Here is an 811,457-nt window from a genome sequence, read left to right as displayed (position 1 = left end):
CGGGCGCAGTGGCTCACACCTGTAATCCCAGCACTTTGGGAGGCCGAGGCGGGCGGATCACGAGGTCAGAAGATCGAGACCATCCTGGCTAACACGGTGAAATCCTGTCTCTACTAAAAACACAAAAAAGTTAGCCGGGCTTGGTGGTGGGCACCCATAGTCCCAGCTACTCGGGAGGCTGGGGCAGGAGAATGGCGTGAACCCAGGAGGTGGAGTTTGCAGTGAGCCGAGATTGCTCCACTGCACTGCAGCCTGGGTGACAGAACAAGACTCCATCTCAAAATAAATAAATAAATAGTCACTTATGTCTTTAGATGAATGCACACTTACACGTAGACATATAGCTTAGAAGGTATATAAGATGTGGGAAACCGTAATTTTGAGTTGATCTGGCAATAACTTCGAGGCCTTCTCCCTGTAACTGGTTACAGAAATGAAAACTCCCTTCTCTCCCAGTTCATCTGCATCTCGTTACTGGGCCGCAAAAATAAGCAGCCTGACCCCCAGTTTGGTCCAGGAACACCCAGAGCCCTGAAAGGATACAGGCCAGTGGATTGTGGGACCAGTTCAGGATTGCCCAAGCCAGACTCCAGGTGAGGTGGAACAAGGCCAGAAAAAACACTGAGTTTCTATTCTTCAGTGGGATCACTTTGTCCTTTGGTGTAACTGGAGAGCCTGGAGATAAATTATCCTATTCCCCTTCCCCATCACATCACCCAGCGTGGGATTCATTCCTGAGAATTCCATTAGTGGTCCTCAGTGACGCCATCCTGTCTGACTCTGGGTTGTCCAGAGGCGATGGGCCACTGACATTTGGATGGGGCCTTTGGCAGCTCCATGCCTGCAGAGTGTTGTCTTTCAACCTAAGCCACAGAGAATCTTGATTTCTTTCCTGCCCGGAGTGAATTGGTGTGGGGAGCTCTCCATTGCCTGGGGTTGTAAGTGTGTACCTTCTGCTCCAGGAACTCTTTGCCTCCTCTCCAAGGCCTAGCAAATTATGCTTCCTTTTAAGTGAGTTCGCACTCTCTTCTACAAGGGAAAGAACTTCATTAGTGCCATAGGAGCCAAGAACTGCAGTTGGCAGATCACAAGTTGTTGTTAAGAGCAGCTCAAGGCAATTACAGCTGAAACTTAAAAATTGGATTTCACACTGGGTTGGGGGGGTAGGAGGGAATTTGTTGCCAAGATCCAGTTCTCTCAAATTTGCAAACCTCTAAAAGGAAATAGGCTTTTTGGACACAAACTGACTTCCTTGAGATCCCAGATAAACCTCTGTACAGGTATGTGCGTGCACACACACACACACACACACACACACCAACTAATGGCTCCCTTGCCCTCTGGGAGGTGCATGGAAGCAACCAGAAAGCTGAGTGATAATGCTGTGAGGGCTTCTGAGGAATCTGCAATTATAAGGACCAGGGTCCTCTAGGGAAGTAACTCTCATGCAGGAAGTGGGGGGTATAGGGACTTGGGTTTTCCCCACCAGGACCACCCATTGCTCACCAGCCCACACTTGAGCTGGAGTCAAAGATAGAGCAAAAAACTCCAAGCCTATGGTTCATCTTTGCCCAGGGTTGGGGGATGGGAGGCAAATTGTACCTCAGGTAAGGTGAATGTGGAGGGATAAAGTCACCAGGCCCCCCAGGGAGGGGCAAAGTTGAATGCCTTGAAGAGCTGAGATGCTCCTCTTCCAGGGTGAAGGAGTCTGTCTCTAGAAAGCCAGCCCTGGGGGTGCTTTCCCATGAACTAGCTTAACAGCTTAATTTTATCTTCACAATCTGGTGAGGTGGTTTCTAGAATTATCCCCATTTTACCCTTGTGAAAACAAGCCAGAGAGGGTTTGTTTGCCCCAGATCCTTAGTAAGGGAACTACGATTTGTCATCCAGCAGCCGTACTCCACCTCCCAGCTTCCTGGAGTGAGGGACAGTCCTCCCTCACTCTCCAGCTGTCACCCCAGTATCATCAGTGGCTTCTTGGTGTCCAAAGAAGAAAAATCCAATTGCTGAGTCTGTGTCCTCCACCTCTCATGCTTATTGCTGACCAGATGTTGCAGCAGCCCCACTCTCCAGGCTGGCCTGGGAAACATGCATTGAAATTCTCTGCGCCCGCATCATTCCTGTTCTTTTTCTCCCTGTTCTTCAGGTCCCCATTCAGCCAAGAAGCTTTTGGGATGATAGCCATCTGAAATCGCCAACTCACTCCCCAGCTTCAGCTCCTGGCCTGGTGTGTGTGTGTGTCTGTGTGTGTGCACCTCCCTTCTCGTGAGCTCCTCCAGGGAGGCCATGGCTTTAGCTGCTCTGCCTGCTGTCCTTGGTGTCTGACTCAACTAACAGGAAGAGAGGAGGAAGAGAACCACCCCTGGCTGCTCCACTGGGGCAGGCCCTGGTCCAGGCTTTCCCACACATTAACCTCATTTGATCTCCACTACAGCCATTTTACAGATGAGGAAACTCAGAGTGGGTAAGAAACTTGCCTAAAGCTGCATAGCTGGTAAGTGGTAGAGCTGAGATTCAAATCTAGGCTTGAAGCCAGTTCTCCCCACCACCATACGAGTCTTTGTCTATTGGCTTGTTTTTGTGCCAGCGGATAGGCCCAGGCCTATGGGTGTTTGCTCCAACTGTGATAGACTGGGATAGCCAAGGAGTGCTTCCTGATGTGGGCAGAGATTGTGAGTGAGAAGAAAGGGCTGGCTAGGCTGAGCAGTCAGATCTGTAGCTTCCCTGTAGGGCCAGCACCTTTCCCTGTCAGACCTTCACTGAGCTCCTATGGGATCGCCAGGCCAACACAAGGCATTAGCACTGGCCGTCTTTGAGACGTTTCCTCTCAAGACCCCTGAGCAGACTTGCCTGTTTGCTCTCCATCTTCCCTACAGAGGGGCCTCCCAGGACTGCTTCTGGAACCACAAAGGCAACTAAGTGGCCAACAGCTGCCACAGAGCAACTGACGACCTTCTTTTCCTTTTTGTCTTTTTCTTTCTTTTTGGTTAATAATCTGCTTTCTATTCACCTACCCCCTCCACTCCCACCCTGTCATGGTAATCAGGGTTGTAAAGTCCTCAACCTCTAAGAGCTCCATGCTTGAGCAAATATATACAAGACATATGCATATAGCTGTAGGGTTCCACTCTCTTAGAAAAATTAGATCTTATTGTGTACAATACTCTGCAAATTGCTTTTCTTACTTAACAATAGATATCATTGGCCAGGTGTGGTGGCTCATGCATATAATCCCAGCACTTTGGGAGGATCACTTGAGCTCAGAAGTTAGACCAGCCTAGGCAACATGTTGAAACTCCATCTCTACAAAAAAATACAAAAATTAGCCAGGTGTGGTAGCATACACCTGTGGTCCCAGCTATTCAGGAAGCTGAGGAGGGAGGATCACTTGAGCCCAGGAGGTCGCGGCCGCAGCGAGCCGTGAACTGCACTCCAGCCTGGGGAACAAAGTGAGATCCTGTCTCAAAACAAAAACAAAAACAAAAACAAAAAAATCATGGACAAAGTATTTCTTAAAAGGTAGCTTCTCGCACTAAAAATAATAGCATTACATAACATACATATATACAAATTTTATTATTATTATTTCCACTTCTTCAGGCATTCAGTCACATAGGGATGACTAAACAACAAAATATGAGAAACTACTGAGAAGTATAAAAGGAGATGCACAGATACAGAGATGAACTATCAGGTTGTCTCAAATTTTAGTGAAATTTGAATTTTATATCTCAATGGGTTTTTTTTTTTCTGGAGTGAAAAACTTTACAAAATGGTTTTCAGAGCCAGTTGGAGGAACGAATACATGAAAGAAACCCAGAAATTTTTGAAATTGAGGGCACAATTGAGCATATGAAAAAGCTATGATCAATAAAACAGTGTGATACAGGTACAAGAAAAAACAGATCAATGTAATAGAATAGGTAACCTAAAAATAGTATCAGTATGAAACTAGTATATGTAATATAGGATAAGTAAGACATCACTATATGAGAAGGGAAGGAAGTTTATCCAATAAACTGTGCTGGTACAATTGGTTAGCTAGTTGGAAAATATTAATCCGCATACTATAAGCTAATACAAATCCAAACAGATCAAACAGAATTACATGCCACAAAGGAAAGAAAAATCTCAAGAACTAGAAAGAATGCCAAGTCAATGCATGTTTTATCTCTTGTTGAGAAAGGACTTTGTAAGCTAAGAGACAGTGGAAGGTGTCTGAAAGGGAAAGATCAATAGGTTTGACTAAAGGTGATAAACCTTTGTCCATGGAAAACCGCAGAAACAAAATCGAAAAGTAAATAACCCAGAAAAAAGATTTCAACACATATAACAGACATAGGGTTAAAATTCTGAATTATAAAGAGCTGATACAAATCATTAGGAACATAAAACACTAATAGATGAGAACAGAGAAGTCACAGAAGAACCCAAATGTTTAAGCTTTCTAGAAACAAGAGAAATAACCTAAGGTGGCATATCTAAAAAAATTTTTAACAGCTTTTTCTGATTGATTATAAAAATAATGCCTGTTTACAGTAGAAAATGTGGAAGGTAAAATTGACCCACTAGGTCACCATCTAGAACTGACCACCATTAACATTTACTGTATATCCTGCAACTGTTGTTTACTCTGCCTTTTTCTTTTTAAATTAAGATCATATTGTTGGCATCTCATTTTCCACCTATCAAATTAACAAAGCTTTTTTTTAAAGCTTATACTCCATGCTGGTGACAGGTTATACAGTTCAGTCAATGTTGGTGCAATTGAATTGGATGGAAAGGGGCTTGATTCATCCTGTCCTGGGGTGTCGGGCAAGGGCTGACCCCAGTAGTCAGCATGGTGGTGGGTAATAGAGATTTCAGATCTCCAAGGTCAAAGTGACAGAGTCACCAGGGAGCTTTTCAAAAGGAAAGACCACCCAAGTCCAGTGACTTCAAGACCCCCTCCTCCCCAGGGTCCTTCAGCTATTCTGAGCTTGTAAGGGGCCTCTCTGCCTGAATCTGGATTTAGCTCCAGGTTCCACCTCTGACAAACTGTGTCCTCAGCCATTCTCTGAGCCTTGGTTTTGATGGGGATTCCTACCTCACAGGGTCATTGTCAGGATGAAAGGACACAGTCTAGCAAGTGTGTTTAGTCCACTGCCAGGCAATAGTAAGTGCTCAAATATTGTTGATCAAAAAGGCAAACTCTGAGTGGGTATTTACTTTCTGTTTTTATAACCAAGGACTCATCAGGGGATTTTTGCTGAACAAAGATACTGTGAATTCAAATCTCGGCCTCGTAAGAATCAGAAAACTGCTTGCAGCTTTTGAGTGGCAATTTCTCCAGCTTTCCAAATATCTCCTGGCTGAATTTCAGAAAGCCTGGTTAACAGTCGTTTCTCTGAACACCTCCTACCTGCCCATGGTGACATAGCACATCAGAGGCAGAAATGGGTCCATGCCTCTGAATCCAAGCCTGCCTTCCTCCCTACACAACCTGGACCCTTTATTGGGGGAGAGTCAGGCACAGTGGTAAACTGACAAGGGACAGGGCTGCGATGGGAAGTGGGGGTTGAGGATGAAAGCAGCTGTTGAGGGCCCCTCTAGCTCTGGGCCGGTGTGCTCTTTAGAGGGTGTCTGTGTCCCGAAGCACCCCCTCCCTCCCTCAGCAAGGGGCTGGCCCAGGCCCTCACCCTTCCTCGGAGCCTGCTGCCCACATCAGAGCCCTCATTTCAGCTCCCCTCATGACACTGCCTTGCATAATAAATGCTTCAGTTGAATGTACTTTATTTTGGGGAAAGTCATTAAACTCCTTTTGTGGAAACATTTTAATTGAATTAGATTGTTTTCTGATTGTAATAGATGTTAATTAATTGAGTGGGCTGAGTGTCCTTGGATGTAGCTGGCTTCTCTCAGTTTAATTAGGAGGTGAATGCGGACTTATTTCTTTTTGCTATGAGTCTGTGGTTTAAATTTATCTTTTCAGCTAATAAAGTGATGAGGCGAATGCAGGGAGCAGATTATTTCTTTTATCTGAAATTTAATAGTCTGCTTCGCTCGCAGAGCCAAGTGGCAGCCTCTGCTTGGCATCATTGGGGCGTGACCCAGTTCTCCATCTTGGCTTGATGAAGTTTCTCCATTTCTCTTGGGAAAAGAAAGAAGTTTTAAGTTCTACAAACATGCCTTTATCTCAAGGATACTAGTCACCTTGGGGAGTGATGCTGTTGGTTCCCACAGGTGTGACTGACCTGAGAGGCAGGTGGTCTGCAAGGCAGCCAAAACTCCCGAGCTTTTCGTCCATCCCTGGAGCAGGCAGGCAGGACTTGGGTAGGTACTGAAACTCAGAACAGCCAACAGACCCTGGCAGCTTCCTCATTGTAGAGATGCTGCAGCTGCAGCCCAGAGAGGGAGAGGGCATGCCCAAGGCCGCACAGTGTGGCCCTGGGACAGTAACACCTACATCCCCCAGCATCTCTGACTAGTATCAAATTCAGTTTGGGTCAACCAGCACTGACATGAGCCAGACCCTTGGCTATGTGAGAGGGCAGAGGTAGGTCCAAGGTCCTCAAGGAGGTTGCAAAATAGTGACAGCCATGATGTGTAAACTGAAACAACCAGAGGGATCCATACAACATAGAAGACAGTGTGAGGGGCCAGGCATGTTACCTTGACTTGTGGATAGGAAGGGCAGTCTGGGAAGCCTTCTGAGAGGGGATGAGTCTGCACTGGGTTTTGAAGGATGAATAGGAGTTCCCCAGGAGGACAAAGTGTGGAGAACGTTATTCCAGACAGAGGCAACAGTATATGCAAAGCCAAGTTCATTCTGGCACATGCTGGCAAATATGTAAGAGCCACAGGAAGCCCTCAGCAGAGGCAGGACATGCTCAGATTTGCACTGTAGGAACAATGTCTCAGGCTGTAGAAGTGGAGGAGAGACCACAGTGAGAAGTGAGGGGTAGAAAGAACCAGGGGAGACAGGCTGGGCGCCCCCAGCCCAGCTCACTGCCATGGAGACGGAAGAGCAGGGGCCGATTCTAGAAATATTTAGGAGGTAGAGTCAACAGTTCCCAGCTTCCCAGAGGGTCAGGCCTCCCAAGGAGGCCCCAAGAGGGAGCAGGTGAGGATAAAGGAAGGGTGATGCCCTCTCAGACAAGTTCTTTGGCAACTAAATGGCTTGTGTTCCCCTGAATGGTGCTGCAAGGTGACAAGACTTGCAGTAGCAGTGACAACTCACACTGAGCCGCTTCCTTAGGCCAGATACCATTACATGTGATGCGTGATGAACTTTATCTTCAGGACAATCCTGCAAGGGGGCTTCTTTTCCTACTCCATGTCACCAGGGAGGAAACCTGGGCATGGAGATGGACAATGACCCGCCCAAGGTCACCACGCCGAGGAAGTAGCAGTGTGGTCGCTCTCCCAGGCTAGCTAGGGCCTCTCTGATCTACCCCAAATTGATGTGTGCTCCACATTCAAATAGGGCTTGCTTGACTCTTTACCCCAAATTATCCACTGTAACAGGCAACAAGAGTCTAGGTTTTCCTTTGAAAAATCGAAAGGCCTTCCAGCACCAAACATCATTCCCCAGAAGCACAGGGGCCTTGGACCTTGGCAGCTTGTCCCTTTCTCATCCATGCCCAGGGCCCCTGCTCTCCAGTGGGAGGAGGCGAGGAGTCCAGGCTGGGCTGCTTTTTTGCAGACCCCACAGTATAGCAAGAAGGGCCTGGTTCAAACTCACTGCCTCCCTGTGTGATCCTGGGCAAGTCCTTTCCCTCTCCAGGCCTCAGGAACTGACCAGGTCTGCATCATCCCTGCCAGGGCTGCCATGGAGTCTCCGGAAAGCCACATGTGTAGGACTTCGGGCACATGGTAGTTGATGGCTGCTGTGATTAAGGCTGCCTGGGCCTTACTCCTGGTTCTCTCGAGGACACAGGACACAGAAAAGTGTCTTCACAGGGGCAGCCACTAACCCTAGAAATTGGCTCCCAGGCTCTGCCACCCAAGAATCAAGCTCACTGCTTATAGAGCTTCTTTCTTCAATAGGAACCCTTTCTCTGCAAATCCCTAGTTTGCTAGGAACCCCAGAGGCACATTCTTTCCCGTCCACATGCCCCCACTATCTCTGGCAGGACTATATTCACCCTTTAAGGCCTCAGTCTAGCCCACCTCCTCCCCGACCCCATCAGACTTCTCCCTACCCCCTGCCCTTTGGGTGCTTCCTATGGGTATCTGGCCCCACTCTGCCCTTCTGTGCCACTGGGCACTTTTCTGATGCTGGAGAGCTCCCAGGGCAGGCTTATGCCTCTGACTCGCCCAGAGCCTGCCAGAGCCCACCAGAGCCCACCCCTGGGTAGCTCCAGCTGAAGACTGTGGATGGCTAGAGAAGGGAAGAAATTCACCCTCCCCACCGCATGTGCGTGTGTGTGTGCGCGTGCACGCACCCCCCCCACCCCCCACCCCCCCCGGCACATATGGTCCCTCTCCCATTTTGTGGCCACAGCTGGCCTTCTCTCTAGCTCTGCCTTGTGTGGCTCTGGGACCTCTGCCCACTCTGCCCTATCCTTCATCAGGCTGTTCCAGATGCTTATCCAGCCCCTGGGACATTCTCACCCCACCCTTCCCACTGGAACATGCCCTGACTTTGGGGAAGGGGCTGGCACTAGGCAAGCTGTCACTACACACCACAGTGGCCCTGTCTCTGGGAAAATAAATGGAACATGGCTTGGGAGCTTGTCATCTACCGGCTCCAGGAGACTCCCACAAAAAAAAAAACATGGAGGAAGCAAACCGAGATCCTTCTCAAGGAGGCCAGGAAAGTAGGCCCTGAAAAGCAGAATTAAGATTTTCCCTCTTCTCCCTGCCTGCTAGAGGGCAAAGCAGCAGTGGGGTTAACTGGTTCCCAATTGACAGGTTTCCTGTCACCCTTCCCCCTCCCTCTCCTGCAGGATAGACCAGCTGTTGGGGCCAGATTAATGGCCACAATTAAAAGCAAAATGCCCTTGCTGTGGCCCACTCTCCTCCCACACCTGTGAGCCTGGAGGCTGAGCTCTAAGCCCCAGGAATGGGAGATTTGTAATGAAATCAGACAGGCCTCTTAACCGCTGATGGTATCAGGGCCCAGGGGAGATGCAGACTTATTTCCTAATCTCCCGTGGAGCATCTGTCAGCCCCACTACACAGCAATGTCATTCCTGCGTGCAGCAAGGACCTTTCATGGGGCAGACTGTCAACCGCCTGCCTGGCTGCCCACCCGCCCCTCCGAAGCTCCCCAAAGCCGCTTCCCCTTTCCTGGACTCAGGCTGCACAGGCATTCACAAATGCTTACACCCCGCACACTCACATCCTCTCATCCATACACAATCATTCTGATTCATTCATAAATTGCCTGCTGTGCCCCAATTGCATTGACAGACAAAAGAGAAAAATAAGAACATCTATTTAGCAGTGTTGGAAAACAGAAAAGGGTATCATTGCTAAAGCAGTCATTTTGAGGGATTCCTAGAAGCAGAGAAGCAGATGAGAACAAGCAAAACGAGAGGCCCATAGATGCTGCACAGCTAGACAAGTCGGGGGGCTGCTTTCCCTACTAGAGCCCAGGGAGCTCCCCAGCTCTGGGCAGCAGAGCTGAGCAAAGGGGTTGCAGGAGGCCTCAGGAGCTATCTCCATCCCGGCCTTTGTCCCAGGCTTTACTGGGTTAGAACTGCGTGCTGAGTCCGAAAGGGGTTTGGGCAGCCTGCGTGGAACAAAGGTATAGGACTCCACAATCCCCATAGAGGGAAAGCAGGAGAGGGTCTTGGCCCAGCAGTGGCAGCTTTTACCATAGCCTGCTGCTACTGCTGTCACAGCCTGGTCCCTACGAAGACACCCTGAGGTCCCAATAGCAGTGGTGGGTGGAGGGAAGCAGATGGCATGGCCTGGACTCAGCTGAAGAAATGCATGGAGACCTGCCACTCCCTCAACCCACCCTTCAGCCCCAGCCTCAGTGCCAGCCGCACTCCCTGACACCTCAGACTTGAGGCAAAAGGAATCCTAGGGCTCCTGTCCTCACCCCGGCCATTCGCCCCCAGTTCATGCACTTGGAAAACGAACACTTCCTGCCCACACCCCTTCAAGAAGGGTCCAATTACATCAGGAAAACCTGCATGCTGCAGCCCCCTTCTTGACATTCATAATCTGTCTTAGCTTGTTAAGGGCTCTGAGAAGTCTTGCAGCATCTTTTATTGTATAATTTACATTCCATGCAGTTACAGATCTTAAGCATTCAGTAGAATGAATTTTGACAAAAGATTACACCCATATAACCCACACCCACATCAATATGTAGAACATTTCATCACTCCAGAAATTCCCCAGGTCCACCCCACAGGCAACCACGTTATGACTTCTATAATGATAGATTCATGTTGCCTCTTCTGAAGCTTCACAGAAATGGATTCTCACAAAACATGCACCCCTTCCGGTCTGGCTTCTGTCACTCACCATAATATCTGTGCAATGCATCCATGTTGCTATGTGTCAGTAATTCATCACTTTTCATCGTTGAGCATATTTTCTTGTAAGAATATACTTATTGCAATTTGTGTATCTATTTTCCTGCTGGTAAATATTTAGTTTTTTTCCACTTTTTACTGTGAGCAAAGCTGCCATGAACACTGTGTGCTAGTCTTGTTGTAAACAGATGTTTCATATTTTTCCTAGGCAGGTGTACCTAGAAATGGAATTTGCAAGTGTGTGCACACTGCCAAACTATTTTCCAAAACAATGTATGGGAGTTACTGTTGCTCCACATCCTCATCATTATTTCATATTGCTTCTTTAGGAACTTTTATAAAAAATTGGTTTAACTTAACATTTCCCACACTAATTGAGCCATTGAACTTCTAAAATTTTTTATTTAGTATTTCCTTATTTATTTAGAGATGGAGCCTCACTATGTTGCCCAGGCTGGCCTCAAACTCTTGGGCTCATGACACTGTGCCTCCAGAGTTGCTGGGACTACAGGTGCACACCACCACGCCCAGCTGTACTTTAATAAAATAATCCCTTTTAACATATAATGGAACAAGTGTTCTGTAAAATTTATTTTGGAGAGTGAAATCTAGATCCTTACTTATAAGTAGGAGAAACAAAAACATTAGCTATAACAATAAATCACCAGATCAATGAAAAGGAGAGGCTCAAAAGAGAGGACAAGGCTGAAAAAGCTGAAGAAATGGCCTCCCATGAAAAGGAATGAGTACAATCAATCAGACTAACTGTGAGGTTCAAGAGGATGTCGCATAGATAAAACTAGATGGAGCAGGCTGCAATGAAAGAGAAAGAGAATTTGGAAACGACCAACATGGCTGCCAAAATGAAAAACTTGAGAATTAATGAACTACACAATAAGCTCTGCCCCAAACTAGTGATACTTGCGGTTAAAGACAGTGGAGTAAAGGCATCTCCACCCCTTTCTCCTCTCTGAAACCAAGTAAAACCTTAAGAAGAATGAGAAATAGGAGAGAAATGCTCTTTTGCACAAAACTTGGACACTCATAACACCAAAACATAATGTATGAATACTATAACAATTGGTTACTATCCTGGTCTCTCCAGATAGTATAGTATCTGGAGAGGATTCTGAGAGACCATATACCCCTAGAGACCAGGAAGGATAAAACCGAAGACCCCTCTGTTGGAACAGCAAAGGTCAGAGTGTTTGGATGGGCTTCTGAACTTTCCTGAATGCTGCTTGGCCGTGTGGCATGGCTGTGGAGGGAGCGCTGAAAACGGGAAGGCAGAAGTTGCCATCCTTGCAGGAAGTTGGATGACCATCTGGTGGGTGACTGGCAGCCCTGCCACTGCTGGTCTTGCTGGCTAAAGAGAAACAAAGGCCGAACCACCACACACAAACCTGGGACACCGTGGGGGCTTGACCGTGGGTTCTCTGCTAGTCTGGGGTGAAGTCACACCCTGGGGAAATTGTGGATTAGAAAGTATATTAGTTCCTATGACTGCTGAAACAAATTACCACAAACACCAGTGATTTATTCTCTCACAGTTCTAGAGAGCAGAAGTCCCAAATCTGTGTTACTGGGTCAAAATCAAGGTGTTGGCAGTGGGGCGCCCTCCGGAGGCTTAGGGGAGAATCCGTTCCTTCCCTCTTGCAGTTTCCGGGGGCTGCCAGCACTCCTTAGCCTGTGTCCGCACCACTCCAATCTCTGCCTCAGTGGTCATATTGCCCTCCTCTCTCCTGTGTGTATGTCAAATCTGCTCCTGCCTCTTTCTCATTAAAACACTCATGATTGCATTTAGGGCTCAGCCAGATAATCCAGAATAATTTCTCCATCTCAAGATCCTTAATTTAACCACATATGCAAAAATCTTTGCCATTTAAGGTAACATTCACAGGTTCCAGGGATTAGGGCTTGATATCTTTGGGGCCATTATTCAGTCTACCACAGAAACTATCACAAGACAAAGCTCAAATGTAAGCTGCACGCTAGCTCAACTCACTGCTTTGGTCTCTGGCTCCTCCTCCATACAATCTTTCATTTTCTTTTCTTTTTTTTTTTTTTTTTTTTTTTTTTTGAGATGGAGCCTCACTCTGTGCCCCAGGCTGGAGTGCAGTGGCACAATCTTGGCTTACTGCAGCCTCCACCTCCAGAGTTCAAGAAATTCTTTTGCCTCAGCCTCCCAAGTAGCTGGGATTACAGGCGCACGCGCCCAGCTAATTTTTGTGTTTTTGGTAGAGATGGGGTTTCCCCATGTTGGCCAGGCTGGTCTCAAACTCTTGGGCTCCAGTGATCCTCCCACCTCGGCCTCCCAAAGTGCTGGAATTATAGGTGTGAGCCATCACACCTGGCCCTCCATACAATCTTCCTATAGAAAACTAGTCCAAAAAGACTAGAAAAAGCCAGTCAAAAATGAACGATAGCTCTCCCTCTCCCTCTCCCTCTCCCTCTCCCTCTCCCTCTCCCTCTCCCTCTCCCTCTCCCTCTCCCTCTCCCTCTCCCTCTCCCTCTCCCTCTCCCTCTCCCTCTCCCTCTCCCTCTCCCTCTCCCTCTCCCTCTCCCTCTCCCTCTCCCTCTCCCTCTCCCTCTCCCTCTCCCTCTCCCTCTCCCTCTCCCTCTCCCTCTCCCTCTCCCTCTCCCTCTCCCTCTCCCTCTCCCTCTCCCTCTCCCTCTCCCTCTCCCTCTCCCTCTCCCTCTCCCTCTCCCTCTCCCTCTCCCTCTCCCTCTCCCTCTCCCTCTCCCTCTCCCTCTCCCTCTCCCTCTCCCTCTCCCTCTCCCTCTCCCTCTCCCTCTCCCTCTCCCTCTCCCTCTCCCTCTCCCTCTCCCTCTCCCTCTCCCTCTCCCTCTCCCTCTCCCTCTCCCTCTCCCTCTCCCTCTCCCTCTCCCTCTCCCTCTCCCTCTCCCCACGGTCTCCCTCTCCCTCTCTTTCCACGGTCTCCCTCTGATGCCGAGCCAAAGCTGGACGGTACTGCTGCCATCTCAGCTCACTGCAACCTCCCTGCCTGATTCTCCTGCCTCAGCCTGCCGAGTGCCTGCGATTGCAGGCGCACGCCGCCACGCCTGACTGGTTTTCGTATTTTTTTGGTGGAGACGGGGTTTCGCTGTGTCGGCCGGGCTGGTCTCCAGCTCCTAACCGCGAGTGATCGGCCAGCCTCGGCCTCCCGAGGTGCCGGGATTGCAGACGGAGTCTCTTTCACTCAGTGCTCAATGGTGCCCAGGCTGGAGTGCAGTGGCGTGATCTCGGCTCGCTACAACCACCTCCCAGCCGCCTGCCTTGGCCTCCCAAAATGCCGAGATCGCAGTCTCTGCCCGGCCGCCACCCCGTCTGGGAAGTGAGGAGCGTCTCTGCCTGGCCACCCATCGTCTGGGATGTGAGGAGCCCCTCTGCCTGGCTGCCCAGTCTGGAAAGTGAGGAGCGTCTCTGCCCGGCCGCCATCCCACCTGGGAAGTGAGGAGCGCCTCTTCCTGGCCGCCATCACATCCTGGAAGTGAGGAGCGTCTCTGCCCGGCCGCCCATCGTCTGAGATGTGGGGAGCACCTCTGCCCTGCCGCCCCGTCCGGGATGTGAGGAGCGTCTCTGCCCGGCCGCCCCGTCTGAGAAGTGAGGAGACCCTCTGCCCGGCAACCGCCCCGTCTGAGAAGTGAGGAGCCCCTCCGCCCAGCAGCCGCCCCATCTGGGAAGTGAGGAGTGTCTCCGCCCGGCAGCCGCCCCGTCCGGGAGGGAGGTGGGGGGGTCAGCCCCCCGCCCGGCCAGCCGCCCCGTCCGGGAGGGAGATGGGGGGGTCAGCCCCCCGCCCGGCCAGCCGCCCCGTCCGGGAGGGAGGTGGGGGGATCAGCCCCCCGCCAGGCCAGCCGCCCTGTCCGGGAGGTGAGGGGTGCCTCTGCCCGGCCGCCCCTACAGGGAAGTGAGGAGCCCTTCTGCCCGGCCAGCCGCTCTGTCCAGGAGGGAGGTGGGGGGGTCAGCCCCCCGCCTGGCCAGCCGCCCCATCCGGGAGGGAGGTGGGGGGGTTAGCCCCCCGCCTGGCCAGCCGCCCCGTCCGGGAGGTGAGGGGCGCCTCTGCCCGGCCACCCCTACTGGGAAGTGAGGAGCCCCTCTGCCCGGCCAGCCGCTCCGTCCCGGAGGGAGGTGGGGGGGTCAGCCCCCCGCCTGGCCAGCCGCCCCATCCGGGAGGGAGGTGGGGGGGGTTAGCCCCCCGCCTGGCCAGCCGCCCCGTCCGGGAGGTGAGGGGCGCCTCTGCCCGGCCGCCCCTACTGGGAAGTGAGGAGCCCCTCTGCCCGGCCAGCCGCCCCGTCCGGGAGGGAGGTGGGGGGATCAGCCCCCCGCCTGGCCAGCCGCCCCATCCGGGAGGGAGGTGGGGGGATCAGCCCCCCGCCTGGCCAGCCGCCCCGTCCGGGAGGTGAGGGGCGCCTCTGCCCGGCCGCCCCTACTGGGAAGTGAGGAGCCCCTCTGCCCGGCCAGCCGCCCGGTCCCAGAGGGAGGTGGGGGGATCAGCCCCCCGCCCGGCCAGCTGCCCTGTCCGGGAGGTGAGGGGCGCCTCTGCCAGGCCGCCCCTACTGGGAAGTGAGGAGCCCCTCTGCCCGGCCAGCCGCTCCGTCCGGGAGGGAGGTGGGGGGGTCAGCCCCCCGCCTGGCCAGCCGCCCCATCCGGGAGGGAGGTGGGGGGGTTAGCACCCCGCCTGGCCAGCCGCCCCGTCCGGGAGGTGAGGGGCGCATCTGCCCGGCCGCCCCTACTGGGAAGTGAGGAGCCCCTCTGCCCAGCCAGCCGCCCCGTCCGGGAGGGAGGTGAGGGGGTCGGCCAGCCGCCCCGTCCGGGAGGGAGGTGGGGGGATCAGCCCCCCGTCCGGCCAGCCGCCCTGTCCGGGAGGTGAGGGGCGCCTCTGCCCGGCCGCCCCTACTGGGAAGTGAGGAGCCCCCCCGCCCGGCCAGCCGCCCCGTCCGGGAGGGAGATGAGGGGTCAGCCCCCCACCCGGCCAGCCGCCCCGTCCGGGAGGGAGGTGGGGGGTCAGCCCCCCGCCTGGCCAGCCGCCCCATCCGGGAGGTGAGGGGCGCCTCTGCCCGGCCGCCCCTACTGGGAAGTGAGGAGCCCCTCTGCCCGGCCAGCAGCCGCGTCCAGGAGGGAGGTGGGAGGGTCAGCCCCCTGCCCGGCCAGCCGCCCCACCCGGGAGGTGAGGGGCGCCTCTGCCCGGCCGCCCCTACTGGGAAGTGAGGAGCCCCTCTGCCCGGCCAGCCGCCCGGTCCCAGAGGGAGGTGGGGGGATCAGCCCCCCGCCCGGCCAGCTGCCCTGTCCGGGGGGTGAGGGGCGCCTCTGCCAGGCCGCCCCTACTGGGAAGTGAGGAGCCCCTCTGCCCGGCCAGCCGCTCCGTCCGGGAGGGAGGTGGGGGGGTTAGCACCCCGCCTGGCCAGCCGCCCCGTCCGGGAGGTGAGGGGCGCATCTGCCCGGCCGCCCCTACTGGGAAGTGAGGAGCCCCTCTGCCCAGCCAGCCGCCCCGTCCGGGAGGGAGGTGAGGGGGTCGGCCAGCCGCCCCGTCCGGGAGGGAGGTGGGGGGATCAGCCCCCCGTCCGGCCAGCCGCCCTGTCCGGGAGGTGAGGGGCGCCTCTGCCCGGCGGCCCCTACTGGGAAGTGAGGAGCCCCCCCGCCCGGCCAGCCGCCCCGTCCGGGAGGGAGATGAGGGGTCAGCCCCCCACCCGGCCAGCCGCCCCGTCCGGGAGGGAGGTGGGGGGTCAGCCCCCCGCCTGGCCAGCCGCCCCATCCGGGAGGTGAGGGGCGCCTCTGCCCGGCCGCCCCTACTGGGAAGTGAGGAGCCCCTCTGCCCGGCCAGCAGCCGCGTCCAGGAGGGAGGTGGGGGGGTCAGCCCCCTGCCCGGCCAGCCGCCCCGTCCGGGAGGTGAGGGGCGCCTCTGCCCGGCCGCCCCTACTGGGAAGTGAGGAGCCCCTCTGCCCGGCCACCACCCCGTCTGGGAGGTGTACCCAACAGCTCATTGAGAACGGGCCATGATGACAATGGCGGTTTTGTGGAATGGAAAGGGGGGAAAGGTGGGGAAAAGATTGAGAAATCGGATGGTTGCCGTGTCTGTGTAGAAAGAGGTAGACATGGGAGACTTTTCATTTTGTTCTGTACTAAGAAAAATTCTTCTGCCTTGGGATCCTGTTGATCTGTGACCTTACCCCCAACCCTGTGCTCTCTGAAACATGTGCTGTATCCACTCAGGGTTGAATGGATTAAGGGCGGTGCAAGATGTGCTTTGTTAAACAGATGCTTGAAGGCAGCATGCTCGTTAAGAGTCATCACCACTCCCTAATCTCAAGTACCCAGGGACACAAACACTGCGGAAGGCCGCAGGGCCCTCTGCCTAGGAAAACCAGAGACCTTTGTTCACTTGTTTATCTGCTGACCTTCCCTCCACTATTGTCCTATGACCCTGCCAAATCCCCCTCTGTGAGAAACACCCAAGAATGATCAATAAATAAAAAAAAAAAAAAAGAAGGATGGACCTTCTCTGCCCTCAAAACGATCTGAGTGTTGGAAAGAAGAGCAGGCCAAGAGTCTAGTTCTTTTTCCTTTTTCTATTGCCTGGCAAATTCCTGCTTATCCTTCAAGGCAGCTCAAATGTCACCTCATCTCTGAGCCTCTGTAAAAAGTGAAGTAGAGGTTCCTCTTCAAAGAGACTTTCCTCCCCATCTAATTAAGAACAAATGTAACTTCTCTTAGAAGCAAAATTTATTCAAAGACCTGTGCTAACATTCTAAAATATCTGCTAGCCGTAATAAAGAAATCAATATAAAAAAAAAAAAAAAAAAAAAAAAAAATGAACGATAACAATGTATAAAATGGCAGGAAGGTCAAACATGTCCTTGTTGCAGGATAGCTGTGACTTAGCTAAGTACCTCTATTTAATGAGAAAGATCCTAATACTGGGCAGACACCCACATATTCTTGTATGCACTCATACAAAGACTTACACAACTCCAGCTACACACCAGTTATAAAATACTCACTCAAAACAACCAGAGTCACATGGAAGGCCTGGCTAAGATATCTCAGGCAAATGCTGACATAAAGAAAGCAAGATAGGATATGTTTATATCAGACAAAGTAGAATTCAAGGCAAGATGCATTAAACAAGATAAAGAACTTTTTTTTTTCAAATAAAAGTACAGTGTGCCAAGAAGATGTGAAATGAAGAGGTCTTTTACCCAGCAGTCGTCTCAGTGGGAGGATTTATCATAACTTTCTCAGACTCAAATTGAGTAGAGAAAAGAGAAGGTTTGAATATCAAATTAAATAAGCTTTGTGTGTACTCTCAAAACAGACTACCTGTTTTCTTTTCAAATTCTCATGGAACAATGACAAAAACTGACCACATACCAGTCCACAAAAAACTCAGTAACCAAAAAGTAGAAATCACATGAACCACATTTCCTGATCACAATGTAATCCATCTAGAAATTAACAACAAACAGATAATACCTTCACCCCAGGTTTAACCACTTATAAATTTTCAAACATTTCTCCACAGCTCAAGTTAAATTAAAAGATAAAAATTGAGGCCAGGCATGGTGGCTCACACTTGTAATCCCAGCACTTCAGGAGGCCAAGGCTGGAGGATCACTTGAGGCTAGGAGTTTGAGACCAGCCTGGGCAACATGGTGACACCCCATTTCTAAAAAAAAAAAAAAAAAAAAAAAAAATCACAAATTGTCGGAAATTATTATTAACAATGAGAATATCATTGTTAGTAACTGAAATATTAAAACCTAGATAATAAGACTAAAGATTTTCTCAGAGCAGTGGTCATAGTCTTAAACTCTTATGTGTAAAGTCAATAACTCATTCATTCCACAAATATTTTCTGAGTGCCTATTATAGGCCAGCGCTGCTCTAGGCACTGGGGATTGAACAGAAAGAGAGATTCTTTTTGTAGAGCTTACATTCAAATTGATAATGGTAAGAATTTGGGGGCGGGGGAGGGTGGAATGCCCTGAACATTCAATTCAAGAAGCTGGAAAGGTACAATAAAATACCCTCAGAAAAGCAAAGGAAATTACAAAAGAAAATATATAAATTAGGCCTGGCGCGGTGGCTCATGCCTGTAATCCCAGCACTTTGGGAGGCTGAGGCAGGTGGATCACGAGATCAGGAGTTCAAGACCAGCCTGGCCAAGATGGTGAAACCCCATCTCTACTAAAAATACAAAAATTAGCTGGGCGTGGCGGCATGCGCCTGTAGTCCCAGCTACTTGGGAGGCTGAGACAGGAGAATTGCTTGAACCCGGGAGGTGGAGGTTGCAGTGAGCCCAGGTCGCGCCACTGCACTCCAGCCTGGGTGACAGAGCGAGACTCTGTCTCAAAAAACAACAACAATAACAACAACAACAAAACCTGAGTGGCCCTGTTACTAGAGAAGAAATTGAAAAGATCGTTCAGGGTCTACCAACCAAAACACATAAATACCTAGATGACTGAAGGCAAAATCTGACAAACTTTCAACACACTGATAATATTATTAAACTGTATAGAACATAAAGATGGAAATACACTCTTTTGCAAGTCTGCATACCAAAATCTGATACACAAAACACACAAAGGAATTACAGTTCCAAGCAGGAAGGCTGGAGCACACACTGCCGTTGTTGCAGCTGGAAGCGCCAAGCAGTGTTCACTTGGACACATGGGTGGCCTGTCACCCAAACACAGCTGTGGGGATAATTCACCTCCTGTGGTCCTGTCCGCCTGTCACTCAAACTGTGTTCCACATCCATGGCTTCAGGGGTGTTCCTTGTGGCCAGTTGACAGAGGAAGATAATAATTGAGTAGAGTTTACCCCAACTGGTTCAGTAAAAGTGCACAGCTGCAGTGTTACTCTCCCACTCAGGAGTGGCCCCAAAAGACAGTGTGGAGAACAAATCCTCTCAGGAGTGGAATTTAGAGCGTTACATCTTGAACACTTTCCCCAAAGGCCAGATGGCCTGAGATATAGATCTACATTGGCTCATGGGCAGTAGGTCATGGTTTTGCTGGACAAACAAGGACTCCAGAACAAGATGCGAGATTGGAGACAGGGTGGTTTGGGGAAGAGAATGTGCATGGATCACTCAGAACTGACCCAGAGGCAATGAGTATTTTTGTGCCATGTGGATTCCCTCCAAAATGTCCTCACTGTGGAGCAAGTTCTCAATAATCAGGTGGACAAGAAGACCCACCCAGCGGATGAGTAAATGTCTATAAGTCTCTTTCCTCAGTCACCCTTGTACCCACTCAGGAATAAAGTAGTTTTGGGTGCAGCAGCCACCTATCCAAGTGAGGACCTAATGGCCTCTCCAAAGCTGAAGCAGCCACTGGAGGGTCTAACTTTCAGCAGTAGAGACCAGTTCTGCAAATCTGATACTATACCACAGTGAAGAGGACTAGTTAGCTACTTGATGGAAAGTTAGTTTTACTGGGGCTCCTTCCATCGTGGAGGGGCAGGAACTTGACATCACTGGAATAACTACTTATGTTGGAGTTGAATGTGCATCCTGTCTTTACTGTGTTTCCATCAACACCACCATCAGTGGCCTGAATAATGTCCTCCACTCCATCATAGCAACCCATACAACACTGTTTCTGCCCAAGGATCAGGTATACAGTCAAAGAAGTGGAGCAGTGGGTTGATAGTCATGGGATTCACTGGTCTTTTCATACATGTAGGAGCAGCTGGCCCTATAGAAGAGTAGAATGGGCTGTTAAAGGATCAGTCCCAGCCAGGTGCGGTGGCTCACACCTGTAATGATAACACTTTGGGAGGCTGAGGTGGGCAGATTGCCTGAGCTCAGGAGTTTGAGACCAACCTGGGCAACATGGCGAAACCCCATCTCTACTAAAAATACAAACAATTAGCCAGGCATGGTGGTGCATGCCTGTACACCCAGCCACTCGGGAGGCTGAGGCAGGAGAATCACTTGAACCCAGGAGGCAGAGGTTGCAGTGAGCTGAGATCACACCACTGCACTCCAGCCTGGGTGACGGAGCAAGACTCTGTCTCAAAAAAAAAAAAAAAAGGATCAGTCCCAGCACCCTGGTAGACGACATTTTGTGAATTTGGGACACTGTCCGCCAGCGTTTGGTATGTGAGCACAACCAGCAACCAATTTATACTGATCACAGCAATCTTGGCACCAAAGCATGGATGTGGGAATGGTGCCCTTCACTAATAACACCTTTTCAATAAATGCGCTTCTTGTTCCCACAGCTCTGCGCTTGTTGGTTTACAGGTTTTGATATCCAAAGGAGTAAAGCTTCAATGTGAGTAGAACACAATGGCTGCCTAAACAGGAAGTTAATACTGACAGCCCACCACTACGGGCTCTCCAGGGTACTGGACAAACAGGCCCAAAGAGAGGTCAAGGCTTTGGCTTCAATGACTGATTTAGACCTGTGCTGCCCAATACTGTGGCCACTAGCCACACGTGGCTATTATATTTAAATTAGCCTGAATTAAACAAAATTAGAAGTTCAGTTCCTTAGACACACTAGACACCTTTCAAGTGATCTGTATCCGAATGTGGCTCCTGGCTACCATATTAGCCAGAGCAGCTATGGAACATTTCCATCCCTGCAGAAAGTTCTATTGGACAGCATTGATTTAGACTATCAAAGGTAATGGGGAGGTCACTGCGATGGGGGCATGAAGAAGTGAGGTTGACCTCCAGGATCCCTCTGTCCTGTCTGCTCATCCTCCTACAGTGCTCATCCTCATACAGTGGTCAACATGGAAGAAGGTACAACAAACCTATTTACAAGGGCACCAGGGCTTAGCCCCCTCGGGAATAATGGTCTAGGTCACCCTACCAGTAAAGAATGCCTGCCGCCCAAGGTGTGGGTGGAGGACAAAGGAAACATGGAATAAATGAGGAGGGAGGTCACACATCCTAACCACAACCATACAGAGCCTGGATGTTCTTCCTTGCTGTGCCATGGGTATATTTATATATTTTAATAAATGTATTTTGTCTTTCCCTTTAATCCACTATTGTATACATTGTTTGCAGAATATTGAGACAGGAGTGGGACAGAATTAGAGAAGGAATGGATCTCACCCAGAAATACTGGACTTGGAGTTGTGCAGAGTAACCATTATTAGGCTGTTCTTGCACTGCTACAAAGAAATACCTGAGAGTGGGAAATTTATAAATAAAAGAGGTTTAATTGGCTCGTGGTTCTGCAGGCTGTACAAGAAGCATAACACTGACGTCTGCTTCTGGGGAGGCCTCAGGGAGCTTTTACTCATGGTGGAAGCAAAGGGGGAACAAGTATCTCACATGGCAAGAACCAACAACCAGATCTCCCAATAACTCACTGTCTCGAGGACAGCACCAAGCCATGGGGGATCTGCCCCCTGATCCAAACACCTCCCACCAGGCCCCACCTCCAGCACTGGGAATTACATTCGACATGAGATTTGGAGGGAACATGCAATGCAAGCTATATCAGTAACTGAGAAAAGAAGTGAAGATATTTTCAGATGTTAGGCTGCACCTTCTGAGGGAGGAGTGCTAAGTCACAGAAAGAAGGCAGAACTGTAATAAAACCTTGGTTACTTTGCCTGCCCAGAGTTTGATTCTCCAAGTAGCCTTCCTATGTTAGTTTAAGTAGAGTTGATTTCTGCTGTTTGCGAACCAAACCTCTGACTGATCCAGAAGTCTAAATGTTGGTAAAGAATAGACCACATGGCTATTTGCAGATAACATGTTTGTCTTCCCAATCAACAGGAAAAAAAATAGAAATCATTAAGGAATTTACTGTGGTGCAAAAAAATAATAATAAATGTTGGAGGTGATGGATATGCTAACTACCCTGATTTGGTCATCACACGATGTGTGCATGTATGGAGACATCACACTGTACCCCACACATATGTACAATTACTATGTGTCAATATTTTTAAAAGTCAAGAATTCACTGTGGTGGCCAGATAAAATATTGCTTTCTTGTTTATCAGATTTATTCTGAAAGAAAATCTAATTTTTAAAACCTATTTTGGGCCAGGCACGGTAGCTCACACCTGTAATCCCAGCACTTTGGGAGGCTGAGGCGGGTGGATCACCTGAGGTCAGGAGTTTGAGACCAGCCTGGCCAACATGAAGAAACCCCATCTCTACTAAAAATACAAAAATTAGCCGGGCGTGGTGGCATGCGCCTGTAATCCCAGCTACTCGAAAGGCTGAGGCAGGAGAATCGCTGGAACTCGGGAGGCAGAGGTTGCAGTGAGCTGAGATCACACCATTGCACTCCAGCCTAGGCAACAAGAGCAAAACTGTGTCTCAAAAAAACAAAACAAAACAAAACAAAAAAACCTATTTTCAATGTAAAATAAAACCAGACCCAGAAGGGCCTTAAATGCCCAACTGTTTTGTCTTGGAGGAGCTGAGCAGCCAGAGAAGGTGTGAGAGCAGCGAGGCCAGTGTTAGGAAGCCTGGTTGCAGAAGTGTGTGGGAGGGTGGGACCTCCCAAGGCCAGGCTCATTCCTCTGGGGAGGTGCCTGCTGCTGTCCCCTGTGCAGGGGCCTGAGGCTGGGCATGGCTCAGATCCATGGCAGTGCCAGCTGCAGTGCACTCTGGTGAGAGATGGGGGTGTCTCTCCCACTGGAGCCAAAGGAGAGAGCAGGAGGGCCTGGGGTATTGGAAGGGTCTCTTGTGGAGTGTGAATCACTGCAGCGCCTCAGGCCACAGCAGATGCAAGTTTTGTGGTCCCTAACTTTGTACAATTTGGAGGCCTTCCTTAAGGAAAATAATAAAAATCATAAAGACAAAATTAACAGCTGGGCACGGTGGCTCAAACGCCTCTAATCCCAGCACTTTGGGAGGTCGAGGCAGGTGGATCACTTGAGGCCAGGAGTTTGAGACCAACCTGGTCAACATGGTGAAACCCTGTCTCTACTAAAAATACAAAAATTAGCTGGGCGTGGTGGTGCATGCCGGTAATCCCAGCTACTTGGGAGCCTGAGGCACAAGAATCGCGCTTGAACCCTGGGAGACCGAGGTTGCAGTGAGCTGAGATCACATCACTGCACTCCAGCCTGGGCGACAGAGTGAGATCCTGTCTAAAAAAAATAAAAAAAATAAAAAAAGACACTATTAGGTACAGACATGAATAGTTACTTGGAATGAGAAAATAAAACAACCTACAAATCAGAAAAGTTGACACTACAAATATTATAAAATCCCCCCCAATAGCAGTATATTTTTAATTCAGTGCTTAATAAACATTTATAATATCTTTTTTCCCTTCATTTTTGCTACATATCTTTTGGCTGCTTTTTCATATGACAGTACTTTCATGCTGCCATTTTCTATAAAGAGAATGGAAAGATAATTCACTGCTTGCCATGGTATGGTTGACTAATTTGTTATTTTATTAGTGACAGTTTACAAAAATCTATTTTGGCTTCATGACTTACTGGTAAAGTTGTGTACATTTTTAGGATTGTTGTCAAGTTGAGGGAAACCTTTACCAAATTTCTTTTATAAATGAGCTGTAAGATTTCAGGGTTTTCAAGTTTTCTTGTGTAGAGGACCAATCTTAAATACTCTGAATTGATGGTGCTCGTTAAGGAGAGCAATTCAGATGCATTCTTAAATTGCTACTACATTGCTTTGAGCTACATAATTGTGTAATAAAATTACTCATGTCACATACACTGTACTTATTGATGAGCACATGTAGGAGTTTTGTTGCACTAACACTTGTTTCTTCAGGCTGTCTTGCTGTGTTGGTGGCAATTTCATGTGCCATTTCATCCGGAACTACCAGAACTTATCAGGACAAGATCCATCAGTTGCACCAAGATGTGATTCCATATATTGGAGTGCATAAAACATCTAACTTCACACACAAAAGTAACTGTTGCTTATAGAACTGCTGTAACACTCAAGCACTCACTATAAGCAGTGATTTTTTTTTTCTTTTTTTCTTTTTTTTTTTTTTTTTTGAGACAGGCACTCTCTCTGTTGTCCAGACTGGAGTGCAGTGGTGCTATCATGGCTCACCACAGCCTTGACTTTCAGGCTCAAGCGATCCTCCTACCTCAGCTTCCCACATAGCTGGGACCACAGGCATGCACCACCACACCTGGCTAACTTTTGTATTTTTTGTAGACAGAGGGTTTCACCATGTTGCCCAAGCTGGTCTCAAACTCCTGGGCTCAAGTGATCCTCCCACCTTGGCCTCCCAAAGTGCTGGGATTACAGGCATGAGCCACTGTGCCTGGCCTAACAATGGAATTCTGATCAATTTTATTTTGCATGAATCTCATTAAAGAGAAACTAATGTGTGGCACATGTGTCATGGTGTATGCTACATTATTGCATATATTCTTGACAAGAGAGAACTTTCATTTTGACTGGGCATGAGAAATGAGTCCCATGTTCTGATAGTGTAAGACTTTTCTACAGACTAACTTGTGGATTTGTACATTTCAAACTTTGTTTCTCTTCCACAAACTGCCAGTGGTGGGAGCTGACATTCATATTTCAATGTGGCATCTGGCCCCGCACCATCATGTCACAATGACGGGTGAGTCAGCATGGTGAGTATTGGTGGATAGGAGGAGTATTCCTGGAAACCATTCCTAAACCAGAATGGCTAGTAATAACTTTACACTGTAAGCCACATAAATAGATCCCACTAAGCCAAACAAATATGTCTTTAACTCAACTTCCCTTTAGCCAGATCCCCAAAATGCCATGGCCATTCCAAACCATCCAACGTGTGGAAATATGACACAGAAGTTGGAGTGGAAGAGACCGTGATCTTCACTGATTGTAGTCAAAACGTTTTACTCCTATAGGTTTTACAGAAACGTTAGGACCGTGTAAATACATTGCTAGTACCCCTCCCAGGGCTTTGGAGGGGGATGACATTGAGCTTAATTAACATCACACTTTATCCTCCTTTGGCTTGGGCTGCCAGAGTGGGAACTGGGGAACCAGGGAACAGTCGCATTCATCATTCCTGTCACCACAAAGCTCTCCACAGTTCACACAACAACCCTCACACTCACCTTCTCATTTTCTTGCTACAACCCTGTCAGGCAGGCCTTGTCATTCCCACTTCACGGAGAAAAAGTGCAGGCCCAGAGAGGAAGAACCCTAAGCCAGGGTCACACAGTTGGCAAATGACAGAGCCCAGCTCTCTGGTGTCCCAGTCCGGGGCTCAATCCCTCCACCAGGGTCCTACTGCCTCATCTGAGCCCATAGTCATCCTGACAGGGGGCAGGGAAGGAGTCACATCCCCATTTCAAAGAGGTGATGGCCTTTGTGTTCACCCATCTGCACCCACAGGACAGTCGACAGGACGTTTGGTGCACAGGAGTTTATTTAACTCTCATGGCAGTGTGCAGGGAGTGTTATCCCCATGCTCTGGTGGAGGAAACAGAGGCTCATGGAGGTCACGTGGTCTGATTAGGAGTCGAGGAAGAGGCACCTGAAGTCAGGTCTCCGGACTCCTAATTCAATGCTTTTTTGCTGAACTTTGCTTCTCCCGCTTTAGAGATGGACGGGACCTCGGAGTATCATCCAGCCCAATCCCCTTTCCACAAATGAGAAACCGAGGACAAGAGGAGAAGCCAGGTCATACAGCAAGTTGGGACGGATGCCTTGCTCAGCCGTCTGGTTTGCCTCTCTCCTTCAGGCACCCGAGAACCTTCCATTTGCTCCCTCGTGTCTAGGGGTCCCCATTGCAGGCTGGACTTTTACCCCGACCTTTGAGTGACCCATCCAGCAACAGCCTGGACCAAGCAATCCTATGATTGTCTTCCTGAGTAGACTCCTCTACTCTGAAACTGTCTCCACCCACAGCCCAGGAAGAGGGAGACGGGTGCCAAGCAGCCCTGAGAGCCCAGAGTAACCACGTCCCCATGGCCACAGCTGATTGGGTCACACCCGATCCGGGAGAGCCAATCCAGTCTGAGCAAAGCCGACTGGGTAGGTGGCAAGCCTGAGTGATCGGAGAGAAGCCGGGACGGATGCAAATGCGGAGCCCGCTGGCAGAGGCGCAGAGGCACCGACCGACCGACCAACCGGAGCGAGGAGGCCCCCAGAGAGAGCCGCCGCCCTGTAAGTTTCCCAGTCCCATGAGCCTTAGCAGTCCCTGTGTCTGTGCGTTAACACACTCCCCCACGGAGTCCCATGAGAGGGTTTTTGTGCCCTTCAATTTAGACATTATAGAATTAATTTATTTTTATTTTAAAATGATGGCTAATATTTATATGGTTCACAAATCAGAGCCAAATGAAAAGGAATACCTTAGGAAGTCTCATTCCCACTCCAGTTCCCAGACATCCTATTCTTTAGTCCCCCATGGGTAACCACTTTTATTCATTTCTGGTCAGTCTTTTCCAGCATTTCTTGATGCAGATATAAGCAAATACCAATATATTTTCTCTCTCTCTCTCTCTTTTTTTTTTTTTTTTTTTTGAGACAGAGTCTTGTTCTGTCACCCAGGCTGGAGTGCAGTGGCACGATCTCAGCTCAGTGCAACCTCCACCTCCCGGGTTCAAGTGATTCTCCTGCTTCAGCCTCCCAAGTAGCTGGGATTACAGGGAGAAGCAACCACGCCCAGCTAAAACCACGCTTGGCTAATTTTTGTATTTTTAGTAGAGACGGGGTTTCACCATGTTGGCCAGACTGGTCTTGAATTCCTAACCTCAAGTGATCCTCCTGCCTCAGCCTCCCAAAGTGGTGGAATTATAGGTGTGAGCCACCATGCCGGGCCCCAATATATTTTCTTACTCTACCCTCCTTGCCCAAAGGGAGCATTTATTTGTGTTCCTTGAAAAAGAAGCATCCATTGTGCCTTGCCTTTTTTCACTTAGCAATTCTAGAGACCTTTCCATATCATGAAATGATGTATTTTTGTTTTGTAGAGCTAGGGTACGGTCTTGAACTTCTGCCCTCAAGCAATCCTTTCACCTGGGCCTCCCAAAGTGCTGGGAATTAGAGGTGTGAGCCACCATGCCTGGCTCTGAAATGATGCATTTTAAATTCCACTGAAATTATTATGTCCTGGGCTCCTGGCAATAGAGATACCATAGGCTGAAGAGAAATTTTGTTGGGAATTTCAGTATTTCCAAAATTCCAAAAGTCTTCTTTTCCTCTCCATGGCAATGCTTGGAGGTGTGCAGTCTAGTCTACTGTAAGTCACATGTGGCAAGGAGGGAGTGGATGCTCTCCAGGAGCTGGGAGATGAAAGAGAGACATACAGGAGTGAGAGGAGTGTGGGCCTGTGCTCAGACAAGGGTGAAGAGCAGCTGCGAGGGGGCTTACCCCGCCTTGGGGTTGAAACTCTGGAGAAAGAGAAGATCCTACATTGTACAAACCCTACATAAGCAAAGTAGGAACCCAAAGCAGGACACTGTCTCTCTGGGAACCCTTGAGCCAAAAGGTCAATTCACTGGAAGCCAGCTGACCCCCCAAAGGGTGAGATGAGCCCCAGAGACTTCATGTAAGATAAAAGTGCAGCAGTATCCAGAGCTGCTTCTGGTCTGTCTCCTGGTGGAGAGAACTGAGTAGAGGAAGCTTCAACTGGTGTCTGCAGGAGTCAGGAGGCGCCTGGCCTAGGGCTTGGTCATGGCAGGGATAAAAGCCCATCACTGTTATCTTCTACAAGGCCTGCTGGCCTAGGCAACTCCTCAGCTTCCCCCAACTCTTCCTGTGAAGTTCAGAAATGAGTTTCTCAACCAGCTCAAGTTGCTCAGCTTATTTTTCTCTCACCCAGCAATTGCTCCCCCACCCTGAGTTGGCAGCTGTGAAAACAGAAACATTGTCAAAACCTCCCTTGCACCTCCCCCATCTCTCCCTGTCCCCAGTACTGCTGGGCCTACCTCTGTTCCCTGCTCCCAAGGGTCTTCCCTCACCCATGGCCTCCATCCGGGCAGTACCCAGGAATGTGGGCCCAGGACAGGCAGCTTCCCTTTCCCTCGGCCCATCCGGGGCCATGGGGGAGGCACAGTTCAGCTCTTTCCCTGGGCTCTGGTGGACACACAGCATCTCAAGTAGCCCTATCTGGATTCCTAGACCCTGGTACAATCACTGGCAATTGGTGATGTGGGGAAGGGATCTCTACCCCCTGCCTCTGTCTCCAACCCAAACTTCAGGCTTCCCTGGCCCTTGGGCAGTGCCCTCACTCCCCTGCCTCTACTTGATCCCCAGCGCTCGGTGGATTTGTGCCCCACCTTGGCCATTAGGGCTCCCTGCGCCTCCCTCTTGGAATAACACTTCCCATCTACTCTTTTCTCCTTCTTCCACATTTCTTTTTCTTTTTCGAGATGGAGTCTTGCTCTGTTGCCCAGGCTGGAGTGCAATGGCACAATCTTAGCTCACTGCAACCTCCTCCTCCTGGATTCAAGAGATTCTCCTACCGCAGCCTCCTGAGTAGTTGGGATTACAGGCGCCCATCACCACACCCAGCTAATTTTTGTATTTTCAGTAGAGACAGGGTTTCGCCATGTTGGTCAGGCTCATCTTGAACTCCTGACCTCAGGTGATCCACCCACCTCGGCCTCCCAAAATGCTGGGATTGCAGGTGTGAGCCACCGCGCCCAGCCAGAAACAGTAGTATTTCTACTAATAGCTACAAACAATTAGAAAGTGAAATTCTAAAAATGAGACCATTTACAATAACATCAAAGCAAGACATATCTAGAAATAAATCTAATAAAAGATGTATAAAACTACATACTACATCACTGACAGAAATTAAAGAAGACCTAAATAAAGGGTGAGAGGGATATATCACATTCATGGATTGGAGGACTCAAGAATATTCATAGCAGCGCTACTCTAAATAGCCTGAAAACTGCAAACAATTGGCTGGGCATGGTGGCTCACGCCTGTAATCCCAGCACTTTGGGAGACCGAGGGGGAGTGGATCACCTGAGGTCAGGAGTTCGAGACCAGCCTGGCCAACATGGTGAAACCCCCGTCTCTACTAAAAATACAAAATTAGCTGGGTGTGGTGGCACATGCCTATAATCCCAGCTACTCAGGAGGCTGAGGCAGGAGGATCACTTGAACCCAGGAGATGGAGGTTGCAGTGAACTGAGATCGCACCATTGCACTCCAGCCTGGGCAACAAGAGCGAAACTCTGTCTCAAAAAACAAACAAAAAACAAACAAACAAACATTGCAAATAATCCAAATGTCCCTCAACTATAGAATAAACAAATTCATTGTGCTATAATTATACAATTGAATATGAATATTCACAAGAAATGAATACACTTCTGCTTCACGCAACAACATACATGAATCCCGTAAATATGATGTGGAGTGAAAGATGCTAAACACAGAAGATCATGACTCTTTGTGATTCATTTATATGTAAGATTTTATTCATAAAAAGTTCAAAAGCAGATAAAACTGATCTGGTGTTAGGAATCAGGATAGTGGTGGTTCTTGCTGGGGAGTAACAACCGCAAGGGCCCAGGAGAGAAGGTTTCTGGGGTGCTGGCCACCCTCTATTTCTTCATCTGGGTGGTGGTTTCACAACTTCTCTCGCTTTGTAACAGTGAAGCCATGCATTTATGGTTTGTGTACATTTCTGAGTGTATGTTTTAATTCAGTAAGAATTTTAATTTAAAAAAGCAGGGGCCGGGCGAGGTGGCTCATGCCTGTAATCCCAGCACTTTGGGAGGCCGAGGTCAGGAGATCGAGACCATCCTGGCTAACACGGTGAAACCCCGTCTCTATTAAAAATACAAAAAATTAGCAGGGCATGGTGGCCCACGCCTGTAGTCCCAGCTACTTGGGAGGCTGAGGCAGGAGAATCGCTTGAACCCGTGAGGCGGAGGTCGCAGTGAGCCGAGATGGTGCCACTGCACTCCAGCCTGGGTGACAGAGCAAGACTCCATCTCAAAAAAAAAAAAAAAAAAAAAAAGGAGGAAGTGGCAAATTGTGGCGCAAAGGACTTCCAAGGCTTCTCAAACTCAGTGACCTGGCTGCCGTCCGTGTCATGTGCTGCTGGGCAGTAGAGCTGAGTACTTTGTGTTTGTTTTCTCATGTAATTCTCTCGGATTAAATGCACTCTGTGAAATCAGTATTATTCTTTTTTTTTTTTTTTTTTTTTTTTGAGACGGAGTCTAGCTCTGTCACCCAGGCTGGAGTGCAGTGGCCTGATCTCGGCTCACTGCAAGCTCCGCCTCCCGGGTTCACGGCATTCTCCTGCCTCGGCCTCCCCAGTAGCTGGGACTACAGGCGCCCGTCACCATTAGCCCAGCTAATTTTTTTTTTTTTTTTTTAGTAGAGACAGGGTTTCACCGTATTAGCCAGGATGGTGTCGATTTCCTGACTTCCTGATCCGCCCGCTGCGGCCTCCCAAAATGCTGGGATTACAGGCGTGAGCCACCGCGCCCTGCCGAAATCGGTATTATTCTTATCACCACCCCCATTTTGAAGAAAACACAGCAGTCCTCTCTTATCTGCAGTCGCACTTCCCATGGTTTCAGAAACCCACAATAAACTATGGGCTGAAAATGTTAAATGGAAAATTCCAGAAGTAAACAATACATTTTAAATTTTGCACCATTCAGAGTAGCATGATTAAATCTCTCGCCGTCCTGCCCATGATATGAATCCTCCCTTTGTCCAGGGTACCCTCGCTGTATACACCACTCACCCATTGGTCACTCAGTAGCCCTCTTGGTAATTAGATGAAAAACACAGTAGACATAGGGCTCCGTACTGTCCTTGGCTTCAGGCACCCACTGGGGAGCTTGCAACTTACCTCTGAGGATAAGGGGGACTGCTATACTAGCATATATATATGTGTGTGTGTGTGTGTACATATGTGTATATATGTATATATGTGTATATACACACATATATACACATATGTGTATATACACACGTATATACACATATGTGTATATACACACGTATATACACATATGTGTATATACACACGTATATACACATATGTGTATATACACACGTATATACACATATGTGTATATACACACGTATATACATATACACCTCTATGTATATGTGTATATACACACGTATATACATATACACCTCTATGTATATGTGTATATACACACGTATATACATATACACCTCTATGTATATGTGTATATACACACGTATATACATATACACCTCTATGTATATGTGTATATACACACGTATATACATATACACCTCTATGTATATGTGTATATACACACGTATATACATATACACCTCTATGTATATGTGTATATACACACGTATATACATATACACCTCTATGTATATGTGTATATACACACGTATATACATATACACCTCTATGTATATGTGTATATACACACGTATATACATATACACCTCTATGTATATGTGTATATACACACGTATATACATATACACCTCTATGTATATGTGTATATACACACGTATATACATATACACCTCTATGTATATGTGTATATACACACGTATATACATATACACCTCTATGTATATGTGTATATACACACGTATATACATATACACCTCTATGTATATGTGTATATACACACGTATATACATATACACCTCTATGTATATGTGTATATACACACGTATATACATATACACCTCTATGTATATGTGTATATACACACGTATATACATATACACCTCTATGTATATGTGTATATACACACGTATATACATATACACCTCTATGTATATGTGTATATACACACGTATATACATATACACCTCTATGTATATGTGTATATACACACGTATATACATATACACCTCTATGTATATGTGTATATACACACGTATATACATATACACCTCTATGTATATGTGTATATACACACGTATATACATATACACCTCTATGTATATGTGTATATACACACGTATATACATATACACCTCTATGTATATGTGTATATACACACGTATATACATATACACCTCTATGTATATGTGTATATACACACGTATATACATATACACCTCTATGTATATGTGTATATACACACGTATATACATATACACCTCTATGTATATATGTATATACACACGTATATACATATACACCTCTATGTATATATGTATATACACACGTATATACATATACACCTATATGTACATATATACACATATATGTATATATACACACGTATATACACATATATGTATATATGTATATATACACACGTATATACATATACACACATATATACATATGTATATATGTATATATACACACGTATATACATATACACATATATACATATATACATTTACACATATATACACACACATATATATACACACATATTTTTCTCTAGCAAATGAATATTATATATATTTGCTAGAGAAAAATTTATATGTGTGTATATATATGTGTGTGTATATATATACACACACACACACACACATATATAAAAATATATATATATATTTTTTGAGACAGAGTTTCACTCATGTCACCCAGGCTGGAGTGCAGTGGCACCATCTCCACTCACTGCAACCTCCGCCTCCCAGGTTCAAGTGATTCTCCTGCCTCAGCCTCCCGAGTAGCTGGGATTATAGGCATGCACCACCATGCCTGGCTAATTTTTGTATTTTTAGTAGAGACGGGCTTTCACCATATTAGTCAGGCTGGTCTTGAACTCCTGACTTCAGGTGATCCACCCACCTTGGCCTCCCAAAGTGCTAGGATTACAGGGGTGAGCCACTGTGCCCATTCTATACTAGCAAATATTATTCCTCATTTTACAGATGAGGAAACTGAGGCCCAGAGAGTTTAAAGTAACTTGGCTAAGGTCACCTGAGGAGTAAGAACCAAGAGTGAAATCTCAGCAGTTGGTCCCAGGACCCATGCTCTTTGCCACCGCACTGACTCAGCTGTCAGCTGTGTCTGTTCCACTCCTTTCCCAGTTCCTGGAAAAGTGTTTCCCAAGCTACATAATTCATCCTGTAATTCATGTGACATCTTTGCCATGTTTGATGACACAAAAAACAGTAATGACTCCTATTGTATTCCAGCACTTGCCAATAAGAGACAGACTTTTAAAGAGCTTGGGACACGGTGCCAGGAAAATAGCTGAACCAAAGGTCTTCTGTATTTTGTCAGTAGAAGTGGAGTTGTGTGGGGCAGCACAATATGCATTTTCACTGCCAAGAAACTTGCATAATGATTTTCTGCCTCTTTAAAGGCCTGAATCTATTAAGGCTTTTTAATTGGTAAAGAGTAATACACGATGCAAATGGAAGTTATTATCCATCCCCAGCATCTCTTTGTGTCATCTTTTCTCTAGGAACTGTTAAAATGTCTCAGTTCACTATGCATAAAAATTCGGAGTAATCAGTGTATTCTATAAAAATGCAGAGAAAAGTTTTAAGGAAATACACCAGATTATTAATAATAGTTATCTCTGGGTTGTTCTTGTTGTAGACTCAAATTTTCTATAATGGATATATGTCAACTTTGAATGCAGAAAGCACTTTTCCAATCAGGTTAAAGTATATAAAGTTTTATAAAATCACATAACTACAATTATATTGAAACGTGTACATAGTAAAAGACAGGGAGAAATTGTTCATAGTTTTTTGTTTTTTGGTTTTTTTTCTGGATGTAGAGAAATGAATATTTTTCTTTCTTCTACTTTTTGGAATTTTCCGATTTTTCTATAACAATCATTGTATTCGTCAGGATTCTTGATGAGAAATTACAGAAATAGACTCCAGCTACCTTGAGCAGGAAAGGATTTATTGTAAGAACGTTAGGTAGTTCCAGCATCCTTCGGAATGCTGGAAGCTGTGGAAGGTTTAGTAGGAGGGATCTCAGCCAAGGTCAAACCACAGGGATGGTGTGGTTAGGTGGCTGCTGCCGGCACTGCCACCGCGGCACACACAGTCGGTGCTGCTGCCAGACTCAATGCCTGCACTGCCACCGTAAATACTCTCTTTTACTGTCCCTGTGTCTTTGCGTCACTCCCTGAAGGTCCAGATTTCTGGGCAGGATCATCTGACTTGCCGGTATCTATCACATGGCCATGTTCTAGCTGCCTGAGTGCAGGGAGAAAGACTGTCAGGCTCCAGTCTGGGTGCCCCCAAAATTCATACAATGGGGATCTTCCCAAACAGGCAGGGCGATGCAATGCAGGATAGCACAAAAAAAGACAAATGGCCACACGCAGGTATTGTTATTATTATTATTATTTGCAATGGCCCAAATCATACTACAGAGCAGATTTAAGAAAGGCACAAACCAGGCTGGGCACGGTGACTCACGCCTGTAATCCTAGCACTTTGGGAGGCCGAGGCGGGCGGATCACGAGGTCAGGAGATCAAGACCATCTTGGCTAACACAGTGAAACCCCGTCTCTACTAAAAATACAAAAAATTAGCCGGGCATGGTGCCAGGTGCCTGTAGTCCCAGCTAATCGGGAGGCTGAGGCAGGAGAATGGCGTGAACCTGGGAAGCGGAGCTTGCAGTGAGCCGAGATCGCGCCACTGCACTCCAGCCTGGGCGAGAGAGCGAGACTCCGTCTCAAAAAAAAAAAAAAAAAGAAAGGCACAAACCACCACAAGCAGGCATTGCTCTACAATGGAAAGAAAATAAATAAACCTTTTCTTTTTTGGTAAAAGATAGACTCTTTGTGTCATACAACATGGATCAGAGTGAATTTTACTTCACACAGTACGGGTTGAAGAACAGAGTTTATTAGGGCAAGTTATAGGCCAGGGGTCAGTAAGCGAAGTCACAATTGCTCCATCCTCCCATCATCCCCAGACAGGTGTGCCACTGTCAGATGCAGCAAGACAGAGTGGGTCTGTGCTTCCTTGGGAGGGACTTCATGCCCTCAGTTGCTCTCTTTCTTAGCAACTTTGTCAGTGGAGGTAAAATCAGACTTCCTGAGCACTGGGCTGTAGGAATTTGGAGTTCCAAGAGTTACCCAGGAAGGCTAATTTTCCAGTAAGAAGGATCCTCTCGGTGGGTAGAAGGGGTCAGTGAGGGAGACTGTGGGTCATAATATCCAAGTCTTGGCCCAGGGAAAAGGATGGGTGGACTATTCATGAAGCTAAGGAAAACAGGTAGAGGAGAGGCAGGTTGAGGGGAAATTATGAGTTCAGTTTGGGACCTGCCGGGTCTGGCACACATATAAGTTAACCCCATACAAGGTTATGGTATGGTCCCTGTTATAAACTCTCACAGCAGCCTGAGGGTCTCCTTTGTATTGCTTATCCCAGTTGCAATTAGATAAGTAATTTCATAATTAGCGGTGAATCTCTGCTCTGGATTGCAAGCTCCCTGGGGCCATCGCACACCCAGGTCTAACCACTATGTTGCTAGAACCACCCCCCACCACGTGGCATAGGGTCAGGCACAGAGTAGGTAACCAATAAATGTGTTGAATCAATAAATGAATCCACCTGGAGCAACACAGCAGGCAGTCGGATTCATGGAAAGGAAATTGAGAGAAAGACCTGGACTGAAGCTGTAGGTTCAGGAAAGTCCTGCACGTGGATAGCAACGGAATCCAGTGCTCTGGGTGAGCTGGCCCAGGTTGGTTGAGAAAATCAAAAGACCTAAGCCAGAACTCTGGGAGACACCAACATCCAATGGGTGCAAGGAACAGGTGCTGCTGCAAAGGCAGACAGTGAACTAAGAGATGATGGTGTTATGGAAGCTAAGGAAAGGCAGAGTTCTGAGTATGAAGAAGTCAACGCAGCCAAATATGGCTAGGTCTCGGAAACAGTCAACTCCAGTGATTACAAAGCATCTGTGTGCCAGGTACTTTTCTGACAGCTCTATGTCTATGAACGCACTTAATTCTCACAGCAATCACATGATAATTAGGGAAGTAATGTCATCATCATTTTCTCCCTATGATGGGGATACTGAGGCACAGAGAGAGGACCCAGCTAGGCTACCTGGTCCCTGAGCCTGTGCTCTTAACCATGCTATATGCCACCTCAGAGAAGGGGTAGCAGATAAGTCACTGGTAACATTGACAAGAGCGATATCGGTGGCACTGTGGGGGTGATGCCACATGGCAGTGAGTCAAAAAGTGAGGCCGGGCACGATGGCTCACGCCTGTAATCCCAACACTTTGAGAGGCCAAGGCAGGTGGATCATGAGGTCAGGAGTTCAAGACCAGCCTGACCAACATGGTGAAACCCCGTCTCTACTAAAAATACAAAAATTAGCCAGATGTGGTGGTGGACACCTGTAATTCCAGCTACTCAGGAGGCTGAAGCAGGAGAATCGCTTGAACCTGGGAGGCGGAGGTTGCAGTGAGCGGAGACTGCACCACTGCACTCCAGCCTGGGTGACAGAGCGAGACTCCATCTCAACAACAAAAAAAGTGAGTGGGAAGCAAAAGAGTCAAGGGCAGAAGTCCAGCCCCTTGCTACAAAGAGGGGCCCAGCTGCACCCCACCACCTGGACTCTGCATCCTCAGGTGATCTGTGCGCAAGGCGAAGTCTGAGAAGCACTGGATGAGATGACTCTTTTAGGAACTTTGGCTAAGAGAAGAAAGAAAAAGTAAAACATGTTGTTTAAGTAAGAGGCTTTTCTTTTTAGGATAGGAGAGGCATGACCATGCTTGTAAACTCAGAACTGTGGTTTGCAGCCCCAACAGCATATTCGAATCACCTGGTGTGTTTTTGAAAAACACCTGATTCCCTGAGGCTCGCCCCCAGAGAATCTGATGGAGTTTGTCTGTGTGGCCCAGATGATTGTAATGTGGGGGGGGTGGTCTGAGACCCACTCAAGGAGAAGGCACAAGAAGGACTTGATGAGACCTTCACAGGGAAATGAGAAGGGACACGATGAGGATGAAGAAATGCAAAGGAGATGTTTTGGAAAAGGAGGAAAAGCACTCACAGCAAAGCAGACAGAGAAATTTACAGAGGGCGGGGGCGTCAAGAAGATAGATGTTCAAAGGGAATCATGTTTGAGAGGCCATCATTTTTCTTTTTTTAACTAGGACCTCCATGGTATGGCAAGAATGGCACTTGAAACACTTAGATGGTGTTACTGGTCTGCTCAAAGGCTTGTGCCTGGCGTAGTAGGCTGTTGGTGATCCGGCCTCGCTCACCTCCAGCACACTAGGCTCTCTGTGTTCCCCTTCCTACAGCACAGTGATCATGTTCCGGTCTCAGGGCCTTTGTCCTTGCTGCTCTCATCTTTGGGCTGTTCCCCTCACCTCCCTTGGGTCCCCTCCAATGTTCTCTCCTCAGAGAGGACTCCTCTCATCACTCTATTCCTTTCCTCTGAATTGTTTCCTAACACTACCTCATGTCATATACCCACTTGCCCGTTTGTTTATGGTCTGCCTCCTCTGCCCGAACGAACGTAAGCCATGGAAGGAAGGATACGTCTTGCTCACAGTGGAATATCCACCACCGACAACAGTGAGGCCCAGAGGTGACACGCAGCAAGTTTGATGAGTGAATAAATGGCTGTTGCTGCTGCTTGGTGTAAATGCACAGGATGCTGAGATTAACAGGTACTTCTGAGGGTGCCTGGGAAAAGTGATGAGTGGGGGAGATTGCATGAGAGCGAGCTGAGAAAGACCAGTAAATGGAAATCCTTACGGGCGCGGTCAAGGAGGGAGTGCAGGATTATAATGGCAGGAAAGACAGCAAACAGCGGCAGTTTATTGTGTGACTGATGATGTGGTTTTTGCACTAGACCACTTACTATGTGTGGCTCTGGGCGAACTTCTTAACCTTTCTAAGCCTCAATTACCCGATCAGTAAAATGAGGCTGATAACCATAGTGCCTTCCATCCAGGGTTGTGGTGGGGGTTAAATGAACTAATGGAGCCTGGCACCGGGTGAGCACCCAATAATTAATTGCTATGACGGATTCAAGATTGGGGGAAGAATGTGAAATGTTGCCATGCAAAGAGATGTTTCTGTAATCGTTGCGAATCTTGGTCCAAAACTTGGACCTGGAATAGACCTTGTTCCCAACCACTCACCCACACAAACATATCTCTGCCTTGCTAACGCCATCACCAGCCTTTTCTCCTCTCTGACTCTTCTGAGGTCTAGCCCAGCGCCTGGTACAATAAGTTTCTCCATAAGTATTTGTTGTTTTTCTTTGCACTTCTCACCAACAGTGCTGCCAAGATTTTAACCTGGTCAGGAGAATCTGGTCAGGGAGACATTAGTGTCTCCAACCTTCCTAGGGGAGAATGGGCTAGGTAGAAAGATAGCACTCAGAGGGCTCTGAATCATCTATAAGGGTGGCATAGTAAACGTAAGTCATAGAAGGAGAGTGGGTTTGGTCCACCGGAACCTCCCTAGGGAGCCATCTTCGTCCAAGGGCGGCCAGAGGCCAAGGAAAGGCGCTGAGGCCTTGGCTCCTTTAAGAGGCGTGGACTCACTGCAGCCTCCGCAGAGGCGATTGGCTGAAGCGACCGGCCGCGGGGGGCGGGACTCGGTTGCCAGGGAGCGGCGCGGGAGCCCTGAGGGGACTGCGGCGGCTGCGCGGAGGAGCGAGGCGCTTGCTGGGGTCGGGGCTGCGCGACCGCGCAGGGGCTGCGGGGAGCGCGGCGCAGGCCGTGCAGTTCCTAGCGAGGAGGCGCCGCCGCCATTGCCGCTCTCTCGGTGAGCGCAGCCCCGCTCTCCGGGCCGGGCCTTCGCGGGCCACCGGCGCCATGGGCCAGTGCGGCATCACCTCCTCCAAGACCGTGCTGGTCTTTCTCAACCTCATCTTCTGGGTGAGCGGGGCCGGGCAGAGCGAGGGGCCGGCGGCGGGGCCGGGCGAGGCCGCGGCGGAGGCGCCCGTGGGGGCCGGGCTTGGGCCTGGGCGGGCGCGCGAGGGCCCTCAGGCGGCTGAGGCGAGGGGAGGGCCGGGTTTGAGGCCGCTTCGCGAGGTCCCTGCCGGACCAAGCCGGGAGCCTGGGCGCGGAGGACAGCGAGGGGAGGCCTTCAGGGACTCCACGGCCTCCAGCCGGCGCCTCCGCGCTCGGCCCACGCGGGCTGGCTCCGTGCCAGGCGCCCCAGTCTCCCCCCCCGGAGTCGCCGGCTGGACGGAGAGCGCTCATTGCAGACTGTAGCAGGACGTCGGGCTCGAAATAGGATCTTCCCCAGAGGCTCAGGTTCCGCGCTCTTTGTCGGGGCCCCGCAGACGAGTGGCCGTCCCGAGGCGGGCAGATCCGCGGGGACGCTGCGGAGCCGGGGCGGGGGTTCCACTTAACGCCCTTTGTGTGTGGAGAACCGGCTGACTGTCACCAGCCCAGAAAATGAAGGGTTTCAACTCGAGGAGCCAAATAATCCATTGACCAAGAACATCGGTCTATTTGTTTTGGTCATGGGGGTGACCAAACTGTGAGATTATAACCCTTGGTTAAATATATGATGGAGATGTCACAAGATTTTGAAAGTGATGAGTTCACTTTCAATAAAAGGTGGCTTATGAATTTTTAAGGGGTACACCCTCGTTGAAAGGAATGTTTATGTCATCTTAGTTTGGGTCCTTATCTCACCAGGGACTTTTATAGTAACCTAAGTTGTTCCTATCCGTCTCTCCACCCTCCAGCCCATCTGGACTTTGCACCCGGATAAATCTTTTAAAACGTTTCCTCTATCACATCACTTGATCTGAAAATAAGGAAAACAGAAGCTTCAGCGGTAGAATAAGGTTCAACTCCTTCCCCTGGTCTTGGAGCAGAAGTCCTCAGTCTGGTCCCAAATCACCTTGCCTCTCTGAACTTGTCATTTCCTTAAACACTTGAGTGCCCTGGACAGATTGCTCTGTCCACAGTCGCCAGAGCACTCCTTGAACATTCCGGTTAACCATACTGTGCCTCTTCCTCCTCCCCATTCAGTTCCTCCCTCCCACGCATACGCACACCTGTTCTGGAAAGAATCCTTTCCTCCTCCCCCGACCCCCCAACAAGGGATAAAACTTCATATCCTGACAGCTGTCTCATAAAAGGATGGTTATATATTAAAAAGCACTTGCTACACACTTGTATTGCCAGAGTCCTTCGGGGCGTTTGTGTGTGAAGAGTCCTAACTGGGAGGTAGTAGCTGTTGGCAAACACCCAGGCGACATTGGCGTTTCCGTGATTTCTTCTTTTCCAATTAGAGCAGTGTTTCTTATACTTTAATTTGAGTTACAGGCTTATTTATTTATTTTATTTTATTTTTTCAGTTTCTTGAGTTTATTGTGCAGAATGAAATGCACATATAGAACCAGTTCCATTAGCAAAAGTCGTATCAGTCTTCTCTTTGTAGATGTGGCATGATTTGTGAATCTGACCATTATAAGGGCATCTTTTGCTAATTTAATACGTATCTGTATACCTACTGCTACTTATGCATCCATAACATTTTTTATTCCATAAAGAGAAATGTATTCTACAATGATTAAGTCATTAACTCTCATAGCATCTCGTTATAAACCAGGAGTCAGCAATCTCTGGCCCAAGAGCACAAAACGGTTAGCTACCTGTTTTTCTACAACCTGAGAGCCCAGAATAATATTTACATTTCTAAATGACTGGAAAACAAATGAAAAGAAGAATACTATTTCTTGGCATGTAGAAATTATATGACGTTCTCCTACCATTCGACCCAGCAATCCCACTACTGGGTACATACCCAAAGGAATATAAATCATTCTGTTATAAAGACACTTGCACACATATATTCACTGCAGCACCATTCACAATAGCAAAAACATGGAACCAACCCAAATGGCCATCAATGGTAGACTGGACAAAGAAAATGCGGCACATATACACCATGGAACACCACGCAGCCACAAAAAAGAATGAGATCATGTCCTTTACAGGGACATGGATGGAGCAGGAAGCCATCATCCTCAGCAAACTGATGCAGGAACAGAAAACCGAGCACCGTGTGTTCTCACTTATTTTTTATTTATCTTTTTTAAGAGTTACAGGCTTTTTTAAAAGGAAAAATATTTTTCGGGGGTCCCCAAATGAGAAACACGTTGTCAGCTAGTAAGCTACCTAAGAGGTAAAGATGTGGCTTTGTACTCTTTACAGTTCTTTGTGAATTTATGGCCATAACTATTTGATTTTGAAGAATATTAGGTGAATTCTAGGTTATTCAAGCTCAGGGACTGGAATTGTTCGTGTAACAAAATATTGGAAATACAGTAACCATTTTCTTTAAATTAGATTTTTATTTACTCTAAAATATCAGTTCTAAGTGACTCCTCTGAATCTTTGGATATTGTGTAAATATATGTACTGTTATTCCAGTGAAGAAAGTTATTTTGAACTTCAGTGGTGCTTTTTATAGCGAGTTATTGCCAAGACTGAAGTGGTAATGTTTAGTAAAAATATGCTTTATCTTGGTTAGTAGGGTAGTAAAGTTTTTGTGAGCTGTGATAAGGAAGTTAAGCAGATACGCTGGGGGCAAATGTGGCACGATGCAATGTAGCTAATGAGGAAACAGCATTAGGTATGTCTCCCAAGAAAGTATTAGTTTGTGGACTAACTGTGGGAATCTGATGATGATGGGTAATGGCAACTAACATTTGAGTTACTATACCCCAGGCACTGTGCTAAACGCTTTACATGGCGTATCCTCACAGCTTTCCCATCTAGCAGGGAATATTATGTACATTTTAGAGGAGAACATTAAGGTTGACTGAGCCAAAGTAGCACACCCAAGGTGTGATACAGCCTGCGTTCAAACCCAGGTTGTCCCATACTCTAGAGACTGTGATGTTAGGACAAAGTGTGATTTCAGAAGATTTGTAAAGAGAAGAAAGTTGTTAGAATCACTTCTCTAAAGCATGCTGATTTTGACATTGCTAAAATTAGAAACTGGACCAGAATTTACATGACACTTTGTTTGGTTTTGAATTAAGTCATTATGAGGAAGTACATTAAAAAATGTTAAAAGATTCTTCCTGGGAGTTTGTAATGCATTCTTCAATTCTAATAAATGTATTCTTATATACTGGCCCCTCCCTCCTTTTAATGCCTTGAGATGATGAACAAGTGGAAGAATAAACATACTCTCCATAGAGCATATCAAATGTTTACCTAGGTTCCCTTGGGCAACTGTAGGCAATAAAAACTATGTTGCACTGGCTCTTCACTGTCAGATGGTGATGGCTGATTGTTAACAAGGGTCAAAGTTTAATTGCTTTGGCAAGACCTTTAAACTACACTTTCTTATGTCTTGATATCCTGATTCTGCTGGCATTTTGTTCATTGAACTGTGACATGGAGATAGATATATACCTGAAATACTCAGGCTGTAAATTATCTGACAGCTAAAATCGTTACTGTTGATTTGGTGTAGTTAGTTTGGAACAATGCTGTAATAATGTTACTGTGGAAAGGCACAAACCAAAAGCAGAAACAATCATTTCTAAAATCCTGAAATTTGTCTTAATGGAAATAGGGAACTCCTGCTATGATTAGAATGTTTGTCCTTTCTAAAACTCATGTTGAAACTGAATCCCCAATGTGGCCGTATTGAGAGGTGGGGCCTTTAAGAGGTGATTGGGTCATGAGGGCTCTACCCTCATGAATGGATTAATCCATTCATGGATTAATGGATTAATGGGTTTTCATGGGAATGGGACTGGTGGCTTTATAAGAAGAGGCAGAGAGACGTAAGCCAGCATACTCAGCCCCCTCACCATGTGTGATGTCCTGGGCCACCTCAGGACTCTGCAGAAGGCCCTGACCAGCTACGGCCCCTTGACCTTGAACTTCTCAGCCTCCATGTATGTAAAAAAATTTCTTAAATTACCCAGTTTCAGGTATTCTGTTCTAAGCAACAGAAAACAGACTAAGACAGTTTCTCACCAAATTCTAGAATATTAAGATTTGTAGCTTGAAAGATAATCTTGGACAAGTGAAAGGATGTACAGCTTGGATCATCTTGGATCTCTGTTTTTATGGAATGATGAGGCTTTAAATATAAGTGTATTCATGCTGGACCCATGAGGATTTATTGAAGAAGGTTAGAAGTGTTTTAGGTAAATGACTAAATTTTAAAGGCTTTTTTTTTTTTTTTTTTTGAGACGAAGTCTTACTCTGTCGCCCAGGCTGGAGTGCAGTGGTGCGATCTTGGCTGACTGCAGCCTCTGTCTCCCAGGTTCAAGCTATCTTCCTGCCTCAGCCTCCCGAGTAGCTGGGACTACAGGCGTGCGCCACCATGCCCAGCTAATTTTCGTATTTTTTTTAATAGAGACAGGGTTTCACCATATTGGCCAGGCTGGTCTCGAACTCCTGACCTCTTGATCCATCTGCCTCGGCCTCCCAAAGTGCTAGGATTACAGGTGTGAGCCACCGCGCCCAGCAAAGGCTATTGTATTAAATAGTCATTAGCCTATTCTGTAAACTGCACCTTTGTACCAAGGTCAGACAGGATTTTTAGTTTGGTAAGTCATTTAATCTGACCAAAGAGGGCTCGTCTAAAACAAGTTTAAATCAGTACTTTCTACCATTAAGTTTTTATTCTGGTAAATTAATTGATTATTTAATCAAGTCCTATGTTATACAAATTACCTTTACTTTTTTTTAACCCTATTAGAAAAACTAATTGGCTAATACTTATTTTGCTCGTATTTATCTTAGGCATTACAGGGACTGGAACAGAAAGCTTTGTCCATGCTTATAGAATTTATAATCTTAAATATCTATTTAGGTTGTTGTTTTTCATCTGAGAGGTGATAGTATAAAACTGAGACACCTGTAGAGTGGGGGAAGTACCACAAAAAAGTCAAACGCCTTTTAAATAAATGCCTTTAGAAATAGCTTTGGAACGTGGCACCTTCACTAACCATCATTCATTCATATGAAATACTTTACACATATAAATTGTAGTTGAAAGCCATATGTAACCTTTAAAACTTATCCTGCCTTTAAAAATAAAACTTATCGGCCAGGTGCGGTGGCTCATGCCTGTAATCCCAGCACTTTGGGAGGCCAAGGGTGACAGATCACCCTCCTGACTAACACGGTGAAACCCTGTCTCTACTAAAAATACAAAAAAATAGCCAGATGTGGTGGTGGGCGCCTGTAGTCCCAGCTACTCGGGAGGCTGAGGCAGGAGCATGGCGTGAACCCGAGAGGTGGAGCTTGCAGTGAGCGGTGATCGAGCCACTGCACTCCAGCCTGGGCGACAGAGCGAGACTCCATCTCAAATAAATAAATAAAACTTATCACGCTTATGTCTGTGAATGTATATAATTAAGGAAAATTTGCTTTGTTAAATATAACACTAATATTTGAGCACCTACTTTGTGCTTATATTGTTGATAAATGATGAAAAGACAGTGAAAAATCCCTATTCTTACAGAACTTATTTCCGGTGAAGCAAGACACACAAAAATAAGAAAAATGATCAGAGTGATGTGTTATGCAGAGAATTAAAGGGTGATGTGATGAAGTGATTGGGTCGTGCTTTATGTTGGCAAAAAAAATCTGGAGTATAAGAAGTTGCTGACTTGGGTGATTTGGAAGAGATTGGGAGACTGAGGGGATTCAGAACTGAAGGAACAGGCTATAGGCTGTAAGGCAAAAATATACTTGCTATGTTCAAATTACTAAGAGGTTTATACCGTCATGCTTTTGTTTAAAAAATAAAACTTTATAATGAGGTATTTCAAGTGTGGTTCTCCCTTGTCACAAATCTTGTACATTGTGTTTTCCAGCACATCCTACACATTCGAGGTGGTAATATGATACTTTTAAACCGGAACCTGCATCTGATATCCTGGAATTTGTTTCTCTACTTCCTGTATTTCTCCTATCATGAATGACTGCTCTGACAAAGAATATGTCATGGGACACACCTTCAGCTAACTTTGCTTTTTCATGCTTGTTTTCAATTCACTAGAAGAAAATCTAACTTGTCAGGAAGCAAGTACATAATAGGAAGTGTCTGTCTTAGTTTGTCTTCAACAGTTAAGAAAATGAATGTTTCCACTCTTACTACATTCTTAGTCACCTGTCCACTGACCAAGAGCCTTGTGGCCCTGAGTAATCATTTAGAACTTGGAATCAGCAGGGGCGCTCTCTCTAATTGCAGTTTAAGGAATGAGTTATTAGCTTTCTAGGATATTTATCATGCTTTGAAATAATTTAATGAATCTTATTCCATAAGATCCAATTCAGGTTAGGCTTGTTTGATTTTTTTTCAGAAAATGTATTCCATAAAGTTTGTACTTAGACCGGACAGGTGTACTAAGAATCATTCATGAGTAAATGTGTGTTGAATATCTACCCTTGACCTTTTTTTGAGAAATAGAGTAAACACAGTCCCTGTGGTCTGACAGCTAATGGGGAGAGAGGGTAGACTTTTCATCGAATTAAATTTCTACATTCACCTTTCCCCCAGAAATCTTACTCATGGCTGGTCTCAAGTAAGTCTTTATTGAAAAATATTGACATATCTTCTTCCTCTTCCTTCTCCTCACTGTCTTCCTTTTAGTAGTTAGGCAGAGTTAATAGGTAAGAAAAATTATCTGCATTTATGTGTTGTTTTTAATCTACTAAAGGGGTTCTAGAATAAATGTTGACATTTTGTAACTTACATTGTTGTTGCTACTGATTAAACACATAACCCAAGTGTGGATGAACTCTAGCATTACAAAGCTTAAGCACCTCAGGCTCCTATGATGTTGTAATGGACTCTTTTTACAATTAGAGTAGGGTGGGGTAACAGAGGGTCTCAAAGAAAATGCATATTTAAATTTCAGGCTTCTCAGATAACCTCTGGAGCCCTACCGTCTGGAAACAGCCAATTTCCATGCTGTTACAATAATTTGGCAATGGCAATTGGTTAATCTCCAGTTTCTTTGCCACCTGAAATTTTGAGTTGTTCAGCCAGTAGATATTGAATTAAATAGAACAACTGTGTTAAGCTGGTTTAATAATGATTATGAAAAACCAAATAGAGAAAAGGTGAAAATAAGGCAGAATTGAGGAGCATGACCTTTGGCATATCATCAGAGTAATAGCAGTAAAAAGGATTAAAATATTTCTAATTTAAGAATAATGGCAATACTAATAGTGATGTTGATGGCAAAAGTGGCTTGTCAGAACTTTAAACTCTTAGCCAGGCGTGGTGGCACATGCCTGTAATCCTAGCTACAAGTAAGACTGAGATGAGAGGATCCCCTGAGCGAAGGAGTATGAGGCCAGCCTGGGCAACATAGCAAGACCCTGTCTTAAAAAAAAAATAGAATTTTCTCATTAGTATAGTGGTGAGTTAAAAAACACACACACAAAACTTTACACCTCAATTTAAGTAGGACTTTAAAAAAAACTTGTCTCCTTGAAAAGTAATATTTATGAGAAAAGGAACATAATGTACATTGAAAGAATTGTGTTAGATAATCAGAAAACATGTAAAGGATGAGTCAAAGCCACACAGACCTGAGAAAAGTGGTAAGTGGGAGAGATTGGCAGAGGTGCCTAAAATATTTAGGATGGAAGAGGTGTCTGTTTTTGGTTGGTTAAGGACACATCCAGGAATGAATTCATTGGTGAGAGAACATTAAAGCCTCAATTTCAGACATAATTTTAACTATTATTCTAATTATGCAAGTAATATATTTTAAAGACACTAAAAGTATTTTAAAAAGCAAACTGATATCACCCATAATTCTACCACTCAGAGACAACCAATATTAACATTTTGGTTTGTTTCCAATATGTGATATATGTGTTTTTTCCCCTATCACACCACAAGCATATTATTAAATGATGCTTTAAGAAAATATTTCAGGGCTGAATGCAGACACACCTCTGAATACCAGGGCTTTTTCATTTTCATTTTTGCAGCCACAATTTCGTTACAACATCTCGATGACTTACCTTTTACAGAAATCTGTGTTTCTGACTAACTTTCTTAAGGATAGATTCCTGGAAGTGGAATAAGTAGGTATAAAAGCATCAATGCTGAGGCAGATATGTATTGCCAGATTGTTTCCAAAAAGATGATTCTCTATTAGTTTGTGCTCCCGCCCATCTGAGGGCCCTTCTCTCTGCACCCTCACACATCTTTGAATACTCCTTAACTTTATTGCTGATCAGTTTGTTAGGTAGAAAATGATATTATTTAATAGCTTCAGAAATTCTTGGTAAGAGTAGCTTTAATTTCTGAAAGAGGATTTGGAGTCTTTGGAATGGCCTTTTTTCCTTGAGAGTTGGTAGGAGAGTAAATGATATATTCAGGTAGTGGACTTACATAAGAAGTAGTTGTGTTTAGTGACGTAAACTGTTCTATCAGATTAAGTCAGAGGTGAAAGCATGGTTGAATTAGAGAATATACATTATGGCAAGTAGAATGCTAAACGATTTAAGATGATTTTAAGACACTTGTAATGGCATAACGGTGGAGTTTGGGGAAGCTTTCAGAAATCCACTGTATGAAATTACCAGTGATTCTTCCCAGGAGAGAAAAGAGGTATATGAAAAATAATATGACAGTACAGGAAACTCTGGATTTAATGTTAAAAAGATATATGCATAAGATGGGTTCCTGCCAATTTTTTCCCTCTGCTTTTAAAACCTGCTTTCTTACAAAGTCTAGAGTACAGCATTTTTTGCTCAGTCTTTTACTTTCTGACTTTTTTCCTTTCTCTCAACACTCCAGTCACTTCTACTTTACTAATTGATTCTTTGGCAAAAATCACTCCGAAGGAGCAGTTCACACAGGCAAGCAAGAATTTGTCAGGCACTGTGCTTTTAGGTGAATAAAGTCCAGATGGTGCCTTGTCTTTACATTGTCTTGATTCTTGCCAGTTCTAGATGGGAATCATCATCAATGGCTACTACATACCACTGTAAGAAAATCACTTCTATTCTTTGCTTCAGCTTCGCCCAAAATGTCCTGTGGGATGCTTTCGCCTTCATATTTCTAAATCTCCATGTAGGTATACTTTTGGCAACAGAGCTACTTTATCTCCCCACTTGTAGCAAATCTGTTTCATTTTTCATATTGCCACATTCCAATGGCAGGTTACACCGTGGTTGATGAAAAGGAATTTAATAGTTTTACAGATTTTAACTTTTTTTTTTTTATTTTTTGAGACCGAGTTTTGCTCTTGTTCCCAGGCTGGAGTGCAGTGGCGCAATCTCGGCTCACTGCAACCTCTGCCTTCCAGGTTCAAGCGATTCTCCTGCTTCAGCCTTTCTGAGTAGCTGGGATTACAGGCATGTGCCACCACGCCTGGCTAATTTTGTGTTTTTAGTAGAGACGGGGTTTCTGCATGTTGGTCGGGCTGGTCTCGAACTCATGACCTCAGATGATCTGCCGGCCTTGGCCTCCCAAAGTGCTGGGATTACAGGTGTGAGCTACTGCGCCTGGCCCAGATTTTAACATTTTATCTACTTGTCTCTTTCATAGAATATTTGAAAATTACCCCCCCAAAAACTAGTTTCTAAGCTATGGAAAAAGCTATCTCATATAAGAATGAAATCTCTTTAAGATATTTCACATTTGTGCATATGTAGAGGAAGGGTAAAAGCATAAAATGAAGTATCATACTTTTGGAACTCATATACTTGCAAAATTTTATAACAAGATGGCTTTATTTTTTAGACAGCTTAGTGGAAAAGCACTGGCTCTCCTAAAGTTTTAAAATGTTGTGACTTAATTTAGAGTATAGGCTTATTAAAAGATAAAGAAGAATGGTTTTTAAAAAATTATTCTTTCTGTAATTTCAGACCTCAGCCTTTTGCCTAAATTTCCTTTCACTTCTTTGTCAAAAGGATGAATATTTTTAGTATACTGTCCTGGCACAAATCCTCCTTACAGGCTCAGATTTTCTCAGTGGTGACTAAAGCAGTTCAGCTGCTTCCAAGTTCTACATTTCATCTCCTTTTCTGTTGCACCTCCCTCCTCCCCAGTCCCCTCCTTTGCAGCTGCTTTTTGGCAAAGCTCAGATCCTTTGATAGATCTCAATCCCATCATGGCCCTTCAAAAGAAGAATTTAAGCTCACCTTTTATATAGCTTTTCTGATAGCCACAATTTCTGCGTTAAAAATCTGAGGGACGACAAAGTCCCTATGCATACTAGTTAGGAATTTCTTAGAACCTCTCTTCCATTTACTATACTGTTTCCCATGTTCTTTTGGGTGTTTTTCATATTGATGGCTGGATATCATTACAACAATTACTTTTGGCTGTTTTTAGGTCTTCAGCCGCTACTGGGTTACCTCTTCTATATTTTCAAAGTAACCAGTGTCATTTCATAATTGTTTATTATATAGCTTAAGATATAAGCACCATATACAGATTTCAGTAAAAGCAAAATTTGAAGCTGTTTTCAATTTAGGAAACACATCGTCTATTTATAAGCAATTTGATGTGTATAGTTTCATATCACCAATCCGTGCAGTTTTCTCTTTGGTGTGTGCAACTAGTAAGTTCCTTTCACTATATGTTGCCAAATAGAGCTTTGTTATGTTCTCATCTGGTTGTGTGACTTGGATGTTGACTGGTTGCAGCCTGGGAAAAAAAACTGTTGTAGAGTCTATCAGAAAAGAAGAGGCAGCTTTACAAATGGCATCTCCCCACAGCCCTCCATTGCATTTGTTGTGCATCTGGTTGTCTCTGTTGCTGGTTTTTCTGCTTTCTTGTAGTCTCAGTTTCAGATGAGTGCCTCTTTTAGGGGGGAGAGGCAGTGGCAGCAGAGGAAACATTTCCCTTGGCCCATCTCCAAGCAGCACTAAGTGTGAGTCTCATAGGAACCTCTTTAGATTGAAAACTCATCAATTTATATCTAAAATGCAAGTAGTTCTTCAGTGAACTATGCTTCAGGTTGATTGTTAAGTATATATGGCCTCCAGTTTTCTCTTATTTTCATTCGAATTTACATAGGCTAAAGCTAGTGAAGTTTCAGTAGGTGTACCGAAAGCTCAGAAATGGAATTCATTTTAACTCAAGCCTTTTAAGAAATAAATACTGCCTTTTAGAGTAAAAAAAAGCTACAACATTAAAGGATAGAGAAACGTCTAGTAAAAACAAATGACAAAATTTGATTAATTTACACTTCGGATTGCTTCTAATTTAGCGTGAGGACTGATACTATTTACTTTAGCAAAATGTGTGTGTGTACATGTGTGTGAATATATATCACACAAGTAGTCAATAAAAAGGGGTATTTGGGAAGAGTGTTAAGTAGTTGACATACTTCTGTAATAAATGCACCCAAATTAAAATTAAGCTATTTCTGGCCAGGCGCAATGGCTCACGCCTGTAATCCCAGCACTTTGGGAGGCCGAGGCGGGCGAATCACGAGGTCAGGACATCGAGACCATCCTGGCTAACACGGTGAAACCCCGTCTCCACTAAAAATACAAAAAATTAGCCGGGTGTAGTGGCGGACGCCTGTAATCCCAGCTACTTGGGAGGCTGAGGCAGGAGAATGGCGTGAACCTGGGAGACGGAGCCTGCAGTGAGCTGAGATTGCGCCACTGCACTCCAGCCTGGGCGACTGAGTGAGACTCTGTCTCAAAAAATAAATAAAATAAAATAAAATTAAGTTAAATTAAGCTATTTCTCTTCTCACCTCCCCCCTACTTTTGTGCTCACCTTCATTCTCTAGTACCATGCCCCAAAAGCAAATATGTCAGTGAACTCTGAGAACCTTTGAACAGGCAGTTTGCTGTAAGTACAATGTTTATATTTATGACATATTTACGGTATATTAACATATTCCAGATGTAATGGCCATCAGAATTCAGCAAGCTGGATTAAGTTGCCAAATAATTGAATAGTGAACTAAAAGCTATAAGCATTGAACTGAAGAGAAACCAGATACAAACCAAATACAAATACAAACCAACGCAAATACAAACCAAAGCTTATGATAGAGTTGGGAGGGTGATTTCAAGGGAAAGGGGTGAGATGAGGTGTACTCAATAAATTTTAACTGATACCCGCTGTCTGCCAAGCACTGTTCTAGATGATACAAGGGTGAAGGACAGATGGCTACAATTCGTGCTCTCAAGGTGTGTTGAGACAGGTATAGCTATAATTGCAACCGTTTCGATAAATATTCTGTTAGAACCATGCACTGGGAGATGTTTGTGTCCACCAAGGGCAGCTAATCCAGCCTGAAATGGTCAAGAATGGCTTCCAAAAGGAAGAGGTAGCATTTAAGCTTCATCTTAATGAGCGACAAGGAGTTCCCAGGCATTTGAAGAGAGCATTCTAGAGAGAACAGCGGAGGCAAAGAAGTGAGAGAATATGTGGTCCATTTGGGTATAACATTGTTCATAGTTCACAAGGGGTAATGAGATCTGGGGCTGAAAAGGAGGAATAGCTTGGTTCATCGGGGACTCACTTGCCTCATCCTGATTTTAAGTAAGGCTATGGCTTGATCTGGTTTGTATTTTTAATAAATATAACCCTGGTAGTATAAAGAATGTATTAAGATGCAGGGAGAGTCAATAAGTAAGATTTAGGGGGATAAGATAAGGCCCAAATTAAGACAGAAGCACTGCAGTGGGGTTGAAGAGGAGTTGAGGTATGCGAATAATGTTTTGGAAGTAAACTTGAAGTTTTGTGATTTATGGGTTATAGAGGTGGGGCAAGGAAAGTTAATCCTCAGATGTTTGACCAGAAAAATTAGATGTCTGGTACCTTTTGCTATGATAGGAATGTAAGGGAAGATTAGATGGGCTGGGCAGGAAGGGCAGAAAGGGTTTGAGACAGGTTGAGGATGACATGTCTCTGGAACTCGCAGATGGAAATGTGTAGTTCTGAGATGATAGCTCAGGTAGTAAGCTACAATGACTAATGAAGCCATAGCTGCTGTAGCCCACGGAGAGCCCAGAGAATGACTAAAGAGTAAGGCCGAAGACAGAATCCTGGAGATCACTAACATCTCAGAGTCCGTGAAGAGAATGAAAAAGTGAGCACCTGGGGAAGTAGGAAGAAAACCAGCAGTGGGGCCTCTTGGAAGCCAGAGGAAGAGAGTTTTAAAACAATGTTTTTAAAAATTGCCTTCATTATTCTAGTTGTCTTCTCACTTTAAAAAGTTCATGTTACATTTTAAAAAATCAAATTACTTTCCCAAATTTACATAAATGGAGTCTTTTTCTTCCTCATCTGACAGTGATCCTAATGGCCTAGCGTAAAAAAATATACTGATGATCCCCAAGCTTACTGAATTTCATAAACTTAAATGATCTGGGTTTTCAGGTTCAGAGAAGTTAATGATATTTCCAGTATCACTGTGGCAGCTGTTTCTAGTTTGAAGATGATTTATATGTTAAATTTTAAAGGATGATGAAATACTTCTTGTGAAAGTTTCAAAGTACTCTACAAATGATAACTCATTGTTATCCAAATGATAACCAAATGTTTTAACACTTACTCTGACACTGCATTTGCTTGTTTGTATATGAGCCAGTGGCATTGGGCTGTCAGCACAGAGCTGGTACCCAAAGATAGCAAAATTGACAGTAGCGGAGAAAGTAAGACTCTGCAGCTGGAGAATGATGCCTGGAGCAGCAGCTGAAATAAGACACACCTATCACTTGTCTTTGTGTGTTCACTTTCCCTTTAGGTCTTTAATACCTTGTTACTCAGAGCGCACTCCAAGAAGAAGCTGCACCAGCATCACCTGGAAACTTGTTAGAAATGCAGACTCTCAGGCTCCTCCTCAGACCTCCTGAATCAATCTGCATGTTATTCAGATCCTCAGGCAATTCCTATTCATTTCAAAGTTTGAGAACCACCATTCTAAAGAATTGATAGAGGACTTGCAGTGTTCTTTAATGACTGAGCCCCCTCTAGCTTTGCCATTTCACTGTCTCTAGGACAGCAAGGTTTTTGGAAGTGGGGTGGGTATCATGCTTACTAGTTGGTGTATTTTCTTTTCCTTGAGGTGGGGTAGATAGAGATTAGAAGTGTAGATTCTGGAGTCAGATTGCCTGAGTTCAAATCCAAGCTCTGTCATTTCTACCAAATTTCCCCACTTATTGAGGGCAACTGCAGTGAGCAAAGATCCCCCTACCACCATACTGATCCGTATTGGATGTGGAATTGAGCTACAGTAAGCCTTTAGGGATGTGTAGGTGTGTGTCATCATCATTGTTATTATTTGGTTATGGTTTCTTGGTCCTAGCTGAACCATCAATTCTTGAAAAGTAGGTGAAGTGTGGATAACTTTTTAATTTTATCTAGTATAGAAATGCTCTTAATAAGGAATCATAGAAGACTTTTCAGCTTTACTGAAAAAAGTCTATAACAGTTACGGTAACTCTCATTAAATTATACCATACTAAGCAATAATAGGAAATTTTTACCAGCAGTGCTTAGAGACCAGTACTGACTTTGTTTTCTACAGGGGGCAGCTGGCATTTTATGCTATGTGGGAGCCTATGTCTTCATCACTTACGATGACTATGACCACTTCTTCGAAGATGTGTACACGCTCATCCCTGCTGTAGTGATCATAGCTGTAGGAGCCCTGCTTTTCATCATTGGGCTAATTGGCTGCTGTGCCACAATCCGGGAAAGTCGCTGTGGACTTGCCACGGTAAGATGTGTTGTGAGAACACGCAGGAGTATTTAGTCTACGCTACTCTCTTCTTGAACATGAGACTCCTTGGCTCTTATAGTTGGAACAGAGTTAGCATTTAAACTTCTAGCAATTATCTCTGATACCTTTTTTTAAATCAAGAGTGTATTTAAAGTTATTTTTTCATTTGTATATAATTTTAAACAATGTTTTCTTACAGTTTGTCATCATCCTGCTCTTGGTTTTTGTCACAGAAGTTGTTGTAGTGGTTTTGGGATATGTTTACAGAGCAAAGGTATGTTGTCTACTGTAATTCACATAATGCCTTAAAAAGTGGTTTAAGTGTTTCAAGTAAAATAGAACACATTCATTTTATCAGAGTAAACATTTTCTTTTGCCTTACTTGTTTAATCTGTATTTCAGATATCTAAAGTTGATTGGCAAATATTTACATGTCAAGACTCCTCACCTCATTTAATATAGCAGAGTGTTATATATGTATTGTTCTTGATTATAGGTATTTATAGCTGCAAATGAATAATTAGCTGAGAAGTTCAGATTTCCTCAGCACACAGATTGCCTATATGAGGGGAGGCATAATTTTCTGATTTCTGCTTTAGAAGAACCAAACTCAGGATTGCGTTTTTCATTGTCTCTTTAAAAAATGCTTTGGTCCTAAACATAGAAAAAGGTGTTGTGAGTTGTGATCCCACCTTCCACCCCTGTCCTGAGGAACAAGGGGTCCTGCCAACTTAGAACACCAAGGCAGCTGGTGCCAGCACTCCTTTCTTGCCCTTCATTCTTTTTAATCATTTCACCGTTCCTTCCTATTTTGCCTGATTTTGCTGTCTACCTCTAGTACTACTTAAGGCTAAACAGGCTGCTTTAAATTAATTAATATGGGTATAATTTTAGAGGCATGGTAAAGACATAATAGACTCATTCTCATTATAACTTAATGGTTTTGAGTCAAGGGCATACTATGCCAAGTTAATTTTCAGATCATTGATACGTAAGGTACTGTAAAGCTGTGCTAAAAAAAAAAATGCAATGGATTATGTCCCTACCTATGATCTGGTTATCAATTTTATGGACTTATTATATTACTGTTGTAATTACCAGATAAGTCCAGTCCTCCGAGGGGTAAGGAGGATCTGGTACAAGCAAACTTTACTAAGTGATACTTGCTTGCCATTTTAGTAATTGGCAACAATAAGCTATGAAGCTTGTTTCCTGTCTCCTTTTTGCAATACATTGAACAGTAGCTTTTTCATAAAGTGCCATTTCTAAGGACTGATTTTTTTAAACCTGCCAATTACTTTTGCACATTTAGCCAACTCTAAACGTTGAATAAATAAAATGGAAATAATGTTGGCATTTGTCCTAAAAGTATCTTACAGGAGCTTCAGAGTTGCTTTGTTTTACCTCCTTTAGGAAAGGAAAATGAGTAGTCTTCTGAGAAACTTATTTGTAAAAGGAAGGCGTCCATTTATAATTTAGGACATCTATCCCAAGCCTCAACTTTTCTCCCTTTTGAATACATTGTTAGCCTGCTATTTTGCACACAATCTTCTCTTTGAATGCTTGAATCTATGTGGTATATGTCTGAATTTTTACCTGTCACTTTTCTCCCTCCTGCCTTCATCTATATCTATATGAAGATGAAGGCAGGAAGGGAGAAAACTTTACAGGAAATTCATAGATATCTGGCAACTTGCAAACATTTCATTTAAGTATTTTAGTAGGAGCCTTGACTAATGTTACTTTTACTAGTATTTTTGAGGGACTGAATTCTTTGTTCTGATTCAGGTGGAAAATGAGGTTGATCGCAGCATTCAGAAAGTGTATAAGACCTACAATGGAACCAACCCTGATGCTGCTAGCCGGGCTATTGATTATGTACAGAGACAGGTGAGCTTTCTTGAGGCAGATTTGTTTTTGAGGACCCATCACTATTGGGTCAACATTAAACTAACTGCTATTTCTGTGTAAATTGGCTAATTTACACATGGATGTTCCTTCACATCCATGGCTATCCTGATGTGACCAATATTTTTCCCCAACCTTCACCCTTGAAAAGTTTATTTCATCACCTAGCCAGATGAGAAACATCTTGAACTTTTTTTTATCATCTGAATTCCCCTTCCCTGACCCCAGTCTGTACTCTCCCAAAGTACTTAGCCAAAGGGTGATGATGCAAGAGAGAGGTATGTGTCACAGGAAAGGTGGGAGTCCAGATTGACTCCAGGGGAGGTGGGAGGTCTATATATACCTTTAGAAAACAAGATCAGAAAAGGCAACAGACAAACTGTCAGAAAAAAGTTGTTATGGACAGTTTGATACACACAAAGGTAGAAAGAATAGCGTAACAGATGTTTGCACCCTGACCTTGCCTCAGTAATATCAACTTTTCGTCAGTCTTATTGCTCCTACTTACTTTTTGCTTCATTATCTTAAAGCAAATCTCAAAATTTTTAAGACAAAATATTTTAAATACTTTGTCATTGGAAATAATATTTAACTTGGAACCAGATATTTAACATGTAAGACATGAAGATTTTCCTTAGTTAGAAACTACCGCTTATAGGCAATGTACTTTTCTTTTCTTTTTTTTTTTGAGATGGCGAAATTTCACTCTTGTTGCCCAGGCTGGAGTGCAGTGGCATGATCTTGGCTCACTGCAACCTCCACCTCCCGGATTCAAGTGATTCTCCTGCCTCAGCCTTTGTATTTTTAGTAGAGACGGGGTTTCACCATGTTGGTCAGGCTGGTCTTGAACTCCTGACCTCAGGTGACCCGCCCATCTCGGCCTCCCAAAGTGCTGAGATTACAGGCGTGAGACACTGCACCCGGCCTGGCAATGTACTTTTCATATGGAGGTTCTGGAGCCACTAGCCACGTCTGGCTGTTTACATTAAAATTTAAAATGCAGTTTTCTAGTCACACTAGCCACAATTTAAGTGCTCAGTAGAGCTTCATGTGGCTAGTGGCTGCTATATTGGATCATGCAGACTTTCCATTATTATAGAAAGTTGTATCGGACATCACTGGTCTAGAGTAGCTTATTTTAAAGCTCTGTAGTACATGGAACTTCAGGTATTTGGTTTTTGTGCGAAATAATACTTATTCTCTTCTCCTTTAGCTGCATTGTTGTGGAATTCACAACTACTCAGACTGGGAAAATACAGATTGGTTCAAAGAAACCAAAAACCAGAGTGTCCCTCTTAGCTGCTGCAGAGAGACTGCCAGCAATTGTAATGGCAGCCTGGCCCACCCTTCCGACCTCTATGCTGAGGTGAGTCTCTTGGCCACGACTTGAGTCTAGCTTGATTAACCTGTTTTTCACCATGTCTTATCACCATCTGGGACTTCTTTTCTGCCACCTTGCTTGTCTTTAATGTCATATATTGTTTTACTGTAAATTATTATAAAATGCATGTCTTTGTTTTAATTACATGTCTGTAAATTATACCAATCATGGAATCTTTTTTCCCCTCTTTCAGTTTCTGTCATTTTCCTTTCTGTCAGTGGGTAGTGGCCTGTGAATCTGCAGCTTTAACTTTTAAAGAACACTTCTAACGAGGATGACTGTGTTTGTTACAGGGGTGTGAGGCTCTAGTTGTGAAGAAGCTACAAGAAATCATGATGCATGTGATCTGGGCCGCACTGGCATTTGCAGCTATTCAGGTAAGCACAGCTTGCCAAGGAGTTCTGTCGGAGTGAGTTGGTTCTCTGTTGTCAGCCCTAATGGTTTTAATCCCCATCACAGTGAATCTTTGTGTATGTAGGTAATGTGGAAGTGACTGAGGTACTGGCCTTCAGTTTCCCATGTCTTCCATTTCTTGTCTATACACCTAGACCCGGAATGGTCTAAAGAAACCAGAAATCTGGATGGGGAGGGACCACGTGTTGAGGGAACTCCTCGTCTTACTGTCTTTCTTGATTAGTGAGTGACCTGTTCAAAACATAAACGAACTGTTGTCTTAGTGTATTCTTGGAAGATATTTTAATAGAATGTCACAAAATTTTTAAAAATTGTACTTCTTTCTTTCAGTTTGGGAATACAAAGCTTTATTCAGTTTTTTTGTATGCTAGTTCTCCCTCTAGTTCTTGTTTTTCTGTCCTCACAGGTTTTATATATTCATATACCTAAATCAAGAACTGGTACTACAGCACTGGTCTCTTGCACTAAACACAACAACTTTTAAAAATAGAGACAAGGTCTCACTCTGTCACCCAGGCTTGAGTGCAGTGACATGATAATAGCTCACTGTAACTTTGAACTCCTGGGCTCAAGCGATCCTCCTGCTTCAGCCTCTCCAGTAGCTGGGACTACAAGCACGGGCCACCACACCGGACTAATTTTTAATTTTTTTTTTTTTTTCAGAAATGGGGTCTCATTATGTTGCCCAGGCTGGTCTCAAACTCCTGGCCTCAAGCAATCCTCCTTCTTGGCCTCCTAAAGTGTTGGGATTTACAGGCGTGAGCCACTGCACCCAGCTTATGCTTTCTTTTCTTTTCTTTTTTTTTTTTGCGACAGAGTTTTGCTTTTGTTGCCCAGGCTAGAGTGCAGTGGTGTGATCTCAGCTCACTGCAACCTCTGCCTCCCGGGTTCCAGTGATTCTTCTGCCTCAGCTTCCCAAGTAGCTGGGATTACAGGTTCCCGCTACCATGCCCAGCTAATTTTTGTATTTTTAGTAGAGACAGGTTTTTACCGTGTTGACCGGGTTGGTCTTGAACTCCTGACCTCAGGTGATCCACCTGCCTCGGCCTCCCAAAGTGCTGGGATTATAGGCGTGAGCCATCGCGCCCAGCCTCAGCTTATGCTTTCTTAAGCCTGAAACCTATTTCAAGAGCTAAAAGAGTCAGGTGTGATGGGTTACACCTGTAATCCCAGCACTTTGGGAGACGGAGGAGTAGGATCCCATGATGTTAGGAGTTTGAGACCAGCCTGGGCAATAAGACTCCATTTCTACCAAAAAAAAAAAAATTTTTTTTTAAAAAAGAAAAATGTAGATAACTTTTATTTGTTAAATAAAACCAATGTAATTGCTAGTTTAAATGTAAGTTGCTTGGATTGCTTGCTCTTTGTATATTTGAACAGAAGCTAGTGTATTTAATGGGAAAGGCCTTTTAAAATGGCAAAAGGATGATTGTTTACTTTGCTGATATTCAGACAGCCCTGAAATGACTCATTAAAAAGCCTGCCTCTTTATTTGCCATGGTCTTTGCCCTTCTAAGCATTTACTTTGTAGCTCTGCATAGCAGTAATCTGATGATCAGCAGGGATTTATTTCATATTTTGATTATTTATGCAAACACATTCATTTAGCTAAAAATAATGAAATATGAGGAAGGTCTCTTTTCCCAAATAGAATTCTGAACTGTGCATTCTTAATGATTTTATGTTCAGTAATAAAGCCACATGTACTAGCATGCAGCAAAAAAGCTTTGGAACTGTATGGTACTTGTGGTCATGAAATATGCAACATGTATATAGAAGACTGATAAAAATAATCACTTTAGCTATGTCCCTCATCTAGTTAAGCGGCTTAGCCTGCCAGACATTTCTTTATTAAATATTTTTCAATAGGGGCTAATAAATATTTTAACTAGTCTCTTAATTTAAATATGACTGCCATATGTGTTTTATACTTAAGTCACCCTGACTTAAGTAAAAGCTGATAAAGCTTGATTTTTTCACTTCAGCAAGGCTGCTTAAGTTTAGGGATTCAGAGCTTTCACAGACTCAAAACCTAGTGGTTTTGAAAATTTTAAAAACTTGGGTTTTAAGGGGAGAAAATTTATCTGAATTAATAATTTTCCCTAATTGTTTTTAAGAGTACCTGTAAACATTCTAAGCTTCTGGTATTCAAAATCTGATAGATTGGCGCCCTGGGTGTGGAAAACCTGAACAAAGGCAGAAATAACTGAAAGATCAGTGAGCTTTTGTGCTTATACACTGATCCTAATATAGAAATTTAGAGCTGGAGAGGATGGTTGGAGAGTCTCCAGTCTTGGCCCTCTTTGTTTAGCCACAAAATTTAGGGTCAGCAAGGATAGTATGGCATGACCATCACACAGAGAGTGTCAACTCTAGAGACCCCTGCCTCTGTTTGTACTCTGCCTCCAATTACAAGTATAAGATTTGCAGAAGATTAAATTCCTAAATTTTGTCAGGAAACCTGACAGTTAATTGACACTTTAGCTGGATAAAATACAGAGGTAAGATGGCAGAGTTGAGTAGTTACAATATTGATTGATTTTTGTCTTGGTTTGGAAAGCCTAAAATATTTATGATATGGCCCTTTAAGAAAATGTTTGGTGACTCTTGCTCTAGTCCATTAAATAATCTAGATTTGGGTAGGACCAAAGTGACCAAGAAAGAAAAACCTGAAAAATACCAGTTAATTATAATAACAGGACTTTTGAATATAAAAGAATGAGGTTTTAAAAATTTTGATGTACCCCTTATTAATTAGCAGGATATTTCACTTCTTTGAGAGTAGCCACTCTCTTAACTCATGATCAATTATGAATTTTATATTTAAAGAATCTGGTCATAATAATTGACAAAAATCTAGGTTTTGATTTGTCAAGCTCCTGAGTATCTGCTGTGAGTAAGGCTGTCTCTCTACAAAGGCAATACGGGGAAAATGTTCTAAGTCTTTACTTTGGGGTCCCATGAAGTTGGCATATCCTCAAGATAGAACGATCAAGAGCAGATTTCATAAAGAACTGTTTCCCAAGGCCATGTTGCTTTTTTTCTGGTCTCTATGCCGCACGTGAAGCCGGTGGAGACTGCCCTTTCCTCCTCCTCCTCAATTACCAGTTATTCATTAAAATGAGAAACTTCCTCCTCCTTCCCCTCACACCCTGGCCAACATTGCAAAATGTTATATAAATGAACTCATATAGTTTGCAACCTTTTGTACCTTCTTAAAAACAAGTAAGTGTATTTTGGATATAGATCTGCCTTTTTAATTTCATGTCTGCATAGTATTGCATTTTATAGGCATACTTTAATCAATATTGATGGGCTGTTTATAGCAAAAATTTATAACTATGAAATTACAGTATCAGAATGTATGAATGAATTTTGATAGGTATTTCCAAGTTTTTCTCAGAAAAGAGTGTTTCTAATGTGCAAAAGTTCTTATTTTTGTATAAGAATGCCTATTTCCCCATACCACCAGCAACATGGTATATCATAGAACATTTTACTTTGCCAGTCAGTTTTTTTAATCACCACTAGTCATTTTTTGCAATTTTTGCAGTTGCTGGGTGTTATATTTGGGCTAAGTGAAGTTTAATTCTCATGCCTTGAATATTGCAAGAGAGTATTTCATTGCAAGAAATAATGTTGGAGATAAAATATTTGTGTAATGTTTCCAAGTATGTTGTTGGAATATTTCAAAAATCAATGGAATTTCAGTATAGCAGGCCTTTGGAAATGAGCCTGTAATAGTTAATGGTGAGGATAAGAAATTATTATGTAGAGCTTAATATTCTTAAGCAGACTGATTCCCAAGCATGAGTAGAATTTTATCAAGTTTATTTAATTGTTTTAAAATCAATGCAAGTTGATTTCATTGAAATAAACAAATTGGGAAAGAAATACTTATTTCAGACCTCATTTTGAGAATGCTGACTTCTCTAATAGAAGTTAACCAGTTGAAAGGAGTGTGGGGAGGTGGGGGTGGGAAGAGAGATTTTTTTTCCCTTAGCAAATCAGTCATTTCTGAGCTTAGCATTTTTATTGCTCAATTTAACATTGCCTGAGAACTTAATTGCATTTGAGTTTATAGCTGTTCTAACAATGTTTTGATGTACAGAGAACAGAAATGTATTTCTCTAGGAATTAGGTACTTCATCGGTCTAGAATTGACTTAAATTGTTTAGTAAACTTTAAGTAATATTCACCTCTTAAGTGTGTTTAAGGTGCTTTGCAAATGGTGAAATGGTGCAAATGGTGAAATAGTGAAACTGATGGATTTGAGCAGGAAATATATATCCCGAATGGGCAGAATATAGGTTAATGTGAGGGTAGAAATTGGAGTGGCTGACTTTATACCATGGAGAATTCAGATTGAGGACATCCTTATGTGTATGTGTGTCTTAGTAGTGGTTAATCTTCCACTTCAAACTTTGAGAGTCTGTTTATGGATTGGGTACATTTTACGGAAATTAGATTGACCCCCAAATGTACAGAGGACCCTGTCTTTTAAAATCAAATAACTGAGGCTTTTCCTCATCAATCAGAAGTTAGAACAGCAAATTATCTCACAAAAAAATTATATTTTGGGAGAAGGCAGGTCAAAAATTCTAGAATCATTTTTCTCTTTAATCCAGCTTAATCCTTTTGCTTATCCAAAATAACATGGCATGACTTTATTACTATTCCAGTATGCTACCACAGAAGGTTTAGGACTTATTAAAATAAAATGATGAAGGAAGAGTGACCTTTCAAAAGTAATATGTATGTAATACCACAGAACCGTGGATTTCAAAAATAGTGAATGTGAAGGAAACAAAAACCTTCCATCTACATTTTTTTTGGCATCAGAATTTGTTTTCTACCATAGGGCTATTCACATACTGAATTTCGTTTTCCAAAAACCAAAAGACCTGAAAAGACCACCATTAAACACACACATTCTTGCTCATTCTACTCCCCAGGCCTTTGCTGTCCAGAATGGTAGCCACTAGCCACATGTGTCTACATTTAAATTAATTTAAATAAAATTAAAAGTGCAACTCAGTTGCAGTAACTATATTTCAGGTGCTCAGTAGCCACATGAGGCCACATGACAGTGCATATGTGGTATGTCTCCATCGCTGCAGAAAGTTCTTTTGGACAGCACTCGCTAGACTAGTAGTGGGGATGCCAAATAAGAGAGACTTGATTCCCTGCTGGCTTTATGAAGAGTTCCTGGGAGGGAAGCTGAAGCTTAGGACTTAGTTCCTTAAAAAATAATGTACTCATAAGAAATTCCTTCTATCACTGTTGTTACTGCCTTTTTGATGATTTGTAGTCATTGAACTTTGAAACAGCTCTTTTACCAACAAAGAAATACACACCTGCCATGAGAGGGTTTTCAGCCTTTTTTCCCCATTGTTGTTTTCTTTCAACAGCTGCTGGGCATGCTGTGTGCCTGCATCGTGTTGTGCAGAAGGAGTAGAGATCCTGCTTACGAGCTCCTCATCACTGGTGGAACCTATGCATAGTTGACAACTCAAGCCTGAGCTTTTTGGTCTTGTTCTGATTTGGAAGGTGAATTGAGCAGGTCTGCTGCTGTTGGCCTCCGGAGTTCATTTAGTTAAAGCACATGTACATTGGTGTTGGACAGAGCAGCTTGGCTTTTCATGTGCCCACCTACTTACCTACTACCCGCGACTTTCTTTTTCCTTGTTCTAGCTGACTCTTCATGCCCCTAAGATTTTAAGTATGATGGTGAACGTTCTAATTTCAGAACCAATTGCGAGTCATGTAGTGTGGTAGAATTAAAGGAGGACACGAGCCTGCTTCTGTTACCTCCAAGTGGTAACAGGACTGATGCCGAAATGTCACCAGGTCCTTTCAGCCTTCACAGTGGAGAACTCTTGGCCAAAGGTTTTTGGGGGGAGGAGGAGGAAACCAGCTTTCTGGTTAAGGTTAACACCAGATGGTGCCGCTCATCAGTGTCCTTTTAAAAAATATTTACTGTAGTCCAATAAGATAGCAGCTGTACAAAATGACTAAAATAGATTGTAGGATCATACGGCGTATATCTTGGTTCATCTTCAAAATCAGAGACTGAGCTTTGAAACTAGTGGTTTTTAATCAAAGTTGGCTTTATAGGAGGAGTATAATGTATGCACTACTGTTTTAAAAGAATTAGCGTGAGTGTGTTTTTGTATGAATGAGCCCATTCATGGTAAGTCTTAAGCTTGTTGGAAATAATGTACCCATGTAGACTAGCAAAATAGTATGTAGATGTGATCTCAGTTGTAAATAGAAAAATCTAATTCAATAAACTCTGTATCAGCCCCCAACATATTATTTTTCATTATTTGGGGGATATTTCGGTTCCAGAGCAGCAGTATCATGTTTTCTTTGTTGGTGCTGTCTATAGTTCATCATGGTTTACGTGTGTTTTCGTTACAGCTGTTGCCAGATTCTAAAGGGCTTGATATTCAAAAAACCACAGATGCTTTCAGTCCAGTATATCTTAGAAATATAGAGCTCTACTTTGTGCAAGGCACTGGGGATACAGTGGCGATACTGTCCTTGTCTTCAAGGAGTTCGGAGTCCTAGTATAAGAGACATACATAGGAGAAGATAATTTTCACACTGCAGTGGTTGTAGTAATAGAATGGGAGTTCCGGGGAGTTCCGGAGAGGTCAGGGGTGACTTCCTGGAGGAGATGCCCAAGCTTGGAGGCTGGATAGGCTTTGTTGAAAGATGGTACACAAGAGTGTGAAACAAAATTGTGTGTGCAGGGAGCTTAAAATACAAGGCTGGGGAAAGAAGTTGGAGAAGCAGGAAAGCCCAGGCCCTCTAGTGTCTTACGGAACATCCTGTGGAGGTGAGAGCTGACTTGTAGGTGGAAGCAGCTCTTCGGAGGTTTGATTTGGAAGGTGAACTGAGAAGAAGGTGGTGATGCAAGCCGGCCGTGCTGAAGCCAAGATGAATTGGTGTGACTGGGCTTCAGTTAGGCTGGCATAGCAGTTGAGAGAGCTTAGCAGTGGGCAGCAGGGCACCGTTGGGGGCGGTGGTGAGCGGTGGATTCTGGCTGTTTGGAGGCAGGACAGTGGCGGAATTCGATCATTGATTGGACGTGGGACAGAGAAGGGAGAAGAGAAGACTCATCTAGGATGAGTCCCAGGTTTCTGGCTCAGTCAACTGGGGAAACAAAGTCACAGAGCTAGGGAGTAGTTAGAGAACACATCTGGGGGTGTGAGCTCACGGTCAGTTTTGGGCTCGTCAGTTTTGAGATGCCCAAATATCATGCAGATCTGTCCCACCTGAAAATGGAGAAGACACGGGAAAGGAGAGGAGTAAAAACTAACTCCTTTTCACAAAGTGGAAGTTACCAGAATGTGATTTCAGAGGCCCCGGGGGATTTATCATGTGACTACTGACCCATCCCACCTCTTGCCCCTGCCTGTTGCACAGTGGGCAAGAATGTTTGTGACCTTTCACTACCACCACCTCCCCCGAGCATGGTCCCCCTAGTTTTCAATATGAACCATCCTGTGGGTACCCTGTCACAGGCTGGCCCTGAGGTGAGCAATATTTGGACTGTGATGTTGGTTGTTCTCCACTCTTTCTACAGGACAGAACAGGGCCTCTAGAGTGGGAAATGGCTTTGGGAAATATGCCAAGCAGTAGCCTTGTTCTTGAACTTGCCCAAGAGGATAATTCTCCACACCCTTCCTGTACTCAGTCCTCAGTTTGCCTGGTGAGAGAGCAGCCTCCTCCCGTGTGCTCTGCCAGCTGGACCCAGACTGGCCATATTACCAGTGAGACCAAAAAGATGGAGATGGGGAGGTAGCTCTGAGGTCTGGGAAACCATTCCAGCTCCTGCCAGTTTTAAATTGTGTTTAATTGCTGGCACAGTTGTCCTGGAAATGCCTTTTTCTCTTGCCTGGGAACCACTAGAAGGGGATGTTGTCTGTGTTGGCCAGGGCCATGCAAATTCAACATCTTGTTTCTGCCCTTCCCCCGTGTAGCTGAGGCTAGGTGTTGGCATTACCCAGTGCTTGTTCTTCAGAGAGCAAAAGCACTGCCCGTCATGTCTGAAATTTAGTGAGTGAGCTCACCCACTAGGCTGGTGTTTCCTGCCCGTGGCTGCACATTGGAAGCGCCGGGGCACTTTTGAGAACTACAGATGCCTGGGTCCCAGAGCATCTAAGGTGCTCTAGGGTGTGTCCAGGACACAGCCCTGGTTGAGGACCACTGCTATATTGTATGGCCTCTTTTTTAAAAGTTAATTTTACTTGGAAATGATTTCAAACCTACAGAAAAGTTGCAAGAATAAGAACTGTACAAATGAGGCTCAAATATCCTTTGCCCAGATAACACCTATTAACATTTCGTCCCATTCTATCTGTCATGTGTGTTCTCAAATGTGTGTGCGTTCTCTCTCCCTTGCCCCAACCCCCTGTCTCTCCCTCTCCCTCCCTCCTGCTGCCTCCACACCTGTCATGGCCTTTTACCCCTAATACCTCAGTGGGTACTTACCAAGAAGATACTCTCTGACTACTGCAGTACAGTTGTCAAATTCCGTCCATCTAACACTGATAGAATACCTCACCACTCATATTCCCATTGGCCGCATCGTGTCCTCTATAGCACCTTTCCCTCTGCGGTGCTGGATCCGGTCTGGATCAGGTAATCAGTTGAGTTGTCATGTCTCCTTGGTCTTCTTTAATCTGGATCATTTCCATAGCTTTGTCTGTGATGATAGGAACAGTTTGTAAGGATACAGTTTGTTTTAGGTGGTGCTGCTTATCTGCGTTTGTCTGCGATTTCCTCGTGATTAGATTTGGTTTTGCATTCCAGGTGGCTGAACCACTACCTGCGTCACGCAGCCTCTCAGGGCATCGCATCTCGAGGCACACAATGCCCATCTGCCCCACAGTGGGGATGTTCATTTTGATCATCTAGTCCAAGGAGGAGGAAATGTGAACAGGAAGGTTTTAATATAAATAATTGTTAACTGTATAGAAGGTAGTTAACTACTAAAAGGGATAAAAAAGAGCTCTAAAGCAGCTTAGCAGAGAACAGCCGTCACCCCTAGGGCTAAGGGAAGAGAAAACAGAGAAGGAACTTGGAAACTCAGAGAAGGTTCCCCAAGGTGGAGAGACCTCTGAGGGGTGGCTGTGGTTGCCTGGGATATGCTGCCTGTCCCATCCTGGAGAATCAACTTACTGGAGGTGCCCCCCCGCCAAGCCACGGGAGCAGAGAGCTGTCACGGTGGGGAATGCTGCTGGGACCCGTGCAGGACCAAAGGAGACAGAAGAAAAAGGCCATCTTCCTCCTCTAGCCTTGTGGGCCCCTTCACAGCCCACTGTGGGTCAGGCTGGCAAAGGATAAAGGAGTTTTCAGAGTCCCCTCTTCAGTGTGACAAGGAAGGGCAAGGTCAGGGAAATTTGGAGTTAAGAGGCAATAAAATGAGTACCTGGCACACCTGATCGAGGTGTGTCCACTTTCTCCATAGCATAGTTACTGTTTTTTTCTTTTCAACTAATAAGAAATCTCTGGAGAGACACTGTCTCCATGTACATACCCTGTTCCTCATGAGACTCTTCCCCACTCCCCGACCAGGTTCAGCAAATGTTGCTGATTCTGGCCTGATTCAATCTTTATGATGACTGCCAAGCGACGTTTCTGCAGCCCAGCACTCCTTCCTCATTTGCCAGTCATCCCTCCCTTCTCCTTCATTTATTTTCATATATCTACTATGGATTCCCATTTTTTCAAAAGTCGACTTCATCATTGACCTTTGGGGATGGGGGAAGAGTTCCTCAGATAGTTCCCGACTTGGCCAGCAAGAGCCCTTTCGAGTTCCTCCTATATCCCAGCATTTTTGGAAGCACTCCTCTAATTTCTGATCTAACAAGATGTTCCGGGCCCCTGGGCACCAGCCATGGATCAGTGTTTGTCCCAGGAGCCCTGGTCCCTGGCACTAGGTGTGCTTATTGCAGCTGGGGTGTCTTTGCTTCTTGTCCTATAGATTGTCAGAGCTTGTCTTACTGCCTTTTTTAAATGTATTTTTTTAAACAAAAGTAATTGGTGCTTTAAAAAATGTAAACAATACAGACATCTGTAAAGAAGTACCCACAGGGAAGCAAGTTCAGCAGTTCAGCAATGGCATGTGTCTTTGCAGACTACATACACAGAAACAGACTTGGTATTGGGTTTTGGTTTTTGCTTTTTGCTAATAGGAATTTTATCCTACAAGATCCTCTTTCTGTCTTCACAACATAGTCTGATGCTATTTCCATGTCGAACTGTAGGATTTGTCATTCCATTGTGTTAGCTGTGTGGGTACATTAGTACCATGATTAACCAAAGTGTATAAAGGGCAGGCCTGCAGGCTGCCTCCTGTGCCTCCACTACTCGCCACAGTGATCATCTCTATACACACACTGCAGTCATTTACAATTTTTAAAATGAAAACAATTTTTATTGAGATGCAATTCACATGGCATAAAATTAACGATTTTAAAGTAAAGAAGTTGCCTTGAGTACATTCACCATGCTGTGGAACCACTGCCTGTATCTAGTTTCAAAGCACTTTCATCACCCTGTGTCATGTATTTTTACATGAACTCCAAGGGTGGATTCTTGTTAGTTGGATTTACTGTGGATGGAAAAGTCATGTTTGGCTGGGTGCAGTGGCTCATGCCTGTAATCATAGCACTTTGGGAGGTCGAGGCAGGTGGATCACTTGAGATCAGGAGTTCAAAACCAGCCTGGCCAACATGGTGAAACCCATCTCTATTAAAAATACAAAAAATTAGCAGGGTGTGGTGGCATGCACCTGTAATCCCAGCTACTTGGGAGGCTGAGGCAGGAGAATCGCTTGAACCGGGAGGCAGAGGTTACAGTGAGCCGAGATTATGCCACTGCACTGCAGCCTGGGTGACAGAGCAAGACTCTGTCTCAAAAAAAAAAAAAAAAAAAAGTCACGTTTAAACATTTTCATGGATACATCTGGTTGCTCTCCAGAAAGCTTATATCAATTTCTATTCCCACCAGCAGTGAATGAAATGTGCATTTCTTTACACCCTTGTTGACACTTTTGGTGTGATCAGCCTTCATCTTTTCTTCCATTCTGAGAGATGAAAATATGTGTTTATTTGACTGTTAGCTAGGGCCAGGATGCTTTTAAAGGTGTTTCAGCCATTTGTATCTTCTGAATTTTGCTTCTGTCCTGTGCCCGGTTTGATTGGTTATTGGGTTTTTTTCTTTCGGATCTTAACAGAGTTTACTTAGGAAACTTTTCTGTGAAGCTTAATGTCTGTAGCTATTGTGAATGCAATGGTTTTCCTAACTTATTTCCCAGTTGGTTGTTGTTGGTGTGTAACAGCACCTGCTTTTTGGGTGCATCCTTGCAGTTCTTGAAAATAACTTGTGTGTTGCACGTGGCTTTCTATTGCAGTGCCTGTGAGATCTGTGAGGTCTCCTGAGGGTGTAACACAGTGACCTGGCAGAAACCTCCTATCTACTGAATGGTGCTGCTGCATTGCTATTTGTGGGGAAGTTGAGTCATACATAAATCCTGCTCCCCTGAGTTTATCCAATGAAGAAAGTAAGACAGATGTAGAAATTACAGGGTAGAAAAGAGACTTGCTGATCTTTTTTTTTTTTTTTCCCTGAGACAGAGTCTTGCCCTGTCATCCAGGCTGGAGTGCAGTGGCACGATCTTAGCTTACTGCAACCTGCGCCTCCTGGGTTCAAGCAGTTCTCCTGCCTCAGCCTCCCACATAGCTGGGATTACAGGCACACACCACCACGCCTGGCTAATTTTTGTATTTTTAGTAGAGACGGGGTTTTACCCTGTTGGTCAGGCTAGTCTCGAACTCCTGACCTCGTGATCCGCCCGCCTCCGCCTCCCAAAGTGCTGGGACTACAGGCGTGAGCCACCATGCCCGGCCTACTTGCTGATCTTTGTTATCCCACCATCTGGCAGGTAGTGGGCACTATCACCTGAGATAAGTCACTATGGTGCCATAACTGTTTTTCAAACTTTTAAAAATGTTTAGCTGAAGATCATGTTAGCCAGGGGTTTCTCAGCTCCGGCTGCATATCAGAATCACCAGGAGAATGTTTCAAATATTTATGCGCAAGCTCAGTTTGCAGGGATTTGGTTTCAGTTTGTCTGAGGTGGGACCCAACCATCAGCATTTGAAAATCTGCTCAGGTGACTCCGTTGAGCAGCTGGGTTGAGAACCGCTGCACGTGCAATATGTAAACTCTCCAAGTAGATCTCGAAGTGGAGTGGGTGCCCCCTTTCTCCTCCCACTGGCCCCTAAGAGGGCTCTACTGAGCACAGTTTGATAATCCCATGAGGGTGCTGAGGGCAGCGAGCCCACTTGCTGGTGCAACCTTGTCCTGGGCTTGTGCTGGCTCAAAAGCCGGGATGGAGAAATAGGCAGACACCCAGGTACAGTCAGAGCAAGGCAAGCAGGTGACCCTTATGCTGAGGTTTATTGGCCTAGGAAAGGCTGTGAGAGTGGTTGGAATTAGGTGTTGGACACCAGTGGCGCGTGCTTCCAGTTTAGCCAAATGTGAGTTGCTGCTTTTCGTCATCATTGTGAAGGATTCACTGACATAACCACAGCTGTCCCAGAGGGCGTGCTGAGCGAGGGGGATTATGCCAAGCGCAAAGCTGCTGTTGAGTGTAGCCAAGATTCAAAGGTTGTGGGTCTTTTCCTTAAAAGTGGTATCCCTTGCTGGTAAGTAATACCTTATCATTGTTTAATTTGAACCTTAGGAGATTTTGCATGGGGGCATATTGCACCCATCTTACTGATGCTGGAACAGGCCCAGAGAAATTGTGACTTGCCTAAGACCACCCAAGAAAGCGTGAGCCTGGATTCAGGCCCTGATGTTCTGATTCAGAGACCGTGCTTGTCCTCCTGCTCCTTGCTGTCTTTGAGTGGCCCTCTTGTCAGGAAGAGGCTGCAGTTATTTATACACCCAATTACACGCTAACTCCCTCTTTATCTGGCACCGTCTCTGCTGGGAAGGCCATCCATCCATGCAGTTGGTTCCCAGCAGCTGAGGTGGTGCCCGGTGATGGGAGAACGGAGAAAGCTGCAGAAGCAGTGAATCTGACTTGGATTCATTTGTGGGCACTCTCCCACTGGCATAAATTGTGACCCAAGAGTTGCTTACAGTTCTATTCTCTGGCCACCCGAATGACTGGAGAACAGACTCTGTTATCTAGCACTTGTTACCCATCACCCTCTGGGGCCCACAGACACTGCGGCACCTGTCAGAGATGATGATAAATATCTAGGCCAAAGGTTTTTAAAAAAATCTCTGCAGTGGAATGGAATGTTCAATCAAGATGACAAGGCATCTTCAAGGAATAAGTAAAGTATTGATACCTTTTTACTCTTTCTTTTCCCTTCCCTGCCCACACATGGCCCGACCCAGTGGTAAGCCTATGCGGCTGTCCTGCCTCTCCCAGCCCTCGCCCAGGCTTTGTTCCCGCACCACTCCCCTCCAGCTCCTCCACCTGGGGAGGAGCCCATCTTCAAGTCTGGGCTCCGAAGGCACTCCTCACCTCCTCACTTTCCCTCTCTTCCCACCCGTCTCCCATCCCGTAAGTTACCAAGTCCTGTCCATCTGCTCCCTGTGTTCTTCCAGAATTGCTCTCCAGCCCAGTCACCACTTCCCAGACAAGCCACCCTCCCCTCTGCTGCATGGCCTGCACCAGCCCATGGAGCCCACTCACCCCACTTACTGCCTCACATCTCAGGGCCTAGAGGGTGGCTGTCTGTCCTCCTGGGCTGAGTGAGCTCTTTGAGGGCCCCCTTTTAGCACCACACCCCCATCATCAGGTACAGTGTGGGTCGCACACAAGTCATTAGAATGTCCATGTCTCATGCTTGCTTAACTGAACCCAATTTTTTGCTCAAGTAAAGATCAGGGTATAAAGATGGGCATTTTCTCTCTCTCTCTCTCTCTCTCTCTCTCTCTCTCTCTCTCTCTCTCCCCCTCCCTCTCTCCCTCCCTCCTCTCCTTCCCTCCCTCCCTCCCTCCCTCCTCTCCTTCCCTCCCTCCCTCCCTCCCTCCTCTCCTTCCCTCCCTCCCTCCTCTACTTCCCTCTCTCCCTCCCTCCCTCTCTCCTCTCCTTCCCTCCCTCCCTCCTTCCTCTCCTTCCCTCCTTCCTCTCCTTCCCTCCCTCCCTCCTTCCTCTCCTTCCCTCCCTCCCTCCTTCCTCTCCTTCCCTCCCTCCCTCCTTCCTCTCCTTCCCTCCCTCCCTCCCTCTCCCTCCCTCCTCCCTCCCTCCCTCCTCCCTCCCTCTCCCTCCCTCCTCCCTCCCTCCTCCCTCCCTCCTCCCTCCCTCTCCCTCCCTCCTCCCTCCCTCCCTCCCTCCCTCCTCCCTCCCTCCCCTCCCTCCCCTCCCTCCCTCTCCTCTCCTCTCCTCTCCCTCCCCTCCCTCCTCTCCTCTCCCTCCTCTCCTCTCCTCTCCTCTCCTCTCCCTCCTCTCCTCTCCCTCCTCTCCTCTCCCTCCTCTCCTCTCCCTCCTCTCCTCTCCTCTCCCTCCTCTCCTCTCCTCTCCCTCCTCTCCTCTCCTCTCCCTCCTCTCCCTCCTCTCCTCTCCCTCCTCTCCTCTCCTCTCCTCTCCCTCCTCTCCTCTCCTCTCCCTCCTCTCCTCTCCCCTCCTCTCCTCTCCTCTCCCTCCTCTCCTCTCCTCTCCTCTCCTCTCCCTCCTCTCCTCTCCTCTCCTCTCCTCTCCCTCCTCTCCTCTCCCTCCTCTCCTCTCCCTCCTCTCCTCTCCCTCCTCTCCTCTCCCTCCTCTCCTCTCCCTCCTCTCCTCTCCCTCCTCTCCTCTCCCTCCTCTCCTCTCCCTCCTCTCCTCTCCCTCCTCTCCTCTCCCTCCTCTCCTCTCCTTCCTCTCCTCTCCTCTCCTCTCCCTCCCTCCTCTCCTCTCCTCTCCTCTCCCTCCCTCCTCTCCTCTCCTCTCCCTCCTCCTCTCCTCTCCTCTCCCTCCCTCCTCTACTCTCCTCTCCCTCCCTCCTCTCCCTCCCTCCTCTCCTCCCTCCTCTCCCTCCCTCCTCTCCCTCCCTCCCTCCTCTCCTCTCCCTCCCTCCCTCCTCTCCCTCCTCTCCTCTCCCTCCTCTCCTCTCCTCTCCTCTCCTCTCCCTCCTCTCCTCTCCTCTCCTCTCCTCTCCCTCCTCTCCTCTCCCTCCTCTCCTCTCCCTCCTCTCCTCTCCCTCCTCTCCTCTCCCTCCTCTCCTCTCCCTCCTCTCCTCTCCCTCCTCTCCTCTCCCTCCTCTCCTCTCCCTCCTCTCCTCTCCCTCCTCTCCTCTCCCTCCTCTCCTCTCCTTCCTCTCCTCTCCTCTCCTCTCCCTCCCTCCTCTCCTCTCCTCTCCTCTCCCTCCTCTCCTCTCCTCTCCTCTCCCTCCCTCCCTCCTCTCCTCTCCCTCCCTCCTCTCTACTCTCCTCTCCCTCCCTCCTCTCCCTCCCTCCTCTCCCTCCCTCCTCTCCCTCCCTCCTCTCCCTCCCTCCCTCCTCTCCTCTCCCTCCCTCCCTCCTCTCCCTCCTCTCCTCTCCCTCCTCTCCTCTCCTCTCCCTCCTCTCCTCTCCCTCCTCTCCCCCCTCTCCTCTCCCTCCTCTCCCCCCTCTCCCCTCCTCTCCCTCCTCTCCTCTCCTCTCCTCTCCTCTCCCTCCTCTCCTCTCCTCTCCTCTCCCTCCTCTCCTCTCCTCTCCTCTCCCTCCTCTCCTCTCCTCTCCCTCCTCTCCTCTCCTCTCCCCTCCCTCCTCTCCTCTCCTCTCCCCTCCCTCCTCTCCTCTCCTCTCCCCTCCCTCCTCTCCTCTCCTCTCCCCTCCTCTCCCCTCCCTCCTCTCCTCTCCTCTCCTCTCCCTCCTCTCCCTCCCCTCCCTCCTCTCCCTCCCCTCCCTCCTCTCCCTCCCCTCCCTCCTCTCCTCTCCCTCCTCTCCCTCCCCTCCCTCCTCTCCCTCCCCTCCCTCCTCTCCCTCCCCTCCCTCCCCTCCCTCCTCTCCCTCCCCTCCCTCCTCTCCCTCCCCTCCCTCCTCTCCCTCCCCTCCCTCCTCTCCCTCCCCTCCCTCCTCTCCTCTCCCTCCCCTCCCTCCTCTCTTCTCCTCTCCCTCCCCTCCTCTCCTCTCCTCTCCTCTCCCTCCTCTCCTCTCCCTCCCCTCCCTCCTCTCCCTCCCCTCCCTCCTCTCCTCTCCTCTCCCTCCCTCCTCTCCTCTCCTCTCCCTCCCTCCTCTCCTCTCCCTCCCCTCCCTCCTCTCCTCTCCCTCCCTCCCTCCTCTCCTCTCCCTCCCTCCCCTCCCTCCTCTCCTCTCCCTCCCTCCCCTCCCTCCTCTCCTCTCCCCTCCCTCCCTCCTCTCCTCTCCCTCCCCTCCCTCCTCTCCTCTCCCTCCCCTCCCTCCTCTCCTCTCCCTCCCCTCCCTCCTCTCCTCTCCCTCCCCTCCCTCCTCTCCTCTCCCTCCCCTCCCTCCTCTCCTCTCCCTCCCCTCCCTCCTCTCCTCTCCCTCCCCTCCTCTCCTCTCCCTCCCTCCCTCCTCTCCTCTCCTCTCCCTCCCCTCCCCTCCTCTCCTCTCCCTCCCCTCCCTCCTCTCCCTCCTCTCCTCTCCTCTCCTCTCCTCTCCCTCCTCTCCTCTCCTCTCCTCTCCTCTCCCTCCTCTCCTCTCCCTCCTCTCCTCTCCTCTCCCTCCTCTCCTCTCCTCTCCCTCCTCTCCCTCCTCTCCTCTCCTCTCCCTCCTCCTCTCCTCTCCCTCCCTCTCCTCTCCTCTCCCTCCCTCTCCTCTCCTCTCCCTCCCTCTCCTCTCCTCTCCCTCCCTCTCCTCTCCCTCCCTCTCCTCTCCTCTCCCTCCCTCCCTCCCCTCCCTCCTCTCCTCTCCCTCCCTCCCTCCCCTCCCTCCCCTCCCTCCTCTCCTCTCCCTCCCTCCCTCCCCTCCCTCCTCTCCTCTCCTCTCCCTCCTCTCCTCTCCCTCCTCTCCTCTCCCTCCTCTCCTCTCCCTCCTCTCCTCTCCCTCCTCTCCTCTCCCTCCTCTCCTCTCCCTCCTCTCCTCTCCCTCCTCTCCTCTCCTTCCTCTCCTCTCCTCTCCCTCCCTCCTCTCCTCTCCCTCCCTCCTCTCCTCTCCCTCCCTCCTCTCCTCTCCTCTCCCTCCCTCCTCTCCCTCCCTCCTCTCCCTCCCTCCTTCCCCTCCCTCCCTCCTCTCCTCTCCCTCCCTCCCTCCCCTCCCTCCTCTCCTCTCCCTCCCTCCCCTCCCTCCTCTCCTCTCCCTCCCTTCTCTCCTCTCCCTCCCTCCCTCCCCTCCCTCCTCTCCCTCCTCTCCCTCCTTCCCTCCCCTCCCTCCTCTCCCTCCTTCCCTCCCCTCCCTCCTCTCCCTCCTTCCCTCCCCTCCCTCCTCTCCCTCCTTCCCTCCCCTCCCTCCTCTCCTTCCTTCCTCTCCCTCCTTCCCTCCCCTCCCTCCTCTCCTCTCCCTCCTCTCCCCTCCCCTCCCTCCTCTCCCCTCCCCTCCCTCCTCTCCCCTCCCCTCCCTCCTCTCCCCTCCCCTCCCTCCTCTCCCCTCCCCTCCCTCCTCTCCCCTCCCCTCCCTCCTCTCCCCTCCCCTCCCTCCTCTCCCCTCCCCTCCCTCCTCTCCTCTCCCCTCCCCTCCCCTCCCTCCTCTCCTCTCCCCTCCCCTCCCTCCTCTCCTCTCCCCTCCCCTCCCTCCTCTCCTCTCCCCTCCCCTCCCTCCTCTCCTCTCCCCTCCCCTCCCTCCTCTCCTCTCCCCTCCCTCCTCTCCTCTCCCCTCCCTCCTCTCCCCTCCCTCCTCTCCCTCCTCTCCTTCCTCTCCTCTCCCCTCCCTCCTCTCCCCTCCCTCCTCTCCCCTCCCTCCTCTCCCTCCTCTCCTCTCCCTCCTCTCCTCTCCCTCCTCTCCTCTCCCTCCTCTCCCTCCTCTCCCTCCTCTCCCTCCTCTCCCTCCTCTCCCTCCTCTCCCTCCTCTCCCTCCTCTCCCTCCTCTCCTCTCCCTCCTCTCCTCTCCCTCCTCTCCTCTCCCTCCTCTCCTCTCCCTCCTCTCCCTCCTCTCCTCTCCCTCCTCTCCTCTCCCTCCTCTCCTCTCCCTCCCCTCCCTCCTCTCCTCTCCCTCCCCTCCCTCCTCTCCTCTCCCTCCCCTCCCTCCCCTCCCTCCTCTCCCCTCCCTCCCCTCCCTCCCCTCCCTTCCCTCCTCTCCTCTCCCTCCCCTCCCTCCTCTCCTCTCCCTCCCCTCCCTCCTCTCCTCTCCCTCCCCTCCCTCCTCTCCTCTCCCTCCCCTCCCTCCTCTCCTCTCCCTCCCCTCCCTCCTCTCCTCTCCCTCCCCTCCCTCCTCTCCTCTCCCTCCCCTCCCTCCTCTCCCTCCCCTCCCTCCTCTCCTCTCCCTCCCCTCCCTCCTCTCCTCTCCCTCCCCTCCCCTCCGCCTCCCCTCCCCCTCCCCTCCCCCTCCCCTCCCCCTCCCCTCCCTCCCCCTCCCCCCCCCTCCCCTCCCTCCCCCTCCCCCTCCCCTCCGTCTCCCCTCTCCCGCTCTCCCCTCCCCCGTCTCCCCCTCTCCCCTCCCCCGTCTCCCCCTCTCCCCTCCGTCTCCCCCTCTCCCCTCCGTCTCCCCCTCTCCCCTCCGTCTCCCCCTCTCCCCTCCGTCTCCCCCTCTCCCCTCCGTCTCCCCCTCTCCCCTCCGTCTCCCCCTCTCCCCTCCGTCTCCCCCTCTCCCCTCCGTCTCCCCCTCTCCCCTCCGTCTCCCCCTCTCCCCTCCGTCTCCCCCTCTCCCCTCCGTCTCCCCCTCTCCCCTCCGTCTCCCCCTCTCCCCTCCGTCTCCCCCTCTCCCCTCCGTCTCCCCCTCTCCCCTCCGTCTCCCCTCTCCCCTCCGTCTCCCCTCCCCCCTCCGTCTCCCCTCCCCCCTCCGTCTCCCCTCCCCCCTCCGTCTCCCCTCCCCCGTCTCCCCTCCCCCCTCCGTCTCCCCTCCCCCCTCTCCCCTCCCCCGTCTCCCCCTCTCCCCTCCCCCGTCTCCCCCTCTCCCCTCCCCCTCTCCCCTCCCCCGTCTCCCCCTCTCCCCTCCGTCTCCCCTCCCCCGTCTCCCCCTCTCCCCTCCGTCTCCCCTCCCCCCTCCGTCTCCCCTCCCCCGTCTCCCCTCCCCCCTCTCCCCTCCGTCTCCCCTCCCCCCTCCGTCTCCCCTCCCCCGTCTCCCCCTCTCCCGTCTCCCCCTCTCCCGTCTCCCCCTCTCCCGTCTCCCCCTCTCCCGTCTCCCCCTCTCCCGTCTCCCCCTCTCCCGTCTCCCCCTCTCCCCTCCGTCTCCCCTCCCCCCTCCGTCTCCCCTCCCCCCTCCGTCTCCCCTCCCCCCTCCGTCTCCCCCTCCCCCGTCTCCCCCTCCCCCGTCTTCCCCTCCCCCGTCTTCCCCTCCCCCGTCTCCCCCGTCTCCCCCGTCTTCCCCTCCCCCGTCTCCCCCGTCTTCCCCTCCCCCGTCTCCCCCGTCTTTCCCTCCCCCGTCTCCCCCGTCTTCCCCTCCCCCGTCTCCCCCGTCTTCCCCTCCCCCGTCTCCCCCGTCTTCCCCTCCCCCGTCTCCCCCGTCTTCCCCTCCCCCGTCTCCCCCGTCTTCCCCTCCCCCGTCTCCCCCGTCTTCCCCTCCCCCGTCTCCCCCGTCTCCCCCGTCTTCCCCTCCCCCGTCTCCCCCGTCTCCCCCGTCTTCCCCTCCCCCGTCTCCCCCGTCTTCCCCTCCCCCGTCTCCCCCGTCTTCCCCTCCCCCGTCTCCCCCGTCTTCCCCTCCCCCATCTCCCCCGTCTCCCCCGTCTTCCCCTCCCCCGTCTCCCCCGTCTTCCCCTCCCCCGTCTCCCCCGTCTTCCCCTCCCCCGTCTCCCCCGTCTTCCCCTCCCCCGTCTCCCCCGTCTTCCCCTCCCCCGTCTCCCCCGTCTTCCCCTCCCCCGTCTCCCCCGTCTTCCCCTCCCCCGTCTCCCCCTCTCCCCTCCCCCGTCTCCCCCTCTCCCCTCCCCCGTCTCCCCCTCTCCCCTCCCCCCTCTCCCCTCCCCCCTCTCCCCTCCCCCCTCTCCCCTCCCCCCTCTCCCCTCCCCCCTCTCCCCTCCCCCGTCTCCCCCTCTCCCCTCCCCCGTCTCCCCCTCTCCCCTCCCCCGTCTCCCCCTCTCCCCTCCCCCGTCTCCCCCTCTCCCCTCCCCCCTCTCCCCTCCCCCCTCTCCCCTCCCCCGTCTCCCCCTCTCCCCTCCCCCGTCTCCCCCTCTCCCCTCCCCCGTCTCCCCCTCTCCCCTCCCCCGTCTCCCCCTCTCCCCTCCCCCGTCTCCCCCTCTCCCCTCCCCCCTCTCCCCTCCCCCCTCTCCCCTCCCCCGTCTCCCCCTCTCCCCTCCCCCGTCTCCCCCTCTCCCCTCCCCCGTCTCCCCCTCTCCCCTCCCCCGTCTCCCCCTCTCCCCTCCCCCGTCTCCCCCTCTCCCCTCCCCCGTCTCCCCCTCTCCCCTCCCCCGTCTCCCCCTCTCCCCTCCCCCGTCTCCCCCTCTCCCCTCCCCCGTCTCCCCCTCTCCCCTCCGTCTCCCCCTCTCCCCCTCTCCCCTCCCCCGTCTCCCCCTCTCCCCTCCGTCTCCCCCTCTCCCCCTCTCCCCTCCCCCGTCTCCCCCTCTCCCCTCCCCCGTCTCCCCCTCTCCCCTCCCCCGTCTCCCCCTCTCCCCCTCTCCCCTCCCCCGTCTCCCCCTCTCCCCTCCCCCGTCTCCCCCTCTCCCCTCCCCCGTCTCCCCCTCTCCCCTCCCCCGTCTCCCCCTCTCCCCTCCCCCGTCTCCCCCTCTCCCCTCCCCCGTCTCCCCCTCTCCCCTCCCCCGTCTCCCCCTCTCCCCTCCCCCGTCTCCCCCTCTCCCCTCCCCCGTCTCCCCCTCTCCCCTCCCCCGTCTCCCCCTCTCCCCTCCCCCGTCTCCCCTCCCCCGTCTCCCCCCCGTCTCCCCCCCGTCTCCCCCCCGTCTCCCCCCCGTCTCCCCCTCTTCCCTCCCCCGTCTCCCCCCCCATCTCCCCCCCGTCTCCCCCTCCCCCCGTGCCCCCTCCCCCCTGGGAACAGCAGTGCCCTGCAGCAGCTCATCAGTGTGGTCCCAGCAGAGGAGGACCACTGTGTCCCCCATCCCACCCCTTACAGTCCTGGGCCTTCTTGGCTCTGAAGCAGGGTGGGGATCCCAGGAGGGTGTGAGGTGGGCTGGCTTGGCCACTCCCAGGACTGAGGAGTGGTCAGTGGCCAGGGGCCCTCTCCTCCACACCCACTCCCCATGCGTTTGCCATGGATGAAGCCTATCATCAATCTTGGTTGGAGCAGGGCTTGGCCAGCAGTGAAAGTTATGTTCCTGGGACTAAAAAGAGAAGGGGCTGAAGGCCTTCAAGAACAGCTCCCTCTGTGCCCGGGGCCAACCTGCCTGGGCTCTGGACCCCTGCTCTGCCGGGGTTGGTTGCCATGTTGAGGGGAGTGTCATGGGCAGCAGTGGCTTCCCCAGGCCCCACTTGCACCCACAAGCCTGTCTTCCTGGGCTCCCACCATGGTCTCTCCAACAGATCCATCATCAGCTTCGTGTTTCCAAACTGAGTCCTCAGAATATTCCTGGGTGTACCCCCAACCTCACCTTTGCCCACGCACTTGCCCTGGCCTGGCCACTGCTGCCCAGCCGTGGACCTGCTCAACCCTCTGCCCCCAAGAAGCCTGCTCTCCCTATTGCAGCCCTGCTGAGCCCTTCTTGCCCCTGCCACATCCTCCTGCACCCCTGTGTCCTCTGTCCAGGTGTGAATGTGTCTCCCTGGCAGTCTGGGAGCTCCTAGCAACTGGGGCCAGGCCTCTTCTCCAACTATAGCTGAAGCCTCGGCTGAGTTGGGGAACTCCACCATCCAGGCTCCTTCCCTTGTTCCTTTGCCTCCTCTGAACTGAGCACTCGGACACTGGAGCAGGAGGAAAAGAACGGGACCCCAGCACACCAAGGAGAACAACGCACTCCTTTATTCCCTGGGAGACAGGCTCCCTCTCGGGGCTGGGGGACGCTTGGTTCTGGGCCCTAGCAAGGCAGGGACAGTGCTGGGGGCACTGCTGGCTCCACTGGCAGGGCAGATCCAAAGGGGCTCCTGGCCCTTCCTCAAAGCTTCTCCAGGTAGGAACCAGGGACGAAGCCACGCTGCCCGTTCCTCTCCACTGTCCACCAGCCATCCTCCCCTTCCAGGATCACCTCCAGGATGTCTCCCGCGGACAGGTCCAGCTCATCTGGGTTCTGGCCAAGAGATTGAAAGTGCATGACGCTGGAAGGGCCTGCAGGGAGGGGCCTGGCGTTCCCCCACCCAGCAGTAAATGCAGCATGTCTCCCAGGGTGGGCAGGGGCAGCCGAGCTGTGTCTGTGCCTGCTGGGGCAGCCCCTTGGAGACACAAGATGGGGGTAACCCAAGGGACCGGGGGTAACCCAAGGGACCGGGGGTAACCCAAGGGACCGGGCCTCCCATCCCCCTCAGTTTGTCATCATAGGCCTCCCCCAACCTGGGTTTCTTCCCAGCCTCACCTCCCCTCTCCCACTCTGGAGACGCAATGACTGGAGCATGTCAGGGGTCACAGGTGCTCATCATACCCCAAGCCCAGGGCACACTCATGCCTAAGCTTACCACAAGCCTCCCCTTTGTGGTCCCCAGCCCCAGCTAGCCACTGCCATCCAAGTACCCCATCACTCTCCTGGCCTGGCTTCCCTGCCTCCCCAAGCCCTGGCCTCATCAGTGGAGTCCACACCCAGCCTGCCTGGTTATGTGGGGGTGCTTGGCCTCAGTCCAGGTGGATGTGAGGTCTGGCTATGCACTCTTCCCCTCAAGCAGGGAGCAGAAAGGACTCTCATAGCTGCCCTGTGGCTGCCTTGGTTCATCCTTACCCTATGGACATCAGAAAATCAATCCTGGCACGATAGCAAGACTCATTCTGGCCACAGTTTTCCACATCCATGGCCACGAAGGACAGGGCCCTGACCCAAAGGCACAGAGCCTGGCCCTCAAGCTATGACCTGCAGGCAGCTCCAGGCTCTGCCAGCTCCCTGCACGTGTGCACCACTCAGCACCCAGCCTGTGTAGACGGCATAGGTACATGTGTTCCACGTGTGTGCTGTGTACAGGCCTGCTGCACACCAGCTTCCAGTCAGTACATGCACACTGAGGCCCCACAAGCCCTGGGTGCTGTTCTCAGAGCTCACATCCAAGCACACTCCCAGGTACCCTTGCTAGTGTGGACACACTCGGGCACACGTGCCCTCCTGAGGAGGAGAGGATGCTCGAAGATGAGTGAAACCGTTAGGAGAGATGACGCAAGGCACTGGATAGGAGAGAGAGCTCTCAGGTGCAGGGGAGGTGGCACAGGTGGGTTTGGGGTGTAGAGGCCTCACCTGCGCTGTATAATCGTAGAGCGCCCGGTACTCCTGGGCTGGCGAGGCCGGGTTTCCCTGTATCTCCTGCACTGCGATGGCTGTGTAGACACCCTCATTCCGCTCGGGGGTGGGGGTGGGGGTCAGGGTCTCTGTGGAGGCTAAGAGCAGGGTGAGACATGGACTCCTCCCCTTTCTGGGGACACTGGCCCCTGGAGGTCCTACTAGAATGGGGTTTCTCCATGCTGGGCCCTGCCTCTTCCTTCTGCTGTCCACACTTGCTGTTGGGGGACCCACACTTGCTGTTGGGGGACACACACTTCCTCTTGAGGGCCTCAGTGGCCCCATCTGTACCATGTGGGAGACCTCTCCTCTCCCCCAGGATCAGTGTGTTTGGGGGTCCCCTCCTGACCCCCTTTACCAGCAGAAGCTGCCAACGAAGTGGTCTTGGGACTTCCGTGCAGCAGTCCAGAGAACCTGGGAACGGGGAGGAAAGAGGGTGAGTGCCCCCGCCCCACACTCAGGGACCCACCGGGAGGGAGGGTTTAGACAGGGAGAGGTCTCAGAGCTGCACGCGCTCTGCCAGGGCTGGGGCTACCCCTAGCCTCCAGGCATGGATGTCATTTATGAGGTGCCCCTCAGGCTGGAGGGCTCCCCAGAAAGTAGTCCCGGTGGCTCCTCCTTCCCCAGCTACGCCCTCCACTGGCGCCCTCTGCAGGCCATCTCAGCACCTGCTCCCTGCAGGGCCCTTGGGGGGGATCCTAGAACCCCCGAAGCTGCAGCTTCATTGGAAGACTCCCATGGCCCTTTGGGGGTTCTAGGACCTCTGCACTGAGGCCTCGTGGGAAGATGCCTAGTCCTCACCCTCCAGGCCCCTGCTCTAGCTTGCCCTAGCAGCTTCCGCCGTGGGTAGGGGTGGGGGGTGCACTGCCACACAAAGCCTGGCTCACTTGCCCTGCTGAGGCCTCCACTGCCTGGGCCGAGCCAGCCCTCCTCCCTGTGGGCCCACGGTGATCAGGCCAGCTCAGCCACCCTGTTCACAGGAGTTCCGGGACAGCGCTGGGCTACTTTACCCCTGCCCCTGCACCAGGCTTAGGCCTGGACTGAGCTGGGGTCATGAAGGTTTACTGAATAAAGGAAAATAAAACAGAAGAGGCAGATGCGGCAGATGCTGGGGGCACCCCCTGAAGTGGGCAGTAGTGAGGGCTCAACAAGTAGAGGCTGACACTGCCTCCAAGGCAAGAGGGCTTCTTGGTGGGGTGGGGCTGAGTCTTCAAAGATGAGTGAAGCTTTACTAGGAGAGAAGGGGGAGCGAGGCACTGCGGGTGACCAGGAGAGGGAGGGCTCAGGTGCAGGGGAGGAGGCATGGCACAGGTGGGGTTTGTGGAGTGGAGTGGACCAATTTGGGTGTGTGGCGGACAGGACTGAAGTAGAGACTGGACCAGACCCTGAGGGATCTTGAATGCAGGTGAGGGGCTGAGCCATGACTCAGGGGCCTGTGGGGGGCAGCCCTGCAATTCAAGGTGGCATGTGGGGGGCCTTTCCCACATGAGGGGCTGAGGGCCAAGGCCCCAGGAGTGCACACACATGCGCAGGGTGGACATGCGTGGACCCAGCACATGGGAGGGCCTGACACCAACACAGGTGGGCAGACACACGTGCCAGCACCCCAGGCAGCAAAGGACAGGGTGCAAGACAGCAGGGGCTGGGGACAGGAGGAGGAAGTGGCCAGGGCAGGGGGAAAGGTGTGCAGGGCTTGCCAAGCCATTGTGCTGCGTGCCCCACGCCTCTTTTCCCCAGACTGTCTACACTTCTGACTCCCAGTCACTGACCCCCGCCTCTTCCCAGCCCTGCCTGGCTTCTAGATGCCCCATCCAGAGGCCTGACCAGCCCCCTCCAGCAGCCAGGCCTCCCTCCGCCCTGCAGGACATCTCTCTCTCTCTCTCTCATCCTCTCTGGGGCCACTCCTTTCTGCCCCTTCCTGGTACTGCTTCAGGTGAGCTCTTTTGTCCAGTTGCTTAAATGACCACCTTTGCTGGGATCCAGGTCCTCACCAGACACAGGGAAGCCTGTCTCACAAGCTTTTGTAGCATGTGAGGCTGCGGGTGTGCTGCCTCCTGGGGTCACTGCTTGCACAAGATTCTCAAAGAGGGTGTGTGTGTGCTCCTCTCTAAGCACAGGTGGTTCCCACGAGCCTCTGCCTCCCAGGAGTAGGAAGTTCCAGGGGCTCCTGAGGGGGCTGAGGGGACCAGCTCCTGGAATGAGCTGGTCCTTGGCAAGGGCCGGGAACTGCATCCGCCTCTCCCCACAGTCCACTACCTCCCAGAGGCAGGGCCTTCTTGGTTGAAGGGTGGCTGAAGAGTGGTGGCATGGCGGTGGGGGCACAGGCACCATGTGAAACCCACCGACCCTTGTGGATGCTCACAGGGCACATGGCCTCCCTCAAAGGCCTGGCTACGAGGGCTCCCTAAGCTGGCTATAGTGCTCCCAATGGGCTGTCACCTTCGTCATTCAAGGCCTGAACCAGGAGAGTCCTTAGATTCTGAATCTGACCCCAACACTCAGGGCCCTGGCCTTAGAGAGTGTGAATGACTTGCCCAGGTCACACATTGAGGCCCAGCACTAGGACCTTGGCACTTGACTGCAGCCAGGCCGGGGAAGGGGCCCTGGAAAAGCCTGGAGAATTCTCCAGATGCCCCAGTCCTGCTCCAGCCAGACAGCGTTGCCACTGCAGCCTGCCAGGGCACCAGGCTCACATGAGGCCCCAGGGACAAGGAAGCCAGCATAGGGGCCTCCCCAGAGCTGGGAGCACCTCCCCTAGTGAATAATTGGGGTGTGATTATTCACTTAGTGTCTGGGTCCCTTGGGCTGAGGGTTCCATAGGCTGAACTGAGCCTATCTTGTCTCCACAGAGTGCCCAGCACCTAAACTGGGCACCAGATACAGATACATAGTAGGTGCTCAGTGAACGAGGAAGGGCCAGGTGCAGAGGAGGGGCTCGACCCACTTCCTGGCCCAGCCTCAGGCCCTCCCTCCATCTGTCGGGGCCTCACCTCTTTATCATGCCGCAGGACGGCTGTATGCCAGGGCTGCTGGTCAGCGGGGTGACCTCCCGATCGTAGTAGTTCTGGTAGGGCACCGGAGCTGCAGACAGCAAGCCGTGAGCCCCAGGGCGGCCCCCAACACCCCATTCTGGCCCTGCCAGAGACTCAGCTGGGGCCCTACATTCCCAATCTGGCCCTGGCCCATCCTGGTGCCTGGGGAGGTGCCTGTCTTGCTCCCATGAGAGACCCCACCGTAGGTACCATCGAGACCTAATATTCTGGACCCGTGATCCAGTGGAACCAAACAGGTGGGGAGTGGGGGCCGTGGGAGCTCCTCACCTCAATCCGCATCCCCACCTCTTCCTCTGAGTGCCATCATGCCCTTAGCTTTGCCTGAGAGGAGGCAGCAGGCCTGGGACCCAACCCCCCACAACCCCTGCTAGGGCTTCTCTGCCCTGAAGGGAGCTGTGAGCTACCCCAGCCCTGTCCTGGCACTTGAGGCTCAGGGCCGGGCCTTCCCAGGGGCTCAGTGCACCTAGAGGCTGCGCTGTCCGCAGGCTGGGCCTCACCGGGGGGCTCTGTGCCCGTGCTCTTGGCCTGGATGAAACCGTCGATGTCGGCGTCTATGCTGCAGCCTTCCAGCGTCAGCCGCACTTCCTCGTAGAGCTGGGGCAGGAAAGAGCAGAGGCCGCAGCCCGATGCCCACTCTGCCCCTCTGTGGGCCTGAACTCTGGCCAGCGGCCCCCACCCACCAGCCTCCTCACAGGCCATTGTGCGCGGCTCGGGGTCTTTGATCCTGAGGGGTCACGGCCCTGGCTGACAGCTTCCTGTTTCCTGAACACCTTCTGTGTGCAAGGCCCTGTGCAAGGGACTTAACTCACACCTGTCCTCTAAGGTAGACCCCACTTTTCCCATTGGATAGATGAGGAAACTCAGAGGAGAGTGACTTGCCCAAGGTCACAGAGTGAGAATGCAGCACAGCCAGGCCTTGGGGCTAGGAGAGTGGGTCCAGAGCTCGCCCTTCTACCTCAAGGAGGCGAGGAGGCAGCAGGGGGCTCGAGTCACTTGGGCAAAAATAACAACAAGAAAATCAACCCCCACAGCCCCGGACAGGAGCGTCAGGCAGGAAACACAGCAGGCAAGGGGGCCAGGGCTGCCCGGGAGAGCCGTGTGCTGGGCTGCATCCACAGAGCTCAGGGACCCTGGCTGGGGGCCCTCTCTGCTGGGGAGGACCCACCCAGCAGGTTGGGCTCAGTAAGGGGAACCAGGACACCCTGGAGATGTGGGGAGCAGAGGAAGGACTGCGCCTCGGCTCCTGCAAGCACCAGGCCTAGAGCAGAGCAGCCACGGTCCTCCAGCTTCTGCCAACCTCTGACAGCTGTGTCCACCTCCCCTCCCATCCCCGGCAGAGGGAGCAGGTGCTCTGTGGCTCTGAGGCATAAGGAGGAAGTCAGATAGGGGAACCACAGAGTCATCATCTTCCAGGCAGAGAAGCCATGGCCCTGTGCGGTACTGAGCTCCTGTCCTGGGGTTCTGGGGGCAAAGGCTGAGCTGCTGAGGCCTGAGACCCCTGGGGCCAGGCTTGGATCACAGAGGACCAGGTGCTTGTTGACCGGCTCAGATGGACCTGGGCGCTTTGCCGCCTAGAGGCTGCCCTCCCTTACCCCACACCAAGGCCCTCAGCCCCCACCTCATCATCCTTGACACACTGCATGGAGAGCTGGTTGCTGTGCACCCACAGGGCGTTGCGGAGAATGGTCAGCCGGTCAAACTCCTGCAGCTGAAAGGCCTGGGGGCAGTGGGAGGGAGGTGAGCAGTGAGGAGGCGGCTGCAGGGCCCGGCCAGGCTGGGCCCCATTCACAGCTCAGCCGGAGCTGACCAGGCCAGCCCTCTCTGCTGGAAGGCCAGTCCAAAGGAGAGAGTGCCCTAGGGTCCCCATCCCGACTCCGGGCCAGCCCTGAGGCTGCAGGGAGGGAGGTGGAGCTGCCCAGGGGGTCCCTGCCCCAGCCTCCCTTCAGGCTGCACCACACCGAGGCAGAAGGGTAGTGAGAGGGACCTCGGACGGGAGTCCTGAGCCCTGTTCCCCAGGCCCTGTCCGTCGGCAGCACCCAGAGAGGCTGTGGGTTTAGTCCAAGTCCCAGTTGTGGCTTCAACAAAAAGGGTGGAAGAATGCCTGCCTGCAACGAAGGGGCCCAGGACTCAAGGCCAGGCGACAAGCAACAGGGCCAGGGCCCAGCACAGGCCTGTGAGCAGGAGGCTGAATAAACGAGTGAGTTAACAGGTACTTTCCCCAACTGCCTCGCTTGGGCCCCTTTAAGCAGCTGGAGTAGGGACGGGTGTCTCACACTTCCCAGCTGGGGAAAACGAGGCTCCACGTGGGCCACTCACCTCACAGGTGGTCCGGTGCTCCTGCTCCCACTCGGCCCGGACCTTCTCCAGCTGCGCAATGCTCTGCCTGTATACCCGCTCTGAAAGCGCAGGCAGCCTCAGGGAGGGCCCTGACACGAGCTCCTCCACCCCTGTGCTCCAGCAGGTCCCATCCTGGATGCCTCTTCCCACTGGGAGCCCCGCCTCCCCCATGGGACCTGCTCTAGCAGTTGGCAGGGCCTCATCTGAATGCCCGTCAGGGCCACCCACGCTGGTACTGCTGCTGCTCCCCAACTGTGCTCTGAGCTGCCTGAGGGCTGGAGTGGAGCCTCATATATGCAAGTCCAGAGTATTGGCCTCTGGGCATCTCTGGGCGCCCCACCTCACTTTCCAGAGGGGAAACTGAGGTTCAGAGAAGGCAGCTGAGAGGGCGCTGGAGGAGGGGTGGAGTCCCACAGGCTTGGGTCACAACTTCTGTGCCCAGATCTCTGGAGGTCACCTGTCCCCTAGCCGAGGGAGTAGCTGAGTCCCAGTAAAGGCAGAGCAGAAGGGAGAGGCCTTCCCAGGGGAAGGGAGGAGGGTGGGTGCTGTGTCTGGTTGGTGGGGCACCAGCAGGGACAAGGGTGTTGGTAGGATTCGGGCATCAAGTGAAGGACAGAGGCCCAGAGAAGGCTATGTGCACACATGCGTGTGCCTGAGCTTGAGAGTGTGTGTGCACACATGCATGTGAGAGATGAGCGGCTCTGTCTCCTGGGGCTGTGCCATGCAAGTCCTGGGCTCTGAAGCCCGATGGCCTGGGTTCAAATGCAGCCCCCACCACTTATTGGCTGTAACCTGGGGCAAGTACTGGACCTTTTAGTGCCTCTGTTTCCTCATCTGTTAAGAAAGGGAACAATAACAGCAGCCACCTCAGAGGGCAGCTGTGAGGACTGAACACATGAAGCACCGAGAAGGGCTGGTGAATGGGGGAACACAGCGTTTACGTTGACGGCACATATCTGGAATGAGAGCGCCGCGCCCATGACTGTGCAGCCAGGGGGAGTGTGTGTGTCCCCAGGGTGAGGAGGTGTGTGTGGGGAGTACCGCCCAGGCCTCCGCCCCGGTCGGATGGGGCAGCCAGGCCCACATACCTGCCTCGGTGGCCGAGTCCTTGCACTGCCTGGCTTTGTTCTGACTCTGAGGAAACAGAGGGGAAGCAGCGCTAAGCCCCTGCCCCAGGAGCCAGGGCCCACCCCAGCAGACCTGAAGTGACTGTCACAGCTTCCCCGGCCACCCTGGGGGGCACATTCAGGAGCCAACTATGGGCAGATGCCATCATCCACAAGCAACCTCCGCCCACAGAGGACCACAGGCTAGCTCCATGGAAAGGGAACGAAGACAGGAGCCGAGCCCAGGAGGATGCCTGTGAAGAGTGAGACTACAACCCACAGGAGAGGTGCAACTACTGCTGAGCCCTCTGGCTGGAACTTGGGCTCTGGCCCCTGACTGACTGCCCCCAGCTCACCCTCAGGCCACTTCCCTCTCTGGGCCTCAGCCTTCCTGTCTGTGCAATGAGTGATGTGTTTCCTGGGCTCTGGGAGCTCTGATACCCCCACTCTGGCCTAGGGGCCACAGCATCAGGAGCATGGGCTCTAGACCACCTGAGTTGGGGGTCCCTTCTCTGCTGCTTCCTGGCTCTGAGACCTTAGACAAGTCACTTACTGTGAGCCTCAGTTTCCTCTCTGTGACATGGGCCTACTGAGCCCTTCTCCAAGGTTGTGTGAGGGTTGGCGTCTGCTCTCATCGCCCTGTGGGCCTCAGTGGGCCTGCACCGAGGAATGGATCCCTGAGTGCCGCCTGATGGTGGCAAAGGGGATCCAGCTGACCTGCCTGTCCATGGCCTGAGGTTCTCTCTAGGAAACCCATTTCACAGATGGGGAGACTGGGGGTCAGAGAGGGCTAAGCAGCATCCCCAGATGCAGATCTTGCCTGGGGGTGTCTACGGCACCCCTTCCCTGCCTCCCCCACTGCCCCCAGCCCTGGGTGACCCACACGGCCCAGCAGCCCAGCGCACCTTCTCCACCTGCTTCTGGTGGCCGTTGGCGCTAATGCGCTCGAAGGCCTGCTCGGCGTCGTCCGCATCCCGGCACTTCTGCTCGTATGTCTTCTTAGACTGGGGGTGTGGAGGGGCGTGACTTGGGGGCTGCACAGCCCTGTTCTGTGGTCCCCGGGAGTGAGGCTCCCTTAGCCCAGCCTCCCTTTTTCCCTGGCGAGGGTTGCGGGTGGAGTGGGGGCATCCTCACCAGGGACAGGGATCTGGGGGTCCGGAAGGAGATGGAGAAGGCGTGGGGGCTGCTGGCAGTCCTGCTCTCAGGCCCTCCCCACTGAGGACAGCGCGGCCTGCCCCGGGCCCCGCCTCCTGGGCTGTGCTCTTCGGCGAGGGCACGCCCTTCGCCACGCCCCTCGCCACGCCGCGCCCTCTTAGGAGCCCCTCTCCCTTCCTGTCCAGCGTCTCGCAGGATCCAGTTCAGGGGTCCCTCCTCCCTCCACCCCTAGAGTCCCCAGCTGACTTCATCTGCCCTTCATTCACGAGCCCCCCAAGGGAAGGGCCCGGGACCATCCCCACGGGGCCATAGCGCCCAGCACGGGCCCAAGCGCCCCGCAGGCTGGTGCGCCCAAGGCCGAGGTCCGAGGACCAATGCTGAGGTCAGCCTGTTCCAAATGCCCTGCCCGGGGCCACAACCCAGGATCGCACCCTGAGACCTGCGCTGCTCCTCGAGGGAAGGCTGCGGCCCCAGGCCCTGGCGCTCACCTCCATGGCCTTCTTGTAGAGCGACAGCTTGCTCTTCTGGACCCGGTCCATGACGGCCTCATACTGCAGGGGACACGAGGTTCTGAGCCGAGGGCCGCGGCCTCGGGAGGCTCCCCTAGGCCAAGAGGACGGAGTGTCCCTGGGATGAGGCGCAGCACCTCTCCTGGCTCTGGAGAGAGGGTGACAGGCTGCCCTCCCTCCCCCGGAGCCTGCTGCTTCACAGTGACCCTCACAACGGAAGGCCACAGAGAATCACAGGGCATGGGTGTGCCGTGAGGTCCTTGCTGCAGACCTTGGCCAGAGCTTCGTCTCCAGCTGGGGAGTTCCCACCCCAACACACGTGTGCACACAGTCGTTCATCCTGCATCCCTGAGCCTCTGCAGGCATCACAGTCGCTCACACGTGTGTGTACACTCTGGCACACACATACATGCAGAGTTCCACATTAACTCGGAGGCACACAGGCCCCATCCCTAGCTGCCCACACGCATGATCACAGGCATTCCTGTGCACACCCACAGATGCCACTCACAAGTACACACTCCCACAGTCACCCACACACAACCACAGGCCACATGCAGGCACAGTGGCCACCCCTGTGCCGAGGTCTGGGGCCAAAGCCTCCCCTCACCTCCCAGGCTTCCTGTTCTGACAGAGAAGGCAAAACAGCCAGGACAGCGACTGGGTTATGAGGTAGGAGGAGAACTGAGCCAGTTTGTGCCTGGGGTCTCAGGGGAGGGGTTCTGTGCCAGGTGGGAGACCAGCGAGGCACAGGCACTCACACACACACACCCCAAAACACCCAAGTGCACAGGGCTGGACAAGGACACATGCTCACAGGCATATGCAGGGGAGCGTAGGCACGTGTGTACCATCCTGTAAGCATGTGTCCTTGCTCTGTGGCACACGCACACACACACACAGGCTCAGACACACATGGCACACACTACAACACAGCGCTCTGCCTGCGGGGCCCTGGCCACTTGGGGAAAGAGTGCTCTGTCCAAAACAGCCTTTGCAGCCAGTGCAGCTCCTCTGGCCACAGGAGGGCCCAAAATAGCAGGGCCGGGGTCCCTCCTTCCTGGCAGGTTCTCTGCAGGCTCTGTGGGCAGGTCCCAGCTCAGACAGGGTGCCTGCTCCGGCACCTCAAGCCTGGGCTGGCTTCTGGGGACCCCCTGTCTGCTCAGAACCCCACATTTAGAATCCTGAAAGCCCAGCTGGCAGATGGGCAGGTGGCACGGGCAGCCACGCTACATTTCTGCCAGCAGAGCTGCTAACCAGAGCTGGAGCCCTGTCTGTGGAGACTGAGGGGCGCACGGCTTGGGCTGAGCTCCCAGCACTTGGGAGGTAGACATATGTGTCCCATCCTGTGAGAGGGAAACTGAGGCACAGAGATGGGAAGTGGTATGGCCAGGACACCCAGGCCTAGCCTGGCCCCAGCCTCAGGTACAGCTTCTTCCCCTTCGAGGCTCAGTTGTGACTTTTCATTTTCAGTTCTTCGGCCACTTTACAACGATCCTTCCTCCCCAAGCAAGAAGCGGGTCTGTGTGCTGCCCTCCCACCCTATGCAGGGCACCACCCTCATCACTAAGGCCCTGAGAGACTCAGCCCCCATCCTCACAGGCCCAAGCCCAGCCTCCAGGCCAGTCTGCGTCCTGCCTGCCCTCCAGGGAACCTATATCCAACTTCAGCCCTGCAGCCTCCCTGATAAGCATCTGCCAGCCTCTGCTTACACACCTCCCATGATGGGGACCTCACTTCCATGCAGTCACTCTGTCTCGGGACAGCCATGCCCTACATATGGGTGAGAAGTACCTTTGGATGCTAAGCAATGCCATACAACTCTCCCACCCCAGTCTGTGTCTGACCCCTCAGCCTTGGGCAGTCCTGTGAGGTGACTAGCTGCAAGTCTGCCTTTTTCCAGGACAATCAGCCCTGATCCTTGGACTCAAGACCAGTTTCCAGTGACCCCCACAACTCAGACTGCCTCCTCTGGACACTGCCAAGTTGCCACAGACCCTCTAGAGTCTGCTGTAGTAGGATCCTCCTAGGCATGAGGCAGCTCGACGGGAAGGACCTTCCATGGGGCTCTGGGACTAAGAGTTGGCCTTAGTGCCAGTGGCCAGGCCTCTGCCCTCCCTACCCACTTCAGATCACCCTCAAGCCCCAAAGCCTGGGGTGCTGTCCCACCACCACCCCTGCCACCCTCCACTGGCTCTACCAGGAGGGTCAGCCTCCTACCCCCACAGCAACTGAGAGGCTGGAAATGGGGGAGCAGCTCCCCCGCCCCCTGCACCTGCCTCACCTTCTTCCTCTGCTCCTTCTGCCTCTCACGAAACTCCTCGAGACTCCGCAGCTCCTCGCGCAGGGTCAGGGCCAGCTGGATGTGTGAGCTGCCCACATTCTCCATTTCTGGGGGCAGAGCATGGATACTGGTCCCCAGTGTCAGATCTGATGGGCCTCAGCCACCCACAACTCACCCCTGTGTGGGCCAGCCCAGCCCCAGCCCCAACACCTCATCTTCTGTCCCCCCAAACCCTCCACCAGCCTTGCAGTCCCAAAAGATCCCATTGCCCCAGGGTAGGGGACTTACGCTGCTTCAAGGAGTCAAAGGAGGCCCTCAGGGAGCTGCAAAACAGACGGGTCCAGGTCAGGAGGAGGAGAGCACAGCGGGAACCTGCAGTCCAGGCTGCCCCCTCCACGGGGCGGGTAGTGGGGAGGACTTTTATTTTGGTGGGAAGTCCCTGGGTCACTCTAGAACCAAGGGACCCTTTAGCCAGATGGTGACCATCCACTGGGGCCCCAAACTGATTTCTGGAAGACAAAGCTCTCTGCAAATTAAAGCAATCAACCCCCTGCAATGTGGCAGAAGAAGGAGGTACCGAAGGCCCCCACCATCTGTGCTCCTAGCTGCATTCTTAGAGAAGAGGGGATTGTCTTCAGGACCCTCCCTCCCTCCCCTGAACTCCTCTCACACACTCACAGCCCTCTCTCCTCGGCAGGTACCAAATGGCCCCAGGGTGAGGCTACAGGGGAGGGGACAGTGTTCAGATGGGCTCTCAGCAGGTGGCCCGGGGGATGTTTGGAGGAGGTTGGATGGCCGTGGGAGAGGCTAGCAGGGCAGGGCGCAGGAGGTGAGAGGTGGGCACTGTCTGCCAGGGAGGGAGGGAGGGAAGGGCCCAGCACTGCGCATAGGAGGCAGGGAATGATGGGCGGGGGCTGCCAGAATGAACACATAAAAACAGGACACCCAGTGCAATGTGAATCTCAGATGAACGAGCACTTTTTGAGTATAGTATGCCCCTTGTAGTATTTAAAACGGACTTTTATTTTTAAAGTATTTGTTGTTTATCTGAAATTCACGTTCACCTGGGCATCCAGTATTTTATCTGGCTCTCCCTGCAGCCCCTCTGTGGAGCAGCTCGGCTGCCCCCTGGCGGCCATATGGCCTCATGACGCCCACCGGACAGCCCTGGGTGGAGGGGGCAGCGCACCAGGCAGGCTTCTCAGGGGGCTTCTCCTCTCAGTAGACACCTGGGGAAGCAGAGGCCAAGGAGGAGCAGTAGCCTGGCAGGAACCTGGGGATCCAGGCCTGGGGGAGATCGGTGGGGGCCAGGCCCCTCGCCCTAAACTCGTGGATCCCAAAGTGAGGTCCACAGACCAGCAGCATCAGCATCCGCGGAGCCTGTTAGAAATACAGATTCTCAGGCTCCTCCCCGACCTCCTGAGGCTGAGGCTTCAGGGTGGGGCCCGGCCCCAAGCGCTGCTGATGCTCATCCAGACGTCAGAACTGCTCACGACTCTGCCAGCACAGGTGCCTTTATTATCCCATTTCATAGATGAGAAGCCAAGGGTCAGAGGAGTGAAGGCGCTGCGCCCGTGGCCACCCTGCGGTAAGAGGCGGAACCAGGGAGAGGAAGAAGGAGCGGGGTGGCTGTGTGGTGACCCCACCTTCCCTTGTGGGGCTCAGGACTCTTCTCTGACTCCTCACCAGCAGTGGCACCTCCAATCCCTCTGCTTCCTGTCAGTTCACCCCTCAGCTCAGTCCCACTCATTCAGTTAGAGGCCTCCAGGCACAGCGTGGTCCCCGCACCCCCAAGCCAGCCCTCACACACACCACCCTCCAGCCCCGCCTCCTTCATGACCACAGCATGCCCAGACCCCTCCCAGAGCTCAGGGCCTGCACATCCACTTCCCCGCCCTCACCTTTTGGGTCTCATATCTGACAGATACCTCAAATTCAGCGTGTCCAAAACCGGACTCAGCACCTGCCCTGCAAACCTCTCCTCTTCCAGGGCTCCCCTCTTGGCAAAGGCACCACTGTCCACCAGCTATACACACCAGAAACCCAGGAGTCACCCCAGGCTCTGTCCTCTCCCTTCCTTGCCGCCACCTTCTATTTTATCTCCTAAATCTCATGACTGTCCTACGCTAGCTGCCACCACCGCTGCAGCCCCTGCCCCACCACCTCCACCTCCCACCTGTCAGCCCTGCTCTCTGCCCCTCCCCCCGTTGCTTCCAGGTGCCAGGCTCCATCTTGCCTCAGGGCCTTTGCACATGCCCATCTCCATTGCTGCATCTTTGCCTGGCATCCTCTTTTGTCCTTTCTGAGCACTGATGTCACTTTGGGCTGGCCCAGTGGATGTCTGTCACGCAGCTGAACCATGAGCCCTTGAGGACAGGGGCAATGCCTGGCTCTCCTCCTCATTGTCCCCAGGCTCATAATCTAAATTTTCTCAACCCCAAACCCACCTGTGGGCCACCCTGGCTCATGGTCTCAGGCTGAGGGGTGCTGTAAGGAATCGCAGGTTCTGGGAGCTGCTGGCCCTTTTCCCAGCCCCCACCTGAAAGCTGGGAGCCTGCCTGAACGTACAGCACTGCCAGGTGGACATTCAGCCTCTGTCCCACCCCTGGGACAGTCTTGACAGTGATGGTCTGTGCTCACCTTGAACTCCCATTTGTCCCCATGACCTGGCTAGGCCTTGGGTACTGCATAGATACTGGTGCTGCCTCTGTCTGGGGTACCTGGGCAGGCAGGCTTTGGCCCCTCCAGGCCCCTCTTGCTGTCCCCTGGGCTGCAGGCCTTCCTGCCCCAGGTCCCCTGTCCCCATTGCTGGAACCATCAGGCCACCCTAGTTCAGCTCACACAATAAGGCCCAGAACACTCCTCCCTTTCTTGGCCCCAGATGAAGTTTCAAGGAGGCAGCCTCAGCTCTGTGGATGAGAGGAGGAGCCCAGCTTTGCCCCAGAACCCCCAAAGTGAACAGCCTCGAGCTCTGATCTTGGGGAGGATCTGGGGGCCACATAAAGTCATTCTCTGCCCCATGAAATTCCTGCTTCCTCCCACCGTCTGTGCAGGGAAACTGTCAAGATCTCCCTGAGCGCCTCTACTGTGTCTCCATCGCATGTTGAAGACAGGGTCCTGCACAGGCCTCTGCCTACTGCCATCTGTCACCAGTGCCTTCATGTGTAACTCATCCCATTGCCCTTTTTGACTCGGCTCTCAGGAAGCTCAGTCTGAAATTCTGTGCTCAAATACAGTCCAGATTTCCAGTGTGTTTCCTGCTCTGACCCCACTGTGTCCCTGCTGCCTGCCCACCAGCTGACAGGAGTAGCCCTCTCGGCTCCCTGTGCTGAGGCTGTGCCCACGATGAGCCAGCGTCAGGGGACATCTGACAGGAACAGGGCCTGGCTCTCTCCCGCCAATATCCTCAGCAATATCGTCATTCTCTCTGAGTTCAGAGGAAGAAAGACCATGAAAAAAATTTTAAAAATCTCTCTGACAGGAAAACCACAGCATTTTTGGTTTGTGACAACTGGGGGTGAGGCAGGGACGTGAGGATTCAAACTTGCACCCCTTGGGGGCTGTACCTGCCCACTGGTAACCACAGAGGGGCTACAGGAAGCTGGCCTTGCCTTGATTTTCCTGTTTCCCAAACCCCTGCCCTGTGCAGCTTCTGGGGGCATGCAGCACCCCCAGCACCTTACCTGACGCAGGATGAGCAATAGGGGAGTGGAGGTGACAGCTTTCTGAGGGAGGTGACATTTCAGGCAGGCCTTGAGGGATGGGTGGGACTGGGCAGGGGAGCAACAGGGCAACAGCAGGAGCAAAGGCCCAGAGGCTGGAAAGGAGAGTCAGGCAAAGTCTCTGCAGGGCTGGACATATGATGTCAGCAATGTTGGTAAGCCCCCTGCAAATACTAACACTGTCTTTTTTTTTAAGATGGAGTCTCGCTCTGCAGCCCAGGCTGGAGTGCAGTGGTGCAATCTGGGCTCACTGCAACCTCCGTCTCCCAGGTTCAAGTGATTCTCCTGCTTCAGCCTCCTGAGTAGCTGGGACTGCAGGCTCGCGTCACCATGCCCAACTAATTTTTATATTTTTGATAGAGACGGGGTTTCACCATGTTGGCCAGGCTGGTCTCGAACTCCTGACCTCAGGTCAGCCTCCCAAAGTGATGGGATTATAGGCGTGAGGCACGGCGCCTGGCCCTAATGCTGTCTTTAAAATGCACTGAAAGCGCTGGTGGGGATCCCTGGAGTTTGGGGACTGGGTCCATCCTCCCCAATGGGTGGACCCATTGGGACCCAATGGGAGGTGGGGAGTGTCCATCCTCCATTGCCACTGCCCCACGGATGTTTGCTGAGTTAACATGTGAAGGAGGTACATGTCAAAAATCACTTAAGATGTAACCTCTTGTTAATTTCAGTGGCCTGAGCCTCCAGGCCTGAGGGTGGCTCCCGGCTGGTTTGAGGTCAGGGGACTGCAGAAATGCAGTACCTTCAGGCAGCAGTTCTGCCCTCAGGGCTCACTAGGCTATTTATAGGGTCACTTAACCACCTGGCTTTTGTCCTCGTTCTGCACCCTGTTCCTAGCCTTCCCATCCCCCAGTCCCCTGCCCGTTCTGCAAGGGGCAGGGAATGAGCATCCCATAGACCTGGGGGGCAGCTGTGGGCCTCAGGGAGGCCAGGGGCTTCCGCTACTCAGGGATGGGCCCTGGAGGGTGGGCCACCAGCCCCGATGTTGAAGAGCCAGGTCACCTTTCCTGAGGGCCAACACACACCCCCCTCCAACAGGAGTCTAAGATGAGGAAACAGGTCCACGGCCACTGCTCACACTTCCCCACCAAAAGCCCTTCAGGTTGGCATGGGGAGGGGTAATTGGGTCTAAGCCAAGACTCAGACAGTGAGGCAAGGCAAGGTGTCTGGGAGGGCTTCCTGGAGGAGGTGGTGCATAAATGGGCCCTAATGCAAAGGACTAGGAAGGAGAAGGAAGTCACCCTCACTGTGCTGGACTCTGGCTAAGGAATGGCAAAGCCCTTTATTTTATTTTAAATTAGTGAATCCTCCTGACCCATCCAGGGCATGGCACATAGTAGGTCCTCAATTAAATGGTGACTAAATGGATGGAGGATGGATGCTTGGCCTACACTGAAAGGAACAGCTGCATGGCCTCACCAACAGTACTTCATGCCACATGGGTCAATGGCAACACTATGGAGCCCCACTGTGTGCAGTGAACCCCTGTGGCTTGGCACTCTCTGCTTGTCCTTGTGACTGCCCAGAACACCTCTCCAAGTGACCGTCCCCTTCCATAGGTACAGACCCTGGACTCAGAGACAGGGAGGACCATCCAGGGCCACACAAAGGATAAGTCAGGGCAGACCCTGCCCCACCTGGCCTTGAATAACCATGGCGCAATCAGGGCCGCCCAGAGCCTCCACCTGGCCCCTTCCTAGTTCTACAAATGGAGCAAGATGTTGCGTACCTCCCGCTTCCCGAGGCCCACCCTGCTCCCCACCCCCATTGTATTTTCTGTGGGTAGCTTCTCCTTCCCTGCTGTAAATCCCCTGTGACTCACAATCCCCTGAGCCTGCATCACACAGACCCACTCCAGCCTGGCTCCCATTGTGCCCTGCTGGGGCCACCCTCTCCACCTCTCCTGAGTCTCTGAGTTCTCCCCATGAGGTACCCTCTCTTTCTGGGAAAGTTCTCTTCCAGCTGGCCTGGAGGCCGGGAGGCCAGGAGACCAGGAGGGGCTCCCCTGGTCATGCTGCCAGGCCCCCACAGCTGCTCCTCCCCTGGGTGAGAGCTCTGGGCACTGCTTCCTGCAGAAAACACCTCCCTGCATACGTCCGTTCACTCCTCACCATGTCCTGAGCCCTCCTCTGTGCCCAGCCTGCACCCGGCCCTCAGCCCTTCCATTGGGAGGCCCTCAGACCATGTTCTTGTTGATTTGCATGGCAGCTCGCTGGAGTGGGAGATGAGAAACAAACTCGGAGAGGCTAGGCGACTTGCCCACAGTCCCACAGCTCAGATTGGCCGAGCCGGGACCTGAGCTCCAAGGGCTCCTCAGAGCCCTCCGTCCTCCCAGGGCTGTGTGCAACTTTCTGGCCTCACACACGGCTCATGCCACATCTAAGCCTTCCTGTGATCTCTGGCTCCTGGTTGGAAGCAGGAGCCGCCAGGGTGCCTGGTGTCTTTGGGGGACCTTCAGAGTATGGCACATTCAGTTCCTCTCTCAGGGGAGAAGGCAGGAAGGGAAGGGGTTCCACAGCAGCTGCAGGGTCAGGCTCAGGGCCCCTCGGCAGGAGGACTCTGCAGAGCCCTTTCAAGAACTTGGAGGCTGGTGGTCTGTCTGCCCCTTGGCCTGGCTCTGTCCTCACCCAGGGGGACAGTCTGGGCCTTCCCAGAGCAGCCCCTCCACTCCACTGTTAGGGTGGCTATGTCCTGAACTCAGCTTCATCTCCTCACCTGGCCTCACACCCCAGCAGTCTGCGTGCAGAGACCTGTGGGGCTGGAGACTCCTGCTTCATCAGAGCGACTCCCCTGATGGCCTGCCCTCTAACCAGGCCTCAGCTAAGCCCATGGGCCCACTTCTTCCTTTGAGGAGGGCTGCGTTACTTTCCCATCACTGATGAAGAAACGGAGCCACGGAGTGTGTCAGCGGCCAGCCCATGGTCAGACAGCTGGGGGGTGAGGAGCTGGCACCGGAACCCAGGTGTGTCCCCTCCTGGACCCCCGTCTCTGGCTACATCTCCATCCTTGAAGCCCATGCTGAGCCAGTGCTGCAGGGGACTTGAGCCACCAGTGGAGACGCCTGTCACCTGCCCCTCAGGACTTCAGTGGAGGCCACCCAGGCTGGTGCAGGCTGCGCTGCAAATGACTGAGGATGGATGGCCTCCTGTCTCCCCTGCCCAGACCCTTTCCAGAACTCAGACCCTCGGGCTTCCTCCCTCACAGAACCTGGCCTCACCCTGAATGCCCGATAACCAGGCACCAAGGAGCAATCCAGACCTACCCTGGTTCTGCCCAGCCTCCCCCATGCCAGGAAGACCTAAACCTCATCTAAAGGCCCAGAAACTGCCAGCAGAGGAGAGGAGTGAGCCCCAGGGCCCGGGAGCTCTTACTTGATCTCCGTCTGGCCACCTGCCTTCCGTGCGATCTGCACCAGCTCCTTCCCGTACCGCTCCTCCGCCTGGGCCCTGCAAAAAAAAGGGCATTTGAAAGACCATCAGTGACTTGCCACCTCTGGGGGAGGCCCAGGTTTGAGGGAACACAGGAGAGTTTTTTAAAGCAGGGCGTGTTCTGACAGAGTTTGGCTGGGATGGGGGCCTTGTCCACTGTCCCAGGAGCCGAGCGGAAGGCACCTGCCTCCTGCCTGCGCTCCCCATGGCCTGCCCAGCAGCTCACCTCTGCCTCAGTAGCTCCTCCATGTCTTTGCACATCTTCCTGCCATCCAGAAGCCGCTGCAGCAGCACCTCGTAGCCCGTGTGGGCTGTGAAGTCCCTGCACTGTGACACAGGACAGAAGGACACATGACGGCCATGACCAGGCGACACTGAGCACAGCCCTGTGGGGACCCTCCCACCATCTCTGGGAACAGCCTCCCTCCTGCCTCCATCTCCCCTGCTCAGGGCAAGCTCTTGGGACTCCAGACCTGGCTTTACACAGGCACACAGGAGGTCCCCTCACATCTGCAGAGGTGACAGGTACATAAGTGAGCCCCACCCAGCTGACAGGGCCGGGGGTGCCGGGCCTGGCATCTGGAGAGCTCACAGGACAGGACACACATCAGCATGAGATAGCAGATGGGAAGGGCCACCCTTAAGTCCCCCTGATGACAGCCAGCCCTGAAATTCACTCACTCACGGTGCCACCCTTCCAATATCCCTATCTCAGCTAAGTGGGGAAACCGAGGTGTAGGAGGGTGACATGTGATCGCATCCAGAGTGGCCCAGCTGGAAAGTGGCTGGCCTGGCCTTGAACCCCAGGCTGTCTGGCTGGGGTCCCTGCCCTTCACCTCAGCACTGTGCAGTCTCCATGACCATCACAGCAATTGCAGTTTCCTGGGCACCAGCCATGTGCCAGATGCTGCGCTGGGCTCTCTGTGGGCTCAGGAAACCCCCCCTCACGCAGATCCAGGGAGGTGGGCATGGAGGGTGACTTCAGTCAAGGTCAGAGCATGCGCAAGCATACCCTACATTCACCTCTGGACTGGGGTGGGGTGGAGAGCCTCAGAGAACTCTCCAGGGACAGCTACCCTCTGCTGCCTGGCACTTGCCCTGCTTGCCCTGGCTGTTGTTCCTGGCCAACCCAATTCTCCTTTCTCACTGTGCAGTGGATTCCAGGTGTGTGTCTGAGCTGCTGGTGTGGGAAGCTGGGTGTGAGAAGTTGGGGGAGGGAGGTAGTCTTTAGGACTATGAAGGAACAGAGGTCTCCCAGGACATTCCCAGGCCTGGGGAGTGGGTCCCAGGGCCAGGCTCCCCCCGAAAACCCCCTGAGCTCTCCCAGGCACTGCATGCAGGCTTACTCCAGGGGAGCTTGAGAGGTGCTGGGGAGACAGGATTTTTGTCACCAACTGCACCAAGGCAGGCCTGACATTCCGCACCTAGTCTGTCTTCCTTTCTATCCCTGAGGACCCCTAAAGCCTCAGAGACTGGAGGAAGAAGTCCCAGCTCCCCTGACCACACACATTACAGTCTCCAAGGTCACGCACACTCCAGGGTCGCACACACTTGACTCAGGTAAAGCCTGGTACTCCTTCCCCTGACCCATGTCTCCCCTCAAATGCCACCTTAGGGGTGTGAGGGGAACAGGGATGGAGTCGAAATTCAGGAGAGCTCTCTGCAGGAAGAGGCATTTGAGTCAGGTGCTGGAAGGAGAAGGTATTCTCCAAGGTCTAAGAAGAATCTGAAGTAGGGGTAGCAATGGCATAAATTGCCCCAACAGTGCCCCCCCCCACCAACTCCAGCCCACCCTCAGCAGGTGGACTCTCCTGGCCTGTAGGACACTTAGGACCCCAAGCTCCTACCCCCTCCATAAGCATCCCTAGAAATTCCCGAGGAGGGCCTGGTCCAGGCTCAGCTGTCCACAGAGCAACAAGCAGCGTGTCTAGCCTGGAAGGCCAGAAGCTGTCCCCCCAGCCTCAGAGGCAGGCGCCCACCCCCATGTCCAGGTTGGCATCACTGGGTTAGCTTGGACCAGGCTTCCATTTCTGTGGTTTTGGTGGGCAGCTGCTTGCAGCCAGCAGCCCTCCCCTTCCCACCCCTCAGCCTCTGCCCTCACTCCAGACCCTCAGGTCAGAGCTTCTGGCGGCTGGGAAGAAAAACAAATCTGGGGCCTCAGCCTCCTGCCCCTGCCCGGAGGGACACCAGCATTCATGTCAGAATGCCACAGACCCCCCTGCCCTGAGAATTGGGAACTACCTTGTGCGGCTTCCCTCACTCCTCAGGAAACTGAGGCCAGAGAAGGAAATGGCTTGCTTGAGGCTGCAGAGTCAGGACAAGAATCCGGACTCTCAGGGGATCTGTCATTCCTTCCTGATACCTCTGGAGAGGCCACTTGGAGCCCAGCCCCACACCCAGCCCTGACGCCAAGGGAACCCTTCTTCTGTCCTTATGGAGGCCCCCAGAGTGGAAAGAGAAGCAAACCGAACCTACACTGGCCATTCGGGAGGAGTCAGAAAGCAGCGAGAGGCCCTGCAGGCTGTGACCGCCGTGCTCAAGTCCCCAGAGGCTGCAGGCTCCAGGATCCGGCCCAGTCCCCCACTCAGAGCTTTGGGCTGCTGGCAGGGGCTGTGGCCAAGTGAGCTACTGTCACAAGGACTGGGCTGTTCCGAGGAAGTGCCTGACTCTCCAGGGGCTGCTCACGATGCCTCCCAGCCCTGCACCCCTTCCCCCAGCCCGCGCCCTCCTCCTTCACCCCCACCCCTGCCACCTCCTCAAGGGCATGGGTCTGACTCAGTGCTCTGAGCTGGGACAGTCAGTCTCAGGATGTGTTTAGGAAATCAATGAACCAATCATCCTGTAACTTAATCAGTCGTGTGGGTCTGCCACCCAAGACCCAGCATCAGCATCACCCCCAGGGGACCTACCCTAGTTGTCCCCCACTCCTCTTACCTCCATCTCCCCTCATCCTGTCCAACCTCTGTCATCCGAATGCTGCCTGTGGCCCTGCCCTTTGTGAAATCTCTATTTATCAAGTCTACTTGGCACACACTGCACCAAGGGTATCATAGCGTTATCTTCCTGACCACAACACAGATCTCGGGAGGCAAAGATGGGGACAGGAGGCCCAAACAGGGAAAGAGACTGCCCAAAGCCACTCAATGGGTAAAGGGCAGAGTTTGGGATCTGAATGCAGGTCAACCTGTCCCCAAAGCCATATACCTACATCAGCCATTTAGTAGACAGCCCAGGAACCATTTTCTATTTTGGAACATCCAAACACGATTTCAAAAAATAACTCTTGAAAATGATTACTCAAATTATCTCCACCTCAAATCAAAGCTGTATTTTGGGCTATAATTCAGTTACTGTGGATTCACAGAGGCTAGCCTGGGGCCCAGGCTGGGTCAGAGGAGTGCGGCTCTGGGGAACCCATGAACAGCCAGTGATCACGGCCCAGCCATGTGGCACCCAGGATAACCCGTCCTGGATTAGGGGTGCCAGGTGGGGAGCGGGCACAGTCTCTTCCTCTGGGAGGCTCGCTTGAGCCAGATGTGGGACCCAGCCCTCGCTATCCGTGGTGTGTGGCCATCGGCTGCAGGCGGCATCCCAGAACTCCAGGAGGAGGCTCTTGGGAGGAAACATATTCCTGCCTCTGCCTCGAGGCAGTGTGGCCAAGGACTGGGTGCCCTGTTCTGTCAAGGACAGCCTACTGGCTTCATTCTCTGGTGGGTGTTGGTGTGAGCCACGGCCCAGGCCTGTGAGCTCGCCAGGGCCCTCCACACCCCCACGGGTTGAGTGGAGAAGCACCCTCTGTAACTACCGCCACTTCCCCCTTTTCATGCCCATAACACTCTTGGTGGCTGCAGGGGCGAGACCACAGACACCAGGGCCTGAAGCAAGCCACTTTACTTCTCAGGACCTGGTTTCCTCACTGGGAAAGTGGGGGCAGGAGGCTAACCCCTTTTCGGGCCCTGACAGCCCGCCCCTCTAGGGCACAGTCCTGTTAGTGTAGGCCACAGGTCAGAGAGGGTACTCGGGCCTGTTTGAGAGGCTGGGAAGGGTCTGACTGACTAGATGTGGGTTCACACCTCCCGTGCCCTGGCCCTTCTCAGCCTGTTTCCTTCCCTGTGAAAATGGGCCTAATAGTTCTCACCACCTAGAGGTGACCTGAGAAGCAAGTGAAATCGTGCGCATAGGTGAGAACAGTGGACTCAAGATCAGGGCTCACCACAAGGCAGATACTGGGCTAGGGGTGATGACTACCATTTTATGGATGAGGAAAAGGTAACCCAGAGAGGTTACCCAATCTGCCCAGGGACCTGCCGGGTGCAGCTGGGATATAACCCAGATATCCCAAGCCACGATCTTGGCTGTTAACTTCCCATTACTTTGCCTCTCTGCAAAGCCCCACACTCAGGGCCTGTCACCCAGGGGCAGTTCAGCAAGCAGCAGCTCCCCGAGCCCTCCCCGCCTGCCTGCCACCTCCCCCACCAGAAACACCTTCCCTCAGCTGGGGCCAGGCTGGAAGAAATGAGTCACCTCGTCACCTCCCCTCTCGCCCTACACACCTTCCTCCACCAGAGATTCCGTTTAAAGGGGAGCAGAGCCTTTTTCAAACGCTCCCTTGCCTGGCACTCCAGAATACAGCATCTATCAGAGGACAGCTAAGCCTCCAACCTTGGAGGGGGACGCCTGGGTTTTGGTCCGAGTTCCTATCTGCTATGTCCAAGAACTGGCACCAAAATCTTCCCTGGGAACCAAGTGAAGACGTGGAAGGTAGCCAGGAAGAGCTGCCTGGTAATTCTGTCCATGAGAACAGCCTGACAGGGAGAGAGGAGCCCCTAGGAGAAGCTGAGTGGAGCAGACTATTGGGTGCAACGGGAGAGGTTGGAAGTGGAAGGCTGTGGGGAACGGAGTGGTCAGGGACTCCAGGGGGGCAGGGTCGCCAAAAAACCTGCCCAGGTGCCAGGGAGAGAAAGGGCTGACCTGTGTGCATTCGCTGTCACCAGTTACAACAGTACCAGGGCAATGAGATGTTTCTCCCCTTTACAGTCACGGCCTGTGCCCCACCCCGCCCCCATGGAGACCCCAGAGGCAGCTGGCAGTGCATTGTGGGTACCCCATGGCAAGGGAGGAAACTGACCCTGTTCTCTTTTCCCCATCAGAGGCTTCCAGTGAAAGTCGGGGAACTGGGGAGCTTTAAATTGAATGAGAGTGAAATTGTGATACTAGGTTGGACTGGATTGGGTTACACCTGACGATGACTGGGAAAGCTCCAGCATGGGCCACAGGTGGGGAAGCAAGACGTAGCAGCAGCTTTGGAAGGTAGCTGCATGGAGCTGCATGGTGCTGGGGTGCTCTCCTCCCTCACACCAGCAGTGACATCTGCAGCCAGTGTGGCTGACACTGTGGGTTTGCTAGCACCTAGTTTCCTGTTGCATGTCTTCTGTGGACTGAAAACCTGAGGTAGGAAGGGCTGAGCTCCATGGAGGCAGAGGGGGGTCTTTCAGCTTCCCCACGGGATCCCGGCACCTGGTGCCTACACACAGCTCTGCTCACAGACACGCTGAGTGATGGGCTGGAGAAGCGCCTCACTGAGGCCCTCAAGAGGACAAGGCCTTATGACGGCTGCTTCCTGAGGTGCCCCATGGAGGGGACCAGATCATTTGTTGCAGATTCAATGACCCATTACCCAGCACCTTTAAAGAAGCCAGTCACACTGGTCCCCTCTACTTCTTACAACAGTCCTCTGAGACAGGAATTATCATCCCCATTGTATAGATACGGAAACAGAGGCACACGGATGCTAAGTCAATGGGTAGCAACCAGGCTCCTTCCACTGCCCTACAGTCAGTACCCCACAATGGGACTCCTCTCCACCATTACTGGTTGGCAAAATGAGGCAGGCAAAGGACCAAACACTCAGGTACAACTTGATGGATGGATGGATGGATGAATGGATGGATGGAAAGATGGATGGATGGGTGGGTGGATGGATGGGTGGATGGGTAGATGGGTGGGCGGATGGATGGGTGGATGGGTAGATGGGTGGGTGGGTGGATGGGTGGATGGGTGGATAGGTGGGTGGGTGGATGGGTGGACTGGTGGACAGGTGGACAGATGGAGGGATGGGTGAGTGGGTGGATGCATGGATGGGTAGATGGGTGGGTGGGTGGATGGATGGATGGATGGATGGATGGCCAGAGCCCTCAGTAAACAAGGCGGTTGCTTACCCAGAGTATTTGGGAGGAGGTGATAGGGAGGGAAGGGAGAGTTCCAAGCCAAAGCTGTGAGGGAATGGCCTAGGAAAAGTCTCACCTGGAGATCTCTGTGGGGCCATCAGGAGTAGAGGGAGCACTAGTGGCTGGCATTTCCCAGCCCAAGCCAGGACTCATGGGGGCAGAGACAGGGAGGCCAACTCCAGGACAATGCAAGGAAAGGCTTCCCAGGAACCTGAATGGCTGCAGGTATGGAAAGAGGGTGGGGGGCTTTGACAGGTGAGGAGCGCCCATCACTACAGTCTGTAAGCAGGTCTGGTTCCACAGAGAGGACTCAAGCCTCAGATGGCCTGTTAAACTAGGGACTTGGTGTCTAGGGGTCCCCTGACTCAAGTACTGCTGTGATCCATGTATAAGCAAATAAATACGAGATGAGGATGACTTACAGCTGTCTGAGATGACCCCGGGTAAGTGTTGAACAGAGAGGGCCAAGAAGGCAAAGACAGACTTTTAGTTTTTAGAGAACAAATGTGCATTAATGTTGTCAGATGAGCGACTCTTTGTTCACCTGGGCTGACAGGACCTTGAGGTTAGAAATGAGTTTCCAGAGTGCAACAGTTCTCCTCCGAGTCCCAGTCTGATGGCCTCTGCCGGGCCTTACAGGGCCCCTCACCTGAGCAGCCCAGCTGGCCGAGTCCCGGAGATGCCTGGGCTGGGCTCCACTGTGCTGGGAGGCCCACAGGCCCGTGGCTGACAGGGACCCCATCAGAGCCCTGTGAGCTTCCAGGGACTCCCAGGGGTCCCACTGAAGGGACAACACAGGCACTGGACAAGGACACACTGCGCATGAGTGTGGTACCTGCCCTCAGCAATACTGACCACGAGGCAGCTACTGTCTGTCATGAAGATGAGGAAGGTGAAGACAAGAGAGGCGACTCTCTCTAATGTTGTGGGGCGTCTGGCTTTTGACCAAGGTCTGTCTGGCTTGAAAGCTTTGTTCTTTTAAATAGGCCTTCTCAATGATGAGGCAGGAAAGCACCCCACTGCCTGAGTTCCCCTGCCTGCTTCCCCTCCTTCACTCTCATGGAGCCAGCCCAGTCCCCACTTCTTTCTCCTGTGTCATGAAACCAAAACATGCAGAAAAGAGAGAGAGGGCTGGACGTGGTGGCTCACACCTGAAATCCCAGCACTTTGGGAGGCTAAGGGGGGTGGATCACTTGAGCTCAGGAGTTTGAGGCCAGCCTGGCCAACATGGTGAAACCCTGTCTCTACTAAAAATACAAAATTAGCTGGGCGTAGTGGCGGGCACATGTAATCCCCGCTACTCGGAGGCTGAGGCAGGAGAATCGCTTGAACCTGGGAGGCAGAGGCTGCAGTGAGCCGAGACTGAGCCATTGCACTCCAGCCTGGGTGACAGAGTAAGACCCTGTCTCAAAAGAAAAAGAAAAGAGAAGAACAGTGAGAGAGGGGGCAAGGAGCAAACACAAGGCGGCCAGAGGTAGATGGAGACACGCCCCTCAGGCTCAGCTGCCTGGAAGTCCAGTGCTAGTGCTGTTCCCGTGCAACCTGCTTCAAGGCAGCAGAGACAGGTGCAGGGAGATGGAGCAGGTGTCTGTAAGGTGGCCTGAGGCCAGACTGAGGAGAGCCAAGTCACACACAGCAAAGGGCAGGACCTTCCCAGGAGGTCATAGGAACCAGGACCAGGTTCCGGGTTCAGGGGAAGGGATTGAGTGTGCGGTGCCTGGTGGGGCTCTCACGCGTGATCCCCTCCAGTCCTCAGGGAACCCCATCAAGTTAGTATTGTGCTGTTACTGTCCCATCTTACAGGCAGACAAGGAAGTGAGGATAACAGTGACTTGTCCAGGTCACACAGCTCTGTACCGCCCCTGCCAAGCTGATTTGGCAGTTGGAGGCTCACTAGGATCCAGCAGTGGGCGAGGAAGGAGGCCGACAGTGAGGGCAAATGAGGAAGGGAGGCTGTGGGCCCTTGGGGGTGACTGATGCAGGGGAGGATGGAGCTGAGCCTCCCCAGACCCCAAGCCCTGGAGGAGGCACTGACCCTGTAGCCAGCCAGGAGGGGTCCAGGCGTCTTCACAGGAAGAGCAGGGCTCCTTGCCGAATGGACTCCCACCTGTGAGTGACCAGCCAGGGGCACCAGTGGTCCAGGCACTGTCGTTGCACATCCCCGTCCCCAGGCTTCACCCTCCCACACCACCTACGCCTGCCAGGGATGTCCCAGGGGAGGACAGGCCTACAGCGAGTCCAGGCAGTGGGGTGTGACAGGGCTCAGGCACTGGGTTCTGGTTCTGGCCAGTTCCACACAGTCTGCATGAGTCACAAACCTCCTGAGCCCAGATTCCTCCTCTGTGAGATCAGGATGAGAGCATCACCCACTTCCAGGGGCTCTGAGGACTAAATGGACAACACCTGCAGGAGCCTCATGCAGGGCACTTGACGCTCACTGGGCTCCTGGAAGGGCAGCCGAGGGGATTCATGCATGTTAACTGAGAGGAGCCCAGGGAAGGGGCGTTTACAAGAACTGGGTTTGATCCTAGCTGGGACACTTCTCTAGACTAGTGGCTCCCACTCTCTGGCCTCAATTTTTTCATCTGTAAATTGGGGAGAATACGTGGACTCCTAAGCCCTTATAGGGCTGATATGAGGTGCCTGCTTTGCGGCTGTGATTTGCTGTAGGTGTGAGGGCTGGTAGGCTCCCCTGGGCTTGGGACTTGCTCAAGAGACAGAGATGGGCCCCTAGAGCTTCAGGGGAGCTCCACTCCTATGCCCGTGCCCTTCCCTGAAGGCAGGGACAGACCCCTGCAGCCTCTGGAGGCCCTTTGGCTCTCTCTGCCATCCTCAGCAGGTTCAGGGCCTCGGAGCTGAGCCTGAGGCCTTCCGCGCCTGGGGGGCTAGTTGGACTCCACACCTGCAGGGGATGGCACGTGGGGCTCCTTATCCTTGCTTGGCCATTAACCTGCACCTCTCCACTCTCAATCCTCTAACCACCAAAGTTAGTTTACTACTACAATATTTACAAACAAGGAACCAAGGCTCAGAGAGTTGAGGGGCTCCCCAGGGCCACCCATGAGTGTAGTAGGATCGAAGCGGGCCACTGGGCTCCAAGGTCAGAGTGAGAGACAAAGATGGCGCCTGCCAAGTAAAGGCTTCTATGTTGGAGTCTGGGAAATCGCTCTGCTCTGCCCAACACAGCCAGTGTACATGTTGCACACAGCCACATGGTGGAGAAACACGACTCTAAGTAGAGTCAGATGCTCCCCCTACCCCAGGCCTGGGGCCTGGTGCTCTCTGGGACCACTCACTATTTAACGTTTTACTCTCAGCCTACACCGAGGTAGGACTCAGATCAAGAATGCCGGGCGCAGTGGCTCACGCCTGTAATCCCAGCACTTTGGAAAGCCGAGGCGGGTGGATTACCTGAGGTCAGGAGTTCGAGACAAGCCTGGTCAACATGATGAAACCCCATCTCTACTAAAAATACAAAAATTAGCCGGGTGTGGTGGCGGGCACCTGTAATCCCAGCTACTCGGGAGGCTGAGGCAGGATAATTGCTTGAGCCCGGGAGACGGAGGTTGCAGTGAGCCGACACGCTGCCACTGCACTCCAGCATGGTCAACAGAGTGGGACTCTGTCTCAAAAAACAAACAAAACAAAAAGACTGCCAGACCCTGAGTGCAAGCTCCTTCCCTTGAGGACTGGGAGTTATCTAAGGATGGGGATGAAATTTCTGCAGCTTCATAGCGGCTCCTGCTCTGACCCTAGACCCAGGCTCAGCTGCTGGTCTTCCCTTGGTCCTGGCACCAGCCACACCTGTTTCTTTGGTTTCAGGGTCAGTGAGAATCCTCACAGATATCCCCAAACACCCCACCCACACCCTGTGCTTCCCTGTGCTGTGCAGACCTCACACCTGGCTGCGTTTAGTATTCGCTGCAGCTCCAGGGACACGGATCCAGACTTCTGTGCTGATCTCCCGCCCTCCACCCCCAGCTCTGCTTGCCTGAACCATCCTCAGCTGTTCTGGGTCTTCCTACCACCTGTAGTCTGGGGTCCTGATGCCTAGGAGAGTGGGCTCAGAGCTGGTCCAGGTCAATGGGCAATTGTTCAGGAGGTGACCAAGAAGGGAATCCCTTCTGCTTCAGTGACTGCAGTCCTCAAAGTGTTCTATTGCCAGCTGGGTGCGGTGGCTCACACTTGTAATCCCAGCACTTTGGGAGGCCTAGACGGGCAGATCACGAGGTCAGGAGATCGAGACCATCCTGGCTAACGCAGTGAAACCCCGTCTCTACTAAAAATACAAAAAAATTAGCTGGGCATGGTGGTAGGTGCCTGTAGTCCCAGCTACTCGGGAGGCTGAGGCAGGAGAATGGCGTGAACCCAGGAGGCGGAGCTTGCAGTGAGCTGAGATTGTGCCACTGCACTCCAGCTTGGGCGGCAGAGCGAGAGTCCATCTCAAAAAAAAAAAGTGTTCTATTGCCCAGGCTGGAGTGCAGTGGCGTGATTACAGCTCACTGCAGCCTCGACCTCCTGGGCTCAAGTGATCCTCCCACCTCAGCCCCCCAGGTAGCTGGGACCACAGGTGTGCACCACCACGCCCCAGCTAATTTTTGTATTTTTTGTAGAGATTGGGTTTTGCCATGCTTCCTAGGCTAGTCTTGAACTCCTGGGCTCGAGCAATCCACCTGCCTCAGCTTTCCAGAGTGCTGGAATTACAGGCATGAGCCACTGCACAGGGCCAGAAGTCTGATTTTTATCCAGGCAAGCTGAGGCCGGGACAGACATTAATTCCTTGCAGGGTCTTCTCTTGATCCACTGAGGAAGTTGGTGACCCAGCCTCCAGGCCTTCCCTCCAGACCCTCCTTGAAGAAGAGTGAGAGCAGGTGGGGCCTCAAGGAAGCCAAGATGTCATAGATGGACCTTCTTGGGGAGCTGGAAGGCAGAGCAATCGCAGGGAGGAGCCCACAACCCAGGGGCCCTCTAAAGCAAGTGTCTCCCTACATGTGCCCAGGGTGGGAGTATGATGAGGAGTTTGTCACGGACTCGTGGCCAGTCCAGGCTGGGCAAACTCAGGAGGGTCCAGGCCTCAGTCTCCTCACCTATAAAATGGGAAACAACAAAAACAGCTCTACTCGGGCCCCCAAAGAGCCAAAACAATCTTGAAAAAGAAGAATAAGTTTGGAGGACTCACACTTCTTGATTTCAAAGCTTACTACAAAGCTACAGTAATTGAAGTAGTGTGGTACTGTCATAAGGACAGACATATAACCAATAGAATGGTAATAGTGAGCTCAGAAATAAGCCCTAACATATATGGTCAATTGATTGTTGACAAGGGTGCCAAGACCATTCTATGAGAAAAGGACAGACTTCAACAAATGGCGCTGGGAAAACTGGATATCCACATGCAAAAGAATTAAGCTGGACCCTTACTTTATACCATATGCAAAAATTAACTCAAGATGAATTGAACACCTAGATGTAAGACCTAAAGCTACAAAATTTTAAAAGGAAAACGTAGGGAAAACTTCATGATATTTAATTTGGCAATTATTTCTCTGATATGATATTAAAATCATAGGCAACAAAACAAAGAGTAGACACATTGAATTCATCAAAATGAAAAACTTTTGTATATCAAAAGAGTGAAAAGACACTCCAGAGTGGGAGAAAATATTTACAAATCATATATCTGATAAAGGATGAGTATCTAGAATATATAAAGAACTCCTACAACTCAACAATAAAAAGACAACCAATTCAAAAGTGGGCAAAGGTCTTAAATAGACTTTCTCCAAAGAAGGTACACAAATGGCCAATAAACACATGAAACGATGCTCAACATCATTAATTATTAGAGAAATGCAAATCAAAACTACGATGAGATATTACTTCATGCCTCCTAAGGTGGCTATGATTTAAAAAAAAACAGAAATTAACAAGAGTTGGCAAAGATATGGAGCAATTGGATCCCTTTTGCATTGCTGATGGGAATGTAAAACTGTTTGGCAGTTACTCAAAAAGTTAAACATAGGATTACCATATGATCCAGCAATTCCACTCCTAGGTATAATCTAAAAGAATTGAAAGCAGGGTTTCAAACAGGTACTTGTACACCAATGTTCATGGCAGCATTATTCACAGTAGCTCAAAGAAACAGCCCAGTGGTCATCAATGGATCAATGGATATACAAAATAAAGCATATATGTAGAATGGAATAGTATTTTGTCATAAAGAGGAAGAAAATTTTTACATATGCTATGACATGGATGAGCCTTGAAGACATGGTGCTAACTGAAATAAGCCAGACACAAAAGGACAAATATTATCTGATTCTACTTACAGGAGATGCCTAGAATAGGCAAATCCATAGGGCTAGAAAGTAAAATCGAGGTAGAACAAGGTATGCGGTGAAGGGGTGGGGAGTTATTGTTTGATGGGTACAATTTCTGTTCAGGATGATGAAGCAGTTCAGGAAATAGTGAATGTTCTTAATGCCTCTGAATCATATACTTAAAAATGTTAAAATGGTCAATTTTATGTTACATATAATTACCACCTCCCCCAAAACTTCTAACTTCTGCTCACTCAGGTGAGTCAAATGAGGTCAGGAAAATGGTAAAAACCAGATGTATACCTATTGTCAGCAATGGTAATTTTTGTTTTGTTTTGTTTTGATATTGAGTGTTCACTCTTGTTGCCCAGGCTGGAGTGCAGTGGCACAATCTTGGCTCACTGCAACCTCTGCCTCCCAGGTTCAAGCAATTCTCCTGCCTCTGCCTCTCAAGTAACTGGGATTACAGGCATGTACCACCACACCTGGCTACTTTTTTTGTATTTTTAGTAGAGACAGGGTTTCACCATGTTGGCCAGGCTGGTCTTGAACTCTCGACCTCAGGTGATCCGCCCACCTTGGCCTCCCAAACTGCTGGGATTATAGGCATGAGCCACCATGCTTGGCCAGCAATGGTAATTAATTACCACAATTATCTATGTTGATGCCTCTCAACCTAAAGTTCCACATGGAGGCACTGGTGAACTTTGAAAAATACTGATGTCCAGGTCCTACCCTCAGAAATCGGGGTGTAATTGACCTGGGGTGTGGCCTGGGCATTGGGATTTTTTAGAATGACAGTCCTACAAGATCTGGCTCTCTGCTTTTCTTTTCTTTCTTTGTTTTTTTTGTTTGTTTGTTTGTTTGTTTTGAGACAGTCTTGCTCTGTTGCCCAGGCTGGAGTGCAGTGGTGCGATCATACAGTCACTACAGTTTCCAACTCCTGGGCTCAAGTGACCCTTCCACTCCAGCTTCCCAAGTAGCTGAGACTACAGGTGTGCACCACCAGGTACAGCTAATTTTTGTACTTTTAAGAAGTGGTTTCACCATGTTGCCCAGACTGGTCTTGAACTCCTAGGTTCAAGTGATCTTCCCACCTCAGCCTCCCAAAGTGCTGGGATTACAGGTGTGAGCCACCACGCCTGGCCGCTGTTCTATTTCTTACCTTATCTCCAACTACTCTCCATCTTGGTCACTCTCTCTAGCCACGCAGGCATGCTCTTGCCTCAGCCCATCACCCCCTCACTTCCTCCCCAGTGTGGCTGTTTCCCGTTCCTGTTTCCACAGCTGGGAAGCCCTGAGTTCCATCTGGCCACCGCATCCCCACACTGGCTGCTGGTCTCCAGGGCTCCAGCTGGCACTTCCTGTTGCCCAATGGTGGGTGGCCTGTCAACACCAGTGGAAGGAGCTGTCGCTCTCCTGCCTGTTCCATCACCCATTGCTCAGTGTGCCAGGCCTCAGCAAACCACCACACCCTCCCATTAACTGCAAAGGGCTCTCTGACCCAGACCTGGGAAGGTGGCATCCAGGCCCAGCCCAGTCGGATCCATCTGTGTGGCATCCCCCAGGCCCACATTCCTTCCAAGAGGCTCAGTTTCCTCTCTGTAAAACAGGAATAAGAATACTGACCTCACAGGACTATTGTTGGAATTAAGTGAGATAACATAGATCATCTTGTTACTTGAAACCAAAGGAATGATTCTCTAATGGTGGAGTATAACATGCAATGGTGAACATGATTGGAGGAGGCATTCTGAAACAGCAAGATCTATGTATAAGGCTCACCCTATGGGTGCATATCCAATTATAAATCTGGGTCCCCTGGGACCTGTTCCTGGTCTGCTACTCCACTATGGTGAGCAGGAGGAGGTGGTCCCTTAGCACTGCCCTGAGCCGCCCCAACCTCAAAGCCCTTAAGTGATGATGACCCTGACATCCTGCAGATGAGGAAACTGAGGTTCAGAAAGGGAAAATGATTCTTCAAGGCCACCTAGCAAGTGTGGGTGAGGGTTGGGTGAGGCTTCAAAGAAGCCCGCTTCCTTCTTCTTTTTTTTTTTTTTTTTTTTTGAGACGGAGTTTCGTTCTTGTTGCCCAGGCTGGAGTGCAATTGTGAAACCTCAGCTCACTGCAACCTCCACCTCCTGGGTTCAAGCAATTCTCCTGCCTCAGCCTCCTGAGTAGCTGGGATTACAGGCATGTGCCACCATGCCCCGCTAATTTTTTTGTATTTTTAGTAGAGACAGGGTTTCACCATGGTGGCCAGGCTGGTCTCGAACCCCTGACCTCAGGTGATCCACCCACCTCGGCCTCCCAAGAAGCCCATTTCCTTCTAAGCCTGGAGGATGGGGCATGACTGAGTCTGTGAGGGAGGACCCTTCCAGAGCCAACCCAGAGGAGAGTCCTGGTGTGGGCATCCCAGGGCCCAGGGCATCATGCTCTCTAGCTGGAAGCAGAGGCAGTCTTGGTTTCCACCCAAAGTTCCCTCCATCGTGTGGTTTGCAGCGTCAGCCAAGCTCTGGATGAGGAGGAAGGGCATCCCGCTCACAGCCCGCAGCCTCTGTCCTCTTTTGCATGAGAGGAAACAGCCACCACCAGAGAGGGTGCAGAGAGGCAGAAGAAAGTATCTCTGCCACCACTTAGGGCAGAGACCTTTCACAATCCAGCTCGTGCCTTCCCTTCCTACCAGTCACCTTGCACAATGCTCTGGGCCAGAAAACTGTCTTCCAAACCCCCTTCCACACCTTTGCCCATGCCGTACCTCCCACCTTGAGTGCCGTTTGTCCTCCTGACATGTCTCAAATCCTCACCCACCCTTCAAAGCCCAAAGCAAGGCCCTCCTTCTCCATCCCAGGGGCTGCCCTAGTTCTGTGTAGATGTCAGGAGCAGCCAGGAAAAGCACATGGGTTTCAGGGGACTGGAGCACAAAGTGGGTCATCAAGAAGCAGATCTTGTTTTTTATCAAGAATAAAATTGAATTCAGAACACCAAATCGACCCAGAACCCTGCAGCCAGCAAATCCTGGCAGTGACCATCTGCAGGCATTGCAAAAGCAAAGCAAGCATGACCACAAACCTCTGCAATCTTCTAACACCTGAGCAGCCGGCCATGTCCTGTGGAATGGGCACAGATGAACGAAGTTCTTGGTCCCCAGAGGCCCACGTACCACAAAATATGCACCGAGCATGTGGAAAAGGGCATGCTAGCAAACCACAAATTTGGCCTAGAAACACCAACTCAGTCTTGAAAGCAGGAATTGCTTAGTTTTCTTTTTAAATATTTTCTTTTTAATGACAAAGGTACTCTGTATTGACTTGCAGAAAATTAGATGGGGGATGGAGAGAATCCTACTTCCAAATCTTAGACACCAGTGTTAACATGTAGGGAAGCATCCTTTCATCCTACACAAATTAAAGTAGAAGCAAGAACAAACTCTCTAGAATTCAGGGGCAGAGGGCAATAGAGTTCGACAGACCTAGGTGGGAGTCCCTGCTCTACCCTGCACAGGTGACCCTCGTCTGGTCCTAGACCTGCCATGCCTTAGGTCCCATCACAGAGTCAGGAAGACACTGACGATGCGTTTGGGGGCATGTGGACTGAATGGCAGCATGCCTGGCATGGAACAGGCACTCAGCAAATGGCAGCATTGCTGCTCCTCAGGGGATGATGTAAGTAGCTGGGATTCAGGGAAAAATTCTTCATGGGACTTGAAATAAATGTCCTCTTTTTCATTTTTAATTGTTTGATTTAATTTTTGAATAATTAATACATTCATATGGTTCAAAAATCAAACAGTATAAAAACATCAATCCTGAAAACGTTCACAGCCGCTCAGCCTCATCCCTCATCCATCTCCTTTCTCTCATTCTCCCAACAGGCAACCACTTTAATTAGCTCCCTGTGCATCCGTCCACAGATTTTTGTTGTTAATACAACAAGCCTGTGCCAGTATAAATGCTTATTTCCCCACTTTTCACAATGGGTTGCTGACCAGGTGCACTGCTAGGCTCTCTGCTTTTTACAGGGAACACCAGGTCTTAAAGAGCTTTCCCAATCAGGAAACGGAGAGCCTCCGTCCTCACTGCATCTGACAGATGCAGCCAGGCAGGTGCTGGGAAGGTACTTGGTGGCAGCAAAGGCAGGATGGCCAGGGCCTCTCTCTCCCACCTCCTTCACTGTCTGCAAGCTCTGAGTGCACCAGGGCCACTCCTCAGCCACTGGCCTCCTTGGCCCTCAAAGCCACAGCAGTTTGCTGGGCTGCAAGGCCTTCCACAAAGTCAGTGCAGGCTCTGGTTTCCAGCAGGGCCCCGTCCACAGGCCCTGACCCTTCCAGGCCATTCTGGGGTCCCTCCTTCCTGTGTGAAAAAGCTCCTGCCCAACCAGAGGACTATGGGGGATCCCAAAGTGACTGCTAGTGCCCATGGCTAGAGAACTGGCCCCACTCTTTCACCCAGAAATGCCTCCTTGCCTGGAAAATAGCCATTAGCCTCCTCTGCCCAAAGAAATAATCCCCAAGTGAAAAACCTTTATAGTCAAAGATCTACCCATGGTGTCACTGTCCAGAATAATAAATAATTGGCAGTAACCTAAATGTTCAGCAATGGAGGACTGGGCAAAAAAAATCACAGCATGGTCACGAAATTCACAAGCTAGAGAACTGTGCAGCCATGAACAGTGGTGTTGCTGAAAATAAGGAACCCATGTCCACACCCACAAGTGTTCCTGACGGAGTGAGTTACGCTAAAAAAAGGGGAGGGTGGCAAAGTGTGAACAAACCTAGCGCTACTGAACCATACACCAAAAAAATGGTTAAGATGGTACATTTTATGTGTATTTCACTACAATTTAAAATAAAATTTAAAATACTAGAAAAAAAAGGAGGGAGGGCCGTGCATGGTGGCTCACGCCTGTAATCCCAGCACTCTGGAAGCCAAGGCAAGAGGATTGCTTGAGCCCAAGAGTTTGAGACCAGACTGGGCAACACAGGGAGACCTCATCTCTGCAAAAATAAAAAATTTGTAAAAGAAAGGGAAAATACAAAATTATGTACACAATATGCTTGCACCTATGTAAGGCAATCTTATGCAAACACAGCATAATATTAGCAGTTGTGTGATGAGACTAAAGGTGCTTTTTCTTTTCCTATTTTTCTCCATTTCCCCACTTTCCTTTTAGGATCTTATATTAGTTGATTTTGTTTCTTTAGAAAGTGTGTGTGTGTATGTGTGTGTGTGTGTGTATATATATATATATATCTCTTTAAATGCCCAGGATGGAACAGGTGCCCAGCAAATGTCAGGCTCTCCTGATGCCCCTGGGCCATGGTAGACAGGTCTGGGGGTAGGGACAGGCAGCTTTATGACAGATCAAAGTAGGGCCCCTCAGTCCCCTTCTCTGTAGCCTCATAAATGGGCACCTCAGTGTCTCAGAACTGGGAAGGGAAAAGGCACCAGTGGCTGAGTGCCACATAGGGAAGGGGCAGACCAGCCCAGCTGGTCCCACTGTGTGAAGCTGGTGAGTCACTGCCCCACTCAGCAGCGGTGCTGTCACCTGTTAAATGGGCTTGGGGAGGCTCAGTTCCTCCCAGTGTGGCACAGGGGTTTCTAGATAGAGCCAGAGCCCAGCCTCAAAGGAGAGATAGATACACCCACATGTCAAGGGGAAAGTTCAGGCCTATTGTCCCCATACCCCCTTGGTGGTTCCCACGCAAAGGGTGGGTGACGGTCACTGTAGTGCATGTGGCCCAGCCTCCCCAGTTCCTTACTTTTCCTTTTAACTACCCTAAAAGGAATAGGATGTGGATCTCAATAGAATCTTGTCCAGAACTAGATTTTCCCTCTTAAAACAATATCTAATGACATCTTTGCAAAGGCCATTGGATAGACATACAGGTTGCGGGGGATGGGGGACCTAGGAGAGGAAGGCACAGTTGAGATACTGCTCCTCTCAGAGCACTCCTTGCCTGACCCAGTTATTCCTCCAGCCCTGGCACTGGACTGTGGCTTCCTTCAGGTCAAGACAGTTTCATTCATCTGATTAGATGTTGCAGGGTGAAGAAGCTCAGAGGTCCAGCGTGGACCACCTAGTAGACAGCCCTACTCACCAAATATTTGCAGAATATAACAAAAGTGAAACGAAGTGCTGGGCGCAGCGGCTCACGCCTGTAATCCCAACACTTTGGAAAGCTGAGGCGGGTGGATCATCTGAGGTCAGGAGTTCGAGACCAGCCAGGCCAACATGGTGAAATCTCATCTGTACTAAAAATACAAAAATTAGACAGACGTGGCGGCGCACGTCTGTAATCCCAGCTACTCGGGAGGCTGAGACAGGAGAATCACCTGACCCCAGGAGGCGGAGGTTGCAGTGAGCCGAGATTGTGCCACTGCCCTCCAGCCTGGGCAACAGAGTAAGATTCTTTCTAAAAAAAAAAAAAAAAAAAAGTGAAATGAAGTAAAAAATGGGTTCAGGAAGGGAGATGGACCATGGAGACATTCACTGTCCGTTCATTTATTCTATGAACACGTCCTCAGCCAGTACCCCACTTGTCAGCCCTGTGCAGAGAATACAGACAGACGTTTCTTGCAATAATTTGGCCACCTGCTGGGAGTGGAGCCACGACAAACTGGGGGCAGGGGGAGGACCCTTCCTTCTCTGGGCTTCCCAGCGCCTTAGACTCAATGCTAGGCCAGTGCTCTCTCCGCTTGGACAGCTGGTATTCTCAGATTCAACCTTGTCTCACTGACAGGTCCCACTCTGAGGCTCATTTACAAACTTCCTGCCAAGGGGTGATGCTCTTTATCATCTGTGTGTATCAAAGAAATCACATTATCCCTTCCTTCCCTCTGTGGATGGTCCGCCCTGCCTCACTCCTACAGCAGCGTGCATCTGAACACTCGGCTGCAGCTAAAATCAGGCTATAAATAAATACTGTGTGGCCACACTGACAAAACTGCAAAAACAGGCCGACTGAGGGACAGGACTGTGTCTGCTCCCATGCTGAGTGTCCCCACTACTTCTGTGCCACTACAGCTGCTTTTCAGACTGTTTCTGTCTCCTTCCTTGCAATCAGGCTGCTAGCTGCCTGTGAAACGTCCTTTCGTAGTCCAGGTCCATCAGCATTTATCCATCGCCAACTGTATATCAGGTACTGTGCAGACTGCCACTAATTGCTACATCTATAGGCTAAAAGACCCCATGACCAAGCTCATTAAAATTGTGGGTGAAAGTAGAGTTCATAGGACCTGAGTAAAAGCTAGGGGACATCTCCTAGGAGTGTAGTATATGAGTTTTAAGGAAAGCTCTTAGGGAAATCATCTTTGGCTCCTGAGAAACCACTTTTGCTTCCTCCCTTACTGTGAGCTAAAGCCAGAAACAGCAGGGCTGGCTCCCCTCCTCCACCCCGTGTTCTGTATGGGTGAGGTTGCCCAATAACTGAAGGGCTGTGATATCAAACATGATCTTTCCATTTTAGCCAAAGTAGGGTCCCTCCACTCTGTCAGCTCTGTTACCCAGGCTAGAGTACAGTGGCACAATCTCAGCTCACTGTAACCTCCGCCTCTTGGGTTCAAGCTGTTCTCCTGCCTCAGCCTCCCAAGTAGCTGGGATTACAGGAGCATGCCATCACGCCTGGCTAATTTTTGTATTTTTAGTAGAGACAGGGTTTCATCATGTTGGCCAGGCTGGTCTTGAACTCCTGACCTCAAGTGATCCATCCACCTTGGCCTCCCAGAGTGCTGGGATTACAGGCATGAACCACTGCACCCCGCCTAAAAACCAGTCATTTCTAAACAGTGTGCTGGCAGGCTGAAGGGTTTAATGACAGTGCCTTGGGCTTTGGTGGGGGAAGGCCCATACATGGGCCAAGCTGGCTGGGCTGTTCCTAATATAACACCTGTGGCCAGAGTAGTGTGCCTTTTCTGTTTTACAGATTTGTCTACAAATGAAGCTTCAAAATATTGTTCTAGCCACCTTGTCTGATCTTCTTACCCCTCTGGGAGATAAGAGGGGTTACCTCTTATCTTACCCCGAAGCCAAAAGATCCAGTGATATGTCAGATAGACAGAGGGATCCTGCAACAACACAAGTGCTGAAGCCAGCCTGCCAGGGGTTTAATGCCAGCAGTGTGACCTTGCGCAAGTCTCTTAATATCTCCGTGCCTCAATTTCCTCATCTGAATAAGAGAGATAACAGTAGCATGTGTTTGAAGGATTGAATGAGTGAATATGCATACATCTTGAGAACAGCGCCTGGCACATCTTTCGTGCTCAGCAAATGTTAGTCGTTATGCACTGGGATGGGCTGAGCATCAGGAAGAGGTATTAGAATCCAGAGCCCTGGGGCAGGTGATGCCTACAGTGACCTTTCGGGGCATCGGCCCAGACTCAGTGTGAGAGGTTCCCACTGGCTACTTCTCTCCCCTTCCTGCTCTGGCCTTCCCTAGGGAAACTATATGCCCGCCCCAGGCTCAGAGAGCCAGACACAGAGGAGACAAGGCACTTCGAGGCCAGGAAGCCCAGAGGTGCGACGAGCACAGAGTGTGGGCAGGATGCCGCTCAGGAAGCTCCACAGGGGCTGGCTGCTTGCTTCTGCTGCTGCTGCCACACCCTGCTCCCTTACACGCCACCCCTACCTGTGCCCAGATCCTGCCATGGAGGCTGCTCCTTGCCCAGCTCTGCCCTAGGGAAGGCGGGCCCAGGGGCTCTAGGACTGGACAGAGGTCTCAGTGATAAACTAGTCAAGGGGTCCTGGCCTGCCCTGGGCTACAGAGTGGCCTGGGTTTCCAGGCCCTACCCCTTCCCCCAACTTTGCACACCAAGGCAGGGCAGCAAGGTGGTGACTCACATCCCCCATCCCCCAGGGCTCCAGCTGCCAGCCTGGGCCCTGAGCATCCTGGTACCTGGTCCTCCGGATGGGCTGAGGCAGCTCTGTCTCCATTGGCTTCTCTGGGCTGGGCCCACCCTGTCTTTGTAGAGATGGGGAAACTGAGGCCCAGAAAGTCACAAGGTGCCCTCCCCACGTGGGGTCCTTTGCCTACTGTACAGTCAGTGCAGAGGAAGCAGAACACTCACACGCTGGCCACAGGCCCCAAGTGGAGCTGGCCGGAAGGGAAGGAAGGCCTGGCTCCATAGCTCTCATCCTCCTGGCTGCAACCCCAGGAAAAGGCCCGGGGAGGGCAGGGCTGTTGGCTGGGGCTCAGCCGGCTGAGCCGAGGGCCAGAGCGTCCTCTTCGGGGTTGGAGGCAGCACCCCGGGACAGCCACATTCCCCAGCTCCAACCAGAGAGGTCTCAGTTTTTCCCCAGAGCCCTGGGCACAGCCAGAGCTGAGGGGCAGAGGGGTAGTTGAAGGACAGCTGGAAAAGTGCTGAGATGACCAGGGGTCCAAGCTGGGCTGCAGGCTACGTGGCCCGGGCCAAGCCACTTTACCTCTACCACTGGCTGGGCGCCCTTTTTTCATGAGGGAAATGACTTGATTTAAGCCCGTGTTGAATTTAAGAAAGTAAGCAAGCCATTGCCCACCTGGCTGCCTCCTTGAAGGACCCCTAAGGTCTGCAAGGGACAAGGGGCTGGGTGAGGGGAACAGAATTACCATTTGGAGTGAGGCAAGGTGCTGGGGGCTTTAGTGCCTTGGATCCCCTTGCTGATCCAATGCTTTAGTTGGTGTGTTGATTTCTATTTTATCCCCATTATATAGACGGAGAGACTGAGGCTCGGAGACAGAAATGACCTGCCCAGCCTGTAACAGAGCCAAGACCTGAACTCAAGTTTGTCTGGTCTCTAAATCTGTGACCCCTCCTTTGCTGCCCCACACATCCTCCTCAAGCCCCCACCCATGTGTTACCCTCTTCTGAGGAGCTCCTGCTGTGGGGAGAGGTCTCCCAGAGGAGAAAACAGATGGGGCAGCAGAGAGGAGGACCCTCATTCACGGAGTCCACTTGCGTTCCAATCCAGAAGGGGTGGGGGCCTGGGCCACCTCCATGACAATTAAGACCAAGAATCAACCACTATTTTATGAGAAAGCTCCCCTCTCGGAGCCGCATCCCATCACCTGCATGGAGATTTCAGCCTAGCTCTGCCCGCTCCACTTGTTCAGTGCCCCCAACCATCCTCACTCACCCAAAAGGCATCTTTGAACTGCAGCTGGGGCATCATCCTCAGGCGTCTGCCGCGGCAAAGCTCGTTCTCCTGCCACAGGCTGGCCTGATGGAGGGCCAGGTGCCAGCAGCAGCGTCCCAGTCCTGGCAGGGCTGGCCCAGGCCCCCCTTCCTGGCCGGCGCCGTCTGCAACACTCAGAAGGCAGCCACGAGCCAGAGAGGAGCTTCTGAGGGGAGGAAAAAGCTCAACCTGTTTTGTTTGGGGCTAGAATCAGCAGCAAAATGAGGAAGGAGTGGAGCTCAGTGATGGGAGGGCGGGCCCTGGTGTCCAGCCCAGCCCCTCACCGACCCTGTGGTGATGGAGGACACAGTCTGGGACCCAGGGCAGGGAGCAGGGATGCCAGCCCCGGGTGGGAGGCAGTGGCCAGTGGAAGAGGCAGGCTGGAGCTCAGGCCAGGCAGGCAGGCAGGCAGCCCGAGGCCTGCGCAGGAAGGTTTGTGCAACCTCCCCCGGGGCAGGCACAGGGCCCTCACCCACAGGAAGTGGAGTTGCTGTGCTCCCCTGTGCAGCCCCGCCTGCCACCTGCCATCCTGCTCCTGCCTCTGCTTGCCCCCTCCCGAGGTGCGGGCTTACTTTATTCCAGAGGCCATATGCTAAGGGAGCTTGAGGCCCACTGACAGTGTGGCCAGGAGGCGCCCAGGAACCCCAGGTGTGTCACCCGCCAGCCAGTCCAGCACCCTTCCAGGCTGGGCCCAGAGATGCCAGACTCTCCACCCCGCACTAGCAAGCCATTCTGGAGGGGCTTATCCAGGCCTAGGGCATCTGTCATTCATCAAACCCTGGCTGCTCTGGGACCCAAACCAGGTCCCGCCCTCAAGGAGCCCATAGTCTGGGAGCAGACACAGCTGTGCTCTGGGGGGCTGTGAGCACACAGAGGCAAGGTGAGCAGGCAGCAAGTTGAGGGAGAACAGCCTGAGGCCCCAGCACTGCCCCCACCACCACCACCACCACCGCCACCACCGCAAGTCTCCAGATTAGACGCTGTTTGGGGCAGAGAACCCCCTTCTGAAGATGGAGGCTTCCAGCTCAGTGAATGGGAATGGACAGAGAGAGAAACAGGATTATCAAGGCACAGAGTGGGGTGTTTGGAAACCCAGCCTGAGGCCCAGTTTTTGTTTAATTTTGACCCCACCCTTCTGGGGCTGAGGGACCTTAATAGACCCTCCAACTCGCTGAGCCTCAGCTTCCTCATCTGCCACACCCAGTCTTTGGAAAGGAGACGGTGTCGAGAATATTTCTGGAATTTCCAGTTTGGTGGGCAGGTGCTGGGGGCACTGTGTGGTACCACCTTAGGAAGAGCCCTGGACTAGAGCCCCAGCCCCAGCCCTGAGACGCCATGCCCTGCCCACTCAGCAGAAGATGCAGCAGGAAGTCCTGAGCCCAGGGCAGGCTGGCAAAATGGGGTGAGTCAGGGATTGTCCACAAATCACCACCCTCACTGATGTCTGCCTTACAGCTGACGGGGTGATAAGATGAGAGCTGCTGCAGATGAAATAGTTGAGCTCCCAAGTGCCCATTATGCATGCCCAGGGTTTAGAGAGAGGGGGCACACCCAGGCTCCGAAATAGCCACCCAGGAGGAAACACTTTGGGGAGAATTGCAGAGCAATGGGACTGCCCCCAGAAGGCCCTCACCTCCAGAAACCTTGGATTTGAGCTAATCTTTAATCTGTAAGGCGCCCCAGTCAGGTTTTTTGTTACTTGCAGCTGAAGACAATTAATAGTGTAAAAATCCCCTTGAACTTTGTAGGCCATAGAGTGAGCCAGGCTGCACCTCGCCTCCCAATGGCACCACCACCTCTGATAGCACTGGCTCAGCCTCCCTGAGCTCAGTTTCTCCATCCATCAGATGGGATGATGCCTCTAGGTCTGGAGCAGACTACAGACCCTCTGTTAACAGAAGGCTCCTGCCCACTTATTGGCAGAAATTTTCACAGCTGGGCTCCCTGCCCTGCCTCTCTAGGTGTCCTTCCCATCACCTCCCAGAGACTTCCGCTCCGGCCAGGCCTCTTCCCTCTCCCAGGAGGCACCTTTCCCACTCCCACCTGCTCTGTTCCCAGCCTCCCTTCTGGCAAGCCTTCCTTGATCTTCCTTACCTGGGCAAATCTTCCCACCCCTCAAAGCCAACCTCAAGGCTCCCACACATGAGGCCTTCCTTTCCCAACTGCCCTTGTCCAGCCAGGGCAGCCGGGGATGGAGGGCCATGCTGGTGACGGGCTGGAGCAACTGGGGAAGGAAGTAATGTGAGGAACCTCTGGAGAGACTCTGCAATTCTCCACTAGAGAGGCCTTCCTCCTCCCCTCCCTTCCACCCTTACCTGCTGCAGGTCCCCAGGCTGGGCGACCAGACAGCCAATTTGGCTTTGGAGTACTTACCCAGCACCGGGTACATCATTCTGCTTTTCACACGGACCGCCTCAGTTACACTGTCATTATCCCCACTTTACAGAGGGGCAAACTAGTGATTAAAGAGTGTAAGTAACGCACCCAAGTAACAGGCAATAAGCGGAGGGCTGGGCTTTGGTCCTAGATCTGTCCCAAGCCAAAGCACACGCTCTTAACTTCCACAGTTGTCTTTTACTAACAGCCCTCTATTCAAAAAGCATTTCGTTGTTCCTTTCTCTAGTTCTACCTCGAGACCCTCTCACCCAAGTCAATAAATGGAAAAACAATCTAGGGAAGCCACCGGGGCTGATGGTGCTACAGGAATGAGAGGCCAGCCTTTAGCACATACTATTCTGCATCACTGTGTTATTCGCATCAGTTGAGGATGCTTTTGGCTGCAAAGAACATAAACCAGAGGGTCTGACACAGAGGACGTGTGCTGTCGTCTACACAAGGGGGCTGGAGGCAGGGCAGCCTCCAGCTGTGGTACATGAGGGCTTCAGCTCAGTCTCTCTGAGTTTCTCTTGCATTTACGATCTTCCTCCTTGGGCTGGAGGCCAAGGAGCTGCAGCAGCTCATCTACAACTCCAGACACAGCCACAAGCAGAGACAGAAAAGGACACCTGCCCTTGTGTCTCATTTTCTCCAAAACCCCTGCACCCTCCCTTCCGCCCAGCTCCCCAGGAGATCTTCCCTTGTGTCTCCTTGGCCCTAAGTGGGTCACGTGCTCATACTTCCCCATGGTTGGCCTTGCGAATGGGCAGCCGGGGATGCTGAAAGCCAACCACGTGACCACCACAACCTTCTCCTCAGCCCAGGCACACAAGCACTGCTGAGCACCAACTCCTGCAGGGTCCTGCTGGGACCGGGGCCTCAAGGGGAGGCAGACTTGGTTTTTGCTCTGAGGGGCCTAGAGACTGACAGACAGGTTCTAGGGAGTTCTTTCTCCATAAGGAGTGGCTCAGAGCGGGTGAGACCAGAAGAAGATATTGTGATGACTTCGACAGGAATGAGGTCTGGTTGGGGCAGGTGCGGTGGGGCTTGAGTGGATTGGTGGGATGTCAGGGAGATGGAGGAGCAAGACTGAGATGTCTGAGCGCCCCTCAGAAAAGAGTACTGTCTTAGGGGGCCCCTATTCACACCAGCCCCACCCACACCCAGGCCCAGGACCTTGGGGAGAGGAATCCATCCCTGAAAATCATCGCTTTTTAGTGACTGTTCCAGCTGCTTCAAAACAATTTGCCTTGAGGTCTGTGCAGTTGTGCCTCAGGCCAGGCTGTGGGGGCATACCCCTCCCAGGCAGAGCCCCTGCCTGTTTTGCCTGGTACCTGAACACATCTGCTTGAAGAATTCAAGAAGCGGTAGCTCCAAGGATTGAGAATAAAATGCAAAATCAGTTTTTATAACATTTATTGTCACAGCCCCCACCACTGACTGGCAGGACTCAGCTCCTGAAGATACTTCACCCATCCCTCTGAGCCACAGAAACAACAAAACCAGTAACACCAGCTGCCACAGAAGGAGGATCAATATTTACAGGACCTCCATCAATTTCACAAGCTTGATCTCACTGATTGCTCACTGCCTGGACAGCTACATAATTTGCGAGGCCAGTGTAAAATAAAAATGTGAGATCTCTTACTCAAAAAGCAGGGACAAAATTGCCGTTAAAGGTACTAATCTATAAAACTTGTTTCTTTACTGCAATCTCTCTCTCAACCTGGAATGGTGTTTTTGATTTGTTATTTAACGTTACACTCCCTTGGGCGTGGGAATATCTGTGGGACAACTTGCCCCGCCCCACCCTCTGACTTGACTCAGTTCTGTGTGAAATTCACCAGTTGCTGGACTTCTCCTCCTGTCAGCCACTAAGCTGATCTGCATTCTGCGTTCCCCAGCGGAGGTTGGGGAAGTCAAGCCAGGCATTGCCATTTCCCATGGACCTGCCTCACCAACCCACAGCGGACAGGCAGTCCCCAGGGGTGTTGCAAAATCCAGGCCAGGATGCACTAGGAACCAGGGTCAGAAGTGAGTGAGAGGCTCAGCCCCCTGAGTCGCCTGTTGAATTTGCCATGGTGTTGCCAGCCTGGGGCAGGGGCCACATTGCCATGGCCAATCCTCAGATGCTACCAGGTGTGCCCTTGACCCGGACTGTCCCCATGCCTGCACTCAGGTCTCTGCTGGGGGCAGAGTGTGGCAGTGGTTGCTAGGCAGAAGTGGAGAAGGAGACTGAGAACAAGTCCAGGGGAGGCAGTTGGAGGCAGGACCACAGGAGCCAAGGCTCCAAGTCCTTGATGTATGCTTCATTGTCCCATCATATTGTACTTAAGAAAAGCGAATTCAAAAATAATGTGATTAAGAATTCCAAGACAGCAATCTCAGAGCATTAGACCCCAAGTACAATTTGCTTACACGAGTTGTACATCTGTGAAACCAACCCTGCTCACTCCTGTCTGCTCTCCACACAGCAGAGTGCCATTTTCAGATCCACATTTGGTCATATCAACGTCCCACTGTCACCTTGCCATGATTTTCCATTACTCTCAGGACAATGGCCATTGCCCTTACATGGCCTACAGACCCTGCATAATTTGGTCCCAGCCTACTCTTCAAAACTTCAACTCCCATTATGCCTCTCTCAATTTCTGGTACTGCTTCCTGGACCGTCTTTCAATTCCTCCATTCTGCCTCATTCTCTTCTTTCCCGGGTCCTTCACACATGATCTCCCCTCTGCCTGGAAGCTTCTTCCTGTTCCATCCTAGACCCTGCCTCGGCCCAGCTAACTACTCCTTATCCCTTGGCCCTCTTATCAAATGTCACCTCTTCAGGAAAGCCTTTCCTGGCCAATAAATGGATGGACAAATGGACAAAATGCAGGCAAGATGGAAAGCAAATAAACATCTTTTTTTTTTTTTTTTTTTTTGAGACAGTGTCTCGCTTTGTCGCCCAGGCTAGAGTGTAGTGACACAATCTTGGCTCACTGCAAACTCCGCCTCCCAGGTTCAAGCAGTTCTCCCAGCCTTAGCCTCCCGAGTAGCTGGGATTACAGGCCTGCACCATCACGCTTGGCTAATTTTTATATTTTTGGTAGAGACAGGGTTTCACCGTGTTGGCCAGGCTGGTCTCAAACTCCTGACCTCAGGTGATCTGCCCGCCTTGGCCTCCCAAACTGCTGGGATTATAGGTGTGAGCCACTGCACCTGGCCGAATAAACACCATTTTGAAGGAAGTTCAGCCAAGTTCTCAGGGGCTGGAAGAAAAGATGTTGTTGGGGGAGTAGCCCTCAGAGGTGAGGCTGACACCAAGCTGGAGGGCGGGACTGCACTCTGAGGGTCCTAAGATTCTAATTTGTTATCCAGGAAGAATCTAAAGCGAGAGCTTCCAGCCTTCTGGAGAGGGGCAGGGGCTGGAAAGAAGAGGGAGAGAAGGAGGGTCTGAAAGCTCTTTGGTGACATTCGAAGAGCCAGGAGGCCCTTGCCATGAATTTCATTTGGAGACAGCATTGCCACTGGTCCAAGGGGTAGGGCAAGTGACGCACACTTCTCCCTTCTGCAGGGGAGCATCTGTCCTGCAGGAGTAATTCTCAACCTGCCATCAGCTTATGGCCAGAAGGGCATTCATGAGTCGGCCATTTAGACCTCGGTGGGTGCACTGTCATGACGCTGCCCATGGCTGTAGGGTTGTCCACCCATCCCATGGCTGAAGTGGGATGTTCCAGCACCTGGCCATGATGGTTCACTATTGCTGGGGGAAATACCTGTAGGGTCCCTCCAGGTGGCCAGAGGCACGTGCCTACTGTACTGGGGCAACCACTGTCCACCCCACTTACCCTGTCCCAGAATGGAACAAGCTCCACTGAAGCACACCCACCAGCACTGACTGAGCCTTCCTGTCTGGGAACATGCAAATGAACAAGCTCAGCCCCTGCCAGTCTGGTGAGGGAGGCAGCCTAGGAAGGGAAAATGTGCTGAGCGCAGACAACAGAGAAAGGCTGTTGAGGAGCCTGGCCTGGGAAGTCCTCCCAAAGGAGGGGAGCCGGGTCTTGATTAATGGGAAAGAGCTCACCCGTGAGGCAGGAAGGCAGTTCCAGAATAACGCTAATAGCCTACTAGGGCCGTGCTGCATCAGGCTCTGCTGTAAGCACTTCCCATGCCTTATGTATCAATTAATCTTCCCAACAACAGTGTGAGGCATTAGGCCACGTTCAACAGATAAGGAACCTGAGGCTTAGACAGGTCAGTTAACTTTTCGGAGTCCCATCGCTAAAAAGGGTCTTTCCTCCCCAGAGTGTGGGGCTGGCAGTGAGGGGCCAGGGCCTGGGGCAGAAACAGGATGAGGAAGAAGGGAAAAGTAAGTCCCCACTGAGGAGGAAGTGCAGAGCCCATGCGGGGTGGGGGTGTGGCGCTCAGATGGAGGCTCCCCTCCTCTGACTCCAGGAAATATCCTTGCCCCAGAGTCCTCCACTGGGGCTGAGGGTGTGGCCTTTGGCCTTCAGGGTGTGATATAGTTTGTTTTTCAGTTTGCCCCCAGGGACAGCAGTTGCAAAAAATAAGGCCTCTTCCCACTCACACAGCTTGTCTGAGTTGACGAGGAGCTTTCAGGTTTACTAATTTGCAGCCACAAGAGTGTGACTCTGAGTTTCCAAGCATTATCAGTCGTCAGAAGCTGAGTGCTGGTCAGGATTCTTGAAAGACAGCAAAGAGGTGCAAAGTGGCCCTTCGGGAGGTGGCCCAGGAACTGGTGGGCATGGGGAAGGGGCCTCAGTGAGTCCCAGGAATCCACTGCCACCCGATCACTGGTCAGAGGGCGGAGGCCTGCAGTGATGGAAGAGCCTGCAGGGACCATCTGGAGGTGCTCAAACAGCACAAAGTATGCCTACCAGAAGTGGGACTTTGTTAAAAAAAAAAAAAAAAAAAAAAAAAAGCAAAAGGCCAAGTCCCAACCTTGGCCTACTGACTGGGTGGGGCCAGGGAGCATAGATTTTAGGTTTCGTAAGTGAGTCAGTCATACACCTTGGAGGAGAACTCCTGCTATTGCCTTACTTTGTCATTTTACAAATGGGAAACTGAGGCCCAATAAGTGGGGGTGGCAGGGCCCAGAGGGGGACCAGTAGAATGATCTCACTGACAGGGAAGGAAACGCATAACCATCTCCCACCCCCCAACCCCTTTTCTAGCCTGTTTTGTTTTGTTTCCATTATGGCAGCTGTCTCTCAAAACAGCTTCAAAAATATGTTTCTAGCATCCTCTCCCCCGTTGGGCTGGTTTTAATTCAGGTGGAAAATGACTTGTTCACAGTAAGGCAAAGCTTGATTTCAGCCCAGCTGGTGTTTAATTTTCCCTGAAAACCTAGGATTCAGAGGCAGGAGACCCCAACTTCAGTCTTGGCTGGGCCGGAAAATCAATAGGCAGAGACAATGTGGTGGGCCCGTGTGCAGGCAAAGGGAGCAGCATGTGCTGAGGCTCGGAGTAGGGAAGCCCCAGCCTGTCCAAGGAGTGGAACTTGGGGTGGGAGGCGCAGGGGTAGATGATCCCTGGAGTCAGAGTTGGAAGAGGTCCAGCCTCACCTCACTGAGACTCAGTTACCTCATCTGGAAAACAGAAATGATGAGCCTACATATTTAAGCAGGTTACTTGTTTAAAGCTTAAACAAGAATCTGGCCAGCCGCAGTGGCTCACGCTTGTAATCCCGGCACTTTGGGAGGCTGAGGTGGGCGGATCGGTTGAGCTCAGGAGTTCAAGACCAGCCTGGGCGACAAAGCAAGATCCTGTCTCTACAAAAAAAATTAGCTGGGCATGATGGCATGTGCCTGTAGTCCCAGCTACCTGTGAAGCAGAGGTGACAAGATCACTTGGGCCTAGGAGGTTGTGGTTGCAGTGACCTGTGTATAATTGCACCACTGTACTCTAGCCTGGGCGACAGAGTGAGACCTTATCTCAAAAAAAAAAAAAAAAAAAGAAGGAAGGAAGGAAAGAAAGAAAGATAGATAGATACATGCCTACACCAGTGTTTGATAACATGAAAAGGCACCTAGTCCAGGTTCACCCACAGTAGACTCACAACAGTAGACTCACAGTAGACCTGACAGTGTTGCTGCTGACAGCCCTGTCTGCTCAGCTGGAAAAGCCTCATTCCCAGGACTTCAAATCGTAGAACCAAGCTGAGGAGCGGCTGGAAGCCAGAGTAGCAAACAGACTTCCCAGCCCCATGAAAGCCCACATCCTCAGGGTGCAGGCACTCGCTCTCTAGCTGCCTCCCAAGCCCCGCCCTAGTAGTACCTCCTCAGGTCATCTAGAAGAGGCAGGCTTTCTCATGTTCCTTTTTCTTTTTTTGTAAATTTTTATTTTGGTATAATTTTAAATTCAGAGAAAAGAGTACAAAAAACTCCTGTCTGTTTTACCCAGATTCATCAGACTGTTTAAATTTTACTTCAACTGCTTTATTATTCTCTATTTTTATGTATGCATACTGATTTTTTTCTATTAGTTGGGTAAGTTGCAGACATGGTATCCCTTCACCCTTAAATTATTCAAGCGTATATTTCCTAAGAACAAGGAAATTCTCTTATATAACCACAGTACAGTTTTGTAAATTAAGAAATTTATCATTGGCCAGGCACGGTGGCTCACACCTGTAATCCCAACACTTTGGGAGGTGAGGCGGGCAGATTGCTTGAGCTCAGGAGTTCGAGACCAGCCTGGGCAACATGGCAAACTCCTATCTCTACAAGAAATTAGCCAGGCATGGTGGCATGTGTCTGAAGTCCCAGCTACTCGGGAGGCTGAGGTGGGAGGATTGCTTGAATTGGGGAGGTGGAAACTGCAATGAGCCTTGATCATGCCACTGCACTCCAGCCTGGGTGACAGAGTGAGACCCTCACTCAAAAAAAAAAAAAAAAAAAAAAAAGAAGAAGAAGAAATTTAACATCAATATAAGGCTATTGTCTAATTTGCACTCCATATTCAAATTTAATTTCATTAATTGTAATGTCCTTTAAAATTTTGTGTTTTTTTCTCTTGGTCTCCTTAATTCTGTGACAGTTCCCCAGTCTTTCCTTGACTTTCATGACCTTGACACTTTGGAAGATTGCAGGCCAGTTGTTTCATAGAAAGCGTCTCAATTTGGGTTTGTGTCAAGTGCTTTCCTCATGATTAGACTCAGATGATGTGTTTTTGGCAAAAGATACCACATATGTGATGCTGCGTCTATCTCAGTGCATCATAACAGGAGGCACGTGATGTCAATTTGTCCCACTATTGGTGTTGTTAACTCTGATCACTTGATTAAAGTAGTGTCCACCAGTTTTCTTCACCTTAAAGTTACTGTTTTTCCCTTAGTCATTTGTAAGTATCTTGTGGGGAAATCCTTTGAGACTATGTAAATATGTAGATCATGTTTCTCTTTGCATCTTCGCCCACTAGTTTTAGCATCCGTTGGTGATTCTCCAACTCCATCATTCCATCTACATTTATTATACCATAAGGAAGAATTTTCCCTTCTCCCAATTATTTATCCATTTAATTATATTAGTGTGGGCTTGGTAAGTTCTATTTCATCCAATGAGTTATAATCTGTTACTATTATTATTTATTATGATGCTCAAATTATCCCAGATTTGGCCATTGCGAGCCCCTTAGGGTGGCTTCTGTTCCCTTCTGTTATGGCTCCATCATTTATTGAGCACTTCTTTACTTTCTGGCCCAAGTTTTCAGGCTTATCTTGTAAGTTACCTGCCCCTCGCTCTCAAATCAGCCTTTCTCCAAGGATCCCTGGTTCATTTCAGTGGTGAGTCCAGAGCTCTGGCTCTTAACTCATTATTCTTTATCTCTTATCTCCTAGAAATTGTTTGGAGTAGACCTTGAGGAGACAGTTGAGGATTTTTTTTGGTTTGTTTGAGATGGAATCTTGCTCTGTCGCCCAGGCTGGAATGCAGTGGTGCAATCTCAGCTCACCACAACCTCCGCATCCCGGGATCAAGTGATTGTCCTGCCTCAGCCTCCTGAGTAGCTGGGACTACAGGCACCTGCCACCACGCCCAGCTAATTTTTGTATTTTTGGTAGAGACGGTGTTTAACCATGTTGGCCAGGCTGGCCTTGAACTCCTGACCTCAAGTGATCCACCTGCCTTGGCCTCCCAAAGTGCTGGGATTACAGGTGTGAGCCACCGCGCCTAGCCGACACTTGAGGTTTTGTATGAGCAGATGAACCAAGCAACTTTAGCTTATCGCTGGTACTGAGCCCCTGTGAGTACCTATGGTTTGGTGGAGCCTAGAGAAACATGCATCCTTGTATTATTATCACTATTAACAGAAATAAGCATTTTTCCTTTTTTTTTTTTTTTTGAGACAGTTTCATTCTTATTGCCCAGGCTGGAGTGCAATGGCACGATCTCGGCTCACCACAACCTCTGCCTCCTGGGTTCAAGAGATTCTCCTGCCTCAGCCTCCAGAGTAGTTGGGACTACAGGCATGCGACACCACCCCCGGCTAATTTTATATTTTTAGTAGAGACGGGGTTTCTCCATGTTGGTCAGGCTGGTCTAGAACTCCCGACCTCAGGTGACCCACCTACCTTGGCCTCCCAAAGTCCTGGGATTACAGCTGTGAGCAACTGTGCCTGGTATTTTTCCTCATTCTTACTCACTGAGCCCCCACTCTGTGCCAGGCTGGGAGGAAGCAGCCCAGCTCATCAGGCACTTCATGCCAGGCTGAGGGTTTGGACTTCAAGCTAAGGGCACTAGCAGGGCACTAAAGGCCTCGAAGCCAGATGCATCCTCCTCTTGAGGACTCAGGTCCCATGTCTTTCGGGCTACCTCCTTACTCCCGACTTCAAGGCCTCATGGCCAAATCCCACAGAAATAGGAAAAGAAGGGAAAAAATGCTCTTTGCTTTAAACAGAACGACGTGGCACCTTCATCCAGCAGAAGCATATTACCAGGCCCAGGAGCTAGCACAGCAGGAGGGGAGGGAAGTGGTGAGATATGACAAGCCAGATATTTCAAAACTGCCAGGCCAGAAAATCAGGAAGCAATGGACTCAGAGAATCTGACTCTCCTAATTGGGACTCCTTTAGTACAAACACAATGACTTATTTTCCCTATCCACATTTATCAAAGCATCTGTCCAAAGCATAGGTTTGTATTCTGTAAAGTTTGTCTCTCTGCCATGTACAGTTGAGAGGGTGGTTCACTGCTTAAAGTGTGATAGACATGGAGATGTGCAGCCCAGATTCCCCCTTCAAGGAAGGACCTGCTGCTCAGCTGCAGGGAGAGAGGTCATCAAACAGTCTCAGCTTTCAGTTCCTGCAGAGCCTGCCTCCACTGCTGAGGGCCACCTCATCTCAGGTTATGCCGTTGCTGGGGTAGCCTACATCTGGTGACTGATGGTGGCAGGAGTATAGAGGCCCATCCACTTAGATCTGATGCTGGACAACTCTGATGAACACTGCTGGTTTAGCTGAGACTTTGCTGAGCTGCAGCACAGGTCAGCTTCCCTCTGCCCAAGCCTGCTTCCCCGCTCCTTTCCTAGCTGTTGACCACTAATAAACATCATGTGCCTCAAATTCTGTCTCAGTGTTTCTACTTCTGCAGAACCCAACCTGAAACATAAGGGTATCCAGCTGAGGGAATGAGTGAGGTCTGAAAACGAGACCTTATTCTTCTAGCCAAGCGATATAAACATGAGACTTCATCAGCCAAAGCAGGCGACATTTTCTAATCTTCATTAAGGGATGGGATGAATGGCAGGGAGCCCAAGACAATCCTTGCCCTGCCTTGGGGCTCCCCACTGGGCAGCTCCCACCTCGGCACTCCTCTCACCCATGCTCCCTCTGTCCACCCCCTCTGCCTCCCTCCCCCCCACCCCTCCCCCCCCACTCTGCTCTGCTCTGGCTGTGGTCGCTCTCTTTAAGCAAGCCCCCTCCCTCTGGATTTTCTTCCAATAATCCTCCCCAAAAGGCTTCCCATTGCTCCAAGAGACTCGGTTACACCAGCACTTGTCTCCTGTCTCCTGCAGAGGAGCTATGTTGCTAGGTTTTTAAACTTATGCGGAGGTCCAGATGGAGGGTCGTCAATTTCTTCAGGACACTGCCAGGCCAGAGGTTGTCCAAGATCAAAGGACACCCAGGAACTTCTGCAAATGGGTAAACCAGAGCGCAGTAAGGGTGAGGTTCTTGTTCAGGGTCACACAGTGAGCTAGTCATAGAACTAGGCATTGGGTGTCAGAACTTCCTGGGACCCATTCCTGCCCATTCCTCTGGCCACCTAGTAGCTGGATTCACCTTATGTCCTGGTACTGAACCAACCCTTCCCTTTGGACCTCATCTTCTGGTCTCGACCTTTCCTGTCCACTCCTCCTCTCCCCGACCAAGCTCTCTCCCTCCTGCTCCTTCCCAGTCCCCTTTTTTTCCTCTCCCAGGCAGCCTGACGATTGCTTCCCCACTCTGTTTTGCCCTCAGAGCCCTTTGCTCACCTTCTCTGGTCTCGGACCTTGGTGTTGGTTTTTGCTTTCTGCCCATCTGTCTGAAGGGATCCTGGGGGCCCTGGCTGGGTCAATGTAGGGGCACACATGCCTGGGTTGGTGGGTCTCACTCTGCAGCTTCAGCTTCCAGAGGCCAAACGTTTACACCAGTCCCAACCAAGGAGATGCCATGCTATCGCGATAAACAATTGCTGTGCTCTTCTGTGTGCCAGACCCTGAGCTGTGTGCCACGCATTCACAGGCCTTGGTCCTCACAAAACTGCTTGAGGGTAGTATTATCACTTCCATCACATGGACGAGGAAATGAATCTCAGGAGGATGAGGCCATGTGGCCACAGCCCTGTGATTAGTAAGAACCCCAGAGCCGTGTGATTCAAAACACTCCATGCCCACCTTCTCTTCTTCTGTAACTCCCATATCTCCACACAGCTGCAAGGACGAGGCCATAACTGCGACTGGACACACCGGAAAGCCATCTCAGAAAGTCACTCAGGCCGTAAGTATCAAGGGATTATTGAGAGATTTTAAAATGTTCACACACTGTGTCCAGAATTTCCATGACTAAAAATCTACCCCAAGGAAATAAGAATCATGGGAAATAATTCTGTTCAAAGATATTTGTAACAGTATTATTTGTCAAAGAAAAAACCTGAAAACGAAACTAAATGTCCAAGCCTACTTCTTACACCTGTAATCCCAGCACTTTGAGAGGCTGATGTGGGCAGATCACTTGAGCCCAGGAGTTTGAGACCAGCCTGGCCAAGGTAGAAGGATCTTGTCTCAAAAAAAAAAAAAAAAAAAATCAAAAAATTAGCTGGATGTGATGTTGTATACCTGAGATTCCAGTTACTTGGGAGGTTGAGGTGGGAGGATCACTTGAGCCCAGAAGGTCAAGGCTGCAGTGAGCCATGATCACACTACTGCATTCCAGCCTGGGCGATAGAATGAGACCCACCCCCCTCCCCCCGCCAAAAAAAAAAAACAAAAACCAAAAACCTAAAAACTATGGCATTGCTTTACAGAAAATACATCACAGACATTGAAAATGTTTACCAAGAGTTTTATAATATTATAGGGCAAATGTTTATTACATAATACCAAATAAAAATAGCAGGTTAGGCTGGGTGTGATGGCTGACACCTGTAATCCCAGCAATTTAGGGGGCTGAGACAGGCTTATTGCTTGAGCCCAGGAGTTCAAGATCAGCCTGGGCAACATGGAAGACCCAGTCTCTACAAAAAATACAAAAATTAGCCAGGTGTGGTGACGTGTCTGTAGACCCACCTACTTGGGAAGTTGAGGTGGGCAGATCACTTAAGCCCAGGGCAGGGGGTTGGGGAGGCAGTGGGGGCGGGGGTGGAGGCTACAGAGACCCTATCTATAACAACTACAAAAAAAGCAGGTTAACAAAGAATAAATAGCCAAATAAATCTTTTTTGTTTTTTTTTGTTTTTTTTTTTTTTGAGACAGAGTCTTGCTCTGTCGCCCAGGCTGGAGTGCAGTGGCATAATCTCAGCTCTCTGCAAGCTCCATCTCCCATGTTCACGCCATTCTCCTGCCTCAGCCTCCCAAGTAGCTGGGACTACAGGCACCCACCACCACGCCCAGCTAAATTTTTGGATTTTTAGTAGAGACGGGGTTTCACCGTGATAGCCAGGATGGTCTTGATCTCCTGACCTCATGATCTGCCCACCTCGGCCTCCCAAAGTGCTGGGGTTACAGGTGTGAGCCACCGCGCGTGGCCAGCCAAATAAATCTTAAGCAAAAAGGATAAAGCTGGAGTTATCACACCTCTAGCTTTACCTGACTTCAAAATTTACCAAAAAAATCTATAGTAACCAAAACAGCATGGTACTGGCATAAAAACGGACACATAGATCAATGGAACAGAATAGACAACCCAGAAATAAATCCATGTATTTACAGTCTACTGATTTTCAACAAAGCTGCCAATAATGTCCTTTGGGGGAAAGGACAGTCTCTTTAATAAATGGGTATGGGGAAAACTGGATATCTATATGCAGAAAAATGAAACTAGATCCTTATCTCTCATCATTAAAAAAATTAAATCCAAATTAATGAAAAACTTAAATGTAAGACCCCAAACTAGAAAACTACTAGAAGGGACCTAGAAGCAGCTTCTCTGCTCCTTCTTGAATGTGCAGCTGGTTCAGCCCATCTGCCTCCACTCCTGCCTCCACCATGTCCATCAGGGTGACCTAGAAGTCCTATAAGGTGTCCACCTCTGGCCCCCAGGCCTTCAGCAGCCGCTCCTACATGAGTGGGCCTGGTGCCCACATCAGCTCCTTGAGCTTCTCCTGAGTGGGCAGCAGCAGCTTCCAGGGTGGCCTGGGTGGAGGCTATGGCAGGGCCAGCAGTATCGGAGGCATCACAGCTGTCATGATCAACCAGAGCCTGCTGAGCCCCGTTAACCTGGAGGTGGACCCCAACATCCAGGCCATGCACACCCAGGAGAAGGAGCACATCAAGAGCCTCAACAACAAGTTTGCCTCCTTCATCGACAAGGTACAGTTCCTGGAGCAGCAGAACAAGATGCTGGAGACCAAGTGGAGCCTCGTGCAGCAGCAGAAGAAGGCTCGGAGCAACGTGGACCACCAGTTCGAGAGCTACATCAACAACCTTTGGCAGCAGCTGGAGACTCTGGGCCAGGACAAGCTGAAGCTGGAGGCGGGGCTTGGCAACATGCAGGGGCTAGTGGAGGACTTCAAGAACAAGTAGGATGAGATCAATGAGCGTGCAGAGATGGAGAATGAATTTGTCCTCCTCAAGAAGGATGTGGATGAAGCTTACATAAACAAGGTAGAGCTGGAGTCTGGCCTGGAAGCGCTGACTGATGAGATCAACTTCCTCAGGCAACTGTATGAAGAGGAGATCCGGGAGCTGCCGTCCCAGATTTCCCACACGCCTGTGGTGCTGTCCATGGACAACAGCTGCTCCCTGGACACGGACAGCCATCATCGCTGAGGTCAAGGCACAGTATGAGGAGATCGCCAACCGCAGCCGGGCTGAGGCTGAGCGCATGCACCAGAGCAAGCATGAGGAGCTGCAGACGCTGGCTGGGAAGCACGGTGATGACTTGCAGTGCACAAAGACTGAGATCTCGGAGATGAACTGGAACATCAGTCGGCTCCAGGCTGAGATTGAGGGCCTCAAAGACCAGAGGGCTTCCCTGGAGGCCGCCATGGTAGATGCCGAGCAGCGCGGGGAGCTGGCTCTTAAGGACGCCAATGCCAAGTTGTCCGAGCTGGAGGCCGCCCTGCGGCAGGCCAAGCAGGACATGGTGCGGCAGCTGCCTGAGTACCAGGAGCTGATGAACGTCAGGCTGGTCCTGGACATGGAAATCCCACCTACAGGAAGCTGCTGGAGGGCGAGGAGAGCCGGCTGGCGTCTGGGATGCAGAACATGAGTATCCAAACGAAGACTACCAGTGGCTATGCTGATGTGCTGAGCTCGGGCTACGGGGGCGTCACAAGCCCCAGCCTCAGCTTACGGCCTGGGCTCCAGCTTTGGCTCTGGCTGGAGGCTCCAGCTCCTTCAGCCGCACCAGCTCCATGGTTGTGAAGAAGATGGAGACCCGTGATGGGAAGCTGGTGTCCGAGTCCTCAGACGTCCTGCCCAAGTGAACGGCCATGGCAGCCCCGCCCAGCCTATCCCTCCTGCGGCTGCCCCAGAGCCTGTGGGGGAGGTCGAAGCCCACCCGCAGGGGGAGTTTACTGCCTGGGGTGCCCCACTTGGCCATGCCTCCAGCTACAAACCAGTTCGTTTTTTTTCCAAAAGAAAACCTCAGCTAGCTATGCCAAAAAAAAAAAAAAAAAAAAGAAAAGAAAAGAAAAAGAAAAAGAAAGAAAAGAAAAAACTAAAACTACTAGAAGAAAACATAGAGGAAACACTTCAGGACATTGGATTGGTCTGGGCAAAGATTTAATGGAGACCTCAAATGCACAGGCGACAAAAGCAAAAAATAGACAAATGGAATTAGATCAAACTAAAAAGCTTCTGTACAGCAAAGGAAACAATCAACAGAGTGAAGAGACAGCCTGCAGAATGGGAGAAAATATTTGCAAACTATCCATCTGACAAAAGACTAATCAAGAATACACAAGGAACTCAAATAACTCAACAGCAAAAAAACAAATAATCTCATTTCAAAATGGGCAAATGAGCTGAATAGACATCTCTCAAAGACATACAAATGGCCAACAGGTGTATGAAAAAATGTGTGACATCAATAATCATCAGGAAAATGCAAATCAAAATGGTGATGGGATATCATTCCATCCCAATTAGAATGACTACCATAAAAATGACAAAAAATAACAAATGCTGAGGATGTGGAGAAAGAAGTCTTATATGCTATTCATGGAAATGTAAATTAGTACAGCCATTATGAAAACCAGTATAAAGTTTCCTCAAAAATCTAAAAATAGAACTAACATATGATCCCACAGTCCTACTAGAGGGTATACATCCAAAGGAAAGGAAATCAGTATATTGAAGAGCTATCTGCACTCCCATATTTATTGCAGCATTATTCACAATAGCAAAGATATGGAATCAATCTAAGTGTCTATCAGTGGATGAATGGATAAAGAAAATCTGGTATACATACACAGTGGAATACTATTCAGCCAGAAAAAAAATGAAATCTTGACATTCACAGCAATACAGATGAGCATGGAGGACATTATGTTAAGTGAAATAAGCCAAGGACAGGAAGAAAAATACCACATGTTCTCACTCATATGTGGGAGCTAAAAAAGTTGAGTGCGTAGAAGTAGAAAGTAGAATAGCAGTTACTAAAGCCTGGGACGGGTGGGGGATAGTGAGAGGTTAAAGGATACAAAATCACAACTAGATACGAGGAATAAGCCCTCGTGTTCTATAACACCCTAGGATGACTATAATTAACAATTGATTGTATATTTAAAAATTGCTAGAAGAGTGGATTTTAAATGTTCCCAACACAAATAAATGATAAATGGGCTGGATGCGGTGGCTCATGCCTGTAATCCCAGCACTTTGGGAGGCCAAGGCGGGCAGATCACTGAGCCAGCCTGGCCAACATGGTGAAACCCTGTCTCTACTAAAAAGACAAAAATTAGCTGAGGATGGTGGTGAGTGCCTGTAATTCCAGCCACTTGGGAGGCTGAGGCAGGAGAATCACTTAAGCCCTGGAGGTGGATGTTACAGTGAGCTGAGATCGTGCCACTGCACTCCAGCCTGGGTGACAGAATGAGACTCCGTCACAAAAAAAAAAAAAAAAAAAAAAGATAAATGTTTGAGGTGATGGGTATGCTAATTACCCTGATTTGATCATTACGGATCATATACATGTATTGAAGTAGCACACTGTATCCCATAAATATGTACAATTACTACATGTTAACTAAAAATAATAATAGCTGGATGCGGTGGCACGTGCCTGTAGTCCTAGCTACTCGGGAGGCTGAGGCAGGAGGATCACTTGAGTTCAGGAGTTCTGGGCTGTAGTGTGCTGTGCTGATTGGATGTCTGCAGTAAGTTTGACATCAATAAGGTGACCTCCCAGGAGCGGGGGACCACCAGGTTGCCCAAGGAGGGGTGAACCAGCCCAGATCCAAAACGGAACAGGTCAGAACTCCCATGCTGATCAGTGGGACTGCACCTGTGAATAGCCACTGCACTCCAGCCTGGGCAACATAGTGAGACCTCGTTTCTAAAAAAAATTTAAGAAGAAATAGCAGGTTATAAAATTATACAGAAAGGTAGGTCTCAACCATAACAAAGTGCTCTGCAGTTAAAAAAAAAAAAAAAAAAGGAAGCGTGACTCTTCAGCAGCTCCACCTCCTCAGGGTTCCCCGTGTGTCATGCACACACCTCTAACAGCAATTTCACTCTGACAGTATCTCTTTGCCTTGTCTCTCTCCCTCTCTCTCTCCACTGGACTGTGAGCATTTAGGGTGGGGAGCAGTTGGGTCTTAGTTCTCTTCGATAGAGCAGCATCCAGGACAGAATCTGTCCCTGAGTGGATGCTTAATCCACATCTGTGGTATGAATGAGCAGATGAATGAAAGGAAAGGACGGGAAGGCTGGGCCAGATCCCAAGCCACTCACTTCCTTGAAATCAGAGTTCCCCCAACCCAAACCCCACTAGGATTCTCTCCTAAAGCCTTTGGCAGTTTTGTTGCCTGAGAAACAGGAAGGCCCTTCTCAGCAGTTCCCCCATCATCCTATGCCTAGGGACATGGGGCTGGAGGCCTGAACAGCCACTCAGGGGCAGGCTCTTCATCTATCATTTCCTGTAATCTTCATAGCAATAAAATATCAGAATTGTGATTCCTCATTAACATTTGCAGAAACTAAGCCTCAGGGCTTGAAATTTGCTCAAGCTCTTATAGCTAGTAAATGGCAGAATTCAAATCTCCCTGTCTCCAAAATCCATATTCTTAGAGACAAGACTGCAAAAGTGACCTTGGACAAGCCCCTTCTCGTGTGTGAACCTTGGTTTCCCCTCTGGGTAATGAGGCTGTGGGTCCTCAGAGGGCTCAGCTATCCATTTCCACTCAGATAGTCCACAATAATAAAATGTCCCAACTCATCCTTCCCCAGCCTCCCTGCGTTACTGGAAGCAGCCTGTAACCTACCGGCATGTAGGACTGCAAGCTTGCCAAGCGAGGCCACGTTCACCTGGCTGGAGAAGAGCTCCTGTTCCTCCTCAATGCTGGCAGAAAGCCCTGGGAGCATAAGAGCACCTCATCCGCAACTCACCTAAACAGGTGTGTATGGGGTTGCTGGCCACTGCCTCACATCCCCCCCGCCTTAACCCCCTGGGTTGCCATCTGAGGGTTGTGGATGGGCTTCATGCTGGCTTTGCTCAGGTCTTATGGCCAAGAGGCACCAAGAAACACAATATCTCCCCCTGCCCCAGTACACACCCCACCCTCAGGGAAAACCCTTATAATAACAGCCTGCACCTGCAGTCTCCCACCTTAGCCTAGTAAGGTAACCAAGACACGGATGGCAGCCGCATGTTATAGCTGGGGAACCTGGGGCTCACAAAAAGACAGTAATGTTCCAGAGACCATCCAGCAGTTAAGTGGCAGAGCTGAGACTGAGTTCCAGCCCCCAGGCCAGTATTTAGTGCTTTCCTTCCAGAGCCCACGTTAGTCCAGGTCATGTAGCACATTTATTGACCCCTGCCACAGGCAGGAAACCATGAGGCCATGGAATGGGCACGATGCAGCCTCTGCCATTGAAGCGTTACAGTTCAGAGGAGCAGAAGGATAAGGTCTCATGCAGAAGTTAATAAATGAAGATTAATAAGATCACAAAACAAGTGGATGAGGTGTCAGAGCAGGGGGGGTCCTTGTGCTGCCCGGGAATGGCAGGCACAGAGTGGGAGCCTGCAGAGCCTGCTGAATGCAAGGCTGGCTGACTGAATAAGGGGCTGTTTCATTACCCAGAGGGATGCAGGAGGGTGGCAGGGAGGGGGGTTGAAGGAGAGAAAGATAACTGAGCAGAGGTGTGGCGGAGGGATGAGCACCCACAGTTTGACATACGTGCAGGATGCACCTCTGAAAGGATAAATAAAGCTGTAAAAATTCAGTAAGGCCACATTTTTGTACCACTTTAAATGCCAAGCCAAGTATTTTCAAAGATCCTCTGCAGATGAAGGCTGCTCTTATAAAATATGGTTTAGAAGCATTAATTTGGCAGCTACACAGTAACTAATCAGAGAAACAATGGCAGCCCCTGGTGGATATGTGGGCAGGGTGAGCCGGAGGCAGGGAGGCAGATGAGGATGCTGGAGAGGCTGGGCCAGGGCCAGCCAGGGACAGTGGGAAGTGAAGAGCTGGTGGGTGACAGGGGCTGGTGTCTGACATCGCCTTTCTCTGATCCAACAGCTTGGCCTCCCTGCTGGCCAGCCTCAGCCCCACGCCATCAGAGGGTCAGTCCTGACCCAAGAGGAGAATAAGAAGGCAGCCAGCAGCCAGTCTCACAAGCATTGCTGGTGGTCAGCTTCCTCTCTGGATGAAGCACATTAACATGGTGAAGCTCCTGGCATGGCCCCTGGCATACAGGACCACTCAGCCCCTAGACCCAGGCTTATATCTTTCAGACCCATAAGTGCCACTTCATCTGGATGTGGGACTCTTCCTCCAGCCTGCCAGAGCTGAAGTTAGGACCCTGAACCCCAAGCTGAGCTACATATGGCCCTGATGCCAGGAGCCACCCGGACCTCCATGTGGGCCTGTGTCTGTCCTCCTCGTTCTTACTGCAGTTAACAATGCTGTATTTGCTTACTTGATTTTTGTCTCTGATATCCTCCAATGTCAGCTCTTCGACACTAAGACCCACACATCACTTGTTCACAATTATATCCTGCAACTAGCATGGTACCTGACACCTATAGATATCAAAAATAGTTGTGGGATGAACGAGTGACTGTTACCCTCATAGTGGGTGCCCTTACCCAGCCAGGGGGTCATGCTTATTTCCTAAGGGTCTGCCACCCCCTCCACCTCCACTCTAGGTTGCCTCAGAGGCACTCACACCCCCATGGGGTCCTACTCACCTCCCCACTCTTCTACCCTAATCTCACTGGACTTGTCCCAGGCTGTCCTTAACCACCAGAGTCATGCCATGGGTTAAGGGCCTAAAGGACAAATAAAAGTCCTCCCCCACCCCATCCTCCCACTACTTACTGTGTGGTGGTGTCTATTATACAGAGAAGTCGTGGTTGTGTCTTTCTGAGATAGGGCCATCCTGGGGGCCACCAAGGAAGGCCCCTGCTCCCCTGCTAGAAGGAGGTAGGAAATGGAACTTCTGGGCCAGGCAGGGTAGGGGAGAGCTCAATCCCTCTTGGTCTGCATTTGGAAAATCTGGAAGAATAGAAGGAACTTCTGGAGCCAGGGGAGAAAGATGGCACTGAGATCAAGGCAGGAGACACCCAAGCTCTGCCCCAAAAGAGTTTTCCAGGTTTGGGTGCTGCCGGGAACAATTTCCATTGTTCTTCCCCAAGCCTTTATCTGAATGGTCTTTACCACCCGCACTGGGCTCTGAGCTGTCGCCTGGCAGCTGCCGTTGGTTCAGGCTGATTCTTGGATGCTGGAGGAACAGCGCCTCCTAGAGCCCAGGAAGGTGGAGCAGCAGAAGTCAGCAAGAGCCCCCTAGACCCGCTATGTCAGGGCTTGAAGAGCCTGGTGTCACAACCAGCCTGGACATTTCTGAATTTTATTTAGCCCAAGAAGCCTGAGCTTCCAATGGTGGCTTCAGTCCAGCAGTTAGTGATGCTGTTCCCCTCAGACCCACCCCAGGTGCAGGGGCAGGTGCAGCGACCAAGGAGGCACCACCTCATCCCAGGGTGTCCCTGCTCAAGTCTTCTGCCTGCCCCGCCCTGCCCCAGGCCTCCTCAGTCTTGAGACAAGAGGTGGCTGCTCCCTACCCCGAGCTATGCAGAAGGGGCAAGCTTGGTGTGCAGGACTTTCCAGCGAGTCCTTCGGAGTTGCTGGACCGCTTAACTGGACCTCGAGATAACTTCTCCCAGAGCAGATGGGTGGGGACTGGCGGCTCCTTAGCTGTAACCTTCCTACCCCAAATCCTGTTGTTTCGAGAGTTAATTCTGGAGCCACAGGGAGGATGGGAGGCATTATTGCTCTTCATACCTCCAGAAGTTCTCTTTCAGGCACAGGAAAGGGGTTTTGGCATCTGCCGTGCTTGCAGTTTTCCAGACTGAAACGTCTGTATCAGTCTTATGACTCAGAAATTCTGTTCCTGTGCCTAAGAGGAGGGAGCGAGGGGCGGCGGGAGAGTCCGCCGGCCCGGGAGTAGATAAGGAAAGTGGGGTTGCTGCACTGCGAGTACACGCATGATGGATATAATGGATATATCTTAAAATCAAAGTGTTTAATGAGAAAAGTAGGAAACCAGGTGAGATTTTTATAACATAATGCCATTCCTGTAGTTAAAAATACATGCATAGACACGTGCTTATTTTTAGCACTGTGTTATTGCCTCTGGTGTTAATAAAATGAACACAAGACTCTCTGGCACCTGTATGGAAAAGACTTAAAATACTTATTTTTAGGATATGAGGTGAACATGTTTTTGTCCAAAATCTGGACATTAACTTCATGGGCAAAGATGATTACATAACATCTCTCTTATGTTAAGGACTTTTTAATCTGGAACTTTTGCATAGTCACATAGCTGGAAGGAATTTCGGTGGTATTTTCAATAATTCAGTACTATTTTTAAAATGTGCTTGAAAATTCTATAAATTGACTTAGGAATACTATACTTAACTGGGAATGTAAGTATACATACTATATTTTTACATATGTATATCCACGATATATTTTGCTCCCCAAACTATTTTTCATCTTCACATTGCATTGGCCCTGAGTTTGAAATAACAAGCTTATTCTAAACAGAGAGGAAACTGGTGAAGGAAGATGATTTGAAGAGAGTTTTGAGAAGTATTTATGTTTCTCCTCCCTTTAAAACTCTTGAAAATAATCATAGCCACCATATCCCACTTAAAAACAATTAACAATAATTATAATATAATCAAATATCCAGCCAGTGTTCAAATTTCTAATTGTGTTTTATATGTCACCAAAAAATTATTTTATTCTGTTCAGATTGTTTGAATCTTGACCTAAATAAGTTTTGCAGGTTGTGATTCTTTTAACTATCAGTTTCCTTTACATGTCTGTTTGTTTTTCTTTACAGCCTATTTGTTTAAGAAACTAGATAATTAGGCCCGGTGCAGTGGCTCACACCTGTAATCCCAGAAATTGGTAGGCCGAGGAGGGTGGATCACTTGAGCCCAGGAGTTTGAGACCAGCATGGGCAACATAGCAAAACCCTGTCTCTGCCAAAAAACAAAACAAAAAATTAGCCAGGTATGGTGGTGTGCACCTGTAGTCCCAGCTCCTCAGGGGGGCTGAGGCAGGAGGATCACTTGAGTCTGGGAGATTGAGGCTGCAGTGAGCTGTGATCATGCCGCTGCACTCCAGCATGGGTGACAGATGAGACCCTGTCTCAAAAACAAAGAAAAGAAAAAAGAAAGAAAGAAACTAGATCATTTATCCTGTAGAGCTTCCCACAGTATAGAATGACTGATTGCATACCCATTGTGTCCTTTAATATTTTCTTCTATCTCCTGTATTTCCTGTAAATTGCCATTTGAATCTAGATTCAGGTCCAATTTTTTGGCAAGAATACTTCATAGGAGGCCTATGAGGTCTGGTTATCTCAATTTGTGATATTAGCAGACATTGCTGATCAGTGCCACTATCCATTAATTAGGGATTGCCACATGGCAATATTCTAATTCTACCATTTCTTCTTGATTTACGAGCTGAATTACTTCTATAAAGAGAAACGTCTCCTTATCTACTATTTGGTTACCCAGTAGTAGTTTGTACAGTATAGGCGGGATAAATGCTCAATTATTTCTGTTTATCAGTTTATGAACCACCGAATACTCCAAAGGTGACCAATTAGATATGTTTTAGTATCATTATGAACTCATGGAGTTAAACATATTTGATGTGCTTCAATCCATTGCAATTTTTGCCTTTATTGATGCAAAAATGGTCCCATCTTTGGCCAGAGGGGGCCTCTTCAAGTTGACTCCTGAGTCCTTTGGACACCACCCTAGCTGTCTTAGAGAACTTTCTTGCCATCTGATATGGCCAATGTTCCAGTCACCTGTTGTCCATTTCCTGTCTCAGACCTGGAATCAATCAACTTTTTCAGGGAACACTAGTTCTTTTACTGGGTATATTTCAAGAACATAATCTAGGTACTGGGGTGCTCATAGCTACTGAAATGCTTATTGTTCTTAAAGTCTTTTCTGAGGTCAGAACTAGGAAATACATTTTTTCTCAATATAAATATAAGGCACATCATAAGTTCATATTGATACTTTCAATTACATTTAGGTCTACAGGGTGTTTGCACAACCTCTTCCTTCTTCCATCTGTACCTCCTTTCTCCCATGTCCAGAATCTCATTTCTCAAAAACACCAGGAATTCCAGAATTAGAATTTCACATAATTTCTCATTTGCTTCATTCCACATTGCACACAACAGTCTCAGAACACCAATACCAAGTCTCCCATCAGCCAAGTGACTGCTGAAAACAATTTAAGATTTTCGTTTGTGCATTTGCAGTTCTTTTTGTCTTCAAGCTATATTCTTTTGGGGTTGTACAGTCAAATTACTGTGTTTAGAACAGTTCATCTGTGTGCTGACTCCACCGACCAGATGCATATCATGTTTATTTGCTTCTTTTTGGGGGGATTCATTTTTATGTAATTTTTTTACTTTTATGAAATATTTACTCAGTTCCAAAGTCACATGTACAAAACAAGCTATCTTCAAATAAGCCCAGCTTCCATCTCTATCTCTTCCATTCTGCTCCCTCTCTCCTCCTACAGGTAGGCACTTTTCATTGCTTTATCCTTCCATTGCTTGTGTGCTTTTAAATATAAGCAGATACATTTACATGTTTATATATTTGCATCCCTGCCTTCCTTAGAGAACTGTGAGACACACATGCCTTTTCTTAATGATATATTCTATATGGAAACAGTCTTCACTTCTTTCTCCAGCTGCCTAGTACTTCTTGGCATGGCTGTACCATAGTTCATTCAGCCAGCCTATTGACAGACATTTGGGCTGTTTCTCATTACAAATAGTCCTGCAACTAATTGCCTTTTTTGATTATGTTTTGTTTTGAGACAGAGTCTTGCTCTGTCGCCTAGGCTGGAGTGCAGTGGCTTGATCTGGGCTCACTGCAACCTCTGTCTCCTGGGTTCAAGTGATTCTCCTGCCTCAGCCTTGTGAATAGCTGGGACTACAGGTGTGCGCCACCACACCGGGCTAATTTTTGTATTTTTTTTAGTAGAGACAGGGTTTCACCATGTTGGCCAGGCTAGTCTCCAATTCCTGGCCTCAAGTCATCCACCCACCTCAGCCTCCCAAAGCGCTGGGATTACAGATGTGAGCCACCGTGACAGGCTTGCCTTTTGTATTTTGATCTGAGTTCATTTTAGATGCAAATCCTATACATCCTTATTTCACAGAGTTTTTCTATGTTACCAACGTGGTCAAGACTCTCCCCTGCTTAAAACCCATCAACAGTTTTTGATCATTCATAGGATAAAGTCCAAATTCAGCTCGACAGACAGCACCCACCAGACCTGCCTGGCCCCTCATATTGGTCTATCTTCTTGTCAGAGGCATTCGAACCAGAGCGACTCCATTTTGAGTAAGGGCTAGGAAAATGGGGCTGGGAATTGCTGGGCTGCATTCTCAGAAAGTCAGGCATTCCTGGCCTCTAGATATTTACAGTTAAGGGAAAAAATTAATAATGTTTAATAAACAGACCCAGACAAGAATGTCCAGATATCCTGATATCTGGAGAACAAAGGCATTCCCAATTTTGCTTTAAAGATAATAATATCAATTCTTGCAAAATATCATAATTAAGAAAATTAATCCTTTATCACAAACCCTTGTAGCAGAGCACATCTCTCCATATATACAAGCATTGTACCCAGGGTGGACGCCTTCCTCCTCTTACTTTCGGGAACGTCCTGCTCTGTCTATGGAGTGGCCGTCCTTTCACCACTTTACCTTCTTAATAAACTTGCTTTTACTTTGCACTGCGGACTTACCCTGAATTATTTCTTGTGCAAGATCCAAGAACCCTCTCTTGGGGTCTGGATCAGGACGCCTTTCCTATAACATTCTGGCCCTCTCTACCCAGCACCTCTCATGCCCCTCTCTACCAAGGAGGAAGCCCACACTTCCCTGACTCTGGGCTGCCCACACATGCTCTACTCTCTGCTTAGAAGGCTTGGTATCCTTCTTTTCTTCACCTGGCTAACTGTATAGCCTGTGTGAACTTATCAGTGTCAATTCACGGATTTCCAGGCTGTGATTTTCTTTATTTCTTTTTTCTTTCTTTCTTTTTTTTTTTTTTAAAGAAGATGAGGCCTTTAGAACCTGGGCTGTGATTTTCTTATGTCCATCTCCTCCTCACTGATGGCACCTTCAGAGCTGGGGCTGACTTAATATCCTCAATGGCTGGGCACAGTGACTCATGCCTGTAATCACAGTGCTTTGGAAGGCCCAGGCAGGAGAATTACTTGAGCTCAAGCATTTGAGATCAGCCTGGGTGACATAGCAAAACCCCATCTCTACAAAAAATTAAAAAATTAGCCAGGTGTGGTGGCTGCTTCTGTAGTTCCAGCTACTTGGGAGGCTGAGGTGGGAGGATCTCTTGAGCCCAGGAGTTCAAGGCTGCAGTGAGCTAAGATGGCACCACTGCACTGCAGCCTGGGAAACAGAGCAAGACCCAGTTTTATATATTTTATATACATATATATTTTATATATATATACACACACACACACATACACATATATATTTTATATATAGGTATATTATACACACATATATATAGGTATATTATATAGGTATATTAAATACACATATATAGGTATATAATACCTATATATAGGTATATTATATAATACCTATATATAGGTATTATAAATATACATATATATGTATCTCCCCAATGACCAGCAGAATCCCAGTGGCTCTGTGGGCTCAGTAAATGTTTGTGGAATTAATGAATACTTGTCTTGCCTTTCCTTTCAAATAAACAAAAACAGCTCCAGGTTACAGCTGTGTCTCTTGCCAACCAGAGAAGCAGCTGCACTATAACGAAATCTCCTTGGTGTTATTCTTTTTGTTATCCTTCTGAAGGGAAAACATTTTACTCTTGTTAGGTGTTTATGAGAAATACTGGAGCTATCATCATTGTGGGGGTGGGGAGGGGGTGAGGAGGAGACTTTCTAATCCAGAAACTCAAGTAGTCCAAGAATTTTATGACAAAGTTCTGGTTCTGTTGGAAAAAACAGACTCAGAGCCAGCAAGTCTGGGCAGACAAAGGCAGGCCCTGGCTGGCGGCCCTCCCCTCTGTGGCAAGTCCATGGGCCTTCTCACATTTGGCCCCTTTAGAGTCTGGGAAGTCCCCCAGGTTCACCTCTGAGATCCCACCACAAGGGCAGGCTCTGATAGTCTCCTAGGCTACCTTCAAGACAGGTTTCCCCCAGCATGGCAAAACCAATTCTACCCATGCCCTTCCCATTGGCGCAGGCTTTGGGGCTCCCTGCCTTTTCTCCTGTCTGCACCAAAGGTGGTGAAAGGCTTGGTTAAACTCGAATTGCAGCCTCTGCCATCTGCTGCCCCTGCAATCCTTGACCCCAGCATGGAAAGCCCTCACCGTGTGCCATCCCTGGAGAGGGGCATGTGAGGTATGTGGCTGCAGCAGTGCACACACTCATGTCTTTCCCCTTCCCCATAAACATCACCACCTTGGTGACACCACATCCAAGGAAGTGTGTGGGCAGCTCAGGAAAAGCCTGGGAGGGGAGCAGAAGTTCCGGTTTGGAAAATTCTCAAAGAACCACAGAATCAAAGGAGCTCCTGTCGGAAAGGACTTGATACGCACCCAGGATATTCCAAAGGGGTGTCCACATGGGAGGGCTCCAGATCCCTATCCCAGGGATCACCAAAGAGGCCCCGCTTTGATTGTTTTATAAATTGTGGTACCATGGGTATTATCTCATTCGAAGAAAGAGTTCTGCTTTAAAACATGTTTTTAAAGTCTGCAAAATATTGACCCTGGTGCAGTTTCTTGCCTGATACAAGAATTGCCTTTACTATGGCATCTCTGTCATGTGACCATACAGACTTACATACTCCCAGTGCCAGGAACTCCTCCTTTTTACTGCCATCCCATTGTTGGTTAGCTCTGTATCAGAAGGAGCCCCCAACTGTTTTTTCATGGCTCACTGCATATGCCTCTTGTTCCTGGTCCTCTTCTACATGACGGGGCTGTGGCTCCTTGAGACAGAGCCCACATCCCTTCCCTCTCCCCAGCTCATCCCTTCTCCATATTAGGTGTCCTTAGGTCTTTGGTCTGCTCCTTTGATATTTAACAGACCATTACCTGCCCTAAAGGGACTCTCGTCAGAAGTAAAAATGTTTTATGGTTATCGCCTCAATTTGCTCTGCCACTGTTTCCAAATAGCAATTGCTTTTCTCTTTAGAGTAAATGTTGTTGTTTTTCCGCTTGTGAGTTCTTGCCCCTTTTAAAGGCGTGAAGATTGAAGGCTGCCCACCTCCCAAGTCCCCCCTTGCCCCCCTACCCCTCAAAGTCCCCCCTTCCCACCCCCCACCCCCCACCACCCCCCACCCCCCGCCACAGGTTTCATATTTTTCTCCCTAGGCTTTCATAGCACTCCACCCTCCCCGCTTCCCTCCATTCACAGTTGTTGCTGACAGGGTAACAGCAGCCTTACAATGAGGATACTTCAGGTGCACAGAATTGTGAAGCAAAGAATAAAGACTAAACTACAAGTAAAGCCATTTGATGAACTATTCCAGTAGGATCATGTTGAAATCGATGGTTCCGACTGTGCATGAGAATCCCCCAGAGGACTTGTTAAAACACAGATTTCAGGCCGGGCACAGTGGCTCACGCCTGTAATCCCAGCACTTTGGGTGGCCAAGGCGGGTGGATCACATGAGGTCGGGAGTTTGAGACCAGCCTGACCAACATGGTGAAACCCCATCCCTACTAAAAATACAAAATTAGCCAGGTGTGGTGGCACATGCCTGTAATCCCAGCTACTCAGGAGGCTGAGGCAGGAGAACTGCTTGAACCCAGGAGGCAGAGGTTGCAGTGAGCCGAGATCGTGCCATTGCACTCTAGCCTGGGCAACAAGAGTGAGACTCCATCTCAAAACAAACAAACAAACAAACAAAAAAAAAACCCCACAGATTTCTGGGCTCGCTCGAGAGTTTCTGATTCGGAGGTCTGGGTGGGGCCTGGATATTTGCATTCTTACCCGTTCCCAGGTGATGCTGATGCTACGGGTCACGGAACTGCATTTTAAGAGCCACTGGAGTACACGGCTATATTAGTCCATTTTCATACTGCTATGAAGAAATACCAGAGACTGGGTAATTTATAAAGAAAAAGAGGTTTGTTTAATGGATTCAGAGTTCCACATGGCTGGGAAAGCCTCACAATCATGGTGGAAGGCGAAGGAGGAGCAAAGGCACGTCTTTCATGGCACCAGGCAAGAGAGTGTGTGCAGGGGAACTGCCCTTTATAAAACCACTGGATCTTGTGAGACTTATTCGCTATCACTAGATGAGCAGAGGAAAAAACCCACCCCCCATGATCAACCTTCCCACTGGGTTCCTTCCACGGCATGTGGGGATTATGGGAGCTACAATTCAAGATGAGATTTGGGTAGGGATGCAGCCAAATCTTCAATGGCCATGGAGAAATATCCCCAAAGAAAGCAAGGTTGCAAGGCACAGAAGTGTTTCTAAGTGCCCAGTAGGAAAGCGTGTGCCTGGGCCTGCACAATCCACAGCTGCCTGGGCTTACCTGGGCTTCTTCCTGAGGCGCTTCCTCCCTCACCAGCAGCACCTCCTCACAAATCAAGTCTCAGGGCTGGACACAGAGCAGGCAACACATCTAACCTTCTCCTGCTGACCATTCTATCTCAGAGAGCAAAGGAAACTTCTCCTTTGGACCCAATTTTGGCCACTAAAGAAAGAATTAACAAGAAAACGGCCATTCTTGTCTTGGAGGTGGCAATATCCAAGCATAGTCATGCCCTCATCATGCATTTAAAACAGCTGTGTGCGTTAAATGCCTGCAGACATTTCCTGAAGACCTTAAAAAGGCAAATGTCAAAATTCTGAGAACACAGGTTTTCAGGATATGTGACGTCCAATGGATGAGAACTACTTTAAAGTAACAATAACAATCACAGCTCTGGAGAAAGAGAAGCCAGATCTGGGCTGACATCTGGGCAGAGATGTTAGGATTTGGAGGTTTCTGTTGGTTTTAAAATATTTAACACCACCTGAGCATCAAAGACTGACAACAAACTGTGAAATTTCCCAGACCAAGAGGGAAGGCAATTATGTTCAAGGGGCAGAGCTGTCAATTGCTGGCCAATATATGCAGACAAGGAGGCTTCATCTTTGGCATCTTAACTCCAGCTGCTGAGTTCATCTCACCTTGCAGCTTTATCAAAGCTTTGCCCCTCCCTCCACCCTGGTTTTTGTTTGTTTGTTTTTTGTTTTTGTTTTTGCTTAGAAAGTCACTTTACCGAGATCCTGAAATGCCAACGTTTTCAAACCCTCATCAGCTCTTATCAGAACTTAGATGGGCTTTAATCAGAATGTGTGTATTTCCTGTTTTAACCTTTAAAAGCAGCTGTGCCAGTACCTGCTGAGGTTTCATGAGGACTGTTTTATGACAGCGGGTTCCAGAACTTTTCTTCGCTTTGTGTTTTGGCCATGCTTACCTCATCCTTCTCTTATTACCTAGCAAGGAAAGAATTTCCTTTTTTTTTTTTTTCCTAGTCTAAACATTCTCTCAGGAGAAAAACCGTCGGTTTCTGTATTGACTAATATGCCCAAAGAGCCGGTTAATAAAAATTAAAGTTCATTTAGAAATTCATGGTAGGTATGAATCAATATAATTCATATTAATCATATTTTTCTACCTGATAGAGCATAAAAAGTGGATCAACTTCCTAAGCTTGCACTGAAGGAGCGGATATAGGGTTTGCTTTTTAATGAAGCATGTCAGACTAGTCCTGTTGATGGTTCTGCCGCCAAAATGTCTCCACTCTCTGTTCCCACAACAGTTGTTCTACCCAAAGGCCCATTATTCCCTTCCAGAAACGTCTACACCCTCCTAACTGATCTCCCACCTACTAATAATCCGTTCTCCACACACTTTCCTCAAAACGCAGATCTGGGCACCAGTTCCTCTCTCATAGCCTGCAGGATCACCGGTTCCTCTCTCATAGCCTGCAGGATCACTGGTTCCTCTCTCATAGCCTGCAGGATCAAGTCCAAACTCCTCCTCGTGGGGCACCACAGAGCCTCCGTCCCCGCCTGACCTGCCTTCCCAGCTTTGCTTTGCCCAGGCTCCCAGCTCAGCACACCTGATGTGCTATTCCAGCCTCTGTCCAGCCATTGCTAGTCTCTCAAGCAGACAGGAGTTCATTCAGTCATTCGTTTCTTCCCTCACTACACATCAAGCCCCTATTCTGTCCCTGGTCAACAGCTTTAAGAACAACAGTAATAGAACCAGGAGCAGTGGTTCTGGTCTGAAGTCCCAGCTACTCTGGAGGCTGAGGTGGGTGGATCACTTGTGGCCAGAAGTTCAAGTCCAGCCTGGGTAACATAGTGGATAACCCCGCCTCTAAATCTTTTTTTTTTTTTTAAATTAGTTTGGTGCAAAAGAATAATGGTTTCTGCCATTACCTTTAAATGGCAAAATCTGCAATTACATTTGCACCAACCTAATAATTAAAAAAACAGTAATAACAGCTAACATTTATTGAGGACTTTGTGTGCCAGTCACCGTTCTTCAGGAAAGAACTCATTTAATCCACACAATGACCCTATTAGGTAAATACAGGAACTTATCAACCCCACTTAGCAGTAATAAAATAGAGACCCAGAGAAGCTAAGGAACTTGCCCAAGGTCAGACTTCACAGTTTATGGGTGAAGATCCATAAGTGTTGTTGTGGAAGTGTGAAATTGTAGTGGGAGACTAGGGGGCTTCAACCATTCATTCATTCATCCATCCACTCATTCAGGAAGCTTTTTTTTGGAGCAGTTATTATGTTCCAGGAACTGTTCTAGGTGCTTGGAAATATGAAAGAAGAAAACAACCTTGCCCCCTGGGATCTTCTTATGTTCCAGTGGAAGGAAACAGACATTATAAATATATTATGTTTGAAGGTGGTATACTGTGGGGAAAAAACAAGGGCAGGCTTAGGGGCTGGGGAGTCAGTATGTGGGTGGCAGGTTGCAGTATTAAATAGGGTGGTAAAGGGCAGCTGCATGGAGCAGATGACTTTCACCAAGAGCTAAGGAATGTAACGCAGTCACCCTATAGCTATCTGGGAGGAACATTCTTGGGAGAGGGAACAGCTCGTGTAAAAGTCCTGAAGCAGGAGCCTGGGGTGTGTTTGAGGAACTATCATGGTGTCTAGTATGGAGGGAGAGGAGTAAATGAGGGGAAAACAGTAGGAGAAGGTCCTGTAGGGCTTCTTAGTTATTGTAAGGACTTCGGCTCTTACGCTGAGTGAAATGGGGAACAGCAGCAGACGTTCTATGCTCTGGTGCCCTGTAGAGAGTGAATAATGGAGAAACCGGTAGAGGGTGGGGAAAAGGCAACCACGTTAATGCAGCCAAGAGATGACGCAGGCAATGGCAGTGGAGATAGCAAGAAGGGGCTGGATTGGACATGAAGTGAAAGATGGGAGTCAAAGACTCGAAGGTTTCTGGTTGGGAGAGTGAGGGAGGCTTCACTGGGACTGACTAGGAGGTCTTAGGGACTCTACCCTGTCTGCTTGACAGGTAGTTGTATACAGGTCTGTTCCTCTGATTTGATAGTTAGCTATTAAAGGGAAAGGCCCCTGTGGCAGCCATTTTTGTTTCAGGACCACCATTTGCACAACTCCAGGGTGCTCCATTCACAGTGTGATCTATGGGCAATGTGCTGCTACACCACCATGTTTCACCTGTGAACAGCTCAATAAACAACTTTGGAAGGAAGAAAGGCAGGCAGGCAGGCGTCTCTTTGGATTATCACAGATTCATTTGAAGTCACACACCCCAAACTGGAAATCGCTCATTTAAATTCACTTAATACTAGCATTACCCTTTTTTAAAATAACATCTACTTTTTAAAATTCCTACAGACTTTTTTTGTCTTTGAAAGTTAAATTGTTAAATTCATCGTCTCCACTTTTAAATTCCTCTCATAAAAAGGCAGTGTTTCTTCCTGTCTGTTTAAGTCATATTCCACATTGAAACTGGTTATGTAACTTAGGAATGAAAACAATGTCAGGCCTTACTTTTAGTTTGTCCCCTGGGAGGTTGGGCATGGGGGAGGGTGTACAAGAAACTTATTGAGGTAGAGGTGGAAAATCAATAAAGTCACAACCATTAAAGCAATTTAATTAACTCATTCTTAATTAACTGGGAAATATAAAATTCTTTTCAGTAAATGTATCTAATGTAAAATACACTCCAATTCCAACTGGTTGCTAGGGGAAAGCCGGCAGAGAGAAAATGTGAGAGCTGGAAGGAAATGGAAAGATCCACTAGTTTGACCTCTTCGTTAGCCCTCTCCTGGGGAAACAGACCCAGGGAATATGAGAGAGCTACCTGGCAACAGTTTTAATGTTGAACGTCCCACTACTGAATGGCAGTCAGAACTTCTGACATCAGCTCAGTGCTTTTCCCAGACACTGTCCTGCAGCTTCCTGTGAAGGCAGACACAGAAAACAAGACGATGGGCTTTCAAAACCAGGCTTTTTGTTTTGTTTTTTGAGATGGAGTTTCGCTCTTGTTGCCCAGGGGATCTCGGCTCACTGCAACCTCCGCCTCCCAGGTTAAAGCTATTCTCCTGACTCAGCCTTCCCAAGTAGCTGGGATTATAGGCATGCACCACCACACCCGGCTAATTTTGTATTTTTAGTATAGAAGTGGTTTCTCCATGTTGGTCAGGCTAGTCTCGAACTCCTGACCTCAGGCGATCCGCCCACCTCGGCCTCCCAAAGTGCTGGGATTACAGGTGTGAGCCACCGTGTCCGGCCTAAAACCAGGCTCTTAAAGCAACTCAGAGCAACTAGACCAATGGTTCTGAATAGAAAGTGATTTAGCACCCCCGGGACACTTGGGCAATGTCTGGAGACATTTTTGTCTGGCACACCTTGGCTGGGGGAGGGAAGTACTAGCATCTCATGAGTAGAGGCCAGGGATGCTAAGATCCTACTAAGCACAAGACAGCCCTCCCCGCCCCTCATGAAGAATTATTCTGCACAAAATGTCAACAGTGCCACCGCTGAGAAACCCTGAGCTAGAACGAGCTTTCGACCCTAGCCGCATATTAGAATCACCTGGGCCACCTTGGACCATCTGAATCAGAATCTCCAGGGAAGGGAGCCAGGCATCGATATTTTTGAAAAGCTCCCCAGATGGTCTTAATGTGCCCCAAGTTTGAGAATCACTGATTAAACCTCCACAAATTGGAAAATGAACAAACAATCAAGCAAATAAGACATTTAGCCTCTATTATATGTCTGGTGGAAACTGAAGGAAACATGAAGTCATCAGTAACACAGTCCCTGCCTCAGGGAGCTTACAGCACGGGTGAGAAACAAACCAAGAAGAACTGTCATTCATTGAGGCTAAGTTAGGCAACAAATGAAGAGCAAGGGTGGGAAGCGTGATGGGAAAGGGTCAGCGCATGGCAGCAGTGGGAAACCAGGACTCCCTGGGGTCATTGCCAAAGCCAAGCCTATTTGGTGGAGACTGCCTCATTCATTTTGCATCTTGTTATACCTTTACTTCTATGATCAGAAAAAGAATTATTTTCTCACTCGGCTATAACCAGATTCACCGTTTATCTTTCTCCTAAAATTATAATTGTACATAACTTAATAATATTAAATATAATATATTCTACGAGTAAATTCAGGCTGCATTATTATTTTTCTTTAACATTATACAAGTTATACAAGCAATTTTGTGTAACTGATACATTTAAAAAATAATGATCCTCCAACTGTGATTAGGTTAAGCCTATCTTTCCCAGTGGGGGGTTGGTTCCTTAAGGATATCTTGGTCAGATTCCTTCGCTTGCCTGTCATTTTTGTGGCTATAGCTCCCTCATTTCACTATTTAAAACACAGTATTTAAGACACAGTCTTCTTCATTTTTGACTGGTCTCTATTCAAAACTGGTTTCCCTTAGAGGCCCTGGTGGTTCCAGGCAGTGATTGTCAATCCTAAAGAGATTCAGTGCTCCCTTCCTATAATTATAGCATTTGCTTTACAATCTTGAAATGAAATTCATAGGCAGTATAACTTATCTACATATAAAAATTTAAAAAGATCAATATGTACTGCTTACTTCTCTTCCCCTATCTATTCTGTATCCTCCTATGACCTGGCCTGCCCTGTGATTATCTCCACAGATTGCATCGACCCGCCTCCTAGCTCTCTGGCTTCGTGGTACAGCAGGCCAGCGGGAGGCACAGACAGGAGATGCAACAGAGGAGGAAAGAGGTGAGGGCATTTATCCCCTGACCCAGCAAGATACCTACAGTACAGGCCTATCTCTCTGGTCACAGCTCATGGAGGTAGAGGGAGGAGGGGCTGGGCTTCACCGTCATACCTGTCCCAGGCCCCTTCAGACCAAGGGGCAGTAAAGACTTCTGCTGTTGCTTATCCCAGGGTGTCTCACCAAGCCCAGTTGGTTCCCTTAAACCTGCCCTCTACTTTGCAAATATTGAACCCCCCGTTTCCTGTTGTAGCAGGTGGTGGGGGTGGGGAGCTTACTGATACACAGTGTAATGCTCTAACTAGAATAGGAAGGAGGAAAAAAAGGAAAGTAATTTTTATTAAAGGAGTATTATTTCAATCTTGGATATGACTTTACCAGAGACATATTGAAGTACTGTGGTCAGATGTTTGCACTGCAAATGGCCTAAGGACAAATGCAGGCAGTGGCAATGCCATTTGTGACTTGGTTTTCTAAATGGCAAATAACTCTTGAGAATGTTCTGAAAAAAACAAAGCATCACATTCCTTTGATTTACATAGTAGCTGAATTTCTGGAAATGCTATGTACATGAAAACTATATAAAAATAGTTTAAAATAGAGTTTGATTCTAGGCTCAAATGATCATAAGCAGGCCTTTCATCTACATCAGGGGTCTGCAACCCCTGGGCCACAGACCAGTACCGGTTCATGGCCTGGTAGGAACCAGATGCACAGCAGGAGCTGAGTGGCGGGCGAGCGAGGGAGTGACGCTGCATCTGTATTTACAGCTGCTTCCCATCACTCTCGTTACTGCCTGAGCTCCGTGTCCTGTCAGATCAGTGATGGCATTAGATTCTCCAAGGATTTGAACCCTGCTGTGAACTGCGCATGCGAGGGATCTAGGTTGCATGCTCCTTATGAGAATTTAATGCCTGATGATCTGTCTCTATCTCCTATCACCCTCAGATGGGACCATCTAGTTGCAGGAAAACAAATTCAGGGCTCCCACTGAATCTACATTATGGTAAGTTGTATTAATATAATTATTTCATTATATATGATAATGTAATAATAATAATAGAAATAAAAAGCACAATAAATGTAATGCACTTGGATCATCCTGAAACCATCCCCACAACCCTGGGTCCATGGAAAAATTGTCTTCCACAAAACCCCTCCCTGGTGCCAAAAAGGTTGAGGACCACTGATCTACGTGAATGCCCATGGGATGTTCTAAAACCATGAAAGACAGAGGACAATTAGTTCTTATACAAGACTGTCTCATAAATTGTAGCATCCTAGGATTCCTGACCCTGCTTGTGTGTGTGTGTGTGTGTGTGTGTGTGTGTGTGTGTGTGTGTGTGATGGAGTCTCGCTCTGTCGCCCAGGCTGGAATGCAGTGGCATGATCTTAGCTCACTGCAACCTTCGTCTCCTAGGTTCAAGCGATTCTCCTGCCTCAGCCTCCTGACTAGCTGGGATTACAGGTGTTTGCCACCACGCCCAGTTAATTTTTGCATTTTTAGTAGAGACGGGGTTTCACCATATTGGCTAGGCTGGTCTCAAACTCCTGACCTCAGGCGATCCGCCTGCCTCGGCCTCCCAAAGTGCTGGGATTACAGGTGTGAGCCGCTGTACCTGGCCGACCCTGCTCTTTAAGTGCTTTCAAAATGTCCCAAGGGTGCTCTCATTGAGCACTAAATTTCAGGGGATTGCAGTGGGGTGGGGTAGTTGTGTAGTTTGCTGGGGGGCGGGTGGAGCCAGGTGGGGGTTGGTGACCATCTCTGGTAAGGATGTGCTTCTCTCTCAGGTGGTCGTCACTATTCTTGGCTCACACTGATTAGTGAAGCCCTCTGAGGAGTGGCTTTCTGGTGGGAAAGCCATGTGAGTTATGTTTTTTCTTTTTAAAATGGGCTTATGATGATATAATTCACATGCCTTAAAATTCACCCATTTACGGTGCACAATTTGAGTAAAAAAAAAAAAGAATGATTAAGACCTACTATTTGAGAGCACAACAGAGTAACTATGGTCAAAAATAACTTAATTGTACATTTTAAAATAACTTTAAACACCTAAGGAGTGTAAGTGGATTGTTTGTAACTTAAAGGACAAATGCTTGAGGGGATTGATACCCCATTCTCTATGATGTGCTTATTTCACATTGCATAAGTGTATCAAAACATCTCTTGTATCCCATAAATATATATACCTACTATGTCCCACAAAAATTAAAAATTAAAAAATTTTTAAAAAATAAAGTGCACAATCCAGTGGTTTTTAGTATACTCAGAGTATTGTGCAACTATCACCATAATCTAATTTTAGAATATTTTCATCACCCCAAAAAGAAATCAGGTACTTATTAACCAACACTCCATACCTCTATCCTCAGGCCGAGGCAAACATTAATATACTTTGTCTCTATACATTTCACGTAAATGGAATTATACAATATGTGGACTTTAATGATTGGCTACTTTCACTTAGGATAATGTTTTTAAGGTTCATCCATGTTGTAGCACATATCAGTACTTTATTGCTTTTTATGGCTGAATAATATTCCATTGAATAGATCTACACCATGTTTTATTTTATCCATTTATCACCTGATGAAAGTACAGATTGATTCCATTTTAGGGGCTAATATGAATAGTTCTGCTATGAACATTCTTGCACACGTTTTTGTGTGGATATGTTTTCATTTCCCTTGGGTATATACCTGCGAGTAGAATTGCTTGGTCATATGGTAACTCTGTATTTAACTTTTTGAGGAACTGCCAGACTGTGTTTTCCAAAGCAAATGGATCATTTTGCATTCCCACCAGCAAGGTATGAGGGTTCCAATTTCTCCACATCCTCTCCAACACTTGTTGTCTGCTTTTTCATTATAGACACACGTTTAAATGGATCTGAAGTGGTATTTCAGTGTGGTTTTTATTTGTATTTCCCTAATGAGCATCTTCTCATGTGTTGGTTGGCCATTTGTGTATCTTCTTTGGATACATATCTATTCAGATAATTTGCCCATATTGTAATTGGGTGATTTGTTGTTTTGTTTCTTAGTTATTGAGTTATAAGAATTATTTATATATTCTAGATATATAAATATAAATCACTTAGCAAGTATACGGTTTGCAAATATTTTCTGTCATTCTATACGTTATCTTCTCACCTTCTCGGTAGTGTCTTTGAAGCACAAAATTTTTAATTTTGATAAAGTCCAATTTATCTATATTTTTGTTTCATTCTTTTGCATGTAGCTATCCAGTTGTTCCAGCATCATTTGTTGAAGAAGTTATTCTTTCTCCATTGAATTTTCTTGATAATCTTGTCTATAAATGTGAGATTTTATTGCTGAACTCTCAATTTGAATCCACTGACCTATATGCCTATCCTTATGCCAGTACCACACCATGCTGTCTTAACTACTGTACCCACATATATTTTTAAATGGGCCTTACAAGGGCCTCCCCCACTTCATACTTGTCCTTATATGAGGAATCCAGCTCCTGCTCAACCTGTCCAGAACTGACAAAACCCACAGGGCTTAATAAAGAGGTAAATTGGAAATCATGCTGCTTAAGGACACTTCCACAGTCTTGGACACACCTGACTCCCATGAAAACAGCTCATTAAGATGCAGTCAGTCAAAGTGTGCAAACCACATGCGAGTTAGTGAACTAACAGATGGGACCACCACAAGAATTAACAGAACAATCCCAAAGTATTTTAAGATATATTTAAATATCCAAAGAGATAAAGAACATAAAGATCACAAGAACAGACTAAGAGACATTAAAAAACACAGTGACTGAAATAAACTGATATTGTGTCAGCTCTCTCTCATCTTGCATCATTCTATTAGTAAATTTATTCAGTGACTATCTAGTATGTCCTAATCACATGCTGGGCAGGGGAGATACAGTGATGAAGAAACAGTTGCAGCCCTCAAGGAGCTTACTTTTTCTTTTTTTTCTTTCTGAGACAGGGTCTTATGCTGTTGTCCAGGCTGGAGTGCAGTGGTGTTATCACAGCTCACTGCAGCCTCAACCTCCTGGGCTCAAGTAATCCTCCTGCCTCAGCCTCCTAAGTAGCTGGGACTACAGACACAAGCCACCACATCATGCTAATTTTTTTTTTTTTTTTTTGTAGAGATGAGGTCTCCCTGTGTTACCCAGGCTGGTCTTGAACTCCTATACTCAAGCAATTCTCCCGCCTCAGCCTCCCAAAGTGCTAGGATTGCAGGCATAAGCCACTGTGCCTGGCCTTTTTCACTTTAATGTAGGACAATTGATTTCCAGGTAAACTTTTTACCTTTTCTTTTTGCCAAATGAAATTTTATAAATTAGATTTTCTTACATCTTTAAATTTAGCAGAAGGAAGGTGGCATCAAAGTAAATCATTCTTGCCTCTTTCCTTCTCTAAGCTCCTAGTAATAGTTGTTTTGCTTTGGTGGGTTGTTTGGGAGTTTAGGAGAGTTTTGCCTACTCATTTGGGATTATAAAGTGGAAGGGCTAAAGACTAATTGCTATATGACAGCAAGGTAAAATAACTGTAAAGTAGCTTAGTCATAGCTCAGCCTCAGCCTAGCCTCCTTAACACCATGAAGGCAGTCCACAATTAACTTCAATCAAGTTTTTCATTACAGAGTACTCTTACAAAATAAATCACTTGCATGACATCATTTGTTGTAGACGGAACAAAAAAGCATTAATTCAGACAGGCCAGCAGCTGGCACAAAAAGACCTTAGTTTATGCTTTTAGTGTGTCATTGTAATGGAACAGTCTCTCTACTTAGGTTACCAATCACTGCTAATGGTACAATAACTGAGCAAAATGTTGATGCCCTCTGTTCATTGGAACCTGGTCTCAGAAGAAAAATATCTCTGTGGAACAGAAAGCAAAAGTAGGGTTTTTTTCTTTAAGGTATGAAAAATCATGATTAAAAGCTATGAGATTTTTAAAAATCCCCATAATCACTTTAAAATAGTTTTATAAGCTCAAATGGTTTCCTTTCTACAGCTCAGGAACTAACTGGTTAATTTGAGATAAAGATAGGGCAAACTCTAGGTATTCAGCAGTACCTGTTTTTTTTGTGCTTGGATTGAGGTGTTTCCCCCCCCCCCCAAATAAAATAGAGACGTTTTAGTAGCTGCACTGGAGGCCCTTAGGTAATTGGTTACTAGTTATAAAAAATTTTATAGCAGGCAGGAAATCTGGCCAAATATTTATTCGACAAAACTCAAATGTTGCAATGAAGCAAATTAGTTTTTACAGTTGTTTAAAAACTTTTACTCTAAGTGGCTTTCCTAAATCATCTTCCTAAGTGAAAAAGTGTAAGTTTGAGTTGAAATTTCTCACTCAAAAGGAGGTATTGTAACACAAAAACGTTTGAGAAACAATGGCATAAATTTATTCTCACATTTAAATTGCAAAGGAATGATATTCTGGAACAGGAAAAACTGTAGAGACAGACCATTAGGGAAATGCAAATCAAAGCCACAACGAGATACCACGTCTCACCCAACAGGATGGCTACTATTAAAAAAAAAACAGAAAAAAAAAAAACAGAAAATAACAAGTGTTGGTAAGGATGTAAAGAAACTGGAACTCTTGTGCACTATTGGTGGAAATGCAAAATGGCACAGCTGCTGTGGGAAACACTATGGCAGTTCCTCAAAATATTAAAAATAGAATTACTAGTCAGGCGCGGTGGCTCACGCCTGTAATCCCAGCACTTTGGGAGGTCGAAGCGGGCGGATCACGAGGTCAGCCGATCAAGACCACGGTGAAACCCCGTCTCTACTAAAAATACAAAAAATTAGCCGGGCGCGGTGGCGGGCGCCTATAGTCCCAGCTACTCGGGAGGCTGAGGCAGGAGAATGGCGTGAACCCGGGAGGCGGAGCCTGCAGTGAGCTGAGATCGCGCCACTGCACTCCAGCGTGGGCGACAGAGCGAGACTCCGTCTCAAAACAAAAAAAAAAAAAAAAAAAAAAATATATATATATATATATAGAATTACTATATGATCCAGCAATCCCACTTCTATGTATAATATATATCCAAAAGAACTAAAAGCAGGATCTCAAAGAAATATTTGTACACCCATATTCATGGCAGCATTATTCACAATAAAAGGTGGAAGCAACCTGTGTCCATCAAAGGGTGAATGGATAAGCAAAATGTGGTATATGCAAACAATAAAGTATTGTTCAGCCTGACGAAGGAAATTCTGGTAACAATATGGGTGAACTTTGGGGACGTTATGCTAAGTGAAGCCACTCACAAAAAGACAAATACTATATGAGTCTATTTTAATAGACAAAAACTAGAATGGGGCTGGGCGCGGTGGCTCATGCCCGTAATCTCAGCACTTTGGGAGGCCGAGGCAGGTGGATCACCTGAGGTCAGGAGTTCGGGACCAGCCTTGCCAACATGGCAAAACCCCGTCTCTACTAAAAGTACAAAAATTAGCCGGGCGTGGTAGCGGGCACCTATAATCCCAGCTACTCGGGAGGCTGAGGCAGGAGAATCGCTTGAACCTGGGAGGTGGAGGTTGCAGTGAGCCGAGATCGCACCAACTGCACTCCAGCCTAGATGACAAGAGTGAGACTCCGTCTCAAAAAAGAAAGAAAGAAAAAGAAAACTAGAATGGGAGGCTGGGCACGGTGGCTCACGCCTGTAATTCCAGCACTTTGGGAGGCTGAGGCAGGTGGATCACCTGAGATCAGGAGTTCGAGACCAGCTTGACCAACATGGTGAAACCCCATTTCTACTAAATACAAAAAATTAGCCGGGCATGGTGGTGCCCGCCTGTAATCCCACCTAGTCGGGAGGCTGAGGCAGGAGAATCGCTTGACCCCAAGAGACAGAGGTTGCAGTGAGCCGAAATCATGCCATTGCACTCCAGCCCAGGCAACAAGAGCAAGACTCCATCTCAAACAAAAAAACTAGAATGGTGTTTGCCAGGTGCTGAAGGGAAGAGGAAAGGGGGCTTTATTGTTTAATGGGTATAAATTTCCGTTTTACAAATGAAGTTCATGGAGATGGAAGGTGGTAATAGTTTCACATTTTGACTGTATTTAATACCATACCACTGAACTGTACAATTAAAGATTGTTAAGATGAATTTTGTTATGTGTATTTTACTACAATCTAAAAAATTATGAACAGTAAAAAGATCAGTATTGCTTGGGGTTACGGGGAAGGAAGGGATGAATAGGTGGAGCAGAAAAGACCTTAGAGCAAGGGAAATATTCTACCACACTACAATGGTGGGAATATGTAATTATACATTTGTCCAAACCCAGAGCATGTGCAGCACCAAGAGTGAACCCTAATGTAAACTACGCACTTTGGGTGATAATAATATGTTAACAGTTTCATCGATTTTAACAAATGTACCACTCTGGTAGGTACTATCTCATGACATATAGGATAGGATAGTGGGGGAGGCTGTACATATGTGGGGCAGGGGACATATTGAAACTCTCTATACTACTTTTTGCTCAATTTTGCTGTGAACATAAAACTACACTAAAAAAAAAAAAAAGCCTATTTTTAAAACTGCAAAGGAAAGAACTAAGTAAGGCAAACATGATATGCTAGCTTTTCCTCTGAATGTCCTGGCTTCCTTTAAATTTATATCATAATCTAGACAGTCATTTTCTGTCCTGCAAATTGGCCCAATCAGAACTACATATGAGCCAACATGTGCACATCCCATTCAATTTTCCCCTTTGAAGTTGTACCTGAACTCAAATAATAGAAGTGATTAAGTCCTTCAGGCAGAATCAGCCAATGATTCGGAAAGTCTCAAACTATTTTTACTCTCATGCTCAAGGATAAATTCAAATTATCCTAATTATATTAAAACCAAAATAAAAGCTTTAAAGTCTTATTTAAAATTCAAATCCAAAAAAAGCCTTAAAATTTTCTATTTTGACTCAGCAGTAGATATAGCATCTCTCTTCAAGCAGATGATTCTTTTTCTCTGCATGCTTATTAAAAGTCTATCGTTAAATGTGAAATCTTCACTCAGTCCCGGCAGGATGGGCTCTGCTGTGGTTAAAAACAAAAAAGCACGACCAAATCTCAGTGGCTTAACATAATAAAAGCTTATTTTTTGATCATACAAAGCCCACTGTGGATCCAGCTGACCTACACAGACTCAAGATCAAAGCCACTTTGATCTTGTGGCTGCACCATTTCAGCTGAGGCCTCCTGCACAGTGCTGTGGCAGAGGAAAAGGGTTTGTCATGAGATAGTCTGATAGTGACACACACTACTTCCACCCATGTTTAACTGGTCAGAACTAGCCATCGCCTACCTACAAGAGGGCTGGGAAGTGTAGTTTTCTTTATGCTAGGAAGGAAAGTAGTACAGACATTGCATTTCTGCAAAGGATTGAAATAGAATCCATATCTGATGATCTATTCTGGCATAGATTTTGGAGAAGCTAGAGAGAAAAACAAATAGTTAACAAACTAGTCAAACTGGTGATTTCAAATATGCCAGCTTCAGTGAGTCTGACAAATGACAGATGAGTGATAGTGGTAAATCTGTAATTCTAAAACTGCTATAGCCAGACATATATTGTAGGTTAAAATGAAAACCACGTAGATACCCAAGCAAGCAGTCATTAAGGTGTGGAAGCTTACAATTTGCAAGCACACCTCACATCAGCAAAGATGCGGCAGTAGAGAGGTATATAGGTGCAGTCGATTCTATCAGAGAAGAGTTTCATGTCTTCTCAAATAGTCATAGGTACTTGTTGAGCCCCCAGTGTGCTGTATATGAGACAACTTTAGGCTGGAAAGTGATTAAGAGAACGCATAGCTGACCTCTTCACCCACAAATAAAAGTGATTTAAAGAATGAAAAACTAGAGGCCGGGCGCGTTGGCTCACGCCTGTAATTCCAGCACTTTGGGAGGCCGAGGTGGGCTGATCATGAGGTCAGGAGATCGAAACCATCTTGGCTAACACGGTGAAACCCGGTCTCTACTAAAAACACAAAAAAATTAGCCGGGTGTGGTGGCAGGCGCCTGTAGTCCCAGCTACTCGGGAGGCTGAGGCAGGAGAATGGCGTGAACCCAGGAGGCAGAGCTTGCAGTGAGCCGAGATAGTGCCCCTGCACTCCAGCCTGGGCCACAGAGCAACACTCTGTCACACACAAAAAAAAAAGAATGAAAAACGATCTCTGTACATCAGAACTAGAAAAAAATTAATTCCTCCCTTCACTTTTCCCTATCCCACCTCCACCAAAGTTAAATAAGTTGACCTGCTGAATTAGGTTAAAATTGATTATCATGCTTATCAAGTATGATTTTAATTTCAGTAAAATTGATACTGAGCTCTACTGTTGATAACTGACCAGCTCTGTTGGTAATTCCAACCTGCGTTACTCAAGATTATTTATAGCCCCAAAGAGCAAAACCACATTTGCTACAAGACCAATTATTAAAATGTGTCAGGTGCACATTCAATTATATTATAACATGATTCTCTTATTTAAAAAAAAAAATAAGAAAATGCAGCAAGAATAATTTGACAGTTTTGGGAACTATCCACATAAAGGAATGGATAAAGCAAGATAATGTACAATACCACAAAACCTATGCTAAATTCAATATTTATCTGAAAGTTAAAGAAAAGCAAACAAACATATACAAAGGCCATTTCATTTTTAATCACTCAAAAATGAAAAAGGTTTGGACAATGTCAAATTCCACTCACCATAATGCTATAGTTATACATTAAATATAATTACTATCTATACATATGCAAAAATATAAAGTTCTATTTCATACAATAAAACCCTTTATAGAAACCATTTTAAAATTAAGCAGAACTTCTCAACATTAATATGTGAGGTCTAAGTCCTTCTAAAGGTTTCTTTAAAGGTTTTTAAACAAAATGCTAAACCTAAAAACATTGTCCTGTCAGTTCCCAAATTAAATCTACTTAGAACAAAAACAAAAATTTATAGCTCGGTCACATACTACTTAAATAATATTGTTCAGGCATCTCTAAAATCCTCCATGTTTTCAAGTATGGAAATAGAACTCAAATATTCCACAATACAGTACTAAACAGATGGAGTATTTAGGAAAGACTTTGTTGTCATATGGCACAATATTAATATTTTGTTGCTTCAATACGTTTTGAAATAAATATCAGATTTTTGTTTTTTTTTCCTAAAAGACCAAAATTATAATCTACATTAAGATAATTCTGACTGTGGTTAAGACTTAAGAGTGTAAAATACAACATCAATATTTTATCACAAAAGTAAAGCTGGTAACAAATTATAAAAGGAGCCAGTACTCTACTGAGACAGGCTCGGAGATTAAAGCTCATCATGATAGAAATAGTCATCATGGAGCTGTCTGCCATAATCTGTGGCTTCACTGGTGAGAAACAAGTCCGGGTTTTCCAGAATCTCTTCTTCAGAGAGCTTTTTGTCACCATTCAAATCCATTTCATCAATTAGATGAAGCGCCTTCAAAATAAAACAAAAAAGTGTCAAGTGTAATAAGTATTTTCAGCAAGATGTTCACAATTTAATGTGATTTGACTTGTCAAAATCATCCAGGTGTACAAGTACTCATTATTGTTTAAGTATCTAAAAATGTTACACGTTGTAACTAGGTCCGTCTACTGCTTTTCCCATTATCTCCTTTCTTCATTTCTGCTGGGTTCTGTCTCTCTCCACTCAAATCCAATCCAGGATATATCAAGGCAATGAAAAATTATTATAACCTGCTTTGAGTCCCTGTAGGTAAATACAAACTATTATTCTGTTCACTGTACTCTCAAATTAATACATGACACAATCTTAACTTCCTCGTCTCCCTGACAATCTAAACAGTTCGTAAATTCAAAACATAGTAATGCATCAATCCCAAATAACTCCATTACTTCTTTCTTTGGCTTAAGATTTTGAACTTCTTTTCCTATCAACAGCACCAAATTCGGGGGGAGGGGGTGGAGAGAAACAGTTGTTCTGTAACACTTACCTCCTCTTGTGCAATGCCCTGATTATTAGGTACTACCCAAGGTAACAGCTCTTGGGGATCAAGCCTGCCATCGTTATCTTTGTCATAATCATTCACGAATCTGTCTTTCTCAACAAGTATCCATTCTGGATCTTCATTTGCAGCTTAATATAAAAAAACACAAATATACATACACAAGAATATCACATGTATCCAATAAGAAGTTTGGTATATCCCCAGAATAAAGGAAGTGAATTTAAAGTTTACTAAAGAAAGCCCAATAAAACAGAACTACTTAACTGAAAAGTCCTGACATAAGAACAAATATATAGTCATTTTCAAAAGTGACACGAGTCTAAATAACCCAGTTTTAAAATCATTGGATGTTTTCACAAACTAGTAATTTTGTTAACTGCTACTTGTTCTGATATCTAGTTTTCCCAGATGTGAGGTGGGTAATGTTTTACTGTATATCATGTTTCTATACAAAGTTTCTTACATGTTTTCACAAAGTAATGCCATGTGTAATTTTAAAGTGACAATCAGAATAAGTAAAACTGGTGACCAATTTAAAAATGGCATTGTTTGGTGTCTTTAAGCAACAATTCTGAAAAAACAGCTGCTTATATAAAAGCAAACTCTTAATTTCAAACACTTATTCACCTTCTACTAAGCTTCTGATACTGTTTACACCAGTATTTGTAGTGTTTTATGTTTCTATCTCTTTTAAGATCCACCTGCAACAGCACAGGATTTTGTTTAAAAATATCTACCTTACTTCCTTCCCCATTTAAACTGATAATAAAATTAGATTTGTTTGAAAAGAAAGAAAAATGTTTGACTCTAGACACGGAAGTAAAAGTAAGCAAGACAGCGTTCTCAGATAAGCTATAAATCCATTTGTTGAACTTGTATTACAGTTAACGAAACAAGTAGGATCAGACACAGATCCTCATTACATTTCCTGTCGAAGAGAGCTTTCAATGAGCAAGGCTGTCTTTCAATGTCTTTCTTCAATTCCTTTTCTCTTTTCACATTCTCCCAGGTGACTTACTTGGATCCCACCTGTAATCACCAAGAAATTCTTCCAAACTAACAAATCCATCACCATTTTTGTCATGTTCTTCTAAAGCTTCTTGAATGACAAATTCCTATTCCACGTTCATTAAAAAAGAAAAAAAAAGTTACAAAATGTTCAGTCCCACTGCCATCTGATTCAATTCTACTACAGAACTTCTTCAGAAATAAATGATAATTTTTGGAGCTCTAGTGGTGCAATCAGCTAGTAAGGTACTTATACAGGAAAAATCACTTTGGTTGTCCATATCTTCAAGACAATCCTTCTAAACACTGGAATTTAGAAGCAAGAATAAAACCTGAAGTACTATGTAGCTTTAAATTCAACATCCTTAAGCTTCTGATATTGTGAAGAACTCCACTTTCACTCTCATAAACAACCTCAGCGTTACTCTCATGCTATTTTCCGCACATCTCTCCCTGTAAAGAAAAGCATCTTATACTACCCTTGTCTTTAACTTCATTTGCCCTCCAATCCATGAACAACCCTAAAAGAGCCCTTACCTTAGAACTGCTGTTCTGCCTCCAGATCTAAAATGTACCAGCCCGCCATTATACCTCAATCTCCTTGCTTCCCCTTCAGCAAACCTAGCCCTATCCATCCCAAACTGCCCCCAAATCTGTTCCTCCCTCTTATCAAAGCTTCTTATCAAACAACCAATCCTTTTCCCTAAAGATGACCTGTTCAATGGCCAGCTGTTTCAGTACTTTCCTCAATATCTTCCTATCTCCTTTTTTTTTCAGATGGGGTTTTGCTCTGTAGCCCAGGCTGGAGTACAATGGTGTGATCTCAGCACACTACAACCTCTGCTTCCCGGGTTCAAGCAAATCTCCTGCCTCAGCCTCCAAAGCAGCTGGGACTACAGGCGTATGCCACCACACCCAGCTAACTTTTATAATTTTAGTAGAGACAGTGTTTTGCCATGTTGGCAAGGCTGATCTCAAACTCCTAACCTCGGATGATCTGCCAGCCTCAGCCTCCCAAAGTGCTGGGATTACAGGCGTGAGCCATTCCGCCTAGCCCTCCCCCTTCTTTTTTTTTTTTAACATAGGATCTCATTCTGTCACCCAGGCTAGAGAGCAGTGGCACAATAATAGTGGCATCGTAGGCTCAAACTACTGGACTCAAGTGATCCTCTCACCTCAGTCTCCCAAGTAGCTAGGACCACAGGTGCATGCCACCACACCTGGCTAACTTTTTTGTAGAGACAAGGTCTGCTATGTTGTCCAGGCTGGTCTTGAACTCCTAGCCTCAAGCTGTCCTCCTGCCTTGGCCTCCCAAAGTGCTGGGATTACAGGTGTGAGCCACCATGCCTGGCCCATCTCTGACTCTTACCTTCCCTTAACACTTATTTAGTAAGTCAACATTCCTGCATATGCTTTCTTCAAAATGTTGCTCAAATCTATTTCATTCAATTGCCAGATAGAACTCTGGGCGGTATCACATTATGCCTAAATTATTTCATTGCTTTTACTGGTAATTCCCCTCTTTAGTCTTCAATTGTTCCTTATTCTCCAGAGAATCAAGATCTAGCATCCTTTGCCTGTCATTCTTGGGCTCAATTAGCTTGTCCCAACTTAATTTTGGTACTTAAATTACACCCAGCACTGTTCTTAAACTGGGTCATGTATTCTGTGCCAATGAGAAATTAGAAGCTTCACAATGGCAAGAGAAGTGGTATTAATGACAGTGTCTTACCACTGAGCTATGGAGAAAAATGTATCTGCAGCCTTGTTATGCAAGGCAGCAGGGTCTACCATGACACATTAAACAAAAAGCTATATCTTCCTTCTTTGAAATATCCAGGGAACCAAGCCACGTAGCTGGAGGCTGATGTCATGCAACAGACTTCAATATAAATGTTTAGTCTCTTTTTTAAAAAGCTATTTGTTACATTAGTCTTTATTTCCCAGTGTGATGGTTTATGCTTTCAAGCTTGGCCAAGTCATAATAGGGACTCAATTTATGTTTGTTGAGTTAAACTTACAATTCAACAAAAGTTTTGAAAAACTGGTACTTATTTTAAATATTAAAGGGATGAGAGGACTCATTATGCTTAAAATTGCAAAAACATTACTAGTTAACTAGCAGCTGCACCCCTACCAACCCTATGAAGAAGAATCCAAACATGTTTTTCCAGACCAAAAGCTTTCATAAGTGATGTTGTAAATTAAACAGAAATCCTAATATTACTAACATTGAAAAACCAAAAAAGTCTGAAAGCTACAAAAGGATAAGGAAGGCACTGAAGGTAACACAGTTATGAGAGAAAATAGCCTGAGGAAGCCTGCTGTTCATACATAGTACAGAGATTTAAAAATTCAGTCCTTCACCTTCTCCCTCCCAATAAGCAACTTCGTCACCACCAGAAAGCCTCCTTACCACTCCTAATTTTAAGTGGAGAGAATGAGCATCATTTTAAATCTGTGTATCTCTTAAAATTCTGGTTATACAATTCATTTTAACAACTTAATGAACAGGTTTTAAAGTTTTGGTTACTTGGAAATGTAAATTCGTACAACCACTATGGAGAACAGTTTGGAGGTTCCTCAAAAAACTAAAAATAGAGCTACCATATGATCCAGCAATCCCACTGCTGGGTATATACCCAAAAGAAAGGAAACCACTATGTCAAAGAAATATCTGCACTCCCATGTTTGTTGTAGCACTGTTCACAAAAGCCAAGATTTGGAAGCAACCCAAGCGTACATCAACAGATGAATGGATAAAGAAAATGTACATATACACAATGGAGTACTATTCAGTCATAAAAAAGAAAGAGATCCTGCAACAACATGTTGATCCACACAACAGCATGGATGAACTGGAGATCATATTAGGTGAAATAAGCCAGGCACAGAAAGACAAACATCGCATGTTCTCACTCATTTGTGGGATCTAAAAATCAAAACAAATGAACTCATGGACATAGACGGTAGAAGATGGTTACCAGAGACTGGGAAGTGTTGGGGGAGGGGGCGCTGAGAACAGTTAATGAGTACAAAAAAAATAGTAAGAATGAATAAGATCTATTATTTGACAGCATAACAGGGTTGACTATAGTCAGCAATAACTAATTATACATTTTAAAATAACTAAAAGAGTGTTCACGGGATTGTTAGTAACACAAAGGATAAAAGTTCGAGGGGATGGATACTTCATTGTCTATGATCTGATTATTTAACATTGCATGCCTGTATCAAAACATCTCGGCCGGGCGCGGTGGCTCACGCTTATAATCCCGGCACTTTGGGAAGCCGAGGCGGGCGGATCACGAGGTCAGGAGATTGAGACCACGCTGAAACCCCGTCTCTACTGAAAATACAAAAAATTAGCCAGGTGTAGTGGCGGACGCCTGTAGTTCCAGCTACTCGGAGAGGCTGAGGCAGGAGAATGGCGTGAACACGGGAGGCGGAGCTTGCAGTAAGCCGAGATCGCCCCACTGCACTCCAGCCTGGGCGACAGAGCGATACTCTTTCTCAAAAAAAAAAAAAAAAAAAAGTCTCATGTATCCCATAAACGTATACACCTACTATGTACCCACAAAAATTTTAAATTTTTTTTTAAAGTTTTGGTCACTCAATAATTCCCTTAAAAATGTTTATTTCTTACCGTCATATAATCAACTTCTTCAGGATGCTCAAAAGCAATAAATTCTTCAAGACTCAAACCGGGACCTGAATCCTGGTTAGCTTTTTCAAATCGCTTCTTGTCCTTTAAGTGAAGCTTTGAAAATTAAAATTTCTCATTAGTATACCACATCATTTTAAATACTTTGAAAAATACAAACTATGTAAATTTAAAGTACATTCCCATCCGTTATCTCATTTATCTTCACATCGTCCCTTTGAAGGTAAGCTACACAAATACATGTATTAGAGGCAGGATAGACTCACAAGCTCTAGAGTCATATAGACCCAGACCTGAATTCCAGCAATGCCACTTACTAGCTGTGGTGTCAGCGCAAACTGCTTAACCTCTCTGGTTTCCTCATCTATCAAACTGGGATAAAAATCTCTAATAAGCAATTGGGATGAGAATCCCTACCACACAATTAATAAACCTTAAGTATTTAGTGTTATATACTATTATTGATAGAAAAGCAGATTGAATGATTTGATAAAAGTCAGAAATACAGCTAAAAATTACTGAGCATGGCATAGTGGCGCACGCCTGTAGTTCCAGCAACTTGGGAAGACTGCATGAGCCCAGAAGTTCAAGGCCAGCCTTCACACCATAGCAAGACCCTGACTCAAAAAACAAACAAAACTACTGAACTTGGATCCTCCCTATTCTTTCTACAGTACTATACAGTCTACTTTAATAATTAATCTCAATACTTTTTTGAATGCCCAAAAGTCAATAAATTTATACCATGTATTAAATCTTGGTAGGGCTTTTAAAAAATGTTTCTGGTCCTCTAAGTTAAGTGACTTTTCAAAAATACATTATTGTTTCAGAAAAAAAGTCTTCTTATGTTGAGAATCTCATGATATTAGTATATGTACCTAATATTTGGAAATCTTTTCTTTTTTGGGGGGTGGGGAGATGAGGTCTCACTCTGTCATCCAGGTTGGAGTACAGTGGTGCAATCTCAGCTTACTGAAACCTCCACCTCCCAGGTTCAAGTGATCCTCCCACCCCAGCCTCCCAAGTAGTGGGGACCACAGGCATGTGCCACCACACCCAGCTAATTTTTTTGTATTTTTGATAGAGATGGGGTTTCACTATGTTGCCCAGGCTGGTCTCAAACTCCTGAGCTCAGGCTATACACCTGCCTCAGCCTCCCAAAATGCTGGGACTACAGGCATGAGTCACCGTGCTCAGCCTGGAAGTCTAGTCTTAGCAGGCTCTTTATAGTGTTAATTCTGTATATTCAGATATAAATAACATCAAAAGTTTAAATGGATCCCATGTTGAGGTTTAATAAACACACATCCTTTTCTACTTTCTCTCCCATCTTCCCATCCACCCCCCTTTTTTAAAATGATTCGGCAGCTATCAGGGACAAGGCTGCTTTTGATAAAATTTTCAATGGTAATTCTGTAACCAAGAGCCTTGGGAGCCAATAATGCTATATTGCTAATCCTGCATAATTTCTGTTTTGAGAATTTCTGGGAATAGCTTTCCTTCCTATAAACTGATATGTATTAAACTGTGCATTTTTTAAAAGCACAATTTCAAATATTTTAGAAGCTTTTAAGTGTTTCACTACTGAATAAAAATACCCTCTTCAGTTTTCTAGAATAATAGAGGTCAGGTAGCAGTCATTTACCTAAATACTAGTTCTTCTACAATTACTGATTTACAGCGGAGAGGCTCACCTCTTTCCCCAAAGAATTTGTTTTATTAACATCTAGACTCTACAAGCCAGTTATATTCACCCAATCATGACAGAAAAGAAAAAATAATAACTTGTTTCCAAATAGCTTTTAACTTAATGTTTCAAAATTTTAAATAACTAGACCAAATAATTTGCATTTTATGTTCAGGTTTAACATGGTGAAAGCAGACAAACAAGAATTTGAGGTACTTTGCTGAGTCAATCAAGTTCTTTTTGAATAAACCATTATTCAAAATACCAAGTGCTTTGATTTCCTTATGAAAGAACCCTTCACTTTGGAGCAAAAAGGTCCATGTTTCAGGAGAAGAGCTAAATTTGGCCAAATTTGCCTATGGAAAGAAAGGATCTCTTTCAACAAGCTGAGATTTCTTTTAAAAAAAAAAAAAAAGTGAAGGGGGTAGCTTTTTCTGGTTCACATTTCACGGCCATTTGAAGAACACAAAATAAGAATAGCTCACATTAAATCGAAGAAGCCAAAAACAGAAAGAGTGTTTTTTACAAATGGCAAATTCCTAAAAAAATAACAAAAAAGATGGTCAGTTTCATAAAACTTCAACGCTCTTTTTTTTTCTTGTATATAAAAACCTTGTATTCTAGTAGAGGGTAAAAAGTGTTAGGTACAGTAATAAAAAAGCTACCATAATCATTTATTTTTAGATTACAACGGAAACTTGTGAGGAACAAAACTGCCATCTTTTGGTAGACTAATGATTCTACATGAGGAAATATATAATGTGTGATATTAGAACAAATGACTAGGCATTAAAAGTTCTGATTAGCCACATGCAAGGTTATATCTTACATAAATAAATACTGCTTATACATGCACATTCAGCAGTCACGCCTGTAATCCCAGCACTTTGGGAGGCCGAGGTGGGTGGATCACCTGAGGTCAGGAGTTCGTGACCAGCCTGGCCAACATGGTGAAACCCCATCTCTACTAAAAAATTAGCTGGGCATAGTGGCACACGCCTGTAGTCCCAGCTACTTGGGAGGCTGAGGCAGGACGATTGCTTGAACCTGGGAGGAAGAGGTTGCAGTGAGCCAAGATTGCGCCACTGCACTCCAGCGTGGGTGACAGAGCAAGACTCCGTCTCAAAACAAAAACAAAAACAAAGAACACTTGAACTTTTGCCAGATAGATCCCCAAACTTTAATTATCCTGTGTTGACCATAACTGTTCTTTATATTATAAAGAAATGCTTCTTCAGGCATTTCACAGCCTGAAAGGGTTATCTTTATTCTCTATATGAAAACTTATTAAATATAAGATAAAATTCAGACTGGGCATGGTGGTTCACGCATGTAATCTCAGCACTTTGGGAGGCCAAGGCAGGTGGATCACTTGAGGTCAGGAGTTTGAGACCAGCCTGACCAACGTGGTGAAACTCAGTCTCTACTTTAAAAAAAAAAAAAAAAAAAAATCAGCCAGGTATGGTGGCACGTGCCTATAGTCCCAGCTACTCAGGAGGCTGAGGCAGGAGAATTGCTTGAATCTGGGAGGCTAAGACTGTAGTGAGCCGAGATTGCACCACTGCACTCCAGCCTGGGTGACAGCGACACTCCCTCTCAAAAAAAAAAAAAAGGTGAAGTTCAGATATCAAGCTGACTTTCGTCAGTTATAACAGACTTTCTTATAGAAAACTTTATTTTATTCACATATCCAATTACTTTTTATGATTATTTTATTTATGGTATAGTGTTTAGTCTATAACTTTGAGATTGATTCATTCCTCATCCGTTATTTTTTATTTAGAAAAATAATGCATATGGTTTCTGGGTTCATCTTTACACTCCACATCAATTTTTAGGACGTTATTTTTTTTTTTAAAGGGACAAGGTTTCACTATATTGTCCAGACTGGCCTCAAATTCCTGGGCTCAAGCAATCCTCCTACTTCAGCCTCCTGAGCAGCTGGGACTACACATACACACAGGAAGTTACTTATAGCAAATTCTAAAAACATATGATTAGAACTTCACGAAGACAGAGACATACTCCTAGGCTGTCAAAAAAAAAAAAAAAAATAACCAAAAGGACTCCCATTGAAGTGTTCATTTTAGGGATCAATCTATTCCTTTAGGCTGTTAAGATTCATCTAATTCATCCTTTAAAAGCAGAGTGTTATAATCAACACGTTCTAAGTAGCTGGTGGAGAACACAGAATTAGAACCAGACACCTTTTAAAAGAACTGTTCATAAACAATTTATGAGTCATGTATCTCTTCAAAGTGAAGATTTTCTTCTCAGCACCATCTATTACATCACCCCCTTCTAAGAATACAGGAACATGCACTTCTTATTTTTTAATGGGATAGTAATTAAGTCTTTTGAGTAACAAAAAATAAAAATAGAAAACATAATTAGAATCTAATTCCAGCAAGATTTTAAAATACTGTATTTAACTTCTCTGTTGTTCCTAGGAAGGGAAATCACACCACACCATGCTTTGGTTTTAGATAAGTTACGTTGGTTTAAGATAAGTTAATTCCTATAGTAAATGGGGATACTTAATAGACAGATGATCCCAAATCTCATTATCACTACCTGTTTTTCCTTTAGTATTTACAAGCAGTAAAAAGACTGATTTTTACTCACTTTAGTCCACTATAGAATGAAGACCCAAATAAAAAGAAAACAAAAGATATATTTTCCCCTTAAAAAACAAAATCCTAACTAATCTAAAGCTGATAGTTAACAAATGCATAAAGTTTTAAAAAGTTGATTAAATATAAATTTATGTGAACTGTAAATGCCTTCTTCAATATTCTTTTAAATCAAAACAGAACTGCTTGCCCCTCCAACTGCTACCATTTATTAATATTTATCCACACTATTATAATCCTAAATAAAGAGGAAATTTTTATTTATTTATTTATTTATTTATTTATTTATTTATTTATTTATTTTTAGAAATGAGGTCTCTCTGTTGCCCAGGCTGCAGTGTAGTGGCATAAATATGGCTCACTGCAGCCTTGACTGCCTGGGCTCAAGCAATCTTCCTGCCTCAGCCTCCCAAATAGCTGGGATCACAGGCACGGACCATCATGCCCATCTAATTTTTAAATTTTGTTTCGGCATTTGTTAACTAGACAGCTTTAGATTAGTTAGGATTTAATTTTTAAGAGGAAAATGTATCCATAGGGATGGGGTCTTGCCACATTGCCCAGTTTTTCTCGAACTCCTGGGCTCAAGTGATTCTCCCACCTTGGCTTCCCAAAGTGCTGAGATTACAGGTGTGAGCCACCACACCTGGCCTGAATGGGAATTATTATCCTCATTTTTGGAGATGAGGAAACTGAGGCACATGAAAGTTTAATAACTTACCCAAAGTTACACAACCGTGAAGTGCTGGAGCTAAATGTGAAGCTAAGCAGACTGGCTCTGAGGATGGAGCCCCAAACCTCCACATTGATGCTGTAGTTATTAGCAGAGAATTAACCAACTTAGAGTTAGTGGTGGCTTACAGAGTTCAAGCGGCCAATATGATTCTAAACAAATAGCACACTTAGAAAGCATTTACCAAGGAGGGAATGGGGTGTTGTTTAACAGGTACAGAGTTTCAGCTTTCCAAGATGAAAAGAGTTCCGGGGATTAGCTGCACAACACTGTGAATGTACTTAACACTACTGAATGGTACACTTTAAAATGGTTACAATAGTAAATTTGTTATACACTCCTCCCTCCATATTTGTGAGAAATTGGTTCCAGAACCTCCCACAGATACCAAAACCCAAGGATACTCAATTCCCTGATATAAAGTGGCATAGCATTTGCATATAACCTACACATATGTTCCCAAATATTTTAAATCATTTCTAGATTACTTATAATACAAATTACAATTTAAATGAGGAGTAAATCATTGTTACACTATATTGTTTAATACAATAAATTACGGCCACAACAAAAATTAAAAGGTATATACCAAAACAGGGTAAGTTAAGAAACAGAAGAGCCTTGAATATTTTCCAAGCACCCTTGACTAATATTTTGGGACAGTTTGCAACAGCATGTTTGATTTTATTTTTATGTTTTTCTACACATAAAAACTATCTTAAAAAAATTCTTGGTGATCCTCTAATTACCCTGATTTGATCATTATAATATATGTTTGTGTGATATCAAAATATCACATGTACTCTGTAAGTATGTATAATACAACTATCATGTACCTATAAAAAAGATTTTAATTCTTTAAAATTAGCTTTGAAATACAAAAGTATTTGATACAGCAATTTCTCAAGCTCACAGTCATTTCTGTTGATATACTTTTAGTTTAATAGACTTCCTAGAAGTGTTAAAAAGTTCCTAATTCCTAAATAAAATTAGTCTTTCTCAGCTCTGCTTAAGGAGCATATATTTCAACAAATTAAACCATGAGACACATTAGAACTCATAGAGATACTAAATTTTCAAAAAGTGAGTAATTTGGGGCCAGGTGTGGTGGCTTACACCTGTAATCCGAGCACTTTGGGAGGCTGAGGTGGGTAGATCACTTGACCTCAGGAGTTTGAGACTAGCCTGGGCAAGATGGTAAAACCCCATCTCTACAAAAAATACAAAAATTAGATGGGCGTGGTGGCTCGAGCCTGAAATCCCAGCTACTTCGGGGGCTGTGCTGGGAGGACTGCTTGAGCCCAGGAGGCAGTGAGCCGAGATTATACCACTGCACTTCAGCCTCGGCAACAGAGTGAGATACTGTCTCATAAAAAAAAAAAAAAAAAAAAAAAGGAGTAATTTTAAAGGGTGTACTCACTATGAAAAATGGTACTGTGGTTTCTCAAAAAATTAAAAATAGAATTACCGTATGATCTAGCAGTATCACTTCCAGGTATATACCCAAAACAATGGAAAGCAGGATCCCACAGAGATTTGCAAATCCCAAATCCAAGATGCTTCAATGAGCATTTCTTTTGAGTGTCGTGTCAGTGCTCCAAAAGTTTCATATTTAAGAGCATTTTGATTTTGGAATTAGGGATACTCAACCTGTACATACAACAGAATATTACTTTGCCTTAAAAAGGAATGAAATTCTGATGCATGCTACAAAATGGAAGAATCTTGAGGATTCTAAGTAAAAATAAGCCAGTTACAAAAAGACAAATACGGCGTATGATTCTACTTAGATGAGGTACCTAGAGTAGCCAAATTCAGAGACAGAAAGTAGAACAGTGGTTGCCAGGAGCTAGTGGGAGGAGGGAATGGGGAGTTATTGTTTAATGGGTAGAGAGTTTCCACTCTGTAAGATGAAAAGAGTCGGGGAGATTGGTTGCACAACACCATGAATGTACTTACCATTACTGAACTGTACACTTTAAAATGGTTACAATGGTCAATTTGTTACACAGTCCTCCCTCACACATTCCTGGGAAATTGGTTCCAAGACCTCCCTATCAAAATCTGAGAATGCTTAAGTCCCTGATATAAAATGGTGCAGTATTTGCACATAGCCTACACACATCTTCCTGAATACTTTAAATCACGGACCCTCAATCCCTAGGTCGCGGACTGGTACTGGTTCATGGCCTGTTAGGAACTGGGCCACACAGCAAGAGGTGAGTGGCAGGCATTACCGTCTGAGCTCTGCTCTGCCTCCTATCAGATCAGGGGTGGCACTAGATTTTCATAGGAGTGCAAACCCTACTGTGAACTGTACATGTGAGGGATCTTCGTTGCGCACTCCTTAGGAGAACCTAATGCCTGCTGATCTGAGGTGGAACAATTTCATCCTAAAACCATTCCCCACCCCCCACCCCCGCCACACACTGTCCCATGGAAAAATTGTCTTCCATGAAACTGGTCCCTGGTGCCAAAAAGGTTGGGGACCTCTGCTTTAAATCATCTCTAGATTACTTATAATATAAATTACAACTTAAATGAGAAATAAATCATTGTTATACTATATTAAGGAATAATCAAGAGAAAAAAGTTCTGTATACGTTGAATAGAGACACAGTTTTTTTTTTTTTAATACTTACTTTTTTGGATACTTACGATTCTCAGTTGTTTGAATCCACAGATGTGGAACCCGCAGATTTTTTTAAGTGAGTATATAAAACTATGTGTTTAAAAATGGGAATGGGCCATAATGGCCTTCTTAATAAAGATAAAACTGATTATTCAATGATATTAAAATATTGAGATACTCATTCAAAACACATTTAAAAAGCAACTCTGGAAATGAGGACAATTAAATGATGCAGCTGAGAAAAACAGATAGAAGGATCATGTAGGTAATCTAGAGTAACAGTCCTAAATCTGGCCAGAAAGGAAACCATCAAAATGACTGCTGAAGTGGAACAGGTGATTTCCTAGAGAACAAGACAATCCAGCTTATGACCTCAGGCCCTCAATGTGCTCATTCATGCAGGAAGGTAAAGTGAACTGACATGATCAAAAGAAACAGCTTGTGCACATGAACTCACCTTCCTAAAGGACTCCTCTTCTGCATCATCCAGAGCAGTGTTCTCATCAAAGTCAATCACACGATCATACATCTGAATGTTATATTCATCCCATGTCACAGTATCATCACTGTTTTTATCATATTCAACAAACTGTTGTTTTGCTTCTTGCATAGCATAATGCTTAAAAGACATCTGAATCCATGAACTGAGTTCACCTATGAGAATTTCCCAGAACACAACGCATGTGACGTTAATTCTGATACTTAAGAGTAAGGATTTCCAAACCTTCTCTGAAAACGCAAAATCTTTGATGTTTGCAAATACTGAGAATTGGCCTAGTTGCAATTAATAGAAATGGGGTAGGAAGTGGGAAAGGCTGTTTAGAAGAGCTCATGAAGCTTTTTATTATTTTTTTTGAGATGGAGTCTCGCTCTTTCACCCATGCTGGAGTGTGCAGTGGTGCGATCTCAGCTCACTGCAACCTCTGCCTCCCGGTTCAAACGATTCTCCTGCCTCAGCCTCCTGAGCAGTTGGAACTACAGGCATGTGCCACCACACCTGGCTAATTTTTTGTATTTTTAGTAGAGACAGGGTTTCACCATGTTGGCCAGGCTGGTCTCTAACTCCTGACCTCGTGATCCACCTGCCTCGGCCTCCCAAACTGCTGGGATTACAGGCGTGAGCCACCGTGCCTGGCCGGAGCTTCTATACTATAACATATGATCTAAATATAATGTAAGCTCCATAAAAGTTTGGGTATGTTCTGTTCACTGATGTACATCAAATGCCTGGAAAGTTCCTGGCTCTGTAAGTATTTGTTGAATGAATTACCAACTGGCCAAAATAGCACTTTACTTTTAAAAAAAATGTTATCCAAAATCTTGCAGAAAACCTTTGCTAACTACCACAGATCTCTCAGGAAGCATAAATATTTTGATAGCTATTTATTTTCGTATGTATGAGAAAAAACAGTGTTTTTTATTTATGAAGGTGATATAAAGTCTTCCTTTAAAATAAATTTTATGTGAGTTGAATTAAAACTATAGTAAGAAAATAATAGATGGTTAAGTAGATATGGCCTAAATTCTGAAAAGGTATTCAAGTGACTGAGAATACTGCTTCAGTATATTACCTTTAAATATGTTGTTAAAACATCTGGAGGAAATTTTAACCAAGTTACGGGTAGCAATTTATGCCCTTCCTGCAACAGCTATCTGTCTTAACTTGGTACCTGAAGGCATGGGAAAAAAGTTTCTAAAACTCAAATGTTCACTTTTCAATCAACTTTTAAAAAATCTATTTGGCTGGGCTCAGTGGCTCACGCCTGTAATCCCAGCACTTTGGGAGGCTGAGGCAGGCGGATCACCTAAGGTCAGGATTTCGAGACCAGCCTGGTCTTGGGTAAAACCCCGTCTCTACTAAAAATACAAAAATTAGCCGGGCATGGTGGCCAGTGCTTGTAATCCCAGCTACTTGGGAGGCTGAGACAGGAGAATCGCTTGAACCTGGGTGGCAGAGGCTGTAGTGAGCCAAGATCACACCACTGCACGCCAACATGGGTGACAAGAGCGAGACTCTGCCTCGAAAAAAAAAAAAAAACTATTCATAAAAATATTTACTAAACTACATTAAAGGAAACAAAGGGAGGGACGAACACGAATATTTGTGAGGACAGCATGAGTATACCATTTATCAGGTCCCTCTGTACATGTTGCCTCTAATCTTCAAAACAATGCAATTATAATCATCACTATTATACAGGTGAGGAAACTGAGGTTCAGAAAAGTCCAAGCCTTCACAACTAGTAAATAGCAGAGTCCAGATTCAAACCTGTTTCGCTTCAGAGCCAACTCCTACTGAGTTTTGCTACCTCTTAATATCTGATTCCAGACCTGGCCCTCAAAGAGCAAATTGCCAAAATTATCTTAAGGGTCCTCAAGTAGAATGAAGGCTTTCGTAAGCACCATGAGTCTTTCTTCTAGTTTATTTAAAGAGATCACCATGGCATAGAACAAAACAGAATGGAACAGGGATCAGAAATGTGGGTTCACACTTCAGCTTTGCCATCAGGGGGTAGTTTACCATCTCAAGCTTTTCTTCTCATCTGTATAATGAATATTTGGACTAAAATTTTTCTAACTTTAAACTTCTTAAAACCTTACTATTAAATATTTGAACATATCTAGGTCTTGACAGATAGGTACCACGCAGTCTTCCAAATCAACGTGTTGTGTTCTTTGATTACTCTAGTATAACCAAAGATTGACTTATTCTTAGATTGGATAATCAGAGACCAAAGGTCTTGTTATTATTGTCTAACTAAGTAGAAGAAAAAAGCCCTTAATCTTCCAGAGGGTTCCAACGTGAATATGTCATTGACAGCACATCTTAAATTTACCAGTTTTTAATTGTCTCCAGCAACTTAATTCCTTGATTGTGAACAGCATTTAAATGGGAGTTACAGAAAAACAGCTAACTTAAGAGTCACAATAACAACCTGAATTTTTCTGAGGACCCACTTGGAACGCTGACAGGGAACATCATTTGAATTGAACAATGGGGAGAGACAACTGCACAGCAATTTATTTAGAACATTCTTTTAATAGTCTGTGCATTTCATTTCTGACTAGAGAATTTACCTGAGAGCACTCAGATTTTTTTTTTTTAACTGAAGGATATTAAAACCTGAATTAAGAGCAGGATACCTGGATTCTAGTCCAGCTTTGCCACTTATTTGTAGAAGGCACTTATCCCTGTGCTTCATTTCTTCATCTCTACAAAGTGATGTGGACAAGATGATCCTAAGGCCCCTACCAGCTCTAACATTTTGGTATAATGTTATAATAAACGTAATTCACAGGCAACAGGTCTTTTTCTACTTGCTTACAAAAAGAAGCAAATTCCTAAAATTTAAATGAAGCATATATCAAAAGAGCGATAAATCATTTACTGCCTTAAAGTTTTGGGGCATATTTCTCTAAAATAAATCATATTGTTGACACTAACAAAAGTCACGTGAGAAAGAGGGTGTCTCAAGGTGTGACTTCCACATAGAGTACAGGGTCAATGATGTTTATATATAACTGGAGAAAGCACCGAGTTTTACTTGGTTCTCAGTGTCTAAAGATTTGTAGGTATAAAACCTATTCTCCATGTCCTTTTCTCCTTCTCACAGGACTTCCAACTTGGGACACTAGCAATCTATACATTCAGCAGACACCGCTGCTTAACATATTTGTTTGTCTCCATTGTTAGTCGTGTAGGGCAGTCCTTACTTTCAGTGAGAAAGCCATCTGAGTCCAAGTCGATTTTCTTTATGATCGCCTGCAGTCTTTTTTGCTGCTCTTCGTGGCCGAGTTTAACATATTCATCCACATCTTCCTTTAGGGGGAAGCGACACACAGGAGGGCCAAGCATTACTATCAGTGGGGCAAAATGGTGGAGAAAAACAGGGCTACTAGAAGACCCCCTTGCCAAAGGGTTTCGGGGTGACCCGCACCTGCACTTCAAGGCCCCTACCCCCTACACACCCTTCATGATCTGAGGGGTAGAAGGGATCCAGCCAGCTCTTGGGCCGTGCTATCTCCTCAGGCTTTCCAGGCCCCAGGACCCCCAGAGAGCGAGTGCCGCGCCGCCCGGCCCCCATTGTCAGGCCGCCCCTGCCAGGCCTCGCCCGGCCGCCCCCCTTTGTCCCGGGACAAAGCCCGCGGCAGCCGCGGTGCGAGGCCTGGCCCTCCCAGCACCGGCCTGGCCGCCTCACCTGGACGCCCAGCAGCGCCTCGCGGTCGTAGTCGCTGCGGCGCTCGCCCAGCGGGTAGTGCAGCTCCTCGGCCTTGCCGGCGCCGGCCGCGGCGGCGCACAGCAGCAGCAGCCCCAACGCCGCGGTCCTCGGGCCCAGCCGCATCGCGCCGGCCCGCGGAGGACACCGAGGGACGCGAGGAGAGAGGCTGGCGGGGGCCCGGGCCGGCTGCGATGCTCCGCGGGCGGCTACAGAGAGGCGGTGCGACGTACGTTGAGGGCGGAGGGAACGGGAGGCGGAACCTGCGGTGGCGGCCACAACCCCCATGGACGGGCTGGGGGCCGGTCCACCAATGCAGTGCGGAGGCGCGCCAGGAGGAGGCCTATATGGCCGGCGCGGAGTGGCGGGGGCACCAGGCCGCGCCGCTGATTGGGCAGCGCGGCGCTGGGGGCGGGCGCCGCGATGTCGGGGTCAGCAGCCGCCCAGAGAGCTCCAGGAGCCATGCTGGGACTGCAGAGAGGGTAGACCTGTACGACCCGCGCCTTGTCGTTCCCCCGACACGCTTCTAAAAGCACGCCCCCACCCCACTCCTGCCCTGTCTTCCCGTCAGCCTCGTTACTGCCATAAACTCCTGGTCCACTCCATGTGCCCCTCCTACCGTCCATCAATGAGAGAGGCTGGAGGTTTCTGTGACAACAATACAATATCGAAAAAATTATTGCCTGAGGAATCGGCCAACAGTATTCTTTCTCAGTCTTCAATGTATCTCTTTATTTTATGAGAGTAGGACGTACAAACTCAGGAAGTGCAGCCAGATGCTTGTATCTGATGCTCAATTTCGTGATTTACAAGTTAATGTGAACTTGCTCAAATTTCTTGACCCCTGAAAACTTGTTTGCTCATCTATAAAATGGGCATAGTAATAAGACTACTTTAAAGAATTGTCGTGAAGATTAAATAATGTAATGGGTTTAGAACAATAGCTGGCACATAAGGTGAAGTGTTCAGTGAAGGTAGGCTTTCATCCATACAAGTAGAAAAACGAAAGATGATTGCACAGAAGGAATAGCTTAGCAAGTACCTAGCAAAACCTTTAGGGACAGAATGCATATACACATGGCTTCTATTCCATGTCTATTCACAGGTTTATGTAATTTCTCCACCTCATCCTGAACACATTAAACTCTAAGAAATTTGTAGGCTGCAGCTTGAACCCTTTTCTTTATTGATTGCTCCACTTAGGATCAGGCCTTTCACAGAGAAGAAAAGGCTTTCTGGGTCCTCTTTCATTTCTCTCAGTCTCTATTTGGATTGGGAGCAAGAATTCTGTTCCAAACTGCAAAACTGGGTGGGCACAAGTCGCAGAAATTTCCTGGGTCGGGTTGAAATTTATTGTTTGGTCACAAACCATTGAAAGATTCACAGAGCAAAGTGTAAGTTCAATCTTTCCAATGTTATAAAGATCAACGAAGAACAAAGTTTTAAATTTCAGAGTATAAATAAAAGCAAATTTTAGAGTTGATTTCATTAAACTAAAAAGAAAACCCTTTATTGCTGGATTTTAATTTTCACTTCCATTCTCGGTTTTGAGGAAAAAAAGAGAAAAATGTCCCAATTTAATATAATGAACTCTGCTTTGTACCTGTTGTTCTCCAATAAGTAAAAGGTAAACTTGGACCAGCTTCCGGTGTGACTCCAGTTATAAAAGGTAGGCTACAAGGTACTGTGGAAGTTCTTCTAAACTCAGGGGATCCACAGATGGGAGTTTTGGGGGCCAAGGGAACTTAATGATATCTAAAGAGACAGTGGAGTAAAGAGTATCAGAAGGCTGGGTTCTGTCTTCAGCCCCTAAACAGGCTGTTTTCGCTCCCTGGGTCTGTTGCTTTCATCTGGAGGAAAAGGATTGTGTTATCTCAGTGGATCTTAATTTGAGATCTTTGGGTTCCTAAGTGGGTCCCTGCATGGTTTTCAGTGGTGTGTTTATCCCAAAATCTTGGTGCATGTGTATATTTCCAGGGAGGAAGTCTATAGCTTTGCTTTCATCAGAGTTTCAAAGGATCCATGTGGCAGAAAAAGTTAAGAGTCCCTGAAGAAGGCTCTGAGCAACTTTTTGACTCTTAAAATCAACGATTTTATTGGGATTGTTTGGAAGCAGATTACAGTAAAGGCCTATGCTTAAAAGAGGCAAGACTGATGCAATGTCATTACTTGTAATTAATCCATTCTACTCGGGGAAAAATAAATATCTAAAATAAGTAGACTGTTTAAAAAAATGTGTTATGAGAATCCAAAGATCAATTTTCTTGACCTATAAAAGCCCATAGCATATAGCAAAATTGGTTTTATTTATATTTTTATTGAGGTATAATTTACCTAAAGTACACAAATGTTAAGTATACAGTTCAATCATTTTTTTAGATTTGTTTGCTGTGAGAGCCTTGAGGTAGGGAACTGTGTGATTTCTCCTAGTGCACCTACAAAGAAGAGGAACTCAATAAATTTTTGTGAAATGTATGAATTCAGCTATTCTGGCATTATTTTAGAAGTATGTATTATGGGTAATAAAGTTAACTTTGAAACTATTGAAAGAAAGATTTGTAGATTTCTTGCTTTTTGAATTTGGTAAGATGTGTGTTACAATAAGCAGTGGCTTAAAAAAGAAAGCAATACTTAACATATATGGCGTGGACCCTTGTGTTACAGGCTGATTTCCACCAGCATGAATGAGATTTGGCACAATAAACAACTTAAGTGGGAAAGCCAACAAACTCAATGAGACTGCAGCTTTGCACAGATGGAAAACACGAGACAAAAGAACAGACTATAAGGCAGTGAATGGGAGAACAACTTAGACTGAATGATCATGCAATTAGGGGGATTTTGTTGGCTGTTTAATCTTTTGTCAGTCTTTTGAGGGGAGAAGGAAATGTGAGAATTCCAGGGTTATGGTGGAGTCTTAGAAGGTGACAAGAAAATGTGTAGGTGGGTGGGTGTATTATAATGCCTTAAAAATCTTTTCATTTCCAAGGAGTATCTGAATGTGTAAGTAGTCACAAAATCTTTTAACCTATTAGAAGTACTTTCAAGAAATTCAATGTAACTTTTTCACTGAATAAGATTTCCCTAAATTAAAGATGGATCTGTCCCAATGATCAAATGTAATGATAGCTCCATCCTCAAATAGAAGCCATCCTCTACTTCCGGCAATTCACATTTATGGCCCTTGGTCAGTTATACTGGTGCATCTCTTGCCCTAAAGGTAGCCCAAGTGAACAGATATTAGAGTGCCTTCCTGACTTTCTCCCTATTCACATAGGGTGATCATACATCCTGGTTGACCTGACATGATTATTAATCATGACTCTTTCACACTCAAAAGTATACCAGAATGGGGTGATAAATGATATGGTCACCTTACTTTTGGGCCTCACATTCAAACTGTCCAGCCCCCTCCCTGTACTCCTCCCCAAGCCCCAGGCTTTATTATGCCTCAGAACCTCTTCCCACACTCTTTTCCCCAGGTTTTCAACAATAGGACCTTGAAGTCTTAGTCAAACACATTAGCAATAAAAATAAAGAACACTAAGAAAGAGGGCATGAAAAGAGGAATAAGACTGTGACTTAAGCAAGCGTTTCTTTTGAATTATAATGAAATTTATTTTCTTTGGCGTTACTAAACCAGCTCTGAAGACAATTTCATGGAGGAAATTCAAAGCTGAAACAAGCAGAGTGACTTTGAAAGACAGCACTTCTTGAATTTATAAGTTCTCGAGTGTTTAAGAAAACTCAGGCGTGGCTTTATAGTCACACCATGCATTCAAGTCTTAGGTATTCACAGATCTCACTGAGGAAGAGAAAATGCAGTTGCTCTGATTGCAGCTCCATCACAAGGTGGTGTTCAGGGGACTGTGATTGATTTGGGCTTTGGTTTTTTGATTCGGGATGAAACTCAAGTCTATGGGATTTTGAGGTTAATTTCTGTTTAAAAAATAAAACTAAAAATTGGCCAGGCACAGTGGCTCATGCCTGTAATCCCAGCACTTTGGGAGGCTGAGGCAGGCAGATAGCTTGAGCCTAGGAGTTCAAGATCAGCCTTGGAAACATGGCAAAACCCCAGATCTATAAAAACAAAATACGGAAAAGCATATTAGTTGGGTGTAGTGGCATGTGCATGTAGTCCTAGCTACTCAGGAGGCTGGGGTGGGAGGATGGCTTGAGCCTGGGAGGCAGAGGAGGCAGTGAGCCGAGATCGTGCCACTGCACTCCAGCCTGGGCGACAGTGTAGAAACAAAGGAGTTACACAAGTTATGCATGCTTACTTGTTTATTTTTGCTTACTTGTTTATTTTAGGAAAATCAGTGTATGCAAATAAGAAAAAAGAAAAAAAGATCCCAAATCCCATTCTCATAAATAACTGCTATTAACATTGGGGCATAACTTTCCAGAGGTTTTCTGTGCACAGTATATACACTTCTAAAGGCAGTATCCTAGTCCATTTGTGCTTCTAGAACAAAATACCTGAGACAGGATAATTTATAAATCTGTATTTATAATTTATAAAGATTTATAAATCTGTATTTATAAATTTATTTATAATTTATATTTTATAAATTTATTTATAATTTATATTTTATAAATTTATTATATATTATTTATATATTATTTATCTTTAAATATTATATTTAAATTATTTAAATTATATATTTATTTAAATTAAATATTTAATATTAATATTTAAATTATTAAATATTGTATATATTTATATATTATAAATATATTATAAATTTATAAATTTATAACTCTATATTTATAATTTATAAAGATTTATAAATCTGTATTTATAATTTATAAAGAACAAAAATTTATTTCTCACCGCTCTGGAAGCTAGAAAGTCCAAAATCAAGGCGTGGGCAGGATTCGTGTCTGGCGAAGGCTGCTTTCTGCTTCCAAGATGGCACCTTGTTGCTGCACCCTCCGGAGGGGAAGAACACTGTCCTCACGTGGCAGAAGGGATGGAAGGGCAAAACGGCTAACTCTCTCTGTCAAGTTATTTTATAAGGGCATCTGGTCCTTTTCATGAAGGTTCTGAATCAATCACTTCCTAAAGGCCACACCTCTTAATACTGTTACATTAGGAATTCTGTTTCAATGTGAATTTTGGAGGGGCCAAAAACATTCAAACCGTAGCAGGCAGATACACCTTTTGCAAAAATAGGATACAAATGTAGCTACTACTGTCATTGAAACAGCTCAGAAAAGCAGAGAAACAGTCCAGAATGACCTAAAAGGCCTGGGAATCCCTTAAAAATCCTCAGCAAATACACACATTTCATCTCAGGAGTTTCTCTGTATCAATTAATTGTTGTCTGGTATGCTTTTCCTTATCTTTTACCTCTTTGGTGGAGTTTCTGTAGCTCTTACCACAAATACTTCTTCCCCTGGATCCATCTGAACTCTGGTAACGTGCAATCTATTTTGGAATTGCATATGGCAAGCTAGACCTTTGAGTCCCCTCCAAAATATAACTCCTGGTCTCTACTCTGAGTCTACCCATTATACCCAAAGTGAGAGGTATCCCACATCCTCCAGCTAAACAAACTCCCACCTGGCCCTCACTTAATAGTGGAATTAGAATGCAAATGTACAGGGGGCATGGAAACACGCATTTATTGTATCTGTTATTTATTCTACTAGAGAGGTCAGGCCTCAGACTTCTGCTACCTGCGCCTTCTTTGAAAGAGTTCCCACCCATGTGCAATGGGGAAAAAAAGGTCTATATTCTGAAGTTGTTGTTTATAGTTTTCTGTTTGTGTCAATTGGTAACATTTGTTAACTGTGCAGTATAGATCTTCACTGTACTGATATTTTGTCTGCTTGTCATTATCAGTTACTGAGAGATGTTTTATAATCTGCTCTGATTGTATATTTCTCTACTTCTTTAAGTCTTGTCAATTTTTGTCATGTATTTTGAGACTATGTTATTCAGGACTTACACATTTATGATTGTTTTATCTTCCTCATGGACTGCGGTTTAATCATTACAAAGTGTTTTCTTATCTTTAGTAGAGTTTTTGTTGTAAACTCTACCTTGTTTGATGTTATTATTGCCTAGAAGATTTTATTATTATTATTTCATACAATTAAAACTTAGAGTTTCCCACATATTTACCCTATTCTTTTCTTTTCTTTTCTTTTTTTTTTTTTTTTTTTTTTGAGGTAGAGTCTTGCTCTGTCACCCAGGCTGAAGTGCAGTGGTGCAATCTTGGCTGACTGCAACCTCCACTTCCTGGGCTCAAGCAATTCTCCTGCCTCGGCCTCCCAAATAGCTGGGATTACAGGTGCATGACACCACGCCTGGCTAATTTTTGTATTTTTAGTAGAGACAGGGTTTCACCATGTTGGCCAGGCTGGTCTCAAACTCCTGACCTCAGGTGATCTGCCCACCTCAGCCTCCCAAAGTCCTGGGATTATAGGCGTGAGCCACCACACCTGGCCACTTTCTTAATCTGAGAAAAAATATCTACAAATCCATTTTCTCTAAATGTAAAATATTGAATGCTTCCCCACTAGAACAAGTATAGAGACTAAGATGCTCACTATTTCCTCTTCTAGTCAATATTGTACTAAAGATACAATTCTTGCTAGTGCAAGAAGATAATAAAGGGAAATAAAAGGTATAAATATTGGAAAGGAAAAAATAAAACTGGTAGTATCTGCAAATGACATTGTTTTGTATGCCAGAAAATGCAAAGGAATCTATAAATAATCTATCATAATTAAATAAGTTTGCCAGTATTACGAGATATAAGGTCAATCAATTTAATTTCTATATTCCAGCAATCTAAGTTAGAAAGTAAAAGTTTAAAACAATGCTCTTCATAGTAGTCTTTAAAAAATCAAATATTTTCCATTAAGTATAATGAAAGTTGTACAAGTTATGTACATAGAAAGTTTTAAATGATTTTGAGAGTTGATGTTTTATATTAAGGCATTTTGCCTGCCAGGCTGTGAAGATATTCTCCTAAGTTATCTTTTGAAAGAGAAATGAAAGAAGACATTTTAAACCCCAAAGCATATACTATGTTCAAGGATTAGAAGATTCAATGTTGTGAAGATGTGAATTCTCCCCGAATTGATGTATATATTAAATGTAATCCCTTTCAAAGTTCCAGCAGTTTTGTTTTGTGGAATTGATGACTGATTCTAAAACGCTTCTGGAAATGAAAAGGACCAAAAATAGCCAGCTCAATCTTGAAGAAGAAAAAGAATGTGGGAGGATTTATGCAACTGTATATTAGACTCATTACACAGTTAGAGTAATTAAAACAGTGTGGGATCAGCACCGAATAGTGTCAAGAAACAAACCCACACATATAGGCCCACTTGATTTATGACAAAGTCAGAACTCCAGAAGAGTGTGCTAAAGACAGTATTTCCAGTAAGTGTTACTGGGTCAACTAGATGACCATATGGGAAAAACTAAAACAAAGACAAAACTTTGATCCCTACTTTACACACACAAATTCCAGGTGATTTGTAGATCTAAATGTTGTCATTAGAATAATAAAACTTCTAGAAGTCAACATAGAAAAATATCTGGCCAGGCGCGGTGGCTCATGCCTGTAATCCCAACACTTTGGGAGGCTGAGGCGGGCAGATTATGAGGTCAGGAGATCGAGACCATCTTAGCTAACACGGTGAAACTCCATCTCTACTAAAAATACAAAAAATTAGCCGGGCGTGGTGGCACGCGCCTGTAGTTCCAGCTACTCGGGAGGGTGAGGCAGGAGGATCACTTGAACCCGGGAGAGGAGGCGGAGGTTGCAGTGAGCAGAGATTGCGCCACTGCACTCTAGCCTGGCGCCACTGCACTCAAGCCTGGCACCACTGAACTCCAGCCTGACTCCGTCTCAAAAAGAAAAAAGAAAAAAAAAGAAAAATATCTTTATGGCTTTGGGGGAGGCAAAGATTTTTTGTTGTTGTTGTTGTTTTTGATTCTGTTTTTTCAGAAATGGAGTTTCGGTCTTGTTGCCCAAGCTGAAGTGCAATGGCGTGATCTCGGGTCACTGCGACCCCCGCCTCCCGGGTTCAAGTGATTCTCCTGCCTCAGCCTCCCGAGTAGCTGGGATTACAGGTGTGCACCACCACTCTCCGCTAATTTTTTGTATTTTTAGTAGAAATGAGGTTTCACCATGTTAGCCAGGCTGGTCTCGAACTCCTAACCTCAGGTGATCTGCCCGCCTTGGCCTCTCAAAGTGCTGGGATTACAGGTGTGAGCCACCACGCCCAGCCTATATACACTCTTAATTTACTATTCTAGCTTTTACTAAAGTCTAGTGGATCGACAGTAGTCAGGACAATGTGGTACTGGCATAAGAATAGATTTATAAGTCAATAGACTAGAATTGAGAGTCTAGAAATAAATCCATATCTTTATGCTTAATTGATTTTTTGACAAAGTTGCCAAGACCACTTAATGGGTAAAAGATAGTATTTTCAGCAAATAATGCTGAGACAAGTAGATACCCACATGAATGAATCCACCCAAAAGAATGAATTTGGATCTCTAACTCACACCATACACGAAAATTAACTCAAAATGGATCAAAGACATAAATGTAAGAGCTAAACTTTCAAAACTCTGAAAAAATAGGTGAAATTGTTGTGACCTTGGATTAGGCAACAGTTTCTTAGATATAACACCAAAACACAGGCAATCAAAGGAAAAAAAGATAAATTTGATTTCATCAAAATTTAAAATTGTTGTAACTCAAAGAACACTGTCTAGAAATCAAAAAGACAACTCACAGAATAGGAGAAAATACTTGCAAATCATATATCTGATAAGGGATTAATATTCAGTATGTATGAAGAATTCCTACAACTCAACAACAAAGAAACCAAAATAACCCAATTCAAACATGAGCAAAGAATCCAAGTAGACATTTCTACAAAGAAGATATACTTCTTTAAAGAAGAAATGACCAAGAAGCACATGAAAAGATGATGCTCAATATCGCTACTTATCATTAGGAAAATGCAAATCAAAACCACAATGAGATATCGTTTCACACTCAGTAGAATGGTTATTTTATATATATATATATATAAATAATATAAATACAAAGTTATTATATGTATATAAAGAATAAGTGTGGGTAAGGTTGTGGAGAAATTGGAACTCTTTTGCTTTGCTGGTGGGAATGGAAAATGGTACAACCACTATGGAAATAGTTTGACAGTTTCTTAAAAAGTTAAATGTAGAATTACCATATGATTCAGTGACTCTTCTTCTAAATATACACTCCGAAGAATTAAAAGCAGAGATCTAAACAGATACTTGTACACAAATATTTACAGCAGTATTATTCATAATAGCCAAATGGTGGAAACAACCCAAATGTCCATCAACAGATGAATAGATAAACAAAATGTGGTATATATATATATACAATGGAATATTATTCAGCCTTAAAAACAAGTAATATTCTGATACATGCCACACCATGGATGAGCCTTGAGGATATTATACTAAGTGAAATAAGCCAGACACAAATCGACAAACATTGTATGGTTCTACTTATATGAAGTACCTAGAATATTCAAATTCATAAAGACAGAAAGCAGAATAGAAGTAGGCTAGGGCTGGGAGAGGGATGATGGGTAGTTATTGTTTAATGGGGACAGAGTTTCTGTTTGGATGATGAAAAGTTTTGGAAATGGATAGCGGTAATGTGACATAACAGTGGGAATGTGCTTAATGCCACCGAATTATTCACTTAAAAATGGCTAAAATAGTAAAAGTTATGTTACATATATTTTTCCAATATAAGAAAAATAAACTTAAACATTTCTTTAAATTTAAAAATGGTGACTTTTACGGTATATGAGCTACATCTCACACAAAAAATTTTTAACTCAGTGGATCATGGTGGAGGACAGTAGACCACTGCAAACTTAATCAAGTAGTAGTCCCAATTGCAGATGGTGTGCTAGATGTGCTATCTTTACTAGAATAAATTAATATGGTTGCTGGTGTATGATATAAAGCTATTGATTTGGTGAATGCATTATTTTAACTACCCATTAGGAATTGGGACCAGAAGCAGTTCTTTCATATGGGATGGAGGACAGTATACAACATACACTCACAGTGTTGCTCTAATCTAAAGGGACCCAAATCATATGGACATACCATGGAACATCACATTGGACCACTATACTGGTGATATCATGTTAATCATACTGGACAGATAATAAATGGTGTCTACTTTGGATACCTTGGTAGGACAATCCAGTCTAGAGTGTGGAAGATAAATCTACAAAAATATAAGAGCCTGACACATCTATAAAGTTTTTAGGATTCCAGTGGCCTGAGGCAATCTATCCAAGATAAAAGACAAGTTTTTGTATCTTGCACCATCTACCACTAGGAAAGAAACACCCACTAAGAAAAAATAAACATAATACTTAGAAGGCCTTTTCAGGTTTTGGAGGCAGCATATTCCACACTTGGGAATGCTGCTCCAACACATTTATCAGGAGATACAGAAAGTTGCTAGCTTTGATTGGGGTCTAGAATCAGAGTTCTATAGCAGATCCACCTGTAGTACAAGCAGTCCTGACGTTAGGACCATATAACCCGGAAGATCCTACTATATTAGAGTTTCTGTGATGGAAAAAAGACGCCACCTGGAATACCTGGCAAGTCCCATAGGAGAGTCATAGCATGGACCATTTGGGTTCTAGAGCAAGGCCACGACATCTGTAGCAGAGAACTCTATACCATTTAAAAAGTATCTCCTGGCTTGCTATTTTGCCCTGGTAAAGAATGAACATCTAGCTATAATGACATGTTGTGAGGATAGGTCACTATCCTTCTTTATCCTTAAACCAACAGTCAGTGTATGGTGCTGCCTTTCCAGTCAGTGCAACACATGGGTCTGAGAGTCAAAGAGTGGAGTGGGAGTGGCCCCACTCCTCATCACTGTTGGAGACCCAGAATTTGTTCTGCCTGTCCTCACAATTTTAAGTCTTGCAGTTGTGGAGATTCTGATTTCTGGAAAGGATATACTTCTACCAGTCAACAGAGGATCCCACTAAACTTAATACTACAACTGCTTCCTTGACACTTTGGGTTCCTTGTGCTAGTGGCAAGGAGTTACCATCTGCAGAGAAATTGACTCTGGTTATCAGGAGGAGGTAGGGCTGCTGCTGTTTAAGGGGTGCAGGCAGAAGAAATGTATTGGGCATTTGGATAATCCGCCATCTTGGTACTCCCATGCTTAGTTTTAACTGTACATGGAAAAATTCAGCAACCAGAGCCTGATAGTGGCATGGTAATCAGGAGCTCAGGCTCCTCAGAGATAAGAGTCTGAGGCAACCCACCCAACAAACCATGTGGATGGGCAGAAGTACTACCTGAGGGTGTGGTGGAGAGAAGGGATAAATATCAGTGATGGCCTTGGGTCCAACTGCAGCAGTGGGGTTTGTAGTTTGTCTCACCAACTTTCCTGTCTTAAGTGTTCCAGAAATTATAACCAACCAGAATCCCAGAGAAGCTGTAACAGGGTGGAGTATACCTAACGTGAAAAGCAAATGGACCTGAATGGTGCAAGAGGTGGACCTTTGTGGACATTGTTGATGCCTTGCCCAGATCTCCTGGATCCTCTTCCTCAGTCTGGTTCTTGTTTTTAATGCCCACCTGCCACAGATACCTTGGGTAACGGGTCATCTCCACAACTTTCTCTAGATGATTTTCCATGTATGTCTGAAGTCTCTGTGGCTAGAGATTCCTGGGAGTAATGCTAACCTCTCATTTAATGGACCATGACCAACAACTGTCTGGGGCAGGAATACAAAAATTCCACTCCTTTGTCTGATGCAAGATGGGCTCTGCCATTCACTTTATACTCCAGAGCTTCCTGTAAGATGTGGCTGAAGCTAGATTTCACCTGAACCTCATTCTTGCATACGTTGTTTCCTTTCCTGCTTCACTCTCTCTTACCTGTCTTTCCCGAGTACACCCTTGATAAATCACAAGCACACAAATCCCCATCTCGTGCTGTTTCTGAAACCTACTTAAGACACCTCCCAAATAAACTACTCATACCCAAGGCCTTCTCCAAAGCAAGAAAGAAGTTACTCATCCAATGGATTTTTAATAGGTGAGAGACCACAAGACCCTAAGTTATTATATGAAACAATTCCTGGACTTGAACTTTTATAAAAATCATGAACATCAGACCACAGCTTATCTTGGTATACATAACTATAATTATACTTTTAAGGCATTTTAATAGACTGTGAGTCACTTTCTATATAGAAGATTGTGTCTGTAGGAACTTCATTAACAACGAAATATAAAAGACTTCAAGATTTGAAATTAGTTTCAAGAGTTAAGTTACAGTGATAAAAAATTCCATTGAACACAAAGAACTTTTAGCCATTAGAGTGGCCTCAGGTTAGGTTGAATTTCCTGTCATCTTAGATTTCTGAACACAAGCTGAATGACCATTTGGTGAAGACTAAACAGAGGGCTCTTCAGGCATCAGGAGGATTGGACTGGTAGCTAGAAACTTAAGTACGGGGCTGGGCACAGTGGCTCCCACCTGTAATCCCAGCACTTTGGGAGGCTGAGGCGTGCAGATCACTTGAGGTCAGGAGTTCCAGACCAGCCTGGTCAACATGGTGAAACCTTGTCTCTACCAAAAATACAAAGATTAACTGGGCATGGTGGCTCACGACTGTAATCCTAGCTACTCGGCAGGCTGAAGCAGGAGAATCCCTTGAACCCAGGAGATGGAGATTGCAGGGAAGCGAGATCGCACCACTGCACTCCAGCCAGGGTGACAAAGCGAGACTCCGTCTCAAACGAAAAAATAAAACAAAACAAAAAATGAAACTTAAATATGGTATTTTAAACACTTTTAGTTGGAGGAATTACCAAGAAATTATTTCCAGTAATTTACTTTATATGTGTATTTTTTTCTTTCTCGCACCCAGTACTAAATTAATCTTTTATTTTTCACACATTTTTCTTTAAGCAAACAACTGTTTCTCATTAACACAACCCATACACCAGCGTGTGGGATCCTTCAGTGAACTGTGTTGGGCAATGTCTCTTACTGATGGTATGAACTGAAAACTATGAACTTCCTACACCTGTAGGTGGCTAAAAACCCAATTTAAAATTTGATCCTGTGGGTTGCTGAATGTAGGCATTTAATGAATTCACAGCCATTCTCTTATATGAAAATAAAGGCATTGGAATGTAGGATGCCTAGAATTAAAGTGGGATGTATTGGAGTGTTTGGATGGTTGCTGTCTGATGGCACCATTCAATATCCCTGCTCACCATGCCCCTGAGCATAACACCATCCATCGCCCTTAACCATCATGGTATTCCATGTAACATTGCTTCTAACAAAGAACACACACTTTATGGTGAAAGAATTAAGGCAATGAATGATGCTTATGGAATTGACTGGCCTTATCATTTACCCCATCACTCAGAAACAAGTGGCCATATAGAGAGGTAGGATGGTTTACTGAAGCCCGGGAATAATGTTGGCAGGGAGATTTTCCAAGGTTGGATGCCATTCTAAGATATGTTATATGCTCTAAGTCAGCAACAAATATGTGGTCTTTTTTTCATTGCAAAAATGTAGAATCCAAGATGGAAGTAGAATGTATGCTTTTTGCACATAGCATAAACTGGCAAATTTTTTGTTTTCCATCCACACAACTCTTTAATGTGCTCATTTAGAGGTCTTAGTATGCACAGGAGGAATGCTTCTGCCAGGGGACACAACTATAGTCCCACCAGATTGGAAACTAAGAGTGCCACTTGGATAAAGTTCCTCAAGTCACCAGGAAAACATGCCGAAAATGGTACTTGCTGAGATGATTAATCCTCACTATCAAGAGGAGATAAGGGGCCAGGTGTGGTGGCTCATGCCTGTAATCCCAGCACTTTGGGAGGCTGAGGCTGGCAGATCACCTGAGGTCAGGAGTTGAAGACCAGCCTGGCCAACATGGCGAAACCCTGTCTCTACTAAAAATACAAAAATTAGCCAGGAGTGGTGGCATGCATGTGTAATCTCAGCTACTCGGGAGGCTGAGACAGGAGAATCACTTGAACCCAGGAGGAGGAGGTTGCAGTGAGCTGAGAGCACAACACTGCACTATGGTCTGGGTGACAGAACAAGACTCTGTCTCAAAAAAAAAAAAAAAAGAAAAGAAAAGAAAAAAGAGGAGATAAAGTTGCTGATAAATAGCAGAGGCTAAAAGGACTATGGCTGGGACTCAAAGATCTCCTTGGGGTGACTTCTGGTACTTCCAAGGTCCAGTGGCAAAGTTCTCTAGTAACAACAATCTCACGTGGACAAGACCATCAAGGGCTCTGATCCTTTAGGAATGAAGATTTGGGTCATTGTATCAGGTAATAAAACCTGGCCAGCTGCTCTGGGTAAAGAGAACATGAAATGGGTAGTGGAGGAAGGAAATTAGAAATACCAATTACAGTCTCGTGACTACTTACAGAAATAAAGATTGAAGGTTCTCTAATTTTCTGCATTGTTCAATCATGTATATATATTTAACTAATTTTTTTTCCTTTTCCTGTCCCTTTTCTTCATGGCATGCAGCTGGTGGTTAATTTTACAATTTCATTTATGTGTTACAGAATACTGAGCTAGGATCATAATGGAACCAGAAAAGGACTGAGTGTCACCCAGAGATTCTGTACAAACTGGATGTAGCTGCCAATGAGGTTATCACCCTTTTAGGGAAGGGATGAGCACATTGTGCTTTTATAAGGAATAGTAGCATTACGATAATTGGCAATAATTTTTCTTTCTTACGAGAACAGGGGTTTATGTTAGTGTTGGGTTTGCATAGCAAAGAAGTAAACTCTGGTGAACATTGCCAAATTCTGTTCCATCTAGCATCTGTTTTCTTTTTGATATTGGAAGAACTCCCCACCTTAAAGTATGCCTCCCACTCTAGAAGCTGAAAATGGCATATACTCTCTCTCCTAGCCTTTCTTATAGTTAGAGTACATGATCTAGGACCACCCCCCCCAACAAATACAATCTTTCAATTCTCTGAATCAGAGTTAGACACAAGAGGACTGATAGGAGCTCTCAGACGGCACCAACATCACGGGAAGATCAAATTCCCGTAGCAGTACTGCCTTCACTGGACCAATTCTGGTGTGGGAATTTTGGGTATCGTTTCTGGTTGAATTGTCCTGAGCTCACTGAGACTGATTCTCCAGCCCTCCTAGAAATTCTGGTGTCACAGGATCCTTGGGGTGTCGCTTAACCAGCTGGAAACCTCTGCGGCTGGCGGCGCGTTTCTGCCTATTGCTCGTTCCTGCTGGGCTTGTTCCACCCACTTGGCCTGGCAGGCTACACTTGGTTTACACTACCAGCCCGGATCCCACACCTGCCAAGTGTGAGCCAGGGGCGGAGCAGCAAGGGTTGTGTGTGGGCGAGCAAGCACGGGTCCAGCCACTGAACACAGCCAGGCACAATGGCTGCAACAGTGCAGGCAGCTCCAGGTGCCAGCACAGGTGCCGGCTCCACGCCATGCTGCAGCTGGACCAGAAGTACTGCATGCAGCTTCCGCTGCAGGCACCCATGTCGGGGTGAGAGGAACGCGGTGGCGCCCAGAAGCTTGGAGACACCAGGAACGGCAGAACCCCAAAGAGGGAGTCACAGCCCTGGCCCAGGGAACCCTTAGGTCCAGGTTACCCGAAGGGCCAAAGCTCCTAGGTCTAGGCTCCCCAAAGGGCCAAAGCTCTTCTCGCTTTCACAACATGACGAGTAGGGGGGATGTTTCAGCCCTGTTTGTGTTATAGCTCTTTTAGTCCTACCATTTGGTGGGTCCCGAGTTCTTGTTCCACATCTATGGACCTCATGGACTACCTCATAGATGGAGAGGCGCTTCACTGAAGGCAGAGAGGCAACAGAACAGTTCTCAGAAGAAAGCGGGCAGCTCCTTTCCTTTCCACAGGCAGGTCTGGGTCATCCTGACAAGTGTCCAGCCCTCAGCTGTGAGAAGACCCGCAGTGGGTAGCTTCCAGCAGAGAAAAGATGAGTGTCCAGCTCGCGGGTAGCTCCCAGCAGAGAGAAAACGAGTGTCTGGCTCTCAGTAGAGAGAAGACACACAGTGGGTAACTCATTAGTGACTCCAATTCGCAGGCAGGTCTTCCCATCATCTCTGCAGTCCTCAGCAGAGAGGAGACCTGGAGCGGGTAGCTACTATCTGCAGGCAGGTGGTCCTGTCCTTTGAGTCTGGCTGACTCGGGGGCTTTTATGGGCTTCAGATGGGAGGAAGTGTGTGCTGATTGGTCCATGGGTGTCCATGGGCGGCCGGAAAAAGCACAGTAAGTTCTCACTCTGGTCTGCGAAACTGACAGCCCGGCCCCCAGCCTTCAGGTCATCCCTGGCTTGAAGGTGGGGCTTCATCGGGACTGCCCCTTTCCGCCCGGGAGCCTGTCTGCCTCCTGCCACCGTCAGCCTGCTGTCCATGGCGTCCATGGCGCCCACGGTGCCCAGGCGGTTCGTGCCAAGGGAGGCCTGCAGGCCTGCAGGCCTGCGCTGCCCTCGGCTTCCCTCCTGTGCTTCTCTGTGCCGAGGCGGCAGGAGGCTGGTGTGTTAGTGCTGCCCCAAGCGTGTGCACACCCAGCCAGGTCGCGACAGCGCCTGGGCTTAACCTTAACTTTGCTCTGAGAGCTGGCGCTGCCAGCGGGAGAGGCCAGCCAGGAAGAGCAGGCCCTTCCGAGCCTGTCGGGGGAAGGCGGCTTCCCGGTCCCTGAGAATGCAGAGATGCCCCGGTCGGCAGCCGCAGCTGGTCGGCTGCAGCTGCGCGTGGGAGGGTAGGGCTCCCGCCCCTCCAACTTGGAAGGGAGCGGGGCTCCCACCTGTTGCGGGCTGCACAGGCTCCTAGGAATGCACAGCCTGCCTCATGGCAGTGGCCGCTCTAGATGGACTGCTGCTGCCGTCACTGGGAATTACATTTTTGTTTGTTTCTTTACAACTTTTAATTTTGATATAATTTCATACTCGAGAGCAAAATTACAAGAATAGTCAAGGAATCATATATACAAAGAACCATATAAGGAGAATATGGTAAAGCAAATTTTGGCAAAGTGTAAACAACTAGTACATCTAAATAAAGGGAATATGCGAATCCTTAATTATTCTTGCAATACCCACACAAAGACACATTTTTTTTTTCTGATTCATTTGAGAGTAAGTTGCAAACATTGTAGTTCTATACCTCTAAATGCTTTGGTGTGTATATCATAAAAACAAGGATATTTTCTTACATAACCACCATACAATTATCCAAATTAGGAAATGTAACTTTGGTATAATACTATTATCTATTGAATCCACTCCATATTCAAACTCCTATATCATTTAAACAAATTTACTTCTTAAATGAATCAGAATTAGCTTCTATGAACTCTGACTAATTCAAAGTCTCAAATATCACTCTCTCCAGACATGCTTTTGGACCCTAACTCTGGGTTAGACAGCTCTGTTATATGCCATTATAACATGGAGTACTCTGTCTACTGGTGTATTTGTAACTCTCTATTCCTGATTACTTATGTGTGTCTGCCTCTGCTATTTGAATTAAGCCAACTAAGGGCATATATGTCTCTTTTTCACTGGCCTTTCCTCACTGACTATCACAGTGACTAACACATAGTAGATACTCACTAAATATTTGTTGAACAACTGGATCTGCACACTTCAGTGGCAATTTAAATAAAATACATTGAAGTTGAACTTGTCATACACCTTTTTTCAATTGAAGGCAATGTCAGTCAAGGTTCAATGCAGAAAGTAGAAACCACTCCAGGATTTTTTTTTTTTTTACAGGAATAGATTTATTGCAGGAAATTGATGCTTAGAAAGGCTAGCACAGCAAGATCAAGGCTGGACCACTAGAAATGATTCTCAGAAAAATACAGAACTGGACTACTCAGAAACATTCCTACTTCCAAGGTCGTTATTTGAACCACTCAAGACACACCACCATAGCTTTGATCCAAAGGTCAGGAAACTAACAAAGAAGCAGCTGCTCCTGCTACTATGGATGCTGGCACTGCCTTTCAACACTCAGAAAGCAGGAAAATGGCCACTGAAGTCCCACTGCAGAAAAAAAACTCACATCTTCGGCCAGGAGTGGTGGCTCATGCCTGTAATCCCAGCACTTTGGGAGGCTGAGGCGGGCGGATGATGAGGTCAGGAGTTCGAGACCAGCCTGGCCAACATAGTGAAACTCCATCTTTACTAAAAATAAAAAAATTAGCCTGGCATGGTGGCGCATGCCTGTAGTCCCAGCTGCTCGGCAGACTGAGGCAGAAGAATTGCTTGAACCTGGGAGGCAGAGGTTGTGGTGAGCCGAGATTGCACCACTGTACTCCAGCCTGGGCAACAGAGTGAGACTGTCTTAAAAAAAAAAAAAGAAAAAAAACCTCACATTTTCACAAATTTTCTAGACAGTATTTAAAATTGGGTTTTTCCTTCACCTCACTTCTGCCTGTCATATTTCATGAGTTCATCATATTATCAGAGACTAATTCACATTCAGAAACGTAGTTGCAAAGAAGTCCAGAAAGTATACTTTTCAACTCTCCAGTCTTTGCAGTGCAGGAAGACACCTTGTGGATTGGAGGTTGAGTTAATCCACATTATATAACATAATGGCATCGCTATTCATGAAGCTGCTAAAGCTAGACACTGATGTGCAATCCTCAACTCCTCTCTGACACCAAGATGCTCCCCTTGGATGGAGGTGGTTGCGCCTCTTCTCCTTGAGATTAAACCTGGAAGATACTTAGTTTGTTAGCACTTCCAGGGAATGGGATGAAGTGCACCTGTTTCCACTGTTCCAGAATCACTGATCTTTGAGAAGTTTTCTGCCTGAGAAAATGGCAGTCACATAGCCAGTTTATACATTTCCACCTCTGGAAGTGGCAGTAACATACTGACTCATTTGCCAGGTACCTCAGTGACTTCTAGGGTCAGAGCAATGGGAAAAAAGTGTGGTAACCAAGGTCCAGAGAGATGAGGGACATGTGCAACTTAATGGAAAGAGCATGGGCTTTGTAGTCACATGGTCCTCGATTTGAATCCAGGTTCTGCCCTTTACTAAATATAACACCTGGAGCAAGTTCCTTAGTGTCTTTATATCTTGGTTTCCTTGTCTCCAAAATACCTACTTCACAGTGTTGTTAGGAGGATGAAATTAGGTAACACTTGTATAGTGCAGGTACATAAAGTACAAAAAGAAATGTTGGTACTTTTATTAGTTTCCTATGGCTACTGTAACAAATTATGACAAACTTAGTCGCTTAAAACAACACACATTTATGTTCTTACAGTTCTGGATGTCAGAAGTCTGAAACCAGTTTCACTGGGCTGAAATCAAAGTGCTGGCCAGGCTGCACTCCCTCTGGAAGCTCCAGGGAAGAGTCAGTTTCCTTGCCTTTTCCACTACCAGGGTCGTATTCCCTGTGTGCCTTGATTAAGGCCCCTTCCTTCATATCTGAAGCCTGCACCAGTCCTCACATTGTCTTCTTTGTCAAATTTCCCTCTGCCTCCTGCTTGCGATTGACAATTAAGGCCCACCTGGCTAATCCAGAATTACCCACTATCTCCAGATTCTTAACTTAATCACACCCACAAATTTCTTGTTACAATATAAGATAGCATTCACAAGTTTCAGAGATATGGATATCTTTTAGGGCCAATTCAGCCAACCATAATTCTTTTCATCACCAATCTTTACTACTTTTTTAGGCCATTTGGCATCTAAAGCGGTACAGTCCAGTAGAAATACAATGTGAGCCACATATGTAATTTTAATTATTCTAGTAGGCACATTAAAAAAGTAGAAAAAAAAGGTGAAATTCATTTTAATGATATGGTTTATTTAACCTAATATGCCCAAAATATCATCAACATGTAATCAATATGAAAATTACTAATGTAGTATTTTCCCTTTTTTCATACTCAGTCTTTTTTTTTGGAGACAGAGTCTCATTCTGTCACCAAGGCTGGAATGTAGTGGCATGATCTTGGCTCACTGCAACCTCCAACTCCCAGGTTCAAGCGATTATTCTGCCTCAGCCTTCCAAGTAGCTGAGACTACAGGCATGCACCACCATGCCCAGCTAATTTTTGTATTTTTTTGTAGAAATGGGGTTTCACCATGTTGGCCAGGCTGGTCTCGAACTCCTGGTCTCAAGCGATCCACCTGCCTTGGCCTCCCAAAGTGCTGGGATTACAGACATGAGCCACCGCACCCAGCTCATACTCAGTCTTTGAAATCTGATGTGTAATTTACACCTAGAGCAAATCTCAATTCAGCTGAACCATGTTTCAGTTGCTTGGTAGCCACATGTGGTTAGTGCTTAGTGTAGGATAGTGCAGGTCTAAAGGGTTGTGAAATTAAAAGGGCTAAAGGTAGCTTGGACCATGTGCTCCTCACATCCAACCCATAGCTGTAGCTTTCACCTCTGGTACTTTATTCTGCCTACATTCACCGCTGAGATGATGACTACAGCTCAGACCCTTGTCACTATGCCAAGTCGGCCACCAGCAGATTATAAACACCCATAGGGAACCAGACTGGGCATGGGATTAACTAACATTAGGTTATGTATCAGTTAGGTTTATCAAGAAAACATAACCCACCCCAGGTCTGAAAAGCAGACGGATTTTAGTTCAGGGTTTTACTTATACAAGTTGATAGAGGGTTGAGAAGTCAAATAGTAGACAATTAGACAAACCACGTATTAGCAACATTACACAGCTGCTGCCACTTCTAGCGATAGAGGGACAACAGGAGGAGGTAGTGTTACCAGAGGCTGCAACTGGTACTGCTTATGAGCTAGGATCATGGCAAGGTGCTTGGATCATGAAGGAAGGAACTGTTTAGTGAGAGCTGGAGACACGGAGGAAACATAGCCACTATTGCAGATGCTGCCTGAGGAAGGAGTGAGAGAAATGCCTTGATGATTCCTTACTTCCATACGCTGGTGTTCTATCAGGGTCTTCCATTGGCCAAACATACCTGGAAGCGATTTGTCAAGGGATCCTGGGAAATGTAGTTCCTTGAAAATCAGACCAGCATAGGGGAAGATCAGGGAATGGATCCAAGAACTAACAGGCAAATAAGTGTCACAGTTCACATCTTTTTTTTTTTATTTTTTATTTTTAATTTTGAGATAGGGTCTCACTCTGCTGCTCAGGCTGGAACGCAGTGGCATGATCTTGGCTCACTGCAATCTCACCACCCGGGCTCAAGCAATTCTCCCACCTCAGCCTCCTAAGTAGCTGGGATTATAGGCATGCGCCACCATGCCCCATTAATTTTTGTACTTTTAGTAGAGATGGGGTTTAACCATGCTGCCTAGGCTGGAATGCAGTGGCATGATCTTGGCTCACTGCAATCTCACCACCTGGGCTCAAGCAATTCTCCCACTTCAGCCTCCTGAGTAGCTGGGATTATAGGCATGCACCACCATGCCCCATTAATTTTTGTACTTTTAGTAGAGATGGGGTTTAACCATGCTGCCCAGGCTGGTCCTAAACTCCTGGGCTCAAGCGATCCACCTGCCTCGGCTCCCAGAGTGCTGGGACAACAGATGTGAACCACTGAGCCCAGCCAGTCCACATCTTTACTATTTTTCTATATTTACCTCCTATCGCACAACAACTTCATGTTTCTGTCTAACACAATATAATTATACTTTATACAAATGAAGATGTCCTCATTGTCTCCTCAACATAGGGAGATTAGTCATCATTGCCATCTTAGAGTCCAAGATGTTCAGTGAATTTACAGTTTTCTCCATCAAACTATGGCTTTTCATGGTCTGGTAATATCTGAACTCACTGGCAAAATTAAATACCATTGACCTTTTTGTACAAAATAGTAAGAAGGAGGAAAAACAATTGGTTAATATTAATATATACATTAACAAATATATGCATAGTCATTTCCATAACTGGTCCTAAGGGTACAGTTGATACTTATCAGTTCCTTCTTTCACTCTCATTCCCTGCTCCCATTGTCCTTAGTTAACACTTTGGCTGGTTGTGGTCCTTCTTCTGAGTAGTGACCCAAACTCTTGTTCTTAAAGGATCTGAGTCCTTAGTGGTCTTGCCTTTATTGGGTCTTGTCTTTATTGGGTTCTTCTTTTAACATTTTCTACTGGAAGTAGAAGAATAAAATAGTGCCCCAGTGGTTCCCACTGGGTTCTAGATAGGGTCTTTCCTGCCCTTATTGTGTAGCAGCAACCCAAATTTCCCCTGTTAATTGGAACTTATCACTCCATCCATTATAACTCCTTATTTCCCTGTTGGTTCAGTAGGATGAGGACCCCAAAATAGTCAGGTGGTAGTTTCAACTTCTCACTCAATGGGACCATTATTATGTACCCCAAAGATGAGAGCATACCTCCCTTGGGAAATTTATCAGCTGAGGCAGATGTCTCTCTCTATGTCCCCTTGGCCCACCCAACTTCACTGGCAGCTGTGATAGAGAGTTTCCTAGACAATGACAGCTTTTCCTCATTTGTCCTCTCTTCATGTGGGTTTTCTCTGGTACTCTGCCAAAGGAAAATGCATAATACCCTGTGAATTGGAGTTGGTGGGTATATGCTTTGCCTTCCCAACCTCTTAAAGGACAATTCTAAAGCTTGTTCCATACTATTTTTTCAGAGAGTTCTTGGTGAGATTGAGCTTCAGTTGCCCTCAGCAGTCACCTGCTCATCATTACATACCTTATTGGCTTTTCTCCCTTCTCTGACTCATTTTCCTCTTTTCCTGCTTGTGCTTAGTGGGATCACATCCCAGATAAGCAATCTGCACCCAACACCTTGTCTTAGGACAAGAATCCAAACTAAGACAGGAACCAAGACCTATAAACCACAAGAGTGTCTAGGCATGGAGAAAGGAAAATACACTTTGTCAGTGGGTCATAAGGTGTAATCGGTTCCAGAACCTGGGTATTTGGGCTGTAAGAGAAATAGCATCATCTGTTGGTCACTGGTCCAAAGCATATACTCCGTCCCGTAGGACAGCACTTGATCTCACAGGGTGTTGTCTCACAGGTGGTGCTCTAATTATGGCTTCAGTAGTCCAATCCACCAGTCTGCCGGGTTACTTGTTCTCAGGTGTTAGGGTATGTGATAATATTAGTGAATTCCAAGAACACGAGCCAGTTTCTCTTGCTTTCAAGTGATATCTTTGGAGAGAAGCAACAGTGTATAGGATATCATGAAAATGAATCACAGCATCATGACATTTCATAAGTCCACAGATAGTGATGCTGGCAGAACCATATTGAATAGGGAAAGTTTAAAAAAAAAGTGTCTATTCCAGTGAGGACAAATCTCTGCCCCTCCATGACGGAAGAGGTCCAACATAATCAATATGTCCCCTGAATCCCAAGGAATAGTGCATTCAGGAGCTCACTGTTGGCTTCTCTTGTTGGCAGGCTGCGTTTTCTGCCTTGGAGAGGGAAGTCCATGTTTTTGATCCCATGGATAGCCCCATCCCTGTTGCCGTGGTTAGTTACATATGGGCCCACTGAACAACAACTGGTGTAGCTGAACAAAGAAGCTGACCAATATCCACAGAATGGATCTTCTTGCCCATCTGATGATGACGATGATGATCATTACTATTATTATTTGAGACACAGTCTGCCTCTGTTGCCCAGGCTGGAGTGCAGTGGCGCAATGTTGGCTCACTGCAACCTCTGCCTCCCGGGTTCAAGCAATTCTCCTGCCTCAGCCACCCAAGTAGTTGGCACTACAGGTATGTGCCACCACCTCCGGCTAATTTTTTGTGTTTTTAGTAGAGACAGGGTTTCACCGTGTTAGCCAGGATAGTCTCTATCTCCTGACCTTGTGATCTGCCTGCATCGGCCTCCCAAAGTGCTAGAATTACAGGCGTGAGGCACCGTGCCTGGCCTGCCCATCTGATTATAGAAAGCCTATTCAGTGGATGCCATTGTGTAAGCATTCGTATGGGTCACAAAAATCCTCATACAAAAATCCTGTCTCCTTCCAGGTAAAGAGGACATCCTAATATACGCTCAAAGTTTTCCACACCGAGAGGATTGCCTTTCATCATTTTTTCAGAGACACTTATCAGCAGAATGGTAATACTGTAGTAGTCCACTTCCAGCTGATGCCAACATATTGTACAGACCCATCTTTAAATCAGCCTTAAGTTTTTTTTCCTCCTCTGATAACTGGTTATAGGAAATTCCTTTTGAGGCCTTAGAGTCTGAGCCACCTGCCTATGCAACTTACTTGTGTCCTCCTGATCTTCTAAAGCCTGACCTTTTATACAGCACTTTTAATTGATGATGGATTTTTGCTATGTATGCATACCCAATCTTATGGCAGTTCATGACGGGCAGCTCAGAGCCCATTGATCTCGATGTCATCAAAATCTAGCCTTTAATAGAATCCAGTGCTCTTTCAGCAGAAAAGAGCACACAGCATTGTGTCGAAACCCTGGGATTCTGTGCTTTGGACCCCTATTTTGCCAGAGGATCCATACAGCATCCTTACTTGCCATAGACGCTTTGGGTTTTCTGAATTATTAGGCTTGAGTAGCAAGATAGCTTGCCTAGCACCCTGGACCTGCTACAGAGCCCTTTAATTTTCTGGGAGAAAAGGGTTCTCAGTAAGTTGTTTAGAGAAATACACCCAAATGTGGTATATGTGCCTCTTTCTTAGTGTTAGGATGTGCAAGATGCAGAAAGTTGTCTCTTACTATAAGTTACAGTAGGGATTCTTGATCTCAATCTTGTTATTTTGGGCTTGGTAATTCTTAGTTGTGGGGAGCTATCCTGTGCATTGCAGGATGTTTATCAGCATCCTTGGCCCCTACCTGAAAGATGCCAGTAGCCACTAATTTGCCCACCCTCAGTTGTGACAACTAAAAATGTTTCTATACATTTCCTGCAAAATGTTCCCTAGTGGACACAATCACCTGGTTGAAAAACACTGCTATGCAGGGATATGCCAACATTCCTTTCACTGAATTTTTACGTCTCTGGCATGCATGTGCCTTACTAAGGCATCTAGAATATTTGCTACTTTTTGTTCACCAAGCCAATCAGCATGATGTTATCAATGTGGTGGATCACATGATGATGTTCTATGGCATGTCTAGATGACGAAGGTCTCTGTGAACTAGACTGTTACAGAGTTTGAGAGCTGGCATAGCCCTGAAGTAAGACTGTGAAGGTGAATTGCTGTTTCTGACAGGTAAAAATTTGCTGCTTTCTGATTTTTCCTGCTAATTGATATGAGGGGAAATGATTTTCCAGATCAATAGCTACATAATAGATGGCAGGACTATGTTGATTTGTTCCAGCAACAATACCGTATCTAAATTGGAAGCTGCAAGTGAAGCCACCATCTAGTTTTGCCTCTAGTCAAACACAGGAATTATGCAGAAGTGTGATGAGAATCCTTACTCTTGTATCTATCAAGTCTTTAAGGGTGGCACTAGTTAATGTCGGCAATTCCCACAGGGATGTGGTATTGTTTTTGGCTTACGATTTTGTTAGAGAAGAGCAGTTCCAGTGGTTTCTACTTGGCTCTACCTAACCATAAGAGTCCTCTCTTTATGGGTCAGGGAGCCATTGCAGGGATTTTGCCAGTTGACAAGTATGGCTAGTCCAAATAACTTCAGAGTGGGTCTACAGAACCTATTGAGCCCTATGAGTGATGGACTTGATTATAAATTTCATTTTCTACTCGACCACCCAAAGCTCTCAATCTATCCAGGGTTTCTTAAGGATTAGCATAAACTCAGAGTAGTGTGTAACAATCCTTCAAAGCCTAGATATGTCCCTTTCCTCAGGGCACACTCATCCTGATAATAGCCACAGGTCCTTTTGGGACAGGCTTGGAGAAATATTTATAGTATACAGTTGTGACAGTGTTGTAGTTTCTTTCCTCAGGGGGACTCAGTTTCTGCTTCAATCCCTGGACCCTGCATATGTGAAGCAGTTTAGGTCTGGGAACTAAATGAGAGGCTACAATTTCCTTTTGTGGCAACTCAAGACAGGTTTCTGCTCACTTGACCTACAGTTTTGCCAGTTGCATATATCAAGTAATAATTCAGCAGGCTGCCCATCTATTTTATTCCTAGGGACCCTGTCATGAGTTAGCACCCCCACAGATCTCTCAATGTCAAAACTTTCTGACTGCCTGCTGCCCATTATGGTAATTGTGCCTCCCTGTCTCTGCTGGTTAAGTATTACTACATGGCCCTTGCCATAATGCCAACATTCCCATAGAAATCAGATAACTGTTTCAATCATCCTTAGTCCAGAAAGGACAGCCATTGCAGAACTTTTGAGGATGGCTACGCTTCTCTGACTAATGTTTTCTCAATGCTTTAGTGCCCTCTGGGTCCTTCCAGGAAACATAGTCAGGAAGTGGGTGAACAGGTTACACATAATAAATCCACTCCAACCCGCTCATAACCTTGATCCTTTTGTATATGACCCCGTATGTAGTTTGACCTTTTTTTTTTTTTTAATAAAACCCTTTGTGCTGGGCGCAGTGGCTCATTCCTGTAATCCCAGCACTTTGGGAGGCTGAGGCAGGTGGATCAAGAGGTCAGGAGTTTGAGACCAGCCTGGCCAACATAGTGAAACCCCGTCTGTACTAAAAATACAACAAATTAGCTGGGCGTGGTGGCGGGTGGGTGCCTGTAATCCCAGCTATTCGGGAGGCTGAGGCAGGAGAATCACTTGAACTCAGGAGGCGGAGGTTGCAGTGAGCCGAGATCGTGCCACTGCATTCCAGCCCAGGTGACAGTGGGAGACTCCGCCTCAAAAAACAAAACAAAACAAAACAAAAAACCAAACCTTTGCTTTTTCCACATTATATGAGATGTTCTGGCATCTCAGCTCAGCTTCATTGAATGTAGGCCACCACTGAATCCTAGTTTCAGTCATTCAACCAAGCAAACCATTAGAGATGCTTCCACTTGCTTTACTTATTTATTTATTTATTTATTTATTTATTTATTTATTTATTTATTTATTTTTGAGATGGAGTCTTGCTCTGTCACCCAGACTGGAGTGCAATGGCGCAATCTTGGCTCACTGCAACCTCCACTGCCTCCTGGGTTCAAGTGATTCTCCTGACTCAGCCTCTGGAGTAGCTGGGATTACAGGCATGTGCCACCACACCTGGCTAATTTTTGTATTTTTAGTAGAGATGAGGTTTCACCATGTTGGCCAGGCTAGTCTCAACCTCCTGACCTCAGATGATCCACGCCCCCCTCGGCCTCCCAAAGTGCTGAGATTACAGGGGTGAGCCACTGTGCTCAGCCCCGTCACTCAGTTTAGCACATTAAAAGGAGAACCTCAGGTAAGGACATCCATATTGTAAGTTTAGGCTGGTGTGTTATCGTATTCTATCTTTTCTTTTTTTTTTTTTTTTTTTTTTTTTTTTTGAGACGGAGTCTGGCTCTGTCGCCCAGGCTGGAGTGCAGTGGCGCAATCTCAGCTCACTGCAAGCTCCGCCTTCCCGGGTTCACGCCATTCTCCTGCCTCAGCCTCCCGAGTAGCTGGGACTACAGGCGCCCGCCACCACGCCCGGCTAATTTTTTGTATTTTTAGTAGAGACGGGGTTTCACCATGTTAGCCAGGATGGTCTCGATCTCCTGACCTCGTGATCCGCCTGCCTCGGCCTCCCAAAGTGCTGAGATTACAGGCGTGAGCCACCGCGCCCGGCCTATCTTTTCTTATAAAACACCCTTAGAATCTACTCCCATAAATGTTTTTCAGGTTACTGCTGATGAAAATACACGTTTTTGCAGTGGTTTTGGGGTATAAGTTTCTTTTTCTTGGAATAGACCTTACATTTCTCTCCTGAGTCACTAGATTTGACTTTAGAAGTGGGTCTGGGGCCGGGCATGGTATAGTAAACAGTTGAGTGGATTCTTTTTTTTTTTTTTTTTATTTGAGATGGAGTCTCGCTCTGTCACCTAGGCTGCAGTGCAGTGGCGCCATCTTGGCTCACTGTAAGCTCCGCCTCCCAGGTTCACGCCATTATCCTGCCTCAGCCTCCCGAGTAGCTGGGACTACAGGTGCCTGCTACCACGCCCAGCTAATTTTTTGTATTTTTTAGTAGAGACGGGGTTTCACTGTGTTAGCCAGGATTGTCTTGATCTCCTGACCTCATGATCCACCCACCTTGGCCTCCAAAGTGCTGGGATTACAGGCATGAGCCACCGCGCCCAGCCGAGTGGATTCTTGTTCCTTGCTTTCAAAGAAGACTAACTATTGAAGTTCGTACAAAATGCTATGGAAGCCCAGAGGAAGAAGCAACCAAGCCTGTTGCCTAAGTGCAGGAAAGGATGTCTAGGGCAAGTCCTAAAGGTGGGTGGGAGCTGATCAGGTAGCAAAAAGGAGCAGGCACATTCTGGAGGGACTCGTGTGGAAGTCAGGAGGTGGGAAAAGACAGGGCAGCTGAAGCAAAGGGGGTAGTTATACAGTAGCACCCACCTCATATGTTTGTTGTGAGATTAGATGACAAAAGAAACATTATAGTTGGTACAATTTGACCTCTTTCTCTATGCTAAGGCTTTCTAAGTGCTTTCTAAAAATTGATTCATATTAATACTCACAAAAACCTTTGAGGTGTATTTTATTGCTCCATTTTACAGATGATGAATGTAGAGTTTAGAGAGTTTTAGTAATTTGCTCAAGGTTGCATATTATGTTATCTGTCTCCAAATTCAGGGTCTTAAACTGCTGTAGGATACCACTATTCTATACTTCGAGTGCATGGATTTCTCTATGTGCGTTAAATATAATCCATGAAAAGTCCATGCTAATATCCATTTAGCATAATGCCTGCCACATAGTAAATGCTTACTAAAATTCAATTACCTTTATCTCTTAGTACAGCATAATGACTCAAAGAAGGGCTTTGGAATGAAATAAACCTAGGTTCAAATTCTGGTCCTACCCCTTCCTAGCGCCAGGAAAAGTAAATCTAGGGTCTTTGTTGATTTGTAAAATGGGATATGGTATCTAATTCTTAGGGTTGTTGTCAGACCAAATATATATATATATATGTGTGTGTGTGTGTGTGTGTGTGTGTGTATCTGACAACAAAGTACAAGACGTGTGTGTGTACACATGCACACACGCATATATGTTGTGGGCATAGAAAATATTTAGGCAAAGATAGCTATTAATATTATATTAATCCAGTAATAATGAATACTTAGGCTAAGTCAGGTTAGGGGGAGGGAGAAAGAGAGAGGAAGAAGTAAATTCCAGGGCCTGAATGCATTTTATTCTGTCTGGAGGATAGGGTGGTTGAGGGAATGGCCTAAAAATGAGGCTGTACAGGTCAACAAGCCTGATCTTCAGGGCCTTGTAGGCCATGTCAAGGAGCCTGGAGGGACAGTGGAGCCAGTCACATAGGATGAGTGTGTCCTCTAGGCCAGGCTATGTTATGATGCAGTAACAAATGTCCCAAAGCATCTGAGTGGCTTACAAAAACAAATGCTGTATTAGTCCATTTTCACACTGCTATAAACAAACACCCAAGGCTGGGTAATTTATAAAGGAAGGAGGTTTAAGTGACTCACAGTTCTGCATGGCTGGGGAGGCCTCAGGAAACTTATAATTATGGTGAAAGGGGAAGAGTCACATCTTATGTTAGGGCAGGTGAGAGAGAGAAGAATGAGGAGCAAAGGTGGAAGAGGCTCTTATAAAACCATCAGCTCTTGTGAGAACTCACTATCATGAGAACAGCATGGGGGAAACTGCTCCCATGATCCATTTACCTCCCACCAGGTCTCTCCCTAGACATGTGGGGATTATGGGGATTATAATTTAAGATGATATTTGGGTGGGGACACAGTCAAACCATATCAAATGCTACATATCCACTGGGGATCAGCTTCAGTTCTGCTCCATGTCATCTCTAGTATGGAACTTATGCTGATGGAATAGCTTCTTTCTAAAACAAATTGCTTGTGGCAGACAGAAAAGAGACATGGTGAACCCACAAGCTAGCTCTTAAAAATTCTGCTTGGAACTGACCTTCCTGCTTACATTTTATTGGCTGAAGCAAGTTACCTGTCTGCCATCAGTGGGGCCAAGGCAGCAGCACATCATGGAGGGGAACCAGACTGTTTGGCATATCATTAATAGGAATAGATTTTGTGGCAAAAGAAAATGAGTGGTAACCTGATTAAAAAATTGGCAAAGGATTTCAATAGACATTTATCTAATACCATACATAAATGGCCAATAAGCACATGAAACTATGCTATCAGGGAAGTGCAGATCAAAACTACAATGAGATACCACTTCACATCCACTCAGATGGTTGTAATAAAAAAGACAGACAATGGTAAGTGTTGGAAAAGATGTGGAGAAACTGGAACCCTTATATGCTGCTGGTGGGAGTATAAAATGGTGTAGCTGGTTTGGTAAATCATCTAGCAGATCCAGAAAAATTTAAAAATACAGTTACTATGTAGCCCAGCAATTCTACTCCTAGGAATATACCCAAAATAAATGAAAATATATATCCCCACAAAAACTTGTAAATGAATGCACATAGAAGCATTGTTCATAATAGTCAAAAAGTGGAAATAGTCTGTATGTCCTTCCACTGACGGATAAATAAAAGATGATTATATATTCTATACAATGGACTATTATTCAGCCTTAAAAAGGAATGAAGCGTTGATGCATGCTACAACATGGACATACCTTTTTTTTTTTTTGAGACGGAGTTTCACTCTGTCACCCAGGCTGGAGTGCAGTGGGGCGATCTTGGCTCACTGCAAGCTCCACCTTCTGGGTTCACACCATTCTCCTGCCTCAGCCTCCCCAGTAGCTGGGACTACAGGCGCCCACGACCACGCCCAGCTAATTTGTTCTATTTTTTAGTCTAGACGGGGTTTCACCTTGTTAGCCAGGATGGTCTCGATCTCCTGACCTTGTGATCCGCCTGCCTTGGCCTCCCAAAGTGCTGGGATTACAGGCGTGAGCCACCGCGCCCAGAAACATACCTCGAATATATGCAAAGTGAAAGAAGCCAGTTACAAAATACCACATCTCATGACTCCCTTTATACAAGGTGTCTGGAGTAGGCAAATCTATGCATAGAGAAAGTAGATTAGTGGTTGCCTACGGCTGAGAGATTTGAGGGAAAATGGAGAAGTGAGTACTGGGTTTCTTTCCAGGGTAAAGAAAATGCAGTGATGATTGTACAATTGTGTGAATATCCTAAAAACCACTGATTTGTATGTAGGTTACATCTCAATAAAGCTGTTTTATATGTATATAAGAAAGATGAATGGTTTTTATTTTTGTCATATTTATTTTTATTAATTCAAGTGGAGATGACCAGTAGGTAGTTAACAATGTGGCCTGGATCCCAGGAGTAGGAATCAGGGCTGGGGATATATATTGGGAAATCCAGAGCATAAAGATGCTAACCAAAGTTATGTAAAAGGCAGTGGTCACGTAGAGAGTGTGTCCAGTGGGAAAAGAGTGAAGGCTTATACCTATTCCTGTGGGATAACAATATTTAAAGGCTGGGAGAAATAAGAGAGACTTTAAAAGTGATGGAGAGGGAGTGGTTAGAGATGGATAAGTGCTACCAAGAGAGTAAAAATGAAAGGCAAGGAAAAGTATTTCCAGAAGGAAGGAGGGTCATGAAGAGAAATTAAGTTAGGTAATGATGATAATGTCCATAAGATATATAGTAGGGAAATCCCTAGTGACTTTTTTTTTTTTTTTGAGACAGAGTCTTGCTCTGTCGCCAGGCTTGAGTGCAGTGGCATGATCTGTGCTCACTGCAACCTCTGTCTCCCTGGTTCAGCGATTCTCCTGCCTCAGACTCCTGAGTAGCTGGGATTACAGGCACATGCCACCATGCCCAGCTAATTTTTGTTATTTTTAGTAGAGACGGGGTTTCACCATGTTGGTCAGGATGGTCTCGATCTCGATCTCCTGACCTCGTGATCTGCCTGCCTCGGCCTCCCAAAGTGCTGGGATTACAGGCGGGAGCCACCAGCCCAGCCCAACTTTTTTTTTTTTTTTTTTTTTTTAAATTGAGACGGAGTCTCGCACTGTCACCCAGGCTGGAGTGGGACAGTGGCATGATCTCAGCTCACTGCAAACCTCTGCTATCCAGGTTCAAGGGATTCTCATGCCTCAGCCTCCCGAGTAGCTGGGGACTATAGGTGTGCGCCACCACACCCGGCTATTTTTTTTTTTTTTTGTATTTTTGGTAAAGACAGGGTTTCGCCATTTTGGCCAGGGTGGTCTTGAACTCCTGACCTCAGGTGATCCACCTGCCTCAGCCTCTCAAAGTGCTGGGATTACAAGCGTGAGCCACGGCGGCTGGCCCCTAGTGACTTTGGAAAGAATGGTTTCAGTGGGGTCGTGGGGCAGAAACCAGAGTGCAGTTAAGTCCAGACTTGAGTAGTGGTTGAGGAATTGGAGGCACTCTTGTTTAGATAATTGGAGAAATGTATTATAGGAAAGAAAGCAGAGGTGGAAGTGGAGTCTGGTAGGTTCGGCGGGAGATTTCAAGAAGGGAGAGACTTCAGGTTGTTTACATGCTTATGAGTATGAAAGGAAGTGGGGATAATTAAGAAATGAGGCCCTGACCACCTTTTATAGAATTGTAGTATGCTCCCTACTCTATCCCCCTTATCCTACTCATTTTGTTTACTGTAGTGCTTATCATGTTATATAATTTACTTATTTATTGTGTTTACTATTTCTTGTGTTAAAAGCAAAATATTAGCCAAATTAAACAGAGTTTGAGCAAAGAATTATTCCCGAATCAGGCAGCCTCCTGAGCCAGAGTAGGTTCATACAGACTCCCGCAGAGCCACATGGTGGAAAAAGGTTTATAGACAGAGAAAGAAAAGTGAGGTAGGGAAACAGCCAGAATGGTTGTAGCTAGACGTTTACCTTATTTGAACACGGTTTGAACAGTTGGCCGTCTTTGGCCAAAACTTGGTGACTGGCGCAAGAGTAGGTTGCAGTGTATTTACACCTCCATTTAGGTTATAGTTTACTATTTACGGAGAAACCTTCAGGCTGAACTTAAAATATGTAAGGACACAGCTTTTGGCTAAACTTGATGTAACACTTGCCTGGTTTCACCCTGCTCCAAGAAGCCGGAGGTTTTTTAGAGATTTCTGTTTATTTTGCTCACGTATTAACTCCAAGCATCTAGAATACCATCTGATATATAGTATGTGGTCAATAAACATTTGCTGAATAAATGAAAAAGCGAGTTTTCTAAGAAGGCAAGAGAGAAGGGGAGCCAGAACATAGCCATATGGTTCCTGCCCCCACAACGCTTGTGAGTCCAGGACTTCCCGCCTACTGTGGGTGGGGAGGGAGAGGGAAGGGTAAAGAGCTGTTTCCCAGCTGGATGAAAAGGGACGGTGAATATTCGTTTGATAATTACAGTCTGCATTGAATCTTTTTTCTATTTTGTTCAGACTGATTTAAACGTTAAAGTATTTAATTCATCATGTGTTTGTCTTTGAAGTAGATGAAACGTATTTGTTAGGTCTTTGTACTTCGACCTTCCAAGCCTGGCACACAGAAGGGCCCTGATAAAGCTTCTCAGAGGCCTAGTTGTGTTCAGCGCAGCCCAGCGTGCTCCTGTCAAGTGCTTTCGCCAGCACAGATTTCTGTGAGGCGCGTCTCTTAAGTCCTTAATCTGTGGATTGACTGTGGTGATAAGGCAGGAGGAGGGAAGAGATTGAGTACGAGAAAGACCTGTGTGGCCAAAAGCGGCGGTGTAAGCTTAACCTAGGAAAAGAAACAGCTTCGGAAACGCCGCGCCGGGACATCGAACCAAATCAACCCTCACACCTCCCGCCTGGGCGCCCCAACGGCGCGAACCGGCGTGCGCCTGCGCGCGGACAACACAGATCTTGCAGCGGGGAGCGGCGCGGCAGCGGCTGAGATCACGTGGTGCGCCGGGAAGCCACCCCGCCTCTCCGAGGCCTCCCTGCCCCGCCCCGCCACGCCCCTTTCCCGGCGGGACGCTCTGAGCCGCCCCGAACTGAGCAGGGCGGCCGGGGGTGAGTGTCCGCGAGCGGCGTGCGTAGCGCAGACCCGGGCGGGTCCGGGTTGGGGCGCGGGCCGTCTGAATGCCTTGCGGGGACCAGGGGACAAAATGGCGGCGGGGTACGCCCTTTCACCCCCTCCCCTCACCTGGGAGTGCGAGTTGAGGGGGGCAGGGATCTTTGCTGGGGGAGGGGAGCCGCGGTCGCCTGGGGAGGGCTCGGAGGTCGGCCTCGGAGGCCTCGGGACGGGGGCTGGGGTGAGCCGCGTCCGGGCCTGCCCTGCGGGCTCATCTGGGGTGTGAGGGACGTGAGACCCCGCACACTACGCGGTCTGAGGGGTGAGTGGGGGGCTGCCGCTTCACCTCACTTGGGGGCAGCCCCGGCCGCGGGTGACGAGGCTTCTGGAATGTCTAAATGCGAGGGGCCCCTGGAGGAGCCTCCCTTCGTTTGACAGGTGATCGTCTTCGTCATCTGTCATTCCCAGCGGGGTTTACCATGCTTTCCCTGTATTCAGATCTTAGTTCTGCCCAGGAAACGGGGCAGGAATGGCCTCTCCGTCTTCCAGATGCGTGCGCTGAGGCCTGGAGGGGCGAAGAGCCTCTCGCACCTGGGAGTAGTGGGACCCAGCCTCCTGCCTCTGTTGCTGCTCTTTTCCAAAACAGCACTTCCTTCGCGCCTTCCCTCTACACCGTTTTCCAGGCGCGTTCGTGGGAACGGCACCAGGGAGGAACGGGATTGTTAGAAAGCAGGCGCAGAACTGGTCCTGTAAGCAACACCTGCTGCTGTTAAGGGGGCCCCAGCTGAGATGAGGCCGCCTGTTTGTGAGCAGCTTCCTGTTGCTGGTGGACTGCATCTCTTATTCTAGTTGTGACAAGTTATTTTCCATGAAAATAGCTATTCATTAATAGTCATTTTACCGAACATATACTAATTCCTTATATGAATTGTAGTTTGTCTTAGTTTATGGATTAATTTCATCATTAACTTTTCATCTTCATAAATAATCTGGTAGAAGGATGGATGGGCTAGGAGTAATACTTATTTTATGAATGGAGAAACGGGGGCTCAAAAGGTTATTACTTGCCTTAGATCACCAGCTGGTGAGTGGTAAATCTGGGGTTAAGTTTTCTGACCTAAGGTTGGTAGTCTGACCACTGCCCCACTCTGGCCTATACTGGTGCTCTGTCCCTTCTGTTATTTCTGTTAACTATGACTTTTCCTCAAAGTTTGTTGGTTGCAGATGATTTATGCCACTTGAAGAATGATATCCACTAAAGAATTAATATTTTTAATCAATCAAAGAGTCAAGTTTTAATGTGATTTGGAAGGTTGTCTTTGTGGGAGAAGTAATCTGATGGCTTTGAAGGCAGACTGTTTTGAGTTTGAATCTCAGCCCCACCCCTTGTTTTTGGCAAATTAATTTTTCTGAGCCTTTCTTATCTGTAAAGTAGGAATAATATCCACCTCATAAATTTGTTGATAGTAATAAATTAGGTGTCTGTAAAGTATTGAGAACTGTTCCTGGCCCATGGTAAGCCCTCAACAAATGCTCTTTTCCTTCTTTCTCCACACTCCCTTGAGCTGCATTAAAAATATTCTTTATGTGTCTTTGGTCCATTTGGGTCTGGTATAGCAAAATACCTCAGACTGAGTGGCTTATAAAGAACAGAAATTCATTTCCTGCAGTTTTGGAGGCTGGGAAGTCCTAGATGAAGATGTCTGATGATTCATTGTTTGGTGATAGCCTGCTTTCTGGTTAACAGATGGCACCCTCTAGCTGTCTCCTTACATGGTGCAAGGGTGAAGGGGTCTCTCTCTGGCCTCTTATAAGGGAATTTATCCCATTCATTAAGGCTCTGCTCTCATAATACAGTCATCTCCCAAAGGCCCCACCTCCTAATATGACCTTGGAAACTAGGATTTCAACAAGAATTTTGAAGAACACAAACATGCAGACCATAGCATTATGGTTAATCACTTGGTTGTTCAGGTCAAATAACCATGGAAGTGTAATCAGCAGTACTGTACAAATGTGTTTATAAATAAATTTTGGTGACTGGTCCAAAGGATATAGTATTCTAAACAGACTTTAAAAATGTTTGCCATTGGTGCTTCATGGGTATTTTAAGAACTCCTAAAAGATTGATATTAAGGTCATTAATGTCTTCATTTAGCTGCAGGAATGTTTTAAAGATAAGTAAGATGAAGGGACTTGAGATTCTGTCATTTCTTTCACTTTCTTTTTTTTTTTTTTTTTGAAACCGAGTCTCACTCTGTCACCCAGGCTGGAGTGCAGTGGCGCAATCTTGGCTCACTGCAAACTCCACCTCCCAAGTTCAAGCGATTTTCCTGCCTCAGCTTCCTGAGTAGCTGGAACTACAGGCACTTACCACCATGCCTGGCTAATTTTTTTTTGTATTTTTAGCAGAGACCGGGTTTCACCATGTTGGCCATGCTGGTCTCAAACTCCTGACCTCAGATGATCCACCCACCTCGGCCTCCCAAAGTGCTGGGATTACAGGCGTGTGCCACTGCACCTGGCCTCTTTCACTTTCATACCTGACCACAGCCCAGACTAGTTTTAAAGGATAAACAACTTCTTTGGGAATCACATGTGAATGTTATTTAAACACTTAGAAAGTGGTGGTATTATTTAGGGGGAAGTTTAATAGAATTCTCTGTAAGGGTACAATCTGATATCCATTGTGGAATTGGCATTTCTGAAATTGTAGAAGAGAAAACTGTAAATGGCTGGCATAGCAAAAATTAAATCATTAATAAAATTCTGTTTGCAGCTTCTGCTGGATGGTAACCTTTTTTTAAAAAAAAAATTCAACTTTTATTATATAGTAGAGGGTACATGTGTAGATTTGTTACATGGGTAAATTGATGCTGATGCTTGGGGTCCCAATTATCCCATCACACAGGCCATAAGCATAGTACACAACAGGTGGTCTTTCAGCCCATGCTCCCCTCAGCCTAGTGATCCTTAGTGCCTGTTGTTTGTGACTTTTACGATCACATATTCTGTGTTTAATTCCCACTTATAAGAGAGAACACACAGTATTTGGTTTTCTTTTCTCATGTTAAGTCACTTAGGACAGTGGTCTCCAGCTCTATCCATGTTGCTGCAGAGGGCATGATTTTGTTCTTTTTTATGGCTGCATAGTATTCCATGGTGCATTTGTAGCTAACCTTTTTCACAAACATGTTTGGCTTTCACTGATTGGCTATGGGTCTTGTGAAATATAAAGAGTGAAAAGATCTGGAGTCCAATGATGGAGCTAGCCTTAAAAATTATTAGAGGCTGGGTACGGTGGCTCACGCCTGTAATCCTAGCACTTTGGGAGGCTGAGGTGGGCAGATCACAAGGTCAGGAGATCGAGACCATCCTGGCTAACACGGTGAAACCCCGTGTCTACTAAAAATACAAAAAATTAGCTGGAGGTGGTGGCTCATGCTTGTAGTCCCAGCTACTCAGGAGGCTGAGGCAGGAGAATCGCTTGAATCTGGGAGGTGGAGGTTGCAGTGAGCTGAGATCGTGCCACTGCACTGCAGCCTGAACAACAGAGCGAGACTCTGTCTCAAAAAAAAAAAAATTATTAGAAATTATTTATGGAAAGACTTTTTCTTCTGTGACATGAAACACTAAACATTTCATAAAGTTTTGCTAAAATGATAACTTCTTAAAATAATACGTTCATTTTATGTTTTGAAACATACGCAAAAGAGAATAGTATGAACTGCTATGTATCAATATATTTCAAAAATTAGCTATATATTATACATGAGCAATATTATTCCATAAAAGTTACCTCCCCACTAAATTGTTTTGAAGCAGGTTTCAGACATCATATTTAATTTGTCAAGATTTTAGTATGCATTAGGCCTGCTTTTAATACAGTATTGGAAAAGAGAGATAGTTTCAGTATTTTCAATTGAGCATGCCACATTCATGAGAGAAAATAAATAACTTGGTTGACATATTCATGGCAGTATATATAGAAGTAATCAGAATTGAAAATCTTATTAAATAATTTGGAATTATAAAATGTCTATATTGCTCTTCAAATTACTCTCTTTTTCTTTTGAGATGGCGTCTTGCTCTGTCCCCCAGGCTGGAGTGCAGTGGTGCGATCTCAGCTTACTGCAACCTCTGCCTCCTGGGTTCCAGCGATTCTCCTGCCTCAGCCTCCCGAGTAGCTGGGACTACAGGCGGGTGCCACCACACCTGGCTACAAACTACTCATTTTTACCATAATACACATATTTTCCAATTAGCAAAAATGTGAACGGTAGTTTTTGAGTATGCCTGTAACAACATTAAAGTATCAGACTCAGAAAGGCAAATACTCAGATTTTCTTAAACGTTGGAAAAGGCAAAAACATGGGTGACAGACTTTGTGAACCCTGGAGAGGAACTGTGATTGCAAACCTCAATTTTTCTACAATTTATTGACCAATATGTGGATAATTCATAGATGTACTATTCTGGCTTCAGTTAGATGGGCCCCTATATTTTGGAGTAGTGCTACCAGCAGGCTTCTCACTGCTTTGGGTCTGCCATTTACTCCTTGCTCTTTTACAACCTGTGTACCCAAACTTGGATAAAGAAAAGATATGCCTTTTCTGGCACTTGAGCCCATCTTTACATTTCCATCTCTAGGATTCTTAGGCATCTCCACAGATATTCCGGGATTGCAGGGCAGAATAAGACAAGTGAGACTTCAGTTCTGAACAAGGCAGGAACTTGTTCAGACACTTTGTGCTCAACCAGACCTAGTGTTCATTCCCTGTTTACCACCTTTATTCTTTGTTTTTTTGGGTGCTCAACTTTCTGCTTGGCCACTGTTTTTTTGCAGCCCTGAGTTTCTCAAATTTCATTTGAGTACCACTGTCAATATTTTGCCATATCCATATTTTTTTTGTATGTATGTATGTATGTATGTATTTATTTATTTTTGTCTTTTTTTTTTTTTTTTTAGTATTTATTGATCATTCTTGGGTGTTTCTCAGAGAGGGGGATGTGGCAGGGTCATAGGATAATAGTGGAGAGAAGGTCAGCAGATAAACACGAGAACAAAGGTCTCTGGTTTTCCTAGGCAGAGGTCCCTGCGGCCTTCGGCCCTGTTTGTGTCCCTGGGTACTTGAGATTAGGGAGTGGTGATGACTCTTAGAGCATCCTGCCTTCAACCATCTGTTTAACAAAGCACATCTTGCACCACCCTTAATCCATTTAACCCTGAGTTGACATAGCACATGTTTCAGAGAGCAGGGGGTTGGGGGTAAGGTTATGGATTAACAGCATCCCAAGGCAGAAGAATTTTTCTTAGTACAGAACAAAATGGAGTCTCCTATGTCTACTTCTTTCTACACAGACACAGTAACAATCTGATCTTTCTTTTCCCCACATTTCCCCCTTTTCTTTTCGACAAAACCACCATCGTCATCATGGCCCGTTCTCGATAGTCGCTGTCTCTTCGGAGCTGTTGGGTACACTGCCCAGACGGGGCGGCCTGGCAGAGGCGCTTCCTCACTTCCCAGATGGGGCGGCCGGGCAGAGGCGCTCCTCACTTCCCAGACGGGGCGGCCAGGCAGAGGTGCTCCTCACATCCCAGACAATGGGTGGCCAGGCAGAGACGCTTCTCACTTCCTAGACGGGGTGGCGGCCGGGCAGAGGCGCTCCTCACTTTCCAGACGGGGCGGCCGGGCAGAGGGGCTCCTCACATCCCAGATGATGGGCTGCCAGGCAGAGACACTGCTCACTTCCTAGACGGGGTGGCGGGCAGGCAGAGGCTGTAATCTTAGCACTTTGGGAGGCCAAGGCAGGCGGCTGGGAGGTGGAGGTTGTAGTGAGCAGAGATCAGGCCACTGCATTCCAGCCTGGGCAACACTGAGCATTGAGTGAGCGAGACTCCGTCTGCAATCCCAGCACCTCGGGAGGCCGATGCGGGCAGTTCACCCGAGGCCAGGAGCTGCAGACCAGCACGGTCAACACGGCGAAACCCGGTCTCCACCAAAAATACAAAAACCAGTCAGGAGTGGCGGCGCGTGCCTGGAACCCCAGGCACTCGGCCGGCCGAGGCAGGAGAATCACCGGAGCCTGAGGCAGGGAGGTTGCAGCTAGCCGAGATCATGGCAGTACAGTCCAGGCTCCGCAAGAGAGGGAGACCGTAGAAAGAGGGAGACGGAGAGCGAGAGGGAGAGGGAGAGCATATCCATATTTCTTGTATATTGACTGATTTTATGTTTAAGATAGTGTTACAGATTTTTATTTGAGTAAATGTCATTTTATTGAAAGAAAATTATGTAAATTATTTTATAGGTGGTACTTAGTTATGGCAAATATCATGAAGGTAGTAACTGAATGATTGCAATTTTGGACATTTTGGATTAGGACATAGCTTGCTTTCTTTTTTAATTTGAAGCTTTATTGAGCTATACTTCACATACCATAAAATCTACCCATTTAAAATGTACATACACTTCAATGACTTTAATGTATTCACAGAGTTGTGGATCCATTACCACAATCAAGTTTAGAACATTTTCAGTATCCCAATATGAAACCCCATAAGCATTAGCAGCCATTTTCCATTCTGGCCTCCCTCCCTACTTCCCCATCTTATCTCCAGCTACAGCCACCCACTCATCTACTTTCTGTCTTTATGGATTTGCCTATTCAGGACATTTCACATAAATGGAATTATACAGTACGAAGCCTTTTGTGTCTGGCTTCTTCCATTTAACATAATGTTTTCAAGATTCATCCATTTTGTAGCACATATCAGCCCTTCATTCCTTTTTATGGATGAATAATATTCCATCATATGGATATACCACATTTTATTTATTCATTTATCAGTTCATGAACATCTTGCACTGTTTCTACTTTTTGGCTATTGCTGCTGTGAATATTCCTCTAGAAGTTTTTGTGTGGACTTGTGTTTTCATTTCTCTTGAGTATAAACCTAGGAATAGAATTGCTGGGTTATATAGTGACTTATCTTTTACTTTTTGAGGAACTGCCAGATTGTTACCAAACCAGCTGTACCGGTTTACATTTCCACTGCAGTGTGTCAGGATTCCAGTTTCTCCACATCTTTTCCAACAGTTGTTTTGTCTTTTTGACGGTAGACATCTTGGTGGGTACGAAGTTATGTCTCATTGTGGCTTTGATATGTATTTCCCTAATGACTAGTGATTTCAACATGTTTTCATATGCTTGTTAGCCATTCCTGTACATTTTTTGGAGAAATGAGAACATAACCCCTTTAACCTGACATAGTGGTGCTATTTAACCTGACATGGGTTCTTATTCTTCCTCTTGGTTGCTCTCTGTTGGCTTTTTATTCATATAATCAAGTGAATTGCTCCCCAGAAATCCTTTGTGGTAATCTGTGAAATATACATCTCCTACTTACGTTTATTATTACATTGTAGTACCTGTTTACCTAAGTGCACCTGGAAATATCTGGAATTTATCTAAAAAAAAAAGGTCATGCATCTTAAGTACCACTGACTTTCAGTTCAGACGCAGAAACAATAATCTGTCAGGTGCCTAATTGAACAGTAGTGCACAAGATGCAGTGATGTAAGGATTTCAAGTTAATCAGTATCTGGTGGGACTTAAGAAATAATAATTCAGTCTTTTTCTTTTTTTTTGAGATAGTCTCTGTCACCCAGGCTGGAGTGCAGTGGCGTGATCTCGGCTCACTGCAACCTCTGCCTCCCGGGTTCAAGCAATTCTCATGCCTCAGTCTTCTGAGTACCTGGGACTTCAGGTGCATACCACCACACCCAGCTAAGTTTTTGTATTTTTGGTAGCGATGGGGTTTTGCCATGTTGTCCAGGCTGGTCTTGAACCCCTGAGCTCAGGCAATCTGTCCGCCTCAGCCTCCCAAAGTGCTAGGATTACAGGTGTGAGCCACTGTGCCTGGTCAATCTTGAAGTAAAATTTTTTTTTTTCCTTTTTGGAGGAAAAGACCTGTAATTAAGAATTTATGAACTCTGGACTGAAAAATGTTAAGTCAGAGCCTAGTTTAATCTGTAATTTGGAAATACTTTAAATCATTACAGGTTTTTAAAGTTGTAATTGCAGTGCAGTGCAATCATGTATCAGAAAATCTGAAAATAACAAAAAAATTCCCCATTATCCTGTGGTGCACAGCTACCAAGTATTGAGTGCTGGTTGTTTGCCATCAAACATTTTTTCACATTTACTTTCTTTGATTTTGAAAACAACCCTACAAAGTAGATATTTTTACTCTTGTTTTATAGCTGTGTACCCTGAGATTCAAAAATGTTAAAGAATTTATCTAAAGGCTAGTGTAGTTTGTAATTGGCAGACTTGGGATATGGATTTGTGTCTGACTTCAGAACTTACTCTTTTTTTAAAAAAAATTAATATTTTTAGAGATGAGGTCTCACTCTGTCATCCAGGCTGGAGTGCAGTAGAATGATCATAGCTTACTGTAGCCTCTATCTCCTGGGCTCAAGTGAGCCTCCCTCCTTAGCCTCCCAAGGAGGTGGGACTACAGGTGCATGCCACCACTCCTGGCTATTTTTTGTATTTTTGTTGGATTGCTGGTATTATTTTGTATTTTGGCATATTCTCCACATTGCCCAGGCTGGTCTCAAACTCTTGTTTGAGACTCAAGGCAGTCTGCCTGCCTTGGCCTCCCAAAGTGCTAGGATTATAGGGTTACAGGCATGAACCACTGTGCCAGGTCTAGGATTGTTTTTTCTCTTTCTGTGAGAAACATCATGGAGATTTTGATAGGGATTATGTTGAATTTGTAGATTGCTTTGGGTAGTATGGGTATTTTAACAATGTTAATTTTTCCAGTTCATGAACATGGGATGTCTTTCTCTTTATTTGTGTTATTTTCAGTTTGTCATCAGTTTTATGGTTTTCAGTGTATAGGTCTTTCTCTTTCTTGGTTAGATTTATATTCCTAAGTATTTTATTACTATTATTTTTGTTGTTGTTTTTAAGACAGGATGTCATTCTGTCACCCAGTCTGGAGTGCAGTGGTGTGATCACAACTCACTGCAGCGTTGACCTCCCCAGGCTCCGGTGATCCTCCCACCTTAGCCTCCTGAGTATCTGGGACTACAGGTACACACCACCATGCCTGGCCAATTTTCATATTTTTGGTAGAGACAGGGTTTTGCCATGTTGCCCAGGCTGGTCTTGAACTCCTGGGCTCAAGTGATCGGCCTGCCTTGGCCTCCCAAAGTGCTGGGATTACAGGTGTGAGCCACTGTGGCCAGCCTTTTATTGTCTTTTATGCTATTGTAAATGGGATTTTTTTTTTTTTTGAGACGGAGTCTTGCTCTGTTGCCCAGGCTGGAGTGCAGTGGCGCAGTCTCGGCTCACTGCAAGCTCTGCCTCCCGGGTTCACGCCATTCTCCTGCCTCAGCTTCCCAAGTAGCTGGGACTACAGTCACCTGCCACCATGCCTGGCAAATTTTTTGTATTTTTAGTAGAGATGGGGTTTCACTGTGTTAGCCAGTATGGTCTCGATCTCCTGACCTCGTGATCCGCCCGTCTCGGACTCCCAAAGTGCTGAGATTATAGGCGTGAGCTACTGCACCTGGCCGGGATTGTTTTCTTGATTTCTTTTTCGGATGGTTCATTGTTAGTGTATAGAAAAGCTACTGATTTTTCTATTTTGTATTTTGATTTTGTATACTACAACTTTATTGAATTTATTAGTTCTAATAGTTTTTGGTGGAGCTTTTAGGATTTTCTGTATATAAGATCATGTAATCTGCAAACAGACAATTTCACTTCTTTTTTTCCTAACTTGAGTACTTTTATTTTTTTTCTTGACTTTTATTATTTTTTTTTCTTAGTCAAGAAAAAAAAAAGAACTGGATGAGATGGCATTCTTGTCTTGTTGATCTTAGAGGAAAAGCTTTTAAATTTTCCCTGTTGTGTATAATGTTAGCTGTGGGCTTGTCATCTATGATCTGTATTACGACATTACTTATGTACCTAATTTGTTGAAAGTTTTTATCTTGAAAGGATGCTGAATTTTGTCAGATGCTTTTTCTGCATTTATTGAGATGATCATATGATTTTCATTCTTTGTTCTGTTAATGTGGTGTATCTCATGTGTTAATTTGCATATGTTGAACCATTCTTGCAACCCACAAATAATTCCTACCTAATCATAGTGTATGATGCTTTCAATAAGCTGTTGGATTTGGTTTGCTGGTATTTTATGGAGGATTTTTGAATCTATATTCATCAGGGATATGGGCCTGTAATTTTCTTTTCTTCTAGTGTTTATGTCTGGCTTTAGTATTAGGGTAATGTTGGCCTTGTGAAATGAGTTTGGAAATATTTTCTTCAGTTTTTGGGAGGAGTTTGAGAAGGATTGGTATTAATTCTTCGTTAAATGTTTGGTAGAATTCGCCAGTGAAGCCATGAGGTCCTAGGTTCTTCTCTTTTGTGAGTTTTTTATTAAAAAATCAGTCTTCTTACTTGTTATTGATCTGGTCAGATTTTTTATTTCTTCATGATTCAGTCTTGGTAGGTTGTATATTTCTAGGAATTTACTTATTTTCTGTAAGTTATTCAATTTGTTGGCATGTAATTGTTCAAAGTAGTCTTTTATGATCCCTTTATTTCTATAATATCAGTTGTAATGTTTCCTCTTACATTTGTAATTTTGTTTGAGTCTTCTTTTTCTTAGTCTAGCTAAAGGTTTTTCAGTTTCATTTATCTTTTTCGAAAACCAACTCTTAGTTTCATTGATCTTTTCTGTTTTTCTATTCTCTGTTTCCTTGATTTTTGCTCTGTTATTATTTCCTTCCTTATGTTGACTTTAGATTTAGTTTGTTCTTTTTTTAGTTCTTTGAGGTGTAAACTTAGGTTGTTTATCTGAGTTGTTTTGCCTTTCTCTTTTTTTCTTTTCATAGATGGGATCTTGCTATGTTGCCCAGGCTGGAATGTAGAGACTAGTCTCAGGCATGATCAGAGCACACTACAGCCTCAAACTCTTGGGCTCAAGCAATCCTCCCACCTCAGTCTCCTGACTAGCTGAGATTACGGGTGTTCACATCATGTGAGGCTGAGATCTGTCTGTGTCTTTTTTTTTTTTTTGAGTTGAAATTTCACTCTGTTGCCCATGCTGGCGTGCAGTGGCACCATCTCAGCTCACTGCAACCTCCACCTCCTGGGGTCAAGCGATTCTCCTGCCTCAGCCTCCCAAGTAGCTGGGACTGCAGGCATGCGCCACTGCACCCAGCTAATTTTTTGTATTTTTAGTAGAGATGGGGTTTCACCATGTTGGCCAGGCTGGTCTTGAACTCCTGACCGCAGGTGATCCGCCCGCCTCGGCCTCCCAAAGGGCTGGGATTACAGGTGTGAGCCACTGCGCCTGGCCCTGTCTGTCTTTATGTAGGCTTTTGTCACTATAAACTTGCCTCTTAGAACTGCTTTTATTGTATTCCATAAGTTTTGCTATGTTGTGTTACCATTTTCACTTGTTTCAGGATACTTTTTGATTTCCCTTTTGATTTTTTTCTTTGACCCATTGATTGTTTAGTTGTGTGTTGTTTAATTTCCACATATTTGTGAATTTTCCAGTTTTCTTCCTGTTATTTCTAGCTTTATACCATTGTGGTCAGAAAAGACACTTGATATCATTTACATCTTCTTGAATTTGTTAAGACTTATTTTGTGGCCTAACATATGATCTATCCTAGAGAATATTGTGTGTGCTTGAAAATGTTGTATATTCTGCTGCTGTTGGATGGAATGTTCTGCATATGTCTGTTAGGTCCATTTGGCCTATAGACTGTTCAAGTTCACTGTTTCCTTGTTGATTTTTTTTTTGTCTGGATGATCTATCCCTTGTTGAAAGTGGGATATTGAAGTCCCCTGCTATTAATGTATTGCTGTTTATTTTTCCTTTCAGTGGTGTTAAAATTTTGGTGCTCCAATGTTGGGTGCGTACATATCTACAACGGTTATATCCTTTTGATGAATTGCCCCTTTATCATTATGTAATGACTTTTTTTTATTATTATACTTTAAGTTCTAGGGTACATGTGCACAAAGTGCAGATTTGTTACACAGGTATACATGTGCCATGTTGGTTTGCTGCACCCATCAACTTGTCATTTACATTAGGTATTTCTCCTAATGCTATCCCTCCCTCAGCCCCCCACCCAGTGACAGGCTCCGGTGTGTGATGTTCCCTGCTCTGTGTCCAAGTGTTCTCATTGTTCGATTACCATCCCAAGGATGAGTGAGAACATGCGATGTTTGGTTTTCTGTCCTTGTGATAGTTTGCTGAGAATAATGGTTTCCAGCTTTATCCATGTACCTGCAAAGGACATGAACTCATCCTTTTTTATGGCTGCATAGTATTCCATGGTGTATATGTGCCACATTTTCTTAACCCAGTCTATCGTTGATGGACATTTGGGTTGGTTCCAAGTCTTTGCTATTGTGAACAGTGCTGCGGTAAACATACGTGTGCATGTGTCTTTATAGTAGCATGATTTATAATCCTTTGGGTATATACCCTGTAATGGGATTGCTGGGTCAAATGGTATTTCTAGTTCTAGATCCTTGAGGAATCGCCATACTGTTTTCCACAATGATTGAACTAATTGACACTCCCACCAACAGTGTAAAAGCATTCCTATTTCTCCACGTCCTCTCCAGCATCTGTTGTTTCCTGACTTTTTAATGATGGCCATTCTAACTGGCGTGAGATGGTATCTCATCGTGGTTTTGATTTGCGTTTCTCTGATGGCCAGTGATGGTGAGCATTTCTTCATGTGTCTGTTGGCTGTATAAATGTCTTCTTTTGAGAAATGTCTGTTCATATCCTTTGCCCGCTTTTTGCTGGGGTTGTTTTTTTTCTTGTAAATTTGTTTAAGTTTTTTGTAGATTCTGGATATTAGCCCTTAGTCAGATGGATAGATTGCAAAAATTTTCTCCCATTCTGTAGGTTGCCTGTTCACTCTGATGGTAGTTTCTTTTGCCATGCAGGAGCTCTTTAGTTTAATTAGATCCCATTTGTCTGTTTTGGCTTTTGTTGCCATTGCTTTTGGTGTTTTAGTCATGAAGTCTTTGCCCATGCCTGTGTCCTGAAGGTATTGCCTAGGTTTTCTTCTAGAGTTTTTATGGTTTTAGGTCTTACATTTAAGGCTTTAATCCATCTTGAATTAATTTTTGTATAAAGTGTAAGGAAGGGATACAGTTTCAGCTTTCTGCATATGGCTAGCCAGTTTTCCCTGCACTATTAAATAGGGAATCCTTTCCCCATTTCTTGTTTTTGTCAGGTTTGTCAAAGATCAGATGGTTGTAGATGTGTGGTGGTATTTCTGAGGCCTCTGTTCTGTTCCATTGGTCTATATCTCTGTTTTGGTACCAGTACCATGCTGTTTTGGTTACTGTAGCCTTGTAGTATAGTTTGAAGTCAGGTAGTATGAAGTCTCCAGCTTCGTTATTTTTGCTTAGGATTGTCTTGGCAATTCAGGCTCTTTTTTGGTTCCATATGAACCAAATTGGAAAAAATTCTGTGAAGAATTTCCAATTCTGTGAAGAAAGTCATTGGTAGCTTGATGGGGATGGCATTCAGTCTATAAATTACCTTGGGCAGTATGGCCATTTTCATGGTATTGATTCTTCCTATCCATGAGCATGGAATATTCTTCCATTTGTTTGCGTCCTCTTTTATTTTGTTGCGTAGTGGTTTGTAGTTCTCCTTGAAGAGGTTCTTCAAAATCCCTTGTAAGTTGGATTCCTAGATATTTTATTCTGTTTGTAGCAATTGTGAATGGGAGTTCACTCATGATTTGGCTCTCTGTCTGTTATTGGTGTATTGCTTGTGATTTTTGCACATTGATTTTATATCCTGAGACGTTACTGAAGTTGCTTATCAGCTTGAGGAGATTTTGGGCTTGGACGATGGGGTTTTCTAAATATATAATCATGTTATCTGCCAGCAGGGACAATTTGACTTCCTCTCTTCCTAATTGAATACCCTTTATTTCTTTCTCTTGCCTAATTGCCCTGGCCAGAATTTCCAACACTGTGTTGAGTAGGAGTGGTGAGAGAGGGCATCCTTGTCTTGTGCCAGTTTTCAAAGGGAGTGCTTCCAGTTTTTGCCCATTCGGTATGATCTTGGCTATGGGTTTGTCATAAATAGCTGTTATTATTTTGAGATATGTTCCATCAATACCTAGTTTATTGAGAGTTTTTAGCATGAAGAGATGTTGAATTTTGTCAAAGGCCTTTTCTGCATCTATTGAGATAATCATGTGGTTTTTGTCATTGGTTCTGTTTATTTGATGGATTACATTTATTGATTTGCATATGTTGAACCAGCCTTGCATCCCAGGGATGAAGCTGACTTGACTGTGGGTGGATAAGCTTTTTGATGTGCTGCTGGATTCAGTTTGCCAGTATTCTATTGAGGATTTTTGCATCGATGTTCATCAGGGATATTGGTCTAAAATTCTCTTTTTTTGTTGTGTCTCTGCCAGGCTTTGGTATTAGGATGATGCTGGCCTCAAAATGAGTTAGGGAGATTCCCTCTTCTTCTATTGATTGGAATAGTTTCAGAAGGAATGGTACCAACTCCTCTTTGTACCTCTGGTAGAATTTGGCTGTGAATCTGTCTGGTCCTGGACTTTTTTTGGTTGGTAGGCTCTTAATTATTGCCTCAATTTCAGAGCCCATTATTGGTCTATTCAGAGATTCAGCTTCTTCCTGGTTTAGTCTTGGGAGGGTGTATGTGTCCAGGAATTTATCCATTTCTTCTAGTTTTTCTAATTTATTTGTGTAGAGGTGTTTATAGTATTCTCTGATGGTAGTGTGTATTTCTGTGGGATCTGTGGTGATATCCCCTTTATCATTTTTTATTGCATCTATTTCATTCTTCTGTCTTTTCTTCTTTATTAGTCTTCCCAGCAGTCTATCTGAAAAGTTGATCTTTTCAGAAAAACAGCTCCTGGATTCATTTATTTTTTGAAGGGTTTTTTGTGTCTCTATTTCCTTCAGTTCTGCTCTGATCTTAGTTATTTCTTGCCTTCTGCTAGCTTTTGAATTTATTTGCTCTTGCTTCTCTAGTTCTTTTAATTGTGTTTTTAGGGTGCAGATTTTAGATCTTTCCTGCTTTCTCTTGTGGGCATTTAGTGCTATAAATTTCCTTCTACCCACTGTGTTAAATGTGTCCTAGGGATTCTGGTACATTGTGTCTTTGTTCTCATTGATTTCAAAGAACATCTTTATTTCTGCCTTCATTTCATTATTTGCCCAGTAGTCATTCAGGAGCAGGTTGTTCAGTTTCCATGTAGTTGTGCAGTTTTGAGTGAGTTTCTTAATCCTGAGTTCTAATATGATTGCCCTGTGGTCTGAGAGACTGTTGTGATTTCTTTTCTTTTACATTTGCTGAGGAGTGCTTTACTTCCAATTATGTGGTCAATTTTAGAATAAGTGCAACATGGTGCTGAGAAGAATGAATATTCTGTTGAATTGGAGTGGAGAGTTCTGTAGATGTCTATTAGGTCCGTTTGGTGCAAAGGTGAGTACAAGTCCTGGATATCCTTGTTAACCTTCTGTCTCGTTAATCTGTCTAATATTGACAGTAGGGTGTTAAAGTCTCCCATTATTATTGTGTGGGAGTCTAAGTCTCTTTGTAGGTCTCTAAGGACTTGCTTTATGAATCTGGGTGTCCATGTATTGGGTGCATATATATTTAGGATAGTTGTTCTTTTTGTTGAATTGATCCCTTTACCATTATGTAATGGCCTTCTTTGTCTTTTTTGATCTTTGTTGGTTTGAAGTCTGTTTTATCAGAGATTAGAATTGCGACCCCTGCTTTTTTTTGCTCTCCATTTGTTTGGTAGATCTTCCTCCATACTTAAGTTTGAGGCTATGTGTGTCTCTGCACATGAGATGGGTCTCCTGAATACAGCACACTGATGGGTCTTGACTCTTTGTCCAATTTGCCAGTCTGTGTCTTTTAATTGGGGGCATTTAGCCCATTTACATTTAAGGTTAATATTGTTATGTGTGAATTTGATCCTGTCATTATGTTAGCTGGTTATTTTGCCCATTAATTGATGCAGTTCCTTCATAGCATCAATGGTCTTTACCATTTGGCATGTTTTTGCAGTGTCTGGTACTGGTTGTTCTTTTCCATGTTTAGTGCTTCCTTCAGGAGCTCTTATAAGGCAGGCCTGGTGGTAACAAAATCTCTCAGCATTTGCTTGTCTGTAAAGGATTTTATTTCTCCTTCACTTATGAAGCTTAGTTTGGCTGGATATGAAATTCTGGGTTGAAAATTCTTTTCTTTAAGAATGTTGAATATTGGCCCCTACTCTCTTCTGCCTTGTAGGGTTACTGCTAGGAGATCTGCTGTTGGTCTGATGGGCTTCCCTTTGTGAGTAACCTGACCTTTCTCTCTGACTGCCCTTAACATTTTTTCCTTTATTTCAACCTTGGTGAATCTGACGATTATGTATCTTGGGGTTTCTCTTCTCGAGGAGTATGTTTGTGGTGTTCTCTGTATTTCCAGAATTTGAATGTTGGCCTGCCTTGCTAGGTTGGGGAAGTACTCCTGGATAATACCCTGAAGAGTGTTTTCCAACTTGGTTCCATTCACTCCATCAGTTTCAGGTACACCAGTCAGGCGTAGATTTGGTCTTTTCACATAATGCATATTTCTTGAAGGCTTTGTTCATTTCTTTTTACTCTTTTTTTTTGTCTAATCTTGTCTTCTCACTTCATTTCATTAATTTGATCTTCAATCACTGATATCCTTTCTTCCACTTGATTGAATCAGCTACTGAGGCTTATGCATGCGTCACGAAGTTCTCTTGCCATGGTTTTCAGTTCCATCAGGTCATTTAAGGTCTTCTCTCCACTGTTCATTCTAGTTAGCCATTCGTCTAACCTTTTTTCAAGGTTTTTGAGCTTCCTTGCAATGGGTTAGAACATGCTCCTTTAGTTTGGAGAAGTTTGTTATTACCGACCTTCTGAAGCTGTCAACTCATCATTCTCCATCCAGCTTTGTTCTGTTGCTGGTGAGGAGCTGCGATCCTTTGGAGGAGAAGAAGCACTCTGGTTTTTAGAATTTTCAGCTTTTCTCCTCTGGTTTCTCCCTGTCTTTGTGGTTTTATCTACCTTTGGTCTTTGATGTTGGTGACCTACAGATGAGGTTTTGGTGTGGATGTCCTTTTGGTTGATGTTGATGCTATTCCTTTCTGTTTGTTAGTTTTCCTTCTGACAGTCAGGTCCCTCAGCTGCAGGTCTGTTGGAGTTTGCTGGAGGTCCACTCCAGACACTGTTTGCCTGGGTATCACCAGCAGAGGCTGCAGAACAGCAAATATTGCAGAACAGCAAATATTGCTGCCTGACCCTCCTCTGGAAGCTTTGTTCCAGAGGGGCCCTTGCCTGTATGAGGTGTCTGTCGGCCCCTCCTGGGAGGTGTCTCCCAGTTAGGCTACACGGGGGTCAGGGACCCACGTGAGGAGGCAGTCTGTCTGTTCTCAGAGGTCAAACGCCATGCTGGGAGAAGCACTGCTCTCTTCAGAGCCATCAGACAGGGACGTTTAAGTCTGCACAAGTTGTCTGCTGCTGCTTTTTGTTCAGCTATGCCCTGCCCACAGAGGTGGAGTCTATAGAGGCAGTAGGCCTTGCTGAGCTGTGGGGGGCTCTGCCTAGTTCGAGCTTCCTGGCTGCTTTGTTTACCTACTCATGCCTCAGCAATTGTGGACGCTCCTCCCTGACTAGGCTGCAGCCTTGCAGGTTGATCTTAGACTGCTGCACTAGCAGTGAGCAAGGCTCCGTGGGTGTGGGACCCACTGAGCCAGGCATGGGAGAGAATCTCCTAGTCTGTGGGTTGCTAAGACTGTGGGAAAAGCGCGGTATTTGGGCGAGAGTGTACCGATTTTCCAGGTACAGTCTGCCATGGCTTCCCTTGGCTAGGAATGGGAAATCCCCAACCCCTTGTGCTTCCCTGGTGAGGCGATGCCCCGGCCTGCTTTGGCTCACCCTCTGTGGGCTGTACCCACTGTCCAACCAGTCCCAATGAGATTAAGCAGGTACCTCAGTTGGAAACGCAGAAATCACCCGTCTTCTGTGTCACTTATGCTGGAAGCTTTAGACTGGAGGTGTTCCTGTTTGGCCATCTTGGAACGGACTCTGACTTTCTTTTTTTGAAACTTTTATTTTAAGTTCAGGGGTACAAGTGCAGGTTTGTTATGTTGGTAAACTTGTGTCATGGGACTTTGTTGTACAGATTATTTCATTACCCAAGTATTCAACCTAGTACCCATCAATTATTTTTCCTCACCCCTCCCTCCTCCCATCCTCCATTCTCCAAAAGGCCCCAGTGTGTGTTGTTCCCCTTTATGTGTCCATGTGTTCTCATCATTTAGCTCTCACATATAAGTGAGAACATGCAGTGTTTGGTTTTCTGTTCCTGCATTAGTTTGCTAAGGATAATGGCCTCTAGCTATATTCATGTCCCTGCAAAGGACATGATCTCATTCTTTTTAATGACTGCATAGTATTCCCTGGTGTATGTGTACCACACTTTCTTTATCCAGTCAATCATTGAGGGCATTTAGGTTGATTCCATGTCTTTGGTATTGTGAATTGTGCTGCAATGAGCATACAGGTGTATGTGTCTTTATAATAGAATGATTTATGTTCCCTTGGGTATATACCCAGTAATGGGATTGAATTATGTTTGTGTCTTTAGGTCTTTGAGGAATCACCACACTATCTTCCACAATGGCTGAACTTCATTTACACTCCCACCAACAGTGTATATAAGTGTTCCTTTTTCTCCAGAACCTTGCTAGCATATGTTTTTTTTAATTTTTATTTATTTTTGAGAGAGAGTCTCACTCTGTTGCCCAGGCTGGAGTGCAGTGGCACAACCTTGGCTCACTGCAACCTCTGCCTCCTGGTTTCAAGCGATTCTCCTGCCTCAGCCTCCCAAGTAGCTGGGATTACAGGCGCGCACCACCATACCCAGCTAATTTTTGTATTTTTAGTAGAAACGGGGTTTTGCCATGTTGCCCAGGCTGGTCTTGAACTTTTGACCTCAGGTGATCTGCCCACCTCGGCCTCCCAGTGTGGTGGGATTACAGGCGTGAGCCACTGTGCCCGGCTGTGAGTTTTATTTTTATACATTTTCACATTGTTAGCATCCTTTTAAAAAATTTATATAAATTTATGGGGTTCATATACAATTTTGTGGGAATGTGAATTACTACACCCTTTATGGAAAACAGTATGGGAATGTCTTAAAAAGCTAAAGAGTAGAATTACCATTTGATCCAACAATCTCACTACTGGGTATCTACCCAATGGAAATCAGTATACCAAAATGATACCTGCACTTATATGTTTATTGCAGCATATTCACAGTAGTAAAGATATGAAATCAGCCTGTGTCTATCAACAGATGAATGTTTAGTCTTCTTTTGTTTAAACTTGAAGAACTTCTTTTAGCCTTTTTGTAAGGTGGGATGAACTCCCATAGCTTTTCTTTGTTTGGTAGGGTTATGATTTTAAATAGGGCCAGGTGTGCATGGTGGCACATGCCTTTAATCCCAGCGCTTCAGGAGGCTGAGGTGGGTGGATTGCTTGAGCCCAATAGTTCGAGACCAGCCTGGGCAACGTGGTGAAACTCCGTCTCTGCCAAAAAATACAAAAATTACCCAGACATGATGGTGTGCACCTGTAGTCCCAGCTACTCAGGAGGCTGAGGTGGGAAGATGGCTTGAGTCAGGGAGGCAGAGGTTGCAGTGAACCAAGATTGCTCCATTGCACTCCAGTCTGGGCGACAGAGCCAGACCCTGTCTCAAAATGAGTGAATGAATGAGTGAATGTTATATGGGAAGGCCTCATTGAGAGTGACATTTGTGCAAAGTGAATTGGGAGTGTTCCACATGGGAGGTCCAACAGGTATAAAGCCCTAATGCTAGAATATGTCTGGCATGCTGGGAAGCATGAGGAGGCCAGTGTGATTGGAGTACAGTGAATGCTGGGGAGAAGGGGTGTATGGAATTGGAAAATTTTGGACATGATAGCCTACTGTGAGGACTTTGGCTTTTCCTCCGAGTGAGATGGAGAGAGGTTGGAGGTTTGTGAGCAGAGGTAGTACATTTAAAAAAATATAATAGCTTTACTGATAAATGATTCATATACAATATAATTTCCCCATTTAAAAATGGTTTTTAGTATATTCACAGAGTTTTGCAGCCATCACCATAATTAATTTTAGAACATTTTCATCACCCCCTAAAGAAACTGTGTGCTTATTAGCAGTTACTCTCATTTTCTCCTAACCCCGCAGCCTTCAGCAACCTCTGTTTTCTGACTATGGATTTGACTGTTCTGGACATTTCACATATGTGGAATCATACAATATGTGTTCTTTTATAACTGGCTTCTTTCACTTAGCATGATGTTTTTAAATTTCATCCATATTGTAGCATATATTAGCACTTTCTTCCTTTTTTTTGGTCTATCCATTTTTATGTCCTTTTATTCATTGTGTGAATATACATTTTATTTATCCATTCATCAGTTGATGGGTATTTGGGTTGTTTCTACTTTTTAGCTGTTATGAATAATGCTGCTGTGAATATTTGCATATAAATTTTTATCTGGACATATGTTTACTGGTACTGCATTTTAAAGGAGCATATTTATTGACAAAGGATAAATGATCTAGGTTTTCTTCCAGAAGGAGATTTGGTTCCATTTGCTGCTTTCTTTTCTTTGTTCACTGACTCTTCATACAGGGTTAGGTCATTTTTGTTGTTGTTGTTGTTGTTTGTTAAGCAATTTCCCAATCCCTGTGTTCTGTCTAGTTTCCCTGACTTGGATTTCTTTGAGTAAAATTGTGGCCACATTAAATAGGTTACCTGAAAGGTATGGGCTGTTGTACTTAGAGCCTTATGTAATTGTTAATTAAGATATTCTGATAAAATCTTAGTTTATGAACATTCTTAAGGAAAGTTACACAGGATTTTCTATACTGAGTTCTGACTCATTAGTGAGTCAGTTCAGTGAAAGCAGCATTTAAAAACTGAAATAGAATACAGAAGGAAATATTAGAGTACATCTGTTACTTTACAAAATTTTTAATTCAGTTAAACATGTATGAACTGGGTAAGATATAAAACATGTATGTGTTTATGGGTTGTAGTAAAAAAGTTTGGAACCCCTCTGGGTTAGGATGTCCATGTAATTAATACTGTTTCTTTTCCATTTTATTTTTATTTTTTGGAGAGCACTGAGGTCTTGTTCAGCATGGAATATTTAAAGCATGCTATATTATACCCCAACAGGTAATATAAAGGAGCAGTTTTTTTTGTTGTTGTTTAATGTAAGTGTGGGGATGAGATTTGTATCTTTTTATGAATAATTATGGTTTTCTGGTAATGTTATAACTAAGCGTATATATATTTTTTATTGTAGGAGTCATACTCCATGGGTTTATGTGATAAATGATCTTGGCATAGAAGAGAATTTAAAGAATGATGGTAAGTGATATCTTAAAGACTAGCCTTAGTTTTTTTGCCTTTCTCTTTTCTTCCTTTCTTTTATCTTTTTTAATGTAATAGTTGTTTCATTCAAGATACCCTATGGAACACATTGTCATAAAGCACAGTGATAAAGTGAGCAGCTATGAATGTACTATTCAACCTTAGAGCCCAGGAACCCTGCTGCTCCTCAGGCTTGCCTCTAACACTTATGGTACCTAGGTTAGGAATACAAGTGGAAACCAGGTTTTAAAATTTCTTAATATTAAATAGTTACAAATCAATGGACGCTAACAGCCTGACCTGGCCTCCTACCCAGGGTCTAGCCAAGTCTTAAAGGAACCTACTCTCCCTGGGCTAGGTAGGGTAGAAGTTGGGCTAGAGTAGGTCTTGAATCTGGTGTGGGGACTGATGTGAAATTCCCCAGAGAGCCAGGGAAAACAGGTTTCTGTCCCCCACACTTTACTTTTCTAACTCAAGATTTTTCAGGCAATTCCAAACATCTTCTTAAACTACTCAAATTGAGGAGGAGAAAGGAATGCAGGTATACATGGAGTCCAGTCTGCCTCGATACTTCCTTTGGGATAGTTGGGGTGACCAACCTTAATCAAAAGCACATGTTCTTGCTCTGTTTTTTCCAGCACTGATGCTGATTTGCCTTCTTCCTTCTCTCTGATTGTCTGGCCTGGGGGGACCCTAAAGTTTAGTTTGTGAGTCCCTCTCTCTTAATTTGTGTTTACTCAATTAGTTACTGCTTCCTTTTGGATTTTGGTATTTTTGATAGGTACAACCTTCTGAAGTGTGGCACTCAGGGCAGAGCCCCTTCTTCTGGTTGAAAGAGCAGGAGAGGGCCGGGCACGGTGTCTCACGCCTGTAATCCCAGCACTTTGGGAGGCCTAGACGGGCGGATCACAAGGTCAGGAGACCGAGATCATCCTGGCTAACACGGTGAAACCCCGTCTCTGCTAAAAATACAAAAAATTAGCCTGGCGTGGTGGTGGGCGCCTGTAGTCGCAGCTACTCAGGAGGCTGAGGCAGGAGAATGGCATGAACCCGGGAGGCGGAGCTTGCAGTGAGCCAAGATCGTGCCACTGCACTCCAACCTGGGCTACAGAGCGAGACTCCGTCTCAAATAAAAGAAAAAAAGAAAGAGCAGGAGAGCATCTATTTGTTGTATGCTCTTATTTCATCCCTCCCACTTCATACTCTTCCTCAGTTCTAAGGTTTTGATTTTTCATATCTGTTATTTGGGGTTATTTTCTGTTGGTCTGCTTTTGGGTCTTTTGGTCATAAACTATGCTTTTGTTTGCCAGAAGATTTCTTTTTTTTTAATCTGCCCTAATTTTGAAAAATGGTCTTAGAGGGGATAGAAGTCTAGGTTGACAGATTTTTTTTTCTCTTAATATCTTTTTTTTTTCTTCTGGAGACAGAGTCTCTCTGTCACCGAGTTTGGAGTGCAGCGGCACAATCATAGCTCACTGCAGTTTTTACCACCTGGGCTCAAGCAGTCCTCCCACCTCAGCCTCCTAAGTAGCTTGGAACTATAGGTGCATGCCAGTTTTTTATTTTTTATTTTTTTGTAGCAATAGGCCAGTTTTTTATTTTTTATTTTTTTATAGCGATAGGGTCTTGCTTTGTTGCCCAGGCTGATCTTGAACTCCTGACCTCAAGTGATCCTCCTGCGTTGGCCTTCTTCCACAGGGCTGGGATTACAGGCATGAGCCACTATGCCTGGTCTTTCTTAGTATCTTGACAAAAGAGATTCCACTGTCCTCAGCTTCTTTTTGATTTTTAGGGAATTCTTTTTCCTTTGATTTAATTTTAATTTAATAGCATATGCAGCATTTACATGGTTCAAAATTCAAACTATAAAACAGTGTTCATTTAGAGAAATTCAACTTTCTTCTCTCTTCTTCCTCTTCTTCCCTTGTGGGTAACATTAATTTTTTTAAATTGTGCTAATACAAATAACATGACATTTACCATCTGAACCATTTTTAAGTATACAGTTCAGTGGTATTAAGTACATTCATATTGTTGTGCAGCTATCACTATTATTCATCTTCAGAACTCCTTGTCTTGAAATATTGAAACTCTATACATTAAACAATAATTTCCCATTTCCCTTCACCCCCTGCTCCTGTACCACTTGCTGTCTCTGTGATTTTGACTACTTTATGTACCACATGTAAGTGAAATCATCCAGTATTTGTCTTTTTGTGTTTGGCTTATTTCATTTAGCATAATGTCTTCAAGGTTCATCCATGTTGTAGCATATGTCAGATTTCCCTCCTCTTTAAGACTGAATAATATTCTATTATAAATAAATAATAATAATATATTACATTTTGCTTATCCATTCATCAGACACTTGGGCTGTTTCCCCTTTTTAGCTATTGTGAATGTTGATGCTATGAACATGGGTGTACAGATATCTCTTCAAGACTGTTTTCAGGCCAGATGCAATGGCTTACGCCTGTAATCCTAGCACTTTGGAAGGCCGAGCCAGTTGGCTCACTTGAGGTCAGGAGTTTGAGACCAGCTTGGCCAACATGGCGAAACCCTGGCTCTACTAAAAATACAAAAAATTAGCTGGCATGGTGATATGCACCTTTAGTCCCAGCTACATGAGAGGCTGAGGCATGAGAATCGCTTGAACCCAGGAGGCGGAGGTTGCAGTGAGCCACGATCATATCACTACACTCTAGCCTTTGTGTCAGAGCAAGACTCTGTCTCCAAAAAGTAAATAAATAAATAAAATAGTAAAGAACTGTTTTCAGTTATTTCGGGTACGTAACCAGAAGTGGAACTTGTAGATAATATGGTAAATCTATTTTTAATGTTTGGAGGAACTGTCATAGTGTTTTCCGCAGTGGCTGCAACATTTAAAATTCTCACCAACAGTGCACAAGCATTCCAGTTTTTCCACATCCTCACCAACATTTTTTATTTTCTGTTTTTTTGATAGTAGCCATTTTAATGGGTGCATGGGTAATCATTTTTCTTAATGTTTGATTTATCTTTTATATTTTCAAAATGAATGTATGCATTTATATGTATATACATGTGTTTTTCTTTTTTGAACCTAAAGGTAATATATTTTAGTATCTTGGGAGTTTTTTTTTTTTTTCTTTTCACTTAGCAATATATCCTAGAGTGTTAGAGATCTTCGTTTCTTTTTATAGCTGCATACTATTTCCTATTGATCTCTGTTTTAAAACTCTAGCAGGTAAGATATAGTAAAGTTTTTCTTATCTGCCAATTGTGACTCTAAGGAATATGTCCAAAAACCTGAAAGTAAGTGAAAAATGCCTATGATCATACACAACAGATAGTCCACACACTGTAAGTATATTCACTCTACTTGCAGAATTCTTGAGTTCCTTACTCAGAACTGTAATAGTACATTTCCCATAAGCCTACCAAATAAGAATTGACAGCTAATAGCTTGTTAGGGAAGAGGAGAAAATAATTAAGAATTAAGCTTTTGTGTTCTTCTTAATCATCAGGAAGTAAAGAACTAAAAAATCTTTAACAACACTTTTGTCTGTGCCCATTTATTTTAGGACAACTGTCTTTTGTATTTCTATAACTCCTGAGGCATAATTAAATTATAGTATCATATAGAAGTTGATGTTCATAGTGATAACCTGAAGTTATCAAGAAAAGAGTAAGTTTCTTTAGTAGCCTCTGTTGCAGAGGTCAAGGAAATGTGTTCAGAGATTTTCATACAAAATAATAAAACCAAAAAGAATTTGTGCTTAGCGGGGCAAACTTAAGTTATCAACTTATGTAGAACACCTCATTTCCCAATAATGTTCATTTATTGATGCTTTTTAAAAATCATTCTGCCAGTTATTCATTTATTCATACATATTTATGTGCCAGACACCATCCTAGACAGTGAGAATAGTGAACAAAACCTAGTCCTTCAGAAACTTACTGTCTAATGGAAGACAGAGTAAACACATTAAGTGTATGATTTAAAATATAATTGTGGTTAAGTGTTACAAAGGAGTACAAGTTGGTTTGAGTATATAAAAGGAATCCTGGCCAAGTCTCGGGGTTGAAGAAAACTTAGCCTTAGGACGTTACATTTAAGTTGGGATTCAAAAGATCATTAGGCTTTGGCTGGGCTAAGAGGAATACTCTCTTAGAATGCTTTCAGTAGCAAGTAGAGTTGGCTTCAGATAAGAATTGATCCAGTGGCTCAACAGTGTCATCAAAAATTTGATTGCTTTTCCTCCACTTACTCTGGCTTCTGTTCTGTTGCCATTATTTTAAGGCTTGCTGTCTTTATGATCCCTAGATGGTTAGCAGTAGTTTCCAAAGCTGTATATTCCCTAACATGTGGCCAGTAGGAGAGTCTTTTCTCTAACATTCCAGTAAAAGATCTGAGATCCTAAGTTTTGATCACCTTAGGTCACATGCTCACCTCTGGATCAGTTGTTGTGGCTAGGCGAGCAGATTGACTTAGGCAAGGTCATGTGCTGCACCCTGGAGTTAGGGACAAAAGATGCTTACCTAGAACCACAAGGAACCCCAACAAAAATTGAACTATTAGGAAAGGAGGATGTAGAGAATGAACGCTAGGGAAGAAGCCAATAAATGTGCATTATAGAGGGGCAGGCTATTCCACATAGAAGGAAGAATTCTGTGTAAATGTCCTGAATTAGGATGGAGCTTGGTGCTTATGGGGAACCGCATGAAAGTCTGATTTTGGAGCATGGCAAAGAAGGAAAAGAATAGTACAAGTTGAGACTGGAGGCCAAGTCATGTATTTGTAGATAATACCAGATTTCCAAAGTGGGGCTACCAGTTTCATTTCCTGTCAGTAGTGTATAGGAGGAGTTGCCCCAGATCCTCACCAGTACACAGTGTAATCATTTATTTATTAAAAAAAAATTTTTGGTAAATTTTGATGACTGATTCTTAGTACTTCTTTGTTTGATTATTGGCCATTTAGATATCATTTGTGAAGTGCCTACTCAAGTTTCCTGCTCATTTTTTTATTGACCCAGTAGACTTCTTTTTTGACTCAGTCTCTGTCTTCTTCTTCCTCTTCCTCTTCTTTTTTTCTTTTTTAAATAGAGACAGAATCTCACTATGTTGCCCAGGCTGGTCTCAAACTCCTGAGCTCAAATAATCCTCCTGCCTTGGCCTCCCAAAGTCCTAGGATTACAGGCATGAGCTACCATGCCTGGCTTTGACTCAGTGTCTTTCTCTTTTTGCAATTGATTTAAGGAGTTCTTTATCTTGAATCTAAGACCTTTGGCACCTTTGGCACTTCTCCTACTCTGTAGCTTGCTTTTTCATTTTTTAATACCATCTTTTGAATAGGATCTGTTCTTAATTTTAATGAAGTTTGGTTATTAAATTTTTCCTTTATGATTAGTGCTTTTTGTGTCCTGATTATTTCTTTCTACCTGAAAATCATGAAAATACTCCCCTGTATCATTTTTGGTAATTTTTAATTTCATTATAATTTTAAATTTAAGAAAGGTTGTGAGAAGACTATGAGGAATTCTCATATATCCTTTTGCCAGATTTACCAATTGCCCCATTGGTTTTATTCTTTCCTTTCTCTCTTTGTGTGTATGAAACACACGTGTCTGTAAATATACATACATCCATATATGATGTATATCCATATATGAATTCTCATATATCCTTTTGCCAGACTTACCAATTGCTAATTTTGCCCCATTAGTTTTATTCTTTCCTTTCTCTCTTTGTGTGTATGAAACACGTGTCTGTAAATATACATACATCCATATACACATATCTACCTGCACACATATATAAATATATGCATATTACTTTTCTTCCTGAACCATTTAAGAGTATTTGAAGCCAACATACTCCTTCATCCTTAAATACTTCAATATGTATTTCCTAAGAATTAAGGACATTCTTTTATATGACCACAATTCAGTGTTCAAAATGTGGAAATTTAACATTCATACAGTATTATTATATAATACACAGTAGATATTCAAAATTTGTCATTATCTGAATGATGTCTTTTATAGTTATTTTCTTCTTGATCCATTTAGTTGCCAGGTCTGTTTGGTCTCCTTTAATCTGGAACAGTTCTTCAGCCTTTCTCTTTCTTGACTTTGCCATTTTTGAAGACTACAGAACAGATATTTTGAAGGATGTCTTCTCAATTTAGGTGATGTTTCATCATGATTAGATTCAGGTTTTGCATTTTAGGCAGAATATCACACGAATGACGATGTGTCCTTCTCAGTACATCACTTTAGGAGGTATATGATGTGAATTCATCCTGCTTGTTAACTTTGATTACTTTGTTAATGTAATGTAGTGTCAAGCTTTTCTACTTTAAAGTTTCTGTTTTCTCTTTTGATATTAGTAAGCAATTTGTGGAGAAGCACTTCGAGGCTGTGTAAATATACAGTACCTTATCAAACTGTCACTTACTAGTTTTAGAATCCATTAATGATTTCCTTATTAGTTAAAGATCTGTGAGGAAAATGCTTACATTCTCTTGTTATCTGGACTCTCATTTTTAATTTTATTTAATGTAATCTAACATAATCATTATTTATTTTGATACTCAGATTGTCCCATATTAGCCAGTGGGAGACTTTAAGCTGGCTCTTGGATTTTTTTTTTTTTTTTAAGACAGGGTCTCCGTCACCTAGGCAAGAGTGCAGTGGCGTAATTACAGCTCACTGCTGCCTCGACTTCCTGGGCTCAAGCCAGCCTCCTGCCTCAGTCTCCTGAGTAGCTGGGCCAATTTTTTAAATTTTTTGTAGAGATGGGGGTCTCCCTATGTTTCCCAGGCTGGTCTTGAACTCCTGGACAAAGGAGCTCAGGCAGGCTCAGGCATGGCGGGCTGCAGGTCCCGAGCCCCGCTAAGTTTTGTATTTTTAGCAGAGATGGGGTTTTGCCATATTGACCAGGGTGGTCTTGAGCTCCTGACCTCAAGTGATCCGCCTACTTTGGCCTGCCAAAGTTTTTCTGGGATTACAGGCATGAGCCACTACGCCTGGCCTACGTTTGTGTGCTTATACACATACATATATATGATTTTCACATCTTTTCTCTTAAAAGACATTAAATTATAATTTATGTTTCTTGTATGGTCCTATTAGGTTCTGATATCAGAGTTTTTCAGGCCTCATAAAATGTGTTTTTTCTTCTTTATTCTCTAGAAAATTTAATGTAATTTGTTGCTTAAATGATTAGGATAATTTACCAGTGAAACCCATCTGGTCATAGATTTTCTTTTGTGGGATTCAATTTCTTCAGTAACTATTCAGATTTTCTGTTTTCTTTTATGCCAAGGTTTGGTAAGTTATGTTTTTCAACGGACTTGTCTGTTTCAAAGAGATTTACAAATTCATTGCTACAATGTTACTTAATTATTATTTTTATTTTTTTGAGAGTCAGAGTCTCACTCTGTCACACCCAGGCTGGAGTGTAATGGCATGATGATCATAGCTCACTGAAACCTTGAACTCCTGGGCTCCAGTGATCCTCCTGCCTTAGCCTCCTGAGTAGCTGGGACTAGAGGTGGTGCCACCATGCCTGGCTATTTGTTTTTTATTTTTATTTTTAGTAGAGAGAGGTCTTGCTATGTTGTCCAGTCTGGTCTTGAACTCTTGGTCTCAAGCAGTCCTCCTGCCTTGGCCTCCCCAAGTGCTGGGATTACAGGTGTGAGCCACGGTGACTGACTGGATACAATTTTATTTATAATATCCTTTTGTTATCTTTTTGATGTGTGGAGGTTTCTAGGATCTGTAGTGATCTTTCTTTTTAATTCCTAATACTATTTTTGCCTGCTCTTTGTTTTTACTTGATCCCTCTTGCCAAGGAATATATACATTTCATTAGTGTTTTTAAATAACTCACTTTTGTTTTTTTTTTAATTTTTTTGTATCACATGTTGGTCTTGTATTATATTGATTTTTTGCTGTTTATTACTTCCTTGGGATTTAATATGGTGCTCTTTTACTAACTTCTTGAAATAGAGACTTAGATAATTTATTTTTAGCCTGTTTTCTTTCTTACATATCCTTTAAAGCTATGCAGTTTCTTTTAAGCTGCATCTTGTAAATGTTAACCTGCCATCATTTTATTATCATTTAACTAAAAATACAATTTCCATTGTGATTTTTTCCTTGATCCCCGGTTATTTAGAGATGTATTGGTTGGCAGGGTGCGGTAGCTCATGCCTGTAATCCCAGCAATTTGGGAGGACGAGGCAGATGGATCACTTGAGGCTAGGAGTTCAAGACCAGCCTGCCCAACGTGGTGAAACGGTGTCTCTACTAAAAATACAGTAAATTAGCCAGGCGTGGTGCTGGGCGCCTGTAATCCCAGCTATTGGGAGGCTGAAGCAGGAGAATCGCTGGAACCCGGAAGCAGAGGCTGCAGTGAGTCAAGATGGCACCACTGCAGTCCAGCCTGGGCAACAGAACGAGATTCCATCTCAAAAAAAAAAAAAAAGAAGAAAAGAAATGTATTGCTTAACTTCCAAACACATGGGGATTATTCAGGTTATATCTCTTTTTACTTTCTATACTTTGAAATTTAGTGAGACCTGAGTTATGACTAAGGATATTGACAGTTTGGAAAACATGCACCTGGAAAAAATGTGTTTTTGCCATTGTTGACTGCTGGGTTCTGAATATGTCAAATATATCAACTTGTTAATTACGTTGTTCAAATCTTCTATATTGTTACTTAATTTTTTTGTCTGCTTGTTCTGCCAGCTTCTAAAAGAGTGTGTTGTGTTAAAATCTCCAAAAATAATTGTATTTTTCTCTTATTTCAATTTTACTTGTACATTATTAGATGTGTTAGATATGTGCACATTTGACATTGATATGTTTTCCTGGTTGATAAACTTTTTACTAAAAGTATCACTATGTATACTCTAGCAGTATATCTTTCCATTTCTTCCTATAAGCCCGTTATTTATGTATTATTATTTTTTAGTGGGCACCCTAGAGATGCCTGCCTGCCTGCCTGCCTTCCTTCCTTCCTTCCTTCCTTTTCCTTTCTTTTTTTCTTTTTCGCGAGATGGAGTCTGGCTCTGTTGGCCAGGCTGGAGTGTAGTGGTGCCATCATAGCTCACTACAGCTTTGAACTCCTGGTTTCAGGTAATCCTCCCACCTCAGCCTCTTGAGTAGCCGGGACTACAGGTGCCATTATGCCTGGCTTAAATTTTTTTTTTTTTTTTGTAGAGACAAGGTTCTACTCTATTGCCCAGGCTGGTCTTGAACTCTAGACCTTAAGTGATACTCCCACCTTAGTCTCCCAGAGTGTTGGGATTACAGGTGTGAACTACCGTGCCCGGCCCAACATTTCTTAATGACTTATTACAGTCTATTATAAATTGTTGCTTTTATCACTTCCTGGAGAATGTAAAGGCCTTATCACACTTTAATTTTTTACTCCCCTTCCACCTTTTGTGAAATTGTGATACACTTTGTTTTTCATATCTTTAAAATTTCATAAGATTATAGTACTTTCATATAGTTTGTATTCATACTCTTTTATTTATATTTTTACTGTTTTTTGGTGTTCTTCATTTGCATGCAAACCTAGATTATTATACTGTATTAATATAGTATAATATAGTATGTATAGTACATAATGTAGTATAATAGTAGAAGGTAGGTTTGCATGCAAACCTAGATTATTATACTATATTATTATACTAGATTAGAATATTTTTTATACTAGAAAACAGTAATTTTCTTTCAGTACTTTAAAGGTGCTCCACTGTTTACTGACATTTATCATGTCCGTTTGTTGGAAAATCAGCTGAGTTTTTTTTGTCACCCCTTTGAAGGTAATGAGCTCTTATCCTCTCTGTACACTGTTAAGATTTTCTTTGTTTCAGGTTTTCATCAGTTTTTCTGTGATATACTTATGTTTGGTTTTCTTTGTATTTATCCTGCTTGGGGGTTTGTAGAGCTTCTGGGAGAATTTGGCTGATATCTTTTGTCAGTTTTAAAGCCATTCCCTTTCAAATTTTTTTTCTGCTCCAGTTTCTCTGTTCTTTCCTTCAAGTTCTCCATTTGTACCATGTAAGACTTTTTCACTATGTCTTATATGTTTATTTTCTCTTCTGTATTCTTTTTTTCCTCTGTGCTTTCATGTAGGTATTTCCTACTGTCATATTTTCCAGTTTGCTGACCTTTCTTCTGCTGTATCTAGTTTGTGGTTAAAGCGATTTGTTGAGCTCATAACCTCAGTAATATTTTATTTCTCTTCTAGAATATCCATGTGAATTTCATTTTTTGTTTTTCCTCTTTTATTTTTAATATTCAAAATATTTATTTTTAATGAAAAGGTATATCTTATAGCTTTTAAGTAATCAAGAAATCTGTGCAATATTTTGCTCATAAAAATGCAAATTGTGCCAGGCGTGGTGGCTCACACCTGTAATCCTAGCACTTTGGGAGGCTGAGGCGGGTGGATCACTTGAGGTCAGGAGTTTGAGACCAGCCTGGCCAACATGGTGAAACCCTGTCTCTACTAAAAGTACAAAAATTAGCCGAGCATGGTGGCGTGTGCCTATAGTCCCAGCTACTTGGGAGGCTGAAGCAGGAGAATTGCTTGAACCTGGAGAATTGCTTGAACCCAGGAGGCAGAGGCTTCAGTGAACTGAGGTCACACCACTGCACTCCATCTTGGGTGACAGAGTGAGAATCCATCTAAAAAAAAAAAAAAAAAAAAAAAAAAAAGCAAATTGTAACAGATAAGGCCAGCCGCAGCTCCTTGGATTTGGTAATTAGTCACCAGTCCCCATCCCTATCCCATCTTGCCCTTATTCCCCAGGTGACTGTGTTATTTATTTATTTATTTTCTGGTTATCTTCATTTTTTATTAGGTTTTTTTTTTTTTTTTTTTTGAGATGGAGTCTCGTTCTGTCGCCCAAGCTGGAGTGCAGTGGTGCGATCTCAGCTCACTGCAACCTCTGCCTCCTGGGTTCAACCAATTTTCCTGCCTCAGTCCCCCAAGTAGCTGGGACTACAGGCTCCCACCACCACGCCCAGTTAATTTTTTGTATTTTCAGTAGAGGCAGGGTTTCACCATGTTAGCCAGGATGCTCTCAACCTCCTGACCTCATGATCCGCCCGCCTTGGACTCCCAAAGTGCTGGGATTACAGGCATGAGGCACCGCACCTGTCCCTTTTATTAGTTTTTAAATAGATATTTTCACATATTTCTGCATGGCAGTTACTTACTTTTTTCACTTTGAAGGTATTTTCTTGACTTGCATTGATTATTTCTTATAGAATGTCACTTGTAAGTTTTATTCTTATTAATTTGAGGTTACTTGTAACTACTTCTGAGGTTTTTTTGTTGTTGTTGTTGTCGGTACTTTTTAACCCTAATATGTCTGTCGTTTTGTCTTTTTATTTTACCTTTTTATTAAAAAAATTCACAATTTTATTCATAGTGCCTATTGATTCGTGGTATGATCTTTTGTTAGTTTTGGAAAGTTCTCAGCCTTTATGTGCTCTAATCCCATTTTTGTTTCTCTTTTCCTCAGATTTCAGTTTTTGCTTCTATGTTTGACCTTTTTAAAAATTTCTTATGTCTCTTTTGCTCTTTTCTATTTTTTTTATGTTTTCATTCTGGATATTTTAGTCTAACTAATTCACTAATTTCTTGTTAAACCCATTCATTGAGTTCTTAATTTCAGTTTTTTGATTCTTCAGTTTTATAATTTCTACTTGATTCTTTTAAGGTATCTAGTTTTCTGCAGAAAATTTCAATCCTTTTATTTTCAGTTCATATTAATTAGAGTTACTTTAAAATCTATTTCTGATAACTTTTATTACTTGGCTAATGTGTGGGTATATTCCCTTTTTTTATATTTTTTCTTGGTTTTTAGTCTTTGGACTTGTTTTCTAGTATGCCCAGTAATTTATTTTATTTTATTGCTGCATAAGAGATGTACATAATTTTGGGGTACATGTGATAATTGATTACATTCATATAATTTGTTAATATCAAATTAGTATACTTGGCTGTGTCTATCAACCTAAATATGTCTTTTTGTACTAGAAACATTCAAATTATTCTTTTCTAGCTATTTTGAAATGCATAATAAAGTATTATAACTATAGTCACCCCTCTGATCTATCTAACACTAGGTCTTATTTTTTCTATCCAACCATATATTTGTACCCATTAATCAACTTTTTATCCCCACCCACCCCACTCCACTACTTTTCCTGGCCTTGGGTAACTACCAGTCTACTCTATATCTTTATGAGATCCACTTTTTTAGCTCCAACATATGAGGGAGAACATATGATAGTCCTCTTTCTGTGTTTGGCTTATTTCACTTAACATAATGACCTCCAGTTCCATCTATGTTGTTGCAAGTGACAGGATTTTATTCTTTTTCATGGCTGAATGATATTCAACTTTGTATATGTAATACTTTTTCTTTATTCATCTGTTGATGGCACTTAGGCTGATTCCATATATGTGAATAGTGATGCAATAAACATGGGAGTGCAGATAACTTTTTGATATATTAGTTTCCTTTATTTTGGATATATACCCAGTAGTGGAATTGCTGGATCATATGATGATTCTCTTTTTAGATTTTTTGGGGAACTTTCATACTGTTCTCTATAATGGCATACTAATTTTCATTTCCACCAACAGTGTACTTAGGGTGCCTCTTTTTCCACATCCTTGGTAGCATGTTATTGCCTGTCTTTTTGATAAAAACCATTTTAACTGGGTGAGATGATATTTCATTGTAGTTTTGATTTGCATTTCTGTGGTGATTAGTGATGAGTCTTTTTTCATATATCTGTTGGCCATTTTGTATATCTTTTGAGAAATGTCTATTTAGATCTTTTGCCCATTTTTAATTTGGATTATTTGTGTTTTGCTAGTGAGTTGTTGGAGCTCCTCATATGTTCTGGTTATTAATCTCTTACTAGATGGGTAATTTCCAAATATTTTCTTCCATTCTGTGGATTGTCTCTTTGTTGATTATTTCCTTTGTTGTGCAGAAGCCTTTTAGTTACTAATATAGTCTCATTTGTCTATTTTTGTTTTTGTTGCCTGTGCTTTTGAGATCTTACACAAAAAATCTTTACTCAGACAAATATCCTGGAGCATTTCTTTTAAGTTTTATTTTAGTAGTTTCATAGTTTCAGGTCTTACTTTGAAGTTTTTAATCCATTTTGATTTGATTTTTTTGGTATGGTGAGAGATAGGAACCTAGTTTTATTCTTTTGCATAAAGTTATCCAGTTTTCCCAGCACCATTTATTGAATAGGGTGTTCTTTCCCTGGTGTATGTTCCTGTCAACTTTGTCAAAGATTAGTTGGCTGTAAATGCATGGGTTTATCTCTGGGTTCTCTATTCTGTTCCATTGGTCTGTGTGTTTGTTTTTATGCCAGTACCATGCTGATTTTGTTACTGTAGTCAGGTACTGTGATGTCTCCAGCTTTATTCTTTTTGCTCAGGTTTGTTTTGGCTGTTTGGGGTATTTTGTGTTCCATATAAGTTTTAGTATTTTTTTTTCTATTTCTGTAAAGAATGTCACTGGTATTTTGATAAGGGATTGCATTGAATCTGTAAATTGCTTTGGGTATTGTTGTTTTAATAGTATTCTTCCATTTCATATGCATGAAATATCTTTCCATTTTTTATATCCTCCTCATTCTCATTCATCAGTGTATTACAATTTTCCTTGTCTGGATCTTTCCCTTTTTTGGTTAAATTGATTCCAAGATATTTTATATTCTTTGTAACTATCGTAAATGGGATTGCTTTCTTGATTTTCTTTTTTGGATTGTTCACTGTTGGTTTTTGTATGTTGATTTTGTATCCTGTAACTTTACTGAATTTGTTAATCAGTTCTAACAGATTTTGGTGGAGTCTTTAGGTTTTTTGGTTTTTTTTTGAGACAAGGTCTCACTCTGTCACCCAGGCTGGAGTGCAATGATGCGATCATAGCTCACTGCAGCCTTGCGCTCCCAGGCTGAAGCAATTCTCCTGCCTCTGCCTCTCGAAGTGCTAGGATTACAGGTGTAAGCCACCACACCTGGCTGTCTTTATCTTTTTCTAAGTAAAAGATGTCATCTGCAAACGAGGCTAATTAGACTTCTTCCTTTCCAATGTGGATGCCTTTTGTTTTCATAACTGGAAGGGGAACCAACAGATTAGTAGTTTATTTCTTGTTCACTTAATAGTTCAGTGTAGGTATTCAGCATGTGACCTTTCACATTTTGATGGGACTAATTTTTTTTTTTATCTTATGACTCTATCATTCTTTAGAGAGGTCTGCTAGATCCTATGCATCTGGCCAGTAAGTGGGGAATTGAGGGAGAGAACATAGCTGATGATGCAGGAGACTTAAAAAAAAAAAAAACAAACCCAGACCTGGACATAGCTTACCTCATTTTCCCCTATATTCTAGCATGCAGAACTTAGTCACATGGCCATCTGTCTGCAAGAAAGACTGGAAGGTGTTGTCTAGCTTTGTGACAGGAAAGAAAGCAAGTGGTTTTGATGCATATTGTAGTCTCTGTCATGGAGGCTGATACAGTATTAGTAATTTAGATTTGAGATGATGATGGCTTGGACTAGGGTGATGGTAGTGGATTTACATTCTCCAGTTGTGTTTAGGAGATAGACTCGGTAAGACTTGATATATTATTTAGTGTATAGGCTAGTGAGCTATAACAGAGACTCCAGAACAGAGTAGCTCATACAAGAGAGAAGTTGTTTCCCCCTTATAATAGTTTAGCCATCCTTAGTTCATCTATGGTTTTACCTTTAGATGGTGTGAAATATTGGTAAAAACTGATAAAGTTATCGTAAATTACTGAACAGGATTCCAGCTTATCATTCTGTAATATTAGGAAAATTGTACTAGTTACATGGTTTCTCAGGTAAGCTGCATGACTAGTAATCTTGTCTTCATACTACCCAAAGTATTAAGGGCGTTAGTAGTGGGAATTTAAGAGAAAGGTTCTTTTCTGAATTATTCAGAAAGCTGAAAAACATTGGAAAAAAGATACAAGAATTTCATTTTATGGGCAGATAGTGGTATGAATGGATTTTGAAGAACTTGTATAAAGTAGAAAGTTTTATGGAGACAGATACATAGACATTTAGTAAACAGTACTTGTAACCTTTTTAAGATTATGGGGAAAGTTGTTGAAATTATTTAGATATTTTAAACCTAAGAGAAAGAAGTTTCTTTGGGAGCAAGTCTCAGAAGTACCTAGCCTCTTTGGTAACTATTGTAAACACTTTCTTAGATTATGTACTGTAAGATTTGAACATAAAAACTTTCACTGAAGGCTGATCTTTATACTTTTAGTTGAAACGTTAAGTATTTGAACAGGCCTCTGTAAAATCTCCATACAGCACTAGGTGGCACACTGTGACTTTGGATGAAAATACACATATTTTGTTGAAGACTCCTGTGAGAAAAGAACCTAGGTTAAAAAAAAATACTGTTTGAAATAGACATCTATTTTATGAAGTATCTCAGAACCATGTATTGCATTTCAAACCCTGATACTGACATTAAAATGCTTAAAACTATTTTATTTACATTACTACTGACATTTTTATAAGAACTGGACTACTAAAAATCATTAGAATTTATGGGTTTTTACTAAAAGGAATCCATTCAGCATGTATTACAAAAAGCATCTGTGCTTTAAAATGAAAAATGATTTTCAATCAGATCTTGTAGTAAGATGAGTAGTTATAATGTTTTTGCTTATCAAGTATTGGAATTAAGAATAAAATCAAAGTCTTGAGCTAGTGGTTTTTCTTTGAATGTGTGTCTGTGTATATATACTAAATACAAAAGAGCTAACTTGGTAAAATTTATAGTGGAGCTGAAATGTTTATGGAAGTAAAGAATGTTAGATTTGAAGTTTTCTGGTCTAGTGTTACAACATTGCTATTTTGTGATTATCCATTTTAGTTCTTGGAAACTCATTATTTTGTGAAGACTCTTGACTTAGAATGTAATGTATGGCATAGTGAATTTTCTGACCTGATACACACACACACACGCACACACGCACACAAACACACACACTCAGTGTCTCTCTCTCTCTCTCTCACAGGATGTTCTGTGATTGTGTAAGGGAATTATCTGAAGTAGAGCTGAAAAGTAGGCCATCTATTTATACTTGTTCATTTGGCCTGGAAGCAATAGTGATACCCTTGGTTAGAACAATGCTAAATGATAGATGCCAGTGTAAGTTAGATAGAACTGACCAATACTTAATGGGAGATGTGCTTAAGCTAAAGGAGGAAGTTTTCTGGTGTTACATTGATTGGAAAGTATGAGAATGAGTAGAGAAGTGACTTTTGCAAATCTACAGTACACTGAATGGGGTTTGGACAGTGATCATAGACAAATGAGTTTCAGTGAAAGACCTTAATGAGTCAGGTAAGTAGATGACACATGGATATTCAGGGTAAGGTCAGAGGAATGAAGGAATATGGGTAGAGATGTTTATGTTAAAGACGTAAAAAGTGACAAGTTCTGGAGAGGAAAATTTGGGTTAGACTCTCATCACAGAGAATTAGAGTAGAAGAATATAGTCTTTGTTTTTCTGGTAGTTGGATATTAGTTGGCGAGTTCATTCATTTTTGTACCGAAACCTGTTTCCTGTCACTCACAGATTTAGCACCTATTGTCATTCCCTCTTTCTTACCATAACACAGTTTCTCTCTGTACTGGATCATCCCCATCAGTATGAAAGTATGATATACTATCACTCATCTTAAAAATCCATTCTGTTTATTTATTTCTTTGTTCTCCTTTATGACGAAACTCAAAGTATCTTAATACTCAGTATCCCCATTTTTCTCATCATTCTGTTTTGAACCGTTTTCAGTCAGGATTTTGACCCTACTATACCACTAAATAGGCAATAAGTTACCAATTTATTAGAGTTTATTATAAATTATTACTTTTATCACTTCCTGGACAATGCAAGGCTGTCAGTCTTATGGCTGTTGCTTTAAAGTTAATGAGTTGATTTTTCCCTCTCCTCTGTACTCAAGATTTTTCTCCTTGTTTCAGTTTATCATCAGTTTTTCTGTGATATGCCTAAGTGTGGTTTTCTTCGTATTTATCCTCTTTGGGGTTTGCAGAGCTTCTGGGAGAATTGGGCTTATATCTTTTTCTCAACTTTATTTTATACTGTCAAAGAGATTAATGGGATAGTTGGTGAAATGTACATGCTGTGATTTAAATAATAATTCCGTATCAGTGATAATTTCCTGATTTTGTTATAGTGTAGTGATATAGGATAGTATCCTTACATATATAAAATACATAGTGAAGTATTTACTGCCAAGGAGTATAACTGCAGATTGTTCTCAGATGCTTCAGGAAAAAAATGTGTGAGGGTATGTTTGATATTCTTTGTGTGAATTTATAACTTTTTAGTAATTTGAATTTATTTCAAAATGGCAAGTAATATGTGTCTGTTTATCTCACAGTTGGCTTCTTACCATACAGCCACATCGTTTGTTTACATATTGACTATGGCTGCTTCACATAAAATGGCAAAATTGAGTAGTTGTTACAGAGGTCTTATGGCCTGCAAAGCCTAAAATAAAAAAAAAATTATTATCTGGCCCTTTGTAGAAAATCTTTGCTGACCCTTGCTCTAGAGTGTACTATAGTGACTTTTTTTCTTTCCCTGAAGTGATGCTACTCATTAATTTCCTTCATTTGAAAGTAATGTATTGCTTTTTCTTCACATATTCCCCCAAAAGAATAAAAATTAACCAGTGGGTGGGGAGAATCCAAACTGGAAGGCAAATAGTAACATACTCCCAGGTGAAGATGAGAACTAATTACATGATTTTGGCAAACAGTACTTTGGATATTGTAAGGTTAAAGATAAGAACCATATGTAAATGCTGTAATGTAGTTAGTAAATATGTTTCTCATAGGAGTATGGGTTAGCAATTTTGAAACTACTTTATGTGTATATTAGAATTGAACAGATAAGTAAATAAGATTGTAGATAATGAAAACTGGGGATCTTATGTTGGAGAAAGAAGTTTCAGACAAGCAAAGCGAAAGGCTAAAATGAGTCCCGTGGCATAGGATTGAAATCAATCAGTATAAACTCACGGTTTTTAATATCTGTATAGAAATAGATCCAGGTGTGTATATTGTGTGTTAGGGTGCATTCATCTAGTTCCTATTATCTCATTCTGTGAGTTGACTGGGTGATTTTTGTGATGTGATGTTGACTTGGATACTGGCATGGCGGCAGTTTTCTAGGGGCTCAGCTGGGCTGGAATGTCCAAAATCGCTCACTCACACAGTGAGCAGAGGATGCTGTCCTCTGGGAGTTCAGCTAGGGCCTGTCAACTAGAGTGCTGCCCATGTGTGGTCTCTCTATTTGTGGCTTGGGCTTCTCATGGCATGACAGCTGGATTTTAAGAGTGACTACCCTAAGAGGGAGCATTCTAAGAGACTCAGGTGGAGGCTGCAAAGCTTCTGATGACCTAGTCTCAGAAGTTATGCAGTGTCTCTTCTGCCGCATTTTATTGGTCAGAAAGCAAGTTACAGAGGCATATTCACGGGGAGTGGATTACATGCGGGCATGAACACCAGCAGGTGTGGTTTACTGGGGCCAAGGGAGGCATCTTTGAAGACTACCTACCATACTTGTTAATTCATATATTATTTTTTACTCTTACATGTTTGCTTCATTTACTTGGATTGTTAGCTCTTTGAGGACAAGCACAATACTTTATATATTTATATTTTTCTTTATATTCTCCTCAGTCTCTTACTTGATGCTTTTGCACATAGTAATTGCCTCGTTAAATGTATTGTGCTTTAGGATTCCAGGAATGCTAAAAGTCCAGGCTGGCAAGAACTATAGGAGGGCAGGGAGGCACCTACTAATTGGACTGGGATTTTGGGCTGGCCCAGTGGTGAACTTGTTTCACAAAGAGGCAGGTTTCCCACATAGATTTAAGGATTAGATAAGGAGGCTGTATCCTCGTGTTCATATGGGTGTTTTATGATCTCTTTCTTCTCATAGATACTTGGCTTATAAAAACAGACTATTTTGATATGACATTCATTAGTGGGGAGGCAATTTCCTTTATTTTACTGGACCTGGCTCCCAGCTGGCACAGGGTGTTGGTGGGGCTGAACCTGTAGGCCCGTGTTCTTAGGCCAGGCAGGGCTAGAGCAAGCGAGAAATTACGTATGTTCTGTGCAATAGTTTGAGTTTTAAAAATTCCAATTTAAATTTACCTGTTAACAGCAATTATTATTTGAATCCTGATAACTTGGAGATAAAATTATGTAGCTAAAAATGGAATGTTGACTTACTTTAGCTTAATCTCTAGAGAATTAAAAAAAGGGTTTTCCAAAATATTTTATGCTGAAGAGGTCTTTTAGGGGAAATATATAGGATGTTTGTGAAAACTGGTCTCTTTCACACTTGGACTTGTTGATATGTAAGGGATGGTGCAGATATTAGTCCACAGCAGTGTTGGTGCTCTTTAGGCCACTTTTTCAAACCTTAGATTATATTTATTATTTAAATAATTTTTTTTAGAGTTACAAAACTCAGTGTTTTTAGATCTAAAAAAGATTTGTGACTTTCTTTTCTCTGTTTAACCACCTACCGCATCCCAAATTAGTTTTAAGTGTTTTCTTTCTGAGAAAAATGTGAGAAATAATGACTTTGTTAAATATATATTTTGACTTATCTAATAATCTAATAAGTACCATCTTTTCCATACATAGGCTTCATTCCAGCGCTCCAATAGTCATGACAAAGTAAGGAGAATAGTTGCAGAGGAGGGTCGTACAGCAAGAAACCTAATAGCTTGGAGTGTTCCACTAGAAAGCAAAGATGATGATGGTATGTATTTAAAAAATTAGTTTTATTTTTGTTGTAAATAAGAAGGGTGTATTTAGTCCTAAAGAGATAGACTGAAAACTGTTTGCAATTAGACTTCTAGGGCTGATTAGTATGTTAAATAAGAAATACTTTTTTGTTGCTTTTATACACACATGGTTTTATAAAAGCCTTATTGTTAGTTTTGCTTTTTCAGATAATAGTGAAATTTGAAATTGGGTTTATTGTGTTATTATGACCAGCAGATTAGGGGTTGTTAAAGTGATAAGAGATTTAGTGATATGTTTAGGCTTTGTCTCCCCACCCAAATCTCACCTTGAATTATAATCCCCATAATCCCCACGTGTCAAGGGAGAGACCAAGTGGAGGTAATTGGATCATGGGGGTGGTTTCCCCCATGCTGTTCTCGTGACAGTGAGTGAGTTCTCATGAAATGTGATGGTTTTATAAGGGGCTCTTTCCCCTACGCTCGGTACTTCTCCTTCCTGCTGCCTTGTAAAGAAGGCGCCTTGCTTGCCCTTCTCCTTCCACCATGATTGCAAGTTTCCTGAGGCCTCCCCAGCCATGCTGAACTATGAGTCAATTAGAGCCCTTTCCTTTATAAATTACCCGGTTTCAGACAGTTCTTTATAAGCAGTATGAAAATGGACTAATACGTTTAGGTTTTTTCTTTTATTAAATTCTTATAAAAATAAAAGGAGGTTTTTTAAAAATCATATTTACCATAATTAGGTGCAATTTAATGTAATACTTTAGAAAATAGAAGATATTTCTTTAGTTCTCATTATTATTATTTGAACAAGAAAAAAAAATCATCTCTACCCTCCCTTTAATGGCTAGAGGCAGTGTGAAGCCACTGTTTTGAGGATGTTGAAGATTGGATAGAGATACAGAAGATAGGAGGTTGGCATACCTCACTTTAAAATTTTCTGAGAGCTTGTAGAATATTCCTCACAGTTAGGTTTGTCTGGTATCTTTTCATGACTAGATTCAGGTAGGTGTTTTTAGTAGGAAATCTATAGAAATGATGTGTCCTTTTCAGTTATCAGAGGAGATTCATGATAACTGTCTCGTTAATTTAATCAATTGCTTTAAGTGTTGTCTGCCAAATTTCTCTACTGTAAAGTAATTAATTTTTTCCTATGTAACTAATGAGTAATTTGTGGTAAGATAGTTTGAAACTATGTAAATATCCTGTTTTTGTTGAAACAGTACACTCACTACTTTTTAGCTTCTATTGATAATCCTTGGCTTATGTTATACCTCTGGTGGTTGCAAAGTGGTGATTTGTTAACAACTCCATCATTCCTTCTGCATTTGTTAGCCTTCTAATGTAAGGAAGAGCTTTACCATCTCCTCTTTATTTTTATGTATGTATGTATTTATGTATGTATTTATATTTTCAGTTCATGTGGACTCATGGCTTCTTATGGTATTTAATGGGGTACAGTTACTCTATTTTGATGCTTAAATTCTTCTCAATTTTTCAAATGGGAGACCCTTTAACTTGGCTCCTGTTCCTTTTGACATGTTCTAATCATGTTTCCATTCTTTGAGAACATCTTTACACAAGATGTTTCAAGCTAAAGAAGAATTCACCTGTTTTATTCTCTTAAATTTATGTTTACATTTTATTTTATTTAAAATTTTCTTTAAAGAATGTTTTAAATCTTTATCTTTTTTACATTTGGTCCTCTGATCCATTTGTATTTTATTCTTACATATAGTGTGTGGTACGGATCTAATTTTATCTTTTTCCTTATAGCTAACAAGTTGCCTCAGCATAACTTGTTATAAAGTTTATCTTTGCCCCAGTTATTTGAGATTCCACCTTTTCTGTAGAGTGAATTTCCATATGTAATTGTATTCCATTCTACTAGTCTGTTTACCTAATTCATATGTGAGTGTCATAGTATTTTAATTATGGAGGCATTATAGTATTTTTAAATGCCTGCTTGGACCTGTCTTCCCCTGCAGCTTTTCTTTCTCAGTTTTCCTAGCTATTTTTAGAGAACATTGTTTTGAATCACAAAAACTATCAAATAGAGGGGAAAATTGGATTTATCTTTTGAAATTCAGCTTCTTAACAACTAATCTTTCCACAAGGAGCTTACTATTACTTCATTTCTTTGATAAAAGTACATATCAGCATGATTTATTACAAAAGTAAAAAAAAATTCTGTACATTATAAATATTTTTATATGAAATTGTATTCTCTCATTTTCCATGGGTTATTCTGAACACAAAATAGTTCAAAGGTGTTTCTATTAAAGTTGTTTCTATTCAAAAAACAAAGGAAAGAAAATATAATAATCAAACATCTGTACATAACCCGATTTTTCATACAAGAACATAAACAATTGGCCAGTACAATTTTAAAGCTTCATTTGTGACTATTGTAACAATAAAACCGTAAGGACAGGCCAGGCGCAGTGGCTCACGTCTGTAATCCTAGCACTTTGGGAGGCTGAGGCAGGTGGATTGCCTGAGCTCAGGAGTTCGAGACCAGCCTGGGCAACATGGTGAAACCTCGTCTCTACTAAAATACAAAACAATTAGCCGGGCATGGCAGTGGGCGCCTGTAATCCTAGCTACCCGGGAGGCTTGAACCTGGGAGGCAGAGGTTGCAGTGAGCCGAGATCGCGCCACTGCACTCCAGCCTGGGGGACAGAGTGAGACTCTGTCTCAAAAAAGCAAAACAAAACAAAACAAAACCCAAAAAACTGTAAGCACAGATAATTAGAACTTTCTGAATATCTGTAGTAATGATGACAAAAGAAGAATATTAACATTTACAATTTTTGTTAAGGATTATTTTATATTGTTAAAACTTTGCCACATATAGGCAATTAAAAAGTAAGTTTTTAATAGCAGCTTGTTCTTGTTTTATGACTACAATATATACTTAGGTGTTTCTGAGGATAATTCCACTTAAAAAAAGTTCTCTGCTTCGTATTATTTCTGTTTTTAAGCTGGTTTTTCTGCTGGATATTCTAAAAACCTGCTGGTACATTACAGCTTGTGCTTATTCTAAGCTGGTTTTTCTGCTGGATATTCTAAGAAAACTTGCTGGTAGATTGTTTTTTATAATTAAAGGATGTGGCTCTGTAGGTTAGTGTAGCATTCTCTCCCTTTACCCCTGGTGGAACAGTGAGGGTGTCCCACTTATGTCAGATAAGTTGATAGTTAGGTACCTGTGTGTTATGGCTCACTTATACTGCTTCAGGGGACCTGGCCCCAAAATTACTTTGCAGAAAGGAAAATTATTCTGTTATACATTATAGAATTTTATTCCTATTTTGAAATGCTGGAGAGGTTGCAGAGAAAAAGGAACACTTACACACTGCTGGTGAGAATGTAAATTAGTTTGGCCATTGTGGAAAGCACTTTGGTGATTACTCAAAGAGTTAAAAACAGAACTACCATTTGACCCAGCAATCTAATTACTGAGTATATACTCAAAGAATATAAATTGTTCTACCATAAAGATACATGTATGTGTATGTTCATCACAGCACTACTTTCAATAGCAAAAACATGGAATCAACCTAAATGGCCATCAATGGTAGACTGGATAAAGAAAATGTGGTACATGTATACACCATGGACTACTACGTAGCCATAAAAAGAATGAAATCATGTTATTTGCAGCAATATGGATGGAGCTGGAGATCATTATCCTAAGTGAACTAATGCAAGAACAGAAAACCAAAAACTGCACGTTCTCATTTGTAAGTGGGAACTAAACATTGAGTACATATATATGGACACAAAGAAGGGAGCAAAAGACAACAGGGCCTACTTGAGGGTAGAGGGTGGGAGGAGAGTGAGGATTGAAAAACTACCTATCAGTTACTTATGCTAATTACCTGAGTGACAAAATAATCTGTGCACCAAATCCCTGTGAAACGTAATTTGCCTGTATAGCAAACCTGCACATGTACCCCTGTACCTAAAATAAAAGAAAAAAAAAAGAATTTTATTTCTGTTTTGAATTGCTGTTGAGAATAGTAATTACAAAACAGTAGTTGGTGTCTTTCTTATAAAAAAGAATGAGTGAAAAAATATAAAGAACTGAAACCTCACTTTTCGCAGTGAAATTGTGCATTTCATATATCAGATAAAACAAAATATTGGGGTTTTATATAGAAAACATATAGTCTTAATTTTATTGTTGAAATGAAATTTGAACTTAAAGAACTATTTCCAGATTTATATACAAGTTGAGGAGTACCAGTAACTGGACTTTGTTTTTAAAAGTTGTCAGAGTATCTGACTTCTTTAAGATGTTGATTTATTCCTATTCAGAGAAAGGTATTCAATAATAGCAGTCTCTGGGACTTTGGAAATTTGTTGTTGTTGTTGTTGTTTTAATTATATCGGTTTATATTGACCATGAACAGACTGTACTATACTGTGGTCTCTGGAAGGAGATTAAATGTTAGTATGCCTGAATGATTTGCGTAGTTTAGGTTTACATTATCTAATTACCTGTAGTTCAATTTTATACTATCTATCATTCTGTATATCTACATATTTATTTTTTTCTTGCCTTGAAGGAAAACCTAAATGTCAAACTGGTGGAAAATCTAAGAGGACCATTCAAGGCACTCATAAAACTACTAAACAGGTACAGCATCTATAACTTTTTTATTTACTTTTAATTTCAATTTCTGAATGTATTATAAATTATGAAAATCTTATTTTGCAGGATTTGAATATTATTTATCTAAATAAAAATTTAATATACTTTTTTAAAACAAATGTGTATATAGTAATCAGTGTGACTTACTTGTACTAAATACTTTACAGATATTAATTTGTTTGGTTCTCGTACCCTTCGATGTAAGCATTACAGTTATCCTCACTTACATTGAAGTTTTGTTCCAAAAAGAAACTGAGACAGAGAGAAGGCATGTAACTTGCTAGTAAATGACACAGCCAGGGTTTGAACCCAGGCAGTTAATTTTTTTCTTTTTTTTTTTTAACTTTTTTTTTTCTTTGAGACAGTTTCATCCTGTTGCCCAGGCTGGAGTGCAGTGGTGTGATCTTGGCTCACTGAACCCTCTTCCTCTTGGGTTCAAGCAGTTCTTATGCCTCAGCCACCCCAGAACCTGGAACTACAGTCATGTGTCACCATGCCTGGCTAATTTTTGTATTTTTAATAGAGACGGGGTTTCACCGTGTTGGCCAGGCTGGTCCCAAACTCCTGGCCTCAAGTGATCCACCTGCCTTGGCCTCCCAAAGTGCTGGGGTTATAGGCATGAACCACCACATTCAGCCCTCGGCGGTTAATTTCCACAGTTTATGCTCTTAGCTCCTCTGCTATGCCTTCCATGTTTGCCAGTTCTTTTATGATTTTCTTTCTTGATATAATGATGCCTTTAGGTTGTAGGATGGTAAAGATATTTGGACTACAAAAATTTTAAATTGCTCTAATAAAATTTTGGACAACACAAGCCTACTTTATCTTTTGAAAGTGTTTAGCATAATTATAGTTAGCTTTTTAATCCATAGTTATTTTCATATGTGTTGTTATTTTATTTTATTAATTTAATTTAATTTTTTGAGATAAGGTCTCACTGTTGCCCAGGCTGAGTACGGTGGCACAATCACAGCTCACAGAATCACTTGACCTCCTGGGCTCAAGTAATTCTCCCACCTCAGCCTCCAGAGTGGCTGGGACCACAGGTGTACACCACTGTGCCTGGCTAACTTTTGATTTTTTGGACAATTATTTTGATATTTTTAAGTATATAGTATGTATTATGTAAAATACAATTTCATATGAGAAAAACATGGGCTTCTAATCATGATGTCATTGTGAGTTCACAAAGAATCCCCCATCCCCACACACAAAGGCACCAATGATTTTATATACATATATATGTAAAAAAAAGTTAAAAATATATACATATATGTATGTTTTTAATATATACATATAAAAATATATACTTATATGCACATATATACACATATACATGTATATATTTCTTATATATGTATATGTATTTTAACCTTTATTTTAGGTTCAGGGGTACATATGCAGGTTTGTTATATAGGTAAAGTCGTTTCATGGGGGTTTGTTGTACAGATTATTTCATCACGCAGGTACGAAGCCTAGTACCCAATAGTTATTTTTCCTCTTTCTCTTTTTTCTCCCACCCTCAAGGAGGCCCGTCTGTTTGTTGTTCCCTTCTTTGTGTTCATGAGTTCTTATAATTTAGCTCTCGTAAGTGAGGACATGCAGTATTTGGTTTTCTGTTTCTGTGATAGTTTGCTAAGGATAATGGCCTCCAGCTCCGTTCATGTTCCAGCAAAATACATGATCTTGTTCTTTTTTATGGCTACATAGTATTCCATCATATATATGTACCAAATTTTCTTTATCCAATCTGTTGTTGATGGGCATTTAGGTTGATTCCATGTCTTTACTATTGTGAATAGTGCTGCAGTGAACATTCACGTGCATGTGTCTTTATGGTAGAATGATTTATATTCCTCTGGTAATATACCCAGTAATGGGATTGCTGGGTTGAATGGTATTTCTGTTTTTAGCTCTTTGAGGAATCGCCATACTTCTTTCCATAATGGCCGAACTAATTTACACTCCCAGCAATAGCGTGTAAGTATTCTCTTATCTCCACAACCTTGCCAAGATTTGTTATTTTTTTGACTTTTTAGTAATAGCCATTCCGACTGGTGTGAAATAGTATCTCATTGTGATTTTGATTTGCGTTTCTCTAATGAACAGTGATACTGAGCTTTTTGTCATATGCTTATTGGCTGCATGTATGACTTCTTTAGAATAGAGTTTGTGTTCTTTGCCTACTTTTTAATGGGGTTGTTTGTTTTTATCTTGTAAATTTGTTTGCATTTATTATAGATGCCAGATATTAAACCTTTGTCAGATGCATAGTTTGCAAAAATTTTCTCCCATTCTGTAAGCTGTTTACTTTTTTTTTTTTTTTTTTGCTGTGCAGAAGCTCTTAAGTTTAATTAGATGCCATGTGTCAAATTTTGCTTTTGTGTCAATTGCTTTTGGTGTCTTTGTCAAGAAATCTTTGCATGTTCCTATGTCCAGGATGGTATTGCCAGTTGTCTTCCAGGATTTTTATAGTTTTGGGTTTTACATTTAAGTTTTTAATCCATCTTGAGTTGATTTTTGTATATGGTGTAAGGAAGGGGCCTAGTTTCAGTCTTCTGCATATGGCTACCCAGTTATCTCAACACCATTTGTTGAATAGAGAGTCCTTTCCCCATATCTTGTTTTTGTCTTGTCAAAGATCAGATAGTTGTAGGTGTGTGGCCTTATTTTTGGGCTCTCTCTTCTGTTCCATTGATCTTTGTGTCTGTTTTTGTACCAGTACCATGCTGTTTTGGTTACTGTAGCCTTATAGCATAGTTTGAAGTTGGGTAGCATTGATGCCTCTAGGGTTTTGTTTTTTGTTTTTTTTTTGGGACGGAGTCTCGCTCTGTCACCCAGGCTGGAGTGCAGTGGTGCGATCTCGGCTCACTGCAAGCTCCACCTCCTGAGTTCAGGCCATTCTCCTGCCTCAGCCTCTGAAGTAGTTGGGACTACAGGCACCTGCAACCATGCCTGGCTAATTTTTTTTTTTTTTTTTTTTTTTTTGTATTTTTAGTAGAGATGGGGTTTCACCATGTTAGCCAGGACAGTCTTGATCTTCTGACCTCATGATCCACCTGCCTTGGCCTCCCAAAGTGCTGGGATTACAGGTGTGAGCTACTGCGCCCGGCCATGTTTTTTTTAAAACTTAGGATTGCCTTGGCTATTTGGGCGTTTTTTTGGTTCCACATGAATTTTAAATAGTTTTTTATCATTCTGTGAAGAATGTCATTGGTAGTTTGATGGGAATAGCATTGAATCTGTAAATTGCTTTGGGTAGTATGGCTGTTTTAATGATATTGATTCTTCCTATTCATGAGCATGGGATGTTTTTCCATTTGTTTGTGTCATCTCTGATTTCTTTGAGCAGTGTTTTGTAATTCTTCTTGTGGAGATGTTTCTCCTCCCTGGTTAGCTGTATTTCTAGGTATTTTATTCTTTTTTGTCGCAATTTTGAATTGGATTGCATTCCTGATTTGACTCTCGGCTTGGCTGTTGTTGTATATAAGAATGCTAATGACTTTTTTGTTTTTGCTTTTTTTGAGATGGAGTCTTGCTCTATTGCCAGGATGGAGTGCAGTGGCACGATCTCGGCTCACCACAACCTCCGCCTCCTGGGTTCAAGCGATTCTCCTGCCTCAGCCTCCTGAGTAGCTGGGACTACAGGTTCACGTCACCATGCCCAGCTAATTTTTGTATTTTTAGTAAAGACAAGGTTTCACCTTGTTGGTCAGGGTGGTCTCGATCTGCTGACCTCGTGATGAGCCTGCATCGGCCTCCCAAAGTGCTGGGATTACAGGAAGAATGCTAATGACTTTTGTGTGGTGATTTTGTATCCTGAAACTTTGCTGAAGTTGTTTATCAGCTAAGGAGCTTTTGTGCTGAGACTATGGGTTTTCTAGATACATAGAATCAAGTCATCTGCAAGTGGATATTTTGACTTCCTCCCTTCCTATTTGGATGCCCTTTATTTTTTTCTCTTGCCTGATGGCTCTTGCCAGGACTTCCAATACTGTATTGAATAGGAGTGGCGAGAAAAGGCATCTTTGTCTTGTGCCAGTTTTCAGGGGGGATGCTTCCAGCTGTTCCCTTTTCAGTATGATGTTGGCTGTGGCTTTGTCATAGATGGCTCTTTTTATTTTGAGGTATGTTCCTTTAATATCTCATTTATTGAGAGTTTTTAACATGAAGATATGTTGAGTTATATCGAAAGCTTTTTCTGCATCCATTGAGATAACTATGTGTTTTTTTTTTTTCTTTAGTTCTGTTTAGGTGTTGAATCACATTTATTGATTTGCCTATGCTGAAGCAACCTTGCATCCCGGGGATGAAGCCTACTTGATTTTTAATGTACTGCTGAATTTGGTTTGCATGTATTTTGTTGAGGATTTTTGTGTCAATGTTCATCAAAGATACTGGCCTGAAGTTTCTTTTCGTGTTGTGTCTCGGCCAGATTTTGGTATCAGGATGATACTGGCTTCATAGAATGAGTTGGGGAGGAGTTCTTTCTCCTCAATTTTTTTGGAATAGTTTCAGTAGGAATAGTACCAGCTTTTCTTTGTATATCTGGTAGAATTTGGCTGTGAATCCTTCTGGTCCTGGGCTTTTTTTGGTTGGTAGGCTACTTATTACTGATTCAATTTCAGGGTTTATTGTTGGTCCATTTAGAGAATCAGTTTGTTCCTGGTTCAGTCTTGGGAGGGAGTATGTGTCCAGGAATTTATCCATCTCTTCTAGGTTTTCCAGTTTGTATGCACAGAGGTGTTCATAGCGGTTTCTGATGGTTATTTTTATTTCTGTGGGGTCAGTGGTAACATGACATTTTCAATTGTGTTTATTTGGATATTCTCTCTTTCCTTCTTTGTTAGTCTAGCTAGTGGCCTATCTTATTAATTTTTTCAAAGAACCAACTCCTTGATTATTGATCTTTCGAAAGGTTTTTCATGTCTTGATTTCCTTGGTTCATCTCTGATTTTGTTTATATCTTGTCTTCTGCTAGTTTTGGGGTTGATTTGCTCTTGCTTCTGTAATTCTCTTAGTTATGATGTTAGATTGTTAATTTGAGATCTTTCCAACTTTTTGATGTGGGTGTTTAGTGCTATGAATTTCCCTCTTAACATTGCCTTAGCTGGATCCCAGAGATTCTGGTATGTTGTATCTTTTGTTCTCATTAGTTTCAAAGAACTCCTTGATTTCTGTCTTCATTTCATTATTTACTCAGAATTCATTCAAGTGCATGTTGTTTAGTTTCATGTGTTGCATGGTTTTGGGTAATTTTCTTAGTTTTGACTTCCATTTTTATTACATTGTGGTCTGAAAGTGTGTTTGGTATGATTTCAGTTCTTTTTGCATTTGCTGAGGATTGTTTTATGTCCAATTATGAGGTTGATTTTAGAGTATGTGTGCCATGTGGCAATGAGAAGAATGTATATTCTGTGTTTTTGGTTGGAGAGTTCTGTAGAGATCTATCAGATCCATTTGGTACAATGTTGAGTTCAGGCCCTGAATATCTTTGTTAATTTTCTGTCTTGATGATCTAACACTGCCAGTGGAGTATTGAGGTCTTCCACTCTTATTGTGTGGGAGTCTAAGTCTCTTTGTAGGTCTCTAAGAACTTGCTTTATGAATCTAGGTGCTTCTCCTGTGTTGGGTGCATATATATTTAGTATAGTTAGGTCTTGCTGAATTGAATCCTTTATCATTATGTAATGCCCTTTTTTTTTTGTCTTTTTTTGATCTTTGTTGGCCCAAAGTCTGTTTTGTCTGAAGTTAGGATTGTAACCACTCCTTTTTTTCTGATTTCCATTTGCTTGGTAGATTTCCCTCCATCCCTTTATTTTGAGCCTATGCATGTCTCTATGTGTGATATGGGTCTCTTGAAGACAGCATACCATTGGGTCTTTTTTTTTTTAATCCAACTTGCCACTCTGTGCCTTTTAAGTGGGGGCATTTAGCCCATTTACATTCAAGGTTAGCAATACGTGTGAATTTGATCCTATCATGTTGTTGTTAGCTGGTTATTATGCTGGCTTGTTTGTGTGGTTGCTTTATAGTGTCCCTGATCTGTGTATTTAAGTGTGTTTTTGTATTGGTTGGTAGCAGTTCTTCTTTTCTATATTTTGTGCTGCTTTCAAGATCTCTTGTAAAGCAGGTCTGGTAGTCATGAACTCTCTCAACATTTGCTTATCTGAAAAGGACCTTATTTATTCTTTGCTTACCAAGTTTAGTTTGGCTGGATATGAAATTCTTGGTTGAAGATTTTTTTTCTCTAAGAATGTTGGATATAGGCCCCCAGTCTCTTCTGGCTTGTAGCTGAGAGGTCTGATGTTAGCTTTATGAGGTTCCCTTTGTAGGTGACCTGCCGTTTCTCTCTATTAAAGCTACCTTTAACATTTTTTCTTTCATTTCAACCTTGGAAAATCTGATGATTACATGTCTTGGGGGTTGATCTTCTTGTGTAGAATCTTGCAGAGGTTCTCTGTATTTCCTGAATTTGACTGCTGGCCTCTCTATCAAGGTTGGGAAAGTTATCATGGATACTATCCTGAAGTATTTTTTCAAGTTGTTTTCGCCGCATCCTTTTCAGGGATGCCAGTGATTCACAGATTTGACTTCTTTACACAATCCCACAGTTCTCAAAGGTTTGTTCATTCCTTTTTCTTTATTTTTGTCAGTCTTATTTCAGAAAGCCAGCCTTCAAGTTCTGAGATTCTTTCCTCAGCTTGGTCTATTCTGTTAATACTTGTGATTGTGTTGTGAAATTCTTAGTGTGTTTTTTAGCCCTGTTAGATCTGTTAGGTTCTTTTTTATACTGGGTATTTCATTTTTTAGCTCCTGTATTGTCCTATTGTTATCTTAGTTTCCTTGGATTGGGTTTTGCCTGTCTCCTGAATCTCGATGATCTATGTTCCTATCCATATTCTCTCTTTTTTTTTTCTTTTTTTTTTTTGAGACAGAGTCTTGCTCTCTCGCCCAGGCTGGAATACAATGGCGCAATCTCTGCTCACTGCAACCTTCACCTCCTGGGTTCAAGCGATTCTCCTGCCTCATCCTCCTGAGTAGCTGGGATTACAGGTACCCGCCATCATGCCCAGCTGATTTTTGTATTTTTGTAGAGATGGTGTTTCACTGTGTTGGCCAGGCTGGTCTTGAACTCCTGACCTCAGGTGACCCTCCTTCCTTAGCCTCTCAAAGTGCTGGGATTACAGGCCCTATTCATATTCTGAATTCTATTTCTGTCATTTCAGCCAGCTCAGCCTGGTTAAGAACCCTTATTAAAGAACTGATGTGGTCATTTTAAGACATGTGACACTCTGGTCATTTGAATTACTGGAGTTCTTGCATTGGTTCTTTCTTTTCTCTGTGCCTTTGGGAGCCTCTTCCCAGGGAAACTCTGTGTCACTAACAGTGGGTATGCTCAGCCATGGCTGGGGTGACTGTTCTGCATTCATGAGCCATGGGCCCTGCCTAGTGAAGAGTAGGGGCAGGGGTTCCTAGGGAGGAGAGGCTGCACTCCTGTCTGTATGGTGGCTGTAGTGTGCTAAAAAAGTCCTTTAACTGCAGTGTAGTTTGAGTAATTAATAGACTTCCATTCTGGATGGTTTCATAGGACTCAAGCTTTGTGCAAGGTCTTTATTTGTTGCTGACTTCTTTTGTTTGATTTCATGGGGATGGGTATGTTAGCGATATGGTTTGGCTCTGTGTCCCCACCCAAATCTCACCTTGAATTGTAATCCCCATAATCCCCACGTGTCAAGGGTGGGACCAGGTGGAGGTAATTGGATCATAGGGGTGGTTTTCCCCATGCTGTTCTCGTGATAGTGAGTGAGTCTCATGAGACCTAATGGTTTTATAGGTGTCCGGCATTTCCCCTGCTGGCACTCACTCTGTCCTGCCACTCTGTGAAGAAGGTGCCTGTTTCTCCTTTGCCTTCTGCCATGGTTGTAAGTTTCCTGAGGGCTCTCCAGCCATATGGAACTGTGAGTCAATTAAACCTCTTTCCATTATAAGTCACCCTGTCTCGGGTATTTCTTCATAGCAGCGTGAGAACGGACTAACACAGCAGCGTATTTTTGGTGTTGAAGCTTTGGGATGTGATCCAGTAGGTGGTGCTTAAGTGTATTGGTCAGTTGATAGCTTCTTCCTTGCTCGTGTGGTTTCCTCACAGTTGTAACCTTGCTCCCTCTCAATGCTGTCAAAGTGTGGGTTCCTCTCCCACTGCCTTTAGATTGTGGCTTGATGCTCCCAGGCTGCCCACTGCAGCTCTGGGGTGATGTTTCCTCCCCAACTTGGAGTCAGCAGAGGAAGGGACTTTAGCAGTGCCCTCACAGGATGGAGGGTCTGTGCTGTGGGCCCAAGCTGGGGGTTCCCTGTCTGTTGATGAGCAGCGGGTGGGCGGGACCCATGGGAGACAGACTGGCCTTCTCTCCTTGGGTTGATTGCAGTTTGTCGAAGGCGTGGATAAGGCACTTTGGGTCTTCGTTTCTTTGTTAGTCTGAGGGTAGCAAGTACTGTTCCATGGCAGAGGTAGTGGTAGAGAGGCTTTTGATTGCCCCTAGGGGCTCCACCTCCAAGAAATGTGGAGCCACTGTTACTGAGGGTGTTCAGCCACTGGGATGGGGTGGCTGCACTGCTGGCATGAGCTTGGGGTTCTGTTTGTTGGGGAGCAGGGAGTTGAAGGCTCACAGGGAGGAGAGGTTGGTCTCCTCTACATATGGTGGCTGTGATGTACTCTAAGTTTGAGTGTAGCCCTTAGGCTCTTTGTGTCCTCCCCTAGTCCAAGGGCAGGAGGGATAGCACTGTTACTGTGGCAGTGGCCAAGGGGCTGTCGTATGCCTTTGGGAGTCTCTTCTCAGGGAAACTCTGTGTCACTAACAGTGGGTATGCTCAGCCATGGCTGGGGTGACTGTTCTGCATTCATGAGCCATGGGCCCTGCCTAGTGAAGAGTAGGGGTGGGGGTTCCTAGGGAGGAGGGGCTGCACTCCTGTCTGTATGGTGGCTGTGGTGTGCTAAAAAATACTAAAAAACCAGTTGATAGATTTTTAAGTACATTTTATATTTTAAAAATTACATATTAAGATACATGAACTGACAAATTGAGTGTGTTATTTAATGTTTCTTTAGATACACATATAATGAACTATTATCTCAGAAGGGGTAGACATAAATCTTTGCCCGGGCACGGTGGCTCACACCTATAATCCCAGCACTTTGGGAGGCCGAGGCGGGCAGATGGCGAGGTCAGGAGATCGAGACCATCCTGGCTAACACGGTGAAACCCCATCTCTACTAAAAATACAAAAAAATTAACTGGGTATGGTGGCGGGTGCCTGTAGTACCAGCTACTTGGGAGGCTGAGGCAGGAGAATGGCGTGAACCTGGGAGGCAGAGCTTGCAGTGAACCGAACCGAGATTGCACCACTGCACTCCAGCCTGGGCGACAGAGCGCGACTCTGTGTCAAAAAAAAAAAAAAACAAAAAAACACAATCTTTTAGGCCAGGCGCGGTGGCTCACGCCTGTAATCCCAGCACTTTGGGAGGCTGAGGTGGGCAGGTCACCTGAGATTAGGAGTTCAAGACCAGCCTGGCCAGCATGGTGAAACCCCGTTTCTACAAAAATAGAAAAATTAGCCAGGCATGATGGCTGTAATCCCAGCTACTCGGGAGGCTGAGGTGGGAGAACCACTTGAACCTGGGAGGCAGAGATTGCAGTGAGCTGAGATCACGCCATTGCACTCCGGCATGGGCAACAGAGTGAGACTCCTTCTCAAAAAAAAAAAAAAAAAAAAAAAAAGGTCTTTATTTTTGTACTTCAGATAGTTTCAAAAACCTGCTAAATACAGGGAGAGAGCTTCTTTTTAAATTTTAATTAAAAAATGTTTTTAGAGGCAGGGTCTTGCTCTGTTTCCCAGGCTGGAGTGCAGTGGCATGATCATAGCTCACTGCAGCCTTGAACTCCTGGGCTCAAGCAGTCCTTCCACCTCAGCCTCCTGAGTGGCTGGGACTACAGGTGTGTGCCACCGCACCTGGTTAGCTTTTTCATTTTTTGTAGAAGTAGGGTCTTGCTGTGTTGCCCAGGCTGTTCTCAAACTTGTAAGCTCAAGCAATCCTCTCATCTTGGTCCCCCAAAGTGCTGAGATTACAAGTGTGAGCCACTGCACTCGGCTGAGGAACTGCTTTAAAAATTAATTTTTGTGGGTACATAGTGGGTGTATATATTTATGGGGTACATGAGATACTTTGATACAGTCATGCAGTGTGTAATAACTGCATTGTGGAAAATGGGGTATTCATCCCCTCAAACATTTATCTTTTGTATTATAATCTAGTTACACTCTTAGTTATTTGAAACTATACAATTAAATTATATTGTATAGCCTGTTGTGTTCCCCAGTACTAGGTCTTATTCATTCTTCCCATTTTTTTTTTATATTTTTTATCCTTTTATTTGTTACTATTTATTTATTATACTTCAAGTTCTGGGATACATGTGCACAACGTGCAGGTTTGTTACATAGGTATACATGTGCCATGGTGGTTTGCTGCACCCATTCTTTCCATTTTTTTGTACCCATTAACTATCTCCACTTCCCCCCTACTCCCCTGCTACCCTTACCAGACTTTGGTAATTATCATTCTGTTTTCTCTGAGTTCAGTTGATATGGTATTTAGCTACCACAAATAAGTGAGACCATGTGATGTTTGTCTTTCTGTGCCTGGCTCATTTCATTTACGTAAGGACCTCCAGTTCCATCCATATTAGTGCAAATGACAGGATCTCATTTTTTTTTTTTTATGGCTGAATAGCAAGCACTTCATTGTGTATATGTACATTATTCATTCATCTGATGATGGCCACTTCCTTCCAAATCTTGGCTGTTTTGAACAGTGCTGCAACAAACATGAGAGTGCAGATCTCGTTGATATTCTGATTTCTTTTCTTTTGGGTATATACCCAGCAGTGGGTTTGCTGGATCATATGATAGCTCTATTTTTGTTTTTTTGAGGAACCTGTAAACTCTTCTCCGTATTGGTTATACTAATTTACATTCCCACCAGCAGTGTACCAGGGTTCCATTTTTTTCCACATCCTCTCCATCTTTTGTTAATTGCCTGTGTTTTAGATAAAAACCATATTAACTGGGGTGAGATGATAGCTCATTTTAGTTTTGATTTGCATTTCTCTGATGATCAGTGATACTGAGCACCTTTTCATATGCCTGTTTGCCATTTGTATGTCTTCTCTTGAGAAATGTTCATTTATATTTTTTGCCCATTTTAAAATTGGTTTATGAGATTTTTTCCTATTGAGTTGTTTTAGCTCCTTATATATTCTGGTTATTAATCCCTTGTCAGATGGGTAGTTTGCAAATATTTTCTCCCATTCTGTTGTTTGTCTCTTCACTTTGTTGATTGTTTCCTTTGCTGTGCAGAAGCTTTTTTTTTTAACTTGATGCGATCCCATTTGTACATTTTTGCATTGTTGCCTGTGCTTATGGGGTATATTGCTCAAGAAATTTTTGCCCAGACCAGTGTCCTGGAGATTTTCCCCAATGTTTTCTTGTAGCAGTTTCATAGTTTGAGGTCTTAGATTTAAGTCATTGATCCATTTTGATTTGAGGTTTGTATATGGTGAGAGAAAGTCAAATTTCATTCTTCTGCATACAGATATCCGGTTTTCCCAGCACCATTTACTGAAGAGACTGTCTTTTCCCCGGTGCATGTTCCTGGCACCTTTGCTGAAAATGAGTTCACTGTAGGTGTATGATTTTTTTTTTCTGGGTTCTTTATTATGTTCCATTGATCTGTGTGTCTGTTTTTATGCCAGTACCATGCTGTTTGAGTTACTATAGTTCTTTAGTATAACTTTAAGTCAGGTAATGTGATTCCTCTAGTTTTGTTCTTTTCGCTAGGATAACCTTGGGTATTCCAGGTTTTTTGTGGTTCTGTATATATTTTAGGATTTTTTTTCTGTTTCTGTGAAGAATGTCATTGGTATTTTGATAGGGATTGTATTGAATCTATAGATTGCTTTGGATAGTATAGATGTTTTAATAACATTCATTCTTCCAATTCATGAACATGGAATATCTTTCTATTTTTTGGTGTCTTCTTCAATTTCTTTTATCAGTGTATTCATTGTAGAGATGTTTCACTTCTTTGGTTAATTCCTAGGTATTTAATTTTATTTGTGTCTACTGTAAATGGAATTACCTTTTTTTTTCAGATTGTTCACTGTTAGCATGTAGAAATGCAACTGGTTTTTGTATGTTGACTTTGTATCCTGCAACTTCACTGAATTTGTTTATCAGTTCTAATAGTTTTTGGTGGAGTCTTTAGGTTTTTCTAAATATGAGATCATATTATCTGCAAACAAGGATAATTTGACTTCTTCCTTTCCGATTATTTCTTTCTCATGTCTGATTGCTCTAAGTAGGACTTCCAGTACGTACTGTTTTGAATAACAGTGGTGAAAGCAGGTATCCTTTTCATGTTCCAGATCTTAAAGGAAAGGCTTTCAGTTTTTCCACATTCAGTATGATACTAGCTGTGTGTCTGTCACATATGTCTTTTATTATGTTGGGGTATGTTCCTTCTATGCCCAGTAGTTGAGGGTTTTTATCATGAAGGGATGTTGAATTTTGTTAAATGCTTTTTCAGCATGCATTGGAATGATTGTGTGATTTTTATTCATTTTGTTATATGATATCACACTGATTGATTTGCATATTGTTAAACCATCCATGCATCCCTGGGATAAGTCACACTTGGTCATGATGAATGATCTTTTTAATGTAATGTTGAAAATGTTGAACATGTTCAGTTTGCTAGTATTTTGTTGAAGATTTTTGCGTCAATGTTCATCAAAGATAGTGGCCTGTATTTTTGTTTTTTTTGATGTCTCTGTCTGATTTTGGTATCAGAATAATACTGGCCTCATAGAATGATTTTGGAAGTATTCCCTCCTCCTCTGTTTTTGGAATAGTTTGAGTAGGATTGGTGCTAGTTCTTTTTTAAATGTTTGGTAAAATTTAGCAGTGAAGCCTTCAGGGCCTGAGCTTTTCTTTACTGGAAGACTTTTTGTTATGGCTTTGATCTTGTTACTTGTTATTGGTCTGTGCAGGGTTGGATTTCTTTATGGTTCAATCTTGATAGGTGGTATGTGTCTTGGAATTTATCCATTCTCTCTAGATTTTCCAATTTATTAGCATATAGTTTCTCATAGTAGCCACAAACTATCCTTTGAATTTCTGTGGTATCAGTTGTAATGTCTCCTTTTTCATCTCTAATTTTATTTATTTGGGTCTTCTCTCTTTTCTTGGAGAGCTTCTTAATCTGAGGTTGAAGATGGAGTCTGTGAACATGAAGAAAATATATGTTGAATGTCATACACATGCATTTTTTTTGGGATAAGTCCATAGGTTTTCTCAGATTCTCAGGGGAGCCGATGAGCCTCTCAGAGAGGGATGAGTCAGAAGTCTCAATTTCTTCCTCCCTCTTTCCCTGGCCTGCCTTTTTTTTTTTTTCCTCTTTCTGTCTTTTTCTCTCAAATGTCCTTGATTAAAACACTATTACCTCATTGAATCCAATTGTGTGTAACTTCTTTTGCAAGTTTAGATTGTTTTGTCATCTATTGAGTGTCTTGGGAAGTAGTTAGACATAGTGAGCCATAGTAGTAGTATAGTTACCCGATTAAGAATTCTGGCTTCGTCACTTAAGTTAATTTGAGGCTTGGGGGTATAATTTAATTTAGCTAAACCTGTTTCCTCCTCTGTAAAATGGAGATAATATTAGTACTGGTAATATAAAATTGCTTCAACGATTAAATGAAGTATATTAAATCACTTGGTGCAATGCTTGGCACATAGCAAGTATATCATGAATGTTAGATGCTGGTGCAATTGTTATTATCACTGCTATTCTTTTTGTCAGTAGTAAGTAGAGCCGTGTATTTTAAAACTCTCTACTAGTTAACCAGCCTGTATGATTTTTTTTTTTTAAAGAGAGCTTCAAGGTCTCACTGTGTTGCCCTGGTCTGTTCTCAAACTCCTGGGCTCAAGTGATACTCCTGCCTCAGCCTCCTGAGTGGTTAGGACTGCATGTGTATAATACTGTGCCTGTCTAGCCTCTGTTATTTGATGTGTCTTTTCTACCTTTCTTCACAAAGTTGGCAATTATTGCCATTAGTTTATGCACATTTTTTCTACAAGCTTATTTTTTCTCCTTTTTGTCTTTCTTATGATAATCATACCTTACGTTATTTGGGCACTTACTGTTTGCTAGATGCATGTCAAACGCTCTGTGAACATTGGAGCAGAAATTGAAAGATTGAGTTCTAGTTTCAGTTCTGTCATTCTTTTGACTTTGTCAAGAAATTCAGTCTGAGCCGCAGTTTTGTCATCTACAAAATAGGAATAGTAATATTTGTCCTGTCACAGCTTGTTGTGATGATTAAATGATAACTATGTTTTCAAAAACCCTTTATAAAATATATTTTCTGCCCTTCTGGAATCTTTGTAAATAAAAGCCTTGGATAGAGCAGTCACACGTAATGATAGAAACAGCTTAACCCCAAAGCATTATTGCCCGTTGTACATTATAAGAAAGGATGGTAAAATATTTGAATGATACACTTTATGATTTTAATTACTTATGATTATGAATGCTATACATATATACCACATTTTATGGATGTGTTATAAATTCATAAACAGATGGGGATGAATGGTAGTAGTTTTGATAATTTTATAAGATTAGTGTCTGAATTCACAGAAAGCTGCTAGTCCTTTGCTGATCAATGTAGAAAAAAACTTTGGGAAAGAAGTATAATTCAGGAAACTTCCTAAGTTAATTTTAACTTTGAATGGTATATAGAAAGAAATGAGGTGGTCTGGAATATCTGGTAAAGAGCTATCAGCACTGAACCTCAGCCAACAGTCTAATGGTAAGCCAGCAGTGTAATTGTAGAGCTGTAATTAGAAGATGGTCTCCTGTGGCAATGTGACCTTGAACAACTCAGCCTCTGAACCTCAATTTATTAATCTGTAAAGTGGAGGTAATAATACATACTCTAAGAAGTGTATGAAGAGGGTCAAGAGATATGTTAAGTTGATTTATAATATACAGTTATTCCTCAGTATCCATGGGGGATTGGTTTCATGATGTCTATATTAGTCTGTTTTCATACTGCTGTAATGAACTGCCTGAGACTGGGTAATTTAAAAGGAAAGAGGTTTAATTGACTCACAGTTCAGCATGGTTGCGGAGGCCTCAGGAAACTCATACAATCATGGCAGAAGGCGAAGAGGAACCAAGGCACCTTCTTCACAAGGTGGCAGGAAGAACTGCCCAGCGAAGTGAGGAAGATCGCCTTATAAAACCATCAGATCTTGTGAGAACTTACTATCATGAGAACAGCATGGGGGAAATCGCCCCCATGATTCAGTTACCTCCATCTGGTCTCTCCCTTTACACGTGGGGATTATGGAGATTATAATTCAAGATGAGATTTGGGTGGGGACAGAAAGCCTAACCATAGCAATCTCCCATGGATATTAGAGTGTTTGGATGTTCAAGTCCCTTATATAAAATGGTGTAGTATTTGCATATAACCTATGCATATCCTCCCATATACTTTAATCTTTAGATTGCTTATAATACCTAATGCAATGTAAATGTTATGTAAATAGTTGTTATACTGTATTGTTTAGAGAATAATGATAGGAAAAAAGTCCATACATGTTCAGTACAGATGCTTTTTATTTCTGGAGTAGTTTTGATTTGTAGTTGATTGAATCTTTATAAAAAATCCAATCTCTGGAAGCCCTTTTATTTATTTATTTTCATGTTTTATCTTACTTCACCAGAGTACTGCAGTGGACTGTAAAATAACATCGTCTACGACTGGAGATAAACACTTTGATAAAAGTCCCACTAAAACAAGGCACCCTCGGAAAATTGATCTAAGAGCTCGATACTGGGCATTTCTTTTTGATAATCTTCGCCGAGCAGTAGATGAAATCTATGTAACTTGTGAATCAGATCAGAGTGTGGTCGAATGTAAGGTAAGGTTTGCTTTGAGGCCTTGTAATCCATTTGAACTCAGATTCTTGAATTTTTGCTACATGTGACTTGATCTTTTTTTTTTCTTTGAGATGGAGTTTTGCTCTGTCGCCCAGGCTGGAGTGTAGTGACTTGATCTTGGCTCTTTACAACCTCTGCCTCCCAGGTTCAAGTGATTCTCCTGCCTTAGCCTCCTGAGTAGCTGGGATTACAGGCACATGCCACCACAACTGGCTAATTTTTGTATTTTTAGTAGAGACGGGGTTTTGCTGTGTTAGTCAAGCTGGTCTCGAACTCCTGACCTTAAGTGATCCACCCATCTCGGCCTCCCAAAGTGCTGGGATTATAGGCATGAGCCACTGTGCCTGGCCCCGACTGGATCATTTATCTCACTTTTTCTAGTTTTAATAAATTCTGTATGCTTTTCATTTAATTACCTCTTATGAAAAATTGTTCTTTTGATTCATACACTAACATCAGCATTATGCTTCAGGTTTTTTTGATTTTGAAGATTTTTTTTGGCATTACCTAATTATATATTTTATGTTCTGTGAAGGATTTGGTAGAAAGCTGTCTTGACACATAGTTCTGGGCAGGGAATCAAAGGGTTGGATACACACACAACATTATTTTTAAAATTCTTCTTCTCTGTATTCTCCGTTGGTGCTGTAGATGGCACTAGTGAGATTTCACATTCTTTGGTTTCATGTTTAATGTCTAATTGGACATTACTCCCTTTCCATTGAGATACTTATCACTCTTCTAATTCACTTTGGTCAGGGAAAAGTGAGATTGATGGCTAACCATAAACAATCCTGGGTGGGATTGGGTGTCATTGTAAGGTGTGTTTTCTAATTTTAAATAATCTTGTGTTTGTAGTAGGATATTAAACAGACACATGGTGTAGAGTGTCTCTATCTAAAAAGCCTGGCCTTTTAGTAAGTAGAGACTGTATACCACATTACTTTTTACTGAATAAAACTATTTTGAGGAAAACCAGAGTGATACATGTTTACAGAAATATTAAAGAGATAACTTCTGTTTTTAATGATGAACATGGTTGAAAACCCTGAAATTCATTATTTAACCTTTGAAATATATGAGGGGTTAAAGAAGAGTTACATATTGAGACAGCAGGTATGTTTCCTCTTAAATTGGAAACAGTCAAAATAGGTTTTAGACTAACTTAAAAATACTAGTTATCAAAAGCAGGTTTCAAAATGAACAGTAGTTGAAACCATTTAAATATATGTTGTGTGGTTGTTACACTTAAATGTTGTTACTATCAACATGTAAAAACTTTTTTTTTTTTTTTGAGGCAGGTCTTTTTCTGTCACCCAGGCCAGAATGTGGTGGTACAAACATGGCTTATGAAGCCTTGACCTTCTGGGCTCAAGCAGTCCTCCTGCCTCAGCCTCCTGAGTAGCTGGGACCACAGGCATACGCCACCATGCCTGGCTAATTTTAAAAAAATTTTTGTAGCGATGAGGATGCATCATGTTGCCCAGGCTAGTCTTGAACTCCTGGGCTCAAGCGATCCTCCTACCTCAGCATTCCAAAGTGGTGGGATTATAGGTATGAGCCACCATGCCCAGCCACTTTTTATGTTTAAAGAAAAACATTTTTAAGTAAAATCATATTCTTGGAGTATAATGAGTCAGTATGTTGTGGTAGAAGACACTACTGGACTTAGTTTTCTGTTATGCTTTGTAAACTGAGCATTTGGGCTTAGAATATCTCTAGATTACCCCTAGAGATTAATCAAAGCAGCAGTTTCTTTTTTTTTTTTTGTTTAAAAATAACAAATGACTGATTGATGAAATCAAATTTACTTAAAAATATATATACTTTTTTAGAGTAAAGTGAGATTGACCAATTGCAATTACGTCTTTTTGTGATAAGCAGAAACTCTTGCACCTGTCTCTGACACGACTGTGTTTTAGGAAGCTAGAACTGGCCACAAGAAAGTGTGGCTTTTATTTCTGGTTCTGTCACTTATTCCAAGCTTTATAAAAGCTTACTAGCAATAGATTTTTTTGTGTGTAAGTTGTAGATTAAAAGAATGGAGAAAGTTTCGACAAAGTGAGAGGAATAGAGATGTGTTTTCCATTCTTTATTCTGTGCCAAGATGCTCAAAGGCTTATGCTGAGAAATCTAGGAGTTTAAAAGGTATTTTTATATTCTACTCTTCTCCTCATCCAAGACTTACAGGTGGTGATGTAAGAAGATACAATTTAACGTTTGGTCTAAGCACATGCTGGGTATATACTAACTAGTTTTCTTGTTTTGTTTTGCTTTATTCTCATTATCAAAGCACTGCCATCCATGATCTCATTTGGTTAGTATCTTTATGAGATACATGACCCAATAATTTTTCCTCATTTTTTACGTGGATTCAGCCATTGTTTTGTTAATGCACTGAAAGATTTTTTCCTGTTTGTGATTTTTATCCTTTAGCCTTAGTTAAAATAATCACAGTTCAGTTCTGTGTCTCATATGTAAAATGCACTTAATAACACATATATGTAATTCACATGGTAAGTATAGCATGATGTGAAAAGTATCTTTCCTGTTTGCCCAGGATTTCTGACTAGATGCTAACTTTGTAATCAAAAGAAGCTACATTCCTCATTTTTTGAGTTTGAAGATTGTGCCTGTTTATGACATCGGCTACTTTACTACATAAATTGCTAAGAACTGACGTTCCAGCAAAACTCTAAGCATCACCCCTACATTTCCCTTGCTCTTACCAAGTAAGCTAGGGTGGGCTGGGGGAGTTGCTTTTTGGAGTGTGCTTAATGAAGTGGTGGCCATCTCCTCATTTGTTCTCACAAAATTTTGAGGTAAGGGTTGAAAGAGTTGGTTGTGAAATTTGTGGGTGTGGCTGCCGGAAGGGGAGATTGGCATCTTCTTCTCCGGTTGAATGTTTGTTGTGTGGACTGATTTTGGTGTCTCTGGAATGTGTTGAGAGAGTTTGGGGGAAAACATGCTGGGAATACATTTTATTTTCCTTTCCTTGTTTCCCATTTCAATCTGGAGGGAACTAGATGTGTGTCTCTGGAGGCTTGGGGACACTTTTGGATATAGAGACTGGCACCTGCATCTTAGAGATTTTGTAGCACAGTAGACTTGCTGGAGTAGCCTGTGCCAGCTGGGCTTGAAGGGACTCTAGGATAGTATGCCTTGAAAGGAGTTCTCAGTGATCAAGTAGAGAAGACCCGAGTATATCTAATGATCTATGTGAGGGAAGGAGCGTAGGCATAGATGAAGGTATTAGAGTCATAGGAGCTTCCTTTGGGGACGCTTGGCTAGGTGAGTATATGTAAAACTCTGATGGAGTTGGGCCCCAGTGTCTCCTATTCTCATATTTGTTTCTGTGCGTACTCAATCTTTAGCTCCCATTTATAAGAGAGAGCTTGGTACTTGGTTTTCTATTACTGGTTAGTTTGCTTAGGATAATGGCCTCCAGCTGCATCCGTGTTCCTGCAAAGCACATGATCTTGTTTTTTCCTATGTCTGCATAGTATTCTGTGGTGTATATGTACCACATTTTCTTTATCCAGTCTACCATTGATGGGCATCTAGGTTGATTCCATGTCTTTGCTATTGTGGATAGTGCTGCAGTGAACATATGTGTGCATATATCTTTTTGGTAGAGCAGTTTATGTTCCTTTGGGTATATACTCAATAATAGGATTGCTGGGTCAAATGGTAGTTCTGTTTTCAGTTCTTTGAGAAATCTCCAAACTGCATTCCATGGTGGCTGAACAAATTTACATTCCCACCAGCAGTGTATAAGCATTCCCTTTTCTCTACAACTTTGCCGGCATCTGTTTTTGACTTTTAAATAATAGCCATTCTGTCTGGTATGATATGGGATCTCAGTGTGGTTTCGATTTGCATTTCGATTAGTAATGTTGAGCATTTTTTCGTATGCTCGTGTGTGTATTCTTTTGACAAATGTCTGTTCGTGTACTTTGCCCAGTTTTAAATGGGGTCGTATAGTTTTTCTGACTGATGTGAGATGGTATCTCATTGTAGTTTTGTATTGCATTTGTCTGATGGTTAGTCATGTTGAGCATTTGATATGGTTTGGCTCTGTCCCCACCCAAATCTCATCTTGAATTGTAGTTCCCATAATCTCCACATATCGTGGGAGGTAATTTAATCACAGAGGTGGTTACCCTCATTCTGTTCTCGTGATAGTGAGTGAGTTCTCATGATATCTGATGGTTTTATAAGGGGCTTTTCCCCCTTTTGCTCCACACTTCTCCTTGCTGCTGCCACGTGGAAGAAGGACATGTTTACTTCCCCTTCCACCATGATCATACGTTTTCTGAGGCCTCCCCAGTTATGCTGAACTGAGTCAGTTAAACCTCTCCTTTATAAATTAGCTAGTCTCAAGTATGTCTTTATTAGTAGTGTGAGAGCAGACTGATACAGCATTTTTTATATGCTTGTTGGCTGTGTTATGTCTTTGAGAAGTGTCCATGTCCTTTGCCCGTTTTTTAATTGGGGCTGTTTGTTTTTTGCTTGTTGATTTAAATTCCTTATAGATTCTAGATATTGGACCTTTGTCAGATGCATAGTTTGTGAATGTTTTCTCCCATCTTGTGGGTTGTCTGTTTACTTTGTTAATTGTTCCTTTTGCTGTACAGAAGATGTTTAGTTTAATTATGTCCCACTTGTCTATTTTTGTTTTTGTTGCAATTGCTTTTGGGGATTTTGTTATGAAATTGTTGCCAAGACATATATCCAGAATGGTATCTTCTAGGTTTTCTTCTATGGTTTTTATAATTTGAGGCTTTACAATTACTTTTCTTTTCTTTCTTTCTTTTCATTGAGATGGAGTCTCTCTCTGTTGCCCAGGCTGGAGTGCAATGGCGAGATCTCGGCTGACTACAAGCTCTGCCTCCTGGGTTCATGCCATTCTCCTGCCTCAGCCTCCCGAGTAGCTGGGACTATGGGTGCCTGCCACCACGCCCGGCTAATTTTTTGTATTTTTTAGTAGAGACGGGATTTCACCATGTTAGCCAGAATGGTCTCAATCTGCTGACCTCGTGATCCTCCCACCTCAGCCTCCCAAAGTGCTGGGATTTACAGGTGTGAGCCACTGTGCCCAGCCTACAATTACTTTTTAAATCCATTTTGAGTTGATTTTTATATATGGTGAAAGGAAGTGGTCCAGTTTCAGTCTTCTGCATATGGCTAGCTAGTTATCCCAGCACCATTTATTGAATAAGGAATCCTTTATTCATTGCTTGTTATTGTTGACTTTTTGAAGATATGATGTTTGTAGGTGTGTGACTTTATTTCTGGGTTCCCTAACTAGTTTCATTGTTCTATGTATCTGATTTTTGTACCATGCTATTTTGGTTACTATGGCCTTGTAGTATGGTTTGAGTGGAGTAGTGTTCTGCCTCCAGCTTTGTTCTTTTTGCTTAGGATTGCTTTGGCTATTGGGGCTCTTTTTTGGTTCCACATGAGGTTTAGAATAGTTTTTTTGAATTCTGTGAAAAATGACATTGGTAGTTAGGAAATGGCATTGGTAGTTGGTAGTTTGGAATTGGTAGTTGGTAGTTTGGCATTGAATCTGTAAATTGCTTTGGGCAGTATAGCAATTTTAACAGTATTGATTCTTCCTATCCATGAGTATGGAATATGTTTCCATTTGTTTGTGTCATCTCTGATTTCTTTCATCATTGTTTTGTAATTCTCATTGTAGGGGTCTTTCACCTCCCTGGTGAAATTTATTTCTGGATTTTTTTTTTTTTTTTTTTGTGGCTAATGTGAATGGCATTGTGTTCTTGATTTGGTTCTCAGGTTGAACGTTACTGGTGTATAGAAATGCTACTGATTTTTGTACATTGATTTTGTGTCCTGAAACTTAAGTTATCAGTTCTGAGAGCCTTTGGACAGAGACTATAAGGTTTTCTAGGTGTAGAATCATATTGTCTGCAGAGACAGCTTGACTTCCTCTCTTCCTATTTGGATGCCTTTTATTTTATTCTCTCACCTGATTGTTCTGGCTAGGATTTCCACTACTGCATTGAATAGGAATGGTGAGGTGGGAATCCTTGTCTTGTTCTGGTTTTCAAGGGGAATAGTTTCAGCATTTGCCCATTCAGTGTGATGTTAGCTATGAGAGTGTCATAGATGGCTCTTATTATTTTCAGTTATGTTATCTTTATACCTAGTTTGTTGAGGGTTTTTAACATGAAGTGATGTTGAATTTTATTGAAAGCCTTTTCTGTGTCTGTTGAGATGCTCATGTGGTTTTTGTTTTTAGTTCTGTTTATGTGGTGGATCACATTTATTGACTTGCATGTGTGAACCAACCTTACATCTCAGGAATAAAGCCCACTTGATCATGGTGAATTAACTTTTTGATGTGCTGCTTGATTCTGTTTGCTAGTGTATTGTTCAGTTTTGTTTTTCTTTCTTTTTTTTAAATCTGTGTTCATCAGGGATATTGGCCTGAGCTTTTCTGATTTAATTTATTCCTAGACATTTTATTTTTTTTTGTGTGTGTGGCTATTGTGAATGGGATTGTGTTCTTGATTTGGTTCTCAGGTTGGATGTTATTGGTGTATAGAAATGCTACTGGTTTTTGTATATTGATTTTGTATTCTGAAACTTTACTGAAGTTTCATTTATCAGTTCTAGGAGCCTTTGGATGTTGCGTCTCTGCCAACATCCAATTTTTGGGAACAATTTTAGTAGAATTCTTATTAGCTCTTCTTTGTATATCTGATGGAATTCAGCTGTGAATCTGTCTGGTTTAGGGGTTTTTTTGGTTTTTAGGTTTTTTCTTAATGATTCCATTTCAGAACTCATTATTGGTTTGTTCAGGATTTCAGTTTCTTTTGGGTTCAATCTTGGGAGGTTGTATGTTTCCAGAAATTTATCCGTTTCTTTTAGGTTTTCCAGTTGGTATGCACAGAGGTGTCTCTAATAGTCTCTGAGGGTTTTTTGTATTTCTGTGGGGTTGGTGGTAATGTGAACTTTGTCATTGCCAATTGTGTTTATTTCGATCTTTTTTTCTTTATTAATCTACCTAGCTGTCTATCAACTTTGTTTATTTTTTTCTAAGAACCAACTTTTCTTCATTGATATTTTGAATGGATTTTCATGTCTCAATGTTGTTCAGTTCAGCTCTTCCTTATTAGTATGGTGGTGAGTATCCTTGCCTGTCAGTGTTCAGTTCAGCTCGGAGTTTGGTTATTTATTTTCTTTTGCTAGTTTTGGGGTTGGTTTGCCCGTGTGTTTTTTCTTTGACTTCCTCTAGGTATGATGTTAAGTTCTTAATTTTAGATCTTTCTAACTTCTTGATGTATGCATTTAGTGCTATAAACTTTCCTCTTACCATTGCTGTAGCTGTGTCTAAGAGATGCTCTTATGTTTCTTTGTTTTTATTAGTTTCAAAGAATATTTTGATTTCTATCTTAATTTCATTGCTTATCCAAAAATGATTCATGAGCAGGTTGCTTAATTTCCATGTAATTGTATGTTTTTGAGAGATCTTATTATAGATTTCTGTTTTTATTGCACTGTGGTCTGAGGGTGTAGTTTGTATGATTTCACTTTGAATTTGTTGAGAATTGCTTTATGGCTGAGTGTGTGGTTCATCTTAGAGTATGTGCTGTGTGTAGATGAGAAGAATTTATATTCATTTTTCATTGGGTGGAGTATTCTGTAGATACCTGTTAAGTCCATTTGATCAAGTGTCAATTTAGGTCCTTAATATCTTTGTTAATTTTCTACCTTGATCGGTCTAACACTGTCAGTGGGGTGTTGAAATCTCCTATTGTTATGTGTGGTTATCTAAGTCTCTTCATAGGTCTCTGAGAACTTATGTCATGAATCTAGGTGCTCTAATGTTGGGTACATATATGTTTAAGATAGTTAAATCTTCTTGTTGAATTGAACCCTTTATCAATATGTAATACTCTTCTTTGTCCTTTTTGATCATGGTTGGTTGAAAATCTGCTTTGTCTGAAATAACGACAACTCCTGTTTTTTTTTGTTTTCTGTTTGCTTGATAAATCTTTCTGCATCCCTTTACTTTGAGTCTGTGGTTGTCATTGCATGTGAGATGCGTCTTTTGAAGGCAGCCTACAGTTGGATCTTGCTTCTTTATCCAGCTCACCACTCTGTGCCTTTTAAGTGGAATGTTTAGCCCATTTATATTCAAGGTCAATATTGATATGTGATGCATTAATCCTATCATCATGTCGTTAGCTGGTTGATTCTTATGTCGACTTGATTGTATAGTTGCTTTTTCGTGTCAGTGGGCTCTTATGGTGGCAAGTATTGTTTTTTCATGTTTAGCATTCCCTTAGGGACCTCTTTTAAGGCAGGTCTGATGGTACAAATTCCCTTAGCATTTGCTTGTGTCAAAAGGATTTTATTTCTCCTTTGCTTATGAAGCTTAGTTTGGCTGGATATGAAATTCTTGGTTGGAATTTATTTTCATTAAGGATAGTGAATATAAGCTCCCAATCTCTTCTGGCTTGTAGGGTTTCTGCTGAAAGGTCTGCTGTAAGCCTGATGAGTTTCCCTTTGTAGGTGACTTGCCCCTTCTCTCTAGCTGCCTTTAAGGTTTTTTATTTTGTATTGACCTTGGAGAATCTGATAATTATGTGTCTGAAGGATGGTTGTCTTATATAGTATCTTGCAGTTGTTCCCTGAATTTGCATGTTGATGTGTCTAGTGAGGTTGGGGAAATTTTCATGGGCAATTTCTGCGTATTAGTTCATTTTTACACTGCTATGAAAAAATACCTGAGACTTGGTAGTTTATAAAGAAAAGAGATTTAATTGGCTAATGGTTCCACAGGCCGTACGGGAAGCATGCAGCATCTGTTTCTGGGGAGGCCTCAGGGAGCTTTTACTCATGGCAGAAGGCAAAACGGGAGCAGAAGGCAAAACGGGAGCAGCAGGCATCTTACATGGCAGGAACAGGACCAAGAGCGAGGGGGAGGTGCCACACACTTTAAGCAACCAGATCTCGTGAGAACTCTGTCATGAGGACAGCACCAAAGGGATGGTGCTAAGCCGTTCATAAAGGATTCACCCTTATGATTCAGTCACCTCCCACTAGGCCCTCCAGCACTGGGGATTACAACTGAACTTGAGATTTGGGAGGAGACACCGATCCAACCATATAATTCCTCAAATATGTTTTCCAAATTGCTTGCTCTATCTCTGACTCGTTCAGGAATGCCAGTGTGTTAGAGGTTTGGTCTCTTTACATTATCATATATTTCTCAGAGGTTTTGTTCATTTTTTAAAATTCCTTTTTCTTTATATGCTTGCACTGATTTGAAAGAGCAGTCTTTGACCTCTGAGATTCTTTCCTCAGCTTCATGTATTCTCTTATTAATTCTTCCAATTGTATTGTGAAATTCCTGTAGTGAATTTTTCATTTCCAGAAGGTTCTTTCTTAAAATGGCTATGTTGTCTTTCAACTTATAGATGGTGTCACTGTTTACCTTGCGTTGGTTTTCAGCCTTCTCCTATATCTTGTGGAGTTTCCTTCCCATCCAGATTCTGAGTTGTAGGTCTTTCATTTCAGCCATCTCAGTCTGGTTAAGAACCATTGCTGAGGAGCTAGTGCAGTTATTTGGAGATAAGAAGATACTCTGGTTTGAGAATTGCCAGAATTTTTGTGCTGGCTCTTTCTCATCTGTGTGTGGTGATGTTCTTTTAATTTTTGAAGTTGCTGTTCTTTGGATAGAGCCTTTTGCTTTTATATTCTTTGATGCCCTTGAGGGTTTGACTGTGGTATAATTTGGGTTTAGTCAGTTGGCTTCATTTCTGAATGCTTTCAGGCCACTAAGCCTCAGCACAGCACTCCTGTGCTGTGGACTCTAACCCTGGGGTGCTGGAACTAGGCCTGCAGCTTTGTTCTCTGGTCCCTAGAGGTCAAGCACCTGCTGCACTTGAGGGACCGAGGTACTCCCAGTCAGCTGACAACCACATTCTGACAGGCTGCTAGCAAATATGCTCCGCTGGGGTGATGGAAAGGGTCACGGGAGAGTATGCTGTGGTGGTGGTGCGGGGGCATTGTGGGTGAGTGTGTACCAGTGCGGCGGTGGGGCAACCACAGGTGATTGCGCACCAGTAGGGTGGTGGGGGATGCCGTAGGTGAGTACTCACCAATGGGGTGATTGAGGGGGAGGGGTTGGTGTACACCAACAGAACAATGGGGGCCCTGTGGATGTGCATAGTGGTGGTGGGTCCTCATGCACATGCATGCTGACAAGGGGATGTTGTGGGTGTGTGTGTGCCGGCAGGGTCCTGTCTACAAAAGCACTCCTATGGGAGGGTGGGGGCTGGGAAAGAGTTATGGTAGTGGCCACTGACAAGCATTTCAGTGGGGCCACTGCAGCTGTGTTGCGAGTGTGTGTGGCCAGGGAGGGACCCTGAAAGAGGCCAGCAGATGGGAGCATTTAGATCAGACTGGCCGTGTACTGCAGGCAAGACAGCCCTGCTCTCTCCTGGTCTGGCAGCTAAGAAAGGCCAAACCCCTACCTATAGGAGTATGGCAAGCCTTGGGGAATGGGAGCCCATGGCCATGCTCCATAGTAGCTGTCCCCATGCCTAACCCTCTGGGCTCCATGCAGTTTGGAGTTCTTTCTCTGCCAACTCCCCAGGCAGTTCTCCCTGCCATCTCAAATGCCTGTGGAGGTCATGAGGGGCTCCTGCAGGTCTTTGGTGAGGGTGGACCACTCTATGCCTGTTTTACTCACCCCTTCCATAGGAGCCACTTTGGGCCAGGAATGGGTCACGGTGCTTGGCAACCCTGTTCGGGGTTCCCAGCTTCCTTCCCCTTCAGCCCCAGGGTCTGTCTTCTCCCTCTATCCACTCTCAATGCCTTCTTTACAAAGATCTGCTTGGAGTGTGCCAGTCTACTTGATGTTTTGATCTTTCTTGGTGGGTGAAGCTCTTCTTCCTGGCTACGTCTAGTTGGCCATTTTGCTCTTCTGTCTCACAACATTTTAAACTGGTAAAACTAAGTTCGTGATATCTCCTTCCCACCTCAAACCTGATGTGTTTCTCTTCCTTGAATGACACATACTACTTTTACCCCCAGGTGTTTGTGCTTGAGACCTGGGAGACATCCTTTGTTCCTCCCCTCATCTCACAAAACCACTCACTATCCAATGGATTAATTCCTTTCAGAATTACCTCCTAATTCTTTCCAATCCATTCACATCTCTCACTCTACTGCTACCATCCTAGTCCAAGCTGTCATAAAATGCTTAGATTACAAGTGAAGCCTTCTAGCAGGACTCCCTGCATCCTTCTAATTGATTCTCCACACTGCAGGCAGATTGCTACTTAGAAAATGACAAATATGTCTCTCTCATTACTTTGATTGTAGTTGTTCAACGGTTTTTCTTTACTCTGGGCATCAGAATCCTTAACATGGTGATGTTAAGGATCTTGAGTGACTTGATCTATGAATTCTTCATTTCACACCACTTTTGTCCCCTCCCTTCTGCCCCATGTAAATCAGACTTCATTTGGTTCCGTAACCATATCATGTCCTTGCATGTTTCCTGGCCTTTCCATGTTCTAATTTTTCCGCCCAGAACACTCTTTCCTCCTTCTCCTTTCCCAACACCTTCTTACTCATTTCTTTTACTTAACTCCTATTCATAATTTACATTACAGCCTAAGTGTCACTTTCCCAGGGGAGCCTAACTTACGTTTCAGACTATGATATGCTCTTATAGTGTATATGCTTCTCTTTGGAAATATATATCACAGTTGAAATGAAATAATTATATATTTAGTTATTTAATATCTGTCTCCCTTTCTAGACACTAAGCTCCATGAGGATAGAAACAACACTGTATTGTTTACCCCTCCATCTTCAGTACTTGGTACTGGCACTGGATCATAGGAAATACCCAGTAAATATGTGTTGAATGGGTGTGTGAAGCCATGAGACTACATACACAGTTGCACTGACGTTAGTCTTCATAGTTATGTGATTCTTAATTCCCCCAGTGATTGTTAGCAGCCAGTCATATGCTAAAAAGGTACTAAGATGGTGGGTATATGGATTAATCTTGCGCTAGTGTTCTTCAAGCAGATGCATTGGGATTTCAATAGAGTAAAAGGAGTTGAAGAGGGTAAGAGAGTAGTTGGAGTAATGGGCCATGGAACCTAAGCTGATGGGGAAGGAAATGATTATAAGAGAAGCCTGATAGTGATGCTAAGTATTTACAAATACTCCTTGGACATGGAGGAGTGAGTAACATGGATTCTCTATAGATAGTGTTAGGTTTACATTTATATTTTTGAAATTAATATTTAGATTGTCCTAATACTAGTTTTCTGAATCTCCTTGATCTGTCAATAGTGTTATGTAGTCTTTTATCTCTCGTGTCCCCTCCCACCTTTCCTGAGTCCCCAGAATCCATTATCCGTTATATCATTCTTTATGCCATTGCACATCCTCATAGCTTAGCTTCCACTTGTAAGTGAGAAGATAAAATATTTGGTTTTCCATTCTTGAGTTACTTCACTTAGAATAATGGCCTCCAACTCCATCCACAGTGCTGCAAAGGTCATTATTTCATTCTGTTTTATGGCTGAGTAGTATTTCATGGTGTATATATACATTTTTTTTTGTCCACTTGTTGGTTGATGGATATTTAGGTTGGTTTCAAATTTTTGAAATTGTGAATTGTGCTGCTATAAACATGCGTGTGCATGATGTGTCCTTATCATACAAGGACTTCGTTGCCTTTGGGTAAATACCCAGTAGTGGGATTGCTGGATCATTTGATCCAGCCTGGCCCTTAAATGCTTTTCATTGTGAATTCTGTTTTGTCTGATGTTAATGTTATAATCTTATTGTTTTGATTTGCCTGTTATATTTTAGCTCAGGAATTGAAATTTGTTACAGAGAACATGAGATTCAGGACAAGGATAGAAGGCTAAGAGTTCACTTATGCATTTATGGGAGTTGGCTTCTGTTACCTCACCATTGTCTTAACGTTAATAGCCATCTTTTCTTCATCTATATCTGTATCTTTTCTTCTTAGCCTTATTCTGCATATTCCCTGTTGTGTTTCATGCATTGTAGTCTTCACAGTAAAATTTTACTGTTTGATTGGTTAAATAAGTAATTTCTCCTGTATATGTAACATTTACTAAAGCATTGTTTTATGAGTGTTTAAGTTGTAGAGATAGATAGCTGTCATTTTTTACTCTGTTTAACATGACACTTCATTGACAATTTCTGAGTTGACAGATCTTTCTTATATCTAGTTTTCATATACATTATCATCAATATGATAGAGCATTGATTTTTTTCCTTTTGGGTATGTTGAATAATGGAATAACTTGAGACTGTAATTACCATATCATAACTACTGTTGGGTTAGTCAAATTTGACTTGTCTGGTTGTCTCAGTCTGTTTTCTATTGCTTATAACAGAATACTAGAAACTGGGTAATTTATAAAATAATTATATATTATATAAATATATACAAATCTTATCTTTATAATTATAAAGATAAGAAATTTATTTCTCATAGTTATAGACAGGCTTTATCTGGTTTGGGCCTTCTTGCTGGTGGGGACTCTCTGCAGAGTCCCAAGACAACATAGGACATCACATGGTGAGGGGGCTGAGCCTACTAGCTCAGGCCTCTCTTTCTCCTCTTAATAAATGCACCAGTCTCATTCCCATGCTAATTCATGACTCCATTAACCCATTAAACCTTTCATGAGAGCAGAGCCCTCATGGCCCAATTATCCCTTGAAGCCATGCCTCTCAGTACTGCCACAATTGAGGATTAAATTTCAACATGAGTTTTTAAGAGACAAATATTCAAACCATAGCATTGGGATAAGTTCCTAGTTATGTTAGCCTAGTTTCTAGACATAGTTATTATACCAATTTATACCATACTTTCATTTTTCAACTATTTCTTCCTGATTTATTTTTGTTGATGGAACCACCATTTTTCTAGTCACCTGTGTTCTATATTTTGTTGACTACAAAGTTCCTATCCATTCATCTTTTGCATTTTTTTTCCATTCACAAGCTCCTTCCCTCTTTCCTACTGTCAAGATACTGATTTTTGAAGACTCTTATTACTCTCCGATGAAGTGTTATCTTTTTGGTATGTCCTCTTCTAGTTTTTTTCTTTTTATAGTCCTTCATATTACTTTCCTGCTGTAAAACTTGGATCAATTCTATCTCTATAGGCTTCTGAATCCACAGTAGACTAATCATTTTGGCTTTTAAAACCTCCTACTGTATGGTCTTAGTTGACTTTTTTGGTTATGTTATAATTAGTGCTAAGCTGTCTGTATACTCACTACAGAAGAGCTTGAGAAAGCTGAGTCCTCAGGACCGAGTCCACAGGCTATGGGATTACAAGTGGAGACGTATTTTTAAAAAATGAATTAGTGTCTCATTTGGGAACTGGCATAATGCAACAGGATGAAATAACCTCAGCCCTGAGATTTTGTTGGACTTAATCTCAGTAGCAGTCATCTGTAGCTTTTAGACAAAGAGAGGAAATGGAAAGAAAGAGAAATGGGATATTGGGAAGTGGACATTTGTTCAAGTCAATTTGGTGGAAGAATAGTAACTGGAGGGTGAAATCCAGTTCCACCTTACTTTTTTTTGTCTAATTCATTACGATTTAGACACATTACAACTTTGCTTTGTCAGAAAAAAAAGAATGAAAATCATGTATGTGATTGGTAATAGAAACCAAAATAGAGCAGAATATGAAACTGAAAAATAAATCATGAGATCTGAATGTGATCTTAAAAATCATATAATCTAGCCATTTTATCTTACTGATGGGAAGCTGTAAAACTAAATTATGTGTCAGAAATTACATAACAAGTTAGCCTCAGAGCTAAGGACTGGAAACACAAGTGGACTTATATTTTATTCAACCACATTTAATGAATATTACAACATGCACTGTTTTGGGTGAAGTATAACAAAAATGCCTTACATCAAGCACATCATGTTGATTTAAATGCCACTGTTTTTTCCTTTTATAATTTATTTAAAGACTTTGTTTTAGGAGGGAACATCCATGCTTCTCCTTCTATGGATGTCTACTTGGGTTATTTACACTTTTTATTGAGATAATTCCTTTTTTTAAAAAATTATTATTATACTTTAAGTTTTAGGGTACATGTGCACAATGTGCAGGTTAGCTACATATGTATACATGTGCCATGCTGGTGCGCTGCACCCACTCACTCGTCATCTAGCATTAGGTATATCTCCCAATGCTATCCCTCCCCCCTCCCCCCACCCCAAAACAGTCCCCAGAGTGTGATGTTCCCCTTCCTGTGTCCATGTGTTCTCATTGTTCAATTCCCACCTATGAGTGAGAATATGCGGTTGTTTGGTTTTTTGTTCTTGCGATAGTTTACTGAGAATGATGATTTCCAATTTCATCCATGTCCCTACAAAGGACATGAACTGATCATTTTTTATGACTGCATAGTATTCCATGGTGTATATGTGCCCCATTTTCTTAATCCAGTCTATCATTGTTGGACATTTGGGTTGGTTCCAAGTCTTTGAGATAATTCCATTTTTTAATTAAAAATTCTTTTTTAACTATTTGAAATGATAGAAATTTTTCAGATAATGACTGCAACATAGAAAACAGATCTTTTTGTGGCCAGGCGCGGAGGCTCACGCCTGTAATCCCAGCACTTTTGGGAGGCCGATGTGGGTGGATCACCTAAGGTCAGGAGTTCGAGACCAGCCTGACCAATATGGTGAAACCCCGTTTCTACTAAAAATACAAAAATTAGCTGGGCGTGGTGGTGTGCGTCTATAGTCCCAGCTACTTGGGAGGCTGAGTCAGGAGAATTGCTTAAACCCAGGAGGGAGAGGTTGCAGTGAGACGAGATCACCTCACTGCACTCCAGCCTGGGCAACAGAGAGAGACTCTGTCTCAAAAAAACAAACAAAAGAAAAAAAAAAACAGATCTTCTTGGTGCCCAGACCACTAGGTGTAGTAGGAAAGGTTATGATTCTGTTTTTTATTATTCTGGGTTATTGAAATGATTTGAGATTTGATCACTGTGGAGAAAAGATAGTCAATTTACAATTTTGGAGTAAATTTTGCTCCTCTGTGCACGTTTGTCTCAATGAAGGTAAATATTTTAAGAATAACTTTTTTTTGACTAATAACTTAGAAAGTGAGATGTGTTACTATGGACAAATATGGTTTGAAAGAGAAAGGACTTTTGTTTTTATAGGACTTATGGACTTGAATATCCATTGACATTAGTTATTATACTTGATACGGCCCGTAGGAGGAGAGGTAACTTCTGGCTGTAGGATCATAGAAGAGTTTGTATATGTGGTATTTGTGCTGGCTCTTAAAGGGAGAATAGGAGCTATCATCAGTTAACAGTCATGTTAGTGTGTCCTCTAAGCTAGTTGTGTGATTTAAAAAAAAATCACCAAATTGTATTCAACCTTTGTGTTCATAAATGAAGAGGTTGGACTAGATGAGGGCTGAAGATCCTTGAGGCTGAATAAAAGCATATAATTGGTATTGGGAGAATATTCCAGGCAAAAGAAAGATCTTGAAGCAGTTGTTTGGAGGTAACTGTGCAGGCATCTATGAGGGATTTGAATTTGAGTGTATTGATTTTGAGCCTTATAACTTAGCATTTTTGTCTATTTATTCTTAGTGGCAGTAGGTCTCTGATTTTTCTTAGTGGGAAATACTATTAGAAGCATCTAGTCAAGCCAACTTGCAAGTGAGTTGAGATAAAAATTGATTAGGAATTGCAGTAAAATATTTGTATCACTACCCAGGCAACTACAAATTTTATTTACCCACAAAGATGCAGGTAAGGATTAAATTATAAAGGAGAATGGCTTCCATTAGCAGATTTTAATTTGTAAGGTTTTGGTTGGTGAAGATATTAAGTATTCTTTTTGCAAATAGATTATATTAAAAATTTAGGAGAGATATTTTTAAAAAATGAGTGATTGAAAACTGAAGATTGTGAATGATACTGACAGTTTTGCAAATGGTTTACTTGATGTTTTGCTTTTAGATGATTTCCCTGTTGAACTATTTATTCCAGTAGTAACATTCAAAAAACTAGATAAGATGTTCTTAAAAAATAATATTTTAAGAAACTCGTTTTCATTTTGGTAAAGCTCATTTTTTTTCATAAAGGTTCCCTTTTGTCACTGACTTCTCATGCAGTGCATGTTTCTAGCCCTTTATCACTATGGGAGTACTCCACTGTGCTAATTCCTGTAGCTGAATTGGAGGGCTATATTGATGTCGTGGGCCCAAGGGCCTGTGCACTAGTATTGTGTGTCAGGAGGACAAAGGGATGGCGCCAACCTTCCTGCTCTGTGCGCCAGTAACTAGAATTAATTACAAACCAATCGAATCCGTTGCAGCCAATTGGTAAACTAATTGGTAATTTTAGCTGTACATCTATATGGAGTTATCTGAATGCCTATAACATTACTTTCAGAGCCACTTTTGTTCTGTTTCATCCTGCTTGACAAAATGGCCTTCATAGCTTTGAGGAGAAAGATGTGCATCAGTGACTATGAGGTTGCTCCAGCTGCTTGTCTTGTTTGTATTCCCTTGTTCGTAAAACATGACTCAGATTACAGCTGCGTGGTACCACTCTGATCATTTTTGATAACATTGAGTTAAACATTCCTTGAAATAGGCTGTGTAAGCCACCAAATATACTTTCTCTTTGCCAACAAATTTCTGAAGTATAGCGGCTTATATTCTTGCCCCTTCAGAGTTAGTTAGTTTTTTTTTTTTTCCAAAAAGAAATCAGTAGAAAACTTCTGAAGTAAATTATTCTGAGTTGTCTTTTTGTACCTTAATGTAGGTGATTTAAGTCAAATGAATTTGATTAAAAAATTTGAATTATATTAGTAGAATTGAGGGAAGGAAGCCAACTAAATTTTTACATTTGTCCTTTTCTTGATTGTAGAAGACTTTTATTACCAGTTTTTTGGCACCAAGGATTACTTCTGAAAGGAAATAAGCAGTACTTCTTTGTTCAGAAGGTTGTTTTAAAGTAGAATGTAACTTTTATGACTAAGGTAAGGGTGGTACTGTATTTCATTTGTGAATAATTTGGCATATATTCATTATTAGTCTTGGGTCTGATTTCCAAAGTACATGTATGTTTGTTTATTTAATTTTATTTTTATTTATTGTATTTTAATTTAATTTATTTATTTTATTATATTTTATTTTGAGACAGAGTTTTGCTCTTGTTGCCCAGGCTGGAGTGCAATGGTGTGATCTGGGCTCGCTGGAACCTCCGCCTCCCAAGTTCAAGCAATAATCATGCCTTAGCCTCCCGAGTAGCTGGGATTACAGGGGCCTGCCACCATGCTTGGCTAATTTTTTGTATTTTTAGTAGAGATGGAGTTTCACCATGTTGGCCGGGTTGGTCTCAAACTCCTGACCTCAAGTGATCCAGCTACCTCAGCCTCCCAAAGTGTTGGGATTACAGGCGTGAGCCACAGCGCCCAGCCCGAAGTATATCTACGTTTAAAAACACTTATAAGTGAAAAATATTTTTAAGGTTTTTGAGTGTGACTGATAATACAAAATCAGACTAAGCTATAGAAAAATAATGTATTTATAATACAAATGATCATTTTTATAGCTGCTTGGCATTTTCTGATTGTCATTTTATGAGAGTATTGGGAAGTTATCTTTATAGTAAGGTGAGACTGGTATATCTTTATGGCAAAGTGAGAATGATATGAGACTGGTAAAGCAAATACATTTTAAAGTTTTTTAAATGCAATTAAATGACAGCTTTGACTGTTGTAGTAATATATACACACAGTCACGTTTGATATCAATTTCTTCTTCCTGAGGAGTGGAGTGATTAGATTTTAGTGGCCTGTGCTTTTACAGTCTTTTCTTCCATAAAATTTTAATTTCCATTTAGATGCATCAGTGATCAGTACCAAAAATTTATCTTTGCCAAGTGTGTAGAGTGTATTGTCACAATAATATAATTTTGGGTTATTTAAAGGAGACAATTAGAAGACAGCAATGGTAATCATTGTGAATGGTGCAGTAGGCACAGATGATCTATATGTCCTAGTTAAGCTGATTTGAATATGATTTTCTGTCAGATCCAGACAATTTAAAATTTATCTTTGGAAGTTCAGTGTCAGTGGAAATGTTATATTTGGTAACAGAAGGCAGATAACCCATCATATGATTGAAAACTGGTTTTAAGTTGTGCAGAGTTGCCTTTATTTATTTAGCTTTGTATTAGCTGCTTAAGAAATGTTGGTAAAACTTTGAACATTTAATTTTTTAAACATATTTCCTTCTTTTTCTTTCTTTTTTTAATGACTTTATTTTTTTAAGACCAATTTTAGGTTCACAACAAAATTAAGAGGAAGGTAGAGATTTTCCATATAACCCCTGCCCCCATACATGCATAGCCTCCTCCATTATCAATATCATACACCTGAGTGGTATATTTGTTACAATTGATGAGCCTGTGTTGACAAATCATTATCATTCCCAAGTCCATAGTTTACATTTATGTTTGCTCTTGGTCTTATACGTTCTATGATTTTGGACCAATGTATGATGACATGTATTTGCTGTTTTAATAATATGCAGAGTAGTTTCATTGCCCTAAAAATCCCCTGTGCTCTGCCTGTTAATTCTTCCCCAGTCCCCCACCCCTAACTGCAGCAGCCACTGATCTTTTTACTCTCTCTAGTTTTGCTTTTTTCAGAATGTTGTATAGTTGGAATCATACAGTATGTAACCTCTACTTTTATTTCTTACCTTTTTTTTAGAGATGAGGTCTTACTGTGTTGCCCAAGCTGGCTTCAAATTCCTGGGTTCAAGAAATTCTCCCACCTCAGCCTCCTGAGTAGCTGGGACTACAGTCATGCATCACCATGCCTGACTAATTTTTAAAAATTTTTTAGTAGGGATGAAGTCTCACTATGTTTCCCAGGCTGGTCTTCAACTCCTGGGCTCAAGCAGTCCTGCTACCTCAGCCTCCCAAAGTGCTTTGATTACGGGTGTGAGCCACCGTGCCCGGCCCCACTGTGGTGTTTTGTTTTGTTTTGAGAGAAGGTCTCGCCCTGTCACCCAGGCTGGAGTGTAGTGGCTTGATCAGAGATCACTGCAGCCTCAACTTCCCAGGCTCAAGTGATCCCCCCCAACCTCAGCCTCTCTAGTAGCTGGGACTACAGGCACGCACCACTATGCCTGGCTAATTTTCTGTGTTTTTTTTGTAGAGATGGAGTTTTGCCGTGTTCCTCAGGCTTGTCTCCAACTCTTGCGCTCAAGTGATTTCTCGGCCCTGGCCTCCCAAAGTGCTGGGATTATAGGCGTGAGCCACCTTACTTGGCCCCTGCCATATTTTAAAATACTTTGATAGATCATTCTTTTTAGCCGTGAGCAATATTTCATTTTCTGGATGTACCACAGTTTGTTTATTCATTCATGTACTCAAGAACGTCTTGGTGGCTTCCAAGTTTTGTCAATTATGAGTAAAGCTGCTATACACAGCTGTGTGCAGCTTTTTGTGTGGATGTAAGTTTTTAAATGGCTTTGGGTATTTATAGGAGTGCAGTTGCTGGATCACATGGTAAGAGAACGTTTAGTTTTGTAAGAAACTGCCACACTGTCTTCCAAAGTAGCTGTACCATTATGCATTCCCACTAGCAATAAATGAGTGTTCCCATTGCTCTACATCCTCATCAGCATTTGCTGTTGTCAGTTTTCTGGATTTTGGTCATTCTAATAGGAGTGTAATAATATCTCATTGTTATTTTAATCTGCATTTCCCTGATGACTTATGATGTGGAGCATGTTTTCATATGTTTATTTTCCATTTGTATATCTTCTTTGGTGAAGTGTCTGTTAAGGACTTTGGTTTATTATTTAATCAAATTATTTTTCTTATTGTTGAGTTTTTCTTTTCTTTTTTTTAAATTTTATTATTATTATACTTTAAGTTTTAGGGTACATGTGCACAATGTGCAGGTTTGTTACATATGTATACATGTGCCATGTTGGTGTGCTGCACCCATTAACTTGTCATTTAGCATTAGGTGTATCTCCTGATGCTATCCCTCCCCCCTCCCCCCACCCCACAACAGTCCCCGGTGTGTGATGTTCCCCTTCCTGTGTCCTTATGTTCTCATTGTTCAATTCCCACCTATGAGTGAGAACACGTGGTGTTTGGTTTTTTGTCCTTGCGATAGTTTGCTGAGAATGATGGTTTCCAGCTTCATCCATGTCCCTACAAAGGACATGAACTCAACATTTTTTATGGCTGCATAGTATTCCATGGTGTATATGTGCCACATTTTCTTAATCCAGTCTATCACTAATGGACATTTGGGTTGGTTCCAAGTCTTTGCTATTGTGAATAGTGCCGCAATAAACATACGTGTGCATGTGTCTTTATAGCAGCATGATTTATAATCCTTTGGGTATATACCCAGTAATGGGATGGCTGGGTCAAATGGTATTTCTAGTTTTAGATCCCTGAGGAATCGCCACACTGACTTCCACAATGGTTGAACTAGTTTACCGTCCCACCAACAGTGTAAAAGTGTTCCTATTTCTCCACATCCTCTCCAGCACCTGTTGTTTCCTGACTTTTTAATGATCACCATTCAAACTGGTGTGAGATGGTATCTCATTGTGGTTTTGATTTGCATTTCTCTGATGGCCAGTGATGATGAGCATTTTTTCATGTGTCTTTTGGCTGCATAAATGTCTTCTTTTGAGAAATGTCTGCTCATATCCTTTGCCCACTTTTTGATGGGGTTGTTTTTTTCTTGTAAATTTGTTTGAGTTCATTGTAGATTCTGGATATTAGCGCTTTGTCAGATGAGTAGCTTGCAAAAATTTTCTCCCATTGTGTAGGTTGCCTGTTCACTCTGATGGTGGTTTCTTTTGCTGTGCAAAAGCCTTCCTCTCTCAACTGGTCAAAGTCATTCTCCGTCCAGCTTTGTTCTGTTGCTGGTGAGGAGCTGCGTTCCTTTGGAGGAGGAGAGGCACTCTGATTTTTAGAGTTTCCGGTTTTTCTGCTCTGTTTTTTCCCTATCTTTGTGGTTTTATCTACCTTTGGTCTTTGATGATGATGATGTACAGATGGGTTTTTGGTGTGGATGTTCTTTCTGTTTGTTAGTTTTCCTTCTAACAGTCAGGACCCTCAGCTGCAGGTCTATTGGAGTTTGCTGGAGGTCCATTCCAGACCCTGTTTGCCTGGGTATCAGCAGCAGTGGCTGCAGAACAGAGCATATTGGTGAACTGCAAATGCTGCTGCCTGATCATTCCTCTGGAAGTTTTGTCTCAGAGGAGTACCCAGCCATGTGAGGTGTCAGTCCGCCCCTACTGGGGGGTGGCTCCCAGTTAGGCTACTTGGGGATCAGGGACCCACTTGAGGAGGCAGTCTGCCTGTTCTCAGATCTCAAGCTGCGTGCTGGGAGAACCACTACTGTCTTCAAAGCTGTCAGAGAGGGACATTAAAGTCTGCAGAGGCTACTGCTGCTTTTTGTTTGTCTGTGCCCTGCCCCCAGATGTGGAGCCCACAGAGGCAGGCAGGCCTCCTTGAGCAGTGGTGGGCTCCACCCAGTTTGAGCTTCCCGGCCGCTTTGTTTACCTACTCAAGTCTTGGCAATGGTGGGTGCCCCTCCCCCAGCCTGGCTGCTGCCTTGCAGTTTGATCTCTGAGTGCTGTGCTAGCAATGAGGGAGGCTCCGTGGGCGTAGGACCCTCCGAGCCAGGTGCGGTGTATAATCTCCTGGTGTGCCGTTTGTTAAGCCTGTTGGAAAAGCGCAGTATTAGCGTGGGAGTGACCCGATTTTCCAGGTGCCGTCTGTCACCCCTTTCTTTGACTAGGAAAGGGAATTCCCTGACCCCTTGCACTTCCCTGGTGAGGCAATGCCTTGCCCTACTTTGGCTCATGCACGGTGTGCTGCACCCACTGTCCTGCACCCACTGTCCGGCACTCCCCAGTGAGATGAACCCGGTACCTCAGTTGGAAATGCAGAAATCACCCGTCTTCTGCGTCGCTCACGCTGGGAGCTGTAGACTGGAGCTGTTCCTATTCGGCCATCTTGGCTCCACCCCCCTTATTGTTGAGTTTTAAGAGTTTTTTGTATGTTTTGGATAACAGTGTCTCTTATATGTCTTTTGCAAATATTTTCTCCCTGTCTGTGGCTTGTCTTATTCTCTCAATATTGTTTTTTGCAGAGCAGAAGTTTTTGATTTTAATGAGGTCCAGCTTATCAATTTTTTCATTCATGGACTGTGCCTTTGGTGTTATATCTAACAATTCATTGTTGCATCCAAGACCATCTAGGTTTTTTCCCTGCAAGTTATACTTTAGGAGTTGTATAGTTTTGTATTTTACAGTTGGGTCTAGTATCCAATTTGAGTTAATTTTTGTGAAGATTATAAGTTCTGTGTCTAGATTCATTAGTTTTTGCATGTGATGTCCCATTTGTTCTAGCATCATGTGTTGAAAAACAATCTTTATTCCCTTGTATTGGCTTTGTACGTTAGTCAAAGATCAGTTGATTATATTTATGTGGGTCTGTTTCTGAGCTCTTTGTTCTGTTCCGTTGACCTGTTGGTCTTTTATCCTAGTACCACCCTGTCTTGATTACTATAGCTTTTTAGTATTTCTTGACATTGGGTAGTGTTAGTCCACCAGCTTTGTTCTTCAAAATTGTATTGGCTCTACTGAGTCTTTTGCTTCTGCATATAAACTTTAGAATCAGCTTAACTTGCTGGGATTTTGATTGAGATTGCATTGAATTTATAAATCAGGTTTGAAAGAACTGACTGACATTTTGACAATATTGAGTCATCCTATCCATGGATTATCTTTCCATTTATTTAGTTTTCTAATTTTTTTATCAGAGTTTTGTTGTTTTCCTAATATAGATCTTATACATATTTTGTTAGATTTGTACCTAAGTATTTCATATTTTGGGGTGTTAATGTAAATGGTATTCTGTTTATTTACATATATATTTGTTATATATATTTGAGATTTATAACATGTTTTGACATACATATATGTGGTGAAATGATTACTGCAGTCTAGCAAATGAACCTATCACCTCACATAGTTACCTTTTTGTGTGTGTGGTAAGAGTAACAAAACTACTCTTTTAGTGAATTTTTCGTATACAATACGTTATCATTAACTAGTGCCCTCATGCTGTATATTAGATTTGTAGACCTGTTCATCCTACGTAATTAGAAGTTTGTATCCTTTAATCTACATCTCCCTATTTCCTTCCTCCCCCTGACCTTGTTAACCAACCACTGATTGTCCCTTTCTTTCTACGTATTTGACTTTGTTTAGATTATATATATATAAATGAGATCATACACTATTTTTCTTCGTAGGTCTGGCTTATTTCACATAGCACAATGTCCTTGAGGTTTATTCATATTGTTGCAAATGTCAGGATCTCCTTTTTAAAGGTGGAATAATATTTCATTGTACAGTCATGTGCTGCATAACAGTGTTTCAATCAACAGCTGACCTACAATGGTGGTTTCATAAGATTATAATGGACCAGAAAGATTCTTGTCACCTAGTGATGTCATAGCTGTCATAATGTTGTAGCACAATATACTACTCAGTGTTTGTGATGATGCTGATAGAAACAAGCCTATGGTGCTACCAGTTGCATGGAAGTATAGTGCATACAGTTGTGTACAGTACACAGTACTTGATGATAATAAATTATGTTACTGGCAGCCAGGCACGGTGGCTCACGCCTGTAATCCCAGCACTTTGGGAGGCCAAGGCGGGTGGATCACGAGGTCAGGAGATCGAGACCATCCTGGCTAACACCGTCTGTACTAAAAATACAAAAATACAAAAAAAAATTAGCTGGGCATCGTGGCGGGCGCCTGTAGTCCCAGCTACTCGGGAGGCTGAGGCAGGAGACTGGCGTGAACCTGGGAGGTGGAGCTTGCAGTGAGCCGAGATAGCGCCACTGCACTCCAGCCTGGGCAACAGAGTGAGACTCCATCTCAAAAAAAAAAAAAATTATGTTACTGGCTTATGTATTTTTATACTATTGTTATTTTAGAATGTATTCCTTCTGCTTACAAAAAGAAAGCTAACTGTAAAACAGCCTTTGGCAGGTCCTTAGGTGGTATTCCAGGATAAAGCATTGTCATCAGGAGATGATAGCTCCCATACATGTTATTTTCTTGCTCTTGAAGACCTTGCAGTGGGACAATATGTGGAGGTGGAAGATCCTGATCCTGGGTAGGCCTAGGCTAATGTGTGTGTTCGTGTCTTCATTTTTAACAAAAGTTAAAAAGGAAAAAAAATGTTAGAAAAAAGCTTATAGAATGAGGTTATAAAGATATTTTTGTACAATTGTACAATGTGTTTGTGTTTTAAGCTAAGTGTTATTACAAATGTCAGAGTTTAAAAAATACTAAAAGGTTTATAAAGTAAAAAGATTGTAGTAAGCTAAGGTTAATTTATTAGGAAGACAGAAAATTTTTGTATGGATTTTGTGTAGTCTAAATGTGTAGTTTATAAAGTCTCAGCAGCATACACTAATGTCCTAGGCCTTCACTCACCATTCTCTCCTTTACTCCCTCCCTCACCCTCCCTTACCCAGAGCAACTTTCAGTCCTATAAACTCCATTCATGGTAAATGCTACTGGTGTATCATTTTAAAAATATTTTGCAACGTATTTTTACTGTAGATTTTCTGTGTTTAGATGCACAGATACTTAACATTGTGTTACTCTCGCCTGTAGTATTCAGTATAGTAACATGCTGTACAGCAGTAGTCCCCAACCTTTTTGGCACCAGGGACTGTTTTTGTGGAAGACAATATTTCAACGGACTGGGGTCGGTGTGGCAGGGGTAGTTTCAGGATGAAACTGTTCCACCTCAGATGATCAGGCATTAGACTGACCTAAGGAGCACTCAACCTAGATCCTTCACATGTGCAGCTCACAATAGGGTTTGTGCTACTATGGGAATCTAATGCTGCTCCTGATCTGACAGGAGGTGGAGCTCAGGTGGTAATGTTTACTGGCCCACTGCTCACCTCCTGTTGTGCGGGTCAGGTTCCTGCCATACAGGTTTGTAGCCTAGGAGCAATAGGCCATGCCATATAATGTAGGTGTGTAGTAGGCTGTACCATCCATGTTTTTGTAAGTACACTCTGATGGTCGCACAATGATGAAATTGCCTAACAATGCGTTTCTCAGTATATCTCTGTTGTTAAGTGATGCTTGACTGTATGTATGTGTGTGTATATATACACCACAGTTTCTTTACCCATTTATCCATTGATGGACACTTAAGGTTGTTTCCATATCTTGGCTATTGTGAATAATGCTGCAAATAAACATAGGAGTAGGAGTGCAGATGTCTCTATGAGGTGCTGATTTCATTTTCTTTGGATATCTACTCAGAAGAGGGATTTTTGGGTCATATGGTAGTTGTATTTTTAATTTTTTGAGAAACTTTCATACTGTTTTCCATAATGGTTATACCAGTTTACATTTCCACAAATAGTGTACAAGGGTTTTCTTCACACCCTGGCCAACAGTTGTTATTATCTCTTATCTTTTTGATAATAGCTCTTCTAACAGATGTGAGGTGATTTTTTTTTTTGGTTTTAATTTGCATTTCCATGATGATTACTGATGTTGAGCACTTTTTCTTATGCTTATTAGCCATTTTTATGTTTTCTTTGGAAAAAAACTTCTTCAGATTCTTTGCCCATTTTTAAATCTGTTGTTTCCTGTTATTGAATTGTGTGAGTTCCTTATATAGTTTGGATATTAACCCCTTATCATATACAGGGTTTGCAAATATTTTTCTCAGTCTGTAGCCTGCTTTTTCATTCTGTTAAATGTCTTCTTTTTATTTGTAGGCAAGTTTTTATTTTGATGTAGTCTCACTTGGATATTTTCGCTTTTGTTGCGTGAATTTTTGGTATGATACCAAAAAAATTATTGCTTGAGGTCACTATTAAGGAACTTTTCCTTTTGTTTTCTTCTAGAAGTTTTATAGTTTCAGGTCTCATGTTTACGTCTTTAATGCATTTTGAGTTTATTTTTGCGTATGGTGTAAGATAAGGGTCTAGTTCCTTCTTTTACATGTGGTTATTCAGTTTTCCCAACACTATTGAAGAGTTTATCCTTTTCTCATTGTGTTTTTTTGGTGGTCTTGTTGAAAATTAGTTGACCGTATATGCTTGGGTTTATTTCTGGGCTTTCTGTTATGTTTCGTTGTTCTGTTGGTCTTCATGTCTGTCTGTATGCCTGTCATTACAGTTTAGATTACTGTTGATTTGTAGTATAATCTACAGTCAGGAAATGTGATGCCTCCAATTTAATTTTTCTCTCTCCACATTGCTTTGGCTATTTAAAGTTTTTTGTAGTTCCATACAAATTTTAGCATTGTTTTTTCTATTTCTGTGAAAAATGCCAGTACAATTTGGTAGTGATTGCATTGAGCATGTCACTTTGGATAGTATGAATTTTTTTTTTTTTTTTGAGATGGAGTCTCGCCCTGACGCCCAGGCTGGAGTGCGGTGGCGTAATCTCGGCTCACTGCAGCCTACGCCTCCCAGGTTCAAACAATTCTCCTGCCTCAGCCTCCCGGGTATGTGGGATTATAGGCACCTGCCACCATGCCCAGCTAATTTTTGTAATTTTAGTAGAGACGGGGTTTCACCATGTTGGCCAGGCAGATCTCGAACCCCTGACCTCAAGTAATCTGCCCACCTTGGCCTCCCAAAGTGCTAGGATTACAGGTGTGAGCGACTGCACCCAGCCTGTATGAATGTTTTAACAGTATTAATTTTTACAACCCATAAACATGGAATAGCTTTCTGTTTATTTGCATCTGCTTCAGTTTCTTTAATCAATGTTTTATAGTTTTCAGTGTACAGATCTTGCACTTCCTTGGTTATATTATATTTATTCCTAAGTATTTGATTCTTTTGATGCTATTATAAATAGGATTTTGAAAATTTCTTTTTAACATAGATTGTTATTAATGCAAAGAAATGCAACAGATTTTTTGAATGTTGATTTTTGTATCCTGCTACTTTTCATTTAGAAGTTCTGACCTTTTTTTGTGTGTGACACCTGTAGCATTTTCCTGCATATAGAATCAATTCAAATGCAACCATGGATAATTTTACTTCATTATTTCTGATTTGAATGCCTTTTGTTTCTTTCTCTTTTTTTTTTGGTCCGATTGCTCTTGCTAGTACTTTCAGTACTACATTGACTAGAAATGGCCAGAGTGGGCATCCTTGCCTGGTACTAGATCTTAGATGAAAAGTGTTATTATGTTGATATTGATCACTGTTGATTATGATGTTAGCTGTTCGCTTTTCATACATGACTTCTACTATATTGAGGAAATTTCCTTCTATACCTATTTTGTTGAATTTTTTTTTTTTTTTTTTTTTTTTTTTTAGTGAAAGGATATTGAACTCTGCCAGATGCTTTTTCTGTGTCTGTTGAGATGATTATATGCTTTCTTGCCTATCATTGTGCTAATGTGTTGCATCTCATTGATTGATTTGCATGTGTTGAACCATCCTTGCAGCTCAGGGATTAATCTCACTTGGTTATGGTATATTATCTTTTTGATGTATTGTTGAATTTGGTTCCCTAGTATTGAGCATTTTTGTGTGTATATTCATCATTTTTTGTGTTATCTTTTTCTGACTTTGATATCAGGATGAAATTGATCTCATGTATGAAATTGAAACTCTTCCCTTTACTTTTTTTTTTTTCTGGAAGTATTTAAGAAGGATTGATACTAATTTTTTTGAATGTTTGGTAGAATTCGGCTCTGAAGATATCTGGTTTTGGGCTTTTCTTCATTGGGAAGTTTTTGATACTATTTCAGTCATTTTGTTACTGGCATGTTTAGGCTTTCTGTTTCTTCTTAATTCAGCTTTGGCGTGTTGTATGTTTCTAGGAACATACTGTTTCCTTAGGTTATATATGTATTGGTATATAATTGTTCATAATCAACTTTTATGATCTTTTATATTTTCAAGGCGTCTGTTGTATTGTCCCTCTTTATGTTTCCGATGAGTCATCTCTTTTTTTCACCCTAAGGTTTTGCCGTTTTAAAAAATACAACCAACTCTTTGTTTTATTGATGTCTGTCTTTCTTTCTTTCTTTTTTTTTTTCAGAGTCTCACTCTGTCACCCAGGCTGGAGTGCAGTTGCATAGTCGTGGCTCACTGCACCCACTGCCTCCCAGGTTCAAGTGATTCTCGTGCTCAGCCTCCCAAATAGCTGGAATTACAGGCGCATGCCACCATGTCCAGCTAATTTTTGTTTTTTGTTTTTTTTTTTCTTGAGACGGAGTCTCGCTTTGTCACCCAGGCTGGGGTGCAGTGGCACAATCTTGGCTCACTGCAACTTCGGCCTCCCGGATTCAAATGATTCGCCCACCTCAGCCTCCTGAGTAGCTGGGATTACAGGTACCTGTCACCACGCCTGGCTAATTTTTATATTTTTAATAGAGACAGGGTTTCACCATACTGGCCAGGTTGGTCTCGAACTCCTGACCTCAAGTGATCTGCCTGCCTCGGCCTCCCAAAGTGTTAGGATTACAGGAATGAGCCGCTATGCCCGGCTATAGATGTTTTTCTATATTTGATTTATTTCTATTGTTACCTTTATTTTCTTCCTTCTGCTAACTTTGGGTTTAGTTTGTTTTTTTCCTAGTTTCTTGAGTTGTAAAGTTAGGTTGTTTATTTTAGATATTTCTTCTTCAATATAGGTATTTATAGCTACAAACCTCCTTTTTACTTTTTTGTTTTGTTTTGTTTTCCCTTTTTTATTTTATTTTTTTTATTTTTTTATTTTTTTTTTTGAGGCAGAGTTTCACTCTTGTTGCCCAGGCTGGAGTGCAATGGCGCGATCTCAGCTCACCGCAACCTCCGCCTCCTGGGTTCAAGTGATTCTCCTGCCTCAGCCTCCTGAGTAGCTGGGATTTCAGGCATGCGCCAGCACCCCAACTAATTTTGTATTTTTAGTAGTGAGGGGTTTCTCCATGTTGATCAGGCTGGTCTTGAACTCCCAACTTCAGGTGATCCACCAGCCTTGGGCTCCCAAAGCGCTGGGATTACAGGCATGAGCCACCGCGCCTGGCCCAAACCTCCTTTTTATACTGCTTTGCTGCATCACATATTTTTGTAAGTTCTCTTTTTATTTGTCTCAAGATATTTTAAAAATTTTCTTTTGGTTTCTTTTTTGCCCCATTGGTTCAAGAGTGTCTCATTTAATTTCCATGTTTCTGTGACTCCTCACTGCCTTTTTTTTTTTTCTTGCTATTACTGATTTCTAGTTTCATTCAATTGCAGTTGGAAAACATACTTGGTATGATTTTAATTTGTTAAGACTTTTTTGAGACCTAACTTGTTTTGTGATCTGCCCTGAAGAATATGTGTGCACTTGAGAAAAATGTGTATTTTCCTGCTAATTCTATGTTTGTTAAGTTTATTTGGTTTGTATTGTTTCGTTGTCTTTTTTTTTTGTAAATTCTATCTATTATTGAAAGTGAGACATTGCAGTCTTCTATTATTGAATTGCAGTCAATTTCTTCTTTCAGATCCATCAGTATTTGCTTTATTATTTTAAGTGCTTTGATGTTAGGTGCAAATATACTTAAAATTGTTGTGTCTTCCTGTTGAATTGACCCTTTTATTGTTATGTAAGGACCTTCATTTCTCTGGAGACAGTTTTTTCCTTACATTCTACTTTGATAATTTAGTCATTTCTACTTTCTTTTGGTTTCCATTTGCTTACAATATCTTTTTCCATGTTTTCACTTTGTCTCTTTGTGTTCTTGAATCTTAAGGGGGTTCTTGTAGCTAGCATATAGTTTGTTTTTTAACCATTATTTTTGACCATTATTTAACCCCAAATAATTTAGTCACACTGTATTTTTTTTATCAGGGAGTTTAGTTTGTTTACATTTAAAATAATTATTGATAAGGATTTATTGCTACCTTTTAATTAACTGTTTTGTGTTTGTCTTATGATATTTTTGTCCTTGTTTTTCTCACTTGCTCTCTTCTTTTGTGTGTGTGTGTGTGTGTGTTTTTGTATTGCTAGATTTTGATTCCTTCCTCTTTCTTTTGTGTAATTTGTTTAGGCATTTTCTTTGTGGTTACCAGGGTGCTTATGTAAAATATTTTATTGTTATAACGATCTATTTTAAGCTGATAACACCTTGACTTCCCTTGCATTCAAGAAGTCTCTCCTTTTATGTCTCTTCCTTCCACATTATAAATAGTATTGATGTCACAATTTATAATTATTTATATTGTGCCCATTAACATAATTTAAATTTAGTTATAATTGTTTTTAATACTTTTATCTCTTATCTTTTATAATAGGATTATAATTGATATGCCCACCACTGTTATAGTCATAAAATGTTCTTTTATTCTTTATATATTTTGTTTTCCAATGAATTTCTTACTTATGCTTTCATGTTGCTATTTAGTTTATTTTTGTTTCAATGTGAGCAACTTTTTTAGCTTTTCTTGTAAATCAAGTATAGTAGTGATTAACTCCATCAGCTTTTGTTTGTCTTTGGAAGTCTTTATCACTAATTAATTTTTGAAGGACAGATTTTCTGGGTATAATTTTCTTGGTTGACACTTTCTTTTTCGTTCAGTACTTTGAATTTATCACTTCAGCCTTTATGGGTTGCAAAGTTCTGCTAAAAAATCTACTGATAGTGTTATGGGGGCCCCTGTGTGTGTAATAAGTAACTTTTGTTTTACTGTCTTCATAAGTCTGTCTTTGTCTTTAACTTTTGACAATTTGATTATAATGTGTCTCAGTGTAGATATCTCTGGATTCGTCTAGTTATTTGGGCTTTCTGGATTTTGATTCTGATTTCTAGTTCCTCACCCAGGTTTGGGAAGTTTTCAGCCATCATTTCTTTGAATAAGCCTTCTGTCACTTTCTCTTCTTCTTTTGTAACTCCAATAATGCATATTTACTTCTGCTTCATGCTGCTCTGTAAGTCCTTTTAGCTTTCTTTACTCTTTGTCATGTTTTCCTTTTATTCCTCATCTTAAATGATTTCTGATGACCTGTCTTAGAGTTCCTGATCCTTTTTCTGCTTAATCTAGTCTGCTGTTTAACCCCTATATTAAAATTTTTAGTTGAGTATTATGTTCTTCAGCTATATGATTTCTGTTTGGTACTTTTTGTATTTTCTGTCTCTTGGCAGAAATTTTTAGCTAGTTTTATGCATTACTCCTTCTGACCTTGGCGAACTTCTTTATGACTGTTCTTTTGAATTCTGTATGTGATAAGTCACATATTGGCAGTTCATTAGGATCAGTTTCTGGAGGTTTATCTTGCTCTTTTATTTGGAACTTGTATACCTGTTTCTTCATTTTCTTTGACCCTTAGTGTTTGTTTCTGTGCATTAGGTGAGGCAACTGCCTTTCCTAGTCTTGTCATACTGGCCTTCTGTAGGAGATGGATCTTACCTGTCAGCTCAGCTAGTTTTTCTAGGTGCCCCTCAAACCTTTGTGCTGATCTGAACTGCAGTCTTTGTTCTTAGTGGTCCCCAGATTAGGGTATGCCAAGTCCTGTTAGTATCCTGAGACAAGCAAGTTAGAAACCCATCTCTCAAGATCCAGCTGGAAAAGTTGAGGTATTAAATATGTGTTCCAGTTTCTTATTTCTCAGGGAGAAGCTAGGAGCTGGAGTTTTTCTCTCATTTTCTTTACATTAAGCTGGGGAGAGGATCTGCAGTGATGCCATATTCTTGTTCAGACTGCACAGTCTTTTGACCCATTGCTTTGTACTTTGTTGCTCCCAGGGGCCTGGCAGATGCCTAATCTATATGCTCTTGGAGATAGGCAGGTTAACTGGAGACTTCGCTTTATATCTGGAGCATGCCAGCAGGTGAAGTTGTGGATAGTCCCCACATGCACATTTATGGTCCCAGAAGACTGCTAATTTCCTGCAGTTTCAGGTAGCAGCTGGAGAAGTCAGGACATTAGGTGTGTAGTCAGTTTCCTTTAGGGAGAAATTGGGAGTCAGGAGTTTTTGCTTTTTAGCTCAGCGCTGACCTTGGGAGGAGATCTGTTGGAGCCCTACCTGTTTAAAAAGCAGCTCTTTGCTCTTTATAGTTTAAGGAGATTCACAAATGCAGAGCCTCATCAACTCCCAGGGCTAGGTGATTTAGGAGCCAGTCCTTTGGGTGGGAGCTGTGAAAGTTGGGGCATGCCATGTACATGTAAACTCCTTTCAGGGAAAATCTGCAAACCTAGTTTTATTGCTGGAGCAAGGCAGGGGGAAAAGGGGCAGCAGGTACCCATAAGCCCCTTGAGGCTTCTGGAGGTCTGTTGTTTACCTGCTCCACTGGCTTCCGGATGCAGGCTAGTTATAAGCCCAAACCCTCAGGCTGCAGCTGGAAAAGTATGCAGACAAACCCTTTCTGTGGAGAAACTGGGGGCTAGTAGTTTTGGCCCTTTTTCTCTTTCCTGTGCTCAGGAGGTTAGCTGCTGGAAGTGCTTACACACCTGTTGAAAATCACCTCTTTATTCTCTGGGATCCCAGGAGACTCAGAATACTGAGTCCCTTCTGCTGTCAGTTAGGTGATGGAGGTATCTACAATTCTGTTGGGAATCATAGAAGTTGGGACACTATTTGTGAAGTTGGACCACATATAGTGGGAGAACTGGGATTCCTTTTGTAAAATGAAAATTTACACAAAAAGTATTAATTCTTAGAAAAACAATAAAAACGGACATAAGAAATTGAAAACCTACGTAGCTTTATAACTGGCAACTGAGTTTATAATTAAAAAATCCATCACCCAAATAATTCCCAACTTTAGTGATTTTTCGAGTGAATTATTCTAAACATTGAAGTTAAAAATAATGTTAGTTAATATCACATTCTGGGGACTGTTGTGGGGTGGGGGGAGGGGGGAGGGATAGCATTAGGAGATATACCTAATGCTAGATGACGAGTTAGTGGGTGCAGCGCACCAGCATGGCACATGTATACATATGTAACTAACCTGCACAATGTGCACATGTACCCTAAAACTTAAAGTATAATAAAAAAAAGTAAAAAAAAAAATAAAAAAATAAATAATGTTAGTTAAGCAATATTTTTTACAAATACAGACATAAAAATTCTCAACAGAGTAATAGCAAACCAAATCTAGCAGCACATAAAAAGGTCTATAACATCATGACCCAGTGGGATTTAGTCCAGGAAGGTAAGAGTGGTTGAGCATATGAAAATCAATAAACATAATAGAATGTATTAATAGAATGAATGGAAAAAGATCACAGATTATCTCAGTTGGTGCAGAAAAGGCATTTGACAAAAGCCAATACCATTTCATGATAAAAACATTCAACAGGGAAATTCCTTAACCTGATAAAGAGTATCTATGAAAAATCCACAGTTAATGTCATGCTTAATGGTGAAAGACTGAAAGCTTTCCCATTGGGTAAGATCAGGAACAGGACAGTGATGTCTTTTCTTGCCACTTACATGCAATATTGTACTAAAGGTTCTAGCCAGGGCAATTAGACAAGAAAACATAATAGAAAACATCTAGATGGAAAGGAAGAAGTAAAACTGTACTTGCAGATGACATGATTCTATATATAAAGAACCCTTAAAGACACCTGCCCCCCAATTATTAGAGCTAATAAACAAGTTTAGCAAGATTATAGGATACAAGATGGACACTCAAAAATCAGTTGTATTTTTATACACTAGGAGTAAACAATCCAAAAATGAAATTAAGAAAGCAGTTACATTCACATCAAAAACAATAAAATATTTAGGCATAAATTTAAAGTAGTGTAAGATGTACACACAAAATATAAAATATAATTGAAAGAAACTATGAAAAATCATTGTAAGAAATAAGAGAAACCTAATTAAAGGAAAAGATATTCAGAATTCATGAACAGAAGACTTCATAGTGTTAAGATGGCTGTATTTCCCAAAGTGATACCCAGATTCAATGCAATACCTGTGAACATTCCAATTGCTCCCTTCCCCCTTTTTGGGAGAAATGGACAAGTGGATCTTAAATTCATATAGGGATGCAAAGTATGTAGAATAGCCAAGACAATCCTAAAAAAGAACAACATTTGAGGACCTAGACCCCCTGAATTTAAAACTTAGTACAAAACCACAGTAATCAAATTCTGTGGTACTGGCAGTAGGATAGATATATGGATCAACGAAATAGATTTGAAATCCTTGGAATAAATTCATACATCTATGTATGAATTTGATTTTTGACATGAGTGCCAGAACTATTTAATGAGGGAAAGAATAGTATTTTCAACAGTGGTGTTAGGACACCAGGATATCTGTGTGCAACAAATGAATTTGGATTTTTACCTCGCACTGTATACAAATATTAACTGAATACAGTTTAAAGCCTAAATGTAAGAGCTGAAAGTATAACACTCTTTGAAGAAAACATATACATCTTTGTGACCTTGGACTATGACACCCAAAGCCAGAGAAAAAATAAATTGAACTTTATCAAAATTAAAAACTTGTGTGTGTCAAAGGATACTATCAAATGGAAAAATCACCCACATAATGGGACAAGATGTTTGTCAGCCATATGGTTGATGAAGGTCTAATATCTAGAATATATAAAGAACTTTACAGCTCAACAGTAAAAAGGACAAATAACTCAGTAAAAAAGGGCAAAGGATTTGAATAGACATTTCTTTTAAGATATACAAATGTTGGCTGGGTGTGGTGGATCACACCTGTAATCCCAGCACTTTGGGAGGCCGAAGCAGGTGGATCACGAGGTCAGGAGATTGAGACCATCCTGGCTAACACAGTGAAACCCCGTCTCTACTAAAAATACAAAAAATTAGCTGGGCATGGTGGCACGTGCCTGTAATCCCAGCTACTTGGGAGGCTGAGGCAGGAGAATCGTTTGAACCTGGGAGGTGGAGGTTGCAGTGAGCCGCGATGCTGAGATCACACCACTGCACTCCAGCCTGGGTGACAGAGCGAGACTCCGTCTCCAAAAAAAAAAGGTAAACAAATGTCTAATGTACATGAAAAGAGGCACAAAGTTATTAGTCATTGGAGAAATGCACATAACCCCCAATGATAGCACTTCACACTCATTTAGGATGACTAGGATAAAAAAGTCAGAAAGCAGCAAGTTTTGGCAAAGATGTGAAGAATATGGAACTCTCATAAATTGCTGCTGGGAATGTAAAATGATGCAGCAGCTGTGGAGAAAAGTTTGGTAGTTAACTTTAAACTTAGAGTTACCATATGACTCAGCAAATCCACTTCTAATTATATACCCAAGAGAATTGAAAACATGTTCACAGAAAAACCTGGATACAAATTTTTATAGCAGCAGTATTCATAATAAACAAAAAGTAGAAACAACCCAAATATTTATCAAATGATAAATGAATAAACAAATATACTATATTCATGCAGTCATTCAGCCATAAAAAGAAATGAAGTACTGATACACGCTACCAGGCGGTTGAACCTTGAAAAACATTGTTAATTTTTAGTAATATTGTTATTTAAAGATGGCATCTTATTATCTTGCCCAGGCTGGTCTTGAACTCCTGGACTTAAGCAATTCTCCTGCCTCAGCCTCTGGAGTGACTGGTACTACAAGTGTGCAGCTGGATTTATGTTTAGTGTACTTTTCTATATGTTAAAATTCATAATAAAAAGGTTGAAAGGATGGCTATTGGGGGAGGTTTTGAGAAGGAACATCAATATCATTTCTTGGTCTTTAGACTTTCAACCTATTATATTTCTTATTATCTTACCAAACAGAATGAAAAAAAAATCAGTAACTTATGCAGCTTTTTCATTGAAGAGTATAATGTAAAAACTACTGATTCTTAAGTTGTTCACTCTTTTTTTTCTTCAAAATTTTTAGTCTCAGACCGGAATTTAATTTTTTTTTGTTTTGTTTCTTTTAGGAGGTGCTAATGATGCTGGATAACTATGTAAGAGATTTCAAAGCATTGATTGACTGGATTCAGCTTCAGGAAAAGCTAGAAAAGACAGATGCTCAAAGCAGGTAATGAGCTCTCTGGTCTCAATCTTCCTATCATCCAGCAGTTTCAATAGCAGTCACTGAAACGGATAATAAACTTAACCTCATATTGACTTGAAACTTGTAAAAATCTAAAAGTCAGGTGCTGCATTTCTCATTCAATTAAATAACAAATATTTATTGGGTAATTATCAGTGGGTATTAATTGGGTATTATCACTTTATTCAGTACGGAGATTTAATTTTTGAGTGTGACACGTTTACCACTCATGGAATTTATAGACTGAGTGTGATAAAAATAGAACTTAGTACAAAAAACTATTATGGTTCTTCAGATAAGGACAAATCTCTTTTGGAGGATAGATCAGGGAAGATTTCAGGAGGATGCAGAAGAAGTGTTTCATGGATGGGATGGATTTTACCAGCTGGTTGGCCATTTCGGTGAAGGGAATAAATTTAAACAGCTATGTAAGTGTAGGACATGTGTGAAGTCAAAGTAGTAGGGAAAGATACAGTATTTCTTTTAAATGTATTAGGCAATGAGGAAAATTGATGATTTTTGATTAGGGGAATAATATGAGATCAAAGCTCCTTTAGAAGGATTCATTTGGAATCACCACACAGTATCTGAATGCTGTGTGCCAAGCTCTGTGACTGTTGTGGTCAAGAGGACAGGTGCACTCCCTGCCCTCATGAAGTACATAGTACATGCTGTGGCCTGAATGTGCCTTCCCAAAATTCATATGTTGAAATTTAATCACCAATGTGATAGTATTAAGAGGTGGGGGCTTTAGGAGGTAGTTAAGTTGGGAAGGTGGAGCCCTTATGAGTGGGATTAGTGACAAATGAAAGAAGTGGGAGCTGTTACCCCTCCACCATGTGAAGACACAGCTGAAAGATGATCTTTATAAGGAACAGGGCTCGTATCAGACGTTGAATCTGCTGGCACCTTGATTTTGTACTTCCCAGCATCCAGAACTATGAGAAATAAATTTCTTATTGTTGTTTATAAATTACCCAGTCATAAGGTATTTTGTTGTAGCAGCCTGAATAGACTAAGTGCATTTGGAACAGGAAAGACTGATGTTAAGTAAGTATAAATGTGCCAAGTGTCATCAAGAAGAAATACAGCTTTCTCTGTGAGTTTAAGAAAAAACACTCTTAACCAGTTTGCTAAGTCTAGGAAGGCTTCCTGAGGAGGTGACATTTAAATTGAGACAGAATTGTTAAGTAGGAGTTAGTTAGACAGAGAGAAAAGAGTAATTCGAGATAATGCTAACAGCATGTGTGGTGTCTTTGAAGTGAAAGGGAGCACAGTGTAATCAAGGAATTTAGTAGGGCAGGAGTGAAAAGAACAAGGGGAGAGTAGCATGAGATGAGCCTAGAGAGCTAGGCTAGGACCACGTTGTGTAGAGCTCTGTAGAAATAATAAGGGATTTAGATTTGACTTTGAGCCAATAAAGGGTTTTAAAGTAGGGAAGTGACATATCAGATTTATGTTTTTAAAAGATCATTTTGGCTGCCATGTGGGAAGGTTGAGATATAGCAATATAGTTTAGAGATGATGGCTACTCAGATTAAGGTAGTAACAGTAGGGAGAATTAGATACTCCAGAAATAGATAATCAAATGGACTTAGTATTATTTTGGTTATGTACAAAGGCAAAAGAGCAGTTTAGTTTAGACATCTAAGTAATTCCTAAACTCTGGTAAACTTGCCAAGTCACATGGAGCTACAAGGCTGCTTCCCCCCGCCTCCTGCCAAGCAAATAGGCCTATCCTGCCTCTTTGCTTTGGATTTAATCTTGGTTCAATCTTAGTGGGTGAAACTATCCAGTAAAAAAGGCATCTTTTATCTCATCCTGATGTGTCAGCCCTACAGGCAGGCAGAACCAGTAGGGTAAAGGGATTCCAAGGGAGAAATCCAGAAGGGCTGGATTCCCGGGAAACCAAATCTAGGGAAACTAAGATAGGTTGATCCTTTTAACATTTTTGTTTCTCACAGTAAAATTTTTGATCGTTTTTTAGTGCCTACTTCATCCACAGTCCCTGGGTGGGTCAGGCCTAAATGTCTTTGTTTGTACTAAGCAATTTTACCCTTACGTTGGTAATAGGTGCTTGGATCTGGGGTTTCATTCTTTCACTGAGATCATCATGCTGATTTGGGACTTGTGGCTATATTGTCTTTGTGACAATAAGCAGAGTAAAATGGGTTGGGAAAAAAAAAGGGAATAGATTTACAGAGAGAAACAGAAATTATGTGGCCTTTGAGAGCCTATACCGGGTCTAATCCTCATGAGCCCTGATTCTAGTCTCCCCCAACTTTTGGATGTCTTTGACCTTGTACAGTTTATATCCTTACAATAAGTCTTTATTTTCTTTTTCTTTTCATTTTTTTATTTAACTTGATTGAGTTTGTTTGTTGTTGTATCCAAAGGTCTGTAATGTAATCACCAATGCATTAAAAAAAAATTTTTTTTTTTGTGCTTGCAAAATTCAGTTACCTATTGGTGGCTGTGTTGAGGATTGTATTGGAAAAGTTACATAAGCCAAACCCAAGCTTAACAGAGTGGTTACCATTCCTCTCTTGGCACTGTGGTTCAAAAATATACCTGAGGCATCCCTTTTTTTTTTTTTTCCTTGGAGACAGAGTCTTACTCTGTAACCCAGGCTGCAGTGCAGTGGTGCCATCTTGGCTCGCTGCAACCTCCACCTTCCACTTTTAAGCCTCAGCTTCCCAAGTAGCTGGGATTACAGGCACCCGCCACCACGCCCAGCTAATTTTTGTATTTTTAGTAGACATAGGGTTTCACCATGTTGGCTAGGCTGATCTCGAACTCCTGACCTCAAGTGATCTGCCCTCCTTAGCCTCCCAAAGTGCTGGGATTACAGGAATGGGCCACCATGCCTGGCTGAGGCATCCCTTTTACTTTTGCCAGTTATCAGCATTTCTCTTCTTTGCCTCATGAGACAGCACTTATATATGGAAAGCAGTCTTAAAGTGCTCTATAGATGGCATTATCCATCTTGCATTCTTCAAATCATGCATCAAAATTTATTTTGGCTAGCCTTGAGATTTAAATGTAAAAACTGAAGTTGTATATGTTTAAAGAAGAAAATATAGGTAAATATTTATATATTTGTTTTGCGTGTGAGGACTTTGTAAGACACAGGCAGACACCACAAAGAAAAATATTGATACACTGATTCAATAGGAAGAGAACAAATGTTTCCAACTAAAAAGGAAAAATTAAAGGCAAAATAGTTGTATCACCAATGCCAATGGATTTGTAGCCATAAGAGTAGTAGTAAACTATTTCAGATTAATCAGAAAATGGTGCAAATCCCAGTGGAAAAAATGAAGGAAAGATACCAACATGTGAATCGCAAATGAAGAAATTCAGATGGTTGGTTAAAAAGTTCAGTTTCACTAGTAATGATAATAAACGTATAATTTAAAAAACAAAGACAATGAAATACTATTTGCCAGTGAAATTTTTAAAAACAGATATCAACAGTTGGCAAGATTGAAAGGAAATGGAGAGTAAGACACAGGGATACCCACAGGAGTTATGGGGATCTGATTGAGGGCATGTTATGCATCCTGTAAGCCAATTGGTTGTGGTGCCAAGGAAGGAGGAGGAGTAGACGTTAAGTTATGTTTCTTAGCTTTCCCAGCAAAGAGCAGTGAAATCCTACTCTCGTGAGTGATTAAGAGGTAGAGGAAGGACATTTTATATTTTCCTACTCTTCATTTAACCCTTACCATATTCTTTCTCTTGATACATGTTTCACAAACTCTCCAGGACATCAGAGACAAGTAGATTGAAGTAGTATCATTGCCTTTTAAACATTTTTTTAGCTGGCATGTGGAAGCTTATAAATCGTAAGTAGTGTATCTCATATCCCTGTAACCCCATGACCTTTTTGAGGTAATTGGAGTAGTGTTGCTGTGCTGCAGTCGGTAGAAAATCCTGAACCGTTTATCAACTATGATTTCTCACTGATAGTATGGTAACTTTCTGGTAAGCAACGCTCTAGGGGAACATTTGTACATGTTGTGACTTTTTGTTGTTGTTGTTGAAAAGTAGGATTATTTTTTCAGCCACTAACAACCAAGAGAAAAGATTATTTGTTTCTCCCTTTTCTCTGTTAATTTAATCTGGTTTATATATTGAATTGGCAGACCAACATCATTGGCATGGGAAGTAAAGAAGATGTCTCCGGGACGCCATGTGATTCCAAGTCCATCAACAGATAGAATAAGTGTAACATCAAATGCTCGACGAAGCTTAAATTTTGGGTGAGACGAACTAAGAAAAAACTACTAAGACTTGCATTACAGTAAATTATTTTCTTAGTTAGTATAGTATTATGATTCTGATATTCTACTATAAAAATATCCATGTATATGTTATGCAGAATACTGTATACAGGTTCTGACACTTAGGAGGGGAACACTGTGTGTTGGTTAGCAATCCCAGGGGAGGATTCTAAACATCTCATCAATTTCTGCTAAGGTTCCTAGATCTGATGGAAGGTTTTGCATAAACCCCGTTGCCACTGGAGGAGTTTGGTGAGTCATATGCTGACTTGCACAAGTTAGGTAAAGCAATGTTGTTACTCACAGATAGGCAGCAAGGATCAACAGAAGCCTAGGATCCATGGCAAGATAGTCCCCTGGGACTCAGGAAAGCTAACCAGGGGAATGGAGTTTCATTTGTGTGAGCTCCATTTATTACCACAGCCAAAAGACCCCAAAAGCACCCTGCTCTGGATTTTATACACCGATGTCACTTAGGTTATTGAGTGCAAGCGTTGCAGGCATCCTCTTCTACAGGGATAAGGACAAAGCCTGGGCCGTCGTGGGCAGTTCCTTCTTATTTCAAGATGTTGTATTCTTGGTATGTTTTGCCTGAAAATTGCAAGCCAGAGAGGGAAGAGCTGGGTTTACCAAGGGACCTGTCTTCCTGCATTGTGGATATGTTTGAAATTGTCTATATAAAAAGTAAAAACACCTGTAATCCCAGCACTTTGGGGAGCCGAGGTGGGAGGATCACTTGAGGTCAGGGGTTTGAGACCAGCCTGGCAAAAATGGCAAAACCCCATCTCTACTAAAAATACAAAAATTAGCCGTGTGTCATGGCAGGTGCCTGTAATCCGAGCTATTTGGGGGCAGGGGCGGGTGGAGGTTGCAGTGAGCCAATATCACGCCACTGTACTCCAGCCTGGGCAGCAGAGTGAGACTCCATCTCAAAAAAAAAAAAAAATTCCAGGAGATTATAGTTTAGCTTTTAGGACATGGAATATATTCAATCATAAATAGTAATTCAAAGATTAAAACTCACATATTTTATGCCAAATATTATATAAAATGAATTAACAATTTCCTTTGCAATAGATCTGTATATTAATACATATCATACATTGTTATTGTCATACAAATTACATTATTTATATATTACAAGCTCAACACAGTTTTAAAATTACTGTTTTTTGCCATTGTCTCTTTAATCAGGAGAAGAAAAGAGTTACAAACAAAAACTACATTTATATTGTCTTTTGTGGTTACCTGTATAGTTTTCTTTTCTAGTCCTTTACTGGAGTCTTCATTTCTTCATACAGATTCGAGTTACTATCTATTGTCCTTTTGTTTGAGCCTGGACTCCCTTTAGTATTTCTTGTTGGACAGGTCTGTTAGGAACAGATGTTCTCAGTGTTTGTCTTAATTTATCTTTCAGTTTTTGAAGGGCAGTTTTGTAGTATGTAGAATTCTTGGTTAAGAATCCTTTCTTTCAGCACTTTATGTTTCCGTACTGCCTTCTGGCTGCTATGGTTTCTGATGAGAAATCAGCTGTTATTGAGGATCCTTGAATGTGATCCATCACTTCTCTCTTGATTCTTTCAAGATTGTCTGTCTTTGGCTTTTGATCTTCTGACTATGATATATCTAAGTGTGGCTCTCTGAGATTATCATACTTGGAGTTTGTTGAGTCTCTTGGATATGTATTTAATGTTTTTAATCAAATTTGGGAAGTTTTTGCCCATTATTCCTTTAAATGTTTTTTTTTTCTGCCCCTTTCTCTCTCTTCTCTCCTTTGAAAATTCCACTGTACACGTTTGTACTCTTGATGCTGTCCCATTTGAGGATCTGTTCATTTTTTCTCTTTCTTTTTCTTTTCTTTTTTCTTTTTTTTTTTTTTTTTAGATATAGTCTTGCTCTGTTGCCCAGGCTGGAGTAGAGTGACGTGATCCTGGCTTACTGCGATGTCTACCTCCTGGGTTCAAGCGATTCTCGTGCCTTAGCCTCCTGAGTAGCTGGAATTATAGGCGCATGCCACCATGCCCAGCTAATTTTTGTATTTTTGGTAGAGACAGGGTTTTGCCATGTTAGCTAGGCTGGTCTCAAATTCCTGACCTCAAGTGATCCACCCTCCGTGGGCTCCCAATATGCTAGGATTACAGGTACAAGCTACTGTGCCTGGCCACTTTGATGTTCTTTAAATGTAGTTAATAGCTGATTTAAAGTCTTTGTCTAGTAAGCCCAATGTCCGGGCTTCCTGTTGCTGCTCCTCTTGTGAATGGGCCATACTTTCCTGTTTATTGGCACATATTCTGATTTTTTTTTTTTTTTTTGGTTGAAAAGTAGGCATTTTAAATGATAAAATGTGACATCTTTGGAGATCAGATAGCTACTCTCTCCAGGATTGTAGCTGTGACTGTTGTTTTTACTGTTAGTTTAGTGCTACACTTAACTCATTCTGTGACGTCTATATATTTTGTTTCATGGGTACACACAACATGAGTGTATGTTGATATATGTTGTATGTAGCTATACAACAGTATGTTTTGTCAACATCACCTAACGATTTGACAGAGGTTTCCTTAAATACCTTGAGCCAATAAATCTCTTAGTTCTCACCTGGTTCTATCTGTCTGTTGGGACATACTTTGAATGCTCTGGCAGTTTATAACTCTGCCTTTGCTTGTCAGTTCCTCCTTTCTTAGAGCCTCAAGGCCAGTCATAGGTAAGAGATTAGGGTCCTCTCAAATATTTCGTAGGTATGCACACAACCTGCATATGTGTGTGGCCTTCTTGATTTTCAGGAATTTGCTAGAACTTTTCAAAGCCTCCCATGGATGTCTCATTCTTGAGCTTTTCCTTTTAAGTTTTTTGGTCAGCTCTTTGTTTGCTTCAAATGGTATTTCAATCTCTGGTAGTTGTATTATTTTTAAAAATTGTCACATTTGTTTCGCACAAACAAAAAAATTGTTTTTAAGACTAAGTTGTTTTGGACTCTACTTCTTTAGAGTGAATGCTAACATCTGATGTTTAATGGAAGGGTTGGTAAGTAGTTTGCTTGGTCAGTTTTCTTTTTTCTGTTAAAACCTGACCTTTCTTGACTGCTTTTTATCTCCTAACTTCATGTCACAATTAATAGCTTTCACCTCTTGTTACTGCTCAACCTTGGATACAGTTTTATTGTTACATTTGCAATGTCTTATACTCTTTCTTTTAATGTCTATTTTTTTGTACTTGTACTAGGACCTTCTTTGAGGCAAGATTACTGCCGTATCTCTGTATTCTAAGTGCCTGGCACTGTATGGCATTTAGTAAAAGCTGATGAAGTGTTTGTTTTAATAGAATCTAACTTTTGCTTTCAAGTTCCTTTATGGAGTTATTAGATAGTATTGCCTTTAAAGGTTGATGGGCTTTGGAACCATTTAATAATTGAACCATAGTGGAGTAGGGAAAAGATATATATGCAAATGAAAACAAATATTTATATATTCAAGCACCATTTTAAGGAAACTTGCCCCGTAATGCACTTCATTGGTGTGTGGTTCAGAGTATTGTATAGTGTATGGTTTATTGTAACACTCAAAGCCGTTAATTCGTGTGTGGTAAAAGTTCTTATATTGATCTCCACGTACCTGTGTCATTGGGTTAATTCAGTCTTCATTATCATCGTAGAACACACTGTTTCAGCTTGAGGAACAATTTTGGCTCATAGACTACATTTTGTATATCTACTCACTTCTGCTTCTGCTGGTTGAGTTATATATTTACTTCAAATGTGTTGTTAGTTACCAAACTTGGCTTATGTGAATTGTTTTCATTATTTTAACTCATAATTTAAATATTAAGTAGACCATTAAAATATGAGTGTAAAAAGAGTCATTGTTTTTGTGAAAACTAAGATAAATTTTTGGAAGCTTTGATAAAGGGAACTGCTAAAGTTGCTGTCAAATGAGGAGTAGACAGGACAACTATAAAAATTTGGGGAAAATATTATTAAGGTTAAGGAGAATTGTGCATTAAATTATATAATAGACATCACTGAATTTTCACTCCACTTTAAAGGAACCAAATTTAGATGTTGTCAGTGAGGCATCATGCTTGTGGTTCATGTAAGAAATGTACACAAAGAAAAAGCCTCTTTTAGTAGTATCTTTATCAAGATTGACGAATTAATGCATATTTATATCTTTTTCTTTTTTTAAATTGAGATGGAGTCTCACTCTGTCACCCAGGCTGGAGTGCAGTGGTGCAGTCTTGGCTCACTACAACCTCTGCCTCCTGGGCTCAAGCAATTCTCATGCCTCAGTCTCTCGAGTAGCTGGGATTACAGGTGCACACCACCGCGCCCAGCTAATTTTTGTTATTTAGTAGAGACATGATTTCACCATGTTGGCCAGGCTGGTTTTGAACTCTTGGCCTCAAGTGATCCACCTGCCTTGGCTTCCCAGGGTGCTGGGACTACAGGTGTGAGCCACTGTGCCTGGCCAATATTTGTATTATTAAAACACATAAGTGAAAATGAAAACTTTAAGGTACCTATGCATAATTTTTTAAAAGCTTCCTCATTTAAGTGAAATTTTCTTTTAAACAACTGAGGGCTTTTATCCTTTTCTGTTTATTCCCATATGTTATACTATATAAACTTAATGAAGTATTAGATCAAGATAAATTTATATAGTTACCTTAAATTGCCATGGCAGATTATTATTCTATATATGTGGATATTCATATGCATAATTTAAATTTTAAATACATTTAGCATATATTCAGAAGTTTTTCTTTTATATTTAATTTATTAAATGTGTTTATTTTTCTCCATAGAGGTTCAACTGGCACAGTGCCAGCTCCTCGTCTGGCTCCCACAGGTGTCAGTTGGGCTGACAAGGTAAAGGCTCATCATACAGGCTCTACTGCTTCTTCAGAAATAACACCCGCCCAGTCTTGCCCACCAGTGACAGTGCAGAAGGCCTCACGCAAAAATGGCAAGTGACTTCGAATTAGCCATTTTGTGTAGTAAACAGGTGGATATATAGAGATACTTATTTTGTTTAAAATTGGTCCTATTTATCTTTTTGTACAACATACGTAATATTAATTTACCATAATTAAAACATAAAATTATCTTAAAAGCCGAGCAAAACTACTTTTCAGCACTGTAGATAGCTTATGGAGATCGTTCTAGTTTCAGGTTTGCCATGTGTAAACTTTAAAGAGAATGAGGTCTTTTGTTTATTCATTATAAGATCCTTTAGAATTCTTTTGACTTCAGGTAGGAACAAAAAAGCCTAGTTTATAGTCTAGGCAGAATTCACTTTTAAGTAGCATGTTACTACTTCAGCTGTTCAATACTTGATTGTTATTTTATACTGCAAAATAATATTCTGTGTTTATCTTTGCTCACACATCCATTTTCTATACCATCAGAATAAGGAATACAAATAATTAGATGAGGGATTATTATGAGGGCCCACCTAGAACAATTTTATCCCATAAGAATTATATAGATGTTTTATGTAAACATCTTTTTATGTAGAAGTCCCAAGTGGATTTTTATACATCCACAGAGGCTGGGATTTTAGAATGATAATAGGTAATAATGAGTTTTGTTTCATGAGTTCAAGAGAACTTCAGACACTGCTTTCTGTTTTCTTCAGTGGAAGATGCCATCGGAACTTTTCGGTTCGGAAAGAAATGTTTTATTGCTGTCTTTGTGTTATGGATGTGTTTTGTTTTTTTTCATTTTCTCAGTAAGTTGTGTTGGCTTACTTCAATATATTGCCCCTCTTCATACTAACTTAGTAGTAGACAATTGACTGTAGGCAAGACTTCTTTTAGGAAGAGGTAGGAAAATACACAATCAGAAAACGTAGTTTCCATATCTTGAAAGATTCTAAGAGAAATGTGTTGTAAAAATCAAAATTGCAAAAAACTTAAAGGAATCATGGTATTAATACATATCACAGTTTCGTTTAAAGCAGTCCACTTCAGATTATTCATGAGTAACTCACCTAGTTGAGATGAAATAATAGATCTTGATTATATCTATGCTTATGGTAACTCTTATTAATGTATTGGGAAATTTTATTTTGGACTAGTTTCGTCTTCAGTTTTGGGGTTTCAGTGCAGTGTTATACACAGCGAGTTATGCCATTCTGTGGGAAAAGCAAACTATTTTTCCTCTGCTCTCATGCCACAGCAATTAACACAGAAGACTTCTGTGACCTCTGATCACCATGAAGTATGTGGGGATTTCTCCCCACCAACAACCAATCAATCGGTTCTGCAGCAGACACCAGCTGGTTGTCCTCGAATTCAATTTAATTCTGACACTGTCGAGCTGTAGATAGTGTCAGATCCCACAGGTTGAGGGCTCAACCCCACAAGACTGCCTCCCACTTCTGATGCCAGTAACAAGCCTCAGGTTATTTTACCTGTGCTCTGACCAACTAGCTATAAATCAGGATTCCGACTACCTACTTCTTGGATTTGATTAATTTGCTAGAGCGGCTCACAGAAGTCAGGGAAACACATTTATCAGTTTATTATAAAGAATATTACTAAGGATACAGATGAAGAGATGCCTAGGGCAAGCTAAATGGAAAGGGAAGAAGAGCTTCCATGCCTTCTCCAGGCACACAACCCTCTAGGAACCTTCAGGTGTTCAGCTATCCAGACATTCCCTAACCCTGTTTTTAAAAAAGGTTTTTATAGAAACTTCATTATCTAGGCATGATTGATTAAACCATTGGCAAGCAACCTAACCTTCAGCTCCTTTCCTTTCTCCCTCCCTGAAGGCTGAGGAGTTGGGGCTGAAAGTCCCAGTGTTCTAATACTGCCTTGTTTTTTCCAGTGACCATCTTCCATCCTGAAGCCACCTAGGGGCTGCCAGCCACTTGTCAACTCATTAGCATACAAAAAGACACATCATTTTGGGAATTCCAAAAATTTTAGGAGTTGCATGCCAGGAGACTTGAGATGAAGACCAAATATATATTTTGCAATATCACAGGTGTATACTTCAAGTAATATATAATAACAGTAGCTATAGAACTGAAGTTTGTAATTTTTGTGTTATAAAAAATAATTCTAGTTAAAGATGATAGAGTGACCACATGCATTTAATGTTCTCTTCCCCAAACCCAGCTAAAATGGTATAAAATGATTTAGAAATTGGACTTAAGGAAAAAGAGATGGGAGAAGAGATGATATGAACAAGTATTTGGAAGTTAGAAAGGAGAAAGATGGTGGTAACTGACAAACATACGGAGTGAGCTAGCTGAATCCTGTGCTAAAAAGAGGAGGCACAACTGAATACTCCCAATATCTATTTCTGTGTAGCAAGCCCAAAACTTAGCTACTTAAAACAGTTACCATTTTATTTCCACATAATTGTTTGAGTCAGAGATCTGAGCAGTGCTCAGTGGAGTGGCTCTTTTCTTTTCCACATGGTGTCAGCTATGACAGTTGAGCTGAAACTAAAGTATCCAACATGATATCATCACATGATTGAAGCCTTGGTACTGGCTTTGGCTAAGAAACCCAAGTTCTTCTTACAGCCTCTTTCTCTTCACATGGTCTCTCATTATTCAGTGATATTTCCTGGGCTTCTTTAAATGTCATCTGGCTTCCAACAAGGAGAGAATGAAAGCGGCAAGGCTTCTAAGTCCTTAGTTGGGAAGTTATAGAACATCACTTACCATATTCAATTGATCATATGAAGTCACAGGGCCAACCAGAGATTCAAGGGAGGGTAAACAGTCTCCACCACTCAACAATGGGAGTGGCATGTAAGCACTGGGATGGGAGAAATTGATGGCACCCATCTTTGTGAACAATCTACCAGAGCCCACAATCTAACTTTAGATTGCCAAAGTCTCCCAAGACTGCCAGTGACTCACTCAATTATAGTATCAGCCTTGAAGACCTGTATCTCATGATGTATATCAGATTTGAAAGTATTCCTTGAGTGTGAATTTTCTTAATCTGGAAGCTTGGAAGTTCAATGGGAGAAGAGGGCTGGAGGAAGAAGTGAGGATGAAAGTCCTCAATATTACCTTTATATCTGAATTTCCTGTGGGTGTACTTTAAAATCATTTTTTTTGGAGTTTTACAATTATTTGACCTTTTTTTTTTAAGCATCACTCACAGTCTTAACACTGTGTATTAAAGATTATAGAGCCTCCAGCTAAAATTATTGGTTTTTTTTTTGGTCTGGCAAGATGATAGAGAACAAGCAGATCACCCAAGTCCCCTCCCAAAGGAGGTTGGTTGACCTTGGGGTGACCTTTGGTTTGGTTTGAGATTTTATTAAGTTTGATGTGTTTGATGTGTTTTGATTAGTCCTTATGCCTTTTGGGGTCTCAAATGAAAAGCTAGAGTGTTCGCCAAGGCCACTGCATTCCTGAATTTAAAATTTTTTCCTCAGCACTATACAGTTGCTATAATATCAGCTTAGCTTATTAGCTTCCCAGCTGCTGCTTTCTGCTAGGTTTCTTGGAGTCTTGCCCTGTATATGCAAAGTTTTTTTTTTTTTTAGCAGTTGTCAGACTTCTTAAGGAGAGATTAATTGAAGATTTTTTGACTCAATTCCCTGCAGTACTTTCCCACCCCGTCTAAGATTTTTGCCCCAAAGTTCCAGTTGCTTTAGATTCTCTGAATTCTAATATCTGTTTCAGTTGGCTGGGAATGCTGGTTTCTGCCAGGACTCACTTCCCCTGCACCCTAAATTCCAGGTGTTTTAGGAGAAAATGCTGTAGTGAATCCACCACATTCACTGATCTGATCTCATTGTCCTTCTCTCTTCTCAGGAATTGTAGTTCCTTTAAATTTGCCACATCGGCTGCTTTTCAATGCTGTTTAATTTTTTATAGTTGTTTTTGGCAGGAAGAGGGTAAATTTTAGCACAAGCTCCTTCACTGTGGCTATAACTGTAAGTCCAAATACATAATCAAGCACATATGGAACATTTACCAAAATTGAAACATGCTGGGTCATTAGACATGTCTTAACAAATTTCAGGTGATTTAAATGATTCTGTTTGTTGCTGATCACAGTGGGATTAAATTAGAAATCAATTTACAAAGAATATAGTTAGATAATGCCCAAATTTTGGGAATTTTGGAATTTGCTTTTAGATAACTCATCGTGTCAGAGACAATACCACAATGAAAATTAGAAAAAGTGAATTGAATAAAAATGAACATTTAACAACTTGTGAGATTAAGGTAAAGCTAGGCTTTGAGGAAAATTTCTAGCCTCAGTTGTACACATTGGAAAAGAAGAAAAGCTAAAATTCACTCTTTGTTCATTTCACGAAGTTAGAAAAGAAAAGCAAGTTAAACCCAAGGAATATAGAATGAAATAAACTATAGGTGAGAATAGAGAAAATAAAAGAAGCCAAAAAGTGGTTCTTTTAAATAGACCAGTAGAATTAACAGACCACTAGTTACATATTACTGTACTTGATCTTAGCCAAAAGACCAAGAAGTGATTGTTATACAGTATTGATCAAGAAAAAGAAGGCACAAGGAGTAATACCAGGAATCAAATAGAGGATATTGCTAGAGATACCACAAATATTAAAAAGATGAGGATTTTTATGAGTATTATATACTAAATTTGGAAAAACAAAAGGATTGACATTCCTTGAAAAACACAAGTTAAAATTTGCATTGTAAGAAATATAAAAACTTGAAGAGAACTTAGAAGTATTTTTAAAAAGTGTGAGTTTGTAACTAAAAATTTTTTCATGAAGAACATTCCAGGTCAAGATGGCTTCACGTGTTACTTCTTCCAAACTTTTAAGGTAAAAATAACGTGAATCTTATAGAAACTCTTCCTGAGGATAAAAAAGAGGACCATGTTTTAATGTTGCCAATGTAACCTTAATATCAAAATCTAACAAGGAAATTAAAACATTATCTCTTGAACATTGATGTACATTTTTTTTTTTTTTTTTGAGATGGAGTCTTGCTCTGTCTCCCAGGCTGGAGTGCAGTGGTGCAATCTCAGCTCACTGCAAGCTCCGCCTCCTGGGTTCACGCCATTCTCCTGCCTCAGCCTCCTCAGTAGGTGGGATTACAGGCGCCCGCCACCACACCTGGCTAATTTTTTTTTGTATTTTTTAGTAGAGACGGGGTTTCACCGTGTTAGCCAGGATGGTCTCAATCTCCTGACCTCGTGATCCGCCCGCCTCAGCCTCCCAAAGTGCTGGGATTACAGGTGTGAGCCACCGCGCCCGGCCCCATTGATGTAAATATTTTAAACAAAATATTATTGAATTAAATACAGTGATAAAAATAATATTTCACAGTAAGATTGGGATTATTCCAGGTGCACATCAGTTACTGGTTATATTGACTTGAATTTAGTACAACGTTCTTAATGACATTTGTAAAATTTTAAAAATTGTACAAGTGTAAAAACTATGAAATGAAATGTAATTTTTAGTTTTCTGTACTCTGTCCTAAGCTTGTAATTATTTAGAAGTTCTCTGACAGTTTAATTGCATGATTTGCTGTTCTTAAACATTCTTTATTATGGGAATAATTTTTAAATATAGTTTGCACTGAAGGTTTATTAAAAATATAATTTGTCTGTAACTAATTTCTCAGTTTTAAAGAGACCTAAGTTATAGTTCCTAGTTTGATATACTCCTCTCTTGACTGCTTTAAATATTAATTGAATTAAAAAATTATATGATAGTGTTTGTGTTGGCAATTTTATTGGTTAAAAGATTAGGTCCAATTTTAAGCAGCATTTCTTTCTATAAGGAAGCTTTCAAATAAAGGTGTTTTTTTTTCCTTTAAAAAGTAAAATGAGTAGGCATAGTGCTTCTAAGGGTGAGCCAGTTAACTGGAAACTGAGATCTTTTGTTAAATGCTTAATTTTATAATTTATTTTTTTCCTCTTGGTATGTGTGGTTTTTATATGATTCATCTTACGATTTTTGTTTTAATTTACGTTATATGTATTTAAAGGATAAAGCATAAATGTATTATATGTGCTGAATTTTAATAACATTAAACAGATGAAAATTGAACACAGACTGGCTATTATATAATTTAAGGCATTATTTTTCAGTTTCATAATGTTATATTTTTAAGAAAATGCCTATTTATATTCTTACAAAGATACATACTAAACAATTACAAGAGAAATGTATTTGCTTTAAATTATTTCAGAAAAAATAATGGGGAAGGGGAATGGATTGAAAAAAGAATGTCAGAAATTGGGCCGGGTAGCTGTAGTTCTGTAGTCCCAGCTACTCAGAAGGCTGAGGTGGGAGGATTGCTTGAGCCTATGGGTACTAGTCTGGGCAACATAGCGAGACCAGTCTCAAAAAAAATAAAAATAGAGAGGGACAAAATGTTGATAATTGTTGAAGCTGGATTATTGGAACATGGGGTTCATTATACTGTTTTCTCTATATTGTGTATTTGAGAACTTTCATAATAAAGAACTTTAAAAATTCACAAAACAGATGTAAACATACTTTTACTTAGAGATTTCAAAGTCCGTATCTATGAAGTAAAATATTATAGTTTCTGTCTGATAATATTTATTTTAAAATAAACATACAACATATGAACATACAGTTTTGTATTTTCAAAAATAGGGTAATGAATTAATATACCAGTTACAAGAATGAGCATTTTGGGTTTTGTTTTCTCCTGAAAATAAAATTTTTTTACCTTTAGTGACTCATGTGATGGTATGACACACTGTTCTATGATATACAGATTTATTTTGTTTTCATAATAATATAGATTTTCAGTTTTGCAAAAATAAACCTCAAAAATTGTCTCTTTTCTGTTCATTTTTTATACCAGCTTTATTGAGATACAATTCACATAACATGTAGTTTACTTGTTTAAAGTATATAGTTCATTGGTTTTTAGTATATTCACACATAATGTACAACTATCACAACAGTCAATTTTATAACATTTTCTTCACCTCATAAAGAAATTCCATACACTTTTTGCTATCCCGTAACCCCACATTCTCCACGGCCGTGTGGTGTTTTGGTGTTAACAGAGAATTTTGTTTTAGCTATTTTTATATGTGCATTGTGGTTTTAATTTGCATTTCTTTAATGACTAATGATGTTGAACATGATGGGCTTATTTGCCCATTGTATATCTTCTTCAGTGAAATGTTTGCTCATGTCTTTGCCTATTTTCTACTTGAACTGTTTGTAATAATACAGTTCAGTTTTGAGAGTTCTCTGTGTATTCTAGACACTCGTGTTGTGTTGGATATTTTCTACCAGTCTGTCCTTTTCTTCACAGGGTGTTTTGCACAGCAGAAGTTTCAATTTTGATGAAGTATGATTGATTAGTTTTTTTTTAATAGATCATGCTTTTGTCATCAAGTCTAAGAATTCATTGTCTACCCATAGATTCTGAAGGTTTTTCTCTTACATTGCCTGGAAGTTGATAGTTTAAAATTTTATTACTAAATCTGTGATCCATTTTAAGTTAATTTTTGTATAAAGTGTGCGTTTTAAGTGAAGGTTCATTTTTTGCCTATGGATGTCCATTTACTCCACCAGTTTGTTGAAAATTCTTGGCCAGGCTTGGTGGCTCACCTGTAATCCCAGCACTATGGGAGGCCAACCCAGGAGGATTGCTTGAGTCTAGAGGTTCACGTCCAGCCTGGGCAACATAGTGAGACCTTGCCTTTACTAAAAGTAAAAAATTAGCTGGGTGTGGTGGCATGTGTTTGTGGTCCCAGCTGCTCTGGAGGATCGCCGCATTCCAGCCTTTGGGAGAGAGTGAGACCTTGTCTAAAAATAAATAAATAAAAGAAAAATTCTTTTCTTTCTCTGTTGAATTGCATTTGCAATTTTATAAAAAATTAGCTGGCCATATAAGCGTGGGTGTATTTCTGGGTTCTATATTGTGTTTCATTGACTATATGTTTGTTGTTCCATCAATTCTATACTGACTTGATTAACTCTGTGGTAAGCCTTAATATTGGGTAGAGTGATTGCTTCTTTTCTTTTTCAAAATTGTTTTTAGCTATTTTAGGTCCTTTGTCTTTCTATATACATTTTTGGAATAAACTTATTTACATCAAAAATGTTACTGGGAGTTTATAGAACAATTACAATGATAGATCAATTTAGAGAGAGTTAATCAATTTAGAGAGAGTATCTTTACTATGCTGAATCTTGCAGCCTATGAACATGGAATGTCCCTCTATTTCTTTAGGCCTTCTTCTGTTTCTTTCATCAGCATTTTATAATTTTCAAGATAGACATTCTGTACTTTTTTGTTGGACTTATAACTATTTCATTTTCTTTTTGCGATTATAAGTTTTAAATTTAATTTCCACACATTTAGTATATAGAAATGCAATGGACATTTAGAGTGTTGGTCTTGTATCCTGCAACTTTACTGAACCCATATAATTCTTGGAGTTTTTATGTGTATTCTCTGGGATTTTCTATTATGTCATCTAAAAATAGGGACAGTTTTATTTCTTCCTTTCCTGTCTGTATGTCTTTTTTCCTATGATTTTGTTTTGTTTTGTTTTTTGTGGCACTGTCTAGAATGTTCAGTACTATATTGAACAAGCTATTGAATAAGCATGGTGATAGGAGACACCTTTCCCTTGTTCCAGATCTGGGAGGAAAGCAGTTTTGCACCACTAAGTATTATGTTAGCTGTAGGTATTTTTATGGATGTTCTTTATCAAGTTGAGGAAGTTACCCTCTATTATGATTTAATGCAAATTTTTATTATGAGTGGATGTTGGATTTTGTGAAATGCTTTTCCTGTATCAGTTGATATGATCTGATGATTTTTGTTGTTTAGCCTATTGACAGTGGTGAATTACATTGATTGATTTTATTTTTTTTTTTTTTTTTGAGACAGAGTCTTGCCCTGTCACCCAGGCTGGAGTGCAATGGTATGATCTCAGCTCACTGCAACCTCTGCCTCTTGGGTTCAAGTGATTCTCCTGCCTCAGCCTCCCGAGTAGCTGGGATAACAGGCATGCACCACCACGCCCAGCTAATTTTTGTGTCTTTAGTAGACACGTGGTTTAACCATGTTGGCCAGGCTAGTCTCGAACTCCTCACCTTGTGATCCGCCCACCTAGGTCTCCCAAAGTGCTGGGATTACAGGCATGAGCCACCGTACTCAGCCCATTGATTTTTTTTTTAATATTATTATACTTTAAGTTCTAGGGTACATGTGCACAACGTGCAGGTTTGTTACACAGGTATACATGTGCCATGTTGGTGTACTGCACCCATCAACTTGTTATTTGCATTAGGTATTTTTCCTAATGCTATCCCTCCCACAGTCCCTCACCCCACGACAGGCCCCAGTGTGTGATGTTCCCCACCCTGTGTCCAGGTGTTCGCATTGTTCAGTTCCCACCTATGAGTGAGAACATGCAGTGTTTGGTTTCTGTCCTTGTGATAGTTTGCTGAGAATGATGGTTTCCAGCTTCATCCATGTCCTTACAAAGGACATGAACTCATCCTTTTTTATAGCTCATAGTATTCCATGGTGTATATGTGCCACATTTTCTTAATCCAGTCTATCATTGATTGACATTTAGATTGATTCCAAGTCTTTGCTATTGTGAATAGTGCCACAATAAACATACGTGTGCATATGTCTTTATAGTAGCATGATTTCTAATCCTTTGGGTATATACCCAGTAATGGGATTGCTGGGCAAGTGGTATTTCTAGTTCTAGATCCTTGAGGAATTGCCACACTGTCTTCCACAGTGGTTGAACTAATTTACACTCCCACCAACAGTGTAAAAGCATTCCTGTTTTTCCATGTCCTTGCCAGCATCTGTTGTTCCTGACTTTTTAATGATCGCCATTCTAACTGGTGTGAGATGGTATCTTATGTGGTTTTGATTTGCATTTCTCTGATGATCAGTGATGATGAGCATTTATTCATGTGTCTGTTGGCTGAATAAATGTTTTCTTTTGAGAAGTGTCTGTGTTCATATCCTTTGCCCACTCTTTGATGGGGTTGTTTTTTTCTTGTAAATTTGTTTAAGTTCTTTGTAGATTCTAGATATTAGCCCTTTGTCAGATGAGTAGATTGCAAAAATTTTCTCCCATTCTGTAGGATGCCTGTTCACTCTGATGGTGGTTTCTTCTGCTGTGCAGAAGCTCTTTAGTTTAATTAGATCCCATTTGTCAATTTTGTCTTTTGTTGCCATTGCTTTTGGTGTTTTAGTCATGAAGTCTTTGCCCATGTTTATGTCCTGAATGGTATTGCCTAGGTTTTCTTCTAGAGTTTTTATGGTTTTAGGTCTAACATTTAAGTCTTTAATCCATCTTGAATTAATTTTTGTATAAGGTGTAAGGAAGAGATCCAGTTTCAGCTTTCTACACATGGCGAGCCAGTTTTCCCAGCACCGTTTATGAAATAGGGAATCCTTTCCCCATTTCTTGTTTTTGTCAGGTTTGTCAAAGGTCAGATGGTTGTAGATGTGTGGTGTTATTTCTGAGGCCTCTGTTCTGTTCCATTGGTCTATATATCTGTTTTGGTACCGGTACCATGCTGTTTTGGTTACTGTAGCCTTGTAGTATAGTTTGAAGTCAGGTAGTGTGTTGCCTCCAGCTTTGTTCTTTTTGCATAGGATTGTCTTGACAATGCGGGCTCTTTCTTGGTTCCATATGAACTTTAAAGTAGTTTTTTCCAATTCTGTAAAGAAAGTCATTGGTAGCTTGATGGGGATGGCATTGAGTCTGTAAATTACCTTGGGCAGTATGGCCATTTTCACAATATTGATTCTTCCTATCCATGAGCATGGAATGTTCTCCCATTTGTTTGTGTCCTCTTTTATTTCGTTGAATAGTGGTTTGTGGTTCTCCTTGAAGAGGTCCTTCACATCCCTTGTAAGTTGGATTCCTAGGTATTTTATTCTCTTTGAAGCAATTGTGAAAGGGAGTTCACTCATGATTTGGCTCTCTGTTTGTCTGTTATTGGTGTATAGGAATGCCTGTGGTTTTTGCACCTTGATTTTATATCCTGAGGCTTTACTGAAGTTGCTTATCAGGTTAAGGAGATTTTGGGCAGAGACGATGGGTTTTTTAAATATACAATCATGTCATCTGCAAACAGGGACAATTTGACTTCCTCTTTTCCTAACTGAATACCCTTTATTTCTTTCTCTTGCCTGATTGCCCTGGCCAGAACTTCCAACACTGTGTTGAGTAGGAGTGGTGAGAAAGAGCATCCTTGTCTTGTGCCCGTTTTCAAAGGGAATGCTTCCAGTTTTTGCCCATTCAGTGAGATATTGCCTGTGTGTTTGTCATAAATAGCTCTTATGATTTTGAGATACATCCCATCAATACCTAGTTTATTGAGAGTTTTTAGCATGAAGTGCTGTTGAATTTTGTCAAAGGCCTTTTCTGTATCTATTGAGATAATTGTGGTTTTTGTCTTTTTTTCTGTTTATATAATGGATTACATTTATTGATTTGTGTATGTTGAACCAGCCTTGCATCCCAGGGATGAAGCCACCTTGATGGTGGTGGATAAGCTTTTTGATGTGCTGCTGGATTCGGTTTGCCAGTATTTTATTGAGGATTTTCGCATCAATGTCCATCAGGGAGATTGGTCTAAAATTCTCTTTTTTTGTTTTTGTGTCTCTGTCAGGCTTTCGTATCAGGATGATGCTGGCCTCATAAAATGAGTTAGGGAGGATTCCCTTTTTTTCTATTGATTGGAATAGTTTCAGAAGGAATGATACCATCTCCTATTTGTACCTCTGGTAGAAGTTGGCTGTGAATCTGTCTGGTCTTGGGTTTTTGTTGGTTGGTAGGCTGTTAATTATTGCCTCAATTTCAGAACCTGTTGTTGGTCTATTCAGAGATTCGATTTCTTCCCAGTTTAGTCTTGGGAGGGCGTATGTGTCCAGGAATTTATCCATTTCTTCTAGATTTTCTAGTTTATTTGCGTAGAGGTGTTTATAGTATTCTCTGATGGTAGTTTGTATTTCTTTGGGATTTGTGGTGATATCCCCTTTATCATTTTTTATTGTGTCTATTTGATTCTTCTCTCTTTTCTTCTTTGTTAGTCTTGCTAGTGGTCTATCAATTTGGTTGATCTTTTCAAAAAAACACCTCTTGGATTCATGTATTTTTTGAAGGATTTTTTGTGTCTCTGTCCCCTTCAGTTCTGCTCTGATCTTAGTTATTTCTTGCCTTCTGCTAGCTTTTGAATGTGTTTGCTCTTGCTTCTCTAGTTCTTTTAATTGAGATGTTAGGGTGTCAATTTTAGATCTTTCCTGCTTTCTCTTGTGGGCATTTAGTGCTATAACTTTCCCTTTACACACTGCTTTAAATGTGTCCCAGAGATTCTGGTACGTCGTGTCTTTGTTCTGCTTGGTTTCAAAGAACATCTTTGTTTCTGCCTTTATTTCGTTATGTACCCAGTAGTCATTCAGGAGCACGTTGTTCTGTTTCCATGTAGTTGTGAGGTTTTGAGTGAGTTTCTTAATCCTGAGTTCTAGTTTGATTGCACTGTGGTCTGAGAGACAGTTTGTTGTGATTTTTATCCTTTTACATTTGCTGAGGAGTGCTTTACTTCCAATTATGTGGTCAGTTTTAGAATAAGTGCTATGTGGTGCTGAGAAGAATGTATGTTCTGTTGATTTGGGTTGGAGAGTTCTGTAGATGTTTATTAGGTCTGCTTGGTGCAGAGCTGAGTTCAAGTCTTGGATATCTTTGCTAACCTTCTGTCTCATTGATCTGTCTAATGTGGATAGTGGGGTATTAAAGTCTCCCATTATTATTGTGTGGAAGTCTAAGTGTCTTTGTAGGTCTCTAAGGCCTTGCTTTATGAATCTGAGTGTATTGGGTGCATATATATTTAGGATAGTTAGCTCTTCTTGTTGAATTGATCCCTTTACTAGTATGTAATGGCCTTCTTTGTCTCTTTTGATCTTCGTTGGTTTAAAGCCTGTTTTATCAGAGACTAGGATTGCAACCCCTGTTTTTTTTTTTTGCTTTCCATTTGCTTGGTAGATTTTCCTCCATCCCTTTATTTTGAGCCTGTGTGTGTCTCTGCACATGAGATGGGTCTCCTGCATACAGCACACTGATGGGTCTTGACTCTATCCAATTTGCCAGTCTGTGTCTTTTAATAGGGGCATTTAGCACATTTACATTTAAGGTTAATATTGTTATGTGTGAATTTGATCCTGTCATTATGATGTTAACTGGTTATTTTGCCCGTGAATTGATGCAGTTTCTTCCTACTATCCATGGTTTTTACCATTTGGTATGTTTTTGCAGTGGCTGGTACTGGTTGTTCTTTTCCATGTTCAGTGCTTCCTTCAGGAGCTCTTTTAGGGCAGGCCTCGTGGTGAGAAAATCTCTTAGCATTTGCTTGTCTGTGAAGTATTTTATTTCTCCTTCACTTATGAAGCTTAGTTTGGCTGGATATGAAATTCTGGGTTGAAAATTTTTTGTTTAATAATGTTGAATATTGACCCCCACTGTCTTCTGGATTGTAGGGTTTCTGCCGAGAGATCCACTGTTAGTCTGATGGGCTTCCCTTTGTGGGTAACCCTACCTTTCTCTCTGGCTGCCCTTAACACTTTTTCCTTCATTTCAACCTTGATGAATCTGACAATTATGTGTCTTGGGGTTTCTCTTCTCAAGGAGTATGTTCATGGTATTCTCTGTAGTTCCTGAAGTTGAATGTTGGCCTGTCTTGCTAGGTTGGGGAAGTTCTCCTGGATAATATCCTGAAGAGTGTTTTCCAACTTGGTTCCATTCTCCCCATCTCTTTCAGGTACACCAGTCATACGTAAATTTGGTCTTTTCACATAGTCCCATATTCCTTGGAGGCTTTGTTCGTTTATTTTTACTCTTTTTTCTCTAATCTTGTCTTCTCCTTTCATTTTATTAATTCGATCTTCAATCACTGATATCCTTTCTTCCACTTGATCGAATCCGCTATTGAAGCTTGTGCATGCATCACGAAGTTCTCTTGCCATGGTTTTCAGTTCTATCAGGTCATTTAAAGTCTTCTCTCCACTGTTCATTCTAGTTAGGCATTCGTGTAACCTTTTTTCAATGTTTTTAGCTTCCTTATGTTGGGTTAGAACATGCTCCTTTAGTTTGGAGAAGTTTGTTATTACTGGCCTTCTGAAGCCTACTTCTGTCAACTCGTCAAAGTCATCCTCCATCCAGCTCTGTTCCGTTGCTGGCGGGGAGCTGTGATCCTTTGGAGGAGAAGAGGCGCTCTGGTTTTTAGAATTTTCAGCTTTTCTGCTCTGGTTTCTCCCCATCTTTGTGGTTTTATCTACCTTTGATCTTTGATGTTGGTGACCTACAGATGGGGTTTTGGTGTAGATGTCCTTTTTGTTGATGTTGATGCTATTCCTTTGTGTTTGTTAGTTTTCCTTCTGACAGTCAAGTCCCTCAGCTGCCGGTCTGTTGGAGTTTGCTGGAAGTTCCCTCCAGAACCTGTTTGCCTGGGTATCACCAGTGGAGGCTGCAGAACAGCAAGTATTGCTGCCTGATCCTTCCTCTGGAAGCTTTGTCCCAGAAGGGCACTCACCTGCATGAGGTGTCTGTTGGCCCCTACAGGGAGGTATCTTCCAGTTAGGCTACTTGGGCGTTAGGGACCCACTTGAGGAGGCAGTCTGTCTGTTCTCTGAGCTCAAATGCCATGCTGGGAGAACCACTACTCTCTTTAGAGCTGTCAAACCTGGACGTCTAAGTCTGCAGAAGTTTCTGCTGCCTTTTGTTCAGCTATGCTCTGGCCACAGAGGTGGAGTCTATAGAGGCAGTAGGCCTTGCTGAGCTGCTGTGGTCTCCACCTGGTTCGAGCTTCCCGACTACTTTGTTTACCTCCTCAAGCCTCAGCAATGGCGGACGCCCCTCCCCCTGCCCGACTGTAGCCTCACAGGTGGATCTCAGACTGCTGCGCTAGTAGTGAGTGAGGCTCCATGGGCGTGAGACCTGCCGAGCCAGGCACGGGAGAGAATCTTTTGGTCTTCCAGTTGCTAAGACCATGGGAAAAGCGCAGTATTTGGTTGGGAGTTTCCCATTTTTCCAGGTACAGTCTGTCACGGCTTGCCTTGGCTAGGAAAGGGAAATCCCTGGATCCCTTGTATTTCCCGGGTGAGGCGGCACCCAGCCCTGCTTCGGCTCGCCTTTTGTGGGTGCCTACTGTCCAACCAGTCCCAATGGGATGAACAAGGTACCTCAGTTGGAAATGCAGAAATCCTTTCTTCTGCGTCGGTCACGCTAGGAGCTGCAGACTGGAGCTGTTCCTATTCACCCATGTTGGTCGAAGATCCCCCGTTGATTGGTTTTTGAATGGTGAACTGGGATGGCATATCTGAAATAAATTTCACTTGGTCATAGCTTATAATTGTTTATATATTGGTATATTTTATATACTATTATTTTGTTGAAAATGTTTGCATCTCAGTTCATGAGAGATTTTGGTAAGTCATTTAATTTTTTTGTACTGTGTAATTTTTTTTTTAGCAGAGTAACAATATTAGCTTTGGATAACTTGAAATGTATTTCCTTATCTCCTATTTTATGGAATAGCTTGCATAGAACTAGTGTGAATCTTTTAAAAAGTTTTTAGTTGAATTTGCCAGAGAAACCATCTGGGTTGAGAGAAACTTCTTTCTTTTAAATTGTATATTGAGTTTCTTTAACAGTTATAGGGCTATTCAGATTGTCTATTTTATCTTTGTTGAATTTTAGTAGCTAGTGGTTTTGGTGGGATTGATCCATTTATTCCATGTCATTGAATTTATTGGCATAAAGTTGTTTGTAGTATTCCTTTCTTATACTTTTAATGGGTGGAAGATCTGTAGTAATGTTCCTGTTTAATTCCTATTGTGAACATACTTTGTGTGATGTCAGTTATTTTATACTTGTAGAAGTTTATTTTATGCCTCAGATATGGTTTATCATGGTTAATGTTCTGTGAGCATTTGAAATTTTTTTTCACTGTTGTTGGATAGATTTTTGTATATATGTCATTTTCTGTTGGTTGATCTTATTCATTTCTTTTATATTAATACATTTGCTGATTTTATGTCAATAGTTCTGCCAGTTGCTGTTTTTCCACAATGTATCTTCAGTTTCATTTGTTTGGTATTTATACATTTAGGAATGTATCCTATATCCTATATCCTATAATGTTTTGTGTTCATTATGGAATGATACTTTTTATCATTATCCAATGTATTTTTTGTCCTTAGTAATTTTCTTTGTTTAGGATTCTCTATTACTTACCCTCTCCTGATTTATTAATGTTTGCATGGTATATCTTTTCTATTCTTTTGCTTTCAGCCTACCTGTGTTTTGTATTTAGATGAGTTGCTTTTAGATAACATATAGTTTAAGTGTGTTTTTAAGTATATGCATATCTAAGTATATACTTACGTACTGGTTTTGTAAGCTGAGCTCCCTGCTTGACCACACATACATATGTATATACTTAAAAATGTACTTAAACTAATTCTTAAAAACATACTTAAACTATAGGTATATAAGTATATATGTATATACATACACACACACACACACACACACACATACACTCACACTTATGTGTTTAAATAATTAAAGAGTTTATAGAGTCCCAGCCTGTGTGATTTAATTTGGATATTTAGAACATTTACATTTAATGTAATTATTGATAAATCTGTTCATTTTATTATTTATGTTTTCTGTCTTTGAACTGCTTTGCATTTCTTGCCTGTCTATGGGGTACTTGAAAGTTTTTTTGATTCTCTTTTGATCTACTCATAGTATTTTAAACAATATTGATTTGTATAGGTTCCTTAGTGGTTACTTTAGGTATAACATTATACATACGTAATTTATCACAGTTTACTGATATTGGCATACACCACTGTGAGTGAAATTTAGAAACCTTACCTTTTAATTGGTTTCCTTAACTCTCTCCATTTTTAAAATATAATTATCTCAAATATTTTATCTGTATACATCGAGCACTACTTCAGTTGGTGATACAATTTTGCATTACTATGAAAGATGATTCAGAAAATTCATGAGAAGGGTAATTATACAGATGAGTCCCAACTTATGACTTTTCAACTTTATGATGCTGTGATAGCAATATGCATTCAATAGAAACTATATGTTGAGTATCCATGCTGAATCTTACCCAACAGCTGAAAGTGTTTTTCACTATCAGTATAGTATTCATTAAATTACATGAGTTATTTAACACTCTATTATAAAATAGGCTTTGTATTAGATGATTTTGCCCAACTGTAGGCTCTTAGTGTTCTCAGCATATTTAAGGTAGTCTAGGCTAGTTATGTTTGGTAGGGTAAGTGTATTAAATCCATTTTTGATTTGATATTTCAAACTTACTGTGTATGAGTTTATCAGGTTGTGACCACATTGTAAGTTGAGGAGCAACTTGTATTTACCTCCATTTTTAACCATTGCAATGTTCTTTCCTTTTTGAAGTTTCAAACCTTCTTTGATTATTTATTTATTTATTTATTTACTTTTTTGAGATGGAGTTTTGCTCTTGTTGCCCTGGCTGGAATGCCATGGTGCGATCTCAGCTCACTGCAACCTCCACATCCCAGGTCCAAGCGATTCTTCTGTCTCAGTCTCCCAAGTAGCTCGGATTACAGGCATGTGCCACCATGCCTGGCTAATTTTTTTGTATTTAGTAGAGATGGGGTTTCACCATGTTAGGCTGGTCATGAACTTCTGACCTCAGGTGATCCACCCGCCTTGGCCTCCTAAAGTGCTGGGATTACAGGCATGTGCCACCACGCCTGGCCTCAAACCTTCTTTCGTTAAATTTCATTTCTCTTTTGGGAACTTTCTTTAGCCATTTATTAAAGGTAGTTTTGCTAGTGATTTATTCTCTTAGTTTTTCTTTTATCTGTGAATGCCTTTATTTTCCTTTCATTCTGAAGGATATGTTCACCACATATATTAATAAAATTCACAATGGGCAGTTCTTTCAGTCCCTTGATAAATGTGCCGCTTCCTCTTGGCTTCCATTGTTTCAGATGAGGAATCTGCTGTGATTTGAATTGGTGTTTCTCTATAGGTAGTATGTCTTCTGACTGCTTTCAATATTTTTTTGTGTGTATTTAGTTTTCAGAGGTTTAATTATGATTTTTCTTTGTCTTTAGTTTTGAGAGCTTTAATTATGATGTGTCTTACTATGGACTTTTCTGGGTTTATCATATTTGGGATTCACTTACTTTCTTGAATTCATAGTTTTCTCTGTTTCACTAAATTTAGGAATTTTTCAGCCATTATTTTTTCAATACTTTTTCAGTATTGAAAAGTATTTCTTTTTCCTGTACTCTCCTTCTTGAGCTCTAGTAACTCAAATATTGTCTCACAGGTTCTGAGATTGTTCTTGGTCTTGTGATACCTTTGCAGCAAAAGTATCAAACCAACTTGCATTTCTTCCTTTCCTCCTACCGGTTTTATAAGCTCAGCTCCCTGCTTGGCCACCCTCACACTAAGGAGGGGAGAAGTGGAAGCAGGACTGACTCATATCATCTTGTTATTGTAGGTTGGGGTGGGATCCTGGCTCCCTGCTGGGTTCTGCTGACATAAGGAAAAGGAAAGGGGGAATCCCAGTGTCAAACAAATCTGCCCCCCACTACTTTTTCTGCCTCCCACTACTTTTTCTGCCTCATTGATGCTGGTGATAGCAGAAGCTCAGCTTTCTATAGGGCCCTGCTGATACTGGGTGAGGGTGAGAGCTAGTGAGAGGAGACTCTGTTCACTATTGGGCCCTACTGATGCTACTTGGATAGGGGAATTGGAGTATCATCTATTTCTGTTAGGTGGGAGATGGAAGTTAAGCTCCCAGTTTACCCCTACTGAAACCATGGGGAACAGGGGTTCCACTGGTGTTTGGCTGCAGTAGAGTGGATATTGCTAAAGAGATTTTCTGTTTTGTTAGGCCACCCTTTTTTCTGTGCTTTGTCTTGGCAAAAGAGGCATTTCTTGATGCCTATTTTGTCTTTGCCTATTGATATTTTTGGAGACTGTTGAAGCATCCTGTCTGGAATACATAGGAGGCAGTAAGGAAACCCAGGGAACTCACCAGTTTGCTACTTTTCAAGTCCCCCAAATCCCAAGGTAGTCTACTGTAGTCTATCTCTCAGAGTCTTCCAGTGCTTGATGTGTTTTATCTAGGGTTTTTAATTGTAAGATGGAGGGCCCGAAATGAAGGAATGGTTATTTCATTTTGGCCAGAACTGGAATTCTTTATATTGGCTTTGAAAGACTGTAATTAGCCAATAAAAATTTACAATTGGGGCTATAAGCACCACTATACATATAAATACCTCAACATTGTCATATTTTAGAGAAAGATTCTTATTTATTTTAGGCTATTTTTTGTGATTTTTTTTAGGCTATTTTGGTGTGGCTTTGAACGTAGGCCCTTAGTTTCCATGTATATGTGGTGAAATATTAGACTAGATCCTCTGGGTGCTATCAATTAATATCCTATAATTTTATCCTAAAAATAGTTTGTTTAAATCAAGGTATGCTGTTGGTGCTGGGACAGAGGAAAGAACTTGGACTTTGGAGGTAGATGTTTAGATTCTGAAAGATGAAGAGACAGTTTTTATATGGCCGTTGGGATGGACACCAGAACCAATGTACCTAGACTAGCATTTTGGCATTACCTTTACTCTGTGCGTGATCTGGGATAAATTACTTAATTTCTCTTTGTCTCAGTTTCCTCATTGCTTAAATGGGTATGATAATACTGATCTTACAGGATTATTGTGAAGATTAAAAGAGATATTATATGTAAAGCACTTAAAACAGTGCTCACACATAGTATTCACTATTTAAATATTTATTATTACTCACTGGCCTTAGGTCAGCCTTAATCTGAATTTCAGTTTTGTCATTTGTAAAGTAGGAATAATTATACATACATTTATTTAAATATGTATATACAAATATACATTTTGTATAATACTCTCATGTTTGTATATTAGTTATATTTGTTGGGAATTAAATTGGAAAATGTTTTTATTCTATGAGTTTCCAAATATTTTTATCATCTAAATAAATCTTGATTTGTTTTTTACTTTAATTGCATAGAACGGAAAGATGCTGAAGGATGGGAGACCGTTCAGAGAGGAAGGCCTATTCGTTCTCGATCAACAGCAGTGATGCCAAAAGTTTCATTGGCAACAGAAGCCACAAGATCAAAGGATGACAGTGATAAAGAAAATGTATGTCTTTTACCTGATGAAAGCATACAGAAAGGTCAATTTGTTGGAGGTGGAACTTCTAATACTATAGAATCTCATCCCAAAGACTCATTACACTCTTGTGACCATCCTCTTGCCGAAAAAACCCAGGTAGTACATTCTGAAAATCCTTTTACTGTCTTTTTCAAAGGTGTATGTGTACATGTGTACTGGAATGTCTTAGTTTTGTACTTCATTTTTTAACTTAGTGTGAAAATTTTCAGGTCTATAGACCTATAGAAAAGTGGCAAGAATAGAACAACGAACTCCTCCCATACTGTTCACCTACATTCACAAATTAACATTTGCCACATTTTTTCTTTTCTCTTGTTACATATTACACATACATGTTAAATGCTTAACATTTGAGAGTAATGTGCAAACATCATAAGCATTCACCTTTAAATCCTAGAGCATGGATCTCCAAAGAACAAAGACATTTATTTATATAACCATATTACAATTATAAAATTCGGAGAATTTGATATCTATGTATTATTTAATTTATAGTCTATATTTAAAGTGTTTTAGTTTTCCCAATAATTTTTTTAAATAGAATTTCCTCCAGGATCCAGTGTGGAATTACTCAGTTCATTTAGTATGTTTCTTTAATATCTTTCATTGGATATAGTTCCTCCACCTGTCTTTGTCTTTCATGACATTAATAGTTTTGAAGAATACATTGTAGGGTTTTTTTTTGTACATCGTCCTTTGTCCATAATTCAGTTTAGCTTATGCATTTTTGATAGGAATAAAGTGATTGTCCTTAGTGTCACATCTAGAGGCATATGGTATCAGTTTGGTTAGGTTTGTTATTAACTTTGAGTACTTGGTTAAGGTGATGTCTTTGTGCCTCATTTGCAGTGTTAAAATTTGAACTTATTCTACTTACTGAAAATTGAGTGTAATTTGCTAATAATATTTAACATAATTCCTTAAAGTTAATATTCCCAGTATTCTGTGAGTTGAGTTGATGTTTATTTTACTTATTTGATGAACTAGTTTATACTTTTAGGTATTTGTTTATATAAAGGTTCAGTTCCGTTGGTGTAATTTTATGTAAAATGACTAATGAAATATAGGAGCTTTTTTTTAAATATCATACTACAGGAACTAAATAGATCAGTTGTAAAATGGTTGTAATATCTTTGGTCCAGAATAACATCTGCTTTTTAAAATTCTCTCTCTTTTTACCTGTAGGATTTTTTCAGCTGGAAATGCTCCTCAAATTCCTTATCTTCCTTTACTGATGAGAATGACTGTTAACATTGTTTCTGATCTATAAACTCTTTAATGTGTATTGGTTTTATGCCTGTGTGAGATTGCAGATTCCTTTTGGGCAGTATTTTATGTTGCTTTTTAATTTCTAACAATATGGAAGAGTCCTAAATGCATAGGAAGTAATTGGTATACATTTGTTGGATGTAACTTTAGGAAACTCTTTAATGTTGTAAGCTGCATTAGAGATACTTAGTGAATAAACTACTTTTTATAATACTTAACCAACAGCTAGCATTTTTGCTGTGTTCAGCTAAAAATATAACTTAGTATAAAAATTATGCAGTGTGTGTAGTGAATAAACCTATATGCTATTGAGATTTCAGGAATAATCTGTACATAGAACTTTTTGACAAGTAAACTATTGCTAAAATTTTTCAGTATAAAAGTTCACTGCTGATGGCAGCCAAGTTAATGATATTTGTTTTCTTCACTGTCATTCTAAAGATGGAATTAGCATATTAATGTCTTTACTTCATAGTTTAGCTTTGATTTTGTTATAAAAATGATACTGAGTTTTTTAATAAGTGGGATTGAGTAGTGTACACATAAGTAATGCTAATATAAATATTGCCAAGAAGATTATAAACCATGGCGACTGACATATAAATAATGTTGATAGCAGTATAAACAATGTTATATCCTTTAAATAAGGCTTATGCTAAAATCAACACTTTGGGACACTTTAAGTTCTGACCAATAGTAGAATTTTTAAAGTAGTTTATGAGACTTAGCCAAGTTTGATATTTGTATAAATAATTAATCAAACTGGGGGGAGGTTTATGGCCACTGCAGCATTTATCTAATGTTTATTTAAGAAGTGATGGCAGTTTTAAATTCATAATTTTAGATTTTAGTTCTTTGACTTAGAGTATCATTGGAAAACAGTACTATTGTTTCTCTTCTCTGTCCAAAGTAAAAATAAAGGCTTGACTCTACTAAATTGGAAGGTTTTTAAAAAATGGGTATGTATTTAGCCTAAGCCACTGTTTGCTTTTTATATTGTATTTACATTTCTGTTGGTTTGTTATTAAATATTCCTAAAGGGCAATAGGGAAGATATCTAAATCTAAAGTGTATGAATGTCATAATGAGACACTACATGCTTTCAATCTTCACCCTTAGGTCATGCTTTTCTCTTTCAGATCTGAGAATTGGGTTCATGTACCATATGAATTTTTAACAAAGATACTTTGAGATCATGTTAATATTATCTGAAGAGAATAAGTTTTATATTTTTGTGTAAAATGCCCTCCAAATATATTGTTGTAAAAATTGGTTTCAGGATTTCTTCAAAAGTGCTGAATGTCCTCATTTGATATTAGACAGTCTTTGCAAAAGACCATGTGAATACTTTTGGTTGTATGAGTATAATACAGTGAATGAATGCCTCATACTTGTGACTAGATTTCATTTGCGAAGGATACAAAATACTCATCACAAATTGGCCTACTACAAGAAAATTACGATATAAATTGCTTAATTTCTTAGAAAACTTTGGATAGTGCCCAGTACATAGTAGGCATGCAAGTAAAATTTGTGCTTAATGGTCCCTGTCCTTTTGTTACACTTGAAACATACAAAAAAGATGAGTAAATTTTCTGTCATCCAGTCAAGTACCTCTTCTTCATAGTTAATAGGTTAAGCAAAATCATCTCTTCTTCTAAAGTGGAATAGTTGGTATTTTTTAATTATCTCTGATTCATTCTCTATGTTTTGTTAGTTCACAGTGAGTACATTGGATGATGTGAAGAATTCTGGCAGTATTCGAGACAATTGTGTTCGAACTTCTGAAATATCTGCTGTCCACATTGATACAGAGTGTGTTTCAGTTATGCTGCAAGCTGGTACACCTCCTTTACAAGTAAATGAAGAAAAATTTCCAGCAGAGAAAGCAAGGATAGAAAATGAAATGGACCCTTCAGATATTTCAAATGTGAGTGCTGCTAACTTGGTAAGAACAACTTATCAGAATTCTGAGTATATTTAAGAGGCATAAACCCCAATAATAAGAACTTGTATGATTTATACTTTTAAAAGCATTTTTATATATTTATTTCATTTTAACATTTTATTATTTTGGTAAACTTTTGATATAGTTAAGATTCTTATTTTTTAGAGGAAGAAAGTGAGATTGTGAGAGTTAAGTGACTTGTTCAAAATCATTTGGTTTGTATGTGATTTGATCAAATGCTCTTAGCCCAGAATTAAGAATCTAAACTAGTAACAATAAAGTCTTCTATGCTACATCTAGCATTCTGATAGATGGGAAATGGTGTCTGCTAGACTTAGTTTTAAAAACTTTCTTAACAGAGTACTTTAGACAGCCACTATCATTTGCTTGGAGTTGGTCTTTAAGATGAAATTTATTTACCATCCCTATTCCAGAATCTCTAAAAATGCATTGATTTGTGATTATTTATAGATTTATGGTTTTGGATGATAACATATTTCTACCCATCTCTTCCTTTTGCTCATTTTAGTATTAAGATACTTGACCTGGGGATAATCCAGAATAAATCATGCTAACTTTGTTTAAAAACTAACTTTCCAAAGAAATAGGCACATATAAAAAGCTGTGAAAAATTACTTAATTTTTACTTTTTAAAGGCTGCTGTGCACTATAATTTCTTCTAAAATTTAATGCCTAATGCTGACAGATCTTAACAAAACATGGTATCAGATAAAATTATACATTTTATAGGGATAATAACAGTAGAGATGAAACTTGATATAGGTTGTTTAAGGGTAAAAAGGAAAATAAAGGTTATAGTAATACAAAAAACAAATGTTTAGATTCTTTTAATAAGGTAGAACAATTGATTTTCATCTTGTGTCTTTTAGTAATGAACATTTCTAAATGTTGAACATAATTATGGTCAAATAAGTAGTGAGTTTATTGTATGGGGTGGAATTTGATCATTTATTTTGTTTTAGCAGTTGTATATCAAATTGTATATTTTTCAGTTTGCTTCTGTGAGAATCAAATTTTAAAAGAGGAAAACTCTCATCCTTAAATAAGCATGAAATAATTAAAAATTCTTACCTCATTATTTTTATTTTCATCACATATATAAACTTGCAGAGTCATAAACCCTTTTGGTTATTTTGAAGGTCAAATTTGCATACTTGAAAGAAAATAAATTCTGCTTTAATGTGGATATTAGTGTATTCTTAGAGGTGTTAAGAATACTTTTTGTTTTGTTTTGACAAACCAAGGGTGATAAGGTGATAAGCACCTTATTGTTTAGTTTCCAAGTGGAGAGTTACAGAGAATTCCTGTAGTGATGAGACAACTGTTTTTTCTTTTCTTTCTTTTTTTTAAAATTATACTTTAAATTCTAGGGTACATGTACACAATGTACAGGTTTGTTACATAGGTATACATGTGCCATGTTGGTTTGCTGCACCCATCAACTCGTCATTTACTTTAGGTATTTTTCCTAATGCTATCCCTCCCTCAGCCCCCCACCCCCTGACCAGCCCAGGTATGTGATGTTCCCCGCCCTGTGTCCATGTGTTCTCATTGTTCAACTCCCACCTATGAGTCAGAACATGCGGTGTTTGGTTTTCTGTCCTTGTGATAGTTTGCTTAGAATGATGGTTTCCAGCTTCATCCATGTCCCTGCAAAGGACATGAACTCATCCTTTTTTATGGCTGCATAGTATTCCCTGGTATATATGTGCCACATTTTCTTAATCCAGTCTATCATTGATGGACATTTGGGTTGGTTCCAAGTCTTTACTATTGTGAATAGTGCTGCAATAAACATACATGTGCGTGTGTCTTTATCGTAGAATGATTTATAATCCTTTGGGTATATGCCTAGTAATGGGATCGCTGGGTCAAATGGTATTTCTAGTTCTAGATCCTTAAGGAATCACCACACTGTCTTCCACAATAGTTGAACTAATTTACACTCCCACCAACAGTGTAAAAGCATTCCTATTTCTCCACATCCTTGCCAGCATCTGTTGTTTCCTGACTTTTTAATGATCGCCGTTCTAACTGGTGTGAGATGGTATCTTATGTGGTTTTGATTTGCATTTCTCTGATGAGCAGGATGATGAAAATTTTTTCATGTGTCTGTTGGCTGCACAAATGTCTTCTTTTGAGAAATGTCTGTTCATATCCTTTGCCCACTTTTTGACGGGGTTGTTTTTTTCTTTCTCTCTTTTTTTTTTTTGAGACAGAGTCTCACTGTGTCCCCCAGGCCGGAGTGCAGTAGTGCAGTCTTGGCTCACTGCAAGCTCCACCTCCCAGGTTCACGCCATTCTCCTGCCTCAGCCTCCCGAGTAGCTGGTACTACAGGCACTCGCCACCACGCCTGGCTAATTTTTTGTATTTTTTAGTAGAAACGGGGTTTCACCATGTTAGCCAGGCTGGTCTCGATATCCTGACCTCGTGATCCACCCGCCTCAGCCTCCCAAAGTGCTGGGATACAGGTGTGAGCCACCACGCCTGGCCAGGTTGTTTGTTTTTTTCTTGTAAATTTGTTTAAGTTCTTTATAGATTCTGGATATTAACCCTTTGTCAGATGGGTAGATTGCAAGAATTTTCTCCATTCTGTAGGTTGCCTGTTCACTCTGATGATAGTTTTATATAAATTGAATTGTGTAAGCTTTGCTTGACTTCTTTCACTCAACATATTTATTTTGAGATTTATCCATGTAGCTGTGTGTATTAATATTTCATTCTGTTCATTGACTTTACTAGTATTCTGTTGCATGCATGTAACACAATGTTTGTTCATTCACTTGCCCAAAGACATTTGAATTACATCTTTCTTTAATGAATAAAGATGCCACGAACGTTTTTGTGTACAACTTTATGTGAACATATATATATATTTTTTTTTTTGAGAAAATACCTAGATCAATTTTGTTGATAGTATTGTTCAGGTCTTCTATATCCTTACTAGTTTTTTGTTTACTTTTTCTGTCAGTTGAAAGAGGGGTACTGAAATCACTGACTGTAACTGTGGATCTATTTCTTTTCTAACGACTGTATTGAGATCATAATTTACGTATAATACAATCCATCTGTTTCAAGTTTACTGTTGTTTTTTAGTATATTCTCCATAATCAGCTTTAGCACTCTTTCATCACTCTAAAAAGAAAACCCAGTGCCCATTAGCAGTTACTCCCTTTCACTCCACCCACACCTGCCACTGCACTGCTTTCTCTCTATATAATTTTGCCTATTTTAGACATTTCATAGAAATGAAATGTAATATGTGGTCATTTGTGACTGGCTTCTTAGCATATTTTAGAGGTTCATTCATGTCTTAGTTTGTCTCAGTACTTTGTTCTTTTTTGTGATCAAATAGTGTAGTCCACCGAATGAATGAATATACCACATTTTATTTATTCATCAGTTGATGGACATTTAGGTTGTTTTCACTGTGCTATTATGAATAGCACTGCTTTAAGTATTTGCGTAAAAGTTTTTGTGTGGGCACATTTTTTATTTCTCCTGGATATATATCTAGGAGTGGAATTGTTGGGTTATATGAACTCTATGTTTAACCATTTGAGCAACTGTCAGACTGCTTTCCAAAGTGGTTGCATCATTTTACATTCTCAGTAGGTTTATATTTTTTTGCATTTCTATAGGTTTTTGCCTTATATATTTTGAAGTTCTGTTAGGTCTATAAACATTTAGGATTGTTTTGTCATCTTGATGAATTGACCCTTTTATTATTATAAATTGGTCGTCTTTATTCCTGGTGATATTTTTTGCACTGAAATCTGTGTCTGATGTTAATACTTCAGCTTTCTTTTAATTAGCATAGATCTTTTACTTGTAATCTGTTTTTTTCCTTCTAGGAAACATATAGCTCAGTCTTATTTTTTATCCAGTTTGATAATCTCTGCCTATTACATGTTAACATTTACATGTAATATAATTATTGACATAGTTTGTTTAACTCCACCATTTTACTATTTGTTTTCTCTGACTTGTGTTCCTCCTTCCATTTTTAATTTTTTAATAATTTCATTTTATCACCTTTGATGGCTTACTAACCACATGTTTGTTTTGTTATTTCAGTGTTTGATTTAGGGTTTCTAGTATACATCTTTAGCTTCTCATGAGGATTTATTAATTAATGAATCTCATGTATATTTTTATTATTTGCAATGCATTTTTTAAAGTTAGGTGTATGTATGTTCAGAAAGCATCATCACCAGGACAGCATATATTCTTTCCATGTTCCCATTATAGTATACTATTTTGGTTTTATATTTAATGAGTATATTCAATCTATAATTGTTTTGAATTTTGGCACTCAAATGAAATTCACACTTTGTCATTAATAATACCTGTTATTTATATAATTTCACAGTTTCTCATACATAGCTGTCTGGTAAATAAGGCAAGTCATTGATTATTGTTCCATTTTATGGAATACCAAGTAGGTTCTTGGTTTTTAGAAGCTTCTAAGGCACACAGCTAGTAAGTGGATGAGCCTGTATGGAACCCCAGCTTTTATGATTCTAGAGCAATACAATTTTATGTATACTGTTGAGTTCATGTTAGAACATAAAAAATGATTACTTTCCAGTCAAGTGATCATTTTTCTTTTTGTTTATGTGTTTTTAACTTTATAGTCCATGGCAGAAGTCCTTGCTAAAAAAGAAGAGCTAGCAGATCGTCTAGAAAAGGCCAATGAAGAAGCCATTGCTAGTGCTATTGCTGAAGAAGAACAGTTAACTAGAGAAATTGAAGCTGAAGAAAACAATGATATTAACATTGAAACTGACAACGACAGTGATTTTTCTGTGAGCTTTTAGACTTTTTAACATAACTATTCAAAATTTATATTTAGAAACAAAATTATCTGGGCCAGAAAGACTTGGAGTCCATCTAGTCCTATTTAGAATTATTTATTTAAAAATCACGTTCAGTAATCATAACTATTATTCTCAGGGTAATTTAGACTTACACAATAAACAATAGCAAATCTTTTGTTAGCACTTTACCATTACTATTTTCATGTATGATACAGTTGACGAGTTAGAAGTTGTTATTCTTATTTTACCAGTCAAGAAATTGAGTCTGGGCCGGTTGTGGTGCCACATGCCTGTAATCCCAGCACTTTGGGAGGCCAAGGCGGTAGGATTGGTCAAGGATAGGAGTTCGAGACCAGCCTGGGCAACATAGCAAAACCCCGTCTCTATTAAAAAAAAGTTAAAAAATTGAGTCTGACATAAAGTAAGAACTCAACATTACTGAGATTATAATTTATAGAAAGTGAAGATGAAGCTAAGGTATTTTACTTTTGTATTCTATTAACAAAAAGTAGGCTGGGTGTGGTGGCTCATGCCTGTAATCCTAGCACTTTGGGAGGCCGAATCAGGTGGATCACAAGGTGAGGAGTTCAAGACCAGCCTGGCCAATATGATGAAACCCCATCTCTACTAAAAATACAAAAATTAGCTGGGCGTGGTGGCGGGTGCCTGTAGTACCAGCTACTTGGGAGGCTGAGGCAGGAGAATAGTTTGAGCCCGGGAGGCGGAGGTTGCAGTGAGCTGAGATCGTGCCACTGCACTCCAGCCTGGGTGACAGAGTGAGACTCCATCTTAAAAATAAATAAATAAATAAATAAATGAGCAAATGATACACTACCTTCTGTTACTAAGTGCTTAGGATATATATGTTAATGATGGGAATTTGTTAAAGAATAAAATAACTTTAAATGTTTTACATATTGGTTTATTAAATTTTAATGCCAAACAATCTTCAGTTCTTCAGTATTTGCTTTGTATATGTTAGCATTTATGTAGTAATAGGATAAGGCCAATATATTTCTTAAATTTACTTCATTTGTCTCTGCTATTAATGGCTGCTAGGCTCTTAAAATGAATAGGCTGTAGTATTTTAACTTGGCAATTATTTTGATTGTACTGGTAGGTACCTTTTTCCTGGTTTTCAACTGTTGGTTAAATAGAATATATTAACAATAGGTAGAACATTTTCATGTATAGTTCATTTTCTAAAGTTGTAATTGTGTTCGAAGATTTGATTTTCAACTTCCCTTATTACATTTTAGGCCAGCATGGGCAGTGGGAGTGTTTCTTTCTGTGGTATGTCCATGGACTGGAACGATGTCCTTGCAGATTATGAAGGTATTGTGTATATGCATATTGGGTGTGTAGTACAGTGTTCAAAAGTTTGTTCTCAAATGTTTTATAGACCTATGTAGTTAAACAATAATAGTATTTTTTTCTGAACAGCTCGTGAGTCTTGGCGCCAAAATACATCCTGGGGGGACATTGTAGAAGAAGAACCTGCTAGACCTCCAGGGCATGGAATTCACATGCATGAAAAACTTTCTTCACCCTCTCGTAAAAGGTCTGGCATTTGAAAATTAATTTTAAATAGTTCACAGCAAGGAAACTAGCCACTCTTGACTGTTAAATAAAATTGCTACGTGGCATTTTTGGACACATTACTTCAGGACAGTTTCAGATCCATTGAAAAGTAACAAAGCTTTCCCGAAATGTTGGGCCAAAATTAGTTTTGTATACTTTAAGAACTATGAAGTCTAAAGAACACTTTTTCTGGCCTTATCATGTAAACATTTCATGTCTCTTGTCCATTTGTTTGTATTAATAGAACAATTGCAGAATCTAAGAAGAAACATGAAGAAAAACAAATGAAAGCACAGCAGCTAAGGGAAAAGTTACGCGAAGAGAAAACATTGAAGCTTCAGAAATTGTTAGAAAGGGTGAGTTTTTATTTTTTAGGAAATTATGATAGTCTGAAGTTGCTGGGCTTATTTTCAACTCTACTTCTGGTCTGAGAGAAGCTAAAATAACCATAAAAATAATTAGATTTGCTAGGAAATAAAAGCATTTTAATCTATTGAATCCAAGAAGGTTAACTATTAAAAAATCATCATTTTCAAATTATCTAGTAAATTGATATTTTGCAGGGTTTGCGTGGATTATTAAAGCTCTACTTTTGCCGTTTTCATTGGAGGGTTTCCTTGGGGAGGTTTGTCTAAAGTGTAGAATGACCTGGTAGGACAATTTGGAGCCTAAGACTATCAGTTTGTAGTGTGTTTGCCCATGGCCAGCCCTGGTCCTTGCTCTTGGCTCTGGTTTTTACTTCTGTTTATGTATCTGCAGCCAACTCCTTCAGCTAGAGGAATGCAAGCTACTGCCCTGTCCCACAGTTGTTGTCAATCCATGTCCATATGCAGTGGGCCAAATAGCCATGCACACACATGGCCACAGCTGGCCATGGCCCCCATTGCCACATGTATGCCTGCAACCAAACTCCACCTGGCCTCTGCCACCACCTGCCTTGGCTCCCACCTACCAGGGGTGCTCACTTCTTAACACAGAGGTGCTGCTGGCAGCCACTGCCTACACCCTGTAGCTTTTGGAGCTGAGGACTGCCCTGTTACTGATATTGCCAACTCTAGCTCCCTGAGCTGCCATGCCAATGCATACATATAAACCAAGAGTTGTTGTACTTCCCCGCACTTTGGCACTCTGTGTGCCAGTAGGCTTAGTGCAACAATATGCTCCTGCATTCCCCCCAAGTCATTGCTCCCATCCGAGCAATTGACTATCCTTTCTGAAGCCAGTCCATAAAGACTGGAGAAGGTGACTGCTTCTTTAAGTGCATAGACAGCAATGCAAGGATACAAAGAACATGAAAAATCAGGAAAACTTGATACCACCAAGAGAACACAATAAATATCCAGCAAGCAACCCAAACAAATGAAGATCCATGAAGTCCCTGACAAAATATTCAAAATAACTGTTGAAGGTCAGTGAACTGTGAGAGAACACAGATAAATAATGTAACAAAATCAGGAAAACAACATAAAAACAAAATGAGAACATCAAGAAAGTGAAGCCATGAGAAAGAACCAAACAAATTCTAGAGGTGAAGAATACACTGAAGAAACTAGAAAATGCAGTAGAGAGCTTCAGCAACAGACTCAGTGAAGCAGAAGAAAGAATCAAGAGAACTTGAAAACAGGTCATTTGGAATTACCCAGTAAGAGGAGAGAAAAGAATGAAAAAAATGAAGGAAGCCTCTGGGATTTATGGGACACTGTCATTGAATGAATATATGCATTATAGGGATTGAAGAGAAGCAGGCAGAAAGCCTTTTTTTTTTTTAAAGAAATAACCCAAAACTTCCTAAATATGGAGAACAAAACAGATATCCAGACTCAAGCTCATAGAACCCCACAACAGTTAAAGAAGTCTACATCAAGACTTATTATAATTAAATTGTCAAAACTCAAGAGACAGAATTTTGAAAGCTGCAAGAGAAAGGCAACTCATCTCATACAAGGGAAACCTGCCCCCACCCCCACCACCCCCCGCCCCAGAAATGATCAGTGAATTTCTCAACATGAATCTTCCAGGCTAGGAGATAATGGGATGTTACATTCAAAGTACTGAAAGAAAAAAACAAAACCCTGCCAGCCATGATTACTGTACCCTGGAAAGCTATCCTTAAAAATGGAAAGGAGATAAAGTCTTTCCCAGACACACGAAAATTGAGGGAGTTTGTCATCACTAGGCTTGCCTGAGAAGAAATGCTAATGGAGTTCTTTAAATGGAATAGAAAAAATGATAAACACCAATGTAAAAGCGTATGAAGGAAAGAAAGTATGTAAAGCTCAGGAGTAAATGTACAGTCAAATATAGAATAACATAATACTGTAAGGGTGGTACAGAAATAACTGGTAACCCCAATATAAAACTTTAAAGAAGGCTGTGTGTGGTGACTCACACTTGTAATCCCAGTACTTTAGGAGGCTGAGGTGGGAGGATCACATGAGGCCAGGTGTCTCACACCAGCCTGGACAACATAGCAAGACTTCATCTCTACAAAAATAAGGAACAACAAAAAAATTATCAGTTATGGTGATAGGCACCTGTAGTCCCAGCTACCTGGGAGGCTGATCAGAAGGATCGCTTGAACCTGGGAGTTTGAGGCTGCAGTGAGCTAGGATTGCACCATTGCACTGCAGCCTGGGAAATAGAGCAACATCCTGTTACTAAGGTAGGGTGGGGGAGGGGACTTAAAAGACAAAAAGGTATTAAGAGTAAGTATAATGACAAAAAATTGATAATGGGTTCACTGTATGAAAAATAGTAAACTCTGACTTCAAAAACACATAGTGTAGTGGTAGGTAAAAGTGCAGAGTTTTGTAGGCCATTGAATTTAAATTAAATTCAAATTAAATTAAAGTAGACATCAAATTAAAGTAGACAATTGTAACCACAAGGGCAAACCTATTGTAAATACACAAATGCTAAAGAGAAATCAAACCAAACCATTAGAAAAAAAAAAAAGCCCACAATCAAATAACAAATGAAGATAGCAATAGAGTAAGGAACAAAAGCCTGCAGAACAAATAGAAAATAAGTAGCAAAATGGCAGTAATAAATCTGTACTTACTGTTAATAATTACTTCAAGTGTAAATGGATTAAACTCCCCAATCAAAGGGCATAGAGTGGCTCAGTGAATTAAAAAAAGACATACCCAACCATATGCTGCCTTGAACAGACTTGGCTGAACACGAAGGAATATCTTATTCCATGTAAATTGTAACCAAAAGAGAGCAGAAGTGGCTAAACTTAGACAAAACAGACTTTAGGACAAGAACTGTCCCTAGAGAGGAAGAAGGCCATTAAATAATGATAAAAGAGTCAGTTTAACAGGAGGATACAACAATTTAAATATATTTGCACCCAGCAACCTAACACATAAATATATAAAACAAATACAAATCTGAAGGGAGAAATTGGCAGCAATACAATAACAGTAGGAGACTTCAGTGGTCCACTCTCAATAATGGATAGAACATCCAGGTAGAAAGTCAATAATGAAACAGCTGAATTACAACAGTATACACTAAATGTGCCTAAGAAATAAGTACAGGATTTTCTACCCCCAAATCAGCAGAATACTCATTCTTCTCAAGTGCGCATGAAACGTTCTTCAGAATAGATCATGTGTTAGGTCACAACACAAGTCTTTAGAAATTTAAGAAGATGGAAATCATACCAATATCTTTTAGACCGCAGTGGAATGAATCTAGAAATCAATAACAGAAAACAGGAAAATTAGCAAAAATGTGAAAACTAAACATACAGTTGAACAACTATTTGGTAAAAGGAAATAAAGGGGAATTTAAATAATGCCTTGAAGCAAATGAAAACAAATATAACTCACTAAAATTTGTGAGATGTAGCAAAACAAGACTCTGAGGGAAGTTTATAGTAATAAATGCCTACACTAGTTTTCTAACTCACAGAACTAGAAAAAGAAGAAACAAAACTAACCCCAAAGTTACTGTATGGAAAGAAATAACGATTAGAGCAGAAATAATTGAAACGCAAAAGAGAAAAATGATGGGAAAAATCAACAAAACGGTGGTTTGTTGGAAAGAAAAAAATCAAACTCTTAGCTAGTCTAAGAAAAAAAGACTCAAATAAATTAGCAACGAAAGTAGAGTCATTACAATGGATAACAGAGAAACAAAAAGGATCATAAAGAACTATTATCAATAATTCTATGGCACCAAATTGGATAACCTTAGAAGAAGTGGATAAATTCCTAGAAATATACAACCCAACATGACTGAATCAAGAAGAAATAAAGAGCCTAAACAGACCAATAACAAATACAGAGATTGAATCAGTAATCAAAAACCAACAAAAAAAGCCTAGGGCCAGATGGCTTCACTGATCAATTCTATGAAACATATAAAGGAGAAGTAGTACCAACCTTTCTTGAACTTTTCTGAAAAATAAATGAAGAGGGAACACTTTTGTGAAATAAGAAATATTATATTGGTCTCTGCCCCTGGTTCCTGACATAGAGCTCCTAAAACTCTGGTAGATAGAAGCACTAGGATAATATTGTTTTTCCAATATGTGATCTTTGACCCTGGTTCCCAACAGATAACTTTTATGATCTTTGTAATTTCTTGAGTGATAAGAGCATCTGAAACAGAGTTCCTAAATGCCTTGGGCTTTGCTGAGTGATAGGAGCATCTTTTGTTGTAATAAGGGTACTCTTGGTAGTGTCCTGAATAGCCTCAGAATTGGTGCTGGCTACCAGAACTTCAACCTCCAGGTTTGGTTGATTGCCAAAGCCAGTGATTTAATAGATCATGCCCCTGTAATGAAGCTTCCATGAAAAATCCCAAGAACAGACTTTGGGGAGCTTCTGGGTTGTTAAACATGTGAAGGTGGCACACCTGGAGAGGGCATGTAAGTTTCGTGTCCCTTCTTCACACTTTGCCTTAGGCATCTTTTCCATCTGGCTGTTTATCTGCATCCTTTAAAAGTTCCTTTGTAATAAATTGGCAATAGTAAGTAAAGTGTTTCCTTTAGTTCTGTGGGCCACTCTAGCAAATTAATGAAACTTGAGGAGACAGTTGTGAGAACCCCAATTTTATAGCTGGTTTGTCAGAAGTATGGGTCAGAACTTGGGACTTGTGATTAGCATCTGAAGTTGTGGGGGCAGTCTTGTGGGACTGAGCCCTTAATCTGCAGGACCAGATAGATAATGTCAGAATTGGATTGAATTATATGACAGCTAGCTGGCGTCAGAGAAGTGGTCAGTGTGAGAAAAACCCCATAAAAATCTTGGTGAACAGAATTGTTATTGTGTTGTATGTGAGAGTAGGAAAAACAATTTAGTTTTTCCTATCTCGTACAACTCCCAAACTTGTATTATGAGGCCAGCATCACTCTGATTCCAAATCTAGATAGAAACACAAGAAAGGGGAAAACTACAGACCAGTATTCCAGATGAACATAGATGCAGAAATCCTCTTTAAAATACTGGCAAACCAAATTCAAGAATACATCTACAATCATACCATGATTGAGTGGTATTTATCTCTGGAATGTAAGTATGGTGAAATATACTAAAATCTATAAATGCAATATACTACATGAATACAATGAAAGACAAAAAACACACTAATATTTCAATAGATGCAGGATAAACACTTGACAAATTTCAATATCCTTTCATGAAAAAACCCTCAACATACTAGGTATAGAAGGAACTTTACTCCACACAATATAGGCCAATGCTGTTGTTTTAATGTTTATTCCTTCCAAAACACATACTGAAGTTTAATTGCTATTGTAACAATATTAAGAGGTGGGTTCTTTAGGAGGAGATTAGGTTATATTGCCTCTGCTCTTATGAATGGATTGATACCATTATTGTGGAAGTGGGTTCTTATTGCAGGAGTGGGTGCCTTATAAAAGGTTGGATTCAGCTCCCCATAGTGCCCATGCCACCCTTTGCCCTCTCTTGCCCTGTTCCTTTCCTCCAGGGTTGATTTAGTAAGAAGAACCTTATCAGATGCCACCACCTTGATATTGGACTTCCAGTCTCCAGAACTATTATACGATAATTAAAGTTCTTTTTTTAATAAATTACCTAGTTTCTGATATTCTGTTATAGCAGCACAAAACAGACTAAGACAGCCCATATATGAACAACCCACAGTTAACATCATAATTGGGAAAAACTGAAAGCTTTTTCTCTGTGATTTGGTAAAAGGCAAGTATGCCCACTTTTACCATTTCTTTCCAACATAGTACTAGAAATACTGGGAAAAGCAAGAAGAAGAAATGAATGCATTATATGGGAAGGGAAAGAAGTAAAATTATCTATTCGTAGATAACATCATAAATATAGAAAACCTTAAAGATTCCACAAAAAACTTTGAGAAATAATATATGAATTCAGTAACGTTTAGAGATACAAAATCAACATGCTTAAGAATCAGTGGGGTTTTCATACACTAACCATGAACTATATGAGAGAGAAATTAAGGATACAGTTTTCTTTATATTAGCAACAAAAAGAATAAAATACTTAGGAATTAACTTAAGCAGGGAGGTGAATCACTTGTATAGTGAAAATTATAAATTTATGAAAGAAAATTTAAAGCAGCAAGTAAATAGAAAGATATCCCTGTTCATGGATTAGAAGAATTAATATTTTTATAATGTCCATACAGCCTTAAGTGATCTACAATTTCAGTGCAATCTCTATCAAAATCCCAACCATTTGTTTTTAGAGAAATAGAGAAACAGTCCTAAAATTCATATGGATCTCCAAAAGACCCCAAAGATTGAAAGTCATCTTGAGCAAGAAGAGCAAAGGCTGTAGTCATAACACTTTCTAACTTTAAATTTTATTATAAAAGTATAGTAATCAAAACAATTTGGCACTAGCATACAAACATACACACAGACCAATGGAACTTAATAGAAAACCCAGAAATAAACCTATGCAATTATGGGCAACTGGTCTTTGACAAGGATGCTGAGAACATACAATGGGGAAAGCATAATCTTTTCAACAAAGGGTATTGGGAATACTGGGTATCCACGTGCAAAAGATTGAAATTGGACGCTTATCTTACACCATGCATAAAAATCAACTTAAAATGGATTAAAGGCTTAAAATAAAATCTGAAACCATATAACTTTTAGAAAAAAACTTGCAGAAAAACCTTATTGATCTTGGTGATAATTTTTTGAATATGACAGAAAAACACAGTCAACAAAAGCAAAATTAGACACGTGGAATTATATCAAATTAAAAACCTATAGAGCAAATGAAAAAATTATCAAAATGAAAAGACAGCTATGGAATGGGAAAATATTTGTAAAAAATAGATAAGGCATAAATATCTAAAATATTTGAAGTACTCACACAACTCAATGGCAAGAAAACAGCCTGACTCAAAAATGGGCAAAGGACTTAAAGAGACACTTCTCAAAAGGAGAAATCCAAAAGGCTAACAGGTACATGGAAAGGTGCTCAGCATCTATAATGATCAGGGGAAATGGAAATCGAACTTGAGTGAAATATCACCTGACACTTGTTAGGATGGCTATTATCAAAATGACAAGAGGCAAGTATTGGGGAGGATGTGGAGAAAATGGAACCCTTGTATGCTGTTGGTAGGAATGTAAATTAGTATAACCATTATAGTAAGCAATATGGAATTTCCTCAAAAAATTAAAATAGAGCCTGTCATATGATCAGCAGTTCTTCTTCTGGGTATATATCCAAAGGAATTGAAATCTGGATCAAAAAGAGATACCTGTGCACCCATGTTCACTGTAACATTATTCGTAATAGCCAAGATATGGAAACAACCTAAATGTCTGCTGACGAATGAGAAAAATATGGTATATATTTGAGTGTGTGTGTGTGTGTGTGTGTGTGTATGTGTGTATAAAACAGAATATTATCTAGCCTTAAGAAGAATGAAATTTTGACATTTGTGACAACATGGATGGAGCTAGAGGATATTAAGCTAAGTGAAATGAGAGAGACAAATGCTGCATGATCTCACTTCTATGTGGAATATGGGAAAAAATCACATTCATATAAGCAGAGAGGGGAGATGGAGTGATATTGGTCAAAGGGTACAAAAGTTTGACTTATGCAAGATTAATAATTTCTGGTGAGGTAATGTACAACATCATGACTATAGTTAACAAAAAACAAAATACCTGAAAACATAGGAAACATTGGGTTTATTCCTGGAATTCAAAGATATTCCTTCATTAGAAAATCTATGAATGTAATGGGATATAAACTGATTAGAAGAGGAAAACCATTATTTTCAACATCAGGGAAAGATGATCAAGTTTGGGTAAGTGGAGCACTAATTATATTTACAGAAGAGAGTCTGTGTATTTAGAGCAGAATAACTATTGATCATTGCGGTAAGTGGAAATAACATGGGCTCTGGAGATAGCCAACCAAGTTTAAATCTTGATTTTATCATATAATAAGCTATGATTCCCTGAACAAGTTACTTAACATTATTGTATTTCAGTTTCTTTTTCTGAAAAATTACAATTATAATTATTAACTTGTTGTGATGCTTAAATGAGGCAAGCATGTAAAACAGTAACATAGTGCTAGGTTGGATGTTGTTTAATATACAGTCCCTCTTATAACTGAGTACTGTGTTATCTATGCTGTATTATAAATGACAGAAAAACGTAGCTTAAAACAGCAAACATTTATCAGCTCACATTTTTCTGTGAAAAAGGCAACCAGGAATTGCATAATGATTCTTTTATTGTTTTTTTTTAGAGTCAGGGACTTGCTCTGTCTCCCAGGATGGAGTGCAGTGATGCAGCATAGCTCACTGCAGCCTAGAACTTCTGGGCTCAAGCCATCCTCCTGCCTAAACCTCCTGAGTAACCAAGATTACAGGCACATGCCATCTTGCCTGGTTAAATTTTTAATTTTTTTGTAGAGACAGGGTCTTGCCATGTTGCCCAGACTGGTCTCAAATTCCTGGCATCAAGCAATCCTTTAACCTCGGCCTTCTAAAGCACTGGAATTCCAGGCATGAGCCATCATACCTGGCCGTCATTCTTGCCCTGGGTCTTTGATGATTTTTTTTTTTTTTTTTTGAGACGGTGTCTGGCTCTGTCGCCCAGGCTGGAGTGCCGTGGCACAATCTCGGCTCACTGCAGCCTCCACCTCCCGAGTTCAAGCGATTCTCCTGCCTCAGCCTCTTGAGTATCTGGGATTATAGGCGTGCACCACCACACCTGGCTAATTTTTTATATTTTTGGTAGAGACGAGGTTTCACCATGTTGGCCAGGCTGGTCTCGAACTCCGGACCTGAAGTTATCTGCTTCCCAAATACTGGGATTACAGGCGTGAGCCACTGCTCCTGGCCTGATGAATTTTTAGTCAAGCTATCAGTCAGGTCATAGTCATCTGGGTCTGGAGGATCCACTTCCATACTCATTTGTGCAGTTATTTGCTGGCCTTCGTTCCCCTTTGGCTGTGGGCCAGAAACCTCAGTTTCTTGCCAAGTATACCTTTCTACAGCCCAAGTGTCTTCATGACATGGCCAGTGATTTCTCCATAGAAAATCAGAGAAAGAGTGGGGGAGAGAAAGGAAAAAGTACCCAAGAGAGTTGATAAAATGAAGTTGTGCTGGGTTTTATAGCATCGCTTTTGCTGTATTCTTTTGGTCACAGTCCTGATACAATATGGGAGATTACATAAGGATCTTAAAACCAGGTGGCTTAGATTAGTGGGCACCATCTCAGAGGCTCCATACTACAAGTACCTAACACAGCATGTTGAAAGATATATGGCCACTATATTGTAATTACAGGTGAACTCTTTCGTTACCTTCTGGTATTAGAAAGGAATATAAATATGCATAGGTTAAGCATATTATTTGGATTACTTTTAGTGTGTGATTTAAATTTGGGAGAAACAGTTGGACCATATAATCTGAATGTTCATAAAAATGCATTAGGTAGCACAAGATTCCATTGAATACAGTAGTAAAGTTGACTAGGACTGTAAGAAAATTCTTTGATTTTTCTTTTTACTTGAATCTCAAGAATTTGTCGTGTAGATGAATAGATTTGATATGAAAAGCAGTCTCTTGTGGGGTTCTACAAGAGTCAATGTATTATTTTAATTTTAGCTTAAGAGAAGTGCTCTAACACAATTACAGTTCTTCTCTTACTGTGTTTTTTAATGCCAGCAAAATTATAGTATATTTTCTTTTATCTAAATATGGTCTCCAAGTATTCATGCAAGAAAATCATAGATTAGTGAAAGTATACAAGACTTTAGATGTTTTCTGGTTATTTTCTCATCAATGTAGGTATCCCTTCAATTAATTTTAATGGCAACTTTCATCTTCCGTTTGTATGATGGATTATTGTTTTCAACACTGTTTCACATGAGTGATGTCATCAGATCACCACAATAACTCTATGATGTACACAGGGCAGGTACTGAACCTCATTTTATAGAAGTAAAAACAATCTAGGAGAGGCTAAGTGTTGTTTCTAGTGTTACACAACCAATAATTTGCAGAGCTAAGGCTTTAAGGACATGTCATCTGGCTCTTAGTATGGTGCTATTTTTGTATCATACTTTTTTGGATGGTTCAACACAATTATTGAGAGAAAAAACAATTTAAAATGTTAGGTTTTTTCCACTCATATTGACACATCTTCTGATTTTCTATAATTTATTTTCATTGGTGCTGAATCTTATTTCCTGGAGCATAGAACAAGCTTTTGCTTCTTCTGTTTGAGATTGTTTTAAGGAATTAAAATTTTAAGGGTTAATTTCTTAAAATAACATCAAATAGCAATTACTACATCTATCTTTTTTTGTAGGTGAAACCCTCTCTGTTCCTTCAGAGAATGTTTCTTATGCAAATAATGTGATTTGTTAGATGTCATTTTTCAGTTTCTAGGATAAAATTACTTATTTTTCTTGAATGTGGGTTACATCATAGAGATGTTAACATTTATAAGGACAAGAATTATACACTATATTCATTTTAAACATACTCATGGTAACAGTACAAGAATAATAGCAAATATTTCTGTAGAGGCATGTCTAAGCCACTGTTCTGAGAGTTTTATGAACCTTCAAATAATCCTGTGAGTTAGGTAATGTTATTTTTGTTTCCTGTTTGTAGGTAAGGAAACTGAGACATAGGCTAAAAAAGTTGTCTAGATTATGCAGCTAGTAAGTGGCCAATGTAGATTATGAATTCAGGTAGTCTGGCTTCATAGTCTGTGTCCTTAATTGTTAGTCATGTTGCTGCACATTTTTCCACGCTTAGAGTTTATATTTCATAAGCCATTTACTTGTTTGTACTTCTTTTAAATGATTGTATATATTGAAATTAAGGATGTGATAATTCACTATACGTAGGAGAAGGATGTCCGGAAGTGGAAGGAAGAATTACTAGATCAACGACGCAGGATGATGGAAGAAAAATTACTTCATGCTGAGTTTAAGCGAGAAGTGCAGTTACAAGCAATTGTGAAAAAAGCACAAGAAGAAGAAGCTAAGGTATATCATAAGAGCTTTAAATGTTGACTTAATTAACCAAGTACTTTTTTGAATTGTTATATAATAGTAATAGAAGATAATGTTTATCCAATGTTTATTCTGTTGTAGAATAACAGCATTTTACACACTCATGTAAAACTTACTAGGTGCAATATTTTATCCCTTTGATAATTCTATGAGCCATCTATTATTATTTTTACAACCCTATAAAGGTATAATTGATAGAGAATAAGCAGCACATATGTAAAGTATTCATTTGATGAGTTTTGACATGTATATATCCTTGAAACTATCAGTACAATGAACATAATACACAATTCCTCTTTGTAATTCATTCCTTCATTCACCTCTATTATCTAATTACTGATCTGCTTTCTATCAGTATAGATGTTTGCTTTTTCTAGAACTTATGTGCATGGAATCATACAGTATCTATTCTTTTCTCTGGCTTTCCCTCATAACAGTTACTTTGAACTTCATCCATCCTGTTGTGTGTGTGAATAGCTCCTTTCTTTTCATTGCTGGGTCATTCCATTTCTTTACGTATGGAAATACCATAATTAGTTAACCCAGTCACTTGTTGATGGACATGTGTTTTCTTTCCAGTTTTTTTCTATTACAAATATAGCTGCTGTGGCAATTCATGTATACATCTTTGTGCAGATGTGTACTTTCATTTTTATTTTATAAAAACCTAGGAGTGGATTGGTGTATAGCATCTTACAATAGGTTCATGTTTAAGTTTTACACATGGTTTTCCATACTAGTTAAATATTTTACATTCCTACCAGCAGTGAATGAGAGTTCTAGTTGTGCCATATTCTGACCAGCACTTGACACAGTCACACGTTTTAATTTGAGTCATTTTTTTAAAATACATGTATAGAGTCTAATTTTTTTCCTATTTTTCTGTGGGAAAAACATAATGTAAAATTTATCATCTGAATCATTGTTAAGTATACAATTCAGTGGTTTTAATGCATTCATGTTATGCAGTCATCACCACCATGTGTCTTCATTACTCTTTTTCATCTTGTAAAACTGAAACTCTATACTCATTAAACAATAACTCCTCATTCTCACCCCCAGCCCCTGGCAATCATCATTCTACTTTCTAGATCTATGATTTTGACTACTGTAAGTACCTCTTGTAAATGGAATGATATGATGTAATTTTATCCTTTTGTGACTGGCTTATTTCATTTAGCATAAGGTCTTCAATGTTATAGCATATGTTAGAATTTCCTTCCCTTTTCAGGCTGAGTAATTTTCCATTGTATGTATGTACCACATTTTGCTTATCCATTCATACCTCAATGGACATTTGAGTTATTACTACATTTTAGCTATTGTGAACAGTGCTGTTGTAAATATGGGTGTACAAATAACTCTCCAGTTCCTGCTTTGAATTCTTTTGGGTATATACCCAGAATTGGAAAGGCTGGATCATATGGTAATTCTATTTTTAATTTTTTGAGGAATCACCATGCTGTTTTCTACATGTAGTTCACCATTTTTATATTCCCATCAGTAGTGCACAAGGGTTCCGGTTATTCCATATCCTCTCTAACTCCCATCATTTTGTTTTTGTGATAGTAGTCATTCTAATGTGTGTTATTTGGTATCTCGTTGTAGTTTTGATTTGCATTTCTCTAATGATTAGTGATGTTGAGCATCTTTTCATGTGCTTATTGGCCATTTGTATATCCTCTTGGAGAAATGTCTGTTCAAATCCTTTGCACATTCTTGAATTGAGTTTTTTTTTTATTGTGGAGTTTTAAGACTTCTGTATATATTCTTGATATCAATTTGTTTTAAATCAAAGATATGATTTGCAAACGTTTTCTCCCATTCTGTGGGTTGCATTTTTACTTTGACAGTAGCATCTTTTGACATGCAAAATGTTTTAATTTTCACAAAGTCCAATTTGTCTGTTTTTTTCTTTTGTTGCCTGTGACTTTGGTGTCATATCCAATAAATCATTGCAAAATCTAGTGTCGTGACACTTTGATCCTGTGTCTTCTTCTAAGAGTTTTATAGCTTTAGATCTTACGTTTAGGTAATTGATCCATTTCGAGTTAATTTCAGTACGTGGTGTTAGGTAAAGGTTTAGCTTCATTCTTTTGCCATGTGGCTGTCGATTTTTCCCATTGCCATTTGCTGAAAAGGCTTTTCTTTGTCCATTAAATTATCTTGGCACCCTTGTCAAAAATTATTTGACTATATCTGTGAGGGTCTATTTCTTAGCCCCGTGTTCTATTCCATAGGTCTATATGTCTGTTTTAGTGCTAGTACCATACTGTTTTCATGATTGTAGTTTTGTTGTAAGTTTTGAAATTAGGAAGTGGGAGTCATCCAATTTTGTTGTTCTTTTTCAAAATTGTTTTGGTTATTTGGGGTCCCTTGAGATTCCATATGAATTTTAGGGTGGACTTTTCTGTTTCTGCAAAGTCATCATTGGAATTTTGGTAAAGATTGCTTTGAATCTGTACATCACTTTGTGTATTGTTGATATCTTAACAATATTAAGTGTTCTGGTTTATGATCATGGGATAATTTTTTATTTATTTGTGTTGTCTTTAATTTTTCAATAATGTTTTATAGTTTTTATTGTATGTGTCTTTTGCCTCCATGGTTAATTACTAAGTATTTTATTATTTTTGGTGCTATTGTTAATGGAGTTGTTTTCATGATCTCCTTTTCAGATTGTTCCTTGTTAGTGTATAGAAATGCAATTGATTTTTGTGTGTTGACTTTGTATCCTGCTTCTTTACTGAATTTTTACTACTTCTAACAATTTTTTTTTGGTGGAATCTGTAAGTGTTTTCTACATATAAGTTCATATCATCTGTGAACAAAGATAATCTTACTACTTTCTAAATTTGGGCACTATTTCTTTTACTTTCCTAATTTTTCTGGCTTGAACTTCTGGTGCTACCTTAAATAAAAGTGGTGAAAGCATGTATCTTTATCTTGATCCTGATATCAGAGTAAAAGCGTTCAGTCTTTTACCATTGAATATGATATTTGTTGAGGTTTTTTCATATATAGCTTTTGAGTTTGTTCTGTTCCTAGTTTGTTGTTTTTTATCATGAAAGATGTTGAATTGTCAAATGTTTTCTTCTGCATCAGTTGAGACTGTGTGTTTTTTTCCTCTTTAATTCTTTTAATGTGTAATGTTACATTGGCCAGTTTTCATATGTTGTACCCTTCCAGGAATAAATCCCACTTGGTCATGGTGTATAATTCTTTTAATATGCTTCGCTAGTATTTTGTTGAGAGTTTTTGCATTAATATTGATAAAGGATATTGGTCTATAGTTTTTTCCTTGTAGTTTCTGTCTGGTTTTGGTATCAGGGTAATGCTGGCCCCATAGAATGAGTTAGGATGTATTCCCTCCTCTTCAGTTGTTTGGAGTTTGAGAAGGATTGGTGTCAGTTCTTTAAGTGTTTGATAGAATTCACCCATAAAGCCATCAGGTCCAGGGATTTTCTTAGGAGATTTCTAAATTACTGATCAATGTCCTTACTAGTTGTAAGTCTATTCATATTTTCTAAATTTTTTTGATTTAGTCTTTGTAGGTTTTGTACTTGTCTGTATTATGAGTTAGGGTTGAGATTTTTTTTTTTTCATATGGATATGTACTGTTCCAGCACCAGTTGTTTAAGACTGTTCTTTTTACATTGAATTGCTTTAATAACATTGTTGAAAATGAATTGGCCATGAATATGTGAGTTTTCTTTCTAACTTGATTCTGTTTACTTTATCTCTGTGCCTTTTTTTATACCAGTACCACTCTATCTTGATTATTGTACCTTTATAATAAATTGAAATCAGGAAGTACAAGTCCATAAGCTTTGTTGTTTTTTTTCTGAGCTATTTTGGCTATTTTAGATCCTTTGTATTCCATATAAGTTACAGGATCAGCTTTTGAATTTCTATAAAAATATTTTTTTAAAGCCTATCTGGGTTTAAATTGGGTTTGCATTGAATTTATGGATTAATTTGGAGGAGAATTGACATCTTAATGATATTGAGCATTTCTTTCCATGAACATGACATATATCTCAATTTATTTAGATTCTTGCCTTTGCATCTATTTTGTGAAATTTATCTGTAGTTCATATGTTTGACGGTATATTCAATGATATTTTGTTTTAATTTTTTTCTGTTGATTGCTAATACATAGCAATGCAGTTGATTTCTGTATATGTACCTTGTGTTTTACAACCTTGCTAATAAACTCACTTATTAGGTCTATTGTTATTTCTTTCTTTCCAGTCTGTATGTTTTTTATTTTTTATCTCCTTTTATTGCAATAGCTGGGACTACTGCAGTGTTGAGTAGTTGTGAAGAGAGCTGACATCTTTCCTTGTTCCCAGTCTCAGGGGAAAAGCATTTACTCTTCACCATTAAGTACGATATTAGCTATAGACATTTCATAGATGTTTGTTATCAAATTGAGGAAATTTCTTTCTAGTCTTAGTTTACTGAAAATCTTTACCATGATTGGACCTTAAAATTGTTCACATGGTGTTTTGTCAATTAAGATACCATTAAATTTTTTTTAATGATGAATTTCACTGGTTGATTTTCAAATATTAAACCAACTGTGCATTTCTGGGATAAACCTCATGTACTCATAGTGTATTATCATTTTTGTATATTGGTGAATTTGATTTGCTAAAATTTTAGGAATTTTTGCATCAGTGTTCATGACCGAGGGTGTTCTGTAGTTTCTTTTTTTGTAGTGTCTTTGGTTTTGGTAACAGGATATGCTGGCTTTGTAAAGTGATTTAGGAAGGGTTCTATCATCTTCAATTTTTTTAGAGTTGTTTGTGTAGAATTGGTACAATTTATTGTTTAATTTTTTTTTCTTATAAAATCTACCAAGGAAGCTATCTGGGTCTGGGGTTTTCTTTGTGGGAAGATTTTTGCCTAAAAGTTTTATTTCTTTAATTTACATAGAGCTATTCCTATTATCTGTTTCTATTATATAATTTGTGCCACTCAAGAAATTTATCTATTTCCCCAAAGACTAATACTGTAGAGCATCCTTTCATGTACTTTTTGGCCATTTGTATATCTTCTTGGAAAAAATCTCTGTTCAAAATCCTTTGCTCACATTTTACCTGGGCAGTTTGTCTTTTTGTTGTTTAGTTATACGAGTTCCTTGTATGTTCTGGATACTAGATCCTTATGAAACTTGTGATTTGCAAATATTTTCTTTAATTTTGCAAGTTGCCTTTTCACTTTCTTGATAATGTTCTTTTCATAAAAGTTTTTAATGTTGTCAAATTCCAATGTATTTCTCTTTTTTTGTTGCTTAGTTTTTGGTGCTAAGAAATAATTATCAAATCCAAGATCATGAAGATTTACCTCTTTGTTTTCTTCTAAGATTTTGTGATTTTAGATTTTTATATTTAAATTGTAAAGACATTTTGAGTTAATTTTTGTGTATGATCTGTGGTAGGGGTTCAACTTAATTCTTTTGCATAAGAATATCCATATTTCGGCCAGGCGCGGTGGCTCACGCCTGTAATCCCAGCACTTTGGGAGGCCGAGGTGGGCAGATCACCTGAGGTCCAGAGTTCGAGACCAGCCTGATCAACATGGAGAAACCCTGTCTCTACTAAAAATACAAAATTAGCGCGGCATGGTGGCACATGCCTGTAATCCCAGCTACTCCGGAGGCTGAGGCAGGAGAATGGCTTGAACCCGGGAGGCAGAGGTTGCTGTGAGCCAAGATCACGCCATTGTACTCCAGCCTGGGCAACAAGAGCAAAACTCCGTCTCAAAAAAAAAAAGAAAAAAAAAAAGAATATCCATATTTCCCAGCACCGTTTGTTGAAGAGACAAACCCTCTCATTGGTCTGTTTCAGCCCATTTGTGTTGCTATAAAGGAATACTTGAGGCTGGGTAATTTATAAAGAAAAGAGGTTTATTTAGCTCACTATTCTGTAGGCTGTATAAAAAGCATGGCACCATCATCTACTTCTGGTGAGGGCCTCAGGCTGACTTCACTGATGGCAGAAGGTGAAGGAGAGCCAGCATGTGCAGATCACATCGTGAAAGAGGAGGCAGTAAGAGAGGAGGGAGGTACCACACTCTTGTGAACAACCAGCTCTTGAGGGAACTTTTGCAGGAACTAATATAGCAGAACTCACCACTCTCCCCTGAGGGCATTAATCTATTCATGAGGGATCTGTTCCCATGACCCAAACACTTCCCATTAGGCCTCTACCTCCAACATTGGCAATTAGTGTTTCACATATTGATTACATATATATATTTTTTTGAGACGGAGTCTCGCTCTGTCCCCAGGCTGGAGGGCAGTGGTGCGGTCTTGGCTCACTGGAACCTCTGCCTCCTGGGTCCAGGCGATTCTCCTGCCTCAGCCTCCTGGGTAGCTGGGACTATTGGTGCACACCACCACACCCAGCTATTGTTTGTATTTTTAGTAGAGATGGAGTTTCACCATTTTGGCCAGGATGGTCTTGATCTCTTGACCTTGTGATCTGCCCACCTTGGTCTCCCAAAGTGCTGGGATTACAGATGTGAGCCACCATGCCTGGCCAGATCACATTTCAACATGTGGTTTGAAGGGACAGACAGCCAAACCATTGCAGTCTGTATGTCTGTCCTTATGCCAATACCACACTATTTTGATTACTGTAGCTTTTTAGTAAGCTTTGAAATGGGAACAGTGAGTCCTCCAACTTTGATATCCCTGTCCCCACCAAACATGATGTACCAATGTAGTGTACCTTGCCATTCCATGTGAATTGAGGTTTGGTTTTTCATATCTGCAAAAAAGCCCATTGGCGTTTTGTTAGGGATTACATATCTTTATATCCTTTTGAGTAGTATTACCATCTTAACAATATTAGTCTTCTAATTTATGAACGTGGAATTTTCTTCTGTTTATTTGTCTTCTTTAATTTCTTTCAGCATTGTTTTGTTTTTAACATACAAGTATTTCACTGCTTTGTTTAAATTTATTCATAAGTGTTCTTTTGGATGCACTTATAAATGATATTGTTATCTTAATTTCATTTTTGATTATTCATTGCTAATGTGTAGACATACAATCAATTTTTATGTATTGATCTTATGTCTTGTAATCTTGTTTGAACTCCTTCATTAGTTTTAATAGCTTTTTAGTGAATTATTTAGGATTTTTCATAAACAAGATCACATAATCTGCAAATATAGTTTGTTTTGCTTTTGCTTTCCAGTTGGATGTCTTTGTTTTCTTTTTCTTGTTTAATTGCTCTGGCTAGAACCTGTAGTATATTGTTGAATAGAAGTAGTGAGAGTACACATCCATTTGTTATTCCTTATCTTCCTAGATGTATTTAATCTTTCATCAAGTATGATGTTAAGTGTAGAGTTTTCATATACAGTTGAGCCTTGGTATCTGTGGGTTCTGCATGTGCAGATTCAACCACCTGCAGCTCAATCAATAGGTGGTTGAATCCGTGAATGCAGAGGATCAATTCTAAGGGACTTCAGCATCTGTGGATTTTGGTATCCATGGTGGATCCTGGAATCAATCCCCCATGGATACTGAGGGACAACTATATGTCCTTTATCAGGTCAAGGAAGTTCATTTTTTTTTTTTTTTTTTTTTTTTTTTTTTGAGGCGGAGTCTCGCTCTGTCGCCCAGGCTGGAGTGCAGTGGCGCGATCTCGGCTCACTGCAAGCTCCGCCTCCTGGGTTCACGCCATTCTCCTGCCTCAGCCTCCCGAGTAGCTGGGACTACAGGCGCCCGCCACCACGCCCGGCTAATTTTTTTTTTTAGTATTTTTAGTAGAGACGGGGTTTCACCGTGTTAGCCAGGATGGTCTCGATCTCCTGACCTCGTGATCCACCCGCCTCGGCCTCCCAAAGTGCTGGGATTACAGGCGTGAGCCACCGCGCCCGGCCGGAAGTTCATTTTTATTCATCGTTTGTTGAGTGTTTTTATTATGAAGGGATATTGGATTTTGTCAAATGCTTCTTCTCCATCTACTGCTGTTACACTATATTTTTTGTCCCTGTTCTATTGATCTGGTGTATTACATTAATTGAATTTAGATATTTTGTATATTTGTCCAATTTTGTTGTTTAAAGTGCAAGGGTAAATCTCATCCTGTTACTTATGGCTGGAAGTGGAATTTCTGATCTATGTATTATTAGTATTTTTATCTTTTTGTTTTCGAGGGACAGTCTGAAGGTAGATTATTGATGATCAGAAAGGCAGAATTAAATCCAGATCTTTCTGGTTCCAAAGGCTTTGATTTTATCACTGTACTTATTACTTTAGTATTCTCATTTTGTGATATTTTGTCATATGACTTACATACATTTTGACTTGTCTAATTGCTTGATATACTTACTTTCAATATGATTTTATTAAGCCAAAGTGACTTTTATAAGCAAATTAAGCTAATTATTTATCACAGTTTAAATAATTTCCATAGAGATGGATGGTCAACTCCTGGGTATCTTTACATGAGGAGATCAGCTACCATTTATAGTTCTTTTAATTCTTTTTCTTAAAATTCCAACTTTTATTTTGGATACACGGGGTACATGTGCAGGTTTGTTACATGGATATATTGTACCCTAGTAATGAGCATAGTACTCCATAGGCAAATTTGTTTTGCTTTGTTTTGTTTTGTTTTGTTTTGTTTTTTGAGATGGAGTCTCACTCTGTCACCCAGGCTGGAGTGCAGTGGTGCAGTCTCAGCTCACTGACACAGTTGCCTCCTGGGTTCAAGCGATTCTCCCACCTCAGCCTCCCGAGTAGCTGAGATTACAAGCACACGCCACCACGCCTGGCTAATTTTTTTTTTTTTTTTTTTTTTTTAGTAGAGACGAGGTTTCACCATTTTGGCCAGGCTGGTCTTGAACTCCTAACCTCAGGTGATCCACACCTCGGACTCCCAAAGTGCTGGGATTACAGGTCACTAGGTAGTTTTTAACCTTCTCTCCCTTCCCTCTCTACTTCGAGTAGTCTGCAGTATCTATTGTTCCCATGTTTATGTCCATATGTGCTTATTGTTTAGCTCCCACTTACAAATGAGAAAATTTGGTTTACTGTTCCTGCATTAATTCACTTAGGATTATGGCCTTCAGTTCTATCTATGTTGCTGCAAAGGATACAATTTCATTCTTCTTTTGGTTGCATAGTATTCGATGTTGTATATGTACCACGTTTTTTTTAATCCAGTCTATTGATAGGCACTATTGATGGACTCCTGGGTTGATTCCATGTCTTTGCTATTGTGAATAGCATGGCAGTGAACATACGACTGCACATGTCTTTTTGGTATAATAATTTGTTTTCCAATGGGTATATCCCCAGTAATGGAATTGCTGGGTCAAATGGTAGCTGTGTTTTAAGTTCTTTCAGAAATTGCCACACTGCGTTCCACAGTGGCTGAACTAATTTACATTCCCACCAACAGTGTATAAGCGTTCCCTTTTCTCTGTAGCCTTGCCAGCATCTCTTGTTTTTTAACTTTTTAATAATAGCCATTCTGACTGGTGTGAGATGGTATCTCATTGTGATTTTGATTTGTATTTCTCTGATGCTTAATGATGCTAAGAATTTTTTCATGTTAGTTGGACACTTGTATGTCTTTTGAGAAATGTCAATTCATGTCTTTTGCTAATTTTTAAAAATGGGGTTATTTGTTTTTTTGCTTGTTGATTTAAGTTCCTTATATATCCTGGATATTAGACTTTGTTAGATGCATTGTTTGCAAATATTGTCTCCCATTCTGTAGGTTGTCTTTTTACTCTGTTGATAGTTTCTTTGGCTGTGCAGAAGATTTTTAGCTTAATTAGGCCCTACTTGTCAACTTTTGTTTTTGTTCCAATTACTTTTGGAGATATAGCCAAAATTGACTTGTCAAGCAGATGTCAAGAAGGGTATTTCCTAGGTTTTCTTCTAGGATTTTTATAGTTTGAGGCCTTACATTTAAAATCTTTAATCCATCTTAAGTCAATTTTTGTATGTAGTTAAAAGTAAGGGTCTAGTTTTGTTGTTCTGCATATAGTTAACCAGTTACCCTAGTGCCATTTATTGAAGAAGGAGTCCTTTTCCCATTGCTTGTTTTTGTTGACCTTGTTGAAGATCAGATGGTTGTAGATGTGCAGCTTTATTTCTGAATTTTCTGTTCTGTTCCATTGGTCTGTGTGTCTGTTTTGTACCAGTACCATGCTGTTTTGTTTACTGTAGCCTTGTGGCATAGTTGGAAGTTGGGTAATGTGATGCCTCAAGCTTTGTTCCTTTTGCTTACTATTGCTTTGGCTATTGGGGCACTTTTTTGGTTCCATATGAATTTTAGAATAGTTTTTTTTCTAATTTTGTGAAGAATGCCACTGGTGTTTTGATAGGATAGCATCAAATCTGTAAATTGCTTATGGCGATTTTAATGATACTGATTCTTCTAATACATGCACATGGGATGTTTTTCTGTTTGTGTCATCTCTGATTTTTTTCAGCAGTGTTCTGTCATTCTCCTTGTTCAGTTCTTTCACCTCTTTGGTTAGCTGTATTTTCCTAGGTATTCCATTTTCTTTGGCTATTTTGTATGGTATTGTGTTCTTGATTTGACTGTTTTCCTGGGCATTATTGGTGGATAGAAATGCTACTGATTTTTGTACATTGATTTTTATATCCTGAAACCTTGCCAGAACAGCTTATCAGTTTCAGTAGCCTTTTGGCAGAATAATTCATGATAAGTGAATTAAGAGTCTGTACTAAAATTCTTGCTAATGTAAATACTGTTTTAAAACCTTGCTACCACTTGCTCACCTGTTGGTGCTCTCAGTTGTCACCGTTTTCAGTTCAATAAACTGTGAAATCCTGTCTGGACATGTATTCCATTTCTACAAAGAAAATAGACACGGTATTTTTTTCCTTATTCAAAAGTATTTTTATTATCATAGTGACGACCGAGGTCTCTTTAGTTAGATAAACTTGTACTTAGGTTCTGACTCCGCCACTTAGTAGCTGAATATCGTTAGGTATTATTTTACCTCTCTGAGCCTATTTGTTCATCTTTAAAATTGGAATAATTTTACCTACATGTCAATTACTGTAAGTATTAAGTTAGATTATGCATGTTGTGAAGCAGTTAATGTCATCTTTGGTATAACAAAAGCACTTAGTAAAATATTAGAATTATAGAAGAAATATTCTACTTATTTCTTTCTGAAGTCTCATGTATTTCTGTTGTTCTGTTACTAATCAAAAAGTACTAATAATCCAGTAATTTTTTTAATTTAAATTTTACTATAAGTGTAGTTTCCTTGAGACCATGTACCATTTTAGTCCTGTTACATACTCAAGATGTTTTTTTTCCATGTATGCTTTTTATGAGTCCTTGGGATAAATTAATGGCCATTTCAAATCCTTTAGTTCTTTCTTAGGTAGATAGGTGATTGAAAATAAATTAGCTAGTATTCTGTTGATGGTGATTAATATTGCAGCCTGAGTTATTCAAAACCTGATTTTATATTAGATCATAGTCCATTATTTAATAGTCTTATATTGACTTTCATTTTCAGTTTCTTAATGGTCTCATTGACTCATTTTCAGTTGCAGCATGTCTAGCAATAACTGCTGTTTATTTTTATTCTTTTTTTTTTTTTTTTTTAGGAAAAGACACCTGTTTCTTATTCCTTGTGCTGTGGGTCCTATTTTTGTCCCCTTTGCTGCTCTTGGAATTGTTTTTTTTATCAGTTAAATTCTTGTGCCTGGTCCTTTGCTTTCTTCCTCTAGATTACCTACTTTTGTACACCTGTTTTACAGATTACCTATTTTGTACTTTTGTAAATCCCCAAATTTCTGAGAAATAGTGGCCTGAGCTTGTTTCTAATACCTGATCACCCATGTCTTCCTTAATTCCTTATATGATTTTCCCCTTTCTGCAACTATATTTGCCTTTGAGAATATTTCTCTGTTTTCACTGAGTTTAAAAGACTTTTCTGAATCACTTCATATGAACAGCATCAGGCATCCTTTTCTAGAAAACTTCTGCACTATCTTAATTTTCTCTCTACTCTCTAACCAATCCTTTACTGTCTTCCCTTCTTTATTTTGTTAGTTAAACGTAACTGAAAAATGAAGTTTCACTTCACTTACTCTTCTTCTTTAGTATCACAGTCACTACCATTGCTTCAGTGTCTTCTCTGCAGTGATTTCTAAATCTGAATCTTTAGCCCTACCTTCAACTGAGCTCTGGACTCAATTGCCTATTGTTTGGTGCTTGTATTGAGTGGAACTCATCAGCTCACCATCTCCTTTATCCCAAACCAACTGCTTTACTGAATTCCATATTTCAGATAATGATAATAATAACTAGTCACCCATTAACCTAGATTTGGAAAACTTGTATTCATTTACTTCATTTCACTTTTCTTTTTAATCTCTTCTTGACAGCTTTTTGTGTATCAGCCAGAAAGATAAGCTAATTTTTTCTGACATCTTCTTTGGAGTCCTATGTATACATACACCTGCAGTTCTCTAACTCTGTAGGCAGCTACATTTTCCATTGCAGCTGCCACCAGTTTATTTTTATCTCCCTCCTAAATATTTACAGTTGATATTCTTCCCTTTTGTTCCTCCTCCCTCCAGATTAATCTTTCTGGAGGGTATTGTAATGCCTCTCAGTCCAAAAACCTTCAGGGACTTTTTATGGTCTTCAAGCCTAAGTATAAATCCATTACTGTAGATTTCTTTAACATTATATTGTATTTAAAATAGTGGCCATATTTTTATTTTAAAAGTGATTCATTTTTATTTTGAAGAATTTAAGCAACATAGCAAAGGAAACTCAATCCTACCCTCAGAAATAGCCACCATTAACATTAGGTAGACACTGTTTCAGACATTTTCCTATTATTATATTCAGATTGCATGAATGGATAATCTTATAAAATAGAATTATGCTATACATGATACTTCTTAGTAAGATGTATTAATCTTTATTTTAGTTCCATTTTAAGGGAAGGAGATGAAATGGAAGTGAAATTGAGGAAATTCTTGAGTTTATCGTGTTAATCACAAGAATTCATTCTCATAAGAATTTTTTGAGATAATAAAATATGAAACGTATTGAGAGTTTGGAGTTGTATTTATTCAATTTCATTTTAATTTCTGAACATTTTTAGGGAACCCTTGCTAAAAAGAGATGAGAAAATTAGCACTCATATATCATCCTAATCTTTCCACAATAATTATTCATAGTTTTATTATTTTTCTCTTGTTAAAGTTGATCAAATTTACGTTTTCCTCTGTAACTTTAAATTCCTCAGTTCAGTTTTCCTTGTATATGTAAATCGACTCATTGCTTACCAATTCTTCATTTATGAGTTGTTTTATCTTTTGGTTTGCTGGATTTTATTAAGAAAAAAACTTTTTTCTAGGAAAAGCTCATATATGCTCTGTCCCTTGAGTTCTTACATATTTTAGGCCTGTGGCATTTCTACCTGAATTATATGTTGGTTTGAGATCATATTTATGATTCACAATATCTCTCCTTCAGAACTTCAAGACATTATTCCATTATCTTAGTTATTTCTGTGGGGAAGCCCGAGTCTACACTGAATTTTCTTTCTTGTAGGTGACTTACATTTACTGCATGGAAGCTTGAAAAATTATTGTTCTTTCTTAATGTTTTATGATTTAATAAGGATATTCTTGATGGTGATGTTCTGAGTCAATTTTTTATGAAGTAATGTAAGTTGTCTTAATCTTTAAACATTTCCTGTATTTTATGTTGGAATATTTTCTGTTGCCTTTCTTAACTACATAGATACTGTTTATCTTTATCTTTATATTAGGTCATTTTGTCATGTTCTCTGTATTCAAGGCTTGTTATCCATTCATCTTCACTGTAAAAATCTACAATAACTGTGATTATCAAAAGTTTTTCCTCTAGAAGTAATTTGTTTTAAGTAGAGACAGGGTGTCACTCTTATCACCCAGGCTGAAGTGCAGTGGCGTGATCATAGTTCACTACAGCCTTGAACTCCTGGTCTCAAGTGATCTTACTGAGTCAGTCTTTTGAGTGGCTGGGACTATAGGCATGTGCCACAAAATTTGACTTATTTTTTAAATTTGTTGTAGAGATGGAGGTCTTGCTATGTTGCCCAGGCTGGTCTCGAACTCCTGGTCACAAGTGATCCTCCTGCTTTGGCCTCCCATAGCATTGGGATTACAGATATGAGCAGCTGTGCCTGGCCCATTATTTGGGGTTGGTTTTTACACTATCTGTTGTGTACCATGCATTTTCTAATTTAAGTAATTCTGTGATAGTGTTACTTTTGTACTCTGTTTGTTTCCTTAGCTCACGAATCACCTTTATCAAATAAGACAGTAGTCCTCCCTTAATTGCAGTTTTGGTCTTTGTGGTTTCATCTACCCTCATCAATCACAGTCCAAAAATAGGAAATGGAAAATCTAGAAATAAACACTTCATAAGTTTCAGATTGTGTACTGTTGTGAGTACCGTGATGAAATTTGGTATAGTTATGTCCCGGACGTAAATCATTCCTTTGTCCAGTATATCCATGCTGTATATGCTATCTGCTCATTGGTGTGTTAGTAGCCATCTTGGTTATCAGGTGGAGTGTCATGGTATCACAGTGCTTGTGTTCACGTAACCTTTATTTTATTTAATGGTCCCAAAGCACAAGAAGAGTGATGCTAGCAATATGGATATGCCAAACAGAAGTTGTAAAGTGCTTCCTTTAAATGAAAGAGTGAAAGTTCTCAACTTACTAAGGAAAGGAAATAAATCTTATGCTGAGGTTACTGAAATCAGTGGTAAGAATGAATCTTCTATTTGTGACATTGTGAAGAAGGAAAAATAAATTTGTACAATGTATGTAGTCATCCCTCAGTATCTGTGGAGGATTGGTTTCAGGGCCTCTTGAAGATACAAAAATTCATGGTTGCTCAAATCCCATGTATAAAATGGTATAGTATTTGCATATAACTTATGCACATCCTCCTGTATACTTTAAATCACCTCTAGATTACTTATACCTAATACAATGTAGATACTGTGCAATAGTCATTATACTGTATTATTTAGGGGTTAAGGACAAGAAAAAATGTCTGTACAGGCATGCATTGTTTTATTCTGCTTCACTTTATTGGGCTTCAAAGATACTTACTGAGTTTTAAAACATTGAATGTTTGTGTCAATCCTGCATCAAGCAAAGTCTTTATTTTTGCCATTTTTTCCAACAACATGTGCTCACTTCATGTCTCTGTGTTATACTTTGGTGACTCATAATATTTTAGATTTTTTAATTATTATATTTATTATGGTGATCTGTGATAAGTGATCTTTGGAGTTACTATTGTAATTGTTTTGGGGTGCCATGAGCCACACTCATATATGACAGCAAACTTAATTGATAAATGTTTTGTGTGTTCTGACTGCTCCACTGACCTGGCCATTCCCCCATTTCTTATCCTCAGGCCTCCTTATTCCCTGAGACACAGCAGCATTGATATTAGGCTAATTGGTTATTAATCGATAACCATACAGTGTCCTCCTAAGTCTTTTTTTTTTTTTTTTTTGAGACAGAGTCTTGCTTTGTTGCTCAGGCTGGATGGAATGCAGTGGCACGATGTTGGCTCACTGCAAGCTTCGCCTCCCGGGTTCACGAGTGGCCTCTAAGTCTTCAAGTGAAATGAAGAGTTTTACATCTTTCACTTTAAATCAAAAGCTGAAAATGATAATGCTTATTGAGGAAGGCTTGTCAAAAACTGGGCTAGAGCCTGTGCAACTTAGCAAGACCCCATCTCTACCAAAACATTTTAAAAATTAGCCAGATGTGGTCACACATGCTTATCGTCCCATCCACTCAAGAGGCTGATGTGAACGAATCACTTGAGCTCAGGAGTGTGAGGCTGCAGTGAGCCACTGCACTCCAGCCTGGGTGATGTGAAACCCAGTCTTGAAAAACAAAAAGAAAAAAATAAAGCTGGGATAAACTGAAAGCTAGGCCTCTTATGCTAGTCAGTCAGGTTGTAAATGCAAAGGAAAAGTTTTGAGAAAGATTAAATGTGTTACTTCAGTAAACATATGAATGATAAGAAAGCACAACAGGTTATTGCTGATATGGTGAAAGTTCGAGTGGTCTGGATAGAAGATCAAACCAGCCACAACATTCCGTTAAGCCAAAGCCTAATCCAGAGTAAGATCCCGACGACTTCCAGTTCTATGAAGTTTAAGAGAGGTATGGAAGCTGCAGGAGAAAAGTTTGAAGATAGCAGAGGTTGATTCTTGAGGTTTGAGGAAGGAAGCCGTCTCAATAACATAAAAGTGCAAGGTAAGGCAATAAGTGCTGACATAGAAGCTGAAGGAAGATCTAGCTAAGATAATTGATGAAGACTGCTGCACCAAACAAGAGATTTGCAATGCAGATGAAAGAACCTTCTCTTGGAAGAAGATGCCATCTAGGACTTTCATAGCTATAGAGAATTCAGAGCTTGGCTTCAAATCTTCAAAGTCAAGGCTGACTCACTTATTAGGAGCTAATGCAGCTGGTGACTTCAGGTTGAAGCCAATGCTCCTTAACCATTGTGAAAATTCTAGGCCCTTTAAGAATTAGGCTAAATCTATTCTGTCTATATAAATGGAACAACAAAGCTGGCGTGACAGCACATCTGTTTATAGCATTATTTACTGAATATTTTAAATCCACTGTTGAGACCTCCACCTCAGAAAAGAAGACTCTTCAAAATTTTACTGCTTACTGACAATGCACTGGTTACTCAAGAGCCCTGATGGAGAGAGCACAAGGAGATGAATAGTGTTTTCGTGCCTGCTAACGTAACATCCACTCTGCAGTCCATGGATCAAGGAGTAATTTCAACTTTCAAATCTTAGTTTTTAAAAAATACATTTTATAAAGCTATAGCTGCCATAGATAGTGATTCCTCTGATGGATCTGGGCAAAGGAAATTAAGACTTTCTGGAAAGGACTCACCATTTTAGATGGCTTTAAGAACATTTGTGATTCATGGGAGGGAGTCAAAATATCAACATTAACAGGAATTTGGAAGACATTGATTCCAACCCTCACAGATGATTTTTGGTGGTTCAAGAGGACAGTTAAGGAAGCAACTGCAAATGTGGTGAAAACAGCAAAAGTATGAGAATTAGAAGTGAGCCTGCTGATGTGACTGAATTGCTGCAGTCTTATGACAAAAATTAAATAAACGAGATACCTCTTGAGAAGTTGTTTGGAGATTCTAGCAGGGGAGCACAGCTACTCATATTCCTTGATCAAAGACCAGTTGTCCTCTATCAGGGATGGTCATCCTCTTTGACCGAGCATGCAGCTTCAGGAGGGACGCACATGGAGCAGTGAGGGAGGAAGGGGACACCTGCTTAGCCAGCCAGATCAGCTGAATCAACCCTGGCGATCAATGGGGTGACAGATGTTACAGCCAGATCCCCCTCGCATCCAAGTTATTCCTTATGAATGAGCAAATAATGTGGTTTCTTGAGATGGAATCTACTCCTGGTGGAGATACTGTGAACATTGTTGAAATAACAAATTATTTAGAATATTCCATAAAATTAATATAAAGCAGTAACAGGGTTTTGAGAGCATTGACTCCAATTTTGAATGAAACTCTACTATGGGTAAAATGCTATCAAATAGCATCACATACTACAGAGAAATCTTTGAGGAAAGGAAGAGTCCATCAATGTGGCAAACTTCGTTGTTGTCCTATTTTAAGAAATTGCCGGGAGGAGCCAAGATGGCCGAATAGGAACAGCTCCGGTCTACAGCTCCCAGCGTGAGCGACGCAGAAGACGGGTGATTTCTGCATTTCCATCTGAGGTACCGGGTTCATCTCACTAGGGAGTGCCAGACAGTGGGCGCAGGCCAGTGGGTGCGCGCACCGTGCGCGAGCCGAAGCAGGGCGAGGCATTGCCTCACCTGGGAAGCGCAAGGGGTCAGGGAGTTCCCTTTCCGAGTCAAAGAAAGGGGTGACGGACGCACCTAGAAAATCGGGTCACTCCCACCCGAATATTGCGCTTTTCAGACCGGCTTAAAAAACGGCGCACCACGAGACTATATCCCACACCTGACTCGGAGGGTCCTACGCCCACGGAATCTCGCTGATTGCTAGCACAGCAGTCTGAGATCAAACTGCAAGGTGGCAGCGAGGCTGGGGGAGGGGCGCCCGCCATTGCCCAGGCTTGCTTAGGTAAACAAAGCAGCCGGGAACCTCGAACTGGGTGGAGCCCACCACAGCTCAAGGAGGCTTGCCTGCCTCTGTAGGCTCCACCTCTGGGGGCAGGGCACAGACAAACAAAAAGACAGCAGTAACCTCTGCAGACTTAAATGTCCCTGTCTGACAGCTTTGAAGAGAGCAGTGGTTCTCCCAGCACGCAGCTGGAGATCTGAGAACAGGCAGACTGCCTCCTCAAGTGGGTCCCTGACCCCTGACCCCCGAGCAGCCTAACTGGGAGGCACCCCCCAGCAGGGGCACACTGACACCTCACACGGCAGGGTATTCCAACAGACCTGCAGCTGAGGGTCCTGTCTGTTAGAAGGAAAACTAACAAACAGAAAGGACATCCACACCGAAAACCCATCTGTACATCACCATCATCAAAGACCAAAAGTAGATAAAACCACAAAGATGGGGAAAAAACAGAACAGAAAAACTGGAAACTCTAAAACGCAGAGCACCTCTCCTCCTCCAAAGGAACGCAGTTCCTCACCAGCAACGGAACAAAGCTGGATGGAGAATGATTTTGACGAGCTGAGAGAAGAAGGCTTCAGACGATCAAATTACTCTGAGCCAAGGGAGGACATTCAAACGAAAGGCAAAGAAGTTGAAAACTTTGAAAAAAATTTAGAAGAATGTATAACTAGAATAACCAATACAGAGAAGTGCTTAAAGGAGCTGATGGAGCTGAAAACCAAGGCTCGAGAACTACGTGAAGAATGCAGAAGCCTCAGGAGCCGATGCGATCAACTGGAAGAAAGGGTATCAGCAATGGAAGATGAAATGAATGAAATGAAGCGAGAAGGGAAGTCTAGAGAAAAAAGAATAAAAAGAAATGAGCAAAGCCTCCAAGAAATATGGGACTATGTGAAAAGACCAAATCTACGTCTCATTGGTGTACCTGAAAGTGATGCGGAGAATGGAACCAAGTTGGAAAACACTCTGCAGGATATTATCCAGGAGAACTTCCCCAATCTAGCAAGGCAGGCCAACATTCAGATTCAGGAAATACAGAGAATGCCACAAAGATACTCCTCGAGAAGAGCAACTCCAAGACACGTAATTGTCAGATTCACCAAAGTTGAAATGAAGGAAAAAATGTTAAGGGCAGCCAGAGAGAAAGGTCGGGTTACCCTCAAAGGGAAGCCCATCAGACTAACAGTGGATTTCTCGGCAGAAACCCTACAAGCCAGAAGAGAGTGGGGGCCAACATTCAACATTCTTAAAGAAAAGAATTTTCAACCCAGAATTTCATATCCAGCCAAACTAAGCTTCATAAGTGAAGGAGGAATAAAATACTTTACAGACAAGCAAATGCTGAGAGATTTTGTCACCACCAGGCCTGCCCTAAAAGAGCTCCTGAAGGAAGCGCTAAACATGGAAAGGAACAACCGGTACCAGCCGCTGCAAAATCATGCCAAAATGTAAAGACCATCGAGACTAGGAAGAAACTGCATCAACTAATGAGCAAAATCACCAGCTAACATCATAATGACAGGATCAAATTCACACATCACAATATTAACTTTAAATGTAAATGGACTAAATTCTCCAATTAAAAGACACGGACTGGCAAGTTGGATAAAGAGTCAAGACCCATCAGTGTGCTGTATTCAGGAAACCCATCTCACGTGCAGAGACACACATAGGCTCAAAATAAAAGGATGGAGGAAGATCTACCAAGCAAATGGAAAACAAAAAAAGGCAGGGGTTGCAATCCTAGTCTCTGATAAAACAGACTTTAAACCAACAAAGATCAAAAGAGACAAAGAAGGCCATAACATAATGGTAAAGGGATGAATTCAACAAGAGGAGCTAACTATCCTAAATATATATGCACCCAATACAGGAGCACCCAGATTCATAAAGCAAGTCCTGAGTGACCTACAAAGAGACTTAGACTCCCACACATTAATAATGGGAGACTTTAACACCCCACTGTCAACATTAGACAGGTCAACGAGACAGAAAGTCAACAAGGATACCCAGGAATTGAACTCAGCTCTGCACCAAGCGGACCTAATAGACATCTACAGAACTCTCCACCCCAAATCAACAGAATATACATTTTTTTCAGCACCACACCACACCTATTCCAAAATTGACCACATAGTTGGAAGTAAAGCTCTCCTCAGCAAATGTAAAAGAACAGAAATTATAACAAACTATCTCTCAGACCACAGTGCAATCAAACTAGAACTCAGGATTAAAAATCTCACTCAAAGCCGCTCAACTACATGGAAACTGAACAACCTGCTCCTGAATGACTACTGGGTACATAACGAAATGAAGGCAGAAATAAAGATGTTCTTTGAAACCAACGAGAACAAAGACACAACATACCAGAATCTCTGGGATGTATTCAAAGCAGTGTGTAGAGGGAAATTTATAGCACTAAATGCCCACAAGAGAAAGCAGGAAAGATCCAAAATTGACACCCTAACATCACAATTTAAAAGAACTAGAGAAGCAAGAGCAAACACATTCAAAAGCTAGCAGAAGGCAAGAAATAACTAAAATCAGAGCAGAAGTGAAGGAAATAGAGACACAAAAAACCCTTCAAAAAATCAATGAATCCAGGAGCTGGTTTTTTGAAAGGATCAACAAAATTGATAGACCACTAGCAAGACTAATAAAGAAAAAAAGAGAGAAGAATCAAATAGACACAGTAAAAAATGATAAAGGGGATATCACCACCGATCCCACAGAAATACAAACTACCATCAGAGAATACTACAAACACCTCTACCCAAGTAAACTAGAAAATCTAGAAGAAATGGATACATTCCTCGACACATACACTCTCCCAAGACTAAACCAGGAAGAAGTTGAATCTCTGAATAGACCAATAACAGGAGCTGAAATTGTGGCAATAATCAATAGTTTACCAACCAAAAAGAGTCCAGGACCAGATGGATTCACAGCTGAATTCTACCAGAGGTACAAGGAGGAACTGGTACCATTCCTTCTGAAACTATTCCAATCAATAGAAAAAGAGGGAATCCTCCCTAACTCATTTTATGAGGCCAGCATCATTCTGATACCAAAGCCGGGCAGAGACACAACCAAAAAAGAGAATTTTAGACCAATATCCTTGATGAACATTGATGCAAAAATCCTCAATAAAATACTGGCAAACCGAATCCAGCAGCACATCAAAAAGCTTATCCACCATGATCAAATGGGCTTCATCCCTGGGATGCAAGGCTGGTTCAATATACGCAAATCAATAAATGTAATCCAGCATATAAACAGAGCCAAAGACAAAAACCACATGATTATCTCAATAGATGCAGAAAAAGCCTTTGACAAAATTCAACAACCCTTCATGCTAAAAACTCTCAATAAATTAGGTATTGATGGGACGTATTTCAAAATAATAAGAGCTATCTATGACAGACCCACAGCCAATATCATACTGAATGGGCAAAAACTGGAAGCATTCCCTTTGAAAACTGGCACAAGACAGGGATGCCCTCTCTCACCGCTCCTATTCAACATAGTGTTGGAAGTTCTGGCCCGGGCAATCAGGCAGGAGAAGGAAATAAAGGGTATTCAATTAGGAAAAGAGGAAGTCAAATTGTCCCTGTTTGCAGACGACATGATTGTTTATCTAGAAAACCCCATTGTCTCAGCCCAAAATCTCCTTAAGCTGATAAGCAACTTCAGCAAAGTCTCAGGATACAAAATCAATGTACAAAAATCACAAGCATTCTTATACACCAACAACAGACAAACACAGAGCCAAATCATGAGTGAACTCCCATTCACAATTGCTTCAAAGAGAATAAAATACCTAGGAATCCAACTTACAAGGGACGTGAAGGACCTCTTCAAGGAGAACTACAAACCACTGCTCAAGGAAATAAAAGAGGATACAAACAAATGGAAGAACATTCCACGCTCATGGGTAGGAAGAATCAATATCGTGAAAATGGCCATACTGCCCAAGGTCATTTACAGATTCAGTGCCATCCCCATCAAGCTACCAATGACTTTCTTCACAGAATTGGAAAAAACTACTTTAAAGTTCATATGGAACCAAAAAAGAGCCCGCATTGCCAAGTCAATCCTAAGCCAAAAGAACAAAGCTGGAGGCATCACACTACCTGACTTCAAACTATACTACAAGGCTACAGTAACAAAAACAGCATGGTACTTGTACCAAAACAGAGATATAGATCAATGGAACAGAACAGAGCCCTCAGAAATAACGCCGCATACCTACAACTATCTGATCTTTGACAAACCTGAGAAAAACAAGCAATGGGGAAAGGATTCCCTATTTAATAAATGGTGCTGGGAAAACTGGCTAGCCATATGTAGAAAGCTGAAACTGGATCCCTTCCTTACACCTTATACAAAAATCAATTCAAGATGGATTAAAGATTTAAACGTTAGACCTAAAACCATAAAAACCCTAGAAGAAAACCTAGGCATTACCATTCCGGACATAGGCATGGGCAAGGACTTCATGTCTAAAACACCAAAAGCAATGGCAACAAAAGCCAAAATTGACAAATGGGATCTAATTAAACTAAAGAGCTTCTGCACAGCAAAAGAAGCTACCATCAGAGTGAACAGGCAACCTACAAAATGGGAGAAAATTTTCGCAACCTACTCATCTGACAAAGGGCTAATATCCAGAATCTACAATGAACTCAAACAAATTTACAAGAAAAAAACAAACAACCCCATCAAAAAGTGGGCGAAGGATATGAACAGACACTTCTCAAAAGAAGACATTTATGCAGCCAAAAAACACATGAAAAAATGCTCATCATCACTGGCCATCAGAGAAATGCAAATCAAAACCACTATGAGATATCATCTCACACCAGTTAGAATGGCAATCATTAAAAAGTCAGGAAACAACAGGTGCTGGAGAGGATGTGGAGAAATAGGAACACTTTTACACTGTTGGTGGGACTGTAAACTAGTTCAACCATTGTGGAAGTCAGTGTGGCGATTCCTCAGGGATCCAGAACTAGAAATACCATTTGACCCAGCCATCCCATTACTGGGTATATACCCAAAGGACTATAAATCATGCTGCTATAAAGACACATGCACACGTATGTTTATTGCGGCATTATTCACAATAGCAAAGACTTGGAACCAACCCAAATGTCCAACAATGATAGGCTGGATTAAGAAAATGTGGCACATATACACCATGGAATACTATGCAGCCATAAAAAATGATGAGTTCATGTCCTTTGTAGGGACATGGATGAAATTAGAAATCATCATTCTCAGTAAACTATCGCAAGAACAAAAAACCAAACACCACATATTCTCACTCATAGGTGGGAATTGAACAATGAGATCACATGGACACAGGAAGGGGAATATCACACTCTGGGGACTGTTTTGGGGTGGGGGGAGGGGGGAGGGATAGCATTGGGAGATATACCTAATGCTAGATGACGAGTTAGTGGGTGCAGCGCACCAGCATGGCACATGTATACATATGTAACTAACCTGCACAATGTGCACATGTACCCTAAAACTTAAAGTATAATAAAAAAAAAAAAAAAAAAAAGAAATTGCCACAGCCACTTCAACCTTCAGCAACCACCACCCTGATCAGTCAGCAGCCATCAACATCAGTGCAAGACTCTCCAGAAAAAAAGATTATAACTTGCTAATGGCTCGAATGTTCATTAGCATTTTTTAGAAAAAGTGTTTTAGAATTAAGGTGCGTACATTGTTTATTTAGACATAATGCTGTTGCACAATTAATAGGCCATAGTGTTGTGTAAAAATAACTTATATGCACTGGGAAATTTGATAATTCATGTGACTTCCTTTATTGCGATACTCAGTTTATTGTGGTGGGCTGGAACCAAACTTGTAATATCTCTGAGGTAAGCCTGTACATGTTCAGTACAAACACAATCACCCATTAAAAAACATTTTTTATCTATGGTTGATTGAATCCATGGATGCAGAACCCACAGATATGGAGGGCTGACTATATAGGTACTGTCTGTGATTTGAGGCATCCACCAGGGGTCTTGGAATGTATTCCCTGTGGATAAGGACATACTACAGTATGTTGTTTTATCATCTTTCCTTTGCTTCTTTAAATTCATGTTTTTGTCACATTCTTCAGTGTTACCAAGTTTGTCTAATGAATTTTCTGCTGTTTGTTAGGTTATTTTCTTTTCTTATCTTTTTTTCTTTCTTTTTTTTTTGAGACGGAGTCTCTGTTGCCTAGGCTGGAGTGCAGTGGCACAATCTTGGCTCACTGCAACCTCCATCTCCCATGTTCAAGCGATTCTCCTGCCTCAGCCTCCGAAGTAGCTGGGATTACAGGCGCATGCTGCCACGCCCAGCTAATTTTTTTTTGTATTTTAGTAGAGATGGGGTTTCATTGTGTTGGCCAGGCTGGTCTCAAACTCCTGAGCTCAGGCAATCTGCCTGTCTCGGCCTCCCAAAGTACTGGAATTATAGGTGTGAGTCACCGTGCCTGGCCACAGGTTATTATTTTCTTCCAAATTGTTGCTGTTCTTTTAAATGAGACAGGGTCTCACTCTGTTGCCCAAACTGGAGTTTAGTGGTGCGATCATGGCTCACTGCAGCCTCCAACTCCTGGGTTCAAGCAATCCTCTCACCTCAGCCTCCCAAGTAACTAGGACTATAGTTGCACGCCACCACACCTGGCTAAATATCTATATCTATATCTATATCTATATTTATATTTAATAGAGATAGTCATTCTACATTGCTCAGGCTGATCTTGAACTCCTGGGCTCAAGCAATCCTCCCGCCTGGCCCTCCTAACGTGCTGGGATTACAGGCATGAGCCACTGCACCCTGCCAAGATTGAGTTGTTTAATCTGACTTTTGCATACTCTTTCCCTTGTGAGTTTTATTTTATTGTAAAAATTTTGCTTAGTGTATTAGGTCCCATTACTTTTTCTTTCATTTTGATTATGTTTATGATATAGTCTGAATAAAGTTTCCTTGAGCATACTTGTTTATCATATATATATATAGAGAGAGAGAGAGAGATGGAATCTCGCTTTGTCGCCCAGGCTGGAGTGCAGTGCAGTGGTGCGATCTTTGTTCACTACAACCCCTACCTCCCGGGTTCAAGCAGTTCTCTGCCTCAGCCTCCTGAGTAGCTGGGATTAGGTGCCTGCCACCACATCCGGCTAATTTTTGTATATTTAGTAGAGACGGGGTTTCACCATCTTGGCCAGGCTAGCTTGCACTCCTGACCTTGTGATCCACCCGCCTCAGCCTCCCAAAGTGCTGGCATTACAGGCGTAGCCACCACACCTGGCCTATCTTATATTTTGAGTACTTTCAGTACAGTTTGAAGGATGTTTCTGTGATTAATCTACTTATTAAAGTGCTTATAAAAGTGGTATCATGGCATGGAGATTGGGAAAGCTTAGTTGGATCTGTATTCAAACTTTTCTGAGATTTATAAAGTATCTTAACTTTGGTTTTGTTCCATCCAGCATGGATTCCTGTAGTCTGTGGCTATCAAAGACAGTTGTCTCTAGTGTTCACTTCCCTACTTCATTCTACCATTTTAACTGTAGCATACCCTCCCCTCTGGCTTTCAAGAATGAGAGGGTTGATCCTACCTGATTTTTGACCTTTATCATTAGCTGTCCTTTACTCATAATATCTGTACTTTCTAGCAAAACTTGACTATTAAGGATCAATATATGTGAAGTTAAGGATGCAATGTATAGTTCAGTACCTTGTATCTAATTGTCACTCATTCATTATATGTTGAAGAAAAGTAATTTGTTGTTTATTTTACATTTTGTCCTCTCAAACTCATTAGAATAACGTGAGCATACCTATTTCAATGTTTGTGTAATTTGTGTAGTTGCAAATTACACTGTTATTAAGCAGAACTTTATAAGATGGTCTGTATAAGAATTTAAAATTGTTTCTTCACTTAAAAATGTTTTCAGTGGCAGGCCTCTAAATCACTTCTTTCTAAGGCCTGTGGATTTTTTATACACACTGGATTATTATCCATTTTGAGGTAAATATTGAAAGAAAAGACCAATAATTCCTTCATTTTTTTTTGTTCCATGCGTTACCACTGGTTCATGTTATTATATGAAGACTGTTGTTAGATTTCTTTCTTTCTCTTTCTTTCTTTTCTTTCTTTCTTTCTTTTCTTTTCTTTTCTTTTCTTTTCTTTTCTTTTCTTTTCTTTTCTTTTCTTTTTTTGATATGGAGTCTTGTTCTGTCACCCAGGCTGGAGTGCAGTGGCACGATCTTGGCTCACTGCAACCTCTGGCTCCTGGGTTCCAGCAATTCTCCTGCCTCTGCCTCCCGAGTAGCTGGGATTACAGGCACCTGCCACCACGCCTGGCTATTTTTTCTCTCTTTTTTTTTTTTTTAGTAGAGATGGGGTTTCACCATATTGGCTAGGCTGGTCTCGAACTCCCAACCTCAGGTGATCCGCCTTCGTCAGCCTCCCAAAGTGCTAGGATTACAGGCGTGAACCACCATGCCCAGCCTGACTGTTGTTAGATTTCTTATTTTTGTAATGTGCCCTAGAATTAACTTGATCTGAACCTTACCTTCTTTGTTTTTTTAAAGGTAAATGAAATTGCCTTTATAAATACCCTTGAAGCCCAGAATAAACGTCATGATGTTTTATCAAAATTGAAGGAATATGAACAGAGGCTTAATGAGCTACAGGAAGAGCGTCAGAGAAGGCAGGAAGAAAAGCAAGCACGTGATGAAGCTGTGCAGGTAGGATTTTTTTATTCAGCAAACATTGATTGAGCACCTGTCATATTTGTAGGGTCCAGCCCCGCAGGGTCGGTGGGTTTTTCTCCCCATGTGCGGAGACGGGAGATTGTAGAAATAAAGACATAAGACAAAGAAATAAAAGACAGCTGGGCCTGGGGGGACCACTACCACCAAGACATGGAGACCGGTAGTGGCCCTGAATGCCAGGCTGTGCTGATATTTATTGGATACAAGACAAACGGGCAGGGTAAGGCTTGTGAGCCATCTCCAGTGATACATAAGGTCACGTGGGTCACATGTCCACTGGACAGGAGGCCCTTCCCTGCCTGGCAGCTGAGGCAGAGAGAGAGAGGAGAGAGAGAGACAGCTTACACCATTATTTCTGCATATCAGAGACTTTTAGTACTTTCACTAATTTGCTACTGCTTTCTAAAAGGCAGAGCCAGGTGTACAGGATGGAACATGAAAGTGGACTAGGAGCGTGACCACTGAAGCACAGCATCACAGGGAGACAGTTAGGCCTCAGGATAACTGCAGGCACAAGAGGTGGAGGAGTAGAGTCTTCTCTAAACTCCCCGGGGCAAAGGGAGAGTCCCTTTCGCGGTCTGCTAAGTAGTGGGTGTTTTTCCTTGACACTGATGCTACCGCTAGACTACGGTCCACTTGGCAATGAGCGTCTTCCCAGATGCTGGCGTTACCACTAGACCAAGCAGCCCTCTGGTGGCCCTGTCTGGGCATAACAGAAGGCTCTCACTCTTGTCTTCTGGTCACTTCTCACTATGTCCCCTCAGCTCCTATCTCTGTATGGCCTGGTTTTTCCTAGGTTATGATTGTAGAGCAAGGATTATTATAATATTGGAATAAAGAGTAATTGCTACAAACTAATGATTAATGATATTCATATATAATCATATCTATGATCTATATCTAGTATAACTATTCTTATTTTGTATATTTTATTATACTGGAACAGCTCATGCCCTCGGTCTCTTGCCTTGGCACCTGGGTGGCTTGCCGCCCACACATATTTTAGATTTAAAGCTAGTTGCTGAGGACCCCAAATGAAGTAACCTAGTGTTTGTTCCCAAAGGTGCATGGTTCAATATGGCACTCTAGAAACATAAAGTCTATTTTCTAAAAGATAGTGTGTTCTCCTTCAGTTACGGTCATCAGTTCTTTCATCAGCAGACTGTAATCATAGCAATAGAATCATCAACTTCAACTAGGTGAAGGATTAAACTGCTCTGGACAGATTATTATCTATTCTTTTCTAATCGGTCTGGGCAAGAATATGGTCCTCTCCCAACAATAAAAACAAAGGTTATTTTTGAATCAGTATATATAGCCTCAGACAATTTTTTGCCTATGCTGAGGCAAATTTAGGGTAATTTTTATGCCTAAGATAAGGGGCATCTGTTATTTTTTAGATGGTATCATCAGATACCATAATTAGATTTTAACCTCTGCAGCAAACCCTACGTTTGCAACCCTTTTCAAGATGGGGAAAAGGTTAAGGCGTAAACTATCCTGCTGTTTATAATCTATTTTAGATCTCCCTCAGTAAAATGCCTTGCCCATAGTCTTTAAAGACCTGACATATTTTTGGATGTAGAGAACAAATTTTGCAATATTTAAATATAAATTCACATATGCTGTATTTATTGTGATTAATGTTTATTTGTTCCTTCAGTGATCATTTCATTGAGTTACTGCAAGTCATGTGTCAGGCTCAAAGATTTGAAAAACATACATCTGTGTTCTCAGTGTGGAGATGTATATGTACATAAACAAGATTAGGAAAAATGCTATGCTGAAGGCATTGTCAGTAGCACAAAGGAGAACACCTTATTTATATAGAGAGTAGAGGGAATATGAAAAAGTCCAGAAAAGTTTCCAGGTAGAGATGACATTTTTACTAAATTTTCAAAAATGAAACAGACAAATGATAAGTTGTATGGGAGGGCATTTCATGCAGAAGGGGATATGAGGAAGCAGTGCATATAGAGTTAGTGAGGAGGTCATGAAAAGCTTTGTAGGTATTTTTAAAAATTATGGGTGTTGTATTTCATGCTTCTTGTTATCAGTGATTTTAGTAAATTATTAATACATTTTTAAGTTCATTGATCACTTTTTGCTATTTGTGGGCAATAACAGGCATTCCCTTATTCATCCTGATCTCTATTTGAGTCCAATGTACTATTTTAATGAATGCAAAGCTAACTTCATGTTTAAAAATACAGAATGCTCCCATTAGAGAAACTAGCCTTTCCTTTCCAAGAAGCAGTAAAAATTTTCATATTTATCATTTATAAGCTATTTATCTATTAACTTGTATTCTTAAATGAGTAAAAAAAATATTTGAATGTTTAATTTGAATCTTTAGCATTATTTCTGTTTCTCTACAGGATAAATGCTATAAATGTCTGTAGAGAAACAGAAATACAGACATAAAAATAATATGGTTTGTAAATTATGTGTTACTTTAATAACTAATAATTCAGAGATATAATTAAGACATTTTTGCCTTTATAGCAAACAGTAAATTACAGTTTAATTTGAAAGAGTGTAATTAGAGTATGTACAAGGTACAAAGGTACCACAGAGGAGGGAATAATTAGCTCGATTGGTGGAAATAGAATATCAGGGAAAGTTCTCTGGAAAAGGTAACTTCTTAGCTGGTTTTTTTGAGGAAATACATGAGTAGTAGTGTATATTTTTAAATAGACATCTTTGATTCCTTACTCTGCATTTTGCAGATTTGAAATATAACAGTTATCTTTCGTTTAAAGATGATGACTGTCACTTCACAATTTTTAACATTCATTAAAACTTAAAGGAAAACAGTTTACTAAACTAGTAGGGAATTTCCTCCACCAACCAACACTTTAAGAATTGTTTTGGCTCTTTAGAATTATTTTTGTTTTTAAAAGTGCTGAAGTTTCCTATGGATTTAATTTCAGTGGAAGATTTTAAACCTGTCTACATATGCTTGAGATATACTGAGATAGATAGTTAGAAAAATCCACTGGTAGATAACATGTATAACATTAAAATTTTAAAAATGTGTAATCATTACTTGCTGTACAGGCACTAGTGCCAAGTATTCTGTAAATACAATAATGGTAAGATCCTAACCTAATACAGAATTTCAGAGACCCTCCATCCATTTTATTTTTACTCTTGAAACATTCTCATGGACTATTAAAGGCAATTGTGATTCTCATTTCTTGTAAGTAAAATACCAAGTGCTGCCATCATATATTCTCAGTTTGCTGTTATTGTTATGTATGTTCTTTATTGATTAATTATAAGCTCAATTTTTTTCTTTTTTACTTATCCTGCTTTGTCCTTTTGTCCTAATCATTTGAATTGTAGGCATAAAGAGGAGCTACAGAATCCTTTCTTAGGCTGCCTTAAACACCTCCCTGGCTGAGATATGTAGGGGTCTGAGAGGTTCTTCTGTAGGCTTAAGAATTAGTTATATTTCTAATTCCTTTGCCGTAAGTTTTAATTCTTTCCTTGTGGCTATATAGATTCATAGTGTATATTATTTTATAAAGTCATGCTTCATTTATTAAACAGATATTTAGGAATCCCTACCCTTTGCAGGGTGCTTTGTGAGGTACAAAGTTTCCTGTCTTTCGGGAATTTAAATTTCAGATTGGGAAATGGTAGCTGAATTTTACTCATTAGCTGTATGGCTACCAGTTCTCTTTTCAAGTTATTAAAAATGGAAATTAATAGGTTGAGTAACTTTTTACGTCCAGTTATCTCTTTTCATACAATGTTGGAGTTGGTCTGATATCCATTAAAACAGTCAGCAAGTTGACATTATGTTTACAAGTGTACACTTGGCTACATTGCACATACCTGCAGTAATTATTTTTACATAATACATATTTTATAAGATCAGTTTAGGATTTAAAAAATTACATTCCTCAAGCCTTTGGTCTTATATTAATAAAATATGAAATGAAAAATTCTGCTTTAATTCTTTATATTTAATGCCTAAGCTCTTTGTATTTTGTTGTGAAACGTGTTTTCAGATATAATATGGAATTTTTAAACTTCAGAAAAATTGGACTATAAGAGGAATTTTTTTATTCACTTTTTTTTTAATGGAGAAAATTTTCTGTGCCAGATTTGATTGTTTTTACTCTTAAGAGTTTTTGATTTTTTTTGGCTAACCAAGTTTCCACATATTATTCTTGATTAGTCATGAGAAATAGCTACAACTATTTCATGAATAGTATGCTCAGACAGTAAAGGATATATTTTAAAATCTAATTGCATGACTCCAACAGTCTACAGTGTGCCTGTTATGTCCTCCTCAAATAAGGGCATTCCCTCCAATTCCCAGTTTACCCTCTTCTTATACCACCTACCCCCTCAAAAAAAAAAAAAAAAAGAAAGAAATAGAGATCCTTTTGGCTATTTTTAAAAGGCTTTCTTTCCCTGGGGCAGATAGAGCTTGTTGTGGAGATGAAGTTACTATTGTGAGCTCAGTTAACTATTAGAAATGTTCAAATCTCTCTTTTGTGTTCCCTGAACAGAAATTGCTTTGTTATTTTTTTTCTGCTATCTTTTACTGAGCCCTTACTATGGCTAAACTCTATGCTGAGAACTTACCTGTAATTAATAATTTACATCTCACCATCAACTGAGGCTCTTTAAGGTGAAGTACTTTGCCCAAGGTTATGTAAGTAGTAGGTACTAGAGCCTAGATCAATGTATTCCATTAATTATAGAGGAGAGGCTACCGAGAGGTTGTGTGTGCTATCTGGGGAATGGGTATGGATTCAGAGAAACATATCAATAAGATGAGGAACATGTTAGTGACAAATATTTCATGTTGAAGTTACCCAGTTTTCATGATTTATCTTCTGGCTTGATGATGATGATGATGATGATAATTATTTAGAATTTTATATATGCCAGGCCCTATGGTAAGTGCTTTTCATATATTAGCTCATCTGTGCTTTATAATATCCTAAGAAATACATATTATTATTTATCTTCTAGAAAAGTAAGGCACAGAGAATGTAACTAAGTAGCCCAGAGCCACTGTGCTGGTGAATAATGGGGTCAGGAAACAAAACCAGGGAATCTGACCTGATATCCACTCTTATACCCACTGTGCTCTATTATATTACCTCTTTCTCCTTCTCACAAACTGTCTTTACTTAATTCCATCATGAAAGCTTAGTTCAGAAATAAAATCTATTAACTATGGTTTTTTCATCATATTCAGGTATTTCTATAACCATATATTAACACAAGGCTTTAGAAGTGATTAATCAGAAAACATATATTAAGTTCTGTATTAGTCAGAGTTCTCTAGAGGTACAGAACTAATAGGATGTATATATATATGTGTGTGTGTGTATATATATATGTGTGTGTATATATATATATAAAACATATATATATATGAGTTTATTAAGTATTAACTCACACAATCACAAGGTCCCACAACAGACTGTCTGCAAGCTGAGGAGTAAGGAGAGCCAGTCCGAGTTCCAGAACTGAAGAACTTGGAGTCTGATGTTTGAGGGCAGGAAGCATCCAGCACGGCTGAAGGATGTAGGCTGGTAGGCTAGGCCAGTCTCTCTTTTCATATTTTTCTGCCTGCTTTATATTCTAGCCTCGCTGGCAGCTGATTAACCATCACAAGTTCCCACAAAACAAGTATAACACAGTGTTTGTATAAAAAAGCAAGTCTTTACTGAATTATGTGTAACACTGGTAAATGACTTTCAGAAACCAGATATCATTGCTGTTTGATTTTTGTTTAAACTTTAAGAAGCAGAGTACCTAGTGGCAAGCCCATGTTTCTACTTGGCTTGAACATGTAAGTTTGGTGAAAGGTATATTACTTTGAATCATTTTTATTTTACACATAATTCTAATATTGGAAAAAAATATTTCTAACATTAGGAACGCAAGAGAGCTCTAGAGGCAGAGCGGCAGGCTCGTGTAGAAGAATTGTTAATGAAGAGGAAAGAACAAGAAGCCCGAATTGAACAACAGAGGCAAGAAAAGGAAAAAGCCCGTGAGGATGCAGCCCGGGAAAGAGCTAGGTATCTCATTTGCTATCTTGATGAACATTTTGCACTGAATGAATATTCAAGTTGAGGTCTTAAAGCCATTTACTGTCATGTAGAGTTTTTTTGAGATGAGGTTTTGCGATGTTCCCTAGGTTGATCTTGAACTCTCTGACTCAAGTGATCCTCCCACCTCACCCTCCTGAGTAGCTTGGACTACAGGTGTGTACCACCACACTCAAATCAAAAAATATATAATTTGATTCTGGATGGCTTCAGCAAAAGAGACTTTTGGGGAAGATACTGAGGGCATAAGTAATAAAAGGTTAGAGGACCAAGTGTGGAAATGTTCTGTCAGACATGAAAGTCTAGATCACAAGAGTCACAGCAGTGGATTTTTTTTTTTTTTTTGATGGAAATAGTCTGGTTAGCATGTTGCCACTCTGATTATGATGTATGACCTTCAATTATCCCTTAGTTTTAATCACTTGTTTAAGATTTAAAGACACAGGAAAAAACATATAATTGGCCAAGCCTAAGTCCCTTTTATTGGTGTGACCTTACTGACGTGATATTTTGTGACTTCCGAATTATAGCAAAGTTGGTAGATGTGAAAAGATAGCTCTTTGTGGTTTTAATTTGCTTTTCTACTTGTCCCTGATTAATAATAAGGCTGAACAACTTTTTCGCATGTTTATGAGCTGTTCAGGGTTTTTTAATGCAGAGTGCCTATTCAAATTTTTGTTCATTCCTGTATTGGGGGCTTTTTTTTCTTATTGATGTTTAGGGATTATCTTTACTAGATACTAAGTCTTTATTAGTTACATATATTGCAAATATACCTATAGGTTGTGTCTTGCCTTTTTTCTTTCTTTATGATGTTTTTTGATTAGCATAACTCTTGGTTGCAGTTTAGTAGAACTGAACAAACTATAATTTATGCCTTTTGGTCTTATTTATGAAATCTTTTTCTATCCTAAGTCATAAGACATTCTTCAAAATTTTATAGTTTTATCTTTTATAGTCTTTATCTATCTGCAATTGGTTTTATTGTATATTTAGAGGTAGGAGTCTTACTTCATTTTCTCCATGTGGATACCCAATTATTCTAGCATACTTTATTGAAAAATGCATTTTTTTCCTACTGATCTGCAAGGCTTTCTAACATAAGCCAAGTTTTTATATATGTGTGGGTCTGCTCGTGGACTGTTGTGTTCTGGTCCAGTGATGAATTTGTTTGTCATCTGCCTTAGTTATCAAAGCTTTATAATAATTGTTGGTGTCTGGAACTATCCTTCACCTTATTTTTTATTAGGACTGTCCTGGCCCTATTTCATGTCTGTGTTAGTTTTAGAATCAGCTTGCTCAGTTCTATATTTAAAAAGAAACTATAAAATTTTGATTGGAATTGCATTGAATCTATAAATTCAGGTGTTAAGATTGATATTTTTATGTTGAATATTTTAATTTATGAGCATGCTACTAAATGTTTTTCTACTGATTTAGGTCTTTCAGAACATCTTTATATCCTTTCATCAAACTTACATGTTCAAGCCAAGTAGAAATTTTTTTTTCTATAAAGGATTTTTGTATGCTTTTTTATTGTGGCAAAAAATATAAATAGCATGAAATTTATCATTTTAATCATTTTTAAGTTTACAGTCCAGTGGCCATGAGTACATTGATATTTTTATGAAACTATCAGCACCATCTGTACCCAGAAACTTTTTCAGTTTCCGAGACTGAAGTGTTCTATCTACTAAACTCCCTATTCTCTCCATTCCATACCCCCACTTGCCTCTGACAATTGTCATGCTACTTTCTGTTTCTATGAATGTGACTGCTTTAGGGATCTTATATAAGTGGAATCATACGGTATTTGTCCTTTTGTGACTTATCCTAATGTCTTCAAGTTTCATCCATGTTGTAGCATGTGTCAGGATTTTCTTCCTTTTTAAGACTGAATAGTATTTCATTGTATGTATAATACCACATTTTATTTATTCATCTCTTTGTTGAAGCAACTTGAGTTGCTTCTACCTTTTGACTATTGTGAATAATGCTGCTATAAACACGGGTGTTACAAATGTATGTTTTAGTCTCTGCTTTTTAATTCCAAGAGTGAAGTGGTTGGATCATATACTAATTTTATTGTTTTTTTTTTTTGAAGAGAACCCTACTGTTTTTCATAGCAGCTGTACCATTTTTATGTTCTCAGCAGCATTGCACAAGGGTTCCACATCCTCACCAATGCTTATTTTGTTTTTCTAAAAATAGCCTTATTGAAGAGTGTGAAGTGGCATCTCATTCTGGTTTTGATTTGCATTTCCCTAGTGATTAGTGACCTTAAGCATCTTTTCATGTGCGTATTGGCCATTTCTTTATATTTTTGGGGACAGGTTACCACTTAGGTCCTTTGCCTATTTTTTAATCTGGTTATTTTCTTGTTGGGTTATAGAGTTTTATATATATATATATATATATATATATATATTCTAGACATTAACCCTTTATCAAAGATAGAATATACTGATATTTTCTCCCATTCTGTAGGTTGACTTTTCATTTTGTTGATATTGTCTATTGAAGAACAAAAGTTTTAAATTTGGACGTAGTTCAATTTCTCTATTTTTGTTGTTGTTGTTTTTGTTGCCTTTACTTTTTTTGTCATATTCAAGAAATCATAGCCAAATCCAATGCTGTGAAGTTTTCTCCCTGGGTTTTCTTGTAACATTTTTATACTTTTAGGTCTTATGTTTAGATCTTGGATAGTTTTAGTTAATTTTTGTATATCGTATAAGGTAAGGGTTCAACTTCATTCTTTTGCACATACTCAGTTTTCCCATCACCTCTTGTTGAAAAGACTGTCCTTTCTCTATTGAATGGTTTTGTCATCTTTGTTGAAATTATTTGACTTACATACAATGGCTGTATTTCTTGGCTCACTGTTCTGTTTCATTGGACTATATACATGTCTGTTTTTATGGTAGTCCATACTGTTTTGATTACTGTAGTTTTGTAGTAAGTTTTGAAATCAGGAAATGTGAGCCTCTTTGTTCTTTTCAAGATTGTTTTGGTTTGAGGATCCTTTGAGATTCATGTGCATTTTTTAATTTTTGTAAAAAAGAAGTCATTGGGATTTTGATAGGGATTGCATTTAATCTATAGATTGTTTTCGGAAGTATGGCTTTTTTTTTTTTTAATGTATACACTAAGAGAGAATTCAGGGTGGGCTGCTTGTAAACGATGAGGCAGCCAATATGGTCATCTTAACAGTGTTGAGTTTTTCAGTCCATGAACACATGATGTCTTTCCATTTATTTGTGTCTTCAGTTCCTTTCAACAATGTTTTGTAGTTTTCATTGCATCTGTTTTTCTCATCCTTGTTATGTTTATTCCTAAGTATTTTATTTTTTGTACACATTTTATGATATTTTTAGTTACTATTTTATCCTGTTATACAATTATAAATAGAATCTCTTAAGTGCTTTTTAAATCTGTATGTTGCTGGTGTTTAGAAATACCATTATGGGGGGTGGAGAGAAGATGACTGAATAGGAACAGCTCCAGTCTACAGCTCCCACTGTGAGCAACGCAGAAGATGGGTGATTTCTGCATTTCCAGCTGAGGAATGCAGCTCCTCACCAGCAACACAACAAAGCTGGACGGAGAATGACTTTGACGCGTTGAGAGAAGAAGGCTTCAGAACAGCGGACTACTCTGAGCTAAAGGAGGAAGTTCAAACCAATGGCAAAGAAGTTAAAAACTTTGAAAAAAAATTAGACGAATGGATAAGTAGAATAACCAATGCAGAGAAGTCCTTAAAGGACCTGATGGAGCTGAAAACCATGGCACGAGAACTACGTGACAAATGCACAAGCCTCAGTAACCGATGTGATCAACTAGAAGAAAGGGTATCAGCGATGGAAGATGAAATGAATGAAATGAAGCGTGAAGAGAAGTTTAGAGAAAAAAGAATAAAAAGAAACACACAAAGCCTCCAAGAAATATGGGACTATGTGAAAAGACCAAGTCTACGTCTCATTGGTGTACCTGAAAGTGACGGGGAGAATGGAAGCAAGTTGGAAAACACTCTGCAGGATATTATCCAGCAGAACTTCCCCAATCCAGCAAGGCAGGCCAACATTCAAATTCAGGAAATACAGAGAATGCCACAAAGATACTCCTGGAGAAGAGCAACTCCAAGACACATAATTGTCAGATTCACCAAAGTTGAAGGAAAAAATGTTAAGGGCAGCCAGAGAGAAAGGTCGGGTTACCCACAAAGGGAAGCCCATCAGACTAACAGCTGATCTCTCGGCAGAAACTCTATAAGCCAGAAGAGAATGGGGGCCAATATTCAACATTCTTAAAGAAAAGAATTTTCAACCCAGAATTTCATATCCAGCCAAACTAAGCTTCATAAGTGAAGGAGAAATAAAATACTTTACAGACAAGCAAAGGCTGAGAGATTTTGTCACTACCAGGCCTGCCCTAAAAGAGCTCCTGAAGGAAGCGCTAAACATGGAAAGGAACAACCGGTACCAGCCACTGCAAAAACATGCCAAATTGTAAAGACCATCAAGGCTAGGAAGAAACTGCATCAACTAACGAGCAAAATAACCAGCTAACATTATAATGACAGGATCAAATTCACATGTAACAATACTAACCTTAAATGTAAATGGGCTAAATGCTCCAATTAAAAGGCACAGACTGGCAAATTGGATAGAGTCAAGACCCATCAGTGTGCTGTATTCAGGAACCCCATCTCATGTGCAGAGGCACACATAGGCTCACAATAAAGGGATGGAGGAAGATCTACCAAGCAAATGGAAAACAAAAAAAGGCAGGGGTTGCAATCCTAGTCTCTGATAAAACAGACTTTAAACCAACAAAGATCAAAAGAGACAAGGCCATTACATAATGGTAAAGGGATCAATTCAACAAGAACTAACTATCCTAAATATACATGCACCCAATACAGGAGCACCCAGATTCATAAAGCAAGTCCTTAGAGACCTACAAAGAGACTTAGACTTCCACACAATAATAATGGGAGACTTTAACACCCCACTGTCAACATTAGACAGATCAATGAGACAGAAAGTTAACAAGGATATCCAGGAATTGAACTCAGCTCTGCACCAAGCAGACCTAATAGACATCTACAGAACTCTCCACCCCAAATCAACAGAATATACATTCTTTTCAGCACACCACACCACACCTATTCCAAAATTGACCACATAGTTGGAAGTAAAACACTCCTCAGCAAATGTAAAAGAACAGAAATTATAACAAACTGTCTCTCAGACCACAGTGCAATCAAACTAGAACTCAGGATTAAGAAACTCACTCAAAACCGCTAAACTTCATGGAAACTGAACAACCTTCTCCTGAATGACTACTGGGTAAATAATGAAATGAAGGCAGAAATAAAGATGTTCTTTGAAACCAATGAGAACAAAGACACAACATACCAGAATCTCTGGGACACATTCAAAGCAGTGTGTAGAGGGAAATTTATAGCACTGAATGCCCACAAGAGAAAGCAGGAAAGATCTAAAATTGACACCCTAACATCACAATTAAAAGAACTAGAGAAGCAAGAGCAAACACATTCAAAAGCTAGCATAAGGCAAGAAATAACTAAGATCAGAGCAGAACTGAAGGAAATAGAGACACAAAAAACCCTTCAAAAAATCAATGAATCCAGGAGCCTGTTTTTTGAAAAGATCAGCAAAATCGATAGACTGGTAGCAAGACTAATAAAGAAGAAAAGAGAGAAGAATCAAATAGGCACAATAAAAAATGACAAAGGAGATATCATCACCGATCCCACAGAAATACAAACTACCATCAGAGAATACTATAAACACCTCTATGCAAATAAACTAGAAAATCTAGAAGAAATGGATAAATTCCTTGACACATACACTCTCCCAAGACTTAACCAGGAAGAAGTTGAATCTCTGAATAGACCAATAACAGGCTCTGAAATTGAGGCAATAATTAATAGCTTACCAACCAAAGAAAGTCCAGGACCAGACGGATTCACAGCCAAATTCTACCAGAGGTACAAGGAGGAGCTGGTACCATTCCTTCTGAAACTATTGCAGTCAATAGAAAAAGAGGGAATCCTCTCTAACTCATTTTATGAGGCCAGCATCATCCTGATACCAAAGCCTGGCAGAGACACAACCAAAAAAGAGAATTTTAGACCAATATCCTTGATGAACATTGATGCAAAAATCCTCAATAAAATACTGGCAAACCGAATCCAGCAACACATCGAAAAGCTTATCCACCATGATCAAATGGGCTTCATCCCTGGGATTCAAGGCTGGTTCAACATATGCAAATCAATAAACATAATCCAGCATATAAACAGAACCAAAGACAAAAACCACATGATTATCTCAATAGATGCAGAAAAGGCCTTTGACAAAATTCAACAACCCTTCATGCTAAAAATTCTCAATAAATTAGGTATCGATGGGACATATCTCAAAATAATAAGAGCTATCTATTGCAAACCCACAGCCAAAATCATAGTGAATGGACAAAAACCGGAAACATTCCCTTTGAAAACTGGCACAAGACAGGGATGCCCTCTCTCACCACTCCTATTCAACATAGTGTTGGAAGTTCTGGCCAGGGCAGTCAGACAGGAGAAGGAAATAAAGGGCATTCAATTAGGAAAAGAGGAAGTCAAATTGTCCCTGTTTGCTGATGACATGATTGTATATCTAGAAAACCCCATCGTCTCAGCCCAAAATCTCCTTAAGCTGATAAGCAACTTCAGCAAAGTCTCAGGATACAAAATCAGTGTACAAAAATCACAAGCATTCGTATACACCAATAACAGACAAACAGAGAGCCAAATCACGAGTGAACTCCCATTCACAATTGCTTCAAAGAGAATAAAATACCTAGGAATCCACCTTACAAGGGACGTGAAGGACCTCTTCAAGGAGAACTACAAACCACTGCTCAATGAAATAAAAGAGGATACAAACAAATGGAAGAACATTCCATGCTCATGGGTAGGAAGAATCAATATCGTGAAAATGGCCATACTGCCCAAGGTAATTTATAGATTCAATGCCATCCCCATCAAGCTACCAATGACTTTCTTCACAGAATTGGAAAATACTACTTTAAAGTTCATATGGAACCAAAAAAGAGCCCGCATTGCCAAGTCAATCCTAAGCCAAAAGAACAAAGCTGGAGGCATCACACTACCTGACTTCAAACTATGCTACAAGGCTATGATAACCAAAACAGCATGGTACTGGTACCAAAACAGAGATATAGATCAATGGAACAGAACAGAGCCCTCAGAAATAACGCCGCATATCTACAGCTACCTGATCTTTGACAAACCTGAGAAAAACAAGCAATGGGGAAAGGATTCCCTATTTAATAAAAGGTGCTGGGAAAACTGGCTAGCCATATGTAGAAAGCTGAAACTGGATCCCTTCCTTACACCTTATACAAAAATTAATTCAAGATGGATTAAGGACTTAAATATCAGACTTAAAACCATAAAAACCCTAGAAGAAAACCTAGGCATTACCATTCGGGACATAGGCATGGGCAAGGACTTCATGTCTAAAACACCAAAAGCAATGGCAACAAAAGCCAAAATTGACAAATGGGATCTAATTAAACTAAAGAGCTTCTGCACAGCAAAAGAAACTACCATCAGAGTGAACAGGCAACCTACAAAATGGGAGAAAATTTTTGCAACCTACTCATCTGACAAAGGGCTAATATCCAGAATCTACAATGAATTCAAACAAATTTACAGGAAAAAAACAAACAACCCCATCAAAAAATGGCGGAAGGATATGAACAGGCACTTCTCAAAAGAAGACATTTATGCAGCCAAAAACCACATGAAAAAGTGCTCATCATCACTGGCCATCAGAGAAATGCAAATCAAAACCACAATGAGATACCATCTCACACCAGTTAGAATGGCAGTCATTAAAAACTATTTTTTCAAAGTGTTTGTTCATTTTACATAGCCATCAGCAGCACATGAGAGTTTCAGTTCCTTCACAACCCTTGCCACCATTTGCTGGATCAGTTTTTTAAATATACAAGTTCTTTCTTGTTGGTGTGTGGTCGTATTTCATTATTTTAATTTTCATTTCTCTGATGACTGGTGCTGTTGAACATGTTGTCAGTGTGCTTATTAGCTGTTCATATGTCTTCTGTGGTGAAATGTCAAAGCTTGTGCTCATTTTTCATTTGGGTCATTTTGTTAATGAGTTGTAAGAATTCTTTATATGTTCTGGATATACATTCTTTGTGAAGTGTATGACTTACAATCTATGGCTTATCTTTTCAGATTTTAAATAGTGTCTTTGAAGAATGTGAGTTTTTAATTTTGATGATGTCCAGTATATCAAATTTTCATTTTATATACCATGGTTTTCATATCTAAGAAATTGTTGCCTAACACAAAAAGAAACCACAAAAAGTTTCTTCTGTGTTTACTTCAAGAAATGTTTCAGTTTGAGCACTTAGCATTTAGTTCTGTAATTCTTTTTAACTTTTGTAAATTTATTTGTTTGCATATAGATATCCAGTTATAACATTGTTTATTGAAAAGGTTATCCTTTCCCCACTGAACTGCCTTACCATCTGTTAAAGACCAACTGATCATTGATGCAATGGCATATTCTAGACTCCATTCTGTTATATTGATATCTATATGTCTGTTCTTGTGACAGTACTACAGTTTCAATTACTGTAGTTTTATAGCATATTTTGAAATTAGTATAAATTCTCCAACTTCTTTGTTCTTTTTCAAAGTTGCCTTTCCATATAAATTTTAGGTTCAGCTTATCAGTTTCTGCAGGATTCTGATAGGAAGTGCATTGAATCTATAGGTCAGTTTAGGGAGATTGACATCTTTACAATATTTTATATTACAATCCATGAATATGATGTTTCCCTCTGTTTAGATCTCCTTTAATTTCTGACAACAAGGTTTTGTAGTTTTTTGCGTATAGGTCTTGCAATTCTTTTTAAAATTTATTTCTAAGTACTCTTTAAAGCTGCTGTAAATGGAATTGTTTTCTTTGGTTCATTTTTGGATTTTTCTTGCTAGTATGTAGAAATACAGTAGATTTTAATTTATTTCATTCTACAGCTGTGTTTTTAATGACCTTGTTAAACTTTCTTACAGATGTTCCTCAACTTATGATGGAGTTAAGTCCTTATAAACTCATCATAAACTCAAAAAGCCATAAGTTGAACGATTATAAGTTGGGGACTGTCTGTATTAGTTTGGATAGGTTTTTTATTATTATTATTTTGGTTCTTTAGTACTTTTTATACATAAAGGCTTATGGCATCTGTGAATAAAGTTTGTTTTACTTCTTTGTTTCTAACGTGGATGCCTTTAATTTCTTTTTTTTCTTTTTGCCCTCTTGCACTGGATTGCTCCTTCTATGTAATGTTCAATGGAAGTTGTGATGTTGGGTGTCCTTGTTTTGTTCTCAGTCTTAGTGGGAAAGCGTTCGGTCTTTCACCACTATGTATGATATTTGCTGTAGATTTTTGATAAAGTCTCTTTATAGATTGAGGAAGTTTCTTTCTGTTTCTAGTTTGTTGAGAGCCTTTAACATGAATGGACTTTGAATTTGGTGAAACCCATCTTTTTGTGGGTCCATTAAGATGACTGTGGGTTTTACTCTTTACTTTATTAACATGGTATGTTACATTAATTTTTGGATATTAAGATAACCTTGCATTCCTGGGTTAATTCCCGCTTTGTCATGATATATAATAGTTTTTATTTGTTGATGGCTTCTTGCCAAGGGCATGTTCATGAGGGGTATTTATCTGTAGTTTTCTTGTGATGTTTTTGTCTGGCTTTTGTGTTATGGCAATTCTGGCCTTACAGAATGTTTCATGCTCTATTTGAGAAATCATTTGCGTAAGACTGGTATTATTTCTTTCTAAATGTTTGGGGGAATTTACCAGTAAAGCCATTAGGCTTGGGTTTTTCTTTGGGGGAATATTTCAAATGACCTGTTAAGTTTTTTTCCCCTTGTTTTTGGTCTATTGAGATTTTTCACATCTTCTGGAGTCAGCTTTGATAATTAATGTCTTCCTAGGAATTTGTCTTTTTCATCTTAAGTGATCTACTTGTTATAAAGTTCTTGGCAGAGTGCAGTGGCTCATGTCTGTAATCCCAGCACTTTGGGAGGCCAAGGCGGGTGGATCATGAGGTGAAGAGATGGAGACCATCCTGGCCAACATGGTGAAACCCCATCTCTACTAAAAATGCAAAAATTAGCTGGGCGTGCATGGTGGCACATGCCTGTAGTCCCAGCTACTTGGGAGGCTGAGGCAGGAGAATCGCTTGAACCCGGGAGGTGGAGGTTGCAGTGAGTCGAGATTGCGCTACTGCATTCCAGCCTGGCAACAGAGCAAGAAGACTCCATCTCATAAATAAATAAATAAAATAAAGTTGTTTGTAATTGTTTTATAAGTATTTTGAGCATGATTTATAGTGATATCTCTCCTTCACTCTTTTTTCTTTTCTTTTCTGTTGCCCAGGCTGGAGTGCAGTGGTGCGCTCTCAGCTCACCGTAATCTCCCAAAAAAAAAAAAAAAAAAAACTGATGCATACTTTTAATATTCTATTTGTTTGGCTCTGATTTTCAAAAAAAAAATAAAGCTGATGTTCTAGGAAAAAAAAAAAAAAAGAGATTCTCATGCCTTGGCCTGCCAAGTAGCTGGGATGATAGGCATGTGTCACCACTCCTGGCTGATTTTTGTATTTTTAGTAGAGACAGGGTTCCACCATGTTGGCCAGGCTGGTCTTGAACTCCTGACCTCAAGTGATCTGCCTGCCTTGGCCTCCCAAAGTGCTGGGATTACAGGTGTGAGTCATCGTGCCCAGCCTCCTCTTTCATTGTTAATTTTGGAAATTTATGTCAGTTTTCTTTCTTATTAGTCTAGCTAAAGGTTTATGTATTTTGTCGCTCTTTCCAAAGAACTAACTTTTGGTTTCATTGCATTTCTATGTTGTGTTTCTGGTTATTGCTTCATTGACTTCTGCTTTGATGTTTATCGTTTATTTCCTTCTGTTTACTTTGGGTTTGATTAGCTTTGCCTTCTTTTCTTTATGAGGTTGAAGCTTAGTTGATTGATTTTAAACTATTTTTACATTTATGTATGTATTTAATCTTTTTTTCTTTTTTTTTCCTGCCCCACCCTCCCTGCATTTCTAATATAAACATTTAAATGGATACTTTTTTCTTAGCATATCTTTAAGCACCTCTCATCAATTTTGATATACTGTATTTTTATTTCCATTCAAGATACATTTGGCTCTTTCTATCCAGAGGTTCCGTATCTGCAGATTCAGTCAACCATGGGTCAAAAATATTCGGGAAGACAACCCCAAAACAGTGATAAGAATAATACAAATACCAAAAATACAGTATGACAACTACTTGTATAACATTCATATTGTATTAGGTATTATAAGTAATCTAGGGATGATTTAAAATATATGGGAGAATGTTCATAGCTTTTGTGCAAATACTATGCCATTTTTTACTAAGGGATTTGAACATCCTCAGATTTTGGTATGGTAGGGGGATGTCCTTCAACCAATCCTCCTTGGATACTGAGCGACAACTATATTTTGTAATAGTTCTTATTTGATTCATGGGCTATTTAGAAGCATGTTACTTAGTTTCCAAATATTTGGGGATATCACAAATTTCTTCCTATTGTTGATCTATAATGCAGTCGTTTGTGGTTGAAGAATGTACTTTGTATGATTTTATTGCTTTTAAATTTATTGAGCTATAATTTATGATGTGGACATTACTAGTGAATGTTCTTTGTGTTCTTCGAAAGTATGTGCATTCCGCTGTTGTTGGATGGAGTGTTCTCTAAATGTCAGTTAGGTAAAGGTAATTGATATTGTTGTCTGGTCTTCTGTATACTGCTGATTTTCTCTGTAGTTCTGTAAATTCTTGAGACAGAATTATCAAAATCTCCAAATATAAGTTGAACTGTGTATTTCTTGTTTAGTTTTGACATTTTGGCTTCATGTATTTTGGTGTACTGCTAGTTGCATGTAATTTATAATTGTTTTGCCTTACTGAGGTATTGATTCATTATAAAATATTCCTCTTTAATTTTTCAAAAATATTTCTTGTACTAATGTCAAATTGTCTCTGTTGTAAATACAGCCATATCTACTATTCACATGGTATGTCTTCGGTTCTTATATTTTCATCCTTTTTGTGTTTTTGTATCTCAGATCTGTCTCTTGTAGGCTGTATATAGTTGGGTTTTGCTTTTCTATCTGGTTTGCTCATTTCTGCCTTTTGATTGGAATGTTTAGTCAATTCTCATTTGATGTAATTATTGGTATGACTGAATTTATGTCCGCCATTTTGATATTTGTTTTCTATGTCTCAAGTCTTTTTTGTTCTCCTTTACCTTTTGTTCTTATTAAACCACCACTTTTTGTTGTATTATTTTCATTGTTTTTTAAAAAATTATTTTAGTTACTTTAATAGTTGCTTTTTGGATTATGTATTCATCGACTTATTATATTCTACTTCAGGATAAAACTAAATTAATTTTGTTAAAATGGAACAACTTTGTGCCAAAGTTCTATGTCCTCTTCCCCTTGTGTTACTGTTTTCACATATCTTACATATATATGTCATAAATGAAACAATAGTCTTATAATTATTTCTTTATACAGTTCTATATGTTTAAGAGAACTAGGCTAATAAAAGAGAAAATATATTTATACATTTCTTTGTATGTGTGTGTGTATGTGTGTATCAGTTTGTTTCTTTTTATTTATTTATTTATTTATTTTAATTTATTGTACTTTAAATTCTGGGATACATGAGGGGAGCGGTATGTAAAGCTGGCTACGCATGCTGTGTGAGTTAAAAAGTAGAAGTATGCTACTTGTCTCACCATTTCTGTATGTAGATTTTCACTTAAACTTCCTGTTTTCAGTATATTATCTCACCTCCAATTTGCCTTCTGTCCTGAATGCAGGTCTTTTTGTTTAGACCCTCTAGGGAGTAATCTCTTCACCTTCTGCCAGCATGGGAAGATTTGGAGATCTGCTGTATTTTAAGGCCTTCCCAGTCTGCTGATTTTTATCCTCAACCTTTATCCCTTCCTTCATAAGTGAATAGTTTCTTCAATTTCTGAGCTTCTATGGAATTTTGCTAGTAGAATCACCTTGTTTATTAGTTTCCTTCTGAAAGCTTAGATTTCAGCTTTCTCAGGATTGCTTCTCAGCTTTTGAAATATTGATGTCCATTTTTTGTGATTATTTCCTCTTCTACTTTGTCTTTTTGAGTTTATGCCTTTTCTATTCCTTTTAATGGTTTAATTGAGTTTTTGGAAGGGAATAGAGATAAATATAGTTTTCAACATGCCTTATTTAAATGACAGTCTTTGAGCTAATATTTGAAGCCATGCCTGGGTCCAGAAACCCATTTCATAACTGATAATCTCTATTGTTTCCGAGATATTTAATTAGCAATATACCTGAGACTTAGTAGGCACTTTAAGAAGAATATTTAAAAAAAATCCCTTTAGACTATATGAGCCTATGTGTCCTAATTGTATTTTTGAGTCTCATGAGATTTGTTACTTTAAGCACTTGAGTTTATAATTTTTACTGTCTTCTTACAGAGACAGGGAAGAACGATTGGCAGCACTCACAGCTGCTCAACAAGAAGCTATGGAAGAGTTACAGAAAAAAATTCAGCTCAAGGTAAGGATATTATATATTTTTAATTTGAAATTTTAGAGCTTACAGTGGAGCATGAGATCAAAATTTTGTAGGAAAAAAATTTAATTAATTTGTATTCTTAATCTTTGCACAACAAAGCTTATATGATTTCGCTACGATCATTTCTAACTTAGTATCTGGAAACTAAGTTTACTTTGATATGGTAGGACCATTGAGGAAAAAAAATTTAAGGAAGTTTAACATTTCCTGTTTTTTTTCTTTTTAATTTAGAATCTTTAATATTTTTTCTTACACAGTTCAGTCATGTTAAGCGTATTTACATTGTTTTTTTTTTAACCATCCTAAAAGCCATCTTCTTGTGTCTTTTTTTTTTTAATTATACTTTAAGTTTTAGGGTACATGTGCACAATGTGCAGGTTAGTTACATATATATACATGTGCCATGCTGGTGTGCTGCACCCATTAACTTGTCATTTAGCATTAGGTATATCTCCTAATGATATCCCTCCCCCCTCCCCCCACCCCAAAACAGTCCCCAGAGTGTGATGTTCCCCTTCCTGTGTCCATGTGTTCTCATTGTTCAATTCCCATCTATGAGTGAGAACATGCGGTGTTTGGTTTTTTGTCCTTGCGATAGTTTACTGAGAATGATGATTTCCAATTTCACCCATGTCCCTACAAAGGACATGAACTCATCATTTTTTTATGGCTGCATAGTATTCCATGGTGTATATGTGCCCCATTTTCTTAATCCAGTCTATCATTGTTGGACATTTGGGTTGGTTCCAAGTCTTTGCTATTGTGAATAGTGCCGCAATAAACATACGTGTGCATGTGTCTTTATAGCGGCATGATTTATAGTCCTTTGGGTATATACTCAGTAATGGGATGGCTGGGTCAAATGGTATTTCTAGTTCTAGATCCCTGAGGAATCGCCACACTGACTTCCACAATGGTCAAACTAGTTTACAGTCCCACCAACAGTGCAAAAGTGTTCCTATTTCTCCACGTCCTCTCCAGCACCTGTTGTTTCCTGACTTTTTAATGATCACCATTCTAACTGGTGTGAGATGGTATCTCATTGTGGTTTTGATTTGCATTTCTCTGATGGCCAGTGATGATGAGCATTTTTTCATCTGTCTTTTGGCTGCATAAATGTCTTCTTTTGAGAAGTGTCTGTTCATATCCTTCGTCCACTCTTTGATGGGGTTGTTTGTTTTTTTCTTGTAAATTTGTTTGAATTCATTGTAGATTCTGGATATTAGCCCTTTGTCAGATGGGTAGGTTGCGAAACTATCTGATCTTTGACAAACCTGAGAAAACAAAACAAGCAATGGGGAAAGGGTTCCCTATTTAATAAATGGTGCTGGGAAAACTGGCTAGCCATATGCAGAAAGCTGAAACTGGATCCCTTCCTTACACCTTATACAAAAATTAATGCAAGATGGATTAAAGACTTAAAGGTTAGACCTAAAACCATAAAAACCCTAGAAGAAAACCTAGGCATTACCATTCAGGACATAGGCATGGGCAAGGACTTCATGTCTAAAACACCAAAAACAATGGCAACAAAAGCCAAAATTGACAAATGGGATCTAATTAAACTAAAGAGCTTCTGCACAGCAAAAGAAACTACCATCAGAGTGAACAGGCAACCTACAAAATGGGAGAAAATTCTCGCAACCTACTCATCTAACATTTCCTGTTTTTACTAAGCAATTTACTAATGGCTTGAAGGCGTTAGAGGTAGGCTTCTTATATTCATAGGTTTTAATTACTCAAAAGTAAAGTAAAAGATGTTTCTTATAATTTGCTTCACTTTATTTCAGTGCTTATGAATTGCATAATTATAGCTTGGGAGATTATGATAAACTGATACTTTCTAGAAAATTTTTAGCATTACTACAACCGTAGGCAGTCTCTAACAGTGTGAATGTTTCATATTATATCACAGTTATTTACATCCTGGCTCCTCACAGAGACAGTAAAACCCTTAAGGTAGAAGAGTGTATTTTACTATTTGTATAGTCCTAGAAATTTATCATGCGTTTAAATTTATTGTAGCAGGTGTTTATTGAGCCTTGTGGTAGGCAGGGGAATGCAGAGATAAGGCATGGTTCTGATTTTTAAGAAACTCTTCATTTACTTTAAATTCAGATGCTAAGTACATAACCTCCACATAGAGGCATACATGAAATGCTGTGGAAGCACAGAAGAGGACACTTAGTCTAACATGAGGAGTGTCAGAGGTCAGGAAGTGATTTTAAAGAACACTTCCTGAGCTGGATCTTGAAAGGAGGATGAGTAAAATGGATAGGTAGGTGGGATGCCATTCTAGCCATATCAAATAGATGAGTGTAAGGACAAAGGTCTGAAATAGCGTTGTTTCCCCCAGGATTGTCACTGGAGGTATAAAAATGGAGTAGGTTATAGGTTTGGTCATGATGGGCCTTGCCTGCTGTATGGATAAGCATGTGCTTTACCCGTAGGTTAACATTTCCCATGGTGGGTTCCAGGAAGTGGTTCTCAAAAATGTGTTATTGGCAAATAATTTGTAAGTTGATGCCTACTAAAAGCTAGGTGCATTGAGTCATAGATCACAGTGACGTACTGGAGGTTCTGTAAAGTTCTACATTAAAAACCTGTTTAGTTTTAGCTTACTGTTTTCCAAATTTATTTGACCATGGAACCTGTTCTATAAAACACTTGTTAATATCTCCTGGAGCACACTTTAATAAACATTACTGTTCATGTGGGTGATATTAAAGGGCTTTGTGTAAAGCTTTGTCTTCAGTGTGTAAGTTGTCATAGAAACGACATTCTCCTATTATTTTTGAAGTTTTAATGGAAATATTATTTTTCCGATTTCTCACCATAATTTGAATAATTTTTGAAATTCTTGCACTTTGACTTCATCTACAGCATGATGAAAGTATTCGAAGGCACATGGAACAGATTGAACAAAGAAAAGAAAAAGCTGCTGAGCTAAGCAGTGGGCGACATGCAAATACTGATTATGCCCCCAAACTGACCCCTTATGAAAGAAAGAAGCAGTGTTCTCTCTGCAATGTCCTGGTAGGTTGTTATATCAATATTGTAATGATATAGTTTACTACTAAAGTTTATGAAACCATGGAAATATATTCTTCCAGTCTTTTAAAACTCACGCTAAGGCAGGCGAGATGTGGCAGCTCACGCCTGTAATTTCAGCACTTTAGGAGACTGAGGTGGGCAGATCACTTCAGGCCAAGAGTGCAAAACCAGCCTTTCCAACATGGTGAAACCCTGTCTCTACTAAAAATACAAAAAATTAGCTGGGCATGGTGGTCCATGTCTGTAATCCCAGGTACTCGGGAGGCTGAGGCATGAGAATCCTTTGAAGCCAGGAGGTGGAGGTTGCAGTGAGCCAAGATCATGCCACTGCACTCCATCCTGGGTGACAAAGCAAGACTGTTTCAAAAAATAAAACTCATGCTAAGGCATCTGCTGAGTGACCTGGATTTCTTTCATGATTCTGAATGAAAAGTGGTACAAATAACATCAGCATTTTGGAATAGCAGTAAAAGTGCTAAAGAATATAGTTACTATTAAAATGGATGATTACCTGCTTAATGTGATAGCTCAAGTCAGTATTTTTGGGGTATTAGATCTAAAAAAAAAAAGAAAGCAACATTTTCACTGCTGAGACTTGAACCTTCAAACTTAGAGGAAATAATTTCCTCTTAGGCTGGCTGTAACATGTCTTTTTTTTGTTTTGTTTTGTTTTGAGATGGAGTATCGCTTTGTCACCCAGGCTGGAGTGCAGTGGCGCGATCTCAGCTCACTGCAACCTCCGCCTCCCAGGTTCCGGCGATATTCCTCGCTCAGCCTCCCAAGTCTTTTTTTTTAACCATTTATCTTCTAGAGGATTCTCAGAATTATGTTCTGAGGAAACTATTTTTAAGACTAATATGTAAATACTAGGTGGATCTCAACTCACATATCATATACTGGACTGAATGTGTAGTGTTTAAAATTCTTATAATGTTATATTGATTACATTGCTTTGATTTTGTGCTTTCAGATCTCTTCAGAGGTATATCTTTTTAGCCATGTTAAAGGGAGAAAACACCAGCAAGCCGTGAGAGAGAATACCAGCATCCAGGGGCGTGAACTTTCAGATGAAGAAGTGGTAAACTTTATTTTTGTTCATTTACAGTTGTTTATTGAGTACCCAATATGTGCTGTTTTGTTATAAAGAATTCCGTGTTTGTATTTATTTCTATGATTATTTAAAACTATATTTAGCACTTAATAGCTACTACAATATAGTGTACAAATGTGTCATTATTTTAGTGTATATATTAATTTAACAAGAAAGATAGAAAAAAGAATTTAATGCTGTTATTTACATAATTTCAGTATAAGGAAATGTTATGGTATATTGATATTTTAATAATGCAGGAAAATAATCACTCAATGACATGCCACATTCTTGGAAAACAGTTAACCACATAAATTTCACTTAAGAGGATAATTTTGGATCAGTATACCATTTAGAAGCTTTTGGAAATTCATTATTTCTTCACACATAATTATTGTCAACATGGAATTTAGATTTGTATAAATATGTATATGAATATTTTTCATTTAACTCTTTTTGAAACTTTTATGACATAGCTAGATAATCTATGAATTTATTGTCCTATTTATTATAGTAAATTTTTAAAACTACTCAAGAATAAGAAATTCGTATTTGTTAAGCAACTCAAGCTGTCCAGGAAAAGTTATTGTGGGTTCTTTGAGGGCAGGTACCTTTATGTAGGTGCATGTGTATATTGAACTTTTTTTTTTTTTTTAGGTATGGCATTCATTAGTCAAGAGCATAAATCTCAAGTATATAGCTGATGAATTTTTACATATGTATAAACTGATATAAAACCACCCAGATCATAATATAGATCATTTGTTGTACCCTTTGGGCTCCTCTTATGCCCCCTCCTACTTATGTCCCCAAAAGTTAACTACTGTGAATTTTTGTATCATTATTTAGTGTTGCCTGTTCTTAAATTTCATACAAATGTTATCATACAGTATGTATTCTTTTCTGCCTGACTTCATACATTCATGCTTAAGCCTGTGAAATTGATCCCTATTGTTTATGTGAAGCTGTAGTTATTTTTCTTAGCTTTATGTCAGTGCCCTCCTACGTAGCATCAGGAACATGTCTGTAGTTGAATAGTATTTTATTTACTGACTTGTTAAAAGAAGGGGAAACAGGAAGAGCCAAGATGGCTGACTAGATGCAGCCAGGAAGAGCATCTCCCACTGAGAGACCAGACCATCAAGAAGGCTGGCACACTCTGAGCAGATCTTCCTAAGGAAGGCATTGAGAGTAGAGGAAGGGAAGGCACACCCTGGGCTGAAGCTGCGAGAGAAAGCAGGGAATGCTGCCTGGCTTTGTAGAGCACCAGGACTCTCTCCTGAGGAAGAGGTGGCTAACTAAGCAAGGAATGGCCCACTCTCACCACGGACCTCTGGAATCCTAGCTGCGGGAGACCCCATGACCCCCACGGACATTTGAGCTGTCAGGGAGAATTGCTTGGAGAGGTGGCAGGAACTGGAGTCCATCTTGTGAAGAGTCCAGAGGGTTTGACACAGGAACAGCTGCTGTGGAGGGCAGCAAGAGATGCTCAACCCTCAAGTCTCACTGTGTTCCTCTAGGTGGCTTTGGCCATTATTGTCCGTCAGACCTGCACACAGCAGGGCTGTCTTGACAGTGGGACAGGGCTGGTGTAATCCGAGCACCCTGGTCTGATGGCATCTCTCAGGGTCCTTGCCTGGCCGTGCCTTCTTGCAGTGCGGACTTGGATGCCCAAACGAGGTGCTTCCAGGTGGCTGCCACCGTAGCTCCTACCCCAGGAGACCCTGTCTGACCATCAGAGAGCTTCTGCGGATGGGCCCCTGCTGGCGTGCAACTACCCAAAGCCTCTCCCCACCACTTTCTGGCAGCTGCATGGACTTTGCCACCATGCTGCTACTGGCACCGGTGCAGGTATGGACTCCGTTGCCACTGCCCTGCCATCACCAGTGTGCGAATACATGTTCACACTCTGCCAGCTGCAACTGCGTGCATGCGGAACCTGTGACTGCTAGCCTGTGCACTTGGACCTGATACCACCATGCTGATGAAGTGATTTTGCCAGTGCCCGCCATTGAAGTGTTGTTGCCAGCGGACCAGGAACACCTTAGCCACTCCCAGCGCAGCAAGTGCTTAACTTTGAGGTGCCTAAGAGCAAAGCCATGGGCCTGGTCTCAGTCCCCCAGGGCATGCAGTCCAGCACTGCTGAAATCATCCAGAAGCAAAGCCAGTTCACTGAACGCGCAGTGTATACTGCAGTCAAACCCTCAAGGGCATCAAAGAATATAAAAACAAAAAGCCTCATCCAAAGGACAGCAATTTCGAAGATGAAAGGAACATCCTTTCATGTTAAAAACCCTCAACAAACTAAGAATTGAAGGAACATAGCTCAAAATAAGAAGAGCCATCTATGACAACCCCACAGCCAACATCATAGTGGAGGGGCAAAAGCTAGAAGCATTCCCCTTGAGAACTGGAATGAGACAAGGATTCCCACTCTCACCACTCCTATTCAACATAGTACTGGAAGGCCTAGCCAGAGCAATCAGGCAAGAGAAAGAATCAGAGGCATCCAAATAGCATGAAAAAAGTGAAACCATCTCCCTTTGCAGATTATGTAATTCTATACCTGGAAAACCTAAAAGGGTCTGCTCCAGAGCTCCTAGATCTGATAAACAACTTCAGTGAAGTTTTAGGACACAAAATGAATGTACAAAAATCATCAGTAGCGTTTCTACACAGCAACAACATCAAAGCTGAGAGCCAAATCAAGAACTCAGTCTCATTCAAAATAGCTGCAAAAAGAATAAAAAATCTGGGAATCCAGCTAAACAGGAAGGTGAAAGATCTCTACAGATGAGAATTACAAAACACTACTCAAAGATATCAGAGATAACACAAACAAATGCAAAAATGTTCCATGCTCATGGATAGGAAGAGTCAGTATTTTTAACATGGGCATATGGCCCAAAGCAATTTGCAGATTCAATGCTATTCCTATCAAACTACCAATGACATTCTTCACAGAATTAGAAAACACTATTCTAAAATTCATATGGAACCAAAAATATAGCCCAGTCTGAGCTCACTTTTTTTGTGATTTTTTAACTTGGAAGAATTTTGCTCCTCAAGTTTTAACCACTTTGATGGCTCTAAACTTCAAATTCTGTCTCCTCAGCTCACTAAGACTGCTACTGTCTGCTTGCACTGTTCTCCCATGCCAAAAATTGGCGTAAACCCTGAAGGAAGTATCCAGAATGAATGTACAGCTAATTTTATGTGCTTGCGTTTTTTAAGGCATCATAGTCATTCAAGTACTGTGTATGTTGGCTTTTGTTCCCTTCAAATAGTCGCTTTGGGTATTTTGTACAACTTTTGGCATTAGATTAGTCCAGTACAAGCCAGTTCACGGTAGCTATAATTAAAAGTCTCCAGTGTTTGAGCCTTGCATATTCATGTTTGATATAATGCTTGACATATAGTTAAGGTTATTTATAAATGTCCATTGAGTTGAATCAAAATGAAAAGTTTATACAGAGTGGCTCGAAGGTATCTTGGGAGTAGAACTCTCAATTTCACCTTCGTAAATTCTAAGTGCTTTTAATACAAATGAAATGGAACATGGAACTAATAATCTAGTTTGCCTCAAATAATTTTCTGCCTTTTACTCAAATCGTATGAGTATTTTAAGAGAGAATAGTATGGAGTTCTTTATTACTTAAATCTTTCATGATTACCCCCATTTTCTACTTGAGTTTTCTGTTTAGAATTATAGTCATGTTTTGTGTACTCTACTTTTGAAAAAAATCCTTAATTGCCTCAATTACTTGTAATAATTCCCATTGTAAAGGATATTCTTTCCTTTATAAAAATTATTTGTGGCCAGGCGCGGTGGCTCACGCCTGTAATCCCAGCATTTTGGGAGGCTGAGGTGGGTGGATCACCTGAGGTCGAGAGTTCGAGACCAGCCTGGCCGACATGGTGAAACCCTGTCTACTAAATATACAAAAATTAGCTGGGCATGGTGACGCGCACCTGTAATTCCAGCTACTTCGGAGGCTGAGGCAGGAGAATTGCTTGAACACAGAAGCCGGAGGTTGCAGTGAGCTGAGATTGTGCCATTGCACTCCAGCCTGGGCGACAAGAGTGAGACTCGATCTCAAAAAAAAATTATTTGTAATTAATTTCCATTAATAAAACAGCTAAAAATATTATTTAATTTACAAAAAAAACTTAACAATTTTTCTGGAATATGGTATTATGTAAACTTAAATATAAATTTCGCATGTTTTTATTTCAATGAGAAAAGGTTAGAAGGAAATAATAGGATTCACGCACTTTGGAAGAAAAATGTGCAATATTATCTGATTTTTATAGCCATAGCAGTCTTATGTTTAGCCATTATGGTTTGAGATTTGATTGCTGTGTTCATTTTGTGTACTGTTTCAGTTTGAAGGAATTAAATTTTCTTAAAGTTCTAACTTAATTCATGTTGTTATTCTTGGTTATAGCCTCTTCTTCCTGAAAACAAGTGTATAATATAGCATATGAATTATGTGATATAAAAAGGTTATTTTCTATTACTCTCATGGAAGTTTCATTTTTTTAAATCAGTAGAGGGTATCTATAGTAAACATACTTGTTCTACTTAAAGTTATTACTTGTCATCTATGATGTCTTTATATTATATACACCTTGTCTGTGACCTTTCTTCTTTGATATGTAAGATTTTATTTATATTACCTCTGACCTAATAAAATTGTACCTTTGACCTTATGAACTTACCATCTCAGATAACTTAGTCTTGATCTTTGACACATTTTGTTTTAAGCCTGTTAAACATAGTAAGTAGCTGCTGAGTAAGAAAGCTTTATTGTTTTGTGTTTTTATTGTAATTTGACTGGGACATTTTTCTACTGTTTCTTGAGACTTAACAAAATGGACTGTGTTTGAAGTTTATGTTTGATTTGTTTCCTCATTCATCTTAGAATTCAAACGATTAAAAAAGTGATTTTTAAAAGTCAAAAATGGGTAGTAGTTTTAAATACGTTCTAAAATTTAACTTTTTACATGCATTGCTAAATAAATCAATGAAGTATTATTTTTAGTACTTGATATCTTTGTGGTCCTGTTTTCACACTATCTAAAGAAGGTGATAGTATCTTTTCTAGAAGTTGCTTGAAGTACATTTAATTGTATATGTAGAATGAATTTAAAAGGTTTTTTTCCCATTTTAAATCAATATATTTCTATGTTTGTGAGATTCATTAGCTTTAAAAGCATGTACGTTGTACAAGCTCTGTTTGCTACCCTGTATACTTATAGAAAAAAAAAAAGTTAATTTTCATTTGACTCCTGAAAGGTATGAATGGGACCTTCATGAAGGATCTTAAATTAACTGTAATTTATTGGATGTTTACAACCATATGTGACTTTACAAATAACATTATTAGTTTCCATGGACAATATATGCCAATTAGGTGATTGAAGAGAAAATAAATTTTAAATTAGGAAAATAAAGAAATTTTAAATTAGCAAAAATATAAAGACATCACTGTATTTAATGAAATGTAAGCTGACTGTCTTGGCCAGGGTGCGCCTGGCATTGAGATCAAAAGAAGAAGTGGCAAGATGTTTGCCAGAATTATGGTAGTCTGGGAAATAAAAGATAATTCCATATAGACCCATTTATTTCCTTACCTTGCTTGCCTTTGTAGAAGAAGTATTCACTGTCATTTTATAATCACATTATGAAACATCTTATTTGCCTTTTAACAGGAAATCAAGTCAAATGAACAAACTAGAAGTAATTTAAAATAAATCTTCTGGTTTTTTCCCCATCTAATACCTCAGTAGGGTTGGTAAGTTTAAGACAATTTGAGAAATGATTTTAAAACATATTACCCTTTCTTTTAAGGCATAGCTTCCATTGACTTGATTTTCTCCTTAATAGTATGGGAAGAATTTTATGGGGGGTGTGTGTGTGTAAATGTATGTGTATTCAGTATATAATGCACACACATATATAGCTTATTATTAATTTATATATTCTAAGTTTTCACACTGTAACTTGGATGTGCAGAGAATATGTGGCTCTATATCTGTGGCTGATTTATTGATCTTCATTTAGTTCAAGGAACATTTTTAGATTCCACTTATTAGGTCAAGGAAAAATATTTAATTAAACAGTTTTTTTCTTTTTTCTTTTTTTTTTTTTTGAGACGGAGTCTTGCTCCGTCACCCAGGCTGGAGTGCATTGGCTTGATCTCGGCTCACTGCAACCTCTGCCTCCTGGGTTCAAGCAATTCTTCTGTCTCAGCCTCCCAAGTAGCTGGGACTACAGGCGCCTACCACCTCACCCAGCTAATTTTTGTATTTTTTGGTAGAGATGGCGTTTTACCATGTCAGCCAGGCTGGTCTCGAACTCTTGATCTCAGGTGATCCACCTGCCTTGGCCTCCCAAAATGCTGGGATTACAGGTATGAGCCACTGTGCCTGGCCACTAATAATTTTTATAAAGGAAAGAATACAAGCTTGCTTTTTAGAGTTTTAGAATTAACTCAAAACAGAAGAAGTAAGAATTAAGTTGACTCTTAACAGATTTTTAGCTGTGTTAGTCAAGGTATAAAATTCGGAGGGCAAAGTGACCTTAGAGTTACACTAGTAGCTAATTTAGTAACTTGGCATTTTAAGCTGAATGAAATTAAGACTTTGTTTTACCCTGTTACTTTCTAATTTGCAGTTTTAATTTGATCAATTTATAGGTTTTTATAAATATATTAAAGAAGGTCCTTTCTCTAATTTTATAAGATCTTAAAAATAATAAATCGTTATTAATTTGTGTTGAACTTTTTCTCCATCTTATGATTGGTTTTTTCCTTTACAGCAAAAAGTATTTTTTGGGCAAAATTGCAAAATTGCTTTTTTCAATTTATTTATGTGATATGTTACATTAATAGCTTGTCTATATTAATATTTAACTTAATTTGGTCATGATTTTAAAAGTACATAATTAAATTTGTTGTTAAAATATCTTATGATTTTTCTTTCTCAAGATTGTATCATCTTCATATATAAACTGACTAGATTTTCCTGTTGTATTTTTATTCCTGGGAACATGTTGCATAAAATAGAAATTGTCTCTTCCTTAAAGGTTTTGTTTAATGTGTCTATAAAATTGTATGGAAATTTCCTGGTATGTGTTTTTTGGGAAAATTTGTTTTCTGTCTTTTTTTGTGGTAAAATACACATAACTTAAAATGTGCCATCTTAACTATTTTTCCAACTTTATTGAGGTATAGTTTACAAAAATTGTGTATATTCTATTGTACACATTCAATGTACACAACATAATGATTTGTATATTAATGCATACACTGTGTAGTGATTACCACAATTAGTTATGTTTCTATACACTAACAATGAACTTTCTGAAAAAGAAATTAATAAAATTATCTCATTCATAATCACATCAAAAAGTAGAATATTTTGGAATAAATTCAACCAAGGAGGTAAAAAGTCTTTTCACTGAAAACTGTAAGATACTGATGAAAGAAACTGAAGAAGATACAAATAAATGAAGATATCCTGTGTTCATGGATTAGAAGAATTAATATTGTTAAAGTGTCCATACTCTCCAAAGCAATCTATAGATTCAATGTAATCCCCATCAAAATTTCAATGACATTTTTAATAGAAATAGAAAAAACCTCCTAAAATTTGCATGGAATCACAAAAAAAACCTGAGTAGCCACAGCAATCCTGAGAAAAAACAAAGCTGGAGGCATTACACTTCCTGATTTCAAAGTAAAATACAAAGCGATAGTTACCGTCTTAACCCTTTTTAAGTATATATTGTAGTTTAGTGGCATTAAGTTCAATCACATTGTTATGCTACCATCACCACTGTTAATCCGTAGAACTCTTTTTATCTTGAACATCTGAAACTCTGTGCCCATTAAACATTAACTTTCCATTCCCTCCTCCCTCCAGACCCTGGTGATCACTATTCTAATTTCTGTCTCTATGAACCCCATGTGAGTGGAATCATACAGTATTTGTCATGTTTGTGACTGGCTTATTTCACTTAGTGTAATGTTCTTAAGATTCTTTCATGTTGTATGTATCAGAATTTCTTTTTTTAAAGGGCTGAATAATATTCCATTATATTTAATCATATTCAATTGTGTATACTGTATTTTGTATAGCCATTCATCTGTTGGTAGACACATGGGCCTTTTTCACCTTTTGGTTATTGCAGATAATGATGCTATGAACATGGGTTATACAAAGATTTGTTTGAGTCCTTGCTTTCAGTTTTCTTAGTATATACCCAGAAGTGGATTTCTGGATCATATGATGATTCTGTGTTTAATTTTTTGAGGAATGCCGTACAATTTTCCACAGCTAATGAGGTGTTTACATTCCTACCAGCAATGTACAAGGATTCCAATTTCTCCACATCCTTGCTAGCACTTGTTATTTTCAATTTTTTAATAGCAGCCATCCAAATAGGTTGGTCTTACTTTAAATTAGCAATTCATTTCTTTCAGTGTATTTAAATTTTCTATGATTTACTGTGTGTGTTTGGGTAAATTTTCATTTTCTAGGAAAGGATCTAGTTTTTTCCCTAAATTTCTAAATGTCTTGGTGGAAGTTTTTTGGGGTATTATTCTAGATATTTTATGCAGTCTCAGTTTTACCTGTAACTGTAATGCTGTTAATAACATAGCCTTAAAATAAATGTAGCAAAAATTGACAGAGCAACAAGAAGAGATAAATCTATCATACTGGGAAATTTGTAACCCTCTCGATCGGTAATTGAAAGAAGCAGCAGACAAAAATCAGCATAGATACAGAATATTGCAATATTCTATTTTTTCTTGATCATTTCATTTTTTTCATGATTATCCTTGTCAAAAGTTTTTATTTCCTAAAATTTGAATTTTGGTTTTATTGATCTTGTCTATTTGTCGCTTTATTTTTTATTTTGTTAATGTCCATTATTTGACTTTTTTTTCCTTTTTACCTGTTTCTTGGAATTTTGATGTTATTTTTCTTCCTTTCATTTCCTGTCCTTTCCTTTCCTTTCCTTTTCCTTTTCCTTTTCCTTTTTTTGAAACAGAATCTTGCTCTGTCACCCAGGCTGGAGTGCAGTGGTGTGATCTTGGCTCACTGCAACCTCTGCCTCCTGGGTTCAAGTGATTCTCGTGCCTTAACCTCCCAAGTAGCTGGGATTACAGACATGCACCTCCATATTCAGCTAAGTTTTGTATTTTTAATAGAGATGAGGTTTCACCACTTTGGCCGGGCTGGTCTCAAAATCCTGGCCTCATGTGATCCACCAGCCTCAGCCTCCCAAAGTACTGGGATTACAGGCAAGAGCCACCACGCCCAGCCTTCATGTTATTTTTCTAACTCCTAAGGTGAATACGTGGCTCATTAACTTTCAGTACTTAATGGAAGTACTTAAAATATTAATTTCTAATTATCCTGTATCCTGTTTGATACAAACGATTTCCATTATTATTCACTACCACTCATTTTCTAATTTCTTTGGTATAATTAATATGCTTGATCAAATGGATAACTCGAAAAAACACATTCTCTTAAGGTATAAGGAACATTTACAAAACCTGACCATTGCAGTATTCTGTATCTATGCTGATTTTTGTCTGCTGCTTTTTATTTTGAGGCTATGTTATTAACTGCATACAAGTTTAGAATTGTGTATCTTCTCAATTTCCAGCCTTTTACTATGGAAAGTGACTCTTTTTAGTATAAGAAATGCAGTAGGTGAATAGTTTTTTCTTTTTTCTGCTGTCACTTTCTGGTTTTAAGATCAAGCTCATAATCCATTCATAAAACAAATTGGGACATTTTATCTAACTTCAAAAAGTTTTCTTAAAGTCTGTTTTGTTTGACAGTAATATAGATAAGCTGGGTTTCATTTATTTAGTATCTGTTTGATATGTCTTTTACACTTTTAAGAGTTTTGGTGACATTCATCATGTGTACAGAAGAGTGTCTAGGATGTATGTAAACTATTCATAGAATAACAATAGAACAAATTTCTTTGTACCCATCATTTGCGTTAGTGAGAATCTCCTGGTGGGGAAATCTGATTTTTGCTTGTCTAAAATTGTGCTTTTGTTTGTAAATGGGGTTTTCACTGGGGGTAGAATTATAGCTTGACAATTTTATATTCCAAGAATTTATTGATTAGATATTATTCTCTATCTTCTTGCTTCCATTCCTAATACAGTAAGTTCATTCCTCTTTATTCTTTTTCAAAATTGCCATATTTCTCTATTTTTCAATTTGTGTATCGCCTTTGCAGTTAAGTTGTTCAGTTCAAAAATAACCGTTTGAATTTTGATTGAGATTGTTTTAAAATTGTAGATTAAATTATCCTTAAGAGTAGACATTATTTAAATATTGATTTTTTTCCTTCCAGGGACTTGAATGTTTGTCTAGTCATGTCTTGCATTTGTGTGTATGTGTCATTGAGTAAAGTTTACGGTTTTCTTCATTTAAGTATTGAAAATTTCTTTAATAATTTAATTTTAATAATTTTTTTCCAATTATATCAAAGTAAATCTGTACATTTCCGTGTATTGATTTTGTGTCTGTCCACTGAGCATTTTTATTCTATTGGATTTTTTTGGCTGATTTACTAATTATTTGGTCCAAAAATAGTGACAGTTTGTAAGGTATTTTCTAATATTTTTACTTTTTTAATACGTGCTTTTGTTTTTATTGCATTGGCTAGGACCTCATTGCAATGTTGAAAAGGAGTAGTGAAAACAAGATCAAGAGCCCTCTTTTTTCCCTTGCTTTTGATTCCAGTGGAAATACCTCTTCAAAGATATAATATTTTGGGTTCACTGTGTTCATATTTCACTTAGAAGTTTTTTATTCATATCCTTTTTTCCTATATGAACTTCGTCTATAGTTTTACTTTTTCTAGTCTCATTTTCTGGACTTAATATGAAGTTCATAATAGACATAAGTAAATAAGGGCTCTTTCCAGCCTCATCTGTGTTCTGGAGCAGTTTCTCTAACATAGTCTTTTTCTTAAAGATTTGGTAGACTCACTTATAAACTATCTAGACCTGATGTTCTTTTCTTTTCTAGTGAACTTTATTTTAGAATAATTTTAGGTTTACAAAAAAGCTGTAAAGATAGTAGAATTTCTATATACCCTTTGCACAGTTTCCCCTGTTATTTATATCTTATATTACCATGGTACATGAGTTAAATTTGTTAAAATTAATAAACAGTGGTACATTAATATAACTAAACACCAGACTTTATTTGGATTTCATTAGTATTTCCAATACTGTTCTTTTTCTATTTCAGGATTTTATCTAGGACTCTACATTTCATTTAGTCACTATGTCCCCTTGGTACTCTCTGGTTTGTGACAGTTTCTCAATCTTTTCTTGTTTTTCATGGCCCTGTCAGTTTTGAGGAGTGCTGGGTGAGGCATTTTGCAGAATGTCTCTCATTTGGGTTCGCCTGATGACTGAAGTATATTTATAGATTTTTTTTTCTCATGATTACCCTGGGGTTATATATATTTGGTGGGAATACCATAGAGTTTAAATGTCCTTTATGCCACACCATATCAGAGATACATACAATTATAACTTATTTCTTGCCACAGTAGTGTTTGCAATGTTTCTTCACTGTGAAGTGACTATTTTTTTTTTTCCATATCTTGGAAGCAGGTTTCAAGGGGTTGGGATACCTGTGGGAGGGATTAGGTTTCAGCTTCCAGAGGAGAACTATCTATGTAAAATTTTTGGAATTCTTCTGGTAAGGAAGGTTTGCCCATATTCCTATTTATTTATTCATTTTTTATATCAGATGGACTTTTTTTTTTTTTTTTTTACTTTGAGTTATATTCTAGTACTACATTATCTTATTGCTAATACTGTTCCAGCTTTGGTGATTAGGAGCTCTTTCAGTTAGTTTTTGTGTCTTTTTGATGTTGCCCTGTTTAGTTTTTTTTGGACACCTCTTTACTGGCATTTTATAATCTTGTAAGCAGCAGCCTTCTCTGGTATTCTTCCTTTTCTAGCCCTAGAATCAGCCACTTCTCCAAGGAGCTCTGTTTTTTTTTGTTTTCAAGGATAACATTTAGAAAACAAGACCTAGATATAAGGAGTGCTCATTATTAACTGAGGTGTCGCTACTTCTAGGCCCTCAGGTTTAGAAGCCATTTTTAGGGGGAGGCTTTTCTCTACCATATCAGTTTCTTCTATATTCATTGTCTCTTAAGATTTTCCAGGTGTTCTTGAGTCAATAATTGATATTTTTTTAGAAAATTACTTTCTTAGATTAGATTTTCTAATTTATTTTAATAAAAGTATATACACATAGTAAGTAGCCTCTTTAAAATCATTAAAATCTGTTTTCTATTTTCTGATTTCCATATTTTACACTTTGTTTTTGCCTTAATCAAACTTGCTAATGGTTTTTAAAATTTTTCTTCTTTTTACCTTTTTTCAGTCTCTTTCTCTCTCCTTCCCTCTACCCCGTCTCAGTTGAATGATTAATTTGTTTTTATTTGTTCTTGTTTTAAGACATGTTATTTAATGCCACATATTTCCTTTAATTGAGGACAGTTTGATTTTCATTTTTTTTCCTTTTTAAGAAAGAGGCATTTGGGCTGGGTGCAGTGGCTCATGCCTGTAATCCCAGCACTTTGAAAGGCTGAGGCAGGCAGATCACTAGGTCAGGAGATTGAGACCATCCTGGCTAACATGGTGAAACCCTGTCTCTACTAAAAATACAAAAAATTATCTGGCCGTGGTGACGAGCACCTGTAGTCCCAGCTACTCTGGAGGCTGAGGCAGGAGAATGGCGTGAACCCAGGAGGTGGAGATTGCAGTGAGCCGAGATCGTGCCAGGGCACTCCAGCCTGGATGACAAAGCAAGACTCTGTCTCAAAAAAAAAAAAAAAAGAAAAAAAAAAAGAGGCATTTAAGGCTACAGTAACCAAAACAGCATGGTACTGGTGCCAAAACAGATATATAGACCAATGGAACAGAACAGAGGCCTCAGAAATAACACCACACATCTACAACCATCCGATCTTAGACAAACCTGACAAAAACAAGCAATGGGGAAAGGATTCCCTAGTTAATAAATGGTGTTGGGAAAACTGGCTAGCCATATGCAGAAAATTGAAAGTGCACCCTTTCCTTACACCTTACGCAAAAATTAACTCAAGATGAATTAAAGACTTAAAAATAAGAAAACCATAAAAATCGTAGAAGAAAACCTAGGCAATACCATTTAGGACATAGGCATGGGCAAAGAATTCATGACTAAAACACCAAAAGCAATGGCAACAAAAGCCAACATTGACAAATGCGATCTAATTAAACTAAAGAGCTTCTGCACAGCAAAAGAAACTACCATCAGAGTAAACAGGCAACCTACAGAATGGGAGAAAATTTTTGCAATCTATCCATATGACAAAGGGCTAATATCCAGAATCTACAAATAACTTAAACAAGTTTACAGGAAGAAAACAACCCCATCAAAAAGTGGGCGGAGGATATGAACAGACACTTCTCAAAAGAAGACATTTATGCAGCCAACAAACATATGATGAAAAGCTCATCATCACTGGTCATTAGAGAAATGCAAATCAAAACCACAGTGAGATACCATCTCACGCCAGTTAGAATGGTGATTATTAAAGTCAGGAAACAACAGATGTTGGAGAGGATGTGGAGAAATAGGAGTGCTTTTACACTGTTGGTGGGAGTGTAAATTAGTTCAACCATTGTAGAAGACAGTGTGGCGATTCCTCAAGGGTCTAGAACTAGGAATACTATTTGACCCAACCATCCCATTACTGGGTATATACCCAAAGGATTATAAAACATTGTACTATAGAGACACATGTACATGTATGTTTATTGCAGCACTGTTCACAATAGCAAATACTTGGAACCAACCCAAGTGCTCATCAGTGATAGACTGGATAAAGAAAAGGTGGCATATGCACACCATGGAATATTATGCAGCCATAAAAAAGGATGAGTTCATGTCCTTTGCAGGGACATGGATGAAGCTGGAAACCATCATTCTCAGCAAACCAACACAAGAACAGAAAACCAAACACTGCATGTTCTCACTCATAAGTGGGAGCTGAACAACGAGAACACCTGGACACAAGAAGGGGAACATCACGCACCGGGGCCTGTTGGGGATGGGGTGCTAGGGGAAGGATAGTATTAGGAGAAATACCTAATGTAGATCATGGGTTGATGGGTGCAGCAAGCCACCATGGCATGTGTATACCTATGTAACAAACCTGCATGTTCTGCATATGTACCCCAAACTTAAAGTATAATAATTTAAAAAAAAAGTATGTATTGCCAATATGAGGACTATTCTTTGATTTTTAATTTTTACTTTTATCGGATAATGGTAAGAGAATATGGTTTATATAGGTTCCACTTTGAGGAGTTTATTAATTTTTCTTTGTAGTTTAATATATTGTAACATTTTAAGAGTAATCTCTTTTCTCTCTGGGTATATATAACATATATTAGATCAAATGTCTTAATTATCATGTAAATCTTACTTTTTTATCTGATTGGTTTTTGTTCATTTAAATCCTTTACTCAAAATGGAAAGAATGCCAATATGCTATTATTGTTATTTCTTCACATCTCCTTGTATTTTTAAAATCAATATTTGCTATTTATGTATTCCAAAGATTTATCATCACAGTCATAACTTTTTATATCTCTTTTACTGGTGAAGTTTACCTTTTAAGAATATGAAGCATTCCTCTTTCCTATTTAATGCCTTTCTCCTTGAATATTATTTTTGTCTGGTATTAATATGCAAACCTAGTTTTGGTTAATGTTGCTTGATAGATCCTCTTCCCTCTTGTCCCATTCATAATTTATATTTTGATTTTTTTGAATGTAGGTCTATTCCTAAAATGTATACTTTTATTTTGGTTGTTTATTGCTTTACAAAAAGAATACCTTGCTGTATGTAATCTTTATGGACTTGTGCTTTTTCCTTCAATATTATAATGCTTATATTCATCCAATTACTATGAAGAGCTTTAGTTTGTTGGTTTTGGTTGCTGTACTGTTTTGTGATTATACACGATTTATTTACTATCCTGTTGATTGGTGTTTATGTTGTTTTTAAGTTTCTGATTTGTAAGTAGTGTTGGTGTTAACATTCCTATACATACCACTTGTACATGTATAAGAGTTTTCCTTGGGTATATACCTAAGGGTGGAATGCTGAGTAGTACAGTATGTAAATGTTCAATTTTAGAGATGATCCTATACTGTTTTTCTAATTGGTTGCACCAATTTGCACTCTTACCAGTGACGTATAAGAGTTGTAGATTTACATTCTCCACAGCTCTTGGCATTATATGGGTTTTTAACATTTGCCAATCAAGTAGGTGTAAAGTGATATTTCATTATAGGCTTGATTTTTATTTACATGATCATTAATGACATAAAGCATTTCTTCATGTTTTAGGTAAGTATTTTCTGTTCTGTAGAATGTCTGTGGCTGTTCTTCCCCTTTTCTGTTGAGTTCTATTGGGTTGTTTACTTTTCCTTTTTATTTTTAGGCTTTTTTCACAAATTGTTACTAGTTTTTTATTAGTTATGTATATTGGAAATATCTATAACAGTTTTTAACTTAGATTTTCATATTCTTATATCTATTAGCAAAAAATATTAATTTCAACAATCAAATTTATCAATATTGTCCTTTATAGATAGTACTTTTTGTGTTCTGCTTCAAAAATCTTCTCTATCTTACGTTATAAAAGTGGTTCACCTGTATTTTCCATTAAGTGTTCTGAAGTTTTGTTTTTGACATTTAAATCTTCAATCCACTTAGAATTATTTTTTACAGCTCCTTTTATTGGACTCTTCTTACACCATCTCACGTCACCTCTGTTTTATGCTACATTTCATGCATGCATGAACTGTTTCTGGATTCCCTATCCTCGTTTGTCTGCTCCATCATCATGTTATCTTACTTAAGAAACTTGTTGTCCTACACAGGAGAACAAGATCTTTCTTGTGGCTTCTTGTCCTTTTACTCATCCTTATACATTTTAGAATTAAATTGTCAAGTTCTATCAAAAACTGTTGAGAATTGTTTTAAATCAGATCATTTGGGAAATAATTCACATTTTCCTGATATTCTTCTTATTTGTGAATGCCATATTATTACATTTCAATTAGGCCTTTAAGAATATTCGTTACTAAATAAGGTTTTATAATTCCCCCTAGCGGTATTTTTTACCTGTTAGTTTGTTGCTCTATAGAAATGCAAGTGATTTTGCATATCAAGCTCATATTTAGCCCTCTTGTTAAACTCTTATTTCCAGTAACTTGTCTGTAGATTGAGGTTTCTATGTAAATAATCACACTACAAATAATAAGGTTGTATTGTGTATTTGCATTGTTTATAACTCAAATTTACTTTTTTTTTTTAAATCACACTGGCTCATATCCGTAGTACAATGGTGAACACATGTAGTGGTGGCATTCTGTCTCATACCTGATTTTAAAGAGTATGATTCTAAAGTTTTCTCACTTAAAATGATGTTTGCTTTAGGTGTGTAATAACTAGTCTTTTCAGTTAAGGAAGTTTCTTTTTTTAATTTCTAAATATTGGCTTATGGATTTGTTGTTTAATCTTTTAGTATAGTGACATATTTATTTCCTAATATTAAACTGTTTTTGCTAAGCTGGAATAACCCTAATTCATTACTGGTATATTATCTTTTTTATGTATTCTTTGCTAATATTCTGTTCACTACTATTGCATATAAATTTATGAGTGATAGAGTTTTATGATTTTTCCTTTTTTGCGTCATCTTTGGTTATCAGGATTATTCTCATACAATAAGTTAGGAACTCTTTTTTTTCTATTTTCTGGAAGATTTGTACAATACCAGGATTGTCTTTTCTTTGAAATTTTGAAAGAAATTCCTTGAAAATTCATCTGGTCCTGGTCCTTTCTTGGTTGGAAGATTCTTAAACAACCTTTAGTATTATTAATAATTACTAGTGTATTTAAATATTTCCCTTTTAGTCTCTTCTGCAAAGTTAAGAGTTTTCTAGAAATTTATTTTTATACTGTTTTAAAAATATTTTCATGTTGTTATTGATAGCATTCTTGTATCTTTTAAGTCTCTACCTCATTTGTAGTTATACCCCTTTCTTAGTCATAATACTGTTTGAGTATCCTTTTATTTTTAGTCTTCCCTAAGGTTTTTTTAATTTTTAATATCTTAAAATTTATTTAATTTTTAAATTTTCAATTACTATGGGTATATAATAGTTGAATATAATTGTGGTGTACATGTGATGTTTTGATACAGGCATACAATGTGTAATGACCAAATCAGAGTAATTGGGGTATCCATCATCTCCAGCAGTAGATTTTTCTCTGTCCCTTTACATTGAGCATATGGGTGTCATTGCATGTGAGATGGGTCTCTTGAAGATAGCATGTAATTGGGTCTTGCTTTGTTATCCAGCTTGCCACTCTGTGCCTTTTAATTGGGACATTTATACCATTCAAAGTTAATATTCGTATGTGCAGATTTGATCCTGTCATCATGGTGTTAGTTGGTTATTATGCAGACTTGATTGCATGGCTGCTTTATAGTGTCGGTGGTCTATATAGTTAAGTGTGTTTTTGTGGAGGCTGGTAGCCATCTTTCCTATTCATATTTATCACTCCCTTAAGGACCTCTTATAAGGCAGGTCTGTGGTAATGAATTCCCTTAGCATTTGTTTGTCTGAAAAGGGTCTTATTTTTCCTTTGCTTTTGAAGCTTAGTTGGGCTGCATGTGAAATTCTTTTTAATTTTTAGAAACGTGGTCTTGCTCCATTACAAGGCTGAACTCCAACTCTTGGCCTCAATCAGTCCTCCTGCCTCAGCCTCCCGAGTTGCTAGGATTATAGGTGTGAGCCACCCCACCCAACTCTGCAATATGAAATTCTTGGTTGGAATTTCTTTTTCTTTAAGAATGCTGAATGTAGACCCCCCCCCACCCCCTACAGTGTCTTCTGTCTTGTAAGGTTTCTGCTAAACAGTTTGCTGTTAGCTTGATAGGGGTTCCTTTTGTAAGTGATCTGTGCCTTCTTTCTAGCTACCTTTAACATTTTTTTTTTCTTTCATTTTGACCTTGGAAAACCTGATGACTCTATGTTTTGGGGATGGCCATCTTGTATAGTATTGTGCAGGGTTCTCTGTGTTTTCTGAAGTTGGATTATGGCCTTTCTAGCATGGTCAGGGAAATTTTCATGGATGATAACCCTCAGATATGTTTTCCGTATTTGCATGCTTTTTCTCCTTGTCTTTCAGGGATGCCAAGGCATCATTGATTTGGTCTTGTTGCATAATCCCATATTTCTCAGAGGTTTTGGTCATTTTTCTTTATTCTTTTTTCTTTATTTTGTTTGACTGAGTTAATTCGGAGAACCAGTCTTTGTGACCTGAGATTCTTTCCTCAGCTTGGTCAATTCTGCTGTTAATATTTGTGATTGTGTTATGAGATTCTCGAAGTGAGTTTTTCAGCTCTATCAGATCAATTTTTTTTTTCATAAAATGAGCGTTTCATTTTTTAACTCCTGCATTGTTTCCTCGTATTTCTTAGATACTTGGGTTGGGTTTTGACTGCCTCCTGAATCTCCACGATGGATGTTCCTATCCATATTCTGAATTCTATGTCTGTTATTTCAGCCATTTCAGCCTGGTTAAGAACCATTCCTGGGGAACTAATATGGTACTTTTGAGGTAAGAAGACATTCTGGCTTTTTGAGTTGCCACAGATCTTATTCTTTCTCATGTATGTGGGCTGATGTTCCTTCAGTTTTTGAAGTTGCTGTGCTTTGGATGGGGTCGTTTTGTTTTTAATCTTATTTGGTGCCCTTGGGGTTTCATTGTGTTATAAGGTGGGCTCAGTTGGCTGACTTCATTTTTGGAAAATTTTAGGGGGCCAGAGCTCAACTCAGTACTCCTAGGCTGTGTGCTGTAACTCTGGGGGGCTAGTATCCAGCCCTCTGCTTTGTTTTCTGGCCCCTTGAGGTTAGGAACCTGCTTTCCTGGAGAGGCTGAAGTATTTCTGGTCTACTGACCACAACACTGTAATGGGTGGTACCAGCTAAAGTGCTTTTTCGAGGTGGTGCCTTGGGATCTATGCTCACTTGTATGTGTCAGCAAATGCCGCACTGTTTTGGGGTATACTCATGTTGGCTATGGTGGCGTAGCAGTGGGAGCTGGACTGTGGCCTTCCTGCTTGTGCTTGTGCCAGCAGGGGTGGGGCAGGGTTTCCAGCATTTGTGTTTGCATTCGCGCTTGCAGTGGCAGGGTGTTGATGGGCATGGGGCCGCCAATGTCTGTGTGCACATTCAAACTGGCAATGATGGCACAGCTGGGTACCTCCCTTTCAGCTGGGGGCATCATTGGGGTGTGCTTGTGCCAGCAGCAGTGGCACAGCAGTCTGCATGCTCACACGTACACTGTGGGGTGGGGGGGGGAAGGGAGGTGAGCTCTGTCCATGTGAGTGCATTGTCACAGATGTGGGTATGTGGCCATGGGCTTCTGCATGCTGGCAAAGTGCCTGGGGAAGATTGTTGGTAGGCTGGTACATTTCCACAGGGCCCAGTCTAATGGAGCTCTCTGATGGTCAGATGAAGTGTCTTGAGAAAGAACATATGAAGAGCCCCAGCGGCACCCTGGTTGGGCATCTGAGGCAGAGCTCCAAGTGGTGCAGTCATACTGGGGCTGCAGGAGAGGCTAGCATACAGGGCGGTGCCCAGATGGGACTGCCTGTGTCTCATGGGCAAGACCACTTTGCCCTGTCCAGGTCTGACAATCACTCTAAGGCTAAAATCTCCTAGAGGAGCATGGTGAGCCTTGGGGGATGGTCAGTCATTGCCAGGCTCTACTGCAGACGTTCCCACACCAAACCCTCTAGGCTTCAACAGGCTGGAGTCTTGCCCCTACGGCCCCTCTAAGCAGCTCTCCCTGTTAGCATAAGTGTCTGTGGTAGTTGTGATGTCTCCTGCTGCTAGGATTCCAGGGATCTGTGGAGAGAAGAGGCCACTCCTTGCCTCCTCAACTCATCTCTTCCCCAGAATTTTTGGGTGCCAAGAACCAGTCCTGGTTCTCAGTATCCCCATGCCGTGTTTCCAGCTTCCTCCCTCTTCATCCCAGCATCTGCATTCTGCTTCTGTTCACTCTCGCTGCTTCCCCCTGACAGTCTACTCAGAGTATGCCAGTCACCTCCATGTCCCAATCACTGGGTGATAGATGTTCCTCCTGGCTGCATCCAGTTGGCCATCTTGGCCACTACACTGTTTTGTATCCCCTTTGGTCTTAGATGGGTCTCTTACAGATAGCTTGTGCCTGGATTTTCTTCTGTTAAACTAGTCTTATAGTATTTATCTTTTAGTTGAGGATTTGTTTTTAAGTGGACACAGTGTTTAATAGTATTGTAATATGCATAATTATTTTATTTTACAATGTTTCTTACTGTAGGAAATTTGAAAATTGGGTAAGTTCTCCTTTCGTTTATAGGGTTAGGAATAGATTTTTCTTAGAAATGTGTATTACAGTAGAGAGCTTTGAGGTATAACTATCGTACATTTCTTACCCTGATTTTTAAGTGTACAATTTAATTAATTTTGGCATATACATAACACCATGGAACCATCACCATGATCAAGATAGTGAACAAATTTATCACCTCAAAACTTTCCTCATCTACTATATCCTTGCTGATTTTCTCTTGTCTCACCAGTTTTTGAGAGAGGATATTGAAATCTCTGATTTTAATTGTGTGTTTGTCTTCATGTAGTCTTCAATTGTATTATTAGCTATATAAATGTGTCTTAGTATGTTTTTGTGTTGCTTCAGAAGAACACCTGAGGCTGGTTAATTTATAAAGAAAAGACATCTCTTTAGCTGACAGTTCTGCTAGCTGGAAGGTTTAAGATTGAGCACATAGTGAGGTCCTCAGGGTGCTTCCACTCATGTCAGAAAGTGAAGAGGAGCTGGTGCATGCAGAGATCACATGGTGAGAAAGGAAGCAAGAGAGTGAAGAGGGAGGTTCTAAGCTCTTTTTAACCAGCAGCTCTCATGGGAACTAATAGAGGAAGGACTCACCGCTCCACCAAGGAAGGGCCTTTATCTAATCATAAGGCATCCACCCCAATCACCCAATAACTTCCCAGTATGCCCCACCTCCAACATTAGGGATCAAATTTTAGTATGAAATTTGGAGTGGACAAGCATCCAAGGTATAGCAAATGCTAAGGATTGTTAGGTTTTCTTAATTGGCCCCTGTATTATTATTATTATTATTATCATCATCATGAAATGACCTACTTTGTCCCTGTGCATATTCTTTGCTCTGAAATTTACCTGGTTTAATATTAATGTAGCCATTTCAGCTTTCTTTTCTGTTGTGTTAGGATGGTATATCATTTTCTGTCATTCTACTTTTAACCTATGTATTGTATATTTGCATGCATTTTTTTGGTCAGTATTTAGAAGTTAACAGCACTGTGATGAAGCTGCTGACACCCTCAAGCCCTTGTCACCTATGGCTGTGGAAGCTACTCGAAACTAAGGACTTCTGGCTCTGAGCATTATCTTCCCTTTGATCTTGGTTTGAAAGATTGATGTTATTTGTGATATATGGCATTACTGTTACTCTATTACTAAAATATTTTCTAAGGATGAAGCCTGATACTAGTCAAGTTGCTGTATTTGAAATCTGAGAATTCTGAGAAAACACCTTTCATTACAAGGCATGGTTCAGTACAACTGAACCATTCCTTGTTGCAGTATTGAGCTCAGACGTTTCTTATTCTTCACAGCATGATAAATTAATAACCTTTTTGAACTGTGGGCTTTCCTTTGAGTCGTCTGTTAAACCTCAGATTAGATCAGAAAGGAACATCAGAATCTGCAAAAGAAGGTTTTACCTCATTCATCATTGCCACCTACCAGAAAACTGATGGAGTATTTGTAATTGTCACTGAGTGGCGAGGGGACAGATGGTGAACTGTCATCCTTATCAGTGGATGGCTTTTCTCTTTTGCATGGTGTCTGTTTCACAGTATTTCATTAGCTTTATTTTTCTCATCTGTCACTTTAAACAATATAATAAATAAATTGTAACTGATAAAAATATAAGTATATCCTACATCTGTTGAAAGGGACCTTAGCAGAGTTGAATCTTTTGTATAATTAAAATGACAAATTTATTTTCAGAAGTTGTCATTGCCATATATGTTTAAAGTGATGTAGTCACAAATGATGCATAAATAATAAATGATGCATAAATGATAAAAATGCATTGCATTTCAGATTTTCAGATTTTCTCAAATTTACTGTTTGATAGAATTTTAAACTTAAATATAATGGAACTGTCAGTCTTTTTCTTTTATTTTTTAAAGCATTTCTTGAGCACTTGCTTGTGTAATCTCTATTAGGCCAGGTGCTAGGGAAACATAGGTAAAAGATGTGAGCCCACCTCTGACAAATTTCACAGTTTCTTGAATCTCTGAACACACTCATTTTTATATGAATTAAGTAATTTTTCTATGTTGTTGTCTTCATTTTTGAATAGTGTTTGAATACTGTCTGTGGATACTTTATTTGATATGACTAATGCCATCGAAGACATTCGTAATTACAAATCAGCTTTAAAGAGTTCCTCTGTGTACTTTCTGGAACATAATCTGTTGGAATGTTTTCTTGGATGAGTGATCATCTGTGAAAAGAACAGTTTACTACAGATTCCTTTGGTCTTAGTCTGAATAAAACTCTGGCCCCTAGAGAATCATTCCTCCTTAACTTAAGCAGTTAGCATAAGTCCTTGATACACAGTAGGTTTTGAATTAAATGTTAGTGAATTGAGCTAAAACCCTAACTTATTATCTTCAGCATGCTGTATCTATGGGGATGCTATACGAAATATGTGATAAAGTGCTGTCTAAAAATGCCCTTTGTTTTTAGGTGAGTGTTCCTTTATTTTTCCCTTCTTTTATCTGTTTCTCTGTCTTGTTCTCCCAATTTTCCTTCTTCTTCTTTCTCTTCTAGGTACCTTGATCTCTTTCCTGCCCTCCTATACCTTCCTCACCTTTTACTTCTCTCACCCTCTTCATCATCCAGAGAAACAAGAAATATAAGTTTTAACCCTTCAGTCCCTCACCCCTTCCCAATTTGGGTAGAAGGCAGTGAGGGAGTATTATAAATGCTTCCTATTTATCTTATTTGTTGTCGTGCTGGGCAGGCTTAAAGCGGTGGTACACTTAATAATATTTTTTAAATGTGAGGAAAAAAATGGATTTTTCAGTTAACTGGTAAAACTGGATTTTAGATTCCAAAGTTGATAAAGTGTAGGCTGAGACTGAGAGGAAATTTTTTTTCCAAATGACATGTGAAAACCGTTGCACTAATTTTTTATGTATTTAGATTTGTAACTTGGTTTCCACCCTGGTCTTAAAAATAAACTTTAAAGAAATAAGCCTTTAAGTAAGACATTGAATTTTTTTTTAAAAACTCTGATTTTCTAATTAAAAAATTGTATTACTGTAATTAAGCTTTGGATCCTTTTTTTCAAAGTGTACATTTAAATCCATTTGATCTAGGAAGAAAAGTATCTTTGAATATTCTAAATTCTATTATAATATTTAAAATAATGGGAAGGAGATTATTTGCTTCATTGTGCCACATTTTATGGAATGTGTTTGAGACAACACTTGACAGAACTCTAAAAATGGCAGCTTAATGAAATTCTGTGTTGTGTCATTTATATTTCCTGCCTATTCTATTTTTAGAACTTTTATTCTTTTCCAAAGATCATGAACCTATTGGTCACTTTTTTTCACCATGTCTCTTAAAAAATAGGAAATATGGGAACCCTTAGGAGGAGTCTGATAGACTATCAAGGTCATAAACCTGAGTATGAATTATTTCATAGAATACAGTAAATTATGTTAGGAAAACCAGAGCTTTGGTCTAGTATGCCATAAAAGGTAATTAAAAGAATAAGAAGGGTGTAAACTTTGATGAGATCATGTCTGCATACGTATTAGTTTCTTTATGTACATTATTATTATTTTAAACTATAGCAGTGTTGTTTAAAATTTTACAGTGTGACTTAAAAACTAGACTTAAAATTTTATTGTGTGTGTGGAATTAGCCACCATTAATTAGGTTTTGGGCTTGTTACATTGATTTTTAGAATATTAGGGAAGGAGGACTTTAGAATTTATTATCTAATCCCTTAATTTTACTAATTAGGAAACTGTTGCCTAGAGAAGTCAGTCAGTCATGAGTTGCAGACTTTATCTTGGTGTGGATCTCTTGACTAACAGTTTAGTGCTCCTTCTACTTCATCAAACTGCTTTTCTATACCTAAAATAAAAACAGTGTCTCTATTAAGGCTTAATTAGAATTAACAGTATGAAATATGGTCAACTAAGACTCATTTCTGATCCTCTTAGTAGGAGATAGGAATTGTATTATGCAGGATTCAGTGAGGCTAGAAGTCACATTTTAAAAATTATATTAGGAAGGAAGGAGATCCAGGCACCTTTTGGGAAGATTTTTATTGTGATTCACATTTTGAAGATGAGTAAGTCAGTCTTATCTACTGTGTCTCACAGGGTATATCTTTGCTTTTACTTGTGCCTGTGACATAGTAATTAGCTTTGAGAATAGATACAAAGAGATAAGTGATGTCTATACAACAGATATTGTACAACAACTATAACCTTATGCAAATTGACCATCTTTACTTGAAAGATACTGCTTTTTCTTCCATTTCCTTAATAACATTATTTATAATATTTATAATAAAGTACATATTAATATATATTTATTGTAGAAAATTGAAGCAAAAACAAAGTAATGCCTGCTGTATTAACATTTTGATCTAATTATTTTCTTCTTCTTATGCCCAAATATATAAAACTCACTCATTTATATATAAACTGCATTGCATAGATTTGAATCCAGAATTTTTATTTAACATTATACAATGAAAATTTTAATATAATTAATATTGTTTAAAATTAAATTTATATAGTATCATCTCAATGCATGTGCCATAATTTATGTAATCAATTTCTTACTGCTGATATTTTGTTGTAAATCTCACTGCAGTGAATATCTTTATAGAGAAATCTTTTTGTACATCTCTATTTCATTATGGCAATTTTTCAGAAATAAAATTATTTAAAGTACCTTTTTTTGACTGATCACTTACTAAATATTAGGTAGACTGGGGTATAAGACTAGTTGACTGTTTAGCAAGGTAGATTGTTATGAAATGTGACTATGTAGAACAGAGGCAGGTATACCAGTATCCAAAGACCTCCATCTTTTTGATGGCTGGAGCTATAGATGACTTGAAGCGAACAGCATTTGAAATAAAAGGAGGTAAAATTTCTGTGTTTTTCTGATCCCAGCCAGTGCAGGCTGGGTGAAGGAAGTGGGGTGTTAAGAAAGGATGCCATCAAGGGTCAGGGCCCAAAGGTTGCATTCTAAGGTTCTGAGCAGAGTTCAAATCACAGCAGGAATCTCAAGCAATGAGTAGGGAGAAGAAGAAATTAAGAAACCCAGTTTCAACCGGGCACAGTGGCTCACGCCTGTAATCTCAGCACTTTGGAAGGCCAAGGTGGGTGGATCACCTGAGGTCAGGAGTTCGAGACCAGCCTGGCCAACATGGCAAAACCCCATCTCTACTAAAAATACAAAAATTAGCCAGGCATGGTGGCGGGCGCCTGTAATCCCAGCTACTCGGGAGGCTGAGGCAGGAGAATCACTTGAACCCAGGAGGTGGAGGTTGTAGTAAGCTGAGATCACGCCACTGCAGTCCAGCCTGGGTGACAGAGTGGGACTCCATCTCAAAAAAAAAAAAAAAAAAACCAGTTTCATGGAATGGACTACCCACCCCTGAGGATAGAGTGAAGAGTGCTGCGTGCCCAAATACAGAAGCGTTCAAGCGTGTTGGATTCTGGACCTAGAGTAGCAAGAGTAATTTTAGAACCTACAAGTTAGTATATGGATCCCGTTAGTGTACTTCATATCATGGCAGATTTGGCTATGGAATTATGGGAAGGGCATTAGAACCTTCATTTCAAAGTAGCTCCAGAAAGCAGAGCCTGACCGTTTTTTGTCAGCATTGTTACTTAGAAGGTTCAGCTTGTGCATCATTCTGTAATTGCCAGTTAAATTTTGTCCTGTTCCATAGCCTCAGACATAAGAGAACCAAGCAAGGAAAGTGATCAGGTCAATACAAATATATCACCTCTTCTTTCAGTAAAGCATATCCTTATTAATTTTACTTTTCTGCAGAAGATTGTTTTCTCCTATCCTTATAACAGATTTCAAACTTGCAGTATAGTATATGCTTTCAGCACTTGAATAGTGCACAAATGTGTTAATTTCGTTTTAAGTTCAGGTCTTAGATGCTTGAGAGATATAAATATTATAATTTCATCTACTTATTTGGCAAGCCAAACATGGAATTTTAAGATTTATATGTATATATTATTTTTCTCTACAAAATGACTCTTTTGTAAACTAATTATTATGGTGAATTTAAAACATACATAATAGTTGACAGAATAGTATGATGAACCTCCACTTACTCATCACACAACCTTGCAGTGATAAACTTGTGGTAAATCCTGCCTCACTGGCATTCCATCCGCTCTCCATAAGTACTATCTTGAAGTCAATTCCAGGTAACATTTCATTATGGCTATTTTTTATGGAGGTTTTCTTTCTGCTTCTGAAAATAACACATGCTTCTTATAAAAGAGGAAATTTAAAACTTGTCACAATCATCTAGTGAGAAATTTTAATTTTTGCCTTTTCTTATGTTACTTTATGCGTGCCAATGTATACATATAAATACACACAAAATATATATTATGTATAAAACTTTGCTGCATAATTGTATTAGGGAAAGGTCTAAGCTGCTATAAAAGCACCGAAATACAGTGATTTTAAGAACATAGAAATTTATTTTTTACAGTACAGTTCTGAGGTAAGCAGAGTAGGTTTTCAGGGTCGCTTTATGGGACATATTTTTTCAGCGACCCATCTTCTGTCTTTACCATCTCTTCAGGTATGCCCTCCCTTCATGATTAGAGCTGTTGTTACAGGCTCTTTTCTGTTGGAATTTGCAGAAGGGGAAGAGTAAATCGACCTTAAAACACCGAGTATGCATTCATTTTCCATTGATGAGTACTCAGTCACATGGTCACCTCAAGCTACAAGAAGGACTGGAAATTCAGTTCATAGTAAAAGACTTATGTGACTTGCTATAAAGCTCTAGTACTATGGAGTCTGGTGCAGTGCAATATTTCTTTGTCCTCTTTATTTCCTCCCTTATAGACACATGAACCTAGAGTCTTAGACTCAGGTTTGATCCATTTGGTAAGACTATAATTGGTGTTGAGTTCTTTCATCAAGATGAACATAATGTTTGATTGTTTTTTATTTCTGTGGTATTGACATATCAGCTATTGACGCTTAGTACCTAGATCCACTAATTAATAGATATGGGGATATTCCAGTTCTGCATTTCATTTTCATTTATTATTTGTAATACATTTATAAAGAAATGGTTCCCTCATCTACTATTTGGCTACTGAGTACAGTTTGTAAATATGTGTGTAAGTCAGTACACATTTTTTATTATTTACCAGTTTTCAAGATAATGAACTGGTTTCCTATTATCCTCCAAAGTTATCTGATTGGGGTGTGTGTGTGTGTGTGTGTGTGTGTGTGTGTGTGTGTGTGTGTGTATAGATAAATTATGAATTGATGGATTTAAATGTTTTTAATGGGTTTCAGTCATTTGTAGTTTTCCTGTTTGAATCTCAAATTATGCCATCTTTTGTTCAGTGAGAGTCTTTTAGAGTTTGTTTTCAAGTCCTTTTGACATGAGCCCAGTCGAATTTGATAGTTGCCTTGCTACCCAGTTTGACAAGGAGTTAGACTTATTATCAGCCATTTTGGTAAGAAACTCTGCTTACTTTTACTGGGAAATGATATTTCAAGACCATAATCAGAGATGCTCATTGCTACTGGGTTGATCATTGTGAACAGAATTAGGAAATGAAGAAATGAAATACGTGTATATGTGTGTGTCTATTCGGCCTCCTCTGCATTGCATCCTGTATCTCTTTTCTTCCATACCAAATATCAGGTTCTCAAGGACAGAAGAGATGATAGAATTATAATATAACCATATTTACTCTATCCTGCCCAACACATGGAACAGTCTTAGAATAACATTACTAATAGTACCACCATCCGTGTAATTACCAAGAACAGTTTAAATTTCTTTTCATATGTTTTCCCCATTCTCCCCATCTTTTAAAAATAGTAACACGATGATAAATCTGAGACACCAGCATTATGTACTGGATTCTTTAGCTTTTATCCCTACTTTAGTCTCAGTTCTGTAACTATGTATGCAATGTTCACCAGTAGTCCTTGTCCATGTCTCTCCTGTCATTTTTCTTTTCTAAGGCATGTTCTGAGGAATCATGTAGATTCCTCAGAAAGGTTTGTGATAATAATATTCTCTAGGTTTTGAAAATGTTGATAATAATTTGTGCTTTTTTTGCTTGAAAGTTAATTTTACTAGATAGAAAATCTTTAGCTTGTATTTCTTTCTTGAAAATGCTAAATACATTATTTTCTTTTGGCATAAAATGTTGCTGTCAAAAAGGCTGATGATAATCCAGTTTTTTTCCTTGTAAGTGACTTGTTTTTTTTTCCCCTAAATGCTGAAATAAATTTTCTTTTTATTTAAGGCTCAGAAATTTTAATAAGATATGTCAGTATTAGCCCTTTCTAGGTCAGTATTTTCGAGTGTATTGTGTACTCTTTCAGTATTTATATTCTTCACTTGATCTTAGCCAAAAGGCTGAGAAGCGATTCTTTTTATATTCTTGAAAGTTTTATTGGATTAAAGTTTTTAATATTTGATCTTTTCTCTTGCTTTGATTTACTTTGTCAAGAACTCCTATTATCTGGATCTCATCTTTGTCCTCTTGCAGTATTTCCACTTACTTTGAAATCATTTTTTATTAAAAAATTGTATCCTTTTTATTTACATTTTGAGGCATTATTTGTTGTGTTTATTTACTCTTATACATCTTCTGTTTTGTTTTTATTCCTTAAATGATTTCTTTCATTGCAATCTTTTTTTGAGTTTTAAGACCTAATTATTGAGTTTTTAAGATAGTGATTTCTGTTGTTCTCTCATGCCTTATATCATTTTTTGTGTGTGTTTCAGCTTATTTTGAAATAGAAAGTTACATTTTGAGCTGTGCATACATTTTTTTGATGTGATTTGTTGTTGTTTGTAAGGTTGCTATTCAGCTTATTTGTTCTGATAACTTTGGCATTTGACCTTGATAATTTTCTCTTGCAAATTTTTACATGGAATTAGTTTTATGAAACTTTTAGAAGGACATGTTTTAGGATAGCCATTCTAACTTCATAGAGATCCCTCTTATACAATTTTTGTGAAAAATGTAGTGGCTTGAGTTCTGAAGTTTCCTGGTTCTGTTTTCCTGTTCTGCTTTTAGCTAGACATTGTTTTCCCCTTTGTCTCTATTATCCCTAGTTTGTACAATTTAAATTCCTTTCCCAGCAGTTTCTCCTGGAAGGGAGCCCTGGTGGCTCATTTCCAGAGTCATAAGGGCTACCCTCCACTAGTCAGATCAGACCTTCTTAATGCAAGGACCATTTACTCACCTCCTATTGAAGTCACCAGAGCCCCTCTCACTTTCAAATGCTGTTCTCAAATTAGCCTGTTAACTCTCCAGTGAGTAACTGTTCCTTTTTTAGGGTTCTTATGTTCTGATACTCATTATTCATCCTGATGTTTCCCCCTAATTTCTCCTGCAGACACTGAAACGCTACTTCTCTGATGATAGTTTGTCCACACTCACTTCTTTTTTTTTTTTTTTAAACGGAGTCTCGCTCTGTCGCCCAGGCTGGAGTGCAGTGGTGCGATCTCGACTCACTGCAAGCTCCGCCTCCCGGGTTCACACCATTCTCCTGCCTCAGCCTCCAGAGTAGCTGGGACTACAGGCACCTGCCACCACTCCCAGCTAATGTTTTTGTATTTTTAGTAGAGACGGGGTTTCACCGTGTTAGCCAGGATGGTCTCAATCTCCTGACCTTGTGATCCGCCCACCTCGGCCTCCCACAGTGCTGGGATTACAGGCATGAGCCACCACACTCACTTCTATTTGGAGGTTGTGGGAATACCTTGTCACTTAGTATGGTTGTAAATATTTTTCATGGGTTTTGCTTTAATATCTAATTGCTCTTTATGTTTGTATATGGAGATTCAGAGAGTTCAAAATTCTGCTACCACTGCCACCATCTTCTCAGAATTTTCTTTTATAATCTCAATCTGTTGCCCAGACTGGAATGCAGTGGTGCAATCACGGCTCACTGTTGCCTCAACTTCCCAGACTCAGGTGATCCTCCCACCTCAGCCTCCCATGGAGCTGGGACCGCAGGTGCATGCCCATGATGTCCCGCTAATATTTTGTGAAGATGGGGTTTTTCCATGTTGCCCAGGTTGATCTCGAACTCCTGGGCTCAAGCGATCCACCCGCCTCTGCCTCCCAAAGTGCTGGGATTACAGATGTGAGCCCCTGCACCCAACCTTTAATAAGGATTTTAATGACTATTACTTCTTCATAGAAATATACCATAATTTACTAAACCACTCCCTCAGTGTTGAAAAAGCTTCTTTTTACATGCTTTCCATCTTCAGAAACCATGTCAAAACTTTCTTCCTGTATAACACTGTAATTATTTTAATGGACAGATAGATGACTTTTACTCTTTTATCATCAAAAGGTGATCTCTCTCTTAGAAGAAGCAAAAGCATAATGCAAACCATTAAAAGGTAATATGTAAAGACTTGAAATGTATTTATAGAAAACTGGACAGAAGAAACATCTTAAATCACAGAAAACAAAATGCAGACAAATGGTCAAGCATACTAATACCAATATTTCAGTTAACTAATCCAGAGATTTAGAAACAAAACAGGAACACCACATACTGGCAAACCACTTGCGGGGACATAAATTTATTCCCATTTTGATTGTTCAATTTGAGAGTAGTTATCAAAAGTCTTAAAAATATGTATAATTTGTGGCCCAGGTTTTTCATTTCTGTGATTTGATCATAAAGGAATAATTGACTATTTGTTTAAATTTGAACTATAGGAATATTTTGTTGCACTATTTATGACATTGAAAAATTAAAAATTATCCACATGTCTAACAATAAGGCATTACTCAAAATAGGTATATTCATGAAATGGAATAGCTTACATCTGTTAGCTTATGTTGTAGAATTATTATTTAATGGAAGGAATATATATTTATATCAAATATAGCAAATTTAAAAACTTCATAAATGGGAGAACCTATTTTTAAAAAACTATATGTGCAAAGAACAATGTCTGGAAGAATATACTTCAAAACAGTTTTTTTCTAGGTATTAGAAATATTTTAATTTTTATTTATATATATTTTCTATAATGAACACATTTTTGTGTTAAGAAAAAGTTTACTATTAAGTCAAACAAAAACATGCTCATTTGTCTCTGGTTTGAGATTTTAAAAACATTAACATTAATATGAATGCCTGATGTATGTGGTTTTGTATGTGAATATGTGTGTAAAGGCGTTGTCTATAACAAAGATATGATTCTTGATAGTTCTGGATAGAGTCCAAGTTTTTTTGTTTATGATTGCATTTGTTTATAAGTTTCCTGAGTGGTTTCTGTTAGATATGTAAATAACATTTATATACAACTGAAAATTGTATAATTTGGATCTTTCACAAAACTGAAGATATCATTTAGAATATTTCTTTTCCTTAGTGCAGTGATCAAATCACATGTCGGAGACTAGCCTGCATGAGCAGCATGGCGGGAGGGAATGTGGAGTAGTAAAAAACCTTGATCTTGTAAAGTCAGCCAGTTGTGGTTTTGATCTTGAGCTCTGTGCCCATGGGCGTTATACCAAACTTCTGTGAGATTTGTATCAGTAAACATCTGTGTTTGTTAACCATCTGTGAAATGTAAACATACTACCACCTGCTTTATGGGATTGTGAAGATGATAGGAAATAATGTATGTAATTGATTCAGTCCTTTGCTAATCACATAATAAGTGTTCAATAAATGGTAGTATGGATGGTGCTTTCATATATGACTTGCTTTGTTCCATATGTCTTTGGGAGATAATGGGAAGAGGGTTTTCTCCTCCCTGCCACTCGCTGTTTTCTTTCTTTGAAAAGAAAGACCTGGGTTATTTGTTTTAAGTTTTTTTGTATGTGTGTACTTACTACTTAAATCATTGCTTTATGTTAGTGCTACCGTATAAAGGTATAGTATACCATAGGCCTAGTTTATCAAAGAAAATATTCTACAGTGAGAGAATACTTTCTTCATTTGTCTGTGGGTTTTTATTGTTGTTGTTGTTGTTGTTGCTTGTTTTTTGTTGGTAGGTTCATAATTTGGAAAGTGAGCACAATTCTGTAGCTCAAACCTATTTCCAGCCATATATCTAAGGTAGTAGTCAAGAATGTGGATTCCCTAATCACACTGTCTGGGTTTAAATTTAGGCTCTGTCACTTTACTAGCTGCAGTGTCACTCAGTCATGGTTTTGGCCTTCTAACTTTGAAAAAGTTAACTTTGTGTCCAAGTTTTCTCATAGTTAAAATGAGGATAATAAAAATATATACCTTCTAAGTTTTTTCTAAGTATAGTTGTAAGGACGAGATGAATGATATTATATAAAGTACTTAGCTCAATGTATCTTGTGTAATAAGGGCTGAAAAATACTATTATTAGTTGTTATTATATTAACTCTCTTTTTATTTATTTATCTAACACATACTTACTGAGTGCTTGCCATATGCCAGGCACAGTTCTAGGCATAGAAACATCAGTCAACAAAACAGACAAAGTCATTGCCCTTGGGAAACTTATGTTTGAGGACGGAAATTGAAAATGATTATGTAATGTTAGGCAGTGATATGACTATGAAGAAACATAAAGAGAATAAGGAGATGACAAATAATAGAGGGTATATGTTAAGACTGAGCATTCACTTTGGTCAAGACCACGTAAATACCCAAGAGAATATTCTTGGCTAAGGGAACAACATATATAGAGCCCTGAGGCAGTAAAGTTTCTGATGAATGTGGGGAACAACAAGAGGACCACTGTGGATGTAGTGAAGAAGAGAATGGTAGATGAGATCAGAGAGATCAATGACTCAGCCTTGTAGGTCATGGTGAGAAATTTGGATTTACCCTAAGTGTGATGAGAATGTAAGTTTTGATAAAAGGAATGATGTGATTTGACTGTAGTTTTAAAAAAATAAGTGGCCATTTTTATAGAGAAAAGACCTATGGAGTCAAATTAGAAACTGTGAGACCAGTTAAGAGGCTATTGCAGTAATATAAATGAATGCTGATGGTGACTTAGAGCAGGTGATGGTGATAGGGATAAGTGGTTGAATTGGGGATATATATGAAAAGAGAACTGATAGGATTTGCTGACGTATTGGATGTGAGCAATTATGCAAATGATGGTACCATTTACTCAAATAGAGAACACTTTCAGAAGAACAATTTGATGTATATAAGGAACATAAGAGTTTTGTTGTAGACGTGTTATTTTCGAAATGCTGATTGTGGAAATGTTCCACCTAACTGGAGATTTTGAGGAGACTTTTTTTTGTTTTTTTTTTTAAAGACAGTCTTGCCTTGTTGCCCAGGCTGGAGTGCAGTGGCACGATCTTGGCTCATTGCAACCTCTGCCTCCTGGGTTCAAGCAATTCTTCTGCCTCAGCCTCCCAGGTAGCTGGGATTACAGGTATGTACAGGCATATACCACCATGCCCAGCTAATTTTTGTATTTTTAGTAGAGACGGGATTCTACCATGTTGGCCAGGCTGGTCTCGAACTCTTGCCCTCAAGTGATCCTCCCACCTTGGCTTCCCAAAGTGTTGGGATTACAGGTGTTGAGCCGCTGTTCCTGGCTGAGGAGCGGTTTTTTTTTTTTTTTTTGAGACTGAGTCTCGCTCTTGTTGCCCAGGCTGGAGTGCAATGGCGCCATCTCGGCTCACTGCAACCTCCACCTCCTGGTTTCAGGCAATTCGAGGAGACATTTTTATGCAGGTGAATGGAGTTCGGGAGAGAGGCCAGAACTAGAGATAAAAATTTGAGAATTTTCTATGTATGAATAATACTTCAAGTTACTGCATTAGATGAGTGAGTTTGGATAGAGAAGAAGAAAGCTCTGAGTATAGCTCTGGGATGCTTCAACATTTAGAGGTCAAGAAGAGGAAAAGGACCTAGCAAAGAAGACTTAGAAGGAGCAGCCAATGAGTTAGAAGGACAATGTGATGTCAGGAAACCTAGTGAAGGAGTCTCAGGTAGGAGGAAATTATCTGTAGGACTAAGGTTGCAAGAAACAGATAAGAACTGAACACTGGCCACTGGCGTTACTGACCTTGACAAGGAAAATTTGTAGATTGGTAAGGGTGGTAAGGGCAAAAGCTGAACTAAAATGAGTTTGGGAGCAAATGAGAGCTAAGGAAGTAGAGGCAAAATACACTTGTTTCAACAAATTTTGGTACAAAAGGATAGTAGCTGATCAGAGACATACAAACAAGAATCCTTTTGAGATGATTTAAGTAGAAATGGGAAAACTGATGATGTAGATAAGAGGAGAAATAACCATAAAAATGCGAGACAAGGAATGGGATCCAGTTTATATTTGGAGGACTTGCTCTTAGATAGGAACATGTGTTCATATATTATAACAGGAGGGAAGAGAGTGTACGGGCACATATGCAGATTGTTTGATACATTTAGCTGTGGGAGTGTGTGGAAGCTCTCGTCTGAATAATGCTGTTTTCCTTAATCAAATAAACATAGTCATGAACTGAGAGATGGGGTTAGGAGATGACGGATATTGGAGATTTAAGGAGAGAGTCTAAAATAATTTTTAGCAAGGCAAGTGTGTAGATTAACTAATGTAAAGTTGCTTGACTGCCTGGGAATACTAGAGGCCACTTGAGGTGTAATTTCATAAATTTAAAGTTTGTAATTATAGCCACATTAATCTGCTTCAGACATAGGCTCAGAATAGGGAGAGAGTTGGATTTAGGACTGGGATTTTGCCATGCATGTACGAAAGAAGAAAGGGGGAAAAGAGTTGAGCACAGGCAACAGAATGATTATAGTGATAGGCCATAAAATCTAAGATGGATAAAGAGGGGAACTTGACCAAACACTATGTGCTCTTGCTGAACCAAAGCTTTGCTGTGGATACCCACATTCCACTTTCTCATCTCTAGGATGTGTTTTCTGAGATGACCTTCTTTTTCCTTCCTGCAGCCTTACCCTACTCACAGGCCAAATATACTTACCTAATATCCGTATGTTCACATTTTATCCTTTCTTCAAGGGATAGCAGATATGGTGCTTCCTTCCTGAAGTTTCCCCCCCTTCCGCCTAGTGAAGAGTGATCTTGTTTCCCTCTTCGGGTTCTTACAGCACTCTAAATCTCCGATTGGCTTGGTATTATAGATGATATTATAGTTTTGTGAATATATTTTACCTTTCCTACTCTACTTGTGTGATATCTTGGTAGGGATTATGTCCATGTAACCTTAGCATTGGCACAATTGATATGCAATGAAGTGAAGTCAGTGATGTAAAATCCTTAAGTAAAACAGTTTCTTCAACGTTTTCCAAAACAATTGTAGAAACCAGTGTATTACGGAGATTACTTTTAGTTTCATCAAATGTCTTAAACTCACTGTAGTCTATAGCAATCCTATATTATATTTAAATAATCATCCTCATTATTATTATTTTATTTATTTATCTTGCAGGAGCATCTTTCCTTGAAGAAGTACATTATTGACATTGTGGTTGAAAGTACAGCTCCAGCAGAAGCTTTGAAAGATGGAGAAGAGCGGCAAAAAAATAAAAAAAAAGCCAAAAAGATAAAAGCCCGGATGAACTTCAGGTACCTTAAATACCCTTACAAGCAAAAGAAAAACTCTTAGTGATGTATCTTTTAATGTAAATCCAAGGAAGACAATAAAAGTTTAAAGTTGTTTGCTTCATGAAAGCCTTGGAAATAACACTGATGAGCCTAATTTATAGCCACTTTCCTTGATTGAGAAAGAAAACTGCATATCGATCTAAAGCCCTTGCTTTCACCTGTTAAGAGCTCTTCTTATAATTGGATGCCAAAGCTCTGCCAAACTTGTGCCTCCTCCAGCATACAATAGTATGTTTAAGTATGTGTAAACCAAGCCTATTTTTCTTTCCAACTATTGATTTTTAAATGAAGTATCAAAGAAAATCAATAGCAATCAACAAATAGAAGTCTACTGGCTGTAGTGTCAAATCCCATGACTAGGCTTAATCAATTTTGTTGCCTGTCACAACAAGAAAAAGTTCAAGAAATATCTTAAAATGGAAAGTGAATTGTCAGACCTGTAGTTTATCATCAGCCTCCAAAGTGTCATCTGAAGATTAGACAGCTGTGTAGTACATCATTACCTCACAAGCTTTGAGTGTCATCTGATGACGGATGAGTCCGGTTCGAGGACACAGAGATAGCTCTGCTTTAGCAGATAATCCTTTGCTATTCAAGGGCAACTATTCTGAATATGTCCTTATACTTTTACTACTAAGTGTCTCAAAGATGGAGAAGCTTGACCCATGGGATTGTAGGAATATAGAACGTACAATAATAGTGAACAGTGCAGTTATCTCTTTGTAGTTTCAGTGTTTAGATAATGATCAATCTAGGTGTCTATTTCAATTTACATAATCAATGATAACTTCAGAGTGCTCATTTAATCAAAGAATAGAAAAGGCTTTTTTGATTTTAGTTTTTGAAGTTAGTCCACATTTCTCAGAATAGTTTTACGGTGTATTTTAGGGCATTACTGACCTTCATTTCTAGTTTATCCTGAGAACTTGCAGACCTCTTGATATTTTTGAATGTTTTAAGGGCCTGTTTTTTGAACCTGTCTATTTTTAATGTTCACATTCTCTTGGTGAGCTCCCTGGTTCTGCGGCTATAAATACCTCTACTTGCCAATGACTACCAATTTTATATCTTCAGCTTTACTCAAACTTAGTATGTCCAAAACAAACCTGCTCTTTCTTCTTGCCACAAAAAACCTACCTCATTTCATAGTCTTCTCTATATCAGCAAATGAATACTTTATTCTAGTTGCTTAGGCCAAAACCATTAAAGTCATCCTTGATCTGTCTTTCTCCTACAGCTCACATCCAATCTAACTGCAAATGTTAGCTTTGCTTTAAAAATATATTCAGAATTTGACAACGTCTCTCTAACTTCACTGCTTTCCCCTGATCCAAAGCTTCAATCAGCTCTTACCTGGATTGTTATAGTAGCCTTCTGACTAGTCTTGTTTCTGCCCTTGTATATTCTAAACACTGCAGCCACAGCAGACCTGCTAAAATGTAAGTCACAGCCTGTCGCTGCTCTTGTCAAAACCTCAAGGATTTTATAGTTCAGGTTTCCTCTTCCTAGAAGGTTCTTCTCACATACATCCATACAGCTGGCTTCCTTGCCTCCTTCAGGTCTTTGATCAAATGTCACCTTATCAATGAAGCTGCTTTTGAGGGCCTTTTTTTTAAAATGTAACTAATGCTTTGTTTTTTAAGGAAAATCTTAAAAATGTAAATAACCATAGGAAAAATAGTTTTATCTTCTAATATTTTGCCATCTGTGTCCATTCTATGCATACTAACTGTATCTATTGACTTTTTTCATTGATGTATGATTTATTTAAGTGCAATGTGGCGATGTCAAAAATACACTGAGTTTTGAAAAATCTAGACAGTCATACAATCCATACCCCTATCAAGATTTAGAACATTTTCATTTCCCCATAAAGTTCTTTGTTCCTCTTTGCAGTCAGTCTCCCACCACTCCTGGCCTGAGGCAACCACTGGTATGCTTTCTATAACTGGAGATTACTTTTTCCAGTTCTAGAAATTTATACAAATGACATCCACTCTTTTGCAGCTGGCTTTTTTTTTTTCTAACTGATTATACTGTTTTTGAGGTTTATCTGTGTTGATGTGTATATGTAATTTCTTCCCTTTTTATTGCTGACTATATCCATTGTGTGGATATACCACATTCTACTGATAGACATTTAGGTTTCCAATCTGGGACATTTATAAATAAAGCTCCTTTAAAGTCTTTGGGTGAACAAATATTTTTATTTCTCTTTGGTAAATACCTACAAGTAGAATTGTCAAACTGTTTTCCATAGCAGTTGTGCCATTTTATACTCCCATTAGCAATCTGTGAGAATTCCAGGTCCTTCACATTCTTGCCAATATTTGGTATTACTAGTTTTTAAAATTTTAGTTTAGTTCTAGTGGGAATGTAGTGGTATCTTGTTATTCTAATTTGCATTTCCCCAGTGACTAACACATATATTGATCATCTTTTCATATCCTCTAAAACTGTTCAGTATTTTCCTTTATGAAGTGTCCCAATTTAAAAAAATGGGCTGTCATTTTATTAGTCATTTATATATTCTGACTGCAAGTTATCAGACAGATGTATGTATTGAGATGTCTTTTCTCTCATTCTGGAGCTTACATATACATTTTCTTTATAATAGCTTTTGATAAGCAAAATTTTTTTATTTTAATGATATATGCTTTATCAGTATTTTTCTTTTATGTCTAGTGCTTTCTGGGTATGTCTAAGAGATCTTTGCCTGCCCAGAGGTCAAAAGATACTCTATCATATTTTTTTCTAGAAGATTTGTAATTTTAGCTTTTGCATTTAGGCTTATAGTCCATTTGAAATAAATTAGTAGGCATGATATAAAGTATGGGTCGAGGTTTATTTTTCTATAGATAGCCTACTCTACTACCATTTTTGAAAAAATTTTTCTTTTCCATATGGCTTAGCACCTTGATTTAAAAAAATCTATAATATATGTGTGATTCTGTTCTGGACTCTATTGCATTCCATTGATGTCTAAGTTTCTATTTTGAAACCTTGATAAAAATGTAAATCTGCCCTATTAGTTTAAATATATTTCTGGACTCTCAGTTCAGTTCTATTTCATTGATAAATTTATCTTTAAACTATCTTGATTTCTATAGCTTTGTAGAAAGTCTTCAAATAAAGTAGAAGTCCTTCAACTTTGTTTTCTTTTTTGAGCTTGTTTTGCTTATCTCAGGACTGTGCAATTTTTATATAAATATTAGGATCAGTTTTTTACTTTCTTTTGTTGTTGTTATTGTAACTGATTTTATTTTATTTTTATTTTATTTTACTATAAGTCCCAGGATACACGTGCAGAATGTGCGGGTTTGTTACATAGGTAAACATGTGCCATGGTGGTTTGCTGCAACTATCAACCCATCATCTAGATATTAAGTCCAGCATACATTAGCTATTTGTCCTGATGCTTTCTTTCCTCTCGACCCCTGACAGGCCCTTGTGTGTGTTGTTCCCCTCCCTGTGTCCATTTGTTCTCATTGTTCAGCTCCCACTTACGAGTGAGAACATGCAGTGTTTGGTTTTCAGTTCCTGCATTAGTTCGCTGAGGATGATGGCTTCTAGCTTCATCCATGTCCCTGCAAAGGACATGATCTCATTCCTTTTTATGACTGTATAGTATTCCATGGTGTATATGTACCACATTTTCTTTATTCAGTCTATCATTGATGGGCATTTGGGTTGGTTCCATGTCTTTGTTATTGTGAATAGTGCTGCAACAAACATAAGTGTCCATGTATCTTTATAATACAATGATTTATATTACTTTGGGTATATATCCAGTAATGGGATTGCTAGATCAAATGGTGTTTCTGGTTCTAGATCCTTGAGGAGTCTCCACACTGTCTTCCACAATGGTTGAACTAATTTACATTTCCACCAACAGTGTAAAAGCATTCCTATTTCTTCACAGCCTCCCCAGCATTGTATTTTTCTTGACTTATTAGTAATCGCTATTCTGACCGGCATGAGATGGTATCTCATTGTGGTTTTGATTTGCATTTCTCTAATGATCACTGATGTTGACCTTTTTTTAATATATGTTTGCTGGCCACATAAATGTCTTCTTTTGAGAAGTGTCTGTTCATGTCCTTGGCCCACTTTTTGATGAGGTTGTTTTTATTTTCTTGTATATTTGTTTAAGTTCCTTGTAAATTCTGGATATTAGACCTTTGTCAGATGGGTAGATTGAAAAATTTTTCTCCCATTCTGTAGGTTGCCTGTTTGCTCTTATGATAGTTTGTTTTGCTGTGCAGAAGCTCTTTAGTTTAATTACATCTCATTTGTCAATTTTAGCTTTTGTTGCAGTTGCTTTTGGTGATTCAATCATAAAATCTTTGCCCATGCCTGTATCCTGAAAGGTACTGCCTCTATTTTCTTCTAGGGTTTTTATGGTTTTGAGTTTTGGGTTTTACATTTAAGTTAGTTTTTTACTTTCTAAAATAAGAAAGCCTGTTGGGATTTTGATTAGGATTGCATTGAAGCTATAGCTCAGCTTGGTAGTAACTGACATTGTGATAGTATTGTATTGGGTCTTCCAGTTCATGATTATGGTATATTCTCTGCATTTCCTTAGAGCTTCTTCATAAAATTTCAGTAATGTTTTGTGATTTTTAGTGTATAAGTGTTACACATGGAATATCATTTAAAAGTTATTTTGTTTTCATTTTTACTTATTTCTTGCTAGTTTATAGAAACAGTTTTTTTTTTTTTTTTTTTTTTTGCGTATTAGCCTTATATTCTGGGACATTGCCCAATTGACTTATAAGCTCTAATTAGTTTTTTTGGTAAATTTATAAGATTTTTAATGTACATGCACATGGTATCTGGGAGTGAAAAGTTTTATTTCTTACTTTCCAATTTGTATACTGTTTTTACTATCATATTACACTGTCTTGTACCCTCAGTAAAATACAGAACAGAAGCCTTGATCCTGTTGTTAGGGAGAAAGCAATTTTTCACCATTAAGGGATGATGTTAGCTGTAGTTTGTTTTTGTTTTTATTTTTTTAGATGTCCTTTATCAGATTGAGGAAGCTTTCTTCTATTCTTAGTTTCTTGAGAGTTTTCATCATAGATCTATGTTCCATGTTCCCATAGACAACCTAAAACCATGTTTTTGCTATTGTAAATACTGCCTTGATGACCACATGAGTGTATGCCTTTTTTTCCCCCTAGAGAAGAGGGGAGCACATCTTTTAAATTATTTGTTTATTATTGTTTTAAATTTTTATTTTAGGTTCAGGGGTATTTGGGCAGCTTTACTGCATAGGTTAATTGCATGTCACAGGATATTTGCTGTATAGATTATTTTGTCATCCAGGTAATAAGCATAGTAACCAATAGGTTGTTTTTTTATCTTCAACATCCTTGCACCCTCCATCCTCAAGTAGGCCCCAGTGTCTGATGTTTCCTTCTTTGTGTCCATGTGTATTCAGTGTTTCACTCCCACTTATGAGAAATGTAGTATTTGATTTTCTGTTCCTGCATTAGTTTGCTTAGAATAATGACCTCCAGCTTCATCCATATTGCTGCAAAGCATGCAACATCATTCTTTTTTTATAGGTGCATAGTATTCCATGATACATATGTACCCCATTTTCTTTGTCCACTCTCCCACTGATAGGCATTTAGGTTGATTCCATGTCTGCCATTATGAATAGTGCTGCAATGAACACAGACATACATGTGTCTTTATGGTAGAAAGATTTATATTCCTATGGGTATATACCCAGTAATGGAATTGCTGGGTCAAATGGTTGTTCTATGTTCTTTGAGAAATCTACAGACTGTTCTGCACAATAACGGGATAATTTACATTCCCACCAACAATATATGAGCATTCCCTCACCAACAGTATATAAGCATTCCCTGTTTTCCATAGCCTCGCCAGCATCTATTATTTTTTGACTTTTTAAATAATAACCATTCTGACTAGTATAAGATGATATCTAATTATGGTTTTGATTTCCATTTCTCTAATGAATAGTGATGTTAAACATTCTTTCATATGCTTGTTGACCATGTGTTTGTCTTCTTAAAAATGTGTCTGTTCAGGTTGGGTGTGGTGGCTCACGCCTATAATCCCAACACTTTGGGAGGCTGTGGCAGGAGGATTGTTTTAGGCCAAGAGTTTGACATCAGCCTGGACAATATAGCAAGACCCTGTTTCTACAAAAAATGAAAAAGTTAGCAGTGCATAGTGGCATCCCCTGTGGTCCCAGCTTCTCAGGAGACTGAGGCAAGAGGATCACTTGAGCCTGGGAGGTCGAGACTGCAGTGAGCTGTGATTGTACCACTATACTCCAGCCTGGGCAACAGAGCAAGACGCTGACTTTAAAAAAAAAAAGTGTGTCTGTAATATTCTTTGCCCACTTTTTAATGAGATTGGTTTTTTGCTTGTAAATTTGTTTAAGTTCCTTATAGGTTCTGAATATTAAACCTTTGTCAGATTCATGGTTTGCAAATATTTTCTCCCAGTATGTAGGTTGTCTGTTTACTCTGGTAATATTTTCTTTACTTGTGTGGAAACTCTTTATTTTAAATAGGTCTCATTTGTCATTTTTTTTTTTTTGTTGCAATTGTTTTTGGCTTCTTCATCATGAAATATTTACCAGGTCCTGTTTCCAGAATGGTATTTTCTAGGCTATCTTCTAGGGTTTTTATAGTTTGAGGTTTCACATTTAAGTTATTTAATCCATCTTGAGTTGATTATTGTAAATGGTGTAAATAAGAGGTTCAGTTTTAGCTTCTGCATATGGCTAGCCAATTACCCCAGCACCATTTAATGAATAGAAATTCCTTTCCCCACTGCTTGTTCTTGTCAACTTTGTCAAAGATGAGATGGCTGCAGGTGTGCGGCATTTTTTCTGCACTCTCTTTACTGTTCCATTCATCTATGTTTCTGTTTTTGTACCAGTACCATGCTGTTTTGGTTCATGGCCTTGTAAAGTATAGTATGAAGTTGGGTAATGTGGGAATTGTGATGTCTTCAGCTTTGTTCTTTTACGTAGGATTGCTCTGGCTATTGGGGCTCTTTTTTGGTTCCATATGAGTTTTTAAATAATTTTTTTCTAATTTTGTTAAGAATATCATTGTTAGTTTGATGGGAATAGAATTGAATCTATAAATTGCTTTGAGCAGTATGGCCATGTTAACAATAGATTCTTTCTCTCCATGAGCATGGAATATTTTTGCCTTTGTTTATGTCATCTCTGATTTCTTTGAGCAGTGTTTTGTAATTCTTGTTGTAGACATTTTTCAACTCCATGGTTAGCTGTATTTCTAGGTATTTTATTCTTTTTTGTGGCTATTGTGAATGGGATTGCATTCTTGAATTGGCCCTCAGCTTGGATGTTGGTGTGTAGAAATGCCACTGATTTTTGTACACTGATTTTATATCCTGAAATGGTACTGAAGTTTTTTATCAGGTCTAGGAATTTTGGGGTAGAAACTATGGGGTTTTCTAGGGATAGTATCATATCGTCAGCAAATAGAGATAGTTTGACTTCCTCTCTTCCTATTTGGATGCCTTTTATTCATTATTTTGCCTGATTGCGCTGGTTAGGATTTCCAGTACTATGCTGAATAGGGGTGGTGATAGTGGGAATCCTGTTTTGTTCCATTTCTCAAGGGCAATGCTTCCAGCTTTTGCCTGTTCAGTATGATATTGGCTGTGTGTTTGACATATACAGTTCTAATTATTTTGAGGTATATTCCTTTTCTGCCTAGTTTGTTGAAGGTTTTTAACATGAAGCGATGTTGAATTTTATTGAAAGCCTTTCCTGCATCTATTTAGATGATCATATGGTTTTTGTTTTTAGTTTTGTGTATAGATGAATCCTATATATTGATTTGTGTTTGTTGACCAACCTTATATCCCAGGGATAAAGCCTATTTGATCATAGTGGGTTAGTTTTTTGATGTGTTGCTGGGTTTAGTTTGCTAGCATTTTCTTGAGGATTTTTGTATGCATGTCATCATGAATAATGGCCTGTGTTCTTTTTTCTTTCTTTCTTTCTTTTTTTTTTTTTTTTTTTTTTTGTTGTTGTGTCTCTGCCAGATTTTGATATCAGAATGATGCTTGGCTCATAGAATGAGTTAAAGTGTCCCTTCTCCTCATTATTTGGAATAGTTTCAATAGTAATAGTACCAGCTCTTCTTTATACATTTGGTGGAATCTGACTCTAAATCTGGTCCTGGGCTTTTTCTGGTTCATAGGCTTTTTATTACTGATTCAGTTTCAGTCCTAGTTATTGGGCTGTTTAGGATTGCAATTTCTTCCTCATTCAATCTTGAAAGGTTGTATGTTTCCAGGAATTTATCAATTTCTTCTAGATTTTCTAGTTTGTATGCATAGAGGTGTTTGTAATAGTCTCTGAGGGTTGTTTTACATTTCTGTAGGGCTGGTATTAATGTTCCCTTAGGCATTTCTGATTGTGCTTACTTGGATCTTATGTCTTTTTTTCTTTATTAGTCTAGCTAGTGGTCTATCAGTCTTACTTTGTCTGTCAAAAAAATCAACTCTTGGATTCGTTGGTCATTTGCATGATTTTTTCTCATCTCAGTTTTCTTCAGTTGAGCTCTGATTTTGGTTATTTCTTGTCTTCCACTAGCTTTGGGGTTGGGTTCCTCTTCCTCTACTTCATCTGGATGTGATGTTAGGCTGTTAATTTGAGATCTTTCTAAGATTTTGATGTGGTAGTTTAGCACTATAAACTTCCTGCTTAACACTGCTTTAGCTGTGTCCCAGAGATTCTGGTATGTCATATCTTTTTTTCTCATTAGTTTCAAATAATTTCTTGATTTCTACTTTAATTTTATTGTTTACTCCAAAGTCATTTGGGAGCAGGTTGTTTAATTTCCATTTCATTGTATGGTTTTAAGCACTCTTCTTAGAATTGATACCTACTTCTGTGGTGCTATGGTCTGAGATCATATTTTGTATGATTTTGGGTTTTTGAATTTGTTGAGAATTGTTTTATGGCTCACTGTGTGGGTGATTTAGACCATGTGCCTTGTGCAGATGAGAAGAATGTGTATTATGTTGTTTTGGGGTGGAGAGTTCTCTAGATATCATTAGGTCCATTTAATGAAGTGTCAAGTTCAGGCCCCGAATATCATTGTTGGTTTTCTGCCTCAGTAGTCTGTTTAATGCTGTCAGTGGGGTACTGAAGTCTCCCAATATTATTATGTGGTTTTCTAAGTCTTTTCATAAGTTTATAAGAACTTGTTTTATGAGTCTATGTGCTCCTGTGTTTGGTGCATACATGTTTAGTATAGTTAGGTCTTCTTGTTGAATTGAATCCTTTACTATTATGTAATGCTCTTCTTTGTCTGGTTTGTTGTGGATTTAAATTCTATTTTTTTCTGGAATTACAGTAGCAACCCCTGCTTTTTTCTGTTTCCTGTTTGTTAGATTTTTCTCCATCCCTTTATTTTGAACCTGTGGCTATCACTGCTTGTGAGATGGGTCTATTGAAGACAACATATGGTTGGGTCTTGCTTCTTCATCCACCTTGCCACTCCACCTTTTAATTGAGGGCATTATTTTCATTTACATTTAAAGTTAATATTGGTACATGCAGATCTGATCCTGTCACGTTGTTAGCTGGTTATTATGCAGACTTGATTGTGCAGTTGCTTTATAGTGTTAGTGGCCTACATACTTAAGTGTCTTTGTTTGTTTGTTTTTGTGGGCCATAATAATCTTTTCTATTTCCACTATCTCTTAAGGACCTTTTTTAAGGCAGGTCTATGGTAATGAATTCCCTTAGCATTTGCTTGTCTGAAAAGGATCTTATTTCTCCTTCCCTTATGAAGCTTAGTTTTTCTAGATTTAAAGTTCTTGATTGGAATTTCTTTTAATAATGCTGAATATAAGCCTCCAATCTCTTCTGCCTTGTAGTGTTTCTGCTGAAAGATGCACTGTTAGCCTGATGAGTTTACTTTGTGGGTGACTGCCCCTTCTCTCTTGAGGATTTTTGTACGCATGTTCATCATGGATAATTCTTCCTTTCACTTTGATCGTGGAGAGTCTGATGACTGTATGTCTTGCACATGGTTGTCTTGTGTAGTATCTCACAGGGGTTCTCTGAGTTTCTTGAACTCGAATGTTATCCTCTCTAGAGTTTGGGGAAATTTTCATGGATGATGTCCTCAAATATGCTTTCCAGGTTGCTTGCTTTTTCTCTCCTTCTCTTTCAGGGACATCAATGATTCATAGATTTGGTCTCTTTACATAATCCCATATTTCTCAGAGGTTTTGTTCCTTCTTCTTTTTTCTTTATGTTTGTCTGATTTAATTTGGAAAACTAGTCTTCATGATCTGAGATTTTTTTCCTCAGCTTGGTTGATTCTGCTCTTAATTCTTGAAATTTTATTATGAAATTCTCAAAGTGAGTTTTTTGCCTGTATCAGATCAGTTTGGTTCTTTCTTAAAATGACTGTTTTGTCTCTCAGCTCCTGTATTATTTTGTTGTATTCCTTAGAATCATTGGATTCAGTTCACACTTTCTCCTGAATCTTGATGATCTTCAGTCCTTTTCATCTTCTGAATTCTGTGTCTGTCATTTCAGCCTGGTTAAGAATCATTGCTGTTGTTAAGAATTAGTGCTGTTGTTTTGAGGTAAGAAGACACTCTGGCTTTGAGATACTGTAGTTCTTGCACTAGTTCTTTCTCAGCTCTGTGAGATGTTGTTTCTTTAATCTTTGAAGTTGCTATCCTTTTTCCTTTTAGCTTCTTTGCTGCCCTTGGAGGTTTGATCATGGTATGAAGTGGATTCACTCCACCAGCTTTGTTAGCTAATGGCATTCAGGCCTCCTGCAACCAGACCCAAAATTGTAAAAGAGTAAGCCACCTTGGTAGGACCTGGTGAGCCAGGCCAGGGAAAGCAGGATGCCTGAGTCAGGGACTTGTCGCACTCATATTTGCTGCCTGGTGGCCTTGGCAACCACTTCCAGATTTCTGCAAGTGTCTTTTTTGTAGAATGATTATTTTATTTGGGGTATATACCCAGTAATGGAATTGCTGGGTCGAATGGTAGCCCTGTTTTAAGTGCTTTGAGAAATCTTCAGACTGCTTTCCACAGTGGTTGAACTAATTTACATTCCCTGTGTAAGCATTCTCTTTTCTTGGTAGCCTCACCAGAATCTGTTGTTATTTGACTTTGTGGTAATAGCATTGTTAGTGGTATGAGATGGTATCTCATTGTGGTTTTGTTTTGAGACGGAGTCTTGCTCTGTCACCCGGGCTGGAGTGCAGTGGCGTGATCTTGGCTCACTGCAAGCTCCGCCTCCCGGGTTCACGCCATTCTCCTGCCTCAGCCTCCCGAGTAGCTGGGACTACAGGCACCCACCACCATGCCTGGCTAATTTTTTGTTTTCGTATTTTTAGTAGAGACAGAGTTTTACCATGTTAGCCAGGATGGTCTTGATCTCCTGACCTCGTGATCAACCCGCCTTGGCCTCCCAAAGTGCTGGGCTTATTGTGGTTTTGATTTGCATTTCTCTGATGATTAGTGATGCTGAGCATTTTTTCATGTTTCTTGGCTACTTATATATCTTCTTTTGAGAAGTGTCTGTTCATGTCTTTTGTCCAGTTTTTCATGGGTTATTTTCTTTGTTGATTTGTTTAAGTTCTCTATAGATTCTAGATATTAGGCCTTTGTTGGATGCATAGTTTCTGAATATCTTCTCCCATTCTGTTTGTTGTCTCTTTGCTCGGCTGATAGTTTATTTTGATGTGCAGAATCTCTTTAGTTTAATTATGTCCCACTTGTTGCTTGTTCTTGTTTTTGTTGCAGTTGCTTTTAGGGACTTAGCCAGAAATTATTTGCCAATGGTGATGTTGGGAAAAATATTTGCTAGGTTGTCTTCTAGAATTTTTGTAGCTTGAGGTACTTTTCAATCTTTAATTCATTTGAGTCAATTTTTGTATCTGGTGAAAAGTAGGGGTCCAGCTTCAATCTTCTGCATATGGCTATTCAGTTATTCCACCACCATTTATCGAATGGGGAATTCTTTTCCAATTGCTTGTTTTTATCTCCCTTGTTGAAGATGAGATGGTTGCAGATGTGTGGCTTTATTTCTGAGTTTTCTGTTCAGTTGGTCTATGTGTCAGTTTTTGTACCAATACCAAGTTGTTTTGATTACTGTGGCTTTATAGTATAGCTTGAAGTTGGGTAGTGTGATTCTCCGGCTTTATTCTTTTGCTTAGGATTGCTTTTGTTATTTGGGCTCTTTTTTGGTTCCATATGAATTTTAGAATCATTTTTTCTAATTTTGTGAAGAATGACATTGGCAGTTTGATACGAATAGCATTATATCTGTAAATTGCTTTGGGCAGTATAGCCATTTTTACCCTATTGACTCTTCCAATCCATGAGCATGGAATGTTTTTCCATTTGTTTGTGTAATCTGTAATTTTTTTTCGGCAGTTTTGTAGTTGTTCTTTTAGAAGTCTTTCTCCTCCTTGGTCAGCTGTATTCTTAGGTATTTCATTTTTCATGTGGCTATTATGAATGAGATTGTGTTCTTGATTTTACGCTCAGCCTAGATGTTGTTAGCAATGCTACTGATTTCTGTTCATTGATTTTGTATTCCGAAACTTTACTAATGTCATTTATCAATTCTAGGAGCCCTTTGGCAGAGTCTTTATGATTTCCTAGTTGTAGAATCATATTGTCAGCAAAGAGAGGTAGTTTGATTTCTTTTCCTATTTAGATACCTTTTATTTCTTTCTCTTTCCTGATTGCCCTGGCTAGGACTTCTAGTTCTGTGTTGGATAGGAGTGGTGAGAGTGGGCGTCCTTGTCTTGTTCCAGATCCAAGCAGAATGGTTCTAGCTTTTGCACCTTCAGTATGATGTTGGCTGTGGGTTTATCGTAGATAGCTCTTATTATTATCATTATTTTTTTTTTTTGAGACAGAATCTCCCTCTGTCACCCAGGCTGGAGTGCAATGGCACGATCTTGGCTCACTGAAACCTCTGCCTCCCCGCTCTAAGTGATTCTCCTGCCTCAGCCTCCCGAGTAGCTGGGTTAATAGGCACCTGCCACCACACCCGGCTAATGTGTGTGTGTGTGTGTGTGTGTGTGTGTATGTAAATATATATATATATATATATATATTTAGCAAAGACACGGGGTTCACTATGTTGGCCAGGCTGGTTTCGAACTTCTGACCTCAAGTGATCCACCTGCCTCAGCCTTCCAAAGTGCTATATATATATGTGTGTGTATATATATATATATGTATGTATGTGTGTGTGTGTGTATATATATATATATATATATATTTTTTTTTTTTTTTAGCAGAGACACAGGGCTCGCCATGTTGGCCAGGCTGGTCTCGAACTCCTGACCTCAAGTGATCCACCTGCCTCAGCCTTCCAAAGTGCTGGGATTACAGGCTCACGTGAGCCATCATGCCCGGCCTTATTTTTAGTTATGTTTCTTTGATGCCTAATCTGTTGAAAGTTTTCATCATGAAGGGGTGTTGGATTTTATCAAATGCTTCCACTGCATCTATTTAGATGGTTATATGGAATTTGCTTTTGACTCTGTTTATGTGGTGAATCACATTTATTGAGTTGCTGATTGAACCAGCCTTACATCTCAGGAATAAAGCTTACTTGATTTGTGGTGTGTTAACTTTTTAATGTGCTGCTGGATTTTATTTGCTAGTATTTTGTTGAGGATTTTTGCATCTGTGTTTGTGAGGGATGTTAGTCTGAAGTTTTTTTTTTTTTTTTCCATTGTGCCTCTGCCAAATTCTGGTGTCAGTCTGATTCTGGCTTCATAGAATGAGATAGGGAGAGGTCTCTCATCTCCAGCTTTTTGGGAATAGTTTTAGTAGGATTGGTGTCATTTCTTCTTTGTATGTCTGGTAGAATTTGGCTGTGAATCTATCTGGTCAAGGGTTTTTTTTTTTTTTTTTTTTTGGTTGGTAGGTTCTTTATTACTAATTTAATTTCTACATTGATACTGCTTTATTCATGATTTCAATCTCTTCCTAATTCAGTCTTGTGCTTGGATTGAATTAGGAAGATTGTGTGCTTGCATTGAAAAAATGCAATTTTAAAACATGACAAGTATGCTCACTCTCACTACTGCTATTCCACGCAGTTCTAGAAGTCCTAGCCAGAGCAATCAGGAAAGAAAAATAATTCAATCTTGTGCTTGCATTGAGTTAGGAAGATTGTGTGCTTGCATTGAAGAAAATTTCATTATTTTTCTTTTAATTCCTGTATGATTTTTAGTGACATCCTCTCTTTCATTACTGAAAATTTTAATTTGTCTTTTCTTCCTTCGTTCCCCACGATCTCTGGTCTAGAATTTATCAATTTTGTTACTCTTTTGAAATAACAAATTTTTGCTGCATTTGATTTTTGTTTGTTCATTTTTATTTCATGTTCTTTATTATTTTTTACTCGTATTTACTTCATATTTATATTTTCTTTTTTCCTGATTTCTTAAGGTGGCCTCTGAGATTATTGATTTGAAAGCTCTTTTTTTATAATATATGTAATTATAGCTATCACTTTCCCTCTAATACCTACTTAACCTACATTCAACATATTTTAATATGTTGTAGTATTATTTTGATATAGTTCAAAATATTTCTAATTTGACTTTTAATTTCTTTGACCTATTGATTACTTAGAAGTGTTTTGTTGAATTTCCAAACATTTGAACTTTCCAAATATCTTTTTGTCTTTAAGTGTTGATTTAATTTTCTGTAGTCAGAAAGATACTGTGTATAATTTCATTCCCTTTAAAAATATTAAGATTTGTTGTATTTCTCAGCAACTGGTCTGCCTTGGACAATATTGCTTATTTACTTGAAATGCACTTATATTGTGCTTATTATAGGTGTACTTTCTATGTCAGTTAGGTCTATGTGGTTAGTACTGTTAGAATATTCTGTAATGTTCTATCTGTAGTATTGTCTCTCTGATATTGTTCCATTTGTTTCTTCAAAAAGAATGTCCACATTTTCAATCTTTATTATGTTTAAAAAATTTTCTTCCTTCAGGTTTTTTCCAGTTTTTCTTCAAATTTTGAAACTTTCTTATTAGATATATACAAATTTAGAAGTATATATTCTTGACAAATTGTTCCCTTTCCCATTATCAATTTTCCTTCTTCATATCTTCTTCTAATTCTCTTTATCCTAAAACCTACTCTGTGTAATATTAATAGCATTATTTCTATTTTTTAAAATTTGTTTTTTGCATAGTATCTTTTTCCTTTCTTTCCCTTGTAAATTTTAACTGTGTCTCTTTATATTTAATGTGTAACTATTATAATCATGTAATTGAATCTCCTTTTTTCACCTAGTCTGGACATTTGTCTCTTCATTGATTTATTAGCTCTACCACTTTTTATTTTTAGTGTTTGCTCAGTTTCAAATACGTATCTTTTAACCATCACAGTATGCCTTCAAATAATATTATAGTATTCCAGTTACTATTGTAGAACCTTGCAACAATATGAGTCCATCTTCCTTTCCTCTGCCTTTTGTGTTACTGTTATCATACATTTTACTTCTTCATGGTACAAATCCTGCATTTTAATTTTGTTCCAATCTTCCAGTTATCTTTTAAATAATGTAAGAAACCATTTGTTATGCTCTTTGCTTCTTCATGTAGTTCTGAATTTTTATGTGGTGTCATTTTCTTTCACCTGAATAACTTCCTTTAATGTTTTTAATAGTTCAGGTCTACTGACAGTAGGTTTTCTTAGCATTTGTTTGCCTGAAAACGTCTATTTAACCTTTATTTTTGAATGAAATTTTTAATGGATGTAGAGTTCTGTTATGACATTTTTTTCTTTCATCTCTTAAACATGTTATTGTGTTTTTTTAATGGCTTTGGTTGTTTCTGATCAGCAGAGAACACACATTCCTTTTTTTCTTTTTTACTGTATCTGATGTTTCTTATTTTTTCTTTTCTGCTGTATATATTTTTATATGTAAAAAATATAAATAGAAACTATTTAATACAAATATTAACAATGCATATATATATATATATTTTTTCCATATCATGGTTTTAAGTAATTTTGTTATAATGTGCCTTGGTATGGTTTTCTGGTTTGTTTGTTGTTGCTGTTTTTTTGGGGGGCTGGGGGTTGGGGAGCAGGGGAATTGTCTCATTCGGTCTCCTAGGCTGGAATACAGTGGCATGATCCCAGCTCATTGTAGCCTCAACTTCTCAGGCTCAAGTGATCCTCCCACCCCAGCCTCCTGAGTGGCTGGTACTACAGGCATGCCACCATGCTCAGCTACTTTTTAAATGCTTTTAGAGACTGAGTCTGACTATTGAAGTGACGTCATTGTCTAGGGTAAATACTCGAGGCTTGTTGCCTCATGCCAAGAAAACTAGGGACATGGACACACACAAGGAGTGAGTTTAAGTACAGAGGTTTAATAGACAAAAGAAAGAGAAAGGAGAACAGCTCTCTCTCCTGCGGAAAGATAGGGGCGCTCGAGTGGGTCTTCTGGTTTCATGGAGAAATGCATGGAGTTTTATTGACAAGCTTGAGGAGGCGGTGTCTGATTTACAAAGGGCGCGAGAGATTGGTTGGACCAGGTATGCTGTTTGCAAAGTGTGAAGAAGCTGGCTATCCCACCCTAATCTTTTATTATGCAGATAGGGTCTCTACCTGGCTGGTGCCATGTTGCCTGCCTTACTGCACATGTGGTGACAAAGAAAAGGGAAGAGGGAACCTCCATGTTGAACATGCCTGGCCACCAGGTACTTTTTTCCCTGTTGGCACAGCTGCCAGCATTTACCTATGCAAGCTTCCAGCTTGCTTATCTACTCCTGCAGCTGGATTTGTCAGGCTGCTTTTTCTTAGAAAATAAATGATTTTGGGGCTGCTTTTTTATTAAAAGGAAACGTTACTGAGGACTTCCTTATCCTTACTATCTGCCTAAATAATTTCTTTCTAGCTCCTCTATCACTGTGCTGCCCAGGCAGGTTGGGAACTCTTCTTGTTATGGTTTCCTTTGTGTTTATTCTGTTCGATATTCATTTAGCTTTTTGAATCTGTGAATTTATATTTTACCCCAAATTTGGATAAATTTTAGCCATTGTTTCTTGAAAAAGTTTTTTCTGCCTCAGTCTATTTTTCTTCTATTTTCTGATTCCAGTTGTACTTAATACAGAACATTTTATATTGTCCCATAGGTCAGTCTTTTTTCTCTCTAATTTAGATAGTTCTATGTCCTATGTGATCTTTTTTTCTACTGTATCTCATTTCCTTTTAAAATCATCCAGTGACATTTTTATTTCATGTGTTATATTTTTCATCTCCAGGAGTTCCATTTGGTTGATTTTATAGTTTCAGTTTCTCGATATTTCTTGTTTTTTTTTAATGTTTTCATTTAATATGTTTATGAATTGACTTGAAGTCCATTATATCTGTCATTCCTTTTCATGCTTTTTGGCTGTTTTTTCTCCAAGTATGGTTATATTTTCTGCCTTGTATGCTTAGTAATTTTGTTATTAGTATTTTATTTTTTTCATATATTGGACAGTATAAATGCTACATTGCTCTATGTCTGGGTTTTATTGTTTTCTTTGAGAGAATGTAGAATTTAATTCTGTAATGCATTTTTTAAACTTGTACGTTTGCTTTTGTCTCTGAAAATACGGTTTTAAACTTTGTTTGACGTAGAGTAACCTTTAATCCTAGGGCTCTGTTGTTCCTCCTTCTAAGGTATGTCCTTTGTGAACTCTCTACAGAATGACTAGGATGTTCAATGAGTATCCTCAAATATGACAGCTGAAACGCAAACATTTCCCAGCTTTATGAAAGCTCCAGTAATTGTTCTCGTTCAGCTTACAGTTCCTGGATAGTTATTTTTTCCCCAGTTTTGGAGATTCTTGCCTTCTCATTCAGCAGATTAATATAGCCAGAGACTCAGTGGGGCCTCTCTGAAGATTTGTAGACCTTCTCTGCATACATCTTTTCACTCTGCTACTCTGCCCCACAAATTCCAACTTTTTCTTAGCTCAGACTTACATGTATGCTCTGTTTTGGTTACTTAACCCTTCCCCGATATGTAGCTATCTGGAAAGTGCCTTCAGGCACAAAGGGTGAGACAATCATAGGACTTATTTCACTTGCTTTTTCTGAGGGATTCCAGTCCTGTGCTGACAGTTGTCCATACATGAAAAAAAATCATATATTTAAGAATTTCTAAGTTGCTTGTAGTAGAAAGGACAATATGATACTAGTTACTCAATCATGGCTGGAAGCAAAAATTGTCAAGGCCTTAATAAAATAATAACCTCCACTTCAACCGTCTCTTTTCCCAACTTAATTTTTTACCAATGCACTTAACCATCATCTAAAGTACTGTGTATTTCAACTGTTTATATTTTACACATTAGCTTTCTCCTACTAGGATATAAATTTCAAGAGGATTTTTGTTTTTAGTTTTCTGCACATGGTAGGTGTCCAGTAAAAATTTGTGGAAGAATTAGATGAGATTGGATTGTGAGCTTTGTGGTTCTTAACACTAAGATTTCTTTGGCCTTTTAAGAAGGGATAAACAAATTGCATATTACTATCATAAATTGGAATTCAGGCTCAAGGCATGATGGTCTGCCCCAGGTTTCATGATACAGGTAGTGAAGATAATGCTTTTAGGACCTGACTCAAGATGAATTAAAACTAAAGATACTTGATTTTTCTCCAAGCAGTGGGATGAGGGAAATGTTCTACAGGCAAAGCCAGAACTAGCATATATTTTAAACGGGATATGTGTTCTAAAATTAATTAGTAGGGACCTATATAACCTATATGTGATGAAGAACTGTGAGAGTACATGTGGTTGCTTGAAAGTTTTGATAGGCAGATTTAATTTGGAAAGGGAGTCGCTGTGAGTCAGAACTTTGCTGCTGCAATTTAGGTGGAAAGAATTCATAGTTTGGCAAAGAGGACTAAGAAAAGCAAGATAGGCAATAAAGTTCTAATCATTGGACTGTGTTTTTGTACAGAAGGATGAAGATAAAGGAACTAGATTTGTGTAATATATTGCCATTGAGCTGCAGTTTGTGTAGGGATAGAAATAGGAGAGGAGAGAGAGCTGAAAGAGCAGCATGGGAATTCATAGTTTTTCACTGTATAATAGCTGGACCTCTGTCTGCAGTATTAGCAGCTTGGACATCAGCTTCAGTGTCCAGTGGTAATCACTAGGCTAATAGACTTCCTATCTTTAACAATAACTGACTATCAAGAACATATTCTGAAGTGGGGCAGAGAGAGGAATGAGAGGTTGAGGGGGGCGTGTGTGTGTTTGTGTATCTACATTCAGAGTTAACCCTTAGTATCTGTGGGTTCCACATGCGGAGCCTGCAGATATGGAGGGCTAATTGTACTATGTCTTTTTATATAAGGGACTTGAGCATTTGCAGATTTTGGTATCCATGGGGATCCTGGAACCAATCCTTCATGGATATTTAGATATAAATTTAGATATGGATAAACACACAGGTCTGTGTTAAATTTACATTGGTACAAGAATTGACATAGCGTCAATTTTTGTGTTAGAATTGACCAGAGAGCCTGACCATGCAGTAGGATACCTAAATTGAACAGAGGAGAGGCAGGGAAAGACATAAGTTTTAACAAATATTACAGGATTCTGACAGAACTTTGAGGTGAAATCTAATGTTAAATCTAATTTTTAAATATTTTTAACACCCATTCATGTGTTTTTAAAAAATATTTGGTTATTTACTTTGTGATCTTAAGGAATTCATTCAACACATTTAAATACTTATCAGCATACAAAAGTGTATAGAACATGATTTCTAACCTTCTCAAGTTTACAATATATTAAGAGAAGTAAATGATGTATATAAGTAACCCTTTTATGAGGCAGTGTCCAAAGTAACAAAAGAAAGGTACAAATAAGTATTAGGTTAATTCCAGGGAGGATAAACTTAGGTATGACTGGGGCAGTCAGGAAAGACTGTTTATAATAATGACGATGATAATAAGAATAAATACATACAAACCAAAAAAAAAAAAAGGCTGATCTTTACTGAGCTCTTATTATGCCTCACGTATTGTGCTAAGATGGAATATTTATGATTATGAGCAAAATGCAAGTAGTCTATGAGTGTTCATTGTATTGGTATTCATAAGAGCAAAAACTAGGATAAAAGTTTAGGTAACTAATAAAGAGATAATCAAGTAAATTATGGCACATATTTGTAGAAGAATATGTAAAATGGGCATATGCTTATGATGTATCAGGTGAAAATGGATAAATCACACATTTTATATATAGTCATCCCTCATTTGGTTCTAGGACCCCCTGCAGATACCAAAATCCAGGGATGTTCAAGTCCCTGATGAAAAATGGTGCACTATTTGCATATAACTTACACACATCCTCCCATATATTTTGAATCATCTCTAGATTACTTATAATATGTAATGCAGTGCATATGCTATGTAAATAGTTGTTGTATGTATTGTTTAGGGAATAATGCCAAGGAAAAAATATGTATGTTTTCAATACAGACATAACATTGCAGTTTGTTTCCACAGATATTTTTGATCCACAGTTGGTTGACTGTGTGGATACGGAACCTATGGTTACAGAGGGCTGACTAGATAGAATAAGGCTACTGTTAAAAATTCACATTGTGCACAGAGAAAAAGACTAAAAGAAAACAGAAGCATGAGTATGTGTCTGGGAGGGTATATTTGGCAATGGAATTAGGAAAATGGTTTTCTTCTGTTTATATATGTGCATATTTTGCTTTAATGGAGCTGTGATATCTTTGTATAAAAAAATAAAGTAGAGCAAGGCAATTACAAAAATTTTAAAGTAGGACTGTGCTCAGATGCCTATAAGTAGTTTAGGTTTTATACTGGGTATTGTGGGGAATTGTTGAAGCTCTTTGATACAGGCTTTGATAACATGTGTAAAGCAGTTCTCAGATTTTTTTTTTGTTTTTATGGTCATAAAAATTAGTGAGGACTCAAGAGTGTACTGTATGTATGAAAGCAGTTCTCAGACTTTTAGGTTTTTACATTTGTAAAAATTATTGAGGACCTCAAATATCCTTTGTTATATGGGTATATTTATTAACATTTATTATGTTAGAAATGAAAAGTAAGAAATTCTTTAGAAAATTTATCAAGCATTTAGAAATAATATAAAATCATTATTTGTTCACATGAATAACACATTTTTATATAAACAACTTTCCCAAAACAAAAAAAAAGATTAATGAGAAGAGTCACATTATTTTACCTTTTTGCAAATTAATGTCCAGCTTAATAAAGACAGCTGAATTCTCACAGCTGCTTCTGTATTCAGTCTGTTTTAATATTAAATTCCATGTAGCCTCAGCTCTACTGTGTGCTTGTAAGAGAATGAGAATGAAAAAGTTTTGATCTTACATACCTTTTAAAGACTCTGTCTGACCCCTGGGGCCAGATCATACTCTAAAAACTGCTGGCCTAGTCCATGAGAAAGAACTCAAAGAATACTAATTATTCTTTGAGTTGATAATAATTATTGTCTTAATATGAAACATGGTAGTGATTTTCAAACTATAGTTCTTCATCAGATCAGATCCTGCATCACAATCATCTGGAATCATTTTTAAAAGGTAGATTCGTGGTCCTTCAGCCTACTGATTTCTGATTCACTTGGTTTTAGGGGAGGAATCTATATTTTGGTAAGCTCTTACTAGCAATTTTATATGCCTACTGTTTATAGGAATTTAAAATCATGAACTCTTATAGTTAGGAGACCCTAAAAATTTAGCTAGTTTTTATTCCCTCGTGTTACAAATGAGGATAGCTTAGGTTAACAAAGAATGACTTTTTGTTTGTTTGTTTTTTAAAGACAGAGTTTCGCCCTGTCACCTGGGCCGGAGTGCAGTGGCACAGTCTCAGCTCACTACAACCTCTGCCTCCCGAGTTCAAGCGATTCTCCTGCCACAGCCTCCTGAGTAGCTGGGACTACAGGTGTGTGCCACCACGCCTGGCTAATTTTTGTATTTTTAGTAGAGACGGGGTTTCGCCATGTTGGCCAGGCTGGTCTTGAACTCCTGACCTCAAGTGATACACCCACCTTGGCCTCCTAAAGTGCTGGGATTACAGGCGTGAGCCACCATGCCTGGCCAGAATGATGACTTTCTAAAGACCCACACTTCCTCACATGAAGTAAGTTATTCATGTGAGGAAGGAGTTCTACAGTCGTTGAACAGTAGTTCAAGTTTGATCCTTATTGAACAGTGTTCAGTAAAGATCAAAGTTAAATGCCAAAATGTTTGGCACAGGCATGTGGAAGGAGATGGATTGGAGAAAGTAATCTGAAATAGATTCTGTGGATGTCCTGATGTGAGGGAGGGAGACAGGAAGAAATTGATGGTGACCCTGACCCTAGAGCATGTAGCATGTATGCAGATATCCTTGACTTAGCTAGGGGGCACAGATAGAGGTGATGTGCCTGTGGCTATAGTAAGCCAGTTCGAACTCTCCAGGGGATATCCCAGAGCAACTGGTAGATAGTGCATCAATTTGTAAACCTGTTCAATGTCTGCTTACCTTTTTTAATTGAAACCTATTTTTGTAAAAGAAATAATTTCCTCCTAACCCTACCTTTTGGTTATGTGCTGGTGTTAATCAAGCTCTACTACCCCCTAGTGGTAGTACCCTAAATGGTGAAAATGTCTCAAAAATCTTAAGAAAGAAAAAGTCTCAAAATGTCTCAAACTGGAGTCTAAAAGTCCAAACATATACAATATAACTGATGATGTCAAAGAATGTAAAGTTGAAAAAGTAGAATAGGGTCAAAATAAGGAATCTTGAATGCACATTTCTTGGAAAGGAACCACTATACTATAGATAATAAAAGGAATAACATCAGGAAATGGGTCATTTGGGAAAATTTGCCATCTGTGCGTTGCTGGTAATATTAGAAGGTTGAGAACATGGTGAATAGCAGGTTATTTTACTGATCCAGGTATGAAGTGATAAAAGCTTATATTACAGTGTACTGTAGATGAAATTATGAGGAAAAAAGTAATCAAGATACATTTTAATGTAATATTAATATTTTGATGATATATTGATTATTCAAAAAATAAATTGAAGAATAAAAATAAAAATTGTACTTTTAACTTTCTACTAGTTTTAAACTACTGAGTAATCCTTCCCAGTTGCTAAATATTATGTGTAATGTAGCTGCCTTGAAGTATATGGAACAAGCAGCATCAATAAACTTTTAAAATAATCATTATTAACAGTCAAAAAATAAAGTGTAGGAAAATTTAGGATAGATTAGAAGATAAAGAAAACGTGGATACTCAAGGTATCAAGTATAATTGTCTTGGTATATGAAGTTTGTACATTTACATCTGAATATAGATTGTATTTGGGCCTTTCAGCAGCAAAGAGAGCTAACATTTATTTGATTTTTGTCTGAGTAGCATATTTTCAACCATTTTCTAATTGATTCCTTATCATGATTCTGGGAGGTTAACATCATCCTGCTTATTTTAGGGATGACAAAACTGAGGTTCATAGAACTAACCTGACTAAAACTTCATAGCTATTAATTGGTAGAATTAAAATCAAGTCTGTCTGTGTCTTTAGTGTCCATATTCAGTGACAACATGTTGTTCTTCATTTAGACAAAGTCATTTAAAAGTATTGATGATGATAATGATGATGATCAACTCAAAAAAGGCTGTCCATTTTCCTTGTCCTTCTTTCTTGCCTAACTCTCCAGTTTTATCATGCTGCATCTTATTCCATATGGTGTTACCAAATGCAAATATTGTTTTATGCTGGGTGATAATTACTTTGACCCCCAGTGCCTCCTTTTCTTGTTCCTGCTGGGTGAGCAATTAGCCAAGTTCCTGTTTATGTTGAGAGAGTATTTAGTTAAGCAAGAATTTGAAAATAATTTATATTTAGATACTTTGGTATTGCGGGATCTGGCCAGCAACCCGCAATGCATCGAGGCTCTCTCTTTGTTCCCAGGCGGATCGGCAGATCGAGAAATAATAGACACATACAAGATAGTGAAAGCTGGGTCCAGGGGGTCATCGCCTTCTGGTCCCGTGGTGCCAACAATGCACTGGATGTACCAGCATTTATTATTAAGTTTAGTGAGGGTGGGAGTAGGTTAGTGAGGGATTTAGGGTCATTTGATTATGAGGTGAGATGGTCACATGGGGATGAAGTAATTCTTTAACATAACATCTGTATGCAGAAGTACAGTATACAGAGATAAGAATTTACAATATAGTGTGTGCATCAGTAATTTCTAACAGAGCCTTAAAACAGAAACACAGTCTTTTCATAACCTGTGATTAGCAAAATATTAATCAGCAGTAACAGTTGCAGCAAAAGCTGGTTACAAACAATCCATAGAAACAGGACATGAAGCTAGACAACCGGTTAGACCAGAAATTCTCAGAAGGGAGTATGCCTTAACCCTAAAGAGACCTAGAAGAGCCATGGCAAGATGAGGGTGTTTATAGCCCTATCTTATCCATATGGACAGGCGCCCCTCATGCTTCCGTTTATAGGCTCTCCACAAGGGTCACATTCCATTCCCAGAGCTATGAACATCTGCTTTTCTGGGATTGGCATCTTGGTGATGTGAAACCTCCCTGACTGCACGTCCATTCATAGGCTCTCTGCAGGGGAAAGCACATCACGTGCTGTTGGCTCATTCTGGCAGTCCAACCTGGCATTGTCTTTACACAATCCTGCATGCAACTTTGTATTTACAGTAATCAGGAGCATTTCATCTTTTATTCCGTAGCAATAGTTTCACGGGGTCTCCCTACATCTCCCCCTTTTCTCTGATTTAAATGAGCCATAGCAGTCATAGCTTGGCACTGATCACGATTGGATTGAAGAATATTTTTTCCAATTTTACATACGGACAATAAACCAATAGCACAAATTATACACAGAATAAAATTAATGATAGTGGATCCTCCCAAAGATTTTACCCATTGAATGGGGTTGAGATTAGATAACCCCTTAGAGATACCATCTAAAACTTCAGCACCGGGTAAGCAGTTAAGTGTGCTTGAGAGGCCTCAAAAATCTGTTCTTTTAGCTTGCTTATGTCTAAACTTAAATTATCTTCACTTCGTTGTAAATAGCGTTTTACTGATTCCCAATTGTGAACAGACTCATTATATTGAAACGGAGTTATACAAAAATCAGAAGTATTCCAATCACATTGCATTTGTAATCTATGTTCTAAACTCATAATTCTATCTCCCATCCATATAACAGTTTGTCTCAGATCATTAATTTGATTGGCCAATTTTTGATCAATACTTGACTGAGAATTCCACATCCGAGTAGAATTTTTGCCATTTATCCACAAAATGAACAGCTTGAATAGATACATGTAATGCAACTCCAGCAGTAGCAGCAGTCACAGTAACAGCAGTCAAGCCCATTATTATTGCAATTAATGTAAAAATAAATTGTTTACTCCTTTTGAGAATTTTTTGTAGAATATTATTAATAACATGGATAGAAGGGGAAGATTCCCAAGGCCTATGTATGGCTACGGGGAGCCAAATACCTTCTCTGGCTCTGACTGTTAAAATACTATGATATTGATTAAAGGATGAGTCAATACAAGTATACAAGTAACAGTTAACACAGGTGATTATGTTGGTTTTTGAACTAATATGCATCTTTCCTACTAATAACATATATGGTGGTTTAACACAACTTTTAAGTGGTATAGTTTTGTTGGACTCCATAAAGATAGTATATATATTTTGGGATGGTATTCTTTTTTGTGAATGTGGGGTTGGGGGGAATAGGTTGTATGAGAGGTGGTGGGGGGACATTAGCAACGGAGGGGTGTAAGTCCTCATAATCTTTACTGTCCCATCTTTGAATTGACCTTTTGATGATTGCCATGGTGATATTTTTGGCTGTGTGGAAATAGTAGTGTAAATCAATCTGTTGTCTTAGTTTTCAAGGTGACAAGGTAGATTTACTTATAAGACTTTCTCCAGCCCAAACTCTCATACCAGTCATAGCTATAGTTAATCTCCATAATTCTGAATGTTCAGGTCTTCAGTGGGGAACAACAAGCCTTGGCTTTGGAGGGGCAATCCCTGCCCCTTTCCACTGAAGAGGAAAAAAGGAGTTAAATCTATGATATAATAGGGGAGGGTTGTCACTACTTTTTTGATAAGTAATATCGTAGAGAAAATGTTGACAATCTCTGTGACCCTGAGAGCAGTCATTAGTAATATGACCTTTAGAAGCCCAATCAACAATGGTGTAGTGAGAAGAATTAAATAATACAGTTCCTTCTGAACTAACACAGTCCTTCCATATTAATTATAGGTATAGGTTTGACTCAATTCTGTTAAAAGTGAAATTTCAGTATGTGATCAGCCTCTTTATTCCAGCATATAAAGTGTCCCTTTCTGGCAAAAGAACCCTGTTTTTCTCCTATTTATTCTTCCTTTCTGTTTTTAAAAACAAGACAGGCATTTTCTATTTAGACTCTAGATCTAAATACACTAGGTTTGAATCCATCTATGTCATGTAACCTTGAGCAAGCTTCTTAACCTGTTAGTGTCTCAGTTTCCTCATCTGTAAAATGGTTGCCTAACTTGCAGGTTTATTATGAAAATTAAATAAATTAATTCATGTAAAGTGCTTATCACATATTAAATGCTGTATGAGAATTTAGAACCACACTAGGAATATTTTCAAAGGAAACAGCCAAATACATAAGTGTTCCTATTTTTAAAATACAGCAATGACCAATATTTTGTCATTCTCGACATAGTTTATATCCTTGAAGAAAATCCCATTTTGTATTTATTGGAACATAAGATTGGTTGACTATTTGAAAATCAATCAGTATAATTCACCACATTAATAGAAAATATTTATGAAGAAAAATTCTAATTTTCTCATTAGATTTAGAAAAAACATACATCTGTTCAACAGAAAAACCTCTTAACAGAGTGAGATTATTGAGGGAAACCTCCTCAATCTGGTAAAAGATATCAACCAAAACCTTAGAGGACATATCATACTTAGTGATGAACTATTGAAAGCATTCCCTTTTAAGACAAGACAGAATATGTCTGCCACTGCCATGTCTATTTTATACTAAACTGGATATTGTAGTCAATTTGATAAGATTGAGGGGGAAATGTAAGAATCAGAAAGGGAAGAATAAAAGTGTCTATTGTTGTTAAAATTGTGAACACTTGGTTGAGAGCAACTTAGATAAAGAAAACAGCATAAAAGATTTGATCAATAAATGAAATTAAAGAAAAAGAAAAAGATGACCTTACTGAACAGAAATCATAAAACAAAATGGCAAGCAACAAAAACATAAATTGGATTAAATCAAAATTAAGATTATGTGCTTCAAAAGATCCCATCAAGAAAGCAAAAAGACAACCCACACAATGAGAGAAGATATTTGTAAAAGATATTGGTAATGAAGGATTTATGTCCAGAATATATAAATAATTCTTGCAGCTCAGTAATAAAAATACAACTCAGTAACAGATGGACAAAGGAATTGACATTTCTCCAAAGAGGGGATAGACATTTCTCCAAAGAAGACATACAAATGAGCAGTATGTTCTTGAAAAGACACTCAGTCTAATTAGTCATCAGGGAAATCTAAATCAAGTTCATAATAGGATTCTGCTTTACAACAACTAGGATGAGTGGAATATATATATACATATATATACACACATATATATGTATATATATATACATATATATATGTGTGTATATATATGTATATATATATAAAATCACATATATATTGTAGAGATAGGGTTTCACTCTGTTAGCCAGGCTGGTATGCAGTGTTGCCATCATAGTTCACTGTAATCTTTTTTTTTTTTAATACTTTAAGTTTTAGGGTACATGTGCACATTGTGCAGGTTAGTTACATATGTATACATGTGCCATGCTGGTGCGCTGCACCCACTAACTTGTCATCTAGCATTAGGTATATCTCCCGATGCTATCCCTCCCCCCTCCCCCCACCCCACAACAGTCCCCAGAGTGTGATATTCCCCTTCCTGTGTCCATGTGATCTCATTGTTCAATTCCCACCTATGAGTGAGAATATGCGGTGTTTGGTTTTTTGTTCTTGCGATAGTTTACTGAGAATGATGATTTCCAATTTCATCCATGTCCCTACAAAGGACATGAACTGATCATTTTTTATGGCTGCATAGTATTCCATGGTGTATATGTGCCACATTTTCTTAATCCAGTCTATCATTGTTGGACATTTGGGTTGGTTCCAAGTCTTTGCAGAGTGAACAGGCAACCTACAAAATGGGAGAAAATTTTCACAACCTACTCATCTGACAAAGGGCTAATATCCAGAATCTACAATGAACTCAAACAAATTTACAAGAAAAAAACAAACAACCCCATCAAAAAGTGGGCGAAGGACATGAACAGACACTTCTCAAAAGAAGACATTTATGCAGCCAAAAAACACATGAAAAAATGCTCATCATCACTGGCCATCAGAGAAATGCAAATCAAAACCACAGTGAGATACCATCTCACACCAGTTAGAATGGCAGTCATTAAAAAGTCAGGAAACAACAGGTGCTGGAGAGGATGTGGAGAAATAGGAACACTTTTACACTGTTGGTAGGACTGTAAACTAGTTCAACCATTGTGGAAGTCAGTGTGGCGATCCCTCAGGGATCTAGAACTGGAAATACCATTTGACCCAGCAATCCCATTACTGGATATATACCCAAAGGACTATAAATCATGCTGCTATAAAGACACATGCACACGTAAGTTCACTGTAATCTTGAACAACTTGGCTTAAGCAATCCTCCTGCCTCAGCCTCCCAAGAAGCTAGGACTACAGGCACGCACCACCATACCTGGCTAATTTAAAAAAAAAATTTGTGTGTAGAGATGGGGGGGTCTCACTATTTTGCCCAGGCTGGTCTCAAACTCCTGATCCTCCCTTCTTGGCTGCCCAAAGTGTTAACAGGTGGTGAGCCACTGCACCCAGCTGGATGAGTATATTTTAAAAGACAGTAACAAGAATGTGGAGAAATTGGAACCTTTATATTTTGATAGTAGGAATGTAAAGTGGTGCATCTGCTTGGGAAAACAGTTTGGCAGTTCCTCAAAAAGTTAAACATAGGATTTCCATATGATCCAGTAATTCTGCTCTTAGATATATACCCTCAAGAATTGAAGACATATTCAAACAAAAATTTTATAGAGGTAGTAGATTAGTGGTGTGTAGAGATGGGATCAGAAGGAATGGAGTCAGGATTGACTGTAAATGGCTACAGGGTTTTATTCAGGAGGAGAAAAATGTTCTAAAGTTAGGTGGTGGTGGTGGTGGTGGTGGTGGTGGCTGCATAGCCTTATGTATATACTCAAAAACATTATATTATACATTTTAAATGGATGGATTATATAGTGTATGAATTCTATCTCAAAGCTGTTTTTTTTTAAATAAAATGGCAGGAATAATGCTAAACTTATCTTTCCTTATAATTATAAAGATTTCTCATGGAAAAAAACAGAAATCCTAAATTATGTCAGTTAAAATGGTATGGTAGGGAACCACCAAAGTTCGTACCTCCACAATATAGTTAATCAATTGGCAAAAACTGTGAGAACCAATTTTTTTGGAACTCTGGAAAGTAATCAAAAGGCCACTGAAATCAAGGAAATGCTTAATCAAGTAAAATTAACTGAATATCAGTAGGAGAGTTTTGTGGCATTTTAACTTATCTTAGTCTCATACCTTACTCTCCACCTCAACAGCAGCCTTGAAGACAACAGCCTGTATTCCTGGTACAGATATCTACTTTTGGAGGCAACATAACAGACCATATTCTCAAAGAATTGTAATTGTCTGTTTTGCCCTGTCTGATGGCTCCCTGAAGGACTGGGTCAGATGATTTGTTTTTATTTTTACCTAACTCAGAATTCTCCTAGGGCTGAGGAGGCCACCTGAGAGATTTTTTTTTTTTTTTTAATTTAAAGGTAAATGTACTTAGTCACTATTTCCCAGGGAAAGGGAGAACAGTTGGGGTCAACAGTAGACTAACCAAAAAGCTTAGAGAGAAAGGCCAGAAATAGAGATCTCTGGGGAATAAGGGCTTTGTGAAAGCAAAAGAGAAGAAAAGCTTCACATATAAGGGATCCTTAGTATGGTTAACTGCTGATTTCTCACTGGAAATGATGGAGGCCACTTGGCAATGAGATGACACACTCAGTGTGCTGAAAGAATTTTTTTCAACCCTTTTAACCAAGAATTCTATATTTGGCAAAGCTTTCCTTCACAAAAGAAGGAGAAATTAATACATTCCCTGATAAACAGTAACTGAATTGCTTGTCACTAGTAGACCTGCCCTAACTCATTTTACGAAATCAGCATAACACTGCTACTAATGCCACATAAAGACAACACAAGAAATAAAATCTTCAGACCAATGTCCCTTATGAATATAGATGCAGTATTCCTCAAGAAAATATTTTAGGAATGCAGCAGCATATTTAAAGATTATATATCATCACCAAATGGGATTTATTCCAAGAATTCAGGGGTAGTTGACATAGAAAAAAGTCACACAATATAATATACCGTATTAATAAAATGAAGGGGAACATAAACCATGATCAACTCAGTTCATGCAGAAAAAGTATTTAACAAAATCCGACCTTTTGTGATAAACACACCCAACAAACTAGGAATAGAAGGCAACTTTCTTAATCTGGTAAAGGATAATTAGGAAAATCTCACAGCTGACAGCCATACTCAATGGCAAAAGAATGAAAGCTTTCCCCCTAAGATCAGGAAGAAGACATGGAAGTCCACTCTTGCCACTTCTCGCCTTGTTGTAATAGAATTTCTAGTGGCACATAGGCAAGAAAAACTAGTAAAAAGTATCCAAATTGGCAAGGAAGATATGAAACTATTTCTGTTTTAAGATGACGTCTTAAAACAGCACGTCCTCAAATAATGTTGTTTCATTATAACGTTGATGAGGAAAAAAAAATCAATTCCTGGCCAGGGCCACTGTCTATGTTGAATTTCCACATTCTCCCTGTGTCTGCATGGGTTTTTTCCCTGTACTCTGGTTTCCTCCCACATCTCAAAGATGTGCACATTAGGTTAATTGGCATGTCTAAATTGTACCAGTATGAGTGAATGTAGATATGTATTTGAGTGCACCCCATGACGAAGTGATGTCCTGTCTAGGATTGGTTATGGCTTGTACCCTGAGCTGCTGGGATAGGTTCTGGCCTATAGACTTTGATAGGCTCCAGAGACCCTGAACTGGAATAATTGGGTAAATAATTACCTTGTTTTCATTAATTTTTCTTAAATGTATATAGAGCTCAGATTTATTTCAGTGTTTAATATTAGAAATGTTTCAGTCTTTATTTAGAAGTTTGGTGATGATTTTGTGACCAGAAACATACCATAGCAACCTTATTCTTGTTAATATTAATTAGCCTGTGTTAAAATTAGTTTTGCTATACCTTGTTAAAATTGCAGTTTCAAGAACCTATCTACTACATTGAGGACTTACTGTACTTACAGTATCATAAATAATACACACACACACACACACACACAAATACCCACACCCAATTTTACTGTGCTAATAAAGGAATTTGGCAAAGTTTCAAGAAACAAGATCAACATACAAAAATAGGTCATATTTCTATATACAAACAATGAGCAATCCAAAAATGAAATTAAAAAAGCAATTACATTTGGCAATGGCATCTAAAAGAATAAAGTAATTAATAATACATTTAACCAGAGTGGTGTAAGACTTGTATGTTGGAAACTACAAACGTTATTAAGAGAATTTAAAGAAGACCTGAAAAATTGAAAGACATTCTGTGTTTCATGCTTTAGAAGACTTAATATTCTTGAGATGGTGATACTCCCAAAATTGGTATACAGCTTCAGTGTAATCCCTGTCAAAATTCCAATAGCCTCTTTTGTAGAAATGAACAAGCTAATGCTAAAATTTATATAGAAGGGGGCAGCCAAGATGGCTGAATAGAAACAGCTCCACTCTGCAGCTCCCACCAAGAAGGATGAAAATGGCAAGAATTCTGCATCTTCAACTGAAGTACCAAGACTCTCTCATTGGGACTGACTAGGCAGTTGGCATGACCCATGGAGAGTGCGGAAAAGCAGGGTGGAGTGAGGGTCTACCTGGGAGCTGCATAGGGCAAAGGGAGCTCCCTCCCCCAGGCAAGGGAGGCAGTGAGGGACTATGCTACTCCTCCCTGAAAACCATGCTTTTCCCACAGATCCTTATAACCTGTGGATAAGGAGGTCCCCTCATGAGCCCATGCCACCAGGGCCTTGGGTGCCAAGCACAGAGCTGTGCAGAATCATGGCAGCTGCTCAGGTGGGCGGCTGCTCGAGTAGGCACTGAGACATGGGAGTTTTTGCATACTATGGCTCTGGGAACTCAAGTGAGGCAGGAGATCCATCCACTCCATGGGAAGGGGGCTGAAGCCAGGGACCAAAGTGGCCTCCCTCAGTGGGCCCCAACTCCCTATAAGCTAAAACCACTGGCTTGGAATACCCACCAGCGCAGCAGGCTGTAGACTGCCCTAAAGACTAAGTTCCAGGCGGAGAGGGGTGACCACCATCACTGTGGCTCCAGTCAGCTGTTTTCCCCTGCTGCAGGTGCCAGTAAGACTGGGCATTTTGGACAGGGAGCAATTCCCCACAGTGCAGCACAGTGGCTGGGATAGTTTGTGGCCAGACTGCTTCTTTAAGCAGGACCCCAATCCACTCCTCCTCACCAGGCAAGGCCTCCCTGTGGGAATTGCAGCATCCCCAGCCAGGTGTTTATGGACAGAACTCTGATATCCCTGAGAGGAGCCCCTAGGAGGAGGGGTGCCTGCGGTATGGTGCATCAGCAGTCTTAATGTTTTCTGCCTGCTGGCTCTGGTGAGTCAGGGCAGCCTGGATGAGGGGGATTCCCCCTAGTGTAGCACACCTGCTCTGCCAAGGGGCAGCCAGACTGCTTATTTAAGCAAGACCCTGATCCCGTTCCTCCTGACTGAGTGAGATGTCCCAATAGAGTTCGCCAGACACCTCATACAGAAGTGTTCCAGCTGGCATCAGGTTGGTGCCCCTCTGGGTCAGAGCTCCCAGAGGAAGGAGCAGGCTGCCATCTTTGTTGTTCGGCAGCATCCACTGGTGATAATTCCAGGAGTGGGAAGGACCCAGGGAAATAGGGTCTGGAGTAGATCCCCAGCAAATGGCAGCAGCCCTACAGAAGAGGGACCTGACTGTGAAAAGAAAAATAGAAAGCAAGAGCAACAACAACATCAATGAAAAAGACCCCAAAAAAACCCCATTTAAAGGTCAGCAGCAGGCTGGGCACGGTGACTCACACCTATAATCCCAGCCAGCACTTTGGGAGGCCGAGGCAGGCGGATCACCTGCGGTCAGGAGTTCGAGACCAGCCTGGCCAATATGGTGAAACCCTGTCTCTATTAAAAATACAAAATTGAGCCGGGTGTGGTGGTGCATGCCTGTAATCCCAGCTAACCAGGAGGCTGAGGCAGGAGAATTGCTGGAACCTGGGAGGCGGAGGCTGCAGTGAGCTGAGATTGTGCCACTGCACTCCAGCCTGGGTGACAGAGCAAGATTCTGTCTCAAAAAAAAAAGTCAGCAGCCTCAGAGATCAAAGGAAATAAATCCATGAAGATGAGAAAGAATCAGTGCAAAAAAGCTGAAAACTCAGAAAGCCAGAGTGCCTCTTCTCCTCCAAATGATTACAACACGTCTCCAGCAAGGGCACAGAACTGGGCTGAAGCTGAGATGGATGAATTGACAGAAGTAGGCTTCAGGAGATGGGTAGTAATGAACTTTGCTGAGCTAAAGGAGTATGTTCTGACTCATTGCAAAGAAGCTAAGAATCATGATAAAACATTACAGGAGCTGGCTGGGTGTAGTGGCTCATGCCTGTAATCCCAGCACTTTGGGAGACCGAGGTGGGTGGATCACAAAGTCAGGAGATTGAGACCATCCTGGCTGACACTGTGAAACCCCATCTCTACTAAAAATACAAAAAAAAGAAAGCCAGGCTTGATGGCAGGCACCTGTAGTCCCAGCTGCTCAGGAGGCTGAGTTGTTTGAACCCAGCAGGTGGAGGTTGCAGTGAGCTGAGATTGCACCACTGCACTCCAGCCTGGGCGACAGAGTGAGACTCTGTCTCAAACAAACAAACAAAAAACCATTACCGGAGCTGTTACCCAGAATAACCAGTTTAGAGAGGAATGTAAATGACCTGATGGAGCTGAAAAACACAACACGAGAACGTCACAATGCAAACACAAGTATCAGTTGCCAAATAGATCAAGGGGAAGAAAGGATATCAGAACTTGAAGACTGTCTTCCTGAAATAAGGCAGGAAGACAAGATTAGAGAAAAAAGAAAGAAAAGGAACGAACAAAACCTCTGAGAACTATGGGACTGTTAAAAGGCCAAACCTGTGACTGATAGGGGTAACTGAAAGAGATGGGGAGAATGGAACCAAGTTGGAAAACACACTTTAGGATATCATCCTGGAGAACTTCTCCAACCTAGCAAGACAGGCCAATATTCACATTCATGACAACCAAAGAACCCCAGTAAGATACTTCACAAGAAGATCAACCCCAAGACGTATAATCTTCACATTCTCCAAGGTCAAAGTAAAGGAAAATATGTTAAGGGCAGCCAGAGAGAAAGGCCAAGTCACCTATAAAGGGAAGCCCATCAGACTAAGAGCAGACATCTCAGCAGAAACCCTACAAGCCAGAAGAGATTGGGGGTCAGTATTCATCATTCTTAAAGAAAATCCAACCTAAAATTTCATATCCGGCCAAACTAAACTTCATTAGTGAAGGAGAAGTAAAATCTTTTTCAGACGAGCAAATGCTGAGGGAATTTGTCACCACCAGGCCTGCCTTGCAAGAGCTCCTGAAGGTAGCCCTAAATATGAAAAGGAAAGAACGTTACCAGCCACTACAAAAACACGCTGACATACACAGACCAGTGACATTATGAAGCAACTACATAAAGAAGTCTGCAAAATAGCCAGTAAGCATCGTGATGACAGGATCACATCCACACATAACAATATTAACCTTAAGTGTAAATGGGCTAAATGCCCAAATTAAAAGACACAGAATGGCAAGCTGGATAAAGAGTCAAGATCCATCAGTGTGCTGCATTCAAAAGCTCCATCTCACATGCAAAGACACACATAGACCGAAAATAAAAGAATGGAGGAAAATTTACCAAGCAAATGGAAAACAAAAAAGCAGGGGTTGCAATCTTAGTTTCTGACAAAACAGGCTTTAAACCAACAAAAATAAAAAAAAGACAAGGGCATTACATAGTGATAAATGAGTCAATTCAACAGGAAGAGCTAACTGTCCTAAATATCTATACAGCCAGTATAGGAGTACCCACATTCATAAAACAAGTTCTTAAGAGACCTACAGAGAGACTTAGACTCCCACACAATAGCAGTGGGAGACTTTAACGCTCCACTGTCAATATTAGACAGATCATCAAGACAGAAAATTAATAAAAATGTTCAGGACTTGAACTCAGCTCTGGATCAAGTGGACCTGATAGATATCCACAGAATTCTCTACCCCAAAACAACAGAATATACATTCTTCTTGGTGCTTCATTGCACTTACTCTAAAATTGATCACATAATTGGAAGTAAATCACTCCTCAGCAAATGCAAAAGAACTGAAATAATAACGGTCTCTCAGACCACAGCGCAATCAAATTAGAACTCAAGATTAAGAAACCCATGCAAAACCACACAACTACATGGAAATTGAACAACCTACTCCTGAATGACTCTTGGGTAAATAATGAAATTAAGGCAGAAGTTAAGAAATTCTTTGAAACCAATGAGAACAAAGAGACAACGTGCCAGAATCTCTGGGACACAGCTAAAGCAATGTTAAGAGGCAAATTTATAGCGCTAAATACCCACATCAAAAACCTAGAAAGATTTCAAATCAGCACCTTAACATTGCAACTAAAGGAACTAGAGAACCAAGAGCAAACAAACCCCAAAGCTAGGAGAAGAAAAGAAATAACCAAGCTCAGAGCAGAACTGAAGGAGATAGAGATGTGAAAAATCCTTCAAAAAATCAGTGAATCCAGGGGCTGGTTTTTTGAAAAAATGGATAAAGTAGATAGACAGCTAGCTAGACTAATAAAGAAGAAAATAGAGAAGAATCAAGTAGACACAATAAAAAATGATAAATGGGATATCACCAATGACCCCACAGAAATAGAGAATACTGTGTTTCCATAGTACTATATACTGTATAGACCCCACCATCAGAGAATACTATAAATACCTCTATGCAAGTAAACTAGAACATCTAGAAGAAATGGATAAATTCCTGGACATAAACACCCTCCCAAGACTGAACCAGGAAGAAGTTGAATCCCTGAATAGACGAATAACAAGTTCTGAAATTGAGGCAGGTGATAAATAGCCTACCAACCAAAAGAAAAGCCCAAGACCAGATGGATTTATAGCTGAATTCTACCAGAAGTTCAAAGAAGAGCTGGTTCTATTCCTATTGAAGCTATTCCAAAAAATTGAAAGGGAGGGACTCCTCCCTAACTCATTCTATGAGGCCAGCACCATCCTGATACCATCCTGATACCAAAACCTGGCGCAGATACAACAAAAAAAGAAAACTTCAGCTAATATCCCTGATGAACATCAATGCAATGATTCTCAATAAATACTGGCAAACTGAATACAGCAGCACATGAAAAAGCTTATCCACCACAATCAAGCTGGCTTCATCCCTGGGATGCAAGGCTGCTTCAACATATGCAAATCAGTAAACATAATTCATCACATAAACAGATCTAAAGACAAAAACCACATGATTATCTCAATAGACACAGAAAAGGCCATTGATAAAGTTCAACATCCCTTCATGTCAAAAACTCTCAATAAACTCGGTATTGAAGGAACATACTTCAATAATAATAAGAGCCATTTATGACAAACCCACAGCCAATATCATACTGAATGGGCAAAAGCTGGAAGCATTCCCCTCAAAAACTGGCCCAAGACAAGGATGGCTTCTCTCACCACTCCTATTCAACATAGTTTTAGAAGTTCTGGCCAGGGCCATCAGGCAAGAGAAAAAAATAAAGTGTATTCAAATAGGAAGAGAGGAAGTCAAAGTGTCTTTGTTAACAGATGACATGATCCTATATCTAGAAAACCCCATTGTCTCAGCCCAAAAGCTTCTTAAGCTGATAAGCAAAGTCTCAGGATACAAAATCAATGTGCAAAAGTTACAAGCGTTCCTATACACCAACATTAGGCAGAGAGCCAAATCATGGATGAACTGCAATTCACAAGTTCTCCAAAGAGAATAAAATACTAGGAATACAGCTAACAAGGGAAGTGAAGGACCTCTTCAAGGAGAACTACAAACCACTGCCCAAAGAAATCAGAGCAGACACAAACAAATGGAAAAACATTGAATGCTCACAGATAGGAAGAACCAGTATTGTTCAAATGGCCATAGTGCCCAAAATAATTTATAGTTTCAAAGCTATTCCCATTAAACTATCATTGACATTCTTCACAGAATTAGAATAAACTATTTTAAAATTCATATGGATCCAAAAAAGAGCTTGTATAGCCAAGACAATCATAAGCTAAAAGAACAAAGCTGGAGACATCGCACTACCCAACTTCAAACTATATTATAGGGCTACAGTAACCAAAATAGCGTGGTACTGGTACATAAACAGGCACCTAGACCAATGGAACAGAATACAGAGCCCAGAAATAAGGCCACACACCTACAACTATCTGATCTTTGACAAGCCTGACAAAAGCAATGGGGAAAGGATTCCCTATTCAATGAATAGTGATGGAATAACTGGCTAGCCATATGCAGAAGATTGAAACTGGACCTTTTCCTTATACCATATACAAAAGTTAAATCAAGATGGATTAAAGACTTAAATGTAAAACCCAAAACTATAAAAACTGTGGAAGACAACCTCAGTAGTACCATTAGGGACATAGGCACGGGCAAAGATTTCATGACGAAATTGCCAAAAGCAATTGCAACAGAAGAAAAAGTTGACAAATGAGATCTAATTAAACGAAAGAGCCTCTGCACAGCAAAAGAAACTATCAGAGCAAACAGGCAACCTACAGAATGGGAGAAAATTTTTGCAATCTATGCATCTAATAAAGGCCTAATATCCAGAATCTACAAGGAACTTAAACTTACAAGAAAGAAAACCCCATTAAAAAGTGGGCCAAGGACATGAACAGACACTTCTCAAAAGAAGACATTCATGCGGCCAACAAACATATGAAGAAAAGCTCAACATCACTGATCATTAGAGAAATGTAAATCAAAACCACAATGAGATACCATCTCATGCCGGTCAGAATGGCAATTATTAAAAAGTCAAGAAACAACAGAGGCTAGTGAGGTTGTGGAGAAATAGGAGTGCTTTTACACTGTTGGTGGGAAAGTAAATTAGTTCAACCATTGTGAAAGACTGTGGTGATTCCTTAAAGATCTAGAACCAGAAATACCATTTTACCCAGCAATCTCATTACTAGGTATATACCCAAAGGAATAAAAATCATTGTTACAAAGGTACATGTGTGCGTATGTTCATTACAGCACTATTCGCAATAAAAAAGACATGGAATCAACCCAAATGCCCATCAGCGATAAATTGGATAAAGAAAATGTGGGACATATACACCATGGAATACTATGCAGCCATAAAAAGGAATGAGATCATGTTCTTTGTAGGGACATGAATGGACCTGGAAGCTATTATCCTCAGCAAACTAACACAGGAACAGAAAACCAAATACCACATGCTCTCTGTTACAAGTGGGAGCTGAACAATGAGAACACATGGACACAGGGAGGGGAACAACACACAATGGGGCCTGTCAGGGGGTGTGGTTCGGGGTGGGAGAGCATTAGGAAAAATAGCTAATGCATGCTGGGCTTAATACCTAGGTGATGGATTGATAGGTGCACCAAACCATCATGGTGCACATTTACCTCTGTAACAAATTTCCACATCCTGCACATGTACCCCAGAGCTTAAAATTTAAAAAAAAATTATATAGAATTACAAGAGACCTCCTGGTAGCCAAAACAATCTTGAAAAAGAAGAAGAAAGAGGACTGAATTTCTCAATTTCAAAACTTACTACAAACCTATAGTAATTAACTGTTAACATAAGGATAGACATATAAATTATGTTATTAATCTATATTCTATTACATTCTAATCCATTAGAATTGAGAGTCCAGAAATATATCCAGGTGTTTATTGCCAAGCTTTGATGTCTGCCAGTAGACCATACATGTTTTAAAAGATACATTTCCATGGAACGTTTATAAAACATAAACATGCAACAAAACACGAAAGACCAAGAATTCTAATTCCTCTAATTCTGAAATGGAAATTATATATTCGTTTTGCATAAATCAATAAAACTAGAAATTTATTACAAAAGATCAATCACCACCACCTCTGAAAATAAACAATGATTTTAACACAGCAAAAAAATTGAATACACTTAACTAGAGAAGATGTACAAACAGCAAATACCCACATAGTAGGTTGTTTAAATCATTATTAGGAAATTGCAAATTAGACCACAGTGAGATACCACTATACACCCACAGGAATTTCTAAAGTTAAGAAGATTGGCCAAACCAAGTATTGGCCAGGACTAAAGCAACTGTAACTTTCATACTTTACTGGTAGAAGTGAAAATTGGAATGATTACTTCAGAAAATACTTCACTCATTTAAAGTTCAGAAAATACTTTGGTCATTTAAAGTTAAGTACATGCTTATTAAATGACCCACTCCTAGGTAATTTATCTGTGATAAATGAAAACATTTTTCACCCAAGGACTTGTCTGCAAATTTTCATATTAGCTTTATTCATAGTAATCCTAATCTGGAAAAAAGTGAAATGCCTAACTTGTGAGTGGATAAACAAATTTTCGGGTGTCTGAACAGTGGAACATTATTAAGCAATAATGAGTAATGAACTAGTGATACATTCAACAGTTTAAATGAATCTCAAGAGCTTGATGCTAAATGAATTAATTTAGAGACAATAGTGTAGACTGTAGTAATTGTATTTTCTAGAAAGCCTTACTGGTAGAAAACAGCTGGCTGATTTCTAGGAGCAAGAGGCAGGGGAAGACATTGACTAGAAAGAGACAAAAGAGAACTTTGTGGTGTAGTGGAAATCTTTCATATCATGATTTGATTTTGATTATACTGGGGTACACAATAGTGAAAACTCATTGGATTATACACAAATTAAAAATTTTTTATTGTATGGAAATTATACCTCCATAAAACTGACCAAATTTTTTTCAAATCATAGAAAAAAATTAATTTTTTGGAAGCAAGGGTGACAAAAGAAAACATTTTCAATATGAATTGTTAGGAGTAAATCAAAGTGAAAACTACAGATTGTTTGAAATTTACGACAGTATGAAACTTACAGGATGTTACCAAAGCTTTGCTCAGAATGAAATTTTTGCTTTAAATGATTTTGTTATCAATTGATATAGAAATGATCTAAATAACTCAAGGAGCTAGAACGATATTGTTATCACCCCCATGGAAAAAAAGATTCATGGATTTACTTAGTTTTATTTAACAAATACACAGGTGACACTTATAATATACTATTTTTTATAAAGATAAAAAATAGAGGTTTAATTTCTGAGAAGATTTGTAAAATAGCCTCTTTTTTTAATAAAACAAGATTTGTTTTGTTAGCAAAACAGCTAATAAAAAATAAAATGGAGCATACATATATCCCACATTATGACTGAGAGGGAGTATAACCAAGATGATATTGAGATTAATAATGAACAAATGCAGTGTACAACACTACACCAATGAAATTTTTAATCTTACCAAAGTAGACAAGCATCTGAAAACCGAATCATCAGATTATAATTGTGACAGCATATTTGAAAGGATTCTCTCAACCTTATCTCTTGCTATTCTCACATTTTAATCTTTTGCTCTGACCAAATGGGTCTCCACAATGTTCTAAGCATAACTTGTATTTTTCCTTACGTTCAGCATTGCTTACTCAATTTTCTCTGGTAATAATGCCATTTCCTTTGTATTCGGAGACCACCTGACTTTTAAGAGAGTACACATTCCATTTCCTTCAGGAAACAGCTGGAAATGAACATATCACATTACTTACCTGTCACTTACTCTGCCCCATGGAATTATATTTTTTGTTTGTTTGTTTGTTTGAGACAGAATCTCTCTCTGTCATCCAGGCTGGAGTGCAGTGGTGTAATCTTGGCTCATTGCAACCTCCGCCTCCCAGGTTCAAGTGATTCTCATGCTTCAGCCACCTAATTAGCTGGGATTACAGGCATGCGCCACCACACCCAGCTAATTTTTGTATTTTTAGTAGAGACAGGGATTTGCCATGTTGGCCAGGCTGGTCTTGAACTCCTGACCTCAAGTGATCCACCCGCCTCAGCCTCTCAAAGTGCTAGGATTACAGGCGTGAGCCACCGAACGTGGCTGGAATTATGTATCTTTTTATGCTGTTATGTCATCTTCTTCCTTCTGCAGACTAAGTTTCTTGAATATTCTCATTATGTATATCCGCCTCCCATACTATAGTTTATACAGAGTCAAACTGGAAATAAATATTTAATTGAATGCTAAAAGTGAATCAAATGGGAGGTGCTTCCGGATGGTTGACTAGAGGCATCTAGTGTGTGCCTCCTCCACAACAAAGAACCAAAATAGTGAGTAGATAATCACGCTTTGAACAGATCATCTAAGAATATTGGCATTCAACCGAGAAGTGACAGGAGACACCTAAAGCAAGCTTGTCCAGTGCACATCCTGCAGGCCGCATGTGGCCCAGGATGGCTTTGAATGCGGCCCAACACAAATTCTCAAACTTTCTTAAAGCATTATGAGATTTTTTTTGTGATTTTTTTTTAAAGCTCATCAGCTATCGTTACTGTTAGTGTATTCTGTGTGTGGCCCAAGACAGTTCTTCTTCTTCCTTGTGGCCAGGGAAGCCAAAAGATTGGACACCCTGACCTAAAGCAAGATAGGAGAGGAAAGTGAGGTAGCCTGTTCTTCTGCGATCAGCTGGGAGCCTGGAGAGGCTCCCCAGTGTGGGGAAAGAAGAAGTGCGTGATCCCCAGCAGTCCACATTCCCACCGTGGACTCCTGCGTCCAGCCATGGGAAAGCCCCTGCAACTAACAAGAAGCTACTTGGAGACCATATAAAGGTATTGTTCCAGAGAGGGAGTCCATGCTTGGGCCTCACATACTCCTGAGCCCTGAGCAGCTACAGAAAGGTGCCACAATCAGAGTCTGCCTCCTACCAGAGCTACATTCTGCCCAGGGATCCAACAGCTTCTGCATTTCCATAACTCAAACCCTGTTGACATTCCCCACCCTCATCCAGCACCAGAGTTGGCTACTGCCTCCAGGGATGAAGTGAGAGCCATTGTCAAAGACCCTACTGCCCCTAGCGGTGAGGCCACTGTAACATCTTCATATGTCCAAGAATGAACTTCCCTGCCAACAGCAGCCACCACTGTGGGCCGCTGAACCTGGGGCCAAAGCACAAGCAATGTGCATGCTTCCCAGCTGCCTCTGCATATGGGTGCTGCTGAGAGCAATCTCATTCTCCCTAGTAGTGGGGCTCCAGTGCGTCGACTGCCATGCCCACCCAAGCATTCTGCCTTAGGCCTGAGTATTACCCCATGCTGGCCTACCAAAGCTAGCACCTACACATACCACCAGAGTGCCTGACGACAGATCCACCCAGCTCATCTCCACACCCCCAGTAACCAAGCATGTTGCCCAGGGGCCTGGGGACTGCCCAGCCCAGTCCACCACTGTTGGTACCCGAGTACTCTTTCTGGGGGCTTAAGGGAAAGCCCACCCAACCTGTCATTGCCATCACCGTGGGGGTTCATCCACCTGCAAGCCTGGGGATTAGACTGCCAGCCCATGAAGGCTACCACCAACAACATGAGAGTGAACTACTTGGGATCCAGAGGTTATTCCTGCCAATGCTACTGCCATTGCCCATACCATGGCCCCAGAACCCACCTTCCTCACTAGCCCATTGTTGCAACCCCTGTCACCAGAGCAAGCTGCCTGTAGGCCCAAGAATCAGCTCACCTGGACCTGCTAACGCCGGTATCAGTGTTTGTCACTGTGGAGCCTAAAAACAAGTACATTTGGCCCACTGCTGACACTACTGGGGCTTGAGGTGTCCCCATCCCCAGCAAAACTTCACCAGAACCTTCACTGACAACCCTACTGTAAATCACTGAGGAAATCACAGACACCACTGATGCTGTTTACAACTGAAAAACAGCATATGTGACATATGCAACATCATAAGGTGACAAAATACTCAAATTTGCAGTGTCCCAGAAGGTGAAGAAAAAATGAAAGGTAACTTAATAGGAATAGCATTGAATCTGCAGGTTACTTTGGGCAGCCATTTTAATGATATTGATTCTTCCAATCCATGAGCCCCTATGGAATGTTGTTTCATTTATTTGTATCATATATGATTTATTTCAGTAATGTTTTGTAGTCCTCCTTGTAGAGATCTTTCACTTCCTTGGTTTAAATGTATTCCTAAGTATCTTATTTTTGTGTGTGTGTGGCCATTGTAAATGGGATTATATTCTTGATTTGGCTCTCACCTTCAATGTTATTGGTGTATAGAAATGCTACTGATTTTGTACATTGATTTTGTATCCTGAAACTTTACTGAAGTCGTCTATCGGTTCTAGGAGCGTTTTGGCAGAGTCTTTAGAGTTTTCTAGGTATAGAATCATATTGTCAGTGAAGAGAGATAATTTGACTTATTTTCCTGTTTGAATGCCTTTTATTCTCTTGCTGATTGCTCTGGCTAGGACTTAAAATATGTTGAATAGGAGTGGTGAGAGTGGACATCCTTGTGTTGTTCCTGTTCTTCAGGGAAATGCTTCCAGCTTTGGCCCATCCACTATGGTATTGGCTGTGGGGTTGCCATAGATGGCTTTTATTATTTTGAGGTATGTTCCTTCAATTCTAGTCTGTTGAGGGTTTTTTATCATGAAGGATGTTGGATTTTATTGAAAACTTCTTCTGCATCTATTGAGATGATCATATGGTCTTTGTTTATCAATGTCATTTTTTACAAAATTATGAAAAGCTATTCTGAAATGCATATGGAGCCATAAAAGAGCCTGAAGAGCCAAAGCAATCCTAAGCAAAAAGAGCAAAATGGGAGGCATCACATTACCCAATTTCAAACTATACTATAAGTCTACAGTAACCAAGAGAGCATGGTACTGGTACAAAAGCAGACACGTAAGACCAATGGAACAGAACAGAGAACCCAGAAATAATGCAGCACACCTATAGCCATCTGATCCTTGGTAAAGCTGACAAAAATAAGCAATGAAGAAAGGACTCCCCATTTAATAAATGGTGCTGAGATAACTGGCTAGCCATATGCAGAAGAAATAAATTAGACCCCTACATTTCATCATATACAAAAGTTAACTCAAGATGAATGAAAGATTTAAAGGTAAGACCTCTAAACTATAAAATTCCTAGAAGAAAGCCTAGGGAATACCATTCTAGACAATGGCCTTGGCAGTGAATTTATGACTAAGTCCTCAAAAGCAATTGTAATAAACACAAAAACTGACAAGTGGGACCTAATTAAAGAGCTTCTGCTCAGCAAAAGAAACTATCAATGGAGTGAACAGATAACCTACAGAATGGGAGAAAGTATTTCACAAACTATGCATCCAAAGGTTTAATATCCAGAATCTATAAGGAACTTAGACAATTGAATAAGCAAAAACCAAATAAAGCCGTTAAAAGGTGGGCAAAGGACATGAACAGACACTTCTCAAAAGAAGACATACAGTCAGCCAAGAGACATAAAAAATGCTCACAGGGTGAGGTGCCACACTCTTAAACAACTGGATGTCACATGAACTGATTATTATTCATTCCTATAAGGAGGGCACCTAGCTATTAATGAGAGATCCACCCCTGTGATCCAGCCACCTTTCATAGGGCCCCACTTCAAACATTGGGGATCGCATTTCCACATGAGATGTGGAGGGGACAAATATCTAAATTATATCATAGGGATAATACCATATTGAATTTTTAGATACTTGTGATATTATTGAATGTACAGCAGCCAGCACAATGCTTGGAACATACTCCACCATGCATAATTGTTACTTTTCCCACCTTTCAGATGAGGTCACAATTACTTGTAACTACCAAGTAGTTATTTCTCCATTTTGACATGCAAAATGTTTAAATTTGTAAAAATCTTTATAAAAATCTTAATATTTAGGCTGATGGCAATGAGCATACTTAGGTTGAAAAAATATGTACTTTTATATTTTATTCCAATTTAGATATTTCTTTATTCCAAAGCATCATCTGTCTAGTTTGCTTTTTTCCTCATTAGGGCTATTGTAATTTGCATTTTTCTCACTTTTTTAGGTAGGAGTATTTTTTTTTCACCTGTCATTGTTCTCTAGATTGTTTTACATTGTGGGTAATTTTTTCGTAGATCACTGGATGAATTCTTTGACAACAGGATCCTTTGGATGAGCAGTTAACATTTAAATTGGCATTTTCCTCTTTTTTTTCTCCAAAAAGAGAAATGTACAAATTAAGTCAACAATGGATTGCTATAGTGAGAACTGTCTTAGATCAGTGACTAGCTTGATGACTGTCACCTACTAGTTTAGGCAAGCCGGAGCCTAGTTAGAAAGGGGCAGAGAAGTATCTCAAATTTTTCTGAACCTTTGGTATTTAGTCAGTATAAAAAACAAAAAACACATCTTTGAGAGTCTGGTCACGTTATTTCCACTGTCTTTTTAGTTATTTCTAAAATTAAATGACTTTTTTTTGTATTATTCTTTACCTGTATTTATCTTTTCATTGTATAACTCTTGAGGTACATAGGTAGTCAGCCACTTCAATCACCAGATTTAATAGGCTAAGTGTTACATTTAATAGGGGAAAAATACAGCCAACATTTTGGTTTATTATAAAAATTAGCAGTGAAATAACTGTGTTAAAACTTTTTTTCTCTTCAGGGCTAAGGAATATGAGAGTTTAATGGAAACCAAAAATTCTGGCTCTGATTCACCTTACAAAGCAAAGTGAGTATTCCACATTTTAGTTCTCCTTTTCTTCAGTCTATGCCTGTAACAAAAGTGTATCTCAACCATCATGTTATGTCTGTAATAAGGTTCTTTGATTCTAATTTCTAGAACAGCATTCTCTTAACACAGTAGTATCCAACTAGAGGAGAGTTTGCTGAGGATGTTTGGCCATGTCTGGGCACAGTTCTTGTGAGCACAACTTGGGGCTGCTAGCATCAAGTGGGTGGAGGCCAAGGCTTCTGCTATATATTATTCAATGTATAAGACAACCCTCACAGAGAGAACTATCTCATCCAAAATGTTAATAGTACCAAGGTTGAGAATCCCTGTTCTAACAGATCAGGTTCTGGCAAAGCAAGTCTGTGCTGGTGCTTGCTCTGAGGAGATCTCTTTAAGGATTGTTCCTCGGGACAGTCCGTGAAGAGAATTAGAATTCTCTAATGCTAATTCTCATGAGATTTTAGATGAGAATTTAGACTTCACCATTGAGGTGTAAATGTAATTAAATAATAGCTAGGTAAACAAAGGCATCATCATTTTGTTTCTCTTAAAACTACTGTCAGTAGAGCTGCAGTGAGAAAAGTACTTAGAAACACTATTGAAGGGAGTACAGACTAGTATGGTCTTGTTGAAAAGCAGTGTGCATTAGCGGTTTAGGAAGTCCTTTTCAGACCTAAGCCTGCTCAGTGGAAAAGCGCAAAATGTGCTCAGATATTTATATACATAGATGACTCTTTTAAAAAAATTTTTTTTAAGTTCTGCACTACATGTGCAGGATGTGCAGGTTTGTTACATAGGTAAACATGTGTCATGGTGGTTTGCTGTACCTGTCAACCCATCACCTAGGTATTAAGCCCAGCATGCATTAGCTATTTGTCTTGATGCTCTCCCTCCTCTTGTCTCCCCTCGACAGGCCCCAGCGTGTGTTGTTCCCCTCCCTAAGTTTATGTGTTCTCCTTGTTCAACTCCCCCTTATAAGTGAGAACATGTGGTGCTTGGTTTTCTGTTCCTGCATTAATTTTGCATAGATGACTCTTTTACTGGTACTTTTAACAGTGAAAAAGTCAAGAAACAATTTAAGTACCCCAAGTTGAGGAATATCCATAACCACTTGTTGGTGTACATATGCTATAGAATGTTAATGTAGCCATTATTTGCATTTACAGTAGAAATATTCTTGCCTGTCAAAAGATACCAGTCAGCTTACTACTTTTATTTATTATTGTTCTGAAAGTATTAGGCATTGTAATAAAAAGATAAATACATATAAAACATTAAAGAAGTAAGAAAATTATCAAGACTAGGAAGATACTGTATATCACAAATACTGTATATCAGGAGAATGGAGTGCAGAACTAGTAGAAGCAACAAGAGAAATCAATTCAGTAGGATGGTGGATTACCAAATTAATATAATAACAATAATAGGTAACATTTACTGAGCCATTACCTTATGCTAGACTCTATGTGTGCTAACTCATTCCTGACAATAATTCTATGAGGTTAATTAGGGAAACTAAGCTCTAGAGAGGGTAACTTGCCTGAAGCTACACAACAGCATATCTAGCGTACAAAAATTGATAGCTTTTCTTTGCAATAACCACTTAGAAAATATAAATATATTTACAATAGCAATAAAAAGAAGTAAAATATTTAAGAGAAAACTTATATATATATATATATATTTTGAAGACAGAGTCTTGCTCTGTCGCCCAGTCTGGAAGGCAGTGGCATGATCTAGGCTCGCTGCAACCTCTGCCTCCCAGGTTCAGGCAATTCTTGTGCCTCAGCCTCCCACCTAGCTGGGACTACAGAAAAGTGCCACCATGCCCAGCTAATTTTTTGTATTTTAGTAGAGACAGAATTTTACCTTGTTGCCCAGGCTGGTCTCGAACTCCTGCGCTCAGGCAGTCTGCTCACCTTAGCCTCCCAAAGTGCTAGGATTACAGGCATGAGCCACCGTGCCCGACCTTTAAGAGTAAACTTAAGAGGAAATGTGAAGGATCTATTAAAAGAAAATCTTAAAAAGCTAACAGGATAGCATTAGGAGATATACCTAATGCTAAATGACGAGTTAATGGGTGCAGCACACCAGCATGGCACATGTATACATATGTAACTAACCTGCACATTGTGCACATGTACCCTAAAACTTAAAGTATAATAATAATAAAAAAAAGAAAGAAAAAATAATTGCAGAGAATGCATAAAACAAATTAGCTCTCTCTAAAAGATGGGAATATAAAATGATACAACTACCGTGGAAAAATAGTTTGGCATTCTCTTAAAAAGCTAAACATACTCCCTGCCATTCCACTCTTAGGAATATACCCAAATGAAATGAAAGCATGTGCCCACATAAAGACTTGTATATATTGTAGCCACTTTAATTGTAATAATAGCTCCAAACTGGAAATAACTCAAATATTTATCAAAAGATGAATGTATAGGTTCATACAATGGGGTATTACTTGGTAATAAAGAATAAACACACAACAAAAAGGATAAATATTGAAATAATTATCTGAGTGAAAGAAGCCAGAGCATAAAAAGTACATAGTCTGTGATTCCATTTATATCAAGTAGTAGAAAATGCAAACTAGTTTATAGTAATAGAAACACGGCTGGGTGCGGTAGTATCCATAATCCCAGCACTTTGGGAATGTGAGGCAGGTGGATCACTTGAGGTCAGGAGTTCAAGACCAGCCTGACCATCATGGCAAAACCCCATCTTTACTAAAAATACAAAAACTAGCTGGGCATAGTGGTGTGCACCTGTAATCCCAGCTACTCAGGAGGCTGAGGCAGGAGAATCTCTCGAACCCGGGAGGTGGAGGTTGCAGTGAGCTGAGATCGTGCCACTATACTGCAGCCCGGGCAATAGAGCAAGGCTCCATCTCAAAATAATAATAAAGGCCATTTAAGGAGAATTTGTCATTTGTATATCACTTTCTTTCTCATTTTTGTAAACATTGCTTAAAACAGGCTTCATGTGCTCATTATATAATTTTTGAAATACATATTTACTTTTAAAACTCTCAAGTAATAAGTTGATACAATTTTAAATCAATTTTGTGATATTTTAATATTTAGTAATTCTGTTAATTTGGATTGTAATGAACAATCGTGTCACAGAAGAGAAAATAATAAACAATAATGTTCTACTTGTGAAAAAAAGCTAACAAGAGAGATAAAAGACTTTTATAAATGGAAAGACAAATCATACTCTTGGATAAAAGACACAGGACAGTAAGTTTGCTGTAAATATTCCTACAAATGTAATGTAATTCCTGTAAAATAGCAACCTTTTTTTCATAGATCTACAATCATTCTAAAGAGAATATAGAAATGTCTGAGAATTTCTAGGAAAAATTTTTGAAAGAAAGAATATGAGATAGGACTCAGCTAATGGATATTTAATAAAATTTTAAAGCTGCACTCACATGTGAATAAAAATACAAATTGTTGGAAGAGTGTTCTTTTGTTTTTGTTTTTGTTTTTTGAGACAGAGTCTCACTCTATCACCCGGGCTGGAATGTAGTGGCGAGATCTCGACTCACTGCAACCTCTTCCTCCTGGGTTCAAGTGGTTCTCATGCCTCAGCCTCTCTAGTAGCTGGGATCACAGGCACCTGCTACCACACCCGGCTAATTTTTATATTTTTAGTAGAGACGGGGTTTCACCGGTGTTGGCCAGACTGGTCTTGATCTCCTGACCTCAAGTGATCCACCCGCCTTGGCCTCCCGAAGTGCTGGGATTATAGGTGTGAGCCATCATGCCTGGCTGGAAGAGATTTTTTAAAACAGTCTAGAAATACGTCTAAATACGTGAGGAAATTTAATATATGACTGTGATATATAGTATTTGCAAAAGATGGCCAGAAGAAGTTGAGCCATTTCTGAATACATGCCCCTTTGCAATGTAACTTTGCTGTTTCTCCTATCAAGAAGTGGACTCTGTTTCCCTTCCTCTTGAACTTCTGGAGCTGTGACTTGTTTTGGCCCATTGAAAGCTGTAGAAGTGATATGTGACTTCCAAGCCTTAGCCTCACGGGTCTATGGTTTCTGTTCTCGCCTGCACTTTCTTATTCTTCAGTAACTGCCATGTAAGGAAGCCTGGGTCAGCCTCCTTGTGAGTGAGAAATCACATGAAGGGACAGGCTCAGTTGTCCTGGCTGTCCCTTCTGAAAACCCTAGGCAAGGGATTAAGGCCATCCAGGACCAGTTATCACCTAGCCAGTTATGTTAGGTGAGACGAGAAGAATTACCTAGCTGAGCCCAGGTCAAACTGCAGGGAGCAAATAGATAGTTGTTTGAAGATACTGAGTTTTGAGGCAGTTTGTTTCACAGCAAGTAATTACTGATGCAATGACAAAGGTGGAATTCCAAGTCATTAGGGAAAGGATAGATTAGCCAGTAAATGTTGATGAATACTCTTTTCACTCCTTACTCTAGCAGTTAAATTACTGATTAATCAAAGATGTAAAGATAAAAACATGAAACTGTAAAAGCACTAGAAGAAAACAGAGGAAATGTCAAAGTCCCTTCTAAATAAACTTCTAGACACAGGAGTCAGAGAAGAAAAGACGGATGAATTTGACTGTATCAAAGTGAAAACTTTATGCTTGGTTAAATACCATAAAGAAAAAAGAGGGGTGGAAATATTTACAACAAAAATGATAAAGAGCTCATGTAATATATAAATAAATACCTTGTATAAATTAATATGAGCAAGATCATTCATCAGTAGGAGAAAATATTGAATATGATCAGATAATACAAGGAAAAGGAAATTAAAAGTGCCCAATTTGTTTTACTTTTGAAATTCCAAACTACTTAATTGGATTTTTAAAAATTATATTTATAGACATTTTAATGCTGTGAGGAAATGCTTATGATGATTGAAAACTTGTAATTTTGATACAGTATGAGCTTTTTACATTAAAATGATAGAGGCCCTAAAGGGTAGTAATGCTACTTAAATTCAAATTTCCATATACATCTTCCTAAAAACTATATATATCAACAAGGAAAGCAAATTAAGTCATCAGTACTTCATATCTATACTATATCTAGGAGACATAGATGGCTACGAATGTACTTTTTTTCATTTTTTAAAATGGTGATGAAATACATATAGCAAAATTTACTATCTTACTCATTATTAATACAGTTTAGTGATATTAAATACATTCATATTGTTGTGTAGCTATTACATCATCCATCTCCAGAACTATTTTCATCTTACAAAACTATAACTATACCCATTAAACAATAATTTCCCATACCTCCTGTTCCTAGCACTTGGCAACCACCATTCTACTTTCTATTATTATGATTTTGACTACTCTGGGTAACTCATGTTAAGTGTAAATATACAGTATTTGTCTTTTTGTGATAGGCTTATTTCATTGATCATGATATCCTCAAGATTTATCCATGTTGCACCAAGGATAAAAATATTCATCCTTTTTAGGGCTGAATAATACTCCACTATATGTGTTGCTTATCCATTAATCTGTCATTAGACATTTGGATTGCTTCCACTGTTTAGCAATTATGAATAATGCTGCTGTGAACATGGGTATACAAATATCTCTTTGAGTCCCTGTTTTTAATTATTTTCTGTATATACCCAGAAGTGGAATTGCTAGATCATATGGCAAATCTATTTTTAATATTAATATATTGAGGAACCAGCACACTGTTTTCCACAGTAGCTATACCATTTTTTGCATTCTCACCAGCTCTGCACAAGAGTAACAATATCTCCATGTCCTCACCAGTACTTGTTATTTTCTGCTTTCTTTTGATAGTAGCTACCCATATAGTTGAGATAGTATCTCATTTTAGTTTCGGATTGCATTTACCTAACGATTAGTGATGTTGGACATCTTTTCATGTGCTTTTTGGACATTTGTATATTCTTTTTTTTTTTTTTTTTTTTTTGAGATGGAATCTCGCTCTGTTACCCAGGCTGGAGTGCAGTGGTGGGATCTCACCTCACTGCAACCTCCAGCTCCTGGGTTCAAGCAATTCTCCTGCCTCTGCCTCTCGAGTAGCTGGGATTACAGGTTTGTGCCACCGTGCCCAGCTGGTTTTTTCTATTTTTAGTAGAGATGGGGTTTCACCATGTTAGCCAGGATGGTCTCAATCTCCTGACCTCGTGATCTGCCTACCTCGGTGTCCCAAAGTGCTGGGATTACAGGCGTGAGCCACCGTGCCTGGCCTCGTTTGTGTGTGTGTGTGTGTGTGTGTGTATGTATATATACACATACAGACATATTTTTTTTTTTAGGTGGACTCTTGCTTTGTTGCCAAGCTAGAGTGCAGTGGTGCGATCTCAGCTCACTGCAACCTCTGCCTCCCAGGTTCAAAGGATCCTCTCACTTCAGCCTCCCAAGTAGCTTGGGACTACAGGAATGTGCCACCAACTCGGATAATTTTTGTAATTTTTTGTAGGGAGGGGGTCTTACCACGTAGCCCAGGCTGCTTTTGAACTCCTGGGCTCAAGCAATCCGCCCCCCTCAGCCTCCCAAAGTGCTATTACATCTTCTTTAAATGCTTGGTAGAATTCACCAGTGAATCCATCAAGTCCAAGGCTTTTCTTCAGTGAGAGATTTTGATTACTGATCTACTTAATTATATGTCTTTTAGGTCTTCTATTTCTTCATCATTAGATTTTGGCATATTTTGGGTTTCTAGGAAGTGGTCTGTTTTGTGTAGGTTATCCAATTTATTGCCATACAGTTGTTAATAGTACTCTCTTTGAATCCTTCTTATGTATTCATAAGTAGTAAGATCAGTAGTAATGTGCCCACTTTCATTTCTGAATTTAGCAATTAGTATCTTTTCATAGTCAATCTAGCTAAAGGTTTGTCAGTTTAGTTTGTCTTATGGAAGAACCAGCTGTTGGTTTCATTGATTTTTCTCTATTTTAAAAAATTCTGTTTCATTTATCCCTGTACTAGTCTTTATTATTTTTTCTGAAGGAAATAATAAAGCTTTGGGTTTAGCTTTGGGTTTAGATTTTTCTTCCTTTTCTACTTTGTTAAATATAAATGTTTATAAATGTCCCCCTTCTTTCACTGTGTCTCATGCATTTTGATATGTTGTGCTTTCATTTTCATTTGTCTGTATTTTCTGATTTTTCTTTGACTACTTTTGTGATTCATTGATTGTGTAAAAATGCGTTATTTTTCACAAATTTGTGAATTTTTCAGGTTTTTTTTTTTGTTAAAATTTCTAACTTCATCCTGTTGTGGTCAGAGAATACACATTGTATGACATCTGTCTTTGTGAATCTATTGAGTCTTCATTTGTTTGTTTTTGTTTTTGTTGTTTGTTTTTTAACTTTTAAGTTCAGGGTTACAAGTGCAGATTTGTTACATAGGTAGTAAACTTGTGTCATGGGGATTTGTTGTACAGAATATTTTATCACCCAAGTATTAAGCCTAGTACTCCTTAGTTATTTTTCTTGGTCTTCTCCCTCCTCCCACCCTCCATCCTCCAAAAGGCCCCAATGTATGTTGTTCCCCTCTATGTGTCTATGAGTTCTCATCATTTAGCTCCCACTTATAAATGAGAACATGTGATATTTGGTTTTCTCTTCCTGTGTTAGTTTGCTAAGGATAATGGCCTGCAGCACCATTCATGTCCCTGCGCAGGACATGATCTCATTCCTTCTTATGGCTGTATTATATTCCATGGTGTATACATACCACATTTTCTTTATCCAGTCTATCATTCATGGGCATTTAAATTGATTCCATGTCTTTGTTACTGTGAATAGTGCTGTGATGAACATATGTGTGTGCATGTGTCTTTATATTCCTTTGGATATATGTCCAGTAATGGGATTGCTGGGTTGAATGGTATTTCTGTCTTTAGGCCCTTTGAGGAATCACCACACTGTCTTCCACAATGGCCGAACTAATTTACACTCCCACCAACAGTGTGCAAGCATTTCTTTTTCTCTACAACCTTGCCAGCATCTGTGATTTTTTGACTTTTAAATCATAGCCATTTTAACTGGTATGACATGATATCTCATTATGGTTTTGATTTGCATTTCTCTAGTGATCAGTGATGTGGAACTTTTTTTCATATGATTTTTGGCCATATGTATATCTTCTTTAGAAAAGTGTCTGTTCATATCCTTTGCCCACTTTTTAATCGGGTTTTTTCTTGTAAATTTAAGTTCCCTATAGATGCCAGATATTTTGTTGGATGCATAGTTTTCAAGAATTTTCTCCCATTCTGTAGTTTGTCTGTTTACCCTGTTGATAGTTTCTTTTGCTGTTCAGAAGCCCTTTAGTTTAATGAGATACCATTTGTCAATGTTTGCTTTTGTTGCAAGTGCTTTTGGTGTCTTCATCATGAAATCTTTGCCCATGCCTATGTCCCAAATGGTATTGCCTAGGTTGTCTTCTAGGGTTTTTATAGTTTTGGGTTTTACATTTAAATCTTTAATCCATCTTGAGTTAATTTTTGTACATGGTATAAGGAAAAGGTCCAGTTTCAGTCTTCCGCATATGGCTAGCCAGTTATCCCCGCACCATTTATTGAATAGGGAATCCTTTTCCCATTGCTTGCTTTTGTCAGGTTTGTTGAAGATCAGATAGTTGTAAGTGTGTGGCCTTATTTCTGGACTCTCTATTCTGTTCCATTGGTCTATGTGTCTGTATTGTACCAGTACCATGCTGTTTTGGTTACTGTAGCCCTGTAGTATAGTTTGAAGTCAGGTAGCTTGATGCCTCCCATGTTATTCTTTTTGCTTAGGATTGCCTTGGCTATTTGGGCTCTTTTTTGATTCCATATGAATTTTAAAATAGTTTTTTATAGTTCTGTGAAGAATATCAATGGTAGTTTAATGGGAATAGCATTGAATTTAGTAAACTGTTTTGAGCAGTATGGCCATTTTAATGATATTGAGTCTTCCTATCCATGAGCATGGAGTGTTTTTCCATTTGTTTGTGTCATCTCTGATTTCTTTGAGTAGTGGTTTGCAGTTCTCCTTGTAGAGATCTTTTACCTCTCTAATTAGCTGTATTCCTAGGTATTTTATTCTTTTTGTGGCAGTATGGAATGGGAGTTAGTTCCTGATTTGGCACTCAGCTTGAGTGTTGGTGTATAGGAATGCCAGTGATTTTTGCACATTGATTTTGTATCCTGAGACTTTGGTGAAGCTGTTTTTCAGCTCAAGAAGCTTTTGGAGGGTTGGGCACAGTGACTCATGCCTGTAATCACAACACTCTAGTAGGACACAACAGGCGGATTGCTTGAGTTCAGTTCAAGACCATCCTGGGCAACACAGCAAAACCCTTTCTCTACTAAAAATACAAAAAAATTAGCCAGACATGGTGGCTTTCACCTGTAGTTCAGCTACTCGGGAGGCTGAGGTGGGAGAATCACCTGAGCCTGGGAGGTCCAGGCTGCAGTGAGCTGAGATTGCACTACTGCACCCCAGCCTGGGCAACCAGAGTGAAACCCTGTCTCAAAAAAAAAAAAAAAAAAAAAAGAAGCAGCAGCAGCAGCTTTTTGGGCTGAGACTGGGATTTTCTAAATACAGGATCATGTTATCTGCAAACAGGGATAGTTTGATTTTCTCCTCTATTCCTATTTGAATACCATTTATTTATTTCTCTTGCCTGATTGCCCTAGCCAGAACTTCCAGTACTATGTTGAATAGGAGTGGTGAGAGAGGGCATTCTTGTCTTGTGCCGGCTTTCAAGGGATATACTTCCAGGTTTTGCCTGTTTAGTGCAATGTTGGCTGTGGGTTTATTATAGATGGCTGTTATTATTTTGAGGTATATTCCTTCAATACCTAGTTTATTGAGAGTTTTTAACATGAATGGACGTTAAATTTTATCAAAAGCCATTTCTGCACCTATTGAGATAATCATGTGGTTTTTGTCTTTAGTTCTGTTTATGTGATGAATAATATTTATTGATTCGCTTGGTTGAACCAACCTTGCATCCTGGGGTTGAAGCCTACTTGATCATGGTGGATAAGCTTTTTGATGTGCTACTGGATTCAGTTTACCCAGTATTTCATTTTGGATTTTTCCAAATTGATGATGAACACATGAGTGTTCATCATGGATGTTTGCCTGAAGCTTTCTTTTTTTGTTGTATCTGCCAGGTTTTGGCATCAAGATAATACTGGCCTTATAGGATCTGTTAAGGCGGAGTCCCTCCTCCTCAATTTTTTGCAATAGTTGCAGTAGGAATAGTACCAGCTCTTCTTTGTACATCTGGTAGACTTCAGCTGTGAATCCTTCTGGTCCTGGGCTTTTTTTTGGATGGTAGGCTATTACTGCCTCAATTTCAGAACTCATTATTGGTTTGTTCAGAGATTCCATTTCTTTCTTGTTCAGTCTTGAAAAGGTGTATGTGTCCAGGAATTTATCAATTTCTTTTTCATTTTTTTCTTTTTTCTTCTAAGACTTTTATAGTTTCGAGTCTTACTTTTTTTTATCTGTTTTGAGTTTTTTTGTATATCTATTGTTTGAGACTGGTGTTCGATTTCATTTTTTTGCATAAGGATACTCCGTTTTCCTAACACCATGTGTTGAAGAGACTATTCTTTCTCCATTGCATGTTCTTGGTGCCCTTGTCAAAGATCAATTGACTGTGAATGTGTGGGCTTATTTATGGATTCTGTATTCTATTCTGTTGGTCTATAGGTCTATTTTTATGCCACTATCATATGTTTTGCTTAGTTTTGTAATATAATTTAAAGTCAGGAAGTGTGATGCCTTCAGTTCTGTTCTTTTTGCTCAAGATTGCTTTAACTATTTGGGGAGTATTGTTGTTCCATTTGTATTTTAGGATTGTTATTTGTATTTCTGTAGAAATGCTTTTGGAATTTTGATAGGGATTTCACTGAATATGTAGATCACTTTGGGTATTATGGCCAATTTAACAATATTCTTCCAATCCATTAACATGGGGTATCTATTTATTTATGTCTTTTTAAATTTGCTTAATCAGTGTTTTATAATTTTCAGTGTATAAGTCTTTCACCTTTTTAGTTAATTACTAAGTAATTTTTTGTTTTTCTTGTTAATGTAAATGGAATTGTTATTCCAATTTCCCTTTTAGATAGTTTGTTGTTTATACATAGAAATCTTAGTGACTTTTGTATGTTGATTTTGTATTCTGCAACTTTACTGAATTTGTGTATTAATACTATCAGGATTTTTTTGTAGAATCTTTAGGGTTTTCTTTGTGTGTGATTTTGTCATATCCAGTCATTTTACTTCTTTTCCAAATTGGATGCATTTTATTTATTTTTCTTGCTTAATTGTTCTGGTTAGGAGTTCCAGAACTGTGCTCAACAGCAGTGGTGATAGTAGGCGTCCTTGCCTTATTCCTAATCTTGGAGGAAAGCTTTCTATTTTGCCTGAGGTCTGGGGCTGATTGTGGACTTGTGTGATAGTCATGCTTGGTTTCTTGAGGGACATGCATGGTGGTGGCTGGCTGGGGTGACATTAGGGTTTAGAGGATGGTGGGTGACTCACGCAGCTGGGGTTTGGGAAGACATAAACTGTGGGGTCAGTGATGTTGAAAGCTGGGAGTGGGCACACAGTGCTGTGCTGGCACTGGTTTTCTCAGTTGCAGAGGCTCTTGGGGTCCTCTGTAGAGTAAGCCACTGAGCACCACAGTGGCATCATGGGAGGGGAAAAGTAATTATTTTGTAATATGTCAGAGCATTCCGTTTTTACCAAGCCCTGCCCTCAGGAAAGAAAAAACTATTTCACCAGAGCCTAACCTTCTGGGGTTTTATCATAGCCAATTCTACCTGGTGAAATGGGAAAACCCAACTCTTATGTTCATTAGCCATGCTCTTCCACATAAGGGGGAAAAAAAAAAGAAGTACTGGTTAAAGTCACAGTCCAGCTGCACAGGCTTACCAAAATAGTGAGACCTAATCATAGAATTATAGAACATTTACCTTCCTTTCACCTCTTACCATGATTTTACTAAAGACTTATATACTACCATACTTCCATTTACCTAGTACATCATGTCCATCTTTCAAAAAACTGACAGGATATACTAAAAGTCAAAAAATGCAATTTGAGGAGACTAAACTAGCATCAGATTCAGAGTCAGATACAGCAGAAATGTTGGAATTACCAGATCAGAAATTTAAACAACTATGAATAGTATGCTAGGGCATTAATGAAAAAGTGGGCAACATGCAATGACAGATGGATAATATAAGCTGGGAGATAATTTTTTTTTTAAGTGACACCTTTTAATCAAAGGTCTCATTCTGTTGCCCAGGCTGAAGTGCAGTGGCATGATCATAGCTTACTGTAACCTCAGCCACCTGGGTTCAGGCAACTCCCAACTCAGCGTCCTTGGTAGTTAGGACTACAGGCACACGCCACCATGCCCAACTTTTTTTTTTTTTTTTTTTTTTAAGAGAAAAGATCTCACTGTATTGTTGCCCAGGCTGATCTTGAGCTCCTGGCCTCAAGCAGTCCTCTTGCCTCAGCCTCCCAAGGCACTGGGATTATAGGTGACAGCCATTATGCCCAGCCCAATATTCTAAGAAACAATAAAAAAGAAATGCCAGGGAGGAGCCAAGATGGCCGAATAGGAACAGCTCCGGTCTCCAGCTACCAGCATGAGCGACGCAGAAGACGGGTGATTTCTGCATTTCCAGCTGAGGTACCGGGTTCATCTCAATGGGGAGTGCCAGACAGTAGGGGCAGGATGGTAGGCGCAGCGCACTGTGCACGAGCCGAAGCAGGGCGAGGCATCGCCTCACCCGGGAAGTGCAAGGGGTCAGGGAATTCCCTTTCCTAGTCAAAGAAAGGGGTGACAGACGGCACCTGGAAAATCGGGTCACTCCCACCCTAATACTGCGCTTTTCCAACGGGCTTAAAAAATGGCACACCAGGAGATTATATCCCTTACATGGCTCGGAGGGTCCTACGCCAATGGAGTCTCACTCATTGCTAGCACAGCAGTCCGAGACCAAACTGCAAGGCAGCAGCGAGGCTGGGGGAGGGGCGCCCGCCACTGCCAAATTAGTTGTTTGATTAGGTAAACAAAGCGGCCGGGAAGCTCGAACTGGGTAGAGCCCACCACAGCTCAAGGAGGCCTGCCTGCCTCTGTAGGCTCCACCTCTGGGGGCAGGGCACAGACAAACAAAAAGCAGTAACCTCTGCAGACTTAAATGTCCCTCTCTGACAGCTTTAAAGAGAGTAGTGGTTCTTCCAGCACGCAACTTGAGATCTGAGAACGGGCAGACTGCCTCCTCAAGTGGGTCCCTGACCCCCGAGTAGCCTAACTGGGAGGCATACCCCAGTAGGGGCGGACTGACACCTTACACGGCTGGGTACTCCTCTGAGACAAAACTTCCAGAGGAACGATCAGGCAGCAAGCAGCATTTGCGGTTCACCAAAATCCGCTGTTCTGCAGCCACCGCTGCTGATACCCAGGCAAACAGTGTCTGGAGTGGACCTCTAGCAAACTCCAACAGACCTGCAGCTGAGGGTCCTGTCTGTTAGAAGGAGAACTAACAAACAGAAAGAACATCCACACCAAAAACCCATCTGTACGTCACCATCATCAAAGACCAAAGGTAGATAAAACCACAAAGATGGGGAAAAAAAACAGTAGAAAAACTGGAAACTCTAAAAATCAGAGCGCCTCTCCTCCTGCAAAGGAACGCAACTCCTCACCAGCAACAGAACAAAGCTGGACGGAGAATGACTTTGACGAGTTGAGAGAAGAAGGCTTCAGACGATCAAACTACTCTGAGCTACAGGAGGAAGTTCAATCCAGTGGCAAAGAAGTTAAAAGCTTTGAAAAAAAATTAGATGAATGGATAACCACAATAACCAGTGCAGAGAAGTCCTTAAAGGACCTGATGGAGCTGAAAACCAAGGCATGAGAGCTACATGACGAATGCAGAAGCCTCAGTAGCCGATGCGATCAACTAGAAGAAAGGGTATCAGCGATGGAAGACAAAATGAATGAAATGAAGTGAGAAGGGAAGTTTAGAGAAAAAAGAATAAAAGGAAATGAACAAAGCCTCCAAGAAATATGGGACTATGTGAAAAGACCAAATCTACGTCTGATTGGTGTACCTGAAAGTGACGGGGAGAATGGAACCAAGTTGCAAAACACTCTGCAGGATATTATCCAGGAGAACTTCCCCAATTCAGCAAGGCAGGCCACCATTCAAATCCAGGAAATACAGAGAACGCCACAAAGATACTCCTCGAGAAGAGCACCTCCAAGACACATAATTGTCAGATTCACCAAAGTTGAAATGAAGGAAAAAATGTTAAGAGCAGCCAGAGAGAAAGGTCAGGTTACCTACAAAGGGAAGCCCATCAGACGAACAGCTGATCTCTCAGCAGAAACTCTACAAGCCAGAAGAGAGTGGGGGCCAGTATTCAACATTGTTAAAGAAAAGAATTTTCAACCCAGTATTTCATATCCAGCCAAACTAAGCTTCATAAGTGAAGGAGAAATAAAATACTTTACAGACAAGTAAATACTGAGAGATTTTGTCACCACCAGGCCTGCCCTAAAAGCACTCCTGAAGGAAGCACTAGACATGGAAAGGAACAACCGGTACCAGCCACTGCAAAAACATGCCAAATTGTAAAGACCATCAAGGCTAGGAAGAAACTACATCAACTAACAAGCAAAATAACCAGCTAACATCATGATGACAGGATCAAATTCACACATAACAATATTAACTTTAAATGTAAATGGGCTAAATGCTCCAGTTAAAAGACACAGACTGGCAAATTGGATAAAGAGTCAAGATGCATCAGTGTGCTGTATTCAGGAAACCCATCTCATGTGCAGGGATACACATAGGCTCAAAATAAAGGGATGGAGGAAGATCTACCAAGCAAATGGAAAACAAAAAAAGGCAGGGGTTGCAATCCTAGTCTCTGATAAAACAGACTTTAAACCAACAAAGATCAAAAGAGACAAAGAAGGCCATTACATAATGGTAAAGGGATCCATTCAACAAGAAGAGCTAACTATCCTAAATATATATGCACCCAATACAGGAGCACCCAGATTCATAAAGCAAGTCCTTAGAGACCTACAAAGAGACTTAGACTTCCACACAATAATAATGGGAGACTTTAACACCCCACTGTCAACATTAGACAGATCAATGAGACAGAAAGTTAACAAGGATACCCAGGAATTGAACACAGCTCTGCACCAAGCAGACCTAATAGACATCTACAGAACTCTCCACCCCAAATCAACAGAATATACATTCTTTTCAGCACCCCACCACACCTACTCCAAAATTGACCACATAGTTGGAAGTAAAGCACTCCTCAGCAAATGTAAAAGAACAGAAGTTATAACAAACTCTCAGACCACAGTGCAGTCAAACTAGAACTCAGGATTAAGAAACTCACTCAAAACCACTCAACTACATGGAAACTGAACAACCTTCTCCTGAATGACTACTGGGTAAATAATGAAATGAAGGCAGAAATAAAGATGTTCTTTGAAACCAACGAGAACAAAGACACAACATACCAAAATCTCTGGGACACATTCAAAGCAGTGTGTAGAGGGAAATTCATAGCACTAAATGCCCACAGGAGAAAGCAGGAAAGATGTAAAATTGACACCCTAACATCACAATTAAAAGAACTAGAAAAGCAAGAGCAAACACATTCAAAAGCTAGCAGAAGGCAAGAAATAACTAAGATCAGAGCAGAACTGAAGGAAATAGAGACACAAAAAACCCTTCAAAAAATCAATGAATCCAGGAGCTGGTTTTTCGAAAAGATCAGCAAAATTGATAGACCGCTAGCAAGACTAATGAAGAAAAGAGAGAAGAATCAAATAGACGCAATAAAAAAATGATGAATGGGATATCACCACTGATCCCACAGAAATACAAACTACCATCAGAGAATACTATAAACACCTCTACGCAAATAAACTAGAAAATCTAGAATAAATGGATAAATTCCTCAACACATACATCCTCCCAAGACTAAACCAGGAAGAAGCTGAATCTCTGAATAGACTAATAACAGGCTCTGAAATTGAGGCAATAATTAATAGCTTACCAACCAAAGAAAGTCCAGGACCAGATGTATTCACAGCCGAATTCTACCAGAGGTACAAAGAGGAGCTGCTAACATTCCTTCTGAAACTACTGCAATCAATAGAAAAAGAGGGAATCCTCCCTAACTCATTTTATGAGGCCAGCATCAACCTGATACCAAAGCCTGGCAGAGACACAACCAAAAAAGAGAATTTTAGACCAATATCCTTGATGAACATTGATGCAAAAATCCTCAATAAAATACTGGCAAACCGAATCCAGCAGCACATCAAAAAGCTTATCCACCATGATCAAGTGGGCTTCATCCCTGGGATGCAGGGCTGTTTCAACATACGCAAATCAATAAATGTAATCCAGCATATAAACAGAACCAAAGACAAAAACCACATGATTATCTCAATAGATGCAGAAAAGGCCTCTGACAAAATTCAACAACCCTTCCTGCTAAAAACTCTCAATAAGTTAGGTGTTGATGGGTCGTATCTCAAAATAATAAGAGCTATCTATGGCAAACCCACAGCCAATATCATACTGAATGGGCAAAAACTGGAAGCATTCCCTTTGAAAACGGGCACAAGACAGGGATGCCCTCTCTCACCACTCCTTTTCAACATAGTGTTGGAAGTTCTGGCCAGGGCAATCAGGCGGGAGAAGGAAATGGTATTCAATTAGGAAAAGAGGAAGTCAAGTTGTCCCTGTTTGCAGATGACATGATTGTATATTTAGAAAACCCCATCATCTCAGCCCAAAATCTCCTTAAGCTGATAAGCAACTTCATCAGAGTCTCAGGATACAAAATCAATGTACAAAAATCACAAGCATTTTTATGCACCAATAGCAGACAAACAGAGAGCCAAATCACGAGTGAACTCCCATTCACAATTGCTTCAAAGAGAATAAAATACCTAGGAATCCAACTTACAAGGGATGTGAAGGAACTCTTCAAGGAGAACTACAAACCACTGCTCAATGAAATAAAAGAGGATACAGACAAATGGAAGAACATTCCATGCTCATGGGTAAGAAGAATCAATATCACGAAAATGGCCACACTGCCCAAGGTAATTTATAGATTCAATGCCATCTCCATCAAGCTACCAATGACTTTCTTCACAGAATCAGAAAAAACTAAAGTTCATATGGAACCAAAAAGAGCCCGCATCGCCAAGTCAATCCTAAGCCAAAAGAACGAAGCTGGAGGCATCACGCTACCTGACTTCAAACTATACTACAAGGCTACAGTAACCAAAACAGCATGGTACTGGTACCAAAACAGAGATATAGATCAATGGAACAGAACAGAGCCCTCAGAAATAACGCCGCATATCTACAACCATCTCATCTTTGACAAACCTGACAAAAACAAGCAATGGTGAAAGGATTCCCTATTTAATAAATGGTGCTGGGAAAACTGGCTAGCCATATGTAGAAAGCTGAAACTGGATCCCTTCCTTACACCTTATACAAAAATTAATTCAAGTTGGATTAAAGACTTAAAGGTTAGAGCTAAAACCATAAAAACCCTAGAACAAAACCTAGGCAATACCATTCAGGACATAGGCATGGGCAAGGACTTCATGTCTAAAACACCAAAAGCAATGGCAACAAAAGCCAAAATTGACAAATGGGATCTAATTAAACTAAAGAGCTTCTGCACAGCAAAAGAAACTACCATCAGAGTGAACAGGCAACCTACAGAATGGGGGAAAATTTTTGCAATCTACTCATCTGACAAAGGGCTAATATCCAGAATCTACAATGAACTCAAATTTACAAGAAAAAAAACAACCCCATCAAAAAGTGGGTGAAGGATATGAACAGACACGTCTCAAAAGAAGACATTTATGCGGCCAACAGACACATGAAAAAATGCTCATCATCACTGTCCATCAGAGAAATGCAAATCAAAACCACAATGAGATGCCATCTCACACCAGTTTGAATGGCAATCATTAAAAAGTCAGGAAACAACAGGTGCTGGAGAGGATGTGGAGAAATAGGAACACTTTTACACCATTGGTGGGACTGTAAACTAGTTCAACCATTGTGGAAGTCAGTGTGGCGATTCCTCAGGGATCTAGAACTAGAAATACCATTTGACCCAGCCATCCCATCACTGGGTACATACCCAAAGGATTATAAATCATGCCGCTGTAGAGACACATGCACACATATGTTTATAGCAGCACTATTCACAATAGCAAAGACTTGGAACCAACCTAAATGTCCAAGAACCATAGATTGGATTAAGAAAACGTGGCACATATACACCATGGAATACTATGCAGCCATAAAAAATGATGAGTTCATGTCCTTTGTAGGGACATGGATGAAATTGGAAATCATCATTCTCAGCAAACTATCGCAAGGACAAAAAACCAAACACCGCATGTTCTCACTCATAGGTGGGAATTGAACAATGAGAACACATGGACACAGGAAGGGGAACATCACACTCTGGGGACTGTTGTGGGGTGGCAGGAAGGGGGAGGGATAGCATTAGGAGATATACCTAATGCTAAATGACGAGTTATTGGGTGCAGCACACCAACATGGCACATGTGTACATATGTAACTAACCTGCACATTGTGCACATGTACCCTAAAACTTAAAGTATAATAATAATAAAATTTAAAAAATAAATAAATACATAAATAACTATTGAGGATCCAAACCAAAAAAAAAAAAAAAGTTTTCTTGCTGTCTTAGTAAATTGTGAACCAATAAACGAGCTCAAATTAAAAAAAAAAAAGAAATGCCAGAATTTGAAAACATGGTAACAAAAGTGAACAGTGCTATTGATAGGCTGATTAGTAGACCAGATAGCTGAGGAAATAATCTCAGCTTGAGGATATGACAATAGTAACTTCCAAAATTGAAAAACAATTTAAAGAAGACTGGGGAGAAAGTGAACAGAATATCTGAAACTGTGGGACAACTGCAAAAGGGTATAACGTACATGTAATTGGGATACCAGAAGGGAAAAGAAAGTGAGGAGGAGAAGAAGCAGTATTTGAAACAATCATGACTGAGAATTTTCCCCAAATTAGTGACATACACCAAATCGTAGATCCAGGAAGTTTAGAGAATAGGAGAATACCAAGCAAGATAAATGCTTCCCCCAAAAGACAAAAACAAAAAATTCTACCTGTGAGCGTATGATATTCAAATTGCAGTAAATCAAAGAGAAATGAGAAATCCTGAAAGACCAAAGGGGAAAGAAACACCTTACCTATATGGGAGCAAAGATTAGAAAAAAACTACCAACCTAGAATTCTGTACTGTGCAAAGTTATACTTCAAAAATGAAGAAATAAAAACTTTTTTAGATAAACTAAATTGAGGGAATTGTTGCTATTAGACTTGCCTTGCAGGAAATGTTAAAAGAAGTTCTTCAGAGAGAAGTTAAATGATACAGATCAGAAACTCAGATCTGTATAACAAAAGGAAGAATTTTGAAGAATGAATAAACATAGATGAAATAACATTTTTCTTATTGTTAATTTAACAGATAATAGTTTGTTCAAAATAATAATAGCAACAGTGTTTTCTATTATGTATGCTTATGTGTGTATGTACAGTTGACCCTTAAACAGCATGGGTTTGAACTACCCAAGCCCAATGATATGCAGATGTTTTCAACCAAACACAGATTGAAAATGTAGTATTCTCAGGATATAAAACTCATGGATATGGAGGGCTGACTTTTCATATTTGCAGATTCCGAGGGGCCGACTGCAGGACTTGAATATGTGCAGATTTTGCTTTACATGGGGTTCCTGGAACCAATCTCACGCATATACCAAGGGATGACTGTATATTTATTTCTATGTGAAATGAATGACAGCAATGATGGAAGGGATAGGACGGAAAAATGAGGAATATTTTGTTATTATAAGGTATTTCGCAGCACTACCTGTGAAGCAGTATAGCATTATTTGAAACTGGACTTGGAATAATTATAAATCTATACTGCAAACTTTTAGTTTGCAACTACTAAAGTAAAAATAAGAAATATACAGTCATACATCACTTAACAATGAAAATATGTTCTGAGAGATGTGTCCTTAGGCAATTTCATCATTGTTTGAACATCAGAGTATACATACACAAACCCAGATGGTGTAGCCTACTATACATTTAAGCTATATGATATGGCCTATAGCTCTTAGGCTACAAACATGTATGCCATGTTACTGTAATGAATACTACAGGCAGTTGTAACAAAATGATAAATATTTGTGTATCTAAACATAACTAAACATAGAAAAGATACAGTAAAAATGCAGTATTATAATCTTTTGGGACCACTGTCATATATGCAGTCTGTCATTGACTGAAACATCCTTATACAGCATATGACTGTAATTGATGTGCTAAGAAAGGAGAGAATATGTAATCATATAAATTGCTAATTTAAAACCATCAAATAACCAGGCTAAATAAGAAAACTCACATACGTATCATTAGATGGAGAAAAAATGTTTGACAACATCCATCACCCATTCATGATAGAACACCATTATTCTTATTTTAGAATATTGTCTACTACCATTACTTTTTAAATAAAAAGCATAATTTTCATTTTCTATTCTGTGTATCCACATTAACATTTTCTTTAATTCTCAGTACATTTTTTCTTCGGTTTTTGTTGCTAGTATTAGAAATTTCTTCTGTTGTTGTTTTTTGAGTAAACTTTTCAGAGGTTGTTTTTTATTGGTCCTTTCCAAAAATTGCTTTAAAATGTATAGATTCGATCTTTTTGTTTTCTGTTTTGTTTTCACTTTGACTTCCTTTCTTCTTTTACCCTTCTTACTGTGTTTTCATAGAGAGTGTTTTTGTTTTTATTCATCTCCACATAATTGGTATTTTATTTTGAATCCAAGAGTGTTTTAGAATTATTTAAAAAAAATACTTTCTGGGTGGGGCGCGGTGGCTCACGCCTGTAATCCCAGCACTTTGGGAGGCTGAGGTGGGCGGATCATCTGAGGTCAGGAGTTCAAGACCAGTATGGCCAAAATGGTGAAACCCTGTCTGTACTAAAAATACAAAAATTAGCCAGGCATGGTGACAGGTGCCTGTAATCCCAGCTACTCAGGAGGCTGAGGCAGGAGAATTGCTTGTACCTGGGAGGCGGAGGTTGCAGTGGGTAGAGATGGTGCCATTGCACTCCTAGCCTGGGTGACAAGAGCGAGACTTCATCTCAAAAAAAAAAAAAAAAAAGAAAATATATATATATATATGTATATGTATACACACACACACACACACACACACATATATATATATATACACTTTCCAAGTATGCTATTTTTCTATTAGTTTTGCTTAATTTTAAGTTTATATGTTGTTCAGTGATTTCTGCCTTTGGGATTTGGGATCTTCTTTTTTAATACAGTTTACTAATTGTAACTATTCCTTATTTTTTGAAAAGTATGTTACCTGGTACAAAGTGTGAATATCATAATAGATATTTCTGTATTTTTTCTAGCATTATGAAATTTTTCAAAAATTCAGAAAAGTTGGAAAGAATTTTACTGTGGAAACTTATGTATCCTCTACATATATTCTGTAATTATTTACTATACTTAATCACATTTATTCATCTTTCCATCCCTTTATCCATTATCAATCCATCAGATTTTGATGCATGAAAGTAAATTGCATACATCAGTATATTCCTCCTCCAGTATTTCAACATGCATGTTATTAACTCAAGTTCATTATTTGTTTATCCTTGTTTGTGTGTTTGTTTTGAAGTAAAATTTACATGTAACAAAATGCGCAGATCTTAAGGGTGACATTTGATAAATTTTGACAAATGCAGACACTGAGTATTTTAAACACCTCTCAAAATTTGCACAGTATCATCATCCCAGAAGGTTATTATATGTCCTTGGTGAATCCCTTTACTCCCACCCAAGAGGCAACCACTATTCTGATTTTCTTTCATCATTGATTAGAATCACCTGTTGTAGAGCTTGTCTTTCACCACAGATGAGAATCATCTGTTGTAGAGCTTGCTATAAATGAAATCAAATAGTATGTACTCTTTTGTATAAGCCTTCTTTCATTCAGCATGTTTTTGTGTTTCACCCATGTTGTGTTTATCAATTCATTCCTTTTTATTGCTGGACAGTACTCCTATGAGTAAATGTAGCCTTGATTTGTTTGTGTATTCCACTAATGATGGATACTTGGGCTCTTTCTACTTTTTGGAAATAAATTTTGGATATAAGTTTTCATTTCTATTGGGTGAACACCTAGGCATGAATGTGCAAAGTCCTTTGATATGTGTATGTTTAGGTTTATAAAAAACCACGAGACCTTTTTTTCAAAGTATTATTACCATTTTACCTACTTTCCAACAATGTGTGAGAGTTCCTGTTTCATATCCTTGGTAATATTTGACGTTGTCAATCTTTTTAATTTTAGGCATTCAGATGGGTATGTAGTGGCATTTTTAAATTTTATTTAGAGTTTCCATGATAATCCTAATGGTGTTGAGTGTCCTTTCATGTATGTATAAGCCATTTATTTCTTCATATGGCAAGTGTCTATTCAGATATTTTGCGATTTTTGGTGAATTATCTTTTTTTATTATTGAATTGTAGATATCTATATACTTGTGTATGTTTTTATTATTTTTTAAAAATCTAGCAGGTAACGTTATGCTTAATACATATTCATTTTATTACCGCTGGAAACTGGGTCCTGGCAAAAGTTTTTTTTTTTAATTATACTTTAATTTCTGGGATAAATGTGCAGAACATGCAGGTTACGTAGGTATACATGTGCCATGCTGCACCCATCAACCCGTCATCTACATTAGGTAGTTCTCCTAATGCTATCCCTCCTCTATCCCCCTAACCCCAACAGGCCCCGATGTGTGATGTTTCCTTCCCTGTGTCTACGTGTTCTCATTGTTCACCTCCCACTTATGAGTGAGAACATGTGGTGTTTGGTTTTCTGTTCCTGTGTTAGTTTGCAGAGAATGATGGTTTCCAGCTTCATCTATGTCCCTGTAAAGGACATGAACTCTTCTTTTTTTATGGCTGTATAGTATTCCATGGTGTATATATGCCACATTTTCTTTATCCAGTCTATCATTGATGGGCATTTGGGTTGGTTCCAAGTCTTTGCTATTGTGAACAGTGCTGCAGTAAACATACGTGTGCATGTGTCTTTATAGTAGAATGATTTATAATCCTTTGGGTATATACCCAATGATGGGATTGCTGGGTCAAATGGCATTTCTAGTTCTACATCCTTGAGAAATCACCACACTGTCTTCCACAATGGTTGAACTAATTTACACTGTCACCAACAGTGTAAAAAGTGTTCCTATTTCTCCACATCCCCTCTAGCATTCGTTGTTTCCTGACTTTTTAATGGTCACCATTCTAACTGGCGCGAGACGGTATCTCATTGTGGTTTTGTTTTGCATTTCTTTAATGACCATTGATGATGAGCCTTTTTTCATGTTTGTTGGCCACATAAATGTCTTCTTTTGAGAAGTGTCTGTTCATATCTATCACCCACTTTTTGATGGGGTTGTTTTTTTTTTCTTGTACATTTGTTTTAAGTTCCTTGTAGATTCTGGATATTAGCCCTTTGTCAGATGGATAGATTGCGAAGATTTTCTCCCATTCTGTAGGTTCCCTGTTCACTCTGTTGATAGTTTCTTCTGCTATGCAGAAGCGCTTTAGTTTAATTACATCTCATTTGTCAATTTTGTCTTTTATTGCCATAGCTTTTGATATTTTAGTCATGAAGTCTTTGCCCATGCCTATGTCCTGAATGGTATTGCCTAGGTTTTCTTCTAGGGTTTTTATGATTTTAGGCCTTATGTTTAAGTCTTTAATCCATTATGAGTTAATTTTTGTGTAAGGCATAAGGAAGGGGTCCAATTTCAGTTTTCTACATATGGCTAGCCAGTTTTCTCAACACCATTAATTAAATAGGGAATCCTTTCCCTATTTCTTGTTTTTGTCAGGTTTGTCAAAGATCAGATGGTTGTAGATGTGTGGCATTATTTCTGAGGGCTCTGTTCTGTTCTGTTGGTCTATATATCTGTTTTGGTACCAGTACCATGCTGTTTTGGTTACTGTAGCCTTGTATAGTTTGAAGTCAGGTAGTGTGATGGTTCCAGCTTTGTTCTTTTTGCTTAGGATTCTCCTGGCTGTACAGGCTCTTTTTTGGTTCCATATGAAATTTAAAGTAGTTTTTTCTAATTCTGTGAAGAAAGTCAATGGTAGCTTGATGGGGACAGCATTGAATCTGTAAATTACTTTTGGCAGTGTGGCCATTTTCATGATTTGATTCTTCCTATCCATTAGCATGGAATGTTTTTCATTTGTTTGTGTCCTCTTTTATTTTGTGGAGTAGTGGTTTGTAGTTCTCCTTGAAGAGGTCCTTCACATCCCGTGTAAGTTGTTTTGCTAGGTATTTTATTCTCTTTGTAGCAATTGTGAATGGGAGTTCACTCATGATTTGACTCTCTCTGTTTGTCCATTATTGGTGTATAGGAATGCTTGTGATTTTTGCACACCGATTTTGTATCCTGAGACTTTGCTGAAGTTGCTTATCAGCTTAAGGAGATTTGGGGCTTAGACGATGGGGTTTTCTAAATATACAGTCATGTCATCTATAAACAGAGACAATTTGACTTCCTCTCTTCCTATTTGAATACTCTTTATTTCTTTCTCTTGCCTGATTGTCCTGGCCAGAACTTCCAATACTATGTTGAATAGGAGTGGTGAGAGAGGGCATCCTTGTCTTTGCCAGTTTTCAGAGGGAATGCTTCCAGCTTTTGCCCATTCAGTATGATATTGGCTGTGGGTTTGTCATAAATAGCTCTTATTATTTTGAGATACATTCCATCAATACCTACTTTATTGAGAGTTTTTAGCATGAAGGGGTGTTGAATTTTATCAAAGGCCTTTTCTGCATCTATTGAGATAATCTTGTGGTTTTTCTCGTTGGTTCTGTTTATGTGATGGATAGTATTGATTTGTGTATGTTGAACCAGCCTTGCATCCCAGGGATGAGGCCGACTTGATCATGGTAGATAAGCTTTTTAATGTGCTGCCAGATTTGGTTTGCCAGTATTTGAGGATTTTCGCATCGGTGTTCAACAGGGATATTGGCCTGAAATTTTCTTTTTTTGTTGTGTCTCTGCTGAGTTTTGGTATCAAGATGATGCTGGCCTCATAAAATGAGTTAGGGAGGAGTCCGTCTTTTTCTATTGTTTGAAGTAGTTTTAAAAGGAATGGTACCAGTTCCTCTTTGTACCTCTGGTAGAATTTGGCTATGAATCTGTCTGGTCCTGGGCTTTTTTTTTTTTTTTTTTTTTTTTTGGTTGGTAGGCTATTAATTACTGCCTCAATTTCAGAACTTCTTACTGGTCTATTCAGGGATTCTTCTTCTTCCTGGTTTCATCTTGGGAGGCTGTATGTGTCCAGGAAGTTATCCATTTCTTCTAGATTTTCTAGTTTATTTGCATAGAGGTGTTTATAGTATTCTCTGATGGTAGTTTTTATTTCTGTGGGATAAGTGGTGATCTTTTCTTTGTCATTTTTTATTTTGCCTGTTTGATTCTTCTCTCTTTTCTTCTGTATTAGTCTGGCTAGTGGTCTATCTATTTTGTTAATCTTTTCAAAAAACCAGCTCCTGGATTCACTGATTTTTTTGAAGGGTTTTTCGTGTCTGTATCTCCTTCAGTTCTGCTCTGATCCTAGTTATTTCTTGTCTTCTGCTAGCTTTTGAATTTGTTTGCTCTTGCTTCTCAGTTCTTCTAATTGTGATGTTAGGGTGTTGATTTTAGATCTTTCCTGCTTTCTCCTGTGGGCATTTAGTGCTATAAATTTCCCTCTAAACTCTGCTTTGGCAGTGTCCCAGAGATTCTGGAACATTTTGTATTTCTTCCCATTGGTTTCAAAGAACTTATTATTTCTGCCTTAATTTTGTTATGTAACCAGTAGTCATTCAGGAGCAGTTTGTTCAGTTTCCATGTAGTTGTGCAGTTTTGAGTGAGTTTCTTAATCCTGAGTTCTAGTTTGGTTGTGCTGTGGTCTGAGAGACTGTTTGTTATGATTTCTGTTCTTTTGCATTCGCTGAGGAGTGTTTTATTTCCAATTATGTGGTCAATTTTAGAATAAATGTGATGTGGTACTGAGAAGAATGTATATTCTATTGATTTGGGGTGGAGAGTTCTGTAGATGTCTATTTGGTCCACTTAGTCCAGAGCCAAGTTCAAGTCCTGAATATCCTTGTTAATTTTCTGCCTCGTTGATCTGTCTAATATTGACAGTGGGGTGTTAAAGTCTCCCACTGTTATTGTGTGGGGGTCTAAGTCTCTTTGTACGTCTCTAAGAACTTGCTTTATGTATCTGGGTCTGTATATATTTAGGATAGTTAACTCTTCTTGTTGCATTGATCCCTTTACCATTATGTAATGCCCTTCTTTGTCTCTTTTGATCTTTGTTGGCTAAAGGTCTGTTTTATCAGAGACTAGGACTGCAACCCCTGCTTTTCTTTTGCTTTTCATTTGCTTCATGGATCTTCCTCCATCCCTTTATTTTGTGCCTATTTTTGTCTTTGCTTGTGAGATGGGCCTCCTGAATACAGCACACTAATGGTTCTTGACTCTTTATCCAATTTGCCAGTCTGTGTCTTTTAATTAGGGCATTTAGCCCATTTACATTTAAGGTTAATATTGTTATGTGTGAATTTCATCCTGTCATTATTATTCTAGCTGGTTATTTTGCCGGTTAGTTGATTCAATTTCTTCATAGTGTTGATGGTCTTTACAGTTTAATGTGTTTTTGCAGTGGCTGGTACCAGTTGTTCCTTTCCATATTTAGTTCTTCCTTCAGGAGCTCTTGTAAGGCAGGCCTGGTGGTGACAAAATCGCTCAGCATTTACTTGTCTGTAAAGGATTTTATTTCTCCTTTGCTTATGAAGCTTAATTTGGCTGGATTTGAAATTCTGGGTTGAAAATTCTTTTCTTTAATAATGTTGAATATTGGCCCCTACTTTCTTCTGGCTTGTAGAGTTTCTGCAGAGAGATCCGCTGTTAGTCTGGTGGGCTTCCCTTTGTGGATAACCCGACCTTTCCCTCTGGCTGCCCTTAACATGTTTTCCTTCATTTCAACCTTGGTGAATCTGATGATTATATGTCTTGGGGTTGCTCTTCTCGAGGAGTATCTCTGGGGCATTCTCTGTATTTCCTGAATTTCAGTGTTGGCCTGTCTTGCTAGGTTGGGGAAGTTCTCCTGGATAATATCCTGCAGAGTGTTTTCCATCTTGGTTCCATTCTCCCAGTCACTTTCAGGCACACCAATCAATCAAACGTAGTTGTGTTCTTTTCACATATTCCCGTATTTCTTGGGGGCTTTGTTCATTCCTTTCTATTCTTTTTTCTCTAATCTTGTCTTCATGCTTTATATCATTAAGTTGATCTTCAGTCTCTGATGTCCTTTCTTCCGCTTGGTTGATTCAGCTATTGATACTTGTGTATGCTTCACGAAGTTCTCGTGTTGTGTTTTTCAGCTCCATCAGATCATTTATGTTCTTCTCTAAACTGGTTATTCTAGTTAGCAATTCCTCTAACCTTTTTTCAAGGTTCTTAGCTTCCTTGCATTCGGTTATAAAATGCTCCTTTAGCTCAAAGGAGTTTGTTATTACCCACCTTCTGAAGCCTACTTCTGTTAATTTGTCAAACTCATTCTCCATCCAGTTTTATTCCCTTGCTGGCAAGGAGTTGTGATCCTTTGGAGGAGAAGAGGCCTTCTGGTGTTGGAATTTTCAGCCTTTTTATGCTGGTTTTTCCTCATCTTCCTGGATTTATCTACCTTTGGTCTTTGATGTTGGTGACCTTCGGATGGGGTTTCTGTGTGGATGTCCTTTTTGTTGCTGTTGATGCTATTCCTTTCTGTCTGTCAGTTTTTCTTCTAACAATCAGGCCCCTGTACTTCAGGTCTGCTGGAGTTTGCTGGAGGTCCACTCCAGATCCTGTTTGCCTCAGTATCACCAATGGATGCTGCAGAACAGCAAAGATTGCTGTCTGTTTTTTCCTCTGGAGGCTTTGTCTCAGAGGGGCACCCACCAGATCCCAGCCAGAGCTCTCCTGTATGAGGTGTTTGTTGACCCCTGCTGGGAGGTGTCTCCCAGTCAGGAGGCATGGGGATCAGGGACCCACTTGAGGTGGCAGTCTGTCCTTTATTTGAGCTCGAACACTGTGCTAGGAGATCCGCTGCTCTCTTCAGAGTCAGCAGGCTGGAATGTTTAAGTCTCCTGAAGCTGTGCCCACAGCCGCCCCTTCCCCCAGGTGCTCTGCCCCAGGGAGATGGGAGTTTTATCTATAAGCCCCTGACTGGGGCTGCTGCCTTTCTTTCAGATATGCCCTGGCCAGAGAGGAGGAGTCTAGAGAGGCAGTCTGGCTTCAGCAGCTTTGCGGAGCTATGATGCCTCAACCCAGCTCGAACTTCCCAGTGGCTTTGTTTACCCTGTGAGGGGAAAATTGCCTACGCAAGCCTCAGTAATGGCAGGCACGCCTCCCCACACCAAGCTCAAGCTTCCCAGGTCGACTTCAGACTGCTGTGCTGGCAGCGAGAATTTCAAGCCAGTGGATATTAGCTTGCTGGCCTCTGTGGGGGTGGGATCTGCTGAGCAAGACGAGTTGGCTCCCTGGCTTCAGCCCCCTTTCCAGGGTAGTGAATGGTTCTGTCTCGGTGGTGTTCCAGGTGCCACTGGGGTATAAAAAAATACTCCTGCAGCTAGCTCGGTGTCTGCCCAAAAGTCCACCCAGTTTTGTGCTTGAAACCCAGGGCCCTGGTGGCATAGGCACCCAAGGGAATCTCCTGGTCTGCGGGTTGCAAAGACCTTAGGAAAAGCATAGTATCTGGGCTGGAGTGCACCATTCCTCAAGGCACAGTCCCTCAAGGCATCCCTTGGCTAGGGGAGGGAGTTCCCCAAACCCTTGTGTGTCCCAGGTGAGGCAACACCTCACCCTGCTTTGGCTGACCCTCCATGGGCTGCGCCCACTGTGTAACCAGTCCCAGTGAGATGAGCCAGGTACCTCAGCTGGAAATGCAGAAATCACCAGCCTTCTGCGTTGATCTCGCTGGGAGCTGCAGAATGGAGCTGTTCCTTTTGGCCATCTTGCCAGCCACCAAACATTTTTTTAGAAAGGACCAGGTTGTAAATATTTTAGGGTTTGTGGGCCTAAAGTGAGGGTCTATATTTTAGGCTTTGTGAGTCTCACTTATTCAACTGTCTATCTTTGTAGCATAAGGGAGTCACAGAGAATACATAAATGAATTTGTGTGACCATATTCAAATAACATTTTATTTGAGCAGTGGGCTGTGGGCTGTAGTTGGCCTAACTCTGCTTTAACAATTACATAAAGTCATAATTGAAATGCCTCTTTATTTCTAAAATATCTTCCTTTCCTCTAAGATGCCATTTTAAAAATATTTTAATTTCATTCCTAAGTATTACCTATTTTTATATACCTTTATATAGAACCTATATAACCTATATATTACCTATATATGTCTCTCTATATATAACATAGATATTATATATGTAATCTGTAGGTAGGTAGGTAGATAGATAGATAGATATACATTTTTTGAGACACATGATCTCACTCTGTTGCCGAGGGTGGGGTGCAATGGTGCAATATCAGCTCACTGCAGCCTCAGCCTACCAGGCTCAGGCCGTCTGCCCACCTCAGCCCCCCAAGTAGCTGGGACTACAGGCATGCGCCACCCTGTCTGGATAATTTTTGTATTTTTTGTAGATATGGGGTTTTGCCATGTTGCCCAGGCTGGTCTCAAACTGCTGAGCTAAAGCAATCCACCCACTTTGGCCTCCCAAAGTACTGGGATTATGTGCATGTGCCACTGCGGCCCAGCCTATATTTTTATCTTTCTTTGTAGAAACTTATATATACATTTTGATTGGCAACTTGCTTTTTACTGTTAATATTTTGTGTACTTTTTTACTTTAGTAGTGATGCATAGTATTCTATTGTTTGAGTATTCTACAAAAAAATGCAAAAAGTAGCCAGACATGGTGACATGTGCCAGTAATCCCAGCTACTCAGAAAGCTGAGGTGGGAGACTCGCTTGAGCCCAAGAGGTTGGGGCTGTAGTGAGCCATGATTGCACCTCTGCACTCCAACCTGGGCGACAGAGCGAGACCCTGTCTCAAAAATATATAGATACATTAAAAGAATATTCTGTAATATATTCAAGAATTACCCTATTGTTGCCTATGTATATTTTTCCCCTTTCCATTGTTTTTGTTATTGCCACAGACAAGAACTTTATTTATATGACATTGTATATATGTAAATTTGCAGGGCAGAAAACCCAACTGGCCTCCTGGGCATGCAACCTGCACTCGGAAGGGTTCCACCCTGGTTTAAGTCGACTGTTGCTGTCTTGAAATTGTTAATACATTTGAATGAAGGACCCTGCATTTTTCTTTTTCTTTTTTTTTAATTTGTATAAATTTAAGGGTTGAGGTACAAGTGCAATTTTGTTACAAAGATATATTTCATAGTGGTGTAGTCTGGGCTTTTAGTGTATCCATCACTGATAAAATGTACATTATACCCATTAAGTCATTCTCATCATTCACCACCTCGCCTGCAGTTATGAGTCTTCGTTGTCTATCAGTCCACACTCTATGTCCATGTGTACACATTATTTAGCTCCCACTTACAAGAAAGAAGATGCAGTATTTGTCTGTTTCTGAATTATTTCACTTAAAATAATGGCCTTCAGTTCCACTCATGTTGCTGCAAACATACATGATTTCATTTTTTAAATGACTGAATAGTATTTCCTTGTGTGTATGTATCACATTTTCTTTATCCAGTCATCTGTTGATGGACACTTAGGTTGATTCCATATCTTTCCTATATTGAATAGTGCTGTGATAAACATACAAGTGCAGGTATCTTTTTGATAAAATGATTTCTTTTCCTTGGGGTAGATATCCAGTAGTGGGATTGCTGGATCCAATGGCAGTTCCATTTGTAGTTCTTTGAGAAATATTCATTCTGTTTTCCATAGAGGTTGTGCTAATTTACATTCCCACCAACATTATATAGGCATTTCCTTTTTTCTGCATCCCCATCAACATCTGTTTTTTTGTCTTTTTAATAATAGCCATGCAAATTATGTACCCAGTCTTGCTTAGAAATGAAATTTTTTGGGCCAAAGTGTATGTGCATTCTGATTTTAATAGAACCTTGTAATTTTTTATAGTGTATTTACACTCTGCCAACAGTTATGACGTTCTCTTTCCCTTAAATAGGATGCTATTGAAAAAAATACATTTTCCATGTTTTCAAGGGCTGCTTATTCAAATATATAAACTTGTATTTTAGTTCATGAGTTAAAAATCAGACTTAATTTTCATCCAAGCCTCCATTTCCAACTTATAACATTCTGTCTAGTCACACTCGAAAATGGCAGATAGGAGGCGGGACTAAATTGCAGCTCCCACTTGGGCAGACAGAGCAGTGTGTGTGGAGACTTGCACTGTTGAACTTTTGCTCCAAGAACTACTGCAGGAATATACCAGGAAAGCCGAGAGAATCCACAGACCATCTGAAGGAAGTGGATTGCTCCTACAGGACCTGGGAGACAGTCCAAATACTGTGAGTGCCCAAATTGTGAAAGTGGGAAAGGAGGATGGTCCACCCCCAAACACACACAGGGGAACCTGAAGTTCCAGATCGTGGAAGAAGGATTTGACCTTACCTGGAGCTGAGTCAATTTAGAGAGCAGCATGAAATACAGGGGTAGAGGAGGCCACGGGAGAAACCCTGTGGGCTCTCTGCATCCCCAGGGAAGCCATTTTTGACTTGTCTCACAGGGGTCCTTCCAGAGGGCTGCCAGAGGAACTGGGAAAAGACCACAGGGAGAAGGAAACCTCCAGCAGAACTTTGTAACAATTCCAACCAAACGCGAAGTCTCCTGACCAGAACTTGAGGGAGAGCACGAAACCGGTGTGCTGACTCAACAGGCAAGGAGGTGTGAAAGCTCTCCTTGCTTTCTCAGCTGGGAGGCTGGTAGCCTGGGGCATGTTCTCAGCTGAGCTTGCCCACTGCCTGGAAACAAACTTAGTGCTGTTGCAGGGGGCACAGTGGGAGTGACGCCAGCCTTTTGGGTTGCATGGGAGCTGGGGAAGGCCTGTGGCTGTCAGCTTTTCCCCACTTCCCTGACAACCTGTATGACACAGCAGAGGCAGCCATAATTCTCCTGGGAACATAACTCCATTGCCGCAGCAAGCCCCACCCAAGGAGAATCTGAGCTTAGATATGCCTAACCTTGCCCTCACCTGATGGTTCTTCCCTACCCACCCTGGTAGCTGAAGACAAAGGTCATATTCTGTTAGCTGTTCTTGGGCCCCACCCACCGCCAGATCCTCCCTTATACTACTACAGCTGATCCTCTCTTGAAAATGCCACCTCCTGGCAGGAGACCAAACAACACAAAACTAGTGTATTAAACGACTGCAACTAAGGACCCTCACAGAGTCCATTTCATTCCCTTGCCATCTCCACGGCTGGCATCCACGGCTGGGAGACCTGAAGACAGTTCACATTACAGATATCTGTGCAGATACCCCCCAGTACCAGCCTGGAGCCTGGTAGTCCTGCTGTGTGGCTAGATCCAGAAGAGAACAATCACTACAGTTCAGCTCTCGGGAAGCCACATCCCTAGGAAAAGGTGGAGAGTACTACATCAAGGGAACAGCCCATGGGACAAAAGAATCTGAACAGCAGCCTTGAGTGCCAGATCTTCCCTCTGACATAGCCTACCTAAATGAAAAAGAACCAGAAAAATAATTTTGGTAATATGGCAAAACAAGGTTCTTTAACACCCCCCCAAAAAATCACACTAGCCACTACACTTGGCCAAGGAGTTCTAAATCTTGAAGCAAATCCTAGAAACACATCAAAACAGAACCTCTTTAAAGTGTAAATCTCACAGGACCTATAAAACAAAAATACAATTTAAAGACAAACAAGTTATACAGGCAACCAACAGCACAACAAATGGGATAGTACCTCACATCTCAATACTCATGTTGAATGTAAATGGCCTAAATGCTCCACTCAAAAGATACAGAATTGCAGAATGGGTAAGAATTCACTAACCAAGTGTCTGCTGACTTCAAGAGACTCATCTAACTCATAAGGACTCACATAAACTTAAGGTAAACGGGTAGAAAAAGACATTCCATGCAAATGGAAACCAAAAGCGAACAGGAGTAGCTATTCTTATATCAAACAAAGCAAACTTCAAAGCAACAGCGATTGAAAAAGACAAAGAGGGACATTATATAATGATGAAAGACATTGTACAACAGGAAAATATCACAATCCTAAACATATATGCACCTAACACTGGAGCTCCCAAATTTATAAAACAACTACTGCTACCTAAGAAATGAGAGAGACAGGGCCGGGCGCGGTGGCTCACGCCTGTAATCCCAGCACTTTGGGAGGCCGAGGCAGGCAGATCACAAGGTCAGGAGACCATCCTGGCTAACACGGTGAAACCTCGTCTCTACTAAAAAATACAAAAAATTAGCCAGGCATGGTGGTGGGCGCCTGTAGTCCCAGCTACTCGGGAGGCTGAGGCAGGAGAATGGTGTGAACCCAGGAGGCAGAGCTTGCAGTGAGCTGAGATTGTGCCACTGCACTCCAGCCTGGGTGACAGAGCACGACTCTGTCTAAAAAAAAAAAAAAAGAAATGAGAAAGACAGTAGCACGGTAATAGTGGGGGACTTCAGTACTCCACTGGCAGCACTAGGCAGGTCATCAAGACAGAAAGTCAACAAAGAAACCATGTATTTAAACTATATCCTAGAACAAAGGGACTTAACAGATATTTCTACCCAACAGCCACAGAATATACATTCTATTAATCAGTTGTATGGAAATTTCTCCAATATAGACCATATGATAGGCCACAAAACAAGTCTCAATAAATTTAAGAAAACTGAAATTATATCATGTACTCTGTCAGACCACAGTGGAATAAAATTGGAAATCAACTCCAAAAGGAATTTTCAAAACCATGCAAATACATGGAAATTAAATAACCTGCTCCTGAATGATCATTGGGTCAACAATGAAATCAAGATGGAAATTTAAATATTCTTTGAACTGAACAATAACAGTGACACAGCCTATCAAAATCTCTGGGATACAGCAAAGAGGAAAGTTGTTCATAGTCTTAAATGCCTTCATCAAAAAGTCTGAAAGAGCACAAATAGACAATCTAAGTTCACACCTCAATGAACTAGAGAAACAAGAACAAACCAAACCCAAACCCAGCAGAAGAAAAGAAATAACCAAGATCAGAGCAGAACTAAATGAAATCGAAACCAAAAAAAAATACAACAGATAAGTGAAACAAAAAGCTGATTCTTTGAAAAGATAAATAAAATCAACAGACCATTCTATTGATTGGGAAGATCCAAATAAGCTCAATTATAAAACGGGAGATATTACAACTGACACCACAGAAATACAAAAGATCATTCAAGGGTACTATGAACACCTTTACGTTCATAAACTAGAAAACCTAGAGGAGATGGATAAATTTCTGAAAAGATACAACCCTCCTAGCTTAAATCAGGAAGAATTAGAAAGCCTGAACAGACCAATAACAAGCAGTGAGATTTAATGATAATTTAAAAATTACCAACAACAACAAAAAAAAGTCCAGGACCAGACAGATTCACAGCTGAATTCTATCAGACATTCAAAGAAGAATTGGTACCAATTCTACTGACACTATTCCATGAGATAGAGAAAGAGGGAATCCTCCCTAAATCATTCTATGAAGCTGGTATCACCCTAATACCAAAACCAGGAAAGAACATAACAAAAAAAGAAAACTACAGACAAATATCCCTGATGAAGAGACCAATATCCCTGATATTTAGTAGACTTGAGCATCTGATTTTGGTATCCATCTGGGGATAGTGAAACCATCCCCAAACGGATACCAAGGATAGCTGTATATGTAATATACACACACACATTTATACACACATATATATGTATGCATATGTATATACATTCATTTATTTATTTTCTAGCTCTGTTCATTGAAGAGGCATGAAAAGAATGCCCAACTCAGTAGCAAAGAGCATCTCTAGTGCTCATTGATTTGGGGTTTGAAATATCTTTTCTCAGTAAAAGAAACAAGAGCTTCTTGGGGAAATGGCTAATTCCTGATCTGAATGTCTAAATAAAGCCCTAAATTTATTTAATTAATTACAGATGTGAATGTCTCAAAATAGCTCTAAATTTAGACCATGTACCTTCCAAATAGAGGAGATGAAAGGTTAATTAATTTATGTCTTCCTATCCATTATGCTAAAGAACAATCTTAGTTCCTAAATGGACCAAGTATCTTTTTTTACACTTTTACAAATCTTCTAAATGATCCTAGTGGACCACCCCACCACCCCATGCAAACTTAACTGTGATAAAAGTTAGGAATTCTTGGAGAGATACTTTTACATTTCACATTTACCAATGACAGACTTGAGCTTAGAGTTGCTGAAATTTGTTCCAGTTTTAAGAAGAAAATATTGATCTTACAGCATTATTCACAAAACCATTTACCTGACAGATACTTCTCATATTCCTAGGTTGGGAGATACAACGCCTTCACTTCTTCTTTTCATGCTAGAAAAATTATCTGCCAGAAGGAATCCAAATAAAAGTTTCTGTTGTTAAAAACTACACTCTCTAAGCAGCTCCTGTTTTTGCACTGAGGAAAATTTAGCTCTCAGAGCTTGACTTCTCTGACATTCTATAATTATTTATAGTATGAATTAAAACCTAGTGCTTTTTTTCTTGACAGGGGCTATTTTATTTGTTGTACTTCTGTGAAGGCAGGGAATGAGACAGGGGTGTAGTTCAAATTACCAAAGCATCCCCTTGATTTGGCATTCTTTCTTGAAGGATAGGTTCAGAATTGATTTACCTCAGGGTGAAATACAAGCCTCTTGTATTCTGTGAATTAAAATGGTCCTTGTGCCTCCCTCAGTACTGCTGATTTTCAGTCAAATGTCAGCATTCTTGTTAAGAATAGTGCTAGATTCATATATATCTGTTGCTATAGCTGCATATTTAGTTACATGGTATGCAGACATTAGCCAAAAGCTGAAGTGGCTACTTACCTATCACACAGTGAAGTTCACTGCCAATAATCTTCCACATAAGGTCAGTAACTTTAATTGGATGTGACTCTAGCCCATATTTGATTGGAAGGTAAAAGAAGTATGCTGCCATTACTCAATTTTTTTTATTTTTAATATTATCTTTTTCCATTTGTTAGATTGAGATATACTATCAGTGAACAGTAATAATAGTCGACCATTTATTGAATGTCTACTTTAGTGTGTGGTGTCAGGATTATTATAGTAATCATTTCTAACCTCCCAAAGCTCTGAAAGGAAATATATATTATCCTGACTTTTAAGATGAAGAAACTGAGATTCAGAGAAGTTAAATAACCTCCCCAGGGTTTATACACATGGTATGTGCTGGAGCCAGAATTCAAGTATAGGTACTTTTGATTTTAGAGTTTCTATTTCTATTCTTTGACTTATCAAAGTAAGCTTCATGTAAATAGCTGAGGCTTAAACTGAAGTTCACCAGTGCCTTTTTGAGTGGCATTTGTTGTTGTATTCTTTGAAAAATTTTAACATTTACATAAATTTTTAGATGAAATTGTATTCTGGGAATATAGTCTTTTGTGAATAGAACTTTCTTATTTAAATTGAGGCTGGGCATGGTGGGCTCACACCTGTAATCCCAGCACTTTGGGAGGCTGAGGCAGGAGGATCACTTGAGCCCAGGAGTTCAAGAACAGTGTGGGCAACATAGCGAGACCCTGTCTTTTCCAAATAAATAAATAAATAAATAAGTAAAAATTAAATTGACTAATACGGTAAGAACACAAAAGCATAAGATTTGAAGATTAAAGGCTTAGGTTTCAAGTTCCATAGTACATTTTACCAACTGTGTGACCTCGGGAAGATCACATAACTTTCTTGAGCCTTAGATTTTGCATTTTTTTATATTTAATTTTTGTGGGCACATAGTAGATATATATGTTTATGGGTACATGAGATATTTTGATACAGGTATATAATGCATAATAATCACATCAGGGTAAATGGGATGTCCACCATCTGAAGCATTTATCCTCTCTTAATGTCACAAACTATCCAATTGTACTCTGTTATTTAAAAATGTACAATAAATTGTTGACTGTAGTCATTCTGTTATGGTATCAAATGCTAGGTCTTATTCATTCTATCTAATTATATTTTTGTACTTATTAATGACACACACTTCCCCACTACCCTTACCAGCCTCTGGTAACCATCGATCTACTCTCTATCTCCGTGAATTCAGTTTTAATTTTTAGCTCCCAAACATAAGTGAAAACAAGGAAAGTTTGTCTTATTTCACCTGGTTTATTTCATTTAACATAATGACCTCCAGTTCCGCCTGTGTTGTTGCAAATGACAAGATCTCATTCCTTTTTATTGGTGCATATATTCCATTCTGTACATATACTACATTTTCTTTATGTGTTTATCTCTTGATGGACATGTAGGTTGCTTCCAAATCTTGGCTATTATGAATAGTGCTGCAATAAACATGGGAGAACAGATACCTCTTCGATATACTGATTTTTCTTTTGGGTATATACCCACCAGTGGGATTGCTAGATCATATGGTAGCTCTGTTTCTAGTTTTTTGAGAAACCTCCAAACTGTTCTTCATAGTGGTTTTACTAATTTATAATACATTCCCACCAACAGTGCATGAGGGTTTCCTTTTCTCCACATCCTCACCAGCATTTGTTATTGCCTTTTGGATAAAAGCCATTTTAACTGGGGTGAGATGATATCTCATTGTAGTTTTGATTTGCATTTTTCTGTTATCAATGATGTTGAGCACCTTTTCATATACCTGTGTGCCATTTGTATGTCTTCTCTTGAGAAATGTCTATTCAGATCTTTTGCCCATTTTTTAATTATATTATTAGATTTTTTTCCTACAGAGCTCTTTCAGCTCTTATATATTCTGGTCGTTACACCTTTGTCAGATGGATAGTTTGTAAATATTTTCTCCCATTCTGTGGGTTGTTTCTTCACTTTGTTGATTCGTTCCTCTGCTATGCAGAAGATTTTTAACTTGATGTGATCCCATTTGTCCATTTTTTGCTTTGGTTGCCCATGCTTATGGGATTATACTCAAGAATTTTTTTTTTTTTTGAGATGGAGTCTCACTCTGTTGCTCAGGCTGGAGTGCAGTGGCTCAATCTCGACTCACCACAACCTCCGCCTTCCTGGTTCAAGCAATTCTCCTGCCTCAGCCTCCCGAGTAGCTGGGACTAGAGGCATGTGCCACCATGTCTGGCTAATTTTTAAATTTTTAGTAGGGACAGGGTTTCACTATGTTGGCCAGGCTGGTCTCGAACTCCTGACCTCATGATCTGCCCACCTTAGCCTCCCAAAGTGCTGGGATTACAGGCATGAGTCACCGCACCTGGCCTACACTCAAGAAATTTTTGCTCAGTCCAATGTACTGGAGAGTTTCTTTAGTGTCTTCTTGTAGTAGTTTCATAGTTTGAGGTCTTAGATTTAAGTCTTTAATTCTCTTTGATTTGACTTTTGTATATGACAAGAGATAGGGAACTAGTTTCATTCTTTTGAGTATGTATATCCAGTTTTCTCGGCACCATTTATTGAAGAGACTGTCTTGAGACTGTTTTTTCCTCAATGTATATTCTTGGTGACATTGTCAAAAATGAGTTCTCTGTAGATGTAAGGATTTGTTTCTAGATTCTCTATTCTGTTCCACTGGACTATGTGTCTGTCTTTATGTAAGTACCATGCTGTTTTGGTTACTATAGCTTTGTAGTATACTTTGAGGTCAGATAGTGTGATTCCTTCTGTTTCGTTCTTTTTGCTCAGAATAGCTTTGGCTATTTTGCGTCTTCTGTACTTTCATATAAGTTTTAAGATTGCTTTTTCAATTTCTGTGAAATAGAAAAATACTTATTTCGTTGGTATTTTGATAAATTGCATTGAAACTGTAGATTACTTCGTATAATATAGACATTTTAACAATATTCTTTCATTCTATCAACATGGAATACCTTTTCATGTGTCTTCTTCAGTTTCTTACATCAGTGTTGTATAGTTTTCATTGTAGAGATCATTTATTTCTTTGGTTAATTTCTAGGTATTTCATTTTATTTGAAACTACTGTAAATATGATTAGTTTCTTGACTTTTTCAGATTGTTTGCTGTCAGGATGTAGAAATGCTAATGATTTTCATATGTTGATTTTATATCCTACAGTTTTACTGAATTTGTTTATTAGTTCTAATAGTTTTTTGGTGGAGTCTTTAGGTTTTCCAAACATGAGATCATATCATCTGCAAAGAAGGATAATTTGACCTTTTATTTTTCAGTTTGGATGCCATCATTTCTTTCTCTTGTCCAATTGGTCTAGGTAGGACTTCCAGTACTATGTTAAATAACAGTGGTGAAAGTGGGCATCCTTGTTTTGTTTCAGTTCTTAGAGGAACTGAAGGCTTTTAGCTTTTAGCATTTCTCTGTTCAGTATACTAGCTCTGTGTCTGTCATATATGTTTTTTATTGTGTTGAGGTATGTTCCTTCTGTACACAGTTTTTTGAGGGTTTTTATCATGAATGAATATTGAATTTTATCAAATGCTTTTTCAGGCCAGGCATGGTGGCTCACACCTGTAATCCTGGCATGTTGGGAGGCTGTGGCTGGCAGATTGCCTGAGCTCAGGAGTTCGAGACCAGCCTGGGCAACATGGTGAAACCCCTTATCTACTAAAATACAAAAAATTAGCCAGGCATGGTGGTGTGAGCCTGTAGTTCCAGCTAGTCAGGAGGTTGAGGCACAAGAATGGCTTGAACTTGGGAGGCAGAGGTTGCAGTGAGCTGAGATCACACCACTGCACTCCAGCCTGGGAAACAGAGCGAGACTCTGTCCCCAAACAAAAATAAATGCTTTTTCAGCATCAATTGAAATGATTATATCGTTTTTGTCCTTCATTCTGTTGATATGATGTATCACATTGTTTGCTTTGCGTATGTTGAACCATCCTTGCATCCCTAGGATAAATCTCATTTGGTCACAATGAATGATCTTTTTAATGTGTTGTTGAATTCCATTTGCTTGTATTTTGTTGAGGATTTTTATATCAATGTTCATCAGGCATATTGACCTATTGTTTTCTTTTTGTGCTTTGTCTGGTTTTGGTATCAGGATAATACTGACCTCCTAGAATGAGTTTGAAAATATTCCCTTCTCCTCCACTTTTTAGAATAGTTTGAGTAAGATTGATAAGATTGATATTACTTCTTTAAATATCTGGTTAAACTCAGTAGTGAAGCCATCAGGTCCTGGACTTTTTTTTTTTTTTTTTTTTGCTGGGAGACTTTTTATTATGGCTTCAATCTCATTAGTTGTTTACTGGTCTCATCAGATTTTGGATTTCTTTGTAGTTCAGCCTTGATAGGTTGTATATGTGTAGGAATTTACTTATTTCTTCTAGGCTTTCCAATTTATTGGCATATAGTTGCTCATGGTAGCCTCTAATGATCCTTTGAATTTCTGTGGTATTGGTTATAATGTCTCCTTTTTCATCTCTGATTTTATTTGTTTGGGTCCTTTTCTTCTTAGTCTGACTAAAGGTTTGTTGATTTTGTTTATCTTTTCAAAAAACCAACTTCTCAATTCACTGATCTTTTGTATTATTTTCTTTCAATTTCATTCATTTCTGCTCTGATCTTTATAATTTCTTTTCTTCTAATATGGGGTTTGGATTGCTCTTGCTTTTCTAGTTCTTTAAGATGTAGCTATAGGTTTTTTATTTGAAGTTTTTCTACTTCTTTGATATAAATGCTTATAGGTACAAACTTTCCTCTTAGTACTGCTTTCACTGTATCTGATAGGTCTTGTTATGTTATGTTTCCATTATAATATTTTCAAGATTTTTTTTATGTGTGGAGATGGGGTCTTGCTTTCCTGTCCAGGCTAGCCTCAAGCTCCTGGCTTCAAGGGGGCCTTCTATCTTAGCCTCCCAAAGTGCTAGGATTACAGGCATGAGCCACCACACACAGCTGTTTCAAGAAAAGTATTATTTTTTTTCTCAACTTCTTAATTAACCCACTGGTCATTCAGGGCCATGTGGTTTAATTTCCATGTGTTCGTATAGTTTCCAAAATTCCTCTTATTGATTTCTAGTTTTATTCTAGTTTTGTCAGAGAAGACTATTGATACAATTTCAGGTTTTTGAATTTTTTAAGACTTATTTTGTGGTCTAACACTTGGACTGTCCATGAGAATGATCCATGTGCTAAGGAGAAGAATGTGTATTCTTCAGCCATTGGATGAAATGTTCTGTAAATATCTATTAGGTTCATTTAGTCTATGGTGTAGATTAAATCCAGTGTTTCTTTGTTGATATTCTGTCTGGATGATCTGTCTAGTGCTAAAAGTGGGGTGCTGAAGTCTCCAGGTGTTACTGTATTGGGGTCTGTCTTTCTCTTTAGTTCTAATAATATTTGCTTTACATATCTGTGTGCTCCAATATTTGGTGCATATATATTTATAATTATTATATTGTTTTACTGAATTGACCCTTTTATTATTGTATAATGACATTCTTTGTTTCTCTTTATAGTTTTGTCTTGAAATGTATTTTTTCTGATATAAGTATAGCTACTTGTACTCTTGTTTGGTTTCCATTTTCATGTAATATCTTTTTCCATCCCTTTATTTTCAGTCTGTGTGTCTTTATAGGAGAAATTTGTTTCTTGTAGGCAACAAATAGTTGGATCTTCTTGTTTTAATCCATTCGGCCATTACATGTCTTTTGATTGGAGAGCTTATTCCATCTACATCCAGTTATTGATAAGTAAGGACTTATTTGTTATTTGTTTTCTGGTTATTTTGTGGTCTTCTTTTCCTTCTTTTCTTCCTTTCTGTCTTTCTCGTAGTGAAGGTGATTTTTCTTTAGCAATGTGTTTTCATTTCTTGCTTTTTATTTTTTTTTTTTATGAATCTGTTGTGTGGTTTTTGGTTTGAGGTTACCACGAAGCTTGCAATTGATATTTTATAACCCATTATTTTAAACTGATGACAACTTAACACTACTTTCATAAAAAAACTAAATAACAAACAAGCAAAGAAAAAACTAATAAAAACTTTACATTTTAACTTCATCCCTCTGCTTTTTCACTTTTTGTTGTTTCTATTCATATCTTCTTGTACTATGTCTTAAAACATTGTTGTTGTAGTTACTTTTTTTTTTTTTTTGAGACAGAGTCTCGCTCTGTCACCCAGGCTGGAGTGCAGTGGCACGATCTCAGCTCACTGCAAGCTCCGCCTCCCAGGTTCATGCCATTCTCCTGCCTCAGCCTCCTGAGTAGCTGGGATTACAGGCACCTGCCACCATGCCCAGCTAATTTTTTGTATTTTTAGTCAAGGCGGGGTTTCACCGTGTTAGCCAGGATTGTCTCGATCTCCTGTCCTTGTGATCTGCCCGCCTCAGCCTCCCAAAGATTATTTTAAATTATTTTTATCTCTTCGCTAAATGTATCTGATAGAATTCTGAATTCCTTCTCTGTGTTATCTTGAATTTCAGTTTCATCAAAACAACTATTTCAAATTCTCTGCCTGAAAGAGTCACTTATCTCTGTTTCTCCAGGATTGGTCCCTGGTGTCTTATTTAGTTCATTAGGTGAGGTCATGTTGGGTGTTTGTAGGTGTCTAGGCATTGAAGAGTTAGGTATTTATTGTAGTCTTCACAGTGTAGGCTTGTTTGTACCCATCCTTCTTGGGAATGTTTTCCAGGTATCCAAAGGGACTTGAGTGTTGAAACCTAAGCTATTGGCCACTGCAGTTATATCTGCATTTGGGGGAACCCCAAGCCCAGTAACACTATGGCTCTTATAGACTCGTAGAGGTACTGCCTTGGTGGTCTTGGATAAGATCCAGAAGAATCTGCTGGACAACCAGGCAGAAATTCTTGTTCTCTTCCCATATTTTCTCCCAAACAAATGGAGTCTCTCTCTCTCTGTGCTGAGCTGCTTGCAGCTGGGTGAGGGTTGACACAAGCACCCCTGTAGCCCCCACCACTGGGCCTGTGCTAGGTCAGACCTGAAGCACAGATTACTGTGTCTCGCCCAAGGTACGCAGTAACCACTGCCTGGCTACCACCTTTGTTTGCTCAAGTCCACCTAGGGCTCAGCAATCAGCAGGTAGCAAAACCCGCCAGGCTTATGTATTTCTGTTCAGTGCAGCAAGTTCTGCCTGGCCCAAGCAGGTCCAGATATGCCATCCAGGAGCCAGGGCCTACAGTCAGAAACCTTAGGAATCAACCTGGTGCTGTGTTCTACTGTGGTTGAGCTGACACCCAAACCACAAGACAAAGTCCTTACCACTCTTCCCTACCCTTTCTATAGTCATAGGAGTCTCTTCCTGTGGCCACCACCACCCCAGGCCTATGGTGAGTACTGCCTGGCTACTGTCAGTGTTCACTCAAGGCCCAAGGGCTCTTCATTCAGTTTGTGGTGTATGCTGCCTGGCCTGGGCCTTCCATTCAGGACAGTGGCTCCCCTGTGGCCCAGTTCAGGTGCAGAAATACCATCCAAGAGCCAAGGCCTGGAATCAGGGACCTCAAGAACCCTCTTGTTGCTCTACCCTACTGTGGTCAAGCTGATACCTAAGCTGCAAAACAAAGTTCCCGTACTCTTCCCTCCCCTTTTCTCAAGCAGAAGGAGTCTCTCCCCGTAGCCACCACAGCTGGGAATGGGCTGTATCCCATCTGAAGCCATCATGTCTCTGAGTCTCACCCAAGGCCCTTGGCGAGTGCTTCCTGGCTACCACTGCTAACTCGTGAGGGCCCAAGGAGTCTTTTGTCAGCAGATGACAAATCCTTCCAGGACTGGGTCTTTAAGGTAGCCCATTCCCTTTTTGCCCAGGATATGTCTAAAAATACCATCCAGGAGCTAGGGCCTGGAATGGGAGCCTCAGGATTCTGCCCAGTTATTCCGTCCTACTATGGCTGAGCTGGTTTCCAAGTTGCAAGACAAAGTCCTCTTTTTTTCTCCTCCTCCTTCTTCTTTTTGAAACAGGGTATTGCTTTTTCACCCAGGCTAGAGGGCAGTGGCATGATCATAGCTCACTGCAGCCTTGACCTTTGAGACTCAATTGATCCTGCCTCCTCAGCCTCCTGAGTAGGTGGGACTACAAGTATGTGCCACCACACCCAGCTAATTTTTGTATTTTTTGCTAGAGACGGGCTTTCACCATGTTGCCCAGGCTGGTCTTGAACTTCTGGGCCCAAGCAATCCGCTTGCCTCAGCCTCCCAAAGCACTGGGATTATAGGTATGAGCCACTGTGCCTGGCACAGAGTCCTCTTTAGTCTTCCCTCCCCTCTCCTCAAGCATAGGGAAGGAGTCTGTACCAGAGTTGTGAGCTGCCTGGGGTTGAGGGAGGGGTGGTGCAAACACTCCCTTGGCTGCCCTGGCTGGTCTCATAGGTCACATTCTTCCCAAGTTCACTGGCTCCGAGCCCAGCACAACACCAGGACTTGCCCAGGAATTGCAGTTCTTGTGGCTTAAACCTCCTTTCAAGTTTATTTAGGTCCCCAGAACACTTTAACCTGCAACTCAGGTTCCAAGTGCTAGGATGGGCGATTCCCCGCTTTCTAAGGTTGGTATAAGTGCTCTCTCTGTGGGGGCCAGCTGAATTGTGTCCTGTTGCTTTCCACTGTAACAGGCTAGCACTGATTTCCAAGGCAAAGTCTCACTGCCACTGTGCTTCCTGTCTCCCATGTGCATAGACTCTCTGTCTGCACCACAGGGTGGCTGCCAGGGTAGGAGGGAGGGGTGGCATCAGCATTTCAAGACTGTCTTTCCTACCTCTTCAGTGCCTTTTTCAGTGATATGAAGTTAAAATCAGGTACTGTGGTGATTCACACAACTTTCGGTTCTTATTAAGGTACTTTTTTATGTGGATAGTTGTTCAATTTGGTGTTCCTGTATGGAGGACATCTGTGAAGGCTTCTATTTGGCTATCTTGCTCTGCATCAGTTTTTGCGTTTTTCAAACAGGGATAATACTGATTGACAGTGTTGTTGAGAGGATTAAATAAGATCATGTACATGAAAGTATTTTGTAACCTATGAAGTTATTGGGTTTTTTTCTTTTTAGAGATGAAGGTCTCACTCTGTTGCCCGGGCTGAAGCGCAGTGTTGTAAGCTCACTGCAGTCTGGAACTCCGGAGCTTAAGCAGTCCGCGCACCTCAACCTCCTGAGTAGCTAGGACTACAGGTGCACGCCACCATTGCCAGCTAATAATTTCTTATTTTTTGTAGAAACTGGGTCTCGCCTTGTTACCCAGGCTGATCTCAGATTCCTGGCTTCAAGTGAACCTCCTGCCTTGCCCTCCCAAAGTGCTGGGATTACAAGCATGAACCACCATCCTTGGTCTGGATATTGTTAAAATTAATGTAAAGAAGAATTTTTCTCTGTAGGACATGAATTTATTAAATATCTAATGAGTGTACTTATGTAAAAGTAGCATGTTACATGATAAGGATAAAGCAGTGAGCAGATAGACGAGCACCTCTCTCATGAAGTTAATACTCTGCTTCTGCACTGTTCAATACAATAGCTTCTAGCCGCTATGTTGGACAGTACAAACACAGAATATTTCTATCACTTCAGGAAATTCCCTTGTAAAGCTTTGCATAGGAGAAGCACACATTAAACAGTTAGTTCAGTAAGTATTTTTAATTCTCTTGTGATGAGTGCTTTGAAGAAATAGTCAAATCAGAGAAAGTAATGTTTGTGCTAAGAGCTGAGGGATAAATAGTAATGTTCTAGGTAATGTGGGAGTGGAGGAAGCATTTCAGAAGGAAAAGATGAAGAACATTGCAGAAAGACCTGAGACAGGAAGAAGAGAGAGCTTGAGATCCAGAAAGACCTCATGCACACATCCTGTGTGGTGAAATTAGTCCTGTCTGGAAGGAATGACTGTAATAAGAGGAACAGAGAAGAAGATGAGTGAAATGCAGATAAGCTTGTAGATTTTATGGCCAAAAGTGAAAATTTTCTTGTTCCAATAACTTCTGTTTTCTCTTTGAAATGTAGGATCATCTTATGAAAGCAAGAGAGAGAAAGGAAAGGGTGGAGTTTTGAAGAGAGTGGGGAATGTATGAAGCAAACCTTTGTGGATAGTGGGAGAATGAACAACCTAGAGAGATTTAATAAGATCTTGAATCAGTAGTCCTACCAGTATTTTGCATGGTCTGACTCCCCCCACACCCCCACCCCCGCCAGGTTCAGAAATGGAAAAGTCTGCCAATTGTTTTCATTAATCCAGCTAAAGAAATTAATGCATGCAAGACATTGAGAATGGTGTCTTGCCCATAGTAAGAGCTAAACAAACATTATTACCACTGCTGGGGTTTGTCTAAGAAGCGTAAAAAAACAGAACAACAGAGAGGAAATGTAGGACATTTGCAAGAAAATGATTATAATGATGTACTGTGGAATCTACCACAGATAAAAATTTAAGGCAACGGGGATGATATATAGGGGAAAAGTGGGGAGATCTGGTGAGCATCTATTAGTGGATTCTCAAGTAAATAAGTGGAAAGCAGAGGAGGGTTGCTCCAAGAGTGAGGTGCCAGGTAGGGGCCACAAAGAAGTAATGCACACAGTGATCTGAATGAAGACTCTTACAGTCTAGGTATAATGTGGTATTTCTTGGGGAAAACTAAATAAATGTTCTGTCATCTAAGTAAATGATATGAGCAGTAGCAGACTATCCCCAAACTGCCTGTAAACAAACATTTGGAAGTTCAACATTCTGAGAGTTTATAAAGCTAATAATATTCGAAGATTTAAATCAAAATATAAAAACCTGCTCAGGTTCTTATACTCATTTTCTCTGCTCTCATCCTCTGGCCTTCTCCCCATTCCTAATTCTGTTCTAATTTAAGAATCATACAGAAACTAAAGGCATCAATTGCTCTAGCTAATCCTGTAGATTGATAATACTATCCTTTAGTTCTGTTTTGTGCTATGAAGAATGAATTGGTGGTCATGAATATAAAATAACACCAGCTTTATTGGTTGTCTGGTTTTTTCTCCCCTCAGATGCTCTGTGAAGCATTTTCAAATCCAATACTGAAAGTAACTTGTGTTTCAAAGTGTTTTGGGAAATGAAGATTATAGTCTGTTTCATTAATGTCATTCTTTCCTTTCATTTGGTATTAAAGGCTTCAGCGATTAGCCAAAGATCTTCTAAAACAACTACAAGTTCAAGACAGTGGCTCATGGGCAAACAATAAAGTATCTGCTTTGGATCGGACCCTAGGAGAGATCACTAGAATACTGGAAAAAGAGGTGTGTAACTAATATCTGGCTTTTGAACCTTAATCTTTGTGATCCTTTCTCACTATGACAGTACATAGAGCTATAAGGCAGACTCAGTATATACCTTTCTTCTGTGTTTTTTAAAGCTAGTCAATAATAGATGAATTTTTTTTTTTACTTTTGTTCTTTTCAGTTGTTTAATTGAAGCTATTTTCAGGTTTTTTTTTAATTTAAGTCCTCTTTAGGTCATGGTTTCCTCAGTCATGTTTTTCTCACACAAACAAACTGAAATTATTTTGTCAGGAATCACAATAATAAAGATGTATGACTTTATGGCAGAAAATAGAAAACTTTGAATTATAAAGCCTCATAAATCACAACCAGATTTCTACAAAACACCAATATCCCCTGATTCCAACAGATTTGGCAGTTTTCTTTAATGACTTAGAATCATTAAATATCTCAATTATAGTTTAAATATCCTCAGTGATTTTTAAAGTATTTAGTATTCATTTCCTATAGGAAAATGTTAAACGTACAAAGAAGAAATAAAACTTCCTGTAATAGCGACTGATAACATTTTATTGTATCTTCTTCTAAACATTTTATTGGACTTTTTTACATTATTTTATCATAAATACTTTATCATGTCTTTAAAAATCTTTAATGGAATGAACATATCACATTTTACATAATGTATAATATTTAGGTGGTTTCTAATTTTCTATTTAAAGTAATGGCTATTTTCATTTATTAGCTGTAGTTTTTGGGTTTTTGTTTTGTTTTGTTTTCTGGGTTTAAAGGTTGTAATGTAATATTTGATATGTACAAAAGAAATATTAATAAAAAATAATATGAATACAGTGAACAGCTATGAACTCACCACCCAATTTAGAGTAAGATTGTTACCACTACATTTGTGTTTCCCAATATGATCCTTTCTTACCACATTCATGATTCCTTTAAAGGGAATACTGTACAGAATTAAAGGTGTATCATTGTTTTTTAGAAATAGCTTTATTGCTTTATCACATAAATGTATTGTTAAATAATGTTACTTGGTTTTGACCTTTATAAAATATTGCGCAATAGACCTCTACAATTATTTTTTCAGTCAAAGTTATGGTTCTAAGTTTTGTTTAGCCTTATAAATGTAGCTGTTTGTCATTGCTTTTCTCTGCTGTAGAGTAAGTCCTTCATTGTGTTAATACTACAATTTTTAAATTTATTCTGACAATGGACATTTCAGTGTGTGTGTGTGTGTGTGTATGTGAGAGAGAGAGAGAGTGCACGCAAGCATGGGCAAACAGTGCTGCTCAAACATTCTTGTATCAAAGTAAATAAACAAGAACTTCTTTAAAGCTGGGAGTCTCAGGCTTTCGTCTACATCGGAATTGCCTAGAGAACTTGTTAAAACACAGATTGCTGCCCCCGGCTCCTGCCCCGGATTTCTGATTAAGCAGGTTTAGGGTGGGTCTGGAGAATTTGTATTCCTAACAAGTTCCTAAGTCATATTGATGCTGCTAGTCCAAGGACCATATTTTGAGAATCACTACTCTAGTCTAGGGCATATGCCTCAATGGTGGAATTGTGGGGTTCTCAGGCATATCAGTGTCCAACTTTGCAAGATAGTGCTCAACTACATTTTGGCATCAGACAGTACAGTCGTCTGGAGGAATCAAAAGCAGCCTATTCAGTGTGGCATTGTGGCAGAGCTGTAAAGTCAGTTCTTGTGTGTAACACATCCCTTTCAGGATATCAGAGGTTCAGAAACTGGTAGTTGTCACACATTTGCTAGAATGCAGTATTTAAAGATTTAATGTGCTTTAGGAAAAATCTCTGATCTTTTAAAAAATTATTTATATACTGATTATTTTTGTAAAGTATAGAGTACTTTGAATTAAAAGGCAATTGCTTGAAGACACTGCTACACGTATCTTATCTCATGAATATTGTTTTAGATTAAAGTAATAGAACTTTTGAGGAAAAGGCAAAATGATCTATATAAGACAGGTATTCAGTATGAAAATTTATCTAAAGTTATTTCCTTCACAAAGGGGCAATTTACTGAAATACCACTGATTTCTTATAATTTGGGGAAGAAAAATGTTGTCTGGCTCCCAGTCTAAATGGTCTGTGTCAGGAACCTTGCTGTAAAGCTGTCCTCAGAGTATACACTGCAGGACCACCTAAGAGTTTAGACTTACCTACAATAAGATCCTTTTGCTACTTTTATAACTAAAATCCTTTTTACCTAGCCAAGACACACTCACTTTATGAAGACTTCTGTAGAGTAATACTGACATTTCAGTGTAATTCAGCTGATGATATTTATGATTTCAGTCTAGGAATTGTAAATAGCCATTCCTTTTTGTTTGGAAAACTGCCTGGAGTAACAAACTCATTAGAGCCAAAGCCAGGTACCCAGTGAAGGATATTTGAAGATAGTCTAGAAGTGACAAGGTAGGATGGTGGAACTTGGGCAAGTGTAAGCACTGATGGAGGAATGGTGAGAGATGAATCTTGACTTCTTTATTTGCTTAATTTAGACCTCAAAACATGGATGCTTTCTACTATCGCTTGACACACTGTTTCTTTAGATAATTTTTCTAAAGTTCTGAGAACTATTTTAGACCTAACGGGTTAAACTTGTGATGTATAGTAACGCTCTTATCATGGAAGGGGTCAGGAAACTGAGGAGACCTGGGTTTTGTAGTACTTACTATGCATTTCAGGTTCCTTCTGGTTTTTTGGGTTTTCTGATTTCATTCAGAAATTAAGTGTGTAAGCTTTTTATATGTGTTATGCTTTAAAAAAAATCTTAAGCCACTTCTGTTTACTAACGTACTTTGGTCCAGGGTACTGGGTATCAACTCTCCCAACCAAAACAACTGAAAATGCTAGGTGGGGAAGAAAGCAGTTTTCTTAAAAGCATCAAATAGCTAAGAAGAAATTAAGGAATTCCCAGTCCACAGAAAAAGCAAGAATTTAGAAAGTTGTGCTTATAACTTAATTGCCCCAAAAAGCATGTGCCAGATTGGCAAATGTGAGTTGTGGTTTACAAGTGTCATCATGTAAGGTGATGAAAGTAAAAGTATAAGGGCTGCCTAGGTATGAGGTCTAATAGGAGATTTTTCCGATTTTCCTTTCATAAAGATAAGACCACATTAACCTACTCCATCACATAATCATGAACCTTCTCATCCCACCCTCAGGACTATGAAGAAAGCACCTTGGCACAATGCAGAATTTATACCCATAGTCCAACCCCTGGCATAGATTTGCTGCTCAAATTCACATCACCCGTATTATTTCAGATGGTGAATTGGGTTTAAAGTTGTCCTAGATTGATTTGCGGTGTCTTTAGGAATCAAGCAGAAGAGAATACAAATCCTCATTGGAAGAACACACCTTCATTCTAGGCCTCAGATAGTTTCTGTTAAACAATTTTACAAGGACAAGTAGCCATAGTGAAAAGATAAGCCTGAAAGTAAGTCATAATAAGTAAGCAGAAACTAGAACTGCAAGGCTATGTTATTACTAGTCACAGATTATAAAACTATGCCTGCTATCTTGTGAGGAAATAAAAGGTAAGCTTGAAAATTTCTATAAGAATGGACTTAGCAATAGTGACAGGTAATTCAGAACTGTCCTTCCACTGATGACAATAAAACTAGATAAAATATGAAATAAAACTGAACTGCAAACAGAGTAGTGAATAATTACTGGGCCAAGATCCAGAAATTTGGCATTTTGGGACTAGGTACCGTTGATGATCCAAAAGAAGTGGACATGAGTTTGATTAGTACTTTTGAGATTGTTTGCAGGACTGGTGAGAAAAAAAAAAAAATGTTGGCATCTACGACAATCAATGGTAGGGACTATGGCAAAAAAAAACCTCATGTTTTGGTTTGGGATCTTAAAGGACTGCACAAGGAAAAAGGGTAGACAGGAAGTACACCAGTCAGTACACAGACAGCTCAGTTTCAAATCATGTAGGTGGCTGGGAAAATCCAAATCACTGAAAAAAGATTAAAATGATCCTAAATTGCTAATACCCCAGGTGGCTAACAGAAGCAATTGGAAAATTTATTTTGGAGAAGATAATAGCAACCTAAGTCTCAAATTATCTCAACAAAATAAATTTCAAATGCAGTGTTTGGCACAGTAAGGCAATTAAGCATACAAAGGGACAAGACAACATGCATAAAAACCAATAGAAACAGACCTACAGATGCTCCAGAACTATGCTTACGATGATCAAAGATATAAATATTAATTATTTTTAAAAATATATAGCACATTTGAGAAAACAGAATTTGAAAACTGAACATTTTAGTAATAAAAATTACAAAAATTATAGGTGAGGTAACAGTAGAATAAAGCAAGCACTGGAAGATAGATCATAAGAAAGAATCCAGACTGAGCATGGAGAGAAAAAGATATAGAAAATGAAAAGAAGAGTATAAAAAGGATATAATATATGGTGAAAATGTCTAATTTATGTATAATTAGAGCTCCAAAAGGAGAAGAGAGAAGTATTTGAAGTGATAATCATTTAGAACTTTCCGAAACTTACAAATCAATTTACAGATTCAAGAAGCCCAATGATGCCCAAGCAGGGTAAATAAAAAGAAATCCACGTTCACAAACGTCACAGTGAAACTAAAGAAAGTAAAATTATAAACCAATCTCATTCATAAATGTGGATTCAGAATTCCTAAACAAAATTTTAGCAAACTGAATCATGCAATATCTAATAAGGATAATATATCACAACAAAGTTGGATTTATTCAAGATATTTAAGTTTGCTTTAACATTGGAAAATTATGATCTATCATATTAACAGAAGAAAAGGAAAAATATCATCTCAAAAGACACAATGAAAGCGTTTGGTAAGTTCAGCATCAATTAATGATAAAGATTCATAGTAAACCAGGAATAGAATGGAATTTCCTTAATCTGACAAATTGAATCTACCAAAAAAATTATAGCAAAATAATATTTACTGGTGAAATGTTGAAAAATTTACCTTTGAAATTGTGTACAAAAAAAGAATATTTGCTGTCAAGGCATCTGCTTAAAATGGGGGTTCTAACTAGTGGAAAAATAAATTAAAGTTGTAAGATTTGAGAGAAAAAGTGAAATAGTCATTGTTAGCAAATGATATGTTATATATAGAAAATTTAAAATAATTTACAGGTAAATAGCACAAATAAGTTAGATTAACAAGGGTACTAGACAATGGGCAGTATATAAAAATCAATTATATTTATATATTATCAAAATATTAAATATCTAGGAGTAAATCTATAATGTTTATGGATTGGAAAACTCGCTATAGTATATTTTTCTTTTCTACCCAAGCTTATTTGTAGATTCAGTGAAATCTCATTTAAAAGTCCAACACTTTGTTCTTTGGAAATTCTAAAACACTATTTAGAATTTCTAAAGAACAATATGTAGGCGCAGATACTAAAATATGGAATTTCAAAGATCCAATGAAACAGTATGCAAAACCCTGTTGAAAAAGAACAATATGACCAGCACTTTGGGAGGCTGAGGCAGGTGGATCACCCGAGGTCAGGAGTTCAAGACCAGCCTGGCCAACATGGCGAAACCCCGTCTCTACTAAAAAAAAATTAGCCAGGTGTGGTGGTGGGCACCTGTAATCACAACTACTTGGGAGTCTGAGACAGGAGAATCACTCGAACTCAGGAGTCAGAAGTTGCAGTGAGCCAAGATCGCGCCACTGCACTCCAGCCTGGGCGACACAGAGAGACTTGTGGCGCAGGGAGAGGGAACGATATGGGAAGATTTGCTCTACCAAGTATAAACACTTTTTATAAAGCCACAGTAATTAGGATAGTGTTCTATTGGAGACAAGACGGAGAAAAAGAAGAATGGAACATAATTGAATTCGTAAACAGTCCTATTTGTATATATATATATATATCCTTGATCCATGACATGTGAGGTACTTGTCTATGCACATATGAAAAAAGGAAGCACCACAAAACATTGTGGGAAAGTATGCTCTATTTAGTGAATAAAGGCTATAATGATTCAATATCCTTGTTTTTTTAAAAATGTTACTTCTATCTCACATCATAAACAAAAAATTGATTCCAGATGGATCTAAATATGAAAAGAAAAAACTAATTTTTAGAAGATAATATAGACTAATCTCTTCTTTACCTTGGAGTTTTACCTGGACAAGAAAATGACACAAAAGAAATTAACAATAAAGGGAAACTTGATAAATTGGGCTGCACTGAAAATAAGAACTTTTGTTCATCAAAAGACACCAGGAAGAGAGTAGCAAGACAAGCAATAGAAGGGAAGAATATTTTACATATATATAATCAACAAAAGAGTGGCATCCAGAGTATATAAGGAATTCCTACAAATTAATGAAATGCAAAAACAAACTAAACCAGTAGGATAATGGTCAAGAGGATAGGCATTCTGAAAGAAATCCAAATAACTAAAAAATAAATGTGAAGATAGTCAACCTCTTTAATAATCAGGACAATTCAAATTAAAAATTCAATGTGATAATGTGATTCACTTATCAGAATGACAAAAATTAGACTGAAAATACCAAGTATTAGCAAAGAACTAGAGCAGTGGGAACATACAATGTTTGTGATAACATAAGTTGAGCCTACCATGTAGCAAACAGTCTGCTGTTGTCTACTAAATTTGTAGACATGTGTATCATATTTCACTTCTAGGTATATACTGTATGGAAAGCAATGCATATATCCACCAGGCAAGATATACACAAATGTTCAATGGCAGCATTGTTTATAATCACCACATATGGAAAATAGTGCAAGAATCCATCAACAGCTGGAGATACAAATTATGGTATGTTCATATAATGGACTATTATTCAACATAAAAATGAATGAACTACATCTGTGGATAACAATATGGATATATCTCACAAACTCTTTTTAGTGAAACAAGTCACCAAAAAATATATATACTGTTACAATTCCAGTCATATAAAGTTCAAGAAAAGACAAAAGGACTTATATTGTTTTGGATATACACATAGGTGGTAAAACTATAAAGAAAGTAGAAAAAGAAATTTCCTAAAAATCAGGATCGTGATTGTTCAGAGAGAAGGGTGAGATGTATGATCAGAAAGAGTCATATAGGTGGCTTCTTCAGTGCTTCTAGTTTTCTTTTTCTTGGCTGGATACTGGTTACACAGTGTTCAAATTAAAATTATTATTTAACTTGTACATACATGTTTGCTAATTTTTCTGACTTTTCTGTATGTTTATGTTTAATAATAAAATTAGTTTTTAGAATTTAAGGTAAAATAAATTGCTCCAAATAAAAGAAATTTTTTATTGAAGAAATGTTATTTCAAAATTGAAGAAATTTTTTTATTGAAGAAATGTTCAATTATTTCAAAAAAGAGTTTAAAAAATACTCTTACATGTGCAAAAGTATTTTCCTTATTCTTACCATTGTATCAAATTTGGTCCAAGTGAATGCGATCTGTATTTGCATTGACTTTTCTCATTACTTTGTGATGATAAGCATTACATTTAGGTTTGGATAGTAACAGCATCCCAGAAGCTTTTCTGTGGTTTATCAGTAACATGAGACATGTGTATGCTGTTACTATAAGTAAACAGTTTAAGCAGATGGATCGGACATGGAGTTTGTCCAATTGCCTTTCCTGACTTTATAGAATCCTGCCAAATTTAAATAGAGATTCAGCTGTGACTCTTTCGAATCTGAATAAGCAAACCACATAGCTGGCAGCATTGATGATTTGAAGTGAATTGAGATATGTGAAATCACAATTTACATTATAATACCTATAGCAAACCATGCCATGCTTTGGTATTTTCAAAACTTATCTTGTAAAATTCCATTCACCGATACCCGTATAAGGTAGAAAGGTAGAAACTCTTCCCTACCATTTTCCTCTTTTTGCCAACTGTTGTGACTATGTAACACATGCCTAGGCTCAGAGAGATAAATCAGTAAGCCTTAAGAGCTTTTTCAACCTAATTATATTCAGAAAACTGTGTTCAGATCCTGCTAGACACTGCCCATCTTCCAAACCTCGTGGTTCTGCTTCTCTTATTTTCAGCTGGAATTCTTCAGCTGAAGAAATGGGAAGCATTCAACACTAGGAATCTCTTTTGATCCCTTCACTATGTTCTCAGCTTACATAGTTGTTTCCTCATTGCAACTGATACATAACTGAATATAGCTGGTATGACACCCATATTTTGTCAGAAGGTGACAAGTATATAGCCCAAAGTAAAATGAAGATGTTTTTCAGACTTTTTTCAGCTAGCTTCCCTTGGAAGACTACTATAAAGAAAAATTGAGTTGTTATTTCATCAGTATGACAGATTTAACTTATAAATGGTTTGTATTTTTTAAAAAGAAACAACAAAAAGCAGGTGTTGAGAGAAGGAGAATTTACTGGAAAGGGGCATAAGGAAATTTCTAGGGTGATTAAAAAGTGTTGTGTATTTTGTTTTGGGTGGTGCTTAGATAGTTGTGAGCAGTAGTCAAACGTCATCAAACTGAGTGTATAAGCATTCCTTTTTCTCCACAACCTCACCAGCATCTGTTATTTTTTTGACATTTTAATCATAGCCATTCTGACTGTGAGATGATATCTTATTGTGGTTTTGATTTGCATTTCTCTAATGATCAGTGATGTGGAACTTTTTAAAAAATGATTGTTGGCTGCCTGTATGTCTTCTTTAGAAAAGTGTCTGTTCTTGCCTTTTGCCCACTTTGTAATGGGGTTATTGGTTTTTATCTTGTAAATTTAAGTTTCTTATTAAAAAAAAGTTCCTTATAGATGCCAGGTATTAGGCCTTTGTCAGATGCATAGTTTGCAAAAGTTTTCTCCCATTCTGTAGGTTATCTGTTTACTCTCTTGATAGTTTCTTTTTCTGTGCAATAGCTCTTCAGTTTAATGAGATACCATTTGTTAGTTTTTGCTTTTGTTGCAATTGCTTTCGGTGTCTTCATCATAAGATCTTTGCCTGTGTCCTGAATGGTATTGCCTAGGTTGTCTTCCAGGGTTTTTAGTTTCAGATTTTACATTTAAGTCTTTAATCCATCTTGAGTTAATTTTTGTACATGGTATAAGGAAGGGGTCCAGTTTAAATCTTCTGTATATGGCTAGACAGGTATTGCATCACTATTCATTCAATAGGGAATCCTTTCCCCATTGCTTGTTTTTGTCAGGTTTGTCAAAGATCAGATAGTTGTAGGTGTGTGGCCTTATTTCTGGGCTCTCTATTCTGTTCCATTCGTCTATGTGTCTGTTTTCGTACCAGTACCATGCTGTTTTGGTTATCGTAGCCCTGTAATATAGTTTAAAGTTGGGTAGCGTGATGCCTCCAGCTTTCTTCTTTTTATTTTGGATTGCCTTAGCTATTTTGGCTCTTTTCTGCTTCCCTATGAATTAAAAAAAAAATTTTTTTTTTTTTTAGTTCTGTGAAGAATATCAATGATAGTTTAATGGGAATAGCATTGAATCTAATAAATTGCTTTGGGCAGTATGGCCATTTTAACGATATTGAGTCTTCTTATCCATGAGCATGGAGTGTTTTTCCATTTGTTTTTATCATCTCTAATTTCTTTGAGCAGTGGTTTGTAGTTCTCCTTATAGAGATCTTTTACCTCCCTAGTTGACTGTATTCCTAGGTATTTTATTCTTTTTGTGGCAATATGGAATGGGAATTTGTTCCTCATTTGCCTCTTCGCTTGACTGTTATTGGTGTGTAGGAATGCTAGTGATTTTTGCACATTGATTTTGTATCATGAGACTTTGCTGAAGCTGTTTATCAGCTTAAGCTTTTGGACTGAGACAATGGGGTTTTCTAGATATAGGATCGTGTCATCTGCAAACAAGGATAGTTTGACTTCCTCCGTTTCTATTTGGATGTCCTTTATTTTTTTCTCTTGCCTGATTGCCGTGGCCAGGACTTCCAATACTATGTTGAATAGGTGTGGTGAGAGAAGGCATCCTTGTCTTGTGCCGGCTTTCAAGGATAATGTTTCCAGCTTTTGCCCAGTCAGTATGATGTTGGCTGTGGGTTTGTCATAGATGGCTCTTATTATTTTGAGGTATGTTATTTTACTACTTTATTGAGAGTTTTTAACATGAAGGGATGTTGAATTTTATCAAAAGCCTTCTCTGTCTCTATTGAGATAATCGTGTGGGGTTTTTTTTGTCTTTAATTCTGTTTATGTGAGGAGTCACATTTATTGATTTGCATATGTTGAACCAACCTTCCATCCCAGAGATGAGACCTACTTCATCATGGTGGATAAGCTTTTTGATGTGTTGCTAGATTTGGATTGCCAGTATTTTGTTGAGAATTTTGCATTGATGTTCTTCAAGGATATTGGCCTGTAGTTTTCTTTGTTGTATCTCTTCCAGGTTTTGGTATCAGGATAATGCTGACCTCATAGAATGAAGTGGGGGGGAGTCCCTCCTCAATTTTTTGGAAGAGTTTCAGTAGGAATAGTACTAGCTCTTCTTTGTATACCTGATAGACTTCAGCTGTGAATCCTTCTGATCCTGGGCTTTTTCTGGTTGATTGGCTATTTATTACTGCATCCATTTCAGAGCTCATTATGGGTCTGTTCAGGAATTCAGTGTCTTCCTGGTTCAGTCTTGGGAGGGTGTATGTGTCCAGGAATTTATCCACTTCTAGACTTTCTAGTTTATGTGCATAGAAGTATTCATAATATTCTCCAATTGTTGCTTGTATTTCTGTGGGTTCAGTGGTATTTTCTATTATTATGTAAACTAACTATTTTTGGACTATTTTAAAATGTATATTTGAAACCTCTTGCCTTATGTAATACAGTACACAGATACTTACTTGCACAAAATAATGAAAACTATGAAGGCAAAAACCTCAGTGACTACTAATTGAGAAATAGGACATTGTCAGCATCCCAGAACCCTTTTGTCCGCTCCTGTTTATTTTGCTAATTACACTCCTTTCTCTGCATTTTATGATAAACTATTAATTTGACTTTTAAGAAGCGACTTCCTTTTCTTTATGGTTTTATCACTTAAGGGTCTGTTTCTAAACACCACATGTTAGTTAAACATGTCTAGTTTTGAACTTCATGTAAATGGAATCCTACTGTCTGCATTTTGATGGCTTCCTTCTATCAAAATTATGTTTTCGAGAATTTATGTTATACAGTTTTATTTCCATTACTGTATAATGTACCATTGTATGAATTTGTCACAGTGATATTTATCCATTCCACTGTTGATGGACATTTGGATTATTTTTATGAAAAATGTGCCTGTAAGCATGTATCCTGGTATTTGTGCAAAAATTTCTCTAGCAAGCAGAGTTCCTGGGTCATAACATATGTCTCTCTTTATCTTTTCTTGATAATGCTAAATAGTTTTCCAAAGAAATTGTAACAATTTGCATTTCTACCAGCAGTATATAAAAGTCTTGTTGCTTCCTTTCTTTCCAGCGCTTGTTATTATCAGACATTTTGATTTTTGCTACTCTTGTAGGTAGACAGTGCTATCTTGCCAAGATTTTAATGTACATTTGTTTTTTGGCAGATAGGTTGAGGCACCTTTTCATATTTATTGGCCATTTGGGTTTGTGACATGCCTGTTCAAATCTTTTGCACGTTTTTCTACTGATTGTTAGAATATCCTGTGTGTTCTGGACACTAGTCCTAGGTTATTCAAATATATTAAACATATCTACTCCTGTTATTGAGCTGTGTTTTTATTGTCTTTTGGTTCTTTTGATGAACAAAAGTTCTTAATATTAGTATGTCAGATTTATCAATATTGTCTTTTATAAAGGTTGTTTTTGCTCTCCTTTTAAAATATCCCATCCCAAAGTAAAGAAGATATTCTCCTATATTCTTGAGGTTTTACTTTTAGTCTCTTGTCCATTTGGTATTAATTTTTTTTTTTTGAGATGAAGTTTTGCTCTTGTTGCCCAGGCTGTAGTGCAATGGTGCAGTCTTAGCTCACTGCAACCTCTGCCTCCTAGGTTCAAGCGATTCTTCCGCCTCAGCCTCCAGAGTATCTGGGGGATTATAGGCACGTGCCACCACACCCAGCTAATTTTTTGTATTTTTGGTAGAGATGGGGGATCACCGTGTTGGCCAGATGGGTTTCGAACTCCTGACCTCAGGTGATCCACCTGCCTTGGCCTCCCAAAGTGCAGGGATTACAGGCCTGAGCCACCCCGCACCTGGCCTCTGCCTCATATTAAAAATAATAATAATAATAATAATAATACTAGGAAGCAAAGGTTGCAGGGAAGCAAAGGTTTCAGTGAGCCGAGATTGAGCCATTACGCTCCAGCCTGGGCAAAAGGAGCGAAACTCCGTCTAAAAAAAAAAAAGTGAGGTAGAGACTTCATTTTGTTTTTCTTGCCCTTATAGATGCGTAATTTCTTGAGTGTTGTTTATTGAAAAGACCAGTTTTAATAACTGTATTCTACCTACATACTGTGATTAACCACCCTTCCCTAAAACAGTGCTAAGAAAAGTTACTCAAAGCTGGTAAAATAGCACACTTCCCTCAAGTATCGGTTTTATTAAAACATTTCAGGGAACAAAAACATTAAAAAAAAATTTTTGGACTCCTAAGTTTTTGTCCATACCTGTGCAAAAGATACTGAAAATATCTCTTGAAGAAAGGTAGTATATAAAATACTTTATGGTAAAATAATTTTTAAAGAAAATTTCAACCAGGCATGTCAATTATTACAATAGGTAAGAAATATCATGAAAATGATATTTGAGAACCAGAAGTAGGACCATTAATTATTTAATCTTAATTTTAAGTAAATAAATTATAAGCTCTTTTGGCCCAACATGTGACATTGAGTGATTTTATTTCTCAGTAAGCAGATGTGCTTATTAAGGTTTCCGCTTATAGCAGCCTGATAGTATTCCATCATGCTAACTCTGTGGTTATATTCTACTCTAAGCTCACATTAGTGATTGATTGCCTCACGCAGTGAGTAAATACTTACTGTTTTTAACCACATTTATGTAAGTCTGGGTTCTCGGAAATAATGACACTAAAAAAAAAATGAGAGAAATTGCCCGTGTATGGATCCTGATGCTAGCTGTCTTCAGTTCAGCTCAGTTCTTTTAAATTAGTAGACTCCATGACAGATACCCTGTGTATTAACTAATGCAGGTAGAAAACTCATTTCTCCTTAATATAATACATTATTTTCTGGTTATGATAAACATGGGCCATATGGAAAAAATCGAGAAGTCTTGAAGGTATTTCTTTCTAGTGCTAGGTGTATATCCCCCAGCACTGCATCCCTGGGAATTCACTTTTCTTTGATACTACAAAGTCGTAAATGGATACTTGGAGAACTGTACTCTAGAATAAATTAAATCATTTAGCTTATTTTCTATTCCATTCCCAGGAACTATGAAGAAACAGGATTGTTGAAAGTGATGATGTGGGTTGGATTTGGATCATCATTGGGAAGGTATTTAGGGAAGTAGTTAAGAGCAATGTTAAAAGCATGGACCTAGAACTTATTGTTTTGTTATTGTGTGACCCTGGACAAATTAATTAATTTATCTGGGTGTCAGTTTCCTTATCAGTAAAATATAAGGTTTTGGCACATCCCGAAGAATTGTGTGGCTATTAAATGAAATATTGCAATCAGTAGGCAGTCAGCAAGTGTTGAAACAATATAATGCACCTGTTAAGAGCACAGGCTTTCTAGTTACGGGCCTGAATTCAAATTCCAAATAGATCATGTAGTAGCTCTGTGAGTTCACCAAGGTTTTATTAACCTTTGTAAGTTTCAGTTTCTTCCTTTGAAAAGTAGGATAGGATTACTCCCTTCAGCCTCCTTCACAAGGGTACTAATTCCATTTCCAAGATTAGAGACCTCCTAAATTATTTCCCCAAAGGACCCACACCCAATGCTATCACACCGGGGATTAAGTTTCTACATGTAAATTTGGAGAGGGGCACACAAACATGAAGACCATAGCAGAAAGCTAATAAGAAAAAAAAAAAAAAAACTCAGTGGGAATGACACCATAAATATTTGATGTGTGGGAATTTGATGTTTCTATCAAAATAGCATAACTATTTTAACTTTCTTTACAAAGTAGTAAACATATGTATACACACACACATACACACACACATACACACACACACACATATACAAGTTGTTGTTTCTCTTTAACTTTTAGTTTTAGGGGCATATATGCAGGTTTGTTACTTAGGTAAGTTTTGTGTCATGGGGATTTGGTGTACAGGTTATTTCATCACCCAAGTAATAAGCGTAGTACCCAACAGGTAATTTTTCAGTCCTCAACCTCCTACCAAGGTCCACCCTCAGGTAGGCCTTGGTATCTATTGCTCTCTTCTTTGTGTTCATGTGTACTCATATTTAGCTCCCACTTACAAATGAGAAGTGGTATTTGGTTTTCTTTTCCTGCATTTGTTCACTTAGGATAATGGCCTCCAGTTCCATCCATGTTCCTGTAAAGGACATTGTATTAGTCTGTTTCATACTGCTATAAAGAACTGCCACATATTGGGCAATTTATAAAGGGAAGAGTTTAACCGACTCACAGTTCCATATGGCTGGGGAGGCCTCAGGAAACTTAAAATCATGGCAGAAGGCAAAGGGGAAGCAAGGCACCTTATTTACAAGGCGACAGGAAGGAGAAGTGCTGAGCGAAGGGGAAAGAGCCCCTTATAAAACCATCAGATCTCGGCCGGGTGCAGTGGCTCACAACTGTAATCCCAGCACTTTGGGAAGCCAAGGCAGGTGGATCACTTGAGGTCAGGAGTTTGAGACCAGCCTGGCCAACATGGTGAAACCCCGTCTCTACTAAAAATACCAAAAAAAAAAAAAAATTAGCTGGGTGTGGTGGTGGGTGCCTATAATCCCAGCTACTCAGCAGGCTAAGGCAGGAGAATTGCTTGAACCTGGGAGGCAGAGGTTGAAGTGAACTGAGATCACGCCACTACATGCCAGCCTGGGCAACAGAGCGAGGCTCCATCTCCAAAAAAAAAAAAAACCAGATCTCATGAGAACTCACTCACTATCACAAGAACAGCTTGGGGAAAACCACCTCCATGGTTCAGTTACCTCCACCTGGCCTCTCCCTTGACATGTGGGGGTATTGGGTATTACAATTCAAGATGAGATTTGGGTGGGGACACAAAGCCTAATCATATCAGACATGATCTCATTCTTTTTTATGGCTAATATTCCATGGTGTGTGTGTGTATGTATGTGTGTATATATATCACATTTTCTTTATCCAGTCCACCGTGAATGGGCACCTGGATTGAGTCCATGTCTTTGCTATTGTGAATAGCGCTGTGATGAACATACATGTGCATGTGTCTTTATGGTAGAACAATTTATATTCCTTTGGGAATATACCCAATAATGGGATTTCTGCATCAAATGGTAGTTCTAAATTCTCTGAGAAAGCATCACAACTGCTTTCCACAGTGGCTGAACTAACTTACTTTCCCACCAACAGTATATAAGCAATCCCTTTTCTCAACAACTTCACCAGCATCTGTTCATTTTTGACTTTTTAATAATAGCCATTCTGACTTGTATGAGATGGTATCTCATGTAACTCATTGATTTGGATCAGTGGGATCAATGGTATCTCATTGCTATGGATTTCTCTAATGGTTAGTGGTGTTGAGCATTTTTCACATGCTTGTCGTCCACATATATGTTATCCTTTTAGAGGTGTCTGTCTGTGTCCTTTGCCCACTTTATCTTTGTTTTTTGTTTGTTAATTTGTTAAGTTCCTTATAGATCCTGGATATTAGACTTGTGTTAGATGCATAGTTTGCAAATATTATCTCCCATTCTGTGGGTGGTCTTTTTACTCTGTTCATAGTTTCTTTTCCTGTGCAGAAACTCTTTAGTTTAATTAGATCCCATTTGTCAATTTTTGTTTTTTGTTGCAGCTGATTTTGTGATCTTAGTCGTGAAATCTTTGCCAGGGTCTATGTCCAGAAGGATATGTCCTAGGTTTTCTTCTAGGGTTTTTATAGTTTGAGATTATATATTTAAGTCTTTAATCCATTTTGAATTGATTTTTTTATATGGTGTAAGAAAGGCGTCCAGTTTCAGTCTTCTGCATATGGCTAGCCAGTTGTCACAGCACCATTTATTGCACAGGAATCGTTTACCCATTGCTTGATATTGTCGACTTTGTCAAAGATTAGATGGCTGTAGGTGAGCAGCTTTATTTCTGGGCTATCTATTCTATTCCATTGGTCTATGTATCTGTTTTTGTACCAGTACCATGCTGTTTTGGTTATGATATTAGTCTGTTCTCACGTTGTTATAAAGAAATAACTGAGACTGGGTAACTGATAAAGAAGAGAGGTTTAGTTGGAAGCATGATTCTGTCATCTGCTCAGCTTCTGGGGAGGCCTCAGGAAACTTATATTCATGGTGGAAGGCAAAGGGGGAGCAGGCACTTCACATGGCCAAAGCAGGAGCCAAGAGAGAGAGTGCCACACACTTTTAAACAAACAGATCTCACAAGAATTCACTGTCACAAGGACAGCACCAAGAGGGTTGGGGCTAAACCATTCATAAGAAGCCCACATGATCCAGTCACCTCCTACGAGGCCCCACTTCCAGCACTGGGGATTACAATTCAACATGAGATTTGGTGGGGACACAGAGCCAAACTATATCAGCTACTATAGCCTTGTAGCATAGATTGAAGCTGGGCAATGTGATATCTCCAGCTTAGTTCTTTTTGCTTAGCACTGCTTTGGCTATTTGGGGCTCTTTTTGGTTCCATATGAATTTTAAAATAGATTTTTTTTAATTCTGAGAAGAATGACATTGGTACTTTGATAGGAATAGCATTGAATCTGGAAATTGCTTTGGGCAGTATGGCCATGTTAATATTGATTCATCCTGTGGATGAGCATGGAATGTTCTTCCATTGTTTGTGTCATTTCTGATTGCTTTCAGCAGTGTTTTGTCAATTTCTTTGTAGAAATCTTTCACCTCTCTATTTAGCTACATTCCTAGGTTCTTTATATTTTTTGTGGCTATTGTGAATGGATTACACTCTTGATTTGGCTTTCATGTGGGATGTTGCTGGTGTATAAAAATGCCTCTGATTTTTATACATTGATTTTTCTTTTATCCTGACACTTCCTTGAAGGTGTTTATTAGACGTAGGAGCTTTTGGGCAGAGACTGTGGAATTTTTTAGATATAGAAGCATATTGTCTGCAAAGAGAGATAATTTGACTTCCTCTCTTCCTATTTGGATGCCTTTTTATTTTTTTCTCATGCCTGATTGCTGTGGCTTTTTTTTTTTTTGGTTTATAGGCTTATTACTGATTCAATTTCAGAACTCATTATTGGTCTGTTCAGTCTTTCAGTTTCTTCCTGGTTCATCTTGGGAGGTTGTATGTTTCCAGGAATTTATCTGTTTCTTCTAGGTTTCCTAGTTTGTGTGCATAGAGGTGTTCATAATAATTTCTGAGGGTTTTTTGTACATCTGTGGGTTAGTGATAATGTCCCCATTGCCATTTCAGATTGCATTTATTTGGATCATCTCTGTTTTTGTTTATTAGTCTAGCTAGCGATCTAGCAATTGTATTTTTTCTTTTAAAGAACCCACTTCTGAATTTACTGATCTTGTGTATGGTTTTTCAGATTTCAATTTCATTCAGTTCAGCTCTGATTTTGTTATTTCTTGTTTTCTCCTAGCTTTTGGGTTGATTTGCTCTTGTTTTTCTAGTTCATTCTGGTGTGGTGGTAGGTTAACGCTATAAACTTCCCTCTTACACTGCTTTAACTGTGTTGCACAGATTCTGGTGTGTTGTATCTTTGTTCTCATTAGTTTCAAAGAATTTCATTTCTGCCTTATTTTCATTTTTTAGCCAGAAGTTGTTCAGGAGCAGGTTGTTTCATTTCCTTGTGATTATATGGTTTTCTATGCTCGCTTCAGCAGCACATGTACTATGTATATGGTTTTCAGTGGCCGTCCTAGTATTCATTTCTCTTTACTGCACTGTGGTCTGAGAGTATGGTCAGTATGATTTTGGGATTTTTTAATTTGCTGAGAATTGTTTTATGGCTGATTGTGTGGTCAGTTTTCCAGTATGTACCATGTGCAAATGAGAAGAATGTATATTCTGTTATTTGGGGGAGGACAGTTCTGTTCATGTCTATTAGGGTCATTTGGTCAAATGTTGAGATCAAGTTACAAACATCTTTGTTCTTTGCCTCCGTGATCTGTCTAATACTGGTGGTGCAGTGTATTGAAGTCTCCCACCATTATTATGTAAGTTTATTTCTAGGTTCCTAAGAACTTGTTTCATGAATCTGGGTGCTCCTGTGTTGGGTGCATATATATTTAGGATAGTTAAGTCTTCTTGTTGAATTGAATCCTTTACTATTATGTATGCCCTTCTTTGTCTTTTTTGATCATTGTTGCTTTAAACTCTGCTTTGTCTGAAATTAGAAAGCAACCCCTGCTTTTTCTTCTGTTTTCTGTTTGCTTGGTTGATAGATTTTTCTCCATCTTTTTTCTTTGAGGCTATGGGTGTCATTGCATGTGAGATGAGTCTCTTGAAGATAGCATGCAGTTGGGTCATGCTTCTTTATCTGACTTCCCACTCTATGCCTTTTAATTGGGGCATGTAGCCTATTTCCATTCAAGGTTAGTATTGATATGGGCAGATTTGATCCTGTCATCTTGTTGTTAGCTAGTTATTATGCATACTCAATTGTGGAGTTCTTTGTAGTGTTAGTGGTCTATGTACTTAAGTGTGTTTTTATGGTGGCTGGTAATGGCCTTTCTATATTTAGCACTCCCATAAGGACCTGTTGTAGAGGAGTTCTGCTGGTAATGAATTCCCTTAGAATTTGCTTGTCTGAAAAGGATGTTATTTCTCTTTGGCTTATGAAGCTTAGTTTGGCTGGATATGAAATTCTTTGTTGAAGTTTTTTTAAGGATGCTGAATATATGGCTGGGTGCAGTGGTTGACACCTGTAATCCTAGCACTTTGGGAGGCCAAGGTGGATGGATCACTTGAGGTCAGGAGTTCGAGACCAGCCTGGCCAACATGGCAAAACCCTGTCTCTACTAAAAATACAAAAATTAGCTGGGCATGTTGGCATGTGCCTGTAATCCCAGCTATCAGGAGGCTGAGGCAGGAGGATCACTTGAACCCCGTAGGCAGAAGTTGCAGTGAGCCGAGATCATGCCACTACCACTGCACTCCAGCCTGGTGACTCTGTCTCCAAAAAAAAAAAAAGAATGCTGAATATAGGCCCCCAATCTCTTCTGCCTTGTAGGATTTCTGCTGAAAGGTTCACTGTTACCCTGAGGTGATTCCCTTTGTAAGTGGCCTACCCCTTCTCTCTAGCTGCCTTTTCTGTTTCTTTCTTTTTTTTTTTTTTTTATGTCGACCTTAGAGACATGAAAAATAGCCAAAGCAATGATAAGTAGAAAGAACTTAAGGTGGAGGTATCATACTACCCAACTTCAAACTATACTATACTTGGAGAATCTGATGACTGTGTGTCTTGAGGGATGGTCATCTTGTATACTGTCTCACAGTGGTTCTCAGCATTTCCTGAATTTTAATTTTATTCCTATCTGGAGAGTTTGGGGAAATTTTCATGGATGATATTCTCAAATATGTTTTCCAGGTTGCTTGCTTTCTCTCCCTCTCTTTCAAGGATGTCAGTGAGTTGTAGACTTAGTCTCTTTATGTAATCCCATATTTCTCAGAGGTTTTGTTCATTCTCTAATGGTTTTTCTTTATTTTTGTCTCACTGAGTTATTTTGGAGAACCAATCTCCAAGCTCTGAGATTCTTTCCTCAGCTTGGCTGATTGTGCTGTTAATACTTGGCGATTGTCTTATGAAATTCTTGTAGTGTATTTTTCAGCTCTATCAGATCAGTTTGGTTCTTTCTTAAAATGGCCATTTCATCTTTTAGCTCCTGTATTGTTTTATTGTATTCCTTAGATTCCTTGGATTGGATTTTGACTTTTTCCTGAATCTTGATGGTCTTCATTCCTATCTACATTCTGAATTCTATGTCTGTCATTTCAGCCGTTTGAGCCTGGTCAAAAAACATTGCTAGGGAACTGGTGTAGTCATTTGTAGTTAAGAAGTCACTCTGGCTTTTTGAGTTGCCAGAATTCTTGCACTAGTTCTTTCTCATCTGTGTGGGCTGATGTTCCTTTAATCTTTGAAGTTGCTCCTTTGAATGAGTTTTTTTTTGTTTTTATCTTTTTTGATGATCTTTGAGTTTGACTGTAGTATAATGTGGGTTCTGTTGACTGGCTTTGATTCTGGAAGATTTCAGAGGGCCAAGGCTCAGCTCAGGACTCCTTGGCTGTGTGCTCTTACTCTCGGGGGCTGGGACCAAGCCCTTGGCTTTGTTCTCCATCCCCTTGAGTTTAGGAACCTGCTGTGCTGGAGGGGCCTAGGTATTCCCTAGTCTCCTGGCCCCAGTATTCCATCGGGTTGTGCCAGCCAAAGTGCTTTGTAGGGGCAGTGGCAGTGGGATCTGTGCTCATTCATGTGTGCTAACAACTGTGGTGGCACAGCAAGATGCACATCATCAGCTGTAGGGGACACCTGTGGGAGTGGGGCAGAAACATCCATACATACATTCCCGCCATCTGTGGTGACACTGCGGGGTGTCCACGTGTTGGCCATGTGGTGACAGGGGTACTGGCATCTATGCGTGTACTTGTGCTGGCAGGGGCAGGGGCACCGGTGTCCATATACACACTCAGGTGGCACAGGTAGAGTGCCAGCAGGGGCTGGGTTCTGGCATCTGCACAGGCATTTGCAATGCAGCAGCGTGCTCTACGTGGTGGACTGCCTGTGCCTCAGCTGGGTTGGATAGAGGAGGAGTGTGTGCACATATGTGCACCATCCAGGGAGGGGAGACAGGGTCCACCCACACCCATAGCCAACAAAGCAGTAGGGGGTGGGGGGTGCTGTGGGCAAGTGCATGCCAGCAAAGCGGCAGAGGGGAAGTTTCAATGGGAGGGAGACTGTCAGTGGACTGGGGACCTATCTGCTGGAGTTCTCCAACAGGTAAAAGCGGTCTGCCAGCAAAGGAGCTATGATGAGGGTCCCTGGGAAGCACTCTGGTTGAACATTGGAAGCTGCCCAGTAAGAAGGCATGGCCAGACTGGGGTCCCTGGAGAGTCTAGCAAGTAGTGGGAGCGCTATGATCGGACTAACCATGGGCAAGTCTGCCCTGCTCTGTTCAGGTTAAACAGTCTCTCAAAGGCTAAAGCCATCTAGCAGTGCTTGACGTTCCTGGCTGGGGGTGGGGGCAGGCATGGGCATCCCTGGCCATGCTGCACTGCATCAGTTCCTGCACCAAACCCCTAGACTGCGTATGGGCTGGAGTCCTGCTCTGCTACTTTTCTGTGCAGCTGTCCCTGCCAACTCAGGTGTCCATGGGGGTCATGAGTTCTCCTGCAGCTAGGAATTCTAAAGGTCCATGGCAAGAGGGGGCCAGTGCTTACCTATTCAAATCACCTTTTCCCAGGAGTCAGTTGGGGTCCAGGAGCCTGTCCCGGTGTTTGACCAACCCTGCGCAGGGTTCTCAGCTTCATCCCCCTTCAGTCCAGTGTCCACATCCTCCATCCATCCACTCTCAATGCCTTCCCTCCGATGATCTGCTCAGAGTGTGCCAGTCTTGCGGATGTGCAGTCCTTTAGTGGGAAATACTCCTCCCGGGTGTGTCTACTTGTCCATCTTGAATTCCTCTCTTATTTTGTTTTGTTTGTTTTGAGATAGGGTCTCATTCTCTTGCCCAGGTGGGAGTGCAGTGACGCAGTCAGCTCACTGCAACCTCAAACTCCTGAGCTCAAGGGATCCTCCTGCCTCAGCCCACCTAATAGCTGGGACTACAGGCATGTGCTACCATGCTTGGCTCGTTTTTAAATTTGTAGAAACAGGATCTCTTTTTGTTGCCCAGGCTGGTCCTGAACTCCTGGGCTCAAACAATTTTCTTACCTCAGCCTCCCAAACTGCTGGCGTTACAGGCATGAGCCACCATGCCCAGCTTCCCTCTCCTGTTCTTTACAACCTGCAGGTCACAGGGCTATGGAGGCTACAGGAGAACCAGCTAGGCCTCCCAGACCAAAGAAAGAGGAGCAATGGAAACTGACCAAGCAACAGACATGTAGGCATGAGAGACAAATCTAGCTGAAGTTGTATTTTATATATAATTGACTCATAATAATTGTACATATTTATGGCGATACAGTGTGATATTTTAATACGTGTATATATATTGTGTACTGATGAAATCAATGTAGCTAGCATATCCATCACCTCAAACATTTCTTGTTTCTTTGTGATGAGAACAATCAAAATCTTCTACTAATTTTGATATACAGAGTATTGTTAACTGTGGTCACCCTACTCTGCAATAGAATGCCAGAACTTATTCCTCCTATCTAACTGTAATTTTGTAACCATTGACCAATCTCTTCTCATCTCCTCCTCTCTGCTACCCTCCCCAGTAGCCAGTATTCTACCCTGTACATCTGTGAAATCTGTTTTTTTAGATTCCACAAATGAATGAGGTCATACAGTATTTGTCTTTCTGTGCCTGGCATATTTCACTTAACATAATGTCCTCCAAGTGTATCCATGTTGCCATAATGACAGGATTTCATTCTTTTTTGTGGCTGAATAGTATTCCATTATGTATAGACATCTCAGTTTTTTATCCATCCATTCATTGATGGACACTTAGGTTGATTCCATATCTTGGCCATTTTGAATAGTACTGCAATAAACATAGGAGTGCAAATATTTCTTTGACATACTGATTTCATTTCCTTTGGATAAGTAGCCACTAGCAGGATTGCTGGGCCATACAGTAGTTCTATTTTTAATTTTTTGAAGAACCTCCATACTGATTTTCATAATGGCTCTACTAATTTATGTTCCTGCCAACAGTGTGAAAGTGTTCCCATTTCTCTACATCTCTGTGAGCATTTGTTATTTTTTGCATTTCTGATAATAGCCATTCTAGATGGGGTCAGAGGATATATCTCTTTGTAGTTTTGGATTGCATTTCCCTGATGATTAGTGATGTTGATAATTTTTTTATATACCTGTTGGCCATTTGTAGGTCATCTTTTGAGAAATGTCACATCTCATACCAGTCAGAATGGCGATTATTAAAAAGTCAAGAAACAATAGATGCTGGTGAGGCTATAGAGAAATGGGGTGCTTTTACACTGTTGGTGGAAATGTAAATTAGCTCAACCATTGTGGAAGACAGTGTGGCAATTCCTCAAAGATCTAGAACCAGAAATACCATTTGACCCAGCAGTCCCATTACTGGGAATATAACCAAAGGAATATGAATCATTCTGTTACAAAGATACATGCACACGTATGTTTATTGCAGCATTATTTGCAATAAAAAAGATATGGAATCAACCCAAATGCCCATCAATGATAGACTGGATAAAGAAAATGTGGTACATATACACCATGGAATACTATGCAGCCATAAAAAGGAACGAGATCATGTCCTTTGCAGGGACATGGATGGAACTGGAAGCCATCATCCTCAGCAAACTAACATAGACACAGAAAACCAAACACCGCATGTTCTCAGTTATAAGTGGAAGCTAGGCAATGAGAACACATGGACACATGAAGGGGAACAGTATGCAGTGGAGCCTGTCAGGGGTCGGGGAGGGAGAGCATCAGGATAAATAGCTAATGCATGCTGGGCTTAATACCTAGGTGATGGGTTGACAGGTACAGCAAACCACCATGGCACACACTTACCTATGTAACAGACCTACATGTCCTGCACATGTATCCTGAAACTTAAAATAAATTTTTATTTAAAAAAGAAGAAATCTCTGTTCAGATCTTTTGTCAATTTTTAAATTGGGTTATTTGGGTTTTGTTTTGTTTTTTTTTTTCAAAAGCGAGTTTGCATCTATTTTCTTTCATTCTCTAGGTTGCCACTTCCTCTATTAACTGTTTCCTTTGTTATGCAGGAGTTTTTTAGCTTGATGTCTGTCTGATTTTGCTTTTGTTACTTGTGTTTTTGAGATACTCTTCAAAAAATCCTTACTTACATTAATGTCATGAAGCATTTCCCCTATGTTTTCTAGTAGTTTTATAGTTTCAGATCTTATATTTAAATCTTTCATCCATTTTGAGTTGATTTTTGTATATGATGAGATAGGGGTCTAGTTTCCTTAATGTCATCCTTTTTTTTTTTGTTTTTACACTTTAAGTTTTAGGGTACATGTGCACAACGTGCAGGTTAGTTACATATGCATACATGTGCCATGTTGGTGTGCTGCACCCATTATCTCGTCATTTAACATTAGGTATATCTCCTAATGCTATCCCTCCCCCCTCCCCCCACCGCACAACAGTCCCCAGAGTGTGATGTTCCCCTTCCTGTGTCCATGGGTTCTCATTGTTCAGTTCCCACCTATGAGTGAGAACATGCAGTGTTTGGTTTTTTATCTTTGAGATAGTTTGATGGTTTCCAGCTTCGTCCATGTCCCTACAAAGGACATGAACTCATCATTTTTTATGGCTGCATAGTATTCCATGGTGTATATGTGCATATTTTCTTAATCAAGTCTATCATTGTTGGACATTTGGGTTGGTTCCAAGTCTTTGCTGTTGTGAATAGTGCCGCAATAAACATATGTGTGCATGTGTCTTTATAGCAGCATGATTTATAATCCTTCGGGTATATACCCAGTAATAGGGTTGCTGGCTCAAATGGTATTTCCAGTTCTAGATCCCTGAGGAATCGCCACACTGACTTCCACAATGGTTGAACTAGTTTACAGCCGCACCAGCAGAGTAAAAGTGTTCCTATTTCTCCACATCCTCTCCAGCACCTGTTGTTTCCTGACTTTTTAATGATTGCCATTCTAACTGGTGTGAGATGGTATCTCATTGTGGTTTTGATTTGCATTTCTCTGTTGGCCAGTGATGATGAGCATTTTTTCATGTGTCTTTTGGCTGCATAAATGTCTTCTTTTGAGAAGTGTCTGTTCATATCCTTTGCCCACTTTTTGATGGGGTTGTTTGGTTTTTTCTTGTAAATTTGTTTGAGTTCTTTGTAGATTCTGGATATTAGCCCTTTGTCAGATGAGTAGATTGCAAAAATTTTCCCCCATTCTGTAGGTTGCCTGTTCACTCTGATGGTAGTTTATTTTGCTGTGCAGAAGCTCTTTAGTTTAACTAGATCCCATTTGTCAATTTTGGCTTTTGTTGCCATTGCTTTTGGTGTTTTAGACATGAAGTCCTTGCCCATGCCTATGTCCTGAATGGTATTGCCTAGGTTTTCTTCTAGGGTTTTTATGGTTTTAGGTCTAACATTTAGGTCTTTAGTCCATCTTGAATTAATTTTTGTATAAGGTGTAAGGAAGGGATCCAGTTTCAGCTTTCTACATATGGCTAGCCAGTTTTCCCAGCACCATTTATTAAATAGGGAATCCTTTCCCCATTGCTTGTTTTTGTCAGGTTTGTCAAAGATCAGATGGTTGTAATAGCAACAAAAACTATGCCTAAGAATAAATCTTTTAACCCTTTTCCCATTTGCCTTGAGAATACTCACCAGTGGCGCTTACAGATGCAGTGTTTACCGCAAGATAACTTTGCCATGAAATATCTTGCTTTTATTATTATTTTCACGTTGCTCTAATATATCAACTTTGGAAACAAAACATCATTCTATTTATAGCATTCTCCTTTTCATAGTGGTATTTCCATCTACAAAATACAGTAATTCCTAATCGCTGAAAATGTCAAATCCTAGAAAATGTGGCATTCCTATTTGTGATGGTAACATCATTCTTGAACAGTTGTTGGCCCAAGATTCATTTGATGAAGCTGATTTTTCCAAAATAGGCAATTCTGATTATTCAATTCTAATGTTCTGTTTAGAAGTAACTCCACAAACAGTTTTCATATTTTATTTTCACATTGAAAATCAGGTTAATTTGCTTCAGCCTCAAAGAGCATGTTTATGTAAAATTAAATGAGCGCTAGCAGCAAGCTGCCCTTTTTTTTTTCTGAACGGGAAAAGGGCTAAAAGAAATAAGATTTTATGAATAAAATTATAAAATTCTGTTGAAAGCACATTTAACAAAATGGAGATCCAGAATGCTCATAGTTTGATAAACTCAATACAATAAAGCTGTTAAGTCCCCATAACTTGAATCGTAAGTAAGATTCAATCAAAACAGCAATAGACATTTTCATGGAATATTACCAAATGATTCTGAAAGTTCAGAAAAATAAATGAGTGAGAATAACCAAACCAATTTTAAAGAAGAAATAAACAAGACTTTTTAAAGCTCTAGTAATTAAAAGTTTCTTATTAGTACAAATAGATAGATTATTGGAAAATATTAGCCCACAAATGGTTTGACCTGTGTATGCATATGTGTATATATACAACATATATGACCCTTCTCATCAATCAATCAATGAGTGGATGTATGGATAGAGTAAGTGAGCAAATGAATAACCACACCATACACAAAAATTAACTCCAGAGTGAGTTAAATACCTGTATGTGAAAAAGCAGAACTTTTAAAATTTAGAAGAAATATATTTTATGATATCAGGTAGAAAAGAATTTGAGATCCCGAAATCACTATTAATTAAGGTAGTGTGATTGATCATATTAAACTAAAAAAATTCTTCAGGAAGTAATGCAGCATAAATGAAGTTGGATACCAAAGAATATAAAGAAGATATTTACAACATATGTAACTGGCAAATGGGTTAGTACAAATATATTAAAAAGTATCCTACAAATCTTTAAGTCAGCTCCTTAGAAAACTGGAAAAGCCATAGAAAAAGAAATCCACGTGGCTAATAAATAATTCAACAGATGCTCAATCTCATTAATAATCAGGTCTATGAATTTAAAAGAACATTTTAGTCCCACTTCTTTGGCAAAAATTGAAAGTTCAAAATACTAAATATGGGAAAGCATATGGGGAAAGGGAACCCTGTACACTGCTGGTGAGAGTGTAAATCGAAACCCACTTTGAAGAGCAAGTTCTGGTGAAGTTGAAGCTGTGCATTCCCTATTCAACCCCAAAATTTCCATTTCTAGGCTTATACTTTGGAGAAAATTTTGTAGTTGAATGTGGTGAGATCTGTACAAGGATGTGTGTTGCATCATCATTTTAATAACAGAAATCTGAAAACAACCTAAATGTTCATCAGTGGAAAAATGGCAGAAAGGGAGGGGATAAGTTTGTAGCATTGTCATAGAATAGAATACCATTGAACAGGTCATTGACTCATTTATTTAAAAAACATTAATGAACTATCCACTGTATGCCAGATACCTTTCTAGATACTGAGGATATGATGATAAACAAGACAAATACTTTTAAGTCGTAAAACTTAAGTTCTAGAAGTCTACTTACAGTGTGCTACCATTATGTAACACTTGCAAATACTTAAGGAAATGCTGTACTTCTTAGCAGAGAGAGAATGCATTTGTGTGTGACAGACAGAGAGAGAGAGAGAGAAATATAAAAGCATCAAAAAGAAAAAATACCAATTTAGGATAGTCCTCACCCCTGTGAAAAGTAGGAAATTGGGATTGGGTGGGGGCAGGGGTATTAATCCTATTCTGTTTTATTTCTTTTTAAAAAACAATAAAGCATGGTCAGACATGATGGCTAATGCATGTAATCACAGCACTTTGGGAGGCCAAGGTGGGAGGATTCCTTGAGCCTAGGAGTTCAAGACCAGCCTGGGCAACAAATTTTTTTTTTAAAAAGCACAGTTGAAAAAACATTTTTAGATGTAGACAGTAGGTGCATAGATTTTGGTTATATTATCTTTTTCTTATATTTGAAATATCTCATAATTAATATTTTTAATTTAAAAAGGAGTGGTAGTCAATAACATAAAACATCCTGGTCTTATATTTTCATCATTTGTCCTTCATACTTTCACTACTACCCTGGGGTGTATCTTGGTGTGTAGATATTTCCTGGAAAGGGTACTAAACCTGCTGGTAAGCAGTACTCTACCATTTAGGGTCTTGTTTTGAAATTTGACTCTAGGCCTAGTTTAGTCCTACTGTCAAGGCATAGCTATTTTTGGGTTTCTTCTGTGCGTTCTGGATGTAGAGCTAGGACTTTCTGCTGGCTGATCAGGACTTCAGTTTCTCCCTGCCCTGTGTGAGCTCTGGGAATATTTTTTTAGGGGATGGGAGATGTCTTTTTTTATGTCTGTTTTTTGCCTTATGGAGTTTCATCCACACAAGCATGACTTAATATCAGCAGTAGAGTTAAATAGAACTCCAGGCAAATTTCTATAGTTAATTTCTCTGTGTTGCTCCATCTTTTCTGGTATTCTGTTCCACATATTCCATCTAACTTCACCTTCCTGAACTCTTATTTCTGTCTTCTCGACTTAGTGAGACCTTTGCATCTCCTTCCCTTCACAGTAGTCTTCAAAAAGCCAGGGTGATTATGAAGCTCACATCATTTATTTCCCTTCCCCTAGGCATCACAGTCCTGAGATAGCTATTATCTTAACGTCTAAAAATAGTTGTTTCATATATTTTATCCAGGGTTCTCGTTATTGACATTAGAAAGCTTAGCCTGGTCCCAGTTACTCTCAATGGCCAGAGGTGGTATTGATGATATATTTTCTCTTCTAAAAATGTCTGTTTTCTAACCATGTACACTATAACGGCATCAAAGGAACCTTTATAAGGCAACCCAGTAGCAATATTGTGGTCCCTAAGTATTCTTCTTAAAATGAACCAGCGTCACTGGAGAAACAGTTGCGTCTCTAGCACAGAATGTTCAGAATGAGCCAGAGATATTTTCTTGTGCCAGTTAACAAGGAAGTTATGAAGTGCTGAGTTCTTGTCAAAAGAACACAAGAACTACCCTAAAGGGGTTGTTGCCATTGCCCACAGTAACTATTAGAGCTTCAAGAATAATGACTATGGTTTTACATCAAACACATTAAAGATATAAAAATCCATGAATTCATAATGTTAATTTAAGAGGAAAAAAATCTCATTGGCCCCCATTGAAGGTTTCTAGGGTACTAAGTTGTTATTCTAAAAATTGGTAAGTTATGGGAAGAAGCCAAGTATTTATCATGCCTTGCTTATATAAGTTGTATTTCAGGGTAGCCAAGTAATTGATGTTAATCAGTTCAGAAAGACTGATAAAGATATGACACCACTATATTGTAAATTCTCTAATGAAGTAATGAGTCTAGGTAACAACCATCAGTGTATACCAAAACCATTGAGTGTTTGGCTAATTGGGATCTTCCATATATCAACCTTAAAGAGATTTAATTCATGTACCGTACAAGTTACTATTTAAAATATCCAATTTATGTTTTTTGGTATAGTCAAAGAGTTGTGCAACCATCAGCACAATCAATTTTAGAAGATTTTCATCACCCCAGAAAGAAACCCTGTACCCATTGCCAGTCACGCCCCATTTCCCACTAACCTCCCAATCCTGGGCAACCATGAATCTACTTTCTGTCTATATAGATTTGTCTATTCTGGACATTTTATATGAATAAAATTATTCAATATGTGGTCTTTTGTGACTGGCTTCTTTCACATTAGATAAATTACAATGCTGATACATTATAGCTTGTATCAGCATTCTGTTACTTTTTATTGCTGAATAATAGTCCACTGTATGTATACAGTAGTATTCCATTGTATAGGACATTTCATTTTGTTGATAGACATTTGAGTTGTTTCTGCTTTTGGCTGTTAATAATACTGCCACAACTACTCGTACAAATTTTTATATGAACAGATGTCTTCTTCAGGGTACATTTCTAGGAATGGAATTGCCAAGTTGTATGGTAATTCTGTACTAAACTTGCAAGAAACTGGCAAATTTTTGCAAAGCACCTGTTTCACTTTACATTTTCATTAGCAGTGTGTGAAGAAGATTCCCATTTTTCTACGTCCTTGTTATTGTCTTTTTAAATATAGCCATCCTAGTGGGTGTGAAATGGTATCTCATAGTTTTGATTTACATTTCCCTAATGACTAATGATATTGAGTATCTTTTCATATACATTTCAGCCATTTATGTATCTTCTTTTGAAAAATGTATTCAAATCTTTTACCCATTTTTAAACTAGGTTTTTCCAAAAATTTGAGTTGTAGGTGTCCTTTTTGTGTTCTGGATATATAAGTCCCTTAGAAATGTTATCTGCAAATATTTCCTCCCATTGTCTGGGTTGTCTTTTCACTTCTTGATGATGTCTTTGAAGCATATAAGTTTTAATTTTGATAAAGGTCAGTTTATCTGTTTTTCATTTTGCTTGCTGATGGTTTTGGTTTCATATCTAAGAAATCATTGCATAAGCCAAGGTCGTGAGTTGGAGGTCACAGCATTCATGGCATTAGGGAATTCCCTACCTTATTTCCAACCTATCTTGCAGCTATGGCACAGGCATATGATATAGGTTCCTCCACTTTGAAGCATCCGTGCCAGATTTTGTATCAGAGTCTAGGGAGGTAAGGAAGAAAAGCACTGCAAAAAATCCATTTTGGTAAGGGTAGCAGATATATCTAGTTTCCAGATTTCAGCATTGGTAGGAGTTAGGGGTAACATGCAGCTTCTGTCCACAGTGCAAACCACAGTGCTATGCCCAGCAGTTTGAAAGCACGGAGTGTACACTTAAAATCTTTCTCTTACCGTCAGTAATTCATTGCTGAAATGAATCCATTCTGTGTGAGAATTCTAATTGAGAGTCTACTTCCTGTATTTTAAATAAGAAAAAACTGCATTACATGTCAACCTTAAACCTACAACCAATTTCCTAAACTGTATAAACTGTACTAAAACACAGTAAAATGCACATGTAAGTAATAAGCATACATATTAGGATATAAAATGCTTAAAGCATCAAAATAATTCATATAGTTGTGAATGGTTTCCTTTGCATGCAGTAACATATTACACCTCCCCTTTGTTGACACTCAGTGCATTTTTTCAAAATGTCTACATGTGATTGTGACATTCTACAAACTGTATTAGAAATGTAATTCAACATACATACTATTTAAAATCTATGGAGATATACAACTATTATGTACCCATAATTATTTTTAAAAATTAAAAAAATGTACTGAGTTTGGGGTATATATATATTTTTCTGTATACTAAACAACTGAAAAACTTTGTATTGAGAACTAAGTATGTCCTAAAAAGTTTGAGTATTAAAAACCAAGAGGCATTTTACGAGGAAAATATTAAGCATGGAAACTTTCTGCAGAGGTATGCCTGTATTAATCAAGCACGTGTAACATACTTGGCACCATACAAAGGGTGCACATGATGTCTATAAGTTTATGTTTCAAGTAAAACACAGTTCTGTTTCATAACCATGACTTAGCTACCCCAAGACTTATATAAAGAGTAAAAGAAGCAAAATTCTTCTTATATAGTCTTCCTTTTTCTTTAATAAGCTAAGCTGTACCTATACCTCTCTCTTTAAGGAATGTTGTAAAATCATCTTATCCCAAAACTTGTGTAGGGGTTGTGAATTCTTTGTTTTATTTTATTTTATTTTATTTTTATTTATTTATTTTTTTTGAGATGGAGATGGAGTCTCACTCTGGTCGCCCAGGCTGGAGTTCAATGACGTGATATTGGCTCATTGCAACCTCTGCCTCCCAGGTTCAAGCGATTCTCCTGCCTCAGCCTCCCAAGTAGCTGGGATTACAGGTGCCCGCCACCACATCCAGCTAATTTTTGTATTTTTAGTAGACATGGGGTTTCACCATGATGGCCAGGCTGGTCTCTAACTCCTGACCTCAAATGATCCGCCTGCCTCAGCCTCCCAAAGTGCTGAGATTACAGGTGTGAGCCACTGCCCCCAGCCAGAGTTGTGGATTCTAATCCCAGCCCTGATAACACTTGGCAAGTCATTTCTCTTCTCTGGGCTGCAATTTATCTATAATATGAGAAGTAGATTGAATTAGATCTAAGGTTTTGTCTAGTTTTAAAATTATTTTATATGGTCACATAAGCAGAAAATAGTCAGATGAGTAGAACAGTTTTCAATGCTTCTCCTTTTAGAATGTCCAGATTTTTCCGAAATAGCTTTTATCTTATAGTTATTCTCAGAAAAACTCAGGTTCCCCTCATTTAGAAGTTATATTCTGATCTGACAGTTTAGGAAGATCAAAAATTGTTTTCAAATCAATTTATTTTGTTAATTTAAAAAATGTTACAAGCAAGTATTTTTTATAAGCACATGATCTACAAAATTGATTATTAACTTTTTATCATATATGTTTCTAGGTAAATGTCTGTAATAGGAAAAGGGCCATGGGAAGATAAATTTGGCAGTGTTAATAGGCAAGCCCTCATTGGAGTATTTTTTTCTTTTTTTAGGCATTACTCTGCCACCAGTGAAGTCTCATTATTTCTAAGTGTCCTAATCAATAAGGTCATGAAAGATTGATTTCAGGAGCTGTCGCTGTGTTTATGACAAGAAGCATATAGAGTCATTTATAGAAGTGGGCAGTAATTCTCCTGTTAACTAGCAAGTCAAGGAATCAGTAAGCCCATCTTACATGTCTTTGGGTGGTGAGGAAAATCTCGATGATGTCCATCACCAACAGAGTAAGAGACTAATACTGTTAATTGAATTACCCTAAAGAGAACAAAACTATACCATCGTGTGGGGGGAAGGGTAGAAGAAGCAAATCCATACAAGTCTCCAATATGTATGAATTGGTTGCATTGATTTTCCTCAGCTAATGGCCTAGGATAGATACTGAATTGTCCTCAGAAAATATAAAGTTGATTAGAGCAGCTTATTTCCACTTAAGACTTTTTAAATTGCAGCTACAAATATTTCAAAGGTATGTGTGTTTATTTAGATATATATATTTTTTAATAAAACTTTATTTTTCTATTAATATGTGTTATACCATGCATAACTTATAAACATTTCCTCATCATTCCTCACAAACATGATTTTTTTTTTCTTTTTTTGAGATGGAGTCTTGCCCTGTCACTCAGGCTGGAATGCAGTGGCATGATCTGGGCTCACTGCAACCTCCGCCTCCTGGGTTCAAGGAATTCTCTGCCTCAGCCTCCTGAGTAGCTGGGATTACAGGCGCCCATCACCACGCCCAGCTAATTTTTGTATTTTTATTAGAGACGGGGTTTCATCATCTTGGTCAGGCTGGTCTTGAACTCCTGACCTCATGATCCACCCGCCTCAGCCTCCCAAAGTCCTGGGATTACAGGTGTGAGCCACCGCACCCAGCCACAAACATGACTTTCAGAACCACATGATATTCTATCATAAGGATACTATAATTTATTGGGCTAATCCTGTATTTTACATTTAGGTTTGCAAGGCCCTTTGAAAATAATAAGTATTATTACTATAATACATGTTCATTGTAAAAAAAAAACTAGACAATACAGAAATGTGTAAATAGAATAAGTTAAAAACCCTTTCGTTTTTCTCTCCTCAGACATAACAATTTTAACAGCTTACAATGTATTCTTCCAGACTTTTTCTATGCATATTTCTGTAAATATACATATACACTCATATATTTTTATTAAAAAAATAAAAATATAAACGTGTATATATAGTTTTTTCTTTTCACTAAGCAGTATATATGAACATCTCATGTCAACACATGAAGATCTACCTAATCCTTTTTTGATTAGCTGGATTTTTAAAAGAAAATTTTTTTAGAGACAGGTTCTTGGTTTGTTGCCCAGGCTGGAGCACAGTGGCACAACATACCTCACTGCAGCCTTGAACTCCTGGGCTCAAGCAATTCTCCTGCCTCAGCCTCCTGAGTAGCTAGGACTACAGGCATGCATCACCATACCCATCTAATATTTTTATTTTTTTGTAGAGATACGGTCTTGCTATGTTGCCCAGGCTGGTCTTGAACACCTAGCTTCAAGCAATCCTGCCACTTCATGATTTATTTTTTAATTTAAAAAACATGGCCACACATGGTTTTTTAAAAATTAAACCATCCAAAAGAAAATGCAGTGAAAAAGAAATTCTTCTTTTACTTTACCCTGGGAATTATTTTTAAAGACTGAATAGTATTCCATGGAATAGTTGTACCAATAACTTATTTAACTGTTTCCCTATTGATTGACATTTGTTTGAATTGTTATCAGAGATTTTGCTGTTTCAGTGTTTCAGTAGGCATCCCTTTACATATACCATTATGGACTTGGACTTATTTTCCAGGATAGATTTACTGAATGTGGAATTGAAATTTTGATTTTAGGCCAGGCGCGGTGGCTCACGCCTGTAATCCCAGCACTTTGGAAGGCCGAGGTGGGCGGATCACGAGGTCAGGAGATCGAGACCATCCTGGCTAACACGGTGAAACCCCGTCTCTACTAAAAATACAAAAAATTAGCTGGGTGAGGTGGCGGGCGCCTGTAGTCCCAGCTACTCGGGAGGCTGAGGCAGGAGAATGGCGTGAACCCCAAGGGGCAGAGCCTGTAGTGAGCCAAGATCGTGCCACTGCACTCCAGCCTGGGGGACAGTGAGACTCCATCTCAAAAGAAAGAAAAAAAAGAAATTTTGATTTTAAGAAACTTCAGATGTGTTAAAAAGTAGCCAAAATAATTTGGATCAGGAGTTGGTTGGTTAAGCCCAAAACCCAAACCAAGTAAATCATAATATATGATTACTAAATACCTTAATTAAGTGTTTTAACTTAAAACATTTTAAGTGTAAATTTCTTCCCCAATATTCTGATGTAGGAGCCAGGCTTTTCTTTGTGAATGATTCTCTTCTTGGGAGTTCCATTTAGGTTTACTTGCACAAAACGTACCTATAATACATTGTCTACAAATTCCACTTTGAGGTTTTTGTAAGTGAAGCAAGCACATAAAATAATCTAGTTATCAATCCTCTAGAACTTTACATTTTCCCCTTAGTCCTTTTACTTGTTTTATCTACACCTAATTTGCTGGCAGTTTTGTATAGCAATTGCTATTATTGAATCTTTCAAAAACATTCAGCTTAGTTTTTTAGTTGAAACTTTTTTTTTTACTTACAACATTAGTTTACTTGGCATTTAGTTAAGTTACATAATTATTGTAGAGTTGATTCATATAAACTTGTTTATATGAATATAGGAACAGATAGGACCTACTTATGATTAGCATAACATTTAGAGGCAGGACCATTCACTAGGATGCAGGCATCAGTCTTCATGTTTTACGGAGGAATGGAAAGTGTCCCTTAATTCAACATTTTGGCTGACGTGGAGATCAAATAACTGTCTATACCATTGTATATGCCCATCATAATTTGCCAAGTTCCATTTCTACATATCCTTGCTAAAACTAGGCATGATCGATAAAGCATTTTACTATTTTTTCTTTTTTTTAATTATTATTATACTTTAAGTTTTAGGGTACATGTGCACAATGTGCAGGATTAGTTACATATGTATACATGTGCCATGTTGGTGAGCTGCGCCCATTAACTCGTCATTTAGCATTATGTATATCTCCTAATGCTATCCCTCCCCCCTCCCCCCACCCCACAACAGTCCCCAGAGTGTGATGTTCCCCTTCCTGTGTCCATGTGTTCTCGTTGTTCAGTTCCCACCTATGAGTGAGAACATGCAGTGTTTGGTTTTTTGTCCTTGCGATAGTTTACTGAGAATGATGATTTCCAATTTCATCCATGTCCCTACAAAGGACATGAACTCATCATTTTTTATGGCTGCATAGTATTCCATGGTGTATATGTGCCATATTTTCTTAATCCAGTCTATCATTGTTGGACATTTGGGTTGGTTCCAAGTCTTTGCTATTGTGAATAGTGCCGCAATAAACATACATGTGCATGTGTCTTTATAGCAGCATGATTTATAGTCCTTCGGGTATATACCCAGTAATGGGATGGCTGGGTCAAATGGTATTTCTAGTTCTAGATCCCTGAGGAATCACCACACTGACTTCCACAATGGTTGAACTAGTTTACAGTCCCACCAATGGTGTAAAAGTGTTCCTATTTCTCCACATCCTCTCCAGCACCTGTTGTTTCCTGACTTTTTAATGATCACCATTCAAACTGCTGTGAGATGGTATCTCATTGTGGTTTTGATTTGCATTTCTCTGATGGCCAGTGATGATGAGCATTTTTTCATGTGTCTTTTGGCTGCATAAATGTCTTCTTTTGAGACGTGTCTGTTCATATCCTTTGCCCACTTTTTGATGGTGGTGTTTTTTTTCTTGTAAATTTGTTTGAGTTCGTTGTAGATTCTGGATATTAGCCCTTTGTCAGATGAGTAGGTTGCGAAAATTTTCTCCCATTGTGTAGGTTGCCTGTTCACTCTGATGGTAGTTTCTTTTGCTGTGCAGAAGCTCTTTAGTTTAATTAGATCCCATTTGTCAATTTTGTCTTTTGTTGCCATTGCTTTTGGTGTTTTAGACATGAAGTCCTTGCCCATGCCTATGTCCTGAATGGTATTGCCTAGGTTTTCTTCTAGGGTTTTTATGGTTTTAGGTCGAATGTTTAAGTCTTTAATCCATCTTGAATTAATTTTTGTATAAGGTTTAAGGAAGGGATCGAGTTTCAGCTTTCTACATATGGCTAACCAGTTTTCCCAGCACCTTTTATTAAATAGGGAATCCTTTCCCCATTGCTTGTTTTTGTCAGGTTTGTCAAAGATCAGATAGTTGTAGATAAGCAGCATTATTTCTGAGGGCTCTGTTCTGTTCCATTGGTCTATATCTCTGTTTTGGTACCAGTACCATGCTGTTTTGGTTACTGTAGCCTTGTAGTATAGTTTGAAGTCAGGTAGCATGATGCCTCCAGCTTTGTTCTTTTGGCTTAGGATTGACTTGGCGATGCGGGCTCTTTTTTGGTTCCATATGAACTTTAAAGTAGTTTTTTCCAATTCTATGAAGAAAGTCATCAGTAGCTTGATGGGGATGGCATTGAATCTATAAATTACCTTGGGCAGTATGGCCATTTTCACGATATTGATTCTTCCTACCCATGAGCATGGAATGTTCTTCCATTTGTTTGTATCCTCTTTTATTTCATTGAGCAATGGTTTGCAGTTCTCCTTGAAGAGGTCCTTCACGTCCCTTGTAAGTTGGATTCCTAAGTATTTTATTCTCTTTGAAGCAATTGTGAATGGGAGTTCACTCATGATTTGGCTCTCTGTTTGTCTGTTATTGGTGTATAAGAATGCTTGTGATTTTTGTACATTGATTTTGTATCCTGAGACTTTGCTGAAGTTGCTTATCAGCTTAAGGAGATTTTGGGCTGAGACAATGGGGTTTTCTAGATATACAATCATGTCATCTGCAAACAGGGACAATTTGACTTCCTCTTTTCCTAATTGAATACCCTTTATTTCCTTCTCCTGCCTAATTGCCCTGGCCGGAACTTCCAACACTATGTTGAATAGGAGTGGTGAGAGAGGGCATCCCTGTCTTGTGCCCGTTTTCAAAGGGAATGCTTCCAGTTTTTGCCCATTCAGTATGATATTGGCTGTGGGTTTGCATTTTAAAGCTGGAAAATGTTTTGTCAGTGAACAATAACCAAAAATACCCTAGCATTTATTCTCTTGTAACTCTTTTGTAATATTGTCTCATAACTCATTACCATTAACTGTATAATGCTGTCCTCATTTTTAAAATAAGAACAGTGAGACACAGAGAGATTAACTAAGTTGACCAAGGTCACACCGCAAGTGGCAGAGCTGAGATTCAAAAGTTTTTTTTTTTTCCAATTTTTATTATTTTAATACTGGGTGTTTTTTTTAAAGACAAGGTCTCTCTATGTTGCCCAGACTGGATGTGAACTCTTGAGCTGAAGTGAGCCTCCTGCCTCAGCCTCCTGAGTAGCTGAGTGGCACACACCACCGCACTTGGCCAAAAATATTTTTAAACATTTTTATTGGACATTATAAGTTTATTGCATAAATGAGATATTCAGTATTTCAGCATCATATATTTACACAAGAAGTTAAAACATTCTTGCAAAATATAGAAGTAGTCTCTGTAATGTATGAAATGTATTTTCCTTTCAAGACATATACTTTCAGAATGGTTTTAAAATTTTACTCAGTAAGTGTATGTTGAGCCTACAAATTACTGGAAGAAAACCATAGAATGTTAAAATTTAAGTAACATGAACAGTTATTAAGTCAACTCTCTCATTTAAGCAAATGGGATAATACAGGCCCACAGAGTTGGAAGACCTTCCTAAGACCCTATGACTACTGAGACCAGAACCCAAATCTCGTGACTCTTCTGTCATACCTGTATTTCTGAGATGATTCATAAACTGATGACCACTTTATAAGTAACTGATCTACCTTAACAAGACTCCTTTAGCCCGTATAGACTATGCAGAACCTAGAGCCTGAATGAAAAGATTTCATTAGTGAGATCTTGGTGCATTTCTGTAGGCCAGCAATACCTGTAGGCCAGCAGTACCTGTATGTTGTCTGGGCAACATAAATTTTCCATAAATGTTTGTGGAATATGTGATACTTCACATTTGCAAGGGCCTTTACAGAAAAGATTAAAATTAGAATTTCTTTTTTTCTTTTTTCTTTTTTTTTTTGAGACAGAGTCTTGCTCTGTCGCCCAGGCTGGAGTGCAATGGCGAGATCTCAGCTCACTGCAACCTCCACCTCCTGGGTTCACACCATTCTCCTGCCTCAGCCTCCCGAGTAGCTGGGACTACAGGTGCCCGCCACCACGCCTGGCTAATTTTTGTTTTTTTAATAGAGACGGGGTCTCACCGTGTTAGCCAGGATGGTCTTGATCTCCTGACCTCGTGATCCACCCGCCTCGGCCTCCCAAAGTGCTGGGATTACAGGCGTGAGCCACCACGCCTGGCCAAAATTAGAATTTCTTATACACTTAGCAGAGGATGATAATGTGTCATGGGCATGAAATTGTGTCATGGGCATGAAAAATTATCAGTCTGTAATCATAAATGTTAAATTCATTTCTACAGACCCACTGAGTGTGTCTAACTCCAGCATGCTTTTGTGGCCCAAGTTAAGACCTATGTTTCTGTATACATTAAGGTATACATTTGTTTTGGACTCTGACTTTTAATAGATTTATTACCATGTTTTGCAGTGACCTCCATTCCATTTTTAAACATTTTTGTTTAGAAATAAAAATATATTTGTTCTTTATGTTAAAAGTGATCATTAAGCTCTTAGCCCAGGAATAAAGATGTAGGAATTATAAACATTTATAAACAAACATAAAAAATCAGCAACATTATAACCTTGTAATTTATAAATATAATTGAATTTAACCTTATAATTTGTAATTATAATAGAGTTTGATTTGTAATGTCCTCTTAATTTAAAAGATATCTTGAAGTTTTCAAGAGAACTATTCATCCTATCGGACTTTTATAACTTTTCAGGAAAGCTCTACCAAGGAGCAATAGCAATTATCTCCCATAGAATAGAGGAAATGAAAGAATGGGATTCATTACATTTTATAGAAAATTAGAATTACAAATTTTATTCCATGCCCTTTCACGTAAAATCACTGAAAAACCAGAAACTAAAGTTAACAGATTTCTATTTGTGCTCTAATTTAAAACTGTCCTTTAGAGAGAAAATGTTACCCTTTTTCTACTGGCTTCTAATCCTTTTGCCTCTCATATTACTTACTCTTGCCTCAACTAAATTGTGACAGTATCTTTGGTGCATATTTTTTGAAGACTGATGACAACACTTATGACCTCCCAAAGCTGCTCCCTTGGTGACCACTAATGGTTTATCTAGTGTCAAACAAGATCTTTGTTTTCTTGATTTTAGATAAATTTGCAGCCCACTGCTTCACTAGTCATGATGTCAGTTGTTTACATTTCAGCACAATGTTTGTCGTAACTTTCAAATACAGGGGAACTGTAGACAGACGGTGTTTATCACGTTGTAGAGACTGTCAGAAATGGCTGGCCTCAACATAACTGAGTCAAGCCCAGTGTTTACATTTTAATCTGCAAACTGTCAGGCCTGCTCACTATAGTGACCAATTGCAGCATGAGAAGATGAATAGCGTAGAATTTTTATACTAGTTGCTATATATTGCTCTGAATTAATCTTTCCAAAAAAATATATTTTACAATCATAGTGGCTGAAGGGTGAGAAGAAACCATTCCAGCAATGGAAATGGTAATTTTACTAATTTGGTTAATAATCCTCTTCTGAAAGTGAAATGTGGAAACTCACATGTAGAATGTGTTTTCTGTGGTGATATTCTTTCCTAGCATCTTCTGACCAAGTTAGGTCAGAAAAGTGTGCTGATAGATAGACAGAGGAGGAGTAGCCCTTTACTTGCACAGTGGTCATGTCAACTATTACAGCCAGTTAAAGACTGTTTCAATTTCAGGCATTTACTCAATTATTTACTGAGCAAGAGTGAAGGAAATGTGTAATAATTTTAATATTGCTTAAGATATGTCCATAGATCATACATATGTACACTCATGCATTGCTCAACAATAGGGAGACATTCTGAGAAATGTGTCCTTAGGCAACGTCATCATTGTGCAAACATCATAGAGTATACTTACACAGACCTCGATGGTATAGCCTGCTTCACACATAGGCTATATGGTATACTCTATTGCTCCTAGGGTACGAATCTGTACAGCATGTTACTGTACTGAATACTGTGCTGAATACTACAGGCATTTGTAACACAATGGTAAGTATTCATGTATTTAAACATATCTAAACATAGAAAAGATACAGTAAAAATAAACTATTATAATTTTATGGGACCACAGTTGTATATGCTGCCAATTGTTGACCGAAACATCGTTATGTGGCACATGAAGTGTATGTAAATATTGACGTATTTGATTTTTAACAGTGCACTTCCTTCTTTACTGCCTACATGCCATTTCCTCTTCTGAAATACCCACTCCCCAAAGCCAGCCCCTACTTACTCTTCAAAACTAATCTCAGTAATCTCTACCTTTAGGAAGCCTTTTCCCAGTCACTGTTTAACATCCTTGCCCAGCTACATCATTGCTGCATAATAATTGATCATTTCTGCTGCATAATATAATTACTTATTGTTTTGCCTACAAAACTGTAGTTTCTAAAAGGTAATTATTTGACCCTGTGTCACTAGTGCAAAGCAGTGTTCTGCATATAGTAGGGCTAAATAAGTGTTAAATTATTTGAGGTTATCTTTCTCCTGCTGTAGAACCCTAGCATTCATGGTCCTCCCTTGCTGTTACTCTCACTTCCCACCTCCCAAAGGCATCATCACTTGTTAATCAAAGCGACATCTTCTGCATTGTGCCTGCACCATCCATCTTTTCTATATTTCCCTGTGATGTTACCTCTGTAATACTCCCTCATTTCCTCTGCCTATCTGTGCATGCTATTTTCAAGACCACATTTAAGGTGAATTTTCTTCAGAAAATTTATGATGAATTTAATCCTTAATGCCATAGAGATTGCAGTGAGAAATATAGGCCCTCAGATTACTTTCTGAAAAAATTAATGAGTGATAGAAAAATTGATGAGTGAAAAGTCAGCATTAGCCTGCAGACTTGAAAGAGAGAAAATATGGTAAAGAAAGAGGAAAGTAGCCCTGGCATGGTGGTTCACACCTGTAATCCCAGCACTTTGGGAGGCCAAGGCAGGAGGATCATTTGAGCTCAGGAGTTTGAGACCAGCCTGGGCAATGTAGCGAGACTCTGACTCAAGAATGAATGAACAAAAGGAAGGGAAGGGAAGGAAGGAAAGGAAGGAAGGAAGGGGAGGGGAGGGGAGGGGTAGTGTTAAAGGAGTTTGAATATTAGTTGTATATTTATTCTTACCATCAGCATAGTCATCTCTATGATGAGGGAGAGCATTGCCACAGAAATGATAAGCCTCAGCTTCTTGCACCAGATGTGCCTGGATGTGTGCCTTGGGGAATGACAAAACTATTCAGCCTCAAGTTCATTATCTGTGAAGCAGTAGGTTTTAGGGTTCTTCCATGGGCCAGTAAGCGTAGAGATGATCAACACCTGTGAAAAGAAGGGGAAAAAATATATAAAGTCTACTATTTTAAAATATTTTTTTAAAAAAGTTGAGATGAGAGCAAGGATACCTGGTGGGGAGTAGGAGACACTTTATATTCTAATCATCTCTATCAGAGAAGATGTGTATTGTTGCTAGAGCAGGATTTTGATGATCTGTGCTTCTTTGCCAATCCCTGGTGCCAAAGGAATCTGCTGAGTGAAAGAATGTGGACACAACCCAGTCATACAACTCATTGACTTTACTAAAGACTGGTCAGTAGACCACTAACTCTCTATAGGATGCTCAAGGCCACCTTTACTCAGAGTCAGAAGACACTGGGAAATAAAATATCTCTGGGCAATTTCATTAAATAGGTGCAGGCTAATAATCATAATTAACACTGTGTGCCAGGTACTATTCTTTTTTTTTAACATATATTTACACATTTAATCCTCACATCATCCCTTTTATTTTTCTTATGCTTATTTTACAAATGAGGAAACTGAGGCACATGTCCACACTCCCATAGCAAATAAGTGGTAAACCATGATTTGAAAACAGGTAGCTTGTCGCCAGTTAATTACTATGATGTACCAACTAAAGCAAGTTGGTATTTTATCTTGCTGCCTCTTGCTTGAGCAACCATCAAGATGTAACTGTCCCCAGTTTCCTCAGGAGAGAGCACTGAGACTGTCTTCACACATACTCAGAAACCACAACCAGGAGTCATGTTTCAGTCTCAGATACGTTTTTGTAGGGAGTGTTTTTCCAGACCAATAAAGAAAACAAGCATCTGTTCCCAAGTGGTTTGATTTTCTGATTTCCTTTTCCAGCTTTAGTAGATTCTTGTAGCAGGTTTTACTTCAGGACCTTTATGTCCTCAACTTTTGCTAATATATATTCATAAGAAGTACCAGTATTCTTGGAGGTTAACTGATTTATAATCAACTTTTTTATTCGAGATTCACAAGCTTCTGCCCTAAATTTTTGTTATATTCAATTAGATAATTGTTTTTATCAATATAATCAAGAACTGTTTTTTAACTTATTTTTAATCTCTTTGTGGTTTGGATTATATATATATACATGTGTATATTCATATATACATATATATACACATATACATGTATATACATATATATGTATACATACATATATACATATATATTACATATACACATACACACAAACATAACTTTAAAGTTCTTTGATTATAAGAAATATGTCTTGGGGATTTTTTAAAATCTCTACATACTTCCCTCCCTCCCTCTGTCTCTCTCTTCCTTTCCTTTCCCTTTTTCCTTCCTCAGCACTGTAAATTGTTTTGTGAACCATGGTGCTGTACATAATTAATATATGATGGTGATAATTTCCAGAGACATAGCTCATTCACAGGAAACAGATGTTCTCTCGTTTCCCTGGTGCAAACTCAGAAACTGTGTGCAGATACACAATCATCAAATTCAGTTGTTTGGAAAAACCATAGGAAGAACAAGACCCTCTTAAGTGTGACCACAAAGAGGTTAATAAATTTCCCATAGTGCCTCTGGAACAGATATTTGGGACAGTGGAGGCCAGTACGTGATGCCTTTAAATTTTTCTCGTTCTCAGACCACATTTAGATAATTTAGGCTTGAAAGGTTCAGAACATGGTTTACAGGGTGACTGTGCACACTACTCTTTCAAAAGGGTACAATAATCAAAAAGTAAATTGGATGCCTGATAGCTGGATTCATCTGCTCATTGAAAACCAAGGAGTCATGTGGTCATTAAAAGATAAGGATAAGTTGCAACAAATAGATAATTTAGTTGATGGATGAATATTTTATTGTGATATATTCTGCCTGTTATTAATACTTTGGAGGGATATTTCATCTCTCCACTAAAAGGCGTAATGATATTATGCAGTGTGTTCTCATTAGAGCACATTCCTGCATTCCTAAAAACTGTTTTCAAAATAGAACTTAGGAAGTAGATCATTCCTCCAGCAATATGAATGCCTAAACTGTGTGTCAGACCCTGCTCATAAGACACTTCAATCTAATAGCTGCCTTCAGTCAAGTAGAGAGGTGGTTAAAATATAATAAGCTGTACAATAACAGGTCTTCTTGCTTCCATCCTTGCTACTTTCAGTCTGCTCTTTATACAACCTCCAGAGTAATCCATAAATCAGATCACATCACTTCCCTACTCAGTACCCTCCAGTGACTCCTCATCATATTCAGAGTAAAGCTGAAGTACTTACAATCACCTAGAAAGCTCTAGATTTGCCCGACTCTTTGCATGTATGACCTGTTCTCTCACTACTTTCTCTCCTCGTTAACTCTGCTCCAGCCTTATGGCCCTTGCCATTCTTCGGATATGTCAGCTTTCTTCTGCCTTAGGCTCTTGGCACTTACTCTTCTCTCTGCCTGAAAGTTCTTTCTCAAGATAGTTGCATGACTTTTTCCTCACTTCCTTCAGGTCTTTACTCAAATGTCAACTTCTCAGAAGGCCTTCTCTTACCACGCTATTTAAAATTGTATCTCCCTCTACCTCCACAGCCCAGAGGCCCCCTTCTCTATTTTTCTTTGTGGTCCTTATGGGTGATAAAGGACTACATCTGACCATCTAACATACTACTATATTGCTAATGACTTTCTCCCCCAACTAGAATATTCCTAGAAGTAGAAGTAGAGATTTTTGTCTGTTAAACATTTGTTGAATCAATCAGTGAATAAAAGTTAAATACAAAGTTCTGGCGGGGAATGGTGGCTCACACCTGTATTCCCATCACTTTGGGAGGCTTAGGCGGGTGGATCACTTGAGGCCAGAAATTGGAGAGCACCCTGGGCAACATGGCAAAACCCTGGCTCTCCTAAACATACCAAAAAATTAGCCAGGTGTGAGGGTACAGGCCTGTAATCCCAGCTACTTCGGAGGCTGAGGCACAAGTATTATTTGAACCTGAGAGGCAGAGGTTGCAGTGAGCTGAGATCATGCCTATGCACACCCGCATGGGCAGCAGAGCAAGACCCTGTCTCAAACAACAACAACAAAGTTCTATAAGAGCACACAAATCCAGTAACGAATATCAAAGATGACTTTTAAGTTACAATGAAGCTAAGATTTGGCAGATATGAGTAGGACGTTTTTAACAGTGTTTCAATCAGAGAATGGCACTTGCTAAGACCCAGAGAAGCACAGAAGAAAGTGTGGTGCTTCAGTCATTCATAATGGCTGGAGCATAGCTAGGTTGGGAATGGTAAATGATGAGACTAGAGAGATAATCAGGGACTGGTTGGTGATGAGTCAGATAAAGACAGTGAGAGCCACTGAAGGAAGAATGAAGTGATAAAGTTTGCATTTTGGAAAGATCTTTCAGGCTGCAATGTGGTGAGCAGATTGGAGGAAGGCAAACCTATAGCAGAAAAGCCTCTAAGGAGCTATTTTGGATATTCGAGTGAGATGGTGGCAGCCTGAAGTAAGCTGACGATAGGGATTGTTTGAACCTGGAGAAATGCATTTGAAAAGTGTTTAAGAGACTAAATCAATATTGGCTGTGAAGAGTAGGGAAAAGGAAGAAGCTAAAAATGGAGTATGGATGGTGGTGCCATTCAGGATCAGGTTTCATTTCTTATAAGAAAAATAACAGATTCCTCTCTGGACATGTTGATGTGCTTATGGGACATCCAAATGATGGTAAGATACCTGGTAGAAAGTTATCTGTAAAAGTATGAGATTTAGAAGAGAGATCTAGACTCGAGATACAGGCTTGGGGTCATCAGCTTAGATATAGTAAAGGAAACAGTAGAAATGGATGATAATCTATAGAATGAAGAAGACAGGACAAAAAAGAAAAACATAAGGAATATTATTATTTAAGGCAGAGACTGGCAAACTATAGCCCATGGACCAAATCTGGCCCACTGCCTGTTTTCAGTTGCCCACCAACTAAGAATGGCTTTTACATTTATTAATGATTACATTTTATCTAAAGTCCTTGATTTTGCTTCTTGGCCTGCAAAACTTGTACTGTTTACTATCTGGTTCTTTAAGAAAAAGTTTGTTGACCCCTGATTTAAAGGCAAAAAGAGAAGAGCCTTCAAAGACAAAGATAAATGTTAGACTGGTGGGGAAAATCGGAGTGAAGTGTTATGTAAGCCAATGGGAAAGACAAGGTTTCCAGATAGTTGGGGAAAGTTTTGGGTTGTCTTGACACAGTAAGTTTATACATTGACACATCCTTCTCCTCCAAATACATAAAAAACAAAAATAAAAAAATTTTAAACAGAAGAGGACATAGGCTGTCAAAAACAAAACTGGGATTTCTATGGACTAGAAATAGAGTGAATATAAACACCAAATAGTAAAATTAGCAGAAGCCATTCATAATTCTGTTGTGCTCCTTGTCCAGAGGCAGACTGTTGTGACTAGGATTGGAATAAAAGGGGGCTAAATGCCCCATACAACAGCTATGTTCACAACCTACAGTCAGAGCTTGGGTCTTTTCTTCTCCTAAAAGGAGGTGGAATAAAAACTGCTACTGATTACAGCAGCTTAATAGGAAGCTTTAAGCCTAGGGAAGAAGAGAGAGCACACAGTTTCACAACCAAGAATTGAACCAAGCCACCTGCCAGCTCAGTAACTGTATCTGCAATATCTTCAGTATCAGTGCTGGAACTCCAACCACTGAATTGCCATTTATATGACCTGGAGCCCTAGGTGCCCAAGGAAAGCAACTATGAAGCTGCTAAATAATAGAGGAAGAGACAGAATAAAACAAAAAGCCTCTCGCCCAAAATGCACCTGCAAACCAAAACTACAAACATGCATAAATCAAATATTAAGAAAGCCATGACATAACTTTCAAAAATAGAACAAGAATTTATAACAGATAAAATTATAGGTGAAATTAATTTTATAAAACTATCTGGGTTGGGCGTGATGGCTCGCGCCTGTAATCCCACCACTTTGGGAGGCCGAGGCAGGTGGATCATCTGCGGTCAGGAGTTCGAGACCAGCCTGGCCAACATGGTGAAACCCCGTCTCTACTAAAAATACAAAAAAAAAAAATTAGCCGGGCATGGTGTTGGGCATCTGTAATCCAAGCTACTTGGGAGGCTGAGGCAGGAGAATAGCTTGAACATGGGAGGTAGAGGTTGCAGTGAGCCGAGATCGCGCGACTGCACTCCAGCCTGGGCAACAAAAGCAGAAAACTACGTCCCCCCCTAAAAAAAAAAACAAAAAACAAAAAACAAAAAAAAAACTATTTGAAAAAGATTTTTCAGGAAATATATTTAGTATTCTCAAAGAGATAAATGAAAACAACAGGTAAGTATGAAAAAAGAGGCAAAAATGAAATCATAGGTGATTTAAAAACTGAACTCTAGGAAGTAAAAATATAGCTTTGAAATTAAAAATAAACTTGACAGGGAAAAAAAATCTAGACTGGAAGTAGAATTAATAGCTTCGGTCATAGTATTAATATTAAGGACTATATCTTAAAAATAGCAGAAGAACAGATAAAAAGTGTGAAAGAATGGTTCAGAATGATAGAGTATAAACTGTGGGGCTCCATTGATGTTTATTTGGAGTTCTGGATGAAGAGAATGGAAAGAAAAGAAGAATTAGCACTATTTGACATAAAACACCTGATAATTTTCAAGAATTGAATAAAGGCATCACAGTGAAACTGCAAAAGATCAAAGAGAAGAAGAAAATACTTTAAACTACTAGAGTAGAGACAGATTATGTAAAATGTACAGTTAGACTCGTAGCAAACTTCATCTTAGCGATAAGAGCTGCCAAAAACCAATACAGCAATATGTTCAAAATGCATAATTATCATGTAGAATTTTATGCACAGTAAAACACTCAAGAATGAAGACAAAATGAAGCTATTTTCAGATATTCAAAGATAAGGAAATATAAGTACCACAGGTCATCACTAAAAATAATTAAAAGGTATACTTCAACAAGAAAATGAGCTCAGAGGGAAGGAATAGGATATATAAAAATGATGAACCTAGAAATTGTAAAAATACGTGAGTATTTTATTAATTATTGACAATGTTCAACTACTTTTTTAAGTCAAAAAACCACAGATGCTGGCAAGGCTGAGAGAAAAAGGAATGCGTCTACTCTGTTGGTGGGAACGTAAATTAGTCCAGCCACTGTGGAAAGCAGTCTGGAGATTTCTTGAAGAACTTAAAACAGATCTACCATTTGACCCAACAATCCCATTACTTGGGTGTATACCCAAAAGAAAATAAAGCATTCTGCCAAAAAGACACATGCACTCTTATGTTCACCACTGTGCTATTCACAATAGTAAAGACATGGAATCAACCCAGGTGCCCATCCATCGTGGATTGAATAAAGAAAATGTGGTATATATACACCATTGAATACTACACAGCCATGAAAAAGAATGAAATCATGTCCTCTGCAACAACATGAAGGCCATAATCCTGAGCAAACTAATGCAGGAACAGAAAACCAAATACCACATGTTCTCACTGATAAGTGGAAGCTAAGCACTGAACACATATGGACATAAAGATGGAAGCAGTGGACAATGGGGACAACTAGAAGGGGAGGGACGGGGAGCAAGTTGAAAAACTACCTGTTGGGTACTGTGCTCACTACCTGGGTGATGGGCTCAACCTCAGCATCATGTAGTATTCCCATGTAACCCACATATGTTCCCCCTGTATCTAAAATAAAAGTTGAAATTTTTAAAATAAAATTACTTTTTAATTTATATTTAAAAAAGAAAAAAAATTACACTGTAGTCCACAACAGTAACATAGTAGGACTGCATATAATTGGGAGTTAAAGTATGCTAAGGGCCTTATGATAGATATGAGTTTAGGAGAGTGAAGATTTTCAATAGGTTACTAATCCTATGAATCAAAATTACTATGCAGGAAAAACATCATAATTATAAGTTTGTGTTTTAGACCAAGAATTCAAAATCAGTTAAATCCTAAGATGGGGCTAATGATGTCATAAAGGCAAAGATAAAATTACTTGATCTACCCGTGAAAATCTTTTAACAGGATAAAATTCTAACAGTGACTAATTAAAATAGGCACCCAGACAAAGGAATGCCTATATATTTTTTAAGTATACATACAGAAAATCTAGCTTTACCAAAAAATAAATTATGCCTAACAATCATGTATTAGTTTAGTCTGTTTTAATATGGTCAGTAATTATGTTTAATTTTTCACATTTTAAGGGGCATACAATGGATTATTTGAATGGTTAGGTCACTTAGATCTTCCCTGTGTGTAAACCTACCATTCATATTTATTCCCTAGATCTTTCAAAATTAACTTTCAATTCTTGTTTCATTTCATGCATACACTCTTATGTATTGGTAAGTCTTTACATGAATGGTAAAAACAAACAAAAAAAAAGAACAAAAAAACACAACTCCAGAAGCTGTAACAGCTATCTTAAACATCTTAAAGCACAGAATGAACTTTTCTAAGCAGAATTTGGGACTGTCATTTTCTATGTCTGAGTGTCTTAAAAATATAGAGTCAAAAATATGCAGTAAGATGTAAATATTAAGTGAATATATTTAAAAATATTCACTTATATTTATATTGATCTTGTTTCTAATGGAATCATCCATAAATGTCTAGTAATTTAAATGAAAATATTTTCCCAGAAGTAATGATCTTCTCTTCTTTGAACTCTGAAACACTTTGTCTGCACTTTTCTTCAGACACCTACCAAATTTTGCCTTATCTTATAGCTACTTATTATCACTTTTGTCTCATTATATAGACACTAGTCTTCTCAAGGCCTTCTACCATGGCTCTCCATTCTCCACAGGGTAGACTAGTGCCATCTATACAGAGCATAAAAATGTTGCATGCATGGCTGGTTCATATATCTGAATTTTTGTTTTTGTTTTGCTTTTACTGTAAGAGGAAAGCATTTTACAGTATTTTACTGCTGCATGTTGTCTTGCAAAGCTATGGAATTTTTACAGATTTGCTGGTAAAGTAAGTAAAGTATTTGAGTAATTGGGCCATCAAGATAAGGAAGATTTGTGTAAAGCTGATTGTGTTGATGTTTTGAAGGAACTTTAAACCATAGTTTAACATAAGAGTCTTATTTCAGTACTGACAGTTATTTCAGTCTTAGGAAAGTCAGGAATTCATGGTGTGCGTGAAAAAACTAAGGTAGGAGAGGTTAAGTGAAGTCACCAAAGTTACACACAACAATTGGGATTGGTGGTTGTTGATTTATGCACATTTTTTACTGACTGGGACATTGAAATGGAAAGCATATCATCCTCTCCAAGCATACATGGAAACATGCTGCAGTAGTTATTTTTCATATATAAAGTATGTATTTTCTTCAAAAAAAAGTAAACCGTTATTACTCTTCTGTGCTCTCTGAGCCCTCTGATTGTACTCCTGTTATAATATGTACTATGCAATTATGGTTGTTTAACTGTCTTCCTAAAGCAGACCCACCTCAGTATTTGGCATTGGGTGGATGCCCAAAAATGTTTATTGAGTGAATAAATGATTCCCTGGATGTAATTTAATTGCCTTTGGAATTTGGATCCTAAAAGTTATTTATATTATTACTCATTTTTCCAAAGCAAATAGATTCTGAATCTCTTTGTTGATTATTAGTCAGTTCTATCAGATTTACATAAAGGACAATCAGTGACTGACCTGGGAACCATAGCTCAGTACTTCTGTGGTCACAATATTGGAAATGTGTTGGCTGGTTTGAGAAACAAAAGTGTGGCATATCCAAACTTAGTATCATGGAGTTTTGCCTGATTTCAAATCTTCCTCATTTTATGCAAATATATATTTCTCATCTATTATTTAAAACTTTATACCTCCAATTAGTTTAACTGAGTGTGAACCCCTTTATAAGGTAAAAAATATTTTTATAAAATTGTCTTCTAATTTGAATTTTATATATCATGATTGGTTAAAGCAATATAAGCAATATGCCACTTTTATTAAAGACATGAATACTTCATGAGAGTTAAGCTGACCTATTTTGGAATTATGGGAGGAATATATAGGAAACCAACATTTACATATATTATATATGTATTTATATAGTAACAATGCATTTTGAATTTTTCAGAATAGAATTCCCTATGTAAATGAGAAATAACATTATATACTAACAGTCTATTTTGATGAATAGGAATGTATAAATCACTTGTCAGAAACATATCACATGAAGTTGTATTTTTAATTAGACCATTTTGTTAATATTTTTAACAGCTCTATTTATATATAATTTTATGCCTTACAATTCACCCATTTAAACTGTACAATTCAGTGGCTTTTAGTATAGTCACAGAGCTGTGCAACCATGACCACAATCAATTTTAGAACATTTAATTACCCTAAAAAGAAATTCTACACCTTAGTCGTCACTCCTCTAATGTCCCCATCCCCCAACATTTTGTTAACATTTACACTTTATGGTTGAAATACTTATTTACTACTCTGTCTTAGTGTAAAAATATGAAGTTTGCATTTTGCACATGCTTGTATGTATTTCAACAATCTCTGTACAGTCCATATTTTTCACATCTTGCTACAAGCTGTATGTGCAAATCACCTTCAGAATTAGAATATGAGTATCACAGTTTTACTTTTTCCTCAAAATATAAAACTTAAACATTAGTTTATTATTTGAAGATGAACCATTGCTTTATTGATAGAATTGAAATCAGCAATCTTGTAACTGACTTCCTACTGGTGAATCAGTCATTGTATAGTGATTGAAGAAGTATCTCTCCACCAAATTCAAATTGGAATAAATTATACTGGGGTACTTGCTCTCTGTCTCTGTCTCATAATTTGACCTAAATTATTATTCTCCATAGGTTTTTACAATTTTTAGAAAATGAAAGTTAGTAACAATGCATTTTGGATTTTTCAGAATAGAATTCCCCATGTAAATGAGAAATAATGTTATACACTAACAGTCTACTTTGATGAATAGGAATGTATAAATCACTTGTCAGAAACATATTATATGACTTTTTATGTGTAATTTACACTAAATTCTTGCGGGCACAAAGCATTCTCTGAATTAAATTCTCTGTACAAAAGCAGTAAAATGTATAATACATTTCTGAATAATGCATTAACATCCTTATATTCAAGATCAGTGATAAACAAATTGTACCCTAGTATCTGGGGACACAGGGCGATAAGACTGCTGAGTTCATTTGATAGAAGACTTTAGAGACTTGTCTACTAACTTTGCATCCATTGCCATAGAAACAAATTTAATAGATTTTTTAAACAAATTTAATACATTTATTTAAAGCAGTGTGCCACTTTTATTAAAGACATTAATACTTCATGAGAGTTAAGCTGACCTATTTTGGAATTATGGGAGGAATATGTAGAAGTCAGTATTTCAACAAGTTGTGTTTTTTAATTACGCCATTTTGTTAATATTGTTAACAGCTTTGTATACACTTTATATAAGGTATTATCATTTATGTATTATTGTGATACTTAATTGTAACATCAGGGACACAAATGGATAACCTAACTACAGCTATGAAGGGCTAACTCTTCTTATCACTTCAGTTTATTAACTAATGAAAATTGGTCTCGAACTCCTGGCCTCCAGAGATCCTCTCTCCCCACCCTCCCAAAGTGCTGGGATTACAGTCGTGAGCCTAATTATTTGGGTTTTTTTTTTCTGACCTTAGATTTGGTCTTCTAAAGCACCAACTATACATTCCTTATATATTCTAGATACTAGATAGTTTGCTGAATTGATATATTAACAAAGCCTGTTTATATATGAATCCAAGACAGTGAGTTATAAAATATACCATAAAAAGCTAGTAAGTATACAGATACCCAAAATGACCATCGTAATATATTCCAAGGCATATCTTTGTCTCATCTAATAGTATTTAATTTTCATAAAGAAATGAGATGATTTTCACATTCCTTGCTGATCTAAAATTCCTGAATTCTGTACTTATTTTCTCTCTTTTACCATTTATTCTTAGCTACCTGAATAATGACCCTTTTCAAAGCTTCAGTAACTTTTCTCTCAGGAGTAACATAGAGCTATCTCTAATCTAAAAGTTTTTAGTTCATTATATTTGTAGTGCTATCATCTGTCTAGGAAAACTTCCCGCCACTGACCCTTTATATAATTGCATTCACTTTATAGACATTTTAGTTCAATTAAACAATTTTGTTTTTCAGCGTGTACCATGCAGGGAGGCAATATACTATGGTGTTTGAAAGCTCAGATTCTAGAGTCAGACATATCTGGGTTTGACTTCCTGATCAGCACTTACTATTTATATAATCATAAGCCAACTACTTATTTTCTCTGAGCTTTAGTTTCCCCATGTAGATGGGAATAGTAATTGTATCAACCTCATGCTGTTGTGATAGACAGTTCTTGCAAGGCAGCACTTAGGAGAGTACTTGGAGGGCATGTGTGTGTTTGTCTGTTGGAGGGGTGGGGGGTGTGTATGAGTACAACAAATGTTAGTGATTTTTTAAAATGGACCAAGCACATGGGAAACAGCAGTGATAAGACAGCTATAGGCTGGGTACAGTGGCTCATGCCTGTCATCCCAGGACTTTGGGAGGTCAAGGTGGTTGGGTCACTTAAGCTCAGGAGTTCAAGCCCAGCCTGAGCAATATGGCAAAACCCCATCTCTACTAAAAATACAAAAACTAGCCAGGTGTGGTGGCGTGTGCCTGTAGTCCCAGCTACTCGAAGGCTGGGTTGGGAGGGTCACTTAAGCCCAGGAGGTGGAGGCCGCAGTGACCTATGATCACACCACTGCACTCCAGCCTGGGTGACAGAGTGAGACTTTGTCTCAAAACAAAAACAAAAACAAAAAAACAAAAGATAGCTATAGGCTCTGTCCTTCTAGACAAACAAATAATTACAATAAAGAGTGATCACTATTATAACTAAGGAAATACACAGTTGTTCATGGATATAGTAGGAAGACTAAACACAATCTAGAGGTTAGAGAAGGCCCCTTTGAGGAAGTAACATGAGTGAGTAGTTAGATTCTTAGCTAAAATATAGGTTTTATGAGAGAAACTATACTGTAGTACAATTTTAAGATACTACAAAGATCCCAGGATATGTACATCAAGAACATTAAGGGTATACTATTATGAGTATCACTTAGCATTGAATGAAATAGAAATGAAATGTGAAGCCTAGAAAAAGCAAGAGCTCTCTAGAGTAGGAACTAACATTTGTTTCCTAAAAATTTATTAGGCACTTATTTAGCTAGAGGAGTTTGGGGGACAGAATTTAAAGATGATCATCACTAACATTTATGCAGATTATTCAGTCATCTAAACAAGCACTTGAGATAGGAAGTATTAGCCCTGTTATATGAATAAGAACACCGAGGCATCAAGAGGATAAGAGGAGGAGTTAAGATCCAAACTCTGGCAGAATTATTTCATAGGCCATGCTCTTAGCCACTATTGTAATAGCTTCTGAACAGTGGATACACAGTCCATGCTCATAAGGAGCTCATAGTCTAGTGGACAGTAGATGTTCTGGGCTGTAGCTGCTAGGACAAGACTTATTTTGAAATCACTTATATCACAAAGTTAACAACCCTAAATGGTCTTTCTACCTGATTCCCCTGATAAAATATGTCATTCCTGCCTATCTTTCTCAGATCCCTACTTCTCCCTTTCCCTGCTAAAAAGGCCTCCTGGTGTTGTGTGCCATTTAATATTTACAAATGAATATTTTCAGAGGTATAGTTTTTTTTTTAGGATCTTTACATTTATTTTCTATATGATCACTTGCCTATGTGGTGAGGATATAAACTTGCCTGCTGACTTAAAGCTAAATGTATTTTAAATTTCAGATTAAAAGTGTTGTGTAAATATAAATTAATCCTCAAATTTCTCTTCGAATGAACTTAAAAGTGCTCCTTATGAAGAGGAAGGGATTTTATATTTGCCTTTTCATAAAATTATTTAATGGTCAGGTGTCCTCCGGGCTTGAAGACTCTTCTGAGTTTTGTTTGCCTTAAATGAGCAGCCTTTTAAATGTTTCAGTTCGCCTTTAGTAAAGGTCTTATTCTCACTAGCTAATAGTAGCAGCACAGAGTAGCTCTAAAGTTAGAATTCAGTGGGGCAATATTAACTCTTCAGTAAACACTTGATCACGTTTGCTTTAGCAAAATCAAGAAGAACAGATATTCTGAGAAAAGTTTTCACACTGTTCTCCATATAAGAAGGTATTATTTGTGACATTATGATGGAGAACAGAAGCTCAACAATGTTAAACACTGTTCATCCATGACCAAAGTATAGATTAACGTGGGTACCTTGAAGTCCCTGTGCTGAAAGGTGGTTCATCTTTACCTTCTTCCTTGCTGCACTACATTTTGTGTCAGATAGTCTGATAGGAACACATTTTGCAATGTTTTTGCCTCCTGTATTTCTCCCATAAGCCTTTTAGGTGCTAGAGAACAGGAGGGTCTAAACCAGAGAGCAGGCTCCAGATAATCCATCTGAGAAAACCCTGCCCCTGCCTATCACTAGCTGTTTCCTTCCCTTCGTTTCCTTTAGACTAAATTAAGCAGACCCAGTACTTGCTAACAGGATCATCTCTAAAATTAGCTGTGCTTGACTTTCCTTGTTTCTCATCTAAAGACTTTTACCCCAGCTGCTTCTTGGAAAGAAAAAAATATATATATTGCAATAAATATCTTATCATGGCACAAGTGGAAAAGGCGTACTCTAAAGACTGAAGCAGTATCTGTGCTGAAGTTGGAAGCAGAGCCTGCAGAGATGAGCTCCAGTTCTGACATCCAGGAAGGAAGGTGTTTTGAAAGATGCCCTGGCTGAGGAACTATTGAAGGCCAGCTGGGGCTTGAGCTGCAGGGAGCCCATCTTGGGCCACCTGGAGTCTTTTCTAACCCTGGTCCCACATTTTCCCACATTTCCTGCCGCCTTACCCAAGGCCTGTTTCCCTCCTGCTGTGTGCACATTTCTTCCCATTTCCTGGCAATCTCAAGAACTGCACCACTGGTTAAAAGAACTACTCATATTTCAGTCCCTTAGAATCTAGTTAGCTCTTTCATTTCCTTTTTATTTACTTGTGATAGTCAAACTTAACATTCCTTTATATTCTTTGAGTCTGGATTATTTCAAGGATTTTTTTTTTAAGCTGCTAGTGAATGCTAATATAAGAAAGCTCAGGATCCCTCCTCTAATCCTAAAAGTAACTTTACTTATCTTTATTATTAAGCTAAATGCAATGTGGTACTCTATATTCAATCCTGGAACAGAAAAAGGAGGACATCAATAGAAAAACAGAAAATCAAAATAAAGGCTATAGGTTAGTTAAAAGTATACTACCAATATAATTTCTTAGTTTTGATAAACATACCATGGTTATATAAGATGTTAATATGGACTGGGCACGGTGGCTTATGCTTGTAATTCCAGCGCTTTGGGAGGCCGAGGTGGGTGGATCACTTGAGGTCAGGAGTTTGAGACCAGCTTGGCCAATATGTGAAACCCCATCTCTACTAAAAATACAAAAAAATTAGCCGGGTGTAGTGGCACATGCCTGTAGTCCCAGCTACCTGGGAGGCTGAGGCAGGAGAATGGCTTGAACCCGGGAGGCAGAGGTTGCAGTGAGTCAAGATCTGCCTCACTTGAGAGGCACTCCAGCCTGGGTGACAGAGCAAGACTCCATCTAAAAAAAAAAGATGTTAATACAAAGGAAAGCTCGACTAAGGCATATAGGAAATCTCTACTATCCTTGCAACCCTTCTATAAATCTAAAATTACTTGAAAATAAAAAGTTTTAAAAATATATTTTTAAAAGTCTATGTATATATAGTAAAATCTTGGGCTCTAAGTAGCCCAAGATTTTATAAATTTGGGCTATTTAGAGATAAGGGTGCCAAAAGTCAAACGCATACTTGCAGTTACATGCAAGATTTTCCCACAGCATTCTTGGTGTAAACCCATTACACACTCAGAAATCAGATAAACCTAGACTCAGTCTCCAGCTCTGCTACCTCTAGCTTTGTACATTTGAGCAAGTAACTGATTGTTCTAAGACTGATTTCCTTATCTGTATAATGGGGCTGATGAATCCTACCTCATAGGATTGTTGTGAGGACTTATATGTGAAGATAGCCCAGGGCCTGTTACATGGTAAGCCCTCGAAATGTTGCTGTCAGTAGCCCTCCAAGATGGTAATTTGATAAAAGTAAAATTTGGGTTCCTGTTTCCTCCTTAAGTTTGTTTTGACTCCCAAGAATTGCTTTCCCCCTCTGTCCCTCAGGCTATAGAAAGTTCTGGGTCACCAGCAATCCCATTACTGGGTATATACCCAAAGGATTATAAATCATTCTACTATAAAGACACATGCACACATATGTTTATTGCAGCACTATTCACAATACCAAAGACTTGGAACCAACCCAAATGTCCATCAATGATAGACTGGATAAAGAAAATGTGCCACATACATACCATGGAATACTATGCAGCCATAAAAAAGGATGAGTTCATGTCCTTTACAGAGACATGGATGAAGCTGGAAACCATCATTCTCAGCAAAGTAACACAAGAACAGAAAACCAAACACTGCATGTTTTCACTCATAAGTGGGAATTGAACAATGAGAACACAGGGAGGAAAACATCACGCATTGGGGCCAGTTGAGGGGTGGGGTGCTAGGGGAGGGATAGCATTAAGAGAAATACCAAATGTAGATGACAGGTTGATGGGTGCAGCAAACTACCATGGCACGTGTTTACCAATGTAACAAACCTGCACATGTATCCCGGAACTTAAAGTATAATTTAAAAATTTTTTTAAAATAATATATATAAAAAAAAAAAAAGAAAGAAAGTTCTGAGTTCTGGGTCACTACTTTCCCTAAGAATAACGCAAAAAAAAAAAAACTGATGCCAAGATGAGTAAGACAGGATGATTGACAAAGGCCCTGTGGTTGGCCTTCACATCTCTGGTCTCTCCTTTCCCTCTTTCCCTTCAGGCAGGCCTAACAGTAGGACCTGCCTTCTCTGTCAGCACAGACAAGGACCAGTAACGTTTTCCAAAGTTTCTAGCTTACTTGTACCCTTACCTTGACTTTTCCAAGGCTGTGGGATTCTAAGCCTTTTCTTTCTCATTGATGGGCTGTCTCTCCTCTTAAGGGAATTTCTGATGTCAGAGCCCCAGAAATTAAATTAATTGTAACTTTATTCTTTGATTCAGCAAATATTTATTGAATACCTACTTTTTGCTAGACGCAATATAAACATAATTCCAGCTGTTAGAGACCTCACAATCTAGTTTGTGATTAAGTAAACAGATACTATAATCATTATGATTTAGTTTACAACCAAATAAATAGAAAAATCAGTAAAGAAGCAAAAGTGTTATGATGGAGAGAAAATAGAAATTGCCACCTCTGAGAAAAGCCTCTGAGCTCTAAGGTCCTGCCTCCTGGGAGCTGCTGGACCCATTAGAGTTTGTCCATGTTACTGGCTCTTGTCTATATAACCCATTTGCCCAAAGCAAATTTTCTTTGCTCTCATAGTCCCAAATTTCTTTTACCTTCAAACTTTAAAACATTCAGGATACTTGAGATATAGGGGCAAAGAAAAAAGGAACTGCTGTGTTAAGACTCATAAGGTTCTGCTGTAAACCAGTGGGTAGACCTGGAAGTTGAAAATGGTTGGCATATAAAGAAGTTGTACAAGGAACATCATGTATACAGTCTTGACTTAGGTCCTTTGTCTTTTAATTTGAGAGCATAGTAGCTCAGAAAACTGTCCACATTGTCCAGTTGTGTTCTAAAGAATTAGTCAAAGGAATCATTTCTTCTATGAGCATCTTTTTATATCCACTCATTATAACATTTATCTCACTATATTGCATTTATCTATTTGTAAGTCTACTGCTTACTAGACTATGAGTGCTGGTCCTGGCCCAGTGCCTCCCACTTGGCAGCTTTGGAGAACTTGAGGTTAAGGAAGATCAAAATAACTATCATGAGCTTTGTTGGATTGCAGTAATGAACTCTTCATACTAATCTTTGGTCATCTATCTCCCAACAGCTTAAAAAGAAAGAGAAAGACCACTCACGTCTTGTGGTCTGCTTCTGTCCTTCAGTTACTGCACTCACCCTCTCTCACTCACTCTGCTCTTTCCTTCCTTAGTCCAAATGGGTCAGAAATGGTGCAATTCAGCTCCCTCAGGGAGCGTCTTCCAAAGAGTCCAGCTTCTAATTAGCATCGCAAAGGAATTGTTCCTCTGATACTGAGAAAGCTTTTCTAGCCTCTCAGCCCCACTTACTGTATCGCCTAAGCCTTCAAACTGTAGCTTATAATTTTACTGTTTTTGGCATCACCTTCCCACAGTATGTTTTTGTTCTTGTAACATCCTTGACCCCAAAACCTAGTACTATCAGTGTTAGTGCCTACAGCTGAAAAGCTGAGCATAGATATTTATGTAGATTATAGGAATATAAAGAAGCCAGCAGTTAGGAAGCTTGTAAGGGAAAAACACAGAACAAGGAGCATCATCTCATTGTGCTTCCTTCTTTTAAACTAACATTAACAGACAAGGATAGTAGAAAAGTGGAAATGATGTCTTTTAAGTGTTAGTAAAGTTTTCCATATTGGGAAAAACGACCATAAAAATTTTCACTTCAGGACCTTCTCATCTCTATAAATTAGGCTACTGAGTTCTAAATTTATGGACTTGCCAAAACCTACTTGTATTTTCTCTAAACAGGTCTTAAGGTGCCACAGATGCTCAGAACAAATGTAGCCTATACTGCTAATGAACACACAAACAGTTTTCCCCATCTGCCACCTCTGTCTAAAAAGCTTTGAAGGCCTTCCTCCCTGATCACAAAGAACATAATTATTGTCTACAGAAAAGTCAAGTACAAAGGCCACTAGCCTTTGCAGGCTGCCAAAGATTAACAGCTGCCTCTTCTTTGATTGGGAGAGGTAATAACAGTTACTCTAGTTAATAATTGGATGGATTCCCTGGCTGTGTAATTCAGATTGAGACTGTCATTTTTTGCTGGCCTTTAGCTAAGTGGGGTTATTAGAATGGAGCCACTAATCCTATTAGTCAGTTGTCAGTCTCACAGTGGGTGAGAGCAGGGGAAGGCAGAGCTTTTAAGGTATTAGGCCAGGTACATAAGGGAAGCCACACATCTTATCTTTAAAGGTATGTTTTTCTCAATCAAATCAGAATTACCAAGCTTTCTGTGAAAGTTTTTTCCAGTTTCATATGTCTGAATGCAGAGAATTAGAAAAGGGGTAAAAGGGAATTCACCTTTCTAGAATGAGATATTTTCAGTCACTGAAAACACTTTGCTTGATACCTGCAGTGTGTGCATCCTGTGTTTGGCCCTGGGTAGGAACACAGACATAGGAGAGTATAGGCTTTACAGTCTACTACATGGACACAAATAACTTTGCGTAAAGTAGAAAGTGGTAAGGGCCACACAAAAAAATACAGTTAAATATACAGAGAGCTTTGATTTTAGTTGAGGGGATCTGAGTGACTTAACAGAAGAAGCAACATTTGATCTTGGTCTTAACGGATTGGGAGAGCATTTGAACACTACAAGTTGGAAAGGTGGCAGTTTGAACGGAGAAGATAATTATGGTTAAGGATTTTTAGTGTACTTGCTTTTTCTGGATGCTAAGAGGGATAGGGACAAGTATAAAATGGTATATCTGAAGAGCATCCAGTCTTATTATTATGGTATTAAGCCATCCAGAAATGTAATCAGAGCACAGTATAAGAAGTGCCAAGTGATTGGCACAGGAAGTTAGTGTGGTATGAAAAGAGAGGAACAAGAGATGGGGAAGCTTTCTGTGTTGTTTAAGTCTACGTAGATTTGTATGAGGATTATTTTCTTTTTAGATTTGCATATAAGGTATTTAACGCCACATGCTTGCGAAGGTTTTTTTCTCTCTTAGTTTTAATATTTGGTTGGTTCATCATTGAGACAGCTTGACTTTCCCTTTCTGTCCCCATGAGATGAAGAAATCATCTCTAATATCACAGGATTGTTTCATCCATCTTTATGTATAAACTGTTAGGGAATGGAATCCAGTGAGCAGTATTTCTCCTTGTTATATTTAACATGCCTCTATGTTGTGTTAATCTATCATATCTCACAGGACATTTTTACTGTCTGAAATAAGTCCTTTCACTTGTTCATTCTTTTGTTCCATCACTAATCTATCAGGTATTTACCATTCCTGCTCTGTGCCAGGACTGGGGCTGCAAAGATGAGTCAGATGCCACTCTTGAGGAGCTTGCAGACAAGAGAGAATGGGGCCATGAGGTACGGCAGATGTGATGGATGAATAGGGCTTGATGTGGGACATGAAGAACTTAGGATGATACTGAGCAGTGTGTCTATCTGGCCATGCTCCATGGAAGAGAGTCCCGAGGTGGCTTGTTGCATCTCTAATCCAGAAGTACACATAACCAGAATCTTCCTTAGCTCCAGGTGGAGATTTGGGAGATTTTTTAATTTCACAGTTGATTTTGCTTTTTTGCTTTTTTTTTTTTTTGAAAAGCTGCAAATAATAAACTGTAACTTCAGTTTCCAATAGTACATTAGTAAAAAGTTGGCTCTGAATAGCCTTTATCTTCCTGAAATTGGCTTATTTGGTCCTGTTTAGTATCTGTTAGAGCTTGTGTCTTAGGTTTTTCAAGAGGTCGCATCCATGTTGTTGGCATTGCAGAAAAGGCTTTGAGGGTTTTTTGGAGGGTTTTTTTTTTAAGGCATAGATGTATACATTAAAATGATCTGCTTTTACTCAGTCCTTTTCCCCTCCACTTCTGCAGTGCTGACCCAGTTTCCTCCCATTGTGGAGGGTCTGCAGGAATAGCAGTGGTGCTGCTTGATTTCCCTGTCGACAGACTGATCAACCGGTGTTTCTGCTTGGCTTAAAGTACTCTATGCCCTGTTTTTGAGTTGAGAGATGTCAGTACATAAAGGCTTTACACTAAGATGGAATATGAGAGGAGAGTTTAGTTCCCTTCTTGATGGTTGTTAAGGAAGTTCAGGGTGAACATTTCCTTCAGTCTTGGAAAACTGAATCTCATTCTTTGGTCATGAAGCTCATTTCCAGTGAAAAACTATTCTGTGAGGCAAACATAGTAACAAGAATGGAGGATTTCATCCTGCAATCATACTAGAGAAATTATTGTTTGTGTTTTAGCAGTTAAAACCATGTATAATGGGGCCGGATGTGGTGGCTCACGCCTGTAATCCCAGCACTTTGGGAGGCCAAGGCGGGTGGATCACCTGAGGTCAGGAGTTCGAGACCAGCCTGACCAACATGGTGAAACCCCGTCTCTACTAAAAAAAAAATACAAAAATTAGCCGGGCATGTTGTCAGGTGCCTGTAATCCCAGCTACCCGGGAGGCTGAGGTAGAAGAATCACTTGAACTCAGGAGGCAGAGGTTGCAGTGAGCCGAGATCGCGCCATTGCACCCCAGCCTGGGTGACAGAGCAAGACTCCATCTCAAAAAAAAAAAAAAAAAAAAAAAAAAAAATATATATATATATATATATATACACACACACACACACACACACACACACACACATATATATATATATAATGAGAGTATCTTTGTCAGCCTTCCTTCTCATTCAGCAAACATTGTGAGCAATTACTGAGTGCAGTCCCCTGTGCTAAGTCTTTGGGATATGATGATGAAGCAGACATGGTCTCTGACATCAGCAAGCTCAGAGTTTAGTGGAGATACAAAGATGAAAAACTAGAGGATCATCCTTCTGAAAAGGAACAGTTTATGCAAAAGCACAGAGGCATGAAAAAGTAGAGGTTATATAAGGAATTTGGTTACAAGAGAGGAAGGATCCTGGAAGGGAAGGAGGCTATTGGAGAGGGATCATTCTGAGGTCCGTGAATCTCTTTCTGTAGACGGTGAAGAAGTTGTCCCTGGAGTGTTTTAAGCAAAGAGTGATGTAATGACATTTACTCTTTAGGGTATTTCTTCAGTGTGTATCCAGGGCAGGACTACTCAAACGGAGTCCATAAGCCATTGCCAGGCCACTGTTATGAAACATAATGAGATAAATACACAAATCAAGAGTAAATTTTGCAAGTTGACAGAGTAATTTTATGTCTTTTTGCATCTACTATTTTATTTATTTCTTTTATTGTATTTATTTATTCCATAGGTTTTTGGGGAACAGGTGATATTTGGTTACATGAGTAAGTTCTTTAGTGGTGATTTGTGAGATTTTGGTGCACCCATCTCCCCAGCAGTATACACTGAACCCAATTTGTAGTCTTTTATCCCTCACCCTCTTCCTACCCTTTCCCCCTGAGTTCCCAGAGTTCATTGTATCATTCTTATGCCTTTGCATCCTCATAGCTTAGCTCCCACTTATGAGTGAGAACATACAATGTTTGGTTTTCCATCCCTGAGTTACTCCACTTAAAATAATAGTCTCCAATCCCATCCAGGTTGCTGCAAATGGCATTAATTCATTCCTTTTAATGGCTGAGTAGTATTCCATACGTGCACGCGCGCGTGCACACACACACACACACACACACACCAGTTTCTTTATCCACTTGTTGATTGATGGGCATTTGGGTTGGTTCCACATTTTTGCAATCATGAATTGTGCTGCTATAAACATGCATGAGCAAGTATCTTTTTTGCATAATGACTTCTTTTTCTCTGGGTAGATGCCCAGTAGTGGAATTGCTGGATCAAATGGTACTTCTACTTTTAGTTCTTTAAGGAATCTCCACACTGTTTTCCTCGTTTACATTCCCACCAGCAATGTAGAAGTGTTCCCTTTTCACTGCATCCACACCAACATCTATTTTTTTTAATAGCCATTCTTGCTGGAGTAAGGTGGTATCACATTGTGGTTTTGATTTGCATTTCCCTGATTATTAGTGATGTTGAACATTTTTTCATATGTTTATTGGCCATTTGTATATGTTCTTTTGAGAATTGTCTATTCATGTCCTCAGCCTATGTTTTGATGGGGTTGTTTGTTTGTTGTTGTTGTTGTTGTTGTTGTTTGCTAATTTTTCTTGCTAATTTGAGTTCCTTGTAGTTTCTAGATATTAGTCCTTTGTTGGATGTATAGATTGTGAAGATTTTCTCCCACTCTGTGAGTTGTCTGTTTATTCTGCTGACTGTTCCTTTTGCCATGCAAAAGCTCTTTCGTTTAATTAAATTCCAGCTATTTATCTTTGTTTTTATTGCATTTGCTTTGGGGTTCTTGGTCATGAAATCCTTGTCTAAGTCAATGTCTAGAAGAGTTTTTCCGATATTATCTTCTAGAATTTTTATAGTTTCAGATCTTAGATTTAAGTCCTTGATCCATCTTGAGTTGATTTTTGTATAAGGTGAGAGATGAGGATCCAGTTTCATTCTCCTGCATGTGGCTTGCCAATTATCCCAGCACCGTTTGTTGAATATGGTGTCCTTTACCCACTTTATGTTTTTTGTTTGCTTTGTTGAAGACCAGTTGGCTCTTAAGTATTTGGGTTTATTTCTGGGTTCTCTGTTCTGTTCCGTTGGTCTGTGTGCCCATTTTTATACCAGTACCATGCTGTTTTGGTGACTGTGGCCTTATAGTATAGTTTGAAATCAGGTAATGTGATGCCTCCAGATTCGTTCTTTTTGTTTAGTCTTGCTTGGGCTATGCAGGCTCTTTTTTGGTTCCATGTGATTTTTAGGATTGTTTTTTCTAGCTCTGTGAAGAATGATGGTAGCATTTTGATGGAAATTGCATTGAATTTTTAGAGTGCCTTTGGCAATGTGGTTATTTTCACACTATTTTTAAATGTGGCCTTCTACTTAGTACATTTTTTCCCATTTGTTCAGTACTTCATCTGTATTGTATTTCACAAAAGTGTCAGTCTATAATGGAGTAAAAATTTTAAAAACAAAAAATTGGCTTTTATTCGATAGAGTTTGGGAAGCAGTGCTCTAGCAAATGGGCTGGCTAGGGTAAGCTTGGACCCAAAGATACTAATTAGGAGGTTGCTGTAATACCTCAAACAAGATACCATGAGAACCTAACTAGACATGGTCCTGACATGGTAATCAACAGTAGTCATGGATAGAAGAGGCAAGAAGTCTAACAGAAGTAGAATATTCAGAATTTGGAGGCTGAATCAGTGTGAAAGCTGAAGAAGAGGGGATAATCTAAAGGAGCAAATGTTCTTTTGAGAATCTACTAAAAATTGGACCCTTGCCTTATGCATTACTATGAGCTTCTCCATCCCTGTTTCACAGAGATGTTTCATTTATTTTTTAATATTGTTATGATTTTTAATGTTTTAAAATATTTTATCTGGAATCCTTATTTGTTTTACATATAAGAAAGGAGGTGTATGTTTACATCCCCATCTTGACCCTCTACCATTTTCCCTACACTTGAGATGTTTCCATAGTTCCCTAGGCTTGGTGTAAAACTACTGGTAGGATAGCCAGTCCCTACCAAATTAAATCCAGAAAATATTTATACATACTATATGATTTAACTTATTTGAAAATCTATGGTAGACAACCCTAACTTATGGTACTATGAAACAAATCAGTTGTCGTTTCAGGGAGGAAGGATTGACCATACAAGGAGCATGGGGGAACTTTCTGGCGTGATAGAAATGGATGTGTCTTGATAAGCATTTGTCAAGTTTGATTGAACAGTATATTTAAGATCTGAGCCTTAAATTTTTAAATTTAAAAATTTAATTAAATTTTTAAAATCATGAACAGCCAATAAACATAAGATGTTCAACCTGCCTGGTCATCAGGAAACAGCAAATAAAAACCTCAAAAAAATGCCAGTACACACCCATTACAATGACTAAAGTTAAAAAGACTGGTAAAACCAATTTTGAGTGAGAATGTGGAATAACTGAAATTAACACTATACCACAAATATTGTTTGAAATATTTTAGAAAGCTGTTTGGCCATAGCTACTAAAACTGAACCTATGCATACTCTGTGACCCAGCAGTTCTACTCCTAGATATGCCCAATATAGCTGCATATCACATGTGCCAAATACATGTGCACAAATGTTTAAAGGAGTGTTGTCCGAAGTGTCAAAGTAGAAACAAGCTAAATGTCAATCAGCAGTGAAACATTTAAATAAGTGGATATAGAATAATATCCAGAAAATATACAGCAAAGAAAATGAATGAAATACTGCTACAGGCAGCAACATGAATGAATTTAGAAATAAACAATCAACCAAAAAAAGCTAGACACAGTTGGGTAAAGTGTGGTATAGATATGAAAAGAAGGCAAAATGAATTCATGAGTTTAAAAGTCAGGATAACCTTTACATTTTGGGACAAGGAAGAGACAGTGAATAAGATGGGCACAAGGGATACCAAGGCATACTATAAAGCTTTGTATTTTAATTTTGGAGTTGTTACACAATGTGTTCAATTTGTTTTAACGCATCCAGCTGTACAATTATGATTAGTGCACTTTTCTTTGTGTATATTATATGATAATACAGAGCTTATTATTCTAAATATGTTGACATCCTAGCATAAACAGAGGCAGTAACAACAGCATTACAGTATTAAGTAAATTACTAGGTACCTGGATTTTGCAGGTTTTGATTGTTAGTTTTATTGCAAAGAAATATTTTTCCATTAATAACAAAATTATTAATTTTAATCTTAAATGTATGAGTCTTGTCTAGCTTTCACAATGAACTTCTTATAGTCACAAAATGTATTTTATTGTGCACAAAGAGCAATTGAATGATTAAGATAAGCATTTGATTACACTGCTAAACTCTAGACATGTACTGGAGACAATAATTGATACGTCATTAATGCTCAGAACACCAGGAGAATCAGGCAAATATGTTTGACAGAGCTTATATATACTAATATCTTCTCCCTACTCCCTTTTCAAAAAAACCTCAGTATTTCAGCGTTTCAAGGCTGTGGAATGCTATTAGAAGAAATATAAGGTGGTGATGTAATAGAGGGGTTGTATTAGTTTGCTTGGGGCTGCCATAACAAAGTGCCACAGACTGGGTTGGTTAAACAACAGAAATTGATTTTCCCTCGGTTTTAGATGCTGGAAGTCCAAGATCAAGGTGTCAACAGGTTTGGTTTCTCCTGACACCTCTCTCCTTGGCTCATGGATGGCCACCACTTGCTGTGTCCTCATGTGGCTTCTTGACTGTGCAGGTGTAACCCCAGTGTCTCTTTCTCCTCTTATAAGAACGCCAGTAATATTGGACCAGAGCCTACTCTAACGGCCTCACTTTTAACTTAGTTACCACTTTAAAGATCTTCTCTTCAAATACGGTTACATTCTGAAATACTAGGGGTTGGGACCTCCACAAATGAATTTTGAGGGGGGCACAATTCAAATCACAATAGGTTGCTATCTTATTTTTTACATATATATTGCATTGATTCTGCCTATGCTTAAAAACATACAGTGTAGCATAGAATTACTCTTCTCTTCCCCATGCCAAAGAAATGCAAATAACTTGGAAATGTTATTTCCCACAAGAATTATATACAGATCGTAAATTGCATAGAAATAATCATAGGTTTAGTTCTAAAATTGTTACTTAATGTTCTCCCAAAATAGCTGAAATGGTATTTTTTAAAAAGGACACAGCTAAAATGTTTAGATATTAGATTATCTTTTATTGCTGAAGACAAATATTCTAGTAGAGGGAATCTTTGTGGAAGTCTATATTGTTAGGTGGTAATTAAGATTACAATGTGATAAAGATGTGATTTTTAAGTAAGTGTTGCTAAAAATGTATATATAATTTTTTTCCTTTGCCTGGAGTGCTTCTTCTCTTCCCACTTTCTTTTACGTGTCTTAAAACTTCAATTTTCTTGGAGAAGCCTATCCTGACCCTTTCCGCATTATATAGTTGATTCCCCCATTATTCTCATAGAGAACCTTTTATCTTTCAAGGTACTTATAATTAAAATCACCTTATTTATAACTATCTGATTAGTGTTGGTCCTAGCCACTCATTTTTTTTTCTGATTTTTAATTTTTGTGGTTACATAGTTTATATATGTATTTATGGTGTACATGAGATATTTTGATATAGGCATACAATGCTTAATAATCACATATCAGTAAATGGGGTATCCATCACCTAAAGCATTCATTTTTTGTGTTACAAACAATCCAACTATATTCTTTTAGTTATTTGTAAATGAACAATTAAATTATTATTGATTATATTCACCCTGTTGGGCTATCAAGTACTAGGTCTTATTCTTTCTGACTATTGTTTTGTACCCATTAACTACCCTCACTTCCTTCCCCACTACCCCATCCCCCCCACTACCCTTCTCAGTCTCTGGTACCCATCCTTCCATTCTCTATCTCCATGAGTTCAATTGTTTTAATGTTTAGCTCCCACAAATAAATGAGCACATGTGAAGTTCGTTTACTTCACCTGGCTCATTTCACTTAACATAAGGACCTCCACTTCCATCTGTGTTGTTGCAAATAACAGGATCTCATTCGTTTTTATGGCTGAATAGTACTCCATTCCGTATATGTACTACGTTTTCTTTATCCACTCATCTCCTGATGGACACTTAGGTTGCTTCCAGTTCTTGGCTATATTGTGAATAGTGCTGTAGTAAATATGGGAGAGCAGATATCTCTTAGATAATATGGATCTCCTTTCTTTTGGGCATATACCTACCAGTGGAATTGCTGGGTCATATGGCAGCTCTGTTTTTAGTTTTTTGAAAAATCTCCAAACTATTCTCCATAGTGATTGTACTAATTTACATTCCCACGAACAGTGTATGAGAGTTCCCTCTCCACATCCTCACCAGCATTTGTTACTACCTGTCTTTGGATAAAAGCCATTTTAACTGGGGTGAGGTGATATCTCACTGTAGTTTTGATTTGCATTTTTTTAATGATCAGTGATGTTGGGCACCTTTTCCTATGCCTGTTTGCCATCTGTATGTCTTCTCTTGAGAAATGTCTATTCAGATTTTTTGCCCATTTTAAAATTGGATTATTAGATTTTTTCCTACAGAGTTGTTTGAGTGCTTATATATTCTGGTTGTTAATCCCTTGTCAGATAGATAGTTTGTAAATATTTTCTCCCATTCTGTGGGTTGTCTCTTTGCTTGGTGGATTGTTTCCTTTGCTGTGCAGAAGCTTTTTAACTTGATGTGATCCCACTTGTCCATTTTTGCTTTGGTTGCCTGTGCTTGCCATGTACCAATTTTAAGCTTCATGGAGGACAGCAACCATATATTTTATGCTCACTCCTTTTGACCTATATTTCCTAGTACTGAAACAATTAGCAGTGAGTAGCATTCAACAAATATTTATAAAATAATATTTGTAGAATAGTTGAACCATCAGCATGTTTCAGACTACAGATATCATTTGGTTATAGTTTAATGCCTGGGAAATTGGGCTAACTTCTGTTTGTATTTCTGTCTAGAATGTGGCAGATCAGATTGCATTTCAAGCTGCTGGTGGATTAACAGCCCTTGAACACATCCTTCAAGCAGTAGTCCCAGTCACAAATGTGAACACAGTTTTAAGAATTCCTCCTAAGTAAGTATAGTTTCTTAATCTATTTTTTACATTTCATTTGTGAGTCATTTCTGCCCTATGGTTTCCATATGGAGAACCACAAGAAAATTGTATGTGTATTCAGGGTTGAATACCAAAAGCTTACACTCCCCATTAGGGAGAAAAACAGAGGTGCTCAATGTCACTTACAAAACTCAAATTGAGCCTAAAAAGCCTTATAAAGGAAATCTCTTTGGTCTGTGATGTGCTCTAATCTGAAATCAAGAAGAATTGATGAACTCTTGAGCAATTCTAACTGCTTCCAAAAATTGAGCACAAATAAATAATAGTAACAGAAAGCTAACTTATTGTGTTACATGTGAAAAAAGAGGTGAGTAAGTACATTAACAAAAGTCTGAGCTGTGAAATTTCAAGAAGTTCCTACCATACAGGAAGAGCAGTCAGAGGCGAAGAGTGCCATGGTCTAGCATCCCAGCCAAATTGCTGGGAACTGAATTGCACGTTGGTCTTTAACGGTAAATTGCTTTCCTGTTCTCTTAAGTCCCCCTTTAGTCCCTGGCCACCTGGGGTATAGCAGCAATGTTGTTTCAGAAGTATTGTGTTCCTGGGTTGTAACGTCTGCAATTTCTGGGTATTTTGTGGAGACTCTTATTTACAGAGTTTAAATAAGAGGTTTTAATAAAAGTTCATTTAGGCAGGGCGCAATGGCTCACATCTATGATCCCAGCACTTTGGGAGGTCAAGGCAGGAGGATCACTTGAGGCCAGAAGTTCAAGGCTAGCCTGGGCAATGTAGCGAGACCCTGTCCCTACAAAACATTAACAAATTTAGCCAGGCATAGTGGCACACACCTGTAGTCCCAGCTACACAGGAGGCTAAGAGAGGAAGGATCACTAGAGCCCAGGAGGTCAAGGCTGCTGTGAACCATGATTGCATCACCACATTCTAGTCTGGGCAACAGAGCAAGACCCTGTCTCAAAAAGAAAAAAAAAAAGTAAATGCTTCATTTGTCCACTGGACACAACAGGAAAAAAAATTCCAAGAGTATGTTATCTTTTTTTTCTGAGAGGCATTTGTATTAAAAAGAAATAGCATTGGCTTTGGAGTAGGACAAACATGGGTTCTAGTTTTACCTCTGCCAGGCTACTAGCTAAGAAAATTTGAGTGAGTGCCTTAATTTCATTGCATCTGTTTCCTTATTTGGAAAAATAAATGTAATCATATTCACCTCGTGGTGCTACTATGGGACCAGTTGAAATAACATATATGAGACCTCTTTGTAAACTGTTAAGTGTTCATTATAGTGTATATATGTATATTATAATGTAAAGTTACATTATAAATGTTAAGTGAATAAGGTGTAAGGAAGGGATCCAGTTTCAGCTTTCTACATATGGCTAGCCAGTTTTCCACATATGGCTAGCCAGTTTTCCCAGCACTATTTATTAAATAGGGAATCGTTTCCCCATTGCTTGTTTTTCTCAGGTTTGTCAAAGATCAGATAGTTGTAGGTATGCGGCGTTACTTCTGAGGGCTCTGTTCTGTTCCATTGATCTATATCTCTGTTTTGGTACCAGTACCATGCTGTTTTGGTTACTGTAGCCTTGTAGTGTAGTTTGAAGTCAGGTAGTGTGATGCCTCCAGCTTTGTTCTTTTGGCCTAGGATTGACTTGGCGATGTGGGCTCTTTTTTGGTTCCATATGAACTTTAAAGTAGTTTTTTCCAATTCTGTGAAGAAAGTCATTGGTAGCTTGATGGGGATGGCATTGAATCTGTAAATTACACCTTATACAAAAATCAATTCAAGATGGATTAAAGATTTAAACGTTAGACCTAAAACCATAAAAACCCTAGAAGAAAACCTAGGCATTACCATTCAGGACATAGGCGTGGGCAAGGACTTCATGTCCAAAACACCAAAAGCAATGGCAACAAAAGACAAAATTGACAAATGGGATCTAATTAAACTAAAGAGCTTCTGCACAGCAAAAGAAACTACCATCAGAGTGAACAGGCAACCTACAACATGGGAGAAAATTTTCGCAACCTACTCATCTGACAAAGGGCTAATATCCAGAATCTACAATGAACTCAAACAAATTTACAAGAAAAAACAAACAACCCCATAAAAAAGTGGGCGAAGGACATGAATAGACACTTCTCAAAAGAAGACATTTATGCAGCCAAAAAACACATGAAAAAATGCTCATCATCACTGGCCATCAGAGAAATGCAAATCAAAACCACTATGAGATATCATCTCACACCAGTTAGAATGGCAATCATTAAAAAGTCAGGAAACAACAGGTGCTGGAGAGGATGTGGAGAAATAGGAACACTTTTACACTGTTGGTGGGACTGTAAACTAGTTCAACCATTGTGGAAGTCAGTGTGGCGATTCCTCAGGGATCTAGAACTAGAAATACCACTTGACCCAGCCATCCCATTACTGGGTATATACCCAAAGGACTATAAATCATGCTGCTATAAAGACACATGCACATGTATGTTTATTGCGGCATTATTCACAATAGCAAAGACTTGGAACCAACCCAAATGTCCAACAATGATAGACTGGATTAAGAAAATGTGGTACATATACACCATGGAATACTATGCAGCCATAAAAAATGATGAGTTCATGTTCTTTGTAGGGACATGGATGAAATTGGAAACCATCATTCTCAGTAAACTATCGCAAGAACATAAAACCAAACACCGCATATTCTCACTCATAGGTGGGAATTGAACAATGAGATCACATGGACACAGGAGGGGGAATATCACACTCTGGGGACTGTTTTGGGGTGGGGGGAGGGGGGAGGGATAGCATTGGGAGATATACCTAATGCTAGATGACGAGTTAGTGGGTGCAGCCTACCAGCATGACACATGTATACATATGTAACTAACCTGCACAATGTGCACATGTACCCTAAAACTTAAAGTATAATAAAAAAAAATTTAAAAAAAAAATGTTAAGTGAGAGTTTAGACAGTGCTAGCTACCTGACATGAGATATCTCTAAGTACAAGCTTTTGACGTTAAAGATAATTTGGATTCCTTTCCTCTATTCACAAAGATTAATGAAGAATGGTATAGGTATTCTTTAAGTCAGGAAATCTTTCTATGGAGCAGAAAGCTCCCCATCAGGCAAGTTATAGCATGCATAGGGGTTTTTATAACCCAGAAGGGTTGCTATTCCTTATCAATATGGACTTTATTTACAGGGTGTTGCTGGGCAGGTTATCTTCACTTACTGTATGTTAATTGGCAGGGAGGAAGTTAGAAAGGAAGAAAGGAATGAAATATAATAAATATTTGAAATAAGAAAGGAAATGATATTGATTCTTTGGGAGAGTGCTTTGATAACTGTTAATAATTTATATTGTTCATCTTAAATTCACCTGGAGGTTTTTTATTTTGTTTTGTTTTGTTTTCTGGTAGGCTTCAACGTGCATGACACTAAGCTCTCTGATTGGTAACCTGGATTAAATGCCTATTTCCCAAAAGCTGCTATTGTCATTGTGACAGAGTATGTTGTTCTGGTGCTTATCTCTGCCTCTTGTTTAGGAAATGGAAGAGGCGTCCACAGTTCCTATAAAGACCTAAGCAAGAATTAGCACACTTCCTTTGCAAAGGAGCTGTGGAATCTTGAGAGTCCAGACCAGTGCCCTGCAGCTGGTCAGCACTAGCTGACCCACAGGGTCAGGATTAAGAGCTTGTTCCTTCATCTCACTTTAAGCCAATAGATTTGTGTTTTCTTTTCTTTTAAATTATACTTTAAGTTTTAGGGTACATGTGCACAACGTGCAGGTTTGTTACATATGTATACATGTGCCATGTTGGTGTGCTGCACCCATTAACTCATCATTTACATTAGGTATATCCCCTAATGCTATCCCTCCCACCTCCTCCCACCCCACGACAGGCCCCGGTGTGTGATGTTCCGCACCCTGTGTCCAAGTGTTCTCATTGTTCAGTTCCCACCTATGAGTGAGAACATGTGGTGTTTGGTTTTCTATCCTTGCGATAGTTTGCTGAGAATGGTGGTTTCCAGCTTCATCTATGTCGCTACAAAGGACATGAACTCATCCTTTTTTATGGCTGCATAGTATTCCACGGTGTATATGTGCCACATTTTTCTTAATCCAGTCTATCATTGATGGACATTTGGGTTGGTTCCAAGAGACAGTGTGGCGATTCCTCAAGGATCTAGAACTAGAAATACCATTTGACCCAGCCATCCCATTACTGGCTGTATACCCGAAGGATTATAAATCATGCTGCTGTAAAGACACATACACATGTGTGTTTATTGTGGCACTATTCACAATAGATTTGTGTTTTCAACTAAGTGCTACTTATTAAGGGAGTCTAGCACCCAGAGCTGTGGGCATCCAGCATTGACTCTAAGATTCTTCTATCCTCAGCACAGTCTCCATATCATAACTCTACTTTCTAAACCAGCTTCAATTTTCAGGGCTAAAGGATTAAAGCCATGAGAGTGTTATGCTGTTTACTCAGAGAACAGCAAGAGGAATTTTGTAACCACTTCAGATTTAAATGTAGAATAAGAGCATACTGGTGGACATGAGTCAGTGGCTTACTTCAAAAAATACTCTTTCTCATTTTCCTTCCAGTTGCTCTCCTGCACAAATCCCTGCCCAGGCCTTGAGCTTTCCATAGTCCCTGGGCACTTCCTTTGTTCTCAGCCTGTCCAGAATCTTTCCATCCCTAGCGGGTTCCCACCCCTCAACTCCATGAACCTTTTGCCACCTTAGCCCTTGCTGTTTCCTGCCTCCTGTGGCATTTCATGGCTTTTACCTAAAGAGGCTAGTTTAGAATATCCTGTTTAATTTTTCTCAGTGATAAATAGCAGAGGATTTGATAAGTTTAAGCCACTGTCTCATAACAGTTACCCTGTTGAAACCTAGAGTCCTATGGCCATAAACCTTACGTGTCACTGCTTCTGAAGCCCTGACTCTTTGTTAGTGGATAAACCAGCTTCCTGTCCTCTTTTCTTACCATCCTGTTCATATCTTTTTACTTCACATAGTACGTCAGTAGTTGCATGTCTTGTTTGTCCTATAATTAAGCAACTTCGTGTGAATGAATATTTGCCTCCAGAAGCTTTTTTTTTTTTTTACATGAAATTGAGAATTATACCTACTTCTGGAAATGTAACTTTTTGAAACCTTTCTGAGTCTGCAGTAGGTTGTTTTGCTCTTATCAGAACCAGGGAAAGGCCATAAAACTGCTTTAATTATTTTCAAGTTATCATTGAAAGGGCTTAGGTCAGGATATGTTATTACAAAATCAATCATTTAAACAAATGTACTCCAATAAAATTGTTTTCACTGCCAAGAAAGATCACCCTGAAACAAGGCAGTTTGTATCTCCTTTGGGGTAGACTAATGTTATTCTGCCTACAAACTTTTTTTTTTTTTTTAGACAGGGTTTTACTCCGTCACCCAGGCTGGAGTGCAGTGGTGCCATCTCGGCTCACTGTAACTTGCGCCTCCTGGGTTCAAGCGATTCACGTGCCTCAGCTTCCCGAGTAACTGGGATTACAAGCACCCGCCACCATGCCTGGCTCATTTTTTTTGTATTTTTAGTAGAGACAGGGTTTCACGATGTTAGCCAGGATGGTCTCAAACTCCTGACCTCAAATGATCCTCCCACCTTGGCCTCCCCAACCTACAAACTTTTAATTCCAGAAAACAAGTACAGACAAATTAATGACATCTTCTAGCCTTTTTAAAACTTTAGACTAATAATAGTGGTTCATCATAGCTTTTTAATATTTGAAAATAAATAGGAGTTTTCACTTTCTTTGAGCATAAAGAATGGCCCATGTTACGTAAATAAGAAGATGAATCTGCTGTGACTGGAAGCAGCTGTACCAAAACTTTGTGTTGCCAGTTTGTAGTATATGTACTTAGTAGCAATGGTAATTAAAGTGAGAGGTGGCACTAAACTGGCCCTCCACATCGCCAAGCCCTTTCCAGGCAGCAGTAGATGTTCATAATTCACAAGGCAACCAGCAAACCTCTTGGGCCACCAAAAAGAGTCTTCCCCAGGTTGTCTTTTACTTACTTAAGATTCATAATTTCTGATAGTTACACAAGGACCAGGGGCCAAATAGTAAACTCTGAGCTACTTTAGGTTGTTCTGCTGGGGAACTAACCAGGTGCCTATTTCTTCTCTGTCAGCCTTGCTTATCTCTTCATCGTCCCTGTGGACACAGTTTTTCATACAGAAGTACATTCATCAACACAAAGCAAAGCAGACAGCATGGTATAGTGAAAAATGTGTAGGCTGTAGTGTCAGATCCAGGCTTAACTCTGCTTTTTACTGATTAGCTATATGACCTTGGGCCAAACTACTTGTTATAACAGAGCCTCAATTAAATGGGAAGACTAATACCTACCTTATAGAACTGTTATGAGGATTAAAAGTGCATGTGTTTAGGTCCCTGCACAAAGAAAGCACTTAGTTATTTTCATTGTTTTTTGTTGTAGTTATTGTTTTGACTCCATATTATACTGCCTAATTACTGAGCTTTAAATCCCTAAATCTTTGTCACTTTGGCTTCTAAGAAGCCGTAATCTATTAATTTTATTGGGCATTTCTGTTTTTCACCCTAAATTCAAACTTCATCTTGGTAAATTTTAGCCAAGTCTGTCAAGATCCTGATGTGACCACTTTTTCAGTTTCATTTTCCTTAACTTTGTGTCAGCCCTAAAGTTGATCTGTAGAACATTTGTGTCTTCATCTTATCACTGAAAAAAATATCAAACGGGTTAGAGAATAGTTCGGCTTAGCACTTTATTATGTGCTGCATTGCCAAGTACTCCGTCTGCTGTACCATCATCTCCCCAAGTAGATTGTAAGTCCTTAGGATCATGAGACATAGTAAATACATTATTTGTAAATCACAGGACATCATAGTCAATATTGTGTGACTATATGAATGAATTCTTTCTCCAGCAGATGAAAGCAAAGCAGTAAAAGGGCATACTGCATCAAATACTGGACTCTATAGACTTACAATTTGATCTCATTTTTGCCAAATATGGCCCGTCTGATTTTGGCATTTGATTTCCATGTAGAGCTGTCAGGTATATTACATTTATTTAACAGTCAGAGCATTTGGCATGTTTTCACCATTATCACACTATATAAATGAAGAAACCAAAGGTTTTAAAGACTGAATAATTTACCTTCCGTCATCAGTTTAGCTGAGCTAGGTGTGAGTATCCTATTCTTCTTCTTCTCTGTTAGATGGATTTTAAGCAATGGCTTCTTTAGTCTATCTTTAAACTTCCATGAGTTTTTGAATGTCATGTATCTGTGACTGTTGCTTACTCAAAAGGCCAAAGAATATGCTAGAACTGTATTCTTAAGGTCATTGTCCTTATCACAGTTTTAGAATAAGAGCACATCAGTAGATATAAGATTGCCCCATTTTAAACTAATAGGAAAAATAATTCTTTTTTGTAAGGTATGCCCAGTTAGTCATATCAAATAGATCAGTAAAGTTGCTTTTTATTTCTTTACAGTATATGCATTTATCTGCCTATAGTAAATCCATCCTACTCAGACCAAACAATACTCATCAAATATAATTTTAAAAAATTTCGAATGATGTGAAATGGAGCTTTGTTCACTAGGAAGATCATTTACAAGATATCACAAATTTATTCTCCAAAGTAAAACTTGTGACTTTACTTGGCAATATTGCATTTACCTGATCCTTTGAGTTGGTAAGGAGATACAAACTAACATTTATTGTGTGCTTGGTGCCAAGCACTGTGCTAGATGCTCTGCACGTATTACCTTGTTTATTCCTCACAATCACCAGCAACCATGTATGCGGCTCACTGCCAGATGAAGGTTGGAAGCAGTCACATTGGGGTATGACTACAACCTGACAGAGCTATGATAACCCCTTTAAAAGAATGTTTATTCTTTTCAAATAGCAGAAAGAATGTTCAGAGAGAACATTAGCAGAGAGAATGTTCAGAATTGCTCTCCCGTGACTTATTGAGGTTTTGTCTCCAAAGCCTTCTGTTTCCCTCTCTTTGTGTTGTGTAGAGGCTGATGCAATTCCTCTTATAATAGAAAAGAGATATCTCATTGTGCTCCAGAAGCAGGTAAATAATCTAGGGCTTCCAGTCCTTAATCCCAGGAAACTATTTTCTAGCGTTTTCCTTCTTTGGATCACTTGCGGGCATGGGAATGGGATTGCCATACCTAGAAACCATTTGAAATAGACCCTGTCCTTAGGGAACTTACAGTCATGGAAAATGAAACATATTAAACTCTAAATATTATTACTAGTAGCCTACTGTGTTACCTTTGTGGAACAGCCACCCTGGTGGTATAACAGAAGACTCTTCATTAACGGAATGTCTTGTTACATACGCCAATATCTGTCAACTTAGTTTCCTGAGATGCCAGGCCTCATGTGCTTACTTTTTTTTTTGAGACGGAGTCTCACTCCGTCACCAGGCTGGAGTGTGGTGGCACAATCTCGGCTCACTGCAACCTCTGTTTCCCAGATTCAAGCAATTCTCCTGCCTCGGCCTCCCGAGTAGCTGAGATTACAGGTGTGTGCCACCACACCCAGCTAATTTTTCTATTTTTAGTAGAGATGGGGTTTCACCATGTTGGTCAGGCTGGTCTCGATCTCGTGACCTCGTGATCCACCCACGTCGGCCTCCCAAAGTGCTGGGATTACAGGCATGAGCCACCGCGCCCGGCCATGTGCTTACTTCTTATTCCAGTCTCTTGACTCATTTGGCTGTTCTCTTTGGGACTCATCTACTATTAAGTCTTTGCCTTTGTGTCTTCGGTTTGCAACACAATCTAGACTCTCACAGTTTTTACTATGAGTTTCCTTCCTTGTTACCTTTTCTTCTTTCTTGTTGGCTTGCCATAATCACCTTCTCCCTTCCTATTTGTTGTGTCCTTCTTTTTTTCAGTGTTTTATGAATACTACTTGTTCTAGGCATTACATCCATGCCTCGTCAGCTATGTTTTATGCCATCCATGTGGTGCTCCCCTCAATGGCCATAGCTGACTAAACTCTAAAGAGAGGTCATCTGACTCAAGAGCAACCAATCTACAGACCAGCCAGCAAGATAGGATTTATAATCCAATACAGAAAGTTGAACTGGCTCAGTCAAGTTTCTTTCTCAGGAATTTGCAGTTGGGAAGTTGTAGAACTTCAAGTGATTTTTTTTCTTAGGTATTTGAATTTGAATAATCATGTAGATTCACTTCTGGGATGGCCATTACAGGACTATGTGCATTCCAGGTTTTACAGGACTAAGGAAGGCCGTTTTGGGAAAAAAAAAAAAAAAGAGGAGACCAAAACTGCTTCATGGGACAGAAGGGGGCTGGAAATGAAAGCAGTCTAGTCCACAGAGCTAGCATTGTTCCAGCTCTCTTGAGGTATGGTTGTTCATTTTCTCCTGGACTTATGTGAAAGTTCCCAATAGCCTTACAATAAATGGCTCTTTTTACTTAAAATATTTTGAGTAAATTTTTGTTCCTTCCAACCAAATGAACCTGATACTTTCAAATACAAATAGTAAAGATTATTTTAACACTAGATTGGCTTGAAAATATTTGACTTTGCTATAGAGCCTTCCTTGTGTCCTCATAGTTGTTTTTCAAAATTCTTCACATCAAAAAAGAATGAATAAATGCCCACCGTTTAAAGTAGGAATAAAGAGAGAAAGTATACTCTATAAGCTCTCTAGGGTACATTTCTTTATGAACGTTAAATGCCATTACTACAAGCTGGGACTGACTGAACTTTCCTTTTTTCTGTCAACCTCAGTTCGGATAATCTATATAGAAAATGACATTCATTAAACTTACTATCCCTAGGTCCTAAGGTAAACACACTTAAAAGGAACATACCTACAGTGAAGAGCTTATCTTCAGAATCAAAGAAAAGAAAATATATTATGTATAGTTCTTTAAGAAAAATACAAGTTCTATAAGAACAATTAACAGTACCGCTCATATTCTTTATAACTCTCAAATGTTACTTTCTAGGGGGACTTAGTGTCCCAGACTGGTTATCTCATCATTAACTTTATAATGAGCACTTAATTTGAAACCCAAGAGCATTGTCTTATATTTACAAACAACTGAAAAGTGTATTTATTCAGACCCTACTCTCTCAGACTTGATCATAATGGGCTATAGTCCAGCTTTTTAATTAAAAAAAAAAAGGTTGTTAATGAGAAACTTAAACATTTTACCAATGATTTTCCTGAAATTAGAAGCCAGTTGCCTATTATGAAAGTGAGGTTAAGGTGTTCAGAAGGCATGCGATTATAAGAGCATACCCACATAGACCTCTTTTTTTCCTTCCCTCTGTCCCTTCCCCCCTTCCACCTTTCATCTCTCTCTCATTCTGTGTGTGTGCGTGTGTGTGTGTCTGTGTGTGTGTGTGTGTGTGTGTGTGTGTGTGTGTGTGTCTGTGTCTGTCTCTCTTTTGCTTTCTTTCTCTTTCTCCCTCTCAAATCCTGGTAGCATAATACAGCTCAGAACTTTAATCCTACAGCTACAAGATAAAGCTTTACTATATTATGCCTTTATTATTTACATTTAACAGTGCAGTTTCAACTGCAAAGAGGAAGAAACACAGCATTTGAAAAATATAAATGATCTTTTCTTAGTTAAGTCATTTTACTGTGCTGAACAGAATGAAGAAAATCATTGGTTTATATCATTTCAAAGCTATTTTGGAGTTGCAGTTTTGTTCCTCTCTGGAAAACCAAGAAGTATCTCCATATTATTCATCTACCCCAAACCCCAAAGAATGACATAGTCAAGTACCAGATGCACATTTTCAGAGCATTGCATCGTCTCTCTCTCTTTTTTTTTTTTTTTTTTTTTTTTGAGACCGAGTCTTGCTCTGTTGCCCAGGCTGGAGAGCAGTGGCACAATCTCTGCTCACTGCAACCTCCGCCTCCTGGGTTCAAGCGATTCTCCTGCCTCAGCCTCCCAAGTAGCTGGGATTACAGGCACATGCCACCATGCCCGGGTAATTTTTGTATTTTTAGTAGAGACAGGGTCTCACCAGGTTGGCCAGGCTGGTTTCGAACTCCTGAGCTCAGGTGATCCACCTGCCTCGTCCTCCCAAAGTGCTGGGATTACAGGCGTGAGCCACCGTGCCTGGTCTGCATCATTTCTTATTCCTCTCTCCCTCACCAGTGAGAAATGCAAAACTTCATTCCAGATTGGGTTGTTGTTTTACCAGTGTCAATACTAGAGAGTGAACGTATTAAGAAAAAATTGCGCTGGTAGGTGTTGGGTTCATATTTTCTGATAAAAGCCACAGTGTTGAGATTTTTTTTAATGTAACCCATCTATGCCATGGTAAGGCATTTGATTTCCATGTAGAGCTGCCAGGCATATTGCATTTATTTAACAATCAGAGTATTTGGCATGTTTTCACCATTATCACACTATATAAATGAAGAAACCAAAGGTTTTAAAGACTGAATGATTTACCCTCCATCATCAGTTTAGCTGAGCTACGTTTGAGCATCCTATTCTGGTCTTCCTTCTGTACCTTATTGCCTGCATGCTATCATCAGAGAGAAATATTATCAGTCTGCCAGTATTTGTTGAATTTCTTCTGTGATGAGTTTTGTCTTCAAAGAGCTTACATCATAGTTGAGAAGAGATATTCTCAACCATATTGATAAGATAGAATATCTTATCAATCAATAAGATATTCTATACTACACAACAAAACAAATTATTTAAGAGTAAGCAAAAAGTACTATTTTGTTCGAAGTTTGCGTCAATGAGCGTTCTTGGTTGGATCTCTTACAAAGTTAGTGTTTGCAGGGTGACAATAGCTGTACTTTTCTTTCTGATTTATGAACATAAAACTTTCACTATTTTAATAAAAGTAAAATATCATTTCATTGACATAAAAAAACTGTGAGTTGCTGGAGGATTGAGATATTGTTTAGTCGATTGGTTTTGGATTTTTGGCTTGGGTGTTTTTGTACTGGTTTATTGATGTGGGTATAGGAAATTATCTGTGGAATCATTTTTCCCACCTAGCAGACTAGGGACCAAAGAGGAACTGACCTAACAGAAATTGAGAAAGGTGAACCAAAAAACCACATGTAGCTGTTTGTATGTGTGAGACGAAATGTTCACGTAAGATCCAGCAATGAAGTCTAAAAATGAAATACAACATTTCTGTGTGCTATAAACAGTCTTTAAGGCTCAGATCAGCCAGCAAATGTGGAGTGAACTTATCATAGAATTTACTTCTTATAAGTAACAGATGAAGACATGGAACTGGAACCTATGTGTCACCTCCTGTGTCTGCTACATCATAGACCCCCAGTAAGCACTAATAAAAGAGTATTAGCCAGTTAGGGTAAAAGTTATACTACAATCCATTGTTAATAAACACTTATTTCTAGTCAGGATGATTTTAATATAATTTTAAATATCTATTTTTAGATAAAAGTTTAGTAAAAGTGAATAATTATCCCCAATAGACAATAAAAGTAAAAAATTATTTTGCAAGCTAATTAGCAATAGTGATTGATAAATACTCTTCTCCATTTGACATATTGAGGCATTTTGTTTATGTCTCAAAAGGCTTTATAGAGATGGTTACAGTTGACAGCTGTTGTACCACTAATAAGATTAGAGTAAAGAAATTAGTTGTGTCAACTTTAATCTGCTATTTAACACTGCAAACCACCTGGGGTCTTCTCCAGAGGCAACATGCTTAATTGTGAATTTAAAATTACATAACCAGATCTTACTTAAGAACATATCTACAGACTTACTAATCATAGTCATCTTGTTATTAACAAATTCATGTTAACAGTAAAAATAATGCTCTAGCACTAGAGTTTAAAATTAATGAACTAATTTGATGCTCACCCTACTTTTTTAAATGTATTATTGTAATCTTTGAAACAACACTTTCTCAGTCAGAGGCTAATGTGAGGAAATACAGAAAGTCTAATTAGATTGGTGTTTGAAATATGTATGATTTCCTTTCTAAAGTTAGAATGTCTCTGTGGAATAATTAAATTGCCTATTCTATTAGGACCAAATTCACCAATTAAGTAAAAACCCTTGAAATAACACATCTAGTTGAAGATTATGTACTCCTTATTCTGAAGCAACATTATAATTAGGAAAATAGTTTAATTTTAACATTAATTTTGTTGTTATTAAAATGTTATATTTTATGATATGAAGTGCAGGGAAATAATCATTTGTGATTGTTATATTGACTTGATGCAAACTCAAGTTTAGGATGTATATAATTTGTATCCCCACAGTGAAGATTCATTGTCAGAAAGTATTATTAGCACCCCTTGAAGACCCTTCTATGGAGCTGGTTTGCTATTGCAGCATGGTGGTTCTCCCTACTATCCCCACCCACTCTAAGTGTTCTGGCCTCAGAAAGAATGAGCCGCAAGACAGGGAAGGCAGTGTAGGTAGTGTAGGTTTACACTAGTCATCACAGTGCCAGTAGGAGAAATTTTCCCTCTTCATCCGCAACTCATACTCTGATCCAAATATCCATCCCATTGTCTTCTGCAAAAAAAAAAAAAAAAAAAAACCACTCTCAGATTGTGTTACAAGTCTAACTTCTCTGTGGTCACGAAAATGTCAAAACTGAATAATCTCTCTAAAGAGATTTTAAATCTTTCTCTACATTTTAAAATTTTCTTTCCCCAGGTTTTTTGCTGAGAGGACATTTTCTTATTATCAGTCCCCAAGCTTCTTGCTGAGAGGACATTTTCTTATTAACCAAGACTTATTCATCTAATTGCACTAATTTAATATCTTCTAGTTTTATCACTGAAACAATAACATTAAAAATATTTCCATATATGCAAGTCCACATGTAGGACTTCTTACAAATACATTTTTCATCTCAAATACTATTTTTCTCTATTTCTGTTTAATATATTTTATTCTGATGAGTACTATACATTTAAAATATGTTTGGTACAACAGACCCAATGAGCATAACTAAAATGAGACTCCATTGGAAAAATTTTCAGGCTTGCCACAATAAATAAATTCATAAACATAATTAAATAGCAATTATAATTTAAAATTCATTGTTTTAATAATATGTATTTACTAGTAATTCTACTTTCTGTGGAGATGAACTAGGACATATGCCTGATACTGTCATTTGTGCTTGTAAATGAGATCTGGTTTTGCTCGTTTTAAAATTTTAAAGATCATAAGCCTTCCACATGTTTTCTAAGCTGAGAAGTATGATTTCTTTACTTTGGGGAGAGGAAGAGAGTATTATATTCATTAATTCCATCAATCAGGGTATATTTTTATATTGCTGCTGTAGATACATCACAGAATAAAACAGTTAATAAATGTGCACAAGATTTGAATAGACACTTCACCAAATAAGATACAAAGATGCCAAGTAAGCACGTGAAGAGATTCTCAACATCATTAAGAAATACACACTAAAACTACAGTGAGACACTTCAACATGTCAATTAGAATTGCTTAAAAAACAAAACAAGCCAGGCATGGTGGCTAACGCCTGTAATCCCAACACTTTGGGAGGCCAAGACAGGCAGATAACTTGAGGCCAAGAGTTCAAGACCAGCCTGGCCAACATAGTGAAACCCCGTCTCTATTAAAAATACAAAAATTAGCCTGGTGTGGTGGCAAACGCCTGTAATCCCACCTACTCAGGTGGCTGAGGCACGAGAATCACTTAAACCCAGGAGGCGGGGGTTGCAGTGAGCTTAGGTCACACCACTGCACTCCAGCCTGGGCCACAGAACAAGATTGTCTCAAAAACAGAAAACAAAAAAACAAAACCAGTAATACCAAGGGCTGGAGAGCATACACAGAGAATTTGGAACTACATATACTACTTGTGTGAATGCAAAATGATACAGCCACTTTGGAAACAGTATGTAACTATCTCAAAAAGATAAACATATACTTAGTGTATGATCCAGCAATCCCACACCTGGGTAGTTACCTCAAAGGAATAAAAATACATGTTCTTACATATATTTTTTGTGTATGTATTTATATCATTTATAACTATAAATGAATGTTTATGGATGTTTTATGCATAATCACCTAAAACTGGTGAATGAATAAACAAACTGTGGTACATCTATGCAGTGACATACTATTCAGCAATAAATGGAACAGCAGTCTTGAGAATGAAAAACAAAGCTGGAGTCATAACAGTTCCTAATTTCAAAATATGCAAAGATACAGTAATTGAAACAGTATTGTACTGGCATAAAGACAGGCATATAGAGCAATGGAGCAGAACAGAGAGTCCAAAAATCTGTGTATATACAGTCAACTGATTTTTTTTTTTAGCTAGAAATTATTCTTTATTGATTAAATCACCAGAAATTTTCAGCACAATATTTAACATCTTAATGACCACCAAGGCCTGGGCTCTAGGGCTCTCTCTGCCTCTTCTAGTCCTTAATTGAGTTTAAAGGGAGAAACATCATTAACAGAGACCAAGTCAGATGGAGTCAGCTGATCTTTGATAAGATTGTCAAGAATATACAACACAGAAAGGATAATCTTCAACAAATGGTGTTGAGAAAACTGGATATTCACAGGCAAAAGAATGAAACTGGACCCTTATCTTATACCGTAACACAAGAATCGACTGAAAATGGATTGAAGACTCAAACATAAGACCTGAAATTCTAAAATTAATGAAAGAAGACTTAGGGGAAGACCCTTATAATATTGATCTTGACAGTGAATTCATGGATATTACACCAAACACAGACCACAAAAGCAAAAACAAACAAATGGGACCACATTAAAATAAAAAGCTTTGTCACATCAAAGGAAACAATAGAATGAAAAGGCAATCTACAGAATGGGAAAATATTTGCAAACCATATCAGAGAAGGGGTTAAGTTCAAAATATGTAAGAAATTCTTACAACTCAACAAAAATATTAACAACTTAATTAAAAAATGGACAAAGGACTTAAATAGAACTACTATATCTTTACATGTCCAAAGAAGACATACAAATGGCCAAAAGATATATGAAAAGATGCTAAATGTCCCTAACTGTCAGAGGAATACAATTCAAAACCACAACAAAATAGCACCTCACACCCATTAGGATGGTCATTAACAAAACACGACAAGTGTTAACAAGAATGTGGAGAAATTGGGACCCTTGTACACTCTTCGTTGCAATCCAAAATGGTGCAGCCACTATGGAAAACAGTATAGAGATTCCTCAAAAAACTAAAAGTAGAACTACTGTATGACCCAGCATTCTCATTTCTGGTTATTTATCCAAAAGAATTAAAATCACAATCTCAAAGAGATATTACCACTTCTGTATTTATTTCAGCACTATTGACAATTGTGAGGAGGGGGAAACAACTTGAATGTCCATTGACATTCAGATGAGTAGACAAAGAAAATGTATACACATACAATGGAATATTACTTAGCCTTAAAGGAGAAGGAAATCCTGCGATATGTGACATAATGGTTGAACCATGAAGACATTATGTTGAGTGAAAAAAGCCATTCACACAAGGACAAATACTCCATGATTTTGTTTATATGAGGTATCTAAAATATTTAAATTCACAGAAGCAGAGAGCAGAACTATGGTTGCCAGGAGCATGGGAGAGGGGAAAATAGGGAGTTGCTAATCAACAGGCATAAAGTTTCAGTAATAAAAGATGAATAAATGCTAGAGATGTATTTTACAACACTGTGCCTAAAGTTAACAATATTGTATTATACACTTAAAAATATGCTGTGGGTAGGTCTCATATTAAGTGTTTTTACCACAGTAAAATAAATATAAAATTTTAAAAAGAGGGACAGACTACTGATGTATGCAACAACATGGATGAATCTCAAATGTATTGTGCTAAGTGAAAAAAGCCAGACTTAACAGCTACATGTGGCACAATTCCATGTATATGACATTCTAAAAAAGGCAAAACTACAGGAATAGAAAACAAGGGTTGGGAGAGGAGTTGACTAGAAAGAAGACAGCAAGGGGAATTTAGGGAGGTGGTAGATCTACTGTATCTTTATTGTGGTGGTTTCACAACTGAATGCATTTGTTCAAACTCTTTAAGAAAAGGGTTAATGTTAATTGTGTATAAATTGTACTTATATTTTTAAAGTTACATAGCAAAAGAGCAAAAATAGTATTAGGTTGGTGCAAAAGTAATTGTGGTTTTTTTCTGTTACTTTTAATGGCAAAACCACAATTACTTTTGCACCAACCTCATGCATGATTTATAAGGGAAAGAAAATTAATGTAATATCAGATTTTTTAATAGCAATGCTTTATTTTACAAGAAAATTGAGTAACATTTTTAATACTCTCAAAAAGAATATATGTGCCAAGAACTTCATATCCAACAAAACTGATCCTTTCTTATAAAAGGCAAGATGGCTGGGCGCAGTGGCTCACGCCTGTAATCCTAGCACTTTGGGAGGCTGAGACAGGTGGATCACCTGAGGTCAGGAGTTCGAGACCAGCCTGGCCAATATGGCAAAACCCTATCTCTACTAAAAATACAAAAATTAGCTGGGTGTGGTCATGCGCGCTTGTAATCTCAGCTACTTGGGCTGAGGCAGGAGAATCGCTTGAACCTGGGGGGCAGAGGTTGCAGTGAACCAAGATCCCACCACTTCACTCCAGCCTGGGCAAAAGAGAGAGACTCTGTCTCAAAAAAAAAAAAAAAAAAAAAAAGGCAATGTACTGTTATCAGGATACAACACGCAAGAATTGAGGGAATATTGGTCCCACAAGCCCTTCCTAAGAAACTTACTAGAGAACAAGCTTCAGACAAGCAAATGACTGCAGATACATTGACATAAGTATTTGTAGTGAGCATAAAATATGTAGCTATTTATAGTTCTAAAACTAAAGAAGATTGAAGGAGAGAGTATGATATGAAATGGCATGTTCTGACCATGTTACTAGTTTAATGACAAAAAAATTAGTGGAAACTGAGTATGACATATGCCAAAACAATTCCAGCTGTTTTCAGTAATCATTATTGGTAGCGGTACTGTTAATATTGTCATTATGAAACTGTTATGTATTGTAATATAACATAAAGCAAATTATAGATATTCTATATAATTGTAGGTATTCAAATTTTATCATCCTCTGTGCCCTTGAGCACCAGGATTCTCCATGTGAAAGAAAAGAGAGAGAGAGCTGTTATATAAAAGATATTAAAGAAAAAAATCCCTTAGTCTAGAATTTGAACTTGAAATATTATTACAAATTCAGAAGGTATTTTATCTTGGGCTGTATATTATCTTGAGCTGTTATATAAAACATATTAAAGAAAAAAATCCCTTAGTCTGGAATTTGAGTTTGAAATATTATTACAAATTCAGAAGGTATTTTATCTTGGGGGTGGGAGAGTGGGAATGGGGAGAGGTTCCTAGATCTATTAATTCTAAAGGTCTAGAAACACTGACCACCCCAGTAGTATTGAGAATCCATAGGACCAGGTTATAGGTTGGAAGTATCATTTCCCATCAAATTAAATCAGTGGCTGATTCCAAGTACGCAGCAGGAAATGACTCTCAAACCTCTTGTTATCCCAACTAGAGCAAAGTTCTCAAAGACTAGTAGAGTTAAGTCAAAGGATCAAGATACCAAGGGCCTAAGGCGGAACAAACTGATCTCTGATATGAATAAGAATTGCGGGAGATTAAAACCTATCAAATATATCTAAATCCTAGAGGTTTTTTTAATTAACAGACTTTATTAAAGTAGTTTTAGATTCACAGAAAAATTGGGCAGAAATTGAGTTCCCAGGTATTTTCCTCTTCCCATCCTCTCCTCAGTTTTACCTATTCTTGAAATCTTGCATTGGTGTGGTATATTTTTACAGTTGATGAACCAATATTGATGTGTTGTTACTAACTGAAGTCCATAGTTTACATTAGGGTTCACTCTTTGCCTTTTCTAGTTCTGTGGGATTGACAAATGCATAATGTTGTGTATCTACCATTTTAGTATCATGCAGAACAGTTTTACTACCCCAAAACTTCATTGTGCTCCATATATTCATTCCTCCCCACCCACCCAACCCCTGGAAGCCACTGATTGTTTTTTAAACTTTTAAGTTCAGGGGTACATGGATTTTGTTACATATGTAAACTTGTGTCATGGCGGTTTGTGGTACAAATTACTTCATCACCCAGGTTTTAAGCCTAGTACCCATTAGTTTTTTTTCCTGATCCTCTCCTTCCTCCCAACCTCCACACTCCAATAGGCCCCAGTGTGTGTTGTTCCCCTCTATGTGTCCATGTGTTCTCATTATTTAGCTGCCACTTACAAGTGAGAATATGTGGTATTTGATTTTCTGTTCCTGTGTTAGTTTGCTAAGGTAATGGCCTCCAGCTCCCTCCATATCCCCACAAAGGACATGATCTCGTTCTTTTTTATGGCTGCATGGTATTCCATGGTGTACATGTACCAGATTTTCTTAATTCAGTCAATCGTTGGCATTTAGGTTGATTCCATGTCTTTGTTATTGTGAATAGTGCTGCAGTGAACATTTGCATGCATGTGTCTTTCTAATAGACCAATTTATATTTCTTTGAGTGTATATCCAATAGTGGGACTGCTGGGTTGAATGTTATGTCTGTTTTTGGGTCTTTGAGGAATCGCCACACTATCTTTCACAATGGCTGAACTAATTTACACTCCCACCAACAGTATATAGGCATTCCATTTTCTCCACAACCTTGCCAGCCTCTGTTATTTCTTGACTGTTTAATCATAGCCATTCTGACTGGTGTAAGATGGTATCTCATTGTGATTTGATTTGATCAGTGATGAGGAGCTTTCTTTCATATGATTGTTGGCTGCATGTATGTCATCTTTAGAAAAGTGTCTATTATGTCCTTCGCCTACTTTTTAATGGGGTTGTTTGTTTTTTTATTATAAATTTATTTAAGTTCCTTATAGATGGATGTTAGACCTTTTCGGTTACATAGTTTGCAAAAATTTTCTCCCATTCTGTAGGTTATCTGCTTACTCTGTTGAGTTTCTTTTGCTGTGCGGAAGCTCTTTAGTTTAATTAGATCCCATTTGTCAATTTTTGCTTTTGTTGCCATTGCTTTTGGCATCTTTGTCATGAAATCTTTGCCCATGCCTATGCCCTGAATCGTATTGCCTAGGTTGTCTTCCAGGGTTCTTTATAGTTTTTGGTTTTTGGGTATTTGTTTGTTTGTTTGTTTGTTTTTTGAGACAGAGTCTCGCTGTGTCGCCCAGGCTGGAGTGCAGTGGCGTGATCTCGGCTCACTGCAAGCTCCGCCTCCCGGGTTCACGCCATTCTCCTGCCTCAGCCTCCCAAGTAGCTGGAACTACAGGCGCTCACCACCATACCCAGCTAATTTTTTGTATTTTTGGTAGAGACGGGGTTTCACCATGTTAGCCAGGATGGTCTTGCTCTCCTGACCTCGTGATCTGCCCACCTCGGCCTCCCAAAGGACTGGGATTACAGGCATGAGCCACTGCACCCGGCCGATAGTTTTCGGTTTTACATTTAAGTCTTTAATCCATCTCGAGTTAATTTTTGCATGTGGTGTAAGGAAGGGGCCCAGTTTCAGTCTTCTGCATATGGCTAGCCAGTTATCCCAGCACCGCTTATTGAATAGGGAGTCTTTTCCCCATTGCTTGTTTTCATCAGGTGTGTCGAAGATTAGATGTTTGTAGGTATGCAGTCTTATTTCTGGGCTTTCTATTCTGTGCCATTGGTCTGTGTGTCTGTTTTTGTACCAGCACCATGCTGTTTTGGTTACTGTAGCCCTGTAGTATAGTTTGAAGTTGAGTAGAGTGATGCCTCCAGCTTTTTCCCTTTGCTTAGGATTGCCTGGGCTACTCAGACTCTTTTTTTGATTCCATATGAATTTTAAAATTGTTTTTTGTAGTTCTGTGAAGAATGCCAATGGTAATTTAATGGGAATAGCATTAAATCTATAAATTGCTTTGGGCAATATGGCCATTTTAACGATATTGAGTCTTTCTATCCATAAGCATGGAATATTTTTCCATTCGTTTGTGTCATCTTTGGTTTCTTTAAGCAGTGTTTTGTAGTTCTCCTTGTAGAGATCTTTTACCTCCCTAGTTAGCTGTATTCTTAGGTATTTTATTCTTTTTGTGGCAGTTGTGAATGGGAGTATGTTCCTGATTTGGCTCTTAGCTTGACTGTTGTTGGTGATATTTACACATTGATTTTTGTATCCTGAGACTTCGCTGAAGTTATCAGCTCAAGAAGTTTTTGGGCTAAGACTGTGGGGTTTTCTAGATGCAGGATCATGTCATCTGCAAACAGAAATAGTTGTACTTCCACTCTTCGTATTTGAATTCCGTTTACTTCTCTCTCTTGCCTGATTGCCCTGGCCAGGACTTCCAATTCTGTGTTGAATAGGAGTGGTGAGAGAGGACATCCTTGTCTTGTGCCAGTTTTCAAGGGGAATGCTCCCAGCTTTTGCCCATTCAGTATGATGGCTGTGGGTTTGTCATAGATGGCTCTTATTATTTTGGGGTATGTTTCTTCAATACCTAGTTTATTGAGAGTTTTTAACATGAATGGATGTTGAACTTTATCAAAAGCCTTTTCTGCATCTATTGAGGTAATCGTAGTTTTTGTCTTTAGTTCTGTTTATGTGATGAATCACATTTATTGATATGCTTATGTTGAGCCAACCTTGCATCCTGGGGATGAGGCCTACTTGATTGTGGTGGATAAGCTTTTTGATGTGCTGCTGGATTCAGTTTGCCAGCATATTCTATGAGGTGATGCTCGCCTCATAGAATGAGTTAAGGAGGAGTCTCTCCTCCTCAATTTTTTGGAATAGTTTCAATAGGAATACCAGCTCTTCTTTGTACATCTGGTAGAATTCAGCTGTGCATCTATCTGGTCCTGGGCTTTTTTTAGTTGGTAGGCTATTTATTACTGCCTCAGTTTCAGAGCTTGTTATTTGTCTGTTCAGGGATTCCATTTTTTTCCTGGTTCAGTTTTGAGAGGGTGTATGTATCCAGGAATTTTTTCATTTCTTCTAGATTTTCTAGTTTGTGTAAATAGATGTGTTCATAATACTCTCTACTGCTTGTATTTCTATGGGGTCAGCCACTCATCTTTTTACTGTTTGTATAGTTTTACCATTTCCAGAATATCACATAATTGAAGTTATATAACATGTACCCTTTTTAGACTGACTTCATTCACTTAGCAATATGCATTTAAGGTTCCCTCATGTCTCTCTGTGGCTTGATAGCTCAGTTCTTTTTATTGCTGAATAATAATCCATTGTATGAATGTGTATCAATTGTTTTATGTATTTACCTACTGAAGGATAGCTTAGTTGCTTCTAAGTTTTGGCAGTCATTAATAAAACTTCTGTGAATACTCGTGCAGTCTTTTGTGTAGATATAAGTTTTTAAGTCATTTGAGTAAATGTGTAGGAATGTGATTCTGGATCATATGATGACTATGTTTAGCTTTATAAAAAACTACCAAACTGTCTTCCAATGTGACTTTATTATTTTTCATTCCCACCAGTAATGAATGTGAGCTCGTGTTCCTCCACATACTCACCCGCATTTCTGATGTCAAGTACTTTGGATTTTAGCCATCCTAATAGGTGTATAATGGCATCTTGTTTTAATTTGTAATCCTTCAATGACATGTAGCATTGAACATCTTTTTCTATGATTATTTACAATCTGTATACTGTGTCTTTGATGATGTATCTATTAGATCTTCTGCCCACTTTTTAACTAGATTTTTTGTCTTCGTATTAAGTTGTAAGAGTTCTTTGAACATTCTGGATACAAATACTTTATCAGATATGTGTTTTCCATGTATTTTTCTCCTAGTTTGTGGCTTATCTTTTCGTTCTCTTAACAGTGCTTTTCACAGAGCAGTGTTTTTAACTTTAATGAATTCCAACTTATCAATTTGTTCTTTCATGGAGTGTGTTTTTGATATTGTATATGAAAACTCATTACCAAACTCAGGATCATTTTGAGTTTCTCCTTTGTATTCTCTAGAAGTTTTATGGTTTTATGATTTACATTTAGGTATATAATCCATCTTGAATTAACTTTTGTGAAAAATATAAAATCATCTAGATTGATTTTTTTTTTTTGCATGTGAATATCCAGTTGTTCTAGCACCATTTGTTGAAATGACTGTTCTTTGTTTGGTTGCCTTTGCTCCTTTATCAAAGGTCAGTTGACTGTATTTGTGTGCTTCTAATTCTGGTCTCCCTTATTCTGTTCCATTGATCTATGTGTCTATTTTTTTCACCAATACCACATTCTCTTGATTAGTGTAACTTTATCATAAGACTAGTAGCCACATAGAGTCAGTCTTCCAACTTTATCCTTCTTATTTAATATTATATTGGCTATTCTGGATCTTTTGCCTCTCCATATAAACTTTAAAATCAGTTTATCAGTATCAGTGGAGTAACTAGCTTGGATTTTGATTGAGATTGCATTGATCAAGTCAGGAAGAACTGACATCTTAACATTATTGAGTCTTCCTACCCATGAATATGGAATATCTTTCCTTTTATTTAGATCTTTAATTTCATCCATCAGGGTTTTATAGTTTTCCCTCATCTAGAATAATGAGGGTATATACATATTTGTTAGATTTATACTTGAATATTTCTCTTTTTTGGTGCTAATTTAAATGATACCATGTTTTTAATTTCAAATTCCAATTTGTCATTGCTAATATATAGGATGGCAGTTGACTTTTATCAAGGTGTGACCTACAGCTTTGCTTTAATTGCTTATTCATTCCAGGAGGCTTTTTGTTACATCTTTGGAACTTCCTACATAGACCATCATATCATCTTCAAACAAGTAAAGTTTTACTTCTTCCTTCCCAATCTATGTATCTTATATTTCCTTTTCTAATCTTACTGTATATAGGAGTGGTGAGAGAGGACATACTTAACCTTGTCCCCAATCTTGGGGGGAAAGATCTGGTTTTTCATCATTAAATAAGATGTTAGCTATAGTTTCTTATAGATGCTCTTTAATAATTCATGAGTTTTTAGTGATATTTAAGATAAAACTAAAAAACTAACTTGTCACTTTCTAAGCATGACAGGGAACCCATTATGTTGGTAACTGAAAAAATAAAAGGAAAATCTCAAACATTTATGTGGAGCTATACCATTAGGCAATCAAATATATGAAGGGAATGTCTCCTTATAAATTATTTCATCTAACAAATTGAAACAAAATAATAGAATTTGAATATCACAGTTTTGTACCCCTTGAAGAGTGAACCTTTGATGAATTCATGGCTCTAGGTATTGATCATCAGTGACTGCTAACCTGAAAAAAAAGAGTGACATTCAGATATTATACGCCTGCTGATTAAAGAACTCCACCACCTATAGTCTTGCCAAAAGAGGTCAAACCTGAGTCTGATCAAGCCTCCGGGTCCAACTTCCAATTTTCAGGAAATGCTGAAGAAAAAGGAACATTTGAACTTCACCATGTATATGCAGGCAGCAAAATTGTAAGGAAAATAGAGGAATGGAGGGTAACTTCACAGATTAAAAGAGATGTAAAAGACATATCCAGACATATTTTTAAAAGACTTTGTTAAAAGTAGGTAAGACTAACCATGGAGGCACAGTGCTGGAGATACACACTTAGGTGATAAAAGCATAATAAAATGCAAGTAAGTGATCACTATAAATGTCAGAATTGCAGCTACTTTGCAGGGAAGGAGAGGCTATAATTGGGATGAGGAAAAGTATGTCTGGAGCTTCTTAGTAACAAAATTCTGGACCTGAGTGGTGATTTCAAGGATGTTTTCCTTATAACAACTAACTAAGCTATATTTTTGTGTAATTTTCTGTATCTGTGTTTTATTTCATTAAAAATGTTTTTTAACAAAAAAATATATATGCATATATGTAGCGTGTATGAGGTCAGGACAGGTATCTAATTTTTTTCATTGTTGCCTGTTACACTTAGCATAGCACCTAGACATAAATAGATGCCCAATAAACAGTAGTTAAATGAACAGTCATATAATCCCATCATAATTCAGCTTTTACACAGAATCAGTAGATTATGTCTCCTCTTAAAACTGCTTACAGTGAAAGCTTAGTAAAATAACTTTTATAAGTTTTAATCTTGCCTCCCAGCATATCTATAAAGCAATTTAGCCACAATCTAATTTTCAAGTTATAAAATAATTTTCCTTCTTTATAAATACACTTCAAAACTTTTAGATACTTCACAGTTCTCTCTGTTGGGTCCAAATTTTATTCCTGATAGCTACAAAAAATAGAATATTTCTCTGGTGCTGAGAATAAACCAGATTGGCTGAGAATAAATGTTCATGATCAAATCAGCATTAAAAAGTAGAATAGTGGGCCGGGCGCGGTGGCTCATGCCTGTAATCCCAGCACTTTGGGAGGCCGAGGCGGGCAGATCACGAGGTCAGGAGATCAAGACCATCCTGGCTAACACGGTGAAACTCCGTCTCTACTAAAAATACAAAAAAATTAGCCAGGCATAGTGGTAGGCGCCTGTCGTCCCAGCTACTAGGGAGGCTGAGGCAGGAGAATGGCATGAACTCGGGAGGCGGAGCTTGCAGTGAGCCGAGATCGCACCACTGCACTCCAGCCTGGGTGACAGAGGGAGACTCCGTCTCAAAAAAAAAAAAGTAGAATAGTGGAGAATGTGGCTAATTAATGTATTAAGATATTCCACAGTTACACATTCTTGTATGTTTTAAACAAGGAAGACAGTTGTCCCTTCATTGGACATCCTTGTGCTCAGCCAGACTTTGTGCTGCACAGTATGAGGGGTCCCGACAGAATGAATGAGACAAGGATCTTGCCTAGAAGCGACTTAGGCTGGTTATGTAACAGAATATAGTTTTCAGTGGTTTGACCCAAGTCTCAGTTTCAGCCTCTAGAATTGGTACGTGCTTTCAGGTGGGCCACTCCTGCAGGGCCAGGCCTAGATTACACGTCTCATTCTGTGAGAGGGGCACTGACTTAGGTTCACTTCAGGCCTTAGACTTCTAAGCACAGTTAGATCTCCCTAGTTTCACATAATTCTTTTAAATAATATCTAAAGAAACTAATTTGGAGCTTTATAAAGATAAAGCATAATTTGAGAATGACTAAATGCATATAAACTGTATGCTATTTATTAAATCCTTAGTGCAACCCAAAGATATTCAGTAAATTACATATGCATTGGGGCTCTGGTGTTAATATTTGTCTCTCCCTTTCCTAACGAATTGGAAAACTCCAGGTCTGGGTGTTCTGGTCCAATCTAGAGGGTTCTCATCAAACTAATACTATATCGACTGCTAATCATCTTCTATGTTTTGCGAGGATCTGTCCTTTTACATTTATCCATATCAGGCTAATTCTGTTCTTACTTGAGGGCAAAACGATAATTGATAAAAACACCAAGTTTCTCTTTGCAGCCATATTTATGTGATCCTAGTACTTGCTATCCCTACTTGGCACAGAATTTTACTGTGCCAGAACTTAAAGCCATTCTCTCTCCCCCAGGTAGATTTTGTGAAATTGCCTTTGGCAGTTGTTTAAAAATGGTTGCTCTCTTGACACAGGTATATGACAATGGATTTTGGTGAACAGTGTGTGTTTTTTTTAAGTCTTAACCACTGCAAACTGCACAAGAATATAAACTATGTACTTTCTAAGTTATATTATTAAACCTTCCCACATGAAAACCACCTGGAGCTTTTCTGTTTAACTATTTCATAATGTCTTAGCTGTGTACTACACTTGTATTCTATTACTGTCCTTTTTCTATATGTCCTGCACTTATTGTCAAAAGACCCAATTTTATGATGCTTTTCCTATCCTCTGTTTTTTGAGAGAAAACATTTTCAGTGAAAAGACTTATTGACACAAAAATTCACTCACATATTCATGATTTTTTGGAGCAGAAAGCCTTTATCTCAAACCCCCCAACCACAGGGTACTTTTGACAGGATGGACAATAAGTTTTTAATGTCTTCTCAAAAGATACTTTGAAAATCTGGTGCTTTCTGTTTGATGTTAAAAAGTGCTTCTAGTCATTTGAGTTTAAAATTACAGGGAAAGCTGCTTGGGTAGACCACCCAGGCTGGGTTCAAAGGAGTGATCTTTCTAAGACAGGTACTCCTCAAATAGAGGTTGTCTTTCAAACAAGTTTTACTGAAAGGACAAGTTTTTCCTGACCCTGAGTTTTTCGGTTCCCTCCTCCTTTTTTTTCCTCATCAGAAAGTGGTTTCTTTGTGAAAGTTTCTCAGGAGAGTTTTGTGAGCCTAAGATTATGTAGATATACATTCCACACTTTACCCATAAATGACTTTTGTATATAATGTAAAGCACAGAGGGCATTAGGACATTAGTCCCATACCGTGTGTTGTTTGTTCATGCCTCATGATAATGCACAAAAGATTTGAAACAAGTAGTAGGAATTCCATTGAATAAAACAAACAAAAAAAGAAATTAAAAATAAAGGTTATATAAATATAGTTCAAAACCAAAGGGAAAATAGAATAGAGTTGTAATGTTCCACACATTATTCTTAATTTAATACCCCGAAATATTTTTAAAAGCCTTTAGAGATCTGCAATTTTATATATTGACTCTACTATAAAGCTACAATACACAAAACAATGTGAAATAGACACGATGATAGATAGTTATCAATTAGAGTCTGATAAAGATGGCATTTCAAACCAGTGGAGAAAGGAGGGTTTATTTAATACCTCTTCATGGGAAAAATAAATTCAGGCTCCTGTCTCACACAACACACCAAAATAAATTCTAAATGAATCAGCAGTGAATTAAAAAACCATAAAATTACCATACACAGTGATAATTCAAGGAAAATAAATACAAATGGTTAGAAGGTGATACAAATGAATAATTACCTCATCTCATAGTGAGAGTGAGAAAGAATTTTTAAAGCACAAAAGGAAAAGCAGGAAAAAGAAAACTACAAAAATTGTTAGACTACATAGAATTGTTTAGTCTCAATATATTTTTTAAAACTTTAAAATAACATAAGCAAAATGGAAGATAAAAGTTAAGGTGGAAAAAGATATTAACAATATGTATTAACCATTTGTCATATTTATAATGAGATAATCTTAGTAAGTTATTTTTAAAAGATGAAAACCTCCTCCCCAAATTTTAAAATAGCAAACTAGAACAATTAACAAAAAGATAATGATAAATAGCAACTTTATTTTGAAGAAAAATAAGAAAGTAAATGTCTTTTTCCCTTATGCCCAAATCAAGTTTATATTGTGAATTCAAAGGCAAAGCTCATAAAAGCAACAGAAGTAAATTTAAAAGAATATTTTTATAATATTCAAGTAGAATGGCCTTTCTAAGTCTGACAGGAATCTCAGAGGTCCTAAAGGAAAAGTTTGGCAGATTGTATCAAATAAAAATGTAAAAGTTATTTATGACAAAAAAAAAACTAAAAAAAAAAAAATTAAGATAGCAATAAACTGGAAAAGTTATTTTTAAAATATGACCAAAAGGGTTAACATCTATATTATCAGTAAAGAGCCTTATAAATAAATAAGGAAAACACACCCCAATAGAAAATGAGTAGAAGGCACACCATGATAATGCAAGAAAATGTAAATAGACATGGCAAATAAACAGGGGAAAAAATCTCTAATCATACTGATAATCAAAGAGATGTAACCTTTAAAATACCAGTTTTATTTAGCTGTCAAATTGGTAAATATTTGTTTTAATGAGATTATTTAATGTTGGTGAAAGCATGGAAAAAATATTTTTCTGGGGGTATAAACTGATTACAATTTTTTTTCTGGAGGGCAGTTTAAATTTGATAATATCTATCAAAAGGCTTCATAAAATGTTTATATTCTTTGACTCAAATTATCATTATTGGAAATTTATCCTAGGGAAGAAGGCAGAGTGGTATAGAATGATTTGTTCAGCAGCTGTTGTAAACATGGGTTGTGCTGTTAACCTGCACAGCATCTCAACCATTGTCCTATATATATTTGCAGAATTCTCAAGCATATAAGATGGCTCTCTCACTATAGAACCTGAGAGTGCCAAGTATTTGCTTCCCAGTCTTTACTGTGTCTAAGATACAGGAATGTGACCAAGGTTTTACAATCCACCATACCCACACTAGACTTTCACTCTGAAGGCAATGAAGTAAAGAAGCAAAGACATCTCAAACTGTATTCTTTGGAGAGTTTGAGGCAGCTATATCTAGTGTTCAAAGTCACAATGTTAGTTCAGTCTGTCTCATATGGTGCCCAGTGGTTTTTTTTCAGCAGACCAGTTTGGTGTTGTGTTCTTTGGATATTAGTTCTGGAAGTGTAACTTCAACACCTAAGTTTTCCAAATTCTATTATATACACAAGTAGCCTGTCAATTAATTTCCTTTCTATTTAAATCAACCTGAGCTTCCCCCCCCCCCACTAACACCATGGCTTGCAACTAAGAATTCTGACTGTGTTAAAACAACTTTATTTATAACATTGAAAATTGGACAGAATAGTAAGAGATTAATTGAAGTAAATTTTTATATCCACACGATGAGAAACTATTTAGCTTTTAAAGACCATGCAGTATTTCTCAGTCTAAGTATTTTACTCAGAGAGGGAACTTAGTATAAGACATTAAGTACTTAGAAAATTCTTGGACATCTAGGTGTGTTGGCTAACGCCTATAATCCCAACACTTTGGGAGGCCTAGGTGGAAGGAGGGATCACTTGAGGCCAGGAAGTCAAGACCAGCCTGGGCAACATAGTGAGACCCTGTCTCTACAAAAAAAAAAAAAAAATTAGCTGGGTGTTGTGGTGTGTACCTGTAGACCCAGCTACTCTGGAGGCTGAGGTAGGAGCATCACTTGAGCCTAGGAGTTTCAGGCTGCATTGAGCTACGATCATGCCACTGCACTCCAGCCTGGGTGACAGAACAACACCCTGTACCCTGTCTCAAAAAGAAAGAAAGAAAAGAAAGGAAAGGAAAGGAAGTGAAAGGAAGAAAAAAGAAAATTGTTGTAAGACTTCTAGATTGACTCCTAAAACAATACCAAACAAATTCACAGGGGTGCTGCTCCTTCTGAGGCCAGCACAAGTTAGGAAGTAAATGTGTGGCTAATGCCACACAAACAACTATCTCTTACACCCAAGAAACCACAGAATGTGTACCCGAAGCTACAGACGAGAAATTAGCACAACTTATGCCACTGATTTTTGATGCCCAGGAAGCTGGAAAATGGACCCCAGAATGCTGCTGCAGGAAAGCCTCATGTTTCCAAACCTTGCTAATAACAACCAAGAGCCACAGGAAGATGTCTTTGACTCACATTCAACCTCCAAATCTTGTAGGATACTGTTTGTGTAGGGGAGAATAAAAGGCTTTCATATGCACGATTGTCTCTGGAAGGATATGTAAACCAGTAACCATGATGATTTCTAAGATGAGGCTGGGGGACATGAGTAATAGGGAGAAGCTTTTCATAGTGCACTTTTTTTGTTTTGGAGTAATTGTACTGTGGTCATCATCACCTATTCAAAAAGTTAGCAAATTAAATTTTACTTGTATCTTAGCTCATTAGTTTTCACTGTATCGCAAAGGAGCACACCCCCAGGCCTCTAAGGACGCTTTCAAGGGTCTTTGAAAGGGGAGAGCAGGGTAGGTCACTGGGTCTCCAACTTCTGCTTCAGCCAGAGCAACTCTGATTTTATCTGTTCTTTGGTTCAAGCTTCTGAGTAAGATTTTATTTGAAGAAAGAATTTCCCTGCTCTTCTTAAAAATTAAAAGCTGATGGGGCATGGTGGCTCACGCCTGTAATCCCAGCACTTTGGGAGGCCAAGGCAGGTTGATCACCTGAGGTCAGGAGTTCCAGACCAGCCTGGCCAACATGGTGATAAAAACACAAAAATTAGCTGGGTGTGGTGGTGTGTGCCTGTAATCCTAGTTACTCGGGAGGCTGAGGCAGGAGAATAGCTTGAACCCAAGAGGCAGAGGTTGCAGTGAGCTGAGATCATGCCACTGCACTCCAGCCTGGGCAACAGAACAAGACTCCACCTTAAAAAAAAAAATTAAAGGCTAGTGTTATAGAAGAATATTAGATGTCATGGAGAACTGTTCATTAATATATATTAATTAAGATATGGGAAAATGGGATAAAAAATAAATGTAAATTTATTTATAAGAATAGGAAAAAGACTAGAAGTACAAATACCAAATTTTCTCTTGATAGTATTTTAGTATTTCTTTGTGGTTCTCTTGCCCAGATTTATGACAATTATTTTTAAAATTATTTTTATCAGCATAAATGCACATTATTTTTAAATTAAATAGAAAAATACTCTTGAAAATGTAGACATGTTATCAAATAAATGAAGTGGTGCTGGTTGACATCTGTGAAGAATTTGCTAGATAGAACCTCCAACTGATATGTCATAAATGTGTTAGATGTGGGTCAAGGTTTTTTTTTCATTACTCAGGGAAATTGGGTGAGGCTGGAAACAGATGAGTCTCCTTCTGGCTCCCATCAACTTAGTCCTTTCAGCATTTATGTCAGCATACCATGAAAAAATTTGGCAAGCACTGTGCTTTACTAACCTGGAAATAAGCATCTGTAGCATGCTTTAATTTGATTCTATTTATTAACATATTATTTATACCTTATTCATTAAGAATAATAAGATTAATAACCCAAATAATAGACTAATAGCCATAATAAGGGCTACCATTTATTAAGTACTTAATCATGTGCCAGGCACTGTCCTAAGTACTTTACATCTATTATCTCAGTTCTCATGACAGGCATACAAAGTTTAGATATTCCAGTTTTATAGGTGAAAAAATGGATGCTATTATGTGAAATTAGTAACTAACTTGCTAAAATCTTGAATGGTAGAAGTAGGATTCTAACTAGTATCTTACTCCAATGCCTCTAGTCTTAACCAGTATATTCTACTGTGCCCTTTTTTCAGGAACCTATCAATTATGTGAAGCAGTATACAGCTATATCAGACAGATGATTACAAGTATAACAAGGTCTCTCTTCACCGTCTCTCTCCCACTAGAGCATCAGCTCCATAAGGACAGAGAACTTGCCTATCTTATCCACCTAGCACAACACCTGGAACATAGGAAGTTAGATATTTTTTGAATGAACAAATAACTCTGGCTGCACATCAAAATTGCCCATAAGATTTTGAAACATTCAGATGTCAGGAGCCTACCCCATTTCCCAACTAGTACCACCAAGGGAAGAATTCAGGCAAGCATGTATTTTTAAAGATCTGCAGGTACCAGGCATGGTGGCTCATGCCTGTAATCTCAACACTTTGGGAGGCCAAGGTGGGTGGATCACATGAGGCCAGGAATTCGAGACCAGCCTGGCCAACAAGAGGAAACCTGTCTCTACTAAAAACATAAAAATTTGATGGGTGTGGTGGCACATGCCTGTAATCCCAGCTCCTTGGGAGGCTGAGGTGGGAGAATAGCTTGAACCCAGGAGTCAGAGGTTGCAGTGAGCCGAGATTGTTCTACTTCACTCCAGCCTGGGTGCACTTCAGCCTGGGTGACAGAGTGAGACCCTGTCTCAAAAAATAATAATAATAATAAAGTAAAATAAAACTACAGGTGATCCTAATGCTTAGTCAAGATATAGAACCCCTATCCGAGAGCAATGGTTCTCTAACTTGAATATGTGGCAGAACTACCTACAGAACTTGTTAAAATCCCCAGAGCTTCTGTTTACTAGGTCTGGGTTAGAGCTTGAGAATTTGCATTTCTTACAAGTTCCCAATACTGCTGGTCTGTGAATCACATGTTTAAGAACTGTCCTAGAGACTTGGTTGTAAGGGACAAAATCAAAACATTTTTACCTAGAACTTAAGCAGGAGATTTAGTCAGACAGGCCAAAATAAACATTGGTCACTCAGGCAATGCAGGTTTTAGTCACAGTATTCAAAACATCCAGGAATCTGTCGTGCCCATTGAGCTTGTTGCTCTAAAAGTTTCTTTGAACAATTGCATATCATTTTTTTCCAAGCCAAACTATATCTAGCTTTATTAAAGTTACTTTCCATAAACAATCAGGGTATTTCAGGCAGGACATGGGCAGATAATCGTTAACGGTGTACAACAACTTTCAAACTCCCTTCTTCAGTGGACGAGCAAAATCAGAAAGCCACTATAAAACCCAGTGAGGTCTTCATTTTATGCCCTGAACAGGGAAAGTTTAGAGTGAGGGTTGACATTTCAACTTTAGCATATTGTTTAACAGCTTTTCATGAACTGACTATGACTTCCAGGAAATGAAATAAAAATGGCAGAATTTATCTGAAAATCTGAAAATCCACAATCTAGAAATGGAAACTCTACTCTTTTTGGGGGGCTCCATCTCAGTGGCACCACTGGAAAGTCTGATTGCCTGACATATTGGTAACCAATTACTGGAGGGTCAGGGCCCAACAGAGTTTGGGTTTAAGGGAGTTAAGTCTATGTTGAAGATGACAAGGGAGAAGAGGACATAACAACTAATTTGTTATTTCATACCACAAGGGATTTGTGCCAAGGTGGCCACATGTCTCAGAGTCATGGAATCCCTCCTCCTGGGAGTCAAGAAGTCTCTCAAAATGGGAAGGGAAAGGTGTTTTCCCCACATCAATCCAGCATCAGAGACATTCTATTAGTGACCTATGACCCTTCCCCACAATACAACAGTAAAGTGTTCTGTGTGCTAACAACATAGCTTTGAAAAAGTAAAACAAGGCCAGGCATGGTGGTTCACTTTGAGAGGCCGAGGCGGGTGGATCACCTGAGGTCAGGAGCTCGAGACCAGCCTGGCCAACATGGTGAAACCCTGTCTCTACTAAAAATACAAAAATTAGCCGTGCATGGTGGCAGGTTCATGTAATTCCAGCTACTGGTGAAGCTGAGGCAGGAGTAAAAAAAAGTAAAACAAATTTTGCATTTTTATAAAACTTGATAAAAATAGTATTTCAAACTATACAGTCACCAGAAGTACACAGTCACCAAAAATGCACACGCTTCACTTGGCATCTCCAGCACCTTCAGCTTTCTGTGCCTGGTCTGTTTTGGCATCTTCATTTTCTGCAGGGTTATTCCCCTCCCTGCCAGTGTCAGCATTTTCCTTTTTCCTTTTGGGTACCTCCTCTATCTCCTTTGCAGGGGACTTTTTAGGGTTGGGCTCTGGCTTTGGAGGAGCAGGTTAAGCAGACAACCTTACGGATCTTCTCTGGCTTGTTCTTCACCTTGGCTCTATCGCCTGTAGCATCCCCTTCAGCTTTTTCTTGGGCATGGCAGTGATGCAGCAGGACATATGCTATGGATGCAGGAATGCAGCAGCAGGCAGACTTTAGTTGGGCTGGGGTCATTCTTGCCCCTTCTTCACATTGTTCAGGCTCTGGGGGCTTTATAGTTTTTTCAGCATATTTTTTTAACCTCCTAGAGAAAAACATTTCTTTGATCAGTTTGACCTTAAACTGTCTGGGCCCACGCAGGCCAGTTTTTACACTCTGGGAAAGATGTCCTTATCTGCTCAGGCACTCATCCATGCCCCGCCTCCAAGCAGTGTGATGTCCACTCCCTAGAACTCCAGGGTCTTATCTTACATGGAGAGCCTCCAGTTTCTCCTTATGGGTGCTCTCTTCTTCCATGATCTTTCTTATCCCGGACCAGGTGATCTGGCAACAGAAGCTTTGATAGAGCCCTTTTCCTTTTTTTTCTGGGTATTATTTCAAGAACCAAGGTTCCTAGATAACATCTAGTCTTAGAGTATTCAGAAACTGTCATAGACTGGTAAAATATGTTTCCATTATCTGCAACTGCAGCTAATAGAAATTAGTAAGAGTTATTAGGTACCAGTGAACACTGGGCTTTGGGTGAAAATTATAAGCTTTTATATCTAGCTGATGGGCCTTGTACCTAATAGTATTTGGCTTGGTTTTTAGAGTGACTTCCATCTCATGCCTGTTGGCTTTCATACCATTCATTTTATGTATTTTTAATTGTTTAAAGAAGAGCTGCTCGGGTCTTATAAATGGTGTTTTTCTCCTTCTTTTAGGTCTCTCTGCAATGCAATCAATGTTTACAACCTCACCTGCAATAACTGTTCAGAAAACTGCACTGATGTTCTGTTTAGTAACAAGATTACCTTCTTAATGGACCTCCTGATACACCAGTTGACGGTATGTAATATTATTGCTTTGAGTTAGAAGCATTTAAGGTTTGAGAAGTAGTCCCTGTGGAGAAAACTAAAAGAATTCAACTTAGTTACTCTCCAGATGAAAAAAAAAAAGAAGAAGAAGAAGAAGAAAGTGAAGATGACTGTGAGAATAGAGACTGGCAGACAAATTTATTAATAATTTGAAATTTTTGCATTGGGTTCTTTTAAGTTCCAATATTTAATGGATAATAGACTTATAACACTTGCTAAGGTTACAGATTTACATAGTTAGACTGGGGCTTTGGAATCAGTTGGATGCAAAGCCAAACCTCTAAAGCCACAGGAATTAGTACTGTAGAAAGGAAGAACGTTAGGAAAGCCTCAAAACCTCTCTTGCCAGGTTAAGTTAAAAGGGTCAGTTTAAGAGGACTTTTTGATGGATATTTAGATTATTTTAGAAAAGAAAACTCCTCTGTTAGAAAGGAGAAAACTTGTTATATTGTTGAAATGGGAACAAGCAGCCAATTTTCACCTTAAATTTTACTTCAGTTCACAGATGTTGAAAGAGGTAAGCTCAATGTAATAGCCAAAGGTTTAAGTATGTCAACTGCAGTCGCCAGGAGTTTCCTGGTGAAGTTTCTAAGCCCCTGAGGTATTGGCACAAAATAGCTCTCAAGCTGCAAGTTTATAACACAAGAGATTTATTTTTCAGAACCGATGTACTTTTACTCAGCACACAGTTCTAGTAACTCTTCCTTAAACTACAAGCTGTTGCCTCTATCTGGTTAATTCCTATGCATTTTGCAGTCCTTTACCAAGGCTTAATGTTACCTTCTTCATGAAATCTTCCCCAGCCTGACTCTTTCCCCAAATTCAGGTTAAGTATACTTCTTATGTGATCTTAAGCATCTCTGATAGAATTGATCACACTGAACTGTATTTAACTATTTTCTTGTCAGTTTCCCCCACTAGCCATAAAATCGATGAGGACAGGAAGTAAGTTATCACTATCTCCAAGATTCTAACATAGGACCTGGCACTTAGTAGATTCAGTACGTCATTGTATGTATGTGTGGGTGAATAAATGAATTTTGATACATCACAAGCTGAAAATCAGAAATGGAATTATGAAACCCTTACAGTCAGACATATTGACATTGAGAGGGAATAGCAATAAGGGAAAGCAAACAAAACTACAGATCTGGAACTGTTGCACAGTACAACAAAGGCTTTTTATAGTGATGATAATGAGTCATCAAAGGCTACATTATATATGATTTTGTCTAAAAAATAAGGCATTAAAATATGAGTAAGATATTTTAGCAAAAAAAAAATTCTATCAGAAATATTTGAAAGGCAGTACAAGGAGAAAAGATAACATTTGTTGTATGGCCCTATATCCCAGGCATTTTAATATATTTGCTTCATTTAATTTTGAAAACAGCCTCTTAAAGTCAGTATTACTATTCCATTTCACAGATGAGGAAACTTGAGTCCCAGAGAGGTTGACTTGCCCAAGGCTACATAGATACTAAGTCAGAAAGCCAAGAATCAGACCTAGGTGTATCATACCCAAGTTGGGGGACATTCTGCACAATAACTGACTAATATTTTTCGAAAACGTCAATATCATGAAAGACAAGGAAAAAGTGAGGAACTGTCACAGAATGGAGGAGACTAAGGAGACATAACAATTAAATGTAATGTATGATCCTGGACCAGAAAAAGGACATCAATGGGAAAACTTGGAAATTCAAGTTAGATCTATAGAATAGTCTGTTTTATTGGCTCAATGTTAATTTCCTCCTTTCAATTATTATACTATGTTTTTGTAAGATGTTAACAGTAAGGGACACTGGGTTAAAGGAATGCTCTATTTTTGCAACATATTTGTTTACTTAAAATTATTTCAAAACAAGAATGAAAAAAATAACTTCATGCTCTCGTATCATTTCATACTGCATCATCTGGAAGAATTTACTCCATGAAGCTTATTCTATGTTGGTGGTGGAAGAAGAGACATTACTTTGAACAGAACAAGTAATGAAAGAGAATGGCATTTGAAATGTGAGGGAATGAACAAGAAGACTTAAAGAAAGAATCTTGGTTCTGCATATGTATAGATGTCATATGTCATAATATAGATGACATATTGTCCCAGTCCAGGCTGCTATTACAAAATACCATAGACTGGATGGCTTATAAACACAGTAATTTATTTCTCACATTCTGTAGTCTGGAAGTTCAAGATCAAAGTACCACCATAGGTTATGGTGAGGGCCCTCTTCCAGGTTTCAAACTGCTGACTTGTCACTTTATCTCCAGATGGTGAAAAGAGTGCAAGCTAATTCTCTGGCCTCTTTTTATAAGGGCACTAATCCCATTCATGAGGATTCCATCCTTATGACCAAATTACCTCCCACAGGCCCCGTCTCCAGATATCATCACATTAAACATTATATTTCAACATGTGAATTTAGGAGGGACACAGCATTCGGACCCTAGTACATACAGTAAATGATATGATGGCAGCCTGTATAGAGTACTATGGGAGCACAGAGAAAGATATTCAGTGATCCTCCCTGGGACATCACAAAAGAGGGACATTTGAGTTAGTTCTCAGCTCCTCATAATAGCTCTCATTTATTAAGTACCAACCATGGGCCTGGAGCTTGTGGGTACCTTGATCATTTTCTTCTTCTTTGAAAGCCTAGTTCCCTTTGAATAATAAAGCCCTAGTTCCCTTTGAATAACCTTCGTTGTAACCCAAGGTTTCTTGACCTCAGAAAAGCTTTTAATCTCTCGATGGATTTGACCACATTCTATGTTTATTCTGCCCATGAATTTTGCTTAGTTTGGAACTGGGATCCTGGGACATTAGTTTCCCAAACACATTTGATCCTTTTTTTTCTTATACATGGCACTTTCTGAGTTTTTTCATTCCTTTTGGGCTCTTTATTTTATCGCTGTCAATTCTTACTGTTGCTGTAACTGGGTTTGTGGCAGTGAGTGAAGGAGGAAGTGTTTCCTGGTTTGGGGTGGTTGGTGATGGTGATTTTTATGTTTCTGAAAATCACTTGAGTGTATTTTCATTTTTCTTGCTAACTGGTTTTAATGTACATGTAACTGAAATATGGACCACTGACTTATTAGTATCCTTTAAATAAGGGATTAAAAAATAGTTGTCAATACATTTTCCAACAAGAATAGAAAAAAACATAAAAGAAGCTAATTAATTGTGATCTGGTGTTATTTATAAGACAACTGATTATCATCAGGTACTGTTGTCTTTCTGGTTATGTTTAGCAAACCCAGATGGTTTAGGAGACATTTTTCTTCTAGCCACTTGGAGTTTGTTTTGGCACTCTTGTATTTCATTTTAATTACTATTTCCAAAGCATTGTCCAGATGCCTGGGTTACAGAGGTGAACTGGACACAGTTCCATCACTCTAGAAGCACACAGTTAAGGAAGGAAGAAATTGCATATGCAAATATTAATGACTATAGGAAGCGATGAGAAGTTCTATAATGTTATCAGAGCTACAACGTAGCTCAGACAACCTAGTAGAGTACCTAGCACATAATAGGTGCTTGTTCAGTATTTGATGAATGAATGAATACATTCTGACTTGGGGAATTGGGAAGATTTGAGGGAAGAAGTTTAATTCGATCATACCTTGAATACTTTGAACCAAGGAGTTCAAAGCTACAGTGGGCCATGATTGTGCCACTGCACTGCAGTCTCAGCAACAGAGTGAGATCCTGTCTTTAAAAAAAAAAAAAAGACACCCCAACTCTCAGCTTCTCCTCTGGGAGGGAGAGAGAAGAGTGGGGCATGTGTACAATATCCCAGCTTTTTGGAAGGCTGCCTGAGAGATTGCTATCTGTCTTGCCTGACTTGGGGCTAGCATACTTTGGATGCTGCTGAGAACAACAAAGAACAGGGAGGCTTGCTGCCATAAAACTAGAGAACGTGCAATGTGTATTAGTCTGTTTTCACACTACTATAAAGAACTCCCTGAGACTGGGTAATTTATAAAGAAAGAGGTTTAATTGACTCACAGTTCTTCAGGCTGTACAGTCCTTGAGAAACTTACAATCATGGCAGAAGACAAAGGGGAAGCAGGTACATTTTACATGGCTGGAGAAGGAGGAGGAGAGTGAAGGAGGAGATGCTACACACTTTTAAACAACTGATCTTGTAAAAACTCACTATCACAAGAACAGCAAGGGGGAAATCTGCCTCCATGATCCAGTCACCTCCCACCAGGCCCTTCCTCCAACATTGAAGGTTACAATTCAACATGACATCTGGGCAGGGACGCAAATCCAAACCATATCACAGTGCTAAAGACAGATACCAGAGAAAGGAAGAGATTATGATCACTTGAATAAGAAAGCAGCAAGCATCTCTAGTTGAGAAATTGCATACATTGGCCTAGAGAAGTTGTATCCCCCCCAAAGTTTTCAGAGGCCCCCAGAACCCCTAGCTGAGCTCATTAGTGAGGGTTTTCCATACTACAAAAGCCAGTTCATAAAGACTGGAAGAAGTGGCTTTTTTTATCAAGTGCACAGATCCCAACAAAGCTTTCAAGACGTAGAAGAAACAGGGAAACATGGCCCGAAGAAAGGAGCAAAATAAATCTTCACAAACCAATCCTAAAGAAACAAAGACATGAATTACCTGACAAAGAATTCAAAATCGCCCTCATAAAGATGCTCTATGAGCTCAAGGTAACAATGCATGAGCAAAATGAGAATATCAACAAAGAGACAGAAAATACAAAAAAAAAAAAAAAAAGAAGAAGAACCAACCAATTTTGGAACTGAAGAATACAATAACTACACTGAAAAATTCACAATAGGGGTTCAACAGCAGACTCAGTCAAGCAGAAGAGAGAAACAGCAAACTCAAGACAAGTTATTTGACATTATCCACCCAGAGGAACAAAAAGAAAAAGAATGAGAAAGAGTGATGAAAGCCTAAGGGATTTGTGGCATACCATCAAGCCAACCCATATACACATTATGGAAAGTTCACAAGAAGAAGAGAGAAAGGAATGGGCAGAAAGTTTACTTAAATAGTGACCCAAAACTTCCCAAATCTGGGAAAGAAAATGGACATCCAGATTCAAGAAGACTAAAGGACCCCAAATAAGATCAACATAAACACACACCAAGACACATTATAATAAAATTGTCAAACTCTCAAAGACAGTAAGAGAATTTTGAAAACAAGAAAAAAGTGCCTTGTCATGTACTAGGGAACACACATCAGACTATCAACATATTTCTCAGCAGAAACCCTGCAGGTCAGAAGGGAGTGGAGGGATATATTCAAAGGGCCAATTAACTGATCTTTGACAAGATTGCCAGGAATACACAGCAGAAAAAAGATAGTCTTCAATAAACTGTGTTGGGAAAACTGGATATCCACATGCAAAAGAATGATATTGGACCCTTATCTTATACCATACACAAAAATAAACTCAAAATTGATTAAACACTTAAATGTAAGACTTGAACTAAAAAAACTCCAAATTAAAACATAGGGGAAAACCTTCATAACATTGATCTTGACTGTGATTTATCAGATATGACACCAAAGCAGGGGCAACAAAAGCCAAAAATAGATAAATGAGATTACATTAAACTAAAAAGCTTCCGCATCAGAGTCACAATCAACAGTGCAGAAAGGCAATGTACAGAATGAAAGAAAATATTTGTAAACCGTATGTCTGATAAAGGGGTGCTGTGGACTGAATGTTTGTATCCCCAGAATTAGTATGTTGAAACCTAATCACCACTGTGATGGAATTAGGAGGAGGAGCCTTTGAAAGGTGATTCCATCATGAGGGCAAAGCCCTCATGAATACTTTCAGAACCCTTATAAAAGATGCCCCAGAGAGCTGCCTTGCCCCTTCTGTCAGGTGAGGTCACAGCTGGAAAGCGCCTTCTATGAACCAGAAAGCACCACTTCTGCCAGCATCTTGATCTCAGGACTTCCTAACTTCCTGAACTGTGAGAAATAAATTTCTGTTTGTTGTTTATAACAGTATTTTGTTATAGCAGCTCAAATGGAATAAGTCAGAAGTTAATATCCAAAATATATAAAGAACTACAACTCAATAGCAAAAATATATGATAATCAATTAAAAATGAGAAAAGGGCTTAAATAGACATTTCTTCAAAGAAAATATACAGTTGAACAACACGTATATGAAAAGATGACCAAAATCACTAATCACTGTGAAAATGCAAATCAAAACCACAATGAGATATCACCTCATGCCTGTTAGGATGGCTGTTATAAAACAAATCAGAAAATAAGTATTGGTAGGAGTGTGGTGAAATTGGAAATGTGCACTTTTGGTGCAGGCACTAAGGAAAAAAGTATGGAAGTTCCTAAAAAAAATTAAAAAGAGAACTACCATATGATTCATCAGTCCTGCTTCTGGGTACTTATTCAAAATAATTAAAATTGGGATCTTGAATAGATATCTGCACTGCCATGTTCACCTCAGCATTATTCACAAGAGCCAAGAGGTGGAAATACCTAAATATTCATCAACAAATGAGTGGATAAAGAAAACGTGGCATACAATTGACTCTTAAACACTACAAGTTTGAACTGCATAGGTCTATTTATGCATAGATTTTTTTTCAACCAAACATGGATCAAAAATGCAGTCTCCATGGGATACAAAACCCACACATATGTAGGACTGACTTTTCATATATGCAGCTTCCACAGAGCTGACTGCAGGACTTGAGAATATGCAGATTTGGGTATACACAGGGAGCACTGAACTAATCCCCTATGTATACTGAGGGACAACTGTACAAACAATGGAATATTAATCAACCTTAAAAAAGAAGGGAATTCTGTCATATGCTATAATGTATAAACCTTGATGATGCTATAAGTGAAATAAGCCAATTACAAAAACAGAAATACTGCATGATTCTACTTAAATGACATATCTAAAAGAATCAACCTCATAGAAACAAAGTAGAATGGTGGTTGCCAGGGACCAAGGGGAGGGGGAAGCAGAGTTGTTTAATAGGTTTAGCGTTTCAGTCAAGTGAGATGAAAAAGTTCTAGAGATCCATTTTACAACAATGTGCATATAGTTAACAATATTGTAATATGCACCTAAAAATTGATAAAGAAAATTTATATGTCTTTTTACAAAAAAAAAAAAAAAAGACCAGTGAAAGTACTACTGAGTGCTGTGAAAATAGATGGATAAGCTTTTAATGTTGGGCAAGAACTAAACAGTCCAATATACTGATGAGCAAATTGAGATGTGGAAAAGGATCACAGAGCTACCTAGTGGCAGAACCATGACCTGGACCCTGGTCTTCTGAGTCCCTGACCAGGACTTCCCTTCCTATAAGCTAAATTGATGTGTCCTCATTTTCTTAAGTTGACAAATGAAACAAAGCACCAATTTTGTGACTTTAATTTTATAAGTTTAATAGTATTACTTTGGTAAGATATACTGAAAAAGCACTTAATTAAAAGATTTATAATTTCTTGATGTTTCATTGCATTTTAAAAGGCATTAAATATTTTATTAGCAGTCTTATTTTTAATTCATAGTGACCTGTTCCTTATGAAATATTTAATGAATATGCTGATAAATTGTGTGTATGTATTTTTGGGAGCCAAGGAGATTGTTAATTGAAAAGTGATGTACTAACCTTAAATAATTGATATGATACTGTTGAATCAGAGAGGCTGCTGGTGAGCTCTTCAGAAGGTGACAAGAAAGCCCTGGATACAAACAAAGGAAATCTAAGTGCAACCTTACAGCAAGGGGATTGTTTTTCACTTAGTCATGTGCAGAGCCATCCAGGTGCCTGTTGATTTTCATTACAGCAGCAAGGCCTGGAACTCTCCATTCACCACATTGTTTCTTTATATTGAGTTGCCAGAACATAGACTCCATAGTTAATTACATGGGAGCAAAAATCCCTCAACACTACAGGTAACAGTACTCTTCCAGTTGCATCTTGTTTCCTTCTTTCCTCACTATATAGTATGGTACTTGCTCAGCATATCTAGGACACGTTGCCTTTTCCTTCAACAAAAGTGTGAACTCTGTTTATGTCTCCTGTGCCATATGTCTTATTGACACAGAATTTCAAAACTGGAGAGTAGGTCTTCATAGTATGTAGTCTATTTCAGTCCACTCGTTTTATAGATGAGGATAATGGACTTCAAAAGAGGAGAGGGATGGGAGATATGTGGGGTTGGATACTTGCCCAAGTTCTACAGCCTGTTAACACTATAACTGGGATGCAAATTCAGGTCTCCTAAATCCTAAGTTAACTTTCTATTATTTTACTTAACGGACTGCCCATTTTTAAAGTTGGTGAGAACAGTTAAGGGATGTTGTGTGTATAGAGCTTTACTCTCAGAGCTACATTCAGAATTCAGCTGGTAAAAGAACATGGGCCAGATTTTAACTCAGAATGCCTTTCTACTACATTCATGTGAAATAGTATCCTCACCACCATTATCACTATCACCTAAAATAATTAAATGACTACTTGAGGGAGAAGCTGACACTTGTACCTTCATCAGTGTGAAAGATATGTCACACTGCTTACAAATACTATAGATAAAGCAAACAAAATTATTAAAGGTGTAAAAGGTTTCAGTAAAACAATTAACAGTTTAATGCACATAGAATCCTATGTACAACGTTAGAGAATATATATTCTCTATAAGCACATATGGAAGATGTATAAGAATTATTCACTAAGCCATAAGCAAGTATTATCAAATTTGAAAGAATCCACATCATAGAAGATGACCCAGTTCTGCTTCAGTTATGGATGAATAAGCTCCTATCAGACTGACCCTCCTGCAGACAACAAATGTAAATGCTGAGTAAAGTATGTGAAAACAAATACCTGAAAAGTACTAAGGACCAATGAAAAGCAGATCCTGATGGGAATAGTCACTTGGAAGAAAGGAACAGCTTTGGGTAAGTTTCCTGGTTGTATGGCTTTCAGCATGAGGGCAGGCCACAGTTGGTGCCACATGGGCTGGCTAGAACTCAATAGAAAATCCACAATCTTTTTATCCTGAAGAACCAGAGGACAGAATTCAGGGCAAAGACAAGTGCTAGAATGTTAGGAGGATATTCAGGAGGAGAAAAGCTACAAAGGGATATCCCCTAAGTATTTACAAATACCTGCATGATTCTGAATATACTGTACATGTATGAGACAACTCCGTATAACTCAGCTAAAGACAAAAGAACTAAACTGAGATTTGAGCTGCTATTCACCAGTAGAGTTTTGCAGTTTGAGTCCAACAAAGTCAAATGGCTACTTTAAAAAGAAAATATCAACACCTGTAAGAGAAATATAGCAGAATCCAGATTCTTCATGACATAGCATTCACAGTGTTTGGGATTTCTTGACATAAAGAGAAAGAAGATGTGCACTATTTTCAAGAGTTAAGGCAATTAACAGAGGCCAATCCTGAGATGACACAGATGTTAGAATTAGCAAACAAGGATATTAAAACAACTTTATGACTCAGCTCAATGACAGAAAGAAAAATGTGCTGATAATGAAGGATATGAAATATCACAGAAGTAAAAACATAATAAAGAATCAAACAGAAATTTAAAAACTAGAAAATACAGTACCTGAAATAAAAAACTTACTATATGAATTAATAAATGAGAAAGAATGATGAAAAACAGAAAAATCACCATTAGGCAAAAACCGAAGTAATAAATATTGCAGGAGAGAATCATCAGTGGATGCAAAAATTAGTGGATAAATGTAGGATGAGAAAGAGGATATTTGCATAATCTCAAAATAATTTCCCACAAAATAATCTTTTTTGTAAAAAAAAAAAAAAAGTTGGGTAATAGTAACTTCACAGTGAAAACCTTGGTAGACATCACTTTAACCAAGTTATCAAAACTAACATCACTACTACTGATGTTGCTATGTCAACATCAGTACCCTCTGATAATAATACATGTTTACAAGCTCACAGCATCACTTCTATGATATTCTTGCTAAAAGTGCATAACCACCATCAAATTATGAGAAAACATCAGACCAAAAATTAAGGGGCATTTTACAAAATAACTCACCAAAGCTATTTCAAATATAAAGACTGAAAAACATATTAGAGGAGACTAAAGAGGTATGACAATTCATTATGGAATCTTGGATTGGATCCTGGACTGAAAAAAAGAATGTTAGTGGGGAAACTGGCAAAACTCTTATAAGGTCTGTAGATAAGTTCATTGTTTTGAGCCAGTGTTAATTTTCTGGTTTTGGTAATTGTGCTGTAGTTGTGTAGGATATTAACATTAAGGAAAGCTAGGAGAAGCCTAAAATTGCTTACCAAAAGTTTTAAATTTTTAAAAATTCACTAGATGGGTTTAATAGCAGGTTGGAGATGACAGAGGAAAGGGTCATTAAACTTGAAGTTACATCAATAGGAATTAATGTAGTCTGAAGAATGGAAAGAGAATTTAAAAGGGAACAGAGCTTAGAGACTTATGAGACAGTATCAAACAGTGTAACATACATATCACTGGATATCCAAAAGGAGAAGAGAGAATGAGACATGAACATTTTTTTGTAAAAAATAGTGGCTAAAATATTTTCCAATTTTAGTGAAAGACATAAATACGCAGATTCAAGAAGCTCAGAAAAGGAAGTTAAATTGTCCCCATTTGCAGATGGCATGATCTTATATTTAGAAAAACCCAGACTCCACCAAAAAACTCTTAGATCTGATGAATGAATTCAGTAAAGTTGCAGAATACAAAATCAACTTATAAAAATCGGTAACATTTCTATACACCAATGATGAAATAGCTGAAAAATTAAGAAGGCAATCCCTTCTATAATAGCTATAAAAATAAAATTCTTAGGAATAAATTTAGCCAAAAAGGTGAAAGACATCTACAAGGAAAACTACAAAACACTGAGAAAGAAACTGATGAGGACCCAGGAAAGATATCCATGCTCATGGATCAGAATAATTAATGTAATAAAATGACTATACTACCTAAAGAAACCTACAGATTCAGTGCAATCCCTATCAACACACCAATTTCATTTTTCATAGAAACAAAAAAAATCATATATTACAAGGCCACAGTAACCAAAACAGCATGATGTTGGTATAAAAACAGCCATACAGATCGATGGAAGAGAAAAGAGAACCCAGAAATAAATCCACTTATTTACAGCCAACTGATTTTTGACAAGATGCCAAGAACATACACTGGGGAATGGACACCCTCTTTAGTAAGTGGTGCTGGGAAAACTGGATAACCACATGCAGAATAATGAAACTAGACCCCTATCTCTCACCAGTACAAAAATCAACTCAAAATGAATTACAGACCTAAACAAAAGACTAAAATTATAAAACTGCTAGAAGAAAACATAAGGGAAACTGCTGGACATTAGTCTAGGCAAAGATTTTGTAGCTAAGACCTCAAAAGTACAGGCAACAAAAATAGACAAATGGACTATATTAAACTAAAAACCTTCTACACAGCAAAGGAAACGATCAACAGAGTGAAGAGACAAACTGTTGAAAGGGAGAAAATATTTACAAACTATTCATCCAGCAGGCAACTAATATCCAGAGTATACAACAGCAAAAAAAAAAACCCTAATAATTCCATTAAAAAGTGAGCAAAAGACATGAATAGATATTTCACATAAGATGTACAGATAGCCAACGGGTATATGAAAAACAGCTGAACGTCACTAATCATCAAGAGAATGCAAATCAAAACCACAATGAGATGTCATCTTACTCCAGTTAGAATATATACAGAATATGTATATATGCACACACACATAATGGAATACTACTTAGCCATAGAAAAGAATGACATGCTGTCATTTGCAAAAACGTAGATGAAACTGGAAGTCGTTACGTCAAGTGAAATAAGCGAGGCACAAAAAGACAAATACCACATGTTCTGACCCATGTGGGAGCTAAAAAAAGTTTAATTCAGCCAGGCACAGTGGCTCATTGCTGCAATCCCAGCAATTTGGAAGGCCAAGGCAGGAGGGTCACTTGAGCCCAGGAGTTTTGAGACCAGCCTTGGCAACATAGTCCATCTCTACAAAAAATAAAAAAGAATTTGCCAGGCATGGTGGCACATGCCTGTAGTCCCAGCTACCTGGGAGGCTGAGATGAGAGGATTGCTTGAGCCCAGGAAGTCAAGGCTGCAGTGAGCCTTGATTATGCCACTGCATCCCAGCTTGGACAACAGAATGAAACCTTTTCTCAATAAATAAATAAATAAATAAGTTGATCCTATGGAGCTAGAGAGTAGAAAGTTATTTATTATTAGAGGCCTGGAAGGGTGTGTGGTGACAGGGGCAGATAAAGAGAAATTGGTTGATGGGTACAAACATACAGTTAAATAGAAGGAATAAGTTCCAGTGTTCAATAGCAGAGCAGGGTGACTGTAGTTTACAACAGTATATTGTATATTTCAAAATAGCTGGAAGACAGGTCGTGAAATGTTCTCAGCACCTAGAAATGATAAATGCTTGAGGTAATAGATGCCCTAAATATCCTGACTTGATCATTACACATGACCAAAATACCACATGTACAAATATTATATATTGGGTTTTTAAAGCTAGAAACAAAAGAGAAGCTCAGAAACTCCAAAAAGGCTAAATACAAAGAAAATCAAGCTAGGCAAATCATAGTCAAACTGCTAAAAGGGTGTGTGTGTATATATGTGTATATATATATATGTGTGTGTGTGTGTGTGTATGTTTGTATTTTTGGATATATATATGTGTGTGTGTATATATACACTTTCAAAATATTCTCTATATATGATTTTCTCTCTCTACATATATAATTTTTCTCTCTCTCTTTCCCTTTGTATACACCCACACACACACACACAATGGAGTATGTGGAGTCTGTATGTGTGGGTATACATGTGTGTGTGTGTATATATATATCTATAAGGAGAATATATAGTGAGAGAATATATAAAGAGAGAGTATCTTGAAAGTAGACAAATTTCATATAGGTAAATAATTCATATAATGTCTTCTTAGCAGAGGCCAGAAGACAGTGAGCATCTTTAGAGTGCTTAAAGAAGAAACAAACATCAATCTGGAATTCTATATCCATCAAAATATCCTTCAAGAATAAATGTGAAATAAATACATTTTCATATTAAATATATATACACCTCAGAGAATTTGTTGACAACAGACCTGCACTACTAGAAATGCTAAAGGAAGTTCTTCAGGCTGAAGGGAAATGATACCCAGTGAAAATTTCTATCTTCAGGAAATGATAAAGAGCAGTGGAAACAGACTCTGTATTTATTTTAAAATTTTAAAAAATACATGTGATGGTTAAATTTTACTTTAAAAGTGAAATTTTACTTTAAAAGTGAAATTTTTCATTTTGTTCTGTGAGGTTATGACATATGTAAAGTGTACTGCATATTATTATAATATAGAGAATGGGAAGGACAGAAAATGAACCCATGAGCTTACAAGCTTTCTACACTTTGCACACAGTGCTACGATGCCAGCTTAAGGAGACTGTGAGAAGTTCAGTTTGTGTATTGTAACTCCTTCAAGCAACCACTAGCAAAATAACTTAGAAGCCAATGGTAAATTAAAATAGGATTCTAAAATATATTCAAATATTCCAAAAGAAGAAAGGAAAAGAGGAATTAGAGAATAAAACACAGAGGGGACAAACAGAAAAGAAATAATAAAACAGTAGACCTAAACCCAATGTGTCAATAATTAAATGTATAAAGCCAGCTGGGCGTGGTGGCTCATGCCTATAATCCCAGCTCCGTGGGAGGCCGAGGCCGACGGATCACAAGGTCAGGAGATCGAGACCATCCTGGCTAACACAGTGAAACCCCGTCTCTACTAAAAATACAAAAAAATTAGCTGGGCATGGTGGCAGGCACCTGTAGTCCCAGCTGCTTGGGAAGCCGAGGCAGGAGAATCGCTTGAACCCCGGAGGCAGAGGTTGCGGTGAGCCAAGATTGTGCCACTGCACCCCAGCCTGGGTGACCAAGCGAGACTCTGTCTAAAAAAAAAAAAAAAAAAAAAGTGTGTAAAGCCCTCCGGTTACAAGGCAGAAACTGTTGGAATGGATAAAAAGACCTAACCATGTCCTCTATCTACATGAGATGCATTTAAAATATAAAGACCAAACCCATATAAATACAGGTTGAAAGTGGATAAAAAGACATACATAGTAAGCATAAGAAGTAGCTATATTAATATCAAAGTAGAATTTAATATCACTGTATTAGTAGATGCAAAGAGGCATTGCCTATTAATAGAATATCAAATCAACAGGAAGATATAACAGTCATAAATGTGTATACTACAAAATACATGAAGCAAAAATTGACAGAATATAAGGGAGAAAGAAACAATTTCCATATGAGAATTTCCATTCCAGAGATGGATATTTTAACAGACCTCTTTCAGCAACTGATAAAATAACTAGACCAAAAAAATCAGTAAAAATATACATGATATGAACAATACCATTATCAACCACTTTGACCTAATTGATATTTGTAGATCACTGCACCTAGCAACTGTAGAATACACACATTCTTTCTGAGCATACTGAGGATGTTCAAGATACACTATATGCTGGACCATAAGACAGTTTTAATACATTTAAAGAGCTTGAAATCATTGAAAATATGTTCTCTGAAGACAGTGGGATGAAGTTAGAACTCAATATTATGTATCTAGAAATTCACAAAGAAATGAGAAAATATTTTGAACTGAAAAGTATTTTCAATGAAAATATAGCATCAGGAAACAACAGATGTTGGCAAGGATGTGGAGAAATAGGAACGCTTTTACACTGCAGGTGGGAGTGTAAATTAGTTCAACCATTGTGGAAGAAAGTGTGGCAATTCCCCAAGGATCTAGAACCAGAAATATCATTTGACCCAGCAATTCCATCAATGGGTATATAACCCAAGGATCATAAATCATTCTACTATAAAGACACATGCACGCATATGTTTACTGCAGCACTATTTACAATAGCAAAGACTTGGAACCAACCCAAATGCTCATCAATGATAGACTGGATAAAGAAAATGTGGCACATATACACCATGGAATACTACACAGCCATAAAACAGAATTCTGAGTTTATGTCCTTTGCAGGGACATGGATGAAGCTGGAAACCATCATCTTCAGCAAAGTAAGAGAAAACCAAACACCACATGTTCTCACTCATAAGTGGGAGTTGAACAATGAGATTACATGGACACAGGGAGGGGAACATCACACACCAGGGCCTGTCAGGAGTTGGGGGGCAAAGGGAGGGAGAGCATTAGGACAAAAACCTAATGCATGAGGGCTTAAAACCTTGATGACGGGTTGATAGGTGCAGCAAACCACCACGGCACATGTATACCTATGTAACCTGCACGTTCAGCACATGTATCCCAGAACTTAAAGTAAAATAAAAATAAAAAATAAAAATTAAAAAAGTTAAAAAAATACTAGGCGTGGTGGTGTACATCTATAATTCCAGCTTCTCAGAAGGCTGAGATAGAATCGCTTGAGCACAAGAGTTCAAAGCTGTGGTGCATTATGATAACACCTGTGAATAGCCACTGCTTTCCAGCCTAGGCAACATAGCGAGACCCAGCTCTTTAAAAAAAAACAATGCTTACAGGAAAGTTTATACCTTTAAATAGAAGTATTATACAGTTAGTGCGTTCTGAATATAATGCAGTTAAGGTAGAAACCAATGAAGATAAAAATCCATATATACATTTAGAAATTTAGAGATTCCCATAATAAACTCAAGAGCAATAAATTAAAGTTTTTAAAACCTAAAATGGAAAAATAGTGAAATCAAAACATCGAGTTGTACACCTGAAGTATATACAATTTTTATTTGTCAACTATATGCCAGTAAAGCTGGAGGAACAGAAATAACAACAATGAAAATACTGCATATCAAAATGTTTGGGATGCAGTTAAAGCAAAACCATTAAAAATGGTATAAGCTTAAATACTTAGGCTTCATAAATTAGAATTGATCAAGAAGAAAGAAGAGGCACAAATAATGAATAAAATGGGAAATTTAACTACAGGTTGAGGAAGAATTAAAAAGTTAAGAAAATACTTTGAACAGCTTTATACCAGTGCATTTGAAAGCTTTAACGAATTTAAATTCCTAGAAAAATATAACTCACCAGACTAACTCAGGAAGAAATAGAAAGCCTGAATAATTTTTTAACCATTAAATAAATTATTTAAAATCTACCTATAAAAAAAAAAGCACCAGGCCTAAATAATGCTACGGCCAACTTCCAGCAAATGTTCCAGGAACAAGATCATTTCAATGTTAAATTATGCCAGGAAGATAAAATGTGTGATTTCTTCACAGTTCATTTTTTGGAGACCACTATAACCTTGGTAACAAAACCAGACAAGGATGGTGCAAGAAAAAAAATTACAAGCCAGTCTCTCTCATGAACCAAGATGTCAAAATTCTAAAAATATTAGTAAATTCAATGAATTATAAAAATGAGATATTTTTACAAAGTGTGAAAGCAAGCAAAACTAAACGTTATATTCTCTAGGGACACATTTATGTAATAAAATCTTTGTTTAAGCAAGGGAATGATAAACACAAAAATCATGATAATGGTTACTAGGTTAGGGAGATGGGGAATGAGATAGTAGAAGAGCCAAAAATAAATTAAATGTATTGATATTATTCCTGTTAAATTATTTAAATTTTACTTAAAAAATTAAAGCCACAGTTGTAGTCTTCTTGGAATTTATGATCAGTGGATAGCTCAAACAAGTGGTCAAATACAATATATCTTAAGGATTATGATGAGTCAGGACAGTGCTGATTTTCAGGGGTCAGAGAAAAGTTCCTAGAGAAAGTAATATCTAAACTGAGACCTGAAGGATAAGTAGTAATGTGATCATCTAAGAAAACAATGAGAAAAAAAAAACATCCTTAGCAAAATTTATAACCCAAGTGAAAGGAAGGGGGATGGGTGCTAAGTGGTGAGAGCTCTAGCCAGTGACGTAAGTAGGGATCCACTAGTGAAGGATACTAAGTCAGTGATAATGGGACATAGCCTTAGCTCTTGCCCTACAGATGCTTGCTTGTCTCTCAGGTTTCAAATATGAGGAAAGAATGTACTTACTGTACTACTACATATTGGAAAATAATGCCCTGTATTTTAAATAGACACAAATGATAACTGATCTGTCAGTTTAAGCAGGAAGACCTGTATCTCGGATCATTCTCCAAGTATCTTTCTGCCACTTTTTACCAGTGAGAGAGAAATATTTATTTTGTTTATTAAATACTTATGCCATACCCACCTCCCAAGAAGAATGAATGTTTGTTGAGAAACAGGATATTTGCCTAATTTCAAAGTATAGTATATTCCTACAAAATTGTTATTAATTGCAAAGTAAAAGCGTAACTTTCTAGTGAAAAAACCTGGCACACACCACCTTACCAAATGATCAAAGTAAACAGTATCAGTTATGCACAAATCAGAACTGTCTGCTACCTGATAGGCTGCAATGAAAATAACACAGCATTGCTTCTGTAATATTTCTGCCAAAGATAATATAATCTGAATCTATGAGGAAACATCCTACTACCTAAATTTTAGGACATTCCTCAAAATAACCTGTAATCGTCAAAAGTTTGAAAATCATGAAAGTTCAAGGAGTCACTGAGGAGTTTTCTAGACTGGTAGTAATAAGAGACATGACAACTAATTAGAACACAATTCTGAACCAGATCCTTTTGCTATAGACAACATTAATGGGACAACTGGCAAATTTTGAATGGGCTCTGAGGTTTAGATGGTGACAGAGAATCAGTGTTCATTTCCTGACTGATGAATATATTGTAATGTAGGAGAATGTCCCTTCATTGGAAATACACAAAAGTATTTAGTGGTGATGGGGCATCATGTGAGTATCCTCACAAGGTTCAGGGGAAAAGGTCCTCTTAGCTGGGTTCAGTAGCTCTCACCTGTAATCCCAGCAACTCAGGAGGCTGAGGCAGGAGGATCGCTGGAGGCCAGCAGTTTGAAACCAGCCTGGGCAACATAGCAAGACCCCCATCACTACAAACATTTTTTAAAAATTTAGCTGGGCGTAGTGGCACACACCCGTAATCCCAGCCACTCACTGGGCTGAAGTAGAAGGATCACTTGGGCCCAAGAGATTGAGGTTGCAGTAGGCTATAACTGCACCAGTGCATTCTACCCCGGGCAACTCTATCTCTAAAAAAAAAAAAGTTCTTTGAACTATACTTGCAGTTATTCTAATATTTGGGGCTATATGCACACAAAAACACACAAATATTTTAACAAAATACAAAAATAAAAGTTTTGGAAACCTGGAATGAGTTGATAACAGTTTTGTGATTTCCATCAGCTACATACATTGACCTCAATAGCTGAAACACAGAATAACTTAAAACTAGGGCTTATTTCTTGGAGCTGAAATATGGCGTTCAACTTAAAGTGTCTTCCTTATGGGAAAATGATTGTTCTTATGAAAGGAAAGTGAAGCTTTCATAGTAGACTGTTTAGCTATATCATTGAAACACATTTAAAATCCTTGCAGAGGAATTTCTAAAACACCTAACTCATACTATGAAAATTCCTCGAAGGGGATGACAGCTATTCAGTGTATACTTTGTGCCAATTTGAACAAAACGCTGATGTTATTTAATATGAAGATTTAGGAAAATGGGCAATCCCAGTAGCCAGGTGGGAAACCCATAGTATCCCAGGTATCTTGTGTAGAATGTTCACAGTATAGCTGCAGGGAAAAGACTACTACAACTGAAAGGCACAAAGGCCAGGATCAGCAATGCAAGGGAATAGTTCTGTTCCTTTGTGTCTAACAAGCCTGGAAATACAAGACTTGGTAACTGCCGTTTTGAAAGACTGAGAACAGAATCTTGAAATTAAGAAACCTAGCAAGGGTAAGATTCATGCAATACACATGTGTACATATACTCAGAAAGCAGAGAGATGAGAGAAAATGGAAGAGTGGGACTAAAAGGAAGACAATAGTAGGAACTAGAAGAAGAATGAGACAGAGAGAAGAGGGAGGTTAAGGAAGGAGATAAAATGAAGAGGAAAAGCGAATAGAAGTGGATCAGATGTGGGGGTATGTGTAGAAATTAGAATGGCAAATACAGAGAAACCCTGATTAGACCTTTCCCAGTACCCTATAATAATGCAGTCACAGCCTGCCCTCTTTAAGCTTACATGCCAGTGTTGTCATGTTTGTATTTACATATAGCAAGGCATGAAGCAGTAAGTCTTCTGTCTTTTCCAGTAAATGAAAGAAAATAGTAATATCAGACATTCTAAGGTCATACACACAGCTAAGTTCCTGTTTCTGTGCCCTTTCCCACTCCTCTTGGGGTTTTATGAGATGTGGGAAATGGACTAAAAGCATTCTTTATGGTTGGCCTCTGCTCTTGTTCAGTTCATTCTTACCTGTTAAAGCAGTCTGTTTAGAGAGGAAAAAGCAGCAATATTAGGTCTCATTAACGTTTCTGACTGTGGCAAAAGTCTTAACATAGACCACACTTCAGTATGTAGTTGCATTCGTTGAAAGATAACTTGCTTTCTCTTAAACCTTGACAATATAGTTTAACAAACTCCTGTGTTTTATAAAGTGTGCTTTAAGTTTGGCAGTTTCTTATAAACATACACTTACCCTACATCCCAGTAATCCCACTCCTAGCTATTTCTCCAAGAAAAATGAAAAACATTTCTCTACAAAAAGACTTGTACAGGAATGATCTTAGCATCCTTATTTATAAGTAAAATCCCTAAATAACACACATGTCCACGAACAGGTGAATTGATAAATTGAGGTATATTCATAGTGGAATATTTAGCAATAAAAAGGAATGAACTATTGATACAACATGGATGAATTATTCAGAATTCATGGAAACATTATTCATACTGCAGAAAGCCAGATTCAAAAATCTACCTACTGTGTGATTGCAGTTATTTGAAATTCTAGAAAATGCAAAATCATTTATAATACAAAGCAGATCAGTGATTGCCTATGCCCACAGGGGCAAAAGGGAACATTGACTTCAAAGGGGCACAAGGAAACTTTTGGAGATGATCAAAGTGTTCTGTATCTTGATTATGATGGTTCTTACATAGACGCGTATATGTCAAAATTAATCCAAGTGTACACTTCAAATGGGTGCATTTTACAATAAAATGTATTTTTTAAATATGTGTTTACAGGCCAGGTGCAGTGGCTCATGCATGTAATCCAAACACTTTGGGAGGCCAAGGTGCATGGATCGCTGAGCCCAGGAGTTCGAGACCAGCCTGGGCAATATGACAAAACCCTATCTCTACTAGAAATACAAAAAATTAGCCAGGCATGGTGGCACATGCCTGTAATCCCAGCTACTCAGGAGGCTGAGGCACGAGAATCACTTGAACCAGGGAGGTGGAGGTTGCGGTGAGCCGAGATTGGGCTACTGCACTCCAGCCTGGGCAACAGAGCAAGACTCCATCTCAAAATATATATGTATATATATATATGCTTTTACAAATGTGGCAAAATGTTATCAGTTGGTGAGTCTAGGTAAAGGATATACTTCATCTTATACTTCATTGTACTAGATTTAGAAGGGAAAAAAATACTCTTTCCAAAAGGCTGCAATGTAAAGACAGTAATTGAATTATTGAGGGGAATAAATAAGCCGGAGAGCTTAAGGAATACTCCATCTTCATAGAATTTTGTATCTGTTCTTTCAGACTACACTGCTACCTTCTTAATTCAGTGTCTTGATATGTATAACATCAAGAAAAAAGCTATTGTTTTGCTTTCCTTATATTTTAAGTGAACATAATTTCACTTTCTTCCACTTTTGAGTGCCCTTTTCAGACAAGAATATGCTATAGTAGACATCACAAGGAATACAGAGACAATATGGTGTGGAGCTTGCTCTCAAGATACAGTGTAGCACAGGGGTTAGCAGATTCAGATCCACAGGCCAAATCACTACCTGTTTATAAATAAAGTTGTATTAAAATACAGCATTTGTTTACATATGGCTGCTTTCTTCTTACAACAGTAGAACTGAGTAGTTGTGATGGAGACTGTATAACCTGCAAAGCATAAAATATTTACTCTCTGGCCCTTGACAGAAAAAAATAATCGCCAACTTCTGGTCTAATAGAATAGATAAGACATGGATGTTAAAAACAGAGTGTCATGAGCAAAGTAAAGATCAGCTGTTCCAAGAGGTCAGAGGAGGGAGAGATTCCTTTAAAAGGAAAGTTGGAGAAAGTTTCATTAAGGAAGTGGTATTGATAGCCAAACCTCAGTAGGAATTAGGCAGAGGGAGATGTGAGGAAACAAGTTGGTAAGTGCTGGTGCAAGAGGCGTGGAGGAAAACTTTATACATGCCCTTGAAAATCACCAGATAGAGGGAAATAAGGGCCAATTAAGCAACCTTGTACCCACTTGTCATAGAATTATAGAATATCAAGAGCTGTAAACCTTAAAGATTATCTCATATAACTATTTCAAGTTACAGTTGAGAAAACAGACTCAAAGGGATTAAATCATTCATACAAGGCCACATACAAAGTTAGTGGGGAAGCCATACTAAAATTCAGCATTTATGCCTCCACACCTTAAGCCAATATTTACTGAATTAAGCTGAATTGCTTCCCCAGAGAGACTTTCTAGGGCAAAGACTTTCATCTAAGGTATAGAATACAGATCAAAATCTGTAGAGTACATGTTTAAAATTACATATGCTCTTTCCTCCTTTGAGATTTACTACATGAAATGAGAAATGTCAGTTATGGAGATATGTTCCCCCAAATGAATATTGTGGAAGAGTAAGACCAAAACTTTTTCTAAAATCATGTATTTCACATATGGTTTAGTAGATATTTGATAGGCCTTTATAGAAAAATAAATGATATTATTTTGAAGACCATTTGTTGCTGCCTATGAATAACTTGGTAATATCTGGATTCTATGTTGGATCAGATTACCCATCCCAAGACTCACGTTTGTGTTTTTCATTCCTGTGTGTGCTTCTGTCCAAACTTTGCCAAAAATTATGCCATCATTTGTCAAGTGTCAGCATTATCAAGCTTTGTTGTGTTATGTCACTAAGTGCTGTCCAGTAGAAGAGAGATGATAACTCACTGGCTTCTGGTAATACTTATCACCCTTTCCTGTCACAACCAAACCTCTTAAAGAGCTGTCTGCATCCATTCTTTTCATTTCCACACTGCAGATTCACTATTCACCCACTCAGTTTGGTTTTTTTCTACCACCATGCCACTCAAAGTTGTTTCACCAAGATCACCAGTAGATTCTAAGTTGAAAGTCTCCCCTCCTTTGGTTTGTAGAAAATCTCCCTCTGGACTTTCCTCCTGCTAGGCCATTTTGCAAATGTTGATATGTCTCAGAATACCTTTTTAGTTTTCTTCCTCCCCTTCTCCTACCAAACTGTACAATCTTCATAAACAGGGTTTCTTTGTTTGTTTGTTTCAACAAACAGCATGCCGTTTGTTTCAACTGTTTTCCCATACACCTATGGTCCCAAGTCAGCATCTTCAAACCCTGAAACTTAGCATGCCCAGAACTGGGCATATACTCCCTCAAAATCAGCTTCCCCCACTGCATTCCCCATCCTGGTAAACAACTCTACCATATAAGCCAGAAACCTTGGAAAGCTAAAACCATCCCTCCTTTCACTCTTCTTTCCCCCTTTCCCTAAATATGCAGTCAATTAGATTATTCCCCATTTCCCATCATCTTTCATTTGTAAGTAATATAATAGCCTCCTTCCCTGCTGTTAATTGTAACCCTTCCCATAGCAGCCTACATATTGTGATGAGTCATTTTTCAAAAAATGAAAACTTTTCATGTGACTTCTAGCTTACAATCTTTCATTGTCTTACCCCTTATGTTCAGAATTGAGAGCTAAACCCCTCAGTATAGCAGGGCCTGTGTGATCTGACAGTCTTATACACCGCTAGTCCAACTATCTCCAGCAACCTGCAGCTTCCTGAACACACATACTCTCTTCTGTCTTCTTTTATGCTGTTTCCTCATGTGTCCTCTTCACTACCCAACATCACCACCATCCCAGCAGGCTAAGTTTTTCCTCTTTCTGTGAGACTCAGCTCAGGGGTTACCTTCCCCAGGCACTGCACCTTGCACCTGTCCTCATAAGACCATGAGTTTACTTATCACCTGGAATTCGAATTACATTTTACTTACCTGTGAACTCTGGGAGGCAAGACCATGTCTTTCCTCTTCACCTGTTGAGTTTATCACAGAGTCGAGGACATAGTATTCAAAAAATGTTCAATGAATGAAAGCAATTGTTGTAAGCTAATGTGTTTTGTAGTTCAGATAATAATATTATTTCAGAGATAGGTGTCTGAGAATATAGGAATAACAAACTCAGTTTCAGCTATACTTTCACAACACAAAATGAGTTTGTGACCTCAGGTGTTTAGGGGTCTTCCGACACACACACCAAGCCAAGTAGTCCTTCAGCAGCAAACACCTGCTGGGAGCCTCTACTTCAATTCAATTCTGACTACTTGAAGGTAGCATCATAGCCACAGGTTTAGAGCTCAGTCCCACAAGACTGTCCACCACTTCAGATGCCAATCACAAGTCTCAGGTTGTTTTACCTGTGCTTCTGACCAAGTGACTATAAATCAGAGTTCCCCGTGACCCTTTCCTTGGGTTCGATGAATTTCGCTAGAGTGGCTTACAGAACTCAAGGAAACACTTACATTTACCAGTTTATCACAAAGGATGTTACAAAGGATACAGATGAAGAGATTTATAGGATGAGGGAAAGAGGCATGGATTACCCTCTCCAGGTGCACCATCCTCCAAGAACCTCCATGTGTTTCATGCTCCTGAGGTTCTTCAAACCCTATCCTATTGGGTTTTTATGGAAGCTTCATTCCATAGGCACGATCAATTAAATCATTAGCTATTGGTGATCAGCTTAACCTTGAGCCCTTAATACACCAGACCTAACAAACATCATAGCTTAGCCTAGTCCACCTTAAATGTGCTCAAAACACTGACATTAGCTTGTAGTTGGGCAGAATTAGCTAAAACAGAGTCTGTTGTACAATGAAGTGTTGAATGTCTCATGTAATTTATTGAATCATATACTGAAAGTGAAACAGGGAACGGATGTATAGGTACTCGAAGTATGGTTTCTATTGAACGCGTATCTCTTTCACACCATGATAAAGTCAAAAAATAAGTTGAACCATGGCAAGTTGGGGACTGTCTGTATATATTTCACAGTATTATGAGATTATGGATGACATACATTTCCTTTTTCATATGAATTTGTCTACTTCAGGATATGCACATAACTGCTTCTTTAAACTGTAGGGGGTTCTCCAGAATGTTAATCTCCATCCTATAAAGTGGATAGCACAGCTTAGTGATTATCCATAACACATCTGTCCTTATAAGTTTCTATTGAACTTGCCTGAAGAGATTAAAGGAAATTTCAGTTCCCTATATGTGCAAAAACAACCTATGAGAAAATAATAGATACTTGTATTTCACTAAAGCTCTACCTCTAAAACTTCCCGAGGTTCTTGTGCAGCTTTTGCTATGAAACATGTCCTTTGGGGCAGCTATTGCAATGAGAAACAATGTTTAAATGATTCATCAGCACCAGTTGAAGCCTGGATTTTCATTTATCTAATCATGATCACTTGTTGCAGTGCCCTGGAAATAGTAATAAAACTTCCATCACACTTGTTTAGTGCTTTATAATTTTTGAGCACTTTCACATGTCACCTTGATTAATTTTCAGTATTGTATACTACAATAGTTAAAGACTCAGGCTCAGAAGTGAGACAGCCTGGATTGAAATCCTGACCCTGATGTAATTTAACCTCTCTGAACCCTAGTTTTCTTGTCTGAATATAGGAATAACAATATTTCTGATCTATGAGAGTGTTGTGTCGATTAAGTGAAATGATCCAGATGAGCTGTTATCATGGAACCTCACATTAAGTGCCCACTAAATGTTAGCTGCTATTACTATTATCACTACTGCCCCTTCCACCACTATTTCTACAAGAAAATTCCCTGTGCAGTAAGAGTGGATATTACCTCTGGAAGAATCAGAGGTCTTAAGAAAGGGTTAAGCACTCATGCAACGCCCCTCTCGCCATCCCTTGGTGGTGTTAGAGAAGGCTGAGTGGGAAATCGAGATTTTAATCCTCATCCAGCAGTAATGATGCACCTCCACCCGGGGTGCATGGAGACTATTGGAAGCCGATTTTTTACCCCTACTGAGAGATAGTGAGATTCTCCTTCCCCACTCACCAGGATGGTGCCAGAAGGGGCCAAGTGAGATGCCAGGACTCACCAGCTTCCTGTGGTAACAAGCCCTATCCCATCCCCTCATGTGGAAACCCCTCTGTGGAAACCAAGTAACATGCCATCTCCGGGTGGTGATATCAGTAACATGCCATCTCCAGGTGGTGATATCAGTAACATGCCATCTCCAGGTAGCTAGCTCAGGAGCCTGAATTCCTGCCCTCACCTGATAATGAGGCAGCCTTCACCCCCAGCTGACAGTAATGAGGTGACACTCCCTGCCCCCCATCAGAACAGTGTCAGAGGAGGTCTTCTAAAATAAGATTTCAATAAGATACAGTCTTATCATACACAAAGTTTCCAGAATGTAATTTAAAAATCACTCATCATAGAAAGAACCAGGAAAATCTCAACCTGAATGAGAAAAGACAACAGATGTTACAATTCTTATAAGGATTTTAAAGCAGCCACCATAAAAATGCTTCAACATGCAATTACAAATATGCTTAAAGCAAATGAAAAAGTAGTCTCGGCAAAGAAATAGAAGATATATATTCTCACAAGTGGAAACTAAGCTATGGGTATGCAAAGGCATACAGAGTGGTATAATGAACAATGGAGACTCAGAAGGAGAAAAGGTGAGAATAGGGTAAAGGATGAAAAACTTACTTACTGGGTACAGTGTACACTATTCGGGTGACAGGTGCACAAAAATCCCAGACTTCACCACTATACAGTTCATCCATGTGACCAGAAACCACTTTGATCCCTAAAGCTATTGAAATAAAATAGAAGATATAAAGAATAACCAAGTGAAATGCTATAATTGAAAACTATAATAATCCAAAATTTTAAAAGTCAATGAGTGTGCTCCAATGACTGAATGGAGAGAAAGGATGAAAGAATCAATGAATTTGAAGTTAGAACAATCAAAATTACCCAATCTGAAGAACAACAGAGAAAACAGACCAAAATGTTTTAAATGACCAGAACCTAAGGACTGATGGAGCCATAACAAGAAATCTAACATTCATGTCACCAGACTCATGGGATCTAACATTCGTGTCATCAGATTCATGGAAGTAGAAAAAAGACAGGGATGAAAAAGTATTTGAAGAAATAGTAGCTGAAATGGTCCCAAATTTGGCAAAAGATGTAAATGTGTGGGTTCAAGAAGCAGAGCAGACCACAAACAGAATAAACAAAAGGTAAATTGTTGGACTTAAGCCCTAACACATAGGTAATTAGATTAAACATAAATGGTTCCAAAATAACAAAATTTTATTTAAAAATGGGAAAGATTAGTTTACAGCAGTGAGGAGAGAGGGAAAACTTGTGGAAAAACTGAATTACATAATGAACATAAAAAATGTGAACTTTATTTTTTTAACTTAAGTTCCATCAAGTTCAAGACACTTTTATAAGTGGTACTACCAGCCACCTAATTCATCCCTAAAAAACTAAGGGTCCTGGGAATTTAACCATGTCAATGCAATCTTTTTTACATTATTAACTGAAGAAAAATGGGGCCCTTTACAGATTTTTTAAGATTAGGAAACAAGAAGTCAGAAGGAGACAAATCAGGACTGAAAGGTGGATGCCCAATGATTTCCCATCAAAACTCTTGAAAAGTTGCCTACATTTGATGAGAATAAGCAGGAGTATTGCTGTGGTGGAAAAGGACCCTCTGGTGAAGCTTTCTCAGGTGTTATTCTGCTCATGCTCTGGCTAACTTTCTCAAAACGCACTCATAATGAGCAGATGTTATCATTCTTTCACCCTCCAGAAAGTCAAAAAGCAAAATGCCTTGAGCATCCCAAAATGTTGCCATGATCTTTGCTCTTGACTGGTCCGCATTTGCTTTGACTGGGCTATTTCCACCTCTTGGTAGCCATTGCTTTGATTGTGCTTTGTCTTCAGAATCATACTGGTAAAGCCATGTCCTATTGCAGTTCTTCCAAGAAGTGCTTCAGGATCTTAATCCCCCTTGTTTAAAATTTCCATTGAAAGCTGTGCTCTTGTCTGCAGCTGAGCTGGACACAATGGTTTTGGCACTCATCAAGTGGAAAGTTTGCACAACTTTAATTTTTCAGCCAGAATTGTATAAGCTACCAGTTGAGAAGTCTGTGGTGTTAGCTGTTGTTTCTGCTATTAATCATCAGTCACCTTCAATTAGAGCACAAAATGAATTCTTTCCTTGTAAATTGATGTAGATGGTCTGCTGGTGCAGGCTTCATCTTCAACATCATGTTGTCCCTTCTTAAAACAAGTTATCCATTTGTAAACTGCTGATTTCCTTGGGCCATTGTCCCCATAAACTTTTTGTAAAACACCAGTGATTTCACAATTCTTCCACCCAAGCTTCACCATAAATTTGATGTTTGTTCTTGCTTCAATGTTAGCAGAATTCATCTTGCTCTTAAAGGGGATCTTTTCAAATTGATGTCTTATCTTTCTTTGTGCCTCCAACTAGAGCCTCTTCAGACATGTTATAACAAGTTGGTATAAGTTTATTTTGGTGCAGAAATAATTGAAATCCATGCATAGTTTTTTCAAAATACACATTTTTCACAAACGTTTTGAAGACCTCTTATATTAAGGAGCCCCTGCACTGTTTGGGAGGATGAACTAGATAATCAACTTTAGGCTTTCCAACTCTGGGAGTCTCTGATTTTCTCCATTCTTCAAGGTCCACCATCTATCATTATTTTTAGAAGGTGATTCCCTCAGTGTTGGTGTTTTTTACCCCAACTTTCGGTGTTTATCTGTCTTCTCATTTGCATCAATACACATGCCCCCACCACCTTTTTCATTGGTTTTTTAAATTATTTCCTGGTTTTTGCCTGTATTCCAGATAGATGAGATTACTTGAATAACTTCATACTCATGAATAAAGACCTACAGAATCTGAGACTTAAAAGAGGTCTCAGAGATTGAGTCCATCCTATACTAGCAAAGATATAATGGTGTTAGGGTATATCACCTAACGTGGAGTCAGATGTTTTGAATTTGAGAAGCTGCTACATTATTTGCTGACTTCAAGATCTTGTGTAAGTTGCTTAACCTTTCTGAGCCTCTGTTTTCTCATTTGCATAATAGGCATAATAATAGATATACTGGCGGGTAGCTATAAACATTTAATGGATAAATATATATAAAGGGACCTAGCTTGCCATCTTACAGTGGACTCTCAGTAAATATTAATTAAAGCTGAATGTCCTCATTTTATACATAAGGAACTGGATACTCACAAGTCATGCTGGTAGCAGCAGGTGAGCTAGAATGAGAGAGACTCAGGCCTCCCAGGACAGTGCTCCCAACACACCAAAGTTGCTATGTAAATGCCTCTAAAACCTACCCATTCTTTCATTGGACAAATATTTAGGCACTGGAACTACAGAGACAAATTGTAGCTCACAGTTTAGTAGGACAAACCAGTAAGAGACATTTAAAATGTAGTATAATGAGTGCTGCAGTAAAGCACAGCATGTACAAGGTGTTTGGGAATTACAGTGAGGCACATAACTTATTTTGGGGGGTGGGGAAAAGAAAAGATGTACCTCATAGACTACAGTAACTGAAATAGGAGTAAGAGGTGAACACATAGGATATTGCATAGAGAAGGATTTTGCGTGCAAAATTCCTTTCTTCCTTTAATTCACTTTACACCTTTGCCCAGGATGACTAAATGCTATATATATCTATATCTATATATACATGTATATATAGATAGATACATAGATATTTAATGCTGGTTTTCTCTTTAACTTGGACCTTCTAAATATCCCAATTATTGGTTTGGTGAATTTTTTTAGTGAAAATCCGTATCTACATGCATTTAAAAAATATTTAGTGAACATCTACTACATGTCTGATGTTGTGTAGGCACTGGGATTGTAGCAGTGATCAAGACAAAGTCTCGCTCTCGTGGAGCTTATATTCTGATTGACAGAGAGAGAAAATAATGTACAATATGTCAGGAGGTAACTTGCACTGGAAGAAAAATAAAGTTGAGTAAGCAAGAAAGGGAAGATAGGTTTGGGGAGAGAAATATTACTTTAAATAAGATACTCTGGCATAACTTACGGATAAGATGACATTTGAATAGACACCTAGAAGAAGTGGAGAAATTAGTCATGAGGTTACCTGGGGGAAAGATATTCCAGGCAGAGGAAATACCAGAATGCGAGCAAGAGACAGACTGACTTAGTATATTAATCTGGGGAGGAATGGAGGTAGAGGATAGATCAGAAGGGCTTCCTTGGGCATCATGAGGTTTGGAGCTTTTAATTTGCAGGAAATGAGATACCAGGGAATGTGTTGAGCAGAGGAAGTATATGATTCAACATGTATAACGAAGACTTTGGTAAGCATCATGACCACTAAGGCATACACTATAAAGTTTGCTGACATTTTATCTTGTTAGGATTTTGGCTGCATAAATATAGGCTCAAAGGCATAAATATGTTAGAAACGGTAATGATATTTAGGATTAATTGCAGTGTCTTCTTTAATATTGTCATAACATTATTTGTGGCATAAAAAGAAGGAGAATAGGCCGGGCACGGTGGCTCACACCTGTAATCCCAGCACTTTGGGAGGCCAAGGCGGGTGGATCACGAGGTCAGGAGATGGAGACCATCCTGGCTAACATGGTGAAACCCCGTCTCTACTAAAAATACAAAAAATTAGCCGGGGGTGGTGGCGGGCACCTGTAGTCCCAGCTACTGGGGAGGCTGAGGTGGGAGAATGGCGTGAACCTGGGAAGCGGAGCTTGCAGTGAGCCAAGATCGTGCCACTGCACCCCAGCCTGGGCGACAGAGCCAGACTCCGTCTCAAAAAAAAAAAAAAAAAAAAACAGAAGGGGAATAATTTTAAAAGATAATAGTGAAGAACTACTAGCCACTTCTGTGTGATTTCCTTTTATATTTTCAAGCCATGTAAATTGTTGAGGTAAATACCTTTCATCAGTTCTATTTTTATGCGTAATATAACATGGGCATACACGTTTTATAAATATCAGTGGCAAAAAGACTTGCATGTTTAGTGACTGTTTCGTATAGGAAATGAGGCCAACAATGTAAGAACTTGTGTCTGCTGCTGGAGCCCTTCCACATTTTTTGCCTTTTTTTTTTCTGTACTCTGACACTGTCTTGACAGTTTTCTAAACAATCTCTTATTGATTCTCAGTGAACCTAATTCATATTCTGAGCATTCTGTATACACTGTACAGCTTGAAAATATGTAAACCTATCTTCAGAATACTAAAAAATAGTTGTACAGAATTACCAGTGATTACTAATTTAATTTTCTCTCTCATGGAATCACATTACAGAACAATAGATTTCTATTACTAATAAAAGCATCTTTCTGTATTGCAAACAAGAATGTTGAAAGTATTTGAAACCACTTTGGCAATGGGGAAAAAAGAATACATGCTTGGCTTTTAAAAGTTATAATGACTTTTAATTTAACTTCACTGAAAACATTTTGATTCGGGGCTTGGTCCTATAAACATTGGGTTTCATTTTGGAATAAGTTTAGAGAATCGGCACCAGTATCTATTCCAGCCCTGATGATTTCTGTATCCTCAAGGAAGTCTTTTTCTCCTCTGGACCTTGGTTTCCCCAAAGATAAAATGAAAAGATTTGATTCTAAGATTTTTTTCTATATCTAAAACTGTATGAAATATCTACAGATTTTTAAAAGGTCAAATATCTTTTGAGGGGAATGGGAAATTTTACAATAAGATTATGTACATGAAATCACTGTATAATAAGCTGCTATTATAAGAGTAAGATAATGACCACTCTAGTGTATTCTAAAGAAATATTCTAAAGGAAATACCTTTCATCCATTTGAAAAGAAAGCATGGTTTTAGATTTCTGCCTGAGGGGTGAGAGATTCAGAAGGACCAAAAGCTACATAGCTCTCTTTCCCAGGCCAGGCTTGGTACATACCAGCAGGTGGTAGTTACAAACACTGATGCATGCTGGGAAGGTAACCTTCCCCTGCCCCTCCACAGACCACCCACCCCAGAATGGAATGTGTTCCAGACTCAGGTAAGTCAGGTGTGTAATAGAGCAGAGTGGGGGAAGGGAGGAGGTTGCTTGCACACCTTGCCCAAAGGACAGGCCCTTGGCCCAGCAGCTGTGCTGAAAGTAAGTTCAAACTCAAGTGTTGCTCTATAAGCAAATATCAGAACTCACTCACATAAGTGCGTATTTCATGTATATTAAAGGTGTCCCAAAAGAGCAGGCTGCTCACAAGTGAGCTATTTTACCTCTGGCAAGTAACGGTGATACCTAACTAGACGTAAGACAGCAGTGCAGTATGCTGCTTTGAATAAAATGTCATTTACAGTATAGATACCTTCTCCTTGAAGTTTCTTTTTGTCAAATCTCATTTTTAAGACAAGAAGGTCTTTGGGAGGCTAAGGTGGTCGGATTGCTTGAGGCCAGGAGTTTGAGACAAGCCTGGCAAACATGACGAAACCCTATGTCTACTAAAATATTAGCTGGGCCTGATGGCACACACCTGTAATGCCAGCTTCTTGGGAAGGTGAAGCATGAGAATTGCTTGAACTGGGGAGGTGGAGAATACAGTGAGCAGAGATTGCACCACTGCACACTAGCCTGGGTGACAGAGCAAGACTCTATCTTTTAAAAAAAAAAAAAAATCATTTTGTCTCATTGAAGATGAGCCTCTCCTTACCTTAATTCTGGCAATTTTGAAATTCTTTTCTAGATGAAGCATTGGTTTTCTATTACAACATTCCTGTAAAATAACTTAAACCCAGCAAAAGAAAAATCTATACAAAGGGACAAGGAGAATTTCCGGGACCATTTGAATAAAATGTCCTCTGAGACAGACCAAAAAATCTTTTACCGAAGGTTCCAAGCGAAAAACACTATTTTTAACAATGAAAGGGCCAATCTAAATGAAAAAATGAAATTTTCTATGAAAAAATTTGCTTCGGTGCTTGAACTGGATGTGAGGCTCAGTGAGACTGTTGGAAAATAGGAGATCATGGTGAGAAAGTAGGACTGTTCAGTAGAGTAAAGGCCTTTAGACCTGGGCCTGAGATCCTAGGATTTGGCCCAGCAAGCCTGACAAGGGAGATTTGCCTAGTGCAGGGCCACAAGGATTCTTTGTGTAACTGCTAGATTGTTATAGAAGTTTCTCCATTTGTGTTTACTTTATGAGCAATTGACAAAATGGTGTTTGTGAAATTAAGCACAAAGCCCCCAGTGAGACAGAAAATCAAAAGTTGCCAGTCAGCTATAGGCAGAGAATATAACAATAGTATAAAACTATATATCTGATTTGCTTTACATTGAGCTTATTTTCTTGGGGCAGATGAGGAGGTAACATTTGGTCCCCAAACCACATTTACAGTTTCTAAATAATGAGATTAGTATGTTTCACCCAGAATTATCCCAACTGCCCATAAATATATTCTTAAATTTTTTTTTTTTTTTTTTGGAGACAGTCTCACACAGTCACCCAGACTGGAGTGCAAAGGCACAATCTCGGCTCACTGCAACCTCCACCTCTTGGGTTCAAGCAATTCTCCTGCCTCAGCCTCCCGAGGAGCTGGGATTACAGGCACCTGCCACCATGCCTGGCTAATTTTTTGTATTTTTAGTAGATACAGGGTTTCACCATGTTGACCAGGATGATCTCTATCTCCTGATCTCGTGATCCACCCACCTCGGCCTCCCAAAGTGCTGGGATTACAGGCGTGAGCCACTGTGCCCGGCCCATTTTTCTTTTTCATATTATTCCTTCTGTTTCTATAAACCAAGAAACCACATCTTGTTACAGTTTTATGAAATTAGAATCTTTAGGGTCTGGACAAAAGCCTGAGGATGAGCAAAGCATCAGTCTGCTCCCTTGACTATGTATGTGTTAGGTACTCAAATGTTAGATGAGCAAGTGTTTAAATAAATGACATCAATTTTATTATCTCAGAAGTCTTTTTTATTTCCTGTTGACTCTCAACTGTATTTTTAAAAGTTCCAGTTACTGGATAAAAAAAACTTTTAGATAAGTGAAAGATTGCTAAATACGACATGCATACATAGTGTTTTATTTGAAATACTTCATGATGAAAAACAGTACAAGGTTGTTGGAGAAAAAGGAATATGAAAATTTGTGATGAATGAAGAACCCTGACATTACCTAGAAATGTATTACTCATATTCTTTGTGTAGTGTGTAAAAGAAAAAGAAAGTTGTATTTTAGAGGATTTATTGAGTTAATTTTAGAATGTGGCCAGTTGAACACATAAATTACATTCTCTCTGTCGAGAGGCCTTACTAATATTCTAGTAAATAGATGAAAGTTATAAACCCTCAAAGAAAGAGCACAGGAAGGAAAGGAAAGCAAGTATTTTTTTTTTTCAATCTGGAAAGCACATGATTGAAAGACAGTTGCCCAAACTAGCAAAACGCCAGAAGAAAATTTGTGCCACAGAATCCTAGCAGGGCTCAAGAATTAGAGTTACTGGCTATCTCAGAAAATGAGGGTGCAGGTGGGGCTGCAAAGAGAGGAATTGGTTGAAAGTCTAAATAAAAGGCAGTTTAGGTGCCCTGGGTGCCTTAGAACCTACCTACTATATGTATAGCCAAGTGACTGCCATTGCCCAACCCTCAGAGAAGACACCAGTTTCAATCAAAGTTAAATAGAATATGGGGACACCAGGCACAGCCATACAAAAACAAAGTGATTTAGTGAAAACACATTCTCAGAACAGTAAGATACTGACCCCCTTCTCCAGTGAACCTCTGAAAATGGGCACCATGTTATACACTCCAGGTTTGCGGAGGATATATGATTTCATTCTGTATCGTGAAATTAACTATCCCAGGACAATAGACTTATAAATATTAAAAGCTGGGATCTCCCAGCAGAAAAGCGTGGTCTCAACCTAATCACCCAAATTGAAACTCCTCACACAGAAGTTTGTATTCAGCTTCTGATTGATTAGATCCAGATTGTGATACACTGATATATTCATTCATCAATCTTAAATATGAACAAAAAGCCCAAGATTACTACATATTTGAGGAAAGCCTCCAACTTGAAATACAGAAAAACCTCAAACAAAACAGAGGCCATGTTAGAAACAAAAGAAAATCTTTTAAAAAGTATAATTTCACAAAGATGAGAAGATATTGCATCCATGAAATAAAAACAAGACACTACCAAAACATATAGAAAGCCAAAAAGAGCTCTTGAAATTTTAAAATATAATTGATGAAACAAAAAAACTAATAGGACCAGAAAATAAGGAAGTCTCCAAAGAAGCAGGAAAAAACATAAAAAGATGAACAGCCAGAGAAAAAGTATTTTCCAAATTAGAAGCTCAGTCTAGGTTCAAAATCCATCAGAAGGCCGGGCGCAGTGGCTCACACCTGCAATCTCAGCACTTGGGGAGGCCAAGGTGGACAGATCACCTGAAGTCGGGAATTCAAGACTAGCCTGGCCAACATGGTGAAACCCTGTCTCTACTAAAAATACAAAAATTAGCCAGGTGTAATGACGCACACCTGTAATCCCAGCTACTCAGGAGGCTGAGGCAGGAGAATTGCTTGAACCCGGGAGGCAGAGGTTGCAGAGAGCTGAGATCGTGCCACTGCACTCCAGTCTGGATGACAGAGTGAGACTCTGTCTCCAAAAAAACAAAACAAAACAAAAAATCCAACAAAGAAAATGAATGGGAGGAAATTAGCAAAGAAATAATGCAAGAAATTTTCCCAGAAATGAAACATAAAACTTTCAAGTTGAAAAGACCACTGAGTTTTCACACAATAAATAAAAGAAAATCTATACCAAGGCACAGGAAATCAGCCATAAGAAGATTCTAAGTTTCTGGAGTTTCAAAGTTCTATAGGGCGTGCACTGAAGTATTAGGAATTAGAGACTTCTAAACAGCCATGCTTGAAGTGGAAAACAATGGAGCAATCCTTCAAAACTTAAAGGATATGGGTTCCAACCAAGAATCCTATGTCCAGCCAAACTATCGATAAAATGTAAGGATAATAAAAGATATTTTTAAACATGCAGAATCTCAAAATGTTTCTTCCCATGCACTCTTTCTTAGGAAGCTGGTGGAGTAGACCCTACACCAAAATGAGAGAACTGTATGGAAAGAAAAGGAAGACATGTGATCCAAGAAATAAGGGCATCTAACCTAGAGCTGTGTAGTAGGCCTAGAGAGCTACCACTCTAGGTTAGAGAAAGAGGGTGGCTGATTTCAGGAAGAATGTCTCCTTTGGAGAAGGAAAAAGAATCAGGAATCCCTGATGTATATGAACTTGACAGGAAATTTCATTTTGACAAAAAAGATAGACAATGAATTAGTGATACATAAATAGGAAATTCAACATATAGGGAAAAATGATTATCTCAGTGAAACCAAAAATTTTGGACAAAAGGGTAAATATTAAGTAGATTAGCTGTGAATATTTGCATAGTCATAATAGAAAAAACAGTAACTATTACTATGCAGTCGATAGTGCTGTTTAACAGATGTTCTGATTCTTTCTCTCTTTCCAAGCACATGATAGGATGACATTTCCTGGCTCCCTTTGTGGTTGGGTGGACTGTGTGACTAGTTCTGGCCAATAAGTTGCTTGTTTTTTCTAAAGATCCCCCTTTTGGATCCAAGTGATCATTTATTCCTCTATCTTTGGTAGAACTGATACAGATAAACAGTGAAAATGAGGCAAAGGCTGGTTGTCACCAAGTAAGTACATTTGTGGAATTTAATATTTTACCAAATATTTTCCCATTCATCTTCTTACTTGAACTTCAGAGTTGTCCTGGGAGCTAGGGAGATACAGAAAGCAAGGAACTTGTCTCAGATCACATACTGCAGAGCCATGGTCCAAGCTCCAGCGTTTAATAACCACATTACTTGTAAACTATACACAAAGAGAGCTGAGTGTGGCATTATGTACTAGGGAAAGAACTATTTTGCCATTTTGTAGTAGGAAATGCAAATTTCATCCTGATAGAGGAATTCAGGTTAGATTTTTTTAATACACTGTAATAAGAAACAGTGCTGTCATTTTATCTGTTTTCTGAGTTCATTTAAATTTTTAATATAATTTATTAAGTATTGAATACTTACAGCGTGCCTGTGCATGTTCTAAGCATTTTGTATGTATCAGCTCATTTAATAATCACAAAAATTCTATGATACAGGTACTCTCATTATCCTTGTTTTATAGATGAGAAATTGGAATTTTTAAATAGTAACCTTATCCAGGGACATCAGGTACTGAGGGTAAAGCTCAGATTTGAACTTGCAGTCTGATTTCAGAGCCAACACTCTTGAACATTTTAGATTGTCAAAATTACTTACGATTCCAGAAATGTTCTAAACTGTCTCTGCCCATTTTTGGTGGTTTTATTGAAACATATTTACTGTACTTTTTTTTCATCTAGGTTTATGTTCCAGATGAAAATAATACTATTTTGGGAAGAAATACAAATAAACAAGTTTTTGAAGGCTTGACAACTGGACTTCTCAAAGTCAGTGCTGTGGTTTTGGGCTGCCTGATTGCCAATCGACCAGATGGAAACTGCCAGCCAGCTACCCCAAAAATACCAACACAGGAAATGAAAAACAAACCCTCACAAGGTGATCCTTTTAACAATCGAGTTCAGGACCTTATCAGGTAAAATTGCTAGAGTTCTTAAAACTTTGTTCTTTGTTAAGAAACTATATTAAAATAATTTAAATCTCAAGGCCCATGTGATGGCAGTGGTTCTCACAATGCCATTCACACATTCCTGGTAGAGAATACCAAGAATACCTTGTAAATATTTCTCAGATTTATCACCTTCACTCCATTGCTGCTATTAATACTTTACTTCAGATATTCAGGCTCTTTTGCAGCAACAGACAGCATGTCTGTCTGTCTGTCCCCCACCTTTTAAAAATAAGTTCTTTTTCCTAATTATGAAAGTAATACATGCTCAATGATAAACACAATTGGAAAACACGGAAGAGCACAATGGATTTTTTAAAACAGTTTTGTAGAGAGAAAGAAAATTCTTTTAATGAAAAGCAATATAGGTAGAGCTCAGGTATCATTCTTGGTTGTTTTTTTTGTTGTTGTTGTTGTTGTTGTTGTTTCTATCACCCAGTCTGGAGTGCAGTGGTGCAGCGCAACCTCGGCTCACAGCAACCTTCGCCTGCTGGGTTCAAGCAATTCTTCTGCCTCAGCCTCCCAAGTAGCTGGGATTACAGGCACATGCCACCATGCCTGGCTAATTTTTGTATCTTTAGTAGAGATAACGTTTCACCATGTTTGCCAGGCTGGTCTCAAACTCTTGACCACAAATGACCCACCCGCCTCCATCTCCCAAAGTGCTGGGATTACAGGTGTGAGTCACCGCACCTGGCTTTTCTTGATATTTAGATATGTGATGTTAGAATGTGTTCTGCTAGAGCTTTTACAAGTTTCTTGATGTCAACTCTTTCCAACTGAAGGAATTTCTGAGAATTCCCCTATCTCAGTTCATCTCTGGTTATAAATTAGGTTCAGACTTAAAACAACAATAATAGCTACCATTTATAGAGTACCCATTATAGTATAATACCTTACACCTAGTAGGTTAACCTTATAGGGTTATACCTATAGTATAGTATAGTAACCCCTTTAAGTGTAAGGTATTGTAGTAGAGGCTTTGCAGCCCTGTAAGTGTAATATTTCTAACTTAAGCTTTGTAAGTGAGGAAATTGCTCAGAGAAGTTAAGTACTTAGCCCAAGGTTATGTAATAAATAAGATTAAAAGTAGGTAGGAGAGCTGAGACTGGAACTCATGTCTAGCTGGACTCTCAACACCTGTATGCTTTCCACTACACAAATGTGGCAATTTCTGACACCTGTTCAAGGTCAGCCCTGTTTCCTTCTAAGGTCACCTTCTCTCCAGGGAAATTTACTCCTACTTTGGCATCTGAACTCATTTACCCTCGTTAATTTTTTATTTCCCAACAGAGTTTCATCTGGTGTTAATCAATTACCTGTTCCACCTATCAGCACCTCTTCTGTGTTCTGCACTGATCTCTGGCTCCCCAAATCCATGCAGTTTATTGCTCTCTGAAGCTTATGGTTGGTTAACAGGAGAACAAGAATGTACTCCTCTGTATTTGCTTCTTTCGCAGTTCATAAGTTTCTTCTGCTTTCTTGTAGTGCTTTCTTGGGAACAGTTGTTTCATTCAGTAGCTTCCTTACCCTTGATTACTTTGTTCACTTACCCCTTCTATCTGCCTGTCCTCTTTCCTCAAGTGTATTTATTACTGGAGAGCACCAGGCCCTTTGGGCCACAACCATTTATCTGACAGCACTTGACTTTTAGCCTCCCTGGCCTTTCTCTCAGTTGCTTGACCCCATTCAATTCCCCATGTCCTTTTGGTCGTTGTAGAGTTTGCCCTCTCTGCTGACGAATGTCATTCTGTCCCTGCATTCTCCCTTGGGCTACCCTGTGATGCAGCAGCCCTGCATGCTTGTCATCCAGACAACTTAGCCACATGCCTTAGCTGTGATGAAGCGGAAGACCCATTCAAATGCTTCATTGCAATTCCAGTGGGCCTTGCAGGGGGAAATACGTACATTTTCACATACATTATTATAATTACCAAATCCTTCTTTTAATACCTTCCTTTAGGAGGTATTTTTCCCCTAATACCTTCCTCCTTTAGGAAGGAGCAGTGGTAATCTGCCAATCCAAGTAACTCATGTGACTTAAAAATGATGATTGACAACCATACTGCTTCAAAAAATACCATGCCAGTCTTTCTCTGATTTGAACCACTGTTGTTGAATATTGTTTTCTTACAGATAATGCATTGTTATTTGGCTTGGTGAGGACTGTGTAAAACTGCAAACCATATTTCACATCTGCCTAGTTTAGCAAACAAAGCATTTTTTTTTTTTTTTTTTGCTAATCATTTTCATACTTGCCTTCTCACCTTCCCAGATATGTATGAACTGACAAGAAGTCTCACTCCACTCCCTGTTACAATCTGGGCATTTTTGTCAGTTGTGAAGTTGAGTAGAAAGGGCTCCAGTACAGTCTTTGGAGCTGTTCTCTGGCTGTATCCCTGAAGTAGAGCAGGAGCAGATTCTGACATCTGTCCCTTCCTTCCCCTTATCTGGCATAGGAGAGGTAGGAAGATATCTAAGAGACATGAGATCATTACAGTATTTATTCTTATTATTTTATTTGTTTCAGTCAAGTTTCTGCATCTAAGCCATTCTTGGAAATATTTTTCAATTCAAAGTATGGCCACCCATACTAATTTTGAGCCAGACACTGTAGAAGGATGTGGCAAAAATTTAAAAAGACTTTTACAGCATATCCAACTAATTTTATTTTACTATTAGACATCTGAATTTATTTCATTTTTAATTTTTTTAATTGGCACATTGTAACTGTATTAGTCTGTTTTTACGCTACTGTTAAAGACATACCCAAGGCTGAGAGAAAAAGAGGGTTCCACATGGCTGGGGAGACCTCACAATCATGGCAGAACACAAGGAGGAGTAAGTCATGTGTTGCATGGGTGGTGGCAGGGAAAGAGAGAGCTTGTGCAGGGGAACTCCTCTTTGTAAAACCATCAGATCTTTTGAGACTTATTCACTATCACGAGAACAGCATGGGAAAGACCTGCCCCCATGATTCAGTTACCTCCCACCGGGTCCCTCCCAAAGCACGTGGGAATTCAAGATGAGGTTTGGGTGGGGATGCAGCCAAACCACATTATTCCACCCCAGCCCCTCCCAAATCTCATGTCCTTACATTTCAAAACCAATCATGCCTTCCCAACAGTCCCCCAAAGTCTTAACTTATTTCAGCATTAATTCAAAAGTCCATAGTACAACATCTCATCTGAGACAAGGCAAGTCCCTTCTGCCTGTGAGCCTGTAAAATCCAAATTAAGTTAGTTACTTCTTAGATGCAATGGAGGTACAGGCATTGGGCAAATATACCCATTCCAAATAGGGGAAATTGGCCAAAACAAAGGGGCTACAGGCCCCATGCCAGTCCAAAATCCAACAGGGCAGTCAGATCTTAAAGCTCCAAAATGATCTCTTTTGACTCCATGTCTCACATCCAGGTCACACTGTTGCAAGAGGTGGGTTCCCATCGTGTTGGGTGGCTCTGCCTGTGTGGCTTTGTAGGGTATAGCCCCTCTCTTGGCTGCTGTCACGGGCTGGCATTGAGTGTCTGCAGTTTTTCCAGGCTCGTGGTACAAGCTGTCAATGGATCTACCATTCTGGGGTCTGGAGGACGGTGGTCCTCTTCTCACAGCTCCACTATGTGGTGCCACAGTAGGGACTCTGTGTAGGGGCTCTGACCCCACATTTCCCTTCCACACTGCCCTAGCAGAGGTTCTGCATGACGGCCCCTCCCCTGCAGCAAACTTCTGCCTAGGCACCCAGGCATTTCCATACATCCTGTGAAATCTAGGTGGAGGTTCCCAAACTTCAATTCTTGACTTCGGTGCACCTGCAGGCTCAACACCACATGGAAGCTGCCAAGGCTTGGGGCTTCCATCCTCTGGAGCAACAGCCCAAGCTGTATCTTGGCCCCTTTAGCCATGGCCACAGTGGCTGGAAGTCAAGGTACCAAGTCCCTAGGCTGCACAGAGCAGGGGGGCCCTGGGCCTGCCTCACTAAACCATCTTTTCCTCCTAGGCCTCCAGGTCTGTGATGGGAGGGGCTGCCATGAAGACCTCTGACATGCCCTGGCGACATTTTCCTCATTGTCTTGGGGATTAACATTCAGTTCCTTGTTACTTATGCAAATTTCTGCAGTCGGCTTGAATATCTCCTCAGAAAATGGTATTTTCTTTTCTATCGCGTAGTCAGGCTGCAAATTTTCCAAACTTTTATGCTGTTTCCCTTTTAAAATTGAATGCTTTTTAACAGCACCCAAGTCACCCCTTGAATGCTTTGCTGCTTAGAAATTTCTTCTGCCAGATACCCTAAATCATCTCCCTCAAGATGAAATTTCCACAAATCTCTAAGGCAGGGGAAAAATGCCGCCAGTCTCTTTGCTAAAACACAGCAAGAGTCACCTTTGCTCCAGTTCCCAACCATTTCCTCATCGCCATCTGAGACCAGCTCAGCCTGGATTTCATTGTCGTTACCATTATCAGCATTTTTGGTCAAAGCCATTCAACAAGTCTCTTAAGAAGTTCCAAACTTTCCCACATTTTCCTGTCTTCTTCTGAGCCCTCCAAACTGTTCCAACCTTTACCTGTTACCCAGTTCCAAAGTCACTTCCAACATTTTCAGGGAACTTTTTAGCAGAGCACCACTCAACTGGTACCAATTTACTGTATTAGTCTGTTTTCACACTGCTGATAAAGACATAACCAAGACTGGAGAGAAAAAGAGGTTTAATGGACTTAAATTTCCAGATGGCTGGGGAGGCCTCACAATCATGCTGGAAAGCAAGGAGGAGCAAGTCACAGCTTACGTGGATGGTGGCAGGCAAAGAGAGAGTTTGTGCAAGGGAATTCCTTTTTATAAAAAGCCATCAGATCTCGTGAGACTTATTCTCTATCGTGAGAACAGCACGGGAAAGACCTGTACCCATGATTCGATTGCCTCCCACCAAGTCCCTCCCACAATACATGGGAATTCAAGATGAGATTTGGATGGGGACGCTGCCACACCATATCAGTAACTACAAACTTACTGAGTACATTTTGATGTTTATATATATATATATATATATATAGTATAATGATCTGATCAGGATACCTATTGTGTTCATAACCTCATACATTTGTCATTTGTGGTAAGAACATTCAGAGGCCTCTCTTCTAGGGATTTTGTAATATACAACACTTTACTGTTAACCATAGTCACTCTACTATGCAATAGAACACCAGAATTTATTCCTCCTATCTAATTGTAGCCTTGTACCCATTGACCAACCTTTCTTCCTCCTCTCTTCTTCCCCCAGCCCCTCCTCAGCCTCTGGTAACCACTGGTGTACTCTCTGCTTCTGGATACCAACTTCAACTTCTCGTTATAGATTACACACTTGAGTGAGATCATGCAATATTTGTCCTTCTGTGCCTGGTTTATTTCACTTAACATAAAAACCTCCAGGTCGATCCGTGTTGTAACAAACCTCCAAGTCCATCCATGTTGTAAAAAAGAAAGATTGCATTCTTTTTTATGGCTAAATAGTATTCCATTATGTGTGTATACCACACTTTGTCCTTTAATCCACTGAAGAACACTTAGGTCGACTCCATATCTTAGCTATTTTGAATAGTGCTGCAATAAACATGGGAGTGTAGATACCTCTTTGACATGCCGATTTCATTTCTTTGGATTTATAACCAACAGTGGTATTGCTGGATCATACAGTAGTTCTATTTCCATACTTTTTATATGATGGCTATACTAGTTTACAATCCCACCAACAGTGTTCAAGTGTTTCCTTTTCTCTACATCCTCACCAATGTTTGTTTTATCTTTTTTGTTTTGTTTTGTTTTGTTTTTTGAGACACTGTTGCCCAGGCTGGAGTGCAGTGGCATGATTATGGCTCACTGCAGCCTCAACCCCCCAGGGTCAAGCAATCCTGCAAAATCAGCCTCCCAAATAGATGGGACTACAGGTGCAAACAACCACACCCAGCTAATTTTTTTTTTTTGTTTGAGATGGAGTTTTGCTCATGTCACCCAGGCTGGAGTTCAGTGATGCGATCTCAGCTCACTGCAACCTCTGCTACCCAGGTTCAAGTGATGCCCCTGCCTCAGGCTCCTGAATAGCTGGGATTACAGGCACTTGGTACCACTCATGGCTGATTTTTGTATTTTTAGTACAGATGGGGTTTCACCATGTTGGCCAGGCTGGTCTAGAACTCCTGACCTCAGGTGACCCACCAGCTAATTTTTTAATTTTTTTTATAGAGACAGGGTCTCATTATGTTTTTCAGGCTGGTCTTGAACTCCTGGGCTCAAACAATCCTCCCACTTCAGCCTCCCAAAGTGCTAGGATTACAAGCATGTGTGACTGTACCCAGCATCTTCTTTTGTCTTTTTGATAATAACTATTCTAACTGGAGTGGGCTGGTATCTCATTGTGGTCCTAATTTGCATTTCCTTGATGATTAGTGATGTTGAGCATTTTTTCGTATACCTGTTGGCCATTTGTATGTCTTCTGAGAAAAGTCTATTAAGATCTTTTGTCCCTTTTTGAATTGGGTTATTTAGTTTTTCACTGTTGAGTTATTTAAGTTTTTTATATATTCTAGATATTAACCCGTTATCAGATGTATAGTTTGCAGATATTTTCTCCCATTCTGCAGGTTGTCTCTTCACTCTGTTAGTTAACTTTGCTGTGTAAAAGCATTTTAGTTTGATATAATCCCCTTTGTCTATTTTTTTGGTATGTTAATTGTGGTTTTAAGATCTTATTTTTAAACTCCTTGCCTGACTCAATCTTGTGAAACATTTCCTCTGTGTTTTCTTCTAGTACATTCATAGTTTCAGGTTTTACATTTACATTTTTAACTTATTTTGAGTTGGTTTTTGTATTGGTGAGAAGTAGGGTTCTAGTCTCATTCTTCTGCATGTAGATACCCAATTATCCCAGCATGGTTTATTGAAGAGACTCTCATTTCCCCATTGCATGTTCTTGGCAGCTTTACCAAAAATAAGTTGGTTGTCAGTGCATGAATTTATCTCTGGACTCTTTATTTTGTTCCATTGGTCTATGTATCTGTTTTTATACCAGTCCCATGGTGTTTTGATAACTATAGTTTTGTACTACATTTTTAAGTCAATTAATATGATGCCTCCAGCTTTGTTCTTTTTGCTCAGGATTGCTTTGGCTATTCAGGCTGTGTTTTGTTTTGGTTCTCTATGAATTTTAGGATTGTTTTTTGTTTTTGTGAAGAATGTCATTGGTATTCCGATAGAGATTGCATTAAATCTGTAGATTGCTTTGGGTAGTATAGCCATTTTAACAATATTAATTATTCTAATCCATGAAGACAGGATATTTTTCCATTTATTGGTGCCCTCTTTCTTTTTATAAAAAAAAATTCTCGGGCAGTTCCAAGATGGCCAAATAGGAACAGCAAGAGTCTACAGCTCCCAGCATGAGCAACGCAGAAGACGGGTGATTTCTGCATTTCCAACTGAGCAAATGGCACACCAGGAGATTATATCCCACACCTGGCTCAGAGGGTCCCACACCCATGGAGCCTCACTCATTGCTAGCACAGCAGTCTGAGATCAATCTGCAAGGTGGCAAAGAGGCTGGGGGAGGGGTGCCCGCCATTGCTGAGGCTTGAGTAGGTAAACAAAGTGGCCAGGAAGCTCGAACTGGGTGGAGCCTACCGCAGCTCAAGGAGGCCTGTCTGCCTCTGTAGACTCCACCTCTGGGGGCAGGGCACAGACAAACAAAAGGCAACAGAAACCTCTGCAGACTTAAATGTCCCTGTCTGACAGCTTTGAAGTGAGTGGTGGTTCTCCCAGCATGTAGTTTGAGATCTGAGAAGGGACAGACTGCCCCCTCAAGTGGGTCCCTGACCCCCGAGTAGCCTAACTGGGAGGCACCCCCCAGTAGGGGCAGACTGACACCTCACACAGCCAGGTACCTCTCTGAGACGAAGCTTCCAGAAGAACGATCAGGCAGCAACATTTGCTGTTCAGCAATATTCGCTGTTCTGCAGCCTCCGCTGCTGATACCCAGGCAAACAAGGTCTGGAGTGGACCTGAGGAAACTCCAACAGACCTGCAGCTGAGGGTTCTGACTGTTAGAAGGAAAACTAACAAACAGAAAGGACAGCCACACCAAAACCCCATCTGTACGTCACCATCATCAAAGACCAAAGGTGGATAAAACCACAAAGATGGGAAAAAAACAGAGCAGAAAAGCTGAAAATACTAAAAATCAGAGCGCCTCTCGCCCTCCAAAGGAACGCAGCTCCTCATCAGCAACGGAAAAAAGCTGGATGGAGAATGACTTTAACAAGTTGAGAGAAGAAGGCTTCAGACAATCAAACTTCTCAGAGCTAAAGGAGGAAGTTCGAACCCACTGCAAAAAAGCGAAAAACCTTGAAAAAAGATCAGACGAATGGCTAACTAGAATAACCAATGTAGACAAGTCCTTAAGTGACCTGACGGAGCTGAAAACCGTGGCACGAGAACTATGTGACACATGCACAAGCTTCAGTAGCCGATTCTATCAACTGGAAGAAAGGGTATCAGTGATTGAAGATCAAATGAATGAAATGAAGCGAGAAGAGAAGTTTAGAGAAAAAAGAGTAAAAAGAAATGAACAAAGCCTCCAAGAAATATGGGACTATGTGAAAAGACCAAATCTGCGTCTGATTGGTGTACCTGTGACAGGGAGAATGGAACCAAGTTGGAAAACACTCTGCAGGATATTATCCAGGAGAAATTCCCCAACCTAGCAAGGCAGGCCAACATTCAAACTCAAGAAATACAGAGAAGGCCACAAAGATACTCCTCGAGAAGAGCAACTCCAAGACACATAATTGTCAGATTCACCAAAGTTGAAATGAAGGGAAAAATGTTAAGGGCAGCCAGAGAGAAAGGTGAGGTTACCCACAAAGGGAAGCCCATCAGACTAACAGCTGATCTCTCAGCAGAAGCTCTTCAAGCCAGAAGAGAGTGGGGGCCAATATTCAACATTCTTAAAGAAAAGAATTTTCAACCCAGAATTTCATATCCAGCCAAACTAAGCTTCATAAGTGAAGGAGAAATAAAATCCTTTACAGACAAGCAAAGGCTGAGAGATTTTGTCACCACCAGGCCTCCCCTACAAGAGTTCCTGAAGGAAGCACTAAACATGGGAAGGAACAACCGGGACCAGCCACTGCAAAAACATGACAAATTGTAAAGACCATTGATGCTAGGAAGAAACTACATCAACTAACAAGCAAAATAACCAGCTAACATCATAATGGCAGGATCAAATTCACACATAACGATATTAACCTTAAATGTAAATGGGCTAAATGCTCCAATTAAAAGACACAGACTGGCAAATTGGATAAGAGTCAAGACCCATCAATGTGCTGTATTCAGTAGACCCATCTCACGTGCAGAGACACACATAGGCTCAAAATAAAGGGATGGAGGGAAGTCTACCAAGCAAATGGAAAACAAAAAAAAGGCAGGAGTTGCAATCCTAGTCTCTGATAAAACAGACTTTAAGCCAACAAAGATCAAAAGAGACAAAGAAGGCCGTTACATAATGGTAAAGGGATCAATTCAACAAGAAGAGCTAACTATCCTAAACATATATGCACCCAGTACAGGAGCACCCAGATTCATAAAGCAAGTCCTTAGAGACCTACAAAGAGACTTAGACTCCCACACAATAATAATGGGAGACTTTAACATCCCACTGTCAACATTAGACAGATCAATGAGACAAAGTTAACAAGGATATCCAGGAATTGAACTCAGCTCTGCACCAAGAAGACCTAACAGACATCTACAGAACTCTCCACCCCAAATCAACAGAATATACATTCTTCTCAGCACCACATCACACTTATTCCAAAATTGACCACATAGTTGGAAGTAAAGCACTCCTCAGCAAATGTAGAAGAACAGAAATTATAACAAACTGTCTCTCAGACCACAGTGCAATCAAACTAGAACTCAGGATTAAGAAACTCACTCAAAACCGCTCAACTACACAGAAACTGAACAACCTGCTCCTGAATGACTACTGGGTAAATAACGAAATGAAGGGAGAAATAAAGATGTTCTTTGAAACCAATGAGAACAAAGACAAAACATACCAGAATCTCTAGGACACATTTAAAGCAGTGTGTAGAGGGAAATTTATAGCACTGAATGCCCACAAGAGAAAGCAGGAAAGATCTAAAATTGACACCCTAACATCACAATTAAAAGAACTAGAGAAGCAAGAGCAAACACATTCAAAAGCTAGCAGAAGGCAAGAAATAACTAAGATCAGAGCAGAACTGAAGGAGATGGAGAAACAAAAAACGCTTCAAAAAATCAATGAATCCAGGAGCTGGTTTTTTGAAAAGATCAACAAAATTGACAGACTGCTAGCAGGACTAATAAAGAAGAAAAGAGAGAAGAATCAAATAGACACAATAAAAAATGATGAACGGGATATCACCACTGATCCCACAGAAATACAAACTACCATCAGAGAATACTATAAACACCTCTATGCAAATAAACTAGAAAATCTAGAAGAAATCGATAAATTCCTGGACACATACAGCCTCCCAGGACTAAACCAGGAAGAAGTTGAATCTCTGAATAGACCGATAACAGGCTCTGAAATTGAGGCAATAATTAATAGCCTACGAACCAAAAAAAGTCCAGGACCAGATGGATTCACAGCCAAATTCTACCAGAGGTACAAGGAGAGCAGGTACCATTCCTTCTGAAACTATTCCAATCAATAGAAAAAGAGGGAATCCTCCCTAACTCATTTTATGAGGCCAGCATCATCCTGATACCAAAGCCTCACAGAGACACAACAAAAAAAGAGAATTTTAGACCAATATCCCTGATGAACATCAATGCAAAAATCCTCAATAAAATACTGGCAAACCGAATCCAGCAGCACATCAAAAAGCTTATCCACCATGATCAAGTGGGCTTCATCCCTGGGATGCAAGGCTGGTTCAACATACGCAAATCAATAAACGTAATCCAGCATATAAACAGAACCAAAGACAAAAACCACATGATTATCTCAACAGATGCAGAAAAGGCCTTTGACAAAATTCAACAACCTTCCTGCTAAAAACTCTCAATAAATTAGGTATTGATGGGTCGTATCTCAAAATAATAAGAGCTATCTATGGCAAACCCACAGCCAGTATCATACTGAATGGGCAGAAACTGGAAGCATTCCCTTTGAAAACGGGCACAAGACAGGGATGCCCCCTCTCACCACTCCTATTCAACATAGTGTTGGAAGTTCTGCCCAGGGCAATCAGGCAGGAGAAGGAAATAAAGGGTATTGAATTAGGAAAAGAGGAAGTCAAGTTGTCCCTGTTTGCAGATGACATGATTGTATATTTAGAAAACCCCATTGTCTCAGCCCAAAATCTCCTTAAGCTGATAAGCAACTTCAGCAAAGTCTCAGGATACAAAATCAATGTGCAAAAATCACAAGCATTCTTATACTCCAGTAACAGACAAACAGAGAGCCAAATCATGAGTGAACTCCCATTCACAATTGCTTCAAAGAGAGTAAAATACCTAGGAATCCAACTTACAAGGGATGTGAAGGACCTCTTCAAGGAGAACTACAAATCACTGCTCAACGAAATAAAAGAGAACACAAACAAATGAAAGAACAGTTCCATGCTTATGGATAGGAAGAATCAATATTGTGAAAATGGCCATACTGCCCAAGGTAATTTATAGATTCAATGCCATCCCCATCAAGCTACCAATGACTTTCTTCACAGAATTGGAAAAAACTTTAAAGTTCATGTGGAACCAAAAAAGGGCCCGCATTGCCAAGACAATCCTAAGCCAAAAGAACAAAGCTGGAGGCATCACGCTACCTGACTTCAAACTATACTACAAGGCTATAGTAACCAAAACAGCATGGTACTGGTACCAAAACAGAGATGTAGACCAATGGAACAGAACAGAGCCCTCAGAAATAATAGCACACATCTACAACTATCTGATCTTTGACAAACCTGACAAAAACAAGCAATGGGGAAAGGATTCCCTATTTAATAAATGGTGCTGGGAAAACTGGCTAGCCATATGTAGAAAGCTGAAACTGGATCCCTTCCTTACACCTTATACAAAAATTAATTCAAGATGGATTAAAGACTTACATGTTAGACCTAAAACCATAAAAACCCTAGAGGAAAACCTAGGCAATACCATTCAGGACATAGGCATGGGCAAGGACTTCATGTCTAAAACACCAAAAGCAATGGCAACAAAAGCCAAAATTGACAAATGGGATCTAATTAAACTAAAGAGGTTCTGCACAGCAAAAGAAACTACCATCAGAGTAAACAGGCAACCTACAGAATGGGAGAAAATTTTTGCAATCTGCTCATCTGACAAAGGGCTAATATCCAGAATCTACAAAGAACTCAAACAAATTTACAAGAAAAAAACAAACAACCCCATCAAAAAGTGGGCAAAGGATATGAACAGACACTCCTCAAAAGAAGACATTTATGCTGCCAACAGACACATGAAAAAATGCTCATCATCACTGGCCATCAGAGAAATGCAAATCAAAACCACAATGAGATACCATCTCACACCAGTTAGAATGGTGATCATTAAAAAGTCAGGAAACAGCAGGTGCTGGAGAGGATGTGGAGAAATAGGAACACTTTTACACTGTTGGTGGGACTGTAAACTAGTTCAACCATTGTGGAAGACAGTGTGGCGATTCCTTAAGGATCTAGAACTAGAAATACCACTTGACCCAGCTATCCCATTACTGGGTATATACCCAAAGGATTATAAATCATGCTGCTATAAAGACACATGCACACGTATGTTTATTGTGGCACTATTCACAATAGCAAAGACTTGGAACCAACCCAGATGTACATCAGTGATAGAGTGGATTAAGAAAATGTGGCACATATACACCATGGAATATTATGCAGCCATAAAAAAGGATGAGTTCATGTCCTTTGTAGGGACATGGATGAATCTAGAAACCATCATTCTCAGCAAACTATTGCAAAGACAAAAAACCAAACACCGCATGTTCTCACTCATAGGTGGGAATTGAACAATGAGAACACTTGGACACAGGAAGGGGAACATCACACACCGGGGCCTGTCATGGGGTGGGGGGAGCGTGGAGGGATAGCATTAGGAGATATACCTAATGTAAATGGTGAGTTAACGGGTGCAGCACACCAACATGGCGCATGTATACATATGTAACAAACCTGCACATTGTGCACATGTACCGTAGAACTTAAAGTATAATTTTAAAAAGGTCTTCTTATAGTTAACAATGTAGAGATATTTTATCTTGTTAAGTTTATTCCTAGGTATCTTATTTTTATTATTACTATTGTAAATGGAATTGCTCTCTTGATTCTTTTTCAGATCATTCACTATTAATGTATGGAAATACCACTGATTTTTGTATGTTGATTTTTGTATCCTGCTAATTTGGTGAATTCATTTATTCTAAGAATTTTTTGGTGGAGTCTTTAGGATTTTCTGTATGTAAGATCATGTGCCAGGCGTAGTGGTGTGCATCTGTAGTCCCAGCTACTCAGGAGCGCAGGAGACTAAGGCAAGAGGATCTTGAGCCCAGGAGTTTGAGACCAGCCTAGGCAACATAGACCCCATCTCTATAAAAAAAAAAAAAAAAAAAAAAGGAAAAAACATCTATAGAGGGGTGAAAGTGGGCATCCTCGTCTCATTCCTGATCTTATGACATTAGCTGTGGGTTTGTCTTAAGTGACATATTGTGTTGAGGTATGTTCCTTGTATACTGAATTTGTTGAGAGTTTTTTCAATGAAGGAGTGTTGAGTTTTGTCAAATTGTTTTTCTGTATCTCTTGAAATGATCATAAGGTTTTTGTCTTTCTGTTAATGTGGTGTATCACATTTATTGATTTCCATATGTTGAACCATCCTTTCATCCCTGGGATGAGCCCCACTAATTACAGTGAATGATCTTTTTAATGTGTTATTGAATTTAGTTTGTTAGTATCTTGTTGAGAATTTTTGCATCTGTGTTCATGAAGTATATTGGCTTGTAATTTTCTTTTGTTACATGTTTGTCTGGTTTTGAAGTCAGAGAAATGCTGGCCTCATAAAATAAGTTCCTTCCTCTTTAATTTTGAGAGGTTTAGTTTGAGAATTAGTATTAGTTCTTTTTTTTTTTTTTTTTTTTTTTTTTTTTTTTTTTTTTTTTTGAGACAGAGTTTTGCTCTTGTTGCCCAGGCTGGAGTGAGTGCAATGGTGCAATCTCGGCTCACCACAACCTCCACCTCCCAGGTTCAAGCGATTCTCCTGCCTCAGCCTCCCAAGTAGCCGGGATTACAGGCGTGCACCACCACACCCGGCTAATTTTGTATTTTTCGTAGAGACAGGGTGTCTCCATGTTGGTCAGGCAGGTCTCGAATTCCTGACCTCAGATGATCTGCCCACCTTGGCCTTGCAAAGTGCTGGGATTACAGACATGAGCCACCGTGCCCGGCCGAGAATTAGTATTACTTCTTTAAATATTTAGCAGAATTCAGCAGTGAAAACTTCAAGATCCTGGACTTTTTTTTCCTTTTCTTTTTTTTTTTTTTTTTTTTGTTTTGTTTTTGAGACGGAGTTTCACTCTTGTTGCCCAGGCTGGAGTGCAATGGTGCGATCTTGGCTCACCACAGCCTCCGCCTCCTGGGTTCAAGCGATTCTCCTGCCACCTGTAGGTGGGTCCTAGGGTGTTAGTTGGGTACTGTGTGTTGGCTTTGGTTCTGAGTGGACTTAGTAGCATGGTCTGTGTACAGTTTCTTCAACTGTAATTCTCATCAGCAATGTCTGTGATTGCCTCAGTAGCCTAGGCTGCAGGAATTTGAATAATCACAGACACTGTAGCCTAGGGGCAGTGGCACTGGGCTGGTTGTTGGGCCAGGTACATGTTCGTGCAGAGGTCTGAGACACTATCTGGCAGACTCTCCAGGAAGGCACATTTGTGCAGAGGTCTGAGACACTACCTGGCAGACTCCAGGAAGGCAGCAGCCACAACCAGGCTGGCTTCAAGACTGGGTTCAGGCATGTGCAGGTGTGGCCAGCTATGTGGCTATGCAGTAGTCTCTCTGGGAAGGCAGGGCCGTCACTGATCCAGCTCTCAGGCCAGATGCGGGCACAGCAGGCCAACCAGCTGTTTGGTGGCTTCACCACAGTGCAGGTTTGTCTGTTCCATTGTTGGGTGGGATGCCACCTGGGTTCAGACACTGGCACCTCAGTAATTTTGTCTGGCCTAGGATCCAGCCAGCTACAGTTATAGTGATGCAAGCACCCATGTGAACATGGTGAAATGATGGCAGGGCCTCAGAGATGGAGAGAGTCAGTTGCTACTGGCCCCCAGGGCAGGACATATTCTACCAGTGGGTCTGGTTCCGAGATGATCTGTGCTGTGACAACTTAGGTTACAGATGTGGGGAGTGCCCAACATGGGATCCTACTCTGAGATAGTTCAGGTTTACAGATTCCCAGCTACTCTCCAAACTAGATTTGGGTCCTATGAGTACTGGGAGATTCTCCTGTAGCAAGATTTGCTGGCATTTGTGGTGGCAGTGAGGACTGCTGGGAATCTCCAGCTTACTTTTTCCCTGTAAGAAGTCCTCCCTGACTCTGAGCTAATCCCAGCAGGGAAGACAGTGTGGCAGAGGCAGGATGCCTTACTCCCCTGTCTGTGGTGGTATCCTGGGCTTTAATGTTCCACAGGGATTTTGCTGCCCCTCTAATATTATCTAGTGTACTTCTTCCATCACTACAGTCAAAATATCATTGTTTGCTTGTTGTTTTGGTCACTTCCTGTTGGGGTGGAGGGGGACAACCACCAGGCAACTCTAATTGGTCATCTTGCTGACACCCCTTGACCACATTAATCTCTGAAAAAAATTATTTTTTTTTTTGAGACGGAGTCTTGCTCTGTTGCCAGGCTGGAGTGCAGAGGCGTGATCTCGGCTCACTGAAACCTCCGCCTCCCGGGTTCAAGCCATTCTCCTGCCTCAGCCTCCCGAGTAGCTGGGACTATAGGCACGCACCACCACGCCCAGCTAATTTTTGTATTTTTAGTAGAGGCAGGGTTTCACCATGTTGGCCAGGATGGCCTCAATCTCTTGACCTCGTGATCCGCCCACCTCGGCCTCCCAAAGTTCTGGGATTACAGGCATGAGCCACCACGCCTGGCCACCAGCCTTTTAGAATCTAAGTTATCAAACATAAGACATGTATTCAAGGAGAAATTTTAGCCTAGCACTTTCCTGGCCACCAGACCCTGACCACATATCTAGCCACCAGGATGTACCACAGGTACCTCAGACTCCATAGTTCAAAGCTTAATACATTATCTGTCCACCCAAAGGAGCTCCTCTTCCTGTGTCCTCTGACCTTATCAATGACAGCAATGTCCTATTAAGTTACTTAAGCTAGATCTCTCAGTCTTTTACCAAACCAATATTCAGTTAATCCTCCAGCACCTATTGATCCTGCCTTGTAAATACTTTTCAAAACTCTCACCCTCACTCCATTGCTATTTCTTTACTTCAGGTGTTCAAGCTGTCTTGCAGCAGCAGATGATGTATCCGTCTCTCTGCCACCACCTTTTAAAATAAGTTCTTTTTTCTAATTATGAAATTACTATGTGCTCAATGACAAAAATAATTTGGAAAACACAGAAGAGTACAGTTTTTTGTTTTTTTGTTTTTTTAACACACACAGACTATCTTTAATTCCACCACCCAAAGATAATTACCGGGTTTGTGTTTTTTAGTGTATATATATGTAGTTATTTTATTTAAATATAATACCTATAAATACTCTTATTATTTTATTTAAATATAATACCTATAAATACTCTTTTATAGTGTGCTTTTTTAAACTTTATTTTTTATTTTTTTAGAGGCAGGGTGTGTGTGCTGTCACCCAGGCTGGAGTGCAGTGGCATGATCATAGCTCACTGTAACTCAACTCCTGGCCTCAAGCAGTCCTTCTGCCTCAACCTCCAGAGTAGCTGGGATTACAGGTGCAAGCCACCACACCCAAAGTATATCATATACTTTTTTAATTCACTTTTTCAAGTCAATAGAAACTTGCAAATTAATTTCTACTGGTTTTCCAAGTATTTCACTACTTAGGAATGATTTGCTTCAGGTAACCTATTATTACACATATAAGTGTATTTTAGTTTTTTACTTTTTCAGATAACACTGAAGAACATCTTTGTATGCTCCTCTTTTCCTTTTTTTTTCTATTTTCATACAATTGATTATTTTCTTATGATAGATGTTGAAAAGTAGAATTTCTGGATCAGAGAATATACCTTAAGAATTTTGATCCATATTGCCAGATTGACCTACACAAAGAGTACCCATGAGTATGTCCTTGTACCCTCAACCTAGACAATACTGGGTATCATCATTCTTTTTAAACCTTAGCCAAACTGAGAGATGAAAATATTTAACTTTTTTTTTTTCTTGAGATGGAGTCTCGCTCTGCCACCCAGGCTGGAATGCAGTGGCGTGATCCCAGCTCACTGCAACCTCTGCCTCCTGGGTTCAAGTGATTCTCCTGCCTCAGCCTCCTGAGTAGCTGGGATTACAAGCATGTGCCATCTCGCCTGGCTAATTTTTGTACTTTTTTTTTTCTTTCTTTTAGTAGAGGCAGGGTTTCACCATATTGGCCAGGCTGGTCTTGAACTCCTGACCTCTAGTGATCCACCTGCCTCGGCCTTCCAAAGTGCTGGGATTACAGGCGTGAGCCACCGCACCCAGCCAGTATTTAACTTTTATATTGCTAGTGATGGGGAATATTTTTTAATGTTCACTGGCCATTTTTATTATTTTGTAAGTTGCTTCCTTATGTACTTAGCCCATTTTTCTACTATTGGAGGTGTTGAAATGTTTATAAAAATTATTTATATATTCAGAACATTAACCCTTCATCTTAATATTGCAAATGCTTTTTCACACTTAGTCATTATTGCCATTTTTAATATTTAAATTTTCTATTATTTTATTATGAAATACTGTCAACATACACAAAATAAAATTATAGATATCTGTGTACCAACAATTGTTAACTGATAAGATTTTCCATATTTGTCTTAGGTTTAGATCTTTTCCCTGTTGTTAAGAAACCAACTGTTGCAGATACAACTGCCTCCCCCTCCCCTTCCCTATCTTTTCCCCCTACTCTCTCCCAAGTGGTGTATCACTGTTAAGAGTTTGTGTATATCATTTCATGTATTTTTTATATGTGTGTATATGTGTGTGTCTATCTTCATAAACAACATATTCTACTTTTAATGGTTTTTTAAATTTACGTAAATGCTATGATATTATTTTGCCAATTGTTATTTTTATGCAATTAAACATAACATGTTTTAACTTTTTTATATTTATTTATGTTGATTCATATAGATCTAGCTAATTCATTTTAACTGCTCTTCAGATTCTATTCTGTGAATAAATTCCCAAATTTATCCATTTTCCACCTCAGGGCAATAGTTTATTCCTTTTTACTATTTCAAGCAATAAGGTAGTAAATGTCTTTATAAAAGTCTTTTTCTGTACTTGTACAGAGTTTCTCAAGGGTATATACCTAAAGGAGTAATTTATGGATGATATAATAAATGCATGTTCAACTTTTATCAGAAAATACTGTTAAATATTTGCTGACAAAAATTTATACCAAATACCAAAAAAGTTGATACCTTAAAACCAAAATCTGACAAAGATATTCAACAATTTAACACCAAATTGTTCTTTAAAGTAATTGTACAAATTTTAGTTCCCATCATCAAAAAAACTGCAGTTTCCATTTCCCCATATCCTTGCTAGTGTTTTTGTCAGTCTGATAGCTATGCAATGTTTTGTTTTTGTCGTCTTCATTACACTGACTTTATCACTAGTGAGGTTGAGCATTGTTTGTCAGTCATTGTATGAGTCTGGATTTAGTTGTAGAAAATGAAGCCATTGTAGCTATTTTAAGCAGAAAAGGATATAAAACAGAATTAGGTGCTTACAAAATCATTGAAAGGACTGAAAGAGCAAATTCTATCAAATAAACTTAAGTAAACACATAAAGCTAATGACTACTATACTGAACAACATAATTCTATGTTCTTAATTTTTTTCCAGTTCTAACAATTAGCAAAATAGGAGTGTTAAAAATCTCCAGCTGTGACTATGGATCTGTCTCCATTTAATTAGTATGATTTTGCTTCAAGTATTTTGAAACTCCGTTAGACTGTTATGTCTTTCAGATGGCCCTTTTATTATTATTCCTCTTTATTGGTGTTAAATACTCCTTGCTTTGAAGTCTAGTTTGTTTAATATTAATTTCTCACATAACTGTTTGGTCTTTTCCATCCTTGACACTTTTTTTTTCCTTTAAGCACTTTAAAGATGTCATTCCATGGTCTTCTGGCTTCCATCGTTTCTTATAAGAAATCAGCCTTCATTCATGTCGTTTTTCCCCTGTAGGTTGTGTCTTTTTTTCCCTCCAGCTGCATTCAAGATTTTTTATTTATATTTGAGTTTCAGCAGTTTGACATGATCAGCTTCAGTGTAGTTCTCATTGCACTTTTTCTGCTTGAGGTTTTCTGAGCTATTTGAACGGTAAATTGATGTTATTCCACCAAAACAGAAATCTGCTTTCTTAAACTTTCCACAAAGAAAACTTTGGGTACAGATGGCTTTACTTCTAAATTCTACAAAGCACTTAAGGGAGAAATAATGCCAATCATACACAAACTCTCTCAAGGGAGAGGAGGGAATACTTGCCACCTTGTTTTATGATGCCAGTATAACCTTAATACCGAAATCTGACAAGGATATTCCAAAAAAGAAAATTACAGATCAACATTCCTCGTGAACATAAATGTAGCAATTGTTAACAAAATATTAGCAATTAAATTCAGCAATATATAAAAGGATCATGACAATATGAGATTTATTCTAGGAAAGCAAGGTTAGTTTTAACATTTAGAAATTGCCATATTAACTTATCAAGAACCATGAAAGTTCATAGATTTTACCCTTTTTGCAGGCTAACAAGTTAGCCTACACAGTTTCATGGATGCTGGCAAAAGTTACAAGACTCCTAGTCAGAGACAAGGGACCTCATTACTCACAGACAGCAAGCAATTTGAACTTTATGTTCTCATCAGTTTTTCTTACCCCCAGGTCCCACGGAAACAACACAGGGTGGGCCCAGATGGATGTTGCATGTGCAGTGAGTTTACATCACAGCTGAGGAAACCCCCACAATCTTAGGAAACCCCAATCTTTAAAATGGGCTAAAAATAGACCTGTTCAACCTTTGCCTGGGAGGTAGACACTATCTTTACTATACTGGACAGCCAACATACCTGACCTTTGCTCTAAAGGAAGACATCATCACCATTTTCCAAGACCATTCGCTATACAAACATTCTGGAAAACCTAGTCTAGAACAAAAGCTGTTAGTTCATCTGCTCACAAGACATGCAAAAATGTCAGACGTTTTGAGGATTATCTCCTGGCACTGATCTCAACAAAAGGAAACTAAGATCATCTTAGTAGATGCAGAAAAAATGAAACAAATGTAACACCACTTCATGATAATAAAATAAACAGCAAATTAGGAATAGATGGGAAAAACAGCTAAATCATACATAATAATAAACACTTTTCCTTTAAGATTAGGAATACACAGACTGTTTACCCTCATCACTTCTATTCAGCATTGTATTGAAAGTTCTAGCTAGTTCAGTAAGAAGCAGAAAAAGAAAAGGCATAAAGTTTGTAAAGGACAAAATAAAACTATTGTTATTTGCAGTCTCATGATTGCACGTATAGAAAACTATGTAATCTACCAAGAAAAAAATGATTATTTAATAGAACTGTTAAGTAAGATTTAAGCAAGGTTTGAATATACAAATATAACTTATGCAAAAATCAGTTGTATCGCTATGTATAGCAACAAATAGAAATCCAGATTTAAAAAACAATACCATTTATAAAAAGCATCAGAAAATATCAAATACCTCTGAGTAAATCTCATGAAAGTAAAGCAACACCTCTACAAAGCATTACCGAGAGAAATTAAAGACCTAAATAAACGGAGATGTATATAATATCCATGGATCAGAAGACTCAATATTGGTAAAACATTATTTTTCCCCAAATTAATTTATAGACTCTATGCAATCCTAATCAAAATCCCAGCAGGCTTTAGAAATAAATTTACAAGTCAGCTCTAAGATTTCTATGGAAAAGTTAAGGCTCTAACACAGCCAAAACAATTTTGAAAAAGAATAATAAGTCAGAGGACTTGCCTGATTTGGGGACTTACTACAGAGTTATGCTAATCAAGACAGTCTGGTATTGGTATAAGATTGATCAATAGGTCAAAATGGAATTGAGGGCACAGAAATAGACCCACACAAATACGGTCCAATTATTTGGGGTGGGGGAGCTGATTAGGCTTTGAAAAAAAAATTACACTATTTTTTAGAGCAGTTTTAAAAGTTCACAGCAAAATTGAGTGGAAACTATAGAGTATTTCCATAAACCCCCTGGCCACACACATGTACAGCCTCCAGCAGGCCTCATTAGAGTGGTACATTTGTTACAGTCAGTGAACCTACATTGATGTCATTATCACCCTAAAGTCCATAGTTTACATTAAGGTTAACTCTTGGTGTTAAATATCTTACGGATTTTGACAAATGTATAATGACATGTATTCATCAGTACAGTATCATATAACCCCATCTATCATTCCTCCTTCCCCCACAACCTCTAGCAACCTCTCGTCAGTTGATTTCTGATCAAGGGATCAGATTAATTTAATAGGGAAAGGAAAGTTATTTTAATGAATGGTGCTAGAACAACTGGATATCCATACGGAAGAAAAGTAACCTCTTGTTATATACAAAATTAATTTGAGATGGATCACAGATCTAAACACAAAAGTTGTGACCATAAGACTTCTAGCAGAAAATATGGGACTATATATATCTTTGCAGTCATGGAATGGGGAAAGATTTATTTGGGTACAAATACGCAAATAACCGTTTAACACATGGAAAGATACACAAATAACTACTTAGCACATGGAAGGGTGTTCAGTATGTTAGTTATCAGGGAAATGCAAAATAAAATTATACCAAGGTACTGTTTCAAATCCAATAAAATGGCTAAAATAAAAAAGATTGATGATACCAGATGTTGGTAAGGATATAGAACAACTGGAGATCTAATACATTGTTTCTGGGAGAATGAAATGAAATGACCACTTTGAAGAACTCTATCAATTTGTAAATTTAAACACATCTATTCTATGACTCAACAATTCTACTCTTAGGTATTTACCCAATAGAAATGAAAACACATGTTCACAAAAAGACTTTCCCATGGATTTTCATAGCAGTCTTATTTATGATAACCAAAAACTGTAAATAACATATACATCCATCAACAAGAGAAGGAACAAACAAATCATAGCATACAGGTTGAGTATGCCTTATCTGAAATGCTTGAGACCAGAGTGTTTTGGATTTTGGATTTGGGTGGGGAAGGGATTTTTGAGTATTTGCATTATACTTCCCAGTTGAACATCCCAAATCTGAAAATCCAAAATCTGAAATGCTCCAGTGAGCATTTCTCTTGAGCATCATGTTGATACTCAGAAAGTTTTGGGTTTGGGAGGATTTTGTATTTTCAGGTTGGGCATGCTCAACCTGTATTCATACAGTGGGATACTAATCAACAATATAAAGACAGGAATTATTGTCCCATGCACCAACATGAATAAATCTCAAAAACATCATGCTTAGCCAGGGACAGATATAAAAGAGAACATTTTGAATGATTTCCTTTATATGGAGATAGGAAAGGATTGGATAGAAAACAAGGGAACTTTCTGTGATGATGAGTATGTTCTATATCTTGTTTTTATTGATGGTTATGTAGATTTATGTGGTCTTCAAAACTTGTCAAACCAAACACTTAAGTTTTGTGCATTTATTATTTGGAATATATCTCAAGAGAAAGCAGTTGATTATTAATCGCAGTGACAGCAGAGAGAAAGGACAAAGGTTATCACAAATGTGATTAGCAAGAAGACAAGAGATGTGAAGGATAGACAATAGAATTAAAATGTTGAATAACTGATCTTCTCAAATAAGGTAACAGGAGAAGTACAACAGGAAAAAAAAAAGCAAGAATAGAACACTTCTAAACTGAAGGAAGACATTCATTAGCCATATATGAAGGAATCAACTTTACTAGTGGGGTAGATATAAAGAGGCTGAGACTCAGGTCAGGCCTTGTTTCTAATATCACACAGTAACTTAGCCTGATAGGATGTGACCTTGACCAAACTATAGCAATAACAATTAGAGTGGAAGCAAGAAGGATTTAGGACTATTTTAGAGGTAGAATTAGCTTCTATCTACCTCAGCCTTGGGCCTTGTCTACCTGATGAATTCATTTAAAAATATGAAGATGCCACCTCTTTTGAGAAGCTAGCCCTGGCCCATTAAGCCAAAATTTGGCACTTCTGCTATATAGTAGTAATACTTTGAACATCCCTCTATTATAGAATTAATCATAGTAATGTAGAAATTATGTGTCAGCTACAATGTTAAGAGGTCCTTAAGGTTAGCATCAGCATCATACTTAGAAATAATTGAGTGGATGAATGCATGATTACAAATGGTTATCTTAAAATTTCTTGCATTACTGTGAGACGAATAATGACATTCATTTGGACTAGAATAGTGGGAGAAGGAGATTTCAGAAGAGATAATGAGGTTTTATTTGAACATACAAATATAGGGGTGCCTTGGGACCCCCAAGGGAAAATATTCATAAACTAGTACTTTAAGAAAGAAGTTCAGAAAAGAAGTAGGCCAGATGCCATGGCTCATGCCTATAATCCCAGCACTTTGGGAGGCTGAGGAGGGCAGCTCACTTGAGTCCAGGAGTTCACGACCAGACTAGGCAACAAGGCAAAACCCTGTCTCTACCAAAAAAAAAAAAAATTAGCCAGGCCTGATGGCATGCACCTGTAGTCTCAGCTACTCAGGAGGCTGAGGTGGGAGGACCCTTGAGTCCAGCAGTGAGCCATGATTGCATCACTATACTCCAGCCTGGGCAACAGAGTGAGACCCTGTCTCTAAAAGAAAAACAAAAGTAGGCCTTGAGATAGAATTGGGAATTATTATTAACATATCGAGGATAGTTGAAACCATGGAATTGCATGACTTTACTAAATTTAGTTCAGGGATAGAACCCTAATAAGCAACATTTTGGTTGGAATGTGAGAGTGGATAGGTAGACAAGGATGGACAAAGAAACAATAACTCATTTTAGTTTTTTTTTTAATAGATTCGGGGGTACATAATACATGGATATATTACCTAATGGTGAAGTTTGGGCTTGTAGTGAACCCATCACCCAAATAGTGAACATCGTATACACACACACACACACACACACACACATAATGTATATGTTTCTAAATATCCCTTTCTGTTTGTAAAGTCCAATGACAGAAAGCTGCAAAGGGACTCATTTTAAATTTCAAATGGCAAAGCAAATGGAGAGACCCATTTACTTATCATTTACAGCAGCATGTTTCTTTCCCAGGATGTGTATTCCAAGAAGACTAGGAAGTTTTCTGTATTAAAGCTTTTCATCCTGGGTGTGGTAATAGCCTCAACATTATAATTTCAACCTAACAGTTACAATGCAAAAGATATGTTGCTTTTGACCCCAGTGTTCATTAGAAAGTTCCATATTCTTCCCTCAAAACAATGAGATTGACAAAATGAATTTCTCTACACTGACCTTTTAGAGCCATTTAGTTTAAGCATCTTCTTAGCCAGTCATTTAAAGATTGTCCATGCAGTCAAGACATAGGCAATTTAGAAAAACATTAGACTGACTCATTAGTAGGCACCGTAGATGGCCCAGTAACCTATAGGAGACGATACTCAGAAAGGACCAACCACTCAACAAGTGGTTGTTTTAGTTTGCCTTGGCTTTACAATGCTTTTTATCTCTTTGCTCATTTTGTAGTCTTTCTTCCTTTCTGGCTGTTTCAAGGACGGTACTGGAAACCTAGCTAAGCCATTTTCATCTTGAGACTACATGGTTTTGAAGTTTTGTGTGATCACTTTAGACCTCAGTAAGGACCCAAAAAATGCCACAGAAAAGCAGTGAATTCAGTGCAAAGGACCCTCTTATCAGGAGTCAGAAAACCATAGAATGTTCCAGCCGTCTTGCTTGAGCTTGTGCGTTGCCTTCCTTGAGCATCAGTCTCCTTGTCTATCAAATGGGGATAGTCATACCAACCTCCACATAGTGAACTGGGTTTTCTCATACCTTGCTGGTGAGACTATAGATTTATTTAATGTTTCTTGAATATAATGTGGCTATGTATATCAAGAGCCCTAAAAATATGCATACCCTTTGACTCAGTAATTCCACTTGTGGAAAATAGTCTGAAATCTGGCAAGGTTTTCTACTCAAAATGTACGGCACAGCATGGTTTATAATAAGGAATATTGAAAACAACCAAAAAGTTGCAAAAACATTCCACTGGTAGAATATTATTCAATCATTAAAAATGATGTTTATGTATCCAGTCAGACCTCTAGAAACTAGATCATTTTACAGGAAATAAATAGTTCCAAAAAATGTTATGTGACACCACAGGGATATAATCAGCAAAATTCAACTTGTGGGAAAGCGTATAGGATAAACAACCAGGTTTCATCAACAAATACATACATTTTCAAAGGGGGTTTAAAAAGGTGGAGGGTAGCTAACAGATTAAAAAGAGACTTAAGTCATATTAACCAGTCACAATGTGTGGTTCTTGTTTGGATTCTAATTTAAAAAAAACTATTTAAAATATTAAGACATTTATGGTACATTTAGAAATTTGAACACCAGTTATTTGATGATATTAAGAAATGGTGATTTTTAGATGTGATGATGTTGTGGTTTTGTTTTTTTTAAGTGATTTTTTTTAGAGATAGAAATGGAAACATTTACAAATGAAATAATATGTCTTGGATTTGCTTAAACTTTATGCAGGATGGGTGTGGACAGATAGGATTGGCCATGGGTTGATGGTAGTCAGGGCTGTGTGATGAATGCATGGGTATTTGTTATCCTATTCTGTCAATAAAGTTTTTAAATATAATGCTTAACCAAGATGTTTTCATGACATAGAAGGGGCCTAAATAGTCATTGAATGAAATTTGGTATAATGTCAATCATGTGGAGAAAGAATCAAATAGAAAAACATGAAAGGAAAATTATCAAACTGTGATTGTCTTTAAAAGGTGAAATTATGGCCAACTTTTTCTACTGATTTTTCTGCTTTTCTTTACTATATAAATTTCTATAATGAGCCTATATTACCACTATAATCAGAAAAAAACAAGTTTTCACTCTGCTTAGAACTCTTTTAGAACCTTAGCTTGAAACAACGTAAGTAAAACAGAATAGTAAAATGGCTTGTGTACCTGGGAAGGTCAAGGTTTGAACTAGATGCCAAGGCTCTAAGTATAGTAATGCACTGCATAATGACTTTTTAGTCAACAACAGACCACATATACAATGGCGGTCCTGTAAGATTACAATACTATATTTTTACTGTACCCTTTCTATGGTTAGATACACAAATAATTACCATTGTGTTACAGTTGCCTGCATTGTTCCCTGCAGTAACATACTGTATATGTTTGTAGCCTGGGAACAATAGGCTATCCCATATAGCCTAGGTTAGGCTATACTATCTAAGTTTGTGTAAGTACACTCTATGATGTTTGCACAATGACAAAGTTGCCTAATGATGCAGTTCTCAGAATGCGTCCCCATATGCCATTACAGCTTTGTTTCTTTCTTTCAATTCTACTTATCTCTACTTGGCTTTATTCTCTAAGCAGATGTTCTCCATGTAACAAGTTGACTACCAGCACCCCCAGAGTTACACATTTTAGTTTAGATATCCCCAGTGGAAAGATATTTTTCCTATGGTCATATATTAATCCCACAGAAGATGTTGAGTGGTCCTCCCTAGGTCATATAGTCATCCTGGAACCAATCATTATGGCCAAGATGATGAGTACTTTGACTGTCCTGAAGCACATGCTCACTCCTGCATTAGCAAGCGGGTAGCATCTTTAACAATGCCCCCAGGACCATATGAAATAGGAGAGGAGAATGTGCTGGGCAGATAAAAACCAAAGCTTTTACAGTCTGCTCCCTAATGGTGTTCTTGGGATAATTCATTGGGATGATTAAGATAAAACACTTTCTTTTATTTTGTTTGCTAGTGTGTGTGTGTGTGTGTGTGTGTGTGTGGCATGTGTGTGTGTGTGTGTGTGTGTGTGTGTGTAGACAGGGTCTCACTCTGTTGCCCAGGCCAGTCTCAAACTTCTGGGCTCAAGCAAACCTCCTGCCTCAGCCTCCCAAAGTGCGGGGATTACAAGCGTAAGCTACCGTACCCAGTCAAAACACTTGATTTTTTTTTTCTTGAGATGGAGTCTCACTTTGTTGCCCAGGCTGGAGTGCAATGGCATGATCTTGGCTTACCGCAACTTCAACTTCCCGGGTTCAAGTGATTCTCCTGCCTCAGCCTCCTAAGTAACTGGGACTACAGGTTCCAGCCACCATGCCTGGCTAATTTTTGTATTTTTAGTAGAGACAGGGTTTCACCATATTGGCCAGGCTGGTCTCAAACTCCTGACCTCAAGTGATCCACCTGCCTCAGCCTCCTAAAGTCCTGGGATTACAGGTGTGATCCACCGTGTCTGGCTACAGACAAAACACTTTCTAAATTGAAAAGTTCTGTGCAAATGTAAAAGCCAGTTTTTAAAAGTCTAATTTTGTTAAATCAGATTGTAATAAGATTCTCAGTGTGTACATGTATCAGTCTATCAATTTCCTTTACTAGAAGAGGTCTGGTGGTCATCATTTCATACTTCCCAATTTTAAAACTGTAGGAGTGCTCAGTAGCCCAGGTAGATACATAGTCTAATGTAAAAGATGAAAGGAGGCACTATTTTGTACCTTCAACATAGTAAACTTGGAATGGCTCCAGACATGAATTATTCATCAGTTTATCCTTCCTTTTACAAAAACCTGTGTTGGTAAATGAATAGTGGTGGGGACTGTAGTGCACTTACACACCAAAACCTCAATTCCTTTGTGTATATCTCTGAAAGTTAACATGTTGATTTGAAGAACTGCTATATTTGCAGTCCTCCCCTTCTCATACATGTCAGTGCAGTAGCATTGAATTTCTAGGCCAAGGTTGATTTATCTACAAGGTCTTTTATAGTTTTAAAATATTCTTTTCAATGATTGCTGCTCTGTGGATTAATAAAAGAGTTACTGTCGTCAGTCCAGTTTACAAACAGCTCTAGAAAACTGTTTTTTGTACTGAAAAGATGGAAATGATTTCTTAAATGTTGTTGTCAACCCTCAGGACTGGTACTTTTCAGTAAAAGCAATTAGATTCTCACTGTTTGTTATGCTGTTAATGGTGATAGAGTCTTTAAAAATAGAGAACCTACAACTGGCTTTAGAAGTTTAAGTTGTAGCCAGGCATGGTGGCCCATGCCTGTAATTGTAGCACTTTAGGAGGCCGAGGCAGGAGGATCGCGTCAGGCCAGAAGTTCAAGAAGAGCCTGGGCAGTATAGCAAAACCCCATTTCTACAAAAAAAAAAAATTAACTGCACATGGTGGTACACGCATGTAGTCCCAACTACTTGCGAGAGGCAGGAGGCAGGAGGATCTCTTGAGCCCAGTAGGTTAGAGTTGTAGTGAGCTATGATCATGTCTCTGCACTCCAGCCAGGTGACAGAGTGAGACCCTGTCTCTAAAAAAGAAAAAAAAAAAAAAGTATAAGTTGTAACAAGAGTGTCTGAGTTGAATCATTGTACTGTATCTTCTAAATCCTTGCATTGGGGCTACCTAGTACTTTAAAAAGGAACAGTTTTTAAGAACATAAAGGTCATTATAAACCATTTCACTTGTTGTTAGACTCTTTAGACCAGTAAGAATGACTAGATAATCATTGTCATTCAGTTTTTTCTTGAAAAATAATATTCAAATAACCAAAAGAAAGAAGAGAGAAAAAAATACTTACAGAAAGAGCTGATTATTCAGGAGTAAATCTAAGGAAATTGTTACTTGAGATGCTTTACTCAAACTTGTGTTGTGTCTGCTTGTTTGAGGGGTCCAAGCCTGTGTATGGTAACATTTATCATTGAAGGTGAAGATGTTGCTGGCCTATTCAGATTGATAACATGCATTTCTCCCCCATATCTAGCTACGTGGTGAACATGGGTCTGATTGACAAACTGTGTGCCTGCTTCCTCTCGGTGCAAGGCCCAGTGGATGAGAATCCCAAGATGGCCATATTTCTGCAGCATGCCGCAGGACTCTTACATGCAATGTGTACACTGTGCTTTGCTGTCACTGGAAGGTAAGGCATCTACTTGATCTCAATCTTGACTCAACTTTTGGAACATCTCTTGAATTTTGCCCATTCTAGGGTCATTTCATAGGAATTCAAGTGGTCATCTTGGCCATCTTTCCTCTTTGTTCTTTCCCCATCATTGGCTTTCTATATTGAGATGTATATTAATTTCTCATTTTTCTGGGCCACACACTCTCACCAGAGTCTTTTTTTCTTGTTGGTGTCATAAATTTGACTATCATTGCTAGAAGAGACCTAAGAGGTCATCCAGTCCCTCTTCCACTGAGATCCAGAGGAGTCCAGTGATTCTCCTTCAGTCATTGAAGGAAACAAAGCCTAGACCAGACCAAGCCAAGCCGTCAGCCCTACACAGTACAGCCTGAAAGTGCTCATTACCGTCATTCATGTGCTTTCAGTTATAGGCTGCTAGGTTTATTTTCCCTCTGTCCCTTCTTCCAGAGTACTTCCATGAATAAGGGAAGGGAGCCATCTAAAACAATAGGTCCCTGAAGTCACACATGACCCATGGGCATAGTGAAAGCCAGTGTGCCAGGGACTACTACTGGCCTGGTTGGCTGTTTAGACTACCCTACCCCATCCTACCCCATCCCACCCTGCGGACTGTCCTCAAAAACAATAATTCTCTAGGAAGGACACAAGTAACCCTCTGGGTCTTCTTATCTTCTCCCCAACCCATCCCTCACCAAGTAAGAATCGTTGATAATAGTGCCTCTGTTTTTCTGATAGGAATATGACATATCCCTTAGGCATATTGAGGATGTTCAATCAAATAATTTTCTTATAATTAATTCTAAACAGCACATATGTATTACCTATTTTTTAATTATGTGTTTTGTATTTTTAGGAATTTGTCCAGTCTAAGCTTCTAAAGTCTAGCTTCTTAAGGAAATATTATCCATCTATATTCAGTGTTCACAGAATACCAGTGACTATATTCAGAACATTTTAAGAGGGGGAAACTATATTCTAAAATGAACATCCTCAACATTTTTTAGTTCATTATACATAGGACCCCTAAGCCCACCTATCCTTCCTTACTCTTACCCAGTCCCTCACCATCAGTCACATTCTAATAAAATTAAGACTGTCTAGAGAAGTCAGGGAAGCCAAGCATGCCTGTATTCAGTGTTCCAAGTTAGTCTCTTCCCATCAAGAAATGTAGACCAAGCCTACCTTCAGTGAGAGCTCAGGAAGTGACTTTTTGTGGGTCTGTGACCTACATAGGATCAGGTAGTACCATACTACGCAGAGGTTGGCATACCAAACACTGTCCATCTGGAACAGTGGCACCTGCCAGCTTGGAGGCCACCATGCTGCCCAGCTAGTTCCTGTGCAATGGCCAGGCCCCTCCATGGAGGTGTCCTCTCAGGCAGGAGACCTGTGCTGACCCTGTCTCTTTTTGAACACAGTTTCCCTGTGTTCATTACATTACAAACCTGCCAGCATCTCAAGTCTGTGTCACCTGTATTTTCTCGAATCCAGATCAATATCACAAATATAAGCATTTCCATATGTGATTGTTGTACAGTCTGTGGGCTTCAGCTGTCACTTACATGCAGATTCAGTCACTTGAAATCTATGGAATTTAAAAGAAACCTAAGGGTCATTCACCGTCACTTGTTTTTTGTAGGAAAAACAACTGAGCCAAACTGACTTGAATCAGGTCCTGAGATTTCTAGCTTGATACTCCTTCTGCTTGACTTTATATTATTCAGGATGTAGAAGCATATATTTCATTTCTTTGAAAATTTTCTCAATTACATATGGAACATGGAAATAGGATCTTCTCTTTAATGCACACACAGTCATGCTCTTGTCCTGAAGACACTGAGCATCTGTCCTGTGCCAAACACCAAGTTAGGTAGGTACTAAAGATACTGCCCTCAGGGAGCCAAGAGTCTAGTGTGGGGTCAGACTTATAAAGTAATAGTTATAGCAGAAGAGAATTTGCACAGAAAAGGAAGTAAGGCACTTACAGAGGAGGTCAAAAAAGGCTTCCATAGGCAGAATCCAAGACAAGTGGAAGGAAAAAAATCAGTTGAGAAAAAGGGCATGATATGTACATTATGTGGTATACCAGATGTTATTGGTGCCTTTGGTTCACGTGGAGGTTATCTGCCAATGGCTTTCTGTATTTCTCTGCCTCAGGACGTTCTCTGGACAAGGAGCTATTTGCTAGAGTGCAGAGGAGTTTAACACCTCCAGTAGTGGCGTTAATAAATTGGTAGATAATACAAACAATAAATTGGTAGATAATACCCCCGCTTCCCTAATGTTCAGTAGTACAATTCTGAGTATATTCTGTACAGTTCTCACAGGATCCTCAGCCCTAACCTGTTTTTTGTTTGTTTGTTTGTTTTGTTTTGTTTTTGAGACCGAATCTTACTCACTCTGTCGCCCAGACTGGAGTACAGAGGCACTATCTCAGCTCACTGCAACCTCTGCCTTCCATGTTCAAGCGATTCTCCTGCCTCAGCCAGCTGAGTAGCTTGGATTACAGGCACAGGCCACCACTCCTGGCTAATTTTTGTATTTTTAGTAGAGATGGGGTTTCACCATGTTGGCCAATCTGGTCTCGAACTCCTGACCTCAAGTGCTCCACTCACCTCAGCCTCCCAAAGTGCTGGGCGCGCCTGGCCCGTAACCTGTTCTTTAACACATCCTTGATTGAGTTTTCTCCCTTCCCTGTTTCTCTTCTCTACATCCTCACAAATAATTTATTTGCACCCATATTATTTTTTCAGGGTCTGCTTTTAGGGCAGCCCAAACGAAGAGATATGGACATACAAGAGTTAGCATCATGTTTAGTTTGATGTAGCTGTGCAATTGGGTAAATGTGGAGAGCAGCAGGAGATGAGGTATTAAATGAGCTCCATAAATGTTAGTTCTTGGGAGGTGCAAAGGGCTACAAGAGCTAGACTAGAGCTGTCAAAGGCTGCTAAAGTTGCTTGAGAGGGAGGACAGGATCAAATTTCTGTTACAGAATGATCACTCCTAAGAAGCACAGAGATGACTGGAATGGCAGAAGCCTAGAGGCAGAAGGATTAGTAAAGAAGCTCTTGCATAATCCAACTGAGACATATTGAGGGCCAGTAAGGTCAGTGAAAATAGAGATGAGCAAATACATTACGAGGGAGTAGAACAAATGTAGGGGAGATGGCATAGGGTTTCATGATGTGGGGGGTGAAAGGAAGGGAAGCATCTAGAATGACTCCCAGGTTTCTGACTATAAAATTTTGAATGGTAGATAGCACAGTCTTCAAATTAGGAAATATAAACAGTTATTCATAGTGGAAATATGAGTTTGGTCCTAGACATGCCTAAGGGTTATTATATATGATATAAGATTATCATATACATATACATATCATATACATATACATATATGTGTAAACTTTGGTCTACTTGGATAATCTTCAGGCATGCCTAGGACCAAACTTATATTTCCACTAAGAAAAACTGCTTATATTCTCAAACTTGGAAACTATACTTTCTACCACTCAAAATTTTATGTTTATTATATATTTATACATCTGATAAATTACATGTTTACACATCTGATACATTTTATTTAAAATTTTTAATTACTATATAATTTATTTTATTATGTATATGAAATATAATTCCTTCTGTGTACACCTGGATTTTAAACAGTGATTTACTCTTGATGGTTTTTAAGAATTCTTAATCTATTTATCTCCATTATAATTTCCTTCTCTAACCTCAATTGCTTAGCAAACTTCTGTTAGTAGGACTTACTACAAAAACAGATTATTCTAGAAAGAAGGTCCAGGTGGTTTCCTGGCTTAATTTACCTAGGAAATTATTTGCAGTATCAGTGTAAGCTACTTCTCTGAAAGAGCTGAGAAAAATGACCCCTTATTGTTGTTCTTCCTCTCATCCTTCAGTCTCCCAACATTTCCTGAACACCACCAGACCACAGGAATACAGGGAGTTTTTCCTACCTCCTCAGATTCATTTACTTCTGATATTTACAGATTGTTTTCTCCTGCTTATTTCTTCATGAAAATTATATTTCTAAGCTATAAATGACAGTGACAAGCATTTTGTTGCATGCATTAAATAGAGTTTCTGCTATAGGTCATAGCCATGTCTAAGAGGAAAGGTAGTGTGGTTTTTGCTTTATTGGAGTAATTCACATAATGTCTATTTTGGCTACCAGAAGCTAGCCAGAACCAGAGTCAAGGAAGGCTTTGTCCTCCTAGCCCTTTTGTGACAGGAATGAAAGAGGAAGAGGAGCTAGAGAGGGCTTCAAAAATTGCCTCTTGTGATGGCAGAGCCTGAGATAATTAAGGGGACTAATTGATATCTCCAGGCTTTGAGTAAACACTGCAGTCTGCTGGTGGCCCAGCCTTTGTGATGGTGATTACCGCTAGTCTGCCTTTGCGCTACTCTCCTATTGTGCCCTTAATCTTCTAATTTTTACCTAGGTTTTCTTTTCTTTTCTTTTCTCTTTTTTTTTTTTTTTTTTTTTTTGAGACGGAGTCTCGCTCTGTCGCCCAGGCTGGAGTGCAGTGGCGCCATCTCGGCTCACTGTAACCTCTGCTTCCTGGGTTCAAGTTATTCTCCTGCCTCAGCCTCCCGAATAGCTGGGATTACAGGTGCTTGCCACCATGCCTGGCTAATTTTTGTATTTTTAGTAGAGACGGAGTTTCACCATGTTGGCCAGGCTGGTCTCAAACTCCTGACCTCAGATGATCCACCCACCTCAGCCTCCCAAAGTGTTAGGATTATAGGCCTGAGCCACCTTACTCAGCCAAATTTTTACCTAGGTTTTCTGAAACACGATTTGGATGTCAGAATTTGTGTTGTTAGTCTTTGTTTCAACTTGGGATAGAAAAGCAATAGCTGACGACTTGTACCAGGCTTAGTTTTGAACAATGAACTTGCATTTCTTTAAGTAAAAATTGAAATCGTGATCCTCTGATGAAAGGATTGATTTTATGCCAGAATTGCTTCAGAATTTTAATATTGTTAACAAATGATTCTTAATCACTTCAGCAAAATTCAGTAGTCTGTAATGGGACTCTCAGAAATGCCTATTTCTGGCCAGGTGTGGTGCCTCAGGTAATCCCAGCACTTTGGGAGGCCGAGGCAGGTGGATCACCTGAGGTCAGAAGTTCAAGACCAGACTGGCCAACATGGTGAAACCCCATCTCTACTAAAAATACAAAAATTAGCTGAGAGTGGTGGCAGGCACCTGTAATCCCAGCTATTTGGGAGGCTGAGGCAGGAGAATTGCTTGAACCCAGGAGGCGGAGGTTGCAGCGAGCCGAGATGGCACCACTGCACTCCAGCCTGGGTGACAGTGCGAGACTCCATCTCAAAAAAAATGAAATGCCTATTTCTTTGGCCTTTACTGTTAACAGTTTTCTATTCTTGGTCCTACAAGTAAAGAGAAAACAATGGTTTTCAAATCTCAGGGCAGGAGCTCAATTGCTGTAATTGGTTGAGGCTCATTGGGTCCCCCTTAAGGTGCTGACTCCTTAGCAGAACTAATAGGATCAGCATAATAATGAGTGATTACAAATTGAAACCAACATGGGCTGTTAACTTAATCAGTAATCATTTACAGTATTCCTAACTGTGCTAGGCACTATGGCAACAAAGCCAGGAAGCAGTGGACCCACAGTAAAAGAGTTTGCAATCCTTACAACTACACTGAAGAGAGGAACTTATAAAACCTGGATAATTCTGATTGGTTGGAAAAGACTTGTGAATTCAAGAATATTTGTATACAAAAACAAGTTTGATGTTATATATATTTGTGTTTTTCATTTTCACATCCATAGATGACAATAACAAAATGTGTTCTAGCCAAAGTTCTGGAAACCTGTGTCATGAAAAGATAAGAATGATTTGTGATTTAGTCCATTTATTATGTGGCTATAAATGAGTGCTTTTCAAGTGTTTAAGGGTGCTTGAAAACCATTTGTTCAAGCAAAGGTAAATGTTAACTCTGCCCGCCTGCCTATTCATTCATTGAACAAATATTTATGTAGCACTTGCTCTGTGCCAGGCCCTGTGCTAGGATTGGGAGAAAGCAGTAATGGCTAAGACATCAATTTTGTCTAAGGACTCTGTAAGCTTGTAGGGGGAAAAAGATGCCTATACAACTATCTACAGTACAAGACAGAGAGTGATCAAGAGGATAGAAGATAACAAAAGCACTTAACATGCTGCCTGGTACATAGTAAATGCTTCATAAATGTTGGCCACTATTATCACCATTGTCATTGATGGAGTTCAGAGGAGGGAGAAATGACGGTTACTTGTCTGTGGGGATTAGCTGTTTTTTAGAGCAGCTAAAATTTAACATGGCCCTTGAAAGATGGAAAAGATTAGAACATGTAGAGTTGAGAAAAAGGTGGACCAAGAAAATAGCATAAGCAAAGACATAAAGGAGAAAAATACAAAGAATAGAGTACCTTAACTGAACTTTGAGATATATATGGTGGTATTTTAATGCTTGCAGATCCTTATGAGGCTCAAATGAGATCGTAAATATAAAAAGACTTTGTGAACTACATAAAATAATTTGCTGAGATGTGGTAACGGCAATAGTGTCATTAAAACCTTTTTACTAGAGGAAATGGATAAGTTTTGAGACACATGCAACCTACCAAGATTGAAACATGAAGAAATCCAAAACCAAAACAGACCATTAGCAAGTGATGAGATTGAAGCTATAATAAAAGTCTCCCGACCGGGCGCGGTGGCTCACACCTGTAATCCCAGCACTTTGGGAGGCCAAGGCGGGCGGATCACCTGAGGTCAGGAGTTCAAGACCAGCCTCAACATGTAGAAACCCCATCTCTACTAAAAATACAAAATTATCTGGGCGTGGTGGTGCATGCCTATAATCCCAGCTACTGGGGAGGCTGAGGCGGGAGAATTGCTTGAACCTGGGAGGTGGAGGTTGCGGTGAGCCAAGATCACGCCACTGCACTCCAGCCTGGGCAACAAGAGTGAAACTCCGTCTCAAAAAAAAAAAAAAAAAAGTCTCCCAATAAAGAAAATCCCAGGACCAGAGGGCTTCACTGATGAATTCTACCAAACATTTAAAGAACAACTAATACTAATCCTACTCAAACTATTCCAAAAAATAGAGGAGGAGGGAATGCTTCCAAACTCTTTCTACAAGGCCAGTATTTATTACTCTGATGTCAAAATCAGAGAAACATGGAAAAAAGAAAACTAAAGACCAGTATCCCTGATGAATATTAATGCAGAAATCCTCAACAAAATACTAGCAAACCAAATTCAGCAAAAAAGATCATTCATTATGATCAAGTGGGATTTATCCCAGGAATGTCAGGATGGTTCATCATATGCAAATTAGTCAGTGTGATACATCATTATCGACAGAATGAAGGACAAAAACTAAATGATCATTTCAGGACATGCTGAAAAAGCATTTGATGAAATTCAACATCGCTTCATGATTTAAAAAAAAAAAAAAACTCTCAAAAAATTGGGTTGAGAAGAAACATACCTCAACAGAATAAAAGCCATGTATGACAGACCCACAACTAGTATCATACTGAATGAGGAAAAATGGAAAGCCTTTCCTCTAAGATCTGGAACACAACAAGGATGCCCACTTTCACCACTGTTACTCAACATCATACTAGAAATCCTAGCTAGAGCAATCAGACAGAAGAAAGAAAAGGCATCCGAATCAGAAAGGAAGAAGTCAAATTATCCTTTTTTACAGATGATATGATCTTATATTTGGAAAAACCTAAAGACTCTATCAAAAAGCTATTAGAACCGATAAACCAATTCAGTAAAGTTGCAGGATACAAAATCAATGTCCAGAAATCAGTAGCATTTCTATATGCCAACAACAAACAGTCTTGAAATCAAAAAAAGTAATCCCATTTACAAGAGCCACAAATAAAGTTAAATATGTAGAAATTAACCAAAGAAGTGAAAGATTTCTACAATGAAAACTATAAAACATTGATGAAAGAAATTAAAGAAGACATAATAAATAGAAAACTGTTTCATGTTCATGGATTGGAAGCAGCAATATTGTTAAAAATGTCCATACTACCCTAAGCAATCGTCAGAGTCCATGAAATCCTTATCAAAACATTGATGACATTCTTCACAGAAGTAGAAAAAACAATCCTAAAATGTATATAGAATCACAAAAGACCCAGAATAGCCAAAGCTATCCTAAGGGAAAAGAACAAAACTGGAAGAATCACATTACTTGACTTTATAATACAAAGCTGTAATAATCAAAACAGCATGGTACTGGCATAAAAACAGACACATGGACCAATGGAGCAGAATAGAGAACCCAGAAACAAATTCATCTACAGTGAACTCATTTTTGACAAAGGTGCCAAGAGCATAAATTAGGGAAGAGTCTCTTCAATAAATGATGCTGGGAAAACTGGATATCCATATGCAGAAGAATGAAACTAGACCCCTGTCTCTCACCATATACAGAAATCGAAATGGATTAAAGACTTTAAGACCTCAAAACTATGAAACTACTACAAGAAAACATTGGGGAAACTCTTAAGGACATTGGACTGGGCAAAAATTTCTTGAATAGTACCCTGCAAGCACAGGCAACCGAAGCAAAAATGGATATTTGGGATCACATCAAGTTAAGCTCCTGCACAGCAAAGGAAACAATCAATCAAGTGAAGAGACAATCCACAGAAGAGAGAAAATATTTGCAAAGTACCCGTCTGACAAGGGATTAACAACTAGAATATATAAGAATTCAAACAACTCTATAGGAAAAACTCTAATAATCCAATTTTTAAATGGGCGAAAGATCTGAAGAGACATTTCTCAAAAGAAGACATACAAATGGCAAACAGGCATATGAAAAGGTGCTCAACATCATTGATCATCAGAGAAATGCAAATCAAAACTACAAAGAGATATCATCTCATCCCAGTTAAAATGTCTTTTATCTAAAAGACATTCAATAACAAATGCTGGCAAGGATGTGGAGAAAAGGGAACCCTCATACGCTGTTGGTAGGAATGCAAATTAATACAACCACTATGGAGAACAGTTTGGAGATTCCTACAAAAACTAAAAATAGAGCTACCATACAATACAGCAATCCCACTGCTGGGTATATACCCAAAAGAAAGGAAATCAGTATATCAAAGAGATATCCACACTCCCATGTTTGTTGCAGCACTGTTCCCAATAGCCAAGATTTGAAAGCAGCCTAAGTGTCCATCAGGAGATGAATGGATATAGAAAATGTACTCATACACACAATGGAGTCCTATTCAGCCATAAAAAAGAATGAGATCCTCTCATTTGCAACAACATGGATGAAATTCAAGGTCATTGTGTTAAGTAAAATAAGCTAGGCACAGAGAGATAAACATCACGTTCTCACTTATTTGTGGGATCTAAAAATCAAAACAAACTCATGGAGATGGAGAGTAGAAGGATGGGTGCCACAGGCTGGGAAGGGTAGTGGGTGGGTGGGAGAGAGCTGGGGATGGTTAATGGGTACAAAAAAATAAAAACGTTAGAATGAATAAGACTAAATATTTGATATCACAACAGGGTGACTATAGTCAGTAATAATTTAATTGTACATTTTAAAATAACTAAAAGAATATAATTGGATAGTTTGTAACACAAAGGATAAATGCTTGAGCAGACAGATAACCCCATTTTCCGTGATGTGATTATTACTCATTGCATGCTCGTATCAAAATATCTCAGGTATCCCATAAATATGTATACCTACTGTGTACCCACAAAAATTTTAAAAACATAAAATGAATTTTTAAAGCCTTTGAGCAAGGAAGTGACCTGCTAAGAACCATATTTGGGAGCACTGGTCAAGTGTCGTGTGAAGAATGTATTAGAAGGTGGAAAGTGCAAGGGGCATTAACAGTTGTCCAGGTAAGAGATGAAAGGAATGGAAAGAAGAATGTTTTGAAAAACCCTCCCATAGACACTCTTTTTGTGTATGGTATCACCAGTCTCTCAGGCATCAAGCTCCAAACCTCATCATCTCTAATCTCTCCTCCTGATGCCCCAGATCTAATCTACTGCCACATTCTGTTGATTGAAAGGAAACTTAAAGTCCCCTATCTGGTCTTCCAGTCAGGTTTGAATCTTTTCAGTAAGCCTCTCTGTCTCTGTTGAACACCTCCAGTGACAGGAAATTCGTTACTTAACTAAGGGGAGCTTGAGTTGTTGTTGCTTAAACCATCTCTCCTTATACCAAGCTGAAATCTGTCTCCCTAGTGCTACCTATTAGTATAAGGCCTACTTGCTCCTTGGCAACATGCAGACTAATATGAACCTACTCTTCTTCCTGAACTCCCCTGGTCTCACTGTACCTCATATTTTCCTTTGCTTTTCTTCTTGTTACGGTTACAATAACTGCAACAAATTACCCTAAAATTTAGTGGCATAAAACAACCATCTATTAGTCTCACAGATTCTGTGGGTCAGGAATTCTTTTAAGGTACGGAGAGGATGGGTTATCTTTGTTCCACAATGTCTGGGGCCTCAGAAGACTTGAAGGCTGGTGGTTGGAATCATCTGAGTGCTTATTCACACATCTGTGGTAGATGCTGGCTGTCAGCCAGGGGTCTTTCCATGTGGGGTCTCTGCATAGGCTTAATTGGCTTCCTCACAGCATGGTGGCTGTGTTCCAAGAACAAGCATCCTGGCAGTGAGAGAGCAGCTAGAAACCATATCACCTTTTATGACTCAGCCTCAGAAATCACACAGCATCACTTGCACTGCATTATATTCACCAAGGCAGTCATGAAGTTCCATCTAGCTTCAAAAAAAGGAGAAATAGACTTTGCCTCTTCCTGGGGAGGATGAAGGTTCTAGAAGAGCATAGGGGACCAGAAATGTTGCTGTGGTTATACTTGAAAAATATAGCCTGCTACTTTCCACCCTACCCTAAAGATAAATGAGTTCCCAGTCTCCTGTTCTCAGCTGCCTTCTATTCTCTCTGCAGTCTCTTATTTGATACTGTCAGCCCATTCCTAAATATTTTGTTGTCATTAGCTACTGTCTTTGGACAAAGGGTTTGTTGGTATTGGGAGATAGGCAATGAAGTGAATGTAACAGGACTAGGCAAGTGGAACTAAAAGAAGTAACATTTGTTAAGCACCTTTGATACACCCTGAGCTGAGTATTTCATGTGGGCTATCTCCCTACAAGCATTCAAGAGTCCTGCTCACACTGTCAAAGGAGTTAAAACAGCCTCTAGACTAATAAGGAGGAGTGACTGTCCTTATCCTTCAGATCTAGAGAATGAGAATACAGAAGCAGGAACTTCTGGGCTGTCTCTGTACTCACAATGGCAAAGTGCTAATAGAGGGACTTCCGAAAGATCCATCCCAGCTGACATAAAGCCCTAGTTACTTGAAGGAATGGAAAGATGACAACTTCATTGGTACAGTTCACATGAGTGCTCACTATGTGCTAGGCAGAAAGGGAACTGGCTGGGCCCCAGCCCGTAGGGCCAAAGTTTAGGACAGTCTCCACTGACTTACCATTCTCACAGGGGACAAGGGATGATGGCCTCAACATGCAGGGTTTAGAGGAGCAGAATGTGTCCAGGATACATTTGCAGCCAGATTCTCACTGGCTCTAGGAGACTGAGAAGGCAGGGCTCTCAAGAGGAAAACTGTGTAATATTATGTTGAAGAGCAAAGGTTGGGAAGTCAGAAGGATGTGGGTTCAGTTTCAGCTTTCTCAGTTCTGTGACCTGTGGCAGCGTGCTGAAGAGCGATCACGGCTTACTGCAGCCTCAATCCTCCAGGCTCAATGTATCCTCCAACCTCAGCTTCCCAAGTAGCTGAGACTACAGGGATGCACTGCTGCGTTCCACTAATTCTCTGATTTTGCTTTGTGTGTGTGTGTGTGTGTAGACGAGCTCTCCCTATGTTGCCCAGGCTGGTGTCGAACTCCTGGGCTCAAGTGATCTTCCTGCATCAGCCTCCCAGAGTGTTGGGATTGCAGGTGTGAGCCACCATGCCTAGCCCTGGTTCTTTAGGTTTTCAAAGCCTGTTGTTCACATATGAAAATGAATGTGTTACTTCTTCCCTCACAGAGTTGGACATGACAGGAGTAAATGGGGGCTAACATCTGTCACTCTTACTTCTTGTCTAAGATGCTATTTTTTACATATTCTTGTATTCATTATAACACATTTTGTTCCAAAAACTTGAGATAGCTTATAGAAGTATATATATGTTATTTTTTTAATTAAAAATTAAAAGGAGATAGGCAGGAAAGGTAAATCAAGCCACAGCAAGTAAGGTTAAGGCCCAAACCATATTCATAACAAGGCCATGATAGACATTTCCTCCTGGAATTCCTACTGGCAATTTCTACCAGGAACTTATATTTAATATGTTAGATCCTGAGCTCATTGGCTTTCACCCAAAGTTGGCTGTCCCTCCTGACTACCGTATTCTGCTCATGATTCCAGTAATCTGAGTAGATTTTAAGACCCAAAGCCTTAGTCATCTTTGACTTTTCTTTCCCAGAATCCAATCCAGTCCTATTTGATTCCATCAAAGGGATATTTTCCTCTGAAATATGAGATGGAACATACCATTTATGCCACTTACTTGGTATTTGTCAACGTGCAATTCATTATTTCTCTTTCCTTGTATACATGGTTTGTGTCTAGAGTTAAAAGTATTTACCTAGAGAAAGAAGCTAAATATCCTAGCAGCTCCCCGTCAGGCACATAGCACCTGAAACAAAAAAAAATAAGAACTTGAGAAACAGCTGTTCATTGGTAGAGCTAGCAAATACTAGTGAACGATCATTGGCCTATGTCAGAATCCCATTTCCTGGGCCTATTCTATACATAAGAAGAAGGACTGCCCACATCTCATGTTCTTCTTTCTCTGAGTTAGGAAATAGGCATCCAAGGCCTTCATTCCTTTGGCATGCCTTGCTAAGATCAGTTCTCCCTTTCTTCCTTCCATTTCTTTGGCAAATATTTACTCATACCTATTTACTGAGTATGTGCTATGTCCCAGACCTTGTCAAGGTACTGGGGATCGATTGATGAACAAGATACCACTCTGATGAAATTTACAGTCTAATGGGGAAAAAACAATCAACCAATATACAAATAAGATTATTTTAGCTAGTGACATGAGAAAATAAAGCCTGGTAATATAGCCGAATGTCTTGGTCAAGGGCTTCTGCAGACGAAGTGGTCAGGAAAGGCCTCTCTGGGGAGATGACAAGCTAAGACGGAACCAGGCATGTAAAGACCCAAGCAAAGAGTATTCTAGTTGAGAAGAATGGCAAGACCTTGAAGTGGATGTTCCAGAAACAGAGAAAGTGATATATTGGAATGTGAAGAGCCAGAAAGAAAGTGGTAGAAGTTGAAGTCAATAAGTAAAGGCCAGGAGATGAGGGCAGAAAGGTGAGAAATCTGAATTCTGCTCTTAAGTGTGAGTGGAAGCCACTGGAGGATTTTAAACAGGAGAGTGGCTTAAAAAGTAAAAAGCATCTGTTTACTCTGTGAAAAACGGATTAGAGAAGCAAGAGTGGAAGCCAGAAAGATCATTTAGGAGGTACTGGAATCTTAATGCAGCACCTGATATGACAGTTTTTTCCTCCCAGTTACCCTCCCAGCAGAAGCAATTACCTTTACTTGGCAAGACAACATAGCCTCTGGCAGAGCTCCTTCAGCCCAACTTCCAAACTGTAAAGAGAGCCCCAAAGTATCAACTAGCCAAACCAGTGTGTCAGCACAGGGTCCTTTGCTGTTTACAGTATGAGAAAACTGAAGCTAGAGAGGTCAAAAGTGTCCCATCTGAGAGGCAGTACTGGACAAAGCCCTAGCCTGCAGTTCCAAGATCTAGGAGCATATCTTGTTGTCAATCACCCAGAGCTGCCTGCCTTCTCACCTCATAGGCTCCTCACTGCCCCTTCATCCATTCACCCTTCATTTTCCTAAGATTGTCCTGAGCCTGTCACCTCTTTACTCTTCCACTTTGTTGTGTCTCCATTCAGACCTTTGCCAGGGTCCAGAGTTTCTTCTTGTTAGTGGCCTTGTCCTTTACCTTCCATTCTTATTGGTGTCCTCTGGTCTTGCTCTTTCTTCAGCCTCTTCCAGGTTGTTGATCCCAAACAGCAAGACTGTCCATTCCGTTTTCATCATCTGTTACTTCTCCTTTCAGGAAGGTTCCCTTCTCAAGAGTTCCTCTTTAGCCAGGCACAGTGGCTCACCGCTGCAATCCCAATACTTTGAGAGGTGAGGTAGGAGGATCACTTGAGGCTAGGAGTTTGAGACCACCCTGGGCAACATAGCAAGACCTCATCTTACAAAAAATTAAAAACTTAACCAGGTGTAGTAGCATATGCCTGTAGTCCCAGCTACTTGGGAGGCTGAGATGGGAGGATTGCTTGAGCCTACGAGTTCAAGGTTACAGTGAGCTACAATTGTGCCACCACACTGCAGCCTGGGCAACAGAGCAAGACCCTGCCTCAAAAGAAAAAAAAAGGTTCCTCTTTGAGTTCACCTGAAACTCATAATCAGGTAACTGGAAATTCTCCCAGGTATCTGAGCCTGTCCTACCTAATGTTCTCACTTTTTAATTTTCCCTATATTTTTACTGTTCTTTTTCTTCTTTTTTTTTTTTTTTTGAGACGGACTCTTACTCTGTCGCCCAGGCTGGAGTGCAGTAGCGCATCTCCACTCACTGCAAGCTCCGCCTCCTGGGTTCACGCCATTCTCCTGCCTTAGCCCCCCATGTAGCTGGGACTACAGGTGCCCGCCACCACGCCCAGCTAATTTTTTGTATTTCTTTTTTAGTAAAGATGGGGTTTCACCGTGTTAGCCAGGATGGTCTCGATCATCTGACCTCGTGATCTGCCCGCCTCGGCCTCCCAAAGTGCTGGGGTTACAGGTGTGAGCCACCGCGCCCGGACCTTTTTTTTTTTTTTTTTTTTTTCTTGAGACGGAGTCTTGCTTTGTTTCCCAGGCTACAGTGCAGTAATGCAATCTCGGCTCACTGCAACCTCCGCCTCCCGGGTTCAAAACATTCTCCTGCCTCAGCCTCCCTAGTAGCTGGGATTACAGGCACATGCCACCATGCCTGGCTAATTTTCGTATTTTTAGTAGAGACAGGGTTTCACCATGTTGGCCAGGCTGGTGTTGAACTCCTGACCTCAGGTGATCCGCCCACCTCAGCCTCCCAAAGTTCTGGGATTACAGGCATGAGCCACTATGCCTGGCCTATTTTTGCTGTTCTCTAACCAAATGTCCTGACTGTCTTAGATTGCTTACACATACATACATTCCACCTTGACTTTTCTTTTACCCTCAGCTCTCCATTAAGTCATCCCCATTTTCTTCAACAGAGCTCCAAATTAGATTTGCATTAAACAAGCTATTGTCCACATCTTACTATATAAATAACATAAAAGGTCAGAGAGGGAGGGTGTGCTGTATGTGTGTGTGTCTGTGACAGAGACTGACTGTAATTTTTTTTTTTTGAGATGGAGTCTCACTCTGTCGCCAGGCTAGAGTGCAGTGTTGTGATCTCAGCTCACTGCAACCTCCACCTCCTGGGTTCAAGCCATTCTCCTGCCTCAGCCTCCCGAGTAGCTGGGATTACAGGCGTGTGCCACCACACCCAGCTAATTTTTTTGTATTTTTAGTAGAGACAAGGTTTCACCATGTTGGCCAGGATGGTCTCAATCTCCTGACCTCATGATCCGCCCACCTCAGCCTCCCAAAGTGTTGGGATTACAGACGTGAGCCACCACGCCCAGCCGACTGACTGTAATTTTCAAAGTAGATTTACATCTGTTGTAACATCCCAGAATTGAACAGAATCTTAGACATCATCCAGGCTCATGCCCAGGTGAGTCTTAAATGCCCTCTGCTACTACAGTGGATGTGACCTTCCACCTCTTCCAGGATGAAGAAGAATGTCATACCACACCAAACGGCCCACTTCACTTTTAGATGTTCTCATTATTAGAATTTTTTTTTCAGAGATAGGATCTCACTGTGTTACCCAGGCTGGGGTGCAGTGAGGTGATGATAGCTCACTGCAGCCTTGAACTCCTAGGCTCCAGTGATGCTCCTGCCTCAGCCTCCTAAGCAGCTGGGACTATAGGCGTGTACCACCACACCTAGCCCTAGAAAATTTTCCATAGATTTATTTCATATATGCTTTCTAGTAACGTGTCTCCCGTGGGGTCATAAATAAATACTTCTTCAGTTTGAAGACAGCCTTTGTGTCCTTCAGTTCTGAGCTAAACTTCCCAATTCCTTCAAATATTCCTTGGGTGACATTATTTCCAGACACTTTTACCACAGGGATCACTTTACTTGGGAACTTTGATACCTCTGTGTGCTGAATTAGCGCTGCACCCAGTGCTGGACACAGTACTTCCAGAATAGTCATACAGTGCACTGGAGCAGAACTAAACCTTCCTTGTTGTGTACATTGTATTCCTGTTAGTCAAAATTGACTTATATTCTTTGGTGATCAAGCAGTGCTGTTTTCTCATTTGAACTGGTAGGCACCTAATTTGCTAAGTCTTTTTTCCCACTTATTGTTGACAAACTGTATTCCATTCCCTGTTACTTACCCTCTTCCCATCTTAAGCATGTGGAATTAGTTTTTATGATCTAAAAATAAGACTTAAGTCATTTGTGTATATTTCCTCCTGTTTTTAGTCCTCATGTTTATTTGTAGGTAAACTTTGTTATTGATTACTTTCTCCTCCTTGAAGCTATCTTTGCTTTGCTTCTAGGGCACCATACTCTCCTGGTTTCCTTCTTACCCTACTGGTGACTATTTTTTAGTTTCCTTTGCTGGTTTCTTTTCATCTCTCCTGGTTCTAAACTTTGGGGTATCCCAAGGATCAATCCTCAGATTCTAGACTCACTAGAATAAGTTTCTAGTTTTAAATACCATCTCTGTGTTGATGGCTTCCAAATATCTCAAGCCGAGACTCCTCCTCTGAATTTGGGCTTGTGTATTTATTCAGCCATTCAACACATATGTATTGAATAGCTACTGTATATGAGACACTGTTCTAAGCCCTGAGGATATACCTGTGAAACAAAAGAGACAAAAATCCCTATGCTTGGGAAGCTTATTTCACACAACTTCCAATCCACTGTCTCCACTGTGATGTATAATAGGCATCTCACATTTAACCAGTTCAAAACTGAATTCCTGGTTTTCCTCCTGAGACATGCGCTCTTCACTTTCTTCCCCATTTCTGTAAATGGCAACCACAGTCTTCCAGTTACTCAAGCCAAAAAGCATTAAGCCATTTTTCACTCCTCTTTCTCACACCCACATCCAATTTATCAGGAAATCTGTTGGCTTGCCCGTCTGAATATTTTCAGAATCCAATCACTTCCCACATCCATGGCTACCATCCTGATTCATATACCATTATCTCTCACTTGGGTGATTAAAGCAGCCGCCTAGTTGGTCTTCCTGCTTCTGCCTTGGCTGTTCTAAAGAGTTTTCAACCCAGTAGCTGTAGTGCTCATTGTTCAAATGAAGTCGGAGTACATCACTTCTCTGCTCAAAACCTTACAATGGCTTCCCATGTCACTCAGTAAAAGTTTTATAATGGTTTCCAAGACTACCTGATCTTCTCTGCTCCCTCCCTGACCTCATGTCCCATTACTCTTCCATTTACTCAACCTGCTCTAGCCACACTGGTCTTCTTGCTGTTTGTTGAACATGTCATGCACGTCCTGGCTCCAAGCCTTGGGATCTTCTGCTCTTTTACCTGAAACACCCTTCCCCCACATGGCTTTCTTCCTCACTTTCTATAGAATTTTGCTTAAATAATGCCTTAGAAATGGCTTCCCCAACCACCCTATGTAGCTTCACACACATTCCTACTTCTTCATTTCCTAGCCATGTCCCTTGCTCCTCTGTCACACCATACATTACATATTATATATTTGTTCGTTTATATCTTCCTGCACTAAAATGTAAGCTTTATGAGAAAAAGGTCATAGATTTTACTGCTGAACTCCAGGTCCTAGAATAGGGCTTGCCACATAGTTGGCCATCAGTGAATATTTGTTGAATGAATGAATCATGAATGACTAGGTTCTCTGGAGTGGGCATAATAAAGTTCCTACAACAGTATCTATATTTGAATCTCCAGAACCTGTGAATATTACCTTGCTTGGCTTAAGGGATCTTGCAGATACAATTAAGTTAAGGATCTTGAGATGGTGAGATTATCCTGGATAATTCAGGGTAATCACAATGTAATCACAAGGGTCCTTATAAATAAAGACGGGAGGCAAGAAAGTCAGCGTTAGAAAGAGATTTGAAGATGCTCTGTTGCTGGCTTTGAAGCTGCAATAAGGGGCCATAAGCCAAGGAATTCAGGCATATTCTAGAAGGTGGAAAAGCCAAGGAAACGGATTCTTCCCTGGATCCTCCAAAAGGAACACAGCTCTTGTGACACCTTGATTTTAGCCTAGTGAGATCTGTTTTGAATTTCTGGCTTTCAGAACTGTAAAATATTAAATGTTTTATTGTTTGAGCCACTAGCCTGTGGTAATTATTCCAGCAGCAATAGGAAACTGATACACCCACCTGCCCCTATTAGAATGTAATGCCTCTAGAACAGGGGCTTGGTCTTCCTTAACCTTGCACATCACAGGTGCTCAGAGTTCCCAGAGCACAGATACTTTGGCTTTTTAGACAGAATACCTGACAGAACATCATGCCTGTTTGTGCTCACCTTAAACCCTGATGAATGATGTTGTCACTGGATACAGTTTGGCTTTCTCAGAATATCCCAGGACATAATATCCAAAAACTGGGATACTGCTGAGAAATAATTTACCTCTCCTTGAACAGTAAAATTCTCATCCGTCATTGGGGGAGATAATGACTTAGTCTCACCCACTCCAACACTATGCAGATCTTTGAGTGCAGGTCTGTGGGTTTAAGGGCTAAAATGGGATGTTCTCACAAGATCCCTCAGGGATTCCAAAATGAAGCCAAACTCCAAGAAGCTAAGAGAACAATCTAGAAGATCACCTGCACTGAAGATCAGAGTGGATGTTACCAAGCTGGAAATCTGGGGACCATGGAAATGAGGGCAAACAAACAGAAGAAAAGGGATTATAGAGTCTGGAACTGTCACCGCTGCTTTTTTAGGCCAACTAAGGCCCAGTGTATAAGTGGTTTATGAAGATGGAATGGATGGCACTTCATGCCCACACAAATCATGCTGTTTTTGCCCAGCTGTACTCTCCTTTAAGGTAAAGTAGGTTTGTCAGGCATTGTGCAGTATTGATGAAAAACCAATTTTAGTTTTTCCTAATTGAATCTAGCTTTTGATAAACAGAAATGAATATCTCACTAAGATCTCTAGTCCTGGACACCTAACAAAAACACCTTAAAATCTGGTAAAATTACAAATATCTCAGAATGTACTATACAAAATTTCAGATCTTATTTTTCACATCTTCTATGTATTTTTTGAAGAAAACTTCATTACACGTGCCTGATATGAATAAGGCCTTTTACTTTTTTCTTATAAACATTTAGGCTTAAAGTGATTATAACTGACAGTTAAGACCAACAGAAGCCAGTGGCCTGTTCATGGACAAGTTATCTGTACTTCAAGCTAAATCAAAAGTAAACATTCTCTATGGTCCCTTCAGGTCTACATTAGTCCTGTGGAAGCCAGATGGGACAGTCAGACCCTCCCCTTGTCCCCATATATTCTGTGGGCTCTCTTCAACATGAATGGTCTTTTCCATGAAGCACTATTTTATGCGTTTTGAACCATTTTCACATCTAAGTTCTTAAATGCTTATTTAGCAGATTTTCCTCAATTACTGTTTTCATTTCATTAGGATAATATTTGCAAAAGACTGGGCTGTATTGTTTTATAATCCATCAGATTAGTGTTTTCCTAAATAATGGTACAGGAGAGGAGATGTTCTGATAACCTTCACTTTTTTAAAAAAAAAGATTTTTTACATGTATTCTTCGGAAGAGGAAATAGCAGTGAATTCTCGTCACTTAATAAATGCTAGAAAGACTAAGTATTATAAGATGTTTTAAATGAAAAAGCTATATTCCTGAATATCTGTATTAGAATATGCTGATAATCAGTTTAAAAGCAACACAAGAGTAAAGGGAAAGTCACCATTCTGAATCACAGAGCAGTAAAACTGTTGTCACCAGCAATGATGTCACTCATCCTCAAGGTTCTGAAAACCTATTAGAAATTAGCTTTAGGGAGAAATATCTTCTGACTTGTCACTGGTTCTAAAAGGCAATCAGTGTTAAACAAACACAGGCCCCTTTTTGGAACCTATATAATAAACTCAGACACATTAATCTCTACTCACGTCTCTAGTCAGGGTCTGACCCCTAACTCTTTTGGCTTTAATGGAAGGAAGTAAGGGCCAGCTGACATTAGCTAACAGAAGTTTGTGTAAAGGTTCAGATATACCTATAAGCAAATAAATGTCATTTCTTAAACTTTTGTTTTTATTGAGTACTATGAGACAAAAATATCTCCCCTCGACAATACAAGATTGCATTATAGTCTCTGTATATCTTAACAGTATTTACTTAATCACAAAATTTGACTTAGAAGAAGACATTGAGAGAAAAGAGGTCAGCCTCCGTTTGACCTGGATGTTTTGGTCCATGGACAAAGCACTGACCCTAAACAGTCAAAAGCCCTGGGTGATATCCCTGCTTTTGCCACTAAAAATTTGTGTGACCTAAAACACTTCACCTTATTTCTCTAGGTCTCACTTGCTTCAGGTGCACAATGACAGGATGAATAACTTCTCTACCAACTATGAAAACCCAGTAAGAATGAGATAAGGTGAAAGATATGAATGTACTTGGCAGATCCTGCCATATAAATAAGATGACAGTATTTCATAAGAGAGCTTCTTTCTTGAGTAGAGAACAAGGTATATGAAGATGTCGTATCATTTGGATGTATTCTTAGAAATACTAGAAATAGTGCACATTCAAGAAATGAATGTGTACCGTGGTTATGAATAAAACTGCTTTGATGCAACTAGCAAAGTAAAATGAATAAAATGATTTCTTTGGAAAAACTAAGTTATGAATTGAGAAAACTAGACAAGATACTAGAAATTTGCCAGTCAGCACCTCTCAATTCTTGTTTAATTAGTGACACCTCTTGAGTGCTTCTGGGAAAGATAATGAAGTAAGCATAGTTCTTCAAGGACTGTCTCCCATCCTGGGTTCCAGCTGAAAAGAATGACAAATGACAACCTATATATATGTGTATATATGTATATATATGTGTGTATAGGTATGTGTGTGTGTAAATACACACACACATACCTATACACACACTAACCCAGATTTTTAACACTAACTCTTAGTGATAACAAGTAGGGAAAGGTATTATGCCATGACAGAAACATAAAAGCACTCCTGCTCAGTATTGTGTAGATCATGCCAAATTAAAGGAAGACATTGAGTAGAAACTTATAACTTGCCTTCCTGAGAAAAATCAGAGTGTCATGAAGAAAGAGCAATAAGATACCTGAGGTTTTGTGCAGTGGTTACAAGTGGCTATAGCAACTCCAGACCTTACATCTCAGATTCAAACCCAGTAGAGGAAAAAGTGATGACTTCTTCCCAAGCGTCTCAGCAAAAGTATCTCCCTCTATCCCATTAGCTCTGATTGTGACGTGTGGCATCCCTGAGTGATGCTCAACAGCCAGAGAAATGTGTGGCTTACCTTAGGCCTGGGCACCCTTGAGCCAGAGTAAATAGGGAGGGAGGTCTATGTGAAGCATATTGGCTATGAGTTAAGGAGAGGTGATTCCTTAGAAATCTTTGTACAGTTTCTGTTTAAAAGGGTGAATGCTTGGCAGCCATGTTTACTATAACTGCCTGCTCTTGGCCTCTAGATGCTTCACATATACCTTAATTCAGAATTGCCTGGCTACCTCAGTTGGTAGAGCATGGGACTCTTAATCCCAGAGTCAGTGGGTTCAAGCCTCACATTGAGTGGTTCTACTTTTTTTTTTAACACCTGTGAAAAGAAGGGAAAAATTAAAAAAATAAATAAATAAATAAATAAATAAATAAATAATACCTTAGTTCAAGGATGAGGTAGATTTAGCATACCCCTGCTGCTTTACTATTGATTTTAGGAATTCATTTGCCACTGCCATTGTCTCTTCTTGCTCTTCTGTAACATTACCTGCCACGGTAGCTAAGCTGACTTCATCTGATTTGTGTAGACCTAATCCAGTACTTGCTTGTTCTTGGGACTGTGGCTTCTACAACCTGTCCTGCCTGTACTCCTCAATGTTGGAAAAGGGGCTTCAATAGCAGCTGAAGAATCTCCCTACCACAGTATACCAACACATTACTGGGTTTTTGAGGCCTCATGCTTTCCCTAATAGCTGCCTTCCCTAAGAAGAGTGCCTTTATATATCCAGAAAGGAAGCTAGGAGTGTTTTTGGCCTCTGAGTCCCAAAAGTTTTCAGAGACTCTCTCCACTTTGCCCAGACCCAGGATACTAAACAAAGTGAGGCTATGTAGGCTATAAAGTGTGGGAAGGGTGGTTGGCAGCCTCAGCACTGGCTGCAGAGTGCTCAGTTGACACTGCTGCAGCAGCCTGGTCTTCCAGGAGAAGAAAAAGCCACAGTGCAGTTGGTGGGGAGGGCTGCATTTATTCCTTGAAGTTTCTTGTTACCATACTATACAACTCAGATGGTTTGTTTTTAACGGTCTGCTTGTCTTGTTTCATTTAACCTATACAAATTGCTAACATCCTTTAAGTAGTTTTTCTCAAAGAACTGAATGTTTCTTTGTCAGGTCATACAGCATATTTGACAATAATCGCCAGGATCCCACAGGGCTGACAGCTGCTCTTCAGGCAACCGACCTGGCTGGAGTTCTTCATATGCTCTACTGTGTCCTCTTCCATGGCACCATCTTGGACCCCAGCACTACCAGTCCCAAGGAGAATTACACTCAAAATACCATCCAAGTGGCCATTCAGAGTTTACGTTTCTTCAACAGCTTTGCAGCTCTTCATCTGCCTGCTTTTCAGGTACCAAGTATTGGTTTATATCGATGTTAACCAATCAAGAGTTAGTATTTTAGTGTAGATAGGATGTCAGATTCTTCTCCTGAATTGGGGCATAAGGAATAAACTACAATAAATGGAATTATATATATTATAATTTATTAAACTACTATTTTCTGGGAACTGTATTAGATGCTCTATAACATCTAGCATTCTCATTTATTCTCATAGCTACCATGCAAAGTATTATTATACCCATTTTACAGATAGAGAAGCTGACAGTTAAGTAATTTGCCCAAGGTTACATGTTTGTGAACCAGGACTAGTAACCATGACTCTCCCACCCCAAAGCCTATGTTCATCCTTTGCCATGCTGCTATTTATAAATCTTTTGTCTGGAATTCTTTATATCGGGACATTATCATCTCATCAACTTTTAAATATTAAGGAAAGTAATGGTTTCTTACATAAATAGAACCAAAATTAGATAAATTGATTGATATGACTTTCTACGGATGGTTTAGCTGATTTTGTGTCCAATGTAAAGTGTATAACTAGCTTTACAGGGATTTGCATCTTTAGCTATTAAGTTTTTATAGCTAAAGAAAGAAGAATTGCTTTATGCTATAACACCAGACTGTCAGCCTGGAAACAGATTTTTTTTTTCATGTAGGAAATTTAATTTTCAAAAACACTGAACCTTTGGAACAGAGCAAGCCCCAAGGAATAGACTTTCAGTTTATTAACTGTCAAGTGATTTCATTAAAAAAGGAACAAATTTGGCAGATGATGAACCCATAATTTAGATGAATTGCTTTGCTCCGAGGGAAAAAGGTTATAGAGAAACAAATGTATGAAAATAGTGGACTTTGCCATTCTGAGATGAGAAGAATACTTCTATATTGTAGCTGATGACAAATGTGCCGTTCTTTAATTGATGTCTTCCTGTCATTTTGTTCAAAAAAGGAAACTTGTGACTAAGTTGTATCATTGGATCTAGTATCTTTCAACTTTGTAGAATTAGTTTATCTGTCACAAGAACAGAAATCCCTTCCTTTGGGTTAATGCTTTTCTGTCTCCAGAGCAGTTGAACTAGCCTTAGGTGGTAACTGACTGCACAATACGTAGAGTTCTGGGAGGTTACAGCCACATATAAATGAGAGATATCTGCTCCAAAAAATGTCAGTAGTTCTTGCCTCAGGCTTGAACATAACATCTGTGTTTTATGAAGACGTAAGCCCACCGTATTCTGTCTGGAAACAGTTTGGAAATCAGGGAACCTTAACTTTACATGCTCAGGACATGGAGTCCACCAGTCTACCCATCAGCTGGGTCGAAAGGGAGTGATTTCTTTTGTTAACAGATTATGGAATAGCAAATATCTAAAAACTGTCTCTTAGCTTCCTGTTTCACGGGTCTTCTTGGCCAACATTTATACTGCTACAGGGGACTCCATATCATAAACAAGCATCTAGGATAAGTCAGCTGTTAGGTCATTCACTCCATCAGGGAGCCCTAGGTCCCTGCTGCCTGCCCCTCTCCTCCTGTGAACTTGTGGCCTGTGCAGGCTCACTCACAAAGGCGCACCACTGAACTTCACCAGACCTGCTCCCTAGTGCCTTTAAGCCTAAAGGGCTTAATAATGGGCAATAATGTCAAGTGATTTCATTAAAAAAGGAAAAAGAAAAAAAAAGGAAAAGAAAAAAATCAAAAAGAAAAATCAAAAGCCGATTTCTGGAATCCTTTGTGCCCAACTAAGATAAAAACATTTCTCCTTTCCAGATCCTTGCTATATCCATCTTGAAACTTATCCCCTACTTGAGCCACTTTTGTCGAAAACAGCAGGAATAAAACCAGAGTGGTTCAAGAGGGTTCAGCTATTCTCAAAATCAGGGTCTCTAGGGATAAAAAGAAATGAAATAACAAAATAAATAAAAAATAAATAAAAAACAATTATTCTCAAAATCAAATGCCCTGGCTCTCATTTGGAATGTCCTTTCTTGACTGGTTCTCACAATTCTCCAGTACCTTTTCTTCCTTCTTCTCATGCAACTCTATATTTCCTTCTCAGTTCTTTCCTTCCTGTTTTTTCTTCTTTTGTGTCTCTCTCCTGTCTCTCCTCTCTTCTTTTATCAGTCTTGCCTTTACTCTTTCTCATTCTCTTCCTAGCTGTAGTTTCCAGGTACCCTTTACCCTTCATGTTTCTTTCTGACTCTTCATCAGCATGTGAGGGGACCTAAATGCCCAGAATTTCTAGCATCGGGGCCTTTAATATACCAATGACTGCGTATTTTTTCTTAATTATTTTTATGCATTTAAAAACAAACAGATGAACTTAGTGGGGGAAACAATTATTTCTGATCACAGATTCTAGGAGTTCAGAATTCAGATGGGGCTTATCACAGTGGAAATGGTTTGTCTCTGCTCCATGATGTCATGGCTACAGCTAGGAGCTAAAGTCATCTGGAGGCTCTTTACCGTCATGTTTGATGCCTGGGATGACTCAAAGACAAGATTCACCTAGGACTGGTGGCCAGAGCATCCACTACTGCTTCTCCATGTGACTTGGGCTTTTTAAAACACTATGGTGTCTCGATTCTGAGTGGGAGTGTCCTAAGAGGAAGCTTCCAGAAAGCAAGAGTTCCAAGAGAAACCAACAAAAGCTACAGGACTTTTTATGACTTAGCCTCAGAAGTCATATACTTACCTATCAACCATACTTTATTGGTTGAATCAGTCATAAGCCTTCCATATTCAAGGGAAGGGAAACATAGGCTTCACCAGCTAAAGCAACACATCTGTCTACATAGACACCATTTATGTAGATGGACGTGATCAAGAATATAATGCTTAAGTAAATTAAATACATAGTATTTGTACTGTATAGCAACAGATGAGTTTTCCAGAAAACAACTATTTTTGTGATAGTTATGGTCAGAGAAACTCATATTCTAGTTCATCAAAACAACTTACATGTCAAAAGTGAGATTTTAGGATCTATGTATGTAAAGGACAGGAAAAGAGATTTTAAGTGGAAAGAAGGAAGGTGTACATCTCAGCATGATCTGACCTCAGAAAAATCTGAGAGACAATTTATGAATTGCCTGGGAGGCTCAAAGAAATTGAAGAAAAAAACTGAAGTGAGATAACTTGTCTGACCTGCTGCAGAGTTAGACAAGATGATATAAGACATGTTGATGATTTGGGTTCGAATGCATCACAAGAATACAGAGCTGTTACAGGGAGGCATCCTCATTAGACCCCTGAATCTGGAGTCAGAATGACCTGACTTTGAGCCATCACATTACCTCTTCAAATTGTATGACCTTAGACAAGTCATTTGAACACTTAAGACTCCATTTCCTCATCTGTAAAACAGATTAAGAACACCTACCTCACAAGACTATTTGAGGATTAAATATGATTGCATAAAAGTGCTGTGCTCACTAGCACATAGTAGGCCCCCAGAAAATGTGAACTGACTGAGTTTCTGAAAAGAAGAATTTACCTAAACAGACATGCTGAGTCAGAAGGTTGGAAACTGAATGCAGCATTCCCAGTGCTCCTTCACCCTTCTTCAAAGCCACAAACCTGTATGCTTATTTTGTGTGAGAACCCATCATGTAATAGTACAAAAGGTTATCCATTAGAGTATTTTCCTAGCTGGTTCCATTTCATTGTATACCAATAAGGCTGTCAAAATATTTTTCCCTCTTCAGCAAAGAGTCTGATTTCACTCTGAATTCATATTGGCATGGGTGGCCTTGAGACTGGGGATGTTGTATATTGCATTCAGTTTGACAGTTTTTACAATTGAAGGTGGTCTCAGGAAACAAATCAATGTACTGACTTGGCAATTAATTCTGGCTAAAAAGGAAATATAGTTTCCTTGAAAATTGGTTTAATTTTTATATTCAAACTTATATGCCCCTTGACCTGCTCTTATCAGTGAAGGTTAAACAGAGGGCACTGGGTCACAGCATGCTGGACGTGACTAATTAAATAAAGGCTGAGCTGAGAAGGTGTCACTACTTGATTTAAAGGAGCAAAGTCCTTCTGAAGTCTCTTTGGGGCTTGAAAAACATTTTTTTGTTTTGGGGCTGTGAAACAGACAAAAGGCACTCTTAAAATTTAGCAGTAATTTTGTTTCAGGAATGCTCACTAAAATGGCTCTGTTTCACCCACTGTTAAGTGAAGTGAATTCATTGAAACTTCCAAGCTGCAACGTATCCAACCTGGTTCAAGCCCACTAAGACCTCAAATCAAGAGATGAGTTTAAAACTCTGCCTTTTCCCACAGGCCAGCAGTGGTGCTTCATTCCAGTGTGGGCTGCGAGTATATTCTGTGGGCTTCGCCTCTCCCCTTTGCCCTCCTGTCGCTCTGTCTGTTTGACATGTTTATTAAATAGAAGCTGCAGGCTGCACAGACAGACTCAGACTCTCTTCTTGAGTCGCCCACCGCCGACAGCCCTTTGCCTGTCTGGAGAAAGGATCCCAGAAGTCCCATAGCTGAGGGATTTCATGGTTTTAGGGAGAATTTTTTGTTTTGTTTTTTTACATTCTTTTGGGAGCCTTTGGTTTATAGAGCTACTTATTTGAATAATAACTAGTTGTTATTTATATTTTTTGTTTAAACATAATTAGAAATATATGTTTAACTCTGTGTACAAGAAAATATTTTCTCCTTCAGAAAAAAAAGTGTTGGAATTTAGCTAAATGGTACATTTACAGGTGAATTTTAGGTTCTTCATACTTTTCCAGATTTTCTACAGTAAGAATATTTGTATATGAGAAAAATTAAGTTATTAAAAATAGAATAAATAACTGTGCTTTAGGTAGATAATGTCTTGATCCACGTGGTACAGGCATTTGGTCTACTACTGTCCCTTTTCAGGTTAAACATTGCATTTATTATGGGACATTTATTAGAACAAGAACCCCTAAACTAAAGCGTTACACATAGTACTGTAGAAATGTCATGTTTTTCCACCACCGTGGCAGAAAGTGCACAGGGCCAGTCTTGCTTTGTGATTTGCAGCCCTGGCTCTCCCTGGGCTGAGGGCTTCTAACTGCTCCTTGTCTTTGTCAGTCTATTGTAGGGGCAGAGGGCTTGTCCCTTGCATTCCGGCACATGGCCAGCTCCCTGCTGGGCCACTGCAGCCAAGTCTCCTGTGAAAGCCTCCTTCATGAGGTCATCGTCTGTGTGGGCTACTTCACTGTCAACCACCCAGATAACCAGGTAAGAGGCCCTGGAAAGTTCCTTAGACTGCTTCCCCAGTGCTGAGAGTGTGAGGTATTGGAATGAGAAAAGGCAGGCTAGCGGGCTGGAACCCAAATGTCCTCTGTAAAGCCCTTTAACCAGACTGCAGGAATATGCCTCTAGCTCCTTCTCTTCAAATAGATTTTTTTTTCTTTTGGAGACAGAGGCTCGCTCTATCACCCAGGCTGGAATGCAGTGGTGCAATCTCGGCTCACTGCAACCTCTGCCTCCCAGGTTCAAGCGATTCTCATGCCTCAGCCTCCCAAGTAGCTGGGATTACAGGCAACCGCCACCACACCTGGCTAATTTTTTGTATTTTTAGTAGAGATGGGGTTTTGCCATGTTGGCCAGGCTGGTCTTGAACTCCTGACCCTCAGGTGATCTGCCTGCCTTGGCCTCCCAAAGTGCTGAGATTACAAGCATAAGCCATCACACCTGGCCCTCTTCAAATAGATTTGATAAGAACTAGATTAGCCCTAGGGCCTCCTCTTAGAGCAATAAAAATAAAATATTTTTAATAAAATATTCTTAAGCCACAGAGAAGCATGTACTCTCTTACCATGTAGATTGTTTACTATCTGCTTCCTTACCACATGGAGTCTGCTGCTCTAGCTATCAGGGTTTTTGTTTTGATAAGGTAGTTTACATCTTCCAAGTTGGGTCACTTTTCATGTAGTATTAGAGTCTGGTGCTCTATGAAACTGTTCTTGGCTCCTGGCTTCTGCCTAGGTGCTTAGAGCCTTCCTTTGGTGTTGGTGAGAGGCTGAGAGGGTAGGACTCTCCCGCTTAGGTCACTCAGAGTAGTTTTGCTTTAAACTGCTTTAATTATTTGGTTTCTGAGCAAGATTTCATAGATTTAAAAAAAAAAGATTTCATAGATTTCATTTGTAAATAGGTTTCTGCTTTTTTTTTTTTTTTTTGACAAGTTCTTGCTCTGTCATTCAGGCTGGAGTGCAGTGGCATGATCATGGCTCACTGCAGCCTTGACCCCCTGGGCTCAAGCGATCCTCCCATCTCAGCCTCCTGAGTAGCTGGGTCTACCAGCGGGTACCATCACACCCAGCTAATTTTTGCAGAGACGGGGCTTTGCCACATTGCCTGGGCTAGTCTTGAACTCCTGGGCTCAAGCAATCCTCCTGCCTTGGCCTCCCAAAATGCTGGGATTACAGGTGTGAGCCACCACACCTGGCTTGCTTTCTGCTTTTTTAAGATGTTGGAAAATCTGTTATAGATTTTTTACTAATAATAAAGTACCTTATTTCTCTTTATCTTTGAAACTGGGATTATGGCATAACTAGCATATCAAATAGTAATTCCTGACAACCTCATTTATCTAAAGCCCCCGACTTGGCCGGGCACAGTGATTCACACCTATAATCCCTGCACTTTGGGAAGCCGAGGCAGGTGGATCACCTGAGGTCAGGAGCTCGAGACCAGCCTGGCCAACATGGTGAAACCCCGTCTCTACTACAAATATAAAAATTAGCTGAGCGTGGTGGCACACACCTATAATCCCAGCAACTGGGAAGGCTGAGGCAGGAGGACTGCATGAACCTGGGAGGCGGAGGTTGCGGTGAGCCGAGATCACGCCACTGCACTCCAGCCTGGGTGACAGAGCAAGACTCCGTTTCAACAAAAAAAAAAAAAAAAAAAAAAGAGAGAGAGAGAGAAATATTATAAGGTAGTAATACCTTATATTTGTAGAGTTCTTTATACTATTCTTGCCATCTCTTGTCTCTTGAACTTCAGTAGCACTTTAGTGAGGCTGTAAGTACAGGAATTATTCTTACCTCACAGACAGATGAGCAATTGGGCTTCTAAAAGATAAAGTAAGCTCCCTGAAATGACACAGAGAATCATTTCTCTATGAAAAATCAGGGCTAGCATCCAGGTTTTGCAAAGCCCAACTCAGTGTACTTTTCATTTCATCTTACGTTGCTTAAGAAAGCCAGGCATGTAACAGGTACCATCTGCTAGCGATCACTGAAGTGTACCTTGGCTAGCGGTGGGGGGTGTAGAAGATGATGCGGGTTCACCAAGACAGTACATTTGAGAAACTGCCATTCTTTCCCTTAGATGCTGACTGGAAAGCTTCTAGGACCTATCTGTGTGCCTTATTCAGGGAGACTCATAAAGATCTTGGAAAGTGTAAATGAACATGTTTTATGAGTAGAAATGGACCACAATTTAGCAGATAGAAAGCCTGGGTTCTAGCCCCAGCTCTGCCATTAGCTGTGTGATCATAGATAAATTCTTTCCCCTCTTGACGTTTGAACATCACTGACTCTACAAAGAAGCAAATTGGTTCTGGAAGTGGATAGCAGTGACAGTTGCACAATATTGTAATTGTGGAGTTAAAAATAGTTGAAATGGGGCCAGGCATGGTGGCCCAAGTCTATAATCCCAGCACTTTGGGCGGCCGAGGCAGGCAGATCACTTGAGGTCAGGAGTTTGAGATCAGCCTGGCCAACATGGCAAAACCCCATCTCTACTAAAAATACAAAAATCAGTCAGGTGCTGTAGTGCATGCCTGTAGTCCCAGCTACTTGGGAGGCTGAGGCAGGAGAATCGCTTGAACCCGGGAGGCAGAGGTTGCAGTGAGCCGAGATCATGCCACTGCACTCCAGCCTGGGCAACAGAGCAAGACTCTGTCTTTTAAAAAAAAAAATTGAAATGGTAAATTATATGTTATACATATTTTACACAATGAAGTAAACAAAAAAGAAGTGGATTATACTAGATGACCTCCCCTGTGAGTTCCATGAGTCTGTGACATTTTAAAGGCTGAAACTAGAACCACAGAGCAGCATTTTGATCTCATGGGGACTCCAAGCTTTTTGTGGTTTTCCATACCTTCCTTACCCTACTCCAGATTCCGTCTGCAGCAGACAGCTTAATGAGCTGCCTGCCCACTGTGTGGCAACTTTTCATTAAAAACTCAGTATACTTTGGCTCCTCACTATTAGTAGAGGGAGCCCAATGACAGACACTTATAAGCAGGCTTCTTACAGGTGAGATGTCACGTACCTTGCTCTGTGATGCCATCTTCAGCCACAGTTGATTTACATGCACTAAAGGCTGTGCTCCCCAGCTGATGGCTGTGCTCCATGCCAGTCAGGCTGCGGGGCAAGGGCAGGGTATAGGAATAGCCACAGCTTGCTGAGGTGATAACTGCTCATATCCCAATAGAGTTGGGAAGTTTTCTATAACTGAAAAGTTAATTGTTAGTTTGATTTCACTTTTAAAACTAGTTCTATTAAATTCCCTTTCTACTGCCCCCACGAAATCCAGTAATTTGCTAAGCGAGCATTTGCTAAGAGGATGTGGTAAGTTTAGTTTTCAGCACTGGCCTTAGCTTCTTCAGTCATAGATTCATGGCACCTTCATCCTAGAAGGGCTCTGGGAGATATCTAGTCCATCTCCCTCATATTGTAGGTGGAGGAACTGAGGCTCAGAGAAGGAAAAGGAATTGTCAAGCGAGAATTGGCGGAGCCCAGCCTCACCACTGGCAGTTCAGTGAGTTTCCACCTCACTTCTATACTTAAGAAAGTGAATCTGTTTCTCCTGTTGCCACTTTCTGTAAATCAGAGGAAATTCACAGGAGAAATTAGATGCTCAATTCATTTAATATTTCCTTATCATTAGTCAGAAGTCTTGTTAATTTGCAGAACCAGTTTGTCCACAGGGCATCATAGATTTCCTACTGGGAAAGCAGCTTGTGTCTTTATAAGACAGGGCATCCTGAAAGCCTGCTGCAGCCTACTGTTTGATTAGGTAACTGCTTTGCATAAAGGATTGGCAGTTTTTATTTGCCACCATTTTAGTCTATTAACTGGAAAGACTGAGCCCCTTGATACCAAGCATGACTTGAGAAGAGAAACCTGGATAATAAAAGTGACATCCCATCCTTGATGGAATGAATCTTCTGTTTCCTATAGGGTTGCAGTTTCTAATTAAAATGTTGTTTTAATCAAAAGATTCCCTGTATTTTATGGCATTTTCTTGACTCTTTCTAAATTCCTTCCCATTTAATTATTATAATGAACATAATTAGTATGTGCTATCAACCCCTCACTTTATTTACATTTTGTATTAGATAATTAAATGTGGTCTGATAATTAAATTAACTCAAATGACTGATGATTTGACTGCCTGCATATTACTATATTGGGAATATGCACCTTTGCATACTCATTTTGTTTAGCAACTGGCTTTTTCATTTGGAAAGGCCCCATTGATTGCAGCTATCAGAGTTGGAGTTTCTTGTGATCCCTGAAAGGAAGGATCCCCTTGACCCCTTTGCCCCCATTGAGCTCTCTCTAGTGAAGTCCATGCTGATCACGTAACTGTCTTCTCTGCACCACGCCCTGTCAAAGGCTCCTGAAAGCTTCTGGGCGGATCAGAACAGGCAAGTAAGTTGCACAGCGAAGCTCGTGAAACTCGGTTCTGCCTGAGCTGCATGCCATGCATTTTCCAGCTCTTTTGTAACTCAGTGACTTAGTGAGAAACGCCAAACGTTAATTTGACTACAAATTCCGAAAATGAATCTGTTGTACTCACCTCGGGTGTTTCCCCGCGCACAGAAATAAGGAGTGGTTTCCTAGAGTCATTGTGTGTTAAGAGTGGCAGTTTTCCAGAATCCCATTCCAGCATTTAGAACTTTTAGAGGTGGCTTAATTCCTGCTCAAACATTTTTACTTCACTCTTTGCCTCAAAGGCAGATGGTCAGTCCTAGGTCACACCCACTTGGTAAACTCCCTTAGCCCCATCCCAATTCGTGAATGGAGGCTGCGGTAGTGGGCTCAGAGTGGAAACTCTAGCACTCAAGGACTTTCTGTTCTCCCAGAGTTGGCAGCTTATTCTTTAGCTGTCACACAAGCATTCAGCTTTCTGTATTTCCTTTCTTTGTGTGACAGATACGTTCCTTTCATAAAATAGAAATACATCATGTCTAAGGAAGAGCCTGAGTTTCAGCAATGCAACCATTTTGGAACCAAGTTACTCTCAATATTATAGCACCAAAGAAAAAAATGTGGGTTTTTTTTTCCAAAAGTAGAGCAAAAATTCTTAATTAAAAATAATTCATACCTAAATATTTATTTTGAGACTTCTGATGAGTGAACTGGCTGACATAAGAACGGAGAAATTTGCCAGTTAGCAATTTTGGCCAATTGCATTAAAAGTTACCAACTTCACAGAATCCAAATAAAAGATACCTTTTATTTTCTTCATTGTTTTAGTGAATTTTTCCACACAAGGGTAGTTCAAAGTGCCGCATGCTCACACTAGATACATTTTTTACTCCACAAACCTCTGAGAGGTCAGAAGGAACTCCTGGCTTGCCTGAGTGGCTGTGTTGCCAGGACGTCAACTGAGGTAGGCAGCAGCCAGCCTGAGGGGCTGCTGCCAGGTCAGGAGTGTGCACGAACCTCAGTTATCCTTTGCTCACTTGAAAATCTTCTATTGGGGTATCAAATCAACACAAGAAAATGAGGCCAGAAGGAATCTTTTATCAAAGTTTAATTCATGACCAATTTTTCTGGACTTGCCTTGGTCTTCAGCCATGGAGGGGGTGTTTGTAATAAAAATCACTCTGAGATAAGACTGTATAAAGGCTTAGGCTGTAATCACAGGGAACACCTCTCCTGAGATAGGAGATTTTATATAAGACCCTCATCAGTTACAGAAAGCCCATCACGATGGAACAAACATTGGTACAGCAGTCAGGACTGCTGGATCCTTTTACAGCTTTACAGCTGTTTGACCCTGGGTAAGTCACTGCCCTTCTCTGAGCTTTAGTTTCCTATCTGTATAAAGAGTTAGCCTGGGTGCTCTGAAGAAGCCTTTCAGCTCTGATAGAGGAAGAATAGATAATTATAAGATGAACTGGGAAGTCATGGCCAGACCAGCTGTCAGAACATGGTTCCCCATCTGTGGAGAACCTGTGAGAAGCGTCTGCCTACAGGGTTCCTCTGTGGACCAAAACATGTAGAAGTACAGAGGATCCTCCCACCTCAGAGTCTCAGGGCTGCCCCTCAAAACACTGTTTTGACACAGCTGCCAAGGGGACTTTGGAGTATCAGTCTGGTTCTGGTCAGCTGCCAGCTTCCCTTCCCAAAGGGGCATGCCTGGTTCACCTGGACACACCTGACAGGTGATAAACCTATTCTTGTCTGGAAGGCAGTGAAGGAGAATCTCCACTCACCACCTTGGGCTATAGAAGTGGGAGGGAAGGAGAACTCACACCCAAATAATTATTTTATGTATGGGCAATTGCTAAACTGAAAACACACCACAGAGATAACTCAGAGGTGCATTGAGATTGTGTTAGGAAAAGAAACTGGAGAATGGCTCAATGAATCAATGTGAACATTTAATGGGCCTTAATTGGAACCTTATCCTACTATAGTTAGAGCAGAGAGATGAAAGCAGAAGAAATCCGAGAGACCATTTATTTCACTTGAGAAAGCAGTAAACTGGAAACTCCAAAAAGATTTGATGACTATTATATTTTTATGATTAAATAAAATTGTCATAGACTAGTGCTGGAGAGCCCATAAATGTTCCGTGGAATGTATCCATGCTCTCTGGCAGCTATTAGGTTATGAACAGAAAACCTATCAGCCCATGCACTGTATTTATTAACCCTCCTGTTCTCATAACACCCAAAAGCTCCATAGTAAGGAAAGTTTGTCCTCAGTTCTCACAGGAAAGGTCCAAACCCTACTTAGAACCTTTGAATTTTAAGGCATTATTAAATGCTGTCCATTCATCTGCCCACCTCCCTGTGCCTCCATGCACATATCCCGTTAGTCTATAATGGACATAATCTTTCCAGTAGTGTGTGTGTGTGTGTGTGTGTGTGTAAGTGTGTAAGTAATCAGTTCTCTTTTCTTAAATAAGCTAGATTAGAAAATCAGAATAGTACTCATTGAGAATTTGGGGGTGGCATATTTTATGTGATGACTTTTTTCCTTTGTAAGAAAAAAATATTATAAGCGCCTTCTCTTTTTACCATGTTTAAATGTCGTACCTATGCAGGTATGGGCAGCATAGGATGCATAAGTGCATGATTGACATAGCACAGGATTATATTATGTCTGCAGGTTCACAGGCCTTCAGAGATCATCTATTCAAACTCCCCTCATTTCCAGAGAGGAGAAGGACTTACTCCAGGTCACTGGAACCAGGCCTCCTGATATATTATCCAGGGCTTTCTGTGACCAGCCTTTCTCCCATCCCCAGCCCCAATGGTAAAAGAGACACAGATAATGCAAATATTCAAAAAAAATCCAAAATAAAGTAGTTTCTCAAATTTATGATGATATGGTGAGTCTGTATAATTTACAAGGTCAGTGTTCTATAGATAGGGTTCTTTCTCAAATGTAAATTAAAATGGAAGCAGCACTTGCTGCCATCGTCCCTGATTAGCTGTAGAGCCCATGACTTTTAGCTTAGCCAAGTCTTTGAGAAAATCTAGCCCAATTTTCTTGTGCTGTCTTTGAACAGAATTTAAAATATGCTTCATTTAAAAAGTAACTCTTCTCACAGAATAGACAACATGAAAGAAGGAAAAAGAGGCCCTAACACAGAAGACTGGAAGGTAACTCATTCTTGGAGAAATGCCAGTATTGTTAGCTTTTCGTCCCTATGAACATTCATCACTCATTCCTTCTCTCATTTATCAACTTTTACAAAATGCCCACACTGTGTCAAACCATGTGCTAGGAGATGCAGAAATGAACACAACCCAATCCTTGTCCTTGTGACATCCACAGCCAGGGGCAGTGCCTTCAGTGCTGAGACTCATTCCTTCCTTCAGCAGACATTTATTGAGTGCCTGCAGTGTGCCAGGCACTGTTCCAGACATCCAGGATACGGTGGGAAGCAAAACAGACAAAGTCCCTGCCCTCAAGTTGCTGACATTCTCGGGGCTGGGGGGAATAATTAACAAACCTGGATCTATGCCAGAGGTTTGAGATGTAAAATGGCCTGGCAGGTTCAGGGGACTGCAAGCTGTTTATTCTAACTGGAGCTCAGGATGTAGGAGAAACAAGAGCTAAGACTAAAGAGGCAGGCAGGGTCCAGGTCAGGAGGGACCCAAGAACTTGAGGATTGATCCCCTCAGAGATGAGGAGCCCCTAAGTGTTACAAGGAGGAGAATGACACGCTCAGACTATGTCCCAAAGTCCCGGATATGGAGAATGGTAGGTGGGCATCAGACTTCCACACTGAAGCCCCAGGGCTGTAAACAAGCGTCCCTGGTTCTGAAGCATTATTCTCCCCTGCAAGAATAGAATGATGTTTGAGGAGGGGAAAAGCCTTTTTTGCATTCCTCTGCTATTGGTACCAAGCACACAGCCTTTTCCCATAGGAAGCAGACAGCAGCTGGTCAGGGGCCATCTCACTCAGTTTCCCTGGAGGGACACAGCAAAACAGCCATTCATCCCTCACTACATGAGAAAAGCCCTTGTTTCTCTAGGATCACCTGGTTTCCAAAGCCTATAAAAGACAAGCCCCCAACTACTGGCTTTTTTAGCTTCTTCTGGTGATCCTGGCTACTTTCTTTCCTCTTTCCCTTCTTCCTTCTCTCTCATCCCTCCTCGTCCTTGACACTTTGCTGGTGCTAGAGAGCAGTGGATCCCTGGGACCACCAGGAAGAAGGCTAGTGCTTAAAGGGCCTACTTCCCACATGGTCTGCCAAGGCTGCTGTACTTAATCTCAGTTTGGAAATCATCTAATGGAAGAAGCAGATCTGGGAGGACAGGAGTTTGTTTGCGGTGCTAGCCAAAGGACTCTTTGTGTTTCTCTGCTCTGATTTTGACTTGATCATGTATATGCATAGACTCTTTAAACTTTTCTCCTGTGATATTAAAATAAAGCCACTTCTGTACCCTCCCTACCCTAACCCCAAGGTATCAGATTAAGCAAGGTGTGTGTGTTTGGGGCATGCCATATTCTTTATGACACATAGAGGTCATTGGCCTCAAGGACCCTCTTGTCATATTGCTCCTAGGCCTGGTCTCCAGGTGTGACAAACTTGGTAAGAGCAATGTGGACAGAGATGCTTGGCTCTTGCACTGGCCTAGCCTGGCCACCGCAGCTGCTGCCTTTTTACTATAGCATTGTAGCAGGACCAGTTTTGTGGAGAGGAATGCAGCAACTACTTTTGTTTCTGCTCTGCTAGAAAAATACTCTTTGTTCCAATGATTTACAAACTCTCTCTGCTGTCTTTTTTAATGAATTTGGATGTCTAGACACCTATTTTTGCCCCTGTTAAGGACACCTTGTCTCTGACAAGGGAAAAAGTAAAACAAGAATTCTTAGGCATAAAGAATTTGCCCTGGTGAAATTTAACTATTTACATTTCTGACTCCATGTACCACTCACCCTACCACACCAACCAATGGAACTGATTTGGCCTTAGGTTTTGACAGGTGCTTACAAAGCCAGCAGAAAGAAGCTGCTTCTGCCCTACCCTACCCCTCCTCTCTGTAGTACTGTGCCAAGAGGCTGTTGGACCAGTTAGGGTGCTGGCCAAAATACTCAGCTAACTGTTCTCACACATAGAAAGATGGTGTTATCTGAGTCCTTGAAGGCCCGGGATGGGTAGGCCCAGAGCTCTGGTGTGGTAGGTACAGGCTCCACGGAGTAAGGATTTGGTCCTCAGTCATTCATTCCCCAGATAGTTAATGAACACCTGTTGTTTTCCAGGCACTGTGTTAGACACTATGCCAAATATTAGGAATACAGCAGTGAATATAGGGGGCTTAACCACTATCCTTACAGAGCAGACAGCCTTGAGACTGTTGAAACTGGGGATTCATAGCAGTCTGTCTTTGCCTGAACAACTGCTCTGGTATCTGGAGCAGGGCCGTATGTGGTTCTGTCTTCTGGTCTGTGGCAGGCACAGTGCTGGGGTCCCAGTGACATAAGTGTTTAGAAACTTGCCAGAGGGCCTTCTGGGGTAAAAAACAACTAATAAAAATAACACAATATGGAGAGCTTTCTAAAACCACTGATGGAGTTCTCCTAAAAAAGGAGAAAATGCAGGATCACTCTTAGGTCTTAGCAAAATCAGAAGAGGCAGAGTATAAGTAGGTAAAAGAGAACTTGACCATTTTCTGTTCTGTTTCCTTGAATATAAGTGAGTTCTAAAGAGCTGGGAATTTTACTATAGGACATCCTGGGTTTATCTATTATGTACGTAGATTATATAAGAGAGAGAAAGAGAGAGAGCAAGGGCTGAGCGCAGTGGCTTACACCTGTAATCCCAGCACTTTGGGAGGCCGAGGTGAGTAGATCACAAGGTCAGGAGTTCAAGACCAGCCTGGCCAACATGGTGAAACCCCATCTCTACTAAGGATAAAAAAATTAGCCGGGCGTGGTGGCACCTGCCTGTAATCCCAGCTGCTCGGGAGGCTGAGGCAGGAGAATTGCTTGAACCCGGCAGGCAGAGGTTGCAGTGAGCCAAGATGGCACCACTGCACTCCAGCTTGGGCGACAGAGCAAGACTCCATCTTGAAAAAAAAAAAAAAAGAGGGAGCAAGAAACTACTACAGACCTTTTTCTACTTTATTTTTATTATTTAGTGTCATGGTTTGGAATGGTCAGGGAATAAACTGTTCCCATATAAGTGAATTTTTCACATGACCAAATTTACCTTTAAAAAACAATATGTGGGCTGAGCGCGGTGGCCCATGCTTGTAATCTCAGCACTTTGGGAGGCCGAGGCGGGTGGATCACCTGAGATCAGGAGTTCGAGACCAGCCTGGCCAACATGGTGAAACCCCGTCTCTACTAAAAATACAAAAATTAGCTGGGTATGGTGGTGGGTGCCTGTAATCCCAGCTACTCGGGAGGCTGAAGCAGGAGAATCGCTTGAACCCGGGAGGTGGATGTTGCAGTGAGCAGAGATTGCACGTTGCACTCCAGCCTGGGCAAAAACAGTGAAACTCCATCTAAAAAAAAAAAATGTGTTTAACATTAACTTTCCAGTCCCTTTTACAATATTATGATGTCTCCTTCCATCTTAAACCAGTTATGCTGAATATATTATGTATTTTTGATGCCTTCAGAAATGAGTTCCTACTACGATGTTAAGGCACATTACTATTATTAGGTATGTGGAAGCAGATTTTTAAAGTGTAGCATACTAAGTAAGGATAATTGGTTATAATTAATAAGATATTTTACTACAATACAGTAATGCTCTCTCAAGACCAACTGAAAAGGGTTGAGATACTTTTACACCAAATGATTCTAGGCAACTTTTTGAATTCTCATGTCTGCTTAAAATAATTTTAATTCTCACGCCTTCACTTACTAATGTCAGCTGGTGCTTCTTCCTCTTGTCAATTTACTTAAACCAGAAGTGTCCTTTCTAATTGCTGATTTCAGTCTACTCTAGGCCAGAAAGCCCACTTTTATTAGACTTGCTTCTGAAATGTGACTTGGTAGATTTGAGTTGGAGCTTGGAAGACTTTCTTGTAAGTAACTGGTGTGGATTTTGTGGAAAAACTGAGCACGCGGTGAAGGCAAGAATGTCTAGGATTTGTTCAGTATTCCATTCCCAGTGCCTCACACCATGCTTGGCTAGAGTAGATGCTCAGCAAATATTTGATGAATGGACTCATCTCTCTGCTGAAAGGCCTGCTTGCTTCTTTTCACGTTCTTGACTGAATTCCATGTGGTCACAGTTGGAGGAAAAGGTCCCTCTGGGTGAGGGAATCAGGCTGTTTTACATTTATACAACGTGATAGACTCTCCATGGGCCCTCCTAGCCACTCCTTGGAATTTTATGGAGTAAATGTGACAATTGTCATTTTACAAATGTGAAATCTGCAAACTCTCTCCAGGAGAATTTGCATTTTTAATCCGGATTCGTGATCACTCACTATCCCACCTCCACTTTCCTTTTTTTTTTTTTAATTTAAATTTTGGGTAACACCAAGTATTAATATTACAAATATATTTGACATGATAGCATTTCTTTCAAAAATATAAGACCAGTTTTGCAAGGCACTCAAAACCTGTCAAGGCTGCTCCAGAAGGCATCCAAATAAATGGCCATCCTAAGACAGTACTAATTTAGAGTCATGTGTTCCAACAGTTCATTCCTGAGAATCTAGCCCCATCACCAACCCTTCCTCTCTTTCAAGTTCTTACATCTGATAATTTGAGACAAACCCTTGGCACAGCCAGCACATAACCAAGAACTGGTTATTTGATACCAAGCCAAGAAGAGTATAGGTTTTTGAAAAAAAGTCTTTTGTGTTAGTTTAATCTATGTCAGTTGGTTTGTTGATTTGAATGGCAGTATGTCATCCTCATCTTCATCCGGGCTGGCAGAGCCATGCAAGAAGCTGGCTGGCAGCCAGTCATGGAAGTGAGTTCAGGCCTAGTGACAGAGAGCCCCTCTGCCCAGGAAGGAATGGGCTCATGAGTCCAGTGACCGTAGATGGGCCTTTGAGGTGAGGAAGAATCTAGCATTCGGAATAATAAGAGATTGCTAAGCCCAGCTCCACCAATGACGAGCTGGAGGACCCAGGACAAGCTCTCTTGAACTTTCTGAGCATTAGTTTCCCCATTGTAAGAGTATAGTCATCCCTGTCTGCCCATTTCAGAGTTGAGAGACTTGGATAATGTAGGTAGAGGGGCTTTATAGTCTACTGAGTACCATCTCTGCCAGTAACAGGTTTTCTGCTGTGTTAACTGAGGTTTTGGCAAAGCATTGTCCTAGTAGGCCTTGAATTCCTTCATACCAAGTGAAACACCAGTGTTGCCCATACCTGCAAAAGGAGGAGGCTTTTCCAGAACTCTTATAACCAGACCAGGGATCCCTGAGTTGGTGCCCAGGATCCTGAGGATTGTAATCCTAATTTCCTTCTAGGGTAAGAGACAGCTTATCACAAAATCTATTCTTCAAGGACTTCGTGTGCAGACCTAAGGTGATGTAGACACCATTGAAGCCTTCAATCCAAAATATGCCATCTGTATTTCATGAGACAAGATGTGGTATGATTCTCCCCCAAGGCAAGGCACCAATTAGTTTGTTAACTAGGGGCCCCCTGTCACTTTATTTCATTCATTCCAGTAACTTTGAGGCCCTCCTTCAATGCCTAGCCCCCAGCAGAGCAATGGAGGATTCAATACCAAAAACATAGTTCCTGCCCTTCTGGAACTTGGGATTCAGCTACATATACTTAGTTATGTGATAGTTGCTGCCATGTCTTTGGGTTGAAAAAGAAAGGCTGCCTTTGGCTGTGCTGCCTGGGAAGACTTCCTGGGCTTAAGGATTTCCTTAAGTGCTTCAAGGGAAGCTCATCCTTGCTCTCAATCAGGAGCCCACAACACCAGCCTGTTAGCTTTGGCTCTTCCTGCTCTGTTTTCAGGTTGACAAGCCTAACACAACAGCTTCAAAACACACACATGCACAGTAAGTTAAGCCACTGTTTCTTTGTACCACTTACCTGTATTTCTTGGATCATGCTTTTCCTGGATTTTCTTTTCAGAGCTGTCAGAATAGATTTCCTACTCTGCCACTGCAAGATCCTGGCTGGCAGCCCCATCACTGTTTGCACAGCTCTCTCTCGTGCAGGCAGGGCCAGGGAGAGACCTCAGCAATGGCTTCCCACGTGGCACGAAACTTGCTGATGAGTCCCAGCAAGAGAGTGGGGCCTGCCTCTGCCAGACCCTGTGCTCTGAAGAGTAGTCCTTATGGAGAGATGGGGTTGGGGCGATGGGAAGGGGGGCAAGATGATGGAAAGCATTTAGGAAGCCTCACACTGGGAGGGGGCTTCAGGTCTAGCGGGAGAAGACTCAGAGCAGCAGAACTGGTCAGCTAACCAAACACTCATAACTAACATTGTTCTGTACTTTATGGTCACAGACACTGTCTCATTGGATCCTCATCTAAATCCTGAAGGCTACCATCTACCCTCATTTTATAAACACTCTAAGGCTCAAATTAGTTAAGTGACTATAGCAGATCAGGGGGCAGAGCCAGACCTAGAGCCCAGGGCTGCCTAACACCAGCACTCTTGAGCTGTAGCTTCATGGTTTATGGCCACTGACAGACAGCTGGCCCAGGGAAAGCCACTCAGCTGACTCTGAAGTGCACCTGGTTAGAGATGGTAGCCTTTCTAATGGAACATAATTCCGGCTGAGGTTGATGAGAAATGATGAGGATTGTGCTATGGACTGAACTCTTTTCCCAGAATTCATATGTTAAAGCCCTAACCTGCAATGTAGTTGTATTTCGAGACAGGGGTTTTAGGAGGTAATTAAATGAGGTTGTAAGGGCGGTGCCCTAATCCAGTAGGACTGATGGCCTTATAAAAGGAAAGGAGAGATCTCGCTCTCTAAATGCCCTCACCAAGGAGAGACCATGTGAGCACATAGCAAGAAGGCAGCTGTCTGCAAACCAGGAAGGCCCTCACCAACCCCACCATGCTGGTTCCCTGATACCAGACTTGCAGCCTCCAGAACTGTGGAAAATAAGTTTCTGTTGTTTAAGTGGCCCAGTCTATGGTATACTGTTATGGCAGCCCAAGCCAACTAAGATAGTTTTGTATTGAATCTATAAACTTCTTCCCTCCACTGAAAATTCACCTATGGTTTCCAGGTGTCCACTAGCCTCTGGTTTGAAGACCAAAAGGGGAGCTATGCACCTACGGTCTTCTCTCCAGAGAATGATCAGGAATAGCTCCAAGGAAGCCTTGAAGTACTCTCTCTTGTGTTCTGTTTAGTCAAAGAGTTTCCATATGATTTGTCCCAAATTCAAAATGTAGGAATGTAATTTTCAGTGAGAAATATTATATTTATTTACTGATTTATTTTTATGTGTGTCTCCCATCTTTTTAAAAAATAAACTAGGGGGTACAAGTGTATTTCTGTTACACGGACATATTGAATAGTGATGAAGTCTGGGCTTTTAGTGTAACAATCACCTGAATAGTATACATTGTACCCATCAGGTAATTTCTCATTCCTCACTCCCCTCCCACTTTCCCACCTTTCCCTCCCATTTCTGTTCTTTCACTCTCTATGTTCATGTGTACACAGTATTTAGCTCCCACTTATAGGCAAAAACATGTGGTATTTGACTTTCTGAATATTTCACTTAAGATAATGGCCTCCAGATCCATCCATGTTGCTGCAAAAGACATGATTTCATTTTTTTTGTGGCTGAGTAGTATTTTATGGTGTATTTATATATGCCCATACATACCTCACTTTCTTTATGCAGTCATCTGTTGATGGACATTTAGGTTAGTCCATCTCTTTGCTATTGTGAATAGTGCTGTCATAAACATACACGTGTGAGTATCCTTTTTATATGGTGATTTATTTTCCTTTGGGTAGATATCCAGTTGGTAGTTCTGTTTTCGGTTGAGAAACCTCCATACTGTTTTCCAGAGAAGTTGTACTAATTTACATTCCCACCAACAGCGTATAAGCGTTCTCTTTTCTCTGTATCCTCGCCAACATCTGTTATTCTTTGACTTTTTAATAATAGCCATTCTGATTGGTGTAAGATGGTATCTCATTGTGGTTTTAATTTGCATTCATCTGATGATTAGTGATGTTGAGCATTTTTTCATATGCTTGTTGGCCATTTGTATGTCAAAAAGAATATATTTAAAGATGCAGCATTTTGGGTCATCTTCTCATTTTTAATTGGGTACTTGGTGACACCGGTGTATACACTTTGTGAAAATTGAGCTTATTCACCTAAGCAAGGTAGGTGAGTGGCCATAGGGGTGTGTGTGTGTGTGTGTGTGTGTGTGTTTGTGTGTGTGATGTCAATAAAAAGGTTACTTCTTTTTAAATTCACCACCTTAAAACCCAGAGCAATGGAGCAATTTGCCTAGGGTCACAAAGCCAGTTGGTAAATAAATACAAGAACCCAGATCTCCTAGCTCTTTAGTTAGCACCTATTTAAGAATCACATCCAGGAACAAGGTTCCATTTCAATGTCTTTTGATCTGAATGTTGTTGGAAATTCCGTTGATTTCCTCAGAGCCCTACTCTGCGTCTGAAGGTGGGCATCATATTTGAAAGACTGCTTCTCATTACTATTGAGGCCATGCATGCTCCCTACTTGCTCTCTCTGGCTGATGAGTGTGGCCACCAAAGAAATCTACAGGTAGTCCATTCCCTGCCATTGGTGCAGTGCTCTGGAAGGAAGCTCTGTGGGAAGCCCCTTTATGTTTGTGTTGGCCTTGTGCACTCTGAAAGATGAGGCAGGTGGCTGGCCAGGCTCACAGTGGTGCCTGCCTTAGGACTTATGGGCAGCCCTTTGTCTGGACAAAGGTGACAGACCAACAGTTATTGACTTAGTAACAGCTCCATCAGTAAGGCAAATGGAGAGAACACCATAGTGTAAATCTGAGATGTCTCTTAATTATGCGTATTTTGTTCATTGAGCAAGACTCTCATATCCCACAATGACTCCACTGACTTTGGAAAGCTCAAGCAGTCCAAGTGACATTTTACCACCTAAGGCCTAAGAGTGAATGGTGGGATGAAATAAAACTGAGCCCTGCTCTCATCTCCACATCTTTCAAAAAGCCCCTCAGACAACCCTCTCAAGACAACCCTACTCAAAACCCTGATCATTAAGGTCAGGCTGTTTGCATTTCCAGCCCTGCCCCCTGCCCCAAAGGGTAGTGCTTAGTCCAATTCAGCTAACGGTTCATCTGTGCTCATGACATCAGACTGCCACCCTCTGTGCCACAAGCCCACCTGAATTAGCCCACTGAGTGTTGTTAGTGCTGTGGGCTGGCCCCTTCCTGAACCTCCTGATCCTGTCTCCATAATGTCTAAAATGTGGTTGGAAAGACAGCATAGACTAGATGTCCCATTCTGGCTCATAACCAAGCCATGGGGTGGTAGGGTTGGGGGTTCTCATCAGTCCTAGTAGACTCCTTACCTGTAGCCTGGTTAAGTCCTGTCATAGGTGGTCCAATGGGTAAAGCTCCTTAGAACTCCATGGTAACCAAACTGCGTACATCCATTTGCATCTTCTGCAATCCAGGGATTTAAAAGTAATGGCTTCTGGCAAGTCATCTCACTGCACTGCTGGTCATCTCTGTAAACTCGCTCTGTAAACGGCAGCTGATAACTAGCTCTGTTCCTTGAGGGAACCAACAGGTCCCTAAGGGGCTCTGCCTCACTCCAGTGAGGTTCAGGAGCCCAAATGGAGTAAGTTCCAGTTAAGCTCTTCATGTTCTGTGCTGATATGCCAGGCACCAGGAGTTGTCTTTAACATTGTACCTGTGCCAGCCAGGCTGGCCAGTGTAATATTTTTCAATTAGCAAATCTTCCAATAATAGCGTTTTAACAATGAAGATCTAAAGAAAAAACTTGTTCTTAATTTTTGTCCAAGGAGGGGAAAAAAAAAGAAGACTTCTAATAATCATATCATCATAAACTCTAATGTGGGGAACATTTGGCTGTGTTACAAAATTTGCAGCTAATAGTTAAAATAAAGATTTAAGTAAATGCCTTTATCAATAAAGTAAATGATAGGGCATATTCTTCTCAGCCAGAGTCAGAAATGGCAGCACATAGCCATGTGCTGAATTGTCACACAGTGCAAGTCTTTAAAATTCCTTCTGGATTTGAAGGTATTAACAAGTCCCTATCAACAGTCTCTAAAGGCTTTTGATGTCATTTTAGCTATTGAACGAAAATATGTGAACTATTACTTTGTTGATTTTGTTCTTAAACTAAACTGCATTATCATCTGAGAGTGTGTTCTTAAAGTATTGTTAAAAGTACTTTGAAAACTTGTAAATCCCTGTAATTTATGTTTCTCCTGCCTCTGCTGTTTCATTCTTTCCTTCTGGTTTTAATTTGAATGTAGTCCTGTCTGGGTGTGTACCTGTAAAATTGTGTTTTTCCAAGTACAATTTACAGTTCTGACCTTAGGTTTACAGTGTTCCCAACCTTCTAGGAGCTTCCTCCTATACCACGAAGTGGGCTTTGGGTCACCCAGCTCTTTCATATTAGAACTGTCTAATCAAGGTTACTTGAAACAGATCTAATTTTGACATTTCTTAGTTTATCATGGAGGCCTAGGGAGTAAATTAAGAGGGCTTCCCTGCAAGCCCATTCGTTGCATTGCCCTATTTCTTTAAATGTACACAGTTGTAAACTTAAGACTGCTTCAAGACAACAGTCTCATTTATCTAAACAGTTCTCCTTTTAGACTCAGTGGCACTGATGGAAACAAAGATAAGAAGTATAGATTGGAGAAAGGTCTTTTGGAGCCTATAACTTTTTTTGAAACTGTTCCCATTTTCCTTAGAATTACCTTTTCTTTCTTGGACCTGCCTGCATACAGAATAGATCTGTCTGCATTGAGTGTATTCAGTGAGCTAAGCTAAGGGAAGACTGCAGTGGGCAGGGCCTTACTTTCTTGTGAGTGAACTCTTTGCAGGTTTTAAGGAATATGACTACTCTGCTTTAAGGGGGTGTGGGGAGCACTTTGTTAAAGCAATGTGCATTCTGAATCCATTTCATAGGCGTCCTTACTCCGTGGCAGCTACACTTTTAATCGTGGATTATAATAACTTTTAAATGAGTGCAAAACTTTCAGGATCTTTTCCTTAAGTTGGGAAATGAGATTTTTTTTTTTTTCTGCTCTTTTCGAGTATCACTTAAATTAAGCTCTGGTACGGACTCAGGAGTCTTTTTCTTTACACTCCTTCAGCATGTTTTCCATGGTGCTAGCCGACACTGTGCAGGCGGGTGAGGGACAGGCTGGGGCGTTTCGGCAGCTGACCTGGGCTGCTCTTCCATTTCAGGTGATCGTGCAGTCCGGCCGCCACCCCACAGTGCTGCAGAAGCTCTGCCAGTTGCCCTTCCAGTATTTCAGTGACCCACGGCTGATCAAAGTACTGTTCCCTTCACTTATCGCTGCTTGTTACAACAACCGTCAAAACAAGATCATTCTGGAGCAAGAGATGAGCTGTGTTTTACTGGCCACTTTCATTCAGGTACCTTCTACATTATGCGTAATTGTCTAGCTTTATGTGTAAACTAATGCGACAGAAATGTAAAAGTAAGCCAGCTGTTTATTTTTGCCTTCCATACTACCTTTTAAAATCTTCACATATTTATGTGCTCCAAAATTGATTTCTAAAATATCAGCATAGTTTCTGAAATATTACTGGAACTGCGATTGGATGTTGTATAATTTCTACTTGGAGGATTTCAAAGGAAGGATACTTTTCTAGTTAATGAAATGGTAACCCGTACTCAGGAAATGTTTTTAAAAGACTGCCAGACTTCTTTAAGGCTTTAACTATTGTATTTATCTTGCTTTTATTCTAACTATAGGAAATAGATAATTACTGAAGAAAGATGAATTAAAATTAGTTTATTTGTACATTTTTAAATGATTTTCATATATGTGTAAAATAAAAACCTGTTATATTGATTTTTTTAATGTAAAACAACTTTTAAGTACAGCCTTATATTTTAAATTCTGTAGGGCTAGAATCAGAATTAGTGCCATAGCAAAGTACTATTTCCACATCTAAATTAACTCAGTCAGCTGAAAAACCAAGTTGACTATGCTTTAACATTTGCTACTAACTCATCCTGTGAATTTCTTTTTGTCATTGTAGAGCATTATTTGCTGAAAATCTCCCATTTCTTTCACATATTCCACCATAAGATGTGTTTTTGCTCCATGACACACATGTGATGAGTAGACAGTACTTTCTGGTCTTCAGAATAATGAAACAGAAAGCAGAGTTCTGTATTAGTATTCTTCCATATTCTGGTGAATATACATCTATCTCTGTCAAAAGGATATGACAGTACCCAGCTGGCTGGGAACTAGAGGATGGCTAAGGAGTTCCCCGAGCCCTCTTCATCTTAGACAACATTTCAAAGTTTATGTTTTCCAAACTATCCTGTATTAGATAATTAATAAACGCAACTAGATCAATTATGTTAGAAAAGTTTTGTTTTCGGCTTAATTGTTCTGTTTGAATCTACGTTTTATTTTCTGAAAAAAAAGTTAAATTAGATATTTAGATCTACAAATATGGATTTCAAAAACTGTCTTATAGTTAATATCTTAAGAAAATTTTACAGTATATAACATCATATCAACACTTAGGATTCTTCATATATTTTTAGAGCCTTAGGATTAAATTAAATAGAAAATACATTATGGGCCAGGTGTGGTGGCTCACATCTGTAATCCGAGCACTTTGGGAGGCCGGGGTGAGCAGATCACTTGAGGTCAGGAGTTTGAGACCAGCCTGGCCAACATAGTAAAACCCCGTCTCTGTGGGCACCTGTAATCCCAGCTACTCGTAAGGCTGAGGCAGGAGAGTAGCTTGAACCTGGGAGGCAGAGGTTGCAGTGAGCCAAGATCATGCCACTGAACTTCAAGCTGAGTGACAGAGCGAGACTCCATCAAAAAAAAAAAAGAAAAGAAAATACAAATACATTATGGATAATTTTAAGAGTGTGCTCTTTCTAAATTCAGATTATTCATTCTTTTATTGAACAGGTAATTTTTGAGTGTGTAAGGTGTGCTGGGCACTGCAAATACAGCAACAAATAAAACAGATAAAAATTCCTGCCTTCACAGATCTTTCATTAAAGTGGAGAAGAGTCAAGCAAAAGACAAAAAAAAAAAATTAGTAAAACAAATAGTATGTCAGATACTATGCTAAGTGCTATGGCAATAAGTGCTGTGGAGAAAAGTAAGGCAGGAAAAGGAGCTAGGGACTTCAGGGAGATGATGTGCAGGTTTTTATGATGTGGGCAGAGAGGCCTCAACAAAGACAGTGATGTTTGAGCGAAACCAATTTCACATCTGTATCAGCTTAGTTCCTTATGTTTTCAACTGCATAGACAATGACTTATAATGATACAAATGATATCAGGATCTAAAGATTATATATATTTCTTGTGTTTATCTGATATTGATCACAAAGTACTAAGTCTACCTTTCTCTATTACAAAAAAAATCTGTAACATAAATTTTGTAAATGCTAAAAAAAATTTCTTGTATTGTTTATTTCAGATAGCATATTAGACTTGTAGAGTTAAATCAAGTTTTTTTCTATAAATGTGCTCAAGAGAATGAATATAGATAGGATTTTAGTTTATAATGTGGTTCCTCAAGGTCTCTATGTGTTACATTATAACTGAGTTACTAGAAAATGATATTAAAATAGCAGCTGGTTGTCTTAGGTTTCTGAAGATTTACATATTTTATATTACATTTTTCATTTTCCATCTACATGCAAAATTACCAGACTTTAAGATTTAGCTGCAGAATACATAGGGCTTTCATATTTGTACTTTTTAAAAAAATGATCAAAACCTGTTGATATTTTAAGATAGTAAATTTGGCTTAAATTTTAGTTTATTAGATAAAAAGTTGTAATTTCCAAAGTAGGCAGCAAGTTGTCCCCTGGTGATAATTTAGCAAGATGTAAGTCATTACTATTTATGAGAACCTGCACTACGTACCATCAGTTTCTTCAGCGTTTATATTTGGGCCCCAAAATACTCATACAAAAGTGGCTGCATGAATCAGAAGTATATTTAAAGCCACCCTTAGTGAAATTCTCTGTTCATAGCATTGATAGAAAAACACTTTTCTCTCCTCATACAGGATTTGGCACAGACTCCAGGTCAAGCGGAAAACCAGCCTTACCAACCCAAAGGTATGTCTCTATTGAAATTAAATTTCATGTGTTTGTTAGCCAAATGGACATCTTTCTTATCCTTTCCTCTGGAACTGTTACATTATATGTAAAATTTTATACATAACCTAAAAATATTTGAGATTCAGATACCAAGTATATTTCAGTAAGTAAAGAAATCGATTTTGTCATGAAGCATGAATGCATCCAAATATGTATAGAAATCTATGGGAGTAAAAGAAAAGCACAAATATCTTTGTATAATTTATAATCATCTCATGCAAGATATATTAAATGGTAAATAATTACTAAAGAGCCGCTTTGTAATACAGGAGCCAGATCATTAATACTGGCCCACATTTCTCACATAAATGCTGAAATCACATAGGTTTGGTTCCTTATCCATGTTCAGAATAAAGTTATCAGTAATAGTAGCCCACAATTTCCCCCCAAGTTCAAGTAGTTGAACTTTTGTTTTGAAAATAATTGTTTTACATGGAGAAAAAGTCATCTAATTGGCAAAGTCCAGGGCAAAAGATTTACAAGTTGTTTTTTTTTCCTATAGCATTCCTGCTGGGGTGTTTGCTGTGATCAGAGTTAAGAGATGTAGAATTTTTACCGCATTTTTACTTTTTTAAATATTCTGCTACCCAGACTGTAATTGAAGTACAAGTTGCTCTTTGGGTGTTATGACAGCATCTCTGATGAATGAGACCCTAATCCAGATCTTCTTCAATTCTTCCATTAGTTTGATAGTCTTTAAAGTGGCCATTTAGAGGTACACTCCCAGCAGGACCCTTTAGGGCACCCACCAAGAAACCCTTACTTGGTGGGGGTGGGGGTGTTACCTTGGACTCTTTCACACACACACACACACAAAAAGTCCTCTACAGTGGACAGGTGTTGAAAAGTGCACAGAAGAAAATATAACTAAAGCTATTACAATATCATGAAAAGAAAAAAAAAAGACGTTTTATTGACTCAGGCACCCAGAAAAGTTAAACAGAAAGCTATGCAACTTTTCAGAAATTCAAGTCCACATCCTTGTCGGTACCATTTGTCTGAGCAAGAATTAGTCTGCAAGTTCAGTTCTGCCCTGACCCAGTCACAGCCCTTTTTTTGTTTTGTTTTGTTTTAACTACTGGAGGATACCTGGGGAGGAATCAGCAAAATGTGTTACTGTTCTTACAAAACAATTTCATTTTGAATAAATTAAAATGCTTAGAAAAATCTAATGTATTTATTTTCAATTGTACAGCAGTTTTGTTTTGTTTTGTTTGCCACTAAGAAGTATAAGCATTTTTTTCTTACTCTTTCTCCTGATCATAAAGATGAGTCACAATTTGTTACATTGTCTGGAAGACACAGTCCCAGAAGCTGCCTCTGTCTGCTTGGTGGACTGAGGCCTGTGGAAGTCTCAACCTTCTTTCTTTTCCAAGGGACCATCTTCCCTGATTTTCATGCTTTCCCCCAGTTACAGTAGGCTTAACCCACAGAACAGCAAAGGGGGAATTGGTCTCTCCTTTGCTCAGAAAGGGTCATCACTATGTTAATGACAGCTCATAATATGTTGCTTGATTTTTTTTTAATGATGATGCCTCACTAAGTTGCCAGTTTGCACCTTGGGTATTTGTTCCCCTTTTGCCTAGATTAAGTCCTCATAAAATGTCTCAAGATATTTTGAGTTCATTGTCCAGGTACACCTTTAAATATAAAAGCAGCTCTTGGTAATACCACATTCCTATTGCCCAGGAAGAATTTTGGTTTTCAAATACCTACTGCCTGTCTAGCCGCAATTGTTTACTTTACCTATGTCACTGGCCAGTAAAGCTCCTATCATTCATTCCTACTGCTTTGTTAGATAGGCTGTGCTATATTTGAATAATTTTAAAGATATACTTAAAACTACATTTATGTTTTAAGTTAAATAGACTTTCAGAAAACGTCATCATTTACATACAGTTTTCCCCTTTCATGGCTAACTTAAGGATAGAATATAGGACTGTCATTTTAGTTTGTTCTTTTTTTTTTTTTTTTTTTTGAGACAGGGTCTCTCTATGTTGCCTATCCTGGAGTGCAATGGCTACTCACAGGTGCGATCATAGCAAACTATAGCCTCTAACTCCTGGGCTCAAGCATTCCCCCGACTTCAGCCTTCCAAATAGCTCGGACTACAGGCGCGCACCACCGTGCTTGCCTGGTTGCTAATTTTTTTCTCATTGTGGAGTCCAAAAACATCTTTTTGTAATTTATATAGGGGTTAATGTCTGAATATGTTAAAGGACAAACTGGATTGTGGTTAAAATATATGTCATATATTTTATACTACAGATAGATTGATACACATAGATCAATCACCTTATTTACCTAAAATGTGTCATGGTTTATTTGAAGTGGATATCTCCATTTTATACTCAGATATCAAAATAAGTTTAATTTATGAATCTTCAAAGAATTTAACCCTCTTTTATTTAACTTTTTTCTCTTTTTTCCCCCTCTCAGGGAAATGCCTTGGTTCCCAAGACTATCTTGAGCTGGCTAACAGATTTCCTCAGCAGGCCTGGGAAGAAGCTCGACAGTTTTTCTTGAAAAAAGAGAAAAAATAAATGTTTTGGTTGATTCTGTATTTGAGTACCCTTGTTAATATTTTAAATTGTTCAAACAAACATTCTAATTGTTCCTTAAGAACTCATTTTCACATGTTTATACTCTTCCCACACTGTAGATATGGCATGTACTTTACACTATTTATAATGACTGTAGATACTTGAATGTTCTACTTGCTAATTTTGCAAGTTGAGTTTATTTCATTTATGCAGAGTATCTTGGAGTTTGGTAATTTCCATCTTATGATAATATATACTTTGCATTTGTAATATGGGTGAAAGGAGACATAAAATTAGCAAGTCTGTTTTGTTCTTGTAATAAAGTAACTTATTCTGTTTTCATTGTTGACTTTTCATGTTAAGGAAATACGAATCTGAAAGAAAAATGTTAACTCCAGCTCTTGAAGTATCTTAAATAAAGACTTAATTAAAGTTTACCTGCTCTAAATTTAACTTTTTAAGGTCTACGGTAAAGATATTTGCAACACTTTTACATTCTGACTACATAATATGTTTGGGGGCTATTTGAAATCAACTTAGGGCATTGTATTCATTGGTCTGCCCGAACTCTGCTAGCAGATAATCCTCTCTTGGCATTGCCGAGCTGAAATTACTCTCCTAAGGAAAAATTAGTGATAAAAAAGATGTGTCCTAGTGAATCACCCTAGAGTATTTTCTCACATGGTTGTGAAATGAAGCAACGCTGAAGTAAAAGTCACACAGAAAGTCGCGATGGTTCTGAATGAGTTTCACGTAACTCCTGTGCACCTCTCAGTGTCTGCCTGGAGATGTTGACCTTTTCATGTCTTGTTCTCATCGTTTCTTCACTAAGCCGATGGTCAGTGCTAAGCCGTTCACTGAGTGACAACAGTAGTAATTTTTGTCAGATACTGATCAAACATTACCAAGAAAAAAGATCCGGTTGGGGAAAAAGATCTGAAAATGTATTCGACTCGACACTGCGGAGCGGGGAGGGACTGGAAAATACAGAAGTTGTATGTTTTTCAAAAGCAAACTTACCCACCTAGTGTTCTGGACCCTTCTTTTTGGAGCCTCACAGAGCTGCCGGGTTACACATTTGCTATTTTTTACTTCTTTGCAAACAGAAAATTAAAAGGTATGATTTAAAAAAAAAGCTCCTCCAAGTGCGATCGGCGCCCCCGCCACCGCGGGACCCTGGCGTCTCCGAGGCTCAGCCCAGCCAAGCCCCCACCCCGCGGGTGTCCAGCGCGGCGCTCCGGCTCGAGGGCGGGGACCCGCAGCTCCAAGCCAGAGGGACGGGCTTTAGGGCCACCCCTCCAGCCTCGCGTGGCGACTCCGCCGCCGGGCACCAGAGAGCGGGACCCAGGACTCCAGCCGCTGGCTGCGGGTGCTCAGCAACTCCCGGAGCCGCAGGGCCGGGCTGAGTTCCGCGCCTGCGAGAGCGAGGGGTAGCCCCTGGCGCCCCCAATGCTCCTCCCGGGCGGGGGCTGCCGCGGGCCCAGCGAGCGGCTCCGGGGTGCGGAGGCAAGTGTCGGCCGCAGGCTCCTTCCACACCAGGGATAGGAATTCCCAAAGCTCGCTGGCCCCGCGCTCTCGGACGCAGGATCCTTGCAGCTGAAAGGAATCATCAAGTATTTATAAGATTTCCTGCAAGATGCTTCACAATAGAATATACTTATCTGGTCGGAAATTTGCCAAAAGCCATAAATAATTGAGACAGCTGTGACTAACCTCCCAGAAACCATACCAGAATTCGCAATTAAACATTTAATTGAACGGTCTCATTGCCCCCTCGTCCCGGAGAGGAGGAGGAGTAAGAAGCAAACCCAGGCCCCACCCAGCCGGGAGCCTGCGCGGCTCGGGCCCGGGAGCGCCCCGGTGCCTCCCGGCGCACGCGGTTCCTGGGGGTCTCGAGTTCACTGCTTTCGGGCGCCCTGGCCCGGTCCGGGCGATTTAAGCTCCAGCTCCCCGGGCTTTTACGGCTTCTAAACTCTCCGGGGCTCGGGGGAGCGCAACGCCCAGGTGAGCGCGGCCGCGTCTGGTTGTAGCTCCCGGGGACGCAGTGCCGCCACAGGTTGCTTTCTCACGGGGCGAGGGCCGCCCCCCGGCTCTCCAGAGGCTGAGGGGCCGCTGCGGAGACCGCTGGGCGGAGGCGAAAGGCCTCTGCTGGGCCCAGCCTATGAAGTTGACGGTGCGACTGGGCGTATTCGGAGTGAAAGCGACAACTTCGCCCGGGCTTTGCAGCCCAGAATTTGGGTCAGGTAGGAGAGGCTGCCCAAGGCCCGGGAGCAGCGACGTTTGAACACTCAGCGGCGTTGCCCAAGCCAATTCCCCGCAGCGGCGGCGGCTCCCTTCCCCCGGAGCTCTGCGGGGCCCGCCGCCCCAGACTCGCAACTGTACGTCGGAGCCGCAGCTTCGGGCCCGGCCACTCTCCCGCCCTCCAGACGCCAGCAGTTGCGAGGCTGGGACCTCGAACCCTGAACATGGCCCCGGGGAGCCTCGGTCCTGACCGCGGCGTTCCTGGGCTATTTCTTCCAGGGCTCTTTGCCACGTTCTGGAAAGTCTTGAGTCTCGATAATCTGGAAAGAAATTACTCCTCACAATCCCCTATTCTTCCACTTCCTCGTCCCTGCTCCCTGCCCCCTCCCTCCCCCACGCCCTAACACGGGGATCTCCGGTCAGCTACTCTCAAACCACGCCTTAACTTAAACACGCTCTTTCCCAACGGGGAACCGGCCATCCTGAGCTCCTGCCGGCCCCTGGGCTCACGCCTTGACCCACTCCCCCGCTGGCTCTGACCTTCCGGACCAGGAGGTACCGAGGCGGATGGCTGGATTCACCTTGCACTCCCGCCTCTCTGGCTGGATTGTTGCTGGGGCCCCAAATGTGTTTTATACATTGAGCCGCTCCCTACCCAACTCCACATCTGGATCCCAATGGAGTATTTCCTTGTGCCCTTTCTTGCTCTCATTACTACTCTCAATCTAGCTCTATTCATCTGCATCTTTCATGCACAGTCTCCATCAACAAGGTGCTAGTCTGTACTTGGCCACACAATCCTCATTACTGCACTGAATCCCAGTATTTTCAAGAAAGTTTACTTTTACATCAATCAGACCCCGATTTAAAAGCCTCTAATCTTTCCCGCATCAGCTTAATAAACTCTGAATTTCCTGCTTTTATCACCACTCCCCTGGGAACTTCTCTGCAAATATTCATCCATTGTTTCTCTCTCTAGCATGCTGCTATTTGGCTAATTCTCTTCTTCTCTTTGGTGAACACCCATGAGAAAGCACAGCTAACTAAATGTGTGGCCAGCTATGTCCTCCCCTAGGCAGAAGAGGTAGAACCTCAAATTTTCTAGAGAACAATCTTAGACAATATCCATTTAAACCCTGTATTCGCAGCTCTGACGAAATTGAGCTTTGTTATTCCATATTCAAAACATAAAGCCTGATTTCTGTTCCACAATCCATTAAATATTAAAGTTTGTTGGGAATACTGCCACAGGGACTCTGAATTTCCCAGAATTATGCAGTCTTTCAATATGTATTAAATTTTGTGTAAAAACTTATAGCCATAAACTGTCTATCTCTGGGAATCCCTTTCCTTCCTCAATTGCATAGAGCTATCCAAATTAATAGTTAAGTCTTCTGAGAAAATCGTATTCTAAAGTGAATCTAGCTAAATAATTCCCACTTTCCACCTATGGCCTCTTTTATTGAATTTTTTACTATGCAATTGGGTATCTCATGTTAAAAGTTCAGTAAGTATAAAATACAACACTTGTCATTGTTACAGGTAATTTAATTTATGGGGAAATCCCTACTGTATTACAAAAGATGTTTAAAGATGACTTGGGAACCAGTAAAACTGGTATTTATTAATGTAACCAAGCGTAGATGTGACACCTTACTAGGGACCACTGTAATAAGGCTTCAGAGTTGAATCCTTTCCCTGGAAACCCACACAGAAAACGATGCACCCCTTTGGGTGGGTAGCAACTATGGAAGAGAAAAGCTTGTAATGTTTTGTACAGTGATACAGAGAGATGCAGGAATCTTAACACACAATAACCACTTTTATCTAGGTAACTTCCCAATATTCAAAAAAGACAGACACAATCATATAAATAACAAAGAGGAATTTGATTTTTGATTCATGGATGATGAGGAAAGAGATAACTAATTAGATGTTAAGAGATAACTAATGTAGACGTTTCCATTCATAGCGTTAAAACGCTGCAATCTGTCAAAAGCAAAAATTCAGAGCTAATTAACCATTAATGAAATTCTTTATTCAATAACCTGTTATTTCCTTTTTAAAAAAAAATGAGAAACCCCAAATAAATATTCTGGATAAATCAAAAGTTTTTGACAGTGAGATTTATTCGAAGTTTTAGCGCCCTATCTAATGGCCAGCCAGAAGGTAAAAGGAGAAATCTGTATTCCTGTTTGGGAAGGCATGGTCTAAGTTAAAGAAAGGAAGCCTCAAAGAACCCAGACCTGATTATTAAAGCCATTTCTGGGCACTTGAGAGGTAAAGCTGGTCCTCATTAACTCTGCATATCTCTTCCCTTATCTCTAAGTTTGCAGCAGCATTTCCTATATCCCAAAGAAGGGGAATGTTCCCTTTAATATTTGTGCCAGCATCACCTTGACATTCAGGAAGTAAAATATAAATGCAGCTCCATTTTCCCACCTCCCATTTTCTTTCAGTAATTGCCAGCAAGCCTTCCATCATCTGCAAGTGGGGTGGCGGCAGTGTGAAGGAATTCTGCTAAAAGCGCTGCTGAAAAACCCACAGTGGCCTTTGGCCATCCAAGCAGCCATGGCTAACAGAAGGCACCTACTTCTCTATCTGAAGACTACAGGGCCCCCCAGACACCTTTTCCTTGCCAGCCCCTACCTAAGCTAAGACGGCAACTATCCCCTACCCAGTTAGGGCGTTGCCCACTTTCAAAACAAACCTTGGACAAAGAAAGATATGCTTGTGGGTCGCTTAACTCGAGGGACAGGGAAACGACAACTCAACGCCAGAGGTTCTTACAACAGCGGTGGACTAACTGGTAGTCGGGAAGCTCCCTCAGTCCACTAAGTGAAGGCTGGTCTTGGAAAAGAACTGTCCCAGGCTGCCAAAGGGTTAAATATTTGTAAAGAGTAAAACCTGAGCCTCCGTGGGGTTTTTTTCTTTCTTTTGGGGTTTTTTGTTTTTGTGTGTGCGCGGTTGCCCGGGGGCCTACTGGAGATTCAGTATCTCTCGGTTATTTCCTGCGATCACTAAAGCCAGTTTTCAAGAAAACAAGTCGCAGGGGTTTGAAATGTCACACCAAGTGACCTGGGCACGGCATATCCAGGGGCCATTCCCAGCTCCCTCCCACCCGGGCCACCCCCGACCCCCTCCACTTCGGTCTGGAAAGAAAATAAACCAAGGACACGCCAGACTGGTTCTGGGTGGACTTATTTTCCCGGCAGCCGCGCTCCTAGCGGGGGCTCGTTGCGGCCCCTCGGTGTATCGCTTGCAGGTGATGCCAAACGCAGATAAGCAGCCGCCGCCCGGCCCCCGCCTCTGTCTAGACTGTAGAATTAATAAATGCCGCGGATTGATCACGTCGCGCATCCACTCCGGGGACAGCGCGGAGCACGGCCCGTCACGGCCGCCCGCTCTGGCCGGGGCTGGCCTCACTGCTGTGCTGCAGGGCCAGGGGCAGCGCGCGGGGCTTCGAGCCTCACCCAGGGCCGCGGACCGCTGGGGAAGGAAGCGCCGGGAGGGCCGGCGGCGCCGAGCGAGAGTGGGGCTCGGGGCTCGGCAGGCGCCAGGCCAAGGCTGGTTCCGGGAGCGGGGCGCGCCCTCGCCGGCATAACCCTAGGCCGGAGTCCGCCGCTCAGCCGCCACAAGCGCCGCAGGTTTCCCGCCCAAACGGGTCCCGCCTCCCGCCCGCGGGCCTCGGCCGCCAGGTGCCCAGGGGTCGCCAGTAGGGCGCTCCTGCTTCTGGGAGGGCCCTCAGCGCGCATGCGCCCAGCCCCACCCCCTCGGCCGCGCCCAATCCCCACCGGGCCCGCCCCGCCCGCAGCACGCGGAGCCCCGGCAGCCGACGCCAGCCCGACCCCTGAACTGGTCTCTGCCGGCCCTCCCGCCGCGCCAACAGCACAGAGGAGTGGCGTGGCCCCGGGTTATTATTTTTTATTAAGATCAAAATATGAGTCCCACTATGAACTGGCTGTTCTCACAATAAATAACAATAACTTACGTTTGTTTGTTCGGCAAAGGCTCACACACTCTGTCCTCCGTCGAATAACTTAAAACACTTTCAAGGCAAGTCTGGTTTCTACTGTTTCCCAACAATCATGCGCTTTGGGAGTTTGAGTGTCTGTTCCTCTGAGTTATCCCCTTCCTTTTCCCCGCTAGGAGCCCGGGCGAAGCCGCCAGGGAGCGCTGAGCGGGGGCAGGGCGGGGGTCCGCGTGGGCGAGCTCCGGGCCGGCCGAGGTGGGGACACAGGTGGGGCGTGGAGAGACAGAGCGGCGGCCACGCAGAGAGGAGAGGAGAGGGCAGAGCTAACCCTGGTAAGTCCCAAATTCTGGTTTTGAAAAACTAAGAGTCCTCGGAGCAGGGGTCTGCAGTCTGGTGAAAGCAGGTTGCATCCTGGCGCCTTGGGCTGTCCAGACCGTGTCTCTCGGTCCTCTCTCATAAATAACAATAGAATAATTACGAAGGCGAGAGAGCTTTCGGAACTGGAATGGCCTGAGCATGGGTGAGTCTCATGCAGGGAGCATGCGAGGTCCGCGGGCTGGCAGGGAGGGGTCCCCCTCACGTCTCCACGGGACTCGGCACCATACTGTTGGGGGTGTCCGGGAGCTGCGAGGACAGGGAGGTCACGTCGCTGCCGGAGGAGTTGCCTAGGGAGCCGGACTCGGAGAAGGAGACCTGGGGCGGCGGAAACACCGGGAAGAGGCAGGTGAAGACGCACGCGAGCTGGTGCTCCAGGGCCGCGTGCTCCGAGTCGGAAAGTGTCCCTTGGGGACCGGCCGCCAGCTGAGAGCAAGCCCTGCGGAGAAGGAGGCCAGGTCCCCAGGCGCACGAGGGGGGGATTAGGGCGGGGGAGCGGGTTGGTTAATCCTGCGACCTCTCTTGTGAGCACTTTAATCCAGGGAGACCTGGTTTAGGGCGCGTAATGGGCCGAGGTGAGGTTTCAAAGCCCGCCACTGTTCCCCCTCCCCCACCGCCTAGGGCTGTACCCAGCCCCTCAGCCCAAGGCCACCCCCTCCCCTCTCTGCCAGGCTAAGTGGCTAAATCCCCAACCCGCAGAGTCCCGAGGTCGGGGCGGGTAGGGCAGGGCCTCACCAGCTGTTGGAAGGCGGGTTGGTCCAGGTCGCTCTGGAGGGCAAACTCGCTGAGCGCCTTCCACGGCGGCTGGTACGTCTGCACCTCCACTGCGCTGCCCTGCACGGCGTTCTCATGGCGGATGGGACTGCCCGCCACCAGGGGCGTCCCAGTCAGTCCCTGAAGGCTCTGCGGGGCAAGCAGAAGGCAGTAGGTGCTCGAGTTAGGTCTGGCCTTTTCTGCCACCTTTGAGACTGGAGCTCCAGGCCTTGAGTGATTTAGGGTCTGCATTGCTTTGCGGGGAGGCGCACACTCGATCGCATCGGAAGAGCGCTCTTTCTCCACTGGGGATCTGCGGGGGCCGCAAACTTGCCACGATAGGTCAGCCTCGGTGCTGGAAGCCAACCGCCCGGTGAGGAAAGGCAAGACCTGCACTCCCACCTTTCTGCAGCTGCCGACAGAGTGCACAACCCACCAGCCGGACTGGCGGGCGCTGCACACTGCCATGCAGCCTCGGGCTCCGAGCAGCGCCCGGAACCCGCAACGCGGGGCTGCCACTGGGACAAGGAGAAACCCCGATCCCAGACAAAATAGGAAGCCTCAAATCCAAGGGAAGCCTTGCTGTGAAGGTACAGACATACACCATCTGGAGCGCCCAGTTCTCCCTGGATCTCCCAGGGCTCGCCCAGAAAAGGGCACGCAGATACCGCGGCGGAAGCGCAGCCCCCACCCGACTCGAGCCTCCGGCCCCGCGGCCGCTCACCGTCTTGTCGCTGTGCTGCTGCTGCTGCAGCTGCTTCATGAGAATGGATTTCTTCTTGTCCTTGCAGCGCTTGTTCTGGAACCAGACGCGGATGACCCGCGGACTCAGGCCGGTCATCTCCACCAGCTGCTCCTTCATGAGAGCGTCGGGCCGCGGGTTGGCGGCGTAGCAGGTCCGCAGAGTGTGCAGCTGCTTCTCGTTCAGCACAGTCCGCACGCGGGTCGTCTTCTCCGTCTGCTTGTGCACGTGCGGGCGCAACGCGGGCTGCCGGCCCGACCCAGCGTCTGCCAGGACAGGGTGAGGCCAGAGGTTAGCGAGGGGCCGCCACCCACCCGCCCCGAGCCCAACCTCCGGGTGGCCCAGCCCCCCGGGGCCCGATTTCGTTTCTGTTTTATTCTGTTTGTTTCGTTTAATTGTTCGTCTTCCTCTCCATCTGTTCGCCTTACGCGGAGAGAGCTGTGCATTTTCGTTCTTTCTCTCGCTCCCGGGCCGGACTGCCCCGCAGCGATCTCTCCCGAGCTCAAGCAGGGCGCGGGAGCTCGGCGACAGGCCGCTGCGGGGAGGGAGTGGCTGCTCAGGGATGTGCCTCCTCCAGTAGCAGGACCCTCGGAACGAGCGAAGCCCTCCGGAAGAAGTCGGAGTTTCAGAGGAAGAGGAAAGAGGCTTGCCCAGGACTCTGGAGAGGGAAAGGGACCGACGTGGACCCGGGGCGAGGCGCTGCCCAGGGGTCTGGGTGGGAGGTGCGCATATGCCGGGGGCCTACGAGGGCCCTTCCCCTCCTTCAGAGCCCATTTGGACAGGGCCAGGCCACATGTGTAGAAGACTCATCCACGGTTATGGACGGGCCTCCAGGGCTTGCAACAGTTCCTTCCTGCCCGCCCTTGGGCTTCGGCCCCTGTCTCCTTCCTCAAGGCTCCAGGTTCCCCAGCCCAGTGGCCTCCCACCGACCAAGGTGCTGAGCAGCCGCTGGCACTCTCCTCGCTTGGCCCCAGGTTCTCTCCATCCCGGGGAAACAGTGACTGATTCCAGAGCCTGCACCCTGAAGCCCGAAACAAACAAAGGGGAGTCTCTCCGAGATCCCAGATGGGGGTGCACTGAATACCCGCTTGCTCCCATTTCACATCTCCATTTGATCCCGACCCATATATACCGTGGATCTGTACTGCACCATTTCGGTTTATGTTTCCCTCTACGAATTTCTAGGTCTGAACAAATATTTACAAATAGCCCATCCAGCCCAGTTTCCTCTTTCTATAGGGAGGAAGTGAAGATCCAGAGAGGGGAGGAGCGGGGCAAGGCCACACAGCACCCAGAGGCCCAGCCTGGTCTGCGGATCTGTGCTGCAGGCCTATGACTACCTGGGGGAAACTGCCTTGCCTGGGGCGGAGGCACCGCTGTTTCTGTTCAGCCGTACCTGCCCATTATACACTCAGACCCCATCTCTGGGCAGCTGCTGATTAGGACCCAGAATATTCCAGTGACAGTCCACTATGCATTGATACTCCCCCTCCCCCAGAAGAACCGGGCTAAATTGTTCATCAAACTGGGCCTCAAAACAAGATGGCAAAAACCCCTCTTTGTTGGGTTCTTGGCTCCTGGCTGACCAAGCTCCTGCCCAGCTCCCAGTCTGGAGCTGTGTTACTTACACACATACCCCTGGGCAAACCTTCCCCTCTGACAATAACACATATTCCTCCAAGAAATTCCTAACACAAGCCCCAAGACGGACACCACTTAAGATTCCCTGTTGTCATCCACTGTTCTGCTCCTAGCACTGTGCCCTGCATGTTCCTGGTCACGGAGAACACGATTCTGCACAATTCTCCGTGCTCACACACTCATACACACGCAGTTTCTCCCGAGCACACGAGAACACACACAGCCTTGTTCCCAGCACACAGTTCCGCACTGATACACAAAAACACTATCCCGGCAGACGGGACCACACACAACTGACAACTTCTCGTTAGGGACACAAGCATACCCCTACACACACGCACGCACACACCCCCCGCTCACCCCGGCACAGGCCCCGGCGCGCTTACCGGGCAGATGCAGGCCGCGGGCGCCGGGAAGCGGGCCGGGGCTGCGCGGGCTGCCGGCCGCGGCGCGCTCGAGTAGGAGGCCGTGGTCGGCGCGGCAGAGCAGCTCGTGCTCCCGCAGCGAGAACTCGTCCCCAGGCAGCAGCTGGCGGCTGCACACGGAGCAGCGGAAGCACTCGATGTGGTACACGCTGTCCCGCGCCCTCATCACCAGGTCGCTGCTGCTGAAGCCCACCTGGCACTTGGCGCACTTGATGCCGAACAGCCTGCGGGCCCAAGGTGCCGCGGTGTCAGCGCTGGGCCTGCGGCCGCCCTCATCTCCCTGGCTGCTACGGCTCCGGCGCGCGCCCAGGACACTTTGTGGCCACCAGGAGACTGCGGTGACCCGCCTGCGGGCATTCCCGGGCCCGGGGGAGCGCTGCGGCACCCGTGCGGGATGCGGATGGCCTTCTCCCTGGGCAGGGCCGGGGCGCGCGGGCAGGCCGCCATCCCCAGTCCCGGCCCCGGCGCGCGGTGGCCCAGCCCGCGTTCCCGCCGGCCTCACCTGACATAGTCCCGCTTGCAGTAGGTCTTCCCGTCTCTCACGAAGCACGTGCACGTCTCGTCCAGGTACTGGCTGCACTCGGCACACTTGAGGCAGGCCGCGTGCCACTCGAGGTCGGGCGACACCCGCAGGATAAACTGGTCGTGGATCTGACTCCCGCAGCCCACGCACATGGCCGTCCCGGGCTTCTCTGCCGGGGAAGGGCGCGGGGCCGCGTCAGGCCTGACTGCCCGGACCCAGGCCGGCCTCGGCCACTCCAGCCCCAACCCAACCCGCTCGCTCTCTTGCTCTTTCTTTCAAGACTTGCGACCATAAGGAAAGATGATGAGCTCTCTAAAGGTCCAGAGCATGGGAAACGAAAAACCAGTATCTTGTGGATTGCTGAAGGTTTCTTCTGTCCCCCACCCCCAAATATTTCGCTATTACATTCATTAATCACAGTCGTTTTGTTGACGTGTCTTGAAACTAAACGCAAACACGAAACTAAGAAGAGAGTAAATACACAGGCACTGCGGACGCCTGGATATCAACACCTAACGGTGCTGTCCTGGCATTTCCGCTCACACACTCCCACTCACAGCGGCTGCCTCCTATCCCAACACAGACACATCGTCTTTCGGCAGTCCCCGCTCATCCTCTCAGACATTTCTTAGTTTAAATATCCCAGAGCAAGCGAAAGAAAGCTTCCTAGCTTTGAAAAACCGAAAGGCAAACAAACAACAACCAAAAAAAAAAACAAAACCCCACATCCCTAAATCAAACCTAATTGCCTTTGCGCAAAACAGAAGCAGATTTCGCAGCCCGAAGTCATCCTAGCCGGCTTGAGAAATAGTGTTTACTTATAAAATAAAACAACAGGATTCCCAAAGATAAGCAGTCCTGCAGGAGACATGCATTCGTTTTTCCTCTCCTAAACTATTCTGACAAATAGAAGCCACTTGTAGAATCCACTAAACATTTTTCTGCATTAGAAATTTTGCATATTAAGCATACACACACACCCCACCCCACACACACACAGAAATACTTACTCTTGGAATGATCACCCATAGCACCCAGAAAAGGATAATGAAAAATAATATCCACCATGCAGAAAAAGAGATGTGCGCAAAGTGTGCGGCCAGGGGCAGAAGGACGAGGGTCGCGCGCCCGGCCTCGGCTCTTTGCTAACTAACTCCTACTGCCCCGCGGAGTTGAAGGAGCGATTCCGCACCAGCCCGCACGCAGCATGACGTCAACACGCACTAGCCCCGGGCCGGAGCTGGGGGCGGGACCTGTGGCGTCACGAAGCTTCCCCAGAACCGCCGGGGATGCGGGGGAGGTGATGGGGATCCAGGGGCTGATGGGCGGGGTGGGTTGGGTTGGAGGCTGGGGGTGAAGGGAGATTGGCTGGGAGGAAGTGGGCCAACCCTGATTGGCCCGGAGTGAACAATGGAGTGCAGCCCCCCCACCTCCGAAACCTACAAGGATCCTCTCTCATGCCCCGGGCCTGGCAATCTGGACTGGACTTTGCGTCACCGCCGAGGTGGCTCCGCGGCCGTTACAACTCTGAGCTTCCTCTTGGACTTTCGGGGCGGTTTTCCCAGGCGCGCTGGAGCTGGGTGATGGATACCTGAGGGTGGAGGTGGCTCTCCTTTAAGAGCTCCCTTCTTATATAAATTTAAAAAAAAAATTAAACCCACTGTCAGGACGAGAGAGCCGAGGACAAGGGGGATCCGTTTGGACGTGACCGTCATCGTCCAGCTGGTCACCTTTCTCCTCTCATGTGCCTTTGTTCTTCGGGTCCAAGCTAGAGAGAGGGTAGAGAATGACCACCTGGGTTCTGATAAACTCTATTTAGACTTTCCTATCCACACACACTGTAGAAAACTTCAGATTGGGGCATTAAGTGGGTTGAGCCAGAACCCAGATCCAAAAGCGCTCACCCGGGACTGGGACGGGTCCTGACTCCATCCTTGCTGCTGCTGCCGCTGCTGCTGCCCCTCCTCCCTCTCCTCCTCCACCACCACCCTCCTCCTCCTGCTCCACTTCCTTTTTTTGTTGTTTTGTTTTGCTTTTAATTTGTTGCTGTTGTTGTTTTAAATGTAACATGGACTTCCCCGCCCCCTCATTTTTCCCCCATCCAAATGGCATAGCTCCTTTTAGGAACACTGCTGGGGTCGATTGCGTGTCCAACTTCCAAAATAAAAGATTTTTCTAAACTCTTGTCCTTCATTCACAAACCCACTGCAATGCAAATAATCAGAAACGAACGTAAGGCGCTGGGTAATTTACAGTGGTATCTGCGAGGCGGCGGCTCGTTGGTCCTGAGAAAATCTGAGAGCTCTGAGCAGAGTCCAGGCATTCTTTCAAAGAAATCGCTGTGGGTTTTGTTTGAAAGGGTTCAAAGACCGGCCCATGAATTATAAATAACATTTATCCAACCATGGTGTCTGTTCTTGTTTTCCCATTAAAAGGAGTACCAAGAACTTGGTGTGCGCCTGGGTGGGGCGCGAGGTGAAACGCCTGCAGATAAAGTGTCTCCACCGCCATTCCAGACCCTGCCCAGACCTTCGGGCTTGTGGGCCTGAGGGCGCGGTCGCTACTGCCGTTCTACTAAGAGCATGAGGTTGGTTGGCCTCGAAACGGATGCAGCCAAGGGCGCAGGCCGAGGCTTTGCAGAAGGCTAGGGCGAGGCCCCGAGTGCACGCTAACGTTATTCGACCATGGTCCACGGTGAATGTTCCTCACCGGCCCCGCGCTGGGGCGAGCGCTTTAAGCCTCGTCCAGTAGCGTCCGGCTTTTGACCTCCGCCTCCACCTTTAGGAGGTCTAGTCTTCTCACCGGTCCGGCTTTTTTTTTTTTTTTTGAGATAGACTTTTGCTGTGCCGCCCAGGCTGGAGTGTAATGGTGCGATCTCGGCTCACTGCAACCTCCGCCTCCCGGGTTCAAGCGATTCTCCTGCCTCAGCCTCCTGAGTAGCTGAGATTGCAGGCGAGCGCCACCACGCCCCGCTAATTTTTGTATTTTTAGTAGAAACCGGGTTTCACCATGTTGGTCAGGCTGGTCTCGAACTCCTGACCTCGTGATCCGCCCACCTCGGCTTCCCACAGTGCTGGGATTACAGGCGTGAGCCACCGCGCCCGGCCACCGGACCGGCTCTTGTTACAGTTTACCACCCGTTGGCCAATAGGCCATTTCTTGCGTCTTTAGTCAACAGTCCCCCAAAGAGCGCTCACCCTGAGTGTGTGCGGGCGGGTCAGGGGTTGGGGAATGCTGCGTTTGAATGAATGTGTTTATGTAAATGGGGGACAAGAGCGAGGGGGTGGGTATCTGTGCCTGAGGCTGTGCCAGGACACCTGTGTGACCTCAGGCATCTTATTTTAATTCTCCTTCCCTCAGTTTCCTCATCTGTAAAATGGGGGTATAATAATTGTAGCTATCTCTATTACATAATAATTAAATAAACTGTTCTCTGGAAAGGGCTTAGAGCAATACCTAGCACAGAGTAAGTGCTCCATATGTGTTAATTATGACAGTTATGACTGTGGCTGTATCTTTACGTTGGGAGCCTCTGCCCACCCTGCCTGCATGTGTCTGGATGGGGAGGGGAGGTCTAAGTATGTCTCAGTGTGTGTCATCTGATGATTTCTTTGTGTATTTCGATGTGTGCTTGCTGTGTGTGTGTCTGCCATGTAGATGGGGTTTGGAGATGTGTGGTCTGTGCATAGACTTTGTGTACAGGTTATATCTGTGAATGTGGGTGCACAGTCAGAACTGGGAGGGGACTCTTGGTGTGTGTGTCTGCATGTGGAGTGAGGAGGTGCGTCTGGCCCAATGGCCCTACCCTCAGGTGACCCTGGACTAGGCCTGGCTCCCAGCACCTACTAGCTCTTGCTCGCCAGGCCAGGAGCAAGCAAATCTATAATTCAGGGGTTCAGACAGCTGGCCAGGAGGGAGCCCCAGGCTGGAATCGTAGGCCCAGCTTTTAACCCTCTCCTGCCCAGAGAAACTCTTCCTTCCCGTCCAGAAAAACCTGTCTTTGAAACTTCACTAGGGAGGTGGGGCTTGGAGAGGGTCACCCCTCCTGGGATGCTAGGAAGCCAGGTCAAAACAAATATTTGTTCAGGGCCACCATGTGCAAAGTCCTTGTTGTTAGCCTATTAGGTCTTAAAAGTAATGCCATGTGGTGGGTAGTATTGGGCCCCTCCAATCCTCGAGGAACCTGAGGCTCAGAGAGGGGAAGTTACTGCCTCAGGTCACAGGTTAAATCATTGCTGGCATTGAACCCAGGTCTATCTGGCTCCATCTTGCTTGCTTTTTTCACTGTGCCATTGAAGAGCCACATGAGTGTATCTCCATCATTCACCCATTTCACATCTCTGGAGCTGTAAAACCAGGGATCCATTTCAAAATCACTCCATGTGTGACTTCTGGTCACAGCCACCCCTGAGAGACCAGCACTGACATGGGAGAAGAAAACACCTGCACCTGCTGGACACGGCCACGGGCAACATTGATGTGGCCCTACCCTGGTTCTCTGCCTCCTGGCTGCTCCCTTCTCAGGTATGGAGGGACCACACACTCTCCATATCCCAGGCTGGCATGCAGGAGACCTGGGTGCCTCCTATCCTGGGTCTTAGAGCACTTTTTCCTTATCAGAAATGGCAGCTTGAGCTCCATAGCTATGCTTTATCCCATAAAACTAGCCTGTACTGGGGGGAGTTCAGAAGCACAGAGAAGTCTCCCTGATTATTTTCTCCCCAAAACCTCCTCTACCACATCACTTACAAAGGCACAGCCCCATGCACAATGTCCAGCCAACACAGAGGAAGCTGTTGCTAGTGTGGGAGCATCAGTCCTACTGTGAATATCAGAAAGGAAACTGAGGCCTGGTGACCTGTTACCCAGCATGTGATGGAGATGGAGCCAGAAGCCAGGTCCCCTGACCCAGGCCAGACCTCTTCCTGCTGGAGTCCCTCTGGATGAACTTCTGCTGTCCAGGGCTGAGACCTTGCTGCCCAGCTTAAGTCACTGGACCAGGCTTCTCCTCTTGCTCCAGCCTCCATACCCCTCCATTCTACTTCTGCCCCACTCCCAAAGGCTTTTACTCTTCTCCAAAGGTAGTTGGAGATGTTGAATACAGCAGGCCAGAGACAGCCTCAGCATCCACATCTTCACCCACCACATGCATCTGAGAACTTGCTTTTGGGATAGGGATGGAGCACCATGTTTCAAAGAAGAAACTAAGGCCTGGGGGCAGGAAGAAACTTGGCAAGTCAAGGTCAGGCTTCAGGCTTCCTGACATCCAAGACCCATGCTCTCTCCCCAGCCTTGCCTGCCTCCCCAACCCCAGATTCCCTTTGAGCAAACAGGTACCCACAGGCACTGCTGGGCCCCTCCCCCTCCTTCCTGAGCCCCCTTCTCTCTTCCCTAAGTTACTGAGCACATGCTGTAGCTGGGGCTCTGGGCTAAGCAGCCGTGTGAGGTCTCATTAAAGTGCCCACCAATCTCCTGAGCAGGAATGGCCACATAATTTGCAGATCCCATTGCAAAATAAAAATGCACGACCCTTTGTTTAAAAAATTATTAAGAATTTCAGGCCGGGCGCGATGGCTCACACCTGTAATCCCAGCACTTTGGGAGGCCAAGGTGGGCAGATCACGAGGTCAGGAGATCGAGACCATCCTGGCTAACATGGTGAAACCCTGTCTCTACTAAAAATACAAAAAAATTAGCCGGGCGTGGTGGTGGGCGCCTGTAGTCCCAGCTACTCGGGAGGCTGAGGCAGGAGAATGGCATGAATCTGGGAGGCGGAGCTTGCAGTGAGCCGAGATTGCGCCACTGCACTCCAGCCTGGGCAACACAGCGAGACTCCGTCTCAAAAAAAAAAAAAAAAAAAGGGAGGGGGGAGGGATAGCATTAGGAGATATACCTAATGTTAAATGACGAGTTAATGGGTGCCGCACACCAACATGGCACATGTATACGTATGTAACTAACCTGCACGTTGTGCACATGTACCCTAAAACTTAAAGTATAATTTAAAAAAAGTTTGAGTATTTATGTATGTGTATGTGCATGTACATGCACAGAAAAAAATCTTGAAATATAATCATCAAAATTTTCAAAAAAAAAAAATTTCAATGGCCAGGGGCGGTGGCTCACACCCATTATCCCAGCACTTTGGGAGGCCGAGGCAGGTGGATCAATTGAGGTCAGGAGTTTGAGACCAGCCTGGCCAACATGGCAAAACCCTGTCTGTACTAAAAATACAAAATTTAGCCAGGTGTGGTGGCGCATGCCTGTAGTCCCAGCTACTCGGGAAGCTAAGGCATGAATCACTTGAACCCGGGAGGCAGAGGTTGCAGTGACCCAAGATCGTGCCACTGAACTCCAGCCTCAGTGACAGAGAGAGACTCTGTCTCAAAAATAAAAATAAAAATAAAAATTCAAGACAGCAATGGCAGAGCATCAAATCAAGTGTGTCTTAGCCCTCCATGCACAGGGTTTCTGTGAAGTTGGCCCTGCCTCTGAGGCAGGTCCTAATACATCTTTCAGCCACTGAGAAATAAATAAACTAATATCCTTCACAAGTTAACACAACTAGTAAAGACATAGGAGTGCGACTGAGACTCAATCCCACACCCCACAGCTGTCCATGAGACTCAGACCCACACCCCACAGCTGTCCATGAGACTGGTTATGAACCTGTGGTACTTGAGTGTGTCCAGATGGGAATAGTTTTGTTTGTTACCTGTTTATCATGGACATATGCCAAGATGATTCTGTATTAAAACCAACCAACCCATAATCTATAGTACTCTTGTCCTGAGGGGATCAATGGGGAGTAGCCAGTGGGGAGGAGATAAAAAGACCACATGGGGTCATTACACGAGGAGGAGAAAAATTAACCCTTTAAAAATATATATAGAGAGAGCTGGATGCAGTGACTCCCTCCTGCAATCCCAGCACTTTGTGAGGCCAAGGTGGGTGGATTGCCTGAGCTCAGGAATTCAAGACCAGCCAGGGCAACATGGTGAAACCCCATCTCTACCAAAATATAAACAATTAGCCAGGCGTGGTGGTGCACACCTGTAATCCTAGCTACTCAGGAGGCTCAGGCAGGAGAATCACTTAAACCCAGGAGGTGGAGGTTGCAGTGAGCCAAGATAGCATCATTTCACTACAGCCTGGGTGACAGAGGGAGACTCCGTCTCAAAATATATAAATATAAATATATATAAATATATATATATATATATATATATATATATATATATATGTATATACGGAGGCTGTCATTTCTTTCCAAATCACATTCTGAGGGTAGCCCAGGGATACCCTCCCAGGCCCAGATCTTAGGAAGGGATGAGGCCATGGGAAGGAGCTGTGCCCAGTGGCTTTGGGGGAAAGCTGCATTTTCCTCATCTTTCCAGAAGGGGGAACCCAGGCTGGCTAGCGTGGCCTGGGAGTGGTTCTGAGCAGTTTGGCCAAAGGCACTGGCATATTCCCAGCCATGGGGCTTACCTTCTAGTGTTCTGCTTTCTTCTAGAAGTACTTCTCTTCTTGCCGAGATCCAGGTCCTGGGCAAAATGACAAAGAAAGGGAAGGAAGGAGGGACAGACTGAGCTCTAAAGGGAATGGATTCCCTGAAGCAGGACTGGGCGCCTTTTTTGCAGAGAGGCCAGCCTCTTGCCAAATGGGACAGGTTTGCAGCAGAGGCCCTGGATGGACGAGTGCCCTTCACTGAGACAGGCAGTAGTAGAGATGGGAAAGATGAGGCAGGGAGGTGCAGGTCGGCACTGTGAAGAGGCTGCAGTAGAGCCATGACCTGGAGCTACCATAGGACACAAAGCGGGGGTGGTGCACAGAGCAGGGTGAGGAGCCTGTGGTGTCTCTTCCAAGCCTTGGAGGATGAGCTGGATTCTTCTAGACACAAAAGGAGCAGGAAGATCTCCTAGGAAGAGGGAACGGTCTGGCAGACAGAAGGAGGCAGTGTGTGAACCAAGTGCTTTTGGGGGAAAACGTGGGCAGCTAGGAGAGGCTGGAGCCAGAGGTGACTATGGGCAGTGGCACAAGCAGAGTCATGGAGACTGGGAGAACCCATAGCCACCCCAGGCAAGCCCACATGGCCGGACGGTCAGGGAGGAAGGAGCAGGTGCGAAAGACAGAAAGGGATATTTGGGTGAGCATGGGAAGCTCAAGTGCCACGCTGAGGAGCTTGGAGGTGATTCTCTTGGAAAAGGGGAAATCTCCCATTGCCTGGCTGAAGAGATTTAGGTGGGGAAATGGACGAACACAGCTATGCCGGGGAAAGAGGAACACTTAGATGTGACAAGCAAGACAAGCAACAACAAAGACATGTGTCAGGAGGGCCGGGAGGAGATGGGACCGAGGAGGATGGTGTGCATGTTGACTTGACAAGTGGCTCCCCTCTCTTCCCCAGAAATGGGCAGGACAGGGGCAAGGCTGGTTTGGGGAAGGGTGTGAATGGGTGATAAATTAATCTCAACCATTGACATGGGGTGAAGGAAGAATTTCTATTTGTAATCCTGAGGATGGTGGAAAAGAATACCCCTTACTTGTGACTTACAGATATTGTTAAATATATTGAAAAATACATATGGGTTGACATCCAGTTAGCAAGATTCCAGGGAACAATGCTGCTTTGTGAATTGTACCATCCCAGAGTGGGAGTGACTTCAGGTTTTTCGTTGTGCTCCAATGCTCCAGCACCTGCGAGTCAGTAACCATGAGCGTGGCATCAGAACTGTCATGACCCATGTGCTCCTTGCATGTCTCTTTAGTAGTACTTCTAGATTCAAATTTTCCCAGCAGGAAAACTGAATATTGTAATAAGCTCCTCTGTCCTGCACAGATGTGTGTGGATTTAGGTTTTGCAGACTTTGTGGGCTGGTTACATCCCCTTTATCAGTCAGAGATGCTTGTCTTTATGATATTAAAACAAATGAAAAACGCCTTATCATATGTTCTCAAACATGAGATTATCTCTTCATAAAGTTATTGTCCTTTTAAAGGCTTTTAAGGATGCCATTTATTCTCTCCAACATGTACTCTTAAGAAGCTAAATGTGTGTTTTTTTTCTTATAACAAGGACGAATCATTCTTGTTCTAGTTTGTCTATTCATCACCTTGCAACAACTCTAACAAAAGTCCATCAAGAAACCATTTCTCAAAAGAATCTCCAGCAGATCTTCTTTCACTGGGAAACATCTCCTGGAGGTTAGAGTTACCGGTAAATTCCAAAAATAGATAATAAATGAGATAATAGAATCTGGGTTGTCACCTCTTGTCCAGTGGGATTATCCGATGTCTAATCATGGACAGATTGTGATTTATGTGATTGTAGATGGGGCATTAATCCGATTCAGGAGGGAATCCAGTCAGATTTTCATCTGCTCCGAATGTGTAATTGGTTTGGAGGCAGGAGAAAAGCAGCTTGTACCAGATTTTGCCGCATCACTGTGATGAGGTCTATTTTGATCAGCTTGAGTTATGGACAATATAAATTATTTATAGCAGCTTTAGACATGCCTTATACTTGTAAAGACCTTCAGAACAAAGTAATAATGCTCCTCTTGCTGTTGGAGGAACGAATCTTATTCAGCTAAATGCCGGTGCCCACAGCTTATAAAAATCAAGAGGGAGAAAAGATTGATGGCCTGTCGGTCCATCACCAAATACTGACCAAACATTACAAGAGTCAAGAGGTTGAGCGAGGCCCAGGAGAGGAGGCCAACTGCTGTATGAAGAATGGTCCTGGCCCTCAAGGGGTTTCACTCTGGTTGGGAAGATAAGACCCAGATTCAGGAAAGCACAGGCAACCACAGAAAGCAGTAGGTGGGGAGGAGAATTCCTCATGAACTAGACAAGCTTCCTGAAGGACATGGAGTTGGAGTTGGGTCTTAAAAGGTGAGAAGTCTTGAAATGTGGCCTGTGTAGGAGGAGGGAGAGTGCTGGGAGCAAAGGCAGGAATGCAGGCATGCTGTGGACACAGGGAGGACCCTGGGTTGGAGTGGAGGGTAAGGGAAGGTGCTGTCATTTGCTAAGCAACCGCTATGTGCTGGGTGCTGGCTGGGACTGCATTTACCTCATTCAGTCTTCTCATTATCAGCAGAGTGCTTTTGGCTAAAAGATAGTGCTGCTAAAAGTGGCATTAGGCTGGAGTAGTGACTCACGCTCGTAATCCCAGAACTTTGGGAGGCCAAGGCAGGTGGATCACTTAAGGCCAGGAGTGTGAGACCAGCCTGGCCAACATGCAAAACCCTACCTTTACTTAAAAAAAAAAAAAAAAAAAAATTAGCAGGGCACAGTGGTACATGCCTGTGGTCCCAACCACTTGGGAGGCAGAGTCAGGAGAATCGCTTGAACCTGGGAGGTGGAGGTTGCAGTGAGCTGAGATGGCGCCACTGCACTCCAGCCTGGATGACAGAGAGAGACTCTGACTCCAAAAAAAAAAAAAGAAAAAGAAAAAAAATAGTGGCATTAACCAGGAATGAGTTGGCTCAAACAACAAGCATAGAGGTAGGGCAGCCCCAGAGATGAATGACTCAGTGACCCAGTGATATCAACAGGTCCTTTTTGTTTTTCTGCTCTACTGTCCACAGATGCAGTCTCATTTTAAGGATGGTTCTTGTGGTCACGAAACGGCTGCCAAAATACCCAGGACCATATGCTCCCTTGGAGAAGCTGGCTTCTTTTCAGAATCCCCCAGGAAACCTCTTTTCTGTTCCATTAGCCCAAATTGGCTTAGATGTGCCGTTTCTGAGCCATCACTGGCAAAGAATTTGGGATTCTCTTATTGGTTTAGACCAGTCAGCACAGGTACATGCACTCCACCAGTAGGTGCTAATAAATGTTCAAGAACTGGTTCTCTGTGGCCGGGTACAGTGGCTCATGCCTCTAATCCCAGCACTTTGGGAGGCTGAGACGGGTGGATCATTTGAGGTCAGGAGTTTGAGACCAGCCTGGCCAACATGGTGAAACCCTGTCTCTACTAAAAACACAAAAATTAGCTGGGCATTGTGGTGCACGCCTTTAATCCCAGCTACTCGGGAGGCTGAAACAGGAGAATTGCTTGAACCCTGGAGGCGGAGGTTGCAGCGAGCAGAGATCATGCCACTGCACTTGGCCTGGGTGACAGACCAAGATGCCGTCTTGGAAAAAAAAAAAAGAAAAAGGAAAAAAAATGCAATGGCTGGTCGGGCATGGTGGCTCACACCTGTAATCCCAGCACTTTGCAAGGCCAAGGTGGGGGTGGATCACTTGAGTCCGGGGGTTCAAGACCAGCCTGGGCAACATGGCAAAACCCCATCTCTTAAAAAAATACAAAAATTAGCCACCACAAAAAATAGCCTGGCATGGTGGTGCACACCTGCAGTCCCACCTACTTGGGAAGCTGAGGCAGGAGGATAGCTTGAGCCCGGGAGGCGGAAGTACAGTGAGCTGAGATCACACCACTGCACTCCAGCCTGGGTGACAGAGACTCTGTCTCAAAAAAAAAAACAACAAAAATGAAATGGCAGTTTATTATTTATGACAAAGGGGTTGGTACCCTTACAAGCCTAAATGTGTTAAGAACTCAAATATCAATAGGAAAATTATGAATGCTAATACTAATGGAAAAATGGGCAAGAAGAAAAAATATGATCAACACATAAAAACCTGTAGTTTTGTTAGTTATATTAATTATCTATGCTGCATAACAATTACCACAAACTCAGTAGCTTGAAATAACACCCATTCATTATCTCACAGTTCTATAAATCAGAAGGCTGGGTGGCTTCACCACTTTCTCTGCTCAGGGTGTCACAGGGCAGAAATCGATGTGTTAGCTGGGCTGCATCCTCAGATAGAGGCTTGGCTAGGGAAGGATCTGCTTCCAAGCTCTTTCAGACTGATGGCAGAATTCATTTCCTTGCAGCTTCATTTCATGACAGCTTGCTTCTTTAAGGCCACAGTGAGTTTCCGCTGCTTTGAGTTTCCAATGTCAAGGAGTCCTTTGAAAGGACTCACCTGATTAGGTAAGGCCCACCTAGAATAATATGGTTTTTTGTTAACTCCAAGTCAATTCATTAGCAACTTTTATTACATCTACAAAATCTTTTCACTTTTGGAATATTCTATTCTTGTTTCTAAACAAGTCACAGGCATTCAAGGGGGGGTATTATCCAAAGATGTGACTCATTGGGGGTCACTTCAGGGTGTGTTCACCACATAATAATCAAAGGAAAGCAAATTAAAGCATCGTGAACTGCCATTTTTGGTCTGTCACACTGACAAGGATTTTTTTTAAATCCCAAACCTGAAAATTCCCAGTGTTGGTAGAGTGTGGGAAAGTTGCCCCTTTCATAGCCTGTTACAAGGAGTGTCAAATGATACAACATTCTGAAAAGCAGTTTGGAAAAATTTGCCAAAGCCTTAAAACCCTAATCTCTTTGATTCAGCAAACCTTCTGCTAGAAATTATCCTATGAAAGTACTTACGGATAATATACACAAACATTTAACCACGGGATTCTACACTGAAGCTTTCTTTCTTTCTTTCTTTCTTTTTTTTTTTTTTTTTTTTTTTTGAGACACGGTCTCACTTGATCACCCAGGCTGGAGCGCAGTGGTATGATATTGGCTCACTACAACCTCCACCTCCCAGGTTCAAGGAATTCTCATGCCCCAGTCTCCAGAGGAGCTGGGACTGCAGGTGCATGCCATTACGCCTGGCTAAATTTTGTATTTTTACAAAATACAAAAGATGGGTTTTGCCATGTTGGCCAGGCTGGTCTTGAACTCTTGGCCTCAAGTGATCCACCTGCCTTGGCCTCCCAAGTGGTGGGATTACAGGTGTGAGCCACCTCACCCAGCCTGAAATCTCTTTTCTAAGCACTGAGAACATACCCACGAACAAGAGACATAAATTCCTGCGCTGCCTCATGGAAGAGGAAGGTCTGGGACAATCTGTGAGACCAGGGATGGTATCGATCTCCCCTCCTATCTCTCCAGGGAGCAGAGGAGAGCAAGTTCGGCCCTGAGCTACTGAACCATAAAGTCTTCAGGTGCCCTGGAAAAGCCAGCCACGGGCATTAGAGGGAAGGACAGACATCCAGTGAAACTTCACTTAGTGTCTCTTGGGCACCTGCAGGTGCCTCAGCATCAGAGAAAGTTACGGTGTCCATTTCTGTCCCTGGGTATATTGGAAAGATATGCATGTTTTATTAAGCTCAGAATAATAATTCAATATTTGTATATAAATCTGAAGCTTCACTTCAGCATTAATGAAGGCTAGTGAGATGCAAGGCGAATTTGATAATGTAGGAAAATTCCTTTGCCATTAATCCCATGAATCATACATGTCTCCTCTAAGAGCCTGAAATATGAATATTTTAGTACAAGCGAAATATCAATAAAGTAAAGTCTCACTAACTGGGACAAACCAGAAGTCAGACTACATTAGAAAATATTTTAAACTCAAGGTCACAGTTTTTATAGTACATACATGTCTATATGTAGATTATATTAAACATCCATAAAATTAACAAAGTGTATGAGTCACTGTCAAATAGCTGCTTTCACACAGAGATAAAGAGCCTGGGAATTTAAAAGCTGATTTGTTAGTACGCCTACAGATGCAGCTAATGTCTGAAAGAACAGTTTTGGAAAATAAATAAAACCACCCATGCACAACTGTGGATACCTTCAATTTGCTAGTATATCTTTTTCTCACAGACGATTATAATGGCTGTCTTCATTCCAGTTGGGATCCTTAATGTAAGTTTCAGCTTCTAAACTACAAACTGTAGAGTTCACCAACTTGTAATTGTCACATTTTGCAGGGCAGAGGAATCCCCTACTTTCCCAAGTGTGAATTACTTGGATTATGTCAGTACCTTAAATTAGCAAGGACTCTTTTCGTTCTTCAACTTTTATTTTAGATTTGGGGTAGGTACACTGCAGTTTTGTTACATGGGTATATTGCTTGATGCTGAGGTTTGGGGTACAACTGATCCAATCACCCAGGTAGTGAACACAGTACCTACCCAACAGTTGTTCAACCCTTCCTTCCCGCCCTCCCTGCCCCTTAGTAGTCCACAATGTCTATTGTTGCCATCTTTATGAAGGACTCCTTTTTAAATTAAATTTTTTTTTTTTGAGACACAGTCTCGCTCTGTTGCCCAGGCTGGATGGAGTGCAGTGGTGCGATCACAGCTCACTGCAGCCTCAGCCTCTCAGGCTCAAGCGGTCCTCCCACCTCTTGAGCTCCCAAGTAGCTGAAACCACAGGTGCACATCACTACACCTGGAGGATTTTTGTATTTTCTGTAGAGACAGGGTTTTGCCCTGTTGCCCAGGCTGCTCTCAAGCTCCTGGGTTCAAGTGATCCACCCCTCTCAGCCTCCTGAGTAGCTGGGACCACAGGTGCTCGCCTCACTGTGTTGCCCAGGCTGGTAACTACTGAGTGAGGTTATGAAAGACTGCAGCTTTGGCCAGGTGCAGTGGCTCACGCCTATAATCCCAGCACTTTGGGAGGCCGAGGCGGGTGGATCACGAGGTCAGGAGATTGAGACCATCCTAGCTAACACGGTGAAACCCCGTTTCTACTAAAAATAGAAAAATTAGCCGGGCGTTGTGGTGGGCACCTGTGGTCACAGCTGCTCGGAAGGCAAAGAGCTGAGATTGCGCCGCTGCACTCTAGCCTGGGTGACAGAGCGAGATTCTGTCTCAAAAAAAAGAAAGAAAGAAAGAGAGAAAGACTGCAGCTTTATCCCGGTCTCCTCACTCCCCACCCCGTTTCTATCTTTCTCTCTGAAAGAAGCCGTATGGAGAGATCCATGTGGTACAGAATTAAAGCCTCCTGCCACAGCCACATGTGTGAGCTTGGAATGAGACCTCCTGTCTCACTCGAGTCCTCAGAGACCACAGCCCTGGCTGATGTTTTCAATGCAACCTCATGAGAGACCGCAAGCCAGAACCACCCAGCTAAACTACTCCATGAATCCTGACCCTCACAAACTGTGTATGATAATAAATGTTTCAAGCTGCTAAACTTGAGGGGTAATTTGTTACACAGCAATAGATAACTAGTAAAACATACAATCCCACACATTTCTCACCTAAACCCTGTGAGAGACCAGGCACAGTGGCTCTCGCCTGTAATCCCAACATTTTGGGAGGCCAAGGCGGGCAGATTGCTTGAGGCCACGAGTTCGAGACCAGCCTGGCCAATGTGGCGAAATCCTGTCTCTACCAAAAATACAAAAATTAACTGGGCGTGGTGGTGCACACCTGTACTCCTAGCTACTTGGGAGGCTGAGGCATGAGAATTGCTTGAACCCAGGATACAGAGGTTGCAGTGACCCAAGATCATGCCACTGCACTCCAGCCTGGGTGACAGAGCAAGACTAGGTCTAAAAAAAACAAACAACATAAAAACTCTATAAAGAAGGTATTAGCCTCACTCTTTTTTTTTTCTTTTTTGTTTTTTCTTTTTTTTGTTTGTTGGTTTTTTGTTTTTTTGTTTACGAGACAGGGTCTGGCTCTGCCACCCAGGCTGGAGTGCAGTGGTATGATCATAGCTCAGTGTAGCCTCGGCTTCCCGGGCTCAAGTGATTCTCCCACCTCAGCCTCCTGAGTAGCTGGGACTACAGGTGCACGCCACCAAACCCAGCTAATTTTGTATTTTTTGTAGAGATGGGGTTTCGCCATGTTGCCCAGGCTAGTCTCGAACTCCGGAGCTCAGTCAATCCACCCACCTCTACTTCCCACAGTGCTGCTATTATAGACGTGAGCCACCACACCCAGCCTAGCCTCACTTCCCAATGAAGACACAGAAGATTAGTGAGATTAAGGAACCGTTATAAAACTTCTCGGTTTAACACAGAAAAAACTGGATACAAACCCAGGTCAGGCGCCTGATATCTCTGAAAAAACAAAATAATCACACTTCTCTTGCTCAAATAATCTTACCGTTAAAGTCTGTCACTCTGTTATCATTTGGGAGTTCAACATCTGGTAATAATAAGAGTAGTGATTATTAAAAATATACCATGGGAAGCTGTTTGCGCAACCCATAAATGTTCAAGGTTTCACGGTCATGATTTTCAAATAGAGAAATGACAACATGCGGGAAGGGAAGAGATAACTTGAAAGGAGAATCGGAAAGGGGCACAGTCAAAATCATCTGCGGTTATTTTTAGCACAAAGAAAGAACTCCTGTTGGCAGACATTGCTAAAAAGGTAGGTCCATTTTCATCGGTGGTATTTAGAAAGGCACAATGTCATTGCAAAATAATTGCTTATTAAGAACACAAACGGGCCTTGAAAATATGAAGCAGGTTTTAGAAATACAGACCCATTTCTACATGGCCCATACAGAAATAGCAGAAGGGACCACCCAGAAGCAGCGCCCTGGGGTCCGATCTCCATCAGCTTCCAAACGGTTAGTAGCAACAGCGGGTCTTTGGAAGCTACACGCAGCTTCCAAACACATCCCTGCACTTCCCCGCCTATTCAGAAGTTCTGGAGCCACTACAGAAAGCAGTGTAATTCGAGCCATGCAGATGGATAACAGAATTGCAGGGTGTTGAGCACGTTAAATTAGGTGTACAGCAGCAGTTTTCACTCACGGAATCCTGAAATGCTTGTGGGTCAAGGCTGGTGTGTGAGACACGTTACAAGGCCTTTGTAATTATTAACAGTTAAGGCACTGCCTTTTCAAATGATTTATCTTTTGTTTTTAAAGACAATGTAAAAGAGAGGACTTATCATAACATCCCTCACCCTCACAGGATATGTGTATCTTGTGTACCCGTTTTATTGCGATAAAATAAATAAATAACATACATCCTATGCAATATACCCATTTAAAGTGTATAATTCAATGACTTTTAGCATATTTACAGAGTTGCGTCACCATCACCACAATCAATTTTGGGACGTTTTCATCATGTCCAAAAGAAAGCCCATGCCCATTAGCAGTCACTCCCCATCCCTCAGTCCATCCTCCCAGCCCAAAGCACCACTCATCTACTTTCTGTGTCTATAGATTTGCCTATTCCAGATATTTCCCAAAAATGGAATTAATACAATATGTTGTCTTTTGTGACTGGATTCTTTCACTTATGTTGTTTTCAGGGTTCATCTATGTGGTAGCATGCATCAGTAGTTCATTCCTTCTTATTACTGAATTAAAATATTCTGTTTTATGAATATAACACATTTTGCTTATCTATTCATCAGTTGCTAGACATTTGGGTTATTTTAACTTTTTGGCTATTGTGGATAATGTTGCTGTGGATATTTGGGGTTTTCATTGTTGTTGTTGTTGTTTTTGAGAGGGAGTCTCACTCTGTCGCTCAGGCTGGAGTGCAGTGGCATGATCTCGGATCACTGCAACCTCTGCCTCCCGAGTTCAAGCGATTCTCCTTCCTCAGCCTCCTGAGTAGCTTGGATTACAGGCACACACCACCATACCTGGTTAATTTTTGTATTTTTAGTAGAGATAGGGTTCTGCTATGTTGTCCAGGCTGGTCTCGAACTTACGGGTTCAAGTGATCCGCCCACCTTGACCTCCCAAAGTGCTGGGATTACATGCGTGAGCCACCACGCCCAGCCTGCTATGGACATTTGTGTGCAAGTTTTAATGGGACATATATTTTCAATTCTCTTAGATGTATACCTAGGAGTGGAATTGCTGAGTCATATGCTAACTCTATGTTTAACATTTTGAAGAACTGCCAGACTGTTTACCAAACCAGCCACACCATTTATGTGGGTTCCGCAGTAATGTATGAGGGTACCAATTTCTATACATCCTCGACAATACTTTGCTGGGAGACGGGGTGATAGGGGTGTGATGGCTAAAGAGGCAGAGGTTTCTTTCTGAGGTGATGAAAACATTCTCAAACATTGTGATGATGGTCATACAACTTTGTGAATATACTAAAAATCATTGATTTATATAAATTAAATGGGTAGCTTCTATGGCTTGTGAATTATATCTCAGTAAAGATTATTTAAAACAATCAAACAAAAGCAGCAAATGCCAGAGGGGTGAGGAATGGGGAGAGAGAAGTGCAGGCCAATCTGAGGTTTCATAAGTGCATCTGCTCATCCGGTCATCCACTCATTCATTTGTTCATTCATGAAGTATGCATTGAGTACCTGCAGGTACCAGACATTGTTCTAGGTGCCAGGGATACAACAGTGAATAGAACAAAGTCCAAGTCCTTGCTCTGAAAAATTAAACATAGTAAGGGAATGGAAGAAATATGGAAGGTGGTCAGGAAAAGCCCATCCCAGGGGGTATAGTAGTATTGAAGCTAAGACCTGAATGAAGAGTGGCAGCAAACCATGTAAAAGATCTGGACCAAAAGCTTTCTAAACAGAAAGAACAGCAAGTGCAAAGGCCCTCAAGGCACGAGCATGCTTTTTTTTTTCTTTTGGCAGGGTCTCACTCTATTACCCAAGCTGGAGTGCAGTGGCACAATCCTAGCTCACTGTAACCCTGAACTCCTGGGCTCCAGCGATCCTCCCACCTCACCTTCCCGAATAGCTAGGACCACAGGTGCACACTACCATGCCTGGCTAATTTTTTGTAGGGATGGGGTTTCGCCATGTTGGCCAGACAGGTCTCTAACTCCGGGCTTCAAGTGATCCTCCCACCTCAGCCTCCCAAAGTGCTGGGATTATAGGCATGAACCATCACACCTGGCCTAATATTATTTTAATTTTTTGAGCCATAGTCTCGCTCTGTCACTTAGGCTGGAGTGCAGTGGCGTGATCTCGGCTCACTGCAACCTCTGCCTCCCGGGTTCAAGTGATGCACCTGCCTCAGGCTCCCGAGTGGCTGAGATTACAGGCAAGCGCCACCACGTCTGGCTAATTTTTGTATTTTTAGTAGACATGGGATTTTGCCATGTGACCTCAAGTGATCCATCAACCTCGGCCTCCCTAAGTGTTGGGATTACAGGCATGAGCCACCATGCCCAGCCTGATATTCTAAATACATCACATAAGAATATATGTTGTATTTTGGCTGGTGGCAGTCACTCACACCTGTAATACTAGCACTTTGGGAGGCCGAGGTGGGTGGATCACTTGAGGTCACATGGTGAAACCCCGTCTCTACTAAAAATACAAAAAATTAGCTGGGTATGTTGGCATGCACCTGTAATCCCAGCTACTCAGGGGGCTGAGGCATGAGAATTGCTTGAATCTGGGAGGCGGTGGTTGCAGTGAGCCGAGATCATGCTACTGCACTCCAGCCTGGGTGACAGAGCGAGACTCTGTCTCAAAAAAACAAAAAGAACATATATTCCATTTTAAATTTTCTAAGTTTTTTGGATGGTTGTTTTCCTGTGAGCTGGAAATACTGTGGTGAGTGCTTAGTCTGCCAACAAATATCATATTCTTTTAGCGTAGCTATACTGTTATTGCATAAAAAAACACAATTAAAAACAGAATACTTCACATTCCACTGGATTATTGTTCAGGCCTGCATATCAGCCCAGCTACTGCTTCTGCCCAGTTCTGCTGTCTCATCCCTCACACAGGTGTGGCTCCTAAGGGCACCCCCTAACTATCATGATGTATTCTGAACTTGTCTCGATCTTGCATCCAGGAGAAAGCAGGAGTGTGGGAGTGGTTGAGAAAACAGGTGGTAAGATGGGGGTTTGGAGCTGCATTACTCTTTACCAGACTGGCACTGAGGACCCAAACCCTGCTGGTAGCTGGAACAAGCCTTTGGCATAAGGTGATATCCAATCCTTAAGACTTGCACTAGTGGCAAATTGGGATGGGATGCTTGTGGAAGGGAATATGGGGGAAATAGTAAAGACAATGACATTGGGTGGCAATTGCTAAGCTCCATGCCCTTGATAAAAAATTACAAAGGAGTAGGAATGATTAACAGGCAATTGAGAACCATGTATAAAAGCTAGAGGACCTCCTTGACAGCACACAATGAGGCAAACTTCAAGGTTCTAACCTTCAAGGATCATTATTCCTCTTTATCTCACTAGTATTGTCCCTCCAGGAACCAGACGGAACCTGGAAGATGACAGTAGACTATCACAAACCCACAGAAGTAGTAGCCCTATTGCTGCCACCACACTGGTTTTGGTATCTTTGCTAGAGCAGATTAACACAGCCCCAGGTACATTTTATGTGGACATTGATTTGGTGAATTGGTTCTCTTCTAGCGCTAGGAGAAAAGTGGATCAGTAACAGTATGCATTCACATGGAACAAACAAGAGTCTACAATCACAGTTTTGCCCCAGGGCTATGTTAACTTTCAGCATCTATCAATCACAATACAGCCTGAAGAGGTCTGGACCATCTGGACATACTGTAGAACATCGCATTGATCTTTTACATCAATGACATTACACTGATTCAGCTGGGTGGAAAAAAGTGGATAGCACATTAGAGACCTTGGAGAATGACAACACAGGCCCCTGCAGTACTGGAGCAAGGCCATGCCATCTGCAGCAGAGACTTACGTGCCTTTTGGGAAAAACTTCTGGTGTGCTACTGGCCTGATCATAGACATCAAGTGACCACATTCTAGAGGGTAGGAGATAAATCCTGCAAAGATTCAGGGGTCTCCCACATAAGATGTTTAGGGGTCCAGAGTTAGGGCATTCCAGGATATCTCATCCAAAGAAAAAGATAAATTATTGCATCTTGCACCTCCCACCATGTAGAAAGAAGTGTTAAGGCCTGATAGGCCTCTTTGGGTTCTGGACTCAGTATATTCCACATCTGGAAATACTGCTCCAACCCATGCCATCAGTGCAGGTGACATAAAAGGCTCCCAGCATTAAGTGGAGCTCAGAGCATAAAAAGGTCATACAGCAGGTCCAGGCAGTCTGCTACTTGGTCATTTGTGCTTCCATAGACGGTGTTAGTGTTAGTGGTAGGAAAAGATGCTGTGTGGAGTTGATGACAAGCTCTACTGGGAGAATGACAACACAGCCCCCTGCAGTATTGGAGCAAGGCCATGCCATCTGCAGTGGAGACTTATGTGCCTTTTGAGAAAAACTCCTGGTGTGCTACTGGCCTGATCATAGACACCAAGTGACCATATGCCAGGAATTACCCATCATGAGCTGGGTTCCGCCAAAGCCACCGAGTCACAATACCAGGCAGTCAGTAGCAATGCATCCTAGGATGGAACTGGTACATCTGGGACTTAAAATAAGTAAGACCAGAAGGTACAAGCAAGTTCCATGAGCTGGCAGCCTAGACCCCCATGAACACTACTACATCCACACACCTCCCCTGGTGCACCTGCACCCTTCTGGTTGTAGGTAGGATCCTTTATGACCAGCTGACAAGAGGAGGAAAAATCCTATACTTGGTCAATGGAGGGTCTGCTCAGTATGTGAGTTCAAGCTGAAAATAGATGGCAGTTGCACTATAGCCCCACTTAGGGACAGCCTTGAAAGACAATGGTGAAGAAAAATCTCCATGGGCAGAGCTTCAGGAGGTGCACTTGGCCATCCGCTCTTCCTGCACAGAGAGGCATCTCAAGCATAGAATATCTATGTACTCAGTGGCAGTGAGGAATGGCCTACCTGGCTAGCCAGGGCCCTGGAAGAAGAAAGGTTGGAATGGAAGATGGGGGACAGGGAGGTCTGGGGTAGGGGCATGAGGATAGGTGTCTGGAGTGGGCACCAAGTATGAAGATGTTTGTTACATGTTAACACCCACCAGAAACCATCCACCATTGAAAAGCCACCATGTAACTAAGAGGACAAAAATATCTGGGCCAGTTGACCTTAGTCGGCCTCTGTCATCAGCCACCTAGTGCCGGTACTAAGGGCACATGCATGAAATGACTACAGTGGCAGAGACAGAGGCAGTAGGAGCCTAATAGCATGGGCTCCCACTTACGAAGCCTGATTGAGCTACTACTGCCACTGCTGAATGAGCCCCCAATATGGCACCATTCCTCCAGGAGACCAGCTGGCTCCACGGTACAAGTTGACAACATGGAACCCCTTCTATCTGGGAAAAGGCAAGATTCATCCTAACCACATGGAACCCCTTTCATCTGGGAAAAGTTGAGATTCACCATGTCAAGAAAACACATATATTCTGGGTACTGTTTACCTTTCCTGTTCTCAGGACCTTAGTCAGCACCACTATTTGAGGGCTTATTGAGTATCTGATTCATGTCACAGGATCCCACATAACATCCATCAGGCCAGGGACCCAATTTACTGCAATGGAGGTGCAGAAATGAGTCCGTGATCAGAGGATTCCCTAAGCGATTCACAGGCTGGGTCATCCAGACACTGCCAGCCTGACAGGATATCGGAATGGCTGCTGAAGGCCCACTGGAAGCAGCAGCTTCGAGGCAGCACTTGATAAGGGTGGGGTTCATCTTCTAGGATACTCCTTGAACCAAAGACCTTTATATAGTGCTGGGACCTGCAGGGTTAGAGGTCTATGTCCCCAAAGGGGAATCTTTCACCAGAGGACACAGCAAGGGTCCTCTGAGCTATAAGCTACAGCTGCCACCTGGGCACCTTGTATGCAGGGACCAGAAGACCAGAAGGGGAGTCATCTTGGCTAAGAGTAATCTACTTGGGTGCCTCTGAGTCCTCCATTGCCCAATTATGACAATAAACAGGCTTGGGAAGGGCATGCTGGTCAGGGGTTGAGATCTTCAGTCCACGAGGCAGGATGGAGGCATTAACCACTCAAACCAGGGGAGGTGCTAGCTGAGGGAAGGGGAGATTTAGAATGGATACTGAGGAAGGAGACAATAAGTACCATTGTGACCCCCAGAAAGTTGCAGCAGCTAGGGCTGTAGTTTGTCCCAGGGACCTTTCTCTTCTAAGTTTCCAGCAGGAATCCTGGAGGAGCTGCTCCTGAAACTGGCCTGTGGAGAAGAAAGAGGTGTTGCTCCAAATATGCTGGAGTCATCTTCAAGGGTTGACTGTGGCAGTCCTTGAATCCTCCTTCCTCCACCCTCTCTTTTCTGCCCTTTCTTCTTTGGACAGATATTTACTTTCTTTTTTTCTTTTTTGTTTGAGATGGAGTCTTGCTCTGTCATCAGGGCTGGAGTACAGTGGTGTAATCTTGGCTCACTGCAACCTCTGCCTCCCAGGTTCAAGTGATTCTCATGCCTTAGCTGCAGGGGTAGGTGGTATTATAAGAACATGCTACCACACCCGGCTAATTTTTGTATTTTTAGTAGTGAAGGTGGGGGGAGGGTCTCGCCATGTTGACCAGGCTGGTCTTGAATTCCTGACCTCAAGTGATCCGCCCGCCTCGGCCTCCCAAATTGCTAGGATTACAGGTGTGAGCCATTGCACCTAGCCCATTGGACACATATTTCTACAAATGTTTGCTGAACATTTAAAAATAAGAAGCAGATAAATAGGCTGGACACGGTGGCTCATGCCTGTACTCCCAGCACTTTGGGAGGCCACAGCAGGCAGATCACCTGAGGTCAGGGGTTTGAGACCAGCCTGACCAACATGGTGAAACCCCATCTCTACTAAAAATACAAAAATTAGCTGGGCGTGGTGGTGCGCATCTGTAATTCCAGCTACTTGGGAGCCTAAGGCAAGAGAATCCATTGAAACTGAGGGGAGGTGGAGGTTGCAGTGAGCAGAGATCACGCCACTGCACTCCAGCCTGGGTGACAGAGTGAGACTCCGTCTCCAAAATAAATAAAATAAAAATAAGTAAATAAAAGGAAACCATAGGTCCTGCCACCAAAGCAGCTCCTAACGGAGTGGGAAAGTCATATGCTTCTAGGGAAAATCTTCTAATAGAAATGTCTTAGCACACACATTTCTCTGGTACATAACCTGGTTGTGATTGTAGAACCCTGATACCCCTTCATCCCAAAGCCTCAGGGGGCGTTTCATGTGTGATCAGAACAGGTCTGGTCAGGTGTCACAGACTTTGCCCATTTTTAGCCTCTCCCTCTGCTCTGAACTGCTCCGCCAGGAACCCCCAGGGGCAACGAGACTCTGGGGTGAACAGCTGCTGCTGATTTGCCCAAGCCTGGGAGCTGTTGAATCTGCCCAGTGGGGGCAGGGCGGGGCAGCCGCTCTCCCCTTGTATTTCGCTTTGTCATGGGTGGGGAGGTAGGGAAGGAGGTTAGTTTGTATCCCAGTTTTTTATATGGTTTTTAGTAAAATATCCTTTTCTATTTTTACTAAAAGTACCCTTCCCTCTTCCTTCCACTCCCATAGGTCTCAGATTCTAGTCCAGTGTGGGACTGGTTAGGAGGTAAATGCAGTGAGACATGGAATACTAAATTGGCCCTCCCACAGGCAGATTGACTGGGGGACAGGGGTCCACAGCTCTGTCCGCAACATGAGTTAAGACGTGTTCGAAGTGGGTGCAACTTAAGATGGGTCCTCACCTCCTTGTTCACAGAGCTACAAGAGTGAAGAAGAGGAAAGGATTAATTCATCCTGCAGAATCGAGAAAGAGCTTACAAAAGAAATGTCACTTGGGCCAGGCGTGGTGGCTCATGTCTGTAATCCAAGTACTTTGAGAGGCCAAGGTGGGAGGATCACTTGAGGCCTAGAGTTCGAGACCAGCCCTGGGTAACCCTGCCCCTACAAAAAAAAAAATAGCTGGGCATGGTGGCACATGACTGTAGTCCCAGCTACTTGGGAGGCTGAGGCAGGAAGATTGCTTGATCCCAGGAGTTCGAGACTGCAGTGAACTGTGATGGCACCACCGCACTCCAGCCTGGGAAACAGAGTGAGACCTTGTCTTAAACAGAACAAAAGAATTGTCACTTGATCTGGGTTTTAAAGAGGGCTGTCAGATGGGGAAGGGAATTTCAGACAGAGGGAAGAGCAAAAGCGCAAGGCCCTTAGAGTGCTTGTTAGTTCAGACAAAGCTCTTGCTCCAGGGAATTTACACTCCAATGCAGTGAGATCAGCAATAAACAAATAAACACGTGCATCCTGTTAGGCAGTGATAAATGCCAAGAAGAAAAATCAAACAAGGTGATAGGGCGTCTGGGAGTGGCATGGGTGCTATTTTAGGTGGAGAGGCTAAGGCCGGCCTTTCTGCAAATGTGTTTTTTGAGCAGAGACCTGAATGAAGTGAGGAAGTACGCCACACGGGTAACAAGGGAAGGCCATTTCAGGCAGAGGGAAGAGCCAGAGTGCAAAACTCTGAGAGGAGCAGGCTTGTGTGCTCAAGAAGGCCTATGTATCTGGGGAACAGTGAGAGAAGAGGGCAGTGGGAGGAGAGGGAGCCACCATAGGGCTTTGAGCAGAGGTCATGATCAGTCCATCAGTTTGGAGAAGAGGCTTCTGGAAACATGGGTAGAAACAGAAAGACCAGCTAGGAGGCTTTGCAATGATCCAGGCGGGAGAGGACAGGGTCCTGAGTGAAGGTGATACCAGCAGACGAGCAAAGGGGTGTTGGAGGATATTGCTGGATTCTGGTTATCTTTTGAAGGTAGAGTCAATGGGATTTGTTGATAGACTAGATAACATTGGAAAGGTAGGTTGTTGCTGAATTGGGAATTGAGACAATTTCTGAACATACCACTTCCCTCTTAAAAATTTCGTGTTAAAGTCCAGACTCATTAGCAGTCATTTATTCATTTGCTTATTCATTCAACACATACTGATTGAATGCCTAGTATGGACCAGGCATTGTGCTAGGTGTTGCAGGTAGACACAAAATTTAAAAGTAGGGCATACTGGCCGGGCGCGGTGGCTCACGCCTGTAATCCCAGCACTTTGGGAGTCCGAGGCGGGTGGATCACGAGGTCAGGAGATCGAGACCATCCTGCCTAACACTGTGAAACCCCGTCTCCACTAAAAATACAAAAAAATTAGCTGGGCGTGGTGGCGGGCGCCTGTAGTCCCAGCTACTCGGGAGGCTGAGGCAGAAGAATGGAGTGAACCCGGGAGGCGGAGCTTGCAGTGAGCTGAGCTCGCGCCACTGCACTCCAGCCTGGGCGACAGAGCGAGACTCTTTCTCTCTCAAAAAAAAAAAAAAAAAAAAAAAAAAGTAGGGCATACTTTCTGCCCTTACAGATCTTCAGTCAGATGGGTGACACAGACAAGTACTTAGGTTATTACAACCCATGTGACAATTGCTACCATGGGGAAAATACAGGGGGAAATAGGGGCATATGGGAAAGGTATCTAATTGGAATTGGCAAGGCTCCACTCGTACCTTACCCCGAGGTCA

The 811,457-nt window shown here is 40.8% G+C and overlaps 5 protein-coding genes and 2 pseudogenes across 19 annotated transcripts; 3 read left to right on the top strand and 4 right to left on the bottom strand.

The window, feature by feature from the left end:
- Positions 1-38,888: 38,888 nt before the first annotated feature.
- On the top strand, positions 38,889-63,983 carry TSPAN3 (tetraspanin 3). 2 transcript variants are annotated; one of them, XM_055363874.2, is made up of 7 exons: positions 38,889-39,183; positions 53,775-53,966; positions 54,169-54,243; positions 55,758-55,859; positions 57,091-57,243; positions 57,552-57,635; positions 63,084-63,983. In XM_055363874.2, exons 1-7 carry the CDS (start codon positions 39,121-39,123, stop codon positions 63,174-63,176), a joined length of 762 nt encoding a protein of 253 aa, XP_055219849.1. In that variant the 5' UTR covers positions 38,889-39,120; the 3' UTR covers positions 63,177-63,983. The 2 variants fall into 2 exon arrangements, with proteins under 2 accessions (XP_055219849.1, XP_055219850.1); XM_055363875.2 differs by lacking the exon at positions 38,889-39,183 and having other exon boundaries at positions 53,797-53,860; positions 53,893-53,966.
- A 15,622-nt stretch (positions 63,984-79,605) lies between these two features.
- On the bottom strand, positions 79,606-122,092 carry PSTPIP1 (proline-serine-threonine phosphatase interacting protein 1). 2 transcript variants are annotated; one of them, XM_055363872.2, is made up of 15 exons: positions 121,337-122,092; positions 98,903-99,003; positions 98,620-98,694; positions 91,806-91,840; positions 91,518-91,624; positions 89,213-89,275; positions 88,475-88,573; positions 87,552-87,597; positions 86,443-86,522; positions 85,745-85,843; positions 84,624-84,720; positions 84,064-84,154; positions 81,432-81,487; positions 81,032-81,162; positions 79,606-79,888 (listed from the first exon to the last, which is right to left on the bottom strand). In XM_055363872.2, exons 1-15 carry the CDS (start codon positions 121,370-121,372, stop codon positions 79,757-79,759), a joined length of 1,248 nt encoding a protein of 415 aa, XP_055219847.1. In that variant the 5' UTR covers positions 121,373-122,092; the 3' UTR covers positions 79,606-79,756. The 2 variants fall into 2 exon arrangements, with proteins under 2 accessions (XP_055219847.1, XP_055219846.1); XM_055363871.2 differs by having other exon boundaries at positions 81,032-81,171; positions 121,337-122,089.
- Positions 122,093-136,438: 14,346 nt separating this feature from the next.
- LOC101127710 (keratin, type II cytoskeletal 8-like) lies at positions 136,439-137,880 on the top strand (annotated as a pseudogene).
- Positions 137,881-167,097: 29,217 nt separating this feature from the next.
- Positions 167,098-185,418, bottom strand: RCN2 (reticulocalbin 2). The gene is made up of 7 exons (XM_004056575.5): positions 185,021-185,418; positions 184,536-184,641; positions 181,279-181,475; positions 173,119-173,232; positions 169,483-169,579; positions 168,450-168,592; positions 167,098-167,932 (listed from the first exon to the last, which is right to left on the bottom strand). Exons 1-7 carry the CDS (start codon positions 185,324-185,326, stop codon positions 167,780-167,782), a joined length of 1,116 nt encoding a protein of 371 aa, XP_004056623.2. The 5' UTR covers positions 185,327-185,418; the 3' UTR covers positions 167,098-167,779.
- A 33,628-nt stretch (positions 185,419-219,046) lies between these two features.
- Positions 219,047-775,053, top strand: SCAPER (S-phase cyclin A associated protein in the ER). Of its 13 annotated transcripts, none has more exons than XM_055363855.2 (32): positions 219,521-219,604; positions 240,629-240,693; positions 260,480-260,597; positions 265,155-265,225; positions 281,090-281,287; positions 318,341-318,441; positions 322,602-322,718; positions 327,540-327,700; positions 347,823-348,085; positions 350,976-351,206; positions 355,865-356,035; positions 357,307-357,382; positions 357,491-357,608; positions 357,873-357,984; positions 369,007-369,147; positions 395,999-396,154; positions 402,092-402,234; positions 415,915-415,996; positions 418,898-419,050; positions 420,039-420,146; positions 456,119-456,255; positions 502,574-502,639; positions 550,144-550,270; positions 619,881-619,996; positions 655,172-655,295; positions 692,179-692,411; positions 721,816-721,971; positions 744,852-745,089; positions 750,154-750,303; positions 769,140-769,331; positions 771,980-772,031; positions 774,513-775,053. In XM_055363855.2, the coding sequence occupies exons 2-32, from the start codon at positions 240,688-240,690 to the stop codon at positions 774,614-774,616; spliced, it is 4,221 nt and encodes a 1,406-aa protein (XP_055219830.2). In that variant the 5' UTR covers positions 219,521-219,604; positions 240,629-240,687; the 3' UTR covers positions 774,617-775,053. The 13 variants fall into 13 exon arrangements, with proteins under 13 accessions (XP_063555126.1, XP_063555128.1, XP_063555125.1 ...); XM_055363858.2 differs by having other exon boundaries at positions 219,578-219,604; positions 350,976-351,188; XM_063699056.1 differs by lacking the exons at positions 219,521-219,604; positions 260,480-260,597 and adding an exon at positions 219,047-219,165 and having other exon boundaries at positions 350,976-351,188.
- Positions 654,068-654,482, bottom strand: LOC134757343 (non-histone chromosomal protein HMG-17-like; annotated as a pseudogene).
- Positions 775,054-780,765: 5,712 nt separating the features above from the next.
- On the bottom strand, positions 780,766-786,468 carry ISL2 (ISL LIM homeobox 2). Its single transcript, XM_004056571.5, has 6 exons — positions 786,300-786,468; positions 785,269-785,458; positions 784,728-784,990; positions 782,683-782,966; positions 781,941-782,108; positions 780,766-781,523 (listed from the first exon to the last, which is right to left on the bottom strand). Exons 1-6 carry the CDS (start codon positions 786,355-786,357, stop codon positions 781,407-781,409), a joined length of 1,080 nt encoding a protein of 359 aa, XP_004056619.1. The 5' UTR covers positions 786,358-786,468; the 3' UTR covers positions 780,766-781,406.
- Positions 786,469-811,457: the final 24,989 nt, after the last annotated feature.

Source organism: Gorilla gorilla, chromosome 16, assembly GCF_029281585.2.
Source record: "Gorilla gorilla gorilla isolate KB3781 chromosome 16, NHGRI_mGorGor1-v2.1_pri, whole genome shotgun sequence".
NCBI lineage: Eukaryota > Metazoa > Chordata > Mammalia > Primates > Hominidae > Gorilla > Gorilla gorilla.
Note: the sequence above shows the minus strand (reverse complement) of the source record. Positions and strands in the feature narration are given on the sequence as shown.

Coding starts and splice junctions, on each gene's coding strand:
- SCAPER (XM_055363855.2), top strand. Junction 357,383..357,490: donor TGTCCTTGCAGATTATGAAG/GTATTGTGTATA, acceptor TTTTCTGAACAG/CTCGTGAGTCTTGGCGCCAA. Junction 745,090..750,153: donor TTCATCTGCCTGCTTTTCAG/GTACCAAGTATT, acceptor TGTCTTTGTCAG/TCTATTGTAGGGGCAGAGGG.
- TSPAN3 (XM_055363874.2), top strand. CDS start 39,121: ATGGGCCAGTGCGGCATCACCTCCTCCAAGACCGTGCTGGTCTTTCTC. Junction 55,860..57,090: donor TTGATTATGTACAGAGACAG/GTGAGCTTTCTT, acceptor CTTCTCCTTTAG/CTGCATTGTTGTGGAATTCA. Junction 57,244..57,551: donor CTTCCGACCTCTATGCTGAG/GTGAGTCTCTTG, acceptor TGTTTGTTACAG/GGGTGTGAGGCTCTAGTTGT.
- RCN2 (XM_004056575.5), bottom strand. CDS start 185,326: ATGGGGGTTGTGGCCGCCACCGCAGGTTCCGCCTCCCGTTCCCTCCGC. Junction 181,476..184,535: donor AGATGGCTTTCTCACTGAAA/GTAAGGACTGCC, acceptor AAATTCTCATAG/GTGAACTCAGTTCATGGATT. Junction 169,580..173,118: donor AAGAAGTTGATTATATGACG/GTAAGAAATAAA, acceptor AACGTGGAATAG/GAATTTGTCATTCAAGAAGC.
- ISL2 (XM_004056571.5), bottom strand. CDS start 786,357: ATGGTGGATATTATTTTTCATTATCCTTTTCTGGGTGCTATGGGTGAT. Junction 782,967..784,727: donor CCGCGGCCTGCATCTGCCCG/GTAAGCGCGCCG, acceptor CTGTCCTGGCAG/ACGCTGGGTCGGGCCGGCAG. Junction 782,109..782,682: donor AGCAGCACAGCGACAAGACG/GTGAGCGGCCGC, acceptor CTTGCCCCGCAG/AGCCTTCAGGGACTGACTGG.
- PSTPIP1 (XM_055363871.2), bottom strand. CDS start 121,372: ATGATGCCCCAGCTGCAGTTCAAAGATGCCTTTTGG. Junction 81,488..84,063: donor TCCTGCGGCATGATAAAGAG/GTGAGGCCCCGA, acceptor CCCCGTTCCCAG/GTTCTCTGGACTGCTGCACG. Junction 81,172..81,431: donor TTCGTTGGCAGCTTCTGCTG/GTAAAGGGGGTC, acceptor CCCTGCTCTTAG/CCTCCACAGAGACCCTGACC.